This window comes from Dama dama, chromosome 28 (genome assembly GCF_033118175.1).
Source record: "Dama dama isolate Ldn47 chromosome 28, ASM3311817v1, whole genome shotgun sequence".
Classification (NCBI taxonomy): Eukaryota; Metazoa; Chordata; class Mammalia; order Artiodactyla; family Cervidae; genus Dama; species Dama dama.
The window spans coordinates 7,913,125-9,066,557 of record NC_083708.1 but is presented as its reverse complement, the minus strand read 5'-3'; the positions used below and the strand labels follow the sequence as shown (position 1 = coordinate 9,066,557).

Below are 1,153,433 nucleotides of genomic sequence, written 5' to 3'. Positions count from 1 at the left end.
ATTAGAACTATTTATCCATTTATTCGGCACAGTCTCCTGAATATTTTATTTTAACCCATTAGGTAGTATATTTTACTGACCTTTTTCTTTTGGATGATCAAAATGTCCCAGATTCAGCCAGTGTTGCCTTCTTCAGGTTGACTTACTTTCCAGCACATGGTGTTCTTTCCTACTCCACCTCTTATGTCTTGCATAATTAATACTGCAACGAGATCCAACCAGTCCATCCTAAAGGAAATCAGTCCTGAATATTCTTTGGAAGGACTGATGCTGAAGCTGAAACTCTAATACATTGACTACATGATGTGAAGAGCTGACTCATTGGCAAAGACCCTGATGCTGCGAAAGATTGAAAGCGGGAGAAGGGGACGACAGAGGATGAGATGGTTGGATGGCATCACCTACTCAAGGGACATGAATCTGAGTAAACTCCAGGAGTTGACAATAGACAGGGAGGCCTGGCATGCTGGAGTCCATGGGGTCGCAAAGAGTCGGACACGACTAAGTGACTGAACTGACTGATTGACTTCATACCTGGAACAGGCCGTTTCACTAAGGAACCCTTGTTTCTCTGACTGGGGCACAGGGATGGATGTTGCAGCTGAGGTGTCATTTTTCTTTGCCATTTCAGAAGACAGCCAGGGCAAAAAGTTTGAGGGAATGACTTCAGAACAATATTTGAAATTCATGTTTTTGTCTCATCTCCCTTTATTCTAGTTCATTTAAAAATTTTCCTTTTTGATTGCTTTTATTTGCTAGAAAACTAAAATGTGATGTCAAATTCAGCTGAGGTCAAGGAGGTAAAATAAATAGTTGGAGTTTTGAGGAAAAGAAATGTGAAATGTAATCACAGAGTAAACTGATTATAAGAATATCATAGGATTATGAGGTATGCTTGAGGGCCCACTTAAGCTTTGCAGGAATAAAGTGGATCTAATCTCCATATTTCTGTGTGTTTTTTTTTTTTTTTTTGTAGGCCAAGGTCTACAGCTGCAGAACAAGCCAGAACTGAGCTTAATCAAGTTCAGATTTTGCTGACACATATGATGAAGTCAAAGAAGTTGAGAATAAATGCAAGAGAGGGATTAAAATGATCATGGAGTCTAACTAGATAAGCAAGTGAGTGGGGAGATGCACAGTGAAGAAGCTGCAGGGTAAAGGACAGAGCCAGAGGATCAAAGGAAGTTGGCTGGAAAGTTGAATGATGGTGATCAGAGATGCAGATCCTTGCAATGGGCGGCCAAGAAATGCTGCTAATGTCAGCACTGAAGTTTGATTAGGGGTGCATGGTAGACTGGACCATGTGACAAGACACTGAAGGAGAAAATAAAGAAACTGAGAGGCCAGGGTTTGGATGGGGCTCTCCATGTTGATGTTGAAATGAAGAATCACCATAGGAGTAGTGGTAACAGTGAAATGAAGCAGGACCCTAGGCCTTCCCACCCCACATCCTCCACCTGCCTTCTGTCGGTAGAAGAACTTTAGCCACATGATAAGCTTTATCAGAGAAGAGAGAAAATGCAGTAGCAAAAGAAAACAGTCATACAAGACCATATAACACTATGGTCATTAAGCAAAGTCAAGGACCTTTAACTCCTTCTCAAGGGCTACAGGTGATATTTTTAGGCAAATCCTTTGAGCTGTCTTGTAGATACTGAAACCTCTACCAGGTAGAAGAAGTTAACTATGTGATGGCCAGATTGTAGCCGTTGACATAATCTGCCACGATTCTGGGGTCTTGCCTCAAAAAAAAGGGGGGGGGGGAAATCAACCCTGGAACTAAAGTCTGACTGTACTTAAAACAATCAACACTGATCAGACCACTACATGACTGATTTTAAGATGACTGTCACACTGTTCTCCATAGTGGCTGTGCTAGTTTGCATTCCCACCAACAGTGCAAGAGGGCTCCCTTTTCTCCACACCCTCTCCAGCATTTATTGCTTGTAGACTTTTGGATAGCAGCCATCCTGACTGGCGTGTAATGGTACCTCATTGTGGTTTTGATTTGCATTTCTCTGATAATGAGTGATGTTGAGCATCTTTTCATGTGTTTGTTAGCCATCTGTATGTTTTCTTTGGAGAAATGTCTGTTTAGTTCTTTGGCCCATTTTTTGATTGGGTCATTTATTTTTCTGGAATTGAGTTGCAGGAGTCGCTTATATATTTTTGAGATTAACCCTTTGTCTTTTGCTTCGTTTGCTATTATTTTCTCCCATTCTGAAGGCTGTCTTTTCACCTTGCTTATAGTTTCCTTTATGAAGAACAGTGTGGAGATTTCTTAAAAAACTGGAAATAGAACTGCCATATGACCCAGCAATCCCACTTCTGGGCATACACACCTTTGAAACTAGAGCTGAAAGAGACACGTGTACCCCAATGTTCATTACAGCGCTGTTTATAATAGCCAGGACATGGAAGCAACCTAGACGTCTATCAGCAGATGAATGGATAAGAAAGTTGTGGTACATATACACAATGGAATACTACTCAGCCATTACAAAGAATACATTTGAATCAGTTCTAATGAGGTGGATATAACTGGAGCCTATTATACAAAGTGAAGTAAGCCAGAAAGAAAAACACCGATGGAGTATACTAATACATATATAAAGAATTTAGAAAGATGGTAACAATGACCCTATATGTGAGATAGCAAAAGAGACACAGATGTATATAGAAGAGTCTTTTGGACTCTGTGGGAGAGGGCGAGGGTGGGATGATTTGAGAGAATAGCATTGAACCATGTATATTATCATATGTGAGACTAATCGCCAGTCCATGATACACGGTGCTCGGGGCTGGTGCACCGGAACGACCCAGAGGGATGAGATGGGGAGGGAGGTTGGAGGGGGGTTCAGGATGGGGAACACATGTACACCAATGGTGGATTCATGTCAATGTATGGCAAAAACCACTACAATATTGTAAAGTAATTAGCCTCCAATTAAAATAAATAAATTAAAAAAAAAGATGACTCTTAGAGCTGACTGTGTTGTTTCTGCATTTATCTTCCTCCCTCTGTCTATATACCCCTGAAATTCCCCTTTAAAAGCTCTTGCCTACTGATTATCAGGGGAACATTGGCCTTTGGACATGAGTCCACCTTCTCCCTCAATTGCCAGCCTCCAACATAAAACAATTTTCCCTTTCCACTGATCTTGCCTCTGGAGTATTGGCTTTCAAGCAGTGAGCCACCAGATGTGACTTCAGTAAGAACTAAGAAAGTCACAGGCAAGTCTGAATCAGTCTCTTATGGGGTCACTCCTCCTTTCTCCTGGGTCTTGAAGTAATGCTCAAAATTCTCCAAGCCAGGCTTCAACAGTATGTGAACTATGAACTTCTGGATGTTCAAGCTGGATTTAGAAAAGGCAGAGATATCAGAGGTCAAATTGCCAACATGCGTTGGATCATTGAAAAAGCGGAGAGTTCCAGAAAAACATCTACTTTTGCTTTATTGACTTCACCAAAGCCTTTGTGTGGATCACAACAAAATGTGGAAAATTCTTCAAGAGATGGGAATACCAGACCACCTGACCTGTCTCCTGAGAAATCTCTATGCAGGCCAATAAGCAACAGAGCCGGACATAGAACAACAGACTGGTTCCAAATTGGGAAAGGAGTATGTCAAGCCTGTTTATTTTCACCCTCTTATTTAACATATGCAGAGTACATCATGCAAAATGCTGGGCTTGATGAAGCACAAGATGGAATCAGGATTGCCAGGAGAAATATCAATAACCTCAGATATGCAGATGACACCACACTTATGGCAGAAAGCAAAGAAGAACTGAAGAGCCTCTTGATGAAAGTGAAAGAGGAGAGTGAAAACGCTGGCTTAAAGCTCGACATTCAGAAAACTAAGTTCATGGCATCTGGTTCCATCACTTCATGGCAAATAGATGGGGAAACAAAGAAAACAGTGGCTGACTTCATTTTTTTGGACTCCAAAATCACTGAAGATGGTGATTGAAGCCATGAAATTAAACAGCACTTGCTCCTTGGAAGAAAAGTTATGACCAACCTAGACAGCATATTAAAAAGCAGAGACATTACTTTGCCAACAAAGGTCCATCTGGTCAGGGCTATGGTTTTTCCAGTGGTCATGTGTGGATGTGAGAGTTGGATTATAAAGAAAGCTGAGGACTGAAAAATTGATGCTTTTGAACTGTGGCATTAGAGAAGACTCTTGAGAGTCCCTTGGACAGCAAGGAGATCCAACCAGTCCATCCTAAAGGAGATCAGTCCTGAGTGTTCATTGGAAGGACTGATGCTAAAGCTGAAACTCCAATACTTTGGCCACCTGATACAAAGAACTGACTCATTTGGAAAGACCCTGATGCTGGGAGGGATTGGGGGCAGGAGGAGAAGGGGACGACAGAGTATGAGATGGTTGGATGGCATCACTTACTCAATGGACATGAGTTTGAGTAAACTCGGGGAGCTGGTGGTGGACAGGGAGGCCTGGCATGCTGCAGTCCATGGGGTCACAAAGAGTTGGACATGACTGAGTGACTGAACTGAACTGAAGAAAGTCACAAATAAGGTACTAACAAGTTACTAGCAACTGGGGAAAGGTTGACTAGAGGCTCAATGGACAGTTCCCACAGGTGACATGTCCTTCAAAAAAGCTGTGATTTATGAGAAAAGAGGCAGGAAAGTTATCTGAAGGTGTTAGCAAGGAGCAAGAAGGACCCACTCTACCTCCAGACCCTGGAAAATATGCAGCATTGTAGGAAAAAAGGCCTCACTGAAGCAGCTATTGGCATAGTCCTCAGAATGGAATCAGATTTCAGTTCCAGTAGAGAGTAAGGCCAAGGCTCAGTTATGAGTTTGATGGTGAAGGGTATTTTGTTGATAAATAGCCTGCAAGTTGCAGAATTCGCAGCTTAGAAGGTCTCAGAAGGGTTGGAGGTTGGATAGGATTAGGGGTCTTCAGAGCTGTGTATGATGATTCCAGGTTACAAAAGGTAGTTTTTAAGTCTGGAACTGAGGTCAACAAAGATGTAAAGCAGAAAATTAATTCCACTGGTTTTTTTGGGGGGTTGGAGGAACTAAATGAATCTTACCTTTTCTTATGAATATCTGTAAAATTAGAAAAGCATGTGTTTAACTTAATGGTCACAAAGTGAGATAGTGATAAATAAGGTCAAAACCTGAAATTAAAGCTGAATTTTGATAATATGGGATGAATCTTGGCCTCACTTATTTGTGAACAAAAGACATATAAGTATTAGGTCTTAAATACTCTTGAGCACTGAACACTAAGCAGGTATAACAGAAGTAATTTGAAATAATCTTTACAAAGTAGATATTCTCTGGCATTAAATGGAAGTCTTTGTTATGAGCTATTAATTATTATTTGAAAATGCTGCCTGTTGAATTATTTCATTTAAAACAACTTGCTACAGTACAGTAGGAGTACTGATAATTAGTAAAATCAGATTATCAGGACAAAATGAAAGAATAATAGACAAAGCAAAATCAAATCAGGAAACAATAGGTTTGACATTTTATTGATGGATTCGAAGAAGAATCAGAATTAACCTTTAGAAGCAGTGTGCACTTATTCACTTTGCTTTATTTTTCTTTTTTTTCTCCATTAGGAAAACACATTTGTTCTATGTCTCACACTTTCTGATCCCAGAGTCTGGTATTTTTTGTGTTTGGTAACATTCTGCCCCTCTAGCTGCATCATGGATGAGGTTATGTCATTGGGTCCAAGAACAAGTGAGAGGAAGGTGTCATGGCGAAGACGTAGTTTCACCACCCACCAAATATAAGAGCCCAGCCCTTTGCGGATAATCCTTTATGTTATAATTAGGCTTACTCCTGTAAGTCTGATTGTCACCTGTGAATGCCAATCGTGTTTCACATTTTATCTCCAGAGACCGAGCGCCCAGGAAAAACAAAAAAAGGCTTAAAGAATGTGCAAATTCACACCCCTGAATTGCTTAGAAATTCCTTAGCCCTAACTTAGTAGCTGTCAGAGGAGCTATATTTGCTTTCTATGACTGATGTGAAACAGCAGTTCAAGGATCACTTATTTTTCATTCCATTATTACAAATGAAACTAAAAATAGAAAACAAGGGCTTTGCTCCAAAGTTTAATAAAAAAATCACCCTGAGAAACACATGCCACACACCAGCATGACAGCCAGCTTGGAGACATCAGCCAGCCCTTCTTGGACTGCTGAAGGCACCCACCCTTCCTTCTCTGAGCAGGAAGGTCTGTGAGGCCATGTTTTCCTTGAGCAAATAGGACTCAGGGCCAATGTAGGTGTCCTGGAAAATTTCACCAGGACAGGCCACTCTTCTGTATGGTTTTAATGCAGTCACCATCTCCACAATATTTCTCCTGGCATTGACATTTCCTAGGAGTAATTTGAAAAAGTGGAGGCATAAGCAAGGAAATGAAATATTTCCATTTCTCTACTAACTTTAGAGCTGAGGAGGAGATAAATGCCGAGGCTGAAACCGTGAAGGAAGGCTGGCTGTTCCCAGCAGAGGGGTGGTTACCACTTGATGAGAACAAGAGGGAGAGGCTGAGGAAAGTGTTGTCTACCACAGATAGGGCACCAACTTGAGCCTGAGGTTAGCTACATCATGGTTCTCAGCACGCGACATCTACCTTGAGTTCAGATTTGTTTATTGGCATGCAGTGCGGCAAGAGGGCTTCCCTGGTGGCTCAGTGGTAAAGAATCTGCCTGCGATGCAGGAGGTCCAGGTTTGATCCCTGGGTTGGGAAGATCCCCTGGAGAAGGGAATGGCAACCCACTCCCGTGTCCTTGCCTGGAGGATCCCATGGCAGGGGAGCCTGGCGGGCTATACAGTACATGGGGTTGCAAAGAGTCAGACACAACTGAGCGGCCAACACTTCACTTTCACAGTCAGTGTGGGAGAAGTCTATCTAGGATCTAGGTGGATGTGTTTGGAAGAGCTGGACCCTACAAGGCTACTCTTTTTAATTCTCTGACTCTGAGTTTGTTGACAGCTCAGGTCAGACAAGCAGACCTCAGCCTAAGTAACAGTCGGGAAGGAGCTAGTGAAGGGGAGGTGGAAAGGGGTGAGGGGAGCAAGCAATACCTCTGAAATAAATGAGGACTTTTCAGGACAGTTATACTGAATTTGAGCTGCTGCCTTACTCGTACAAATAACACTTAAAACAGCCTTCCCTCTCCATACCTCCGTCTCTTCCCTTTCAGTTCTTCCTTTCTCTCTCTTTCACTCGCCCTTTCCTCCTTCCTACTTTCCTTTCTGGTTTTTTTTTTTTTTTTTCCTTTCTTCTTTTACTTGTCAGACAAGTCGTGATTTGTATTGCGTTAGTGCCATGTGGCGATGTGTGTGGGTTAAGCCTTGGTATAGTATTAAATTGGGATCAGGTAGGTTTCATTTTGCTGATAAAATATGTGAGTGTAAGCCCACTCCCCATTCTTTCTATCCTCTCCTCTTCCAGATGCAGAATGGTCTTTGATTCTCTTTAATTCTCACCTCCCTCAAAAGCTTGTTCGTTTTATTATCTACAATGATGCTGTTGTCTAAATCAATCTCTTTAGAGCAGTGTTTTTCAAACTGACCTATACTGGGTCTTGAAATTAATTTAGTGGGGTGTAACCAGCATTTAAATAAATGAAGAAGAAGGGAATATGTGAAATTAGGATACACATTCCAAAGTACAATACAGAGTCTTGTTTTAATGAAATGGGTTTAATTATCTGGGTATGGCTCTACTGTGGGCTTCCCAGGAGGCTCCATGGCAAAGAATCTGCCTGCCAATGCAGGAGCCACAGGAGACACGGCTTTGGTCCCTGGGTCTGGAAGATCCACTGGAGGAGGGAATGGCAACCCACTCCAGTATTCTTGCCTGGAAAATCCCAAGGACAGAGGAGACTGGCAGGTTACCGTCCATGGAGGCACACAGAGTCAGACATGACCGAGAGACTGAGCATCCAAACACTATGGCTGTACTAGAAAGCCATGCAAAATACACCCCTATATGTGGGACACAGATAAGGAAGACTGAAACTCCCTGCTGAGGGATGGTGAAGATTTAGTGGTGGCGAGGGATGGTGGGGGCCCCAGGAATGTGGCCACAGCAGCCCACAGACATATGGTTTGGTTACTTGAGGTGACATCTTATTCAAATATTGTTTGTCTGTCTTCTGAGCCTCTTGGAGTTGCATTAGTTTCTGTTTTCCAAGGCTTCTCCTTTAGTTGGTTTTGTAAGATCCCACCATCCTTCCGGTACATTATTTTGCAGCCTAAATGAACCAGAGTTGAACCGTAGTAGCTTGGAAGAGTCTCTGAATTATGCCTGCATATAGAAGAGTTAAATGTTAATCCACCTGATACTGATGTTGCAAGAGTTCTCATACAGGCGAGGTCAGGTGTAACTGGTGTCACAAATCCAAAATTAATGTGGCTTTCCCTTTTTTTACACCAGGAAAAGCCAAGCTGAATTCACTAATTAGGGTCAGACAGATCCTCCAGTGAAGCAATATTCTGATTATTGGTGATGTCATTTAAAGTTTTAATGAAGTTTAATATGCCACATCACTCTTAATTAATGTTCCCTGAGAGCCTACTGTTATACTTGGCAGTTAGACTTGGAAAGGATTGTAAAGGCTAAAATCACCAGATGAAATAATTTGAAGTATGAAAATTTGTTTCTGTTCTAACAATTCAAAAATATTAAATAAAGGGTTTAGGATCTAAGCAGAGTCCTGGGCTATAAGTAAAATACATGTTTGTGTGTGTGTGTCTGTGTGTGTATATAGAGAGAGCTTCCTTTGTTCCTAATTGTACAAGATAAGATGTAATCTAAGTATTCATAAATAGGGAATTTTAACAATTAATTGGATATTTATACAATTGACTATAATGCAATGAAAAAAATTAATTGAAAAAAGCAAAGTGTAGAGTGATGCATATAGTAAGCCCCATTTGGTTAAAAAAAATAATATTACATATTTGTTTGGTTAAGCATAGAAATACCTATGGAAGGAGCCATAAGAAACTTATGCCTTTGGCAAAAGAGACTGGAAGACAGGGAAGGCTACTTTCCTATATCTTATGAACATTTTGAATTTTGCATTAAAAAAGCCAGCAAATTTAAAATTCAAAACATTTTTTTAATGTACTAATCTTTGACCCTGGCTGTTTTGGGACTTTTTTAAAGCTTCTTTTTCTCTTTTTACCCTAACCTTGGTGTGATGAAAATTAGACTTTCAGAATTCCCCATTTGGGAGAATGTGGAATTGAGAAGAATTATTAGCCTGGATGAATCCTGAGATACTGGGGACCCTGCAGCCCGTGACCTTCCAGGGTAAAGTTTGGCCCTTGTCCCTTGGACCATGTGTGTTCTGGCATGTTTGTGTGAGTAGCAGCATCTGTTTCATTATTTTGTATAGAGTTTGATCACTTGTACATGTTTCTATAAATGGCAGGTATTTAAACACAACGCCAAATGTGCACAAATAAAAATGCCCCCAGTGATGAGGATTCAGTTGTTATCGTAACTCATCAGTGCTTCTGAAACTGACCATTTTATGACACCCAGGACTATCATTTGCTAAGACAGACACTTGGTACTATCCACTTCTTATCAAGGCATCACTATGAATATACATAATGACCAAAAATGTATTTTATATTTAAAGCAGGTGAGAAAGTCTGATGCAACATGCTGGTATTAAAAAAGGTGCTGAATCCTACAGCATAAAGAACAATACTTAGACTGTAATCTTCTAAAGGATCCAAGAGAAAGGAAAATAATTAGATAATAAGATACTTATTTGTACATTTGTTTAATAATTCAAACACTTATGCTTCCTATAATCTCTATTTTTCCATGTTCTTTGAATTTTTCTAGTACTCAGAATGAAATAAATCTAACATGGCTCTGTATTTTTCCCTTTGAGCCTTCATTTAGATGATATTAGCATATTTGATCAATAAAAAAAATATGCTGTCATATTGATAGCATATTTTAAGAACTTGACCTAAACTTCTTGACACATGTTGGATAAGTGGGTGCATTAAAAATATTCAAAGGTTCTATGAAGTTTTATTAGTAGAGGTATAATTTTAAGACAGAAGTTTAAACTTTCACTGTTTTGCAATATAGGGTTATCGTTACCATCTTTCTAAATTCCACATATATGCGTTAGTATACTGTATTGGTCTTTATCTTTCTGGCTTACTTCACTCTGTATAATGAGACAAGTGCTCGGGCCTGGTGCACTGGGAAGACCCAGAGGAATCTGGTGGAGAGATAGTGATATAGATAGGTGGGAGCGGGGATCGGGATGGGGAATACATGTAAATCCATGGCTGATTCATGTCAATGTATGACAAAAACCACTACAATATTGTAAAGTAATTAGCCTCCAATGAATAAAAATAAATGAAAAAAAAAGTTTAAACTTTCAGGTTCAACTCCATAATGTTTAATTCATTGCATGCATCTTAAAAGGTGTCGTATTTTCCACTGATGCAACTTTCATACCGTCTGTTTGGTGAGGGGATATTTGGAATCATGCCAGCTGGCAGCAGTAGGTATTGTTGAAGCTTCATTTTGGCACTTAATACCCTCCTTTGTACCCCTAACACTTATCCATTCATCCATGAATAAATGTACCTGAGCTAAGCTGACGGATTTAAACAATTCAGCCATCCATCCACGGGGTTTTTCTTTCTCTCAAACACAAAAGGATCATGGTAGAATCTGCAGTAAAGATGATTACCTCTTCCACTGCTGCCTATGAATTTTGGAACAGAGAATGTTTTATCTAATTATTTGCCTATCTATATCACTATCTCTAGGTTTATATCTACACATAGATTAAGGTTTCTCACTATGAAGTGAGTTTCCAGAAGACAGCAATAGAGAGTATAAAGCAGCAGGATCAGGAATAATGAAAATTCTAGGCTGAAGGACACTGATGACTCTGGAGAAGATGAGGAGGAAGGAGAAGAGAGTCCTTTTGCAGTGTAACAGATGTCTTAAAACCAAAAGAGATCTTAGGTTTGGCAAGAATTCATAAAAGCTTCAGAGATAACCTTTGCTACCAAAGTTGACATCATCTTTCTTTATCTAGCAATCGCTTAACTTCAGCAATACTGGCACTTTGGGCCAACAACTTGGCAAGGACACTGTTTCAACTTGAAATAAAGATATTAACTTTTAAACAGAAATGCCCTTATGTTTTATCTGACTATAAAATTATTTTAAGTAATGCAAACAAATGAAAAATTCAACTTAGATACTGAAGATGTTGTTATAATTTCAGTTTTTTCTTGATAATAATACATGACTAGTGGTGCTCTGTCTTTTCATACTGTTGAATTGATGCTTTTGAACTGTGGTATTGGAGAAGACTCTTGAGAGTCCCTTGGACTGCAAGGAGATCCAACCAGTCCATTCTAAAGGCGATCAGTCCTGGTTGTTCATCGGAAGGACTGATGCTGAAACTGAAACTCAGTACTTTGGCCACCTCATGTGAATAACTGGCTCACTGGCAAAGACCCTGATTCTGGGAAAGATTGAGGGCAGGAGAAGGGGACGACAGAGGATGAGATGGTTGGATGGCATCACCGACTTGATGGACGTGAGTTTGAGTAAACTCTGGGAGTTAGTGATGGACAGGGAGGCCTGGCATGCTGCGATTCATGGGGTCACAGAAAGTCGGACATGACTGAGCGACTGAACTGAACTGAATTGAGTAGTGCTTTTGCCACTTGTCCTCTGGCTTCCAGAAAAACTGTGCTACATACAGAGCAATATTCAACCAGAAATGCATTTGTTTATTTAGATAGAGGTATCTGCATTTGTTTTTCCAATTTTGCTTCCAAAACATAAACTCTCAAATGGATTATTCTATTGAACTGTTTCATCAGGAAACACGGCAAGTATACATTCTTGAACTGATTAGGAATACTGACCTTATTTTGAGACTAGACATAGAGAAACACTATCAATTTATCAATCATATACATGAAACAGTGTTTCCAGTTTTGCATTTGGTAGTGGCACACTCTTACAACTGTATTGTGTATCTACATAGAGATATACAGAGAGATCTAGAGAGTGGGGCTTTAGGATTAAAAGCATAAACTTCATTGTAAAATAAGTTTTGAGGTCAGATCTCAGCTCACCAGTTATTGGCTATATGACTTTGGGCAAACTACTTAATCTGAGTGTCAGTTTTCATTTGTAAAATGAGGAAAGTAATTATACCTACATCAGCGATAGAATTAAATGTGTTGTGGGTAATGTGTATTTTTCCTGTCTGGTTGGTTAATTTCCTTTCCTGGTTTTTTTTTTTTTTTTTTTTGTCTGACATCTTAATATTTTACTTGTTGATAATCAAGTTTTGTATTTAATGCCAATAACTTATTTGTTGTAAACAATTTTTCCCAATTCATACATAGCCTTGCATTGTTTTTGATATTTTAAATGTGCAGTTTTAGAATTTTGATATTGGCAAAATTGCTTTGTTCTCTCTAGATTATTTCTTTCATTGTGTTTTATGTTAAGAAAGGCTTTCCTTATCTAGAGATCAGGTCCTCTCAGATACATATACAGTTGACCTTTGAACAATGCCAGGGTAAGAAGCATCAACCTACTTCATATAGTGCAGTACCACAGTACACATTTATCGAGCAAATCTGTGTGTAAGTGGACCTGTGGAGTTCACAACACACACACACACACACTTGTCCCTCAGTATCCACAGGGGATGTCAGGACCTGCCCATGGCTACCAAAATCCATGAATGTTCAAGTCCCAAAGTTACTTTATATATATGCTGATTCTGCATCCACAGACAAGGACTGACTGTATATGTATTTCATGATTTTTATGCTACACTTTATATTTATTTATTCAATTCATTTATTATATATTTAGTGTAGAATGTCAGACGACAACTTAAATGAATGTTCTTCCAAATAATTGGACAATTTACCCAAAGGCAAAAAGCTTCCCACATTTTCAAGTTTTTAAAAAATAATACAGTAAGTTCTGATTTTGCTAGGATTGACTTGAAGCTATTTTTTTCTGTTACATTGGTCTCTGTTCATTCTTCTGTCAGTTCTTCACTGTTTAAAATTTTTTATGTTTATAGCAGGCATTACCGTATGTCAGGGCCAGCCCTCCTTCATTAGACATGATCAGAACATAGAAGTCTTTTTTCCTCCTATTTTTCCAGATGTGCTTTAGACTTTATGTAATGTTTTTATAATTTTAATTTTTATGTTTTTAAAAACAGTAGCTCCACAAGCAATATAGTGCGGAGGAAATATTCCTATTAACTTTGACTCCCAGGTTTTCTTCTCTGAGGCAAATTATTTAGTGTTTATTAACACTGGTTCTGGAGACACACTGGCGACATTCAAATCACCGTGTGTAGTTGCTGCATGTAGGAATTTAGGCAGATTACTAATCTCTGCCTCAGTTTCCTCATCTGGAAAAGGGGATGATAATTATAGCCAGCACATTGAACTTCTTACATGGTTAAATAAGTACATCAATGAGAACAATGTCCAGGCTACTGTAATTGCTCTATAAAACTTGGCTCTTGCTATCAAGTAGCAAATGTTCTTGTAAATCCTTCTAGAGATAGACTCTGCTATGAAACACATATACTTTAATGTTTTATACAAAAAAATGCAAGCGAAATGTACACATTCTTCTGCAGTTCTTTTTAAAAAAATGAAACAGATCATGGAAGTCATTTTCCATAAGTATGTGTGTGGGTGTGTGTATATATATGTGTGTGTGTGTGTGTGTGTGTGTTGTATATAGACATAAATACACATGTATTTTTTAAATTGCTTCATAATAAATTGTTGCATATATTTATTTTAAAAGTCTATTGCTAATGAATATTTAGATGGTTTCCTGCCTTTTGCTACTGTGAACAGTGTGGCAATGGATGGCTTCACCTTTTGCACATTTATATGTGTTGATCAATTCCTATCAGTATGGTTGTGGATCAAAGCATATTTTCATATTAAGTAGTAATAAATCTTTTTAACTTGACCTCCACATATATTATATCAACTTGTTAGAGACATCAGTGATGTTTGATAGGTTCTGTGTCAATACTCTATTACTAATGCAAAAGATTACCAATCTTGGTCTTTGTTAGTCAAAGAGGTAAAAAGTGATGTCTCAGTGTTTTTAATTTGCATTTGTTTAACTATGATTAAGGTTGATTTCCTCTAATGTGCTTACAAAATTGTATTTATTTTTATTTGAATAGCCAATAAATGTCTTTTGTTGATTTTAAAAATTAGAGTTTGGTCTTTTTTTTCATTTATTTTTTAATTGAAGGATAATTGCTTTACAGAATTTTGCTGTTTTCTGTCAAACCTCAACACGAATCAGCCATAGGTATTCATATATCCCCTCCCCTCTGAACCTCCCTCCCATCTACCCCCCCCATCTCACCCCTCTAGGTTCACACAGAGCCCCTGTTTGAGTTTCCTGAGACATACAGCAAATTCGCGTTGGCTCTCTATTTTACATGTGGTAATGTAAGTTTCCATGTTACTCTTCCATACATCTCACCCTCTCCTCCCCTCTCCCCATGTCCATAAGTCTATTCTCTATGTCTGTTTCTCCATCGCTGCCCTGTAAATAAATTCTTCAGGACCATTTTTTTAGATTCCATATATGTGCATTAGAATATGATATTTATCTTTCTCTTTCTGACTCACTTCACTCTGTATAATAGGTTCTAGGTTCATCCTTATATATTGATCTGTAAGAGCTTTGGGATGTTAAGAATATTTGGTCTTTGACATATGTGTGGCAAATACATTTTGTCCACCTCTTAACTTGTCTCCAACAGTCTATGACTTTTTTGAGGTGGAGACATCTAAAGTTGCTCTGTGTGTCAAGTTAATACATCTTCCTGTGACTTCTGGGTTCTGACTTTTCCTTTGAATTGGTTGTAGGTAACATCTGCTGTTCTCTATATCTTCTGGGTGCTATTCAGGAATGAGCTCAAGAGAATTAGGGATTAGGAATGAGATGCCGATGTTCTGATGGTGATTTAGCTCAGTTCAATGGGTCTGAGGGCATGCCATCAGAAGATTAAAGTCATGGAGTCAGAGCAAGGCAATCGCCGTCATGCTCATCTGTCACGAGAATGAGCCTGCTGTCTTCCTCCCAGACAAGGACTCCTTGCTGGTGAACTGCCCACCCAGACCATGAGATATAATATCATTTTCTCCAAATTGGTAACTCCCTTTCTTTGGGCAAGTTACTATAAATGGAATTTTAGACCCCAAAGTAGGGATATTCTTAAGATTTTTGATGCCCATTCATATATTCTCTTCCATAATTTGTGGAAATTTTTGCCAACAGTGGATGATACTTCCCTTTCCTAGAGCCCTTGTTAATTTTTTAAAGTCTCTTCCAATTTTGTAGGCAAAATATGAAATCCCATTAATTGTGTAATTTGTTGGTTTTTTTTTGATTGCTGGTAAGGTTAAAATTATTTTTCTTGCTGTTTTTATGTTTTTTCAAAAAGATTATGTACTTAAGTAATTTCAAAATTTTTTGGTGTTTGACTTTTATTGTTACTTATAAGTCCTCATTATATAATAAAGTTATTAATCCTTTAACTGTCATCCAGTGCACTGATTATTCAACAATCCAAAACTTCTGGTTTTGTTAATATATATGTATATAACATACTTACACTTAATTTTTACATATCATTTTACCATCTCTCTTACATATAAGTGCGTTTATACACATAAACCTTTATATACATATAAATATAAATATAAATTAATGCCCATAAATATGCATTTTATTGGATTTTAGATAACAACATGACTATAAAGGGCATTAATTTACTGCAGCATATTGTTTTGAAATTATTTTAAAAATATTACAATTATAAGCCTCTTTGTTAAAATTTTAGTGTCAGTTTTAGAAGTTCTATCCTTCTTGCATTGAGGGCTAAGGACATTTTGCTCCGCTATGTTGTTTGAGATGCTTTCTTTTACGAAGTAATCACTTCTAGAAGGAGGGACATCAGCATCATGGTGGTGTGAGACACTTATTATCACCTTCAATTTAAAAACAGTAAAGCATTGATAAGTCAACGAAGACTCCTCTATCCAACACACTAGGGCACCAGAGAATTCCACTCATCTGTACTCCTGAAGGTGGGTGAGTTCGAACAGACAGGAGAAGCGAAGCTGCTGGAATAACCCAGGCGGAACCCACAACCCAGGCCATCCTAGACACAGCAGAGGCACCACTGTGCGTGTGCCCCGGATGGCGACAACAGTGACGGCCATGGCCTGGCAACGACAAGGCGCCAGCGACCCTGCAGGCGCGGGGCACCGGTGACGTTTCCGGCAGAGCCAATGGAGGTCCTAAAAAGGGCCGGCTTTCAAATACAGCCAGAGGGTCAGAAAGAGAAGCCGAACTCTGGGGCTGTAGCGCCATCTACTGAAGAAGAAGAGAAGGACCTCTAATGATCAAGTCCTGGAATCGTTCGGGAGCTTCCCTGCTGGCTCAGATGGTAGAGAAAGTGAAAGAAGCGTCCGACTGTTTGCGACCCCATGACTACACAGCCCATGGAATTCTCCAGGCCAGAATACTGGAGTGGGTGGCCTATCCCTTCTCCAGGGGATCTCCCCAACCCAGGTCTTCTGAACCCAGGTCTCCCGCATTGCGGGCAGATTCTTTACCAGCTGAGCTAGCAGGGAAGCCAAAGAATACTGGAGTGGGTAGCCCATCCCGTCTCCGGGGGATTTTCCCGACCCAGGAATGGAACTGGTGTCTCCTGCATTGAAGCGGATTCTTTGAGCCTGGTAAAGAATCTGCCTGCAATGCGGGAAACCTGGGTTCAATACCTGGGTCGGGAAGATTCCCTGGAGAAGGGAATAGCTACCCACTCCAGTATTTTTGCCGGGAGAATTCCATGGATAGAGGAGCCTGGTGAGCTAAAGTCCATGTGGTCTCAAAGAGTCAGACATGACTAAGCAACTATTATCTTAATCAAGTGAAAAAACAAAAACAAATCCCCTCTGCCTGAAGAAGAAAGGTATTTCGTGTTTCAAGTGCACCAAAAGACAACTTGTTAAGCACATGAATAAGCAGAGTATCACAGTATCCTACAAAGAAATTGATAAATTCACAGAATATTGTGATCTGATAGAGAATTCAAAACAGCTGTCATGAAACAACTCTGTGAAGTATTAGAAAATTCATAAAGAAAGTTCAGCGAGCTCAGGAATAAAATTAATGAACAGAAGGAATATTTACCAAAGAAATGGAAACTCTAAAAAGAACCAAGCGAAAATTTTGGAGCTGAGTACCTGAATACATGAGATCAAGAATGCGTTAGAAAGCCCTTGAAACAGAGCAGATTATTAAGAGAGAGAAAATTAGTGAGCTCAGTGATAGAAACGATACAGGTAGAAGAAGAGGGAGAACTAAGATCTTGAAAATTCTACAAGAACTATCAAACTTCATTAGGAAGTACAGCATGAAGATAAGGGGTATCCCAGAGGGAGAAGGGAGTAGGAGTTTGTTAAACAAATCATAGCTGAGAGCACCCCAAATCTGGGAAGGAACAGGGTATGCAAGTACATAAAGCTAAGAGAATACCTAGTTACCTCCATGCACAAAGACTGTTTCTAAGACACATTATATTAAAACGTCAAAAAATCAATGAAAAAGAAAGAATTTCAAAGCAGCCAAGGAACAAAGGATGGCTGTCTCAGCAGAAACTCTCCAGGCTAGGGGAGAGTGGAATGACAAACGCAAAATATTGAAGGCAAAAACTGCCAACCAAGAACACCCTGTCCAGAAAAGTTACCCCTTTAGATACAGAGAAATAAAAGCTTTCCTGGACAAATGAAAGCCGAGGGAGTCCATCACCATTAGATCTGCCTCACAGGATATTTTGAAAGGAGCTAGTCACCCTTAAAAAGGAAAAGAAAGGGCAAAAATGCAGAAAATCTTAAGTAAGGTGATAAATAGACTGAATCAGAAAATCACAACTCTGTATCAGAAGAGGTTGTTAAATGCTTAATTATAGCATAAAGATTAAAAGGAGAAAAAACAGTAAAAATAACAATAGCTATTTCAATTTGGTAACAGACTTGCAATATAAAAAGGGATACGTGAGACATAAAAATATAGGAGAGGAAGAGAAAATGGATGGAATCTGTATAGGCAAATAAAGACAAATTGTTATCAGCAGAGAAATGACTATTTTAACTATGATTTTTTTTTTTTTTTGCATAGAAGGAGTATTTATTTGTATAAAAGGATTATTGTAGAAAACACAAAACATAAATATAGCAGAGACAGGAAACATAAAAAGAGAGGGGAATCTGAAAAAAAAAAAGAAAGAAAGAAAACAGCCAAACTAAAATGGCAGACAGAAACACAGGACGAAGAAACAATGGAGATACAGGACAATCAGAAAACAAAAGATAACGTGGCACGACTAAGTCTTCATCTATCAATAATCATCCATTTCATTCACCAATCAAAAAGAGAGTGGCTGGATGGATTAAACAATAAGATCCAACTATATGCTGACTCTAGGAGAAACACCTCAGCTTTAAAAACAAACATAGGCTCAAAGAGAAGGGATGGAAGGTCATACTCCAAGCAGGTGGCAGGCAAAATAAAGAGGGTGTAGCTATACTTACATCAAAAGAAATAGATTTCATGCCGAGAGAGGTAACAAGACACAAATATAGACATTTTATGATAAAGGGGATAATTTTGAAGAACACAGAATCAGTTCAGCTCAGTTGCTCAGTCCTGTCTGACTCTTTGCGACCCCATGGACTGCAGCATGCCAGGCCTCCCTGTCCATCACCAACTCCCGGAGTTTACTCAAACTCATGTCCACTGAGTCAGGGACACCATCCAACCATCCCCTTCTCCTCCCTCCTTCAATCCCTCCCCACATCAGGGTCTTTTCCAAGGAGTCAGTTCTTCACATCAAGTGGCCCAAGTATTGGAGTTTCAGCTTCAACATCAGTCCTTGCAATGAATATTCAGGACTGATTTCCTTTAGGATTGACTGGTTTTATCTCCTTGCAGTCTAAGGGACTCAAGACTCTTCTCCAACACCACAGATCAAAAGCAGCAATTCTTCAGTGCTCAGCTTTCTTTATAGACCAATTCTCACATCCATACATGACTACTGGAAAAACCATAGCCTTGACTAGACGGACCTTTGTTGGCAAAGTAATGTCTCTGCTTTTTAATATGTTGTCTAGGTTGGTCATAGCTTTTCTTCCAAGGAGCAAGCATCTTTTAATTTTATGGCTGCAGTCACCATCTGCAGTGATTTTGGAGTCCAAGAAAATAAAGTCTATCACTGTTTCCATTGTTTCCCCATCTACTTGCCATGAAGTAATGGGCTTCCCAGGTGGTACTAGTGGTAAAGAACCTGCCTGCCAATCCAGGAGAGAGGTAAGAGACACAGGTTCAATCCTTGGGTCAGGAAGATCCTCTGGAAGCAGGGTGTGGCAATTCACTCCAGTATTCTTGCCTGGAGAATCCCATGGACAGAGGAGCCTGGCATGGGGTTGCAAAGAGTTGGACATGACTGAGTGACTTTCACTTTCATTTTCACTTTCAATGGGACCGGATGCCATGATCTTCATTTTTTGGATGCTGAGTTGTAAGCCAACTTTTTCTCTCTCCTCTCACTTTCATCAAGAGGCTCTTTAGTTCCTCTTCACTTTCTGCTATAAGGGTGGTGTCATCTGCATATCTGAGGTTATTGATATTTCTCCCACAATCATGATTCCAGCTTGTGCTTCATCCAGCCTGGCATTTCACATGACGTGTTCTGCATAGAAGTTAAATAAACAGGGTGACGATATACAGCCTTGACGTACTCCTTTTCCTATTTGGAACCAGTGTGTTGTTCCATGCCCAGTTCTAGCTGTTGCTTTTTGACCTGCATACAGATTTTTCAGGAGTCAGGTAAGGTGGTCTGGTATTCCCATCTCTTGAAGAATTTTCCACAGTTTGTTGCGATCAAAGCTTTTGGCGTAGTAAATAAAGCAAAAGTAGATGTTTTTTTCGGAAACTCCCTTGCTTTTTTCTACGATCCAATGGATGGTGGCAATTGGTTCCTCTGCCTTTTCTAAATCCAGCTAGAACATCTGGAAGTTCTCAGTTCACATACTTTTGAAGCCTTGCTTGGAGAATTTTGAGCATTACTTAGCGGGCACATGAGAATGCAACAAATGCAGTACTGAGAGGGAATTTTGTAGCAATGCAGCAATTCAAAACTCAAGTAAGTAATCTAAACTTACATCTAAAGGAAGTAGGAGAAGAAGAAAAACAGAGCCCAAAGTCAGTATAAGGAAGAAAATAAAGATCATAACAGAAATAAATAAATGGAGACTAAAAAACACACCAAAGATCAATCAAACTAAGAACCGATCCTTTGGAAAGAGAAATAAAGTTGACAAACATTTATCTAGACTCAAGAAAATAAAAAGAGAAAAAGGTCAGATAAATAATGTCAGAAATGAAAGAGAAGAAATTGCAACAGATAAAACAGAAATACAAAGGATTATAAGAGAATATTATGATCAGCTCTCCACCAACAACTTGGTCAACATAGAAGAAATGGATAAATTCTTAGAATCATACAGCCTTTCAAGACTGAATCATAAAGAAACAGAAAATCCAATCAGACTCATCACTAGCGAGGAGATTGAGGCAGTAATTAAAAAAAAAAAAAAAAACTCTCAAAAAACAAAACCCCAGTACCCAATAGCTTCACAGTGAATTATACAAAACATTTTAAGAAGATTTAACCGATCCTTCTCAAGTTCTTACAAAAAATTAATAGGAGGGAATGTTTCCTAAGTCATTTTGCAAAGCTAGCACCATCTTTATACCAATACCAGATAAATACAGCACACGCATACAAAATTACAGGTCAATATCTCTAAGGAACAGAGATGGAAATACCTCAACATAATATTAGCAAACCAAATATGACAATATATTATAGTATCATAGACTGTGATCAAGAGGGATTTAGTCCATAAATGTAGGATGGTTCAAATCTGCAAAGTAACTAGCATGATAATCAGATTAACAACATGAAATATAAAAATCAACTTATCATCTCAAGAGGTACAGAAAAAGCATTTGACAAGATACAATACTCATTCATGATAAAACTGTCAACAAACAGTATATAAGGAGTATATCCCACATACTAAAGCTCATATATGAGAAATCCACAGCTAACTTCATACTCAATGGTGAAAAACTGAAAGCTATCCCTCTAAGATCTAGAGCAAGACAGAGATGCTCACTTTTGCCACTCTTATTCAACATAGTCTTAACCATAGTAATTAGGCAAAGGAAAAGAAAAGCATCCAAACTTGGATGAAGAGGTAAAACTGTCATCATTTGCAGATAACATGAATATATATATATACTCATATTATGTACATATTTTATAATATATATATATAATATATTCATTATATATATATATAGTATATATATAATGGCTTCCCAGGTGTTGCTAGTGGTAAATAACCTGCTTGGAAATGCAGGAGGTATGAGAGATGTGGATTTGATCCTTGGGTTGGGAAGATCCCTTGAAGGATACATGGCAACCCAAACCAGTATTCTTGCCTGAAGACTCCCATGGACAGAGGAGCCTGGCAGGCTACAGTCCATAGGGTCACAAAGAGTTGGATATGAATGAAGTGACTTAGCTTGTACACACACACACACACACACACACACACACACACACACACGTATAACTTTAAAGTCTCCACCAAAAACTGATAGAAATGATAAATGAATACTGTAAAATTTCAGGGTAGAAAGTCAATATAAAAATCTGTCTAATTTCTATACACTAAAAACAAACTAGCAGAATGAAGAAATTAAGAATGCAATCTCTATATCTTCTTTGGAGAGATGTCTATTTTGGTGTTCTGTTCAGTTTTTGAATATTTCTCTTTTTTTTATTGAGCTCTATGAGCTGTTGTATATTTTGGAAATTAAGCACTTGATTGCATTATTTGCAAATGTTTTCTCCCATTCCATACATTGTCTTTTCATTTTCTTTATGGTTTCCTTTCCTGGCAAAAGCTTGTGAGTTTGACTAGGTTCCATTTATTTATTTCTGCTTTTATTTCCTTTGCCTTTAGAGACTGATCTAGGAAAGCATTGATATGATTTATAACACAGAATGTTTTGCCTCTGTTCTTTTCTAGGAATTTTATGTGCTGTGTTATATTTAAGTCTTCAGACCATTTTGAGTTAATTTTTGTATATGGTGTGAGGATGTGTTCTAACTTCATTGATTTACATGAAGCCATTCAGCTTTCCCAACAACACTTGCTGAAAGGACTAGTTTTTCTCATTGTATATTCTTGCCTCTTTTGTTGAAGATTAAATGATCTTAGGTGTGTGGGTTTATTTCTGGGCTCTATTCTGTTCCATTGATGAATATGTCTGCTTTTTTTTGCCAGTACTGTGTTTTGATTAGCGTAGCTTTGTAGTAGTGTCTAAAGTCTGGCAAGGTTATGCCTTCAGCTTGTGTTCTTTTTCCTCAGGATTGCTTTGGCATACAGATGACCAACAGTCACCTGGAAAGATGCTCAACATCACTAATTATTAAAGAAATATAAATCAAAACTGCAATGAGGTATCACCTCACACCAGTCAGAATTGCCATTATCAAAAGGTTTACAAATAATAAATACTCGAGAAGGTGTTCAAACTACCACATAATTTCACACATTTCACATGCTAGCAAAGTAATGCTCAAAATTTTCCAAGCCAGGCTTCAACAGTACATGAACTGAGAAATTCCAGATGGCCTAGCTGGTTTTAGAAAAGGCAGAGGAACCAGAGGTCAAATTGCCAACATCTGTTGAATCATCAAAAATGCAAGAGAGTTCCAGAAAAACATCTACTTCTGCTTTATTGACTACACCAAAGTCTTTGCCTGTGTGGATCACAACAAATTGTGGAAAATTCTTCAAGAGATGGGAGTACCAGAACACCTTACCTGACTCCTGAGACATCTGTATGCAGGTCTAGAAGCAACAGTTAGAACCAGACATGGAGCAATGGACGGGTTCCAAATTGGGGAAGGAGTATGTCAATGCTGTATATTGTCACCCTGTTTATTTAACTTCTATGCAGAGTACATCATGTGAAATGCCAGGCTGGATGAAGCACAAGCTGAAATCATGATTGTCAGGAGAAATATCAATAATCTCAGATATGGAGATGACACCATCCTTATGGCAGAAAGTGAAGAGAAGCTAAAGAGCCTCTTGATGAAAGTGAAAGAGGAGAGTGAAAAAGTTGGCTTAAAAGTCAACATTCAAAAATTGAAGATCATGGCATGCGGTCCCATTACTCCAAGGCAAATAGATGGGGAAACAATGAAAACAGTGACATACTTAATTTTCTTGGGCTCCAAAATCACTGCAGATAGTGACTGCAGCCATGAAATTAAAAGACACTTACTCCTTGGAAGAAAAGTTATGATCAACCTAGACAGAATATTAAAAAGCAGCAACATTACTTTGCTGACAAAGGTCCATCTAGACAAAGCTAAGATTTTTCTGGTAGTCATGTATGGATGTGAGAGTTGGACCATAAAGAAGGTCCAAAAGCCAAAGAATTGCTGCTTTTGAACTGTGGTGTTAGAGAAGACTCTTGAGAGGCCCTTGGACTGAAAGACGATCAAACCAGTCCATCCTGAAGGAAATCAGTCCTGAATATTCATTGGAAGGATGGATGTTGAAGTTGAAGCACCAATGTTCTGGCCACCTGATGCGAAGGACTGACTCCTTGGAAAAGACCCAGATGCTGGCAAAGAATGAAGGCAAGAGGAGAAGGGGAGGACAGAGGACGAGATGGTTGGATGGCATCAATGACTCAATGGACATGAGTTTGCGCAAGCTCCGGGAGATGGTGATGGACAGGGACTGTCCTGGAACTGTGCTGCCGTCCATGGAGTCACAAAGAGTCAGACACCACTGAGTGACTGAACTGAACTGAAGAGAGGGTGTGGAGAAAAGGGAAGTCTCCTATTCTATGGAAAATAGTATGGAGGTTCCTTAAAAACTAAAAATAGAGCTACTGTGTGATCCAGCACTCCCACGTCTGGGCACTCAGACAAACCTATAATTCTAAAATAGACGTGCACCCCAATAATCACAGCAGCACTATTTACAATAGCCAAGACATGGAAACAATCTAAGTGTCCATTAACAGATGCATGGATGAAGAAGATGTGGTCTATATATACAGTGAAATATTACTCAGACAAAAAATTGAAATAATGCCATTTTCAGAAACATGGATGGACCTAGAGATAATCATACTAAGTGAAGTAAGTAAGACAGAGAAAGGCAAATATTATATGTGGAACCTAAAAAATGATACACATGTACTTATTTACAAGATAGAAACAGACTCACAGACATAGAAAACAAATATGTGGTCCCCAAAGGTGAACAGGGTGGGGAGGATAAACTAGGAACTTGGGATTAACAGATACACATGATTAAATATAAAATAGATAAACAATAAGGATCCACTGTATACAACGGGGAACTGGATTCAATATTTCATAATAGTCTATGATGAAAAACCATTCAGGGAAGCGATCTGGTAGCAGTGCCAGGGAAGCAAGGGGATCCCTGATGCTTTCAGATTCTTGCAGCTGAGCAGGGATTTAACTGCCGCCATGTTGAGCAAAAGAGCAAAGACCAAGAAGCACCCCCAGTACACAGCCTCCAATGTGGTGTCCATGTTCATCCAGTCACAGATTCAGGAGTTCAGGGAGGCCTTCAACATGATCATTTAGAACACAAATGGCTTCATCAATAACGAAGACTTGCGTGATATGCTTGCCTCCCTGGGAAAAACTCCAACTGATGAGTATCTGGATGCCACGTTGGATGAGGCTCCAGGTTCCACAAATTTTACCATGTTTCTCACAATGTTTGGTAAAAAATTAAATGGTGCAGATCCAGAAGATGTCATCAGAAACGCTTTTGCTTCTTACTTTGATGAAGAAGCAACTGGCACCATTCAGGAAGACTGCTTGAGAGAGCAACTGGCCACAAGGGGAAACCGGTTTACAGAGGAGGAAGTGCAGGGGTACCTATTGACAAAAAGGGGGTTTCCATTACATCGCTTTCATGCGCATCCGTAAGCATGGAGAAAAAGACCAAGACAACTGAAAAGAATTTCAGATTCTAGTCACATGTTTCTTTTTGCCACTCTGAGTATTTCTGAGACTTTTCCCCAGAGCCTGTTACATGCCCCTAGCTTTACAGCTTCTGCCTTGCTTGTTGCGTTTATTCTCAGCCATTTGGGGAACATTCATCTCTATAATCAGGCTGGATGTGGGACTTTTTGTCTTTTTCAGAGTAGAAAATAGGGTAATTTAACTTACCAGCTGCCCCCTACCCTCCCTGCCCCCAATAACTGCAGTCTACAGAGGCTTCCCTATGGCTCAGTGGTAAAGAATCTGCCTTCAATGTGGGAGACTGAGGTTTGATCCTTGGGTGGGGAAGATCCCCTGGAGGAGGGCATGGCCACCCACTCCAGTGTTCTTGCCTGGAGGATCCCATGCACAGAGGAGCCCGGCGGGCTACAGCCCATGGGGTCACAGAGTCGGACATGATTGAACAACTGACACACACAGTCAATATATTTTTTCAGAGAACATCAGTCACTCAATTTTTTCTGAACCATAATCAGATGTTATGACAAAAAAGCATTTGAAAAAGAATACATGTGTGTACACAAACACACACACACACACATATCTAAACCACTTTGTTGTTTACCTGAAACTAGCACAACACTGTATATCAACTATATTTCAATAAAACAAGAAAAAAATCTCATTTACAATCTCCAAAAATGAAAAAATACCAGGAATAAATTTAAACACTAAAAACAACACCAGAAATGATAAGATATTGTTGAAAAATAAGACACAAAAATGGGAAGGTATTCTGTGCTCATGGATTAGAAGGATTAAACTGTTAAAAATGTCCATTTTTTCCTATAATAGTTTATAGATTCAATGCAATCCTTATTAAAAACCCATTAAAAACCCAATTAAAAACATTTTCCACAGAAATAGAACAGAAAAATTTTAAATTTATTTACAACCATAAAAGACTGCAAATAACCAAAGCAATTCTGAGAAAAAAGAACAAAGCTAGAGGCATCATACACTCTGCTTTTAAATTATAATACAAAGTTGAGTGAGTGCTAAGTCGCTTCAGTCGTGTCTAACTGTCTGCAATCCTATGGACTGTAGCCCACCAGGCTCCTCTGTCCGTGGGATTCTCCAGTCAAGAATACTGGAGGGGGTTGCCATGCCCTACTCCAGGGGATCTTCCCAATCCAAGGATCAAACCTGTGTCTCTTACATCTCCTGCATTGGCAGGCAGGTTCTTTACTGCTAGCGCCACCTGGGAAGCCCACTACAAAGCTATATTTAACCAAAATAGCATGGTTTTGGCAGAAAACGGACACATGGATCAATGGAATAGAATAGAGAGCCCAGAAATAAGTGCATACAGATACTGACAACTAATTTACAACAAAGGAGCAAAGAATATACGATGGAGATAGATAGTCTCTTCGGTAAATGATACTGGGACAATGGGACCGTCACAAACAAAAGAAACTGAAACACTATCCCACGCCATAGACAAAAACTAACTCAAAATGGATTAAAGACTTGAATATAAGACCTGAAACCATAAAACTCTTAGAAGAAACATAAGCAATACATTCTCTGATATTGGTCTTAGCAGTCTTTCTGGATTTGTCTTTTCAGGCAAGGGAGACAAGCAAAAATAAATAAACAGGACTGCAGCAGACTAAAAAGCTTCCACACAGAAAAAGAAAGCATCAACAAGATGAAAAGACAGCCTGCCAAATGAGAGATTACTCAAAAATTATATAACCAATGAAGGATTAATGTCAAAAATACACAAAGAACTCACACAACTCAAGAACATCAGCAATAACAAAACCCAAGCTAGTTAAAAATGGGCAGAGGATCTAAATAAGAATTTTTCCAAGAAGAAAAATGACTCAAAGACCCTTGAAAAGATGCTCAACATCACTAATTATTAGGGAAATGCAAGTCAAAACCACAATGAGATATCACCTCATATCCATAAGAACAGCTGTTATCAAAAATATTAGAAACAGCAAGTGTTGGACAGTATGTGGAGCAAAAGGAACCTTCATAAATTGTTGATGGGAATGTATATTGGTGCAGCCAATGTGGATAACAATATGGAAAGTCCTCAAAATATTAAGATTAGAACTACTGTATGATCTAGCTGTTTCACTTCTGGGTATTTATCTGAAGATATGAAAACCCTAATTCAGAACTATGCATGCACCTCTGTGTTCATTGCAACATTGTTTACAACAGCCAAGATATGGGAACAACCTCACTGTCCATCTATGGATGAACAGATTCCACACTGGAATACTGCTCAGTCATAAAAAGATGAAATCATGCCGGTTGTGACAACATAGATGGGCCTTGAGGGTTTTATACTAATGATATAAGTCAGATGGGGAAAGAAAAATACCATATGACCTCACTTGTACGTGGAATTTAAAAAAAATAAATGAACAAACAAAAGCCAGGGAGCAGAACGGTGGTCACAGAAGTAAAAGGGGAGTGGGAAGGAGGTGTAGTGGGTAAAAGGGATTAACCGTATGGCAATGGATGGACGCCAAACCAGGTGGTGAGCACCCTGCAGTGTAAGGAGAAGTATAGTGTTTTACACATGAAGCACGTACTGTTATAAGCCAGTGTTGTTGTTGTGTGGTCACTAAGTAGCGTCCGACTCTTTGTGAACCCATGGACTACAGCGCAGCAGGCTTCCCAGTCCTTCACTGTCTCCTGGAGTTTGCTCATACTTATGTCCGCCGAGTTGGTGATGCCATCCAACCATCTCATCCTCTGTCATCCCCTTCTCCTCCTGCTCTCAATCTTTCCCAGCATCAGGGTCTTTTCCAATGAGTTAGCTCTTCACATCCGGTGGCCAAAGTATTGGAGCTTCAGCTTCAGCATCAATCTTTTCAATGAATATTCAGGGTTGATTTCCTTTAGGATTGACTGGTTTGATCTACTTGCAGTCCAACGGACTCTCAAGAGTCTTCTCCAGCAGCACAGTTTGAAAGCAACAATTCTTCAGCCCTCAACCTTCTTTTTGGTCCAACTCTCACTTTTGACCATGAACTGTATGAAAAGCTAGTGTTACCTCAATTAAAAAAAAAAAAAAAAAGATTCACTTGAATACTACTGACATATTTTGAAGCACGTTTTTTAGTTACTTTCAAGGTGAATTTTATGCCTCCTTGTGATTAGTTACTTCAATGTGCACAGAATTTTGAAGCTGAAGATGCTTCTAAAGGGCTTTTCATTTTGTTGAGCACATGCAATGCTTTCTTAAAGGAAATCATTAGGTTGGAAGTCTGCATAACTCAATTGTTTCTGTACTTCACAATATACATCTTGCTGATCAGTGTACATTATTTTCCTGTGTCCTTTTCAATGCTCACCTCAAGAATTCCAAGCCTCAGTTTGTCAAATGCAGCAAGCAGCAAGTACTGTTACTACTAATGTTGTTGTTGTTTTAGTTGCTAAGTTGTGTCCTACTCTATGCGACCCTGTGAACTGTACCCTACCAGGCTCCTCTGTCCCTGGGGTTTCCCAGGCAAGATACTGGAGTGGGTTGCCATTTCCTTCTCCTAGGGATCTTCCTGACCCAGGGATCGAACCCATGTCTCCTGTATTGGCAGGTGGATTGTTTACTGCTAAGCCGTCAGGGAAGCCCTAATAAAACATGTTACTACTGATACTAAATATGTGTTACATACACTGTGTTAAGTACTGTTCCAAGTACTTTCAGTATATTGTCAATTAATCTTCAACAAAAGTCTTATAAAATGAGGTATATTGTTCCCGTTTAGTGGATGAGGAATTTCAGACACAGTGAGGATAACTGCACAAATCATTCAGAGAAGTAAGGGCTAGATCTACAGAACTTCAAGTGGATCAGAAAGCTCTAATTTTATGTAAAATCTTCAGGTTTGTTAACGTTGGTAACTAACTCATAAATTTTAAATATTGTGTGAATCAACAAAATCCTGGCAAAAGCCAATGTACCTGCCCACTGAATGCAGTATGCATTCAGTTTTTTGACTTAAGACTTTTAGGATTTCTTGCTCACTTACATCTTCCAAGTATTCCTGTCTTTGCTTATCACTGCTGCCTTTTCTTCATCTTTCTATGAGTCATTTATCATACTTTGGTATCTACATTATTGAATTGAGTTTGTTCATGTTTTTCTTCTTACATTCCTGCAATTTAAAAGAACAATAAATGCAATTGAAGGAGGGGGTACTGTGGGCAATGGAAATACACTTACTTATCCAAAAAAATTTCACATATAAGTAGGCCCATGCACATATTCAAGGGTGAACCGTACACTGAAATAGATTTTTGAAGATGACTTCAGGAAAATGAAAATATTATTCTGAGATGAATCAGGCAATCTTATAAAGAAGCTGTTCCTTGCCTCTTACCCTTTAAAAGGTTTTTTGGGATGAATTATTGCAGTGCTATCTCATTAGTGGGGTACATTGTTTATTCTAGGCTTATGCTATCTCTCATCTTCATCCTGTTGTCTGTAACCTCCTTTTAGAGTTTGAAAACCCCTCATTTGAAGTTCTTTCCCATGCTCTTTCTTGTGTGACATTGGTCACATTTATGCTCTTTTCTTCCTTTCTTTTTTTTTTTTTTTTTGTGTGTGTATATATGTTGCTAGTGGTACTAGCCTTCACAGTTCATCTGCACATTAATTGGCATATTTCATTTGAATCTTTAGGCTTGTCAGTTTTATGCTGTCTTGCTCACAACATCCAGCAGAGAAATCAGTCCCATCAGTTCTTTCCTCTCCGAGTTGACATGGTTGAAGTGCTCTACAGGAAAGGTAGGCTTTTATTCCAGAAATAGAGAGCATATTCATGAACTGAAGGACTGGTGTGTGACCTGCAGAACCAAAAACAGGATTGACTAAACTGGGACATCTCTGCCTCTTCCTGCTGCACTAAAATAGAATCTATCCAGGTGACCCCATTTGTAGTCTGCTGTTTGAGGGCTTTGTGATAAGGGCTAAATCATTTCAGGGAATACAATCTAAATGGTTACAGGATTTAAAAGTATATATATATTTATGGAATTCCTCTAAATATATAACTGATGCTACATTATAATTTTTTAAAAGAGATCATTATTGACTTTTTTTTGTAGTTGAAACATTCCCCCTCAATTTTTGTGAACAATCCATTTTTATTCTTATCCAATAATGTTAGCCAACCAAATATATAGAATAATACATTATATTTTATCTGTATGTTCTCAATATTCTATGTATAGTTGTTTCATATTCAAGGGGGAGAAAAGACTTTTAAGGCCAAAGAAAACTGCTGGAGGCAAAGCAGAAAGGAAGCTCTTGAAGGAGCCTTCCTGCATCAGGATTTTGCAAGCAACTCGATGACAAACTGCCCAGGAGCTAAGAATGATTTTTACATTTTTAGATGGTTGAACAAAATCAAAGGAAGAATAAATTTTGTGACATGTAGGAATTATGTAAAATTCCAATTGCAGTGTCTATCACGTACTGGCTTTGTGTGTAGTTGATGGCTACTTTCATGTTACAGCAACTGAGTTCAGAAATTGCAAAAGTGACTGTGTGGCTCTCAAAGGCTAAAATATTGATCATCTGACCATTTCCAAAAAGCTTGCTGATCCCTAACCCACAGTAACATTTTTTGCTATAATGTTTTATTCTTAATTTGCAAAAAATCAGTGTATTTGATGGATTGCCAACTCATTCTCTTCCAGTCCAGCTACAAGTTTTTGTGCCCCAGATCATTCATTTACATGTAGGTACTCTGCAAAATTATTTTCAGTCTTAAAGAAAACTCTTTATCCCTATTTCTGTCTCTATTTGTGCAGAAAACATCTTGAGGCTGCACCCAGCCTTTGGCAAAATGGAGAGGAAGAGACAGAAATGAGATTGGTCTTGGGGAATACTCCCAGTGTGCCTCAATACTCTCTCTTATTGAACCTCCACAGCCCTTGATGGAAGTCATTTAAACTGCCAGCTTGCTGCCCAGCAATAATAAACAGCACATAAGTTAATATGCAATGCAAATTCCACACTCATTATAGTGGCATACAATGCCTGCTACAACCTACTCTTGTCTTCCATATCCTTCACTTCTGTCACAACAAGCCTCTCATTCCTCCCCGTATGACTTTTGCCTTTCCACTGACTCAGTCGACTCGAGTTTGAGCCAGCTCTGGGAGACGGTGAAGGAGAAGGAAGCCGGCTGTGCTGCAGTCTCTGGGGTCACAAAGAGTCGGGCACGACTCAGCGACTGAACAGCAGCAACTGGACCTCCCTGCTCATTATCATTATCCCTGGTTTTTAATCTACTCAACATTTGAGAGGCCATCACTCTGGTTCAGATCATATACCATCTTGATTCATTTCATTTCAATGGTATGAACATTTCATGTCTTCAAGATCAGAAACTGGTTGAAGAGTTTTCATGTCCACTTAGTTCAGTTCAGTTCAGTTCTGTTCAGTTGCTCAGTCGTGTCTGACTCTTTGCGACCCCACGGAATGCAGCACGCCAGGCTTCCCTGTCCATCACGAGCTCCCAGAGTCCACCCAAACCCATGTCCATTGAGTCGGTGATGCCATCCAGCCATCTCATTCTCTGTCGTCTCCTTCTCCTCCTGCCCTCAATCTTTCCCAGTATCAGGGTCTTTTCCAATGAGTCAACTCTTCTCATCAGGTGGCCAAAGTATTGGAGTTTCAACTTCAACATCAGTCCTTTCAATGGCCACCTAGGACTGATCTCCTTGAGGATGGACTGGTTGGATCTCCTTGCAGCCCAAGGATCTCTCAAGAGTCTTCTCCAACACCACAGTACAAAAGCAGCAATTCTTCAGCACTCAGCTTTCTTCATAGTCCAACTCTCACATCCATACATGACCACTGGAAAAACCATAGCTTTGACTAGACAGACTTTTGTTGGCAAAGTAACATCTCTGCTTTTCAATATGCTGTCTAGATTGGTCATAGTTTTTCTTCCGAGGAGCAAGTTTCTTTTAATTTCATGGCTGCACCACCATCTGCAGTGATTTTGGGGCCCAAGAAAATCCTGTCACTGTTTCCATTGTTTCCCCATCTATATGCCATGAAGTGATGGGACCAGATGCCATGATCTTCGATTTTTGAATGTTGAGTTTTAAGCCAACTTTTTCACTCTGCTCTTTCACTTTCATCAAGAGGCTTTTCAGTTCCTCTTCACTTTCTGCCATTAGGGTGGTGTCATCTGCCTATCTGAGGTTTTTGATATTTCTCCCAGCAATTTTGATTCCAGCTTGTGCTTCATCCATCCTGGCATTTCACATGATGTACTCTGCATATAAGTTAAATAAGCAGGGTGACAATACACAGCCTCGATGTACTCCTTTCCCAGTCTGGAAAAGGAGTCTGTTGTTCCATGTCTGGTTTTAACTGTTTCTTCTTGACCTGCATACAGATTTCTCAGGAGGCAGGTCAGGTGGTCTGGTATTCCCATCTCTTGTCCACTTATTCCTCATTGGATAAATGCCCAAGCTATGACCTTTATATTATTGGTCTTAGGTTTAGAGGTAGAAAACTGAACAATCTTGGGTGCCATTCTGGTTTTGTTTATGTTTGGTTCGTGGAATAAAAAATATATAAAATACAGAGAATTGCAGGCTCCCAACCCTAGCCACTGGAGATGATGTCTATTTTTAGGGGATAAAAGGGCAGAAGCTGTGGTTTCTGATGAGACTTTTCACATCCTCCTTCAGTGTTAATCCCATTAATTCTTATCAGGAGGCAAAGTTTCAAGTGAATCATTAAACTAATAGAAGGGATTAGCCTGGAAAATGGAACTTTAAGAGGGAAATTTGGACTTATTAGCAGTCCTGCATTTTTGTTAGCTTTATTTTAATTTTTTTTTGTTTCCTGATTCATTGATTTCTGCTTTTATCTCAAATTCTGTTGTAGTTTCTCCGTTTTGTTTAAATTTTTATTTATTTTTCATTTTTTGGCCACACTACATGTCACATGGGATCTCAGTTTCATGACCAAGGATCAGACTTGCATGCCCTGCATTGAGAGTCTTAACCACCCCGTTAGCCCCATCTTACAGACAAGAGTGGAAACATCTCCATATTTACTATAAGATCCGGGATATAAAACCTGGGCTTCCATACTCACAATTACTCTTTGCCTGTGACTTTCTGATACATCATTTTAAAGTTATCTGATTTCACAGTGGTTCACAGTATGAGTAAAACCTATAACATATAAGCCTGGCAGGTTACCTCATGAGCCAACCAACTTAATTACCTCAAAATCTGGCACATTTTAAGGCATTGTTAATACCTCCAACTCAATCTCATAGCTATGTTTATGTTACGGAAGAACCTTTTGTATCTTATTATAATCTCCCTTTTTTAGTGAAAACATACAAACATGTCACAGAAAAGAAATGGGTGCAGTGATCTTTGACATGCCCTGTTTCAGAATAATGGCCACATTTTGATTAATACTATTTATTACAATAAGAAAATAGTTACATAGCAGGGTGATAGCAAGTTTTGGGATTTTCTTTAAAATATTTCACAGAAAACTGCAAGTTCTACTTTTAAGTTCAGTTCTTATTATACCTTCTAACTCTGTCAGGCAGAATTAATTACTTATCTTTTCTGCTTCACAATGTTTTTTTTAGTAATAGTAGTTAGTGTATTGTATTGGATCCTAATTTATATTTCTGTCTTCTCAGGACTATGAGCTTCTGGAAAAATATATGGTATATATCTGAGAAGAAAAGGACCTCACTCAAATGTTAGCTTTGGATAGATAGAATATTTGTGATATTTGAAAATAAGTTATTTTTGTTTCTGTTTCTTTAAATGTTTTATTCTTTCTAATCAGTTCAGTTCAGTCACTTAGTCGTGTCCAACTCTTTGTGATCCCATGGACTGCAGATCACATGGACTGCAGAAAGAAACTATTCTTGCTAATACTTTGTCTTTTGTTTTCCCCGGCAAGTATGTATTGGCTTTTTGTCAGTTATTGTTCTAGGCATGGGCTTCCCCAGTGTCTCAACAGTAGAGAATCTGCCTGCAAGTCAAGAGCCCCAGCTGATGCAGGTTCTATCCCTTGGTTTGGAAAATCACCTGAAGGAGGGCATGGCAACCCTCTCCAGTATTTTTACCTCTAGAATCCATGGGCAGAGGAGCCTGGAGGTCTACAGACCATAGAGTCACAGAGTCAGACACAACTGAAGCAACTTAGCATGCATGCACACACATTCTAAGCATCAGGTAATATATTGAGGGGAAAACAGAACAAAATCCCTGTTCTCATGGAGCTTATATTCTCATGGGAGGAATCAGACAAAAAATGTAAAGAAGAAAAAGAGGAAGGAAGAGGAAAAAAGGAGGAGGAAGAGAGAAGATGGAGAAGAAACAAAAATAACAATAGTAATAGAGATCAGTAAAGTTTGTAGATAATTTGGAGGTGAAGCAAGCTAATGAATTATTTCTAATGGGGAAAATCTTGTTAAAGAGGGAAGAATGTAGAGAAGATATAACATATCTGTCTGCTGGGTCAGACTTCTAGCTGTGAAAATTTCATTTCAGAAGAAAAAAAAAAAAAAAAGTACCTGAAACCTCAAATCCAAGATGTGTGAAAGCCTTTCTGCTGTTGTAGGTGGTGAATAGATGGAGCACTAGCCTCTCAGTCTCCCCCTGACAACTCACTGGCTGCCTCTGTCCCTAAAGAAATAGTGATGTAATACACAGCATGGTGACTGTAGTTAATACTATTACACTGTATATTAGAAAGTTGCTAAGAGAGTAAGTCTTGAAAGTTCTCATTGCAGGAAAAGAAATTCTGTAACTATATATGGTGATGAATGTTAACTAAATGGACTGTGGTGTTCATTTTGCAAAATATGCAAATGTCAAATTGTTATGCTTTATACCTGAAACTAATATAATATCATATGTCAATTATATCTCAATAAAAAATCTATTATCTGTAGACTTGCCAGAGAAGGTGGTAGAATGTATTCAAGGTAAATATTTAAACTATGAAAGAGTGGGTAATTCATGGGTCAATTTCTCATCTTTTGGCCAAGTCATGTGACACACAGGATCTTAGTTCCCCAGCCAAGGATTGAACCTGTGCCCCCTGTAGTGGAAGCTTGGAATCTTAACCACTAGACCACCAGGTAACTCCCCATGGGTCAAATTTTTATAGAGACAGGTTAGGATGTTTAGAACACAACTTTGAAGAGGAAACAGAACATAGTTTTTTGGCAGAGAGAAATAAATATGAAAAATAGGGAGTCTGTCGAAATATAAGGATCATGTCGATTGGAGGAGTTTTTGCCCTGTCTCTTACTTCTAGAATTATCACCAAAGCTACAACAAGGCTGATTCATGTTGAGGTTTGACAGAAAATTCTGTAAAGCAATTATCCTTTGATAAAAATACATTAAAAAAAAAAGAATCACCATCATCACCATCATCTTTAAAGTGAAGAATGGCTTTTTCTTAACATTATTTAAAATGTAAATAAGTGATCTTTAGAATAATTTTTGTTCATTGGTGCCAAACAAGATGATATTAAAACCAGTGTACTTGCTCACAAATACAGTATCAAGATTTGGTCCTTTGTCTTCCCCTCCAGGAAGATTGCCACGCTCCAGCTTAGAGGTCAAAGGGAAGGGGAAAGAGAAGTCACATTGGATCATTTCATCCTTCTCAAGAAAAGTAGAAGATTGACTTGGAAAAAGGGAAAAAAAGGTGTCTGGAGAGGCAATGAAAGGTGTCACATAAACAAAATGGATTTTAATAATGTAGCTTACAGACATTCTCAATCCTTACTACTTAAAAAAAAAAGAAAAAATCTTATTTTCTTCCTAAGTAACAGTAACAAATAAGTAATACTCTTGCTACATCTCTGAAAATTTACTCATTTAATCTCAAAATACTTATTTATCTTTGGTCCTAAGTATTGCTATTATTGCTATTATTATTGTTTGTGTTATTTTTATTTGCAAATATGTACTACTAATCCACAACACTAGCAAAAGTGGTTAGTATTGAATGACCTAGATGAATACCAGAATTCTGATGAAATAAAATTTCAAATAAAGAGTAAAGATGATGGGGCCCCTTTAATACACTGGGAAAAAGTCAAAAGTTGAATGTGACAAAAACATCTAATGTTCCAGGAAGGTTGTTGCTCTTAGCATTGATTCTGTACTGGGATCATCATGATGATAATCTATTACCTGTCCATCCAAGGAAGGTAATTGTTATATCTAATGATTGCTTTGGGGAAGAAAAGGGTGACTATTCTTAGGTGAAATTGATGCTTCTACCCTGATGCAGATCGGGGACTAGGAATTTAGTGGATGTGACAGCTCCTTTGCTGGAGAACACTGCTTTTTAGCCCTGGAGTCAGGAAGTAGTCAAAAGGATCAATCAGGTAACACCTGAGTTCCACATCTTTCACTCTGTGAAACAGAGAATTCAATTCCTTCTGTTCGGGAAGACTATGTGATTTAGTCAAATGCAGAATACAGAAATAATGAAACATTCAAGCCTGAAATAAGAGGACATGCGTGCATGCTAAGTAGCTTCAGACATGCTTAGTAGCTTCAGACATGCTTGACTCTTTGCTACCCTACGGACTATAGGACAGCTATAAATAAAAGTAAGATCTTTCTATGTAAAATCCTCCTATATTCAGGGATAGACATCAATCAACCATTTCTACCTCTTGGTTTTCCCTCTTGCTCATTCCTGGGGAGATGCCCTCCTCTGTGGCCTGAGGAGCTGGACGCCTTCATGAGATGTTACCTGCAGACCTGCCTTTCGCAGGCTGCTTCAGACCTTGTCTACTCTCTTTCCTTATCAAGATCTTCAGATTTTCTTCTCTGTCATCACGATGTCGCATTGGGTTTTATGGCCTGAATATCTCCCCCTTACCCTCAATTCACATGTGACCTTGTTTAGAAATAACTTTGCGAAGTGTTTGCAGATAATCAGGGTAAGATAAGATCATTAGGGTGGGCCCTAGTCCAACATGATAGTGGCCTTATAAATTGGGGAAATTTAGACACAGAGGTGAATCACAGAGAGAACACAATGTGAAAATGCAGGAAGAAATTGGATGGTGCCTCTACAAGTCAAAATAACCCAAAGATGGCCAGCAAACCATCAAAAGCTAAGAAAGAGGCATGGAACAAACATCAGACAGTTGAGAAAAGCTTGTAACATGAATATAGAGACCCAAAGGTAAATATCAGGAAAGCAGAAGTTGTGAAATGAACTCCAGAGACAATACAAGAACAGAGAGAAAAATCAACAAATTCTACACTATTCATAGAAGACTCCTAGAAGATGTTGCTTTTGTAATAATGATAATAATAACAATACCCAAGTAGCTATAAAAGCGGGTATATTATTCTGTAAAATGGAAAGAAATATAAAATACAGTAGCAGAAATAGAGCACAACTAATAGACATAAAACATTGAAGACTTTTTTCAGAAAGTAGGAACAAAGGGTAAAATAGGAACAAAAATGATGGAAAATAGGAGACTATATATTTAAAAAGCAGAGGCTCAATCCAGGAGTCCTAACATTTGACAGATCAGAGCTCTGGGCAGTGAAACCAAAGTCAATGGGGCAGAAGAGATCATCTACAGATCTGCCATACAGCCTTCCTGTTGAAGAATCCACCCAATTTCACACTCAAATCACCAGCTAAATGTGAGGACAGAAGAAATACTTTTTACACATGCAGGGTCTCAAAACTTTATCTTTTTTTATATTTTCTAAAGAAATGGATTGAGAAAGTGCTCCACCAAAGCTAGAGAGTAAACAATAAAAGAGAAGATGCAGGGTCAGAGGACAGAGGGTCTTAACAAAGGAAATGGGCGAAGGGAATTCCAAGCCTTCTGGTGGAGGGACGTGCCAGGCCTTCAGCTGGACAACCCTGGGTTAGGGCAGGGCAACTGGAGGCCACCCCTTGGAAGTCTCCCCTGAAGAGCACAATGGACTGGTGAGATATCTGATGTGTTTGTACTGAGATGAATCTGAGAGTTTGGAGATTTTTTTAAATTGTTTATTTTTAATTGAAGGATAATTCCTTTACAATATTGGTTTGATTTATTAGTAATGAATGCACAGAAGACTAAGCAAGCAAACAAAACCAAGTAAACAAATGAGCAACAGTAACAAACAAAAACATCCCAGTCAAATATAAACACTAGGAAAAGTAAATGAAAATTACATATTACAAAGAAAGAAAATATAATTACAAATGTACTATGTGAATGAACTATAACAATGTATATATAATCACAATTTTGTTAAAAATAAATATTGACTTAATAAAAAACTATGATATAACCATATTGTGAGAATGAAGTAAGATGTGCATAAGTTTAAGAGATGTGGTTTAAGAGATTTAAAACACATTTTTAAAGCATGTGGTTTAAGAGATTAAAAAGATGTGCTTCTGTGTAGGATGCCAATGTATATTATCTAAAAAATAAAGGTATGACCTAAATCTAATCCCTTACGACTATATGGTGGAAGTGAGAAACAGATTTAAGGGACTAGATCTGATAGACAGAATGCCTGATGAACTATGGATGGAGATTCATGACATTGTACAGAAGACAGGGATCAAGACCATCCCCATGGAAAAGAAATGCAAAAAGGCAAAATGGCTGTCTGAGGAGGCCTTACAAACAGCTGTGAAAAGAAGAGAAGTGAAAAGCAAAGGAGAAAAGGAAAGATATCCCCATTTGAATGCAGAGCTCCAAAGAAGAGCCAGGAGAGATAAGAAAGCCTTCCTCAGCGATCAGTGCAAAGAAATAGAGGAAAACAACAGAATGGGAAAGACTGGAGATCTCTTCAAGAAAATTAGAGATACCAAGGGAATATTTCATGCAAAGATGGGTGAAGCAGAAGCAGAAGCAGAAGCAGAAGATATTAAGAAGAGGTGGCAAGAATACACAGAAGAACTGTACAAAAAAGATCTTCATGACCCAGATAATCATGATGGTGTGATCACTCACCTAGAGCCAGACATCCTGGAATGTGAAGTCAAATGGGCCTTAGGAAGCATCACTGCAAACAAAGCTAGTGGAGGTGATGGAATTCCAGTTGAGCTATTTCAGATCCTGAAAGATGATGTTGTGAAAGTGCTGCACTCAATTTGTCAGCAAATTTGGGAAACTCAGCAGTGGCCACAGGACTGGAAAAGGTCAGTTTTCATTCCAATCCCAAAGAAAGGCAATCCCAAAGAACGCTCAAACTACCGCACAATTGCACTCATCTCACATGTTAGTAAAGTAATGCTGAAAATTCTCCAAGCCAGGCTTCAGCAATACGTGAACCGTGAACTTCCAGATGTTAAAGCTGGTTTTAGAAAAGGCAGAGGAACCAAAGATCAAACTGCCAACATCCGCTGGATCATTTAAAAAGCAAGAGGGTTCCAGAAAAACATCTATTTCTGCTTTATTGACTATGTCAAAGCCTTTGACTGTGTGGATCACAATAAACTGTGGAAAATTCGGAAGGAGATGGGAATACCAGACCACCTGACCTGCCTCTTGAGAAACCTGTATGCAGGTCAGGAAGCAACAGTTAGAACTGGACATGGAAATACTCCTTTTCCAAATAGGAAAAGGAGTACGTCAAGGCTGTATACTATCACCCTGCATATTTAACTTATATGCAGGGCACATCATGAGAAATGCTGGGCTGGAAGAAGCACAAGCTGGAATCAAGATTGCCGGGAGAAATATCAATAACCTCAGATATGCAGATGTCACCACCCTTATGGCAGAAAGTGAAGAAGAACTAAAAAGCTTCTTAATGAAAGTGAAAGAGGAGAGTGAAAAAGTTGGCTTAATGCTCAACATTCAGAAAACTAAGATCACGGCATCTGGTCCCATCACTTCATGGCAAATAGATGGGGAAACAGTGGCTGACTATTTTTTCTGGGCTCCAAAATCACTGCAGATGGTGACTGCAGCCATGAAATTAAAAGATGCTTACTCCTTGGAAGGAAAGTTATGACCAACCTAGATGGCATATTAAAAAGCAGAGACATTACTTTGTCAACAAAAGTCCGTCTAGTCAAGGCTATGGTTTTTCCAGTGGTCATGTATGGATGTGAGAGTTGGACTGTGAAGAAAGCTGAGTGCAGAAGAATTGCTGCTTTTGAACTGTGGTGTTGGAGAAGACTCTTGAGAGTCCCTTGGACTGCAAGGAGATCCAACCAGTCCATCCTAAAGGAGATCAGTCCTGGGTGTTTGTTGGAAGGACTGATGCTGAAGCTGAAACTCCAATACTTTGGCCACCTCATGCGAAGAGTTGACTCATTGAAAAGACCCTGATGCTGGGAGGGATTGAGGGCAGGAGGAGAAGGGGATGATAGAGGATGAGATGGCTGGATGGCATCACTTACTCAATGGACATGAGTTTGAGTAAACTCCGGGAGTTGGTGATGGACAGGGAGGCCTGGCGTGCTGGGATTCACAGGATCGCAAAAGTCGGACATGACTGAGAGACTGAAGTGACTGAAAAAATAATGATATACTATTTATAAGCCTGCTATTTAGAAATGGGAAGCAAAAAATATTAGGATAAAGAGATGTGTTCAGTCGCTCAGTCATGTCTGACTGTTTGTGACCCTATGGACTGCAGCCCTCCCGGTTCCTCCGTCCATGCGATTCTCCAAGCAAGAATACAGGAGTGGGTTGCCATTTCTTCCTCCAGGGAATCTTCCTGACCCAGGGATCAAATCCATGTCTCCTGTATCTGCTGCATTGGCAGGGAGATTCTTCACAGCTAAGCCACCAGGAAAGCCCAGAATAAAGAGATAATATAGCTTTAAATGATTACCTGTTGGTTGTGGAAATAACTGGTAAGGAAAGGTGAGGCAAGCCACTGATATTTTTGGTTTTAAGCCTTGCAATTGTATTTCACTTCTGAAATGTATGTTCTTGTTTAGTCGCTAAGTTGTGCACCTGTTTGTGACCCCCATGGACTGTAGCCCGTCAGGCTCCTCTGTCCACAGGATTTCCAAGGCAAGAATACTGGAGTGGATTGCTGTTTCTTTCTCCAGGGGATCTTCCTGACCCAGGGATCGAATTCACGTCTCCTGCATTGGCAGGCAGATTCTTTACCATTGAGCCACCTGGGAAGCCCTCTGAAATGTATGAAAGTGAAAGTGTTAGTCGTTCAGTCCTGTCCTACTCTATGCAATCCCATGGACTGTAGCCCTCCAGGCTCCTCTGTCCCTGGTGTTTTCCAGGTAAAAATACTGGAGTGGGTTTCCATTCCCTTCTCCAGGGGGTGTTCCAACCCCAGAGATTGAACCCGGGTCTCCCACATTGGAGGCAGATTCTTTACTGTCTGAGCCACCCGTGTGTTATTTCGAACAAACAAGGAGAGAAGGGAAAAAGGAAGGAAGGAAGGAAGAAGGGAGGGAGGGAGGAAGAGAGGGATGAAACAGGAGGGCAGGAGGAGGTGAGAGAGAGAAAGAGGAAGAAAGAGAGAAGAAAAGAGAGAGAGTGACGGAGGGAATGAAAAGAAGAAAGAAGAGTTCTGAGGGGGCAGACCCTATAAATAAGTAAGAAACATATAAAAGACCTAAAACCCCAACAAAAGAAGATGAGCAAAAGACATGAAAAAAAGATGAGGCAGCGCAATTACAGCATATGATAGAATGATTAAGACCTTCACCCCCGCAGAATACATCAACTACTTGTGTATGTTATGAGGATGCTGGGATAGAGACAAAGGGGTGATATTTTCCTCTTAGGAGCTGAAATCTCCAACTCTTCGTCATTACAGTGAGAATTCAACACCCCGCCTTACTTCCATTGATGCAGGAGCACACCACCCAGGCTGATCAGGGCTACCTCGTGCTTCTGTACGAAGCGATTGGTTCAGGGATGGACACATCATTGATACAGACTGATGCGGTTGCTGGGGGAGGCAGTGTGTCTCTTTTTCCTCCGGTTTCCTTAGTTCTAACCTGGGGTTGCTGGGGATCATCTTTGCTGTCATGTGACTGAATCTTCCCGGAATACAGCAGAGGTAGGGGCAACTGGAGTGTAGATATAGTCTCATATTTGGGATCATATTGTACCTAGATTTTATCATGCTTGAACTTACAGGTCAAGAATCCCTTAGTTACCTCTGCCGATGCATCTCTTTTGTGCCTTGGGTAGTTTGATCCGGCTTCTGCCCTCTGCCCCCAAGCGTTCTCAGCAGCACTGAACCTCAGCCCCCTTCTCCAGCCCCTTCTTCTTTGTGCCTGGCTTGTTCACACCACCAACGTCAGCACCCATAATTCTCTTTCGTGAAAATCCACATTCAAAAAATCTTCAGAAACCTAGTTTTGAAAGCTATTTAGTATATTATCTTATTTGGAGGTATCTTAATGTTGATATGGCATGAAATATAGGTGAATATTATCGTGTTCTTTTTAGTTGTCATTTTTTATGATATTTAATTTACTTATTTATTTCCTGGAGTATAGCTGATTTACAATATTGTATTAGTTTTAGGTGTACAGTGATTCATATATATATATATATATATATATATATATATAAAGATTCATTTCCCTTATAGGTTATTACGAAGCATTCAGTGTAGATCCCTATGCTGTACAGTAGGTCCTTATTGGTTGTCTTATTTTTTTATTTATTTATCTGTGTTTGACGTTTCTGGGTCTTCATTGCTGTGGGGGCTTTTCTCTAGTCATAGAAAGCAGCGGCTACTCTCTAGTTGTGGTCCGTGGGTGTCTCATTGTGGCGGCTTCTCTTGTTTTGGAGCATGGGCTCTAGGGCGTGCAGACTTCAGTAGCTGTGACTCGTGGGCTCAGTAGTTGCAGCTCCTGGGCCCTAGAACTCAGGCTTAGTAGCTGTGACGCTCGGCTCCAAAGTAAGTGGGATCTTCCCAGACCAGGGATCTTCTACATCAGCTGGTGGGTTTTTCACCACTGAGCCACCAGGGAAGCCCTGGTTATCTATTTTATATAGAGTACTGCATAAATATGAATCCCATACTCCTAATTCACCCTTCCCTGCTTTGTTATTCATTTATATTTTCTTTAAAAATTTTTTATATACTTAAGGTGATGATTTGACAGTTTGACGCACATGTACATAATGGAATGATCACCAAGTCAAGTGAATTAGCATATCTCCCCCGTACCATTTGTGTGTGTGCAGTGCAATCACCTACAATCTATCCACTCAGTAAATTTCCACCTTAAATCTGCTCTTACCAACCACAGCTGTCTTGCTGTGCACTGGATCTCTAGACTCTTTGAAACTCTGTGCCCTTTGACCAATCTCTCCCATTTTCCTCAGCCGGCTGGTAATCATTGTTCTACTCTTTCTATGTATCTGACTTTTTCAGATTCCACATATAAGTGGGACCATGCAGTTTTTTTCTTTCTATGCCTGGCTTTTTTCTCTTAGAGTATATCCAAGGATGGAAGGAATGAAATTTGTCCACTGAACTGTGGTATATAATACAATTTCTCCAACCATCCATTGATGAACACGTAGGTTATTTCCATGTCTTGGCTATTACGATTACTGCTGCAAAAAACCTGAGTGCAGATTTTTTTTTCAAGATACTCATTTAATTTTCTTTAACTATAAAGCCAGCATAGGTATTGGTGGATGAAAGTACAGCTCTATTTTTAGCTTTTGAAGAAATCGTATACTGTTCTCCATTGCAGCTGCACCAGTTTGCATCCCCACCAACAGTATACAAGAGTTCCCTTTTCTCCACACCCTCACCAACACTCTCCTTTTTTCTGTCCTTAGGATATTTTAACTGTCTGGCAACCTAGGTGATAATTAGTTAAGCTTCATAAAAGATAAAGAAAGAAGTATGCTTTAATTCTTGCAAACAACATGAAATGTTAGCAAAAGCTGAGGCTACCATTGTCATTGACCTTGTGGTTGAATTAAAGAACTTATTTCAGTCAATTATTTGTATCTTTTTAGAAACAAAACCATATGCTTAAAATGTGTAAATAGTAAAAAAATTGATTTTTTCTTTCCAAAATTCAGACATATGCCACTTATCAGTACTATTTGAAAAGTAACAGTATTTTTCAAATACTTCTCTCCTTGATCATTTTTCCATCCCTCTTTGTTGGTCCTTTAATGGACCGGAACCTGGTGGTCCAGAGAGTAAGAGAGAGAAAGAGGCTGATATCCCTTGGTTTACGCAGGAAGCCAACAGAGACCTGTGCTTAGGGCTCGTGCTGCTGCACGTAGGCACCAGGCGCCCTCTCGAGTGGGTGAAGGCACAGTGCGCCTTCTCGAGAGGGTCTTAAAAGCCCGGGGAAGAAAGTGAGTTCAGCGGGCCTCCGCGCTCCAAGGAATTAGCCAGAAATAGAGAGAGAGAGAGACAGAGAGACAGAGAGACAGAGAAAAGAAAGAAAGAAAGACACAGGGACCAAAGCTCTGATGGAGCAAAGATGTTTTAATCAACATGGCGTGGGCATATATACTGTAGTTATTCTCAGCAAAGATAAAGATTAAAATTCCAGACTTACAAAACATAAGATGATCCCTATCAGAGAGAGAATTGCAAACAATCACCTTTTACCATATGGCTCATAAAAAGGAAAAGGTACTTATCACCGTAATGAGAAATGCCTGGATTCCTCAGCCCCAGGAAAGGCGTGCCTCTCCTCTTAAATCCTGAATATTCAGGAATCAATAAGGGCCAGAGGGTTCCTGACAGATCCAAAACAGCACACAGGAAGCCTCTTGTTAAATGCTTCCTGACACCTCCTATCATCCTATCGTTGCTAGAAATTTTAAGCCAACTGGAGATAATCTTTTTGTTGTTTCACATTTTTTCTCTATCTCCTCTTTCTCCAGGCTGAGGACCTTAACTCTGAGCTGGCCATGGTGACTAGGCATGTGTGAGATGTTTTCTTTGGATTGTTACAATGTTTGTACAGATCACTTTTCTGAATGAACTTTTCTTGCTAAAAAGCAAGCAGAAACTGTAGTTAAAGGAGCATTAATATATAAGGCGTTTTGTGATCTCTGGACTCATCCTGTTAATCAAAAAGAAGTCACTGAATTGAACCTCTTAAAAATTTTTAATTGGAAAGGTCTCAGAAATCAGCTGTAATATAAATTCCCAAATGGAAAAACTGAAGATCAGCAAAACTGAAAATGCACTTAACTAGATAAATGCACTTGTGTTTATTTTGCACACCCTGATTATAATCATAAAATATCTGCCATGAATAGGGTGAAATTTTTGGTAACTTGGCACAATTGTACACATTTACTGCTGATGGAGTCTTTACTTAGATTTTATGAACTCTTTAAATTCTCAGTGACTTAGCCTGAAACGTTTTCTTTGTGAATGAGTAGCTTCCTATTCACCAGTACAGCATTTTTGCAGAGTACTGTTGTCACACAATCTCCTTCCTGTGCCAGATGAAGGTCAAACTCAGGAACTTCCTGTTGTGGTTGCTGATATTACTGTGGAGCCTTCATTACTGGAAAGATAAAGGTCAACCTGGAACTGAGCCAGCACACATGCTATGTGGAAGGAAATGTCAGAACCAGATGGAGGACAGTGGAATTTATATCCATGATGTAGGGGTGACCCCATCACTCTTGAATGGTTCTGCAAATTGGCAATGAGGACATCTCTGTGTGTAATTAATGCCAGTTCTTCAGCATGCAATATTTGTGACAAGTTCAATTATGAAACTTTCCATGTTTAAACTTTTCCAGAGTTTAAATTCAGTGGTAACTGCTCCTAACTCCTCACTCTTAGGGTTCATGCTGCATCAGAATTGACCTTCAAAATTATGAGAGAAAGAAGAAAAGATGTGTTTTCTTACAATTAACCTATAAGCATGGAAAAGTTATCCTCCCCCCTTCTTCACTGCCTCATTTTGACATCTTGCTCGTTCTTTGCATCATAGAGATTTCTAATAATCAGTATTAGTGTTTTAAAATAGTAGCCCATATACTATTGAAATAAAAAATTGTTATTTTTAAGGAAAATATTTCCCAGAGTCATTGAAAGAAGAATCACAGAATACCAATTCTTAAGTGCAAACTGCTAGGATAGTTTTCTCTGATAACAAAGCAATCTGAGATAGATTACCATGCATCCTGCTCCTAGGCTTTCTGAGTATGGAGACTGTACTAATGTCTATTGAAGCCTCTTTCTTTTACTGGAAGATATTTGCTTTACATTGTTGTGTTGATTTCTGCCACACTACAATGTGAATCAGCCATAGGTATTTACATATGCCCCCTCCCTCTTGAGCCGCTCTCCTACCTCCACCTCCCACCCTTCTAGGTCATCACAGAGCACCAGGCTAGGTTTGTGTTACATAGCAGCTTCCCATTATCCATTATATACAAGGTGGTGTTTTTATGTCAATGATACTCTCTCAATTTGTCCCACCCTTTCCTTTCCCTCCTGTGGCCACAAGACCATCCTCTATGTCTGTGTGTCTACTCCTGCTCTGCAAACAGGTTCATCAATACCATTTTTCTATATTCCATACATATGCATTGACATGCAATATTTGTTTTTCTGACTTACTTCACTCTTTATAACAAGTTCTAGATTCATCCACCTCACTTTAACTGACTCTAATTCATTTCTTTTCATGGCTGAACAATATTCCATTGTATACATGTACAACTTCTTTATCCATTCATCTGTTGATGGACATCTAGGTTGCTTCCATGTCCTGGCAAAGAAGACAGGCAGACAGCCAACAAACACATGAAAAGATGCTCAACATCACTCATTATTAGAGAAAGCCAAATCAAAACTATGATGTGGTGTCACCTCAACATTAAAAATGGCCAGTCAGAATGGCCATCATCAAAAAATTACAAGCTGTAAATGCTGGAGAGGATGTGAAGAAAAGGGAACCTTCTTGCACTGTTGGTGGGAATGTAAATTGATACAACCATGATGGAAAACAGTAAGGAGTTTTCTTTAAAAGCTATTAATAAAACTACCATTGTAGTTACTGTTTTTCCGTCACTAATTCGTATCAGACTCTTTGCGATCCCATGGACTGCAGCACTCCAGATTTCTCTGTATTCCACTATCTCCCTGAGTTTGCTCAAACTCATGTCCACTGAGTCGGTGATGCCATCCAACCATTTCATCCTCTGCCACCCCCTTCTTCTCTTGTCCTTAATCTTTCCTAGTCTTATCCAATAAATTGGCCATCAGGTTGCCGAAGTATTGGAGCTTCAGCTTCAGCATCAGTCCTTCTGATGACTATTCAGGGTTGATTTCCTTTAGGATGGACCGGTTTGATCTCCTTGCAGTCCGAGGGACTCTCAAGAGTCTTCTCCAGTACCACAGTTCAAAAGCATCAATTTTTGGTGCGCAGCCTTCTTTATGGTCCAACTCTCACATCCATATGTGACTACTGGGAAAACCATAACTTTGACTATTTGGAACTTCATCTGCAAGGTGATATCTCTGACTTTTAATATGCTGTCTAGTTTTGTGATAGCTTTCCTTCCAAGGAGCAAGCATCTTTTAGTTTTGTAGCTGCAGTCACTGTCCACACTGATTTTGGAGTCCAAGAAAATAAAATCTGTCTCTGTTTCCACTTTTTCCCCATGTACTTGCCATGAAGTAATATGACTCAGCAATCCCACTACTGGGCGTATATCCCGAGAAAACTATAATTTTAAAAGACAATGCATGACATACCCCAATGTTTATTGCAGAAGCCTGTTTTTGAATGTTATCTCTATCAACAAATCGTTCTTATCTCTAAGTCTCTTAATCACAATATAAGTCTACTTCCCACCTTATATAGTTCTCATAGTAGGGGCAAGCTTAGGAAATGCCCTTTATAAAAATCTCCTACTTTTTTAAAGTAGTTGTCATTCCATTACATTCTTTTTTGAAGATTAAATAATCCAAATGTTTCATTATTTCTTGATGAGCTTTATCATCCTACTCATAATTTTTAAATTAATTTTTATTGAAGTATGGTTGCTTTAAAATGTTGTGTTAGTTTCTATTGTACAGCAAAATGAATCAGCCATGCATTTACATATCTCCTCCCCTTTGCACTTCCTTCCCATTTAGGTCACGACTGCATAGCACAGAGAACTCTACCTACCCACAATTTTGATCTTCCTTTTCCAGCCTCTTTTTCAAATTACCCAAACTGCTCTTAAAATATGGAGATCAACATTAAGAGCATAGAAGTATAGGGAAATCAGTGCTTACTCTCATCTGGCTGACTCCTCTAAGTAGGGGTTCTTTAATAACCCATTGCTGACTCACAATGAACTCAAGATCTCTTACCAGTTGCCAGCATTTTTAAACTGTGGTGCTGATGCCTATCTAGTCAGTGATTTACAGAATTACAATAGTGTTTGGTTTGGGACAAAGTGTTGGGAGATACATGGTAAAAGCTTCCTTCATTTCTAGCCTAATATTAATGATGTTTTATACCCTCCTTGTGGAAGTGTCAAATTTCTTTATCCTACATTGGTGAGTATAGCCTCATTAAGAACACAAAATGTTTAAATACTTCAGGAAGAGAAGAGCTATTTATCAGCCAGCTTGACATTGTTGTGTAGAGATACCTCCTCAATCAATAGAAATAGACCAGTGGTTATGTTTAACAAAAACTTCCAATCTGAGATTCTCTTTGAATTTCATATGCATTTACCTGCAATTTGTACTTTATCACATCTATAACACACATGTATGTTTACTGTGTATCTTCAGTGTGCTAGGCAGTATGTAGAAAGGAAGCATAGTTCTAGTCTTTGCAAGATTTTGGGGAAAAAAAAGGCTTTGCAAAATTGTAGCATGTCACAAACATAATATGCATCTGTATAAATATGGTCACATGTGTTTACAATATATAAATGCTACAATTCTACTTTTCTATCTTGGCACTTAAAAAAATTTTTTTTCTCATTAAGTTGTTTTTGTTTAGTTGCTCAGTTGTGTCCAACTCTTTTGCAACCCTGTGGACTGTAGCCTGCCAGTCTCCTCTGTTCATGGGATTTCCCAGGCAAGAATACAGGAGTGGGTTGCCATTTTCTTCTGCAGGGGATCTTCCCAACCCAGGGATTGAACCTGTGTCTCCTGCCTTGGTAGGCAGATTCTTTATCATTGAGCCACCAGGAAAAGCCCACTCTTATTAAGCAGATGCAGGTAGATATAGAGAACAGAATCAGACACATGAATCAAAATTTGAGACTCACTGCTTCCCAGACTCATACTTTTTCTGAAATGAGCTTGAATTTTAAAAAGATTTTTTAATGAAGGAGGAATGATGTTTTAACAGATGGCAGATGGGAACTTGCTCTAGGTTTTTGAAATAGCATAAACTGTCCTATAAAGTATCTATAGAAAGAGAGACAGAAGGGGAAGGGAGTGTTGTTTCTTGACTAGTGCAGTGGAAACAGGTGGGGGAAGCGATCACGGTGATACAGGTAGCTAGCTGGGCTGCGGAGAGTGACGTGGACATCCAGACTGACTGGCAATTCAGGATAGGGCCCCATCGAGAGCTGTAAAGGAGGAAGATCATTCTTTTGCCGAGCAAATGAAGAACTAGCTATTTTCTAAGGGAGAAGAGAGAGAATACAGAAAGTGAAAAGAGGAGACTTAGCATATGGTGAACATTCAACCCCCTAGAAAGCACTGCAGCGACCCCCTCTGACTTCTAATTATCAGCTAAGCATCAGCCTCTGAACTGAGTGCAGTGAGAAGCCAGTTTAACTGAAGAATCTCTACTTTCCATAAACACACACCCATCGGCACCCCCACACAGGCATGCTTCAAGTCCACTGTGCGGTGCTCACCCTGGTGAACAGGAGAGGCTGGCCCCAGTCCTAGGGAACTTGTAGTCTGGGGAGAGACAAGAAAATAAGTAAGTGAGCAAACAAATATCTAATCAGTTACACTATTAATAGATGGTGTGAAGAGGAGATAAAGCGTGCAGTAAGAGACTATTGGGAAAGGTTGTGGGATGATAAAACTGTTTTGGACACCATTGTATTAGTAGAAGGTGCCCTGGGGAGGAGATATTTGAGATTAGTCATGAGATCAGAGAAGTCTGCCATCAGAAGAAAGAGTGTTTCGGGTAGAAGGACCAGCCTTTGTGATGACCTTGAAGGGAAGAGCTCAGTGTGCTTGAGAACCTAAAGCAGGCCAGTGTGGCTGGGGCAGGAACTCAAGAAAAGGAACAGGAGAGGTGAAGCTGGGCCTGATCGCAGTCCTGTAGGCCTTGACAAATTAACTTTATTTTGCTCTACGTGAAGTGGGAATCATTAGAGTGTTTTAACAGGAGTGTGACATGTTCAGACTTACATTTTTAAAAGACTGCTCTGGCTGCTGTAGTGAAAATAGCTGTAGTAAAGTAGGAAAGATTATACATAGACATTATAATAACGTAGGCAAGAGTCATTGACGCAGTGGCAGCCGAGAAGAAGAGGATCAAGATAGTGTTGTTGTTGAGTGGATAGGACTTGAAGATCGATTAGACGTAAGTGCTGAGAAAGGCAGAGGGATCAGAAACAGCCCTGGGCGAATATTGGTGCCACACAGGAAAAATTGTGGAATAGACACAAAAAAACTGGTGACTGATGCCAGTCAGGATGGCTGCTATCCAAAAGTCTACAAGCAATAAATGCTGGAGAGGGTGTGGAGAAAAGGGAACCCTCTTACACTGTTGGTGGGAATGCAAACTAGTACAGCCGCTATGAACAGTATGGAGATTTCTTAAAAAGCTGGAAATAGAACTGCCATATGACCCAGAAATCCCACTTCTGGGCATACACACCAAGGAAACCAGATCTGAAAGAGACATGTGCACCCCAATGTTCATTGCAGCACTGTTTATAATAGCCAGGACATGGAAGCAACCTAGATGCCCATCAGCAGACGAATGGATAAGGAAGCTGTGGTACATATACACCATGGAATATTACTCAGCCATTAAAAAGAATTCATTTGAATCAGTTCTAATGAGCTGGATGAAACTGGAGCCCATTATACAGAGTGAAGTAAGCCAGGAAGATAAAGACCAATACAGTATACTAACGCATATATATGGAATTTAGAAACATGGTAACCATAACCCTATATGCAAAACAGAAAAAGAGACACAGATGTACAGAACAGACTTTTGGACTCTATGGGAGAAGGCGAGGGTGGGATGTTTCGAGAGAACAGCATCAAAACATGTATATTATCTAGAGTGAAACAGATCACCAGCCCAGGTTGGATGCATGAGACAAGTGCTCAGGCCTGGTGCACTGGGAAGACCCAGAGGGATCGGGTAGGTGGGAGGTGGGGATTGGGATGGGGAATACATGTAAATCCATGGCTAATTCATGTCAGTGTATGACAAAAACCACTACAATATTGTAAAGTAATTAGCCTCCAACTAATAAAAATAAATGAAAAAATAAAAACTGATGATTGAGTATTGTAGGCACTATATTTGAGATATATATGAAATTTGAAAGGCTTGTAAGACAGTCAGTTGGAGCTATCAAACAGCTGTCGATATCACAATGAACATGTGAGTCTGGAGCTCAGGGGAGATGTCCGAGTTATGGATACACAGGTGGAAGTTACCAACATGTGTGCGATAGAGGAGACCTTCACAGGGACATACACCTATTCTGTGGATGCGAAACACCCAGGGCAGGTAAATGGGTATATCTTACCATAAAGCTAAATTTGCCATCTTTGCTATCTCAGGTCCCAAAAACTTTGGATTTTACTCTAGAATGGGTTTTAGTGTCTAGCAGAATTTTGTAGAAACCTCAGGATACATTTAAAGATGGAAGGATTACTTTGTTTTGGAGACTATGCTCTGCCAGGCAAAAGGTAAAGAATCCAATTAGTATTGTCTAACACGAAACTCCATCCTTCCTCAGTTCTGTGATTGTTACCTTGCTTCTGCTGTTGGGCCCAAAGGATTTTTTCTTTATCCCTTTCACAGATGGTTGAGGGCATCTGCATTAAGTCAGCAGTTAGAATCACTGCATTATATTATTCTTCTTGCCTTTTAGCTATTATGATAATAATCAAAATTAGCATTTGGAGTGATCTTTTATAGCTTCAAATTGTTTTTAAAAACATGAACTAATTATTCCTCAATACATTCTCGTGTAACAGAGTTTATGGATGTGGAGATGGGAGAGTAGGTAAATCGATACTGTTTTGACAGATGTTTATTCAAACCAGCACTGAAATTGCTGGGTGAAATTTCTTAGCTGATAAGTACAATGCATTTACTTTTAAAAGAGTGACAAAGAATGAATTCATGGCCATAGGAAAGTTATATTCAGTTATTCTGAGAACTAAGACTGAATCCTAAATACATAACTATATGGATAAAATTACATATAACTACATATTTACTTAAACCTTTATAATGTTATTTTTATTATATATAACTGTACCTTTATATGGGTTTCCCAGATGGCACTAGTGGTAAAGAACCTGCCTGACAGTGGCGGAGACATAAGAGATGAGGATTTGATCACTGGGTTGGGAAGGTCCCCTGGGGGAGGATATTGTAGCCCACTGCAGAATTCTTGCCTGAAGAATCCCATGGACTGAGGAGCCTGGTGGGCTGCAGTCCATGGGGTCACAAAGGGTCAGACACAACTAAAGTGACTTAACATGCACATACCTTAATATATGATATATAAAGTATAACTTTATATACAACTATATATATGAAATTAAAAGTTTGCCTCTTTATGAGTCTTGGAATGTCAACCATTTCACATAAAATACCTGGAATAAACCTTTACATCTTATTAATCAGAACAAAATAAACATAATTTAATGTTTTCTAGATGACATGATCATCACTATAAACATTCATTGTTGCACTGCCCTACACTATGAAGCCCATGTCCCAGGAGCTATAGATTTCCTTCTGGTTTCCCCACAAGAAGACAAAGAAGGGGAGGACTCTTGCCTTTATCAACTTTTGGCACTTTGCTCCATGATCCTGCCTATAACTGTTTTCCTAAATTCTCCTTCATTTAGTTATTTCTCATCAGTCTCATGCTCAAGCCAATGCCCAAGGAACTCTATTGGGTAAAAATCAGTAAATTTTTGGAAAATGTAAATTTTTTTATACATTTAAATATTCATTTTTTATTAAGTTCCTTAGCTCTGTTTAGAGAAGTGACCTATAATCTGAATAATGGAAATCTACTGTATTTATATGTATACATGCATGAGGTATGTATGATATATCCACAAAAAAATGATTGGAGATTACTAAATTCAGATGGCCATTTGGATTATCCTCCTGGTACCATAACCCAAGCTAAGATTTTAATATAATAACTGCCTGGAAATAGTGAGCTCCATAGAGCCATGAACATGGTTAATTTAAAAATTTGCCTGCAAACAACATGGGTAGACCTAGAGATCACCATACTGAGTGAAGTAAGTCAGACAGAGGTAGAGAAATATCATATGATATTGCTTATATGCAGAATCTAAAAAAAAAAAAAAAAAAAAAGGATACAAATGAACTTATTTTCAAACCAGAAACAGGCTCACAGACTTAGAGAACAAACTTGTGGTTACCAGTAGGAAATAGTTGGGAGAGATACAGTTAGGGAATTTGGGACTGACATGTTCACACTGCTATATTTAACATGGATAGCCAATAAGTTTCTACTGTTTAGCACAGGGAACTCTGTTCAATGTTATGTAACAACATAAAGAAGAGCAGAATTTGAAAAAGAATAAATATGTGTATAACTGAATTACTTTGCTGTACACTAGAAACTATTACAACATTGTGTACCAACTATACTCCAATCTAAAATAAAAAAATAAAATTTTTGCAATATGGATTTCTTTCAGGAATGTATGATTTAATAACTTTTAAAAACTTGATAAATATTGCAGCACTGTTTACTACAGCTAGGATATGCAAGCAACCTAAATGTCCATCAGCAGACAAATGAATAAGGAAGTTGTGATACATATACTCAATGGAATATCTCTTAGCTATAAAAAAGAACAGATTTGACTCAATTCTAATGAAGCAGATGAAACTGGAGCCTATTATACAGAGTATAAGAAATAAGCCAGAAAGAGAAACATCAATACAGTAGATTAACACATATATATGGAGTTTAGAAAGCTGGTAATTATGACCCTACATGAAAGACAGGAAAAGAGACACAAATGTAAACAGACTTTTGGGCTATGTGGGAGAAGGTGAGGGTAGGAAGATATAAGAGAATGACACTGAAACATGTATATTGCCATATGTAAAATATATGACCAGTGCAAGCTCGATGTATGAAGCAGGGCACTCAAAGCTGGTGCTCTGGGACAACCCAGAGGGATGGGGTGGGGAGGGAGGTGGGAGGGGGGTTCAGGATGGTGGGACACATGTGCACCCGTGGCTGATTCATATCAATGTATGGCTAAACCCACCACAATAAATAAATAAATAATATAAGTAAAATAAAATAATAAATAAAATAAAATAATATAAATAAATGAAATAAATTAAATTTTAAAATATTAATAGATAGAATTTACACCAGACCACCTTACCTGTCTCCTGAGAAACCTGTATGCAAGACAAGAAGCAATAGTTAGAACTGGACGTGAAACAACAGACTGGTTCTAAATTGGGAAAGGAGTACGATCAAGGCTATATATTATCACTCTGCTTATTTAACTTATATACAGAATACATTGTGCAAAATACCGGCCTGGGTGAATCACAAGCTGGAATCAAGATTGTCAAGAGAAATAATAACAACTTCAGATATACAGATGATTCCACTTTAATGGCAGAAAGTGAAAAGGAACTAATGAACTCCTTGATGAGGGTGAAAGAGGAGAGTGAAAAAGCTGGCTGAAAACTCAGCTTTCAAAAAATGAAGAAAATGAAATCCAGTCTCATTACTTCATGGCAAATAGATGGGGAAACAATGGAAAGAGTGACAAACTTTATTTTCTTGGGCTCCAAAATCACTGAGATGGTGAGTGCAGCCATGAAATTAAAAGACACCTGCTCCTTGAAAGGAAAGTTATGACAAACCTAGACAGCATATTAAAAAGCAGAGACATCTCTTTGCTGACAAAGTTCAAATAGTCAAAGCTATGGTTTTTCTAGTAGTCATGTACAAATGTGAGAGTTGGTCCATAAAGAAGACTGAGCGCTGAAGAAGTGATGCTTTCAAATTTTGATGCTGGAGAAGACTCTTAAGAGTCCCTTGGACTGCAAAGACATCAAACCAGTCAATCCTAATGGAAATCAACCTTGACTATTCCTTGGAAGGACTGATGCTAAAACTGAAACTCCAATACTTTGGCTACCTGATGCAAAGAGCCAACTCATTATTAAAGACCCTGATGATGGGGAAGATTGAGGGCAAGAGGAGAAGAGGGTAACAGAAGATGAGATGGTTGGATGGCATCACTGACTCAATGGACATGAGGTTGTGCAAACTCTGGGAGGACAGTGAGCCTGGCACACTGCAGTTCATGGGATTGCAAAGAGTCAGACACAACTTAGTGACTGAACACCAACATCTACATTAATAGATAAGAGGATAAAAATAATTTTATTATCTCAATAGATATCTATAAATATCTGAAAATCAACACATCTAGATAACTAGGAATAAAGGACAAAATCTTACAAAGGTTAGCTATTAAAAACTCTACAGAAAACACACTTAGTAGTGAAATATTGAGGGCTTCCTCCTGAGGTTAGAAATAAGACAAAGATGTCCATTCTCACCACTTAAAAATGAAATAAGTCATTGGGAAGCCTTTTATCTGAAGGTGCATTCCATCAGAGAGGATATAACAGAAAGAAATTACAAGGTATACAACAAAGTCCATTACCAGGAGAGAAAGGATTTATTCCAAGAACAGGAAGCTATACAGCAATATGAAACAAAGGTTAAAATAACTATGTTTAAAATTAAAAGGATAAATCAAGGGTTTTTCATAGAAAATAACAAAGAAATAGAATCCATGAAACAAGACAAAATATTTTATGTATGTATGCTAGTAAGTATGTTGTTTGTATGTATGTATCTATCATCTTTGTCCCTCCATTCTTCAAGGTCTGTTTAAATCTAAAATCCATATCTTACTCCTTTGTTCCAATAAACTGCCTCCATAAATTATTAAAAAATTAGGGAAACTATTTTAATACCCATACTGTTGGTATTGAAGTATTTAAAGTTAGATTTTTGTGAAAGAATTAGTAAATGTAGATTAGAAAGTTGAATATTTGTTGTTAAATCTAAGAAAAGTGAACTTATATTCACTTTTGTATTCAAATTTATCTTCACAATTAGTTATTTTCAAATATTAATGAGACATAATCATGAAATATTTTAAAATTGAAATAATTGAATCTGACTATTATAAAGTTAGGTTTTTTATATTAAACCTAACCTAAAAACCTCATCGTCTTTTGGTGCAGGTTGAAAAGTGCAAGTTGAAAAGTACAGGTTGACTTTTTAATTGTACTTGTTTAAACATAAATATTAATTTTCCCCATGAAAGAAACTAATAATACAATGAACAAATTTTGTAAACATGGCCAGTACAGTATTTTGCATTTTTCTGATACCTGTATCCCAAAATGTTTCATCTACTTTGACATTCTACAAATCTACAAAGAAAGTTTATAGAATTAGCACCTTTCAGTTGTTGCAAAAGAATATAAATAAAAGCTTCACAAGATTCTAAGAGTTTATTGTTTGTATGCTGCTGCTGCTGCTGCTAAGTCACGTCAGTTGTGTCCGACTCTGTGCAATCCCATAGACGACAGCCCACCAGGCTCCGCCGCCCCTGGGATTCTCCAGGCAAGAACACTGGAGTGGGTTGCCATTTCCTTCTCCAATGCATGAAAGTGAAAAGTGAAAGTGAAGACGCTCAGTCGTGTCCGACTCTTGGACACCCCATGGACTGCAGCCCACCAGGCTCCTCCATCCATGGGATTTTCCAGGCAAGAGTACTGGAGTGGGGTGCCATTGCCTTCTCCGATTGTTTGTATACCAGAATGCTAAACTCTGGGTCATAACAATCTAGTAAAGGTAGCTATAAAAATGAGTAAAGATGCAAACACTGCCCTTTTAGCCAGAAAATAAATCACTTGATAGGCTCAGCAGTATAATCAACTTACCATTCAGAAAACTCATCAGGATACATTTTTGTCTTATAATGCAGACAAGCCATAAATTTGGACTATATACTATATTTTACCTTTTGTTTTGTTTTGGAAATTGTTACTGAGGGTAATTTATGGACAATATTTAAGCTAAGTTTTTTACATTAAGTGATGGATTTTTTTTACTTGAAGACACAAGTATAGTTTAGTTGCTTTATTTTGTATCCGGAAGATTTTTCTGTTGAGTAAAGCTGCTCTCAGATCCAGAAGAATAGAGCTAATCCCACGTGAGCTGACATCTATGCTCGTCTATTTCCTCCTTGACACTTGGTTTATGATTAGTGTTAACTCTTCAACCATGCAGAGTTGCTTGAAAAGACAGCCAAGACTCATCCAGGGAGACATGGGGGCCGGAGTTAGCTAGGCTGGGGATATATTCCCAGGTTTGGGAAAATTAGTCCAGTATTAGACTGAAGGAAGCAAAGATCTTGCATTAACAGCTGGTGTTGTAGTATCTGCCTGTATCAGAGTAAAGAAAGATATCTGATTTTAAGTTTTTACCCATTTTGGAGTGGTATTCTGGTTGGATTACTTCTAGATGTCTAGTATCGGCTGGGAAGGAAAGGGCATTTATTTTGGATCTGAGATTTGGGGTGATAACCAATCAGAGAACGCACACCCTTCATATTATTCAATTATCCCAAAGTTCACTGTCCACGTGTGCTAAGTTGTTTTTGTCATGTCTGACTCTTTACTACCCCTTGGTCTATAACCCACCAGGATCCTCTGTCCATGGGATTCTCCAGGCAAGAATACTGGAGCAGGTTGCCATTTCCTCCTCCAGGGGATCTTCTTGACCCAGAGATCAAACCAACATCTCCTGCAGCTCCTTCATTGCAGGCAGATTACTGCTGAGCCACTGAAGAAGCCACCCCACCCCTCACAAAGCTCACTACTTTAATAATAATAATATTAATAGAAGTTATTATTTATTGAGCCTTGACTAGGAAAACTTTGTCTTAACCTAGTTGATTAAATGAAGCTATGTGGACTTATTTCAATTTAAGGTGTTTATGCTTTTATTTGGTTTTTGCATATGGTTATAAAATATATTCATATTTATGTTGCAAATATGTTTAAACATCATATTTTAAAATTAACATACTGTAGTTGTGCTACACTTAGAAAATTTGGCCCTTTATGCTCTATGTGGGTCCAGGCCAGTGTTGTTATTTGAGTTATATTTGAAACTGCTATCACTTAGGATTAGTTTTGTATTACTGGGCCCACCGCCTTATTTAATGAAGATGATAATTGCACCAGCTATGCTGGGTTGCTACGACACATTTAAGACAGTGTGTCACAAGGAGCAATATACACAGGCAGCTGTTAAAATTCTTTTTAACATTTTAACAAGGCCTTGTTTTCACAAGGAAAGTTTCCAGACATCAGGGGTAATATTCTCTTGGTAAAATTCCCAATACTGGAAAACATCCCAGAAGACTTGTGATAAATGCTGTTCAGCTTCTTGATTCTGAACGATCAGGTAAGAAGGATTCAGAATTTAGGAGCTTTCTGGTGCCACAGACAAATGAGTCAGTAGAATGTAATGATAATAAATTGGAAGATTCTCTGGCATAATTTAGTAGCCTTTCAATGATCTGCTAGCTGTTCTTTGAAAATGGTGTTGTCCTGCCTTAACCAAATTTACTACTGACATTAAGTGGGGAAATTAAATTCCTGTGATTATCAACATCCTATTGCTTAGCATCAAAAGGCAGCTCTTTGGTGGGAGTGGGTGTTATCATAGACCTTAGGCCTTAGAGCAGAAAGTACCATCACTTGTAGAGGGGCATCATGGAAATGTTCTATTGATTATGGAAGTGTCAGTAGGTATTTATAGATATTCTTATTCCTGTCTCTTTTGCAAGACAGGCTCTCTGCCAATAGACACACAATCTCACATTTCTCAAATTTTTTTAAAAAGGAGTGAAAACACAGACCACTGGGGTGGCATGGAAGGCAATGTCACTGTCATATACTTAATTTCATCTCGGAAGAGACAGAAGACCTCCACGTTTCAATGCTGAGCGTCTTCTAATGGTTCTCTCCAGAACAAGCATTGTAGTTCCATTTTAGACCCAGCCATCAAATTCTCTTTGGAGTTCTGACCATTCTGTTAACTTAGAAATGCTAATGTTTTCTATTAGCTAATCTACAATTTATGTAGGAATTTTTTTCTTGTGACTTTTTCAGCTATATAACTGATAAACTGGGATGATCCTTTGTGTTTATTTAGTTTTAAGATTTTCTGTTATTCTCTCTGTGCCAACTTTTCTAGTATCATGTGCCTGATATAAAGTTCAACTTTTAACTTCAAAATAAAACCAAAATCCTTTCCTTTGATGATTTCATAATATGTCATTGTGAAAATGGCTCATTATGGCTAGAAAAATTATATATACATGTATCTATAATACATATATCTTTATATGTAATTTTCTATATTTATAGGTAAATAATAGCATTACATATATTTACCTATAAATATAGAAAATTACATATCTATTATTTACACATAAATATAGAAAATTACATATAAAGATATATGTATTATTCATATTTATCAGGGAGAAGGCGATGGCACCCACTCCAGTACTCTTGCCTGGAGAATCCCATGGACGGAGGAGCCTAATAGGCTACAGTCCATGGCGTCGCCAAGAGTCGGACACGACTGAGCGACTTCACTTTCACTTTTCACTTTCATGCATTGGAGAAGAAAATGGCAACTGACTCCAGTGTTTTTGCCTGGAGAATCCCAGGGAGGGAGGAGTCTGGTGGGCTGCCATCTATGGGGTTGCACAGAGTCGGACACAACTGAAGCTATTTAGTAGCAGCATATTTATCAGCAAAATCATATGAAAAGCAAGAAATGTGTTTAATAGCAAACATTGTATAGAAATGGTAACCCCATGGGGTAGGAGACTGATTGCACTGATATTTTTAAGATACAAATTATACATTATAGGAATTCTGGCCTTCTCTATTTTATACAGGGAGAAACAAAGGAACCAGACTCTAATTTTTGTATATGTACTCTCTTCCCAAGATTGATTTCAATTCCTAGGAATCGCGGAAAGAGAGAAGGAAAAGAGAATGACATAGACCTTCAGATTTTTCTCTCCTTTTCAATTCATTTTCCTTTGAATTTATTTTTGGAAAGTGGAAAAGGCAGAGGAATCAGAGATCTAATTGCCAACATCCGCTGGATCATCGTAAAAGCAAGAGAGTTCCAGGAAAACATCTATTTCCGCTTTATTGACTATGCCAAAACCTTTGACTGTGTGGATCACAATAAACTGTGGAAAATTCTGAAGGAGATGGGAATACCAGACGACTTGACCTGCCTCTTGAGAAACCTGTATGCAGGTCAGGAAGCAACAGTTAGAACTGGACATGGAACAACACACTGGTTCCAAATAGGGAAAGGAGTACGTCAAGGCTGTATACTATCACCCTGCATATTTAACTTATATGCAGAGTACATCATGAGAAATGCTGGGCTGGAAGAAGTACAAACTGGAATCAAGATTGCTAGGAGAAATATCAATAACCTCAGATATGCAGATGACACCACCCTTATTGCAGAAAGTGAAGAACTAAAGAGCCTCTTGATGAAAGTGAAAGAGGAGAGTGAAAAAGTTGGCTTAAAACTAAACATTCAGAAAACTAAGATCATGGCATCCGATCCCATCACTTCATGGCAAATAGATGGGGAAACAGTGGAAGCAATGTCAGACTTAATTTTTTGGGGCTCCAAAATCACTGCAGATGGTGATTGCAGCCATGAGATTAAAAGATGCTTACTCCTTGGAAGGAAAGTTTTGACCAACCTAGACAGCATATTAAAAAGCAGAGACATCACTTTGCCAACAAAGGTCCGTCTAGTCAAGGCTATGGTTTTTCCAGTGGTCATGTATGGATGTGAGAGTTGGACTGTGAAGAAAGCTGAGCACCGAAGAATTGATGCTTTTGAACTGTGGTGTTGGAGAAGACTCTTAAGAGTCCCTTGAACTGCAAGGAAATCCAACCAGTCCGTCCTAAAGGAGATCAGTCCTGAATATTCATTGGAAGGACTGATGTTGAAGCTGAAACTCCAATACTTTGGCCATCTCATGTGAAGAGCTGACTCATTTCAAAAGACCTTGATGCTGGGAAAGATTGAGGGCAGGAGGAGAAGGGGACGGCAGAGGATAAGATGGCTGGATGGCATCACTGACTCGATGGACATGAGTTTGGGTAAATTCCGGGAGTTGGTGATGGACAGGGAGGCCTGGCGTGCTGCGATTCATGGGGTCGCACAGAGTTGGACACGACTGAGTGACTGAACTGAACTGAACAGGTATGTTAGAAATTTAGCTTTGCTGATTATTGAATGCGTGGCTGAGTCCTCTCTTTCTCCTCTACAGAGTGTCAAAATAATCTTTCATTTCAGTGATTCTTTAATTTTATCTGCATCTCCTCTTTTCACCTCCATTTTTTTCTCATGTAGATTCTTTTTGTTGTTCTACCATCATCATACTTTACAGAAAAATTTAAAAGGCAGGTTTTTTTTTTTATCAGTGTAGTACAGCCCACTAATTGCCTATGCAAATGCCATTCTTTCCTACTTCCTTAGGAGAAAATCCCGCATTTCCTCCAAGTGGTGATGTGTATCTAGATAAAGGCTCCTGTCACAGCCTGCAGACATGGTGGCCTTGAGTGTTACTGGGCAGGACTCCTAGCAGGCTCCTCACAGGGCTTACCTTGGTATGAGGCAGGCCCTTTGCCCACCCTCTTTCATCCCTGTTCCTGCCAGGAATGCAGATGGAACAGATGATAAGGTGACCTCAAGCAAGGAGCTCATATTCAACTTGCAGAACAAAAAGGTATGAAGAGCCTTGGCCACCAGTAACCTGGAGCTGCCAGACTCCAGACTCCCTACCTTCAGACCTCAGTCAAGTGAGAGAAATAAACTTTTGTCTTGCTTAGGCAATGTATTAGGATTTTTTATGATGAGCTGCCAAATCAAATCCTGTATATGCATAAGTATACATGTATATAGGATTTGATTTGGCTGCATATCAAAGAATATGCAAATATATCTCAAGTTTTTTAAATGTCTATGTTGAATAGAATGTATGTATGTGTGTATGGTGTGTGCATAACATACACCTGCATAATATATATATTCATTGTAGAAATTTGTCAGAAAATGAAAGAGCACAAAAAATTTATGTAGAAACCACTAATAACTCCATCACAGAGAGACCTACATTGTTAAAAATGCTTCCTTCCATTCTTATTTTTTAAGAATTTTTTTTACAAAATTTTATTTACTCTATATCCTTTTATATCCTGTCTTTTTTTCACTTACAGTTATATCATTAAATTTTGTTCCAAAATCTAATTTTAATAATCATACAGTTGTCTATCTTTTAGAGCCACTGCAATTCATTTACCTAATCTTCAACTGTTGAATATAAAATTGTCTCCAACTTTTTACTAGGCTAATTTTAAATCAATCTTTCTGTACATTTATGATTATTCTTTAGAATAAATTTATGAAAATGACATTGTTAATCATAGTTTAAAGAGGCACAAGCATTTCTAAAATCCTTCACAAATTTTGTCAAATGGTCTTCTATAAAGATCATTCTCTTCACTACTACTACAGAGTACAGCCATTTAAAATATCTTGTGTAACTTGACTGATAAAAAGTGACGTCCCTTTTTTAAGTTGTGCTTATGTGATTACTAATGAAGTTAAATCTCATTTCATTCATTTCTAAAAAATCATCACTTTTTGTTATCAGTTTATAAAAGTGCATTGTAGATTAAGAATTTTGACATTTTGGGTTGGATTTACATTGTATTTTCTGACACAATACTGGCACCTGGTAAGTACTAACTTTTCTTTTTTGAAAGAAAACTGTTCTTTGAAATTTTATTCTTACATAACCATAATTACTTATTAATGAATATATAAGACTGTTGGAAACTGCACAACTTCTTCTTTTTTCAGAGTATAGCTACTTTTGCGGTCTTCCCTGGTAGCACTGATGGTGAAGAACCTGCCTGCCAATTCAGGAGACGTAGGAGACGCGGGTTCCATCCCTGGGTCGGGAAGATCCGAGGAGGGCATGGCGACCCTCTCCAGTGTTCTCGCCTGGAGAGTCCCTTGGACGGAGGAGCCTGGTGGGCTATGGTCCACAGGGTCGGGCAGAGGAGGCCATGACTGAAGCGGCCTAGCGCATATTCACTTCACAGCGCTGTGTTACTTTCTGCTGTGCGGCAAAGTGAATCGGCTCTACGTGCACAAATATCGCCCTGCAGCGGGGCACGGCAACCCACTCCGGTATCCTGGCCTGGAGAACCCCATGGACAGAGGAGCCGGGCGGGCTGCAGGTCATGGGGTCGCACAGAGGTGAACGCGTCTGAAGCCACTGAGCGCACACACGTGCATACACATATCCCCTATTTTGCGGGTGGTTCTTTCCCATTTAGGTCACCACAGAGCATTGAGCAGAGTTTCTATTCTATACAATAAGTTCTCATTAATTGTCTATTCTACACATAGGATCAATAGTGTATATGGCCAATCTCAGCCTCCCAACTCATCCCACCCCTCCTTTTCCCTTTGGTATCCATACATTTGTTCTCTCCATCAGTGATTTGGGGCATTCTCTTTTAATAGTTAAAGATAGGAACACAGGAAAGGGGAACACTTTGGTTTGTGGCAGAATATAAAGAAGAGAAATTCTGTTTTGGGTAGACTGTTTAGGGTGGCTATAGGGCATCTAAGTTAGAGTTGTCCACTCGGCAGTCTCCAGGAAGGGGTTGGGCACCACTTATGGTGTGTGGAGAAAATATTGGAATTTCTGATTACATTTATTTTTAATTTTTTATGAAAAGAATTAAAATTTACTAAATGTCATCATGGATGGACACTGGGTTTCCTGGGTTGTCCTTCTGTTTTTGTTTTTGTTTTTTTTTAACTAGGATTCATTATACATAGTAAGTAAGATTCCCTGCATGTAGAATTTAATTTTGCATTGAGACTGGGCTGACAGTGACCCCTCACAAGTTAATCAGGGCCCTGCCACACAGTAACATTATTGGATAAATGGATTTACTGAGCCTATTACTGAGGTTAATAAATATACCTCAGGGAAGAGAAAAGAGGCTTAAAATATTAGTACGGAGATTACAGTTTGAAAAAGATATCTATAACATAAGCACCCAGGCACACAAGAAACTGTCAGAGGAACACTTGTGGCTGGAGCGCTGTGTCAGCTACACTCTAGGGTTAGAAACAGGGACAGTCTCCTCAGATCTAATAGAGTCTACTAAATGCATTCACATTATCCACATTGTTTTTTTTTTTTTTTAATTGGAGTATAATTGTCACACAACGTTGTGATGGCCTCTGCCATCCATTAACATGAACCAGCCACAGGCATACCTGTACCCCCTCTCTCCTGAACTCCCTCCCCCTCCCTCCCCACCCCCACCCCTCCAGGTTGTCACAGAGCCCTGGCTTTGGGTTCCCTGCAGCATACATCAAACCTCCATGGCTATCTATTTCACATATGGTCATGTACATGTTTCAATATTATTCTCTCAAATCACCCCACTCTCCTTCTCCCACTGTGTCCAAAACTCTGCTCTTCATGTTTGTGTTTCCTTTGCTGCACGTAGGATCATTCAGTTCAGTCAGTTCAGACGCTCAGTCGTGTCCGACTCCTTGTGACCCCATGAACCGCAGCTCGCCAGGCCTCCCTGTCCATCACCAACTCCCGGAGTCCACCCAAACCCATGTCCATTGAGTTGGTGATGCATCCAGCCATCTCATCCTCTGTCATCCCCTTCTCCTCCTGCCCTCAATCTTTCCCAGCATCAGAGTCTTTTGAAATGAGTCAGCTCTTCACATGAGGTGGCCAAAGTATTGGAGTTTCAGCTTCAACATCAGTCCTTCCAATGAATATTCAGGACTGATCTCCTTTAGGATAGACTGGTAGGATCTCCTTGGAGTCCACTCTCAAGAGTCTTCTCCAACACCACAGTTCAAAAGCATCAATTCTTCTGCTCTCAGCTTTCTTTATAGTCCAACTCTCACATCCATACATGACCACTGGAAAAACCATAGCCTTGACTAGATGGACCTTTGTCGACAAAGTAATGTCTTTTTTTTCAATATGCTGTCTAGTTGGTCATAACTTTCCTGCCAAGGAGTAAGCACCTTTTAATCTCATGGCTGCAATCACCATCTGCAGTGATTTTGGAGCCTAGAAAAATGGAAGTCTGACACTGTTTCCCCATCTGTTTGCCATGAAGTGATGGGACCAGATGCCATGATCTTAGTTTTCTGAATGTTGAGCTTTAAGCCAACTTTTTCACTCTCCTCTTTCACTTTCATCAAGAGGCTCTTTAGTTCTTCACTTTCTGCAATAAGGGTGGTGTCATCTGCATATCTGAGGTTATTGATATTTCTCCCGGCAATCTTGATTCCAGTTTGTGCTACTTCCAGCCCAACATTTCTCATGATGTACTCTGCATATAAGTTAAATATGCAGGGTGATAGTATACAGCCTTGATGTACTCCTTTCCCTATTTGGAACCAGTCTATTGTTCCATGTCCAGTTCTAACTGTTGCTTCCTGACCTGCATACAGGTTTCTCAAGAGGCAAGTCAAGTCGTCTGGTATTCCCATCTCCTTCAGAATTTTCCACAGTTTATTGTGATCCACACAGTCAAAGGCTTTGGCATAGTCAATAAAGCGGAAATAGATGTTTTCCTGGAACTCTCTTGCTTTTTTGATGATCCAGCAGATGCTGGCAATTAGATCTCTGGTTCCTCTGCCTTTTCTAAAACCAGCTTGAACATCTGGAAGTTCACGGTTCACATATTGCTGAAGCCTGGCTTGGAGAATTTTAAGCATTACTTTACTACTGTGTGAGATGAGTGCAGTTGTGCAGTAGTTTGAGCATTCTTTGGCATTGCCTTTCTTTGGGATCAGAATGAAAACTGACCTTTGCCAGTCACATATTAAGTGCAGCACTTTCACAGCGTCATCTTTCAGTATTTGAAATAGCTCAACTGGAATTCCATCACCTCCACTAGCTTTGTTCATAGTGATGCTTCCTAAGGTCCATTTGACTTCACATTCTTGGATGTCTGGCTCTAGGTGAGTGATCACACCATCATGATTATCTGGGTCATGAAGATCTTTTTTGTACAGTTCTTCTGTGTATTCTTGCCACCTCTTCTTAATATCTTCTGCTTCTGTTCATTAGGATCATTAGTATTGTCTTTCTAGATTCCATATATATACATGAAATTTTGTAATAACATTAAGTGAGAAAATAACTGCCATTTGAACTATAGAGAAAATATAATGAAAGTGAACATCTGATGTCTTTCAATCATTGAGCAACCTGTGCCATTGACATACACATACATAAACACACTTACATACACATATGCACCCCACACACATTTTTTTTCTCCATACACATCTAAGAAACTTGGAAATAGAATATTCCAAATTGTTTAAAAATACTTCATGCTATTTGGTATTTGAAACCACTTGTTAAAAGTATAAACAAGCTACACTGTCTAATGAGTTTCGAACACAGTCAGATGAGATCAAGAAAAAGCATATTTAACAGTTGAGTATTTGCTTTTAATGTTGGCCATGGCCAAATGAAAAATGTCTCATGTAGATATCAAAATACACGGAACTTAGGAACTGACCTGGAATCTAATTAAGCATAACAAAATATTAAGCCAAGATTTTCAAAAATAAGGCAGCATATTTAATCACATTGTACTCAATATATTTGGGCAGTTTTGATAAATAAAACTTAAAAGTATTGAAAAATATTATCTTGAAAATATTTATCTCAATGTAAAATTATTCTATTTTTGGACAAGTGTTGCAATGTATGCAAAAGTTAATATATTAGTATAAAGTGATCAATGTACATGTATTGGTATTGCATTGTCAAAAACTTATGGATATATGGGAACATTAAGCTCAGAGACTGCTGATTCAGGAGACCGCTGGCAATAATATGAGATTGCCCTTTTGAAGATAATGGGGAGATTAAAATCATCAAGGTCAGCATGTCAGATGAGAAAAGGATTAATCAGACAGCTCCTCTGTCTCATGACCATTTAGAATCAGGTTCTAGAGTAGAAACCTAGAGGACACACAGTCAACAGAATTGATATTAGGAACCAGGGTGAAAAGATCCCACATTCAATTTTGCCTCCACCATCTCTCATTGTATAAGTCTGAGCAATGAATTCCTCAGAAATTTAGACTCCGTATTCATAAAATGTAAATGATGTCTAATTCTTGGAATTACTCTGAGCATTTCTGAGATAACCTGTCAGGATACTTAGCCTCTTGCCGGGCACACTGTAGGTGCTCAACCAGCGGCAGTATTTCTCACGGCGTCTTTACAAGTACATTTTCAGTAGCCTGTTTGCTCAATGTGATGTTGTTGTTGAAGTTGGATATCCTACTAATTATCAGAAAAGGCTGAATTTCATTTGAGAATAGGAGTCATTCCCATTTCTTTTGTTTTCATGACTCTAGTGATGTGAATTGGTATTTACTCCAGTTTTGAGGTTTGGGGATGGATATGGTTCTGGCTGGTGGATAAGATTAAAAAAGGCTCATATTACCTATAGTGGGCTTCAGAAAGCATTTATGTTTAATATCATCTCTGATCCCAGTCCATCTTGAATTTAAATCCTTTTATTAGATATCATGTCCCTTTGCTTTTCCCCTATGATGTTTATTAAATCATATTGCTTTCTAAAAGCATCCCTGTGCACTCTTATCTCACTGCTGCGTCTCTCCATCCATCCCACTGTGCTCAAGATCCGACTTCTAGACCATCTGTTTCTGAGACAGAACGCTGTTACTGAACAGTGCTGCTTCCCTACCAGGAACTCTCGAAAACATCTTTTGTAGGCTTCCTAGTCTAAATACAGGGGCTGAGAAATTCATATTATCAACCTCCAAGGGTCCAAATGGTACTCTGAAAATGCAGCCTTCAACCGGTCTTTGTCCTTAATCATTGCTGTGAGTTAACTGTCAGAAGAAACGATGCCTTCACCTTTGGCTTTTCACCATACATCTAAAGATCTGGGGACTTCCCTGGTGGTTCAGGGGTTCCCTAGTGGCCCATGCTTCCACTACAGGGGGTATGGGTTCAATTCCTGGTTGGGGAACTAAGATCCCACATGCTGTACAGTGTGGCCAAAAAATAATAAACACATAAAAAATAAAATTCAAAAAATCTGCACTTGAACAAATAAAATAAAAGTCTGGATGAAGGCAATCAAGAGAATGAGGTTGAGGGTAATGGTAACGGATCTGAGTTTCCACCCATGTCTTCTTCCCTCAAGTCTTTCCCACCTCCTGGAAGCATCCTTTCCTTGTGACTCTTAGAGACCTCTGTGGTTGGTATCTCTGCCTCTGAAGCCCCAGGGCCTTGGCTGACATCCACACCTCAAACCCCATGACATACAGAAGGGAAGCAGAAATCACCTGTGGGAAGAGCTCTCTATTGCTTTTTATTGAAATATAATTGATGTAGAACATCATGTAAGTTTACAGTATACTATGTGTGGAATCAGTACATTTACGTATCATGATGTAGCAACCACTGTAGCATCAGCTAAGACTGCATCATGTCCCATCATTGTCCTTTCTTTTTTGCGTGTGATGAAAACATTTAGGTCTAGTTTTTTAGCAACTTTGAAGTTGTTAGATACAATCCCAGTGTTGTGTACTAGATCTTCAGAACATACTTATCTTCTAAGTGCAAGTTTATCCCCTCTGACCAATATTTCCCCAGTTCCTCCACGCCCAGTCCCTGGTAGCCACCATTCTACCGTGTTTCTGCAAATACACTATGGTATCACTTGTACGTGGAATCTAGAAATGCTCTATCTTCTATGTTAGGAAAAAATATTTTTTAATTCTGTTTTTAAAATGTTAAATGGAATGACCTTTGCTTATTTATCTTTTTAATATGCTACTAGTATTACATATTTTATTTATTTATATCTATTTCTCCAAGATCTTAGGGCAAACTGTAGGATGGACTCAAGGGAAAGATGAGAGAAATGCTCATGTTGTTATACCCCTGAGGCAATTGTTCTTATACCTGGCTGCATATTAATATCATTTGAAAAAGGTTTTCACCTCTTTTACCACTAATTGATTAAGTAATAATTAAATTTTGCTGAAGTGTCATTGATTTATAGTATTAATTTCAGGTATATAATATAATGATTCAATATTTTATTGATTATACTCCATATAAAGTTATTACAAATTAATGGCTATATTTTCCTGTGCTGTACAATATATCTTTGTTACTTATTTTATTCATAGTAGTTAGTATCTCTCAATCTCCTACACCAATCTTGCCCCCCCACCCTCCCACATTACCTCTCCCAACTGGTAATTACTAATTTGTTCTCTATATCTAAGTTCGTTTCTGTTTTGTTATATTCATTCATTTGTTTTATTTCTTAGATTCTACATGTAAGTGATAATATACAGTGGTTTTCTTTTTTCTGGGTCTGACATTTCACTAAGCATAACACCCTCTACATCCATTCATGCTGTTGCAAATGACAAAATTTTATTTCTTTTTATCCTGAGTATTACTACATTATACAAATATATAGTGCACCTATTTTATTCATTCCTCTGTTGATGGACACTTAAGTTGTTTCCATAGCTCAGCTATTGTAAATAATGCTGCTATGAGCACTGGGATTCATGTCAATGTACTAAAGATCCGTTTGTACCACATCCTCATCAATATTTGTTGTTTGTAGACTTTTTGATGATAGCTATTTTAACAGGTTTGAGATCATATCTCACTGTGTATCTCCCTGATGATTATCAATGTTGTGCATTTTTTCATGTGCTTGATGATCACCTATATCGTTTTTTTGGGAAAAAAATATCTTTGAATGGTCTTCTGCCCATTTTAAATCAGTTTTTTAGTATTAAGTGAATTAGGGAGTAAAATATTAGTTCTTCTTAAATATTTGTTCACATTCCCTTGTGAAGCAGTCCAGCCCTGGACTTTTGTTTGCTGGAAGTTTTTTTGGTTACAACTTCAATATCATCACTAGTGATAGATCTGTTCAGACTGTCTATTTCCTTCTTGATGCCATCTTACAAGGTTGTATGTTTCTAGAAATGTGTCCATTTCCTCTGTATTATCTAGTTTGTTGGCATATAACTGTTTATAATATTCTCTTATGGTTTTTGAGACCTCTGTGGTATCAGTTGTTATTTCTCCTCCTTCATTTCTTATTTTGTTTGTTTGGGACATCTCTGTTTTCTTCTTGTGATCCTGGATAAAGGCTTATCAATTTTGTTTATCTTTGCAAAATACTGTTTTTTGGTTTCAATGATCATTTCTATTTTTGTCTCTATTTTATTTGTTTTCTAATTTTTATTAGTCCCTTCCTTCTGCTTACTTTGGACTTTGGTTATTATTCTTTTTTCTAATCCTTTTAAATAGTAGGTTAGGTTGTTTTATGACATTTTTCTTATTTCTTAATGTATTGCTGTAAACTTTTCTCTTAAAAGCTTTTGCTTCCCTTCATAGATTTTGGACAGTGGTGTTTCCATTTTCATTTGTCTCATGGTATTTTTAAACTTTCCTCTCTGACCACTTGGTTTTTTGGTAGAATGTTGTTTAGTCTCCATGTGTCTATGTCTTTCCCTATAATTTTTACTAATTTCTAATTTTGTGCTTCTGTGTTCAGAAAAAATGCTAATATAATTTATATCCTCTTAAATTTGTTGGAACTTGTTTTGTGGCTTAACATGTGATCTATCTCAGAGAACATTCTGAGAAAAAAATGTGTATTCTGCTGTCTTTAAGTGGAATCCTGTAGATATCTAAGCACAACTTGTCTATTGTGTCACTTTAGACCAATATTTCCTTATTGATTTTCTGTCTGGATGATCTGTCATTGATGTCAGCAGTACGTTAAAGTTCCAGAGTATAATTGTTTTATTGTACGTTTCTCCCTTAATGTCTGTTACTGCTTGCTTTATATATTTAGGTGCTCCAGTATTGGTTGCATATATGTTGGTAAGTGTAATAGATTCTTGTTTTGATCTCTTTATCCATATATAATACCCTTCTTGTTACAGGCTTTCTTTTAAAGTCTACTTCGTTGGATATGACTGTAACTATCCATGTTTTATTGTATTTTCCATTTGCATGGAATAACTTTGCTTTCCCTCACTTTCAGTCTCTGTGTGTCTTTAGCTCTACAGTGAGTCTCTGGTAAGCAGCATATAGATTTTTAAATAAATCATCCACCCTATGTCTTTTGTTTGAAGCATTTACTCAATTGACATTTAAAGTGATATTGATAGGCATGTTCAGTTCAGTTCAGTTGCTCAGTCATGTCCGACTCTTTGTGACCACATGGACTGCAACACGCCAGTCCTCCTTGTCCATTGCCAACTCCCAGAGTTTACTCAAACTCATGTCCATTGAGTTGGTGATGCCATCCAATCATCTCATCCTCTGTCATCCCCTTCTCCTCCTGCCTTCAATCTTTCCTAACATCAGGGTCTTTTCAAATGAGTCAGTTATTCGCAGCAGGTGGCCAAAGTATTGGAGTTTCAGCTTCATCATCAGTCCTTCCAATGAATATTCAGGACTGATTTCCTTTAGGATGGACTGGTAGGATCTCCTTGCAGTCCAAGGGACTCTCAAGAGTCTTCTCCAACACCACAGTTCAAAACCATCAGTTCTTTGGTGCTCAGCTTTTTTTTTTTCCCCAGCTTTCTTTATAGTCCAACTCTCACATCCATACATGACTACTGGAAAAACCATAGCTTTGACTAGACGTACCTTTGTGTTTTCTTCACAAGAGGAATATAGATTTCTTACAGTTCCATATCAGTCCCACTGGATTTTAACCAGCTAAGTGGATTCCTCTTCCCTGGGATTCGATCCCAGGACTGGGTTCCCAACACGTGGCTCCAAGCACTCACTCTTCAGGTGGTTCCCAGCTGTGATTACCCTTTCCCTCTGAGCCCCTGCCCATGGTCCCAGAGGCATGGCCATGACCTTGTCACTTCTCCCTTCTTACCTGAGTCTGTTTGAATCTTTCTTACAGCCTTGATTGTACAGGAATCTTTCTGACAGTCTCCAGTTTGCTATCATTGAGCATTGCTCCATCTCTAGATATAGATGTATTTCTGATGTCTTTGTTAGGGGAGGTGAGCTCACCATCCTCCTACACTGCCATATTGATTTCTCCAAGAAATTTTTCTTTAATTGTATGTTTTGAACCCTAAATTTAAGTTCCTAAAACTTACTGAATGCAAATGTCTGTGGTGGGTCCCAAGAGTGCACCTGATACTTCATTCAAGAGTGACAATCAGTGCTTCTGAACTGCATTCAAGAACCATATTTTCCTCCTACCCAAGAGCAAGGTCTATGCTTCTTTACTCCTTGGTATCTCTCTTTGTTGTTGTTGTTGTTTAATTGCTAAGTTGTGTCGGACTCCTTGCAGTCTCATGGACTGTAGCATACAAGTCCTCCACTATCACCCAGAGTTTGCTTAAATTCATGTCCACTGAGTCAGTGATGCTGTCTAATCACCTCATCCTAAATCACTCTCTTTTTTTGCCCTCAGTCTTTCCCAGTGTCAGGATCTTTTCCAATGAGTCAGCTCTTCACATCAGGTGGCCAAACTATTGGAGCTCCAGCTTCAGCATCAGTCCTTCCAATGAATATTTAGGGTCAATTTCTTTTAGAATTGACTGTTTTGATCTCCTCACAGGCCAAGGGGTTCTCAAAAGGCTTCTCCAGCACCACAGTTCAAAAGCATTAATTCTTTAGTGCTCAGCCTTCTTTATGGTCCAACTCTCACATAAGGTCATGACTACTGGAAAAACCATAGCTTTGACTAGATGGACCTTTGTCTGCAAAGTGATGACTCTGCTTCTTGATATGCCATCAGAGTTTGTCACAGCTTTCCTTCTGTGGAGTAAGCATCTTAAAATCTCATGGCAGCAATCATAATCTGCAGTTATTTTGGAGCCCAGTAAATAAAACTTGTCACTGCTTCCACTTTCCCCCTTTCTGTTTGCCATGCTGTGATGGGACTGGATGCCATGATCTTAGTTTTTGTTTTATTATTATTTTTTTTAATGTTGAGTTTCAAACCAGGTTTTTCACTCTTCTCTTCCATCCTCATCAACAGATTCTTTAGTTTCTCTTCATTTTTTACCATCAGAGTGGTATCATCTGCATATCTGAGGTTGTTGATATTTCTCCTTGCAAACTTGATTCCATCTTATGATTCATCCAGCCTGGCATTTCACAGGATGTACTCTGCATAGAAGATAAATAAGCAAGGTGACAATATACAGACTTGTTGTACTCCTTTCCCAATTTTAAACCAGTCCATTTTTCCATGTCTGGTTCTAATTATTTTTTCCTGACCTGCATTCAGGTTTCTCAGGAGACAGGTAAGATGGTCTGCTACTCCCACCTCTAATAATTCTCCACTTTTTCTTGTGATCCACACAGTCAAAGGCTTTAGTGTAGTCAATGAAACAGAAGTAGATGTTTTTCTGGAACTCCCTTGCTTTCTCCATGATCCAACAAATGTGGGCTATTTGATCCCTCGTTCCTCTGCCTTTACTAAATATAGCTTGTACATCCTGTTGTTCTCAGTTCACATACTGTTGCAGACTAGTTTGAAGGATTTTGAGCATAACCTTGCTAGCACGAGAAATGTGTGCAATTGTATGGTAGTTTGAACATTCTTTGGCATTGCCTTTCTTTGAGATTGGAAGGAAAATTGATCTTTTCCAGTCCTGTGGCCACTGTTGAGTTTTCCAAATTTGTTGACATATTGAGTGCAACACTCTAACAGCATCATCTTTTAGGATTTTAAATAGCTCAGCTGGAATTCTATCACCTCCACAAGCTTTGCTCATAGTAATGCTTCCACTTGAATTCACACTCTAGGATGTCTGGCTCTGTGTGAGTGATCACATCATCATGATTATCAGGGTCGTTAAGACCTTTTTTGTATAGTTCTTCTGTGTATTATTGCCATTTATTCTTAATCTCTTCTGCTTCTGTTAGGTGTTTACCATTTTGCCCTTTAGTATGCCCATTCCTGCATGAAATGTTCCCTTGATATCTCCAATTTTCTTGAAGACAGCTTTAGTCTTACCCATTCTATTGTTTTCCTCTATTTTCTTGTGTAGTTAATTGAAGAAGGCCTTTTTATTTCTCCTTTCTTTTCTCTGGAACTCTGCATTCAGTTGTGTATATCTTTCCTTTTCTCCCTCGCCTTTTCCTTCTTCTTTTTTTTTTTTTTTTTTTGCCTTTTGCTTCTTTTCTCTCCTCAGTTATTCATAAGGCCTCCTCAGAAAACCACTTTGCCCTCTTGCATTTCTTTGGGATGCTTTTGGTCACTGACTCCTGTGCAGTGTTATGAACCTCTGCCTATATTTTTTCAGGCACACTGTCTACCAGATCTTATCCCTTAAATCTATTTGTCACCCCCATTGTATAGTCATAAAGGATTGGATTTGACCTGTCCATCTTAGGTGGCTCTGCATGGCATGGCTCATAGCTCCATTGAATTATGCCAGCCTCTTCACCATGACAAGGATGTGATCTATGAAGGGGTTTTCTCTCTACAGTCTCCTTTTTGGAGCTTTTCCATAAGTGGCCTTCATACCTCTGCTCCCTCTCTACCCATGACTGCATTAGTTAGAACAAGGAGATTAATGTTAAGGTATAATTGTCATGACAAATTTAAAATAAGAAGCCCAATTCTCTCTGCAGAAAATAAGGAAAGAGACGTCCCCTCTCTAATTTATTTAAAGCACTTACTTTAGCAAGCCCTTTCTCCATTCTGTAAGATTTTATAAATCCTTTTGAGTGCTAGATGGCTTTTGGTCAGTTTTATGATCCAGGAATGACTTTCTCAAGAACCATCCTTTAAAATGTAAACATCAAAAGTCATACTGCCCAGTCTATCCATCTCTGTGGGAAGGCTGGAGACTAACTATCCAAGCTGCAAAACTGCCTCCTGTCACAAAGAGATGAGGAGATTATTTTTCTCCTGGATAAAGCCAATTAGCTAACACAAATGGTCACCCCAATAACCAGTTCACCCAGGATGAACTCTGTGTAACAAGCGGTGCTGTCAAGTCCTCTTACTTAAGCCCTAGTCATTGTTTGTCTTGCAAACACATGGGGCATGCTGTATCTGCACTGAGGTAAAATGGGTGAGATTGCTCTGTCTTTGCATCTATTTGAGGACTGCCTGTGATGCACATCACACTCTGGTTTGATGCTTATTCCATAAGGAAGTGGTTTCCTTTCTCCTCTTCCTCTGTGGGAAGGTTTTCTGGGTTGGGAAAAGATTTTGTTTTTAATTATATTTTCCTAACATAATCAGTGAAGGGAGGACTCATGAAGTAAGGAAGAATATTTAGAATGAATAAGATAAATTTTACAGCTGGAGAAGTCCCTGACAAAGATGGGGGTGGAAATATGGAGAGTGGTCTGTAATAGGGTATTGAGGAATGGATGGGAGCTGAAGTGTACACGTGACCTAAGACACCTAAGAAGAACTGTTACCTTAAAAATAAAAGGCAGTGTGAACCTTTTGTTCCTGTTCCATTGGTGCTGAGGTCTCAGAATGCTCTGTGGGCTTTTGGCTTTTCTAATTTTCTAAAGTAGGCAGATCTGGGCTGAAGGTGAGATGCCAGATGAAGGAGTATGATTTCTTTCTCAAATCAAAGTTGGGGAAAGAAGTGCAAACAGTCATAACTTTATGGCATAGATTAATGACGTATGTCATTAAGTCATAACTTAATGACATATTGTCTTTAAGAAAAAGAGAACTTCTGTCAAGAACTTCAAGAAAGCAACAACTAATGAAGAAATCAAGACAATTTGAACAAAATGTTCAGTTCAGCTAGGAGAAGAAGGCTTTGGGGGTCTGGACAGGAACACTTTCACTACAATAAACAAAAGACTAGAGAGCTGTTCTGTTCCTGAACCATCTGACAAACTGCTGCTTCTTCCATAATTTCACTCCCTCTACAGATAGGCGACTGTCTGTCTCCCCGGGACGCTGGCCTTTGGGCTACCTTAAATGGTGACTGTGGAGAATTGGGAGCAAGCAGCTTTCATGTACTCAGAAATCAGTGTTCATGTGGTTTTCACTCATTTCTACCTTCAGCAGCTCCTGGCACTTAAATGTAGGTAGGCTTTTGACGGGCACTGAAATCAATTCATTTGTAAGAACGTTCTAAGGGCTCTGCTGTCAATTAATGTGAAGAGACAGACTACACATCACCATTTAAGAACTGCAGGCTGGGTTTGTATAAACGGCCCTATTCCTTGTAGATAAACAAGCTTTAATCGACCTTCTGTAGTTCCACAGGGAGCAAACCACCTGTGTGTTGGCTCAGGAAAGGTTTGAGCTCTGATATTCAAGTCCTTCACAAGTCAGTACTTTCTGTTTTCTTCATGAGCTGGGACAGATATAAACAATGTCTCAGTAGCTTTTTGTTCCAGTATTTAAATATATCTGTTTAATGTGCAATCACCTAGGCAGAAGCTATGGCTGTGTAGCTTCCAGGGCTTCAGAGCATCTCATAAATAAAGGGAAGAACTCGAACATAGAATTGACTTACTCACTTCAGTGAGAACATGACACATCTGGCCAGCTTATTATCCTTCAAGGTGATGCTCATTTTCTCATGATGCTCTTACTAGACAGCACACAACTCTGTCTAAATGTCCATCATATACATTTTCAAAGACTTATCCTGGGACAGATTTTCATTTGGATGGTTTGTACATTATGATTCAGGTGTTGGAAGACATTCAGTGTTTAAAGAATGAGAGCTTGTGAGCTCATGAGTATGTATGACTCACTTTTGCCAATATTTACTCAAACAAATCCATCAAACAATCTGAGGTTATGTATGGGGACCCTGAAAATAGAGATTAAACAACAACAACAAAAATAATCCCAGTCTTTCATAAGTCTACATCCTCATTGAGCACAAAAGATCAAAACACATTACTCAAAGAATGTAATGCAGTGTGTAATCTCAGTTGCCCAAATTCATTGCACTTAACTCTTAAACAGGAAAAGAGAAGAAAAATACTTTAGGACGTGGCTAGAACATCAACTGCTTTGACTAGTTCATACAATGTGGTCAGATGGAGAGGAGCAAAGGACCAGTCCAGCACGAGCAAAAATATGGAGATGTAGGAGTGGGCACGGTTGATTCAGCAAGTTCTAACATCACTGGCTTGTCTGCAAGAGAAATTTCCTATTGCAAAGTGTTTCACTTGGGATTAGTTACAAGTGTGGAGAGATCCTAATTATTAAAGGGTTTTGTTTAAAATAGAATTGCATGTCTCTCTTATGTAAAATCCCAGAGCTATGTGATCTGAGGGTGGTGGAAACACTCTGACACCAAAACCCAGACTCTTTCTATCTTGTGGCTCTGCCATATAGTAACTACACGTCAGAATCATCTGGTTGTGAATGCTGGATTTTCCAGACGTCTTGGCATCATTCTAGCTGGAAGGGAGGAGGCATAGAGACAAAAAAGAAACACTTCTGTTTTTAAAGACACTTTCTTCCTTTGAGGACAATTGCTGGAAATTGCACACAGAAGGCCACTCGACTCTCATGGATTTCACTGGGACGTGAAAGAAACTAAAAAGTGTGGTCTTCATTTCAGGCTGTCATGTGCTTAGCATGACAAGCACATGAAAGAAAAATGGAGATTTTCTTTCTGTTAAAAGTAGAAATAAATATAGGCATCAATAAGAATAAACTAGACATCAGTGCCACAGAGAGTAATGTGGAGTAAAGTGGAGTATTTAGAGTGTAGATCAGGACTCTGCAAATGTTTTCTTTCAAGGACTAGAGAGCAAATATTTCAGGCTTTGTGATTTTCTGATGTAACTTCTCAACTCTGCCACAGAGAGTAATACAAAAGCAGCCATAGACAATAGGTAAGAAAATCACTGTGGCTGAGTTCCAAAAAAGCTTAATTTCCAAAAAACAAGAGGAGAGCAAAACTTGGCCAGTGTACTATATATATATATTTTTATTCCTGGTCTAGATTATAAACTTTTTTGGAAACGCTGTGTACAGGACAATGTGAAGAAAGAACTTGCCATGGTGGAAGGATGTCTGAATTATTATTTGGAGACCTGGGGTCCAGTCCCGGTCTATCACAGGTTACATTTGCAAATTTGAGGAAGTTGTTTTGCCAGTAAGAACCTAATAGAAGAAGAAAATATAAAGAGGTGGCAAAAATACACAGAACTGTACAAAAAATGGTCTTAATGACCCGGATAATCACAATGATGTGATCACTCACATAGAGCCAGACATCCAGGAGTGTAAAAGTCAAGTGGGCCATAGGAAGCAATACTACAAACAAAACTAGTGAAGGTAATGGAATTCCAGGCAAGCTATTTAAAATCTGAAAAGATGATGCTGTTAAAGTGCTGCAATCAATATGTCAGCAAATTTGGAAAACTTAGCAGTGTCCACAGGACAGGAAAATGTCAGTTTTCATTCCAATCCCAGAGAAGGGTAATGCCAAAGAATGCTCAAACTACTGCACAATTGCTCTTATTTCACATGCTAGCAAGGAAGTGCTCAAAATCCTTTATGATAGGCTTCAACAGTACATGAACTGAGAACTTCCAGATGTTCAAGCTGGACTTAGAAAAGGCAGAGGAACCATAGATCAAATTGCCAACATCTGATGGATCATAGAAAAAGCAAGGGAATTCCAGAAAAACATCTACTTCTGCTTCATTGAATATGCTAAAGCCTTTGACTATGTGGGTTACAACAAATCGTGGAAAATTCTCTAAGAGATGGGAATACCAGACCACCTTACCAGTCTCCTGAGAAACCTGTATTCAGCTCAAGAAGCAACAGTTAGAACCAGACATGGATCAGCAAATTGGTTCAAAATTGGTAAAGGAGTACAGCAAGGCTGTATATTGACATTCTGTTTATTTAAATTATATGCAGAGTACATTATGTGAAATGCTGGGCTGAATGAAGCACAAGATGGAATCAAGATTGCTGGGAGAAACATCAATAACCTCAGATATGCAGATGGCACCACCCTAATGGCAGAAAGCAAAGAGGAACTAGAGAGTCTCTTGATGAAAATGAAAGAGGAGCATGAAAAAGCTGATTTGGAACTCAATATTCAAAAAACTAAGATCATGGCATCCAGGCCTATACCTCATGGCAAAAATAGATGGGGGAAAATGGAAACAGTGACAGACTTTATTTTCTTGAGCTCCAAAATCACTGTGGATGGTGACTGCAGCCATGAAACTAAAAGACGTTTACTCCTTGGGAGAAAAGGTTTGACAAACCTAGACAATGTATTAAAAAGCAGAGACAACACTCTGCTGACAAAAGTCCATATAGGCAAAACTATGGTTTTTCCAGTATTCATACACAGATGTGCGAGTTGGACCATAAAGAAGGCTGAGTGCCAAATAATTGATGCTTTTGAACTGTGATGCTGAAGACTCTTGAGAGTCCCTTGGACAACAAGGAGATCAAAATAGTCAACCCTAAAGGAAATCAACCCTGAATAGTCATTGAAACGACTGGTGCTGGAACTGAAGTTCCAATACTTTGGCCTCCTGATGTGAAGAGCCTCAACTTCTTAGAAAAGACCCTGATACTCGGAAAGGTTCAGGGCAGGAGGAGAAGGGGGCCACAGAGGATAAGATGGTTGGGAGGCATCACTGAACTCAGCGGACACGAGTTTGAGCAAACTCTTGGAGATAGTGGACAGGGACGTCTAGCGAGCTACAGTCCATGGGGTTGCAAAGAGCTGGACAAAACTGAGTGGCTGAACAACAAGTTTTGCCTCACAGAGTAACAGTGTCCTCATTTTCCAAATGAAGAGATTGAATAGAAAGTCTCTAAGTGATTTTCAATTCCAAAAGACAAAGGAGATAGGGGAATTAAGATGTCTAATGGGAAAAGTGTTGCCCCTGCAGCAGTTTGTCTAATTGTGAAGATATGAATCTTGCAGGAAAAGTGGAAGAAACGGAAAAAAAAACTGGTGATTAGTTAGACAAGGTGATTAAGGAAAAGCATGAAATGCCTACTGGATTTTCAGCAGTGGGGCTGAGGGTTTGGTCTCACATCAAAGACAGAAACAGAGGGAGAGTCCATCTTCAGTAAAAATGTCAGGAAGAATGATTCTTCCCCACTCAGATTTGTCCCCTCTTTGTCAGGGGTCAGCAAACTTCTTCTGCAAAGAGCCAGAGAGGAAATGTTTTAGGCTTTCTGTGCCGAATAGTCTCTTTCACAGTCAACTCGGTCACTGTGCAGTGACTGGATGTAGACAACATGCAAACAAATGGGGATGGTTGTGTTACAATAAAACTGTATCTATGAACTCTGAAATTTAAGCATCCTGTAGTGTTCAAGGGTCACATAATATTATTCTTTATTTAGTTTCTTTTTATTTTTTTAATTAAGAAAATATGATAACACATTTAGAGGAGATTTGGAAAATATAAAGCTTGACTATATGTTACAATTATTTTTAAGTAGATAATTTAAGATTTTAGTGAAGTTTCAATATCAAATTCTCAAAAATTTATAGAATAAATATACCAAAAAAATTAGAAGGGTAGAGTAGACCTGAAAAGCACTACAAAGCAATTTAACATAATTAAGATTTTATATAATTTCCACTCAACAGCAGGATACAAATTCTATTCAAGTTCCCATAGACTTTAAACCAAAAGACACTGAAACACATCCAGGAACATAAAACAAGGGGAAAAGATGTCATGATCTAAAAGTGTTGAAATCATACAGAATTTGTTCTCTTATCACTGTGGAATTATGTTAGAAATTGATATCAAAAGCTATCTTAGAATAACCCACATATTTTCAAGGGCAATGTGACCTTTTCCAAGAGAGATCTTTAACTTAATCATTGAAAGTCTCAATAAAGTTAAAAGACTGAGAAGACACAGAGGGTGATTGCAGAGAAGAAAGCATTTAAATGAAAAATTAATACCAAAGTGAGAAATTAATATCAAACATACTTTAAAACCCCATATTTTTGGAAATTAAATGTTCACTTCTAAATGATGTGTATTTGTAAGAATCCTTAACAAGGAAAATTAGAAAATATTTGTAACAGAATAAAAATGAAAGGAGAATTTATCAGAATTTATTGCATGCAACTGAAACTGCCGAAAGCAACTAAATACAGTGTGGAATCTTGAATAAGGTATGAAAACTAATAATGGACAGACATAAAGTTTTGTGAAATTTGAACAAAATCTGTACTTTAGTTAATAATACTGCTGCTGCATCACATGTTAATTTTCTGTTTTTTGGTTTTGATTTTTTTTAACAGCAGAATATTTCTTTATATTCTCAGAATTGGGTTAGAAGTTTCAAGTCTCATTCAATGTTTTAAAAAGTCACTAAAATAATAAACTTTCTAAACTTTTAGCAGTAATAGTATTGCCAGAATAAAGGGAACTCTATCAAAGTTTTGCGTGAATATATATTAAAGATACAGCATTCTATTCATACTTAGTCAAACAGTGGAATCAACATATCATAATTCTATAGCTAGGAAAAATTCATACATTTTCTAAAATATATATTATGCACATATATATGTATACACACACACAAAAGCTTTATTACTATGCTTAATAAAGGCTTGAGAAAGAACAACAAAAAAAGAGAGAAAACTGGCAAACATAAACTAAATGAAATGGAACACTGAATATGAAATATAAAAAGTGAGACAAGCTAGACAGAAGTCAAAGATCAACATATAGTTCAGTTGTTATTAAATATGGCTACTCATCAGAATCATATCTGGAGCCTTGCAGGAAAAAACAATATGTGGGCATTTGTGTTTTGCAAAAAATTCCAAGATAATTCTATTGTGCATCTGGATTTTAAAAAGTGATTACAGGTTTTTCTATTAAATGGTAGTTTTAGTGATAAAGAATTCTATTATTTTCTCTTGACCAATCATCGTACAACAATAGTATTAAAAATACAAGTTACATAAAAGCAATAGTAAATAATACTTTATCTGTTTTCACAATCAATATCAGACAAAATATAAAAGATAATTACAGTTGCAAGTCATAATGGAAACTTGATTAACCTAACAGTGTAAAATAACTACATACAATTTGGGTGTAGAGTGATGTGATAAGTAGAAGTGCTTACATGCACATGTTTTCACCCTCACAGCCAATCTATATCTTTCAGTTGGTGCATTTAACCCATTTATATTTAAAGTAATTATGGATATGTATGATCCTATTACCATTTTCTTAATTGTTTGGGTTTATTTTTTGTGAGTCTTTTCCTTCTCTGGTGTTTCCTGCCTAGAGAATTAGCTTTAGCATTTGTCATAAAGCTGGTTTTGTGGTGCTGAGTTATCTAAACTTTCACTTGTCTGTAAAGCTTTTGATTTCTCTGTCAAATCTGAATGAGAGTCTTGCTGGGTATTCTTGGTTGTAGGTCCTTCCCTTTCATCACTTTAAATATTTTGTGCCATTCTCTTCTTGTTTGTAGAGTTTCTGTTGAGAAATCATCTGATAACCTTATGGGAGTTCCCGCGTGTGTTGTCATTTTCCTTTGCTGCTTTTAATATTTTATCTTTGTCTTTAATTTTTGTCCATTTGATTACTATGTGTCTCAGTGTTTTCCTCCTTGGGTTTATCCTGCGTGGGACTCTCTGTGCTTCCTGGACTTGGTCGACTATTTCCTTTTCTATGTTAGGGAAATTTTCAGCTATTATCTCTTCAACTATTTTCTTGGGCCTTTTCTCTCTTTCTTCTCCTTCTGGGCCCCCTATCATGCAAATGTAGGCATGTTTAATGTTGCTCCAGAGGTCTGTTCACTTTTTCATTCTTTTTTCTATATCCTGTCTTGAGGCACTGATTTCTACCTTTCTGTCTTCTAGGTCACTTATCTGTTCTTCGGCCTCCATTATTCTGCTATTGATTCCTTCTAGCATATTGTTCATCTCTGTCCTTTAGTTCTTGTAGGTCTTTGGTAAATATTTCTTGCATCTTCTCCATTCTTTTTCCAAGATCTCAGATGATCTTCAATATCATTATTCTGAATTTTTCTTGAAGGTTGCCTATCTCCATTTCATTTAGTTGTTTTTCTGGAATTTCATCTTGTCCCTTCATCTAGGACATAATCCTCTGCATTTTCATTTTGCTTAACATTTTGTGATGTGGTTTTCTTTCTGGCCACTGCAGGATTGTAGATTTTCTTGCTTCTTCTGTTTGCCCTCTGGTGGAGGAAGCTAGGAGGCTTCTGTAAACTTTCTGATAGGAGGAACTGGTGGTGGGAAAAACTAGGTCTTCCTCTGGTGGGCAAGGCTGAGTTCACTAAAACTTTAATCTGATTGTCTCTTGATGGGTGGCAAGAGACACCTTGTTAGTTGTTTGGCCTGAGGCAACCCAGCCCCGGAATCTGCAGGCTCTTAATGGTGAACACCAAGAGGGCGTAGCTAAAGAGCACCTCCCAGGCCCACTGCTGCCATTGCCCCTACTCCCGCGGTGAGCCCCTGCTAATCCACACCTAGACAGGAGAACCTCCAACACCAGCAGATCGATCTGGTTTAGTCTCCTGTGGGGTCACTGCTCCGTTCCCCTGGGTCCTGAGCTGTGCAAGACTTTGTTTGTGCCCTCCAAGAGTAGAGCCTCTGTTTCCCCTGTGAAAAGTCCTAGGGAAGTCCTGCAACCAAATCTTGCTGGCCTTAAAAGTCAGATTCCTCAAGGATTCCTATTCCCTTTGCCAGATTCCCAGGCAGGGAAATCTGACACAGGGATCAGAACCTTCACAACAATGGGAGAATTTCTTTGGTTTTATTGTTCTCCAGTTTGTGGATTGCCTACCCGGTGGGTATGGGATTTGATCTTATTGTGATTATGCCCCTCCTATCATCTCGGATTGAGGGGAGGAGGAGAAGGGGAGGACAGAGGATGAGATGGCTGGATGGTATCACTGATCCAATGGACATGAGTCTGAGTAAACTCCGGGAGTTGGTGATGGACAGAGAGGCCTGGAGTGCTGTGATTCATGGGGTCGCAGAGTCAGACACGACTGAGTTACTGAACTGAACTGAACTGATGATCTCATTGCAGCTTCTCTCTTGTCTTTGGACATGAGATATCTTTTTTTTTTTTTTTTTTTTTTTGGTGGGTTCCAGCATCCTCCTGTCAATGCTTGTCAACAATTAGTTGCAGTTTCGTTGTGCTTGCAGGAGATGAGTGCATGCCCTTCCACTCTGCCATCATGAACCAACTCCCCCACAAGATACTACTTTCTATTCATTTATTTCAATCATTAAAAAATGGACAAGGTACTATTAGTTTATCAGCTGTAGAAAAACATGTGATGGGGCAAATTTGGCCCATGGATCATAACTGGCTGACTCAGTCTATGTGCAAGTAATTCTCTAGCAAGCAATTATCTCAATCTCTGATCTTTCTCAATAGTCTCGGTTTGGAGCTCTGGAAAGAGAAACTGGGCATGTGTAGCTCTAGCTCTCCTGTTCTCTTTGCTCTTAGAAGCTAGGGGTGTGCTCCAGTTTGCTCCCACCAAATTGGGGGTGTAATACAGCACATAATAAAGCAAACTTCTCTGGTCATGACAACGTGCTTCTATCTATTTCTGAGAAATTCATTTGCCTTCAGATATAAAATGCATCCTGCAACCCAGATTTATCTGAGTGGTTTCTGGCCTGCAACAAATTGATCTTATTGGATCCAGAATTTGAACAGTAAGAGGAGAGCTATTTATCAGGCAACCTCAAAGAATTTGGAAGTTGACACGTGTTCTTAGAGGACAACAAATCATTGCTTCAGAGACTTGGTCATAGTGACTGGACAAGTGCCTAGGACTTAGGAGTTACTGGGTAAATGACTGAATGTGTGAATACAAAAGTGTGGGAAGGTCCACCTTGATACTAGGAATAGGATTCTGAAATGGGGGTAGGAGACAGGGGTAGGTTGACTGTAACCAAAAAGAGAAAAGAAAAAAACTGGAGCTATCCTCTTTCAGCTCCAAAACTTCCCATTAGCTGATGCACAGAATAATCAATGATTTTGAGTCAAGCCATCAGAATCAATAAGGAAGCCTGGGACAATTAAGAACTTAAAGGAAATCATTAGGCTCTTCCTGTTACAGAAACATGGATTTGACTTTAGAGACATGAACATAATCACTATATATTTTTTAAAATTTGGGGAACTATTTGATAAAAATAAATCATTAACTCCCTTTTACTAAAAAGTACACTTTTGTACATTTCAGAGGAGTGGAAATCTTTCAGTCATGTCAAACTCTTTGCAACCCCGTGGACTATACAGTCCATGGAATTCTCCATGCCAGAATATTGGAGTGGATAACATTTCCCTTCTCTAGGAGAGCTTCCCAATGGAGGGATTGAACCTAGGTCTCTTGCATTGCAGGCAGATTCTTTACCAACCGAGCCACAAGGGAAGCCTTCAGAAGGATAGAGGGAGAAAATTCATTAAAAGAGATTTATTTAAATTCTTAAGTAATGTGTATAAATACAACAGGCAAATTGACAGCAATTATTGGAACTTTTATGCACATTTAAAACCAGTGCAAAAGGAGCCTACATTTTAGCTTTGTAAGCAATCTGGTCTCTTGTTTTCATTCACCTTTTCTTCAAGTTTTGCTTCTCTTCTAGAGAAGCCTGTCTAGAAAATACAGGGGCCTGTGTCCCACTCCATGCAACTGTGCATGGAGTTTCCCTTACTTAGTACATACTTCATGTGGCTGGTCCAAACACAGCCCTCTCTTCAACACGAAGTCCAAGCTTCACCTCCTTTAGGATGCATTCCTTGACTACCCAACTGGCATTCATGTCTCTTTTCTCTAAACTCTTACAGCTCAACAAATCTATTCTCTTTGTTCAGCAAGATGGATGTTGTGAACATTCAAGACCTACCCCCATTTGGCAAACATGAATCTTGACAAAACTAGAGGGGTGAGTGACTATAAATGGTGTGCTGTTAACAGTTACTATTTGTGTGATTGTGCCTAATTAAGACAGGTTGTGACTCATGTTCATTCTTCAGGGCTTTGATGTAACTCCATCCCTTTTTCTATTGAAGAAAGCCTAGCTGAATATGAGTGAAGCTTGGTATTATGTGGTATTCCATGTATCTACTACTGAGAAAGAAACCAATCCAATTTTTGTAGCTTCAAACAACAATATTGATTTTGCTCACAAATCTGCAATGTCGGCATAGCTGTTGGGATGTGTCCACTTTGTGTCACTAGGGGTGGCTCAGTGCAGGACTGAGGGTCTGCATTCAAGTTCATGGATGGACGCTGATGGAAAGTTGTTGCTGGCAATTGGTCGGAAGACTAGATCAAGCAAGGAGATGAAAACCTCACTTCCTTCCATGTGGGTCTCTCCATGTGCTGCTTGGGTTTCTCACAGGGGATAACTGATTTCCAAGAGCAAACACCCCAAGAACAGAAGGCGAGGGCACAGGGCACTTTTATGACCTTGTCTCAGAAGTCACATGAAGTCACATGAGGCGTCCCTTCTCTGTTGGTTGACGCAGTCTCAGAAGCCTACTTGGGCCAAAGGGGAGGGAGCATAAATGTGGCCTCTTGATAGGGAGTAGCGAGATTCCAGAAGAAGATGTGGTATAGGAGGTATTGTGACAGTTTTCTTCGGCCTGTATATCCTGTCACAATGCATTTATTGTGAATGAAATTTACAATGGATTGCAACTCGCTGGTATTTTAACCATTTTTGCTGGTTTATAACCCAGTGTTCTACATTTAATTTTATATTGACCTTAAATTATTTTCTTCTGGTCTCAGGTGTATGTGGCTTATCCCCCAAAACCAGTTTAAAGGGCAATGGCAACATCTATAGCTTTTAACAGCTTACAAGGCTTGCTAGGGTGCTGGACACCTAGGCAATTCAAAAGTACTCATTGGATGGTGAGCAGAGTTTTGGGCCGTAAATTTTGTCTAAATAAAGAACTGATGCTTTAAGCAAAACCTGAAGATGTGGTTAAAAAAAAAAAAAGATTCTCCCACAGTGTCTCCCTGACCTCACTCGCATCACACATTTGTCTCTTATACTCAGGACAGGCAATTATAAGCAATAGTGGGGATCTAGCCCAGTGTGACTACACACCCTGAACCATTTGATAAATCCACAAAGTTGGGCAGGGGGAAGCAGTTATGAAAGTCAGATGGCTTCTATCTCTGTCCTAAGCATTAGTTTTAAAATATTTTAAAGAAATGCCATGCATTATTCTGCTCCCATCTTGGAACTCCTATATTCTAAGTCTCTCTGTCATCTGTGTTTATGTTTAATACCTTGGAATGATTGTATACTTTTGAGGAAAATTACTTTTTAAAAATTTATTATTTATTTCATCTGAGCAGGGTCTTTGTTGCAGAGCTCGGGCTCTTTGTTGTGCGGTCTTTGCTAGTTGCAATGGGCTCAGTAGTTGCAGCGTGTGGGCTTAGATGTGGCATGTGGGATCTTAGTTCCCTGACTAAGGAACAGATCTGGGTCCCTTGAATTGGGAACACAGAGTCTTACCCACTGGACCATGAGGGAAGCCCCCAAAATTACTTTTAAAATGAAGATTAAAAATTCATAAGGCCTTGGTTAAAAAAAAAAAGAAAAAGAAAAATATTTGGTTCAAGATGGTCAACTGTAAGGACATGCACTCATTTCTTCCTGTGAGAGCACCAAAATCACAACTAGCTGTTGAACAAACATTGACAGGAGGATTCTGGAACCCATCCAAAAAAAGGCACTCCACATCCAAAGATGAGGGAGAAGCCACAATGAGGTGGCAAGAGGGGACAATCATGGTAAAATCAAATCCCATCCCCACCTGGCAGGTGACCCACAAACTGGAGAACAGTAACACCAAGAAGTTCTCCCACTGTTGTGAAGGTGCTGATCCCCACGTCAGCACCTGACCCCCAGCCTGGGAGCTGGAGAAGGGACTGGGAATCCTCAGGGAATCTGATGCTGAAGGCCAGTGGGCTTTGACTGCAGGACTTCCACAGGACTGGGGGAAACAGAGATGGCACCACTGTGTCATTATTGGTCAATAGAAATAGTAGACTTTTATATAGCTAAAACTATCATTTAACAAAAAAAACAAAAAACAAACCAAAAAAAAAACCCATGTAATCACCCTTTAAAATCTAGATGCACATTAGAATTATCTTGGAGTTGTTTGAAAAATGCAAATGCCCAAGTATTATTTTTTTCTCCAAAGCTTCAGATGTGATTCTAATGAGCCACCATGTTTAAAAACAACTGGACTGGATGATGATCTTTTGCTTCTTTCTAGTTTGTTTCACTATTTCTGTTATATTTAGTTCTCTCATTTCATTTAGCTTACATTTTCCAATTTCTCTGTCTCTTTTTTGTTGTTGTTCTTTCTCAAGTCTTTATCAAATATGGTAAAAACTCTTGTATATAGTATATAGTATATAAAATATATATTTTAGTAAGTTTGAGAATTTTTGCCTAGCTAAAAAATTATAATATTTTTATTCCATATGTTTGACTAAGTATGAATAGAATGCTATATCTCTAATTTATGTTCACTCAAAAATTTGATATATTTCCATTTATTCTAGCATCTATTATTACTGCCAAAATTCTAGAAAGCTTATTACTTTAGTCATTTTTTTTGTAATTGAACATGATTTGAAACTTCTAATCCAATTCTGAGAATATAAAGAACACTCTGCTGTAAAAAAAAAAAAAAAAAAGAAAGAAAGAAAGAAAAAGAAAAGAAAAAAAAACAGGAAATTAACATGTGATATAGTATTATTAACTAAAGTAGAAATTTTTTCAAATATCAAAAAATTTTATACTAGTGCCATTATTTGCTTTCCTACCTTATTTAAGATTCCACATAGTATTTGGTTTTATTGAGCAGCTTCAGGTGCATGCAATAAATTCTGATAAATTCTCTTTTCATTTTTAATCTGTTACAAATATGTTCTAATTTTCCTTGTTAAGGTCTTCGAGACACTTGTCATTTAAAAGTGGACATTTAATTTCCAAATACATGGGGTTTGTTAAGTATCTCTGATATTATTTTCTCACTTTGATATTAATTTCTCATTTAAATGTTTTCTTCTTGGCAATCACGCTCTATATCTTTTCAGCCTTTTAACTTTATTGAGGCTTTCAATGGCTAAGACAAAGATCTCTCTTGGTAAAGGTCACTTGCACTTGAAAATAGGTGGGTTATTCTCCAAAATCTTTTAATACTGATTTCCAACATAATTCCACAGTGATAAGAGAACAGACTCTATGATTTCAATACTTTTTGACCATGACATTTTTGCACTTTGTTTTATGTCCCTGGATGTCCCAGTGTCTTCTGGCTTATAGTCTATGGAAATGAATAGAATTTGTATTCTGCAGTTGTGTAAAAATTGTTTAAGCGTTAGTTATCTTGAGACTTCCCTGGTAGCTCAGTTGGTAAAGAATCTGCCTGCAATGCAGGAGACCAGGGTTCAATCCCTGGGTTGGGAAGATCCCCTGGGGAAGGAAATGGCAACCCACTCTAGTATTCTTGCCTGGGAAATCTCATGGACAGAGGAGCCTGGTGGGCTATAGTCCATGAGATCACAAGAGGCAGACAGGACTTACTGACTAAACCCCCAAAACTCAGCTGGTAAAGAATTCATTTGCAATGCAGAAGACTCTGGTTTGATTCCTGGGTCAGGAAGATCCACTGGAGAAGCAATAGGCTACCCACCCCAGCATTCTTGGGCTTCCCTGGTAGCTCTGCTTGTAAAGAATCCACCCGCAAGGCTAGAGGCCTGAGTTCGATCCCTGGGTTGGGAAGACCCCCTGGAGAAGGGAAAGGCTACACACTGCAGTATTCGGGCCTGGAGAATTCCATGGACCATGGGGTCGCAAAGAGTCAGACACAACTGAGTGACTTGCACTTTCACACTTAATTATTTTGAATTGGTTCTTAGTGTTTTTCAGGTCTACTATATTCTTCCACATTTTTGCCTATTCATTCTATTAATTTTTGAGAGTTTGATGTTAAAACTCCAACTGAAAATCTTAATTTACTTAAAAAATAATTATAATATATAGGTGAAACTATATACAAATTTGTTACATATTTTCCAAATCTCCTGTAAATGTGTTATCATACTTTCACAATTTAAAAAATAAAAAGGAGGAAAAAATAAGTACTTGACTTGTACAAATTATGTACAAATATCTTTGAGTTATTGCAGACTTAGTTTCAGACCACCACAATAAAAAAATATTGCAATAAAATTATTCACACAAATTTTGGAGGGTATATAAAAGTTATGTTTATACTCTACTGTAGTCTATTAAGTTTGTAGCAACTTTATATTTAAAAAACAATGTACATATCTTAATTAAAAATACTTTATTTTGCAAAAACATTAACCATCCTCTAAGATTTTAGCATTATGTCTAAAAAAATAATTTACAAGCCTTAATTAAAAAATATTTTATTGTGAAAGAACAGTAACCATCATCTATGCTTTCAGAGAGTAAGAATCTTTTTTTTGATGGAGGGTCTTGCTTTGATGTTGGTGGTTGCTGATTGATCAGGGTTGTGGTTGCTGAAGTTTAGAATAGCTGCAGCAATTTCTTAAAATAGGACAAAGGTGAGGTTTGTCACATTGGTTGACTCTGTCTTTCATGAGCAATTTCTCTGTAGCATGCAATACTGTTAGATAATATTTTACCTACAGTAGAACTTCTTTCAAAATTGGAGTCAATCCTCTCAAACCCTGCCAGTGTCTTATCAACTAATTTTATATGGTAATATAAATCCTTTGTCATCATTTCAGTAATCTTCGCAGCATCTCCACCAGGAGTAGATTCCCTCTCAAGCAACCACTTTCTTTTCTCATCCATAAGAAGCAACTCTTCATCCATTAAAATTTTATAATGAGATTGCAGCAACTCAGTAGCATCTTCAGACTCCATTTCTAAGTTCTCTTGCTCTTTCCACCACATCTGCAGTTACTTCCTCTACTGAAGTCTTAAACTCCTTCAAAGGTTGGAATCAACTTTTTCAAACTTTTGTTAAAACTGATAGCTTGACCATGAATCATGAATGTTCTTAATGGCATCTAGAATGGTGAATCCTTTCCAGAAGGTTTTAAATTTATTTTTCCCAGAGCCATCAGAGGAATCACTGTATGTGACAGTTATAGCTTCATGAAATGCATTTCTTAAATCATAAGACTTGAAAGTCAAAATGATTCCTTGATCCATGGGCTGCCAAGCAGATGGTGTGATAGATGGCATAAAAACAACATTCTCATTGTCCGTCTCCATCAGAGCTCTTAGGTGAGCAGGTGCATTAACAATGAGCAGGAATATTTTAAAATAACTCTTCTCTTCTGACAAGTAGTAGACTTAAAATATTCAGTAAACCATATTGTAGATGGATGTACCATCATCCGGGCTTTGTTGCTTCATTAATAGAGCACAGGCAGAGTAGGCTTAGCATAATTCTTAAGGTCTGTAGAATTTTCATGTGATAAATGAGTACTGGCTCTGAGTTAAAGTCACCAGTTGCATTAGCACCTAACAGGACAGTCAGCCTGTGCTTTGAAGCTTTACAACCAATCATCAACTCCTCCTTCATAGCTACAAAAGTCCTTGATGACATTTCCTTTTAGAAAGCAGTTTCATCTACATTGAAAATCTTTTATCTTTTTAAATTCCATATATATGCATTAGTTTACTGTATTGGTCTTTATCTTTCTGGCTTACTTCACTCTGTATAATGGATTCCAGTTTCATCCATCTCATTAGAACTGATTCAAATGAATTCTTTTTAATGACTGAGTAATATTCCATAGTGTATATGTACCAGAGCTTAAGACCCAGAGGGATGGGATGGAGAGGGAGGTGGGAGGGAGGATCGGGATGGGGAACACATGTAAATCCATGGCTGATTCATGTCAGTGTATGGCAAAGACCACTACAATATTGTAAAATAATTAGCCTCCAACTAATAAAAATAAATGGAAAAAAAAAGAAAGAAAATCTTTTGTCTGTGTAGTCACCTTTGTTATTTCTCTTAGCTACATCTTCTGGATGACTTGCTGAAGTCTCTACATTGGCACTTGGTAGTTTACCTTGCATTTCCTTTAAACTTCATTAACCAACATCTTTTTGCCTTTTCATACTGTTCATGGGGTTCTTAAGGCAAGAATACTGAAGTTGTTTGTCATTCCCTTCTCTAGTGGACCACGTTTTGTCAGAACTCTCCACCATGACCTGTCCATCTTGGGTGGCCCTACATGGCATGGCTCATCATTTCAGTGAGTTAGACAAGGCTGTGGTCCATGTGGTCCATTTGATTAGTTTTATGTGACTATGGTTTTCATTCTGTCTGACTTCTGACAGAATAAGGATAAGCAGCTTACGGAAGCTACCTGATGGGAGAAACTGTGAGGGAAACTGGGTCTTATTCTGATGGGCAGGGCCATGCTCAGTAAATCTTTAATCCAATTTTCTACCTGAGACCAAACTGTGGTGGAGGTAATGAAGATAGTGGTGATCTCCTTCAAAAGGTCCCTTGAGTGCACTGACGCACTCAGTGCCCCCAACCCTGCAGCAGACAACCTCCAACCCACGCCTCTGCTGGAGACTCCTGGACACTCACAGGCAAGCCTGGCTCAGCCTCTTGTGGGGTCACTGCTCCTTTCTCCTGGGTCCTGGTGTGCACAAGGTTTTGTTTGTGCCCTCCAAGAGTCTGTTTCCCCAGTCCTGTGAAAGTTCTATAATCAAATCCCACTGGCCTCCAAAGTCAAATTCCCTGGGGGCTCTCAGTCCCTTTGTCAGATCCACAGATTGGGAAATCCATTGTGGATCCTAAAAGTTTCTTAAAGTGGGAGAATTTATTTGGTATAATTGTTCTGCAGTTTGTGGGTCTTCTGCTCAGCAACTCTATCATGGGGTTAATGGTGACCTCCTCCAAGAAGGTTTACACCACACTCTGTGTGACCCAGGTCAGCTACACCTAGAGTCTCTAGCCCTGTTGCAGGCCACTGCTGACCTGCACATCTGCAGGAGACACACAAACACTCAAAGGCAGACCTGGCTCAGTTTCTGTAGGGTCTCTGGGTCCTGGTGCACACAGGTTTTGTTGGAGCCCTCTAAATGTCTCTGGCAGGTATGGGATTTGATTCTAAACATGATTTTGCTCCTCCTATTGTCTTTCTGGGGCTTCTCCTTTGCCTTTGGACTTGGGGTATCTTTTTTTGGTGGGATCCAACATTCTTCTGTCAATTGTTGTTCAGCAGTGAGTTGCAATTTTGGAGTTCTCACAGAGAAGATGAGCACATATCCTTCTACTTCACTATCTTGATTCAAAAGAGGAGTCCAAAATGTCACACTGGGGTACAACCTCAAAAATGACAGGATGGCTTCTGTTAATTTTCAAGGCAAACATACAGTACCACAGTAATCCTAGTCTATGCCCCAAACACTAATGATGAAGGAGCTGAAACTGAATGGTTCTATGAAGACCTACAAGGCCTTCTAGAACTAACACCCCCAAAAGATGTCCTTTTCATCATAGGGAATGGGAATGCAAAAGTAGGAAGTCAATAGTTACCTGGTGTAACAGGCAAATTTGGGATTGGAGTACAAAATGAAGCAGGGCAAAGACTAACAGAGTTTTGCCAAGAGAACACACTGGTAATAGCAAGTACCCTCTTCCAACAACACAAGAGAGGACTCTACACATGGACATCACCAGGTGGTCAATACTGAAATCAGATTGATTATGTTCTTGGCAGCCAAAGATGGAGAAGCTCTATAGAGTCAGCTAAAACAAGACTGGGAGCTGACAGTGGCTCAGATCATGAACTCCTTATTGTAAAATTCAGACTTAAATTGAAGAAAGTAGAGAAAACCACTAGACCACTCAGGTATGACCTAAATCAAATCCTTTATGGATAAACAGTGGAAGTGACAAACAGATTCAAAGAATTAGATCTGATAGACAGAGTGTCTGAAGAACTATGGATGGAGGTTCATGACATTGTACAGCAAGCAGTGATCATGGCCATCTCCAAGAAAAAGAAATGCAAAAAGCAAAATGGCTGTCTGAGGAGGCCTTACAAATAACTGAGAAAAGAAGAGAAGCAAAAGGCAAAGGAGAAAAGTAAAGATATACCCATTTGAATACAGAGTTCCAAACAATAACAAGGGGAGATAAGAAAGCCTTCCTCAGTGATCAATGCAAAGAAACAGAGGAAAACAACAGAATGGGAAAGACTATAGATCTCTTCAAGGAAATCAGAGATACAAGGGGAACATTTCATGCAAAGATGGGCTCAATAAAGGACAGAAATGGTATGGACCTAACAGAAGCAGAAGATATTAAGAAGTGGCAAGAATACAAAAAGGAACTATACAAAAAATGTATTCATGACCCAGATAATCACAGTGGTGTGATCACTCACCTAGAGCCACACATTCTCAAATGTGGAATCAAGTGGCCCTTATAAAGCATCACTATGAAGAAAACTAGCGGAGGTGATGGAACTCCAGCTGAGCTATTTCAAATCCTAAGAGATGATGCTATGAAAGTGATGCACTCAGTATGCCAGCAAATTTGGGAAACTCAGCAGGGGCCACAGGACTAGAAAAGGTCAGTTTTCATTCCAATCCCAAATAAGGGCAATGCCAAAGAATGTTCAAACTACCACACAATTGCACTCATCTCACACTTTAGCAAAGTAATGCTCAAAATTCTCCAAGCCAGGCTTCAACAGTAAGTGAACCATGAACTTCCAATTGTTCAAGCTGAATTTAGAAAAGCCAGAGGAACCAGAGACTGTATTGGCAACATCCACTGGATCATTGAAAAAGCAAGAGAGTTTCAGAAGAATATCTACCTCTGCTTTATTGACTATGCCAAAACCTTTGACTGGGTGGATCAGAACAAACTGTGGAAAATTCTTCAAGAGATAGGAATACCAGACCACTTTACCTGCCTACTCAGAAATCTGTATGCAGGTCTAAAAGCAACAGTTAGAACTGGACATGGAACAACAGACTGGTCCCAAATTGGGAAAGGAGTACACATCAAGGCTGTATATTGTCATCCTGCTTATTTAATTTATATGCAGAATACATCACACAAAATGCCAGGCTGGATGAAGCAAAAGCTGGAATCAAGATTGCCAGGAGAAACGGTAATAACCTCAGATACGCAGATGACACCACCCTTATGGCAGAAAGTGAAGAACTAAAGAGCCTCTTGATGAAAGTGATAGAGGAGAATGAAAAAGCTTGCTTAAAACTCAACTTTCAAAAATCGAAGTTCATGGCATCCAGTCCCATCACTTCATGGCAAATAAATGAGGAAACAATTGAAACAGTGATAGACTTTATTTTCTTGGGCTCCAGAACCATTGCAGATGGTGACTGCAATGATGTTTGCTCCTTGGAAGAAAAGCTATGACCAACCTAGACAGCATATTAAAAAGCAGAGACATTACTTTGCTGACAAAGGTCCATCTATTAAAAGCTATGGTTTTTCCAGTAGTAATGTATGGATGTGAGAGTTGGACCATAAAGAAAACTGAGTTCCAAAGAATTGATGCTTTTGAACTGAGGTGTTGGAGAATACTCTTCAGAGTCCCTTGGACTGCAAGGAGATCCAATCAGTCCATCCTAAAGAAAATCAGTCCTGAATATTTACTGGAAAGATTGATGCTGAAGCTGAAACTCCAATCCTTTGGCCACCTGATGCGAACTGAGTCATTGAAAAAAACCCTGATGCTGGGAAAGATTGAAGGCAGGAGGAGAAGGGGAAAACAGAGGATGAGATGGTTGGATGGCTTCACTGACTCGATGGACTAGAGTTTGAGCAAGCTCTAGGAGTTGGTGATGAACAGGGAAGCCTGGCTAGCTGCAGTCCTTGGGGTCACAACAGCTGGACATGACTGAGTGACTGAACTGAACTAAAGGGAACCAACATCTGCTAGCTCCAAAATTTTTTTCCATCATTTCCTCACATTTCTCAGCCTTTAGAGATTTAAAGGGCATTAGGGCCTGGCTGTGGATCAGTCTTTGGCCCATGGGACTATTGTAGCTGTTCTGGTCTTCTATCCAGACACTAAAATTTTTTCTATATCAGCAATATGGCTGTTTCCCTGTCTTATCATCCATGTTTTCATTGGAGTAGCACTTCTATCTTTCTTTCAGAACTTTCCTATGCATTCATTCCTTGGTTGTTTGGCACAAGAGGCCCAGCATTCTGTCTATCTTGACTTTTGACCTGCCTTCTTCATTAAATTAATCATTTCTGGCTTTGATTTAAAGTAAGAGATGTGTGCCTTTTCCTTTCACTTGAACACATGGAGGACAGTATAGGGTTATTAATTGGCCTAATTTCAGTAGTATCTTCTCAATACTGAACAGGGGAACAAGGAGCCCCAAGGAGAAATGAGCTGGGTGGGAGGGCTAACTTGGGAGTAGGGCAGCCAGAACACAGGAAACATTTATTGATTAAATTTGCCATCTCACATGGGCACTGTTCATGGAACTGCAAACAACTGCAGTAGTAACATTAAAGGTCACTGATCACATATCACCATGATAAATATAATAAAAATGAGAAAGTTTGAGATATTACTTAGATTACCAGAAACATAAAGTGAGCAAATGCTGCTGGAAAGATGGTGCCAATAGAATTGCTCCATGAAGATTTGCCGCAAACTTTCAATTTGTGAAAAGCACAGTATCTGTAAAGCACCATTAAGTGAAGTGCAGTAAAATGAGATGTGTCTATAATTGTAGGTGAGGAAAAATTTTCCCTTCTTCCTTTCTAGATTATTTGGTTGGTCTAATGATTAAATTGACATAAAACTCATTGGAAAAGACCCTGGAAAAGATTGAGGGCAGGAGGAGAAGGGGATGACAGAAGATGAGATGGTTGAATGGCATCACCAACTCAATGGATATGAATCTGAGCAAACTCCAGGAGATAGTGGAGGACAGGAAAGCCTTGCATGCTGCGGTTTATGAGGTCACAGAGAGTCAGACATGACTTAGTAATTGAATAAAAGTAACAAGGCACATTAACGGCAGGGGGTGGGGAGGGAAGCAAATTTAATTTTGTAAATGTGGGAACTCGAAAGATAGAGACTCTCAGACAGTTAATTGTGGTTTATATATCATCCTGGGGTTTCCCCAGTGTCTCAGTGGTAATGAATACATATGCCATGCAGGAATTACAGGAGACACAGGTTCAATCCCTGGGTCAGGAAGATCCTCTGGAGGAGGGCATGGCAAACTACTCCAGTATTCTTGCCTGGAAAATCCACGGATGGAGGATCTTGGCTGGCCACAGTCTACAGGGTCGCAAAGACTCAGACACAACTAAAGCAACTTACCATACACACACATATCATCATGAGCTACAGACAAGGGGTAGGGGTCTGGGCATTCAAAAAGAAGGAAGACAATTCACAGGAAGAGGAAGATGAAATGATCACTAAACAGATGTTTCCCATCAGGTGTTGTGGGGAGAGAGAAAATTAGCCAAGATGACTTGGTCAGGCTTTCACGTCTCACGTTTTGTAAATGATGACTATGTAACAGCTGAGATCATTTATAGCACTGCGCATGTGCATCACGAGGTACTCACGTGGACACAGGCTACTTCTGTTTTAGGAGCTCCACCCAAAAAAGTGATGTCATTACTGCTGCCCCACGACTGTGTCCATTGGTCAGCAGGAGAGGAGAGAATATAGCGGGTCTGCCGCTATGACTGCTGCGTAAGCCAAGAGAAAAGACTGTTATGGCCGCTGTGCCAGCCAGGAGAGAGGTTGTGTTGTGTTAGTTTATGCCATGGCTGTTGTCTAGAAAGAATAAACGTGTCTGCAGTTCCTACGGCTCCTCGAGCCTTCTTCCAGCCTCTTAGCTCGCACCTTGCCTACCCTGGGTTCAATGAACAGTGTGAACAGCAAAATAATTGGCATCACAAGCAGGATCAGAAATACAATTGGCATAGTCAGCCGGCTGCCCAGAGGGTAGAGGAGCCTGAGGCTCCACCACCTGGAGGAAGCCGGTGGCCATTGCACAGTATGTGGTACCATGTGGCCGCAATCCTCTTGGCGAGGGCTCTGGTGCAAGACTGGGAGGCAGTTGGACGGTCACCAGATAGCACTGAAAAGGCATTTACAGGTGGTGAGTTCCTGTTTGCCAAACAAGGTGGCACAGACTGCCACTGGCATCGTGGAGTGGATTTTTCTGACTGCCCTGAAGGCGAATATGGATAGTGCCCTATGGGATGCCACTCTGGTGCACAATACGCAGAGACTCTTGGAAGAACTAGAGCAAGATATATTCGCATTAGAGCGAGAACCCTGTGGCCCTGAAGAACCCAGCAACTTTGACGGCAAGACGATAAGTGACGGTGATGATGAAAGTTATGAGACTGCGGGTTCCTGCTTGGCAGTAAGGCCTACTGTGCAGCAGAAGTGAAGCATGATCAGTTTCTGGCCTGGGGGGGGGGGGCATCCTCAAGGGGTCCCCAATGTGACTTAGTTCACGACAGCCACCATATACTCAGGTGGAGTTGGTCAATTTGGGTAAGCAGCTTCGGCAAAGGCAAGGGGGAAAGCTCTGGCAGCTTGGCTTTTGTGCCTCTGGGACACAGGGATGGGCCGGCACCCATGGGGGGGGGGGGGGGTGTTTCGGGTCCTTACTGAGAGGAGGAGAGGGTTGGCACGCAAGACGCCATTTTGACAGTGTGAAGACCCCAAAGGCGATCCCAAACTGGCAGGGGTCACATCCGGGTTATGCGGATGCAGCCGTGGGCTGATTCGTGTGGGGATAAACTGTGCTGTGATGTGCTACCGCCCTCTGACTCTCTTGCAGATTTAGAACAGTGTGAGAGCATTTGGAATCTTGTGGGCGGGATGTGAATGCCACAAAAATCCTCTCTTTGAAAGGGGTGGGTCTGGCGTCCGTGGGGAGTTTTGTGAGTCCTTAGTAAAAATTAAAAAAAAAAAAAAACCTGCAGGAGTGGAATTGCCCCTGTAGACTTGGTCATGGACGATAAAGGCGCTCCGCATATGGTGGGTGGCTCCACTAGCCTCATAGGGGCAAGAACTGCAACATGAGTTCCAGGCGATACCTGGCGTTAGGTTTTGCTATGAATTGGTGGTATAACTGTTTTGTTGTTGTAGCTACTGCTGCAAAAGGTAAATCCAAGAGCCAGTGTTACTCGCCAAGGGAATATTGCTGAAGATGGACTGTGCATAGAATGTGGGGTGAGACACCCCGAAGGGATGCAGTGTGTGGAGTGGGCAAGTTAGCCAAGATGGCCTGGTCAGACCCTCTAACCTGTTATGTAAATAACAACTATGTCACAGCTGAGATCATTTACAGCACTGTGCATGCACATCACAAGGTACTCGCTTGGACATGGTCTACTTTTGTTATACGGTGTTAGTATCTCAGTTGTGTCCAACTCTTTGCAACCCCATGGACTGTAGCCCAGCAGGCTCCTCTGTCTGTGGGATTCTCCAGGCAAGAATACTGGAGTGGGTTACCTGAGCTCCACCCAGAAAAGCAGTGGCATTACTGCTGCGTCACAGCTCCGTCCATTGGGTCAGCTGTGAGAGGAGAGAATATAGCGTGTCTACTGTTATGGCCGCCGTGCCAGCCAGGAGAGAGGTTGCGCTGTGCCGGTTTATGCCATGGCTGTTGTCCAGAGAGAAGAAACGTGTCTGCAGCTCCTACGGCTCCGCGAGTCTTCTTCCAGCCTCTTAGCTCGCGCCTTGCCTACCCTGGGTTCAAGGAACAGTGTGAACAGCGATACAGTTAGCATCATGAGCAGGATCAGCAAGACAGATGTCTTTCTCACACAAAAAGTTATCTCTGGTAATAGCTCTGTTCCTGGTCTAGGCTCCCTGTGTAAACTTTCTTAGGCAGTTAAAGAGGAGTCTAAAAAAACACTTCCTGAGCGGCATATTTTAGGGTCACTTTTTCTGCTCCTGTTTGTAATACTTCTCAATCTGAGCATTTTTTAACTCACAACTTCATGGTGGGCAGATTTCTAAGATAGTGTTCACACCTTTGGTTAATCCCCTCTTTTGAGTATGGACGGAGCCTAGTGACTTGTGCCTAAAAACCAGAATGTATTAAAGTGATAGGATGTCACTTCCATGATTTTGTCACCAAAGACTCTGCTCGACATCGTGGTGAGATGTTATCTCCCGCTAGAAGGTTCTCTCTTGAATTCTTGGATTTCTCACTTTGATGAAACAAGTTACTACATTGAAGAGTTTCGTATACCAAGAAGCCAAATGTGGCCTCTGCCAACAGCCAGGAAGGAAGACTTTCAGTGCAAAACCCAGAAGGAATTAATTCCTTTCGTCAAACTAACAAATGAGCTTGGAAGTGGATTCTTCCCCAGGTGGGCAGCCTGGCCAACACCTTGATTAGAACCTGTGAGAAACCCAAAAGTAGGGAAAGTAGCTAAGTTTCATCTAGTTTCCTGACCTGCAGGAGCAAGAGATAATGAATTTTGTCACTGGAAGTCATTAAATTTTGGAGTAATTAGTTACATAACAATAGCTAAATAAAGATAATGAATACACTGTGATGATTATAGCTAATCTTTTTTTTTTTTTTTTTATAGCTAATCTTAATCCCAACTTCTATAAGAAAATGAAATGCAACTCTCTTTTGGAAACTATCACTATCCAAAATCAAGTTATTGATATGCAGCTATATATTTATTTTCTTTTTCATGACCATTATTCTTTTCTTGAAATGGTTCATCAGTGAAAAGACTGGTATTGGAGTGAAAAGACAAAATATACTAAGTTTAAAAGCACTGGTTGCTAGTGTAAATTATTTCAAATTTTTTCAGGTGCCGAGTTTTGGTAAACATTTTCAGTAGCATTTTCTTTTCACTCTAAATGTAATGATACAAATTTATGTTTGACTTCAATGATAATTCTGTCAGTAAGTCTATATCATAAACAAATGCTGGTTGACTAGAAAGCAATAAATTTAAGAACAAGAGCAGAGGTGGTTTGGGGTTTAGGTCACTCGAGCAAATGAACCATCCTGTGGGCACCAATGCAATGTGTATGATTGTAGAGTCCCCGTAGCAACAAGAATTTATATTCAGCATAAATTTCATTGCAAATCTCTTTGAAAATCCTCCTGCCAATCCCATGTTGGAGGAAAAGCAGTTAAATGAATTCATTTCCTTCATTAGGAAATAACTGTCCAGTAATATTAAAATGATGATTGTATAAAATGCCAATTAGTCATTATTTCTCTCAAAACTTTGGTCTCACAAATCAAATTTGAGTTTGTCAGGCTTACTTTGCTTCCTTTGGTGTGATGAAAGATAGCTTGTGACATGACAAGTTGCTTATGGAGGAGTGGGAAGCCCTGAAAAGGCAGGAATAAGTTACTTTTCCACCAACAGTTGACAGTAGCTTGCAGTGATCTTTGTTGTGTGTATATTTTTAATAAATATGGACCCTTTTATGGATTAGAAACATTCATCCTGTGCTATTTGTACCAGATTCATATTGTTTAACAGTCTTAGTCTATGAACTAGATGTTCCTGGGAGATACCTGTTATGAGTGAGTTATTAAGATAACCCCATGGGAAAAATTAAAAAAGAATGATTGCTTTTCAATGATGACAATTTGTTTAATGGGGCAATATTTTCCTTACAGAACTTATTGCTTTCTGACTAAAGGCAAGGAGTGAACACAGGCCGAGCTGCAGCCTGACTGGTTATTTTCAGGTTGTAAGGGGTGGAAAATTGCCCCCAACATCACCCGTAACTAACAGTGGGAATAAAGCTGCTGCTTTGGAATGGCTTACAACTTTTGGTTTTTGTTTTCACAGAAACAATTTGGACAGAAAAATATAAATCAATACAGAGAGTCTGCGCTAAGTGTCCGGAATTTGGTACAAAAATTTATGTGAAGAGGGATATGCTTTTGCAATACCAAAATAGGCTCTTTTCCTTCAACTCTTACAAGAAACATTAATATTCATCTTTATAGTTATACAATTTATGGGATTTACTAATAACTGCTCATTTCGGGATATTTGGAGAGCACAAAATATGCACAAATATGAAACAAAAATGATGCACACTCCCACTGCTTAGAGAGAAATACATTATTTTCTGGCATAAATGTGTGTGTGTGTGTGTCCAGTTTTGCCTCTTACTGTCTAATTTTAAGTGAATAACCTAATCTCCCTGAGCTTTGGCTTCTCTACCTGTAAAATGATAACAACAGGATGTTCATAAGATTATTGTGAAGTTAAATTTATACACAAATAAAAGCTATTTTCTCATGTACATAGATTTTGATTCAAATTGATATTATGTTCCACACATGATTTTTAAAGCATTAGAAGTATGTTAGAAAAATTACTTCTAGTTCATGAAATAGCCTTTTATGATATGATTTAAAATGGCTAGATAGTATTTTGTCAAAAGAATGGGTCATAATTTATTTAACAAATACCTTCTTGTTAGACATGTCATTCTGTCATTATAAATAACACCCACTCCTCTTTTTACCTCCATATTTACTACAGATCTGACTCTTTAAAATAAAGAGAGGAAATTCTTTCTTAAAATTTATTTTTAATTGAAGGATAACTGCTTTATAGTATTGTGCTGGTTTCTACCAAACATCAACATGAGTCAGCCATAGCAGAGGAGAAATTATTTAATCCAATGGTATTTATTATTTTAAAGCCTCTTTGTAAATATTGTCCAGTTACTCACCAACCTATACTCCCACAGGAAATCTTTGAGACTTCCTTTCCCCCAAACCCAAATGATATTAAAAAAAAAAAAAAAAAAACCCTCTTACTCTTCTAATGCCTTAAAAATCCAACGAACACCAAAACCAAAAACTTGCAACAATTTTAAATGGATAAAAATGATATTTCAATTTCCATTTTTTGTTACTAGGGAAGCTGATTTTTTTCTTTATTGGTTATTTCTATTTATTATTGTTGTTTTGGTCTGAATGGTTACCCTAGAAAGCTTTATTTAGTTGCTTTAGATATTTTAGAGACACTGATAAGGAAACAAAAAGTAATTCTTTTCTATATCTTTGATTTAGGGCACACAGCCAACACCACAGCAACCTGCTACTCTGTTAAAACGTAGGTAAATTAAGTTTAAGTTAATTTCAGCTTAACTGAAAATTTAGCTTAAAATTTAACTTAAAGTTAACTTAAAATTTAACTTAAATTTCAGCTTAACTAACAACTGACAAAGCTTATTAAATCAGCTTATGTTTTTACCGATCTGGTTTAAAAACCAAACTATAAGTGAGATTTACTTGACTTGTGTCCACACGAGGGCTCTCAATGCTGTTAAACATCACTTCTGGAGGAAACTTCTTTTTAGAGAAGATGCTTAATAGTAATCTCATTTGATGATTAAATACCTTGGTCTTTAGGAATGTTCCACTATTCCACATGAAATAAAATGTAAAGAAAAATGTCATAGATGATGTGATTCACTGCCTAGAAAATCCAAGAGAATATACAAACTATTACAGCTGGGAAGTGAGCATGACAAGTTGGCTGAATACAGAAATCACTGCGTGCATTCATGCTAAGTTGCTTCAGTTGTGTCCGACTCTTTGCGACCCCATGGACTGTAGCCCACCAGGCTCCTCTCTCCATGGGATTCTCCAGGCAAGAATACAGGAGTGGGTTGCCATTTACTTCTCCAGGGGATCTTCCCAACCCAGGGACTGAACCAGCATCTCTTACCTCTCCTGCACTGGCAGGCAGCCTCTTTATTACTAGGGACAGACATCACCACAAGAAATCAAATGCATTTCTATATACCATCAAAACCAATTAGAATGTGTAATGTTAGAAGTTATTTTGATATACCAAAAAGCCCTAGGTAGTAACATTAAAATATAAACTGAGGCACATTAAACTTCTCAAGAGTTATTTCAGTATACATCAATTTGAGCTAGGAAGCTTGGCTTTCCCTAGTGGTACAGTTGGTAAAGAATCTATCTGCCAATGCAAGAGACACAGGTTCCAATTCCTGGGTCAGGAATATCCCCTTGAGAAGGAAATGGTTACCCACTTCAGTATTCTTGCCTAGAAAATCCCATGGACAGAGGAGCCTGGTGGGCTATAGTCCATGGAGTCGCAAGAGTCAGACCCGACTTGGTGACTAAACCAGCAACCACCACCAGCACCAAACCAGAAGTGGTTAAGAATGTTCTAACACCAGGAGCTAGGGAAGAGATTTTTACAGAGAAAATTTGGAAGTCAAGCCAGAAAATTGTTTGACTGACTGTAGCTTAAGCAGTTACCTTATTTGGAAAAGTCTAGTTGACTGTGATTGGCTTTTATTGTTTGGTTTTCTCAGACTCCAGTGTGCTGAATCTGAGGTTTTGATTGCTTATGTAGCTACCAAGGTGTTGGGGCTACCTCAGTTTTACAGCCTCCTTCTTTAATTACTTTCACAGTTCAGTTCAGTTCAGTTCAGTCTCTCAGTCGTGTCTGACTCTTCTTGACCCCATGGACACATGCACATCAGGCCTCCCTGTCTATGACCAACTTCCCAGCTTACTCAAACTCATGTCCATTGAGTCAGTGATGCCATCCAACCATCTCATCCTCTGTCATCTCCTTATCCTCCCGCCCCTAATCCCTCGCAGCATCAGGGTCTTTTCAAATGAGTCAGTTCTTTGCATCAGGTGGCCAAAGTATTGGAGTATTTAGGGATAAATGTAACAAATCATTTGGATCTATTGTAGAGAAAATCTTAACCCTTTACTGATGATGGGCCTTAATAAATAGAGAGAAATACCATGCTCTCCCTGATTTCACTCTTTGTTGTTGTTCAGTCACTAAACTATGTCTGACCCTTGCAATCTCATGGACTACAGCACACCAGGCTCCTCTGTCCTCCACTATCTCCAAGAGTTTGCTCAGATTCATGCCCACTGAGTCAGTGATGCTATCTAACTATCTCATCCTATGCCACCCCCTTTTCCTTTTGCTTTCAGTCTTTCCCAACATCAGGGTCTTTTCCAATGAGTTGACCCTTCCTATCAGGTGACCAAACTATTTGAGCTTCAGCTTCAGCATCAGTCCTTCCATTGACATTTAGGGTTGATTTCCTTTAGGATTGACTGGTTTGATCTCCTTGAAGTCCAAGGAACTCTCATGAGTCTTCCCAGCACCACATTTCAAAAGCATTGATTCTTTGGTGCTCAGCCTTCTTTATTGTCCAGCTCTCATATCTGTACATGACTACTGGAAAAACTATAGCTTTGACTAAATGGATCTTTGTTTGCCAAGTGATGTCTCTGCCTTTTTGATACACTATGTATGTTTGTTATATCTTTCTTTCCAAGAAGCAAGCATCTTGTAATTTCATGGCTGCGGTCATTGTCCACAGTGATTTTGGAGCCCAAGAAAATAAAATCTGTCACTGCTTCCACTTTTTCCCTTCTATTTGCCATGAAGTGATGGGACCAGATGCCATGATCTTAGTATTTCAAATGTTGAGTTTCAAGCCAGTTTTTCCACTCTCCTCTTTCACTTTCATCAAGGGGTTCTTTAGTTCCTCTTCACTTTCTGCCATTAGGGTAGTGTCATCTGCATATCTAGGGTTATTGATATCTCTCCCAGCAATCTTGATTCCAGCTTGAGCTTCATTCAACCTGGTATTTTGCATGATGTACTCTGTATATAAGTTAAATAAGCAGGGTGACAATATACAGCCTTGATGTACTCCTTTCCCAATTTTGAACCAGTTCATTGTTCCATGTCTGGCTCTAACTCTTGCTTCTTGACCTGGATACAGGTTTTGCAGGAGGCAGGTAAGGTGGTCTTGTATTCCCAACTCTTTAAGAATTTTACACAGTTTGATGTGACCCACACAATCAAAGGCTTTAGCATAGTCAATAAAGCAGAAATGGATGTTTTTCTGTAATTCTCTTGCTTTTTCTACGATGCAGCAGATGTGGCAATGTGATCTCTGGTTCCTCTGCCTTTTCTAAATCCAGCCTGTACATCTGGAGGCTCTCATTTTGTGAACTGATTAAGCCTAACTTGAAGGATTTTGAACATTACCTTGCTAGCTTGTGCAATGAGTGCAATTGTGCAGTAGTTTGAACATTCTTTGGCATTGCCCTTATTTGGGATTGGAATGAAAATTGACCTTTTCCAGTCCTGTGGCCACTGCTGAGTTTTCCAAATTTGCTGACATATTGAGTACAGCACTTCAACAACATCATCTTTTAGGAGTCCATATCTTTAGCCAAGACAATTTTAAAAGAGAAGAAAGATGAGGATTGTTTATTTCTTTCAGATTAAAGAAAACTTACAGTCATCACAATTAAAACTGTGGATATTGATACTAGATAAATAGGTCAAAATGAATACATTGTTAAAATCTAAGAATAGGCTCATGTTTATAATAATTTGTTAAATGCCAAGTTTTCACTATAAATTAATTGAGACAGTAACTATTTAATATATGGTGCTGGAAAAAAAATCACTATCTATATGAAAAATGATAGGATTCCATTTTCAACTTATATTCTTGTATACCTCGAATTTGGAGGTATAATAAAGAATTAAATATAAAAAATAAATTCTAAAACTTTTATTTGACAATTTTTGAGACATAAAAAAAATGAAAAATTTCTTAAATAAAACGCAATGTGCACAAACCATCAATGAAAATATTGATCAATTTCTCTATGTCAAAAGACATCACTGAATGTGAAAATAAGTTACAGCTTTAGTGAAGATATTTGTAAACTATAGATCTGACAAAAGATTAGTTTCCCAAATATTTAAGGAACATCTACCTTCCCCTAAGAATAGGAGCACATATATCTGTTATCTAGCTAGCTAGCTAGCTACATACCAATGATTCAGAGCAGAATACTGAAAACCCAATAACTGAGGGTTGCAAATAAGTTCAACATCAGTCATTGTCGTCAGGAGACATTATTCACACCAAACATTTGAAGAGGGAGATTAAAAAAAAATTTTAACTCTTAAAAAGTGGTTGGCTGATAATAGAAAGGACTCGAAGGGCACAGAAGTTAGTAATGAAGAAAGCAGCTACCAAATCCTGGCTGAGGGAAAATGAACAAGAAAGGAACTTGGGCTACTCTGCCTCCCTCCTCTCTAAAGTTGCCAGTGGGAAGAAACTTTCTGGAAAATGTGAACTAGAACTGGCCTATTAGAGTGTCCAGCCAGGCGGCTGAGGCACTTGCCTAAGGGCAAGGACAGGCTGGGTCAGGACACACAGGCCACTGAGGTGAGCACACGCCATCAGGACTCTTGCACACCAGTGTGCGGGCTGCCGTGCCAGACAAGAAACACACACTGCATTGAGGGAGGGCACCTTCCTGCTGCTTTACACTCCCTCCAGGGACGTCTGCAGACAGAGCCATAGAAGGATGAAAACATAGAGGGTGCCGCTCAGTACCACAGAGTAGGATAAAAAGGGTGGGCTTGGAGCTGAGAACCAGTAAAACTGGTGCACTGGTCATCAGGAAAATATGCATAAAACACGTGGTTACCACTGACAAAACTTCAAGTGGTTACCACTGACAAAACTTCAAAAGCTGTGGTCATGAGAGCAATCATACATTGCTGATGAGAATGTAATCAATGAAGATTTTTTTTAAGTTAAAAAACTATTTGTTTATTTTTGGCTGGACTGGGTCTTTGTTGCTTTGTGGGCTTTCTCTAGTTGTGGTGAGTGGGTGTGTTCTTTATTGTGTGGGCTTCTCATTGCAGTGGCCTCTCTTGTTGCAGAGCACAGGCTCTAGGCGCATGTTCTTCAGTAGTTGCTGTACACAGCTTCAGTAGTTGTGGCTCACAGGCTTATTAGTTATGGCTGCGTGGACTTCGTTGCTCTGTGGCATATGGAATCTTCCCAGACCAGGGATCAAACTCACGTCCCTCACATTGGCAGGTGAATTCTTATTCACTGTAGCACCAGGGAAATCCAAGATTTTTTAAAAAATATATCTCTTATTGAATGAAAAATTCCTTACATTCTGTAGTGCTTTACAATTTTCAAAAGGTTCACATACATGGTTTCATATAATCCCATGATAATCTTAAAAGAATCTCCTACTGTACATTGCCCCACTCCCCTTCCCTCTCCCCACTGGTAAGCACTAGTTTTCTCTCTATATCTATGGGTCTGTTTCATTTTTGTTTGATTCACTAGTAATGTTGTACTTTCTAGATTCCACATACAATATTTGTCTTTGTCTTCATAATATCCTGCAACTCGATCCATGTGGCTGCAAATAACAAAATGTCATTCTTTTTTATGGCTACATAATATTCCATGATATTCCATATATATATACATACACATACACACACATACAATGGAATGAAGAATATGTATTGTGTATATATCCACATATATATACACACACAATGAAATATTAATACATATAGTGGAATATATGATATTATATTCTATTGTGTGTGTGTGGAAGCAATCTAGGTTGCTTCCACATGTTTACAGTTGTACATATTGCTGCTACAAGCCCTGGGGTACATGTATCTTTTTGAATCAGTGTCCTTGGTTTTCTCAAACACCCAAGAGTGGGATTACTGGGTCACATGGCAGTTCTATGTTTAGTCTTTTTGAGAAGCCTCCACATTGTGTTCCACAGTGGCTGAACCAATTTACATTCCTACCAACAGTATTGGAGGGTTCCTTGTTCTTCACATCCTTGTCAGTATTTATTATTTGTCTTCTTTTTGATGATAGTCATTCTGACAGATGTGAGGTGATATCTCACTGTGGTTTTGATTTTCATTTCTCTGATGATTAGTGATGTTGAGCATCTTTTAATGTGCCTCTTGGCCATCTGCGTATGGATGGAAAAATATCTACTCAGTTTTTCTAACCATTTTCAAATGACCAGGTTTATTTGTTTATTTGCTTGTTGCTGAGTTGTCTGTTTATGTATGTTTGATGTTAACCATTTATCAATCATATTATTTGCAAATATCTTCTCCTATTGATTAGATTGTATTTTCATTTGTCAATGGTTTCCTTTGCTGTGAAAAAGCTTTTATGTTTAATTAGGTCCTATTTGTTTATTTTTGTTTTTGCTTCCTTTGCTTTAGGAGATGGGCCCAAAAAAATATTGCTGCAGTGTCAAAGTGTTCTGCCAATATTTTCCTCTAGGAATTTTATAGCATTCTGGTCTTTAATGCATATTGAGTTTATTTTTATACATGGTGTTAGAGAATATTCTAATTTCATTCTTAACTTATTCTTTAACATGTCTCGTTTTCCCAGCATCACTTATTGGAGATACTGTCTATTCTTTCCCCCTTTGTTTTAGACAGTTGGTCACAGGTGCAGATTTATCTCTGAACTTTCTATCCTGTTCAGCTGATCTATACGTCTGTTTTTGTGCCAGTACCATGTGTTTTGATCACTGTAGCTTTGTAGTATAGACTGAAGTCAGACAGCCTGATTCCTCCAGCTTGATTATTTCTCAAGATTTTTTTGGTGGTTCAGGTTCTTTGGTGTTTCCATAAATATTAAAAAATTTTTTGTTGTAGTTCTGTGAGAAATGCCATTGGTGATTTACATTGAACTTGATTCCTTATACAGTATGGTCATTTTAACAATACTGACTCTTTGAGCCCCAAAACAGTGCATCTTACCATCTGTTTGTGTCATTTTCAATTTTTTTTTTTTTGTCCCACCATGTGTCTGACAGGATCTTAGTTCCCCCAACCAGAGACTGAACCTAGGCCACCGGCAGTGGAATTGTGGAGTCTTAACTGCTGGACTGTCAGGAAATTCTCTTCAATATCTTTCATCAGCACCTCGTAGTTTTCTGACCACAGGTCTTCTACTTCCTTAGGTAGATTTCTGCCTAGGTATTATATTCTTTTTGATGCAATAGTAAATGGGACTGTTCCTTTAAATGAAGTAACTTTGAATAGTAATTGTCAGTGGAGCAAAGCTGAAGATGTGCAGATCTTATCACCTATAATTCCACTTTCAGGAACACACAATGCAGAAGACCTCCCACATATACAAGAAGATGTGTATGATGGTATGCATTTCCAGATATATCTTTGATGATGAAAAATTGGGCAGAAAAAAATGCACACAGGGGCATCACACAATAAATTGTGGCTTTTTCAGTATTTAACTATGCAATAATTTGAAAGTATAAAATATGTCTATGGACATTGATACTGATAACTTTCAAAAGAAATATGAGTTTAAAAATGGAAGTCACAGAAGCCATCTTTAACATGACATCATGTATATATATTTTTTTAAAAATGCAAACTAGTCCTCTATATCAGAGATCGGTAAACTTTTCTGCAAAGGGCCAAAGAGTAAATATTTTAGTGAATATATATAGTCTTTGTTGCATGTAAGCTTATTTTTTTCAACCCTTTAAAAATATAAAAACTATTCTAACCCATGGGCATACGTAACAGGCCATGGCTGGATTTTATACACAGAGTTTATATTTTGTATACCTCTGCTCTGTTTTGTATATGGAAATGCATGTGTGTGTGTGTATTGCTAACCATCCTGTTTGTGACACCAATTGGCCCACAGCTGTTCACACTGCCACACTGTTCGCTGAACCAGGGTAGGCAAGACACGAACTAAGAGGCTAGAAGGAGATTTGAGGAGCCTAGGAACTGTAGGCATGTTTATTCTCTCCTGGCTGGCATGGCAGCCAAAACACAGCTTCTCTCGTGGCTGACGCAGCAGCCATAGCAGAAGCCACAGCATAACCATAAGGTAGCAATAAAATAGCCATGACTTAGCCTCATATAACACAACCATGATACCTTCCAATGTAGCCCTATTGCTGTAGCGGCGAGGGCCCTTCGGTGACGCTCTTACAGGCATACCGCACAAAGCAGCTCGTGACCTAGCGAGCACCTTGTGACCTAGCGAGCACCTCGTGACCGAGAGAGTACCTCCTGACGTGCATGCACAGTGCGATAAGTGATCTCAGCTGTTACATAGTCACTATTTACAACACGGGGGGCGAGAGAGCCTGAACACGCCATTTTGGCTAATTTGCTCTCTCCCCACAATGGAAAACTACATACACAGGTATGTGAGAAGTCTACGTAACAACTTTACCATTGTGGGTACTTCTCAGAAAGGAGCAATAATATTGGATCAGTAGGTTACGGTAGAATGTTAATATTTTCTATTCTGGAGAAGCGAGTGCATGATATTTCTCCCTTATTTTGTACCTTTATTTTCTATATATTTAGTATATATTTCATAATTTAACATAACCCGAAGAAACCATAAAGAAAACCATTCGTGTACTGAACTAACAGATTGGGACTAGTTTATTACAGGTATAATCTAGTTGAAATAGGCAATTGAGAATTATTTTTCTATTAATTTTTTATTATTTATATAACTATTAGAATTAAAACTGAAAGTATGTCTCATTTTTAACATGTTTGTAGTTGTTTTCCATAATATTTAAGAAGTGATAAGGGAAAAACTACTTAAGAAAACAAAATGTGAAGAAGATAAAAGTGAGGTCCAGAGATAAAAGAGAAAATTTTTTGAGACAGATACTGCCCTTGTGATGAAAAAAGATAGAGAAGGCATAATAACAGAGAATCCAACCATTTAAAAGGACAGGTTTAAATTGAGGCATTATCTTCATAAACAATGCCCATATTGGGGGATAAGAAAGTTATTTCTGTTCTTAAATCCTTATGGAGAAGCACTAATACTTGAATTATAGAGTAAGACTCACGGCAGATTTTATTTAACAGTGGTAGCTATTTGCATTTTAAAATATTTTGGAATCCAGTTGTTTGTTATTGGTTTGGTAATGATAAAATTCAGGTCACAGAGAGCCATGCTTTGCAGAAATGCCGACGAGGTAGTCACAGTTCCTTGTCAAATGGTTGACATTCTTAGGTTTCTATTTCATTTTTGCTGAAGGTCACGGCACATCCTTAACTTATGTGCAGTGTAGTGTAGTTTAACATTAAAAATGAGTGTCTTCTTTTAATTGTAACTTACCTAATATCATTGTATTATCTGCCAGGAAAGTAATTTTAAAAGCAATTTAAAAAATATGACCAAGCCAAAAATAGAGATCATTATGCAGAAGCTAGCACAAGTTCAAGGAGGTCAAATGCTATTTAGAAGCATTAATTAAAAGTTGTAGCCCTCTAGAGAAGTAAATAAAAATAATTTTTCCTATAGAGCAGTAATCTTGACAGAGTAGAAGATTGTATTAGTGTGAACCTTAGTTCAAAGTCAAACAGTGAGTCATTACCAGGGATGCATACTCGAGATTCTCCTTCCTCTTCCCTTGAGAAGCTCCTGTACAACTAAGTCTGTAGGTGCTAATAACCAAGGAGACAGACAAACAAATAAAAAGACAATGAAGTCTAGATCTAACTATAGCACTTATGTAATGATACAGGTCCTACTCTGGTTTAATCTGGTCCTATCCCTCCAGGTTTGATTTCCCTGAGTATAGTTTAATGTGGATAGTTACTGCTAAGTACTCACAGGCATTCTCAGTTTATTACATGATACATGAGAAATATCTTTAGCCTTGGGGGAGAAACCTGCTCCAGAAATTTGACATTTGTTTTAGGTGACGAAACAGGCAATTACATCTACCGATGTAAATGAATTGCTCATTAAGAGTACATGTATGGTTATGTTCACAGTAAAGTGAAAATCATTGTGCATGAGGAAGTTTAACAACTTACACAAACACTTGAAAGATAAGGTCTTCTAGATCATTTAAAAATTCATATCATTATATTTCAGGATGAAGGGGTAATTGTTTTCAGGTTCTATGATATATGGACAATAATCCATCAGCAAGATTATTAGCCAGATATGTAATTGTTACATTGCAAAAGTCCGGAATTAGTAATATGAAACAAAGGAAATATTAACGATACATTTTTGGTTGTAAATGGGACACATCTCATTGTCAAGACTGACAAAGTGATCACCTGTTAGTGGTCATGAACAAGATCAATTGTTCATTAGTATATTTATATTAAATCAGTACATTCTGTTTAAAGGCTTCATTCAGGAATTTGTTTTCTTAAAAAGGTATTACCATTGCTCCAACCAATTTAAAAACTAACCATAAAGTCCAATCAGCAAGTATAAGAAAATCATTCACATTGGAGCACAATTTAGCAAATTTCCTCATTTAATTAATTCTGTGGAATATTGCTGGGATGGCGTGTTTCCTTTTCAACTACTACTGGAAATACTGGACAGACAGGGCAGCAACACTTACTGCAGGGTTATAATAATAAGTCAAATTAAGATAAAGAAACATTTAATTAAGATAAAGCAACATTAATTCAATGGTTTAGCTATGAGTTTGGCAGCACCTCTTCCTCCGTGTTGCCAAAGTTGTAATCTCATGAGTGTGTCTGTCAGCTTGTTTACAAGAGCTGAAGGTGGGTAGTATCCTTTCAGGCTTCCTTGAGGATCACGTGCTTTCCTCTTGTTCGGGCCATTTTCATTTTCACTCAACACAATTGTTTCTAAAGCTCTTGGGACCAGTAAAGTCCCATAGTCACTATCCCAACCTCATAACTATGATACTTATCTAAAATCTAGACTCATGTGACAATGAACATTTCATGATTTTGCCACAGGATGAGGAACTTCTCATTCTGGGAAAGATTGAGGGCCAGAAGAGAAGAGGGTGACAGCAGATGAGATGGTTGGATGGCATCACTAACTCAATGGACATGAGTTTGAGGAAACTCCAGGAGATAGTGAAGGACAAGGAAGCCTGGTGTGCTGCAGTCCCTGGGGTTGCAAAGAGTCAGACATGACTTAGCAACTGCACAACAACAGTAGTTGATTTACAATATTGTGTTAGTTTTAGGTGTACAGAATTATAATTCAGTTACATATATTATATAATGAATATATGCATAATTTTTGGATGCTTTTTCATTATAGCTTATCATAAGATATTGAATATAGTTCTCTGTGCTATACAGTAAGTCTTTGTTACTTATCTATTTTATATGTAGTAGTATTGTCACCCTGCTTATTTAACTTATATGCAGAGTACATCATGAGAAACGCTGGCTGGAGGAAGCACAAGCTGGAACCACGATTGCCAGGAGAAATATCAATAACCTCAGATATGCAGATGACACCACTCTTATGGCAGAAAGTGAAGAGGAACTAAAGAGCCCCTTGATGAAAGTGAAAGAGGAGAGTGAAAAAGTTGGCTTAAAAGTCAACATTCAAAAATCGAAGATTATGGCATGAGGTGCCATTACTTCAAGGCAAATAGATGGGGAAACAATGGAAACAGTGACACACTTTATTTTTCTGGGCTCCAAAATCATTGCAGATGGTGATTGCAGCCATGAAATTAAAAGACGCTTACTCCTTGGAAGGAAAGTTATGACCAACCTAGATAGCATATTAAAAAAGCAGAGACATCACTTTGCCAACAAAGATCTGTCTGGCCAAGGCTATGGTTTTTCCAGTGATCATGTATGGATGTGAGATTTGGACTGTGAGGAAAGCTGAGCCCCGAAAATTGACGCTTTTGAACTATGGTGTTGGAGAAGACTCTTAAGAGTCCCTTGGACTACAAGGAGATCCAACCAGTCCATCCTAAAGGAGATCAGTCTTGGCTGTTCACTGGAAGGACTGATGCTGAAGCTGAAGCTAATATTTTGGCCACCTGATGCAAAGAGTTGACTCATTGGAAAAACCCTGATGCTGGAAGGGATTGTGGGCAGGAGGAAAAGGGGACGACAGAGGATGAGATGGCTGGATGGCATCACTGACTGGATGGGCATGAGTTTGAGTAAATTCCGGGAGTTGGTGTTGGACAGGGAGGCCTGGCATGCTGTGATTCAGGGGGCCGCAAATAGTCGGACACGACCGAGTGACTGAACTGAACTGAACTAAGTGCATATCAATCTTCTAACTTATTTCCTGCCCTGCCTTTCTCCCTTGGTAACCATGTTTGTTTTCTATGTCTGTGAGTCTGTTTCTGTTTTGTACATAAGTTAATTTGTATCTTTTTTTTAGATTCCACGTATAAGTGATATCATATGATATCTGTCTTTCTCTGACTTACTTCACTTAGTATGATAATCTCTAAGTCCATCTACATTGCTGCAAGTGGTGTTATTTCCTCATTTTTTATGGCTGAGTAGTATTCCATTGTTTATGTGTATCTTCTTTTAGTGTGTATTTATCTTCTTTGTCCATTAATTTGTTGATGGACACCTAGGTTTCTTTCATGTCTTGGATATTGTAAACAGTGCTGCTATGAAAATTGGGGTACACATATTTTTCTGAATTAGAGTTTTCATATTTTCTGGATATATGCCCAGGAGTGGAATTGCTGGATCATATGGCAGCTCTATTTTTAGTTTTTTAAGGAATCTCCATATTGTTCTCTACAGTAGCTGTATGAATTTACATTCCCACCAACAGTGTAGGTGGAGAAATTCTTATTTTTCACCCGAGGGCTTAGAGGCCTTCAAATATCAGATTTATCACCTGCATATTGGAGCAGGGAGAGAAATAGAAATACCAATCAACTCCAGCATTTTACTAAATTTTACTGATCTGAACATGTTCAACCTGTAGTCTGGGGATGATTAGAATACAGATTTGTAAAGACACTTGGAATTAAGTCCAGACTAACTCTCTTTTCAGGAATGCCCTCTATGAGATCAATCTTGCATTAGTGAATGTTTCTGTAGTGACCAAAACATCCTCTAAGATAGGTGACTGTGACTCTGGTTCATATGTCTTCTCATTGCAGGACCGAGTCTGAGGAAGTACCGAAATTTAGGACACGCTAGCTTTGTGGCCAAGAGGGAAAAGCAAGAGAGCCTGCAGGAGACTCATAATGCCTCTTTAAGCTTAGATGCTGCATAAAACTTTGCTACTCAGAGTTTGGTCTGATGACCTGCAGTTGTGACATCACTTGGGAGTTTGTTAGGAATACAGTATCTCGGGCCCCCTCTAGACCTATGAATATGAACCTTCTTTTTAACAGGATTTTCAATCTACCTGTAAACACATTAAAGTTTCAGAAATACTGAGATACATCACACCCCCTCACAATCATTCACCAAACTCAACATGGATCAGGGAAGCACACACCCACAGGGAGACCCTGCAGGTCACATAGCGGTGGGCAGGGATAAGGAATCTTTCAGGAAGCAAAAACTTGAACAAATAAGACAGTCTACAGTTCTTAAAGCTGCCATGTAAAACCAATGAGACTATTTATTGAGGCAGCTCATTTCAACTGTTGACGTGTCTCCTCATCCGATTTTCATCCGTTGATCTGACGGATGTCTCATTCTGTGATCCGATGGATTCACTCATGTCTGTGGCAGTGAAGAAAGCACCTACTCCCTATTCCATGTAACTTTGATTCAATAAGTTAAATGCAACACATGTGTCCAGCCCACTCTTCTGGGACACCTACTTGGTAGCCAAGCTATTCAGGTTGGGGAAGCTAGAATTGAACCTGGCCCTTTAATATTTTCCCAGCATAGAGAAGAGTGAAGCTATTTAATCCTTCTTTATCAGATATAATACTGCTATAATATGAGTTTGCACTAGGTTTATAGCGATTGTGTTTTTCTTGTGGGCTCTTATTGTGTTTGTTCCACCTTTACATCAGTTTTCATATTGCATTCTTTCAGTTTATCTATGGATTTATTAAACAAGCAAGCATGTGAGGCAGAAGCACATCCAGGTTTGAGAAACCTGAAGCTTAATATTCTGGAGAAGGAAATGGCAACCCACTCTAGTATTCTTGCCTAGAGAATCCCATGGACAGAGGAGCCAGGAGGGCTACTGTCCATGGGGTCACAAAGAGTCGGACATGACTGAGCGACTAAGCACACAGCACACGAGCTTAATATAATTCTAGGAATTCTTTTTAAGGGAAAAGAATGCTATGAAATAATAGTTTCCTGAATGTCACAAAATTGTTGCTAGGGCTCCTCCAAAGGCTTTGAAAGTGACCTATGAGAGTGAGGGCCTCTAGAAGTTAAGAATCATTAGTTTCACGGTGATTCTTCTACTGAACTTGGGATACGATGTATGAAAAATTGAAGAGTCGAAGTGTCACACAGTGTCAATACACTTATTTTAAAAGGTAGCTCTGAAATGGTAATGCAGAAAGAAGAAAGAGAATATGGGTAGAGAGGATTGAAAAACAGTTACCTATAAGCTAAAATCAGGAGCTTGAGTGAAATGAGCAGTTAAAGGTGGATTAATACCAATTTTCCTTCCTTCTATATGTTCTAGATAATGAATAAAAATTATAAACCAGACAGGACCATTAGAAAATTTAATAAAGTGCTAATTAAGAAAACAATAAAAATGTATTTGTGTGAATGTGTGTATATATATTATCTTTTATCTTTCAGCAATTTAATGTTCTCCTATTGAGGCCAATGAGTTCCTGTGGAGCATGTATTACCTGTACTTTATGCAATGCAATCCATTCCTTAAAAAAAAAGTCCATCATTCTAATGTCATAGCTTTTATTAAAGACACACATAGAGTTGGCCCTTGAACAACAGGAATTTGAAGTGTGTAGGGCCACATAATCATGATTTTTTTTCAATAATTATATACTACAGTACTACACAATCTGCAGAAGGTTGAATCCATGGATGCAGAACCACAGATACAGAGTTATATGCAAAGAGTTGGTGCCCCTAATCCCTTTGTTGTGTGAAAGTGAGTGTTGTTCAGTTTTGTCTGACTTTGTGACCCCAAGGACTACACAGTCCATGGAATTCTCTAGGCCAGAATACTGGAGTGGGTAGCCTTTCCCTTCTCCAGAGGATCTTCCCAATCCAAGGATCGAACCCAGGTCTCTCGCATTGCAGGCGGATTCTTTCCCAGCTAGATGATAGCAAAAGAGGTTTTGGGGGTTGGCCAGCAAGGAAAAAGTGACTTTGTCCTCAAGCTAGTAGCAATCAATCCTTCCAGCTCATTTCCACAGATTCCACAAAGGAATATCTAAGGAGTTGGGACCGAAGGCACTGGAGAGCTTTATTTGGTCTGCTAAGGGCTAGCGCCACCAGAGGAAGAAGCCCATTACACTTCGAATCTGACCAGATCCTGCTATTCCCGATCTGTGTACTCAAAAACCTCATGGTCACCAGCAGTGCTTCCATCCATATAGTTTGGAAGAGCAGCTATGACAAGGACTTGCTTTTAGGACTCTGGTTCCATATGGAAGCAGCCGAGAGAGAGATACTACTGGAGGTTGAGTTTCAACTCGTTCCTGAACATGCTCCTAGCAAGTCTGGGTTCCCTGTGCCTACCAAGCTTGGGGTCTAAGTAAAAGTACACAGTAATGGCTTGGATTGCAAGTCCCTTGAAAGTCTATGATCTGCAGATTAGGTTAGTAGTTCTAATTCCCCACCCAATTACGAAATGTTCAAAGAGACCAGGAAAATTTGACCGAGAAAGGAAAGTTCGGTCCACACAGTTTTTAATCATAGGTTTAACCATAGGTTTTTAATCACTCACACACACACAGGCACACTGTAGCGTTAGTAAAGTAGAAAATGTGTTTAATGAGAAAGCAGAGAGACTAGAGCTCTGAGTGTTCTTACCTTGTCCTGAAGATCCTGGATGAGCCCTCTAGATGATAGCTTACGGTGAACGGTGTTGGATTCATAATCTCTGAAGAAGAAGATTTAGCTTTGGGACTAGGGACCAGGCTTGATCATTCAAGAGCTTTGCTGTAGCAAAGTTTTATTAAAGTATAAATAGGGACAGAGAAATCTTCCAGCATACACATCAGAAGGGGGATGAACTGTTTGAGGATCGGATGTATATATTTTTACTTCATTATAATATAATTTGTTTTTTACTGTATTGGGGCTCTCTCCAGAGGAACAGAATAAATAGGATGCATATATATTAATATAAAGAGCTTTTTTTTTTTTTTTTTTTTTTTTTTTTTAAGGGATTGGCTCACAGGAGTAGAAAGCCTGACAAGTCCAAAACATCCAAGGTAGGCTGACAGGTTAAAGATCTAAGAAAGAGTCATTGTTGCAGCTCAAGTCCAAAGGCCATTTGCTTGCAGAATTCTTTGCTCAGGCGAGGTCAGTTTTTGTTGTATTCAGGCCTTAACTGATTGGATAAATTTCACTCACATTATGGAGAGCAATCTGTTTTAGTCAAAATTAATCCACCAATTTAAATGTTAATCTTACCTAAAATACACCCTCACAGAAACATCCAGTATAATGTTTGATCAAATATTTGAACACCATGGTCCAGACAAGCTGACATAAAGTTAACCATCTCATTTACCACCATGACCATCAGCTGGAAGAAGACTTGAAAAACCTTATTTGTCACTCCAATTGCTGTTTGTTACTCAGATCTTTGAAGTTTTAAGAGTTTTGTCTAAGTCCGGGACAGTTTGGTTTCATTCTCCATTCTCATAATAGGGGGAATATGTTTTTGGGAGACTTTTTCCTAGGAGTTTCTCAGTGGTTAAAGAATCTGCCTTCCAAACAGGAGATGCAGGTTCAGCCCATCAGTCAGGAAGATTCCCTGGAAGAGGAAATATTCCACTCCAGTCTGGAAAATCCCATGGACAGAGGAGATGGTGGGCCACAGTCCAGGGTGTCACAAAGAGTCGGACATGACTGAGCGACTAAGCATGCACACGCACAGACCACCCTACATAGAAAACCATGTAAGTGATAGGAGAGACTCTGAGAGCTGGACTATTGTGGTATAACTTACAATCCGTTGTCTATATTATTTTAAGAAGTTGAAACCTTATTGTGTGGAGTCACCCAGATGGGTGGGAAGGCATGTAAGAACAGTCTACAAAAGAACCCTTGCAAAGTCTGAAAGGCATAAGGTTCTTTAGAAACACATGGATTAAGATCAAAAATTTTTTGACTCTACAGTGGGTACGGGGGCTTCCCAGGTGATGCTAGTGGTAAAGAACCCACCTGCCAATGCAGGAGACTAAGAGATACAGGTTCTATCCCTGGGTCAGGAAGATCCCCTGGAGAAGGGCGTGGCAACCTACTCCAGTATTCTTGCCTAGAGATTCCCATGGACAGAGGAGCCTGGCAGGCTACAGTCGGTCCATAGGGTTGGAAAGAGTCAGACATGACTGAAGTGACTTAGCACAAATGCACATGGTGGGTAGGAGGACTTTCCAGCTGGCGCTAGTGGTAAAAAAAAGAACTTGCCTGCCAATGAAGAGATGTAAGACACACAGGTTTGATCCCTGGGTTGGGAAGGAGGGCATGGCAACCCACTCCAGCATTCTTGCCTGGAGAATCCCATGGACAGAGGAGCCTGGTGGGCTATAGTCTATAACATCCTGAAGAGTTGGACACAACTGAAGTAACTTAGCTCACACATAGTGGGTAGAAAGATGTACAAGAGGAAGGTTTTAACTCATGTTTTGTTCTCCACCTCAAATTTTATGGAAACTTCTGACCATTTGATTCTTTAAAAAACCTTTGTGTATCCTCCAATAAATTTTGTATAACAACTGAATACCTTTGTTATAATTTCCACATACCCTTTAAAAAGTAGCCATTATTTTTTAGAATAGTCTTAAATTCGCAGAAAAATTTAGTACACAGTACATTTAACTACTGCCTCCACATGTGCACAGCCTCCCCCATCATCAGTCCCCTGATTTTATATTTTATATATAAATTATATATAATAATAATAAATTATTATATAAAATATATAAAATTATATAAAATAAAACTAATAAATATAAATAATAAATATAATATATATTTATATAAATATAAATTTTATATTTTATATAAAATCATGGCACTTTTCAAGGACAGTAAGACACCCAACCTTGTGGGCAGTGAGGCTTCTCAGGGACAGTCACCAGGTGCCTCCTCACAGCCATCTTCTGCTCTCTGCCAGGTAAGCTTTCCACTGAACTTTGAGTCTGCAATTATCCAGATGAATCTTCCCAATACTGTGAAGGAGACTACCATCTATAAGGGTTGTTGGGCATCAAGGGGATAGTTTAAAACCACTGCACTTAGCTCCTCCTTTCATCAATATTCTCATCCATCACAACCTGGGAGATGTCAAGATATCAGTCCATACACAGCCATTTGAGCTGAACAGGGATCACTTTGCTTCCTCCAAGACAATACTTCAGGAAGATGGCACACTTCACAGTCAGCCCTCAAGAGAGTTTTAACCACCTTGATTTAGCTTTTCTTCCCAGGGGTGGTAATGAGATGCTACAGCTAGTGCCAAGGTGTTTCATTAAATATTGTTTCCTCATAATTTTTCAGAAGGTGCATCCTTACTCTCTGCAGACCAAAACTCACACTTGCTTTTAACTTGAGATTGTTTCTTTTCTTCCGAACCCCATTCTTTTCCTCTCTAACTTCTTTACACCGCCTGTTCTCTTTACACTGGCAGTTCTCTTCCTGCCAAAGAATCATTTTCTTCCTGGTTTCCTTTCCTCAATGGGCAGGACCTCGTGGTTTTGTGGTTGCATATGATAATCAGTGATATAATTAGTAGTATAATTATTGGGCTGGATTATAGTAAGTATATTGGAGAAGGAAATGGCAACCCACTTCAGTCCTCTTGCCTGGAAAATCCCATGGACGGAGGAGCCTGGTAGGCTACAGTCCAAAGGATCACAAAGAGTCGGACACGACTGAGCAACTTCACTTTCACTTTCACAGTAAGTATCCATAGCTGTAAAAACCGTTTACTAGGTGTTCACTCTGTTCCTGGTCCTGTAAAGCACCTGAAAAATGCCATCTCCTTGTGTGTCTCCGTGTGTGTGTGCTCAGTTGTTCAGTTGTGTCTGACTCTTTGTGACCCCATGGACTGTAGCCCACCAGGCTCCTCTGTTCATGGGATTTTTCCAGGCAAGGATACTGGAGTGGGTTGTCATGCCCTCCTCCAGGGATCTTCCAGACCCAGGGATTGAACCCATGTCTCCTGCATTGCAGGTGGATCTTTTCCACTGTGACATCTGGGAAGCCCACTATCTCATTATCTCATTTAAATCGTTACATCAACCCTGAGGAGTAGTTACTGTTATCTCCCTGACAGATGAGGCAACCAAGGCAGAGAAGCTTTTAAAAGTTTAGCTATTTAACAACAAAATAGACACAGCACACAACATAACATGCTGCGTGGATGGTGTCATTTGGTCTCCTCACTTCAGTATCTTTTGACATGACTGCATGGATACATGCTGTGAGAATACCCATGTGCTCTGTTGACAGGTACCTGTTCAAGGCCATCCATACTGCTCCATGAAGGGACGTGTGGTTACTGTTCTAACCTGGATTTCAGACCTCAGCAACAACAGTCTCTGTGCAACAGTGAATTCCATAACAGAGCTCTATTTAACAGCCTCAAATCAATTTCTTTCAATTGCAGGGGAAAGTCTCGATTCAAATAGAAGTTTCAGAGAGTTCACGTTGCTTTAGATAGGTTGAAAAACACAGTTGGGTTTAAATGCTCACATGGTGCCTTTCTCTCTATCACTATGTAGTTTGATCTGTAAACCCACTTACTGGGAGGGATTGGTCTCTGTGGTAGTGGTTGGGTGAGCAGGCTCTTGAGTTAGCCTGGCTCATCCTGTGCCTGCTTCATCACTGTCTGGGAAATGCGTGTGGATTTGTGGAAATGCAGAACCTAAGTTTCAGTGTGTTCCTCTGTGAAGTGGGAAACATGACTGAACCAACATCATAAAATGTAAGGATTAAATAAAATATGTAAAGCATTTAGTGCTGCGCCTGACACATAGGAAGCACTCAAAATATACAAGAATCTATAATCATTAATGGGCTTAACAGGAGGCACTAGAGGTAAAAGACCACTCCTGCCAATGCAGGAGACTTAGACATGTGTTTGATCCCTGGGTTGGAATGATCCCCTGGAGGAGGGCGTGGCAACCTACTCCAGTATTCTTGCCTGGAGAATCCCGTGGACAGAGGAGCCTGGCAGGCTACAGTCCATAGGGTCGCACAGAGTTGGACACAACTGAAGTTACTTAGCATGCATGCATCATCATTAACAATAATCATTATTGTATTAATGAATAACATCATTAACAATAAATACGTCACTTCATTCCTTTATATGCAACAATGTAGTTAAAACTCTGGGCTCCAGAGCTGGGTCCACATTTTCTATGACCTAGGAAAGCTCCTTCACTACCTGATGCTTGGCATCCTCACCTGTATAATGGAGCCAGTAAGAACACAGACTTTATATGGTAGTGAGAAATTGTTTAAATTAGATAATAAACACAAAATATTTGCTTAAAAACTCAGTAATGATTGCTATTATTATTCTTTTTTTTTCATTTACTTTTATTAGTTGGAGGCTAATTACTTTACAATATTGTAGTGGTTTTTATCATACATTGACTTGAATCAGCCATGGAGTTACATGTATTCCCCATCCCGATCCCCCCTCCCACCTCCCTCTCTACCTGATCCCTCTGGGTCTTCCCAGTGCACCAGGCCTGAGCACTTGTCTCATGCATCCAACCTGGGCTGGTGATCTGTTTCACCCTAGATAATATACATGTTTCGATGCTATTCTCTCGAAACATCCCACCCTCACCTTCTCCCACAGAGTCCAGAAGTCTGTTCTGTGCATCTGTGTCTCTTTTTCTGTTTTGCATATAGGGTTATCATTACCATCTTTCTAAATTCCATATATATGTGTTAGTATACTGTAATGGTCTTTATCTTTCTGGCTTACTTCACTCTGTATAATGGGCTCCAGTTTCATCCATCTCATTAGAACTGATTCAAATGAATTCTTTCTAATGGCTGAGTAATATTCCATGGTGTATATGTACCACAGCTTCCTTATCCATTCGTCTGCTGATGGGCATCTAGGTTGCTTCCATGTCCTAGCTATTATAAACAATGCTGCAATGAACATTGGGGTGCACGTGTCTCTTTCAGATCTGGTTTCCTTGGTGTGTATGCCCAGGAGTGGGATTGCTGGGTCATATGGCAGTTCTATTTCCAGCTTTTAAGAAATCTCCACACTGTTCTCCATAGCGGCTGTACTAGTTTGCATTCCCACCAACAGTGTAAGAGGGTTCCCTTTTCTCCACACCCTCTCCAGCATTTATTGCTTGTAGACTTTTGGATAGCAGCCATCCTGACTGGTGTGTAATGGTACCTCATTGTGGTTTTGATTTGCATTTCTCTGATAATGAGTGATGTTGAACATCTTTTCATGTGTTTGTTAGCCATCCGTATGTCTTCTTTGGAGAAATGTCTGTTTAGTTCTTTGGCCCATTTTTTGATTGGGTCTTTTATTTTTCTGGAATTGAGCTGCAGGAGTTGCTTGTATATTTTTGAGATTAATCCTTTGTCTGTTTCTTCATTTGCTATTATTTTCTCCCAATCTGAGGGCTGTCTTTTCACCTTACTTATAGTTTCCTTTGTAGTGCAAAAGCTTTTAAGTTTCATTAGGTTCCATTTGTTTAGTTTTGCTTTTATTTCCAATATTCTGGGAGGTGGGTCATAGAGGATCTTGCTGTGATTTATGTCGGAGAGTGTTTTGCCTATGTTCTCCTCTAGGAGTTTTATAGTTTCTGGTCTTACATTTAGACCTTTAATCCATTTTAAGTTTATTTTTGTGGGTGGTGTTAGAAAGTGTTCTAGTTTCATTCTTTCACAAGTGGTTGACCAGTTTTCCCAGCACCACTTGTTAAAGAGGTTGTCTTTTTTCCATTGTATATCCTTGCCTCCTTTGTCAAAGATAAGGTGTCCATAGGTTCGTGGATTTTTCTCTGGGCTTTCAGTTTTGTTCTATTGATCTATATTTCTGTCTTTGTGCCAGTACCATACTGTCTTGATGACTGTGGCTTTGTAGTAGAGTCTGAAGTCAGGCAGGTTAATTCCTCCAGTTCCATTCTTCTTTCTCAAGATTACTTTGGCTATTCGAGGTTTTTTGTATTTCCATACAAATTGTGAAATTCTTTGTTCTAGTTCTGTGAAAAATACCGTTGGTAGCTTGATAGGGATTGCATTGAATCTATAGATTGCTTTGGGTAGTATAGCCATTTTGACAATATTGATTCTTCCAATCCATGAACACGGTATGTTTCTCCATCTGTTTGTGTCCTCTTTGATTTCTTTCATCAGTGTTTTATAGTTTTCTATGTATAGGTCTTTTGTTTCTTTAGGTAGATGTACTCCTAAGTATTTTATTCTTTTTGTTGCAATGGTGAATGGTATTGTTTCCTTAAATTCTCTTTCTGTTTTCTCATTGTTAGTGTATAGGAATGCAAGGGATTTCTCTGTGTTAATTTTATATCCTGCAACTTTACTATATTCGCTGATTAGCTCTAGTAATTTTCTGGTAGAGTCTTTAGGGTTTTCTACGTAGAGGATCATGTCATCTGCAAACAGCGAGAGTTTTACTTCTTCTTTTCCTATCTGGATTCCTTTTACATCTTTTTCTGCTCTGATTGCTGTGGCCAAAACTTCCAACACTATGTTGAATAGTAGTGGTGAGAGTGGGCACCCTTGTCTTGTTCCTGATTTTAGGGGAAATGCTTTCAATTTTTCACCATTGAGGGTGATGCTTGCTGTGGGTTTGTCATATATAGCTTTTATTATGTTGAGGTATGTTCCTTCTATTCCTGCTTTCTGGAGAGTTTTAATATTAAATGAGTGTTGAATTTTGTCAAAGGCTTTCTCTGCATCCATTGAGATAATCATACGGTTTTTATCTTTCAACTTTTTAATGTGGTGTATTACATTGATTGACTTGCAGATATTAAAGAATCCTTGCATTCCTGTGATAAAGCCCACTTGGCCATGGTGTATGATTTTTTTAATATGTTGTTGGATTCTGTTTGCTAGAATTTTGTTAAGGATTTTTGCATCTATGTTCATCAGTGATATTGGCCTGTAGTTTTCTTTTTTTGTGGCATCTTTGCTATTGTTATTCTTATCATCTTTCTTTCTTGCATCTACCTATCTGTGATGGTTTCCTCCTGTAAAGAAAAAATATACATATATATCATTTATTTCAGCAAATAGCAAATGCGGGGCTTATCCTGTTACAGAAGTGCCCTTTTCCTAACAGGGGTCTAAGTCTCTGCACAGAAGAGTTCATGCTAATGTTGCCATGCACATAGACTGCCCCACATAGAGCTCTATTGAATATTTGTTTGCATCTGATTGACAACAGTGTGCACATCCTGTATGAATGCTCAGGAGATAAGTCATTTTTAGTGACTTGTATATTATTCATTCTTTTAACATATATATTGAAAATTAGCCTATTAGCACAGTCGTAGGTTCTGGGGCCACCACAGTACAGAAAGGGGATCCATTTCAAAGAAGGAAGTTTGGTGTATCATCAGTTCATTTCAGTTCAGTTCAGTTGCTCAGTCATGTCCGGCACTTTGCGACCCCATGGACTGCAGCATGCCAGGCTTCCCTGTCCATCACCAACTCCCAGAGTTTGCTTATGTTCACTGAGCTGGTGATGCTATCCAACCAGCTCATCCTCTGTCATCCACTTCTCCCACCTTCAATCTTTCCCAACATCAGGGTCTTTTCAAATGAGTCAGTCCTTCTGATCATGTGGCCAAACTATTGGAATTTCAGCTTCAGCATCAGCCCTTCCAATGAATATTCTGGACTGATTTCTTTTAGGATAGACTGGTTGGGTCTCCTTGCAGTCCAAGGGACTCTCAAGAGTCTTCCCCAACACAAGAAGCAATCATGAAAAGCATCGATTCTTCGGCTTTCAGCTTTCTTTATAGTTCAGCTCTCACATCCATGCATGACTCCTGGAAAAACCATAGCTATGACTAGATGGTCATTCATTGGCAAAGTAATGTCTGTGCTTTTTAATATGCTGTCTATGTTGGTCAAAACTTTTCTTCCAAGAAGCAAGTGTCTTTTAATTTCTTGATTGCAGTCACCATCTGCAGTGATTTTCAGTTCAGTTCAGTTCAGTCACTCAGGCGTGTCCGACTCTGCAATCCCACGAACTGTGGCACACGAGGCCTCCCTGTCCATCACCGACTCCCAGAGCCTACCTAAACTCATGTCCATTGAGTCGGTGATGCCATCCAACCATCTCATTCTCTGTTGTCCCCTTCTTCTCCCACCCTCAATCTTTCCCAGCATCAGGGTCTTTTCAAATGAGTCAGCTCTTCTCATCAGGTGACCAAAGTATTGGAGTTTCAGCTTCAACATCAGTCCTTCCAATGAACCTCAGGACTGCTTTCCTTTAGGATGGACTGGCTGGATCTCCTTGCAGTCCAAGGGACTCTCAAGAGTCTTCTCCAACACCACAATTCAAAAGCATCAATTCTTCAGCGTTCAGCTTTCTTCACAGTCCAACTCTCACATCCATACATGACCACTGGAAAAACCATAGCCTTGACTAGACGGACCTTTGTTGACAAAGTAATGTCTCTGTTTTTAATATGCTGTCTAGGTTGGTCATTATTATTATTATTATTATTATTTTAAGGAGTAAATAATAATTTAAACTCCTTTCAAGGAGTTTAAATAAATAAAATAAACTCCTTTCAAGGAGTAAGCATCTTTTAATTTCATGGCTGCAATCACCATCTGCAGTGATTTTGGAGCCCCCCCAAATAAAGTCAGCCACTTTTTCCACTGTTTCCCTATCTATTTGCCATGAAGTGAAATGGCTGTCTGAGGATGCCTTACAAATAGCTGTGAAAAGAAGAGAAATGAAAAGCAAAGGAGAAAAGGGAAGACATATCCATTTGAATGCAGAGTTCCAAAGAATAGCAAGGAGAGATAAGAAAGCCTTCCTCAGTGATCAGTGCAAAGAAATAGAGGAAAACAATAGAATGGGAAAGACTAGAGATCTCCTCAAGAAAATTAGAGATACCAAGGGAACATTTTGTACAAACATGGGCTCAACAAAGGACAGAAATGATATGGACCTAACAGAAGCAGAAGATATTAAAAAGAGGTGGCAAGAATACACAGAAGAACTGTACAAAAAAGGTCTTCATAACCCATGACCTAGAGCCAGACAACCTGGAATGGAAGTCAAGTGGTCCTCAGGAAGCATCACTAGAAACAAAGCTAGTGGAGGTGATGGAATTCCAGCAGTGATTTTGGAACCCACCCCCCCCCCCCCCAAAAAAAAAAAAAAAAAAATCTCTCATTTTTCCACTGTTTACCCATCTATTTGCCATGAAGTGATAAAAACAGATGCCATGATCTTCATTTTCTGAATGTGGAGTTTTAAACCAACTTTTTCACTCTCTTCTTCCACTTTCATCAAGAGGCTCTAAACTAAAGTTCTTCTTTGCTTTCTGCCATAAGGGTGGTGTCATCTGCATATCTGAGGTTATTGATATTTCTCCTGTCAATGCTGATTCCAGCTTGTGCTTCATCCAGTTCAGCATTTCTCATGATGTACTCTGCATATAAGTTAAATAAGCAGGATGACATTATACAGCCTTGACATACTCCTTTCCCGATTTGGAAATAGTCTGTCATTCCATGTCCAGTTCTAACTGTTGCTTCTTGACCTGCATACAGATTTCTCAGGAGGCAAGTCAGGCAGTCTGTCATAGAGGTCATAGAGGATCCTACTGTGATTTATGTCAGAGAGTGTTTTGCCTATGTTCTCCTCTAGGAGTTTTATAGTTTCTGGTCTTACACTTAGATCTTTAATCTATTTTGAGTTTTTTTGTGTGTATGGTGTTAGAAAGTGTTCTAGTTTCATTCTTTTACAAGTGGTTGACCAGTTTTCCCAGCACCACTTGTTAAAGAGGTTGTCTTTTCTCCTTGTATTTTTTTTTTTTTTTTTTTTGCCTCCTTTGTCAAAGATAAAGTTTCCATAGGTGCTTGGATTTATCTCTGGACTTTCTATTTTGTTCCATTGATCTATATTTCTATCTTTGTGCCAGTACCATAGTGTCTTGATAACTGTAGCTTTGTAGTATAGTCTGAAGTCAGGCGGGTTGATTCCTCTAGTTCCAATTTTCTTTCTCAAGATTACTTTGGCTATTCAAGGTTTTTTGTGTTGCTATACAAATTGTGAAATTATTTGTTCTAGTTTTGTGAAAAATACCGTTGGTAACTTGATAGAGATTGCATTGAATCTATAGATTGCTTTGGGTAGTATACTCATTTTCACTTTATTGATTCTTCTAATCCAGAGACATGGCATATTTCTCCATCTATTTGTGTCATCTCTGATTTCTTTCATCAGTTTTATAGTTTTCTATATGTAGGTCTTTTGTTTCTTTAGGTAAATTTATTTCTAAGTATTTTATTCTTTTCATTGCAATGGTGAATGAGATTGCTTCCTTAATTTCTTTTCCTGTTTGTTTTTTTTTTTTTTTTTTCACTGCTAGTGTATAGAAATGCAAGGGATTTCTGTGTATTAATTTTATATCCTGCAATTTTACTTTATTTTATCTTTTTAAATAATGTTTTTCTCCAGATATATGCCCTGGAGTGGAATTGCAGGGTCATATGGTAGCTCTATTTTTAGCTCTTTAAGGAAACTACATTCCCATCAACAGTGGAGGAGGGTTCCTTTCTCTCCACACATTCTCCAGCATGTATTTGTGGAATTGTATGTGATAGCCATTCTGACTGGTGTGAGGTGACATGGAAATGCTCTGTTTCACTCACAAGACTTCTGGGTAAACTGGCCTATCTTCTTCCAATCTTATCATATTTACTCTGTCATCCATTAGTGTCTGTTTCTCACTGTTATTTTTCATTCATTTCTTTATATCCTGGGGTATTGGGATATGATGTTCAAAGAGAAGCTTAATACTTGCTGAGAGAGTTAATAGTGCTGAATGGCATCCCTATTGGTCACCTGGATATGTTTAATGGCAAAAACAGTAATGCTGGATTGGTGGGGTCTTTTTTTCTCTCAAGTTTGACCTAGTCAGCCCCTGTATTTCTACCCATCACACAAGGGATAAATCTCTTTTTATCTTTACCCATCTCTACTCCTTCTGAACTGGAATAATATCTTGAAAAGAAAAATTCAGTGCTTTTAACAAATGTGTATTTTTCTTGCCTCATTGCAAGACCTCATAATTGAACATGGTGCATGCATGCATGCTTAGTCCTGTCCAACTCTTTGTGATGCCATGGACTGTAGCCTGCAAGGCTCCCCTCTCCATGTAATTCTCCAGGCAAGAAAACTAGAATGGGCTGATATTTCCTACTCCAGGGTATCTTTGCAACCCAGGGCTTAAACCCACATCAAATGCAATTCCTGCACTGGAGGGCAGATTCTTTACCACCTGGAATATCCAATTGAATATGGTACCATTTCCAAATGTACAATAGGTCTTCATGAAGTTAAGTTGCTTTATCTATAATCTTGAAATCATTCTAGAGAACTCACAGAAATCTCACAGGAAGTAATCAAGCCAAGAAGCTTAATTTAACAACAAAATAAAATAAAAATGAGGTTGAATGATGGTATATTAAATATATATATATTTATGTATATAACACATAAGTATATATGTATTAAATAAATATATGTATATTTATACATATAAACACAACCAAGATTAGCCTGTTGCCAATCATCAGATATTTTCAGCATGGATAAGTCTGCCAACTCATTGAAAGTTTTATTTTAAAAAAGTGAAGTAAACTTAGGGTCTTGGGTTTGGGGTTGGATGGGGTGGATGCAGCCTGGGAAGTACAGGATTCTTCTCTTTTTCTATCATTGATTTTGAGAGGTCAAGACTGGAGATGTTCCATCAGAACTGTAAAAATCCAGTTGGTTCTCAGATTAAGATTTTGAGGGATCAAATTACTCAGTAAAATGATTTATTTGGGGCCTTGGATGAGTGAATTGGCTGGTAAAAATATCTGTCTGGTATGTGATTTTTAAAAACCTTTACTTGTGACTAACATTTGTGTGTTTTTATGTTATTTTTAGGGCAATGATTTAAGTTTTTTTTAACAGTAGAGAGCATAAGTTTCAAAAGCAAACATTTAAATGAAACGTCAAGATATCAGCAAAGCCTGATATTTTGTCTCTACTCCTTTGCCCCACGGATTTGTAGACAACAGCTTGAAAGTCACTGTATTAAGATTTAAATTTCTAACAGGCTACATAGACCAGTGGTCAAGAGGACAGGTCCTGAAGATAAATGAATTGAGGCTCTAATTTTATCTCCTAAGATTTATTAATCTTGTGAACTTGGGGAAGTTATTGAACTTTCCATGCTTCATGTTCCTTGCTTCAGGAATGAAGACGATAATATTATCAATGTCATAAGGTGGTAAGAATTAAATGAGACGTTTTAAGCGTTCCTAACCTTTTTAGGTGCCATGGGACCCTTTGGTGCAATTGAAGATAGGATTTTTCAATTCATAAAATAATATGTATAGAATTAAAAGAAAACAAATCATTTTGAAATAGTTAGCAAATATGAAAGATTGTGTGCCATAGTAATATTCATGGTTCTTTACAAATTAAGTAGAGACCTGATGACAAGTCTAATAACTCACAATTTTAATGTAGTAATGAGCATAAATATTTCAAAGTATCTGTTGTAAGTGTGATTGAAATAATTGCTAAATTTCTGTTGAAATAATTGCTAAATTTCTGTTGAAAGAAATTCCAGGTTTACATTAAAGGCTAGTGAAAATAAAGATGTATTTTTTCCATTCAAATTTATAGATCCCTGAATTATATTGGATTACTACTTAAGAACCCTTGTATTAGAAGGTTTTGGCACAGTATCTTATAGGTTAGTGGCTTAAGATATATCTGTTGTTGTCACAATTATTACCATCATCATTGTCACCATTGTCATCATTTCAGAAGGCAGGAATATATATTTGGAATTATTAATTTAGCTATAATGTTTGAAGGTTCTTAGGAGATACTGAAAATAGTTTAAAAGTTGAATATTCACTAATAATATGGAATAAAAAATGACAGTATCAATTTGGATATTTTCTTAAAGTCAAAACACAAAGGATTTTAGAAATAACAATTACATGACTTGCAATCTCAAAAGCTTTTTTCATTTATATCTTGGGAAAAGTTTTCTTTCTTTTCAATTATAATTCTAGTATTTATTTCCATCTCATTACTTATCTCCACATTTTGTCACTTTAAATAGGTAAATGATTTGACTTTGTAAACAATTGAAAGTTATATAAATCTCTTCAGAAACTTCTGGAATAGGCAGCAGTGGGAGAATTCTATGACCAATATCCAGTAAAACTTCCTAAATTTTTCCTAACCATCTCTTAACCCTTAACCCATTTATGGGTGTTACTCCCACCAGTAGATCCTTTCTCTTGTGATTCACAAGTCATAAACATACAGCTCAATAAGTTCTTAACAAACTGAACTTAGAAGCACCTTCATCAAAAAATAAAACATTACCTGAAGTCTCCTCGTGTTCTTCAGTTCTTCTGGCCACCAAGAAGGTAACAAGACCTGACCTTTAACATCTTAATTTTGTTTGTTATGTTTTTAAAAACACACAGAACTCTTTGAGTCTAGTTTAATTCAGTCAACATCACGTTTCTGAGATTCCCTCAGACTAATTTATGTAAAGTTATTAGTTGCTGAATAGCATTTCATTCTGTCAACATATCATATTTTGTCCATTCTTCTTTATAGGCATTTGGACATTTTATAGGTATTTTGGATTAAGAATAGTGATGCTATGAATGTAAACTCCTGGCCTTAGCTGAATGTCTGAATGATTTCTGTTTGGCATTTACCTGTGAGTGGAATTATTGTGTCTGATTGTATAAGCTAGCACACAGGAAGGAACTATCAGGTGAGAGTCACATAAATGACAGAGATCTTATCCCTAAGCAAACTTTACTAAATAATTTTAATTGGAAGGTGACTGACAATTTCAAAAGGAGCAGAGAGAGGTCAGGGCATCAAGGATTGCTTCTTAGGTCCTGTTTTCCCTTGTCCAACACATCCCACTGGTCCAGTATAATAGATGAGAACACCGTTGCATTTCAGGGTTATCTCAAATGTTGGGAGCATTTAAATTATGAAGCCACAGAGCTATGTTGCTTAGGTGAGATTCTCCAGAAGGCCATTGCTCATGTATCCTGGGTTCTTTTTCAATAGATAATTCTTAACTAGGGTATCCTACCAAGGGCATGTCAAATTTAAGATCTCTTCTCCCAAATATCATTAGCCTATTTATCTGGAGGTCTTACTATAAAGGAGATTAGACTGGATGACCACAAGAACCTTTCTCCCAAGAGTTCTCCTTGGTAACGGCAGTGAATGGATTGAAACCCAGTTGCTTTAACTTCCTTCTCTCAGCATGGGCAGCTGTAATCGAGAAGCCAATGAGATTTAAAAGTGGTTGTAATAATTTACTCCACAACAGTACTGTCTGAACATTCTGATTGCTCTACATTCCCACCAACAGTTACATTGCATTATCCTTTGCTTGTTTATTTTCCTTTACGTCATCGTGGTAAGTGTGGTGAAATCTCCACACACCTGAAGATTTCATTTCTGTGATGACTGATGAAATTGAACATCTTTTCATATATTCACTGGTTTTTGGATATTCACTTTTGTAAAACGTTCAGGAATCTCTGCCCATTTTCTTTTTTTAATAGTTTACTTATTTTAAACTGGAGGATAATTGCTTTCCAATATTGTGTTGGCTTCTGCCATACATCAACATGAATCTGCGATAGGTATATATACATTCCCTCCCTCTTTGACTATGTGGATCACAACAAATTGTGGACATTTCTTAAAGAGATGGAATACCAGACAGTCTTACCTGTCTCCCGAGAAACTTGTGTGCAGGTCAAGATGGAACAGTTAGAACCAGACATGGAGCAACAGAGTGGTTCCAAAATGGGAAAGGAGTACATCAAAGCTGTATATTTTTCACCCTGCTTATTTAACTTATATAATAGTACATCATGCAAAAGGCTGAGCTGGATGAATCACAAGCTGGGAGAAATATCAACAACCTCAGATATACAAATAATACCACTTTAATGGCAGGAAGTGAAGAGGAACTAATGAACCTCTTGATAAGGATGAAAGAGGAGAGTGAAAAAGCTGGCTTAAAACTCAACATTCAAAACCTTAAGATCATGGCATCTGGTCCCATCACTTCATAGCAAAGAGAAGGGTAAAAAGTGGAAACAGTGACAGATTTTATTTTCTTGGGTTCCAAAATCACTGTAGACGGTGACTGTGGTCGTGAAATTAAAAGATACTTGTTCCTTGGAAGAAAATCTATGACAAACCTAGAGAACATATTAAAAAGCAGAGACATCATTTTGTCAACAAAGGTTTATATAGTCAAAGCTATAGTTTTCTCAGTAGTCACGTAAGGATGTGAAAGTTGGGCTATAAAGAAGCCTGAGCACCAAAAGGAAATCAACACTGAATATTCATTGGAAGGACTGATGCTGAAGCCGAAGTTTCAATATTTTGGCCACCTGATGTGATGAGACAACTCATTGGAAAAGACCCTGATGCTAGGGAAGATTAAGGGCAGGAGAATAATCAGGCTACAGAGGATGAGATGGTTGGATATCATCACCGACTCAATGAACATGGGTTTGAGCAAACTCCTGGAGATAGTGAGGGACAGGAAAGCCTGGCATACTGTTGTCCATGGGGTTTCCAAGAGTCAGACAGGACTTAGTGACAGAACATCAACAATAATTCTTGAACCTCCCTCCCATCTCCCACCCAATCCCACCCATCTAGGTTGTCACAGATCACTGGGTTGATCTCCCTATGTCATATAGCAAATTCCCACTGGTTATCTGTTTTACATAATGTAATGTACATTTCCACACTACTCTCTCAGTTCATCACACCCTCTCCTTCCCCAACTGTGTCCACTATTCTATTCTGCAAATAAACCTATTTGCAGTACCATCTTTCTAGATTCCATATATATGTTCATTTTTGACATTTGGTTTCCCCTTTCTGAATTACTTCACTCTGTGTAATAGGCTCTAGGCTAATCCACCTCATTAGGACTGACTCAAATGCCTTCTTTTTTATGGCTGAGTAATATTCCACTGTATATATACCACAGCTTCTTTATTCTTTCAACTGTTCATAGATATCTATGTTGCTTCCATGCCCTAGCTATTACAAATAATGCTGCAATGAACATTGGGGTACATGTGTCTCTTTCAACTATGGTTTTCTCAGGGTATATGCCCAGTAGTTAGATTGTTGGGTCATATGGTAGTTCTATTCCTAGTTTTGTAAGGAATCTCCATACTGTTCTCCACAGTGGCTGTATCAATTTACAGTCCCACCAACAATGCAAGAGAATTCCCTTTTTGTCACACCCTCTTCAGCATTTATTGCTTGCAGATTCTTTAATGATGGCCATTCTGACCAGAGTGAGGTGATACCTCATTGTATTTTTGATTTATATTTCTCTAGTGATGAGCAATGTTGAGCATATTTTCAAGTGTTTATTACCATCTGTATGTCTTCTTCAGAGAAATGTCTATTTAGATCTCCTGCCTATTTTTAGATTTTCTTTTTTTTCTCTCACCAAAGTTCTGCAGCCTTATACAAATATACAAATCTTGCAAGTTTTGTTAGATTTAGTCTTATGTACTTCATTTTTGGGTTATTAATGTAAATGGTAGTATTATTTTAAATTCCAATCTTTCATTTCTGATATACAGAAAAGCAACCAACTTTTGTAGATAAGCCTTGTATCCAAAAACATTTCTATAATTACATATATTAATTACAAGGGTTTTGTTGTCAGTTCTTGGGGATTTTCTACATAGACAATCATGTCATTTAAAAAAAAAAGGCAGTGTTTTTCTCTGTTCCTGGAGAATCCCAGGGATGGGGGAGCCTGATGGATTGCCGTCTATGGGGTCGCACAGAGTCGGACATGACTGACAACTTAGCAGCAGCAGCAGATCAGTGTATATTGTATTTCCTTTTCTTGTCTTATTGCAATGGCTAGGACTTTCAGCACGGTTGGAATAGAAATGATGAGAGACAGCAACCATTCCTTCTCCCCATTAACATCCCCAAAATAGCATCCGATTTCTCACTGTAAGTATGATGTTACCTTTAGGGCTTTTTTTGTGGATGTCTTTAGTTTGGGTTGAAGAAATTCCCCTCTATTCTTAGCTTGCTGAGAGTTTTTATTGTGACCAGGTGTGATATTTTGTCAAATACATTTTTGCATCAGTTGATATTATCTTATGTTTTTTCTACTTTATTCTGGTAATATGTTAAATTATGTTGATTGATGTTTGAATGTTGAAACACTAATGTCTGGCTGGAATAAATCTCACTTGGTCCTTGTTGTATAATTTTTATATACATTGTTGAATGTTATTTGCTACTATTTTGTTGAGAATTTTTGCATATGGTGGCTCAGTGGGTAAAGCATCTGCCTTCCATGTGGGAGACCCAGGTTTGATCCCTGGGTCAGGAAGTTCCCCTGGAGAAGGAAATGGCAAGGCACACCAGTACTCTTGCCTGGAGAATTACATGGACGGAGGAGCCTGGTAAGCTACAGTCCATGGGTTGCAAACAGTCACACACTACTGAGCAACTTCACTTCTTCATACAAGTTATGGGTTTCAGTTTTCTTTTTCTTTCTTTCTTTTTCTTTTTTTGTATTAGAGTAATGCTACTCTTACAGAATAGTTAGGAAGCATTTCTTCTGCTTCTATTTTCTAGAAGAGCCTGAAAGACATTTCTTCCTTAAACATTTATAAAATTTATCAGTCAAACCATCTGGTCCTGGCATTTGATTCAACTTCTTAAATAAATATGAAACTATTGAAGTTTTTCACTTTTTCCTTATGTGTTTTCTGGTAATTTCTATCTTTCAAAGAATTGGTCTATTTAATCTGAGTTATCAAATTCAGGGGCATGATGCTGTTTATAATATTTACTTCCATTTAATGTCCATGGGCTCAGAAGTAATGAACCTTTTATATTTATATTATTAGTAATTTGCATTTTTTTTCTTTTATTTTCTTGGCTAGTCTGGCTAGAGATTTATGAATTTTATTGAGCATTTCAAAGAGTCAGCTTTTGATTTTGTTGATTTTTAAAATGATTTTCAGCTTTCAGTTTTACAAATTTCTCTGCTAATTATTTCTTCTCTTCTGTTTGTTTTTGGTTTAAATTATTCTTCCCTCTCATCCAAGTTTCCTAAGATTATAAATGTTTAGATCATTTTTCTTTTCTAATACTTACATTTAATGCTATACATTTTCTTCTAAGCACTGATTTTCTGTATTTCACAAATTTTAATATTCTATTTTGTCACTTAAGTTCCAAATGTAAAATTTTCTTTTGTGACATTTCTTTGACTTATGTGTTATTTATTAGCATATTATTTAGTTTAGTTTACAAACATTTTTGGATTTTCAAGCTTTATGTTCAGTTTAATTCAGTCGTTCAGTCATGTCCCATTCTTTGCGAGCCAATAGACTGCAGCATACCCAGGCTTCCCTGTCCATCACCAACTCCCAGAGCGTCCTCAAACTCATGTCCATTGAGTTGGTGATGCCAACCAATCACCTCATCCAGTGTCATCCCCTTCTCCTCCTTTTCCCAGGATCAATATTTTTGCCAATGAGTCAGTTCTTCGCAACAGCTGACCAAAGTATTAGAGATTCAGCTTCAGCATCAGTCTTTCCAATGAATATTCAGGACTGATTTCCTTTAGGACTGATTGGTTTGATCTCCTTGCAGTCCAAGGGACTCTCAAGAGTCTTCTCCAACACCACAGTTTTAGAGCATCAATTCTTTGCTGCTCAGCTTTCTTTATAGTCCAACTCTCACATCCATACATGACTATTGGAAAAACCATAGCTTTGACTAGACAGACCTTTGTTGGCAAAGTAATGTCTCTGCTTTTTAATACACTGTCTAGGTTGGTCATAGCTTTTCTTCCAAAGCACAAGCATCTTTTAATTTCAAAGCTGCAGTCACCATTTGCAGTGATTTTGAAGCCCAAGAAAATAAAATCTGTCAGTTTCCATGGTTTCTCTATCTATCAGTCATGGAGTGATGGGACTGAGGCTATGATTGTAGTTTTCTGAATGTTGAGTTTTTAAGCCAGCCTTTTCACTCTCCTCTTTCCCATTCATCAAGATACTCTTTATTTCCTCTTCAATTTCTGCCATACAGGTGGTGTCATCTGCATATCTGAGGTTATTGATATTTCTCCTGGCAATCTTGATTCCAGCCTGTGCTTCTTCCAGCCCAGCGTTTCTCATGATGTACTCTGCATATAAGTTAAATAAGCAGGGTGACAATATACAGCCTTGATATACCCCTTTCCCAATTTGGAACCAGTCTGGTGTTCCATGTCCAGTTCTGATTGTTGCTTTCTGACCTGCATACAGATTTCTCATGAGGCAGGTAAATTGGTCTGGTATTCCCATCTTGAAGAATTTTCCACACAGTAATCCAAGCCTATGCCCCAACCACTAATGCTGAAGAAGCTGAAATTGAATGGTTCTATGAAGACTTACAAGACCTTCTAGAACTAACACCCACAAAATATGTCCTTTTCATTATAGGGGACTGGAATGCAGAAGTAGGAAGTCAAGAGATATTTGGAGTAGCAGGCAAATTTGGCCTTGAAGTACAAAATGAAACAGGGCAAAGGATAACAGAGTTTTGCCAAGAGATCGCTGGCAAGTTTGCACTGGTCATACCATACACCCTCTTTCCAAAAACACAAGAGAAGGCTTTACACATGGACATCGCCAGACGGTCAATACCAAAATCAGATTGATTATATTCTTTGCAGCCAAAGATGGAGAAGCTCTATAGAGTCAGAAAAAACAAGACCAGGAACTGACTGTGGCTCAGATCATGAACTCCTTATTGCCAAATTCAGACTTCAATTGAAGAAAGTAGGGAAAACCACTAGACCATTCAGATATGACCTAAATCAAATCTCTTACAATTAAACAGTGGAAGTGACAAATAAATTCAAGGGATTAGACCTGATAGACAGAGTGCCTGAAGAACTATGGACAGAGGTTCATGACATTGTACAGGAGGCACTGATCAAGACCATCCCCAAGATGCAAAAAGGCAAAATGGTTGTCTGAAGTGACCTTACAGATAGCTGAGAAAAGAAGAGAAGGGAAAGGCAAAGGAGAAGAGGGAAGATATACCCATTTGCATACAGAGTTTCAGAGAATAGCAAGGAGAGATAAGAAAGCCTTCCTCAGTGATCAATGCAAAGAAATAGAGGAAAAGAATAGAATGGGAAAGACTAGACCTCGCTTCAAGAAAATTAGACATGCCAAGGGAACATTTCATGCAAAAATGGGGACAATAAAGAACAGAAATGGCATGAACCTAACAGAAACAGAAGATATAAAGAAGAGGTAGCAAAAATACACAGAGGAACTATACAAAAAATTCTTCATGACCTAGATAACCACAATGGTGTGACCATCACCTAGGGCCAGACATCCTGGAATGTGAAGTCAAGTGAGCCTTAAGAAGCATCACTACAAACAAAGCTAGTGGAGGTGATGGAATTCCAGTTGAGCTATTTCAAATCCTAAAAGATGATGTTGTTAAAGTGCTGCACTCATATGCCAGCAAATCTGGAAAACTCAGCAGTGACCGCAGGACTGAAAAAGGTCAGTTTTCATTCCAATTCCAAAGAAGGGTAATACCAAAGAATGTTCAAACTACCACACAACTGCACTCATATCAAATACTAGCAAAGTAATGCTCAAAATTCTCCAAGCCTGGCTTCAAGAGCACATGAACCATGAAATTCCAGATGTTCAAGCTGGATTTAGAAAAGCCAGAGGAACCAGAGATTAAATTGCCAACATCTGTTGGATCATAGAAAAAGCTTTATGTTATTGATTTCCAATTTAATTGTATTGATGTTCTAGAACATATTTGCATGATTTCTATTCTGTTAAATTTCTTATGATATAGTTATATGGCCCAGAACATTGCCTGTCTTTAGCCATATTTCATATCAGTTTGAGAAGAATGTATATTCTTCTCTTCTTTGATGGAATATTCTATAAATGTCAATTATGAACACATCTAGAGATAGAAAGTGCTATAAAGTTTGACTATATCCTTACTGATTTTTTGCCTGCTGATCTGTTGATTACTGAAAGAAGGGTGTTGAAATCTCCAATTGTGATAGTGGATTTGTCTATTTTTCCTTGAAGTTCTATCAGACATTTCTCATGTGTTTTGGTGTTCTGTTGTTAGGTTTATCTGCATTTAGGACCATTAGGCTTTCTTACAAATTAACCCCCTTATCTTTATGCTAATGTGTCTTTATATCCCTGATTATTGTCTTTGTTCTGAGGTTGGCTTAGTCTGAAATTAATATAGCTACTCAAGCTTTCTTTTGATTAGTGTTAGCATAGTTTTGGAGAAGGAAATGGCAACCCACTCCAGTGTTCTTGCCTGGATAATCCCAGGGATGGCCGAGCCTGTCTATGGGGTCGCATAGAGTTGGACACAACTGAAGCGACTTAGCAGCAGCAGCAGCAGTAGCAGCATAGTTTGTTTTTACTTTCAACATATTGCTTAACATACGTGGGTTTCTTGTAGACAACAGATAGTTGGATCATTTTTTTAAAAGTCTGCCAGTCTCTGTCTTTTAATTGGTGTATTTAGACTACTCACATTTTGTATTTAGGCAGATTACAATTTAATTATGGATATAATGGAATTATTATTTACCACACTTGTAACTGTTTTCTCTTTGTTATACTAGTTTTCTTTTTTTCCTTGTGGTGGTTTAGTCACTAAGTCATGTCTGACTCTTGCAACCCCATGGACTATAGCCTGCCATGCTCCTCTGTCCATAGGATTCTCCGGGCAAGAATACTGGAGTGGATTCCATTTCCTTCTCCTTATTTTCTGCCATATCTAGTTTGGATTGAGTATTTTATATATGAGTTCATTTTTCTCCTCTCTTACCACATCAGTTACATTAAAAAAAAATCAGTGGCTGTCTCACAATTTTCAATATAAGTATACAACTCATCTAAGTCAACTTTCAAATATAGTTCTAACACTTTAGGTTAGCACAAGTAAGTTATAACAGAATATCCCCAACTTCTCCCTCCCATCCCATATTACATTGCTGCCCATTTCACTTATCCATATACTATTATCACCCAATACTATTATTTTGAACAGTTATCGATTAAATGAATTAATAATAATAATAATTAAAAATCTAAAAGATTTTTACCTTCTTTTATGCTCTTCCTTTCTTTAGGTAGATCCATATTTCCTGACCTATATTATTTTCTTCCTTCAGGAAGAACTTCCTTTAACATTTTTCATAGGCAGTTTTTATTTGTTTCAGAAAAGCTTTATTTCTTTCTTTCAACACTGTAGATATTGCATTCTACTCTCCCCTTGATACATTTTTTCTGACAAGAAGTTCAAGATAGTTCATATCATTGCTTCACTATAATTAAGTATTTCTCCCAACATCTTGACTTTTGACTTGTTTTAAGATTTTCTTTTTGGTTTTGGTTTCCTGCAATCTGAATGTGAAAAATCTAGGTTTGTTTATTTTACCTTGCTTCGTGTTCTCCGAGCTTCCTGCATCAGTGATTTGGTATTACTAATGCTGGAAAATTCTCATTGCTCAGACAGTAAAGAATCTGATTGCATGTATCCATGGCTGACTCACGTCAATGTATGGCAAAAACCACTACAATATTGTAAAGTAATTAGCCTCCAAATAATAAAAATAAAAGGAAAATAAATAAATAAATAAAAGTCAGGGGGAAAAAAAGACACAATCTAAAAAAAAAAAAAAAAAGAATCTGATTGCAATGCAGGATACCCAGGTTCAATCCCTGATTGGGAAGGAGTCCCTGGAAAAGGGAATGGCTAGCCACTCCAGTATGCTTGCCTGGAGAATTCCATGGGCAGAGGAGCCTGGTAGCCTAAAGTCCATGGGGTTGCAAAGAATTGGTTACAGCTGAAGTGACAGCACAATTCGTTTCTTTCTTTCTTTTCCTTCTGATATTCTGATATTTCCTTCTGATAATAGTGTATGTTATACTTTTTTAAACTGACCCACAGTTCTTGAATATTCTGTTCTGTTTCTTCATTCTTTTTTATCTTTGCATTTCTGTTTTGGAAGTTTCTATTGACATATTTTTAAGCTCACAGATTCTTTCCCCTGCCATGTTCAATCTACTGATGAGCCCATCAAAAGCATTCTGCATTTTTGTTACAGTGCTTCTGATTTTTGGTGTTTCCTTTTGATAAATTCTTAGAGTTTCAATCTCTCTGCTTACCTTGCCTATGTGTTCTTGCATATTCTCTAGTTTTTTCCTGGTAAGTCCTTAGCAGAGTAATTATCCTGACATTAAATAAGTTATCTGATAATTACAAAATCTGTCATATTTGAGTTTGGTTCTGATCTTTGTCTCTTTATTCTGTTTCTTGTTTTTCAGTATGGCTTATAATTTTTTTGCTGACAGTCAAACATAATGCATCAGGTAACTCAGTATGGTTTTATGTTAAGCGGTTCGGTGCTGGGCTTTGTCTAACTTTTGCTGTAGTTGCAGGCTCCAGAGTCTTTAGTTTCCTCTAATATCTGGTTTTGTCCCCTCCCCTGCCTCTTTTGTCTGTTTCTTTAAGAACTTCTCCTAAATAGAGTCTGTTGCTTGTAGCTCCTTTGCCTGTGGTCCACTATTTATTCGCTGGAACTTTGCTAAGGTGGTAGGTTTGAGGGAGGGAAGAGGGTCTATAATGTTGTGATTAAACTTCGGTCTTTCACTGGGCTTGTGTCCCTGAACTGTGACCTTCACAAGTGTCCCTGACTCTTTTTTTCTCCCCTCAGGTAAGACAAAAAGGGTAGAGGAGACTGGAGTTGGGTCAATGCCCTTCTTCCAAGTAGGATAAGGAGTTCATAAAGTCTTTTTCCTTGAGGAGCAGCCCTTCATTATGGGGAAAAACTCAGAATGTATTTCAGAATGGTTACTTTCCTCCTCCCTTTCTCAGAACGTAAGGGTGTTTTCTTTGAAGAGTCCCTGTGAGAACCTGCTGGGGTTCCTGGAAGTGAAATTTGTGAACTTGTGGCAGATCTTTTTCTCTTCAGGTGAGTCCACTCTCAGCCTCCAGCAACTCGCCAGAATTTCCATCTAACTGCTCTGCTCCAAGTGAATTGGTCTCGTTTGTGATTTTCTATATTCACTTTATTTCTCCAGATCTTGAGGTGGTGGTTTGCCCTGTGACCTCAAACCTGTAATGGGTCCAGGAAAAGTTGCTAATATTCAGGTTCTTTGGCTTTTTTCTTGTTGTAAAAATCAGAGCAACTACTTCCAAGCTCTTCACGTGTCAGAGCTGACACTGGAAGTTTAATATCTTTTTTATAATTAAAAATTATATCAAATTTTGTATCTTTTCAAACTTAGGGCCAAGGGGAATATCTTTTTTATTATTAAAAATATGTAAAACTCTGTTTTTTCAACCTTAGGACCAATATAAAATTTACACTGAGTTGCTTAGTTAAGATGATTTTAAGGTGCATAAAACTGAACATACTTTTCAGTTCAGTTCAGTCCCTCAGTCATGTCCAGCTCTTTGTGACCCCATGGACTGCAGCATGCCAGGCTTCCCTGTCCATCACCAACTCCCAGAGCTTCTTCAAACTTATGTCCATGGAGTCAGTGGTGCTATCCAACTATCTCATCCTCTGCCTTCCCCTGATCTTCCTGCCTTCAACCTTTCCCAGCATCAGGGTCTTTTCCAATGAGTTGGCTCTTTGTATTTGGTGGCCAAAGTATTGGAGCTTTAGCTTCCAGATCAGTCCTTTCAATGACTAGTCAGGACTCATTTTCTTTAGGATTGACTGGTTTGATCTCCTTGCTGTCCAAGGGACTCTCAAGAGTCTTCTCCAACACCCCAGTTCAGAAGCATCAATTCTTCAGCATTCAGCTTTCTTTATAGTCCAACTCTCACATCCATACATGACTACTGGAAAAACCATAGTTTTGACTAGACAGACCTTTGCTGGCAAAGTAATGTCTCTGCTTTTTAATATGCTGTCTAGATTGGTCATAGCTTTTCTTCCAAGGCACAAGCATCTTTTAATTTCACCATCTGCAGAGATTTTGGAGCCCAAGAAAATAGTTTGTCACTGTTTCCATTGTTTCCCCATCTATTTGCCATGAAGCAATGGGATTGGATGCTATGATCTTAGTTTTTTGAATGTTGAGTTTTAAGCCAGCTTTTTCACTCTCCTCTTTCACTTTCATCAAGAGGTTCTTTAATTCCTCTTCACTTTCTGCCATAAGGGTGATGTCATCTGTATATCTGAGTTTATTGATACTTCTCCCAGCAATCAGGATTCTAGCTTGTGCTTCATCCTGCCCGGCATTTCACATGAGGTCTGCATATAAGTTAAATAAGCAGGGTGACAATACACAGCCTTGATATACCCCTTTCCCAATTTTGAACCAGTCCATCATTTCATGTCCAGTTCTAACTGTTGGTTCTTGATCTGCATAGGAGGTCATTATTAGGAGGCAGGTAAGGTGGTGCTATTGCCATCTCTTTAAGAATTTTCCACAGTTTGTTGTGATCCACACAGTCAAAGGCTTTAGCATAGTCAATGAAGCAGAAGTAGATGTTTTTCTGGAATTTTCTTGCTTTTTCTATGATCCAACAGATGTTGGCAATTTGATCTCTGGTTCCTCTGGCTTTTCTAAATCCAGCTTGAACATTTGGAAGTCTTGGTTCAGGTTCTGTTGAAGACTGACTTGGAGATCATAATGTAACCACCAGCAAAATGTTAGGGTTTAGAAGTAATTATACTTATCTTTAAAATAGACCATGCTTTCTACCTTTATGGGCTGTTTTTTAGAGGAGTGAGGTTGGGAGACAGTATATCATTACCAGTTTTTTTTTTTTTTTTCACATTCACCATGTAATTGTAAAATGTACATAGTTTATTAAACCACATACTTTTAAAGTAGTCAAATCTCAGTTATTCAAAGGCTGGTTTTACTTATAGATTGTCAGTAGCTATGCTTTCTCATATTTCACTGGAGTGTCTGATTTGGGTCAGTGTTCTTACTCAAATAAGACTTCCTAAAGTGGTTGGGAGTGGGGAAAAAAAGAGGAAGGGAAAAAAAATCCAAGCCCTTTTTTCTCTGTTAGAAGTATCAGGTAAGAAGTGAGGAAAAAAATAGAAACTAATAAAGTGAAGTGTCGAGATTGTGGAAATGAGTTAGACTCTACCCTAGACTGTTGTTATTGTCCCTAATTGAGTAGGGGATATAGAATTTAAGACTGGAAACAGTTTGGTGAATGTTATTAAGGGAAAGACCTTGCAAAGTATGAGATTCATTCTCTTCACCTTGTGAAAATTTTCACTCCATTCACAATGGCTAGCAGAGTTTTCAAAGCCTTTAAATCATTTTCATCATCAGAAAAGGTTATCCTATTCAAAATTTGACAGTCTTCTAAAAACCTACTTCTGTGACAATATGCCTTCACTAAAGAAGAAGGGTTATACATTAGCATTTTGGGTGTTATCTCTCAGTTCCTATGAGCTATATAATGAGGTCTTAAATTATTTTCCTGCAGATGATCAGGTGAATCTATGGAGCTTTGTTTCTGAAGAGCACAGTACAAGCTAAGTTGGAAGACAAATAAAAATGCTTCCATAAGAATTAACATTTAATTGGCAAAGTATAGCTCTGTGATTTGCACTTACAAGAAAATATCATTTAAAACAGTTCAGATGTTAGTTTATTGTTACTGCTTTCAAAACACCCCAAAGTTTAGTGGCATAAAATGATAGTAATTTTTACTGAGTTCAAACTTGTACTACTCCCCACACAACAGGCCAGTAAAACAGCAGATGAGTTACTGGGTCAAGGAATAGAGACTTCATTCAGAAACTCAGCAGACCAAGAAGATGGTGGACTCACGTCCCAAAGAACCATCTTGCCTGAGTTAGAATGCAGGCTTCTTTTATAATAAAAGGGGAGGGAGTAAAGTCAAACATTTCCTGATTCCAGTCAACCTCTGGAAGGAATGTGTTCATTGCATCCTTCCAGCAGCCATTCACAGGTGGGCCTGGTCAGGGTGTTTCCTGTGAGCTCAAGGTATTCTAGCTCATGCTTATTACTGAGGAGGAAGGGGTCGCAGAGATGGGCCATTTTCAGCTTATAGGCAATCTCCCTTTAGTGATAAACTCATACTAGAACACAAAGCTTCTTCTCTATTACATAATCTTTTGTCTTTCATGGTTTTTGTAGGTCAGGGATTTGAAAAGGGCCAGATAGGGTAAGTTCTTTCTTGAGGATTACAGGAAGTGGCAGTCAGATGCCAGCAGGAGCTGCAGTATTAATTATCAAAGCATGCCTGGGTTGGGCTTCACTCAGCAGGCACTTCAATGCTGGCGCCTTCCATGCAGGCCTCTGCAGCGGGCAGCTTGAGTGTTCTCATGGCGCAGTTACTGGTTTCCCCCCAGAGTAAGCAACCGTCTTAGAACCCAAACACCTAAGGTAGAAGTTGCAGTGCCTGCTATAACCTCACCTTGAATTTTACGGCAACTCCCACTGTGTGCTGTTGGTCACCAGGAGTGTGATTCAGCACAGGAGTGTGCTGAGCAGAGCATAAATTGAAGGAGGCATGGCCCACTGCTGCCTGAATTTCCATTGTTTTTTTTTTTTTTTTTATGAGCATGCAATAATTGAGTTTAAATTTTTTATTTATTTTTGTAATAATTTATTTTTAAATGTGTTATTCAAAATTACTTCTCTCCACAATCATTCCTTAGAGGTAAACCCATCACTCTTCTGCGACTATTTCATTTTTATATAGTTCAGTAGCATAGGAGAAGGCAATGGCACCCCACTCCAGTACTCTTGCCTGGAAAATCCCATGGACCGGAGAAGCCTCGTGGGGTGCAGTCCATGGGGTCGCTAAGAGTCAGAGACGACTGAGTGACTTCACTTTCACTTTTCACTTTCATGCATTGGAGAAGGAAATGGCAACCCACTCCAGTGTTCTTGCCTGGAGAATCCCAGGGACAGCGGAGCCTGGTGGGCTGCCGTCTATGGGGTCACACGGAGTCGGACACGACTGAAGCGACTTAGCAGCAGCAGCAGCAGCAGCAGCATAATGGAGGGGGTTTCCTTAGTAACTTAACTGGTAAAGAATTTGCCTGCAAAGCAGGAGATTCCAGTTAGATTCCTGGATGGGGAAGTTCCCCATAAGAAGTTATAGATTACCCACTCCAGTATTCTTGGGCTTCCCTGATGGCTCAGAAGGTAAAGAATCCGCCTGCAGTGAGGGAGACCTGGTTAGATCCCTGGGTTGGGAAGGCACCCTAGAGGAGGGCATGGCAACCCACTCCAGTACTCTTGCCTGGAGAATCCCATGGACAGAGGAGCCTGGCGGGCTGCAGGCCACGGGGTCGCAGAGAGTCAGACAGACGGAGCCACTGAGCAGAGCACAGCAGCCTAAGGGACTGGATTTTATTCTCATTTTTCTCTCATCAATATTATTCTTAAAAATAGAAGTAGAAAAATGTTTATCATATCAATATGAAAAACTTGTCAGAGTCATTGACTAAAATCCAGTGCTATGTCTATAGGAAAACAGTCCACATCTGTATTTCCTAAGAGGTTATTCTGTGTGCAACGTTTCAAGGTTAGATACAATTGTGATATTCTGGGTCTTGCAAACATAAACAGACTTTGTTTTATTTTTTAGCTGGATTCTCTCACAGCACTAGTCTTTAATATGCTACATTCACTTTAGATTTCTAAGAAGGGAATATAATATGGACCATTTTTCAAAGTTACAGGACCATGGGACAGTTTCCCCTTAGGACATTTTGCATTGGTGTTTTGTGAAATATATTCTACGAAGTGCTTAAATATGTTATTTCACCCATGTGTTCTCTGTCTGTTTAAAGCTTAGTGTTGCCAGAAGTATTTGGGTTTAAATCCTTTTGCATGCCTTCCTGTAATTCATTTCTGCTTGCTGCACCCAGCATATTCTTTTAAAATGCAGCTATCCCCCAACTGAATCCAAAAATTCAAATGAAATTCCAGTTTTGCTTATGGTCAAGTCCAGTCTCCTTCATGAGCACTTGCATGGTCTGGCCCCTCCATGAGACGGTGTGCGCCCGTCTTCTCTGCATCACACTGATCCTCCCTCGGTGTTCACTGCTTCCTATGCCTTTCCCACCTGGGGGTACTTCATTTGGCTCTATCTTCTACCCTTTTAACAGCTCTGTGTATCTGATTCCAGCTAATCCTTCAGATCTACATTCAGGTGTTAATTGAAGTTTGCCTCACTAATCTTACTTGGTTAAATCTCCCAACTATAAGCATGTTCTACACTTTGAAGTACTTATAATATTGACAATTTTGTAATTATTTGTGGTATTATTTGATTACAGTCTGTCTCCCACAGTAAATTATATGCTCTCTTAAGGCAGACAATTTTCCCCACTGTATTAGATGTTCCATCATTATTTGTAACAGACTAAAGGGACTGCTATCAGAAATACCCCTGTTCTTTCTGTCAGCATTCTTGTGCGGGTTCAGACTTTTATCATTTCTCCCTTAAATTGCCGTTGACACTTCCTAGTAAATTTCCTTCATTCCAATTTATCCACTTTCTACTTCTTATTGAACACCACAATCAGACTCCTCTTCTGAAACTACAATAATCCATATGTTACTCTTTTATGAAAATGCTTTAAATGGCTCTTCAGGATTCAGAGAAGGATTTACAAACTCAGAAAACACCAGGTGAGGTCAAGTGGAAAACATCTGCTGCTGTTAAAACCTTCAGACCACCAGTTTATGACCTCGATTTATAAATGTTTAAATATGATGTCTAAATCCCTTAGCTTTATGCTCAGGACTAAGATCAGAATTTAACTTGAATTTCCAGTTCTAATCTGCTAAACTGATACATCAATCACAGTTTCAGTCAAAAATCGCCTCTCTGATGATCACCTCCTGAACAACTTTCACCCTAACTTCCAGACAACTCTCTGGTCACCACATTCCTTGGGCTTAGAATCCTCTTCTTCCAGATATGTGCCTTTCAGAGCCTTCAAAAGCAGGAATGTTTCTTATCTCCTAAATCACTGCCCTCCACCCCCCCAGCATTTATTTCTATCCCTTCATTGCTAATTAGCACTAAGATATTAAGGTGCAACAAAAATATCACTACTATCAGCATTTCCTTGTCCAAAATGTCCTTATTTAGAGAAAGCTTAATAAATGTTTATCAATTATTTTCTTTAACATTCATCAGCAGCTGTAGTTAACAGGCGAAAAGGTAGCAAAAACTCCTGGGAGCATTACTTGTTAAGCTGAGAATTTGTCATTTTTATTTATTTTCTTCAGCGAAGCCACCAAAGCAAGTTTCTTCAATTTCCCTATTATTAACACCAATATGTATTCATTCAACTGTGTTTAAGACACTATAAATATTAGAAAAATAAAATAGCTTTTAGGATGAAAGTATAGCCAAAAGGGCTGCCATCCTATTCCATAGAAAACAATGGAGAAATTTTACTTAAATTATTTCTGCTGGTTCCAGGGAAAAGAATGCATGAAATAAATTTGAGATAGAGCATTGTGAATGATGCTTGTCTGGAATGTATAGAAAATATTGAACAGAGCAGCAAACCAGTTTCCAAGGAAAGTGCCGTGAAAATCCTGGTAATAATCCAGTAGTAAAGCATTTCTGAGCTGGGTTGGCAGTTCCATCAGTGATGGACTGGAATCTGAAAGGACCTGTGTGGTGGTGGGGAAGAAATGCAGCCATAGCAGAAAGTAAGGACTTCAGAGCAGAGTCAGGACTTCGATGTTACTGTTGGATCCTAGAATTATTGACCTATTAAGTTTGCCATGAAGAAAAGGCTAATATATATTGCCCACTTTCATTTAATATACTCTTATTGTGCTTCATTTTGAACAAACACAATCTCTTCATTTAAAGCAGAATCAAGAATAGTCTTATGAATAGAGACACCGAGTTCTTGGAATTTCTTTCTCGCTGGGCACGTAGCATGCAATCAGTCATTAAGAATCTTTTTTTCACACCCAGAAGTAACCACATTAAAAGAACTCACCAGAAGAAGTTCTTAAAATTGTGTGAGATTTTGAAATGTAAATTTTATATTTCACTTCGGTAAATGGTGAGGCAGCATATATATTGTATAAAGGATCTACTACATCCAGTATTCTGTTTGTATGATTCATGTAGGATTTATGTACCATACTATTCAAATTATTATGTGTAATTAATGTTATTGATTTTAATGTAAATATGCTACTTTATTGATTTTTGTGCCCAAAGGCAGCCTCTATATTTTCTTGCATTAATGTAGACTACATTATGACTAATTTCCACATTTTCTCTCCACTAACCTCTGGTCAATTTTCCATTCCTGTGGCATATTAACCAGGTTGGCCCACTGAGCACCATTCCATCCCCTGCTACACTACAGAAACTGGGGGCTTGGATCACACCTGGAGACTCGCTTGAAGCTGGGGTTCTGCATGTTTGTGGGTTCCTCCAAGCAGATAAACCCACAGAAAACTGGAGGCAGAAGTGAGCTATCAGAAGAAAGGGGCACCATAAAGGGAGAGGGTTTCTGCTGGGCAATATGTTTGAGAAAAACTATGCAGTTCATAAGCTGGAGCAGAACAGGTGTCCGGGGTGTCTTAGATGGTAGAATTGGCAATCACATCCTGTAGGCACTTGCAAAAACTTTAAAGCGTTTGGTTTTACATTGAGTGAGACTGGAAACCACAGAAGATTTTGAATAGAGACATCATCTGACTTCATTTTAGAGGAATTGCTTAAGCTGATGTTGAAAACAGATTGTAATGCGGCAGGGTGGTATGACCCGTTTTAAGAGGTCATCACAAAAATCCAAGAGGGAGGTGATGACGGCTCCAGCTGGATGTCAGCAGGGGAATGGGGTGGAGAAGGAAACGGCAACCCACTCCAGTGTTCTTGCCTGGAGAATCCCAGGGACAGGGGAGCCTGGTGGGCTGCCATCTATGGGGTCGCACAGAGTCAGACACGACTGAAGCGACTTAGCAGCAGCAGCAGCAGGAGCAGTGGAATGGGGAGAATAGTCAAAGCCTGGAGGGAGTGGATTGAGAAACTGGCAATGTGGATGTTACAAGTGAGCAAGGTAAGAGTGTTTTGGGCATAAAAGACACATGGGAATATATTGAGAGATAATCAGAGGGCAGTTGTAGGCAGTATAGATAGTGTTTTCAAGGAGTTTTGCTCTAGGAAAGCAAAGCAATATGGTGCTATCTGGCAACAGATTGTCAAAGAAAATCCTTAATTTTTCAGTATGGAAGAAATAACAGTGCATTTTAGTGCTACTAGACAAGCAGAGAAAATGTACTGATGCAGGAGACACCGAAGAGAATTTCTAAAACCATGCCCTCAAGGAGGAGAGAGGAGATGGGGTTCAGGTGGATGTCCTGGCTTTGGGTGGAGGCAGGGATAGCTCGTTCCTAGATGAGAAGGCAGAGCCCATGGGTCCAGATGCAGGAAGGGGCTGGAAGCTCTCTTCTGGTTGCTTCCATTTTGTCAATGAAAGGACTCAAGGGCCTTTTGAGTTTGAGTGAGTCTGAGAGGATTATTGGGTCAATTAGTGAGTAGTTAGACATCAGTGATGTATCACTCTCAGGTTAGTTTAGGCTGAGTCACATCTTTGCCCACTGTCTGGGCATGGATGGATGGAGAGCAGGGAGGGTGAGTAGGAGAATGGAGTCTGAATTTTCCTAGGAGGACATTAGGCAGGAAGTGGGGCAGGGCACAAGGGCCCAATTCAGGAAAACTGGGGCTCAGAAGAGGTGTGGATGGCAGCCATGGGTAGGATCTGGGAAACTATGAAAATCAAAGCAAAACGTGGGGTGGCTTTGGATAAAGAGAAGGGGCTCAGCTTTGTGTGTGTAGGATGCAGAGACCCCATCCCAGGGACAGCTAGATTCCAGCAGAGACCCTCACTCCCATTCCACTTCTGTCTGCTTAGGTGCTAGGGGGGCTAAACTGACACCTGGAAGTCCTTTGTTACCTGGACCTTGAGAATCCCGTTGAAACAAAGAGAAAATTGCAGAATTCAATTTATTTTTGATCTATCCACATAATGGTGGAATCCTATCAATTATTTTAATGTTTTGTCACACAAGCATGTAAATTTAAGCAAATAACTGAACATTGGGCTTATTGAAGTATGGCCTCTGATATCAAAATAATTCAGTAATTTCTAAGTAACACAGATAGTAAAATGCTGTGGTAATACGTTGCCTCTGAACAACTTAAATGTTTGTATACACTATAACATGTTATTCTGGGAGGCATGCAACATGGTAGCTGAGAATGCTGTGTGTTAGAGAGTTTAACATCCAAGATCACAAAGAGATGATTGGCAGATCCAGACCCTGATTCTGATTCAATGAACGTGTACTATGTTGCTATGGGCCAGACACCCTGATGGGTGTCTTCTTTCAGCCTCTTTATCTCCAGCCTGCTGCTCTTTCCAAAAAAGATCATCTCAAGAAAGCTGCATCACCAAAAGGACTATTTTTGTTTTATGCTAAATAATGTGAAACATTGTTCATGCCTTCTATTGACCAATATACTCCCATTGTTTTCACTCTAAGTGAAATAATTAAATCTGCAAATATTTTCACAAAGAGAAGCTATAACTATTTCTTCTTACTGAATTGTAATTGCCTATGTTCCAATTTTTTTTAATATCATCTTCTGAAAAAGTGTTTTATAAAATGGAGACTATTTTTGATTTGTCTGTCAAAGGAGAAAAGTGTTGGTGTTTTTGGTAGTAAGGCAATTAATAGCAGTGAATTCATATCCTGCCATTCCTCCAGTGAATACTCTGTTCTTGACTTCAGACTAACGTGCATGACAGATCAGAGGCAATAAGAGAACTATGCTACTTTTACACCTGCATTCATCTCAAAGGCAGGTGTTTATAGCTACTATATATGGGTGTTCAGATAATATGGTGCATTTTGTCATAACTATGTCAGAGCAAGTAATCAGACTTAAGAAAGAGATCTGTGCTTAAAGAAAACTGTCTAAGTTGACAAAGTTGATCTCTATAAAGAGCTAATGGGTTTGACTCTGTAACTGCATAGGTGGAGAGTGTTATGAAGGCAAAACTTCGAACAATACCAGAGGCAGTGCAGGCTAAAGCTTCAATTATTTACTGTACTAGTGTTTTAAGATCAATATTCCTTTAATTTATACAGTTTGGAGCCAGGATAGGACTTTATGTCTCAGTATTTCACTCTACCATCCATGGAGGTTTTTCTTTAAGAATATATGTGGCTATTTGAAAATTCCATCATGTGTGAGGCTTGGTATGTGTGATAATAAAACATATATATTAAAAGTCTTTCTTTAGGAAACATGGTGCCAGAAATTGGTACACTTGTTATGTTCTAAGTTTATTGATCACGTTTTCTGATTTTCCTCTGCCTAACCATGTTGCTTGCCTGAAACTGGGCTTCTTAATAGAGTAGTGCAAATACCAATGGGCATAATTACTTTAATAAAGAGCTAACACATTAGAAAAATTCCATAGGAATTTTCAGAAACCCATGTTTAAAAATTGGTTTTCCTTTCAAAAATCTAAGCAAACTAGAATTGAGTGATTGAATACCACCTTCCTTTAAATTTTTGTACCATTTTTATTTAGGTTTTGAATGAATAATGCTTTCATATATTTCAAAAATTAAAATAATATAAAAATATATCCATAGAAACACAGGGAATTCTGCTCAATGTTATCTGGCAGCCTGGATGGGAGGGGAGTTTGGGGGAAATGTTTTTCAGTCACTAAGTTGTGTCCTTCTCTTTGAAACTCCATAAACTGCAACACAGCAGCCTTCTCTGTCCTTCACTACCTCCCAGAGTTTGCGCTAACTCATGTCTACTAAGTCAGTGATGCCATCTAACCATCTCATCCTCTGTCATGTCCTTCTCCTCCTGCCCTCAAACTATCCCAGCATCAGGGTCTTTTCCAATAAGTCTGCTCTTTGCATCAGGTGGCCAAAGTATTAGAGCTTCAGCTTCAGCATCAGTCCTTCCAATGAATATTCAGGATTGATTTCCTTTAGGATGGACTGGTTTGATCTCCTTGCTGTCCAAGGGAAGAATCGATACCTGTATATGTATGGCTGAGTCCCTCCACAGTCAACCTGAAACCATCACAACATTGTTAATCAGCTATACTCAAATATAAAATAAAAAGATTTTTAAAAAGATGACCCAGCAATCCCACTTCTGGGCATACACACCAAGGAAACCAGATCTGAAAGAGACACGTGCACCCCAATGTTCATCGCAGCACTGTTTATAATAGCCAGGACATGGAAGCAACATAGATGCCCATCAGCAGACGAATGGATAAGGAAGCTGTGGTACATATACACCATGGAATATTACTCAGCCATTGAAAAGAATTCATTTGAATCAGTTCTAATGAGATGGATGAAACTGGAGCCCATTATACCGAGTGAAGTAAGCCAGAAAGATAAAGACCAATACAGTATACTAATGCATATATATGGAATTTAAAAAATGGTAATGATAACCCTATATGTAAAACAGAAAAAGAGACACAGATGTACTGAACAGACTTATGGACTCTGTGGGAGAAGGCGAGGGTGGGATGTTTCGAGAGAACAGCATCGAAACATGTATATTATCAAGGGTGAAACAGATCACCAGCCCAGGTTGGATGCATGAGACAAGTGCTCCGGGCTGGTGCACTGGGAAGACCCAGAGGGGTGAGGTGGGAAGGGAGGCGGGAGGGGGGATCAGGATGGGAAATACATGTAAATCCATGGCTGATTCATGTCAATGTATAGCAAAAACCACTACATTATTGTAAAGTAATTAGCCTCCAACTAATAAAAATAAATGGCAAAAAAAATAAAAAATAAATTTAAAAAATCTTCATCTCTAAAATGAAAAAAATAAAAAGATATACACAGAGAAGTTTTGCTACTATCTCTGTTTTCCTTGATCTCCAATAAGGAATAGTTGCAAAAAAAGAGAACACATTTATTTATTTCCTTGATACTATTTATTAAGAATCTCTATGCTCTCTGGGAAAGTAGCTATCCTTTTCAAAGGAAGCTCCATTCCAAGTGAAGTCAAGTAGATGTGTTCTTGTTTGCTGTTTCATTGAGTAATTACAACAAATACTGTGCAAACAAAAGCTATAGAAAGCATCTGAGTCTCTTTTTCTCTCTTGGTCTGCACAAACACATAGGCATATCATCTCTAAGAGTGGATGAGTCCATCACTCCATGGATTTCAAGCACAAAAAAAACCACAGTATATACTGGTACATAGGAAAGGATTCAGTTGTTCAAAGGGAGAAATCAAGTCAGACAAAACAGCCCCTGCAGAAGTGACTTCAATAAAAACTACCAAGTTTTAAATACATCTATTGTGTCTCTTCAACAGGACTCAAGGTGGTCTTGCGCTCATATAAACAGAAGAATTAGAAGGTGGGACAGCTGTATTTCAGATGACTTTGATTGTTGAATGTGAAAAAGCAGTCACTGAACAGCAGATTACGTACCACCGAAACCACATCAGTGAGTGGGAAAAGCAGCTCAGGGCACTCTCAGAGAAGATAAAGAAAAATAACTAAGGACTAGGGTTGAAGAATGTGGAGGACAGATACAGAAAATCAAATATAGGCATAATGAAAAATACCAAAACATTTCCCTAGTGTAAATGAGTGTGATGGCCACCTGGACACATTTAAAATGCTGTGTCCTGAGCCCTGTCTTCAGAGAAGCTAGTTGAATATGTGGGGGATTGGACTGAGGTATATCTGTTTTTCAAAATAAGAACATGGAGTCATTTTAATGATATAAAAACTCAGGAAAACACTGCCACAAATTATATATATATATATATATAATTCATATATAGATATAGATATCATTCATATATATAACTATATATGATATTATTTCCAGAGGTTTTAAAAACACGGTCTTCATATTGAAGGGGTCATAAAATACCAAGCAAAATTAATGATGAGACATAGCCTAGTAAATTTAATTTCAAAAATAAAAGGGAAAGTCTTCAAATATCCAGTCAGAAAATCTTATAGAAGGCAAAAAAATCTGTTTTGTCGTATTTCTGTTCTATGACACTAAACACTAGAAGAGGAAGAAGAGTCAGTAATTGTGGCAAAAAAGCGATATTCCCTGAAAAGCCACTCTTCACTGCAGTAGCAAACAATGACTCAAAAAGTGTTTTAACTGCTCACCTCTTCTGAAGTTATTGCACATAGAGGAACATTAATTATAAGTTAGAAATGGAAAAAGTGTAAGCCTAAAATTGCTAACATAGCTTAAAAAGCCAAACATATAATGTATTGAATTAGAATACATGTACTATCCAAAAAGAAAATAATAATGATGATAATCTAGAATTTTTCATTTAGTTTATTTTTGAAAAACATTTTAAATAGTTTCCAACTCTCAGAAGAGTTGCAAGAATAGCATCACGAACTCTGGAAAACCCTTCTCCCAAATTCAAGTTTTGCAACTGTTCTAACAACGTTCTCATAGCAAAAGGTTCCATTCATAACCACAGATTGTATTCAGTTGTGACATCTCTCTAGCTTCCTTCAGTCTAGAAGAATTCCTAGTCTACCTTACTTTCATGACTTTGATATTTTTGAAGGTCAACTATTTTGGAGAAGCTTTCTAAATTTCTGTTTGATATTTCCTCTTGATTATAACCATGTTTTGATTTTATTTGCTTAAGTAATAGAGAAATGATGCTGTATTCTTCTCATTATTGTTTTTTTTTTTTCCTTTAAGGACAGATTATTTCAACAAAATCTTGGAGATATGAAGAAAGGAGGTAAAAATATACTAACCTTTCACTTTACATGTGGTTATCAAGAAACATAATTTACTTTTTAGCTTGATAGACAATACATGTTAAAATGTAATTAAAATTTGAAGGTGATGTGGGTTAGCTGGATGCATAGCACCTGAAATGAAGTTTACATTTTCCATGCTTCTGGGCAAGTAGGTGTAGCCGTGGCAGCAGGAATAAAAGGGAGGAAATCCCAGAAAAGAAAGAGACACAAGGATGAGTCTCCAAATCTGCAGACTAATTTCTCAAATTCTTGCTTAGCTCCAGAACTGCACATGCTCGGAAGATGCCAGTATGCCCCAGGGGAAAAACAGCAGTTGGAAGGCTGGAAAAAAAAAACAAAAACAAGCAGTTCAGAAATTTTAGCAGCTACCCTGATGCTGGAGAGAGAGAGTTTGAAGTTTGATTCCCATCAGTTTAATGGTGTTTGGGAAACACCCCAGGTTTTCCATGGAATCCAGAAAGCAATGTTTAGGAATGAGACCCATGTCTCAGGAGTAAGGGCAGAACTGGAATGGACCTGCTTTATTTAGCAAAGCCTGAAACCATGCCGCCACATGACCAAGGTGATCTGCCACCAATTTAATTGTTTCAGGGAAAAAAAAAAAATCAATACTTTTCAGAGGAAGATAACGGTTTTTTACTAGAAGCCAAGTACACAAATAAATTAGTAGGAGGGAACAGCTCAGAAATAAACCCAAATAAGCATAATGTATTAGGCAGTACTAGGTTTGATTGCATTTAACTGGAGAAAGAAACAAAACAAGATAATTGCTGTTTAAAAGTTCCACAATTTACCTTCTACCAGTCTTTGCTGTTGTTGTTCAGTTGCCCAGTCATGCCCAGCTCTTTGTGACCCCGTGGACTGAAGCATGCCAGGCCTCTCTGTCCCTCACCATCTCAAGTTCACATCCATTGCATAGGTGATGCCATCCAGCCATCTCATCCTCTAACACCTTCATCTCCTTCTGCCCTCAATCTTTCCCAGCATCAGGGACTTTTCCGATGAGTCAGCTGTTCTCATCAGATGAACAAAATATTGAAGTTTCAACTTCAGCATCCGTCCTTCCAATGAGTGCTCAGGGTTGATGTCCCTTAAGATTGAATGATTTGATCTCCTTGCTGTCCAAGGGACTCTTAGAAGTATTCTCCAGCACCATAGTTCCAAGGCATCAATTCTTCAGCGCTCTGCTTTCTTTACGGTCTAGCTCTCACAACTGTACATGACCACTGGGAAGACTGTAGCTTTGACTAGATAGACCTTTGTTGGCGGAGTAATGCCTCTGCTTTTTCAGCACACTGCCTAGGTTTGTCATAGCTTTCCTGCGAAGAAGCAAACATCTTCTGATTTCATACAATAAAAAAATTTCTAGACATATGATAAAACAGAAATTGTAATTCATAGTCAAGAGGAAAATATGGTTAATAGAAACAGAACAACAAATCACCCAGATGATAAAATTAGCATGATTAAAATGTTAGAAAGTCTACATGGAAAATATGGAAGTAATGAGAAGGAATTAAGAAATTTCAGGCAGAAGAACCAAATGGAAATCCTAGAACTAAAAAATTACAATCTCCAAATAAAAATTTAATTGTTTGATATTAATAGATTGTATATGAATCACTGTTTGGCAAAAAAAAAATTAGATTTCTACCTGACACCTTATATCAGGTAAAAACATGTAAAGGAAAAAGTATGTAATTTTTATGTAAAATTATAAAATATTATTGTAAAATATTTAAAGTAAATCATGGAATATTACACAAAATATAGGTAATATTTATATTATCCCAAGATGGGGAATGCTATTCTCAACATGGCACCAAACATACAAGCAAGTTTTTAAAAAGTGAAAGATTTCATGGATAAATATGTTTTTATTATAAAATTAATATCCCCTCAAGTTAAAATATAAAGTATAAAAAAATGAAAAGTATTGGTAGCATATATATGTTACTGGTTTTATTGGACTGGCCAAAAAGTTCATTCAGGTTTTTGGAAAACTTGAACAAGCTTTTTGGCCAACACAATATTATAAAAGTATCAATTAAAAAGTCACGTTTCAAATAGAAAAGGAAGCAAGGACAAGGGAAAAACTTGGTAAATGAAGTATAAATGGAGAAGAAAGTATAAGTGGATTAGAAGCATGTGGAAAATGTCCCATCTCAACAGTAGTGAAAGATGCCACTGAAAACACAGGGCTTGCCATTCCATAGCTGTCAGGTTAGAAAGTTTATAATGTTTACAAGATTGGTTGACAGCAGTGTGGAGACTGGGCAAACACAGTTTGAAACGCAGGCTAGTACAACCTTTCTTCAAGTCATTCGTGAAGCTATGCATGAATATCAGTATAACTACAGCATTCTTAGACTTAACATTTTAATAATTCTAAAAATTTATGCAAAGGAAAGAAGTATATGAAGATAGATATTCAATGATATAAAAATGTGCATATTTATAGTGCAAAAGAAAAACTCTAGTCCATTGACATTTAAAGTGGTTATTGTTAGGTATATACTTGCCACGTTGCTACTTGTTTTTGTAGTTCTTTTCTGTTCTTTTTGTTTCTTTCCTTGTGGTGTGATGATTTTCTCTAGTTGTTTCTCTATCTATTTGTATTTGCAGGTTTTTTTTTTTTTTTTCCTTTTTTTTTTATTATTATTATTATTTTTTTCCAGTGGGTTTTGTCATACATTGATATGAATCAGCCATGGATTTACATGTATTCCCAATCCCGATCTCCCCTCCCACCTCCCTCTCCACCCGATTCCTCTGGGTCTTCCCAGTGCACCAGGCCGGAGCACTTGTCTCGTGCATCCCACCTGGGCTGGTGATCTGTTTCACCATAGATAGTATACATGCTGTTCTTTTGAAATATCCCACCCTCACATTCTCCCACAAAGTTCAAAAGTCTGTTCTGTATTTCTGTGTCTCTTTTTCTGTTCTGCATATAGGGTTATCGTTATCACCTTTCTAAATTCCATATACATGTGTCAGTATGCTGTAATGTTCTTTATCTTTCTGGCTTACTTCACTCTGTATAATGGGCTCCAGCTTCATCCATCTCATTAGGACTGGTTCAAATGAATTCTTTTTAATGGCTGAGTAATATTCCATGGTGTATATGTACCACAGCTTCCTTATCCATTCATCTGCTGATGGGCATCTAGGTTGCTTCCATGTCCTGGCTATTATAAACAGTGCTGCGATGAACATTGGGGTGCACGTGTCTCTTTCAGATCTGGTTTCCTCAGTGTGTATGCCCAGAAGTGGGATTGCTGGGTCATATGGCAGTTCTATTTCCAGTTTTTTAAGGAATCTCCACACTGTTTTCCATAGCGGCTGTACTAGTTTGCATTCCCACCAACAGTGTAAGAGGGTTCCGTTTTCTCCACACCCTCTCCAGCATTTATTGCTTGTAGACTTTTGGATAGCAGCCATCCTGACTGGCGTGTACTGGTACCTCATTGTGGTTTTGATTTGCATTTCTCTAATAATGAGTGATGTTGAGCATCTTTTCATGTGTTTGTTAGCCATCTGTATGTCTTCTTTGGAGAAATGTCTGTTTAGTTCTTTGGCCCATTTTTTGATTGGGTCATTTATTTTTCTGGAATTGAGCTGCAGGAGTTGCTTGTATATTTTTGAGATTAATCCTTTGTCTGTTTCTTCATTTGCTATTATTTGCAGGTTTTTGATTTGTGGTTAGCATGCGCTTCATATGTGTTATCTAACTGTATCTACTCCTTTTAAACTGTCATTTAACTTCAAACATTTTATAAAGATCATTTTTTACTCTCCTTTTGCATATTTTTGTGTCTTAATGTTATATTTTATGTTTCCATGCTAATCCCTTCACTGTATCGTAGTTATACATTTGTAGTTGATTTTACAGTTTTTGCCTTTTAACCTCGTCCTAGCTTATTTAAATGAATGGTCCACGGCTTTTACTATACATTTACCTTTCCTAGTGAATTTTTCCTTTCCTATAACTTCCTCCTTTTTGTAGTGACCTTTTGTTTTCTATCTCAAGAAGACCCTTTAATGTTTCTTTCAGGATAGGTTTAGTATTGAAGAATTCTTTTGGCTTCAGCTTGTCTGAGAATTTCCTTCTCTCTCCTCTTATTTTAAATGATAATTATGCTAGGTAGGGTATCCTAGTTTGTAGGCTTTCTCTTTCGGGAGTGAACATATCTTGCTGCTGCCTTCTGACCTGCAAAATCTCTGCAGAAAAGTCTTAGTATTATGGTCGTGGGTTCCCTTGTAACTGACTTGTTGTTTTTTCTATTTCTGCCTTTAACATTCTGTCTTTATCTTTCAGTTTTGCCACTTTAATTATGAAAAGGCTTGGTGTGTGGATCTGTTTGGAACCCTCTGTGCTTCCTGAACCAGGATATCAGTTTCCTTCTTCAGGTTCAGAGGGTTTCAGCCACAATTTCATCAAATGCTCTTTGGTCCCTTTTATATTCTTTGGGGATCATATAATGCAAATGTTGGTATGACTAATGTTGTCACAGAGGTCCCTGAAACTGCTTTCATTTTTTAAATTTTTCTTTCTTCTGTTCTTATTGGGTGATTTCCATTATTCTGTCTTCCAGGTCATGTATGTGTTCTTCTGTGCTGCCTACGCTACGGTTAATGAGACTGACCCTTGCCAAGTCATGCTTCATTGATGCAATGAGTAAAACCATTAGTAATTATAACGTAGATACACGCTTCTTGCTATGATATCTCTAATATGTTAAGTGAGGAAAATCAGGTTTCAAAGCAAAATGCACAGTATGATCATATTGTGTTAATAATTAACATTACACACATTCATATAGATGAGTACAGAAATAAATCTCAGGTTTGCTAGATATACAGTAAAAAAAATCTCTTGTGATTTGAACACCCACAGATTACCATGCTTAATATTTTGAGCCTTATTATATGACTGAGCGACTTCACTTTCACTTTCACTTTTCAGGTTTGCTAAGCAAAATAAAATTTAAAGATGGTTTCTGTAGACTTTTTAGGCGCTCCTTGTGTTCTGGCTATATGCCTTGTTGTGAGCATATTGAGTAAAATAACCTTTAGAAAAATGAAGGCTACTGCCACATAGCAATTAGCATCACATTTGAGGGGCACTTTGGGTTAAATAGTTTCTGGTGGGTTGGTGTGCTTATTGCGTATAATGCTGTCAGTAGGGGAAAATGTGTCTGGGGTTCCAATAACATTCTCAGGGATAAAAAGTACTGCAGGACAGGAACTTCTCATTCTGTTCTAGTCACTCTGTCCCTTTGGCAACCATTTGCTCTTTGGGCCATTATGAGTCTCTGAATAAACAAGAGACAATCTGTGTTCGTACTTTGAGTGGCAAGTTTAATTCAGACAATCTGAAAATTTGAGAAAAAGATTCCATCCACTCTCTCCGAGCCTTTTTTCTGCTCAAGTCAGCTAAATTCTTCCAACTTTCCACAGCCACAGTGGGGCTCAAACTTGTGCACACGGAGCTCTTTTGGCACGATTCAGTGCCAGCACCCCGTGGAACTCAGTCCTAAGCTGTCAAGAGCTCCTTTTAGAATCACATCTTTGGTTTCCTGGGTGATATAGGCAACTGCACTCATGTGAGAACAATACACAACTTTGTTACCAGGAGTGTGAGCTGCTTGAGTTCTGCACAGGAAGGAAGGAAAGCAGAACCTGCACTGCATTTAGATTAAGCTTTGTGGAAAGAATGTGGGGAATTAAACTTGGAATATGGCATTTGGCACTGAAATATTAAAATAAATGTCCATAGGAACAATATAGTTAAAGCACAATGAGTGAATAAACCTCTTTCTTCTCTCCCCACTTTGGAAAAGTACAGGCCCCTTTTAGCTATTGGTGTTGATTTTTTAAAAATTGTTATTACAAGTCATCCTTACTTTGCACTGCTGTGCAAGCTGACACCATGCATGGAAATCTTAACCACAATTGAGAAAACTTATGATTGCTCTGTGACTATTAGAAATTGTCACTAAAATCTGTTACCTTTGGTCTTAAGTGCAGAGGGAACTGTTTTTAAAGACTAAAACTAATATTTGCTTAATATACTGCTATTTAAAGTGTTAGAAAGTATTTCTTTATTTATTAAAAAACAACTTATCGGGATTGGGAATACATGTAAATCCATGGCTGATTCATATCAATGTATGACAAAACCCACTGGGAAAAAAAAAAAAAATGAAAAATAAATAAATAAATAAAAAATAAATAAAAATAAATAAATAAAAAACAACTTATCAAGGGTAGCTTTAACAATGATGCCCTTACTGTTGCACAACTGCCCTGGCCAATTATCACATTCCTTTTTAGGTCTGGATCAACTTCCCATTTGTAGCCTTTCGATGTTGTGAAATATCTTCAAGAATTCTTTTGGGAAGACATTTTGCCAGCATCACTTCCTCTGAGACATCACCCTTCTTTTCCTCACCACCATTTCCTCCTGTCTATCAACAGCCTCGCCTCCACCAGGCTTTCTGGCTGCAGGTCTGGAGCCTCCTCAGTGGTATCTGTGCCAGCATCCCCATAGTCAGTGAAACTCCATGTGAGTTCCAGTCAAATATCTCTCCCCATGTAATCACTTCTGGTTTCTTTGCTGTTCTTCCATTTGTGTTGATCAGTTCCCTCTTTGATGATCCATTTTAGGAACAAGTCGCATGAAAGGAGCTGGATGTCTTTTGGAATCACCTGGAGACACCACTGCAGGAACAAAAGGGATGGCATGATGTTACTGCAACTACCCTGATGCACGTATGCACGCATGTGTGCTCAGCCATGTCCAACTCTGTATGACGCTATGGTCAGTAGCCCACCACACTACTCTGTCCATGGGATTTCCAAGGCAAGAGTGCTGGAGCAGGTTGCCATTTCCTTCTCCAACCCTGATGCACATATAGCCTGAAATATCATGTCATCTATAGGCTCATTCACCTCATTAACAGCAGTAAAGTCAATAATTTTCATAATTTGAGAACCATTTACATGTAAACTCCTCTACTAATGAGAAGTGCCAGTAGTAGAACCTACTACTAATAACCTAGAATGAGAGACAAGGAGGCAACACAAGCATGTGCTTTCCTACCTGTGAACTGAATGGGCTTCTCAATGACAAGCTTTGAAAGAAGCGACATGACTGGTGATGATCATGATGCACACCTGTGGTCTCTTATTTACTAGGTGATTTATGGATGGCAGCAGGCAGCCAGGTGAGTGCTTCATTCATTTGCTCACAGTGATGACAACAAGGTAACTGAAACTTGAACTGTGTGGTTGGGGTCTGTTGCTTTTAAAACTAAACTGTGGTGACTAGAGTTCTTACAAAGTGAGGATGGCCAGTCCTGGATCAGAATTACATCCTCAAAACTTAGGTGAGAGGAGACACAGCTCTGTGGAAAAACCAGAGCCACTTCTGAATTTCTAGGGGCAGGACTCTTCTGAACTGTCGAATCTGAATTTGTGGATTGAATAACAAATCACTTTGATGTCAGCATAATCCTAAAGACTCAGTTGCATGAACGAGCTGTCACATATGCCAATGAAAGAGACGTAAGAGAAGCAGCTTCGATCCTTGAGTCAGGAAGATTCCCCTGGAGGAGGGCATGGTAATGCACTCTAGGGGAGCCTGGCAGGCTACAGTACATTGGGTCACAGAGTCAGACACAACTGAAGTGGCTTAGTACGTATTGGCAGAATTGTAGAAAGGGAAAAGAGCTGTTCATCTCTGTGTAATCAGAAGGAAATGAGGAAAATTGGAAAAAATGTGGAGTGGTTCTGAACATCATAAGTAAACTGGTTGTTGTTCAGTCACTCAGTTGTGTCCGACTTTTTGCAATCCCATGGACTGCAGCACACCAGGCTTCCCTGTCCTCCACCATCTCCTGGAGCTTGCTCAAACTCATGTGCATTGAGTCAGTGATGCCATTCAACCCCCTCATCCTCTTTTGTCCGCTTCTCCTCCTGCCTTCAATCTTTCCCAGCATCAGGGTCTTTTCCAATGAGTTAGTTGATCGTATCAGGTGGCCAAAGTATTGGAGCTGCAGCTTCAACGTCAGATCTAACAAATATTCAGGACTGATTTCCTTTATGATTGACTGGTTTGATCTCCTTGCAGTCCAATGGACTCTCAGAAGTCTTCATCAACACCACAGTTCAAAAGCATCAATTTGTCTGCACTCAGCCTCCTTTATGGTCCAAATCTCACATCCATAAATGATTACTGGAAAAACCATAGCTTTGACTAGATGGCCCTTCATTGGCAAAGTAATGTCTCTGCTTTTTAATATGCTGTCTAGGTTAGTCATACCTTTTCTTCAAAGGCATGAGTGTCTTTTAATTCCATGGCTGCAGTCACCATCTGCAGTGATTTTGGAGCACAAGAAAATAAAGTCTGTCACTGTTTCCATTGTTTTCCCATCTATTTGCCAGGAAGTGTTAGGACTGGCTGCAATGATCTTCATTTTTTGAATGTTGAGATTAAAGCCAGCTTTTTCATTCTCCTCTTTCACCTTCATCAAGAGGCTCTGTATTTCTTCTTTGCTTTCTGCCATTAGGGTAGTGTCATCTGCATATCTGCGGTCATTGGTATTTCCCCCGGAATCTCGATGACAGCTTCTGCTTCATCCAGCCTGGCATTTTGCATAATGTACTCATCAGTTAAATAAACAGATGACAATATACAACCTTTATGTATGTACTCCTTTCCCAATATGGAACCAGTCCATTGTTCCATGTGTTTTAACTGTATCTTCTTGAAATTCATACAGGTTTCTCAGGAGACAGATAAGGTGGTCTGGTATTCTCATCTCATTAAGAATGTTCCACAGTTTGTTGTGATCCACACAGTCAAAGGTTTTGGGTGTAGTCAATAAAGCAGAAGTAGCTGTTTTTCTAGAATTCTCTTGCTTGTTCTATGATCCAATGGATGTTTGCAATTTGATCTCTGATTCCTTTGCATCTTCTAAATCCAGCTTGAACATCTGGAAGTTCATGGTTTACTGTCGAAACCTGGCTTGGAGAATTTTGAACATTACTTTGCTAGTGTGTGAAATGAGTGGAATTGTGCAGTAGTTTGAACATTCTTTGGTATCGTCCTTCTTTGAAATTGCCACTGCTGAGTTTTCCATATTTGCTGGTATATTGAATACAGTACTTTAACAGCATCAACTTTTAACATTTTAAATAGCTCATCTGGAATTCCATCACCTCCACTAGCTTTGTTCATAGTGATGCTTCCTAAGGCCCACTTGACTTCACATTCCAGGATGCCTGGCTCTAGGTGAGTGATCACACCATCATGATTATCTGGGTCACGAAGATTTTTTTCTACAGTTCTTCTGTGTATTCTTGCCACCTCTTCTTAGTATCTTCTGCTTCTGTTAGGTCCATTCCATCTCTGACCTTTATTGTGCCCACCTTTACTCTTATTTCAACAAGACAAAAGTTTCCCACAGGGCCTCCTGGTATTGAAGGAAGTGGATTACATTAACATTTTCTTCTTGTCTTTTTCTTTGTAGTACAGTGAATGCTTTTTCTGGGGTCTTTATATTACTCCAAAATAGAACATTTAAAAAAAATTAAATGGCTAACATACTATCTGAATAATTAAAGTAAAATTTGAAAGAAGAATAATTTCTAATAAATAGGGTAAACTTTGTGTAGTGAACAAGAAGACTTTTTAAAAATGACTTGTGGTCATTAAATCAATTAGCAAAAACATTTAAAACTTATTTTAGAATAGGAAAGAATTTGTCAAAATAGCTTTCAGGAAAATAATGAGAATACTTAAGAATATTAAACAGTCAAGATACCAGATCCTAATTTTGATGCATTTTGTGAATCAATTTTGGAGGTGGTAAAATGCAGGAATTCCATGAAGCATACAATTATTTGCAGCTTCATGAAAGGCATGCAAAATAAAGGACATAAATGATATGGACAAACAGAAGCAGAAGATATTAAGAAGAGGTGGCAGGAGTACACAGAAGAACTATTCAAAGAAGATCTTAATGACCCAGATAACCGTAACAGTGTGATCACTCACTCACAGCCAGACATCATGGAATGTGAAGTCAAGTGGGCCTTAGGAAGCATCACTATGAACAAAGCTAGTGAAGGTGATGGAGTTCCAGTTGAGCTATTTCAAATCCTGAAAGATGATGCTGTGAAAGTGCTGCACTCAATATGCCAGCAAATGTGAACAACTCAATAGTGGCCACAGGACTGGAAAAGGTCAGTTTTCATTCCAATCCCAAAGAAAGGCAATGCCAAAGAATGCTCAAACTACCACACAATTGCACTCATCTCACACGGCAGCAAAGTAATGCTCAAAATTCTCCAAGCTAGGCTTCAACTGTACATAAACTGAGAATTTCCAGATGTTCAAGCTGGATTTAGAAAAGGCAGAAAAAACTTTATTTTCTTGGGCTTCAAAAATCACTGCAGATGGTGACTGCAGCCATGAAATTAAAGGGCACTTGTGCCTTGGAAGAAAAGCTATGACAAAACTAGACAGCATAATAAAAAGCAGAGACATTACTTTGCCAATGAAGGGCTATCTAGTCAAAGCTGTGGTTTTTCCAGTCGTCATGTATGGATGTGAGAGTTGCACCATAAAGAAAGTTGAGTCCCGAAAAATTGATGCTTCTGTGTTGAAGAAGACTCTTGAGAGTCCCTTGGACAGCAAGGAGACCGAACCAGTCAAACCTAAAGGAAATCAGTCCTAAACATTCATTGGAAGGACTGATGCTGAAGCTGCAGCTCCAATACTTTGGCCACCTGATGTGAAGAACTGACCCTTTAGAAAAGACCCTGATGCTGGGAAAGGTTGAAGGCAGGAGGAGAGGGGATGACAGAGGATGAGATGGTTGGAAGGCATCACTGACTTGATGGACATGAGTCTGAGCAAACTCCTGAAGTTGGTGATGGACAGGGAAGCCTGGCATCCTGCAGTCTGTGGGGTTGCAAAGAGTCAGACATAACTGAGCAACTGCACTGAACTGAAAGAAAGGTAAACACATGAAGTTAATATTAGGTGAGATGATTATAGAAAAAGGGTGCTAGTGGTAAAGAAACTGCCTGCCAATGCATGAGACATAGCAATATGGGTTCGATCCCTGGGTTGGGAAGATCCCCTGGAGGAAGACATGGCAACCCATTCCAGTATTCTTGCCTGGAGGGCTACAGTCCAGAGCATCACAAAGAACCAGACAAGGTTGAGTGACCGAGGAAGCTCAAATTGTACATATAGGAGCAATAAGTAAAATACTGTGAGAACAGGTAAGAATAAATTTGATTTCATCTTCAGCTTTGGTTCTTTCCCAAAGATATTATATTAGAAAATACACAGAATGTGCCTCTGCATCTGAGATTTGCTGGAATAATTGATAGAGTGTCTTGTGAATTGGATTTATTTCCCAAAATGGGTTTAGCGGACTTGGAGAAAGGACAGCTGGGAATACTGCAATCTGGCTGACAAACCAAACCCTTATGATGGATGTGAGTGGGTCCAGCTGGAGGGAGGAAGGAGCTGGTGGAGTGCCTTCCCAGTCACTATTAGATATGATTAGAATTAGCATTTTTATTAGGGAATCTGAATAAGGAGTCAAATTAATGGAAAGGCTGAAAAATGAACTAGGAGCATAGTTTATAGCAGTGGGGAATGTCATAAAATACAGGTAGGGGAAGCTGAAGTATCATGAGAAAAATAAAAGAAAAAAAAAAACAAATAGAAATCTAGTTTTGTAAGATGAATCATTTCCATAGAGAGCTTCATCTGAAGCTTAATTATAAAGTGCTCTGAAAATGCATAATAATAACTAAAGTTACCTGCATAGACAATAAACTTGGGCATACGTTGCGGTCAGGGTTTTGTCATCTGCAGCGAATTAATTATTCTGCCCGCCTACACCCGTATCTCATCTGTACTGAGAAAAGGCCTGGATGAAATGCCTGGATTGGAGCCTCTGTAGCCAGAACTTCATATGTGTTGTCACACACACATCCAAATGGGATTTGACAACAAATCTCATAAATATTCCTATTGATTATGAGCTAACACTGGACTCCTTTTATTAATGTAATCACAGATATAGCAAATAATCATAGTTTCACCCTAAGGCAAATAAAGGGTCTGTCCTGAGCACCTCCCAGGTTGGGCCCCGAAGGAGGGGTCCTTTATAAGAGGAGTGACAGCAGACAAGCTCCTGAGGAATAGCTCCATGCCTTCCTCTTCCATGTACCTCTGACAGTTTTTTTGTTTCCCCCTCATACATCTGGATACCCAAAGAAAACATGATGCTGGCTGTTTTTAATATCCCAACTCCCTTTTGCATTACAGTTTCAATTCTCTGATTAATTGAGAACCTTCAATGGTAAAGGGATTTCAGTGCTATACTTTTTAAAACCATAGATCTTTCTTTCTATAAGAGTGTTTTCTGAAGCTCTTGGTTGTCCAAGCATGAACCAGGTTGTAGTAGCTCTTATTTAATACCAAATACAAATTCCAAACATTTTTCTAACATTTAACATTTATATAGTTGCTCTTGTGTTCATTTTGATAGTGGAATGGGCAGATGTTTTTAATTGAGCAGCAAATCTAATGTAGCCAGTGAAAACCAAATTGGAACTCATAAATTCACTTAAGAAGGCTTCCTAGGTTACAGCCCCCCTAGGAAAAAAAAGAAGCATTATCAGCAAACTGAATTAAGGGTGAATGTTTTTCTGGTCTTTAAGGAAAAAATTTTCTTCAAATTTTATTTCATTTTTTACCCTTCTGCTCTTAAGTCAGTCAAAATCGCAGTTATAAGAACAATTCTGACAACTTTGCCCTAACAGCCAAGGCATTCACATCGACTCAAATCCATTCTGTCCTAGTGTAACACTTGTTCTATTTTTTAACCTCAGACTATGAGTCCACTCAACAGCCTGACAGATTCTTTTGTTGTCTCATTGTTGCCTCTAAACACACCATGCCCTTCCTTCTCTTGAATAAAAGCATTTTGTGAGTGAAAATGGTATGAAAGTGAATGTCTAACTCTCTAAAATCTTTACCTTTACATCTCTACTGGAAATAAAAAACAAAATGAAAGCAACAAAGTAAAACAAAATAAAATCCCAAGGTAACCAATACAAACAACCCATGGCAATAATAGAGAAAACAATAGTAAAATATCAGGAATTTTAAAGTAAAGGTGCATTCAAATCAAGGGGGAAAATTAACACAAACCATAAAACAAAACTAAAATCTTTTATTGCTTATTTATGGATTTTTTTGGTATAATTATGACTAGCAGTTATCCTGCTAGTTAAACCATATAAGTATTATACAAAGAAACAGATTATTTTATCAATCCTTATAACCTCACGAGAGTACAGTATCATTGCTCCTACTTTGCAGACAAGAAAGGAGACAGAGGGAAGTTCAGAACTTGTCCAGAAACAGAGAGCCTGAAAAGAAGGTGTTGAAGAACCCACAATCAACCAGCTGTTCCCACTCAGTGAGCGCCTTTTATTTCCCATTTTCGGTAACTCCATACTTAAGAATTTAAAAAAGAAACCTATCTCACTCATTTTTAAAGTGAGGTTCAGTGATGCAAAAGACTCAATGGCAGTGCAGAGTGGGACTTCTCAGTGCTAGGTGAAGCAAAGTGTTTGTTCTGTTTTCAACTTTCTAGTTCCAATTTAATCTCCTACAGCACCAGATGAGTGTTTATGTTGAGATGTCCAGACTCTGCAGAGCAAGCAAATGATAGGGAACCTTAATGCAGAGATATGAGAAGAGCTGACCCATTGGAAAAGACCCTGATGCTGAGAAAGAAGAAGGGAGGAGGAGAAGGGGATGACAGAGGATGAGATGGTTGGATGGCATCATTGACTCAATGGACATGAGTTTGAGCAAGCTCTGGGAGATGGTGAAGGACAGGGAAGCCTGGTGTGCTACAGTCAATGGGGTTGCAAAGAGTCAGACACAACTGAGTGACAGAACTGGCTGATATGATAAAATATGATTGATGGGAAGATCTCTTGCATTCTTTCTGATGGAGGGAAGATGCAAATTGATTATGGACATTCACGACCTCTGTAAAAATCTCTTTTGCCAAATAAACTAACATAATCATGGGAATGAGATCTTCCACATTAAGTTTCACCCATTCACAAGGGGAGGGGATACACAGAGTGCTTGCACAGGCAAGCAGCGATCTTGGGGGGCCAGCTCAGGATTCTGGTTACCACATAGTAAGAGAAGCTTCTGTGAAGTTTGTTTTGGCTACATACAGTAGAGGGGGGAAAAATCCCACTGATTATTACATTATCTGTTGACAATGCTGAACTTTCCCCAAAAGATCCTGGGAAACAGCTGTGGTCAAGATAGCTTAACCCTCAGCTTTTTGTGTTTGGGAAACTGCTAGTGAAAAGACTCACTCTTCCCTGTATGACTTCAGTACACAGTTCAGGGATACAGCCTTTGTTTACCTGTGATTAGACAGACGAAGACCTTCCAAATTCTCACTCTGCCTCGTAAATGATTGGCTAGCCTGCTTTGTCTCTACTAATCAATTGCAGCAAAATGCCCATGAATCTGATTTGATCAGATTTGGTCAAGTTTCTCTCCTTCCCCCAGGCCCTTGAACTCTGGTCCACCATCAGCTGACAGTGACTGCAGCCATGAAATTAAAAGACCCTTGTTCCTTGGAAGGAAAGCTATGACAAACCTAGACAGCATATTAAAAAGCAGAGACATTACTTTGCCGTCAAAGGTCCGTACAGTCATGGCTATGGTTTTGCCAGTGGTCACGTGTGTGTAAAGAAGGCTGAGCACTGAAGAACTGATGCTTTTGCACTGTGGTGCTGGAGAAGACTCTTGAGCCTCCCTTGGACCTCAAGGAGATCCAATCAGTCAATTCTAAAGGAAATCAACCCTGAATAGTCATTGGAAGGACTGTTGCTGAAGCTGAAGCTCTAATACCTTGGCCACCTGATGCGAAGAGCCAACTTATTAGAAAAGACTCAGATGCTGGGAAAGATTGTGGGCAGGAGGAGAAGGAAGCAATAGAGGATGAGATGATTGGATGGCATCACCAACTCACTGGACATAAGTTTGAGAAAACTCTGGGAGATGGTGAAGGACAAGGAAGCCTGGGATGCTGCAGTGCATGGGGTCGCAAGGAGTCGGATGTGGCTTAGAGACTAAACAGTAACAAGAGCCCGCATCAGGTCCCCTGCAAGAGTAGACCCACCCCCAGTAACACATCCTCTGACCTACTGTCCTCTCGCTGCTGTGTCCAGCCCATCTTGACATCCGTCTACTTTCCTGGAGCAGGCCCCCTCTGGTTAGCAGATCTGACAATGAGGACATCCTCCCTACCACAGTAGCTCCTAGTCTACTCTCTTGCAATAATCCTTCTGAATAAAGTCTCTCCTTAAATGAAGTGCCGGTGTGGGGGGGTTCTTTTATTTTAACATATATCTGTGCCTTTCAAAGGAATATTCTATTCAACGAATGCAATTTTTTAAGCCATTGCTCTGAAAGCAGGACAATTAATCCTCCATCTCAGCTGCTGTGCACTGAGACAATGGTCCAAATGGGTCCCACAGAAATCTCCACGGAGTCATAGTCCCTTTCCTTGAAGCAGTTAATTAAAAATCACCCCTCTCAGACTCCAGTGAATTTAATCTTGCCAGCTAAAATTAACACAACTAAAAGTAAGTAAGAATTTCAAGGAAGAAAACTTCAAGGAAAGGTCACAACAGTTTTAAATGTATGAGATTGCCATAGATGTTGGCAGTGTGGGAAGACTATTTTTACTTAGAGGCTAAGACGGGATAGAAGTTATTCTACCCCTCTTACTCGGTTGCTCCCTGGCATCCATTAAATAACAAGACCTTATAGCCTATCCAGAAACTATTAAAACCAATACACCTTCATTTGGAGCTTTTTAGATTTCTGATGAGGACAATTTCAAGTTATAACTGGTTTTTAATATTTTTCATAAAGCATAGTAGTTAACCATTATTACTTTAATAACCAACTCTACTATGAGACACAAATAAAAGATGTCAGTTACATTTACAAGGACCAACTTATTCTTTGATGTTAGGTAGGTCCAGGTTTTCAAAACTTCGACTAAGAAAGCTCTTTGGATTATTGAGGAAATTTAGACCTTCTTTGTCAAAGTCTAAGTATTCATTTCAAATTTTGAAAGCCCTATTTCTACCCAGGAGAGTTCACTCACCAGATTAAGAGATTTAAAAAGCAAAATAGAACTCAAAGCTTAAAACGTATGGAGACAGGCAAGTTTTAAAATCTCTCTTGGGCTGAATTCTCAGTAATAAACATTAGATTTTTAGACTTGAATAATGTAATTTGCCATTCAACATCTTTCATACAACATAGTTTATACATGGCAAAGAAAGAAAAACAAATCAACTTAATGCATGTGTGATCTAAGACCTGATATATTTCTCTAACCACTAGCAAAACAGAAAATCTGCTTTATTTAACATCTCTTTTTCTTTGTTGACTTCCCTCAGGGCTCAGACTGTAAAGAGTCTGCCTGCAATGCAGACACAGATTTGATCCCTGGGTTGGGAAGGTCCCTTCTTGCCTAGAAAATCCCATGGGTGGAGAAGCCTGGCAGTTTTCAGTCCATGGGTTCAAAAAGAGTTGGACAGGACTGAGCCACTAACACTAACACTTTTGTATCTTAGCATAAGCATAGTGGTAATTTGATAAAGGATATAAAAAGACTGACTTAATGGGGATTAACTGGGCCCATGTCAAGTCCTGTCATCATAATCTCCACGTATTTCTTGTTCACATAGGAAAACTTTCTTATCTCTCCTTGCTATTCTTTATAACACTGCATTCAGATGAGTATATATTTCCTTTTCTCCTTTGCCTTTCTCTTCTCTTCTTTCCTCTGCTATTTGTAAGGCTTCCTCAGACAAGCATTTTGCCTTTTTGTATTTCTTTTTTATTGGGGATAGTTTTGATCACTGCCTCCTGAACAATGTTACATAGTCACTCCATAGTCCATAGTCATTCAATCAATGTCCATATTCATTCAACATGTCATTCAATGTCCATAGTCATTCAGGCACTCTGTCTATCAGACCTAACCCCTTGAATCTATTTGTCACTTCCACTGTACAGTTGTTAAGGGATTTTATTTAGGTCATACCTGCATGGTATGAAGCACAAGCTGGGATCAAGATTGTCAGGAGAAATATCAATAACCTCAGATATGCAGATGACACCACCCTTTTGGCATAAAGCAAAGAGGAACTAAAAAGCCTCTTGATGAAAGTGAAAGAGGAGAGTGAAAAAGCCAGCTTAAAACTCAACATTCAGAAAACTAAGATCATGGTATCTGGTCACATGAATTCATGGCAAATAGATGAGGAAGCAATGGAAACATCGACCGAATTTATTTTTGGTGCTCCAAATCACTGCAGATGGAGACTGCAGCCATGAAATTAAAAGATGCTTGCTCCTTGGAAGAAAAGGTATGAAAAACCTAGGCAACATATTAAAAAGCAGAGACATTACTTTCCCAATAAATATCCATCTAGTCAAAACTATGGTTTTTCCATTAGTCTTGTATGGATGTGAGAGTTGGACTCTAAAGAAAGCTGAGTGCTGAAGAATTGATGCTTTTGATCAATTGATTTTGGTGTTGGAGAAGACTCTTGAGAGTCCCTTGGACTGCAAGGTGATCAAACCAGTTCATCCTAAAGGAAATAAGTTCTGAATATTCATTGGAAGGACTGATGCTAAAGCTGAAGCTCCAATACTTTGGCCACCTGATGCGAGGAACTGACTCATTGGAAAAAACCCTGATGCTGGGGAAGATTGAAGGCAGGAAGAGAAGGGGATGACAGAGGATGTAATGGTTGGATGGCACCATCAACTCAATGAAAATGAGTTGGAGCAAACTCTGGGAGTTGATGATGGACAGCGAGGTCTGGCATGCTGCAGTCCATGGAGTCACAGAGTCACACATGACTGAGCAACTGAACTGAGCTTATACATAAGGGCTTATAGGTTTTCCCTGCTCTCTTCAATTTACATCTGAATTTGGCAATAAGGAGTTCATGATCTGAGCCACAGTCATCTCCCAGTCTTGTTTTTGCTGACTGTATAGAGCTTCTCCATCTTTGACTGCAAAGAATAGAATCAGTCTGATTTCTGTATTGACCATCTGGTGATGTCCATGTGTAGAGTCTTCTCTTGTGTTGCTGGAAGAGGTGTTTGCTATGACCAGTGCATTCTTTTCACCAAACTCTGTTAGCCTTTGCCCTGCTTCATTTTGTACTCCAAGGCTAAATTTGCCTGTTACTCCAGATATCTCTTGACTTCCTATGCTTGCATTCTAGTCCCCTATGATGAAAAGCACATCATTTTTTAGTGTTAGTTCTAGAAGATCTTGTGGGTCTTCATAGAACTGTTCAACTTCTGCTTCTTCAGCATTAGTGGTCGGGGCATAGACTTGGATTACTATGACATTGAATGGTTTGCCTTGGAAAGGAACTGAAATAAAATACTACATTTTGGACTATTTTGTTGACTATGAGGGTTACTGCATTTCTTCTAATTGATTTTTGTCCACAGTAGTAGATATAATGGTCATCTGAATTAAATTCACTCATCCCTGTCCATTTTGGTTCACTGATTCCTAAAATGCTGATGTTCACACCTGCCATCTCCTGTTTGACCACTTCCAATTTACCTTTATTCATGGACCTAACATTGTAGGTTCCTAAGCAATATTGTTCCTTATGTGGAAAAGCAGAGGAGCCATAGATCAAATTGCCAACATCTTTTGGATCATAAAAAAAGCAAGAGAATTTCAGAAAAATGTCTACTTCTGCTACATTGACTATTATAAAGCCTTCAACTGTGTGGATCACAACAAACTGTGAAAAATTCTTAATGAAATGAGAATATCAGATAATCTTTCCTGCTTCCTGAGAAACCTGTATGCAGGTCAAGAAGCAACAGGTAGAACTGGACACAGAACAACAGACTGGTTCCAAATCAGGAAAGGAGCACATCAAGCCTGTATATTGTCACCCTGCTTATTTAACTTATATGCAGAGTACATCATACAAAATGCTGGACTGGATGAATCACAAGATGGAATCACAATTGTTGGGAGAAATATAAATAATCTCAGATATGCAGATGACACCACCCTTATGGCAGAAAGTGAAGAGGAACTACAGAGCATCTCAGTGAAGGTGGAAGAGGAGAGTAAAAAAGCTGGTTTAAAACTCAGTATTCAAGATGACAGAGGACTAGGACAGGGAGACCAGTTTCTCCCCCACAAATTCATCAAAAGATCATTTGAATGCTGACCAACTTTCACAAAACAAATTCTGAACCCTGACCGAGGATACCAGGAGCCCAGAAAGGCAGCCCAATCTCTTCAAAAGGAGGTAGGACAAAATATAAAAGACAAAAACTGTGACAAAAGATTTGGGGATGGAGACTCATACTAGGGAGGGAGTCGTGAAGGAGGAGAAGTTTCCTCACAGTAGGAAACCCTCTCACAGGTTTGTCTGTGGAGAGTTTTGGAGTCCCAGAGGGCAACATAACCAGGAGGGAGAAAAAAGAAAACCCATAGAATGCACACCTGACTGCAAATACAAGGAGAGAAGGAGAAGTGGCCCAGATGCTTGTGTCAAATATCAGTGAGTTGCAGCTGGGCAGGGAGGCACGGGCTTCATCATCAGTCCTTAGGGTAAGGATCTGGCCTGATCGCCCTGAGGACAATCTGAGGGAGCTAATGTGAGATAGCAACCAAAATGGTGAGATTACCAGAGAGACAACAAACAAACAAACAAACAAACCTTTCCTGCAAAAGGCTCCAATGATGCACAGTGACCCCTGGTGCGCTCACAGAACAAAGGATGGAGCAAATACCAAAGGAGAGCAAGCCAGTTGCCATACAGGGCCCTCCCTCCCCATAGGCAGAGACGCAGGCGAGCAACAGCCAAAGCCAGAAGGCAAGGGGCTGCTGCAATCTCAGCCTCAGAGACCTCATCTTCCCCAAACTGTGAGCAGGCTCCCAGTTGCTAATCATGTCTTCCTGGGATCCTGGATGGTTGACACTTGCCAGGAGTGTCACAGGCTGAGATCAGCTCTCCAGAGGAGACACATCTGGGACTGTGCTCTCAGGACACACCCCGGGAATCTGAGCGATCTGGACTGGGAAGGTGATTAAGACACACGGCTCACCTGGGACAGTGCACTCTCCAAGCACCTGGTCCCCTGAGCTGTTCAGACCTGGGACGGGCCTGTGCCCTTGCAGAGCCCCTGAGACCCTGAGCAGCTTGGACCTGGGAAGTGCACGGAATGCAGGGACCACTGGGTACAGAGCCCTTGCAGAGCATCCTGGAGCCTGAGCAGTGTAGACCCGGGAAGCACACAGTGCCTTGGGATGTGGCATGGTCCTTCCACTGCAAGCACTCCCCACACACGCCATCATTATTTGTTTGCTGTGTTCCTCCCTCCCCACAACACAACTGAACAAGTGAGCCTAAATGAGTGTCCACCTTTGCTGCCTGTGCCAGGGCAGAAATTAGACACTGAAGAGACTTGAAAACAGAGGAAGCCAAAATAAACAAAGGGGGAACCGCTCTAGAAGTTACAGGTGCAAAAGATTAAAACCCTGCATTTAATACTGAAGACTGTGTATTTGATGGGCACCTACAGACCTTGAGAACAAGTAAAAGCCAGAACAAGGGACCATCTGACCCCGAACTGACCCCACACTGCCCACAACAGCTCCAGAGAAATCCCTAGATATATTTTTATTATTATCACTTTTTAATTAAAAAAAAAAAATTTAGTTCTTTATAACTCCTTTAACTTTCATTTTTACAGCCTTTCAAAAAAACCTATTTTTTAAAAAAACAAATTCCATATGTATTTTTTTAATTTTTGTGATTATCTTTTATATTTTTCTATTGTATTTTTGAGAGTCTAAACTCTATTCTAGGTTTTTAATCTTTGCTTTTTGATATTTGCTATCAATTTTGTACCTCTAAGAATCTAATCTTCTGTATCCATTTTAACTTAAGGATTTGATTACTGGCTAGATTGCTCTCTCCCCTTTTGACTCTCTTTTCTCCTCCAGACTTCCCTGGTGGCTCAGATGATAACGTGTCTGCCTACAATGTGGGAGACCCAGGTTCAATCCCTGGGTCGGGAAGATCCCCTGGAGAAGGAAATGGCAACCCATTCCAGTATTCTTGTCTGAAAGATCCCACGGATGGAGGAACCTGGTGGGCTACAGTACGTGGGGTCATAAAGAGTCAGACATGACTGAGCGACTTCACTTCACTTCACTTCACTTCACTTTCTCCTCCAGGTCACATCTATCTCCCTCTTCCCTCTTCTCTTCTCTGTGTAACTCTGTCAATCTCTCTGGGTGTTCCTGGCTGTGGAGAATTGTTTCACCAATAACCTAGGGGTTTTATCTACTATGCTGTATGGATGGAGAAGTCTTGAAGCTACTGTAAGAGAAGGACCAAAAGCCAGAGGCAGGAGGGTTAACTACAAAATATCACAGAACTCCTGACTCCAGGGAACATTAATAGACACAAGTTCACCCAAAAGTCTCCACACCTACACTGAAACCAAGCTCCACCTAAGAGCCAACAAGATCCAGTGCAAGACGTACCACACTAATTCTCCAGCAAAACAGGAGCACAACCCCGAACACTAAAAGATGGACTGGCCAAAGCCATACCAAACCCATAGACATGCCCACGTTCACCACTGGGCACTTCTTTGCACTCCAGAGAGAAGAGATCCAGCTCTACCCAACAGAACACAAACTGGGGAACTTTGACAAGCCATTAGTCCAATCCCACCGACAGGGAGCAGACTCCACAATTAAGAAGAGACACAAACTTCCAGCCTGCAGAAAGGACACCCCAAACACAGCAATCTAGACAAAATGAAAAGGCAGAGAAATATTGAGCAGGTAAAGGAACATGATAAAAAAAAAAAAAAAAAAACACCAAACCAAACAAAAGAAGCGATGGAAAATCTACCTGAAAGAGAATTCAGAATAATGATAGCGAAGATAATCCAAAATCTTCAAAACAAAATGGAGTTACTGATAAATAGACTAGAGACAAAGATTGAGAAGATGCACGAAATATTTAACAAGGACCTAGAAGAAATAAAGAAGAGTCAATCAATAATGAATAATTCAACAAATGAGAACAAAAGCACTTTGGAGGGAACCAACAGTAAAATAACTGAGGCAAAGAGAGGATAAGTGGGGTGGAAGAGAGAATGGTGGAAATAAATGAAGCATAGAGGGGAAAAAAGAGAATTTAAATAAATGAGGACAACCTCAGAGACCTCTGGGACAATGTTAAGCACACCAACATTTGAACCATAGGTGTCCCAAAAGAAGAAGACAGAAAGAAAGGGCTTGGGAAAATACTTGAGGAAATAATAGTCACAAACTTCCCTAAAATGGGGAAGGAAATAGTCACCCAAGTCCAAGAAACCCAGAGAGTCCCAAACAGGATAAACCCAAGGCAAACACCCCCAGACACATATTAATCAAACTAACAAAGATCAAACACAAAGAGCAAATATTAAAAGCAGCAAGGGAAAAGCAACAAATAACACACAAGAGGATCCTCATAAAGATAACAGCTGATCTTACAATAGAAACTCTTCAGGCCAGAAGGGAATGGCAGGACATACTTAAAGTGATGAAAGAGAAAAACCTACAACCAAGATTACTCTACCCAGCAAGGATCTCATTCAGATATGAACGAGAAATCAAAAGCTTTACAGACAAGCAAAAGCTGACAGAATTCAGCACCACCTAACCAGCTCTCCAACAAATGTTAAAGGATCTTCTCTAGACAGGAAACAAAGTAAAAGCTTATAAAAATGAACCAAAAACAGCAAAGTAAATGGTAATGGGATCATATTTATCAATAATTACCTTATATGTAAATGGATTTAAATGCTCCAACCAAAAGATAAAGACTGGCCAAATGGATACAAACACAAGACGCCTATATACACTGTCTACAAGAGACCCACCTCAAACCAAGAGACACATGTCGACTGAAAGTGAAGGGCTAGAAAAAGATATTTCATGCAAAGAGGACCAAAAGAAAGCAGGAGTAGCAATACTCATATCAGATAAAATAGACTTTGAAATAAAGAGACAAAGAAAGACGCTTCATAATGATCAAAGGATCAATCCAAGAAGAAGATACAACAATTATAAATATATATGCACCCAACATAGGAGGACTTCAATATGTAAGGCAAATGCTAACAAGTATGAAAGGGGAAATTAATAGTAACACAATAATAGTGAGGGACTTTAATACCCCACTCACACCTGTATATAGATCAACCAAACAGAAAATTAGCAAGGAAACACAAGCTCTAAATGATAGAATGGGCCAGTTGGAACTAATTGATATCTATAGGGCATTTCACCCAAAAACAATGTAATTCACCTTTTTCTCAAGTGCACACAAAACATTATCCAGGATAGATCACATCCTGGGCCATAAATCTAGCCTTGGTAAATTTTAAAATATTGAAATTGTTTCAAGCATCTTTTCTGATCACAATGTGGTAAGATTAGATGTCAACTATAGGGGGGAAAAAACTATTAAAAATACAAACATATGGAGGCTAAACAACATGCTTTTGGATAACCAACAGGTCATGGAAGAAATCAAAAAGGAAATTAATATATGCATAGAAACAGATGAAAATGAAAATGCAACAATCCAAAACCTATGGGATTCAGTAAAACAGCACTAAGAGGGAGGTTCATAGCAATACAACCTTACCTCAAGAAACAAGAAAAACATCAAATAAACAACCTAACCTTACACCTAAAGTAACTAGAAAAAGAAGAAAAGAAGAACCCCAAAGTTAGTAGAGGGAAAGAAATCCTAAAAATCAGAGAAGAAGTAAGCAAAAAAGAAGCAAAGGAGATGAAAGCAAAAATCAACAAAACTAAAAGCTGGTTCTTTGAGAAGTTAAGTAAAATAGACAAACCATTAGCCAGACTCATCAAGAAAAAAAGGGAGAAGAATTAAATCAATAAAATTAGAAATGAAAATGGAGAAATCACAACAGACAACACAAAAATACAAAAGATCATAAGAGACTACTATAAGCAATGATATGTCAATAAAATGGACAACTTGTAAGAAATGCACAAATTCTTGGAAAAGCATAACCTTCCAAAACTGAACCAGGAAGAAACAGAAAATCTTAACAGACCCACCACAAGCACAGAAATTGAAGGTGTAATAAAAAAATCTTCCAACAAACAAAAGCCCAAGACCAGATGGCTTCACAGATAAATTATACCAAAAATTTAGAGAAGACCTAACACCTAGTCTACTCAAATTCTTCCAGAAAATTGCCCAGAGGAAGGTAAACTCCTGAACTCATTCTATGAGTCCACCCACACCATAACACCAAAACCAGACAAAGATGCCACCTGCAGGCCAGTATCACTGATGAACATAGATGCAAAATTCCTCAACAAAATTCTAACAAACAGAATCCAACAACATATTAAAAAGATCATACATCATGACCAAGTGGACTTTATCCCAGGGATGCAAGTGTTCTTCAATATTTGCAAATCAATCAATGTGATACACCACATTAACAAATGAAAAGATAAAAACTATATGATTATCTCAAAAATGCAGAGAAAGGCTTTGACAAAATTCAACACCCATTTATGATAAAACTCTTCAAAAAGCAGGCATAAAATGAACATACCTCAACATAATAAAAACCATATGCAACAAACCCACAGCAAATATTATCCTCTGGCGAAAAATTGAAAGCATTTCCTCTAAAATCAGGAACAAGACAAGTGTGCCCACTCTCCACTACTATTCAACATAGTTTTGGAAGTCATAGTCATAGCAAGCAGAGAAGAAAAATAAATAAAAGCAATTTAGATTAGAAAAGAAGTAAAACATTCACTTTTTGCAGATGACATGATCCTCTACATAGAAAACCCTAAAAACACCACCAGAAAATTACTAGAACTAATCAATGAATATAGTAAAGTTGCAGGATATAAAATTAACACAGAGAAATCCCTTGCATTCCTATACACTAGCAATGAGAAAACAGAGAAATTAAGGGAGCAATACCATTCACCATTGCAATGAAAAGAATAAAATACCTAGGAATATATCTACCTAAAGAAACAAGAGACCTATATATAGAAAACTATAAAACACTGATGAAACAAATCAAAGATGACACATATAGATGGAGACATACACCATATTCATGGATTGGAAGAATCGATATAGTGAAAATGAGTATACTACTCAAAGCAATCTATAGATTTGATGCAATCCCTATCAAGCTACCAACAGTATTTTTCACAGAACTAGAACAAATAATTTCACAATTTGTATGGCAACACAAAAAACCTCATATAGCCAAAGCAATTTTCAGAAAGAAGAATGGAACTGGAGGAATCAACCTGCCTGACTTCAGACTCTACTACAAAGCTACAGTCATCAAGAGAGTATGGTATTGACTCAAAGACAGAAATACTAATCAAGGGAACAAAATAGAAAGCCCAGAGAAAAATCCACACACCTATGGACACCTTGTCTTTGACAAAGGAGGCAAGAATATACAATGGAGAAAAGACAATCTCTTTAACAAATGGTGCTGGAAAACTGGTCAGTCACCATAAAAGAAAGAAACTAGAACAGTTTCTAACACCATACACAAAAATTAACTCAAAATGTATTAAAGATCTAAATGTAAGACTGGAAGTTATAAAACTATTAGAGGAAAACATAGGCAAGACACTCTCTGGCATAAAACACAGCAAGATCCTCTATGACCCGCCTCCCAGAGTAATGGAAATAAAACTGAAAATAAATAAATAGGGTCTAATTAAACTTAAAAGCCTTTGCACAATGTAGGAAATTATAAGCAAGGTGAAAAGGCAGCTTTCAGAATGGGAGAAAATAATAGCAAACAAAACAACTGACAAAGAATTAATTTCCAAAACATACAAACAGCTCATGCAGCTCAATACCAGAAAAATAAATGACCCAATCAAAAAATGGGCCAAAGAACTAAACAGACATTTCTCCAAAGAAGACATACAGATGGCTAACAAACACATGAAAAGATGTTCAACAGCACTCATTATCAGAGATGTGCAAATCAAAACCTCAATGAGGTACCATTACACACCAGTCAGGATGGCTGCTATCCAAAAGTCTACAAGCAATAAATGCTGGAGAGGGTGAGGGGAAAAGGGAACCCTCTTACGCTGTTGGTGGGAATGCAAACTAGTACAGCCACTATGGAGAACAGTGTGGAGATTCCTTAAAAAACTGGAAATAGAACTGCCATATGACCCAGCAATCCCACTGCTGGGCATACACACCAAGGAAACCAGAATTGAAAGAAACACATGTACCCCAATGTCAATTGCAGCACTGTTTATAATAGTTAGGACATGGAAGCAGCCTAGATGTCTATCGACAGATAAATGGATAAAGAAGTTTTGATACATATATACAATGAAATATTACTCAGCTATAAAAAAAAAAAAACCCCATTTGAGTCAGTTCTAATGAGGTGGATGAAACTGGAGCCTATTATACAGAGTGAAGTGTTTCAGAAAGAGCAACACCAGTACAGTATACTAATGCATATATATGGAATTTAGAAAGATGGTAACAATGATCTTATATGCAAGGCAGCAAAAGAGACGCAGATGTAAAGAACAGACTTTTGGAATTTGTGAGAGAAGGTGAGGGTGGGACGATATGAGAGGATAGCATTGAAATATGTATATTACCATATGGAAAATAGATGACCAGAGCAAATTCAATGTGTGAAGCAGGGCAGTCAATGCCGGTGTTCTGGGACAATGAAGAGGGAAGGGTTAGGGAGGGAGGTGGGTGGGGTTTCAGGAGGGGGACACATGTACACTTGTGGCTGATTCCTGTCAATGTATGGCGAAAGCCACCACAATATTGTAAAGTGATTAGCCTCCAATTAAAATAAACAAATAAATTTTGAAAATAAAAAGTAAATTTAAATACAGAAAATTAAAAAAAAAGAAACTCAGCACTCAAGAAACTAAGATCATGGCATCCAGTCCCATCACTTCATGACAAATAAATGGGGAAACAATGGAACAGCGACAGACTTTATTTTCTTGGGTTTCACTGTTGATGGTAACTGCAGCCATGATTTTAAATGACACTTGCTCCTTGGAAGAAAAGCTATGACAAACCTAGACAACATATTAAAAAACAGAGATATTACTTTGTCAGAAAAAGTCTGTATAGTCAAAGCTATGGTTTTTCCAGTATTCATGTATGGATGTGAGAGTTGGTCCATAGAGAAGGCTGAGTGCCAAAGAATGAATGCTTTCACACTGTGGTGTTGGAGAAGATACTTGAGAGCCCCTTGGACTGCAAGGAGATCAAACCAGTCAGTCCTAAAGGAAACCAACCATGAATATTCAATGGAAGTGCTAATGCTGGAGCTGAAGCTCCAATACTTTGGCCACTTAATGGGAAGAGCTAACTCATTGAAAAAGACCCTGATGTTGGGAAAGATTGAAGGCAGGAGGAGAAGGGAACGACAGAGGATGAGGTGGTTGGGAAGCATCACTGACTCAATAGACATGAGTTTCAGCCAACTCTGGGAGATGGTGAAAGACAGGGAAGACTGACGTACTACAGTCCATGGGGTCGCAGAATCAGACACTACTGAGTGACGGAACAACCACCTATTTCTTCTTTCCTAGTCCTTGTTTGAGGACACTGAATAATAACACTTAATTTCAGAAGAAATAATAGGAGGAATCAACTTTGTCAAGATAGTTCAATTATTAGAATATCAATACTATCAGTCTTTAAAAAATTTTTTTTTAAATTGTGGAAAAAGCAAATAATATAGAATGTATAATTTTAACCATATTTAACTGTACAGTTCAGTGACACTAGGTACGTGCACATTGCTGTGCAACTCTCACCACCATCCATATCCCAAATTTTTCACTTTCCTGAACTGAAACTCTGTCCCCATTAAACCCCAGGTCTTCATCTCCATCCCCACACCCCACCTCCCAGTCCCTGGCTTCTACCAATGTACTTTCTGACTCTATGAATTAGACTGTTTTATGTACCTTGTATAAGTGGAATCAAACAGTAGTTGTCTGCAGCTACACTCTATATTGGAATGCATTTTTAAGGTTAACTTAATATATGTCCTACAAACAGATTGCAACTTCTGCCACCCCCACCCTCCCCCCACCCCGTGCTAGCTAAATTATTGTTGCCCAGTGTGGAACCACGATGTTGACGTCATCACCGCTTGGAGTCAAGACACAGCCACTCCCACCACCAAGTCCTATGGCCTGATCTCAGTGGGACCCACACTTGCGCTCAGTAACCCTTTCTTCACCTTTACATGACCGCTGGATGCTTCTCTCATGGTATCCTGAGCATGGTGCTGTGCTGGTCTCCAACTTCAGCTCCACTCTTGCTCTCTCTGCTCTTTGTAGCTGATGGCACATCAAGACTGAGATTCATGACATGATTTATTTACAGATTTTCTTTATCTCAAGCTTTCTGCCTCTGTTCATCATATTCTTCACCTCCACCCCAGAACAAGGGAATTCTTTATTCCATTCCCTCACTCCCTCAGGCACCTTGTACATATTAAATCCTATTTCACTGGCTCCTATCCGTCTGCCTACAGATATTGTCAAGCCACTGTTTTCTTTTCACCTTTTACTTCAAGGTCATTTTTTTCCTTCAAGGCCTTTTTTTCTAAATTTGCATATGTCTGTTTACTCACTAGTTATGCAAAAACTCTGTCCTCTGCAGCTGGCTATTTTCCAACCATCAGTGACTCTCAACATCTCCACTGATATCGAGTTTACAAGTCTTGAGAAACAAAAAAAAAAAGAGTAGCCCCTGAGATCTAAAAACACTCCTCAACAGGGCCTTGCATATAAGCTAGTCTGACTCTCACAGCAAGGCCATGTTGCTCTCTTGTTGGACATAAACCATGTCAGAGAATATCAACATCAGAAAAAGTCACTCTAAGACCATCATAAATGGGATGGAAAAAAAAAAAAAAAAAAAGCATACAAAATACCAAACATCCCTCCTTAACTAATATAAGTGACTACAACTTCTTTACCAACTACATCTTTGTTTATCTATATAAAGTTTTCTATATGGAGAACTACATTCTAGTTTGCCATCCTTATGGATAACATTCATTGAGATACTCAGTGACGGGGTGTGTGTGTGTGTGTGTGTGTGTGTGTGTGTGTGAATTTCCTGGATCAAGTCACTGTAGCCCATTTCCTGACAAAGATGTCACATTTCCTCTCCACATGGAAAAAAAAAAACCCTGATAGTGAGAAAGAAGAATGAAGTCAATAAGCAGAAAACTGGGGTCAGAAATGGAGTGTGTCCTGAGGCCTCCATCGGGATTCCTGGTCCCAAAAGTTCCTTAGGCTTCATTCATCTCTGCCTTTGCAGGAGTTGGTGTGTTCAGCTGTTCCTCAGATTCTGAGGATTCATTTGTTTATCTTATCTCCTAAGCTCCAGCTGGGTTTCTGTCCCATGGAATAGAAATATTCCAGACTGATATAGTTATTCACATTCTTCTGCTGGGCTGCCCCTCAGTCTTTGTGACCAGACCTTTATAAAGAAGATGACCCATGTTTCTGGCTGAGAATTATAGAGGAGGATGTACTTCAGAAACAGACCCCACTGATTTTGACCTTGATGTATAGTTTGGGTGATTATCACTGTCATGCATAGATAAGACCTATACTAGATCTTTATATGATCCACCAGGCATTTTTAATTCTGGAAAGATTTTCTAAATGAAAAATTACTTTTTTTGATATGTACCACACTTAGAAGATTTACATGAGGTGAACATGATGGGAAAGTAAATGGTATATAAACTTCTGAGAAGGAAAACAAGACATCAACATCTAGCTAGATAAATTACATTCTGATTTGAATTTCCACTTTTTTCTAAAGAAACACACTTACATTCAGGTTACAGCACTGCAATTTGCAGAGATAGTAAACTGAAATCTTAGTAAATAAAAGAATGAGATCACTAACAGGTTTCTTCTTTGTTACCAGAGTTCTCCCTCATCATCTGAAAAAAGATCACTGATGCTAGTTCTAACAAGTGACTCAAGTCAGGGAAAGGGACAAGTCTTCATATTTAATTCAAGGCAATCTCTGTTTGTGATGAAAAATGGTGTTGCTGCAATCAATGGTTTCTTTCAAAATCTCATTATTTATAGACAAAGACTTACCAGAAAAAGCGAAAAAGAGGGCTAGAAGAAAAGATACCTGATTTCTTGAACACGGTCGATGTGGCATTTCAATTAAGCAGTAATAATTAGGTGAAAGAAATATGGTTTCTTTGGATAGTATATTCATATGCAACATGGTCCACTAGAGAGTCCTGAAGGGTAGCACTGATTCAGGAATCACTTATTCAGGAAGGTTTTATTGAGCACTTGCCCTATTCCATGGGCTATTCTAGGTATTCACAATATAGTGCCCTGTCCTCAAGGAGATTACATTCTCAGGTGAAAAGCAATCTATTAAGAATCCACAATATGACTGGTCTTCATGTTTCTAGACAGTGCTTGTGAAAATGATCACCATCTTTCTACACACATGAGAAAGTTACACCATCCAGATGGAAGCGCAAAAGCAGGTGTCACTCAGCAAATTTTACAGAGGAAGCAGGACCCTTTGGGTATGCTCTTGCACCTGAATACCTGTTTTGCCAGCATACTGAGGCTTGGTCACATGGGGTGTGGTCAACAGCTTTCTTTCTTCTTTTTATAAGGGAACAGTATAATTCATTTTCCAAACTAGGAAACCTTAGAAAGTAAAAGGAGGCACTGATAATAATTATGTCTTGGCAGCCTTCTGCAGATCCCTTATTCCCATGCACTCCCTCTGCTGGTGAGGTCTGAGACTTTAGGCAACCATCCTGGGACACCTGGCTAGATGCTGGAGCTTCCAAAAAAGCTGGTTGACTGTGGGGATACATATGAGACTCCAATTTTAACTGCCCTGGTTTGTAGAGCTTGACAAACTGTCAGCAAGGAACCCTCGATATTATGACAGCCTTGTCCCCAGTTCTACAATGGGGATGACGTTCTCTCTGAAAAAAGACCAATCTTTCTTGCTTTATCAGCTTCAAAAAAGGCTAAAGTAGAAGTCTGAATTTTGAGTCCCTGGGAGTCTGAAAATGATGAGTGAATTGTATGAGAGTTCCCTACAGCGCCCCTGCTGGGTAATTGAGCACATAAGAAACCTCCCTAGGCTGACACACCAGAGGAGTGAGACAAGATGATATGACTTATAACAGCCATTCAGCTTCTAATATTTATGATATAATATGTAATGCTTCATAAAGGTTACACTTGTACTAGTCCAGGTAATAAAACATGTAATCATTTTGCTTGACACATGTTAGTGCAGGAGATTAACAGCTCTGAATAGATTGTTATTATTTATTATGATTTAACCTTGATTGCATTCCACTAGGGGCTTCCCAAGAAAAAGAAATGAAAAAAGGCTAAATGGTTGTCTGACAAGACCTTACATATAGCTGAGAAAAGAAGAGGCACAAAAGACAAAGGAGAAAAAGAAAGATATTCCCATTTGAATGCAAAGTTTCTCAGAATAGCAAGGAGATATAAGAAAGCTTTCCTCAGTGATCAATGCAAAGAAATAGAGGAAAACAACAGAATGGGAAAGACTAGAGATCTATTCAAGAAAATTAGAGATACCAAGGGAATATTTCATGCAAAGATGGGCTCAATAAAGGACAGAAATGGTATGGACCTAACAGAAGCAGAAGATATTAAGAAGAGGTGACAAGAATACACAGAAGAACTGTACAAAAAAGATCTTCATGACCCAGATAACCACAATGGTGTGATCACTCACCTAGAGCCAGACATCCTGGAACGTGAAGTGTGCCTTAGGAAGCATCACTACAAACAAAGCTAGTGGAGGTATTGGAATTCCACTTGAGCTACTTCAAATCTTAAAAATGATGCTGTTAAAGTGCTTCACTCAATGTACCAGCAAATATGGAAATCTCAGCCATGACCACAGGGCTGGAAAAGGTCCATTTTCATTTCAATCCCAAGGAAAGGCAATGCCAAAGAATGTTCAAACTACCACACAATTGCACTTATCTCACACACTAGCAAAGTAATGCTCAAAATTCTCCAAGCCAGACTTCAACAGTACATGAACTGTGAAATTCCAGATGTTCAAGCTGGATTTAGAAAAGGCAGAGGAACCAGAGATCAAATTGACAACATCCGTTGGATCATCGAAAAAGCAAGACAATTCCAGAAAACATCTACTTTTACTTTTTTGACTATGCCAAAGCCTTTGACTGTGTGGATCACAACAAACTGTGGAAATACCAGATGTGAATACCAGATAAGCCTGCCTCCTGAGACATCTGTATGCAGGTCAAGAAGCAAGAGTTCGAACTGAACATGGAACAACAGACTGGTTCCAAATCAGGAAAGCAGTATGTCTTGACTGTATATTGTCACTCTGCTTATTTAAATTGTATGTAGAGTACATCACGTGAAATGCTGGTGGATGAAACACAAGCTGGAATCAAGATTGCTGACAGAATTATCAACAACCTCAGATACGCAGATGACACATGCTTATGGCAGAAAGCAAAGAACTAAAGAGTTTCTTGATGAAAGTGAAAGAGGAGACTGAAAAAGTTGGCTTAAAGCTCAACATTCAGAAAACTAAGATCATGAGCATCCGGTCCCATCACTTCATGGCAAATAGGTGGGGAAACAACGGAAACAGTGATAGACTTTATTTTTGTGGGCTCCAAAAATCACCGCAGATGGTGATTGCAGCCATGAAATTAAAAGACGCATGCTCCCTGGAATAAAAGCTATGACCAACCTAGACAGCATATTAAAAAGGAGAGACTTTACTTTGCCAACAAAGGTCCATCTAGCCAAAGCTATGATTTTTCCAGTAGTCATGTATGGCTGTGAGAGTTGGACTATAAAGAAAGCTGAGTGCTGAAGAATTGATGTGTTTGATCAATTGCTTTTGGTGTTGGAGAATAATCTTGAGAGTCTTGGACTGCAAGAAAATCCAACCAGTCCATCCTAAATGAATTCAGTCCTGAATACTCATCAGAAAGACTGATGCTGAAGCTGAAACTCCAATACTTTGGCCACCTGATGCATAGAACTGACTCATTGGAAAAGACCCTGATGCTGGGAAAATTGAAGGCAGGAGGAGAAGGGGATGACAGAAGATGAGATGGTTGGATGGCATCACCAACTCGAAGGAGTAAACTCCAGGAGTTGGTGATGGACAGGGAGGCATGGCATGTTGCAGTTCATGGGGTCCCAAAGAGTTGGACACAACTGAGTGACTGAACTGAACTGAGGGACTTCCCAGGTAGTGTTAGTGGCAAAGAAAGAATCTGCCCGGCAATGCAGGAAACATAAGAGACTCAGATTCGATCCCTGGGTCGGGAAGTTCCCCTGAAGGAGGGCATGGAGACCCACTCCAGTATTCTTGCCTGGAGAATCCCATGGACAGAGGAGCCTGGAGGGCTACAGTCCATGAAGTCACAAAGAGACATGACTGAGGTGACTTAGCATGCACACACGTGCTCCATTAGTATTGCTATTCAGTAAAAAATTCTTTGTGCCTTAAGAAAGAAATATTATGTTATTTAAACTTATACACATGTATGTGAAAAATCTCGGGGTGGGGAAAGGGTGGGAGAGATTTAGGGGGAAGCTTGCCTTAAATGGAGGTGGGGGGCTTCCCTGATAGCTCAGAGGATAAAGAATTTCTCTGCAATGTGGGAGACCCACGTTTGATCCCTGGGTGGGGAAGATACCCTGGAGAAGGAAATAGCAATCCACTCCAGTATTCTTGCCTAGAGAATTCCATGGACAGACCATGGGGTTGCAACGAGTTGGACATGACTGAGTGACTAACACTTTCACTTTCACGCTTGCCTTATCTGGGGGGCTGGGTGGGGGTGTGTAACCATTCAGTAATTACCAACAATCAATTGCCTTCCTCAATCAGAAAAGTGTAATGTGTTGAAGAACCTCCTCCAGCCTATGTTGAATGTTCTGCAAAGACAAATTATTTAAAATACATACTGATGAGTTAAGGAAGTTTTAAAATGAAAATGAAATGTTCACCCAACAGGTTATAAAGACCTTGCAAAGCACCAACTTGATGATGGTTTACAAAAAGTTTAGAAAAATGTTGACGACATGGAACAAATGGGTGAGGAGATATACAAAATTAAAATTATGAATCACCCTTTCTATATAAGTCACTTTAGCTAATTAACATTATGTAATCTTGGGCTGGATATACATTGGCTGCAATAACATAAGACTATCTCCACCTAGAGTGTTCCCACCATTGTGATTTAGACATTCTCCTTGAGATCAGCTGGCCTCCATCACACTTCACAAACCCACATGTTCATCTCTCATCCAAATGTAACAGATCCAAAACATGTCGACCAACTAAGACACAGAGAATGTCTACCCTGAGCTCATCCCCTTCTGAGGACAGATTTCTTAGCCCCTCTGAAAAAAAGATAGTTTATATTTGAAAAGATGTGATAGTATTATGGACAGGTCATTTCATAAATCTGATTTCATATCTCTTTATTAACATAAGATGAAGGATAAAGCAACACAGAAAATAATAACGTGAAGTGTAAAATAAAACAGTTGTCTTGCTAAGGATCACCACTTAACGTGAAATCTCAGTATTCTCCTGGCTCTAATATAAAATTTCGAGTTTTTATTTTCTTTTACTTTTGAAATATATGCATGCCTCAATGCCCTTCAATCTGTCTTCTTCTATTTATATTATCATATCATGGAAAGAAAAGATGCCAAAGATATGCAGAGGCCAAGTCCACCCAATTTGATATTCTGAAATCCAGAGGAAAAATAACTCCCAATGATGTGCAGATGAGAGGATTCCTGGTTCTGGGGCAGAAAACAGTCTTCAGCTGCTTCTCTACCACTTATTTCTCTGGGCTTGCTTAAAATATTTAGTAAATACGTATTTTTATAAAGGCACCGCAAAGATTCAGAAATACACGGACAAGCTGAGCTGGAGAGATGTTATGCCTGCCTCTCTTTTTTCTCACATTGTGAGCTCAGGGTTGCATTTATTTATTTAATTTTATCCCCAGCACTTAACAAAATATTTGGCATGTGAAAAGTTGGTGCTAAAAAATGTTTGAATGGGTGAATACAAAATATGTAGAGATGAGAATTAATGAGAAAAATTGAGACAGGCAAAGGGGCCAGTCAGTTCACTATCCTTTGCAGATACATGTTTTTGCTGGAAGTTACCATGAACAGGAAAGTCTGGGTTCCCTCTCTTTCTCCTTCTCCTGTTTATCATCATAGAAAAACAAAGCACATTTGCTATTCACTCTTGTTTTTGCCAACTGTCTGCTGCCTGAAGGTTCTGACTCCTGTTCCAAAAGAAAGTACATTCTCCTGGTTTTGCTTTTTTTGCTAGAAGGACTGTTCTTCCTACTCACGCTCAGTCACTTCAGTCATCTCTGACTCTTTGCAACCTCATGGACTGTAGCCTGCCAAGCTCCTCTGTTCATGCAATTCTCCAGGCAAGAATACTGGAGTGGGGCTCCATGCCCTTCTCCAGGGGATCTTCCCCACCCAGAGATCAAACTCAGGTCTCGTGTATCTTCTGCATCACAGGCAGATTCTTTACGACTGAGCAACCGGGGAATCAGAATTACTTGATCCAGATCTGAATGTGGCAGGTTCTCATGTGGGAGACTCAGGAGAGATCATGAACATATACACATACACCACACACACACACACACACATATTGAATTACTGAATAAATCTAGTTTTGCTCAAGGGTTCTCAGTGATCCATTTCCAGCTAAAATCTTCTTCCTATTTTTTTCCATATACTTGTGTGAACAATGGGTCATGTATCTGGTTTTTCTTCATCACTAGGGAACTTTATTGATGAGAATACCACCTTGAATTCTTCGAGTTAACCATCTTTGCAATTATTTCACTAAGAAAAGCCATGACATTTATTTAACTATATTTTTGTTCATATTTTATGATTTCTTAAAAAAAAAAACTTCACTGTAGGATAACTGGCATATAACAAACTGCACATATACAAGGTGTATAGTTGGTTGAGGTTTGATGTATATATTCACAGGTGAGGCAACCATACTCAAGATAATTAGCATACCTGTCACCCCAAATTGCTGTTTTATCTCCAAGCCCAGTATCTTCAGGGTCTTGGATCATTTTTGAAAGAAGTGAGGTAAAAGACTGGATTCATTTTTTAAAGTTATTCTCTCTGCCCTATTCCATTCCTGGGGGGTATAAGTAAAACTCATGAGAGAAATGTTTTTACATTTTGTTGTTGTTGTTGTCCAGTTACTAAGCAGTATCCAACTCTTTGAGACCCCATGGACTGCCGCACACCAGGCTTCCCTGCCCTTCACCCTCTCCCAAAGTTGGTTCAAACTCATGTCCATTGAGTTGGTGATGCTATTCAACCATCTCATCCTCTGTCGTCCCCTTCTCCTCCCACCTTCACTCTTTCCCAGCATCAGGGTCTTTTCCAATGTGCTGGCTCTTCACATCAAGCAACTGAATTACTGCAAGAGTTGATGTCCTTTAGGACAGACTGGTTTGATTCTTCTTACAGTCCAAGGGATTCTCAAGAGTTTTTTCCAGCACCACAATTCAAAAGCATCAATTCTTCAGCATTCAGCCTCCTTTATGGTCCAATTCTCATATCCATACATGACAACTAGAAAAACCATAGCTTTGACTACATGGATCTTTTAATATGTTTAATAGGATTGAAGGCAGGAGGAGAAGGGGATGACAGAGGATGAGATATTTAGATGGCATCACCGACTCAATGGACATGAGTTTGACAAGCTCTGGGAGTTGTGATGGACAGGGAAGCCTGGCGTTCTGCTATCCATGGGGTGACAAAGAGTCGGACATAACTCAGTGATTGAACTGAAATGAACTAGGTTTGTCATAGCTCTCCTTCCAAGGAGCAAGTGTCTTTTAATTTCATGGCTGCAGTCACCATCAGGAGTGATTTTGGTGCCCAAGAAAATAAAATCTGTTACTGCTTTCAATTTTTCCCCTTCTCTTTGCCATGAAGTGATGGGATCAGATGTCATGATCTTGGTTTAAGACTTTATTACTTCTTTTTTACAGCACTGCTGAGGGTTGCACTTGTTTCTTCATGTGGCAGAGAGAGCTGGTTGTCCCCTAACATCCATGTTTCTGCTTTTCCTTAATAAAAGCTACCTTGCATTGTAGCTGGACAGACACACAGCTTCTCAATTGGCAACCAGGTTTCCCAGTTTTCCTGGCAGTGGGGTGTGACCAGGTTCAGTCCCACAGGGCGTAGACAGAAGGGGTGCCCAAGAGTGCCTTGAGGGAACGCATGTATGGCTCCTTTAGCCTCTCTTCTGGCCAGATGCATTTCTGACCAGGAGACTGAAGTTGGAAGCTGAAGCTGGGAAGACAAACAGCGGAAGACACTATCTCAGCTTGGGACTTCTTTAGCAAATTGTAATGTGGGAGAAAAATAACTTTCTGTCTTCTTTAGGATATTGTTACTTGGGGGTTTCATTGTTGCTCTTGTTACCATATCCAAACATATTCTAATTAGTACTCTTCTATTTTATAAATAAGGAAAACCTGGACACAGACTGGCTAAGTAAACAAAACTGCTTTGAGCTATCTTACTATAATAATTATTTGTTTCCTGTAAAACTCAAGGATAAAGTCTACTATTTGAAATCATTCCAGTGAGGGTCATAGAATCTCAGACATCTATTTAGGAAAATGTTCCAGCAAGATTGGCAACTTGAAATGCTTGCATCGCTGCTTCTTTGCAGGCTTCAATATAAATCCATAAAGTCTGTTCCTAAGAATTGTCCTTTGGACAAATACTTGGCTAGATATACTAGCATCATTTATTATATACAGAACATTAATATTCTTCTTATTTCTCTAGGCCTGTGCTGTTTTGCTTTCATGAGAGTGGCAGTTTGAAACTTTTGTAGATTGAGAACAAGAGTTGATTTGATATCATCAAGGAAATGGCCCCGGAATGATGGTTCCTTAATGCTCTGCCAGGAAAGACTGAGTGTTAAATATGTCATCATTTTATACTTTTTATACCCAGAAAGTCTCATCTGACATTATCTCAGTGCCACAGCAGCACTGATTTTCCTTGCTACCCTAACACCCCTCAGCACTTGGAGCTCCTTTATTAGAACGGTAGATATTATGTAATGAAGGTGGTTCTGAAAGACCGTAACATAACAGACGTTTACTGCTGCTGAATTGAAATATCAGGTTCAGCAGATGAACATGTTGCCTAGCAACGAATACTGCAGGCTCCAGCGACTGCTCATGCCCACTGAGATTGACTAGGGAGTCATCGCAGGCTGCCTGTACCTTCCTATTTAGCAATTCTGAGAGTGAGACCAAAGACCTTTAAGCAAAAGGGAGTGATTAAATATTCACATTTAAAGAAAGACATATATATGTATATATCATGTGTATACAAAACGCACTGTCTGTAATACAGTTAGAAGTTTTTCTTAAGGAAACCCTATATTAATTGAGAGAGAGCAGGAGTGAGAGAGAGAAAGCCTGGAGATGAAGAAGTAGAAGAATTAGGATTTGAAAAAGATCAAGATGGCACAGGGACCTACCACGGCCTTTGGCTGTCCATCTCACACTGAAGTGCAGTTTACCTTGGCTGTGAGCCTTGTCTGACGCATGCATGACTAGGTATGTGCAGGAAAACACATCTTTGACCACAGCAACCCTGAAATGACTTCTGAACATCTGAGCAGGTGGAGCCCCATCTTCTGTGTGCTGCTTTATATGCAGTCATAGCTGTGACGTGTCTGCCCTAATTGTCCAGCAGTATCAGCCATCTGACTCAGCAGTGCATGTTTTCATGCAACGGAAATGAGATTTTATTTCTTCTTATCATCCAAATAATTAACTACTATTGAGGATTTCTTTTCTATACTGTTTCACAAACGGCATTTATTCTCTGAAGTTTGTGAAACATGTAAACATGAAGCACCATTTAACATGTATTTCTTTGAAATAAATATAGGGTATATTGTGCATGACAATTCTTTTGTAAAACGTTCAAGCAGGGAATTAAAACCTCTTTTGTTTTAGGGGAAAAGAAAAATTCACTTTAAGATGCCCCATGTTTGGAGGTAAATCATTGATTATAAATTCTATCATATACCAAATAAAATTAAATTCATGTTTTGCTCTCTTGAAGTTAATATTTTTAACCTCATGGATATAATGCACATAGCCCAACTAGAGTATTTTAAAAGTACATATACCTTCTGGCCTAACTGGAATTTATCTTAGAATGTGTTTCTGATTTTTGAAAACATATAAGTTCAAAGATCCTCAATAAAGTACTGATAATAAGAACAAAAATTTGATAACTTAATTGTCTATTAATAGGGTACTAGTGACATAAAGTATTGTATAACCATAAAATGGAGTACAAAGAATCTATTTTATACATACATATATATGTATAAGTGTATATATGTGTGTATCATATGTATGTATGTGTGTATATGCGTATACATATATGTGTGTATTACATGCATGTCTGTGTACATATGGGCTTCCCTTGTGGCTCTGCTGGTGAAGAATCCACCTGCAATGCAGGAGACCTGGGTTTGATCCCTGGTTGGGAAGATCCCCTGGAGAAGGGAAAGGCTATCCACTCCAGTATTCTGGCCTAGAGAATTCCATGGACTATACAGTCCATGGGTCACAAAAAGTCAGACACGACTGAGCGATTTTCACTATTATTCACTATGTGTGTATATATTAATATACATACACATACCTACAATCTAAAAATATACATTTTTGAAGGAAATATATTCAAAATGCATTGTTAAGACAAAATTTGAAGAAGACAATATAAAGAGAAACAGAATACATAAAATATTTATATGCCTTTACAGCAGTTATTTTTGGAGAAATTTTTAGGGTACACTGAAAGATGAGTAGGGGGCTGTATTTTGCTGTTTACCATAAACATTTATGCCTTTTAAAAAAGAACCACAAGCATGTATTCTTTTTATATAAAAAATGCTAAAACATACATTGCTTAGTACCAATACATTGTTTTATTTCTGCTTTGTGCAGACATATGCAAACTGAAAAAAAAATTTTTCACATCATTTCAGCACAGCATCTTTACAATCATCTTGTCTTCAATAATCCTATTAGGGAAAAGATCGTAGAGAGTGTCTCAAGGTCTTCCTTGGGTCTTACGTGTGTTTCTAGGGTCTTAAGTAAATTAACTCATGAACTTTCTGAATTACAGGCAATTATCTTTTAAAAAGTCTTGAGAAGAGTTAGGGGATTAGGAAGGAACACGTGTAATACTGATCTCTTTCTTTGGAGCACCAAAGCCAGTAATATAATTACCTTCTATTGAGTCTATTTCATTCCCCAGTAAAATAATGCAGCAAGCAGCAATGAAGTGGCCCTGGAGCCTTGATGCTCTCTTGTGCAAAGAGCGATTATTCAGGGATCTGCAGAGCCAACATTCTAATTGGGAGAAAACCCTGTGTCCGCCTTGGATGGTGTCTCCCCACTGATTACTCCTATGGAAACAGAGCTCACACATCTATTAGAGAAAAGCCATGGACGACTTCAGTGCTGGAATTTTGACAGCTTACGAGGATAGTCTGATTTTTCTGGTGTTTTCCTAACCCTGATCTAAAATGAGATGGTTCAAATACCATCAGTTTGGGTTTTTTTTTAATTACAGCCAGAGCATCTAGCTTCTAGTTACCAAAGGTTTTCCAGAAGGAATATTAAAGTGCAGAAGCTCCTAAAGGTATGTGGTAGCCAGTCTGTGGCAGGCTGAAGGAGAAAAACGTGAGCTGTTTAAGAATCTGCACAAACTAACTCCAGTTTCTTTGTAATACCCAGTGGAAAATCAGAGTCACCCAATGTGAAATGAATGAGTGAATAATATAGCTTAAATATCCCATACTATCCTCCAATGGGGATTCCTCCAAAGCAGGTTTTCTTGAATATGGAGAGGTCTGTGTTAAGCCAGACGCCGCAGTGGACTGTCCCCTCCCATACACCATGAGCATTTCCTGACTCCCTGTATTCACAGCATGTCTGCTGTAGTAATTGACTTTTCTTCCCACACAGATCCAGAAATTTTGCTTATAAGCATCAAGTGTTGCTCTGTCCCCGTCATCATTGCTGTGTAACAAACAACTCAAAACGTGGTGGCTCGAATCCATTACCATTGATGGTGGTCAGAGATTCTGTGGGTCAGGAACTTGGAAAGGGCAGAGTGAGGGTGGCTTGTCCCTGCTCCTTGTCTGGGGCCTCAGCCGGGGGGACTCAGGAGTTGGGGGGCACTGGCTTGTCTGGTGGTGCTTTCACTCACATGTCTGTGCTGGGGGTCAAAGACCCACACCAGGCCCAGTGTGCCCACGATGTGGCCCTCCGTGTGGCTTGGTTTCCTCAAAGCATGCGGGCCGCAGGGCAGTCCAGCTCACGCGGGCCCTCGAGATTCTAAACTCAGGCCTCCAAGCACACAGCTGAGGCTCACAGTCCCTTGATGGCCCTGCCCTGAGAGTCACACGGCATCACCCCCGCTGAGCACTGTTGGCCGAGGCGGCCACCAGCCTGCACAGATTTCCGGGCTAGAGATGCAGACTCTGCCTCTGGGTTGGAGGAATAGCGTGGGGTTTTGAGACTGTGTTTTAAATTGCCGCATTCTCATTTATAGAAACATAGCGACATGTTTTGTTGGCCATGGAAAGTTTCTGAACACAAACAAATATCACCTACCACCAGACCTCTGAAGGCATAATTCTGGAGCATCTGCTCTTTGCCAGCCCTATATGAAAAACCTGCTATGTAACACCTCTACTTAACGGTAGCATTTTCAAATTGGACTCTGCAAAACAAACCTTAGAGTGGGTAGACTAGATTGGAATTTAGGGAGCCATTTTGTGTAAGCCTCCATGTAATACAGAAACCCTGTCTGCACTGCCCTCCCCGTCCTCAATTAAATTTCCCTTGAATCTCCCTGCCACAGGGAGCGCACTCATTTACGAGGAGACCTGCTCCACCACTACAAACACTGTGACTGTTGTCGTTATATTGAGATGCATCTTCATTTTAATCTTTGGTCCTGATTTTGCCTATTGTAGCAATACCAATAGATATAGCCCTCTCCTGTGTGATTGGTTCTTCTTAAACAACTGAGAAAACTGATATATTTCCTGTGAGTTTTCTTTTCTCTAAGCTAACTATCTTCAGAGCTTCAAGCTTTCAGTCAGATATCTGACTTTCAGGACATGTATGTTCCAAATCAACTTCCTCTGAGTGCTTTCTGCTTTGTCCATGTTCTTTCTCTAATGCAATTCCAAGACTGAATAGCATCCACATTTGAGTTGATCAGTGAGAAATCAGCTACAGCTGAAAACCTCCTCCTTTGATCTGGACAGTATATTTCTATTAATACAACCCAATATTGCATTTGCTATTTAAATTAGACACATCCTACAACTGGCTTAGCATTACTCATGCCAGACAGCTCTGCCCAGTAATTGCTTGTGCAGCCCCAGAGTCAGAGGCTTGATTTGACGTCTTAGATTCATATTTTTTACCTATATGACGTTAGACTAAACACTCGGCCCCTCAGCCTCCTCATCTGTAAAATTAAGATGGTAATAATATGGCTGTGACGCTGCATATAAAGTATTTAGTGCTGTACTTGAAACAAAACCTAGAGTCTGTAGATATTAGCTATTCAACCAAATCTAATTTACATAAATGGCTATTATGTCACCCCCCAGTCCTCCCAGAACACCTGCCTTGTGCAGGGTTTTGAATATGAAGTGACCAGGTGGATCAGTGGTAAAGACTCTGCCTGCCAATGCAGGAGACACAAGAGGCATGGGTTCAATCCCTGGGTTGAGAAGATCCTCTGGAGTAGGAAATGGCAACTCACTCCAGTATTCTTACCTGGAAAAGTCCATGGACAGAGGAGCCTGACACGGTTAGTCTATGGGGTTGCAAAGAGTCAGACACAACTGAGCATGCACAGGGGCAGCTAAAACATAAATTATCCACTGTGTTAGCTTGGAAATCAAACCAACTGGTGTATATTTTATTCTTGTTCTGTGTTCTGTTGTCTTAGGCATTTCCCCGGTTTTGTATCATCTGCTGACTTCTTTGCCGTGTCTTCTCTGTCAAAGCCACTGATAAAATATTAAATGCGCCGGAACGTTAGGTCAAAGAACCAAGCCACTGCAAACCCTTCTCTCTTTCTCCCTCCCCCTTACCCTCAAAGCCCTCCTCACCCTGTGAGTGACCCTCCTGGAGTGTCCTGTCCAACCACCAATACCGTCACCTAACAACCTCAACTGTATTATTCCTTCCAAGTCTGCATCCCTGAGGCTCTGAACAGCCCTGGGCCATTGCAGGCACTCAGAAAAGAAACAAGCCATGGCTGCAATCAAAGTAGAGTTCCCTACTCTACTCAGTACTCTGCAATGACCTATGTGGGAATAAAATCTAAAAAGGAATGCGTATATGTATAGGTATAATGGATTCACTTTGCTGTATCCCTGAAACTAGCACAATATTATAAATCAACTAGACTCCAATCGAAATTAGATTTTTAAAGTGCTGTGGACACTTGAATGACATCTATGAATATAGCCTTCAGGAGTCAGGGAGGACTTCTTGGTGGCGGTGACATTAGAGCTGGGCCGGGGAATCAGGAGTGTTGTTCCTGATGCTGGTGCTATTTATAGACAAGAGTACAGTAACTCCAAACCCACAGGGACAGTCCTGTGCTGGGTCTCTGAGGGTGAATGCTTGTTACTTACCTTCAGAAAACTTAGCCCTAGGTGATTAGAGTCGATGGAGGGAGTGAGTGTGTGTGTGTGTGTGTGTGTGTGTGTGTGTGTGTGTATCTGTGTGCCTGTGTGTGTGAGAGAGAGAGGAGGGAGTGCATGTGTGTGTCTGTGTGCCTCTGTGTGTGTGTGTGTGTGTGTGAAAGGAGGGAGGGAGAGAAGCAGGGAGGGAAGGAGACGGTAGGAGATGAGGCTGGAAAAGGAAAACTCGAATCTTCAGGTCTTTAGTTCGGTTCAGTTCAGTTCAGTCACTCAGTCCTGTCCGACTCTTTGCGACCCCATGGACCACAGCACTGCAGGCCTCCCTGTCCATCAACAGCTCCCGGAGTTTACCCAAACTCATGTCCATCAAGTCGGTGATGCCATCCAGCCATCTCATCCTCTGTCGTCCCCTCCTCCTCCTGCCTTAGAGCTTTGCTGAAGAGCTGGTCTCCCTCCAGTAGGCAGAGTGGCACCACGGAAGGTTTTCTAAAGCGTGGCTGTGAAATAATCAGGTACTTGGTTTAGAAAGATAACTGCAGACAGGAATGGGTGGAGGACTGAACCCGGGCCGTGGCTACCGGAGAGGAGATAATGGAGCCGACTGAAGCAAGAGGGCCTTGCAGGTGGAGTCCACAGGGCCCGGGGGCCCGCGGAAGAGCGGTGGGGTGTGCAGGCCGAGACTGACGCGAACCCCGCAGGCCTTGGCGAGGGTAAGTGGGACGGGTGAAGGTGAGCGGCCACTGACTAAGGCAGCGGCTGGGGCTGGGAAAGACAGGGACTTCAGTCCTGTTGCCTCGGGAGTTTGCGTCAGCAGAGGCAGACAGACAGCAGTCAGGCGTTCAGAACGGGGAGGAGGTGACTACCCGTGGGCTCAGAGTGCCCGGCGTGGACCCAGGAGCCTAGGGAAGTCTGTGCCTGGACGTCTCCCCGCATTACCTGCCCTGCTTATACAGATGTGAGCACCTATAACATCACTTACAGGGGGTCTTTCTTTAGGATGTTAAGAGGAGACTAGAAGGAGGAGTTGAAAATAGCAGCCCCCACGCTAGGAAAGGAAAACTGAACAGTGAAGTTCAACCCAGTGATGGGAAATCTCTAAATAGAAAAGCTTGGCACTCAGCTACATCCAAGACTAGATGTTTTTTGTTATGAAACTGGTGGAAGTCTTCAGTCAAATGGGGCAAAGGTAATTATTTCTTTTCCTCCGGGTTCTACTGATCCTATTCTATATTGCCTGCTGTTTCTGTCCCACACCAGAAAGTGCTCAATGCCAGCACATTGGTCTGTAATTGCTCAGATTTCAATCAGAACAGAGCCAGGATTGCATTCAGAGGTTCTTTATGTCAAATGGCTTACGCTAGAGACATGCTTTCAGCTGTTACTCACTCCTGGGCTTGCTTTCCCGCATGACTGGTCTCCACTCCTTGCCCCTCTGTCTTGACTACTTCCTCTTTATTTTGCCCTTGGGAGCTTGGTATTCATTCCCTAGGGGAGTAACAAGGAGCTAAGGAATACTGAATAGAGAATAAAGAAAGTATTCCTCCTCCCTTTTCACAGAAACAGATGAATTCCCAATTGTAATCAAATTGTGTTACCCACTGTGGCCAGACATTTGCATGTTATAATGCTCCCTGCATGATTTATTAAAACGCTTTACTCTTTCCTGTACTTGTGGGGTTTCACCACCTTCTTTGCTACCCTTGAGTTATAGATAAAGGCAGAAGTGTGCATGGACATCCTGGTGAGCAGACTGTGGAGGTGTGAGGGGTCCTGGTAAACAACCACACGAACCTAAAGAGGAGCATGCAGCATTCTACTCTGGTTCTTGAGAATCATCAGTTCCACTTCTTTTTCTCTGAAATTATCATAAGCCATTCACTTAATAACCTGTTCCAGAGTTCTGTGGAGACAGATATTAAGCACACTGATGTATGGTTTTTGGAACTCCTGGGACTCTTGCCCATCTTGCCAGGCACATCCCTCAATGAATACACTCAGAAGCACCGAGTTCAGTGTTTCTCTGCACCATCCATCTGTTCCCCGAAGCTTGTGTCCATGCAGAGGGTTAGAGCTCTATCTTGCCTCTCCTGAAAATGAAAAATGAAAGTGAAACTCGCTCGGTCCTCTTTGTGACCCCATGGACTATACAGTTCATGGAATTCTCCAGGCCAGAATACTGGAGTGGGTAGCCTTTCCCTTCTCCAGGGGATCTTTCCAACCCAGGTCTCCCACATTGCAGGTGGATTCTTTACCAGCTGAACCACAAGGGAAGCCCAAGAATATTGGAGTGAATAGCCTATCCCTTCTCCAGCAGATCTTCCTGACTCAGGAACCAAACCAGGATCTCCTGTATTGCAGGCAGATTCTTTACCAACTGAGTTATCAGGGAAGCCCTCTTGCCTCTCTTATGAAATCTAAATCCTGAAACTTCATATTAATCTTAGAAGTTATCTTTTAACTCTATGCTATGAAACAGAAAATGTTGGGGAGAAATGAGATGATCTTAAACTCTATAAAAAACATATAATGCAAAAGTTACATGTAATGGTCCGTATAGTCAAGGTTATGGTCTTCCCAGTGGTCACATGCAGTTGTGAAAGTTGGACCTAAAACAAAGCAGAATGCCAAAGAATTGATGCCTTCAAAATGTGGTGCTGGAAAAGACTCCTGAAAGTCCCTTGGACAGCAGGGAGATCAAACCAGTCAATCTTAAGAGAAATCAACCCTGAATACTTGTTGGAAGGGCTAGTGATGAAGCTCCAGTATTTTGGTCTTCTGATGTGAACAGATGACTCATTGGAAAAGTCCCTGATGCTGGGAAAGACTGAGGGCAGAAGGAGAAGAGGGCATCAGAGGATGAGCTGGCTGGATGGCATCACTGATGCAATGGACGTGAACTTGTACAAACTTCGGGAGGTGGTGAGGGACAGGGAAGCCTGGCGTGCTGCAGTCCATGGGGTCGTAAAGAGTTGGACACGACTGAGCGGCTGAACAACAGCAACAGTGGGAAAGTTATTTGATCTACTTATGTTAAATTTAATACTCTGACATGGTTGAATTTTAGACCATAGAGTCCTTCTCTAAATCTGTTTTACTTAATGTTCTTTTAGAACATTATTCTGTCAAACTGTCAAGTTCCATCACTGCTCCTCACCCTTAAAGTCTCACCTGGATTTTACATCTGCTGTAATTTTTTCTCAGGATTCTTAAGACCATTACTAGCAGGTCAAAATGCATACCCTTAAAGCCCATCAAAACAATGCCTGAACTACCTGGACCTTCCTCTTCCCTACAAGTCAGAGAAGTCCAGTAGCAGCAAGAACTCATGGATGTTCAAGTTGTCAGGGACCCAGGTGCCTCCTCTCTGGCTGCTCCTGTTACTAGTATTTGGTTTCACAGCCCCTGATGCAGCTTCACACTTGTATTACAATCAGCAGGAAGGAGCCAGCATGGGCAACCTGTCCTCTTCATGAGACTTTCTAGGAGCCCCAGGTAATATAGTAACTTCTCCTCACATCACACGGCCACGCAGCTGTGAAGAGGTTTGGGACACATAACCCTTTGACCAGGTAATACAGTAACCAACTAAAAATCTAGATTCTGTTTAAGAAAGAAAAGGAAAGGGAATTCCTGGCAGGCAACCAGCTGTCTTTGCTATATTGCTCTTCCTAAAGTTGCCTTACACTTGTCAAGTGAAGTAAAGTGAAAGTCGCTCAGTTGTGTCCAACTCTTTGAGACCCCATGGACTATACAGTCTGTGGAATTCTCCAGGCCAGAATACTGGAGTGGGTAGCCATTCCCTTCTCCAAAGGATCTTCCCAACCCAGGAATTGTACCCAGGTCTTCTGCATTTGCAGGCGGATTCTTTACTAGCTGAACCATGGAGGAAACCCTAAATAAATACATTTCTGTGATGTGAAAGTCGCTCAGTTGTGTCTGGACCCTTTGGGACCCCATAGACTATAGAGTCCATGGAATTCTCCAGGCCCACATTGCAGGCAGATTCTTTACCATCTGAGCCACCAGGGAAGCCCCTCTTGAGTGTAATTTTTTTTTTTTTATAGTCTTATTCTCCTTTCCATAAGACATGCAGCTTCATGGGTGCATCTTAGCTCATCATTGGATGTGTCATTCTCAAGTCTTCTCACAGCCCCTCACGGGAGTCAGGGATGTTGGGGGTGAGTGAGAGTCCCTTGATCTTTATACTGAGACTCTCATGGTGGACTGTATGTGATGGGTAAGCTCCTGTTTGGATTTGGTAAACACTGGAGAGCAAGTCATTAAGGAAGAGTTCCTGTGTCTCCAGGGAACTCCAGACCTTCCCTGTGTGGAAACACAGAAATGTGAAAACCTATGCTGGCGTTTCTTCCATCACATGAAGCTGCCACGTGGGATGCACAGCCTGCATCTGACTGTTCCCTCCGCCCCCCCGCTTCAGCTGTTCCGTCTCTGACACTCAGGTTTCTCCCTCTCCTTCCTCGTTGTGTTAGAGGGCGCAGTTCCTGAGTTCTCATGTCCCTCAGCTCTGGGGGTGGCATGTAGTCTACAGATTCAGGACCTCCATGGCCGAATGTTCACATAAGTGTCCCTGCAGTGCAAGCCTTTCCTCTGCATTACAGGCTGAGGACCCCTCTTCTGTTGACTGTCCCCAAAGACATCTAAAATCAACTAAGCTGCCAATTAAACTCTCCAGACCCTCACTCTTCACTCTACTTTACAACCTTCTTCAGGCATCATCTATCCAGTGACTGCCACCACCATGCATGTGGCTGCAAAATCTAGACGTAAGGAAGCATCTCTGCACCTTCCCCTTCCTCCCAACCTTAAGTTCTGTTGATCTTACTCCCTTAAATCCAATCACTCTTCTCTGTCTTTTCATTCACCTGACAGTCACCTTTCACTTACTCTGCCACTTCCTAATGTGTTTTTCACGTCTACCCCTACCTAGCTTGTCTCTATGTCATACCCAGAGTAATGTCTTCAAAAGACAAATCAGAAGACAATCACTCTCATGTTTAAAATACTCCAAAGCTTTCCGCATTTTCTCTTGGATTTAAAGACACAGTTCCACAGCATCACTTATCATACTCCATTTAGTGGAGGCTCAAATGCATCCTGAACGCTCACGTATTCTTCAGTACACGTCCTTCTCTGGATATTTCATTCTGGTTTACCCTTGACCACAGAAACTTTGCACACAGTGCTCTCTCTGCCCTCGGCCTCCACCCAAGTCACAGGAACCAGCTCTTCAGCGTCACGTCGCTGCTCCGTCATCACCATGGACATGCTCTTGGAGTCTGCAACAATGTCGAATCCTGCTTTTCTTTGCTCTCAGGGCACTGATACTAGCCTTTCCCTTTTTCATGAAGCTTTTTTTAGGAATTCTCTTTTAACAGCAGTCTCCAACATGAGACTGCAAGCCCCCCAAGGTCTGGGACCGTATTTGTTTTCCCCATTGTGTCATCAGTCCTTAGAACAACTCCCAGCTCATAGGGGACATTCAATACCTGCTTGTTGGATGCATGGACTGCTCTAGTAAATCCCTCATAATGACAAGAACACACTCTGTAAGACCTATGCTCCTTTTGGATGACATGCAGGAGCTTAAGGCAATCTCCAAGCCAGTGGGCAGCATCGGGAGTGGAGGTTTAGATGGGGCTCAGTGTCTACCTGTGGTTCATACATGTCCACAGGAGTCTGATGGTAAACACGGCTAGCTCTAAGCCAAACTGAGATGATTTTGGTCTCCTTCTGTGCCCCCTTTCTGCCTCCCTTTCTGTCCCTTTTGCTTCCTGTTCTCAAATTCCTTGCTTTCTGTTAAAATTGGAATGCACCTGACACTAGACACTTCACTTATCTTCATCATCAGTCTCTGCTTTCTGTGCCATTTTTGCCCATTGATATTGATCCTGTACTTTCTCAATTTCAGGCCCTGTTTTCAGGACCTGTCTTCTATTAAAACAAGTATGGTTCTGAGTGGTCATGTCATCCTTCCTTGCCCTCCCCTCTCCTAGGTTTTGTTCTAGGTGGGAGCCGGGCCCTTCATGGGCCAGAGTTACTGGACACTCATCGCGGGGGCGTGTGAATGATGAGAAGTGAAAGTGACAATTGCTCCGTCGTGTCGGACTCTTTGTGACCCCGTGGACTGTAGCCTACCAGGCTGTTCTCTGTCCATGGAATTCTCCAGGCAAGAATGCTGGGTGGTGAGAAGGATGGGCCCCATATTACAGACTCCCCCAGGACTCTGCCTATCGAAGCAGCTGAGGATGCTTGGTGCAGGATTTTTCCTACAAGAACATTTGGGAGCATGAAATCCAGTGCATGTCCTGTGTGTGGGGGAGCCCTCACCCAGGGAAGAGTGTCTTTTCCTGCTCGATGCAAAATTACTGTGAGAGCCACAGGTCCTGCCGTGGCCTCTGCTCTGATCCCAGGGGGAGCTCCCAGCTGGGCTCCCTCCAGTCGCAACCTCCACGCTGCTCCAGCCCTGCCCTCTTTGCCTTCCTCCACCCTCTGGGTTCCTCCCTTCAGCTCCTGTCCTGTCCTTTCTCATTCTTTCACCTACAACTCCCACATCCATGCTTTATGTTTTTTCCCACTTCTGATGCAATTTTATTCTCTTTTTCTTCCTGTAAATTTGTCTCTTAGTTTTTTATTAAAGTCATATGTACACATTTCTCCAAAGAAGACATGCAGATGGCCAACAGGCACATGAAAAGATGCTTAATATTGCTAATCATCATGTGCTAATCATGTGTGTTAGTTGCTTTGTCGGGTTGGGGTCTTTGCACCCCCATAGACTGCAGCCCACCAGGCCCTGCCATCCATAGGATTCTCCAGGCAAGAACACTTGAATGGGTTGCAATTTCCTTTTCCAAAAGGAACTAAAGAAAGAAAGTGAAGTCCCTCAATCGTGTCTGATTCTTTTCGACCCTATGGACGGTAATCTACCAGGTTCCTCCATCCATGGCATTTCCAAGGCAAGAGCACTGGAGTGGGTTGCCATTTCCTTCTCCATTGCTAATCATTAGAGAAGTGCAAAACAAAACAGCAATGAGATATTATCTCACACTGGTCAGTATGGCCAACATCAAATTAGCTATAAACAATATATTTTGAAAAAGGTGTAGAGAGAAGGAAACCTTCCTACACTGTTGGTGGGGATGTAAATTGGTGTATCCACTATGGAGAACAGCACAGAGATTCCTTGAAAAGCTAAAACAGAACTGCCATATGATTCAGCAATCCCCCTCCTGGACATATGTCCAGAAAAATCTGTAATTCAAAAAAATACGTGCACTCCATGCTCATAGCAGCATTATTTATAGTAGGCAAGACATGGGAACAACCTAAGTGTCCATTGATTGATGGATAAAGAAGATGTGGTATATATATGTATGTGTATATATATGTGGTATATATATGTATGTGTATATATATGTGGTATATATATGTATAGAAGATGTGGTATATATATGTATGTGTATATATATGTGGTATATATATGTATAGAAGATGTGGTATATATATGTATGTGTATATATATGTGGTATATATATGTATGTGTATATATATGTGGTATATATATGTATAGAAGATGTGGTATATATATGTATGTGTATATATATGTGGTATATATATGTATGTATATATGAATGCTGTATACAGTGGAATGCAATGGACTACAAATGAAGCTTAAATTTTATATATTTTAGTGGAATACTATTAAGCCATAAAAAGAATGGAATAATGTCACCTGCAGCAGCATAGATAGACCTAGAGATTATTATACTAAGTGAAGTAAGCCAGACAGAGAAAGACATATATCATATGATAGCACTTATATGTGGAATCTAAAACGTGATCCTTGAATGGATGTAACAGATTCATTGGATGTAACAGATGAGTGGATAAGGAAGATGTGGTGCATACATATAGCTATTCAGCCATAAAAAGGAATGAAATGGGGTCAAATGTAGTAGTGTGGGTGAACCTACAGTCTGTCATACAGAGTGAAGTAAGTCAAAAAGAGAACAACAAATATCATATATTCACATGTATGCACAGAATCTAGAAAACCAGTGCTGTTTGCAGGGCAGGAGTAGAGACACAGGTGTCGGGAATGGACTTGTGGACACAGCGGGGGAAGGAGAGGGGCTGAATTGAGGGAGCAGCCTTGATGCATGCATGCTACTACACGCAAGATAGCTAGCAAGAGGCTGCTATGTGGCTCAGGGAGCCTAGCTCAGTGCTCTGTGGTGACCCAGAGGGAGACACACGGGGGAGGGGACACACGTGTACTTGCAGCTGATTCGCACTGTGGTACAGCGGAAACTAGCACAACATTGTAGAACAATGATTCTGCAATTAAAAAAATTAAAAATGATGCAAACAACTTATTTATAACCAGAAATAGGTTCACAGACATAGAAAACAAACTTATGGTTTGTTTCCAAGAGGAAAGGAAGGAAAGGCTAAATTAGGAGTTTAGGATTAACAGAAACATACTACTGTATATTAGATAAACAGCAAGGACCCACTGTGAAGCATAAACTCAATGCCTTGTAATAATCTATAATGGAAAACAATCTAATATATATATATATATGTATATATGAATCATTTTGATGCATATCTGAAACTAGCACATTAGAAATCAACTATGTTTCAATAAACAGTTTTTGAAAAGTCATACCTACACACACTGAAATGCCAAATGGTTCTATAATCTTGTGAGAAACTGTGGACTCTTCCCTGTATACCTCACTCTTCTGCTCCTCATGCAAGCATAAGTTCAGCACGTATGTGTGAGCACTTTCTGCAAGCCACATAGCACCCTAGGTGCTCTGGATACATCGGTCATAGTGGTCAGTCACTCAGTTGTATCTGACTCTTTGCAACCCATGGGCTGTAGCCCACCAGGCTCCTCTGTCCATTGAATTTTCCAGGCAAGAGTACTAGAGGAGGTTGTCATTTCCTCCTCCAGGGGATCTTCCTGATGCAGGGGTTGAACTTTCTGCAGATACATTAGTATGCAAAAGAGTTGAAACCCTCTGCCAGCATGGGACTTCTATTCTTTCAGATTGGGAAGGCACAGATGAAAAACAATACCAGTGACAAGCAAGTAAATTATATTATATAGTATGTGCAGTGGTGGGCAGAGCTGTGGGGGAGACAACAGATCAAGGGGAGGGGACTCTGAGTGTGGGAGGGAGGTGAGGCTAGAATTCCAAGATGAGCCTCGCTGAGGAAGAGTTGAGGGGGTGAGAGGTTCAGTTCAGTTCAGTCACTCAGTCGTGTCCAACTCTTTGCGACCCCATGGACTGCAGCACACCAGGCCTCCCTGTCCATCACCAACTCCCGGAGTTTACCCAAACTCATGTCCATTGAGTTGGTCATGCCATCCAACCATATCTTCTGTTACTCCCTTCTCCTCCTGCCTTCAATCTTTCCCAGCATCAGAGGCTTTTCCAAAGGAGCTGGTTCTTTGCATGAGAGGTGAGCCTGCAGGTAGATACATGGGTGAAGTGTGGTCCATGCACACCAGACAAGGCAGCAAAACAAATCAGGCAGCATAGCTGGTGCGAACAAGGGAAACTAAGAAGCCAGTGCCCTAGAACCGAATCAGCAGAAGGCAGAGGAAAGGATAGACAGACACACGAGGGAGGTGAAACCTCAGAGAGTAGTACAAATTGCAACAGCAACTTACAACTCTTGGAGCAGTTTCCTTTGTTACTGAGCAGGTACTGAAAAATAATAATCTGGTTTACTTTGATTTTTAGGTTTTAAATGATTATTTCTTTACTTCCCATTTTATTTTTTTATTTAAAATGGTTTTTAGTTTATTATAATAACCAAACCTTCATATTTAAAGCAATTGGATTAACTGCCATTGCAAACAAAGCTGCATTTATATTTTTAAGTTCATTTTTTATAGTATTTACCGTTTGCCCCTCTGCTCATCCACTTGACTCAAATCACAACACAATTCTCATAGGATTTTTAAAATTTCTCTGTTGGAGAGAAGGGTAAGAATCCAACTTGAAAAGACAAATTCTAGAGAAGAAAATTAATGCATATCTTTAGGAGATAAAGATAAACAAAATAAATAATATTTTTAAAAGACCAAAGCTTTTCAAATATCAATCTTCAATTTTTTTGTTTTTAACAGAAATTTTTTGTTACTTTTTTAATCAAAAATTACAGTGAAAACTAAATTTCCACTTTCACATTAAACGACAGTGATGGTAACACTAAAACCGAATCCCATTTTAGATGCCAGAGTTTAACTCTTTCAGGGGTGTCCCTGGTGGCTCAGATGGTAATGAATCTGCCTGCAATGCAGGAAACCTGGGTTCAATCCTTGGATCAGGAAGATCCCCTGGAGAAGGGAATGATATTTTGGGGGGCTCCAAAATCACTGCAGATGGTGACTGCAGCCATGAAATTAAAAGATGCTTACTCCTTGGAAGGAAAGTTATGACCAACCTAGATACCATATTAAAAAGCAGAGACATTACCTTGCCAAAAAAGGTCCGTCTAGTCAAGGCTATGGTTTTCCCAGTGGTCATGTATAGATGTGAGAGTTGGACTGTGAAGAAACCTGAGCACCAAAAAAACTGATACTTTTGAACTGTGGTGTTGGAGAAGACTCTTGAGAGTCCCTTGGACTGCAAGGAGATTCAACCAGTCCATCCTAAAGGAGATCAGTCCTGGGTGTTCATTGGAAGGACTGATGCTGAAGCTGAAACTCCAATATTTTGGCCACCTCATGCACAGAGTTGACTCATTTGAAAAGACCCTGATGCTGGGAGGGATTGGGGGCAGGAGGAGAAGGGGATGACAGAGGATAAGATGGTTGGATGGCATCACCAACTCAATGGGCATGAGTTTGAGTAAACTCTGGGAGTTTGTGATGGACAGGGAGGCCTGGCGTGCTGTGATTCATGGGGTCGCAAAGAGTCAGACATGACTGAGCAACTGAACTGAACTGAACTGAACACACTCCAGTACTCTTGCCTGGAAAATCCCATGGATGGAGGAGCCTGGCAGGCTACAGTCCATGGGGTCACAAAGAGTCAGACAGAACTAATACTTTCACTTCCTTTTTAACTCTTTCACCTACCCATACCTACCACCAACATACATTTCACCCACTTCCCTTTTCCCAATATAGTTATGTTGTAATTTATTTAGATCCATATCAATGATTTCATTATTAAAACCATGTAAATGCTCTTCACAGTTGAGCTGTGTGGTACATTTTATCATTTGACTTCTGTGGTGGATTTGCTACCTAGGTGGTTTCTCACTGCATGGTTCCTGCACCGTGAGCATCCCCAAGATCATTTCAGGATGTCCAAGAGACAAAACTGCTCTCACAAAGCACCAAGACGTTATTTGCCTTTCCCACTGGGTTGATATTTGTATATTAATGCTGTAAATGCAACAGCGATAAAACTTCTAGTGATTTTTAGCTTAATTCTGTTTTTCTTCCATACAAGACATCCTCAATAGAAAAACAAAGCAAAAATGAGTAAAAGCTAAAAGCTCACAAAGCCAGTTTCACATGAGAATGGCATTCATGAATCTGTAAAAATTAATTGTGTTAAATCTTGACCCTGAGCACATGTTCTTTTACTCTTGTGTAGGATAGAATCCCAAAGTACTAACCTGTAACTCACTTGCAACTGAGCTATAAACTGAATGAACTACTTGATTTGGAAAGTAACACAGTTACTTGAAAGAATGAATTACAAATAGCTACCCCCTTGGGCATTTGGGAGACATTTTCTTGAAACTGAACAAAATGAGCCTGCCACTTCAAGGAAAGCGACTGACAGTATCTGTTGCCAATGGTAAAATTTTAGTGTTCAAGTGAAAACTAGAATTTTGAAAAACTCAAGTCTGCCACCACAAACTTTATAGCTTCCCCAAACTTAATGACTGGTGGTGATATGAACAAATGTGACTTTTGATTGTAGATAAATGAAGTGTTTTAACATTAGGAAGAACTTCATAACTTGTCCAATATTTTCTAAATGATCAGAGTCTGATATTACAAAACTGTTCAGTGTGCAAGATACAAAGTGCAAGACAGTCCAATGCATTTAATGTAAGAGAATATGAAAGATTTATAGCTATGATTTCAGATTCCACATTAAACTAAATTTTAAGATACTCTTGCTGCTGAGTTTTGGTATAGTATCAAAGGAGAATATCCAGAATAATCAAAAAAGACTCCTTCCTTTTCCAATCACACACCTTTGTGGCCTTGATGTTCTTCTTCATCTACTTCAACCAAAGCCACGTGTCAGAACACCTTGAATGGGTGTACTAAAGGAATGCAGAACAGATCTGAGAATCCAGCAGTCTTTTCTTCATCCAGGCATTCAAGATAGCTGCAAAATAGCTAAAGTACTGCTATTCTTCTCATTAAATTTTATTCAGCTTTGGAAAATAGATTATTTCTAAAATATGTGACTTATGCTAACAGGTTATGGATTTATTATTATTTTTTTAATTTTACTTTTTGCCACATGATACGAAAAATCTTAATTCCCTGACCAGGGGTCAAACCTGTGCCCCCTACATTAGAAGCACAGAGTTTTAACCATTGGGCCAATAATAAAATATTATTGTTATTTTTAAATAAATAAACACAATTTCAAGTGATCATATTAGATTTCTAATCTGCACAGTTAAGATATTTTAATAAAGGAACTGTTTGGGGGATAGTCAAGACTTTTTAAGAGATCCTGAGAACAAGAAGAATTGGGAAGCCAGTGTGTGTGAAGGATCCAGGACTGGGTGTCCACTCTTCACAGCCCTGCAGCCTTGTCCTAGTACCCCAAGAACTTGACATGGCATGCTAGCTCTCCTCTGATGATGCACAAAGAAATAGGCACTTTGAGATCCTTTAAGCATAAGAGGAATTTTTTTTAACTTTTAAGAAACTTGAAAATGATTTCTGTACGTGGCAGAATCATGACACAAGCCTCTTCACCCTGGCAGCCACAGCTCCAGGGTTTGTATGGTTCCAGGTGGGTCAAACTCCCAGAACACAGGTGAGGGTCAGCTCCACGGCTAAAGCAAAGCAGAGATCTGAACCAATTTGTCAGAACCTTTTTTTAACCTTTAAATTTTCTTGAATATCTCTCCTTCTGTAGTAAGTGATACTTCAGAAACAGTTTGCTGCTCAGTCTGTTTTCCTTCTTATTTTACATTTTGAAATACTTGGGCGATGATCAGGGGGAGAGTGAGTTACCTGCTATGGCAAATTTCTGTTCTACAGTAAGTTGTGCAATCAGTGTTTGGGGATTTTAATGAAAACTTTTTTTTTTTTCTTCTTCTCTTTTGGAGATTGAAGAATTCAATTGGAGTTTATCCTGATCATCAAGTGGTGGTGAAACCATCTCTATGAAAACTCTAACTTCAATCATTTGATTGGAAGCAATTTGCCAGTAGAAAAATCTGTGAAAAGTTTTTTCAAACCTGTTCTAAAAAGTCTTTTAGAAAAATCTGTAGTTAGATAACATTTTTAAAGGGCAGCACTAACTATCATTGTTGGACAGTAAGTGGCTGAAGGGAATTCTCTGCATTCCTTGAGCAAATCAAGGTCCAAGAAGCCTGCCTATGGATGGAATTTCAAATCAATACTAGCAGATTTTTTTTTTTCTTTTTGTACAATGTTCTTTTTCTAAGAAATAAGAAATCCTTGTGTTTGTTTTCAGAAATAATAGATCAAGCTCAGAGGTCAACAAAACATGATTGCTGTGCTATTTGAAAATATTCCATTATGTCCAGAGAGCCTGGAGTCAGTCACTGAGGTGGAGGAGCTTTTCTAGAATGTTCCTGGACATGGTGCGGTAGACAAGGTGAGACAAGGTTTGGGGAGGAGTTGATGATGGTTGCGGTGACCCTTTGAGCCTCAGAGCTTGGCAAGACAGGTTATGCAGGACTCAACTCATCAGGAACAGACTAGGTAGAAAGCAATTACTTAAGTGAAAACCATCACTTTGCATTAGAAGAATTGATTTGAGGAGCCAGATTCAACTTGTAATCAAATGGGGAACAGGCCTTTTAGAGATAAGGCAGAGGAAATAAACGAGCACACCTCCCAGGGTCTGTGCTCCCTGTCACCAAGCAGTATTGGTGAGTCGTGGCATCCTGTCACTTCCAATCCTTCCCAGCCGATGTCCCCAAGCACCCTTTCAGCTTGCTGATCACATCAGGAAATGAGTTGCCTACCTGATAATCTGCTTTTTAATAACTTAGTTCCTAAATGCACTTGTTATCCTTGTCAGAAAAGAAAAAGATTTCTTTATTCTCAGGAACAGGAGTAAATCATTGCTGCTAGTGGGTATTTGCACAGTCTTATCTTGTATTTCAACAGTCTTTTACTCTCTCCGAAGAAACACAACATCTTCACATCACTTCTCTGGTAAGATTATGTAACCAGATTATGTTACCAAAACTGCAATGGACTCAGTGTTGTTTCCTGTAATGTGGTACTGTGTGATGATACTCTTAAAGTGTTTGCAGTCCAGTTTGGGAGCATTCATAGTTTCACTTTCGTTTAAAAACAAAAATTCAGTAAAGGAAAAAAATGTATAAACTTCCAAGGGCCTTATCAAATAGTAAACTGAGGCATGTACTATGAACTTCTGTACCAAGGCAAAAACAAGGGATACTTTTATATTACTTATAAGCCATGGGCTGGTAATGAGATGGCATATTCCATGAAGAAAATTTATATTCCAGAAACTTCTGCAGTGGAATAAAAAATCACATGCATTAATGACATGCATTTCCTCAATATGATCTTTATGCATTTTGATAATATGACTCATCAGAGTGTTTATTTTCTTGGGTTCCAAAACCCCTGTCCCCAGTGCCTGCAGTCATGAAATTAAAAGACACTTGTTCCTTGGAAGAAAAGCTATGACAAATCTAGACAGCATATGAAAAAGCAGAGATATCACTTTGTTCAAAATGATCCATATATGACTAGAATGGGTGAATTTAATTCAGAAGACCATTATATCTACTCCTGTGGGCAAGAATCCCTTAGAAGAAATAGAGTGGCCATCATAGTCAAAAAAAGAGTCTGAAATGCAGTACTTGGGTGCAACCTCAAAAACAACAGAATGATCTCTGTTCATTTCCAAGGCAAACCATTCAGTAATTCAAGTCTATGCCTAATCCAGTAATGCCAAAGAAGCTGAAGTTGAACGGTTTTATGAAGACTTACAAGACCTTTTAGAACTAACACCTAAAAAATATGTCCATTTCATCATAGGGGACTGGAATGCAAAAGTCAGAAGTCAACAGATACCCAGAGTAACAGGCAAATTTAACCTTGGAGTACAGAATGAAGAAGGGCAAAAGCTAATAGAGTTTTGCCAAGAGAACACACTGGTCAAAGCAAACACCATCTTCCAACAATACAAGAGATGACTCTACACATGGACATCACCAGATGGTCAATACTGAAATACTGAAATCAGATTGATTATATTCTTTGCAGGCAAAGATGGAGAAACTCTATACAGTCAACAAAAACAAGACTGGGAGCTGACTGTGGCTCAGATCATGAGCTCCTTATTGCCAAATTCAGACTTAGATTGAAGAAAGTAGAGAAAACCACTAGACTGTTCAGGTATGACCTAAATCAAATTCCTTACAATTAAACAGTGAAAGTGACAAATAGATTCAAGGGATTAGATCTGATTGACAGTGTACCTGAAGAACTATGGACAGAGAGGTTCATGATATTGTATAGGAGGCAATTATCAAGACCATCCCCAAGAAAAAGAAATGTAAAAAGACAAAATGGTTGTCTAAGGAAGTCTTACAAATAGCTGAGAAAAGAAGAGAAGCAAAAGGCAAAGGAGAAAAGGAAAGATACACCCATTTGAATGCAGAGTTCCAAAGAATAGCAAGGAGAGATAAGAAAGCCTTCCTCAGTGATCAGTGCAAAGAAATAGAGGAAAACAATAGAATGGGAATGATTAGAGATCTCTTCAAGAAAATTAGAGAAACCAAGGGAACATTTCATGCAAAGATAAGCACAAAATAAAGGACAGAAATGGTATGGAACTAACAGAAGCAGAAGGTATTAAGAAGATGTGGCAAGAATACAAGAAAAAGTGTAAAAAAGGATCTTCATGTTGCAGATCACCATGATGGTGTGATTACTCACCTAGAGCCAGACATCCTGGAATGCAAAGTCACATGAGCCTTAGGAAGCATCACTATGAACAAAGTTAGTGGAGGTGATGGAATTCCAGTTGAGCTATTTCAAATCCTAAAAGAAGATGCTGTGGAAGTGCTACACTCAGTGGCCACAGGACTAGAAAAGGTAAGTTTTCATTCTAATCCCAGAGAAAAGTAATGCTAAAGAATGCTTAAACTACCACACAATTGCACTCATCTCATACACCAGCAAAGTAATGCTCAAAATTCTCCAAGCTAGTCTTCAACAGTACATGAACTGTGAACTTCCAGCTGTTCAAACTGGATTTAGAAAAGTCAGAGGAAGCAGAGATCAAACTGCCAACATCCACTGGATCACAGAAAAAGCAAGAGAGTTCCAGAAAAATATCTACTTCTGCTTTATTGACTACGCCAAAGCCTTTGACTGTGTGGATCACAACAAACTGTGGAAAATTCTTCAAGAGATGGAAATACCAGACCACCTTACCTGCCTCCTGAGAAATCTGTATGCAGGTCAAGAAGCAAGAGTTAGAACCAGACATGGAACAATAGACTGGTTCCAAATTGGGAAAGGAGTATGACAAGGCTGTATATTGTCATGCTGCTTATTTAACTTATATGCAGAGTACATCATGTGACATACTAGGCTGGATGAAGCACAAGCTGGCATCAAGATTTCCAGGAGAAATATCAATAACCTGAGATATGCAGATGACACCACCCTTATGGCAGAAAGTGAAGAAGAAATGAAGAGTCTCTTGATGAAGCTGAAAGAGGAGAGTGAAAATGATTTAAAACTCAACATTCAGAAAATGAAGATCATGGCATCTGGTCCCATTACTTCATGGCAAATAGATGTTGAAACAATGGAAACAGTGACAGACTATTTTGGGGGCCTCCAAAATCACCACAGATGGTGACTGCAGTCTTGAAATTAAAAGACACTCCTTGGAAGAAAAGCTATGACCAACATAGACAGCATATTAAAAAGCAGAGACATTACTTTGCTGACAAAGGTCTGTCTAGTCAAAGCTATATTTTTTTCCAGTAGTCATGTATGGATGTGAGAGTTGGACCATAAAGAAAGCTGAGTGCCGAAGAACCAATGCTTTGGAACTGTGGTGTTGAGAAGACTCTTGAGAGTCCCTTGGATGGCAAGGTGATCCAACCAGTCAGTCCTCAAGGAAATCATTCCTGAATATTCATTGGAAGGACTGATGCTGAAGCTGAAGCTCCAATACTTTGGCCACCTGATGGGAAGAACTGACCCCTTGGAAAAGACCCTAATTCTGGGAAAGAATGAAGGCAGAAGGAAAAGGGGATGACAGAGGATGAGATGGTTGGATGGCATCACCGACTCGATGGACATGAGTTTGAGCAAGCTCCAGGAGTTGGTGAAGGACAGGGAAGCCTGGTGTGCTGCAGTCCATGGGGTCACAAAGCACTGGACATGCTGAGTGACTGAACCAAACTGATGGCTTTTCCAGTGGTCATGTATGGATGTGAGAGTTGGACCAGAAAGAAGGCTTAGCACTGAAGAATTGATACTTTCAAATTCCAGCACTCTAGAAGACTCTTGAGAGGCCCTTGGACTGTGAAGAGATCAAAGCATCAATCCTAAAGGAAATCAACCCTGAATATTCATTGGAAGGACTGATGCTGAAGCTCTGATGCTTTGGCCACCTGATACAAAGAGTCGACTCAGTGGAAAAGACCCTGATGCTCAGGAAGGTTGAAGGTAGGAGGAGAAGAGGGAGAGAGAGGATGAGATGGCTGGATGGCATCACTGACTCAATGGACATGAGTTTGAGCAAACTCCGGGATACAGTGACGGACGGGGAAGCCTGGTGTGCTGCCGTTCATGGGGTCACAAAGAGTCAGACATAATGACTGAAGAGTAGCAGCAGCCAGCAGTGTTTATAAATTGAATGTGTCAAATCCTTCTTTGGAATTAGAGACACTTCCGGTGCGAACAGATTCTGAAACATCCTCAGATTCAGCACACCCTCCCTTAGGTAGTATAGTTATTATTAGATCTAATTTGCTGTCCCCCTTTCTACATAAATAGAAAGCGATCATGTCCATGTACACGTGGCCCCTCCTGTTTTCCTGTTCCTATTCTTTTTCTCCTCAGCCACATATTTTCCTGTCCGACAGACTCTTTTCACCTCTTACACACAAGAAATCAGAACATTTGTTCCTTTGGGCCACAGGGAATAGGAGTGTTTGCTTTTGTAACCCAGTCAAGAGTTTAGACTGGATGAACTCTTGAAGGTAAGAAATGTTATTCTTAATCTTGATCAGTACTTTGGAAAAATATAAAAAATGGACTTCAAGCAGATGGAAAACATTCAAGCATTGGTTTCTAGATACAATATTTCTGTGGTGCCATAAATATGTTTCCCCAGTGAGTTTATACCATTTACTAAAGAACTAATTTTCTCTAGACACGGAGGTAAAATATCTGTATTGGAAAAGCAATTAAGATGCTTTATTTCTTGTTCACAGCCGCAACTCGCCCACAGCTGGAAGTTCTCTGGACACCGGTCCTCACAAAGGATCTGTCGCTGAATATCCCGTTCAGTGTCTTGCTGTGTCCTCCACGTTCTGTTACCTCCTTGTTTCACTCCTTCCTGCCCTGCCCTTTGCCTTCAGGACACTAGTAGTGCTTCTTGCCTTTCCTTTGGTGCAGCGTTTTCACAAGGACTAAATTCTTTGTGATTCCTGTGAGTCTTCATGCTCTGGGCTAGCAGAGAATCTCATGTTTGTTTGCTCGTCCCAAAATGCTTTCTGCGTTTGCCTCTTCTATTTCCCCCAGCCTTAGCTCTCAGTTCTCATCCTGATTGTCTATCTCTCTCCCTGTTTTCCTACCTCCCCCTGCCTCTTCCATTTCCCTCCTCATCACCCACCAGCCCCTAAAGTTAACAGTCGTGTATTGAATCTATGTGTTGCTGGAAAACACAGGTCACCATGCAAAGTGGCAAAGCAATATTCATTCTTCAATTTACATTTTTGAGGCCTTCTGGAAAAAGTGTTTTATACATTTTTGAATAGCAGGAAAACCTTGATAAACAAAAATTCAAAACATCTAGGCTTATCTAGGGGCTTCCCTGGTGGCTCAGATGGTAAAGAATTTGCTGGCAATACAGGAGAGACCTTGGTTCAATCCCTGGGTCGGGAAGATCCCTTAGAGAAGTGAATCGCAACCGACTCCAATATTCTTGCCTAGAGGATTCTATGCAGAGTAGAGCCTGGTGGGCTGCAGTCTATGGGGTTGCAAAGAGTCAGACACGACTGAGTAATTGATGCTTTCCTCCCCAACCTCCAACAGGCTTCTATAAGTATAACTTAGTAGACTGGCTTGTTTAAGCTCTTTCACCCTGTACATAGGGAGTATTCTGAGGAGGCTCTGGTCTGACTATGCAATTTTGCAAGATTATGATCTGTGACTAGATAGATGCCTGTGAATGCCTACTGGCTTTTCTTGGATGCATAGTTAAAAGAAGCAAGATGATTTCTTTTAATGATGAAGTCACTTTTAGAGATTTTTCTCTTTGAATGTCAAATAATAAATTCAGTTGGGCGGGGGGGTTGAAAAAACCTATCATGCTAGAATTATAACACTGGAAGTTAATTACACTAATTCAGATGGGGTCAGAAAGGTCTTGGCACAGCTGCAGTGAAGTGAAGCATTGGAAATTATGGACAAGGGCTAGCATCTTGCTATATAAACACGTGGTCTTCGTGATGTTGGTGTCAACAGGAAGATGTGCTCTGCCACATCTCAGGAAACATGTCAAGTAAACACTTAGGCAGGGTCTCTGCTTGGGCTCCTGAGAAATCTGGATGCTATGTCCTTACTTAGCATTTCTTGGCTGCTCCAAAAGAGCACTTACACAATTACCTTTAAAAATCAACATACAAAATAATCTCTAGACTATGATGGCCTTTTGATAACATCATAAAAATTATTTTAAAGGCCTACATCCCTCCTTACAATTCAAGTATTAATATTTTAAAGAGTCTAATACAATTTTTTTACTGGGTAAATGGTCTGCTCAGTCCCAGGAACCATGCTGAGGACAAATGCCTGAGGCCTGCTAGGACGCCCCAGGATGGTTTTCTGTGAAGTCATCTCTAATTTGCTATCAGACTTAGCAGGGACAGAGGTGGTCTCTTCCCCGAGGCCTTTCCATGGCAGAGGAGAGAACCTGACCCACTGAGGCTGTTGTTGCCTCACCCAGGCTCAGTCGGACTATGTCACTCAGTTATGGACAGTTTCATAAGCACCTGGCAAGTGGGCTTCCCGGCCACTGAGGACGCAGCTGGGGAAACTGGGGACCATGATTTGGATGGGAGAGCCTCAGTTCAAAGTGTGAAAGGGTGTGCTTTATATTTGCACCAGACCCTGGGAAGAAAAGTGGGTCCAGTTTTCACCTGTCTGATAAATGACCAAGAGTAAAATTGTGCAAAGAAGGGGCTTTATCCAAAATCTCCCATGGGTTAGACCATTTGATATGACTGATCTGTCTGGAGTTTGGGTCTAAGGAACACTGGAAGTGAAGAGGAAAGAGAAAGGTACCCAAAAGGTGGCTGTACTCCAAGATCCAAAACAAAGAGGTAAGAAAAATCATCTTCGTGATGGCCTTGGGGGGCAACCATTTGCTCAGAGCGTTCTGTGGGATCATTTCTTTTTTTTAAGGAAGTCTATCTGCTGAGATGATGAGATGGCTGGACTCAGAGATGAAGAGGCCTTGCCAGGAGTTCGCTTTGTTCTTTCTTGTTTTCCTGAACTTTTATCTTTTGGTCTTGCTGTGCCATCTGTGGGATCTTAGTTTCCCTGACCGGGGATCAACCTGAGCCCGGTACAGAGGCACTGCAGAGTCTTAACACTGGACCACCAGGGAAATCCCTCTCTTTGTTCTTTACTCTGCTTTCCTGATCCTTAGGTCCCTGGGAAGTTTAGGCAGCAAAAGAAGGGCCAGTCAGTCACTTCTGGTGACTGACCCTCCCCAGTGAAGGGGAAAGTCAGCAAGGAATCCGTGGAATCCATGGGCCATTCTCATCCCCCACCTTCTCAGGCTCAGATGTTTGAGAATTCCCGTGCATGTTCTTGTTAGAAGCAATGGATGGTCAGTGCCTCTGTGTATGTTTGTGTGTGTGTGTGTATGAATATATGTTGTTGTTTAGTCACTAAGTCATGTCTGACTCTTTTTGATCCCATGGACTGTAGCCCACCAGGCTCCTCTGTCTATGGAATTCTCCAGGCTAGAATACTGGAGCAGGTTGCCATTTCCTGCTCCAGGGGATCTTCCCAACCCAGGGATCAAACCCATGTCTCTTGTGTCTCCTGCATTGGCAGGCAGGTTATTTACCACTAGTGCCACCTGGGAAGCCCCATGAGTATATATATATATGTCTATATATAGAGATAGATAGATAAATAGATATGATATGCTTTAGTAACTTGATAATACTCTCTAAGCAAAACTTACTTTGATGTAAAACCATGGGGTCTCATTCTCTCACACCTTGTGTAGAACCAGATCCAGTTGCGTGTTCTAGGGAAATTTCTGGCAGTTCTTCCTCAGCATCTTTCTGTGTAGAAAAGGAGAGGTCTTCTGGATGCCCATGTCTCTGCTTGATTCTGCAGGTCTGCCCTACATTCATTCCAAATACTTGCCAGTGAGTTTACCCTTGAACTTCCTACCCCCTGAACATTACTCAGTCTTCAGCAGAATAATTGAGAGTTCAGTCTCTGGGGTCAAACTCTGAGGATGTGTCCCGGCTTTGCCATTTACTACCTTGTGTAGAGGAGTTATGGATCCCAAATGGGAATAATGATAGAACATGCCTCCTAGGCTTATTTTGAGGATTAAATGAATATTTATGCATAAACTATTCACAAGCATTCAGAAAGAGCTTAAGATTATTACCAAAATCTTGGTTTTTGGAAAGTCATCTTCATGGGTGATTTTGGGAAGTAGAATAATGTTCTCCGTCTTTTTTGTTGTTGTTATTTTTTTAATTCAACTAGATAATGGGGAAGCTTTGTACTTGCAGAACAAGGTTCTGACTGTGAAAAACTGGTTTTAGTGATTGTACTTAACTATTTACTTGTATTAGGATTCTCTAAAGGAAAAGAACCAATAGGCTGTGTATATGTGTCTATGGGTATAATTTTTTTTAAAGAGAGATTTGAGAAATTGATTCATGTGATGGAGAGGGCTAGTGAGTCTGAATCTGCAGAGCAGGCAGCAGCTGGAGACCTGTGGAAGAGCTGGTGTTACAGCTCTAGTTCTGAAGCCTTCTAGGGGAAGAATATTCCCTCTGTTGGGGAGCCTCAGTCTTTATCTCTGAAGGCCTCCCCTGATTTCATAAGGCCCACCCACATTATGGAGGGTAATCTGCTTTACTCAAAGTCTTATTGATTGGAATGTTGATCTTTTCCAAAATATACCTTCATCATGATAACTGGACTGGTGTTTGGCCAAATATTGTGGTCTAGTCAAGTTAAGAACAAATTAATCATTACATTATCCTTCAAGAAGAGATATATCAGACACAGGAAGACAAATACTCTATGACAGCGCTTATGTATAGAATCTAAAAAGTACAACAAACTAGTGATATAACGAAAAAGAAGCAGACCCATAGATATAGAGAACAAACAGTGGTTACCAGCGGTGCAAGGGTGGGGGGCCAGCAGTATAGGGGTAGGGGAGTGGGAGGCACAAACTATTGGGGTTAAGACAGGCTCAAGGATGTACTATACAGCAAGGGGAAGATAGCTGATATTTTGTAATAACTGTCAATGGAGTGTAATATTTAAAAATTTTGTAAAAAATAATAAATATTTTCATGATCTCCTATATATATATATATATATTGGGCTTCCCAGGTGGCACAGGGGTAAATAATCTGCCTGCCAAAGCAGGAGACAGAGGAGAAATGGGTTTGATCCTTGGGTGGGGACGATTCCCCTGGAGAAGGAAATGGCAACACATTCTAATATTCTTGCCTGGAGAATCCCATGGACAGGGGGAGCCTGGTAGGCTACAGTTCAGAGTCACAAAGAGTTGGACACAACTGAGCATGCATGCATATACATATACGTACATTTAAAATAAAACAGGGTTTGCATAAAGACAAAAGGTGGGGGGATGTGAGAATTATGTCTATAATGTTCAGGAAATTTATAAGGATGCTATTTATATAGAATTCACCTGCAGCATGAGGGTTCATGAGAAACACCTCTTGGCCTTTTGTGTTTACAGAGGAGATGTTGGCTTTTATCTTAGGGACAATGTGAACTACAGAATGAATTGCAGTTTCTATATTTGCACAGGTTGCTAGGGAGCTCAGATCTGTCACTTGTTTGTAGTCCCAGAGAAGAGTCTAGAACCTTGAGGCATATATTTTAAGTGTTAACATCTGTGTCACCTTGATTGTCTTTCCTCGTGTTTTTTACTTATGTATCCATGTCTTTTCCAAGAGTTTGATACCATAAATCCATTAAATTATTGTAATTCTCTTTCTTGGTCTGTCTGTTCTCAAAGATACTAAGTCCCTGAATATAGGGATAGTGTATTGTTCACTGTTGAATCATCACTTCTTAGATGTTAAGTTAGTATCTAGTCTGCAACAGACTCTAAGTATTTGTTGAATAAATATATTAATGTATATATATTTTATAAAATACCCCAAATTCACTTCAGAATAAAGCACAACACAGTTACTACATAAAATTGCTTCTTAGTCTCTACATAAAATTCTCTATGCATTTTAGGACTGACTGCAATTCTAGATTTGACAGGAGAAAAAGAAAGCTACTGGGTGATGCCAGGCATTCATGTGAAAAGTTGACACAAACTCCGAGGTGGTTAAAGAAAAGAACAGGAATTGAAATACTGACCTTCAATTCTAACCTTTGTGACTCCTTCATGGAAAATTGATTATTAAAAGTTAGCTGACTCCTCTTCCTGGAGTTTAGTGGCTTTGGTGAGGAGGAAGCTCTAAGCAGACTCTCCTCAAGAGGGCTTGAGGACTCTGACATTGGTGATTGACACCAGAAGAGTCATTTTCAAGATGAATTGCTGTCTTGTGGAGGGATGAGAAGAGCTTGATGCTTTGAGGTGATGAACACTAGTGGATTAAGCTTGTGGATGTCTTAATAATTTGGTTGGTTTTCAGGTGTCAGTGGTGAGTTTATCTGTGACCGGGAAGAACTTAACCCTCCCCTCACTTGACCAAACTTCAGACAGGATTCTCCTGGAGTCTAGGACCTTGACCTGCCTTATCTTGGAGCTCTTTTTAGAGAGAACTTGGAATTGTAAATTCTCTGCCTCTGTGAGATGCAGGTATTTTAAAAAGCTTCTTGCAGGTTTTACAGCCCAGGAATATCTTTCTCAAGCACCTGCATCAAGTCTGTGAAAGTGATCTTCCAGTAAGGTGACCCCTCCATCTCCCAGTCTGGAGGGAGGGGGTGCAGGAACCTAGCATCACCAGGAGCCTGTGTCAAGGGAAAAGTTACCTCTCCATACTAAACTGAGCAAGTCTGAATTTCTTTTGGGTAAGGCCAAATAGCAATCTGCACTCATATCCCAGCTCTATTTGAATTACAAACCAAAGTGCCTTTGTTTTGCATTTTAGAAAGTTCAGTATTTCTGAACCAACACCTCAAGACCAGCAAGCTGTGTGGTGGAAAGAACAAGGAGTCAAGACGAAGAGATGATTGATTAGTTTGGAATTAAAGAAGTGTTCTCACCTAGCTTGGGATATTTACCACTTTCACTTTGGAACATTTTTTGTTTAAAGAGCCACAGCTATTGTCAAATGAGAAAAATCCTTTAATTACTGCTGGTTGAACATGGACAAGTCTTGAGCAGTTCTTCTCATTCCAGTGGGCTTACTTTCTTTTGCTGTGACAGCGTTGAACTTCACCTGAACCCTATGCCTTTGGAAAACAGCAGTGGTTAAGAAACTCCCCTGCCGGTCTGTGTTCCGAAAAATGCCCTATTGCCAAGAACCACCCTGCTGGCATCACTTAGATGAGATTCTGAGATGAACCTCTTGTTTACATATGACAAAACTTAGACATAAACCATCCAAATTCCTATGCTTTGTCTCGGAGATTACTAACGGAACTGTCTGTGCCCATGGGTCAAACTGAATAAAATACTTGCTAATTTAACTTGAACAAACTTCAGGTAGATGTCTTGTTTTTCCTGGGCCCCTGAACTTTAGCCCATCCTTGAGTTTAAACAACTATGAGATTAACAGGTGGTGCTAGTGGTAAAGAATCCGCCTGCCAATGCAGGAGATGCAAGAGACGTGGGTTTGATCCCTGGGTTGAAAAGACCCCCTGGAGTAGGAAATGACACTTTACTCCAGTACTCTTGCCTAGAAAATTCCGTGGGCTGAGGAGCCTGGTGGGCTATAGCCCCAGGGGCTGCAAAGAGTCGGACATGACTGACCATGAGCAGGAGCATATGCAGGAGATTAAACGTGGAAGATGGAACAGCCTCCCCTACCTGTCTGTCTGTCCCAGAATTGTCTGGCCACCAAGAAAGACACTCCATGTTCAGTTGCCTGGTCCCTGTATCTGCTCACCCCACTCTCTGACCAAGTTCTTTCTTGTCTTGCTCAATTTCCCCCTGCTGTGTGATGTCTGGGATGTGCTGGATCTCACAGATGGAGTGTTCTCCCTATGTCAGCAGTCCGTCAGTCCTATTGAGGGACTTGTAAATACAGGCTTATTATATATATATACTTTTATATATATATATATATATGTTTATATATATACATATATATATACACACACAGGCTTATAAATACTTACAAATACAGGCTCTCCTTACCTACATCTGGACTTGTTTTAAGACACCGAAACTATGACTGCCATTTTCACCAGTTGCCATTTTCTTCAGCCTCTATGTTCTTCTGGTTCTCTGTTCTTATTAAACCTCTTTTCTGTTGTACTACACCAGTTACAGGTAACTACAGAAGTATCTCAGGAGGGCAAGGCGATTTTTTCATCACTTAAAACTCTGTGTTGACATGCCAGAAACATGTTTGTCCCATGTTCTTCAATGAATTGTTCCAACATGATAGAATTTTATGAATTAATTTTGACACAGCTACCTCTGGAAAATTAAAACTAATAAAGTTTTCCTGAGACTCTGAGCATGATTCAAAATTTACAAGTTGAATTTTCTGAAACAATGGTTTATTGACTACACCTTTTTTAAAAAGGTTCTTGTGATTGTGTATTTTTACCAAGTGTCCAAATCCAGTCTGAAGACTCAGGTAGGATCCTTTCTTCTCACCCCTGTTGCATGTGCGCAGGTAATAACACAATGAGAGGAAAATTAAATACATTTAAAGTGGGTTTGAGAAGCCAAGAAGGTGCAAGTAGAACCACATGATGGATTCTAGATCCAAATCTCTTTAAGATCACCAGTTATTTTGGATCAGCCACGCTTTTCTGCTCCCAGAAGCTCCCAGTCTCAGCATCCCCAGGGCACCTAACGCATGTTTTCAGTTCTCTGCCTCTGTGACTGTCCTGAAAAACATCTCCACTTACCATTATTTGATTTGGGACTTTAGTAATCTAGAAGAAAAAACTGGAAACACCATGGCATCACAGGAGTGGTCCCGGAGCAGATGTCAGAAGACCTGGGCCCTAGTATTGGGTTATATTTATTTATGGTGATCTTAGGTAGGTCAGCTGCTTCTGAGCCACATCTTTTATAATTAATTCTTTTCCATGTGATAATCTGAGGGACAAAAATGATAATATGGGGGTTTTAAGAGCTTCTTAATATTTAAATAATATAAATACTTGTCTCACACACGATCTTATATTTATTTACTTATTTTTGGCTGTACTAGGTCTTCTTTTCTGCCTGTGGGCTTTCTCTAGTTGCAGTGAGCGGGGACGCCTCTTCACTGCGATGGGAGGGCTTCTCATTGCGGTGGCTTCTCTTGTTGCAGAGTGTATGCTCTAGGGTGCAAGAACTTCAGTAGTTGTGGCACATAGGTTCAATAGTTGCAGCTGTAGGCTCTGGAGAGTGGGCTCAGTAGTTAACACGGGCTTAGATGCGCCACAGCATGTGGAATCTTCCTGGGCCAGGGACAGAACCCTAAACAGAGTATAGACTTACAGAAATACACACATAGTAATTGTTCAGGAAACTTTTGGGGACATGTGACTTGACACGTATAGCTGTAAGCAATACTGAAATAAAATCCACAAATAATTCAACACATGTTTATTCTGTGCACAGTATTGTGGTAGATCCCTTATGAGGTACAAAAGTGCATCAGACATGAATCCTGCCCTCCAGGCACTTACAGTCCATCAGAGGATATCAGAAATGTGTATAAGTAACAAGGTAGAAGATCTAGATCTTAGAAGTCCTAGGAGAGGTACAGAAGCAATGCCATAGAGTTCACAGGAGAAATTATTTTCTAGCCTGGTAAATCATGAAAAACTTTGTGAGGATGAAATATGAGGTGTAATTTGAAGTGAAAGTGTTAGTCGCTCAGCTGTGTCCAACTCTTTGTGACCCTATGGACTGTTGCCTGCCAGGCTCTTCTGTCCAGGAATTTTCCAGGCAAGAATGCTGAAGTGGGTAGCCATTTCCTTCTCCAGGGGATCTTCCCCACCCAGGGATCAAACCCTGGTCCCCCACACTGCAGGCAGAATCTTTACCACCTGAGCCACCAGGGAGGCCCCATAAGTCAAATCTGGTCGTGAGGCAGGGACTGTCCGGTCCAAGGGCACCAGGACCCTGGCAGGTGCTGAGTGGGCTTTGAGGGACATGCCCAGATTGTCAGGGAACCGCTGAACTCAGCACTGTGACTGAGTACATCTATGTAAGTACAGTGCACACTCAGAAGGCATGCACTGGGAGAGGGCTGCCTTAAAATTATGACTGCTTGATACTGACTGATTTGCATTTTCTTCTTCTAGATTAGAAAACAAACAAAAGCACCACGATGACTTGGCATCCTTCTTAGAGTAACCAAAATATTTACCCTAACATTTTTAAGTATGCAATTTTTGGTTAGGTTTCATGTATTACTCTAGTATTTAGAGTTACCAGAACTAGAGAAAGATGGTAGAAAAAAGTAAGTTTTTGTTAATGGCCTTGAATATTATGATTTTAGAAGAAATATTAGTCTACTATATTAAATTTATATTTTAAACATATAGAATTTTCAAACCTATACTTGTGGTTTTTTATTTTCCATCAAGATTTTACAGTTTGGAATGGAGAACTGTATATATCAATTTTGTTCCCTTTAGAGGGTACTAAGATGGAGCTGAGTGTTATGGATTTTATATACATATATGCACCTATGTATAGGTGTATATATGTACATGTATATGTATATATGCACATATGCAAATATGTCTGTGTTTATACAGATAATGAGAGAAATTACTAAATATTATTCCTGTCACCAGAAAGTCACCTGATAATAAGCATTAAATATTACGGTTACATTATAATTAGCATCAAGTTTATTTTATTAAAAAACAGTCCTTTGTTATGTTATACGCTTTTTGGCATAATGATGTCAGTTCATTTTTAAAATCTGATTAAAAATCTGCTTCTCACACCTGGAGCACAGGAAGGGTGTCTGACAGGAGTTGGGTTTTAAGGCTCGGCTCAGAGGCGCGCCTGAGACTGAAGCACCTTGGCGTCTGCCTCGTGGCCCGTGGGCCGGGTCCCCTGGTCACTAGTCGTGGGAGCCCACCACAGAAGACCACGCAGGGCAGGCTTAGCCAGCAAGCTAATCTAAATAAACATCCGAGATGTTTTGAAGCCCCCAGTCTCCTCCCCACTGCCTTTATTTTTCCCTCAGACTGTAGAGCACAAGTATCCTCATCCCCTAAAAGGATGAGGAAATTTCCAGAATCCTCCCCACCCCAAGGCTCCCAGGTTCCTCTGGGGCCGCTTTGCAGGGTGGGGGGCATCACTGTGCAGCTCCAGCGCCAGACAGAACACCAGGGAGCCTTCTGCAGTTGGCTCATGTCAGACTCTTCACACCAGATAAATCATCTGCCAAGTACATCCACTCCCCTTTCCCTCTGCTAGAGGATGTACAGACACCAGTTTTTTTAAAATCTCAAGTTCATCTTCCCATATGCTACGAAGAACAGTAGTACAAGTAGTTTCTTTTGTGGAGCATGCAGTGAACTTCATTACTTACAACAAACATTGTCTCTGCATTATTTTTTTGTATGGTAACTTACTGTTTTCAACTAGCAGTTGTCCTTTTTTTTTTTTTTTTTTGCCACGGGATAGAAAAAACATGATATTTATGTAAGAGTATGATGCCAGCAGATTTCTGACAGGCCCCATTTACATGGTACATTGTTCCAAAGGGTGTTTGAGGAGAAAATACAGAAGCACTATACAAACCTACTATTACATTGGAGAAATCATTAGCCTCAAAGGAGTAATAACGGTATGCTATTAAAACCATGAATACATTTTCAGTATCTGTAATGAAAAAAAAAACTTTATAAATATGTAAATTTCTGTTCAACAAATCCAAAATAAAATGCACTAAAAAACTGATATGTAGACAAAAGTTTATTTACACCATACAACATTTTAAATATTTTATACACAGCTGCAGCAGAGAAAGCTACTCAGAGCTTTCTAGAGAAAACTGCAATAATAAAGATGTGAAATATATTATTCATATAAAAGTGAGATTATTACTTTATTGCATTTAAAGCAATGAAGAATGTAGCTCAACAAACATTCATTTAATGACAAAAACTTTGCTTTTATATTATAAAGTAAAAAGTGTAGTAATGGCCAAACAGACTGTTATAAACTTTAAAAACTGCATAAATATATACATTGTGCTTCATGGTGAAGTTTTTTGAAAACTAAACCATATGAAGCGGTTACAACATGAATCGTTGCTTGAGGTTTATCTATAAAGATTACCTTACAAATCCATTCCACGGGTACTTACAACACGGGGCAGTCAGGACTGTACACCTGGGCCTCTCTCCACTCGCCTGACCAGGGGAAGTTACCAAAGCAAACACCACTGACATTTGGCACGTGGAGGTGCTGACACAGGAAAGTCGCATTGTCTGGAGAGAAATGTCAGGCTTCCCAAGTCTTAAGCGTCAGTGCAAATACATTTTGTCTCCACCGCAGTCCATTTTGATTCTGTTAAACTTCTGTTTGAAAGTCCCCCTCCTGCACGTCCAGAGGCAAACTCAGACATTTCTCCCACTCTGCTGGTCTCAGTTCCAAAGCATCTTTTGCCTCTGTGTCTAAGACATTGATTGTGGTGTAATGTTGGTATTCACTGGGGTTTTTGAAAGTGTCCCATGGATTCTTGTTTGGTGCTGGATTTTCCTGTCAGGAAGAGAGGGGAAAGGAATCATTTATTTGATGACTAGGATGGCCGCTTGTTGAAATTTCCAGGAAGAGAGGCTGTTTTAAGCTTAATCCAGTTTATGTGATTCAGAGATGATTGGAAATTATGGGCAGCTGCAGGAAATGGTTTTGATTTCAGTTTTCTTTCATTGAACAAACTGATGAACACCTTCTTTGAGTTACCCTAAAATGTTCCAGCAATCAAAGGAAGTGAATAGTAATATATCAGGCGATGTAGATAATGTTCTGTTTGGGAGCATCTTGTGAAGTGTCAGGATGGCTATAGGTTCAGGTAGAAAGGAGCATTAAGTTACCACTAACATAAAATGTAGAACACTTACATATTTTGGCAGAATCTTTGGTGTGATCAAGAAAAATTGAGGCTATATCATAGGGAATGTTGTGTAATATTAAAAACTAGAACCTAAACTAGCCTTATTTTGTAAAATAAAACTTTAGATCCCTATCTTTGCTTAGTTTTTCATCAAGAAATTACCCTTTTTAGAATATGAAAATGCTATGTGTGATCTATTTTTTTCTGCTGTATATTCTTCACAATTTCCTACAAACTTGTATGACACACCACCAAAAATCCTTTCAAAGAGCACAGCTTTTTGGAAGACATATCCAGCAATATCAGGGTTTAAAAAAAATGTCTACAAGACATTTCTTCTGAAGTTTCATCATCCACACCCTCTAATTACCTAAGATTTAAGATCTGCCTAATTGTAACTCCGCCAAGAACTTCAATCTTGTAGGTGCTTGAGAAATGTATGAACAGACATCATTTGTGGATTTTATATCCTGATATTGGCTAAAAGTTAGCAGTAAAATTGCTTTACTTTAAATAAATGTCATTTAAAGATTTCTATAAAATGAGGGGCTTTGAACAGGATTTACTAAGCTGAGTAACATCAAAGACAAGAGGAGAATCATGACTGATATCTCCTTAGGAAGAAAAAAACAGTTCACAGTTGTTGAATGCATTCTTTACCCCTCCACACACAAATTCTGGCCTTCAAGTAACTACAGTCAATTGCAGGGGGAATAGAAAACATGTACTTGAATAATTTCTTGGATTCCTCTCAGTAAATTAAACAATCATTCTCCAGTATAGTCAAAAGACACAGCTTATAGAAATATTTATAACTAGATATAGTTATTATATATATAGTTATAGTTTTTTCCTTTTTTTTAATTTATTTTTAACTGGAGGATAATTGCTTTACAATATTGTGTTGGGTTCTGCCATACATCAACATGAATCAGCCATAGGTACACATATGTCCCCTCTCCCTTAAACCTCCCTCTTGAACTTCCCACCCCATCCCACCCCTCTAGGTCATCATAGAGCACCGGTTTGAGGTCCTTGCATCATACAGCAAATTCCCACGGCTATCTATTTTATGTATGGTAATGTGTATATTTCCATGGTACTCTCTCAATGCATCTCACCTTCTCCTTCCCCCACTGTGTCCACAAGTCTGCTCTCTATACTTGCCTCTCCACTGCTGCCCAGCCAACAGGTTCATCATTACTGTCTTTCTAGATTCCATATATACGCATATAAGTTAGAAATTACATTATTAAAATTCTCAATATGTTAGCTGTTTTCAAACTTGTTAGCCTTAATCATCAGAACATACAAGAAAAAAATAGCTAATAGTAAAGATTTAATAAAAAGTAAAACTTTAAGGCATGTACAGGGGGTTAATTCTGATTTAGTCTAATACCCTAAAATCTCATGAGTTATAGTCCTAGAACTCTCCCCTTCTCTCTCTCTTTTCTTTCCCTCTCTCTTTGTTTCCTTTCAACCCATGTTTATTTATCAACTGCTCTATGCTGGCATCATATGAGGCGCTTGGGAGAGAAAGGTGATACATCAAATACAGAAAAGCACATGGTCCACGAGGGAACATAGATTTAGAGCTCAGTACACATAGGTACAAATTCCAGTTGCTCTATTCCATATGAATGTGACCTGGAACAACTGACTCCATTTTTCTGAACCTCAATTTTAATATTTGCAAAACAGGTATGCTTTGTCTTTTGGGCTAAAGGACTTGGCAAAAGGTGCAGCTCATCACCTACTTTATGGGTTGCATTAAAAAAAAAAAGTGGAGAATCTGAGCATAATATTTGATTTCAATAAATACTCACTAGATAGTAATTATCCTTGCTAAAAAGGTGTCCATAGTTAAGTGGAGGTATAAAATATATAGATATAAACACACCTACAATCCAGAAAAAGTGCTGTGGGAGCTTGGAGAAGGGCGGAAATACGGCTTCCTTTTGTGGAAAGAACAGAGACCTTTTTGAGGAAAGTGACATTAGGCCTGGCAGAGAAGAATGCGCTTTGTCAGGAAGACATATGAGTGGCTGGAGGTCAGGTGGCTGGCAAAGTATGTGTACTAAGTTCAAATCCAGACAGTGTAGAAATGGGGCCTCTCAGAACACAGACCAATTTATTTTAGTTGGAGTGAAAAAGAATATTAGGGAAAAAAAAAGCAAAGATGACTGAAAGCCAGATCATAAGAGGCTTTGTCTGCCAGGCTACTTCTCAATTTGGAATTTATTTTGTAGGCAATGAGGAATGGTTGGACCTTCAGGGGCATTATAGGGATCAGAACCATCAGTCATCAATGGAAGAGCTCATTGGTAGAAATTCTGCTGAATCAAGCCATAGAGTGGATTTATCCATGGCTGGAGGAGGGCTGTCTCAAGGAGCTTTCAGGGAATCCTGTTTGACAGAAAGCTAATTAGTTCAATCATAAAAGAAGTCAAGATACGTAAAGTGCTAGTTCATTTGCTTTAAAAATGACAAATACTGTATATTAAGGCATACGTGTGGAATCTAGAAAAATGGTATAGATGATCTTATTTGCAAAGCAGAAAAAGAGACACAAATGTAGAGAACAAACATATGGATGCCACAGGGGAAGTTAGGGTGGGAAGAACTGGGAGATTATAAGTGACATGTATGCACTACTGATATTATGTATAAAATAACCAGTGAGAGGTTCCTGTAGAGGACAGGGGATTACTCACTGCTCTGGGGTGAGCTACATAGGAAGGAAATCTAAAAGAGGGGACAGATTGTGTGTGTGTGTGTGTGTGTGTGTGTGTGTGTGTGTGAACAGCTTTTCTGTACAGCAGAAACAAACAACATTGTAAAGCAACTATACTCCAATAAATACAATTAAGTGCTTCATCGTGTTTAGAATAAGTGTGATTTTCCTTTTATATTTTAAAGATCCAGCACTGCAGATACAGGAAATAAAAAGGCTAATTTTCAACTTTGTCAGGATGTCTTGTTTCTAATTTCAGAGTATTATTGCCAGTACATGGCTGATTGAATTTCTGAGTAGGTGATAAATTAATGAATGAGGTTCATCTCCTCCGGCATCCTACAGCACTCCCTGTGGAGCTGTGATTCTCACCATGGCTCCCAAGCGTGTGGACGCCCTTGAGTGGAGAAGGACCACCACTGCCAGCAAGCAGGGCAGGAAGCCGGAAGCGGGGGATAACAGGGCAGGAAGCCGGAAGTGGGGGATAGCAGGGCAGGAAGCCGGAAGCGGGGGACAGCGCCCCTGGCCCACCCATCTTCCTCTGCGGTCAGTGGGTGATGGATTGTCATGGAGAGACTGTGACCTGTTCAGTGGTCCAAGGAACAATCAACCCTGGAACAGCCTATGGGGTCACTGAATTCAACAGGGAGAGCCACCTGGGCCAGGAAAGATTTCAATGGAGGCCTGAATCTTGATACAAAATTCAGAGTTAGAATAAGTTCCTGAATTGATGCAATTGTATTACGTTCATTTGTTTGTTTTTGAGCTCAAATGTAGAATGGAGATGTACTTAAACTGAAGCACGTGTGATAAAGGCCTAATAAATTATAAAATCAATATAAGCCAACATACATGAGCTTCCAAAAGTGCTAATGTGGTCTTAGGTTGTATAAATAGAAAGAGAACATTCACAGAATCTGAGAATTCACAGCCACCCAAAACATGCCGGTTTGTTTCCCCAAATTTCCTCGCCAGGGCAGACAGGTAAGTAGGACAGGTGGTAAGTCCCTCCCGCCTCCATCCTTCCCTCTTTTCCCCCTTCACTGATCTTTTCTTCCCTCCCTCTCTTCTTTCTTTCCTTCTTCCAACCTTTTTGCTAGGGGAAAAGTGAAAGACCCCTAGGCTTATTCTATGTGATGATGGGGCTGTTAACCACACCTATTCCTTGTAGGAGATTCAGGTGCTGTCCTGCCTAGAGGCAGGGAGATAGATTGAGTGGTCTTCCGGTTTCCCTTTTATTCCCCAGATTCTACATAATTACAGTTATTTGCATTGAAAGGCAGGTGTTGTGAGTTAGTAGCCAGAAAAAAAAAAAAAAAAGGAAACAGACTTTATTGAGGTTTCTGTTTTGAAAATCTCTTTCTCCACCCAATTAGGCACTGTTTCATTAGCAACATGCCACTGTGAATTATAGGATAATAAACTCACTCACATGTTCCTTATTAATCAAAATGGAATGAGGATTTTTTTTTTCCCTCTGTTCACATGTATTTAGGACAATAGTGAAGCAGCAATGACAACGATCCTCCCCACTCCTAACCTCCCAAATGATAAATATTTATAAATCTTTTCTAGAAAAGGCAGGCTGCTGCAGAGATGTGCTGTAATTAGGATGCTATTTTGGTTGTCAGGAAACTGAGATACAGATATTTGTGCCATTAATGATTTAATATCCAGACCATACAAGGGGAAATTACAATCATATTATAGCAGTCAGCCAGCTGTATCTGTTGCATAAGTCTTTCAAATTTGTAAGCATAACCTTCTACTTTTAAAAAGAAAACAAGAAGTTTCTTCAATTTATTTCAATGTTAGCTTTCAGGATTTCAAAATGAGTAGCTAATGAGTTTAGGGCTAATCTCAATGGTGCAATTTTCATTTTCCTGCTAACTAAAAATTGACAGTTTAATATTTGGTGTGGGGGGTGGGTAGATGAGAAAGAACCACTCACTACATACAGTGTTTTCTGTATGCTTTGTATTGATGATTCCACATAATGCAAGATTCTTGCTGTATGGAGGAAAATAGATTGATATACACAAACTCTTTAGAGACCAGTGAAGAGTTAAAGTGTATAATATTGCTTACAACCTTCATTTAACAAATGTAGATTAAACTATTTGACATGTAAGAAATCAAGAGTGGCCATTTATTGATAACTTACCATATATGGCCATCATGCTTTTTAGCACTGAGAGGAATACAAGCAAAACACAAAGACACATAAATTCTTCCTCTTGATAAGTGAATGGCATTACTTAGAAAGCCAGGACTAAGACTCATACACATATGAAAGAATTACTAGCATGAGAAGGTGACCAGAAACACCTCAAAGGATGTGTATTTCAGAACACCAGAGGCTGGGAGGAGAAGAGCCAGCCAGGGTCTGCAAACGTGTGAAGCTGAGAAAAAGAGCCACACTTGGAGTGGTCAGAGGGCAGGCCATCCCAGCTCTAATTCTCAGAGCCGAATCAGAGAATTAGCTAGTGGCTGGTAAGGCCCCTCCTGCTTTGGCAAGTGTGAAGATCCAAGGGGCACATTTTCAGACTATTTCCTATGCTCAATTTAGGGGAAAATTGAGCTTCAGAAATTGAGCTGGGTAACTTGCTCAAGCTCAGATAGTTCTTGGCTGAGCTTTCTACTATAGGTCCTTCTCAACTTACCATGGATGTATATCCCATGAATCTCATCACAGTTGAAAATATCATAAGCTCAAAGTGCACTCAGCACACCTAATCTACTGACCACCATAGCTTAGTCAGGCTTTGTTGTTGTTCGGTCACCAAGTCATATCCAACTCTTTGCGAGCCCAGGGACTGCGGCACACTAGGCTTCCCTGTCCTTCACCATCTCATGTAATTTATGGAACACTGCACTGAAAGTGAAAACCAGGCTGGCTGTCTGGGTAGAGAATGGTTGTCCAAGTGTGGTTGTTCATCCTTGTGGTCTCAGGGCTGACTGGGAGCTGTGGGTCTCTGTCCCTGCCCAGCATCATGGAAGAATACTGGACGACACATCACTAGGCAAGGAACACACCAAAATTCAAAATTTAAAGTGTGACTTCTTCTGAATGCACATTGCTTTTGCACTATCATAAAACTGAAATATCTTGTTGAACCATCATACTGATTTCTAGACCCATGATCCAGGGCTCTCACAAATAGTGGCATAGCCTTCTCTGGAGCTCTGACTGTGCCATGCACATAGCAGTGGCCAAATATCATTGTGTTTGATTAAGTCCTATGCTAGGATTATAGTCAGAAGGACTGAATGAAGAGAGTGGTCAAAACCGACAAAGCCCCCAGCGCTGATGTGTACCCTGAAACTCTGGGGGGAGAACTTACCTCTCGAGTTTCAGGTAATAACTCTCTCTCTACAGATAGGTGTGCTTATTATCTATATGTTATATATTTATAATACCTCTTATTTATATTATATAGGTTACATACATTACATGTTATGACCTTAAAATGCCAGGCATTCAAATGAAAAGATTTAATCAACTCTTTGGAAATTTGAATTAACTGGCTTTTAGCTCTGATTATAAAATGGCCAGGTGAATCCAGCACATTTTATATGTATGTATATATATATATATATATATATATATATATAACTCATTCCAATTAGACCTTATACTTGAGAACATTTGAAATATGAACAAAACACTTTAAAATTCTGTTGTTCCTAATTTGCCTCTGAGTACAATTCAAAGCACCATTGGGGGATTTTTTTTTTTTTTTCAATTTTCCATTCTTGTATTCCCAAGACAGCATCAGCACCAATGAAGCAATGTCCACTCACCAGACTGCTTGTATTTGGTATATCCCGAAATCTGTCCAAAGTTTGAAATTTCTGATTGAGTTCCTGAAACAGTTCCATGTGCCTCTTCCTTGTATGCATAACCTTCTGCAAAAGAAAGTAAGATGGCTCACATTTCTAACCTGATTTATGCATTAAAAAAAGAGATTTAATATTTTACTACACTAATAAGGGAAATCAACTTTTGCAGGTACTAGGAGGTCCCAGAAGATCCACACAGGCAAATGAGCTGCACCAGGGCCTTATCTTATAGTCAGCACTTCTAGAACATGAAGAATTGGCTTTTTCTTCCACTTACAAGATTAGCAAAAAATAGTTTTCTCTTGTGGGTGAATAAAAATGTAGCAGTCATTTCTGTGTAAGATTTTCATCATTTAAAGATAAAGCTGTTTTACAAAAATTTCTACAATATAAAGAATGTTTAAAAATTTCAGACTGTAAAGCACCAGAGTCTCTCAGTGTTTGCCATGGGAAATATTACTTTTTATGTTTTATTTCTATGAACACTAAAATCTTGGCTGGCTCTACTAAACAGGGAGCAAAGTCCCAGGCTATGCCAATTAAGGCTAACTCAAAGCAATAAAGTGTCTGAAATATAATGTTAGAACTAAAAATCTTACACTTTCTCTGTGAATAATGACTGAGCTTCACAGAAGGAAAATCTGACCCAGAAGTTTCATATATTTGTTTACAAAATGGTACAGAATCTTAACAATTAGAATTCAGAGCATAAATTGTGTGGTTGATGAGCTTCTAAAACCACAGATACAAATACATTAATATTCTTCATCCCTGATTATAGCCTTTCATCCAACTTCATCACAACTCAACAAATAGAGTCAGAAATAAAATGACCTTGGGGTAAGTATCATGAGCTGAATCTGTTTCTATTACAGAGCATTTAAAAGAGTACTAACAAAGGAGGGTTGGGTAAAAATTCCCCTGTATTTATGTGTTATTTTAAAGGAGAAAATACCTTCCTCAAATGTGATATTTAAAAGTTAAAATATCAAAGTTTTGGTGGTTCTCTAAGATTATGCCTTCATGTTTATGTAAGATTTTATAGTCTTTTTAAGCATGGGCTTCATAACTCACCACTTGCTCTTGCAGATTGCATAGGTATACCATATTCATGTCTGAGCTATGATTTGAACATTTGGTCTATTGTTTTAATTACCAAATATTTTCAGAAGTAAGAATTTGTTTTGAAAAAGAAATGCAACTTTGGGGAAAGATTTATAATGCCCAAGTTTGTTCTCAAAAGACACGTGTGTAGAAAACTTTATCTGCTAAAGAACAAAAAAGGCAAAAGAAAAATGCAAATGGCATCTTCAACATTTTAAAAAGGTTTGTTGTCTCTTAAGCCAACTTTAATTTTCTATATTTAATGAATCTGTGTTTAGGCAGTGCTTTGTTCAGCTAATTCTTCTGTTTTCACTAGCTACTTTAATACGGAGAATTCTGCCGTTTTAAGTGTTGCTCTAGTGGATTATTTTCACGTTGGCTCCTCTGAGCTCTAGAAGTTTGCTGTTGATGAATCAGGTGGGGAGGATGGGAACATGGCATCATCACTCATGAAAGGAGCATAAACACAGCATGAAGCTGTAGGGTGATTAACTTCTCTTCAGTTTTGGGGAGAATACAAGAAACAGATCTGCAGGATTTAGAGAAACACTAGGCATACACCACTTGACTAGTGATGGCTGATGCAGATTGCTGTGAGGCGGGGATTTGCAAAAGCAACGCAATGGAGGGATTTTGAGGACCAAGTGGCTGGCAAACAACGCAGTGCATTCTATCCTGAGGGAGGCAAATATTCCCAGGCAGCATCTGGCCCTAAGACACTGTCTAAAATATGGGTCTGAGTTACAATGAGTGCTTTAAAACAAACAAACAAAACAAACTATAGTCGTCAGTATACTGGCTTCAGCTTGAACTACCATATAGTGTTTTTCATGATAATGAATCTTACCACACAGTTATTTTGTGTCAGGGTGCAGTAGGAGTGATGTCATCATACCGACATTTCTCTAAAGAGATTTCATTCTGTCAGTTAATACATATTCATGACATCACATATTGAGCTAGACACTGGAGTAACAATACTGGCAAAACCTGGTAGAGTCGCTGCCCTTTTATAGCTTGAACTGTAATGGAGGACACACTTCAATCACATAGTTTAATTAGACTATGGTGAGGAAAAACAAGACATACTGTTATCGGAGTAAGTGATTGGGAAGTCTGCTAAAAGAAATCCAAGTGACTCAGATTCCAAAATCTTTACATATTTAAAAAAAATTTTTTTTTTTAATTTGGCCATGCTACATGGCACATGGTATCTTAGGCCTGACCAGGGACTGAAGCCACATCCCCTGCATTGGAAGCATGGAGTCTTAACCACTGGACGACCAGGGAAGTCCTACATATTCATTTTTAGGTTGGAAATTCTCAAATCAGTTATTCCTGCATTTTGTTTGTTTTCTTTCTTCTGTTTTATAAAAGAGAATTCCTACTGCAATTTCTCATCTTACGCCCAAATCCCCTTTCCTCAGGGAGATCATTCCTTTCCGAAGAGGACTCATTCTCTTCTAAGATGGTTGATGTTATTGGTAGCACTTGCCCGCTCTGAGGTGGCCCTGTGCTGAGTTGGTCTGGGCTGTCTCTCTCCACTCATATTTTATCTCATGAGGGGAGTCTGACTTTGCATTGGGAAACTGTCAATCAAGGTCCTGACCATCTCCTGCCAAGAGGTGAATTTTTACATATCCTTCCAACAAAGTTCTCTTTTGTCTGTCAGTCAAAGTCATTCTGTCTCTTGCAACCAGATATCGCTAACAGATAAAGCATGTTTAATAAAGCCAAGCATCGAATATATCTCATGGAAATGAGGATACATTAACTGATTGGAGTTTTTAAATCATGCTTTGATTGAATGAGCAGCACCTTATTCTGAACTGGGTGGATTTTGAGGAGTTGGATTGTTAAGACATTCTTAGATGTGTATATGGTGGGCACCAATCTGATGTAACCAAGGAGTAGTTTATGATGTTCTCCAGAAGTTCATCAAAGCTACTCTGGACAATAAAGCTCAAGGACCCTGAAATGAATGTAAAATCAAATGAAAAATTTAGGTGCTGAAATCTGGGCCCCTTCCTACCTAGAAACATAATTGCAAAAACATCCTCAAGCCAGATCATCAGCCTAGTTTGAAACTGCCACCTTGTCACGGCCTGAAATCACCATAGCAATGATGGCCTGCTGGTTCCAAGAAGAGGACCACATTACAGTTGCCAAGGGACAGCTCATGGATCGGACTCATTCTCAGTGTGACCTTCCAGGCATGATTGTCTTGTTCAAAGACTCAAGTACAATATTGTAGTGGCTTTTGTCATGGTAATTAGCCTCCAACGAATAAAAATAAATGGAAAAAAAAAAAAGACTCAAGCGTTTAGCTTTTTTAGTGGGGAAAGATCCATTGACAGTAAAGCCAGAATCAGTGAATACTGGACAGGGTCTAACCCAGTGATGTTCTGGGATAAAAACTTAAGCTGCAGTTTTAGTTGTCACAAGTGATAAGGGGTTCACCTATTTGCCTAAATATTTAATTATTTGAAGCAATTATACCTTTGATGATTTTAATTACCTAATTAGAAAGTTTTATACCTATAAATCTTACTGATCCACTTTGATGGCTCTTTCTGAATTTTGCTATTTTGCTGTTGTTCTTCTTGGGGTTTTTTGTTTGTTTGTTACTTTCTGGACTTTTACTGACCTGAGGGTTTATCCATTTACCTTCTTCATTCTTTTGTGAACCAAACATCTTGTGTCGCAAAGAAATTGAATTCTGTGACAAAATTGCACCTTAAACAAGTGGATTATTTAAATAGTCAAATACATTCTAATTTGCAACACCACATAAAAATCAGTTCCTTCAGTTATAATGCCTGTCAAATATTACGGGTGTCTTTTGCAATAAAGACAAACACTAGACAAAGCTCACTTTCACTTAGGTTATTATCATTCAGCCTTTTTTCAAAGCTGTGCTGATATCCCATTCTGAAAGGACCACCCACCTAACTGCACAAATGTAGTGTCTCCCAAATAGCTTTTTTAATAGGACTTTTATCCTTCATTTATATCTTTGTAACTCAAGGAAGGCAGTCTTTGTGGCCTTTTAATTGTTGAAATTAGTGGGGAACTGATATGCTGTCAAGCACTTTCATGAAATTTCAGATATTTGAGAAAAATTAGGATGTAAATAAACTTCATGTCTTGAGGTCCTACTATATTCCAGACAATCTCCTTGATTAAATACTTATCAAATCTAGTAGTTTTAGATCTGGACAAGCTTGGATTTGGATCTTAGTTCTATGACTTTCCAGTTGTATGTAAGAGACAAAAAACTCAATCTCCTTTAGCCAGAATTTCAGTTGTCAGAATAACCTTGTAAGATTGAAGATTTAAAAAGGGTTCTAAATCACTTATCACTGGAGTACACAGATAAGAGCCACTTATGAAAAGGTAGCTGTTATTATCTTTCCTAATCCTCAGAATAACCCTGGGAGGTGGTGGTCATTATCTCACTTGACTGATTAGGAGATTTAATTTGAGAGGTCAGTAAAGCTTGCAGCTCACACAGGTGGTAGGAAGCTGAATCCATTCTGAATCCAAGTGAATTCTCTCTGCATGCTGCTGTCTTAGGTGGACCCCATGGACTCAGGAAGCATCCTTTATCAGACAATCCAAGTTTGTGATGATGCCATCTCATTTTTCAGATGAAAAGGAGATTAAAAAATTGAGGGTGGATGAGAGGGCTTCTGTTGAGAGTTCATGAACTCTGTGGATATCAGTCACCCTGCAATGGTCTCATAGCAAGCACTGCAATTTTGGCTTGAAGGCTATTCTCCTCATCTTGTTCTCTGAACATCTTGGGGGCAGTGCCTTTGAATCCCTGACACCCAGCACAGTGCTTGGCATTCAGCTAGTGCTCCACAGACAGGCACAGAATAAATTAAATGAATGAGGTGTCACAGATACATAGGTACACAGACACAGAAGGCCATCACCAATCTTGCCTTCTCTCCTCCTATTTGAAGGTTTTCTCTTTCAAATTCAGAGCCTAGAATTATAGAGTTGCAATCTCTTTAAGTTTGAATTACAGATAAGATAGGTATTACCCTGCATATATTAACTTTTAAGAAATGGAAGGAGATGATTAGAAAAAGTTGGAGAATCTCCTGACTATAAACTTTAGACTATGGGGCTGGGAAATCGTGTGCTGTTAGGAATTAGACACCACTTGGCCTTATAGAGCTTACTGCCACTGTCCATATAACTAGTATAAAACTAGGGTTATCTTTCTTCTTGCAGCTTTGCATGTGAGTCTTTAACTCAGCGTGAGCTGTTGAATGCTAGTCTGCAGTGATGTTAAAACTCATGTGAAGGAAACAAGACACACTACAGGAATTAAACTTGATTCTCAAAGTCATATTGTGGGAAGGGGATGATTTAGGTATCTTTCTTTGGTCAGAGTCCCAGTGTATCCATGACAGACTCTGTTGACCCTTGAAATGCTTGGCATTACCGTGTCAAATATGTTTCTATTTGAATAAATATGTACCCAGGGCTTAAAAGAAACCAGACAAAGGGTCTGAAAAAAATGAATGAGGTGTGTGTATATATATATATATATATATATATATATACATGCATACATATATATATATACACACACATACATACATATATATATGAGTGACAAGTGCTGTCACTCAGAGTATACTTGGCTACAGATAAATAATTTTGCAACAGTAGTTTAAATTTAGTAAGCTAGAAGAGAAGGATATAGCCAAGTTCTCAGTGCGCAAACTTTTCCTCCCAAAATATACTTGATTGCGTAACAGAAGGCACACACAGCTGGGGGTTGGGTCAAAGCATGAAGGGATCTTTTGAGAATAAGACATTTGTAAGAAATTGTATGCTTTCAATTTAGAAGTTAATATAAATATTTTCTTTTATATCACAGCTTAGCTGTGTTCATAAATGACATAAAATTAGTATAAAATAATATTTTACCTTACTTGACTATGTTCCCCCAAATCTTCCAATAACATCAAGTGCCCACAGAGACAGGTCACAATTACCCTGGGTCTGTGCTGTCCTGTGCCCTCTGCCAAGTGGGAGAAGCGTGTGGATTGACTGGGTGTGGGGGCTCACCAGGAACCTCAAAGGAACATTCCACGGTGTGTTTAAGAGGCTGCATGGTTCCCATGGAAGAACGTGACAAGGTTTATCCCCACAGTTTTGCAAGAGAAGATGCAAAAAAGACACCTCTCTCTATATATATTTTTAACATGGAAATGATAAAACTATACATTATGGTTTCAGGAAGGAAGTTTGTAATTGTATTCCTAAGAATTCTTTGAGCTTTGTCCTCAATCCAAGACAGACAGTTTAAATCACCTGCCAAATATTTTTAATTTCACATCATATGAGGCACCTTAATCCCCTAAGTATTAAAATGCAACTCATCCTAGCTAAATGTCTCCTTGGCTTCCCTGGATCTGTTTGTGGTACTAGCAGAAGCTCAGGCTCAGACCTGCAGAGCTGTCTTGCTCTGGCTTCCCTGCCCTGTGACCTTGACTCTTCAGTGTCCTTTTTTTTTTTTAATGCTTTTTCTTACTATTTATTTATTTTAAATGAATGAACAATATCCTACCACCTCTGCTCTCCTGGGCTTCCCTGGTGGCTCAGAGGGTAAAGCGTCTGCCTACAATGTGGGAGACCCGAGTTCGATCCCCGGGTCGGGAAGATCCCCTGGAGAAGGATATGGCAACCCACTCCACTATTCTTGCCTGGAAAATCCCGTGGATGGAGGAACCTGGTGGGTCCATGGAATCACAAAGGGTCGCACACAACCAAGCAGCTTCACTTCTGCTTTCCTACCACCTCTAGGAAGTGGGTGCTCATCTCTTCTTTCGTAGACTAGTCACTCCCTAGTTTATATTTCAACTTCCTTCCTCACCACACTACCGTCTCTCCTTACTATTACTGCCATATTCATCTTTCCATAGCCCAGATCAGAGCTGAAAATTTCCTCAGTAAAAGTAAACAAAACAAAATACAACAGAAAAGACTTAGCGGCTTTTAGTAACAAATTAGGTAAAAATTGTTCCTAAGGTATACAAGCCCTTCACTAGATGGTTTATAAATTGCCTCCTCTGTCCTTGTCTTCCATTTGCTCCAGGTTACAGTGAATTTTGACTTGCTTCTTGCTCACTAAACATGCAAGGGCAACCTCCATGCCTTTTCCCCCTCTGGGGATTTCTATCTGACATTACTAGCTCCTTGAATTATATATGATGTAGACATCTTTGAGGTGTTGCCTCCATTGTGATCCATTTTCTATACTGCTCCAACTCAGATATAGTGTTTGACTATGTTTTCTTAAAGTGGATCAGATTAAAAATTCAAATTTTCATCACTCACTCAACAAACACTTACTGAAGGGTTAGGTATTGTACCACCTCTCTGCTTAGAGTTGGGAATACAAATTCAATAGACAGTTTGGTCACAAAACATAGGGTCAACACTACAGTAATTTCTGTATACTTTCTAGAAAGTAATGATCTATATTCCACAATTTTATGACCAGTTGACTTGCCGTGTTCTCTGCTCAATGCTGTCTTGGAGATCGGTGCTATGAAACGGCTCTTCCCATGTATGACTTACCCACAGGGTTTTTTGGGTATGTGAGTTAAGAGAATGTTGTTATCATGTGTGGATTCTGGGAGTGAGTGAGGCCTTCACCTGAAGGGAAGATGCTTTTAGGCAACCAGGAGGCAAAGTTTGTCTAGCAGTGGTTTAAATGTCTGAGTTGGTGATTGTGTGGTAAAACTAGCAGGCTCAGGTGGGCGTTATCAGAAAGTTTGACATCAACATGTTTAATTTATCCAGCCTGAATTAAAACAGGGAGGAGACAACTTGGTCTCATCCTTAAGGACTATCCATAGAGAACAGATAGATTTTTAAAAATTCATCAGCATTTAAATGCAGCAATAATTTCTCTGAACACAGTCCACGAAACATCTGTTATATAATTGTAGTTGCACATATATTAAGGGGAGTAGTATTAAACCATTCAAATCATACATCAAAGACATTTTCTGGCAAAACTTGACACCAATAGAAGTCATGCAAGAACCAAAGTAATGAAAAGGCACAAGAAAACATTTACAGTTGCAGTGTTGCAACTTTTTGTTGTCTCTTTGTTATCAGCAGGTGTCTTAATAATACCCTGGTTATATGTTGGAATCCAAAGCACAGGAAGAAAGATCAGCTTAAGGAGTCTGTTACCAGTTGCCACAGAAAAAATTTTTAAAAAAGAACAGTTTTTCTAATTTTCCAAAGGACGCAGATTTCTTTTCAGTGCTGACAATTACATAACTTTAGTTGGTTGCACTGAGGCTTAATTTTAGATCTAGATTTTTACTATGTTTTATCAGTGATGCCTAGTGGGTTAATCTCACTTCTTCCCTTCCCTACTAACACAACAACTAACTGCTTTCAGGAATATGTATATACATATACATATGTGTGTATAAATATATACACACACATACATATATCAGGAACATACACATATACAGGATGATCCTCTCTTTTAGCTAGCTGAAGAATTAATAGGAAAAAACCCTAAAATATCTGTTCCTTAAAAGGTACTAAAGAATCTAAAAGTGAAGAGTTTTGCTTATTTTCTCTTTGAATTTATAGTCTTGATACTTTTATCTTAAAAATTTAGGCTCTAATGAAATATCCGTCTGTGCCAGGTTAATATTGATGCAATTGAGCCACATCAATACTAAGATTTGCCATATCATCATTGAGGTCAGATTCATCATCACTATTTTGTATCCTGTACAAATTCTACTAAAATATGTCTTAAAAAAAATCCAATTCTCCTTAGACTCTATTCAAAGTAAACTCTGGGCTTGCTCACCATCATAGTAAACAGAAACTACTGTCTCCCTTTTGATATTTGATTTGCATTGCTGAGTTACAATATTCATCTACACAAATGAAATGATGGAATTATGAATTTCCACATTCTGGGAGGCTTCTAAAATTTTAAGATATCAGCTAAGAGTATTAAGTTCTATGTAGGCATCACAACAGTACAAATATGCTGGAAAAATTGATAATGCTTTATATCCAATTATGTCAGCAGGCTATGAATCATATCCAATTATCAAGATGCATAAGTGCATTTTATGTGATGCTCAAACATCATTAATTTTGTGCTTAGCATAAGCTGCTCAAATGGTATGATTTCAGTAATTTCTAGCATCAGTATTACAGCATCAATATAAATTCAATGCAAATTGGAGAATGAACATCTTCATCTTGTTTATATCTGTGAAAAAGCATTTACCAAACAGAGGAGCACGTTGAAACAACACTTGCTATTGGAAAAACAAGTCTGTAATGTACCACAGGGAGCCTGAATCTGGCAAGTCAGTCCCAAGGAAACCTAGCTACCCAGCCAAACACCCCTCACAGGCGCTCTTCACATCATCACTGAAGTAGAACAAACACGACCATTTTAAATATGAAAAATATTTATAATATCAAGAAACCAAAATTCCTACTTCCCAACAAACTGAGGGATTTAAACAAATTGGCCAGATTCAACTCTCACCATAAATAGCCCACATGTCTTAGCATTATGAAATGGAATCTTTAATTGTATGTAATATCTCAGTCTCAGCACACATTTAAAGCAATCAGAACTTATATTTTTTCTCTAAAACTAGTTATACATTATGGATTTTAATGAAAAACATTTGACTTCTCATTTTAATTAAAAAATGTAGAACTCTTACATAGCTGCACAGAGTAATATGTTTAAGTAATTATACACCAATTTCAAATTCAAGTAATTAAAATTAAAACAAAAATAATTCTTAGACACTTACCTCAAAGTCAAGGTCTGAATATCGTGATTTTCTTCTCTGTTAGATATTTTTTAAAAAGAAGAAAAACCAAAAAAGTTCTATTTAGTATTAAAATAAAAATGATTATTTTCAATAAGATAGTCCTGCTTCTTTGTGATACAAATATTTCCTTCACAAAAGAATTTCAACATTTTTATGATCTGAAACTATGCCACCCACATTATTCCATTTTCACTTTGGATTTCCTTTAAAATCGAAGAATATAAATTTATAATATATTTCTTATCTTGGCCTCAAGTCTAATTTTTTTCAATACAGAGAATTTTTTAAGGGAAAATTCACTTAAAAAGTTCAATCATGAAGTCGACTTTAGGCCTACTACAGCAAAACTACAGACACAAAGAATTCAAGGCTGTGGAGGAAAAGCATCCAGTCATCTTAGCACTTTCCAGCCATCACCCCCCAACCTTCATTTCTACCAAATGCTACCTAACCTTCTGTCTACATGCCAAAATTCTCTATAGGTCTCATCCACACATTTCTCCGTATTTGGTACTCTTCCTTGGGAGCACAATATTTCTCAGGGCTAGGCATGAAAGTATTTGCTCTTATTTTTCTGGCCTGCAGAATCCCGACAGACAGAGGGGCCTGGCAGGATGCAGTCCATGGGGTTGCAAAGAGTCGCACACGACGGAGCGACTGAGCGCAGCACAATGAAACGAGAAACAAATGGCCTACAGCCCGCAGAACACGGACGCAGATGTGAATGCCTCACTACGCCACACGTCCCGGGTCTAGTTACAGAGAGATACGTCTTGATAAAATCAGGAAACATGGTTAAAATGAAATTAATGTGATTATTTAATATTAGTATAGGGCAGGAATTCTTAACATTTTCTCTAAAACATTCACTCAATTCTTAGAATTATTAGCTATAGAAGGAGCTATCTGATAAATATAGAAAGTGTCCACCAAATTACTGGAGCTCAAAAGCTTCCGTGGCCGCCTCCCCGCCGCTGTTATCAGCTGACCCTGATGTATGTGCCAGGGCTCAGCGCCCTGCATCCCGCTTTCCTGTGAGATGTTAGACCAAATGTCAGGGTATCCCTCCTGTTCTGGGGCGCTTTGCCTTCTCGGCACCGTGACTCCCCAGGACACTTTTGTAACTGTACATTAAGCAAATTTCTTTCCTAATACAGAAAAATTCAAGCATGGAAACACTTAGTGTTAAGCAATTACTACAGAACATTAGTCACGCGCTTTGGGTTCCATTTGAAAATTAAATAGTGAGACCTGATGGAAAAGGTTCCATTATCCAGCAAAGAGGCCCATCCACTGCAAGGGCTGAGGGCTTCTCTGTTGCAAAGATGCTAACAACCATATGCTGCCCTCTTGTTTCTGAATGCAAAGCTGTGTTGCCTAAAACCGGAAATGCGGAGGGACAGATATTGCTGTAGGCCCCGGGTTTCAGGCCCAAGAGCAAAAGATGGGAACCCAGAGGAGCAGCAGAGAGGGGTTCTCCCTGCAAGAGCCAAGTGCACCTTATGTGGCTGTGAAAGATGGAAAAGAAAGTAGATGTACGCCATAAATAAGTTTCTGTTTCATTTCATCAAAATCACATTATAATGTGAAGGTATAACACAACTATCAACTTTGAGGGATTAGACTAAGAAAAGAGCATGTGAAGCAGATTTCAATTAAATAAGTCCAAAAGATAGTTGGGGGGAGGGGGGAGGTAGGCTGGAAAATTCAGCAGTTAAGACTTGAAATTAAAGAGTTAAAAAAAAGTGGCAGATTTTTAGAGTCCAAGGGTAATAAAATGTGTGTAATATTGACCAACTGTTTCAACCTTTTATAAAGTGCTTTCACATTTGAACATGCTAGCTGACCTGTGGGTTGGTTGGGAAAGAATTATGCATTTTCTCTGTTTATGAATGAAGAAAACTGAGGACCAGAGGAGTTCAAATAAGTCGCCTGCTTCACCAGGGTAGTAATCGCATGAGCTAGGATTCCCACTCAGGTCTCTGACCGCAAAACCCTGTGTTTTTTCTCCACTGTTGCCCAGTGACTACCCCATGGTACAAGGTTTATAGCCAAGATTCACGTGATAGTTTGCTGACTGTACCTGGAACTCAGCAAGAATAACATTATAGGATGCAGTCAATCCCAGGATGACAGCAGGAGAGCTGAGATGCTTTGCAAGCATGAAGCAGAATCAAGCATATGAACTGTTACATGCCAATTATATTTTAAAAAAGAAAAAAGTCTGATAACTTAAAATGATTCTAGCATGTGATAGTTTATGAGCCAAGATGCAACAACACAGTGGCAGACTTCACTCCACGATGGGTCTCCCATTGCAAAATCAATTTTATCCTAAGGAAGTATTTGCATTGGAAAATCTGTGATGGAATGGAAGGACCAGAATGTTAACTTCAGTTCTTCACTTCCTCATGATAACACTCACCATCTCTCAGTCTGTTTTGCAGTGTGTAGAAGAGTCTTTCAAAGCACTGAAGTCTGTGGAAACTGTGACTGCCTTACATGCTTATTCAAATATACCTCTGAGCTTTCTGAATGTTATTATAAGGTAGGAAAGTGGTTAGAAACAACTGTTACATGTTTAAAAGATGAGAATCAATGAAGAAAAGTGATCAAGTCAAAACAACTTTTCTGATTAGTTGATAATTGAAAAAATGCTACATATAAATTTAAAATAAGTCAGGATGTGGCTGCATGCATACTCAGTCATGTCTGATTCTTTGCAACCCCATGGACTGTAGTCTGCCAAATTCCTCTGTCCATGGGATTTTCCAGGCAAGAATACTGGAGTGGGTTCCTATTTCTTACTCCAGGGAATCTTCCTGACCCAGAGCTTGAAAAGTCAGGATAGTGCCAACATATTTTATGAAGTTAAAAACCCCCCTCTCTCTATAGCCCCAAGTTCCCAAATAACTTGATACAAATTATCCTTTTTGCCATAGTAGACGATGTTTCTTCTATGCTGTTTCCTTAATTTCCCACTTAGAACTCATCCCAACTTGTATTCTGTCCTCAATATTCCATTAAAATTCTTCTTATTGAGGTCTCAGAAGAGATCCATCTGGTCGATTTCCAAGGTTATTTTTCTCTCCTCATCTTACTGGACTCTCAGAAGCTTTTGAGAGTTAATCACTTCCTCATTAAAGCACTCATCTGTCTCAGCTTTTCCATTTATTTTCTTTTCCTCTCTCTTATGTGCTGCAGCTCAGCCAAGTCTCCATTGCTGGCTCTTTCTCATTACCCTGCCTTCTAAATGTTGAGTTGCATAGTTGTCTTTTTTCTCATATTCTCTTTTGGATGAACTCATCCATTCCCATGGTTTTAAATACCATCTCTTAAGTTGCAAACACCTTTTATTCCCATGTCTTCCCATCACAGGAAACGTTGCATATCTATTTTGTCGAGTGAGACTCTTTGGCATCATTCTTCAGCCCTTCTTACTTCTCATCCTGCACATCAAATCCACCAGCAGTGCCATCTGTTCTGTGTTCAAAACACATCTCGATCTGCCCAATCTTCTCCAGCTCTGCTTCTCCTCCTTAGTTAAAGACATCCTTATCTCTCATCTGGATGGCCTTGGTGGTCTCCTAACTGTCCTCCAGTTTTCTGTTCTACACCTTCTCCCAGTACCACTGGATCCTAATCCTCTCTCTTCCACACTATCAAAGTGATGGATGAATGGATGGAGAAATGACCGTGACAAATGCTTATCTGTCTCATTTGCTTCTCTTCTTTTACAAGGCTCTAAAAAGTCTGGTCTCTTCTTCCTACTCCAACTCCATAAGAAGCTTGCCCCTCACTTCACAAGTCTTCTAACCCTATGAGAACATTCCAAGCTCTTTCCTACCTCAGGGCCTCTTCACTTGCAGTTTCTTTTTCTTGAAACATCACCTGATCCCTTAGCACCTCACAAACCATGTTCCTTCTTAACTTCACTTTTCACTCTATGGAGGTTTGGAAGTCTTCTCAGGTCTCCTCATCTAAAGAAGCCTCTCTCTCTCTCACATTCCACGGTTATTCCCTAGCACAGCACATTTTCAGATTATTCATTTGTTAACAGTTCACCTTCTATCGCTTCCATGGGGATTATTCACCAAAGGGGCATGATCCACATCTGTTTTGACCACTCTTATATCCCAAGCACCTTAGCCTAGAGCCTGGCACAGTAGCAGACATTCACAAAGTTATTGATGAAAGACTGAAGGAGCTACACTATGGAAGCCAAACAAATTCAAAAGAATGTGACTTGTTTTTTCGGTTTATCTTTCTCAGGAAGACTCCAGGAGAATTTGTATAAACAGGTGGACTATATACACAAAGAAAACCATTTTGAATAGGTCAACTGGCAGCAAAGTGGATGAAGACCATTAAGAGGAATGCGGGCCTATAACTAACGGAAGGAGGCCTTCTCTAGGATGAATTCTGAGTAAGGAAATGCCCACCAGGATGGGGCTACTCAGGGGAATAGGATGTGCACAGAGATGTCTCTGCATAGCGAAGTCTTGTAGAATGATAAATACTTTCTCAAAGGGAATACTTCATTGTCTGTGTCTTTGCAGATTAAGCTGGACAAGATACTAGAAGATTCACAGTGAGGAATAAATTCCATGGACTAATAAATGCCATTGTGACTGCCATTAAAAGTTTCCATTATGGACTGAGCAATGAATTCACTGAAGTGAGAAAGCTTTGATGGCATATCCATTCAAAATATCTGTGTAAATGAAACTTGAGAATCATTCATTTTGAAAAATGACTTATTAGAGCTAATTTTGCTTGCCTGCATAAAAGACAAAATCCCCTAACCCAGCAGCAAAAACAAAACACTGAAGAAGGAAAAGGCTTTCTTTTACCACAGCTACATGAGGGAAAAAAATTTAAATAAGAAAAAGATGCTTCTGCCCAATGATCAGTTCTATAATTGTTTCTATTAGTGACAGAGTCTCTAGTTCCCAAGCATGGCCATAATATTTTGTCTAATATCTGAATATTGACTTAATTACAGCAATCAAGTTTCTGCAGCAATATTCAAGGTATAATGGTAATCAAATAATAATCACACAACCTTACATCTGAAGTGCTCCTTACAATTTTCAAAGGATTTTTCACATACATTATCCAATTTGATGTTCACCGCAGTCGTAAGGGAGGCACCTGTGATGTGCCATTTTAGCTAAAATGTTTTACCTTTCAAAACCATTACATTGAGATCTCCAGAATTCATGTCCAGAGGAAAACTGGCATATAAAAAGTTAGCACAGAATGCTGTCCCTTTTTATGCACTTATAAACTGAGAGAGATTTGGCTGAGCATGTTTTGAGATACATCGTTAAATTTATACCTGAATATTCAGAAAACCTAGAGCAGCTAAACTTTGTTTAAAACAGCAATTGTGCGATTGACTATCTAATTCTGTTTGGTTATGAGAAAAGCTAAGGCCAGATATGTCAGGAGAATAAGAGAAACCACTTGATGTGCTTACACTGGAGCAAAGTGTTTCACAGGAATTCAAGTGATGGAGGAGTCACAGGGGAACCTAGGGATTCAAAGGAGAAGAAGCGAGTGTGCCCCTCCCACAGGGTCGGACAAGGGAGATGGCCCAGCGACCTGAGCCCGGGGGCTGAGGCATCCAGCCAAGGCTGGAGGCACCACGGACCTGCAGAAAGACACAAGGTGCTGCCCAAAGCAGAGCGAGGAGGAGAAACCCCTTGGCTTCCCCCTTCTAACCAGCCTCCGGTCTCACAGTGTTTCCTCCCGGCCATGCCTCTCACCTAGCCAGAGCTTGCATCAACCCCCAAGAGACCCAGGGGGACGGGGAAAAGATGGACTCTGGAGCCACACCCAAGTTGAGAAGACTTTTGAGTGAGGAAATGTGTCCTATTTAGATATACCAGCTACCAGCCACAGAGTAAAGACCAGTGTGGCCATGAGTCCAAACAAATACTGACCTATCTTCTTACACTGATATATCTATAATTTTTTAAAAAAATAAATGGAAAGCCAAGGTTTAAACTATATCTCACAGTCCTCAGTGGCTTGAGAATACAGATGCCTCCTTTCCCTCGTTTGCTTCACAGCGCCCTGCAGTTGTCTATATACGCACCGTGCACTCCACACATTTTGTTCCTTAACTGAAAGGGAAGGGCTTAAATCCTAATGACAACGTCATCGTTCTTAGCTTTAAGGAAAACAACTAGATGATATCCAGGGCTGAAGGCATCACGAGGAATTCTACCATGGGCATATTGCAATGAATCCATAATTGTGGAAATCTAAACCTTTTCAGAATTGCTTAACAAGTCCGTTCTGGGAATGGATACAGTTTGCAAAATGGCAGCTAACATATTTCGTGAAAGAAAGAAACCAGAGAGTATTAAGAGGGGAGAGAAATTGGGTATGCTTTTACGCCAAAAAACACAACTTGATGCATTTATGAAACTTTCTACACGGAATAATTGGGGGTTAGCGGCACAGGCTCCGCTGGAGGTCGGGGCCTGTTCTGCGGACAGTGCCTCGGGGTCGGGGAGCCGCCCTCTCGCTTTGCTGCCTCCCGCTTACTTGAATGAACACTTCCACCCACTCTCTGGCTTTGTTTTCTCTCGTTTCTTGCTGTTCCTCGCCTCCACTTTTCCTCAGCAACACTGTATTCTGTGCAGCAGTGGCAGCTTTCACCCTCTTCTCTTTCTTGCCCCTACCACTTCCCACCTCGGCGAATTGCGAACACCCACTCCTCTGGAGGCGACTTTCGGAATCGCTGCGAGCCTCTTTTCCCGACACCCTCGCGAAGCTCGGGCGGCATCTGGCTGTCCTCCGCTGCCCCGGCTTCCCAGGCCAGAGGCGCCTGCGCTGGGCCCGCCCTTCTCACTCCGGGAGGCCTCAGCCTGCGCCGCGGCCTCACGTCAGCGGGCGGCCGCTCGCTTCCGTCTTCACGCGCCCTTCCGGGTCCCAGGACGCCGCCGGGCTCCCTGCTGATGCTCTAGGCAGCCTTCTGCTTCTCCTCCAGCGTCGGGGTATCATCTTCCCTGCCGGCTGGCCACAGAGAGTGTGGCAGTGAGCCACTCACTCTGCCCACACAGGACGTCACACCGGCCGGACCTTCATGGCCGCAGTCCTGTTCCCAAGCGTACACATCTACGCCTCATCCATTCCGTGTCATTATTCCATAACACCAAGGGTCTCACCAGGGTTACGTGCACTTTATGAAGTGACTCATGCTAACATTCAGGCACACGACTGTCTCTTTGAGTCAGTGTAAAACTGGTCAGGACAGAAAGATTCAGGTCCTAGATTCTCTCTGCACTTGCACGGTAACCTTGAACGAATGACTTTACTTCAAGGATTAGAACAACTTATCCATTGTACAGAGCTCTTGTGAAGATTAATTAATTCATATTTTAAGGTGATTTGATGATCAGCTAATGAAAGGTGCTATATAAATGCTAATTTTATTATTCATTCCCACATCTATATATTCAGCTGCCTCCTAAAATGGTCACCCTAAGCAATTACTGACTATTAAACTCTTTGAAAGAATGAAAATGAAAAACTGAGTTTTCATTCTGAATCCTGAATTTTCTTCCTTTTCAAGATGTGAGACTTGTGATTCCTAAGCTATTTAAATGCAGATCTTTTGGCTGAATCATACTTATATATGATGCTTATATTTAATACAGAGATTTGGAAAAATTACCATGGAACAAAGCAGCACTTGGAAATCCAGTCTAGTGTTCAAGCACACACAATCTGTACAATATCAAACCCAGAGAGGTGTTTAGGCTTTTAGACTAAAACATTTTTAGAACAAGCAAAATATTATAATGTTTCCATTCTAACCCCTCTAGCACATTTTAGAGAGTCATTCTATATAGAAAAACCTCATATGGTCATTATGATTATTTATGGTGTTATGCTGTTATATTCATAATCACTGAAATTCTTTTAGAAACTTTTGTGACTTTCAATAAATGTTATGTAGTTTGTGTTTATGTGGTCAATATTGTAATAGACCTGCTACTGTCACATATGTGCAAGTTAGACACAGTAGCTATTCTGCTAATTCAGAATGATGGAATGTTTTTGTCTTGAGGGAGCTCTAGCCACTCAGGACTGAACTTGGACTCACTGCCCCTATGCCTTTGGTTCCAAGGAATGATTTTCCTCAGAAACTGTATTTTGTTTAACACTGATTTAGAATTCAGGGATTTATCCTAGATCTCTTCTGCATGCCTATTTTGGTCTTAGAATTTCCTCAACCCAGTTGGGAAGAACCTCAAAATTATACCACACAGCAAGTTTTATAAACTTTCAGGATCTCTCTTCATCTTGACATAGTACAAGGCACAGCTTTGTGGGGAGAAGGGAGGGGTAATTTGCTTTGGGTACTTTTGAACACTAGAACCTAAGATTATCAGCAAACATCTGACAGAAAGAGCAGGCAACCAATTATAGTGTATTGTGAAATAATATGTTATGTTAAGACAATTAGAAATGCATATAAAACAATGCATGTATTGTACTGGATACTGAACATATGCAATATATCAGTAGTGTTGCTATTGTTGTTTAGTTATTAAGTCATAACCAACTTTATTGTGACACTGTGGACTACAGCCCGCTAGGCTCCTCTGTTCGTGGTATTTCCCAGGCAAGAATACTGGAGTGGGTTGCCATCTCCTTCTCCTGGGGATCTTCCTGACCCAGGGATTGAACTCGTGTCTCCTGCATTGCAGGTGTATTCTTTACCACTGAGCCACCAGGAAAGCCCATATCAATAGTGGGTTTATAGAAAAATTTCAAGGTAAAGAATATAAAAGTTACATACAAAACAGTAACAGGGTGTCTATCAAAGACTATTATACATGACTTGTCTTATTTGACTTAGATTTTACTTGATTAATTGTTATAAAATATGAGTGATATTGATACCTGTTGACTACTCTTTGCATCACTTTGTGGCTAAGAAAGAAGCTAAGGGGAGCTTACTTTATTGCAAAAGTCATGTGTTTGGACCTCAGAGTCCTGACTCTTGGCCTGCTCAATTTATATGCCTCCCAAGAGTTCACAATTTAAGACCAAAACATTTAGTGGTCATAATTCTGCAAAAGCTAAAAGCAAAATACTTATTCTGAAAGATATCAATCAATGGTAATCATACGTTTATAATCAGTGTAATGGTAGACCTCATTGAGACATTCCAATTTTGTTATTTCAAAAGCTGCCCTCACACAAAAAGTCCAGACCTTGGCTAAAGTCTGTAATGTCATCCAGAAACTACTTCAACCATCAAAAACCTCTGGTTCCCAAGAAATGTCAGGAGGATCTTCTGTTTGTTCAGGAAAGCTCTTATTGGTTCCCATTATGACAAAATTATTACACATAAGTATCTTTTTAAAATAAAGAAGGTTTCTTTAAAAAAATATGTAGTCTTGAGAAAGGGGATTCTGATGCTCTACTGGAAGAAAACAGAATTTTAATCCCAACATACCAACAAAAAAGCGCAAAAGCTAAAGCTAAGGGCACTGCACTTCTCCCCAATGCAGTGCCCCATGAATCAGTTTATCTATCTATATCTATCTATCTATCACCTATCAATCAGTCTATCTACCAGTCTCTCCATTGATCTATCAATCTATTTATTGATCTGTCTACTTATTTATCTATCAGTCTAGGAATCTATATATCAGTCAGACTGTCTATCAGTCTATCTGTCTTTCAAATATTAAGGGAAGACTTGGTCCATTGCTTACTTCTAAAGAACTCATCGATATCGTTGATCCAGTTTCACTTCTTGATAATCCTGCATTTTCATCCAACTCAGAGGCCATGAAGTTCTTCACAGCTGTGCGAGGCTCAAAGGGCAAATTCTGCATATGTTCCTGGGGTGCGAGATGTTGCTCTAAGTTCATATTGAACTGGTCCATGACAGGAGGATTCATGTTGAATTCAGGATTCACTTTGTAGTGCAGTAGCCTTTCGTGGGGCAGGGTTTCCATGCCGATATTCATTTTGCTTTCTTCTTTCATTGATGGCTGGGTATTTACAGAACTTCTGGGCATCACAATATAGTCACTCTCCATCATTCTCTCTTGAGGATGGACTATGTCCATATCCGCCCCTCTCAAATTATCATCTGTACATAAGTACACAGTTCTCCGCAACTCACTGTTCTCTTTTTTTAAACATTGGTTGCCCAGCTCATTCATACCCATGGGCATGTGTAGACCTGTGGGCTGCTGAATAATGACTTTGGAAATGACGTTTCCAGGCAAGGTTGAATAGCTAAGCGCTTCAGTGTTTGTTCCTTTTTCTTCTTCATCATCATTCAGAGAAATCCTAGAGAGGGTGCCTGTTATTGTTGCTGCTCTGCAGGGACCAATATCCTTATGAAGAACTGTGAATCAGAACATAAAAGCAAAAAAAGAAAGTTAATGCATGCTTATCATTTATTATTATATTCTGTTGTTCCTCATTTTACTAAACATTTTCCTTAATAAAATAAAACTTATCAAAAATTACATTTCTATTTTTTGTACCTGGTCCAGATTACTGAATCTTTCTATATTGATTCTGATATGCTCTGATTCTGATATGATCGATATCAGGTGGCTAAAGCATATCTGAAAACTGATAAAACATATTTTCAAAAATCTCAGTGCCCTACCTTAAGTAGCTCTGCCTTAATTTCACAGGAAAGGAAGGTTCCCTGAGAAATTTTATCCGTCAGTGAACTGCAAAGGGCTTTATAAAATTATGGATATGTTCACAAGAGTTTGACTTTTTCTTAAAGGGTTCCCCTCTAAAGTACTCTACAAGTTCTACTCATTAAAATACTTCTTCAAAGAGGTAATCAGTGAGAATTTCATCTCACTGTGTCAGAAATACCTTCAAACTTTATGCATGTTGAAAACTAAGGAGTATTTATGAAGTCCATATAGTCAAGTAGATACAGGGTTCAAATGTATTTATCATTTTCAGTCCCATGTAGGAAAAGCAAGGCCTTTTCTTTTTACAAGATCAATCCATCCATATGCTCCAATGCCCATGAGGGGGTATTAAAAGTGCCAACTGACTTTAAGCAGAAAAAAACTGTATAAGCCTCTAAAACTTCCATTTTAAGCCTGTGAAATAATGACTTAGAAAAGTTAAAAATGCATGATACCGTGTAGTAAGAAAGAGAACAAAATGAAAACATAAAACCACATCAAAGAAAAAACCATCACCAGAATAGTTCAGAATTATTTATTAAAATATATTTTAGTTGTTTCTCTTTCCTGCCTCCCTATAAAGAAGGAAGCCATATTTTATGTGTAATGGAGGCAGAATGACTTGACGTCTGCTTAGTTGTGAACAGCTGTCAGTTTCAAGGTCTAAGAGAATGAAATTCTGAAGAAATATTCTTGGTGATGGTCGTGTTGAAAACAGACAGACCAGCACTGCGTGCATACTGGTTCAGCATGGGCTCCCAGTGCTGCCTTATCAATAGGCGGAGCCATTTTCACTGACTGTTTCATTAGGCATAGATAACTAAAGTATTTGGTTTATTATCTCCTCCTGAAAAGTCTCAGATATACTCAGGGTTACCCATCATTATCAAATTTTCAAATAGCATCCTAATTATTATGCATTAAAGCAAGGGTTGAAAATAGAAAATTCTGAATGTCTTTCCCTATTACAAAGAAGAGAAGCTTTCAAATTATTTCAAGACAGGTATCATTCATGTAATATCGCTTATCTTAGAGTTATTGTATTTAATTTTGCACTAGGTTTCTCTTTCTTTTTATATATTAAAGATGTTATTCAATTATAGTCCAATAAAAGTTTCTTTAAAAGGGCAGAAAAAAAGCAAAAAACAAAACAAACAAAGATGTTAAATCTACATCACATATCTTTATTATCTACAATTTGGTGTAACTTTTTATATTTATCTATTCTATTTAAGAATAGAATAATTCCATTTAAAAAATTATTTCCAAACGTCTTAATGTAATGTATAGGTCATGAATTGAGATTGTCAGGAGCAATTTACATAAAAATATTCAGAGATAAAGTATGCTAAATTAATGGATTTAGTAATATTCCAAAAAGAAGCCCTTAAAATAATTCCAAATTCTTGCAAGAATATTTAAAATTTTTAGCTGTAATCAAATATTAATCCAAAATTTATAGCAATATAATTTAAAGGCTAGCTATGGGGACCTATTATATTTTATTAAGTACAGATAGATAATTTTTTTACTTTTGTGAGTATACCATAAACTACAAAGTAAATCTTGGTACTGAATACTGATTTCATAATCTGCATTAGGGTCCCTGGTGGTTCAGACAGTAAAGAATCTGCCTGCAGTCAAGGATACCCAGGTTCAATCCCTGGGTCAGGAAGCTCTCCTGGAAAAGGAAACGGCACTCTACTCCAGAAGTCTCACCTAGGAAATCCCAGGGACAGAGGAGCCAGGTGGGCTACCCTCCATGGGGTCACAAAGAGTTTGACACAACTGAGCGACTAACACTTTCAATTTCAATATGGATCTGTATAACATACATTTAGTTTGTATAAATATAGTATAATTTGTAGTTAGAGTAGCATATTTTTATCAGTGATACAGCCATCTTTACTAAAAATTTGTATATCAAATATTTGGGGAAATACAATTCTTCCTATGAAGCAGTGTTGACTCTATATGAGAAATGTAGCTATTTCTTTGACATGCTCAAAATGTAGATATCCAAATTTTGAATACACAACATAAACAAATTGACACCACCTACACATACAGACACGACGTTGAAGTGATGAGACTTTTGAGAGAAATAAATCAAGTATGAAAGGCAAAATGCAAACAAAACCAAAACACAGCAAAAAGCACTTGAATATTTTGCATAATCAGATATATGCACCACTCTTTGGGAAAGCAAATTTCAAAAAAACTTGGAGAACGATTACTCAGAGACCAGAAATTGAGGCTTTGACACTGAATATACAATGTGGAAGGAAATCTTCAGAAAAACACAAGAGCAAGTTCTTGATAAGCTCAGCTAAAAAAGGGCACAGACCGAAAGTGAAAACATTAAAAGATTTCTTTTTCTAATAAAATAATGGTACTGGCCTAATATTAAGAATACTAAATCTCTGGATGCAATGAATCTGGGGAAATGCATGTTTTAACAAAAGAGAACAACATGAGTATCATTCCTTTATTTGTAAAGTTTGGAAGAAGACTTATTTAGATGGCATTCTTATCAAAGTTTCAATGGCCAAACAATTTCAAATGGATAGAATGGTAACTTATAACTAGTAAGATAATAGCAAATAGAGATAAATGCAAAGGCTAGTTTTTCTTTAAGGGAAAAAGAAAAAAAGTAGAAGCCTTACATAATCATAGACTGGGAAGTCCCTGATAGCTACTACAAAAAGTCTTGGGGATTTTAAATGATAAGCAGTTGACATTAGTATTTTACCAGCTGCTATGAAAATCAGATGTGAATGTACACAACATTAGTATAAGGAAAAGAGCCAACTGTAATAAATGCTGGCTAAAATGGGCACCATACTTAAAATTTGGGTACCATAGTTTTAAATGACTGACACCAGGGGGCACTATATCTGCCTGGGAGGATGCTGATAGCAAATATCTGGATAAAGGTTAGGTGGATATTCACTCTTTTTCTCAAAGGTGCCATTAGAACCAATGAATAAAAAATAAAAGAAAGTATATTTTTTCCCAGTATAAAGAAACATTATCATCTGCTTTTGGCTTTTGGTGGTGTCCACAGGCTGTATATTGTCACCCTGCTTATTTAACTTCTATGCAGAGTATATCATGAGAAATGATGGGCTGGATGAAGCACAAGCTGGAATCAAGATTGCTGGGAAAAATATCAATAACCTCAGATATGCAGATGATGCCACCCTTATGGCAGAAAGTAAAGAAGAATTAAAGAGCCTCTTGATGAAAGTAAAAGAGAAGAGTGAAAAAGTTGGCTTAAAGCTCAACATTCAGAAAACTAAGATCATGGCATCTGGTCCCATCACTTCATGGCAGATAGATGGGGAAACAGTGGAAACAGTGGCTGACTTTATTTACTTGGGCTCCAAAATCACTGCAGATGGTGACTGCAGCCATGAAATTAAAAGACACTTGTTCCTTGGAAGGAAAGTTATGACCAACCTAGACAACATGTTAAAAAGCAGAGACATTACTTTGCAAACAAAGGTCTGTCTAATCAGTCAAAGCTACAGTTTTTCCAGTGGTCATGTATGGATGTGCGAGTTGGACTATAAAGAAAGCTGAGTGGCGAAGAATTGATGCTTTTGAACTGTGGTGTTGGCGAAGACTCTTGAGAGTCCCTTGGACAGCAAGGAGATCCAACCAGTCCATCCTAAAGGAAACGAGTCCTGAATGTTCATTGGAAGAACTGATGTTGAAGCTGAAACTCCAATACTTTGGCCACCTGATGCGAAGAACTGACTCACTGGAAAGGACCCTGATGCTGGGAAAGATTGAGGGCAGGAGGAGAAGGGGGCGACAGAAGATGAGATGGTTGGATGGTATCACTGACTCAATGGACATGAGTTTGAGTAAGCTCTGGAGTTGGTGATGGATAGGGAGACCTGGCATGCTGCGGTCCATGGGGTCACAAAGAGTCGGACACGACTGAGCAACTGAACTGAACTGACAGGCTGGAGGGCAGCTACTGGGGACACGGTCACCAGGATCCAGGTCTCGAAGCAGGGCATGTGCATGCTCTTTCGTGGTCCCCTCTGCAAATACAGCAATAAAGCTATAATACACACACACACACACACACACACACACACACACACAATGGTATTTCATCCTTCCAACATGGATGATGAACCTGAGGCATAGAGAGACATCAACCTGACTGGCCTTGCACCCGACAACCAGTGAGAGGTGGATGGAAGGCTTATCTCCAAGTCAGTGCTTCCCTGTGATCTGTGCTCCCGTCAACCATTCTCACCTCCCCCACTCCCCATTCGTATTCTCTCTCTCATTCCCTCCTCCTCTCCCACAGTTGCTGTTACAATGCTTCCGGCTGACTCAATTTGCTCACCTATAGGAATATATGATGTGGAAACTACAGCACTTTCTTTTAAACAAACAAAAGAAAACCAAAAATTTTTCAACATCTAATGATTGCATTTTCAAAATTCAAATATTCTTACCTGATCGACAAGCAATGTCTACATCCTTTTCAAAGTCTGTCTGTAACAAAAAATAATAAGACATAGAATCATCATTTAATGAAGACCTCAAGTTTATACTGACCAGATTATCTGAAGTTAACAAATATCTAACTAGGCAGTACCAGGATATTGTTAATACTTTGTGCAAAGGAAGTTTCTCAAGGAATAATCAAATTGCTTTCAAGAGTAATTTCTAGCAACCATATGTTGGATAAAATCAGTTGGAAATATGTTGTACAGTTTTAATAAGGCAATATTGTACCTATGGTCCTCTAACACCAGATATGAAAGGACAGAATTTTAAGGCAATTCCTTAATTAAATTAATTAAGGAATTTCAATTCCACAATGAAAATACTAGAATGTGAAATATTGTGAAGATACTCGAATAAATGTCCTTGTTATTTACAGTTTGGAAAATTCACTTTGAATATATTGTTAATAATGTAGTATCTTATAATATAGCTTTGTCAAACACTTAACAATCAAACTAGGGTTTTCTGATGATCCCTTTTAATGCAAATCTGACAAAAGACTTAGGGTTTAGGAATTAAAGTTGAAGATTAAACAACACTAATCTGGCCCAGAACCTGCTAGAATTGAGTTCCATCCTCATATTTTCTCCAAACTTTTATTGTAAACAAATAGTTGTTGCTATTCAGTTGCTAAGTTGTGTCCAACTCTTTGCAACCCCATAAATTTCAGCATGCCAGGCTTCCCTGCTTCACTATCTCCCGGAGTTTGCTCAAACTCATGTCCATTGATTCAGTGATGCCACCCAACCATCTCATCCTCTGTCACCCTCTTTTCCTTCTGCCCTTAATCATTCCCAGCATCAGGGTCTTTTCCAATGAGTCAACACTTCACATCAGGTGGCCAAAATATTGGACCTTCATCTTCAGCATTGGTCCTTCCAATGAATAATCAGGGTTGATTTCCTTTAGGATTGACTTGGTTTGATCTCCTTGAAGTCTAAGAGAATCTCAAGAGTCTTCTCCAGCACCACAATTCTAAAGCATCCATTTTTTGGCACTCAGCCTTCTTTGTGGTCCAACTCTCACACCCATACATGACTACTGGAAAAACCATAGATTTGACTAGAAGACCTTTGTCAACAAAGTAATGTCTCTGCTTTTTAATAAACTGTCGAGGTATGTCATAGCTTTTCTTCCAAGGAGCAAGCATCTTTTAATTGCATGGCTGCAGTCATTGTCCACAGTGATTTTGGAGCCCAAGAAAATAAAATCTGTCACTATGATTAATTTATTTTTAATGGTGAAATTATATTAGCCTGTTTTAATCAATATTTAGATTCAAGATATCAGTATTCATCTCTTTATTTTTAAAAAGAAATTAATTACTCTTTCTCCTGTTTTAGTTACTAGTGTATCATTTAGGCTATTTTTGTGTTGCTTAATACAAACACATTGACAATAAATCAGGTATATTATGAAGAAAACTCTATTAAGCCTTGCTGTTAATGACATAGCTTAAAGCTCACTTCATTTCTAAAATATATGGAAGTGGTTATGTGTAAAGTATCCCTTATCTGAATAGCAGTCAGCACTCATGTGCAGTGGTTGGCCACTCTGTTGGGAGCATGTTTGCCCTTCTTGCTTCAGGGCAGTGGTCCTTGTCATGGGTCTCCCCCCAGGCCCGGTCCCACCCCAGGGATCCTGGTTTCCTTGGTCTGGAGTGCAGCTCCTCTGAGGAGTCTGAAGGGCAGGCTAGGTGGGGACCACGGCAGGTCTGGGTTTCAGTCCAGAACTGCAGGTGCAGCATGTTTTGATCTATAAGCAAACATGATCCTACAGATACACTGCTAACCCTAATTCTGTGTGAGGATGAACATACCCCCCTCCCCCCACCCCGTATTGCCCAGAAACCCCACACTCAACACACCAGTCTGCCAGTAACACATCCAGGACTCCCAACCAGTCCGGACGCAACCATCATCTGGTATCAAAGCTCCAAGTCTGTGATTGAACTAGAGTCAAACTCAGAAGAGAACTCTGACACTATTTCACTAGTAAGAATATTTGTTTATTCCCTTGAGAAACCGTGACTGAATGAACGCTCAGGGGAAGCTACAGCTCACCATGATCTGCGCGTGCCCGTTGGGAAACGAACTGGAAGAATCAGCATTGATCGGGTCCTGACAGTTTCTCAGTCGACATCGAAATGCGTCCTGAACCTGTGAAAAAAGGACAGACGTTCATTTTCATCTCTCGGTAATTACCGAATACTGTCTATATTGGCAATTGACTGAGAAAACCGTTATTGCTGTTTTCATGATCTAACACACGTTTTGTTTGCTATGACCAGAGAATTCATCACTTGCCGTCAGCATAGAAGGAGGTGCGTGGGACTCCTGAGCTATGCCTATGGCTGTGTCTGGCTCAATACTAATCATTCTTGCCAGAGGGCAGGCTTATTTCCTTTGCTACAAACAATGTGCCTGTCTTTCAAGGGGGGATTCACTATTTGATATGGCATAATCTTCATAATGGCTTTAAACATTGTGAAAAATGAAATTACTCAATGATTTGTTGACCAAAATTTGATTTGGGATTTTCCTTTTCTTGCCTTACGTTAAGACATACTGGGGAGACCCTTTCTTGTCTCCCTTCAAGTACTATATGCCCTGATGTTCCAAACAAGCAAACGCATAAACAGTGACACAAAAAGATAACAAAAATGACTGTTTCTGGTTGAGCCTCATTAAAAAAGAGAAGAAGAAAAGAAAAGCACTTTAGCAAAGCCCGATTTCTCTAACACCCATTTACTACTGGATTCTGAGCAAAGAGCAAACACGTCGAAAGGAAATGAAGATCGTTTAAGCCATCATTAAACACCATGAGGGTAAACCCGAATAGATGAAAAACAAACACACATCAACCGCCAGCTACTCTGATCCCCTGACGGCCCCTGGCCAGCCAGTCCTCCAGCTCCTGTGACTCACCAGGTCCCTAATGATGGGTGGGTGTGAGCACAGGCTGAGTCAAGGGCAAGGTCATTTTATGAACATCTGGCTTTTCCAACCTCATACCGTTAATATTTCCTCCCGGTTTATTATGATCTGTCTTTCGGGGTTACAAAACAAAGCACAGATGATGTGGCATTCTACTTTCCCAAAGCACATGGTAGAAACCACCCAGGGAAACATAATGATGTCCAGCTGTGAGAAGCACTGGTATAAAATATCCTATCGCAGTTTTGTTTGTGAGATGTGCAGAGCTTATCTATTGGCCATGAAAAACTCCAAGCCTATTAAGTTGTTTTCAGCTTCTCTCATCCGTTTCATAAATTGTTAGCAGCCTCCTTCCCAAAGAGTAAGACTTGGAAAGTGATATGAAGCTTAGTCACCACTCAGCCCTGGCTGAGCTGCATCATGAGACCTCCACCCACATGGATTTCGCCCCTCAGGTTCTGATCCTGGTGATGCAACCACCGTGTGTGTGCGCTCACTCAGTCATGTCCAGTTCTCTGTGATCCCCATGGACTGTGGCCCACTAGGCTCCTCTATCCGTGGAATTCTCCAGGCAAGAATACTGGAGTGGGTTGCCATTTCCTCCTCCAGGGGATCTTCCTGGCCCAGGGATCGAGCCCCTGTCTCTTTGTGTCTCCTGCATCGCCAGGCGGATTGTTTACCACTGCACAACCTGGGAAGATGCGTACTTAATACATTGCTCTGTGTTATTATATTATAAGGTTTCCTTAATAGCTCAGTCAATAAAGAGTCTGCCTGCAATGCAGGAAATCCGGGTTTTATTCCTGGGTCAGGAAGATCTCCTGGAGGAAAGCAAGGCAACCCACTCCAGTATTCTGACTTGGAGAATCCCATCGACAGAGGAGCCTGGCAGTATATAGTCCATAGGGTTGCAAGAGTTGGACACGACTGAGTGATTATATTCTAAGGTGTGTGCCAATCAAATCATTTTGAAAAGTTAATTGAGTCACTGGCAGTACCAGCTATGATTTCATAGGTATGTTTCAAACTTTCATCTCCTGCATTGGCAGGTAGATTCTTTACCACTGCCCTATCTGGGAAGCCAATGCTCTGAATTAAGAAAGGTGGGGATGGGCTCCATATCCTCTGACCTCTCTTCCATTCTCTGATTCTAACTTTTCTTTTTTCAACCATTTCAACCATTTTTAATTGAAGTACAGTTCATTTACAATGCTGAGTTAGTTTCAGCTGTATTTTGGGGTGATTTAGTTATACACACATATGTGTATATGTGTGTTAGTTGCTCAGTTATGTCCGACTGTGTGACCCCATGGATAGTAGACTGCCAGGCTTCTCTACCCAAGGAATTCTTCAGGCAAGAAAACTGGAGTGGGTTGACATTTCCTTCTCCAGGGGATCTTCCCAATCCAGGGATTGAACCTGGGTCTCCTGTATTGCAGGCAGATTCTTTACTGTCTGAACCACCATGGAAGCCCATATTTATATATACTTTTTCAGGTTCTTTTCCATTATAGATTATTACAAGATATTGAGTATGGTTCTCTGTGCTATATGGTAGGTCCTTGTTGTTCATCTATTAGTATTTTATACATAGTGAAAAGTGAAAGTGGAGTCACTCAGTCTTGTCTGACTCTTTGTGACCCCATGGACTGTAGCCTACCAGGCTCCTCTATCCATGGGATTTTCTAGACAAGAGTACTGGAGTGGGTTGCCATTTCCTTCTCCAATGCATGCAGGCATGCTGAGTTGCTTCAGTTGTATCCAACTCTGTGCGACCCCATGGACAGCAGCCCACCAGGCTCCTCTGTCCAAGGGATTCTCTAGGCAAGAATACTGGAGTGGGTTGCCATTGCCTTCTAGTGTGTATATTCTAATAGACTTCCTAGGTGGCGCTAGTCATAAAGAACCGACCTGCCAATGCAGGAGACCTAAGAGACACTGGTTTGATCCCTGTGTTGGGAAGATTCCCTGGAGGAGGGAATGTCAACCTACTCCAATATTCTTGCCTGGAGAATCCTATGGATAGAGGAGCCTGGCGGGCTACAGTCCATAGGGTCGCACAGAGTCAGACACAACTGCAGCGGTTTAGCACGCACATATATTCTAATATTTCTAAATCTGGAATTTTCTGGAAAAAAGAACAAGGAGTTGCCTCACACAACCAGGTGAGGCAATTTCTTAGTTCCTTTTTCAGACACATTAAAAGAAGTTTAGGCTCAGTGAAATTTAGCCTGAAGGTGTTTTCCCCCAAAGAACTGGATAAACGTTGGGAAATAAATCATCCAGCTTCTCCTTTGAAGGAGACATGACGTGGACAAACTAGACTCTTTAGAAGTGAATACTTCTTAGATTAAGAAGTCATAGCTATAGGTCACAAAGAGACACAATTAATAACCAAAAGATCATTACACACTAGGGTAATGAGTCTACTGTTAGATGATCTGTGTTTCTGTTTCACAAAAGTTTGCATTTAGGGGAAAGCACTAAGAAAGTACATATGTTTTTAGAAGAAAAATTCTAAGTACTAATGTCAGAAAAATAGGTACTTGCTAATTTTCTGTTTGTGCCCCAAGGCAACTGTTAAAGAAGAACAATTTATAAAGGAGGATAAACAGTATGTTACAAATGTTGCCTTCCAGGGACTGGTCACACAAATGCTTTTCACGTCTGCTGCTAAACACCAGTATATATAGAATATGAAAGCAGCCCCGAGTAAAACAACGTTACTTTAACTCTTCTTCACCAGCCACTCTCAGGTCTGTGAAGGGCAACTGTCAAGAGATACTTTTGTCTGACAATGAAATATGGAAAAGCAACTCCTCTAAGTTTCTCTTCAAAATCCACTCTCTGATTGCTTGAAGGAAATATAAAAGAAATCTCTTTTTCATAACACACATACAAAAAATCGATACCTTAAACTACCAAACTCTCAAATATGACAATGGATTAAGGGCACATCTATCCTGGAGAATGATGTCAGCTATGTGAGTCAGTCAACGCTAGTCACAAGAAATATAGAACAGAAAAGCATAAAAATTCTGCAGTAAATTCAAGGTCATTTTAATGGTCATATATCAATAAATGCCATGATTTAACTGTTGAATTCTCTGACACTTTTAGTGCCTCTGTTCCTTTTAATTCAGAAAGATCTGTAGCAGAAATTCCTCTGTTTGATTTAAAAAAAAAAAAAATCTTAAGATTGCATTCAGGCAATCTAGATGAGCTAGCCTTAAATATTTATTGAATACTGACAGGGAAGAATAATTAGACTAGATCTCACACCACGTACTTTTATCACAGAAAAGGATGTTTCAAGCAAGATAGTACCTGGAAGATGTATCTGTAGTCATTTGGAAACATTTTGATAATTAAATGAATGTTCTATCAAGTAAGCAAAGAGACTTTTATCTTTGGTGAGTTAATTTAAATTGTATTTGTGAAGAACAACTAAAAGTTTTGAAAAAACAAGTCTCTGAGGACTTTAATTCCAAACAAGGAGAAAGCATAAAAACAAACAAAAGACAGAATTCAGATATGACTGCTGCATGCTGAAATTAATGTTTTGTGTGTCAAAAGTCATATTTACAAGACTGGACAACAATAGCCCTGATGTTTTTCCTGCCTTGTGATTAAGATGGAAGAAAAATAATTGTTAGAAGATTCAGACATTCACTATTTAAGCTGAGTCTTCCCTGGTGGCTCAGATGGTAGAGAATCCGCCTGCCAATGCAGGAGACCCAGGTTCGATCCCTGGATTGGGAAGAAGGGAATGGCAACCCACTCCAGTATTCTGATACAGAGAACCCCATGGACAGAGTGGGCTACAGGCCATGGGGTTGCAGAGTCTGACCCAACTGAGTGACTTTAACTTCACTTCACTCCTTAAGTTGACTGTGAACAAGTCACTTACTTTAGGTACCAATTTAAAGGTTCTTTTTAGATACTAAAATCATCATACCTCTGAGTTCTTCCAATATCAATCAATTTTTAAACTTATGTAGGGCCAGTAAATATAATTCTTAAACAAAACTGTCTAGAATAATTATTGAACACAAATTGTGGCACAGTTAATATCTAGATTTCAAAATGTCCTATTTTTATAATACTCTGCCACAGATCTTTCACCTTAATTGACAGCCAGACAGAGGGTTAAAAAGCATCAGTGTGTAGCAAAGAAGAGATATGTGAATAGCCTTGGAATATTTAGGAGACTTTACGGAAAGCTGGCATCATGTTGTGAACTAAAAAAAGAAGTGTCAAGAAACGTCTTCAAAAATATAGTGAGGGGACCACAGCAAGCCATCAGGTTGTCTTCTGAGAGGATCCCGCCAGGCACAACCAAAGTTACCTTGGCCAGATCTTGCTGGGGGTGGCTCTAAGATCTCCTGAGAAAGCTATCCCCCCTTCTCCTGTAGATGGGTTCCTGGGAAAGAACAGTATTCAGAGGTCTGCAGGGTGTATCTCGCTCCTTCCCCTCCCCTGGGGACAGTGACTCAGTTCATCTCAGCAGCAGCCAGCCAGAGCATCTCTGCTGGTCCTTGCTCTGAAGACAGCGGGCGATGTCACCATGAAAGTCAGTGCCAGATTTAGAGTCTGCTGGGGAAGAACACGGAGCAATGCTTGGTGGAGCTGCGATTTAGAGGGAGCTCCGGGAGAGAGCTGCACTGTTGGAGACTGGCTCTGTATTTAGCTACAGACCCCAAATCTTCCCCTTTTAAGAAGACAGCTTTACCTCCGGGCTGTCTTCCTTACTTTCCAATTTCTGAGGATCGTTTATTGGAGATTGTTAGACTAGGAGAAGAGCTTAAATTCTTTTTTTCTTTCTGAATCTAATATCAACTATTGTTTCTATTGATTCATAGTTGAACAAATGGCTTTTAAATTACATTAAATTTCATATCATTTCACCAGTAAGTGAATGAATGTTGTCAGTTTCATGTGCATTACACGAGTTCACAGAAGCACCATGAATAACTACACATAATTAAAGTATTATTTGACCTCTCTGATAGGAAAGGAAATGAACAAACATGGTTAATCATTTCCTATACGTTGAAGAAAAAATATGGACTCTGGTCCCAAATTTCAGTGCTAATGACTTTCTACTGGAATTCTCTAACACTCAAGGGATTGTCACTTAGTCTCAAAATTGTTGCAGAGTTTTACGTTTCCTTGTATGGGTTTAAGGGTCACAGGAGCTATACTCGACAGTATTTCACATGTGTGACCTGAAAAAGTGTAACAGCATTTCTTCAGCACACGAAGAGAAAAGAAGCAAAGGGGGTCACACACCAGACGCCTCCACCCGCGCCTTCCTGGGAGATACTGTGGGCTTCGTGCTGTTCATGTCAAGGCAGAAAACAAAACCTTGACTCGTGACCTCTTACTTCTTACACTTATTTTAAACCTTTATTCCAGATGTACTCAACTTCTCGTCACCAGTTTAACACTGTCGCAAGCTGGGCCTCTGCGGTCTGAAAGGAGAGAGAAGGGAGCTAGAAAGCCGCGGCTGGATGCCACCTGGCAGACACGCCAGGTCTCTTCCATGACCTCCCTGGGTCTTAACTTGTTCACTGGTGCTCTCCTGTGAGTCAACCTGGTTTCACCCTCTTGTGAAGCTCCCTGTATGGAGTTGGAGAACCACACATGTGGATCAAGATGGACAGAAATATTCATGACAGAACTGAAATTATGCTCCAATCAGAAAAACCCAACTTGGAATGAAAGACAAGACTAACAATCTGCTGACTAAGAAACGGGATGACTCCCGAGTACAGGGGGCTGGTGATATCTGGGAGAAGCATATAGGGCTACACATGGTCCTTGCCTGCTCCTGTCCACATGCCTATTTAAAGGCATCTCTGTGTTTCCTACCCTCTGTTCCAACTAAAATCCAGATTTAGGACTGCCCTCTTTCCACAGGAGACTACGATGTACCTTCTTCTGGGGCACATGGGTCCCACCTAATTTCCCTGCAAATCAATCTGGGAGAATCATGCAACTCTCCATCTGAACTATATTATGTGCAATACACCTCTTTTCAAATTGCCATCAAGTTATTTCACCACTACTGATTTCATTTTTTAAAAAATGATGTATTTGGGAGAGAATATTCATTTTAACTGAGATGGTTAAGGTGGCTTGTCTGCTTCGTATATTCACTGTCATATGCTTATAAATAACTTTGCTCATCTGTATTTTTATGAAAATAATAAGTCAAAAGGGAAGTTGACAGGAAAAAAAGGAGGGGGGACTGGGAGGGAGTGGGAAATACAGAAAGAAAGAAAGCCCTGTTCATGTTTATTTTAAGCACTTGCTACAAAATCGCTGCCCAGGTTTGGATGAAGCTTCTGGGACCTCATCTGGTGCAGCCCAGCCCTCCTGCCAGCAGCAGAGAAAGAAGAGAAACGAGCTTGGCCCTGCGACTGATGCTTCGGAGCGGCCCCAGCGTCCGCACACACTGACAGGACAAAATGATCCATCTAGGCACTCGCCTTTCCCCCTTCCTTTCAGCGAGAGGGTTTTATTGAGGCTTATTTCGTACCACAATCTTGTTATTCTCCCCCTCTGCCATCAAGCTGGACGACTGTCTTAGATCCAGGCACAGCCAGAGACAGCAGCCACGAGAAGAATGCGCAGCACCAGGGAAGCGGTTTCCTAGCAACCAGAACTATTTCAAAGCGCTCGTGGCTCTGGTGTAGTTAGGATTTCCATGGCAATGCAGAGAATAGTAAACAGTGGCTATGTCGTTCTGTGCTTAATGCAAATGAATCCTAATCAAGAACGCACAGGGAACTCTCCCCCGTGTTCTGTGGCAACCCAAACGGGAAGGGAATCCAAAAAAGAGGGGATACGTGTAAACATTCAGCTGATTCACCTTGTACATCAGAAAGGAACACCACATTGTAAGGCAGCTCTACTCCAATAGAAATTAACAGAAAACACTTAAGATGGAACAAAATGATGGGTGAATGAAGGAAACACCTATGTTTTCTATTTTCTATTATATCCTTGTTATTTTCTATTAGATCCTTATCCTTATCTTATGAGGTATGACACATTAGCTTTTAAGATGTAGGTTTGTTTCTGAAAGTCATGTGTTGTGATCAGAGGGTTTAATTTTTTAAAAATTCTCATTCCCTCTTTGCACTTTCTCTTTTGTCAGAGACATCTGCTAAGGCAATTTAAAAGAGAAAGGGGCTTCAGAAGAAGAAACTGTACTTCAAGAATATACATGTTATGAAATTTAAACATTAAGGTCTCAGTCTGGAGTCACAACAAACTACTAGGCAAATAATCAATTTGATTTATTTTTTAGAAAAGTGAAATATAATTAAGTTGAGATTGTACCAGAATGATCCTTTCTCCTTTCTTTCTTGACTTGGAATAGTTTAGAAAAATTTGACCCATTGAAAGCAGCACTGCTTTAAAAATGAATGAAGAGCCCCCCCCCCCTTAACATTTAAAATGCCACTGTTTTACAGTATTTTATTTCTTTTCTCCTTCTTAACCTGCAAAGCTCCCTTCCTCCCCTGTGCACACCCACCTGCTTCAGAGAAGACTGCAGAAATAAACACGGGGAAAGCCTTTTGAATTATATTGGATGAAACATTAAAGACTAAAGACAACCAAATTATGTTAGCATGTACCAAAATACACAGAAACAGAAATATGTTTATTTGTATCCAGCCTCTCTCTAAATTGAAGGAAATATTCCTTAATTTGCTCATATACTTTTTTGTTTGTTTTTTAAAACAGCTTTATTGGGATGGGATTTACATGTTTTAAAGGTCACCCATGTAAGGTGTATAAAGGCTTTTAGTAGCCACCCTAGAATCCAATTTGAGAATCTTTTCATCACCCTCCAAAGAAACCCAATACCCACTGACAGTCACCCCTTATTTTCTACCAACCCCCACCCCAGCTCTAGGAAACTGCTGATGTCTTTCTTACTATACACTTTTAAGAAAGAAGATGTCCAGGGAATTCCCTGGCTGTCCAGTGGTTAGGACTCTGCTTTCACTGCTAAGGGTCCAGGTTTGATGGCTGGTTGGGGAACTAAGACCTTATAAGCCATGTGACACAGTCAAATAAATAAATTAATTTAAAAATAAAAAATAAACATCTAGCATAGGCGCTGGCACATAGCAAGAACACCATAAATTTTAAAGAAATAAAAAAACAGAGTACATACAAGCTATTTTGAATTGTTTGAAGGAAATGTTTTAAAGTGAAAAAAAGCAGTAGATATAAAACTCCTATCAGATTATCAAGTAGACTGACAGATGTGAGTCATTACCCAATTTTTTACAGGTAGCTCTTGAACTTGTTCATTTGCTCTGGTGTGTTTTTATGACATGTTTGTTCACAGGAGACACTAGGACATGGAAAGGTGCCTTGTTCTCCTGGATGGTGGTTAATGCTAGACCTATTGCTAGTGTCTGGCAATACACACTTAGAAGGTAAAAAAAACCAATAACTTCTGTGAATTCAGTGAGATATCCTTATGATGCATTCTTTGGAATTTGCAAAATTTAAGAGGCTCTTTTGGTTTTTCAGTAACAATTTCCACTGAAGAATTCTGAAAGAGACTTGCCTATAACTGAAATCTTCTCTATGTATTTTCGCAATGTTACAGGGTATTTTTCAGGGTCAATGCAAAACTACTGAATATGCAATTTATGATTTCAGTGTTAAAATGAGAGATATGACACTCTGCTATTAATTTATCAACAGTAAAATTATTCAAACTGAACTAATCATTGAAAATGCAACAACAGGGCCAAAAATCCATATTTTGCTTCCTATTAATACAGAAAATATATATATTTACAGATGCATATTTAACAGAAGTACTTCTATATGATTTAATTTAATTACTCTTAAGAGAGTCCCTTGGACAGTAAGGAGATCCAACCAGTCCATCCTAAAGGAAATCAGTCCTGATTATTCATTGGAAGGACTGATGCTGAAGCTGAAACTCCAATACTTTGGCCACCTGATGGGAAGAACTGACTCCTTGGAAAAAGACCCTGATGCTAGGGAAGATTGAAGGTGGGAGGAGAAGGGGACGACAGAGGATGAGATGGTTGGATGGCATCACCGACTCAATAGACATGAGTTTGAGTAAACTCCGGGAGTTGGTGATGGACAGGGAAGTCTGGCGTGCTGCAGTCCATGGGGTTGCAAATTGTCAGACATGACTGAGCGACTAAAACTGAACTGAACTCTTAATTCATGTTTTTGATAATTTTTAATCCAATTAGCAAGTATGGAAAAGTTCTGGTGGAACTGAATTTTTGTGCCAAGTATTTTTCTTCATGTAAGCAGCACAAATCTGATAATCAGCCAACAAAATATCTGTCACTTTAAAACCTGAATATTTTGATCATAGCCTAAGGCTTTTTAGAGAGCTTATTCTTAAAGAAAAATAAAGACTTAATTTAGAGATGGGACATTTTCTCCTCTTTAACACCTAAAGTATTAATATCTTCTGAAAATCTCATGCAGATAAATCATGTATCTTCCTTACAGCCCACATTGTTCATCCTGAATCATCAATCAAAAAAGTATCGTGTCCACACACTTCAAACAATTTTGTTACATAAACATATTAGAGATAATATTAACATGGAAGACTCTCAGGATGGTGAGAGAGTGAATTCCTAGGCAGACTGATAAGAAGTCCAGGGTCCCCAAGGAGGAGAAAGGGGTCTGGGGCTCTCAGAGTGGAGATAGGGGTCTGGAATTCTCAAGGAGGAGAAAAGGATAAACGTTTTTTTCCCTCTATATTCCTTAGTCTTAGTCAATTACACAACTCAGTTTAAACTGTACTAGGGATTATAAAACAACAATGTATCCAGCTGGAGGGCTGGAAGGACAGTTTCTCCTTCATGAAAACCTTCTGACTAATCCTGATATCTTAGAATGTATTATGGGAGTGGGTCTGGTATGATCTTTCTATTGTTAAATTCTAATCTTGTCATCCTAAAATGTAAATTGTGGGAGTGGGTCTGATAAAATTTTCACAAACTTGAGACATTCTTTTGATTCATTGTAATAACTAATTAAAAGTATATAACTCCATGGCTAACACTAGCAAGAGGTACTCTTTCTGCCCCTTCTGATGTCTATGTCAGACGCTTTCTCTGTCTCTTTCATACTTTAATAAAAGTTAATTACACAAAAGCTCTGAGTGATCAAGCCTTGTCTCTGGCCCCGGATTGAATTCTTCTCCTCCATAGGCCAAGAATCCCGGCATCTTTTTGCGGTTCAGCAACAACCTTTCAATAGTTATTGTCGGAGAAGAACATTTTTATGCAACTTTGGTCTATGAAAAATTCAACACTTAAAAGGTTTTTAATGCTGATATTCTAGGTAGTAATTTGTGATGTCCTGGCAATGGTGAGCTATATCAGATTTTTTAAGTGATGAAATTCCCTTTCCCCTTGCAATGTGAAGTCATTCTTCTGTTTTCCTTGTTTTTCATCATACAATGTTCTTGGAATACACTTGTGGGTTTATGGCTGACATCTGTATTATACTAAAGGAGCTCAGAAACGTTTTTCTCCTCATCTGGTAAATGACGTTAAAAACTTTGCTTACCTTCACACATCACTGTAAAAGCTATGGGATGTGTACTCAGATGCACATGTGTCGTTTTGCAATATGCACATCATAATAAAGTTCTCATGCAAATTAGATAATAGAAAATGACAGTGGATACCATCTTCTCAAAATTACTAGCATGGCACTGTGTCACTGTGTGTTTTAGTCACCACCATCCCCAGAGTAAACACTAAAATGACTCAGAAACCTTGTAAACACTGTGTTGGTGCTTGCAAGCATGCAGCATAATTTTTGCACCAGTTGGAAAATAATATTTCATCCCTAAACAATTTAAGTGTGAACTCCATCACTCATCTGGATAGATTTGGTGCAAGTCAGTCTCAGTTCATGAAGGATGACTTCCTTCTCTCAGTGCTACCAGCAAACCTCACCAGAACCTGGAGAAATGCTGTGATTATAGACCTACAGTCCTTGGAGACTGTCTATCATGCTCCACTGTCGCCATTTTTGGGGAGTGTCTGTGTGTTTTCTAAGCATCGCATCCATATCAAAAATCATCCCATTTGAGTAACCTTAATCACACCTTAGTATAGAGACAAAAGAATTGCTCATTCATCTTCAATATTTTCTATCTAAAACAAAATTAGTTAAATTTGAGGAATGGGGTTACGCCGTGTATAGAAGCACAAGTCAGGGAACAGCTTTAAGAAACAGCATCATATTATCTTCTACAGATAGGCTGCCCACCCTCTTATCTATACCTGTGATTGCATCATAGCCTCTCTCGGCACCTTTGCTGGTGTTTCCCCTTGCTTTGTCCCATTTGTTTTAATCTGTCACTTTCAGAGTCCAAGGAGCCCCCTTTGCCTTAACTTTTTCCTTTAGCATTGACTCTCAAACAACTGTCTTTAGAGGAGACCAGCTTTAATCTCAAGACCAGGTTATTAAAAGAAAATATCCTATTTATTAACATGGAAAATACTCTTCTGAGTATCATTCCTCATTCTTGCAAGAATGATCTTTCTCACCTCTCTTCGAAGAATGCAGTGGACCATGACTATCACGAAGCCTTGTAATGAATCAAACACAGCAAAAAGTATTTGAAACAGGATGGAGCGCTTGTCTGTCATGGCCAGAACTGCAGACATCCACGTCAGAGCCAGAAGGGGCAACACCACACAGGAGCTCCAGAGAGACGCCCTGTTGGAAGAGAAGGAGCCGCATTATGTAGCTGCACGTACGCCTCAGGCCATAACCTAATCCCCGTTCAACAAAGCATTCTTGTATGTGGCACCAAGATATTAACTTGGAAGCCACAAAGCAGATAAGATTCTACAGTTTTACTTATTTTTTGATAAGCAATCCCACAATAGTTATAAAAGCAGTTGCAGATTACAAACATTTAAGTATGTTCTTAGTTCTAATATTAGCGAATATGATTTATTTTCCATCATAGCATTTTCTCACATGCACGGTAAAAGATTCGTAACAAGAAGATGTAAATGATTGGGACTAACATGGCGTTACTGGCGGTGGTGGCTGATAAAGCTGTTGTTGAAACTACTCCACACTTGGCACATTTGAGCGTCAAACCGCTATGAGGCTCACTCATCTGACTGCAAACAAACAGAACACCCACAAAAAGAACAAAACATTGAATTGTCACCAAAAAAAAAGTTGCTGCTATAAGTTAGCTTTTAAATATGATTTCATGCAGAAAAGCATATTTATCAAAGAAGAATTCTCTTGGTCATGTTTAAAGATGCATTTACACTACACATTATTTTTGTAGCATTTACCTCTTAATAATATGGGCCTTTGTTACATGCAAAGCATATTTTGATCATTTATACCATAAATGGCCCTTGGATCTACAGGTCAAAGTTGCCCAATACACTGAGTTAAAAATAAGCACGTATTTGTGTGGACATACAGTGAAAACCCTTTATTCAGACCCTTGATAATCAAATAGGTAAGGATTCCTAGTTTCAAAGATTTTCAATGTAATTTACAGGAGGAACATAATATTAATGAAAACATTCTGAAATACACAGAGGTATCTCAGAAGTCCATCATAAAGAGATATATATTATAAGCTTTTAGTCCTATGAGGAAGATGTAGCCTTTAACCCAACATATTTACATTTTGACATTTCATTTAGCATCAATGTATTGCCTATATTTTAGGATGATCTGAATATAGAGGTTGATGAATTTGATGAAGTATTAGTTGATAATAAATAGAGTGGTAGTTTAGCTTTCATAAGACACATTTAATATAGTCACTAAGTTCAAAACATTCTTTCTGAACATTTTGTCACAGACTCAAACCTAATAGTTTTTAAATGGTATATTCAACTCTATAGGATTCTGCAGGTAAGTTCAGATTCAATCTACTATCTCATAGAAGCAAAGTCACATTATGTAGAAAAACTTGACATATTTTTCTCTAGAAAAGAGTATTTTGTAAATGAATGGTTTAACAGAACCTTACCCTCTTAGGAGGAACCAAAAAGAAATTATTTGAATCAAATTTCAAAAACACCTTGAAATAATCTTCTGTGTTCTCTCATTCATTACCATGTGATGTTTTTGTGTAAAATACAGACTTTCCCTGTATTTCGACATTTTAGAAATCAGTGAACTAAAATGTATTGGATTGGGTGAATTTAATTCAGATGACCTTTATATCTGTTACTGTGGGCAAGAATCCCTTAGAAGAAATGGAGTGGCTCTCACAGTCAACAAAAGAGTCCGAAATTCTGTACTTGGGTGCAGTCTCAAAAATGACAGAATGATCTTTGTTCATTTCCAAGGCAAACCATTCAATATCACAGTAATCCAAGTCTATGCCCCGACCAGTAACGCAGAAGCTGAAGTTGAACAGTCCTATGAAGACCTACAAGACCTTCTAGACCTAACAGCAAAAGAAGATGTCCTTTTCATCATAGGGGACTGGAATACAAGAGTAGGAAGTCAAGGGATACCTGGAGTAACAGGCAAAATTCGCCTTGGAGTACAGAATGAAGCAGGGCAAAGGCTAAGAGAGTTTTGCCAAGAGAACACACTGGTCATAGCAAACACCCTCTTCCAACAACACAAGAGAAGACTCTACACATGGACATCACTGGATGGTCAATACTGAAATCAGACTGATTATATTCTCTGCAGCTGAAAATGGAGAAGCTCTATATAGTCAGCAAAAACAAGACTGGGAGCTGACTGTAGCTCAGATCATGAACTCCTTATTGCCCAATTCAGACTTAAATTGAGGAAAGTAGGGAAAACCACTCGGTCATTCAGGTACAGCCTAAATCAAATCCCTTACAGTGGAAGTGACAAATAGAATGAAGGGACCAGATTTGATAGACAGAGTGCCTGAAAAACTATGGACAGAGGTTCATGACATTGTACAGGAGGCAGTGATCTAGACCATCCCCAAGAAAAAGAAATGCAAAAAGGCAAAATGGTTGTCTGAGGAGGCCTTACAAATAGCTGAGAAAAGAAGAGAAGCTAAAGGCAAAGGAGAAAAAGGAAAGATATTCCCATTTGGATGCAGAGTTCCAAAGAACAGCAAGGAGAAATAAGAAAGCCTTTCTAAGCGATCAATGCAAAGAAGTAGAGGAAAACAACAGAATGGGAAAGACTAGAGATTTCTTCAAGAAAATCAGAGATACCAAGGGATCATTTCATGCAAAGATTGGCAGAATAAAGGACAGAAATGGTATGGACCTAACAGAAGCAAAAGATATTACGAAGAGGTGGCAAGAATACACAGAAGATTTTCATGACCCAGATAACCATGATGGTGTGATCACTCACCTAGGGCCAGACATCCTGGAATGTGAAGTCACGTGGGCCTTAGGAAGCATTCACTACGAAAAGATAATGGAAGTGATGGAATTCCAGTTGAGCTATTTCAAATCCTAAATGATAATGTTGTGAAAGTGCTGGATTCAATATGCCAGTAAATTTGGAAAATTCAGCAGTGACCACAGGACTGGAAAAGGTCAGTTTTCATTCCAATCCCAAAGAAAGGCAATGCCAAAGAATGTTCAAACTAAGGCACAATTGTACTCATTTCACACAATAGCAAAGTAATGCTCAAAATTCTCCCAGAGAGGTTTTAATAGTATGTGAACCAAGAACTTACAGATGTTCAAGCTGGATTCAGAAAAGGCAGACGAACCAGAGGTCAAATTGCCAACATCTGTTGTATCATAAAAAAGTGAGAAAGTTCCAGAAGAACATCTACTTCTGCTTTATCGACTATGCCAAAGCCTTTGACTGTGTGGATCACAGCACACTGTGGAAAAGTCTTCAAGAGATGGGAATACCAGACCACCTGACGTGCCTCCTGAGGAATCTGTATGCAGGTCAAGAAGCAACAGTTAGAACTGGACATGGAACTATGGACTGGTTCCAAATTGGGGAAGGGTTATGTCAAGGCTATATATTGTCACCCTGCTTATTTAACTTATATGCAGAGCACATCATGAGAAATGCTGGACTGAATGAAGCACAAGCTGGAATCAAGAGTGCCAGAAGAAATATCAATAACCTCATATATGCAGATGATACTACAGTTATGGCAGAAAGAGAAGAACTAAAGAGCCTCTTGATGAAAGTGAAAGAAGAGAGTGAAAATGTTAGCTTAAAACTCAACATTCAGAAAACTAAGATCATGGCATTCTGGTCCCATCACTTCATGGCAAATAGATGGGGAAACAGTGAGAGACTTTATTTTCTTGGGCTCCAAAATCACCGCAGATGGTGACTGCAGCCATGAAATTAAAAGATGCTTGCTCCTTGGAAGAAAAGTTATGACCAACCTAGACAGCATATTAAAAAGCAAAGACATTACTTTGCCAACAAAGGTGCATCTAGTCAAAGTTTTGGTTTTTCCAGTGGTCATGTATGAATGTGAGGGTTGGACCGTGAAGAAGGCTGAGCGCCGAAGAGTTGATGCTTTTGAACTGTGGTGTTGGAGAAGACTCTTGAGAGTCCCTTGGACTGCAAGGACATCCAACCAGTCCATCCTAAAGGAAATCAGTCCTGGAGATTCATTGGAAGGACTGATGCTGAAGCTGAAACTCCAATACTTTGGCCACCTCTTGCGAAGAACTGACTCATTGGAAAAGACCCCGATGCTGGGAAAGATTGAAGGCAGGAGGAGAAGGGGATGACAGAGAATGAGATGGTTGGATGGCATCACCAACTCAATGAACATGAGTTTGAGAAGTAGGTAAACTCCGGGAGTTGGTGACAGACAGGGAAGCCTGGTGTGCTGCAGTCCGTGGGGTCAGAAAGAGTTGGACACGACTGAGCGACTGGACTGAAGTGAACTGAACTGGACTGGGAAGAGATCAAACCAGTCAATCCTAAAGGAAATCAGTCCTGAATATTCATTGGAAGGACTGATGCTGAAGGTGAAGCTTCAATACTCTGGCCACCTGATGGGAAGAACTGATTCATTGGAAAAGATCCTGATGCTGGGAAAGATTGAAGGCAGGAGAAGAAGGTGATGACAGAGGATGAGATAGTTGGATGGTTGACTTGATGCACATGAGTTTGAGCAAGTTCTGGGAGTTGGTGATGGACAGGGAGGCCTGGTGTGCTGCAGTCCATGAGGTCACAAAGAGTTTGACTGAACTGAACTGATCAGGTTTTCCCAGTACGTGTTTTTAAAAAACTAATACTGTGGTGGACCTGTAGTACCATGTTTAAACTAAAAATGGCAGAACATAGAAAGTGACAAGGGGCTCATAATTCAGAATGTCTGGTTTCTTTTAAAGAGGTGCCCTCATTGGTGAATTGAACTTTGATAAGAAGATAAATCTGAAAGTTATTAAGTAACCAGATTAATCAGTAGACCCCATGAGAAAGATCAAAACTCTCAGAGTTAGATGTGGGGGTGAAGAATATGATTCACTTTACTGATTCAACCTAGGGTAAAGGTACTAGCCACAAGTATTCAGACTTTTCCAAATAATAACAGTCTACCCAGTTTGGTTCATGAATGCTTCACTGGCCAGTGCTCCCAAGAGAATGCCTATACCAAAATTCTTCACATTATACACTTCATAACAGTAGATAGGAAAGTTCCATTGCAGGAAAAAAGGAGAAAATGAAATATCTTATTTGAGATGTTCTAAAAAGACACAGGTCATTTTATCTTATTTTCCCGCTTTTCCAAATATCACTTTATATAAGATATGTTGATATTTGCAACAAATTCCCCCTTGGTAACTAACTATACTTTATGTATTAGAAAAAATTACTCTAGTTTGGGTATTACAAAACTTGTCTAATTATTGTATTATTGTTTTAATATGCATGCACCCATTCTTCTATTAATCTTTACTGAGCATAAACTATATGCTTGGCAGTTTCTAATAATTGATGATGAAAAGAAGAAAGGAAATAAAGAAGTAGGTAAAATGGGAGGAGAAATATGTTGATACAATAGAACATGTTGGTACTATATTTGATTCCAAATTATAATGTCGCAAAAGAAACACTTGGTATGTATATATATATATATATACATATATATATATGTATATATGTACTTATGTGTGTGTGTATATATATATATATATATAAGTATATATATATATATAGTCAAATAACCTGAAATGGTCTATGTTTACAATTAGGGAGTCAATTAAGTTAATCAATTAGCTTCTTGCCTAATGCTTCTTTAGATAATTCTGATTATTTGTTCTTCACTGAAATCTGCATTATTGGCCTCACTGCTTCTCTGGAAACTAGAAATTAGCTGCAAATGTTCAGATCGGAAAAATCCATTCAATCACACATCGGAATAGAAAGCAAATTTCAATCTTTAAGCTAAAATAGAATTTTCTATTGTAAAGAAATTTAAGCCTAGAGTAATTAATTTATTAATAGTCCCTTTCTGCTTTGGACAGTAACCAACATTCTGCTTTTTTAGCTTGTATTAACTTTTTTTCTATTTCTCCAGTAGTGGCCTTTGAACCAGGAAAAAAAAACTGTTTGACTCAGTTTTCCCAGTAAAACAGATGTATCTTCTGTGACATTTTTAGAAATAGGGATTTTAAAATTAATATACAGATTGAAATTAATTTAAAATTAATATGTAAATTGAATATAGAAATTATTCATAATGATATTGTCATTTCTATGTTCATAATGATGTCATTTCTCCTAAACCTACGTACTCTCTTACTAAGAGTTACATGAATCAAACTGTGTATTGCATACAAAACAATCAAATGAGAAAAAAATACTGACTGAATTTAATAAATCCTTAGCATTATGCTTATTCTGATAATCTCATCTCTTTTTCTGGCCTCAGTGTCATGAATGGTGGAATCATGGATGCTTGCCTGATAGAAGTTCAGGGTCCTTTGCAAACAAGCTGTCCAGCTTTGGCTTCTTCAACTTACATAATAAGAGTTGCCAATGCTGAGTGAGTGCTTGCTTGCTATTTGCTAGATACTCTAAATGCTTTATACACATTTTTTTTTTCATATACTCTATCATGAGGCAAAAGTTACTACTCCCATTTTATAGGTAAGAAGACTGAGCTGCAGAAAGATGAAATACCATGCCCAAAGATACACAGAGCTAAGAAAGTGCAGAGCTAAATACTGAGCATGATTTTCTCTTTTACTTCAAAGCTTTATCTTAACCACTAACCCACTCCACCCTCAATTTAAGCAAGTAATTATACAACTTTACACTGCTAGTGGCAGAAATGAGTTTCTATATCCAGTACTCAGTATGAACAATTTATTCTAACATGATTAACCTAGGCAGAAACAACTGAAGTAGCTGTGCTCTAATTTTAACCATACATCAGACTATCGATCAATAGTGTGAAAGTTTCGAGTTTAAATGGCATAGGAAGCTCAGTGTCTGTGAAAGCTCCAGTCTGCCTGTTTAAAGCTGCTTTAGAGACTTATCTGAAATGAAAGAGGCTTCCAGATGGGAAGTGATCCCCCCTCAGAAAGGAGCCACCAATTACGTGTTTATTACATCATTGCAGTTCTAATGTTGGATCTGAATGATATCCAACTTCATACTGAAAGCCATTAAACCTAATCTTTTAATAGGGGGAAAATGCCGAGACCATCTTGTCTCTTAAATTATTACATAGACTATAAACACATGAACAGCTTAAAATTCACACCAGCCAGTGATAAAATACTATGACTATTAAGGATACCATAGATTATTTAAAGAAATGAGAACATCTGGGGTAAGCTTTGAATGGGGGTACAGTTAAACAGAAAGGAGAAAGCTATAAACTTTTTATAAGAAAAGATACAAAGGGAAATTCAAAGACATTACTATTTCATTCAAGGTTTTACAAATTTATGAGTTAATGATATAACTTTAAAAAGCTGCTATCAACCTGCTTATGAAATGCTATTAAGTCATTAGATATGGTGATATTATAATAATAGTAAAATTAAAGGAGATACTTTGCAAAATTTTATAAGTGGTTAAAATGTGCAAGTGAAAATTATGAGTAACTTTCTAGCAAGGCATAGTGAAAATGTCATAAAAATGAATGTATGATAAAACTAGTGTTTCCTGATTATTTCGAGTGAAGAATTTTTCTGATATATACAATGAACAAATAAAATGCAGCATTTTTGCCCTACTAAGGTTTACATGTCCTTATTCTGTCGTGTCCCATACTGAAGTTAGGTTCAATTTATCCTCCTCTCCTTTGTGACCAAAAGTAGGAGGTCTTTGAGACTCTCACCCAAGAACAATTATTTTAAGTCTAGCCTTAATATTTAATCTTCTTATCTTACAAACAGGCAATACACACAAACAAATCCAGATTTTCTTAATGGACTTTTTAATTATTTTCAGACTTTGCTGACACCTCTTAAGAACAGCCCATTGGAAGCTCGAATGGCATAGTCTACCATACACACCGGTTTCTCAAGAACAAAATCCAAGGCCCAGTCAAAGGCAGTCGGTGATCTGGGACTGGTGAGTGGGACGCGCTGTAAAGACCCTTCAAAATCCACCAATTGCAGCTTACCCGGCTCTGTGTTTGAGCTTTTTATCTAGGATCCCATCTCTTGAAACAAGTTTATTAAATACCAAAATGCCAATCACCATGTTGACCTGTCAGACAGAAACAAAGGTTGAAGGGAATCAGGTCCCTGATTTTTCCCAAGAACCCACTTTTATCCATTCACAACCTTGGCAGAATTACGTACTCACAATGGTAGTGACAGGAAGCCCTTCTCAAATATTTCATAAGTGCATACAGGAAAATAGGGCAATTTAACAGCAGTGTTAGAGTCCATCTCTTAAAGGATTCTCGTGAGCTGGCTAGGTGGGTTACTTTAATGTCTTAAAGTACATTCAGCCCATTTAATGTCCATGCTTTGCAGTTAACGCTGAGGAAATTAATATTGAACGGCCTAACTTTTAAATTGCCATATTATGCCAATCTAGTATTCTTCTCTCTGAATCATCCTTGAATAAGACAAATGGACTAATAAGTTTTACACTATGTCACGGTATCAGAAGATCATCTCTTGCAATGTGCAGCCAGGGTGAGTCCAGCCAGGCAAAGGAGCTAAGGTTTGTCACTGCCCAGAACTGGGAGAGCAGAACGCCTCAGTTCTTCGTGATGTGCAACTGTTTTCTCCCAGGAGACTGGGGGCATTTTAATGCACCTTGCTTTTCTAGACAAAGGGTAAAGCCTATTCAATTCACCAGCATCCTTTCAGATGGACACTTACACTAATTTTTATAATGTGCTCTATTGAACCAGTCTCAGCATCTCTAAGACTCTTCTATCCATTTAAAAGGTCTCTTGCATAACACAGCTGAGATGAAATCACACATATTCATCTTCCTCAAGTCAAATTGTAAATAGCTGTAGAGAGAGCTGTGGTCTAGTTGTAGCAGCTTTATTATAAGTGCGCTGGGTTCTCTAACCTGCCGGCACTTCCTGATAAAGGAATCCAGTACAATGCTGAAACCAAGATAATCAAGGAAAAACATTTTCTCCTTTTTGCCTCCCTGCCCCTTACCCTCCAAGGTCGAAAGAATCTTGGTGCGACACCCACTGCAAATAGTGAAGCCTGTACAATGCAACTACTAGCTTGTGAAAAATCTGTTTTAAATGAAGCAGGATACTAGTCGATAAAAAAGAAACTAATACTTCTCCAATATACTTTGAGCAGATGGAATATACAGATAGAATCTGCTTAATTACTGGTGTAAAGAAGATCCAAAGAAACTGTTAGGTAAAGACTTAGAAGGTGTCACTCTTCATAGCTTCCTAACAAGATGCCATTTGATCAAGAGAAAGGCTGACTCATATTCATCTATCTATTATTTGAACTAAAAAAACTGTATTCTGTGGATTCTATTAGTCTACAATTTAAACATGAGAGAATTCATCACCACTCCAAAGAACTTTTGTCTTTCAATTACACACATACTCATTGTTTCTTCACTTTAGGGTTATGTGTATATTAATCTAGAAGCCTAGGGAAATAATTCAGTTGATTAAATAAAAATTCAATGCAGTGGATAGAACTGTGCCTGATAGTTTTAGTTTTCCTGTGCTCTTCTAACACTCATGCCTAGCTTTTCTTGTAAATCACCAACAGTTTCTGCTCCCTTTTATAATTCAGAGGAGGAAGAACAAACTTTAAAGAAAGAAAAACCACAAAGAGCTATTAAAAAAATATCTCCAGCTTCCAACTTATTGAATGATTTGTTCAATAATCGAAAAGGTAGCTTTTCAATTAGAAATCTGATTGTACAGAGAAATGCATCCTTGCATTTAATTCAGATTGTTTCCTTTTTCTCTGACATTTCTCAAAGACTTATTAGATAAGAAAGATTTGTAATCAATAAATTCAGAGACACAGAGGAAAGGCAAGTTAGTGGAAAATTTTCACATTCCTATAAGTAAACATGCAAAGGAATTATTTTGTGATTCAAAAAAGAAAAATTTGTAAAACTTCATGCATAAATATGGTAGGGGTTCTCAACTAGAGGGGGGTGATTTGTACCCTCAGTGAACACTGCAAAATCTCTGGAGACATTTTCTGATTATTACAACTTGAAGGGTATCATTGTTATTTAGTAGGTAGATGCCAGTGGTACTGATAAATACACAGGGCAGCCCCACAACAAAGAAATGTCCAGTTCAAAACATATGCAGCAAAAAATAAATGAAAAAAACAAACAAACATCTGCAGCAGTGAGGAGGAGAAACTTTGACACAGGAACATACACTTTCTTGTTGATATTTGGTGTCAGCCCCAGTTATTATTAAGAGATCTCAATAATTATGTAGATCATATTATGAAAGTATAAAGGTGTAGTAGTGAAATAATAATAAATGAGGAAATTCTATACGCTAACAAGGAAGAATTTACCGAAACTTACTCAAACTTCTTCACAAATGTGAAATTCCTGAAAGAGAAATCCCATACTCCCATGCTTAATATTCTTCAGGCTTCAACATAAGAATATTTTAGCATAATAAAGCACTGGATAGATATCAACATTAAAATTTAAGTAACGATTCATCAAACTTTAAAATTTCCGCACAATCAATACGAAAGTGTCATTCTTTAATGGAAGCAAAGTAGACTTTCTTTGTTAAAGAAAAACAATTAAGCTGATTTTGGTGTTTACCAGGACAACAGCAGCTGCAGGTCCCACAAAGGCGTAGAGCAGACCTCCTTCAAGAGAGAGCCAGCAGCTGGAAAGAACATCAGATAAAAACTAGCACCAATTAGTGACACATATTAGATCACTAACGTGTGACACAAACAGCTTGGACCATGTGATTACTCTTGGAATTCTGGCATATTTCAAAGGTTCATAGTTTTTTTAAAACCACATGGAAGATATGGAAAAAAGCTAAAATTAGCACATTTCATGAGTAACAAATACCATATACATCTCACAGAAAAGAAACTTTGATTATGAGGCCTTGCTGTCAGGCAGTTAAAAAATTTTACACAAGTTACTATTGCAGTGAGATTTTTACAGTGACTTTCAGTACAAAGGTAACCATTAAGTTATGCAAAATGCTGCTTTATATCCATTACGGAATTTTTCAAGTATACTCTGAAGCAGGAACAGTGTATTTTTAGAGTCTTATACGTGCCATTTACCTGTTCTTCCTTGAGGCCATTGAGATAGTGGAAGATACTGGTTTAAAAGCCATCATTGCAGGGAACAGATAATCTACATTTTGCTTGCTTTTTTCTTTCTCCCAATTTTACTTTTTCCCAGACTGCTAAAAAAAAATCACTAAAGATAAGCTTTTGAATAAAAATAAGTGTAGCTGTGTTTGTTTCAATTAGTAGATTCCCCAAGAGCTGCAGGTTTTCACGGACAAAGACAGTAACCATTTAGGTAAAAATGCTCATTCTGTCACAGCAAAGGACTGGCACAGGTCTTCCGGATACAGTCATGTCTACCATTTCATGCACCTCTCCTTGACCTCTTCTCAGTCCCCTGAATCAGCATGCTGCCTCCAAAATGAACAACGATCAACCATTAACAATACCTGGGGCTTCCTTGATGGCTCAGTGGTAGAGAGTCCACCTGCCAATGCAGGAGTCGCAGGTTCGATCCCTGACCCAGGAAGATCCCACATGCCACAGTGCCTAAGCCTGTGTGCCACAGCTATTACGCCTGTCCTCAAGAGCCTGGGAGCTGCAACTATTGACCCCACATGCTGAAACCACTGAAGCCCTCGCTCCCTGGAGGCCAAGTTACGAAACAAGAGAAGCCACCCCAGTGAGAAGCAGCACAGCTCGAGATGAGCCCCTGCTCACCACCACCAGAGAAAGGTCCGTGCAGCAAAGACCCAGCACGGCCGAAATAAATAAATAAACTTATTAAAAAGAACACTTAGCAATACTGTTCTCTCCTCCTCTAAGAACTTTTTTATATTGGTTGTGGTGGTGGATACATAACTCATGCATTGGTTAACTCACAGGATTATATACACTTAATAGTGAACGTTACTATGTAAATCAGTGTGTGTGTGTTTTCAAAGTCTGCATCTAGTTATCGCTCCTTGGTCATAACAGAAAATTGATAAAATTCTACTTTCCCACTTTGAGATCAACAATTTATTATCTATTTTTAAAACAAAATACCTGGAGGAAAAGCCCTTAGGTATGATAGAACACTTCAGTTTGGTGTCTCCAAGACTGCCACTAAACTTCTCCCGAAGTTTTGCGTAAATTCATCTTCAAATTGATACTTTCCTGCTTGTACTGCATTCATGTTCAATCATACACTCCTTGAGAGCTGGAACCGTGCCATCTATAATCCTACTTCTTTCCATATCCCTACCACAGTGGCTTTCAAAAGGAGTCATGCTATTTTGAAAAATAATAGATGAAAGGTAACGGTGCTATAGGAAGACAGCTCTACAGCATACACTATCGGTCCAAGCTGTTGATTGTATGAGAAAAACAAGTGCTCTGATGACATGAGTTCTTGCAATTCTTCGGAAGTTTCCTTTGGATGGCAGGTCCAGTGGTGTCTCTTGGCACACTTTCCACTTAGATGAACCCACCAAGGGCCTAATTAGCCCCAGTTCCTATCTCAAACCTGAGGACAATTAAATAGGACATCTCCTTTTAAGACTTACGCTTCTAACAAGATGCCATCCTCTTCCCCATTTCTCAACTGTCTACTCTACTTTAAAGAGCAGATGAAGTAAAAGATAAGAGTGCACTGCTTTACATTTGAAATATTAAATATAAACTTGACATATTCTCCCACAGAATGTTCTCAGTATTACAGGTCTGATTAGGGTAGGCTGCTACCACATCCCCCTTTACTCCCTTCTAATTTCTTCCGTAGCCCGGGCATTCTATAATGTGGTCTACTGATTCCCTGGCCTTTGAGTTTGAATACATATCTCCCTAATACAGCAACAAAACTTGAAGTATTGTGACAAAACGTGGCTGCTGCCAGTATATATTATCATCTGCGAAATCAGAAGCTCAGATAAGAGTCCTATTTTAAAATGTAAACGTGCCAAGATTTATCCAGGTCTTTAAAAATGCATCTGAGATGGAACATGCAAAGTAAATATAGAAATATTTTACAAATTATGATTCTACTTAATCATTAATACTGGAATGACCTATATGGGAATACAATCTAAAAAAAGAGTGGAAATGTATATATATATATAAAACTGATTCACTTGCGGTACAGCAGAAACTAACATAACATTGTAAATCAACTATATTCCAACAAAAGTTAATTTCAAAGAAAGAAAGAAATTAAGACTCTGGTGTTACAAAGAAATGGGAAATTGAAAGGATTCTAAACAGCCTTGCAGCATTCAATGCTGAACTTTTGTGCATTTAAGGCACTTTACATCATTCCTCATAAAGTGACTTCAACCACTGTTCATGACTCAGTGAGTGAGTACAAGCCATCAGCAGTGCCAGCCAAGACTAACGCAGCATATTTGACAATTTACTTAATTATAAATAAGATTTATCACCGTGGACGGACTTACTAGTGATCAGTGCCATATCCTTTTGTCCTGGTGAAGCCTACGGACGTGGCCACCACTAACGCCGGCAAACCTGCAAGGAAAGCATTGTCACATGTCACATTCGCCACCGCCACCGTGCACCCAGGCTCCAGCAAGCCAGGGCAGACCTGGACACCGAAACTGTTGGGACCTCCTGTGGAGGCGTCCCTTCATAAAGTATTATAAGATTTCTTCCAAGTACAAAGATATGAGCGTGATAGCTGGGTTTTTAAGTCAGTGCATTTCTCTGATGTTGCTAGGTTACCACTGCATTTGACGTGAGTTTAAAAGAAACTCATAACAGAGATTTAGTATATCTTTTTAAGTTATTTTTTCCCTAGGGGTTTACATTCCTATAAAGGAATTTCTAGCTATAAAATCAGAAAGGCAAAAAAATGGATGTTCTGGGGTGATGGAATATCACAGAAGTGGAATGTACAGTTGACCTCATGTTGATCCATATCAAGCATACTTATAATAAGACAGAAAAAATATATCTCATCATTTAACTCTTTATGATTTACTTATACTAACAAGAATGTAGGAACAAGGTTAAGGGCCCTGAGGCACAATCCTGGATGAAGGTCAGAGATTTAGGCCAATTTTTCTTCATGAACCTCTAGGTAGGTAACACTCTGGGCCTTAGTCCCTCTTGGCATTCAAGTGCCAGCATCCCTGCAGCAACTCTGACCTGACATCTTCTCCTTTATGTTTCTATGAATCATGCTTACCTTGCTCAAGTTCAACAGAAACTCCCTGTGTTTGGTGAGTGGGATTCAGTCTGACCTAAGCTGTTTAATTTGTTTTTTTAAGTTCTAGAAGACCCTGCCTTTTTTTCAAGAAGCCCATGCTTGTTTTTTCTGATTGAAAAGTTCATCTTCTGATCATTTACCTGTGTCCCCTCCACTCATCATTTTCCCTCCTATCATTTTTCCTTATCCTGGCTATTTTCTTCTGGAAATTTAAAAATGATACCACACTCCTTCACGAGGTTTAAATGATGGGAACTCCAAGAGACACAACATTTTTTTTAACAAATACTGGTCTGTGTGCGTGTCTGTGTGCATATATATACGTAATATATAAAGTATATGTGTGTATGTATATTTATACATGTGTATATATACACATGTGCATGCACATACACACACACACACACATATATGTTAAATATCTCCTCCTCCCTTTTTCTTTTCTTCCTCCTTGTTCTTCTCCTTTTTCATATAGTTGACTTCTTTGATTGGCTAAACCAAGTTTGTCAGAAAAAAATCCTCTTCTGGGTCCTAAGCTGAAAAGCAAACAGTCTTCATTCCATATAACTTAGATTAATTTTTTTTTCTAAATTATTACATTGCACTTTGCCATCATGAAACTCATATGCCACTATTCTGCCCACTCTCAGACTTCCTCACAGTCTAGAACCATTGGTTTAGCTTTTTCACTACCCAGAATAGTTTAGTATTATCTGTAAACCTGGAGACCCTGTGAAGCTATACACCCTTCTCCTCAAGATCACCTTTGGTAATGATGTTAAATAAGGTAGTTAAGGTTCCTGTAAATTGCTATTCTTTATACTTCAAGGGAAGTCTTCATTTCCCTATATACTGTAGTTCTTGGATCTAGTCAAACCCTGATTCAATACCATTCCAGCTTTAGATGGTCTTTATCATGAAATTCAGACTAAAAGTATTAACAGTATAAGAATATTACATTCTCCAGTCTCTTCTTAATAGTTTTACCACTTGCCTGTGCAGACACAACAACCCCTGGCTGAAATCTGATGGATAACCTTTGTGCTCTTGGTCCTGTGTTTTTCTAGCATGATTATTTTGACATGGTAATAAGTCCACTTATTTGTGATTCTTTAGGTTCCCTCTAGCATTCATTTTTTATATCTTTGGTCCAAATTTCCCCATTTTGTTTTAGTATAAGTCTTTTGAAACTCAAAGGCAAACATGAAAAAATCCTGAGCTTTTTCTAAAACTAGTTTTTTAATTAATTAATTCTAATTAAACTAAATGAATTCATTAATTCCAGTTAAACTTTAGAACTGGCCCTTTGGAATGTATAGGTCCTCCAGATTCCCATTTCATAAGGCAATGTGAGAGGAACTTTTTCTAATGAAAAATTAATTCATCCCCAGCCTATCAGCAGTTTCTCTGTTTCCTTTGAGAACTCCACGGACTAGCCATGTGGTTTCATTCATGGTCTAGATGGCTTTCTCCTGTGTCGTGAATAGCTCTCTTGAAATGAACTCTTCAAAGCTTTCATGTGGGCAGTACATGGTTAGTGTATATGACAACAACATCATGTTTTGAGCACTGAACTTAAGACATTTTGCATTTTCAGAACCTGTAGTAGAGAATACTTTTGATTTCTTGCCTGTAGATACCTTAGGTCTCATTTACTACCACGGGGGCACTATTGATTACCAACTGACCAGCTACATGGCCATCCAGTATTCACTCCTTTTTAAAGTTCCACAGCCTCAAAGAAAGTTCCAAAATGACTAGCATCCTATATTTCCACTTCGACATACCGAATTAGACACAAAGAAAAGTAGCCTGGGGATAATCACAGCTTCCAACTTCATTCATTACAGCAGTGTTCAAAGTCATTTTAACAAGAGCACAAAAGGGAATAGCAATATGCTTACCCCATCCAAGGCACAAAAAGCGTTTCCTTATAAGCCGTGTTCTAATTTTTCCAGTTACAGCCATATATGATTGCCACGCTTCAGTCAAAACCCAACAGAATGAAGCCAGGAAGAAAAAGTGCAAAAATGCTGTGGTGGTTGTACAGATGCTCTGTGGAAACAGAAGAGACTCAGCTCAACATGGGGGCGATCATGTGTCTTTCAGAGGGTTGTTAATCTCCAACTCATTGCTTTTACTTCAAATATCTACTTCTTCTTTGTGACAGAGTAATTGTTTACAGAAACTAGAAACCATGGAGTCTTTAACCTGTACAGTATCTTACAGAATAAAAGTTCTAATTTCATCTGTGTGTTCAATTTTTTACGAGAAGAAGCCTGAATGTAAATTTAAACTCAAGGGAGATTAAAATTATAACTTTCCTTGATTTTTTTTTCTTGAATCATAATTATGGGAATGGTCCTTGCTTTGGTTTAAGTTATAGACATCTTGCATAATTCTTTTGGCTACACTGTTTATCCCTCCTTTTAAACCACTAGTGCTTTGCTGTTTTATCTGCTGACGTTCCGATTATATCGCCACAGTCTTTCAAAAGAAAAAAATTACTTTGCTTTTATACACATGTGATATTCAAAGTATAAGAGCAAAGTGCAAAATGAGGTTTGGCTAATAGCCTAGAACAAAAGTAACATATGTATTTTAAAGTACTTAATACATTCTGCGTGTGTGCACAGTCGCTCAATCATGTCCGACTCTTTGCATCGCCATGGACTGTAGCCCACCAGGCTCCTCTGTCCATGAGATTTTCCAGGGAAGAATACTAGAACGGGTTGCCATTTCCTTCTCTAGGGGATCTTCCCGACCCAGGGATCAAACCTCCGTCTCTTTGCGTCTCCTGCCTTGGCAGGTGGCTTCTACCACTGCTCCAGCTGGGAAGATACTTACTTAACACATTGCTCTGTGTCCTTATATTATAAGCTGTGTCATAATCAAATTGTTTTGAAAAACTAATTGCGTCACAGGCAGTACACAGCCATGATTTCATAGATACGTTTCTTTGTGTAACTTAATCAATTAAATGTGTCACCATTAGTTACTTATGACTCATGTGCAAAGATGAGCAGCTTCACTTTGGTAACGGCTGCTACTTACTTCATCACTGGTATAATTTCTTTGTGTAAATCTTGTTAAAATGCAAGTCTTTGTAAACTTTCCTTGGTCAGTTTCAGTCCTGGTTATTTCAAAAAATTGAGAAAAGGAAAACATAGAGCTACAAAAAAGATCACTAAAAACTCATAACAAAGAAATAAAAGAATTAACACAGCCCCTCCTTTCTCCCTCTACTCTGATCCGCTGCTAAAGTCAAATGTCTTTCATATCTTAGATCAAATTATTCATATTTTTTATTCTTTCAAAATTCACCAGATGTTCAGTCCTTCTTATCCTACAGAAAGACCTTGATCACGTTTATCTCATCAGGTTGTTTTAATGATGAGGGATAATATACAGATGCTGAGTAGGACTATACTCAGCAAGTGCTTAACCGATTATGACCACAGTCATCATCATTTTAAGTAGAACTAAAAAAAGGTGTTGTTACCAGTTTTCAGCATGGGGTTCCTTATCTCACGTGGTACTTAAATATACTTGGTGCTTAAATTTATTCTTAGAAAACAAATAATTTTCAGCCTGAGAAAGTCATGGATTTCCAGCATCCTCTTCCTCATCACTTTATTCCTGTTTCAGCCAGAATGTAGGAGCTTTACCCAACTCTGATTCCTTCTGTACTTGAGACACTGAGGCTTTTTTCCAAGTTGAAGTTTAAACATCTGCAGGCTGATTACTTTGCTCATTCCCAATCTGCAGTCTCTTATAGATTTGAACTTCAAAGATAACTTCTCCATTCAATTCCTGGACTAGTTACACATTCTAATTCACCTGTTGTTTCCTTCCATCCTTTTGTCTCACCTCAGTAACTTGTGTTTATTGATTTATAAACTATCAATACAGGGTTACCTAAAACAATGTAAAATGCTGAATTATTTAAATGCTAAGTGCTAGATGCATGGAAATTTTGTAAGAAATAATAAAATGCTCAAGATCTCAATACAGAGACTTTTAATTTGCTCTCTCTACATTATGTTTGTTACTTTGGGACTTCCTTTAATTCTGATACAAATTGACATATGACTAATAAAAATAATTTGGGGCTATTGACATTCATATTTTAATAATTCATGTCTCTCTGAACAAAGATAGGCCACTACATGTAGGGGGAATAAATAGTAACTAGAGAAGTAAGACCCTGTGGGTGGTTGCATTCTACCATGGTCAGGGGAATATTCGTAAATGACCAGAAAGTGCTCCAAGTATGGAGTTAAGCTGTCTCAACCTAAGGAAAGTGTATATGCGAACTGACAGGTCTAAAGTCAAGGGTGCAGCAAAAACCTATGATGCTGGGAGAGAGAAGGAGATACATTTTGCTTCATTATCATATGAAGGGTCAGTATAAAGTCAGATACTGCACTTCATGAAACACACACTGATCTTTCTACCGATACAGTTGCTAAGCTGTCTTTTAAAATACAACTTTTATAAATAGCAGTCTTCAAGTAAAGTCTGTTATTTGCACATTTGTTACATCAGTTTCCACAAAGTGGCTATTCTAAGTTTGGGGTTCAGGATTTTTTAATTTCTTCTCTCGTAGAACCTAAGTCCCACCTCGGTAACCCACAGAGATCAACCATCCTTTGGATCCTGCGGTACTGGGATTTTGTCAATTATAAAGTCAAACGTTGACGTTCCTTCTCTCTAAGTGTTGATATCTTGCCATCTGCTCACCTCTTCCTACCACCAGACACACGAAGGTGACTCGGCTCCCACACTGCCTTCTTATTCAGCCTGTGTGCCTGCTGCCAGCTCCACCATAGCTGGGAGTGCCCAGCCCCTCGCTCCGAACACAAGACTCACTGGCCCCTCCAGCCCTTCAGGCAATTCTTCGACTCCTCGCCAAACTGCCATGTGGTCCTTCCTGCTCTACAAACGATGAGTGTTGCTGACAAATGCTAGAAGACTTGGAAAGGTACTTAAGTTGGCAAACTGAGGGTGGTTTATACTTATAGAGTTCACCTACACTCTTCATCCCAAATCCATAGGAACAATAGAAAATGTTTCATAAAATAACTGGAAAGAAAAATATGTTAACAGTGGTAGGCTAGCTACCAGAAGGAGTGCCTGAAAAATAGAAAGTCAGTGAAGGTAGGGTGAATACCAGGGTTAAAGCTACCCATTAGGAGCAGAGATTAAGACATGGAAAGCAGGAGATTTAAGATATATGGATGGAAGAGAAGTTCAACATCTGTTTAAAAGTATTTTCAGAGGGGGAAAAAAAATGGAATTTTGGGAAAAGCATTTAAAGAAATCTTATGGGGAAATTTCTCAATAACATTAAAGATTCTTTAGCTGAAAGATAGCTAACACACACACACGTACACACACCCTAAGATATATTGCAATGAAATTTGTGAATATTAAGAATAAAGAGAAAATCTTAAAAGCTGTCAGAATCAAAAGAAAGATCACTTACAAAAGGATAGGAATCAAACTGACATCAGACTCCTTGTGAGCAACCCAGGATACAAGAAGACAATAGAATTCTTTGACATTTTAAGGGAAAATAACTTTGGTGAATTCTACACATAGCAAAACTATTATTCAAGGAGAGGTAGAAATAAAGACATTTTTAGAATGGTAAGGAACTTTGAAGTTTATTACCTTAAGATTCTCTATGAAAGAATTTCTAGACAATATAAACCAATAATAATAAGAAATCAAGAAGTTCAGAATGAGACAAAAGCTAGTCTCATGAATATCAATATTAAAATATATTAAGTTTAAACAAATGCTTATTAAACAATAAAATATATATTGGTAATATAGCCACTTGGATATAAAACTCAGTTTATATCCAAAAATAACTCAGTCTTATTTTATTTGCAGGGATATTTTAGATACTGATTAACTCTAGATTAGAAAAGCACATTTGAACATCTATGTTAATAATGTTAAGGTTACCACAAAAAGCAGAAACAAATAATATATTTGAAAAAGAGTAGAAAAATAGAACTAAGAAAAATTTATCAGTCCAATTAAACGTAAGCAAAAGGACAACTAGAAAATATAATAAACAGAAAAATCAAGTGATGATATACAAATTTCCAATTACAGAAATCATAATAAGTGGGAATGCTTTAAATTCACAGTTAAAAGTTAAGAACTTTTATCCCAGATAAAAAAATCCAGTAATGAATTTATAAGAGACCTCAAATGCAATGACTTAGGAAGACTGAGAATAAAGAGATGAAAGAGCTACATTAAGCAAATGCTAATATGCAAAAATCAGATGTCATGATGTTAATATTGAAAAGAGCTTTAAAAGAGATGAAGGACTTTTCATACTGACAAAAGGAGCAAGCCATAAAGAAGTTTCCAAAGTAACATATTTTTATGAAACTCATAAAAATTTTCCAAAGCATATGAAACAAATATATAAATATACTGAGAAAACCACAAGGATAAATGTCAAACTAAGTCTAAAATGAAAGACAACCTATAGTTCTCAGAAAGTCATGGAAAAGGTGGAGAAAAATAGTAGTATGGAATACTATGACAATCATAAAAGTGATTAATCTTTTTTTAATATTATAGATAAGAAACAGAACATGTGCAATTCTTTAAAATACAAACAGAATATTTATAGAAGTTAACTAGTCCTAGGACAGAAAAGAGAATAAAATAAACTTAAGAAGTTTGATAACATATAGAACATTTTCACAAACTATAGTACAATGAATTTAGAAATCAACATTAAAATTCTGTACATCTTGGGGGGGGACTTTTAATAACTAATGATTTAAAGAGAAATTAGCATCCAAATTATAAACTATTTAGAACTGAAAAACAAAAGAAAAACATTTGCAATTTTGGTATGACAGTACTCAGGGTTGTAAAAGCCTTAGATAGAAAACAATAGAAAATAAAAATAAATAGGCCACTTAAAGAAATCAGAAGGAATTTAACAAAGGCAAAAGCAAAAATTACAAATGAAAAATCTTAAAGATAGTAAAATTGATCCATAAAATCTAAGCTGATTTGAGAAGCTGATAAAGCAGCTAAATCTTTGGCTATCGTGATTTTTTTTTTGAGGGCAGAGGAGAATGAAAAATAAGTAACACTGGGAATATAAAATTTTTTTTAAATTATCATAAAAGAAAAGCAGGACTGTACATATAAAATTGAAAACCTACGTAAGATGGACATTCTTCAAGGAAAACATAAATGATCTAAATTGGACTGAGAGATAAAAAATTAATCTTAGATAAAATGGAAAGTCAATAAAAGGTAATAAAATGATAAAAATTGCAGAAAAATTTACAAGCAAATTCTAACACATGTATACATAAGCCCCATTTTATAAAATATTACCAGGTCAAAAAAATAAGAAAAAAATTAGATGTACCTGACTCATTTGACAAGTCTAGTATAACAATGGCACCAAAATGAACAAGAAAACTATAAGCTTTGATACTTTCACTTTTCTACATAAATGTGAAAGTATTAAATAAAAGATAAAATCTACACATACAGAAAAAAGATAATAATAATAAATCCCTATCAAATATAAGTGTGTCCACTAAAACAGGATGATTTCAATATTAAAAATGACCTCAATATAATTTATTATATTAATAGATTAAAGAAGCCAAGTGATCATATCAATAAATGTGAAAGAATTTGATAAAATTCCAGTTTTCACTTAAAATATCTTCATTACATATTATGAAAAAAGGAGAACATTCGTACTTCACAAATGTTATCTCTCCAAAACTCATGATGAAAATTGTATTTAATAGTGAAATATCAGAAGCATTCCCATCACAAATAAAAGCAGGATGGCCAACATCACCTCAACTATTCTAAGTTGTTATACGAGGTCCTCACCAAAACAATACAAGAGAAATCAATAGGAAAGGAAGAAATCATAGTCATTATTTTATAAATATATTGCCTTACTAGAAAACCCAAGAGGATCAATTTTTTTAAACAATGGAAACAATAAGGAGAATCAAGAAGGTGGCTGGAAATAAGATCAGCATACAAAAATTGTACTGTACAATGAGATCAATACACAAAACTAAATTCCTAATGCACCAACAATGTCCACTGGAAAATGTAATATAAAATTTATAATGAATCATGAAAGATTCACATCTCTTCTCCTTCCCAAGCCATGTTGAAATGACCATGTTTCAAGCCCCAGGAAAAAAGAGAATAGGCTGTAGATAGGAGTGCTGACATTCAGAAGATGCTGAGGGAAGAAGGGGCGACTGATTTAAGAGTGGCAGAGACAGTTACATCCTAAGTGCTTGTAGGGGCTAGACAGTGGGGTGGAAATCACGAATGTAATGATGCCAATTCACTCTGAAGACCTGTTGTGGGTTTAACACTTACACATAACACTTGTACTCCTCCAGAAGCAGAAGGAGGACTTAGTTTTGCATGGGACTGAAAAAGAGCCAGGTTGGCTGAAAAATCTACACACAGAAGAGCTGAAACCATTTCCTTCCAGCTCAGGGCAGCCTAGTATAGTCACAGTGAGGTTTAGTTTCTGGAAAATTCAGTGGCTGGGTTCTGAACTCAGACACCAGTTTCATTAGGGGTACAAGGCAGATACAAATGTATGCATTAAACCATTGGGCCCACCCTCTAATTCTCCTTCATTTCTACTCTCAAACTGCCAGAAGGTCAGAGGCTAAATTTCTCACCCCAAGGGGAAAAGTGTTCATACTCTGGCTCATCCTTGGTTAACATACTACATGACCTTTCAAACAGTCCATCTACCCTAGTAGAGAGCTTCAAGTCACTTTTGAGGACATTGCTCTTATATTTAAATACACAGTCAAGGATAATCAGATAGCTGAGATAATCTTCCAACATGAGAAAAAGAAAAACAAAGCCAAGCAAAGAAAAAAAAAAAAAGTGAGGAGTGAGGAGAGATAATAGGGGCAACCAAAAAATAAACAACTTCTAAAACAGATTAAGTCATTCAGAAGCTGAGAAAAGATACTGCACCAAAAACCAAAATCACTAGGGAAAGATTATCAGATGAAAGAAAAATTCCTTATTCATATTAACAACTATGCTGCTAAGTCACTTAAGCCGTGTCCGACTCTGTGTGACCCTATAGACGGCAGCCCACCAGGTTCCCCCGTCCCTGGGATTCTCCAGGCAAGAGCACTGGAGTGGGTTGCCATTTCCTTCTCCAATGCATGAAAGTGAAAAGTGAAAGTGAAGTCACTCATCGTGTCTGACTCTTCTCGACCCCATGGACTGCAGCCCACCAGGCTCCTCCGTCCATGGGATTTTCCAGGCAAGAGTACTGGAGTGGGGTGCCATTGCCTTCTCCGATTAACAACTATAAAACACCTCAAATACATTTAACAAAATGTATAGGAGGTTTATATAGAAAATCATAACATTTAATTGAAGAACATCAAACAAGACATAAATAGATGGAAAATATGTACATGAATCACGAGCTTCAATGTCATGTAAATGTCAATCTTCTCCCAACTGATAAATATGCTCAGTGCAATTCCCATCAAAATTTTTTAAGTTTGGCAAGTCAATTTTAAGTCATGGAGAAAACCAGATACAGAGAATTGTCTAGAAGTCTAAAACGAAGAATAAAGCAGGATAGACGTTTTCTTAAAGGCAAAAAACAGACTAATATGTAGTCAGATGTGTGTGCCGCCCCCACCAGGCACACAATGCTTTAGAGACACTAAATAACTTGGCCAATGTTTCATGGTTACTAAATGAGGAGGAGGGGTTAACACTGACCCCAGAGCTTGTGAAAATCACTCAGTCGTGTCTGACTCTTTGTGAACCCCTGAGCTGTAGCCTGCCAGGCTCCTTTGTCCATGGAATACTCCAAGCAAGAATACTGGAATGGGTAGCCATTCCCTTCTCCAGGGGATCTTCCTGACCCAGGGATCAAACCCCAGTCTCCTGCATTGCAGGCAGATTCTTTACCATCTGAGCCAGCAGGGAAGCCCCCAGAATTTGTACACTTCCTCAACTACCATCACTACACTGCCTATAGATGATATTTTTTGCTCATTAATAGCCTAACCCCTACACTTTTTTCATTCTTTTCAGGCCTCAATTTCCCTCCTAACTCTTACATCAGATGAGTTTGCCTTCAATATTTCTGATGAGGTACAGACCACCGACAGTGCTGACACTCTTCATATTCCCTGGGGCCCTTAGCTTCCTCTACACGCTCCTTCTTTCCAGAGCTGACGTAATAGAGCTAAGACAAGGTTCACACACTGTTTTGTTTACTGTAAAAATGAGGATACTGACAGCACCTACATTGTAGGATTGTTGCAAAAATTAAATTGACACGATCTATGTGAAGAGCTTGATACATGGTAATTACTCTGGAACTTAGATTTCGTCAACTCTACTCTCTCCCTTTAATTAGCTCCTATAGGCTTATAAACATAATCTCCTAGCCTACAAATCTGTTAAAATATTTATCTTCAACCAACAAACTAATCAATCAACCTTCTTTTTATTGACTTTTTTTGCACTGGTTCTCATTGGGTTGTTTTCTCTCTTTCCAACTGTCAAATTTCTTGAAAGGTTAATCTGTTTATCAATTTCTTTATGACCAGCTCATGCATTTTCTTCCTGTCATCCAGCATCAGCCCTGAATTGCCCTTCCACAAGAATCACTCACAACTTCCTAATTTCCAAAGCTCATGAATGAAATTTCTCTTTAGTTTGCCACAAAAACTTTGGACCTCAACATTCTCACTTATGAATCATGAGATCTTTACTATATGACCCTTAAAGGCTTCCCTAACTCTAAAATTCTACAGAACTATGAATACTCTCTAATGAAAGATTTTATCAGGATACTTCTTCTTGAACTAATTTAGTTCTTAATTAACTTTGGACATTTATGTTTGGGTTTGATCCCTCAGTCAAGAAGTTTCCTTGGAGTAAGAAACATCAATTCACTCCAGTGTTCTCGCCTGTGAAATCCTATGGACAGAGGAGCCTGGTTGGCTTCAGTCCATGGGGTCACTAAAGGGTCAGACACAACTTAGTGACTAAAAACAAATTATCCATTTCATATATATTTTCCAATGTCTTAGTATCTGATTGTATATAATGTTCTCAGAAGTTTTAAGAAATACCATTTATTCATTTCTAAGATTGCATATCTGTTTCTTACTTCTTACTAGGTTTATCAAAGATGTCCGTTTTACTAATTTATTTCAAACCTTAATGATTCTTTAATTCCAACTTGAAAAATATTTTACATTATTACTGTGATGAATTTTTCAAAGTATGAAATATAATTATTTACTCTCTTCATTTGGCAGATCTTCAAAAATTCTAAGAACAAAATACTGTGTTTGCCTTATTTCCAACATTCAAATAAATCAGAGAGAAGGGTGTTAACTCTGAAAAGTAAGCTATCTTAGAAAATTATTTTATAAATGTTTCAACAAGCTAAGGAGAAAATGCTTTTGGTGAGAGATACATGATATAATAAAACATCCATGGAATAGAGAATGCAGATAAACCTGATTTTGTTACAAACATGAAAGACAAAATATTAAGATGAAGCATTCCAGTAAAATACTTATAAACTCTCAAACACTATCAATAACTGTATACTTTAATTGCAGTATTTATGGAAAAATCAAGAATTATTGTTGTTATCACAGCATTTTAGCAATCTTAGACAAAGTGAAATAATCCCTAATATAAACAAATTCTTGTTTGAATTGTTTTAACTTTCCTATATTCACACACTGAATTGTCCATAATAAATTAATTATAAATATGTTTATTTCGCTATTACCATGTAATAAAACATGTACAAGACACATACACAATAATTTTTGGATGCACCTATAACTCTTCCTATATGAATATTGCTATGGGAAGAAACTACAGCTCATCACCACCACGGTGTTCAAAGGTAGTTCTTTAGAGGTTACACTAATAATTTCTTATTTATAGTATTCAGAAAGTGGTAGTTCTTAGACTAAAATGAATTATTGCGAGGGTGAAATAAGATTATGGATAAAAAGGGATTTACAAAAAGGAAATATATAACCACACATACAGTAAGTACACAATAAAATATTAGGTGCCAATAACAAGATCATAATTAAAGCTTAATCAAATACATGAATTGACTTTAATTTGGCAAAACAGAATTATTTAAAGATGTTTTACTACGTTGTAAAAGATGAAGAGAAAACTAACTTGTCAAGAATCTCCTCTGTCTTAAACATCAATTTGACAGCAATGCTACCAGGTCAATATCTATAATGAGTAAATGAAGCCCCAGGATGTCGTGTCTGTAGCTGCACAGGTGAAGAAGCCTGGGGTCTTTTCACACAATACACTGCCTTGTGCTATGAAGGACCTGATTTCACTAATATTTATAAAAATAAATATGGTTTTACCATATCATTTCAAGCCACCAAAAATTGTTTTTTAAATAAGTGTATAGGTTTTTAATAAACAGATGTTACTAGAAACCAACAAGATGATACTATATGACTTGTCCTCACTGTTCAAATCACTACCAACTCAAACAGAAAAATGCACCATTTAAAATTATAACTTTACAGTAACAAACTTTGGTGAGGATGTGGAGAAGAGGGAACCCTGGGACACTGTTGGTGGGAATGTAAATTGGTGCAGTCACTGTGGCAGTTTCTCAAAAACCTAAAAGTAGAGCTGCCCTATGATTCGCCCATTCCACTCCTGGGTATATGTCCAAAGAAAATGAAAACATTAATTCTGGAAGATATATGCACCCCAATATTCACTGCAGCATTATCTACAGTAGCCAAGATATGGAAGCAATCTAAGTGTCCATCAACAGATGAATGGATAAACACTACTCAGCCATAAAGGCAAATGAAACGTTGCCACTTGCTATAACATGAATGGACCTGGGGTATCACGCTTAGTGAAATGTCAGAGAGGTAAAGACAAATAATGCATATTACCACTTATGTGTGGAATCTAAAAAATAAAACTAAAGAATATATAAAACAGAACACAAACAGACTCACATATATAGAGTACAGTCTTGTGATTAAAAGTGGGGATAGTGTTGGGGCGGAAGCAAGATAGAGGCTGGAGATTAAGAGTTAGGCAAGCTACAAACTTAGGTCAACTACAAGGACATATGGTACATAGCCAATATTTTTAAGTGAAGTGTAATCTATAAAAATATTGCATCAGTATATGGTACACCTGAAACTAATAATGTAAACCAACTATATTTTAATAAAAAGGAAAAAAGTGTTGAGAGAGTATATTTCATATTAAGTCCTCGATGAAAGACAACAATAAGGGGACATGGGCACCCGTGGAAAGCACTGGCTGTGTCCACCGCCGTGATGGTGCTGATGGTGTCGGGAGCCTGTGTGCATCTTTAAACTCACCATGTGGTGCACATTAAGTATGTACAGTGCTTTATTTATCAGTTAGATCTCAATAAAGCTGTTTCAAAAAGCATAATTCTTGTTATACAGACTTCATCAACAGATATGCAAATACTGAATGGGATGAATCAATAGAACCAGTAAGCACTGTGGCCTTAAACATCATCATTTCACACAGTTAAATGAAAATTTCATAGTATTAAGGATTCAATCAGGAACTTTCTGTTCATGTCACTTTATTTGACCTCCGTCATTCTATAGTGGCTGTGACATGCTACGTCAATAGTAAAGTCACTTGTAAATAACAGACAAATGCCTCCCATAGACCCAAATACTTAGACTATGCATCGTTCTCCTTGGATGCAATGGAAAAATATCAACAGAAGAGATGTAATGGACTTTAGTTCTCTCTTGAAAACTCTTGGCTCACCATTAAAAGTTGTAATACTTAAAACCAGTGGCACAAAACTATGATGAGGAAACATTATATTATTATCTCTCTGATTCATATTTTCTGATAAAACATTGAAGAACAGAAGACATTGCTAATAGAAGAAATAGCTAAATAGAACATGTATGATATGCAATAGTTAATGAGTGCTGCTGCTGCTGCTAAGTTGCTTCAGTTGTGTCCGACTCTGTGCGACCCCACAGACGGCAGCCCACCAGGCTCCTCCATCCCTGGGATTCTCCAGGCAAGAATACTGGAGTGGGCTGCCATTTCCTTCTCCAGTTAATGAGTAAAGGAACCATATCAACATTTGCTAAACATGAATACCCAAAACAATGGTAACTCTTATTTCCTAGATTTATATAATTTCATATTAAAATAAAGCAGTACTATTAAAAAGAAAATAAATGCTAGATAGATGTCAGAAACAAAAGTCTATTCCACAGATGTCAAAAATATGGATCTTGTAAAAAATATGCTCATAATTTGCAGACCTTGGAAAGTTTGTCATATACAACAGGGAAATCTGGTTCTTTGAAACATGTCCTTTGGGAATCCAAACATTTGTACATCACACACAGCAGATGCTTCATTATATACTGTTATCTCCAGGCTTAGGAAATAAAAATTTTATTCAAAATAAAATTTAATTAGGCCACTTACTAAATAAGGCCAAGAGTTCATCTAAAGCTTTACTAATAACTTGAAATCTTCAAAATGTGCTATAATCTCTAGGATATCTCTTAAAAATAACTCACATTATGCTCTGTATCTGTAGAGGAAATCATTCATCAGTGAGTTTACATCCTCTGGTGTAAGCAAGCACCATATACAGTTGCTCAAAAAGGGGTAATAGTAACTCTAGTGTAAAGTTGTCTTCAATGTATAATAGCAGAGCAAATAAAACCCTATAGCCTTGTTGCTAAGGTTTCTATGTTTTGAAAATGTTTCTTCAATGACTTGGAAGGCAGAGGACAATGACAAGAAGACATTTTTATATCAAGAAGTCATTTATTTATTTACTGCTTATCAAGTTTAATCAACAGTCTATTTTGTGTTATAAGACTATTTCTATGTGGACTGAAAACAATTTTTGATCCAGAGACACCATGGTTTGAAAGGGTCCCAGGTTTTGGAAGCAGGCTAGTATTTATCAACCTTGAGTGGACAGTGTTATCACCTAGGGAGCTCTGAAAAAATATGCTTCTATTAGTGCTATTCCCTAAGACTTTGATGTAATCAGTCTGAGGTGTAACCTCACCATTTTAGAATTGTCCAGGCCTCCCTTATGATTCCAATATGCCTCCAATATAGTCAATGGCTCCAAACATGTGACCTTGCACCAATTACTCAACCTCTCATAGCCTCAATCTTTCATCTGTCAGACAGAAGTGAAATATCCACTACACAGGTTCTTAAAATTACATATAATAGATGCAAAGTGCTTAGCTCTTTGTGAGTTCTAAAAAGGATTAGTGATAATGACCATCCATGAGAATTCTCAACCTATTACAGTAACTTATCTAGTCTTAGTTGGTTCCTAAAATTCTAGAAAGAATAACAAAAAGGGACCCCTCTAATATGCATTCATGTTTTAATTTATAATGCCATTAGAATTGATATACTTCTTTATAGAACCTCTTATGAAAAGAGAATCAAGTACCTAACAATGAACAGTGAGGAAAACAAAAATGAGCCAAACAGATTAATGCTGTCCTTCGTGGTGTTGAGGAGGAAGGCACACTCTGCAAATACCTGAGGGCAAAGGCCTGATGCTGAACAACTCCCACAGATAAGCTGTGCAGTTCACTCAGCCCATTATGGGACTCTGGGAATGACGAGTTACAGAAATCTCAAAGAACCACAGGACCAGTTTCGACCTTGAGACTGGATGGTTCCACTTGTGCTCACCTTTTAGATCTCTATTTCCTTATCTCTGAGCCATCCAGCTCCAGATAGTTCAAGTCCAATACATCTAAAAGCAAACCCTTTAGCAGCAGCAGCAGCAGCAGCAGCTAGTTAGCTTCTCTTTCTGTGTTTGCTATCAGTGAAACAACACCCTCATGCTCAAGTAGAGATCTAGATATCACCCTTATAATACTACCACATCCAAGCAAATACCCATTCCTATACATTCAATTGGGTATATCTTTCCCTTTCTTGCTTGCCTTTCACTTTTTTTTTTTTTTCCTCAGCTATTTTTAAAGTCTCCTCATACAACCACTTTGCCTTCTTACATTTCTTTTTCTTTGGGATGCTTTTGGTCACTGCCTCATGTACAACGTTATGAACCTCCATCCATAGTTTTTCAGGCACTCTGTCTACCAGATCTAATTCCTTGAATCTAGTTGTAACCTCCATAGTATAATCAAAAGGGATTTGATTTAGGAGTTTCAGAGAATAGCAAGGAGAGATAACAAGGCTTTCTTCAAAATACAATGCTAAAAAACAGAGGAAACCGATAGAATGGGAAAGACTAGCGATCTCTTTAAGAAAGATATCAAGGTAGCATTTCATGCAAGGATGGGCACAATAAAGGACAGAAATGGTTTGGACCTAACAGACGCATAAGAGATTAAGAAGAGGTGGCAAGAATACACAGAACTATACAAAAAAGGTCTTAATGACCCAGATATCCATGATGGTGTGGTCACTCACCTAGAGCCAGATATCCTTGAGTGCAAAGTTAAGTGGGCCTTAGGACACATTGCTACAAAAAAAAAAGCTAGTGGGGGTGATGGAATTCTAGCTGAGCTATTTAAATCCTAAAAGATGATGCTGTTCAAGTGTTGCACTCAATATGTCAGCATATTTGGAAAACTCAGCAGAGGCCACAGGACTGGAAAAGGTGTTTTTATTCCAATCTCAAAGAAGGGCAATGCCAAAGAATGTTCAACTACTGTGTAATTGTGCTCATTTCACACATTAGTAAAGTTATACTCAATATTTATCAAACTAGGTTTCCACAGTACATGAACGGAGAACTTCCAGATGTACAAGCTGGGTTTAGAAAAGGCAGAGGAATCAGATATCAAATTGTCACATGTGTTGGATTATAGAACAAGCAAGAGAATTCCAGAAAAACATCTACTTCTGCTTCATCGACTAAGCTAAAGCCTTTAATTGTGTGGATCAAAAGAAACTGGAAAATTCTTAAGGAGATGGCAATACCAGACCATCTGAGAAATGTGTGTGCAGGTCAAAAAGCAATAGTTAGAACAGCCGACTGTTTCACAGTTGGGAAAGGAGTGCAACAAGAATATATATTATCATCCTGCTTACTTAACTTCTGTGCAGAGTATACCATGCAAACTGCCAAGCTGGATGAATCACAAGCTGGAATCAAGATTGCTGGGAGAAATATCAACAACCTCAGATATGCAGATAGTATCACTATGATGGTAGAAATTGAAGAGGAACTAAAGATGCTCTTAATGAGGGTGAAAGAGGAGAGTGAAAAAGTGGGTTTAAAACTCAACATTAAAAAAAAAAAAGACAAAGATCATGTCATCCAGTCCCATCACTTCATGGCAAATAGAAGGGGAGAAAGTGGAAACAGTGACATTTTATTTTCTTGGGCTCCTAAATCACTGTGGATGGTGACTCCAGCCATAAGATTAAAAGACACTTGCTTCTTAGGGAAAAAAAGCTATGACAAAACCAGACAATGTATTAAAAAGCAGAGACATCACTTTGCTAACAAAGGCCCATATAATTAAAGCTATGGTTTTTCCAGAAGTCATGTACCAATGTGAGAGCTGGGCCATAAAGAAGGATGAGTGCAGAAGAATTGATACCTTTGAACTGTGGTGCTAGAGAAGACTCTTGAGAGTCCCTTGGGCAGCAAGGAGATCAAACTAGTCAACCCTAAAGGAAATCAACCCTGAATATTCATTGGAAGGACTGATTCTGAAGCTGGAGCTCCAACACTTTGGTCACCTGATGCAAAGAGCCAACTCATTGGAAAAGACCCTGATGCTGGGAAAGACGGAAGGCAGGAGGAGAAGGGGATGACAGAGGATGAGATGGTGAGATAGCATTGCTGATTCAATGCACACGAATTTGAGTAAACTCCAGAAAACAGTGCGGAACAGAGGAGACTGGTGTGCTACCGTCCATGGGGCCACAGAGAGTCAAACACAAGCTAGCAACCGAACAACTACAAAAATCTGAATATATGAAATAACAACATATTGATTCCACTGACCTCTTTCTCCAACCTTAGCTGGGGCCACTATGCTCTCTCTCCTGAACTCCTAGTGATGGAGTGAGATCTCCCTGGAGAGAGCACCCTTCTGCTGGCTGCACCTCCAGCTCCTTCAGCAGCTCCAGAGTAATGCCAGCAAGACGTCCCTGACCCCTCCCCTCAACAAATTAATCAAGGAAAGGTCTTAGGATATCCCAGATAGGTATGAAGAGGAAAGATGAGGTGTAGTTCTCAGTACTTTCATATTTGTTCAGAGGTGGTATGAAGACAAGAGTTATTTTCACAATGAGAAATACTAAATTATGTTTGAATGCTATGTGAAGAATCTAAAGCACATGAGAAGAACAAACCTTTGAGAAGGTCCTGATTTAAAACAGGGAAGAAGAAAGACTGAGTGAAATGTAGATAAGGTGGCATACTCGTGGTGGGAAGGTAAGATCATTCCTCTCTGTGATGACTGCCAGGTTCTTTCTGGAGGAGGAGTTGAGACAGTTGCTGAAGTTACAGAAGTAGGAAGGAGGTCAGAGGTTTGAGTACATACAAAGAGTCAAATTCTCTCTGTTGAAAACTGGAGAGTCAGATAACATGGGATTGCTAGACAGCTTTGAAGCCTCTATCCAGTTGAATGACCATGCATTTATCCACTCATCACCACCAAAACCCCAAAGACCTAGAGCATAGACCCCTGTCCAACTCTGAAACCAAGAATTCCAGCCCCCTGCAAAGGATTCTTTCTGGGTATTTTATTGGGTTCCATCTCCAGTGGACAATCCAGTACACACAATCTTCCGTTTCTTCCCTCTTGGACTTCTCATTACCCTGCCCTTGCTGCTGTGCCCTCAGAAGACTGAACCCAGCTCCATGGAGACAACTCAACCTACTGTCAGGAGCAAATCGAGATTTCAGTCCATGGGTTGGGGTATTCTGAAATCACACTGTATCAAACTCCCTATTCTGAAGCAGGATGAAGATGTGTGTCAAGCTGCTTCTTATCTTTTAATAAACAATTACTTTTGAAAGTTTGGAACCCTACCAGGCTAGGTTCTCAGCTTCTCAGCATGTGGGACAGACAACTATGGTCAGAGTGCTGTAGTCCAGATTGGACAAAAATAACAGCTAGCAGAACAAACTATTTCCAGTATCATTAATTTTATAAGAAATGACTAGTATTTATGGAACACATTCATATATTGGGAAAGAATAGTTCAGCCCAGACAAAACCAAGGTAATCTTTTCTTTTTCTTTACCATGTCTTAATAGGCTTTGCTGTTGAGGAATTTAGGGTCAAATATTTCTTGAGGATCCAGTGTATGGGACATCTTGTATTAGGCAAGTTACAAGCATTTTATACAAGAACATAAACATATAAATTATTTAAGTAAAAATACACCTGCAAGCAGTTATTACATATGTGTGTATTTAGAAGGATTACTAAAAGCAACAAGATCAAGAGGGTAAGGACACTTCAAATACTGAATTTAAGTTGTTGGGTTTTTTGTGTTTGAATAACACACATTCTTAAAATCACTTAATTTCTTTTGTCAATACAGAATAATAGCTAAATTTTATGAGGACAGTTCACTTTTAAATCTGGAGCTCAAAAGACACTAGCAAAAAGTTGATTGAAAAGAAGGAAGTAAAAACATTATTTTGCTTTATTTTCTGAGCATTAAAAATTAGCAGCATATTACATAATAGCCTCACACTTTGTTTAGAAGTGGTGACAGCTGAATCACAATGTTTCTGGGTTGGCCAAAGTTTTGTTATTAAGCTCCTTTGGTTTCAGTATGACATGTCATACCTATACCATTTGCTTTTATCATATTTAAATTTTTAATGTAAAACCAAAAAAGCAAAAAAAAAAAAAATGTCAACAGGAAAAGAAGTAAAATTCAAAAGGCCATTAAGTCAAAAATAGGTCTCACTAAATATTTTAAGTGTAGTCCTTTATTCTCATATCATGACTTTAAATTATACAGTTTAAAGTAATGTGGATGAGCTGAGAAACTCCATTTTTACTGGCAAGCAAGAGCATGAACGCATGCGATCCGGGCTCAAGGCTGAGGGGGAGAGTGTGAGGAGGGCAGGAGGAGGAGCTGAAATGTGTTCCCAGTCCCCTCTAGAGAGCTATAATTTCATTCCCCTCATTCTGAGAGGGTGAAAAGTGCTCCTCTCACCCCACCTCCAACCTTGCCTCCTTCTATTCTGCTGCATTCATTTTTGCCTTCCGAGGAGAGGCGTGGCAGCAAAGTTAGTATTGGAGGAAGAAAGAGAGAAGAAAGAAAACCCAGTTAAATCCAGCAACCTGTCCTCCTCCTTTGACTACAAGGTCTTAATACCAGGATTCCTCAGGAAGAGAGCTTTGCTGCAGAATCAACTCAACTCCAAGAAACCAAATATTATATAAATAATGGTATCATTTCAAATCCAGCTAATATTACATAAATAATACCTGTCTTTTCTAAGTACCTACTTATTTATCTTATTCAATTCAAAATGAATCACCGAGTGTATGTTTCTGAGAGAAATCAGATTATGATTCACATTCAGTTCTGAATTATAGGCTCTCAGTGCTTGAAATATTCTCTTGTAGTAAATGAAGCATTTTCAGAGGAATACACATTCTTTCAGGTTTCTAGGATCCCATTTAATCCATGACTATAGCAAATAATGATTGTATCTCAGAATAACGTAACACCTATGAATTGAAAATAATTTTCTCTTGTTTATTATTGCATGATCTGCTGGAAACATATTTTTATGTCAATTCTTCATAGATTATAGCTTCTAAAGATCAGGGATTTTTCATTTTTTTTAACATCCAGTGGAATATCTGGCCCATAGATTTTATCCACTAGTTATCTGCAATATTAAAAAGTTAAGAAAATAGCTCTGTTATCAATAATTTCAAAATTATTGGTCTGAATATTTAATCTGTTCATTGGTGGTGATTAAGTGTGAGCAGTTACCTATGATTACTTTGTGGGGATGATAAACTTCCTTTGATACTTGTTCATTCCTTGCTTTCATAACAGAATCTCAAAAACAAAACAAAACAAAACAAAACAACAACAAAACATGTGGGCACATGGGGCTCCAGAATAAAGACTGAATTTTTCAATCCTTTGTTTTAAGGTTATATGATTAATCTTATAATCATAAGGTTATGATTCTTGCCAATGGAAGATACATAAAAGTACTGTGGGAAAATAGTATGGGAAGTGTGTAAAATATCTTTTCTTTCCCCCTCTTCCTTTTTGTTGTAAGATGGAAGGTTTACATCATGGCTAGAGTTGGAGCAGCCAGCTTAGGCACTGGGAGGAAGCTGCAATGACAGAAAATAGTCTGAAGGAATTTGGTCCTTAATGACAAGGAGCTGCCTACAACTATGTTAAATATGAAATAAACTTTTAAATCTTTTAAATCTCTCTTGTTTTGGGTTTTCCCATAACTTAGAGCCAAATTTAAGTCTCAATATTATATACGGTTGTTGCTGTTCAGCTGCTTGGTCATGTCTGACTCTCTGTGACCCCATGGACTACAGCACTCCAGGCTTCCCTGTCCTTCACCAACACCCAAAGCTTGCTCAAACTAATGTCTGTTGACTCGGTGATGCCATCCAACCATCCACCCTCTGTCATCGCCTTCTCCTCCTGCCTTCTATCTTTCCCAGCATCAGGGTCTTTTCCAATGAGTCGGCCCTTTGCATCAGATGGCCAAAGTACTGGAGCTTCAGCTTCAGCATCAGTCCTTCCAAAGAATATTCAGGACTGATTTCCTTTAGGATTGCCTGGTTTGATCTCCTAGATGTCCAAGGGGGTCTCGAGAGTCTTCTCTAACACCACAGTTCAAAAGCATCAATTCTTTGACGCTCAGCTTTCTTTATGGTCTCACATCTACTCATGACTAGTGGAAAAACCACAGCTTTGACTATGCAGACTTTTGTTGGCAAAGTAATGTCTCTGCTTTTTAAAACACTGTCTAGGTTTGTCGTAGCTTTTCTTCCAAGTAGCAAGCATCTTTTAATGATATTTGGTATCAATATGTAAAAGAAAGACATATATTACCATGCTCTTAATTTATAAAATATTACATATTGTGCTTAATGCAATCTGTGAACCAGCTGGAATGAATTTCACAAACTTGCCAAGCACTGAAGTAAATCCAAATATTTGCACCCCATTTAATGTACTCTGAATCATATCATCCTTGACCCCACTAAATCTCCCTTTACTTAGCAATAAATTATATTTGTGAAGTTTGGTAGGCTTTACATAGTACATTAAAACCCAGTATCTATATTCATGTACAGATGTAAGAGTTGGACCATAAGATGGTTGAGCACTGAAGAATTTAATGCTTTTGAATTGTGGTGTTGGAGAAGACTCGTGAAAGTCCCTTGGAGAGCAAGGAAATCAATCCTTGCTAAAGGAAATCCTAAAGGAAATCAACCCTGAATATTCATTGGAAGGACTGATGCTGAAGCTGAAGTTCCAACACTGACCACCTGGTGCAAAGAGCTGACTCACTGGAGAAGACTCTGATGCTGAGATAGATTGAGGGCAGGAGGAGAAGGGAGCAACAGAGGATGAGGTGTTTGGAAAGTATCACCGACTCAATGGACATGAATTTGAGCAAACTCTGGGAGATGGTGAAGGACAGGGAAGCCTGGAGTGCTCTAGTCCATGGGATCGCAAAGAGTCAGACACTACTTAGCAACTGAACAGCAACATCTTCTTTGATTCTTTCACTTCACAGAAAAAGAAGATATAATCACTACAGCTTTTATTTTTTTTTGAAAAATAAAACATGCCCAGTGAAACTGAGTGACTTTCCCAAAGTCACACAGTAGGGGCTAAGCGAGGATCCAAGGCCATGGTTTTTTATTTATTCCAGATCTCATTTGCTTTCCTGGATCTGTTTCAGTTGGAAATGACCAATATCATCTAAAATTTATAGACTGGAGCAGATCCTAGACATCTAAAACTTCTTGCTAAGCAAAATTCTCACCTTGTTACTCCCGGCCTTTATAGCAGATGGAAGTCAAGATTCCTGGGCTTCACATTTTTCCTAGTGTGATACTGCCACCAGAATTTACACATAGTTTCAAATTTAGTTCATAACTTGGGATGCATATTTTACCAACATATTTGAGACTGGGGCCTCTGTGGCAAAGAGAATAACATTTGGGTAGCCACATACCCCAACCATTTCCCCATCAGCAGGACCAGTGACCCAAGTTCTTCTAGTGGGGTGACCAGTTGGGTTGGACTATTGTAATGGATTAGAACAGCTGGGTATATGATATTTCTTACATATCTCCAACCCAGAACTTGGTAGGTTCATAAGGAAAAAAGTTCTTACTTGCTTTAGCATATAAAGGCAGAACTAGGACAAGTAGAGAATTTCCAAAAGGGTCAGGGAAGGGTGAAGAAGAGCCATCCAGAAGGTGCCGTTACAATGCAAGCTCCCTTAAGCTATTAGTTTAAATAGAATACTGCAGGAACTCAAAATGTATCAGTGTTCAGATTATTAAAAAACTAGAGATGATGATACTTGATACTTTTTTAACCCGACTTATTTTTAATGTGGATTACTCAAGCATGAAGACATCTCTTAGCTTTGCTTAAAATGTAGCACTTAGCACAACTGTGACTCTGAAATCCATAAGAAATTTAACTACATTTTTAATCAGTTTCCATGTAATTGGCTCTTTAATATGATAACTTTACAGAAGATAATGGCATTAAGAGATTTCTGGAATCAAATACACATCAGTGAAAAGGAGTAACTGCTGAGAATGCAGTGCGACTGGGCTTAGAACTCCAGTTTGAAACTAGAACATGAGCACAACTAGGAAAGCAAGAAAAGTCGTCAGTGGCATAAAAGAGTTATACTTACAAATACAACCGATACAACACCTTGAGAATAAAGCACAGAATAAGGAGAAGGGGGGGGGGTAGCACTGCCCTAAAACGTGACAGGGCTATCGCAAGAAGCTACAATCTCACGGTGAGTAGGGACGAATGAGATGGGAAACTGGGAGACCTCGCTGGCTCTCCCAAGTCTGCCGCCTGTCTCCCTATGTTCCCAGGCCCCATCCTCCAGGATAAGCACCACTGTGTTATCACAGCTTGTTTAGTTTTCTGTCCACCCTGAGCCACATACACATTAAGACGACAGGACCCAAGAGGGAGCTTCCATTTGCTGTAACTTTATTGCTGTTCATCATGATTAGCCTAGAATCAAGCCTAACCTGTGTTAAGAAATAAAGACCCCCAGTTGCTGAGTGAGGAGTGAGTGAGTGAGTCAATGAATGAATGAGCACTTTCTCTCCTCATGCTGCCCTGTTTCTAGTTGCTAAGGTGCCCGGCTTCTCTCCCTGGATGCAAACCTCCTGAAGCAGCTCCATCTCTAGTTCCCTTCTCTATATGCTCCTGAGTCTAGCATACAGGTTCTCAGTTGATGAGCCCGTGATGAGAAGGTATTCTTAGCTTTCCTGAGAAGAGGCAGTATTTTCTATTCTATGTTTGACAAAGACTGGTGACTTTGGATAAAGGCAAAATGAAAGATAAGTGTTATTGGTCTTGCTTTTACAAAGAAACTATATGCTGAATGACAATACATCAAGACACCACTGAGCTTACGGAGATAATATTATGATGGTGCTGGGTGATTACTGACATACTCCTGACTTCTATGGAATAAAAGAAAATTCATAGTGATTTACCAATCCCCACTCAAACAGCAACAAATATTTAGAATCAATGAAAACAGACTATATGAGGAATTGAAGAGCAGGAAAAAGCCCGATATAGATTACTCTGAGGTCAGGCGGACTATTCACCTGCAACTCCACAAATGTGACCACAGCCCTAGGTCTGGTCCCTGTGGGCTGGCTGACTCTGTTTGACTCTCCCGCCACTTCACACACTCTGATACACTTAAACCTGATGGGCCCAGAGTAACTGTGAAGGGACTTATATTTAGAAAAGGATAAATCTAACCTGAGTTCTAGAAAAAAGATTAAAGTGACCTGGGAGCCTCTCCTTTTCAGCAGAAGGGCTACAAGCGAAGGGAAATAAAAAGATGCCCTGATCATTCAAACAGAAAAGTAACTCATCTTCTATCAGCCAGCCATCTCTAATAGCCAGGAAAAAAGCAGACTGTGGGGCTGTCCCAATTGAACCTTGCAGTTAATAATCAGTTCTGTTCAGTTCAGTCACTCAGTTGTGATGGAATAAATGATGTTATGTGTCTTAGGATCAGATATATTTGGAATAAGTATAATTTAGGAATATTGCATATTCATTAAATGTCTTTGTTTTAGTTTTATTTTATTATTTTGAATGACTGCTCTGGGCTTAGACTTTACAACGGTCCTTCAAGGAAATATTATCACTTGTTATTTTTATTACCATATACAGATGGGGATAGTGAGGACAGACAGGTTAATCAACATGCTCAAAGTCCAGTAAAATGTAATGAGATTCAAATCCAGACTCACAGAACTCCTTAGGCCATGCTCTTATATGACTCTATACTTCCTCTGAAGTATTTGAAAATTATGATTAATGTATGGTACACAATAGGCTTAGACACTAGAACATGCTATTAACTAGAATACTTCATTTGAAAACCATTGTAGAAAATAGACCAGTACATGCCTTCAAAACTGACAATGCTGATAGAAAGAGCTACCCTTACTCTAGAGGCAGATAAACTGAGAAAAACAAAGAAATATCACACCTCCAAATATGCAACAAGTTAAAATAGGGGTATAATTCATTACCAACTTCTGAATAGTCAACTGTAGCATTCAGTATGGCAAAGATGGAATAGTATAAGAAACAACTGTTTTGACATACAAAGACTGACAAAATGTAACTACCAAAGAAGAAAAAAGTTAACTTTCACTTGAGTTTAAAGTAGCTAAGATTTCAAATCAATGGACAGCTGGTTCCAGACTTATGGTTCAATTTACAATTTTTAAACTTTATGATGGCATGAAAGTGATGGTATTCACTTCACTTTGAATCTTACTTCAATGTTTGATTTTGATCTTTTTCTGGGCTAGGGACATGTGGTCCTATACTCTTCTATGATCTTGGGCAGGGGCAGAGATCCACAGCTCCCGGTGAGACCCAAGGTCACGAAGGTGAACAACTGATACACAGACAACTGTTCTGTACCCAGGCAGCCATTCTGCTTTTCATCATCAATACAGTATTCCAGAAATTAAATGAGATACTCAGCACTTTATTATAAAACAGACTTTTCATTACATGGTTTTGCTCAGCTGTTATAAATGTCTGAGTATGTGTAAATTCGGCTGGGCTAAATGATGATGGTCAGTAGTTTAGGTATATTAAGTGCACCTTCAGTTACAATATTTTCAATGTATGATGGGTTTTTCAGGACATAAGCCCATTTTAAGTCAAGGAAGACTTACAATTAAAACAGAAAGAAGACAGTTTCAGCATTTAAGATATCTATTAATAATTTCATTTTAAGCTCCAGGAGTTGTATTTGGACTCCCATGTGAGTAGGAAAAGAGTCTAAGAAACATACTGTCCCAGAGAGGGACATTTGATTAAAAAAAAATTCTTTGAAATCCTAATATCAGAGGATTGAATTTACTTAATATGTTCAAGCCACATGGATGATATATTTTTGTTTTGATTCAAAGTCTGGAGAAAACAAAGGAGGTTTTCTATGAAGATTTAATAATGCACTAAATAAAACTTTGAGGAGAAAACCTACAACATTAATAACCCAAGGATTAAAAGTTTGAGTTGCTTTGCTATTCAGTTACGAAAGTAGTAAAAATGTGGTTAAACTTGGAAATTAGAAGTGCATAAACTCCTTTTCTTTAAACTTATGATTTGTTTAAAGTGTTTTGCTTAGAAGAATATTATTGAAAGAAAAAAAGCAGAAAAGTCAAAATCATATAAAATATAAAAGTCTATAGTGGAGCTATAGCAGCATTTGAGCCTTGAGAACAATTACAGAGTGAGGAAAGTGTGCTGAGGTCAAGGAAAATGTCCTTCAGAGAAGCAGCACAATTCATAGATTATAATTAAGCTAATGATGTGGTTCTAGTTTATGACTAAAGGAAACACCAAAGACTCGAAAAATAAAAGCTGTTATTCCTAGGCCTCCCACAAAACAAAGGTCATCTATAGATAGGTCACTTTTACAGATCATTTTAAAAATAATACCTTTTATTGCGTAGGAGAGAAGACCTAGAATGAAAGTCAACAAAACAAAACAACCAAGAAAAGCTGAAGAAAAAATGGACTCCAAAAGGATCAGGTGATGTGAAAGGAAGTGATTAAAGGCCACAACTTTGTGAAATGGAAAAATGCTGAGTGTAAGGTGCCCAGGATACCCTTGGTGAGAAGGGTCACCAAGGTCTTCCCGCCCCATCCTGGACTAAACGTCAGACGGATTTCCTCTAACTGCAGGGAAGCCCACCTTCCTTTCCTTAGAGCATTCACTTTAAGAACCTTGGAATTGCAACTCTTTCTCTGACCCCTGGAGATGTAAATCTTTTCTGCCACTCAGGAATATCTTTCTCAAGGACCTGGGAGCCACATTAGGAAGGCAGCACTTGCTCCCAATCTCTGTGGGAAGAACCATTAACCTTCCCCACCATCCACCAGGGCTTCTCCAGTCACTAACCCCAGTGTTCAATTGATTCAGCAGAGTTGAGTCAATCTCTTTGTCCCATTGCAAGTGTCTTTTTCCTCGATTTCAATAAAAAGTCTTCCCTGCCATTCTTAATGATTGTCCAGTGCATTTCTTTCTTTTTTTCTTTTCTTATTTTAAATTTATTTATTTCAATTTACAAGAGGAAGAGACTTAGTGCCATGGAGTGCCTAGAGTATGGTTTCATATGACTCACAGTAACTCCTGAGTGGCCTCAACTCACAGAAACTCCCCGAGGCCAAGTAGCAAAACTGAACATACTTAATAAGTGGAGGAACAGGGTTTAAACCGTGAGCTCTCTCTGTGGAAGGCCAAAACTAGTGGCAGGAAGGATACACATTTAAAAAAGTAATTTGACAGAAATTTACTTTGAATGTATCTTTCCTGTTAAAAACAGCATCATAAATAAACAAAACTAATATGCCTATTTCAAGCACAGCTCAGAAAGGACCCCTCCTGTTCATTTGCTTGGCTCCTTCTCCAGCCAAGCAAGGAACACCAGCCGCTGCCCTTCCTTCTGAGTCCATCTGATAGGACACATGAACCATTTTTGCAGACGTGCAGTTCTCCTCTCATTTAAGGCCAAACCCAACATCCATCCTCCCTCTCTCTGTACCAGCTTTAGCCACCTGACTGCTAGGGGTGAGGGGAGATGTCAGAGCTTTTCCTTTCCTTCCTCACACCCTAGTGATAGGAAATGAATGAACTTTAAGTAACTTAACCTTAAAAAGTATCCTCAAATAGAGTTTTTTTGAGGTAGAGGTTTCCATAAACTTTTTCAAGTGATCTATAGTATTTTATTAATAAAAAGCAGGCAGGAATTTACAGAGTCAAATTTCCTTAGTATTTATTGGGCTGGAATATATTGGTTCTGTCAATGTCACATAATGAGAAACGCTGGACTGGATGAAGCACAAGCTGGAGCCAAGATTACTGGGAGAAATATCAATAACCTCAGATATGCAGATGACAGCACCCTTATGGCAGAAAGTGAAGAAGAACTAAAGAGACTCTTGATGAAAGTGAAAGAGGAGATCGAAAAAGCTGGCTTAAAGCTCAACATTCAGAAAACTAAGATCATGGCATCTGGTCCCATCACTTCATGGCAAATAGATGGGGAAACAGTGGAAACAGTGTCAGACTTTATTTTTGGGGGCTCCAAAATCACTGCAGATGGTGATTTCAGCCATGAAATTAAAAGACGCTTACTCCTTGGAAGGAAAGTTATGACCAACCTAGATAGCATATTAAAAGCAGAGATATTATTTTTCCAACAAAGGTCCATCTAGTCAAGGCTATGGTTTTTCCAGGGGTCATGTATGGATGTGAGAGTTGGACTATAAAGAAAGCTGAGTGCTGAAGAATTGATGCTTTGGAACTGTGGTGTTTAGAAGACTCTTGAGAGTCCCTTGGACTGCAAGGAGATCCAACCAGTCCATCCTAAAGGAGCTCAGTCCTGGCTGTTCATTTGAAGGACTGATGTTGAAGCTGAAACTCCAATACTTTGGCCACCTGATGCAAAGAACTGACTCTTTTGAAAAGACCCTGATGTTGGGAAAGATTGAGGGCAGCAGGAGAAGGAGATAACAGAGGATGAGATGGTTGGATGGCGTCACAACTCAATGGACATGAGTTTGGGTAAACTCCGGGAGTTGGTGATGGACAGGGAGGCCTGGCGTGCTGCAGTCCATGGGGTCGCAGAGTTGGACACGACTGAGCAACTGAACTGAACTGAACATACTGACAAATAATCTCCATAATCTCTATTGGGGACAACCACAGTCTCCACTAGCATCACCTCAAAACTCAAAGTACCAAGTGTTGCTGACCAAACTTGTAGTTTCTATGGTTGATTCAGATGTGCATCAATCAGGTTGCATTTATCCCCGAGTAAAGCTCCAAAAAAGATGGGAGTCAGGCCAAATGTTGCTTCAACATGGCAAGACAATAATCTAAGCCTGTGATAACCAGGTTTCCCAGGTGGTGCCAGTGTAAAGAACCTGCCTGCCAATGCAGGAGACATAAGAGACGTGGGTTCAATCCTCTGGTTGGGAAGATCCCCTAGAGGAGGTCATGGCAGTCCACTCCAATAGACTTGCGTAGAGAACCCCATGGACAGAGGTGCCTGGCCAGATATAGTCCACAGGGTGGCAAACAGTCAGATATGACTAAAGTGACTTAGCATGCACGCATGAATGATATAATCAAACTCTGATTTTACTCTGTGGACATGCACTTGATATCCTCAGAACAGCTTTTTAAAAGGCAGCCATGAATTTTCACAATGAAGAATGTATATGAATGGGTCAATTATAATACTAGTACGGGGTCTAATGAGCCATGAGGTCCCATGAAATTGATGACAAGTCACAGGTGGTTTCAGACTTTTCTCTTGAGGGTGCCATCAAGTCTCATATCTTGGTCTCATCTTCCTTATGAAGAAAGAAGGAGGATAGGATAGGCATGAGGAAAACACAATATTTTTTTTTTTTTTTTTAGCTTGGTAAGTAAGGGGAGTTATTTTTATTACTTTGAGAGTGGCCATCTGTTTTTGAGGAATTCAAGTGAGAATATGACCATTCACTTGACATGGAGTAATTTTCAGATAATAAATTTTCATCACCTTCTGTGCTGGAACGTTACTTGAGCTGAAAGATACTCTGTCTCATATTTCTCTGACATGTTGAGGGATCTAATTATTTTTAAGAAAGACATAAATTCCTATTAAAGCTTGAAAAATATTGCCATGTCCCAAAATGTGCATTTGGGAGAAGTGGGGTAAGCAAGAAAAAGTAAAATAAGAAAGAAAATAATGATGAGACTGGAAATAATGCTGAGTCTCTTGTTTGTAACATTATTATAGGAAATAAACATCTATGCTGGTTATTTAACATGATTAATCTTCATGAGTTCATTTAATTTCTTGAAATGTGTAGTGCAATTCTGTCAATTGTACTTATTACAGCTATTAACAATAATAACCCCATATCACTTTGAGAATTCATCAACTTAGTTAACATGGATATTATGACAGAAGGTTCCATGTTTTGTGGGACTCACTGACAAAGCACAATTTATCAGTTGGCTTAAATGCCAACAGAAGTAGTGAGGGTAACAGCAACTCAGACTAGCTGGAAGATATCATTAACACTCTACATATGCAAACATGACGCTACTAGTCCATCCAATAGGAAACACATTCTCTGATCTCCCACCAAGATGTCAACATGACTTCTGGCCAACATTTGGAATAGGACAAACAACTGGAGAAAATAAATATAAGCAAACAACTCTTCATGATTTTGCAGTTGATTATATAGTTTATAAATTACTGATTTTCCTTCTTTGACTTCTTGAAGGATGGTCTAGTACTGTCAACAGTAAAGGTAGAATACTGCACATCTTTAATAGTTCCGGGAGAAGGAAATGGCAACCCATTTCATGGTCCTTGCCTGGGGAATCCCATGGATGGGGGAGCCTGGTGGGCTGCTGTCGATGGGTTCACAAAGAGTCGGGCACGACTGATGGACTAACACACAGTTAATAGTTCAGATACAAGTGTCACGGAGCTCTGCTCCCTGCCCTGGTGTTTGCATGAGGAAGCATCTTCTCCCAGGATGGAAGAGCAACCATGGTGATGACCGCAGTCGCCTCTCCTCTCTCTGCTGAGTGGTTTAAGGAGTTAAACATTGTTCCCATATGGTATGCCATCTCTCAGCCTTGGGGGCAGGCTGCCCACTCTCAGATCTCTCATCCCTCTGGTGAGAAAACTTAGGCCCTCTCTCTGATCTGCCTGTGTGTCCAGGAGAGGAAGTTCAGTTTGGAGACGGTGGGGGAAGCAGGATTACTAGATACCTAAGAATGAAGGCCAAGTTCCTCAGGCCAGTTTTACCTGCCTTGGTCCTGACCTACGGCTTGATCTGTTTCTTAACCACAAGGCTCTGATGACTACTTCAGAAATCCTGACTGAAAAATACAGGAAAAGTCTGTGACTGTTGATCACATGCAGCTCTAGTTGTTTTGTTTCTATTGTTGTTTGTTATTTATATATTAGGTCTTGATTTCAAAGACCTTTTCATCTCCTAACATGGATAATTGAAAATTGGCTGCAGTTTTTAGTATCATCCAGCAGTCAAGTTGATTACTTTCCTTCTACCTCTATTTTCAAGTCTTGGCAGTGTCTGCCGGGTCAGCCAGAGTATGCATGCTGCAGTGAGAAAGGGTTATGAGCAAAAGCACAGAAGAGGAGAAACAGTACATGAAAAACAGATTGTGATTTTCATCAGTAACTGTGCTCCCAATGATGATTTGGATATGGTGACATAGAATACAGAATAGAAATTTTCGCACTCAAATTAGGATTTTTAAAAATATAAAATCTTATTCTTTAGTAAAAAAAAGATCAGAAGTCAGATATATGTCAAATGCTTGTGCCTTCCAGGAAAAAACAAAGAACAACAAATCTAGGAACTGAATCATTATGTAACCCAGGCAGCGTATCTCCTGAAGCGTTATCAAGAGAACAAATGTGAACATTTCCAGGCCCACTGCACAGGTTTTATTTCCATTATATAAGTACCATATGTGTAAGTCTTATTTTAAGAACTAGCAGTGCTCTGCCCCAGTAGAATGACACGTGAAATGGGGCCAATGTGGGAAGTGTCAGAGCGAGTTGCAGAGAACCCAAAGGCTGCAGCTCACCATCAAAGGCTCTATATTAGGTAAGAGGCAGCATTTAGTTGAATCACTATCAGTTTCCCGCCCCTCTGCCTGGCATGCTGAAATATCCCACTCTATTTTTCTCCATCTGTCCTATTTACCTTGTAACTGCACAGCAAATTTAGGTACATCTAAATATATAATGCCTTCTGAAGTATGAATTATGAAATGTGCATGTGTTGGTAAAAGATTTCAACTGTCAGAAAACACTTTATATCTCTGACTCTACCTCTGTCAAGGGGCCTGTTCTCTTTAGTTCAGATACATGCACAGAATGACCAGCTGTGCACAGAAAAGGTCATCGCAATCTACACTTTTTAAAAAGCTTTTCAATGAGCTGCATCAACCACAGCAGCTCACCCGTGTTTGACCAATCCCAGGAGACCAGCAGAGGACAGTGATGAGACCCAGATGTGACACGTGTGGGAAGCTGCCATCATCAGCATCTTCAGGGGACTCCTCAAAAAAGCCTTAGACCTGGGCAAACTGAAAGCTGCTCTGGGCTCTTCACGTTAGAAGGCCCTCTCTGCTCCTCCCCAGTCATATTCCTTCCTGGCTGGAGAGAAATGTCCTTCCTTCCAGAGAGAGAAAAAAAAGACCTCTGAGTCAAGAAGACACATCTTCCCAGAGCTCAAGCTCTGCCCCTTCCTAGACCATGTTCTAGGTAAACAGGTCCTGGCCTTCCCATCTGAATGGACAAAGTTTGCTTCTAGGGCTGAAGGGGTCTTTCGCCTGGGTCTGTTCTCCCTCGGATGGCACAGATCCCTGGAGCCAAGAGCAGGCAGTTATTCTCAAGAGAGGAGTTGCTGGCAGTGTTCGGTTGAGCAACACCCAGTGTTTGGGTGAGCGTGGGGTCTGCAGTATCCATTTAAGTCCACTTGAAGCTCCTCACAGTGTGGACAGGAACCAAGAGAGGCAGGGAAGGGTGTGGGCCGCAAGCCCATGGCCTGGGAGTTCTGAACCTGAACCTGGCCTTCCAGCTCCAGGTTCCTCTGAGGAACATAAAGTGTCAGCGTCAATGCAATTAGTGGACACCTGTGGCCAGATAATTCTTAGACTGGATGGGGTAGAGTAAGGCAAAATCTCCACTCACGGGATTCCCACAGATCCTAGATGTGGAGAAGAGGAAGGACAGATATAAACTGTTGTGTGTGGGAAGTAAATGCCCCACCCTAAGGAGTAAGAAAAAAAGGGTATTTATCCTGTGGATTCCCAAGCAAATGATTTTATCTTTAAATCTGTCATCATACAGGTGTATTTATCAAATAGGAAAGCAGAAAATGCTTTGAGCTTGTATTTGCTTCATATAACTTTTGATTATTTGACATATATGGGGGCATCCTTTTGCAGCCCCACCCTGGGTCCTGAAAATGTTGGGACAGGCTGGCCAAAGCCCAGTGCTGGAGCCTTCCAGTGGGAGCTGAACACATGTGAGGGCTGCTGGGTGGGAAATGGGACAACCCAATGTGAACCAGAATCCCAGAGGCAGCGCAGCCACCATAAGCAGAGAAAGACTGTCTTCTTACCACCTCCTCTCTCTAATCCTCCTCCAGAGTGTCCCACGAGCCAGCCTGCCCAGGAGGCAGGAGGCAGCAGAGTGTGACAAGTACAGTTCCCTGAGATCTGGGGCAGAGAGTGGAACCAGGGGCAAGGAATGGAAGTCAGATCTGACAGACAGAGGATATCCCACAAAACAAACAAATAAACTAAGGCATTCGGTTCAAGACTCCTTGATCTGCTTCAGAAACCTTCTGAGACCAAAATGGATCCTATAAACACATTCTTTTCAAGTCTACCTTGGAGCAGTCTCCAGGAGAGATCACATGCTAGACCACAAAACAAATCTCAACAAATTCGAGAAATTTAATCAAGCATTTTTTTCTGGCTACAATGGTAGGAAACTTGAACTCAATTACAAAAAAAAGAGGAAAAGAGCAAATATCTGCAAACTAAACATGCTACTAAAAAACAATAGGTCAAGGACAAAATCAGAGAAGAAATCACTTATATGTGGTATCTAAAAAATAAAATGTATATATCAAAACAGAAACAGAGTCTTAGAAAAAAACTACTGGTTACTAGCAGTGGAGAGAGTAGGAAGGGGCAAGATAGGAATACAAGATTAAGAGATATAAACTACTGTGTATAAAATAGATAAGCAAGAAGAATATAGTGTATTAATACAACATAGGAAATTATAGCCATAATCTTATAATAATAATTTAATGGAGTATAACTTTGTAAAAATACTGAACTACTATGCTGTGTACCTGAAATTAATGTAATATTATAAATCAACTATGCTTCAATAAACAAAAAGAACTGTACACATATGTATATATACAGATATACACATACTACGTCTTCTATATTTATTGCTTTCTAAACAAGGGAGAGAGTTGGGGTGACCTAGGGAACAATCTGCAACCTCTCATTGTACTTTTTAATAAGAAGTTTTCATTCCACTCCCACTATCTCTAGGAAATGTTTGCCATTAGGTTAGGGATTGCTATAGGCTTATCTCATTGAAGAAACCACAATCTATACAAAATTGGGGAATTTCTGTAAACTGGGCTTCATGATAGAAAAATAAGGAAAATATTGTGAGTCACTCCATTCTCAATATTAAAAAATAAATGCAGTTATTTAATTCTAATGGTACTAAGGAAGCTGCATTCATAATAATAATTAAGGAAATGTAAACTAAGAAGCAGCAGAGTCTTTGGGGGAAAATTATGTATTTCTATGTTTGAATCCTAGTTCTGCTGCTTAACAGTGGGTATTGTATATCTTTCAATGAAATACTAAAGCTCATTTAGCCATTGTTCTCTACTGCTTCAAACAGGGTTAATAACATCCACCTATTTAGTGACAAGTTATAATCCATGCATGTAAGCACACATCTGTTATGTAGCAGACACACTCAAATGATGCTTATTAATATCTATGATGATAAGAATCACATTAATAATAGAGATCATTGATAGAATTCTGAGGTTTATCACAAGGAAGACATGTACCCACAGGCTAAAATAGCCTTCATTTCTATTTTCCAGAAAAACAAACGAAGACATCCTTACAAAAATGTGAGAAACATTAAGAAGAGGATGACTAAGTTTCCTTTAGAAATCCATTTCCAGTGTTCAATATTTCTCGTTGCTAATCTTAATGCTTCAGTCAAACTTTTTCTGTCTATACAATCAGTTTTGACTAAAGTGAAAGCTGAACATAAATGGAATATCTGCTATCATTCCAGTAAAGGTCATAAACTTTGGCTTAGAATTATCCTAGGGGAAGAAATACTAGATGTTTAGAAAATGTATTTCGAGTAAAGGTCAGCCTTTTTAGGAGTTTGCTTTAGATATTTTCATGTTAACGTTAACTTTAACATATCTTTGACAAAATTATATTACTTCCTTAATGAGTGTCACAGGATTTTGCCTGCGGCACTGTTATATATGGTAAACTCATAATGGCTAGAAAATTCCTTAGCTAGGGTTTTAGATTTTGCTATGAAATGTATTTACTTATTTGTTTGAAATAAAGACTCTGTTTTTATTATAACACGAATGCTTGCCAGAGAGTAAAAAGGAGATAGAGCTACATAAGTGTGTTTGAACATCACACATTTTTTTAATTTAAGGAGCTTTAGTTGTATATTGAGGAACAGAATTAAAGACTTACTCAGGTCAGTAAGTAGCTATCCATATCTGCAGGACAAGCAAAACATGAATTGAAGCCACTAGTGACCTATGCTTGGGGTGTCCTACCTGTCTCCCCGGCTTTTTCCTCTGCATCTCCTGCCTTCAAGGGTTAATGTTTTGACAACTCCACCGCCAACCTTGTTACTAAGTATTTTAGAACCACCGCTGCAGCACTTCTGCTGGGTGTGATTGCTGCTTTCCTGTTTCTGTCACTCCCTTCTGTAATTAACCTTGCTATTTTTAGCCACAAAGCACAAATCTCGTGCCAGGCTCCTCCAGGATTCTATTTTCTATTTCAATGGCCTGTTCCTGTCTGATTTTCTCCTGGGAAAGGATCTGTAATCACTCAGTTATATTAATGATCTTGCCCCATCACACCCTTTTCACTCTGATAATCTTCCACACAATTCATCCTTTGAATTTAGCAACGGGAACTGAATCGACTTGCAGTCACAATTTTTTGCCCTAGGTGTGTGAGTATCAGTAACTGGTGACAATTAAAGCACCTACTAAGAAAATTCAGTGTTTCCGTGGGGTTTTAACAGGCTTCTTTCCTGTTAACCAAGAACATAAGGTCATTCTCCAATGGCGGTATCGTGCACAGCCATGCATCACGCAGCTGCTGACCTTCTGCAAATGAGGTGCACAAGACGCAGGGCAATTCGTTACAGACAGAAGCATCCCTGAAGGCCAGACCCTGCTGGGGGCTTGGGCTGCAAAGCCCTCTTTGCAGTGGAGCCCGCAGCGCACAGCCTGGGGGATGGGGGTTATGGGATAGAAAGGCATATCTGCGTTTGTCGCAGATCCTATGCTGAGGCCTGGGGGAGGGGGTGTCAAGACCATGCGCGCCAGGCAGAAACTCTCCTTGGTGCCACGTGCATGTAAGTATCACTAAGTCACAAACAGGCTGTGTCATTGGGGGGGTTGGGAGATACAGCTGCCAAGAAGTCTGAGGCAGAGCTACAAAGCTTGAAACAAATCCATTCTTACTGAATTATGACAGGGAACAGACAGGAAAAAAGACACCCCCCCCCCTTTTCTTTTTCCTTTTGGTCAGAGAAATATAAGAGTGCTAAGATGGAATTTTAGCGGTTTTGACAACTTGGGCCTTGACTGAGGTCCGCCCCTGTCTAAGGAGTGGCAGCTCTGTGCCCTCTGGTGCCTGGAGGTATATTCAGGTGATTTAGGCTGTGATGGGTGTGGCAACTGAGGCTCTAACGCGCTCATCAGGCATCATCTGATTCTCTCCTTCCTCAGTGATTGGTTTGAAGTTCACACAATTCATGTCACACTCTTGGGGAGAAAACTGGGCTCTGTCTCGGGAGGAAAGTCAACGGCGGAGTGTCCTCATCTTATTCGGGGAGCCACAGGACAAACACGGTTCTCTCAAGCTATTTTAGTATTTCATTACTACCTGTTTTTTTCTTTGGTGGTTGTTTGGGGAGGCTGCAAACAGACCACAAAGGGGATGAAGGTATGCTGGAGACGGTCTGCACTGGGAGTAGGGGTGCACATAGAGACGGAAGGTCATGGAGATGAGGAGGAGGTCAAACAGAGTGGGCTGGTTTGCAGGAGAGATGGCTCTGCTTGTACCAACCATGGTGCCTCAACACTGTAAGAAAAGTAACTTGACAGAAGACAAGTTTTTTCTATCATCCCATGTACAGCGGTGCCGTCGTTCTCAACAGAAATTGTGCAGTGGGTCTTTAATTTCAAACAAATAAATGAACAACCACGGTGGGAAAGTGAAAACCACAAACTTGCCCAGAAAGTACACCAGTGTTTAAGCTAATGACTCCCTCGGGGAGACAGATCTGCAAGAATTGTCATTAGACTGTTGAACCTTAAGCCAATCCATCAAGATGTGATAATGGAAGAAGATTGGAGGGAAACTTCATTTCAGTCTGTAGAGAATGGTAACAGTGAACCTGAAGGAAAGAAAATGTTTTCAGTCACAATGTTAAAGGTACTGTCGGAAACGACATTGTATTGCTGCACGCGGAGAATTCAAATATCCACCTTTTTTTTTTTTTCTTTTTTGCTGTTTCTGAAAGTTGCCATGTGTTTTAAAATAACTTACCCTAGACATTAGAAAACAAAATGATTGTACTGAGACTTTTGGAGATATACTTTTGGATCTTGCAATTACAGATTCACACAGAAATTCAAGCAATCATACAATTTACTTTGATCCACAAGACCACAATCTGGTTTATTAGAGGAGAGACTGAGGCAAGTTTATATTCAGAAGGGAGTGTACAGTGGAAGAAAATGTGGGCCTGGGGTCCAGGTGACAGGATTAAGTCTTGACTCTCACAGGTATCCCCTCTGTGACCCTGGCCTTTATGAGCCCGTCTCCTCAAGAGTGAAAAAATGGGGGCAATTACTCTGTCACTGGGTTGTTGTGGAGTTTTAATAAATCAACATTTGTGAAGGTACTTGGCTCGATGCCCACCACATAATCGGCTCATTTTTCTTTCCTACTGCAATAGTTTCTTCCACAAGAAATGGTGGTGAGCACTGACGCAACTTATTTCATTTTTTAAACAGAATCCACATGTTAAAATTTTCCCATTATTGCCTCTGCTCAGAGGAAACTTGAATCCACTTGGAGACTAGAGAGCTTGTGGCCCCTCCTCAACGAGTGTCCTCTCTACTCTGGGGCAAGTGTCCAAGGGCAGACATAGCGTCCTCAGTCAGTGAGGACATGGCACAGCCTTGCCGAAAGAGCCTGCACACATGCACCACACACACCACACACACCACACCCCCACACACACCACACACACACACCACACCCCCCACATGCCTCATACCACATACCACATACAGCACACACCACACACACGTCAAACCACACACACCACAGACACATCACATTCGCCACATTCCCCCACACACCACATCCCCCCACACATGCCTCATACCACTCACCCCCACACACACATGCCTCATACCACACACACCACACACACCACACCCCCACACACACACCACATACCACACACACCACACCCCCCACATGCCTCATACCACATACCACATACAGCACACACCACACACGTCGAACCACACACACCACAGACACACCACACACACACACCACACCCCCCCACACACACCACACACACACACCACACCCCCCCACACACACCACACACACACACCACACCCCCACACACACACCACATACCACACACACCACATACCACACACACCACACCCCCCACATGCCTCATACCACATACCACATACAGCACACACCACACACACGTCAAACCACACACACCACAGACACATCACATACGCCACATTCCCCCACACACCACATCCCCCCACACATGCCTCATACCACTCACCCCCACACACACATGCCTCATACCACACACACCACATACCACACACACCACACACACACACCACATACCACACACACCACACACACGTCAAACCACACATACCACAGATACAACACACAAACCATACCCCCATACACATGCCTCATACCACACACACCACACACACGTCAAACCACACATACCACAGATACAACACACAAACCATACCCCCATACACATGCCTCATACCACACACACCACACACACACCACACACACACACCACACCCCACCACACATGCCTCATACCACACACACCACACACACGTCAAACCACACATACCACAGATACAACACACAAACCATACCCCCATACACATGCCTCATACCACACACACCACACACACACCACACACACACACCACACCCCACCACACATGCCTCATACCACACACACCACACACACGTCAAACCACACATACCACAGATACAACACACAAACCATACCCCCATACACATGCCTCATACCACACACACCACACACACACCACACACACACACCACACCCCACCACACATGCCTCATACCACACACACCACACACACGTCAAACCACACATACCACAGATACAACACACAAACCATACCCCCATACACATGCCTCATACCACACACACCACACACACGTCAAACCACACATACCACAGATACAACACACAAACCATACCCCCATACACATGCCTCATACCACACACACCACACACACACCACACACACACACCACACCCCACCACACATGCCTCATACCACACACACCACACACACGTCAAACCACACATACCACAGATACAACACACAAACCATACCCCCATACACATGCCTCATACCACACACACCACACACACGTCAAACCACACATACCACAGATACAACACACAAACCATACCCCCATACACATGCCTCATACCACACACACCACACACACACCACACACACACCACACACACACACCACACCCCACCACACATGCCTCATACCACACACACCACACACACGTCAAACCACACATACCACAGATACAACACACAAACCATACCCCCATACACATGCCTCATACCACACACACCACACACACACCACACACACACACCACACCCCACCACACATGCCTCATACCACACACACCACACACACGTCAAACCACACATACCACAGATACAACACACAAACCATACCCCCATACACATGCCTCATACCACACACACCACACACACACCACACACACACACCACACCCCACCACACATGCCTCATACCACACACACCACACACACGTCAAACCACACATACCACAGATACAACACACAAACCATACCCCCATACACATGCCTCATACCACACACACCACATACTGCACACACCACACCCCCCACATGCCTCATACCACATACCCCACACATACTACACACACCTCAAACCACACACACCACAGACACACCACACACACATCAAACTATACACACCACAGACACACCACACTCCCCCACACACGCCTCATACCACACACACCACATATCACACACACACCCCCACACACCTCTCCCACACATACCCCTTATACCGCACACCCCACACACATGTCAAACCACACACACCACAGACACACCACACCCCCCCACATGCCTCATGCCACACACACCCCACACACACCCCCCTCCCACACATACCACTCATACCACGCACACCACAAACACAAAGCCTCATACCACACACACTGCAATTCCCCACACACACCTCAAATCACACATACCACACACATCCCCCACACACCACATACCCCAAAACCTCCCCACATACACACCTCATACCACACACACTACACACCACACACACACACCTCACATACCACACAACCCCCACATGCCACACACATCCCACAAACACCACACGCACCTCAAACCACACACACCAACACATACCCTACACACACCTCACAACCCCTCACACCCCGTATCACACACTACATACCACACACACACCATAATCACCTCTCACCAACATATGTACTGTACACACACACACACATACTCAAAGACTATAGCCTTCAAAGCATTTTCATTTTTCTTTGAGAGCACCTAATGTTCATATATTATGAACAAAACATTCCATGACATGAGTATAGGATCTAAAGCTGCAGACTTTGAAATGACTGCTCACATGCAATGGCTGAACAGACTTCACAGAACCTGTGTGTTACATGGGCTTGATAAACAGTAAGTTAAAGAAAAATGAGCAGCATATTAGTCATGCCAACTTTAATCTCATCAGAGAGGTTAACAGAGTTGGTCACTAACACTATGTATGTAATAGAATAGGTATTATATGGTCATTTAATTCCTGAGAAGACTGTGAAGATTTTACAGGGACTTGATTCTACCTTTGTTTTTTGAGTTATATTTCTGATTCCTTTTGCTTATAATAAGTTACTCCCAAACTAACAGTAAAATGGATTCCATGGTGGATTTAAATATTAGGGCTTTGAAAACATAGCATTTATCCACATTTCAGTTTTGAAAAGGCTCCAACACAATTTCTCCTGGTTTAATACTTGTAGGGACAACAGCTGCCTACTCCACTTGGATCCAAGGGTCCTCTCTGGCAGCCCCTTCTCTGGATCTTTCTACCTCACCTGACAGCCCAGTCCCCTGCATTGGGGGTGTCTGGCACACACGGCCGTGGTGACACCAGCTAAAAAGGGACAGGTCAGCAGCATCTCCTTTTCAGCTTGGGGCTCCCACAGTGCCATCAGAAATGAGCCCTTGTGATGAGGAAGGAAGATGCCCAGCATTAACCGTGGAGGAATTAGGACAAACAAGTAGGTGAGGAGGTTATTAAAGCAAAGGATTAAGAGAAAGGAAAAAAAGATGCAAAGTGTATGAGGGACAGTGATCTCAGGCAAATGTTAAAGAGAGAGGGGAAAATATAAGGTTTATAAATGAAGGGCATATTTCTGAAAGGTGTCTAGAACCAGAAGGAAAAAATCATGATTAAGAATGAGGACTGTCAGGAAAAGCTAGCCAATGTCAGCCTTTCCTTGGAAAACCTTTGTTTGTTTGCTTATCTATCCTTTTTTTGTTTTTAGCCACCTGTCTTGTAGAAGAACTGGTGGAACAAGAGTGGGCCAGGGTAATAGGGAGGCCCACGATTCAGAGGCGAGAAACCAAGTTTGGGCAGAAGCTGTATAAGGAAGCAGAAGCATGATTCCTTTGCCTCCTATCATCAGGGAAGAATTTAATCAACGTAAAGCTCTTGATTTGCTTGGGGAGACCAAAGTTGGTGGTAGAACTAAGCTGGTGTCTGCCTCAAGATAACAGGCAAGCACACAGGCCCAAGTCCAGGAGAAGGTTCACGTGAGGAAGAGGTAAGAGGCAAGGTTGGACAGGGGAGGTGTGGACAGGTGATGCAGAATGTCAAAGCACAGAGGGAGGCTGGAAGGAGCTGTCGCCAGTGCTTCTGGGGGACGAGATCATCACATCGAAGTCCCACTTTAATAACACAAGTGCTCGTCGACAGAGGAGTGGATAAAGAAGACGTGGAACATATATACAATCGAACTCAACATAAAAAAGAAGGAAATCTTGGTATCTGTGACAACATGGATGAACCTAGAAATTATCACATTAAGCAAAGTAAGTCGGTCAGAAAAAGACAATATGGTATCACTTGTATGTGGAATCTAAAAAATGATACTTATTTACAAAACAGAAAAGATTCATACATATTAAAAAAAAAACACCTTATGGTTAAAAAGGTAGAAAAATGGGGGAGGGCTAAATTAGGCATTTGGGATTCACATATATACACTACTATGGAGGGATTGGGGGCAGGAGGAGAAGGGGACGACAGGATGAGATGGCTGGATGGCATCACCAACTCGATGGGCATGAGTTTGAGTAAACTCTGGGAGTTGGTGATGGACGGGGGGCCTGGCATGCTGTGATTCATGGGGTTGCAAAGAGTCGGACACGACTGAGTGACTGAACTGAACTGATACATAAAATAGGGAACCAACAAGGACCTGCTGTACAGCACAGGGGACTATACTCAATATTTTTTAATAATCTATAAGAGAAAATAATCTGAAAAATTTATATATTCAGTTCATAATATAAACTGAATCACTTTGCTGAACACTTTACACTAACACAGCATTGTAAATCAACTACGTTTCAATTTTTTAAAAAGACTGGGGAGTGAGCGGGGTGGAGGACTGTTTGGAAGTAGGGACTGTGTTGAGGCTGTTGCAGGAAGACGGGTTTGTGGAGATGCAGGTAAAGGAGCCAGGCCACAAACGAAATTACTAGAGGAGATTCACATTCTCTTCCCTAACCACTCACTCTCTAGAATCAAAGTCATTTCTGTTTCCTTTGGCAGAATTTCTCTTTAGACTTCTTAATATTGGAAAATGGTACCACCATCTCAATCTCCATGGAATATTTTAACATTCATGCCTCTTGAGCAAACAGCCCTAAATGAAGAACCCATAAATTCTAAAACTTTCTGTGAGTATTTTATTACTCCCCAAAGGTGTTAAATTTTTTATTGTCAGCTTTAATCATTTTTTCATTTTCAGTGAGTAACTATATTCTTAATGCTTTCCTTCTCTGCAATTTCTTGCCAATTTCATTTATCAAATCCAACTTTTTATTTCCTTAGTGTTTTTCTTATAATTCTCTGTTCTCTCGATTGGTTTCACACACCTACCACAAAACCTTGATAATAATCATTTTTTTCTTTCCTCCATGTTTTTAATGATTAAGGGTAAACTAAGTCACACTGAAAATTGGTACATACCCATGACTAGACATGTCAAGAAGTCCCTTTAGTCAGGTTAAGTGGCAAAGCTTAAATAAATCTAAATAAACCCAAGTTATTTTTAAAAGTAAGATACACAATGCCAAGAGAAAGTTCCACTTCAATTTGCATTTCTGCTCCTTTAGAAAGATTCAGAGAAAGGGCCAGATGTTGAAAAGCCACAACCAGGACTCTTTACCCAATTTCATATGATGCCGACTCAGTCTTTGCCAGATAAGCTGTCTTCATTCTGACAGTTCGTGGCCCTCTCAAGTTGCCTGTGTGGGAATCATGATGCTGCACTAAACAGATCAAGTCAGCTGATATGATTCTATTCTCTGACCTTTACCAAGAACACAACAAGGATCAATTATTCTCATTGCCCAATAGAGTCCAGAGAAAAGCTGGACTACACACATAGTGGAAAAGTATGATGACTTTGCACAAATTATTTGCCTAAAGGCAGTGGCTAGAGAAAAGAGGTGGAAAGTGGGAGCAGGATGGGGGCCGCCAAGGAAATCTCAGGAGAGGTGGGGTGGACCTTCAGTTCTGCTCTGCTGGACAAGGCTCCAAAGAGAAATCTTAAGAACAAAGGGGATAAGAGTTTCTTCGTCACCTATGGATAATAGAAGCAAAAGTAGTCTGGGTAGAAGAAGCATCATTCCAGAGCCCCTTTTTGTGGAATAAACCAGTAGCCGATGAGTCACTGTTATTTTTCTTTTCAGGGAAGAGATTACAGATTCTAGGAAGGGTATCATGCTCTGGATTTTAGTAGGGGAATATATGTGAAGTTCAGCTGTCACTTGACACCACTCTGCCTGAACATGCTTGCTTGGTCTACTAATGTCACAGTTCAAAATGTGAAGGCCTTACCCACTTGGATTGAGACTTCTTTGGGATATCTGTGAATCTCTTGGAATGTGTATCAAATTCAGGATACACATTGGTTTACTGAAAAGGATATTCATGGACCCAGTGTAAATTTACTGTCTTCAGTTCCTACTTGTAGTCATAGCTGCTAGCTACTGACTTTTTCCATATGCCAACCAATGTGCAAAAGCTTCTGAACAGAAGAACACTGAGGTGTGAAGAGCTCAGTAACCTGCCAAGTTCAAACAGTCATGGTCTGAATATAGGCTCCACCGTAAGAAACCAAAACAAGGTTCAGCTTCTCCGGCAGGTCTTCCCTTGTGGGCTGGAGAAGCCCCGCTTCCTGCTGCACCTTGTCTGTCTGCTCAGACATGGCAATTGTTACACAAGTGGCTGGGTGGCATGATATTCGTACTCTGACTCCTGAAGAGAAGGCTGAAGCATGCATTGTCTAAGCGCCAGGACTTGCCAGCTCTTTGCTGATATCATTGGCAGATCAATCTTGATTTTCATTACAGTCTCATCTCTTGCTCAAAGCATTTTCTAATTGTGTCACTACCCTGTTACCAGACAAAAGCAAAAAGATATATCTTTTAATATGTCTCCCAGTCCCCTTGGCAATCTTCTAGAGAGTAAAGTTCCAATAATTTTCCCAGGTGCATCTCCCTTTGTCCCATTTCTGACACCCTGTGTCTGGAACAGCCACCAGCCTGCTAACCATAGGTCTCTTCTGGCCTTGTTTATCTCCTTTGCACATTTTCCTCATTAGTCTACCTCAATATGTTTATGTTCTGTATACCCTTTCTTTGCTGGCTCACAGAATTTTACCTGAACCGCCCAGCTTCCATCTACCTTAAAATGTTCTGCATTGCAAGATCACTTTGCTTCTGCATTTTAAGCTACTTACGGGCAGAAATTGTGCTGTGTTCATTTTTCTCTCTCTTACATGGTTCTAATCTAGTGGTTGGGAAATATTAACATAATTACTTACTAAAGCTTCCACCCCATAAAGTCAGATTTAGTTTATGCAGCTTATGGTCATCTGATAAATACTGGGCAGTTTAAACCTCAGTAATCCCATTATTAATTCTTTTACATATTTTCCCATCGCTAATCCTTTTACATATTATGTGAGGCTTTATGTAGGCTGGGACTCTTTCATTGCTCTAGAATCTCGTGTCTATTATCCTTCTAGTCTCACAAAGGCCATCTCTTTATTTGGTTCTGGGAATAAGTATCAAGCATCTCACAGCTTCCTAAAACAGTGGGTGCATTTCTATGTTTAAGCCACTTTTTAAGTCAGATACTGACATCCGTCCCCTTTGCCAAGTGATTCTAATCTGGGGCCCTTTTTTTAGGAAAACTGAGGGGAAGTGGAAGCAGGACCCTGTTGGGGGGTTGGGAGAGATGGATGACCTAAGCCTCTGAGTTCCTGGTACTCAGGCAGCGTCTTGGTGGATGCATGCTGTGAACTGCCCTTGACGCCTTGTGAGCCTGCTTGCTGAAGGCAAGCCCCCTCAGTGAGCCCTTACTGACCTTGCTTGTTCCTTTTCCCAAGAACACATCTGGATGAGGACCTGAATAAATTCACAAGGAAGCTAGCTTCTCCTCACCATCAGGGAATTTATGTTTTGTTTCAGGGATATGATCTGCCATGCAGAACACGACACATTTCACCCTTGGTCATAGCTTTCCATCATGTGGCTTTATCTGGCATCCAACACAGGGCAAGGCTTTTCTCATGCCTAAGAGTGGATTCTCCCAAAAGGAACCCTCCCACACTGTGGGTGGGAATGCAAATTGGTGCAGCCACTACGGAGACAGCATGGAGGTTCTTTACAAAACTAAAAATAGAGCTACCACATGATCCGGCAATCACATTCCTGGGCATATATCCAGAGAAAAGCATAATTTGAAAAGATACAGGCACCTCAATTTTTCACAGTAGCACTATTTACAAGAACCAAGTCACGGAAACAACCTAAGTGTTCATCGATAAATGACTGGATAAGGAAGATGTGGTACCTATATACAGTCAACTATTACCCAGCCGTGAAAAGAAGGAAATGATGCCATTTGTAGCAACATGGATGGACCTAGAGATTATTGTAACAAGTGAAGTAAATCAGACAGAGAAAGACAAATACCATATCATCTCTCTTCTATGTGGAATCTGAAAAATGATAAAAATGAAAATAGTTGCAAAACAGAAACTCACAGATTTCAAAAACAAACTTACGGTCACCAAAGGGAATGGTAGGGAAGAGTGGAGATAAATTAGGAGTTTGGGAGTAACAGATAAACACTACTATCTGTAAAAGAGGAAGACAACAGGACCTACTCTATAGCACAGGGACCTATACTCAATATCTTGTAGTAAACTATATGGGAAAGAAACTGAAAAAGAATATATATATACATATATGTATATATATGTGTGTCTCTGTAACTGAACGCTTTGCTGTACACTTTAATAAAAAAGGAGTGGATTCTCCTAAAATGAGCCTTTCTCTGTGGCCCCCTTTATCTGGCCCCCCCTGGACCTGCTCTCTCATCCACAGCAATTCTGGATGGCCACGGGTGGTTCCCGTTTAGCGGCGCTTAGAGCTGGGCAACACAGACACATTGAGAAGGCGCTATAGGGGCTTCTTGTTGCTAAGTCATGTCTGACTTCTTGCGATCCTGTAGACTGTAGCCCACCAGGCTTCTCTGGCTATGGGATTCTCCAGGAAAGAACACTGGAGTGGCTTGCCATTTCCTTCTCCAGGGGATCTTCCTGACCCAGGGATTGAACCTGCGTTTCCTGTGTCTCCTGCATTGGTGGGCTGGCTTTTTTTTTTTTTTTTTTCCTAGATTAATAATCTGTGTTTATTTTTTATTTTATTTTATTTTATTTTTATTAGTTGGAGGCTAATTACTTCACAACATTTCAGTGGGTTTTGTCATACATTGATATGAATCAGCCATAGGCTTTTTAACCACTGAGCCAGCAGGGAAGCCTACAGGGGCTTGGATGCTTCCCAACCTGAGTTGGGCCTCTGGGGTCTGCAGAGGGGGTACCCCTCCATGCTGGCCGCAGCTCTTCTCCGTGAAGTGCCCACAGCCACAACACATTCACTGTGGGTGCCACACTTTCAAAACACTCTCACCAGTTTCCTTCCTCTGTCCCCACATGCTCTATTAACTGTTTCTTGGAAAGTGAGTCAAAGCACGCACGTTCTGAGAATCACTATATGTGTCTGAAAGTGGGTTCACTGTTGCTTAGCTGCTAAGTCATGTCTGACTCTTTGCGACCCTATGGACTAGCCTGACAGGTTCCTCTGTCCATGGGATTTCTCAGGCAAGAATACTGGAGTGGGTTGCCATTTCCTCCTCCAGGGGATCATCCCGTCCCAGGCATCCAACCCGTGTTTCCTGCATTGGCAGGTGGATACTTTACCTCTGAGCCACCAGGGAAGCCCATATCCCCTTGTAAGTAGGTACCAGAGCCTGGTAGTAGATGCTGTTGGGCCGCCGGGTGAGCAGAGGGTGCTAGACAAGCAGAAAAACAGACTGGAGAAGACCTGCCTTGGAGTACATGCTCCAGTGGCCGAGGATGCTCTAAATTACTATCAATGTTCTTCCTTGGTCTGTAGCTTAATTAAGTGCTGCAAGGCTGCCTGAATTGCTTAGTTCTCCAGGTAGTATTGTCCTTTCCACTGAGCTTCATATTAATTAATTGGCCTGCTGCTGTATTTCAGGAGGGGATTCAGAAACGCCGGTTACTAGGACATTTTAGTTTGATAGAAAGGAGATCCTACTGAGATTCTGCTTCTTTTTACAGAGAATTCTTTTTTTTTTCCCCTTTCTTTTTTCCCCCATTTTCTTTCTTATACATTTTGGACTTTTTTTCTTGGTAGTCACAGAAACATGAAATTTTATTTTGCATTAAAGCCTGCTGCGGTGTTTGCTGTTTGGAGTTCGCAGATAGCTTTGTCTTTGAGAACCAAGTCCGATACTCATTGTGTGCCAGTCATCATGCTGGGTTCTTGGGATGAGAGAAATTGATTAAAATCTGATGCTTTCCAAGAAAATAACAGAGACCCTTAGCTGACACTTACTGTGTGCCAGACACTCTTCTAAGTGCTTTTCACATATTAAGTCATTTCATCTTCACAACATTAATATTAGATAGACATTATTACCATTAGACATAGGTAGATGGATAGGTAGATAGGTAAATGGATGGATGGACAGACAGAAAGATGGATGGATAGATAGATAAGGTAACTGGGCCTAGGAAGGTGAAAATACATGCCCAAGGTCACATAGCCAGAGGTGATGGAGCCAGGATCCAGAACCAGGCATTCTGAGGCTAGAGTCCTCAATTTTAACCATAAGACAATACTGCCTCTTAGGAAGACACAGAGAAACGGATATCTGTACAGCACTGACTTTGGTTCCTCAGTGGGGTGGGGCCCCAAACAGGAGCTGAAGGGTCTGTTCTACCTGGCGAGGTCAAGAGAGGTTTTATAAGATTTGTGAGCTATGTAAGTGAAGGATTTTGTGGCTTTGTCCATCAAGATCCGCAGGTGATCTGGCCTCAGCCTCATATTATGAGGAAGACTATTGCTCTGCAGAAGCAGCAGAGAGAGCCAAAGTGAAAACCAGGAAGGTCCACTTTTAAAAGTCCCCCCATATCCTGCTCTCCCCTCCTCTGGCCGTCAGCTGTCCCTGGAGAAAGGCCTCTCTTGCCCACCTCTTGGGAGTCTGGCCAGGAACCAGGGGCACAGACACCCCACAACCACGGGAGGCTGGTGACTCAAGCAGCAAGGGGCTGTTCTCTAATATATTGTTTCCTCCTTGGAGGTTTTGTGGGAGGACAAGATACAAAGAGGGAGTACTGGCTGCCAAGTGGAAGAAGATGAGACACGAAGGTAGGTTCAGTTTAATGCAAGTGAACAGATCCTTCCCAATCTCATATGTTGCCCTCTAATTCTAGACACATGAAAAACTTAGCATCTTTCCTCAAGAGGGCTGCATTCTATAGGCACTGCAATTTTACTATGTGGGCAAAGGGGTTCATATTCTAACTGAATTGGTTATGCTAGCAGGTATTAACCTTGACATTGGTAATGTCAGGATGAAGCCCTTTTATCACAAATTTCAAAATCAGTTGCTCTGGGATGTACAGAAATATATATATATATATAAATACAATTATATATATAAATATATATATAATTTAAATATTATATATAATTAAAATATAAATATAATTATATATAATATATATAGAAATATATATATATATATATATAAAATAACCAAAAGATCAGAATCAGAGTCAAATTTTAAATGTAGGCAAGGGGACATTATTTGAGAAACAGCTAGATAAATTTACACATATATTTAAAATGCCATGTGAGGTATCGAGGAATCAAGGAAGGGAAGTGAGAAGTGAATTCTTGGAATAGAATTCTTGTTATAGGACTGTGAAAATCAGAACACTGAAATAAAATGCTTTCATTTTCTTTCCCAAGAATTCCATGAAGTTCCTTACTTTGGGAGCATATCTAAATGTGCTATTAGTGAGAGTTTAAATACAGTGAGTACTTTTCTCTATGACAGGGACTGCTAAGTATTTTATATATCCCTTTGACTATCTTTAATCCTCAAATAACTCTCTAAGACAGACAGTAGTAGTACTCCCACTTTACAGATGAGGAAATTGAAACCAAATCAGAGTAGGAAAGCAAAGATACAGAAGTGTGAACCTGGAACCCACACTCTTCACCAGAATGCTGAGTTAGCTCTCATAGCTGACTATGAACACGTTTACTAATTTTTGTAAATCTCGTTGTCATAGCTTAAGTCCAAAAGAATTATAGATGCAAGAAGGTTGATACAGGATTTATTAAATTTATGCTTATGATTAGCTGTAAGTACTATTCTGCAAAAAATAGATTGGATGAGGTAAAGAGGAGTGTGTGCGTGCGTGCATGCTGAGTCGCTTCAGTCCTGGCCAGCTCTTTGAGACTATATGGTCTGTAGCCCACTGGGCTCCTCTGTCCTTGGGTTCTCCAGGAAAGAATACTGGAGCGGGTTTACATGCCCTCCTCCAGGGGCTCCTCCTGACCTCAGGACCTAACCCACATCTCCTGAATCTCCTGAATTGCAGGCAGATTCTTTACTGCTGAGCCACCAGGGAAGCCCAAAGAGCATTATAAGGTATCAAACAATGAGGGGAACGTAGTTCATGAGGTAACACAGGAACTGTAACACACCAATTGTGAAAACAAATTAATTCATCACTAATATTCTACTGTTTTGCATCATGAAGAATTTATCAAAGTTCACTAAATTCAAATGTGTGATGATTAACTCTTTTCTAAGACCTTGAAATGAGGAAGAGGTGACAGTGAAGTTATTTGCTTTCTCATAAAAGCAACTGATCATAAGGTATGAATAATTTTAATACATGAATATATAAAACTGCCTTTCCAGAATTCCACAGGGTTGGAAAATGTTAAACATCAGCCATTTTTCCACAGTGTCTGCAAGGTGCATTGACATTGGAATTCTGTGAAAGTGGTTACGAATTTTGTAGTGTAAACATCTTATTTTCCCTGAAAAACAGGTTCATCAAGCATCAATAAGAAAAAAAGACATAGTGTGTACAGAGCAGGATATTAGTAAAATGTAGCATGAATGTCTCCAAGGATAGAACATTATTCATGTTACATGATAAATAGCAGTAACAGTAATTGTTAACATCTGTCAAACTCCTGCCACATTCCAGATATGATTTAAGCACTTTATTGAATTATTTCATTTAGTACTTAACACCACTACAGGTCAGTTCTATGATCACCTTCCTTTTACAGATCCTGAAGCTACAGAAAGGGTGACCAAGTAAGTTGCCCCAGGTCTCCCTGGTGCAGCCAGTGAGCCAGACCACTGGCTTTGTTCTTAGTCATCACTTCTTCTGTTTCCTAATGATAATGATGGGGATGATGTTGGTGGTGATCAGGGGTAAGGGGAGCATTAGCCTTCTAGGAGTCATCATTGTGAAGTGAAGTCGCTCAGTCGTGTTCGACTCTTTGAGACCACATGGACTGTAGCCTACCAGGATCCTCAGTCCATGGAATTTTCCAGGCAAGAGTACTGGAGTGGGTTGCCATTTCCTTCTCCAGGGGATCTTCCCGACCCAGGGATCAAACCCAGGTCTCCCGAATTGTAGGCAGATGCTTTACCATCTGAGCCACAAGGAATGTGCACCACAAGTCTAAAACGTGACTACCATCCTACCCAAAACTCATACTGTGGCAGTTTCTGAGATGACAGCGACAAACCCCTATGAACGCCTTTGGAAAAGCTTACACTCCAAATCCATGGTCCCACCTGAACTGAGCCAGCGCCATTGCAGACCACATGATCTGATGTCCTCTCTCCACCAGCGCATAAAATGTGTTTATGCTGATACCGGGCATGAAGGACAATGATCCACTCAGCTCACGAGAAGAGCAGTGCGACCAGTTAAGAGCAGTGTTCCAAAATCCATTTTGGGTGCCCAGATGGAGCAGGGGTTTAAGACTATAGTAATGATTTTGTGTTCCTAAAGCATCTTATAAATAAGAAGACGCCAGAAGACCAGAAGGTCCTTAGGTGGATAGACGATGAGGGGAAAGCAGTGAGGTGAATTAATTCACATCATCTGCATATCAGCAATGAATTCATCCTCAGAAGAGCCCTATTGATTCCCCACTGGTGGCTGATGAAAAGACCTTGGAAAGTCTTCTATGGACTCCAGAAGAGGAAAGGTTAAATATAATATGTGGTTGCTGTTCAGTCACTAACTCATGTCCTTCACTTTGTGGCCTCATAGACTGCAGCACGCCAGGCTCCTCTGCCCTCCACTATTTCCTGGAGTTTGCTCAAGCTCACGTCCGCTGAGTCAGTGATGCCATCTAACCATTTCATCCTCTGCTGCCTTCTCCTTTGGTTTCATCTTTCCCAGTATCAGGGTTTTTCCAATGAGTCCTCTCTTTGCATCAGGTGGCCAAAGTATTGGAGCTTCAGCTCCAACATCAGTCCTTCCAATGACTATTCAGGGTTGATCTCCTTTAGGATTGACTGGTTGGATCTCCTTGCAGTCCAAAGGACTCTCAAGAGTCTTCTCTAACACCACAATTTGAAACCATCAGTTCTTTGGCGCTCAGCCTTCTTTATGACCCAATTCTCACATTCATACATGATTACTTGAAAAACCATAGCTTTGACTACAGGGACCTTTATCACAAAGTGATGTCTCTGGTTTTTAATGTCTCTTCTTTTTACAACAAATGCTGTCTAGGTATGTCAGAGCTTTCCTTCCAAGGAGCAAGCATCTTTTAATTTCATGGCTGCAGTCACCATCCATAGTGATTTTAGAGACCAAGAAAAGAAAATCTGTCACTGCTCCCACTCTTTCCCCTTCTATTTGTCATGAAGTCATGGGACCAGATGCCATGATCTTAGTTTTCATTTGATGTTAAGTTTCAAGTCAATTTTGTCACTCTCCTCTTTCATCCTCATCAAGAGGCTCTTTAGTTCGTCTTTGCTTTCTGCCATTATGTGATATCATCTACATATCTGAGGTTGTTGATATTTCTCTGGCAATCTTGATTCTGGCTTGTGATTCATCCAGTGCAGCATTTCACACGATGTCCTCTGCATATATACAGCCTTGCTGTACTCCTTTTCCCATTTTGGACCAGTCAGTTCTTCAATGTAAGGCTCTTACTGTTGCTCCTTGACCTGAGTACAGGTTTCTCATGAGACAGGTAAGGTGCTCTGGCACCCCAATTCCCTTAGAATATTCCACAGTTTGTTGTGATCCACACAGTCAAAGGCTTTAGCACAGCCAGTGAAGAAGAAGTAGATATTTTCCTGGATCTCCCTTGCTTTTCCCATGATCGAATGAATGTTGGCCATTTGATCTCTGGTTCCTTTGCCTTTTCTAAACCCAGCTCGTACATCTAAAAGCTCTAGGTTCAGGTACTACTGAAGTCTAGCTTGAAGGATTTTGAGAAAAATCTTGCTAGCATGTAAAGTGAACATAATTGTATGACAATTTGAACAATTTGCTGGAATTGTCCTTCTTAGGGATTGGAATGAAAACGGACCTTTTCCAGTCCTGTGACCACTGCTGAGTTGTCCAAATTTGCTGATATATTGAGTGCAGCACCTGAGCAGCAGCATCTTTTAGGATTTGAAATAGCTCAGGTAGAATTCCATTACCGCCACTAGCTTTGTTTGTAGAGATGCTTCCTAAGGCCCACTTGGTATCATAATCCAGGGTGCCCGGCATTAGTTGAGGGACTACATCACTGTGGTTATCATTAAAACCGTTTTTATATAGTTCTTCTGTTTTCTTGCCACCTCTTCTTAATATCTTCTGCTTCTGTTAGGTCCTTACAGTTTCTGTCCTTTATTGTGCCCATCTTTGCATGAAATGTTCCCTTGATATCTTGAATTTTTCTGAAGAGATCTCTAGTTTTCTCCACTCCACTTTCCCCTCAATTTCTTTTCACTGTTCACTTAAGACTATTATTTTTCCTTGCTATTCTCTGGAACTCTGCATTCAGTTGAGTGTATCTTTCCCTTTCTCCCTTGCCTTTTGCTTCTCTTCTTTTCTAAGCTATTTGTAAAGACTCCTAAACCACTTCAGTGGTATGTGTGTGTCCTCTGTCATATCAAACTCTTTGGGACCCTAAGGACTGTAGCCTGCAAGGCTCCTCTCTCCGTGAGATTCTACAGGCAAGACGACTGCAGTGAGTTGCTATTTCCTCCTCCAGGGGATATTCTCGATCTAGGTATTGAGCCTGTGTCTCCTGTGTCTTCCTCATTGAAAGTTGAATTCTTTACCACTGAGCCACCTGGGAAACCCTGGACAATCGTTCTGCCTTCTTGCATTTCTTTTTATTTGGAATGGTTTTCTGTGGGATGTTTTGCCTCCTGTACAATGTTATGAAGCTCTATACAGTCAGCAAAAGCAAGAATGGGAGCTGACTGTGGCTCAGACTCTGAACTCCTTATTGCCAAATTCAGATTTAAATTGAAGAAAGTAGTGAAAACCACTAGAGCATTCAGGTATGACCTAAATCAAATCCCTTATGATTATACAGTGGAAGTGACAAATAGATTCAAGGGACTAGATCTGATAGACAGAGTGCCTGATGAACTATGGATGGAGGTTCGTGACATTGTACAGGAGGCAGGGATCAAGACCATCCCCAAGCAAACGAAATACAAAAAGGCAAAATGGCTGTCTGAGGAGGCCTGAGAAAAGAAGAGAACAGAAAGGCGAAGGAGAAAAGGAAAGATATTCCCATTTGAATGCAGAGCTCCAAAGAATAGCAAGGAGAGACAAGAAAGCCTTCCTCAGTGATCAATGCAAAGAAATAGAGGAAAACAATAAAATGGGAAAGACTAGAGATCTCATCAAGAAAATTAGAGATACCAAGGAAACATTTCATGCAAAGATGGGCACAATAAAGGAAAGAAATTGTAAGGACCTAAAAGGTCTGTCTGGTCAAGGCTATGGTTTTTCCAGTGGTCATGTATGGATGTGAGAGTTGGACTGGGAAGAAAGCTGAGCGCTGAAAAATTGATGCTTTTGAACTATGGTATTGGAGAAGACTCTTGAGAGTCCCTTGGACTGCAAGGAGATCCAACCTAAAGGAGATCAGTCCTGGGTGTTCATTGGAAGGACTGATGCTGAAGCTGAAACTCCAGTACTTTGGCCACCTGATGCGAAGAGTTGACTCATTGGAAAAGACCCTGATGCTGGGAAAGATTGAGGGCAGGAGGAGAAGGGGACGACAGAGGATTAGATGGTTGGATGGCATCACCGACTCGACGGACATGGGTTTGAGTAAACTCCAGGAGTTGGTGATGGACAGGGAGGCCTGGCGTGCTGTGATTCATGGGGTCGCAAAGAGTAGGCATGACTGAGCAACTGAACTGAACTGAACTGAACATAAGCAGAAGATATTAAGAAGAGGTAGCAAGAAAACACAGAAGAACTATACAAAAAAGTTGTTAATGACCCAGATAACCATGATGGTGTGATCATTCACCTAGAGCCAGACATCCTGGAGTGTGAAGTCAAGTGGGCCTTAGGAAGCATCCCTACAAACAAAGTTAGTGGTGGTGATAGAATTCCAGCTGAGCTATTTTAAATCTTAAAAAAGATGATGCTGTTGAAGCGTTGCACTCAATATGCCAGCAGATTTGGAAACCTCAGCCGTGACCACAGACTGGAAAAGGTCAGATTTCATTCTAATCCCAAAGAAAGGCAACGCCAAAGAATGTTCAAATTACCGCACAATTGCACTCATCTCACATGCTAGTAAAGTAATGCTCAAAATTCTCCAAGCCAGGCTTCAACACTACAGGAACTGAGAACTTCCAGAAGTTCAAGCTGGATTCAGAAAAGGCAGAGTAACAAAAGATCAAATGGCCAACATCCACTGGATCATTGAAAAAGCAAGAGAGTTCCAGAAAAACATCTACTTCTGCTTTATTGACTATGCCAAAGCCTTTGACTGTGTGGATCACAACAAACTGTGGAAAATTCTTAAAGAGATGGGAATACCAGACCACCTGATCTGCCTCCTGAGAAATCTGTATACACATCAAGAAGCAACAGTTAGAACCAGACACGGAACAACAGAATGCTTATTAACTTATATGTAGAGTACATCATGTGAAATGCCAGGCTGGATGAGGCACAAGATGGAATCAAGATTGCCGGGAGAAATATCAATAACCTCAGATATGGAGATGACATCACCCTTAGGGCAGAGAGCGAAGAAGAACTAAAGAGCCTCTTGAGGAAAGTCAAAGAGGAGAGTGAAAAACCTGGCTTAAAATTAATCATTCAAAAAACAAAGATCATGGCATCTAGTCCTATCACTTCATGGCAAATAGATGGGGAAATAATGGAAATAGTGACAGACTTTATTTTATTGGGCTCCAAAATCACTGCAGATGGTGATTGCAGCCATGAAATTAAAAGATGCTTGCTTCTTGGAAGAAAAACTAATGCAAACCTACATAGCATATTAAAAAACAGAGACATTACTTTGCCGACAAAGGTGCGTCCGGTAGTCATATATGGATGTGAAAGTTGAACCATAAAGAAAGCTGAGCACAGAAGAATTGATGCTTTTGAACTGTGGTGTTGGACAAGACTTTTGAAAGTTCCTTGGACTGCAATGAGTTCAAATCAGTCCATCCCAAAGGAAATCAGTCCTGAATATTCATTGAAAGAACTGATGCTGAAGCTGAAACTCCAATACTTTGGCCACCTGATGCAAAGAGCCAACTCTTTGGAAAAGACCCTGATGCTGGGAAAGACTGAAGGCAGGAGAAGGGGACAACAGAAGATGAGATGGTTGGATGGCATCACCAACTCTATGGACATGAGTTTGAGCAAGCTCCAGGAGTTGGTGATGGACAGGGAAGCCTGGCGTGCTGCAGTTCATGGGGTCACAAAGATTCAACATGACTGAGTGACTGAACTGATATTGATACAATGTTATGAACCACCATCCATATTTCCTTCAGTCACTCTGCCTACCAGATCTAATCCCTTGAATCTATTTGTCACCTTCAATGTATAACCATAAGCAATTTATTTTAGGTCATACCTGAACGGTCTAGTAATTTTCCCTATTTCTTCAATTTAAATCTGAATTTTTCAAGAAGGAGCTCATGATGAGCCACAGTGAGTGCCACATCTTGTTTTTGCTGACTATACAGAGTTTCTCCATTTTCATCTGCAAGAATATAACATAATTCGTCTCATTTTGGTCTTCACCATTTGGCAATGTCCATGTGTAAGTTTGTCTCTTGTGTTGTTGTGAATGAGTCTTTCTATGACCAGTGTATTCTCTTTACAAAGCTCTATTCAACTTTGCCCTGCTTCCTTCTGTACCCCAAGGCAAAACTTGACTGTCATTTCAGGTATCTTTTGACTTCTTACTTTTGCATTCCAGTCCCATATAATGAAAAGGACATCTTCTTCTGGTGCTAGTTCTAGAAGGTATTATAGGTCTTCATAGAATCGGTCATATAATATGATGTATGTTAAAAAAACAAAACTTTGGCCAGCATTTAAATGTCTACAAATAACAAATACTAGTGGTTTTGGAGAAAAGGAACTCTTCTATACTGTTTGTGGAAATATAAATTTGTGGAGCCACTATGGAGGTTCCTTAAGACACTAAAAATGAAGTTGCCATATGATCCAGAAACCCCACTTCTGGGCATACATCCAGACAAAGCTATACTCTGAAAAGATACATGCACCCTTATGTTCATAAGCACTGTTCACAATATCAAAGACATGGAAGCAGTCTAAATGTCCACTGACAGATGAATGGATAAAGAAGATGTGATATATATACTACTGAACATATACTATGGAAGATAACTCAGCCATCGAAAAGAATGAAATAATGCCATTTGCAGTAACATAGGTAGACCTAGAGATTATCATACTAAGTGAGGTAAGTCAGAAGGAGAAAGACAAATACCGTATCGTATCACTTATATGTGGATTCTAAAATATAGCAACAATGATCAGTCAACAGAACAGAAATGAACCCACAGACATAGAGAAAAGACTTGTGGTTGTCAAGAGGGAGGAAGGTGAGGGAGGGAGGGACTGGGAGTTGGGGATTAGCAGATGCAGACTACTATATATATAGGATGGATAAATAACAAGGTCCTACTGTATATCATGGAGAACTGCATTCCATATCCTGTGATAAACCATATGGAAAATATGAAAAATAATATTCATATATTGAGTCATATAACTCAGTCACTTTGCTATACAGAAAAATTAATACAACATTGTAAATCAACCCTACTTCAATACTTCAACCCTACTTCAATAAAATTGAAAAAACAAAGCTTTGACAATAATTCAACCATCTTCCTCTTTTACAGATACTCCCTTCCTCTCCACCTGCCTTGGAGTATTTTTAATTTTGGATTAATTCAAATGTGAATTAATATATGCCTGAGGGGTTGTTTACTAGCTTCTTTTTTAAACCTCTTGGAATGCTGCCTGGTCACAGCCCTGATTTCATAAGATAACTTATTTCTTTTCTTCTCCTCCATGTGGTCCTTTGCTAGTTTCTAGTTTCTCATGTCATTTGTGAACGTACTTAAAATGATTCCAGTTTTCCACTTCCTGATGGTGTCCACTCTCTCTCCTAAGTATAAATGAAGACATTTTATGGTGAATACCAGATGCTCTAGAAATCTAGGATAATCCTTTTCCAAATCACCATTATCTTTTTCTATGTTCTGTCTACATCTTTTACCTTATGAGAATGTTCAGTGGCATGCAAAATTTGAATGAAGGGATATTTTATTATTTAATACAATTCAGGGCCATGCAAAGGGCCACAACTAACACTTGATTACCATGGAGATGTTGTCATTCAAGTAAAAAGGAAGAATGGCTAGGACTGACTTACTTGTATTTGGCAAAATGATACTGAAAGAAATCTTATAGCATATGTAATGAATATGTGTATCTCATTTTTTTTTTTGGTATTCTTCTTTCTTCCATAAAGTATTGACCACTGAAGCTTAGGAGAAATTATTCCATTAACCTCAAAACACTCAGAGGTCACTATAAATAAGTATTTTCATATAATCGCATGTGCTGAGAAAATGTCTGCACATCGGCTGAATTTTGTAGAGTTTCACCTAGCCCTGGGCACTATTTGACTTAGAATTATCATTTTTTATCTTAAGGGTCGTCTTTAACCACACTATATCAAAGATAAATGCAGGGATGGATCATTGCGTATATTTTACAGGAAGAGATTTTCTGACTGTATTTCACAATGGTATCCAGATCATACAGACCACAAGCTCAGATCCTTCCCTTTCTTCCCCCAACCCTAAAAAAGTGAAGTTTAAAAAGCATCCTACAGAGAGGCTACTGTTGGGATTTCTAGACCAATGAGGAATTAATAGTAATATGTCTTCTTCCCTCCCCCCTTCTTTCTAGTTATCATGCAAAGTTTAGTCTCCTGAGTATTTTTTCCTAAAGAATTGCAGTTGAAGTTAAGATGGATGAGAAAACTATAAAATAGTGACAACTCAAGATCTGGAGCACTTCTGAGATTTTGAATGAGGAATTTGATCTGTTCCATGTAGTGGTTAGTAGGATTCTGGAGAGAGGCAATATTGGTTAGATCTCAATGTTCTTGGCACGCCAGGCCTAAACTGCAGCACCAGGTTGCCTAGTAGAAGCATAGGATGGTTAGTCTCTAAACCCAGGACAGCCCAAAGTGTTCTTTCTCTGCCAAGAAGAACAACTCTCCTCCAAATCAAAGAGGACCGTGTGAGCTCTACTTAGGGAGTCCACTGAATGCAGAGTCTAAGTGGGGAGGAGTAGCACAGTGATACATTTCTAAGACGTGGTTTCACTCCTCAGTAAAGGGTTCCATCGATGTCCCACTGCGGCTCTTCGCAGACCCTCCTCAGTGAGTGCCACGTGGCTGCAGCCATGTCCGACTCTGTGCAACACTATGGACTGCAGCCTGCCAGTCTACTTTGTCCATGGGATTACCCAGGAAGAATATTGGAATGGGTTGCCATTTCCTTTTCCAGGGGATCTTCCTGACCCAGGGATTGAACCCGGGCCTCTTACATCTACCTGCATTGGCAGGCAGATTCTTTACTACTAGCGCCACCTGGGAACCCTGCTCAGTAAGATGATGCAAAAAGCATTCCCCTTTCTTTTGCCTGAATGACTTCTTTCAGAGCACCATCTCATCTGTCCAGTTGGATTTAACTCCACAGTTCTTTGCTTCTTGGAATGAACATTGCAAGTCAGGTAAAAACATTTAGCTGCGCATGACCTGGGGATGGAAGGGTAAAATCTCACAAGATTGGTTTGGCTTAGAACCCAGAGAGTTTTCCCAGAGGTAAAAGGTTTGTGTTCCAGCATCACAAACATTGATTTTTGCTTCTTTCTTTGAAGACATTTTAAAGTGCAACTTGGAACTGTGAACATTTCAGGGTATGGATAATGTTTTCATCTCCTTGACCTTGTTTTGCTCAAAATGCCCATTTTGGCTGCCTTTAGGTTTAAATAGAAATTTGAGAACCTGGGATGTCTCTATTCACAACTTTACTACAATGTCTAAAGAGACCCACCAGCATCACACCTCCTAGCCAACTCCCATAGATGCAGCTTAGCATCCAGAGCTGTCCTTCCTATTCTAATTCAATGCATCATCATCTGTATCACTGGGTAGCTGGTGAGTGATGTGAATTTACCCCAGGAAGACATGGTTTTCTATAATCACAGTCCATATGGAGATAAAAGTCCATGGACCACGACCCTGTCCTTCACCAGAAACAGAACCGCATCTCATCTGAAGTCTCTGTAAAAACTTTCACAACCACCCGAGGCTGTCTTCTTGACTTTCCTCAGCATTAGTGATTGCATAGAGTCACACAAAAAACCCTTGAAAGTCATTGCATTATTTTTAAGTGTTTAACATGCAACATTTCCAAAATGGGCCACCAAAGAAAAGGAGCAAAACCAAGGGAGGAAATGGCTTCTGATGCTGTTTGCCCCTACACCCACTCACTGCCCAACCGTGTCGTCTACACAGTGACCCCAGCTGCCGGCCTGAGTCTTCAGATTCTTGGGTAACACAAATGGCCCAGACGAAGGATTTCCAGGTGTATAATAAAACCCACATGAAACTAAATTTTCCATTTTTCTAGACTGCAAGCATTTACCCTTCTCATCATGCTGGATGTGGTCAACCAAATTGCAATTCTAAGTGGCCTCCTTTTCCTTTAGAGAGAACAGAATGTGCTAAATGGGATTTATACACATTCTCATAGGTAAACTGAAACTTGAATTAGCAGAATGCTGGTGGCTCAGACGCTAAAGAATCTGCTTGCAATGTAGGAGACCTGGGTTCGATCCCTGGGTGGGGAAGATCCCCTGGAGAAGGGCATGGCAACCCACTCCAGTATTCTTGCCTGGAGAATCCCCATGGGCAGAGGAGCCTGGTGGGCTGCAGTCCATGGGGTTGCAAAGAGTCGGACACGACTGAGCGATTACGCAGTGAGGCACAGAAGTGGGTTTTGACAGAAAAAAAAAATTAAAATGGTAATAAAGCAAATAATTATCAGGAATATAATAGAGGGGAAACCTGACTCATAAAATGACTGAAAATTATTTGCTCTGTGCCCAGATCATACCAGACGCAGGGGAACGGGTGAGAGTCCGGGCTGACAGTGAATCTTTCCGTCCACTCCCCTGCCCCTCAGGCACCCACCCCTCTAGCCGCTTGGCCTGGGGCTCATCTCTCACCTTCCGTGGCACAGGCCACCCTTTTCTTACCCGTTTCTGCTCTCTCTTGACTGAAGCTCCTGCCATACACTGCGGCCAGCTCGGTTTCTCTTGAGTTCACTTCTCCCCTACATCTGTACCACGACACAGGGGTCATCTGAACCTGGCTCCCCTCCTTCCCTCCAACACACGCTCTGGGTCCTGACTGCACTTCAATGCCAGGGAGTGTTTACTGTTTACCCCACTCTGTCTTTCTTTCTTGTCGGGCAAATTGCCATGGATATAAACCGATTGAAAGTGTTAGTCGCTCTGTTGTGTCCGACTCTTTGCCACCCCATCAACTGTAGCCTGCTAGGCTCCTCTGTCTATGAAATTCTCCAGACAAGAATCCTGGAGTGGGTAGCCATTCCTTTCTTCAGGAGATCTTCCTGACCTGGGGATCGAACCCAGGTCTCCTGCATTGCAGGCAAATTCTTTACGGCCTGAACCACCCGGGGAGCCCCTTTGATATGCCAAGTCCTTTGCCAATATCATGTCCTCCGTGGATCGTTCCCTAACATCTATCTCTTCCCCACTCCCACTTGTGCTGTGCAGATTGACTTCCCATCTTCTCCCTTGAGCTAGACAACAGCCACACTGGGTCCTAATCATCTGCTGACCAGCCTGTCTCTTCCAGGGCAGGAAGTAAACCCACTTGTTTCTGCACAGTTAGCACCGGAGAGAAAGGAGAGCTAAAACAAAAAATCTCAGCACATGTTCCAAGTTTAGATGGGAATTTCTACAACTGTTTGGACCAGATTTTCCTGTACTTACCTACTGGCCAGGGTGTGTGTGTGTGTGTGCGCGTGCACATGGGCATGATTGCTTTTGGTTTATATCAATTTTTCTTTACTTCCTTTTATTCTTAATTTGTTCAGAACTATTTTTGTGAGTCACTTTTCACATTTCAGATAAAAAGAGATGTGTGGTATCTGCAACAATAAGAAATGCTGCAATTTTGGTAATAAACAAGGAAAGATTCAGATCTTCTTACTATGCTGTGCTGTCAGGAATGAATTCATATTTAAGAAAGCAAGACCAAATAACAAGGCTGAAACAAAAAGGCTTTCTTATGAATCTGAAACCCTAATTATAATATTTTATCCCAATATTTGAAGGATGTGGGTTTACCTGAGCTTTCAAATAGAACAGAGATATTCAGAAGGGGTGAAGGGTGCGGAAGAGAGAGACACAGGGCGGGGGTGGGGGCGCACAGTGGGGGAGAGAGATTAATTCATTTACATCCTTTCTGATCTGAAATAAGTTAGATAATATATTTTACATGATGCTTTGGCTTTAAATAGAAAACAAAATTTCAGAATAAAATGCCATGAATTGAAGTGGAGTCGCTCAGTAGTGTCCGCCTCTTTGCCACCCCATGGATTATAGCCTACCAGGCTCCTCCCTCCATAGGATTTTCCAGGCAAGAGTACTGGAGTGGGTTGCCATTTCCTTCTCCAGGAGATCTTCTCGACCCAGGGATGGAACCCAGCTCTCCTGCATTGTAGGCAGGCACTTTACCGTCTGGGTCACTAGGGGAGTCTCATAAAATGCCATACTGCTACATAATTATGGGAAAGCTGATGCTACCTTGTTGATTTATATTCTACCCCAAATATTATTTATAAACAGAAAAAGAATCTGGATGAATACATTAAAAAAATTATTTAACTTTTTGGATCTCTTGGCTTAATCTTAATCTGTGGTCTACAAAACAGTCTCATCACTGCATGGTTCTCTCTTTTCATTCATTGACCCATTCATTCATGAATGTATTAGTAATGTAGCATGTACTCATGACCTAGCCGCCCAACACAAAAGATAGAACATTTAAAATACTTTCTATACAGCCATCTGGTCCTCAACCAACGGACCCCTTGACTCTTACCCCATGGTAACCAAATCTAAACACATGTTTACTGTGATCACCCTTTCCTTATTATTCAATTTTATTTTATTTCATATTAATACTTTCTCACATTTAATACCTCTCCTATGGGTAAAGGATGCTCTTTCAGTTTTTACGACAACAATATTGAAAAATTCTTCTATTAATGACACAATTTGTAGCTTTTCTGATTTAAGGCAAATTATACATGCCTTTATGATAACTTAGCATTTGAAGGAGATTGCTGTCAACTGATCTAAAGCCAATAAAGAGACTTCTCTCTGTGTCAGCCTTTCTTCTTGCCGCTGTGGAGCCCACAGAGGGCTCCTTCACCATTAATTCATTTAACTGATGAATGTATTTGACATTATGTACCCGAAACTCTAATCTGAAAAGCCTGGTGATCTAAAACCCACCTTTGACAAGAAGTCACTGCTGGGAGTCTAACATCAAAATGCCAGCCACAGTGGAGGAGCCATGCTCATTAAGAGTAGCAGGCCCATCACAACTCCAGAGACTGCCAGCGTCAAGCATACAGCTCTGATGAAACAGGGGTACAGAAAAGAAGCATTGCATCTTATACCTTTGTATCCTAAAATACTGCCCCTTAATTAACAAAACTGCTCGCAAATCTTTAATTTCACATGCTTCTTCTCGTATTTAGAGAAAGGATTCTATAGGACACTGAAGTGTGATGTAGCTTCTAAAACACATCAGTTCTTTGTAAATTTCAGAAGGAACTTATTATATAGAGACTCCTATTTAATAAACATAAAGTACCAAGGATATGATATAGTAACTAAATGAAACATTTTAGTGATATAAATTTTACTTCTTGGACCATTTCTTAGTCCTTTCCCATAAAAATCATGCAATACTACAAAATGATTATTCCTGTAAGCACAGCAATAATGATAATTCTGGATTTGGTTGGAGATATAAATGATTTAATGCTAGTATTGACTATTTTAGAAATGTCAAAGCTAATGCAAACTAAAGAAATATAAAACCTATTTGATAGCTGTGCATTTATGCAATTCAAATTCTGATAAAGGAGAACCACTTGAAATATAACTAATGTTGAATGAATGATTATAAGTGTAAACTACTTTGTCAAAATGTACATATCAGCTTATTTCAAATTACAGGAACAACTATCACTTTTAAGATGAATTTTTTACATTTAAAGACATTTTTACATGATGGATCTTTTTAATATTTTTTTTCAATCCTCTTCAAATGAAATCTCAAGGAATACCTGCATTCAATGAAGACAATTTTCAATACCACATTTTTCTCTGTATAATCTAACCAGCACCTCGGTGTTCTGCTGTAGCTAGACAACTGTTTAGCTGTTTCTGGAGTTCCACAAACTAAAGTGTAACACTTGGTTTTGTCTGAACAGCTGTATGACCTTGGGAAAGATTGTTAACATTTCTATGTTTCAGCATATTTATTTATAAAAGGGGAGGGGATGAAAGAACCTATCTGAATGGATAGTTGGAGGACAGAATGTGATGATTTATGAAAATGCTTAGAATGGTGTGTCATAGAAAGTAAATGCTGAATACATGTTGGGTGTAATAACAATACTTATGGTGATGATGATTATAAGTAGCAGGAGTAGCAGACCAACTGCACAGTCGAATTATTTGAACCAAAAGAACCTTTTGACCATCTGTTCATCTCCTTTTAGAAATGAAAACATCAAGACCCAGACAGCTTCAGCGACACCCCACCATGTCAGCCCTCATGTGCTCTGCAGAGCACTCTGTTAACTAACCTGCCGACCCTCTGCCAGTCAAGGGTTTCCCTGGTGGCTCAGCTGGTAAAGAATCTGCCTGCAATGCAGGAGACTACCTACAATGCAGGAGACCTGAGTTTGATCCCTGGGTCTGGAAGATCCCCTGGAGGGGAAAATGGCAACCCACTCCAGTATTCTGGCCTAGGAAATCCCATAGACAGAAGAGCCTGGCAGGCTACAGGCTATGGGATCACGAGAGTGGGACATGACTTAGCAACAAAATTGATCACCAATGCAGGGAAATCGGCACTAACGTTAAGATAACGATAGGCTTTACTCTACTGAACAAAGAGAGAGCACGTATGATGGAAGAGCAAAGTTAAATCACTCCATAGATTGCTCAGAAAATCAACTGAAAGTTTCTATCTAAAGAGCTGCTTCAGAGCTGAGAAAAAGAAGTCTCAAAGTCTGAGTAATAAAGGGTACAGCACCCCCAGGACAGGATATGTCAATAGTTGCCATGGACACCCACGATGCCCTGGGTGTCTGAGAGCAAACCAGTCCTCTGACCGCCCTAAAATGCGGGGTCATCTTGTCAAAATGGTGATGGCTTAGAGAGGAGACTAATAGGAACAGCAATAAATTCAACTGGATATAATGTCATAATCATTTAATGTAATACACTGGACCTGACTTGGACTTCCTACTTAACCAAAAGGAAGCAGGCTCTTTGAGAGTATAGCTCTTCTTCAGTTTATGATGGGGTTACCTCCTGAGGAACCCATCAAAAGTTGAAAATATCGTAAGTCAAAATGCATCTAATACACCTCACCTACCAGCCATTATAGCTCAGCCTAGCCTACCTCACACATGCTCAGATACTTACATCAGCCTATAGCTGGGCAAATCATCTAACAAGAAGCCTATTATATAATAAAGTGTGAAATATCTTGTGTAATTTTTGAATACTGTACTGAAAGTGAAAAACAGAACAGCTGTCTGAGTACATAATGGTTGTCAGCGTATCAATTGTTGATCCTCATGACCCTGGGACTGACTTGGAGCTGCCCAGAATCATAAGATGCACAGCACCAGCCCACGAAAAAGACCAAAATGCAAAGTGCAGTTTCTACTGATCACACGTGGCTTTCACATCATCTTAAAGTGGACAAATAGAAACTCAAAACTTTGTAGTTGGGGACTGTCAGTGCTTAGTTCAACGCTCAAGAAACTAAGATACGGTCATTACTTTAGCTTTCAGATAATTCTGTTCAGAACTTGGATTTAAAAATTACAATTGGACATAATGAAAACATAAAAACAGAATCTCACATTTAAAAACATAAAAATTATATAACAAATCTTCAGCTACTTATCCAAATGCTATCACTGGACTATTCAAATTCTTGTCTGATTTTTAAGAAGATTCAAAAAGTTGAAAAAAATAACACAACCACACATAGATCTAAAAACATTCTAAATGCTTTCCAGGGTCAGTTATTTTTTTAAAAAGGGAATCTTGACATCTTCATATTTTACAGATTGAGTGAGTTGATTATGCTTTTTGGTTTGTAAATATATATTCTACATTCCTGGGTATTTTAATACAAATCAGAAATAGACAACAATAGTGAATCAGGATTTATTTACTGATGAATCAGCCATTACACAAAAGTAACATTATTATCCTCAGGCCATAATTTTCAGAGCTACTCTCAAGATTTTACAGTCATCAAAGGGTGATGGAAACACTGCCAACAGATTTACTGCTGTGGCCAGACAGTGAACATCAGATGCTTATTGCAGAATGACCTGAGTTCCAAGCCTAGTTAAAATTGCTTAATCTAAATCTCATTGAATATTAAATGGAACTAAAATCAATTTTTCAATTGTGTTAAATAATATTGACTTTAATGCAATAGTTTTTAAGTCTCCAGTGGCTTCTATATAAAATAAGCATTTTATTTGATATTTCAAGTTATATTATTATATGTAATCTATGCATGTGTACATATATAAATAAAATGTGGTTTTTACAAATAGTTTAATGGGAAAAGATTATTGACTAGCTTACTGTTGAATAAAATGTGACATTGAAACTGGTGAACAAATTAATACCCAGACAAGTACAAATGACTCTTACGTTCTGTCACAATAAATCTTTTGTAGACTGAGATTAGCCTATTGTGCCAAGATTTCTAGAGAAAATAATGTGCATTGGCCCTCAAGGAGGGATGTTCTATCTGTATCTCAGTAATGCTCCCAGAAACTCTGGGCTGCTCCCTCACTGTTGCAAAGTGTACATAGTACTGAAAAACTAAAATAAGTACCCTGTAATTAAAAACAAGCAAACATATTCAGATTCTGCTTTCTTTTTTTTTTTTTTTACCATTACAGTCAACACAAAACAAGGAACACCCTTCACAGCCCTTTGACACACACAAATATCTAATTATATTCTTTATCTATCCAGTAAATATTTCAAGTCAGTCAGTAGCTCTGAACCATATTTTCCTTTTCAATTTCCTCTCTTTTTGAAATTATCAGGCAGAAAAATATACACATAAAACTTACTCACATAAAAGTACTACTCTTTCAAAAAACTGTTTCTGTAAACTCTCTTTTTCTTAATATATTTTTTGAAAAATTCAAGTAACTTGAAGTATTTTTTTATGTATATTTTTTAAAAAATGTAATTTTTTTCAGTTACTAAGCATGTAAATAATAGGCCAGGGGATGAAGCAGGGACTGAGGTAAACAAGCTGAATTTGCCTTGAAGGAGTCATTTGTCTTCTGTAGAAAAGCAGGTTATTTCCAAAAGGGAGGGCAATCCACTTACTTCAGTCCATCATAGATTTGGGTTAAGCTAATTGAAAATGTGCTTCAGGACACATGTGGAGATAGCATTTGCAGAAAACAGAAAGAAAGGAAGTGACCAGGAGCAATTTCTATTTTAAAAATTAACCAATAAGCTCAGGTTTTTGAGATCTTGGACTAGAGAAACCATATTTGGGAGTTTTAAAAACATTTGGTCAAAATTATTTATTTTTGGAACATGTAATTTGGTAATATTCATCTAAATGAGGGTTAAATTTAGAGATGTTTTCATAAGTAGGTTAAATTTTAATCAAATTTACAGATTTTCTTTTAAAGAAATACATCATGTTAGGCAGTTTTCTCCACCTGGAAAATGGGGGTTGTTGGAGGAATTAAACGTGAGAGAACTTTCAGTCAGGCTAGGGAAGATTTTCCTTGTGGAGGCTGGGTAGGTCGTGAAGGATGCTATGTGTGGCTCTCTGCTCTGCAGATAACTGACTATCCCATCCGTGTCGGTCATGCTTGTAACCTTACAGGGTCTGTTAAAAAGCTATGTGCCCCTCTGGCTGCAGAGCAGCAACACTTGTGATGCTTTGTACGGCCCTCATTCCCTGATCTCAGCCCCACAGGCTCTAATTTAGACAATTTCATGGATCAGTCCCAGGACTCCCAGCTTTAGAAAGCTCAGTGAGTTAACTCCAATGAGCAACCAGGGTTGAGCGCCACTGTCGAAGGCAATGTTTTGGTTTATTTGTTCCTGCTGAAAGGCTATTATTTGGACTTGAGCAAGAAATAGAAAGAGGGAGAAAGAGAGAGTAAGAAGGCTAATTATATTTTGGATAGTGATCTTACAAAGAGAGAAACCAAAGGAACCATGTTCGTTGAAAGTCACAATTGACTTTCCAGAAACTGAATGCATCAATAGAACACAAAAAATGAATAAGAAGCTGAGAATGCCTTTGGACCTCTAGTTTACAAACAAATGGATAGTTTTCTGGCAACTAGGAAAGGATGCTTCTTTTTCATGTTGGAAAGAACTCTCATCTCAGTCCATTGTTGTTATTTCATATCCTACAGGATAGCTTGGTGAGTGTATGAGGCGAGCTGTGATGCCTGCTATTAACAGGCACTCTTCAGACCTAGGGAAAGGAGCAAGTAAGAGTTCATGCAGCAACCTGAGATAGAAGATGAAGCACCAAATGGGTTTTGTAGCAAAATGTTCAAGTTATTGTATAAATCCCATAGAAAGGGAGCGGGGAAGACATGCCTGTCTAGGGAGAAAGATGGTCTTAGGACAAAGAAGAATAGAAAATTAAAAAGGTGAAAGATATACTAAGAAGATACAGTAATAAAAACAGAAGTGAGAAAGAGTATATTTTTCAGACTGACAGTTCAAGTTAAGACTGATCACACTGAGAGTTTTTAAGACACGAAAGCAAAGCCCCGCTGGGCTTGAAATAGCCATGGCAGTTTCCAGGTATAAATTTCCTTGTCTACGAATCACAGATGTACTACTTGTATGTAACTTCTGTACTTCGAGTAAAATAAATTTCCCTAGAGAGATTTCCTGCTCACTTTGTAAATTGGTTTTTCCAAGAAATTTTAATTGGATATAGTTTTTGCATAATATCTGTCTTAGATTTGATTTTAAAAATGGGGAGAAGCAGTGAATAACGATAGCAGTGAATAATGATGAGTGCATTTCTGTGTCCAAGGATGTTGTTCCCGAGCCTTCAGTTTTGACTTCAGAGTTAAACTGGCTGCTTTGAAACATAAGGATATTGATGGAGTGGGAGGAATATTTTATTTACACAGGAGATATCTAAGTGAGGTTCACCTGGTCAGCATACAACTGGAGGAAGATGAGTTGTTTTATTTTCTGTTTCTGCTGCTGATTATTGGCTTTGATCAAATATCTACCTCTCTGCTTACTCATTTGTAAAGTGAGGTGGTTTGACCAAAGTTAATCATTAAGACAATACAGTTAACCCTTGACAATGTGGGAGTGAGGGGTACTAACCTTTCTCACTGCCCAAAACCTCCGTACAACTTATACTCAGCCCTCTGAATGCACAGTTCTTCCATATTGGGGATTCTTTATCTGCAGGTTCATCTGACTGTGCATAGAGTAGTACTACAGTATTTATTATTGAAAAACAATTGCTTTATAAGTGGACTCAGGCAGTTCAACCCATGTTGTTCAAGGGACAACTGTATGCAAATTCCTCTGAGACATCACATCTACTTCCTTTACCATTCAATATACCTGGAACCTCACTTTCCCATGAAACTTCAAATTAATTAAAAAGCAAGTGACCTGTCCACATTTTAACATGAACTGGGAACTTTGAGGGCTGCAGTTCTTGAATTTAGCCTTAACTGCTAAACATAAAGGTAACATACACAAGACTGACATATAGGCAACTACAAAGCAAGCATCTCCGCTGGATCGTGTGGGGCCCAGAGCGTTCTGTAGAGAGGACCTGAGGATTCTGCTTAAGAGAAACTGGCTCAACCCAGGACTCATGCGATCACTCTGTGTCCAAATGCGGAAGTCCTTTAGGGGCCACTGTGCAAAAATCTCCCTTCTCATCATCGTGATCTTGGAAAGAAAAACTTGAACATTTTTGGAAACATAATTAAGTATCAATCTTAAGTGTCAGTCAACTCTTTGAGACCCCATGGACTGTAGCTCACCAGGCTCCTCTGTCCATGGAATTCTCCAGGCAAGAATACTGGAGTGGGTTGCCATTCCCTTCTCCAGGGGATCTTCCTGACCCAGGGTTCAAACCTGGGTCTCCCATATTGCAAGCAGATTCTTTACCATCTGGGTCACCAGGGAAGCCCTCATCTATCTTAAATACCTACCTTAAATATCTATCTTAGATATCTTAAATTCTCTGGTGGCTCAGTTGTAAAGAATCTGTCTGCCAATGCAGGAGACACAGGTTTTGATCCCAGGGTTGGGAAAATCCCCTGGAGAAGGAAATAGTAACCCACTCTAGTATTCTTGCCTGGGAAATCACATGGACAGAGGAGCCTGACAGTCTACAGGGGTCCATGTGGTCCCCTAGAGTCAGGCATGACTTAGCAACCAAATAACATCAGTCTTAAATTCAGCAGATGCATGAGAATGAGGATTTGTGTCCCCTACAGGCATCAGGAGTAGCATAAAAAACACTCATTGAATCAGTGACACATTAGTGCGTAAAGACAGAGCCACTTCCTTCCCTTGTCTTACAGTGAACTGAAGAAAGTCCCAGAAAAGTGATGTCCATAGCTTCCCAAGAGCTACTTTCCACTGAAGATAAATAAAACTTGCAATTAACTCTGACTTTAGACTCTACTTTTTAGTAAATAGATTCATTATACTTCCTGAAACCTTTTCAGTCAACCAAATGGCTCCCTTCGGGGGAAATTTGACATCTGTATTTAGAAAATGCTATGTGTAAAGTCTCAGATACACTTAAAACTGCCTCAGATATACTTAAAACAATTGTTGGAATTTTCATGTGAGACTGATGAGAAAAACTGAGGACCTGCCAATAAGCGATATATTTTTTGGAAAGATAGAAACAATTAAAAAGAACATGTCATGAAAACATCCTAATCACCCACAGAGAATATCACTTGTGTAAGGAAAGAACTGGTATTAATAAGAACAAGAATGAAAAAAATATATAAAAGTTCTCCTCCTCAAAATAAAAAACAAAACTCATCTTTCATATGCTTTTAAGTCTGCTTATCATTTCTACTGAAGACTTCTGGTTTCTAAGGTACCAAAACTTTATATATGTCTAGGGAAAAAATGAAATAAAATGAAGATTCAAGAATTAACACAATAATAAAATTATCCATGTTTCTTTAAGGTACTTCTATGACCCACAATGAAATTCTAAAGAAGAGCACTCTATTCTATTCACTAGAATTCACATATCTTGGACCCCATCCAAAGTGTGATGACTTACAGAGCAGAAAGGACTGGTTATGTCTGACCCTCTATGACAAATTATGTTACCTTTCCTCCTACAAAAGTTACCTTTCCCCCTATGTATTCCTAGGAGATATGGAATGCCTTTGAAGACAAGCCATGCTAACATTGACTATACATGTTGATAATCTATTAATATAGACCCTCTAATCTGATCTCAATTGTTTGATAAACATTCAGTGACACTATATTTTTCTAACACTAACAAATAAATGCCAATGTACATAAGGAATTCTCAGTTAATCTTGGGTTCTTTCAATTCTGGTCATGCTTGATGGTATACTATAAAATCTTCCTTTATTCAAAGCCAATGCAATATTATAAAGCGATTCCTCCAGTTTAAATAAATTAAGTTTCAAAATTCTGTGAGAATGCGTTGGCCTTCATTGGTAACTTTCAATATGATTGATTCAAATAAATTCTACATAATCTAAACCTGGGCTTCCCAGCTGGCACTAGTGGTAAAGAACCCACCTGCCAGGCCAGAGATGTAAAAAATGTGGGCTCAATCCCAAAGTCTGGAAGATCTGGAGGAAGGCATGGCAACCCACTCCAGTATTCTTGCCTGGAGAACCCAGGATAGAGGAACTTGGTGGGCTACAGTCCATAGGGTCTCAAAGAGTTGGACAGGACTGAAGAGACTTAGCATGTTAGCATGAAATATAAACCTACCATTAATGACCAATATAAAATGTCATTATATATAACGACTTGGAAAATCATTCCCTCACATGAAACATGGATTCACACATATGCACATGTTTATTCTTTTAGGTCTTTGTCATTTTACATGACACCTGAACAGAAATATAAAAAGGTTCTTGAATAAAACACTTGAATGATTTTACTGAGACTACAATTTTCTAATAGATGAAATAAACATATAGAAATTGGCCTATTTATATAATAATTGGAGTTATCCTGGCAGCTCAGACAATAAATAATCTTCCTGCAATGCAGGAGACCCAGGTTCAATCCCTGGGTCAGGAAGATCCCCTGGAGAAGGGAATGGCAACCCACTCCAGTATTCTTGCTTGGAGAATTCCATGGATGGATTCAGCAGGCACTGAATCTATATTTTGAGGTTAAAGTTATTTTCAGATCCATACAATTGACAGTTCTTCATTCTAGATGAACTTTGATTCCAAAGGAATATCTTAAAGTTTTTTCATTTCTGCTAATATAACCTAAAAAAAGAGTTCGAAATGCAGTTCTTGGATGCAATTTCAAAAACAACAAAATGATCTCTGTTTGTTTCCAAGGAAAACCAAATATTATCACAGTAATCCAAGTCTATGCCCTGACCAGTAATGTTGAAGAAGTTGAAGTTGAACAGTTCTATGAAGACCTATAAGACTTTCTAGAACTAACACCCAAAAAAGATGTCCTTTTCATTATAGGGGACTGGAATGCAAAAGTAGGAAGTCAAGAAATACCTGGAGTAACAGGCAAATTTGGCCTGGGAGTACAGAATGAAGCAGGGCAAAAGCTAATAGAGTTTTGCCAAGAGAACGAATTGGTCATAGCAAACACACTCTTGCAACAACACAAGAGAAGACTCTACACATGGACATCACCAGATGGTCAATACTGAAATCAGATTGATTATATTCTTGCAGCCAAAGATTGAGAAGCTCTAAACAGTCAGCAAAAACAAGACCGGGAACTGATGTGGCTCAGATCATGAACTCCTTATTGCCAAATTCAGACTTAAATTGAAGAAAGTAGAGAAAACCACTAGACCATTCAGGTATGATCTAAATCAAATCCCTTATGATTATACAGTGGAAGTGACAAATAGATTCAAGGGATTAAATCTGATAGACAGAGTGCCTGAAGAATTATGGATGGAGGTTTGTGACATTGTACAGGAGGAAGTGATCAAGACCATCCCCAAGAAAAAGAAATGCAGAAAAGCAAAATGGCTGTCTGAGGAAGCCTACATATGGCTGTGAAAAGAAGAGAAGCGAAAAGCAAAGGAAAAAAGGAAAGATATTCCCATTTGAATGCAGAGTTCCAAATTAGCAAGGAGAGAAAAAGAAAACCTTCCTCAGTGATCAATGCAAAGAAATAGAGGAAAACAATAGAATGGGAAAGACTAGAGATCTCATCAAGAAAATTAGAGATACTAAGGGAACATTTCATGCAAAGATGGGCTCAATAAAGGACAGAAATGGTATGGACCTAATAGAAGCAGAAGATATTAAGAAGAGGTGGCAAGAATACACAGAACTATACAAAAAAGATGTTCATGACTGAGAGAATCACGATGGTGTGATCACTCACCTAGAGCCAGACATCCTGGAATGTGAAGTCACGTGGGTCTTAGGAAGCATCATTATGAACAAACATAGCAGAGGTGATGGAATTCCAATTGAGCTATTTCAAATCATAACGGATGTCCTGCACTCAATATGCCAGCAAATTTGGAAAACTCAGCAGTGACCACAGGACTGGAAAAAGTCAGTTTTCACTCCAATCCCAAAGAAAGGCAATGACAAAGAATGTTCAAACTACTGCAGAATTACACTCATCTCATACACTAGTTAAATAGTGCTCAAAATTCTTCAAGCCAGGCTTCAACAGTACGGGAACTGTGAACTTCCAGATGTTCAGGCTGGTTTTAGAAAAGGCAGAGGAACCAAGATCAAATTGCCAACATCCGTTGGATCATTGAAAAAGCAAGAGAGTTCCAGAAAAACATCTACTTCTGCTTTACTGACTATGCCAAAGCCAATGAATGTGTGAATCACAAGAAACTGTGGAAAATTCTTAAAGAGATGGGAATACCAGACTACCTGATCTGCCTCCTGAGAAATTTGTATGCAGATCGAGAAGCAACAGTTAGAACCCTGGGCATGGGGCATGGGACAACAGACTGGTTCCAAATTGAGAAAGGAGTACATCAAGGCTGTATATTGTCATCCTGCTTATTTAACTTATATGCAGAGTACATCATGAGAAATGTTAGACTGGATGAAGCACAAGCTGGGATCAAGATTGCCGGGAGAAATATCAGTAACCTCAGAAATGCAGATGACACCACAGTTATGGCAGAGAGAGAAAAAGTACTAAAGAGCCTCTTGATGAAAGTGAAAGAGGAAGAGTGAAAAAGCTGGCTTAAAACTCCACATTCAGAAAACTAAGATCATGGCATCTTCATAAGATCACTTCATGTAAATAGATGGGCAAAAAATGGAAACAGTGAGAGACTTTATTTTTGGGGGCTCCAAAATCACTGCAGATGGTGATTACAGCCATGAAATTAAAAGACACTTGCTCCTTAGAAGTAAAGTTATGACCAACCTAGACAGCATATTAAAAAGCAGAGACATTACTGTGCCGACAAATCCGTCTAGTCTAAGCTTTGGTTTTTCCAGTGGTCATGTATGGACATGAGAGTTGGACTATAAAGAAAGCTGAGCACTGAAGAATTGATGCTTTTGAACTGTGGTGTTGGAGAAGACTCTTCAGAGTCCCTTGGACTGCAAGGACATCCAACCAGTCAACCCTAAAGGAAATCAGTCTGAATATTCTTTGGAAGGATTGATGCTGAAGCTGAAACTCCAATACTTTGGCCACTGATGCAAAGAACTGACTCCTTGGAAAAGACCCTGATGCTGGGAAAGATTGAAGGCAGGAGGAGAAGGGGACGACAGAGGATGAGATGGTTGGATGGCATCATTGACTCAATGGACATGAATTTGAGTAAGCTCCGGGATTTCATGATAGACAGAGAAGCCTGGCGTGCTGCAGTCCATGGGGTCCCAAAGAGTCAGGCACGACTGAGTGACTGAACTGAAATGAACTGAATAAAACCCAAAAATCTACTGCAAGCTGAACTTATGGCATTTCTGAAATTCTATCAGTTATAACAGCTTGAGACCTTTGTGCTACAAAAACATGCATTTCCCTGCAGGGTTTTGAAAAGTTTCCCAGCAACACTCATTACGAATGGCCACAGCTATAGATTAGCTTTGCTGCTACTATTCTCCTTTTAAAATAGACAATTTTCTATTCAGTACTGCATCTGCATATTATTATTCAAATACAAAAGTCTGTTGTAGAAGAATGTGAAGATGATGCAAAATCACCAAAATCAAGTGAACTGCTATGACTTCAAGACACAATTTTGTCCTTCACTGTATTTACTGACAAGCACCATTAGGAAAGATTTTTGTTAAGAGACTGATGGCAGATTTGATCCATATGCAGGTAGACAAGTTCCTAAATAAATTTTAGATTCAGGAACTGATTCAGATGTATAAGAAACAAAATAATCTGCATCTCTGGTATGCTGATATATCATTCTAAGTTGTTAGGAAAATACAATAGCAACTGCTAATGTCCACACTTTAATATCAGGACACAGGGAAATTAGAATATATGAATAAAACATGCTAAGATGGAGTTTATAGAAATCACAATAACAATGTTAGACAAAAAATCATTTTTTTCTTCTAGGTAGGAATCCTAGACTCTTAGAGCCATAAGGAAATTAAAGGCACGCACACACGCATGCTAAGTCGCTCAGTCATGTCCGACTCTGTGCGACCCTATGGACAGCAGCCCACCAGGCTCCGCTGTCCACAGGATTCTCTAGGCGAGAATACTGGAATGGGTTGCCAGTTCCTTCCCCATAATGGTATATTAGTAAGTAAAAGTAAAAATTCACTCAGTTGTACCTGACTCTTTGCGACCCCACGGACTGTAGCCTACTAGGCTCCTCAGTCCATGGAATTTTCCCGGCACTGGAATGGGTTGCCATTTCCTTTTCCAAATTAAAGGCAGCTTCCATTTAATCCTTCCAAGCAGAGTCCAAACCCGCCCTTATTTCATCCTGGCCATCCAACCTTCACCAAACATACATACATATTTCCATTTTGCTGTTAGGAAACTTGCTGTTGAGACAAGCCAGACTTGCCTAAGATCATCTCTTGATGAGTGACAAGGTTAAGATTTGGGACTGGGACCCCTTTTTGCCATGTCAAGCTGACTGTGAAACGATGTCTGGAAGGAGGCCTGAAGACTAAGACAAAGCTGAGAGATTTATTTCTGCTCCCAATGAGTCAGGTCACTCCTTGGAGAAAGCCTGGTGAAACACGTGGAAGTAAATGGCCTCACTATATAAAAACATAGACATGACGGCCTATAGCCCACCAGGCTTCTCTGTCCATAGAGCTTTCCAGGCAAGAATACTGGAGCGGGTTGCCATTTACTATTCCAAGGAATCTTCCCGACTCAGGGACCAAACCCGTGTCTCCTGCATGGGCAGGCAGATTCTTCACCAGTGAGTCACCTGGGAAGCCCCTTACACACAAAACAATTCCCCTCAAATCTGCACTTATCCAGTCTGGTCTGCTATGTATTAAAAGAACAAGATACTTTAAAATTTATTTTTAAGTTTAACTTTTCATATGTTCCTCCCTCACATCCTCTCTCCCTCTGTAATATAATTACCAAGGAAAAAACCCAAAAAGCCCCCTATAACTCAGCACAAAGTACAGCACACATACATATATACATTCACGAATATTATTTTATTTAAAAATAGACTTTATACAAGGTATCTCAAGGAAGAGATGGTTTCTGTTCTCAAGAACTTGAGGTTAGAAAGATTAAGTTTTTTAAACTTCTAGTTAACTTTTCTCCAGTTGCCAACTATAATTTTATAGTCACGAAAATATGGATTATCATAACCTAAAAGGGAAAGATTACCCAGCTTAAAAAATTCTAGAACTTATTTTTATTCTCTGATATATTCAATGCCTTCTTATATCTGATTTCAGAAGCATATATAATATTTATATGTGCATATAACATTTACATATTTATAATATTTGGACATTACTAAAAACAGATAAGTAGGGAGAAAAATCAACCAATATATTCTTGTTAAACTTTTCAAGGTGAAACTAAATATATGTCCCTGAACACAGGCACAGGAGAAATATTAATAAATGCAGTCAGAGGGCTGACAAAGTTGGCGGCAACAAGGTTAGTCACTGATGTCTATCTTCTACTTAAAATTATTCTCCATGTAGGCCCAGCTATTGTAGAGTCTCATTTGCTTGGAGCTTAGAACTTGCATTAATTTTCTGTGAAAGTACTGACTCACTTATTAAGCAAATTGGAAATGATATATTTTTGGCTTTGCCGGATTCCTTTGTCTTAATACCTAGCGTTTTCTCCAGGAAGGTCAAAGAGTTAATATTAATCTTCATGACATTGCTGTGACATATTCTTATCCTTATCTGATACACGGTAAAGCTGAGGTCGGTAGAAGATTACACGGAATTGACCAACACTGGAGAAGGACTAACAGCAGAACTTCAGCCTTGCATTTCTTACCCACGTTTCCATTTTCTTGTACAAGCTCTGAGACTACTAACTCTGAGCCAGGATGCTCATCAGAACCACCTGCAGGGTATTTTCAGTCTATTCACACCATTCTTGAAGGCAAAGTTTGGGGAGGATTCAGGGAAAGTGAGAACCCTCCATGTGGCTCTAAGTGCCTGGCTCCTTCCCCCAAGCTGACCATCACTGCTGTCTCCGTAGTTCCCGAATATATGCACTTTGGTTCTTTGGGATTGACATGTACACACTAGTATATTTGATCAACAAAGACCTACTGGATAGCACAGGGAACTGCTCAAAATTCTGTGACAGCCAAAACGGGAAAAGAATTTGAAAAAGTAATAGCTACATGTACATATATATAAAACTGAAATTGTTAAGGGAAGCACACTGACTGAAACCGCCCACCCTGGCCAGACACCATGGCAACTATTTGCATGAGTTGCTTTAGGACAGGAGGTCCTGGTAAGGAACAGGGAACTAATAAGCCTCCACCAACCGCAAGAGTTCGGGAAAGGTCAAAAGGAGATACCACCTGTCGGACCACCTCCCAGAATCCTTCTCGCTGGCATCCATCTTGGCTGAACAGGGTGTGCACCAGCAGGAAGGACTCTGAGTAAAATGATTGGCTAAAGAAAACCTGGAGACTAATCCCATCACCATAAAACCCGAGACTGCAAGCCATGTGACAGAGCTGTTCTCCTGGGTTCCCTTACCCTCCTGCTCTCCACCTGGGCACCCATTCCCAATAAAATCTCTTGCTTTGTCAGCACATGTGTCTCCTTGGGCAATTCATTTCCGAGTGTTAGACAAGAGCCCAATTTGGGGCCCTGGAAGGGGGCCCCCTTCCCTGCAACAAAATCACTTTGCTGCATATCTGAAACTAACATAGCTGTTAATCAACTATACTTCAATATAATAGTTCAAAAAACATATTTCCCTTTATAAATCATCTTTTAAATGTTTATCACATTATGACAATTTAATAATTTCTACATTGGGACCCTGGACTATATACTGTTTAGTCTTTAGAAAAATGGTTGTGAAATCTAATATTTTTGACATGTAAAGGCAATTTATTTCTTTATTGACTTTGTAATATGCACTTTATTGAATGTATAAACTTTATTATTTTCATACTCTGCACAATTCTCAACCTTCTTCATTTCTATATACATGTGGATTCAACATGTAGACATTCCGTATGTTGACAAGTTGTCCCTTTTGTGGTTCAGACTCAGTTGTGTCTGCTTCTCTTCCTGACTCAGTTGTGTCTGATTCTTTTGTTACCCCATGGACTGCAGCCCACCAGCTCCTCTGTCCATGGGATTCTCCCAGCAAAAATACTGGAGTGGATTGCCATTTCCTCCTCCAGGGGATCTTCCGGACCCAGGGATCAAACCCAGGTCTCTTGCTTCTCCTTCTTTAGCAGGTGGATTCTTTTCCACTAATGCCACCTGGGAAGTCTGTCCCTTTTACTAGCATTCTATGAAAAGGACTCCAAAATTATATCTTATTCAAGTTCCCTAAAAGTTCCAAGAATAAGAAATAAGCATGGCTGGGTGGGATTACTTTTTATATTTAAAAATATAAAAAAGCAGCTCTTCTCTATTAACAATATTTTCAACTGTGAAACTTGGCAGTTTTTCTCTAATCCTCAAGAAGTTCCTTACTGATCTCAGAATTCTATCAGCAGAAATAGTTGTCTCTTTTCTCTCCTTCCTTGTGAATACAATTCCATTTCTGAAAATGGAGCCTGGGCATTTTCTTTATGTTGCTAGCTATGGAGATTTCATTCAAATTCTCCCCTTTTCCAGCAAATGGGCTCTGGAGGCTCAACTTGGATGCTCTTCATGGCTGGACTTGAGGCTGGGGAAGAGGCATAAACACACTCCAGCAATCTCCACTGTAGACTAACGATCACATCTCTACAAATAGATAGATTTGCCAACAGGCGTTAAGGATACTGTTTGAGCTGCACTGCGTGAATCCCCAAAGAATCTCATTTCCCCTTGATGTGCATAGCTGAGCTCTGTTATCACCACAAGAAATTACACGTGGGCATCCAGGGGAGAACACATGCTGAAAATGTATTTGGCTCACAAAAATCACACCATCTCCTTTGGAGACACAAACGCAGACCAGTCAACTCAATCTTGAATATAATCAGCAGACAAAAATGAAAATAATTAACTTTTCCCCCATCTTTGGAATGCATTTTTGTCATTTGTTTTCAATCGAGTTATCACTGCTTGCAAGTCGTGAAAATACGTAAACAGTATTTTGTTTACTTCAGATGGCATTTCTTTTTTACTTATAACCAATAGTTAATAAACCCCAAAATGAGAGGACTGCTGGATGCAGGACTGCCAATGATGCAAATGGGTGCAGGATGGAATCTACTCACATTTCAGGAAAAATATACGTCCTTACTGAATAACAAAAAAACATTCAACAAAGAAAATCTGGGAAATAGCTGTAAGATTTTCAGCTGTAGGATTTAATGATCAAAGAAAATGCATCACTTTTTCTTGACCATGCAGAAAGCAAAAGGAAAAATGATAACATAGAAATAGCTATGCTACATATTCCTGTTTCTGTGTGTCTGAAACAGCCTCTCAGGGAAAAACAGAAAAGGCTTTCTCATAGTAAAACACAATTTATACTCCACAAAGTCCTTTCTAGTATTTGGGAAAGAAATAGGCACACTCGTGTTTGCACTTTATTAGGAAAGAAGGAGCAGGCCCCATTAATGATACATGGGTAACTGTCTTATTTTACCTTTTGAATAACAACATTCATTATGTTTGCATTAATAGGCAAAGAGTGGCTATTTTCAAATATGTGGATGCTGAGCAATTTAAAGCAAGTCAGATAGCAGAATATTACCTACACTTCAAATAAAAACCCAGTCAGTGAAATTTAAAACATCAATGGTTTCCAGACAGAATATTCACTTACTGGATTTTTAAGCTTATTCTCATTCATTGGAAATGAAATAAAAAGTGGTGGTCTGCTTGACACAGATTCTGTTTCTTATGCTCTTTTCTTCCCCTCAATCTGAGAACTGCTTTGCTCCCATACAAAACTGTGCCTCTGACTCGCTGGAGGGGAACACAGACGCTCACTCTCTAATTCTCTGCAAAGACTTTTTGTGCCTAGTCATAAAGGACATCAAGAGACAGGCCTGCATGCCTTAAGAGAAAGTGGTCTGTGAACTTTTGATCTTAGACACAATTTTGTCTCAGCTGGTAATTAACAAGCTCAGGAAATTTAAAGATAAATTCAGGCTGTAATTGCATATGTTTTGATGAAAACAGATGCCATCTTGGAAGGAAAATGCTCCACATTTTAAAGAAAACATATGTAGGAAGTAATCAAGCAAAAAGTCCCCAAAGAGTGAAGGATTAAAGAACAAAAGCAACGGGAAAATTGCTTGTAGAAGAATATTTTCCCTAGAGCAGGACACAGATCCCCCGATGGACCTATGATTCCTCTCAAATGTTTCTCCCATTTAAACAGGAACATTACAGCAGAGCCAAAGCAATACTACAGTTTATAACTCTGTTTTCTTTCTCAACATCCTATCCAACTGGTCACAAAATCCCAATGATTCTACCTCAGGAAGCCAATCCATACCCACTGCTACTAATTTAATAACAGTCACCGAAAGCAGATACCAGTTCTTTCCTATATTAACCAGAAGAGTCAGTGCAATGCCAGCGAAATTTCAAGCTTTTTTGTTGTTGAAACTGACATGTTGATTCTAAAATGTATTTGGATACTTAAAGTTTCTGGAATAGGCAAATCTAGGAAAGGATCTAGATTAGACAAACGATCTTGAAAAAGAATAAAATTAGGGAACTCATTGATTTCCAGACTTACTACAATTTTATTTTCTAGAAAGGTACCAAGTAATTCAAAGGGAAAAGAAAAGTCCTTTCAACAGACAGTGCCAGACAACTGGGTGTCCATATGGAATAAAACTGGACTCTAATCCCTACATGTACAAAATAATATAAAAACATTATTTTGTTGTACCAAAGACCTACATAAAAGCTATGACTATAAAGTACACAGAAGATAATTTAGAAGAATATCTTTATGACCTAGAGGAATGAACAAGGATCTTTTACAGAATACTCACAAAATAATAACTATGAAAGAAAAATGTGATAAACTAGACTTTACAACATTAAAAACTACTAAGCAAAAGATGCCATTAATAAAATACAAAGCCAAGCCACAGACTGAGAGAAAATAACATGCATCTATGTATGTCATATATGTGAAAAAATATACCCAGGTCTCCTGCATTGCAGGCAGATGCTTTACTATCTGAACCATCAGGAAAGCACCAAAGTGAAAGTGTCAGTCACTCAGTCGTATCCGACTCTTGGGACCCCATGGACCATAGCCTTCCAAGCTCCTCTGTCCATGGAATTCTCCAGGCAATATACTAAAGTGGCTATCCATTCCCTTCTCCAGGGGATCTTCCCCACCTGGGGATAATACTTTGGTCTTCTGCACTGCAGGCAGATTCTTTACCATCTGAGCCACCAGGGGAGACCATGAGAGAGAGAGAGAGAGAGAGAGAGAGAGAGAGAGAGAGAGAGAGAGAGAGAGAGAGTGTGTGTGTGTGTGTGTGTATACATATATGACTTGTATTTAGAATATTTTAAAAACCTCTTATATAGCAATAATAAAAAGACAATCCAATTTTAAAAAGGGAGGAAATACTTAGAGACTTCACAGAAGTGGCTCTAAAACAGCCTAAAAGCACATGAAAAAGAGTTAACAGCTCTAAATAAGCTACTACTTATTGAGAAGATGTAAATTTAAATGTTCACAAGGGTGAACACGAACTATCTTGACTGCTGGTACAAGTGTGAAACGGTACAACAATTTTTAAAAACTGTTCCACAGTTTTGTTTTGTTAAAAAAAGGAAACTCTAATTTATCAATATTCTGTGGTAAACTATATGAGAAAAATAATCTGAAAAAATAGATAGATATAGGTATAGCTGATTCATTTTGCTGCACACCTGAAATTAACACAGTCTTATAAATAAAATATACTTCAATAAAATTGAAAAAAAAAATACTCTACTTCTTTTTAACCTAGCAATTCTACTCCTAGGTATTTAACCAAGAGAAATGAAAATATTTGTCTGTCCATAAACTTGTATAGGAAATTTAAAGCAACTTTATTAAAAAAAAAAAAAAAAACAAAAAAAACTAAAGCTGGAAATAATCCAAATGTCTATTTGGAGAATGGATTAAAAAACTGTGGTACAGTCACACATGGAATAACACTCAGCAACATAAAAGAACTAACTCCTAATACACACGACATGCAGCTCAGAGACACTAAAATGAGTGGAAAAGGGCTGAATGGAAGGCACTCATTCTTAGATTCTATTTACATGAGCTTTCAAGACAGACAAAACTAAGGTATGATGACAGAAACCAGACCAATGGCGGCTTCCGGGCTGAGGCAGTTGGAGGCGGGAAGAGAGCGTTCCAGGGGGGGGGGGGGGCATGTGTCCGGTCTTGGCTGTGGTGTCGCTTCCTTGATGCGTGCCGGTAATGACACTCACTCCACCATTCACTGAACATGCCCCTGCATGTACACTGCACCTCAAGTAAAAGCCTGCTGTGTTCCAGACACTGTCTCAGCTGCCACTTTATTCACTCCCCATAACGCCCCACCCCCAACTCGAGAACCGAGTGCTCGACCTCCTTCTCACCCATTGAGGAACATTCGAGAGGCGTCTGCTGTTACGTCGCAGGCGCTCTGCGGGCACTGATTACACAGATGTCCCCTCCCTTCTTACGGAAAGATAAGATGACCGGTGGCAGTGATGGTGATGAAGAAAAATCAGGAGCTCCTTCATGAGCATTGAGCAACTGTACTACAGTGAAGGAGAAAAAATAAACGAGCGAGAAGAAAATGTGAGGGTCGAGGAGTGGCATTCTCGGGAAGGTCTCTGGACAGGTTGGATGTGGGCTGCAGCCCTGTGTCCGTTCACTCCGCTGGTCTAGGAGTGAAAGGCCGAGAGAAGGGCAGGGACCCAGCCTCCAGCCCTGAGACGGGAACGGCGCACGGCCAGGCCCCGCAGACAGAGGTGAGCACGTGCGCGCGGCCTGCGGGCCGCTGGGCCAGGACTGGAAGAGAAGCGTCGCTTCTTAACCCAAGGATTTAAAGCAGACAAGTGCCACAGTGTGACCCACAACTTTAAAATATCATGAGGCTGGGGGGTGGAGAACCGTTAAGCAACCGGACAACGGACGCAGAGCCAGGGGGTGACAGAGCTTAAAGACGGTTCACTTGAGGATGAAGGAAGCTTCCACTCCACCTGCAGGGGTGAGCCAACTCACAGCACGTTCTCCAGCCAGGCAGCCTCCAGATGACCGTGGCCCTCACGTCTGACCGCTGCCCCGGGACACAGGCTGAGCAGAGTGGCCCACGGAGTGAAAGTGACAGTCGCTCAGTCATGTCCGACTCTTTGTGACCCCATGGACTAAGAATTCTCCAGGCCAGAATACTGGAGTGGGCAGCCTGTCCCTTCTCCAGAGGATCTTCCTAACCCAGGGATCGAACCCAGGTCTCCCTCATTGCAGGTGGAATCTTTACCAGCCGAGTCACAAGGGAAGCCAAGAATACTGGAGTGGGTAACCTATCCCTTCTCCAGGGGATCTTCCTGACCCAGGAATCGAACTGGGGTCTCCTGCAATGCAGGCGGATTCTTTACCAACTCAGCTACCAGGGAAGCCTGGCCCACTTAGGTCATGCCCAAATTTGTTACTCAGAAACTGGGAGGACAGCAAATAATTCTTTGTTTTTAGGGCCACTAAACTAGAGGGAATTTGTTTCACAACAATTGGTTAACCATTTCATCTGTACAAAAGGTGCTCTTCCTTTGGTATACAGGATTCCTTTTGTAGCTTTCTTTCAGAAATTACAAAAATTCGTAATAGAAGTTTCTAAACAGAGAAACAGATGCTCTTATTTTTAACAAAAAGAAATAAGTATCTATATAAGTTAAAAAACCAGAAAACCAGAACTAATTTAGATTTTTTTAAAGTGATATAGGTCATTCTTTTCTATTAGGAAAAATTATTTTAAAATACAAATAGAATTTAATTAACAATACGAATGTAAAATAGACACCGATAAGATTCATTCAAAATTCTTCATAGTCCTATGTGTCATCTACCACAGACACATCTATAGAGATATGCAGAAACTATGTGTATTGTAGTTTGACATAGAACTTTATATTCAGGTCCTTATCATGAATATCTGTGAATTAAAATTTAATTTCACATATATATTATATGTAATTAAAATGATCATTTTATCATACAGTTCTATTGCTTAAGCTAATGATTTCTTCTTTACATTATAGTTGAAACTTTAATCTTTTAGTTTGCTAGCAGCCTAGATAACTATAAATATTTTAATTTATACGCTTTGAACATCATAAATCTTAAATTTCATAGTTAGGACCTAAATGCAACTCAGTCATATGCCTAATTCATTTTTTTAAGGCTTAAGATTTTAAATGAGCCAACTAGCATCACAAAAGAAGTTTAATCTTCAAACGCGCTCATGTTTTTCTGGTAAGAGGCGTTAGTGTTTGTGCTTTAGTTCTAAGTTTTGCTACAGTAATGCTTATGATCTAATATACATAATAATAACTCAATTTTTAGGCTAGAGTGAGGACCAGAGGCTGGGAGGAGAAAAGACCGTTTGTGGTTGAATTCAGTGGGAATCAGCTGGACCCTGCCACCCTCCTGCCTGGGTCAGTTGTTGCTTCTATGCCCAAGACTGTCAGAGGAGAGACATTCTTTAAAAGGGGCTTTACTGTTTACTGCTGTACTTTAAGAAGCTTTCTTTTACAAAAAGCTAGCTTTGTTGCCTGATGCACTGGGCAATTGTTAGCTGCTTTCAGCTTCTTCAATTCATAAAAGGTCCTGGTTGGTCGAGAGCGATTTGATTAATATTTTATTCTAATTTTGTATATACTGGAAACCAATAGTCACCATATGTGAAGAAACTCTGTGTTTAGTCATTGCTCCAAAGAAGGAATTCAAAGTGCTTTCCCCTCCTTTTTATCTCTGCAGAAGCCTTTTCAAAAACTGTCAAAACTCTCCTGTTCTAGTTCTGTAGGGTAGAGAGACAAAACCTTGGGTGGAGATTCAGAACTGAAGGTCATTTTTACATAAAAGCATCAGCCTAAAAATGGATTGGCCTCAGCTGACATTGTAGTTCTTCCATTTACTTGTACAGTAGATGCTTCTAGAAAACTCAGATTGCCCACAGTTGGCAAACAATCACTTCATGCCAAATCCAACCACATCCATGTCCTAATACACATGTTGATGTAGCTTTTGAGCTACAACAGCTATGCTGACAGTTGTGATGGAGGGTACATGTCCCACAAAGTCCCAAATATTTATCATATGGCCCTTTACCTTCCAGACTTACAAACCTTTGAATTAGATTCTGAATATTTATGAAAGGAGTTCTCTTTGGATGCAAAGTTAGCATAACAGACTATTGAAAAATTTGTTATCATCTTATCTCAAGGGACTTTCACTTTTGTGAGAATGTGATTTAAAACAGTTCATTTTATGGGGTCATTTTTTTTTAGTACTTTAGGATGTATTCAGAATTCACATAAACATTATCAGTCATAATTATACAACACAGTTCCTTTGTTGACTTCAGACAAATTTCTGACCATTTCACGTTGTGTACCAAGAAGAGGGAAAGTGAAAAAATCATACATTGGGATAAACTTGTAATTCATCTGCTGGTTTGATTCTAGGAGATAAAAACAGACAATCTCTAACCTTTTTTCATACTCTTGGAAAATCATTCGACTTCTCAAATTCTTTCTTAGATAACCCAGTATCAAGTTAAAATCTGACTTACGGTGATCATTAGAAAGACCATAAATAACAAATGTTGCCGAGGATGGGAGGAAAGGAATCCTTGTACAAGGTTGGTGGGAATGCAAATTGCTGCAGCCACTATTGCAGAACAGTATGGAGGTCCCTCAGAAAACTAAAAATAGAGTTACCACCATGATCCAGCAATTCCACTCAATGGGCATATCTGGAGAAAAGATACAAGCACCACAATGTTCGAGAGCTTCCCTGGTGGCTGACAGTAAAACGTCTGCCTACAATGCAGAAGACCTGGGTTCAATCCCTGGGTCAGGAAGATCTCCTGGAGAAGGAAATGGCACCCCACTCCAGTATTCTTTCCTGGAAAATCCCATGGACGGAGGAACCTGGTAGGCTACAGTCCATGGGGTCACAAAGAGTCAGACACTACTGAGTGACTTCACTTTCTTTCACTTACCACAATGTTCATAGCAGAGCTATTTCTAATAGCCAAGATACGGAAGCAACCCCAGTGCTCGTCAACAGACAACTAACCTAGGAAGATGCAGTATATATACATACATACACACAATTATAAAAGAATGAAATAATGAAAAAGCCATAAATAGAATGAAATAATACCATTTGCAACAACTTGGATGGACTTAGGAGGATATTATGCTAAGTGAAATGTTATACAGAGAAAGACAAATACTATATGATATCACTTATATGTGGAATCTAAAGAATAAAACAAACCAATGCCTATAACAAAATAGAGGCAGAGTCACAGCTGTAGAAAACAAACTAGAGGCTACTACTGGAGAGGACTGAGGGAGGGGAAGAAAAAGGGTAGAACACTTGCAAGTACAAACTACAATGTATAAATTTAACTACAAGGATACATTATACCATACCAGGAATATAGCCAATATTTTATAATAACTGTAAATGGAATATAATCTTCAAAAATTGTGAATCAGTATGTTGAATGCCTGAAACTTTCCTAATAGTGTCTATCAACCATACTTAAAAAAAATTTCCAAGTAAACACCAAAAAAAAAAAAAAAGATTGACAGCAAACCATAGCACTATAAGCTGCCCCAATATTTTGCAAAATATTGTAGCTCTCTTTGGAGAGAGGACACTGTAGGAATGTGGAACCGAGTATTTCTAAGATTATTTGAGACTTAATCACAATCTCCTTCCTACTGTCTTGCCATGCTCTAAGCACTGGAAAGCATTGCTTATTGTAAATCATATGACCTTTAAACCAAAAAGAGTAGATGAGATTCAGAATGTCAGGGAACCCCCAAATTATTTATTTTCCATGTATGCAAGGCTAGTATATCAAAAGAATATACACCCAGAAACCCAAACTTATCAAAAACAAATTAAAAATTGAACAGAAAGCAGATAAAACCTGGAGTCAGATGCCCTACTGTTGAGCCACAAGGTTATTAAAATATAATTCAACTAATCATCTCTTATCAAAGAAAGGTCTCAGAACAAGCCTTTAGTGTTTTTCTCAACTTCTTTCTCTCATCATAAAACAACAATACCACAGAAATTGATCTAGGCTTAAATTATTCCAAATAAACCCCCTAACGTGCAACTGACTTTACTGCTATTATGTGACCCCTCGTTTCATAGATAGAGCCACAGCTTCATTCATTCAACATTTATTGATTCCATACCATGTTTAAACAAGTACTAATACTAGTGGTTTAAAAACTTAGAAGCAAAAAAAAAAAAAAAACACTCTTGAGAATAACAGTGAGTGGGCAAAGTTCATCAGTAAATGAAAGTTATAGAATAATGTTGTTGGTGCTAAATACAGAGGTATATACCACATGCTAGGGCTTCCCTGCAGGCTCAGAAGGTAAAGAATTTGCCTGCAGTGCAGGAGACCTGGGTTCAATCCCTAGGTCAGGAAGATGCCCTGGAGAAAGGATACCACTCCAGTATTCTTGCCTGAAGAACTCCACGGACAGAGGAGCTGGGCCCAAAGAGATGGACATGACTGAGTGACTAACATGTTCACTTACTTTCTACCACATGCTATGGAGGTGTTGAAGGGCTACACAAGGATGATTTACCAACTTCCAAAAGGTGGTAGGAGTTTATCAGGCAAAGTAAAAAGTAAGCGCAAAGGCAAGGATGGGTCCAGTGCACATGGGCACAGATGCTCCGGGAAGCACAGAAATGGGCCCCCAGAGTGGGCCAGAGAGCAGATTTGGGAGACCAGATGCTCTGCTGGAGGCCACCTCAGCCTGGAGAGACATAAGTGCTTTCATAACTCATCAGCCCAGAACAAGTGCCCCTTTTTATGTCCTACAAATCCAGTTTACATACTAGAAGCAGCTCTGAATGTGGGTGATGTTCAGAACGTGGGGTTAATCTCATGAGTCCTACAGACCCACTGTAGAGTTAGGAGAAAGACTTAATTGGGTGGGTGCTTGCTTTTCTTTACATTTAGGAACTTTTGCATAGTAATAGGCTAATACAAACAAAGGCTAAGTGAGCAGACCAAAGTAGGAAGAATGTTCTGGCATTCTAGAACTAGAAATCATGACAGCCAGATCTAAGGTGGGGTGGCTGGGATAGACACCAGTGATTGGCCAGTTTGAGGAGTTTCTAGGTTATCTGGAAAATATTTCTGCACAACTGCCTAAGGATTAATGGGCAGAAATAGCTGGAGTATGTTTGACACTCTCCAAAGCCCTGCCAGCACACAAGTCTCCCCGATTATTTCTTGGGGAGTTTTGTCCAGCTCTGGAGACTGACCTAAGAACACAAATTGAATGTCCAAACTGGCTTGTTTGTCCTTCAAGGTTATTTGCTTCCTGATACTGCAACCATTTGAGTCACTCCTTATTGTCAAATCATTCCTCTTTCATCTCCTTTGCTTGTTCCAAACCCATTCTTCATATTGATCTTTTGCCACATTTTGAAGTTGACTTCCATAATGTGATCGTAGGCTCATACCACACAAAATTGGAACCATAGTGTCAGAGGACAAGAAGGTTGAAATGATTAGAGAGTCTCTCTAATCCCACTGCCTCCACTCCGTGAGCCCCACGCCAACAGGATACAATCAACCTGACCACCAGGAGCCAGAGGAAATCAGGAAACTAACCTATTCTTCTGTTCCGTGGTCTAATGGTTTCCAGGAGCCCAGGAGAACCCTGGTAGAGTGAGTAAGATATCTCAAAATGGACTCAAGTGAATCACATGTAAGCTTACTACATCCAAATCCTTTTACAAACATCATAGCAAGTCAATAAATGGGATTTAAAAAAATCTAAATAAGAAGCTTTGACTTCAGCAACAGGGATCACAGACACATTTGAGACAAAACAGACTGGCATTTGGGACATTCCTGGCAGGAAGTGACTTCTATGAGTGAAATTATGAAAAAGCACATTTCTTTTGAAGGATGAAAACATTATTTTACATGACTTCTCAAATGAGAATATTCACATTTGTGGGCTTTCAGAGTTTCTTTAACTAAAACCCAGAAACCGGATTGCCTTTAAAGCAAGTCATCAATCACTTAGAGCTTAAATCGGGCCTTAAGAAAATAGTCTTGATCGCCATGTTGGCCTAGATTCTGTCCAGAGTCGGGGAGCCTGATCCTTGTAAAACTAAACACAGCTATTAGCTCCAGAGATACAAGCCTAACTGATGAATTCAAATAGATGCATTTACTCATTCATTCAATAAAGAAGTGGATAGCCTGGTTGGAAACAGGTAATAGAGTACAAGACAGTAGTCTTGCACCAGGAATCACAGAGTCTCAGAGCTGGTGAACCTGAATGTGGAGGACAGTGAAGGACTTCCCGCAGGAGGAAGAGTATCAGAGGATAAGCATGAGCCAGATGAAGATGCTTTGGAAATCAGATGGGGTGCAGGAGAGTAACAGTGCTCCAAGGGGGGGGGGGGGGGGAGCAAGGAATAAGTGACCTCCATGATTCTGATGAACTATAAGCAGATTGGTATTGCTACTGTGATAAAACAAAAGTCAATAAAGTAGAGCAAAAATGGAAAGGTCAGCCCAGGTCATGTTTAACATTTCTCAAATTTGATAAACTGCAGAGCTATTTCTGAATATAATTTATTCCTGAGCTCTAATATATTAATGCAAGAAAAATCAGTGACTAGAAACCTTCATAGATAAATAAAACATGCTCACTTCTTGTATCTGAGCAGAGTTTGAAAATCACTTCTGTAGTAAGTGAGACAATGACAAATGTTTGTCCAAGGGAGTGGAGTGGTCGGATTTCAGTTTTAGCTCCATGAATTGTGTTACCAGGTACAGAGGGGGGTTAACGATGCTGGAAGCAGTAGACTAGTGAAAGGGATTTGTAGCTGATGGAGGCAAAAATCTGGATTTGAGAAATACATGAGGATACACCTGACACAAGGCTGGTTTATTAGATTTACTAAGTGAGGGAGAAGGAGACAACTCTCAAAGGTTCCAACATATGTAGCTGGGTTGCAGAGGATAGGAAACACATACAATTTATATTGCATAAAGCACATACATTTATATATATACAATGTGTTTGAGTGTGGGGTGGAGACAAATGGGAATTTAGTGGTGAACAAAATTTGATGCAAGGATATCTAACGCTCAGATGCATGTCCATGAGTCATCACCATCACCATCACTGTGACCACAGCAACTGTTTAAGGACCCTTACAAAGTGCCTCAAATGTACTGTCGTGTAACCTTGACCGCAACACTATAAGGGAGATACTGAGAAGAAGCTAAGGTGTAGGGAGGCTGAGTATCGAGCCCAAGATCACACAACCAGAAAGCAGGAGAGGTAGGGTGCTTGGGTCCCTCTGCCTTAAAATGCCAGATCTTTACTTTTACCACCAAGAGGTGGATGTCTCCAGGGGAACCTGGAGAGCTCTGACCTTCAAGAGATGGGCAGACTGTTTCAGAGGGTATCAGGAGAGACAGATGGGTGGATGAAAACACATAGTCAATGTTCCTTCCCAGAAGCTGAACACTGATACATTCAGAGGCCAGGCGTGGAAGTAAACGTGTGAAGGACGTGGTTCTCTGGCAAAAGGTGGCCATGGAAGAAATGGTTGAATTAGGGAATGCTTCACCCAATGAAAGTCTTCAAATTCAAGACTTTATTTTAGAAAAACACAATTCTGACAATGCAAAGACATCTTCCATTAGAATAATCACAGCCTTCTAGTTTGGCTCACTCTTACTGATTATCTCTACACAAACCATATAACAAAACATGACAACATTTGATAAAGGTTAAGTAAGCACCAAATGCAGCAAGTAAACTGTGTATGGTTTGTGACTTTTAAAAACTGCTCAAACACAGTTTTTGTATTTTTTGCAAGACTGAATTAAAAGACATGGCCTATTATGTAGTTCAGTGGTCCAAACATTAAGAACTATGAGAGAAATTCCTTCCAAAGAGTGATAAGGATGTGTCTGCATATCTGAAATAATTTTTGAAATTTCCCTTGACCTGTCAATGAGAAGTTTTGCTAGGTCTCCTAGATCTCCTGGGATTAAAGTTAGTATCTATCTTCACCCTCTCACATTTAACTATTATCTTTTAGAATAAGGATGTCTATTCAGGATGTCTGTAATTTATTTTATAACGCTTTGGTGTTCTTGGTATGATACTATATTGGTGCCTGTTGTTTTCATCTTTAATTCTAGGAGCTGTCTAGGAATGCACAGAACAAGGTGTTCAGTTGGCCTTGTATTTGAAAGGGTCATACGCCAGAGTCTTGCAGAGTCAACTGCAAGTCCTTCTGATTTAGGTAGATTTATCCACAGTCAACACTTCTATTATGAACTAAATATAAAAGATTGATCTTTATTGATGAACTAGTGTCTAGGCAATTATTATGGTGGATGTATCAGTGGCTTCCCTTTGATGAACATAAACCTATTCAACATATGCAGATGAGATATTATAGCTAAACACATCTTAGTCTAAATGGACTGCATGGAAGATTCCATTGGTGCCTATATCCTGTACCTCTTAGAGATGAGGCCCATAGTTTTATCCCCAGTTGCACTGAGTCCAGGCACTGGGTTAGGAGGATTCCTGATTGAAAGACGCTGACTAAAGGCACAGATGCCTGTTTCTAGAGCATTGCTCTCTTCACCTCAAGTGAATGTGCGCATAACATGTGGTCAAAGACTAAAACGGCAGAGCCCCACAGTTTCACCGTGTTTATAGAACAGGCTTTGCTCTTGATTTACTAATAAATGTCTATCTAATAAATATCTGACTGTCTGGTTGAAATGAGGCTTGGCTTGCTTCCATTATAACCTGGAAGTGAGGTTGTAGTTGAGGGGAGAGGCTCTCTCTCAGAACCTCCCCAGGTGTTCACTACTATCTAACCAAAAAAACAACAATTTTGCTAATTTTGGCTTCCATCAGTAAAAAGAATGCTATGAAATGGTTAATATGATAAATCATCTCAAAGTGCTTCAGAAAAAGATAGGTATACATTTTTATGGTTAAAAAAACTATTCTCTGAATATATGTTTCCAAAATACTAGGTCCAAAATAATCTACATGGCTCAATAGCAAACATTTGCCTACTTTAAAGTACAAAGGAAATTCTAAAAATAAACAACATTTGAGTGATGAAAGAACATCCTGGTTGAAATTTAAAATGCACAAAGAAATCAAAGGGCAATGACATTTTATGAGATAGCTTGAAATATAACAAAGTCAGTTATAATTACATTTTATCACTGCATTTTAAGAAGAGATATAAGAAATTGCATTTGATTCCTCTCTCTGCTGCCAGCAATTGAATCTATAGTTCAAAGATTTGAATACATCATCTTTTAAACAATGGATCATTTCAGCTTGTTTCTAACCCAACTCAAAAGAAGACAGAGATACTCAGTAGTGAGATAATTGAATCAATTATAATTCAGCAAGCAATTCGGAGAAAAATCACAGTCTGACACTTCAAACTATTCTGGACCTCAGCATCAAATACCAGTTTCTACACAAACTACCCATGACACCTCTCAGAGGCAATACAAAAGAACCTGTTCATCAAGAAGCCCTCTCAGATGTTTCCAAGTATGGAATGGTAAAGCATTAGTCAGAGCTTATCAGGGAAATAAAAGATAGGAATTCGATCAATTACAAAATGCCCAGGGCAGTGATGGGATCCTACACACAACTTAAAAAATGTACTGTACCCACTGACCATATATTACTTTTTAAAAATATTCTTTTGGAGTTCATACAGATCATAAGTTCATATAGATATTTCATTTTGCATGTTTTCTTTTTTTTTAATCATTGATCTCACAACAGTGAAGCAGGTACAGCTTTTCACAAACTGCTATTTCACATAAAAAATAAAGTGAGGTCGATTAAATTGAATTCAGCATGTGTATCATAATCAAATATACAATTAATTCCCCTGGAAACCTGATATTGTTGAGAGTGATTAAGAATAAAATCCTAGTGGGTTACATTTTTCTTTCAAAGTCACTCCATAGTGGATTGTCCTAAGCTAGGAAGATCATTTATTCAGACTTACTAAAGCAAAATCAACATAGCATGAGAAAAAAACCAATAATTTTTCATTTTCTTCATCAGTACTACCACTTACCACCCGCTCCTCCCCACAAGCATAAACAACTGTAGGAGCAGAAATCAGCACAGTCTGTCTGGAACAGAACCACCAGGATCCCAAAACCACATAGAATCTATTCTGCAGAAACAAAACTATGCTGACTTTTTTTTTTTTTTTAAAACCAAGCCCAATGCCAGTCATGCTGCATAATCAGAAATGAAAAGTAAAAATTAGACTTGGCTTATCTTGCCTTTGATGTTATAATAATCACAGATATCCAAGACATTCTAACTAAAAAAACAAACAAAAAAAACAAAAAAACAGGACATTGAGAAACTGGAAAAGCCCAAATGGGCAAGCAGAATGTAATTTCTCAAGACCACTCTAGTTTCTAAGTATTACTATGATTTAGACCTATTCAACATAGCAGTCGCTTGCTACATGTAGCCACTGAGCTCTTGAAATTCACCTGGTTCAAACTGAGATGTACTATAGGTATAAAATACAAACCAGGATCTGAAGACTTTATAAAAAATGTTTTAAAATATTATATTAACATTTGAAAATGTTTCTTATATGTTAACATGGTCATCTTTTGGATATATTGAGTTAAACACATTATTAAAATTGATTTAGCTTACTTATTTTTACTTATTTTAAAGTGGCCAGTATATATCACTATCAGATATGTAGCAGGCACGTGTGGCCAACACTGTATTTGTATTGTATAGCAATGATCCAAAAGAAATAGACAATAACCATTACAACATGTAGAAAACCTCGTGGGAAATTCTACTAGTCAAACCATTTGGCTCAGAACTTGTAAAAACTTTGGCACATAGTATAAAACAGTTTTTACAGCATATTTCCTACGGAAGACCATGATGTTGGGAAATAAGAGTGTTTGGAGGGTAAAACATGACAGAAAGGGAGGCTTTGTTGGAAAAAAAAAAAAAAAAAACCCAAGTTCAACCACCAGCTAAAGCGAACTCTAGCTCAACTTTTTCTGGTGCCCAGATCCAGTAGATGATTTCTGCTTCAGAGGGAAACTCTCCTTTTGCAGGGAGGTTCAAGGATGATGAGTTCAAAGAATTATGACCAGGTGAGAACAAGTGTAGGAGTTCTTCTAAGAGCCTGCTCAGGGAACAGTAAGAACAGGGGTGAGGTGGGTGTTGATTATCTTCTCAATATTCTTGGGCTTTCCTGGTGGCTCAGTTGGTAAAGAATCCGCCTGCAATGTGGGAGACCTGGGTTCGATCCCTGGGTTGGGAAGATCCCCTGGAGGAGGGAAAGGCTGCCCACTTCAGTATTCTGGCCTGGAGAATTCCAGGGACTATACAGAATTCCATGGGTCGCAAAGAGTTGGCCTCGACTGAGGACTTTCACTCCACTTCCCTTCCGGGCCCCTGGGGGTGGGGTGTCTCCCACCCTACACCCTCACCCTTGCCCCTCACTGCCCCTCATTCCTTGCCTTCCCAGCGGGTCTGTGCCCACCCCACCACCCTGTGCCGCCCAGCGTCCCCTTGGCTGGTTGCTTCCCACACTTCTTTCTCCTCCCAGTTCCAACTGCGCCTCCCTCACTCTGGCCTTTCTGCCTTTCCTTTCCTTTCCCAGGCATTTCTTTGCAAACTTAAGTTAAACAGTCAGAAGGGAGACCTGAAATATATTTTAATAGACTTTGCATTTTCTTATCTCATCACAGGAAAGAAATAGGGGGAAAAAAAACCAAACAATCCCCAAGCGCTCAGATACATGAAAGGTGGATGCACCTTTCACTTCTCCAGGGCCCCTTACTGGATGCTTACTGCTGTTCCCTGTTTGGTTTCTGTCTGTCTTGGTCAGTGACCCTTCACTGTCTCCCATCTTCCTGCAGCCCAAACAGAATATGGGTCAAAACAAATTTTCATCAGAATCATCTAAGTAATTTTCCAGCACTCTCAAGACCCGAAATCAGATCCTTTGGGTGGGAATCGGATTCTGAGGAGTGCAAGTTTAGTAAAATAAAAAAAAAAAACTATCCATAATTTTCTGATGGTGATGTCTGTCCTACAAATACCTAATATATTAAAAGAACCAATTGACAAGTACATTAGATGTTCCAAGAATGACAGGGTATAGGGAAAAAAATTCAATTATTGACCTTAGTATTTGAAAAAAATTAAGAACAGGCCCAAATTGACAAATATTATCAAAGCATTTTTCAACAGAATATCTTTGAGATTAGGGTCATTTAATTTACGATTTCTATTATGGGTTTCTTGGAATGTATTTCAAAGTCATTTAGTAAAAAGACTGACAGTCATTCCTCAAAACACATGGTTTATTTATTATGGTTATTATTTAACTCAAGTCATACATTTTTACCTTCTGCTGAAAGTGATTATTCAGTTAAAGAACTACAATACTGTTTAAGTATAAAACTACTTTTTGGTTAAGTTAAATTTTATTGAAGGGCATAACATGTAGAGTCACTCTCACCTAATGCTCTCTTATTATTATTATTGTCTAAAAAAGCTTTTTAGTGGATTTTCAAGAGTTATGTTACACTTGTTAGCAATTTACAGTTGAATTAGGAATCAAAATGTTAATAAATTAGGCCAAAACACAGGAAATCTTATTACAATTAGGATAATGAATTAAAAATTCGAGCTTTTGATGTTTCAAAGTTTTGAACTCATAGAGCTTTGATATAATGTTTAATAAACACATATTTCTACTATTATAAACAGCCTCTCAATCCCCAAGAAATTAAGTCAAAGGCATGTATTTCTGTACTGGAATACATAATACTTTTATTCAGAACAAGATATTTTTACTTTTAAAATAATTTTGTCATAAATTCCCCATGTTATTAAGAAAAAAAAACATTTAGATTATCAATAAGCAACTTTAGGTCACAACATAAACACAGAAAGAGAATGAAAATAATCACCAACCATACCTTATTATGTGTCTGAGTCTGTCCAACCAGTATGAGGATGTTGGATGAGATGATAGACAGGCAGAAGTTAATTAGAATTATGGACCTCTCAGAGCGTATGTACCTAACCAGAGAGAGAAAGAGTGTCCAACTTTAAAGTTCAAAGGAAAGACGAAAAATTCTCTATTATACAAATTGGCAGAACTCATCCAGAAAAAAGATACACTAAGCTGCAGGCTTTACATGAGAAAACATAAAAAACAGTCATTTTTAAGAAAGATTATGGCAAAAACCACCACAATATTGTAAAATGATTAGGCTCCAATTTATATAAATAAATTAATTTAAAAAAAAGAAAGATTATCCTTTGAGACCCAATTCTATAGTGAAATGTGATATCCAAGAGACCTTTAAATTTTATTTTCTTTAGACCTTAGTGTAGACAACATGGTATTTCTGACAGAAGCTAAGCTGTACCTCTGTTATCACCGTACATTTTTTTACTAGAAATAAAAAATTTCTTTAAACTATGAATTAGTACAAGAACCTTTACTATATATGTATATATAATATGCTAATTATCACCAAACTCATCAGTGGGTAAAACTCTAGAACCAAAAAGAAAAAAAATCCACACAAATTGTGAAATATCCCCCCACCTCTGCACTGTTTACTAGAAAGATGCCATTACTTTCATGAAACCACAAACATTTTCATCCACTACGTCATTATCTCAAGTTTTTTTAGGTTGTTACTCTTTACATTTTTCTTTTCCTGAGTAATTGCCCCAGAGAAAAGAAAACGAATCTTTATTGCTAAAAACTAACCCAGTCCACAAATTATTCATCATTAGGCTAGAAAATTACTTGGCGTCTGCCATATTTTACCCTTATGAAGAAGTTTATATACGGTCTGTCACATAATTTTTAAGTGCATCAAGAATGTAATTCATGGAGAAAACTGCTCAGAATCAAATGTTCTACCAGCTGTTTACCCTAACAGGGTAGCAGCTATTTTGCTTTCCTGTACCCAGTGACAAATCACTGAGTGACAGTTAAAAAAAAAAAAAAGAAGAAGAAGATATATTTGTTCTTGCTGTGTATTTGAGACTGTCCGATTTGCATTAGAACATGAAATCACTGTCCACTACAGGTGTGGGCTTCCCTGTCCCGGGTTACACGGGGGTGCAAGAGATCTGGAGACACTTTAGAAAGTAAAATCTGTCAAAGTTCTTTCTCTCTGTTGTGAGGAATATGAAGGCTGAGGCCCTATATTCCACCACATAGTTCAGAAAAGAGTGCAAACCAGAAATGAGTAACAATAAAACATAAAAAGCATTTTTAATGTAAGAGAAACTTCCTTTCTTCACAGAACATAGAAGGAGCCTAAGTTGACTCTCAACTAAAAAAGAAAAATGGGCTCAAGAGTAGCTTAAGCTTGTCCCTGCATCATCAATATCTAAAAATATAATAAACCACACACTGGGATACTGAAAACATTATCAAATGTTATGTTGCTTCTTATTTTGTGGGTGGGATATGTATCACAAAAAGTTTAAGGACTGCACAAAACTGACCCTCTATGTGATATTAAAGGCTTCCATGACACCACAAGTACATAGATATTATTTAAAAGTTTTCATTGATATTATTTACTCAGTAAATAGAAGAATCGTGGTAATAAGGACCTAGACTGACCAACCTGCAGAGTTTTTCCATTTTCATTTCCATTGTAATATTGCCTTAAAATTTTACTAGTTATCTCAACTTTGAAAACTTTCTATAAAAATGTTTTATGTTTTAAACAAAATTTGTGAGTGCATCATTTCAATATATGGGCTGAAAACACATGCTCAGTTGCTCTTTGATGTAACAACATAACTCCACAGAATATATTTGTAGGTGGAGAGAATGTCACAGTGGATTCATTTTTTTGATGAACATTTCTAATAAACTATATGAGACACCAACAAATTTCAAAGTAGTAATTATATATAAAATAATTCTGATGTTCACACATTTTATACATCATTAGAAAAGCAAAAATTATAAATTTCTTAATTAGAAAAAAAGGCAGTAGGATCGTGAGCATTCATGCTACAAGAGCCACTTAATATCAATAGCTTTTGAATCTTGAAACTTCTATCAAATTGTTAATATTATTTCAATTCTTCTACCTATAGACAATGAGTTGATGGCCACTAACTGTTAGGAATTCAAATTTATGTTGTTTCTGGGGAGTGTCTTTTATACTTCTAAGTGTCATGTCAAAACTGGGTAGATACTTTCAGTTGGAGAAAACTCTTATAGTAGGTGATTTTCCTGGATTTTCTGTATTACAGAAAACTTTACTAGGGACTAATTAATCCCATACTTCTTGGATAAACTTTTTATATCATTTATACCAGCAGTGTTTGTGCTAGCATTAGCCATATGTGTTGAAGTGTGAAGAAAAAGGTGGAATTGGTGGCTGAACTCTAAGTAATGAGAAATGGAACTCAGTCCTGAATATCTCAGTGAGTATGAATTATGATGCTATTGATGAACTGTGATACTATTACCTAGTATCCTGGCCTGTAAACACTGCCTCATTTCCTTAGAAGAATCTTTTAGGCAACTGTGGGAGAGAAAGGCTTCTTTCCAGTCTTTGCCTGTCTTGCTCTTGTATTATCAGGACAATGCCTGAACGACTGAGCCCTGAACCCAGGATCCTACTCTCTACTATGCCATGCCTAGACCAAGCATCTCTTTCATTTCATAAGACTGATTATAGATTATTAGATTGTCTTTCTTAACATTTCACTACCCTTCATGGGAAGGCAGAACTTCTGTTACATATCTGCACCAACAGACCAAGAATGTATACATACTTAGTTTTGTATGAAGCATAAAAATTTTAATATCTTTGACAATATAATATCCTGGACAATTAACTTTTGTCTTCAAAAGAGTAAAAAATGTAACAGAGAACATTTTTTTTCCAAAAATAGAGGTCAATCAAATGACCTTTCCTTAATAAATTATAATTAACTTTTGGACAGAATTTTTTTTATATTAAGTAAAAGATAAGTACAATACTAGGGCTGGCAATCTTTGCAATCTTAATATTTCAAATATTCAAATAATAATATGCAATTATCTATTTACTAATATAGCAACTGTTTTTAGAATATTTTTAACTAATAAAAATGGATATAGTAATGTTTAACATTTAAAAATTTATTGGGAAGTTTGGTTACACACTAGCTAACAATATGTGAGTAGACATAATAAACCTTACAAGTCTAATATTCTCATTAATAGAATAAGAACAAATCTTAGGAAAACACAATATTTTCACATAATATCAAGCAGATGCAATTTCAGGTATTATAGAACAGTATTTTTCAATCACTTCTTCTTGTCTATGTATTTTTTCTGGCTTCTTTTAATCAGTTGGTCAAAATCTGACTTATTGGAAACATTCAACCAAGAAACCTTTTCTAAAGCTTTATGGTATCTATTATGTTAATATATTAATATTATAGAAGATCTTACTCATTGTACAGGACACATTGTATGTGTTTAAAACAAGAATTTGTAGACCATATTTCTATAACAGAGAAATTAATTTGACTGTATCAATTAAACTCTCAGACTCAATAGCAGTTGGGGTAAATGGAAACCGCACATAGACTGAATTTGGGGTGTTAAGAATACTTGGGCATGACCAACTTGTTGAAGACTACCATCATCTGAATTGAGTGTGTGTGTGTATGCTTCACTTATTTTCTTATCATAGGAAAATATAGAGAAGAAAATTAAGTAAATACTTAGCACTTTTGAGTTCATCTATTATAGTTCAATCAAAGCAATTATAGCTGTTTTAAAGGTACTTTTTCCAATAAATCAAGAAAACATGAGACATATAATAGCTATCATACTCTCTGATTTAACTCTGTAACAGCATTCCATTTGAAGTGTGTTAACTGATTACATACCTCCATAACGCGGCATAGACCACTGCTAGGGTGACCAACGCCAAGCAGGAAAGGCCACTGCCCACGATTAGGGTAACTGAAGGTGTACTGGAGGATTCCATGATCTGCAAATCAAAAAAAAGAAGCACACAAAATAGAGAGAGAGAAAGAGGATTTTTAAAATAAACGAAAATAACTTCTAAACTCAACCAAACTATCCTAACACTCAAAAATAGCCAATATAGTTGTTATAGTAACCAGATAATTACCAAGTAACCACTCTGTTCACATATTCTCAACCCCTAAAATGACTAATTCTAGCTGCTCCCTCTCTCCCACTGTGAAGTAATGAAGGCCTTAAGAGTTTTCAGTGCTGGATTGTGGCATATACCCATTTATTGCTTTCTAAAATAAATCACTAAAGTTACAACTTGGACAGCATTAACACATTAAATTTTCTCTAGCTGATATTTGAAGCAGTATTCATTTTTCTTCAACTAACTACAGTTCAGTTATTTCACAGTATGCGTTTTTAGCGAAATGTACCTTTATCCTCCTATTTATAAGGCATTATGTTATACAAATCTGGTAACTAGATATTGAAAAATGTTCAAACTTTCTGACTTTTGACAACTTTGCTTTAAGTCAAGTATTCTTTCATTTAATTTCAGTAGCTTGGCCTCCTAGAATACAGAAGAAAATAAAATTTCAGATATAAGACCTAGAATATGTTTTGTGATTCTTTTTTCTGTGAACAAAATATAGAGTTAATTTTCACAGTCAATATCATTCTCTAAATATATGACCTTGAAAAATAAAACCTTATATTTTTAAAAAAATGTATAAAGATCACAAGCAGTCACTGATTTGAGAGATTTCTTTCTTCAGACACTAACATGGTACTAACTAGTAAAATCTACTGTTTTTTCATATAGTATTGGAAGTTTAAAGAAATATACTTTAAGATCAAGTGTGTTCCAAATCTTAGATAGGCACAATGAATTTTATAGATATTTTTGGTTATCAAAATAAGTAATAGTGATGCATATTTAGGCCAGATTTAGAAAGAAAGTCACATTTATCTTAATAATTATTTCTCACCATTTCAATTTCTGAAACAATTTTTCAAAATACCTTTGATGAGGATATTGTTTTTCTTTCAGACAGTTCATTTAGCTGCCTGCTTCAGAAACTAGTTTTGCAAATCTATATACTTCTAAGGAATGATTTTACAGTTTCTGATAGTCCATACTTTCACAAAAACTTCATTTAATGTTTTAAAAATAAATATCCAAGGACATCCCAGAAAATCTGTACTGAAAATATCCAATGCAGATATGCAATGTGTTTGGCTATAGTGTCTGGGGTCTTCATTCTACTACTAACAGTATCCTTACAAATTCCCCAGAACAGATTTCGAGTTCTAAAATAAAGGTTAAGCTGACAATTATTTTTATTTGAAAGTTTGCAGCATATTAGCAATATGATTGGACTACATACTTAAAACTATACTGCAGAAATTTCAAGTTAGAAGACATAAAATTGAGTAGAATTTAGTTATAGCACACCAACTAGAATTCATTTCACCAAGCCACTGTAGCTAAGGAGGAGACGAACCCAATTTTGCCACCCTGCAACATTTCCCATTTCCCCATTTAAAATGCAGTTCCCTGGAGAAACACTCTCCACAACGTCCCTGCCTTTGCATTAAAGCCGTGTTTTCCCTTTGTTACTTACTATTTCTCTAGGTTGCTGAGCCAAAATGGCGAAGGTAGAGAGACGATCACATAAGCATTTCGTATGGGATGCATCGGTAAGCACAGTTTTACATCCCTGGGTGGACCACGTTCCCAAAGAATCGTTCCTGCAAAGTGTGGAGGGAAGATCGGGATAAATACGCCTGACGGTCAATTCCGTAAAGAAGAAAATGCAGTTTAATTGAGAGAATCGTCTACTGTAATTCCCGCACAGGAAAAAGGGAAAAAAAAAAAAAAAAATCTACTTGTTGTTGAATAGGACGTAATTTAGATGCATCTCCAGTAAGGCAAAGCCAGAGTGTTTGGAGGAAGCAGGCGGGCGGCGGTGCAGCGTGCAGAGAGCTGTCCAGCGCCGGAGGTGCTGAAACCGGGGCTGGCTCCGTCCAGCCCTCTGCGAGAACGGCGGCGGCGGCGGCGGCACGAGCAGCCGCCAGAGCGCTGGCAGCCACTTCCTATGCTCATCGGATCGTTTCAGACACTCAGAGTGCAAAGAGGCTTTTCACATTTCATACCAGCTCTGATTCCCGTCCCGTATTTTTGGATCGTGAATGTTGGCTTTTAAAACGAGGATTTCTCTGAAAAGCCTGCCTAAAAGGTTAGATAGCTCGTGTTGGGTGATAGAATCTTCTCCGCTGTTGGTTAGGGATTTTTTTTTTTTTTTTTCCTCCCCTTAGAATTAGCTGCTGTGAAAATTTCACCCTGGAAATGGGAAGCAGCAGCAGCAGCAGCGGCATCAGCTGGTTCCGACTCTCATTGCCCTGGTATCCAGGGGAGGGGTGGGTCTCAGACAGAAGCTTCCCACTCCACACTTCACTCAGCCCAAGCTCCTCTGAAGCCCTTGACATTGCTCCCCCCATCCCCACCCACCTCTCTTCCCGGGGTGGGGCATTAAGTATTAAGCTAACCTGGAGTCTGCTACAACATTTAGAAGAATAACTCCACCTCAAAGTCTGGTAGGAAAGGGGAAAGAGGGCCTGCTTCAATGTTCCCTTTGGTGTAGCCATTCAAAATTCTGAAGCATATGGTTTGTTTCCCACCCCAGCAGAACAATAAAAATGGTATCAACCTACGCCTACTTGAGGGGGGTAAAGAACGGGGAGAATCCTTCCACCCCCGACTGAACTACTCCACAAGAAGAGGAAGAAAAGAAAAAAAAAAAAATAGCTACGGAGTTCAACCAATCAACTTGATTATCATTACACGTGTTATATACTGAATGCACCAATTGTCACCTCCCTTCCCCCAGGCATGGAAACTCTCCAAATAGCAAACCTGTGTGTATGTGTGTGCTTAAATTTCAAACCAAGTTACTATCTATGTTAAAAATGACTCTAAAACTCCAGAAGCAGAACACATGGCTTGATGTTAATTTTGATAAGGTACTTTTTATTTCACCTACTCCATATCTCTGAATGCCTAAAGCTATTGGGCTAAATATGAATGCAGTCTATTTCTGAGGTATTTCAATGACAGAGGTTTCACTGTGATAGTTGGACCTCCAGGTTGAGTTGTAGAATATAATTCACACTATCCCTATTTTTGTATTTAGATGCAATATCTGTTTAACATTTATTAATTTTATTTTAATATTGATTTGATGTCATTAATATTCATGACTCAAAATACTGTTAGTTACAACTTTTTTTAAAGAGAAAGAATAGACTATATTTGGGAAGAGGCACATAAAAATTATGACTAAGTTTACCCAAGTACTTCTAAGTATTAGCCAGCTAATATGAGTCAGTTAAAAATTTGGTAGGTTCTTTTCTTTCTCATGATGTCATAGAACCATGCAATATATATATATAAATATGCTTTTATATATATATATATACTTTTATATATATATACTTATATATATATAATTGATTGTCTGTCTCTTATATCTTATCTTCTTGTGACAAACAGTTAAGGCCAAATAAAAAATGTTTATCTCAGGAGATTAAAGTTTAAAGAAGAATGATACATTTAAGAGAATCTGACAATTTTTAAAGCATAACATTGCATTATTCATCCTGGATAGCAGCTTATTTATCCTGGAAAGAAGTATTTCTGCTCTCAAGATGGAGTCCAATACATACACTTTTCACATTATGTAGCTATGAACAATAAACCAAAACAAAGTCTTAACCAGGAACAAAACTGTACTGCAAATAAGACCTCATATGAGACAAAGTGGCATGTTTATATTTAGGTAGTGAAAGCTTGTTTACTCAAGAAAATGTTAGCTATCACTAACCTTTGACTGTCAGATATAGTCTATGTTCAATATAATGTTGTTATACTCTGAAGATCATGTAAATTTTATATGACATCTTTAGAAAAGTAGGTCAATTTACTTTGCTCTGTACAATGATGTAGTGCTGACCTGATCCAGCCCCAGGCAAACTGGGAAGTAAGTGACACTGGTTTCCATTTTTTAATCTTTCATTCCCCCCAAGCATGAAATGTTTCTAATCTCACTGGACCCCTTTTGATGGGTCCCCTCTTAAGGTTACATAACCTCTGTCCTTAGTTTTCTTTGGGATTATTATCCCTTTGTTGACTTTATCTGATTAAACTAAGATAATAAAAGTGATTGAGTATAGTTTGATGTGTTCTCTTCAGTTTAACACAGTCATAAAACATAAAATAACGCATCTGATGGCAGAACACCAGAATACGATCAGACGGGTAGGAGTGAAAATTTTGATAGGTGACGGGTAACTAGCAACTTCTATACTTAGTCACTTCCAAGAGTTGAGTAATAATAAGTGTGATGCCATCAGATGTTAAATTGTATATTGTTTCATAAAATCTCTTGATATTATAAAATCACTAGCATACATATTACTATTATTACAAAAACTATAATATATGTCACTTGTATTTTCAAATAGTTCATAGCTATTCCAACTGTACAAAATTCTTTGAAAGCATGGCACATGTGTCTGATTGATTTCAGGGAGATCTTGTAAAACAAACTGTTATGGTGGTAGAGATAATGTGAAGCAAAACAGCTTCCTTAGTCTGCACAGAACAAGGTTTTAAAACACGTGAACTATTTCAGCAGTCACATTATTCTTCTAATTTCAGAGATTTGCATGCCATGATTAATGGTATAACTGTGAATTATTCTTAGTTATTAAGTGCACCTTGTCATCAATGGGGCAAGCAAATACAATGAAATATGTATGAACATTAAAGATATAACAAAAAAAGAAAACTACAGGCCAATATCACTGATGAACATAGATGCCAAAATCCTTAACAAAATTCTAGCAAACAGAATCCAACAACATATTAAAAAAATCATACACCATGACCAAGTGGGCTTTATCCCAGGAATGCAAGGATTCTTTAATATCCGCAAATCAATCAATGTAATACACCACATTAACAAATTGAAAGATAAAAACCATATGATTATCTCAATAGATGCAGAGAAAGCCTTTGACAAAATTCAACACTCATTTATGATTAAAACTCTCCAAAAAGCAGGAATAGAAGGAACATACCTCAACATAATAAAAGCTATATATGACAAACCCACAGCAAGCATCACCCTCAATGGTGAAAAATTGAAAGCATTTCCCCTGAAATCAGGAACAAGACAAGGGTGCCCACTCTCACCACTACTATTCAACATAGTGTTGCAAGTTCTGGCCACAGCAATCAGAGCAGAAAAAGAAGTAAAAGGAATCCAGATAGGAAAAGAAGAAGTAAAACTCTCACTGTTTGCAGATGACATGATCCTCTACATAGAAAACCCTAAAGACTCTACCAGAAAATTACTAGAGCTAATCAATGAATATAGTAAAGTTGCAGGATATAAAATTAACACACAGAAATCCCTTGCATTCCTATATACTAACAATGAAAAAACAGACAGAGAAATTAAGGAAACAATACCATTCACCATTGCAACAAAAAGAATAAAATACTTAGGAGTATATCTACCTAAAGAAACAAAGGACCTATACATAGAAAACTATAAAACACTGATGAAAGAAATCAAAGAGAACACAAACAGATGGAAAAACATACCGTGTTCATGGATTGGAAGAATTAATATTGTCAAAATGGCTATTCTACCCAAAGCAGTCTATAGATTCAATGCAATCCCTATCAAGCTACCAACGGTATTTTTCACAGAACTAGACCAAAGAATTTCACAATTTGTATGGAAATACAAAAAACCTCGAATAGCCAAAGTAATCTTGAGAAAGAAGAATGGAGCTGGAGGAATCAACCTGCCTGACTTCAGACTCTACTACAAAGCCACAGTCATCAAGACAGTATGGTACTGGCACAAAGACAGAAATATAGATCAATGGAACAGAATAGAAAGCCCAGAGATAAATCCACGAACCTATGGACACCTTATCTTTGACAAAGGAGGCAAGGATATACAATGGAAAAAAGACAACCTCTTTAACAAGTGGTGCTGGGAAAACTGGTCAACCACTTGTAAAAGAATGAAACTAGAACACTTTCTAACACCATACACAAAAATAAACTCAAAATGGATTAAAGATCTAAATGTAAGACCAGAAACTATAAAACTCCTAGAGGAGAACATAGGCAAAACACTCTCCGACATAAATCAAAGCAAGATCCTCTATGACCCACCTCCCAGAATATTGGAAATAAAAGCAAAACTAAACAAATGGAACCTAATGAAACTTAAAAGCTTTTGCACTACAAAGGAAACTATAAGTAAGGTGAAAAGACAGCCCTCAGATTGGGAGAAAATAATAGCAAATGAAGAAACAGACAAAGGATTAATCTCAAAAATATACAAGCAACTCCTGCAGCTCAATTCCAGAAAAATAAATGACCCAATCAAAAAATGGGCCAAAGAACTAAACAGACATTTCTCCAAAGAAGACATACAGATGGCTAACAAACACATGAAAAGATGCTCAACATCACTCATTATTAGAGAAATGCAAATCAAAACCACAATGAGGTACCATTACACACCAGTCAGGATGGCTGCTATCCAAAAGTCTACAAGCAATAAATGCTGGAGAGGGTGTGGAGAAAAGGGAACCCTCTTACACTGTTGGTGGGAATGCAAACTAGTACAGCCGCTATGGAAAACAGTGTGGAGATTTCTTAAAAAACTGGACATAGAACTGCCATATGACCCAGCAATCCCACTTCTGGGCATACACACTGAGGAAACCAGATCTGAAAGAGACACGTGCACCCCAATGTTCATCGCAGCACTGTTTATAATAGCCAGGACATGGAAGCAACCTAGATGCCCATCAGCAGATGAATGGATAAGGAAGCTGTGGTACATATACACCATGGAATATTACTCAGCCATTAAAAAGAATTCATTTGAACCAGTCCTAATGAGATGGATGAAGCTGGAGCCCCTTATACAGAGTGAAGTAAGCCAGAAAGATAAAGAACATTACAGCATACTGACACATGTATATGGAATTTAGAAAGGTGATAACGATAACCCTATATGCAGAACAGAAAAAGAGACATAGAAATACAGAACAGACTTTTGAACTTTGTGGGAGAATGTGAGGGTGGGATATTTCAAAAGAACAGCATGTATACTATCTATAGTGAAACAGATCACCAGCCCAGGTGGGATGCACGAGACAAGTGCTCCGGCCTGGTGCACTGGGAAGACCCAGAGGAATCGGGTGGAGAGGGAGGTGGGAGGGGGGATCGGGATTGGGAATACATGTAAATCCATGGCTGATTCATATCAATGTATGACAAAACCCACTGGAAAAAAAAAATAATAATAAAAAAAAATAAATAAATAAAGATATAATAAGACTAACAGACTGAGGATGTCAGAAACAAACACAAAATGGCGATACTGAAAAATCACATCTTTTTTTTCATAGTGTCTTTTCTGGATGCTAATTTTTTTTTCAAAAGTTTTCAAAATAACTAGGCCTGCAGAAATTTCATATAACTAGCACATTCTTTGTTGGCTACACCTACATTCACCCATGTTAGCCATTAGCTGTCATCTGTACCTCTTCTCCTTCTTCCTATTACTAGGCTGGCTAAAAGAAGAAAAGAGTCTGCCTGTCCCAAGTACTCAAAAGTACATACTCACAAGCAGAGTTCTGTGAAAATATAGAAGACCCCAAATCTATTACTTCCCAGCTTACTATTTATTTCAGGCCTTTCCCAATTTTCTAAGAGTTTATATGATATTTCTCTGCATCTGAATTCATTGTTGGGTTCTTGATTTCATGGGAGAATTAAATACTATAGCATACAATTATATTCTTTAGCATTTAAGATTAAAGAAAAAGATTATCCATTCACTCCAATGAAAAGTTGTTAGTAAAAAACTTGATAGCAAAAACTTACAGTGACACATTTCAAAACTGTGTCAAGAAAACAAACTTGTATCTTTTGAAATAGCAATACAGCTAAATATTCCTCTCAAATCAGTCTTTTATAAACTGTTTATACTGCTTCACGGTACATCAGTGTGTAAAGTGTTTATCATGAATAAGTGATACACTTTAGGAGATTTATTATAAAATCTCAGGATTTTGACGGTCAATTTATTCAAAATCAAAATAGCTACAATATCACTTCTTAAAACTTTAATACATAACTTCTGAGTACACTGTCCTTAAAACGTATGTGCACTGAAGGAAAGTGTTTCCCAGTCATAGCAGTCATTAATGTCTAAGAACTAGGTGAATCTGTATCACTTTCAATGTATACGCTATCCTCGAATGAATAATTATATATGTCTCTTTGTATAAATTATTCTCATAATACAGAAATTTTGGAGTACAGATAAGGAAATGTTCTCAGTTTTGAGCAGAAACAGTCTTGAGGGTAATCTAGTTTCCAGGACATTGGAAATACTGACAAATTTGTTGTCTCTAGCAACCATTGCTATGTCAGAACGCAGTGATTCATAAAATTAGGAAGTTTTGTGAGAACTAACCTTAGTGATCACCTAGCCCATTGGTTTTCAACACTTATTGTATATTAAAGCCATCTGGAGACCTTTAAAAATTAAAGTCTGAGGTGGGGCCTGGAATTCTTTCTTTTCCCCAGATCATTCTGATATGCAGTCAGGGTTGAGAAGCACTGATCTATCCCAAACACTTACTTTTACAGATGAGGAAAGTGAAGTGCAGTGAACTTAGGAAGCTTGTTGAAGGCACAGAGTGATACAAGGTTGTCTCTCTCATTCCTAGAGTAGAGATTTTTTTAAACACTAAATTTTAGATGTGACCTGTTTTAAACAGAATGTAATAAACAGTCCTATGAAGTATAAGGTCTGCGTGTCATGTTACCTACACTTGAAAATAATACGGCCTTTGTGTAGTGGTTTTTAGAAAGTATGATGTATCAGTGGATGAATTTAGCTAAAGATAGATTATCAAACTGTTGTGTTCATCTTGTTTTATAAGTGAAATATATATATATATATATATATATATATAAATTATCATAATGGCTGCATATAGTATTATATACTAGTATACACATACATATATAAATCATTTTTACCATAAAAAGAATAAAAACAACATAAAGCATTAATATTTCATTCACTGTCATGAAATTTAGGAGTGAGTACTCTGCGACAAGAGGGAACAACACTTATCATCCACTACTGAACCTGAAATCATAAGTGACTCCTCCATACCTTAAATACCAGCAGAATCCCAATTTTTCACCTCAGTTCAGTTCAGTTGCTCAGTCATGTTCAACTCTTTGTGGCCCCATGGACTGCAGCATGCCAGGCTTCCCTGTCCATCACCAACTCCTGAAGTCTACCCAAACTCATGTCCATTGAGTTGGTGATGCCAACCAACTATCTCATCCTCTGTTGTCCCCTTCTCCTCCTGCCTTCAATCTTTCCCAGCATCAGGATCTTTTCTAAGTAGTCAGCTCTTTGCATCAAGTGGCTAAAATATTGGAGTTTCAGCTTCAGCATCAATCCTTCCAATGAATATTCAGGACTGATTTCCTTTAGGGTTGACCGGTTTGATCTCCTTGATGTCCAAGGGACTCTCAAGAGTCTTCTCCAACACCACAGTTCAAAAGCATCAATTCTTTGGCATTCAGCTTTCTTTATAGTCCAACTCTCATATGCATACATGACTACTGGATAAACCATAGCATTGACTAGACAGACCTTTGGTGGCAAAGTAATGTCTCTGCTTTTTAATATGCTGTCTAGGTTGGTCATAGCTTTTCTTCTGAGGAGCGAGCGTCTTTTAATTTCATGGCTGCAGTCACCATCTGCAGTGATTTTGGAGCCCCCCAAAATAAAGTCTCTCACTGTTTCCATTGTTTCCCCATCTATTTGCCATGAAATGATGGGACTGGATGCCATGATCATTGTTTTCTGAATGTTGAGTTTTAAGCCAACTTTTCACTCTCCTCTTTCACTTTCATCAAAAGGCTCTTTAGTTCTTCTTCACTTTCTATCATAAGGGTGGTGTCATCTGCATATCTGAGGTTACTGATATTTCTCCCGGAAATCTTGATTCCAGTTTGTGCTTCCTCCAGACAGCGTTTCTCATGATGTACTCTGCATATAAGTTAAATAAGCAGGGTGACAATATACAGCCTTGATGTACTCCTTTCCTGATTTGGAACCAGTCTGTTGTTCCATGTCCATTTCTAACTGTTGCTTCTTGACCTGCATACAGGTTTCTCAGGAGGCAGGTCAGGTGATCTGGTATTCCCATCTCTTTAAGAATGTTCCACCTAGATATGAGCTAGTTCCAGGAACACCCTACACTTAGATTTTCCCAGCACTTCTCTGTGCCTATTCATGCTTTCTGTCCACCACTGGAACATTAGTTGATAAATTCACCTTTCTTACTTTATTTATAAAATGAACACTCTCCATGCCACAATAAAATGTCAGTGCTTTTGAGAACTGTGTCTTGTATGAATTTGAATCACCGACATACCAGTTTTCACTTAGTAAGGACTTAGTGACAATATTTTGCTCAGTTAATTTAACAATTATTTATATTTCAAGGGATGGATTTTTTTAAATACTTTTGGACCCGGACAGAATGTTTAAGCTCTAAATCATCTGCTGTCCTTCAGCATATCATAGAAATGCAATCTGAAGAGTATCAATGGATCTTAATAGGCTTATCTAATTTGCTTCAGGTCGTTAAACATCATCTGATGATAAATTCTGAAAGATTTGGCATCCTGCAGTGATTATGCTCAATCCAGCAGTAAGGCCTAAGTCTTCACTAACTAGTCAGTAAGTATTTGGTGAGTGTTTTTCAAATACCAAAGTGGAAGACACATAGAAAAAGAAATCTAACATTTTCTTTCCTAGGAAAGTTGACCTTCTGATTGTAAAGACTGTACAACCAAGAATGTTTTCTATCTGATTAGTCTTACAAATTGTTCCAGAAAACGCTTCCAATACTGCCCTTCCATTTTAAGGCACTATCATTTTCTCTCCAGATAAATACCATTATTGGGCTCCCCGTTCCTTCCTTGCTATCTACCCTCAAGTTCAATTTCAACACAGCAACCAGAGATCCTATTGACACATATGTGCACTCATGTCGCTCTGTTCAAAACTCTCTCAATGGTTCTTCTCATCTCACATGGAGAGAAAGACAATGCCCATAAGCTTGTTGTTTCCTCACTGTGGCATTTTTGTGCTGTCAATTCTCAGGGTCCAGAATGCACTCTTCAAAGACAGTCATGTTGCTGATTCTCTCACATCACATAGGTCTCTGCCTTTATGTCATCCTTCCAGAGATGTCACTGACTATCCAACTTAACATAGTAACTCCCCCTCTGTAGTAGGCTAAAGTTAGCTCAGCTCCTATACAGTTCTTCTCATCAAGAGGTGGAGGTTTTCCTTCCTCTTGCTGTGAATCGTGGTAAGCCTGTGACTTGATTTGGTCAGAAAAATGCAGTGAAAGTGATCTGTTTGAGCTGAGGGCTCAGAAGTTCTTACAGTTTCCAGCCTCATCATCCTGAAATTCTGCTTTCATGTGGGGTGGCACAGTCTGGCTTCACGAAGGGTGACCAACCAGCACCAACCACCAGGTATGTGAGTGAGGCCATATTAGGTCATCCATCCCTAAGCAGAGCTGTTAGTTTACTGTAGCCTGGTGAATGACATCAGACAAAACTGCAGAAGAACCAACTAGCTGAACTCAAAGAGCTGAATCACAGAATTATGAACAGCAACATGATTGCTTTCTACGCCACTAAGATTTGAGGTGGTTTGTTACACAGGAAATGACGCGTTACCCATCATTACTTTCCTACATGCCCTGCTCTTGACCTTATTGGTCTACTGCTGCCTGTAGCACTTACTACATCTAACACATTTATGCATGCACTTTTTAATTCACTTTTTTCCTGTCCTTGCTTACTAGAATGCAAACTTCTAGAGAATAGTGATATCTATGCATTCATTTCAGTCTTCTAAGATCCTAAACAGAGCTTGACACGTAGCAAGGTGCTTGATAAATATTTGTTGATTTTGTTGTATTTTTGATTTGTTGATTTTGGTGTAGATTTTGACCTAGAGTGGCTGGACTTTCTGACCTCATTACTTCATTTCTCAACAAATATTATTAATCTTCAAAGACATTCAAACACTGTGCTAGATTATTTTATGGCCATACAGATTTGCACTTTGCCTTTTGGAGCTTGAGAGCTTCAGTGGTAATTATTTTGCAGGTGTAGTGTCATTGTCATTTCGTCACACATTAAATTCAAGAATATGTTGCTCTTGTTGTTGCTCTTGACTGAATATCATTTACAAGAATGATAGCACCAGTTTTATTTCCAGTAGTGGCATTTGTTCATTTACTTACTTATGTTTAAAACTGTGGTAAGAACAGTTAACATGTGAGGCACGGAATACACAGCTGACAATAGCCTGAATGTCGTACACAGATCTCTGGAACTTACTCATCTTGGATAACTGAAACTTTACCCCACAGAACAGAAACTCTCCATTTCTTCCTCTCCCAGCTGCTGGCAACCACGATTTCCAAAGTATAGGCAACAAAAGCAAAAAAATGACAAGTAGATGAAAAAAAAATTCTGCCTAACAAAGGAAGCAAGAGAGTGAATTGGCAGCCAGCAGAATGGGAAAAACTACTTTTGAGCCACGTAAATGATAAGGAGTTAATGTGTCAAATACATAAGGAACTCTTACACACCCAGAAGAAAAAGAAAAACAATTAAAAAGGGGAAAAGTAGTATCTTTTTTTGCCATTTTGTAAACTGGAAGCGCTGAGAGTAGAAAGGAGTATGGGAAGTAAAACCATTAAGGGAATCAATCTACTGGCTTATAAATATGTATAAATATCTTCACCATGATGTATTAATAATTAAAGGTTAAGATATGCAAGGTGCCATCATTAATTAGTCAATAGGCAAATAAAAATAATCATGCTAATGAAAATAACAGCTAACATTTATTGAGTGTCTATCCAACGTTAGGTGCTGTGGTGGATACTTTAAACACGTTTTCAAAGAAATCCTAAAATGAAATATCAAGGTCGCTAGTATTGACAAAGAGACTCAGTGCCTCCATCCAGGATCACGAGGGCCCTGGAGACAGAAAAAAGCCCACAGTTGGGAGGTACCCGATATCTCCATCTGCCTGGGGTCCATGTAACCATGGATGCCTACCTTTGTCCTTATTATATATGTTTAAAATAAATAAATGTCACCAAGAGATGGTGACATTCCTCATGCCATCCCGCTGGTGCAGAGCTACACCAGGAGCTAAGCCTGAGCCGGTATACCTTCAGAGCAGATTCCCATCCCTCAGTTCTCCCAGTGAGGTGGAGGCAGGTGAGTGCACAGCTTGAGCTCAGAACATTCAAGGGAGTACTCAGAAAGGGCACCGTTTTGGGAACTGAAATCTCAGTAATTCACTTGGAGAAAGAGAAATATTGTACGTGGAATGTAAAAAAAATGGTACAAATGAACTTATTTACGAAACAGAAATAGAATCACAGATGTAGAAAACAAGATTATGAAGGGGGAAGGAAGGGAGGATTATACTGGGAAATTCAGATAGACATACACACACTACTGTATATACAATAGATAACCAACAAAGGGAACTCACTCCTTAATACTCTGAAGGGGCCTCTATGAGAAAATAACCTAAAAAAGAATGGATACATGTTTATGTCTAACTCGTTCACTTTGCCATACAGCAGAAATTAATACAACACTGTAAAGCAATGCTGTTGTTCAGTCGCTAAGTTGTGCCAAATTCTTTGTGACCCCATGGACTGCAGCATGCCAGGCTTCCTTGAATTTCACAATCTCCTGCAGTATGCTCAAACTCATGTCCACTGTGTCCGTGATGCCATCCAATCATCTCATCCTCTGTCGCCCCCTTCTCTTCCTGCCTTCAAATTTTCCCAAGCATTAAGGTCTTTCTCAATGAGATGGCTCTTTGCATCAGGTGGCCAAAGTATTGGCGCTTCAGATTCAGCATCAGTCCTTCCAATGAATAGTCAGGACTGATTTCTTTTAGGATTGACCAGTTTGATCTCCTTGCTGACCAAGGGTCTCTTGTGAATCTTCTCCAGCACCACAGTTCAAAAACATGAATTCTTCGGCACCTAGTCTTCTTTAAGGTCCTGTTCTCACATCTTACCATGCCTACTGGAAAAACCATAACTTTGACTAGATGGACGTTTGTCACAAAGTGATGCCTCTGCTTTGTAATATGCTGTCTAGGTTTGTCATAGCTTTTCTTCCAAAGAGCAAATGTCTTTTAATTTCATGGCTGCAGTTATCGTCTGCAGTGATTCTGGAGCCCAAGAAAATAAAATCTCTCACTGTTTCCACTTTTCCTCCATCTATTTGCCATGAAGTGATGGAACCGGATGCCATCATCTTAGTTTTTTCAGTGTTGAGTTTTAGGCCAACACTTTTTCACTCTCCTTTTTCACCCTCATCAAGAGGTTCCTTAGTTCTCTTTCTGCCATTAGAGTGGTATCATCTGTATGTCTAATTAATTTAATTAAATTAATTATTAAAAATCTCACAGAAAATATGTGGGTAGGATTTCATGAAAAAGTGACTGGAAAGGGAAAATAATTAAGAGAATAAAAAGAATTGTGTTGAGAATGGTCACTGTGGGCACAAAGGCTATTAAGAACATTTGAGAGAATGATTTTAGCAGAGGGCTCAGATGGAGACTAGATTTCTGGAAGTTAAAAAAGAAAGCCGGTGATATCAAAGAGTTTAGCAATAGAAGAAAAAAGATTGCATGCGAGTCAATGTATAAACATAAAGTTTTATCAATTATATTTTTAATTTGAGGTAGGAATAAATCTCCTAATGTCTTTCAACACAGACCTTAATGGTTCAGTGAGAGATGATTCTGATAGGATGTAGCAATGGTTAAACAGTGTTAGTCATTCAGTCATGTCCAACTCTTTGAGAACCCATGAACTGTAGCCTGCCAGGTTCCTCTGTTCATGGAATTCTCCAGGCAAGAATACTGCAGCAGGTTGTCATTCTCTTCTCCAGGGGATTTTCCCAACCGGGGAATCGAACCCAGGTCTCCTACATTGCAGGCAAATTCTTTACTATTTGAGCCACCAGGAAGACCCAACAGAGGTTCCACAATTTGTTGAAACAGAGGTTCCATAATTTGATTCAGTGTTGGAATTAGAAAGAAAGAAGGAAGAAAAAAAAAAATCAACTATACCTCCAAGGGGAAAAGTATTATTCCTGTCAATAAAATGAAAGAACATTCAAGAATAAAATCTCATTGATGTCATTTTAAGCCTTTTTTGTCCTCAGAAATTTCCCCAAAGTTTGTTTAGACAAATTTAAAAGGAAAAAAAAAAAGAGACAAGAGCAGATGCAATGGAAAGAAGAAAAAAGAGAGAGTGAGACCGTTTTGGGATATGGAGTTCTAATTTTGAATGGGACTAAAGGGGCCTGCTTTAATATATTTTAGTTTATTGATAAATTATGTATGGTATGTCTACTAAAATAGCAAAAAGACAATTTAGTTCTATCTATAACTAATTTAAGAAAGATTTCCAAAGTCATTCTAGGGTGTGGGTAAGGAAAGCTCTTAGAAATGATTTTTCTCTGCATTTCTTTTTAAAATACTTAAACATTCCTTGAACCACTTAGGGTGAGTTAATCTCAAAATCACAAGACAATTCATTCTATTTGGATATTTTCCTCTCTCAAAAAACAAAACAAAACTGTTTATCTAGGCTAGTAACCAGTTTTTAGTCTGATATAATCTACAACAGCTGAGTGTACAACCCTGAAACAGAAGTATTACTGAAATAAAACAGAGCAGATTTAAACATAAATTCCTTTCCCCACTAGGTCTCAGATAATCTGGACACAAAGCAGTCTGTGTATCCAACTAAATTGCTCCTTTCCTGATTCTAATGGCTTTTGTTTCTTTCTGCAGAGGATTAATCCCAATATGTAAAACACACATATAAAAAAGACTAAATGTATATTTGACAAATTAATTACAGTGCTTGCTTCAGGGTATTGAATTATAAGCATTATTTATTGCTTCGTTATATTTTTTGTACCTTCGTATTTCTCCCATTACTATATTACCTATATAATAAAAAATTCTTCTGTAATTCAAAAAAATTATGTGAAATAAGAGCAAGCTAACATATGATTACCATAAGATTAATTCTTTCATAGTCTTTACTTATAAAAAATGAATATTTCTTTGTAAGTACTTTTATACTTTGAAGTCCCCTTACCAGAAAGCTAAAAGGACAATTTTAAGAAAAATTTATATATATAGCTTTCAATATGTACATGCATTAATGTGTGACTCAGGAATATAAGAGTTTCAATATTAAATGGATTATCCAAGTCTTTTATTCTCAAGTCATTTTGTAGTATATAAATATTTTCTCTTAAACATTATGTAGCATTATGGCACATTGAATTGAATTAATAATGACTGGGCTCATAAACCAATATTTAGTTTTATTACTTTTCACTATCTACCAAGGAGGTGTAATATTAAGTAAACTTTTGCTAAAGTTATGTAAATAATCTACCCAGATTTATAGTGATAAAACAGAGTTTGCAAATTGATATTTAACCACTGACTTACAATGGTCATCTTGAAGCTTTAGCCAGGACATCCAGTTATTACTGTTTTGCAGAACATCCATTAAAAAAGAGACAATTTATAAGAGAGCATGCAGTCCTGTGCTTGCAAGTGAAGGTCTGCTGTTTATCCTGGAAATTTATGCTACATATGTTGGGATAAGATGATAAGTGTTGTGAATTCTTAGAGTTCCTAGCACCTTGAAGTCAAATCACCATGCTGTTAAAAAATTATCAACCAAAATTCATAAAATTATCAACCAAAAAATTATCAACCAAAGTTCATAAAACACTGCGAAAGGTACAATAGTTTTCTATATGTGGAAATCCTGGTTAAAAAAAAAAAATTCAACAGCAGAATCACCAAGTAAGAGTCTAAGGCAGCTATTTGTATTACGTAACTTTTTAAAATCGTATTATATTTGAGATTATAATTACGATATGGTTTGGCTGTAAACTGGTCTAGTCATGCTTTTGGCACTGGGTCACAGGTCAGCTGTTTTCCAAGTTAAAAACTGGAACACATGCCTGCAATGTTAATCCAAATTGGAAGGCCAGTTCTCAAAAATTTACTGTTGAGACATGAAACTGAAGCATCACTTATGAGTGGGAGCTTAATTCACTCAAAATTCTGATGCATTAATTCTGGGACAAAGCTAGAAATCTGTTTTTTAATATCAGAATTATTATTTCCAAGAAACAGAAATTTAATTATTAGGTTAGTCATACATCAAAAATTATGATTCATTATTGATTGCCTACACAAAAAATGAAAAAAAAAACAAAAAAGAGAATTCACTGAAGATATATATATAGTCAAAGTGACTATCTGGGTGGTACAATATTCTCAGAACTCTGAGAAAGGGAGCCCTGCATATTAGGGCTGTTTCTCTGCTCACTTCCCCAGTGTATTATGTGCAATTAGGGAACCTGAATATTAGTAGAGAGGAAATAAAAATTACTGGAGTGGCAGAACAAATTATTAATATGTACAAACATGTGTCCATGAAATTACCTAATCTCGAAAAAAACTGAATTTGATTAAAATGTAAACTAAGAAAATAATCTGTTAGCCTTAACCAAGTGGTTCCTGAAAAGCGAAAGTGAAGTCACTCAGTCGTGTCCGACTCTTTGCCACTCCATGGACTGTAGCCCACCAGGTTTCTCCGTCCATGGGATTTTTCAGGCAAGAGTACTGGAATGGGTTGCCATTGGTTCCTGGTCATACATTTATTCAACCAACACACTAATTTTGCATCAGCCCCCAATTCCACTCATTTGCAACTACTGAATTCTTTACAAACAAATCAATATCTCAGCATTGCAGTGAAAAATCTCACTCAATGAAAACCAAGCTGCAAACATTTTGTGCCTACTTGATGACAGAGATGAGTTCTTGTGCCAAATCAAACTTTGTAATAATGGCTTCAGTAAATATTCTTTTCATCTGTTCTTTTCCCCCTCTAATTAAGATTACACTTAGAATTTACTTGTGACCAGTTTCAAAAGAGCTTGCCAATTTTCCTCCCTTTTATATCATTTATAGACTTAATGGGAAAACCAATGTCTTGGTCCTGCATAGTTGTATTGTTTTTGTTTTTTAAAGTCACAGATGTGGCAACAGGAATCATGGTTTTTTGATTTCAGCACCAACATAGTCTTATTATCTGGAGGAAATTCTTAGCCTAAATTGGGACTCAGTATCCTCACTGATAAAGTTAAACAATTGCATGTTCTATCTATCGTTTGGGGATTGCTGTTGAAAATACAGAAGATAATAGACATCCTTGCCCTCAGTCTCCTCAGTTGTGTCCAGCTCTTTGTGACCCCATGGACCATAGCTTGCCAGGCTCCTCTGTCCTCGGGATTTTCCCAGCAAGAATACCAGAGTGGGATGACATGCCCTCCTCCAGGGGATCTTCGTGACCCAGGGATTGAACCCATGTCTCCTGCATCTCCTATACTGCACGTGGATTCTTTACTCCTGAGCCATTTATTTAGTGGCTATATTGCCCAAGCATTATTAATGGGAACAAAAATACTTTTCTGAAAGTTAAATACTTTATATAAATGTTGTGTATCATCACAATGATGACATGTATAATTTTACCAACAAGAAAACCGTATCAGAGGAATCATGTGACATGAACAAGATTATCCATCAAGGATTATTGCTCTTGTCACGGCGTCATAAAATTTCCAGGCTTCCAGGTTTGGAAGACCCAAAGCTAAAAGAAGTAAAGTAATTAATGTCCTTCGTGAAGAAGAAAAGAGATGATATGAACTGATTTTTTCATGAATTTTTTGATACTGTAAAGACCTTAAGAATTAAAAACAGAACCCTGAATTAGCAAATCTCTTTATGATCACAGAATCACACAGTCAATAGCTAAGTTACATATTATTTTTAAGTCTCGGGTGGCTAATGAAACATCAAGACAAAATATATACATACAACCAGGGAAAGAAGCCATGTCAAATCCTTAAATGAAATGCAAAGGATGTGATCTTTCTATCTCCTAAACACTGCCAAGAAATTATTAATGGAAACCTCCCATTCAAACTAGTCTCTCTGGAAATCATGAATATTTAAAACAAATGCCCTGATAAGTATGGTCAAGAAGAATAATGTGTAAAATTACAAAAATGTAGTAATTTCTATAAAATTCTGGCTTTATGGGAATTTGAAGATAGATCTCTTTTGTGCGAGGCCATAGATTACCCACCCCTCACAAAACAAAATGATGTTAGGATAGAAGACTTCTACTGCTGACCAGAGTTCACAGGGAAAGCGTTGTTCCCAAAACATCCTGAATCACCCACCTGGCCAGGCCTTTGCCAAGCTGACCACTCCTGACTGTGTGTCAACGTGACCGGAGAGAAGAGATGGAAGCCCGTGCTTAATTTCTCGGTCACAGCACAAACAGAAAGGATGGTAAAGAGACAGGAGTGGCTTTGTATGAATCATGTAATGTGGCTTTGTAAAGTTCAGCGCTTAATGATGCTTACTATGTAAGTTGATTTTTAAATTCTGACATAAAATGTGAAAGAATGGTATTTTATGAATTCATGGAGAGGTGAAATTAAGGCTTTTTCAGTGCTGATTTAAACACCATAAAACACTGACTTTTGTAATTTAGAGAATATAAAATTTTTCTTTAACCTCACTCATTTGTAAATTTATATAAAATGTTTTAATGCCTTTTTTGTGCTCTGCACAGTATAGGTTATAGAGATTCAGAGGCTAAAAGGTACACACTGTCTAAAGTGAAGACAAATATGTAGCCCGTCCACTTGCACTCCCAGTTAAGAAAATTTCAAAACTCTGTAACCCAGTTAGAGTCTCTAATGGTGTGGCGAGTGAGCTGGTGATAAAGGGAAAGAAGTGCATGAATTCATTTCTCCAAAGATTGACATTTAAAGAAATATACTTAAATGTATATGTACTTCAATGTACTTAAATGCATATACTTAAATAAGTGTGTACTATCTTTCTCTTATGCTGTGATTCTGCTGGTACTATGGCTTCTTCATACATTAATAGGTTGAGATGTGAAAATTCATGGTTGAAGGACAGCCCTGAACCCTCCATTGCATAATTAACATTTTAATGAGCAGTCAAGACCTTTCGTGTTTTGGATCTCAACCATTTGTCTCCTGAGTGGAACTCAATCTGTTGAGCTCAGAGCATGAAGTGATTCTGTCTTTGTGAGATTTTTAAACAAAAGGAGATCACACAGGCCACTGTTTTAGCTTGACACTGCTCTCTCCTTTGTCAGCAGAGCTCACTTATATTCAAAGGGGCCATGTCAGAATCCAACAACTAGTTTTCAGCTCTGGCTTCTTTTTTAATAGGTACAAAAACTGCATCTACCACACACATTTTGGAAGTGGCTAATTTTCAGTTACTGAACAACTAAATGCAGTTTCCCCTTATTTGCAAAGTGTAGTGGGCAACTGCTATTTGGAAACCCGGCAACTTGAAGAGGAAACATTGGGTGATGCTGGTAATTTAATTATTTGTAAATCAAACTTTGCCTCACACACTAAAGGCACTAAACTTCTTCACTGGAGACAAGTGTGAAGGTCATTAAAAAGCTATTTGGTTTGAGGTTTCAGAATACAAAGTAACTTAAAAATGTTTAAAAAAACCACTTTTACTCCTAGATAAAATCTTTCAAAAACATTAAAAACCAATCTCCTGTTTTCATTACTAGGCAAAAAAAATGTCATGAGGAAAATTCCTATGGGAAAGTTTCAAGCATCTGAAAAATGAAGCCTATAATAGGAAAGCCTTCTCTGTCATAATTAATATAACATCACTAATATAAAACTCGGGTTGCATCTCCTGTCTTCATATCTCATTTCTGACTACTACAGACCCATTACTATAATGCATGTTACACGTATAGCACAGTATTTCTTATATTATTACTCTTATTAGATAAAGGCTGCAGAATCTCAGGGAATTTTAACATTTATTTCTTAGTGACAAGAAAGCATAGCTCTAGTTATCTCTAAAGATGTGAACATTAATAATGCACATAGATATTGAAGTAGTTCAACCACTATTTTAATTTTGCTTACTGACTCAGGCATAAAACCAAGGACACTACTCACAGTTTACCCATGAGTTACATAATCTTTTAGCAAAGTTGCAGACTCCAGGTGTGTTCATTGCATCCTTCAGCTTTCCTTTTTTCCTTTAAACCACAGTCAAGGATATTAAAAATTAAATAAATAAACAAAAACTTAAAGTATAGAGATGTCTGCCATATTTAGTTGACTGATTTTATGAAGAATAGTTGTCATATGGTATCTGCCACTGGAGAAATATCATCTGGAGAAGAAGACTCCAAGTTCTCCAAAGAGAACTTCAACATAATGCTCCACAATACAAACTACCTATTTTTGTAGCCAAGTATCTAGGATACTTAGAAGACTCCAGGAAAGCAGCACTGTTCCTACTGAGGATGCAGCTGGGAAGACTGGCATGAAGACTGCTCATTCTCAGAATGGCACATAAAATTCACTTTGTACAGTTTCCAAGATTGCAATTCTAAAACAAAGAAACAGATTACCTACATTAAAACTTCTCTAACTCAGGCCATTATATGTTATCTTCAATGTTCTAGGGTTTAACTGTGGCCACTCAGAGGGACAGACACAGGTTCAAACACAGCCCTAGAAAGTATAATAAAGACAGTCTGGAGCAGTGCTTTTACATTGGTAAGGTGGTTTCTGGATACCTGAGACAAAAGCTGATAGAAATAGTGTCACTCCCAAGTAAGAGTAATGGTATTCCATGAACCGGTTTGGGAAAATATTTAAGAACCCAGTAAATGTACAGAAAATCTGTTGTGGGTGACCTTGCAAATCCCTGTAGACTCCAACTGTATCTGCTGAGGGCTACCTCCTCCCTTCCTGAGTTGTCTTCACTTAATTAGGCTTCTTTTGCTACCAGTCTTGCCAAACAAAGCCTCCTCTGACAGCAACAGATTCTCTATGGAAAGTCAAGCCCAAAAGAAGAGGAAGGAGAGGGAGAACTTGCTTTTGGAATCCCATGTCTATATCCCAGGAGTTCAGTATGATTTCTTTCAGGTTCTGAGTACAGACATCTTATGGTAACTTATTTATTCAGATCCCTGTGAGTTCACTTTCTTCCATATCTTATAGGAACTGTTCACTGCTACTCAGAGCCAAAATACAGATGAAATAGAGTCTTGTTCATACATCTACACCAGGACACCAGCTACCCAGGGCTGCGGTGTAGACAGAATGCTGACACAAATGGGGCTTTAGAGATGGAAAATTATTACTAATGCATTCTGAGAATGGACTGTTATTTAAAATAAGAGCAACCCCCATTTGTACAAGACTCAGTCTTGATGTTAGTGGGTTCAAACATTCAAGGACAAGTACTTATGGACCATTTTGGACAGAAAAATTCATATTAATTTAACAATGGCTGCTTCTTTTGCAATATAATATTTGAAAGACCTTGATCCTTTTTTTTTTTTTAAGAAGGAGATAAGGTTTTCACACACACACCAAAAGATATTAATGTTAAGTGCAAAAAGAAGTGTCTCAGATCATCTTCTAGGTATCGGAGACCTTGAATCCCTATTTGAAACTAAATACCTATGTATTCCAGGGCTTCCCTGGTGGCCCAGCTGACAAAGAATTTGCCTGCATGCAGGAAATGCAGGTTCGCTCCCTGGGTTGGGAAGATCCCCTGGAGAAGGGAATGGCTACTGACTCCAGTATTCTTGCCTGGAGAATGCCATGGACAGAGGAGCCTAGTGGGCTACAGTCCATGGGGCAACAAAGAGTTGGACACGACTGAGCGACTAACACTAAGTAACTAAGCTAACTAAGTGACTAACTAAGCTAACTAACACTAAGTAACTAAGCTAACTAAGCGACTAACTAAGCTAACTAACACTAAGTAACTATGCAGCTGCAAACCGGCACATGGGGAGAAGGGCTTGGCCTTTGAATTTCTTTAATTAACTACTCTTAATTCTCCCAGATTCAAATCTCACTTTCAGATACTTCTCAGGGAAGACTCAAGGACAGAGACCTCTCTCCCACCCGATGGCCAAGGGAGCTGTGACGAGAAGCAAGTTGGTTTTTGAATCAACCCAGAAGCACAGAGGACACATGCTAACGCCAAATCGTCCATGTCGTCAGGCCTCTTTCAGCCAAATCGAAGGCCCTGGGGGCCGATGCTGAGATCCATTCCTGCAGCTCACGGATGGTGGGTGAACCCTGACTCCTTTGCCTTTCTGCCAGGCCATCGTGAACAAATCACTGCCTTCCTGCTGCATCCCACAGCCTTCCTCACCAGCCATGCTACTGGTTGGAGGTAATCTATGATGGCCACACTCAGGAGTAAGCGACAGGAGAAAAAAAACAGATGCTCAAGGCTGGGTTTCCCCAGTTTTATTCTGTGTGCGCTCTATTGCTTCATAGAAACTTTTCCCCCTAAGTTTTAACTGCAATCACTGAGCAGATGTCTCTGAGACAGTAGGGGTGAGGAGACCAGCCACTGTGGCAGACTGGCCTTGGACACCTTGCTGACAAGCCTTCGCAGGCTGCTTCCAGCACTCATGCAGTCTCAGAGGCTTTCTCTGTGCTGATGAGGACCGAGTCTTTAGAAAGACCCTTCTGGACACGGTATCTACAGCCACTCGGGACCCAGAGAAGCTGAGGGCTGGCTGGACTGGATCCAGAGTGGCTGCGAGGTGTGAAGATTTATGCACCCCTCTTGTTCCAGGAAGCAGGACTGTGCTCCTTGAGTGCCTTGGCCTTTTCAATGAGGCCCTTCCTGGTTCCAGGACAGCACAGACTGTGGCTTCCTTATGAAGCTGGCTGTTCTGTGCTGTCCCAACTCTAAACCTGAGGCCCTGCAGTTCCTCTGTTGACTGACAGCTGATTCCATCATCCCACTGAGGACCACTAAACATCAAAGCCCCTGGGATCCCCTGGCCCCGAAATCCAAACACAGCCACTTTCAGGACTTTCAGGTGGATTCTTCCTAGTTATTCTGTCCACACAGATTCTTTATACCTTGGGACTCCATGGAACCGTTCTAGGGCTTTCTAGGTTATTTTTCTATTGACACAGAACTGGCAACCACAGGGGCTTCCTTTTATATGTGCTTGGAATTCCTTTGCTCAGAGTACTCCATGTCCCAAGGTTTTCCCTGTCCTCTGGTCTTTCACGGCGGACATGCACGCAGCCCTAGGCTCACCAGGCATTGCACACACAGTTGACAGAGCTCACTCACCTCTGTGCCTGCCTGTGTGGACCGCAGCGGCAGGCGTGGAAGATGTAGGGCGGCTGCACCACCATAACCCCAGCAAGCCCTGCTCTTCCCTTAACAAGGTGTTAAAATCCCTTCAAATCACTTAGCCTCTTGATTGGAACCTCAATCTTGAAACAGAGGAAGCAAATTTTCTCACTACTTCTGGGTATTCAAATGCAAATGCCCCAGGCAGTAGACTTTGAGGATGTAAAGTAGTTCTGTTTAGACCCATTAGAGCCTCTCAATCAAGCCAATTCTTTGGCCTAGGGCCTCTCATCCATCCATCCACTTAAATAAAGTGTCTACTATTGTCAGGCATTTACGATACTTTGGGGAAGATGAGAAAGATACCCTGTCACCAAAATCACTATAATACTTAAAGTAAGGTCAATATTTAGCAACAGCTTAAAAATACGAAGGGCAGAATATACATTTATTTCTAATATAATCCCCTTTGCCAGTAGAATATTTTGCATATAATCTTTGTATTCTAGAAAGTCAAGACAGATAAATCAGTTCAGGAGATTTAAATATATTTTAACAATCTAGGTCAACTGTGAAAAAGAATTGATGTGTAGGCAACATTCTGCTTGAGTATTATTGAGACCTAAGAAATTTATTTCAGTGTGTTGTAAAAGACAGCTACCCACACGTCTCCTCTAATAAGAAATGACAAAAATTTTGTTTTAATTGTGGGAGGAGGTCTTTAAATCAGTAATAAAAACCACCACTAATAAATCCTATTATGATTGTTTGCTTTTTTTGTACTTTTTTTCCATAAGTCTTTAAAATGTTTAATGAGAAGATATATTAGGTCTCTTGTAGGTTTTATAATCCTTTGTTCAAGCAAAAAAAGCTTGAGTTTAGTCAGTATTTTCCTGAAAAGAAAATGCCTAACTTTTGAAAGCAATAGACAGCTTATAAGATTAAAAAGTTGAACAAAATGTATACACACACACACACACACACACACATACACGCCATTTCCTCCTCCAGGGAATCGTCCTGATCCAGGGATTGAACCTGTGTCTCCTGCACTGGCAGACAGATTCTTTACCACTAACCACCTGGGAAACCCTTGAAGCCAGGACTAAGAATAAAAAGAAATGGGAAGAATCATAGTTTATTTATTCTCTCCCTGTAGCATTTTATTTTGAAATACTTTTAGACATAAAAAGTTGCAAAACAGTACACAGACTTCTTTTTTTCCCAGAGAATTCCTGTTTATCCTTCACCCAGCTTTGCCTAATACGTTCATCTGACACAACCATGTGAAATTAACCTGAATCATGAAATTAAAATTAGAGCATACTATTTCTATGCTCCGAGAACATACTGGTCTGCAAAGATCATTCAGCACTCAGCACTTGTACCCCTGACGCCCTTCCTGTGATGGGCCATCCCGTCTAGGATTCAGCCCTGCATTTAGTTATCCTGTCTCCATCTGTCAGTTCTCATCCTTTGTCTCTGTGATCCTGGCCACTGTGAAGAGTACTGCCCACTTACTTTTCAGAATGTCCCTCAATTTAGATGTGTGTGCATTTTCTAAAGAGTAGATTGAGGCTGTGCAGTTTTGACAGGAATGTGACAGAAGTGATATTTTGTCTAACTTGGTACACTGCTTCAGAAAAGCACATGATGTATATAGGTCTTATTACTGGTGAAGTTAACTCCAATCACTTGGTTCAGGCTGCATCTACCAGACTTCCCCACTTTTTCCATTTGTAATTAAGAAACACCTTTGAGGCGATATACTTTCTTTTGAGACATGTATGCTTTCTTTTTGAAATTAAAACATGGGTGATTCCAGGGCAACTTTTATAGGGAAAGGAAGCTTATTTCTTTTTTAACATCTAGCATGCCCCCATAGTCATCCTTAGGGCTCACCGGAGAATATTCATCTTAATTTTAAAACCTCAACAGATTTGGGAGTCAAGTCTGTAGAGCTAATGTCACCAGTCTGGTTGTTGTTTCAGTCACTTTTTAGGTTGATCTTTGCCAGAAATTCCTTCCACAAATACCATGGAGCTCTGGAATAGAATCCATGGCTCAACAATATAAAGGTGGTCTCTTTGGCCTAGCATGAAAATAAAATAGATCTGAATCAGGAGGAACTCAGTACCTAGTCAAGCAGTCTGTCGACAGTGTTCAAGGGCTGCTGAGAACCCAGATCAGGTACCAGACATGGTCATTTATTATCAAGTTAACACTCCAACTAGCCCCAGCTGACAACTGGAACAAAAAAGCGAATTGAAGATTTTCAAATCCATTGTGCACATGCATGTCTCTGTGCCTTTGCTAATGCTGTCCTTCCTTCTCCCCTCTGCGTTGGTCAGATGTCATCTCCTCTGTGAAACCTTCCTTCACCTCTAACCTCAAGGATGCTGGGGTTCTCCATGGCTGGAGGGCATTTATAGCAAATCACATGCTGTACAGTGGGTTTACTGAAGCCTGTTTCACCCCCTACTCAGCTTTCAGGTCCTTAGTATCAGAAACTGTATCATTCTAGTATCAGAAACTGTATCATTCTACTTGGAACCACAATAAATAGCTTGGAACATATCAAGTGGTAAATATTGAGAAATTAACTACAAACTTCAAAAACACTCAAACAGCAAATCTTATACTTTTGCTAGGAATGGGGTCTAAATTAAGCCTTACGACAAATATGAAAAAAAAGTAGTTCAAAAAATGCCATGAAACCTAAGGAACCATGCTGTGTAGTTACAAAATGTTCCATTTGATGATGCTATAAAAAATTCACAAACTGAAACCTGACTTAAATAGAGGGGGTAGACCAGAAGAGGAACTCTCACACTTGGTGATGATATCAGAGCTCAACAGGAAAGAGAAAGTCTCTTCTTTCCTGGCAAGGACTCAGCCAACGCAAAGCCATGGACAATTTGTTCACTCCAGCCCTCTGATCTTCCTTTTCCTTCTATAAAAGGGTTTCTTTCTCTTGCCATGAGGGAACTTGCACATGTCTCACCGTGGTGGCAGACCCTAAATTGCAATATGCTGCTGATTCTGAATAAATTCATCTTTGCTGGAGAAATATTTGGCAGCTTATTTATTTTAGGTAAACAATTTCTTTACCCCAAAGTTCATATATGGTAAATGTTAACTTTTAAAAACAAACACAAAAATAACCCTGCATTTGTGCAAAGGTCTTTAGAGATTGCCAGTCAAGGTTTGGTGAAACAGGGCACACATCTGCTTCCCATTCACCATGATGAGTTTGGAACGAGGCTTTCCGGAAACCAGACATAGGAATGTTACCCATAAGGAAATGCAATATGAGAGTTAAAAGCAAAATGTCTCTCTGGTTTGTTGGACTGTTCTAACTCCTAGAATTAGTATACAGGGAAGAAAACTGTATGCAGTTTAGAGCTTTTTAAAGGGAGAATGGGAGACATGAACAAACAGCCTAATTTGTTTACCTATGTTCATTTTAATCTTGTGCTAAATATTCACATTCATCACAATATAAAGTGATTTCTCTGTGAAATGAATGCTTACCTATAACTTGTAGCTACTCAGGTATCTCATTAGATTCCTGGGTTAAAGTGGAACATTATTTCATCACACTAAGGAACATTTTTGTCAAGTTATGTGTCAACTCTGTCACACAAGATAATATAATTTTTTCCTCTCCTTTATAGATTTAAAACTAAAATAATATCTGCTACCTCCTACCACCAATCTATTGCTGCAAAGAGGCATCTCAGGCCCACAGGTCAATGAGACATTTCTAAAACCAGCAAGATGAAACACTGGTTCAGACTTGCAGATAAAAGTTACTTGCAAAGACCCTCAGTCAAACACTGCCCACTCTTCTTTTCCAATCATTAAGTTTTCTTATCAAACTAGTGCTTTCACTGTCTTCAGTGGGATCTGAAATATGGATAACTAGCCAATTAAATATTTGAACTATTCTGCCTACCAAATCAAGGAGAAGCACTGTTAAGGAATGTAATTTTACGAATGTTCATTAGTCTGGAGGAATAAAAGGGCTTATTTCAGTTTCTATTGGGGAGTCTTCCCTTTTCCCCTTCTTCAAATAAAACTTTTATGGAAACAGTTGTAAATTAGCCCTCTCTTGTTAGGTCACTTTTTGAAAAATTCATTGCTCCACATAAAGTGAGAATTCAGAATAGTGTGGTCTGAATTACTCTTAAATACAAAGTCTAGCATTTCTTCCATTTCAGGCTGAGGAATTCATGCATTGACTTTAATTTTTAAATGTAGCTACATGTGATTTATGCTTTCACCTATTCAGCAAAATAACTGGAGGGCAATATTGGAAAAGGCCAGCATCAAGCACATTTCACAGGCAAATAAGCAACAAGTAGGATGAGTTTTAATTTTTCTTTTTAAGATGTTTTATTGTTCTCAGTGTGGTTACTTCGAACTTATTTGATTTTCTGCAAGTTTACTATGTTAATACTGGAAATTAGTTGTTCTCCTACATCAGAATTTATACAAGTCAGAAAACATTAAACTTCTCTTATATCTAAGAATAAAAATAACTCCACTAAACAGAAGAATAAAAGATGGTCTTGGGTTTCTCTCTTCTTCTCTCAATACATCTCTCCAGATTATGTAATTTCTGAACATGTATCCCCAAATCAAAAAATGCTGAGATATGTAACATGTGCAGCCTAGTTGTAATGCACACAGAACTGGTCTCACAAAATCACAAGATAGAAAGTGATATAATTTGGTGGCAAAGTATTTGGCTTTTTAAGTCATGTACTCATATAAGCAACAAATATTGCTCCAGGCTCAGCTGTAGATTCTGAGGATATGGTAATGAACAAAGCAACATTCCTGCACATACATTTGAGTAGGAAGAAGATGATACTATAAACCGATAAATATTTAGTACAATGTAGACCAGAGCAGGGTGTGAAACTAAAAGACGCGTGCTCTTTGAAAAAGCTATGGCAAACCTAGAGAGCATGTTAAAAAGCAGAGTAATCACTTTGCTGACAAAGGTCCATCTAGTCAAAGCAATGGGTTTTTCAGTAGTCATGTACGGATGTGAGAGTTGGACCATAAAGAAGGCTGAGCGCCAAAGAATTGATGCTTTCAAATTGTGGTGTTGGGGAAGACTCTTTGAGAGTGACTTGGACAGCAAGGAGATCAAACCAGTCGATCCTAAAGGAAATCAACCCTCAACATTCATTGGAAGGACTGATGCTGAAGCTGAAGCTCCAATATTTTGGCCACCTGATGGAAAGAGCCAACTCATTGGAAAAGATCCTGATGATGGGAAAGATTGGAGGCAGGAGGAGAAGGGGATGACAGAGGATGAGATGGTTGAATGGCATCACTGACCCTATTGACATGAGTTTGAGCAAGCTCTGGGAGATAGTGAAGGACAGGGAAGCCTGGCATGTTGCAGTCCATGGGGTTGCAAAGCGTTGGACACGAGTGAGTGACTGAACAACAACAAGAGCAGGGTAGGGACCCAGCCACTGACAGAAAGGGTCTGGGCTTCTGCGTGGGTGAGACATTGTTTATGATATGCCTACCTCCCAAGGTTGTTGTAACACATTAAATAACATAATCCAGGAAAATGTTTTGGCAGTACCTGGCACTTAGATGAACTAAAACTGTATACATATATTATAGACTTACAGGATTAGGTTTGACAGAAAACCCCAGATAATATTCCTTTTCATTTACAAACTGATGGAAGGTCACCCAGGGCTATGTCAGGGACCCCAATCCCTTCTTTTTTATTACTTCATCATGTGTGACCTCTGGTTCAGCACAAAGGTGTCTGCTCCAGCTCCAGGAAGACCATCTCTGTTGCAGCCAGCATGAAAAAATAAGTGGAATCAGAATTTTCTCTCTTTCCTAAAGGATATTTCGGCAGAGTCACATACATCACTTTTGCTTATGTCTTGTTGACGAGAATGTGTTCAGATTTAGGTGAAAGTGAGGCTGGGACATGTAGAACTTTTTGTTTTGTTTGTTTTTAAGCCATAATGTTGTGTTCCAGCTCAAAAGGAAATGGGCTATTTATCACAGAAAAAGGGGCGAACAAGGGTAACAGTTAAAATATCAAATATGGGGGGACTGTATTATTGAAAACATTTTACATAAGAACCTAGGCAAGAAGAGCCTCTTCTGGAGCAGCTTAAGAACCTCCTAACATCTTAGAGAGTAGAGAAATGTTGCAACAGTGAGGACCCCAGATGCTGTGAGTTAAATAAAGCTTTCTTGCATGGAGTGGACATTAGCTAACTATTTGATTCAGTGTTTTTATAGTAAGTGCGCTAAGCAATCACCCATTATACAATGATGTTTCATTAAGGCCTATTTCTAGCTGGGTTTGCTGTAAAAATTATACAAATTATTTCTGTTAACTTGAGGGATGTTTTAAATGCAGAAAATATTTGAACATATAATATGAAAACATAAAATAAAATGAATCCAGCTTTATTATACTAGATTTTGCTGAATATTACATTAGGTACATGTTAACAAGCACATCATAATTTTTAGAATTTGAAAATTCTATAAAGTATATGACATTTACTATCTACTCTCAGATGTTCTTAACTTTGTCCATTAGTACCAGAACTATAAAAGAAACTGGTGGTAATTTACAACAATTCCATAATTTTACAGTCTTAGAAACTAGGAATCAGGGAGGGTAAAAGTCTTGCTCAAGGAAGAAACAACTAATGGTGGCAACTGGAGGGTAAGTCTTCTGATTATTAGATTAGTTGCTTTGCAAAAATAATATATATAAACTAGAGAAAAAATAGACCAAGTAGATGAATTTCATGAACCCAGTTCTTATCAGTTTTCTTAGAACAATTAATTCAAGAGCACAGAGCACACGAGACATCCATTTATCATACATATATACATAGACAGGCAGATATGTAGCTCAGTTTCTAATGAATAGGTTGGTCAGATCTTTAAACACTTTGGGCTTCTCATAAGCAAGAATTTAACCATTTTCATTAGTATTATGTTATAGGAAAAAAATATGATTTAACTGCCAACTAAAAAATACAATGTCCAGTGAAAATACTTTTGCCTCATGGGAAAGCAAAAATATTTTGAGGGCTCTGGGCTTTTGTATTGCATCCAGAATATTCAGGCTTGACAGCCAAGATAAGATGCAGAGAGGCTTTGGAAGTTTAAGTTAATGTGTCCAAGATAAAGGACAGGCTTGTTCTTAGTGCACTACTGGTCAGCCAGCCAGTCGGTCAATACCATTTGAGTATGTCTGGGGCACAGCTTTGGAATGTTAAAATATATGAGAGTTCTGTTTCTCCTATCAGAACTGTTAATTACTGTAAAGGTAAATGAGAAAACTCTCAAATGAAAAACCAGAGGCAAAATATATAAAAAATTAGTAGCAATCCTCTTAGCCTCTGTACGTAAGACCAGAGGGATCACTGGAATTTCTCCTTTACAAAATTTTGGCAGTGAACTGAAGACAATTAAACCATGAGATTGAAATAGATACATCTCACCAAAAGAGATTTCCAGGTCTTCAGAATAAGGCATAATGTTCAGTTTACGCGGAGTTGTGTGCAACAATACTGATATGACTGCTAGGTTAGAAGAAAGATGTGTGAGACATGAGGGGGTAGGGGTCTTAGAAAGTGTGGGAAGTAGAAAGAACTGTCCCTGGAGAAGTGATCAGGGGCTAGCAGCTGAAGGAACTTAAGGGCCACATTTCTAAGACTGGCCACCTTTTAGATGACTGGTCAACACTGAGAGGTTTCAAAGGAGAAGGACATGACTTCCACCAACTCCAATAACTCCTATAACTCCCAACATGTGTGGAGTCCTAGTATAATTAATCACGGGTAGAATAAAGTGAAGGATGAAGACAGAGAATTAAAAAAAAGTACAAGCAAAGACAAGAGAAAGGGCTCTGTCATTGTTTTGACCCTAAAGTCAAGGTCTCCATTTGGTCCTAACAATGCCTCCTTTTGCTGATAAATGATGTTGAGCAAAGTATAACTGTTCAAAATCTACTCAAAGATAATAACAGTAAAACCACAGCACTAGACAATGCCTTTGTATTCTCCCAGATTAGAGCATGACTTAAAATGGTTTCTACAATGTCTTTGCATAACGCAGTGCTAGTTTCACAAGACATTTTTGATGAAATACATGTTTTCTTAACTGAGCTCCTCTCAGGCCTCTGCACTCATACCCTTCAGCGCTTGGGATCGGTATGTTACATTACATGATTACTATCTGTCATGGTGGTAGTTTTCACATACTATTTGCTGTTATGATTATTCACTAGCAGCTGGGAAGACTAATTTATTACTTGGCTATTTTCATTGAAGGCCATGTAACTCCAACATTCTGTCAAAGCATTTTATCACATTCTGCAGGCTCTGCCAGAGAAAGGTTTTCTTCTGGAGCACCTCAGGTTTCTGTGGAATTTATCACTTTTTCAACCAACAAAGTTAAACAAGTAGATACTTACTTCTAGTGGCTGTCAATAAAGTATCTGATTTCTCAAAGGCCTCTGCTCTCATATGCAGTTTTTTCTTAATTCAATTAGTTGTAAGAAATGGGGTTTATAAAACTTCAGCTATCTAAGGCCTCAACCTTTACCTATCAGTTGTAGACTACCTTAGTTTTAAATATTATATGAAATCTCGACTAGTAAAATTCACTGTATTATTTCAGTACATAGAATAGTTTCAACTCTGCCTAATAAAAAGTCTATTGATAATGCAAGTGTAAATTTTGGCTTATAGAATTTTGAGACAAGCAGAGAAAGGATTTATCTATCTACCTATGTAAATAAATGGAATGGAAAGTATGGATTGGAATGTTGTAGAATTTAAGATAAGTGAAATAATGCAACGGGCTAAGTGTCCATGTTCTAGATGCAAAAGAAAAAAAAAGTCAGAATCCACTTCAGGATATGAAAAAAGTATGGAAGTTCTTGGGATCTCTCATAGAAACTATAGAAAACTTTGCAATTAGACATTAGTTCAATCTCAGAACTCCTAATATTGAAAAGCAGAAGATGACTCAAAAACATCAATTTCATGACACAGCTTTCCCATAAATATTAGGATATTTATAAATAAAACATGGCCTCACTAGATTAAACATATGTGAGTTAACATAAGCAATATATCCTCAAAACAAGCCCAAGTTTAACTTCTGAATATAGAACCCTCATGGACCTGGCCTCATCCTGGTGAACCAAGCTGGAATGTAGGAGTCATGTCCTGCTGGCATACTTTGAACAGAGTTCAACACACAAAGAATATGTTTATATTCAAAAAAACATACAACATACAAACATATAGTAGAATTCAGCTTTTTACATGAAAAATATATTTGATTAACTGGGTAGTATCATATTTCTGGATACTTTATTTGTATAATTTTAAATCAAAAGCAGACAACAGAAGATATAATGGTCCTGGGCATACCTGGAGATAGCCATAATGTAAAAAAATACATGCACCCCAATGTTCATTGCACTGTTTACAACAGCCAAGACATGGAAGCAACCTAAATGTTCATCAATCAAGTAATGGATAGAGAAGATATAGTACATATATATAATGGAATATAATCAGCCATAAAAAGAACAAAATTATGTCATTTGCAGGAACATGGATGAACCGAGGCTGTCATGAGTAAAGTAAGCCAGACAAAGAAGGATAAATATCACGTGATAGTGCTTATATGTGAAGTCCAAAAAAGAATACAAATGAACTACTTTACAAGACAGAAATAGAGTCATTGGATTTGAGAGTGCTGGGAATATTATGAGGTGGTTGAAATAGTCTGCTTGGGGAAAGAGTAGGCTCCAAGTAGGAGCTCTGGTATACAAGGAATCTCATGGAAAGAGAGATACAGTAGAGGATGGACCTGGTGTTGATTCTATCTGTGTAGCTATAATTCTAGAGTGGACAAGAGTGTGGTACGGCTGACAATGATGAAGTTAAGAACACAGCATTATAAAGAAGGTAAAAGGGTCTACTTCTGATAGTTTAAATCAATAAAGGATAGATGTATAGAAGAGAATGAAGCCAAGAACAGAACTCCAGAAGTCAGACACTTGAAGGGGTCAGAAAACAAAGCAAGACAAAAATTGTAGCAATCAGAGAAAATGAGAAGGAGGAAAGGATCAGAGAGAAAACACTGTGAACCGGGCAAGAGACACACACACAAGGAGGCTGGGAAAAGGCAGGAAAGAATTTCAAGACCCAGGAGTCAGCAGTTCTAACATGCCCCAGAGGAAGGTTCAGAAAGAAACAGCTGAGACAAGGTCCCAGGAGCTGGGACTCTAAGGAGTCAGAGGAGGAAGTGAGACCCAGCCAGGGTGGGGATGGTGTGAAGGCAGCAGTCATAAGACCATCCTGGGAAAACTGCTCAGTAAAGCACTTTCAGAAACGTGTTAGTTCACGAGGAGCCAGGAAAGTGTTTTAAGATAACCGACAAACAATGAAGGTGTTATTTATTGTCCATGTATTTCTTCAGAGGGAAAGAATGTGGAAATGTGTGAAGAAATATAGAGAGAGTGATTTATGGGGCAAAGTCCTGTAAGGAAAGACTCAATGGAAGCAAAGCAGTGATCTCTGTGTCAAAGCTACAAAGAGGCATGCTCCGTGAAGCATTTCTGTCATCTTACATCCGTAAACAAATGTATACATTTCTCATTTCTTCAACAAATCAATAACCATAGGAAAGCATGCTCTCAGTCCTTTGGAAACTACATAGATAATGGGTTCTAGCTTTGGCTTAGCAAGCTTCTCTTCCATTTCTTCATCTCCAACTGCTTTAAAAATTTCACTTTGGGTTATAGGAACTGGCTTCTTCTAGTTTCCCCAAGCCCACCTGCTTGCAGATTTTGGGGATCTCCTAGGAGATGCAGCAAAGCAGTCTTTCAGAGGCTGCCATAGCTCCATCTCCAGCTGATCTTCTTAGATCATAATGGCCACTTGCTTTTCTACAGATGCTTAGATTTCCATTTTGAACAGAAAAATTCTATCCTGAGTCAGAATTTTCAGTTGGATAAAAATTGCATTTAGACAGCATCTTTTTGGGAGCTTAGACTCTGACATAACCTTTTTTTTTTTTTTTTCCAGGTGTCATCAGAGTTTCTGTTCTCATGCCTCTGCTCCTTTCTACTCCACACATGTCTCTCTTTAGTAATTTGATCTGTCAACGTGGGTTTAATTTCATTTGTATACTGATGACAACAGATTGATGTTATAAAATTAGCCTTAATGTTCTCTCTGCCACATCTGTGCTATATGCTTGCCAAACTAATGTCAAGGATAGGGTATCTAGAGATTGTCTTCAACTGATCACTACCAAAATAGTTGTTTTCATGAAATGCAGGCACATTTTTATTCCTTGGTTTCTCCTTCCCAGTTTCTTCAAACTTCATATTGTAAACCAACACTTTGAACGTGAGAATACCAGGCCCAATTGAGTTTTCTCTTTTAATTTTTCTAATTAAAAATTAATTTCTGGTTTAAAAAAGAAAAAAAAAAGCAGTACACATAGAGCAGAAAACTGGTGAAATCAAGTTTTAGCAATTTAAATATAAAAACACTTCATTTCTATTTCAGAAAGCAAACACCAGGGGATGAACCCAAGATGGCAGAGTAGGAAGGCCCTAAGCTCACCTCCTCCCAGAGGCACACCAAAATTACAATTACTTACAGAATAATTCTCTCTGAGAAGGATCTGAAGACTACCAGAAAATATTTTCCATGGCTAAAGACATGAAGGAGGACCAACACAAGATGGGCAGGAGGAACAGAGAGAGGCATGGTGTAGTCAAGACTCATGCTCCTGGCAGAAGGTGACTGGCCAGTGGGAGGGGAATCACAGTGAAGAACCCTGAGGAGTGAGGGGTCAAGGCTTACATTGGGCTCCCCAGCTCAGAGGTCCAGCACCAGGAAGGTGAGCCCCCAGAATGTCAGGCTTTGAAGGCCAGTGGGGCATACATTCAGGAGAGCCAGAAGGTGGTAGGAAACCGTGACTCTACTCCTAAAGGGCGCAAGGAAAATTTCGCATGCTCCAAGTTCCACTGCTTGAAAGAAGCCTGGATCAGACCCATTCCCTGGCATTGGAGAGCCTTCCTGAAAGCCAGGAGGCAACAGAGACTCCTTCTGGAAACAATGATCCTAGTGGCAGTCGTTTCTGGGAGCTTGTTCTGGGAGCATGAGGATACTGATACTGGAAAAGACCATTCTGGAGTCCTCCCATTAGCCTATAGTCCTCCCACCAGCAGGCCAGAACCAGCCCATGCCCCGCTGGCCCTACAGTCAGCTTCCGTGAGACTCAGCCACATTAATCAGTGGGCTGGGAGGTACTGCCCATGATGCTCTGGCGACCAACTGGGCCAGGGGATGGTCCAGGCTACCAGCACACCCACAGTCGTCAGCACCACCAACAGAAGGGCCCCTGCGGCCACCACGAGGGGCATCCCTAGAGCACAGATCTGGTAACCGGGGGGGGGGGGGGGGGGGGGTGCTTCTAGGCCCCACCAGATGTCTCCTACAAAGGGCCACTTCTCCAGATTGAGAAATGTAACCAAGCTACCTCATTCACAGAAATAGACCCAGAAAATCAGGCAAAATGAGGAGAAAGAGGAACACGTTCTAAAGGAAAGAACAAGACAAAACTCCAGAAGAAGACCTAGATGAAGTGGAGATAATGTAAACTGCATGATAAAGAGTTCAAGTAATGATCACAAAGATGCCCAACAAACTCAGAAGAGTGAACGAATACGGTGGGAATTTTTAACAGAGAGTTAGAAAATATAAAGAGGAACCAGAGACTGAAAAATGCAATAACTGAAATAAAAAAATACACTAGAAGGAATCAACAGTTGATTAGATGCTACAGAGGAGTGGAAGAAGTAACTGGAAGACAGAGTAATGGAAATCATCCAAGGTAAACTGAATAAAGAAAAAAGAACGAAAATAGTTTCAGGGGCCACTGGGACCATATCAAGCACACTAACGTCTGCATTATATGGTCCCAGAAGAAGAAGAGAGAAAAGAGAAGGTAATTTATTTAATAGCATAACAGCTGATAAACGTCCTAACATGGACAAAGAAAGATACGGGGCACAGGAAGAACAGAATATCCCAAACAAGACAAACCCAAACAGGTCCACATGGAGAAACAACACAATCAATTATGAATGCTGATTACAATTAATTAACAATGAAAAATAAAGATCAAAGGAGAATATTAAGTGCAGAAAGATAAAAGTAACTAGTTATTAACACATACAAGGCTACTCCCATAATGCTATCAGCTGACTTTTCAGCAGAAACTTTATAGGACAGAAGAGTTCAGTTCAATTCAGTCGCTCAAGTCATGTCTGACTCTTTGCGACCCCATGGACTGCAGCACGCCAGGCCTCCCTGTCCATCATCAACTCTCAGAGTTTGCTCAAACTCATGTCCATCAAGTCAGTGATGCCATCCAACCATTTCATCCTCTGTCATCCCCTTCTCCTCCTGCCTTCAATCTTCCCCAGCATCAGGATCTTTTCAAATGAGTCAGTTTTTTGCATCAAGTGGCCAAAGTATTGGAGCGTCAGCTTCCAGTGAATATTCAAGACTGATTTCCTTTAGGATGGACTGGTTTGATCTCCTAGCAGGCCAAGGGACAGAAGAGAATGGCATGACATACTTAAACTGATGAAAAGGAAATTCAACCATGAATACCCTACCTGGCAAGGCTATCAGTCATATTTGAAGGAAAGATAAACAGAAGCTAGAAGAATTCAGTACGACTAAACCAGCATTACCGAAAAATGATAAAGGGGTTTATCAAAGTAGAAAATAAATAATAACAACTAAAAATATAAAAATTATGAAAGGATTTTTCCAGTTGCTAAAAGCAAATGTACAGTAAAGATAGTAGATCAATCACTTACAAAACTGGTAGGAAAGTTAAAAGACAAAAGTAATAAAATCATCTATACACACAATAAGCAGTAAAGGGATTCACAAAACAAAAAGGATGTAAAACATTAACAACAAAGATAGTAATCAAATCACAAGAGGAAAGAGGAAAAGAAGAAAAAAGAACAAAGAAAACTATAATAACCACCAGAAAAAAGTGAATAAAAAGGCAGTAAGTATGTACCTAGCAATAATTACTTTAAATATAACTGGACTAAATGTTCCAATCAAAATACACAGAATGGCTGTATAAATAAATAAACAAGACTCATATATGCTGTTTACAAGACACTTCAGATCTAAAGATACACATAGACTGAAAGTGGACAAATGGAAAAAGGTATTCTATGTAAATGAAAACAAAGAGAAAAGTAGGGTAGCAATAGTTATATCAGACAAAATAGACTTTAAAACACAGACTGTAACAAGAAACAAACACTGCAACAGAAAACAAAGACCAATGCATAATGTGAAGGGATCAATCCAACAAGAGGGTTTAACAACGGTAAATGTACATGAACCCAACATAGGGACCCCTAAATGCATAAAGCAAATGTTAACAGAGAGAAAGGGAGAAACTGACAGCAATCCAATGATAGTATTGGATTTTAACACCCCACTTACAACAATGGACAGATCATCCAGACAGAAAATAAGAAAACTTTGGCCTTAAAGGACACATCAGCCTCCGTGAACTTAATGGATATACATAAAATATTCTATCCTAAAGCAGGAGAGCCCACATTCTCCTTAAGTGCACCAAGAACATTCTCCAGGATACATCACATGCTAGACCAGAAAAAAAGACCAATATGCTGCTAAATAACCAAGAGGTCACTGAAGAAATCAGAGTAGAAATTAAAGAATACACATGAAAATGAAAACACAACCAAAAAATCTATTGGATGAGGCAAAAGCAATTGTTAAGAAGGAAGCTTACAGTAACTTAAGTTTACCTCAGGGAATGAGAAAAGTCTCAAAAAAAAAAGAATAACCTCACCTTCCACTTAATGGAACCAGAGAAAGAAGAACAAAGTAGAAGGAGACAAATAATAGAGATCAGAGTGAGAATAAATGAAACAGAGACAGGATAACAAAAGAGAAGATCAACAAAACCAAGAGCTGGTTCTTTGAAAAGATAGACAAAAGCATGCCCATCGATAGATGAATAGATAATGAAGATGTGGCAATTTATATGCAATAGAATATTATTGAGCCATAGAAAAGGATGAAATCTTGCCAGTTGTGACATGTTTGGACTTATATTAAGTAGAGTAAGTCAGACAGGGAAAGACAATTACTTCATGAGTTCACTTGAATGTAAAATAAATAAAAAAAATACAAAGAACAAAACCAATGAACAAACAAAACAGAAACAGATTTATAGATACAGAGAACACATAAATAGTTGCCAGAAGGGAACGGAGTGTGGGCTATGAATTAAGAGGCACAAACTTCCAGTCATAAAATAAATAAGTCAAAACACAGAAATATTGTCAGTAATACTGTAGTAACTTTGTGTAATGACAAATGTAGCTAGACTTACTATGATATTCATTTGTAAAGTATGAAAATATTGGATCAACATGTTGGACGCCTGAAACTAGTATACTATTGTAAGTCTATTATACTTCAATAAAAATAGAGAAAGCAAACGCCAGGACTGATTGACTATATACCTTTTCATCTTAAACTGTCTTTTAATCAATATAGAAATGCTCAAGAACATTAATAACAAAATAACTAACCTTTGAATAAGGTTATAAAGACTTCCAAGGACACTGATGAAAATGCTCACTTTGACTTCATATAAAAGTCTTGCAAGAGAGATGTTATTTTTGCCCTCAATTTACAGCCCAAAACATGGAGAATAGAAAGGTCAGATAACCTTCACAAGATCAACAATAAAGCAGGTCATTGATAAGGACCAAGTCCAGGATTTTCAGGTTCCAAGCTCGAGTTGTTTTTATAATTTCACATTCTCTGCAAGCCATCTGTACAGTCTCTGAGAATGTTCATGGCTTCTATCATGGTAATGCTTTGTCTTAAACCACTGAACGTGAGAACAGGAAGGTTCTTCCTCTCCTAGAAAGAGTCGGATCCAAACTTAGCTTTCAGAATATCAGAGGAGTTACCTTGGTAAGGCTGAACGTCAGAAAAATTATCTTTTCCTGGTTTTAATAAGAAAGGTTAATGTTTATAGAACAATAACCTCAGGAACACTATTAAGGGCTTTACATGAATTATTTAATCATCACAATAATATTTTGCTATTATTATCCCCATCTAGTGGTTCAGATGGTAAATTCGTCTGCAATGCAGGTGATTTGAGTTCGATATCTCGCTCGGGAAGATCCCCTGGAGAATAAAATGGCAATTCACTCTATTATTCTTGCCTGGGAAATCTCATGGACAGAGAAGCCTGGCGGGCCACAGTCCATGGCCTCCAAAGAGGTGGAGAAGACTGAGTGAGCAACACTTTCACTTTCACCAATGCAGAAAGTGTGGCACCGACAATTTAACTTGCCCAAGACTGTCCAGCTGACTTAATAAACAGTCTGATTCCAGAGTCTGTGTGGTTAACTTCTGTATATATCCCCTTTCAGCTAAAATACTTGGAATGCAGTTTCTCTACTAAGAAATCTTTTTCTTCAGAATAGTAATGTAGCACCTAAGTAAGCATTGGCAGAGATGGACCAATCAATGGGGGGAAAAAGTGAGAGGACAAAAGTTTTTGGTGCAAGTTTCTCCCCTGCAGACATATTTACTGACATACCCGTTGCTGCTGGGGTATTTCTACTTCACATCCATGGGTGGCCTTAGTACTCTGGCAGAGCCAACACTGGATCTGTCTTTAGTTACATACTCAGTTGCTTGAGGGTTCTCATCATTTGCTCCATTGAGTCCAGATCTTGAGCTAGATTCTTATAAAATGATCAGATTTCTGTTGTTTTTCGATAGAGGGTGTGATTAGCATGCATAAAGTGGTATTCTGCTAACTGCTCTGAAGTAAATGTACTTGGATCATACTGTGTTTAGGCAGTATGGACCTATCTTTTCATTTATTCATTCATTCAGTGGATTCATAGTACTCTCAAAATCTAAACTCCTTCTAGATAACTACGAGGCCTCTGTAATCCTACCCTGTTAATCATTCCAGACTTGTCTCACAACTTTCCATGATGCTCTCTTATTTGAATTTTTTCTTTTAAGCCAAACCTATTCCCATTTCAGAGCCTTTCTAGTTAGTTGCTGCTGCCTTTCTCAGAGCTGAAGTAAACTCCCCAGTCCGTAGGCGCTCACTTCATACAAGAATCTGCTCAAAAGTCACTTCTTTCTAGAGTCCAGAGTTCTACCTCATTGCCTCATCTAAACACCACTCCACCTATCAGTCCTGCCCCATTACAAGCACTTTTCCCGTGTACCTCTAAGTAACAGCAGTGTGTGTGTTCACTCTCATTTTTCTACACTAGAATATAAACTCAGGGGAGTAGGCGCCCCATCAGCTCATTGGTCTCTGTAGTTGCCAGCACCCTAAACAGTAACTGGTTCCGTGAAGGTGCTTGAGAACCAGGTTTTCCAGGCATTTCTCTAGATTCTGGACAAAGCAATGGCAAAGTCCTGTTCTCACAGAGCTTATACTCTGGTGGAGAAGACTGACTAAAAATTAATGATTTATTATGTCAGATAGCAATGAATTAATAAACTGAATATCTGTAGTACCTGCCACTGTTAAGAGGTTCAAAAACATGGAAGCAGAAAATAGCATCCTACCTGACAAATTTACAACTATTCATACAAATATATAAGAATAAAAGACTATGAAAAGACAAAACAGTGATGAGCGGAGAGTAAGAATGTGAGGGAGTAAGAAGAGGAAAGTTTTGAATTAGGCAGCGGAAGATGGGGCGGGTGGATGTGAGCAAGGGGAGGAGAGGCTCTGTGCACAGGGGATTAATTTCTTCCGCAGTACTGAGTGCATCCTTCTTTATTTTGGATTCTCTTATTTCCTCCCAGCCTTTCAACTGCCTAGCCTCTCACCTTTGGTTGGCATTACACCCAAGTCAATAGAACTTGACTTTATAATGTGAAGGTTTAATTTATACTCTTCTCCAAACTTTTTTGGTGCCTCAACTACTGATCCTCAATTAGATGAGAGAAGAGGATCCTATATTTAGAGGAATCCTATATTTAGAGCAGGTGAGTGGAAATGTGAATTTGTAAAAACCAGTGGAGATTTAGAATGAGCATCGAATGTACCACTGTTATTCCTTTTCCATGAAATAGCATGTCCAAGGATACATGTGTTTGTGCACATTTTCTTATCCTAAAGTCTAGAATTCAAGGCTTTCATTTAAGTTTATAAGTAGATAACTGAAAAATCCAGGAGTGTAAAAAAATCCTTAGAATAATCTTATCCTACACACAAGAATAATAAATAAGATGTTGGTAAGAACTTTTGGAGGTGATGGATATTTTTATGGCATGGATTGTGGTGATGGTTTTAAAGGTTTATACTTATCTCCAAAATCATCAAGTTGTCTACATTCAATATGTGCAGTTTTTTGTGTATGTCAATCATACCTCAATAAAGTAGTTTAAAAAAATAAAGCACATTGCTTTTAAAATTTAGACCAAATCTTAAATCTAGTTACTCAATGCAATATGCATATATATGCAACATTATAAGAAATTACCATTTGTAAAATACATGAGTTGGTATGTAACAACCAACACTGGAGTTGGCGATGGACAGGGAAGCCTGGCATGTTGCAGTCCACAAGGTCACAAAGAATCGGACACGACTGAGCGACTGAACTGAAAATATATACATTTAAAAATAAAAATGTTAATATATTTTTTATTTAAAAAAGTAGCAAATAAACTAGTTGAATAATAGCATCATTGAATATGAAAATAGAGAATTAATATTAAGCTGACCAGTAAAAGTTCAATTTACACCAAGACCAACTAGCATAATTGTCATCTTTTATCTTCTGTCTTGCATTCAAAGGACACCAGTGTATATAGCATTAATATTAACAGTATGACAAAAGAGCAGAGGGTAAAGAGCAATTATTTCAAATTCTCATAGAAACCCAGCAGGACAGTAGCAGTCTCTCTGTTGCAGCTGAAATACTGGAGCTCTGAGAGATGAAATATTTGCCTGCATTTAAGTGCAGGTCCATCTGATCTGAGAGTCTGTGCCTCTTTCATCCTCCCTCCCTGCCTTTCATTAGATAAAAAATAACCCTTTGAAAAACCAAGGATTTCTCTATTTTTAAGAGAAAAGGCAGAAGGGATAGCTTGGGTAAAGGCAAATATGTATGAGGAATTTCGCTTGTGGCAAAGCCTTCCCCACGACTAGGGTGCAGACAATGAGAATCTTTCTTATATGCCAAAATAAAATGTTTGGGTTTTATCTCATGTAGAGGGTTGTTACTGACTAGTAGCACCACCTCACATGTGTGTATCAGGGATAGTTCACAGGAGTTAGTGTTTGTGAGGTACTCAGAACAGAACTTGGCACCTAAAGCTGTGTAAGAATTAAACCAATAAACAAATCCTTCATCTTGTGTTTTAACTACTCACTAGAGGAACTCTCTTACATGTTACTTTTTTCCTCTAGGAAACCTATCCAACTAAATATAAAGTAGCATGCCCACGTTCTGTAAATACTTTAATTAGTTTAATCATGTGTTAATTTGTTTTTATTGATGTATCATTGACCTATGACATCATATTTTTTTCAGGAATACAACACAATGAGAATATTTGTATATATTGCAAAATGACCCCCACAGTAAATCTAAAGTATCTTTTTAAACAAAAACAAGGGAACCACAGAAACCTCATTTGCTCTGCTTGTCCATCATGCAAATGTTATGGACTGAATCTTTTATTCTCCAAATTCATATGCTGAAGTCCCAAACCCAAGCGGCTCAGAGTTTTATTTGGAGACTATTAGTCTTTATTAGTCACCTATTTCAATATTGAAATAGTCACCTATTGAAATAGGTGACTAAGTCAGAACAAAGCCCTTATGGGGAGTCCCTAATCCAACAGAAGTAGAGCCCTTATAGGAGGAGCGAAGGACACACAGAAAAGGCCAGAAGAAGAGACAGTGAGAGATGGGACTGTCTACTCAAGGAGGAACCAAATCTGCTTACACCTTGACCTCAGGCTCACGGCACGCAGAACTCTGAGAAAACAAGTGTCTGCATGTTTGAGCCACCCAGCTCGCGTCATTCTGCGATGGCAGCTCTAACAAACACCAGCAACAGGGTTAACCTGGGTGACATTTTATGAGGATCGACATGATGGATCTATTACTACCTGGAATGTGAGTTAGGACTTTAGTTCCCACGACATTAGCAAGGGAGAAGATCTTTGCTATGCGAAAGTTTAGGAGTTTACATGCTGCTGCTTACACGTCCTAAGAAGGGAAACTTCTGTTTAGAAGTGACTTGAGATTCTCTGGGCAGTGTACAACTTTTATCAGAAGAATATTCCTTTCTCCTTTGAAATCAATAGCTGTTTCCTAAACTCCAAATTTCTAAAGATAAATAAGACCCTGGGACATGTTTATACTTTCGTGAAGCATTTAAAAAGGAGTTGGTTTAGACTGGTGTTTAGAAAGATGGTCAAGGCCAGGGAGAGAGACAGAGACTGTGTGTTCAGCCAGCACTGGCACAGTGCAGCCTTGTCTGGCCTTGTGTATGGAAAATCTCTTTGTTTCTCTGGTTTCTCCAAACATAAACCAATCAGTGAGAACCTGACTTCCCTGGATCCAAGAAGCATGAAGAAGGGGTGGGAAGAAGAATGAGAGAAAGATAGCTGAGATCTGGGCTTTCAGCTGCTTCATGCTGTATGAAGACCAGCCAGTCTCTTAAATTTTGAGGAGTAGAGTCTGCCATTTGTACAGTTTTGAAACAATTCCATTAGCAAAACTGAAAACTAAAAAAGTCTGATGTTTCCAAGGATGCAGTGAAAAGCACGTACAAGTGAGGAGGCTTGTCCCTTGATTCCTAGGACATAGGGATGTCTCTCTCTCCACCACCCAAGCAGAGTGGGGCCAAGGTGCCTGCCAGCACTAAGCTCTCCCCATAAACAAGCACCCATCTCTGCAGAGGAATCCAAGCGTTTGTCCACATGATGAATGAGAAACGTTAACAACTAACATTTAATGTCAACAGGCAGTGGTCCCAGCACTTTACATGTAACAGCACGCTAAAGTCTCATAATCTTGTTAGTACATTATTATGATTATTCATTATATGATTGCTATCATGTATTATTATTACAACTCCCCATTCAGAGATGAGAGAAACTAAGTGCCCGAGGTCACACAGACAATAAGCACTGAGTAGGTCCCAGAACCAGGCAGTGTAGCCCCAGAGGCTCTGCTCTTAAATATCAAGCTCTATAGACTCTAAGAGGGGATACCCAGGTGGTACTAGTGGTAACCAACACGCCTGCCAATGTAAAAGATGTAAAGAGATGTGGGTTTGACCCCTGGTCAGGAAGATCCCCTGCAGGAGGAGATGGCAACCCACTCCAGTATTCTTGCCTGGAGAATCCCATGGACAGAGGAGCTTGGTGGGCTACAAAGGAGGTTGGGGTCACAAAGAGTTGGATATGACTGAACTAACTCAACATGCATGCAGACTCTAAGAATAATAAAGTTCTACTTATGAGCATTCAAATCCCTCTAGTATTGTTGAGGGGTTACCCTAACTAGGGATTAAGAGAGCTGATCACCATTACCCAGCTCTGAAAGAGTGGAACCAGATCTAGAAGCTAATACATCTCACACTCACACTCCTTCTCACACAACCAAAAGCTGTTTTGGGCAATAGAGGACGGAACTCAATGCTACTTCACCTCTTTGCCTTAAGCTGCCAAACCGTGCCCTTATCAAGAAGGAACCAGATGGGTATTAAGAAAGCCTGCCTATCTTCATTCTGGAACACCTGGAGCAGATGTAGTGACAGCATCCGGGCCCAGAGAGAAAGACCTCCTCAGCCACGGTCCAACCCAGCCAGCATCCCCATCACCCTGCGGCCCCGTGGGAGACAGACAGAGCACTGCGTCCTGTCACACGCAGCCCCACACACCCGCAGTGCAGGTCTGCATGGAGCCGCTCTTTCCCACCAAACTTGGGTTTGGATGAAGCTTCCTTCCCCTTCTCTTCACCATCAGTCATATGCCTTATATGTCAAAGAATTAAAAGGGAATCCCCATCTCTTCCCTTGTAGACATTTACAGTGAGTCCTCAGGGCTTCCCTGGGGGCTCAGACAGTAAAGCGTCTGTCTGCAAAGCAGGAGACCCGGGTTCGATCGCTGGGTCAGAAAGATCCCCTGGAGGAGGAAATGGCAACCCACTCCAGTACTCTTGCCTGGAAAACCCCATGGATGGAGGAGCCTGGTGGGCTACAGTCCACGGGGTCGCAAAGAGTCGGACACGACTGAGCGACTTCACTCACATAGCAAGTCCTCAGGTAAATGGAGAAGCAAGAAGGAGAGAAATTCTAAAGTGGAATTCGTTGGCTTGAAGATTTACAGAGAGAGTGAGAAGGAAGAGAAAGACAGGGAGAAGTAAACACTCTGAAAATGCAATGAATACAGTGGATGGAGGAGATGGATAGGGATCTACTGGGAGCTGGAAGGACAGTGAACACCGGGGTCAAGAACCAGAACACACTACAGATGTATCTCTTTCACTGGCTTTATTTTTCCCAATCAGACTTCACCCAGGTTTCCCATGGGTCAAGTTCTGAAATAGTGTCATCTTAATTTATTTATTTCATATTTCATATGAAATAATAATATTTCATATTATTATTTATTATTTCATAGTTCACATAGAACTTCTCATTCCTTAATTCACAGAACAAACCTATGACATACTCAAAGTAGATCATTATTTGACTTTCTAGGTAGAAAAGTAAGATCCAAAAGGCCAAGCAGTTTTACAAAGGTCACACAGCTGGTCTGCGGACCCGCCCAGGCATCCCACCACGCGCGGGCTCTCTTTTCCAAAGGATGCTCCCTTGGCGTGGTGCCCTGCTGTGTGGTCTCACAGTGGCAGGAGAGGCAACCAGCATCTCACTGCCCCCAACTGTCTCTGTCTCTCCTGGTGCTGTGTGTGACTGAGTGGAGAAGACAGAACTGAGAGAAAAGTGCATACACCGAGGTCCACTTGCATGTGCCACCGGAGCTCTTCCTTCATAAAGTCCTCCTCTCAGGACAACACAGGTGAAGGGTCAGAAAGGAAGAGAAGACATTGCATTTCAGGTATTTTTTTTCTTGCTGGTAGGTACCTACCATTTTGCCATCAAGCTGCTTCATCACACTACTGGCTACTCTGGGAGAAGAGGGAGCCACAGAAGTGGGGCTGCTGAGTTGGGGGAGCCAGGATGGAGCTGGAGAGTGAACTGGCCTGTTCCAGGAATGTGGAAGGTAGGAGCAGGAAGAATGGGGAAACTACTGGAGATTCTCACAATAACCTTGAAGAGTCAATTCAAGTCTTGACTTAAAAGTTAGAAGAAATCTAGTTTAAGGTAGCTTAACTTCATGGTTTGCTTGGACTCATGATATTGAAACATAACAAAAAGGATGATCATTAGCATCCCATTTAAGTTCCAGGGAAATAATAGCTTAGCCAAGGACGTTTCCTTCCCAAAACAGTGAATTTGCAGCAAAAATCTTGCAGTTAGCAGTGAAAGGTTGTAAGCATCTGTAGATAAAATCTCTCAGTGGGTTGGGAACGTGTCTGCCTTGACCATAGCTGTTTCGGTCCTACCAACATTAGTGCAGAATATAACAAGCTCTTGAAAATCTCTCTTTAATGAATAAAAATGCATAAACAACTATGAAGGAAACAGAAAAAAAAATTCAAAATATAAGCAAGGTCTCATAAGTGAGAAACAGCACCATACACTCAAAGAAATGGATATCCCAGCTTGGTCGTCTTTGAAATAAGAAAAACCAATCATTGAAAGACAAGTTTTAGAATCATTTTACTGTTTCCTACTATAGATGAGAGAGGACCTGCAGGTCAGAATTCCTGAGGCTCAGATGAAAGCTAAGGATTATTAGGTTGCCAGGACCATGCCTGTCAAGTTGCCCTTCCCTTGATCCTCACAACCTAGTTTTAAATTTCCTACTGCAGACTTAGATAAGGAAATATTCACTCACAGTGGTCCCAAAAGTGCATGGAGCTTACTTTCCAGGTAACAAGGTGGGGTGGAAAAAACATTTAACTAGGAGTAGGAAGCCTAGATTCTTGTCTTAGTTTCACTACTACTGACTGTATAAATTCTTAATATTTGGAGGCCAGCAGTATTTCATTTCAAGGGAGTAGCAATATTTGTTGAGAGAATCACATGCAATTAAGTATATGAAAACATTCTGTAAATGCAAAAAGCACCATACAAATATAAAACATTATTATGATTATATTCTGCAAAGGACCTCTCTAACTTAAAATAGGATTAGATGCCATTAGTAAATAAGATTAAATAAGTTGTATGTATCTTACAAAGTAAAGAGACCAGAATTTTATTGATGAGCAGTCTAAGGTCAACTGCTGACTCACTTTAGCAGAAATTGGCCTAAATTATAATAGATGTGTCTATTTATAATTCTGAGAGATTCCCTAGGGAGACTCATATTGAATAAAATGGTGTTTTTACCAGACAGAACTCTTTTCCACAGAAATTAATGTGAATATTAATATGAGCTACTCTGGTTATAGTCATTTTAATAATTCCACAACATTTCTAACAAAGCAATAATAATATATGTTTATGACTTTTCTTGTGCTAAGTCAAGATAAATTCTGAAATCTTTCATTGCTGATGAAAAATCTTTAATATGAAACAACTCCTTTGTGGACAAACAGTAGAAAGAATTCTATACATAAAAATCACTGGTGTAAAGGCAAGCATTAAAACATAGTTGGACCAATAATTTTTAGGTGAATATTTCCCAAAAGGACTGACCCTTTGGTGGTCAATAATGAACCATTCAAGTCTTGTGACTTCGTCACAGAAAAGATTTTCTTGATAAATTTGACAGTTTCTGGCATTCATGTATTATCCCCCATTGTGGAACTGTAGTTATTCTTCTATTTCTATGTGTTTCTAAGTACACACAGGGCAGAAATCAACACAACATTATAAAGCAATTATCCTCCAATTGAAAACAAACAAAAAAAAAATAAAGTACACACAGTTCTCCAGAACAAATTATGTTAACTTCAATGGGCATCATTTCATGAGTTACCATGAAGGAAGAATAGAGACATTATTCCTGTTTCATTAAATTCAACAATTTACCTTTCACCATAAAATACCACAGAACATTTGTGATATTATTTTATCTTACTGTATGTACTTAATTATATTATGTATGAAGAAGCATTTAAAATTAAATTTCACTTATTTGTGAAGTTCAGTAAAGATAAATGGAGGCAAATGTTTTATTCAGAGGTGCACCTTCCAAGTAAATTTTGTTGTACTTTTAAAAAAATTGAAAATGCTTAATCCCAACCACATAGGTAATTTTAAATGAGTTTTACGATTTTTGTTTTTAATATTATGGTTTGGACACACAATGGCACCCCAAAATGTACCTGTTGTGAAACATCATGAATCATAAAAAGGGACTCTGGCATAATGACAATGGCCTTCAAATATTTCATGGATAGTAATCCCCAGAGTAGAAGGCATTTTTTTTTTTTTTTTTGGTCACACCTCACAGTATGCAGAGTCTTAGTTCCCCAGCCAGGGATTGAACTTGTACCCCCTGCAGTGGAAGCACAGAGTCTGAGCCACTGGGCCACCAGGGAAGTCTAGAGTGGAAGGTATTTCATGGAGAATGCTCCTTTTTCTATCAGGGTAGAAAGCAAAAAAACAAGAAAAAAAAAAAAAAAAACCTTATAGTTTTATGAAAATAATAAGTCACTGAATCTGGACCTCGCTCCCTTCTGCAGCCACAGCCAGAACAAGGCAATATTGATCATGTAGCTTCCTGAGAACAGAAGCTGAGAAAGACAGGACTCTTAAGAAAGAAATCACTTCTCAACAGGATTGCTGAAAAGAACAAGTCTGAGTCCCTTTGGTTTACCAGCACTTTGGTCATCACTTGGGCAAGCCATAGAACAATTCATTTCTGAATGACCCCAAACTAAAGGGAGTCCACAGCCTCCAGCCTCCTTGCTTTTTGCTGATGTCAGGACTGTCCTGGCACAAGGAGCTTGGTGAGCGGCCAGGCTGGCTCATTCTGGGTCTCTTGCAGCTTTTCCCTTTCACATCTGCTGTGTTCTCTCAAGAGCCTGCTCTGCAAAGCTGCTCAAGCTTCATAGAGAGGTGGGCTTGTGGGAGTGCCTACATGCAGAACATCTCCCTAGACAATGCTCTTCTTTGATTTGTGTGAAAAGTGATTTTCATCCTGCTTTGAAACTGGCTAAGTTCCAGGAAAGCAAACTCATCAGGTATCAGCTTCAAAGGGGACGTGAAGTTGCAATATGAAAATGTTTCTGATGGCACATGACTGCCTGAATGTCGATACTACATGAGTCATGTAATTTCAGTTGACAATCGTTTCGTTGCTGTTTTATTAGGTAACTCATTTGAAGAATGACTTGAATGCCCAATGCAGCATCACACCTAGCTTCTTTTATCCCTCTGAACAGGCTTTTCCCAACTACCTCTGTACAAGAAATCTCTGACAAGGCTGAATGATTACCTTCTCCCCCTATCAACACACATGCATGCACATTCACACACACAGACAGACTTACTCTGCGTATTTTAAAATCTAGCATTCTGATTTCCCTTCTCTGTTTGATCACTTTGGTCCTTTTGGCCTATTCTGACTTGATGTGTTTGTTACTAATAAAGGGACTTCTTACACAAAGATATTTTTTTTGGAAATATAAATCCAAAATGCATCAGCTGCCAGATTCTTGTATAGGGCTGTCATTTAACATTTGGGAGTTCACAATATGCTAATTGCTTCTCAGATCATACAGAAGTCATCTGTATTCTTTGCATCCTAAGAGTCAATGGTAAGTAGGTTCTGCCTTTGAAAGATAAGGCACAGACACATATTTTATTTCTTTCAGTTACAGGAATAGAGCCCTAAATAGAGCCTCATGAAATAAGATCAACATATGCTTCTTGTAAAAGAAGCGATAAGAACGAGTTAGGAGTTCAGGAAACTCTTCACTATTCAGGGGGCATAGACGGGACAGAGGGAGATAAAACGCAAGGAGAAATTCTCAGAGAGAAGACTCTGGTGCTTGTATCATTATGCCGTGTTTTGTTCTGTGCTGTGCTGAAAATGTTTCTGGATCGGTTTAACCTGATGCCTTAGTTGCATAGCAGTTTTTCTTTCATCAATGACATGGGAGGGTTTACACATTCTCCTACCAGTCCTGTGGCCAAGGAGAGTCCAAACTTTCAGACACTACATCAGTGAATAAAAATCTGTAAATCTCTAAGAAGAGTTGACATGCTTATATTCCTCTCTGTTCTGCATTTTGTCAATACTAGAGTTAGATGAGGCAGGTTGCATGTACAGTAAAATCATAGGTTCTTGAATTTTCATTAAACCCAACTTCCAAAATGGCTATACAATATATTTTGTGCCCTGTTTCCCCATATATGTTATCTTCCTCTAAAGAAGCATTTGGAGGCTAATTCCAATTTAGAAAAAATAAGAGAATTTATGTAACATTAAAAAATAAAACAATGAAGTGAGAATGTGAGTGCTTCAAGTCTATGTGTGTGTAGTGTGTGAATGGTTCCTGTGCTTAATTTGAAAGAATGACTGTCATTCAGAGAACAATCTTTTCTCTACACTGCATATGAAGAAACTAAAACTTAAAACTTTCAAATAATACATTTAAAAATTGAATCTCAAGTATTCCTCAATGGCATCTGTTCCCAATACTTCATGGCAAATAGATGGGGAAACAGTGGAAACAGTGACAGACTTTATTTTCTTGGGCTTCAAAATCACTGCAGATGGTGACTGCAGCCATGAAATTAAAAGATGCTTGCTCCTTGGAAAAAAATCTATGGCCAACCTAGACAGCATATTAAAAAGCAGAGGCATTACTTTACTGACAAAGGTCCGTCCAGTCAAAGCTATGGTTTTTCCAGTAGTCCTGTGTAGATGTGAGAGTTGGACCATAAAGAAAGCTGAGCACTGAAGATGTTGGAGAAGACTCTTGAGAGTCCCTTGGACTGCAAGGAGATCCAATCAGTCCATCCTAAAGGAAATCAGTCCTGATTCATTGGAAGGACTGATGCTGAAGCTGAAACTCCAATACTTTGGCCACCTGGTGTGAAGAGCTGACTCATTGGAAAAGAGCCTGATGCTGGGAAAGATTGAAGGCGGGAGGAGAATGGGATGACAGAGGATGAGATGACTGGATGGCATCACTGACCCGATGGACACGAGTTTGAGTAAACTCCAGGAGTTGGTGATGGACAGGGAGGCCTGACGTGCTGCAGTCCATGGGGTTGCAGAGTTGGACACGACTGAGCAACTGAACTGATTCTTCAAGTGCTCCAAAAAATACATCCCATGTAAATTGTGAATTTAGAATGACAAGGGTATTTTTCAAAACATTTTCATTTACATTGTTTTCTCTTCCATCAGCAGTTGTTCTTCTGGATTCATATGAAAGCATTTTTTATCCTTTCCACAGAGCCATGTATGCATTTTTTAAAAGAAATCAATAAGATAGAAATATATCTTGAAAGGTCAAAGTCTTCCAGTAAGGCAACAATGTCAGGCCAGTTTATAATGTTAAACATAAAAATAATGTTTCTTTGAATTTTATGAATATTTTAGGAATGTAAATTCTATATGTGACAGAAAATCACAAAACTCCATGTGCAACTAAGGTACACTAGATTAATGATGAATTCGGTATAGGTTTTTTTTCTTGTACATTATTTTTAATTTGTTACAATTTTTATTGATGGTAGTGGGAGCTATGATGGCAACAGTCATTTTTATTTGGGATGGAGGAAAGAAAGATTACATTTGCATTTTTCCAAGTCATATGGGAAAAGTCAAACTGCCACATTCATTTTCCTGTTTCTTAGAGCACGTAGGACATATACAAACAAACGATGAACACGACACTGAAAGCTGGCGGATAGGGACCCGTTTTTCTGTAATGGATGGACCTACACAGAGTCACCGGTTTCAATCATGGTTTGTTAAGGTTACTAGGATTCAAGAGTGCTTTGAAACTGCTGCATCCATTTCTTTAGGGACAAACTGTCATGGCCACCAGCCTCAATTGTTATTTGATTTATGAAGAGTAAAATAGTGTTACTCCCTTTTGTCTACACCCCCTAACATTTTCTAGAGTTATTGCACTAGCTTTTATTGAACTTATTTTTATTTCAACTGGAACAAGATGGACATGTTAATTAATTTTCATAATAATTTTATCATAGCAGCATGGAGGGTGACGGGCACAATTTTTCACATTATCTATATTCATAAGGCCCAAGAAATAATATTAGGATGTTTACTTCCATAAAAGGAGTTTATTCAGACCTATGAAGTCTGTTTTAATTCATATCTCTTCAAATCTATAGTATTTCATCCCCCCTCCAGCAAGTGCTCAGCCGTGTTCAATTCTTTGGGACCCCATGGACTATAGCCCGTCAGGCTCCTCTGTCGTTTTCCCAGGCAAGAATGCTGGAGTGTGTTGCCATTTGCTCCTCCAGGGGAACTTCCCAACCCAGGGAACGAACCCACATCTCCTGCATTGGCAGGCAGGTTCTGAGCTACCTGGGAAGCCTGTAGTATTTCAGAAATATAAACCTCTATATCTCAAAGGATCAGAATGTAAGGATGTGAGTTAACATTTAAGATTAAAATTTGGATCTACTTTTATTTTTCACCTATATCATGTAAGTTCTTAATTGCAGATTGAGGAAAAAAAAGAAATTAGTAATCTGACGGTGTCCTCCGAGAAGTAGCTGAAGGATTTTTAATGTATAATACTTCTTTGGTAAGGAGCTCTGTACCAGAATTTTGAGTCTACAGCACTCAGCAATTTAAACTTCCTGGAGCACTTCACAAATTGGAATTTCAATTTGAAAGAATGAAGGTCTCCTAAAAGTCCAAAGCACTCCAATAATTTTAAATTATTTTCTACTTCATAAGTTCAGAGTCCCTACTGCTTATAAAGAGGCACTTATAACGAAAGAAAAGTACCACAATAATTTCAAATCACCATGTACGGTGTAGGACAATTTTAAGACTGAAGTACTTACAGGTTTTCCTGTTTCATTTGAAGACTTTCAATTTGAAAGTAAGTCAAGCAGTTTTTATAATGGAACAATGCAAAATATACTCAGTGATTTCAAACTGAAACAAAATCTATGGCAAAAAAACAGTGCACAAAGTTATGTAAAAATATAAACATACTTGTATCCCCTGAAATACAAAGGAACGTTAAACTGCCTTATAAATTAACTGGTATAAAATAGTGGGAATTTGGGAGGGCAACATTCATCTAATAGTAATGTCATGTTTTAAAGTGATAACCCAGAGGCAGCTACTGAATTTTATAATGAAGGATTAAGAAGAACAAAATCCATATGCCAAGGTTGAACGTTTGATCCAGTGCTGTGCTGGGATCAGTTCCTTCAGGATCATGAGAATTGATCATGCACACCTCTTCCTCATTCTGGACTGTTATGTAATATTATGTTGGTATCTTGAAATAAGTCATGGTAGCAGTATTTATACCATGGAAATTGATAAAGGCTATCAATGAGTTCCTTTTTCTCTGAAGAGTTAGTTGTTGGACATGTTCAACACACCACTGGTGTATTACATCCAATTCATTTCTATGTTAGGCTCTTTCCAGTGACAGGGGCAGGGACCCACGTAGACTGCCTCAGATAATGGAAAGGATAATGGTAATTATGCAAAGAACCAGGGGGAAACGACTCTCAGCCAACTGAAGAGTCCCAGGCCAACTGGGACAAAGTGACCCAAAGAGTGAAGAGTCAAGAACATCACGTGGAGAAGGAAATGGCAACCCACCCCAGTGTTCTTGCCTGGAGAATCCCAGGGATGGAGGAGCCTCCTGGGCTGCCACCTATGGGGTCGCACAGAGTCGGACACGACTGACGCGACTTAGCAGCAGCAGCACTAGGGGGAAAAGTTGAGAGGGTTGACTTTTTAAAAGCCATGATCCCCAAACATAAATGAAACTTCTTTTATTTGAAAAACTAAGCTGCTTCAACCCACAGTTTTTTATTAAAAGTATTTATGAGTACTCTTCCAGTCCTTCACACATAAACCATGCAGCACCCGTACCAGGCCACTGTGCGTTCAAGCTTTGTGACGCGTATGAAGCAAGATTTACCTGCTTTACAACAGTGAAAGAGAAATAAATTGGGTGATTTCATTTAAAAAAAAAAAAAAAAAAAAAGAACATCACGTAAATAAGCGAAAGGTTCACAGCTAAGAGTCCAGGGTAGCCGAGTGCCTCAGCAGGCACGTCTCAGCTTGGTTTTCCTCAGGTAGATTTCTGTTTCTGCATGCAACTCCATGCTCATCTCCCCTCCATACCTGGTTTCTTCAGATGCTAATTTACAATTTTCCTCTATGTCATAATTTATGCTTACTCGTAGTTTTGAATCACTCACATCTCTGTTGTACATGTCTCTTCAAGACCCCTCTTATCTTATGTGTGTGTCCATGTGTGTCTATCTTTTCATTTTATGTCCTTGCTTCCTACCAAACACTTGATTATTTCTATATTTCCATGTCAAAATTACTGAGTTCAGAAACCTGTGAGCCAGTTTCTCCCATGAATATCCTCTTACTGGAGTCATGGAATTTTGTAGAATTGAATTGTTTATTGTATATCTTCTCCAGGTATTATTGGAAACACAATACTAAGTAAGAATATCCCTATAAAAGAGAAATTAATAATATTTTTGACTATAAAAATCTACTTGGCTAAAGAACTATAGTAAAATGTACATGTAATAAAATAGAAGAGATGCAAAGATAGTGCTCTGGACATTCAAAAGAGGTAAAATATATTTCTGACTACATGAAGGCAGTTTTAAGGGAAATAGTTTAAATGATATTTGCAGATGAATAATTTGGAGTAGGAAATGGCAACCCACTCCAGTATTCTTGCCTGGTAAATTCCATGGACAGAGAAGCCTGGTGGGCTACGGTCTCTGCAGTCACAAAGAGTCAGACATGACTGAGCACACAGACAGATGGATAATTATTAATAAAACAATGCTTCAGAAAATGGCATCCTAGGCAGAAGGAGGAATCTGTAAACTTTGGGGGTGAGTGCAATTCTCCATACGTCTGTCACATTTCTGCACATGTTGGGAGTCAATCACTGATGGCAATTTTTTCTGGAATCTGTTCCCAGATAGAGACAGGATCCCACTTTGGAGCAAGGGGTGGGGATTTCCCCTCTTCAGTGTAAACGTTGAAGCTTCCTAAGCTCAGGGTTGGTGTCTCTCCTGTAACACAATCCATCTTTACTGTCCCACTCTCTGTGCTGACCTATATGAAGTGGGGCTTGAGGAGTGAGCCCCCAAAATGCTGATACTCCGCAACTTTTCTGCACTGAAAAATCAGGTTTCCTTTGTTTCTCTTCCATAGTCTCATGGAGTCCACCAGCACTTAAGTTATAGTAGGCCACCTTAATTGGCTGAAACTGGGAGGGAATCTTGGCTTCATTACAGTTCTTGACAGAAGTGTGATGTATAGGTCATGTTCCGCATAGAGACTGGAACCTGCCTGTGTATACAGGAGACCTGTAAAGAAACACTGGAAAATCCACCAGGAGCCCCTCTGCCTTTGACTGTCAGGATGAGGTGTTTGCATTCAGTCAAGTAGTTGGTGCTGAGCCACTGAGAGGTTTTTGAGAGATAAGTGGTCTCAGAGACATATCTGAGAAAGGTTAGTCTGAGATCAGTGTACATACAGGACTGATTTGAGTGAGACGAGGAAGAATTAGGGAGTAGAGAGAGGAGACAGCTAAAGAATGATGACACCCTTGTCTTTCAGGTCTCTACTGGACCTGTGGCAAGGTAAATATAAAGATGGCTTGACTCAGGGCAGAAGTGGGTTTACAAGAATTCATTCTGTATTGGCCAAACTTAAACAGGAAGGAAGAACACAGTCAATCCCAGAAGAGGCTTAAGAGAGCCGACATGTTTGTAGTGATTCTTTTGCAAATCAAGCCTAAGGAAATAATCTTGAAGACAGAGGTTTATACAGAAAGATAGTACCCCAATATTATTTATTACAGTGAAAGATTGAAAATAATTTAAATATTCAGGTTTTATACAGAAAGATAGTACCTCAATATTATTTATTACAGTGAAAGATTGAAAATAATTTAAGTTTTAGGAAGTGATAAGAGAATTATGCCATAATCATGCAACTAAAATATTTACTAAGTCAAAATAAAATATTTGGTGAAGTACATTTCCTTAAAAATACCTTTATGAAACATTTTAAAAGCATATTTACATGTAAACTATTTAAATATTAAAAGCATATTTATTTGATAATATACAGAAATAAAGGAAAATGGTATGATCCTGTATGTGCTGTGCTGTGTCTAGTCGCTCAGTCATGTCTGACTCTGTGTGACCCCATCGACTGCAGCCCGCCAGGCTCCTCTGTCCACGGGGCTTCTCCAGGCAAGAACGCTGGAGTGGGTTGCCATGACCTCCTCCAGGGGATCTTCCCAACCCAGGGATCGAACCCAGGTCTCCCGCATTGCAGGTGGATTCTTTACCATCTGAGCCTCCAGGGAAAACCAAGAATACTGGAGTGGGTAGCCTATTCCTTCCCCAGGGAATCTTCCCCACCTGGGAATTGAACCAGGGTCTCCTGCATTACAGGCAGGCTCTTCACCAGCTGAGCTACCAGGGAAGCCCATATAGACAAATAACTGTATATAAAATGATAACCAACAAGGACCTACTGTATAGCACAGGGAACTGTACCTGTAGTAACCTGTAGTTTATAAGGGAACTACAATATCTTGAACTATAACTCAATATCTTCTAATAACCTATAAGGGAAAAAATCTAAAAAGAATAGTTATATATGCATAATTGGATCACTCTCCTTTTTATCTGAAACTAACACAATATTGTAAATTGACTATATTTCAATAAAAAAATAAAAGAAAAATATATAAAAATAAGTAAATAGGGTTTTCCTTGGTAACCCAATGGCTAAGACTCCACACTCCCAAATCAGAGGGCCCCGGTACAATCCTTGGTTAGGGTACTAGATCCCACAGGCAGCCACTATGAGTTCACATGCTGCAACTGAGGATCCCTGTGATATAACTAAGATCAAAGATCCCGTTTGCCTCAGTTAAGACCTGGCACAGCCAAACAGATAAATAAACATTAAAAGCAATTAAGTAAGACTCAAAGAAGATATATGTGTCCAACTTCATCTCTGCCTCTTCCATCTTAGTCCAAGATGTAGCTATTCTTCACTTTCTCCTACACATAGTTTTCTTACTCCTGTCTTATCCACGAAGTGATCCATCAAAGTATAAGTTACAAGTAAATAAAAATTTATTAAAAAACTAGGCCATTTATTCTCCTGTTTAAAAAATTACTTACTGGCTTCCCAGTTTCCTTAGGAAAGAATCTGAAAAGCTTTCCTGAACTGGAGGGCCAGGTTTGGTCTGGCCCTGCCTGGGAACTCCTGCATGCATTCCAGGCCCACTGCTGTCCTTTCTGTTTCCATCATGGGCCTCTTGCGCTGTCTTCTCTCTCATTGTCCTGCAAACCACTGCTCCCCAAGGAGACCTCCCTGACTGTACAGAGCAGCCTTTCTCTGCTGTTAAGTCCCTCTCGAGCCTGTTTACTTATCTTTCTTCCCCCCAGAGTGGATCACGTTTGTTAGGCCACCACTGCCTGCCAGAGGAAGGGCATGGCTACACAGAGGTGGAGCTGTTCTATAGTGGAAAAGACTCAAAATATCAGTGGTTAAAGGAAAATAGACATGTACCCCCTCTACTGTAAAAGGAATGTGGTTAAAAGTGATACGGAGGCTTAGGTGGTTAAGGTGGTTAAGAGTGATACGGAGGTCCCATGATCTCATCAGGACCCCAAGCTACACGATTTCTGCTCTGCTATCCTCAGCACACAGCCTCCAACCTCAAGGGCACATCACAGTCCAAAAGGCGGCTATACCTCAAGCCATGTAGTATGAGACCTCCAAGAAGGCATAGGGGACACTTCTTGCATCTCACCGGCCAAATTGAGTCACATGGTCACATCTCTCTTCAAAGAGGGCCCGGAAATGTAGTGTTAATTCTGTGTGGCCATGTGCCAGAATCAAACTTCAACTTGTCCTTTGTGACCTTGCCAAAAGCCCCCTGATCATCACGAACAACTTTCCTGACTCCCAAATAAGTAAAGATGCCCACTCCAGTAAATATCCTATAGTGTCCCAACCAGTCACTTAACACCAAACTTCTAGCAGGAATTTTCTTTGCCTTGACACTATAAAAATTGGCTATTGACCCATGAAAATGCTCAGCTTTCCCTGCTCTTTCAGGAGGTTGGCCCACTGCGCTTGCAGGGCCCATTTTATCTCTGCACTTTGTTCTTAATAAACTCACTCCCTTCTGAAAAAGAAAAAAAAAAAAAAGAAAAACCCAAAAAACTTGTCCATAACTAACAAAAAGAAGAAAACGGATCCAGGGTTGCAATCTCTCCCGTGGGATACAGAGTTAGACCAGGCTTATTGATGCAAGCAAGGCTTCTCTCTACTTTTTATCCAGGCTTGCTCCCTGAATTGTTACAAGATAGCTGCTTAAAATGCCTTTGTTCACACTGAGAGAGAAACGGAGTTGGGGGAGAGAGCTAGGCATACACCTCGGGCTGCTTTCTTAATAGACACAGGAAGCACCCTTCCTCTCCAGCCCAGGAAATACCTCCTCCAGCCTCAGCAGTCACAACTCAACAACTATATCCAGGGGAAGCAACTGAATGCATCAGCGTGGGACTTAGTCTTCTGCACCTTTGTACAGAAGCAGATGTTGAATTACCAAGGCTCTAAGTGTCAGGAATCCTCTGGCCCTTATTAATTCCTGAATACTCAGGAATTAAGAGGAGAGGCACGCCTTTCCTGGGGCTCAGGAATCCAGGCATTTCCTTTGTTAGTTTCTCATTATGGTGATAGGTACCCTCTTCTCTCATTAATAGGGATCGCCTTGTGTTTTGTAAGCCTGGAATTTTAATCTTTATCTTTGCTGAGAATAACTACCTTGTAAGACAGTATATATGCCCATGCCATGTTGATTAAAACACCTTTGCTCCATCAGAGCTTTGGTCCCCGTGTCTTTCTTTCTTTCTTTCTATCTCTATCTCTCTATTTCTGGCTGATTCCCTGGAGTGTGAAAGCCGGCTGCATAACCCAGGGAATATTAGCCTGTTTCCTTCTTTCACTCACTCATCATCGACTCCGGACCACCAGATTCCGGTCCATTAAAGGACCAACAAGTGGCGCCCAGAAACAGAGACTCTGGTACCCGTGGCAAGATTCGGATGGAGTGACCCCACAGGGCCTATTGAGGCCAGTAAGTACTAAGACATGGGTCAAGTGGCTGGAAAGCCCCCTCACTTTTCTACTTTACTTTATCACTTATTTAAAGTTCAGGGATTTTCAGTTTCAAGCCAGCTTGCCTTCAGGCACTGGTTGAATGTAACCCTTGGTTCCTTGAAGAAGGTAGTCTTGACTTAGAAATTTGGCATCAGGTCAAAGAGAATGTTGAACGAGCCGGCAGACAGGGAAAAAATATTCTGATAGATTTCTGGCCCCTATGGGCTCTCATTGAAGCTGTGATTCTGCGATTCCAAGGTAATTCTAGCCCTCCTGATATTCGGCAACAGGCAGAACACTTATTACATGAATATGAATTAGACGATAAAGCCTTACAAAACGCCCAATTAGAAAAACATAAGATATTTCAGAATTTTCCTACTAACCCTACCTCGATTGCTCCAAGCGCTCCTCCCCTACCGGAGGCCACATATCCCAAAGTCTCTCCCTGGAGAGAAGCTAATGATTCTGACAACGACTCCCTTAAGACACCTTTTAACATTAAAACCAACAACACCTTTCTGAATAACAATAATCTACCCACTTTGCCACAGTGGCTCTCTGAATTGCTGGCTTTGCAATTGCAAGTCTCTGAAGCTGAAGGTTTCTCTGCCTTCCCAGTTTGAAGAAATGTTGATGCTCAAGGGCAAATAACACCTCAATATGAAGGTATTAACCTTTTTCACAAGCAACAAGTGAAAAAGGCCATAACTTTGTATGGCCCACATTCGCCTTTTACTAGAGAGATTCTAAATGCTATGGCATCTTCTATTGGAACCTTTATTCCCTATGATTGGTGAATTTTAATAAATGCTCTCCTTGAACCAGGAGAGAACCTTCAATGGACAATGTGGTTTCAAGATATAGACAGAGATCATGCTAACAAAAATGCTCAAGCTGGCGCTCCCCAAAACCAAATTACTTTTGAAATGTTAACTGGCACTGGACAATTTGACACCATAGAAGCTCAAATAGGATGCCCTCCTTTGTTGCATGATCAATTAAAAACAGTGGCCCTTGAAGCTTGGGATCGAATTACTCCTCAAGGGGAGCCTACAGGTAGCCATATTAAAATATTGCAGGGACCTAATGAAACATACCCCACCTCCAAGGAGCGGCTGCTGCAGGGCGCAGGAGGGCCGAGAGGAGCTACTCCACGTTCAAGGTCAGGAGGGGCGGCCGTGAGAAGATACCCCTCATCCAAGGTAAGGAGCAGAGGCTGTGCTTTGCTGGAGCAGCCGTGAAGAGATACCCCACGTCTGAGGTAAGAGAAACCCAAGTAAGACGGTAGGTGTTGCGAGAGGGCATCAGAGGGCAGACACATTAAAACCATAATCACAGAAAACTAGTCAGCTTGATCACAGGACAACAGTCTTGTCTAACTCAATGAAACTAAGCCATGCCTTGTGGGGCCACCCAAGATGGTTGGGTCATGGTAGAGAGGTCTGACAGAATGTGGTCCATTGAAGAAGGGAATGGCAAACCACTTCAGTGTTCTTGCCTTGAGAACCCCATGAACAGTATGAGAAGGCAAAATGATAGGATACTGAAAGAGGAACTCCCCAGGTTGGTAGGTGCCCAAATGCTACTGGAGATCAGTGGAGAAATAACTCCAAAAAGAATGAAGGGATGGAACCAAAGCAAAAACAATACCCAGTTGTGGATGGGACTGGTGATAGATGCAAGGTCTGATGCTGTAAAGAGCAATATTGCATAGGAACCTGGAATGTTAGGTCCATGAATCAAGGCAAATTGGAAGTGGTCACACAGGAGATGGTAAGAGTGAATGTCGACATTCAAGGAATCATCGAACTAAAATGGACTGGAATGGGCGAATTTAACTCAGATGACCATTATATCTACTACTGTGGGCAGGAATCCCTTAGAAGAAATGGAGTAGCCATCATAGTCAACAAAAGAGTCCAAAATGCAGTACTTGGATGCAATCTCAAAAACGACAGAATGATCTCTGTTCATTTCGAAGGCAAACCATTCAATATCACTGTAATCTAAGCCTATGGCCCAACCAGTAATGCTGAAGAAGCTGAAGTTGAATGGTTCTATGAAGACCTACAAGACCTTTTAGAACTAACACCCCAAAAAGATGTCCTTTTCATTATAGGGGAATGGAATACAAAAGTAGGAAGTCAAGAAACACCTGGAGTAACAGGCAAATTTGGCCTTGGAGTACGGAATGAAGCAAGGCAAAGGCGAATTGAGTTTTGCCAAGAGAACGCACTGGTCATAGCAAACACCCTCTTCAAACAATATAACAGAAGACTCTACACATGGACATCACCAGATGGTCAACACCGAAATCAGACTGATTATATTCTTTGCAGCCAATGATGGAGAAGCCCTATACAGTCAGCAAAAACAAGACCGGGAGCTGACTGTGGCTCAGATCATGAACTCCTTATTGCCAAATTCAGACTTAAACTGAAGAGAGTAAGGATAACCACTAGACCATTCAGGTATGACCTAAATCAAATCCCTTATGACTATATAGTGGAAATGAGAAATAGATTTAAGGGACTAGATCTGATAGACAGAGGGCCTGATGAACTATGGACAGAGGTTCATGACATCGTACAAGAGACAGGGGTCAAGACCATCCTCATGGAAAAGAAATGCAAAAAGGCAAAATGGTTTTCTGAGGAGGCCTTACAAATAGCTGTGAAACGAAGAGAAGCAAAAAGCAAAGGAGAAAAGGAAAGATATTCCCATTTGAATGCAGAGTTCCAAAGAATAGCCAGGAGAGAAAAGAAAGCCTTCCTCAGCAATCAATGCAAAGAAATAGAGGAAAACAACAGAATGGGAAAGACTAGAGATCTCTTCAAGAAAATTAAAGATACCAAGGGAATATTTCATGCAAGGATGGGCTCAATAAAGGACAGAAATGGTATGGACCTAACAGAAGCAGAAGATATTAAGAAGAGGTGGCAAGAAGACACAGAAGAACTATACAAAAAAGATCTTCACGACCCAGATAATCACAGTGGTATGATCACTCACCTAGAGCCAGATATCCTGGAATGTGAAGTCAAGTGGGCCTTAGAAAGCATCACTACATACAAAGCTAGTGGAGGTGATGGAATTCCAGTTGAGCTGTTTCAGATCCTGAAAGATGATGCTGTGAAAGTGCTGTACTCAATATGCCAGCAAATTTGGAAAACTCAGCAGTGGCCACAGGACTGGAAAAGGTCAGTTTTCATTCCAATCCCAAAGAAAGACAATCCCATAGAATGCTCAAACTATTGCACAATTGCACTCATCTCACACGCTAGTAAAGTAATGCTCAAAATTCTCCAACCCAGGCTTCAGCAATATGTGAACCATGAACTTCCAGATGTTCAAGCTGGATTTAGAAAGGGCAGAGGAACCAGAGATCAAATTGCCAATATCCACTGGATCATTGAAAAAGCAAGAGAGTTCCAGAAAAACATCTATTTCTGCTTTATTGACTACGCCAAAGCCTTCGACTGTGTGGATCACGATAAACTGTGGAAAATTCTGAAAGAGATGGGAATACCAGACCACCTGACCCGCCTCTTGAGAAACCTGTATGCAGGTCAGGAAGCAAAAGTTAGAACTGGACATGGAACAACAGACTGGTTCCAAATAGGGAAAGGAGTATGTCACCCTGCTTATTTAACTTATATGCAGAGTACATCATGAGAAACGCTGGCTGGAGGAAGCACAAGCTGGAATCAAGATTGCTGGGAGAAATATCAATAACCTCAGATATGCAGATGACACCACCCTTATGGCATAAAGTGAAGAGGAACTAAAAAGTCTCTTGATGAAAGTGAAAGAGGAGAGTGAAAAAGTTGGCTTAAAGCTTAACATTCAGAAAACTAAAATCATGGCATCTGGTCCCATCACCTCATGGGGAATAGATGGGGAGAAAGTGGAAACAGTGTCAGACTGTATTTTTTTGAGCTCCAAAATCACTGCAGCCATGAAATTAAAAGACATTTACTCCTTGGAAGGAAAGTTATGACCAACCTAGATAGTATATTAAAAAGCAGAGACATTACTGTGCCAACAAAGGTCGATCTGGTCAAGGCTATGGTTTTTACAGTGGTCATGTATGGATGTGAGAGTTGGACTGTGAAGAAACCTGAGCGCCGAAAAATTGATGCTTTTGAAGAGAAGACTCTTGAGAGTCCCTTGGACTGCAAGGAGATCCAACCAGTCCATCCTAAAGGAGATCAGTCCTGGGTGTTCATTGGAAGGACTGATGTTGAAGCTGAAACTCCAGTCTTTGGCCTCCTCATATAAAGAGTTGACTCGTTGGAAAAGACCCTGATGCTGGGAGGGATTGGGAGCAGGAGGAGAAGGGGACGACAGAGGATGAGATGGCTGGATGGCATCACCGACTCGATGGGCATGAGTTTGACCAAACTCCAGGAGTTTGTGATGGACAGGGAGGCCTGGCGTGCTGCGATTCATGGGGTCGCAAAGAGTTGGACACGGACATGACTGAGTGACTGAACTGAACTGAATGAAACATATTCTGATTTCCTAGGTAGATTAGAAACTGCTATTTCCCGTACAGTAATTGGAGAAGAAGGTAAAGGCAACTAGAAAAACTACTTGCTCATGAAAATGCAAATCAAGTCTGTCAAAAGGCTATAGCCCCAATTCGTGATACAGGGACTATTTTTGATTATTTGAAGGCTTGTCGCAATCTAGGATCAGAAACTCAAAAAATGCAAATGCTAGTTGAGACAATGGCTGCTTGCTTTAAAAAGGGAAATGAAGGATGCTTTATATGTGGAGATAAGAAACATTTAAAAAGGGACTACCCTAAGAAAGTTAACAAAACACCTCCAAAAGTCTGCCCCCGCAGCCATAGAGGAATACATTGGGCCAAAGAGTGTAAATCTAAATTTGATATTGAAGGGAAACCTGTTCCAGGAAACTCCAAGCAGGAGACCCCCCAATCCCCTTCAACAAAAACCAGGGGCAAATTCCATCTTTTCCTTCAAACCCTCAATATCTGGCAGTGCTGCCGTCGATATTCCAGCCCTAAATGACTTTCTCCTTTACCATCAAGCAGTCCCCTCTAGAACACCTACTGGACTTTGTGGGCCCCTGCCCCCACAAACCTCCAGTCTTTTACTTCACCAGTCTAGTTTGACGTAACAGGCAGGAAGGCCAGGGGTCTCCAAATGGAGAAAACAGGCTGCAAGTGTCAGATATTTTTATCTTTCTTAAGCAGCAGGAGGAAACAAACTAGTGATATTTCTTTCTTTTTTTTCCCTTCTGTATACAAATTTAAAAAGAGGTTTCTCTTAAAATTCTGTGTTGCCATAACGACACCTGGTTCCACCTGAACTTAACTTTTCTCAAACCTTGAGCTAACCCATGCATTTTTCTTCTGGAAATGTTTGTCTTAGAGTAAATTAATAAACTATTTATTTACCCTAGACTCTTTTTTTAAGTCAGTTCTGCCTAAGACTCAGAAGCAACTTGACAAATCGGTTTGTTTTACTCATGCAAATGTTCTCTTAAGCTATGTTAACGAAAACTGTATTTGCTTGGAAACCTGCCTTTCTTCAAGATTCATGTCAATCATTTTGTGGCCTGAGACAACTCACCTGGTGCCAAGGTTATCTCAGAATGCATGTTGTGGGTGAGGGGCCTGGTGCTATTGTCTTCAGTGTTGAGACATTTCCTTTGTCTAATTAGCAGACTGCTAGTAGTTATCTGAAAGTGAACGTGAAAGTGAAGTCGCTCAGTCGTGTCCAACTCTCTGACCCCATGGACTGTAGCCTACCAGGCTTCTCAGTCCATGGGATTTTCCAGGCAAGAATACTGGAGTGGATTCTCATTTCCCTCTCCAAGTAGTAGTTATATGACATCTGGCTAAAGACTAGCAGGGAGCCACTCTTTTTGCCCTCTTCTGATGCCTATGTCAGAAGCTTTCTCTATTTCCTTTATACTTTAATATAACTTTATTCAATTTGAGAACACATTACAAACTTCTACCAATTTCCAATTAGCTTTTCTAAAATATTTTAGAGAAATTCCATTATCCTTCTGGTAAGCTGTGGAATTTCTTCAAAAACACTGAATTTATTATTTCTTGCATTTCTTTTATATAGCTGGGACTAAAAACACCAAAGCTTCATTCTGGTCTCTTAAAAAATACAAAGTCTTTTACACTAAATTCCATTCTGCTCAACAACATGAATTATATGCTCTTATTCAAGTTATTTGCCAACAACCTTACCCCATTAATATAATCTCTGACTCTATATAATTCAGTTTTTCTATTAAAAAAATACAAAAACCTACACCATAAACTCCTAGTTCTATTAAAACAGACAATGGTCCTGCCTATATTTCTAGGTACTTTAAACAATTTTTACAATCTGTTTCTATTAAACATATTATAGGTATTCCTTATAATCCACAGACACAAGACATAGTCTAACAAACACATCACACACTAAAGTTACAAATGAAAATAAATTAAGAAGGGGGAATACACAGGTACAACTACTGTCTTCCTTATTTAAAGCAGACTTTACTAGATTCCAACATAAGATATTTTCTAAACATACAACTATTGTTAATACAGTTTTATTTGTTTTAAATTTTTTAAACTTGCCACAAGGAGATATCTTGACAAGAGCAGAAAGACATTTCGAGGAATTAAAGGACACTTCTCTTCCTCTGCCCATTTGGTATCAAGACGGGTTCAATAAACAATGGAAATCTGGGAAACTAATCTTTCAGGGAAAGGGATATGCTTGTATTTCCCCAGATGTATCCAATAAACTTTTTCCTTGGAAAATTCGACCCAAGGGGGGCCCCCGACATTCAAAATGGAGACGAAACAACAAGAACCCCGGGAGGAAGAAATTTCAATACAGGCCATCATGGCTCTAAAGATCTCCAGAAAGCACCGCCCTCGGCGGCATCAACCCTATGACCTTGCCTCTTGGAGACAGATTAAAAACCCTCACTAACAAAGTTAAAAATCTGACTTCTCAACAGGAAATGCCTCAGAGTCCTGAAAACCTTCCTACTGCTATGCTGACCTGTGCGACCCCTGCTTGAGCCAGATTAACAAATTAGACTTAACTGGGTTTACTTACCCAACCCCCCTTTATTACAGGTCATAAAATAGATGGAGAAAAGACAGATCGTATCAACCAATGACTCCACCCATATGCCCCCTCCCTGGAAGCCTGGAAGAGGGAAAACTAATGAACATGTCTTTAGGCTATGAAGTCCTTCCATTGCCTGGGCCCAGGAAAATTATGCATAAACGTCGCTGACAAACTTGGGCTTTCCTCCTGCCTCCAAAAGAAGACTTTTGGACATTGCTACTCTTTTTCTGTCTGTGAACCATGTTTACTACTGAAACTTTAGGGAAAGAGTTAGAGAAAGAACAAAAAACATTATGTAAAATGTTACTAACACTACTTTGACACATTACCATGACAAAGGACTTCTTGGCTGGCTTAATGGTGGAATGGCATCCCCTCCTCCTCCTCCAATCGTCCTGGATAAACAAATTGGGCCTAAATAATGGGACATCGGGAAACTTGCTGCCAGCACCAAAGAACTTGGGACTTAGACCAGACATTTCACAGGGACCAGTTGTGGTCATAGTAACTCCTTCTTTCGCTATAATCCATCATATTTTATACAGGCCTGTGTCCCACTTCCTTTTGTTATAGCTATAAGAAATTTACAATTTAATAAGACTTTACATTCTATAACTTGTATTAATTGCCAATTTTGTGTTACTTCTGTTCATTTCAATCATAGTACCTACAACTGGGAACAAATCAAATTTTATTTACATGATAATACCTCTCTGAATGTACAATTACTGCAAAAGAAAATCTTTAAATTTTTTTCTAAACCTCTACCCTCTTCCACTAATTTGGAAATTTTAGCTGAACAAATTATCCGGGCTAGACCCGCGAGGACGGTTTCAAAGTATTACCCACAGCATGAGGTCTGGAACTGTAACTTTGGTGATTGTCTTGATAATTGTATTTGTTGTTTATTGTCGCCTTTCTATAAGGTTGGTTCATAATAACCAAACTCATTTGGTCAGGACCTTTTTTACAAATATAATAAAATAGGGGGAATTTCCAGGAATCCTCTGGCCCTTATTAATTTCTGAATATTCAGGAATTAAGAGGAGAGGCACACCTTTCCCGGGCTGAGGAATCCAGGCATTTCCTTTGTTAGTTTCTCATTATGGTGATAAGTACCCTCTTCTCTCGTTAATAGGGATCGCCTTGTGTTTTGTAAGTCTGGAATTTTAATCTTTATCTTTGCTGAGAATAACTACCTTGTAAGACAGTATATATGCCCATGCCATGTTGATTAAAACACCTTTGTTCCATCAGAGCTTTGGTCCCCATGTCTTTCTTTCTGTCTGTCTTTCTCTCTCTCTCTCTCTCTATTTCTGGCTGATTTCCTGGAGCGCAAAAGCCGGCTGCGTAACCCAGGGAATATTAGCCTCTTTCCTTCTTTCACTCTGTCATCGTCGACTCCCGACCACCAGGTTCCGGTCCATTAAAGGACCAACATCTAAGCAAATGGACTGTGGCTGGCAGCTGAACAATGAGAACAGTTATCCAGAGCAGGAGAAGACGGTGAGCAGGTCATTTTGGGAGCTGCATATATTTCTCAACATATCATACAACATATACATGATGAGCAAAAGTTTGTGTTATCTCCCATTTTCATTCAATTCATTTATTTCTTGTCCTCATCAATTAAAATACTCTCAAGAACTACGTTGTTTAATATGAGAGCCACTAGCCACATGTGATTGCAAGAATTGATAGGGTTTTTGAGTGTAAGCTACACATTGGCTTTCAAAGACTTAGGATGAAAAAAACAATGTAACTAAGTATCTCCTCAATAAATTTTACATTGATTGTGTGCTAATTGTTACAATTTTAGATCTACTGGGTTAAATGAAAGTTATAATTAAAATTAATTTTACTTTTGAATGTTGTTACTAGAAAATGATAAGTTACATAGGGGGCTCATGTTGTTCAACTGCTCAGTTGTGTCAGACGCTTTGCAACCCCATGGACTGCAGGGCACCAGGCTTCCCTCTCCTTCACTATTTCCCAGAGTTTGCTCAGATTCAGGTCCACTGAGTGGGTGATGGTGGCTCATATTATATTTCAATTAGCATTCATCAAAAAGGTTTTCAATTGTCTTCTAAGACTCTGCCTTACTAGAGCTTTCCACCTGGACTTCTTCTACCGTCAAGCAAACCTGAACCACTTGCAGCTGGCAGGCTCTAATTCCATACCTAAAACCCACTCCCTACTCACTTCTCAAGCTCTTTATGCCAAGGCCATGTCTTCCAGAAAGTGGTACCGTGATACCTTTCCAACTTTCTTCCCTTTCTCTGACTACCGTCCAGTCTACCTGTGCAGGTTTATGGCAGGGAACACCATTTGCTATCTATTGCAGTGGATTGTTTACATGGGTCAGCACCTTTATAGACTTCATGCTTTCTTTTCTGAGCAAAAGTTTGGCTTCTAAACCTTTGTATCACCCCTTTAATCCCTTCGCTGCTGTAAGACTTAAAATATCCATGGATGAGAAAGTAAGTAAATGCTTCAGTGGGGAGTGGGAAGGGACTGGTGGGCTGAGTTTTTCTTTCTTCCTGGCTGTGCTGGGTCTTCACTGCTGAATGCGGGCCTCCTCCAGTTGCAGGGAGTGGGGTCACTTTGTAGTTGCGGTGTGTGGCCTTCCCCTTGTGGAGGCTTCTCTCGGTGCAGAGCACAGGCTCTAGGCTCACAGGCTTCAACAGTTGCGGCTCGGGAACTTCGAAGGTTGGGCTCAGAAGTTGTGGCTCATGGCTTATCTGCCCTGCAGCGCGTGGAGCCTTCCTGCACGGGGATCGAACCTAGGTACCCTGCATTGGCAAGTGGATTCTTAACCACTGAATCACCAGGGAAGGTACTGAGAGTCCTACTCTTGAAGAAAAGCAGTGAACGTGTTGGTCGCTCAGTCATGCCTGACTTGGTGACCCCGTGGACTGTAGCCCACCAGGCTCCTCTGTCCATGGGATTCTCCAGGTAAGAATACTGGAGTGGGTTGCCACTTCCTTCTCCAGGGGATCTCCCTGATCCAGGGATCAAACCTGGGTCTCTTGCACTACAGGAGGATTCTTTACCGTCTGAGCCAGGAGGGAAGCTCGCTCTTGAAGAAAGGCTGAGAAATTTGAGAGTGATGCTAACGAAAAGCAAGGCCCTCGAGGGATTTTGAAAGTGGTAAAATACCAGTTACGTGGCTTAAAGAAAAAGCACTTCCTATGAAAGCTAAAAGTATGCAGTTAAGAATCCACATTATATGGAGCATACAGATCAAGATTTTCAGCCAAATGCCCTATTTTTCACATACACTTGGCCTGAAAATGGTTCAAGGGAAAGAAATCATATACTTGGCCTTGTTATAAAAATTTGGAAAATTACTTTTGAGTGTCTCAAAGCAATTCAGTCTAAAATACTAGTAAAAATGTTCTGGGCCCCTTAAGAGCAAGGTAAAGAAAATCCATCCAAAGCTTCTCCTTTGGGTCAATTTTTGCTCATCAATGGTACTTAGAAATTGCCGTGTTCCCTGAAGTCTGAATGGTCTTCTTGAGCTGACTTTCTGGTAGAATTAGCAGGTTTCAGAAGTGCACCAGAGAGCCTTCTAACCAATTCTAAATTTTTCTGCAGTCAGTCAGGAACCCCAAAGCTGCTAAGACAGAATAGAAGCCATGAGAATAATATAGCCCAAGGTCAGGCTGTAAACTGTCATCTAACCAGGCCATAACTGCCAGGAAAAAGTTCATGAGCCACACTGCATTAGACAAGGTTGAATCTCCCAGAGCTTTAAATTGGAAACCAATAGTTCTAAAATATTATCCTTCATTGTATTTTCCCCAAATCTTTATATTTAAGTTCAAAACTATCATCTGTAGCAGACACAACTGGTAAGGTCCTTAATACCTATTGTATTTGATTTTTTTTTTTTAATTTATAGCACATATGTTTTGAGATAGCTTACAGCATTGTACAACATAAATTTAAAGTAAATAAGAGAAACAGGCAAAGAAAATAAGGGTAGGTAAACTATAGTAGACATCACATTGAGCACATTGTACATGCCAAGGAACCTGAAAGAGAAAGTCACTCAGTCCAGTCTGACTCTTTGTGATTCCATAGCCTATGCAGTCCATGGAATTCTTCAGGCCAGAATACTGGAGTGGGTAGCCTTTCTCTTCTCCACGGGATCTTCCCAGCCCAGGGATCAAACCCAGGTCTCCTGCATTGCAGGTGGATTCCTTACCATCTGAGCCACAAGGGGAGCCCAAGAATACTGGAGTGGGTAGCCTATCCCTTCTCCAGGGGATCTTCCCAACCCAGGAATTGAACTGGCGTCTTCCGCATTGCAGGCAGATTCTTTACCAGCTGAGTTACCAGGGAAGCCCCTAAGAAACCTAGATAGTTGCTAAATGTGGGTGACATCTCAAAAAGAGTCTGCATTTCTAGGAGTCAGTTGTAAAATTGTATAATGAGGGTTTATGGTAAGTGAACAGTTTTTGCCAGTCCATCCAGCTGATCTTGTTTCTCCCACAGTAGTATTTCCTTTCTTTTAAGGTATATTTATACCCTGGACAGAATGTCTACAAAGGAACTATCTTTTTTCCTGTATAAACTTAGATGGAAGTTTATTCACTACAGCAGGTATACATTACAATATTAGAAAAAGCCACTGAAACTGAATTCCTTTGAAACATATCAAATTTTCATGCTAAATATCACAAAATAAAAACATCAAGTTGAGATGTTATCTTATAGTAAAATAATTAATGACATGCTTTTTTAATAAATTTAATTTATAATTCAACTATGTATCAGTTCTTATAACCACTGTAGATTGAATTAGATATTGATTTTTCTAATAGAAAATTAAGATAGAGCAAAAGACATTCTGTCAATAATTCTGGTATGATATGAGCAATTCTGCAACTGTACTCACAAAAACGTCATGAAATCAGATCTTGCAAAATTTGAAATTTCAGTTTGCAAGTGATTTGCATCAAAATTAAATTTTAAGTTAGATATTTAATATGTCATAACCAATGAGAGACTGACTTATTAAAAGGATCTGACTGTACTGGTGCAGATAAATGCTATTGTGAAGTGGGCAGGTTGTTTCAATGTGGACCAGTTTTATAGAACATGACTTTATTGAGGAATATTTTCCTTTAAGCAACCCATGGTTCTCCATTATCATCATCATAACTCAGATGGTGAAAATTTGGGTAATTAGTATGCCCCAACGTTAAATAGTTATTTAACTTCATTTGTCGCATCTCCATAGATTTTGTTCACCCATGCTAGAATTCTGCTTTTACTTCCACATTTAATTACTCTCATAACTACAGTCGTCTTAGTCTGAGACTGCATTTTAACGTGTGAAACTGAACTTGGCTGTTGCCCTGTTCTCTCCTAGCTGGTGGCATGCTATAACATTCCACTGATTAAACACCTTTCCTTGATGGTCACTCGATTGTAGTCTATTGGATTCTAAAGTGTGCAGCAAGTCAGAGTTTCAGCCCACATAGTGAGGTACAGACAGTGTCAAGCTTCCTGAATTTTCTAAGAATTGACTTGTAACATGAGCCTTGATTCTGTATCCCTGCTCCAGGGATGAAAGTAATCTTTAATGTGAGCGGATCATGCATCGTCCCGCACTCTGGACTGCAAGGTGACTCCAATCCAACACCCTACCAGTTATTTCTCTGACCCTTCTTGGGCACAGAGCAAAAACTCTGCAGCTGTGAGGACCTCACTGAGGTTGGCTTCAAACTTGAACCTGTCAGCACTAGGCACTCCAACCCCTTCACTGGCACCCAAGAACTCGGGAGACCGCCTTGGACAATCTGCCCGCTCCTGTCCAGGCTGTGCAGAATTTCCACGGCTCAGCTTTTGGATCTGCCGGGGGCAGAAGAACCCTGGGCTCTGGTTACTGCATTGGACTTTCTTCAGGAATATGGCCCGTGTCCCTTCTGTTCACAAACCTATCTGAGGAGATGTATTCTCCTGCTAGTCCGGAAGACCTTATTTAAAATCAGAGGAAACCAGAAAAGCCCAAATTACTAAATCTAGATGTTTGGCAAGGAAATCCAGGAAAAAACAGTCAACAATCCTAAACAAACTGGGATTGAGTTTTACAGATTGGAAGGACGGAGGCATGAAACAGAAATGAGGATTAGCTTTAGAAAAAGAAAATTTATGTCTTGTACATCTGAATTTTTGTCCTGAAATTTGTACCTTCTAAAAATTCATATCTCATTATGTCACTTGCTTTCTAAAACCAGCAATGACTTTCTACCAAATACAGACTGAAGTTCCTACTCATACTGGTCCTCAGGATCCTCCTGACTTGGCCCAAAGCTACATTTTCAATCCATTCTCTCTGATTATAAGCTAGAAACACAATTATCTATTTGCCAACTTGCAAACATGTACAGAGCACAGTTCTGCTTGAGCTGCTCTGTAGGCGATGCTTAGCCCCAGCAACAAAGTATGAAAAACTTGTAAAGAAAGAAGTAAGGTTTCTGGTTCTCTGAGAGTTAAACTCTAAATAAATATGCAACAGAACAGAGAAGGTATGCCCAAAAAAAGAAAGAAAAGAGAATGTCATCAGATCAAGACTTGAGTATAAACTAATTGTTAGAATAAGCATCCCTCAAGAAAGAATTTCTTTTTTTAGTATAAATATTTTATTGAAGTGCCGCTATACAATATGTACAAAATGTATAATACTATACAATTTACAGGTATTCAGTTCAGTTCAGTTACTCAGTTGTGTCCGACTCTTTGCATGAAACACAGCACTTTGCTGCCCCATGAAACGCAGCACTCCAGGCCTCCCTGACCATCACCAACTCCCGGAGTTTGCTCAAACTCATGCCCATCGAGTCAGTGATGCCACACAACCATCCCATCCTCTGTCGTCCCCTTCTCCTGCCTTCAATCTTTCCCAGCATCAAGGTCTTTTCTGAGTCAACACTTTGCATGAGGTGGCCAAAGGATTGGAATTTCAGCCTCAGCATCAGTCCTTCCAACGAACACCCAGGACTGATCTCCTTTAGGATGGACTGGCTGGATCTCCTTGCAGTCCAAGGGACTCTCAAGAGTCTTCTCCAAAACCATAGTTCAAAAGCATCAATTTGTCAGTGCTCTTACAGGTATGCAATGGAGTTATTCACAATTTTTAAAGGTTTTACTCATTTATAGTAATAACTATAAAATATCAGTGTATTCCCCATGTTGTGCCCTATAATATCCTTGTAGCTTATTTCATACATAATACTTTTTATCTCTTAATTCCCTTCTCCTCTTCTGCTCTCCCCACTTCCTTCTCCCCACTGGTAACTACTCGTTTGTTTTATACATTTGTAAGTTTGCTACTTTTTTTGTATTTTATTTACTAGTTTGTTGTATTTTTTAGATTCCACATGTAAGAGATAGCATGCATTATTTGTCTTTCTCTAACTGATTTCACTTAGCAAAATAGCCTCCAAGTCTATCCACGTCGTTGCAAATGGCAAAATTTTATTCTTTGTGTGGCTGGGTAATATTCCATTGTAGGTGTTCTGCATACCACTTCTGCATCCATTCATCTCTTGATGGATACCTTGTTTGCTTCATATCTTGGCTACAATAAATAATGCTACATTGGGGGTACACAAATCTTTCTGAATTACTGTGTTTGTTTTTGGGTTTTTTTGGGGGGGATATATTCCCTAGAGTAGAAGTGCTGGGTTGTGTGGCAGTTCTATTTTTAGTTTTTTGAGAAATGTCCAGAGTGTTTTCCACAGTGTCTGCATCAATTTACATTCCCACCAATAGTGTACTAGGATTCCCCTTTTCCACATCTGTGTCAACATTTGTTATTTGTGTTCTTTTCAAAATTTATTTTTAATTGGAGGATAATTGGTTTCCAATGTTGTGTTGGTTTCTGTCATACGACAACATGAGTCAGCCGTAAGTATGCACATATCTCCTCCCTCTTGAACCTTGCTCCCGCCCCCTCATCCCCCCCTAGGGGTCACAGAGCACTGGATTGAGCTTGCTTTGTCATGCAGCAACTTGTAATGTCTCACTGTGGTTTTGATCTGCATTTCCCTGATGGTTAGCAATGTTGAGCATCCTTTCATATGCCTATTGGCTGTCTGCATTTCCTCTTTGGATAAATGTCTATTCAGCCCTTCTGCCATTTTCTAATTAGGTTGTTTTTTGATATTGAGATGTATGTAGGTGAAGTGAAAGTCAGTCACTCAGTCATGTCTGCCTCTTTGTGATCCCATGGACTATAGCCCACCAGGTCCCTCTGTCCGTGGAATCCTCCAGGCAAGAATACTGGAGTGGGTTGCCATTCTGTTCTCCAGGGGATCTTCCTGACCCAGGGATCAAATCTGGGTCTCCAGCACTACAGGCGGATTCTTTAATGTCTGAGCCACTTTAGATATTAATCCTTTATTGGTCAAACTGTTTGAAAATATTTTCTCCCTGAGTGTAGATTATCTTATCATTTTGCAGATTGTTTCCTTTGCTGTGCAAAAGCTTTTGCATTTAATTAGGTCCCATTTGTTTACTCTTGCTTTTATCTTTGCTTTAGGAGGCTGATCAAAAAAAAAAATACTGCTTCAATTTATGTCAAAGAGTGTATTGCCTACGTTTTCCTCTAGGAGGTTTAAAATTTCCAGTCTTACTTTTAGGTCTTTAATCCATTTTATTTTTGTGTATGGTGTTAGAGAATGCTATAATCTCTTTCTTTTACATGCAGCTGTCCAGTTTTCCCAGCACCACTTACTGAAAAGACTGTCTCCTTTCCATTGTATATTCTTGCCTCCTTTGTCATAGGTAAACTGACAAGAAAGAACTTCTTAAATCTCAAGTGAATCTGTGATCAGTGATAGAGCTGTAATCAAGCAGGCAGTCAGGAGCAAACAGTCACCGAGAGCTGACAGTACTGCTCACAAGACGGTTCCCTGTCATCGCTACCAGCACGAGACGGGGCTGTCCCTACAATGCGGACGAAGAAGAGGCATACAGGACGTAGTGATGCAGCCCCAGGGTTTAACATCTGCGAGTGTAGATCTTGGCCTCTTTTGATCACTGTTGCATTCCCTAGTCAGTGAGTGGCACACCGAGGGACTCTGCGTTTGTCGGGAAATTATGTGCTCCTGGTAATCTTTTAGTTATGATGTAACTCCTCATGAATGTATACATCAGTGAATAGATGATGAATTAATCAAGCATTATTTCAATTTCTATATTAATATATTGGTTTGTGATGAGTTTTAAGTTGAACAAATCTTCTGAAAACTGATGACCCCTAGAAGTATTAATATTCAAGTTTGTAAACCTATAGAGCTCAGAGTAAGACCATGTGCCCACACTGAGGTCCTCCTTACTATGGGAATCTTAGAGCTCAATTGATCTTCCCTATTCAACATCCCTTCTCCAAGCTGCCAGGTGGCAAGAGTTGCTAAAGAACCCCCTGCCTATGCAGGAAAACTAAGAGGTGCGGGTTCCATCCCTGGGTCGGGAAGATCCCCTGGAGGAGGGCATGGCAACCCACTCCAGTGTTCTTGCCTGGAGAATCCCATAGAGAGAGGAGCCTGGCGGGCTACAGTCCATAGGGCCACATAAAGTCCAGTATGACTGAGGCTACCTAGCAGAGCAGATAAAAAAGGAAATGGATGAATAATTCCATTAAATATTTAATAATAAGTACACAAACACACAGGGGCTTCCCAGGTGACTCAGTGGTAAAGAACCTGCCTGCTAATGCAGGAGACATGGGTTTGATCCTGGGTCTGGAAAGATCCCCTGGAGGAGGGCATGGCAACCCACTCCAGTGTTCTTGCCTGGAGAATCCCATGGACAGAGGAGCCTGGCGGGCTGCAGTCCATGGGGTCGCAAAGAGTAGGACATGACAGAAGCCACTTAGCATGGTGCAGAGCTCCAAGCTACAGAACCTTCCATTTTCATCATTTTTCACCCACAGACCAGGCTCTTAGTCTTCCCAAGGTTCAGGTCTTCCATCTTCAGATCGCATAGGAAACACTCTGTCAAAGAGTTAACAGAGGGTGTTCTCCCCACACTGTTACAGGTGGAAACTCAAATGTGCCTTGCTGAAAGATGATTAATATTACTGATGACAAAAGGTAAACTTCCAAGTACAGTGAAAGTATTTGGTACTCAGCAAATGGCAGCTATTATAAGTATTATTTCAGCAATTTGCTGATATCGCTAATACTGCCTTTTAATTCAGTTCATTTTAATAAGCTTTTCAGATAAACTTCCTGGCTGAAGGAATTAAAATTTAACTTCTCTGTGCCTGTTTTTTTTTTTTAACTATAAAATATACATACAAATAATACCTACCTCATAGATTTTTGTGAGGTTTAAATTGTTACATGTATGTATGCATATATTTATTTATATATAGGGCTTCCCTGTTGGCTCAAATAGTAAAGAATCTGTTAGAACAGGGCCTTATGCAATTACAAGCCTGGAATAAACATTAGCCATTATTATCAGTACTATTAACAATACTTCTAAAGTTTAGAGAAGTGGCATGTGAGTAAAGATAATTATGAATAAGACAATTATAATAGTAAGACAAGGAACTGCAGAGCTATGTGAAAGCACCAGAGGTAACTCAAAGGAATAAGGGATGACTTTTATTAGGGCCCATTGAAGGAGACTTCCTGGAAGAGGTGAAATGCGAGCTTGTTTTTGAAGGGTGATTAAAGTTCGCCTAGCAGGTAAGTGAAGGGGTTACAAGAGGACAACACCAATCCAAGGAAGACACGTGGAGTCTAGGAGTACATGATAAGGCTGTGTGTGAGGTGAGCTTGGGGGTATGACTGCTGGGGCAGAGGGTCATGCCTGATGCCACAGAAGTGACATCTAAACAGCTTGTGTCCTACTAAACAGTTTGCATTCTATCTTGGAATTTTTAAGGTAAAGTTCCTAGACGTAGGAGATGGGTTTCAGGAAGATCACAGCCACCTAGAAATTAGATACAAAGACTTGTGTTGTAGATGCATTTTAAGCAGGAAAATGATACTTGGCTTTCATCAGCATTCAAAGGATTTGCATGACCAAAGTGAAGGACCACTGTTACCTGCTGGAGATAAAATTAAGGATTTTAAGCAGGATCACGCATGGTTTTAGATAGGTCCCTCTAGTGGCAGTGAGGAAGGCTGCTGATGCAGGAGACAGGGGGTGGATCCCTGGTGAGAAATCTGAGCGATGAGGGGGAGCCTCTCAAGGGTCCAGGCAGAGATGAGGGCCTGCGGCAGAAGGATGGCGGGCATGGACTGGAGAAGATGACCATGTCCACTGGTTTAGAAGGACTCATCCATTCTGCAAGAACCTGTGGATGCCTTAGATGTGCCAGTCGCTGTGATAGCTGTCACAATAGAAGATCCTAGTCCTCACAGAGCTTTGAAACAAAAAGAAGAAACAGACAACGGAAAATCACCTAAGCATTACTGTGATCGGTGCTATGCCTAACCCTTAGATAGATATTTCCAGAGTTCAGGAACTATGTCTTAATCCTCTGCTTTCTAACAATGACTTGTCCACAGAAAATGCTTGATGAATGCCTGTTTCATGGAATAAATATCTCAATTTATCCCTGTGTGGTGAGCTGTTCTTAGGGTCATCTTTCCCAACAATAAACACATCCCCCCTTCATGGATTATAGCCTTATCGTGGTGATGGGCCTTGAATAACTCAATGAAGCTATGGCCCATAGAAGGGGAAAAAGTGGAAACAGTCACAGGTTTTCTTTTCTTGGGCTCCAAAGTCACTGCAAACTGTGGCTTCAGCCATGAAATTAAAAGACACTTGTTCCTTGGAAGGAAAGCTATGGCAAACCTAAAAAGCATGTTAAAAAGTAGAGACATTACTTTGCTGATGAAGATTTGTATAGTCAAAGCTATAGTTGTTCCAGTAGCCATGTACAGATGTGAAGGTTGGACCATAAAGAAGACTGAGCACTGAAGAACTGATGCTTTCAAACTGTGGTGCTGCAGAAGACTCTTGAGAGTCCCTTGGACAGCATGGAGATCCACAGTCCATCCTAAAGGAAATCAGTCCTGAATATTTATTGGAAGGACTGTCGCTGAATCTGAAGCTCCAATATTTTAGCTACCTGATGCAAAGAGCTGACTAATTGGAAAAGACCTTGATGCTGGGAAAGATAGAAGGCAACAGAAGAAGGGGATGGCAGGGGATGAGATGGTTAAATACCATCACTGACTCAACGGACATGATTCTGAGCAAACTCCAGGAGTTGGGGAAGGACAGGGGAGATTGGTGTGCTGAAATCCAGGTGACAGAGTCAGACACTTAGGGACTGAACAACGACAACAACACAAGCTTTCTAGCTGGTGCCCATACTTGCCTTCCTATCCTTTCGGGGCAATGTTTTGCTTTGAGAAAAAAAATCTTTTGCTAACCTAAAGTTTGCAAGTTATAAAATAATGAATTCATTTCTTCAGGTACATCATGAAATCATTTCAAAGCCTGGCTATGTCATTACATCTGCATGCCTCCTTTCTACTTTGGGGAAAAAAATATAAGAGATCTAGAACTGAATTAGACATAACTTCTACCTTCAAAGATCTCACAACCATGTGTGGATGATTCTGCCTTTAAGTGAGACAGGTAATACGGAAGAAGGAACACGTTCATACCTGTCAGTTGTCTCATTAGGCACTTAGAAATACCGGTCTAGACTTTAGGAAACATTAGAAGTAAGAGGTGAAACTAGAAATGGCTCAAATAATGCAATACTTGCTCTTAAGCTTACTTACTGAAATAATGGAATACTCCCTCACTCTTATTGAAAGGGTTATGCAATATTTACAATTCAACCAGTCCCTTAATCTACCCTCAGGGGATACAAGTGATGGGAATCTATTTACCTGGGCTTACGGTTGCTTCAAAGCAGTGGTTCTACTATTTCCTAAGTGAGTTGATTAGCATCTATAAGGCCAAACTAAAATGCATCTTGTCTCTGTCTCTTTTAATTTTTTTCATACGGTTTGCATGGTTTCACTTGGTGATTTTCTGAATAATACTTGACCTTTTCAAATTTATGTGCATTTGTACTTTACTGAGCATTAATTACCCATCTCATGGCAACATGGGGCGCACCTGGTTGCAGGGGAGGTAGGAGATGTCGCTTGGTTAAAATAAAGAATCGGGTCTTTGAAACACTTTCTGACAAGAACTAACTCTCCTATTATTTTTGCTATGTCTGAAGTAATGCTAAAGAAAATGCTTCCCTACACTCGGGCTGCTGTCTGCAGAAAAGATTACCTGAACCTTTCTTGTGCTGACATGATGGGTAATGGTTAGGGCGTCTCTGCTCCTATCTTTCTTTTGGAGATGGTTAAAAAAAAAAAAAAAGATAACACGGTGAACTAAATGTCAGCCAAAATCAATGACTAGGAGGTGAGACCAGACTGAAGCAAATAAGCAAGCCAAAGAAGCTGAAACCTCAGCCAGAGGGGCTCACCTGCCCCCTGCTGCCACAAAACTACTGTTGAGACCGGATGTCCCTGACTCCTGGAGTCTAGGTGGGCATTACTGATGGGGTGAGGCAGGCTGCCCACCTCAGCTTATAGGATAGTTTCTCGGTGCAGAGTCTCATCAAAATGCCGAGCTTTCAAAAAAAAAAAAAAAAAAAAAATCAGAACATCATGTATTCCCATGCAAAAATAATGTTATTAAAATAACATTCAAGCCTACTTATGAATTTGCCACATTTTGAAAGCCACTTATTTCTACTTGTAAATTAAAATCATTTTCCCTTTATTTTATGAAATGATGCTCCATTTTTTTTTATGTCCATTTTCTTAGGAACTTTAACAGTCATTGTGTCCTTGAACATATTCCTAATTCACACCCTACTCTAAGCTTTCAGAGAGACAGAGAAGTGTTGAATGTCTGTACTTATGTATTTAAAACCATCAATTGCCTTTATCTTGGAATGCTGTTGGTGGTCAAACTTAAAGTACCTTTTCTGATAGTCTAGGTTGAAGCCTCTCTTGATTTAAATACATGCTTAATGGTAAATAAGGGGATAAAAGCGTACTGAAACCCTTAATGGAATCTAACTCCACACAAATCTTTTTATATAACCTTGAACGTTATTTTCAAATATCGCGTTTGTAGAGGAAGTTTATAACAAAGCTTGGAGGCATAATTGTTAAACATGTTGATTAAAAAGAGCTAATTTTCAAAACACAAAAGAATGTTAATTATACAAAAATAAAAGTCATCATGTAAATTATTGAAATAGCTCTCAGAAGTCTCACCACTTCTTTCACCTCTTCTTCACGCGGCATGCTTCCCTGTCACTCACTAGCTTAAAATTACTTATAGCAGTGGTTCTCAGACTATCACCTCTAGATCAGTACAACCATAATCACCTTGGGCACCAAAGACTCCCACCTCCTGGTGTTCACAGCCTTCCACTGAGTATGGCTGGATTGAGTGACTTATTTCTACCAAACAGAATATGGCAGATACAATGGAACGCCACTTCCAAGATTAGGTTAGAAAAACACAGTGGCTTTTATCTTGGGGCTGCTCTCCTGTTTGCCTGCTCTGAGGAAAGCCAGTTGCCATACTGTGCGGTGTTCTGTGGAGAGTCTAGATGATAAAGAATGAAAGGAAGTCTTAATAACAAACAATGCAATCAAACAATTGGCCTAAGACTCCAGAACAGATATTTTTCCAAAGAAGACATACAGATGGCCAACATTGCTAATTATTAGAGAAATGCAAATGAAAATAACAATAAGATATCATCTCACACCTGTCAGAATGGGTATCATCAAAAAGTCTACAAATAACAAATGTTGGAGAAGATACGGAGACAAGGAAATCCCTGTATACTCTTGGTGAGAATGGAAATTGGTGCATCTGTTATGGAAAACAATATAAAGGTTCCTCAAAACAAAAACAAAAACAAAAACAGAACTACCACGTGATTCAGCAATTCAACTGAGTATATATCCAAAAATATTAAAGCATTAATTTGAAAAGACACATGCACTCCAATGTTCATAGCAGCATTATTTATAGCAGTCAAGACATGGAAGCTACCAAATTGCCCATTAGCAGACGAAAGGGTTAAGAAGTGAACAGTGGAATAGTATGTGACCATGAAAAGAATGAAATTCTGCTATTTGCACCAATGTAGATGGACCTATAATGTATTATGCTAACTGAAATAAGTCAGACAAATGCTGTATATCACTTATATGTGGGTGATATAAATAATACAGAATATATAAGCAAAACAAACAGATTCACAGAAAGAGAAAACAAACTTCCTGCTACAAAAGGCAGCATGAAGGAAATAGGGACAAATTAGGGGTACAGGGTAAACAGATACAAACTCAATTGAGTTCAGTTCAGTCGCTGAGTCATGTCCAACTCTTTGCGACCCCGTGGACTGCAGCACGCCAGGCCTCCCTGTCCATCACCAACTCCCGGAGTTTATTCAAATTCATGTCCATACAGTTGGTGATGCCATACAACCATCTCATCTTCTGTTGTCCCCTTCTCCTGCCTTCAATCTTTCCCAGCATCATGGTCTTTTCAAATGAGTCAGCTCTTCAGATCAGGTGGCCAAAGTGTTGGAGTTTCAGCTTCAGCATCAATCCTTCCAATGAATATTCAGGACTGATTTCCTTTAGGACGGACTGGTTGGATCTTCTTGCAGTCCAAGGGACTCTCAAGAGTCTTCTCCAACACCACAGTTCAAAAGCATCAATTCTTCGGTGCTCAGCTTTCTTTATGATCCAACACTCATATCTATACATGACTACTGGAAAAGCCATAGCTTTGACTAGATGGACCTTTGTTGGCAAAGTAATGTCTCTGCTTTTTAATATCCTGGCTAGGTTGGTCATAACTTTTAATTTCATGGCTGCAGTCACCATCTGCAGTGATTTTGGAGTCCCAAAATATAAAGTCACTGTTTCCACTGTTTCCCCATCTATTTGCCATGAAATGATGGGACTGGATGCCATGATCCTAGTTTTCTGAATGCTGAGTTTTAAGCCAACTTTTTCACTCTCCTCTTTCACTTTCATCAAGAGGCTCTTTAGTTCTTCTTTGCTTTCTGCAATAAGGGTGGTGTCATCTGCATATCTGAGGTTATTGATATTTCTCCCAGCAGTCTTGATTCTAGCTTGTGCTTCATCCAGCCCAGCATTTCTCATGATGTACTCTGCATACAAGGTAAATAAGCAGGGTGACAATATACAGCCTTGACGTACTCCTTGCCTGATTTGGAACCAGTCTGTTGTTCCATATCCAGTTCTCACTGTTGCTTCTTGACCTGCATACAGATTTCTTAGGAGGCAGGTCAGGTGGTCTGGTATTACCATCTCTTTCAGAATTTTCCACAGTTTGTTGTGATCCACAGTTAAAGGCTTCAGCATAGTCAATAAGAAAGGAGATGTTTTCCTGGAACTCTCCAAAATCACTTCAGATGGTGACTGCAGCCATGAAATCAAAAGACGCTTACTCCTTGGAAGGAAAGTTATGACTAACCTAGACAGCATATTAAAAGCAGAGACATTACTTTGTCAACAAAGGTCCATCTAGTGAAGGCTATGTTTTTTCCAACAGTCATGTATGGATTTGAGAGATGGACTTAAAGAAAGCTGAGCACCAAAGAATTGATGCTTTTGAACTGTGGTGTTGGAGAAGACTCTTGAGAGTCCCTTGGACTGCAAGGAGATCCAACCAGTCCATCCTAAAGGAGATCAGTCCTGGGTGTTCATTGGAAGGACTGACGCTGCAGCTGAAACTCCAACACTTTGGCCACCTGATGCGAAGAACTGACTCATTTGAAAAGACTGTGATGCTGGGAAAGATTGAGGGCAGGAGGAGAAGGGGATGACAGAAGATGAGATGGTTGGATGGCATCACCAACTCAATGGACATGAGTTTGGGTAAACTCCGGGAGTTGGTGATGGACAGGGAAGCCTGCCGTGCTGCAGTTCATTGGGTTGCAACAAGTCAGACACGACTGAGCGACTGAACTGAACTTGCTTTTTCGATGATCCAGTGGATGTTGGCAATTTGATCTCTGGTTCCTCTGCCTTTTTTAAATCCAACTTGAACATCTGGAAGTTCATGGTTCATATACTGTTGAAGCCTGGCTTGGAGAATTTTGAGCATTACTTTGCTAGCATGTGAGATGAGTACAATTGTGTGGTAGTTTGAACATTCTTTGGCATTGTCTTTCTTTGGGATTGGAATAAAAACTGACCTGTTCCAGTCCTGTGGCCACTGCTGAATTTTCCAAATTTGCTGGCATATTGAGCACAGCATTTTCACAGCATCATCTTTTAGGATTTGAAATAGCTCAACTGGAATTCCATCACCTCCACTAGCTTTGTTCGTAGTGATGCTTCCTAAGGCCCACTTGACTTCTCATTCCAGGATGTCTGACTCTAGGTGAGTGATCACACCATCATGATTATCCAGGCCGTGAAGATCTCTTTTGTACAGATCGTCTTTGTATTCTTGCCACCTCTTCTTAATATCTTCTGCTTCTGTTAGGTCCATACCATTTCTGTCCTTATTGTGGCCATCTTTGCATGAACTGTTCCCTTGGTATCTCTAATTTTCTTGAAGAGATCTGGAGTCTTTCCCATTCTATTGTTTTCCTCTATTTCTTTGCATTGGTTACTGCAGAAGGCTTTCTTATCTCTCCCTGCTCTTCTTTGGAACTCTTCATTGAAATGGGAATATCTTTCCTTTTTCTCTTTGCCTTTCATTTCTCTTCTTTTCATAGCTTTTTAAAGGCCTCCTCAGACAACCATTTTGCCTTTTTGCATCTTTTTCTTTGGGATGGACTTGATCACTGCCTCCTGTATGATGTCATGAACCTCCGTCCACAGTTCTTCAGGCACTCTGTCTATCAGATCTAATCCCTTGAATCTATTTTTCACCTCCAAACATACAAACTACTATGTATAAGATAGGTAAGCAACAAGGATACCCAGTGCAGCACAGGGAACTGTACATGTTATCTTGTAATAACTTATGTGTGTGTGCCAAGTTGGAATCTAGTCCTGTCTGACTTTCTGCGACCCTATGTACCATAGCCTGCCAGGCTTCTCTGTCCATCGGATTCTCCTGGCAAGCATACTGGAGTGGTTTGCTATGCCTTCCTCCAGGAGATCTTCCCGACCCAGGGATCGAACCTGTGTTTCTCAAGTCTCCTGCATTGGCAGGCAGGCTCTTTACCACTAGTACTACCTGGGAAGCCTGTGATAACCTATAATAATCTGCAAAACTGCTGCATCACTACATTGTACACCTGAAGCTAATATAACATTGTAAAGTAACTTTACTCTAACTGAAAAAAAAAAAAAAAAGAGAAGGAAGTCTTGAAAGAAAAGAAGCAAGTCCTCCAGTCAAGCTTTCCTTTTCAATAAGACCACAGCACTAGCTGACAGTTGACTGCAAAACTCACTGAATTCTTCAACCACAAATCTGAGATGATAAATGTTTGTTGTTCTCAGCCAGTCAGTTTGGAGATGGTTTGTGATGCAGCCATAGTTAAGGGATATACCCTGAAACTTGTTCAATATGCAAATTCAAGGATCTACTCCAGACCTACTGAGCCAAAAGTTATGGGGGTAGAGCTCAGCAATTAATGTTTTAACAAGTCCTCCAAGTGATTATAATGTGTTTTCAATTTGGAACCACTGCTTTACAGGAGAAAGCCTAAAATCCTTAGTGAAGCCCACAAGACCCTTTCTATGGGTTTTTTTTTTTTTTTTTTTTTAATACTTTGTACCCTTATTATGTGTCATTCATCTCAAGAATTTTCCTCCCCAGTGAATTTCAGCAGCAACAACTGCAACTTTTTAAACAAGAAGTTTAAAAAGCCACTGACAGGCTTATTAGCTGATGAAAACTGTGATAAGTAAATTGTATATATTATTCCATTAATTAGCAATTATTAGAGCCATGATAGATACTACCTGAATGCATATTAAATGTTTGGCCAATCTCTATGCTATATTGAATCAGAATTTCCTAACCAAACCCTAAGAAACTTATAGGGTTATTATCCCTGTTTCATTAATTTTTAAAATTTAATTAATTGATTTGGCTGATCTGGGTCTTGCAGTGTGAGGGCTTTCTCTAGTTGGGGCAGGAGGGGCCTACTCTGTGCTGTGGGGCACCGGCTTCTCGTTGCGCTGGCCTCTCTTGCCGTGGAGCGCGGGCTCTAGAACATGCAGGCTGCAGTCATCGTGGTGCCAGGACTCACTGTCTGTGGCCCACAGGCTCAGCTGCGGCGCAGAATCTGGGATCTTCCCAGCCCAGGGATCAAACCTGTGTCCTCTGCACTGACAGGCAGGTCCTTAACCACTGGCCAACCAGGGAAGCCCTTCCCCTGTTTTAAATCTGAGCAAAATACATTTCACAGAGAAAAGTAACGTGCCTAAGGTCATGAGGATAACTTAGAGTGATGATTCGGCAAGAATCTGACTGTAGCCTTCGCACGTGGAGCCAACGGTCAGACCGCCTCCCACAACATGCATGGCAGTTCCTTGAGCTGCCTGTATTCTCTCAAGTCGTGAGGCCCCTTCCCTCTTGATGGCAAAGATATGTACTAATTCATTTATGTTTATTGAAAGCTTATTATATGCCTGGAGATATTCCAGACATTATAAATTTAGCACTGGGAGAAAAGTACACAAACCAACAAACAAAAATCATTCCTTTAAAGCTTACATTTTAGTTGGGTATTGGGGGAAACAGCCTGAAAAGAAATATGTGAAAAACAAATAGTTATTCTAGATGATTATTTTAAAAATAGCATACAATAAATCAGCGAAAGCGTATAAAGGATCTGGTGGTGGTCATGGTAGAGAGAGGGTGTTCTAATATTAAGAATAATAACTATTAAGGTTGACACCAAAATATAACATTGGAGCAGATTCCTGATGTAGGCAAGGGAGGCAGTTTCTGGCTTGGGTAGAGAAAGGATTTCTATGGTTAGAAATAAGCAAGTCATGTGCAAAGGTCCTGAGGTAGAGATGTCTGCCATGCTGGGAAAACACCAAGGAGACCTGAGCAACGAGACTTAAGGAACAGATAGCAGGAGGGGAGGACAGAGAGAGAAAGACAGGTGCCAAGGAGGGCCACATAACATATTGTAAGGAATTCTGGGTTTTCTCTGCTTGGGATGGGAGGCCGTGGAAGGGTGTTTGGCAGAGCAGATGGCTCAGTTTAAGGTATAGTTTAGTTGAGAAGAGACTAAATGGGAAAGGCAAAAGCAAGAAGCACATATCAGAGTAGGCAGAAACCTATTTCAGTAATCTGGATCAAGGAAGCTTGGGTCCTTCAAGGATCATGGAAGCTTGGGTCATGATGACAGCAGTGGGATTCATAAGAAGTGATCCAATTCTGGATACATTTGAAAGACAGCTGATAGTAATTACTAAACAATCTGATATGGAGTGGGAAAGAAAAAGGGTCAGCTTTTCTGGTTTGAGCAACTTGAACAATAGAATTGGCTTTTACTGACATGGGGAGAATGTGTAAATTGTAGGTTTGAGGGAAAAGTTCAGAATTATCGGTTTGTAAGCTAAATTTGTGAAGCACAGTAGCTATCAAAGAGATGTCCAAGTGCAAATCAGATATACAGAGACATTCAGAGGAACAGTTGATGATGCAGAGATAAATCCGGTAGTCACCTGTTATTAAACAATCTACAATATTTAAAACCACAAGAGTGGCTGACGTTATTAAGAGAATGAATACAGATGATATCCTTGGGACTCTGAAAACAAACATGTCTACTCAAACATAGCCCTTTCTCCCTGCCTCCTGTCCTTCCTAAACATCTACGTAGCAAACATCTACTATCTGCTTGGCAACCAGCTGGACCAGGTTGGTCCTGCTTGTTCATTTCTCTCCCCAACTATAGCAAGAGCCCATTGAGCCGGAGCTCATTTATATCCACCATTCCATTCCAGGTACCTGGTATATAATAAGCCTTTATTTCATGTTTTTTTTGAACACGTTGTTAATTATAACCAACTCTACTAAGACTTAAGGTAAGAAAATAAAACACCAAAACTTTAAAAAAATCAGTTATAGTCTGTACATAATATTATGACCATGATTAAAATGCTGATAGCATGTAAAAGAAGGCCATTCATTTTTACTTTAGAACCTCTCTAAGTTCTACTAAATGAGGGAAGGCTTTTATTAGGACATGAAACAAAAGTGCTCAAAAAGTTATGGAAAGAATTTCAGGAACAGTGAAAGAGATACATTGGAGGGAGTTGATGTATAGCTACTTATGGGCACCTACATTTCAGATTCTCTGTTTAAGACTAAAGGATATTTTGGAACTCCAGACTTTAGACTAAAGCCATACTTCCTCAGTTTCCTTCACTTGCAAACAGGGAATAATTTCACAAGATGAGAAGATGAGTGGACTTGGAGCATGAGAGAAATAAGAGGAGATGAATAATGTTGCAAGAAAACTGGAATTAGGAGTTTGGTTCTGACTTATTCAGATCTTCGAAAAGACTGAAAAATTGTGATAATCAAATGATATTATGGTCTGTATTACTGTATTCTTTACTTTGGTGTTGGCAGAAAACTAGCTCACTCTGGAAAGTGCCCTTATGTTCACTTTGAAGTAGATGAGAAAAACCTGAGTGGAAGCAAATGAAAAAGATGATGTCTTCAAGCAGTTTTCAGAGAAAGCTGTCCTGACAGTTTAGTAATGTTGAAAAACCTATAGATAGGAATATTTCTTTCCCCATAAGATCCTCCAATGAGTTGTATCAATAAGAAAAGCTTATTAGTAAGGTAAACTCAAAATAAATTTTCTTTTTATTTCCCTATTTTTATCAAGCTTTATTTACAAGTGAAGCATAATTCTTAGCTGGAATGTCTTTCAATTAAAACAATACTCATTTATTTATACTCTTCCTGAAATTGCTCAAGCCTTGTTTATATTGCTTTCTTTGACTGAACTTTAGCTGAGGGTGAGAAAATTAATACTTAATGTAATGTGTGTTTTTCAATCTAGGTTTAATCATCTTAAGATATATGGAATTAGAGCTATAAGATATGGGAGAAGGAAGATTCAATTATCCAAAGCTATTCAAACCATTCAATAAACATTAATCAATTTAACTTGGTACCCAAGGAATTTTATTAGGTGTATATGGAGGGGTAAGCGGAGGAAGAAATGAAGAAAACAACCCCTGTCTTCAAATTATTTATAATATAGTACAGAGGAATCATAGACTTAAATAGTGAATAAGAAAAGCATCATAAATGCTATTAGTTTTCATACCTATTTTACTCGTATGATGAGATTAAGTATAAGATGGCATTAAAGAGTTTCAATTACTATTTGCTGAAAAAAAAAATGAATGATTTTGGAGAGTATTTAGACAGGATGACTCTACTCCAAGTTAAAAATAAAAAAAGAAAACACTAGTCAAAAGAGGCCCAGAGAAGAGAAATTTGTTAATAAATTGCACTTAGAAATAATTTCAGATATAGGTAGCTCTCTGATTGAAGAATTCAGCAGCTCAGTGATTGTAGGACTTCAGTTATTCTTTTATATACCTGGGCTTTCCTCATGGTCACATGGTGGCTGCTACCACTCCAACCATTGAGCCCTCATTCAGAAACATTCAAAACCATGCATGGATGGGAAAAGAGAATCTTATCAGGAGGATTTATCTTTCTCTCTCTCTTTTTTTTTTTATCAGACAGAAAATTTGTTAACAGAAGCTTGAGCCTTCTCCTCCTCAGCTACAAATACGTGCATGCACACACACACACTCTTGCCTGCAATCCCTTGCCAGAATCAGATGGCCAAACCCAGAAATCAAATCTGAGAAACAGTATGTATGGCATTTGAGCTTTTGTTGTGAGACATGAGCTCCACCAAAAAAAAAAAAAAAAAGAAAGGAAAGTAAAGGAAAGGAAATTGCTGCTGGGTAGGAAGCCAATAGGGGGTTCTCTCAGAAATGGCATCACAAAGTACAGTTGTTGCTTTGAGCAATGTACAATACCCCTTCCTCCCCTTACTGCCCACCCACTCCCCAACGCCCTCAGGGAGTATACAAGCTCCCACACATCCATGCACCCCAGGAACTTGGTGCCTGGTGCTTGTAATATTTCACACCTCTGTACTTCTGTGGCCTACCTTTTTATATTTTTTTGTGACCGTTTTACAGTGTTTATGAAGTACTGTTCTTAGCATTTTACAAATTTCAACTCATGCAATTCTCATACCAACTCTATTAGGTAGAGTTTTGCTACTATCTTCTCTGCTTATAGACAAGGAAACAGAGGCCTAGTAAAGTTAAGTAACTTTCCCCCTCTTACACAGCTAGTAAAAGTGCAGGGCAGGATGTGAAGAACAGAGTGGACCCAGAGTGGGCAATTTGACCACTTCGTTGGGCTACTTCCTCAGTGGCTTGAGGAGACCCAGTATATGCTCTGACCTGAAGCTGAGGCCTCTTGGAAGACAGGCTGGTTATCTAGTGATAACTGACAGACACAACGATGACACAGCTTGATCAGCAAGTAAGTTGTGCTGCCTAACATCCCTGGGCTTTATTTATTCATTTGTAAAATGAGGAAAAAAATGTGACCTCTAAGATCGCTTTCTTATTAAATATTCAACAATAGAATTGACAATTACTAACAGGAATAAGTTCGACAAAAGTTGAAAATCAGCCTTTATTTTCTTAGCAACACTGATCTTTCTAATATTTCCACTTTTGTCTCTCCATTGTCCACACAGCAACCTAAGGGATCTTTTAAAATTAAACCTATCATGTTGCATGTTGAGGTAAGAGCTCCTGTTGCTGATGATGTGGAGAACAGGAAACCCTCCTACACTGTTGGTGGGAACATAAATTGGTGCAGCCACTACAGAGAAGAGTGGTTTCAGAAAACTAAAACCAGAACCACCACGTGATCCAGCAGTCCCACTCCAGGGCATGTATTCAAACAGAATTACAATTCGAAAAGATGCATGCACCCCTTTGTTCATAGCAGCACTATTCGCAATAGTCAAAATACCAAAGCAATCTAAGTGTCTATCAACAGATGAACGGATAAAGACGATGTGCTAATGTAGCATTACTCAACTATAAAAAAGTATGCAATTTTGCCATTTGCACAACATGGATAGACTTGGAAAGCATTTTTCTAAGTGAAACAAGTCAGACAGAGAAAGACAAATACTGTATGATATCACATATATAGAACCTAGGAAAACAAACTCATGAATGTAACAAAGAAATAGACTCATAGAGAACAAACTGGTGGTTAGCAGTGTAGGGAAGGATGGGGGAGGGGCAATAAAGAGGTGGGGAATGAAGAGGTACAAACTACTGTGTATAAAATGAATAAGAAACAGGAACATATTGTACAACACAGAGGAATATTGCCAATATTTTATGGTAACTATAAATGGAGTACAACCTTTAAAAATTGTGAACCTACCTCTCTGTTGTCCACCTGAAACATGTAAGTCAACATACTTAAATAATAATAAAAAAGAATGCACACGTGCACATACGTACACACACACACACACCCACCCACAAGTATCTTCAAGAAAAAAAACAAAACAAAACTGATCACGTTGTTCCTTTAGCTAAAGGGTCCATATGTCTTCTCATTGCTTTTAGAAAATATCCAGACCCCTTGCAATGTCCTAAAGACTGCATGATCTGATGCCAGAGAAAACCATTCTCTCACCTAATGTGTCACTCCCCACAGTGGCTTGTCCTGACCTGCTGTCTCAGCCCTGCCCTCTCCCCTAGCCTCTCTGCTAACCCAGCCATTCTTCATCATGCTATCCTGCTTTTTCCTTCATAGCAGCTTTCCAAAATCATCTTGTTCATTAACTTGAGGGCACAGACAATGTCCATTTTTAAGCCAACACCTTGAATAATAATACCTTCTTGAAAAGGAGCTTCTCATTTCTGTGAAAGATAATTACAATATTTGGAGACTTAATTGAGAATAAGTTCTCAATTACACATTTTTAAATTAAATCAATTAACATACATAAAAATATGAATCTCTCCCAATTATATTTATATTTTTGACTTTCGTTAAATATACATAAAAAACGTAAGGACATAGTGTCATATTGCCAAATGAGTGAAAAGGACTAATTTGCCTTGAGGTTTTGGTCACATTTCAGTATTCAAATAATTACTATCATGCAATTTCTGTCATTCGCAGCTTCTGAATGAAGAAACAAACTATTCTCCATCTTAATTACGTCTTTCTCTTCTCAGAAGCAGTTTAAAGTTTTGCAGTTTTTAGACATAGATTGGTCTATGAAAAATTTTTAACTCACAGTGATTATTTGTACTTAGCTACCATGGCTCAGATGCTGGTAAAGAATCTGCCTGAAATATAGGAGACCAGGGTTTGATCCCTGGATCAGGAAGATCCCCTGGAGAAGGGAATGGCTACCCACTCCAGTATTCTTGCCTGGAGAATCCCATGGACAGAGGAGCCTGGCGGGCTACAGTCCATGGGATTGTAAAGAGTCGGACCCGACTCAGCGACTAACACTTTCACTTTTCTTTGTGCTTCAGAAACAGCTCCCTTATGAAATGACAGCATTACACTGACTGGAACCGGCGGCTGCCTCTCAACCCCCTGCTAGTGATGACTCAATTTACTCCTGCACCGAACAGTCCCTTAATGATACTAGTGGCTTCAATTTTATAACAATATGGAATTTATAATGTACCTTGATACAGGGCAAAAAGTATGTACACTGAGATATTAACACATGATGGCATAATGTCAAATTTTATATTTTGTTGGAATTTGATTTCTTGAACTCAAAACATAGTGAACTGTTATTTTTATTTTCTCAGCTAGAAAGAGCCCATACCACCTATCTGGTGGCCAGCACCAAAATGTAGAGATTTCTCTTGTCTTAAAGTTAATGGAGGCAGGATTAGGGGGAATGTGCCTGCAAGGGCAACACTGCCAAGGAGTGAGGTATTCAATTTCTTGCTTTCTTCCTTCTTTCTTCTTAGCTATACTGGACACATCCTTCCACAGGAGACAGTTTGTCACATTAGGTTATTAGCTACATGAGAATTAGCTCTCAAGTCCAACTTAATAAATGAGCTCTTAGATTTCAGAACACTTGTAAAGACTATTAAGAGTTTCAGGACTACTTAAATAACCAGATGCCAGTGAAATGCATTTTCAATGTTCTCTGTTCTCTTTATCACTTTGAAACTGTCAAAGCTACTGCAATTTTAAAACCTTTACACTAGGCGTTCTTTACTTATAAGAATATGCCATCTCAGCAAGGAGCAAGGGCCTTGATAAATGCAATGAAATTCAATACCTGTTGTCGGAATGAGTGGATAAATGGATGGATGGATGGAGACTGTTGGCCAGCTCACATACACCATTCACTCCAGCTCAGCAGACAGTGAGCATCTAAGGTGAGTCCTCAGGAAATTGAGCTGAAGGGTCTTCTGACTTTTAGACCTGCCCTCTAGGGCGGAGACTGCTGATAACACAGAAGCTCCTTACCACTTGCTGTGAGCTAAATTAGTGGTAGGTATAAGCTCTGGAGCCTTCCCAGGTGGTTCAGTGGTAAAGAATCCACTTGCCAAACAGGTGATGTGGGTTCGGTACCTGGGTCACAAAGATCCCCTGGAGAAGGGCATGACAACCCACCCCAGTATCCTTGCCTGGGAAATCCCATGGACAGAGGAGCCCATGGGGTCACAAAAGAGTCAGACATGACTTAGCGACTAAACAACAACAAAAACAATGTAAGTTGCTCTGAGCAAGCAGAGGGAGAGACTGAAGTTGTGACCTGAATTTGCCAGGTGTAGACAAAGTATATGGAGAGAGCCACTGACGGCAGATGGACCAGCAGGGAGAAAAGTGTGAGTCAGCATGACTGTTGTGCAAATAACAGCTAGTTGGCTGCTGGGATGCTGAGGCAGGTGCAGCAGGAAGAGAGAGCAGGATGGAGACGAGGCTGGACCACAAAGGCCTCCTCAACCACACTGGGGAGCCTGTTCATCATTTAAGGAGCAAGAGGGGAACCAGAGAGAGAGAAAACAGTATGGTGGAAAAATGGAAGACAGATTCAAAATCCAAAGGCCCGGGGTCAAATCACGTGTCTTACTGCACCTATGGATTATAAATGCAGGTCTCCCACCATCACAGAAAGAGTAGGAACTGTCCTTAAACCCCAACATTGATCTATTAGGCAGACAATAGATAAACAAAGAATCATGTGTAAATGAAGCATGCGTATAAAAGGTGACTATAAACTCACCAGAGACCAGTTTTGATGTGTGCATGCAGTAGTCAGGGTCATCAGTAGGTCATTACAGCTCAATCTGTTTTATTAACATTTTGCGAGGCCTACTTTCACTATGTCTCTAATGCAGCTTTTTTTTTTTTTAACTGGAGCATAGTTGCTTTACAATGCTGTGTCAGTCCCGGTTGTACAACAGAGTGAATCAGCTCTGTGTACACATATAACCCTTACCCCTTGAGCCTCCCTCCCATGCAGCCCCCCATCCCACCCATCTCGGTCATCACAGAGCACTGAGCTGAGCTTCCTGTGCTTTACACCAGGTTCCCACCATCTATCTATTTCGCACATGGTACTGGACATATGTCAATGTTGCTCTCTCAATTCATCCCATTCTCTCCTTCCCCTGCTGTGTCTACATGCCTATTCTCATGTCTGCATCTCTATTACTACCCTGTAAAAAGGTTCATTTATATCATTTTTGTAGATTTCACATATACATGTTATTACACGATACCTGTTTTTCTCTTTCTGACTTATTTCACTCTATATGACCATCTCTAGGTCTATCCACGTCTCTACAAATGACCCGGTTGCATTCCTTTTTGTGCCTGAGTAACATTCCATTGTGTACATGTACCACATCTTTGTCCATTCCTCTGTTGATGGGCATTTAGGGTGTTTCCATGTCTTGGCTGTTGTGAGAAGTGTTGCAATGAACATAGGGATCCATGTGTCTTCTTACCAAACTCCAATGTTGGACTTTTCTTGGGGTGGGGGTCTGAGATAAGTCAAATGACATTTGTCTGTTAGAGTCTGTTTGAAATTGAAATTTCCCTATTTTCATAGAGCCATGACTTGACTAATCCTTGAGGACAAAGATACTCTGTTCTACATCACTGAAAAGAGCTTTCCATTTCTGTGAAAGACAATCACAACATTTGGATGCAAAGTGCCACCTCCTCTCTCCTTGACTGTTCCCTCCATTTACCTTTCAGCCTGCTTTTCTATATTCCTTCTCAGGCTTTAAAAAAATTCCCCAACCTCCCTTTCCCATATTATTCCATCTGTTATTAACCTTGACAAAATACCCCATATGATTTCCTGAACCACAATGCTATGTGTATAGAAGCAGCAGGAAGGTAGAGTCTTAAAGGACAACTGTCTCCCACCACAGGTAGATCTCTGTCTCTATGCTACCCTTTCTGGCTTTTGTAAACTTTTCACCTTTTCATAGAGCTTCTAGTTGAAGATCCAATTCTCTGCTGGGTTTCTTGGTTTCTTGCCTCTTAGAGAGAGTTCTTTCAGTATCTAGGAGGACACTGCATGCAGATTTCACATCCAGGGCTACATATTGTTGAGTATGACTCTAAACTCAGCACCTGAATTTGTTTTATTGTCTTTTCCTCAAAACTACAGCTAAAATATATATTAGAAAATACGTGTGATCATAAATTGTCTCAGTGCAGCTCCAGGACCCTCAGTTCAGCCAGATATACATAAATGATCCCCTTTAAAATTTACTTAGACTTTACATATGTTACTGCAGTATAGTATTAAACACATAAACTCAATTTCTCTACTTGCTCACAACCTGTCTAGATATTAAAGCGGATACTATTGTAGACTACTGTATAAAATCAATGTAAATGTGTCACTGAAAATATCTTAACTGTGTCTCAGTTGTGAAGGGTCAACTTTGATATCTATAAAACAAAACACATACTGAGTTCTGCTTCTGAATTCAGGCAGTTAACACTTGTAGCTTGAAAAACCGTGTGGCCAATACAACTTCCTCTCTGAGTGACTTGGGACATAAAGAATTAGCTATTTGTTTTTGTGATCAGGGGCAGTCACTAACTGCACCTGTAATTAACCACCTGTTCACCTAATTACAGAATCACAGATCAGGTATTCTGGAAAGCAATTCACTTTCTACATTTCAGATTAAAGATATAGATTTACATAATAGGAGAACATTTATCCCACTAATGGTTTCTAATAAATTCACACTCCATTTGCATTCAGGAGAGTCACATTTGGGACAAGAATTTAAACTCTATGTTTCCAAGATTTCTCTCAGGTGGTAGCTGTGGAAGCTACAAAAAGTAATGGCTCCACCAGATACATCCATTTTGAAGAATTAAGAGTGGAATAATGCCTGTATTTTTGACACATAAAAATAAGATTTAGAGCTTGAAAAGAAGTACAATTATTCTTTCTTCACCCTAAAAGGCCAGCTTTAAAAAAGAAAAAGAAAATTTGCTCACTTTGGTTGGGCCCTTCCAAATACATACTGTAAACAACTAGCCAAACTGTTCACAGTATCAGAAATATATGAACAAGGGCCTCTAGACAGAGATTAGCTGCATTCATTCAGTCAGCAAACACTTAATGAGTACCTGCTCCATGCCAGGCACCGGATTAAATGTAGCTATAAATATTAATAAGACAGACACAAATTCCTCCCCTAATAGAGCTTGCATGAGGGCAGGAACGAGTAATAAACAAAATAATTAAGGAAAATAATCCAGTATTTGGACAGTAAATGTTAAGAAGAATAGAGAAAGTGAAAGAAGCCGGTGTTGGGGCAGGGATTCACATTTCCCAAGGGTGGCAGAGAACCCCTCCCTGAGAAGGTGATGTGGGAGAAACCGCTAGCGGTAACGAGAGAGCAAATCCTACAGCATCCAGAGGGAAAACCGTCCAGTCAGTGCAAAGGTTGCTCTGGAGGGTTCTGGTATGCAGGGCAGAAGCAAGGAGGCCAGAGAGACGTGGAGAACAAGGGAGAGAGAAGTAGAAAGCCAGGAAGAAGAGGAGACAAGGGAGGGGGTTCGTGGACAGCCCTGAGGGTCACAGCACAGACTAGACTTAATATTTCTGTGAATAGTCTGTGAGATGCTTTGTCAACTTATAGCAGGCCAAAGGAAACTGTAGCTGTAAAGCTTCAGAAATTGAGAAATTGGGGTATCTGAGCTATGAGAAAACCTGAGTCCTTTGTTTTAAGACGATGAAATAAAAACTCAGAGCAGGTGGGATTTACCCACATGCAATCAGTCAAAGGCTAAATTCTAATTAAATCACATATGCTGTCGGAGCGTCTGAGAGACAGGTTCAGGAAGCTGTGTGTCTTAGCTTCAAGGAGGCTCAAGATTTGAAGGTCAGTATCGATGAGTTTAGAATCAGCAACCTACACTGAACAATCAAGGTAACAAAGTATTGAGGGGGGAAGGAATTCTCTAACATTATGCTTTGATCTTGCTTTTGGCAAGTACTTCCTAACTTATTGAAAGTTTTTAATCAGATCATGTTCCACGAGGAAATTTCAAATAGTTAGATTGATCTAAGTTAGATTGATCTATCCCTACATTTTCTCTCCTGGAGTTAACTCAGAGTGGTCTCAAAAACTGTTTACAGGACAAATGACAGAGGTTTGTATGTTCAGAGTGCATCTGTCTTGTCTACAGTTAAGTATGAGTGACATGCGTAGATGTGCAGAGCTTTCTGGGGAGGGCTCTGTGGCCATTTGGCTTAGTTTGTGAGGCTTAAAGCTAATTAAGTTGAGAGCGTGAGTTCCATCCCAGGTGGGGATGTACCTTGGCCCTGTCACAGCTGTAGAATGCATCCCAGACCCTGGCCAGCTGTCTTGAAAATGCATGCCCTTGATCAGAAGGACAGAGTCACACAAGTCAATCACTGCAGATGAAAAAAAGATTGCTCGGAGCACATGCCATGCTGATAGGGGCAAGCAGCATCCTCGTAAAGCTCATGGTGATCAATCTTGAGTTGGAGGAAGCTGGAGACTTTGCTAGCTCATGACAACAAAGGCAGGCGAGCAGCGTGCTGTTTCTTGGTGTGAATGCATTCCCTCCCGTGTGGGGGCCTCTGCTGAGAGTGTCTTTCTCAGTGGGTCTCTCTCTGTGGGGGTAGGTACATGCTCTAATCTGGGATGCGGTCAAGTAAGATTGCATATTTGTTTGTTTTCCTCGATGCTCTCCTTAAAAGTCTGAGTCCAGTTACTATTTTCATGAATTATTCTATTTAATCTTATTTATGAGGCTCTTGAATTCAGAGTATAAAATTAATGATATACTATTACCCATTATATGTTGCTATGAAGCTTAAGAGTATTTCCACTAAGAATCTGAAAGGACAAGGTTTGAAAGAGACCAGATTCTAAAATGGCACATTTAGTGAGTCATCTAGGCTATCGTATAGGAGATGACATGTCATAGAGGCAAGAATATTCATTCTAGTTCTCCTCTGTGCTGTGTGGCTGACTAACTTATGGTAAAAGGGAGGCATTTCATTTCTGTGGGTCTCAGTTAAAAAAAAATTGCTTTAGATGAAGTGATCTTTGTTTCCTTCAAAATGTAAAATATTTTTAGTTTGCTCACTTCATATTGAGAGTAAAGTGAAAATATGTAATTGAAGTCAAGGTATACTAGTTGTTATTAACACAATGGTCATTGGCCCTAGACAATCCTGTGGTCTAGGCTTGTCTCTTAGTTACTAGTTAACTGGGTGAGCTTGTGCAACTTACACAACTTTGAAAACTTGTCTTATCATCTGTAAAACAAGTATACAAACATAAAAATGCAGAAACCATTTTTGGGAGGATTAACTTAGATAACATACTTCAATAATTGAATGGAACATGAAAGTAAACAATGGGAGCTATAATGATCTTTGCTGACATATTTCTACATACAGTTTATGAATATAAATCATTTCATCATTAAGTAAGCTACAAATCAAAACAGTTCTTCACGTAAAGACGACCGTATCAAATAGATGGGTCACAGTTAGTTGAGTTACAGGGAAGAAACACCCACAATAAAATGCCTGGCTGAAAGCAGAATGCCTGAAATTCCCATGTCAGCAGGTACCCGCCACACAGTACAGAAGAACGGGGCAGAGAAGAGCCAGACCTAATATCAGGGGTTGGCCCTGCCATTCTGGGCATTTGACCTGCTGCAGAAACAAGTCTTCGTGGCATGGCTACCGGGCAGAGGGGCAGTGGCCGAGGGGGCGGGCGGCATGGGTGAGTGGAGGAAGCTGGCAGGACACTACTTGGGGAAGCCTGGCTGCCCGTGAAACCAAGCATCTGCTGTGGGGAGAGGCTGAGGTGAAAGAGGCACAGAAAAGGGGTTGAACAGTTCCAACATCATGACGGTCATGCTACTCTGAGCGGCTGAACCTGGTAAGGTACCTGCTTTCATAACCACACAAGACCTGAGGGCACTTGTCTCATGATGAGTCATCTTTCTCAGCACTGCTCAGGTTTCAAATAGAAATTCCTGGACTTGTAAACTCACAAATCAAGATCTGCTTGTTCTGCACAGCGCCATGCACTGGTTAATTTTAAATTAAAGTAATATTTTCCTCTAGAGTCTTCTGATGGGCGTAAGGCAATTTTTCTCTGTGAACATTTTTCCTCTTATAACCTTTGCTTTCCTTAGTCACTTGAATTACAATGCAGACTTCATCACAGAGCTCTCTCTTTCAGTCTTAGTGGCAGCTTTACAAAGGAATATTCTTATTCCTCATTATAATTCATTAACTTAGCATTTTATAAACTTAATGTTAATAAATCTCATTAATTTGTAATTCAAGGAGAAAAAAAATAGCAACCCTCAGTAAAAAAGAATTCATAGTATACTGTAATTCACTTTAACCACCAGAGAGCCAGCCTCTTTTCTCCAAGAAAAGGACTTATGAAACAATCAAGCTGTAGATGAGTGTGTGGAAGTCGGGGGTCATTAAGGCAAACTTTAAATCTCACTCTCACTTGGGCACATTTATGTATGAACACGTGAACACTGGCTGCCACGGAGTAAGTTTTTCAGTAAGCCATGATGATGCCGTGATGGTACCAGGTAAGGACAATTACAGAGCTACACCTGAGCCCCAAACAGCTCAGGAAGTTGGCAGCTGAATACACGCAGACACATGGAGACACATAGAAATCCCTAAAGGAGTTATACACAAAGTGCCCACAGCTAAGGTCTTCCAACTACACCTTTCCTGATGCTGAGACAATGTCGCTGAACAAAGCAGATGTGACAGAGACTGAGAGCTAGCTTCCACAAAGCTGTTGTTTCTTTCTTTCTTTCACCTTCTTGGGGATGTAACCAATTAGGACCCTACTGGGACTTTCAGGACAGACCCCCTTTCCCACCCCCATGTCCTCTGCCAGTCTTCTGTCTGTAGAAAAGCTTTAGTCAAAGAACAAATTGAATCAGAGAAGTGAGACATGCAGAAAGGAGAACAGTCAGATTAAGACAGAATAATAATAGCTTTAGCCATTGAACAAAGTTAAGGACCTTTAGTTTCTCCTCAAGGGCTACAGATATTCTGAGCCATGTCCTTGAGTTGTTTTGCAGATTGTGAAACCCCCAGCAGGTGGGAGAAGTTAACTGAATACTGCCCCCAGACTGTCCAGAAATAGAAGGTTGATGACGTTGACTCCCGATTACCTCACCACCAACCAATCAGAAGAACGTCCAAAAGCTGACCACATGTCTCGCAACCCTTTCCCTCACCTTGTCTTTAAAAACCTTTCCTTGAAAGACTTTGGGGAGTCTGGGCCTTTTAAGCATTAGCTACCTGCACTCCTTGCCTGGTGCCCATAGAAAATGCTGCACTTTCCTTCACCAAGGCCTGGTGTCACTAGACTGGCTTCACTGAGCATGTTGGCAAATGGATCCAACCTTGGTTTGGTAAAAAGAACACAGTACACCATAAATTTCTAGCTTCTTCCTTGTAGCTGGTTATGGTCGTTATTTTGTCATTATCTCTCATACATCATGCTATGATGTTACTTTATATTTATCATTGTTTTCGTTTGTGTACTTTATTTAGGTATGATACAGTTATCACCAATAAAATGTACCTAGAAGTGGTGGGCAGAGAAGGCAATGGCACCCCACTCCAGTACTCTTGCCTGGAAAATCCCATGGACAGAGGAGCCTGGTAGGCTGCAGTCCATGGGATCGCAAAGAGTCGGACACGACTGAGCGACTTCACTTTCACTTTTCACTTTGATGCATTGGATAAGGAAATGGCAACCCACTCCAGTGTTCTTGACTGGAGAATCCCAGGGACGGGGGAGCCTGGTGGGCTGCCATCTCTGGGGTCGCACAGAGTCGGACACGACTGATGTGACTTAGCAGCAGCAGCAGCAGTGGTGGGTACCACTTTCAGGCCTGGGTCATTAAAACCTCCCATGCTTGTTCTTCCTGTTATTCTCTACTGTCTGTTGCATCGAGTGGACCTGATTCCAAAGCAGCTTCTGCAGATATGTTGCTGATGGAAACACATCCTCCCCTGCATTGCTGCATCACTGGCTGGAGGAGGGTCATCCCGCTAGCCTCTTCATCTGTCATCAACACACGAACTTTCAACAGAAGAGGGAAAGGATCGATTGTGTCTGAGCCATGGTAAATCAAGGGATTCTTTCCTATAGCAACTAGCATCCTGAACCTAATATGGAAAATATTAGTATTTGAGAAGCTGTTGTTTTAAGTCTCTGATATTTATTTGTGTGCTTGTTTTAACTTACCATAGCATAAACTGATTCATATAAACTAGACAACTAACCAGAGGAAATATATGTTCATTGATTCACTTTAGCATTTTATGAATTGATGATGTCTTAGCAAAGGATAAAACTACTGCATAGAACTTACTGGGCACAGAATAACATAGTTGAGAGAAAAACAAGTCTGCACAGAGACAAAAGGAAAAGAATTCACACATCTGTGAACGTTGACATGAGTCCACACATGACACACAGAATACAAGAATTATGAGGGATCATGGTGCTCAGTAGCTCAGTTTTGTCTGGTGCTTTGCTACCCTGTAGACTGACTATAACCCACCAGGCTCCTCTGTGCAGGGGATTTTACAAGCGAGAATATTGGAGTCAGCTGCCATTTCCTGCTCCTAGGGATCCTCCTGACCCAGGGAACGAACCCAGGTCTCTTGTGTCTCCTACATTGGCAGGCAGATTCTTTACCACTGGTCCACTGGGAAGCCCATAAGGGATTATATGGGTAATCAATTTTAATTTCACATTGGAGATGCAAAAAGACCTTACAAAAAAGAAATGTTACTGCATATATGGTGTAGAGAGAGAAAAAATATCTTTTACTGGAAAATATATTCTTTTAATTTATTATTTTGTGGAAGGGTAATCACAATGGTGTGATCACTCATCTAGAGCCAGACATCCTAGAATGCAAAGTCAAGTGGGCCTTAGGAATCATCACTACGAACAAAGTTAATGGAGATGATGGAGTTCCAGTTGAGCTATTTCAAATCCTAAAAGATGATGCTGTGAAAGTGCTGCACTCAATATGCCAGGAAATTTAGAAAACTCAGCAGTGGCCACAGGACTGGAAAAGGTCAGTTTTCATTCCAATCCCAAAGAAAGGCAATGCCAAAGAATGCTCAAACTACTGCACAATTGCACTCATCTCATGTGCTAGTAAAGTAATGCACAAAATTCTCCAAGACAGACTTTCAGCAATACTGTGAATTTCCAGATGTTCAAGCTGATTTTAGAAAAGGCAGAGGAACCAGAGATCAAATTGCCAGCATATGCTGGATCATCAAAAAAGCAAGAGATTTCCAGAAAAACATCTATTTCTGCTTTATTGACTATGCCAAAGCCTTTACTGTGTGGATCACAATAAACTGTGGAAAATTCATCAAGATATGGGAATACCAGACCACCTGACCTGCCTCTTGAGAAACCTGTACGCAGGTCAGGAAGCAACAGTTAGAACTGGACATGGAACAACAGACTGGTTCCAAATAGGGAAAGGAGTATGTCAAGGCTGTAGACTGTCACCCTGCTTATTTAACTTATATGCAGAGTACATCATGAGAAATGCTGGGCTGGATGAAGCACAAACTGGAATCAAGATTGCCCAGAGAAATATCAATAACCTCAGATATGCAGATGACACCACCCTTATTGCAGAAAGTGAAGAACTAAAGAGCCTCTTGATGAAAGTGAAAGAGGAGAGTGAAAAAGTTGGCTTAAAGCTCAACATTCAGAAAACTAAGATCATGACATCCAGTCCCATCACTTCGTGGCAAATAGATGAGGAAACAGTGGAAACAGTGGCTGACTATTTTTTTTTTTTTTGGCTCCAAAATCACTGCAGATGGCGATTGCAGCCATGAAATTAAAAGATGCTTACTCCTTGGAAGGAAAGTTATGACCAACCTAGATAGCATATTAAGAAAGCAGAGACATCACTTTGCCAACAAAGGTCTGTCTGGCCAAGACTATGGTTTTTCCAGTGATCATGTATGGATGTGAGAGTTGGACTGTGAAGAAAGCTGAGCGCCTAAGAATTGATGCTTTTGAACTGTGGTATTGGAGAAGACTCTTGAGAGTCCCTTGAACTGCAAGGAGATCCAACCAGTCCATCCTAAAGGAAATCAGTCCTGGGTGTTCATTGGAAGGACTGATGTTGAAGCTGAAACTCCAATACTTTGGCCACCTGATATGAAGAGCTGACTCATTTGAAAAGACCCTGATGCTGGGAAGGATTGGGGGCAGGAGGAGAAGGGGACGACAAAGGATGAGATGGTCGGATGGCATCACCGACTCAATGGACATGGGTTTGGGTGGACTCTGGGAGTTGGTGATGGACGGGGAGGCCTGTCGTGCTGAGTTGGACACACAAAGAGTCAGGCATGACTGAATGACTGAACTGAATTGAATTACTTTACAGAATTTTGTTTTTTTTGTCAAACCTCAACACGAATCAGCCATAGGTATACATATATCCCTCCCTTTTGAACCTCCCTCCCACCTCCCTCCCACCCCACCCGTCTAGGTTGATACAGAGCCCCTGTTTGAGTTTCCTGAGCCAAACAGCAAATTCCTGTTGGCCATCTATTTTACATAAGGTAATGAAAATTTCCATGTTACTCTTTCTCACCCTCTCCTCCCCTCTCCTTATGTTCATATGTCTATTCTCTATGTCTGTTTCTCCATTGCTGCCCTGTAAATAAATTCTTCAGTGCCACTTTTCTAGATTCCATATATATGTGTAGAATATATTTTTTTTAAAATAGAAGAAAACTAACAGTGAGGAATTGAAATCTGTTCTGTGAGGAACTGGAATCACTGGCCCTATAGAAGATATTATCTATTCATATTAGATAGTATGTTTATTATACAACCATAAAACACCACAAACAGTTGGGTATTATTCAAAGTAGAAAGATAAATAATTTCCTCTAGGTTTACATAAAAACAAAATAGGCTGTTACTTGAAGTTCTAAATGTAGTTCTAAATCTAAAGGTTCTAAATGTAGTCTGGGTATTAAAATAAATAAAGGCAATTCAAAGAGGAACCAAAATAATCAAACAAAAAAGTTAAAGACTGAAGAATTCTTCATTATGAAGACAGAAAAGGATAGTAGGTAGGGTATAACTGAAAGGAATACAATTATGAAGGGAATTTTTAAAAGAAAATAGATGTGCTTATGGAATTCCAAATTTATTTACCTACAGAAGTCTACAGAAAGTTTAATATTAAATATTAAATAAAAGAAGGCGATTACTTTCAAAAGAGTAGGATGCATATCCTGTAGTGAAAAGCATTGTAAGTATTTCCTGTGGACAGGCCACTACATAAAAAAGGACTTATTTGCAATTGTAAGTGATACATTCATAGAGAACACTAGATGTTAGATACATATTCCCAATTTGGGGGGAACTATAGATATATAATCCAGTCCATGGGGTCACAAAGAGTCAGACACGACTTAGCAACTGAACAACAACTGTGGCTTATAACTCTTTCCCCCCCAAAATTATTTTATGATGACTGTTACTTGTAGAATATGGGAATGGGGGAAAATACTATTCTTTATTCATGATGATGTTTCTCATGTTCTGCAGTAAGTCTCCCTCATACGAACCTTCAATTGTGAACTTCCAAAAACGTGCACATCCGCTTGTAAGTCAGCTTTGTCCTGTACTGCTGTACTTAGGTTTAGTTGCTAAGTCATGTCCCACTCTTGCGACCCCATGGACCGAGGTAGCCCACCAAGCTCTTCTGTCCATGGGATTTTTCAGGCAAGAATGCTCGACTGGATTGCTGCTTCCTTTCTCCAGGGGATATTCCCATCCTGCAGTGCAGGCAAATTCTTTACCAACAGAGCTATAGATGTGCTGAACTGTAAGTTTAAAATGTTTCTTTGTTTTCTGTGTTTGTTTTTTAATATATTATTTGTGTGAAAAGTATCATAAATCTATTATAACATGGTACTATATAGCTGATTGTTTTAGTTGGGTACCTAGGCTAACTTTGTTGGACTTATGAACAAATTGGTTACAAATGAACTTGTTCATACATAGGGCGCTTACTGTCATTTTTTTATAGCGACAGTAGTTTACCTCATGTTTACAATAATGCAGATATACTTCTATACTCATTTATACACTTGTATACAGACGCACATGCACACACATGGATACAACACACAAACATTTAAATAGATATAATGCTTGTGTGTGCTCGGTTATGTCTGATTCTTTGCAACCCCTCCAGGCTCCTCTGTCCATGGGAGTCCCCGGGCAAGAATACTGCAGTGGGTTGCCATTTCCTTCCCCAGGGATCTTCCCAACTCAGGGATCAAACCTGTGTCTCTGGCTTGGCAGGGGGATTCTTCACCACAGAGCCACCAGGGAAGCGTCTATATGTGCATACATACACATATACATATACTGTGCTAACTAAGGGCATGTTTCTGAGATTGTTTCTTTTCATTAGAGAATATGCTAGGAAAGGCATATCACACTTATTATTCAATCTTGCTCCCTGTGATTTTCTCCCCTTTTCAGTGAAGACTCAGTCAAAGTCATGTCTTGGTATATTCCCTTGTATTTCATTCCAATCACACAGGGAATTTCTTGTAGAGGGAACATGTTGTGTTTTACACTTGGTTTATTGCTGCAGACTAACCTGTTATGACGTTACCAAATTCAACAATTGGCATTTTTCCTTCTCTTAATTGTCCCTATCCCTTCTGTTCCTGGTTATTACGGACCTTTTTATCCTGAGGCAGATTTTGATAATCATAAGTCAAAAACTATAAGTTGCTGAATTTTCCAAGTCAGACTTGAAATTGGTCCTTTGGTATCATTTAGACACAAGATATTGCAAATTCCTAGTAATTAAGATGCTTTAACTTGCTAGACTTTTCTGTGCAAGGACACAATTTTTTAATGACATAAAAACATAAATACCATGTAATCTGTACTTACAAAATTTATATGTAGAAATTAATGCTTTCTCCTTGCTTAATATGACAGAACATTTATTTGGTTGAATTAAGAGGATTTTTGGAAAAATAACTACACTTTTGTTGGCATTAAATTAGCCAATAGAGGACATTTTTATGGACCTGATTGAAATCAATGCCAGTAGGTAAAAATCTGAATATGCTTCTTTTAAAAAGGCCTGATATAATGTATCAAATCCTTTCCACATAAAATGTAGCTGTTATTTTTGCTTCTAGTACTTACATATGTTAGGCTATGTCTGGAAGAAACCAGAAGATAAGCCCATAATGGACAAAAAAAAAAAAAAAAAAATCTCTAATTTAGCATAACCAGTTCTGTTACTTATTTGGAATTTACAAAGCTCCTTCCTATTTTGACATCTGTTGATGACCCTTCATTTTGTTAAGAAGTACTTCAAGCCTCCTCTTAAATAAAGTTCTCAATGTGTTGAAATCTGTACCCCTCAGAATACACTGTAAAAAAAAACATGATCTTTCGAGAAAACCAAAAACAACATTGTCAACAGGATTGTTTGTATGCCAAAGGTGCAGTTTACATTTACAAACATACACACTAAAATATATGTAATCCACCTTCTGTAATCCACAGAAGGTAATAAGTCACCTTCTGTGACTAAATGTATTCTATGGAAATGCTACTCTTAAAATTCTTTTGATAACTAGCTTGTATTTCCTTATTGTCCATCTGCTCATGTATGCTCTTAAAATTAATTATTCTCCCATTATATTAGTTACGTATGTAGAGATGCCCCCTCAATAAGAGAACCCACTTTACTATGTTCATTAGGGCAGAAAATGTCCTTTTTCTCAACTTGCATCCTCCTGTCCGCTCTTTTCAAAGTTGTTAATGTTTACTACTCTACTTTAAAAAATGCCATAAGAATCATATGTGGGGCATGACACTGGAAGAGCCATGATAGTTAAAGAGAAGCAAAACAGTCTTGAATTTCAATTGTGTTCTCACAATTCAGCTGGCAAATAAGACTCACAAAGCTATCCGTCAACAATGTAGTGTCTGGTGACCAGAATAAACCACAAGTGCTCTAAAAGATACAGAATTTTATGGTGATGAGGAAAAGTTTTCAAGAGCAAATGGGACTAAGCCTGACCCCTCAATGGAAAGTAGGAGTTGAGTATACAGGGAAGAGTAGAGAACATAAATAGTGACAGTAATATGTGAAGGGAGTAGATGGTCTGTAGGGAGAATGTTTATTTGAAGGATATGCATGAGTTGGAGAGAAGGTGGTGGAGTAGAAGGACTGAGCTCACCTCCTCTCAAGAAACAGGAGCCTGGTGGGCTGCAGTCCATGAAGTAGCAAAGACTTGGACATGACAGAGCAACCAACTTTTTCTTTCCTCTCATGAAAACACCAAAATCACAACTAACTCCTGAAGAACCCTTGACAAAAAAAGACTGGGACCAAAAAAAAAGATATTCTACCAAAAAAGATATTCTACATCGAAAGACAAGGAAGAAGCCACAACAAGACAGTAGAAGAAGCAAATGAAATATAACCAAACTGCACATCCCCTTGGTTGTGCAACCCAGAAGCTGGAAAATAATGACATTACAGAGGTTCCCCCAAAGGAGTTAGAGATCTGTGCTCCAGGTCAGGCTCCCCCAGCTGGGGCTCTGGCGTTGGGAAGAGGAGCCCCTCAGAGTACGTGGCATGGAAGGCCAGTAGGGTTTGATCACAGGACTCCACAGCACTGGAGGAAACAAAAACTCCATCCTTAGAGGACACCCACAAGGTCTTGTGCACATTAAGATCCAGGAAAAAAAAGGCAGTGATTTTATAGAAGCCTGGGCTAGACCTACCTGGTGGTCTTGAAGGGCCTCCTGAGGAGGTGGAGGAGGGGCAGGCAACTGTGGCTCACTGGTGGGGACAAGGACACTAGCGGTGAGGTACTGGGGAGTACTCTTTAGTTTGAGCCCTCCTGGAACCACCTGAGCCACCACCTTGACAACAAGATCTGGCCCAACCCAACAGCCTGAAGGCTCCAAGGCTGTGATGCCTCAGACCAAATAACTAACGGGGAGGAGCCCAGCCCAACCCATCAACAACTCAGGGCTGCGTAAAGTGCTCCTGAGCCCACAGCTACCTCCAAACATACCCCTTTACATAGCCCTGCCCAACTGAGGGACAAGACCCAGTTCTATCCACCAGTGGGAAGGCACCAGTCCCTCCACCAGGAACACTGCACAAGCCTCTAGCCCAGGCTCACTCACTTGAGGGCAGACAGCATAAGCAAGAAGAACCACAGTCCTACAGCCTGCAGAACACAGCTTGCAAACACAGAAGGTTAGACAAAATGAGACGGCAGAGAAATATGTTTCCAAAAAAGGAACAAGATAAAACTCAAGAAGAATAAACCAAGTGAAGTGGAGATAGGCAATCTTCCTGAAAAAATAATTCAAAGTAGTAGTACTGAAGATGATCCAAGATCGCAGAAGAAGATTGGAGGCACAGACTGAGAAGATACAAGAAATATTTGACAAAGAGAAGATTTAAAGAACAAACAAAACTGAATAATACAGTAACTGAAATGAAAAATACACTAGAAGGACTAGCAGAATAAATAAGGTTGAAGAATGAATAAGTGAGCTGGAAGACATAAGGGAAGAAACCATTGCTGCAGAACAGAAAAAGAAAAAAGAATGAAAAGAAATGAGGAGAGTATAAGAGACCTCTGGGACAAGATTAAAGGCACCAACATTCACATTTTAAAGGCCTCTTATAAGGAGACGAGAGAAAGGACTTGAGAAAATATTTGAAGAGGTAATAGCTGGAAACTTCCCTAGCATGGGAAATGAAACAGCCACCTAAACCCAGGAAGTGCAGAAAGTCCCATTAAGACTCACAAGGTCCCCAACTTTTTTGGCACTAGTTTTATGGAAAATAATTTTTCCACACATGGGGAGGGGGGATGGTTCAGGTAGAAAGGCATAGACCAGTAACAGTCCATGACCTGAGGGTTGAAGACTCCTGCCAAACAGGATAAACACAATGAGGCATACACTGAGACCTAAGGAAAATAAATTGACAAAAGTTAAAGACAAACAAGAGATATTAAAAATAAAAAGGGGAAAAACACAAATAACACAAAGGGAATCCACATAACATTATTAACTGATTTTTCAGCAGAAACTACAGGCCAGAAGGGAGTGGCAAAGTATATTTAAAGTGATGACAGGCAAAAACCTATAATCAAGAATTCTCTACTCAGCAAAGCTCTCATTCAGATTCAATGGAGAAATCAGAAGCTTTATAGACAAGCATAAGCTAAGAGAATTCAGCACCACCAAGCTACAAATGCTAAATGAATGTCTCTAGGTAGGAAAGAAAAGGTTGTGATTAGAAACTATAAGATTACAAATGGGAAATTTGTAATCTTAAAAGTAGTCAAAATATACAGCAAAGGTATGAAATCATCCACACAGAAATATGATATCAAAACTGGCAATCATGAGAAGAGGAAAGCATAAATGCAGGATATTAAAAATACATCCAAAATTAAGAGACCAGCAAGTTAAAGCAATCTTGTGTGTATCTGTGTATATATATACAGTATAGTTACTATATAGAGAAAGACCAGCAATTTAAAACAATCTTGTGTGTATGTGTATATGTATATATATAGTTAATATATCAAAACTTCATCATAACTGGAAACCAAAAATCTATAAAAGATATATACAAAAAAAGAAACAGGATTACAAACTCAACATTAAAGATAACCATCCAATCACAGGAGAAAAGAATAAAAAAATAAAGGAAGGGAAGAAAAAAGACCTTCAAAAACAAACTCAAAAAATGAATAAAATGGCAATAGGAACATACACATCAATATTTTCCTTAAATGTAAATGGCTTAAATGCTCCACCCAAAAGATATAGACTTGTTGGATGGATACAAAAGCAAACCCATACATGTGCTGTCTACAAGAGACCCACTTCAGACCTAGAAACACATACAGACTGGAAGTGAGGGGATGGAGAAAGATATTCCATGGAAAGAGAAATCAAAAGAAAGCTGAAGCAGTAATACTCCTATCAGACAAAACAGACTTTAAAGTAAAGACTTTTATGAAACAAAGGACAGTATATAATGATCAAAGGATCAATCCAAAAAGGACATATAACAATTACATATGCACCCAATATATAATCACCTTAATAGTTAAGGAAAATGCTAACAACCATAAAAGGGAAAAAAAATCAGTGACACAATAATATTGAGGGACTCTCATCAATGGACAGATCATTCAGACAGAAAATCAGTAAGGGAACACAGACATTAAATGACACACTACAGCAGATGGACTTAATTGGTATCTATAGAGCATTCCACCCAAAAGCAATAAAATACACATACTTCTCAAGTGCACATGGAACATTCTCCAGGATTCACCATTTTCTGGGCCACAAAGCAAGGCTTGGTAAATTTTAAAAAACCGATATCATATCAATCATCTGTTTTTGAACACAGATGTATGAGATTAGAAATCAACTACAAGGAAAAAAAACTGTAAAAAAACACAAACGTGGAGGTTAAACAATATGCTACTAAACAACTGATCGGGTCACAAAACATAAAAGAAGAAATTAAAAAAGTATCTAGAGACAAATGAAAATGAAAGCATGACAATCTAAAACCTATAGGATATAGCAAAAGCAGTTCTAAGAGGGAAATTTTTAGCAATACAGTCTTACCTCAAGAAATAAGAAAAATCACAAATAAACAACCTAAATTTACACTTAAAGCAAGGAGAGAAGGAACTAGCAAACCCAAAGTTAGTAGAAGGAGAGAAATAATAAATATCAGAGCAGAAACAAATTAAATAGAGGTAAAGAAAACAATAGAAAAGATCAAGGAAACTAAAAGCTGATTCTTTGAAAAGAAATAAAATTGATGGAACTTTAGTGAAATTCACCAAGACAAAAAGTGAGAGGACTCAAATCAATAAAATCAGATATGAAAAAGGAGAAGTTACAGCTGACACCACAGAAATACAATGGATCATAACAGATACTAAAAGCAACTATATGCCAACAAAATGGACAAACTAGAAGAAACACACAAATTTTTGAAGGTACAATCTCCCAAGACTGAATCAGAAAGAAATAGAAAATATGAACAGACCAAATACAAGCACTGAAATTGAATCTGTGATTTTATTTTTTTATTAATTAATTTTTAATTAATTTATTTAATTGGAGGGTAGTTACTTTACAATACTGTAGTGGTTTTGCCCTACACTGACATGAATCAGCCACGGGTGCACATGCATTCCCCATCCTGAACCCCGTCCCGCCTCCCTCCCCATCCCATCCCTCTGGGTTGTCCCCGTGCACCAGCCCTGAGCTCTTGTCTCATGCATCAAACCTGGACTGGTGATCTGTTTCACAACTGATAATGTACATGTTTCAGTGCTCTTCTATCAGATCATCCCACCCTCGCCTTCTCCCACAGAGTCTAACAGTCTGTTCTTTACATCTGTGTCTCTTTTGCTGTCTCACATATAGGGTCATCGTTACCATCTTTCTAAATTCCATATATATGCATTAATATACTGTATTGGTGTTTTTCTTTCTGACTTACTTCACTCCGTATAATCGGCTCCAGTTTCATCCACCTCATTAGAACTGATTCAAATGCGTTGTTTTAATAGCTGAGTAATGTTCCATTGCGTATATGTACCACAGCTTTCTTATCCATTAGTCTGCTGATGGACATCTAGGTTGCTTCCATGTCCTGGCTACTGTAAACAGTGCTGTGATGAACATTGGGGTACACATGTCTCTTTCAATTCTGGTTTCCTTGGTGTGTATGCCCAGCAGTGGGATTGCAGGATCATATGGCAGTTCCATTTCCAGTTTTTTAATGAATCTCCACACTGTTCTCCCTAATGGCTGTACTAGTTTGCATTCCCACTAACAGCATAAGAGGGTTCCCTTTTCTCTGGAATCTATGATTTTAAAACTCCCAACAAACAAAAGTTCAGGGCCAGATGGCTTCACTGTTGAATTCTATCAAATATTTAGAGAAGAGTTAACACCTATCCTTCTGTTCCAAAACACCTATTCTCAATTTCAAAAAATTCCAAAAAACTGCAGTTGAAGAAACACTCTCAAACTAAATCCATGAGATGACCATCACCCTGATACCAAAACCAGACAATATCACCACACACACACACACACACGAACAAAATTACAGGCCAATATCACTGATGAACATAGACACAAAAGTTCTCAACATAAAACTAGCAAACCTAATCTAACAATACATTACAAGGATCATACAGTGCACCAGCCCTGAGCACTTGTCTTATGCATCCAACCTGGGCTGGTGATCTGTTTCACCCTTGATAGTATACTTGTTTCAATGCTATTCTCTCAGAACATCCCACCCTCACCTTCTCCCACAGAGTCCCAAAGTCTGTTCTGAACATCTGTGTCTCTTTTTCTGTTTTGCATATAGGGTTATTGTTACCATCTTTTAAATTCCATATATCAATGTATGGCAAAAACCACTACAATATTGTAAAGTAATTAGCCTCCAACTAATAAAAATAAATGAAAAAAAAAAAAAAAAAAGGATCATATACCCTGATCAAGTGGGATTTATTCCAAGGATACAAAGAGTCTTCAATGTATGCAAATCAATCAATGTGAGAACACCACACTAACAAACTGAAGAATAAATATCATATGATTATCTTTGTAGATGCAGAAAAGCCTTTGACAAAATTCCACACCCATTTATGAAGAAAACTCTCCAGAAAGTGGGTATAGGGGGAGCGAACCTCAACATAATAAAGGCCTTATACGACAAACCCATAGCTAACATCATACTCAAAGGTGAAATGCTGAAAGCATTTCCTCTAAGATCACTAGAAAGACAAAGGCGTGCATCCTCACCACTTTTATTCAAGATAGTTTTGAAAGTCCTAGCCACAACAATCAGAGAAGAAAAAGAAATACATGGAATCCAATTGGAAAAAAAAAAAAAAAAACTGTTACTATTTTCAGATGACATGATATTATAGATAAAAATTCTAAAGATGCTACCAGAAACCTACTAGAGCTCATCAATGAATCTGGGAAAGTTGTAAGATACAAAATTAATAGATACAAATCCGTTGCATTTCTGTACACTAACAATGAAAGATCAGAAAGAGAAATCAGGAAACAATCCCATTTATCATCACATCAAAAGTAACTAAATGCTTAGGAATAAACCTACCTAAAAGGAGGCAAAAGATCTGTACTTCACAAACTATAAGATTCTGATGAAAGAAATCAAAGGTGACACAAACAGATGGGATGATACACTATGTTTTTGGATTGGAAGAATTAATATTGTGAAAATGACTATAGGCAATCTATTGATTCAGTGCAATCCCTATCAGGTGATCAATGCCATTTTTTTGCAGATTTAGAAAAAAATATTAAAATTTGTATGGAAATACAAAAGACACCAAACACCCAAAGCAATTTTGAGCCAGCAAAATGGAGCTGGAGGAATCAAACTCCTTGACTTTAAACTACCCTATAAAGCTACAATAATCAAAAAAGTGTGATACTGGCACAAAGACAGACTTACTGATCAAAGGAATAGGATATAATGCCTAGAAATAAGGCCATGCAATTATGGTCAATTAATCTATGACAAAGGAGGCAAAAACATACATTGGAAAAAAGACAGTCTCTTCGATAAATGATGCTAGGAAAATGCACAGCTACACGTAAAAAATGACATTAGAACATTCTCAAACTCTATACACAGGACTAAACTCAAAATGTATTAAAGATCTAATCATAATGCTGGATGCTATAAAACTCTTAGAGGAAAATACAGGCAGAACACTGTTTGACATAAATCACAACAAAATCTTTTTTGATCCCCTTTCTAGAGTAATGAAAATAAGAAAAAAAAAATAAACAAAGGGGACCTAATTAAACTCAAAAGCTTTTGCACAGCAACTGAGCTATCAGGGAAGTCTTTTCACAGCAAAGAAAACCATAAACAAAACAAAAAGGCAACTTACAGAATGGGAGAAAATATTTGCAAATAATGGGACTGACAAGGAATTAACCTCCAAAATATAAAAAGAAGTCCATACAGCTCAATATTGAAAAAACAAACAACCCAATCAAAAATGGGCAGAAGATTATAAATAGATATTTCTACAAGGAAGACATATGGATGGCCAAAAAGCACATAAAAAGATGCTTACATTGCTAATTACTACAGAAATCAAAGTCAATATACAATGAGGTCTCACCTCCTACTGGTCAGAATGACCATAATCAAGAAGTCTACAAACAAAAAACACTGAAGAGGGTGTGGAGGAAAGAGAACCATCTTATACTGCTAGTGGAACTATAAACTTGTCCAACCCCTATGGACAACAGTATGGAGCTTCCTTTAAAAACTAAAAGTAGACCTGCCACATGATCCAGCAATCACACTCCTGGGCATATATCCAGACAAAGGTGGAATATAACTAAAAGATACATACACCCTGATGATCATTGCAGCACCATTAACAACAGCCAAGACATGGAAACAACATAACCGTCCATTGAAAAATGAATGGATAAGGAAGGTGTGGTACGTATATATGGTGGAATATTACTCAGCCACAAAAAGAACAAAACAGTGTCATCTGTAGCAACACGGGTAGACCTCCAGCTTATCATAATTTATGAAGTCAAACAGAGAAAGGTAAATATCCTATGATATCACCTGTATGCAGGATCTTTAAAAACATAAAATGAACTTATATACAAAACAGAAATGACTCACTGACATAGAAAACAAATTTGCTTTCTATGGTTACCAAAAGGGAAAGGTGCTGGGCAGGGGGTTAAACTAGGAGTTTGGCATCAACATATATATGCTACTATTTATACAACAGATAAACAACAAGGGCCTACTGCATAGCACAGGGAATTCTACTCAACATTCTGTAATAACCTATATGGGAAAAGACTATGAAAAAGAATAGATACATGTATATGTGTAACTGAATCACTTTGATGTACACCTGAAACTAACGTAACATTGCAAATCAACTACTCAAAGATAAAACAAAAAATAAAGCATATGTGTGAATGACTTCAAATAGTACCATTTAAAATTTTTGTGCTTCAACTGCGAAGACCCACATGGCACTATACTTATTGCTATTACATACACTATGGACTTGCATTCAAATTTAAAGCTACTTTTTTCAATACCATTTGGTGCCAGACATAATGAGATTATTCAGTGTCATCTCTCTACTCTATTTTAAATATAATTTCCAATATTAACTTTCAGTACTCTACTGTTTGACCTCCATGATAATGCCATGATTTTTAATTAAATGTCTTATGCTGAAAGGCTATTGAGTTAAACACTCTTCTTTTTTTCTGATTTTGAGCTAATTTACATTAGGTTTTAACTTTGAAATAATTAATGGCTATCTTCCAACACTTGAAATGTATGGCTTCTTTTCAGAACATCTTCTGTTTTAATGATTCTTAATTCTCATCTGGAGATTTTTCATAAAAATGTAATTATAAATTGAGGGAAAATTAGCAAAAAACTATATCTTATATCGTTTGCTATTGAACAAAGAATAAAAACATGTTCCAGAAATGGACTGAGAGAGGTCTCTCAGTCTGCTTGGTGGAATAACTAGTGAAGAAAGAAAAACAGAAGAAAATGATACAGAAGGAGCAAATATAGAAGGAAATAATGAGTAAAGAACTTGTTAATCAGATGTAAGTAATTTCACTATGCGTGACTTTTAAAAGAAAAATAACAATGGCTAAATTTGGAATGTATAAACATAAGGTAGATATAAAAGTCTAGAAAAAAATAATGAGTAAGTCAGGATGGTGTGGCAGGAGTTAACATTACAACTCTTTGTAATGTTCTGGAAAAGGGCTGAGATACTGATCACAAGAGATTCTATTAAATCAAGTTTATAATTTACAAATAATGGGCAACCATTAAATGAAAAGAACATATAATTACTAAAATCAGAGGTGGGGCAAAAAGGGATTACAAAGCTTCAAATTATCTAAAAGAAAGAAGAAGAAGGAGAAAAAGAAGTCAAGGGCATAGGACACTTCTAAATCTACTTCATCCATTCAGGAAGCACCCTCCGCTTCCTTGGCAGGGTGTTGGGGTCAGTGGGTGATGTGAGTCTGTCAGAGGGCAAATGAGCGTTGAATGAATCTGAGTTGTGAACCCCGCGGGCCCAGGTAGTCAAGACGACACACAGCAAGGATGAAAACCAGGAATTCCTCATCATCTTTCAGGCCAGCTGATCTCTACAAAAACTGCTTACATAATTAGAGTGGATTATTTACTGGGAAGGGAAACCTGTATTTAGACAGAGCCTGGAAAGCATATTCAAGTTGAGGATAGACTGTATTTCTGCACTGAAAAGGATCCTCAGCGAACATTTCTTTTTATGATTTTATAGAATATAAAGACTCAGTGAATAGTAAAAGGCCATTGTTCAGTGAGACAATTCTCCTAGCATCTCACATGAACTGGTTTCTGATATTGACTGATATGGGACCAAGATTGGGAATCTGAGCTATTATGGTGGGTGTAACTCAGGTAGCAATAATGTAACAAGTGTGTAGCTCTTTAAGAATAAATTTATTTTATATTTTCAAATTGTGCTATGTTCCCATCCCACCGACACTGTTTTCTCAGACTTTTTCTGTTTAGTATTTTCGTCTTTCAATATTCCTTTCCCCTGTCCCCCAATACTCCTTATTCTTTTTCCAGTGCTACCCTCCAACTTCCATACATTACCTTTTTGTCTTTCACTTTTGTTTTCAGCTCGTCTGTGTTATCTGCAACCCACTGGCTCAGTTGGTAAAGAATCTGCCTGCAATGCAGGAGACCTGGGTTTGATCCCCGTGTCAGGAAGATCCTCTGGAGAAGAGAATGGCAACCCACTCCAGTACTCTTGCCTGGATATTCCATGGACAGATGAACTGGGCAGGCTACAGTCCATGGGATCACAAAGAGTCAGACATGACTGTGCGACTTTCACTAAAAGATCTATTAGCTTCCAGAGGAGTTGATTTAATTCCACACACGTGCTCTGAATTCCTACTTCCGCTAGTTGACAATATAAAGTAGAACTCCAGAGTTGCCTAGTTTCCAATGTCTGTTACCTTACATACCAGATGTGTGGGTTTGGCCAAATCACCTTGTGTATTTCAGATTAGGCCTTTCCTAGTGGTTCAGCGGTAAAGAATCTGTCTGCCAACGCAGGAGATGCAGGTTCGATCCCTGGGTCGGGAAGATCCCCTAGGGAAGGAAATGGCAACCCGCTCCAGTATGCTTGTCTGGGAAATTCCATGGATGGAGGAGCCTGGTGGGCTACAGACCATGGGGTCGCAAAGAGTTAGACTCAACTTAGCGACTAAACAACATTTCAGATTAACTTCAGGTTAACTCAACTGTAATGATAATAATAATAATACCTATTTCATTAAGTTGTGAAGATTAAGTAAATTAGTGCATGTGAAGAGTGTGGAACAGTCCCTGACATACAGTCAGCATATACATGTTATCTTTCCTCACATACTCTATGTACTGTTTTAGTCTTTTGGCACACACAGGATTCAAGTGTAGTTCCATGTTCATAGGGAATTTATAATCTACTGGTGTTCCAGGAAGCTAAATTATCTAGCCTAGGAGCAGGCTGGCTGAAACAAGCACTACATGGAGAAAAGAACTGGTCTTCCAAGTTCATTGCATCATTATTCACAATAGTCGAGAGGGAAGCAACTTAAGTGTCCATCAACAGGAGAATGGATAAAGATGATATAAAGTATTATTCAGTCATGAGAAATAACAAAATCCTGTCACTTGTGACAACATGGATGGCCCTTGAGTGCATAATGTTAAGTGAAATAAATCAGAGAAAGACAAATACTATATGAGATCACTTACATTTGGTATCTAAGAGAGATGAGCTCATACAAACGGAGAGTAGATTGGTGGTTACCATGGTGGGAGGTAAGAGAAATGGGGTGATGCTAGTCAAATAGTACAAATTTCTGATTAGAAGATTAATTTGTTCTGGGGATCTACGCACAGCATTATGATTAAAGATAATACTGTACTATATACTGGAAAGTCACTGAGAGATTAGATATAAAATGTTCTTATAACAATAAAAAGGTAATTATACAATGTGATGGAGGTGTTAGCTAACGCTACAGTGGTAATTACATTGCAGTATATCTGTATCAAATCAACACTCTGTATATCTTCAAATTACATGACCTTACGTATCAGGTATACTTCAATATACTGGGGTGGGGGGAGACTTAGATGTGACCCAATTGACAGCAGGCCAGAGTAGGAAGATACCTCAAGTTTATCTTTAGATTTTATGAATGTCAAGTTGTGCTGTTGTTCAGTTGCTAAGTAGCGTCTGACTCTGTGACCGCATGAACTGCAGTATGCCTGGCTTCCCTGTCCGTCATCGTCGCCTGGAATTTGCTCAAATTATGTCCACTGAGTCAGTGATGCTATCTAACCACCTCATCCTCTGCTGCCCCTTTCTCCTTTTGATGAAAGTCAAGTATTGTAAAGCAGTAAGAATTGTGGAATTATGATTAATGCCAAACTGGGGCAGTAAGGCCCCCAAACTGGAGTAACTAAGTTCTTTGAAGATAGTCTGAAAATAAACAATTTGAACCACATCAAACTTGTATACTGAAAAAAGGTGAGAGAAGCAAGTAGCCCCATTCCATTTACATTTTTATTGTGTGGCTATTGAGAAAGCACTAAAAATAGATTGCTTGGCTTCAAGCCTGGATCAATGATTCTTGGAGCTTTTTTTTTCCCTTTGGGGAAGAGGTAGGTTTATATCTGCTATGTAGTTTGCCAAAAAACAGAAAAAGACTTTAGAAGAAATTCTATGATTATAGTTACTATCTATTAAAGGCAAAGAGGGAACATTTTAAATTATCAGTATTATCCCTGCAGAATAAATAATTGTCTTCAAATCATGGACTACAGGATCCCCTAACAGCTTTCTTCATTTAAATGGAGGGTTTAAATTTTAATAAATGACTCTAAGCTGTGGATTTTGTCATTTTGGCTTTGGGGAATTAGGTCTTTTAAGTAAAATTGATGTAGCAAAGATACAGAAATACATTTGACTTTCAAATAAAGGGTAGTCCTCAGATACTTTTTCTTAGAGCAGACAGGTGACAGTGAGGATAAGCAGGTGTGTCTTAAATACTGATGATAAGACACAAAGCGCTCACAGGCAGCTTGTGATTTTCGCAGATTGGGTGCAGCCTCGCTACAATGTCTCGCTGGAAACAGTAACTGGATTTTCTGCTAATGGAGAATTTGTCCATATGTGAACACATTATGCTGATGCTTAGCATTTTATTTCTTTTCTCTATAAGGAGACTGCTCTATATCTCTTTAGGGGGTGAGTATGAAGGGACATTGAAAGGCACCTGTGTTGAAAAACCATACCAGAAGAAACACTGTTACCCTGGCTGTAATCTTGCCCTTGCCTCACACAAATGCCCAGGCACTGGAACACATCTGGAGCAAAATTTTAACATTTTTCTGTTGGTAGAAGCTGATACCAAGGTGTTCACAGTATCAAGAAATTTTGGAATAAGAAATCACACCTAAATATGAGGTTAATATATTCTGGAATAAAATATGTTCTGCAGTGCAAACAAATAAAGGAAAACAGGTTGCTTTTTAAATATAAATACACATTAATTGGTTGATATTATACCCTCAATTTTATAACAGAGGGAACATAGACACAGAAGGCTAAGTGATATGTCACAAATCACGCAGTGATTAAGTAGAAACCGGATTAGAAGCTTCATTTGTAGTTTCAAACCTAGAAATAACCAGACTGTCACAATAGCCATCACAATAAAAAAGGATCACAATAACTGACTTTATGTATTTGAAGATACCTGGGAAAATGTCTAAGACTCAGTTTACTCATGTTCAAGAATGAGAAACCAGGAAACCACACATAAGTGACATAAATATAAAACAGCATAACTTTTTCTTTTAGGATAGAGAAGAAAACAAAAATTATAGAAGTTTCCATTTAGGTGTAAATATCAGTAGTTAGACTGAAAGTGGGAGGAGAAGAGGACGACAGAGGATGAGATGGTTGGATGGCATCATCGACTCGATGGACATGAGTTTGAGTAGGTTCCGGGAGTTGGTGATGGACAGGGAAGCCTGATGTGCTGTGGTCCATGGGGTCGCAAAGAGTCAGACACGACTGAGTGACTGAACTGAACCGATCAGTAGTTAATTTCCAAAAGAAATACACTATGTGATTTATAAAGCACATTTTCGCTCAGCATTTTCAAAGCAACACCGTCTATCAAGACTTGAATATGATGATGAAGGTGGATGTAATTACTGCGGGACAGAGAGCACAAAGCAAATTTAATGGCAGATTGAGGCATTATCTGGTATTAAGGCTTCAGACTTCAAAACAATTTTATGTAGTGTATGGGTCAGACTGACTTGTACAGGATCAATTTTAGCAGGAGTCAGAGATCAGAAATAGACTTATGAAGAGATAGAACACAGCTTAGGAACTGTCATGATAGAAACACGTAATTTTTGAATCAGAGATTTGCAGACTGCTATGCACTTTTCATACAACAGATGGCAAAGAATCCAGTTTGAAGATTGCAATTTAGGAAAACCATCTTCAATGATAAATAACTCAATTCAAAGGCAAGAGATGTAAAATTTGCTTTGTTTCAAATTCATGTCAGCCAATACATGGATTAATCACTAATATGAGGATGTCAGGCAGGAAATGATGCCAGAAGTTCCATGTTATCACTCTCCCTCTAGTACTGAGTCAGTTCATATATACTGATTTGCCTAAAATATGTTAAGGCAGAATCTGACTCAAAGCCTAAATAGAAATAATAATAAACAAAATGTGTCTTAGTGAGTTTGAAGCAAATGTTTTAACACTACTTCTAACCTTTGGAATTTAGGATTGAAAATGGGAAGAAAATCTAACCTACTCTTCAGTTTGTAAAGGTCTGAGGTAGAGGACTTTGGGCATCCTGTGAGTGACTTTTGATGAGTCTGTGTGATAACCACATTTGGGCCTCAGAGATTTCTGGGACATTAAATGAACTGCCATGATGGTACCTAAACCCAGTCTCAGAGGGAGACACGTGGAATATATTACCTCTTAGCACTGAAGCACAATTACTGTTTAATTAGTGATAAATTAGGTATCTTATCAGACAATGTCTGTAAAGCACCCTACAGTAATGCACATTACTAGGTATGAAGTGCTCAAAACTTACATAGTCAACATTAAGCTATGGGTAAAGACGAAACTCCTTTATGTGTTTATGTTAGAATTGTTCTTGGTTTTCTTTAACGTGGGCCCCGTCTTTTCTCCAGCCCTACAGTTTTCTCAATCACTTCCAGATTAAAATAGTGTCCTTTGGGTGAATATAGTCATATTCAAACATTTCTAGGATCTCTTTCCCGTTCAAATCTCTCCCCAAATTCCCTTTCCTCCTACTCAAGCTTGATGTAAACATGTATCATAAGTCCAAGGAAGATTTTCCAAAAGGAGCCTGTAAACAAATTGGCAAAGGCTGTGAGTCTGCTTTGGGCCACTCCTCATCTCGTTTGTCCTGTGAGCGCACCCAGCTTCTGATCCAGGCCGGCTCATCCGAAGGCTGTGGGGCCCCCAGCCACGTGACCGTCTACAGTCTCCTGACCTCATGTGTCTCCCATCTGTCTACAGCCTGCTGGTGGTGTGAGGAGAGTGGATTCAGAGGAGAGGTCCATTCTAGCCAGGCGGCTAAGCTTGCTTCCTTGTGAGTTGAAATCCTGAAGTCCAGGTAGGAATTCTAATACCACAGATGCAGACGGGTTGAGACTGGAAGGGGAACCAGCAGAGCCAGCTGCCATCAAGGTGAGAGGTGAGCCTTGTTATTTTCAGAGATGCTCTGGGGAGACTCTCAGAGTCACAGGAGAAATTAAATCAAGAGGGGCTGCTCAGGTCCCCTCTTCCTATTTAGATACACATGGAATAATCGAGTCACACTCTGAGAAGTCCCCAAAGAAAGTGACTGATCTGCCTGGGGAGGGCTCCAAGACAGGATTTGAGAGCTGGAGCGAGAACAGAGAGGCAGCAAAGGGGAATCTGGGTTCCTGCAAGTGATGCGGATGTCGGGCCCAGACAGGGACAGGGAGCCCCTCCAAGAGGGACGTCCTAGAGGACAGCTGCTAGGCCTGCCGGCTTGTCCTCCCCCGGCCCTCGGAGGAAGCCTGCCTTCCTGCCTACACCTCCGCTGGAAATGCAGACCCTGCAGGAGTCTTCCCAGCCAAGGGGAGGCTACCCAGAGGATTCCCTCGGTCAGATATCTATAGACAAGATAAACCTTCGTCTCTCTCCATTAATATGGACTGACAACTGAGCATGTGATGAAAACTCATGGCACAATGAAAAAAAAAAATACTAAGGAACACACATAGATTGGCAGACTCTTGAGGAAATAGAAACAATCTGGGGAAGAAAATAACTTCCCATTTTTCTAATTGTTTTCCCCTGGGGGACCTGATAGCATATTGTATACAGAGAAAAAGGATAGGCTTCTATGTAGAAAGAATGAGTCAAAAAGTGAGAAAATATCCTTGCAAATTGAAATTATAATTGCTTAAATTTTTCAAAAAAAAATAAAAGGAACTTCTCAATGATAGAGTGAAGATACTGAACATAGATAAAGAGCGAACGTTAATTTATCATTTCCTCTGAATTCATTCACCCAAACAACATTCCTACAAGGCAAGCATCATGGTTATTATCCTCATGTTATAGATGGAGAGTCACAGACAACGTGGAGATTAAATAACTAGCCCAAGGTCACAGAGCAAGGAAGTGACAAAGACAGAAATTCTAACTCTGGCAGTCTGCAGTGTAGAAAAAGACAAATATGTGGACATTATAGCAAAGAAAAGTTAGCAGACATGGGAAAAGCTAGAAAATCCGTCATCCTTCTTTTAGGAATGTTACAAAGGATGAGATGATGAAGAGGAAATAATCAAAGAAATTTTCATAGAATTGAAAGATCAGAATCTTTAGCTACATGAGAACAATTTTTGGAGGCCAAAAAAGAAAAAAAGAACTAAAACCCCTACCTGGGCACAAACTCTATGTAAAATATAAAATATAAAGACACTGAGAAATGCTAAACATGATGGGAAGAGGAAAGTCTCATCCACTAACGAAAACAAATCGGAGGGCTCCCACGTGATAACACATGGTTTGGGGCGACCGTGGCTTCAGAGTTTATAGGGAGAATGACTTAACCCCAGAAGGCCATTTCTAGGCAGGTTCTTGGTCCAATGAAAATACAAAAGAAAGAGATCCTTGCATGGAAGCCAGATCATGTAAGCCCTCTGCCAAAACTCTTGAGTTCCTATTTCACACCAGGTATTGCAGTCCTGACAAAGGCCCCCAGGGCTCTCTGTATTGCATCTTGTTGTCCCCATCTCTGAAATCTCCATCACCCTCTCTGATCAAACTGGCCGCCTTGCTGCTCCGAGATGTGCTCTGATTCCAGGACTTTACAGTCCCTCCTCTGAGAAGTCCCTTCTCCAAATGTGTACCGGGCTCACTCCTTCAGACCCGTGAAGTCTAGACTCAAATGTCACCTTCTCAGAGATTCTTTCCCCAGGTTCTGTATGTAGAATTACCTTTGCCTTACCTCTCCGTTATTAATATTCTTCTCCTTGTTTAATCTCCCTTCATAGCATTTATTACATAGCACGTGTAACCTATTATAAAACCTACTGATCTTGTTTATTGTCTGCCTGTGTACACTGGAATATAACTTCCAGACGTCTGTCTATTCAGTTCCCAGTTTAGTTCATTGCTGGTATCCCAGGTATCCAGAGCAGTAACAGATATATATGAGATGTTCAACATTCTTTTTCTGAATGAATGTTGAACACACTGCAAGAATATTATTAGAGAATTCCAGAAGCAGGAAATAAAGTTTCCAAACCAGGCAGTTAAGTACTGACTTAAATTATACTTGTGTAAAACAGAACTTTTTAACACTATTATCCTATTTCTATTAACTTCACTCTCTGCTGAATATATAAAAATAAAAAATGGTAGTTAATTCTTCCCAGACTAGTGATGTTAGTCTATGCTCTGAAAACTTATTCATTTCTATGCAGACCATAACAGCTCATCAATCAAAAACCTAGATTAAAAAAAAACAACAAACCTAGATTAATTAAGATTAGCATAACCAACGATGAGGTGACACTTTTTTCAGGTAAGCAGTCTGGTCGGCTGCCATGGCAAGAATGTGTTAGTGACTTCAAATATAAAAACTCATGCCATGTGACAAGTCTTTTAAACTTTAAAACATTGCACTGCCACCACGGAGACTTTGTTTTAGCAGATAACTTGAGTATCTTATAACAAAATGAAATAATGAGTTTCCCTGGAAAAAGTGGTTTCAAGACTACATCTCTCTTTATTTTTTTTTTCATAGTTGCTTCAGATTTTTTTTTAAATTTTTAAAAATTTTTTCATTTATTTTTATTAGTTGTAGGCTAATTACTTTACAATATTGTAGTGGTTTTTGCTATACATTGATATATGGAATTTTAAAAGATGGTAACGATAACCCTATATGCAAAACAGAAAAAGAGACACAGATGCACAGAACAGACTTCTGGACTCTGTGGGAGAAGGCGAGGGTGGGATGTTCTGAGAGAATAGCATTGAAACAAGTATACTATCAAGGGTGAAACAGATCACCAGCCCAGGTTGGATGCATGAGACAAGTGCTCAGGGCTGGTGCACTGGGAAGACCCAGAGGGATGGGATGGGGAGGGAGGCGGGAGGGGGGATCGGGATGTGGAACACATGTAAATCCATGCTGATTCATGTCAATGTATGGCAAAAACTACATCTCTCTTTATTTTTAAGTTATACGCAGACTTCTGTAAAATTCACAGACGTCGTACCCAGTGTTTTTCTAGAACAGTAGAAAAATAAACCTAAAGTTTGCAAACCAAATTTAAACAGATGCTAAAAGATAACCACATACACTTAGAGAAGCAACTTCATATTGAAATAGGTGTTTCCATTTTGTAGTAAAAATACAGACTTTTATTTTCTTCCCATATTAATTCAAACAATTCTTCTTTCCAGTGAGTCACACAAGTAGCTTCGTCAATCTGAGATTTGTTAAGCAATCATTTTTACCTGCACGTTAAAATCTAGCAAAGTTTCAAGAAAAACTCTGATCTTCCATGTAATCATTATTATTTCTTCTTGAAAGCAAGAGGATAATAGTGAAAAGTACGGTACCTCCCTATTCCCAGCCTCCTGTCTCCCTTTCCTAATTCCTTGAAGGTGCATGGGGTTGTTAGCCTACCTTGTTTTATCAGGTTTCTGATAGCAATCCAGGGGCACAGATATCAGTGTCTACCCTTTAATGATAGAGAAGTTAGGACTCAGGTGGAGAGACCATCCTGCCCAAGGCAGGCGGGATTTTAACCCAGGTCTTCACCTTCAGAACCCGTGGTGTTCCCATTCTGTGACAGCGGCGCAGGGTCCTTGTCAACAACAGAGTTTTTCTCGAACTTGAGAAAGCATCAGAATCTCCTGGAGGGCTGGCTACCGCACAGACCACTGAGCTCCACGGCTCGAGTCTCCTATTGAGAAGGTTTAAGCTGGAGTTCAAGAGGATGAGTCTCTAACAGGTTCCCAGGTGACACGTCTTCTGCCAGTCCAGTGACCACACTTTGAGAAGCACTGCAGCAGACAAAACATAACCTCCCACCTTCTGGATTCAGAGCTCCTGTTCCCATCCCACAAACCCAGTCCATGCGTCACTTTCTCCATCCTGTTTATTGGCAACGCCATTCATTTGTAGTTCTGACCACAGTCTCTGAGGTCATTCTGGAATCCCCTTCAGCCCACATACTGTGAATCCAGTCTTTCAAACATCCTATGGTCTCTGTTGCTGCTGTCCCGATAGGGACACCCAGGTCACTGGGATGGCCTCGCATTTGACCTCTCTGCTTATACCACCCACAGCCTGTTGTGAACGCAGTAGCTCCAGCGAGATACATTTAACATGAAAGTCTGTATCACTCTTGTGCTCCAAGCCCTGGCACTTTCCCAGAGTCAAGCCCCAAGCCCCTGTGATGGTCTGGGGGGCCCTGCATGACGCGGCCTTCAGAGACTCTGAAGCTCGCCTCCCATCCGTCTCCCCGGTGCACTCCTGCCGCCCGGGGCTCCTTGCTCTGCCCGGGCAAGCCTGCTGCTCTCTACCTAGTGCCTCTTACCCCGGAGCCCCCTGGCTGAAACGCTCTGCTCCAGATGACCACAGGAATACATTTCCTCGCTGCCTTTGGTCTGCCCCACTCGGCCGTGTCCATGCGGGCTCTGCTGGCCACACCGCCCCGCGGTCCCCACGCACACTCCACTGCGCCTTTGCTCCCCACCCTTTCAGCTTTTCCACATCATGTGCTACCTTCTATAACACAACTTGCTCATGTCTGAGGTTTCTTACTGCCTCCCTACCCGTGTTAGGCTAGGTGCTCTGGGAGGACTGAAATCTTTGTCTATCTCGCGCACTGCTATGTTCCAAATCCCGACTAGGGTCTCACACGAATCAGGCATAAATGAACACTGTTTAATGAAATGAATGAATTTCAGTGCGAATTCCTGTGTGTATTCATTTCTATACACACTAGGAAGGAATTCCTATTCACCTAACATGTCATCAGATTGATAAATTCCACGCCAACAATCTGCTGTAGAATCAGCCCTCATCAATATTCTCCCTGAAATAAGTTTTTAGCTCAGCTAGACACAGAAAATAAAATTATCAATAATATGTGACTTCTATGTAAATCAGAGGTTTTCTGTGACAGTGATTAACTGGCAAAAAGGCACCTGTATAGGGGCATGTGGACTCAACCTACTATCAATAACAAATGCCACTTTTGAGAAGTCTGTAATCTAAAGCATCAGAATATGTCCATTACAGCAGCAGCTCTAATTCTTTTGGAGTAGAATAAAATGTGAGCAAATTAAAGCTCAACTCATATTACTTTAGGACATATTTATCATATACTCTTCATTTCAAGGCATAAACAACATTAAAATATTGTCACAAAAAACAAGTTTTATTATAGACAGACCAAATATAAACTTGATTATTAAATAATCACTTTGAAAACTTTGTATGGTAATATATTCTCATTTATAATAAGTCTATGCACATATTCAGGCATATTTTTTGATAAAACAAGTGGTCTATGGTTTTCTGTTACCAGTCAGTATTGAGAACATCTGGGACTGTAGCCTGACTTCCTAAACAACTAATCCATCCTTCAGTGTGGGGTGATGCCTTCTCCTGCAGCGGCTGGAAAGCTGAAATGAAACATGCTGTGGAGGCTTGTAGGCAGAGCTGAGACTCACTTAGGTTTCATCGATCGCTCGCCCTCACATGAGGGCTGAATGCAGAAGTGAGGTGAACAAGATGAGCGCCAGGTGCCAGCCATGCAGTCTGTGGTGCAGACTGGGGTCTGACTTTCCTGCAGGCAGCTTCTCGATCACATTAGCAGCAGCACTTACCCAGGTGGCTGCCTAAGTTCTGTGCTGAGTCCTTGAGGATCTCTTCTAGAAACTCAGCCAGTGGGTTCAGTAAGCCATTTAATACCACATGCTAACCTTGGGAACGTGAACAGTTTCCTGGTAGTTTGGCTCTGACCAGAAAAGAATCCCAGGTCTGGTATCTGGTCACCAGTGCTTGAGTTAGAAGAAGCTCTGGCCTCCAAAAGGGTGAGCCATACTAGAATTACACACTACCTGGAAGGTTCTCAGTGTGCGTTTAGTTCAACTGTTTCATTTTACACATAATGGAAGTGGGAGCCAACTGCTTTCTCAATGTGATTGATGACCAAGCCACAGCTAGATGTCAGGTGCCCCTGACTACCTGTTCAAAGCAATTCTTGCTATAATCACATAGACTTGGGCCCAAATTATTCATTATACTGCTACTCTGTGACTTTGAAAATGCATTTATTGGTAGAAGAGTCAGAAAAACAGGAAAGGAAAATCTGGATGTTGCAATCAGACAATGCTGTTATTTCCACATGTCAAGAGAGTTATTCTAAAAATGAATGATTCAGCTTTGCACAGAAGGCATCAGTAATTCCTAAAATAGGAGATAGTGAAGGGGCATGCATGAAGGGACGGTGCACTCTTTCATGACCACTACATCATAAGTTCCTGAACTTAATTTTAATCTAATTCAATGAAACACATCATACTCAGACACAAGAAGACAACTGTTAGAGGGTATTGAAAACCTGTCTTGCGTTTGAAGCTTGCTGCCGTAAAGCTCAAGATAAAAAAAAAAAAAAAAAAAAAAACCTGAAAAGCAAGTTGTTCTTGATTTATCACTCTTATTTCTGAACTGGTTGAGATAATTAAATTTTAAACTAATGTTTATTCCTGAAGTATTACCATTTGCCAATGAGAGTTTGGCTTAATGTAATATGGCTGTGATATTATTTATTAGAGATGATGATTTAGATGACAGAGGTGTATCTTTTCTCTTCCGGCTTTCTAAAGACAGAAACAGAAATTAATCTATGCCTGATGGTCTGGGAATCAGAAAAACATCAGGAATGTATGCTCTGGAGGAATAACATATCTATACTTTATCAAGGGATTATACACTTCAACAGTACTGGAGAAGATAAGTATAATGGAATTCTACACACCCCTACCAACAGTTGTAGAAATATATCTATTGACATGGAACTATATTAATGGTACAAATAATTGAGAAAGCAGGGCATAAAACTGTATATAAAGCACGAATCCACTTTTGTAACTATATTCTCTGTGTATCTGTTGCCAGGTCTATATTAACATCCTGGCTAAATTTAGAAGTTTTGAGACTGTGCATCAGCATAGGTGATGGGACTACAGGTAATTTTTTGTCTAGATTTTTTCCAGTTTTTTTCAGACCATATATATTGCTTTTGGAATAAAAAAAATAATAGTTGGAGGTGAGGAAGGAGATTTAGAAAAGGCAGAGGAATCAGAGATCAAAATGCCAATCTGTTAGGTCACAGAAAAGGCAAGAGAATTTAAAAAAAAAAAAAAAATCTACTTTTTCACTGACTACACTAAAGACTTTCACTATGTGGATCACAACAAACTGTGGAAAATTCTTCAAGACATGGCAATGTCAGACCACCTTACCTGCCTCCTGAGAAACCTGTATGCAGGACAAGAAACAACAGTCAGAACCGGACATGGGACAATGGACTGGTTCAAAAATGGGAAGAGTATGTCAAGGCTGTATACTGTCACCCTGCTTACTTAACTTACACGCAGAGTACCTCATGCTAAACGCCGGGTGGGATGAAGCACAAGCTGGAATCAAGATTGCTAGGAAAAATACCAACAACCTCAGATATGCAGATGATACCACTTTAATGGTAGAAAGCAAGGAGGAATTAAAGAGCCTCTTGAAGAGGGTGAAAGAGGAGAGTGAAAAAGCTGGCTTAAAACTCAACATTCAAAAACCTAAGATCATGGCATCTGGACCCATCACTTCATGGCAAATAGATGGGGAAAAAGTGGAAACTGACAGATTTTATTCTCTTGGACTCCAAAGTCACTGTGGATGGTGACTGCAGCCATGAAATGAAGATGTTTGCTCTTTGGAAGAAAAGCTGTGACCAACCTAGACAGTGCCTTAAAAAGCAGAGATATCACTTTGCCAACAGAGGTCCATATATTCAAAGCTATGGCTTTTCCAGGAGTCGTGTATGGATGTGAGAGTTGAATCATAAAGAAGGGTGAGTGCCAAAGAACTGATCAGCTTTGAACTGTGGTGCTGGAGAAGACTCTCAAGAATCCCTTGGACAGCAAGGAGATCAAAGAAATCAATACTAAAGGAAATCACTCTGATATCATTAGAAGCATTGATGCTGAAACTAAAGCTCCAATACTTTGGCCACCTGATGCAAAGAGGTGACTCATTGGAAAAGACCCTGATGCTGGGAAAGATGGAGGGCAGGAGGAGAAGGGGACGACAGAGGATGAGATGGTTGGATGGCATCACCGACTGAATGGACATGAGTTTGAGTAAATGGGAGTTGGTGAAGAACAGGGAAGCCTGTGTGCTGCAGTCCATGGGGTTGCAAACAGTGGGACATGACTTAGTGACTGAACAACAACAGCCACAATAGTTGGAGGTAGAGCAGGTACACCCAGGGCTTTGACTTATGAGGTCAGCACAGCCCAGCTGGAGTGAAGGGCCAGCTGGCCAGGAGTGCATCAGTCGTGGTCCAGGCCTTCAGTGCCCCTTGAGGCAGTGATGCAGCCCACAGTCAGGCACGTTAGAACAACTGGCCTGCCTGCTGCTGTAACGTGCCCGAGGAGTTCTGCCGCCTGCCCAACAACCGTCTGTCCGTTAATGAAAGCTGTCTTCTGAAAACCATACTTCCTTGTTTGTTTATTTGCCCTGGCAACCAAGTTCGTTTCGTTAATTGTCCATTTATTTTTAAATCAATTTTGTCGGAGTATAGTGGATTTATAATGTTGTGTTAGCCTCAGGTGTACAACAGAGTGAATCAGTCATACCTATACCCCCTCTTTTTTTACATTCTTTTCTCATATAGGTCATTACAGAGTATTAAGCAGAGGTCCATATTTTTAGATTCCACATATCATATGATGGAATCTAGGTGGAAAGCAATATCATACAATATTTCGCTATCTGAGCTACTTCACTCATTATGACAGTCCCTAGGTTCATCCATGTCACTGCAAATGGTGTTATACCTTTATCTCACTCTAGAGATGTTAACCCAGAGGAATACTATAGCTCTCAGAAACCCCGCCTTCCTTGTACTACCTGGGACAAAAAACTGTCTTTAGCTTTTACTGCCATCAGTGAAACCATGATTCACAGTCCCTGTTTTCTCCTCTTCCCTCCCACAGCTTGTCTGGCCTCATCATAGAGCAACCAGCCGCACCCACTGGGGCCTCCACCGCCCCTCTACAGGACCTGTGGTTTCCCCTGCCTGGCACACCTGAAGTCTCTCTCTCTGCTCCAGTGTATCTGTCAACACCCTATCGGTTCTGTTCTTCTGGAGAACCCTGACTGACACATCCACACCCACCTTGACTTAGATGTAGCATGAGCTGGGTAATATTCAAGGATTTTGGAGCCAGAGAAAGGAGGGTAAAATCTTGGTCTTGTACAAGCTCATCACTTTTCCAAGCCTCAGGGTCTCTACCTGTGAAATAATGCTAACAGTCCTCACCTAAGGGTTGTTGATCCTGGAGAAGGAAATGGCAACCCTCTCCAGTATTCTTGCCTGGAGAATTCCATGGACAGAGGAGCCTTGAAGGCTACAGTCTATGGGGTTGCAAAGCGTCAGACATGACTAGGCACGCAGAGGCTGTCGTAAGGATTAAAGCGAAGTACTTAGGACAATGCCTGGAATAGGAGGCAGTCCCTTGAACCCAGAGAGTGGTGGCTTAAAAAGGAAAAAAGAAAGCCATGTTGAGCTGCTATTGGGATGCTCTATTTTTCCTTCCAAAATGTCACTGTTTGGGTCCTTTACTCTCCTAGGCACCAGAAAGCCACAGGCTTTATATGCTAGTGCTACGCTGGGGGCATAAGAGACCAAGTAATGCAAACGTCTGTTTCAAGATGCACTTGGAAGAGCTTCCTTGCTCCATAAATTCCAATACCCAGGCTGACTCAGGTGACATGATTAATGACTATAAGTCAGATCTAAAGTAACAGTCATTGAATTATTTGAGACTGCAAAACAATATTAGGAAAAGCTGTACAGATAAAAACTAAGCTCACTGTAGCTCAGGAAAAGGCTTTGAATACATCACTTAGCAGAACAAAATAATGGACTAATGGCCTTAATTATGTAAGCTTACCCTCTCATTTTCATGCCAGGAAGTGTTGCAACAGTTAATATAAATTTCAGAACTAGGTAATATGTAAACATATTTAGTCATTTTGTATAAATGTTTACAATCTATTGAAGTGAAAATTTGCTTTCTCATTTAATTTACTCAGAATTATAAAGAAACTGGAGTTATACATTCTACTGCGGTTATTAATTATAACTTTCTCTTATCTTAGCTTTTTTAGAACTTGAATTTTTGTTAGTTTGTAAAATCACTTAAGTATTAGAAAAATATTTCTCTGGGAAGTCACTGGAAGGGTGCATATAGGTATGTGAATGCTATGTGCATGATACATGTAATATACACATAGATATGGGTATACAGATATGTACATGAATAAGATGAATATTTTATGGTATTAATGTTACCGAAACATGGAAAAATATGAAGGCGCTCCATACTTAAATTGTTCCCAGTGCTCTCATTTTTCTAGTATTAGCGTCCTAGAAGGTTTTAGCCAGAGACTACACTTCTCAGCCTTATTGCTATCTGGTGGGACACACAGTTCTGAGTAAGTTTTGGCCAGTGGGATGCAGTGGTCAGAGAGGAAGCAATGTGACCAACAGCTCCATCACATTCCGTAAAGGAAAGTGTTTACCACCTGTCTCTTTTCTTTCCCTTTCTGCTATTCTGCTGGGTTCAATGGAATGTCTGATCCAGAGACGGAAGGTGAGCCAAGGATGACAAAGTGGTACCCCCAGTCTGGGGGCGGTCCTCAGGTGGACTCCTGGACCGAGGCAGCTACTTGCTCTGGCCTGCCTGCCCATTCATGGACTCCTAGGAACAGACAAGGTAACTTCTTCCTTGAACCCCTGCATTTTTGTTCTGTTTGTTCTGGTAACTTACTCTATTTCCTAAACATCACAGAGCCCATCTGTAATCAGGAGATCCCCAAGCCAAACGATGAGATCACTGCTGACTCTGAGAGGGTCCCACACCCCTGGGATCTAGAACTGGTTACTCCGTGGCCACTGCAAGGGACTCCCTCCCCAGCACACACCAAGAGGTCACTCAGGTAGAAGATGATTCTTTCATCAAAGCTGTCACAGACAGGTCTTTGAAACTGATGCTTCTTATGTGCTCAGTGGTGCTGTTTCTTCTGCTGTTCACGCGTCGGAAGTGAAATGACATTTTCATTACAAACACTTCATTGCGTCAGCTGCATAATTGGTTTCATGTCACAGAAAACTCAACCCAAACTGAGTAAACAAAGGGTCAAACATGTGGAGCTATTCAGCTGAAGAATCCACTGTTAACAGAAAGTGCAGGGGTGGCTCGAGGCAGACACTCACGATGTTACCAAGGATGTCCTCACATTCTTCCCTTTTCTCCATACAGTGTCCTACATGGCAGTTTTATCCCAATGCTGGCTCCCCGAGGTCAGAGGATGATTGCAGGCAGCAACCAGGGCTCCATTCCATCTTATTCAGGTCGCAGAAAAGGGAGACACGTTGTTGCAGAAAAAGCCGTGAGGTGCAGTTTTACAAACAATGCCAGGTCCGGTACCCACACCACGTCAATCAGTTAGCTTTGATTTAGGCTACTCAGCATATACCATTGCCTTGGTCAGGAATAAGGTCAGACTTACACAAACCCGTGGCTTTATCTGGAGGAATGAGTGGTTTTCCTAAGGACAATGCAATATCCGTCCCGGAAGGAGTGAGAACACACGCTGGGTGCTGAAGCAGCGCTTAATATATTATTTCAGCCCCAGTATGTGCATCTGGAAGGTCCTTAAGTGACTGTAATGTGCCTAAGTGAGATATGATTCCAACAATGCTACTGTGTGGAGAACATCCTATTTGTTGATAAAAAAGAGTCTCTTTATACTACAATATTATTTCCTAAAAATAATATTATTTCATAAAGATATTAAATCATGAAAAAGAAACCAAACCCATTTGATACTCTGAATAATGATAAAAAACATAATGTATTTTCAAGAAAATTTTGCTAAATATATTCAATTTTTGTGAGGTTGAATGTCCCACAAATGGAAAGTTTAATGACGCATATTCCACAGAGACGCTGAAGAGCAAGATTTCAAAATGTTCATCGTATGCACAGTGAAGATAACCAGTATCAACATTAGGAAGGCTGTTAATTTTTCTGCTTTCTTGGTACACCCCTGGTACTATCAACAGCCTGAAAACCGGGTACTAAATGCTTACAGTTTACCACTTTTGATGGCTTTTGTATTATTATACAAAACAAATGGGGTTTCAAAATTACTGTAACTTTAAAAACAACTTATCTTCTACCACTTTAATAAGAAAAAGGGAAATGGTAAGGATGAAAGAGTTGTTTAAAGAAAAGTGTTAGTGACATGATTACATACTCGGTGTCAAAATAAATTCTATGATAATAAGATTTCATCAACACAAGGTATTTTTTAAACTTCTTTATTGTAAGTTCTATAGCAATTTCCTATGTAAATTATGGTGACTTAACAAAGTCACAGCCCAGGGTACTATATTTAATATTCTGTGACAAACCATTATGAAAAAGAATATAAAAATAATGTGTGTATATATATATATGACTGAGTCACTTTGCTATAAATAAGACATTGTAAATCAGCTATGTTGTTATTTAGTTGCTAAGTCGTGTCCAACTTTTTGCGACCCAGTGGACTGTAGCCCACCAGGCTGCTCTGTCCAAGGGATTCCCCAGGCAAGAATACTGGAGTGGGTTGCCATTTCCTTCCCCAGGGTATCTTCTTGACCCAGGGATTGAACCTGTGTCTCCAGTATTGGCAGAGAGATTCTTTACTACTGAGCCACCTGAAAAGCCAGTAAAATTTTTAAAAATTATAATGACTTTTTTTCCATTTTCAGCACAGAGTGACTTGGCTTCATAAATCATTCACTGCTACTAGGGATATGTAGCCAAAATACAGGCAGATTCCATCTTCAACTTAATACATGGAATGTTTTAATCTCATTATTTAGCATGGGATCTATCCCAGAGTTCATACCATAGACTAAAATAAGTAGCAACAGTTCATATGATTTTTTCAAAAAGAAGGCAATCATAGTATCACTGTGCCGTTTCCATTTTTAAAGTATCATGGCGATTATAAACAACAATGACAATAACCCCTTAAGACAGCAAACTTGCACACAGAATTGGCCTTAGAAACTAGACTAGGTATACTAAGCCTAGCAAACCCTAGTTAATCTTATCACCTTCTCGCCCCTACTAGGTCACCGGAACAAAGCTCTGAAAGTCACCCACCAGCCACCCCCAATTCAGGGAGCTGGAGCAGGGAATTTGCCACCAGACAATCTGGAATGAAGCTCAACTCTCCCCTTGCTGGTTGGCAAGTCACCTAATCCCGAGGAAGCTCCACTTTCTCTTCTGTTAAATAAGGCTGATAATACCTACCCCACAATTCAAGAATTAGACAATGAATATGACACCCAATAGTACCCATTTTGGTAATCAACATTGGCTATTACTACCTTATTATTCACTTTATTGAGTTATCTCACGTCTAGCACAGCCACATACTGAAGTACAAAGGAAAGTGAGCATCTGGGGTGGGTAGGGCTGGAGACAATATTGATTCTCACTGGCCTTCGGCCACCGATTTGGGAAGCATACCCAAATAGTCGTCAGCAGAAAAGGACTTCTCCACCCCTCTTTAAAACACAAAAGACACTTCTCCTTCCTCCCCACTTGTTTCATTAATGAAATGTAACAGAAGAAATCCAGCCCTGGCTAAATCATCTCACTGGCTCTTTGTTGGTGCAAAGAGAAATAAAATCCCAGAATCTTTACACAGGACTCTAGGGTGGGTCATTTTATTAAAGCACAGATCCAGTAATGTCACCCTCTAATTGAATGCCCTCCAGTGCCCTTCCATCGCCCTTGAACATGGCCAACCAGGAGGCACTGTGTAGCCTGTGTTCCCAAGACGTTCCCTGTGGCTTCATAATGACCCACAGCACCCCTCCCGCAACATTTACTCTTCACTGAGTTTCCCAGCTCAGAACATACATTACGCAATCCAAATGAGGCCCAATTTCCTCCCCACCCCACCACACTGCATCCCACCACACACACAGCCAGCATCTCAGATCACTGAGGGCACCAAACCCTTTCCTGCCTGAAGGCCTACCTGCATTCCACCAAATCCCTCCCAGGATAACTCTTATCTATCATCAGACCTCAGTGTGACTTTATGTCCTCAAAAAGACCCTTGGATTTCCCCAAACTGAATTGTGACCTCCACTGCATTCTCCTCTCCCCTCTCATCTTGTCTTTACTGTCCCTGCCCTTAGCACAATCTCCCACCTCGGTTTGTCTGTCATCTGTTTGTCTGTCTTTCTCTCTCTCACACACACACACATCAGGTGTTGAGGGCATGTCTTTCTCATTTCTATGCTGTATAACTCCAAAGTTTAGTTGTTTTGCATATGCTATTTGATTTCCATCTCCTCAAATCCACTGCAGAGACCTTCATATCCTCATTTCAAAGACGAGACTCAAGAAAAACGAGTTCACCAGCTATAGATGGAGCTGACATTAGAACTCAAGTTCATTGACTTAATGTCCCCACCACACACGCTAACATGTTGATCTGATCCTCTAGGTACACGCTCAGTTTTCCTACAATCACTGTACCCAACCTCTGGTGTGTAAGCATGCAAGGTCAGGGAATCTCTTGGCCAGGTTTGGCATTTACAATCCTTCCTAAAAGAAGGAGATATAACAGCCTCTGTGATCTGCAGCTAAGATTCCTAATCTTTTCCACTGATTTACTCCTTCAGTTCAGTTCAGTTGCTCAGTCGTGTCTGACTCTTTGCAACCCCATGGACTGCAGCACACCAGGCCTCCCTGACCATCACCAACTCCCAGAGTTTACTCAAACTCACGCCCATTGAGTTGGTGATGCCATCCAACCATTTCATCCTCTGTTGTCCCCTTCTCCTCCTGCCTTCGATCTTTCCCAGCATCATGATCTTTTCAGATGAGTCAGCTCTTTGCATCAGGTGGCCAAAGTATTAGAGTTTCAGCTTCAGCATTAGTCCTTCTAATGAATATTCAGGAATGAATTCCTGAATTTGGATTTCCCCAAACTAAATTGTGACCTAAATTCATCCTAAATTCATTAGGATGAACAGGTTGGATATCTTTGCAGTCCAAGGGACTCTCAAGAGTCTTCTCCAACACCACAGTTCAAAAGCATCAGTTCTTCGGTGCTCAGCTTTCTTTGTAGTCCAACTCTCACATCCATACATGACTACTGAAAAAACCATAGCTTTGACTAGACGGACCTCTGTTGGCAAAGTAATGTCTCTCCTTTTCAATACACTGTCTAGGTTGGTCATATCTTTTCTTACAAGGAGTAAGTGTCTTTTAATTTCATGGCTTCAGTCACCATCTGCAGTGATTCTGGAGCCCCCCAAAATAAAGCCTGTCATTGTTTCCACTGTTTCCCCATCTATTTGCCATGAAGTGATGGGACCAGATGCCATGATCTTAGTTTTCTGAATGTTGTGCTTTAAGTCAACTTTTTAATCCTTGGACTACACAATCAAGCCAGTGCCTTCTTCCTTGGTTAATGCTTTTTAGCTCTATGATATTAAAAAAAAAAAAGTATATATTTTGTAACTGCTAGTAACCCACACACTCTCGGTTCACGTCTCATAATGACAAAGCTAATATAATTTAAGAAGGACGTAAGTAAGAAAGAAAACTCTTTTATTCCTAGAACCCTGCATAATGCTTTGCACACATTAGATACAATGAATATTGGTTGAGTGACTAATTTTCAAGGATTCTAATATATATTTAATGTGATTAAAATAATGTAGGTTTGAATGTGATCTTTTTATATACATTGAGTGTACTTTAAAAAGAAACATCAATTTTAAGAAAGCTGGATTTTAGAAACTCTTGCTTTTTAAAAAACGCATACCTAAGCAGAAATATATTTAAGGTTTTTGCTATTTAAAAGAGCCTAGTTAATAAGAGAAAAACACTTAAATACACCATGTAATTTTCCTGTAGAAGGTTAACAAAGATTAGTCATATTCTATTATTTTGCTACTTATGAAGAGCACCAAAGATTTATTTAGACACTCTTTGAGGAAGATAATTATTGAACAGATTCATGAATAATAGTAGCGTGAAGATCCCCGAGGAAGGGATACAAGTTTTGAGAGACTGGAGAATCGGCCAGATGTATGTTCACATGAGTTCACATGGTTGTGTCTAAACTGCTTCCATTTTGTTTCTTTTGATAGGAAGTTTTTATCCTGGCCACACGCAGAGGCTACAGATACGGGTAAGGATCCTTCGTAGGGCACTCTAAGCACATTGAAATCCTGACGTGACCTCCCTCCGCTCTGCAGAACACTCAGTTACTCTTTTCCACGGCCGTTGGCGTGCCAGTCATTTTTATACCGCTGCACATGGCAGTGTGAACAGATAATTCATGATGAATGTTTTCCAGCCGCACTGGTGTGCACTCAGTTGGGTCTGACTCTTTGCAACCCCATGGACTGTAGCTCACAAGACTCCTCTGTCATGGAATTTTCTGGGTAAGATATAGTGGAGTGGATTACCCTTTCCTGCTCCAGAGGATCTTTCTGACCCAGGGACCACACCCACGTCTCACATCTCCTGCATGGGCGGGCAGGCAGCTTCTTTACCACTAGCGCCACCTGGGAAGCTTGCAACACAGTCCCTGGAGGAAAGTGCCTTTTCTGGCTTTCCAACATAGAATACTACTAAAGGCTCTGGGAAACAGCTGAATCCATTGAGTTCTCCTGGGGAACAAATAGATCTGACCAGCGACGATAACTGAAACAAGCTGACTGAGGAACAAAAGCTTTCACTGACTTAGATACTCTCCAAGCAGTGACTGACTTCCTCTTGGGAGGGAGGGGGGATACAAACGCATTTTCTCACATTTTTGATGCTGCTGGGACAGGAAAAGTAAGGCCCAATAAAAGGAACAGGTGGCAGAACTATGACTCTACCTCAGCCGGTCGGGCTCTGCGTACCACCATCCAGTTAAACGTAATTTATATCTCTTTACAACCGTATGACTGAAACTACACAGTTAGATGGGCACACCTCAGCCAGGTGATGCGGACAACGGCAAAATGACGGGAAAATGCCAAAATGTGAAGTGTAAACGACGTCAACACATGCAAAAAAAATAACAAAATTATTATCAGATTTGATAATATTGTTATAAAACAAGGTACTTCAGGTTATTGCTATTTTTGACACAAAACTTAACTTTTACAGGTGTGTTTGGTCCTCATAGCCTGGGCAAGAAAAAAACCTTCCTGCAATCACAGTTACCTGCGTTTTACTTGAACAGGACTATTTCCATGTTCTCTAGTGAAGTTTGCTTCATTCTGTATTTATTGATTTCATAGTATTTTTAGCAACTGGGAAAAAAATTTAGTCAAGAAAAAATATATATTAAAAGTGTATGATTTTCTGCAAACTAATCTGCCATGTGGGAAGGAAAACCAATCATGGCAAGAGGCTGACAGATGGTAAAATCAACCTTAGATTATTTTAGCTCCTGTGCTGAGGCACATACATGGAGATGTGAGCTTTAGATGAGACATTTCTTGCCATCCAGAGTGTAGAAATTATACCAACTATAAAGCCATTTCATTTACCCCTGCTATTAGTATCAACTAGCTTCCTACTTCACTTATTTAAGGGTTGGTTCTTAACTCATTTGCTATAAGCCACAGCATTAAAGCAAATTCACCTTCCAAATGTTATCAGAACCATAGAAAACTCATCTGTTGTGATAATCAGCTTCTCCCAATAAGAAGGTACTTTATTTTCATTTTTAAAAATTAATTGTATTGGAGTACAGTTGCTTTACAAGGCTGTGTTAGTGCCCACTCTACAGAAACGTGAGCCAGTCACACACGTACAGATTCCTCCTTTTGGGGATTTCTTTCCCACTCGGGCCACCACAGAGCATTAAATAGCATTCCCTGTGTGCTACAGTATATTCTCATTAGTCATCCACTTTATACACAGTATCAATCGTGTATACATGTCAGTCCCACATTGTATATGAGTGCATACATGTGGAAGCTAAATGGTATAGATGATCCCATTTGCAAAGCAGAAATAGAGACACAGATGTAGAGGACAAATTATGGATACCAAGGGGGATGGGGAAGGGTGGGAGGAATCAGGAGATTGTGAAGAAGGTGTTTTAAAAGAAAAATATCTTTTAGATAAAAATGGATGGATAATGAAACAGAATACACATATTTGCATAAAATTCTTTGAGCAGGCAATAAATAACTTGTTTAAATATGAATTTTTGTAGAAATATCCAGGAAAGCAAATTACCAGAAAATGGGTAGATAAAAATAAAATATTGAATTATTGAGTTACTAGGGAAGTTGTACTGAAATAAATATTATGTTTTCAGTGTTATCTTTTAGTTCCTTATCACAAATGTGTTTGGTTAGAAGTTGCCATGTGTTTTCTTTATTATATTATAGAAAAGGGAAGAATATTCTTCACACAATAATTTTATTATGTTTATAGATTTTTATATCAAAGGCTTTAAGAAATCTAATAAAAACAAACAAAAAAATCTCAAACTAAAATTTAACAACAAGCAAAATTTATGTTCTGTCTTAGACCTTCAACAGATTAAAATATGAAGTTTCAGACAATATCAGATACAAATAAAAATTTAAATTTCATAACATTATTATCTAGTGCCTGAATTTTCATGTGTAATTTAAATATTAATGACAGGACCCAGGAACACCTTGAGAGATAGGTCCTCATTGTTAATTAGTTTGCCCGCAAGTTCTCCCACTGTGACCACTTGACTGTTAAACACAAATGCTTCTGCCTTAATATACACTGCTTTATAATTATGAATACATTTTGTAAAAGTTCACTTGGAAATATGGATGACAAAGAGCTTTTCTGAGTGCAAATGTAAGAAGATCCATGCAATTTTCTTCTTCATTATTTTCACAGTTCATTATAGGATGGAACTAAGGATGGCAGCTATAGGAAAGACTTTAAAATCTTTAATCCATTTTAGGAGTTCAGAAAAGACTTTTAAAAGTTGGAGAAATGCCATAGATTTGTCATAATTAATAAATATCCAAAGGTTCGTTGCTAAATGAGATTTTTTTTTTTCTTAACCATGTATTAAGAAAATGTGATTATGGAGACAGAAGGTAAGGGCTTTTTACTTGATTGACAAGGGGCACACTCTAGTTATGTTGTGTATAGTTAAATCTATAAAAATAACCTGTTTAATGTAGTCATCTAAGCAGAGCTATATAAAAGTTTTTTTGACACCTACTCTGTTTAGCAAAAATTAGCTTCTCTTGATATCCTCTGTGTGTGTGTATATTCAGCCTCTCGGTTGCATCTGACTCTTTGTGACCCTATGGACCATAGCCCACCAGGCTCCTGTGTCCATGGACTTTCCCTGCAAGAATACTAGAGTGGGTTGCCATTTCTTCCTCCAGGGGATCTTCCTGACCCAGGGATCAGACCCATGTCTCCTGCATTGCATTTGGATTCTTTACTGCTTAGCCACTGGGGAAGCTCCCTTGACATACTGGCATGATCTAAATTCCATTTCAGTAAATAATGTAGCACTTCCATAGTTATGATGTATTCATTTCAACTGAATGAAATATAATTTTAGTATACCAGAAATATTTGGACTCTTCTAAAGATCAGTTTATCTGAATTTCATATTTTATGCTCAAACATAAATCGTGCCATTTTCCTTACAGAGGTCAGCAGCTTTTTTATTTGTTAGTTGTTTTGAAAACAATATCTGAGCACTTTGTAATTTTCATTTTGAGAATACCATGGAAATCAATTCAGCCTGAGCATATTTTCCCTGTTGGAATTTTTGTCATGAGAACAAATATACAATATAACATAATGCTTCTTTTTTAAAATAAAAAATACAAGAGGGAAAGAACAATAGAAGAATGAGATGAATTACACTTTGGGTTCTATGGGTTGTCTATTCTTATGGAGAAATCTGAATACATTTAAACATAAGAATAAGCTTCAGTATAAAATGAGAAACTGCATAGTGATAATTTATTCATGAACCGACATGAAGTATATCAAAAAAGGTTACAAGTTTCTTTGAAAGAGGTCAGCTATATCTGGACTCTCATTACAAGTCCAATCTGTTCCGTAAATCAGATGTGGCACCAGGTAGCGTCTTTTCTACCAAGTAATCAGTGCAAAATTACAGAAGCTCTCTTTTCCCTTCGGGCTCCACGAGGCTACCTTATTCATCCCACTGCTCACTGATCCATAACTCAATACCACCTTATACTTAGGTGAGCCCCTCCACTCCTGTTAGCCCAGGGAACTCGGCCTCAATCACAGAGCCAGAGACCTCTGATCCTTAACACCATATATTTAGATGGCTGTTTCTTAAAACCTAAAACACATCATAGACACAAGTTTGGAGTTCTTGCAAGGAAGCTCAGATGTACATGAAAAACATGAAACATATACAAAAACACACATTATTTGTAATATCTTTGGAGGTTTATTCTAAGATGCTCACCATACTGACTTATTTAACCTTATTTGTACAAATTCCAGGACAGGTGCATCTCTTATATTTGGGATCACTTTATATAGTTCACTCCAGCAAATTAAATGATTCTAATGTGAAGGCTTCAAGCTGACTGACTGGGAAAATTCTGTACTTAAATGCTTTCAAGATGGAGAGTCTTAATATGTTATATCAGGAGAAAATATAATATTCACGCTGGAGTAGGTTGTCTGGGTTCAAATCCCATTCTACCCTCACTAGCTTAGTGATACTGTAAAAGCTTTTTCATTCTCTTTGCTTCATTTTCTATTGTATAAAAGGGAGATGGTACTAACTTATCAGGTTTTTATGAGATTAAACATATTTATATACAAGAAACATTTAGAAAGGTATCCTGCACCTAGGAAGTACCATATCAATGTTTCTTGGAAGTATGGTAAGTAGACATTTGAGTCTATTCTTTCATAGTCTTTTAAAAGAATACTATAAACAGCATGAAGACCCAAAACTCAGTGTCAATTCATGTCCAACTCCTGTGTTTTCCTCTCTAGCCCATTTTTCTGTAGCATACCTTTGTGATACTGATGGTAGTGAACATTTGCACTTCAAAACAAGCGGATAAAATTGTTTTAAGAAAATAATACACAAAAATTAATTTTGCTGTAAAGAGCTATAATCCATATGGTTATATGTATAACCCCCAGTGAAGCAAATTATTCATTTAAGTAATTTTTCACCCTGTAAGCATTTAAGAGTTCTTGAGGGGAGTTGTTAAAATTTATCATATCCAAGCTGTCCTTAATCTACCCAAACATGGTAGGAAATGAAATCTCATTTTGAAATTTAGAAACTGCTCTATCTTCTGCGCCAACTTTAAGAGCATATCGGTGGTTTCTCCACGTCTGGGGGTGTTGTCCAGCCTGCAGCTGGGACTTCACAAGCCTCCTTCTCTCTCTCTCCCTCCCTCCTTCCTTCTCTCTTTTTTTTTTTTCTTTCATTAAATATACACTTATTCTAAGAAGGAAATTGATCTTAAAGTCTTCTGAAATTTAACATTATTTATCTCTGAAATTATGATACCAATTTTTAAGATATCTTTTGAAAAAGTTCAAGGAATTGGAATAGTATCAAGGCCTTATGTTACTTGAAATTAGAAACCAGTATAATCGAGGAGACATCTGTTTATGTTCCACTGGCCCATACACCACAAAGCATTTATTTTAGGAGAAAGGCAACTGTTTCACTTGGGTAAAAGCTCCCCAGTTATTTAAAAATTTGATAATTTAGCTTTAGCCTTTCTTTCTTCTTCCTTCCTTCCTTAAAATGAAAGCAACTTTTCTTAGGATTCTAAGTCACACACACAAAATATTAGTTTAGAGAAGCAGGCATTTTTCTTCTTTCAGGCTAGATGCTGAAATTCATAGCTGTGAATATCATTGTTTCTCTGGTTATCACTCCACAAAGAACATGATATACACTGCAGTAAATTGGATATATCTCTTAACTGTACAACAGAATAAGCAGAAACATAAAACACACAGTTATTTGTTGGAGGTTATCCGTGCCTCAGTATACAAATAACTTTTTGAGATTCATTCTGAAGACATTATTTTCTCAGTGAACACTTTATGTACTGAAACAAATTTTTTGTTTGTTTTTATTGCCTAGGTATTCTACACCCAGTTACAGCCCTTCAGGTCAATAATGAATATGCATTTTTCACAGAATATAACGGATAAAAGCAATCAACCCAAAAAGTAAGGAAGATTGAAGGAAAACGTTAACATATGAGATACATATAAGTATTATAGATGTAAAAAGAATGATTGACAGGAAATTCTGCATCACAGTGGAGGGAAACTCATCCAAACATATTCTTCTGCAAATGGGTGTTTTTAATAAAAGTTAAAATGATATCTAGAGGGAGATCAGCAGTTGTTTATTTTTTAATAGGAGATACTCTTTCTTAATTTATTCAGGTATAAATGACTCATGTGTCTAAATCTAATAGCAAAGTTTATAAAATTGACTTTAAAAGAATTATCTTCATTTGGAATGACTCCACCTTTTCCCTCCTTGTTCTTTATGGATATTAATGCAAGAGCCACAGATATTCACACAAAGAAACAAAGGACCAATATATTCCATATTCCATGTGTAGGTCTCTGTGGTTGATGATTTACTTAGTTCAGCTTACACGATACTGGGCGAGGAAGAGTTTAAGCAGACCAGCCATTGGATGGTCTCACTCAGAGTATGGCCTTGCATCTAATGGTGATGAAGACCACATTTCTGCCTTGGAGGAATGAAGGAAATATATTTTCATCTCAAATCCCCATTGGTAAACACACATGTGTTCAGAATGTGTATATTTTGGGGAGGACTAATGAATGAGCACCAAGTAGTGGTAGAAAGTATAGCAAAATGAAAAATGAAGAAGGTTACCCTTTTGGGGAACATGTTGGAAAGGAGCAGGGCCTCCCTTGGAAACTAAGGATGAAAGTTTTACTGACACTTTGCACTAATGCAGAAGCAAAAAGAGACTTTCTGCTAAGGGTCCATACTTGCCGTATACTGATATAAGGAAATCAGAACTAGATGTAGGTTTTAGTAGAATCTGAAAGCAAAGAAATTTAGGTTCAGCCAGAATAGAAGCTGTCACTCTCTTTGGCAGTTTGACTGTATGGTGTCACCAGTACCTTGAGTTAAACTGTAACAAGGACTCAGAATCCTGTCACTATTGCATTTTAGAGTAGGTAATCCTTCCACATCGGGGAGGCTCTTGTGCACTGCAGGGCATTCAGCAGCACCTCTGTCCTCTACCCACTAGATGCCAGAGCACCCTACTCCTGTGTGACATCGTCAGACGTCCACTGGGTGGACCTTCACACCCTCAGCTGGGAACCTGCGGAACTGACACTGGTGTCAAAACTGCACACAGTGTGTTTATAGATATAGGAATTTAAAATTAAGTTAATCACAGATCGCCCAAAACTGGTTCTTAGAGAGGGCACTGGTTAAGTGCCCTAATGAAGTTTTCACTGAAATGAGATTAAATGAGAAAAACATAAGACAGCATGGTGACTTTCTGTCCTAGGTAAACATACTTCACTTTTTTCATTAACACTTTAAAGTTATCACTTTATATGAAAATTGTCCTTTCCTTTATGTTCTTATCATAATAATGTACAATTTTATTTGGATTTTATTCTAGTAAAATAAGAAATTAATAGTTATTTGTTGGGAGCCAGTAATATCCCAAGCTAATACCTACTAAGTATGATTATGTATCTCATGATGGGAAGGTATCTCATGATGTGCTTCACTCATTCTCAAAAAAAATTCTTGGGCTGTTTTCCTAGAGTCCCAAGTGAATAACATTTGAACTTGGTGGTTCATTTTAGTCATGATTCTGGTACTTAAAGTAGTAAAACTCAGGTAAGCTGTATTCCTAATTTAATTAAAGTTTTACTTGTGGGTTCATGTGTGTGAACAACACAGAATAAAATAAAAGGCTGGGGGAAAATAACTGAGAAAGCAGAAGTAGTTTATTCAAGTCAGAAATCATTCATTTGGCAGTTCAAGAAAATAACCTGTTTTACCTAAATGATCCAACTGTGTAAATGAGGCCACACAATATCTGTTTCATTGCTAACATAATTATGCTTTTTATTTTATATGGATTATTATAACTACTTCATTCAAAATAACTCATAAATGTTTAAATCTTTCTAGGTTCTTTGGAGGGAAGACTATAATTTTTAGCTACCGTGAATATAATTGTGTATTAAAATAATTCTGGGAAACCATTTCAAAATACTTGGTAGTATATGTAGCAGCCTATGAGATACATACTTATATCTCAGGGACAAACTGTTTCAAGCACATACACAGGATGGGTTAGGTATATTACATTGATTTCCATAGGAAATGCTCATTGAACAATTCTAGGGATCACAAAAAAAATGCAACATGTTTTCAGCAAAAGATTAGTTATTTCATTCATGATCTAGCAGTTATTTTTTTAAATGCATTCTTTAAGTAAAATCATTTGACCTAAAGCTGTTCATTGAGAAATATTGTCATTCACTTGAAATGTTTAAATCCATAGAATCATTTACATTATTCTTATTAATTTGACCATTCTATAGAGCTTAACCTGAATCATAGATATTCTAATCTCATGATGTGCTGATACCCACATGACCTATCTTTAAAAATTATTCAACATTCTCAAAGATAAAAGGAAACAGAATGTAATATTTACCTCCTGTTACTCGTTAAAGCTTTTAAAGTGAAATTGCTTTCTTAGTGTCCCCTTTTAATTTAATACTAGAGGACATCAGTATTTATATACTGCAAAATTTCAAACGGCTAACTCAGAGAGAGAGCTTGTGAGTTTCTTTGACTCAATGCAAATTCCATTTGGATTCCTGAGAGATCTTGCATTTCATTAAACATGTCACTTGAAATGCAGTGTGTGGTGTGGTTAAAACACAGAACAGAACCTCTGGGTCTCTGAATGGTTCCCTAAGATGAAATAAAAACTGGAAATAGAACTGCCATATGACCCAGCAATCCCACTCTTGGGTATACACACTGAGGAAACCAGATCTGAAAGAGACACGTGTACCCCAGTGTTCATCGCAGCACTGTTTATAACAGCCAGGACATGGAAGCAACCTAGATGCCCATCAACAGACGAAAGGATAAGGAAGCTATGGTACATATGCACAATGGAATATTACTCGGCCATTAAAAAGAATACATTTTGAATCAGTTCTAATGAGATGGATAAAACTGGAGCCCATTATACAGAGTGAAGTAAGCCAGAAAGATAAACACCAATACAGTATACTAACGCATATATATGGAATTTAGAAAGATGGTAACGATAACCCTATAGGCAAAACAGAAAAAGAGACACAGATGTACAGAACAGACTTTTGGACTCTGTGGGAGAAGGCGAGGGTGGGATGATAAGAGAGAACAGCATCGGAACATGTATATTATCAAGTGTGAAACAGCTCACCAGTCCAGGTTGGATGCATGAGATAAGTGCTCGGGCCTGGTGCACTGGGAAGACCCAGAGGGATGGGGTGGGGAGGGAGGTGGGAGGGGGGATCGGGATGGGGAACACATGTAAATCCATGGCTGATTCATGTCAATGTATGGCAAAAACCACTACAATATTGTAAAGTAATTAGCCTCCAACTAATAAAAATAAATGGAGAAAAAAAAAAAAAGATGAAATGAGACTCTTACAGAGATCAGAAAGGTATTACCCTCTTCTGTGGCAAAGATGAGATTTAATATGTTTGAACAGAGTGTACCAGTGATTTTCAAAACTGGGTAGCAGCTATGACAACAAAGTCATATGAGTAGAAATGACCAGAGCGAGATTTTTACAAAGGAGAAAGTTAAGCACAAACGATAAGCAAAGTTATATGGCTTGAGCTTAGGAAAGTATCAGATTTTAGGTCAAAAAGCTGAGAGTTTAAGTACTTAAGGCAGTGGGAAAGCTAATATTTAGAGTTTTAATAAATTATAAACATTTTAGTGGCATCAAATAGTTAACATAATAGCTAATGCTCCTCTTATTCTAGGTGAAACCTCTGTGTGTGTATAGATGCATAGAATAGATGATGATGACCAACGAATAGAAGTTCTCTTTTCTGAGCAGAAGACCATCTTCAGAAATTAAACCAAGCTCACAGAACTCCAGGATTTGTTTTGGTTTTACGCCCTGATGTGAGGCATCATCACATTAAAAAAAAAAACAAAAAACAAATTTTAAACGTCTGACGATAGCAGTTTGCAGTGAAAAGTTAGGAAGCCTAAAATATTAATTTATGGCCTAAAGAGACTTTCTCGACTTTGTCACACTAGAAATATTTCAAATGAGGTCTTTAAAAAGTTCCAGAGACAATGAAGATGTGGTACATGTATACAATGAAATATTATACAGCCATTAAAAAGAAGGAAGTAATGTCACTCAAAGCAACATGGATAGACCTAGAGATTATCATACAAAGTGAAGTAAGTCATCCAAAGGAAGACAAATATCATATAATATTGCTTATATGTGGAATCTAGAAAAAGGGTACAAATGAACTTATTTATAAAACAGAAATAGAGTCACAGATGCAGAAAATAAACTTACAGTTACCAAGGTGGGGAAGGGGTTTGGAATGGATTGAGACATTGGGATTCACATATATACACTATTGATACTATGTTTAAAATAGATAACTAATAGACACCAACTGTGTATAGCACAGGGAACTCTATTCAATGCTTTATGGTGACCTAAATGGACTGCAAGGAGATCCAACCAGTCCATTCCTAAAGGAGATCAGTCCTGGGTGTTCATTGGAAGGACTGACGCTGAAGCTGAGCTCCAATGCTTTGGCTACCTCATGCGAAGAACTGACTCATTTGAAAAGACCCTGATGCTGGCAAAGATTGAGGGCAGGAAAAGAAGGGGCCGACAGAGGATGAGATGGCTGGATGGCATCACTGACTCGATGGATATGGGTTTGGGTGGACTCTGGGAGTTGGTGATGGACAGGGAGGCCTGGCATGCTGCGATTCATGGGGTCGCAAAGAGTCGGACACGACTGAGAGACTGAACTGACTAAACTGAAATGGGAAGGAAATCTAAAAAAAAGAGTTAATTCTCCTTGCTGTACAACAGAAACCAACCATTGTAAATCATCTATACTCCAATAAAAAGTAATTTTAAAAAATGAATAAAAAGGAAAATTTCCAGAAAGAAATGGAAAATTCCACTAAAAAGTGCAGTCAGTCACAGAAAATTCAGACAAAACAATGAATACAAATGTTGACTTTTAATTATCTTTAGAAGTGTTGTAGGTGTCCTGATCTTTATTTTATATTTTTGTTCTTTATTTATAACTGTTCTATGTCTACACAATATTAAAAAATAAATTGTCTGAACTAGTGTCATACGGGACATATAGCAAAGGAAAAAAAAAATCTCAATATAACAGTACAAACAAGTGTAAGTTTTTGGGGGGATGGGGGAGTGGAGGGTGTACCAGCCCAGGTTATTGAAATACTGAAGTGATAAATTGCAATGGGCATCTGTTTGCCAGGTTTGGGGAACCATTTTGTCTTTCGTGTGCCCAGAATTCATTAAATAAAAAGTGAAAACAATACTAAAGCCTGACACTTTTTTCCAGACAGTCAAAGCTATTAAAACATTTTGGTAAACTAAAAATCTTACTGCTAAAACCTATTTTGTTAGCCTGGACTTTAAATTTACTCATTAACCAGTCTTCTCTGACTGATCATATTAACTATCATCATTTCACTGGCTAAATATGTTGATTGTGACTGAGCAAATTTACTGACTGCACCCCCCCCAACCCCTTCACATATAAGCTATCGTCAACCATGCCTCCCAAGGACCTCTGCCCTGTTCCTCTGCAGGGAAACACTCAAATTTCATAAAATTTAATTCAGAACTCTGCTGAAAGCCTTCCATGACCAAACTTTGCACTCTTACTGCCTTTGTTTTAAATTAGAAATTGCAAAACCAATTCATTAAATCTACTGTTCTTCTGCTTATTCTTGGCATTTAATCCAGATTTTCTTGATTGTTAGAACAGAGTGAGTGCCAGATGTTAAAAGGAGCTTGCAGAAAACCACAGGTCATTAAAACACAGAATTTATTAATTCTGACTTGGATAATTAGAACAAAGGCATACACACTAAAGAGGGAGTGAGTAATGAAGCATCCCTGTGCTGAACAAAAGCCTGAAGTGTAAGGCTGGACTGGTGCCTTCTGAGACACCTGCAGCTTTGGTTTGCTTCATGTAACTCACTCACGTCAGAGGCAGCTTGGGATCTGCATCATTGTAAGCCCTCCTAAAAGTGTTGACACCTGCATCTTGGAATTCTCTAAATTAGTTTTCTACCTCACACAGGAGTGATCAAGGCTTTGGTGATTTCTCTGCAAGTGGGCAGGTATCCAAATAGAGCCCTTAAACCACATTATCTGACTAGAAATTTAGATTTTTCAATGTACATAAGACATTTACTTAAAAAAGAATCTATGATCTTATGTTCTATATAGTCAACCATGAATATCTGATTGATAGATCGGAAAGAAAGTGTATTTGAAGGAACAGTGAAAGCCAACAGCTGATAACCATATTACAAACACAGAATGGTACATTGCTTTTAGTATCTGCTGAATATTTCAATCTTTCCTCTTCTGGGTATCAACTTAACTTGGATGTATGCATCCAAATGCTCAACATTAGCATCTGTGGGTTAGTCTACTAACTAATTTGGGATTTATGCTCAATCCGAACATAGTCTAGACTAATAAACACCAGTACTAGCACCTTTGTTAGCAAACACAGTAGCAACTAATAAAAAGAAAAGTTTTGAAAAGAAAAATCTTCATCTTTAATCATTTCAATAATTATTAGGTCAGAGCATGAGAGAAGCATCAATTTGGATGTCAGAGTAAAACATCAATTACATGTCCCTCCACGAGAGACTAAGGGTCCTCAGAGAGAAGGTGAGGCATAGACCTTCTGCTGTGGAGCTTAGAAGTACCCTCCACTGTTCTCCGTCCCTCTGCCCTGTACCCAGGTGGTCACCAGGTTCTGTTGGTTTTCGGTCACGGACACTCCTCCTACCTGTCCGTACCTCCTCATCCCCTTAAGCTGTCCAAACTCCTTCCGGTCTCACCTGGATTTCTATGGGGCTCTGAAAAAGCTTCCTGCCTGCTATCCTGGTCGCTCTGGTTCAGTTTCCTTCTCCATCACTATCTAACTTGAAAAAAAAAAAGGGTTTCCTTGTATATTTCTCTGGTTTAAACATTTTATTTGTGGTTTTCTGTACCTTTGAAGAAAAAGTCCTAACTCTGTCCCAAGGCAAACACAGCTCTCCCCTCTTTTTCTGACCACCCTTAATTCTTGGGGCTGCTCATCTCCTGTCCTCAAGGCTCCAAGCATCCCTGAGAGGCTGGATGCTCCAACACCACCATCCACATCCTTACACCTGTTGTTGACTCTGTGCTATAAACTTCCTTCCTCTGCTCCCCTCAACACTTCCCTAATTAATAGGCTAACACCTTCAGGAAACAATTCAGGCATCACCCCCTCTGAGAGATCATCTCTGGATCTCTGAATCCTACAGGTTCTGTACGCACAATTTTGCTTAAAAATTGTATCCATGTGTTCACTTTTCTGTTTTTATCGCTAATGATAACTTCTTGAAGGAAGGGTACATGATTCAGTAGATATTAGTTGGGGCAAAATCTGTGTCTTTAACAAAAGTTCTCCAATATCAATGGTTCTCAACCAGAAATGATTCTGCACCTCACCATCCTTGGGAGCATTTGGCAACATGTGAAGTCAAGTGGGCCTTAGGAAGCATCCCTACAAACAAAGTTAGTGGAGGTGATGGGATTCTAGTTGAGCTATTTCAAATCCTAAAAGATGATGCTCTGAAAGTGCTGCACTCAATATGTCAGGAAATTTAGAAAACTCAGCAGTGGCCACAGGACTGGAAAACTTCTGTTTTCATTTCAATCCCAAAGAATGGCAATGCCAAAGTACTCAAACTACTGCACAATTGCACTCATCTCACACGCTAGAAAAGTAATGCTCAAAATTCTCCAAGCCAGGCATAAACAGTATGTGAACTGTGAACTTCCAGATGTTCAAGCTGGATTTAGAAAAAGGCAGAGGAACCAGAGATCAAATTGCCAGCATCCACTGAATCATTGAAAAAGCAAGAGAGTTCCAGAAAAACATCTACTTCTGCTTCATTGACTACACCAAAGCCTTTGACTGTGTGGATCACAACAAACTGTGGAAAATTCTTAAAGACATGGGAATACCAGACCACCTGACTTGCCTCCTGAGAAATCTGTATGCAGGTCAAGAAGCAAGAATTAGAACTCGACATGGCACAACAGACTGGTTCCAATCGGGAAAGGAGTACGTTAAGGCTTTATATTGTCACCCTGCTTATTTAACTTAATATGCAGAGTACATCATGAGAAATGCTGGCCTGGATGAAACAAAAGCTGGAATCAAGATTGCTGGGAGAAATATCAATAACCTCAGATATGCAGATGACACCACCCTTATGGCAGAAAACAGAGAGGAATTAAAAGAACCTCTGGCTGAAGGCGAAAGAGGACAGTGAAAAAGCTGGCTTAAAACTCCACATTCAGAAAACTAAGATCATGGTATCTGGTCCTATCACTTCATGGCAAATAGGTGGGGAAACAATGGAAACAGTGAGAGACTTTATTTTGGGGGGCTCCAAAATCACTGCAGATGGTGGCTGCAGCCATGAATTTAAAAGACACTTGCTCCTAGGGAAAAAAGCTATGGCCAACCTAGACAACATATTTAAAAGCAAGACATTGCTTTGCCAACAAATGTCTGTCTAATCAAAGCTATGGTTTTTCCAGTAGTCATGTATGGATGTGAGAGTTGGACTATAAAGAAAGCTGAGTGCCGAAGAATTGATGCTTTTGAACTGTGGTGTTAGAGAAGACTCTTGAGAGTCCCCCGGACTTCAAGGAGACCCAATCAGGCCATCCTAAAGGAAATCAGTCCTGAATATTCATTGGAAGGACTGATGCTGATGCTGAAACTCTACTACTTTGGCTATTGATGCAAAGAACTGACTCATTTGAAAAGACCCTGATACTGGAAAAGATTGAAGGCAGGAGGAGAAGGGGACGACAGAGAATGATATGTTTGGATGGCATCACCAAATATATGGAAATAAGTTTGAGTAAGCTCTTGGAGTTGGTGATGGACAGGGAAGCCTGGCGTGCTTCAGTCCACGGGGTCGCAAAGAGTCGGACACGACTGAGCAACTGAACTGAACTGGAGATATTTTTGTTTGTCACAATTAATGAGGAGTGGAGGGCTCCCAGTGTCTCGTGGGTAGAGTCCGAGACACCACTAAACATCCCTTAGCCCAGGTGGAGAGAAGCTGCTTGTTGAGAGAGAGAGTGCTCTAGGGGTGCAGCGCTATCATAGCCTGGATCACATCCCTGAGCAGATAGGAGGAGGTGCGGTGCATTCTAGAAAGATGTAGCTTAAATGAACACAACTGCAAAATCCCTCTTCAGTTAACCATAAATCTTTAACCAGGAGCACTATTTCTTCAATAGTGCTGGATAAATGAGGTGTCAGTAAATCATTAATGTGCTTAATGCTCACAAAAGAGGCTCAGAAAAGTTCCCAATATTCTCACTGCAAGGGAGATACTAGTTCAGGCAAAAATGATCTAACTGTTCATTCATTGATTCTTTCAACAAAAATTCCTTTTGATGTACATTTATTGAGTACCTAATTGACATATATCAGAAAAAACTGTAATAGTCCACTTTCTTTATAAAGTTAATGATTGTGCTTAAGTTCAGGGTACATCTCCATAAATATCCTGTGTTAATAATTTTTGACACGTTTAATGATAATTTTAACTGATTTCTGTCCTGTTGGCATCTTATAGTACTATTTATTTTTTTTTTTAAATCCCTTACTTTCAATAGAAAGCAAGAAATTTCAGATAGAAATCTGCAGATGACTTAACTGAGCATCGTAAACTTCAGAGAGCAATTCAATGCTTGATATTTAGGACGTGAGAGAGTTTCCAGTGATTAACCCTTTCTCTCCATAAAGTGAATATATCACTCCCTGACATTTCAAGACAACTGTAAGCCTCCTTGTCTAAACCTGTAATATCAAAACATAAGGATCATTTCTTCCACCAACTGTGGTTGATTTACCACTTAGCAGAACAAATTAAGAACTTATCAGTAATTATGAAAATAACTTCCTTCTTTTATTGAAATGCTTTGCAGCCACAGCAGCTTAGCACATTATTATTCTGGGCGGCGTAGGTGTTGTTGAAAGGCAGTGTGAAAATAAGAGTCTGAATTATGAATTCTTCCCATGAACTCTGAATACAAAGTGGTGTATTTTCTATGGCAAAAAAGAATGCATTTCTCTCTTGAAGGTAAAAAAGAACAAGAACACTTTAACTTTTAGAAATAGATAAGATTGCTATATTGAGCTAGATGGTCTATCAACACTGAAATAATATTTTATTCTTTATATGTCATAAAACTTATACACTTGTTTAACATATCTATTTAGACAAAGGGATAACCTGCACAAATTTACTATAAAATAAATCCATGGCTGATTCATATCAATGTATGACAAAACCCACTGGAAAAAAAAAATGAAAAATAAAATTGAACACTTCAGTTTCAACTTGGTATTTATTAAATGCCTTATCTGCCTAGGAACTGTTCTAGGTGCTGAAAAAGCAGAAATGGCATGATATAGGAATGGGATTCTCAGAAACCAGGGATGAGGAGAAGTCTCTTAGGAAAGTGCTTGAAACTGTAGAAAATGTACTTTCTTGTCATTAGTTTTTGAAAGGTATCTTACACTTCAGGAACTTGTCATCTGTACACAGAGCAGGTTGAAACGATCTGTCAGGATCAGACCTACGTTTAGCCGAGGCATAAAGGCCTTTTAATTACAGTGATTACACAAAGGAGAGCTTCTCAGCTGTGACCTACACTCACGCATGGTCTGAGGTCACTTCAGAGGTGTTATATTTCTTTAGCTGCAACATAGCTAATTGTCCATAAGTTGCTTTCCAACTCTGTCTATACTGTTTACATAGTTTCTTTTATTTTCCCAGCATCAGTTCAGTATGTAACAGCTGTTTAGAAACCAGATATTCTATTTTCCACATGTTTCTATCATGAGATGGTGCATGGTAATGGATTTAGAACAGTGATGTTAAACTCTACCTTGTAAGTCTCAGCTGTCTTGTCCTGAGACTTTAAGTTGACAAAGATTAAAGAACCTAAATTGGATTCCCTCTGGAGGCAGCAGATATGTAGGAAGACTAGGCCTATTCTCTGACTTCAGTTTTAGGCTAGGCTCAAGTTTTAAAGGGCCCATATATGTGTTATGATTCCCCAAAAGGAGATTACTGGTTGTAGACTTTGATAAGTATTATTTTATTGAGACTACAAGTTACATTACAATTATGTCTCTAGTAAAATAACTCAGTAGTGTGCAAAATTTTCCTTGCTACTAGAACACTTGTGTGTGTGTGGGGGGGTGCCCTGCTGAATTAATAAAACTTTAAAATTTGCTTAGTTGAATGCATGTTTCAAACACACGCATTGTGTTTGGAATGGAAACCACACATAGTGATTGTCTAAGTGACAGCCACTATGACCCTGGGAATAGTTTAAAATATGCTCTATTGGAAGACTTCCTTCAGTGCTACTGTTATTCCCCTCTTCCTACTCTCCATTATGCCCCAGAAAAGCCCAGCATCGGGTTTCAAAACCTAACTATATTCTCAAATATGGTTTCATAAAACCTAGTAAACTAAGCCACACTTTTAAAGACTACAACCACTCCGACTAGTCAGACGGAACAATACCACCCACTTTGAGTTAGCCTTCTGAGTAAGCTGCCTTAGAAGAGTGCTTTTATGACACTGGTAAAAATTCAGGGCAGTGAAACTTGCCTAGTTCTTGCCAAAGCCCAGTAGTATAAATAGCGTTAAAAAGTGATCACATGACAGCAAGACATACAAAAATAGCTGCTTTGTAGAAAGCACAGAGTGGCCATAAAATCATCTGTGTATTTTATATTGATAACACAGTATTTTAATCTTATATTGAAGATATTAACCTTGTTCATTATCGATTTCCAAATTGCTTTCCTTTCTGTAGGCCACATTTACACATATTTTTAAGTAAGTTCTCTTGTTTTCTGTCTTTTCAAGGTAAGGCAACTTCAATAAAAACTCAATTTGACTCCAAATAAAAATTTTAAACTATTGTGGTTATAGTTGTTACTTGATTTATACCTCTTATATGTACTTACATCCACTATATCAAACAAATAAAAATGATTAGAGTAGGTTTAACTTTTTAATGAAAATCGCAACTACTACACATATTCTTATCCTGTTTTTCTCCTCAGTGTCCCCCACAGTTCAATCAATAACTGTGAATTTATTATCAAATCTGAAAAGTATTTTCCATACCTTGATCTCACATTCCCTAAAGTTCTCTCACACCTACATTTCAGATAATTTGTAAGAGAATACTATTGTAAAATTTTAAAGATATTAACAAATATATACTGAGTGTCTTGGTTAGTGGGGTCTAAGGAGAGATGACATTACCTGTCTTTAATTACTGAGTGTCTTTAACACAGAAGTTGGCAAACAATTACTAAGTATGGTACAACTGAACAGTTCTGAGATTTAAACTTTTTAAATTAAATAGCAAATTAAGAAATGTCCAGCCTGCTGTTTACAGGATATATAAGCAGGGGAAAATTTTGCTTAAGTCATGCAAACAGCTGGGAAAAAAGTGAAGTTCTAAAATTATCTAGTACAGATAACTGACAATTTAAATGGGGACCTTTTCAGAACAGAAGAGAGGTTCAGGAGTGGCCTGTCCTTACCAGCCAGCTCCCTGTTAATTCCAGGAATATTTTAACCTAATTTAAAACTAATATTTAAGCTTAATTTTTAAAATCCTGTCAAAAGTAGTTCCTGGAATCATCCCAGGGCCCCTAATAGCAGTATAAATTAGAGAGAAATGTTGGATGAATTCCCAATTTTGCTATTATTGATTTTTAAAACATTTAGTTTAAGTAAATACTTTGAAAACTGACTTCAGTGACTGTGAGGATGGCTGGGAGAAGAAGGAGCTATGGGCAAGGGGCAGAGCACGTGCAAACACCCACGAGAGTTCCCATAGTGCAGACAAGTCTCTGGGCAGCATCACTTGGCTTTACTTCATCCATATTATTCTTTTTTCCCTTTCCATCTTGCAATCCTACCCAAGGTATCCTGACATCTTAAAAGACTGTTTTTCCAGATATATGAGGCCCATTGTTGAGACATGGGAGTACGCATGGTTATCCTTCCCTGCCAGAATATCCCACTAACTAACTAGTAGACCAAACAGCCCACCCACCCCTCCACAAAACTTTACTGAGCTTCCACCATGTTTAAATCACTGAACCAAGCATGTTAGAGCAGTTTTTCTGTTGATTCTCATGACCATCTTAAGCAATAATCAATATTATGCTCATTTTAACTTTTTAATCATTTGGGTTTTAGACAGATTTATTTTTATTATATTTTTCTAAATTATTGATTAAAAAGTTGAAGTTAATTTTGTTTCATATCCTCACATAGGTAGATAGCTTTGCCGACAAATTGAGAGCCCCTGGTGGCTATAATACTTTCAACGAACTTTAAAGAGGAATATTGTCCAATATTTGGAATAGGCAATGGCAACCCACTCCAGTATTCTTGCCTGGAAAATTCCTTGGACAGAGGAACCTGGAGGGCTACAGTTCATGGGGTTGCGGAGTCAGACACAACTGAGCACACACGCATTGTGCAACATTTTTCCTTCAAAAATTGCAGTCTTTCGACTGGGTCTGAAAAAAGTATATGAGGCCTTGAAAAGACTAGCAAGGGGGGCACTCTCTGCCCCCTTCTGATGTCTGTGTCAGAAGCTCTCTGTGTCCCTTTTTGTACGGTGATAAAACTCTGCTGCATGCACACACACACACACACACACACACACACACACACACAATTGCAGTCTTTTGAGATCATTATTCATATTATAAATAATTGTAGAAAACTGTAAATCTAGAAATCATGTGCAATATTTTGGATCCAGAAGACATGTGGATAAGGTCAAGGAGTTTTTCATTTCTAAATTTTAGTGGCAAGTAGAAAATGAATTGATTCTGCCCGTTTAGTAATTTAAAAATTTTTTCAATTGTTTCAATTTCAGAAAATATTTAAATTTAATAGCTTACGTCTACTGCTTCTAAGGCGTTACACAATTTAAATTTATAGTTGGGATAATGACTGTGGTGGGGCCAGAGGGACAGACATTCAGACCAAAGACAGAGTATAGATGAAGAACGGACATTCATCATCAATGTCACAGCTAGTCAGGTAACCTAGAAAAGCATCTGGTCAAACCTGAAGACCCAGGGATAGATGCTGAAGTGCTCCCTTGGAAACTTGTTAAATAAATATTGTATAACAAATGGTGGCATCTTGGAATAAGTCAAAGGAATAGAGACAAATCAACTGAATTAAATGACACTCTCTATTCTCTTATCTTGATAAAATCCACCATGACATTTTTATCTTTTAACACACTATATAATTTATTTATATATTATGTTCTTATCACCCCTACTTCACCCATCCTCTCATTTAAGTTCCATGACTCAGGTATTTTTGTCTGTTCACTAATACATGTAATCAGGCACCTTGAGCATCAGAACAAATAATAGGGTCTCAAGAAATATTTGTCATATAATTTAATGAATTTACTCAGCTCTATTTGTAAATATTTTTGCTATGCATAAAATCTAAAAAGGTGAATAAGACACACTTCCAGTCCTCTAGATACTCAGCTCTAAGGAAATATAAAATTGTTATAATGAGGCAGAAAATATAGAGCTATCAAGAGCAGACAGAAAATACTTTAAGCAATGCTTCCCAACAAACATGCAAGGGGATAAGGTGAGCTGTTCAGGGATTAGAGGTGTGATAAGACATTGATTTAGAGTTCCAATTTCCAGCAATAAGTTCTTTTTCAGATCAGTCCTTCCACGTGAATACTGATAGAAATGCTGGGATACATGAGGAAAAAAAATGTAACAATGATCCAGCCCTCATGTAGAATTGCAGCTTGTGTGGACACTACCTGGATAAACCAGGTAACTTTGAGATTGAATTGAAATCCTGAGTAGTAATATCACCAAGTGCTCAGAAGAGGCAAAAACAAATCATCCTTGGAAGATGATACCTCAATAATAGGCATCAATCCTAACAAATAATGTTTTAAGAAAAGATAGCATAATATAACCTAGCACATTTAGAAATAAGGTCTTATGAGTAAAAATTAAGAGAAAAAAAAAGACAGCAGAATAGCCCCACAAAAATTCAAATATAGAAATCACTAATTACCAATTATGAAACTGTACTCACTAAATTAAAATAAATAAAGGTAAGTTTAAAAATACCCACATAAGCTAGAAAAGTCTAAAAAGTAATCTAAAAGATAAAAATGGATATTCTAAAAATGAAAAATGGCAATAACTTAAAATCAAAACTCTGTGGATAAATAAATAACAAACTGACAGAAGTGAAGACAGAGATAGTAAACTAAATTGTTAAGGTAATTTCTTCCCAAAATATATTACTGAGAGAAAAAAGAAACCAGAGCAGAATATCAGGAAGAGAGTTTATGATACAAGGAAAACAGGAAACAACACTACTAAAAGCTCTAGACACAATGAAACATTACAGGTGAATATGCATTTGAAGTAAACAATGATGGAGAATTCTCCAGAACTAGAAGAGTAATGGTCCCCTCACCCTTGGGCACCTTAACCTGACTCAGCTTGCAAACATTTCATTTGTTTGTCCCAATGTGTTGAGTAATTATTTTTTTATGTGTGCCAAGACATGACAAATGCTGGAGAACATTTTTGGGGGCAGGAGTTGGCAAATTTTTTTTTTAAAGGATCAGAAAGTAAATATTTTAGGGTTTGTGGGCCACATGATTTCCACTGCAATGACTCAAGGCAACAGATGCAGCAGAAAAGCAGCCATAAACAATATGCAAACAGACAGATGTGGCTGCATTCCAGTAAAACTACTGAAGTGGCTCTCAGCCTGGATGGATCCCACACGCTGCAGGCTACATTTTCTTGAACCTGTCCTGTGCGTGCTCAGCTGTGTCCAGCTCTTCATGACCAAATGGACTGAAGCCTGCCTGGCTCCTCTGTCCATGGGATTTTCCAGGCAGGAATATTGGAGAAGGATGCCATTTCCTATTGGAGAGGATCTTCCTAACTCAGGGATCCAGCCCATGTCTGTTACATCTCCTGCATTGGCAAATGGATTCTTTACCACCAGCACCACCTGGGAAGCCCAGCGTATACTTTGCCAACCCACATTTTAGAGGATCAAGTATTGCAATGAAGAATATGTGGTGTGATTTCACCCCCAATATCAGTCCTGATAGACAGAATGCCTGAAGAACTGTGGACGGAGGAGGTAGTGATGAAAGGCATCCCTAAGAAAAAGAAACGTGAAAAGACATAGTGGTTGTCTGAAGAGGCCTTACAAATACCTAAGTAAAGAAGGGCAAAAGGCAAAGGAGAAAAGGAAAGACGTACTCATCTGAATGCAGAGTTACAAAGCATACCAAGGAGAGATAAGAAAGACTTCCTATGTCATCAATGCAAAGAAATAGAGTGCGCTTGCAAAAGCACCTGGTCACCTAAGCTGCTCGGACCTGGGAAGGGCACAAAATGCACACCTAACCGAGTCTGTTCCCTTGCAGAGTACCTGAGAATCTGAACCTGAGCAGTTTAGACCTGGGAAGCTCACGAAACACAGGGCCTGCTTTGGAGACTGCCCTGCAGAGCACCCTGGAGCCTGAGCAGTGTAGACCAGGAAAGCACACGCGCTGTGAGCTGGGGCAAATCCAGTGTGTTCCATACACTGCGAGCACTCCCCACACACGTCAGCAATATTTGTTTGTAGTGTCCTCTCTCCCCACAGCACAGCTGAACAGTGAGCCTAAGTGAGTGACCACTTTTGCTGCCTTGTGTCGGGGCAGAAATTAGACACCTAAGAGACTTGCAAACAGAGGAAGCCAAAATAAACAAAGAGGGAAACACTCTGCAAGTGACAGGTGCAACAGATTAAAATCCTGTAGTTAACACTGATTAACACCTCCTAGTGGAGGTGATGGAATTCCACTTGAGTTACTTCAAATCCTAAAAGACGATGCTGTGAAAGTGCTGCACTCAATATGCCAGCAAATTTGGAAAACTCAGCAGTGGCCACAGGACTGGAAAAGGTCAGTTTCCTTCCAATCCCAAAGAAAGGCAATGTCAAAGAATGCTCAAACTACCACACAATTGAACTGATCTCACACGCTAGTAAAGTAATGCTCAGAATTCTCCAAGCCAGGCTTTAGCAATACGTAAACCGTGAACTTCCAGATGTTCAAGCAGGTTTTAGAAAAGGCAGAGGAACCAGAGATCAAATTGCCAACATCCGCTGGATCATCAAAAAGGCAAGAGAATTTCAGAAAAATATCTATTTCTGCTTTATTGACTATGCCAAAGCCTTTGACTGTGTGGATCACAATAAACTGTGGAAAATTCTGAAGGAGATGGGAATACCAGACCACCTGAACTGTCTCTTGAGAAACCTGTATGCAGGTCAGGAAGCAACAATTAGAACTGGACATGGAATAACAGACTGGTTCCAAATAGGAAAAGGAGTATGTCAAGGCTGTATATTGTCACCCTGCTTATTTAACTTATATGCAGAGTACATCATGAGAAATGCTGGGCTGAATGAAGCACAAGCTGGAATCAAGATTGCCGGGAGAAATATCAATAACCTCAGATATGCAGATGACACCACCCTTATGGCAGAAAGCAAAGAGGAACTAAAAAGCCTCTTGATGAAAGTGAAAGAGGACAGTGAAAAAGTTGGCTTAAAACTCAACATTCAGAAAACCAAGATCATGGCATCTGGTCCCATCACTTCATGGGAAATAGATGGGGAAACAGTGGAAACAGTATCAGACTTTATTTTTTTGGACTCCAAAATCACTGCAGATGGTGACTGCAGTCATGAAATTAAGAGATGCTTACTCCTTGGAAGGAAAGTTATGACCAACCTAGATAGCATATTAAAAAGCAGAAACATTACTTTGCCAACAAAGGTCCGTTTAGTCAAGGCTATGGTTTTTACAGTGGTCAGGTATGGATGTGAGATTTGGACTGTGAAGAAAGCTGAGCGCCAAAAAATTGATGGTTTTGAACTGTGGTGTTGGAGAAGACTCTTGAGAGTCCCTTGGACTGCAAAGAGATCCAACCAGTCCATCCTAAAGGACATCAGTCCTGGGTGTTCATTGGAAGGATTGATGCCAAAGCAGAAACTCCAATACTTTGGCCATCTCATGCCAAGAGTTGACTCATTGGAAAAGACCCTGATGCTGGGGGCGATTGGGAACAGGAGGAGAAGGGGACGACAGAGGATGAGATGGCTGGATGGCATCACTGACTCGATGGACATGAGTTTGAGTAAACTCCGGGAGTTGGTGATCAACAGGGAGGCCTGGCATTCTGTGATTCATGGGATCGCAAAGAGTCAGACACGACTGAGCGACTGAAGTAACTGAAGCACTGGAAGGGGCCTATAGACCTTGAATATCCCCTGGAGAAGGGAACGGCTACCCACTCCAGTATTCTGACCTGGAGAATTCCATGGACTGTATAGTCCATGGGGTCACAAAGAGTCAGAAATGACTGAGCGACTTTCACTACAGACCTTGAGAACAAGTACAAGCTAGAACAAGGAACTATCTGAAACTGAACTGACCCCACACTTCCCACAACAGCTTCAGAGAAATTCCTAGATATATTTTTACTATTATCAAACTTTTCAATGTTTTTTAAGTTCTTTATTACTGCTTTAATTTTCATTTTTTATAACCTACTATTACCTTGCAAAAAAACCCCCGATTTTTAAGGAAAATTTCCTATATATGTATTTTATAATTTTGTGATTGATTTTGTTTCATATTTTTAATACTGTTTTTGTTTTTTGAGAGTCTAACCTCTACTATAGATTTTTTATTTTTTCTTTTTGGTATTTGTTATCAATTTTGTACATTTAAGACTCTAATCTTCAATATCCATTTTCACTTAGGGGTGTGATTACTAGCTTGATTGCTCTCTCCCCTTTTGACTCCCCCTCTTCTCCTCCTGGTCACCTCTATCTCCCTCCTCCCTCTTCTCTTCTTCATGTAACTCTGTGAACCTCCCTGGGTGTCCCTGGCTGTGCAGAATTGTTTCACCATTAACCTAGATGTTTTAACATCTGTGCTGTATGGATGGAGAAGTCTTGAGGCTACTGTAAGAATAAGACTGAAAGCCAGATGCAGGAGGCTTAACTCCAGAACTTCGGAACATCAGAGAACTCCTGATTCCAGGGAACATTAATAGACAAGAGCTCGCCCAAAAAACTCCAAACCTACACTGAAACCAAGCTCCACCCAAGAGCCAACAAGTTCCAGAGCAAGACACACCAAATAAATTCTTCACCACAGTAGGAACACAGACCTGAGCATTAAAAGACAAGCTGACCAAAGCCATGAAAAACCCATAGACACCCCAAAACGCACTACTGGACACTTCACTGCACTTCAGAGGAAGAGATCCAGCTCCACCCACCAGAACATAGATGCAAGCCCCCTAACCAGGAAACCTTGACAAGCCACTCATCCAACACCACTCACAGGGAGCAGGCTCCACAATAAAGAGGAACCATGAACTTCCAGCCTGCAGAAAGTGCACCCCAAACACAGCAATCTAAACAAAATGAAAAGGCAGAGAAATATTCATAAGGTAAAGGAACACGATAAATGCCCATCAAACCATACAAAAGAGGAGGAGATAGGGAGTCTACCTGATAAAGAATTCAGAATAATGATAGTACAGATGATCCAAAATCCTGAAAACAAAATGGAGTTAGAGATAAATAGACTAGAAACAAGGATTGAGAAGATGCAAGAAATATTTAACAAGGACCTAGAAGAAATAAAGAAGAGTCAATAAATAATGAATAATGCAATAAATGACAACAAAAGCACTCTGGAGGGAACCAACAGAAGAATAACTGAGGCAGAAGATAGGATAAATGAGGTGGAAGATGAAATGCTGGAAATAAATGAAGCAGAGAGGAAAAAAGAAAAAAGAATTAAAACAAATGAGGACAACCTCAGACACCTCTGGGACAATGTTAAAAATACTTAAACATTTGAATCATAGGAGTCCCAGAAGAAAAATACAAAAGAAAGGCATGAGAAAATACTTTAGGAGATAATAGTTGAAAACGTCCCTAAAAACTCGGAGTTTTTAGTGCAAAAAACTCAGAGAGTCCAAAACAGGATAAATCCAAGGTGAAACACACTAGTACACAAATTAATCAAACTAACAAAGATCAAACACAAAGAGAAAATATTAAAAGCAGCAAGGGAAAAGCAACAAATAACACACAAGGGGATCTCCTTTCAATAAAAACTCTTCAACCAGAAGGGAACAGCAGGACACACTTAAGTGATGAAAGAGAAAAACCAGATTACTATACCAAGCAAGGATCTCATTCAGATATAAAGGAGAAATCAAAAGCTTTACAGACAATCAAAAGCTGAGAGAATTCAGCACCATCAAATTAGCTTTTCAACAAATGCTAAAGGATCTTCTCTAGATAGGAAACACAGAAAAGATTTATAAACTCGAACCCAAAACAACAAAGTAAATGGCAACGGGATCATACTTATCAATAATTACCTTAAATGTAAATGGGTTGAATGGCTCAACCAAAAGACAAAGACTGAGTGAAGGATACAAAAACAAGACCCCTATATATGCTGTCTACAAGAGACCCACCTCAAACCAAGGGACACATACAGACTGAAAGTGAAGGACTGGAAAAAGATATTTCATGCAAATGGAGACCCAAAGAAACCAGGAGTAACAATACTCATATCAGATAAAGTAGACTTTGAAATAAAGGCTGCAAAAAGAGACAAAGAAGGGCACCACATAACGATCAAAGGATAAATCCAAGAAGATATAACAATTATAAATATATATGTACCCAACATAGGAGCACCTCAGAACGTAAGGCAAATGCTAACAAGTATGAAAGGGGAAATTAACAATAACACAATAATAGTGGGAGACTTTAATAACCCACTCACACCTATGGATAGATCAACCAAATAGGAAATTAGCAAGGAAACACAAACTTTAAAAGATACAATGGACCAGTTAGACCTAATTGATATCTATAGGACATTTCACCCCAAAACAATCAACTTCACCTTTTTCTCAAGTGCACACAAAACATTCTGCTGGATAGATCACATCTTGGGCTATAAATCTAGACTTGGTAAATTCAAAAAACTAAAATCATTTCAAGTATCTTTGCTGATCACAATGCAGTAAGATTAGATGTCAACTACAGGAAAAAAAAATATTAAAAATAAAAACATATGGAGGCTAAACAACACACTTCTGAATAACCAACAAATCTTGGAAGAAATAAAAAAGTAAATAAAAATATGCATAGAAACAAATGAAAATGAAAACACGACAACCCAAAACCTTTGGGATTCAGTAAAAGCAGTGCTAAGGAGGAGGTTCATAGCAATACAAGCTTACCTCAAGAAACAAGAGAAAAATCAAATAAATAATCTAACTTTACACCTAAAGCAACTAAAAAAAGAAGAAATTAAGAACCCCAGGGTTAGTAGAAGGAAAAAAATCATAAAAATTAGAGCAGGAATAAATGAAAAAAGAAAGGAGACTATAGCAAAAATCAACAAAACTAAAAGCTGGTTCTTTGAGAAGATAAACAAAATAGACAAACCATTAGCCAGACTCATCAAGAAAAAAAGGGAGAAGAATCAAATGAACAAAATTAGAAATGAAAATGGAAAAATCACAACAGACAATACAGAAATGCAAAGGATCATAAGAGACTACTATCAGCAAGTATATGCCAATAAAATGGACAACTTGGAAGAAATGAATGAATCCTTAGGAAAGTATAACCTTCCCAAATAGAACCAGGAAGAAACAGAAAATCTTAACAGACTTGTCACAAGCATAGAAATTGAAGCTGTAATAAAAAATCTTCCAACAAACAAAAGCCCAGGAACAGATGGCTTCACAAATGAATTCTACCAAAAATTCAGAGAAGAGCTAACACGTATCCTACTCAAACTCTTCTGGAAAACTGCAGAGGAAGGTAAACTCCCAAACTCATTCTATGGGGCCACCATCACCCTAATACCAAAACCAGACAAAGATGCCCCCAAAAAAGAAAACTACAGGCTGATATCACTGATGAATATAGATGCAAAACTCCTCAACAAAATTCTAGCAAACAGAATCCAGTAACATATTAAAAAGATCATATATCATGACGAAGTGGGCTTTATCCCAGGGATGCAATGATTCTTCAATATTGGCAAGTCAATCAATGTGATACAGCACATTAACAAATTGAAAGATAAAATCATACAATCATCTCAATAGATGCAGAGGAAGCCTTTGACAAAATTCAAAATCCCATTTATGATAAAAACTCACCAGAAAGCAGGCACAGAAAGAACATACCTCAACATAACAAAAGCCATATATGATAAACCCATAGCAAAGATTATCCTCAATGGTGAAAAATTGAAAGCACTTCCCCTAAAGTCAGGAACAAGACAAGGGTGCCCACTCTTACCACTACTATTCAACATAGTTTTGGGAGTTTTAGCCACAGCAGTCAGAGAAGAAAAAGAAATAAAAGGAATCCATATTGGAAAGAAGAAGTTAAGCTCTCACTGTTTGTAGATGACATGATTCTCTACATAGAAAACCCTAAAGATTCCACCAGAAAATTGCTACAGCTAATCAATGAATATAGTAGAGTTGCAGGATATAAAATTAACACACAGAAATCCCTTGCATTCCTATACACTAACAATGAGAAAACAGACAGAGAAATTAAGGAAACAATACCATTCACCATTGCAACAAAAAGAATAAAATACTTAGGAGTATATCTACCTAAAGAAACAAAAGACCTATACATAGAAAACTATAAAACACTGATGAAAGAAATCAAAGAGGACACAAACAGATGGAGAAATATACCGTGTTCATGGATTGGAAGAATCAATATTGTCAAAATGGCTATACTACCCAAAGCAATCTATAGATTCAATGCAATTCTTATCAAGCTACCAAGGGCATTTTTCACAGAACTAGAACATATAATTTCACAATTAGTATGGAAATACAAAAAAACTTCAAATAGCCAAAGTAATCTTGAGAAAGAAGAATGGAACGAGAGGAATCAACCTGCCTGACTTCAGACTCTACTACAAAGCCACAGTCATCAAGACAGTATGGTACTGGCACAAAGATAGAAATACAGATCAATGGAACAGAATAGAAAGCCCAGAGATAAATCCACGAACCTATGGACACCTTATCTTCGACAAAGGAGGCAAGGATATACAATGGAAAAAAGACAACCTCTTTAACAAGTGGTGCTGGGAAAACTGGTCAACCACTTGTAAAACAATGAAACTAGAACACTTTCTAACACCATACACAAAAATAAACTCAAAATGGATTAAATATCTAAATGTAAGACCAGAAACTATAAAACTCCTAGAGGAGAACATAAGCAAAACACTCTCCGACATGAATCACAGCAGGATCCTCTATGACCACCTCCCAGAATATTGGAAATAAAAGCAAAAATAAACAAATGGGACCTAATGAAACTTAAAAGCTTTTGCACAACAAAGGAAACTATAAGCAAGGTGAAAAGACAGCTCTCAGATTGGGAGAAAATAATAGCAAATGAAGCAACACACAAAGGATTAATCTCAAAAATATACAAGCAACTCCTGAAGCTCAATTCCAGAAAAATAAATGACCCAATCAAAAAATTGGCCAAAGAACTAAACAGACATTTCTCCAAAGAAGACATACATATGGCTAACAAACACATGAAAAGATGCTCAACAGCACTCATTATCAGAGAAATGCAAATCAAAACCACAATGAGGTACCATTACACGCCAGTCAGGATGGCTGCTATCCAAAAGTCTACAAGCAATAAATGCTGGAGAGGGTGTGGAGAAAAGGGAACCCTCTTACACTGTTGGTGGGAATGCAAACTAGTACAGCCACTATGGAAAACAGTGTGGAGATTTCTTAAAAACCTGGAAATAGAACTCCTATATGACCCAGCAATACCACTTCTGGGCATACACGCTGACGAAACCAGATCTGAAAGAGACACGTGCACCCCAATGTTCATCACAGCACTGTTTATAGTAGCCAGGACATGGAAGCAACCTAGATGCCCATCAGCAGACGAATGGATAAGGAAGCTGTGGTACATATACACCATGGAATATTACTCAGCCGTTAAAAAGAATTCATTTGAATCAGTTCTAATGAGATGGATGAAACTGGAGCCCATTATACAGGGTGAAGTAAGCCAGAAAGATAAAGAACATTACAGCATACTAACACATATATATGGAATTTAGAAAGATGGTAATGATAACCCTATATGCAAAACAGAAAAAGAGACACAGATGTACAGAACAGACTTCTGGACTCTGTGGGAGAAGGTGAGGGTGGGATGTTTCGAGAGAACAGCATGAACATTATCTATAGTGAAACAGATCACCAGCCCAGGTGGGATGCATGAGACAAGTGCTCGGGCCTGGTGCACTGGGAAGACCCAGGAATCGGGTGAGAGGGAGGTGTGAGGGGGGATCGGGATGGGGAATACATGTAACTCCATGGCTGATTCATGTCAATGTATGACAAAACCCACTCCAATGTTGTGAAGTGGTTGGCCTCCAACTAATAAAAATAAATGAAAAAAAAAAAAAAAAAAAGAAGCAACAGCTAGAACCGTACCTGGAAAAACTGACTGGTTCAGAACCGAGAAAAAAGTATGACAAGGCTGTTTATGGTCACCCAGCATATTTAACTTGTACACAGGATACATCCTGTGAAATGCTGGCCTGGATGAGTTACAAGCTGGAATCAAGATTGCAGGGAGAAATATCAACAACCTCAGATATGTGAATGATACCATTCTAATGGCAGAAAGTGAAGAGGAACTAAAGAGTCTCTTGATGAGAGTGAAGGAGGAGAGTGAAAAAACCGACTTAATACTCATTATTTAAAAAGCTAAGATCATGGCATCCTGTCCCATCACTTCTTGGCAAATAGAAAGCGAAAAGGTGGAAGTAGTGACAGATTTCCCCTTCTTGGGCTCTAAAATCACTGCAGATGGTTACTGCAGCCATGAAATTAGAAGACAATTACTTCTTGGCAGAGAAGCTATGACAAACATAGACAATGTGCTAAAAAGCAAAGACGTCACTTTGCTTACAAAGGTCTGTGCAATCAAGGCTATGGCGTTTCCAGTAGTGATGTACAGATGTGAAAGTTGGACAATAAAGAAGGTAGAACACTGAAGAATCGATGCTTTCAATTTGTGGGGTTGGAGAAGACTCTTGAGCATCCCTTGGAAACAAAGAGATCAAACCAGTCAATTTTAAAGGAATCAACCCCGAATACACTTTGGAAGGACTGATGCTGAAGCTGAAGCTCCAATACTTTGGCTACCTGATGTGAATCGTTGACTCAATGGAAAAGACTCTGATGCTGAGAAGGCAGAGGAAGAGGGTGATAGGGGATGTGATGGTTGGATGGTATCACCAACTGGATGGACATGAACTTGGGCAAACTCTGGGAGATGATGTGGGACACAGAAGCCTGGCATGCTGCAGTCCATTGGGTCATGGAGTTGGTCATGACTTGGAGACTGAACAACAATAACAAAGGTTGGTAATCCAACAGTAGCAATATTTTGTATAATTGCTTTGTATTTCTAAGAGCTAGCATATCTTTCTTAAAGTGTATTTCCTAACAGTATATGTTTCCCTAACAACACAGGTATGTCTGTCACCTGAAGATCAAGAACAGTGATAACAAACTCCCTGGAATGATGGGATTTGGCTAAAGTGTTAGTTTTATATTTTCTAGGAATCATACTGTGAGATCAATGAAATGATGGCTTACAATATGAATAAGAGAGAAAGATTTCATGGGTATTAAGAAATAAGGATAGCAAAAGCCAAAAGAGAAGAACACTTCAATTACACGCTGCTGCTGCTGCTAAGTCAGTTCAGTCGTGTCCAACTCCGTGCAACCCCATAGACGACTCTGAGATAAAACAAGCCAGTATCAGTCTCAGTCAAGATGTGACTATTGCTACTTGCAACTCCAATAAATCAATTTGAAATGTAGAGAAGTAGTCTAGTCTGCAAAAGCTTTTGGCTTCAACTATAAGGTAAGACAATAAGTTATAAATGGATTTATGAATTTGTTTATCAATTGTTAATAAGTTACAATGAAAATTCATGCAATTAAAACTCTGGAGAGGGAGATCAAGATTGCCGACTAGGAAAGTGTGGAACTCACCTCCTTCCAGGAACACACCAAAAGACATCTACATGTGGAGCAATTCTCATTGAAACTAGAAGAAAGGCTCCTGCACAACCAAGGCTGTAAGAAAGATTCCCACATAATCAGGTAGGATGGTGAGGGAAGAGAGTGGGTGGGGACCTGGGCCCCTCCAAGGGGACTCAGAGGAAAGGGAGACTACACAGATGGAGATTCTCCCTCGGGAGTGAGCAATGTGAACCATGTGTCGGGCACCCCCACCATGGGGTTGAACAGTAGGAAGACTGGTTGGAGCGCCAGTGGGAATAACGGGAAAACTGTGGGAAGCCTGGATTCTGCTTGTAAGAAGTGTGCACGTGCTTGCCTACTCCCAAAAAAGAGCAGAGAGTAAGGACTGAAACTCTGGATGTGCTGGTGAGCTTCCCACGACCACCCTGACGTGTGCCCTGGCCTGAGCTGAGCGACCACTCTGGATCCTCTTGCCTCCTGATGCAGGTGAGCCTCCATTTCTGTGGAGAGGACTGCTGTGGCCAAACAGAGAACTTGGCAATAAGGCACCAAGGCAGCTGAGACCTGAAGAAGCATCTGAGCAGGCGGAGGCAGCGGTTCTGACACTCACAGCAGGCAGTGCGGCAGGAGCAGCCTGGGGCACTGCTAGTGGCCAGGCCCCCACGCCCATTCTAGATCCAAGTCGGGCACCCACAGCAGTGGCTTTTGTTTGAGCACCTCTGGGGTGACAGTACCAGGGCTGGGGCTGGGGAGAGTACACACGCAGAGGAAACAAAGCCAGCTTGGACTTGACCATCGGGCTTTTCCTCCAGTAACCTGGGACTTGCCCCTGTCCCCGACAGGGTGGTGGTGGCCACTGAGCCCCGAAGAAGCCCCGCCTCACACCTTGCTCTGGCCCTAGGCCCTCCATCTCCAGCCCCATCTCCTACCAAGGGAAACCCCGAGGGAAAATATGACGTTTATTCACATCAAATTCAGCCCTTCCACCAAGGCCACTGGGCACATGCAGACTATACAGGGAAGCTCCCACATAAGGACACTCCTTCATCACTGTAATACGTAAAGATTTCACCTACATAGGGACAGAGAAAGTTAAGCAAAATGAAAAGGCGGAGGAACTACTTTCAGAAGAAAGTAGTAAGAAAAGGAGAAAAACCCCTAGAAGAGAAAAAACAGAAGTTAAAAATTTATCACATGAGTTTAAAACATTAGGAATGCTAACTGAATTAGGGAAAATAATAGATTAACATAGTGAAATTATAGCAAGGAACTAGAAAATATGAACAAGAACTAATCAGAACTGAAGAATATGATAACTAAAATGAAAAGCACATTAGACAGTATTAGCAGACTAAGAGACATAGAAACACACTTACATGAACTGGAAGACAGAACAATGGGAATCACCAAATAAGAATGGCATAAAGAGAAAAGATAGCTGACAACAGGTTAAGGGACCTCTGAGACAACAGGGAGCATGCCAGTGTTTGTATTACAGGGGCCCCAGAAGGAGAGGAGAGACCGGGGGTGTGTGTGTGTGTGTGTCAAAAATGCATTCCATGAAATTATGGGTGAAAATTTCCCACAGCTGAGGAATCAAACAGATACCCAGGCACAGGAATCACAGAGGGTCTCAAAGAGCATAAAACCCTCCAGGCCCAGATCAACATCTCATAATCAAAGTGGCAAAAGTCAAAGAGAATTCTAGAGACAGGAAGAGTAAAACAAAGAGCCGTACACAAGGTAACCCCCATAAGGCCACAAGCTGCTCTTTCCCCAAAAGTGTTGCAAGCCAAAAAGGGGTGCTTAAAGGGAAACACTTGTAACCTAGGATAATTTACTCAGCAAGATTATAATCTAGAATTGAAGGAGTGATTATAAAAAAAACCTTTCATTCAAGCACAACTTAAAAGTTGTTATCAATACTAAACCTATCTAAAAGAAATGTTAAAGGGTCTTTTATAAGTGGTAAAGAAAAGGTTATAGCACAAAGTAAATATATATATATATAAGAAAGGAAAAACCCTACTGTAAAAGTAAGTATATGGTAAAGGCTGAGGTTCATCCACTTAAATAAGCTAGTACAAAGGTGAAAAGAAATAAAAAATAAAAGCAACTATAACAATAATAATCAGTATAGGGATAAACATGAAGAAGTAAAACATGTAAACAAAATGTGAGGGAAGAGAGTTAAAAATGTAGATCTTTTAGAATGTGTTTGAACTTGAAGGACAGGTAAGGACTACCTGTTTAAAACAAGTAGATACAGGACAACATATATGAACTTCATGGTATCCGCAAATCAGAAAAATGTACAATAGATATACAAGAACTGTAGGAGAAAAAAAAAGTATACCACAAAAGAAAATCTTTAATCCAGAAAGGAAGAAACTAAAATGAATAAAAGAACAGAGAAAAAAGAAAAACAATCATAAACAAGTAATACATGGCAATAAGTAAATAGTTACCAATAATTATATAAATTTCAATAGACACTGCTCTAATCAAAATACATAAGGTGGTTGATTGGGTTATAAAGACAAGATCCATCTATATGCTGCTTACAAGAGACTCACATAAAGTCTGAAGAAATACACAGAATGTAAGTGAGAGAATGGAAAAATGTATTTCATGCAAATGGAAATGATTAAAATAAGGATAGCTGTACTCATATCTTATAAAGACAAAATACTTTATAAGAAACTCAAAACAAAGAAGAGCATTATATAAGAATAAAGTGATCAATAAAAGAAGAGAAGGTAATATTCATTATGCACACAATACAGGCACACCTAAATGTAAAAAGCAAATATTAATAGACTTAAAAAGAGAAATTTACAATAGTACAATAAAAATAGGGGACTTTAGCACCCCTGTGACATCAGTGGACAGACAGGTCATCCAGGTAGAAAATCAATAAGGTAACAACGGTTTTAAATGACACAATAGACCAACTGAACTTAATAGATATGTCCAGGACTTTACAACCAAAACCAGCAGCATACATGTTCTTCTCAAGTCCACATGGAATATTCTCCAAAACAGAACTATTTGACCAGAAAACAAGTCTCAAAAAATTATAGCATGAAGTGAGTCAGAAAGAGAAAGATAAATACTGTATTCTAACACACATGTACAGAATCTAGAAAAGTGGTAGTGAAGAATTTATTTACAGGGCAGCAGTGGAGAAATAGACACAGAGAATAGACTTATGGACATGGGGAGATGGGAGGAGAGGGTGAGATGTATGGAGAAAGTAACATGGAAACTTACATGACCATATGTAAAATAGATAGCCAACCTGAATTTGCTGTATGTCTCAGGAAACTCAAACAGGGGCCCTGTATCAACGTAAAGGAGTGGGATGGGACAGGAGATGGGAGGGAGTTTCAAAAGGGAGGGGGTATATGTATACCTATGGCTGATTCATGTTGAGGTTTGACAGAAAACAAGAAAATTCTGTAAAGCAATTATCCATCAATAAAAAATAAATTAATTATACACAAAATCAGAGTGTATAGAAATTATACTGTGTCTTTCCCCCAAAGAAAATAATACAAAACTAGAATTTGACTACATTAGGAAAAGTAGGAAAGAATGCAAATATGGAGATTAAACAACAAGCTACTAAAAAAGCAGTGGTTCAATGAAGAAATCAAAGGTGAAATCAGAAAATATGCAAAGACAAATGAAAATGGAAACACTGCTTCCCAACACTATGCAATGCATAAAAACGATTCTAAGAGGGAACTTCATAGTTGGCCTTTCTCAGGGGCTTGTTTGGTGGCTCAGCACTAAAGAATCTGCCTGCCAATGCAGAAGGAAATGGTAATCCACGCTAGTGCTCTTGTCTGGAAAATCCCATGGACAGAGAAGCCTGGCAGGCTACAGTTCAGAGGGCCACAAAAGAGTCAGATACATTCTTAGCTACTAAACAACAAAAACACCTACCTCAAGAAACAAACAAAAATCCCTCAAGTAAATAATCTAGCCTAACACTTAAAACAAGTAGAAAAATAAGAACAAACAAAGCCCAAAGTCAGCAGAAAAAAAAAAAGGATCAGAGAGGAATTTTAAAAAATAGAGACAAAAAAGAAGAAATAAAAATCAATGAATCCAAGAGTTGTTTTTTTTTAAAAGGATTTAAAAAATGAGAAAATTTTAGGTATCTCACCAAGAAGAAATGAGAAAGGAATCAAATAAACAAAGTAAGATATGAAAGAGGAAGAGTAACCAATACTACAAAAATATAAGAAATCATGAGAACATATGCCAACAAATTGGACAACATAGAAAGAGTGAACAAATTTTCAGAGACAAACACTTACCAAGAATGAAACAAGAAGAAACAGACAATTTGCACAGACCAATCACCAATAGTGAAATTAAATTTGCAGTTAAAAAAAAAACACTCCCAGCAAACAAAAAATCTAGATCTGGATATCTTCACAGGTGAACTCTACCACACATATAAAGAAGAACTAATACTCATCCTTCTCAAAGTATTACAGAAAAACTGAAGAACACAGAACACACCCCAATTCATTCTATGAGGCTACTTCATATCAAAACCAGGCAAAGATACTACAAAAATAGAAACTTAAAGACTAACACCTTAAGTGAATATAGATGTAAAAATCATGAGCAAAATATTAGTAAGCCAAATTCAACAATATATAAAAAGTATGATACACCATGATCAATTTTGTATTTACTCCAGGATCATAGGACGGTTCAATATTCACAAGTCAACCAACGTGATAGACAACATCAACAAAAGGAAGGGTAAAAATTACATGATTATTTCAACAGACACAGAAAAATCATTTGACAAACTTCAGAATCCATTCATGATAAAAACTCAGAGTGGATATAGGGGGAACATACCTCAACATAATAAGGGCAAGTTACGGTAAACCCACAGGTAACATCATACTCAGTGGTGAAAAGCCTTCCCACTAAAATTAGGAATAAGAGAAGTATGCCTACTCTTACAATATCTATTTAATACAGTACTGGAAATCCTAATTACTGCATGAGACAAGAGAAGGAAATAAGAGACATGCAAATTGGAAGAAAAGAAGTAAAAGTGTCAACTATTTGCTGATGTTATGATGGTATACATAGAAAACCCTAATGTTTCCACCAAAAAATCTATAAGAATTAATAAACAAATTCAGTAAAGTTGCAGGATAGAAGGCTATAGTGAACTACTTAAAAGAGGAAGCAATAAAACAATTCTATTTAAATTACCCTCAAAAAGAAATAAACTTAGCACTGAGACTCTGAAAACTGCAATATATTGATTAAAGAAAATAAAGATTATACAAAGAAATGGAAGTATACTTCATGTTCTTGGATTGGAGGTATTGTTAAAATTGCCACAGTAGCCAATGAAATCTACAGATTAAATGCCATACCTATCAAAATCAAATTTTTCACAGAACTAGAACAAATAATCCTAAAATGCACATGGAACAACAAAAAAAATCCTGAATTGCCAAAGGAATCTTGAGAAAAAACAACAAAGCTGGAGTTATCATGGTCCCTGAATTCAGACAACAATACAAACCTACAGTAGTCAAAACAGCATGATGCTGACTCAACAACACACACACAAATTAATGGAACAGAAGAGAGCCAAGAAACAAACCCAGGAAGCTGCGGTCAATTAACACACAACAGGGGAATAAAAATACACAATGGAGAAGAGACAGCTGCTTCAACAACGGCTGCTTTCAAAACCTGACAGCTAAGTGTAAAAATATGAAGCTAGAACATTTTATCATACCATGTACAAAAATAAACTCACAATGCAATTCAGACCCAACTGTAAGGCCTGAAGCCATAAAACGCCTAGAGAAGAACACAGGTGTAAATACCCTGACATAAATTACAGCAATATTTTTTATCTGTCTACTGAGGAAAAAGAAACAAAAAGGAAAACAAATAACTGTGATCTATTAATAATTAAGCTTAAATATGTTTGCACAGTAAAGGAAACCACTGGCCAAACAAAATGACAACCTATGGAATGGGAGAAAATATTTGCAAATGATGTGACCGATAAGGTGTCCATTTCTAAAATATATAAATAACTCGTACAACCCTATTTTTAAAAGTTAACAGTTTAAAAATGAGTAGAAGACCTGGATAGACATTTTTCTAAAAAAAAATAGACGGCCAATAGGCACATAACTGCTGTTTATTAGAAAAATGAAAATCAAAACTTCAATATGGTATCACCTCACACCTCTCAAAATGGTTATCAAAAAGTCTACAAACAACAAATACTGGTAAGGATGTAGAGAAAAGGGAATCCTAATACACTGTTGTCAAAATGTAGGGTGGTACAGAAACTATGGAAAACAGTATGGAAGTTCTTCCAAAATCTAAAAATAAGACTACCACATGATCCCACAATTCCACTCCTAGGTACGTATCAAAAAAAAAAAAAAAAAAAAAGCCCAAAATACTAATTTGAAGATACATGCAGCACAAATGTTCATAGCAACAATATAAATAATAGCCAAGACACAGAAGCAACCTACATACACATCAAGGGCCTCACTGATGGTTCAGTGGTAAAGAGTCTGCCTGCCAATGTAGGAGACACAGGTTTGATCCCTGGGATGGGAAGATCCCCTGGAGAAGAAAATGGAAACCCACTCCAGTATTCTTGTCTGAGAAGTCGCATGGACAGAGGAGCCTGGTGGGATATGGTCCACTGGGTTGCAAAGAGCTGGACATGACTTAGCAACTAAACAAGAGCAACAAGTTCATTGACAGATGAATGGATAAAGAAGATGTGAAGAATGAAATACTGAAATATTACTCAGCCATGAAAAAGAACAAAAATTGCCATTTGCAACAATGTGAGTGGACCTAGAAGGCATTATGCTTAGTGAAATTAGTCAGACAAAGAACTCTGTTTTCACTTATATATGAAATATAAAAAATAAATCCAATTATATGCATATAACAGAGACTCACAGATACAGAGAACTAGTGGTTACCAGTGAGAAGAGGGATGAGAGGACCACAAAATTGGGGTACAAGATTAAGAGATACAAACTATTGTGTACAAAATAATAAGTAATGAGGACAGTTTGTACAGTACAGGGAAATATTGCCATTATTTTATAATAAATTTTAATGGAGTACAGTCTATCAAAATGTTGTATCATTGTGCTGTACTACTGAAACTAATATAATACTATAAATCAACTTAAATAAAATAAAGAAAAAATGAATCTCTAAAACATTTTCTGAGAACAAACATAATATTTCACAGACCTGTTAGCAACAAATGGTGTTGCTGAGAACAGGATAAATATTATAGCTTCAGATTAAAGGAAGTCTTACAGATTTTCTAGGGAATGTCATCAACACAAGATTCAACACCCAAAAATCCAAATTTGGAGTAGCCCCCAAAATGTGCAAATTACCAATCACACAAGTGTAAAAAGAAACATTTTTGTAACTAAGCCTTTTTCTGATGTGAACAAAATATTTTCAAGTTATTCCTTGGGTCAGACACAAAGAAGCAAGTGTCTTTTAATTTCATGGCTGTAGTCATCATCTTCAGTGATTTTGGAGCCCAGAAAAATAAAGTCTGTCACTGTTTCCATTGTTTCCCCATCTATTTCCCATGAAGTGATGGGACCAGATGCCATGATCTTAGTTTTCTGAATGTTGAGTTTTAAGCCAACTTTTTCACTCTCCTCTTTCACTTTCATCAAGAGGCTCTTTAGTTCTTCTTCACTTTCTGCCATAAGGGTAGTGTCATCTGTGTACCTGAGGTTATTGATATTTCTCCCAGCAATCTTGATTCCAGCTTGTGCTTCATTCACCCCGGCATTTCTCATGATGTACTCTGCATATAAGTTAGATAAGCAGAGTGACAATATACAGCATTGACGTATTCCTTTTCCTATTTGGAACCAGTCTATTGTTTCACGTCCAGTTCTAACTGTTGCATCTTGACCTGCAAACAGAGTTCTTAGGAGGTAGGTAAGGTGGACTGGTATTCCCATCTTTTAAAGAATTTTCTACAGTTTGTTGTGAACCACAGAGTCAAAGGCATTGGCATAGCCAATAAGGCAAAAGTAGATGCTTTTCTGGAACTCTCTTGCTTTTTCAATGATTCAGCAGATGTTGGCAATTTGATCTCTGGTTCCTCTGCCTTTTCTAAATCCAGCTTGAACGTGTGGAAGTTCACGGTTCATGTACTATGAAGACTGGCTTGGAGAATTTTGAGCATTACTTTGCTAGTGTGTGAGATGAGTGCAATTGAGTGGTATTTTCAACATTCTTTGGCATTGCCTTTCTTAGGGATTCGGATGAAAACTGACCTTTCCAGTCCTGTGGCCACTGCTGAGTTTTCCAGATTTGTTGGCATATTGAGTGCAGCACTTTCAGCGCATCATCTTTTAGGATTCAAAATAGCTCAACTGGAATTCCATCCTCTCCACTAGCTTTGTTCATAGTGATGCTTCCTGAGGCCCACTTGACTTCACATTCTAGGATGTCTGGCTCTAGGTGAGTGATCACACCATCGTGGTTATCTGGGTCGTGAGTATCTTTTATGTATAGTTCTTCTGTGCAGTCTTGTCACCTCTTTAATATCTTCTGCTTCTGTTAGGTCCACACCATTTCTGTCCTTTATTGTGCTCATCTTTGTATGAAATGTTCCCTTGGTATCTCTAATTTTCTTGAAGAGATCTCTAGTCTTTCCTATTCTATTGTTTTCCTCTATTTCTTCGCATTGATCGCAGAGGAAGGCTTTCTTATCTCTCCTTGCTATTCCTTGGAACTCTGCATTCAAATGGGTATATCTTTCCTTTTCTCCTTTGCCTTTAGCTTCTCTTCTTTTCTCAGCTATTTGTAAGGCCTCCTCAGACAACCATTTTGCCTTTTTGCATTTCTTTTTCCTGGGGATGGTCTTGATCTCTGTCTCCTGTACAATGTCACAAACCTCCATCCATAGTTCTTCAGGCACTCTATCAGATCTAATCCCTTGAATCTATTTCTCACTTCCACTGTATAATCATAAGGAATTTGATTTAGGTCATACCTGAGTGGTCTAGTGGTTTTCCCTATCTTCTTCATCCCACTTTCTCATCATAAGAAAAAGAAGTTTGTAACTACATAATGGTGACAGATGGTTTCTCAGATGGCTTGGAGGTAAAGAACATACTTCTAAGCAGGAGACATGGGTTCGATTCCTGGGTATGGAAGATCCCCTGGAGAAGGAAATTGCAACCCACTCCAGTATTCTTGCTTGGGAAATTCCAAGGACAGAAGAGCCTGGTGGGCTACCTTCTATGGGACCACAAAAGAGTCACACATTACTTAGCGACAAAAACAAAACAACATTGGTGACAGATAGTGACTAGACTTATGATGGTGGTTATGTAGCTGTGTAAGCAAATATGGAATCATTATGTTTCATACCTGAAACTAACATAATGTTGCATGTGAAATACATCTTAATAAAAATTTAAGGTAATTTGATTACTTACACCAAAATTTAAAAAAAAATGACTTCTAATTTCAACTGTGCTACTGCAATCTTGAAAACATCATTTAGATCAATCCTTTTCTGATAAAAAAATCAAGAGCCATATCTCTTTATTATTAACTATGCTTAGTGTCTTATGATCAAAGTTAACATCACTGCATTGATAAAACTATTGGGTATGTGAACATGATCAAAATAGAAGAACAGATGTGAAGAAACAAAAAAAAATTGTCTTAACTGTCATTGTTTCAAACTCACCCAGAAAAACTATTTAATGATGAAGCAGTCTGTTAAAAAGTGTGACAGGATGGAATTTCTGTCACAGAGGAAAGATTTTTGATCACTCTTCAGATACACCAAGGAAACATGAACTGCACTGATCTCTGGAGATAAGATGATTTGAAAGGCAGCTAAACACACCTCCTCTCACTGAATAGTTTTCTTCAAGGACAACTACAAAGTTGAAGTTTGTAAAACCAAGACATGTTCTTTGTGATGGATAAGAGTCAGCAGATGTTAGAGAAATCAGAATGTGATTGATTTGTAAAGTCAATGCTGACCTCAAGCACCAATAGTTCCATAAATTAAACTTAACACCTTAGAAAAACTGAGAATGCAAACCAAGAGAAACATAAAATAAGGGAATGCCACTTTTTCTATAATATTCCTGTAAGTCCCAAAGGTCTTTTGGAATAACCAGTGCATTCTCCTACTTGGATCAATATAGAAACACATTCTACTCACTAAAAAGATAATGAAGCTAAACAAAAGTTGGTTATTATTCAGGGAGAAATGCAAATGCCTGTAATCATGTGTGTAAGATGGCATGCTTTTCTTGGGTAGAAAACAATTAGTTTATATTTTTTTTTGTAGACTTTTATATTTCCCTTGGCTATACAACATGCTAAACAGTGACTTAGAATATACTATGAACATCTTCTCTGGCTATTGGTAAAGAGGAAATATTGTAAAAATTTTACTACAATGGATTTCTTTATGTGGTTTTAAAAAGAAAAAAAAATCACATCAATGAGAGCTTCTAACTCATGTTATTACCAGGGCAAGTTGAGACTCTCTTTATGCATTAAGGTTTCTAGGAAAAGAGGATCCTAGAATATCTGAATCTAAAGGAAAAAAAAAAAAAAGAAAACACCATGATTCATACCATTGGTTTTTCACCCACACAAATACTATTTTAACTTACATCAGTATCCTAAGAAATAACACATTTCCAACAGGTTTGTTTTTTACCTAGAAATCTAAGAACGTCCCTCTTCTAAACTCTCCAATAACTACAAATAGGAGACAAGTAACATCATAAAAACTTGAATACACAGCCAATTAAGGGGGAAGAACACTGGGAAAATTCTTAGAATACATAGAATGTGGTGTGTTTACTGATCGCATACACACGGTGGTACGACTTTTTGAGACGGACATTTATCTCCCACCCATGCAAAACAAAGAAAAAGAAGATTGTGTAATCTGGCTACTACACTGAAAGAAACTCACACAAGTACTTAAAGTATGGGAGTCTAATTAAGCCTTAATCATGGATTTTTCTGCTCTTTGAGACCTTAAAATCTCATAGCATTACCAATGATAATAAGATGATTTTGACCAGATATATTGCAATTACTTGTATAAACAAAGCAATACATGGAAGAATGATTCATCCTTATTTATTGAAATTATTTTCTTTTGTCTTCATGAATTCATAAAATATAGAAAAAGAAAATTAAATGTCACTCAACATTCTCATAATAAAACAATTTGAAGGGCCATATAAATATTGCATTACTCTGATAATAGATTCAAGGTCATGCAAGTAATGTATTGGCTAAATGACCATAGAGATTGCTATTTTATTCTGCTATGCTAAGCGGAATCACTAGGGCAAAATGTTGAAATAGCATTTGAGCTACTATAATTTTAAAACAGTAAAGCTTTTTTAAAAACCTCACAGAATTCACATCACAATGGGCCTTACACATTAGGTAATGCAGTCCTATCTTGGAATATAACCTGATGGCATCATCACACACACAAACACATTCATCATGCTATCTTGCAGCTTCAGAAAGGAGACTCTTCTCAATGAGTGTAACTCTATCCCACTAACCTATCATGTTCCTGTGGACTAGAAGGCAGCTGAAATAACTTAACGTGCTTTGAATATTTAGCCCAAAGTAATGGAAGAACACATCTGTCACTTACGTTTTTGAGTCATCCCATAACACACAATACGGATTCAAAGTGCCCTAAAAGTAAAAAGAGAAAGAATAAATGTACCATGAGCACATACATTAAAAAACTGAAGCATTCTGTGAAATGCAAACAGAATGGCACATTTCTTATCTTGCAGTAAGATATTTTAAAGATCCCACCTCTGTTTTGCATAAAAATTTGCATGTTCTTCCTCACAGGTTTAATGGCTCATTTTATGAAATTCTACTCAAGAAAACTTAACGTCTATTCCAAATATCATAACCCATATTTCATTTTTTAAAATTATAAGTGAAGCTTTCATATACAACATGGTTTATACTTTTATGACTTCCATTTGATTTTATTTTCTCTAAAACACTAACTGCTGGATTATTTCCTTTAAGAAATACTTAGAGTAGTTAAGTCACAGTGAAATATTCTGTATTAGGCACCCCCCCGCCTCCATGTCCTATTCTGGTTCTGGGGGTGTAGCTTCTAAAAGGCAAGACCATTTCCAGAGGTTGTGGACTTGCAATATTTTCTTAACCAACAGGGCACAACCAACAGAATCACATCTAATAAAGCTATGGGGGAAACACACTACATTTTTAGTTTAATAATTATGTATTGAGTAGCCATGATGACCTTCAGGATGACACAATGAGTTTTCCACGTTGGATAATCTACCAGGCACACAGTTTTGAAGAGCTCCGATTGTTGGAATGTTTTACTTTTTGTTTTTCTGTCACATTCATTGGGCCTTATTGTTCCCTTTGAAACTAACCCAGTAATTATTCTTCTCTGTGATATCTCAAGCTATCCACAGATCCTCTTGTCTTTTTTAATAAGCATACTCTGCTGCTTTCAAGCTTGCTCACTCTCCACGACACTCATCTTCTGGAGTGGATACTTCACAGTATGCCCAGGAAAACACACACCGGTGCTACACACACAGGACCAAGAGGAACTTTGCCTCTCCAGTACAGGTGCCATATGCCTAACAACCCACGCCAACAATGTATGGGACATTTTGGTAGCTTTCTCCCGAGCTTGACACATTGAAGCCCCTCAGGAAAGATTTCTGAATCCTGATCTTGACCTCCCACACACTCACGATTGCTTCTAAACTTTGAGTCACTGCAGGATGAAGACACATCATATCTATGGGCTCATCCAACAAGTCACTGATATCAAAATGATGAGTAAGCCAAGACAGGTGAAAGTTCCAGTTCTGAAACAGACCACAGGCACCTTCCTGCAGGTGGACATGCTCCCTCGGTGACTGCCAGCTATGAGCTTGACCTCAGTCTTGTTTCCAAATAGATAATTACTGGGGTAGATCTGACAAAGCAATATCTTCAAAATCTAGGCAAGTTCTTTGGGAAACAGTGCCTCTCTAAGTACTGTTCACTATGTCCATTCTAGAATTCTATTAGAAAAAGAAAAAAAAAAAAACACAACTTTGGCTCATTATTCTAAAATTGGTGAAATGTATCCCTTGAACTGCAAGGAATCCAACCAGTCCATCCTAAAGGAAATCAGTCCTGAATATTCCTTGGAAGGACTGATGCTGAACCTGAAACTCCAATACTTTGGCCACCTGATGAGAAGAACTGACTCAAAGGAAAAGACCCTGATGCTGGAAAAGACTGAAGGCAGGAGGAGAAGGGGACGACAGAGGATGAGATGGCTGGATGGCATCACCGACTTAATGGACATGAGCTTGAGTAAACGCGAGGAGTTGGAGATGGACAGAGAGGCCTGGCATACTGCAGTCCATGGGGTCACAAAGAGTCAGACATGACTGAGTAATTGAATTGAACAGATCCCAATTTTATTAACATTTTAATTGGGACATTTGACTAACTCCCATATTTCAGCACTGTTACCATTCTTCAGAATCCCTCATAGACCAGATCTCTAAGGTATCTTACTTCTTATCAGACGCTCATACCTATAAACCATGCTTTCAGAGCATAAAAAACATTCCCTTCCTTGAAATGGGTTATAGTCTTATAGAGATTGATGAGGAATATGTGTAATGTTCATATAACAACAGAGACATGCTCAAAAGAAATATCTCTAGTCATAATTTATTTTTTAGGGGACAAATGATGGACAGAGCTTCATGGCCTGTATTACAGCAAGTTCCATGGAAAAAGTGGCTTCTTATCTGGCCATTACATAAGACAGAGATATGTAGATGTTCACGAGATGAAGAGGCAATGGCATTTCAAATTTGTTTCTTTCTCTGTCCTATGAGACCCTTTCTAGTTCTACCTGAAATTCTCATACAGCCTCTGACTTCCTAACAAGTCCTCAGCAGAAACACAATATTGTATCATAAAGTTATTTTATATATATCTAGAGTTCTGTTCAAAAGAACTCAGGGCAATTTATAGAAAATAAATTACCCTTGGACTATTACAGTGAAGGGCATGGGAGTGTGTACATTGGGTATAGACAGTAAACATAAAACCCTGAAACTACAAGTCCTCTATGTTGAGCTCACGTCTTTAGGAATGGACAAGTGAGATTAAGGTCAATCTCTATATAAAGCAGCACAGGATACTGATGATAAGATTAATATTTCATAATTAGAATTCATAACAGGTTACAATAAAGTTAGAAAAGATACAGAATAGAGGCTTAATTGTTTAGATATTGCCTTCTGTTTTACCCCTCTAAAAAAACTTCCATTCACTTTGGGACGGAAGTATAAAGGTGAGAAATGCCTTTTCTATTCTTACCCATACCTTAGTCAAACCTTAATTTCACCCCCTGCCTTCCTCACTCTCACCCCTTAGAGCTCATACCTTTCTCTCTCTCTGTCCTTGTGAAAATTTAGAAGCAATCCACATGAGAATTATTATAGGTTCTGATATGCACTGCTCCATCTTGCTTTTTACTCTACATTCTGGGACCTACACAAAGGACAGATATGTCTCTGTGAACGTTCATTCCAGAACAGTCACCCTGTGGGGCTGTGGGCTGAGGTCAGGGACATAAACATCTGAAGTTTATAAAAATATGCAGAACAAGATTAGAGGAATCTTAGCACCTCGACAGACCAGTCATTTAAGGAATAAGAATGTGAGATGGTAAACAAAGCAAAACCCAATGATGAATGAATTCTAAACACGGGAAAAATAATGGCTGAAAGAAACCACTTGTAAAATATTTGTTATAATTTTAAGATACTTTTCTCAAAGGCACTCTGCTGTAAGATCTGTTATGAGGAATTTATGGAAAATCAATAACAGGAAATGGTAAGTGTGACAGAGTGGAGGAACAAAATATAACGGCTGAAGCAAGGGGAAAATAGTCAGGCTGTGAACTAACTCACAGAAGTGGATTTAAGAAATGCTTGAACTTCCACATGTTCAAGCTGGTTTTAGAAAAGGCAGAGGAACCAGAGATCAAATTGGCAACATCCGCTGGATCATCGAAAAAGCAAGCGGATTCCAGAAAAACATCTATTTCTGCTTTATTGACTATATCAAAGCCTTTGACTGTGGATCACAATAAACTGTGGACAATTCTGAAAGAGATGGGCATACCAGACCACCTGAACTGTCTCTTGAGAAACCTGTATGCAGGTCAGGAAGCAACAGTTAGAACTGGACATGGAATAACAGACTGGTTCCAAATAGGCAAAGGAGTATGTCAAGGCTGTATATTGTCACCCTGCTTATTTAACTTATATGCAGAGTACATCATGAGAAATGCTGGGCTGGAGGAAGCACAAGCTGGAATCAAGATTGCTGGGAGAAATATCAATAACCTCAGATGTGCAGATGACACCACCCTTATGGCAGAAAGTGAAGAGGAACTAAAGAGCCTCTTGATGAAAGTGAAAGAGGACAGTGAAAAAGTTGGCTTAAAACTCAACATTCAGAAAACCAAGATCATGGCATCTGGTCCCATCACTTCATGGGAAATAGATGGGGAAACCATGGAAACAGTGGCTGACTTTATTTTTCTGGGCTCCAAAATCACTGCAGATGGTGATTGCAGCCATGAAACTAAGAGATGCTTACTCCTTGGAAGGAAAGTTATGATCAACCTAGACAGAATATTAAAAAGCAGAGACATTACTTTGCCAACAATGGTCCATTTAGTCAAGGCTTTAGTTTTTCCAGTGGTCATGTATGGATGTGAGAGTTGGACTGTGAAGAAAGCTGAGTGCTGAAAAATTGATGCTTTTGAACTGTGGTGTTGGAGAAGACTCTTAAGAGCCCCTTGGACTGCAAGGAGATCCAATCAGTCCATCCTAAAGGAGATCAGTCCTGGGTGTTCATTGGAAGGACTGATGCTGAAGCTGAAACTCCAGTACTCTGGCCACCTGATGCAAACAGCTGACTCATTTGAAAAGACTGTGATGCTGGGAAAGATTGAGGGCAGGAGGAGAAGGGTACGACAGAGGATGAGATGGTTGGATGGCATCACTGACTCAATGGACATGAGTTTGAGTAAACTCCAGGAGTTGGTGATGGACAGGGAGGCCTGGTGTGCTGGGGTTCATGGGGTCACAAAGAGTCGTACACGACTGAACGACTGAACTGAACTGAACTGAAGAAAACAAAGATTGTCTGGTAAATGAGCCAAATGGACTATAAATTAATCTATAGAGCTGTCAATATAAATATAACTGACAAAATATTAAAACTGAATATATTTGAAAACTTTTGCAAAGAATATGTTCTTTAAAAACAAATTTCTGGCCAAAAAAGTGTCTCCTGACTCCATGCAAAACTGTAAAGTTGAACAGTACAGTTGAGTTAAACATTACCACTCACTCAATTTCAAGCATTTGAAAAGTGTACCAAGATTCACATTTTCTAATTACCATAGATGTTCTAAACACATCACTTGTACTATCTTTAATAGTCTTCGATATTTTCTTTTACTTCTTTCCTCTGTCTCAACATCAAGCATATCAGCACAGAGCATCCTTGTCTGATGATGAGGGGCTTACATTCTGATAAACCCATTGCAAGCTGAAAATACTGTAAAGTGACAACGTATTCATACACCTAACCTATCGAACATCATTGCTTAACCTAGTCTACCTTAAATGTGCTCACAACACATTAGCCAAAATTTGGGCAAAATCATCTCACGCAAAGCCTCCTATATTGTAAGTAAAAGCAAGATGGCTTTATGGGTACAGATGGCTGTGTCTGCCGTTCACCCTCACGATTGTGTGGCTGGTTGGGAGCTGTGGACCACCACCCAGCATCACAAGAGAGTAACTGCGTTATCTCTAGCCTAGGAAAGACTGAAATTCAAAATCCTAAGTGTGGTTCCTACTGAATGCATATCATGTTCCCACCATCAAAAGGTGAAAAATCATGAATGAGGGGCTCTCTGTATATCTACTTAACAGTATAATACATCACTGGCTTTGTCTATGTGTTTCTATACATGGTCCTCTTTTCCATTGGTCTTATATAACTTCCCTATTTTCCTGTTTGTAAAATGGGGAATTTAGGCATCTTTTCTAGTCCTACCTTATAGAATTATCCAAGAATGACATTTATAAATGACTTCCTTTTCTTTTTGAAAACTCTCATCTAAGTCTTTTTTTTTCCCACCTATGTAATATTTTCAGTACATCTCACAATGGTAAATCACTCTCACAAAGAGAAGTCAGGAGAGAGCCAAGATGATGAACAAATTCATCGACTCATGCAAAAACCGCTTAGCAAATATCTGTTACATTCAGGATAACTTGGAGGCATTGGGGACACAGCATTGAACAAAACAAAGCCTTTGCCTCACAGACTTACCTATAATGAAGGGGGCAGGGAGAGAGACAAAGAACCCAAGGAAATACATAATATGCTAGGTGGCAATATGTACTGTATTGAAAAGTAGATCACACTGAGTGGGAAAGACTGGGAAGTGAATGGATTGCAATTTTGTATATTGAGAAGGCTTAACCAATAACGCTTGCCAATAAAGGTCCATCTAGTCAAGGCTATGATTTTTCCAGTAGTCATGTATGGATGTGAGAGTTGGACTGTAAAGAAAGCCGAGCACCGAAGAATTGATGCTTTTGAACTGTGGTGTTGGAGAAGACTCTTGAGAGTCCCTTGGACTGCAAGGAGACCCAACCAGTCCATCTTAAAGGAAATTAGTCCTGAATGTTCATTGGAAGAACTGATGTTGAAGCTGAAACTCTAATACTTTGGACACCTCATGCGAAGAGTTGACTTATTTGAAAAGACCCTGATGCTGGGAAAGATTGAAGGCAGGAGGAGAAGGGGACAACAGAGGATGAGATGGTTGGATGGCATCACCAACTCCATGGACATGAGTTTGAGTAAGTTCTAAGAGTCGGTGATGGACAGGGAGGCCTGGCGTGCTGCAGTCCATGGGGTTCCAAAGAGTTGGACAAGACTGAGTGACTGAACTGAACAAAACTGAACCAACAAGATGATATTTAAACAAATACCTGAAGGAGCTTGTTTACATAAAAGATGATAGTCATAATAAACATGAATTTTGACCAAGTTACTTCAAGTTTTCCTTGGAGTTTTTAAGTTCTGAAAAAATTCAATTCACATGAAATCTTAATTATGCTCTTGTTATCTTAATGTTTTCAAGGTGTTTTCTCTGGACTTACTCTAGAATCACCTAGGATGTTAATTAAAAAGGTAGGTTCCTTGGCTTTAGGAACTTTGAGATTGGGGCTTAAACTAGGAGCAGACATTCTAACAACTACTCCCTCCAATCCTCATAATTTTTAATCCACATTACATTTGTAGAATCATGGACACAAAACTGGGGCTTCCCAGCTGGCTCAGGTGGTAAAGAATCTGCCTGCCAATGCAGGAGCCACAGGAGACACAGTTTCAGTTTGATTCCTGGGTCAGGAAGAGCCCCTGGAAAAGGAAAAAGCATCCCACTCCAGTATCCTTCCTGGGATAATCCCATGGACAGAGGAGCCTGATGGGCTACAGTTCTTCGGGGCTGCAGAAAAGCTGGACATGACTGAAGTGATGACTGAGCATGCACGCACACACAGACATACACCAGAAATAACATGGCTACTTCACTTTGCTTTTCTTTGAAGTGTTCAAATGTTTAGACCTCATGTTTCACAGTAAATTCCTAATCTGGAAGCCTCTTAACTTTCCTGTACCTTTCATAGCCCTCTTGAAACAAAAATGTCCTCTTGTCTGTAGAGGAAAAGCAAGCTTGTAGACAAAACTTCAAAGGACGCGGAGAAGGGCAGTGACCTTCTTGTCACTGTTTCAACATTTCCAGAGCTCTGGGTCATAAGTTCCAGGGCAAGTCCTTCTGTCGCATCCTCCAGTGATTGAGCGCCTTGAGTTCTTGCACATGGAGAGGAGAGAGACTGCTCAACTGACATTACAAAGCCTCTATTTCTGAAATTTTATATGTAAAGGCATTACATTAAAAAGACCTGGATTTTGCTAAGCTTATCCTCCACTTCTATCCCACTTTTAATTGTAATGGTTAAATAACTGCACAAACAGATTTTGGGAATTCCTAAGAACATTCCCAAAACACCTGATGTGACCCACAAAAGACTAATTTATATCTTGCCTATAATTCAAGCACTGCTTGAGAAGAGCCACATCTTATAAAGCTCAGGAATGCATTCTAAGGGAAGTAGGATTCTGGTAGAGGTAAATCTTTCCACACTCATATCTCTGACAGGTCACTAAAACAGAATAGTGAGCAGGAGCCCTTTCTGTATATCTTTTAACAAATAAACATCTTTATAATCCCTGAAAGTATACTACACCACCTAAGGGGATGATGTCATTGAAAATAATATGCAGCTCAGTAACAGGAATCATTTGCTGCATGTTCTCCACACTTCTTAAGGTTTTCAAGAATATTTTAGTATTTTTAAATGATACTTAAAAACAGCTATGACAGCTATGCCTGGGTCTAACTCTCATTTTTTTTGATAGGGTAGCTGAGATACACCTGGAGTCCAAAGAACCTCACTGAGAATGCAACACTGTGTTATTGCTTAAAAGGACATGGAGACATAGAATTTTTCCATTTATTTGCATGAGTTTTATGGAAAGCAAAGCACTGAGAATGAGTGAAATCAAGAAGATGGAAAAGAAAGAGCTGTCTTTAGGTAAAGCAGAATGGTATATAGGGCAGTGAAGTGAGAAATTCAGAATATGGTTCTGTCAGGACAAGTCACGTCCTCCAGGAGCTGGGAGCTATTCAGTTAGCACACAGGGAGGGTATGCATCTGATTCAGCTTCTGCTATCTGGATACTCAGGAATCCACATTAACCAGAGGACACTGGTTTTGTGGATGTGGCAACTGCTTGCTTCTCTGATTCCTTAGCTATATCACCAATCACAGAATGTACATTACTTCCTGACACATATTTTTCTATTGAAATAGAGGAAGTAGTATAAGTAGAACCACTATCAGAAATTATTTACATGTATATCCTTCAAAGAAAATCATTGTCTCCACGTATATGTCTTAGTCTTCCTCATGTCTGATTGCTAACTAGATTCGGTATAGATATAGCATACAGCTTTGGCTTCTTCTTTTAAATCCAAAAGGATGTAACAACGTGTCCCAGTAGTATTTTCATGGGGTCCTGGCAAAGACAAGAGCTGGCTGGACTGTTTTGGACAGTTTCAATGTATCAGCTGCCAGCAGAGAAGTTTCTCCAGCTTCTTTAAGAGCACAACACATCTACAAATGTCAGAGTTGCTCCTGTATCCTCCAATTTTCCCTAACATCCCATTACCAGCTTACAGTGGCCATCTCATTGTCTGGTGATTCATTGTTGGCATGATAATCAGCAGGCCACCATGTAATCTGTAGTTGCTGACTGACTTTCACTGAGAAGTATATGATTATTATTGTAGTTTATCTGTTAAGGTACACATATATATTTTTTTCATAATAAAAACTTGATTTTGCAATGTTCTAATGCAAATACAGGTTATTAGTTTTCTATTGCTGCTACTATGAATTAACACACTCTTAGCAGCATAGAACAACACAAATTTATTATCTCACAGTTTCTCTGTGTCAGGAGTCTTTGTGAACTTAGCTGGATTTCTGCTCAAGAGATTCACAAGGCTGGAATGCTAACAGGATTGTAGTCCTTTCTGGATTTGGGGATGGATCCGCATCTAGGTTCATTCAGGTCTCAGCAGAATTGAGCTTCTGCAGTTGTAGGAGTGAGGTCCATGCTTTCTTCTTTGTTGACAACCAGGGCTTGTTTTCAGCTTTTAGAGTCTGTCCGTATTCTTTGGTTTTCGGTCATATTCCTTCATCTTCAAAGTCAGCGATTGCAGGTTGAGTCCTTACTACCTTGCATCTCTCTGACCATAGCTGAGAAAGGCTTTCCAGTTTTAAAGGTTCATGTGAATTGGACCAACTCACATAATTTAGGATATCTGCCCCATCTCAGCATTCTTACCCTTCATCACATCTGCAAATTCCCTTCTGACCTATAATATACTCACAAGTTATGGGGGTTAAGACATGGGCATCCTGGTGGGGTTACATTCTCTTTACCATACAGGGGGTGATAATATATGCATTCCAGGGACTGAATCTGGCTTGCTACCTACTTTGGTAAATCATATTTTGTTGTAACAGAACCACACCCATTTTTACATACTGTCTATGGTTGCTGTCACACTACAATAGCATAACTGAGTAGATGTGACAAGGACCATTTTAACTCATATGCCCAAAATGCCTGACTCAACCGAAAATGTTTGCTCCAACAATAGCATAATTAGTCTAAAACCTTTTTGAAGAATAACAATGCTGTATTATGAATAAAAATAAACTGAATTTGAAATGTAAGTGGGAAGAATGCTTACTCAAGTTTAGGAATTTAGGATATAACCAAAAAAACTGTAGCTAGAGAATAATTTCTATCTCAATTTTAGCTGTGGGCAGAACCATCAATCTGCTTGTCTAGTTAGCATTTCAAGACTCTCCCATTAAAACTACCAAGAGTTTTGGGCGGGCAAAACATCAGAAATCTCTTCCAACTGGACACAAGCTAGGGTAGAAAAGTAACTTAAAAAGTAAAGGGATACAAATCTCTCTCTGTGGAAATTACAAACGCATAGACTGAAAGCATTCTTAAGCTTTGCCAAGTGATTTTCAATTCCTTGGATTGTTATTGGCCTGTGCTGTTCATGAAAATACCCACTAATGAATGTGGGGATTTCTCTTCATTGTTTCTCATGCTCCCTAATGGTAAAAAGCATATTCATCACAGTTTTCCATGATGATTTACAAAGGCCATGGCTCATGACTAATTTTAGTTTATAAACATAAAACAAACTCCTTAATTTGTTAGGTAGATCCTATTAGTATACAAGCAAATGTGGCAAAGAAAATAAAACCTACAAGCCCGCTTCCCATGAGATCATTTGTAAACATGACCAATTTGAGAACCATAAATAAACCCAGTAGATTTTTCTTAATACTGAAAGATAGCAGGTTCACCGTACCTGGACCATGAAAGCTATTACTCAGGGAAAGAAAGAAAAGTAAAGACAAAAATTGACTGCAGAGACTGCAGGCTAGTGTGGGTCAAGCTATCCCTCTACCAGAAATGGAACTCTATGGAAAAAGGGGACTGCAGGCTTGCAAAGCTGATAGAGCACAGGAAAACTAAAATTCTTTTAACTCATCTTTAAAGATAAGGATGTTATATATCTTGGAAATTCAGCAGACCCAGATCTGTCAGGGCCTGCTGACACCCACCAAGGCATCCTACTGGTGGGTGTATGTGTGTGTATGTGTGTTTCCTTATGTGTATACTTACAGACCCACTCGACTCCCCTTATTTAGGTCCCAATAATTACTTTCAATAAATGTATTAACTTTCCTTGCACATTACGGAGTCTAACAATACTTAAGTAATATAATAGGGAAAACAAAATTACTTTTCTGCGAAAAGCAAATTTGGTATTTCTAATAATCAAGCAATTGCTGTGTTCAAGTGCTAAAGACCACAAAAGTGGACTCTGCAAATTATAATAATAAAGGCATGAGCCTAGAAAACTGAACTAAAAATAGTATCTTACTCTTTAATGACTTATGAGCTGGTTAAAACTGCAAATGGCTTTGCTGAATACAATATGGAATTTCAAGATTCCATGTTCTGTTACCTAGTCCTACCAGTTCCCAAGGGTCTCATTATACATAACACACTTTAAATGCTATTTGTTAAAAAGCCTGTTTTTTTTTTTTTTTTTAAAAGAACACTTTTTTAAAAAAAACAAACACTAACAGGCTTTCCCCTAGACTCATTAGAACTATTAATTTTCATTCTTCCTTTTCCTGCACATGGTATATGCAACAGATAAAGTTTGTAAGTCATTGTTCTCTGCTGAGCTTAGTAAAGTGCAGCAGATACATTTGGTATAAGAAAACAGGTGAAAGTAGACAGTTATGATATTAGCAAGATGTCATATTTGAAACAGGTCAACTTTGAAGGCAATACCAGTGATAATATATCTGTGCCAATATAGTTATAATCAAACTTGTGTTTGTTGTAATCCACTTTAATTTTCATGTTTGAGATACATCTTTTCTCCACATTTTAGTGAAGAATATTTTATGCCAGCTTAGGCTCTTTTGACTATCTCATCAATGAAAATAAAGAATATACTTTATAAGACATTCAATAAACCAGACATATATTCCTTCCCTCAGTGACCAATAAAGTCTTTAATATAATCTAATCTGCATGGTGAGTATAAACACAACAAGCACAGAAACTTCAAGCAGTAGAGCATGAAGAAGTATGTGTGGGAGGGATTTATAAAGTGGAGGAAAGATGAGCAATGAAGCAGCAAGAGCATCTCCGCCACGGGGCCTGGAGTCAGGCGTCTCTGAGGACACGCACAGGTGGGTGCTGCTCTGACCCAGGACCCACAAGCGTGGGAACGCCTCGGGGCATTTCTTCTCCAGAGTAAACGTCTCTTCTTCTCCCTCAGCCCCTCTGTGTAACAGATTTGTCTATATTCTCTCTGATCCAGGCCTTTGGCGGTGGGATAGTATTGTTTTGGAAATCTGGTCAACTCACTTACTCAAAATACTGAAAGAACCAATTCTCAGTGACTTGTGGTAATCAGCTCATCACGCTTATACGCTGACTCACTGCCACTCCAGAATCTAGCTGGGGCTTCATAAAATGTATTGACCATATACTCTAGTTTCCATATGTCCATATGTAGAAAATAACTTTTTAGATGCACTGTATCTCTTTGAAATTGAATTGACAAAATATGCTGCCAGAAAAGTGTGACTCAAAGCTCAAATATGTTCATTTCAAATAGTTCTATTCAATTGAAATAATGAGACTGTTTTATCAACACTATTTTAAAGTTAATCTGTCTTCAATTTATGAGAAAAATGCCATTTAATTAACATGTTCTTTGAGTTCTCAATAGTGATTTAATCTGTATTTAGGAAAGTTTTGTGAATGCTCAATTATAGAAGTTTTTCTCCCTAAGAAACAAGGAGCAATGCAGTCAATTAATATGTCTTAATATTCTTCACCAATGCTTATAACTCAATAGACATTATCATGATAAAAATATATAGACAAATATGTAAATAAATATTTTATAATACATGTTGAACAAGCAAAGAAGCAATTTCCTTATTCAAAAATAACATTGAAAGTATCTCTTAGTTTTCAATTCAGTAGTGATATTAGAGCCATTATAAGTTATGAAGAAGTACATATAATAGAAATAAAACACACTGTCAAAAGTTAGACAGAACCAGTATGGACACATTTTGGCAAAAGTGAGAAAAGACCTGATAGTTAAAATATTAATCATAATGTTTAAAAATCAGTGCTGAGAGATGTGAGGTTTTCATTAAACAATCTAAGAAGCCAGAACAGCTTTTTAAAAACTGGTTTATAGGAAAGATGATTGTCATTTTTTAATAAAATGAATCTGAATTCTTTAACATCAGAAATTATAAAATACTGGGAAAAGTACAGGTATTATAACTAAAGGATGTGGGAATAAATTCCATTATGTCATTCACTTTGGGAAAATGACAATCACTTTGTGCTTCCATTAATTGTCTGTAAAAGCCAAGTACATAGAAAATTTGCGAGGAATAATAAAAAAAGAACTATGTATGTACAACATAGGAGATGGTCTTACTTGAATGCAGGCATTGTAAAAGCACAATTAAGACAGCCTTAATAGGAATTACCTTCTTTGCCCCTGAAATCAATGAGTTAGGTTATCTGAGGTGAATGTATAAAGGATAAGTATATGTTTTAAATTTCTGTATATGGCCTAAACAAGGTCTGAAGAATTTCATTTGCAGTTGGATGAATTCTTGTCATTCTAGATGGAAGATTTGGCTTTTGATCACTGCAACACCCAGGCAGTTACAAGTAGCCTCCTCTGATCCTGAGTGTAGAACTTTATAAAGCCACTCCCCCCACTCTCCAACCCTGGGGTACCCTGCAGGACAGCACTCCCCTTGGCGTTACGTCTGGAGCTTCTGTTGCTGCATGCATCTTATATCATAGCCTTCCTCACTAGGTAGCGAGATTGGTTCCCATCTTGACATCCCCCATTGCCTAGCTTAGAGCCCAATAAAGATGTAGGCACTGACAAACTATTAAGTATTATATTGGAGAAACTGAGAGTTTTATTAGGAACAAAAACATAGGATAATATGTCATCTTGTTTTTATATAACACATATCTTCATAACAGATAAATTCATTTGCAACTCAAGAGTTTAGAAAATGTGTTCTGGTCTTATTAGTCAACAGAATGACTATTAACCTCTTTAAAAGGTCAATTCTATAAGAAACTCAAAGCTAAATGAATGATACTTACATTAGCCAAATGAGCTAGCTCTATCTCCAGGAATGAATCAGTTGTTTTGGGTTCAGGCCTTATGGTGACCACGATGATTTTGGAATTGACGACAGTATAATTTCTGAAACAGAATAATTATGATTAAAAGGAGAAAGGATTGAAAAGAAATATTAATTCCTATGTGCAGTACATGTTGTGATGACATTTTTAATAAATGTATCTAGGCAAAGACATAGAAACTGCACAAACAGATTTAAAACATGATCCTGAAGTAGTATTCATGGAAAGATATAGTTGATTTCTTGTTATAAATATACCCTACCTGGAACTAGAAAACTTTAGAGGGAAAAAGCTATTGCTGACTGTTACTATTTTAAATGCAGGAAAGATAGAAAAGCAATAGCGTTGACAAGCTTTCGATTACTTACATCTGATTCACCTGTGAGATAGATGTATTGTGAATTCAAACCTTCAGGCAATCTTTAAAGGAATAGAATCCATTTATCTCAAGGTGGACTTAACATTTTTGGTATCTAAGAGACCAGATACTTTTCTTGCAAAGTGCTGTCTTGGCATTTTTTTTAACTTTTTCAAAATTCATTAGGATGAATGACTGGTAAGTAGTGTAGAATGAAAACAAGTAGAATTTAAATATCAATAAATGTTGCTAATTACTGACCACCATTCATTTCAACAAAAGAGATTTTCAGGCCACTTCTTTATCTCAATATGCTAGATATAAGGAACACATTTGCATTTTGAAACATCTCACCAATATAGTTCACTCACAAAGAAGTTTACAAAATAATTATATTTATAAGCTACAAAAAATACCTATAAGTATAAACCTATAAAACTGAACCAGATGTTTCTTGCACATGTTTTTATCCAACAGGTATAAAGTGTTTTACACCTTCTATTATAAAGAAATTTAAAGATTTTATTGTATTTGAGCTGTTTGAAGATGTATACATTCCTTCCTTCTTGATAGGAAATAAAGCACCTGCTCTTCCACAAATCATTTACTATTCCGGGGAACGCATAACAGGTATCAAGACAAACTCACTTAATTTTTCCATATTTTTTGTTGCTTAAGGCAATATTTATAGTTAATAAAATTCATCACTTTTAAGTCAGTAGTCGAAAGCTTTCGGTAACTGTACCACCAAACTCAGATAACCCTCCAGTTTCCTGAAGACTCTTTATACTTGATCCTTTCCCATCTCCAGGGTTCCAGGAAACCACAGACAGGTTGTCACTGTAACTATGCCTTTTAAGAATTTCATTTAAATTAAATCACACAGTACATACACATTTGTATTTAATTCATACACCATAATGCTTTTGAGATGCATCCATCCTGTTTGTCTTTATAGCTAAGTAGAATTTCATGATATGCAATTTCTGATCTACTCACCATTTCAATGAGCAATATTTAGGATGCTTCTGATTTTTAGCTTTTATGATTTTGAGTAGCTATTCCATATTTGCCTATTATGAATAACTGGTATGCATACATTCTGGATGACACATATTTTCACATGTCTCGAGTATGGGTAGAATTGCTTGCTCATGTGGTAAAAGCATGTTTAATTTTTTTAAGTTACTGCCATATGGTTTTCTAAAATGTCTATATCATCAAAGTTATATAATTCCAATATTGTAGAATCTTGTCAAACCTCACATTCTTTGTGAAAATGCTTTCTCTAATGAGATAATATTTGCCACAAGATTTCACCAGGAAAAAAAAAATACCAAGTGTACCACACTTGCAAGAATATTTACTAGCAGAGAGACTATAAACATATTCTGAGTGGGATAACATTTTAACCCATCTCTCTTGTATTTAGCAATGTCAAATAACAAAATTCTTTACTCATGAAGTTTCATGGTATCCAGTCTAACATCAAATAGTAAAAAAAAAAAAAAAAAAACCAACAAAGTAATTTGTTTTTAATATTCTTTATAGGAGTGTGTTTGCAAACAACGAAGGGCTGGTTCACTGTTCTTTATTTCATTTAATATTAATGAGTCAGCTGAAGATAAGATATATTGAGAAGGATATAGAAGTAAGCTCTAAATGCCAAGCTTTCTTTTCAAACTGACTTTTTCCTGTTTTTCCATGAGCAGAAGTGATCAGGGGACCAAAGGAGAGTAGATGGGATTAACTGTAAATTGATGCTAGGGACTAATTATATTAGCAGATCTGACAGGATTCTCAGAAACACTATATACATACATATATATATCTTGTCATACATATGTGTGTGTGTGTGTGTGTGTGTGTATGTATAAAACACTGGAGTTGGGGAAAATGCTCGTGTGTCGCCACCAAAAAGAAAAAAAAAATAAAATAAAATATTGAGATTTCTCCCACAGGACAGTCCTAGGACATAGATACAAGTTTCCTTCTCAGGAATGAATATATTTGAGTTCAGGGAGTTTACCTGAAACAAAAATATTTACACATTGCCCAAATTCAGTCTACTCCTTTATTCTGGTCTTGTTTATAATCCTGTTATCCTGCTATAAATAAAACCAAAAGATTATAAAATGCTAATTTTAACAACTGTTAGTTAAATTGATATTATACAGAAACTGTATTATAATTTTAGAAGATGTATAAGTGAATAATTTATTGGGATATACAGATGTGAGGATTCCAAATAGGAATTTATACTTTGTTAAGATATTTATGAAGTTCTTTTTGTGTTCAGGCTTGTGGAGATTTTAGCCTCAGGAAACTGGGCTGTGGAGAACCAAGTGGCTTAGATAAATTACTTTCTGTAGCGTATTTAGTCTGTTACTCAATCAGCCTGGTGGAGAAGGTTCCTAGAAGATGAATTCCACCTTATGGCTTTTGGTAAGTATGTGTGTATGTGTTAGGGTTAACTTATATGCAGAGTACATCATGAGAAATGCTGGGCTGGATGAAGCACAAGCTGGAATCAAGATTGCTGGGAGAAATATCAATAACCTCAGATATGCAGATGACACCACCCTTATGGCAGAAAGTGAAGAGGAACTAAAAAGCCTCTTGATGAAAGTGAAAGAGGAGAGTGAAAAAGTTGGATTAAAGCTCAACATTCAGAAAACTAAGATCATGGCATCTGGCCCCATCACTTCATAGCAAACAGATGGGGAAACAGTGTCAGACTTTACTTTCTTGGGCTTCAAAATCACTGCAGATGGTGACTGCAGCCATGAAATTAAAAGACGCTTGCTCCTTGGAAGGAAAGTTATGACCAACCTAGACAGCATATTAAAAAGCAAAGACATTACTTTGCCAACAAAGGTCCGTCAAGGCTATGGTTTTTCCAGTGGTCATGTATGGATGTGAGAGTTGGAGTATAAAGAATTCTAAGCGCTGAAGAATTGATGCTTTTGAACTGTGGTGTTGGAGAAGACTCTTGAGAGTCCCTTGGACTGCAAGGAGATCCAACCAGTCCATCCTAAAGGAGATCAGTCCTGGGTGTGCATTGGAAGGACTGATGCTGAAGCTGAAATTCCAATACTTTGGACACCTCATGCGAAGAACTGACTCATTTGAAAAGACCCTGATGCTGGGAAAGATTGAGGGCAGGAGGAGAAGGGGACAACAGAGGATGAGATGGTTGGATGGCATCACCGACTCAATGGACATGAGTTTAGGTGGACTCTGGGAGTTGGTGATGGACAGGGAGGGAGGCCTGGCATGCTGTAGTCCATGGGGTCTCAAAGAGTCAGACACAATTGAGCAACTGAACTGGACTATGTATATGTAGCAGGGAGAGCAACTGTGTGTTCATATGTGTAATATCTTTATTTAGAATACATTTGGGAAGGGATATGCATTAATGTATTTATGGAGATGGATATTCTCATCACATTTATGTGAGTACCCCTTTCACTTTGTGTTACTAATATATACTAGCTCTGTCACAGCACCCATTAATACTATGTATGTCTCTCCTTCCATAAGATTTTAGTTCAAGGAGGACAATATTAGTATCCAGCATTTATGTATCCTGAGTACATTATGTTTGGCACATTTTAGTGATAACACATATTAGAATGACACTGACAATATACCAAAAAAATATTATACTTTTGACCAAGTTTTAAAATATAATGTCAGTATCACAGTATCCAAATATTTAGTGAAGGAAAAGCAAGCAAATACACATTATGCAGTAGTTCCTTCTAAAAAATATGCAGTGTACAAAATTACTTTAATTTATTCCATCAACTTGTTCTAATTTGCATAAGTGAGTAGCTGGCCCCGTGTGTGTCATGTCAGACTTTGTGATCTGCTAATGCTTCCTGGCTGGGTTCACATTTGTATTCGCTGCTAGAAAAGCAGATCTCACAGCTAAATGGATTTCATGACTAAAGTAATAAAGTTCTTTCTTGTCCTTGAGATTTGTGCTAGTCAGAACCTAAAACATTTTAAAATGTGTGGAGTTCTTTATTCAAAGAAGGCTCAAGTTATTCTTCACATTTTTAAAAAGGCTTAAAGTAGCATAGGGTACATGACCCATTTCTTAAAGAGAGTAAAAAAGTGATGACAACATGCAATGCATCTCTTTACAAGAGACTCACTTTAGGTATAAGGTCAGGGACAGGTTGAAAGTGAAAGATGTAAAATGATACTCCTTAGAGATGGTAACCCACAGAGAGCAGGAATGGATCTATTTCTATCGACAAAACAGACTTTAAGCAAAAACTATAATAAGGGACAAAGAAGAATATTAGTTAATGATAAAAGGGTCAATTCACCAGGAGGATATATAACAATTATAATATATGTACCTAAAAAGAAGTTTTCACACTGTTCTAAAAGTTCTAGGGCCCACAACAGATTTCCCAGCCTGGGGATCAGCAAAGCGACTGAGAACCCCCAGGGAATTTGACTTTGGAGGCCAGTGGGATTTGATTACAGAACTAACTTACACAGGACTGGGGAAACAGACTCTTGGAGGGCACAAACAAAACCTGTGCACACCAGGACCCAGGAGAAAGGAGCAGTGACCCCAAAAAAGACTGAGCCAGACTTGCCTGTGAGCATCCAGGAGTCTCCGGTGGAGGCGTGGGCCGACAGTGGCCTGCCACAGGGTCAGGGACACTGAATACAACATTCTTGGGAGTTGTGGGGAGTGCTGGCATAAATCCTTTTGAAGGAGGTCACCTATCATTGTTTGGTCTCAGGTCTAACAACTGGGAGGGAACACAGCCCTGCCCATCAACAGAAAATTGGACTAAAGATTTACTGAGCATGCCCTCCCCCCACAATCAGAGCAAGATCCAGATTACCCCATAGCCAGTCCCTCCCATCAGGAAGTTTCCACAAGCTTCTTATCCTTACACTTCAGAGGTCAGACAGAATGAAAACCACAATCACAGAAAACTAACCAAACTGATCACACTGATCACAGCATGTCTAACTCAAAGAAACTATAAGCCAAGCTGTGTATGGCCACCCAAGACAGATGGGTCATGGTGGAGAGTTCTGACAAAACATGGTCCACTGGAGAAGGGAATAGCAAACCACTTCAGTGTTCTTCCCTTGAGAACCCCGTGAACAGTATCGGTAGGTAGTTAAAATAGGAAAGAGGAGTCCAAAACAGCAGTGGCTAAAAGACACAGGGGAAAGCATGTGAAAATGGAACAAAAGAAAATCCATGGATGGAATGAGAAACTCAGGTGAAACAAACACATCCCCTTCCTGGTGAGTCCTAATTTGCACAGAGCAAGTGAGGGGGAAGGAAAAAACTTATAAAAGAGGGAATCAAATAAGGCTGAGGCCTCTCCTTGGGGGTGACCTGCCCTCACGCCTTGAGGGCATACGATCCTTTGTTTGCCAAATAAAGCTCTGAGCCGTAAACAAGCTGTAACACTGGTCCATCATTTCAAATCTTTGTTGCGGTGCAACAGAACCAAGGAAATTAAATCACTCTCCCGACAACATGAAAAGGCAAAAGGATATGACACTGAAAGATGAACTCCCCAGGTCGGTAGGTGCCCAGTATGCTACTGCAGAAGAGCGGAGAAATAACGCCAGCGAGAATGAAGAAATAGAGTCAAAGCGAAAAAACACCCAGTTGTGGATGTGACATGATGGAAGCAAGGTCCAAAGCTGTAAATAGCAATACTGCATAGGAACCTGGAAAGTTAGATCCATGGATCAGAGTAAATTGGAAGTGGTCAAACAGGAGATGGCAAGAGTGAACGTTGACATTTTAGGAATCAGTGAACTAAAATGGACCAAACCCATTAAATGCGTGAATTTAACTCATATGACAATACATCTACTACTGTGGGCAAGAATCCCTTAGAAGAGATGGAGTAGCCCTCATAGTCAACAAGAGAGTCTGAAATGCAGTACTTGGGTACAATCTCAAAAATGACAGAATGATCTCTGATTGTTTCCAAGGCAAACCATTCAGTATCACAGTAACATAAGGCTATGCCCAAACCACTGAAGTCAAAGAAGATGAAGTTCAATGGTTCTACAAAGACCTACAAGACCTTCTACAACTAACACCAAAACAAGATGTCCTCTTCATCATAGGGGACTGGAATGCAAAAGTAGGAAGTCAAGAGATACCTGGAGTAACAGGCAAGTTTGGTGTCGGAGTATGAAATGAAGCAGGGCAAAGGCTAACAGAGCTCTGCCAAGAGAACGCACTGGTCAGAGCAAACACCCTCTTCCAACAACGCAAGAGAAGACCCTACACATGGGCATCACCAGATGGTCAACACCAAAATCTGATCGATTATATTCTTTGCAGCCAATGATGGGGAAGCTCTACACAGTCAGCAAAAACAAGACTAGGAGCTAACTGTGGCTCAGATCATGAACTCCTTATTGCCAAACTCAGATTTAAATTAAGAAAGTAGGGAAAACCACTACACCATTCAGGTAAGACCTAAATCAAATCCCTTATGATTATACAGTGGAAGTGACAAATAGATTCCAGGGATTAGATCTGATACACAGAGTGCCTGAAGAACTTTGGAAAGAGGTTCATAATATTGTATAGAAGGCTGTGATTAAAACCATTCCCAAGAAAAAGAAGTGAAAAAAGGCAAAATGGTTGGCTGAGGAGGCCTTACAAACAGCTGAGTAAAGAAGAGAGCAAAAGCAAAGGAGAAAAGGAAAGATATATCCGTTTGAATGCACAGTTTCAAAGAACAGCAGGAGAGATAAGAAAGCCTTCCTCAGTCATCAATGCAAAGAAACAGAGAAAAAGAATAGAATGGGAAAGACTAGAGATCCATTCAAAGAAATTAGAGATACCAAGGGAACAATTAATGCAAAGATGGACACAATAAAGCACAGAAATGTTTTCGACCTAACAGAAGCAGAAGATATTAAGAAGTAGTAGCAAGAATACACAGAAGAACTATACAAAAAAGATCTTCATGACCCAGATATCCACAATGATGTGATCACTCACCTAGAGCTAGACATCCTGGAATGTGAAGTCAAGTCGGCCTGATAAAGCATCACTACGAATAGACTAGTGGAGGTGATGGAATTCCAGTTGATCTATTTCAAAACCTAAAAGATGATGCTGTGAAAGTGCTGCACTCAATATGACAGCAAATTTGGAAAACTCAGCAGGGGCCACAGAACTGGAAATAGGCAGTTTTCATTCCAATCCCAAAGAAAGGCAATGCCAATCAATCTTCAAACTGCGGCACAACTGTGCTCATCTCACATGCTAGCAAAGTATTGCTCAAAATTCTCGAAGCCAGGCTTCAACAGCATGTGAACAAAGAACTTCCAGATGTTAAAGCTACACTTAGAAAAGCCAGAGGAAACAGAGATCAAATTGACAACATCCTTTGGGTCAAAGGAAAAAACAAGAATATTCCAGAAAAGTATCAACTTCTGCTTCACTGACTATGCCAAAGCCTTTGACTGTGTGGATTACAACAAACTGTAGAAAATTCTTAAACAGGTGGGAATACCAGACTACCTGCCTCCTGAGAAATATTTATGCAGGTCAAGAAGGAACAGTTAGAACCAGATATGGAATAATGGACTGGTTCAAAATTGGGAAAGGAGTATGTCAAGGCTATACATTCAGTTCAGTTCAGCTCAGTCACTCAGTCGTGTCTGACTCTTTGTGACCCCATGAATCGCAGCACACCAGGCCTCCCTGTCCATCACCAACTCCCGGAGTTCGCTGAAACTCATGCCCATCGAGTCGGTGATGCCATCCAACCATCTCATCCTCTGTCATCCCCTTCTCCTCCTGCCCCCAATCCCTGCCAGCATCAGGGTCTTTTCCAATGAGTCAACTCTTCGCATGAGGTGGCCAAAGTACTGGAGTTTCAGCTTCAGCATCAGTCCTTCCAGTGAACACCCAGGACTGATCTCCTTTAGGATGGACTGGTTGGATCTCCTTGCAGTCCAAGGGACTCTCAAGAGTCTTCTCCAACACCATAGTTCAAAAATATCAATTCTTCACTGCTCAGCTTGCTTCACAGTCCAACTCTCACATCCATACATGACCACTGGAAAAACCATAGCCTTGACTAGACGGACCTTTGTTGGCAAAGTAATGTCTCTGCTTTTTAATATGCTATCTAGGTTGCTCATAACTTTCCTTCCAAGGAATACGCATCTTTTAATGTCATGGCTGCAACCACCATCTGCAGTGATTTTGGAGCCCCCAAAAATAAAGTCTGACACTGTTTCCACTGTCTCCCCATCTATTTCTCATGAGGTGATGGGACCAGATTCCATGATCTCAGTTTTCTGAATGTTAAGCTTTAAGCCAACTTTTTCACTCTCCTCTTTCACTTTCATCAAGAGAGTTTTTAGTTCCTCTTCACTCTCTGCCATAAGGGTGGTGTCATCTGCATATCTGAGGTTATTGATATTTCTCCCAGCAATCTTGATTCCAGCTTGTGCTTCTTCCAGCCCAGCGTTTCTCATGATGTACTCTGCATATAAGTTAAATAAGCAGGGTGACAATATACAGCCTTGATGTACTCCTTTTCCTATTTGGAACCAGTCTGTTGTTCCATGTCCAGTTCTAACTGTTGCTTCCTGACCTGCTTATAGGTTTCTCAAGAGGCAGGTCAGGTGGTCTGGTATTCCCATCTCCTTCAGAATTTTCCACAGTCTATTGTGGTCCACATAGTTGAAGGTTTTGGTGTAGTCAGTAAAGCAAATAGATGTTTTTTCTGGAACCCTCTTGCTTTTTTGATGATCCAGCAGATATTGGCAATTTGATCTCTGGGTCCTCTGCCTTTTCTAAAACCAGCTTGAACATTTGGAAGTTCACGGTTCATGTATTGCTGAAGCCTTGCTTGGAGAATTTTGCGTATTACTTTATTAGAGTGTGAGATGAGTACAATTGTGTGGTAGTTTGAGCATTCTTTGGGATTGCCTTTCTTAGGGATTGGAATGAAAACTGACCTTTTCCAGTCCTGTGGCCACTGCTGAGTTTTCCAAATTTGCTGGCATATTGAGTACAGCACTTTCACAGCATCATCTTTCAGCATTTGAAATAGCTCAACTGGAATTCCATCCTCTCCACTAAATTTGTTCATAGTGATGCTTTCTAAGGCCCACTTGACTTCACATTCCAGGATGTCTGGATCTAGGTTAGTGATCACACCACTATGATTATCTGGGTCATGAAGATTTTTTTGTACAGTTCTTCTGTGTATTCTTGCCACCTCTTCTTAATCTCTTCTGCTTCTGTTAGGTCCATGCCATTTCTGTCCTTTATAGAACCCATCTTTGCGTGAAATGTTCCCTTGGTATCTTTAATTTTCTTGAAGAGATCTCTAGTCTTGCCCATTCTATTGTCTTCCTCTATTTCTTTGCATTGATCACTGAAGAAGGCTTTCTCTTCTCTCCTGGCTATTCTTTGGAACTCTGCATTCAAATGGGAATATCTTTCTTTTTCTCCTTTGCTTTTCGCTTCTCTTCTTTTCACAGCTATTTGTAAGGTCTTCTCAGACAACCATTTTGCCTTTTTGCATTTCTTCTCCATGGGGATGGTCTTGATCCCTGTCTCCTGTACAATGTCACGAACCTCTGTCCATAGTTCATCAGACCCTCTATCAGATCTAGTCCCTTAAATCTATTTCTCACTTCCACTGTATAGTCATAAGGGATTTGATTTAGGTCATACCTGAATGGTCTAGTGGTTTTCCCTACTTTCTTCAGTTTAAGTCTGAATTTGGCAATAAGGAGTTCATGATCTGAGCCACAGTCAGCTCCTGGTCTTGTTTTGGCTGACTGTATAGAGCTTCTCCATCTTTGGCTGCAAAGAATATAATCAATCTGATTTCGATGTTGACCATCTGGTGATGTCCATGTGTAGAATCTTCTCTTGTGTTGTTGGAAGAGGGTGTTCCCCTCTTCCAACCAGTGGAAGAACCAGTGCGTTCTCTTGGCAAAACTCTGTTAGCCTTTGCCCTGCTTCATTCCGTACTCCAAGGCCAAATTTGCCTGTTACTCCAGGTGTTTCTTGACTTCCCACTTTTGCATTCCAGTCCCCTATAATGAAAAGGACATCTTTTTTGGGTGTTAGTTCTAAAAGGTCTTGTAGGTCTTCATAGAACCATCAACTTCAGCTTCTTCAGCATTACTGGTTAGGGCATAGGCTTGGATTACTGTGATACTGAATGGTTTGCCTTGGAAACAAACAGAGTTCATTCTGTCATTTTTGAGATTGCATCCAAGGACTGCATTTCGGACTCTTTTGTCGACCATGATGGCTACTCCATTTCTTCTAAGGGATTCCTGCCCACAGTAGTAGATATAATGGTCATCTGAGTGAAATTCACCCATTCCAGTCCATTTTAGTTCACTGATTCCTAGAATGTCGACATTCACTCTTGCCATCTTCTGTTTGACCACTTCCAATTTGCCTTGATTCATCGACCTAACACTCCAGGTTCCTATGCAATATATATATTACCCTGTTTATTTAACATATATGCAGGGTACATCATGTGAAATGTCATGCTGGATGAATCACAAGCTAGAATCAAGATTGCTCAGAGAAATATCATAACCTCAGATATGTAGATGAACCACCCTTATGGCAGAAAGTGAAGAGGAATTAAAGAGCCTCTTGATGAAAGTGAGAGGAGAGTGGAAAAAGCTGGCTTAAAACACAACATTCAGAAAACTAAGATCATGGCATCCGGTCCCATCACTTTAGGGCAAATAGATGCGGAAACAATGGAAACAGTGATATACTTTATTTTTTTGGGGGGGCTCCAAAATCAGTGTGGATGGTGACTGCAGTTGTGAAATTAAAAGAGGCTTGCTCCTTGGAAGAAAAGTTATGACAAACCTAGACAGTGTATTAAAATGCAGAGACATTATTTTGCCCACAAAAGTCCATATAGTCAAAGCTATGATTTTCCAGTAGTCAGGTATGGATGTGAGAGATTGACAATAAAAAAGGTTGAGCAGTGAAGAACTGATGCCTTCCAGCTGTGGTGCTGGAGAAGAGTCTTGAGGAGTCCCTTGGACAGCAAGGAGATCAAACCAGTCAATCCTAAAGGAAATTGGTACTAAGTATTCATCGGAAGGACTGATGCTGAAACTGAAGCTACAATACTTTGGCCACCTGATGCAAAAAGCTGACTGATGCTAGGAAAGACTGAAGGCAGGAGAAGAAGTTGATGACAGAGGAAGAGCTGGTTCCATGGTATCACCGACTCAGTGGACATGAGTTTAAGCAAGCTCCGAGATGGTGAAGGACAAGGAAGCCTGGTGTGCTACCATCCATGGGATTGCAGAGCAGAACACGACTGAGTGATGTGTAACAACAATCATTGAAAAGAACAAAAACTACACAATCATCTCAACTGATGCAGAAAATTCAGTTGAAAATTTCAATACTGTATAATGATAAAATCTTTCAACCAATTAGGTTTAGAAGGAATGTACCTCAACATAATAAAGCCATCCTGAAAAACCCTCAGCTAACATCATTCCCAATGCTGAAAAACCAAAATTGTTCACTGTAAGTTGATGAACAAAGGAAGTATGCAATATATTGTCACTTCTATTCAAACTAGACCTAGAATTGTTAACAAGTAGGGCTTTTGTAATAGCCTAACAATCTGGAAAGTGAAAGAAACAAAAAGCAACCAAATTGGAAAGGAAGAAACAAATTTATCTCACTTTCATGTGAAATGACCTTAAAATGTAGAAAACCCTAAAGACTCCACCAAAACCCTCTTAGAACTAATAAACACATGAATAAGTTATAAGACCCAAGATTAACACACAAAAATCATTTGCATTTATGTACACTAACAATGGGGGTTCCCTGGTGTCTTAGTGGTTAAAAATCCACCTGCCAGTTCAGGATCCCTGGGCTGGGAAGATCCCCTGGAGAAGGAAATTGTAACCCACTCCAGTAATTTTCCCTGGGAAATCCCATGGACAGAAGAGCCTGGCGGGCTACAGTTCATGGGGTGACAAAAGAGTTGGACATGAATTAGTGAACTAAACAAGAACACAAGCAATGAATAATCCTAAAAGGAAATTAGAAAAGCAATCACATTTGCAACAGCATCAAAGAGAATAAAATACTTAGGAGTAAACTTAACCAAGGAAGTGAAGAATTGTATACTGAAAACCAAAAAACATTGTTGAAAGAAATTAAAGACAATACAAGCAAATGGAAAGACAACCTGTGTTCATGAACAGAAAGACCTAATACAGTTAAAATTTCCATAATACCCAAAGCAATCTACAGATCAATGCAACCCATATCAAAATTCTAATGACCTTTTTGCAGAAATAGAAAAAAATTCTAAAATTCATATGGAATCTGAAAAGATTCTGAATAGTCAAAACAATCTTTAGAAAGAATATGAAAGCTGGAGGTACCATACCTCTTGATTTCAAAACATGTTACAAGGTGATAGTAAGTGAAAACAGTATGGCACTGGCATAAAGACAGATGATAGAACATATAAACATCAATTGAATAGAATAGAGAGCCTAGAAATAAACCCTCACATACATGGTCTAACTATTCTTGACAAGGTTGACCATAAAATTTGAAACAATAAAACTCTTAGATTAAAACATAGAAGAGCTTTATGACTTTGAATTTAGCAATGATTTCTTTGATATGACACCAAAAGTACAGGCAATAAAAGTTAAAATAGACATGTGGTACTACATATGTATGTCATATGTCTTTAAAAATAGTATAGTAAAGAAAACAACTGTCAGAGTAAAAATTCTAGTATGTAATAAGACAGAATATGTATAAGCTATATATATGATAAAGGATTATTATTGAGAATATATAAATAAATTCTAAAATGAAAACAATAAGACTGAGAAAAGGACAAGAGACTTAGATATCTCTATGAAGGTTATATGTGAAAGGTCAATAAGTATATGCAAAGATACTCAAACATCACTAATTATCATGGAAAGGCAAATCAAAATCACAAGGAAATATCACTTCACATCCATTAGGATGGCCACTGTCAACAAAACAGAAAATCACAAGCAGTGAGTAGGTCGTGGGGAAATTGGAAGCCTTCTGCACTGTTGGTGAGAATGTGAAATGGTGTACCTGCTATGGAAAACAGTACACAGATTCTTCAAAACTCAAAAGTTTAAATACCATATGATCTACAAATCCCACTCCTAGTTATATATCCTAAAAAATTGAAAACAGGATCCCGAATAGATATTGATACACTCATGTTCACTGCAGTAGCCAAGAGGTGGAGGCAACCTAAATGTCTATTGACAGATGAATGGATAAAGAAAGTAAATTAATACAGATGATGGAATATTATCCAGCCTTAAAAAAGAAGGAAATTCTGTGTTATGTTACAACACGGATAAATTTTGAGGACATCATGCCAAGTGAAATAAGCCAGTAATAAAAAGACAAATACTGTATGATTTCATTTATACAAGGTTACCTAAAATAGTCAAATTTTCAGAAGCAGAAAGTAGAATGGTGGTTTTGGGGGCTAGGAGGAGGAGGTAAAAGGGGAGTTGTTGTTTAAGAAATATGCAAAGTGAAAAAATTCTAGAAATCTGTTGCACAATAGATATCATAGAGTCAACACTACTATTCTGTACACTTTACAGTGGTTAAGATGGTAAATGTTAGGTGTTTTTTACTGCATTTTGGGCTTCCCAGGTGACACTAGTGGTAAAGAACTCGCCTGCCAATGCAGGAGACATGAGAGATGCGGATTCAGTTCTGGGTCCGGAAGATCCCCTGGAGGAGGGAATGGCAAGCCACTCCAGGATTCTCACCTGGAGAATCCTATGGACAGAGGAACCTAGTGGGCTACAGCCTATGGGGTCACAAAGAGTCAGACATGACTGAAGTGACTTAGCACTAAAAAAATGTAACGCAGTGTTAAAAAACAAATATCAGTAGAAGGGATTGTGGAACTAATCGTGCAAATAAAATGTAGCCAGATAAGGTACAGTAAAAAGGAGTTAATGATTTAATAAAAATATTAAAATTACTGTGGCCTCTTTCTATTTTTAAAAGTATAGTTCATGCAGCTTCTAACCTGAAAGTTTTCATAATTGTTTTAAATGAGCTTTTCAATTAAAATAAAACCAAAATAAAATAGGTGATTTCATATATTCCAGGAAACGGAGACTTCATCGAAATCATTAAGCTAAATACATTTACTTTAAAAAAAAAATTTAGTTTTATATTGAAGTATAGCTGATTTACAATGTCATCTTAGATCAGGTATACTGCACAGTGATTCAGTTATACATATAAATACACCAATTATTTTTCAGATTCTTTTCCCATATAGATTAGTACAGAGTACATTGCATACCTTCCTGGGTTATATAGTAGGTCCTTGCTAATTATTTACTTTATACAATGTAGTGTGTATATCTTAATCCCAAACTCCTAATTTATTTCTGTTCCCCTTTCCTCTTTGGTTACTATAAATTTGTTTTCTATGTCTGTAAGTCTGTTTCTATTTTCTAAATAAGTTCATCCCTATCACTTTTTTACATTCCCAATATAAGTGATATCATATGATATTTGTCTTTGACTTATTTCACTTAGTGTGACAGTCTCACTTATGTTTAATACTAAAATCAGCTGATAACTGCTAAAAGTAGTTGGGCTAATTTAGAACTTCGAAAACAAATGACAATTTCAAGTTAGGTAACACCTAGACCCACAGTGAAGCTAAGTCATCAGGGGTTTAAATTCACTGTAAAACAGTATGGCCAAATTAAACTCATTTTAAAAAAATAATATACTGACTTTTTAATATTATAATATTTTATGGTGTTAGTCATAAAAATTTGTTACCCCATGGACAAAGTTAATTTTTAATGTCCTCACCATAGGACATTATAAAAAGACACAGACTACTAAAAAACTACAGTATTTCACTGCAAACTCAGAAAGTTCAAAATCTGGTCCTCAAACTGAAGAAAACATATCTTTGGTGCAACTCAGTATTTCAGATAGATTACTTTCACGATGTATTGGTATAAAAGTGATTATGTTTTTGTTTCTCTAATATTTACAACATTTTCTGGTTCATTGCTATTCCTGTTTGCTTTTAATTCCTATAATATTAGGAACTCAAATGGGCTCTATTTCCCAAATATGAAAAAAATTAGCATCATTTATCTTTTATTAGGTTGGTTCACTTGACAGCATATTTATGTGATTTTGCATTATTGATTTTTTTTCCTTTTTGAAAAAATAGTTTTCATGTTACTGGCTAATGAAAATGTTAAATTTTTTGTTGTTGTTGTTTATCCATATTTTTCCTAGCACATTAATACTATAGTGTAATTTGCATATAATTTTAATTAGTTCCTTTATAATGAATGTTAATCGCTTCATTTATGCACATTTTTTCTTTTTTTTAAAGCAGGACTACATCTTCCATCTGGAGGAGGACATGGCAAGCCACTCCAGTATTCTGGCCTGGAGAATCCCACGGACAGAGGAGCCTGGTGGGCTACAGTCCATGGGGTCGCAAAGAGTCAGACATGACTGAGCGACTAACCACAGCATAGCACATCTACACATCCTACAAGGAAAAGTACACATTACTCCCATACTCAAAAGTAGAGTAATTTTCCTATACAGCTGGAACTTGGCTTTATTAGATGAATTAGACAATGGGTTGATTACAACTGTTTCTTGAACTCTTTGGCTTGAATGCATGTTTGGATATATTTTTCTTCCTTAGAGATAATTTCTATCAGTTAATCATGCATTTTTACAGGCTCCTGGAATTACCAAACTGTCCTACTAAAATGTACTGCAATTAAACCTTCAACAGGGTAAGAACTCACCAGGCGGTGGGTGGTGGTTAGTTCACTAATGTGCACAGGGACTCTGTGAATGCCCTCAGCACCCCCAAAGGACCCCTGACCTTTGCTGGTCAGCTTTCAGTGATCAGTCTCAAAAGCGGTCACGCAGGGTGGGAAGGGCCCAGCCCTTGGTGTCGGTAGCCTTGACTGGGGCCACCAAATTGACCCCAAGCACTTTGAGGTACCCATGCATGGCTACCTCCCCTTGGGCCTTTCAAGTTTTTCTGCAGAAGATATACATGTATCCAAGGGAATGTAGAAATCTGTACTACTCGAAGAAATAGATATGTGAGCATCCAGAGGCAGCAAGACAGTGAAAGATAACGGTTTTGGAAAACCAAAGACTTGAGGTGGATTAGAACCCACCCACCTTTGGGACATAGCATCTTGGGCTCAGTTCTCTTGGTGGCAGAATCAGAGTCTGGACAGAACTAACCTCTAAAGGCCCTCTGGCATTGGCTCTATGCTTTTTACTGTGAGACATTATTCTGAAGAATACAACTGGGAGGCTGAGAATAGCCCTTAGTTAGTTTGGACTTGAGTAGAGCACATTTCTTTCAGATGGAGTCACAATCTGAACCCACTTAACTGTAAAAGGAAAAACAATCCAACAGTAAAATTGAGGTTGCAGTTTGAAGAAGAGTTAAAGGTATATTAGGGCAAGGGAAGAAAAACAACTATCTAAATGAAAGAGTCAATATGCAAAGTTATTGCTGCCTTTATATTAAGGGAAAATTCTAAATGATATCTATTCGAAACATTATCAACTTCTTGGTCTGCACCAGGGCAATTATGCAAAGTATTGTTTTAAAAATATTGTATCAAAATATAAAATTCCTGGAGATTTAACAGCAAGCCTGACATTATCCTATATGGGAAACTTGGCTCCAAAATATTCAACAGATAATTATTAGCAAAATGATCACAGAATAAAATGTGTCACGAATATCTGACAAATTACAACTAAACATATAGAGTAAATTTGTATATTTTTTTCGTGTTGAATAAGAAGAGGGTCTTTTTTCTATTGGATTCAGTTAGCACAGTCAAATTTTACAGTGAAGCAACAAAATGTATTTTATTCCTTTGTTCCTAAAATATTTTAATAGTATAAAAAGAAGGCAGAAAGCCAAAGAATTGATGCCTACGGACTGTGGTGTGGGAGAAGACTCCTGAAAGTCCCTTCAACTTCAAAGAGATCAAACCAGTCAATCTTAAGGGAGATCAACCCCGAGTACTCTTTGGAAGGACTCATGCTGAAACTGAAGCTCCAATATTTTGGTCATCTGATTCAAACAGCCAACTCACTGGAAAAGACCCTGCTGTTGGAAAAGGTTGAGGGTAGAAGGAGAAGCGGGCATCATAAGGTTGAGATGGCTGGATGGCATTACTGATGCAATGGACATGAACTTGGGCAAACTTCGGGAGATGGTGAGGGACAGGGAGGTCTGGCGTGCTGCAGTCCATGGGGTTGCAAAGAGTTGGACACGACTGGGCGACTGAACAGCAACATAAACACTAAACTTCTATGTACCTCGATTTTTAAAAAACTGGCTTTTTAGATAGAATATTTTATCGTATAGAGACAATTATTCCAGTAAACACTTCTTGTGCATTTATTATTTATTAAGCACTGTTCTGGGACTTCTGAGAATAGAAGACATTTAAAAGCATTAAGACAGTTGGGTGAGGACGGATGTTGCATAGTGAATATTTGTTGAGTGACTATATAACAAAGACATCACTCTTGTCTTCTGAAAGGCTTCTTCTACCCACTAGACTTTCTGGAACAATTTTTTGGAAAGGAAAAAAAAAAAAAACTGAGATTGTTTAGTGGTGTACATCACTGTACAGTGAGAAATGAAAGAAAATGAGGAGGAAGTGCCAATATCTTACCTTTAAAAGAGTGCTTAAACAAACTTTTCATCCTAAGCATTCTATGGTCATTATTTCTAATGAATCTAAAGGTGAATGTTGTCTTCCTATAGTCGTTTACCTGATTACTTCATCCTTAGAAAGTGTAAGTGGGTGTACATAGTCATAATTCTTATATAAAGATTATTAAGAACTTCAAATAAATGTGTCAGAACGCTAAGATTCTACAGTTTTACTGAAATAAAGACAAGGAATTTTTGAAGTTAAAAAGAACCTTTGAGTTCAACTCCACAATTTACACATAAACAGTCAGTGGCTTGCCCAGAGGTTAATCTGAATCTCTGTCACAGGTAGTGCCAGTGAAGACAGTTCTGGACTTTTTCAGTTTATGCATTAAACTGCCCACAATGTTGCCATTAGTCCTCCCATAAGTGACCACTGCTTCTGCCATGATGCAAAAAATGTTGAAAGTTTTTTTTTTTTTACAAAGAGGCCAATATCCCTAGATACATTTCCAATTCCCTTCACTCTATGAATTTATAAAACTTAAAATAATCTGACTTTGTGTAGGTGAGCAAGTTCTATGGTGTTATTCAAAACAAGATCAATCATAATGCAACTCTGTTTAACATGTAGCAGTGAAACTAATTCACAGTCTAAAGCATTATACACTGAGTATTTCATTTGCATTCACTATGTCCCTCTGCAGCAAACAGAATGAATGTCGCACATAAAGGTGCTTCTATTTTAAAGTTGAACTGAAGCAGATGATGACTGAGTGACTGAAAAGCTTATAAATTTCTTGTTATGTTCAATTGAAATTAAAATCCAAATCATCTGATTTTGAGTTAGTGCCTAATCTAGAATTCTTGCAAGATTAGCTTTACACAAACAGCCAATGGAAATAAGGGGCTAACTTTGAGTATCTTTTAACTTTCTCCTCAAATAAATATCATACACAGAGATAGAGGCAGTGTAACTACAAATCAGTTTTAGCTGCGAGTAACTGCATAGACCAATGTGTTTTAATAAAACCCGTGGAAAAACTGCATGTGAAAGAATTAGCTTTGAAAAGGTATTAGTAGAACCAAAGGAACCACAAATCTATTAAAATTCAGGAAGCCCAATTTCCATCCAGAGAAGAACAGAGTTAAAGAAAGCTAGATTTCTGAGTTGTCTCTGTGGTTGAAACCTCGCCCTGGATGACACACCAACTCTATCAATTTGCTCCACATAGGTTTTCTCTAAATAATCTTGAATAGTCACTGCAACTGTTGTTTCTTTCTTGGGAGGTCTTTTCCTACTGGACTGAACTCTAATTGTTTTTATTTATTAGCCCATTTGTTATGCCCCTGGTATAATGTACACATCAATTTTCAGTCTCTCCTCTCGAAAAACTTAGCGCTTTACTCATGAGGGAGTGAGGAAGTGCTCACAGCCCCGGGGCTGTATTTAACTAAAACAGAGTTTTGTCTCAGTTCTCCACAGTGAGCCCTGGTGGAGGAAACAGGTCATCAAGAGTGAGGACAGCATCATCCAGAGAGAGGGCCACCTTGCTTTCTGTGTGCATGAGTCCTCAGTCATTCAGTCCTGTCTGACTCTTTGCAACCCCATGGACTGTAGCCCACCAGGTTCCTCTGTCCGTGGGGAATCTCCAGGTAAGATACTGGAGTGGGTTGCCATGCCCTCCTCCAGGGGATCTTCCTGACCCAGGGACTGAGCCTGGTCTCTTGCATCTCCTACACAGCAGGCAAATTCTTTACCACTGTACCACCTGGGGAGCCTGTGTTTTTGTTTCTGGTTTTTTTTTCTGTGAAAGTGAAGTGAAAGTTGCTCAGTCATGTCCAACTCTTTGCGACCCCATGGAATTCTCCAGGCCAGCATACTGGAGTGGGTAGCCTTTCCCTTCTCCAGGGGATTGTCCCAACCCAGGGATCGAACCCAGGTCTCCCACATTGCAGGCAGATTCTTTTACCAGCTGGGCCACAAGGGAAGCCCAAGAATACTGGAGTGGGTAGCCTATCCCTTCGCCAGTGGATCTTCCAGACCCAGGAATCAAACTGGCGTCTCCTGCATTGCAGGCAGATTCTTTACCGATCTGGTAAACCAGTTAAGACAGCAGAGCAAATAAATTAATGTTGGAAGAATTACTATTTGTAATTGTTTCTTTTTAATGTCTGGGAGGAAAGGAATCAATGGATTTCTTCCAAAATTACTCCTCTAATTGAACAACAGCATTTTTTCTTAATGTAACTGTAATTGGATATTTATTTAGAAGCAAATTGAGATCTTGAGCCGATGAACAAAATGTGTGTTCTCAGCCATCATGACACTGCTTTAGTTTCATGTCATGCTGGTGAACAGTAACATTAAGTACAAATAAAGCAAGAAGACAGATTAATTTTAAAATGATCCATTCTATTATAGAGCCTTGAGGTTTTCTTTCTCTTACTTTTTGTTTCCTCAATCTAGGCAAGTCAGAATTACAGGGCTATAATCAGGAACCAAAATTGTCTTTCCTACTTGTTTTGCAATGCCATGGTATGCTAATAAGCTGTTCATTAAATTGGTATTTTCTATTTCATTTAAGAAAAGCCCTTTGTATTACCAAAGCTTGTTTGACTATTTTCATAGAATGAGCTATAATCACATTTTTGGAATAATTTACAGAGATTATAACAGCTTATTACTTCGTAGCTTACCTCAGAGTGGGCAAAATTAGATCTAAGTTTTTGTACAGGACTGCTCCAAGAACAAAGACCGATGATTCATCTAATTCTAGAAAGAATAAAATTTAAACATATTAGCAAAACAGCAAGAAAAATACTATGTCCTATAAAACTTTTAATCTCCTAATTATGACGGGATTCCAGTATTTACCGATGCAAAGCCAGGAATAAGATATGCCTTCTTAACCATGCCGGGCAACTGAGCCCACACACTGTATATGTTAATCATGGCCCCAGAAGATATATTTTCAGTGGGTTTTGTGTCATGAAGCAACCTTGCTTCAAGCTGAGACAAGAAGTGGCTGTGGTTACAGCAAAAGAGCTTAAATTCCCAGTGATGTGGGGAGACAGCCAACGCTCTTCGGAGCTCTCAGTTAAAATGTCAGATCTCCAAGGTAAGAATTAAGATCACAATGTCACTACTGAAAAGGGTCATTCAATTTAAGGGGCTACCTAAGACGTTCTTAAAACTCAATTCTTTTCTTAGATTTGTCTTTATATATCAATTTTTTAAGTGAGGCAGAAATAATTTATTTTGCATGGAATAGAAAACACAGCCTATTTCAATACCTAAACTTAAAACACCGTGCCACATGCTTTACACTGGGGTGAGACTGTCAACACTGAAAATTTGACCATGTCAACAGCAGATCTATAATTTGCACTTGTATTATTTTTTTACATTTTAATCATCTTCTATTCAAGTAAATTAAGATTTAGGCAACTCCAAATTGAGTTTTCTATAATTACAAAATGACTTTAAGGTCATGATTACAGACTAAATTGTTAGTGTAGTATTAAATTGAACTCATATATTTTTTTCTCAAGGCCTAAATTGCTTCACATATTTACCTTTTGATGACACAGGAGTGAAGATGCTTTTTGGAATGACCACCCTGTCTTCTGAGTTTCTTGCCCAGTCAACCATTCCCTTCCGTCCTTTCATTGGGAAGTTGATGTCTGTCAGAACAGAGGCCGCAGGAAGCTTCTGAATGCTAGCCACTATTAAAAAAGAAGCAATGATGTCAACTAAAATCTTTCAGTGTTATCAAAACTGACCAAATTAAACCTTTCAGTATAGTCAAAAGAAAATTTCTAGTCCAAATTACATTTATCAGAGCTATAAAACATACTTATTCTTTCATACTAGACGATGCTGATTAAGGCTGCTGACTGTTTTTCTTATTAATTTGGTTTCTGTTGCTCTCAGCAGGGATCATACAATGATGGTCAGTGGTGGACAGTCAGAGCACAAAACGTGCAGACAGACTAGTTGTTTATGATGGGTCTCCATTCTAATGGTTAGAAGCCCATGCTGTATTTTTTGTTAAATATTTTGGTTAACACACTTGACTCACAGACTGACATTTTCATTTAAATCTGTACTTTGTCTTCAGACCAAGTTTTCTATGCTCACCTCTGAACATTGCCATTGGAACAATTATTTCACGGATTGGATGGGGTACCATGAACATGAAAAACAAGCATATTGCTCTGGAAGACAGAACTGTCAGAATTCAAATAACCAAGTACCAACAATGCCATAACCACAGAGACAAAATAATATGCAGAATTATTTAACAGGTAGAACAGCAATAACAAACAGTTCTTAAAATGTACACCCATAATTGAAGGTAATAAATGTAATAAATATGTGAAAAGAGAATTCTGTGTTTACTCAATGAATAATATGTTTGGTAATGCCTTAATATATTTTTATTATGTATATACATCAATATATAACTATATGTAACAAAACTATGATAGTAAATACTCAAGCACTTATTGATTATATACATTTTCAATGATTAGTTAATTTGTAACTTTTACTTAGGTCCATACTTGTCTCACATTAAAGTTTCAGATATCCTATGTATAATTTAAATGGAAGATAGTGGAGAAACTCTAAAAGCTGTCACAACAGAAAAGCTGTAGTAAGAAACCATTAGGCTCCTCATAAATGTATTTCATTCAAAGGAAACATGTAATTTCAACAAGAGAGGATGAAAATTATGAATCTGACAATATTAGTTGTATAAATATATTATTTCACTGGCTTAGTTGCAAATTAAATTGGTTATGTATTACTATACTTTGTGAAAGCTCTTTCAGACTATTATACACATCCATTATCAGCAGAGAATAGAATTTCATTTGGCCTGTAATTTGACGTAATAACATTAAAAAAGGATTTTGTAACTAAATGTTGAAGGGAAAGGGTGCTGGGTAATATAAATTGTTATCGATGTGAAATGCTGTTTTGGGATAGCATCTCTAATTATTTTAGTCTCTTTAATAATTCAATCAACATAGTCTTTATGGTCCAGAAGTCAACCTAGTTTATCTGTCCTAAAGGGTCCAAAGACTCCAGTGCATGTAGATGCACAGATCAGAACATTGGCAGCATGCTCTTTCTTAAGGGTCCTCCAAGCTTCATTCAATATGCAAAGCTAAGTGCATCTACTTCCAAATCCCTTGATTCTAACTTTGGTTGTCTTGGTGTTGAGAGGAAATTTATTTCACTTTGCTGCTCTAAAAACTGATGAGAAGTAATAAAGCTTTTTCTGATTTCTGGTTTCTATTATAAAGGAAAACAAGAGATAAACTGTTGGACTGTGAGGTCTAATAGTTCCTATGGCTTTTATATACATTGAAAAGAAAACAAAATAGAAAAAATAAACAATCAAAAAGAAATAGATGTCATATGGAAGAAGCTTATTCTGTGCCAACTGTATATCACTTTATACTGAACAAATGCAGGTTCAATACATTACTCTTAAATATATAAAAATGAGATAATTATACATGTATGCATCTTACTTTATGAAATGCATTCATTCTTCAGTTGGAAGTACATTGGGTGTTAAATGACAACCATATAGATTTGACTGACTTCTGATTCTAGACTAAAGGAATACAAAAATCACTTAGAATCACTTATCTAACTTCTGTAAGAAGTCCTTTAAATTGCACAGTATTGAGCATAGGAAGTGTATAAAAACAAACATGTATTCATTAATTTTATAGAAATGTAGTTCATAAAGTAAGAAAGAAAGAAAGTGAAGTCGCTCGGTCATGTCCAACTCTTTGCGACCCCATGGACTATAGCCTACCAGGTTCCCCCATCTATGGGATTTTCCAGGCAAGAGTTCTGGAGTGGGTTGCCATTTCCTTCTCCAGCAGATCTTCCCGACCCAAGGATTGAACCTGGGTCTCCCACACTGCAGGCAGATGCTTTACCATTGAGCCACCAGGGAAGTCCAGTTCATAATGTAAGATGGCATTTTAATAAATACATTATAAAAAGAGATATGACTTCATAGACTGACAAGATTCAAATATAGCCTTCAATTACCAGTATACAAGTTCTTTAAAATATGCAGTATTTAAATGTGCAAATTTTTATCTTAAACCTACATAGGAAGATGCTTAAGGTGACACTGTCATTCTTTATGACAGTGCCGTCATAAAGTGCCGTGATTAATTGACAAGAAAACCAATTTCCATACAACAGAAATGATTTAAAGATGACTTCTTTTTTTTCCTTCTTTTGGTCCCTGTAATAGACACTTGGGCCAACCCAGTCCTCAATTCCTTCCCTTTTTCACTCAATTTCTCTAAAACCGTCAGGTAAAATTTAAACGCAGTTAGTCTCTAGGGAACTAGGGAGCTCAAAAGAGGTAAGATTAAAAACAAATGCCTTACATATATGCAGAGAAAACCATAATTTGAAAAGATACATGCACCCCAATGTTCATAGCAGCACTATTCACAATAGTCAAGACATGGAAGCATCTTATAGGCCCATCAACAGATCAATGGATAAAGAAAGGGTGGTACATTTGTACAATACAATATTACTCAGCTATAAGAAAGAATAAAAAAATGCCATTGCAGCAACATGGATGGGCCTAAAGATTATCATACTGAGTCAGACAAAGATAAATCCTGTATGACATCACTTAAATGTGCAATCTAAAAAATAATACAAATTAACTTATTTTTACAAAGCAGAAATAGATTCACAGACATAGAAAACAAACTGACAGTTATCAAAGGGGAGGGGGTGGGAAGAATAAACTAGGAAATTGGGATTAACAGGCATAAAATACTAACAGATAGTCAACAGAGACCTACTGTATTGCACAGGGAGATATATTCAATACTTTGTAATAACTGATAAGGAAAAGAATCTGAAAAAGATTGTATATACATACATATATATATATATATAAATATGTATTTGACTCACAGTGTTGTATACCTGAAACTAACATGACATGGTAAATCAGCTATAGTCAATGATATCCTAAGACATGTCTAGAGTACATACATGTCTAGTGCTGCCAAAGAGCATCTGTGCACAGCATGAGGGAATAACCCTCAGGCTTTGCTTCCATAAGTTGCTGCATAAAATCCAGTTGTGTGAGGATTCAAATAACATCGTGTCTTTTCTCAAAAACTGAGAAAATGTCTTTCTTACAGAAGATTAAAGTGGTTAGAAAAAAATCTCAAAGGACACAATGTCCCTGAACACATAGGCAAGTCTTGAATGCTCCAAGAATTACCCTAAATTCACTGTATCATGTCTTCATTACAACACTAGACCTTATTACTTATGCAATAAAAATAGGTGACTCATCATGGATAAACCTTGGAGCAAACCCAGCTGACTTTCAGTCTGCATTTTTAATGCTTTCATTTTGCATTTGGATAGACAGCATAAAATCCTCTGAGAGCACCATGTCTGTTATTGGCCAAGCTCTCAAAGGATTCGGGTTTGCTATAGATTTTTGCCCATCAGGAAGCATAATGGAATTTTCTACAAATGGTCTAAAAGCACATGAGTCATTATTTTGTTCTGGTTTTCTGTAACCACTGAGCTCTCCTTTGGTTCATCAAAGCAGATAGGGTGCTTCTAACTTGTTCTTGAAAAAAATCATGAGGTTTTAGCCCTTTGTCCTTATTGACTGAGGTCCTGGACAATGGGGATTCTGTCTGATTCATCCTTGTAAAGTTGAATCAGTTGCATCATGAACAAGAAAAACATAAGGAATAAATTAGGAGCTTGGGATTAACATATGCAGCTACTACATATAAAACAGGGGTCTTCCTAGGTGGCTCAGTGGTAAAGAATCTGCCTGCTAATACAGAAGACAGAGGAGATATGAGTTTGATCCCTGGGTGGGGAGGATCCCTTGGAGGAGGAAATGGCAACCCACTCCAGTATTCTTGCCAGGAAAATACCATGGTCGGAGGAGTCTGGTGGGCAACAGTACATGGGATCACAAATAGATATATATAAACTAGATAAACAGCAAAGACCTATAAGGGGAAAGAATCTGAAAAATTTATATGTATATATACACACACACACATATGAATTACATGGTTGTATACCTGAAACTAACACAGCATTGTAAATCAACTATACTTCAACTGAAAAAAAATACACAATGAGAAAAAATAAGGCATCTGGAAAGAAAATGCTAGGGACTGGAAGTGTATGGATAAATGCTGCAGGAATGAACAGAATGGGCAAATGAGAGCCAGCAGAGGAAAGGGGCAGCTTACCAGAGTCAGAGCAGTGCAGACTCTGGATCTGGGCCATGGATTCAAATTCTGGATATTTTAGGCTAACTATGATGTCCTGGACTTTCAGGGCCAGTCCCGGTTCATTTCTGTTATTTTGTACGATTATGATTACCACCACCTATCACTCTCAAAAGTCTCATTTTAGAAGATAAATTGCAAGTTCATTTTACATGCTGTGTGACCCAGGGCAAATTGTCTAACCTCTCTGTGCCTCCACTTCCTCTTCTGTACCACAGGAATAATAATATTATCTATCTCACTGGAATGTTGGAGGATGAAATAAATAACTATATGTCAAGCAGTGAGAGCTGGATGCCAAATCAGTACCTTAAGCATGAGTGGTCCTATGGAATTGTCTTTTCTAGTAGGTTTCCTCAAATTACTTCCAAGGGAACTAGGAAACTACCTCATCCTACATCCATAGTATGATAAAGTATTTGAAGTCTGCATTGAACATTCCTTTTTGGTTGTCTTTCAGTGACCTCAGGCCCGAAATTACATAGTCAAAACTCAATGTTGAATATATTCAGACCAAAGGCAGGAATTGAACTTAAAATAAATACAGGTCATTCTTCAGTACTTTAATGCATCAACTTTAATGTGCCACCTCGGGAATGGCTAACAGTGCCCTTTAAATTCACACTTTTCTTTCCCTCCCTCTTCCATTCATCCCTTTCTTTCCCCCTTCCTTCATTCGTTCATTCTAGTAGCTTCTGACAGAGGCAAGGCACTGCTTTCTCTGGTTATTTGGTTACACAAGGTCAATCACATTAAAAATCTATCTCCTCCATTGAGAAGGGAAACGATTATGCTGTGGATGACAAATTCAATATTTCTGTTGCAGTCATGGCCACTGCCCGCACAAAGAACTTCAAAAGCACTACTTCTAGGCAGTGACCTAAGTGCCAAATGCAATGACTCACGCCAGTAGGGGAAACTCCTGAGGGAAGGCACGTCATAATCATAAACAGAAGTGGAGGAGCATCAGAAGTTCTTTATGGGATGCCCTAAAAGCTGGCTTTCTCACTGCTGCCTACTAGCGATGCTTCCAAAACATTTAAAATTTGCACTATATTTCATGTTGATTCAGAGGGAACAACTTAGAAACTTGATCCTGACTCAGTATTAGAAAATTGGCCAGTTATCCAAATGGAAGTGCTTGCGGAAAACATCACTCACTATTACTGGCTAGTCACCTGCACAGTTTCAAAATCCCGTACATAACACTTGGGAGGGAGGGAATGGTGCATTGCCTAAGTGTGTTAGAAAGCAACTCAACCATAATGGAACAAATATGAGAAGAAAATGTGTATATATATATATATATATATGTATATCTCTCTCTCTATATATATGTATATATGTATGTATATCTGGATCACTTTTTATATGGCAGAAGTGAACACAAGACTGAAAATCAACTATACTTCAATAAAATTAATTAAGAAAAAAGAAAGTGACTCAGTTTTGTTCATGAGCCCATAGCAAGCACATGGGAGCTGAGCAGAGCGTTATGTATATGCGGTGTGACCTCTGTGGCACTTAGCAGCTTAAGAAGCCATTGCTTTTATATTTCTATGGCAATGCTGAGTGGCTTGTAAAATACTGAGGGTATCTGGGAGGGAAGGGAAGGACAGCTGACTTTTACTGCACACTTGCCATGGCCTTGGCACTTGTCACTGTTCCTTAACTGATTCAGCACATATTAATATTTATTATGTAGTTCCTCTGTGTTAGGCCCTGTTCCTAGTACAGCACTTGGCTCAGATACCTTAAACATGGTACACTAATATTTAAAACAACCCTAAGAGGTACTGGTGTTATCAGTATCCTTATTGGTATTATCTGTGCTTTCAGTTTAAATGAGGAAGAGGGCTCTAAGTGATTCAAATCTCGGTTTGCCTACTCAGAAGCATAGGATTTTGCACTGTGTGGTGCAGTTTGTACCTAATGCGTAACAGCAGATTTACTTTGCCTTACTGTAATATTTTTGTGCTAAATACAAAAGACAGACATAATGATTCAATTAGAGGAAATAAAACTATCTTATTTGCCCAACAGAAGATCAAAACTAGATGTCACTGAAGAACCGTGGTTAGCAGAAGGGGTTGCAGATATTATACATACACATAATTTAATTCATCCATCATGATCTTCATGTTCTAATATCCTTATGAACAATCACATTTCAGGTTTCTGCAACAGTGTTTATAGGAAACAGACATTCAAACGGACAGATTTCTTAGTTGCCCTTATCCCCATCCAACTTCCCTCATTTATGCTGTCTCCTTCCCAAAGGCTGGGACTGGAGTTTTTAAGGGTCTTGGGGAAAGAACAGGCAACCCGAGAGCAGACTGCAGCCTCCGTTTCCTGGGAAACAGAGCTGGTGGGCGGGGCGTCTGCAAGGACAGGGTGCTGAGCGCTGAGAGCATCAATCAGTTCAGCCTCCACCATCCCTGCTACAGGGAGTAACTACCCCACATCCCTGAGCAGCACACAGAGATTTTTAGGTGAGAAACCTCCTTCCTATTAGGGAGTTCACCGATTTGTTTGAAGAGAGAATGCAGGGCCCCCTGATATTTAGAAATAGACAAACTCAACAGGCAGCTGAGAAAGTGACAAGTCAAAGATCGTATGCAACCTGCTACTTTCTAATGACCTGCTGTATATATAGTGAAACTTAAACTGTTTTGTATATTCCTTTCTGGCATTAAAATCGAAAACCTTGTAAATTAATTGTGGATTATCAACTTCAGATTCTATTTTTTTATCCATTAGCCATTTCAAAGCCCGGGAGTCTCTGCACTGCAGGGCACTTTTCTGATGTCTGCTCTTGAACTTCTGGCCGAACAGCAGTGATCTCTGCAGAAGCTCCCCTCAGCTTCCTCCAAGATACTACTCCCTGGCATGTATTCCTACTGATAAACATGGTGCACCTCCAGCCAGACCAACATATCACCTTGTTCAAGCTGAACACTCTTAACCAGGGGCTGGCAGACTACAGCCCAAGGCTGGATCTGACCTAGCGGCTATTTGTGTATGATTTGTGAGCTAAAAATGGTTTTTACATATTTTAGTAGTTGAAAAAATAAAAAGAAGAATCGTTATTTCTTGGCACAAGAAAATGAAATAAAATTCAAATCTCAATGTCCACAAATTAAGCTTTATTGAGATACAGCCACACCATTCATCCATGTGAAGCCTATGGCTGCTCTCAGGCCACAGTAATAGAGTTGGACAGTTACAGCACAGACTGTACTGTCTACAAAACCTGAAATATTTAGTGCCTGGCCCTTTACAGAAAAGGTTTGCCTACCCCTGTTGCAGACAAATGTTGGAGAAGCTATTATCAAATATTATAACCTTTCTTTAAAGAGAAATATATTGTAAAAGCATCTTAATTTCTGTACTTTTTCTGTTAACTACTGCATGTTCTTTCTGACTGCCATTTTCTTTTTATGTTATGCAAAATTTAATGAGGGAAATTTTAAGCTGATTATACCAGTTTTATTTCAGTTTTTAAAAAGGGTATGTTTTGTGTACTTTTATAAAAAGGCACTTATAAATGGTGATCTTCTCTAGAGAAGTAGTTCATGATTTCATTCCTAACATAAATAGAAAATAAAATATGATATGCTGAGCATTTTTGCATGTATACCTGAATTTTAAAGCCAAATCGATAAAGAAAATGCTGTAGGAAATAAATTTTCCCTCTTCTCCGAACCTGTGAAATGAAGAGCAGTATTCTTGCAGAGGAAGGACCTTTAGATGATAATAAACCAAGAGAAGAGAAATAGGCATGCTTGTGTATGCATCATTGTGTGTGTAAGTGTGTGTGTGTGATGTACTGTTTTGAGGATCATGGGTATTTAAACCTTACTAGAGGAGTAAGAATCAGGCACCCATACAGGCAGGAAACAGCAACTGAAATCCAGAATCCCAGGGCTTCCCAAGATAGTGAATCATCCATCCCCAGAACAGTAACAGCATTGCCAAATGCCAAGACTTGACAAATAAATGATCATTGTGGACTGGGGTTCTCTTTGGAAATTCATTCCTCTAGCAAACTTCTGTTGAGCCCTGAGAGTATTCCAGGAACTGTCCCACCACTGAGGAACTAGCAACTGAGCAAGCCATGCCCAGTCTTTGCCTTTAACAAGCTTGCAGTCTAGTGGGAAACACACATTTGGTAAGTGAAGAAACAATTTGGATGATTTGAGGTGTGACAGGTGGTATGAAAGAAAGAACTGATGAGGTGGCATGTGGTTAGTTTGCCAAAGATGGCCTCTTTGAAGAGGTAGAACATGAGCTGAGATTTGATGGATGAGCATAAGTCAGAGGAAGAAGAAAGGGCCAGTGCAGACTTAAAGCCTGGAAAAGAGCCATGATGTCCAGGAGCATCAGAACAACAGTGTCTGGGTATCAGGTGAGGAAACCACAATGCCCTGGAAAAAGAGTAACATTTTTAATAGAGCATAAGGGTTTAAGTAGAGAAGTAATCAAAGGAAAGGCTGAAAATGAAATTTTGGACTAAGTGACCTGAGATTTACAGGATGATCAAATTTAGAACTTGGAGATATGAACTGGATGTCTTCGAGTAAGAAGTAATAGTTGATAATGCAAACATGAATAAGTTCCCCCAAAGAGAGAATACAGTGGACAGATTTGTTCATTCAACAGAGGTTAACTGAATATTTATTATATGCGAAGCATAGTTCTGGGCACTGGAAATACACCAGTGAACAAAACAATCCAAGTCCCTGCCCTCATGGGACCAGCATGGTATCGGAGGAGAGAGAGAGACAGGGAACAGACAAGCAAAACCAGACCAAATGTCAGTAACAGTAAGTGATCTCCAGGAGAATAGTGAGTAGGTAGGGACCTTTCCTAAACAGAGAAAGCTTCGGTGGTCAGCTGGCTTCTAGGAGATGGCAGAAAAGAGGCTGTGATGTGTAATTTAGGAAAGCTCCACTCTTAGAGGGTAAAGAGAAGCAAACAGGGAAAGACACCAAAAATAAATGGAGAGCAAAAAAATAAACCACAATAGTAAAGTAGCTGTGAAACAGAAGGATGCATTTTAATAATGACGTGTGATAAGTCTCTTCAGTCTTGTTTGACTCTGTGCAACCCCGTGGACTGTAGCCTGCCAGGTTCCTCTGTTCATGGAATTCTCCAGGCAAGAATACTGGAGTGGGATACCATGCCTTCCTCTAGGGGATCTTCCCAACCTAGGGATCGAACCTGCATCTCTTCGTTTTCCTGCATTGGCAGGCAGGATCTTTAGAACCAGTGCTACCTGAGAAGCCCTTAACAATGACAGACTTGCTTTATAAGGAGACAAAGGCTTTCTAAAGATTATTGAAAAGGGCCACTGGTTTAGACAAACAACAACTATACTCTAAAATTAGGTTCCAGCCATGCTCTACTGCTGAGCTGATCAGTTTTTTAGAAAGGGCAAATCAAGTAAATATTTTCAGCTGTGGGGGCCAGCAGACTGACGTTGCAACTACCCAACTCTTCCAGTAAGATGTAGAAGGTGCCACAAACAATTCATAAATGAATGGTCATGCAAGAAAACACTGTATTTAACCACAGAAGAAAAAATATCTGATGTGACCAACAGAGTGACTCTCTCCTTCAGTAAGCGGTATTTGTGTCGAAACTCTTGATTTTCTGCCACCAAGCACTTCCCCATCTCCACAGAAGGTGCCACCAGGTACTCAAATATTCAAATAAAAAACCTAAGTGTTGTTCCAGTTTTCCTTCACTTCCTAAAACCATCTATCAACACCTCCTCTCAATGTTATCTCTAGCAAGTGTCTTAAGTCACCTCTCTTCCCTCTGTCTCCATTCCAGATCCCTCTGGAAGCCTCCAGAATCTCACCTGGGCTAATTCAAGGGTCATCTGACTGACCTCCCTTCAGTCCACTCTTGTTCTCTGAAATCCTTCTCTTAGGAACCAGAATTCACTGTTAAAAATGTAAAATATAACACCCATTTATGATAAAAACTCTCCAGAAAGCAGGCACAGAAGGAACATACCTCAACATAATATAAGCCATATATGATAAACCCACAGCAAACATTATCCTCAATGGTGAAAAATTCAAAGCATTTCCCCTAAAGTCAAGAAAAGATAAGGGTGTCCACTCTCACCACTACTATTCAACATAGTTTTGGAAGTTTTAGCCACAGCAATCAGAGAAGAAAAAGCAATAAAAGGAATCTGGATTGGAAAAGAAGAAGTAAAACTATCAGTTTGCAGATGACATGATCTCTACATAGAAAAGCCTAAAGACTCCATCAGAAAATTACTAGAGCTAATCAATGAATAAAGTAAAGTTGCAGGATATAAAATTAATACACAGAAATCCCTTGCATTCCTATACACTAATAATGATAAAACACAAAAGAGAAATTAAGGAAACAATCCCATTCACCATTGCGATGAAAAGAATAAAATACGTAGGAATAAATCTACCTAAAGAACCAAAAGACCTATATGTAGAAAACTATAAAACACTGATGAAAGAAATCAAAGATGACATAAATAGATGGAGAAACATACTGTGTTCATGGATTGGAAGAATCAATATAGTGAAAATGAGTATACTAACCAAAGCATCCATAGATTCAGTGCAATCCCTATCAAGCTACCAATGGTAATTTTTCACAGAACTGGAACAAATAATTTCACAATTTGTATGGAAATACATAAAACCTCGACTAGCCAAAGCAATCATGAGAAAGAAGAACGGAACTGGAGGAATCAACCTGCCTGACTTCAGACTATACTCCATAGCCACAGTCATCAAGACAGTACGGTACTGGCACAAAGACAGAAATATAGATCAATGGAACAAAATAGAAAGCCCAGAGATAAATCCACACACCTATGGATACCTTATCTTTGACAAAGGAGGCAAGACTATACAATGGAGAAAAGACAATCTCTTTAACAAGTGATGCTGGGAAAACTGGTCAACAATCTGTAAAAGAATGAATTTAGAACACTTCCTAACACCACACACAAAAATAAACTCAAAATGGATTAAAGATCTAAATGTAAGACAAGACATTATAAAACTCCTAGAGGAAAACATAGGCAAAACACTCTCTGTCATAAATCACAGCAGGATCCTCTATGACCCACCTCTCCAAGTAATGGAAATAAAAGCAAAAATAAACAAATGGGACCCAATTAAACTTAAAAGGTTTTGCACAAGGAAGGAAACTATAAGCAAGATGAAAAGACAGCCTTCAGAATGGGAGAAAATAATAGCAAATGAAGCAACTTACAAATAATTAATCTCAAAAAGGTACAAGCAGCTCAAGTAGCTCAATACCAGAAAAATAAATGATCCAATTAAAAATTGGGCCAAAGAACTAAACAGACATCTCTCCAAAGAAGACAGATGGCTAACAAACACATGAAAAGATGCTCAACAGCACTCATTATCAGAGAAATGCAAATCAAAACCACAATGAGGTACCATCTCACGCCAGTCAGAATGGCTGCTATCGCAAAGTTTACAAACAATAAATGCTGGAGAGGGTGTGGAGAAAAGGGAACCCTCTTACACTGTTGGGGAATGCAAACTAGTACAACCACTATGGAGAACAGTGTGGAGATTCCTTAAAAAACTGGAACTAGAACTGCCATATGACCCAGCAATCCCACTCCTGGGCATACACACCGAGGAAACCAGAATTGGGAGAGACACGTGTACCCCGATGTTCATCTCAGCACTGTTTGCAATAGCCAGGACATGGAAGCAACCTAGATATCCATCATCAGATGAATCGATAAGAAAGTTGTGGTACGGATACACAGTGATATATTACTTAGCTATTAAAAAGAACACATTTGAATCAGTGCTAATGAGGTGGATGAACCTGAAGCCTATTATACAGAGTGAAGTAAGTCAGAAAAACACCAATACAGTATATTAACACATATGTATGAAATTTAGAAAGATGGTAACAATGATCCTATATGCAAGACAACAAAAGAGACACAGATATGAAAAACAGACTTTTGGACTCTGTGGGAGAAGGCAAGGGTGGGATGATTTGAGAGAATAGCATTGAAACATGTACATTACCACCTGTGAAATAGATCACCAGTCCAAGTTTGATGTGTGAAACAAGGCACCCAAAGCCAGTGCACTGGGACAACCCAAAGGGATGGGATGGGAAAGGAGGTGGGAGGGGCATTCGGGATGGGGGACACATGTTCACCCGTGACTGATTCTTGTCAATGTATGGCAAAAACCACTACAATACTGTAAAGTAACTAGCCTCCAATTAAAATAAATAAGTTAATTTAAAATAATTGTAAATCAGACCATGTTGTCCTCTTACTGGGAGTAATTCAGTGGCTCACCAGTGCTTTTAGAGTAAACCCACACCTACCTGATGGTCTCCAGGCTTATGTAGCTGGTGCCTGCAGGTCTGTGAGTCATGCCTAAAGCACCATGCACTCCTCCCCCCAGCTGGCTGCACACCGTTTTTCCTCTCCACCATAGGGCTCTTCCTCTCCACCTAGAAGATTCTTTCTATTCTTATCCTTGAATCTCTGCTAAATTGTGCTTTCCTTAGCTTAGTATACCAGAACCACTCCATCTAAAGAAGTTCAACTCCCCCAATTCCTCTCTATCATATAACCTGTTTACATTTTATGGCTCTAGTAATAGGTAAATATTATCCAGTTTTACACTGATTCATTTATTATCTGCCCCCACAGTAGACTATAACCTCCAAAAGTAAAGGAAGCTTCCAATTTACTGCTGTGTACCAGGATCCTAACATCTAGTAGTTTTGACACAACTTCCCATGTTTTTAATGAATGAGGTATTCCAAAGGCTCACTAGCATGCACTGGGGTTTAATGTGATATCTTTGGGCCCTGAAGACAAATATACTTGGTTTTCCAATTATTTTGTGATCTTTGGTAAGTCATTTAACTGCTCTTGCTTTTGACCATCTGTAAAAAATCAATAGCCTTTCATGAGGACTAAGCCAAAGAGAGTTATTGCTTCGCAACCTTTTGGCTAAGATCAAGTGAAGCCAAAGACAGCTCATTTTTTATACACATAGGACATGACATATGCCAATTTCCTTCTATCCTTTATCTCAACCATGCTCTACCTTATGTGAAATACTGTGGGAGAGCCAAAATTTTAAGAGAAAATAACTCTTACAGAGAAAGAAACTACAATAAATGCTGGAGAGGCTGTGGAGAAAAGGGAGCCCTCCTACACTGTTGATGGGAATATATATATTTACAATGTGTGCATATATATATATATAAACATATGTATGTTTAACATACATATATATAACTGAATCACTTTGATGTACATTTGAAACTAAAACAACATTGTAAACCAACTATACTCTGTTATTTTTTTTTTAATGAATACATAAATTCTATATATGTGAACATCATTTCTTTCTCTTCAGGCTCCAAAAAAAGTTTTGGTCTTTGGATTGTGAAATCAAAAACCCAAAAATAATCCCTAAACAACAATGTACTTTTATCCTCCACTTGTATGCATGCACAAACACATAAAATGTACACTCTGAGACTGTGCACTCTATTTCACTACAATAATTTATATGTCATTAAAAATAGCATACAAACCAATTACAGTTTTCCTTCTCCTATGCAGTCTAAATTATACTGCTCAACAATATATTTACTTCACAATTAATAGATATTTTATAAGTAAATATTATATAATCTCAATATACTATAATATTTTTGAAATATTAAGGAGTCTTGGAATAAGTTTTAAAGATGATTATCCTCTTTAATAAACACTGTTATATTTTAGGGAATGTAAAAGAAAAAAATGAAGGAGTTAGGGAAGGTTAAAAGAGAATCAGGCAATGAGTCTGGGGAAAGCAAACGGAGATTGTCTAGAAAAAAAAGGAGGTAGAGATTAATGTTTTCAAATCATGAAGACCAGGTTCTTCAAAAAGAGGAAGGTTCATAATTCTAAAAATAATAAAGCAGCTCAAATGGATATCAAAGTAGATCATTAAAATGTTTTGTAGGGGCAAAGAAAATGTTTACTATATCTCCTTTTTAATAATTTCTATGTATCAATCTTTATTTCATTTCAGAACATACATTTGTATATATAAGCTATTGTCTAATATAAATCATTCCTTTATGAATTGTTAAGTCCCTATTATAACATCCTACTTTGTGGTTATCAGCTACAATTTGAACAAAATACTGTTCAGCATAGAAACTTATGTGGTTTTCAAAGCCTGTTACTATTGGGTTTTCAATTCAGTGTAACTTTTCTTTAAAAGCATCTTTAGTCTTTGATGTAACTTTAAAGGAATAAAACACTAACTTTCCCCTAAGCCCAGAATATATTAGAACATATACACATAAGCACATTCCTTCACATCTGCTCTCTCATATTCATAAGCGACAGACAAAAACAGAAGATAAAATTAAAGGGAACACATTAAGCTAGCCACATAAGTCATTACTTACATTTCTAAAGTTAAAGTTCTTCACATGAAAAATTTAAGTGAATAACTAATGCAAAAAAGTAGTTCTTGACTATTCAAAGATATCATTTAAGGATAAATGAGAACTAATTCACTTATGAAGGCAGGAGGACTTAATACTACAGAATTATTTAATGCATCTACAGAGATGGTTTATACAATTTTGCAGACAACAGGTGATGGAATACATGTTAAGGGACAGAAATTATAAAATTAAAGCTGAAGAGATTCACCTCTGTAAATCATTTAGAAGAGCTAGGATTTGACTAATGAGAAATAAATACATGGACAAGAGGAGCTTCTTAAGATAGCGAAGTGCAAGTACCACTGATGTTTGTGGGCCATTAACATCATCCCACTACAGAAGACAGCCCTGGAACAGACACACTTCCAAACAGACAGACACGACACCAGTGATTTTCCAGATTTAGTTACTGCATACACCTGTAAATCTAAGATCTGGTTGCCTGGTGAAGTAAACAGTACGTGTACTCTTGAGATTAAAAACAACTACAGCCATTCATCTGTCAGTGGACAGGCTGTTTTCACGTCCTGGCTATTGTAAGTAGTATGCAGTGAACATCGGGGTACACGTGTGCTTACGTACTGTGGTTTTCTGAGGGTGTATGTGGCATTGCTGGGTCATATGGTAGTTCTATCTTTAGTTTTTAAAGGAACTAATGCAACACTGTAAAGCAATTATATTCCAAAAAGTGTTCAATAAAACAAACAAAATAACAACTAAAAACTTAGAGTCCTAAAGAGTAGGTAGGTTGTAGAGCAATGAGCCTTCAATTAAAAAAAAAAAAAAAGAGTAGGTAGGAACTTCAGAAACTCCCTAGCAGAGCAGACTGTGCCTATGGGAATGGAGTGACCTAACCAAAGTCACACATTCCATCAGTATCAGAGCCCACACCCTTCCCTATTTTGTCGACTCCCACTTACTAAGTGTCTAAGGGTCTATTACATGCCAGAAGACGTGTGTATATGTGTGTGTACACATATATATGTGTATATATAGATGTGTGTGTATCTGTATCTACATCTATATCTCTATATATCTTTAATCTTTATAGTAACTCTTCAGGAAAGAGACCATTACTTCTACCTTTGAAAGGAGCACCCTGAGATATTTGGAAATGAAACGACACAGTGAAGTTCAGCTAATTGTGACAGAGCCAAGATTTGCAGCCAATCAGGCTCCGAAGCCAGCAAGTCTTTCTAGCTACAAAACGGCATCCCAGCACTCACTGAAATAAAGAGCATTGGTCTTTAATTTGGGTCAGAGTTTCCTATCAGACTCAGATGACAACCTTTTTATTTTTGGAATTCAGTGAAGGAAACAATGGAGATGAGGGACAATTTAGTACATAGTTCTTGGTCTGATTAAGTAAAATAAGATATTTGGAAAAGTGAAACCATAAAAAGAAAAAAAAAACGATAAAGGAAATTAGCACTTCTTTTCACTGGTTATTGTTGTAGAGGCAAACCAGTATTGCCATAGAGATAAGCATTATTGCCATAGAGACAGTTAAAATAGGACTGTTTTTCATATTCACACAAACACATAGTAACATCCTTCTAATTCCGTTGAACGGCAAAATCAGAAAGATGGCCTGTGTGTGACAATTTTAGGGATTCCAAATCCTTATTGCATAAACCGATAGCGAGCAGGCATACACAAATGTTGCTTTTAGTTAGCTTTAGGTTTCCTATTTCTATTCCAGCTTAAAAATGAGCCTATCAGACTCTAACATTCCTGTTTCAAACGGAAGCATGAAGTCAGACTGAGAAGACCTATCGTTTCAGCATCCTATATATATATGTATATATAAAATGTACACATACATACATATATATTCTTTTTCAAGGTCTTTCCCGTTTAGTTATTGCAGAATATTGAGCAGAGTTCCCTGGGCTCTACAGCAGGTCCTTGTTGGTTACCTATTTTAAACATAGCAGTGTGCACATGTCTGTCCTTCAGAGGCAATGTCTCAGGGCACTAGGAAGCCATTCAGTCTCCAGCATGGCCCTGTGCTAATCTGAAAGCCTTTCCCTGACTGAATTCTTCCCCCTGATCTCCCGCTGATGGACTGAAGCAAAGCACTGATCCCTTCGGGCAAAGCTCTTCACAGCTTCCACAGGGCACAAAAGGGACAGCAACTTCTTTGCTAAAACCCGCATTCTTTACAGACAACAGTTAAAATTCAAATCCACAGTGTTTGTGGTTAGGTCTAGGTGCCAACACGAGTGAAACACAAGAAATTTCAGTCCCGTTCTCACCAGAGATCTTAATTTCTGAAACTGTGGCTTTCTCTCTCCGCTTTTACCATCCATGTCTAACACACAAAGATGTGCCCCAGGACACACTTCATCATCCCTGTAACATGCCTTTCACACCTTCAACTTTTTTAAACAATATCTATTGAAGCGTAGTTGATTTACAATGCTGTATTAATTTCTTCTGTACAAAAAAGTGACTCAGTTCCACGTACATATGTATGCTTATGTATATGTATATAGATAACTATACACTTATATATTCACATTTTCCATTAGAGATGATCACACTAAGCGAAGTAAGTCAGACAAAGACAAATATCACGTGATGTCACTTATATATGGAATCTAATATACAACACAAACCATCCTTTAAGCTTTAAACTCTTCTTTCACAGACACGCACACTGATGCTAGAAGCCAGCATGTCCTCTGCTTTTCCTGTTCCTGCTTCTACACTGCTGAGCATCCTGTGATCCTATATGTTGTACATTTCCAACTGAGCACTGTGTGATCTCAATAGATTTTTTCAGACAATGAGCATTTTCCCAGTAAATACAAAAATCCAAAATATATTACAGGACTAGGCCAAAGATTTGGTCTTTATCTGGGTATTCTCTCCTGGACAGTTACTGAAGGGATGGAGAATGAATGAATGACAAATATGCTTGCAAAATTTTCACCAGCCAAGATATGATATAAAAGATTCAGGAAAAAAAAGCATTATTCAAGCATCCTTTAAAATGTGTAATTAGTCAGAAAAACAATTTTGAATTTTCTAATAAAATAGAAATATATGGAAAATGGTACAAAAAAAGAATACAAAGGTTAGGACTCATTTTACTTTGATGAGTAATAGAGACTTTATGAGTAAGATTCCCCTAGAGTCATATTAAAGGCTACAGTGAAGTTCTTTGTATAAGAGAAGTAGGTTAGAATGTGGTTGGCTGAGCAAGATAATGCAACCAATTCTTAACTTTCAATTACTAAGATGCCAAAGGATAAAAATGCATCCACTCTGAATGGGAAGCACTGATGAGATCGCATTGCGTGGGTGCCCGTAACGCTCTGGCAGCAAGGTTACATCGGGAGCATTTGAAAAGAGTTAATTTGGGAAACACTCTAATACTAGGGATGCTTCACCAAAACATTTCCTGGAAAGCCTGAGGAATAAAAGTAGAAACAAACAAGCAAAACCACTTTCCTGTGCATTGTACTCAAACGGCACCACTTAAAGGAGCTCCTTAGGATAACAGTCATTTTCTGGCTAGGGAATTTCATTAAAATGTGTAGTCAGATAATGTATATACAAGGTACAATAAGAAAGGAGACATGTCAAAGTAGCAACATGCTGACTTTCTATTCTTTCTTTTTGAATATATACATTCTTGTTCATAGTCTTTTGGAGTAGGGAAGGGATGGTTTAGGAGTTTGGGATTAGCAGATACAAACTATCATATATAGAATGGATAAACAACAAGGTCCTACTATATATCACAAGTAACTATATTCAATATCATGCAATAAACCATAATAGAAAAGATTCTATTCTTTCTTAATGTAAATTAAACCAGGATAAAGAATAGGTATGACAAATTGAGACAGTGTATTAAAAAGCAGAGACATCGCTTTGACGACAAAGGTCCACATAATCAAATCTATGGTTTTTCCAGTAGTCATGTATGCATGTGAGAGCTGGACTATAAAGAAAGCTGAGCACTGAAGAATTGACACTTTTGAACTGTGGTATTGGAGAAGACTCTTGAGAGTCCCTTGGACAACAAAGAGATCAAAGAGTCAATCTGAAAGGAAAGGAGTCAGTCTTAAAGGAAATCAACCTTGAATATTCATTGGAAGGACTGATGCTGAAGCTGAAGCTCCAATACTTTGGCCACCTGATGCGAAGAACTGACCCACTGGAAAAGACTCTAATGCTGAGAAAGATTGAAGGCAGGAGGAGAAGGGGTGACAGAGGATGAGATGGTTGGATGGCATCAGTGAGTCAAGGGACATGAGTTTGAGCAAGCTCTGGGAGAGAGTGAAGGACAGAGAAGCCTTCGTGCTGCAGTCCATGATGTCGCAAAGAGTTGCACACAACTTAGCCACTGAACAACAACAAAAGTAACAAAAGCTATTAAGATCAGCAGACCACATGAGAGATTTATAGACTAAACAACCTCTATTATATATCTGAAATCTGCTGAGAGAGTGAATCTTAAAAGTTCTCATCACACACACACACAAATTGTAACTGTGGTCATGAATGTTAACTGAAATGATTATCTTAATCATTTCATAATAAATACATATATCAAATCATTATGTTGTATACCTAAAACTGATACAATGTTATATGTAAACTATATCTCAAAAAAAAATTTATGAAAAAATAAACCAAACAACTTCCTTTGGATCCTAAACTGTAGAGGCATTTACATGGTCATTGAAATAAGTTTTAGACATTTGTTTACAGTATATAGGTTTGGAAATCAACTTGTCTTATTTTTGTTGTTGGGTTCTTGGAGACATAATGGAAACATTTCCTTGACTCTTTCACACTCTATTTCTAACCATCAGGACACTTGGGCAGATCAACCATTGAAATACCTCCAGCATCTGACTTCTTCCATTATTTCCACTGGCATCTGGTCCAAACCACAGAGCTCTCTTGTCTGGCCTATTACAATAATTACCCTCCTATCCCCCCATGTCCAGTCATCACCTTGACTGTCTCCATAGTCAGAAAAGTCCTTTCAGGACAGGCATCAGATCTGGTCTGGTTTTCCTGCTCAGATTCTTGAGTGGTTCTGCACCTAGTTCAGACTTACGGTCAAAAGCCCTCCACAGTCTGGTCCTCAGCCCCTTTCTGACTCCAGCTCCCCCACGGCCCCCTCTGTCAGCCTCCCCACCATCACTGGCCTCCTCCAGGCCTCTAAGATGTCAAGCACAAGGACACATCACAGCATCTGTACTTATTCCTTCTGCTGGAAATGTTCTGTTGCCACAGGTCACCATGCCTCACGTACTCAAGGCACCCACATCTCTATTCAACCAGCACCTCACCATCCATGCCCTCCTGCCTCCCCTTTCTCACCCCTCCTGACGGACTCCTTTACTTGTCTTCATACCACTTAGTAACACTGGGCATTTTAGACCTCTGTCTCTGCTATAAAACACAGGTTCCACAGAACAACAGCTTCATCTGGTCTGCTAAGAAATCCCCAGAACTTAGAAAAGAACCTGACTCTCTCTTAAAGCCAATTAAACCCACGAGTTATTACCAGCCTAATATACTAACACTAGGGAGCACCTGAAGGGGCTTCGGTTGGGTTGAAAGGAGAGCATGACCTCCCCATAACTAGGTCTTTCCTGCCACCAGAAGGATCAGGTGTGACCTTTTCTCAGCAGCCTCCCCAGACACTCACCCCCAACCATTTGGAATAATTGGATCATAGAAAATGCAATAAGGTAATTCCTATTAAATGAGAAATTATTCAAAGAACTCAAGGCTGCATATCATTCCAAACCATAGTTTTAAAACAATGTTTGAACTATTTATTTTCTCAAGGAAACTGGTGTGTTAGTATCATTTAAAAAAAACAAAAAACACAAGTATTTTTAGTTTGTTCTTTCTGACCTAAAGAAACACCTACCACATGCTTCACATGTCTAGCAAGAAAAAGTGTAGTGAGCCAGGCAGATGAGGTAGAATCTGACGCTTTCAGACTCAAGTCTAGCTGACTTAACCAACATCAGGTGCTACAGATAAACAACCAAAAAGATGTTAAATTATGTATTTTTCAGGCCTGGTGTCAACTGATTACAGGCATCTGTTTTGTCAAAGAAAGGAAGTTAAACAAGTGATGGAGATGTACAAACCACAAAAGGAAGCAGTGACAGGAAAATAAACCTAGAAAGAGAAGCCACTTTATTTTTATAATTGCATCAACAGATTGAAGGTGGGTGTCTCAATGGAAGAACAAGATATTCTAATACAGAAATGATTAAACTTACCTGTGAGTGTAAGAAGCAACATAGATGTGATGTTGATGAGACAGCATTGTGGAGAGAAAGGAGATGCTGAAATTGTATTATGTCATTCTTGAGACTGAATTGTATTCGATTACAGAAAATATCAAGTGTGAATGTTCATTCTGAAAGGCCCAGTCAGTGTTTCATATTTCTAAACCAAGAATAGACAGCGATACCTAGCTTGGCAAAGAAAAGTGTATGTTTTTAAGGCATTGGTCTTATTGGATTAACAGGGGAAAACTGAAACTATACTTTCCAGAATATTCTATCTCTCAGGATGTATATAGGAGTGACTTCTGAAATTCCTTAATAAAGCTAATAATTGTAACATATATTTTGAGACTTTTTTTTAGCCTAACAATATCCCTTTTTTATTTGATATTGTCAACTTTGAATAGTTTTGAAGGAACAGCTGTGAGACCATGGTAAGCAACATTGATCTGTGCAAAGTAAATCCTTAGAGATAACTGTATCAGAATGTTAAGGGTGAATCCATTTCCAAGCTAAAGAGCTTGAAAATTTAGATCTTGTTCATTGGGTATGCACTTTTCCTGTAGAACTTTTATGTTACACCATCAGCTATCATGCAAGATGTTTCTTAACTCTACTGTTCTGAACTTGATTAGCAATTCATATTATCTACAGTATTCATTCTGAGACGTTCTCTCTCTCTTATTAATTACATGACACTGATTTTCTACTGTCTTATTCTGGAACATTTTATAGTGACTATCTCTGACTATTCTTATTCTGACACCAGCAACCATTCTTTGTTTATTTTCCCTGTCAACATTGATTTCTATTCAATAACTTACATGATTCCCTTCCAGTATAATGTGTAAGTCTTATCTGAACATAAAGTATATTTCTTAACCTGGTTTATTAATACACATACTTTTCCAGGTGACAATATATTCTAGAGATCTCTCCATAGTCATACATAGAGATTTTATTTGGACATAATTGAAATATAACATTTGTTTCAAGTGCAAAACATAATGATTCAATATTTTTATATTTAGTGAAATGATGACTACAATAAGTACAGTTAACATCCATCACCACACATAGTTAGTAGGACCCTTTTTCTGGAGAATCCCATGGACCAAGGAGCCTGGAGGGCTACTCTCCATAGGGTTGCAAAGAGTCGGACATGACTGAAGCAACTCAGCACACACACGCACACACAGGCATCATCTTCCTTCTTAACCTTCTTCTTCCTGTTCTGAGAACTGAAAAAGCTTCTTTGGCCTTGACGATCACTTCTCTGTAGTTGACTACCAAGCCTATATTATAATTGTTACTTCTCTACCAAAGCATAAGACTGTTAAGTAGAAAGTTAGGCATCAACAAGGAGGGGCAGCCTCGCAGATTCAAGCTGATCTTTAAACCCCATCTCAGACAGCTTCCAATGCAGCCCAGCGGAGCTCACAGACATGCTACAAAATAACCACAGGGACTTTTCCAACTCAGGCACAGGTGCCCTAGGCACACAATGTATACAATCTAACCACAGGGGCTTCGCCAACTCCTGGACACGTGCCTTTGATCACCGCTGTGTTCTCCAGTGACCTTAGACAGCCAGAAGCCCATTAAGTATTCATAAATATTCTATATATACGTATATCTGATATAACAGACTGAATTATGGGAAAAGCATGCACAATAGAGCCTGTTGTTATATAGCTTGCAACTGTCAATCCAGTCAGTCAGTCCCCACCTGCCTAGATGAATGTGTAAAAGCCCTCTCTTGAAAACCCCCATACCTCATCCTTCTGAAGCCAGTGCCTCTCTTGGCTTGGCCCACCTCTCCCTTGAGGTATTATTTCTCGTCTTTCCTTAATAAACTTGTTTTTGCCACATGTAAGGCCTCAGATTCTTCATGTCCTTACTAAGAGCCAAGATCCACAAAGAAGGATCCTCTTTGGCCCTCCCAAGACTGGTAACAAGACCACATTTTATTTTTTACTTGAGCGGTACATTTGCATTTAAACATTAACATGTGAAAGACACTCTCAAATATTTGTTGAACAAATATGATCCCAGTTCCTTTTTTCTTTATGACACCTCATTCAGTTATGGAATGCCATCGTTTCTGCCTTCAGAGTCTCAAAGTGATGACCACGTTTTGGTTTCTATTCTTGCTATCACCAACTCTTCAATATCTCCTGCATGGAGATATTATAAAAGTATTATAAAAAAGATATTATAAAGAAACTTCTAGTCTCCAAGTCGTTCTCAATTGAAACAAGTTCCGTTTCTGCTGTAACTGGTGTCTCTCCGGGACAGCTCTCGCACATGGCCGAGCCTCAGGAGCTCCCCCCGCTCTTCAGAACCAGAAACTGTCTTACACCAGGTCTCAGCAGCCTCCCCAACTTAGTCTCATGTCCTTTACTTCCGTACCTGGGCGTCTTTATCAAAATAGACCGCTCAGCCTCTAAACACTGTCTCAACTTTGAGAACTCGATTCTGTTTTTGCTAGAACCTTCTGGAATGTCACCATCTCCTTGCCGCTTACTGTCCTTCAGATTGCTGCCCTGTCAACAATCCAGCCATCCCTCACAGTATACTCTAAATGATCCTTTCTTTAAGAAAGGTTTCCTGTTCTTTGCATGGAACAGCATCTCCAGGAATGAATCTCTGTAACGTTTGGTTACATGACACCACATACCAATGTATGCTTGGTATTTTATTCATCTATGAAATCCTTCTAGATGCACAACTAAACTGCAATCTCCTTGTAGACTAGAAGACAATTCATACATTTTAATGATGTGGGTCACTGAGGAGAGGCTTTGCTTAACAGATAAATTCTTTTCGTTTTAATTGAACACAGTCATGTGCAACATGCTGCACATCGCTGATCACTGAATTCAATTTGGGGAACACAATTTGGGTTTTAAGTCCAAAATTAAAACAAGTAATTTCTAAAGAATGGGGTATTCTTACCAACAAATAAGGCAAACACAAGTTGCTCCTTGAAGTGATTATGGACATGACTAAAAACATAACAGAAAGCCATAAACAGGCTGCAGTGACTTCGGGCAAATGCGGAGCAGCTGGAGCCCAAGGCCTTGCCGTCTCACTCTCCTCAGGGGAGGCTACACAAGTCCTGTTCCGCCTGGGGCTGCAGACAACATGCTCATCTCCTGCTCAGGACCGGCTTTGTGCTACTGACTCCAAAAACTCTAAATACTTCTGAGTCATGGCTTTGACTTTCATCCCCAAATTCTATTTTGTACTATAATAAATATGCAAATGCTAAAAGAATGGACTGTGTCAAGAGAGAGTGGCTAACAAGGCACAAGGGACCTGAGGCTGAAGTATGAGAGGAGGTTTGATTTGACAATAGGGAGAGTGCAGAAGGCATTTCAGGAAAGTGATGAAACATGGGGCTGAAAGGAACAGAGGAGAAAATGTTTGAAGAGAAAGGGTAAGAAGTCAGTAACTCTTCAAGGCACATTTTTCCTGAACAAAAATAATTTTAATGCAAATAATAGTAAGATATAGCCACACTGAGGTAATTGACAATAATAATAGTTTAAAAATATATTTAAAATTCAGATTTTTACTAAAAAATACATCAATCACTTACCTATTCAGTATATTTAGAACATATATAGTATATTTAGAATACAAAAGTTTGATAAACTGAGGAAGACTGACATTTAAGTCTCTCTGTAGACATCAATGTTTCATATTCATTCATTTAGGGTAATTATATAAGCTATTTAATAGTGTTTACTAAGTGCTCACTACATTTTATTTGTTATAACTTATCATTTGTCTATTTGAATATCATACACGTGACATACAAAAAATATTCAATTACCTTATAAATTCTTTGGCTTGTTTAACATCTCTCTTCATAGAATATTTTCCCCAAGTCTTGTGTTAATAAACTTCTTGCGGTCACAAGTCTTTTGAGAAATGGATCAGGGCAATGGACCTCTTCCCTCCCACAATGAACATGCTACTTTTATACCGAAAAGTTCATAGATTTTTAGCATGTAAGAGCATTTCAGTTATCAAAAATTGTTACAGGTAGGGACACTTATCAGATAAAAGGAGCTTCAAAAGTTTTCATTTGAATTATTTCAGAAGAAAATCTAAATCTTCCTAAGCCACGTCAGTCATTTTCCTGTCATCTTAATCGATTACAGGAACTTCTATCCTGATAAACCGTGCTGCTCCCATAGCCAGTATCAGCTCCACCGTGCTAGCTTCTTTCAGATTTTCTTTTTCATCACCTCAGCTATTCTATTTGCTATGTATGTGATCCTAACAGCACCATCTCTGCTCCTAAACCCTTCTACCTACACCAGGAACCAGGAAAAACAGAAATACTGAACCTATATTTAAAGTTGAAATAAACTAAGCTATCAGCAAGATTCTGAGACTCTTAATCATATGGTCTTTTTTTTTTATATGTGGTGATCAACTTTTTTTTTTTTTCCCTCAAGAGCTTATCTTTATTCCCAGAAAAGTGAGGCGGCTGTGCATACAGGCTTTATAAAAAATATATATATATAATCTCCGAAAATATGATGATCTTTTAAAGTTCTTTGTGGAGTCTTACTCTAACATACTAAACAAAAATAGCCAGAAGGAATAAGCAAACTTTATTAGTTACTACTTTATTTTTCACTTACATGCTGTGTGTGTGTGTGTGTTTGGGGGCCTGCAGGCATGTGTGTGTAAAGTTCCATGTTGAATAATTAATATTTGGATTTGGGATATAAAATGAATGCTAACTCACACATTTCACAATTTGTCACTGCAAAATATTCTCTCTGGGTGTCCTTGTCCTAAAACATTGAACATCCCTGACAAGACAGTATAGTCATGTTTTATACATACTAGTATCAAACATGATAACATGACAAATTTGAATAGTAAGTAATTATTATTGGCATCACCCAACTTGATATAATCAGGTTGTGATGGCTAATTTTATGTGTCAATGCCCAGATGGCTGGTCAAACAACATTTCTGGGTGTGTCTGTGAGTGTATTTCTGACAGAGACTAGGATTTGAATCAGCGGACTAAGTACAGATCTCCCTTACCAATGCAGGTGGGCATCATACCATCCACTGTGGGCCTGAATGGAACAAAAAGGCAGAGGAAGGGAGAATGTGTTTTCTGTTTAAGCAGGGACATTCATCATCTCTTACCCTTAGACTCCAGCACTCCTGATTCCCAGGTCTCTAAATTCAAACTGGGACTTACACCATCGGCCTTCTTAGTCCTCAAGCCTTCAGGTTTGGACTAGAACAACACCGCCATCTTTCCTGGCCTCCAGCTTGCATAGGAAGATCTCAAAACTTCTCAGCCTCTGAAACTGCATGAACCAGTCTCCCAAAATAAATCAATTTCCATGTATCTACATATATCCTACTGATTCTGTTTATCTGGAGTATTATGACTAATATATGGATATTCTTTGGAAAAATCTTAAATATTATTGAGGATAACCTTCTTCTGGTCATCAAACAACAGTTAAGTCAGTTCCTGTGCTAGTATTTGGAAAAATAACAATGAATAAAATCTCTTCTGGTAGTGTAACAAGTGGGGGATATTTATGCACAGGACAGAAGGCCAGACAACCACACTGTCCTTACACAAGGCTGAAGGCAATATAGGATGATACTGCTTTTATTTGCAACATTAAACTGTTTTGAGTTACCAGGCTTAATATACTTCTTTAATAATGATAAAGGAAGTAGGCGAATCTAGGTAAAGCTTAATTTTAATACAAAAAATATACAAATTTTTCAAAAAATCAATTTGGTAAGTCAAAAGAAAGGTAAAGGGGAATAAATATCTGCAATTGATGGCTATTTTTGGAATTTTTGTTGTAAATAATACAAGTAATACAGGGAATTTGACATGCTGCTATTCAAACAGCCTAATTACTAGACTCCGAGACTGGCTCTGTTTTTTAAAGTTTTCTTCCAAACACATTCTGAATCAGTGCCATGTTTTGATCTGATAATACTTTTAGTCAGTAATGCATTTTAGAATTAGATGTTAACATTTACAAAAATCAAGAAAACAATAGCTCTTTGCCTTTACCCTTTAGTTGCAAATTGTCCAATTTTGCATAGCAGACTTCCTGGTTCCTTCTTCCCCTCAAAAGTCACAGTCCCTTAGATGAGTGGTTCCATCTTGAGTGATCGGCAACCCCAAAATCTCTCTAGGGTTTTCCTTTCGTGTGCCCCAAATTCACAGCCCAACATGGCACCCCTTTCCCCCAGAGACATTAACTTTCCTCTCTTTGCCCAGGTACTTTTGAATGTATATTTAATTTGAATTTTCTCTGATTTCTGAATTTATCCTACTGAAAGATACTATTTCCAGTCATTTTTTTTTTCTCATTGCCCATAGCAAAGACTGCGTCCTTCACCCCTGAAGCAGTACAAGGTGCTAGACACGAACTCTGGGGAGAAGTCTGGGGTCTCCACCACCTCTGCAAACTGGACTAAGACATAAGTCTAACTCATAAGACATAAGTCTAAGCCCAGGTTCAATTACAGGGTCGGGAAGATCCCCTGGAGAAGGAAATGGCAACCCACTCCAGTATTCTTGCCTGGAAAATCCTATGGACAGAGGAGCCTCGTGGGCTACAGTCCAAGGTATCTTGAAGAGTCGGACGTGACTGTGCAACTAACACTTTCAATTTCTTTCTAACCCATAAGACCTCAAGCTGCATAAAGATGGCCTGAGGGCAGGAAACCCTCTCCAGACCTTTGAGTATTCCACTACACAGGTTCTTCTCAACTGCAGAATATTCCCGGTAGTCAGCTATTACTTGTTACAAGTTGAGGCTACCCTGCTGGAAGATATCTCAGAGTCAAATGAGTCCCTGTAGTTCTAAACGACCTTCAAGAATAGAATGAACCACCACGCCATAATCATAAGGAAGTTATTTTCTGTATCAGTTGAACTCCCCTAGTTAATGCCTCTACCAAGTTAGGTGTCTTTCTGATCTGCAAACTAAAACTTACATACCCTGTGAATATGAATATGAGGTAAGATATCTGCATTTAAGCACATCATCACCTACAGTCAGGGGTCTTTATGTGAAGACTGCAAAAACATGACAAATGAAAGAAAATGGGAGTCCCAGTCACATCATGAGAGGAAACCTGAAAGAAACAGAACTGTAAGAAGTGCTGCAGTGAAACTGGGGGACATGTGTCTCTCTCAGTTCTGGTTCCTCAGTGTGTGTGCCCAGCAGTGGGATTGCTGGGTTGTACGGCAGTTCTATTTCCAGGTTTTTAAGGAATCTTTACAATAGCCAGGACATGGAAGCAACCTAGATGTCCATCGGCAGACAAATGGATAAGAAAGCCGTGGTACATATACACAATGGAATATTGCTCAGCCATTAAAAAGAATGCATTTGAATCAGTTCTAATGAGGTGGATGAAACTGGAGCCCATTATACAGAGTGAAGTAAGTCAGAAAGAAAAAACACCAATACAGTATATTAATGCATATATATGGAATTTAGAAAGATGGTAACAATGACCCTATATGCAAGACAGCAAAAGAGACACAGATGTAAAGAACAGACTGTTAGACTCTGTGGGAGAAGGCGAGGGTAGGATGATCTGAGAGAATAGCACTGAAACATGTACATTATCATATGCGAAACAGATCGCCAGTCCAGGTTTGATGCATGAGACAGGGTGCTCAGGGCTGGTGCACTGGGACGACCCTGAGGGATGGGATGGGGAGGGAGATGGGAGGGGGATTCAGGATGGGGAACACATGAACACCCATGGCTGATTCATGTCAATGTATGGCAAAAACCACCACAATATTGTAAAGTAATCAGTCTCCAATTAAAAAAAAAAGAAAACTGTAAACCTGTATTCACTCAATGCATATACTATTTAGGAAGAATATTTCTTTGCTTTTGCAGTTTTTCTTTTAACCACAAAGAGAAATGTGCCATTCAGTTAACGTAACTGCCAGAGGCAACAGCAGCAAACGGACCTGTGGTTTTGCTTCTCTGTGTAACGTCTCCTTATGAGAGACAGTGTCATAGGCGGCGAAAGGAGGAAAGATGCTTCCATTCTACCTCTGCTAATATTACAGATCTACTACAGAGGGATCCGAGAGACGCACGGTGTCCTATGACTCACTCAAGAAAACTTCAGTGGCAGCAGCACCGTGACGACGACCCTAAAGGTCTCTGAACTGGCGTCCCACCCCCATGGAGACTGAGCACTCCCTTGGGACAGCCAGCAAGAAAGTGGCTCCGCATCTTCCAGAACAGTGTTCAGAAGCCCGCGAAGGTTTATTCTTTATATAATCACATAGCATATACTATACGCTATATATTTTCAACATGAGATTGGACAGTAATAAACGCTTGGCATATTTCTGTGCAGATAAATACAAGCAGGCCTTTGTAAATGTATACATGCACACATATGCGTGCAAGTGTGCATGTGTATGTGTGTGTAACACATATGCTGTTTGGCCCATCAAAAAATCAGACATGAGGTATCCATAATACATTATCCACATTACTCAAAGATATGAACAATGGGTATCACACTTAGAAATATATGGCTCAGATACCTGCAATGTTTTTTTAAAATTTCAGTAAGATTTTGGAAAAACATCCTATTTCTTACCTACATTTCCAGTCATTAAGTATGAATTCTGAAAGTCCATCATCCCCATTCCAACAATGTGTATAAAATCTTCAATCACCTGCATTAACTCTATCGACCCTGGATAAATCTACAAAAGTAAGCAAAGGTTAGATGGAACAAAAAGAAATCTATATAACAGAAAACATAATGAATTAAAAAATGACACAATGAAACCATAAATGTTAGCAAAGCTGTAATTTTTTTTACTTCTTATGTTTATTAATTTTATTTATTAATTTATTTTTTAAACCATCTAATAGTTGTATTTCTTGAACTAGTAGTTGAAAATGACACCAAACATCACACAGCAAGAACTCTGGAGATGATATGATGCCATGATTAACACTTCATAAATCTAAGAAACTCACGATATCTAACATATTGTACATTTAGAAGTAGTATGTCTTCACTTTTGATGGCCTCCTTTCCTCACTTAATTAAAACATAGAACAACCACTGAAATTTGAGGGTTTTTAACTTTTTTTTTTTTTAACTTGGGATCTATATGATGAACCCTGAGAGGGAAAAAAAACAATTATCAATACCATCATAAATATTTACATACTGTGAAGTTCAGTGCAAAATAACTATCTTGGGAGAGACACTTATTTCTAATAATTATGATAGCTACTGTATGAATAATAATGCTGGAAACACTTGCAAGATCATAACGGCTCCAGTGTCTGTACATGCACAAGGTACCCAACACCAGACGCCTCCCCACACTGGAAACATGTGCATGCTTGCTAACAGATGACCTGATTCAGGCAACAGCTCATAACGAGTGGAGTGTCAGGTCCATTTGAAGACATGTGAATTTTAGTGTGTGTAACCCATCATGCTGAAGAATTCAGCCTGCATTATATAGTCATATTAAAGCAGAAGGTCTTTTGAAGTTAGGTTCATTTCTTTTAGTCATTCAGCTTCACTGCAGCTTCTAGCCATAAAAAAGTTAAGTGGATTAGAGAGTCTTAGTGGCTTCCTATTCACAAAGGCTTGAGCAGAAGAGGAGGACACACTCTGATTAGCAGAAAGACAGGTCGAGCAGGGTGGCCAGTAGAACGGTATGTATGTTTCACAGGAACTGTGGCTCACCAATCCAAAAATCAGACACTTCAAATGCATCATAGACTTACACATAGCTGAGGACATGAACAATGCCTGTTAGTTCAAAATGTACAGCACAGATAGCTGTAATTTTTTTAATTATGGGAAGATTTGGGGATAAATGCTATTTCATTCCTATAGTTACAGTCATAAACTATGAATTCTGACAGTTCATCACCCCATTCCAAAAATGTACAGGACATTTCCATCAGCTCCAAACTTCCTCCTGCTACTGTATTTTTTCTTCTGTTTTTGTGTAGGTGTATGTGTCTATGAGTATGTGTAGTATGTGTAAATACACATTAAATAGAAGAGGCTTAATTCTCCCTGTTGAAAATAGAGAAGAGACTCCCTGTCTAACTAACCCCTTGTTCCCCTCCCTTTTCTTAGGAGCATTTACTTTAGAAAATGTTGTTGTTCAGTTGCTAAGTTGTGTCTGACACTTTGCAACCCCATGGACTGCAGCACACCAGGCTTCCCTGTCCTTCACTATTTCCTGGGGCTTGATGAAATTCATGTCCATTGAACCGGTGATGCTATCTTAACCATCTCATCCTCTGTGCCCTCTTCTTTTGCCTTCAGTCTTTCCCAGCATCAGGATCTTTTCTAGTGAGTCAGCTCTTGGCCTCAGGTGGCCAAAAGCATTGGAGTATTAGAAAATGAGTAATTGTTAAATCCTTTCTATGTCTTCTCTGAAATGTATGTAAACATTTTTGAAAGCTAAATAGCTTCTTCCCAACTTAAAGAACCAGGGATGTCTCTCAGTGGAAAGTGGTCATCAAGGAAGGCCTATCTTGCACTGCTGTCGGGGGTGGGGAGGATCTTAATTCAGAGTTGCAAAACTGTCTGCAGGCATTAAGATACAAGAGCTTATTTTTCCTTTAGATAAAGTCAATTAAATAACAAGATGGTCACCCGAATTATCAAGTGAATTTAGGATGAACTGCCTGTGACAAATGGTGTCATCAAGTCCTCTTAAGCAAGAACTAGTTACTGTTTATCTTGAGGACAGAGTGTAATGACTTGCATCTGGCTTGGCTGTTTGAAAGGGTGAAGTTACTCTGTATCTTTTAGTGGACTGTCTGTGATGGGCACCACATTCTGGCTTAATGCTTGTTCAATAATAAAACTGCTTTCTTTCTCATCTACCTTTGGGGAGAGGTTTTCTAGGGTGGCAGGAGATTTTGTTTGTAGCAGATTTTGTTTTGTTTATATTTTTCAAGGAGATTTCAAATATCATAGAACAAGGGCTGTTTTTGTTTTTGGTTTTTTTTTCTGTAAAGGGTCAGAGAACAGCTCTGTGGGTCATGGGGTGTCTGTTGTTCCAATACCCAGCTGTGTCCTTGCTGTACCAGATCAGCCACAGATCCAGTGACTATGCTCCCAAACTATTTACAAAATAGGTGTCAGGCTGGATTTGCACCAATGGTCACAGTTTGCACACTCCTGTAGAGACACACGAGCTTTCAGTATAACAAAGAAATGCCAATCGTAATATCATGATTGAAAATGACCTGTCCATTCCAACTACTATATTGGTCTATAAAACAGTGCTGTGTAAAATGCAGCCTTTTTTTCCTCTACTTCAGTATCCTGAGGTTTTGGGCTTCCCTGGTGGCTCAGATAGTAAAGAATCCACCTGTATGAAGATGTAGGTTCGATCCCTGGCTTGTGACGATCCCCTGGAGAAGGGAATGGCAAGCCACTCCAATATTCTTGTCTGGAGAATTCCAGAGACAGAGGAGCCTTGCAGGTTGCAGCGCAAAGAGTTGGGCATGACTGAATGACAAATATATATACTGTGGTTGTATAGGATGCTGTAGTTAAACATAATTTGGTCCTTCATAACTGGGGCTGATGTGCCATAAACAAATTCTGAAATGACACTGTTTATTGTCCAAACGTGTGAATTCTTGATGGCAAAACCCTTCTGGCTTCAATATTCACCATTTTATGCAGCTAGTTTTCCCAGTGCACCCAGAGCTATGTTTTATTGAGCTATTCCTTTAAAATGGATAAATGATTCTCTTTGTAGATTTTAAACAGCTCTTATTTTCAAAGAGTTCACTCTTTAGTGTCAAAAACCTGTAGATTTTTTTATTATGTGGGTGCATTTATGACAACACTGCTACAAAATAGTTGATTTATTTCAACTAGTTGTTTCAAAGAAGCATTAAAGATAATCACTACTGAAAATATATTTAAAAGATAAGAATATAGCTAACTCAAAATCACAAGTAAATAGGGAGATTATGAATTCAGGATTTTCCATTGACAAAAGGTTCTGCCACTGTTCATTAATTGTTCAAGTTGGGATCTCATAGTAAATAATCCATCTGATGAATTGCAGTCTTGTTTTAAATAGGGTAGTATACATTTGATCTAAATATATCCATAGTGAATAGTCACCAGCCTTCTACAAAGATGCACTCCGCCTTTGCAGTGTATTCTACAGAGAGACATCATTTTCTCACAGTGAGTGAAGGAGGTCCTCCTCTAGAAGGAAGCCAAGGGCAAACATATAATTCAAAGTAGTAGGAAAAGATAGATTCAGGATCTTAGATTAAGGAGTGACTTTATTTTTTTTTTCTTGCCACGGCCAGAAGCACAGCACGTGTACCTGATAATGAGGTGGACACATGCTGGACTATTTTTAGAGTTCCTTTGATAACAGAAATAGTGAGCTTTACCGCTGAAGGCCTAGAGCATGATTACAAAAGGAAAAGCAGAGAGAAGAGCCCCCCTTAACCTCAGTAAATACTCTCATTCTCAATACTGCATTGCTGTCTTGGATTTTTTAACAAGGGTCAAGTATCAACAGAAAACTTAAAGATGCTTAAATTTCAGTTAAGCTAAACTTCCACAGGGTTTTTAAAAATATGCCTATTTTCCTTTTGTTAACTTCTAACCCATTTTTTCTGTGTTTGAGAAAAAATATTATTAACCGCGTGTTAGTAAGTATGGCACAAACAGCATTTTTAAATAATAACTAAACCAGTAAGGCTATTTGCTACAGTTATAATGCTTAGGAGAAAGAGAAAAAAGCAGAATACATTTTTTTTTAATGAGAATTCATTTTTACAACTCTTGGCTTTGAATCAACACACACATCTGTACACATAATTCCGATCACACATAAGATGGCAGTGAATAGAAATGATTTAACTCGTTACTACCCCACAGTTTACTTTGCAATATCTCCTTTTAGATTTGTGGTTTTCCCTGTAGTCTGTAGACAGGAAAGAAAATGATGGCTGAGCTGCACAGTCATTATCTGTTAGTATTTTAAAGTTAGATATTAAACCTACACCATTTTTTCACATTTTAAATATCATTCATTGCATAGATTGTTATGATAAAGGAGGTTACTTGTTTTCTCTAAAATTAGTATGAATAATCTAGAATGACTTAAATTTTTCATTGTACGCTCTTGGAATAGCAAGCCATTCCTTTTTTCATGGATTAAGAAGCTTGATTTAGGCACTTTCACTTTAAGTTCTGAAATAACCCGATCTTACCTGCTGTGCATCTTCCCATTTTTCCTTGTTGTCTTCATCAAGAAGGTTGCTAACTATTTGAAAGAAGTTCTGTAAATTAAATTAGATAAAAGATTTAATGTTACATGAGGGAGTATACTTGCTGACAACATCTATTTGGACTAATCATGCGCTGAAGGTCCAAACACTTTGCAATATTGCTCGATGACCCCAACATACTATCCTGGAAGATCTCTGAGGATTCCTCATGATCCTGGGATTTCTAGTGACCTTCATACATGCACCCACCTCAGAAGACATCAGAATAGATACAACACTTCTTTTCTCTCACGATTATTTGTCCCTGATTCTGCTGTCTCATGCCACCATGTGATTATTCCTTACAAAGAAGCCCTCTTTGCAAACACCTATAAGACAGTCCTATGTCTGTCTTATTCAAGTGGCCCACTTCCCAGGGGCCCACATTCACCTCTCACACAGCTGTGTCGAAGGGCATGACAGTGAATGCACAGCTGAGGACTGGAGCCTTCCTCAGTGGGCCCTGGCTCTGCCCTCTGTCCTAGCTATATTATTTTAACGGTCACAACTACATATCATAAAGATGGCATGCAATTCTTTAAGTAGCTGGTATGGAAAGTACTCAGTAAATCATAGCTGTTTTCAAATCCTTGCTTTTGATTCCCTTGTCCCTTGCAGCAAGTCAGAACCAAGCCATGAAGGGTCACGTGGTCCTGGGGATGTTCCACATCCTTGCCCTCCCCATGTCCCTGATGACCCGCTGGAAACCCGGTGATGGCATCGTGTCCTGGGAGTGCCCCCCACGAGTCTCAGGTCCCCTTTCCAGGCAGGCAGGCACCTTGCAGGGTTCACGTTCTGTGTCACACGCCCACAGGGGCTGCATTAGTGCCTGGTGCCTACACGAGGGATGGTTACCAAGGGTGGACCGCCCCGTCCTTTCATCTTCTCTCTGTCCTGAAGACACAGGGGCCAGGAGAGGAAAACCAGGGTGCCGGTGACGGGGTCATGGGAGGCCCGGGAAGTGCACAGTGAACCTGTGACATCTGCGTAAACTCCATGGATGGTGGTCCCTGCTGCTGCCCTCGGGGCCCACCTCTTCCAACTAGTCTGTCTGGAACTAGCAGGAACACTGCCTCACTGATCCACTCAATACATTCCCTTAGGAGAGGTCTCCCTTTGCCGGGTGGGGGTGAGAGCCAGAAGATTTTTTTACCTCCTTAGCCCTCCCCTCTCTCCAGCTAGCTTTTCAAAACAGGCTTTTATTCGAATTCTAAATAAATTCACCTGGGTGTTTTTAGAAGGAAAACAAAGCTGCTCCATCTCCTCCCGTGCTCTGAATCTGTTAGTCTATATTTAATTGCCCTATTTGTGCTATTTATTTGACTAGTTCCTGGCAATCACATGGTTGAAACATGTTTCCAGTCACAGCCTCAATAAAAGTTACAGAATATTTTATGCAACTCTTGGGGAAAAAAAAAAAAAAAAAAAGCAAGTCTGTGTCTAATTCATTTAACCTTTTTGTACTATCAGCCATTTTTTCCACTTAAAATGTCCTGGTTGGAGTGATAACATTTTAAGAGCTTTGTCCATTGAGCTGTAACTCTACATAGGAGCAGAAAGAATTAACCTTCAGAGTCCTCAGATTGCCTGTGGCCAGTGAACTCAGCAGGGGACGAGATGCTAATGAGACAAAAGTTGCAGATTGTATCCCTGTTCACACCAGAGAGTGGAGCTGAGGTCCCTGACCATGGCTGAGTCCCAGCCCCTGCCAGCTCTCACACAAAATTCATGCCGCTCCTAACGAGGGTGCCACGTGAATGGGAAGCAATTTTTGCAAATGCATCTCCATTTCTGGGAAAGCATTTCACAGAACGTGTTTTACTAACAGGGGGTCAGCGGCTCTGTGCTGTACGCCAAGGCCCGCACAAGCACACATGATTCCTTGATCAAAATGATAAATTCAGAGTTAGGTTTTTCAAAATCACCAGAGAGCATAACGTAAAAAACACAAATTTTTTAATTATACATTTAAGCAAGCAGAGGGTCTAGGAAAGGCTGTTGGACCACTCTCCAAGGCCAGTAAATCGTGCTCGCCTCCATCAGCGAGGGGAAATAGCACAGAATAAAGCTCTCCTTCCATCTTCCCGTGGCTTCGATTTGGAAACGGCCAGTTGTGGGGCCATGCTGGTCACAGGGGCTAAGTCAGAACATCCCGGGGGGCGCGGTGGGGGGGGGTGGGTTAGCATTTATGGGAATACTGAACTTCTCCTGTTTCTTAGTGTATCCTCCTCACATGCAATGCTTTTTTCACAGCAGGTGGTTAATAAAGACTAACTTAAAGGAAATCACGAAGTTACAAAGTCAGTATACCACTGCTTCTCCAAGACTCAAGCATCATTCCTTTGGCTTGACCCTGCTCTAATCTGTCTCAGACACTGGGGAAGATGTATGGAATCTGGAAAACGGGGGAGACAGACACAGAGAATGGATACGTGAGTGCAGGAAGGGAAAGGGGAATGAGTTGAGAGAGTGGCGTTGACATATATGCCCTACCAGGTGTGAAATATAAAACAGCAAGTGGGAACTTGCCGTCTAAGACAGGGATCAGTGGATCAACTGTGTGCTCTGTGATGACCTAGATGTGGGGGGGAAGGGGAATGAAGGGAGCTCCTTCAGGGAGGGGATATATGTATACATACGGCGGATTCTTGTGGCTCAGTTGGTAAAGAATCTGCCTGCATGGATGCCTGAGACAAGTGCCTGGAGCTGGTGCACTGGGAAGACCCAGAGGAATCGGGTGGAGAGGGAGATGGGAGGGGTGATCGGGATGGGGAATACATGTAAATCCATGGCTGATTCATGTCAATGTATGACAAAAACCACTACAATATTGTAAAGTAATTGGCCTCCAACTAGTAAAAATAAATGAAAAAAAAAAGCAAAAAAAAAAAAAAGAATCTGCCTGCAGTGCAGGAGACCCAGGTTCGATCCCTGGGTTAGGAAGATCTCCTGGAGAAGGAAATGGCAACCCACTCCAGTATCCTTGCCGGGAAAATCTCATGGACAGAGGAGCCTGGTGGGCTGCAGTCCATGGGGTCGCAAAGAGTCGGGCACGACTGAGTGACTAACACTTACTTACTTTCGGCTGATTCACGGTGTTGTATGGCAGAAACCAACACATTGTAAATCAAGTATACCCCAATTTAAAAAATACATAAAGGAAAAATGTATTTCAATATTATCAATTCACCTTGACTTCTGCTCAAAGACCAGTCTGAGAGAACAAGGCAAAACCAAACAGAACAGAATTCTGAAGAGGGAACTCATAACATTTAGGTCGCTGGGTTGAATTTCTGAGAAAAGCATAAAGAAACTTCCACAGCAGCAGATGCGCTCCTTGTAGAGTTTTTTTAAGAGCGCTGCTAACTGTGGTCAGATCGCTCTTTTGATGAATTATGGATCAAGTCCCTTAGCCCCGGAACTTCGTCTGACAGGGTTTCTGGTTTGTTTTGATCAAGCTCTGATCTCTATGACTTAGACCAATTTGAAAATTGAGAGTCCTTGGCAGAGTCTGAGTTTGGAGCTTGAGCTAGCTGACCTAGTTTAGCATTCCCCCGTTACTTATTTCTTGTGTGGTTCCCGGCTAACGGGGCCCACCACCGCTTGCCTTCTCTGTAAGGAAGGGATGCCAACAGCTGCCAGGCAGAGCACTCGAGAAGCTCAGAGCTAATTCTCCACGCAGTTATCGGACACAAGCTAAGTACTCGATATACGGAAGCTTTATGATTTTATTCCCCTGGTGCTATCTTTTTTATGACTGGCTGCATGATTTGTATTTACAGCCACCTTATGCCCCGTGATTCGTTCAGCAGAACACGCTCCTTCCTGGCCTCCCCTGGGAGGGGTTTCAGAGTTGTGATGGTGAGATAGCCATCATGTGGGAGGCCCTGTGCCAAACAGCATGGGCACCGACTTCAGGAGGCAGGACTCTGCTTGTCTCAGGCAGGAAGTATTCTGAAAATCAGCACAAGGAACGCACGCCACAAAGAAGTGCGATGTCTCTGCCACACTCAAAGTGCAAGCCCTAGATTTAGCCACAGTAGACTAAAAGGACACTCACGTTTATGGAAAGCTGTAACTAACTAATTCTTTGCTATGTGCCTGTCTGGCTTCCACTTGACAAATTTCTTAGGGACTATCTATGGTTTTCTATAAATATACTGAAGCACATCTCAGCACATAGCTTTAGCTGAATTCCTTAGCAAAAGAGAGCTGTAGCTGAGGCTCATGATCTGAGATATCCAAACCACAGGAAGCATGTTCTCCTCCCCTCAACCCAGCAGCAAGTTCCTGGGCACCAAAGTGCAGAGACTAGCCCCAAGGAGTAGGAGCTACTTAGCAGAATGGAAAGCTTTCACGGATTGCGGTGATCCCAACTAGAAATATAAGGGGATTGTAAGAAAAGCTTCAAAGACAAGCAGGGACACTTCACTAGGACTGAGATAAACACCCCAGGACAGTCATCTAGCCCCAGTAGAGAGCAGCTGCAGGTCAAGTGCGATCCAGCCCCTTCCTGCCTCTTCACCCCCTCTTGAGCTATCCTGCCCCCAACTCTCTCTACCCCAGGTTCAGCAGACTTCTCAGTGCATCACAAACATGATTCTATCCAGCTTCTGGACCCCTACAATGTGGCTCCCTTTCTTCAACCATTTTGCTGTCTGTCTGTTTACTCAAAGAGCTGTTTATTTGTTTTTGCTTTTTTTCCCCCTTGCCCTCCACACATAGATTTACATCCCATGTCCTCAAAAAAGCTTTCAGATCACCACCACCCCCTAAAGCACATGAGGTCTGCATAGGCTCTTTATTTATTTATTTTTATTCTGATTAGTGAGCATTTTTATCTTTCATTTACCAGTACAGTCATCCTTCATGACTGGCAAAAAATTCATGGAAGAAGGAAACAGCCAGTCCATGGAAGTAATCACCTACAGGAATGTGATGTGAAGAAAGAGGTCCTATCTACCAGAAGGGCCCCTTGCTCTCTGTTCTGGGAGCTGGTGTTCCCCAAAACCTGGAGAATCAATATGACTGTCTCTGACTCTCTCTGCACCCAGGCACGAGCACCCCAGTAAAACTACCAGGAGCTCACCCAGCAACAGGTAAGTGCCCCTTCACCCTAATGTCAGGCAGGCGGCAGGCAGCCGTAAGCAGCGCATACAGGGCAGCAGACACGATGAGCTGCAACTGTACTGTGTAGGTTTTTTGTGCGATATATCACAATTCTCAATTGTGATGCATTTGTGCGATGAACGGTGTAGGTCTTTTTCTCAACCAGCCTATCATTTAGTTGAGATTATTTCTATTTTGCTCACTCTCATGCCCCCAGCATATAGCACAAGGCATAGGAAAATGCAAATACTCAAATATTTCAAATTGACTGGCTTCATTCCTACTGTGCAGAAGACCCTGGGATGAGCACTGGGAGAATAAAGATAATGGATAAACGGTCCCCTCCCCAATGTGCTGCCTGCTTTTCAGCTCAACACCGTCCTCTGCTCTATGGCCAGGGCTCTTGTATGTCCAGGGAAGGAGATAAGAATGCTTAGTTTTACAAGTAAGGAAGCTGGTTTTCCTGATTAAATATGGGATCAAACTAGTCCTATTTCAATGGCATTTTAAAATTAATTTTTCCTGGAATATAGTTGCTTTAACATGTTGTATTAGTTTCTGCTGTATAATAGAGGGAATCACCCACACGTATACATATTTACCCGCTTCCTTGTATTTCCTTCCAATTAAAGTTACAACAGAGCGTTGACTAGAGCTCCCTGTGCTATACTGTCTGTCCTCATTAGTTATCTGTTTTATCCATAATATCAACACTACATATACGTCAATCCCAGTATCCCAGTTCTTCCCACCTCCCACTGGTGTCCATGAGTTTGTTGTCTATAGCTATGTCTCTATTTCTGCTTAGCAAATGAGATCATCTACGCCATTTTTCTAGATTCTGCACATATGCATTAATTAAAATAAAACAACATTTACACACTACTGTTCATAAGCTGGGCTTCTCCTGTGGCTCAGATGGTAAAGAATCTGCCTGCGATGCAGGAGACCCAGGTTTGATCCCTGGATAACCAACAAGGACCTACTGTATAGCAGAGGGAACTCTAGTCAATATCCTATAATAACCTACAAGGGAAACGAATCTGAAAAAAAATGAGTAAGTATCTACATATAACTGAATCACTTTGCTGTAACCTGAAACTAACACAACATTGTCAATCAACCATACAACTTTGAAAATGTCATGTTAAGTCTCAAGGCCATCATGAGCACAGACACCCACTTTTGAGCTCCAAAATCACTGCAGATGGTGATTGCAGCCATGAAATTAAAAGACACTTGCTCCTTGGAAGGAAAGTTATGACCAACCTAGATAGCATATTGAAAAGCAGAGACATTACTTTGCCAACAAAGGTCCATCTAGTCAAGGCTATGGTTTTTCCAGTGGTCATGTATGGATGTGAGAGTTGGACTGTGAAGAAAGCTGAGCATTGAAGAATTGATGCTTTTGAACTGTGGTGTTGGAGGAGACTCTTGAGAGTCCCTTGCACTGTAAGGAGATCCAACCAATCTACCCTAAAGGTGATCAGTCCTGGGTGTTCATTGGAAGGACTGATGTTGAAACTGAAACTCCAACACTTTGGCCACCTGATGTGAAGAGCTGACTCATTTGAAAAGACCCTGATGCCTTAAAATATTGAGGGCAGGAGGAGAAGGGGACGACAGAGGATGAGATGGTTGGATGGCATTACCAAGTCAATGGACACGGACTTGGGTGAACTCTGGGAGTTGGTGATGGACAGGGAGGCCCGGCGTGCTGCAGTCCATGGGGTCACAAAGAGGTGGACATGACTGAGTGACTGAACTGAATTGAACTGAGGGCCTCAGACGTGGAGAATGCAGAAGAGGATGTGTGGCCTTGATTCTTTCCCGAGAAGGAGCCACCTCTCTGACACACAGCTTGGTCTTCGTCCAACACTGTAGGCCTCCCCCAACACTACTTCATTGCCCATCCCTGGTGGAGTGAGGGCTGCCTTGTTTAGCAGCAGAAGGGCATCAGGAGAGAGAGAAAAATCCACTGCAGGGAGCAAAGCCAGGGGCCTTGGGAAAGAAGATGGCTGGAGAGAGGAAGGTCTCTGGAAGAGTTTACAACCCAAGGGAGAGGCTGTGAGGGTGGAAGGGGACAGTAGATGTGGGACGGGCATGCAGAAAGATGCAGGGGACACCTGTGAAGCAGAAACGCATGCACCCTTTCCAGAATACTTCCTGCATACCTGCTAAGTACTTGTCCCAGTTCCGAGTGCTGGGAAAACAACAGTGAGCAAGACACTCACAGGTCCCTGCCCTCACGGACCTTACACGGCGCTGAGTAAGGAAAGTAAACTTAACAGCAAGTAATCATCTAAAACATGACTTAAAGTGATGATAGAAAAATAAAGTAGTGTATGGGGCCAGGGAGTCACTGGGCAGTGAGGGGTATGTGTGTGCACACTTATGTACATGTGTGTGTGGGGGGGTGGTGCGGGCGTGTGCTAAGGCACGTCACTCGTGTCTGACTCTTTCGTGACCCCATGGACTGTAGCCCGTCAGACTCCTGTGGCCCTGGGAGTCTCCAGGCAAGAATGCTGGAGTGGGCTGCCATTTCCTCCTGCAGGGGGTCTTCGTGACTCAGGGACTGAACCTGTGTCTCTTACGTCTCCCGCATGGGCAGCTGGGTTCTTTACCTCTAGCACCACCTGGTGTGTATGTGTGGGTGTTTGTGCATATGTGTGTATACATGTGTCTGTGTGTGAGAATGAGTGTGTGTACGAGTGTATGTGTGGGTGTTTGTGTATATGTGTGTCTGTGTGTGTGTATGTGTGGATGTTTGTATGTGTGTCTGTGTACACATGTGTAGATGTGTGTGTACAGTGTCTGTATGTGTGTGCGTGTGAAAGGCTCCATTAGGTTGAACAGCCAGCAGGAAAGACCTTTCTGAAGAGATGACGTGTGAGCTGAAAACAGGGTGACGAAGGGGTCATTAGCCAGGGGCAGGCTGAGGAGGCCAGTCCCAGGAAAACGACAGGCAGGGGGGCACCTGAGGCGTTTAAGAGACAGAGAAGAAGCAGATGCAGCCGGCGTCACCTTCAGTAGGAGCTGAGGGGTGGAGGAGGAAGACTACTAACACAGGATGAGAGGGGCCCAGATCCCACCGGAGTCTTGTTACACAAGTTTCAGAAAAACACAAAATCTAACAGTGGCTGCTGACGGGACAGGAGAGTGGGAAGGAAAACAAGGGGACCAGGAAGGAGCCTGTGTCGACCGCAGAGGCCGGGGGCGGTGGCTCAATGAGGGGGACGAGGCGATGTGGCAATGCCCCCTTAATCAGTGGACAAGCCGATGTGGCAATGCTGGTGATGTCCCCTTAATCAGGGGACAAGCCGATGTGGCAATGCTGGTGATGCCCCCTTAATCAAGGGATGAGGCAATGTGGCGATGCCCCCTTAATCAAGGGATGAGGCAATGTGGCGATGCTGGTGATGCCCCTTAATCAGGGGATGAGGCAATGTGGCGATGCCCCCTTAATCAGGGGATGAGGCAATGTGGCGATGCCCCCTTAATCAGGGGACAAGCCGATGTGGTGATGCTGGTGATGCCCCCTTAATCAGGGGACTGGTGCCCAAGAGGCAGATGGCAGCAACGCCGAGCCCAGGCTTGGGCCCCTCGAGGACCGGCAGGCCCACGTGCCCACACCAGACCCCACGGGGCATGCCCGGGCCAGTGGGCAGCTCCATGTGGCGGTGCATGAGGCTCTGGGGTGGAGCTGAGAGCACGTGTCCAGTTTCCGCCGCCCCACAGGCCTGAAGCTCAGAAGCTGTGCGTCCTAAGCCCTAGTGGAAATCTGGAGCCTTTCGCAGAAAAATAAAGTAAAATTACCAGGAATAGAGCCAACTGGGATAAAATCAGGGTTGGAAGAGGACAAGGTGAGAAAGATGAGGGATGAGGCGGGGGAAGGAGAGAAGACTCTCCGCTGGGGAGACTAATCCAAATGAGACAGGCCAAGCCTGCAGCAAGCTAAGCATCCAGAGAAACTTCAGGCTGCAGAGTCTTGTCACCTGGGAAGCTAAATGGCATCACCTCTCTTGGCTAAAGGGGGACTCTCCCAGTCCTGCAAGATTGCCTGTGGTGGGCTCAAACCAGTCTGCCTCCTGATCCTTAGGTTCAAGCTTTCAACACTCCAAACGTCGGAAGGCAACTGTACTTGAAGGCAGGGCCTTTGAACAGGTAATTGAGTTAAAATAAGGCTGGGTCCCAACCCAGTCTGACAGGTGTGCTTGTGAGAAGAGGCGTTGAGGACACACAGAAACATCAGGGGTGACGCACGCAGAGAAGAGAGTCTTGTGAGGCCACAGGGAAAAGGCAGCCAGCTGTAGGCTGAGGACAGAGGCCTCAGGGGAAAGCACAGCTGCCCACACCCTGATCTTGGCCTTCCAGCCTGCAGAACTGCGAGGCAACACACTCCTGTTGCTCAAACTACCCAGTTCATGGTATTTATTACGGCAGCCCCACGACGTGACACATTCCCCGATAATTTCTTAAGAGAAAAATTTGATAATAAATGAAGTCACAAGAAAAGACTATCTGTACATTGTGCTTCTGCAAATGCCAATGTTTTCCTGAGTCTGAAGGAAATAACAAGGGATTCCAAAAGGGCAAGACTGCTTATCAGAGGCCTCATCATTTTTTCTTAAGCTTCACCAAAGCCGTTCACGTACATCACAGGACAGGTACCAGTTGATAAGAGGCACTCCACAAACACCCAACTTTCCTGAGTTCCCCTCAGCTTGCAGCCATCTTCCGAATTCTGTGCACAGTAGGATTTACTCGTGTTGATGGGTGAAGCAAGACACATTCCTTATATCTCCCCCATTTAAGGCAGATGTTCGGCACTGAATTTCTTCTTTCCTTCTTTATAATAGGGGAACACCTTCAACACTGTCTAGAGAGAGCTCTGAGTTACATAACTCCTCTCTACCCCAGAGAAAGAATAGGGAACCATCTCAGGCTTCAAGCATTGAAAGCAGCATCTGTTGTGACTCAGACTGATTGTTAGCTGGACTCAAACTGGGTCCCACAGGGCCAGGAATCCTGGCTACTGATTCAAGCCATCCTCTCATCCACTTGCTGGTTAACTATAAAACGGTCTTGTGGTGTCAGCCTTTCAGACTAATTCTTCTTTTCTGACTCTCATGCTTATTGACACATTCCCTGTCCTTCTCCAAGAGTAGGGAAAGAAAAGAAAAAAGACGCAGCAATCCATTCTTGCTTAGGTAGTGCTGTGAGGAACACTTGACCTTCCTTTGTTCCCAGGAGAGAGAGCAAAATATACATCTGCAGCAGCAGCAGATGCGTGTGGTCCAGAGATGCTTCAGGTGTTCGCTCAGTCAGAATCTCACCTTCCCCAATCATAAGGGTTGGCAGGTCTCTTAACCTTTTACTGTGTGTCATGTGTGAAATTAAAAGTTGCTTACTCTTTGGGAGAAAAGTTATGACCAAGCTAGACAGTGGCACGCACGTGTAGCCAGCGGCTGCCTTACTGGATGGCTCAGCTAGAGAATCATCATGATACAGTGTATAGATGGCACCACAATAGACCATGAGATTAAAAGATGCTTACTCCTTGGAAGGAAAGTTATGACCAACCTAGACAGCATACTAAAAAGTAAAGATATTACTTTGCCCACAAAGGTCTGTCTAGTCAAAGCTATGGTTTTTCCAGTGGTCATGTATGGATGTGAGAGTTGGACTATAAAGAAAGCTGAGCGCTGAAGAATTGATGCTTTTGAACTGTGGTGTTGGAGAAGACTCTTGAGAGTCCCTTGGACTGCAAGGAGATCCAACCAGTCCATCCTAAAGGAAATCAGCCCTGAATATTCATTCGAAGGACAGATGTTGAAGCTTGAAACTCCAATACTTTGGCCACCTGATGTGAAGAACTGACTCACTGACAAAGAAACTGACTCATTTCCCTGATGCTGGGAAAGATTGAAGGCATGAGAAGAAGGGGACAACAGAGGATGAGATGGTTGGATGCCATCACCGACTCGATGGACATGAGTTTGAGTAAACTCCGGGAGTTGGTGATGGACAGGGAGGGCTGGCGTGCTGCAGTCCATGGGGTCACAAAGAGTTGAACATGACTGAGCGACTGAACTGAACTTATGTGCTATATAACTTTTAGACAGTGATTTAACCCTCATATCAGCACTATGCATGGGTACCAACATTCCATATGATGGAAGAGAATATGGTGACACTTAGAGATCCAGTCACCTGTCCAGCATCAGACAGGAGACAAGTGGCAGAACCATGACCAGAAGCTCAGGACTCTGCCCACAGAGCAAGCACTCTGCATCACCATCCTCTACTACCTTCCCTACATCCCCAGGAAATTATTAATTTACACTAATTATTATTTATTATTAATTATAGGAAATATTGTAGTTATTAATTAATTATAGGAAAGTATTAATCTTCCTGGTTGCACAATGTTCCTTCAGCAGAGGACCTCAAGGCATCAGGTGAGGTCTTGGATGTTAGCATTATAGTACCATCCCAAACCTAAAGAGTCCTTACTAGATCCTATTTGGTCAAGAAAATTAGGCTAATCATTACATGAGGGCCTTGGATTATCACAGTCACAGATGCATCCCCACCTGTCAATCCACTCTTTTGTACACAGAAAACAAAAGGGTCTCACACTGAAAGCAGCAGAGAAATGATACTTAAGGATCCTCACCTAATTCTTGACGGGTAACTTGAGAAAGATCCAACATACCTGCCTTCTTATCAAGTGTTTTAGGAGAGAAGATGCTTAACTTACCGAAAATCATCAAGTCTATTGAGAATTTAATTATTTCTGTTTTGGCTGGGCTGGGTCTTCCTTGCCGCACTGGGGCTTTCTCTAGGTGCAGTGAGTAGGGGCTACTTCTGACTGTGGTGTGTGGGCTCAGCGTTCCATTGCGGTGGCTCCCCTGCTGCCGCGCACAGAGCTTCACACTCTTCTTCTCTGGTGCTTGGGCTTAGCAGCTGCCGCTCTCAGGCTCTAGAGCATGGCTTAGTCGCTCCGGGGTATGTGCTGTCTTCTGGACCAGGGATAGAGCCCGTGTCCCCTGCACTGGCAGGTGGCGTCCTTACCACTGAGTCACCAGGGAAGCCCTCGATTTGATTTCTTGATCTCCTAATTCTGATAATTTTACTAAGAATACAGTTCGCATTTAAGAAACAAATTGGAAGTGGAAGTTTGTGGCCTCCTATTTAATCTAACTTATTGGAAAAATGAATTTTCAAGCCTCAGGAATATGTCAGGCAAACAAATGATTTTCAAACATTGATTGGGGAACCTGTTTGAGGGTCCTGATCAACTTTTCATAACACAACAGAAAAGAATAGAAAACGCAAGAGTGCATTACCTACAGAGTAGGTAAATATTTTACAAAAGTCTATTTTTCACAGTTATATGTTATATGTAAGACTGTGTGTCTTACAGTGGGTCACAGTCAAAAACATTTGGAAAATGCTGAGTTGGGCCAGTAGAAGTTTCATCAGGGAACAAAAAAGATGCTTCAAAAGAGACAAGTCCTCATATTCGTCAAGTGTGAGGGCCATTGCACATGAGTCTCTGTGGATACTCCATGTGTGTATTCTTCCAATTTTTCTTTCTTTACTCCCAGTGATAAGCCGTCTCAGGGGCCTGCCTTTCATTCCATTAAGTGGATCTTGCCTCCTTTGCTGATCCACTATTGCTGAAATATGCTTGCTTTCTTTTCTCTGAACCTCTAGATCAGTGACGTGGCCAAGTCTTCCTTGACTCATGAATCCCCCTTCTCCACCTCAGCCAGACCATCTTTCAGAAACAGCACTCAGGTTTAGTAACTTTGTTTATAGAGAATCATATCCAAACTCTTCTCTAGCCTTGGTTCTCCTGCCTTCACGATTGACATTTTCCAACGTGAATCTCATTTTTTACAAAACTTGGTCTTTTGAATGTGCCACATGCATACCATTATTATGTCTTTCCCTTTTTCTTTCTTTCTTTCTTTTTTTTTTTTAAACTTTTTGGCCACACACTGTGGCAAGTGGGTTCTCACACCCCCTGCATCCAAAGCATTGAGTTTTCATCACCGGGCGCCAGGGAAGTCCCAATTACTACACCTTTGATTGGAGTTTGAGGATTGTTTCTGCCCTAGCTTTCTTCTCCAAATTCTATCTTAAGGCCTAAGGTTCTTTTTTGATTGCTGCAGTTCAGACTCTATGTTTTGAGAGTTCCTGGAAGGGAGACACTGTACTCCTATCTCTCTTCCTTGTTACTGGCCTAGCCTCATTCCTAAATTATCTTTTCCTTCAATAACATTGTAAGCAGCTTGAGAGCAAGGCCTTTCTTTTACCTTAAGAGTTACAAAACCAGCGAAAGTGAAAGTGAAGTCGTGTTCGACCGACTCTGCAATCTCATGGACTGTAGCCCACCAGACTCCTCCATCCACGGAATTTTCTAGGCAAGAGTACTGGAGTGGGTTGCCATTTCCTTCTCCAGGGGATCTTCCCAACCCAGGGATTGAACCCGGGTCTCCCGCATTGCAGACAAATACTTTACAACACCAGTACTAATGGCATTACAGAGTACCTGCTGTCTGCCACGTGATTCACAAGTGGGTTGTTACATATATAATCTGCATTTTTTTCTAAGCCTCTCAACAACCCTGAAAAACAGATATCATTGGGCTTCATTATTCATGGATTTCGTATTTGCAAGTTCAACTACTCACTAAAATTAATTTCTAACTCACAAGTCAAAGTTCATAGCTTCAAGAACACGCACAGCGTGGTGACTTTGAGCCACCCCAAGCACACAAACCCAGCTCAGGCCACAGGACCACGCTCTGAGTTTTGGTCTCAGCCCACACACTGTAAACAAGTGTGTGCTTCATGGTCAATTTATGCCCAGGTTTTTCCCCATATATTTTGTGCTTTTTGATGGTAATTTCACTGTTGAAAATGGCTCTCAGCATAGTGTTGGAGGATTATCTAGCATTCCTAAATTCAAGAACGCTCTGGTATGCCTTAGAGAGAAAATATGTGTATTAGATAAGCTTTGTTCAGGCATGATATGTAACAATAATGATGTTTTATATAAACAAATATATAATAATGAATATATGATAATAACATACATATTGTTATATATACATAACAATAAGTACAACAAGGTCATGTATTAATTAGTTGATGAAATTATACTACCAGATTCTTGTAGGAATCCATCTTATATTTTCCCTACTAGTAAATAATTCAGTATTCTTTCACTTATAGAATATAACTGCCATGACTAATGGGAATAGACCCTACTACTATTTATTCTTTATATATGAAGAAATAAGGTACATAAAGACTAAGCAATGTGTCTGAAAACATCAACATAGCTATTGGACAAATTTCAATTTTCATGTCTGATTCAACTTTGTAAGTCCCATAGTTCCAGGTGTGGGTGGTGTAGCTCAACTTCCACTGATAGAATGCGACTCGGTATGAATTTTTCCCAGGGTAAAAAAACAAGTAAATGGATAAATCCTCTCTTTTTTCTTTCTTTCTCTTAATTGGAAGCTTAGGGTACTGTTCTTTTTTGTAAAGCAAATTCCTCAAATATTACTATATTATTCATGTTCACTAATTACTTGAACAAATATTTGCATCTCCACTATGCTCCAAGTGCCAGCTTAAGCCCCAGGGACCTAATTGTCTCTCAACAAGTTTAAAATTTACTGCTGAAAAGAGGCCTGGAAACAAATAATCTCACCATTATGTGAAACACCTGCTCTAATAGGAATATTTTTGTTGTTTTTTAGTCACTAAGTTGAGTCTTAGCACCAACAAAAAGACTCTTTGTGACCCAGTGGACTGTAGCTTGCCAGGATTCTCTGTCCATTGGGTATTTACAAGGTTTCAAAAGGCAAGACAATTAGGAAAACACTGAATTCTGCCTGAGATCTGAAGAGTTTTGGACTAGAAATGTTTTTTGATCTACATCTTGAAGGAATCTGCATCAGATTAGAAACAGGAAGACCAAACTACAGCAGAGAACCAATAGAGCGGAAATATGGACATAAGGCCAAACCCCAGGGTGTGGAAAGAATATGCCTGAAGCGAAAAGGCTTTTGGAATAATTTTATACTAACCAGTTTCCCAAAATAAAACTATCACTATGCTCTATCCTTCCAAGGTATAAAGGCACACCATATTTTCCCCCTAATTTCAACAGATTGTGGCTACTCTATCTCACTTTCATCAATGTATCAATGGAGATACAAGATTGATCCAATGTATTAATCTTTTACTGAATCTAGCATTACTAGGCATTTTACATAAAAAGCCTTGCACAGAACTACACTTAAAAGAATGTATTCTCTCTAAAGAGTTTTACTTAACATCTCTTTGGTCTTTGCTCTTTCCCCAGTTTAAAAAAAAAAAAAAAAAAGGATAAAAACTCAGTGGTGTCTATATAATTATTAATTTTGCTGTTAATTCAACAAACATTTGTTAAACACCTTGTATAGTCAAGAATCTGCTAAATACCATTTGGCTGAGGGAGACTTGGAGCTAGGCTAGGATCCAAAGATTGATCAGGACTATTTCTTCTTTTGCAAAGATTCACACATGACTGCTAATAACTCAAGATGTAAAGAGATGCAGGAGGAAATGTGCTTCTGGAACGCAGAGGCCCAGGGTACCGAGAGATTAATTTAGAAGATGGAGACAGACAAAGCCAGACTGAAAGCACAGAGGAAGCTAAGGCCTGGAGCCAAGAAACACAGCACATGTAGGAGGCAGGAAGTGGGTTGATTTAGCTCTAGGTCTGTGAAGGGGGGCAGTGGTCCATGCTCACGACTGGAGAGACAGGTGATCCAGGTACTGTGGATACACCAGAAGGCAAGGCACAGGCTTTGGGTTGTCCTTCAGGCAGCCGTGAAGCCCAGGTGAAGGGTTCTGACTTAATCATGATGTAATCATGGCCATCCTAGGACAGCCAATGGGGCTTCCCTGGTGACTCAGCAGTAAAAGAATCCACCTGCCAATGCAGGAGATTCAGGTTCAATCTGTGGGTTGAGAAGATCCCTGGAGAAGGAAATGGCAACCCACTCCATTCCACCCGCCCACTCCAGGTAAGTATTCTTGCCTGGGAAATCCCGTGTAAAGAGGAGCCTGGTGGGCTACAGTTCACGAAGTCCCAAAAGAGTCAGACCTGACTTAGCAACTAAGCAACAAGGACAGACAATAGGGTCACGGTGTACATGATGAGTAGGGATGTGGGGAAAGATCTGAGGGAGGAAGGAAGGAAAGAGGCCATGGAAATAGTGCGGGCTGGGATCCCTGAAAAAAGGCACAGTTAGGGTAACAGCAGTGGGGAGAGAGAAGAAAGACGGAAGAGGCAGAGTATTGACTGACCCATCAGGAAAGGAAGAGAAGGGAAAAGTCCAGATGATATTACAGGAGCAGCCTAAGGACCAGTAATTCTACCAAGGTGAAAAGGCAAGAGAACATGGCGCTTATGATGAATTTAGTTTTTGTCATATGAAGTCTGATGAGACAAGTTAATCACAAGTGCCCAGAGCCCCAGGGAGTAAAGACATAGGTGGTGCTGGGTAAGGCAAGACAAGCAAAGACAACAAGGACATCCAAAAAGATTTGTGTAAAATGGTCTGTGGAGGGTCGAATAAGAGGTACAAAGTGCCCTGGGATTTTAGAGTTGAGAAAGGTCATTTTCAGAGGAAGTCTGGGGCTTGTAGGACTGGCCTTCAGAAAGACTTGCAGCAACTGTGCCTGGAGTGTGACAGGCAGAGATGAAGAAGGACTTCCAGAAGAAGAAGGCATCCAGGTGCCTGGAAAGACATCAGCCAAGACAGCAGAGTAGAAAAACGCAGCTCCTTTATGTAAGAAATGACCAGGACAGCAGCCTGCTGAGATTTTGTGTGCATGCCGAGGACTACCTACCGAGCAGGACAGAAACTCAGGAAGGTGTTTCTGACCATGATCAAACAACAACACAATCACATCGCTCTATTTAAGTCAAACCAGCTGATGTCCACGATAAAGCCTCTGGTTACACTAATTGTTCACGGAGTCCATGCCCTCCAATGAGAAGTTCATTCACAACATGACCCCAACACAACCTAGGAATTGTAATTTAAGTATGATTAAAACATTAAAGCCCTACATTCTCAATGGTGCAGAGAGGCGCAAGAGCTCATTGAGTGCAGCTTTCTGCCTGATGTTTCCATTGTGAACACAATAATCTGACGTTGTTCAAAATTACAACTTGTACTTTATGTCAAGGAGTTCACATGTAATTTTTGCAATGTAAATGATAATGGATAGAAGTATTTCAGAACTAAGAAGAAAAGTTGTACTTGACTTACTTTATTACATTTTTAAAACTGGAAAACTGTTTCATTCTTTGTAAAGCAGCCAAGTGTTAGTCGATTAGTCCTGTCTGACTCTATGCAGCCCCATGAACTGCAGCCCACTAGGATCCTTTGTCCATGGAATTCTCCAGGCAACAATAGTAGAATGGGTAGACATTCCTTTCTCCAGGAGATCTTCCCAACCCAGGGATCGAACCCCATCTCGTTGGAAAAGACCCTGATGCTGGGAAAGATTGAGGGCAGCAGGAGAAGGGGGCGACAGAGGTTGAGATGTTTGGATAGCATCACCGACTCAGTGGACATGAATTTGAGCAAACTGGGAGCCAGTTAAGGACAGGGAGGCCTGGTGTGCTCCAGTCCATGACTTAGCCACTGAGTAACAACAACAAGGTAGCAAAGGTGCTGGGAGCTCCCTGCTGGCCCAGTGTGTTAGGAAGGAGTACTTTCACTGCAGGGGCCTGGGTTTAACCTTTCCTGCAAGCACTGCAGTGCAGCCTAAAAAAGCATCGCAGTGCTCAAAGCACAGCATCTCCTCCTCCTCCCTGCAGTGTGTTTTTAGTTAGAAATGTATTCCTGGACACAGGTGATATAATATTATATGTACCATAGCCCCGTTAATTCTTACTGCAGCTACTTTGAGCAGGATATTTATATAATATAAGTACTATATGAATCTCCATACAAATTAGGGCATAGGTATTATTTATGAATAATTCCATGATGCCAAAAAGCATTCTATTCCTCTTTCCCTTCAATCTCTGGTCAAAACAAAGCAAAACAAAACAAACAAACGAACAAAAACATTCAAAAAGCCCACCCTCTGCATTCTCTAAGCAAAATGCAAATAAAACTCCCAAAAGAAGAGTGGGCTGAAAGAAAATTACCTGATGTGGGAGTTTTGCCAAACTTTTATGATAATGAACTTCATGCAGAGACACAGAAGAACATTATGCTGGAAACAGAGAAACTAACTCAAAAACCAGCTCAGTATTCTTGGCAGGAGTACATCTTAGCCTACAGCACAAGAAGACTTAAGCCGAAATCCAAACTAGTGTTGCATCAAATATGCTATGCTTGCCATTCAACAAGCTTGGTCTTAATAGCAAAGACAATTCTAAAATTGGATGAGTACTTAAACTGTGCTATGGAAATAAATGATGCCATTCTAGAAGTTTTCCATAACAAGACAAACAAGCTGTTGAGGAGTTACTGAACTTATTTTCCTATCCAGGGCAATTCTCTACTTGCCCGGCATTTTCAGGCAATAATTCCACAAAATTAAGTATGGCCTTCCCCCTCCTAACAGCAAAAGTCCAAACAAAACTTAAACTGTGTCTTCTTTGCATGCTATAGTCAATGCGCTTTCATTATGCCTAATGTACTTTTAATAGTCTCCTATGGCAAGATGGTGTTATTAAGTCTGGGAATAAAAGATCCATGCTACAACCTTGAATTTGCTATAGTGTCTTTTAGCTAACGGCTCAAATCACTTCACACACATTCTTACTCACTCTCTCCTTGAGGTGCATTATGTGTGTTGAGGACACTGAACGGTAGAATGACTAAGGAATTGGGGTCACTTCCAGAGCTCACACTGCACACAGCTTGGATTCTTCCCCAACAGGAGGGAGCATGCCCTGCTCCAAACCAGGAATCCTCCAAGGTGGCTATACTGGCTTCTCAGGCCCATAAGTGATCCCAAGCTCACTTGGTATTCCTTCATGGAGTTGCCTCCCTTACCTGGACGCCATCAGAGGCAGGGATGTAACTTGCCCTTTTAAAGGTGTCTGTCACATTCCTGAGGATTTCCACTGACATCAGAAGATCGCCCGCATAGAAGTTTTTCCTCTGCGTTAAATCCAGCAGCGTCTTGGTGACCTGGGACATCCCATCACCTGCCAGCATTCTCTGACCCTTTGCAAGATGTTCTTTGATCTGTGATGGTCAACAGAACAGAATAAACATCAGAATCTTCATTACTGTTTCTCCACATAGCTTCATCAGACCAATGTGTTTAAAACTGCAGAGCTGACTTTCCAATAGCACTGCAAAACTTGGGAAGGTTTCAAAACTAAGTTGCATGTTTCCCACCCTCGCAAGGAGAAACTGCCAGAATCTGTGTCCACATTTTGGCAGGCTTGATGGACTTGCCTTTTCTAGTTTTCAGAAAACATAATTTAGTGTTTTGCAGGAAGCATGTATTAATTTAGGGTTTGAACTGAAATAAAAATAAAAAGTAGTTTTGCACATGGTAAACAGGGGAGGTTGTTCAGTGAGGTGTGAGCAGAGATGGGAGAAAAGAAACGTCAAAATATCCTTCTGTATTTAAGAAGCTGAGTTTAACGATTTTTCCCTTCTTAAAGTAAACCCATCTTTATGAAGCAGCAAGAAAAAAGTTTTCACAATGACATTTAGCTTAAGACAGACATTTAGTTAAACTTTAGAGGTCTACTATGATGAACATGACTGAAAGCTAGATTAAGTTAGCTTTATTTTAAAAAGGAATAAACAACAACAAAATAAAAATCTCTCAGCTAGGTTTTTAGCAACAGAATGAATCATTGAGATGCAAGACTTAAATTAGTTTGATGACCAGAGAAATACACTGTCAGTTTTCATATTTGCTTATTGCCCAGTCCAAGGCATCTTATCCCATGGAAGAATGTTACAGTAAAAGAAGGTAAACTGATAGCAAGGATACATTATATGTTTACTTATTTAACAGAACATTAGTCTTTATTATCCCATTGCTAAATTTGTGATAACGTTAACTTATCATAAGATCATGAAATACTTAGGAGATAACACACCAGAGAAAGACTGGCCTAGAAAGGTTCAAGTGTAATACCATAACCATCAATTTCCCATTGAGAAAAGTGTTAACAAATTCTTTGAGGTACGGCAATCAATCTGAATTAATCTCAGAGTTAGGAATTTTCTTTAAAATGTATTTTTAAAAGCGCTTCCTTGACACTTCAGACATTTAAATTTTCCTTAGTCTCTAAAACTCTAAATATATTTTGGGAAAATAAAAATCTTCAGAAATATGCTCTGTTATTTGTGTTACATTAAAAACATAACATGTTAACGGAGTTTATTTCTTCCCATTTGCTTATTCTTCTCCTGGTCTCCCCTCAGTGCCAGCCATCAACACCTGACTAAAGCCCAGAGAATGGATGGGTGAGGTATCAATGATCCAGCAGTTGCTCATCTCTGAGGTCTCAATGCTCGTCGCTATGGAGTGATACTTAATCTAAGATGCAGACACTGTGTTGGCCAATCAGAAAGAACGCTGACCACCCAGTAGAAGCCAGCTGGGGTACATGATAATGTGTGCTACCAGGCTGAACTCCAGACCTGCCTCTAAACTAGTGATAACTCAGAAATTTTCTATTCAGGTTACGTGTGCCATAATGTCATATTGTTTGCACTGGATACGCCACCATTCTCTCTCTGTCTCTCTCTCTTTTTTTTTTTTTTTTCCACTCAGGTAGTCCTGGTTCTTCTAAATTTCTAAACTGAGTTAATCAACTCCTTCTGTGTGCTCTTAACTCAAACATCCATCAGCTACTCTATCACAGTGAATTAAATATAATCATTTGCTTATGTCTTCTGTCCCAGTCCCAGTCTTCTGTCCCAGTCTTTCTGAACTTTAAGGGTAGGTTTTCTGCCTTGTTCATAGTCTTAGAAATAAGTATGCTAGAGTGAACTCAGCTATGATATTCCAGCTATATCTTTATGATGGAATATGATGGAATGGGCTTTGAAGCCAGGGTTGCCTAAGTTTTTATTTAAACATTTCAACTTACTATTTATATAACTGAAGTCATCGGAGACTCAGTTTGTCATGTCTCTTCTCAGCCTTGAAAAATATGCCTATACGGTTTCAATTTTTAAAAATATATATATTTTTAATTAAAATAAACCCACACAAGCCTATATAGTCAGCACAGCTCTAGCATACAGAAAAGCTCCCGGTTCATCGTGATCTGTGTGCCCTACGTGATCTAGTTCCTGGAGACTCTAACACTTTTCCTCTGATGCGCTGTGTTCTGGTCACTCTGGTCCTTTTTCATCTTCCTCAATTTTAAGTACATGCTTGTCTCAGGGTCTTTGCCCTGCTTTTCCTTTTGTCTGGAATAGTCTTCCCACAGAGATCCACATGTGTTCTTGTCATTTCCTCAGAGAAGTTTTACCTGACTTCCTATCTAAAGGGCATCCTTGTCGTTCTCAATTATCTTACCCTTTTATTTATTTAAGTATTAATTTAGCTTTTCAAAAACTATCTTACCTTCTTTGTGCTTAACCTTACCTACCATTGTGCGTCTATCTTTTGTCTCATTTATTTTTCTGCTTCCCACATTAGAACAGAAGCCATGTGAAAGAAGAGATTTTTGTGTATTATGTTTGCAGTTATAATCCCAGTACCTAGTGGATTTAATATGCTGGACAAATTAGTAAATGAATTATTGAATGATTTCTTCTAAGCTCATTAAGTTCTTGGAATTAAGTTGTTGTTGTTTAATCGCTAAGTCGTGTCTGACTCTTTGTGACCCCATGGACTGTAGCATGCCAGGCTTCTCTGTCTTCCACTATCTCCCAAAGTTTCCTCAAATTCATGCCCATTGAGTCCAGGGTGCTATCTAACCATCTCATCCTCTGTTGCCCCATTCTCCTTTTGCCTACAATTTTTCCCAGCATCTGTTTTTTTTTTTTTTTTCCCCCAATGAGTTGGCTCTTCACATCAGGTGGCAAAAGTACTGGAGCTTCAGCTTTAGCATCGGTCCTTTCAATGAATATTCAGGGTTGTTTTCCTTTATGATTGACTAGTTAGATCTCCTTACAGTTCCAGGAACTCTCAAGAGTCTCTCCAGCATCACAATTCAAAAGCATCAATTCTTTGGTACTTAGCCTTCTTCATGGTCTAATTCTCACATCTGTACATGACTACTAGAAAAACCATAGCTTTGACTATATGGACCTTCTTTGGCAAAGGGATATCTCTGTTTTTTAATATGCTGTCTAGTTTTGTGCAACAAATGTCTTTTAATTCCTGTGGGATTAAGTTAGGCACCCTTGGAAAGTTGTCCTGAGCTGTTTAACAGCAGAGTCCATAGAAAACACTGGTATCAGATAGCATAAGATAAATAAACTCCCTGACCTGCAGAGACAGTGCAGCTCCTGGACTCAAAAGTATCTGCTTCAGTAGGTGGAGTGTGAAATGGTGAAGAAAAATGAAGTTAATAAAGTCTACCCTAAACAATGTTGCAGACCTCAGTTCTCAGTTTGCTGCTAGCAGTACAAATCACAGCTGAGATGCTCAAAGCCAAGGAACAGTTAGACAGTTCTCCACTAGGAACGTGGTGTAGCAATGGCTGCCAAGATAAACACATGACTATTCAACTCAGCTGCCCATCTATTATTTTGGGAATCCTCTCCTATGCCCTGGAGGAGGAAATGGCAACCCACCGCAGTATCCTTGCCTGGAAAACTACATTCATGGAGGAGCCTGGTGGACTGTGGTCCATGGAGTCACAAAGAGTCGGACACGGCTGAGCGACTGAGCGTGAGCACCTGTACCAGTGAGAGTCTGATTCATATAGACATAATGCATCCTTCCCCTCAGACAAAAGCATCACAACACTGACTTGAATCCTGAGGAATGCACCATTCAGACATGTTTTCTGTTTGCAATAAAAATAATACAGAGGGCTTTGGATGTCTCAAGTAATCAGAGCTAGGAAAGGCAGACTTTCATGTCTGGGTCAGCACCAAATTTGGCCCAGTCAGTAGAAATTAGTCATTGCCAGCTGACAGCTGCTTAGCAAGCTTATGTAGAATGAGCTGTTCTCAGTCTTGATCTTTGAGACAGATGACCAGACCACAAACCAGCTCTCACAACTGGTACTAATTAGCATCCTTCCTGGCATTGTCTATGTATGGACGGTGCCCAGAACAAATACCTAGTAATATCTGTACACAGTACCATAGGCTACTGGTAGTCTTTATAAAGGGTATAAAGGGTATTTGGGTAAGACACATTCAGAATGTATTTAGGTGAAAAACAATGACAGTTTCTTGACCTTCCTTCCATAACGCAAGAGTTCCTACCTTGGGTCTACCCTTTCACCGCTTTTTTTACAGAATGATGAATCCATGTTTATCTCCGGGGCTGTTTTTCTCTTTTCTGGATCATGAAGAAATAGAGTTCAGAGTGGGTTTGCTCACCTGATCTTTCTCTGTTTCATACTGTTCCTCACTTGCATCTTCTGTTCTCAACTCCATGATGTAAGCCTTTGGGTTAAACCTCAACGATTTTGAATCCCACCCATTCTTCAGTCTTCAATCTTTTTCAGTCTTTCCTTCCCTCAAAATACAGCATGACAATGGTACCTTATTTATATACCAATACCTTATCTTGTTTGGAGAAAGGCATGGCAACCTACCCCAGTTTTCTTGCCTGGAGAATCCCATGGACAGAGGAATTTGGTGGGCTACAGTCCATGAGGTCGCAAGAGTCAGACACAACTGAGCAACACACACATACACACACACACCCCTCATCTTGCTGTTTCCTTTCAACTCATCTTCTTTGTTTTCAAAACCAAAATCAGAGGTATGCAATCTGACTTGAATCCCACAGCTCTTGAAGCTGCAAATTAAACTCAACAGTTATCTAGTAAGCATTCACTCTGGAAGTCTTACAAGCATACTATGTTTAAAGAACAGTTGGAATCGTCAAACCTGGATTTAAATATGGTCCAAGGGCTTCCCTGGTGGCTCAGTGGTAAAGAATCTGCCTGCCAATGGGGGAGACACGGGTCGGGTCCCTGATCCGGGAAGATCCCACATGATTCACAGCAACCAAGTCTGTGCTCTAGAGCCCAGGAGCCACAACTACTGACCCACCTGCTCCAACTACTGAAGCCCACGTGCCCTGGAATCCCGGCTCCACAGCAAAGAAAAGCCGCCACGATGAGAGGCTCTCGGACCATGACTAGAGATCAGCCTCCACTCGCCTTAACTAGAGATAAAGGCCCGCACAGCAAGAAAGAGCCAGTACAGCCAAAACAAACAAGTAAATTAACGTTTTTAAACATTGTGGCTCTACTATTTACTTCTTAGAACCACTGGACAGACCTCTCCTAGAATCACTTGATTTGTCTGTTAAAATAACCAAATATCATTAGTTGCTATGGTGGGCTAAGAAAAAGAGATTAAAAATGGGCACAGCAACTGTTTTCCCTTATTTTCAATTTCTAATTTCTCTACATACTAGCTTTGGTATGTTTCTTATATCCATCCTTTTTACCTGTGGGCAAGATGGAATCTGGTACAGGCTTCAAGACCTATCATCACACTCTTAACAATACTCTCCTAACTGGTTTAACTGAGTGAGTCTTTCTCCAAGCTAATTATCATACCTTTCACACCCCTGAACAAGTGGCTTCTCTTCTGGGAAAAAAAATAAGTCCATCAAATAATCCATCCATTTTCATATTAAATCAAATATGCCCTTTATTACTTAACTTACAAGGCCAAACAAACAGAATCCTAACCGACAATTCCAATCCTTTATCTATCTCATTTTATTCATCCAACCCTATTCTCCTATTATTTCTATCCAGTGAGTTATCATTTCAGTCTTTACATCTTTATTGCTTGTTAATAATTCAATCCACTTTAATTTTGAACGCTTCATATTAGTCTTTACTTTTATTATTGTTGATTTTTAAAGCCAGCAATACATTTAATCTAAACTATTTATTCACTGACTTTATTTTTCTGGGCTGACTTTATAAAGTGGTTGACTTTATTTTTCTGGGCTGCAGATGGTGATTGCAGCCATGAAATTAAAAGACGCTTACTCCTTGGAAGCAAAGTTATGACCAATCTAGATAGCATATTAAAAAGCAGAGACATTACTTTGCCAAAAAAGGTCCATCTAGTCAAGGCTATGGTTTTTCCATTGGTCTTGTATGGATGTGAGAGTTGGACTGTGAAGAAAGCTGAGTGCCAAAAAATTGATGCTTTTGAACTGTGGTGTTAGAGAAGACTCTTGAGAGTCCCTTGGACTGCAAGGAGATCCAACCAGTCCATTCTAAAGGAGATCAGTCCTGAGTGTTCATTGGAAGGACTGATGCTGAAGCTGAAACTCCAGTACTTTGGCCATCTCATGTGAAGAATTAACTCATTTGAAAAGATCCTGATGGTGGGAGGGATTGTGGGCAGGAGCAGAAGGGGATGACAGAGGATGAGATGGCTGGATGGCATCACTGACTCGATGGACATGAGTTTGGGTGGACTTCGGGAGTTGGTGATGGACAGGGAGGCCTGGCGTGCTGTGGTTCATGGGGTCGCAGAGTCGGACACGACTGAGCAACTGAACTGAACTCATTTATTCACTACTGCTTCTCAACCATTGATTCTTAAAGTCTCTTCTTTCAGAGCATAGTTTCCTCTTTGCTAATCTTTTAGTAAGGTTCTATGATTGGTAACTCGTTCAATCTCTGATGTACTTTATATAAAAATTATAGTCATTTTTAATTGATCTTTATGTGTGAATGTTTTATTTCCCTTTTAGCATTTTTATAATGTGATGCTGTGTCTCTCTTGTTGCAAGTTACACAGTTGATCTTTTGTAGATTACCAGTCTTTTCTCAGTGGTAGTTTTTAGTACAATGCAGATTAAATTTCTATGGACTTGCATATATTTGTTCACAATTCTTTTAAATCTGAATATATTATCTGTATTCCACATTGGAAAATTCTTAAGTACTCATTCATTGTGCAATATCTATGTACTCTTTTGGACTACATCCCCATTATATTATATACATTTCTGTTAAGTGTACACTAAACTGTCTCGTTTTACTCTTATTTTTCTAAGTTCTCTATTACAATTTTCATTTCTGTATCTATTCTGGCTTCTGAGTGATCTTTTTCCAAACTAACTTCTGATCACTAATTCTTTCTTCAACTATATCTAACTGGTTCTTTATTCTGCTCATTAGTTTCAGTGACATTATTTTCCACTTTCAGAAGTTCTGGGTCATTTTCTCAGTGTTGCATTTAACTGTGCCTTCTGCTCTTTTATTGCTCAAATTATTTCAAACAAGTACATTATCATTTCTTTCATATTTTCTAACATTTATACTTGCATCAGTGATTCCCTTGATCCTTGGGTTTGCTAACTCTCCCTCATGATATCTGAAATTATTGTCAACTCATATTCATCGAGGTGTGTTTATCCTTTGAGACCCTCATGCTGTTGTTTTGTGAGCTGTTAGAGACCAGTTTTGAGCTGTTTCTCTGAGGGTGAGGGCCTCAGGCAATTCAATGATACTGTATCACTTTAGGTTAATTTCCATGTTAATTCCTTCTATTTACAGTCCAGCTTCTTTCAGTTTCTGAAAGGTAATTTCTTCCCTCTTCTTCCTAAGACCTTGTATAAACCTAATTTTTTTAGACACAACCTAGATCTATAGAGTTTGTTTCACCCATGAAGCCAGAGCAGTCAAGATAGTGCCAGCTTGTTGCAGGGAGCTTGGTTCAGCTTATTCCACGACTTGGCCTTGTGCAGGCCAGCTTGTTCCATGACTCATGTGGAAGGTGCTCTTGTCACCAGACCTAGCAAAGCTTTAGAAACTCAACCTCCGGTACCCAGGACTCATGTATAATCAGAAACCCTCCCAGGCTGCTGTAGTATCAACTTCCCCCTATGACTCTCGCATTCATTTCTTTTTTTCTCTAACTCCTGATATCTAAATATTTTTGTCTTTTGAGCTCAGCTATCAGGCACCTTTTAAAAATAGTCTTGAGGTAGTTTATGAGAACCTCAGCATGGTCTGTGAATCATCACGTTGGTCCACCCCACTGTTCCTCTGCTAGCGCAGGTCCCTAATGCCAAACAGCATGGACTACTCACCATTCCCAAAGAAAGCCCAGGGACCCTGCCTTACTCCCCGAACTATGCACTGCTATGACTTTAAATGTCTTCCCCAAATCCTTTTGTTAAATTGTTATCTTTTCTCCTTCCTGAATTCTTCTCAGATAACTGCAATCATGATATGATCTGTACTTCCAAACCTCACAGAAGTAATCTTGCTCTATCTTACAATATTATAGTGTTTGTGTTCTTATCTTATCCATTCTATTAGACCCTAAACTCCAGAGGGCGTGTAGTTTCCTTTTCAATTTGTTTACCCTGTAATTTCCAGCACATTGTCTGAGGCACAAAGGTATCTTCTCAAAGTGCTTGTTAAAGGAAACCAAAACCATAGAAGAATTTTCTTTTTTCCTTCTGTAACTGTGATCTTCAAAAGTTGACAGGGTAAAAACATAGCTGTCCATGATTATTCAAAACAAAGAAGTATGTGATAATTAGGGAACATTTACATTTCCTGACAGAACTGCCTTTTAAGAGCTATCCAATTAATATAAATAGGCAAATTTTAAATTTCTACAGTTGTTAAATTTCTACAGTTGGAAACCTTTTGAAAAATAATAGCAACAATTATGACAAAATATAACAGCATTTATTAAGTGCCTATTTTATGGCAAACATGGGACTAAGCGTTTTACCTGAATTATCTCATTTGAGTTTTAAAACAACAATTGGAGGTGCTGTAATTACCCACATGTAACAGATGAAGGCACAGAGGCATGCTGTAGTGAGATGCCTTCCTCTGGATTGCACGGCTCCTAAACTGTCCCAAGATTTAAGCTCAGGCAGTTGGATTACAGAGTCCATACACTTAACCATCACATACTTAACTCAGGTTTTATACAACACTTTTGTTAGAAACTGTCAAAATGCTTTAAAAGTTGGAAGTCATCCTCAAACATGCTTGTTTTGACACTAAATCTTTTTCATATGAAAAAAAGAATATAAAAATAAAGAGGCTTGGCAAGCAACTTTCCAGGCTGCTGAGATGCTGTCAATTATTAAGTAGTGGTGGTTAATTTGAAATGCAGTATGGAGGTGTTCCTAAAGTCATTTACCAATATCTATAAAAGATTTTATAGATAGTAGAGTGGCAGCTCTGTGGCACTGGAGTGACTATGAGGAGATATCTCACATCCAAGGGCAAAGGAAAGCCCCAGCAAGATGGTAGGAGGGGCGAAATCATGTTTAGAATCAAACCCCATACCTGTCAGAGATGCTCAGAGGGCTCAAACATAGCTTGTGCACACCAGGACCAGAGATCCCACAGAGGCTGAGCCAGAACTGTGTCTGAGTGTCTCCTGAGGAGGTACGGGTCAGCAGTGGCCTGCCGCAGGGGCAGGGGCTCTGGGTGCAGCAGACCTGGGTATGGGATAAGCCCTCTTGGAGGAGGTCACCATTAACCCCACCACAGAGGCACCAGAACTTACACAGGACTGGGGAAACAGACTCTTGGAGGGCACAGACAGAACCTTGTGGGCACCAGGGCCCAGGAGAAAGGAGCAGTGACCTAACAAGAGACTGACCCAGTCTTGCCCGTGAGTGTCCAGGAGTCTCCAGTGGAGGTGTGGGTCAGTGGTGGCCTGCTGCAGGGTTGGGGGCACTGATTTGGACCTTTTGAAGGAGGTCACCATTTTCCTCATTACCTACACCATAGTTTGGCCTCAGGCCAAATAGCAGGGAGGGAACACAGCCCCACCCTTCAACAGAAAATTGGATTAAAGATTTACTAAGCATGGCCCCACCCATTAGAACAAGACCCAATTTCCCCCTCAATAAGTCACTCCCATCAGGAAGCTTCCATAAGCCTCTTACCTTCTCCATCAGAGGGCAGACAGAATGAAAATCACAATCACAGAAAACTAACCAATCTGACCACATGGACCACAGACTTGTCTAACTCAATGAACCTATGGGCCATAGCATGTAGGGTCACCCAAGACTGAGGGTCATGGTGGAGAGTTCTGATAAAACATGGTCCACTGGAGAAGGGAATGGCAAACCACTTCAGTACTCTTGCCTTGAGAATCCCATGAACAGTATGAAAAGGCAAAAAGATAGGACACTGAAAGATGAACTCCCCAGGTTGGTAGGTGCCCGATATGCTACTGGAGATCAGTGGAGAACTAACTCCAGAAAAAATGAAGAGCTGGAGCCAAAGCAAAAACAACAGCCAGTTGTGGATGAGACTGATGATAGAAGTAAGGTCCATGCTGTAAAGAGCAATATTGCATAGGAACCTGGAATGTTAGGTCCATGAATCAAGGCAAACTGGAAGTGGTCAAACAGGAGCTGGCTAGAGTGAACATCAGCATTTTAGGAATCAGTTAACTAAAATGGACTGCAACGGGCGAATTTAAATTAGATGACCATCATATCTACTACTGTGGGCAAGAATCCCTTAGAAGAAATGGAGTAGCCATCATAGTCAAGAAAAGAGTCTGAAATGCAGTACTTGGATGCAATCTCAAAAAAGACAAAATGGCCTCTGTTCATTTCCAAGGCAAACCATTTAATATCAAAGTAATCCAAGTCTATGCCTCAACAAGTAATGCTGAAGAAGCTGAATTTGAAAAGTCCTATGAAGACCTACAAGCCCTTCTAGACTAACACCCAAAAAAGATGTCCTTTTCATTACAGGGGACTGGAATGCAAAAGTAGGAAGTCAAGAAATACCTAGAGTAACAGGCAAATTTGGCCTTGGAGTACAGAATAAAGCAGGGCAAAGGTTAATAGAGTTCTGCCAAGAGAATACACTGGTCATAGCAAACACCCTTTTCCAACAACACAAGAGAAGACTCTACACATGGACATCACCAGATGGTCAATACTGAAATCAGACTGATTAAATTCTTTGCAGGCAAAGACGGAGAAGTTCTATATAGTCAGAAGAAACAAGATCAGGAGCTGACTGTGGCTCAGATCATGAACTCCTTATTGCCCAATTCAGACTTAAATTGAAGAAAGTAGGAAAAATCACTATACCATTCAGGTATGACCTAAATCAAATCCCTTATGATTATACAGGGGAAGTGGCAAATAGATTCAAGGGATTAGATCTGATAAACAGAGTGCATGAAGAACTGTGGACAGAGGTTCAAGACATTGTACAGGAGGCAGTGATCAAGACCATCCCCAAGAAAAAGAAATGCAAAAAGGCAAAATGGCTGCCTAAGAAGGCCTTACAAACAGCTGAGAAAAGAGGAGGCGGGAAAGGCAAAGGAGAAAAGGAAAGATACACCCATTTAAATGCAGAGTTCCAAAGAACAGCAAGGGGAGATAAAGCCGTCCTCAGTGATCAATGCAAAGAAATAAAGGAAAACAATAGAATGGGAAAGACTAGAGATCTCTTCACGAAAATTAGAGATACCAAAGGAACATTTCATGCAAAGATGGGCACAATAAAGGAGAGAAATGGTATGGGCCTAACAGAAGCAGAAGATATTAAGAAGAGGTGGCAAGAATACACAGAAGAACTACACAAAAAAGAACTTAATGACCCAGATAACCATGATGTTGTGATCACTCACCTAGAGCCAGACATCCTGGAATGCGAAGTCAAGTGGGCCTTAGGAAGCATCACTATGATAAAAGCTAGTGGAGGTGATGGAATTCCAGTTGACCTATTTCAAATCATAAAAGATGATGCTGTGAAAGTGCTGCACTCAATATGCCAGCAAATTTGGAAAACTCAGCAGTGGCCTTAGGACTGGAAAAGGTGAGTTTTCATTCCAATCCCAAAGAAAGGCAATGCCAAAGAATGGTCAAATTACCACTCAGTTGTACTCATCTCAAGCTAGTGAGGTAATCCTCAAAATTCTCCAAGCCAGGCTTCAACAGCACATGAACTTGAACTTCCAGATGTTCACAGTTTCTAAAGCTGGATTTAGAAAAGGCAGAGGAAACAGAGCAAATTGCCAACATCTGCTGGATCACCAAAAAAGCAAGAGAATTACAGAAAAACATCTATTTCTGCTTTATTGACTATGCCAAAGCCTTTGACTGTGTGCACCACAGAAACTCTAGAAAATTCTTCAAGAGATGGGAATACCAGACCACCTGACTTGCCTCCTGAGAAACCTGTATGCAAGTTAAGAAGCAACAGTTAGAAGTGAACATGGAACAACAGACTGGTTCCAAATTAGGAAAGGAGTTTGTCAAGGCTGTATATTGTCACCCTGCTTATTTAACTTATATGCAGAATACATCATGAGAAACGCTGGGCTAGAGGAAGCACAAGCTGGAATCAAGATTGCTGGGAGAAATATCAATAACCTCAGATATGCAGATGACACCACCCTTATGGCAGAAAGTAAAGAACTAAAGAGCCTCTTGATGAAAGTGAAAGAGGAGAGTGAAAAATTTGACTTAAAACTCAACATTCAGAAAACTAAAATCATGGCGTCTGGTCCCATCACTTAATGGCAAATAGATGGGGAAACAATGGAAACAGTGACAGACTTTATTTTTTTTGGCCTCCAAAATCACTGCAGATGGTGATTGTAGCCATGAAATTAAAAGATGCTTGCTCCTTGGAAGAAAAGTTATGACAGCATAATAAAAAGTAGAGATATTACTTTGACAACAAAGGTCTGTCTAGTCAAGGCTATAGTTTTTCCAATAGTCATGTATGGATGTGAGAGTTGGACTGTAAAGAAAGCTGAGCACTGAAGAATTGATGCTCTTCAACTGTGGAGTTGGAGAAGACTCTTGAGAGTCCCTTGCACTGCCAGGAGATCCAACCAGCCTATGCTAAAGGACATCAGTCTTGAATATTCATTGAAAAGACTGATGCTGAAGCTGAAACTCCAATACACTGGCCACCTGATGTGAAGAACTGACTCATTGGAAAAGACCCTGATGCTGGGAAAGATGAAGGTAGTAGGAGAAGGGGGTGACAGAGGATGAGATAACTGGATGGCATCACTGACTCAATGGACATGAGTTTGGGTAAACTCCGGGAGTTGGTGATGGACAGGGATGCCTGGCGTGCTGCAGTCCATGGGGTCGCAAAGAGTCAGACCTGATTGAGTGACCAAACTCAACTCAACTCATAAAAGATGTTGTCTGTAGTTTTATTCAAGTGGAGAGAAAAAGCCCCCATGGGTACATGAAGGCTTCTATTTCCCTTGGGCTGTATTTTTTAATTCTCTTCATTGAGTCACAGTAGTTTAGAAATAGTTATAATTTTAACATTTCTTGTAAATTTATAATTATCAGTGATTATATCTGCACACATTGCAGCACTCTGTGTTTATTTTTGCTCCAAAGGACAAGCCTTAAAACTTTCTGTGTCATTCACATTTAATAGTGTTGACAAGAGCAGCAGTGAAGGGAAAACATACAAACAAAAAACCTGAAGTCTAAAGATAGTAGCTTTTTATCATTCTGGATGAAGCCTCCTTGCTACTTATGTAGAGAGATGTGGTGAGGGTCCTGGTTTACGGAGTAGGTGTGTTCCCGAAATAACCTTTTCTTTTCACTTTTTGCCTCCTACTGCCAGTCACAGCTGCTTCTACTGTGTGAATCCTAAAAAAGGGGCTTATCGTAGTCACTCTGTGCAAGCGACACACTTTAAAGTCACATATTTATATATTACTTTCAGCATCAACTCCTACAGTCCATCTGTAAGGTATATTAAAGGTTCTCACAGCTCTGAGTGGCTTCAATTAAAAGATAATTATACAAGAATCTTCTCTTCCTAAAGCAATGGTCTAAATATGTATCTTTTGCCTCAGTTCCTAACTGCCCACTTTTAAGACAGAAATCACTCCCTAGATGATGGTCTTAAATTGTTTACAGATCTAAAAAAAAAATTAAAAAAAAAAATTGTTTACAGATCTATCTGATGTCTCCAGGAAAGACAGAGATCATCCTGTGTAAAAAAGAGGGCATCTCTTTTCTTTTAGTTACATGGATACTTAAGTTGCTCTATATTTGATATAAAAACATATTCATCTTAGGGTTAGGAGTTCAAATTTGAAGAGACAAATGTCTAGTGACAACATGATGAGGAGATTTAGCTAAATATTCCCCTGCATAAATTAAAAATGTACTGCCCAGAGCCCAGGATGGACAGCATTTGACCATAGTGCATCAAGTACCCGAATTTCTTGCCCCAGAAGTGAGAGAGAAGATGCCATGAATTTGAAGATTGCAAGGTACTAGTATGAGAACAAATTGAATCTTGAAAATGGAGCTAGGTATATATCCACTGCCTATTACTCTGTAAAACCTGGACATCTACAAAGTAAGAATAAGAGTACAATAAACTTACCTCCTTGTAAAAAAAAAAAAAAAAAGAAATAGTCTTAATTTCTCATCAAAACGAAGTACCATTCCTGGGCAAAGGCCATTGGTAGGTGGAATTTCTTAACACCAAACAAATCTAGAATGATTATTATATTCTGAGCCAGCACTGGGCCCTGTGCATGAGCTCAAAGCACTGCAGGGGTCACAGGCAGGGACCCGGGCTTTCAGAGACCTGCCCAGTGGGATGCAGGGCAGTAACTGATCTTCCTTCCTGGAGGACTTTTTCAATTCTGTTTCTGTCACTGGAGGTTCCTAGTTCTAGAGACACTGCACCAGTCAGAATGGGACAGGTTATGCTGTGATAACAACTCCAAAATCTCACTGCCTAAAAGCAAAGCAATCTATTTCTCACTCACACTACAGACTCAACTCAGATCATCAGGGAGGCTCTGTTTATCCTGTCACTCCAGGGCTTGGCATGAGAGTGGGTGAAGGAGTTTGCACTGGCAAGGGCATTCTCAGGCCTGGAACAACAAAGGTCACCTCCACATACAAGCAGTTGGCTGGAACCAGTCACATGTGTATGCCTAACTTCAAGGGAGTGAAGAGGCACGATCCTTCCACGTGCCCAGCAGAGGAGACCTAGGGATCACTTCACATAGCATGTCTTGAGATGGTACAGAGCCAGCCAGCACTCACTTAACATCTCTGCATTCAGCCACCAAAACTGCAACCCTAGGCAAAACCTACGGCACTACATCTTAAATTTTAATGTGTGTGTGAATCACAAAGGCAAATTTTCAAAATGCAGGTCTGGGACGAGGTCTAAGACTCTGTATTTCTAACAAGCTCCAAGGTGCTGCTTCTACTTACAGTTTGGGGAAAACATTTTAGCTCTAAAACATGCATTCACTGCGCTCGCATCCAAGAAACTCAAACTTTACTGGAGAAAAGCCATGTCTATTCTGGCCAGCTGTGCCCTGGCAACCTCTGTACCCTCTGGCCTGTACCCTCTGGCAGCCTCTAAGCCTACCTGCCTCAAGCTATTCATGATGTTTATCATCCTCCTTCTCATTTCAGAAAAGGACATAACATCAGTCACATGTGCTCACTCAACCTTCATAAAGGGTACTGTCCTCTCTCTTCTGGATTTTGCAGTGAGCTCCACAGCCTGCGGTCCTGCCCCTTCATTCTATCCTCAAGAGCCCTATGACCCTCTTTCATTATTGAATCACATCCCTCCTTACTGTCAATGGCTTCTCACTGCCCTTAGAATAAAATCCACACTCTCAGCAAAGGTCTTGAAGGCATAGAAAAAAAATAATTTTTTCCCCCACCAGTTCTCCAACTTCATCTCATGGCACTCTCTTCTTGCTCACTGCCTCTGGGTACTGGATCAAGTTTCACTTCCTTAAAGACCTCAAGGTTTTCCCACATGCTATTCTCAGCAGAGGGCTGCCCAGGTGGTACATTGGTAAAGAATCCACCTAACAATTCAGGAGAGGTAAGAGGTGCAGGTTCGATCCCTGGGTTGGGAAGATGCCCTGGAATAGGAGACAGGAACTGCAGTATTATCTAGAAAATTCCATGGACACTCTCCCCAGTAGAAGTGCACTCGTGCCCTGAAAAACTCATTCTCTCCACTCTTAGTATGTCTGATGTCTTAATCTATCTCATTTTTCAAGTCACAGTTGTAGTGCCATTTTCTCAAAGATACGTCACGCCTTTCTCATCTAAATCAGTCCCCAAGCTGTATTCCCTGTGTTGGCACTTTGTTAAGCTCCTCTGGCACAGTCACAGTTTGGAATGATCTCTCTTTTCTGGTCTACTCTGTTCTGTATTTGTTGTGTGGGTCACATTCATGTTTCATCCTTACACTTGCTGCATCTCGATACAGTTCAGTGTGTATGTGTAGAATAACTCAATGGGTAGTTGAATGGATGGATAAACAGTTAAATAATAGAGTATGCTTTCCTTTACAATATTTTCCTTTGGCATCAGCCTAAACAGGCTGCCCTGTACAAGTTTATTCTACTAAGTCATCCCATGGATAAATTTCAAGTCATAGATATCAATGCCTAAAGACTATCTCTAACATTTCTTCATCAAGCCACTAACTTCATAACTGGGGAGAAGCTTCAAATTCTCCTGGAATTTATGGATATGATCAGTAATATGTTGCAAGTTTTTAGAAAAGAGGAAATAAAGTATAATTTTAGAAGTATTTAATTATACATCTATTTAATTCCCTAGGAAACACTATCATATGTGCCTAAAATAGTTTTATATTTTATTAACATAATACAGTGACTAGTTATTATTTTAGTAGAGTATAGAATATATACAAAGTGTATATTCCTGTAAGGCCAATGTATTTGCCACTATAACTAGAAAAAAATTAATAAATTATAAAAATCATTTTCTTTAGAGCTTCATAAACCCATGGAAGAGACAAGTTACATTTCCAGAAAGAAGAGATCCTTTTTGAGATAGGAAAACCATTTCAGCCAGTTTTCTCCCCTCTTTGGAACGTCTGCTAAGTTTTGGCAAGAAATGAGGGGCAGGTGCGGCCCAGGCAGAGGCTCTCTAGGGTAGAAACTAATGGTTTTTGATTTGTCAGGGCTGGAGAACTATAATGGGAATTGAAGGGTCCCTAAAAAGTCTAACTGGGATTTTTCCCAATGAAACATTTGTTGGATTTTTGGAAAGTGTAGGAAGCTGAGGAGTAAGGATAAACACTTTTAAAAGGTGGGGTGCAATTTTCTCCATCCTTGTAAGTATGCCTTTTTTTCCTAAATCTGAAGAAGTCCAGCTTTAAGCACCCAGTTGTCTCCCTCTTACAACATCTGATGCATTTGAAATTGCCTGGATAGAAAGCTTGGACCCTCTGAAGGGCAGAGCTGAATCTTCTACAGTTTCTCAGGGCTGACAGGATGGCCACACATAAGCTCTCTGTCTAAAGTGTATAACACACACAGCGGGGAAAGGAGACTAAGGGGATATAGTCTTAAGAAAACTGCGAAACTTCTTTACCCAGATCAAGCCTCGGCTGCATTAAAATTTCAGTTCCTCATTATATTTGAATAACCAAGGAAAACAGGAATGCTTTTTGGTTGACTTCAATATCATTCCCAAATCCTACATTTATTTTATACAATGCCTGAGATTTAATAAAAAATGACTAGGTATGACAGATTATATGACTGATGAAATAAAACAAGTCCTTCACAGATTATCCAAATAATAGATTTCGCTGATAAGAACTGTAAAATGATTGGTTAAAATTTTTAAAAATAGAGAAGAAAAGAAGAACAAAATAAAATCTGTCCATCTTTTGATGGAGAATTCTCATAGAGTTGAAATGTTACAAAAGAAAAGTAAAAAACTTAAAATGTATACTATAGACCAGGAGTTAGTGAACTACACACAGCCTGTGGGCCAAAGCCAGCACATTGCCTGTTTTTGTAAGAGTTTTACTGGCACTCAGCCACGTTCACTAATTGTCTATGGTTGTTCTTATGCTACAAAACCAGAGTTGAGTATTTAGAACAGAGACCATATGGAATACAAAGCCTAAAATATTCTCTATCTTGTCCTTGAAATACATTGTAAACTTTGACATATGAATTGCTTAAAATAACAAGATTTAATTAACATCTTCCTTCTAATTTTTTTTTTTTCCCAGTCAGCTCCCTCAGGGCAGATAGCATTCAATAAATGTTAGCTATTATCATTTGATGAACACTCAGGAAACTCATCATTTTATTCAAGACATCATGTTAGAAATTTTGGGATTGTGAAGTTGAACTCAGATAACAAAACCTTAACATGTGGCCTTGAATAAAATTAAGAGCCTTCTGTCCATTTTAAAGGTAGTAATGTTTTTCAACTTTTCCTTGGCATTGTTGGATTATGCAATAATTATCTGAGCTCTGGAAGTGAGGATTCCGACAAACTTGGCAGAAACTTGAAACTTCTTGAAACTTGGCATCAAAAATAGAACGGCAGTCACATGCTATGTCTTGATTACTTAAAAGGATTTGAGAAAGAATGTGAACATCCATTTTTTATACATGTAAATAGAAATACATGTACATGAATGCCAAATTAATGTAATTAGTAATAATAATAACATACAGTTACTAAGTGTATTCTGTACACTGGTAATAATTCCATGTTATTGGCATTGAGTGAAATTCCCATTGGTATTTTTAAGAACTCCCACATGATTGCAGTGTTCAGCCAGGATTAAAAAACTATTGATCTAACTTCTCCCAGAATTACCCCCATTGCTTGCTGTGTTCCAGCCACATAATACTGCAAAAAAAGAAAACCCCAAAACACTGGTAGAACAAATTCTTGTTCTCTCAGGCTCACTCACCTTTATTTAATTAGTGAAGTGAAGTGAAGTCACTTAGTTGTGTCCAACTCGTTGAGATCCCATGGACTGTAGCCTACCAGGTGCCTCTGTTCATGGGATTTCTCAGACAAGAGTGCTGGAGTGGGTTGCCATTTCCTTCTCCAGGAGATCTTCTCAACCCAGGGATCAAACCCAGGTCTCCCATGTTGTAGGCAGAAGCTTTACTGTCTGAGCCGCCAGAGAAGTCCCTTCATTAGTGAATATTCAAAAATTAAAATCAGGCTAGTTTCCCTGGTTCGCTGGACCATAGCATGAGGTTATTTGTTCCAAAATTACTCACTCAAAAAAACAATAAGACTTGTCTACATTTTTTGGCTCAAAAAATGTAAACAAAACTATGGCACCTATTGCTTTCTTCTTGTACTGTAAATAAACTGTAGTCATCAAATGTATTATTCTTTTTTAGGCAATGTGGTGGACATTTGTGCAGTGAGGTGGTAGCCAGCAAAGTGTGATATGTAAGAAGTTTTCTTTCAGTGGAGCAACATTCACCTTCAAGGCAGGGAAGATAGATTAATATAAAGCAAATGTTATAATGTGATTTCTTTTGTATTAGGACTCCTACTCAGCTTCTATGAAACGGAAGGATTCAAGCTAACTTAAGACATGATGAGAAGCTCAGAATGAATCATAGTGGCCAGTGTGAACGTCCATGCTAGTAGTTCTGAAACATCCTCTACAGGACTGTGATTGTCTTGGAGTGATAAAGACTCTTACTTTAGATCAGAAGGTTAATGGGTGATGTACTTCACTGGAACAGAGGAAGCAAGTGATGAAGTTCAAGACCCCTCCTCCTGGAGTAACCGTTACTCCTTAAAAAGAGACCACCAAAAACAAATATAATATATTAACACATATATACGGAATTTAGAAAAATGGTATTGGTGAACCTATTTGCAGGGAAGGAATGGAGATACGGGTGCAGAGAACAGACTTTTGAACACAGTGCGGCAGGAAAGAGCAGGACAAATGGAAAGAGTAGCAGCAACTATCAGGCTGATGCACTATCACGCAACTATCAATAGCAGGCACCATCAGGTTTAAGAGACACGGCTGGTGAGAAGCCGCTGAGCAGCGCAGGGAGCCCAGACTGGTGCTCTGTGATGAGCTGAAGGGATGGAAGAAGGGGAGGGGAGGGGAGGGCGGCTCTGGAGGCAGGGGACGGATGCATAGTTATGGCTGTTCTGAGTTGTATGGCAGAAACCAACACAACATGGTAAAAATTAAAATAAAAAAAAGAAGTCCACTAAGCTGAGCGATATGAATGAACACTCTTCCCTTGAGGACCTGAGAGATGTTTGCACTGGGCAGATGGCAACTTCCCATTCACAGTGACTCCCAGTTCACAAAGTCCAAGACCCTTGCCAGATCAGAGACCACTGCCTTTTTTGTGGACTTTCCCAGGAGAGATTTGTTACCCCTTTCTATTTCTACATTTGAGGAATCAGTGGACTAAAATGGACCAGAATGGGCACATTTAATTCAGATAACCATTACATCTACTACTGTGGGGAAGAATCTCTTAGAAGAAATTGAGTAGCCCTCATAATCAACAAAAGAGCTGAAAATGCAGCACTTGGGTGCAATCTCAGAAATGACAGAATGACCTCTGTTTTCAAGGCAAACCATTCAGTATCACAGTAATCCAAGTCTATGCCCCAAGCACTAATGCTGAAGAAGCTGAATGATTCTAAGAAGACCTAAAAGACCTTTTAGAACTAACATCAAAAATGGATGTCCTTTTCATCATAGTGGACTGGATGAGAAAGTAGGAACTCAAGAGATTCCTGGACTATCATGCAAGTTTGGCCTTGGAATACAAAATGAAGCAGGGCAAAGACTAACAGAGTTTTGCCAAGAGAATGCACTGGTCATAGCAAACACCCTCTTCCAACAACACAAGACTCTAAAAATGAACATCACCAGATGGTAAAAACTGAAATCAGACTGATTATATTCTTTGCAGCTGAAGATGAAGAAGCTCTAAAAAGTGAGCAAAAACAAGACTAACTAACTGTGGCTCAGACAATGAACTCCTTATTGCCAAATTCAGACTTAAATTGAAGGAGGTAGTGTAAACCAGGAGACCATTCAGGTATGACCTAAACCAAATCCCTTACGATTATACAGTGGATGTGACAAATAGATTCAAGAGATTAGATCTGATAAAGTTCCTGAATAACTATATGCACGGAAGTTTGTAACACCATACAGGAGGCAGTGATCAAACCATACCCAAAAGGAGAAATGCTGAAAGGAAAAGTGGTTGTCTGGGGAGGCCTTACAAATAGATGAGAAGAGAAGAGACGCTAAAGGCAAAGGAGAAAAGGGAAGATATATCCATCTGAATGCAGAGTTCCAAAGAGTAGCAAGGAGAAATAAGAAAGCCTTCCTCAGTGGTCAATACAAAGAAATAGAGGAAAACAACAGAATGGGAAAGACTAGAGACCACTTCAAGAAAATTAGAGATACCAAGGGAACATTTCATGCAAAGATGGGCTCAATAAAGGACAGAAATGGTATGGACCTAACAGAAGCATAAGAGATTAAGAAGAGGTGGCAAGAATACACAGAAGAACTATACAAAAAAATCTTAATGGCCCAGATAACCACGATGGTGTGATTACTCACCTACAGCCAGACATCCCGGAGTGTGAAGTCAAGTGGGCCTTAGGAAGTATCACTACGAACAAAGCTAGTGGAAGTGATGGAACTCCAGTTGAGCTATTTCAAATCCTAAAAGATGATGGTGCTGCACTCTAATATGCCAGCAAATTTGGAAAACTCAGCAGTGACCTTAGGACTGGAAAAGGTCAATTTTCATCCCAATTCTAAAGAAAGGCAATGCCAAAGAATGTTCCAACTCCTGCACAATTGCACGCATCTCACACTAGCAAACTAATGCTCAAAATTCTCCAAGCCAGGTTTCAACAGTATGTGAACTGAGAAATTCCAGATGTTCAAACTAGATTTGGAAAAGGCAGAGGAACCAGAGATCAAATTGCCAACATCCACTGGATCAACGAAAAAGCAAGAGAATTCCAGGAAAACATCTACTTCTGCTTCATTGACTACGCTAAAGCCGTTGACTGTGTGGATCACAACTAACTGTGGAAATTCTTCAAGAGATGGTAATACCATACCACCATACCTCCATCCTGAGAAATATGTATACAGGTCTAGAAGCGACAGTTAAAACCTGACATGGAATAACAGACTGGTTCCAAATTGGGAAAGGAGTATGTAAGGTTGTATACTATCACTCTGCTTATTTAACTTCTATGCAGAGCACATCATGCGAAATGCCAGGCTAGATGAAGCACAAGCTGGAATCTAGATTGCCGGGAGAAATACCAATAGCTTCAGATATGCAGATGACACTATCCTTATGGCAGAAAGTGAGGAGGAACTAAAGAGCCTATTGATGAAAGTGAAAGAGGAGAGTGAAAAAGCTGACTTAAAACTCAACATTCAGAAAACTAAGATCATGGCATGTGGTCCCATCACTTCATAGCAAATAGATGGAGAAACAATGGAAGTAGTGACAGACTTTATTTTCCTGGGCTCCAAAATTCACTGCAGATGGTGATTGCAGCCATGAATTTAAAAGACACTTGCCTTTTGGAAGAAAAGCTATGACCAACCTAGACAAGCATATTAAAAAGTAGAGATATTACTTTGCAAACAAAGGTCTGTTTAGTCAAAGCTATGGTTTTTCCAGTAGTCATGTACAGATGTGAGATTTGGACTATAAAGAAAGCTGAGTGCTGAAGAATTGAAGCTTTTGAACTGTGGTGTTGGAGAAGACTCTTGAGAGTCCCTTGGACTGCAAGGAGATCCACAGTCCATCCTAAAGGAGATCAGTCCTGAATATTCATTGGAAGGACTGATGCTGAAGCTCAAACTCCAGTACTTTGGCCACTTGATGCGAAAAATGGACTCATTGGAAAAGACCCTGATGCTAGGAAAGATTGAAGGCAGGAGAAGAAAGGGACGGCAGAGGATGAGATGATTGGATGGCATCACCGACTCAATGCACATGAGTTTGAGCAAGTTCCAGGAGTTGGTGATGGACAGGAAAGCCTGGCGTGCTGCAGTCCATGGTTCACAAAGATTTGGACACAGCTGAGTGACTGAACTGAACTTCTGTTTTCACAGCTCTGTGTTGTGTGCTTATCATGTGTAATAAACTGAGGGACTAGTGAACAGAGTGTCAGCACTGTTGGGTGAATCTCCCACCTTCCTTCCCCTGGACCCTGCAAGATCCAGCAAGCCCATTCTCCCCCTCCCCCAGCCTCTCTGTCATGCTCCATCTCCCCTGACTTCCCACTCCATCCATCTCTACTATTCTCTCCTAATAAACAGTCACAAATGTAGAGCAAAACAGAAGAAACAAAGTCCTTAAACCACAAATCAAGCTTTTTGACATCCTTTCCCGCAAAGTCAACCTCTTCTGTGACTAGACATATTATTGCTCTAGTTTCTGTATTTATTCACTGTTAAATGACAGTTTGAAAAATAGAAAACAGAGGTTATAAGGCAGAATGACTTTAAAGGAAACCTTTATACCAATTCTTTCTATTTCTGTGAATATAGAGGAATATTTGTGAGCTTTTTCAGTCCCCCATCACACACTCCTCTCCATGGAAGGAGTGACTTTTCTGCCTGATGAATTTATGAGACAGCATTGGCATGTCTGACTCAACTCCTTTTGTTCTAGAACTGCTATTTCTATGTCATCTGTCATTTCAGGTGTGTATATGTGTAAGTATGAACTTGAATGTGAATAAAACAGAGTGAGAGGAAGAGAATGACAGAGAGAATTAGAGAGGAAGGGGGAGAAAGAGTTATCTTGATTGTTCGGGTATAAGAAAGACTAAATGTTCTATTTAATTTGGGGGTGGGGAACTGGCCCACTTGGCCTGCAATATCACCCATTTTCCCCAAATAATTTAATAAGTTTTTAAAAAAAAAAAAAAAGTATTCTTAATGTTCCTGGTCCCTGTGCCTAGTTCTCAATTGGTTCTGAAATTTTTTCTTTCTTGCTGGGTATAAAATTCAAAAAGTATCTCAGAGTATGAAATTAAATATTAGCATATGGAAAAAAAACCTGAATTCTCCAAAAATCCCACTACATTAAACACTTTATTCCTTTATTCTCACTTTTTAAAATATGTGTTCATTTGTCACTTTTTTAATAAGCAGTAGTTGGATCACAGAGTTCAATTTTGTATCTTACAAAGTTTCCAAAAAGACTTCACGAAGTTCAGCTTATTGAAATTCTTCTTGAATGGCCAAATTATTTCATAAAGTAAACTTGTAAATCACTCCACATTTCCAGATGGTTTTGGACTAGGAAAATTGCAGGTGAGGGATAGTACTATTAATTTCACGTGGTTAAAATTCACAAACATGAAATCTTGTGTATCACCTTCTCAGAACCCTCCAGCTGGCACATCCCCTTTCTGATAAGAAAAGGTGCAGTCATTTATGGAATGCTAGAACACATTTAGCACTGTGTTGGACATTAGAGAAATAAAGCTTAATAGAAATGATTTCTGTCCTCAAAGAATTCAATGAATGTTCAATATGACAGATGAGTAAGTTCATATATTAAATTAATTAATGATTCCTTTCTACCTCAACTGGTATATAAGAGGTCATGAATGCACTCAACTAATGTTTGTTGGCAATATGTCATTTCAAACTTAGTCTTCATATAATTTTATAAAATGCATATATAAAATATTGTAATCTATGTGTGTGTGCACATACATTGTGATCTATATGTGAAAAGCTGGAAAATACAGATCTATTTATTTTAAATAAGTCTCTGCAGTGGGTGACAATTAACATTTAATGAGTTTCACAAATGTAGAGCAGCAAGAAATTAAATACCCCAAGAGAAATAGGACATTAAATTGTGAAACAACAAACTCTACTAGAAGAGAAGATGCAGAATCATCAAAAGCAATTTCAGAAGTTTGGGGAATCAGAACTATTCTACATTAAAGTACTACCTAGCTTTGTTACTCAGACAAAGTATGTGAAGCCATAAGCATACAAGCATACAAAGAAAAAGTTTAATTCCCATCTCCAACTGACCTTTCAGAGTACATATGATGAGCTCCATGTATTAGGTAAACACTCTTTAAGGCATCCTTTGGTGCTATACTTCCCTGAATTTGTAAAGGAGAAGACCATGGTCCCCAGGAAAGTACTAGATGAGTGTTTGTATGCATGTATAACTGTGTGTATGTTTCTGTATGTGCATATAAACCGAATTCACGTGCAAAAATACATATGACATCAATCCTATCCATCCATCTATCCATTCAATTACCCACCTGCCTGCCTTTCTATCTATTCATTCATCCGTATTTGTCTGTAATTTTTTCACATGTACATTTCAAGTTAACTTAAATTCTAAAATTTTACTCTTAATTTTTTAACTAAACCCATTTTCTGTACCTGTAGATATTAATACCTCATAGTTCCAAAGCACGTTGCAAACATCTCACATACAGTATCTCATCTACTCTTACTCAAAACCTCCAGAGATGCTAAGATGATGCTATCAATTCCATCTTGCAAATAGCAAACCAAGACTTGAGTGAGATCACATGACTTTTCCAAAGGACATACAATCAGCAAATGGTGCCTATAGCACTAGGGCAGAGGATTTAAAATCAAAGACTCAGAAGGGAGCATGACTTCCAGAAAGAAGGTTAAGCTTTCGAACAATTGCACCTGGGATGCAGCTTTCACTCTTGCCTGACTTAACTGGACTGCTCCCAGGATCTTCAATTTCTTTCCATGGGACTGAGGCAGGGATGCCCATATTGCAGGTGGTGGTGGGGACTGGAATTAATCTGTGAAAGTGCCCAGTCGAGTTTGCTTGGTCATATGTGGGAGCTGAATGCCCTGAGGCTGTTTCTTATTCTACAAAACCGTGCACTTGATTTCTGCCTGCAAGTGAGGAGGGGCACAGACACATGGGCTGTCCAATCAGTGACTGAATGATTTCTACGTGACTCACAACATGAGACCATCTCTCCTATTTCACAGTGGGTTTCTATTTCTCTCCATTAGCAGATGACCTGTACTCACAGAAGGCAAGTACATTTAAGTATTACTGTACAAAATGATGAATTTAAAAAGCAAACATTTTACACCAAATGATATTATTAATTCTTAACAAATTTGTAAGACTTGACCTATGGTTTACTTAATTGATACAATTATTCTCATTACCATAAATAAATAAGAAGTAAATATGAATATTAAGATGAAGTAAACAAAGTGTCATGTCTAAAATTAGGCAAAAATAAAATTCATTTAAAATTAAATTCATAAGAAAGTCTGGTTATACTTAATTCTGAAATATTTTAATTTTGACACAAGTAAAGCTCAGTGAGGTCGAATATCACCAAATACTTATATGCACATAAGTATATTATTAAATATATGTATTTGTGTATAATTGTATTAATGTGTATATATATAATAGCATGTATGTATATACACATATGTGTGTTGTGCTTAGTCGCTCAGTCATGTCTGACTCTTTGCGACCCGGTGTCCTATAGCCTGCCAGGCTCCTCTACCCGTGGGGATTCTCCAGGCAAGAATACAGGATGGGTTGCTATGCCCTCCTCCAGGGGATCTTCTCAAGCCAGGGACTGAACCCAGGTTCCCCACACTGCAGGCAGATTCTTTACCATCCGAGCCAACAGGGAAGCCCTTGTACACATATATGTGTATACATAAATGTATATATACACAGCAACAGATATAAGGCTCTATGTAGCCAAATAAATCATCAGTTTGATTATTGATTTGGAAAGTAAACATACTAGACAGCATTTGGTTTTCAGATATTTTTAAAATGTGCTTCTTTGGTTTTCTGATAATGAGTCAAATATATTCACTTCATTAATAAGCATTCTTATTGCACAAGCTACTTCTTCATCCATGAGCAAGAAAGTTCTTTAGGTTTTTTTTTTTTTTTTAATTATGCTTATTTGTGAGCAGCACTAAGAAAATGAAGGAAAATATAAGCACAACAAAACTTCAGGGCTCTTAACTGCACAGCATCCCTCCAATGTTGGGTTCTCCAAGGCTCCGCCTTGTATTTTGTTCTGAGCCCCGTAATGTTTGTTCACACAGGAAGCTTTCTCGACTGTCAGGATGAATGACAACAGTCTCCAAAAATGACAATGACTTGCACTGGTAAAAAACCTAGCAATATTTGACTGTGCTCAAAATAACCATATAGCATATTCTGAATAATTCAATGATGTGTGGGAGAAGAGCGGCTATTTCTGGAAATTTCTCCCATGTCATCTTTTGTGAGTAACTGATTTTCTCTGATAAAATAACACTGTCTTTTTTTTTTTTTTTTTTTGGTGTCTTAATGTCAAAATACAGTGAAATTTTTGATACCTATATGACACAGCTTTATTATTTCCTGAGTACTAAAATATTAAAGAATTTAATTTAAAAATGTATGGTATTTTGAAATAAGTCTTATGCACTAGGTAACTGATTTGTGCCAGTCATGATATATATAGTTTAACTCATATAGATAAACCCGAGTAACAGATTTTATTCAGGACTTTCCCCCAATAGACAAGGAATCCATTCATTTAAATAGCAGGATCCAAGCAGGATCCATAAAATCCCAAACCCTCAGAATAAAACAGTTTAGCACTGATTTATAAAAGTTAGCTTTCTAGCACAGGCTTTTTGACTTCAGGCGTTATTTTCAGAGATTTTACCGATTTGGATATATAGGAGCAGACTAAACTCTCACACAGAGATCATTAACAGGAATTAAACAGAGCAAGTACTAAAGCTGGCTTTGCACCTACTGAATGCTGCAAGTGTCTGTACTCATTTGATATGCATCTTGCAAAGCTCGGCTGTTCCCAGAAGGCCACTCCGTGAAGACTGAGCGAGCAGCGTCTGCTAGCGGTGCCTGCGAGTCACAAAAACAGAGAGCTTTACGACAGGGAGGCTTAGAGGCAGGCTGAAAACCTGGGTTTGTACATTTTCACACTCTAAACATGCATGTAAATTGTTCCTTTGATTATTTTCACAATGCATATTACTCACACTGAGAAACCATTGAATCAGCAAGATTTTCCAGATCTCTTCATAGGCACCACTTACGAAGCCCTTTACTAAAATTGCTTTATTAACTGCTTATTAGACAGACTTATTTTTAGATATAGGACAAAACAGGACAGAAGAACACAGCAGGCTGCTGGTGGTGGGTGGTCATCGTCTGGGTTTGAGGGTCATCCTACATTACCTGTGGCATTCATCGGGCACTGATTGAAGGCCAAGTCGCCTGCTGGAGTCCTCTTCCACACCATCGACATCAGATAATCCTCTGGGCATATTTCATAGGGTGCTGCAATTTAAAACAAAGGGCCTTGAGCACCCGTGGTGTTTATTTTTTAAATGCTGGCAATAAACAATCCTGAAACGCAGCTCTCTGACTGAAGAGAGCTGTCTTTTTTTTTTTTTAAGTGTGGTGTTTATTGAAATGTTAGAGATGTCTTCAGAAAGAAAACGCTACTAGCTTTCATTTCATTCTCTACAAAATCCTCACAGAAAATAAGCACTTTCCAAAGAAAGCTTAGGATTTAAAAAAAAAAAAAAAGTCATTTGAACATGCCTACTGTGGGGAAGAGAGCAAACTAACCAAGATGGCTGGTCAGGCTCTCTCACGCCACGTTTTGTAAATAATGACTATGTAACAGTTGAGATCATTTATAGCACCGCCCATGCGCATCACGAGTTACCCGCCCAGTCACAGGCTACTTTGTGTTCGCCTGTATATGCTTCACCTGGAAAAGCCCAGAAGTGTTGTGTGCGGTTATGCTGTGTTATGCTATGTCCGCTGCTGTGGCTGTCGTGTCAGTCAGAAGGGAATAAACGTGCCTGCAGTTCCTATGGATCCTCGCATTTTCTTCCAGCCTCTTAGCTCACACCTTGCCTACCATGGGTTCAGTGAACGGTGTAAACAGTGAGACAGTTGGTGTCATGAACAGGATCAGCAATACAATTGGTGTAGTGAACAGGATACCCAGCTGGTAGAGGAGTCTGAGGCTCCACAGAAGAGGTGGCAGGATACCCAGCAGGTAGAGGAGCCGGAGACTCCACTGGATGGAGGAAGCCAGCGGCCACCACATAGCATGTGGTACCATGTGGCCATGATCCTCTCGGATGGGTTCCAGTGGAAGACTGGGAGGCGGTGGACGGTTCACTGGATGGCACTGAAAAGGCGTTACAGGCAATGAGCTCCCATTTGCCCAACAAGGCAGCAAGGACTGCTGCTGGCAACGTGGGGCAGATTTTCTTGACTACGCTGCAGGTGAATATGGATAGTGCTGCATTGGTGTGCAATGTGCAGTCACTTGGTAGAACTAGAGCAACATATATTGGCATTAGAGCAAGAAGCCGGTGGCCCTGAAGAAGTCAGCATCTCGGACAGCAAGGTGGTAAGTGATGGTGATACGAATGCTATGAGACCGCAGGTCCCCGCTTGGCAGGGAGGCCTTTTGTGCAGCAGAAGGTGAAGCATGAGCAGCCTGTGGTCCGGGGTGTGCGTCCTCAAGGGGCCCCTGATGTGACTGAGTTCACAACATACCGACCATCTACTCAGGCGGAGTTGATCGGCTTGGGTACGCCATTTCGGCAAAGGCAAGGGGAACCCTTGGCAGCATGGCTTTTGTGACTTTGGGACACAGGTGGACAGTATCCTGTGTTTGGGGGATGGAACAGAATGGTGATAGCCATTCAGCCCTCGTCGAGACAAACGAGGCAGAATGCTAGGCGGCTCACGCAGGGGGCGCCTAAGCCAACGGACCCCCTCATGGAATGGATTGACACTGCCATCTGCACCCTGTGGGTGAACGTGGGAGAGCCCCAGGATGCCGGGAGTAAACGGTGCAACTGCCGCGTTGACCCAAGTGGCGAGAGAACTGGGCATGAGGCAGTCGCTATGTAACCCAAATGCCTGAGGCCCAGATGATAAGCGATTCACTGGCGGCACTTCAGACGCCATTTTGAACAGTGCCCTTTGACCTCTTCTGGATCCCTGACTGCTATTCTCCCACCCTGGGTGGGACGCCCCATCTAGGTGGTGACCTCCATGGTGGCTAGCTTGGGAGAAGTAGAGGGATGGTGTGCCAGACGCCATTTTGGACAGTGCCCTTTGACCTCTTCTGGAACCCTGACTGCAATTCCCGCACCCTGGGTGGGGTGCCCCATCGTAGTGGTGACCTCCATGGTGGCTAGCTTGGGAGCGGTAAAGAGATGGCATGCTAGACATCATTTTGAAAGTGTGAAGATCCTGAAGGGGCCCTGAGCTAGCAGGGCTTCCACCAGATATGCAGATGCCAATGTGGGTTCATTTGTGCTGAGGCATATCGTAAGGGCTGTGTCCTATGGTGTATAATGTAAATTTACGCTGTGTCTCATGCTGTAGATTCAGTAGAACAACTGTATTGCTAATCCTGTTGGGGATGCCAGTTGTCTCTCTGTTCACACTGCTGAAGGCAAGGAGTGAGCTAAGAGGCTGGAAAGTCTCTCCCCACAACAATGTATAAAGGCTGTGTCCCATGATGTGTTACTAATCTTTGACTCTCTTGCAGATTTGGAACACTGTGAAAGCATTTGGAATCTTGTGGGTGAGCTATGAATGCCCTCCTTGAAGGGGTGGGCCTGATGCCTGTGGGGTTTTCTGGGTCCTTCAGAAAAAACACCCATAGGGGTAGTGTTGCCCCTGTGGAGGGTTTCCTGCAATTTCACAAGGACAGATGGTAGACTGGACTTGGCCATGCAAGATAAAGGCACTCCACATATGGTGGGTGGTTCTAGCCCCATGAGGGCAAGGGCTGTAACATGAGTTCCAGGCGATACCTGGCATTGGGTTTTGCTATGTATTGGGGATGTAACTGTTTGCTGTTGTAGCTAATGCTATTGCAAGATGTAAGTCCAAGGGTCAGTGTTACTCACCAAAGGCATATCACAGAAGATGGACTCCGTATAGAATGTGAAGTGAGAGACCCTGAAGGGGTGGACTGCGGGGAGAGGGCAAATTAGCTGAGATAGTGTGGTCAGGCTCTCTTGCACCACGTTTTATAAATAATGAGATCCATTTGTAACCACTGAGCTCCTTTATAGCACTGTGTATTTGCATCAGGAGGTTTGGGCTACAGCTGAGCTCACTTAAAGCACTGCGCATGCACATCACGAGTTATCCGCTCAGTCATGGGCTACTTCGTGTTCGCCTGTATATGCTTCACCTGGAAAAGCCCAGAAGGGTTCTGTGTAGTTATGTTGTGTTATGTTATGTCTGCTGCTAGGGCTGCTGTTCCACCCAGGAGAGAATAAATGTGTCTGCAGTTCCTACAGTTCCTCACATTTTCTTCCAGCCTCTTAGCTCGCGCCTTGCCTACCATGACTTCAGTGAACAGTGTGAACAGCGAGCCAATTGGTGTCATGAACAGTATCTGCAATACACCTAAAAACTGAACATTATATCATATTCAAACATATAAATAGTCTTTCCAATACTCATCATTATTCATAAAATCCTGGGATGTTACACAATAAAATGATTTCTAATAAAATGAAAGTCATATCAGAATTATTAACTGTAGGTGTTAACAGTAAATAAACATAAAGGACAAAGCATATAACTTTGTTTTTCTTCATATAAGAGCAATAAAGGCAATCACACTACATCATATAAAAATAAATGAATTATTTTCTTTTCCTTCAAAAGCTCAATTTGATTACTGAGCCAAGAAAGATAAAGGGAATTTCAAGAATAACAGATGCATACTAGAAATACTAAACAATTTGTGAAAGAAAAAAGCATATGTTGTACTAAACTTGACACCTTACTCCTAGAAAGAACACTTGTGACTTTTCCAGACACACCTGCTGTTCTGCTCCCACACAGCATTGACATTTATATATTTGTCCTCACAACTTGTCTGGGATGTTAAGCCCTTTCTATCTTACACATAAAGGTGTGTTTGGCACAGAGATGTCATCCAATGTTGAATGAATACATGAATACCTATATATGAGTGTGATACCGGTGAGATATTTCTTGTTCTGGGGACAATATACTATTTAAGTCATGCTAATCTAGATACTAATTCTACTTCAGAGTTTAGGACATTGTTAGGACCCATTAGAGTTGTTCGTAGATGAATAATGCACTTTGAGACATTGCCATCTTGAAACAATACTTTGTTGAAATAATAATTCACTGAGATGAGTGGTTTAAATATGGGCATTTAGAACTGAGAGTGATATTGAAGAGCACCTGATCAATCTCCTTGTTCTTTATGGTTGGGGCACCGAGGTCCCCAAAGAAGAGGTTTGTCTAGGTGATGGGACTGGTAGAGGTATCAGCAGGACTGATTCTAGAACACTGACTCCTGCACACCCTCTTTGCTACCTTGATAATCTCCCTCATATTGAGTTTTTATGTGTGTGTATAACATATACATAATCTAGATTCTCATTAAAACACACAGCCACCTGTCTCCAAGTCATGGAATCTTTGTTTGGCGGGTGGTTTAGCTGTTGATCCAACCTGCACCAGCCCCACATTCATAAATGCCCTGTCCTCACCCACCAGTGATCTCCTAACAGCCAAACCCAACACACTCACCTTGGTCATCATTCACAGAACCTTACCCATGGCACTTGTTCCTTTGACATCTCCCTCCTACCTGGAAACACTTTCTTTAAGGTCTTAGAAGGCTCTTTTCTCTCAAGCACTTGTATCATTCTTTCTCCCTGTTGCATTCACTGCATTTTTGCAGAATCATCCACCCCTTACATTTTCCTCATGTTAAAAGCTTTCCTTAGACAATTTCAAACTTAAAAACAGTAATATTATTGAGCCCTTACTAACCGTCTTACATGAATGGACTCATTTAATTTCCCCAACAACTTTATAGGATAGAGACTATTAGCTGCATTGATCAAATGGGAAAACAAGCTCAGAGAGGTGAATTGATTTTTTATTCCAAATATAGATATATTTATTACATGTAAGATGCAGGATGTAAAGTGCTTCTATTCTTCAGCATCTTTCCTCTTCAATGCAATTTTTTTCCTTTTTTTAAAAATTCATGTTAATTGGAGGCTAATTACTTTACAATATTGTAGTGGTTTTTGCCATACATTGACATGAATGTTCAATGCAATTTTTATACCACATCAATACAGTAATCTCTAAAATGAAGAGTAATCCCATAATGTGCTGCATAAAATTTTCCATGGTTTTCCAGTCATCTGACAGGATAAAGATAACTGTTCTGGCTGTGATAGAAAAGGCCCTTCCAGCAAGCCCTAGCCTTGCTCTCCAATTACAATTCATATTTATTCTCCCATGAACCAGCCAGCCACATAGAATCATAATCCTCCAGATACTCCATACAAATTCATACTTCCTTGACTTTGCAGAAGCTATATCCTCTACTTAAAATATTCACGTCCCTCCTTGTTTTTTGTTAACATTCCTGTTTATCTTTAAAACACATCTTAAATTGTGGATCCTCTGGGAAGTCTTCTCAGTACCTCAGTCACTGGATATGCAAGTATTATAGCTCTTCTCACAGTGGATGGAAAGCATCCGGTTACAGGTGTAATCCTTCTCAACTCCTAAATTTTGCCCTTTAGGAGACTAATTATGTTTTATTTATTTATCTTTCACCTGCTGTAATGAACTGTTATGATGTCTAGCATGTAGTAAAGATTCAAAACATGTTTGTTGAGTAAATCAGCTTTACTGAGGAAACAATGTAAGACTAGTGCCATCCAGTAGAACTTTCCATGATGATAGAATTTCACTGTCCAATATGGTGGCCTCTAGTCAGTGTGGCCATTGAGCACTTGGAGTGTGGCAAGGAAGACTGAGAACTGAGTTTTAAATATATCTAATTTTTATTAACGCAAGTTAAAATTTTAATATCTACCATCCTGGACAACACTGTAACAGATCATAATTGTGCTTCTGTAAATGTCAACCCAAACTACTATAGAACATGAAAAGGAAAATTATGTGTTAAAATGCACAGAATGCATCATGTACAGTTTATTCCATAGTTGAATTCTATATAAAGCTAGTTTATTTTAAGAAAGCTTAGCAGTGATCAATCTAACATTACCATGACATTTGACTATTCTTTTTGCTATATACCCAGCTTCTGCTCAACATCACTTAATTAACTCTTTGTAATTTTTCACTTCACTTGTACCTTTTTACTATTTTCAAACCCAAATTTTCATCAGTTCCATTGATGAAATTTGAAATACACTTCATGAAACCTGTTGCTATAGCTTTCAGTTTTCTTTCCTGATTCAGTCTTGACATAAGTCAATGACAGAGTCATCTGCACCCTGATTTCTTCATTTCCAGGTAAGGTTTCCGAAAACTTCTCACATCCATTGTTATTCCCAAGAGTGCCCTGCCCCAGTCCACCTTGGGAGTAAGAAAGTCTGGTAATTACAAGTACTCACTGATAGCTCAGCTGGTAAAGAATCTGCCTGAAATGTGGGAGACCTGGGTTTGATCCCTGGGTTGGGAAGATCCCCTGGAGAAGGGAAAGGCTACCCATGCCAGTATTCTGGCTTGAAGACTTTCATTTTCCCCACTAGATGGCAAGAGTGGGCCAACAGGGTGAAACAGTTACCCAGCTCACACCTGGAACTGATGAAGTTCAAAATCAAGGCAGGCTAGGATCAGTGCTCAATTTTTTAAAAAGGTGCATTACTTGGGGGGAAGTTCTCTCCATAGAAGCGCGATGCTGAGCTACTTAAGGAGCAGCAGTCACAAGACCCTACAGCCTTGCTCCTTCGTCAGCTCCTCCGCTTCCGCTCCTACTGCCCCCTGGAGGCGTCTTCAGCTTCGCGAGGACCCCACGCTAGAGCCCCGGGCACCGCTTCTTTCTGCCCAGGACACCGCCCCGCTTCCTTCCCTAAAACTCCTCCTGGCTCCTCCCCACTGCCTTCAAGCTCTGCTGCAACCCGCCTTCTCAGAGACAGCCTGCCTGCCTACCCTATGCCTCCAGTCCTTCCTCTGCCCTTGTGTTCCCCAAGACACTCCTAACCATATACGTCTGCACGATTTTCTGCTTTATATATTATTTTTTGCCTCCTCCTGCTAGAGTGTGAGCACCATGAAGAAAAGGATTTTAGTTTCATCCTCAGGACACATAGCACTTACAGGTCTGCTAAAAGATAGTGGGCACTTCCCTGGTAGCCCAGTTGGTAAAGAATCCACCTGCAACGCAGGAGACCCCAGTTTGATTCCTGGGTGGGGAAGATCCGCTGGAGAAGGGATAGGCTACCCACTCCAGTATTCTTGGGCTTCTTTTGTGGCTCAGCTGGTAAAGAATCTGCCTGCAAAGCAGGAGACCTGGGTTCAATCCCTGGGTTGGGACAATCCCCTGGAGAAGGGTAAGATTACCCACTCCAGTATTCTGGCCTGGAGAATTCCATGGACTGCATAGTCCATGGGTTCACAAAGAGTTGGAAACTACTGAGTGACTTTCACAACTATACACACATGTATTTTTAACCCAAAGCTACCAAATATGCTCAAAAGGCCTAATTTTCCCATTATTCCAGTGCCTAAGATGACAGAGAATGAAGATGATTTTGCAAAGTACTAAGGACTCTGTGTGTGTGTGTGTGTGTGTGTGTGTGTGTGTGTGTGTGTGAGAGAGAGAGAGAGAGAGAGAGACAGGTCAGTAGTAAATAATAAATTTCATTTAGAAGCAATAAGAGTGAGCAGTTAGCTACTACACTTTTCCTAAAAATTAGCCAAAATGGGTTTCCATGGTACTGGTTAATTACAAAAATTGATCATGTATGGCTGTGCCTGACTTGGTAAGTGTCCCAGGGACCCTATTCAAAATCCTTTGATATGATCTGCATATAGCCTAACTGGTGAAAGAAAAAGCTGATTAAAAAGCTATTTTTCCAACCACACCACTCAAGTACATACTAATTCCCATTTGCCTGGTGACAATCACAAGGGGGTACTTCAGCCAGTTCAAAAACAAAAACAAAAAATCACAGTAATTTTTTAAACCCAGAGAAGTCAACAAACTTTGTTCTCTGCCCTGCAAATTCATGAAGCTTAGGATTCATCATGCTTTTTGTACTGAGTTTCTACTCAGTACACAAATGATAAGAAAGGAAGATGCCAGGGGAATCAGAGATTCAAAGTTGCAAATTGGCCCAGGATTCTCAGCTTTTTAGAAGGCATGTCGAATCCCTCAGCTGTTTTAAATATTTCATCAAAAGTTATTTGGCATCTTTGAAGATTAAATCTTTAAAAAAAATTAGTTCAGAAAATAGCTCTATTGCGGCTCATACCTAAAACAGAACAATGTAGATAGTAAAATGACATTTTATTTTCTTCCATCTTAGGTTTATGAAGTTCCCAAGAGTGAGACTCTTTCTGGGGTCGCCTCAGTGGCAGGAAGGGAACTCATTCATTCTACAAATATTTGAGCCCCTATCGTGTCCCAGCCTCCTTGAAAGATAGTGCACACACACACAAATAGACATGAACAGTCAGGGCCTCTCAACTCCATGATAGTGAAGGACACATAAGTAGAGAAATTGCAATGCAGCTGGGCGCACACTATGATTTGGGGAGTCCTGGCTGCTCTAGGGGTATATCAGGGGAGGACTCCCCAAAGGATGATGGAGTGGATGTGTGAAGGGCAAGGAAGTGTCAGCCAGTGAGGATGGGAAGTGTGCCTTGGGAACTCTGTGCAGCAGGATCAGCGGGGAAGGAAGAGCCTGGTCCATCCAAATCTTGGGGAACCTTTCAGGATGGCAAGGAGAAATGGGGATGGCCAGAGGGGGGTTATTGTAGGAGGGGGGGTGGGGTGAAGTAAGAGCTAAAATAGGGCTTTGGACTTAAGGGGAGGGACACATATTGTCATGTTTTGAAAACCATTCAGGCAGTTTGCAGAGTGGGTCAAGGGAGAGCGAAACTGAAGTCAGGCAGGCCTGTGACAATCGAAATGGTGTAATCAGGGTTGTAGGCTGGAGGATCACAGGAAGTGGCCAGGGAAATGGGTGGATTCCAACCCACTTAGGAGGATGGCCGGCTCTGCTCCACGGCTCGCGTAGGAGGAGAGGAGGAGAGAGAGAGCAAAGATGGAACTCGGGTTTCCAGGAAGAAAGTCTGGTGTGCTCTGCCCTGAGTTACAGAACACAGGGAGGATACGGCTTAGGAGAGAGGCTGAAAATAGTTTTGATGTGGAGTTATCTGGCATTGAAAAGCTGGCCGGTGTATGAAACTAAAGTGCAGGAGAGAAAGAAAAGCTGGAAATAGAGATGTGTGTTATTTTTTTTTTCTGCTTAATTCTACCTGTGTGCATTTTGTAAATTATGCAATATATAATTAGCTCAGGCCACGGTTCTGTGCTCAAAATAAAAAACATATTATTGTGTAGCAATGTGAACCACTTGCTTTTTTATGCCTCACCAAAATGGAACCACGACTGTTTTATCAGCTGAAAAATTCCACTGTTTACTGTCACTAGTGTAAAGATATAAAAACCCACCTGTAAGATACAACTGTACTTGAAGGCACACGCACACAGTGAGCATGCTCCCTTAAAACAAGGTAGCAATTACCTAGTGATTAGCTGTTAATCTGTCTATTCAAACTGATTTTCTGTCTCTTAAAAATAGCAAAAATTATACAGGACTTAAATCAATTTGATGTGGAAAATTAGTTTTCCCCATTTATGCTGGAATTTCAGCATTAAAGAGAAATTGATTCTACACTGTAGCACTGCATGCGGAAAACAGAAGAAAAATATGCATGATGCGTGACCCCACATCTCAAATCTGACTTGCTGGCAATTCTTTAATTCTAATGTTTCAGGATCCCCTTATGCTGGGGGTGCAGAGGTAAATGAGATCGATTCCGCCTCTGGGCTCACACTGCTCTAATTCAGCAGTGGAACCAACACACGTGAAGACTTCATGGTGCTGCTAAGGTCTGAGGGAACAAGAGGGGTATTTATCAAATGTGTTTCTTAAGAGCCTTCCTTATATGGAGAATGACTATTATCAGTCTCAAGCTGACACACCGTTACAACAGCAATATTTACACATCCCTATGAATCAGGCAGTCTTCCAAGCGCATTAAATATTTTTAATTCAAATAATTGTCATAACAACCCTCAGAGTGGCTGCAGTTATTTTCGTCTCTGAGATCATGGGGAAAACAAGGCAGAGAGAAATCGCTCTGTGAGGACGTAGTAGACCTCAGTCCATCAAACAACTCTTTCAGCCTACACGACTTAGAAGTCTGACTTTTTAACTTGTTAAACTTGTCTCTAACAAAGACAGAATATTTGTATTGAAAGTGATTAATTAATTCCCCAGTCCTCCCCCTGGGAATGGAGGAGAATGTAAGTCGATATGAGCACAGACTCCATCCTCCTTCCTGACACCTCCCTGCTCCAGATATTACACAGCTAGCTCTGTGTGTGTGCAGAGTAGCTCAGAGCATGGGGACAGGCAGTGAAAAAGCAGCTCTGCTACAGAAGATATTGTCCTTGAGACGCACAACTTCACCTCAAACGGATTCCAGTGACACCCCAGTTCTTCTTGCACCAGGACTGTACAACTAAAAGCCCTGCCGAAACCATTCCTTGTCCGCAACAGCTGGCTAATTGCCCTATGTTTCTATTTTATTGTGGTTGAAACAAGAGTTGGGTAGGGGAATGTGAAATGCATTACCTATAATTTTGTTATGAGCAGATTTAAGAAACAACCCCTCCTTATTTATGGAGTGTGAATACGATAAAATCCTGCAGTCTTATGAAGGTGATATTGCAACTTGCAACAGTGTGGCTGAGGGTGAGAACCATTTTCCATTCTTTGCTAGTTTTGTCACTTACATTTACTTACTTGTACTCAAGGCCAGTGCAACCTATTTGGTCATCTGCAGCATTACCGCCAACACCTGGGAGCTTGTTAGAAATGCAGGTCCCTAGGCCTGGACTAGACCTACTGAATCAGAACCTTGAGACAGAGGACTCTGGCCCATAAATCTCTGTCTTAACAAGCTCTCTGGGTGATTATTCTGTCCACTAAAGTTTGAGGTGCATGTAGAGTTTTGAATTATAGCTTTGTTTGGACATATGCACAGGAGTGGGATTGCTGGATTGTGTGGTAGCTCTATTTTTGTTTGTTTTGAGGAACCTCTATACTGTTTTCCACAGTGGGTGCACCAATTTACATTCCCACCATGAATGTGGAAGGGTTCTCTCTTCTTCACACCCTCTCCACCATTTGTTATTTGTAGTAATAGATTTTTTAACTATGGCTATTTTGACTGGTATAAGGTGGCATCTCAGTGTAGTTTTGATTTACATTTCTCTAATAATGAGAGTTGGACTGTGAAGAAAGCTGAGTGCCAAAAAATTGATGCTTTTGAACTGTGATATTGGAGAAGACTCTTGAAGAGTCCCTTGGACTGTGGGGAGATCCAACCAGTCCATCCTAAAGGAGATCAGTCCTGGGTGTTCATTGGAAGGACTGATGCTGAAGCTGAAACTCCAGTACTTTGGCCACTTGATGTGAAGAGGTGACTCATTGGAAAAGACCCTGATGCTGGGAGGGATTGTGGGCAGGAGGAGAAGGGGATGACAGAGGATGAGATGGCTGGATGGCATTACCGACTCGATGAACATGGATTTGGGTAAACTCCAGGAGTTGGTGATGGACAGGGAGGCCTGGCGTGCTGCAATTCATGGGGTCGCAAAGAGTCAGACACAACTGAGCAACTGAACTGAACTGAACTGAATAATTAGTGATGTTGAGCATCTTGTCATATGCCTGTTGGCCATCTGTAAGTCTTCTTTGGAGAAATGTCTATTTAAGTCTTCTGCTCATTTTTTGATTGGGTTGTATTTTTTTGTTACTGAGTTGTATGAGCTGTTTGAACATTTTTGAAATTAAGTCCTTGCCTCCTTTGTTGAATACTAACAGTCCATAGGTGTACGGGTTTATTTCCAGGCTCTCTATTCTGTTCCATTGATCCATATGTCTGTTTTTGTGTATATAGCATGTTGTTTTGATTACTGTGTACTTGTAGTATTATCTGAATTCTGGGAGGGTTATGCCTCCTGTTTTAAAATTTTTCCTCAGGATTGCTTTGGCAATTCTGGGTCTTTTAAAGTCCCATATACACTTTAGGATTATTTGTTCTAGTTCCGTGAAAAAAATGCCATGGTAATTTGATAGGAATGCATTAAATCTATAGATTGCTTTGGGTAGTATAGTCATTTTAACAATATTAATTCTTCCAGTCTAAGAGCATGGGATATCTTTCCATTTCTTTAAATCATCTTCAATTTCCCTTATTAATATTTTATAGTTCTTAGCATATTGTTCACCTCCTTAGCATATTTTTCATAAACCTAGGTCAGGTTTATTCCTAAGTGTTTTTTGATGCAATTTTAAAAGGGATTTGTCAAGTAAAGTTTGAGGAGCACAGCTCTGGACAATTCAGAGAGGCACTCAGGGAAAATAAAAGCTCAAAGAAAGCAAGCATGGTGATGTTTTCTTCCTGCTAAAAGAAAGTTACCCAGAAACCAGATGATCTAGAGTTCAGAATCACAATAACTGCTCCATCTCTGGAGCAGTTTAAGTTTAAGCAGTTTAAGTTGCTGTTACGAAGTTTTTCTCAGCACATTCCACCTGCAGGGTTTGCTCATCATTTGTAGACAAAGCAATGGTGACTCCAAGAAGAACATTTTATATATAAATTAAGTGTAACATCTGCCTGTGAACGGCAGGTTCCAATTTAGCAACTAAGGACTAAAGATTCATGGATCGTAGAACTGGGCTCTGGGAAAAGCAAGCCCTTCCCTGGCACAGAGCAGAGAGGCCTTGGGAAGCCTAGGCTAACATAGGTGAATCAGCAGTAACTTTGCTTTCTGAATGATATTAACCAGGGGAAAACTGGGGGAGAAAAAACCAACCAAACAAAAGACTAAAAATAGTATGTTTTCACATTGTCGCAATATAACAAAATTATTCCACTAGTTTAAGCCAAAAAGCTTGAGTATATAACAAGACTGAGATCAATAAAATCATTATTTGGTGAGTTTGATCAATTTAAAATTTGGGCAACCTAATTATCTCCCCTGCAGCTCCTATATTTCTTAACTAGCACTAGTTTTTAAAATAACAATATAATATTTTTCTCGTTCTCTTTCTTATGAAGACAGGGACATTGATGATGCTCTTTTTAATACTTTTATTTGATCTATTTACCAGGAAAGAAATATCCTATTCTTGTTAGGAAAATGTTTTATATTTTCCATTTTTAATAGATGTCATAAGAGCTTTTGATTAAATCCAGATAATTAATCATTATTTTCATTAATTACCCAAAGATGTGCATATATTATACTTTTCTTTCTTGACAACAGAGGGTTTCGTTGGCAAACTTGATTAGTTTTGTATCCAAATTAAGTTAAGCATAAAAATAAATACTAATTTATTTGTTTCCAGCAAGATGAATAAAATTAAGAATGAACAATACTATAAATAGCACTAGAAAAAGCATATTATTTTAAGAGAAAACTTCAGCTTTGACAAAACAAGAAAAAATGACTTAGCAACTGTTAAGATAATTTGAAAGTTTTCTCAAATTATATTGCCAGTGTGCAAATTAGGAGCAATCTAGTGGAAGAAATTAGAAAACCTATGCTCCTAATTATAAAAGGAATATATACTGACCATAAAGAAACAACTGCTCTGAGTTGAAAAGCCAGTATAGTGTATAAATCAAGTCGACTGTGGAAAACTAAGTTATTTATTATCCCTGCCTTCTTGAAAAAAAATGATGATTTTTTTTTCCAAAAAAAATCTGGAGATGACATTGATGTGCATGGAAAAGTTAAAGGATAAATATTAAAAGAAACTCACTTTTATTTTGATAAAATTTCTATACAGAGGCAGAAGTATTGTTGAAATTAATAGTCACATGTTAATGGACAGTGTGATTTGTATGAAGGTGAACGATCAGGATATATTTTCAAAAACTTGGTAAATATGATTATCTTTTTACCCCCATACAAGCATTAATTTGTGAATTGTTTAGCTAACTCAATAATTAATTTTAATTAAAAAATGTTATTTACATACTTGGAGATGAGTTAAATCATAGTTTTGAATAGAGAAAAATGAAAGTATCAAGGTTAATGTCAAAATATATATTTATACAATCTAAAAAGTGTTTACAGTTTTATATAATTTTTTAATCTCCCTGAAATCATGAAAGCCGGCAAATAAACCTAGCAAACAAGGTATAGTATCTTTTTTTGTAAACAGATATGTAAAATGTTTTCCAGACAGCAGGTGGCAATCTTTATAAATCTGGTTGCAAGCAGCACCATCTTATATCTGTATTTGCAGATGAAAGTCAGTGTTACAGGACCGGTTAAGAACCTTGGCATGCTCAGACGAGTTTAGATAACTTCAAATATTAAAAAGGCTCTTATTTAATTATGCTTGCTGTTCCAGTGAAATTTCTCCCTGGGCAAAATAAATGCCTTTGTTTAATGCTTCCTAATTTTTATGAAGCAGAGGAGAAATTTCACAGTGCTAATTGGTGTAGGTATCTTTCTCAACAGAACCCTCCATGCTGGTTACTTCTTATCATTCAGGATTCATATGGCTTTAAGAATGAACAAAACTAATTTTAGATTTTTTAAAGCCCTAAAAAGAACACAACTGACTTATTGTTGCCCTCAGAGTCTAGTTTCTGTTGCTATTATCACTGAACCATGAAATGTCTTTAGAATTCTAAATATGGAGAAATACAAAGTTTTGATCCCAGATAACTCTTAGAATTCATTGAGTTTTTTCTAAATTGAAGTAGTCATGTCAGATAAGAGACAGAAATCCATAGTTGTCTGAAATGAGAAGGAATCTCAAACAGGTGCAGTCATCACACCCAGCAGGACCAGACAGCCAGAGTTGGCAAGCTTGCCCACAAGCGTTAACAGTGGCAACATCAATTCTAATTGGGTCTTTGAATCTCTTAAGTTCAGAGTTTTATACACAGCAATGAAATTTTAAAACTCCATGCTATTAGCTTTTCTAGCACGTCTACAAAATTTTGCCAATGATATCATTCTAAAATCCTAATTTTCACTTATTTATTGAGTCTTGAGTGTTAACAGCATTTTATGAAATGTACACACTCTTAGGAAGGAGTCTTTGTTCTACATGAACTTTCAGATATATGTGATTTATAATATGGTCAATTTCTGATCTTTCCTATATGCTGTGCTTCTGTGTAAAATCCTTTAATGTAGCAATACTTCTAGACTTTCTCTATGAATTAAGACCTGATGCTGTCATTTTAAAGTGAGTTCCTCATAGGGGTTCCCTTTTGCAGTGGGAATAGGACAGGTAAACTGAGGTGTCTGAGGTCACACATCAGCATGGATAAACAGTGGAATTTACAAGTTTCTGAGTTTCAGCCTTATATTTGTGTTTTCTCGTGCATCTATATTCTACTAAAATAATCTAAGGCAACTTGTTCTCTCAGTAAACAAATATTTCATAAAGATAGTTAAAAAAATGATACCCCAAACTATTAGTCTAAACTTCAAACATGTCTACCCATGTTATTGTTGAATATGCCTACTCATTTTGCAGCGAACAATTAAGTAACATAAAGAAAACGGTCTATGACAGAGAAACAGAGGAAACCTCATACATTAGGGAAAGAAGTGAATTGCCACTTACCAACAGCAATACTTTAACTGAAGAAACATTATCGTCAACCAACGGCAATGTTTTTCACCTTTTTTTTTGAGGGACCAGAGCATCTCCCGGGGACACTCTGGGTGCACTCACCGGGACAGCGCTGCTCACTGCACCTCCGCACCTCCTCGCCCGTCCCTTCGCAGGGCTGCCCGGTCACGGCCGCGCCCTGGCAGGTCCGCATCCTCCGCTCCCAGCCTCCGTCACAGGACCGGGAGCAGCCGCTCCAATGACCCCATGGATTCCACTGCCCATTGGCTGAAAGAAACACGCCACCATGGTCAACGCGGGTAGTGCAGGACTCACCGCTTTAGGTATTCCGAAATGTGAGGACCACGACTGTTCAGTTTTTATTAATCTACCACCACAAACATAGTATACACAAATATTTGACTTTCTGACCAGATTTAGAGCGCTGTGACGAACAGAAACTTCTATAGGCTTGTCAGGATCTACAAATGGACACAATTGAAAAAGTACAAGTTCAGCTCTAGACTTCATCGATTTAATCAATATTTAATATAAGATAATTAATTTGCTCTAATTTAAGAAGCTGCTGAATTTTGTTGCCTTCTTAATGCAACATACAGTAGAATGAGCCTTGGTAGAATTGGTTTCATTTATAAAAATGTGTAACGATCGGTTTATCCCATGACTGTCATGCATGGCTCTGTCATAGAGCCTAGTGGCAGGCATCCTGTAAATGCAATCCCCAGGCCTCACCTGTGCACTCGGGGTTGTAACACTCTCTGCTCTCCGCCCAGGGCCCCCTGCACTCCGAGCCCCCGTGCGCGGCGGCGGTACACAGTCGGCTCCTCTGCTGGGTCCCATTCGAGCAGGTCACGGAGCACTGGCTCCAGGAACTCCACTCCTGCCACTGTCCGTCGACTGCAAGGCAGAAGCAGAGAGGGGATGAGGAGGTTTCCAGGAGAGGAGGCTGTATACAACGTAGACGCAGGTCTTTACTGAACTCTACGGAGACTGCGCTTGTGACACATTACAGTGCTTTAGCGACCTTGCAAGTCTATCAGTGCTATTTTTCCAACAACATTTGCTTCCTGTGTCACATGTTAGTAACTCTGACAATAATTCAGACATTTTATGATTATTATATTTGTCATGGTGGTCTATGATCAGTGATCTTTGATGTGAATGTTGTCATTGCCTTGGGGCACCAGGCACATACCAGACAGGGAACTCAATAGATAAGTGTTTTGTGTGTGTTCTGAATGCTCCACCCTGCAGCTGATCCCTTTCTTTGGGCCTCCTTATTCCCTGAGACCCAACAATAATGAAATCAGGTCAACTTGTAACCCTACAAAGGCCTCTAAGCATTCAAGTGAAAGGAAGAGTCACACATTTCGCACTTGAAATCAAAACCCAGGAATTAATAAGCTTAGTGAGGAAGGCGTGTTGAAACATGAGACAGGCTAAAAGTCAGACCTCGTGACAGTCAGCCAAGTTGTGGATCTAAAGGAAACTCTTGAAGGAAGTTGAATATGCTACTCTTGTGAACACTGGAATGAGCAAAGCCTTCCTGCTCATACAGAGAAAGTTTGACCGGTCTGGAGAGAAGATCCAACCAACCACACCATTCCCACAAGCAGAAGTCTCATCCAGACATAACAGGGCCCTGAAGTGAAGTTGCCCAGTCGTGTCTGACTCTTTGTGATCCCATGGACTGTGGCCTACCAGGCTCCTCCATCCATGGAATTTTCCAGGCGAGAGTACTGGAGTGGGTTACCATTTCCTTCTCCAGGGGATCTTCCCGACATGGGGATTAAACCCAGGTCTCCCACATTGTAGGCAGACGCTTTACCCTCTGAGCCACCAGGGAAGCCCAAACTATCTTCCATTCTATGAGGGCTGAGAGAGGTGAGGAAGCTGCAGATGACAAGTCTGAAGCTGGCAGAGACGGGTTCATGAAGCTGAAAAGAAGCTGTCTCCATAACAACAAAGTGCAAGGTGAAGCAACATGTGTTGATGCAGAAGCTGAAGCAATTTATCCAGAAGCTGTGGCCAAGATAACTCATGAGGGTGGCTACCCTAAACAACAGATTTTCACTGTATATAAGCAGCCTTCGACTGGAAGAAGATGCCATCTAAGACTTTCATATTTGGAGAGGAGAAGTAAATGCCTGGATTCGATACATCAAACGACAGGCTGACACTCTTGTTAGCGGCTAATGTAGCTTTTAACTTGAAGCCAATCCTCATTCACCATTCTGAAAATCCTAGGGCCCTTAAAGTATGCTAAATCTCCTCTATCTCTTCTATTAATGGAACAACAAAGCCTGCATGACAGGACATCTGTTTACAGCATGGTTTACTGAATATTTTAAGCCCACTGTTGACCTACTGCTCAGAAAAAAAGATTTTTTTTTTTTTTCAAAACGTTAATGCTTATTGACAATGCACTTGGTCACCCAAGAACTCTGATGTGCACAATGAGACTAATGTTGCTTTTTCATGCCTGCTAACATAATGTCCATTCTTATGGATGGAGATCAAAGAGATATTTTGACCTTTAAGTCCTATTATTTAAGAAACATATTTTATAAGCCTGTAGGCACCCGATATAGTGATTCCTCTGATGGATCTGGGCACTGAAGAGGAAACCTTCTGGAAAGGATTCACCATCCTAGATGCCATTAAGACCATTCATGATTCATGGGAAGTGCTCCAAATAACAACAGTAACAGAAGCTTGGAGGAAAATGATTGCAACCTTCATTGACTTGAAGGGGTTCAAGACTTAAGTGGAGGAAGTAACTGCAGATGTGGAAACAGCAAGAGAATTAGAATTATATGGGGAGTGTTAAGATGTGACTGAATTACTGCAATTTGATGATAAAACTTGAAGGGTTGAGGAATTGCTTGTTATAGATAAGTAGATAAAGTTTCCTGAAGTAGAATCTGCTCCTGGTGAAGATACTGTGAAGATTGTTGAATGACAACAAAGGATTTAAAATATGACATAAACGTAGCTGATAGAGTAGAACGGAAGTCTGAGAGGACTGACGTCAATCTTGAAAGTAGTTCTATTACAGGCAAAATGCTATCAAACAGGATTACATGCTACAGAAAAATATTTCATGAAATGAAGAATCAGGCAATGTGGGGAACTTTTCTGTCTCATTTTAAGAAATCGCCACTTCCATCTGAACCCTCAGCAACAACAACCTTGACCAGTCAGTAGCCACCAACATGTGGGCAAGAACCTCTACCAGCAAAAAGATTACAATTTCCTGAAGGCTCAGATGATGGTTAGCATTTTTTAGCAATAAAGTATTTTAAAATTAAGGCACTTACATTGTTTTTAAGACATACTGTTATTATTGCACAGTTAAGAGACTACAGTATAATGTAAACATAATTTTTATGTTTACCAAAAAAATTGGTATGACTTACTTTATTGTGATATTCCCTTTATTGAGGTGATCTGGAACTGAACCTGTGATATTTCTGAGGTGTGCCTGTACAAGGTGAAGCCAACCTTGAAGATGAATGCCAACCAAGAGACTCTAAATGAATGCAATTAGATGTTATTACCCTCCAAACAACTACTACCTCATTCTTCATTTCTATTTACTTTTATGTGTCTATTATTTCTTTTTATTGATTTATTTCTTCAAATATATTTATTGACCACTTAATAAGACAAGACCTTGATTTTGGAGATGGGTACAGGTAGCAATGAATATGATAAATAATGATAATTGCAGAACTCATATTTTAGAAAAGGACTCCCTAGAACAAGTTACAAATTTAGTTACATGCCAAATAAATTAATCCTATAGCATTGCTGCAAAGGATGATTTCAAGACAGAGTAAGACAAGAGTTTGCAGGGCCTGGGGAGTCTTCCATGACAAAGCAAGTTTTCAAGGACACTTGAAGGATAATAGGAAGTCCCCAGGAAAGCGCTTGTTCCATGAAGATACACAGAGGTGCTGGGCAGGACCGAATGGGGGGCATTGTGAGCATCACCCAGACAGCCAGGTGAATAACTCCCAGGGAGGTCAGGGAAGAGACAGGGGCCAGATTTCAAATTTTTTGTCAGCTGTGTTACAGATTTTATCTCTTTGCTCCGATCATTGAGCAGCCATTGGAGGATTTCAATGGGACTCTGATCGTATCTGGTGCAAGGCAGGGGAAGAGCGGCAGGAGAGGCCCAGGAGGTTCTGAACTGGAGGCGGGAAGGTGCCCGGGTGGCATCCTGGGGAGATCTGGGACGCGAGGGAAGGGCCCCGAGTGGAGAGAGGACCAAGGGGACCCCCAGGTGTCCAGGCTGGAATGGAATGCAGATGGTTGAGCCTTTCTTTGGAAGTTCAAATTGAGATGCATTTATTTATTCGCTAATTCTAATGACTATTGAGAATCTTTCAGTCATCAGACACTGTGATAAGTGTTACAAGAAATACAAGAATTTGAATTCCAACCTCAAAAATCTTTTATAACTCATCAAAAGAATTACTGTATGCACACAAATAAGTAAATACAAAATGAAAGGCAATACCAATTTAACACGGCAATAAAAACTTTCAGAAAACTCACTAGTATGGGAAGATTTGGATAGATTAGACAAAGGAGAAGCATTCATGAAGGTATAATCCCATAGGCCACAAACGACAAGTGAGCAAAGGGATCAGGCAAAATATTTACCCGAAGTCATTAACTAGCATATAAGTGTTAAAAATGCAGGATATTATTGTCCACTTTTTTCCAACGTCATTCCATTGCTTTTCGTCTATTTTATAAATCCAAAGTTATAAACTGATGCTTCTGTGAAGACCCACCCTGGCAGAATAGGATTGAGTACTTTGAACCTAATTTCAGATCGTGCAGGGAGCTATTAAAAAGAAAGTTATTTAATATGTATCTAGTGGTACTGTGTGATGAAAAAAATCATAAAAGGCCAATTTAATCATACCATTCATGTCACTTAGCATCTCACTTTTTAGCACCTGACAGTCTTATTGACTATATAATCCATTTGCCAGACAAAAAAGAAAAGTCTAGCGAATCCATTTCCTCTAGATGTTGGCTTTGAAGATGAGTGTGTTTTCCATTTCAGAATTTTGCTTTTCTAACATAACACTTATTAAGTTTGCATTCAAAGGAGAAAGGTTTAAAAAAAAAATAAGATTCGTACCTGCACTGTATGTACCATCTGTTTGGCAAAAAAATGTACAGGAATTCAAGCTACTGAGAACATTCAGAAAGCAACAGAGAAACAAAGATGAATTAAGTGATACCAGTCAGTTCAGTGCTAAGTGACTAGGATAAAGGAATAGAATATCTGATATCCTTAAGAATTCTGCTTTAAAGTAAAAAATTTAGTAGTTTTTAGGAATGTAACAGTTGTACACTCACTACAAAGAAGAGAGGGTGAGTGTCTACAGCTAGGAAGATGTACCTTTAGGAATGAGTGAGATAGAGAAGGGCTCAGAGTAGATAATTCAGCAGGAGGCTATAGTATGGGTGAGGAGAGATTTAAAATATCTTGCTGAAGACATATTAGACATATTAGAAAAACAGATTATTTGTGAAGTGTTTTGCTCAGTAGAATTTTTTTTGCAAGAAGACTTTGCATAATCATTGTTAACATTTTTTTAAACATTTTCAATCTATACTTTTGTAATATTAGTTCAGTCTTTCTGTCAAAGTAAACATTTTATGTTGTGGCTGAAGTTCAAGAACGAGTTAAATTAGACATTTGAGGGAATTTTGAACTTTGACACCACTATAAACACCAGCAAAGCATACAATTTATATAGGAAGTTTTGTTTATAAATCAGTTACAGAAAATAAATAATAATGAAAATGTATCAAGTGTAAGTTTTTGATGTGTTATTTTACACTGGGAACTAGAAGTCTCTTTTTGTGAATATACCCTGCCCATTATCAAAGAATGGCTGTGACAAAGTAACTGATTATATACTTTCTGAAAGAGAAGAAAAGACCAGTATTCCCTTAGTGTGTTATACAGTGTGATAAGTCAAATTTCTATTTCCAGTGGGAAAATGGAAAACTGAGAAATTAGAAAGAGAGGGGTATGTGAATTTAGTTTAAAGGATTAGATAATTGACCAATATATATACGAAATAATTTCTTTTAATGTCAAATGGGGAACATTTATTTTGTCATCTTGGAATTGAAACAAATCATTGATTACGTTCTAAGGTGGTGGAAAAGGTCAGTTTTCATTCCAATTCCAAAGAAAGGCAATGCCAAAGAATGTTCAAACTACTGCACAATTGCACCCATTTCACTGGCAGGAAGGTAATGCTCAAAATCCTTCAAGTTAGGCTTAAACAGTGTGTGAACTGAGAACTTCTAGATGTACAAGCTGGATTTAGAAAAGGCAGAGAAACCAGAGATCAAATTGCAAACATCTATTGGATCACCGAAAAAGCTAGAGAATTAAAAAAAAAAAATTTGCTTCATTTACAATGCTAAAGTCTTTGACTGTGTAGATCACAACAAACTGTGGAAAATTCTTAAAGAGATAGGAATACTAGACCACTTACTTGTCTCCTGTGAAACCTGTGTGCAGGTCAAGAAGCAGCAGTTACAACTGTACATGGAACAATGGACTGGTTCAAAATTGGGAAAGAAATATGTCAAGGCTTATATTGTCATCCTGCTTATTTAACTTATATGCAGAGTCAGTCAGTTCAGTCGCTCAGTCATGTCCGACTCTTTGTGACCCCATGAAACACAGCTTGCCAGGCCTCCCTGTCCATCACGAACTCCTGGATTTTACTCAAACTCATGCCCATCGAGTCAGTGATGCCATCCAGCCATCTCATCTTCTGTCGTACCCTTCTCCTCCTGCCCCCAATCCCTCCTAGCATCAGGGTCTTTTCCAATGAGTCAGTTCTTCACATCAGGTTGCCAAAGTATTGTAGTTTCAGCTTCAGCATCAGTCCTTCCAATAAACACCCAGGACTGATCTCCTTTAGGATGGACTGGTTGGATCTCCTTGCAGTCCAAGGGACTCTCGGAAAAGTACATCATGCAAAATGCCAGGATGGATGAAGCACAAGTTGGAATCAAGATTGGCAGGAGAAATATCAGCAACCTCACATATGCAGATGACACCACCCTTATGGCAGAAAGTGAAGAGGAACTAAAGAACCCCTTGATGAAGGTAAAAGAAGAGAGTGAAAAAGCTAGCTTAAAACTCAGCATTCAAAAAATGAAGATCATTGAATATGGAATTCGGTCCCATCACTTCATGGCAAATAGATGCGGAAACAATGGAAACAATGACAGACTTTATTTATTTCCTTGGCTCCAAAATCACTGCAGATGGTGACTGCAGCCATTAAAGACATGAACTTCTTGGAAGAAAAGCAATGACAAACCTAGTCAGTGTGTTAAAAAGCAGAGACATGACTTTGCCGACAAAGGTCCATATAGTCAAAGCTATGGTTTTCCAGTAGTCATGTATGGATGTGAGAACTAGACTATAAAGAAAGCTGAGCGCCGAAGAATTGATGCTTTTGAACTGTGGTGTTGGAGAAGACTCTTGAGAGTCCCTTGGACTGGGCGTGAGTTTGAGTAAAACTCCAGGAGTTGGTGATGGACAGGGAGGCCTGGCGTGCTGCGATTCATGGGGTCGCAAAGAGTCGGACACGACTGAGCGACAGAACAACAAGGGTGGGGGGATAAATTAGGAGTTTGGGATTAAGATATACACACTGTTATATATAAGACAGATAAGCAAGAAGGACCTACTGTATAGCAAAGGGAACTATACTTCCCTGGTGGCGCAGAGGTATAGAATCTGTCTGCCAATACAGGAGACACAAGACACAATGTGGGTTAGTTCTCTGGCTCAGGAAGATGCCCTGGAGTAGGAAATGGCAACCTGCTTCAATATTCTTGCCTGGGAAATCCCATGGACAGAGAAGCCTGGCAGGCTACAGTTCACAGGGTCACTAAAGAGTTGGGCATGACTTAGTGACTAAACAACAACAACTGTAATAACCAACAAGAGGGAAGAATCTGAAAAAATATTGGTATGTACGTACATATAACTGAATCACTTGCAGTACACCTAAATAAACTAAATCAGCTATATGCCAACAAAACTTTTTTTAAGGAAAGAGTATCACAATATCATGAAAATATCTGAACCAAGAAGAAAAGAAGAAATGTCTTTCAGAAATGGTAGTGTTATTTCACTAAATTAAAAAAAAAAAAGTTGAGGTTTTTGAGAGGTGGAAATTAAGAGCTCTGTTTTGGACATTTAAGCATTTCCCAATCTGACATGTACATTATACTTCAGGGATAAATGCTGAGATACTTAAAATGAAAACCAATTATCATATGATACACCTTAGGTTTCTGTTTCATAACCACAAGCCATGAAGAGACTTTTTTCTTCTTATCCGATGCTTGCTGGAGAATCCAATGCAGTGCTGAAGCTGCCTCTCCCAGCTGCATTTAGGTTTGCTCTCCACCTGGGTGAGCTCAGACCAAAGAGACTATCAAAGCACTCCCCACCCCATCTTCACTTACTCAGATAGGACTGTCTTAACACACTTACAGGGAGAACCCCAGACTCTGCACACCCACAAGTGTGAAAAAACCTCAAAGCTTTCTTTCTAGAAATCTGTGCCTGCTGCTGCTGCTGCTAAGTCACTTCAGTTGTGTCCGACCCTGTGTGACCCCATGGACAGCAGACCACTAGGCTCCCCTGTCCACAGGATTCTCCAGGCACGAATACTGGAGTGGGTTGCCATTTCTCCGAAATCTGTGCCTATTGCAAGCTAATTAGCATCTTGTCGTTCTGTTAGAAAAGTCTTCCTGATGATTTGGGGAAATGTAAACAATCCAAAACGGGCTTCCCAGGTGGTGCTTGTGGTCCAAAATCCGCCTGCCAGTGCAGGAGACATAGAGGCCTGGGTTCAATCCCTGGATGGGGAAGACCCCCTGGAGAAGGAAACAGGAACCTATTCCAGTATTCTTGCCTGCAGAATCCCATGGACAGAGGAGCCTGGTAGGCTACAGTCCATGGGGTCGCATAGAGTCGGACACAACTGAAGCGACTTAGCACGCACACGAGCATGCAAACATTCCAAAACTGGTCTTGCAGGATCTAGATGCCCTCCTGATGCAGAGAACCCACAGTGTGACTGGCCTGGTTCTCCTAGACTCATGGACAACTGTGCTGATGAAGACCCACCAATCTCTGCTCTCCTGGGACCCACAGTCTGAGGGGCTGTGGTGCAGACAGATGATGGTAAACAAGGAAACAGAGGAGAAACAAGAGTCTCAGTGGGAAGAGGTCTGAAGGCAGAATGACCTCAGGAGAGCTGAGTTCCAGTCGCGAGGAGGAGCCAGAGACTTGAGCTCTGCAGAAGGCTCCACCCAAGGGCAGGCTTGAGGGCAGGAAGGCTTTGTGCATTTCAGGCAAGAGATATGTCTGGGGCTCATGAAGGGGGGACACAGCAGAAGGTGGGTCCTGAGGGCAACAGAAGCCAGTTCCTGGGGGGTCCAGCGGGTATAGGACCAAAAGCTGAGAGGCCACGAGAGGATGTTATAGTTGCGAGCAGATGTGGCGTCATTCACATCTGAGCCCTTCTATTTCGTGGCTCTGTGCAGGCTGGGCTGCACAGGGGCAGGATCGGATGTGGCAGATGTCAGCGGACTAGACTGCAGCCCACACAGGGGTAAACAGTAGGACCTGTTACTGAACTGGGCTAGAGGGGGCTTCAACAGGTCAGCAGCATATAGCCCTGAAATAAAAATGTCTATCTGGAACATGTTGAATCTGTAGTGCCATTATAGACATAACCCAGGGAATCCTGCATTGAGTAGACGTTGTTTAAAGTTGTCTCTCCCAAATTTCCCCCCTCCCTCTTTTCTTCATATTTTTTTCTTCCATGGAACACCATTTGACATCACATTACAAGGCATAATTTCTTCTGTGAAGAATCACCATTTTCTTGGGCTTTTCACTTTCTCTTCATTTCTGTCATCAGCATTTGCAGTTGGACTTTTCCAGTGACATTTTTCAATTTAAAAATTTCAAATGCCTATTACTTATGAACCATTGCACAAAGGTGTCTAAGAATAGAGAATGGGAGGCCATATTTTAAAGCTGGAAAGATGCTAAGATCAGCCAGTCCTACCTTCACATAAGTACTTCCTTATAAAACAGCTCCATTCTGCAGACACAAAGTTTTTTTCAGGAATGTGACACATGATGACATTTTCTGGATGCAGAAAAATTAAAATTATCATGTCTAAATGGTTAGATTCCTGGCTTTTACTTTGTTATATAAGCTTCTTTCTGCAGTTGTGTTCACTTGGAAGAAAAATCTGTCTCTCATATGCAGGCGACAAGTTAGTTCCTATGATATATTTTATTTTACTTTATAACTTTAAAATTTTTATTGAAGCATAATTGATTTAAATGTTGTGTTAATTTCTTCTTATAGCAAAGTGATTCAGTTATACACAGATAAACATCCTTTATTATATTCTTTTCCATTATTATTTATTCAAGGATATTGATTATAGTTCCTGGTGACTATGATACATTTTATGAAAATACTATGCTTCAATCTATTTTCTCATCTTGAGAATAACTAGTGACACTCTAGAATTGGCTGGATAACAATAAATACAAGTTAAAGTCATGAGTATTTTGAACACTAAAACCATCATTTCAACAACTGTTCTGGGTTGATTATTGCCGGCTGATTAAGTTACCGAAAGGGAAGAGTTGGGGGAGAAAAACTGGCTTTTAGGCTATCTTACTTAGGAATGGCAAAGTTGGAGAGCCTTGGTTTTTATTGAGTTGAGAGTTACCCAGGAAATGGGAAAGACTCCTTTGGAATACAAGACCAAAATATGGAAAAAGCATATGCTGAAGAGCCTAAACTTACGTTTCCTATCTGCCATTATTATATAAATGACAAGAGAGGAGACATCAAAATGAAATACCCTTTTAAAAAATTAGAATTAAGGATAGAAGCAAGTTATCACGGTAAGACTACAGACTAAAAAAAAGTAAGTTAAGATGAAGTTTAAATGAGAAAAATATTAAATAGTAAAAGAAAGCAATCCAGAATTAAGACAGACACAATTATTTTTTAAAAAAATTTCATATGCTAAGCACCAAAAGATCACCAGAATAGTGCTTAAAATCTGAAATGACACAAAATGAATACAATCACCACATAATAGACCAGAAGGTTAAGATTATAAAATAAAAATTAATTAAAGACTGGGTTAATGAGGTATCATTTGTGTTGTAAATTATAACATCCTCATGCTGAGAGATCGGGGACCTCTGAGTCAGGTAGGGCAAAGTCTCAGCATCTTTCCACTCACTGTCTCCCCAGAAGCTCCCTGCAGAGGGACTGTGGGAGGTCACTCTCTCACAGATGCTGAAGAATCAAAATACTAGCACCACAGGAGACTGAAGCCTCGTGCTCACGGTAACAGACATTTGGGTCCAGCTCTATTCCTCAGGACCTACCATCGGGTGGGTCTTTCCTTCTTCTTGGAGTTTATAAGAGTTTGCAAATGTGTCTGAAAAGTACAACCAAATCAGATCTCTCTAGAAAGGTTCTGGATCCTAAGGAATGGATTTCTCAAATGCAGGACTGCTCAGTCCCATAGACTGACACGTACGCACCTACTTCTCCTTAGAAAAATCCTGCCCAAAGAATCTCTTTTGAGTATCTGGTTAAGCCTGTCCATAAGAAGCAAAGCTCAAAAACTATCATAATATCCTGAGTTTATTTCACCAAATCCCTTGCTTTTTAAGTAACATTCTTATCTTAATCATGATAAATATCCTCACCTTTATGTTATTTTATACTTTTTGAGATTCTTTAACCTAACTTTAATCATAGAACATTCCTAAGATATGAAGGGTAATGAATACTGGCTCTATTTTACAAATGAGAGTGGGGATTAGAAAAGAGGAAGAAGTTGCCTAAGTAAATATTTACAATTAAGGATTGGGGTGAAACCTTCATCCATGTCTTGCGAATTCCAGACCACTGAACCATATAATCACATTCATTCATTCATAGTTCTTACATATAAATGAAAACTTGTAAATAATTCCTTATTTCAGTCTCCCATCTGTCACTCACATATTATCTATCCCTGCCTATCTCTGATATTATTTGTCCTCTACTTCATAAATATATATCAGAAAGAGAATTGTCAAAACTGAAACAAGTAGGGCCAAACTTGAATCACTTGTTCCTCCAGTCTTCAACTTTGGACAAAGGGAAATAATTATTATCATTAATATAAATCCAAAAACTATGAAGGAAATTATGATGAAACTTGGGACTTTGAAGTAAACACTGAAACATTTATTTTCCCCAAATAATTTAATTTTGGAAAAGATAAGGTAGATTTTATTTTGCAGATACACATCTATATAATGTTAAGGGAGGGCCTACCTAGGAAATGCAAACATTTCATAATGTCTGTCAATCTTCTCCAGCTGAATATTAATCAAAGTCACTAAAAACAGAAACATCTAAAGTGATCAAGTCACCATGGAGGAAGGGTCATCATCTAGGGGACACCCAGGCAGGGGCCTGACAAACATAGCCAAACTTCAGTGCTATTGGCAGCCTCCTTGATGTCATGGTGAGGCTGTATTATCTCTTGTTGGACTTAAAACCATCACAGAGCACATGAACACCAGACAAGATCACTTTGAGACCGTGATCAAAACGAGGTAAATCAAAGCCACTTCATGGACAAAGACAGGTCCTAGTGGAACACACAATGTTGCATTCTCCTCTCTCAGCTAAGAGGAGTAACACACCAACAGCCCGTCTTCACTTGTCCTAGATATTTACTAAGATACTAAATCCTAGAGTTGCCCACCTCACCCTGACACCATCAAATGTGAAGCAAAGTCCTACTTTAATAAACTTTCTGTGAAATCACCCAGCACAAGCCCAAATCATTGAAAAGTCTTTCCTAATACCCTGGTTCCAAATAGGAAAAGGAGTACGTCAAGGCTGTATATCGTCACCCTGCTTATTTAACTTATATGCAGAGTACATCATGAGAAATGCTGGGCTGGAAGAAGCACAAGCTGGAATCAAGATTGCCGGGAGAAATATCAATAACCTCAGATATGCAGATGACACCACCCTTACGGCAGAAAGTGAAGAGGAACTAAAGAGCCTCTTGGTGAAAGTGAAAGAGGAGAGTGAAAAAGTTGGCTTAAAGCTCAACATTCAGAAAACTAAGATCATGGCATCTGGTCCCATCACTTCATGGGTAATAGATGGGGAAACAGTGGAAACAGTGTCAGACTTTATTTTGGGGGGCTCCAAAATCACTGCAGATGGTGACTGCAGCCATAAAATTAAAAGACGTTTACTCCTTGGAAGGAAGCAGGGTGACAACATACAGCCTTGACGTACTCCTCCTATTTCGAACCAGGGTATTAGGAAAGACTTATCAATGGTTTGGGCTTGTGCTGGGTGATTTCACAAACTAGATAGCATATTAAAAAGCAGAGACATTACTTTGCCAACAAAGGTCCGTCTAGTCAAGGCTATGGTTTTTCCAGTGGTCATGTATGGATGTGAGTCGGACTGTGAAGAAAGCTAAGTGCCAAAAAATTGATGCTTTTGAATTATGATGTTGGAGAACACTCTTGAGAGTCCCTTGGACTGCAAGGAGATCCAACCAGTCCATCCTAAAGGAGATCAGTCCTGGGTGTTCATTGGAAGGACTGATGCTGAAGCTGAAACTCCAATCCTTTGGCCACCTCATGTGAAGAGTTGACTCATTGGAAAAGACCCTGATTCTGGGAGGGATTGGGGGCAGGAGAAGGGGATGACAGAGGATGAGATGGCTAGATGGCATCACCGACTCGATGGGCATGAGTTCGAGTAAACTCCGGGAGTTGGTGATGGACAGGGAGGCCTGGAGTGCTGCGATTCATGGGGTTGCAAAGAGTCAGACACGACTGAGCGACTGAACTGAGCTGAACACCCTCTTGGGCTTTCCTGGTAGCTCAGTAGTAAAGAATCTCTCTGACAATGCAGGAGACTTGGGTTTGATCCCTGGGTCAGGAAGATCCCTTGGAGAATGAAATGGTAACCCACTCCAGTACTCTTGCCTGGGAAATCCCATGGACAGAGGAGCCTGGTGGTCTACAGTCTATGGGATCACAAAAGAGTTGGACATGACTTAGTGACTAAACAACAACACCACCCTTTTACTAAGATGCCTTGCAGTTCCGTATGTTAATTTCCCCTCACTATGGAGAGTGACAAACCCAACTTGTTCAACCACAAGTGTCATCCTGATGGACTCTCACTGGAGCGCACTGATGTGGTAATAATACTAATATTTATTAATAGCACTTGCTAGCTGGCTAACTACCAAGTTCTCTCCCTTAGAGCGTCTCATATGGCCTTCTCATGAAGATGGTGTTACTATTCTGTCCTCAATGTGCTGCTGAAGAAACTAATACCAGAGGAGCAACACAGATGTGAAAATGTGGTATCTAAATTCAAATATGTTTTCGTTTGCAAAAGCCAAAGATCTTTCCACTACAACACATTAATGTATTATTAAATAAGAACAGAAATGTCCTACAAAACATCTGGATGAGCATTAGAAATTTAGATATGTATAGGTGGAAAGAATCCATTTAATAGTCATTCATTGGATACCACCAGATACAAAGTTAAAGTGGAAATACAAGAGCATGTCTTCGTTGTCAAATATATCAATTAATATCATTAGGAACTTGATGCTCAATTAGTGACTGCAATGAAAATTCAGAGAAAACAGAAAACACAGGTTTTTTTCTGGGTATGGTGAGGTAAGAGAAACAGATCACAAAGACCACTGAACACACAAATACATACATACATCCTTCCACGGTATCACACTTGATTGGAACTAAAGATGAGAAAAGAGGCTCCCCAGTCTATGGGGATTATCCAGGCAATAATACTGGAGTGGGTTGCCATGCCCTCATCCAGGAGATCTTCCTATCCCTGGGATCGAACCTATGTTTCTTACCTCTCCTGCATTGGCAGGTGGGTTCTTTACCACTAGCACCACCTGGGAAGCCCCTAAGAAACACATGTCAGTTGTGTCTGACTCTGCAACTCTATGGACTGTAGCCCACCAGGTTCCTCTATCCATCTTCTTCAGGCAAGAATACTGGAGTGGGTTACTGTGTCCTCCACCAGGAAGAAACACATATCATCCCCATAATGAAGTGGATGTTATGTAGGAAAGATGAGTGTTGTTCACACTAAATAATGAAATGTGTTTTAATATGCAAATTCTGATCAACTCAGTTCAGTCGCTCAGTTGTGTCTGACTCTTTGTGACCCCATGGACTGCAGTACGCCAGGCTTCCTTCTCCATCACCAACTCCCGGAGCTTACTCAAACTCATGTCCCTAGGGTCGGTGATGCCATCCAACCACATCATCCTCTGTCGTCCCCTTCTCCTTCGACTTTCAATCTTTCCCAGCATCAGGGTCTTTTCCAATGAGTCACTTCTTCACATCAGGTGGCCAAAGTATAGGAGTTTCAGCTTCAGCATCAGTCCTTCCAATGAATATCCAAGACTTATTTCCTTTAGGATGGTCTGGTTGAATCTCCTTGTAGTCCAATGGATTCTGAAGAGTCTTCTCCAACACCACAGTTCAAAAGCATCAATTCTTCAGCGCTCAGCTTTCTTTATACTTCACCTCTCACATCCATACATGACTACTGGAAAAACCATAGCTTTGACTAGATGGACATTTGTTGGCAAAGTAATGTCTCTGCTTTTTAATATGCTGTCTAGGTTGGTCATAGCTTTTCTTCCAAGGATCAAGCATCTTTTAATTTCATGGCTGCAGTCACCATCTACAGTGATTTTGGAGCACAAAAAATAAAGTCAGCCACTGTTTCCACTGTTTCCCCATCTATTTGCCATGAAGTGATGGGACCAGATGCCATGATCTTAGTTTTCTGAATGTTGAGCTTTAAGCCAACTTTTTCACTCTCGCTTTCACTTTCATCAAGAGGCTCGTTAGTTCTTCTCTTTCTGTCATAAGAGTGGTGTCATCTGCATATCTGAGGTTATTGATATTTCTCTCAGCAATCTTGATTCCCTACTGATAATACATGACATCCTATTCTTATCTGATACTTTGCTTAGTCAATGTCCTACTTTCTCCCATTCCTTTTGAGCAAAGGTAAATCACTTACATCCTTGCCATACAAGGAGAGAAGGAAGGAAGGAAAAGTTAGGTCTGGTATTTCCTAGTTTGAGCCATTGGTCACTGATTTGTGTACTAAGTCTGAACAGTGACTGGTGTTGGTTGGGGGCGGTGGGCCAGAAATATACAGAGCAATATGTGCTTCTTAAAAGCTGGGAGGCTGTTCTCGTATGACCCTACACTAAAACATCACTGCCCATGATCAGAACTTGCATGATCAAATCTTGTAGAAGTGGTGAGCAGAGACCCAATTTTTTGTTTTGAATGTTTCCCCTGCTTTCTTCTGCCCCACAGTCCATGTCAGCCTAACCAAGGAGAACCAAATGAGGTTTGGTTCATTTTCTTCATCACTGACACATTTCCTTTCATAGTTTTTTTCTTTAAGAGGATATGTTAGGAATCTAAAATAGGATGGCTATAAAAATTGTAGGTTGAAATCACTTAATATTCAAATTACTACCTTTTATTGAGACTAGAGCATTTATTTGTGTTTTTCAGAATTGCATTCTATTTTTCAGATGCATAGGCTTTCCCTGTGGCTCAGCTGGCAAAGAATCCGCCTGTAATGCAGGAGACCTCGGTTCAATCCCTGGGTTGGGAAGATCCCCTGGAGAAGGGAAAGGCTACCACTCCAGTATTCTGGCCTGGAGAATCCCATGGACTGTATAGTCCATGGGGTGGCAAAGAGTGAGATATGACTGAGCGACTTTCAGTTTCATTTTTCACATGCATGTTTCTAAATCCTCAGAAGACATTGCAAATTTCTAGAGATCAGGGATTCTATATTACTCTCAGTAGTGTCTTACATCTAACTAATAGTTAATAATGCTTTATATTCAGTAAAGCTCCCTGAAATTAGCCTTAAGATAATTAGTTCTAATTCTTCTTATATCTAAGATATCCAACTAATGGTGTTAGAGTGATTTCAGTGATAGTATAATACAGGTAAAACACTACTAGCTTGAAAACACACATGGTTACTACGTGAGTGATATTTAGTGTATGTGCTTGCGGAGGAGCCAGTGGGGCAAAACTACCATCTGTGGAATTATGACTGAACACTTCTAAGTCATAACTGTATCAGCTTAGAAAAATGAATTTTCTTATCTGAATTCTAACAACTTAGCATCTCTATGTACTCATATCTAAGCTTTTTATGTCTAGATGAATTTATGGAAAATGGACTGTGAAAAACCTGGCTGACAACATTTTATTGATCAGTGCCATTTTATCTTTGTACTTATGGGGATCAACTGAGGTAAAGAATTAATTAAAAACCAATATATCAAAAGAGATTCCATAGTTAGCTATTATTCTTTATTTCCCAGTGTTGTCTATTTTTTCACATTCCACAGAAAAATGAGTGAACTCTGACTACCTATAAATATTACAGCTCAGTTGTTAAAAAATTATTCTAAAATTTGCATAAATTAAATCTTTGAGAAAAAGGCAGAGCGTAAATATACATGCATATGTCTGGTGTGCTTATCTGTATGTTTACATAGAGATAGAAATAATAACTTAATAGATTTTCTGGGAATGCTTTGAAAATAAGGAATCATGATTTTTGACACCTTAGTATTCATAATACCTGAACACTGAATTGTATAGTTATATTCACAATTCATAGAATTCATAAAATTCTAAAAGTAAAAACGTATATTACTCAATATAACTGCTACATATTTACATGTATACTCCCAAGTGTAGGAGCCTTAATCTTTGTCTGAATTAAAAGGGAACAATTAAGCTTGTTAGATGACTGTTTCTTCTCTGCATTTTGAGTGTTTTTCATAGTCTTCAGATGTTTTAGATTCTTAAAATTTCCAGAAGAACTTTAAAACATTGAATTATAAGATAAGATATTAACTTGGGGAATTTAGAGGGCAAATGGGACTCAATGGGAGTTAAGTAGTAGGTTTGAAGTTCACTGCTGGGATCCCAGCTGTTGATTGCATGGAGAATATGTGACTGCATGGGCCAGTGAGACACTCTCCCAAATAGAAGATGCTGCTTACTAATGCTGGTCTGCGCATTTTTGTTAGACTTTGCCATTTGCCATGCATATCTGTCTCTTCCTCTAAGAAGTGTCTTTGCTTTCCTGGGAGATTCTATCATTGTTTGTGTTCATTTTCTGCCATAAATTGCAAACCCCTTCAAGCTAGAGATCAGTCTTTTTCATTTTGTAGGTAATCTGTTTTATGTGTGAATGTTTCAGCATCCTAAATAACAGCATTAGAAAGACTTTCCTCTGGAGCAATGGGGGAAATTATCAAAAGGTAAAACAGAATTGAAACATTTTAAAGGAAGGAAAAAAAATTAAATACACTTGAAGAACAGATTTTATAGTCCTCATAATCACATCAAGATTATACATCACTTATGATCTAACCATTTTGCATATCTAGCAGTGAATGCAGAAAGTCTGATTTTCTAGCAAATGTCTATCATCCTCATATGGAAGGACCATCTCTATACCAGACTCTCTAGTTACAGTATGGAAGTAATAGTCCATTCAAGTCTTTGGGATGTCTTACAATTTTTCCAGGAGAGAAATCCATGTATAGGGTAAAAGTCTTAGTGGGAATCATTAGTACACACATTTATAGAAATCCAATAAAGGTGAGTATCCCCCGGTACACAGTATTAATACTTCATAGTTAATGAGATATTAATATACACAACTGCATACAATAGACTCAAGGAAGGTAGCTGATTTTATTGAAGCAAGAATCAATAAGGAAAAGGCTCATTTTCCAATGTGGCTAAATGAAGGTTGTACTCTTAAAGACCTCTTAGGTATACTGGGGACCATCGATGAAGATCCGAAACACAAAGTCCACCAAACGCAGGACAGGCTCACCTGGGCAGAGGGCGATGTTGCAAGGCTTGTGGTGCGTCTCCGGCCCTTCGCACGGCCTCCCCCCGTACTGCGGCGGGCTGCAGGAGCGCGTCCTGGTTCTCTGGCCTCGACCGCAAGTGAATGAGCACAGACTCCACGGAGACCACTCCTCCCAGACTCCATGAACTGCAATAAAGCAAAGGAGCTTCAACAACAGGGACCGAGACGCGGAGTCAAAGGTTACTTTTTTTATACATAATTAAGAAGAAGAAAAAAAAACCTCATCAAATAGACAAGTATGAAGGTATTTTAAAAACTCAACTGAATTACTCTTATTTGCCACGAAATGTAAGTTAACTCAAAAGTCATTAAAATAGTATAAACTTGCATGTACCTTTGTATTTGAACAATTACTTATGCCATAAAGTTTATTTCTTTATTTTTTTAAATGGAAATGTACCCCTCTCCCTCATGGTAAATCAGTCATGAGTTACTTCACATCTATGTAAAACTAACTAAATCGCTTAGAGTAACCTTTTGGAGTTAAAGCTGAATTTAAATAGAGAGGGTGAGCTTAATTTTTTCAACATTTAGAAAGTTTCAGGATTAATAACTTTGATTAATAAAGTTTATGGTGTCAGATAATTGAAGGTACATATTTTAAACAGATTTTTAACCTCACATTTTAGAAAATGTATTTTTGCCATTTAAAATCTGTGGGTGTTTAAAGTCACTGTTTTTTGAATAAGAGGTAAATTTCAAAAAGTCTATTTGCCTAAGAGTCCCCTCTTTCCCTAGGTTTAAAATGAGGGGCAAATATGAAGAGCTATTTCTAATAGCCAGGAAACCAGAAGATACCTTTCCTCCTCCAATAACTAAATGACACTGGTAATTATCATACTAAGTAAAACTTCTTGAAAAAACAAATGATTTAATTAAGATATGCTTCATATAACTATCAATACATCAGTACTTCAAATATGCCATTATGATGAATTCAAACTTGATTGGAAATACTAACATAATTTGTGTTCCTCCATAATAACCTCTTCACATATATATTGATATCTTTTGCCAAAAGTCCATTAGGGTTCAAAGTGTAGGTCCCTTCCTTGAACTGTCAAATCACCAATTCCATCCGAGTTTTAAACATTTGGGGCAGTACACAGTAGCACTCCATGGGTAATACATGTATTATATCCACTCCATGGATAACACAAATCAAAACAAACCAGGCAAAATGTGTGCTTCAGGTCAAAAGTTCATGTCTTGATGTTGAAACTCTATTTTACTCTTGAAAGTCCATGAGCAGATGCGTGATATAACACCTACAGACATGAGTGGGGGTGGGGGGGGTAGAAATTTATAATTAAATATGACAAAAAAAAAAAAAAAAGATGCTCATTTTCTCCTCAACAGTGGTCAGGGCAAGTAGAAGTGACAGAAGAGTTAAAGTAAATATAGTACGTCTAGAATCTTCTGCATGTATATGCTGACCAAGTTGTTATTCTAAAAACACAGATACAATACCCTTAATTATGAGGCAGTCTGTTCTATTTATACTATTTATTTGCCCCAACTTGTGAAAATGTGTTCAAATATTGGAAAAAATAGCCAAATTTAGGTAATATTCAATGAAATATTCTTTAAGATACTGTGAAACAAGCTGGCAAATATATTTCAAAAGTACTGTATAGAAAAAGAAAGAGTCAGAGAAATTAAGATGCTTTCATTTTTCCCATGTAAGTTGAGGAACACGAAAAATAATTTGTATCCATTGGTATAAGAATAAATAGTAAGTCTATATTTAAAGTTTAAGGGAAAAATATATAAATACCTATATTTACATATAGGAATATATGATTATAGAAAAATATTTTAAAGTAACATATACAAACATTTTGTTATGTAAAATGTATACCTTATGCAATTTTTGTATTTATGTTTAGTTACCAAGCATCTCCATTTAAAAAACAGCATTTCTCCCTTATTTTCTGTGTAAGATGTTAACAGGCTATATAGTATTTTTATTTTTGGTTCTGTTCATTTTCCCTTCTATCAAATCACATTGTTCCAAAAGCAGTGAACAATTTCAGAAGGAAAAGGTGCTAAACTGGCAGGTTTTTCTCTAAAATCTTACAGAAATGTTAATTAATCTTGATGACTTAGTTAAATTATGAAGCTAGAATCCTCTGAAAAGTAATTGTACTTCCTACTTTTTAAGTCTTTATTGTTTCATGGTAAAATTTTATGACTCCTCCACATCATTTTTAAAAAGCAAAAATACTTGTTTTTTACTTGAAAAGAACATAAAATTATCAATAATTTTTATTTATGATACTAATGAGTTAGTAGGAAATTAGGGCACAATTTTTTTGTAAATTTTATAAATCCTCTTCATAATATTTAGGATAAAGGTTAAATATTTTCATTTTAATGGGAATTCATTATATAAACTTTTATTTTCAGTAAAGTATGAAAAGTGATGTAGTTCATTTGAAAACGATCTAGTTCATTTGAAAAATACACCTATATACAAATCAAATTAATCTGTTTTTATAGTTTCTTCTTTAGACACCAGCTGTAATATTTCTATTTCATCTCTATTCTATCTAGAGATGAAATGAAGACTATACTATATAGAAATTATATTACTATCAGATTTTGAAATAAGTATACAAATTATGTTGTAATTTAGATTGGGATGTATAGGATAATTCTGCTAAGTGAAAGTTTTTTTTTTCTTAAGAAAATAAATGGATATGAAAACTATGACTTAAAAAAATAATTCAGAACCATTCCTTAGTCTAAATAAACATTTATTCTAAAATACTGGAGTACATATAGAGTAGATTAGTAGTTCTCAAGCAGGGGCAACATTGCCTCCCCAGGGAACATCTGGGAACATCAGAGACATATCTGGCTGTCACAGCCTGGGGGAAGAAGGAAGTCTCCTGGCGTCTGAAGGATAGAGGTCAGGGATGCTGACAGACATCCCCACACCTTCAGGCCAGCTCCCCACAATAAAGATTTATCCACATCAAAATGTTGATAGTACCAAGGTTTCAGAAACCCTGGAAGAGATAATAAAACTGTAAGTCAGAAAAAAGAAAAAAGGAAAGAAAGTTGGTCGGTCATGTTTGACTCTTTGCTACCTCATGGACTATAGCCTATCAGGCTCCTCCATCCATGGGATTTTCCAGGCAAGAAACTGAAGTGGGTTGCCAAAACCAGGTCGGTAAATACACAATCTCATGTAGCTCTCTACTTTTCTCAATTTACTTTCTGTTTATCTCTAGCATTTTCTTCTCTGAGCAATAAAAGTTTCTAAGAAACTATGATGTCAAGGCAAAAATTTTGTAAAAGGCTGGATATTTTAGGATTCATGTTAGAAATAACACATTATTATGCCATTTAATTTAAAAAAAACTCTTTAAATGTGAATAATATGGGTGAATGGTAACTAACGTATAACACTATTGATTAACCTTTAATAGCACAAATAAATATAAGCTCTAGTTCTATCATTGCATACATTTTGTGAAAAATGACATTTAACATTCAATTTTTCCTTGTGTCATTTTCATTAACTAAATGGCAAATACACTTCTTTATACACAGTGTGACAAGTAGGTTATTTATTTCTGAGATAACTTTCTTCTTGGGAATAAGCTATTATTTCAGTAAAATATTTATACCTTTCAAAGTACTATCTTAGATTTTAAATTCATCTTTTTTTTTTTTTTTTTTACTGTTTTCATTGTATGCTGTATAAAAACATACATATTTACCAGCATGGCAAATAAGTGAACAAAATGTTGAACACAAAATATTTCATAACAAGCACAATCACCTTCTGAAATGTATCACAATTCTTGTAGTGGGATAACTATTCCATATTTAAAAAATAATAAAGCTGCTAAATTATTCTTCATGTTTGGAAAATTAAAAAGAAATCAACAAAACTCTTCTCAAGATCTTTGATTCAGTATCAGAACTATAACAGTGGTTAGATGATTAAAAGATACAGATTTCTTATCATCCTTACTCTTTAGAAAGACAAACCTCTATATATGTGGAGGTGAAGAGGAACCAATAATTAGTATGTACTTCCTCAGTAGGCATCACGGTAGGAGGTTTAAGAAAATGAGGAAAAACTTGACCATCATAGAATATTATTGCTTTCTGGACTCGAGACGCAGAGTGAAAGGGAGGGCATGCTGGTCCCACGACAGATGGTCTCCGTGCCCAGGGAGGGGTGAGTCAGCATCTTCTGGCAGGAAGATGGAGGTTTTCATTTGCCAACAAGCTGAGTGTTTGCAGCTAGCGTCTGGAAAGTAAGCTCTGGACGGAGAACTACGGGGAACTCCTTAGCGCCACTCACACTTGCATTTAGGGATCTGTTTGCCATTAGATTTTATTCCTGTGCATTGAAAGGATCTTGACTTTTCAAAAGGATGCTGACAAGGTAAGTGTATATGTCAAGTACAACCTAATTCTCTGTTGACAGTTCTCTCCTTGTCCAGTACAGACCTCCTGCTCAGAGGCCCTTAACGTAAGCACTGCTAAGTAGGGGCCAGATTTAAGTACTAGTCCAGACAGTGCACTGTGCACTTAACCCACACTCAACAGAAAATCCCCTAGCATTTCCTCATGAGGTCCTTTTACCTACAAAATTTATAAATGTTATAATTCCTAAAATGCCCATCTCCTTACTATTTGCTTTCCTGCTCTTTTCTAATGTGTTAGAGTCCACTTTGCTCTGTGACCCCGGTTTTTGTCTTTTTTTTTTGTCTTTCCCATCCACAACTTCCTTAAGCATTTTTTCCTTTCTTTTTATTTTTCATTTGATGTTCCTTCTCATCTAGTCTGATTCTCTCTGACGCTCATTGACTTTTCTTGTTTTTAGTGGAATTATTGCTCTTTTCCTGCTAATTCTACCTTCCATTCCTCATAGATTTCTGCTTTGTTTATTATTTTTTTTAATTGAAGTAGAGTCGATTTACAGTGTTTTAGGTGGGCAGCAAAGTGATTCAAATATGTGTGTGTATGTATATATCTATTCCTTGTCCTGTTATTCTGCTCGTTTATTTATTTTTTACTTTTTGTTTTTGGCTGCATCATGGGGCATGTGGGATTTTAGTTCAGTGACCAGGGATCAAATCCACTGCCCCCTACAGTGGAAGTACCGAGTCTTAACCACTGGATCGCCAGGGAAGTTCCACTGTTTACCTTTTAATTCTACTGCTATATGACTCCCAAGCCCCTGACAAAGGGATCTCCCAGCTCACTGAAGCCTTCCTTCTCCAGGACTGATCACCACTTTCTTCCCTTTTTATTTTTACCAGTGTGTCTTTCCTTTTATTGTGATAAAATTATACCAAATGGAAAATTTATCTTCAGATCCTCTCTAAGTATACAATTCAGCAGTATTAAGTATATTCATATTGTTGGGAAACAAGTTTCCAGAAAATTTTCATTCTGCAAATCAAAACTCTGTCCCCATTAAATAACTCCTCCTCCAATTTGTTTTTGAATGGGTTGCCCTTGCCCCTTCTGGGAAATCGGGACTATCCCTGCCCCAGGCCGTCCACTCTGTACTTTTGCTTTTAGCAACTGCAGAATCAGGCTTCTCTGGAAGTGGAACTCGCCAGAAGGCTTAAGCACACTTCACTAGATGAAAGGCGGCACAGTGCCAGGCCCTTTCCTTGAGCCTGTCTCACTCCAGAGGGTCTAGAAGGGCTGTGAATGCAAGTCCATCGTCAACTGCAGGGGACAATGAGTTTGCACCACCCAACCGTCAGATGGCTGAGCATAAATATAAACCTGGAGATTCACAGGATTATGTGCTTTGGACTTCTTCAGAGAATCTTGCTGGTACTCATTTTACATGAAAGTCAGAGGTCTGAGAAAAAGAAATGCTTATAATATGCATATATGCACTGCCTGACAAAAAATGAAGCAACATGGAAAAATCAGATCCTAAGTGGCTAAGTTATTATGCTATGCTCTATTTAACAAAGAAGACCATTTTTTCCATTAGTGACTTTAAGTTTACAAAGCAGAGGATAGCTTTCATGAGGGCAGTCACTTAAATGAAATAAACTGAGAGAAAGTCCTTTGGTCAGGGGCACCTTTTTTCCTGATGGGGTTAAATAAGTGGTAGGAAAACAGCTGACTGCCTTAAAGGTTGTATCAACCACTGCCTAAACAGTGACTATTGATCACATTCCAGGATGCTGGCAAATTTCACTGTTTATCCAACATTCATTTGGACTTTTTCACCTTTTTAAAATAAGACTTTGAACCTTAAATACCATGAGAAACAGAAATATCAAGCTTATAGTTTCAAGTGGGTAGGTAGTCACTTATGTAATTGCTTGACTGCTCTGAAAGCAGAAAGAAGCACATACATAATAAAATTTCACAGCTGAAAACAAATTACACTTATTCACTCTTATTAAAATGTCTATACCCAGTTCATATGAAAATAACACATTGTTCCAAATGCGTAGCATGACACAATTCAATAACATCCACAGTTGTAGTTGCTGCTAACACTACCTGGACAGAGGGCAGTGTTATTGCAAACCCTTGATTCTCTTAATGGGCCGCTGCAGTGTGTCCCGTAAGGTGATACACAAGTTCTGGTTCGCACCTGCGACCCCTGACCACAAGTAACTGAGCATGTGCTCCACTGGGACCACTCTTCCACGCCAGATTCACCTGTGAGCAAGACAACAGATAAACATGAAATACTGCCTTGAATATTCATCTAGTAAGCATCATACCAAAGTGACATTATGACATGCAAGAATAATTTCAATGTAAAAACATGAGAGTACATCAAAGCCATACAAAAACATTTCAGAGAAAAAGAAATGTAAATAGAGATACTATTACACTGATGCAAGGTTCACGTTAGCTATAACCTTGTTAGCAAAGCTCTGCTTCACAAACCCACTGGGCCATGGATGCTATGAATGGATCAGTCAGTGTTTTTCAACAAGGAAGGAATGATTGTTGGAGTGATTCTTTTCAAACTAGTCTAAGGCTCTGCATTTGCTTGGAAGAGAAAGCAAAATGCATGGCTAAACTTACTCTGGCTTTGGTGAGCAGGAATATATTGATGCATCCTTCCCCAATTCTTTGTTGCATAATCTCCTTTCTAATGTTGAATTAGGTAGAGCCCTGGGAGTTTGGGCATATCTAGTTTTTATTGTGTTGAACACTGACATTTATAATTTATTCCTATTTCAATTCCTAGTTTTTCATCCTATAACAGCTATTCATTTGTGATTATTTGTTTTAAAACATTCTGCTCACAATTTTCCTCATAATGATCTATAGTAGAAAAATGAATTTTAATTGAAATAAAGGAAAATTCCTCTATGATTTCTATTAATTTAACCTGGAACTAATTTTTACTAAAACCTAGGGTTTTAAAAAGTCATTGAATGTCTGAATTCATTAATTTCCTTGGAGTAGGCATCACTCTGAAACTATGTCTCCCTTCTATTGTTATCCAAAGTCACATCCCAAGGAGACATAAAATCAAGAATATCTAAGACAATCTCAATGAGTTCCTATTGATAATTATCTTCTGGTCATGGTGTTCAGGATAGATTTTTGAAAACTGATTGGAAAAGCTGTAGTTGCTATTCTCCAAACACAAAGTCAGGCCTACCTACTGGAAGATAGTAGTTAAATTTAGACTTTGTTGAAAAGTACTCTTCCATCATTTGGCAAAGTGTTTCTGAAAGCTTTGTATCACTGATTATATAAACCAAGGAGCAATTTATATTTTATAGGTTTTGTTTAGAATTTGCCTTGGGAATAGAATTCAAAGGATAGAATATGATAATCCATTTGTCCACCTTCTGTGGAAAGGTTAGTAAATGACTTAGAAATGACTTGCAGAGTGACTCAAGGCAGCTGATTCACAGGCTGGGACTCTAGGACAGAAGGAGATTGGATCAGAATGTAACTCAATGTTCCGATTTCTTCACTGAGAAGTTATCTTTTCCAAGAAAAAGAGAATCAGCTGAAATAAAACACGCGTTTGATAAAGTAGTTCAAGTTACATTCTGTTGTAAGCTTCTTATCTCAAGGCCCAGGACAATTAGGTCACAGACAAGCAGGGGTCTACCAAACACACTTTGAGAAGAACTGTTCAGAAACATTTGCTCTTATATTGGTCTGTGTTATGCGCCCAGAGATATAAATAATAGAATGGGTTTATAGATAGATTATATCATAAGGGTACAGTGGTAATTGGGATGACATTTTATGTTAAGTAGGACATCTTTTCAGTGTTGTGATCAATGTTTGTCTTGGTCATACTCTAATCATCACCCTTGATTATTCCAGTATTTTTTGCCTCTACCAATTTATATAATACAGTCCATAAAATGTTATTGAATGACATTTGAATATTTCAAGCTATGACTAATAGTTTATGCATTTACATTAAAGAATACTCTATCAAGGTTGAAAATCATTATTTTAGAAACCAAATAATATAACAATGGTTAAAAATATCTACACATGTTTATATACATGCATATATATGTATTCAGTAATGAAAATTTAAACTTAAATTTGGGGAAAATATAATGCAATTTTTTTCTTGTGATAGTTGAACCTGTGTTTATGATAAGACTAAGTGAAGCAGAAATATCACGGTTGAATATTATTAACTAAAAGCCAGAAAACTTTGAACATTGTGAATTCTATAAGTCAGTGATAAAGGTTATGAATACAATTAGTTCTATTTTTTCCACAAAAGCATCACATTGTTATGATGGCAGGGAAAAAGTTTTAATTAAACTGTGCAATGAATCAGGATCACAAACTATTTTTAAGTGCATTTTTGTACAAATATTTTAAAATCCAGGTTGCTTCTGTATGTATGAAGCTTCTGTATGTATGAAGCTACCATGTTGCTGAGCAGGCTAGACAGTGGGGCCTGGGTGGAGGGACTGAGAATTACTCTTCAGAATTGGCTAATTCACTCTCTCTCCAACTGACGGTTCCTTTGTTGAATCAAAACCAAAATAAATACATGAATAACATATATATGGGCTTTCAAATTACTAATCAAACTTTTCCATTAAAATGTTGGTTAACCTATGAAAATGACCTTGTTATATCTCCATCTATAATTTCAAGTGATACTTCCATGCAGTAGCTGTATTTTCCATTCTGCCATGGCCTCATCCCAGAAAGGCATGAAGGCTGTTGCAGTCTTTGCGACTACAACTTTGGGGCTTTGGGAGAAATACTTTCCAGCAAAATTATTTTGTGAAACGTTCACTGATATTAAAATAGTAAAGTGTAACACAATGTATACTCTTTTTAATATATGTGTCTTTGGAGACAGCACAAACTACTATAATTTGGCTCCTTAACTTGTAACTGACGGCATATTACACATCACGTAGAAGGCTTCAGTATCTATGGAACTTTTAAGGCTCTTTATTCTGATGCAAAGCATGAGAGAAAACTAGAAAAGCACTGCAATTAGAGTCAGAAGACCTGTGCTTGATGGAAATCTAATGCATATTAGTGCTGAGACCTTGAGAAAGTTACTTTATTTCTCTGAATCTCTCAGTCAGATGAGTAACACATCTACCTCAAAACCTATTAGTGAGAATTAAATGAGATAGTGTATGAGAGTGCATTTTAAGCTATAAAGAAAATATTAATATAAAATGTTGCTAGTATGTAAAAATCGTGAAATCAGAAATATATTTACAATTTTATTTTTCTGTTTTATTTATTTATTTTATTATTTATTTATTTATTTTTGTTTTATTTATTTTTCTGTTTTATTTATTTATTATTTATTTATTTTTCTGTTTTAGATAACATGCTACATATTAGCGTATTCTATTTTCTCCATAAAATAAAAGACTAATTTTCTAAAAATTTTTATAAGATCATTTTGTAACTATGATGTTAAAAAAGCATCAGTGACTATAATTCAAATGGCTTAAGCCATTTTGTTTACATTTAATTTAGATATCTATATATCTTACCACAGCATTTCATTTCATTCGAACATTGTACATGTATGCCCAAATTAACCTATCTCAATTCCCCAATTGACTAAAATGATCAAGTTATTTTGATGAAGTAATGCAACCTTACTAAATATTACTCTTCTAAAAAATTTGCCACTTAACATTATTTCATAGCAAGGGCTGACTGATCATACTGGTTGAAGAGGCCAGGTTACTCATTTTGAAAGGAATTCTTAAATTTTAAGGTCTGATAGCTGCTGCTTTGTTTTCCCTCAGGACTAATATAAAATATATTGTATTTGATTATTCAGTTTTACATCTATTTTATTATTCTTTGTTTTTAAATTAATGTTAGCAAATGCTTATCATTGTTTATAGGTAACACTCATTTATTGTGTTTTATAAATAGAAAATTTTATATGGTAAAATAGATGTTTTATAAATAAAAGTTAACTTTCATAAAATTTTATTGTGTGATACTCAGCTGTATTTATTCCAACTACCTAAACATCTAGAGAAAGTATAATTCAAAAAATATTTAAGGGGAAAAAAACCCTCTACTTTTAGCTTTACAACTGTGAGTGTCAAATTATGCAATTTTAAAAACTAATAATGCAGTTTTCTAGTCTTTTATCAGTATTATAGTAATTTAAATTTAAAATAAGTCTTATACCTGTATTTATAATTGCCTATCCTATCTTTGGATTAAAATGAAATAAGAAATATATACTATTTATCAATTCAAGGTTTCCATCAATATTTTCAGAAGTGTAATTCTGAAGTTCATAGACATTTCCAACTTATTGTTCACAGCATGGAGAAACAGTTTTAAAGCTCTTCATGGATCTATTTAATAAGCATTTCATCTATTTTACCAAACCATGTGTTACTACATATTAGATACAAAACAATGCCTGGAAAATAATGAGTAAATTAAAACAGAAAATAGCAATAAATCACTAAGAAAATATAATGTTCCTTGTGATTTGACTTTGCAGAAAGGTTTTTGGCTGAAAACTCTGAATTTTCTTGGTATGTGTCAGGCAAATCCAAAAATTGAGTTTATATAAAATCTCCTATTACATTCTCAGAAAATTAAAACTATGGTTCATCATTTTATTAATAAGTGACCCTAGTTTTAGGAATTTTAGTAAGCCAGTGTCTGCCACTTCTTTTGCAAAAAGTCAAGACACCTCTAATCCTAGGAGGCTGAGTAGTCAGCCCATGCTGTGTGGCTTTATTTAGTCAAACACTCCCTAATCTCTGATCAGTAGCTGAATTTTTGATCCCTGTAAGGGAGAAAAATATATTTAGAAATTTGAAAATCTGCCCAAACCTGGTCATGCACTTTTGCTTTTGCACAATCAAACAGTAAAAATATAAAAAACTTTTTCTTAAACAAGAAGCTGCACAAAAAGCATTCCAGATAAGCAAGCTTTCTTCATTTCTGGATTTGGCTGTAACATGTAGTTTTAAAAAGCTAAAAATATGTCCTTAATTGTAGAATTTATTCTAAATGTTCTTCCTGTTCTGAGAATTCATTGACAGATTTGCCACTAATATATTCAAGTCTACGACTACTAACCCATTACCAAGAGCACAATTCATTAAGAATATTTGCATTTTTAAGTTGTAGATAAAAATCTAGTTTTCTGAATAAATATTATGTGAAGAATATATGAAATAAAGGAAATACTCATTTTTCAAGAGAATTTCATCAAAATTTGTCTGAATGTCATGTCAAAAGTTGATCATGTACTTGAAACTTCTGTAATACTGGTAAAACACATCATCTAGATTGGGACATATAAGACTTTGTGAAGACATAGATAAAACTGTTAGTTTGCAATTTCCTGAAATAAAAGTGATGGCTGAAAATGGTCACAATACAGTTTAATCATATTTTCATCTAAGAACATTCTACATGCAGTGCAAAGAGGTGGAACTATAGGCCACTTATTATGATGAGTCAAAAGAGGAATGTATCTACACTGGGGGGTGATGTATTTAAGAATACTCTAATTTATTTAAAATTAAAATGTTACAAACCAAAAAAGTTATTTTTATTGATATTAAATTATTTTGAGTGTTTTACAGCTATGAATAAAGACTGTCAACTTTTTATTATTTAGATCATATAAGAAAACTCTTCAAGTTAAAAATATTAAATTCTAAAAAAATTTCTAATTGCTATACATTTTAACAATCAATTAATATTTAGATGATGCAAGACATTTGAAAAAATATTAAACATACTAAACATTAAATTTCATCATCTAAAATCTATCGAATTTTGATTTCTGAAAAGTCAAAATAATCAATTGTTGATGAAATAACTTTGTTGACTTTCTGTAAAAGTTTACTAACACATTTAAATTAGTTAATTAACATAAGTAATAATATGTAAATCCTAAATGTCTCACACTGAAAGCAAAATAAACCTTACACATTTTTGTGCACTTTCAATTCACAGCTACTTCATTTATGGACTTTAACTGGTGACAAAAAAAAAAAATGGCTCAAAAAAAATATCAGCTCCAAAAACTGACAGATGTGTAGCAAAAGATTATGAAAACATGCAGTGGTTTCATTAAATTAACAACAATAAATAGAAAAATGTAACTAACGTATTACCAGTTTGTGCCATAAATTTAGCAGCATCAGCTTGTTCCTGAGGGACCCTTTTTTCATGAACAGATCGAGGTCGCTGACTTTTAATTGTATGATCTCCCATCATTCCAAATTCTAAAGACAGAATAAAGGTATATGAAAGCTCGTGTGTAGACATTTCTCACAAATCACATCACTGTCTCATGCAATATGTTCCTACACAGATCTAGAAGTTACTGATTCATCCCATGATTCTAAATTTTCTAGGCTCATCTGCTTGTAATATTTCTAAACTCCAGTAAAAAGAAAAAATCTATAAACAAGAACAAGATTTCAAGAGACAATAATAACAGTCAGTGAAATGAAACATCGGGTTTTAAGTCAGCTTAATTAACAGAAGCAGTGTATTCTTGTCTGATCATGTTTTGGAAGCAATGCATCAGAAAAAATACAACCACAGTGCTAACTTGTTCTTCAGAGAGAGAATCCTGACTGCAAAGCAGTTGCTGCTTTGCTGAAGAGTGATCACCCCCACAGGTTTTTTTCAGCACTTTCTTGTGGAGTGAGTAATCCTGTAGCCTAGCTCACCTAAGGCAAACATTCACTTGATGAACTATTTTCCCAAAGATGAAGTTGACCTTGGTGTCCTCCAAAGTTTATAGAAAATGGTAGCTTAAATAATTCTCATCCTCTCCTGCCTTGTCCCCACATAATTCTTCATCTCTTTTTCTAAGCACTTTTAAAAGTTATGTTTAAGAAAGAGAATGACTCCAGGTTTTTTCATTTAATCCTTTCAATGTATACCTCCTAAGAAAGGAAGAAAAATCTGGGCATAACTCAGAGACAGATGGGGGAGAGAAAAAATAAGCTGAACAAAAGAAAAGATTCCACATAATATATATTTTTAATCTATACGCTTAGAACTCTGTAAGAGTTCCATACTTTTCACTGCTACTGTAAAATAAATTTTGCAGCCTTCCAGGCTCCTCTGTCCATGGGATATTCCAAGGCAAGAACACTGGAGTGGGTTGCTATCTGCCCCCGCCTCTGTGGGATCTTCCTGACCCAGGGATTGAACTGGCGTCTCCTGCATTGGCAGGCAGATTCTTCACTGCTGAGCCACTAAAAATAATTTTAATAAACACAAAGCCTCATGAATGGCGTGTTTTGCTCTGGCTCACTGGAGTGCAGGTGTTGGGAGGGCATTGCTGAGGGCCAGGGGTCAGTGGTGCTCAGTGTTACAAGAAAATTGCTGCGCCTTTAAGACCAGGTCATTTATACATGACACAGATGATTGGGTAAAATATGCTCTAATGATAGTGCAGCTATATTGCTAGAACTAATAATGTCAGCATTTAGGAATGGGTAATTTCACCAGCTTACTGTTTTGGCTTTTCCCATCCATCTTTAAATAATCTGATAAAATATTACAGTGTACTTTGTGCAATTAAGCAGTGCATTTTTGTATGCACAGCCCTGAACTTTTGTGTAAGGAGAAAACATTAGCACGTGTTTTGTCCAGCCTGGCAGCTTTCCTCATAAATATTAAAAGCATGGCACCTGACAGATTGATTTATTAGAAATCCTTGCCAGACACTCTACACGAGAGAACATCCCATGAGAAATTTGAGAAATTTAAATGTGTGTTTTTGTCAGTTTAGATAGAATCCAAGGCAGGAAATTGAAATTTTCATAAAATGTCAGTTGGTTTAATCTTGTAAAATCCATCACTGTTTTCCATTGCTGCCAACAACCTTTCAGTCCACTTGTTTATGTGCACTGTATGTTCTGCCTAAATCATGCATCATTCTTCTAATAAGAAGCATCTACTCACGTATCATTTAATGATTCTGGAAAGTGACTACTTTGAAAATTTATATCTAGATTCATGCACTACCCAATATTTTAAAATATTATATATAACTGAAATTTCTCTGGATCTGAAAGACCAAAGGAAATTTAGTAGTAACTTTTATTAACGGTGTGCTTTGCCTTCTGTCCCCTTGAATTTGTCATTTAAATTGTGTATGTGTATGTCTATCACTTAGGGCATCTGAATCAGAGTGCAGGTTCATAGAAATAATCTGGAGGCTCTGACACCTACACTAAGGCAGTTTGGGCACCCAGAGGGTGAAGGACAGCAAAAGAAATTATCCCATGCCTACAACATCCTAACTACTAGGTAACTTTATTATCTGCTCTAGAGAAGGCAATTCTTCAACTCAGTGGCAGTATGAAAATAGCCTGCAATTTGCTTTCTAAGGAAAAACAGTTTACTGTACAGGGACAATGATCCTGAAATTTAGGAGTCTGAGGATATAGGCTGACACTGCTGAGATCATTTTAAAAGTGTCATATTCAATTTTTAATAATTCGAAGTTTAAAAATGAGTTTACTTATTTTTTTAAAATAGGCATTAGTTATTTCAGTGAATATGTCATATTATTATCTGGAATGTGATTGAAGTCTCCCAAATATATTTATGTTACAAATTAGATTTCTATATTCTTCAATCTAGTCACTTCTGCTTATTAATCACCAATCTTATAAAATATTAGGGCTGATGCCTTTTAATAGGTCACAGTATTTAAGAAATTCTTCCATCATATATGGACTTTATTACATAATTTTTATACAACCAAAAGTTTAAATGAAATTTTTATTATTGCCATCAACTTATCTAAAATTACTTTAAAAATTAAAACTATTAGAGGTCTTGATGTAACCAAATTCCTCATAAGACAGATGACATGTTAGCAATTTATTTCTTTTTCTCAGATGGAAAAGCAACACTATGGTGGTATTTTTTTTAATGTTCTAGACTGACTGTTTCAGACCTAAAATAATCCCAATTTGTAAGTGACATATGTAAACTCTTATCTAATTAAATGACTTTTTCTTGCCAATGTTTATGTGCCAAGTGTTTGGAAATAAATAAACATCTTTGTTTAAGTGTTATTAACAATGGTGGGGTTTAACAACAAACGTTATGGCTCCATCCATATCTCACAATGGGATATTTTCAAAATATTGTTCTCTTTCAAGATGATATTATCTTTTTGACTTCTTATGAAAATACAGGCCAATTAAATCATCTAAACTTTAAAAATAACAAGCTATTATTTTGCTATAATTATCTTACTTGGTGAATGTGAGTTAAGGTAAACCTTTAGTGTGTTATACTTTCTGAATAAAGTTCTTCGTGATTGTTGACTTATATTCAAATGATTCAAAGGTCATATACTACATTAGTTACATGAGAAAATAGCATAGCCAAATAAAAAGATGATCTGCTTTGGTGAAAGCAATGAAAAGCAAGTTATGGAATCAGATGAAATCATGTATAGCATAATATTGTGTATATACATATGGTATATGGCTTATGAAAATACAGGGTTATTTCCTATATCTTTATGTTGATGCTATCAATGAAGTGGTCGATAAACAACTGTGTTCATGTATAAAACTCATATGACTTCCATGTTTAGGCACATTTTCTCATACAAACTCACTGCACTTTGAAAAAAAGCGGTAGCCTCTGGAAGTTAGATACAAAGTCATGTGAAAGAAGGATTTTGAAAATTTGTTGCTTTACATATAGTTTTATGTCTTTTATTCCTCCACCCAGGACCTATAAGTAGATGACTAACAAACAAATACACTCTAAAACTGACTCTTGGTAGTCAATTTTCAGTTATGAATTTTTTTCTGGAAATCAAGGGTTATAAAAAAGTGAAGTCACCAATAAGTCAAAACACACACATAATTCATTATTTTACCGTGTGTTTATTCTTCAATGTATGGACAAGTAGAACATCAGATTAGTTGATAACAATTGTTACTACCATTTAGCTTGCAATATAAATATTAACTTCACATTATCAGATAGCTTTCCCTCACCTCTGCACAGAAACTATTCTAGCTCACTATTGCTTCTCAAGAAACTCTCAAAGTTATGCCCTACTTTTATGCTACAACCCAATTGCACGACTTTTGGTCATGGAAATGGTCAAGCCAATACACCCTTTCTCTTAATTTTCTCCCCCTGAAACACCTGTTTCTCCAGGCATGCTGCAATAAAGCCTCCCCGAGTCCCACCTCCAATGGTACCACCACCGTGAACTAACCAACCAATCAGCCTCAGCTTCTGTCTGCCTTAACTTCTGTTCTGTTCTATATCAATAATGGATTTTTAATTATTAGACTAGGTGTCTTATTCCCCCAACTAGATTATAAACTTCTATGAGAAGTATGCCTTATGAGATTTAAAATCACCTCCAGCTTTGCATAGCTAGGGTTCAATATTTATTCTATAAATAAATTTTATTTGATGAATTGCTTCTCCAAAATGCAAATTTTTAGATGCTGAGAATTATTTCTTTAATGTTCTTTGGTGAACAGTTCAATGGGTAAAAAATAAAATTCTTAGTGAAGTACTTAAAAGTTAGTTATGTATGATTATGACAGTCAACACTTCTTTTGTCAACAGCATTTACTATATATTTTAATATATAAATATATTCAAGTTATGAAAATAATTGAAATATTACTTTATTTAGGATTGAAATCTCACTGTCATAAAACAAAGCTTAACGTTTTAAAATACCACTTAATTTTTGTCAATTATTTACTATGTTAAGTATTAAAATTACAAAGATAAGTAAGAAATAGTCTCTGATACTTTCACACCCAAGAAAAGCCACTAAACATGGCCTGAGCCTTTCAAGTACATAAAATTATTTATTAATTGAAGTAATTAGCTGCACTTACATGTTATTAAATTTGTTTATTTTTACACTTATTGGAAATAGAGTTGGCACAGTTATTTTTCATGCAAATTCTTTTGTGTGCATAAGATTGCTTGGAGCTCTCTAGGTAGTGACAAGGAGCTAGATTATCAGTCATTATAATAACCTTTTGTTTTCTGTGATTTAAAAAAAAATAATGTGATTAGATTTAAAAATTGCATTCTTTCCCCCAGCAAGTATTTGCTGAGTGCTTGTATAAGCAGGTGCTTTATGAAAACAAATAGATGACTGAGGAAAAGACTACTACCTTTTGTAGTCTGTATTATCAAAGACATTTCTAGAACTTACATGAACCATTGGAAACAAGGAATTTTAAGATTAGGAATCAATAGTTGAAATTCTAAAGGGCACTGGTTAAGAAAAACCTTTTACTGTTAATTATAAATGTTGTTGTTTGGTCACTCAGTTGAGTCCTATCGTGTGTGACCCTTTGGACTAGCGCTCCAGGGTCCTCTGACCATAGGATTTTTCAGGTAATAATACTCCCGTGGGTTGCTACTTCCTCCTCCAGGGGATCTTTTTGACCCAGGGATTGAATCCATGTCCCCTGCCTCTCCTACACTGCAGGAGATTCCTCACCATTGAGTCACCAGGGAAGCCCCAATTTTAAATGTACTAATACTTTAATTTCCCCAAAGAACCAAACAGGAATAGAATAAGTGAAAAAATGACAATTTCCAAAGAATTAATTCAAGAATGACCATTATATAATAAATATCAGGAAATATTTAAATAAAACATACTTTTAGAGGATCACAAAATTAATGCTAATATTTAAAATAAATTAATTTCTGTTAAGAAATACTAGAAATCTGAGCAATCCATTATTAAAAACTAAAAGATTACTTGATATCCTTTCCTTCAAATTACTTCTTGGTTTCGTTGTCATAATCAAATACTTGGTTATAGGAACCAAGATGCTATTTATTATAACAATAAAATAGAATCTTGCTTTTGAAAATAATCCCACAGAAATGATATTTTAGAATTGGCCATGACTCTGTTAAGTAAATGGGTGATTTTATGGCACTTCTAAATTGGACAAAAGATATTATAATCAAAGGGTATACTGTTAGTATGTTCATAGAAAAATTAAAAATGATCAGATGTTTTAAGTTGTTAAATTACAAAACCCAAACTGTTTTATAGAAACAATTGTCAAATATATTTAGTATCTATACTCTGAGACAACAATGGTATATTCTAATTTACTGCATTTCCAAATACAAGCTTTGAAATAATTACATATAATAACAGATTTTTTCATCTCTTCTCAAACATGTATTCAAAAATTACATTATAAAGTATCTTATCTAGAATGATTCCAGGACATTTGGGTAAACCTTTACATCATTATTTTTATACTAACTCTGACTTACTTCTGGGAAATGTTAGTAAATTGGGTGTACCATTCCATGTAAGAAATCATCAATGTGTGGAATCATGTCGGAATTATTTGTTAATATTTAGTATATATTATCCAATTGCATTTTATGATCTCATCTCTTTCTGAGATAACTTGAATTTTTATAAACTATCAGTAATGATTTGCTTGAAAAATACTTTATTTGTTGGAGATGAGTAAAATAAATATAGTTTGTGTGTTAGTCACTCAGTCATGTTTGATTCTTTGTGACTCCATTGACTGTAGCCTGCCAGGCTCCTCCATCCACGGGGTTTTTCAGGCAAGAATCCTGGAGTGGACTGCCATTTCCTTCTCCAGGGTATCTCCCGACCCAGGGATGGAACCAGGGTCTCCCACATTGCAGGCAGACTCTTTACCATCTGAGCCATAGGAAGGCTTAAAATAAATATAGAAACACATAAGTAATAAAAGCAATTCTACTTCCAATAGTAAACTAGTAGCATTCATCTCTTCTTGTTGACCTGCATCAGAATTTAACATTTTAGCACATCAGTGGCAAAATAAGATACTATGCTGTGAGGTCCAGCACCTTTGTAGGGAACTAAAACCCTCACACCGTAAGATTAATTTTACTGCTAATGTGGCCCAATAAGATCTTAGAGAATCTGAATTAAAAGAAAGTGAACTGGACTGTCCCTGGATGAACCATTTCTGTATTTTCTTAACAATAATGGGGCTGGCTTGCTTTCTACCAACCTCTCTGACATGAGAGGGAATCAGGCCCATAGAAAGCCTTTTTCGGCTTTCTGAAGAACGCTGGAAAGTATCACTATCTAATAAAGTGAGAAACTCTTGTAGGATTTTAGAGGCAATGAGTGAGAAATCATGGTTTGATTTGCATTTAGGCAGATTAGGAGAGCAGACTGTAGGGAAACAGAATTAGAGGCAGCATAAACTAGGAAGAGTGGCTGCAATTGTTCACATACAACGATCTGTGAGTGGGCAGAGGGTCAGGTTCGATGGACAGGTTTCTGGCAGCTCCTAAGGGTAGAGGAGCAGATAGATGGGGTACCCCCATTAGATAAGAACTAGAAGGACACACAATGTTGGCCAGCCCCAGCTTACTTCAGGCTGAGTACATCTTTGGGGTCCAAACCATCGGCAATTAGAGCACATTTCAATGCCCCGAAAGTTTACAGGAAAAGTGTTTTATAGGAAAGTTTATGTTTACAAAAGTCACACATTTTAGTATAATATCTTTGATAGATGCTACCTTTGTGTACATACATATATATCATACATATTATATAATGTATATATTATATAATGTATATATTATGTATTTGTTTAAAATGTTTAAGAAAAATAATTCCTTTATGATTTTTTAATTAAAGCCCATATCCATTTGGGACTTTTCAACTTGCTAAAGTTCAGTCTCATTGACTGTAACAGTATACGTGCCTGTGTGATCAGTCGCTTCAGCCGTGTCCAACTCTTTGCCACCCTATGGACTAGCCCGCCAGGCTTGTCTGTCCACAGGACTCTCCAGGGAAAAATACTAGAGTGGGTTGTCATTCCGTCCCCCAGGGGATCTTCCCAACTCGGGCATCCAACCCAAGTCTCCTGCGTCTCCTGCATTGTGGGAGGGTTCTTTACAGCTGAGCTACCAAGGAAGTCCACTATAACAGTATAGCACAGAATAATTTAACTGAAAGAAATTTCACCCTATGCATATTTACTGAAAGATATAATTTGATAACATACTCCATGAAAAGAATTGGTGCCTTCAACATTCCAACTGAAAGTTAAAAGATTAGGTAAGTTGTTGCTTGACCAAAACAGTTCAACATAGTGGGTATTCCATGAAATGACTGTTTTTTTCATAATCACTGGTATCTTGATAATTCTGAAACATTTTTATTGTGCTTAAATCACATTCACGTGATTCACATGATCTCAAGGTTGTACCTAGAGGTAAGAAAAGAGAATTTCCTCTGACATTTATGCTTTTTGTCCTATCTATTTTGTTCCTACATAATTTATTTTTTAGAGAATCTATAAATATTCAAGTAAATAGCTCTATTCATGTTTTACCATTTATCTACTGCTATATTTCTACATTTTATTACATAATATTTTAGCTTAAAGCATTATTGTGTACATAGTTACTGAAAGAAATAACAAAACTGACTAATTTAATGAAAATGATTCACTAAGACATACATAGAGTGCTTATAATTATTTCTAAAAATAACTATAATACTATCTTTACTAATCCCTTAACACAGTAGCTTATTTTTAAGGGATATGTCAACACACGTGAACAATATTTTCAGAATTTTTCTAGGATAAAAACTATCCTTACAATCAATTAACATATATTCAAACTTCTTTCCACAGGTTGTCCTAATTAGTATTGAAGCCCAAGACGCATTCAACAAAAAGAACTAAAAATGATTCGCAGTATCAGAGAAGTGCTTCATATACCTACAGGCAAGGAAGACCACTGAAACTCAGGTGTAAGCTACAACTGAATGTCGCAGTGGACAAGTGAATGGGCAACCAGCAGAAGCAGCTTCTGTTTGAGCATTGCACCTGAGCGTCTCTTAACCTGCTTCCTCCTCTTGCAAAAGGGGATTCTAGGAACAGCTTTCTGAGGTCTTCTGAAGCTCTAAAATGGCATCATTTTCTCAGGTCAGAAGTTGGCAAATGGACCTGTGAGCCATCTCTCAGCAGACCCCGAGGCCTATAGGCTGCGACCAGCTTGCCTGGGGTGCCCAGAACAACTAGGCACCAGAGTCTAAGGAAAACATGGGGCTGTAGATGCTTCTATACCTGTCATTAAGTCACTCAGTATGGAACAGAGACAGGCTTGGGACCTGGAATCCTTTGCTGCAATGCTTACACCTGGATGCGCCTCTCTTGGATAACAAAACCCAAAGCAACTGTATGGGACTAAAGTCACCATGTGCATGCACATTTAAGGCGAACTCTGGACTCAAAGATACAAAGAGATGGAAAAACCCAACTGCCACTTTTGCAGAGCATGGAGCAAAAACCAGGTATCAGAAGCAACAGCAGGGTACCACGCATGCCCCTGCATGCAACACCACCTAAGGGGTGTGCAAAGCACCTAAGCCCTTTCCTGGGGGGACTCCTGGGCACACCCCTTCCCTCACCCCATATAATGAACAAGCTGACTCCCCCACCCGCCATCTGAGCAAGCGAGGAAACTGTTGCTTGTTCTCCCTCCCCTCTGCCTCAGCAGGGGCCCCTATAAAGTTTGCCTGAATTTCTTGTCTGGCCTCTAACAAATTCCTTTAAGGAAGCCAAAAGTCCTGGACAGTAACAGAACAGGTCCCTGGATGAATGAGTTCAGTGGCTCAGTCTTATCTGACTATTTGCAACCCGATGGACTGCAGCACATCAGGCTTCCCTGTCCTTCACCATCTCCCAGAGTTTGCTGAAACTCACGTAAATTGAGTCGGTGATGCCATTCAACCATCTCATCCTCTATTGTCCCCTTCTTCTCAGGAATTCAATCTTTCCCAACATCAGGGACTTTTCTAATGAGTCAGTCCTTTGCATAACGTGGCCAAAGTATTGAAGCTTCAGCTTCAGCATGAGTTCTTCCAATTCAAGAATGATTTTTTTTTTAGGATTGACTGGTTTGATCTCCTTGCAGTCCAAGGGACTCTCAAGAGTCTTCTCCAACACCACAGTTCAAAAGCATCAATTCTTTGGCACTCAGCTTTCTTTATGGTCCAACTCTCACATCTGTACATGACCATTGGAAAAACCACAGCCTTGACTAGACAGACCTTTGTTGGCAAAGTAATATCTCTGCTTTTAAATATGCTATCTAGGTTGGTCATAGATTTTCTGCCAAGAAGCAAGCATCTTTTAATTTTGTGGCTGCAGTCACCATCTGCAGTGAATTTTGGAGCCCAAGAAAATAAAGTCTGTCACTGTTTCCATTACTTCCCATTTATTTGCCATGAGGTGATGGGACTGGATGCCATGATCATAGTTTTCTGAATGTTGAGTTTTAAGCCAACTTTTTCACTTACCTTTCACTTTCATCAAGAGGCTCTTTAGTTCTTCTTGACTTTCTGACCTAAGAGTGGTGTCGTCTGTAGATCTGAGGTTATTGATATTTCTCCTGGCAATCTAGATTCCAGCTTGTGCTTCTTCCAGCCCAGCATTTCTCATGATGTACACTGCATATAAGTTAAATAAGCAGGGTGACAATGTAGAGCCTTGCCGTACTCCTTTCCCCATTTGGAACCAGTCTGTTGTTCCATGTCCAGTTCTAACTGCTTCTTCTTGATCTGCATACAGATTTCTCAAGAGGCAGGTCAGGTGGTCTGGTATTCCCATCACTTTGAGAATTTTCCACAGTTTGTTGTGATCCACACAGTTGAAGGCTTTGGCATAGTCAACAAAGCAGAAGGAGATGTTTCTCTGGAACCATCTCACTTTTCAATGATCCAACAAATCATCGATGTTGGCAATGTTGGCAACCTGATCTCTGGTTCCTCTGCCTTTTCTAAATCCAGCTTGAACATCTGGAAGTTCATGGTTCATGTTGTTGAAGCCTGGCTTGGAGAATTTTGAGCATTACTTTGCAACCCTGTGAGATGAGTGCAACTGTGCAGTAGTTTGAGCATTTTTTGGCATTTCCTTTCTTTGTGATTGGAATGAAAACTGACCTTTTCCAGTCCGGTGGCCACTGCTGAGTTTTCCAAGTTTGCTGGCATATTAGAGTGCAGCACTTTCACACCATCATCTTTTAGGATTTGAAATAGCTCAACTGGAATTCCATCATCTCCACTAGCTTTGTTCGTAGTGATGCTTCCTAAGGCCCACTTGACTTTGCAAAGATGTCTGGCTCTAGGTGAGTGATCATACCATCATGATTATCTGGGTCGTGAAGATCTTTTTTCTATAGTTCTTCTGTGTATTAGCATCTCGTCTTAATATCTTCTGCTTCTGTTAGGTCCATACCATTTCTGTCCTTTATTGTGCTAATCTTTGCATGAAATGTTCCCTTGGTATCTCTGATTTTCTTGAAGAGATCTCTGGTCTTTCCCATTCTATTGTTTTCCTCTATTTCTTTACATTGATCACTGAGGGAGGCTTTCTTATCTCTCCTGGCTATTCTTTGGAACTCTGCATTCAAATGGGTGTATCTTTGCTTTTCCCCTTTGCCTTTCACTTCTCTTCTTTTCACAGCTATTTGTAAGGCCTCCTCAGAAAACCATTTTGCCTTTCATTTTCTTATGGATGATCTTGATCACTGCCTCCTGTACAATGCCACAAACCTCTGTCCATAGTCCTTCAGGCACTCTGTCTTTCAGATCTAATCCCTTAAATCTATTTCTCATTTCCACTGTATAATCATTAAGGGATTTGGTTTAGGTCATACCTGAATTGGCCCAGTGGTTTTCCCTAATTTCTTCATTTAAGTCTGAATTTTGCAATAAGGAGTTCATGATCTGAGCCAAATCAGCTTCCAGTCTTGTTTTTCTGACTGCATACAGCTTCTCCATCTTTGGCTGCAAAGAATATAATCAACCTGATTTTGGTATTGACCATCTGGTGATGTCTATGTGTAGAGTCGTCTCTTGTGTTGTTGGAAAAGAGTGTTTGCTATGACCAGTGTATTCTCTTGGCAAAACTCTGTTAGCCTTTGTCCTGCTTCATTTTGTACTGCAAGGCCAAACCTGCTTGTTACTCCAGGTATCTCTTGACTTCCTACTTTTGCACTCCAGTCCCCTAGGATGAATAGGGCATCTTTTTTTGTTGTTAGTTCTAGAAGTTCTTCTAGTTTTTCATAGAACCTTTCAACTTCAGCTTCTTCAGCATTAGTAGTTGGGGCATATACTTGGATTATTGTGGTACTGAATGGTTTGCCTTGGAATCAAACAGAGATCATTCTGTAGTTTTGGAGATTGCACCCAGGTACTGCATTTCAGACTCTTTTGTTGACCATGAGGGCTACTCCATTTCTTCTAAGGGCTTCTTGCCCACAGTAGTAGATATAATGGTCATCTTAATTAAATTCACCCATTTCACTCCATTTTAGTTCACTGATGCTTAAAATGTCGGTGTTCACTCTTGCCATTTCCTGTTTGACCATCTCCAACTTACCTTGATTCATGGACCTGATATTTCAGGTTCCTATGCAATGTTATTCTTTACAGCATCAGACTTTATTTCCATCTTCATTCACATCCAAAACTCAGCTCTGCTCTTGCTTTGGCTCAGCCTCTTCCTTGTTTCTGGAGCTATTTCTCCACTCTTCTCCAGTAGTGTATTGGGCACCTACTGTCCTGGGGAGTTCATCTTTCTATTTGATAACATTTTGCCTTTTCATACTGTCCACGGTGTTCTCAAAGCAAGAATACTTAAATGGTTTGCCATTCCCTTCTCCAGTGGACCACATTTTGTCAGAACTCTCCACCATGACCCATTCATCTTGGGTGGCCTTACACAGCAAGGCTCATAGTTTCACTGAGTTAGACAAGGCTGTGATCCAAGTGACCAGTTTGGTTAGTTTTCTGTAACTGTGACCTGCCCTTTGATGGATAAGTGTAAGAGGCATGTGGAAGGTTCCTGATGGGAGAGACTGGCTGTGGGGGAATCTGGGTCTTGCACTGATGTGCAGGGCCATGCTCAGTAAATCTTTAATCCCATTTTCTGTTGATGGGTGGGGCTGTGTCCCCTCCCTGTAGTTTGGCCTCAGGCCAAACTATGGTAGGGGTAATGGTGGTAATGGCAGCTCCTTCAAAAGGACTTATGCCAGGACTGTTGTATTAAGTGGCCCTGGCTCCACAGCAGGCCACTGTTGACCCACACCTCCGCCGCAGACTCCTGGATGCTCACAGGCAAGCCTGGCTCAGTCTCTTGTCAGGTCACTGCTCCTTTCTCCTGGGTCCTGGTGCACACAAGGTTTTGTTTGTGCCCTCCAAGAGTCTGTTTCCTCAGTCCTGCAGGAGTTCTGTAATCAAATCCCACTGGACTTCAAAGTCAAATTCCCTGGGGGTTCTCAGTCCCTTTGCCGGATCCCCAGGTTGGGAAATCTGTTGTGGGCCCTAGAACTTTCACAACAGTGTGAGAACTCCTTTGGTATAACTGTTCTCTAGTTTGTGGGGTCGTCTGCTTGGTCATTCTAAAGTGGGGCTAATGGCAACCTTATCCAAGAGGACTTGTGCCACACGCCACACCTCCCAGGTCTGCTGCAGCCAGAGCCCCTGTCCCCACGGCAGGCCACTGCTGACCTGTGCCTCCACAGGAGACACTCAGGCACTCAAAGGCAGGCCTGGCTCAGTCTCTTGTGGGGTCCCTGGGTCCTGTTGCAAACAAGGTTTTCTTGAGCCCTCCAAGTGTCTCTGGTGGGTATGGGGTTTGACTGGAAACATGATTTCACCCCTCCCACAGTCTTGTTGGGGCTTCTCCTTTCCCCCTGCATGCATGTCTGAGCACTAAGGCAAGGTTTACTTTGCATGTGAGGCTTCAGATTATGCAGTTTGGAAAGCTGTAACCAGCATCCACGTTGGAGAGGGATTTTTTTTTTTTTTTTTTAGAAGACAATATGCTTTCAAAGGCTTCTGAGCATTAATACATTCCATTCATTTAATAAACATTAAATTGGCACTTATTATATTCCAGTCCGGACTCTAGGCACTGGTGATACAGCCATGAACTGAACAGACAAGAATTTGTTTTTGTGAGAGAAAATTTTATAGTTATTCCTAGTCTGCTATATAAGGCTTATAAATCTTACATAAATATTAAATTTATTAGCCAGTCCTTGGACAGCTTCATTATAAGTGGTCAAAAATACATTAGTCAGATTAATAAGTTTTAATATCATTCTTTCATTCATAAACTGCTTCAGATGAAGGGAATTTAAGTAATATCTCATCTGTATCATTTGATGGAAGCTGATTAAGAGATTACTGAGATGAAAACTTGATACAAAAGCCAGGTTATTATGTCTAAAATCCTGCTGCGGTCTCATTGGCTTCTCTTCTACTATCTTAGAGTTTTCTTTCCTTTCTATTTTAATTGATTTTGTTATATACTGATCTAGTCTCTATGTGCACTATGAGAAAATGCTTGTTTCCTCATTCCATTCACTACTGTCATATTATACCTCTTAAATGCTTTTATTTTTGCAAACTACCCAAGAAGACATAAATATACTTTCATTATAGCATGCCTCTCTATTTTCACGTGGTCATACGTTTACATTTATGCAGCCGTCAAAGTTTGCTATGAGAGGAAGGATCCAGAGACACAGTTTTGATGTGTGCTAATGTCATCTCCTCTCCTGAATATGCTTCACAGCTAATAGTGCAGGGAGGGAAAATGTTGGATTTTTTTTTTGGTCTACTATCTTTCAACATACATCTCTCTCCAATCTGAGTAGTGCTTTTCCTTGTCCAATTTTGCTTGATATTAATAGTGTTATTGCTGCTTTTTAACACCTTTGTCTGCTACATTTTTTTTCCCATATGTTTTCTACTCTTCAGTATCATTTTGCTTTAAGCATATAGCTTACATAAAACATGTATAATTGTATTTTAAAAATCACATTGATCCTCTTCCTTTTAGTAGGAAACAAAGTCACCTTAATTTATCATATTTATCATAATACTGGACTTATTTCTTCTGTCTTAAGATTTTTCTTTAGCATATTTCCTTGTTTCTTCATTTTTCCCCTATTTAATTTTTTTTTGGATTGATAGAAATTTTCGCTGTAATACTTTTATTTAGATATCCTTAAATTATTGGTGTTCACCAATTTTATCACATGTACTTAAATAAAGCTTTAAATCTATCAATATCTATAGTTAATCAGTGTTTGTACTCTTTCCCAAACCAAGACAAGAATTCTAATGTGTCATCTGTGCTCCTCTCATGATACTCATATATCATTATTTTCCATATTCATTTCCAAATTATTGTACATCATTCTTCAATAGTTAGACTTGACTATTTGTCTCAACTTAATCTAACTCTCAGTATCAGTTTCTTTGTTGATCTCCTTTCTTAGATTTGCTTAATTCTGTTCAAGTACATCCTTTAACATTGGTCTAACATTGACCCAGCTGGCTGTCACATTTGAATGCTGGTTTTACTAGACCTAGGAACTTAAGGTCAAGGATTTTTATCTTAGATCCTAAGGCAGGGCTTGAACCCAGACCCTGGCAGTGAAAGCGCCGAGTCCTGACCACTGGAGCACCAGGGAATTCCGAGGTTGAGAATGTCTTTTCCTCGGTGAACACTGAGGATAACTTGTACACAGAATGGCGGTGTCCACTGCTGCCTGTGAGATGTCTACTGGTAAAATGGCAACCCACTCCAGTATTCTTGCCTGGAGAATTCCGTGGACAGAGCAGCCTGGTGGGCTACAGTGTGTGGGGTCGCAAAGAGTCAGACACGACTGAGAGAATAACACATACAAGAGAATCTGCTTTTCTTTCTGGAAGTTTCGTTGGGGATTTTCCCTTTTATCATTGGAGTTCTGAAATTTTACCAATGTATGTCTAGATATGGGTCTTTCTCATTCAGCTTACTTGGAACTCTGCTCTGTTTCCATACAAGGACCAGCCCTTTACCTCAGCACACTTCTCTCTCAAGCTAACTTCCCCTTTTCTTGGTTTCTGTCCATATCTGGTGTGGAGGTTTGAAGGGGCTGCAAGCTGCCCTCTGCTTGCATCCCAGCCTCTCTATACCCCTTAAGAGCATCCTCTGAGAAAACTGAACCTTGATTAAAGGTAAGTGCAAACCATATTACTTTCCATGTCATTCTCTGAAGAATTCTCTCTCCTACTTACATAAACCTTTCAAAAGAGCGTCCTCTGATTCCCCACTCTCCCCTCGTCCAATAATGTCAGGCAATCTGACTTCAAGCCTCCTTCCCTGAATGAAGCCACTTTCTGGGAAAGTCAGTTGCCGCAGAAACTGTCACATTCATCTTGATTCCTCCAGTATTTGACACCCTCCCACCCTGCCCCATCCCACAACTTTTCCTAAAATGTTCATCCCCTTTGGTTTTCAAAGCTGACAATTTGGTTCTCTTCCTCCTCCTGACTGCTTTCTGTTTCCTTCACTGCCTCAGTGAATCTTCATCCTCTAAAGCTAAGTCTTCCCCTCAACATTCTCTCCTTGAGAAATTCCACCTATTCCTACAGACTCAGGTATCACTTTTGGAAAAAACAACCATCAGTCTCCCACTCCTGTAGGCTGATCTACATCTTGAGGCCACCCACACCACAGTGCCTCCTAGTTACAGTGATGTAAAGTTAGGATATATGAAAACAAGCTTATTACCACCTTGGTGAGAGCTGGTCCTAGACGTGCATTCCAAATTTATTTTTAAATAAATGTACGGTTCTCAGGATAAAACATTCATGAATAAATAAAGAGCAAAATAAAAATAAAAGTTGACTAGAAATAATGCAGAAAATTTTCTTAGATTTATTAAAAATTTCTTGAAGAACAGGTTTGATTATGTAAAGATAAGCCCTAAGGAGAAATCTGGAAAACTGATGGTGATAAAAGAGAGAGATTAGCTTGCATATTAACAAGTAATAATTTGAACTTTACTGAGGCTCCCAGGGAGACAAGGTGAGGCTTACTGGGTAAAACAGAGGAAGGAAGTGAGGTTAAAAAGAAAGGATTAAGGAGTAAGGGGAGAACCATCCAGAAAATGCTTGAAAATTGAGACTGCAGGAGGAAACTGTGAGACTTGACATGGAAATAATATCAGAAGCAATTTTAATAACAGTGATATTTAAGTATAAATGTGTATACTGTGAAATAAAATCCTTCTACACTTCAATTAACTTTTATTAAAAGCCAATATCTTATATTAGTAATATTTAAAAAGAGGTGATTAAAGAAATTAAAGAGTGATTTCACACTGAGGTTGGCAAGGGGCAGAACAAAGAATAGCCCACCTACAAAATACAGAGCAATGGTCAATGATATAGCTAAAATACATGTAAGATTGAACAGGCAGGAACACACATAATCCCTTCCTCAAAACATCCTTAAGAATATTGAGAGCATAATGAATTTATAGTTGCAAATTATGCAGACGATCAAGCCAAGTGGTTGCTTAAAAATTACACTAAAGTAAAGATAGTGTTTGAAAGGCTGGAGAATTTGGAAACATATTTATGATCACTTTAGGATTACAACCTGATATTCTTATATTGGGCTCTGGGTGGCTCACGCTATAATATCCATTATGTATAGTCTCTCAGCTGATTTTGTACTTTCTGTACCAAATGCAAACACCACCCTTATCTAGAAGGGAGTCTAAAGCTGTTTACTAGTCATCACCAGGTTCCAGTGAACTGATGGCTAAGTGGCCAATTGGCCAAGGATTGGCAGAGAGGATTAAGGATGGCATTGCTTATGTGCTAAATCCTTCCTGATTTTGGTTTTGGGCTTTTTCTTCTTCCCTTACCCCAACCTTCAGCTTTTTCTTCTTCCCTTACCCTAGACTTCACAGGGCACAATAGTTCTGATTAGCTAGTTAATGTGAACTGTTCCACCAAGACTTAAGTGGCAGATGTAATTAAAATTTTGCTTCTCAGAAGGAAAAACAATGTCATCTTTGTACTGTAGCTTTAAGTTTTTAAATGTTTTCCAATTAATTATAATATCTCTTCAAATCTATGTATTATATATGTCATTATTCCTTTGCCAGAAGTCTATATCAGGATATGTCTTCTAGGCTGGCATACACCTGGTGTAACAAGTTATTTTAAAGTGAATATACTGGGTATTTTGATGACTAACATCTGATGAGTCAACATTGTAAAACAGCTGGTAAAATTGTACCAAATCTCAATTTAAACTTTTGTTGCATTTTTTAAAGTACAGAATTCATAACTTTTGGTCCACTTTATATTCAGATGTGGCCATTAATGTTTTTAAGGGAAATACTGATAAAGTATAACACATGGAAAGAATAGGGCTCAGAATGGAAAAAAACTGTGAGAATTGCCTCAAAAATTATATTCTCATTTTGGAAATAAATTTTTAGTGCCTAATGGGTAAGGTGCTTTAGAGAAGAGAAACAGTCTAACTTCACTACAGAACTATAAGGGCTATAAATGTCATAAAAATAGATTCTTATAAGAATAATAATAAAAAAAAAACTATGTATACTTAACTTGGGGAAAAATTCAGGAAGAAACAGTGCTTTTCTTTGAATATTTGGAAACTCATGTACAGAAGGATTAAAAATAAATGGACAATTAAGAAAGAATACAGGGGAAAGGTCAAATCCATAGGAAGAATTTTCTGACAACTGGGAATCCGTAAAAAGGAGTGAGTGTTCACATGAAGTACCAAACTGCTGACTAGTGGAGGTGCTTAACTAGGGGTATGACTAGTCAGTATTCCACAGGGATGTATCTCTGATTCCTAGAACCTATGATTCTCCCCATTCTGCAACACTGTATTCGATCAATTTTCAACTGTCCTGTATCCATCCAAACCATGTTCCAAACTTGTCAAGCTCTCTTGAGCTCCACCATCACCACACAGGTCCACATCTGACCAGCTTCTCGAATTGGGACCATTGCAATGACTGTCTAACTGCCTCTTCTGTACTGCCACTTCTGCTCACCATGCAATCTCCTCATGGCAGAAAGGCAGACCTTTCAAAAGGTAAAACAGATAATGTGAACCTCCTCTTTAAATTCGTTTCATATCTTTCCAACTCTTAGAATAAAATCTAAACTCCTTACTCTGGGTCTTATTAAGAGCCCTGTGTAATCTGCCCAGCCTACATCTCAAAAACCATTTCACATTCTTCTCCCTATGATTAACCATGTTCCAGTCATACTGACCTTCTTTTATTGCCTAAAACATACACTGATTTCTTTAATTGGGAAACTCTTCTGATCTTTGCATGGTTGTTTCATTCTTGTCATTCTTCAGTTCAGTTCAGTCGCTCAGTTGTGTCCAACTCTTTGCAAACCCATGGACTGCAGCACGCCAGGCTTCTCTGTCCATCACGAACTCCGAGAGCTTGTTCAAAGTCATGTCCAAGGAGTCGGTGATGCCATCCAACCATCTCATCCTCTGTAGCCCCGTTCTCCTCCTGCCTTCAATCTTTCCCAGCATCAGGGTCTTTTACAATAAGTCAGTTCTTCACATCAGGTGGCCAAAGTATTGGAGTTTTAGCTTCATCATCAGTCCTTAAAATGAATAGTCAGGACTGATTTCATTTAGAATTGACTGGTTTGATCTCCTTGCAGTCCAAGGGACTCTCAGAGTCTTTTTCAACACCACAGTTCAAAAGCATCATTTTTTCTGCACTTGCTCTTCTTTATAGTCCAACTCTCAAATCCATCCATGACTAATGGAAAAAAACATAGCTTTGACTAGATAGACCTTTGTCAGCAAAGTAATGTCTCTGCTTTTTAATATGCTGTCTAGGTTAGTCATAGCTTTTCTTCCAAGGAGCAAGCATCTTTTAATTTCATGGCTGCAGTCACCATCTGCAGTGATTTTGGAGACCAAGAAAACAAAGTCTGTCACTGTTTCCATAGTTTCCCCATCTATTTGCCAAGAAGTGATGGGACCGGATGCCAAGATCTTCATTTTTTGAATGTTGAGTTTTAAGCCAGCTTTTTCACTCTCCTCCTTCACTTTCATCAAGAGGCTCTTTCGTTCTTCTTTGCTTTCTGCCATAAGAGTGGTGTCATCTGCATATCTGAGGTTATTGATATTTCTCCCGGCAATCTTGATTCCAGCTTGTGCTTCATCCAGCCCAGCATTTCATATGATGTACTCTGCATATAAGTTAAATAAGCAGGGTGACAATATACAGCCTTGACATACTCCTTTCCCAATTTGGAACGAGTCTGTTTTTCCATGTCCAGTTCTAACTTCTTTTTCTAACCTCCAGTTCTAACTGTTCCTTTCTTGACCTGCATACAGATTTCTCAGGAGGCAGGTAAGGTGGTCTGATATTCCAATCTCTCGAAGAATTTTCCACAGTATGTTGTGATCCATACAATCAAAGGCTTTGTCGTAGTCAATAAATCAGTAGTAGATGTTTTTCTGGAACTCTCTCGCTTTTTGGATGATTGAACGGATGTTGGCGATCTGATCTCTGGTTCCTCTGCCTTTTCCAAATCCAGCTTGAACATCTGGAAGTTCATGGTTCACATATTGTTGAAGCCTGGCTTGGAGAACTTTGAGCATCACTTTGCTAGTGCGTAAGATGAATACAATTGTGTGGTTTTTTTAAACATTCTTTGGCACTGCCTTTCTTTGTGATTGGAATGAAAACTGACCTTTTCCAGTTTGTCATTCTTAGCTAAAATCTCATCATTTTCCAAGAGGCTCTCCTTGATCACCAAATACAAATACAGTCATTCTCTAAGACCTGGTTTTAATTCTTCACTGAACTTATTATCTGTGTTGTGTTTGTTTCTGTTTTGTTTAATAACTGTATCCAACAATCCACTAAAATGTGAGCTTCATAAGACTGGGAGTCTTATCTGTTTTGTCCATCACTGTATCATGTGCCTTGTAAGTGACTACAAAGTGTGTTGGAATGGTGAGAGAGAGGAAAAACAGAGAAAGGAGAGAAAGCTATTACTATTGAATATCATGATCTTAATCTTACTGCACTCTGGGTGACATCCTCCAAATCTATTTTCTGTTATGTTGCTCTGTATTTCTTCTTTATTATTTCTATTCTTTTAGAAAAATCACTTTAAACATATCTGTTTTGTGGCATATTTAAGGATTTTGCTTTTGTGTTTTTTCATTCAGAATGTGCTCCTTGCTTTATATCTGTTGATTCTCCTGCATGGTTTTTGCTTTCTTCTGTATTTTATTTTGTATGATTCTGTGTTATTTCTACTGAGGGTTCATCTTGTGCAGCACTTTCCCTGCCATGAAACTCATATAATCCTCACTGTAAAAATATCCTTCACAGCCATAAATTTCTTGGCTCTAGGTTGCTATATTACAAAACCATAAACGTGCATCATATACTTGCATGGCTTGTGCTAGGGTTTGTTTCTTTTGTTGGGGTGGGGGTACCTTTCTTCTTCCCACCAAGGCTCTTGAGGAAGGCAAGCTTCTTTCACTCTTTCCTGCGGCCACTGAATAAAATTTCTCTAAACTCCGTTTGATAGAAAAGGGAATTGGGTGAGGCCTCCAGCTTTACACAGCTGTTTTTGTTCCCCGAGCCTATGCAGGCTGAGCATACTCTCCTCTCCATGCGGCAACACTGAAGTCATAAATTCTTAACCATCCAGAGCTTATAATGGCCCCAAACCCTCAAGAGCCCCAACTGACCCTAATACCTTGCTTTTGTCTTTTTATTATTGCTGCTGTATTTTATGGATACCTATATTTTTAATTTTCAGGATGGCTCATGTTTATTATCCTAACATTTTATTCAGAATTTCTATGAGTTTTCATCAGGGCTGAGGTCCATCCACATCAGATCATTCTGCCATATTGTTCGAATTCTTTCCAACAAGTTAGGTACTATATTTAAGTGCTATCATGAGTTACATTCTATTATTATTGTCCTTTTAGATATTGAAATGATGAAGTTTCAAGAGGTTACTTGACTTGTCCATCATTATACAGTTGAAGGTGTTTTGGGTCTGGGATTTAAAAACTCACATATAATTGATGACCACAGCAGGCTCTCAAGTATAAGGCCATATAGTTAATATAAACCCTTTCAACCTTAAAATTAATTTGATATCCTTGCACTTTGAATGGCTTATTTTTCTAAATTGGAATATGTGGTTTCATAGTGTTAATCATGGTGGAATACATAATTAGGCTAATGTTTGCTCAGAGCTTTTATAATCTCAGCTGCAGATCCCTTCCAAATGCTTTGTGGATATTCCATGATACACCATGGGAAGGAAAATATGTCAAATTAACAGTTTCACAATGTGAATTAATATTACGATGCCTCCCCAAAAGTGTAATCTTATAGTGTCATTAACATGAGTTTGGATATAATGGAAATATTTTAATGGTAAGTAACATATCATACTGCTCCTTTCCTAAAATTTTCACCCTTCACAATATTAGTCTTTTTAACTTGTGTCTAACAAAATTTTCTTTTTTGAGCATGAATAAAGAGATGCATTTATATTTTCAATGACGAATTTAGAAGTGTGAGTACTAGGCCACATTAGCTTCACTCTGGAAGAGGCACATAAAAAAATCAGAGGAATTTATATATTCAATCTTTGTTACTGAGAGTGGAAAGGCATTAGTTTTGGTTCCTCTACAGACTGTAAAGGTTTTCTGACTCCAATTTTAATACGAGAATAAAATTCTCACAACAGTACTCGATTCTTCTTAGTAAATGGCTGAGAAAGAACTGAACTCTTTTACCAGACAAGCAATCTGCTAATCACTTGTAAAGGTCAGGACTGAGCCACACAAGAACTTGATTTTTCACTTGTGACAATGCTCTATGTTCTTTTCATACCCTATAGTTTCAGAGAACCAGAATTTCCCACTACCTCAAAACACTAGATTAACCTCAAAAACAAATCTGGAAAAAAAAATATTCTTTCAGACATTAAAAAACATGAAACATGAACAACTACCAAATGATGTTTGACATTTAAGAATGACCTTTGAGTAGCAAATAAAGCCATTTTCCAAAAAGCCAGTGTTCAAACATTCCCAGAAACACATTTGCAAATGAAAAGACATCACCAGCTAAAAAAGTAATTACTAGCCACAAACCCTTTTTTTTTTTTTTTGCAAACACCACTGAAATTAGTGAAGTTAAATGCTCAGATTAAGTAGAAATTCTCCATCAATTCTCATGCCACTTCTGTAACACTGCTGAATCAGATTTGGCAACTTCACTGAATGAACATTTTCCTTTTACTAAACTACCTTCTCTTGCAGCCTCCTCTGAAGATGGAGAGCATGTTTTGCTGGTATCCAGAGAGTCTCAGTGAATTTACTGACTTACAGATTTAAAGTAACTTCATGGTTGACTGTCTTGACCTCAGGTTTTGAGGTCACAATCTCACACTGCTTCTATAAAAGGCAATCTCCAGGCTTTCTAGAGCAGATTGTCTGGAAAAGTGTAGATAGAAGCATTTTGGTCCTACCCTAAGACCAGCCAGTGAATGATATCAATAAATACATTAACACAGTTACCATCAAATGATAACATTAAATTAATTTCAGAGTCCACATACATGTGACAATATTTTCTTTCTTCGGTGCTTAAATGAGGATACCAACATTTCTTTGGCATTTACTATGTCACTACCCTTTAGTGGAGGGATGGAATTTGTTACCTCTTTTATATTTAAGAACTATGACCCCCTCACCCATATAGAGATGAGAAATCAAATGATAATGTAATAGCATCACTTGCACTATAAAGAGTGGACATTCAAAATCAGGAGTAACTATGTTCAAAACCTGTGTTCTTTTCTCTAAAGTATTAAACTAAAACACAGTGCACAGTACCCATCCCCTGAGTAAAAGCAATTCAAGTTCATTATGATAAATAAAGACGTCAGAAAAAATTATTATGTTTATCCCTATTCCACCACCAAAAAATTCTTACTACCATTATTCCCAAGTTTTAAATGTTCTTTTGGGTATAGGGTTATCGTTACCATCTTTCTAAATTCCATATATACGCATTAGTATACTGTATTGGCCTTTATCTTTCTGGCTTACTTCACTCTGTATAATGACTTTTGGACTCTGTGGGAGAAGGCGAGGGTGGGATGTTTTGAGAGAAGAGCATCAAAACATGTATATTATCAAGGGTGAAAGAGATCACCAGTCCAGGTTGGATGCATGAGACAAGTGCTCGGGGCTGGTGCACTGGGAAGACCCAGAGGGATGAGGTGGGGAGGGAGGCAGTATCTGGATGGGAAATACATGTATATCCATGGCTGATTCATGTCAATGTATGGCAAAAACCACTACAATATTGTAAAGTAATTAGCCTCCAACTAATAAAAATAAATGGGAAAAAAAAAAATGTTCTTTTGGGGAGAGGCATGTGTAATAAGATGTTATGAGGTTTTCCCAAGAACTTGTACCAGGGGCGAATTAACAGTGCAAAGATTTCGCTGTTGAGAATACACTCACTGAATTAAAATCTCCACTATCTCCCACAGACACAAGAACAGATTTACCATTGAAAGTCATCCCAAGGTAAGAGTATTGACAATTTTTTTTTTTTCCCAAAAGGAGAAAAAGAGGCCTCTGGAGAGTCACTAATAAATTTAGGGGTGACTGAAACCTTTCCTAATTGGACATTCACTTAAATCATCAGGCTCTCTTATCAGCTGGGTGCTCTCAGATAAAGAGGTGGAAGCACCAGTGGAAGAAGCTTCCATGAGACCACATCAACCACAAACGCAGAGTGATGAGATTTTGCAGCTGAGGGAGGGGAATGAGGATCTAGATAACCTCAGGGTTTAAGGATAAGATTTAGAAGGAATGGAAATGGTACACTCAGCAATCAGGAAGTCACAACACAGAAGTACTTTTGAGAATTTTATGACTTTCCTTTGAGCTTAAGGTGAGAGTGAAACTTCTTAGTGGAAATGCTAGCAGATGAACTAAGGAAGTCAATATGAGGATATAGGTTTATTGACTTTTTGCTATGATGAAGGTTGTGTGAGGCAGTAGCTCAGACGGTAAAGCGTCTGCCTGCAATGAGGGGGACCGGGGTTCGACCCCCGGGTCGGGAAGATCCCCTGATGAAGGAAATGGCAAGCCACTCCAGTACACTTGCCTGGAAAATTTCATGTATTGAGGAACCTGGTTAAGGTACAGTCCATGGGGTCACAAAGAGTCGGACACAACTAAGCAACTTCACTGAGGTCTACAAAGCAAAGAAGGACCAGGAGCTGCTTTTGGAGAGAGCCCACATTGGGGTTTGGAAGAGGAAAGTGGAACATTGAAATAAGATTATGAGAAACAGCAAAAGGAGACAGAAAAACTTAAGAGTGTTTCATCCAGGGAAGCCTAGCCTTCAATTAATAAAAGGGAGTTGAGAAGGTTAGTGGATTTGAATATTAGATAATCACTGGTGAGCTTCAAGAATCAAATAATTTCCAAAAAAGGTAAAAGAAAAATAACTTGATTAGAAACAGAAATATTAGAATTGAATACTGATCAATAATAGAATCTCAGTCTCTTTTTTAGATTCTAACGAATGCAGTGAATAAATAAAATATGCATAAAAATTAAAAGGGGAAGAGATAACTAACTTATTGATTTTAATATTAAGGAGAATATTATATTTGTAAATATTAATACTACAATTTAATTGAAATTAATAATTTTCAGAAAAATTGAGTAATGTTAATTTAAGAAGCAGGAAAAATTTAATTGTCCAATAAACAAAGAGGACAGAAAATGTTGTTAAAGGACTATATGCAAATAAGGACCAGTTTCATATACCTATACACTGGGGAGAGGCCGACTTTTAAACTTTGATAACAAAGTTATTTCTTAATATAGACAAAATGTTAAAGAACTTGCATAAGATTTAAAACTACCTAATTTGTTTTATAAAATTAGGGTAACAAAGGTAGCAACTTATAACAAATATGGTTAAAAATAAAAAGCATGAAGCAAAATAATTTATGTGAAAATCCTAAATAAAACACTAGGGTGAAATTAATGGTACATGAGTGGAAAAATCTCTCACAACTGGGTAGGGTCCGTTTGAAGAATTAATTATGTATCAATATTGGAAAACTTTTGAGAAAAAGTAAACTGAAACAGATCTAGAAAAGCCTAAAATTCATCAACTTCTTGTAATTAAAATTCTTTTAAAACGAGTATAAAACAAAGACTGCTGCCCACCCTCCAGTTCTCCAATGATCAAGTCATTAGCCAAGGCAGTCACTGACACAGTGCACGTGGAAAGGAATCCAGGATGAAAAACAGGATAAGGCTCTCTGACTTTGAAAAACAGGCCCCTTAGATAGTTAGGATGTATTTCTCAGGAAAAAAAATAGAGTGAGCCTAGGCTTGCATCCTCCGATATCTAGAAGAGCACTGAAACTATTCACTGAAATGTCTGTCCCTCACGGCCAGCAGGAATCTTTCTCCAGGATGTATGCTTGGCTTCATGCGCCCTCTTCTCCAGGATCATACAGACACTGGTCTCTCCCTTGAACTCTGGAGGAACAGCTCCTCTAAGTTACTGACCAGCTGTCTCCCAGGCTATAGTCCTCAGAAAGGCCCCTGAATAGAACTAAAGCTCATAGCTCTCACATCGTGTGATTTTGTTTTGTTGTGCTATTTCAGTCAACACTGAGAATCATCAATCAGATAAGGAAAAATAACTACAAAAATATCAAGTCAATCATTCCATCATACTTAGAAATGAGACTCTAGAGACACCCTAATTAGCAAAAAGCACAAAACAAGGATGCTCATAACAACAATGACTATTTTGCATTGGTTTGGAAGTATTAATAGAATCAACACAACCAGACTCAAAACATTTATACACCACACAATAATGGAAAAAGAAACCAACTGTCTTTATTTGCAGACAAAATTCTTTACCTAGAAAGACTAATTTTAAAACTAGTAGAATTAATAAGATCTCACTAGGTCTGCATATGTGATATAAATATCCAAAATAATAGCCTACTACAATCAAAAATAATAAAGTATAAATATTTTTAAAATATACTAAAAATAAATTATAACACAAGTAATTAATTTAACAATAAATATGCAGAGACTATCTGAAGCAAAACTACACACGTCAATCAGAATTATCGAGTGTGCCAGACATAGTGCTTCATAATGTGATGATATGACATATTTATTCCTTACAATTACCCTTTGTATATTATTCCTTTGAGGCTTATAAAGATGAATCGACAGGCCTAATACCTCAGAGTTAAGAGATATTGGCACTAAAATTGGATATTGAAAGGATGAAGAGAATGGTGGTAAGAAAAAGGAAGGAAAAAGATGAGCAAGTGGAGATTACCAAGGCAAATATACATGGACATAATAGATTTTGTTGTGACAGACTTTCTGAACACAGTATTTTGTTTATCATAAACATAATATAATTTAAGGTTTAACAACAAACTAGTGAACATATTTGTGATGCTATTACATGAACACACAATTAACAGACAAAAAATGATAATAACAAATATACATGCTGACTCTATTAGTAACCTAGATACAATAAACTGCAAGAACAAAAAGTTATTTTAATGTATTAGATTAGCAAAAATTAAATGTTAGACAATCCTTTTAAGAGCTCATTTCACAAAATGGAATTTTGTGAATATTGGAATCCAAATTATATCCACCTTTGTCTTTAGCAATGTAATGGCAATTTTTACCAGGAACATTAATACTGTCAATATTGTGTATTGACAGGGCAATTCCATTTTTCTGAATATACCTGATTAAAAATATTGGAGACATTGTCAAACATTGTGATCAAATTTTTGTTAATTTCTAATAGCAAGCAATTAGAAACTAAGGAATTAGCAATTAATGAAATTAATGTAGCAAGTAAAAACTATTTCCAAGAAATTTTAGTGCCAAAGGAAAATGATCTTGCTGTATTTATAAGCACAGTACAAAAACAAACAAACAAAAACTTAAAAAACCCAAGGACAAAAATAGGCCTGTATCTATCTCTGTGACATTATAAACAATTTTTGTGTATCTTTATAATTGACTGTCTTTTCCAAGTGATCCACAATGATTATATGTTATTTCTAAAAGTCAGGAAGGGAGCATTTCAAAAAATTTTCTTTCAGCACAATTTCTCTAGAATATACAGAGGGAAACTAAATTCATGTATTTAAGAAGGGTAGGTGGGGAGAAAATGGAGACTGTGGTCAAGTTTGTGCCTTCTATAACTGTGAAAAGAAAGGAGGAAACTGGGACAACAGCCAGAGGAAAGAATAGAGTCTGAATATTTGGGAAACTTTTTAACCTAATTTATAAAACTCATTTCCAGATTGAAGACAATCAAAGAACTGCTGTGAAGCCAGGAGCCATGGGGAGGCTCTCCACCCCTCTTTGAGCTGAGCAGTGATGGGGTGGAGGATGGGGGTCACGGACCAGCCTGCAGCAGGTGTCTCTGAAGTGGGACACCTGTAATTATTTGCTTGACCAGCCAAGCAGAACAAGAAGCCTGCTGGAGGCCTCATTGCTTAGTGATTAAAAGAGATCATAGCATATTTTGCTACAAACCTATCCATTCTCAAGTAGCCTTCCAGCTTAAGTCCATAATAAAGGAAGTGTTTTTGCTCAATCCTTATGGACAGTAAATTATGAGATCTCATGGAGTAAGAAACAGGATGAACTTATTATTCATTATTCTTAATGTCAGAGTCTTGGGAAGAGGCTTTGTGGAGTTCAGGCCAGCCGTCAGAAAGGGTAAGAGTAGCATTAATAACACAAAAGCCTAAGGACTAACAAGGGTTTCCCTGGCGGTTCAGCAGCAAAGAATCTGCCCGCAGTGCAGGAGACGAAGGAGACACAGGTTCGATCCCTGGTTCAGAAAGATCCCCTGGAGGAGGGCAAGGCAACCCACTTCAGTATTCTTGCCAGGAAAATCTCACAGAGGAGCCTTGCAGGCTAGAGTCCATGGGGTCACAGAGTCGGACACGACTTAGCGACTGAGCACACAGGACTAGTAAGAGGGACCCTTACTAGTCCCCTAAATCATGTGCTGTTCACTTTTAGGAATGGAGCTCTAAAAACAACATGGCATTGGACCAGTTATTTGGGACTATTACTAAAGATGTAATTATAAAGTATAATGACGCAGTACACTGGCCAGATATGAATAACTAAGACACAGGAGCAGCCACGACCACCTAAGCACACATTTTTCTTACAATGTCATCCAGAATGAGCTAAAGTTGGCAGCTACACACAGTGGTCATGTCCATCTTCACAAGTGGAGCAAAATTCAATTCTCATATAACACCAACAATTTTATAAACATGCCTTTAAACTAGAAGAAAAGAAATATCTACGTTCTTAAGTGTCCTAACATCACTGAAGCGATGGAAATCACAACAGCATCTCTTCAGGTTGTATGCTTGAGGAAGAGATGACTCTGAGGATTACTTTCAGCATTTGAAAGAGGATCATGAGAGAAGTGGGCAAAACAGAAAATAACAACAGAGGGTTTTTGGACACCCATGGTTGGAAGTATGTCCATGGAAACATCCTAAATGTCTATCAAAAAGCAAGGATCAAGTTAGGATTCAGCCAAAATACAGACTATGCTGCAAGCAATGAACGATGAAGTAGATGCACGTGTATGGACTTGGAAAGACCTCCAAAGTACACTTTGAAGTGAATACGGCGTCAGATAATTTGCACCTGATTCCATTTATTCAAATCTTCACTAAAACCTGAGTGCACTCGTGTATGTGCTTGTGAGCATGTATAAATGTCTCTAAAGAATCAAACCAACTGTTAACATTGGTGACTTCTTTGTTTTGAGATCAGATGGGGAAATATCAAGGTATGTGGTCAATATGCTCTTGTACTGTTGGGGTTTTTACAATAAATGTTACAATACAAATTTTACAATAAATACTAACATTCAAGGATTCACTAAGATAGTAGCATTCAAAAACTGTCACTGAACAGCTTTTGAAAAAAGTCCATGGATTACATAAAAAAAGGTCAAGTACAGGAAAACTCAGAAGGGTTCTAATCTTTGTAAATCTACATAAAAGTATAGGACATTGAGAACATCACAGGCATTTAATTGTAAGCTGGAGGTGGCTCTGGACTGCAGGTACATACAGGAAACATCTAAAAGCTGAGCTTTAGGGAACTTAACTGCAGAGAGAGGTTCTCACATTAGGAGGCCACAGTGCAGATTCACTCTTCATTTCTACAATACTCCTCTCATTTGGGCAATGATGTGGGTATTTCTTTTAAATGAGACCAACTCATTTCTCCGTTGAAAGTACAAAGAATTCTGGTCCCACTGAGCCCTGTGTCACTTCCGCAGACATGGTCATTTGCGTTATTTTGTTTCTAGCATAGGTGTACTTATATGGACATTCTTACACAGGTCTTTGCAAAATATGATTCTCACAGTGAATTATTTTCATGCCTATTTTGGCACTTTTTAAACATTTTTATTGGAGTACAGTTGATTACAATGTTGTGATAACTTCAGGTGTACGGCAAATTGAATCAAACATATACATATATCCACTATTTTTTAGATTCTTTTACAAAATATTGAGTAGAGTTCCCTGTAGTACTTCTCTTAATGTTAATGACTACACCAGGCTGATATGTGCTTTATCAGAGATCATGTGATGCTGAAATCACTAAACCAGAAATGTGAGGTCACATAGAAGAATGTGACACTCCCAATCATATTTGTCTAAAAGGTCCCGCTACTTAAATTTTGCTCTATCTCCTTTCATTTTCAAACTTTTAGAAGAAATAAACTTATATCATCTTTATAAAAGTTTACATTGCCTAGGGTAATATCTGTTATAGTTTTTTAAATGCCTTTCATTGCCTAAATCAGATATATTGAATTTATGTTGGGGAGCCCCAGGAACAAGGATTTGTAACAAGTACCTGGTGATTCTGTAACCCACTTATACTTCCAAAGAATCACCGGCTCCTGAAAATCATTTATCAGTACCACACACTGTTTACAAAATGATTTTGTTTGGTTTAAAATATGCCTTAACAATTTCACATGAAATCTGTATTTCTGACCTCTACCTATATGTCTGATATCTGGCAATTAAACCTTCTACTTAAATGTCTGATATCTGGCAATTAAACCTTCTTCCATGAAAAAAGAAAATCTTTAGACTAAATAAACGCTTTTCCAGTCCCCAGTATCTCTACCAGTTCCTAAATGCCTTTCTTCTTTCTTACTAGTTTCACTAATTAATATTACCTGTTAGAACTTGTGATTGTCAAGGGGAAGGGGGTGGGGGAGGGATGGATTGGGAGTTTGGGATTAGCAGATGCAGAGTAGTATACAGAATGGAAACATCAAGGTCTTACTACATAGGAAACTATTATCAATACCCGGTTATAAGCCACAATGAAAAATAATACATATATGTGTGTGTATATGTATATACACACATATATTATATATATTAAATTACCACACAATTGCACTTATTTCACATGCTAGCAAGATAATACACTAAATCCTTCAAGCTAGGCTTCAATAATACTTGAACCAAGAACTTCAAAATGTACAAGCTAGATTAAGAAAAGGCAGAGGAACCAGAGATCAAATTGTCAACAAACACTGGATCACAGAAAAAGCAAAGGAATTTCAAATACTAATCTACTTCTGTTTCATTGACCATGCTAAAGCCTTTGACTGTGTGGATCACAGCAAACTCTGTGGAAAATTCTTAATGAGATGGGAATATCGGACCACATTACCCGCCTCCTGAGAAACCTATATGCAGGACAACAGTTAGAACCTTACATGGAACAATGGACTGGTTCAAAATTGGGAAAGGAGTATGTCAAGGCTGTATATTGTCACTCTGCTTATTTAACTTATATGCAGAATATATTGTGCAAAATGCCAGGCTAGATAAATCACAAGCTGGGATGGATTGCCAGGAAAAACATCAACAACCTCTAATTTGCAGATGACACAGCTTTAATGGCAGAAAGTGAAGAGGAACTTGATGAAGATGAAGGAGGAGAGTGAAAAAGTTGGATTAAAACTCAACATTCAAGAAACAAAGATCATGGCATCCAGTTCAATCACTTCATGGCAAATAGATGGGGAAAAAGTGGAAACAGTGTCAGATTTCATTTATGTGTCCCTCAAAATCAATGAGGACAGTGACTGCAGCCAAAAAATTAAAAGACACTTGCTCCTTGGAAGAATACCTACAGCAAACCTAGACAGTGTATTAAAAAGCAGAGACATCACTTTGGTCACAAAGGTCCATCCAGTCAAAGCTATGATTTTCCAGTAGTCATGTATGGATCTGAGAGTTGGACCACAGAGAAGACTGCACGCCAAGGAATTGATGCGAGAGTCCCTTGGACTGCAAGGAGATCCAACCAGTCAATTCTAAAGGAAATCAACCCTGAATATTCATTGGAAGGACTGATGCTGAAGCTCTAATACTTTGGCTAACTCATGCAAAGAGCTGACTCATTGGAAAAGACCCTGATGCTGGAAAATACTGAGGGCAAGAGGAGAAGGGGGTGACATGAGATGGTTGGATGGCATCACTGACTCAATGGATACGAGTTTGAGCAAGCTCTGGGAGATAGCAAAGGACAGGCAGGCCTGGCATACTGCAGTTCATGGGGTCACAGATCCAGACAGGACTTAGTGACTGAACAACCACTACAATTATATATATATATCCCATGTGGTGCTAGTGGTAAAGAAACCCCCTGCCAATGCAGCAGGAGACATAAGATACACGGGTTCGACCCCCGGGTTGGGAAGATCCCCTGGAGGAGGGCAGGGAAACCCACTCCAGTATTCTAGACTGGAGGACTACAGTTCATAGAGTCACACAGAGTCGGACATGGCTGTAGCTACTAAGCACACGTGCTTAGTCGTCTGGCCATGTCAGTAATTCAGGTGTATATTCATATATACCTGAATTACTTTGCTATACATAGAAATTAACACAACATTTTAAAACCTGTATACATGATAAAATTACTATTTTTTCTACATGTTAGCATCCGGACTTGAAATTTCTCACACCTACATATGATCTGGCTATTCCATCCCATAACTCAAACCTAATGCCTGCCTTTCAGACTGAATTTGGTAAAGGACCCCTTATATACACCACTATGTGCTAAACGCTGTAACTAAATTATTTGGTTTGAGTCATCAAAAGGACCTTGGGAGATTACCAGAATTTTTTTCAGATTGAATAAGTGAGTGAGATTTAGTTATTGCTCCTAGGGTGTTATAATTACTGCAATTGTTATCAGCATTACAGGCAATATTATCATTTTATCAAGTTTCAGATAGCAGCACTACACTTGCAGGTATCTTAATTAAGTAGGACTTTCTATTAAAAAATACTAGTGGTCTCTTGGGTGGTTAGCTCTTTTATGATGACTAAGTCTGATCTTTAGAATAATAAATACATAATGAAGCAAATAAGTATGTGTTGGATAGCCTATAATGTTTTAAAAATATCATCATCAAATCTGTACTCTTGTTCCACTTGTTCTACAAAGAAAACATACAGATGACCAACAAAATTATGAAAAAAATATTCATCACTCATTATTAGAGAAATGCAAATCAAAACTACAGAGAGGTATCACTTCACATAGTTCACAATGGCCATCATCAAAAAATCTACAAAAAATAAATGCTGGTGAGGATGTGGAGAAAAGGGAACCCTCTTGCACTGTTGGTGGGAATGTAAATTGACACAGCCACTATGAAGAAAAGAATGGAGAGCCCTTAGAAAACCAGGAATAAAACTACTTTATGAGCCAGCAATCCCCCTACTCGGCATACACCCTGAGAAAGCAGTAATTCAGAAACGCACATGTACCCCAATGTTCATTGCAGCACTATTTACTAAGGCATGGAAGCCACCTAGATGCCCATCAACAGATAAATGGGTAAAGAAGGTCTGATATACATATGTATACAATAGAATATTACTCAGCAATAAAAAGGAATGAATTTGAGTCAGTTGAACTGAGGTGGATTAACTGAGAGCCTGTCATGCAGAGTGAAGTAAGTCAGATAGAGAAAAACACATATTGTATGTTAATGCATATATATGAGATCTAGAAAAAATGGTACTGATGTACCTTTTTGCAGGGCAGGAATGGAGATGGCAGACATAGAGAATGGATTTGCAGACACAGCAGGGGACGGAGAGGATGGAACGAATTGAGAGAGTAGCACTGAAATATATATATTACCATGTATAAAACAGATGGCTAGCAGGAAGCTGCTGTCTAAAACGGAGCTCAGCCTGGTGCACTGTGATGACCTAGAGGGGTGGGATGGGGTGGGGTGGAAGGGACGCTCAGGAGGGAGGGGATATAAGTATACTCATGGACGATTCCCACTGTTGTATGGCAGAAACCAACAAAATATTACAAAGCCAACAAATATTATAAAGTATTGAAACCAACAATATAAAAATATTATAAACCAAAAATATTATAAATTTATAATAAAATTATCCTCCAATTAAAAATTAATAAAAAGACATATGTGCTCAGTACTTTTTTGATAGCTATTCATTACAATATAGATTATTTTGACTATTTCTCAATTTTAAATGCATTCTCATTATTATAACCTTAAAGCTGTTTAACTTCAGAATATTAGATCTATTATGTACCATCATCTTTTGCCACTGACTGTTACTTCAAAAGTTGTTCTCTCCCCAGACAATTCATCTCTTTTCCACAAAAGACCATTTTTTAATGTTGGATCACTGGGCCTATTGATAGTAAGCATGTCAGAATTGGAAATCATGGGCTAATTAGTTTTTTTAATCTTTGTCCCAGATTAAGTTATATGCCCACGATTTTTAGAGGAGTCCAAATTTAAAAAGTCTATAATCATAAATACATTCATACGTATCAGAACATCTAGATTGATGTGTTGTGCTAAAGTTCCTCCTGTCGTGTTCAACTCTTTGAGACCCTAAGGACTGTAACCTGCCAGACTCCTCTGTCCATGGGACTCTCCAGGCAAAAATACTGGAGTGGGTTGCCATGCCCTCCTCCAGGGGATCTTGCTGACCCAGAGACCAAATCCATGTCTCTTACATCTCCTGCATTGGCAGGTGGATTCTTTACCACTAACGCCACCTGGGAAGCCCCATATGAATTGATGTTTGTTTCTGCATTCCATGTTCAGAGAGGCTTCATAAGCAGCAGAGATCTTGCAAAGGGGTACTCCCTGATGTTAAACAACTTAAAAAGTACATCAAAAGCATACTACATGAGGCCAGATGTTCTTGCCGTTGTTTAGTCACTAAGTCATGTCTGACTCTTTGTGACCCCATGGACCGCAGGATGCCAGGCTTCCCTGTCCTTCACTATCTCCCAGAGTTTGCTCAAACTCGTCCATTAAGTCAGTGATGCTATTTAACCGTCTCATGCTTTTTCACCCTATTCTTCTCCTGCCCTCAGTCTTTCTAAGCATCAGGGCCTTTTCAAATGAGTCAGTTCTTCACATCAGGTGGCCAAAGTATTGGAATTTCAGCTTCTGCATCAGTCCTTCCAATGAATATTCAGGACTGATTTCTTTTAGCATGGGCTGGTCGAATTTCCTTGCAATGCAAGGGACTCTCAAGTCTTCTCCAACACCACAATTCAAAAACATCATTTATTTGGCGCTCAGTCTTCTTTATGGTCCAACTCTCACATCCATGCATGACTACTGGAAAAACCATAGCTTTGACTAGATTGACCTTTGTTGGCAAAGTGATGGCTCTGCTTTTTAATTCATTGCCTAGGTTTGTCATAGTTTTTCTTCCAAAGAGTATGTGTCTTTTAATTTCATGGTGGCAGTCACTGTCTGCAGTGATTTTGTTGCCCAAGGAAATAAAATAATACAGTCAGAGAGACTGAAATGTTGTCTAAGTCCTTCATTCCACTCAGTCACACAGAGGTTAAGTTGAGAGTTCTAGTGCCAAGATCACTAGGTAGAACATTTCCTCAGTTCATCAGCCAAATGGAAAAAGGAGCATATAATTATATTTGGAATTTTTTCACATTTATAGCAAATAATATAGTTAGTCCCTCTGATGCCTTATCTAAACAAGATTCTAGGCTTTTTCAATTTTCTTTCAATATTATCATACAACCAAGTATATTAATCACAATTTGGTGCTGAAACTCAATGAACAGTATCTTATCTGCAAACTTTTTCTTTAGATTATTTTATTCTACATGTAAGTTTAGGGACATTTCTGAATTTTTTTCTGGTGTAGTATGGAGAAGAACAGTGGGCAAAATTATTTGACTTTTTCACAGTGAATAAAGCAAACAACCTCCAAGCTACTTAAGAGATGGCATGCTACTTATTTCTTGCTTAACAAAAGATAAATTAAAATAATTTGACACTGCCATATGTTGACAATCATATTCTAGACAGAAAAATAATTACTACAGATGGTTTGATTTAGTGTCCTACAGAGGTTGAGGGAATAAACTCTCTGTTGTTAGTACAGTTTTGGGTGTAATAATAGACACACTATTCAGCGAATAAAATATCCAAAGTATGTATGACTCTTCCTGTCATTTTGAATCAGAGGTGGCAAAATGAATAATGCCTAATTCCTTGGAGACTGGCTTCAGAATATAGATAGAAAACATGTGGTACAAAATGTGGATTCTATATACACCAGGAAAATGTTACTAAAAACCTGATGCCATGAGAGACAAAAGGTGTGTTGAGAATCATCTTTACTCTTTGTCATGTCCACTTTATGACAGTTCCTATGCAGAACTCATGCATTAAGAATAACATGCTTCTTACTGTTAGGACATATAAAGGAAAGTGAAGTTGCTCAGTCGCGTCTGACTCTTTGCAATCCCATGAACTGTAGCCTACCAGGCTCCTCCGTCCATGGTCCATGGGATTTTCCAGGCAAGAGTACAGGAGTGGGCTACCATTTACTTCAAGTAAATATTAAACATTATCAATATAGTGGGCTTCCCAGGTGGTGGCAAGTGGTAAAGAACCCACTTGCTAATGCAGGAGGCAAAGAGACACAGGTTCAATCCCTGGGTCAGGAAGATCCCCTGAAGGGAAGCATGGCAACTCACTCCAGTATTCTTGCCTGGAGAACCCCATGGACAGAGGAGCCTGGAGAGCTACAGTCCATAAGGTCTCAAAGGGTCAGACAAGACTTAAATGACTTAGCATGCATGCATTATCAATATGGTACCACTTCTCTCATTTTATAAAATATTTAAAATATTTTTAAAATGTTAAATATTTTTGAAGAAAAAAAAAAAAAAAACTTAACCATAATACTGTCATTCTAATTCAACACATTGTTTTGCCTTTTGTGACTTGCCTTCCAAACTTTGTCCTTTGGAATGTCATAGGAGTGGAAGGTGGTTTAGTTGCTAAGTGGTGTCTGACTCTTGCCATATCATGGACTGTAGCCCACCAGACTCCTCTGTCCATGGGATTTTCCAGTCTAGTATACTGCCATTTCCTTCTCCATGTAACAGCGGATAAGACCTTCTATAAATCCACAGATGACAGAGTTGGCAGGAGCACTGTGGGCAGGGAAGAGTATGTGTCTGTTCTGGTAAGAAGTTCTGCCTCTTCCATGATGGAAGTGTTTCCACTGGTAATCCTCCTGAGGAATCCTGACACATCGTAGCCTCAGCGTTGGTCTCCACTGCTGGCAGCCACGTGCACACACGTTAGTGTGTGGAGGCCCGTGTTGCTGAGCCCACCACAACCTCCGTCCTTGTCACCGTGGCCACTTCAGTCATGAGCCACTTTGGCAGTGAAAGGAATGGATGGGGATGGAGATTGACTGAAGTTCACAGAATGAGCCACTCTACCACTCGTTTGTTAAAATCCGTCTCCTCTGGGCTCACCCTCTGTGAGCCTTCCAGTGAGAAACACATGTCTTCAGACTCGTTGTCTATCTTGAGAGGTCTCTCCATGTACCTCTTCCCCAGACTTCCTTGTGACTAATTATTCAGGCACATCCCTGCCAAGTCCCTGATAACCTAGCCAAGAATTTAGCCATGATCTGTGGATCTCTGTAGACCTGTACCTCTGGTTATATAGCAGTAAGTATCAAATACACTAAAGAACATCCTCAGAAATGGGATTACAGGGCTGAAGGTAATAGTAACTTTGAGTTATTTTCAAACTACCATCAAGTTTTTTCACTGCCACCAAACAATATGTGAGTATATTCATTTGACTGCCATCTTATTGTTAATTATTATATATTTTTTAAATTGACCAAACCATTGTATGCCAGGCACTGTGTTCAATGTTTCACCTTTTAAATTTCCTTTATTACTTCCAAGACAAAATATCAAGTTTTATTTTTTGCTGTTTACCCTCGGCATGGTGTTCATGTCTTCTCAGTCATTTGTTGAACTCTTGATTTAAAATTATTAAGTCACTGGAGTCTTTAAAAACTGTATTTTACATTGATATGAATCAGCCATAGAGTTACACGTATTCCCCATCCCGATCCCCCCTCCCCCCTCCCTCTCCACCCGATTCCTTAATAAAAAAATAAAACACATAGTCCAAAAAAAAAAAAGAAGAAAAAAAAAACAAAAAAAACTGTATTTTAAATAGTGTTACAAATGTTTCACACTGTTTAGTCAAAAGTTTAAAAATGTAATTTTTCATAAAAATTAAATTACAAAATATACAAATTATACTTATAACTATATAAAATATAAATATACAATTTATTTAAAAGGGAATCATTTATAACTTCTCCTTTCTAAGATATTGTGTTGCCCTGTGCTTAGCTGCTCAGTCATGTCCAATCTTTGCAATCCCTTGGACTATAGCCTACCAGGCTCCTCTGGTCTTGGAGATTCTCCAGGCAAGAATACTGGAGTGGGTAGCTATGGCCTTCTCGAAGGGATATTCCCAACCAAGGAATCGAACCCAGGGCTCCTGCATTCCAGGTGGGTTCTTTACCCACTGAGCCACCAGAGAATCCCTTGTAACAGATTAAAACTTAGGAAAATATTTTTCTGAGACATATTTGATCTTATTATTTTTATATTTAATTTTTATTTACATTTAATATTTCAATACATTTGGCCTACAGTTTGCTTCCTAATTTTATAAGAATGGCAGAACCACTTATCTAAGGAATTTTTACTGCACACAAATTTTTTTCCAAAAGGCTTTTAATATTAAGCTGTACGTAAGTGTCAACTAATTTCATAAATAAACGTTTTTAGAGTAGTCTTATTTTTACAGAAAAGTTGGGACGACAGAACACAGACCCAGTTTGCTCTGTCATTAAACTCTTTCATTACTATGGTACATCTGTGACCACTAATGAACCAGTGTTGTTGTTAATACATTATCAATAACATTATTAATAAGTCCATGTTTCTCAGATCACCTTAGATTTTAATGTCTTTTTTTCTGTTCCAAGATCCTAACCAGGACAGCACCTTTGTTTTACATGTCAAGTCTCCTAAGGGTCCTGTTGTTATGATAGTTTCACAGACTTTCCTTGTTTTTGATGACATTAACAGCTCTGAAGAGTTCTTGTCAGGTATTTTATAGAATGCTTCTCAATTAGCATTTGCCTGATATTTTTCTTACGATTAGACTGGAGTTACAGAACTTGGGGAGGAAGGTCAGAGGTGAAACACCATTCTCAAAACATCATACCAAGGGTCGAGGCCATGAAAGTGCCTGGTGACTGCTGGAACTGACCTTGGCCACCCATCTGGGGCAGTGCTGACCGGTTCCTCATCTCCGTTGTGAAGTTATTCCCCTCTCCTTTCATACTATGTTCTGGAAGAAAATCGCTATGTGCCGTCCACACCGAAGGAGCAGGGCGCATGCTCCAGCTCTACTCTTTTTAAAATAAGTGCCCAAAGTAGCTTTTCTCTCAAAACACACACTCTGGGGCTTTGCTATAATGTGTTTCTCCACATTTCTTGCAGTAGATATATTAAATTTCAAGTGCCGATGTTCCCCAATGAAATTATCTTCACTCCTTTTCCTTCCGCAGTCCTTTCTTTTCAGTGCCTAACCATGCTTTCACCAGCAACACATACAGTTTAGATCACTTGATGGGCTTTTTGCTAAATGTGTCCTAATCTGGGAAAAGCAGAGCTGAGATTAAAATCTAAAACATCAATTAAGCCAGGAAAAAATTTAAGTCAAAGGTTGATCTGGTAATCCAGGTGAGGTACCTGGAGCAGCAGCTGGGTGAGGCCAGGGGACCAGGAGATTTATTGACTTTCAGATAAATTAGTGTTTTTGCCTTGTTCATTTTTTTATTTAAAGCTATTGACTCTGATTCCACAAATCATGTGTTAGAAACCATTTTCCTTATTGTTGAGGGCAGCAACAAAACCAAGGTGCCTAGCCTAGCAGACAGGCATTTTTATCTCTGATGATCAGATGGGATCAGGTGACAATTTAGAACATCACTTTTCTTTAAAATTCTTAATAAAACATCAGATATTCAATCCCCATATACGTTCTCATTCCCTTTACTGATTATCTTCTTTCCCCATATATTTTATGCTTTCCAAGCAAGAAATAGGTTTGTGTCTGCAAAACTTCACACCTACAAGATTTTACCTTTGCAAGTAGGATTAATTAAGGCAGGGTGACAGTTGGGAGAAGTTATAGTCAATTAAAAAGAGAAGAATTGGTTCTTGACTAAAGGGAAATTCATCTCACAATTTTCTGCTTACTCCATAACTTTAGAATTGCAACATTTTAAAAAAGCAGTTTCTCTATTTCTTTCTCTCTCTGATCTATAAGGACAATCTTTTTCTTTAAAGGCCAACGAATTATCTGAATTTATTTTATTAATGCCACTGGCTTACTGTTATATATTATATTATTTTGCATATTTTGTCCATTAAAATATAAAATATATAAATATTTTATAGATACACATAAAGAATTTTTGAAAAGAGAATTTTCTACGTCATTTTATGGTAATCTCTGACCATGGTCCCAGGGTAATGTGGATTTTTCATCTGGTCTTCCTTCTATAAAGTGTGTTTCAAGATATAAGTACTTTTTTTTTTCCATTTATTTTTATTAGTTACTTTACTAATTGCTTTACAATATTGTAGTGGTTTTTGCCATACATTGACATGAATCAGCCATGGATTTACATGTATTCCCCATCCCAATCCCCCCTCCCACCTCCCTCTCCACCCGATCCCTCTGGGTCTTCCCAGTGCACCAGCCCCGAGCACTTGTCTCATGCATCCAACCTGGGCTGGTGATCTGTTTCACCCTTGATAATAAAAAACTATTTTAAATTCTCCAGTTCTTTCATATATTTTTCAAAACTCTTTGTGATTATTAGCTGCCAGGTCAACCATTTGTAAGGGAATTATAGCTTTCAAGGTTACTTGTACCTGAATCCCTATCTTTTTCTTTCTCTAACCCATCATTAAGAGTTTATGTTCCCCTTAAAAGAAGCTTCCAGTTCCATTAATCTTTTCAATCCCGAGAAAGGCTGTCCTAACCTTATTTCTGACTTGCGTCTTTATACCAGAAGTTTAAGTTCCCCACGAAACTGCTGCCCAAACATTTACCGCTGTTTTCATTTTGCTTAATTCCCTTTAATAACAGATGACATATTTTGTTTTTAAAAGGTATTACCTTGATTCTTTAAACAGCTTTTTTTTTGGCCTGCTAGTGTAGTACAGTTTTATTATAAGCTGTTTCTTCAAGAATATATACACTAATGACCACTCAGCAAAGAAATGGGATCACAATATTCCTGGCTTATCACTCCACCCCCAATGTGTTCAGATGTCATTTACCTGCTGTGGGTCTTGAATATATTGTGTTTGTAACAAGTTTCTTGGTTACTTTACTCACCAGGAGATACTGGGAAACACTAATCTGAATACTTGGCATACTGTGTAATACATTCATTCTCTACCAATATCTTATTTTAAGACTTAATTAATGTTTAGAGAAATGGAATATTTTCTTTATGAGAAATTCATTTTAATCCTCTTAAATGATCTAGTACAACAAACACTCCTCCCCTCCTATAGAACACATGTCAGATCTCTGGGGTAGACCACAGACAGATTTGTTCAATTTCATCCTTCTGGTACATTCTAGAACCCCAGACTAATAAATATGCCTTCTTAAGCATCACAACAATTTGCAAAATACTGGACACTAAATACACATGCCATAAAACTTGCAAAAATAAAACAAAAGTTCAAATGCAAAAGACGTTATATTTCAAATCAGTGTGACTCATTACAAATATTTAAACAGGAAGTGTAGTCTGCACATACTGAACTTAGAAAAATCAGTCTCAGCAGAATCAGCTTGTGAAGTCAATGAAATGTTTTCTGAATTAAGAAAACGGGGATGTAAGTACAGCTACATCTGGGAAAGGACTATTATGCTAATAATTATTATATGTTGCAGAAGGGAATATCTTCTAGAGTTTTTGTTTCCTGAGTTTAAAAAATATGTTTACTGTCACTTCAGCTATTTTTTCCACTAACTCCCTTTACCTATGAGATCCAGGTTTTCACAACAGTGTTGTTGTTTATTTCCAAAAATGATCCTTTTTGATAACCTAAAGATGAAGTCCATTAGGATTCACCAAATGATGATGGACTTCTGTCTAATTATTTACACAATAAAACATTGAAATAAAAAAGCATGTTAATTCACATAGCAGTTGAATTAATTGCTATTTCAAGTAACAAATTAAGCTTCTATCTTAACTCATGATTTGAAGTGAAATGTTTATGCCAAAATGACTGGGGTACACCACATGTTCCTCAGACTTATTTAAATTTTTGAGATCAGAATGAGTTAGTGTTTTGATGGAGTGATCTAAATAATTACCTCATCTGCATTTCACAAGCCATTAATGCAATTTTTTTCATACTAACCAATCCATCTGTGTATACAACATGAGTTCACAAGGTAATTATCTACTTTCTGACATGTCCCTTTGGGGAGGGAGGAAGATAAAGGAAACACAAGAGTCTTTTGAGGGCCCATGTTGTAATTCTCACCACTGGGAAGTCATCTGCCTTTTATTTACTCAAATTCTCTACCTAAGGAGGCACAATCTAGCAAGAAGTTGATGATACAAAATTTGTAACTCATGCAGCACAGAGAATCCTTCCCCAGAAGAGACATTCTAGAAGCTAACTGTTACATCAGAAAAATATTACAAAGCTCATAAAACATGTCCCATTTTTATGTCCCAAGTTATCATTCAGAATTCTAAAACAGAGACCCATATTGCTTTCATTCTTTAATGTAGGGCATTAACAAGATGTACTGTATTCCTATGGGGGGAAGTTTCATGATTATCTAATTTCATAGGCACTACCTGCTAGGTAATGGGTCATGGAGTAACTATGTTTAATCCACGGGGAAAATGAAGGAGCTAGAAAAAGATTTCAAAAGAGAGGCTATTTTACAGTATTATTCATAAGAACGTCTTCAATTTGGGGACAACTTTATCAGAATATGTTTTATACTTAGGCTTAATTTTATATTACTAAAATATGTCATTTAAAAGTTACATATTTTATTTATACTTAAAGACAGTTGCTCCTTAGAAGAAAACATATGACCAATCTATACAGCATATTAAAAAGCAGAGACATTACTTTGCCAACAAAGGTCCATCTAGTCAAGGCTATGGTTTTTCCAATGGTCATGTATGGATGTGAGAGTTGGACTATAAAGAAAGCTGAGCACTGAAGAATTGATGCTTTTGAACTGTGGTGTTGGAGAAGACTCTTGAGCGTCCCTTGGACTGCAAGGAGGTCCAACCAGTCCATCCTAGAGGAGATCAGTCCTGGGTGTTCATTGGAAGGACTGATGCTGAACCTGAAACTCCAGTACTTTGGTGTTTTGCATCGCAATACCTGATGTGAAGAGCTGATTCATTTGAAAAGACTCTGATGCTGGGAGGGATTGGGGGCAGGAGGAGAAGGGGACAACAGAGGATGAGATGGCTGGATGGCATCACTGACACGAAGGGCATAAGTTTGAGTAAACTCTGGGAGTTGGTGATGGATAGGGAGGCCTGGCGTGCTGCAGTCCATGGGGTCGCAAAGAGTCGGACAGACTGAACTGAACTGATATTATCTATACCCATCTAAGGAATTTTATGCTTTTCAAACAAGATTGTGTGCTTTTCAAACTTCTAGAGTCGCCTATTTGGGTGTGGGTCTAAGTTTCAGATGAAGGAACATATTTAAGTTTTTGATTAGAGTTCTGGTGGCTCAGTGGGTAAGGAATCCACCTACAATGCAGGACACACAGGAGACGCAGGTTCGGTTCCCGGGTTGGGAAAACCCCGTGGAGAAGGCAATGGCAATCCATTCCAGTGTTATTGCCTGAAAAATCCCATGGACACAGACTGGCAGGTCACAGTTCAAAGGGCTGCAAAGAGGTGGACACAACTGAGCACCTAAGCATGCGTGCACGCAAAGTTAGAATTAGAAGGTGTGTTTTAAATCCAACTTTATTTCCAGGAAACTTAGTATTTATAAAAGCTACACATCCGCATAAAAGTTAAATACACAGGATTTAACTTTTAACTTAGATTTGGAAATAAAATTAGAATCCAGAAAACACATACTTTTGAGATAAAACATGCTCACTTCATACTAGCATACTCAGTTAAACTTTACTTTTGTTTTCTCCTTTATTTCCTTCTTTCACTGTCCTTTTCCTTTCGTATTTTTAGAACATTCATAGCAATGAAACAGGAAGCATAACAGGTGAGGGGTAGGGAAAGCTGCTTGTGGAGAAGGGACATTTCTTCTTCTTCTTTTAAATCAGTAGATATGAACCATCATTTTAAATACTAAGGAAAAATACTAGCTTTCATATACATAATTTCTTGATATTTAACTTAGACAAAGATCTTTAAAAACTGAAAGAATGCACCATCAATTCCATTCCTAGTGAAATAAAATTTTATTAACAGTATCATTCTCTGGTAGAAGCAGTTCAACAGGGCAGCTGCTTTATTTCACTCATACAATGAAGGTAAACAACTCTTTTTCTAAGTGATAAATTGTTCCTTATTTCTCATCCATTTTCAAGCCAAAACAGATCTTTCTCTAACCAACTGCCAATCTGAGACCCAAAGGTTTTATTTCATTTTGTTTTCTAATTGGTAATAACAGCAATGTCTACCTTCCATTATTATTCACAATTTCAAAAAATACCCTGAGCAAAATGTAGAAGTGCTTTCAAGGATTGTAGACGTCTAAAGAATAGATCAGAAAGAAGCATTGGAGGGGTAGCTAAGAAAATTTTCCTCTGGGGTAGGAAGAAACTTAGAGACCGGGAATTCTAGACTTGAGGCTTTTACGGATATACCATCTTATTCCACATGAAGTACTACTCAAATTTTGTCATTCAACACATTATTATCTTAGTTTCTTCTTTTTAACGGACTTTTCAGGTATACAATTTACCAAACTGTCTGTGTAAGTTGCTCTGAGCATTTGTTTGCTGAGATGGGTTCATTTCACAGCAACAAGAAGTTATTGATGGAAACTTGCTTGCAGTTGCATAGACCTTGTCAGGCAAGCCTTGTCAGTACTTGATCAACATTTGCCCAATATTTGTTGCACACACACTATGTGCCAGGTGTTCTGAGAGGTTTGAGAAACAGCACACACATGATCCCTGCCCTCAGCGTTGACAGTCCAGTGAGCGAGGGGGTGGGAAATATACAGATTACTGAATACCAATTTTGACCAGTTGAGTTGGAGAATACAAGGACCTGTCTGGCTAGTTCAGATAAGAGCTCGGGGAGACCCCTCTTAGGAAGAACACCGACATAGAGACCAGAAATACCCAGAAGTGACACCAGAAAGGACAGGAGGAAGTGGAGAATGAGGAGGGGGTAGGCACTTGGCCTGGAAATTTCAGTCTGCACCGGGAGCTAGTGGGGTTGGGTCTTTGGCGAGGAAGGTGAGATTGTAGATTTCTTCTTGCCGCCATGATGCAGTAGCTTGGACTCATTCCCGACACTGAAGAGCCTTTGGGGAACTTTCAACAGGGAAATCACACACTACACTTTATATCTCTGCAGGATCACCTGGCGGCTGAGTGGAAACGTGACTGCAGAGAGCAACATTGTGGGAGAAGCCTCAGAAATGCACTTATCCATGCAGCAACCATCAACCGCATGTGGCTGCTACACATAAGTTTAAACTAACTGAAACTAAATCCGTTGGATCATCGAAAAAGCAAGAGAGTGCCAGAAAAACAGCTACTTCTGCTTTATTGACTATGTCAAAGGCTTTGACTGTGTGGATCACAACAAACTGTGGAAAATTTTGAAAGAGATGGGAATACTAGACCACCTGACCTGCCTCCTGAGAAATCTGTATGCAGGTCAGGAAGCAACAGTTAGAACCGGACATGGAACAACAGACTGGTTCCCAACAGGAAAAGGAGTACATCGAGGCTGTATGTTGTCACACTGCTTTTCTAACTTATATGCAGGGTACATCATGAGAAATGCCAGACTGGATAAAGCACAAGCTGAAACCAAGATTTCCAGGAGAAATATCAACCTCAGATATGCAGATGACACCACCCTTATGGCAGAAAGCGAAGAACTAAAGAGCCTCTTGATGAAAGTAAAAGAGGAGAGTGAAAAAGTTAGATTAAAACTCAACATTCAGATAATCAAGGTCATGGCATCTGGTCTCATCACTTCATGGCAAATAGATGGGGAAACAATGGAAACAGTGAGAGACTTTATTTTTGGGGGCTCCAAAATCACTACAGATGGTGACTGTAGCCATGAAATTAAAAGATGCTTGCTCCTTGTAAGAAAAGTTATGACCAACCTAGACAATTTATTAAAAAGCAGAGACTACTTTGCCAACAAAGGTCCATTTAGCCAAAGCTATGGTTTATCCAGTAGTCATGTATGGGTGTCAGAGTTGGGTTATAAAGAAAGCTGAGCACCGAAGGATTGGTGTTTTTGAACTGTGGTGTTGGAGAAGACTCTTGAGAGTCCCTTGGACTGCAACGAGATCCAACCAGTCCATCCTAAAGGAAATCAGTCCTGGTGTTCATTGGAAGGACTGATGCTGAAGTTGAAATTCCAATACTTTGACCACCTCCTGCGAAGAGTTGACTCATCGGAAAAGACACTGATGCTGGGAAAGATTGAAGGCAGGAGGAGAAGGTGAGGACAGAGGAGGAGATGGTTGGATGGCATCACCGACTCAATGTACATGTGTTTGAGTAAGCTCCTTGGAGTTAGTGATGGACAGGGAGGCTTGGTGTACTGCAGTTCATGAGGTCGCAGAATTGGACACGACTGAGTGACTGAACTGAACTGAACTAAGATTTAAAGCTCGGGTCCTCATTTGTCACATGTGGGCCATCAACCTGGATAGCACAGGTGGAGAACACTCCCATCAGTGCAGAACCTTCTCCGGGCAGTGAATTCAGGGACCGCATCTAGGTCTTCCCAGGCTCCATCCTCAGCTTTCCACCTTCCATGGAACCTGCCAGTGGTTAAGATCCCTCTGGGCATCCCCACCCTCACTCCCTACTTCCCCACTCTGCTATATCCATGCCCCCTCCTATGCCTCCTGCCTCATCAGCTCTTTCCCCTTTTCTTCTCTCTTCCAGACACAGCTTTCCAACAGCCTATTGTAAGCTTCCTAGAGCTGCTATGATGTCAGTGTAATTTCAAGATGCTCATTTGTTGTTGATGTTTAGTCACTAAGTCATGTCCAATTCTTTGGCACCCCATGGAGCCCCTGGCAGGCTCCTCTGTCCATGGGATTTTCCAGGCAAGAATATTGGGGTGGGTTGCCATTTCCTTCTCCAGGATATCTTCCTGACCCAGGGATTGAACCTGAACCTGGGTCTCCTGTATTGGCAGGTAGATTCTTTACCACGGAGCCACTCGGAAAGATGTCCATAATCATATTTTTCTCCATGACCATTAACTCCTCCTGATCTATTTTATTAATGGCACTACCAATTTCCTAGTCACCAGATGAAAGTGCTCTGCATTCCTTTCTCAGGAAGCCATTCAATCACACATAATCTACTTTCATGATTTCTCTTTCATACTTCTCATTTCCAATATTGCCTAATTAATTCTTGCCTGGGCTAATTTAAAATTTCCCTAATAAAATACATTACAAATCAGCATTGGAAGATTAATCTTCTTGAATTAAAGTCTCAAAGAACTCTTGCTCAAAGATATATACTCTTCTTCCAGTACAGCTTTGAAAATAACATTAGACTTCCAATTTTACCATTTTGAGCTCTTTTCAACAGCTTCTTTCCTGTTACAGGAATTTGCCCCATGCCTTCCACCCTCAGACTCCATTCACTCAATCCCCTTCCATCCACTAAACATCTCCCCTCCACTTATGACTATCCAAACTCACCTTTAAGATCCATAGTATAACAAATGCTACTTGCTCTCTGAATTTATTCTTTAGATTAAAAACCTGATATTTACTCTGTGTAACCTTCAGTAAAATTTTAATGTCTTTTTCTTGAATTTAAAAATTTTCACCCACCATTACAGAGTTTATTAATATACTATGTTTGATAATTTCTAAGTTCAAGAATAGTGTAGACATATCTGAGGCAACATCTAGCACACTCATTTCACTGAATTAAGTAGAATATACACACACCTCCACATTCATTATAGATTTCACTGTGGCTCTCAAGCAGTACCCTGCCTTGATTTATCCAGGTATCAAAAAAGTCTAACATCCTTGTAAAAACTGCTTAAGTATAGTGTTGATGAGTGGCACATACAGTGAAGCACAGATATGCCAACATCCTGATGAACTAAGCGCCTTATTGTTTCCTTAGGACTTATTGAGAGAAAGGATTTAAAGAAAAAGTACTGTCATCATTTGCATCATAACACACACAGAAAATATCATTGAGCTTTTATTATTTGCATATTCTTTCAAATAAATCACTTGGACAATTCTGAAATTCATAATTAGCTGATGGTCATGTGTAAATGAGCTTCCCAGGTGGTGCTAGTGGTAAAGAATTCACCTACCAATGCAGGAGATGCAGGTTCAATCCCTGGGTCAGGAAGATCCCCTTGGTAGGAAATGGCAACCTGCTCCAGTATTCTTCCCTGGAAAATTCCATAGACAAGGAGCCTGGAGGGCTACAGTCCATGGAGTGGCAAAGAGTCCAACATAACCGAGCATACATGCACACACATATAGACAGATGGATAGATTGACAGATAGATACAAAAGAAGATGGTAAGTTTGCTCCATGATGTTGTGTTAATCTTGCAAATAGTATTAATGCCATTAACACTGCTCATTTAGATGTCAGGGATACTTATTTGCTGTCAGCTGGAGCACCAAACAATATAGCCTCAAAGGTAGATATCATATACCTGGTTCTGTTAGGTATTGCTGGATAAACTCATAGACTCAGGTTAATTAACTGTCAATCAAAATCCAGGAATCAAATGTGGATACAAATTTATAAGACTTATTGTTCCAACATGCTACTTTTTGTTGTTGCTATTATAATTTAAATTAGCCATGGAAATCAAAATACTGAGTTGAAATAAAGTCTCAATTTCAATATTTGAATAAGCAGAATAATGTTGATTTATTTAGTCACTACAGGTCATTAGTCACATTACCAAAGCATTTTTGTTAAAATTTATACACTGTCAAATCCTACTTTTGTCCCACTATTTTACTTACCCTATTTGAGCTTATCTTCCCCTGATATCTACCTTACCAGTCTTGCCTTTAGTCATTTCTAACATTAAAAAAAGTATACCTAAAAGAAAATACATTAATGAATATAATATTTATGTTTAATACTTCCTATTCATTTGGGCCCATTAATGGATTTCAAGTTAAATGTGAAACATTAATTTGATAAGAAATTAAGGGGATAATAAAAAGTTTCCAAATGATCTCGGAACATGCACACTCCTGTTTTGACACCTTCCCATATGCTATTCACTCAGACTTAGATGCTCTTCAATCCAGAGATCTGGGAGTCCTCCCAGGAGGTGCTCCACTGCTAATTTCTCCAAGTGACAATCACTGACCATTCACACAATACTAAGAACCTCAGTTTCTCTATAACTCCTTACTGGGTTTATTTTTCTTCACAGTTCTTATCATCAACCTTCATTATCTTTTATAACAATTTATCAGTTTGCTTGTTATTAACTTTCCACTTAGAATGTAGGTAGAGGTCAGAAGCTTTATTCTTTATCATGTATCTGACACTCAAAATGTGTGTTTGATACCTGACAAATAAACATAAACTGAATAAATAAGGAGAACAACATGATTTAATCTTTGGACAATGCAAATCTACATGATACCTACCTGTTCTACAATCAGAAATTTTATGTTCTGGAATGGATTGAACTGTTAATTATGGAGTGGATGATTTTATACTATTACCATATCTCTTACTAACACATGGAAGCAATTATTAAACTTCATTAATAAGTCAAGGCTGTATATTGTCACTGTGCTTATTTAACTTATATTCAGAGTACATCCCTGATATCTCAGTTGGTAAAGAATCCACCTGCAATGCAGGAGACCTGGGTTCAATCCTTGGGTTGTGAAGATCCCCTGGAGAAGGAAAAGGCTACGCACTCTAGTATTCTGGCCTGGAGAATTCCCTGGACTGTATAGTCTATGGGGTCGCAAAAAGTCGGACATGACTGAGCAACTTTCACTTCACTTCACTTCACTTCAGAGTACATCACTTCACTTCAGAGTACATCATATGAAATGCCAGGCTGGATAAAACACAAGCTGAATTCAGGAGTGCTAGGAGAAATATCAATAACCTCAGATATGCAGATGACAAATACCCTAGTGACAGAAAGTGAAGAGGAACTAAAGAGCTTCTTGATGAAGGTGAAAGAGGAGAGTGAAAAAGCTAGCTTAAAATTCAACAGTCAAAAAGCTAAGATCATGGCATCTGGTCCCTTCACTTCATGGCAAATTGATGTGGAAAAAATGGAAACAGTGACAGACTTTATTTTCTTAGACTCCAAAATCACTGTGGACAGTGACTGTAGCCATGAAATTAAAAGAACTGGGAGAAAAGCTATGAAAAACTTAACATATTAAAAAGAAGAAACATCACTTTGCCGACAAAAGTCTGTAGACCAAAGCTGTGGTTTTACCAGTACTCATGTACAGATGTGAGAACTGGACCATAAATAAGGCTGAGCACCGAAGAATTGATGTTTTCAAACTGTGCTGTTGGAGAAGACTCTTGAGAGTCCCTCAGACTGCAAGAAGATCAAACCAGTCAATCCCAAAGGAAATCAAACCTGGATATTCATTAGAAGGACTGATGCTGAAGCTGTAATATTTTATCCACCTGATGCAAAGGGCCAACTCATTGGTAAAGACTCTGATGCTTAGTGAGATTGAGAGAAGGAGAAGAAGAGGGCAACAGAGGACGAGATGGTTGAATGATATCATCAACTCAATGGATGTGAGTTTGAGCAAACTCAGGGAGATGGTGAAGGACAGGGAAGCCTGGCGTGCTGCAGTCCATGGTGTTGCAAAGAGTCAGACACAACTGAGAGACTGAACAACAAGCATACTTTTGTCACGGATCTCCTGTACATACTTGAGAAGTGTGGTTGTGCATGCTTTGCAAGAGTACTTTCTTCCTACCCCTTATGCTGTCTCTTTGCGCACCTCACTGGTTCCTGAGCACCATCAAATTCTGATCTCCCGCTGTCAATCTCGCATTGTTCCTCTACCCCCAAAGCTCCACCTACATCTTCAGCTTTAACCAGGATACACTTTCTTGAAGTGACTACAGTTCTGTGTGAGACAGGAAGGCACTGGTTTGTTATGCAGGAAGCAGGGCTCTTGGACAGGGGGCCAGAGAGAAAAGGGAAGACTCAGGTCTTGTCACCCACCAGGTGGGGGAGCAGAGACTTCAGTTTCTATGATTACTCATGCTAACCAACTTTGAAGTTTTCCACATTATGCTGTCTATTCAAATACTGGTGAACATATTTTCACCTTCAGGGGCAGGGCAGGGCCACCACTTAAATTTTGGCTTTTACATAAAAATCTCTGTTGATATATTTGAGGTGTTTTGGTGAAGACAATCCCCATAAGAGAATGGTGGATACATTACATAAGATAATGTTAGAAATATCACATTTTTCATTTTAATTAAAATAGACATTGAATAAAGAGATTAGGAAAATGAGAGCTACTGATTTTAAACAATACCAGGTGCTTAATACCTGGATTTTTGCCAGGGCACGAAATCATTGTTTTGCAATAAAAGAATAGACATAAAGAATCTAATTATTTAAGTAATCTTTTAAAGCTAGTTGTGTTGGCTGATGCTCATAAAAACATTTAAGAAATTGGTCTGAACTCTTGTGTAAAATGGGCAAAGAATAAGAACAGGCAGTTCATAAAGGAAAAATACTAATGACCAATGAATAGAAGAATATAATGCTCACCTACAAATAACTTACAAATGCAAATTAAAACCCTGAGATATATTTATTCAGCCAGTAGACTCCTTATGGTTTTTTGCTGAAAGAGTGAGGAAATTAGTATTTATATATTCTACCCAGGGGGTTATGATGTCTGTAAGACAGTTTGAAAATATGTATGATAAGACTTAAAATTATACAGTTTTGAATTAACATAGTCTTTAGAAATTTACTCCAAAGAAATAATCTGACATGTGTGTGAATACATGCACAATGTGTATATATATATATATACATCTATATATGTGCTTTTCTCTATGTGTATGCAAACATTTTATGATAATATTTACAGTAGAATACATTAAGTACCATCTAAAACATACTAGAAATGTACTGAAATAAAATTTAACACAGGTTATAGGGATGATGCTGCTTACAATTATTCACTGAAAAGACATTCAACAGCTAATTTTGATTTGAGAGAAACAGGTCACAGAACAGTAGATACAGATACTACATTTTCAATACAAAAATATGATCACATTTCTGTAATAAAAGATATTTTATGTGCATTCAGAAGATATAAGCTAACACAATTCAGTGGTTATGTCCGGATGGTATGATGATGGCTGATTTCAATTCTATTTCTGTTTCCTGTTTCAGTTTGCTTAATTTGGCTGAGTTTTTTAAAAATAAATTTAAAGGCACTTTGAAAAACTGCCTAAAAAGTAAACAAGATATTTTGGTTGGAGACAGTATGTTAAACAATGAACTATGACTCACTGTTTGGAAAGGAACTGTGGATAGGTCCAACTATGATTTTGGAAAGCTATCACTGAAGGAGAAAAAGACAGTGTGTATGTGACACAGTCCGTATTTCTGACCAGTGGTCCACTTTATTTTCCAGGAAGAGAAAGGTTATAACACTTAAGGGTTATCATTGCCCAAGCCACGTCTGATGGAAGAAAGCCACATGGAGGACAAAGTACAGCCATTAAGCAATGAGCACAGTCCTTCTGGTTTATGAAAAATATTAGTTAATCAGAGAGACTGTAAGGGAGTAATACCAAATAGGTACACTCCAGCCCACTAATACTGGCAAGGCTGAACACCAGGATTTTACAGCAGCAGCAATACAGGCGCTCTTATCTGCCATCCTCGCCATCAGGTGACCGTGTAGACTAGGGCTGGACCACGTTTCTGGGTGATGTGTAAGCTCTATATCTTATTGGACAGCACTGCTCTGCTTAACGTACTGAATTAGAATGTGTCCAACACTCCCGTTGGTTAAACAGTGACAGAACTGTTCCCCAAATTTACGAGGTGCAGATTTTTACTTTCTTGGACTCCTCACTTTCCCGAGTTCTGTATCGAAACAATTATCCAGTTCTGTCTCATATTGTGTTGTTACTTTCATTTGATCTCTCAAAAATTCTCCTTACTTTCCATTTTCATATTTATCACTTCAAGCTTTATTGACAGAGGCCAGGATTCTGACTTCAGGCTTCTAAATGTGATGACAATTTCTTCTTTCCAATCTGTTTGTTAAGTGTTTCACTGAATCCTTTTGACCTATATGCTTTCAGCATCTCCTGCTCCAGAGTCTACAAGGGGCCCTGTGAACTGTGTCATGAAGCACACATTCTGAAGGCTGGCATTTGATATGATTTGCAGTCAAACTGCCTGACTCCTGATTATTTCATCAAATTGCAGTGATCTCAAAACATCTTTTGATTCCCCCTTCTATAATCTCCAGTACTATTAGCTCTGAGATGTCATAAATCCTCCACTCACATCATTCAAACTCTGGTTTTCAAGATCCCAAAAGAAATGCCTAACCACTGCAGGCCTCTGAGGCATCATTATCGGCTCAACTGACTAAGTCATTGCACATGGCTTGCATATTATAGTTCCTCTATGACTGTCCTGAATTGTGCTTTAAATTTGTTATGATTAATTACCATTTCTTAAGTTCCAGTCTTTTCTATTCAATGAGATTGCAAACCTTCTGAGATCAGGCACAGTGGTCTTCACATAGGGTATGACAACTCCCAGGTGGGAAAGGAAGCCTTTGAAAAAACATCTTCAGATGATTAAATTCCCCACATCCAAAAGGATGTCCTTGAGAACCCCGCCTTTTCAAAAAGGCGTGTCTTCACAAACCAAATCACCAGCGTCTCTGTTCCTCTTGGGCTGCCCCTGTATTGAATGAGAGCCCTAAGCTGGCCTTAGCCATCCATGACATACTTTCTCTGCTCTCTCCACAGCCTCGTCTTCTTAGACACAGACTAGGTCCCGGATCTCCAGGTGATTTCACCACTCTGCCTGGAGGCTGGTTCTGCTTCCCTCCACGCCCTGCGATGTCTCACCGCTCAGATTTCTATGCTGTCAGAGAAAGGCCCAACTCTCATTCAAGTTCGGGTCCCCAACTATCATCTTAGGACATCCCTGTGGCACTGGCCGCGATGTCCACGCAGCGGCTCCTTTTTGTGATGCTGTGTGGGGTGTCTCTTCAGGATCTGTGCCCCACAGCACAGAAACTCCGTCTGTCCTGTCCACTGCTTCATCCCTGCGCCCAGCAAGGTGCCTGCCATGAAGGAAGTACTCAGAGTACATCAAAGGCTGGTGGGATTCCTAAAATTACATCTACCTTGGATTTAGGTGAACTGTGCAGATCATGAAGACCGCACCGAGTAAGAGACACAAATGTAGCACTTGAGTTCCAGTCAAATCCTCTTTGAATTCTGCCACTCTTACTCACAATGCCTCACTGAACAAATATCCATTGACAGAACACCAATTGAAGCAGGATGCTCAACTTCTTGTTTGAATATAAGCCTCATTAATTCCAATTGTAATTAAATAAGTGCAATGTCTATGCTATTGAAATTTATACATTACCACAGGTAAAATTAGATAGCCAGTGAAAATTTACTGAATGACACAGGGAACTCAAATCCAGCGCTCTATGATAAGCTAGAGGGGTGGGACAGGCTGGGACAGGTGGGTGGTGGGAGGGAGATTCAAGGGATATACGTATATCAATGGCTGGGTCATGGTGATATATGTCAGAAACCAACACAATACTGTAAAATTATCCTCCAATTAAAAACAAAATTTTTTTTAAATGAAATGTCGACATTTTTAAAGGTATCTTGCCTCAGTATTTCCATCTGTATACTATGGTGATTCTTCTAAAAAGCAGTGTAGGGGGAGCTTATCAGAAGTACAGGTTATAAAATATATAATTTCTTTATCCCTTTATTACTTTGAGAAGAAGGGTTTTGATCTTTATTTTAATCATTTGCCTTTAAGAAAGATAAACATTATGACATGGTCAACTAAGAATTGAGGATAATGACCCCTCACATATGCCATTTATATGAACAGTTTCAGAGCATCTCAGACGGGCATATTTACCATCCTGAACATTTTCTTGTTCTGAAGGCTGTTTCTTCACACCTAACTCACAAAACCAGTAGTAGAAGCAACAGTTAATGGGACTATATTCTTTCTTACCAAATTAATTTTCCAGGGAAATAAACTTTAGGGGCCTCTTTGGCATTCCATTATTTCAAAAAATCTTTTTTAGGTGTTGTTTAAACATGTTTACAGTAAAAGCAATGAAGAGGAGGAAATTTATATTGCCACAGAAAACACCTGATGTAATTTGTACAAACTAGCATAGTGCATGAGGTCCACGGGATCGCAAAGAGTCAGACACAACTCTGTGACTGAATAACACAACAAAAAGCATAGTTGAGGTTCCTTATGTCACAGGATAAGGGAGAAGCCTACAGATCATTGAAAAGAGAAGGGTGAGCCCATCTATAGAGAAAATTCAATTCAGAGAGAGAACATAAAGGATACTATCACAGAATAGAATAAGGTGATGCAATGTGAAAGAAGGGTAACATTCTTTTAAGACTGGAAGTAATCTATTCTTTAAAAATCACAACACAGCATTAGCATTCTACTGCACATTTTATACAATAAAATGGAAACCTACAGCTGTTCAGATGGAAGAACAGTACCACATTTACATGGAAAACTCCCAACAGGAAATGAGACTTCAGTATCCTGTGGCTTAAATGTTACACATGAAAGAATAATAACTATTATTTGCATGCAAACTACATGCATTACCTATATTGAATCACCACTTCAAAAGGTTTTTCTGAAACACCTCAGGACTCTACAATCTAAATATATTTTTCCCTTGTAGTAATGGAGCAATTACTGATAATATCCATAATTTTCTGGGAAATAAGATCCATATTATGTCCCAGGTTTAGAAACAACATTAGAGGAATATTTATGAAATTAATGGGAATGTAACGTTTCTAAGTCAAAGTCAAATAACCTGTAAGAGAACATTAAAGACTGTTAATGGATCCAGTTTATCAACACTTAAGAGGATACAATAGTGTATGAAAAAGGATTCATAGATTTCACACAAGCAATTATGAATGGATTATCATAATCACAGACCTGCATACATAAAATCAGGATGTAACTTGTCTAGCGAAATAAAAACCATAATTATAGTAATACTTAAATATACATCAAATACTTTGTTTATTCCAGGATGGAGCAGATGAAGATGATAATCATTTTTACCATTTTAAACTGAAACACAAAGATAAAGGAAGCGAATCCTAGTTTTTTTTTTTTTTTTAAATCCTTGTTTTATTCATTTATCAAAATTGTTAATTAAAAACTGTCTATCAAAACAGAGAGCTACTTTCCAAAACACAAATCAGAATGTTACACAATGAACTCTAATCTCCAAGAGATTCCATGACCTCTGACCTCTGAGACCAAAATCTTCTAGCCCTTTGTTCAGACTGCAGTGTTGCCTTTTAATAAGATTTGTGTCATGACTTATCCCCAAACACTTAGGCACACCAACTGGAAAACTGCATGAAGAAATGTGTCATAGAATAGAGCCTTGTGAACCCAAGCTCACTCAGGAAGTATTTCCTGAAGGAAACATCATTCACCATTTAATATATACTAGCCAAACACTTACTTGGTGCCCAAATGTGCAAATCACTGAACAAAACAAACATTGTCCTTGCCTTCAAGGAGCTGTTATCAGTTCAGTTCAGTTGCTCAGTCGTGTCCGACTCTCTGCAACCCCATGAATCGCAGCACGCCAGGCCTCCCTGTCCATCACCAGTGTCGTCCCCTTCTCCTCCTGCCCCCATATCCTCCCAGCACCAGGGTCTTTTCAAATGAGTCAACTCTTCGCATCAGGTGGCCAAAGTACTGGAGTTTCAGCTTCAGCATCAGTCCTTCCAATGAACACCCAGGACTGATCTCTTTCAGGATGGACTGGTTGGATCTCCTTGCAGTCCAAGGAACTCTCAAGAGTTTTCTCCTACACCACAGTTCAAAAGCATCAATTTTTCGGCACTCAGCTTTCTTCACAGTCCAACTCTCACATCCATACATGACCACTGGAAAAACCATCGCCTTGACCAGACAGACCTTTGTTGGCAAAGTAATGTCTCTTCTTTTTAATATGCTATCTAGGTTGGTCATAAATTTCCTTCCAAGGAGTAAGTGTCTTTTAATTTCATGGCTGCAATCACCATCTGCAGTGATTTTAGAGCCCCCCAAAATAAAGTCTGACACTGTTTCCACTGTCTCCCCATCTATTTCCCATGAGGTGATGGGACCAGATGCCATGATCTTAGTTTTCTGAATGTTGAGTTTTAAGCCAACTTTTTCACTCTCCTCTTTCACTTTCATCAAGAGGCTTTTTAGTTTCTCTTCACTCTCTGGCATAAGGGTGGTGTCATCTGCATATCTGAGGTTATTGATATTTCTCCCAGCAATCTTGATTCCAGCTTGTGCTTCTTCCAGCCCAGCGTTTCTCATGATGTGCTCTGCATATAAGTTAAATAGGGAAGAACAAATCTGACTCCATATTTGATCTGTTCCGTTTACTCTAACCCTTGTACTCTGTTGCCTGACCGCTACACCTTTTGTAAAAGAATGCTGCCTATAGCCTGAAGTATACAGGATAGTCCATTCTCAAGGCTCTGACCTTTGAAGGTATAACACTTTTCCTTTCATATAAAGATAAAATGTTTCAGAAGAGAGAATAACATTTGTCTTGGAGGTTTGTTTGCAGGAACACCGTGGCCTGACCTACATGGACAGCCGCAAGAACAAAGGATTCCTACACCAAGAAGTCTGCGATGACCAGCCACTGCCTACCCACTCCCCAGCCCCTTTTAGTATAAAAGAAGCCTGAATTTACCTGGGTAATTTGGTTCTCTGGGACACTAGTCCACCATCTTCTCAGTCTTCTGGCTACTCCTTGCCCCTACAACCCATCTCCTGATTTTTTGGCCTGCTGTGTAGCAAACAGAACGGTTTTGGACTTGGTAACTGCTACTGCTAAATGGTGCCAGTAAGGAACAGAGCAATTGGATAATATGTGTTAGGTGCTCTGATACATGAACTGTGGGATTCAGGGATACCTTTCTGAAGGCAGGCATTATGGCAAATTGAACCCTGGTGAATGTGAAAGACCTCGGGGTGCTTAGTGAGAGTGGTATGATCTGTATTAGTGGAACTAACAGAATGCAAAGGAACAAGATTTGAGTGGAGAGATGAGATCTCAGCTGAGGCTGCAAGGATCGGCCTTGCAGTACACACTGTAGCACACACTTGTTCTACAAACGAGGAGACGATATTAAAAGCCAAATATATGTATCTTCTTATGCATCTTCATAAAAATACAAATCATGAATATTGGGTAGTATCATTGAAATAAAGGCATCTTCACAAATATCTAATATAGGTAATTCTTTCCTAAAAAATTGTATTTACCAGAAGGTAAGTCTAATAATTTTAATAATGATAACCAGGTCAGCTTTTGAGAGAAATTACCCTGTAATGTAAAGAAAAGAGAGCAAGGAGGCAGAGTTTGTATTTTTCAGTCATAAAACTGGATTTGACAATGAATATGTAAAAATATGCAGTGCATACTTTTCAGTACTCCTTTTAAAGAACTTTTAAAAGCTGAGGCTACAGTTGTGCTGGGCAACTTTCCCCCAGCCCAGTCCCCAGGCAGTAGGGTGCCCTTCCTGATGAAAATGGCAAGTCAGATTCTCCTCATATTTTCTAACCAATAAAAGTTAGAAAATAAACCACAAACATGTCTTTTTTCATTATTTTTTAAAGATAATTATTTTCATTTTTAGTGACATTTATTTTTCTCTAATTTTACATGGAATTTTAAAACATCCTATGTTTATTGCAGACAACTGGAAGAACACAAAAGCATAAAGTAACAAAATATCAATTGCTTCTCATCATCAACCCCTCAGAGATAACCACCACTAGTATTTTGATACATCTTCTTGTTAATGTCTCACAAACTTGACAAAGATAGTATTGAACTATTGATTAGCTTTATATTCCTTGGTCTTTTTACCTTTTAAGGTAAGATCTAAATTTTTATGATTAAAAATAAAAAGATCAACAATAATGCCTAGAATATTACAGGAAGCCAATATTTATTGAATAAATAAATTCATGAACTATATTAACTTTTTCCAGGGGATGATAACTCTTTTGATGTTCATTTTCCTGTAAATATGCTGTGAAAAATGTCCCACTTTCTATTTGAATTGCAAAGTCTCCTCCGGTGTCTTCTTTAAATGTCTTCTTTATACAGTACACACTCTTCAAAAAGCATTGATTTGGTAGCTACTTATTCTCTAGTATGAATTAGCAGAGTTTTGTGGTTCCCTCATGATAGAGTATCTATCTATCTAGCAAGCCTGAAATGAGAGTGTTGTTAGATGGCATGGGAAGAGTGGCTTTGGAGGATGGGGTAGCAAAAAAGATAATTTAATGCAATGGAAGCTTTGACTGTACCAACTTTTTAAGAAATTTAAGGAAAGAAAGTTGCCTTTCAATGTCCTCTTTTAAAGTGACAATATTATATAATAGTACAGGAAACAAGAAGGGATGATGCAGGCCATCTTTAACACTACAACTTATGGCCAAGACTCGATTTAGTTGCAGGAGTTGTTATCAGTGGGGGTGGCCCATCCTTCTGAGTCAATATCACAGCTAGAACCCAGTCATATCCCCCTCTGAACCCCAGGGAGCGGCTGTGTTAATCTGGAGGTCAAAAGTCAGGACCTCTGGGATACTAAACCTCTTGGTTATATAACAATATCCCATGACTTAGAAATCTCTCCTCTTTATACAGTTTGAAGCAGTCTGATCATAGCTAACTACTATTATAAAGGTGCAACAAGTGCACGGGCCGTTTTACAGGAACTAGTTTGCATCTCACGATCTGTGATGCTGTCACGTAGACATGCTTTGACTACAACTGGCCTGGGTCAGCGTGCCAGTGGGAAGGGTGAAAAGCCTCAGTATCTGCTTTGGCTCAACTGGCCTAAATTTTATTGAACATAAGAATTAACTAGTATCCCAAGATGACTTGGATGGTGCATGAACTATAATTTTTCAAGGCCTGATCATAGTTTGAATTCAGAAAAGATGCACATTGAAAGACCGACCCTCTGATTTATTCTTCTAATAATTCTGTTTTATATATACTATAATTTTATTTCATCCACACAAATTTAGCAGGTAGGAAATTTAAATGAAACAGTAAGGTAGAAATAGTAATGAACCAAAAACTCTAAAAAACGAAGTATACCTAAGCATGAGAATTCAACATTCATTAGGGTTTCATTGTCAGTTTTTTTTTTTTCCATTTTATTTTTTAATTTTTTTAAAAAAACTTTTAATTTTATATTGGAGTATAGCCAGTTAACAATATTGTGATAGTTTCAGGTGCAGAGCATTGATAGACACTTGATTCTTGCAAATTTTCAGACAAACTTTTGAGATCATGATGACTAGTCTGAAGAGATTTCAGAACTAGCACTAAGATTTGCACATTCAGTTGCTTTGCAATTGACTTGTTATCCATTTACATAGTGTATAGTATAAATTTTTACCAGTCAGATCAGTTTTTAAGGAGAGAAGGATCTTCCTGCTAATATTTCTTAGCATATAAATTTCTAAAGTACCTCAGAAAACCGAAGGCTATTGACACAAGGCTCTTTTATCATTTGGAAACAGCAGATTCATAGAGACAGAATATAATGACAGGAAGCAAGTAACTGAATGCACAGGTCCGGGTGAATAAGAAGCTCACCCATCAGTACTGTCCCTATGTGAGTTCTCTCCTTCCCCCTCTCTCCACCACTCTGCCTGTTGCTCTTCTTTCTTTTTCTTTTTTTTTTTTTAATTAATTAATTTTTTTATGAAGGACAAATGCTTTACAGAATTCTGCTGTTTTCTGTCAAACCTCAACATGAATCAGCCATAGGTGCACATATATCCCCTCCCCTCTGAACCTCCCCCCATCTCCCTCCCCATCCCACCCCACTAGGTTGATACAGAACCCCTGTTTGAGTTTCCTGAGGCGTACAGCAAATTCACATTGACTATCTATTTGCCTGCTGCTTTCTAATCTTGACTTCAAACAAGTCAGCTACAAAAAAGAAACTGTTTAATTTAATGAGTCCAAAAAGTTTCTTCTAGGTTTACATTTCAAGAATATACTGGATCTTAATTTTACTGTTATTAAGTATTAATGTTACTGGCCTTTATTTTATACCTGGATAATTAATATAGATGTATATTAATTGTAGAGCTTCCCAGGTGGCATTACTTATAAATAAACCACCTGCCAATGCAGGAGACATAAGAGACACAGGTTTGATCCCAGGGAAGATTCCCTAGAGGAGGGAATGGCAATCCACCCCAGTATTCTTGCCTGGAGAATCCTATAGACAGAGGAGCCTGGTAGGCTGCAATCCATTAGGGTCACAGAGTCAGACACGACTGAAGTGACTTAGCACATACACACATTAATTTTATATATATATATATATATATATATATACACACACACATATATATGTGTGTGTATATATATATATAAAATTTTGTTTTTTAAACTGATTTAAACTCTAAAAGGTGAGTCTGATAATTTTCATACTCTTTATCACAAAACTGTTAACTCTGTCACAACCATTAAGGAAAATGCTCTCTGTGTAAGTTTTTGTGAACTCATATCTTATTTAATCCATATCGGTGTATTCTTGCATTATTATATCACATCTTGCTGAATAGGAAACTGAGTTTTAACCTAAACAGTGTATGTAGCTCTATAGCAATTACAGTTACAGTAGATGAAAGTGAATTTGAATACTGTACTATAAACCTCACCAATTTAGAGGATATTTTCTTCTGCCATCATGTCCCTTTTACAATAATTATATTAATACTTGCATGGGATTCTCACAGGATACATCTTTTAAAATAAATTCTGAACCATAACTTTTAGCATGCCAATAGATATAGTTAAAATTGCTACAAATTGCTAATTGTAAGATTAATATAAGTATAGTAGAACTTTATTAAGATTTGTGCATTTTAGTAATACAGCATGATATATACAAATAAGCATTGTATCTAATTATGCTTGACTTCAGTTAACTGGTTTGCTTTTGCAGCTGGCTTTAGTCGTCAGTATTTGATTTTTGTACTGGCTATGTGATCATAATGAGGGCCCTCTCTCATCTCTGTCTCTGTCTCTCTGATGGTATAAGAGTCTGTAATTTTATTTTATAGGTGCCATGGTAGACACCTGTATTTTTAGTTCTCTGCTATATACAATATATACTCCTGTATACCCATTCTCCAGGTGAAAATTCTATTTCCTCTGGGGAACAACATTTACTCCTGCTTTAGTCCATGTCGTCTGGGTAACACTGATGCTAACTGTCCTTTTCGGGGTTGTGGAGAGGATGGAGGCCTGGGATCCTGGCCCACCCATCAGACTCCTTGCTGGTGATGATAAGCTCAGGGATGGAGATGAATCTCAGGCTGAGACAATGAAACCCTCCCTGGACTTTCACTGAGGTCACTGGGAAGATGCATGCTTAGGTGTTTTCTGCCAGGGATGCCAGCCAGAGTGGTGGAAACCTGCTTTGCCACCAATTGGAAGAGATTCACTAAGAATGAAGCCAATCAAATGGAAATCAGAGGAGAGAGACAGAGAGTCAGATTTCTGAGCACTGGGCCCAGTCAGTAAATAAACAAGTCCTCTCTCTTGTTGAAGCCATTTTAAGTAACTCATGCAAATGAAAGAATCCTGACTAAAACTGAAGTGGTCACAGAGTACATATATTTATACACCTTTGTACTCTGGATTTATCAAGATTACAAATATCTCATAAAAGTGATTAAAGGATTATCCATTATCCTACATTTGCTTCTTTAGGTATCTTCCAAACTTTAATATAAACCGCACAGAAAAAATATCTAAAACATGAAGGACTTCCTATAGTTTGTCTTATGTCTATAAATTTTTATATAATTACTAGGTAACAATATTTTTTTGCAATTTTTTCAACAATCCATCAAAATCATTGCAAACACTACACCCTCAGCAAAATTATTTGATTTTTTTAGACAGACAAAATAAACAGATACACATTATTTAATCTTCTGTACCAGGTAGCTATATATAAACACTGTTTTAATTAAGTTCCTTGAAATTTTATATCTCTCTTATCATAATAGAATAGGCACTTAAAATCCTCTGAATGTAAATCAGGATAAAAATATTGAGACATTTTCAAATAAGCACAAGGATCAAAGAATATAAAACTATTGTTTAAAAAGTTACTCTACAGAGGAATGGATAAAGAGTATATGGTAGATTTATACAGTGAAATACTACTCAGGCATTAAAATGAAGGAAATAATGCCATCTGCAGTATCATGGATTGGACCTAGAGAGTGTCATACTGAGTGAAGTAAGTCAGGCAGAGACAGAGAAATATATGACATGCTTTATGGGTGGAATCTGAAAATAAAGGATACAAATGAACTTACTTACAATCCAGAAAAAGACTCACAGACTTACAAAAAGAATTTATGGTTGCTGGGGGCAAAGGATAGTTAGGGATTTGGGGTAAGTCATGTCGACATTGCTATATTTAAAATGGATAACCAACAAAGATATACTGTATAGTACATGGAACTCTGTTCAATGTAAAGTGCCAGCCTTGGATGGGAAGGGAATTTAGAGGAGAATGGATACATGTGTATGTATGGTTGAGTTCCTCCTCTGTTTGCCTGAAACTACCACAACATTGTTAATTAGCTATACCCCAATATAAGATGTTTTTGGTGTTAAAAAAAAAAAAAAAGTTACTCTAAAAATTCTCTTGAATAAATTAAAATCTAAAAGGAGTAAAATGAAAGAAATTTTGAGTTTTAATATAATGAGAAGTTATAGCAACGAGAATTATAGCTATCGTGGAACAGTTGACATGATCTTATGTGAAATTAGACACTGAAATTCCACTAAATATCATAGCTATTTCTTCATTTCCTAATGATGCTAGCCATACATGGCCTGATCTTGATTAGGTACTTGAATAGTGAAATAAAATTACTTGACCCCGATTTTTAAAAAACGAAGGAAGTTTAGAGTGATAGATCAGATTAACTGAGTTATCAATTTTGCAAAAAAATTTACCTTTGTGATGATAATTCTAGTTAACAACTAAGATGGTCTACAATCAGAACTGATCAGTTACTTGTAAACTGTATTTTCCCCTTTCTTCTCTTACTATACATCAATGTAAAATGCTTGTCAACCAATGAATTGCAAGGAAGGAAATATCATTTTATCTTCAATTCTTCAGAAGGAAAATTCAGATACATCTAATGAGGTAAAACTCATTAAAACTGGGGCTATGCTGAGAACAAAGGCCACTTAGGAATCTCCATTTGGAAACACCCTCCCCCTCCGCTGCCTTTGATGAAATCATGATCAGTGAAGAAATATTAGTTAAAAAAAAAAGATGAAAGGCTTTTTATGGGGATAAAATAGTCTTATGTGGATAGGAAATAATTTTTATCTTCAAATTATGAGATTATGTTATGGCTTGTTTAGGGATTTTCTTGAATCTAAATAAATAATAAATTTTAAATAATAATAAAATTTAAATAATAAATAATAAGTCCCTAATCCTTTCTTTTGAATTTATGTATTATGCTTTGACATATTTTTCTCAATGGTGGCAACTTTCTACGTGGACATATAACTGTTCTCAAATGCTGCCACCTAAAGGTTAGAGTTGGGCACAGCCTAATAATGTCTAGAAACCAGAAAAGTATCTTTCTTTACCTGAAGATACACAGAAATTCAATCACTTCATTATATCCAAGTACTAACTTACACATACATTTATCTATATGAATGCTTCTGAAGAGAAATACAGAAGTAAAATATTAAATAATTAATGAGTATTTTATCAACGGGCTTACCAAAAAAGGAAAAAAAAAATTTAAGAATGACTTAAATATGTACGAAAATAGTATTACTGCTACTACTACTAAAAACTAATGTTTTTTAAATCACTTTACAAACAAAAAAGTTTGAAGTATTTTTTTCTGATTAAACATATAAGGTTACATTATAAATAGATGAGACCCATTTTTGGTGCTGGTTGCAAATTCATATTTCAAACTTTTAGAAAAGGCCGGAAAAATCCATTTATGCAAACTAGTTAAACCACCAATAAACAGCAACCTTGGCCACATGCAAAAATTTTGAACACACTCTGAAAGTATTTTGCAGAAGACAAATGGCCAGGTCAAACCCAGCTGACATCCAGAGAAAGACAATACTGAAATTTAACTGTTAACCTACGTAATGATTTTATAATGGTGCTTTTGGTATCCCGCAAGAATAATAATACAACACAGTATTCTTACACAATGGTATATGTCAATTATATCTCAATAAAATCTGGAAAAATAAATTATGTAAACTTACAATTAAACTATATCAAACACAAAATAAACAAACAAACAAAACCAACATTTTGCAGTATTTATTCATGATTTCTCAAAAGGACTAACATTATCTGGAAAATTTTGGCTAGCAAAAATGTATTCTAGCAATAGATTGGTGATATTAATAATTCCTTGGGAGAAAAATAAATTATACACCTGTTGACACCATCAAAAACCATTTGGTGTGATTATTTACTAAAATATTCTCCAATAATTTCAAGTCCCAGGCACTTCCTATGAAGTGACCTAGAGTCACCTTTAGATATCAATAAAATATTGCTTTGGCTTTTATATCTGCCTTATGAGTTTAGTTAAGACAAGTCTGTTTATCAAGGATTGATCATCTCCTGGTAGAATAATCTGCTCAGCTTCAGAACTCATAAAGAAGGCTCTGCAGACTCCACCAAGGGAATACGACACCAAAGAGCAGGTCACGCTTCGGTCGGATGTCTTTTTAGCTGTGAGTCAGTGTGTGTATGTGACAGCCATCGTGAGACACGAAGCTCCTTGAAGGCAGAGATTGTCCACTTGGTTCATTCAGCCTCTAAGCTCTGGTACACTCCATACACATGTATTGACTGATTGACTACATAAATAAATATACTGTTTATATTTAATAATTAAGTTTTTAACTATATCATATATGGATGGAAATAATTTTCAAATATAAAATTTGATCCAAAATAACTTTTACCAAGCTTCAGTAGAGCTTATGCTTTAGCACTGAATATTAATAGAAAACACTGATAAATTACTTTCAGCATACAGCATATGGACAATAACAGTGCTTGCAATTTTCTTGGGCAAACATGATATACATTATTAGAAAACTTTCTTCTTCCCCCCTTCCTATTTTTATTCTTTTAAAAATTAAACCTGCTTGCCTAATAAAATAGTCTCAGAAAAATTTTCACTTATTGACGTCAGAATAATTTACTTGAAATAAGGTAACTTTTCTTAAATGTGATTAAAATAGCATCAACAGACTTAATACTTAAAATACTTTAACCCTTTGAGACCCAGAAGGCATAGACTCAAATCCTCTTTTTCTGTTATCTCAACAAAATATGCAATTTCCTTAATTCTTAAAACAGTAATAATAATACCATAACCCAGAGGAAGGTCATGTCAGTACAATGACTGAAACAAAATAAAATCTGAATAAATAGCAGGCATGCGTCGGGAAGAAGAAGAATGTCTGGTAACTGACTCGGGCTCTTTCTCAAAGTTCTAAGTGGACGCGTGCCCTCGTTGCTAGATGTGGTCCTAAGACCATGTCATCAGCTGAGGGAGACCACTTGTTCCACGTGCAGTGGCTCATTTTCAAGCTTCCCATTTAATTCTAACAAATGTGTCACCTGGTTTAGGCAAGTATTGATAAGAAAGAGAGCTAAGACCCAGTTTTTTTGAACAGTTTTGCTTTGGAGAAAGAAGGAAAGAAAACATTTGTACCCACATTGCTACTTGTCATCAAGGCACTGCTCTGCGTCAGGACCAGTCACCCCAACCACCAGGCTCTTACTGACAACAAGAAGCATCATGGGACCAAGGCTGTTCTCAGCGAACACCTTGACTCCACTTAGTACAATGTTCGGTCATCAACATACTTTACTCATGACTCTTTAATTCACATTTCTGAAGAGCACAAGTACTACGTAAACCATGATTACCAAGCCATGACACATTTGCATGGATGGACGGATTAACTGAACAATTTAATTAAAAATTCCATGAAAGTCTCTAAAAGTTATTTAATACACAGTCATCAATGTTATGTTAATAACATAACATAGTCATCATGTTAATAATTAATGGCTGTGACTTCATTTGAATCTCATGTATGGAATTCTGCTAGCATCTGGCTGTATACATATATGTCACTAAAATATTAATACTGGCCTTCTCAGTCTTCCTAAAATCATGTTGTTTTTGTTTTAGGTACATAAAGAGCATTTGCAAGTTTGCCTAAATATGAAGCTTAACATACCAATGCATAGAAAGCTAATTCAGGGCACACACAAATTTTTATTTATTATTAACTTTCTAAGAGGCTGGGTGTAATCTGGACTAAATGCTCCATGAGGTAGGAATTTTAAAAAGCATATTTAAGAGTCTACATTTAAATAATCCATAATCCATAACTCATAGTTTTGAAAAATTTATAGTCATGAGTCAAGCTTAGAAACTTGAGTGGTACCTGAAAGAGCAATAATATGTCATGAGGTTGTAACATGTTATTTCCCAGAAGGTTATGTTTTAAGAAAACAGTTACAGTAGTAATGTTTATGTGAATTCATACATTTTCATACTTGTCAAAAGTACCTATATAAAACAGAAACACTTATTATAGGGAATCTTATCCCATCCTATTAGAAAACCCTGACATTAACAACAATGTTACCTGACATAAAACATATGCACAGGCAGCATTTCTGAAAGTGAAATCTCAGAGTTGGTACCTACTGTGATGCGTGGTATGTTAGCACCCAGAGATCTTCAGTCTGGAATCATTATATTTATACTGCTGAATAACCAATATAATTTTAAGCTTTCATTTAATATCTAGGATATTCTGAGTTATGTTAATGAGCTTGGAATGAAGAAAAAGTACATGCTAAATTTTTATAAAATAAAATTATCTTCAGAGAAGTGTAAGACAGCATTTTGAATATTTAATAAATTTCCTAGTATCATGAAGTTATGATTCTTTCACACTCTCCTCCCTAAGAGTGAATATTTTATTAATGTTGCTTCTTTGCTGAAAAAACTTAGATCTTGTAAGATCTTACACTTTTCACTGCAGGGATTTAGAGTTAAAAATTTAAGGTCAAATCTTACATATTATTACTTCAATGTTATTGAAAATAACAACTGAAGGCATTGGGTTATCACGACATTGCCCTCAGGGCAAACAGAACCCGCCTGCCCCCATTTCTCAGCTTCACTTATTTAATCCTTCCCGCTGATGCACAGACTCTTGTCTTATCACTGGCACTTACAGCACCCACATCTGTTATCCTAAATGTTGCCCCAGTTATTTCTTCTCCAGGGATTAATGGCATTACATCCAGAGGATTTTCATTAGCTTTCTGGGAGAAAAATACATGAAATACAGCTGTAATCCAAACTACAATCTTACAGAGAATAGCCAAACCTAAACCAGACTGTGTTCACCTGCTGTTCAGATATTATTTGCATCCATTTTCTTTGCTGAGACTGGTTCAGAATTAAACAAAGCTAAGGCATTTATCGTACTACATATTAATACTATATATTTTAAGACATCTTGAAGGATTTGTCACAATTTTAGTCATTGCAAACTCTTCATTTGTAAAGGGCTAACTCAGTTCTTTTGATTTCCAGCAATGCCGTTTTCCAAAAGCTTGCATGTCTTCCAGGAGCTAAGGACACAAAGTAACACGTGGTTGTGGGTTTGTTGAAACTAGTGAAGGATCAGTCTGTGGCCATTAGGTAAGTGCATTTATGAGTCCAAACACCCAAATATTCAATACATTTCTCTCCTAATTCCCTTTCTCTAGGAATATATGCATGTATCAATATAATTAATATTAATTTATAACATATATATATATAGTGCTTGTGTTTGTGTGTGTTGTGAATTGACTCTAGAATATTTGAGCTTCCTCAATCAAGAATCAAATACATTAAAATTCTCACTGTGGTCCTAGAACTTGGCAAAATGTCTCCAAATGGGTCACCAATTCAGAACAAATGTGTCTTTCCTGTTCAGAGCAGCTGAGCACCACAAAATCCATTTGAAGTCATATTTTGGGTCACACTTAAGAGCAAATATAGGCTCATAAACCACAGCTTGACTACAGTTATTTTATTTTCCAATTTCAAGAAGTATATCCTTAACTCAATGACAAGGTAAAATAAACCACCAAATTAATAAAGAACTCATCCTCGATGTGACCAAAACTTCTGATATATACAAAACAGTAAACCCTGACAAAGCCTAATCTGGACACTTGCAAAACGCTATATGTAGGTGCATAAAAAAAAAATGAAGCTTAAAAAAATATGACAGACTTTTTTTTTTTTTCATTTTTTTTTTTTTTTTTATAATTTATTTTTTTTTTTTTTATTATTATTTTTTTTTTCCAGTGGGTTTTGTCATACATTGCTATGAATCAGCCATGGATTTACATGTATTCCCAATCCCGATCCCCCCTCCCACCTCCCTCTCCACCCGATTCCTCTGGGTCTTCCCAGTGCACCAGGCCGGAGCACTTGTCTCGTGCATCCCACCTGGGCTGGTGATCTGTTTCACCATAGTTAGTATACATGCTGTTCTTTTGAAATATCCCACCCTCACATTCTCCCAGAGTAAAAAACTGGACATAGAACTGCCATATGACCCAGCAATCCCACTTCTGGGCATACACACTGAGGAAACCAGATCTGAAAGAGACACGTGCACCCCAATGTTCATCGCAGCACTGTTTATAATAGCCAGGACATGGAAGCAACCTAGATGCCCATCAGCAGATGAATGGATAAGGAAGCTGTGGTACATATACACCATGGAATATTACTCAGCCGTTAAAAAGAATTCATTTGAACCAGTCCTAATGAGATGGATGAAGCTGGAGCCCATTATACAGAGTGAAGTAAGCCAGAAAGATAAAGAACATTATAGCATACTGACACATGTATATGGAATTTAGAAAGGTGATAACGATAACCCTATATGCAGAACAGAAAAAGAGACACAGAAATACAGAACAGACTTATGACAGACTTTTGATGCAAAGAATTGATTGCTCTTCTATTTCTTGCTCTTCTCATATATTTATTTTTTAAAAATCCCTTTTCTAGTTGTTTCTTCTGTTCAAACCGTACCTTTCTGACAACTGTTTTTACCGTCCCCATAATTTTTCGTTTCTCCTGTCAGTAATTCAAGTTAGCTATTGCATTATTTAAAGTATGTAGCAGGTGGCTAAGTTAGCTCACAGTATTTCCACAGGCAACAAATGCCACCTAAGCCTGGCATGCACTTAGCTTCAAAGAGGTTCTCATTTCCGGCAACGTGACAGGAGACACTGACCGCTACAAATACAGTAAGTATTGCCTTATCTGGATTACAGTAAGCTTTCCAACCACTATCCAGTGTCAGAGCATCATACATAAGGATATTTACAGCTTTTTTAAACCATTTTTTGAAGTATAGTTGAATATATATATATATATATATATAAAAATTCCTTTTCAGATCCTTTTTCGTTATACGTTTTAGTAGACCAAATACAGTTCCCTGTGCTACACAGTTAGTGAAGTCGCTCAGTCATGTCCGACTCTTTGCGACCCCATGGACTGTAGCCTACCAGGCTCTTCCGTCCATGGGATTCTCCAGGCAAGAATACTGGAGTGGGTTGCCATTTCCTTCTCTAGGGGATCTTCCCGACCCAGGGATCGAACCCCGGTCTCCCGCATTTCAGGCAGACACTTTAACCTCTGAGCCACCAGGGAAGCCCTGTGCTACACAGTAGGTCATTCTTAATCTGTTTTACAAATAGTCGTGTATATATGTTAATCCCAAATTCCTAATTTATCTCTTTGGTTTACACAGGTTTTATTTATATGGGAAGTACAGGAAGAGAAAATGAATTTATCAAATGTAGTTAAAATTTTACAAATTACTTATAATCACTGAAAATAATTTAATTTGTTATATAAAACCTTAGCACAAATTTAAGCATCAGAGATGATTTTAGGAAGACACATGCTTAGTCACTCAGTCGTGTCTGACTCTTTGTGACCCCATGGGCTTGTAGCCCACTAGGCTCCTCTGTCCAAAGAATTCTCCAGGCAAGAATACTGGAGTAGGTTGCCATTTCCTTCTCCACAGGAAGACACAGACCTTGTCAAAAGAAGAAACAGATGAACTCAAATGAAGTACTATTTACTCCACAAAATGTTCTGTCTTGCTTCCAGGTAGATGTCGGGGTGATAAAAGCTAATCTGACAAGAGGGTAATGTGGAGCCCCACTGGACACATGTCCAATATGACATATGACATATGTCCAATACGGTTGCAGATGTACCCAATATTGGAATTTACTGTTTGCAAGGTTAAGGGGATAACAGGGGCCGTGCAAACCTGATCGGGAACACTCCCCTCACAGATCTCAGCTGTGGACTCAGCTTCACCTGATGGCTACACAAGCCCACTGTATTTGCATGCTGGTTTTGATTTTTCAAAACAAGCTGAGAATCAAGATTTCTGTGTGAAATTTCCAAATATTTAGAAGATTTTTAAATTTATTTTTAATTGGAGGATAATTGCTTTACAGTGTTGTGTTGGTTTCCGCCATACAACAACGTGACTCAGCCATAGGTATACATGTACCCCCTCCCTCAAGCACAGCTATTGTTGAAAGCTGCCTATGAGTCACCAGCTGGTTTTTTAACAGAGTCAATGCCCTAAACCTCCTCTACGATACCCATTTGGTGGTATATTTAATGGTTATTTCTCATGGGAAACTCAAGGCAATGATACCACTGGTTTCAGATACAGGATATACAGTCAAAGTCCTGTGGGTACTTACATCAAGGAAGATGGGTTTGCCTTACAAGGCACAAAAATATTGTTTTTTTCAAAGCTCTGTGTATGTATGTGTCTCTTACATAAAGTTAGATTTTAAAATAGATCTTTATGATTTTCCATATGCAAGAGTGATTTCAGAACTCTAATTGAAAACATAGGCGTTTTTTTCTATTTTCTGTATATTAGAAATGTTACTTTTGCTTTTATATTGTATCCATAAATTGAATGATCTAGCTGACTTGACTATACAAACACTGTTTACTAGGTTTTACTGTCAGCTTTTACTCTGTGCATCATAAATGCTCAATTTGATCTTTGATTTTCCTGCATGATTTCTCTCCTTGTTTCCAGTCTAGAAAATTTAAGCTTCTATAGATATAATTATCACTCTAAATCTGAAGTATGCATATGGCATACCCAAAAGCAACCAAGGGTACTCCTTAAAATTTCTATTGCAGAATGTCTCTCTGAATAATTTTAACTGTAGTTTTAATCATAGTTAAAATGATAAATATATAAGGAACTCTATATGTCAACTATAGGCTATTCACATTTCTGAAATGACTATGAATGTGAGCGTGTTTTTCCTACTCCTATATTTAGCAAGGAAATGATAGATGGAATTAGTAATTGCAATGATAAATGCAGAATAATTGAAATGCAAGCATCTTGTGATCAGCTTCTCTCTGATGCACTTTAGCTTCCAGTTGACTGCTGAGAAGGATAAAATCTTTGAGGTTAAACTCATTACATTGGAATCTTCTGGAAATGATTCATTTTGCTTTGAGAGTCATCAGGAAAGCCAAAACATAGAGTTTTACAGCTGGAGTGGATGCTGAGATGAAGTTAAAATGTGTGCATGTGCACGTGTGTGCATGTGTGCACACACAGGCACACACACACACACACACACACACACACACACACAATCTGCCAGTCTTGTCTCCAGAGTTAAATTCAGGATGTAAAACACTTCGTGGTTACTGCCCTTCCAGGAGTTTGTATTTTTGGATTGCAAAGCTGCATGTCATCTCACATCTGGCATATGCTGACACAGAAATATTGCACAAATGTGTATCATAATATTTATTCAAAACATCTCAGAGAATGATAATAGTAGTTATCAAGGTTATGACAATTCCTTAACTAGATTTTCCAAAATAAACCTAAACATAGCAGCACTTTATGCTCCCTTCAAAGCAGGCATTTGGGGAGCAAGGGAAAATAAACATGTATTTTAAATGTGTGTTGTGAAACTACTGAATAACTGCTGAAGCAAATTCTGTGGTTTTGGCTTACAAATTGTATTCTGCATAAAATGATATGTGGTCCCCACATAGCAGCCTCGCCCTGGAAGCAACAGCATGGGAAGAGGGACCAGTGCTGAACCAGGAGGGAACTCGTCCGTCTGAAGAGAGGGCCCTGGAGCGGGGGCCGGATCTCTTCCCCATGCAGGAGATGACTGGACCCCGCCCTGTCCCCATTCAGGAAACAGAGGGGAAGAGAGAGGCGGAGCGCCTGCAGGGAGGTCCTGTGGAAAGCTGATGCTGTTGCTAAGAGGTGGAAAGGAGGTGGCTGTTGTCTGACCAGTAAATCTGGCCAGATTTACTCGTCTGACTCAGACCCTTTGGACAAGAGAAAGCCAGAGGGAGACCGCAGGTAGGGTGAGTGGAGGGGGCAGGACGGCCAGGACTGTCACACTTAGCATCTGGCCATGGGAGATGCCCACGGACCATGCGGACACCAAGAAGACCGAGGGCCGGGGTCCCTGGCTGGCAGCCTGCTCGGGACGAGCCTTCGTCCCCGGGATGCAGGCGCCTCTGCGGCTGGAGGGCGACAGTGCCCACGATGGGTACAGGGTCACGTTCCAGAAGGCTCTCCCACGGCCTCCCCAGGGAACTGAGCCGCAGGAAGGCCCTGCAGGACCTTCCCGCAGACACCAGCACTGCTTCTTCCCATCCAGGAGCAGGCGAACTCTCGGAGGAGATGGACTAAGAAAAGGCAGACCCGTCCCTTCCACACCACCCCAGGCTCCTCAGCCGGGCCCAAGTTTATGCTTCGGAAAGAAGAGAAAATGAAACCGAGTTTGAGAACTGAACCGTGCTTTTAATTACCAGATTCACAGGAAAAGCTAGCAACATCTCCAAAACGTTGTTAGGGGCCAGGAGATGGTCTGAGGGCAATTAAAAAGATTAAAGAGCATAAAACCACCTGTTTTATTTTGAATTTCCTGCTGGGTTAAATGTCTGTAGAAACTGGGATTTCAGCAAGACTCAGCTTACTTTTTGTCTCTCTTCTATTCTATTCCATTCTATTTTACTCTATTCTGTTCTGTTCTAGTCTTTTAATCAACATTTGAAGAGGCAGCTGAAACCAGAGGTACAGGTAACTTTGCAGACCAAGGTTTATGGGAGGCAGGCAAGTCTGTCAGTCCTTTGAACCATTCAATAGGCCAAATATTAAAAAGAACTTCGGGTATATTGTTTACTTTTTCAACTGGAGTCAGAGCCTAAGAAGACTAAGAAAAATAGTCTTGCTCTAAACAACACCTCATTCAGGTGGTACCTGCTTTATTTATCATCTAGCAAATTAATAACCTAACGACAACCAACTATCTTCAGAAAACTAATGTTTCAAACCTCAGGGCCTGAGCAGATGAGACTGAAATAAAATCTACTGCATTTTCACTCAGAACAGATGAACCAGCCAGTAGCTTGAGCAGAGAAGCAGCCATCTTTACACAGTTAACTCTTCAGTTGCACTAATTAGTATTAATGAACAGAAGCACAAAAAGACTCCAACTAATAGTGGCTTAAAGAAAAAAGAAGATGTTTACTTTGCCCTTAGTTTGGGGTCTGTCAGCTTTCTGCTCCACCACCTTTAGGGATGGTGTGACTCTTATACTCTCCTCGTCCATTGGGGAGTTGTGAGTTCCAAGCAGCTGGGCAGACAGAGGCCAAAAAGCACACAGCTTCTTTTAAGGCTGAAAACGGTACCCTCTCCCCCCATGTCTTTGCCCAGGACTAAGTCACTGGTGGCCAGGGCTCAGTTGAAGGTTCTACTACGGTAGAAGGAGACAGCATCTAGGGGCCAAGTAGCAACCAGTTGTTGCTAACACACATACACCACTTTTACAACAAACTTAACTAGACACAGATAAAGTGATATTTAGGGATTAAGTAACCACAAATTCTGGACAGTCCAAATAAGTATTACAAGCCCTGGTACTAAGCTTTTATTCTTATTAGAGCCCTTATATCCATACTATTGGCTTTTAATCTGACCAAGTAATTTTGATTACATGGAATAAAGCCCACAATTCAAGAGAAGCAACCAACTGTGAGAAAGAACAGGAGATGAAAAAGGAAGAATTACCAAATTATAATGAGCATTGGTAGCCTGAAAGCAAATGTAATTAAGAAAAAGAGACAATGAAGTTCATTACGAACTTTCAAAAAAGGCTGGGCTATTTTATAGAAGGCAGGGTTGAATGTGCTACAGTTTTGGAGTGGCTCAGTTAAGCTAATTACTGTGCTTACAGACAACAATAACCAGGCACACCAAAAATTCAGCTATTCAGAAAAATCCATTCTCCAGTATAAGCCAGATATCTGAGCATTTCACCTTAATGTGTTCCTGTGTGCATTCTTAAGAGTGTTCATCACTAAACAGCTTTTATGTTTTTGGACATATAGATTTTTTAAATGTCTGAGATTTTAAATTAATTGCATTACCCTTAAGGAAGATTAAAAATTATATTGAATGTCAGTAACTAGGATTCATGAGTTTGAGTAATCTCCGGGAGTTGGTGATGGTCAGGGAGGCCTGGTGTGCTGCAGTCCATGGGGTTGCAAAGAGTCAGACACGACTGAGCAACTGAACTGAACTGAACTGAATTAGGATTCATAATCATTAAAATAGAAATATTCATTTTACCCCAAAATGACATTATAACTTACCCTAATTGCTAATATACCTTAAACTTGTCAATGTGCAATGAGAAACACTACAGACCACTCTTATTTTATAAATATAAGGTAGTTTTAACAGCAAACATCTTTTAACATTAACTTAAAAGAGGAATCTATTAATGTATTTCATTTCAGTGAATATATGTGATCATTTCTTCTCATCCATACTGATAAAACTGGATTTATGAATATGTAAAATATCTCTGAAAATCCAAATAGGTGGCAAATATGTTGTGTCAATTAATGAAAAGGAAACGACTCCTTTATTTGCAAGTCCCTTATAGAATGTCTTGTGGGAAAATGTAGACAACTGGGAGACATTTGGAGATTAAAATGGTGGAAAATATGCACCAAACTTAAAATTTGAAAACTGCAATAAAAATGAAAAATATCCATGGCTGATTCATATCAATGTATGACAAAACCCACTGAAATGTTGTGAAGTAATTAGCCTCCAACTAATAAAAAAAATAAAAAAAGATTAAAAAAATTAAAAAAATGAAAAATATATAATTATTAACTTCATGGAAGACAAAAAGGGAATAGAAGGAAAAGTAATCAAGCTGTAAATAGCATCTACATAGTCATAATAATGTATACCTCTGACACTAACCTACAGCAGATTATGACCCATCCTATAAAGAATCTTGGGATGGTGCACATTTGTGACCGAGCAGGAAAAGGGGTACCTACCCTAATCTTCTGCTGAAAAGTTAAGAAATCATTTCTAAACTTGCAAATCAAGAGGAAGCAATGCAAATAGGCCCTACAAAGACTTGACGGTGAACACTGAGTGGATCGTCCAAGAAGTGGTGGCCTTCATGGTCAGGGGAGGGGGAAGGATTCTTACTGTCTGAACAAGCTTTTAGACATGTTTGACTTTTAAACTAAAAGCAAAAACTTAAGGAAGGAAGCGGCTGTTGTTCAGTCACTCAATCGTGTCTGACTCTTCGTGACCCCATGGACTGTAGTACTCCAGGCTTCCCTGTCCTTCACTATTCCTAGGAGTTTACTCAAACTCATGTGCACTGAGTCAGTGATGCCATCCAACCATCTCATCCTCTGTCATCCCCTTCTCCTCTTGCCATCAATCTTTCCCAGCATCAGAGTCTTTTCCAATGAGTCATCTCTTCGGCTCAAGTGGCCAAAGTATTGGAGCTTCAGCTTCAGCATCAGTCCTTCCAATGAATATTTACAGTTGATTTCCTTTAAGATTGACTGGTTGGATCTCCCTGTAGTCCAAGGGACTCTCAAGAGTCTTCTCCAACACCAAGTTCAAAAGCGTCAATTCTTTGACACTCAGCCTTCTAATGGTCCAACTCTCACATCCATACATGACTACTGGAAAAACCATAGCTTTGACTATATGCACCTATGTCAGCGAAGTAATGCCTCTGCTTTTTCATATGCTGTCTAGATTTGCATAGCTTTTTTTTCCAAGGAGCAAGGGTCTTTTAATTTCATGGCTACAGTCACTGTCCACAGTGATTTTGGAGCCCAAGAAAATGAAGTCTGTCACTGCTTCTACTTTTTCCCCATCTATTTGCCATGAAGTGATGGGACGGGATGCCATGAACTTAATTTTTTGCATGTTGAGTTCTAAACCAGCTTTTTCACTCTCCTCTTTCACCTTCATCAAAAGCCTCTTGATGAGATGAAATATGGGGAGGGAAATTTAACTCATAGAAGCCAGGTGAGCTTGGCTAAGGTAGCTAAGGCAGACATGGGCACCTGTTGATGCCTTCCATGATGTGCAGCAACTTACTCAATCTCTCTAAGCATTGGTGTCCTACCTGCCCCGCCCCCCCACCCCCGCTGTAAATTGTAATAATACTGTCTTCATGGAATCATGCTAAAAATGAAAGGAGGCTATGTTGCTAAAGAGTTAGCACTGCTTGCTGACCAGTAAATACACAGGGTCTTGCTTAGTTTTATCTGCTTTCTCCTGAGTTGTTATTATTGGTAGAGGATAATACACAATATTATTAAATACCAGGATGAAACACTGACTTCCCATTTCCATTCATGGTGTCTACAGGCTAAAAACATGTGTGCATATCAAGTGGCTTCAGTTATGTCTGACTCCTTGTGACCCTCTGGACTTCAGTCTGCCAGGCTCCTCTGTCCATGGGATTCTCCAGGCAAGAATACTGGAGTGAGTTGCCATGCCTCCTACAGGGAATCTTCCTGATCCAGGGATGGAACTCGCATCTCTTATGTCTCCTGCATTGGCAGGCAGGTTCTTTACCACTAGTGCCAACTGGGCAATTATGTAGAGTCATTTCTGCTTTTTTAATTGGTCACACAAATCAGTCCTGCTTCATTGCAGAGGGGGCCACACAGGGAGTGACTAGCAGGAAGCTGGTTACTATGGCTTTCTAGGGAAAAATTCAACCCCAATAGGGATTTATACTTCCCTGGTGTCTCAGATGGTAAAGCGTCTGCCTACAATGTGGAAGACCCGGGTTCAATCCCTGGGTCAGGAAGGCCTCCTGGAAAAGGAAATGATAACCCACTCCAGTATCCTTGCCTGAAAATCCCATGGATGGAGGTGCCTGGTAGGCTACCATCCATGGGGTCGCAAAAAGTCGGACATGACTGAGAAACTTCACTTCTTCACTTCATAGGGATTTATGGGAGAATGCATAGATCAATAGCTTCAAACTATGTTGGGAAGCATCCATTGACTGGACAAGGAGAAACATTTAAAATGTCTTTTTTATTTTGTAATTTCCCATTAGGCTCGTTTGTCTAACTTTTTTGTCAAACATTCTAAAACTTGTAGAAAACCTTTACCCTGATATCAAGGTGGAAATTCCTTACAAACATGTAAATCAAGTCATATTTGAGCATTAACAGAGAGTTTTGCTTTTGATATGGAACAGTAAGTTTTCAGTTCAGTTCAGTCGCTCAGTCATGTCCGACTCTTTGCGACCCCATGAACTGCAGCACGCCAGGCCTCCCTGTCCATCACCAACTCCCGAAGTTTACTCAAACTCATGTCCATTGAGTCGGTGATGCCATCCAACCATCTCATTATCTGTTGTCCCCTTCTCCTCCTGTCCTCAATCTTTCCCAGCATCAGGGTTTTTCCAATGAGTCAGCTCTTTGCATCAGGTAGCCAAAGTATTATTAGAGTCTCAGCTTCAACATCAGTCTTTCTAATGAACAGCCAGGACTGATCTCCTTTAAGTGACTGGTTTTCTTCTAAACCCGAAAATCCACAACTTCTCAGCGATGTAAATCAGAACCTTAATCCCCAGAGTCAGGCCAGGCTGCAGGGTGGGTATGGTTCCCTGCCCATGCTTTCTGATCCAGCGTAACACTACACAGTGGAGCATTTTGTTGTGCTCTGGGCAGAGGGTGTCCATTGACCGGATTGATTCAGGGCTCTGTTTCCTGAATTTCCCATACAGGTTTTACCACCCTGGTGGACAGAGCTCTCCAAAACAAACAGGCCTCCCGCCTCCCAGCTTTTAGCTCTGTGTTGAACCCTGGAAACAGAGATGGACCATGGACTTATCATCAATGGACGCAAATATCAGTGCTCCTTAGAAGTTTTACATTTGCTAAGTCCTTGCTACCAGAGGTCAAGTTCCCACTACAGAAATCAGGTGAAACCCCCAAATCTAAGGAGGCGGCATTGAAAGAAACCAGGGAAAAGGAGATAGTAGCAACTGACATGCTGACCTCTATTTCTCAGCCATGGACATACCCTGGAACCCCGCTCTTATCTTATAGTAAGAAGTCTTTTTAGCCATTCAAAAGATGAAATAGAATTACAGTGCTATGGCATGTTCAAAAATAACAGTGTTCTGCATAGGGAACTCTGCTCAATGTTATGTGGCAGTATGGATGGGAAGGGAGGTTGGGGGAGAATAGATGCACATATAGGTAAGGCTGAGTCCCTTTGCAGTCCATCTGAAATAATTACAACATTGTCAATCAACAATGATACTCCATATTGGAGAAACATTGTGTAATTGTTACTAATCCAGTACATTTTTAATATTTAGTAAAACAATGAAGCCTATAATGTTATCATTTTTCCATTGCTCTTTGCAGAATAGTTTGTCATCATCTAACACCCTGCTATGAAATTATTTTGTTTAATAATGGTGCATATTGGAGAAGTAAAATGTCTGATCATCTCATATAGAAAGGCAATACACTTTTAGCATAGTACATTTATTTTAAGAAATCATTAATAATATAAAGGCTTTAAACTAGAAATTATAAATGCTTTTAGTTGTCAGGATTTTTTTTATTTTTTGGTTTTCTTTTTAATTTAAGTATTAAAATTTTAATTTTATGGTCACACATCCTATGTTCTGGTAGACTCTCACTGAGATAGTAGACACGAAACTATTTAAAGACACAAGAAACTATTTGAAGACACATCAAGCTGTATCTGCTCTTTGGCAGGGCTGGCTTAGTCTCTGAGTCATGTCCAACTCTTGCAACCCATGGACTGTAGCCCACCAGGCTCCTCTGTCCATGGGATTTCCCAGGTAAGAATACTGGAGTGGATTGCCATTTTCTCCTCCAGAAGACCTTCCGACCCAGGGATCAAACCCATGTCTTCTGCATAGAAGGCAGATTCTTTACCACTGAGTGACTTAAGAGATCCTATATCTGCTATTTATAAGTATTTAAAATTAGAGTTCTTATTGTCTTTAAACAGAATAGTCCATAATCACCTTGGTTATAGATATTTAAAGACATTCAGAGTTTGTATCTACTAAAAGGCAGGGGTCAAAGAGTTAAACAGAAGACCTAAACTTACTTAAAGGAAACAATTAATAATGGAACACAAAGCAAAAGACATGGGACTCAAGGGAAGTTTTTATGTCAAAATAAGTTTGGAAGCAGGTTCCTTCTGTACCCAAGCTGTTCTGCTTGGGTCTAGCTCCTCAGGCAGAGACAGGAGCAGTGAGAAGCTACATGCAGGTGGAGGGTAACTTCCCGGGGCAAGTTCACCAAAAGCCAGGATGCCCTCCTCGGATACCCTGCCCCAAAGGAGAAATGAAGCCTGCTGGGGAGAGTCCGAGTCTGCATCTGTGGGGACAGGATGGTGGAAGGCAGAAACTGGGTCAAGTTCAGACCAGAAAGGCAAAGCAACAACAGAGAGAGAAATGCATCCCAGTTTCAAAGCTGGAGAGAAAGAAGCTGAATATACAGTGGATAAGAGGTAGCAGGTGAGACTCTAAATCTGCAAAACCCTGGCACAGATAGTACGTTACTTTTCTGCATAGCCAAACCCTTTGCCAGGATGAAAACAATTACTGATGGGCGAGTCCTCCCTCTGCACCACCCAGCCCAGCTCTAAAAACTGAGTTTTTGAACTTGCAAAAATGAAAACTAAATAGAGAAAAAACTATTTCCAGAAAACTAGCAGCCATGGGCAGAGGTCTGCAGAGATCGCTCAAGAGAAGGAAACAATAAGTGCTCTAGAGGGACTGTTGACTGAGTGTGTGTCCACAGACTCTTTCATCATACCAAGACAGAAAACCTTTAGAATGAGTCTTGATAGGAAGAAGTAGCTGTCCTTATATAGATCACTACAAAACAAACACAGCAAGAAATGAGCAGATGGTGCAGAATTAAGAATCAGGATGATTAATAAAAGGTCTGTGAAGGACGAGGTTCAAGAAAATTCCCTCTGCACACACGTGGTTAAGGATTTCAGCACTGGCCTGGTTCTGCAAGACTGAAAGTAAACATCGCAGCTTTACTATCTGTAATCTATGGTATTTTTATTCATGCTTCAGTGAACTCTCTAATAAACTGTACACATTATGTTCCATGTGATTTCAGTCATTCTCACATCATTTACTGTGTATTTTGCAAATCCAAATTAGAATTTGGTTAGTGTTAAATAAAGACATAAAACAGATTCCAGGTTCACAAATACTGAGAACATTCCCAAACATAGCATATAGCAGTGCTGTACTCCTCACAGAGCTATTAATTACATTTCTTTACTTAAAATATTAACAGAAATATTTCAGATTTTAGTTATTGTACCCATTGCCCACATGTTTCTCTGTGTAATAACATCTTTGATCCAGCTTGTATTTTTACTTACAAAGATAAAAATCACTACAGAATGAAAAACGTTGTAGGGTGTTTTGCCAACAATTGAATGAAACCTCTAATTTATTTCAAATTTATGGTTATTAAATATTGGTATTCAAAGTCTTGGTATTCAAAATATTGGTATTCAAAACCTGAAAACAATACAGGTTATGAAATCTCTACTCAATTATAACAGAAGTTAATTGCATTTTTCCCAAATGCATTTTTCTTTTTATTTACTCTGGGTGATTCTGTCAGAAATTATTGTACAAAGATATATCATAATTTGTTCTGCTTTGGCTTGTCATGATTGCAGCAAAGATTAAAAGTTTACCCATGGGTAAAGATAAATTATATACAGTAATGAATTAGAGTTTCAGGAGAAAAAAATACCTGGGCTCTAGAAGGTTCAGAAAGCAAAGGATACATGATTTCAGGGATGAATGTAAATTCTGATCCTGGTCAAATTGATCCCATCTGCACTGAGGACATTTTTGTTGCTGAGTGATTACTCACAGTTCATCATTTAACATTCTAGTCACAAAGGTAACATGGTTTCCATTCCTGGCATTTCACTCAATTCAGCCTAAGAAGTAACTCATTATTTCATACTCAGAGCCAACATTTTCTACTTGAGACAATTTTAACAAAATTAACGGGAGAGGAGGATGGTATTAATTCATTTCCAGCTAAATTAGTTCTCCCATCTCTGACAGCCTGCGTTGTCACCATGTGCATCAGTGAAAGCTACAGGGTTGTAGTTAAAGAAAAAATTAGGTTAAAAGACACTTAAAAAGACACCGAAAAGACACGAGATCGTGCTTAGGTAGCACTTTTTGCAGAGGGATACCAATAAAAAGGTGCCACTAATGATGTTGACATAAATCCTAAAAGGTGGATCTTTTCTTAGATGAACATGTCTAATCAAGCCAAAATGCATTTATTTACCCCTGAAAGAAAACAATTTCAGATGACCTTAATGAGTTTTTTGTCAACAACTCAAATGTTTGTCAACAATGCAAATGTTTATCAACAACTCATTTTCAACAACTCTCTAAAGACACACAAGTTATTGGGTATATACTGACACAGTTTTCTGCCAATTATATAAAATAATTTGAGCATTTTAATCAGAGATCCATTACCATAATTCTTCTGTTTTTCTATACATTAGGCTAACTTAATGTATTTGACACATACTAATTGAACTACTTAAAAGACCCCTAAATCCCTGTACAAAGTACTTTTATCTGTGGAGACCTTACTAATTAAATATAAAACACACGAAGTACAAATATGATTTTTCAAATATAGAGTTTAAGGCTGTAACAAAATAGCTGCTAAATCTAGACACTCGTGATTAGAACTTTTTTGTGAGTCCCTGGTCTTTGAATATGATTTTTAATTTCATTTTTTTAAAAAACAAGAAATAAAAACCATCAGTTTATTTAAAAAGTGGAATAGTAACCACTGACTTAATGCTAAAGGACTTAAAAATCTACTGTAATAGATTATAATAATCAATGTTAAAATGAATAATAAATAGAGATTTTATATACATGCTCTGCCTCACTCAGGTAAGAAAAGAAAACTTGCTCATTGTACAATGCAAATAAATAGCTTATGTTTTCATGAATCAGTCAACAATACTAAGAAGAGGCTAAACTGTCTCCATGAAAGTCATGTTTAGTACAACTTGTATGTGCTGTGCTGAAACTTTCCAAAGTCATTTTACCTAACGATCAGAGGGAAAAAATTCAAAGATATATTTGAGGATCACCCACATACGCTATGATAAACCTTCTGTCATTAATGAAGGACTATATTTTTTTAAAATGGAGGGTGTTTTACTTATTGTTTAAAATTATCTATTAGTTTAGTTTTGGCTGTGCTGGTCTTTGTAGCTGCCTGTGGGCTTCTCACTAGTGGCAGTGAGCAGGGGCTACTCTTCATGTGGTGTGCGGGCTTCTCTGGCTTCTGCGGTTGTGACATGTGGCTCCTTGGGTGTAGACCACAGGATCAGTAGTTGGGACGTACAGGCTTAGTTGCTCCATGGTATGTGGGGTCTTCCCACATCTTCCCAGGGATCAAACCCATGTCTCCTGCATTGGCAGGTGGATTATTCACCACTGAGATGCCAGGGAAGCTGGCAGATATTTTAAAATGCCACAGTCCGTGTAGCATAATAGTCTCAGAAATATAATGACCATTAGAAATTATATGTGGTGTTGGGAGAATCATCTGACGATGTATTGCAGAACTTTAAATACTAAATAGGGACCTTGAGGTTAAGAGTACTAAAATAACTTCAGAGTTTTAGAATTTTCTTCACCAAAACCAAATATTGAACAACAAAGGGTCATACAAAGAAAAAACTAACCAACATACCCAGACAAGAATCTAGGCCAACATAATACAATAATCTTCAAAAATTAGCAAGCAAAACAGGGAGCGAGAGAACACTTAGGCAAAGAAAAAGAGGAAGGGGTGAAGAAGGCAGCAGGGGGAGAGAGACAGAGACAGAGAGAGCGTAAGACAAGGCCTGCAAAAGCCCCCTGGAGTGGGGTTCTGATATCAGCGCTGGTGCCTTCCTCCGCCTCTGAGTCACACACACCCTTGATCTAAAGGTGCTTAATCTGCAGGGAAGCAAACTTGAACTGCCATCCCTTCAGGACTTCCCTGTAGCTCAAAAGGTAAAGAATCTGCCTGCCATGTAGGAGACCTGGGTTCTATCCCTGGGTCGGGAAGAAGGTTCTATCCCTGGAGAAGGGCATGGCAACCCACTCCAGTACTCTTGTCTGGAGAATCCCATGGACTGAGGAGCCTGGCGGGCTGCAGTCTGTGGGGTCGCAGAGTCGGACACGACTGAGCAACTAACACTCAGGAAAGTGGAGTAGAAGTGAAGATTCTGGAAGGTATGAAATAACTGGAGGGATGATTGTCGTCCAAGGATTAACCTTCTGAAAATCATATATGCCCTCACCCATAGCCAGATACAGTGAATCCATACTGAATAACTGACAAAAATCTCAGATGGAGAGAAAACCTAACAAAGACTGTGGGTCATCTCAGCTCACCCTCCCACTTCGACTCACTCTGCCATTACCTCAGGTTTAGAAATTAGCCTATTTTTCAATAGATTAAAGGAGGCAAGAATACACATGAAGAAAAGACAGTCTCTTCAGTGAGTGGTACTGAAAAAGCTGGAGAGTTACATGTAAAAGTGAAATTAGAACACTCTCTAACACCATATACAACAATAAACTCAAAAGGAATTAAAGGTCTAAATGTGAGACTATAAAACTCCTAGAGAAAAACAGGAAGAATACCCTTTGCAATAAATAGCAGCAATATTTTTTGGATCCATCTCCTAAAGTAAACCCAGGGGGACAGGGTGAGGAGGGAAGCGGGAGTGGGGTTCAGGATGGGCGGGACACATGTATACCTGTGGCTGATTCATGTTGATGAGCGGCAAAAATCATCATAATAATGTAAAGTAATTATCCTGCAATTAAAATAAATTGGTTAATGAAGAAATAAAAATAAAGTTATTCTTTTCATTCAAAAAAAAAAAGAAAAGAACAGCAGGAATAAAAAGTGGGACCTGATTAAACTTGAAAGCTTTTGTACACAAAAGGAAAGCACTGACACAATGGAAAGAACCTACTGAATGGGAGAAAATATCTGCAAATGATATGACTGATAATGGGTTGATATCTAAAATGTATCAACAGCTCATATAACTCAGCATCCAAAAAAAACCACACAATCCAATAACAATGGGCTGAAGAACTGAACAGACATTTTTCCAAAGAGGAAGTGCAGATGGCCAACAGGCATATGAAAAGATACCCAACACTGCTAATCATCAGGGAGAGGCAAATCAAAACCACAAGGAAATATTACCTCACACCTGTCAGAAGGGTTGCCATCAAACAAACAAACAAAAAAACACAAAAATAAAAAATGTCAGCAAGGATGTGGAGAAAAGGGAATTTCCTACATGACTGGTAGGAATGTAAATTGGCACAGCCATTGTGAAAAACAGTATGTAGGTTTCTCAAAACACTAAAAATAAACTGCCATATGACTCAGCAATTTCACTTCTGAGTATGTATTCTTAAAAAAAAAAAAAATCAAAACATTAATTAGAAAAAAAAAAAGCAAAACAAAAAACACGCACCCCTGTGTTCAAAGCAACATTATGTAAAACTGTGAAGGTTTGGAAACAACCTGAGTACCCATCAACAGACGAAAATAAGGAAGAAGTTGTGTATTTATACAATGGAATAATACTGTAACCTAGTGAATAAAACAACAACAAAAGAGGACAGACTCACAGATACAGAGAACAAAACAATGCTTATCAGTGAATTACCAGTGGTTACCACAATATAGAAGTGGGGGAGTGTGAGTCACAAGCTATTTTGTGTAAGATGAGCTTAAGGATACATTATACAGCATGGGGAATATAGCTAATATTTGGTTGTAACTGCAAATGAGAAGCATTTTTAAAATTGAATACATTTTTTTAAAAATTTAAAGTACATATAACTAAAATAAGGGGATAAGAAAACCAAAGGCATAGCCCTTGATCTGCAGCTCTGAAAGAAAACTTAACTGAAGTCAGATATAGGAGGAAGAGTGTAAACATGTCCTCTCTATTTTATCAGAGCAGAGAACATCTCTGTAAAATTCCCAAAATGGCAGATAAAGACAGAAGGACCAAGTTTCTAACAACAAAGAAAGATAACTCATGGAACAAAATGGAACTCCTCATAATTATCTCATGATATAAAATAACACTGAGGAATGAGAATTCTGCAAAAATAAGCTCAAAGATGAGATGAATAGACTACATAAGATTAAAATGTCTATAAAAAACTTGATCACACAAATCAAGAATCACAATTTCACCACTACATAACAATAACACAATTTAGAAACAGTAGAAAGAAAACTGATTAAAGATCAAATAATCGATATTTAGGAAACAATGAGGTTTATATGGCAAATCCTCACTTTTTAATGCAAGGAATTAAAATGATTAAAGTAAAACAAATATGGAAGCAAGACTATACTCCCAAGGGAATTTTACATAAAGATCAATAATGTTTGTGCAGTAGTGAAAAGTGAAGGTGTTAGTGGCTCAGTGGTGTCCAACTCTTTGCAACCTCATGGACTGTAGCCCACCATGCTCCATGTCTATGGGATTTTCCAGGCAAGAATACTGGAGTGGGTTGTTATTCCCTTCTCAGGGGATCTTCCCAACCCAGGGATAGAGCCCAGGTCTCCTGTACTGCAAACAGATTATTTATCATTTGAGCCACCAGGGAAGCCTGGATACCCACAATGCAAGAGAAGATGCATTTTAGCAAATTTGCAATATAAAATAGTCCCCTTAATGAAGAAGTGACTCTATACATTAAAGAATACACTCTGTTTCAAACAAATTTAATACAGAATAAGTTCAGTTCAGTTCAGTTGCTCAGTTGTGACCGACTCTTTGTGACCCCATGCATCACAACACGCCAGGCCTCCCTGTCCATCACCAACACCTGGAGTTTACTCAAACTCATGTCCATCAAGTCAGTGATGCCATCCAGCCATCTCATCCTCTGTCATCCCCTTCTACTCCTGCCCCCAACACCTCCCTGCATCAGGGTCTTTTCCAAGGAGTCAAATCTTTGCATCAGTTGGCCAAAGTATTGCAGTTTCAGCTTCAGCATCAGTTCTCCAATGAACACCCAGGACTGATCTCCTTTAGGATGGACTGGTTGGATCTCCTTGCAGTCCAAGGGACTCTCAAGAGTCTTCTCCAACACCACAGTTCAAAAGCATCAATTCTTTGGTGCTCAATTTTCTTCAGAGTCCAACTCTCACATCCATACATGACCACAGGAAAAACCATAGCCTTGACTAGATGGACCTTTGTTGGCAAAGTAATGTCTCTGCTTTTTAATATGCTATCTAGGTTGGTCATAACTTTCCTTTCAAAGAGTAAGCATCTTTTAATTTCACGGCTGCGATCACCATCTGCAGTGATTTTGGAGCCCCAAAAAATAGTTTGACATTGTTTCCCCATCTATTTCCCATGAAGTGATGGGACCAGACGCCATGATCTTAGTTTTCTGAATGTTGAGCTTTAAGCCAACTTTTCCACTCTCCTCTTTCACTTTCATCAAGATGCTTTTTAGTTCCTCTTCATTTTCTGCCATAAGGGTGGTATCATCTGCATATCTGAGGTTATTTATATTTCTCCTGGCAATCTTGGTTCCAGCTTGTGCTTCCTCCAGCCAGCGTTTCTCATGATGTACTCTGCATATAAGTTAAATAAGCAGGGTGACAATATACAGCCTTGATGTACTCCTTTTCCTATTTGGAACTACTCTGTTTGTCCATGTCCAGTTCTAACTGTTGCTTCCTGACCCGCATACAGGTTTCTCAAGGGGCAGGTCAGGCGGTCTGGTATTCCCATCTCCTTCAGAATTTTCCACAGTTTATTGTGATCCACACAGTCAAAGGCTTTGGTGTAGTCAATAAAGCAGAAATAGATGTTTTTCTAGAACTCTCTTGCTTTTTCGATGATCCAGCGGATGTTGGCAATTTGATCTCTGGTTCCTCTGACTTTCCTAAAACCAGCTTGAAATCTGGAAGTTCACGGTTCACGTATTGCTGAAGCCTGGCTTGAAGGATTTTGAGCATTACTTTACTTACATGTGTGATGAGTGCAATTGTGCAGTAGTTTGAGCATTCTTTGGCATTGCCTTTTTTTGGGATTGGAAGGAAAACTGACCTTTTCCAGTCCTGTGGACACTGCTGAGTTTTCGAAATTTGCTGACACATTGCGTGCAGCACTTTCACAGCATCATCTTTCAGGATCTGAAATAGCTCAAATGGAATTCCATCACCTCCACTAGCTTTGTTCGCATTGATGTTTTCTTTTTTTTTTTTCCATTTATTTTTATTAGTTGGAGGCTAGTTACTTCACAACATTGCAGTGGGTTTTGTCATACATTGACATGAATCAGCCATGGAGTTACATGTATTCCCCATCCCGATCCCCCCTCACACCTCCCTCTCCACCAGATTCCTCTGGGTCTTCCCAGTGCACAAGGTCTGAGCACTTGTCTCATGCATCCCACCTGGGATGGTGATCTGTTTCACTATAGATAATATACCTGCTGTTCTCTCGAAACATCCCACCCTCACCTTCTCCAACAGAGTTCAAAAGTCTGTTCTGTATTTCTGTGCCTCTTTTTCTGTTTTGCATATAGGGTTATCATTACCATCTTTCTAAATCCCATATATATGTGTTAGTATGTTATAATGTTCTTTATCTTTCTGGCTTACTTCACTCTGTATAATGGGCTCCAGTTTCATCCATCTCATTAGGACTGGTTCAAATGAATTCTTTTTAATGGCTGAGTAATATTCCATGGTGTATATGTACCACAGCTTCCTTATACATTTGTCTGCTGATGGGCATCTAGGTTGCTTCCATGTCCTGGCTATTATAAACAGTGCTGCGATGAACACTGAGGTACATGTATCTCTTTCAGATCTGGTTTCCTCAGTGTGTATGCCCAGAAGTGGTATTGCTGGGTCATATGACAGTTCTATATCCAGTTTTTTAAGAAATCTCCACACTGTTCTCCATAGTAGCTGTACTAGTTTGCATTCCCACCAACAGTGTAAGAGGGTTCCCTTTTCTCCACATCCTCTCCAGCATTTGTTGCTTGTAGACTTTTGGATAGCAGCCATCCTGACTGGCGTGTAATGGTACCTCATTGTGCTTTTGATTTGCATTTCTCTGATAATGAGTGATGTTGAGCATCTTTTCATGTGTTTGTTAGCCATCTGTATGTCTTCTGTGGAGAAATGTCTGCTTAGTTATTTGGTCCATTTTTTTATTGGGTCATTTATTTTTCTGGAATTGAGCTGCAGGAGTTGCTTGTATATTTTTGAGATTAATCCTTTGTCTGTTGCTTCATTTGCTATTATTTTCTCCCAATCTGATGGCTGTCTTTTCACCTTACTTATAGTTTCCTTTGTTGTGCAAAAGCTTTTAAGTTTCATTAGGTCCCATTTGTTTATTTTTACTTTTATTTCCAATATTCTGGGAGGTGGGTCATAGAGGATCCTGCTGTGATTCATGTCGGAGAGTGTTTTGCCTATGTTCTCCTCTAGGAGTTTTATAGTTTCTGGTCTTACATTTAGACCTTTAATCCATTTTGAGTTTATTTTTGTGTATGGTGTTGGAAAGTGTTCTAGTTTCCTTCTTTTACAAGTGGTTGACCAGTTTTCCCAGCACCACTTGTTAAAGAGGTTGTCTTTTTTCCATTGTATATCCTTGCCTCCTTTGTCAAAGATAAGGTGTCCATAGGTTTGTGGATTTATCTCTGGGCTTTCTATTGTGTTCCATTGATCTATATTTCTGTCTTTGTGCCAGTACCATACTGTCTTGATGACTGTGGCTTTGTAGTAGAGTCTGAAGTCAGGCAGTTTGATTCCTCCAGTTCCATTCTTCTTTCTCAAGATTACTTTGGCTATTCAAGGTTTTTTGTATTTCCATACAAATTGTGAAGTTATTTGTTCTAGTTCTGTGAAAAACACCGTTGGTAGTTTAATAAGGATTGCACTGAATCTATAGATTGCTTTGGGTAGAATAGCCATTTTGACAATATTGATTCTTCCAATCCATGAACACGGTATACTTCTCCATCTGTTTGTGTCCTCTTTGATTTCTTTCATCAGTTTTATAGTTTTCCATGTATAGGTCTTTTGTTTCTTTAGGTAGATATACTCCTAAGTATTTTATTCTTTTTGTTGCAATGGTGAATGGTATTGTTTCCTTAATTTCTCTTTCTGTTTTCTCCTTGTTAGTGTATAGGAATGCAAGGGATTTCTGTGTGTTAATTTTATGTCCTGCAACTTTACCATATTCGTTGATTAGCTCTAGTAATTTTCTGGAAGAGTCTTTAGGGTTTTCTATGTAGAGGAGCATGTCATCTGCAAACAGCAAGAGTTTCACTTCTTCTTTTCCTATCTGGATTCCTTTTACTTCTTTTTCTGCTCTGATTGCTATGGCCAAAACTTCCAACACTATGTTGAATAGTAGCGGTGAGAGTGGGCACCCTTGTCTTGTTCCTGATTTCAGGGGAAATGCCTTCAATTTTTCACCATTGAGGGTGATGCTTGCTGTGGGTTTGTCATATATAGCTTTTATTATGTTGAGGTATGTTCCTTCTGTTCCTGCTTTCTGGAGAGCTTTAATCATAAATGGGTGTTGAATTTTGTCAAAGGCTTTCTCTGCATCTATTGAGATAATCATATGCTTTTTATCTTTCAATTGTTAATGTGGTGTATTACATTGATTGATTTGCAGATATTAAAGAATCCTTGCATTCCTGGGATAAAGCCCACTTGGTCATGGTGTATGATTTTTTTAATATGTTGTTGGATTCTGTTTCCTAGAATTTTGTTAAGGATTTTTGCATCTATGTTCATCAGTGATATTGGCCTGTAGTTTTCTTTTTTTGTGGCATCTTTGTCTGGTTTTGGAATTATGGTGATGGTGGCCTCATAGAATGAGTTTGGAAGTTTACCTTCTTCTGCAATTTTCTAGAAGGGTTTGAGTAAGATAGGTGTTAGCTCTTCTCTAAATTTTTGGTAGAATTCAGCTGTGAAGCCATCTGGTCCTGGACTTTTGTTTGCTGGAAGATTTCTGATTACAGTTTCGATGCAGTGATGTTTTCTAAGGCCCACTTGACTTCACATTCCAGGATGTCTGGCTCTAGGTGAGTGATCACACCATCGTGATTATCTGGGTCATGAAGATCTTTTTTGTACAATTTTTTTGTGTATTCTTGCCACCTCTTCTTAATATCTTCTGCTTCTGTTAGGTCCATGCCATTTCTGTCCTTTATCGAACCCATCTTTGAATGAAATGTTCCCTTGGTATCTCTAATTTTCTTGAAGAGATCTCTAGTCTTTCCAGTTCTGTTGTTTTCCTCTATTTCTTTGCATTGATCACTGAGGAAGGCTTTCTTATCTGTCCTTGCCAATCTTTGGAACTCTGCATTCAAATGGGTATATCTTTCCCTTTCTCCTTTGCTTTTTGCTTCTCTTCTTTTCACAGCTATTTGTAAGGCCTCCTCAGACAACCATTTTGCCTTTTTGCATTTCTTTTCCATGGGGATGGTCTTGATCCCTGTCTCCTGTACGTGTCATGAACCTCTGTCCATAGTTCATCAGGCACTCTGTCTATCAGATCTAGTCCCTTAAATCTATTTCTCACTTCCACTGTATAGTCATAAGGGATTTGATTTATGTCATACCTGAATGGTTTAGTTTTTTCCCCTACTTTCTTCAATTTAAGTCTGAATTTGGCAATAAGGAGTTCATGATCTGAGCCACAGTCAGCTCCCGGTCTTGGTTTTGCTGACTGTATAGAGCTTCTCCATCTTTGGCTGCAAAGAATATAATCAATCTGATTTCAGTGTTGACCATCTGGTGATGTCCATGTGTATAATCTTCTTTTGTGTTGTTGGAAGAGGGTGTTTGTTATGACCAGTGTGTTCTCTTGGCGGAACTCTATTAGCCTTTGCCCTACTTCATTCTGTACTCCAAGGCCAAATTTGCCTGTTACTCCAGGTGTTTCTTGACTTTCTACTTTTGCATTCCAGTCCCCTATAATGAAAAGGACTTCTTTTTTGTGTGTTAGTTCTAAAAGGTCTTGTAGATCTTCATAGAATCATTCAACTTAGCTTCTTCAGCATTACTGGTTGGGGCATAGGCTTGGATTACCATGATATTGAATGGTTTGCCTTGGAAATGAACAGAGATCATTCTGTCATTTTTGAGATTGCATCCAAGTACTGCGCTTTGGACTCTTTTGTTGACCATGATGGCTACTCCATTTCTTCTAAAGGATTCCTGCCCACAGTAGTAGATATAATGGTCATTTGACCATATAGTCAAGGCCAAAGCATGGTCCAGTCAATCAACTGACTCTACAGTCCTGTATTCATCCTTAAATAATTTCTTACTAAACCTCATGCTGGCAGCAAATATTCCCAACATTCAATGCAAGAGGTAGTAAAGCAATGTCTACAATGTTCCAGGGTAACAAAAGTGAAACCTGAGAATTCTATAACCAGTAACAATATTATTCATGTAAAAAGGCAGTAGGCAGACACTATTCTTAAACAGGAAAACATTGAGATAATGCAATGCTCAGAAGCCCTTGTTGAGAAAGCAAAAAAGAAACAGGCAAATAAAGGTAGACCATTAATGCATACAATTAGCAGATAAATGAAAATTAACACCAAAGAACTGAAAACCTATGGGAAAAGTACTGGTGAGGCAAACGGATCCAGTTTCATACAGATCAATCCATGGATCTGAGGTTATGGAACGAAAGATGAGAAAGGTAAAAACCAGCTGTTATATGCTTGTTAACATGTGTGTGTATATATATATACACACACACATATGCATATATATGTTAATATGCCTTGTTAAAACAAGTGGGAATAGATTCATCTTTTAATAGAGCATTGAGAGAGTTAAAATTGAAGTAGATATTGGATTGGCCAAAAAGTTCGTTCAGGTTTTCCCGTAACAGCTCATGCAAAATCCCAAACACACTTTTTGACCAACCCAACAATTTGGAAAAAACGACTCTACCTTAAAAAATGTACATTTCCTTTTGCCTCCTCTCCTGTTTTCTCCTTTGCCTTATCCTCCTCCCTGACTTCCTCTCCACCACCTCTGCCCTCTCTCTTTAATCTTACAGGCATATTTTAACTGGTGTGTAGAATTGTTAAGGGAAGCACCCTGGCCAGGCACCATAGTCGCTATTTGCATGAGTTGCTTTACGACGGGAAGTCCTGGTAAGGAACAGGGAACTAATAACCTCCTCCAACCTGAAGGGCTCAGGAAAGGTCAAAAGGAGACACCACATGTCCAACCACCACCCAGAATCCTTCTCTCTGGCGTCCATCTTGGCTGAACAAGGCGTGTACCACCAGGAAGGACTCTGAGTAGAATGATTGGCTAAAGAAAACCCAGAAACTAATCCCATCACCATAAAACCTGAGATTGCGAGCCATGTGACAGAGCTGTTCTCCTGGGTTCTCTTCCCTCCTGCTCTCCACCCGGGCGCCCTGTCCCAATAAAATCTCTTGCTTTGTCAGCACATGTGTCTCTTTGGACAATTCATTTCCAAGTGTTAGACAAGAGCCCTGTTTCAGGCCCTGGAAGGGGTCCCCCTTCCTACAGCAGAATCATTTATGTGACACTAAAATTTTTCTTCAATTTCTTATCAGTGTATTTTTCTTCTATGAAATTCAAATGAAACTAAAGTTGAGTTTTTAACTTAAAAAACTATCTATACTAGGCTTCCCATATTATAAAAATATTTCCATGTTTTCATCCATCTATCCATCCACCCATGCACCCAGATGTTTGGCTGTATTTCTGGCACAGAGAGGAAACTGGTGAATTAAAATATGGGCTGATGGTCAGTTCATGTTAAAAATAATTATTTTAGAATGGTAGAATTTAATTTTTCATCTTTGATTTTCAGTATTGCTTGTATTCTTTAAGCATGTGTAATTATGGCCAAAAACAAAATATTTTTTCTTTAAAAACTAGAAGCAAATGTGTCAGCTAATTTTCAGTAGCTGACTCCTAATGGAAGATCAGTGACAGGTTTGACTTGGATAATATGGGTGCTTAATCGCTACGTGTTTACAGCTTAGCTACTCATCCTTTGATATTTCCTCTTCTAAGGAAGAGACTATTTTAAATTTTATCAAACCATTGTAAAAATTGTAAGTATGAATTTAACTGTGCAATTTAGATGCCAGTGCCTGCAATTTGGTCATTCCTTAGACTCTACTGCAAAATCCCCAGACACAGATTCTAAAATGACATTAATAAGAATATGTCATAAAGTACCTCCACTGGGAAAGATTTAATTTAAGGACATTGATGCTTTCCAAAAGCTCTTTTTCATGATTCAAGAACCGTTTTTCACCTATAAAACATCAAAGCAAATATCATCCCTTTTCAAAAACTTCCTGATAAAAACTCAAACATTTCATTCACCACAACAAGCCTGACAGCGCATTAAGATTTTAAGAAATTAATCAACCTTAGAGAACAATCTTCTGTTTTACATCTGAAAAGATTAAGTCAGGTTATGGCCTTTTTATTTACCAGGAAAATACATCAAAAATTGGGTTAGCCTTTGAACAGTCAATGTTCAAAATCAACAGACAATTCACAGGATGCTAATGTCACCTCAGAAAAAGTTTTTTAATGTTATTATATGTGTAATAATTGTTATATATTTTATTAAATTTTGGTAGCATTGATCATGGAAAGAATAATAACTATTAGGGTGAAATAAATTTCAGCAAAACAAATGGAAGCATTTTAACATTATTTTGTTCCTCAGAATTTTCCTTTTCCCCGTTGCTTTCAAAACTGTGAGTCTATAAACCACAAAAATAAGCATATTTTAGTAGAATTATGTAAAACATTGTAGAAAAAATGTTTTGAGTCAGAAAGAAAAGACCCATTAAAAATAAAAATGGCATATTTGGCAGCTAGTTTCTTGGATTAATGCAAAATAGTAGCCATATGGTGTTTCTATGACTTTTTACTCTTAAAGAGTTAAACTTGAATTTCTACCTGTCTTCCTAGTTAGTAATTCTTAAGAGTAAATACTAGCATTTTCCATCCTTTTTTTTTTTAGATGAAAAGTATTTATTATAATAAACTGTCCTTTGTTTTAGATGAAAAGTATTTATTATAATAACGTGTCCTTTGTTTATATAGTATTTACTAAAGTGCAAGATAAAATCAAGAGACCCTGCGGAGTGAATACTCAGACTGGAATATTTATGCTTTTCCTTTTACCTATCTTTACTGTTTTTTAAAAATGTTGTTTTTTTAATAGCTATCACTGTGTTGTTTTATGTTTTAATTGACCGAGTCCTTTTTAATGTATAAACTTTTTTCGATTCTATTCAAAACCATTTAATTTTACAATACAGTTAATAAATTTTAGCTCTTTCATTTTTAAAAGGTATTTTGAGATATTTTTTGGACTTAATTTCTCAGTAATATGATTTAAGTTCTTAAATTTTTACTTTGTTAATACCTCTTTTCTTTTCTCCTTTCTTCTTCTCTTTTGCAAATGTCATCTACTGGTTCGTGTTGAACTTGTCTTTTACACTTCAGTTATGCCTCTTGATTTCATATGCTTTAAAAGTGGCCAATTTGGAACAGGACTGCAAGCCTACAAGTAGACAAAGTCTACACCACCAACAGGAAATTCGAACTTTCTTCTAGGATTCGAACTTTCTTTTAGAAGCATCTGTCTAAGATTAGCTCATCAAAAAGTAATATTCCTGGGTTCTGGGAAGAATGATAGAGCAAACATCCCCAGGACAATACCTGCTCTTCATATATAAATGGTAAACTTGACCTTTTAGATGGCGCTGCCTCTGACATTCTACATAATCAAGTCGCCATATAAGAAGCTGTACACTCTGAAGTTCATGGTTTCAGATAAAGGTGGAATAAATGTGCTACAACACTAAAGTAGAATGATGACAGATTAATATATACAACTGCATCCGACCTTCCTGAGAAGCAGGGTGATGATTCATTCCTGTGAGAAAACGACACAAGAGGCTCTTGTATTTCTATCACAGGATGGACATATAGATCATACTTCTAATTTACACCACTCTGTTCACAACTAGTCACAGCAAGGGAGAGACTCTCAGATCATGTGTCCATTTAGCCTTTTCTTTTCTGTTGACTTCTCAGAACTGACAGCGAGTCTAGACCTACTTTTAGGCTAGTCTTTGCCTTACTTTTGTTCTGTAGGCATGGCTCAGACGGTAAAGAGTCTGCCTGTAATACTAGAGAACCAGGTTCGATCCCTGGGTCGAGAAGATCCACTGGAGAAGGAAGTGACCATCCACTCCAGTATTCTTGTCTGGAGAATTCCATGGACAGAGGCACCTGGCAGACTACAATCCACGTGGTCACAAAGAGTCGGACACAACTGAGCGACTAACACTTTTGTTCCAATTATCTGTTCAAATTCTACACATCTCTCTAAGTTGTTTCAAACAGATTTTGGAATATAGTATGGTTAAAAAAGCAAGCTCACACAGACGCATGAAATCATCACCAAATAGCCCTTTAAATTGGTTGAAGCATCTTTTCCACTTCGCTTATCAAGATAACAGATGTAGAGAGGTGAAACCACTTACATAAAAGTCAGCATTTAAGTAACAGATCTAGGACGCTAAAATTAGAACCCTGATTCCTATATAATGAATGAGCTCTTCCAGTAGCTCATTTGGCTATGCTACAATTTTAATTTTCTTAACGAAACAGTTGACCAAATCAAAGAAATATATTGTTGTTTGCTGTTACAACCAATCTGAATAGGTAGTATTTGCCAAAGCAGGTAATGGTGGAAGGAGAAAAGGGGACAATGAAGTACATCCAGCTGAGTTCAGGAATTAAGGTTGTTATTGTTTGTTTCCTTCAATACTTTATTAAGAGCAAACAAAGAAAGTGAGGCAAATTGCTGCATGTGTTACGTGTTGTGTTAGTCACTCAGTCGTGTCTGACTCTTTACAACCCCATGTACTATAGCCCACCAGGATCCTCTGTCCGAGGAATTTTCTAGGCAAGGATACTGGAGTGGGTTGCCATTTCCTCCTCCAATTGCTGCACATGCCCCCCAGAACTACATTTCTGCATCTGGTGTGGTAAACAGATGAGCTACAAGGAGAGAGGGGACCAGGGATGGAGCGGGCTGCTTGTTCCATCAAGCTGATGTCACTTTCTCTCTTTTGAGGGGATTTGGGGAAATGAGCCTGATAACACATGAAGGTTCTGAAAAACATGTTTACGGCAGCATATATGGATTGACAGACTGACGGACTGACTGACATCCTGGTAGCAGTCTGCAGAGACGCTGGCATCCCTTTACCTATCATAGTTCAGGTTGGCATTTCTCTGTATATATGCGTTTTTTTCTGACTACTGCTTTTTCCCTCTGATTATTATTTTTTTTCACATTAAAGTGAAAATGTATGTTTTGAACATTCAAAATCCAGAATGAAAGCAATGGCAGTCAGAACGGCCTTGGAGGTTAACACAGATGGGAGATCCTACAGGTCAGCTGGAGATACTGTTTGGTAGTTGCTACTACAAATAGCTATTAAACCTGGTTAAATCCTCAGATAGCAGCGTCCTCCTCAAAGAGCATGAGTGGGAGTCCTAGTGCGAGAGTGGCTCTAAATGAAAAATCCACTCAGACGAAGCTGGGCCTTCAGAAGCCACAGACTCCAGGTCACTGAAGCAATTTTTCGAATGAGAAAGACTATAATCCCACTGTAGAAGGCTATCTTTAAGCTCATATTCATTTCCTGGGCTAGGACCGAATGATATGACTCAGTTTTTAGCCTATTTCAAGTCTTCACAAAGAGCAAATGAAACCTTTTATTGTTACCCTTCTTTCTTTAAAGGACATGCACTTCAAAGAAATTCTGGCACTTACCTACCTTACATTGTACAAATTACAGATTAATTTTACCATACTATTTCTTAAAATGATCAAATAGTTGCACAAATAGCATACACATGCTATATATAAAGTGACTATATTATATAAAAGTTAATTTAAGGCAAAAATATATCAACTATTACTGAGTTTTACTACCTTTGGTGCTTAAATTATAGTTTGAATTATTAGCATCTTTATTCATTCTTATACTCTCACACATCTTATGGTGCATCACATAACACAAGGACTGGTCCTAAGAATCAAGATTGTTAATTCCCACAACCCAGGAAAGCTTCATAACCAGCAAGTTAGTTACAGAAGAAAGCTCTTATTGTTTTTCATCTTGTTCCTGTTTTCTGGTGTGTATGATTCCAGGAAGTCATGCATTTCCTTCCTGTCCAAGGGTCTGAGTAGCAAAGAGCTGGTGAGGTAGCAGGGTCAGTGGTTGGACTGATGAGCGCAGAGTTGCAGAGGGGAAAGCTAAACAGTTTTTCAATTTCTCTAAATGAGTGTCCTCACAAAGAAGCTTCCTTTTTCTGAGACACATGGACTTTGAACACCCCGAGTTCACAATCAAATGAAAACAAATGTTGAAGTTATGCACACCCAATCTGTGCGTTCACTCTCACTCCACACATCCTCTTTCACAGACATTTTACTCTTGAAATAAGGTCTATGGAGATGAGGAAAGAGATTATGCATTGTTAATTGTTATTCTTAAAGCAGACTGAGAAAAAAATAATTCTTCCCCAGGAGGCTCAACAGCTATCAGCCCTACAGCAAGTAACTCCTAAGAATTGCCAAGGACCCGATGTGCGAATGTAACCTGGAATGTCCAGTTAAAGATGCAGAAGTAAGGCTCTGCTTTCTGAAACTAATCAACAAGAGCACAAATACAGGGAAGAAAAACGTGTCTTGGTGAAGCTAGAAAATGGCCACAGTCCTGAAGCACAATCTAGGAAGATGAGAGAAGTAAAAACTGGTCCAGGTCCAAGGAAGGAGTAGAGTGAGTCCCTGGCCCAGCAGCTCTCAGGCAGCACAGAGCTCGCAGGCCAGCCCCGCATCCCTCATCTGGAGAGGAGACAGGGTGTGTGGGTACACTGGAAGGAAACCCCTGAGCCCTCATCACAGGGCAGAAGGCGGGGTGAAGCCAGATGGGAAGACACTCATCTGTGGCAACTCCAACACAAGGCAGGCCTTCAGCTGGTCATGTGGAGGAGAAAAGTCACCTCTGCACCCGCGTTTCAGTGCTCTAGAGAAAAGCCAGGTGAGATGCCCAGGACAGGTGATTTTAGGGAATCACTGGGAGCCTGCCCGCAGCGCTATTAGCCAAGAGCAAGGGGGGTCTCCCTGCAGGGTTGGGGCTGGAGAGGTGCAGCCCCGGCAGGAAGGAGCTAATAATATCCCACCAGCCCACCTCCCCCACCCCAATAACTACAAATTTGCTGGGCAGAAGAAAAGAAACAACCTCCACCAAATGATGAGAAATATTTGGGAAGAAAATTGATCTCAACCAAAATCAAGTTTTAAAAATGCCAGGAGAAAAACAGAGAAAAGGACATGAAAAACTAAAGACAGATGAAGAAGCTAAGGCAGGAAACTTATGCTGTAAAATAGACAAAAAAACTATAAAAGACTCCTTGAAATCCAAGAAATTGCAGACGTTTATGACCTCTCTAATACATGGGGGAGAAAAGAAAAAAAGAACAGGAGACAAAATTTGAGCTGGAAGAGCCAGAGTGAAAAGAAAAAAATGGTAATAGGATTATACCTCATGCTACATGGGGTGTGATTTGGTTTCTTAATAGCTCATTTAGACAATTTTCATTTACATTTAGGATAGTTATTTTTTTCCTATGATAATTGAAAAAGAAACATAACACACATTTCTTTCTTATGAAAAGAAGAGAACAAGGAAGCACTGCACATCATTTGCATACATTTTATCTAAAAATAAGCTCCATGGGAAGATCAATCACTTCAAATCACCAAGCAACATCCTAAGCTGATTCCAGTGATATCAATTCAAGATGAATCAGAAAATTAGTGTCAGACAGTGATAGTAAGTCAGTGTTTCTGCCTGCTTTCTGTAGCCTGGCAAGACCCAGCCCTGTCCCCAGAAAGCAGCAGGTGGGTACATGGAAAACATCTCATACATCACCTTACTTTAGGAGACCCAACAGCAAGCATCTTATCTTGAAGTCCCTTGGTATACGGTCATACTATTTTATGTATATCTAAGTATAAAATTTACTTTTAAAAATAAAAAATATAAAAAGTTCAAGTTAGTCTGATGATGTCATTCTGTAACTAGTGTTGACAAAAATTTTTGAAGTTTCTTTTAAAATTCTCCGCTACTAGATGTGTTGAATATTCTGAGGGTTGAAATTATATAAATAAATATATTTAAAAAAATTTAAATGGCCTAGATGTTGTTTTTTTTCAACTGAAATATTTTAAATCTAACCATATAGTAATGCTTAGTTTGAGGAAAAAAATTAACATTTATGCCCGATTTCTCCAAATCTTAAAGGCTTGAGCTCTGACCCAGATCTTCAAAACAGAATCTTGAACTTCATTTTATAAACAGTATTTCACAAGCCCTTCTGATTCCGGACATGATCTTAGTACTTTCTTGTTTAGTGATTCATCAGATTGAAGTGAGAGGCCACCCATAAATATATCCTTCTACGGTCCCTCCACACTGAACAGATGGAGTATCCATGAATAAATTCAGCAAACTTAACTCAGAAAATAAAAGACTGCAGAAACATTGGCTGAAGTATTTTCCTGAAGGAGTTCAGCTTGGCTATAATCTTCTAGATTTCTGGTCCTCCATACAGGTGGCTATTTTTTAACTTGTTGTGTTTTATAACTTTTGAAATCAGATACACTAGTTACAGAATGGAACCATCAGACTACTCTAAAACCTTTGTATTATTGATTTTTAAAAGTAAATTTCATGTATAGATAAACATAAAATCTTAAGAATAGTGCCATTTATTTGCCCCAAATCCAGACTTTGAAGTTCAAGTAATTATTCACACAGGGTTGGTTATTTTTGTTGATCTGCACCTTGCCTTGGTTGAAATTTGACCCCTGTACATTATGAATGAAAGGGAGCAGAACCCGGGGACATCAGAGCCTGCTCTGAGAGCCTGTGACTGGGTATGCTACAGAAGGGAGCTAGATAGAACTGTACAGAATGAGGTCAAAGAATTTATTAGTCTCTGTTTACACATTACTTTTCTTTGTATGGTACAATTATATTGATTTATAAAAAGGAGATAGTTCGCAGATTGTCAGAGTCATTTTTATTTATTGGTTCTTACTAAATGCTTGTATATAAACACTTTTCTTGGTGATGAGGGTATTGCAGAGATCAAAAATGATAAAACTCCTATCCACATGAAGCTTACACTCTGGTGCAAAAGAAAAGGTCTTCCTCTTGACTGGTTATAATACCAAATAAATTAACATTTTTTCTCATTTTTTAAAATAATTTGTAATTCCAGAAAAAAATTTGCTTTAATTTTTTGATGTGAGAACTACACATTTTCTTCCAACTATACCAAAATTAAATCATGTGTAAGTTATGAGTCTTTTTCAGAGTAACTGTCAAAAAGCTAGTTATTTTTTCACTTTTTAATAAATTTTGCAATAATATTAATAAACTACTGTTTTAGTGAGTTAAATAATATTTACATAGTGATAAACTGATTTCAGGAAAGTAGAAAGATGATAAAAATTCTGAGTTGAAATACATTTTTGTGTAAAAATGCTTAACTAGCTAAAATAATAATGAATATTTTTCTTTTAACTACTTGAAAATATAAGTATAATAATACTTTAGTCCAATGCTTAGATTTCAACTTTTGGACTTGATCAAAACCACAATGTGAATGACTTGATATATTGTGCTCCTTTGGCAGTAAAAGGCCTTCAAAGTACCAATAACATAAGTTTAATAACTGTATTTTCAAGTTGTATTCCCATACTCATTAAATTTTTTAGTGTATGTACACTTCCTTAACATTATTTTTAATAAAAAGTTGTGCATTCTATCAACTTGTTTCATTTATAAAATAATGAAATTTTTCTTAAACTAACTCATCATGAAATGTTACCTAGAACTGAATCAAGAAATATTAAAGTATCTTAGATTTTTATATTGCCTACATATACCCTTTCCTGTACAAAATGGAGATGGCTATTTTGGTTTAAAATTAAAAGCCCTTGAAATAAACATGTCTTTTTTAAAAGTCACATTTTAAAACTTACATTTTTATAAATTTTAAGGACTATAAGGAGATATCTTTATATTCCTTAAGTGTGGGCTGAATGAATTTCTGAGCACTCTGCTGGCAACAGTACCCAGGAAGGTACATGGGAAGCAGATGCTAGCAGGTCAATATTGGAGGATCATCAATATAGGAAATCCAGATATCAGGCAGGACAAAGATAAGGTGCTGCTCCTCAGAACAAATATGCTACTGACCAAAAACATATGTTCTTTGAATTAATTTTCCATATATATAAATGGATTTGTAAATAGTCTGTCCACTTCTATCCACCCAGTGCCCCTTTATTTTTAATCAATAATGCAAATATGACCATGGCTTAATTTGTGTCTCTGAGCAAAGAGTTAAAGTTTCACACAGAACCCAAACCTTAGGTTGATCGCATTAGTACCATTTTAACCAATCGAATCACTAGTCAAAGTTGTGACAAGAAAAATAAAGAAGCTAATTTTTAAAACTGTAAACACTCAGTGTGCTTTGTTTTCATTTCATTTGCTGTTTCAGGAGCAAAACTTAATCTTATTAAGCTAGGTAGCTAATGTGTACTGATATTTTGTTGATATGATACATTGAGAAATATTTTACTGTATCTCTAATTTTGGACTTTGGGTATGGAGGCAAAGCAATGTGGGAAACTCAGAGATGAGTCAGAAGACTCCTCTCACCATGGAAATTAAAGATTGGTTGAAGAAGTAAAATACCTAAGTGATTACAAAACAAAGTATAAATATTATGCATATTTATTAAAAACTATAATGATATTGAGTTAAATAAATGGTAACTTAATAAGCTTTCAATTTTATTGATGTTTTTATACTTTATTCATAGAAGCATAAATAGTTATTTTAATAATTGAGTTGGATTTAGATGTAACATCATTATTTTAAAATACTTTCTGGGGACTTCCCTGGTGGTCTACGACTCTGCACCACTAATGTAGGGGCCTGGACTCTATCCCTGGTCAGGGAATTAGATGCCACATGCCACAACTAAGACCTGGCAGAGCCAAACAAATAAATATTAAAAAATAAAAAACTTTCTGAATGTCCTCAGTCTCTCTCTCTCTCTCTTTTTTTTTTTTTTACAAATACTGTTATGTTGAATAACTTGAAGAGTTCTAATGTTAATTCTATTCAGTCCTATTGGTTCTGTTGTTGTTCAGTCATGTCTGACTCCTTGTGACCCCATGGACTGCAGCACACCAGGCTTCCCTCTCCTTCACCATCTCCCGGAATTTGCTGAAACTCATGTCCATTGAGTCAGTGATGCCATCCAACCATCTCATCCTCTGTCGTCCCCTTCTCCTCCTGGCTTCTATCTTTCCATCATCAGGGTCTTTTCCAATGAGTTGACTCTTCACATCAGGTGGCCAAAGTATTGGAGTTTCAGCTTCAGCATCAGTCCTCCCAATGAATATTCATGGTTGATTTTATTTAGGATTGACAGGTTGATCTCCTGGTTGTCCAAGGGACTCTCAAGAGTCTTCTCCAACACCACAGTTCAAAAGCATCAATCCTTTGGCAATCTGCCTTCTGTTTCCTGGCAGGCTACAGTCCATATCCAGTTCCCACCAGATAGAATGTAACCTGCCAGGCTCCTCTCTCCATGGGATTCTCCAGGCAGCAATACTGGAGTGGGTTGCCACGACCTCTTCTAGAGGATCTTCCCAACTCAGGGATTGAACCCAGGTCTCTTATGTCTCCTGTACTGGCAGGAAGGTTCTTTACCACTAGCACCACCTGGGAAGCATTCAGAGTTACTTTCCTTTAGGATTGACCGGTTTGATATCCTTGCAGTCCAAGGGACTCTCAAAAGTATTCTCCAGAATCACAGTTCAAGAGCATCAATTCTTCAGTGCTCAGCCTTCATCATGGTCCCGCTCTCACATTCATATATGACTACTGGAAAAACCAAAGCTTTGACTATACAGAACTTTGTTGGCAAAGTGATATCTCTGCTTTTTAATATGCTGCCTAGGTTTGTTATAGCTTTTCTTCCAAGGAGCATGTGTTGGATACTAAGTGCAATTTAGACCATATGCTTTAAAGTATGCACAGGTAATTAAAAAGAAAAGCTCTGATTTAAACTCCTTAATATTAGGCCACCAACAAGAAAAAAGTAGCCACCAAGTTCATATTCAGTCACTGCCCATGATCTTGTTAGCAATGTCATCACTGACTCCCCAGTCCATCTGGGCTTAGATCACAGTAGAAATAGTCAAGAGTGATCTGTAAGAGGCCTTGGCATTCTAATGAAGGATGGTTGGAAATATTCCTTCCAGGCAGGGGACATAATTTACAACATAATTAGCTTAATTATAGATTATTTTCCCTAATTTTTGAACTACAACTTCTCATTTCATTTGACTTTCTGCAGAATCTGATCCTTTTGACTTTTTCCCTCTTCTGAACACCATCCCCCCTTGACTTCCCAAACTTCCTCTCTCCTGGTCCTCTTCCCACCATTTGGATGACTTTTTCAACCAAAGGCTTTCCCAGGGATCCACACTGGAACATCCTCTCCCCAGAGCCTCATAGGCCATCTCCAGGAGATATCACTCACCACCCCATTTAATGACTCTGAAACCTTAACAAGACAGACTGCTGTGTCCCATAGACAGAAAGTCACAGTTTTGAGTAATCTGATGAATACAATCCAGTCTTGTCTCTTGGGTTCTACCCTCATTTTCTCAATTGCTGAATGACCTTTTACCTAAATAGTCCACAAAAATTTGCAATGCTTTGAAGTCAACATGTCTAAAATCACTGAAACAAGGCTTTCCTTCTGTCTTGTCCACTGTAACATTCATTATTCACCTCAATGAGAAAGCAGCCTTGGGGTCACTGTGCCATTTTTGCTCTCTATGCTCACAGCTGGTTCATCACTGTGGTTCTTATTGTGTCTCTACAACTTTTCCAAGAGTGTCCTTTTTCTATACTCCTTTTTGGTTGGGCAGGCCATTACTGACATTTTCAGGTGTATGGTATTTTCAAGTATATAATTTCTGGCCATGAAGGCACAAAAATTGTCAATGAAATTACAGAAAACTCAAGAGTGGAATTCACTTTGCTTTTCTAAATTTTTTTACACCAGAGGCTTTAATGTAAACTAAAAGTCATCACTGTTGTCTCTAGAACAGTGAGGAGATTCCTTAAAAAACTGGAAACAGAACTTCCATATGACCCAGCAATCCCACTCCTGGGCATACACACCGAGGAAACCAGATCTGAAAGAGATACGTGTACCTCAATGTTCATCGCAGCACTGTTTATAATAGCCAGGACATGGAAGCAACCTAGATGCCCATCAGCAGACGAACGGATAAGGAAGTTGTGGTACATATACACTATAGAATATTACTCAGCTATTAAAAAGAATTCATTTGAATCAGTTCTAATAAGATGGATGAAACTGGAGCCCATTATACAGAGTGAAGTAAGCCAGAAAGATAAAGAACATTACAGCATACTAACACATATATATGGAATTTAGAAAGATGGTAATGATAACCCTATATGCAAAACAGAAAAAGAGACACAGATGTACAGAACAGACTTTGGGACTCTGTGGGAGAAGGTGATGGTGGGATGTTCAGAGAGAACAGCATTGAAACAAGTATACTATCAAGGGTGAAACAGATCACCAGCCCAGGTTGGATGCATGAGACAAGTGCTCAGGGCTGGTGCACTGGGAAGACCCAGAGGGATGGGATGGAGAGGGAGGTGGGAGGGGGGATCGGGATGGGGAACACATGTAAATCCATGGCTGATTCATGTCTATGTATGGCAAAAACCACTACAATATTGTAAAGCAATTAGCCTCCAACTAATAAAAATAAATGGAAAAAATAAATAAATAAAATTCACTAGAAAAAAAAAAAACACATCACTGTTGTCTCTAAAAGCAAGCAACATGTAGATGTGAGAGCTGAACAGGAAGTCCAAGTTCTATTAATATAGATTGCTTTTAGACATTGCCTCTGTGGATAGAATTAAAAGATCTAGGTTACCGAAAAAATTGGCTGACATAAATTCCAAATCTGAATATGAACCTTTTCTTACTTTGAGTATTTCTCCTTTCCCCCCCTTTATCTAGCATTTTATTGTTCATTGGACAGTAAAAGGCAAGGTATTTCCAGGTCTGATACCATCATAGATCTTAAAACATCAAAAGTAATACTTATTAATGGAGACTGTTAACTGGCTCTGGTTATTAAATAATTATGATTCACAAGAAATCAAATCTTTACTTCAAACTAGTCTCATATGTCACTAGTCTGTTCAAAGGTGAAAGTTCAGACAGCTCAGACTATATCTGCTGTGATAGTAAGATCTTAGTAGTTAACTGCTCTTCTTAATCAAGATATATAGGGATAACTTTGTAAACTCAGTATGTCTAAATGAGATTATTTCATCTTCTAATAATAGCAAATTCCATTTAGAACATGCTCTATTTTAATCAATGTGCAAAATAATACTTCTGTTTTGTGATAGTCATTTAGATATGAATGTGGTAAAATTTATAACAATTAACCTGAAAAATCTGACTTTGAAGTGAGCTCTTTTGATTATACTTCAATTCAAAAGCAGATCCCAAGAAATAAGTGCCTATGTTACTAAGTGTATTTATTTGTTAATAAAAAATGCTTTCTCTATTATATTCATCAAAATCAGGACATGCTAAGTCGATTCAGTCGAGTCCAACTCTTTGCGACACTATGGACTGTAGCCTGCCAGGTTCTTCTGCCCATGGGATGCTCCAGGCAAGAATACTGGAGTGGGTTGCCATTTCCCCCTCAAGAGGATCTTCCCAGGGATTGAACCCACGTCTCTTATGTCTCCTGCATGGCAGGTAGGTTATTTACGACTAGTGTCATCTGGGAAGTGCAAAAACAGGACACTAGATATTAATACAGTTCTGGAAATGCATGTTGAATAATTAATATTTTCTCTTCCTCACAACTTATTAACTTCTAACAAGAAGGCACTGCTAAGCATGATGATTTTGGTATGTAGATATTCTTCACTTTGAAACAACACAGGTCAAAGAATGTAACCGGCACATGACACACCAAAACACTCAAATGAACAAAATTGATACATTTTTGAAAGTAGACATGACTTTTTAATGTGCTTTCTAAAAAATTCAATTAGTTATAAATTAAGAATACTAGTCCCATTACTTCATGGAAAATAGATGGAGAAACAGTGGAAACATGAGAGACTTTATTTTTGGGGGTTCCAAAATCACTGTAGATGATGACTGTAACCATGAAATGAGAAGACGCTTGCTCCTTGGAAGAAAAATTATGACCAATTTAGACAGCTTATTAAAAAGCAGAGACATTACTTTGCCAACAAAGTCCATCTAGTCAAAGCTATGGTTTTTCCAGCAGTTATGTATGGATGTGAGAGCTGGACTATAAAGAAAGCTGAGTGCCAAAGAATTGATGCTTTTGAACTGTGGTGTTGGAGAAGACTCTTGAGAGTCCCTTGGAGTGCAAGGAGACCAAACCAGTCAATCCTAAAGGAAATCAGTCCTGAATATTCATTGGAAGGACTGATGCTGAAGCTGAAACTTCAATACTTTGGCCACCTGATGAGAAGAGCTGACTCATTTGAAAACACCCTGATGCTGGGAAAGACTGAAGGCGGGAGAAAAAGGGGATGACAGATGGTTGGATGGCGTCACTGACTCAATGGACATGAGTTCGAGTAAACTCTGGAGTTGGTGATGGACAGGGAAACCTGGCATGCAGTAGTCCAGGAGGTCTCACAGAGTCAGACATGACTGAGTGACTGAACTGAACTGAACTGAAGGAGAATACCAAGTTTTCATCCCCTCCCTCTATTAATGCTAAAATAATATAGAGTATTGTATTAAAGATCCAAGTACTTTTATACAACACCTCCCCCTATCTCAAGTTCTTCATTCTCTTGACTGTGTGTTGTACATTTCTCTACTCATTTTATATGCCAGAAACTGACGGGACTGAATTTTGCTTGGGTACCACAGCAATAGCACTACAGCAGTTATCTAAAAGGGACATGGATTAAGCCTTCTCTGTTCTACCTGAGATACAGGCTACATGAGGCATCCGTGAAAGGGATAGCATGGACCTTGGGGCTGCGCATTTAGGGATGGAACGTTTTTTAACTGAATGAAAGTCTTTAAATTCTGTAGTGCTTTGCTTCCCTGGTAACTCAGCTGGTAAAGAACCTGCCTGCAATGCAGGAGACCCCGGTTCAATTCCTGGGCTGCAAAGATCTTCTAGAGAAGGGATTGGCTACCCACTCCAGCATTCATGGGCTTCTCTGGTGACTCAAGATGGTAAAGAGTCCACCTGCAATGTGGGAGCCCTGGGTTCCATCCTTGGGTTGGGAAGATTCCCTGGAGGAGAGCATGGCAACCCACTCCAGTATTCTGGGCTGGACAGTTCCATGGTCTGTATAGTCCATGGAGTCTCAAAGATTTGGACATGACCGAGTGACTTTCACCTTCACTGTATAATTTTCAAAAGCTTCACACACATGGTTTCATATGTTCCATTATAACCCTTTTCTTTTTTTATCCCTACTTCTCTATTGTCTCTCTCCTCTCCCGTCTCCCCACTGGTAAACACTCATTTGTTCTCTATATCTGTGAGTCTGCTACTTTTTTTTTATTCACTAGTTTGTCCTGTTTTTTTTTTTTTTTTTTTTTTTTTTAGACTCTACACATATATGGCATCGTACAGCATTTGCCTTTTTCTGTTTGACTTATTGATATTCTAATAGGCATAATGCCCTCCAAGTTCATCCATGTTGCTTCATTCTCTTTCATGGCTGAGTATTCTACTGTATGTATATACCACATCTTCTTTATCCACTCACCTGTTAATGGAAATTAGGTTGTTTTTATATCTTGACAGTTGTTCATAGTTCTACCATGAACACTGGGGTGCATATATCTTTGCAAGTTAGTGTATTTGTTTTATTCAGATATATACTCAGGAGTGGGATTGATAAATCACATGGTAATTCTATTTTACATTTTTTGAGAAACCTCCATACTGTTTTCCATAGCAGATGCACCAATACCACCAACAGTGTATAGGAGTTCCATTTTCTCCACATCCACATGGCCCACACGTGTGGGGTTTTTTGATAACAGCCATGTTGACAGATGTGAGGTGATACCTCACTGTGGTTTTCATTTGCATTTCTCTGATGATTAGCGATGTTCAGAATCTTTTGTCTGTTGACCATCTGCATTCCTCCTTGGAAAAGGATCTATTCAGTTCTTCTGCCCATTTTTAAATAAACTGTGAGTTTCTTTTCTTATGTTGAGTTGTATGAGCTGTCTATATATGTTGGATATTAATCCCTTATCAGTAATGCCATTTACAAAGAGCTTCTCCCATTCAGTAGGAGGTCCTTTCATTTTGTTGATGGTGTCCTTCATTTTAAAAAAGTTACACAGCTAAGTGAGTAGGCAATCTCTTTCTGTGGAACTCAATACTTTTAATTTCCCTTTCTATCTTGTAAACTCAAACTCCAGTCACACAGTGAGCTCACGGAGAAGACCAGTGGAGCCCCTACTTCAGTGCAGAACTAGGTCTGACTGTCTAGCCGTCCATTGATAACCACACAAGGAGCAAGCCTCAGAACCAAGCACTATTATTTGATTTCTGCTAGGTTTTAGTGACTGTTGAAATTCTCCTGATTTTGCGGGTATCAGTACAATATTTTAGCCACACAAGTTTTATTCCTCAAAAAAAAAAAAAACAAAAAAGTTTTATTCCTCATTTTGTTGTTTGTGTATCATTTGAATCAATGTGAAGCCACTGATTTAATTTTTGTTTAACTATAAACACATTTTCAACCACTTGCTCCCACAGGCCAGCACACACTTTAGGCTCAAAATCAACATGCTCCACTAAATGTGTGCTTTTACAGGCCAGTGAATGCTTTATTTCAGTTGGAAAATATTCTACATATTGGAGGCAGGGCTATCTCTAAATTGCAGGAGCACAATTAAAAGTTCTTAAATTGAAGCTTACTTTTGGATGTCTAAATAACATTTGCTATGTGCATGCTTTTCTTTCTTCTTTGAACAAAGTGGTGGAACATCTTCTTCCAGTGTAAAACAACTTGCTGGCTTATTAAGACTGCATTTTACTCATTAAAATATGTTATCCAGGATGCTCAGAACTAAGTACAATTACGAATATAATGAGCTTAATCTGTATACTACCTAGGCAGCCAAACTGAATAGCAGGAAGCCCCTGCCTCGTGTACTTTGTGTAAGTTAAAAAACAGACTAAATTAAGGACAGTTTTTTAAAACAAAAATGTACTTTATTCATACTATACTTGCTAATAAATAAATAATGAATGTCATTGTTTGCTTGTTAATATACTCTATGCCTTTTATACATTTTAAGAGATGTGGTCCAGCCTCACGGGATTAAAGCTTCATGGTAAAAGCTGTCGCTAATCAATGAGCCCCTGATTGCATAGAAGGTTACATCTGCGAAAGTGCTCCGAAGATCTGAATGAAGCCTTGGAGTGGGTACCCTTGCAGGCAGATGCAATGGACATGCAAAGGTCCCATGGCAGTAGGAGGCTCTCGGGGACTGAAAGGTCACTGTGGCTGGACCACAGAGGAGGCTGGAGTACAGAGTGCTTCATGCTGCACTACCGAAGAGGACACATTACATTTGTGAAAATATATGTCCATTTCTGACAATATTGTAGATTACATGAGCAAAATATCCATCCATGAAACGCCTGGGAACAAACATCCTTGTAAACCCTGGGTCCTGAGCATAGGCTCCTCCACTCAGGCTGCGCTGCATCCGCGCCTTCCTGCCTACTCCTGATCCGAGTCCTGGAAGTCTCGCCTCTCTCCTGCATCACTGATTTTTCTCTCTCTCCACTTTTCTCCATCTAGAAACATGCCACTTGAATTTTCACTGCCTGAATAATAACCTCTTTCACCCCCACTTCCCTCTCCAGCTAATGGTCCCATGTTTTGCTCTGTTAAAAGAATCTTTCTTTTCCTCTCCTGGACTCACACAATCAGCCTTCAACACCCCTCAGGCTTGAACACTAAGGTCAGGTCACACCCTCCGCTCCAGGCTCTCAGCGGCTGGTTCTCTTGTCAATGCACCCCCGCCCTCGCTCCAGGACACCTCTCCCCTGGACTTCCTTCTCACACAGGGCCTGCTCAGCTTCAATCCTGCACCCCGTGCCTCAAAAACACTCCAGCAGCTGACCCCCCTCTCCACCTCCACTGCTCACTCCAGTAAAGCCACCACTGTCTGCCATCTGGGCCCTATGAGGGCCCCCCCAGCAGATCTCACTGTGTCTTTGCTAGATCCCAGCGGATCTCGACACAGCAAGCAGGTAAATTCCTTTAAAACAGACCAGATGACACCATTTCTGTTTTCAAAACCTGTCCAAAGCTCCCCGTCCCCCTAGGAGATGATGCCCACCACCTTCCAGTGTCTCCGCAGCCTGGCCCTGTCCTGGCTCTGAGCTCACCTTCTCCTGAAGCTCACTCCGCTCCAGCCAGGCTCTCTGGTCCTAAAGCACGTTGGGGCTGTTGCTCTAATGTTCCCTCTGCCTCGGGTGTCCTCCCACATAACTTCCCTACTCCGTCCCTCACACTCTTCAAGTCTCTCTTCTCAGAGAGGCCCTCCCTCTCTCGGGATAATGTCCAAAGCATAATTCCTGTTGTGGCTAACACTCTCTCCACTCTGCTCCTATTTTTTCCTCTGTAACATCTGTCCCATTGGACAAGGTCTGTGTGTTACCTACTCCCTCTAAGTACAGCCCTGACCCTACTAGAATGCCAACTCTCTAAGGACAGAGGATTTTGTCTGTTTTGCTCATTTCTGAGCTTGCGGCACATAGGATCATATTTGGAACACAGTGGGCATTTAGTAACTATCTGCTGAACATGTAAATGGATGAAAGATTTCCTTATGAGAGAAGATCTGCTGGCACAAACACAGGGAGGAAACAGCACCAGTGTGAACTGTGAGTCCTGAAAAGTTGCTCTAAGTGGTGCTCAGACAAAGTTCTGCTTCTTAACCCATGGAGAGTGAAAAATGTACCAATTTTCATTATTCCATTTTATTTACATATAATATATATTACATATGTATGTATTCCCTTATATATATGAAAATCCTACATTGTATAGATATGTGAAGTATTACACAATGTGAACCCTAAAGTGGACTTGGATACCTGTGGAGCGCCTAGGAAAACAAAAAACAAATGCAAACTGTCCCTCAAAGACCAATTCCACAGCAAATGTCAGGCAACTGACAGGAGAAAATGTGCAAAATTATGTGTTCACAGTGCACATTTACAAAATACACAAGCAGTAAAGCCACTATGAGCATAATTCATCAAAAACAAACAAATGAAAATCCGACCATAATTAGGCCACAAGAGGTTCAGACTATAGAACCAACTGGATAGCCATCACAAAACAAACGCATTTAAAAGCAAAACACACAAAACAATGAAGGAAAATATGTGATGGTAATAAGATGCCATCAGAAAAATGTTAGAAAAAAACACAAAAATAAGCAATGAAAATGATTTCCATTATATTTATATACATACAATTGTATACTTGAAATCTGTAAAGTTTATTTGATGTAAATTATACCTCAGTAAAGGTGACTTTAAAGAAACTTATAGAAAGGAAAAATTGCCATTGAAATAAAGATGCAGAGAACGGTGTAAACAGTAGGTTAATCATGATATGAAAAGCAGTGAATTCAAAATGAAGTTAAAGATGTGACTCAGAATTCTTCAAAGAAACCAAAAGAAATGAAAATATAAAGAAAGGTTAGGAGACATGGAGAATGGGTACGTCCTGCCCAGCTCTAATATGACTTTCACAGAGGTTGGTACAATGAAAGATGGGACATATTCAAAGTGAAAATGGAAAAAGTAGTCTCATAAACAATGAAAGACATGAAACCTCAAATGTAGGAAGAATCAGGTCCACAGCAAGTCAGACAATTATAAAGAATTCCACATCTAGGCACACAATGCTAAAACTTTGGCACAATAGGACAAAGAGAAAAAACTGTCAAAGAAAAAAAATCCTATGAAAGAATAACTAGTAGAAAAGAAAGAAACAACAGAAATCTGAAGATAGTGGAGTAAAATCTTTTTTTCAGAGAAAATAACAAAATCAAATACCACACTAAATTGTCATATAAGAATGAGGGAATCATTATGAGCTTTTTTAAAATATAAAACCCAAGAAAGTTTACCAGTAACAGAAACACATTTGGAACTTCTAATGATAGAAAGAAGCAATGATTACTTAGTTTAAGAATTTCAATTCTTATTTTATGACATGACCCCTTATTCAAAACATCTTTTCAAATTTTTCCTCACATCATCAAACAGAGCACATCAAGCATGAATGGTTTCACATGAAGATTGCTAGTCACTGACATGGTTATTAACCAAAATATGACTAGTTCTTAGAAAAATCATCCCATAAACAACTGGAAATAATATCCATGAGAGGAAAAAACTGTCCATCATTATTTATAATGAAGGCCTTTAAAAAAATACAGAACAAGAACATAGAAAGGTAAACATGTTTTCTTCCACATTACCTCGGTATCTCACTGCTCAAGTAAATCATGGACTAAAGAGTCAGGAGAATTGCTATAATATTTTTGAGGTAAATTCTTCTTCCATCTTCTTTTCCAGCATAAAAGCAATACTTCAAAGTGTGAAAACATGTGAAAAGTATCCAGACTTCTTGACTTGTTCCATTTTTCTCTATGCCCAATTTTTCAGAATCATGATATTGAATTCTGTGCTCTAAACCATTCAATGAACATTAAGAGTGCTTTTTAGTGGCTCCATGATATTCCACCGAGCAGACGAATGAAACCTGCCTGCCTCTGCCCCTCAGAGAACCTCTTTAGTTGCCGTGAATTATCTAAGAGTAGCAATCATTTTGGTGTCTAAAACATTTTGTGCTTAATGTTTATTTCTTCCAGTCAGATTCCTAGAAGTGGAATGACTTATTCTTTAGCTCGGAATCCAATACAGCTTTCCTGTCCAATGTAAAAGGAAATGATGCTTCCAAAGACTCTTCACTTAGTGGAAACATAGCCTCTTTGAATTATTACTAACTCCAGTGAGCAGAAGGTCATTTAATTCAGGGTCTAAAATGAAATGCCTCATAAAATGCTTGGATGACAATTTATATTTCTCAGTATCACTTATAGAGCTTCTTATGGTGCAGTCCAAGGCTCTAAAACTGAAACTTTACACAGAACCTTTTAAAATTGTGTTTATCTATGACGAGCTAGTCCTTGGCACATCCTTGGGGATCTGGTTCAAATAGAGATCAAATGGACCTTCATGGCAGCTTTTTAATTTTAACAAGAAAAAACTGTTAAACAATAGGAATATTGCTTTTCAGAGGACACAATAACTCTATTTGAAGACAGCTCTTCAACTATTCTTATTTGACAACACACCTCAAATATATCAAACAGTAGGTGTTTCAAATGGAACAAGATGTCAGAAAAGAAGGAAGTACTCAGAAAGAAGCCAGATGCTCTAATATGAGAAAGATCTCACCAGGCTGCTGATGACCACTGTGTCCTGACGAATTCTAGAACTGTATACATCAAATTATAAATAATTATTTCTTTTACCCCTAACTTCTCTTTTTATCCTTCTCTTTTATTATTCATTGTTTGGGGATGATGAAATTAGTTACATAAAAAGCTGTCTGTTAAATTGTACCTAATATAATAGGAAGACAGTTGAGTTCAGTCTTTCATCTCTTCATTTCCTTAGCGGTGCTTTTCCTCATCTCACAGACACATACATCCCTAGGCAGAGCCAGGAGAGCAACTTCCTAATGGCACAGAATCTGAAGTTACACTTGGCAGATTCCCGAGTTCTCTAAAGTTGAACAATTAACATGAACTCCTGGTACTTCATGGACTCCATCTGTAAATATGAGTAATAATAGTGCTGAGCATCTAGGATTGTGGTAAAATATTAGGTGGGTTAATATTTGTCTTAAGAGTATAAGACACATATACAAAGTACAGTCTTCATTTTAACTAGAATACCAATATCTTTCCAATTATCCAATTGCATTATGGAACTAAATTATTTTGCTTCTTAATAAGATACATGTCACAAATTTATAAATAATTTCACTAATGCAACAAAAGTTTAAATAAAACACTGCAGCTTTGCTATCGATTGAGTTCACTAAAATTATCAATCTTAGCCTAAGATTTCTCAAGTTATACAACACAATAGTGGATTTTGTCAAGATTTTAAAAATAAGAAGCAGATTATATATATATGTATTTGTATATAGATATATAGTTCATATCACCTACACAATGGCTTCCAAGAACTTCCAGATGTACAAGCTGAGTTTAGAAAAGGCAAAGGAACCAGAGATCAAATGGACAACATTCACTGGATCACAGAGAAAGCAAGAAAATTCCAGGAAAAACATCTACTTCCGCTTCATTGACTATGCCAAAGCCTTTGACTGTGTGGATCACAACAAACTGTGGAAAATTCTTAAATAGATGGGAATACCAGAACACCTTACCTGTCTCCTGAGAAACCTGTATGCAGGTCAGGAAGCAACAGTTAGAACCGACACAGAACAACAGACTGGTTCAAGGAGTATGACAAGTATGGAGTACTTGTCAAGACAAGAAAGAAGTATGACAAGGCTGTATATTGTCACCCTGCGTATTTAACTTATATGCAGAGTACATCAGTGGAATGCTGGGCTGGATGAAGCACAAGCTGGAATCAAGATTGCCGGGAGAAATATCAATAACCTCAGATATGCAGATGACACCACCCTTATGGCAGCAAGTCAAGAGGAACTAAAGAGCCTGTTGATGAAGGTGATAGAACAGAGGAAAAAGTTGGCTTAAAGCTCAACATTCCAAAAGCTAAGATCATGGCATCTGGTCCCAACACATGGCAAAAAAGGGGGAAAAAGTGGAGACAGTGGCAAACTTCTTGGGCTCCAAAATCACTGTGGATGGTGACTGCAGCTATGAAATTAAAAGATGCTTGCTCCTTGGAAGAAAAGCTATGACAAACTTAGCATATTAAAGCAGAGGCATCACTTGCCAACAAAGGTCCATAGAGGCAAAGCTAGTGTTTTTCCCGTAGTCATGTATGGATGTGAGAGCTGGACCATGAAGAAGTCTGAGCACTGAAGAATTGATGCCTTTGAACTGTGGTGTTAGAGAAGACTGTTGAGAGTCCCTTGGACTGCAAGGAGCTCAGACCAGTCCATCTTAAAGGAAATCACCCCTGAATATTCTTTGGATAGGCTGATACTGAAGCTCTAATATTTTCTTCACCTGATACAAAGAACTGACTCACTGGGAAAGACCCTGACGCTGGGAAAGATTGAGTGCAGGAGGAGAAGGGGATGACATAGGATGAGATGATTGGATGGCATCACCGACTCAATGGACATTAATCTGAGCAAACTCCAGGAAATAGAGAAGGAAAGGGGAGGCTGGCATGCTGCAGGCCATGGAGTCTCAAAGAGAGACTGAATAACAACAATCACAAAAAATTTTTATAGAGACAAATAGTAAACAGATGAGGTCATTAACTCACGCCATTGAAAATGTATATCAAGCACCAGAATGAGGCCACATCCAATATAGGACAACAGTATTGACTAATATTTGTATCTAAGTAATAATATTTTATCTATTATTCTAAGCACTATTCTAAGTTTTGCATGAATATTGCTTAGTCAATTTAATAAATATTTCAGAGTTTATACTGGGCTAACCATTACATATACTGGGCTTCCCTGGTGGCTCAGAGATTAAAGCATCTGCCTGCAATGTGGGAGACCAGGGTTCGATCCCTGGGTCAGGAAGATCCCCTGGAGAAGGAAATGGCAGCCCACTCCAGTATTCTTGCCTGGAAAATCTCATGGAGGGAGGAGCCTGGTAGGCTACAGTCCACGGGGTCGCAAAGAGTCGGACACGACTAAGCTACTTCACTTTCTTTTCTTTCTTTAACCATTGCAAGGTTAGAAAAATAACCAAAAGTCTCTGACTTTTTGGTGCTTACTTACTGAAGGGGAGATGAAATAAATATACAAATAAACACAGCATAAAGCACTATAACATAGATGCCATAAGACAGGGTAAAAAAATAACTAGAAGATTCAATTATTTATTTGTTCAATTAATATTTATAGAGCATTCACTATAACCTCTTAAGGTATATGAAGTTTTATAAGAGAGAAAAATGATACAAGTTGAGATATATATATATATATATATATATATATATATACACACACATATATAGCTACAATAAAAGTAACTGGGTTAAATTTAAGTCAGCATGAAGGCAAGCAATGGGTACAAGGTAGATCAGCTTTTCTGTGTAGGGCCTTGAATGTCAGTCAAAGCAGAAGGTCATGGAAGCTACTCTGAAGGAAAATTATACAATCAATCTGAATCTTTAATAAGTCTAGCCTAGCAGAGATGCAGAATGGATCAGGATAGGAAAAAGAAATGTTGCGGAACCAATTATAACAGCATTTATTACAACAGCTCAGGCTAAACGTAATAAAAGATGGAAGGTGATAGCAGGGGGAATAAACAAGTGATGACTCTGAAAACCAGTCAAGGAGGAAAATTCCATAGGACAAAGCAAACAAGAAGCAAAAGGGAATGAGAAAGTGAAGGTTTGCTGTGTAACTTCAAAGCTGATATCTATCGCCAGGGTAATCAATTTCTATGGGGAAATAGAGTTTTGTGCTGGAACTTTGGGCTTTGAGGTGTCCAGGGGTACCTCCTGGCAGAGATACCCAGAAGCAGCTATATAGACACGGGAGATGTCAGTACTGCATGTATATATTCAGAAGACATTGCCCTAGAGGGACTGGCTAAACTCAGTTTATGGGCGAGAGTGAATATACCAAGAAGGAAGGCAGACAGCAGTCATCTGAGGATGCAATCTGCCTGCAAGAAAGAGAAAGGCAGGTTAACAGAGGAGACGAGGAGTGGAGGGGAAGCGCACAGTGGTGCAGAGGAGAAAGTCTGCGTGTGCAGAGTAGTAGGAGGCCAGGCAGTGCAAACACGGAGGAGAAGAGACAGAAGCATTCAGGTAGCTAGAGGGCTGTGGCAGTGGGAATGATCACTTTTAATGGAGTGAAGCTGGCGAAAGCCAGATTTAAAGGGGTGGGCGAGTGCCATGGACATGAGCATGTAATTGACAATAAGCAGCAAGCTACACATGAAGCAAGGTATGTCCCATTGCTTTCAGATATCAAGGTGAGAGAAATGAAAGAAGTCTTTATACTCTGAAGGCTGGATAATTTCTTTAGTGGAATAAACAATACTCTACTCATTCAACCATCATTGCTGTAACAGATGACAGCTGTGAAATTTCAGGATAAAGAAGCATCTGCCACGTGCTTTGTCCCTTTTGTCAAATGTTTTATATACTGAAACATGTACTTATCAATCTTTTATAGCAACACTGTTGATTTATTTGAAATACATCTTTCCTCAGAGAGCTGGCTTTCTTTAAGAATCTGAAAGAGAGAAAGTCTGGAAGATTAAATAAAGAATGGAGAGACCTTCTCATCCTCGAATTTTCCATCTTTCAAATTTTTGTATTGGCAAAATATCATAACATTTCTTTGGGTCTATCAGTTGGGGATACGATGACTGGCTTGTTTATTCTGGGACGGTAGATGGAACGGCAGGTAAATAAGTAAACCAACATTTTATGGGAAGAAAATGAGGTCCAAAAAATCTGAGGGTCCAAGGTCACAGAGCTAGTGGGAGAAAGCCAGGACTTGAACTTGTTTTCTTCTCCCAAGAAAGGTTTCATGCTAGTTACACAAACTCTAAATTCTCCTCCTTAGTCTTCCCCGCCAAAGCAAGCTGTTTCATTTCTCCAGTAGTGTATTCTTAGACCACTGCAGCTTGGGCAGAGGGTCAGGGAGAGGAGAGAGGAGGGAGAAACACTGGAGCACCCGCCCTCTGCCACGCTGGATGCTGGGTGCGTATGTCTTGGTGCTTATGTGTCCCCCGCTCCCTCACCTCTCACTCGGGGAGGTGGGCACCAGCTTCCGATTTTACATAAAACAGTGGTGACATTAAAGGTGTGAATCAGTAAGCAGTTTGTGCGGAATTCCACTCACACTGCAGCAAGGATGTGCAGATGGAGAGGCTGAGGGCCCAGGAAACCAGACCTGGGATTTGCATTCTTCTGCCTCTAAAGTCTTTGTTCTGTTCTGTGCCCTTGCCTCCTAATTTAGCAAAGGAGGAGGAATGGGCCCCAGCTGCTAGAAGAAGAGCTCCTCTATTCCTCAAAAAAAAAAAAAAAAAAAAATAGTAACTTAGTTACTCACTCTTTTCTGCCTCCTTTCACCTCCAGCCAAAGATACAAATCATGATACTAAACATTAAATGACAAGCACCACAGTCATTTTGCAGTAATAAGCAGGTTGTCGTTGTTGTTGAGTCGCTTAGTTGTGTCCAACTCTTTTGCAACCCCATGGACTGTAGCCCACCAGGGTCCTTCATCCATGGGGATTCTCCAGGTAAGGTCACTGGAGTGGGTTGCCATTTCCTTCTCCAAATAAGCAGGTAGAAGGCAACAAAAATGGTGAAACTGGATTACTCTTTTTTTTTTTTTTTCTTTTTCCAAAGTTCTATCATAAGGTCTTTTTAATTGACTCTCTGCTACTCAGAAATGCATTTGGCTTGAAATACAATCATAGCTACAATATTATTTTTTAAAGTTTTTATTTGAGTATAATTTTCTTCACAATATTATGCTAGTTTCTGTTGTATAGCAACATGAATCAACTATATGTATGCATATAACCCCTCTTTTATTACGCAGCTATAAAAAGGAATCAAATTGTGTTGCATGTGCAGAGAAATGGATGGGCCTAGTGATTGTTAAACAGAGTGATGTGAGTCAAAAAGGGAAAAACAACTATCACATATTAACTCATATATGTGGAATCTAGAAAAATGGTACAGATGAACCTATTTTCAAAGTAGAAATAGAGACAGAGATGTAGAGAACAAACGTGTGGATACCAAGGTGGGCTGGGAAGGCATTCAGGATGAACTGGGAGATTGGAATTGACATATACCAACTACGATGTATAAAATGGGGCTTCCCAGGTGGCACAGTAGGTAAAGAATCCACCAAGGCAGGAGACGCAAGAGACGCAGGTTCGATCCCTGAGTCGGGAGGATGTCCTGGAGTAGGAAAGAGCAAACCACTCCAGTACTCTTGCCTGGAAAATCCCATGAACAGAGGAGCCTGGCAGGCTTCAGTCCACAGGGTCGCAAAGACTCGGGGATGACTGAGCATGCACGCACATGTATAAAAGAGATAACTAAGGAGAACCTATTATATGATACATAGCTACAATTTACTGAAAGCTTACCACAAATGCTAGACACCATCCCAGAAACTTTGCAAAAATATTTTAACTGAAACTTATAACCATCTTAAGGCTCATTAGAAGACCCATTTTGCAGAGGTATTTTGGGTGCAGCTTGGTGTTTTGCTAGATATTTTCTACACACAAGACTTGTACACTTTAACTCAACAGCCTTCATTTCATATTCCAGCAGCAGCCTACATCCAACACTCTTTTTATACTATACAGTGGTATCAGCTGGAGACAAGTAGTCAGAAAAAACTAGCTAGAAGAATAAAAGTAATGCCTTAAAGGAACAAAGGTGAAATACAGCATCGCAGATCTTACATATACAAGGAAAAGTAGAAAAAATAAATACCTTTTCACCATTTGTTATCTCATGATTGATTAAATAAACCCTTGATCCTTGCCGTTTATATGAAGATAGTCACTGAATCTTTTCTTCCATTCATTTATTCAACAAATACATATAAAATGTCCACAATGGCCAAGAACCTGAGACTCCTGTGGGGTTAGCCTCTGAGGAACACAGAGGTGAGGAAAACAGGTTTTTGCTGTTCAGAAATTTTTAGTCTAGCAGGGAGAAATGTCTGGAAGACAAGGATATTTTATAAAAGATAGAAAAAGTATGTTGTGACGATTACAGGAGTTATCGTAACGAGTCTCTTCGGGTTAGGAAATCATCTGTGTGTATTTCTCGAATAATATTTGACAGAATAGCACTTGGTGAACTCACAGTGGAGGAATGAGCTGCCAACAAGAAATCTAGAGGGACCTGGAAGGATGGTATCCAACAGAGCTTTGAGTTTAGATGGGGCCATGGGCGTCATGAGAAGCCTGCAGGCCTGGCTGAGGGGTGCGGGCTGGGTGCCCTTGTAGGGAGCTGGAGCTGATGTGCAAGCCCCTGATGGCGGCCTACATGAAGGCATGGGCCACAGGACTAAAGGGCTTGTAGCGCTATCTACAAGCAACTTACAAATGTTTCTTGGTTTAGGTTTGGGTCTGTTTTCGTTTTCTCCTTCGCTGTAGCCTTTATGCAATTCATGAATAACTTCAAGGTCCAGAAGGGAGAAACAACTGACACTTTCTTGCAATAGAAAAGGTAGCTTGGAATCCATAAACGTTTAGAGGAAAATAAATGATGTATTTGTGTCATCAATAAGAATTTGCAAACCAAACTAATTAGGAGAAAAAAGAGCTTTCCTCTTTAATCTGGTTGTCATTAATACTACAGGAATTACTTTTGCACTCCTGTAGAGCTAATTGCAAATCAATTTTATATAATCAGATATTAATACTGTTATGTTTTCTAATAACTCCCCATTTAACAGTGTCAAAACTCAGTACAGATTCGTAATCATTTTCACAATAATAAATAATTGTAACTTTTATTCCAGTAAGTGTTGGATACTTATTTTAAACTAAATATTTCTATGTTTATTTCAGATTTAAATATATCTCACTATATTCAAGAGTTCTTAAATTATTCAAAGTCAATTTAACTTTGTTTGCTAATTTAAAATCAATTAAATAGAATTTATTTTCCTATATCAACTAATTTTTATATTTTCATGGAGAGGCTGTGTGCAGTGCATTTAATATTACTTGATCTTTGTCTCAATCCTGTCCTTCTTCCAGGGATGGATCCTTGTTCTTCAGGAACTTTTAAAGCTAAAATCAGAAGAAAAGATGTTGGAAGACACCTCCCCCCCTGTCTGCCTACAGTGTTGAGGGTTTCCTTTCAAGACACACAGTTTTATCACAACTAGTTTAAAACCAAAAGCACATATGCTCCAAAAAATAGGAAAGGAAGCTGAAATACCATGAATAGATCCTATTTTAAAGGCTTCTTAACTTTTTAAAATTGTAATGTCAAAAGGCAATTGTCTCTTATTACCATATTCTTTTTAAAAATATTTTGTTCCAAAGTACTTTTATAGTTTAAAATTATGACATATTGGGCCATTACTATTTCCGAGAAACTGCAAAAGGTTTTAGAAGTTCTTTATTCTGAGGAGAATAATTTGCAGCTGAAAGCTTAACACTGCACTAAAAGAAATGATATAAAATGATTCCGAGTCTGGTAAATAAATCTATCAATGTGAGTGTGATAAATGTGTAATATTACGACATTTTTAAAAAGAATCAGATATAACATATATCAACCAAATTCTTACAATTTTTTGGAAATATGGAGAGCAATATTAAAGTTTAGTGGAAGATAATTTTGGCTGTATATCTTTAACATACGTCTATTTTGTGCAATTATATATGCAAAAAAGTTTGAGGGCAGTGATTATTTTCTTTGGCTGAGTTTCATAATTCAAGAAGAGTTTTCAGGGAACCATTATCTTAGGCATGGATGACACGTACATATATTCTCATATAAGTCACATGTGGATATCATGAAAGTTGAAAGTGGAAAGCACTAACATTTTTTGTGGATTAACAAAAAGTACACTAAGAAAATAACTATTTCTTTTGGGGAGTTGATAAGAAGCGTCTCCTAACTCAATTAAATTATACAGAATGCTCTTGTTTTACTTTTTCATAAAAATTAGACTATTTCAGTTGACTGACAAAGTTAGTCAGTTGGCTAATAATGCCAATGCTATAATTAGCTTATATAAAGCTTCAAACTATATAAGGTCCATCTTTTGAGATTCAGTATTTAGTTTGTGAAGAATAATAAATAAATAGATGAGAATAAATAAATAAATAATAATAAATAGAGAGAGAAAGTAAGAACCAAAATTTAAGTCCTGACTTAAATTCTGTATTGAACACTTAAAGCATCTGAGTAACACACTGAAGGATTGCCTAAAGGGTATAAAACAAAGCATCCCTGGTTTTTCCAGTGGTCATGTATGGATGTGAGAGTTGGACCATAAAGGAAGCTGAGCGCCGAAGAACTGATGCTTTTGAACTGTGGTGTTGGAGAAGACTCTTGAGAGTCCCTTGGACTGCAAGGAGATCCAACCAGTCCATCCTAAAGGAGATCAGTCCTGGGTGTTCATTGGAAGGACTGATGCTGAAGCTGAAACTCCAATCCTTTGGCCACCTGATGCAAAGAGCTGACTCATTTGAAAAGACCCTGATGCTGGGAAAGATTGAGGGCAGGAGGAAAAGGGGATGACAGAGGATGAGATGGTTGGATGGCATCACCCACTCAATGTACATGGGTTTGGGTGGACTCCAGGAGTTGGTGATGGAGAGGGAAGCCTGGCGTGCTGCGGTCCATGGAGTTGCAGAGTCGGACACGACTGAGCGACTAAACTGAACTGAACTAAATTCATGGCAAGTCAAATTTTTTTTTTTTCATTTATTTTTATTAGTTGGAGGCTAATTACTTTACAATATTGTAGTGGTTTTGCATCCCGATCCCCCCTCCCAGAAAGTCAAATTCTTTCCATCATCTGGTTCCTTCATGTGCTAGGTAAATGTGAGCCTATGTACCTGCTACAAGGTGATATTAGGTCCACTCTCTGGTATTTTTGGAAGCCTAATTATAACTGTGACTAACATATTTAGTTGACATACATATTTAGTTTAACACAATTTAGCCCAGTGGGGACAAAAGTTGTGTGCTGTATTCAGGACGCTAAGAACCTTTAGATTCCGTGGACTCAATTCTTAATGAACACTAAGTAGCAATCGTTGTATGTGGCCTGGTGTGAGCAAGGTTCACAGTTAAGCACCCAACAAATGAGTCTTTGTGATGTGAATAAGCCTTAATGTGCTACACAGGGCACTGACTTGGATAGACATTCAGAAATAAGAATTCAGGCAGACTAATCTACCCTCATCATATTTAATAATATAAATATTTCTATTATCTGTAAGGCTTTCTTCTGCCCCCAGGATACATTTCAAGTCTACTAGGCCGGCATTTAAGGCTTTTTATACCTGGGTCCCAGACATATATACCATCCCTCATTTGAGGTCACCGCAATAGCCAGGTTCACCTGCTAATCTCCTCCATGTCTCCCAAACAACTTTGTTGTTGAGTTGTTAAGTTGTGTTCAACTCTTTGCGACCATATGAACTGCAGCACGCCATGTCTCCCTGTTCTCCACTCTCTCCCAAACTCATGTCCATTGAGTCAGCGATGCCATCCAACCATCTCATCTTCTGTCATCCATTTCCCCTCTTGCCCTCCAACCCCTTTACACACTGCACGCTCCTACTTTTATTCATGTCTTTCCCTTTGCAGCTCTTGGCACCTGTTCAAACCCCAGGTTTGACAGGCCAAATAATTCTAATTTTGCCATTAAATAGTTTACTTACTACAACTGAAAATGATTTCATCTTCACTAAATTCTTAGAATATTTATTGACTCAATCACTCAAAAATATGTATATGTTTAATAATAGATCAATTTTGTGTATGGGCTTCCCTTGTGGCTCAGCTGGTAAAGAATCCGCCTGCAATGCGGGAGACCTGGGCTCAATCCCTAGGTTGGGAAGATCCCCCTGGAGAGGGAATGTCTACCCACTCCAGGATACTGGCCTGGAGAATTCCATGGACTGTATAGTCCCTGGGGTCACAAAGAGTCTGACACGACTGAGTGACTTTCCCTTTCTTTTCACTTCGTGTATGTGTGATTCTGTCTATCATCATCTATTTCTGTATCTGTAGAGTATCACACTTCTCCCACAACATCTTGAAAAGTACCTGGTCCATTCTGATGATCCATAAGTAACTGCTAAAAAAAAAAATAATTGATTTGGCATGATGGAGAGATATGAGGGTAAAAACGTATAATTTTTATAATCAGAAAAACATGAAATGCAAACCTTAGTCGGATCCACATGATTTATGCCATACATAAGCTTAGTACTTTGGTTTGTTTACACACAGGTATAGAAAACTCAAAAGGTTTCCAACATACAGGAAATGCAAGTGCCTAGGAATTAAAATTTTCTTATCATTATTATTTTACAGATGAGTATAGTTCAGAAGAATGGAAGTAGAATTAGATGTTAAGTTGTATTAAGATTGGACATAGCAGTATATTCTGACATCAAAAAAATTATTGACCATGTGAGGTTAAGTGGAGTTCTTAATCGATTTTGGAATATTTTTTTAATATTTAAAATAACTTCCATAAAAAAGAAAGGGTGAGAAAATACAAAATGAATCCACATTGCTATTTTTATTAAATAACTTTAAAAAACAGTTAAAATTCCTAAAGCATATGTGTTGAAAAGCACACTTTAAAATATCATTCCATTAGTCTTCTATCTACTTGCATACAAGCTTGGAGAAACACATTGCTTTTCTTTTTTCTTAACGTGATCCCTCTAGCAAACACTGTCTATCATTTTATACTTTTAAAGACACTCTGGTAATCCATTTTCCTATTGTTCTCTCTCTTATCTCTTTCCTTTCTACCCCAACATGTTTCATATTTAGATTTTCATAACATGTTTCTATTTTTTCTTAATTATTATTCACATTTAACCTCATTATGTTCTAATCACTGCTTATCTTACCACCACATACTTTGCACTTTTCTTATTAACTCAGGTTTATTGTGCAACCAGAGAAAATTCTCAACATTGTCTACCTGAAACCACTTTCCCTAAAAGGAGGAAACGGAGGCCTGGCAAGATCCGTCCCCTTTCTCAGAATCAAAACGTTTGTGAGAGTGTGACCCAGAAATGAGTCTCCCCACCACTCACAGCCCCACTTGCCCCAGAAGCAGAACCCAGGCATCTGGGGATGAGCACCTGTTTGGTTTGGGCGGGGCCTACAGTAAGTAATGAAAGGTCTTGTCATTGCTGGTGGTGCTCAGGGCAGTGGTTCTAAACAGGCTGGTGTTTGTGACAGTGTGATAGTTTTCAGAAGCATTTATGGGACAAGCTGAGTTACAGACAACGTTAGTCCATCCGACCCTAAGGGCCTGACATGCCTCACTCCACCCAGGAAGCACAGTCTACTTTAGGAAGCACAGTCTACTTTACTGGCCAGGAGTTAGGTGCATGTCAACCACTGATCCTTTGAATAATTTTCCATTTATGCTCCAACATGAGGTAATAATAACAATAACAACAGAATGAAAACGACCATGTACAATTCCAGGAAAAAAAAAAGTCAGATGTTAACATCTTTAGACATCCATGAGGAAATAAACACTCCTAAATCATGTGGTAAAACCAGGAACCCACAAAATTCTCTTACTCCAAAGCTTAGAGCACTTTTGCATAAAAAATAAAAATGAACTTTTCACTAAATTATGTATGCTAAAATATGTATTTTTTGACATTAAATTTTCAGAGCTGTGAAAAGAATTGTCTTGATTTGCATAATATCCTTGTGTTGTGATTCAGCTTCAAACATTGGAGGGAAAAGAAGCAGAGATTAATATGTTTTTAACAGAGATTAAAATGTACAAGTCAAAAAGAGCACCATAGGAAATGTATTTTACACTAATCATCAATAGTTTTGACACTGATATTGGGAATATTTGTCTTAAAATGAAGGAAACTGAAAATTAGCATTTGACCTTTGGGGCTGAGAATTCATTTCTTGTTTTTTTTATGCTATTTTTTTCTTAGATGAGAAAAAAAATTTTAAGTGTATAAAGAATCTAATGCTGTCAGAAGTTATAATTAAAATATGCCCTCAAATATATTTTAATTTAAACATCCATATTAGCAATGATCAATCAGTACTATCTGTTATTTAGATTGTATTTATAATATTTGCCTGGGCAAATTATGTTTCACCATCAATAGATTTATAGTAAATATGTGGGCATGCAAACAGCATTTGGTATTCAAATTCTTCAAATAATCTGGATGCTTTAGCAATTCAGAGAGAGGCTATACCTACACAGCTTAATTATCGTGTTACTTAAACATTAATTATACTTATCATTTAGGTTCACTTGAGAGAAAAACACTCTGTAGGTAAATAGTCATTCTATCCTAATATGCTCCTGCTTGCATTTCAAGGATTAGCCTTCCAACAGGAGTGAACAATATAGGGTGAATAAGTCCTCATCGGTTTCTGCTTTCCAGCGCACTTCTCATGGAACATTTATTTTCTTAGCAGGTCCTGTGCATTTGCATTATTCTTAATGCTTGAGAACAAGTCATAATATATGACTAGGTTTTCTAAGCCAATACCATCTTTCTAAATCAGGTTATGGGTCAGAATTTTCAATTAACTTTATTTACACTTTATTTCAACAGATTTCAAACTTTAGTGGGCACAAGATCATCTTTGGTGCTCCTAAAAAATACAGGTCCTTGAGTCCCATCCCAAGGGGAGCTGACTTAGCAGACACGGGATTCCAGCATTCAGAAAGCTCTGCTTCTAACAAGCCCAGTTGCAGGTGGTCCTCCAACCACACTTGGGGGAAAAAAAAAAAAAAAAAACTGCTGTAGCTGATTCTATACTGAGAGCTGCTATGCAAGAGCCTTCTTTTATTCATGAGGCATTCTTTCTATCCCTCTCTCCCTTTTCTTTTCTCTTTCCTTTTTGCCCTTTCCTGTGTCCTCTTCCTTCCAGCTGATATCCACACTGAATGGATACAATGAGTTACCTAGTATAGTATCTAATGGATGGTGAGGCATTCTGAGGGATATTATGAAATACACAAATATTGAACCTGAAGTCTAACTTGATATATCCCATTTTATCCATGCCTAGTATACAGTATTTTGGGGCAACCATTCAGAGAAAGAGAAAAAGAAATACCATCTGCATAGTATTGAAAATGGACTAGATTTAAAAAAAAAACAATCTTAAGTGTAGCCAACGTACAGTTAGGGATAGCAAACAAAAAGTTTTAAGAAGTAAGGTAGTTTTCTCTTGCCAGACGTATATAGATAGCAGTACTGTGAGACTGAGACCAGTTTCGGAGGTGTTGTCTGAAATAGAAGCCCAATCTCGACTTTGTGTCCAGCTGACAAGGGGACAGATGTCATCACCCAAACCAGGACTGCTCCCTTTGATTGATCTGGTTGGACTCTTGACACTGCTAAATGCCAGGTCAGAAACTGCCATACTGGAATCCCTGGAAGCCTGATTTAATTTTATTAAATTAAAAAAAATTGTAATGGCTTCATTCTTTTCAGAGATAAAAAGAGAATCAGATTCAACTGAAATTGAAATATTCTTACTGAAATAATTTCACAAATATTTTAGAGCTTTCTTAAGGCACAACAAAGTTATCATGATGACTAGGTGTTAAAGGAAATGCAAATTGAAATTTACATACTTATATTTTTTTTCACTCTCAATCCTGGAAATTCTTTCAACTATTAATTAATGATACATTTAACTCACTGAGCTGTGTAAGTGGTTCCACTTATAACGCGGCAGAGTGTCCTAGACAGAAAGCTCTAGTTGCTTTTTTTAAACATTTCACTATTTCTGAGTCCTTACTTAAGTGAAATGCAGGTAAAAAGTTTAAAAATTAATTTGGAAGAACTCTGTCTATAGCCTAGGGATAACTGAGATGCTACTGCCAGGGCATTATTACCATACTGTCTTTATTTTTATTGTGGAATTTATAGTCAAATGGTAAACAGAGACTACATCACTAATCACTGTTGTGTTAAGAGAAATTAATATTTATTTCAATGTGATAAGAAAAAGTCCGATGTAACCATTATCTAACCTTATCTACAACTAAAATTGGGTTTATTTGAGATATTTTGTAACATGTTTAAGCAAATTCAGCAATTCATGCTAAAGAGTTATATAAAAAAAATAAAAATAAAAATAAAATAAAGAGTTCTTTTAAAATGTTCAAAAAGGCTAAGTTGTGTTACATCTTTGTTGTTAGAAATATAACTTTACATAACCTTTTCTTGATGCTTTTTCGTGCACAGATAGTAAGCCTTAAAATATGCATACCTTTAACTATATTAGAATTTATTTTAAATAACTAATAAGACAACTGCATAATGATATAGATACTTAACCACTGCATTGCAACAAAGTATATTCTAAATGTGCAATAACATATTCCATACAGGAAGTACTATGCAGATAACTCTGATTTATGAGCGCAAAATTGGTCATAATATACTATCAATAAGATTTCTGATTATAATTTGTATATTCTTATTATATATTATATGGTCACATTTAAAAAAATACATACATTATATATTTATGTGCTTGTCTGTATGAATATTTAAGAAACTAACTAGATATATATAATATTCAAAATATATTCTAATATATTAATTGTGACTGTCTGCGGGAAGTGAAATTCTAAGCACTTTTTCTTCTTAATTCAAGTTGCTTGCTGATTTATAATTCTACAATAAACCTGAATATTTTGTAAGTAAACAGTAATGAGAATATTATGTAAATTTCAGAATATCAGATCTCTAGACTACTATGTAACTATTAGAATAATAATATAAAAGATTTTAACAATGCAGAAAATTCTGTTTGGCAATATATTAATTCACAGAACACTAATCTGTATATATGATAAGATTCCAACTTAGTGTTATAAACTTATCTGAAATGGAACACAGAAATGTAATACCAATGATTTATAGGTTCTGAAATTGTACAGGCTTTTTCTTAATATTTTAAATGATCCTAGTGTAATAGTTTTTTAAAAAATCTGAACTCAGATGCATAAATCCAGACATAATCTATAATATGAAACGCCTATCCTTAAGTTCAGACATTGAGAACCTAGTTATTCTGAATTTCTGATAAACAGGTAAGGTTCTTACTGACTAAAAAGAAGAATGTGGGCTGCGATTATGTAAGTCCAAGTGTTCAGACTGAAAGTTAACAACTGTAATCATGAGGACATTTTATTCATATTATGCTTACAGGAAATGCCACAAGGTCTGTATTTTTTGTTTAAAGTCAAAAGCAAATCCCCAGGAGTTAAAAAATAATCCATCTTAACTTTAATACTTTAATTTCAGCAAATCATGAACACTGATTTTGCAAACACTCTTATAATACTAAAACTACACAGGAAATATAATGTAATGAATGTAAGTGTGTAAAGTAATTACCATGGTCATCGTTCTTTCATTCACATCTATAATCACAGCCCCTCTGCTGGGCTCTGGCATGTATCTGCCTTATGCAGTCACGTAAGACTTGGTTTCTGCAGTTGAGATGTGACCTGGTTGGTGAAGGTAAGCTCCAAACACCTCCTCAATGGCTATAGATAATCTGAACTTTTATCTCTGGTCTCTAGGATGCAGTAGGTGAGAATTTCAGAATGTGGGAGTTTCCCTTTCATGGGTTAAGGTAAAGTAAGATGGAACTTGCCCCATATTAGGCTTTCTTACCATTCAATCACATCATTACAAGGCAGAGTTTAATTCAGGAAATCCAATAAAATTAGACTGAGAAAGGAAAAAGCTATCTATCAGGTGAATGATCAACATTTGGGAGAGATTAAGAGTTTCTAAAATGTTCACATTCTGTTCTGTAGAGTATACAGTCAGTATAAATTCATTTTAAGCTGGCATTTTTCAGAACTTTGGTCTACACATTTTAACAGAACATGAGAAACCAGAGAATAGTCAGAGATAAATCATTAAAGATGAAAAAAAAAAACAAAAACAAGAGCTACAGTTAGTATTAACTGAATTTGAACGATTGGACTGTAAATTAAAATTTTAGAAATTATACTTTAAAATACTAATTTAAAACATTTAATTCTGTTGTCATTACAACAAACACTTTGTCTCTAATTACTTCAAATTCACCACTTAAATTGTAGAAAAACCATCTTTTATTCAATCTCTTTCATCAATTTATTTTATAGAGACATGTAATTGGAGGAATATGGCAAAATTGTCCTCACCAAAGAGCTCTGATTGAAGACAAACTATTATTAAATAAATCAATATTTAGTGACCACTTACACTGTGCTAAGCATTGTGAATGTAAGATGAATACAGACCCTAACCTGAGGAAATAGCGTGATAGGAAAGAGAAAGTTTTAAAAATACTTTCAATATGAGACATGTACTATTACTAAAATTTTGTAATGCACATTAAAAAACGTAAAAGCAACACAGAGGCAGTTACTAATTCTCCACGTAATAATTAGAGAAAGCAGGTGGTACAGTGGGAGTGACATTTGGGAGATAATTTGCAAGATAAGCATGACTTTCTCAAGTTTAAAAGTGTGAAACAGCACTCTAGACAGAGAGCAACAGCATTATCCAAGGCCGGAAGGTATGAGTGTGTGTGATATTTTGGGAGCCTTTTGGTGTGGTTCTAAAAGGTTGTGCAAAAGTTAGATTGTATTAAATTAAGAAAGTCCAGGACGTTTATTATGTAGGCAATTGGGACCCACTGATGATAGTTCAGGAACGGTGTGTCCAACTACATTTTCAGCTCCTAACAAACAGGAAAAATAAAAATCAGAAAAGTAGGAAAGGATAGTGGATAATCCATATTCTTCAAACCGGAAGAGGGTAGTATTTCATGAAAGAATGTTGGCAGAAAGTGCAAAGAATGAGAACAAAGTCAGAAAGGCCATGGATTTGGACTTCAGAAGCATGGCAGTTGTACAGGGTGACTGATGCCTGAGTGCGTGGACCGGAGGAAAACAGATGTGGTGGCATAGATGCCCACTCCAGGATTCTTGGGCTTCTCTTGTGGCTCAGCTGGTAAAGAATCTGCCTGCAATGCAAGAGACCCTGGTTCGATCCCTGGGTTGGGAAGATCCCCTGGAGAAGGGATAGGCTATCCATTCCAGGATTCTTGGGTTTCCCTTGTGGCTCAGCTGGTAGAGAATCCACCTGCAATGTGGGAGACCTGGGTTCGATCCCTGGGTTCGGAAGATTCCCTGGAGAAGGGAAAGGCTACCCACTCCAGTATCCTGGCCTGGAGAATTCCATGGACTATATATAGTCCATGGGGTTGCAAACAGTCGGACACAACTGAGCGACTTTCACTTTCACAGATACCCACTAATATTTCCACACATTTTTAGCCAAATAAAAAGCAAAGCACTAAGCAACACAGCAGTTGTTTGATAAAGAAGCTGAAATACAGGAAAACACTATTGTTTAAAATGAACTAAAATAAAAACCAGGATAGTGCAGGTTGACAGGAAGAAGACAGAAGTGGTAAAGAAGGTACAAAGGTATGGGAGAGTAAGGGCAATGTCCCAGACAAGAGAAGGGATGCGGGGGAGCCAGGCCGCTGATCTGCACGGGGACACCGCTAAGGGCGGGAGGAGCCGGAGCGAAGGCGGGCATGCACCTGCTGGGCGTGGGGTACAGGCCGGTGGGGCTCGCGTCTCACTGCGGGTTTCTCAGTGGGTCCGCTGAACGAGCCGTCAGGGCGGTAGGGATGAAAAGGGGGTACCTGTGAAATGGCCACTTTGGAGAATGAAACTAGAATGCAGCGTTGGACAGGGCAAGGGAGAGCTGAATAACCTGCAAGTCCTGTGAGTAGGAGCTGACGAATGATACCGGAGGCCAGGAGTCACTGGAGTCTCAGCTAAGTTGGCATCTGATAGAAGTCTCTGACGTCAGAGGCTTTCCGCAGGTCAAGAAGTATTAGAAGCGCATTCCAATAGGAGAGAGAAACAGAAAGAGAGGTGGAAGGCAAGCGCGGTGTACACACGCGAAATAACTTGGAGGCAGCTATTAACAGGCACACCTGTGAATAAAAGGCATGTAGTAGAATAACAGAAAGAAAGAAAAAACGGATTTGGCTAGAAAAAAACCTGAGGAACAGGGGCCAGTGACACCATTAGAAGGGTAAGTCCAGTTAGACGGAGAGGACCGTGACTTCTTTAATGCCATATAAAGAAGTTTGACATTTTCTGCAGCAAACAGAGACAAAGATTTTACGTAAAGGGACTGAGTTAAACAAAGGATTTTTTTTTTTTTAAACAAAGGATTTTCAAAAGGTAACTCTAGTAGGAATGCGGAACCCAGATAGGATTGGTGGAGATCAAGTTTATAATCACCTAGCAGCAAAATCTAGTCCCCAGCTATTTACACAAATAAATTTGAAAATCTCTAACATTATCTGCACAAAGTTGACTCCTTAACCAAATGATTAGTTCAATTAGATTTCTCTTTCCCCTAACCAGTTTTTTCTGTAAATACACATTACTATGATTATTGTTATGCTCTGCTACCCTACACAAGATTCATGAACTTCAGAAATTCAATATTAAGATTTTATACTCCTTTTCAATATTTATTAAGTTTCCCATCCTCTAAGCAAATCTATTCAAAACTATTGCTTCTCCATTACAAGTTGATACAATTTGAAGCTTGAAACATAAAGAGAAATTAGCCAAGCATTATTGTCCTTCTCTTTCTGCGTCTGCAGTATGAAACATCCAATTATCACCATGTTTGTCTCCCAAATAGTTCTCTTGTTTCCGAGATTACAGTAAAATTAATTGACCAACTCAATGGAAACAGACCGTATTCAAAATTCAGTTACTGTGGTATTTCTGTGTGTATTTGTGTGTTTTTACTTTATTGGAAAAGGAAATAGTCCAAGGTTTGGAAACTTGGATACATGTCTGAGTTCTACAAAATTCAGCTTTGTGTCTTTAGATGCATCAGTTAAATTTATTGGATTTCAATTCCTTCAAGTGAAAGATAAAGAAGTTGGATTATTTCTTTTTCTCACCTAAGAACAGAAGATACTATTTGTTTTTTCTATCTGCTTCATTTTCTATGTGCTGTAGTTCAGACATGTCTGGACACATTTGTCAGGCGAGAGAGACAGGCTGGAGAACAGTGGATTTATCCATTCCACATGCACCTGTTTCTTTGGCTTAACAAGGAAGGCGCAAGTATTGTGCTCTTGACTGAGAGGCATTGGGGAGATCAAACATGAGGAGGGCAGGACAGAGACACTCTGTTGAATCTGAAGTCTGTTTGAAGTCCTAAACTGAAGAATAGTGATGCTAACACAGCCTCCAGGGATAAAGCATGACTCTGAGCAGGGGAGAGAAACATTTCTGTAAAGAAGAGAGTATCTGATGAACTCATGTTCTCCGAATTCCCAGAAATAACAGAGGACAAAGGTGAGTGAGATTTCCCATCGTGCACATGGGCAACAGCAAGTAAAATATGGACCGCAGCCCGCCAGGCCCCTCTGTGCATGGGATTCTCCAGGCAAGAACACTGGAGTGGGTTGCCATGCTGTCCTTCAGGGGATCTTCACAACCCAGGGATGGAAATGACATCATTTATGTCTCCTGCATTTGGCCAGCGGGTTCTTTACCACTAGGGCCACCTGGGAAGCCCAACTTAGCACATACGGGAGCTGGAGGAAAGCAAAAGGAAGTCTGGCTATTACTCAGTAGCAGCACAGAGTCCTTCTGCCTCAGAATCAAGTGTTTGCAGGAGGCAGCTGGTGAAGTGGAGGCCGGTCTCCGTGGTCCCAGGAGCCCTGGGCCCTGAGGTCGGCTGCTTGCTCTTTCTCACCCACCAGCTGCCTGTCAGACACATTTCCCTCTTCACTGTGCTCCGAGCCCAGTGGTTTGTACACATCTGGAGCAATGATACTCTCCTTTCTGTACAATAATTTTACGTGCACTGGTCTTAAGTAGTTTTTGTTTGTTTTTCATTTTTAACATCTTCTGTGATAATTTTTTATAAGAGAACTTCTAAACTTAAAAATGAAAACCAAATACGAAATAGCTACGGTAAGCACATAGGAAAGCAAGGGAATTCTCTCCCAAATATTCTTGGGTAAGAGCCAAATGACTTCTTATTTTATTATTAAGTCATCAAGTATAGTTAATTTATAATGTTATATTAGTTTCAAGTGTATAGCAGGCTCAGAATATATATATATATATATATATATATATATATATACACACACACACACACACACATACACATATATATGTTTATACACACATATATTCTTTTTCAGATTATTTTCTATTATAGGTTACTACAAGACATTGACTATAGTTCCCTGTCTTGATATATACCCATTTTATATACAGTAGTGCATATATGCTATCATAATTACTAATTTTTAAACTAGTTCAAAAGCAGAATCCAGCTAATTTTTAAAATTCTACAGAAACTCAAGATTTAATTACCTGACCTGTCAATAGCAATTGATAAAATTGACCCATACCCTCCTTCTAGTGATATTCTCATCACTGAAATTCTTCAGTAAGATGCCTCAAATGTCTGTGTTTCTCCCCACCCCCCATTGCTAACACCTTCTCTGACTTCTGTGTGTGTTCAGGCTCACTCCCCTCTGCCCTCTTCCACCCTCTGTCCTCAGGTCCAGAAGATTCCATTCACATCCAGGCTAATGATTCGCAAGTTCATACATACAGTTGGAACTCGCTCAACACTCCTGGAATTGTGTTCCAACCACGGACCCAACATCTCTCCATGAATGTCCAAAGGCACGCCAGGTTTTACAGGTCCCAAAATAAACTGTTCATTTCTCTCTTCCATATTCCACCAAAACTCTACCCACACCTTAACTGCTGAGTTCAACTATCAAGCATTCCTCCTCGAGTGGTCCTTTTCCTCACATTGGAATTTATCTATCCATCCATACTGCCATGCGCTGAAACACACACGGAACCTGAAGACTCCTCAACTCCTCACCATGGCCCTAGTCCAAGACATCATGGTATCCTCCTGAGCTGCTGAAACCACTTCCTAGCTTGTCTCTCTGTGTCTACGTTACCTTCCGACAATCTGTTCTCTGTGCTCAACAGCTTGATATTTTAGACATGAATCAGACCTTGTCACTCTGATGGCCAAACTCTTCAGGGTTGCATTTCAAATGACATAAAATCCCAACTGCTCTCTACAGCAAGGCCACTTCCTGTCTAAAACCCGCTCACCCGTTCCCCACACTGGCTGTCTCCACTGTCTGATGAAATCAGTCCTACCCCCAGGGTGTGGAGTCACTGTGCTCTCTTCCAGAACTATATATTGTTTTCTGCTTTCTATATTTCTCCAATTAAATATCACCACCATGGAGAGAAGGTATTTAGTGATTTTCTAACCATCTTGCACATAGACTGTTGTAACAGCCTTCCCAGCCTACAGCTTCTATTGGCTCACCTGCTTCAGTTTTTTCTATGGCACTAACCACCACCTGGAATTACATTATACACTCTTTTTGCACATTACCTGTTTTGTCTACAGATTGTAAACTAAGAATAGGAGATTTGCCTTTTTCTTTTTTTTTATATGAACAGCACATTGAGCAATGCTGGCATTAGTAAACACTTGATGGTATTTGTTATGTTCATGGATAATTTTTCCCTCTACAACCTCTTCACTCCCCACCCCTGTCTTGGTAAGTGGTACCACTTCCTAGTCTTCCTCCAGGACCAGAAACCTGAAAGTAATCTTGGGCTCTGTCTTTCTCACTATTCAAATCCAAGGAGCCACTAGTTTCTGGAGACTTTTCTTCCTAAATACTTTTCTTCTTCCTTCTCCACAGCACTGCTTTAGTGGCATGGTGTGAGTTTACGTGTATTTGAGTTTTATATTTTATTATCTGCTTTGGGATTTTGTAACCATTTCCTAACTCCGCGGTCCCCAACCATTTTGGCAGCAGGGATTGGTTTTGTGGAAGACAGTCTTTCCAAGGATGGGCTTGGGGTGATGGTTCAGACAGTAATGCCAGTAATGGGAGCAGCATATGAAGCATCTCTTGCTAGCCCAGCACTCATCTCTTGCTGTGTGGCCCGGTCTCCAACAGACCAAGGACTGCTACTGGTCCACAACCCAGGGTCGAGGACCCCCGTCCCAACTAGTCTCCCTGATGTAAAACGGCGCACCTTCCCCTCCATTTGTGCTATACTCAGTTGCTCAGTCATGTCCGACTCTTTGAGACCTCACGGACCGTAGCCTGCCAGGACCCTCTGTCCATGGCATTTTCCAGGCAAGAACGCTGGTATGGGTTGCCATTTCCTACTCCAGGGGATCTTCCTGACCCAGGGATCGAACCTGCATCTCTTGCATCTCCTGCATTGGCAGGAGGATTCTTTACCATTGTGCCACCTGAGAAGCCCCTATTACATAAGTTTGTCCAATTCCCTTTCTTGCCTTAAACCCTCTTGTCTTCCCACAGCCCAGAGGGTTAAGTCAAAGCAGTCAGGTGGGTATATAAGACGTTCACTCAGCCTTGTCAGGAGCCTACCTCTGACTGTTGTCCTTCCACAGTTGAAGTTTAAGGCCAATGCACTTAACCATTCCTGACCAATTTATGGCATTTCACCCATCAATGTAATTTTTTTATTGAAGTTACAATGAAGTTTAATGTAAAGTTTTAATGTAATGTAAAGTTTAATGAAGTTACAATGATTTACAATGCATTGTTAGTTTCAGGCATACAGCAAAGTGATTGTTTATATATGCATTGTATATGCATTGTGTGTGTGTGTATATACACAACTGTGTGTATACACACAACTGAGCAACTTTCACATGTGTGTATACACACACACATGTGAAAGTTGCTCAGTTGCGTCCGACTCTTTGTGACCCCATGGACAGTAGCCCACCAGGCTCCAATGTCCATGGACTTCTCCAGGCCAGAATGCTGGGTAGGTGACCATTCCCTTCTCCGGGGGATCTTCCCAACCCATGGATCAAACCAGGTTTCCTGCATTGTAGGAAGATTCTTTACCATCCGAGTCACTAAGGAAGCCCAAGAATACTGGAGTGGGTAGTCTATCCCTTCTCCAGCTGAACTTCCCGACCCAGGAATTGAACCGGGGTCTCCCGCGTTGCAGGCGGATTCTTTACCAGTTGAGCTACCAGAGAAGCTACCAGAAGAAGTTCCAGAAGGAACATACACACAAATGAAATTTCAGATTATTTTCCTTTATAGGTTATTACAAGATTGGATATTATTTCCTGTGTCACACAGTAAATTCTTTTACTTGTTTACTTATCGTAGTTTGTATCTGTTCATCCCATTTCCTGCTAGGACATCCTAATTTATCCTTTCTCTCATCCCTTTTCCCTTTAGTAACTGTAGGTTTGCTTTCTGTGTCTGTGAGTCTATCTCTGTTTTGTACATAGATCCATTTGTTTTATTTCTAGATTTTACGTATAAGTGATATCATTCAGTGCTCATCCTCTCTGACTTATTATGGTGTTTTCTGTGTCCGTCCATGGTGATAACTGCTTAATTAGTCCTATTATATTTATCACCTTTAAAAAAGCTTACATTATGTATCAGATCAAGACCTAATAATATGGTCTATAAAATTTAAATATCCAATATACATTTCATTAAGTTTTGACAGGTCCACATCTAAGCATCTACATATAAGTGATATCATATGGTATTTGTCTTTCTCTGTCTGGCTTATTTCACTTAGTAAGATAATCTCTAGGTTCATCCATGTTTCTGCAAGTGGCAAATTTTCACTTTTTACGACTAATATCCCATTGTGTATCGGTACCACATCTTCTTCATCCATTCACGTGTCATCACTCATCAACATCTTTACAAACACATTCTACTGGGAAGATCCTGTTCAGAATAATTTGCTCCTCCTAAAAAACTCCTTTGCTCAAAGTTTTGAAAGCATAATTTTGAGTTTCTCTCCCCAGGAAGCTTCTCCTTCCTCTCCGGGCTGAGTCACTTTCTCATCAGCATCCTCTCTGTATTTTGAATGTGTTCCCACTGCTGCACTCGTATTCAGGGTTCCAATTCACTAGCTTAAATATTTGGTTTCCCTACCCATCTCAGAATCCTTCGAGGGTGGGGACAATGTTTTATTCATCTTTTAATCCTCTACATGAAGACAGGGAATGGACTCAAAGCATAGAAAGCTTGTGAATACATGCATATTTGCCAAATGTAATGAAAATACACTTCCGTAAAATTTATATCATGTATAGGTTCACTGTTTTTCAATAAACCATCCATTTTAATGAGTTTATTTTAAATTATATATAAAACGTTCAGCCTTGACTTGAAAAGCAAGTCTGTCGCTGAGGAAGGGGCAGCAGGAAAGATGTTCTTTAATCTTAAAAGTGCATCTTGTAGAGAACTGCTTCCAACTAGAAAGGGAACAATGGTAATGTCACACTGAGAAAGGACAAGTAGGTGGAAGGGAGCCTGATGGGGGTAGAAAAGCACAGAGGTACATCCACTGGTGACAGGTTAGAGCCCATCAAACCGAAATGCTTTTTAAGTGGCTCACTGATAAATCAAATGCTATTACATGGTTTCAGCTCTCAGCTTAAGGCCTACGGTCCAACGGAGATGAAAGGAACAAGACTGAAGAGAAATACACATGTGAGGTGCATCCTCAGCCAAAGGAAGGCTGCTTGTCCCTAGAAGCCACAGTGGTGGGAGCACCCAGTGAGATGATCACATCACGAGTGCTGGACCTGGAAGCCCTGAGCGCAGGGTCAGCGACTTGACAAACAGCAGTCAAGCCCTCCACCACTCAGGACCTCTACCCCCGCTTCTGTTGAAAGGAAACATGACTCCTAGGGGTTTTGCAGCCGGACCCGGTGCCCTCCCGCCAGTGGATGGATGGCTTCCAGGTTTCAGGGGCAGCAGGAAGCCCTTCTGTGCTTCTGCTGAAAATGGTATTCTGACACCATTCTCCACCTTCTGAGACACAAATGGAGAACAGCCCCAGAAAGCGCCCCCATGCAGATCTAGGAAGGATGGAATGCTTCCATACGTGCTTTATTTTCCACAATGTGCTTGTTTATACATCTGTCTCCTCCTCCCCATAACCAGAAGTGTCTATCTCAGCATTTGAAGATGCTAGACACCCAAGCCACATGTGTGGGGTGAACAGAATCAGGAATGATGGATATAAGCGGCCATCATCAGGGCTCATTCACTTCTGAGAATGTCTCATTTCAGCTGCCAGACGGACCTTCAGATGAGGACAGGTGGACATTCTCCATATAGAGTATATGCCCTAAAAACCCTTGAAAATTAGGAAAACAAATACTTTTCGTGTCTCTGAAAATATTTTTAAATAGCTCTTATCACCTGTGAGATTCCTTTCTCTTATTTTACAAAGGAGAATGTACACCCCAGACACAAGCATACATAAAATGTGTATGTTTTATTCTCCTATAATAATTTTCTCCACAGACGCTACCTGTTTATAAGCACCTAAGAAATTGCACCCTGTGGTCTGGCAAACTCATTCTACTTTATTTTATTTCCAAAAAGAATTATGCCTAAGTTGTTATAAATGGGCAAAGGTATTGCCTGGACTGATTATATCAGAAGATATAGAAGCAAACATTTCATTTCACGGTTCTCTGAATCTGGGCCATAATAGTAGGACTGTCACCAAGAGAGCAGAGACGGATGGAGTGAACCTCCAAGACGGGCCAAGCATATTCCCAGAAGATCCACGTTCAGAAAGTGCTTAAGCTAGGCTTTTGGAGAAAACAGGACATTCCCAGAAATCACTTGGGAAGACTGGTGGCAAAATGACTAAAGACACTGGACAAATCTAGACACCTAGAAAGAAGAGCAAAGAAAATGGGAACACTTGAACCCCAGAATAGTAGGAAAGAATGGAGGAGCTGTCAGGCAGAAGAGGGTTTAGACTTGCAATCTAAGAATGCAGTGCTTCAACAACAACACTGGAGGCAAATGATGTTTCTGCAGACTCCAGTCAGTAGAGTATAAAAAAAGAATATTCTGATAAATAGTAAAACACAGAATGGAATATGGAATATCTTGGATTGAAATGAAGTTCTGTCTGGATGCCAAATGGCATCATATATATGTGTGTGTGTGTGTGTGCATGTACATATATATGTATGTATATATACTCCAATGCAATGGACATGAACTTGGGCAAACTCCGGGAGATGGTGAGGGACAGGGAAGCTTGACGTGCTGCAGTCCATGGGGTCATGAAGAGTCAGACACAATTTGGTGACTGAACAAATATATGTGTTTGTGTGTGTGTGTGAGTGCTCAGTTGTGTCTGACTTTTTGCAAGCCCCTGGACTGCAGCCTGTTAGGCTCCTCTGTCCATGGAATTTCCCAGGCAAGAATACTGGAGTGGGTTACCATTTCCTACTCCAGAGGATCTTCTCCTTCCAAGGATCGAACCTGTGTCTCTTGCATCTCCTGCACTGGCAGATGGATTCTTTACCACTGTGCCACCTGGGAATACACACACACACACACACACACACACACACACACACACACACACGCATATATACATATATATATATATATACACACACACATATAATCTATGTTATATTTGTTATTGTTCAGTCACTAAGTTTTGTCCAACTCTTTGCAACCCCACGGGCTGTATGGAGCACATCAAGTTCCTTGGTCCTCCACTGTCTCCCAAAACTCATGTCCACTGAGTCAGTGATACCATCCAACCATCTCATCCTCTGTCGTCCCCTTCACCTCTTGCTCTCAATCTTTTCCAGCATCAGGGTCTTTGCAATGAGTCAGCTTTCCACATCAGGTGGCCAAAGTATTGGAGCTTCAGTTTCAGCAACATTCCTTTCAGTGAATATTCAGGGTTGATTTCCTTTAGGATTGACTGGTTTGATCTCCTTGCAATCCAATCTCAAGAGTCTTCTCCAGCACCACAATTTGAAAGTATCAATTCTTTGGTGCTCAGCCTAATTTGTGGTCCAACTCTTACATCCCTACATGACTACTGGAAAAATCATAGCTTTGACTAGACAGACCTTTATCAGTGAAGTGATGGTCTCTGGTTTTTATTATGCTACATAATCATCATTATTACAAATAAGGAATGATGAGATTCAAAAACTTATGAAATCTAACCAAGTAGCAGGGGGAAGTTCTGAACACAAATCTACCTGGCTCAAAAGCTTCTTTTTTCTCCTTTCACAAGCATGATTCTTAAGCATAGGATTATTTTCACTTGGCAACAAAAGCAGAAGTGATTCACGAAAATGGAACCTGAAATTCTAGGAGCCCATGATTACAACTTTATATAAAATCATCAACACACATTGAGTATGAAGACTTCAAGTCAGTCTAGTTCACAGCCAGGTAAAAAGGGAAAAAAAATACTGTTCTTAAGCAATAATTATTAAGAGTTTTTGGACTCTATTTGAAATCTAAAGAAAGAGACAGACTTTCTTTTCAGACACTTTGCATTTTAATTCAAGGTGTTCTTGGACACCTTCAAGCTCACTCACAAGCGTTTTCTGTTTACTTATTCCTTAGCTTAACCTTTTTCCAAGGACTTACAACAATTTCAGCTTTTAGATTCCCCATAAATATTCAACCTTTAAAATTATAATTGACTGAGGAAAAATTCTGATGTTTTGATTTGAAGAAAAACATTGATTTAACCTCTAGCTAGCTAAACGCACCTTAAGATTTGCATTTCTATCACTGTATACTTGCATCTGATTATTTTAAGAAATATATAACTGCTCCTATGTCTCAGAGCATCCTCTAGCTTCTTGAATGTCTTATCGATCTGTATTTTAAAAGAATCTATCTCATTTATCTTAGCATTCTGTGCCTTTCTATACTACATACTGTGTTTTATTTCAAGATACATATATTTTTTTCCTTCAGGACTATTTCATTTGCCTTTAGTTTATAAAAGAAGATTTTAACTTCCTATTTTTTTTTTAACTTCCTATTTTTATCTCTCTCTTTTCAAAATGCCATGGACCAGTTACAAGTCTTAAGATGCTGTAAGTCTTACCACACCAGTTATAAGTCTTATGATTGTTGGAGTGATGAGTCCCCAGTGCATGTGCATGAAAGCCCAGGTAACAGCGAACATCCCTGAGCTCACCTGAGGGTTTAGGGACCGAGGTTCTCAATGCTGCACACATTTCACTTTCACGTTCATGGAAATGTTACTGAAAGGCCTGGCCACTTGGCTTCACCTTGGTACTTTTGGCTTTAGTCAATATTTCACATAATTACAAAGTTGACAAAAACAATGATGGTCAAGAGTAATAAAGTTTATGATATTTTTCATAAACTTTATGAAAAGTTTATAACCATCCCCAGGAAATCAATTGAGAATGTTCTTGTTGATATATGGAAATTGAAGGAAGATATATAATACTCTGCCATTTAAGGACTCCAACAGTGCCTGGTATTAAACATTTAAATTATCTGAGCAGAGTTAACATTCAAATACAGGACTCACTCAAGCTGGATTTAAGCGATGGGTCTCCAACACCCCTGCGATCCTTTCTGCACACAGACCTCTTGGGGAGGACCATCTATCGGACAAGGTTTCCAATCCCTGATTCAGGGTCTTCCTGAAATGTGTTCCTAACAGGCGTATAGTTCTTCACTGTAACTCCCACTGCCTTCAAAACTACAAAGGAAATAAAGCCACTAAAATAGACAACCGGATGGTAGATGTGCTAACTGCCATATCTTGGGTGAACTACTTAATTTCTTTAGGGCTCACCTCATATGTAAAGTGGGAATAACAACAGTACTCAGTTTATAGGGTTGTTGTGAATATTAAATAGATGAGCATATAAACTGTGGTCTGAGCTCAATATGCTGGAGCTATTACCATGGCATCAATTTCTTTCCCAGGTAGCATCTTATTCTGCAGAAAAGTAAAACATAAATGCTTGCATTTCAAAATGACTCTACAGCTTTCATAATTCTTATTTTTCATTGATCTATGTTTATATGTTACTATAAATACACACATAGTATCAAAACATGAGTTAATGTCACACAGCTCTCCCTTAAGGGATTATACTTTGACTTACCTATTCGCTCTGGCTAGAGCTTTGAATCATTTCCAAATTTAAATGATACATAAAATCTGCTAATATACATAAGCAATTTTTACCATGGAGGACCTCCAATGTTGGATTGGTTATATTGTGTAAAGTAAAAAACAGGATATTTGAGCTGAAATACTGCTTCTCACATACAATTCCCATACTGCACAAGTGATTTTTAACAGAGTCCTAATGACACAGGTTTACATGCATCTTGAGAAAGCAGCAGTGGAAAAATTCACTCTGCCCTGGATGCAAAGATAGTAAATAACACACTGAATTCAAACAGTTTCCAGATTTAAAATATGAAAGATTGTTTTCAATGATGAATGAGATTGTAACTAATACAAACTGGTTGGTAAAAGGGTGATATTTGTAGCCAATTAAATTTTAAAGGACAGAGTATAACCTTGAAGAAAATTATGACTGTCCTAAGAATAAACTCATGCATAGAGCTAAGAAAGCAATTCATACTGGACTGTGGAGATAAAGGAACAACCTATGGTTGTAAATACAGTTGACCCTTGAACAACACGGGAGTTAGTGATGCTCATCTTTCATGCAGCCAAAAATCTGAGTATAAATATAGTCAGCCCTCCATATACGTGGTTCCTCCGTATCCACGGTTACACATCCCAGCACTCAATCAACCCTGTGTAGCACTGCTGTTTTGCTATTAAAAAAAATCCACTTATAAGTGGACCCATGTAGTCCAAACCCATGATGTTCAGGGGTCAATTGTAGTACATAAAAATAGACACACACACAGAGAATATAAAAGATACAGATGAATTTTACTTGGCAAAACACTGAATGTATTGCTAGAATTATAATAACAGGTAGCAAATTTTAAAGATCAAAACCCTAACCTCCTATAGGGCTGGGATGCCAGCAGGGGCAGTAAGAGCTTGGAAGACCCACTAGGCAGGCTCCTACCGTCTCCCTCTGTCCTATCACAGCTGTGTGCCCATAAGATCTTCTTTTAGGTTTATCAAGGATCCCAAACTGAATTGAATCACAAAGCCAATTTTTTTCTATGGAAAAATTTACCAGAAATAATTTCAAATGCTTGATCATGAAAAATGAGGTGGAAAAATAAAGTAAAAAAAGCAGTGACTATCTAAAATGACCAGGAATAAATACATTCCCTGGAGGTAAATAACTACATTGGCCGAGGGTTTCTTTCCTGGGTCTCCTCAGCCTGTGGGTAGTGATCTTGTCAGGAAGCGAGGAGCCCAGGCCTCTGCTCAGCTCTCTGAATGTGAGCACTCTGTCCGGGTGATAAGTATTCTTCTTAATAAGGCAGGGAAAAGTGTACCTGGAGCAGGACTGCAGCCATCAGCCAGGGTAAGAGCCAACGGGGCCCCATCACGGATTGCATGATGGCATTGCTTCCTTCTGCTTCCCTCATCCCGGTCTTGCAGCTTCACGTGGCCCACTTAGCTCCTAAATAACAAGGAGGCATACAGCTGAACAGGGAGCAGAGATGCTTCACTTGGGATACATCTCAGCTATCGCAAGGGGGAAGGGTGGGGGCACAGGTAAGAGATGTTTATTGTTGATAGAATACGTGTCATCAGAATGTAAGTGTCACTGTTTCTGCTCAACGTGAGACACATTTACAGTAAACTGCTTCTGCTGAGGGGGTTTAAACAGTGACAGGAAACGTTGATTGTGCAGAACAAACGAAGCCACCAGGACATCACACATACAGACATGGGAGAATTCAGATGGGAGGGTGGAAAGCGCCCGCCCTGGGTATCACAACTATGGACAGCGTCACTGTGTAGCTCACAGAGAAAGAAAACCAAGGGTTACTCAGGTTCCAATACCACTAAAGAGAGACCAGGCATTTACTGTAACTTAGCAACGAGGGCCCTGCAGCAAGCCCGGGCATCCTAGCTCCCAGGACAGGGACAACACTGGCCACTGTAAGGACCATGAAGGAAGCCAAAGTCCACTTCCTTCTCTCGGGAAGAGAGGAGGAGAAGGGGACAGACAGATTCACAGCCAATTAGCACATTTCTCCAAAGAGGACACACAGATGGCTAACAAGCACATGAAAAGATGCTCAACATCACTCATGATCAGAGAAATGCAAATCAAAACCACAATGAGGCACCATCCCACACTGGTCAGAATGGCTGCTGTCAGAAAGTCTACAAGCAATAAATGCTGCAGAGGGTGCAGAGAAAAGAGAACCCTCTTACACTGTTGGTGGGAATGCAAACTGGTTAAGCCACTATGGAGAACAGTGTGGAGATTCCTTAAAAAACTGGAAATAGAACTGCCACATGAGCCAGCAATCCCACGGCTGGGCATACACACGGAGGAAACCAGAATTGAAAGAGACACGTGCACCCCAATGTTCATCGCAGCACTGTTTATAATAGCCAGGACATGGAAGCAACCTAGATGTCCATTGGCAGATGGATGGATAAGAAAGTTGTGGTACATATACATAATGGAATATTACTCAGTCATTAAAAAGAATACATTTGAGTCAGTTCTAATGAGGTGGATGAAACTGGAGCCGATTATACAGAGTGAAGTAAGTCAGAAAGAAAAACACCAATATAGTATATAAACACACATATATGGAATTTAGAAAGATGGTAACAATGACCCTACATGCGAGACAGCAAAAGAGACACAGATGTATAGAACAGCCTTTTGGACTCTGTGGGAGAGGGTGAGGGTGGGATGATTTGAGGGAGTAGCATTGAAACATGTAAATTATCATATGTGAAACAGATTGCTAGTCCAGGTTCGATGCATGAGACAGGGCACTCGGGGCTGGTGCACTGGGATGACCCAGAGGGATGGGATGGGGAGGGAGGTGGGAGGGAGATTCAGGATGGGGGACACATGTACACCCATGGCGGATTCATGTCAATGTATGGCAAAAACCACCACAATACTGTAAAGTAATTAGCCTCCAATTAAAATAAATTAGTTAATTAAAAAAAAACAACAACAATTGCCAAGGTATTATTATAGAATTTGGAACAAAGTCACTGGTTCTCACAAATATGCCGACCTTAAAAGTTTTTTTAGTAAACTAATGTTTACTCAAACTCCAGAATACTACATATAACACTTCTCAAGACTCTAGAGTCTAGAGGTAGTAAAGTAGGAAACCAATGTTCATCTTTCTACCAAATTCCCTCTTCTCTTAAAATTGGAGTGCAGTTGCTTGACTGTCTGAGCCAAGGCTGTGCTAGCTTCTACTGTACAGTAAAGTGAATCATTTATACGTGTACATATATGCCTTCTTTTTTCAGATTTTCTCCCCATCTAAGTCACCAGAGAGCATTGAATGCTTCCCGCGCACTCTACAGCAGGTCCTTAGCAGTTTTCTATTTTATATTGAGCAGTGTACACGTGTCAGCCCCACCCCCCCAGCTTATGCCACCCCCTTCCCTCTTTGGTGTCCGTATGCATGGTCTCTATTTCTGCTTTGTGAATGGGGTCACCTATGCCATTTTTCTAGATTTCACATATACACGTTAATACACGACATTTGCTTTTCTCTTTCTGGTTTCCTTCACTCTGTAGGACAGTATTTGCAGGGACCTGATGGATCTAGAGACCAAATTCTTTCATAACACAGGTTCTATCTCTGGCCAAGCTAGAGGTTATACTGGCCCTGCTCCAGTGGACCACTTTTCCAGTCCTTTTTCGTTGACTTTTCAGACTTTGGACTCTGATTTCATTCCTAGAAGTTGTCTTTCTGGCTTTCCAAACCATAACTTGGATTTGCTGACAAACATTATTATAATACCCTTGGCTTATATTGTCACATTTAAGTAACTTCTAATTGACCTGGTTTAAACCCAAGAAAAAGAAATTCAAAAAAGCAAAATGGCTGTCTGAGGAGGCGTTATAAATATCTGTGAAAAGAAGAGGAGCAAAAAGCAAAGGAGAAAAAGAAAGATATACCCATTTGAATGCAGAGTTCCAAAGAATAGCAAGAATTAAGAAAGCCTTCCTCAGTGATCAGTGCAAAGAAATAGAGGAAAACAATGGAATGGGAAAGACATCTCTTCAAGAAAATTAGATATCAAGGAAACATTTCATGCAAAGATGGGCACAATATAGGACAAAAATGGTATGGACCTAACAGAAGATGAAGATAGTAAAAAAGGTGGCAAGAAAACACAGAAGAACTATACAAAAAAGATATTCACGACCCAGATAATCACGACGGAGTGATCACTCACCTAGAGCCAGACATCCTGGAATGTGAAGTCAAGCGGGCCTTAGGAAGCATCACTATGAACAAAGCTAGTGGAGGTGATGGAATTCCAGTTGAGCTATTTCAAATCCTAAAAAATGATGCTGTGAAAGTGCTGCACTCAATATGCCAGCAAATTTGGAGAACTCAGCAGTGGCCACAGGACTGGAAAAGGTCAGTTTTCATACCAATCCCAAAGAAAGGCAATGCCAAAGAATGTTCAAACTACCACACAATTGCATTCATCTCACATGCTAGTAAAGTAATGCTCAAAATTCTCCAAGCCAGTCTCCAACAATACGTGAACTGTGAACTTCCAGATGTTCAAGCTGGTTTTAGAAAAGGCAGAGGAACCAGATGTCAAATTCCAACATTTGTTGGATCATCGAAAAAGCAAGAGAGTTCCAGAAAAACATCTATTTCTGCTTCATTGACTGTACCAAAGCCTTTGACTGTGTGGATCACAATAAATTGTGGAAAATTCTTCAAGAGATGGGAATACCAGACCACCTGACCTGCCTCTTTAGAAACCTGTATGCAGGTCAGGAAGCAATGGTTAGAACTGGACATGGAGCAACGGACAGATTCCAAATAGGAAAAGGAGTACGTCAAGGCTGTATATTGTAAAAGAACATTCACTCAGCATCCGTGAACTAAGAGAAAGCAATGTGCTGTTCCAGCCGCACCACACCGGTCACCTCTCTAAATGCAGAGCAATGGTAAGATGATCTCCAACAGGAGCAATTAGCTTTTCAGCGCCTAATAAGGAAGTCGTACAAAAATGTTTGCTGAATGAAGTCCCCTGTGTAAAAGCAATGAGTCAAGGATATGAAGCTGGGCGTCTCTGCCTCCAAGAAAGACCCATCTCCCCACGAGGCCCCCACCCCACACCCGTCCTCAGGGCTCACAGCATGTCGGCTCCAGCACTAGGCCTACGTCTCATCTCCACTTCTCTGAACTCAGGTTTTTCTTATTAGCAACTAACAAGTTGGTGAAATTTGGTAAGTACTTTTCTAGTTATAATAAAATGAGACCCAAAGAATAACGTTACATTATAGTTTCAAAATGGTGTGAATAAATTTCACTCCTTTTCTAAAGATGTTTTATAATTTTATGAAGACAGGATTATTTGTAATTCAAAATAATTTTAATGAAATACTCATATTATATTCATATATATCATATATTCACCAACCAGAAAATGAATTAATAGCTGCTCCCTTTGAGGGCCTTTTTTTTAAAAAGCCGCTTGGCATTCTATGTGACTAGATTCTTAGAATTCAGCCTATCAACTTCATTGCCTCACTTACTCTAGTGGTAAAATTAATACTTTCATATTATACATATTTCTTTCAACATCTTCAACCCTAATTTCTAAACTATTTGAATTATAATCTACACAAGGTTATTATGGTGTTTTGCAAACTTGAATTTATTTTTTTATTTTATAGAGGAGAAATTTCTTTGCATATTTTTAAAAATTCTGAGCTATTTACATAAATTTGATGTGTTCAATGTCATAGAAATAAACCAATGTCTTCTGAATTTTCATTATACTAGTCTTCAAATACACGCTCACTAATTCTGAGAAACTAAGGTGAATAATGAACAAAACAAAATTCTTTTTGAAAAACAAGGAGGGCAAGTCTGAGTAACAGGAAGAGCAAAACATGAGTCTTCCCTGTTGTTTACAAACAGCCCATCTGAGTAACAGGTTCTCTTAGAGAGAAAAAAAATTACTTATTCCATCTAGATTGCTGGTGGCTGTGGCATTAGCAATTTTGAATCAAGCAAAATATATACATATAAAGTTTTCAACTGTTCTATCAACATTTTAGTTCCTCTTTTTGTTTTCCTGGCACACATTCTAGATTGCAGATGCTAATGAGAGGCAAAAAGGCAAATAGATCGGGAAACAGTGGAAGCAGTGGCTGACTTTATTTTTTTGGGCTCCAAAATCACTACAGATGGTGATTGCAGCTGTGAAATTAAAAGACATTTACACCTTGGGAGAAAAGTTATGACCAACCTAGACAGCATATTAAAAAGCAGAGACATTACATTGCCAATAAAGGTCCACCTAGTCAAGGCTATGGTTTTTCCAGTAGTCATGTATGGATGTGAGACTTGGACTATAAAGAAAGCTGAGCCCCAAAGAATTGATGCTTTTGAAGTGTGGTGTTGGAGAAGACTCTTGAGAGTCCCTTGGACAGCAAGGAGATCCAACTAGTCAATCCTAAAGGAAATCAGTCCTGAATATTCACTGGAAGGACTGATGATGAAGCTGAAACTCCAATCCTTTGGCCACCTGATGCGAAGAGCTGACTCATTTGAAAAGACCCTGATGCTGGGAAAGATTGAAGGCAGGAGGAGAAGGGGACGACAGAGGATGAGACGGTTGGATGGCGTCACCGACTCAATGGACATAAGTTTGAGTAAGCTCCGGGAGTTGGTGATGGACAGGGAGGCCTGGCGTGCTGCAGTCCATGGGGTCACAAAGAGTCGGACACGACTGAGTGATTAAAGTGAACGGAACTGAAACTATTAAAAAAAAAAAATCCAAAATGTAGTTTGAATACTTTGTTCATCGAAGTCTCACATTTTTTAAATATATAAAAAATGTATTTACCTTCAAAATAATACATTTTAGGTGATAAATGTGATCACAGTCTTGCTTATGTGGAAAACGAGGCACAGTTTCCTCATTTAAAGTCAGCAAGCTCTTCTTCAAACTCAGATTATTTGTCTATACTACATGGCATTCAGTCTTCCCAGTAGAAAATTAAATTCTCTGAAATAGTCAATTTCCATAGAAACAACAGCAAACAATGGAATAAAAAGCATCAACTAGCTTTCTTTGTAGTTTATATTGTACATATTCATCATACTCATATTGCATATATTTATAATTTGTACACACAGATTTTTTACTTTTTAAATCAACACTTTCTAATTGTCACCTGCACAGCCATGAATCACTCCATGAATATATATGCATATGAATACAGTGTGGAAAAGACAGAAATGAAAGTTCATTTTAGAATCATGATACTGACAATTTTAACCCTTTCCTTGCAGTAAAGCCTATTGAACATTAGATGAAGCTATTACCAAGAAAACTTACATAGCAGAGATCAAGTTGTCCTTTAAGGGTCCATGTTTTTTTCCTTTCATCAGGCATGAAAAGGGAAAGAGTTAGCTGCTCAGACATGTCCCACTCTTTGCAACTCCATGGACTGTAGGCTCCTCTGTCCATGGAATTCTCCAGGCATGAAGACTGGTTGGGTAGCCATTCCCTTCTCTAGGGGATCTTCCTGAACAAGGAATCGAAACCAGGTTCCTGGCATTGCAGGCAGATTCTTTAATGTCTGAGCCAAGTCAATTCCAATATAAGCTCATTAATACTGAACTATTTCACTAAATAAATAGTCCTGAGGAAGGTATAAGAGAATCAGAATGTCTTGCATCCCTCCCAACTGTGGTTATTGACCATAATTAAATCCAGCCACTTCCCTTCTCTACTTACCCAAAAACCTCAATCACAGTATGTGGCAGCTATTAATATCTAGAGAACTTTGACATTCAAATAAATAAAATGGACACAATTAAACTCTGTGAAGAAAAAAAAAAAAACAAGAAAAGGACATTCACTATTTCAATACAAAGAATTCTCTCTGCTTTGCTGATATGAAGCTGCCTACATTATAACACAGATAATGTATAACTCAAATGAGTGCCTACAAGGACGTAAATCAAAGAAGCTAGGAAAACCATTTTTCTCATGTGGTAGTGAGTAGGCCAAAAATGCATTTCTACCTCTAAAGCACCTTGCAACATAATGGAAACCAGGTGAAGCTAAGTTTAAAGCTCATATAAAAGTATTCAATAGCTTTCTATTTGCTGAAGAAATTGATATCCTTGACAAGTGACATTTCTGAGATGTAGACGATTGCCAAAGGAAAAAAAAATTAAATCCATCACAAAGTCCATTACTGAGAAGTAATAAATGTGTATGTGGATATAAAAGGAAATCAATACCCAGAAAAATTGGAGGAATTATATGGAAATCTAATTTCTTTAAATAAATACATGGCATAATTATAACAGAATAATGAGGGATAATTCAATTTTGAACAAAGTTAATAAAGAGCCCAACAAAGCACTTAGCAGAAGCCTATTTAAATATCACCAAGATCTTATCAAGAACATCTATTTCCAATGATTGAGAGGAAAGATCAGTCAGTGGCCAGATGAAGCTGGTGGCATTTCTACTTGACTAGAGTAACACTTAGGCTCAAGTCTGTCTTTCCAGGATTTCCTCCGACATTCACCCAGGGCCAGAACACTGACTAAGTATTACATGAACATGTCATCACAGCCGCCTAACCGCAGGCAGGGGAGATCTGAAGCAAAGTGGGCCAGGGGCTGACATCCCTCCCTGCCTCTGACTGCCCCTGACTCTTGGTACCCCTGGAGAAACCCTCCAAGTTCAACTTGAGTTCACTGCCTCCTCTGAAGTCTCCCCTGCCCCCTGGGACAAACTGGTCACTTATTCTTTGGCACCTACCCTATACCTTGAACATAGACAAAATCCTAGAAATTGACTTTATCACACTTAAGGAGGCGATGCAGCGTATGGCAAGGAGCATGGATTTTAGGTTCAGAAGGTCTGGGTCAGAATCTCAGCTATGCAGCGTTGCGACCCTCAGTAATGCATCTGACCTCTGAAAGCCTCAGTCTCGTCATTGGTAAAATGGGAACAACTCAAAGGGTTAAACGAGGAACTGCATTTCAGCAGTTTATGATCATTCCTGGCACGTAAGTGCTGCTCAGTGGATTTAACTGGGTAGTAAATATGAGTGGGCAGCAGGAATAAGGATGGTCACTGTTTGTACGATGCCCCCTCCCTTACAAAACGGAACCATTTCTTCCCTGCAGACAGAACGTGCGCTTCACTGCTGACCTTCACGCTGAGCAACATGCCAACACGTGGCATTTCTGTTTACAGATGAGTACACCTGCCCAACACTATTTGGCCCATATGCTCTGAGATCAGCTCCCTACACTTCCTTTCTTCCGCTTAGAACCTCTGTGGGTGTGAAACTCCATTTCCCTTCCTCACCTGCCTTTAGGCTTTGACTAAGCTTGAGCTTCCTGGGTGGTGCAGTGGGAAAGAATCCACCTGCTAGTGGAGGGAGATCTGGGTTCCATCCTTCGGTCGGGAAGATTCCCTGGGGTAGGAGATGGCAATCTACTCCAGCATTCTTGCCTGAAAAATCCCATGAACAGAGGAGCCTAGCGGGCTACAGTCCATGGGATCCACAAAGATTCGGACACAATGGAACGACTGAGCGCAGCAGCAATCCTGGCTGGCGGGAGGCACCAGTTCAACAAAGTGCCTCTGGTTCCTGGGACCAGTCCTCCCATCTCGGCTTTTTACCCCTGCAGGGAAGGCAGACAGTGTCTGGTGCTTGCCAACCTGTTTGCTTCACTTTCCCCTCCTTGTTCTTGTTGCTCTTCCATCTAATTTTAGCCATCCTATTTTAAATGCTCCATATTAAATTTCCTCTATTGATTTATCTGGCGCAAATATTTCTTCCTGGCTGGACCCAGTTTTTTTTTTTTTTTTTTTTTTTCCCCTGAATGGATCTGATATTTAGTCTCAGGGGCCCACAAAGCTTAAGTGGAAATAATAAAACATTTACTCAGCCTATTTCACAAGGTCCTTGTGTGGGATCCAGGAAAATGCTGCCCATGACAGTATTTTGAAACTATCAATTGTTGCACAAATGTAACATTTTGCTCTTAATATTTTCAGTTGCAAAGGACAAGCTTAGCTTCACTGATCTACAGCGGCAATGTTCCAAATGATACTGATGGCTTCCAATGACATCATGCTTGTAATTTGCACAGTTGAATAAAGGGGAGGACGAAGTCCAAGAGATAACTGCATTTGGCATAGCAGGACTCCTATGAGCTCATAAGTCAGAAGACACTGATAGAAACAGTGACAATCATGGTTTTGCGGAAGACAAGGAATTATTTGGAAGACCGCCACCTTAGAGATTTGCTCCAAGTCTTAATTTTGCAGATGAGCAATCTCATTAAACTCCACAAGAATTCAGGCAATGTCAGATTACAGTATCTGCTTATTTGAGAACAACACAAAAACAAAGGCAAAACATAAATGCAGATAGGAAAGATTTGCTTAGGAAGTCCAGTTTTCAAGCAAAGTTTTGAGTTCTGAACTAAGGTGTATTAGTTTAAGCAGCTATCTGAAACACAATAAAATAATTTACAAAACAATCATTAAGACATGCTAAATAACGTTTTTTAAACTGCATACTTATGAAATTTAAATGAAGTCTGTAGTTAATGGTAGTGTACTAATGTCACTGTCCTTGTTTTGGTAATATATTCTGATTCTATAAGATGTCATCACTAAAGGAGCTTGGAACTCTGTACTGTTTTTAAAGCTTCTTGCAAAACTAAAACTATTTAATTCAAAATAATTTTTTTTAAGGTTCTTCATATGCCAATGGGAATGTATCACACAAGAAAAAAATCCATTAAAATTTGCAGCCTTAAAGGGATTCTGGATGAAATTAGAAATACAGTTCTTACTCTGCTACACAACAGAGGTACTTATGCGTTTTTTGAATCACTCCACAAACACATACCATCAAGTCATTAAGCATGGTACTTTGTCACATTTTCCTTCTTAGGTCTTTTATCATTCGGGAGACGTCCTACCTTCTTTAATGAACCATCCTTCAGTTGGTCATGGGGTTCAAATAATTTAAACTCCTGTGTTTGAAGTTTACTCACTTCCCCCAGGAACAACCAAGGACAACTAGTTGCCATATACCCTAACTCACTTCTCAAAATGTCAGACAGACCACGAACCTGTCAGTCAAATGTGAGGTTCTGACCATTTCCCAGTGATATTTACCTCTTGGTTCATAGGGAAGGTTTGTTTGAGGACTAGGAAAAGAAAACATCTGGACAAATAGCATCACTCCATTCTCAACCATGAGGATGTTTGGGGACAGGCTCTTAGGGAGGGTCCACCCTGGGTCCAGAGATGCCCACAGTCTCTCGGAAGGATGCTTACAGCCCGGCTCTGATGGGGAACACGGTTATGTGATTTCTTACAACCATCCTGACTTTCCTCCAGATGAAAAACCTACAGCATCCTTTTCTTTGTACAATGAAACCCTTCAACCTCAGAGACATTACTTTCAAAGAAACAAACATACTCGTCTGGAAAACTGCTCTACAGGATATGAAAGTGTCTGTCCTGGGGCTTTATCTCCTTCCAAATTGTTACTTTCCCACACAGCACAGCTTGGGCAAGAAGCAGGGAGAGTGAGAAGCCAGCAGTTTCCCTCTCATCCCCTTCCTCAGATGCAGAGCTGCAGAGGGTTCACCACATCCAGCTTCGTTGCTGCCGTCTGGCTGGGAACTTTCTTACCTCAAGTACTCTATGTTTAACATAGTGATTAGCTCAGATGTATTTGGTACAGTGGCTGGCACGCTAGATGCCTTTTGCTTCCTGAAAACTAGGCAGTCAGAGGTAGACCGGTTATTCAGAAGTGCCGGGGCCCTGCCTCCGCTTTCTCCCCTCTGATGAGCGATCCTGATTTTAGTGTGAGATCAGGTGTGCCACGTGCTGGCAAGGACTCCCTGCCCCGGCCCTCCACCGGGTGCCAGTCAATTCTTGTGCAATGTCGGCATTATCCCTGAGAGTCAACGGGATGCACATCAAGAAGGGAACTGGCCATGGCTTCAGAGACCCCCTACTGCTCAGGCAGCATCACATGGCCAGCGTGGGGATTCCAGGGAGTGGGCCTTGCGGGAGGGGGGGTGCATGTTTGTGGGAAGGGAAAGGTGGGAGGTAACTTTGCCCTGTCTAGCTTTAAACGCACTTTGTTTCCACTGGGATTGCCTTTGCCTTGTCCAACACACAAACACAGATGTAATGTGTATACACATGCACTGTGTGTGGATCAATATAGAAACAAAGTTAAAAGTCTTGACAGTAAAATGGAGCATGTGATCTCTTCTCACCTGTCCCCACCTCGCCACCCTAACCACTGAAGCCCTCAGAGGTAGTTTCAGCTGCTCTCATCTGTACTACTGTCTCCTTGCTTCACTGCAGGCTCATCTACATTGGAAGCCTCCCATTTTTTATGCCAGTCCCTAGGACTTTCCTGGTGGTTCAGACGGTAAAGCGTCTGTCTACAATGCGGGAGACCACGGTTCAATCCCTGGGTCGGGAAGATCCCCTGGAGAAGGAAATGGCAACCCACTCCAGCGTTCTTGCCTGGAAAATCCCATGGGCGGAGGAGCCTGGTGGGCTACAGTCCATGGGGTCACAAAGACTGAGCGACTTCTCCTTTCTTTGGAAACCTGAGAAATCATGGTCACACAGTTTTGACGAAGTCCAAACCAGAAGTGCCTTCTGTGTTCCACCAGATGGCAGTCCCGCATCAGGGAAAAGGGGTGGGGGGGTGATCGTATTTTGGATACAGAAGTACGCAATTCTGGTATTTTCTGTGATGGGAAATACCAACAAGTATACACGTTGGTTCAGTACAAAACAAAGTGTAGGTGTTTTGTACAAACTCATCACAATTGTTCGGTAAAAATACAAAAGCAAACCATGCGAATTCCCCAAATTAAAAATATTTTGATGACTAACCTAAACTTTTGGTACGTGACACAGGGTTGAAAACAAAACCCACAAAACATAGACTATGTTCAAGTATGCGGTTACAGTCACTATCTGGATTTGGTTAGTATCCTAAATATACCTCTGCTTCATAGCTACAAACTGCTTCAACTTTTTCATTTGGAAAGTGTTATGACGACATATTGCACAGTGCTATGTTAGAACGCCGGCACACATATGAGCAAGCAGCAAGGAATTGTCTTTCTGTGGTGATAAAGGGATTCTTTAAAAATCTAGTTTTACCCAGCCACACGGGTGTATGAAACCTTTCCATCTGTCTCTCACAGCAACCTTTACCAAGGACCAGACAAGACAGTTCTCATCCATTCCTGGGAAATCCAGTCCAGAATCTAACGCATCTCTTGTGCCAGTAGCCTGGCTCTGCTCCAAGACCGTGTCACTCTCTGGCAGCAAGTGATGCTAATGAAATAGCATCTACTTCAGAATGCCTGATGTGATGTCCATGACGGGCTAAAGGGCCAGCTCCGCAGATAAGAATGGGCAGGCTCACGCTTGTAGCCTTTTACCTGCAGAAACTGAATGTGGCACTGGACCCAACAGGCTCTCTGGGTGCACTGCTTTCACGACGTGCTAAGCTGACTGGATCCGGGTGGTCTGGCATTACCCTGTTTATCAAGATAGCATTCTTCAAGACGCTGTGGATACCAGCTAAATTAATGTTTAGCCTCAGCTTCCAATTGGGTATTTTTGAAGCAAACTATTATCCATTTCTGTGCATGAGTCTTCTGGATCTTCATCTACTCTTAGCTTGAAGTCAGCTGTAAACCCCTGTGACAGATGGTTCAAAATCTTTTCTGTGGATCGATGTTAACATATTATGCTTATCTTTAGTCATTTTCTTACTTCCTGAAGAGATTATTTAATTGTTCCCTATTTCTTTTGGTCCCACCAGCAGCTTTCCAGTATGAAAGAAGCTTGTGTTTCTTTTTTGTAGCCATTTGCCACCATTTTTCACATGTCCAGAGACACTTTTCCCTTGATCTTATGCCTCTTATCATGGATTACTTATTTATTCTGTTTATCAGTGGTAGGTAGTATGAGTTTGTACTTTCATTTCCTAATATATATTTATCTTGTAGGATCCAAGTGTAGACATATTTAGAGAAGGAAAATTGTTTGGAAAAAGAAGTATTTTTATATTTTTCCCAGAACTTTGAGTCAGGCATATTTCTCTGGTCAGGCATATTTCTCTTTGGTTATTAACAACCAAAATGTTAATTTCTACAGATACTTGTTATTTGCATCATTGCACAAGTGAATTAAAGCTAATTAATTTAACACAAAGTCTATGAGCAATGGGAAAAGTACTCTACCAGTATGTTTTTGAGGACAACACACACTTTTGTGCACCATTACAGCGCATGGTTCAAGTTGCCCTGCACATACAGAAAGGCATAAAAATGGAGCTTATCAAAGCCTACATTTACGACAATTGAATTACATCATATCACAAAAGCAAATTTCACGTACTAAAGATTCAATCTTAACAAAAGAAAATGTAGGTCTGCTAGGCTATTTTGAAAGATTATCTATAATCAAGTAGCTAAATGGGTCACAATGTAACATTTTATATATTTTTCCTAACCCAAAGGCCCTGTAGAAAACTGACCTAATTAAGGCTCTGTAGAGAGCTTTTAATTTTTCCACTACTGTGAGTTTTACTTAGTCATGAAATGAAGCTTAATGATTTCTTTTTGATTATTTCCTATAAAAATCTTCAATAAAACCAAAGTAGATGAATAGCTTTAGAAACAAAGGCGATACCCAACAGACTCCAGCCTTTCATTGTGAGGCGCCATTATAATCGGCAATATCATTTTCCTTAGATTTGTTTACTTTCCATTACTCATAACTGCTTATTTTAATTGCACCAAGCTAGCTTCCTTTAGACTCCCCTCCAGAGTGATGTTGGCAGAAATGATTGGCAGTTCCTTCTCCCACACGGTGCCATCCTGAAATTGCAAATGTCAGTTAACAGGCTTCTTTCTCTCTCCAATGTTTAAGAGTGGGAGTCTGCATTTAGCAGAAAGTAGTCTGGGTGCACATATTTCTGAATAAATGCATGTGAATCTATGCATTCAAATTCTGGAATCAAGGGTTTAAACGAAGCCAGAAAGGTCAACCACTCCAACCATGCCCTGCGTTCCCATCTGTCATCTATTTGTCAGCCACTCCAGGCAGGTGAAACTATAGCCTACTTTCAAAAATCATTACATGTGACCCCTTCTCAGTTATTTGTAGTAGCAGGTTAAGAAGAGCAGCAGTGACTTAATTTTGCAAAGCATTTTTTGTTTGTACCAAGACTTTTTGCACTAAGGTTCTTATTAGATTTTATGGCCAGGAATAAAGTGGCAATTCTTAGTCCCTCACCTCCTTATTTTTTGTATCCAATTAAAATTGAGGGACTATTAGCAGTGAAATGGCCAATAAGTGGGGGGAATGTGATAAGCAGAAGCTATCAAGGTAACAGAGAGTCTGTGTTTGGCACAACATCTGGATCCTAACTGAACCTGTGTTCGCCATGTACTAAATAAGCATGTAAGGGACTCGGCCATGCTGGAGAGACACAGCAAAAGCCCACCCTGATTCCCAAATTCTTATCTATCACACCGCTAAAAAAAAAAAAAAAAAAAAAAAAAAGCTAGACTAAATCTATTATTAAATAAATGCTATATGAATAAAATGTTTTTATAATAAATCAGCTAGATGTTCCTTTTAAGGAAAAGAAAGAAAAAAAGAAAAAAATTTATTTTGGCAGCCAGGGTGCCTCAGTTCAAAACGAACTGAGGTTAACAGAAGAGGAAGCTTCCCAAGTTTAGGTCATAATTAGCGGTGTCTCAAGGAGAGACATCTGTGACCAGGGTGGATCAAAAGCAAGGAGACGCGCAGAAAGGAGCCTTGCTATCTTTGCCGTCATGTATGACATCAGGGAGAAGCCTTGATCAGTGACTGTTATTTTATTTGAAACGGTTCCCACTTCATGGCAGCAACTGATCTGAGTGCTTTATACACATTAAGTTTAATCTCAGCCCGAGGATGAGGATGAGGTTTAGGGGCTTCCTGCCGCCGTCCGGAGGACACGTGCGCAGAGGACCGCGGGCGCGGCCTTACCCTCTCCGCTGCCTCCTGAAAGCAGGCACGGTCGGCCCGCACACCCGTGGCCGTCTCCAGGGGCCTGCGGCGGCCGGGCCCGAAACGGCCTGTGAGGTGCAGGGTCGGCCTCACGGTGCCCCTGCAGCGGGGCAGCGTCCCCTCAGGTCACACACATGCAGAGAGGCATGAACGCCCCGCCCGGTCCTCACTCTTCTCTGCTCCTATTGCTCTTCCTTCACTCCCCTCCCCATCCCATGTCAGGAGCCACTAGAAAATGCAGTCTGGAGCTTAAATGGATGAAGGCAGGCAAAAAAAAAAAACAACCACAAAGCATTTTTTCTTCCCCCCGAGCAATTAGCTTGTGAGAGGCATGGATAAGGGTTTGTGGGATTTATCTCATTCAATCCTCATAAGAAAGGTTCTTATTCCCGCTTTACAGGCAAGGCCGTGTTAGTCATGAGCCTTTCTTTCCCATCCCCTAGACCTCCCTGTCTCCTGCCCAATTACTCTTAAAAAACTGAAATGTCTCTTGCCTACAAAAAAAAAAAAAAAAAAAAGTGATCCTTTCCAGAACTCCTCTTCCCAAAACCTTACAAGATGAGGGTATATTTATAGAGCAGGGTTTTGCTTAGGGGCTGGAATATATTTGTTGAATCCTGAACAGGTTTCGGCTAGAAATGTGTTTACTGCTATGATAAATACACTTGTTGATAAAATGTTGCTGTCGTAACTTTCACTTGGGTGAAAAATGTTTCAAAACAACATATTTGGGGAGCCAATTGGGATACATTCCCAGGATGCCTATTGTATTTCACATCTTCAGAAACATTTCTGAGAAACAAATGTGTCCTAGAAGCGTGACCTTTTTCTGAACAGAATAATCATTGGAAAAGAAAATAGCAATAAACATAAAAAGGCCACATTCCACTGCATGTCCTGTCTCCATAATCCTTTTCCTGCAATTAAAAGCATCCGAAAACCTGCTACAAAATAACCACAAAATTGGGGGAAATTAATTCCATCTGAGGTTGTTACAGCTAAATTCACCTATTGCAGGAAGGGATCCTGAGAATACTGACACAAAGGAAGTTCAATCAAAACTTCAGTGATTTTACAGCACCGCCCCCCCTCCCCCCACAAGAAAAGCAGAAGATTCAACATTGGTCTGCCTAAAAAAGGCATTAAAATACACAGAGACAGATTATTAGAATTCTGAATCCAATCTCATCCTGTTCCCCACCCTTCTTCTGTTCCTCTTTTACGACCTATGACTCAGCAGATGATAATACAAGGTGTCACAGGGACACCTCACGTATTCAGGAATACCTTATTTCATACAAGGTCATTTTCCAGAAAAGTTAAAATTTAAAAATAGGCTTCACAGACTTAAACAAAAACCTGAAATGTATTAGACATCACTCAGTTCTCTTTAGAGAGAATCCATCACATACAGTTTTACAAACTTACCTGTTGTTTAGGTGTCAAGGCGCCACTTTGTCTTCCCTTCATATCTCTTTGAGTTCACATGTGGACAGCTCACCATCCAACCCTTTAGGCTCCTAAGCCCTCTTAGGCTTCCCATCTTTATGCCTTGCTGTTTCTTTAATAAACCAAACTCTCACATCACACTTCTGGTCTTAGCTGTCCAAGACACTGGTTAGATACTGTCTAACCCAGCAGGACCCCACAGAGCCTTCCCAGGACAGACTCCTCTCCCATAACTCCTGCTTTAGCTTCTCTATCAAGTAAACAGATAAAGTGTCTGGTGCACACTTCTGAGTAGTTTTACAAATGTGAAGACCCCCACCAAACAGAAGAACTTAATTTCTTGACCATGAGCATGTAGCCCCCATACCTGTTAGAGCCTGAGGACTGATGATGTTAACCCCTGTGACCCCACTCTGTTACCTCACCATCAACCAACCATCAACTGGGCATGAGCGGATCATATATATCCTGTGACCCCTTCCCTCACCTGGCCTTTAAAACGCTTCCTGGAAGCCCAGCTGGGAATCCAGGTGTTTGGAGCACTAGCTGTCTGTTCTCCTTGCTGGGTGCCTGCAATAAATGCCATGCTTTCTTCACTACAGCCCAGTGTCAGTAGACTGGCTTTATTGTGCATGGGAGAGTGGACCCAAGTTTGGCTCTGTAACAACATTGCCTTCCATGAGAAATCTTCCCTGACCCTCTGAATCTGGGCTCCAGGTTATTCATGAGTTCTCACAAGCACCATGGACTTTCCAGAAAACAACTGACCACACAGTCCTTATAACTGCCTGTTTACTCCTCTGAACATCTCACTGAACACCAAGCAGACCAGGAAAGGATTAATTTCTATCTTACATGCTTTCAAAACTCCAGAGTTAGTACACTGCCCAATGCATGGATATTCAACATATGTTGTTGAACGAATGAACACACCAGTGAAAGAAGCTACCTCACTATGCACTAATACTGGCTTCTATCAAGGTTTGTGAACTGGACAGGTCAGTATTGGTTTAGCTGATATGTCCTAATTCAGGAAGTTGGGAGTGTTTAGGATGACATCAACTGTGTGAGCACAAGTCTGCCACATACGAACTGGGAAACTTTGGGAAAATTGGTCCATTTCTTCAAACCTCAATTTCCTTCTCTGTTAAATGAGAAGTCATACTGAACCCACAACTTGCTACTGTGGAAAGAATGAGACAATTTATGCAAATTTTAATAAGCTACGAATAGCTACTTATGTCTTGCCTGTAATTACAATTAATAACTAATATAGGGTTATCTTTGCCTACATTATCCTGAGCTGCCTTAGTTTTATTCTAATATTTTAAATGTCTTGACTTTTCCCATTAGAGTAACTGACAGAATAACTTCTCTCAGAATTGATTACTTGTATGGTAATTCATTACTGGTGCTTTTGTTCTTTTTTTTTCAATCACATGTCCCAGCTATTTCTTTTTATGCTGAGCATCTTCAATTCCAAATTTGCATCCTGAATTCCACACTTTCTTAAAAAATAAGAAATTGCATAATTGCCCATAATTGCATGAGATTCCTGCGTACCTCAAATTAAGAGCCTTATCATTACCTGGAGTCTGCATTGAAAATGATCAGCCATGTTTCCAAAAACCTGCTCCGGTGTCCACTTCCCAAAAGTCCCTTGATAGCTTCACAAGCCCTTCCTGTGTTCAGGTTCAAAACCTCAGAAGCACTTCCGGTGCCCCCGTGGACACATCCAGCTGCCAGACTTTCAGTTTCAGCCCTCTCCGTGACGGCCTTACTACTAAACTGCCCGGGGAGTCACTACACCCTCCTAACTGACCCACCTCAGTGGGCTTTCACAACTCTAATTTCTCCCACAAAGCGAAGTGGAACACTTTCCATTTCTTGGTACAACTCTCCTCACAGGAACCCTCTGCTTATAAACAGAAGTGAGCCCAAGCAGAGCTGTTAGAGACTTTCCAGGCCCTCGGAAGGCCACACTCCACTCACAAGCACTCAGGATCCCATGCAGTCTGACCCACGGTGCCTGTGAAACAACCTCTTCTCTTTCAAGTTCCATTTATTTTTTTCTGTGCTTCAACCTTCCCCTCGCCTTCCAGTCAGATGCTGAGGGGGTTGGGGATCCCTCCCCTACATATGTTATCTAGCGAAGCACACCAAGAGCACACCATCTCCATCTCCTTTTGCTGTTAAATTCCTCTTCATGGCACTGGAAACCACATGATACGAATCATCTGTTTCCTTGCTCCTTATCTGTCTCTCCTTGTTAGAGTGTAAGTTCCCTGAGCACAGGGACTGTGTTTCATTCATTGTTGTATTCCCAGAACTCGGACTCAGTGTAGGTACTCAACACTTTCTGGATGAATGGATGCACATGGCTATTATCACATGAGGCATTAAAATACAATAGCTGCTGTATTTAAATCCCTTTAAATATATGACCAATCTCTTTATTTTTTGAGTTGTTGTTCAGTCGCTCAGTTGTGTCCCACTCTTTGCAACCTCATGGGCTGCAGCACGCCAGACTTCCCTGTCCTTCACCATCTCCCAGAGCTTGCTAAAACTCATGTCCGTTGAATCAGTGATGCCAACCAACCATCTCATTCTCTGTCATCCCTTTCTCCTCCTGCCTTCTATCTTCCCCAGCATCAGGATCTTTTCCAGTGAGTCGGCTCTTTGCATTAGGTGGCCAAAGTACTGGAGGTTCATCTTCAGCATCAGTCCTTCCAAGGCATATTCAGGGTTGATTTCCTTTAGGATGGACTGGTTGGATCTCCTTGCAGTCCAAGGGACTCTCAAGAGTCTTCTGCAACGCCACAGTTCAAAACTATTGATTCTTCAATACTCAGCCTTCTTTACATCTATACATGACCACTGGAAGAACCATAGCTTTGATTACATGGACCTTTATACAGACCATTTTTGAATTAAATCTTTTTAAATGAATCATTTATTTAAATCTTTAATTCCAATGATTTAAATAAATGTTTAGAATGTAATCTACATTTGAGCATAGGCACATGTCTTATTTATATCCTTCAATACTCAGCATGGTCTTAGCACATTATAGATGTTCAATAAATGGTGAATTCAATCAAATCATACACAGACTTTGGTTATTTGATTTTTATGACTGCTCACTTTACAATCCCTTAAGGAAAAATATTTTCCATGCTCCACTAATTCTGTTTTTGAAGTCACCAAAATCTGACATGTGGAAACTGAAACAGTTCACTAATTAAAGTAAAAGTTTACATAGCAAAAGTATAAGTTAAATGCTTAAGATAATTCATTACAATCTACTCATGGCCGTGCTCTTCACTTGCTTAATGTAAAAGAACATTCACTCAGCATCCGTGGACTAAGAGAAAGCAATGTGCTGTTCCAGCCGCACCACACCGGTCACCTCTCTAAATGCAGAGCAATGGTAAGATGATCTCCAACAGGAGCAATTAGCTTTTCAGTGCCTAATAAGGAAGTCGTACAAAAATGTTTGCTGAATGAAGTCCCCTGTGTAAAAGCAATGAGTCAAGGATATGAAGCTGGGCGTCTCTGCCTCCAGGAAAGACCCATCTCCCCACGAGGCCCCCACCCCACACCCGTCCTCAGGGCTCACAGCATGTCGGCTCCAGCACTAGGCCTACGTCTCATCTCCACTTCTCTGAACTCAGGTTTTTCTTATTAGCAACTAACAAGTTGGTGAAATTTGGTAAGTACTTTTCTAGTTATAATAAAATGAGACCCAAAGAATAATGTTACATTATAGTTTCAAAATGGTGTGAATAAATTTCACTCCTTTTCTAAAGATGTTTTATAATTTTATGAAGACGGGATTATTTGTAATTCAAAATAATTTTAATGAAATACTCATATTATATTTACATATATCATATATTTACCAACCAGAAAATGAATTAATAGCTGCTCCCTTTGAGGGCCTTTTTTTTAAAAAGCCGCTTGGCATTCTATGTGACTAGATTCTTAGAATTCAGCCTATCAACTTCATTGCCTCACTTACTCTAATGGTAAAATTAATACTTTCATATTATACATATTTCTTTCAACATCTTCAACCCTAATTTAAACTATTTGAATTATAATCTGCACAAGGTTATTATGGCATTTTGCAAACTTGAATTTTTTTTTTATTTTATAGAGGAGAAATTTCTTTGCATATTTTTAAAAATTCTGAGCTATTTACATAAATTTGATGTGTTCAATGTCATAGAAATAAACCAATGTCTTCTGAATTTTCATTATAATAGTCTTCAAATACATGCTCACTAATTCTGAGAAACTAAGGTGAATAATGACCAAAACAAAATTCTTTTTGAAAAACAAGGAGGGCAAGTCTGAGTAACAGGAAGAGCAAAACATGAGTCTTCCCTGTCGTTTACAAACAGCCCATCTGAGTAACAGGTTCTCTTAGAGAGAAAAAAATTACTTATTCCATCTAGATTGCTGGTGGCTGTGACGTTAGCAATTTTGAATCAAGCAAAATATATACATACAAAGTTTCCAATTGTTCTATCAACATTTTAGTTCCTCTTTTTGTTTTCCTGGCACACATTCTAGATTGCAGATGCTAATGAGAGGCAAAAAGGCAAGAGATAATGCATAGAGTGATTAGAAGAGGGTCTACATGCTCCCAACCTTAGAACTGAGACAGAGACATGTATCACCAAAGTTACAATATCAGTGATTCTGGCAACCACTTATCAGACAGTGAGTGCTGCTGTTCCCTTAATGTATTCCTTCCAGAGTGCCTGTCTTACTGGCCAAAGAATCAATAAGAGCCCTGGGATAAAAATGAGAATGAAGTCTCAGAATCCAATTACTGAGGTTTGTGTATAAAACAGCAGAAAACAAAATATGCAGATTTCTTTTTCTCATTCTATTAGGATGATAAAGACAGTAGTTGTCTGTTCACAATGAAGACAGCCAGAGTAATTCAAACTGCTGAATGCACAAAGAAATGCCATGCCATATTTTTAATGAATGAGCTTCAGTTAATTTCAATAGGAAGTCATTAAAAATTTAAGGCATTTTCTCAAGGGTGAATTCTCAGCTTCCCCCAACCAGACTGAGAATGCATACAGTTTAGAAATTACTTCTTACCTGATGGATAGCTATATTTCTAAATTTCTTTAATAAAATCTATTTCAAATATTGTTATCAGAACCTCATTTCCTAAACACGGTAAGAAAAAAACACTGTTATATGATATTTGTTTTCATAAAATTTAGAACTTAATTTTGAATATTTAATACTTTCAAAAACAATAAACTGAGATTATACCAGATCAAAATTCACATCAATATATTTCAAATGTATTATGAACCTCTATGTTAGAGTACTTAATGTAGATTGAAATGTCTTTTATAAGTTTAATCATGCCATATATCAAGTGAATTTGTTTTACAAACAAAGGCTTGCAATCAGAATGGGAACAAAAAATTGACATTTGTGCTTTGTAGATGTTTTATTTGAATAAATGCTTTTTAAGTTTTGACAGTGAATACAGATCTTTCTTCTTCTGCTTCTCTAAGATAAAGGAGATTTACACACAATAACTAAGAAATAAACTGAAATAAAGGCATACATTAGAGATTCAGTGCAGGCTCAGTTCTTGACCACCACAATAAAGCAAATATCACAATAAAGAAAGCCTTTTTGGAATGTCTGTCTTTTCTTGTCTATTTGATAAATTTTTACTCATTCTTCTATACAGGCACACCTTAGATATATCAGTTCAGTTCAGTGCAGTCGCTCAGTCGTGTCCGACTCTTTCTGACCCCATGAATGGGGTGGCCCTGGACAGCATGCCCTGGACAGCATGCCAGGCCTCCCTGTCCATCACCAGCTCCTGGAGTCTACTCAAACTCATGTCCATCAAGTTGGTGATGCCATCCAGCCATCTCATCTTCTGTCATCCCCTTCTCCTCCTGCCCCCAATCCCTCCCAGAATCAGGGTCTTTTCCAATGAGTCAACTCTTTGCATGAGGTGGCAAAGTATTGGAGTTTCTGCTTTAACATCAGTCCTTCAAATGAGCACCCAGGACTAATCTCCTTTAGGATGGCCTGGCTGATTCTCCTTGCAGTCCAAGGGACTCTCAAGAGTCTTCTACAACACCACAGTTCAAAAGCATCAATTCTTCAGCGCTCAGCTTTCTTTATAGTCCAACTCTCACATCCATACATGACCACTGGAAAAACCATAGCCTTGACTAGACGGACCTTTGTTGGCAAAGTAATGTCTCTGCTTTTTAATATGCTGTCTAGGTTGGTCATAACTTTCCTTCAAAGGAGTAAGCATCTTTTAATTTTATGGCTGCAATCACCATCTGCAGTGATTTTGGAGCCCAAAAAAATAAAGTCTGACACTGCTTCCACAGTTTCCTTATCTATTTCCCAAGAAGTGATGGGACCAGATGCCATGATCTTAGTTTTCTGAACGTTAAGCTTTAAGTCAACTTTTTCACTCTCCTCTTTCACTTTCATCAAGAGGCTCTTTTGTTCCTCTTCACTTTCTGCCCTAAGGGTGGTGTCATCTGCATATCTGAGGTTATTGATATTTCTCCCTGCAATCTTGATTCCAGCTTGTGCTTCTTCCAGCCAGCGTTTCTCACGATGTACTCTGCATATAAGTTAAATAAGCAGGGTGACAATATACAGCCTTGACATACCCCTTTTCCTATTTGGAACCAGTCTGTTGGTCCACGTCCAGTTCTAACTGTTGCTTCCTGACCTGCATACAGGTTTCTTAAGAGGCAGGTCAGGTGGTCTGGTATTCCCATCTCTTTCAGAATTTTCCAGTTTATTGTGATCTACACAGTCGAAGGCTTTGGCATAGTCAGTAAAGCAGAAATAGATGTTTTTCTGGAACTCTCTTGCTTTTTCGATGATCCAGTGGATGTTGGCAATTTGATTTCTGGTTCTTCTGCCTTTTCTAAAACCAGCTTGAACATCTGGAAGTTCACGGTTCACATATTGCTGAAGCCTGGCTTGCAGAATTTTGAGCATTACTTCACTAGCGTGTGAGATGAGTGCAATTGTGCAGTAGTTTGAGCATTCTTTGGGATTACCTTTCTTTGGGATTGGAATGAAAACTGACCTTTTCCAGTCCTGTGGCCACTGCTGAGTTTTCCAAATTTGCTGGCATATTGAGTGCAGCACTTTCACAGCATCATCTTTCAGGATTTGAAATAGCTCAACTGGAATTCCATCACTTCCACTAGCTTTGTTCATAGTGATGCTTTCTAAAGCCCACTTGACTTCACATTCCAGGATGTCTGGCTCTAAGTGAGTGATCACACCATCTGGGTGATTATCTGGGTCGTGAAGATCTTTTTTGTACAGTTCTTCTGTGTGTTCTTGCTCCCTCTTCTTAATATCTTCATCTTCGGTCCATACCATTTCTGTTCTTTATCGAACCCATCTTTGCATAAAATATTCCCTTGGTATCTCTAATTTCCTTGAGGAGATCTCTAGTCTTTCCCATTCTATTGTTTTCCTCTATTTCTTTGCATTGATCGCTGAGGAAGGCTTTCTCATCTCTCCTTGCTATTCTTATATATATATATATATATATTTTTTTTTTTTTTTTGGACAGGAAATAGAATTTATTGGTGAGCATGTTGAAGGAGGGGACAGCGCTGATGCTCTCATGAGTGCAGGGCCCACCATTTGTCCAGAAGACCACGATTAGGGATATATTAGATCCCACAGCCAACCGGAATGAGCAGCTTTTCTGCCACTATGTTTTCAAATTCCTCGGCATTAAACTGAGTAAACCCCCAGAAGACGTGGATCTCCTTGTGACCCGGGAACGTGAACTCGGCCTGACGGAGGGCTTCGGTCACATGCCCTTTGTCCTGCAGCTTGGTGCAGACGGGCATTGTCACTTGGCCAGTGTGGACCCTGGCCGCTGTGCCCTGGGGCTTTCCAAAGACACTGCGCATATTTGTCTGGAGTCTATGAGCTCAGCACAAGACAACATCCTGCGGATGCGGGTAACGTGGAAGGGGTGGAGCCACACCCGGATGAAACCAACCACACTCGGATGTGAAAACCATCTTTGCCACCGCTTTTTGCCATGTACTTGTTGGCACAGATAGGGGCAGCCTCCAGGGCTTCAGAGGAGAGCTTCTCATGCTCATCTGACACCGTGGACCACAGAGTGGGAACTCATCCACTTCGGCCTTCTTATGCCCCAAGTCGAAGATGTGGATTTCAGCAACAGGGACACCTCGGCAGAAGCAGGACTTTGGGTACAACTTGTTCTTATAATACCGGTAACATCGGGCGGGGCGGCGGCCCATGGCGACACCCGGATCTCCAGCGACATGCCGAAGGGAAAGAGCACACCTTAGCAATACTTTGGGCTTCGTTCCTCACTGCTGCAATAAGTGAATATTGCAATAATGTGAATCACAGTGAATTTCTGGTTTCCCAGTGCATATAAAACTTAGGCTTACACTATGCTGTAGTCTATTAAGTGTGCATTATGTCTGAAAGACAATGTGCAAACCCAAATGTTAAAGTATTTTATTGCTAAAACATGCTAACCATCATCTGAGCCTTCATCAAGTTGCAATCTTGTTGCTGGTGCAGGGTCTTGCCCTGAGGTTGATGACTGCTGACCAATCAGGGTGGTTGGCTGCTGAAGGGTGGGGCGACTGCAACAATTCCTTAAATGGAGACAGTGATGAAGTTTGTGGCATCTTTTCCTTTCAGGAATGATTTCTCTGTAGCAAGCAGTGCTATTTGATAGCATTTTACATACAGGAGAAGTTCCTTGAAGTCAATCCTCTCAAACCCTGGTGATGCTTTATCAACTAAATTGATGCAATATTCTAAATTCTTTGCTGTCATTTCAGCAATCTTTACAGCATTTTCACCAGCAATCATTTTCTGTGCTCATCCATAAGAAGCAACTCCTCAAATGTTAAAATTTTACCATGAAATTGCAGCAATTCAGTCAAAACCTCAGACTCCACTTCTAACTCTAGATTTTTCTGTCATTTCCATGACACCTGCAGCAACTTTCTCCATGAAGCTTTGGACCTTTCAGTCATCCATGAGGATTGAAATCAATTTTACATCCCTGTTGATATTTGGACCTCTTCCTATGAGTCACAAATGTTTTTTAATGGCATCTAGAATGGTGAATCCTTTCCAGAATGTTTTCAAGTGATTTTACCCAAATATATTAGAGGAATCACTGTCTAAGGTAGCCATAGCCTTAAACATGCATTATTTAATAAAATCTGAAAGTCAAAATGACTCCTTGATCCATGGGCTATAGAATAGATGTTGTGTTTCCAAGCATGAAAACATTCCTCTCATCCATCTCCCTTGGAGCTCTTTGGGGACCAGGTACATTGTCAATGAGCAGCAACATTTTGAAAGGGATCTTTTTCCTGGGCAGTAGGTCTCAGCAGTGGCCTTAAAATATTCAGTAAACCACATTGTAAACAGATATGTTGTCATGAAGACTTGTTACATTAACAGAGTTCAGGCAGAGTAGACTCAGCATAGTTCTCAAGGGCCCCAGATTTCTCAGAATTGGTGAGTGAATGCTGGCTTCAACTTAAATACCAGCTGCATTAGCCCCTAACAAGAGAGTCAGCCTGTTCTTTGAAGCTTTGAAGCTAGGCAGTGTCTTATCTTTTCCCTCCATGAAAGTCCTGGATGGCATCTTCTTCCAGTATAAGACTGTTTCATCTAAACTGAAAATCTGTTGTTTAGGGTCGCTAAATGGAGGCATTTATGATCTTAGCTAGATCTCCTAGGTGACTTGCTATTTCACCTTACACTTGTGTGTTATGGAGATGGCTTCCTTCCTTCAGCTTGGGAAACCGACCTCTGCTAGCTTCAGACTTTTCTTTCGTAGCTTCCTCAGCTCTCTTAGACTTCATAGAATTAAAAAGAGTTTGCTCTGGATTAGGCTTAAGGGAATGTTGTAGCTGATTTGATCTTCTGTCCAGACCACTAAACCTTTCTCCATATTGGCAGTTAGGTAGTTTGCTTTCTTATCCTTTGTGTGTTCACCAGGGTTGCACTTTTAATTTCCTTTAAGACTTTTCCTTTACGTTCAAAACTTGGCTAACTGTTTGGCCCAAGAGGCCTCGCTCTTGGCCAGTCTTGGCTTATGACACGTCTTCCTCACGAAGCTGAATCATTTCTAGCTTTTGATTTAAAGTGAGAGACATGTGCTTCTTGCTTTCAACTGAACACTTGTAGGGTGATTAATTGTCCTAATTCAATATTGTTGTATCCCAAGGACAGGGAGCGAGGCAGGAAAGAGCAGAGCAGTCAGAACACACACGTTTATCATTTAAATTCACCATCTTACATGGGCACAGTTCGTTATGTCCCCAATTACCATGGTAATAACAAGAATCACTGGTCACAGATCACCATAACCAATAATAAAAATGTTGGAAATATGAGAATTACCAATATGAAACAAAGATGCAAAGTGAGACGATGCTATTGGAAAACCGGTGCTGACAGACTTGCTAAATGTGGGGTTGTGAAGGTTTCTTCAACATGTAAAAAACACATTATTTAAAAAGTGCAATAAAACAGGCTTTGTCTGTATTGTAGAATAAACTCAGCTTTATCTCTAGAAAAAGCAGTTTTAGTTTGAGGCAGAGATTCTGAAATACACCAAGCATGATATTTTAATACAGACTGTCTTGTCCAAGGTTACATGTGCTGCAGCTCAGGACAGGCTGCCCCCAAATATACCAAAGTGGCATATTGATTATTTTGAAGTAAGATTACTGGAGATCCAGCTGGAACAAAAAGAACACTCTGGCCCTCCTTTGTCTCCATGAGAGCAGGAAACAAAGCTCCCATGGGAAGGTGCCCTAGCTTTGGCAGTGGACGGAGGGCATCCTTATTGACAGAGAGAGGGGAGTCAAGGTCCAGAAAGCTGTCTAAACAAACTGTTACCTCTTCATTAATCTGCTATCCCAAGCAAAACCTCTAAGTTTCATCAAATATTCACAAATACTTGATTCTTAGTCTAAAGGGTATATCAACAACCTGATGCAATCAATTCTTAGCTCCCTTACCTATAGGGCCTCGACATTTATACAAATTAAATTTGGTTTTCTCCCGTTAATCCATCTATGTCAATCTGATTATTAGATTAGCCAAAAGACCTCAGAAGGGTAGAGGAACACCCCTCTCTCAAAACATATACAAGCTTCACAGTAGAACGGCTGTATCTACTAATACTTTACAATTTCATTTCCTTTTCTTTATTGTCAAAACCTAGAAAATAACCTTTAATGTATAAAATGTAACAGCCATGATTTTTATCATACATGTGCACAGTACACATTTTTAAGTTTAATTTTTTTTAATTTAAAGAATCACAGAATTTTTTCAACAAAAAATTTTATTACATTATTATTTTCAAGGGAAAGATTATGCATAACTTTGCCCCTGGAATCTTTTAAATTGCAACTTCCCAAAGTGTAGCTAAATCAGTATTGTAATGTTCTTTATTCTAATTCATAAAACTTAAAAGATGGGCCAACATATTGATTATTTCTACATCAGAGATATGAAGATACTAAAACAAGTAATTTATGCTTCTGGAAACATACAATTGAGGAGCTAAAAATAAATAACCTTTAAAAAAGCACTTTTATTTTAAAGAAAGCCTAGAGTTTCAGAGAACATAGACTATTAGAGAGAATGTAATTCATGCAGCATTGGGAAATATGACCATGTGTAGTCAGAATGTCCCTGAGAAACCTAGAGAGGAGTGGGCTGATGCAATTTATGTTGGGAACCATGGATTATAAACCAGTGCCTTAAGAGTGAATTACTGTTCCTTCATCAGATTTCATCAAGCTGATCTCTCCATCAGTGGTTGATTTATGTATTTATGACTCACAGTACCGTATATTTGCATCATGAATAAGCTATAACTTTTTTTCTATAGAGAATTTTCTACTGATATATCTCTTTTGGAGATCGTTCAAGTAGGAGTAGTGGTTGTAGCTAGTATAGCATAGTTGTAGCTAGCGAAGTATCTAAAGAGAAATTGGACAAGAAATAATAAAAAATATTTTTAAAATGACTACTGATTGGGATCCTTTCATGGACTTGTTAACAATAGTCTGTAAGGGGAGTGGTTCATTAAAACAATCAAGAAAACATAAGTCAACTAAGTATATAATTATGTTCAAAATAGCTTCTTCTAAGAAGTCTTAGAAATTGCATTAAAGTGAAATAATGTTATTTTTGTTCATTAGGTGATAAATTGTCTATACAATCTATAATTCCAGATCTAGAAATAATGCAGTGCCAAAAATCCATGCATTTCTGTATGTAGAGTTATTGCGTGTATGAACTGGTATAGACTCTGTAAAACAGTGCTCAATATGTGTATACTCCTGTGAAAGGTTCACACTACATAGGAAGCAGCTAGTACAGTAATCCCAGGAAAAGGTTTAGCCAAAAACTCTTTTAATAGAAAACATAAAAAACTGAAAATAAATAATCTGAGCATTCAGTAGAATAAGCTCAAAAAAAAAGAAAGAATACAAGAAATGTAAGGAGTAGAAATAACTGAGGGAAAAAGGAATTAAATGAACTGGAACCTGAGAATGAAAACACAACTGATATGGTCGATAAAAGTAATTCCCTGTATTTTGAAGTAGAGCCCAAAATATGTCTGACAAAATTAAACAAAAACAACATAATAGCTCATACAATATAAAGATGTAAAACACATATGTCTCTATATAAACTTCTTATTTTTAAATGTATATTATCACTAAAATATTCACTATATTTGAAAACATAAGTGAAACAATTTGTTTCTAGAAATTTCTTAATATTTAGGAATACACAAGTTACCAAAATTGACCAAAGAATAAAAATAGGTGTCTCATCCAGAAGCATTTTGCAAAGATTATTTTTCTAAAATTTCATCTAATAGGTAACTATTATAGGTACCTATAATAGGTAACAATTATACACATTGTCCATAATATAGAAAAAAATCCAAAATTATCCAGTTTTATGAAACTACTATAACTTGATCTTAGGATGATATAAGGTATCTCATGTGAAGAAAATTATAAGCTTGTCAAACTTATAAATAAAGATGAATTAAAAAGGAAAAGAACCTTGCAGGGATTGATAATGATAACACAGTGTGATCTGTGCAGCATAATTAACCCAACATTCTGCTGCAGCCATATATTTAAAATATTTATATATCATAGACAAGAAAGTTGTTTTCAATAATGCTCCAAATTTAGAAAAATCTACCAGTGTTATTTCATCACATAAATGATATGATCAAAGTTAACAGATGAAGAAAATATATTTGATAAACCTTAATGCCTATTCGTGAATGAAAGCACCATAAAAAAACTAGAGAGTAGAAAGTTACTTCCTTAGTCTATGAAAGATAGTTCTCCCTCTTCCTCAAGAAGACAAATCTAAAGTAAGGATCATCTCTGACTGGTGTAACTTTACTAGCATTCAGTAAGAATCAACACATGAGTGTTTGGCATCCTACAATGTTACAGCTCAGTTATCGTATTTTTTATCTCTTTTTTTCTAACTGAATCTTGATTTTCTCTAAAATGCTGACCTGTTTTAACTTTTTGCTCTAGAACTTTATTCAGTAAAAGTGAAAGGTATTTTGCAGGCAAGCCTTTGCAAGAACATTAAACAATGATTATAAGAATTGTATGAGAGAACAGTTGTACACATAAATTTTATAAAGCTCAATTTCTGCTCATATCTAAAAATATTATTTTAAAAAAGGAATAGAGACAACTAAGGAAAAAGAACATTTTCCCCAAAATAAGCAAATGACATTAAATAATCCTTAGTAATCAATCCTCAGATGCATTTCTATTAAAACCAGAAATAAGATATGCATACTTGCTATCACTTCTAATAATATCTCATTAACATTTAAAATGTACATCCCCAACATCCAGTAATTCTTGCAGCAGAAAGAAATCCTTTAATAGGTGGGTACACGAAAATGTTTCTTTGTAATAGGGAACATAAAATAGCAATATAAAAGTCCACCAATATGACACAAAAGAATAAAATAAGTAGTCCATTTTTTTGAATCATTAAAACACAACAGTTAAAAGCAGATTTCTCTCTTAAACGTGTGTGTGTATCCAAAAGTTCATCTGAGTGTCATAATATTAATGAAGTAAGACAACCTAAATAATTACATACAGGAGTGTTTTATAGAAACATAAAAAGTTAGGCTCAAGTTTAAATTATGACAGAATTTAGTGAGTTACCTGAAATCTGAGGTCTGTGTCCCTCTCCTGGAAATCACAGAGACTGTCAAGCGAGATTCCCAGAGGATTAAATGTGATATTACAAGTAAGCCACTTATCGGAGTTTTTGACACTCTGATAAGATTTCAGAAAAGGACAGGTGCTATCATTATTGTTACTATAATTCCTATTTTATTATTTATATCTGTAGTCAAATTATTTAATAATTTTATTTGGATTTACATTATCAGTGATCATATAGTAATATCATTTAGCTTTATAATATTGCATTTAAATATATGCAAATATATTTATAATTTATTCATTGCTTTCTTGTTTAGGTGAAAGGTTAGAATGCATTTGTATCTTTTTTACTTCTGTTTACTTTTCAAATAGTTATTTATCAGTCCTACTTATTAAACAACACATTGATTCATCAATTTTGGGGTCACATCTATTACTTGTTATATGTTTACTCATACTTGGGTTTATGATGTGGTGGATTTATTTTGGCTGAAGCTTAGGCTTCATCTGTATAATACCAATTTAATTATTGTGCCATAGTAGGTTTTAGCACTGAGATTAAGTTGCTTATTATTACTCTTTTTTTTTTTTTTAAACAAAACACAGATGTATTTCTCACTTGTTTGCTTTTCCATATAAACTCCAGGATTACTTTTACAAGCTCTTAAAAAATGAATCCAAAAAAAAAAAAACAGAGGAAAGGAAGGATGACAAAAAAGTAGAGAGAAGGTTAAAGAGAAAAAGGAGGGGAAAATGGGAAAGAGGGCAAAGATAAAAATGCTGCACCAATATGTAGGGTTCAGCTTCCCAGGAGGTGCAGTGGTAAAGAATACATCTGCCAATGCAGGAGACTCGGGACACATAGACTTGATCCCTGGGTCAGGAAGATCCCCTGGAGAAGGAAATGGCAACCCACTCCAGAATTCTTGCCTGGAGAAGTCTTTGGATAGAGAGTCCTGGTTGGGACTGTAGCCTATGGGGTCGCGAAGAGTCAGACACAACTGAGCGACTAAGCACACACAAAAACATAGGGTAGTTTGGAGAACAGTGATAGTCGTCAAATACTCAGTTTAACCAGCAAGGGACATGGTACATCTCTCTATGATATTTAAATATATTTGCATATTTTAGCTTAAAGTAGATTTAAATATGATGCTATGGTTTAAATCATTGGATGAATGGTGAGAGTAAAAATCTGTCATTCTTTAAATATCACTTGATATATTGCACATCACTCATATGTGGAATCTAAAATATGACACAAATGAACTTATCTTTGCAACAGAAACAGACTCACAGGCACAGAAAACACAGTTGTCGTTGCCAGTGGGGAGAGGAGTGGATGAGAGCTGGATTGGGAGTCTGGGATTAGTGGATGCAAACTAGTAAATATAGAATGGAGAGACAACAAGGCCTTACTCTATAGCACAGGGAACCATCTTCAACATCCTGTGAAAAACCATAATGAAAAGGGACATGAAAAAGAGTATATATGTATGTATAATTGAATCAAATACTCTGCTGCATAGTAGAAATTATACAATACTGCAAATCACCTATACTTCAGAAAAACAAATTTAAAAAATAAATATGTCATTTTTATATAAAAGCATTAGGCAATAAAATGTTCATATACAATACTTCTCAGGTAACCGCAAACTTGACTTACATATTATCTAGTCGGTCTCATGAAAACATTTCCCATCTTTCCATTACTATTTTGGAAGATAGGCAAGTATGATGATATGGAGAAAAATCTGACAGTAAAATAGACTAGCAGTTTCATATTTAAAAAACTTAAGACTTAATATGAGGAAAAACAAGTTGGATCACCCACCACAAAACAGAACCTAAAAGAAGAGTAAGGAGAAAATGAACAGGCTACTTAACACCAACTGCAGTCTATACAATAAAGCAGAGCATACATTGACATGAATCAGCCACAGGTGTACATGTGTCCCCCCCAATCCTGAAACCCCCCACCTCCCGCCCCATCCCATCCCTCAGGGGTGTCCCAGTGCACCAGCTGTGAGTGCCCTGTATGGCAAAAACCACTATAATATTGTGAAGCAATTAGCCTTCAATTAAAATTAACTAACATAAAAAAATAAAACAGAAAATGTATGGCTGAACCATACAGAATGTGACCATAGAAGCAGAGTAACATTGTGGACTCCTTGAAGAAAACCTACTCAATATTCTCTAATAGTCTAGATGGGAAAAGAATCTGAAAAAGAATCTATATGTGTAACTGAATCACTTCGCTGTATCCTGAAGCTAACGCAACACTGTAAATCCATTCGCTATTGTTGTTGTTGTGCTTCCCTGGTAGCTCAGCTGGTAAAGAAGCCGCCTGCAATGCAGGAGACCCCAGTTCGATTCCTGGGTCCAGAAGATCCACTGGAGAAGGGATAGGCTACCCACTCCAGTATTCTTGGGCTTCCCCGATGGCTCAGCTGGTCAAGAAACCACCGACAGTGTGGGAGACCTGGGTTCAATCCTGGGTTGGGAAGATCCCCTGGAGAAGAGAACTGCTACCCACTCCAGTATTCTGGCCTGGAGAATTCCATGGACAGAGGAGCCTGGCGGGCTACAGTCCATGGGGGTCATTAAGAGTCAGACATAACTGAGTGACTTCAAATTCACAGTTGTTAGTCGCTAAGTTGTGTCCAACTCTTTGGCGACCCCCTGAACTCTAGCCTACCAGGTGCTCTTCTGTCCATACTTCAATATAAAATAAAAATTAAAAGAAAAGAAAAAGAAAAGAAAACCAAGCAACGCCCCTGCAGGTACTCAGAGGCGCTGCCAGGGATATGAAGGACTGGCCAGACCCCACTTGATGTGAAGATACATCAGTGGATGCAGAGTCCAATTCAGGCCCAAGGGAGCCAGCACCAGAGACTGTGGGCAGACACAGCCTGCCCCCAGGAGGCGCCAACTAAATCCTGGCTGAGTCAAAAGATGGAACCGAATAGGGAAGTTGAGGGTGTCTGTGTAAAGTCACAGATCCGACTGGGAGAAGGGGAGCCCTGCCCTGTAGGGGATGGAGCTGAGCTGGTTGCAGGAACCGCCCCAGAACTTGCTGCTCTGAGCAGCGACCTCAGGACCACCCAGCAGGCGCCAGAACTCGGGGAGGTTGCCAGAAAGGAAACCTGGTGAACTGACTTCTTTTTTCCCAACACGCAAATAGCCCAAGCTATTTAGCTAGAACGCAAGGTGAAAAAAAAAATGCTGATATATTTTAAAAATTATATGTTTGGCAAAAAGAAAAATGAGAGCATTTGAATAGTTTCCCTTGCTTCCCCTCTCTATCATACATCTAACTGCAGCTGGCAAATGTATTCAGGGGACCGAATATGCTGCTCTTATAGCGTCAGCGCATGGGCTCCAATCAGATGCCGAATCCTGTTAGATTTCATACCCAGTTAGGTCTTACTGAGGGGAACATCATGGCAAATGGCACAGTCTTCTCTGGCTGGAATGCAATCAATAAAAGAGAAAGCCCACCTGCATTGCAGCTGCTACTTCACAGACTCTTTGCCAGAAGCCACTGTTTAATAGAGCTGTGGGTATGTTATGTTTGTGGTTTTCCTTCTGACAAAAAGATGAGTTGGACTGAAGGTTTGCCTTGACTTGCTTTTATAGTTTCTATTTTTTTTTTTTTTTTAAGGAAACAATACTTGGTAGTGTCATTTTATTTAGTTCTCTTTGAGGCAATCCTTTGATATTTTATGAATTACTTATCTCATTCTAATAAGGCTGAACATGGAAAATTAACCTCCTATACATTCCTAATTAGTTTTTAATGAATTTTAGCTTCTCTGTTAGGAAAAGATCTATCCAACTAACTACTAGGAATTTAATCTCCATTACTGAAGCATATGACAGCCATCCCAAGGGGAAAAATGTCCTTGAGGTGTGTGTGTGTGTGTGTGTGTGTGTGTGTGTGTGTGTGAGAGAGAGAGAGAGAGAGAGAGTAAGTGAGAGAGAGAGTGAGACAGGGAGTCATTCTCAGAAATAACTAAAATACCTAATTGTTTCCCTTCAACTTTGATTGCATATGGAGCCAGGATCATTTACAATTAATGAATGACTTCATTATGAAACACTGAGAAAAACAAAAATTATGATATTCAGATATACTGAATTGCTTGCTTCTGCTTATACCCTATGCTTTTAATCAAGATTTAATAAAAAAAATGGAACTAACTAGCTAATTACATAATTAAATTGAATTTTCCAACTTAAAAACACATTGACTAGAAGGAAACCAATGGCATATATAGTATAGTAAAAGGAATAATTTCAAAAAAATTAAGACATTACTTTAGTTAATGAACTAGCATTCATGGATTTTCCTATGCTAAATTTTATAATATATGGTAATTTAACAGAATAACTTGTGCTATTAACATTCATTTTCTTCAACTATAACCCTTGTTTTTCCCCTCTCAATTGACCTAGTTTCTTTGACTTTTCTGGAAAGAAAAGCTTTTACATATAGAGAAAATTTTCATTAACACAAGAAATAATCTATGTTTGAACTGTATCCAAAGAAGACATACAGATGGCTAACAAACACATGAAAAGATGCTCAACATCACTCATTATTAGAGAAATGCAAATCAAAACCACAATGAGGTACCATTACACGCCAGTCAGGATGGCTGCTATCCAAAAGTCTACAAGCAATAAATGCTGGAGAGGGTGTGGAGAAAAGGGAACCCTCTTACACTGTTGGTGGGAATGCAAACTAGTACAGCCACGATGGAAAACAGTGTGGAGATTCCTTAAAAAATTGGAAATAGAACTGCCATATGACCCAGCAATCCCACTTCTGGGCATACACACTGAGGAAACCAGATCTGAAAGAGACACGTGCACCCCAATGTTCATCGCAGCACTGTTTATAATAGCCAGGACATGGAAGCAACCTAGATGCCCATCAGCAGATGGATAAGGAAGCTGTGGTACATATACACCATGGAATATTACTCAGCCATTAAAAAGAATTCATTTGAATCAGTCCTAATGAGATGGATGAAATTGGAGCCCATTATACAGAGTGAAGTAAGCCAGAAAGATAAAGAACATTACAGCATACTAACACATATATATGGAATTTAGAAAGATGGTAACGATAACCCTATATGCAAAACAGAAAAAGAGACACAGAAATATAGAACAGACTTTTGAACTCTGTGGGAGAAGGTGAGGGTGGGATGCTTCAAAAGAACAGCATGTATACTATCTATGGTGAAACAGATCGCCAGCCCAGGTGGGATGCATGAGACAAGTGCTCGGGCCTGGTGCACTGGGAAGACCCAGAGGAATCGGGTGGAGAGGGAGGTGGGAGGGGGGATCGGGATGGGGAATACGTGTAAATCTATGGCTGATTCATATTAATGTATGACAAAACCCACTGCAATGTTGTGAAGTAACTAGCCTCCAACTAATAAAAAAATTAAAAAAAAAAAAAAAGAAATACTGGATATGCACTTTGGAAATATCTTGTCCACAAAGGAATCAATTTGATTTAAAGACTTCATGAGGACTATTTACGTAAAATTAGGCCATGTCAAAAGTGAAATGTAAAAGTAGTCTGGAATAAGGAAAGCAGTGGCCAAATATTTCACACACTATACTAAAAATAAAAAGAGGCCAGACTGCAATTAATGCAGACAATGGAGAAAAAGGATTTGTAAAGAATGTTAGTTAATGAGAGGCACACTTTTTTAGGCAAAGATAGGTGAATTATCTTTTAAGAACTGAATAGAATACCTAAAAAAAAGTTCAGAGTAATATATAAATCTTGTCTACTCATAAATAAATAGAAAATTAATAGAAAATTAAATATTTTGGAATATATTGATTGCATTTTCATTTTGTCTCAAATATATGGAAAATAAATGCTTTTATTGAATAGATATGTACTCTATATAACTATAAGTAGTAATAGGTCACAAGCCATCAAAAAACCACATATTTAAATTACCTAGACTGTGTGTAATTTAGTGTCTGTTACTTTCTCAGCTGGTAAGGAAAACATCAAGTTTGGTTGACACTTTATCATGAGGAGCCTCTCTCAATTGAATGATCTTTCTGGCTTTTTAAGCCATAAGAGTTCATGGTCTAGAATTTCATATTCTGGGTACCTACTATGTTTAAATAACTTTGAAATTATGCGTGTTTGCAGGCATGTATATGCAAAACTGTCTCTGAAATCATTCATTTGAGGTAAAAAAACTGCTTGAAATTCAAAATGAATGAATCAATGTAGTTACCCTAAGCAGCTTTTAGGATTAGGCGGTCAAACAGACAAATACGTGACTCATTATCCTACAAGCAAAATAACATATATGTCATAAAGCTCGAAACAGTTCTGAATACACACAATGGAAGGAATACTTATTCATTCAGCATGAGGAAATGAGTTACAACTGGAAGCTTTTTAACAATAAAAGTGACACAATGAAATTCATTCTCAATACTGATTTTGTTACAGTTTTGTTCCTGTAAGTGCAGGCCTATCAGGAAACAAGGGTGCTGAAAATGCCAGTGGTGATGACAATGGTTTGACAGGGATGCTGGGAGGATGCTGCTGCTGGTGACGGCTGGACTGCCCACTTACTGAGTGCTTCACGTGCATCAAGAACTTGCTAAGAGTTAATATCCATTACCTCTAATCTTGATAGCAATTTTGTAAGGACAATTTTTCTCCTCTACATGAACGAATGAGCCTTAGAATAATTAAATAGCTCTCCTTGGGTCACATTCATGTATAATCAGAGGCCAGAATGGAAAGGTGGGTCTGCAAAGCTCCACAGCCCACATATGTAATCTTTCACCAGGATACTTTCTGTTAGTTCTAGGAGAGGGACACATATTCTAAAAACCAAGAAGACATAATAAGGGGTGTCTCATCAAAGCTGCAAGTGACATCAAGCAGCAAGTAGCATAAATATTGTAAACAAATAACAAAATCAGTAACTTTAGAGGTCAGTGGTAATGCTAGAGAACATATCCATGAGTAGTAACCATGGCAACCAGACTGTACGTGACTAAAATGGTGGTAAGATTCCAAGTAGTTTCCAGAGAGATAAGGAGACATGGTATTATTTTGAGGGAGGAAAGCAAGCCTAAAAGAAAGTTATTTCTTTTTTTTTGGTTTTGCTTATTATAATAGGGAATTCTCAAGCATCTTTAGAGTTTGCAGAGAAAGAGCTGTAAAAAGAGAGGAAGAGACTTCAGGAGCACATAGGGAAATGAAGGGGCACAGAACTAGAGAAATGAAACTGCATGTGAATAAAAGCACAGCTAGATGAGCGGGCGAAACCCAAGGACTTAGAAACTCTAGGTATTTTATTTTCAAATCAGTGGTCAGGTAGATAAAGAATCTCAGATTAGTGAGACCAATAGATGGAGATCAGTAAAGTGCCAAGATTCAGACACTAACTTCAGAGGTTCCACTTAGCAAACAGAGAGGGCCCAAGAATGAATTTTTTTTTTCAAAGTACAGACAAATGGAGAGTCCATACAAAGCTGAAGGGGGTGAACAAAACACAGTGATGGGGAATCAGGCGATGCTCACACATCTGGGCAGGTCAGGGTCCTGGTTAAGAGAGATTCTGCTTTGGAAGGGTTGTGCTCCTGATAAAGACCAGAAAGGCAGGGAAGGATGACTACACACAGATCTATGACCAAACTGGAGGGAAGCTGATGGCATTCTCAACACTTTGTTCCTTCTAACTGTGCAGGGTAGCAGGGATCCGGGAGTGTGCAGAAGGCATGAAGACGCAAGAAGAGCCAGGAGGTGTGTACCAGCCGTCCTGCGGACAGAATGAGAGCCCCAGACGTGAGAAATGGAGCTCAAAGCGGAAAGCACATGTTCTGTGATTAAATGTCCATTATCGCGCTGTGAGGAACACCGTACCCAAACAGTCATAATCACTCCTGAAAGCAAAAGTGGCCTCCACGCAGAAGCAGTGTGTGTGCAACTATCAGAAGATTGGGGCTTTGGGAATAAACAGTCAGTGTTCCTTGCGGCAACTTCTTCCAACATTAGATACAAACGTTTGAGAAACAAGACTGCCCCAAGCTCCCATCTGGTTCCCGTGTAGCCTGTGCAGACCTGGAGAAATTTGTCTGGTATTGAACACAGCCTGCAGGAAAGCAAACACCTGCATGACATCCTAACAAACAGATTTCCTTTTTTTTAAGACTTTAAATTATTTTTAATTGAAATATAGTTGATTCACAATCTTGTGTTAGTTTTAGATGTATAGCAAAATAAATTTCAGTTTATGTATTATATATATATGTATATATATATATATGTATATATATGTATATATATATATATATATATATATATATATATATAGGCTCCTCTTGTGGCTCAGCTGGTAATGAATCTGCCTGCAATGCAGGAGACCTGGGTTTGATCCCTGGGTTGGGGAGATCCCCTGGAGAAGGGAAAGGCTACCCACTCCAGTATTCTGGCCTGGAGAATTCCACAAACTGTACAGTCCATGGGGTGGCAAAGAGTCGGACACGACTGAGCAACTTTCACTTCACTTTATATGTGTGTGTGTGTGTGTGTTAGTCTCTCAGTTGTGTCCAACTCTTTGCAACCTCAAAGACTGTAGCCCACAAGGTTCCTCTGTCCATATTTTCTCCAGGCAAGAATACTGGAGTGGGTTGCCATTTCCTTCTCCAAGGGATCTTCCCAACCCAAGTATCAAATTTGGGTCTCCTGCACTGCAGGCAGATTTTTTACCATCTGAGCCAAATTTCATACATATATATATATATATATATGTGTGTGTGTGTGTGTGTGTGTATAAAATAATGAATCTATAGGCTGAACTATATATATACACAATATTTTATAGATTCTTTTCTGTGATAGGTTATTACAAGATATTGAGTGGCAATCCCGTGCTATATAGCAGATCCTTGTTGATTATCTATTTTATATATACTAGTGTGTATATTTTTATCCCAAACCCCTAATTTATCCCTCCCACCTTTTCCTTTTAGGAACCATAAGTTTGCTTTCCATGTCTCTGAGTCTATTTCTGTTCTGTAAATATGCAACCCTCCATCACTCCAGCAAACAGATTTCCTAAGCAACGAGCCCGAGCACAGAGTTCCCGCTCTGAGTGTACCTGGGCCTTCGCCGGCCGCCACAAGCCCAGCTTTTGGTGCTGCCTCTGTGCGCACTGTTCCCCCTGGGCTGCAAGTGCTCTGTATGCCCTTGAAATATTATCCTATTAAATTGTTTTAGTTCTTAACCCTCATACCCATGGGGTAGATAGGAAGGAAGCAGCGTTATTTAATTATAAAGTAACTCTCCCCTTAACCAAATGCTTTAAATTATACCAGGGCAATTTTTTCATTGGTGGCATTTAAATGAAAGTTATATACAGCTGTCTCCTCAGCAGGAGTACTCTGTCCCCTACCCTTAATTTGACCTGAAGAGATTTTCCAGAGCTGAGTTAGCCAGCATGCCCATCAACCAGAACTCTAGACGTGGAAGACACATCTATCAGTGTTTTCTAAAAGCTCTTTCTAAAAGGGCCTGGGAAAATGCAGAGGGGTTTTTACCCTACCTGAGAATTACCTTCCTTGAATGTGCTCATATATGAAAAGCATTTAATTTTAGTGGAAATTTAAACAAAGGGACCATGTCTACAGAAGAAGGTTGACACAAACAGGAAAACACCATTTATCAGAAAATAGTACGTCTTAAGAGGCAATGTTCCAAAGCAAATGCCCTCAGTTAATTCTTCAGAAAAAACATTTCCCCGGTGGCTGCAACCTTCCCACTACCAGACAAGCAGAGCGCTCAGCCCCTGCTCTCCTCTCTTCTATCATTAAGATTCTGAATCTCCCCTTGCTCTTGTGGTTTTGCCTCCATCCTTCAAATCCCGAGTGCTCAGGTGTCTCTGGGCCGCTCTCTGTTCCCTTCAAACGCCAACCGCCTTTTTTCATCTTTGGATGACCACCTCCCACAGGGCTCCCTGCTGTTGTTTCCTTCTTCTCTCAGGTCTGGGCAGCCTGGGCATTCTGGGCAGGCGACCTCACCATCTAATTCTCCAAGAGAGACCGAGACGGACCATCGCATCTATCATGAGCTCATTCCTAGAATCCCCCCACTTCAATCACTGACCCTGCTATTTCTTGTCCTTCTCTCCAAGGTCAAAAAATACAGACACCCTTCTTGTTTGCTGGGGCCCAAGTTGCCCACACACTGCCCACACCCCCTCCCCAGGGTGCATTTCAGGGAAACTCATCAAAGGCAGCACATTTGCTGTCTTATTTGTCTTGCTCCTTCCTTTGCAGGTTTTGTTTTGCTTTGTTTTTTCATAATGTGCATCTATTTATTATTTATAAATTTTATTTCATTGAAGTATAGTTGATTTACAATGCCTTGCTAGCTTCAGCTGCAGCAAACTGATTCAGTTACATGCATGCCTGCTCAGTTTCTCTTTGCAACCCTATTGACTGTAGCCCGGCCAGCTCCTCTGCACATGGGATTCTCCAGGCAAGAACACTGGAGTGAGTTGCCATTTCCTCCTCCAGGGGATCTTCCAGGCCCAGGGGATTCAGTTATACATATCTATATATCTATTCTTTTTCAGGCTCTTTTCCATTATAGGTTATTGCAAGATATTGAATATAGTTCCCTGTTCTACACAGTAGGACCTTATTATTTATCTGTTTTATATATGAGTGTGTATATGTTAATCCCAAATTCCTAACTTGCCCCTCGCTTCCCCTTTGTAGCCGTAAGTGTGTTTGTACATCTTTATACATAATCATATCAGCAAACAACCCAAGGAAATCTCACCCTCCATCCTCACGATGCGCTTGAACCTGTTGTCCACTCGCTCGTCCACTTAAGGACCCTCAATGCTCAGATCCATTCTCGCTGGTGTCCACAAGCCAGGTCTGCACCGACTCCCTTGTACCAGATGCAAAGGAGCTTATAGGTCCCTTCCAAAGCATGTGCAGTCACACAGCACACGTAACTCCTGAGCACACACACATCCTATGCTTTGGGGACTGCGCCTTTGATGCTGTCACACCAACTTGTCCCCTGTCCTGTGACCCCTTCAAGGCCTCATCTGTGAGGCTGGAGGTTCTCATTAGTGACGTCAGCCTGTGAGGCCAGCCCTCGCTTCTCACCCAGGCTCCTAGCCCTTCCATCAGGAAAACAGATCAGCGCTCTACACCCACAGGGAACACCCACGCGTGTCACATGTCTACAGTCATGAAACTTCCCAAGTGCTGGTTTGTCAAACTGCCCTCCTTCTATTCCCACACATAACATTCCACATGGAAGCTCCCTCCTAAATGAGGGTCTCCTCTAGATTTCCTTATGAGCTATTGGAGCTCAGGACCCATATTTTCTATTTCATATACTTCTTACTCCTCAGGTCCCCTTTGCAGACCACATAATAAGAAAAAATCTGACTCCATGTTCAGTCTATTTCTTTTATTTTAACCTTTGTGTTCTGTTGTTTTCACTAAAGTTAATCACTAAAGGCAGGTTGTCTATAGCTTAAAGCATACATAATAGGCTACCTCCAGGAACCCCACCTCCCATGCAGTGAGCATTAACCTAAATATCTTTGTTTAGCTCACAGGAAACATTCTGACCAGGCCCACCTGTGAGTGGGGGCAGAAAAGAAGAAATTAACACTTCCCCTCTGGAGTCAGCAGGAACCAGGAAACATTTGCAACTGCTTACACCTTGTTTTTGCTTTGCCTCCTCACCTCCCACCTCTTTGTTCTATTAAAAACAAAACAAAACAAAAGCAACAGCTAGCATCCACAGCCAGGGAAGATAGTTCCTTAGGCCATTAGTCCACTGTCTCCTCAGTCTGCTGACTTTCTGAATAAAGTCACTATTTCTTGTCCCAATAGCTCCTCTCTTGATTTATTGGCCTGTTGTGTGGCAAGCAATAGGAACTTGGACTTGGTAAAAATAGTGCATATTCATAAAAAATTTGTAAACCACCTGAATAGTACTATGTTAAGTGCCAAGAAGAGAAGACAAAACAGGGAGCCCGGTTGGTGAATCCCCCGCACGGATGCAGCACTGGGGATGGTGCAGACCTGCGCAGAGCCTGCTGTGAGAGGGAGCAGGAGGGAAGCCCTTTCTCCTGCCTTCTCAGTTCTGAGCGGGTCTCCGTCATCACCTTTAATTTAGATTCCCTGCCCCCTGACCCCCGACTTCTTGGTCCTTAAGATTATTTTCCGCTATCCAGAGGGCTGGCAGCAAAGATGAAAAACATCTGCATTTCCTAATCCAACACGGGGATAACAGTGTTTGTTCTGCCTTAGTCATGATTAACATGAAGATCAAATATGAATTGTACTTGAAAGCAATTTGTAATGTTTTATCCTTGGTTTTAATCTCTGACTTTCAGAGAAAAGTAAAGCTTGCTTCCTAAGTCACTGACCCAAACCACAATGTGACACTAAGCTTTCCCCCCAGGGACTTGCTCTTTTATAGAATTCACATCTTCTCTGGATTTATATTCACTTCATATTTTCATCTGTTACCTCAAATAATATACCTTCTCTGGATACCAAAGTCCTTCTATTTAAAGTGATTTAATTTCTAAATCTCATTTTAAAATGACCTTGTGCTTTTAAAACTTGCCTCTCTGACAGTCTAACCAAAATTTCCAACTTGGTACTCTTCTAAGAAAGAAAGTGAAGTCACTCAGTCGTGTCTGACTCTTTGCGACCCTGTGGACTGTAGCCTACCAGGCTCCTCCGTCCATGGGATTTTCCGGGCAAGAGCACTGGACTGGGCTGCCATTTCCTTCTCCAGGAGATCTTCCCAACCCAGGGATTGAACCCGGGTCTCCGGCATTGTAGGCAGATGCCTTACTGTCTGAGCCACCAGGGACATCTCCAACCATACTGGATATGCTGCCTTACAGATATGCCAGCCCCTCCAATCAGCACCAGGAAGCTTTACTTTTTTCCGTGACATACTACCTTGAAAACGCATCAAGTTAGGAAAAAACAACTTTATATTCACTCTCCTAATCTCAGTTGGTTACTGAGATTATTTTTTAGAATGCTTCTTTTTTTTTCTTTATTTATATTTTAAATATATATATATATATATCCTTACTTAATCTTCTTTATTACTTGACCTACTGTTAAGACAATCGATAACAAAAAGAAGAGAGTGTATTAGCAGGCACAGTGTAATCAGATGAGTAGCCAGGAAACAATACAAAAATGGTCCTTTGTCCACTATAATTTCTAGAGAAGTAGATCTCATAAACTCACTTACCCAGTCCAGAAATAATGACTTCTAAAGCCTTAAATACCCAATGAGACAAATGATGCCAATCATAATTTCTCATATATACCCAAACTGCACAAAGATAAAGCTTTAAATGTGATCATTTTAAATTCAGATTTAAATTTTCTTGGATTAAAAACTACAAGGGAGTAAACAGCAAAGCCAAGTGACTTAAGAGCAAAGCTCATTCAGACAGCACTGTATGTATCCAAGTGTCATGAACATGATCACGTAAGACGTCAAACTCTGGACATTTGTGGCATTCTAAACAATTTAGTTAAGTACACTTTTGGCATATAAACAAAGATCCAATCAAACTTTAAGTTAATAAGAATATAATGTTTATTTTTAATCTTTTAAATATAAAAAGCAATGAAAATAAAATACAGATCACAAAATCCTCATTTGGTAGATTATTTTGAAAAGTAAAAAAGTTGTAATAAGGTAGCTTTCTATCCCACACCAAAAGGTAAACAAAATATTTTCCCTAGATTTATACTCCAAACTTGGGCTTCCTAGGTGGCACTAGTGGTAAACAATTTGCGGCCAATACAAGAGACTAAGAAATGTGGATTCAGTCCCTGGGAAATGGCAACCCACTCCAGTGTTCTTGCCTGAGAAATCCCATGGACAGAGGAAGCTGGTGGGCTATAGTCCACGGGGTTGCAAAGAGTTGGACATGACTGGGTGTATGAGCAAAAAACTCCAAACTTAGTACAATCTAAAAACTGTTCAAATCTATGAAAAAACAACAACAAAAAAATGACCAATTTAAATTACCTGGGAAAGGGTAAGGAAAGGAGATTAATAATCAGGGTCAGTTGCATACAGATGGAAAAAACCACTTGCAGTCACTCCCAAATATAACCCTACATATTATACAGAAGTATTAGTGTCAGTCGCTCAATCATGTCCAACTCTTTGAGACCCCATGGACTGTATCCTCTGTCCATGGAATTTTCCAGGCAAGAATACTGGAGTGGGTTGCCATTCCCTTCTCCAAGGGATCTTCCCAACCCAGGAATCAAACTCCAGTCTCTGGCATTGCAGACAGATTCTTTACAGTCTGAGTGACCAGGGAAGCCCCATTATGTAAATCACAATGCAAATAAAAGTGCCTATATTATGGAACTGTGACATTTTGCTTAAAAATAACATTAACAAAAATAAACAGCTGGATATCATTGGTGCACAAAGACTAATGTAATGTTGATAAAGCTGGGAAATACTGAAATACAGTTAAGACTCAAAACACAAGTTTACCCAAAAAAAGTTTTCCAGAGAAATAAAATGGTAGATAAGAAAGCAGAACTTTTCCACAGGATGGCCTTTTAGACCAACTTGAAACATATTCTGAAAGTGAAAGTGAAAAGTCGGTCAGTCATGTCCGACTCTTTGCGACCCCATGGACAATACAGTCCATGGAATTCTCTAGGCCAGAACACTGGAGTGGGTTGCCTTGCCCTTCTCCAGGGGATCTTCCAACCCAGGGACTGAACCCAGGTCTCCTGCACTGCAGGCAGATTCTTTACCAGCTGAGCTCCCCAACCCACCATAAATCCTAGTTGATGTAAAAAGACAGAGGGAGGTTAAAGCAAAGTAAAAACTTCTTCCCGAGTCTCCTGCCCCAGTGAATTTAGGGGACAAAGTCACCAACACTGAACTCTGTCCACCTGTCATATTTCCCTTTAGCAATCCCATCTCCCTTTCTCTGTTATCACATTTTGTTTGTCTCTCCCCAGCAAATCCTGGCTCCTGGAATCAGAGCTTAAAGAGCGTAAGAGGTTATTATCCCAGAGTCAACTGAAGTCTGTACATTAACCAAAAGCTCTAAGTTAACTACCAAGAGTGCAAACCTCAAATTCTTATTCTGAGTCCAGTATCTGATGATCAATATTTGGCACTAACTAGATATATAAGGTATAATCAGAATTTATGAGCTGAGTCAGATGTAGTTAAATCAGAACCCAATATTTGCAGCTTACGATTTGGTGTGAAACGCAAAAGACAGCAATAGACAGTCACACCTCAAATGCTATTAGAATTGGAAACATTAAGAATAAGATAAAAACAAAACAAGGCAAATTAGTTTGATAAATAAAAATTCTTGTTAAAAAAAGGCGAACATATCATATCCATCCGATAATTAGCAAAACTGAACATTTTTCTGCCCTTAAATTAGTTTAAACACACAAGCAGATGTCTTTCTACTATACTAAAATTTTTCTACATGTGTTTTTCCTAATTGTCACAGTTTAATGAGACATCATTTATTCTATAAAGAAATACAAATATGGCCATATATATGCCACAGTCTAAAATATGCTTATGACAACACAAAACTTCGGTCACTTAAAAAGATCCTGCACTGTTACATCTTTGGACTATGGTAACCCACGTGGGGCAGGGTCTGATCTCACCAGAAAGCATGGCCTGCAAGGCCCAGGGTGAATACTAACACTGCTCACAGAGATGGAGGAACAGCAGAGACTTTATACAACCCTTCCTATTTGTTTTACTTTGCAGGCACACTCCGTTAATGCTCCCAAATAAAAACAGTGCTGTAAACGCAACTTTAACGAAACTAACCAGAAGCCGCGATGCCAGCGGCCACCTCTCCCTGCAAAGAGGGACAGAGCCCATCTTCGTGGGAGAATCTGAATGGGGAGAGGCAGGCGGGGAGGCATAGGAGGCAGGCTTCAGACAGATAGGGACACAAAACTGCTGTGCTGCTGGAGGGTTCATTTGAGGATGTCCGAGCTCAGGCTGAGAACACAATACAACCTCCGCGAGTCCAGCCTCACATGCTTCAACAGGCCACACGCAACCAGGGTGGCAGCAGGTGAACAATTCATCAACAGGACAATTTCACCAAAACAATCTTCCCACTTCAACAAATTCTCCATCTTCTGACCGATGCCTCACCATCGCAGCTGAACCCTCTAAAACAAGGAAGAACTCTTTCTCTGGTTCTCCCCGCACCAGTTTTCTGCCTGTCTTCAGACTGGACCAGTTCCATGGCATCAGCTACCTTGAGATGTTCCCACTTGTCCAGAGATGCTAAAATAGATCCTTTGCTAAAAGACTCCTCACACATCTTCAGCTTTCTCGGCACGCTGCCCGGGAGGATCCTTCTAGAGTTGTCTTGGGGCGATGCCCCACAACTTCACATCTGTCTTGGCCTTGAAAGTGGCTGCTCCAGGTGCTCCATGATCGAAGCAATTTCCCAATGCTCCTTGCTTCCCGACACTGGTTGCCCAATCACTGTTGACACAGACGTCCATTTGTCCTTGATCAATCACAAAGAAGTTATTCTCTTCATCACCTTGCTGAATAAGTCTCTCCAGCAATAAAGCAAACTGGAAAAACGGCATCAAAATGGTCACTTCTCTCACTATCATCAAGATGTGAAAACAGCACATTCTTTTCAACAGCTTTAGCTAAAGCAGCCATTTGTCTTGTAAGCTTCTGGTCCAACCTTCCTAACCTAGGAAGCATCTTGCTTAGTGTAGACCTCAGCGTGGATGGTACCTTGTCGCCTCCAGCCCTTCACCGCTGGGTTGGTTGGAGGGAGAGAGACTTCATCCTTCCCTGAGTCTGCACAAGAGCTTGCTTTCTGCAGATTCTGATCCGTTTTGCCTTCTTCTTCTCCATCCTCTCAAAGGATTCCCTGAGGAATGCTGTGGCCTCTCGGGCCGCGCGGTGCACAGGTGCATGATGGAGTCTTTGAACAGGACCTGGATGTGTGCTTCTGGTCACAGAGCTCACGTTCCCAGCGGCCGCACTGCCCCTCAGCAGAGGTATCACCAGGAGCCAGGGCTCTCTTCTGTCCCGGCAGTGGCCAACGGAGCGCCCCCTCGCTGAGCATCACTGATATTTGTGTGTATGGATTCTGTTCTCCCCATAAATCATGGATCGTGCATGAATACTGGATATTAATTTGCTTCTTGTTTTGCCCATCACTAAAAAGTTTTGCAGGTATGTATCAGATTTACTCATTGCACTACAATTTAATCAACCAAAACCAGTAAATCACCCATGTATAGCATATGCTTGACTCTTGGGGCAAAAACATCAGAGGTGCATCTTGAACTTGACCTGCAAAGCTCAAGAGCGCCAGACAGCTGTATCTATCTTCACATTTCACATATTTCTCTTTATTTAGACTGTATATTCTGAGACTCCTTCATGTATACCTTCATATATCAGGAATATTTTACTATAAGTGAAAAGCCTTTTTTGGGCTAAGTCAATTCTTAAAATTCCTAAAAACCTTTTTAGCCAAAAAACCTTTTTTGGGCTAAGTGAATTCTTAAAATTCCTTATTAAGCTAATTCCCTATGCCAGTTTTAATTTCTTATAATACTTATAATGCATAGCTTGTGATTTATTTATATATTACCTACAGATCACCTCCGTTTTTCATGTACACATTTTTATCCAATTACATAGGTTCCTGAAAGCTAGCACTTTTGTTATAAATGTATGAATTTTCCATGCTATCTGGTATAGGCTGATGTGAGATGAATAGTCAGAATTAACACAGAATTATAGGAAATACATAATTAGTACCCAGTTATTCATGTCACTGCATCACCTCCTTAGGGCCTTTATGTTACACACACAGAGGATTTACAGTGGTGTCACACACAAAGTTTGTACACAATAAATATACACTTAATACATACCTATATACTTATTAGCAATACTTAATAATAGAATATATATTACTTAGAAAGGTAATTGGAATATGTCTTCTCCCTTAAATTCTCTCTCCACTTGAAACAGACTTTTCTAGCAGTGAATGGACTCCAATTTTGACAATGGCTACAAACAGATGTGGTAAAGAACCCTCCTGCCAATGCAGGAGACATAAGAGAGGTGGGTTCGATCCCTGGGTCAGGAAGATCTGCAGCAGAAGGAAATGGCAACCCACTCCAGTACTCTTGCCTGGAGAATCCCATGGACAGAGGAGCCTGGCAGGCTACAGTCTGTGCGACCCCATGGACGGCAGCCCACCAGGCTCCCCCGTCCCTGGGATTCTCCAGGCAAGAACACTGGAGTGGGTTGCCATTTCCTTCTCCAGTGCATGAAAGTGAAAAGTGAAAGTGAAGTCGCTCAGTCGTGTCCGACTCTTAGTGACCCCATGGACTGCCGCCTACCAGGCTCCTCTGTCCATAGGATTTTCCAGGCAGGAATATTGGAGTGGGGTGCCATTGCCTTTTCCAACTGTAATAGTGTGCTCTAATTCTTGAATAATTGGTAACCCGCATAAAATATCTCTGTGGTAGCTAGAATATTTGATTGAGTTTCCATTTTATGCCATGCTACTCACTGAAAAAAAATTACATTAAAATTTCAACATATGTAATGTGAAACTGGCTTTACTGAAATTCAGCAATTAACATTGCCGCCATAAACATCACTATCCACATGTTTTATGTTAAGGATAAAAACTATTGCTCTAAAAGGAAGTAGGGAGTTTCAGAATATTTTATATTGAAATTCATATTAAATCAAGGGTCTTTCATTAAACACCAGTCTTGTGATTACTGAATTGCTATAAAAGGTTTTATATGTTTTTGAACTATACAATATTTAGTACACAGTTTCAGCCTATGTGACTGAAGATCAGAGGAATTTGTGAAAGAAGGTCAATCAAAATAGGGCATATGTGTTATTTATTGCCACAAGAAGAATGCCTTTGCTTTTCCAACGTTTGCTGCTGTTGTTGTTTAGCCGCTAACTTGTGTCCCTTTCTTTTGTAACCTGCCAGGTCTTTTTGTCCATGGGATTTCTCAGGTGAGAATACTGGAGTGGGTTGCCATTTCCTTCTCCAGGGGATCTTTCCAGCCTAGGGATCAAACCTGAGTCTCCTGCATTGGCAGGCAGTTTGTTTACCACCGAGTCACCAGGAAAGACCCATTCCCATTGTTTACAGCCTATAAATAAATGAATGCATAGTTTACATTAACCTTTATTTGTCTGTGTTGTCAGATATAGTTCTTCTGTGTATTTTCACTGCAGCAAATATATATGAACAGATACCTTGTCAATTTTTAATTGTATCTCTGCATAAAACTTTGACCATAGCATTTTTTTTTTCCTCTCTGGCATTTAACAATTTTCTTTGTCCTGGGAGTCTTCCATTTACCTCTGCCTTTCTTTTTATAACCTGTTTTGTTAGTTTGGACCCATTATTAAAGAGCCCTTGGAGTGTGATTGCCTTGAAATATTTATAGTGGGTAATATAGGGATCTTGCAATCAGAGCGCTGTGTGGTATCTGTAACTAAATCATGAGGATGATTCATTCAGGCTTTCTGTCAAAGTATTTTCTTAGCCACCATTGACAAAGGGAGAGACTCGGGGTGCAGGAGCTGGCTAAAGAGATGTATGGGTTGGTGGATGATGTATATAATATGGGCCACAAAAATGTACAGTTTCGAAGCATGTAACTGAAGTTGCAGCCTTCAGCCTTTAATGCCCAAACAGCCACTGTCTAAATTGCAGCAGGCCTGGCTGCAGGAAGTGTGGCCTTAACCAGGCTCCATATCCCATGTATTTCTGGGAATCAGAGTTCTACCCTATCCCACCCATCTGCGCTGGGTTACTGAGGGCTGACCCTTTCTTCTGGAAGCTTCTCTTGCCCCTCATGTGAAGCCTCTGTCTCCTGGGGTGGCTGTTTCTCTCCTGTTCAGCTGTCTTATCAAGCCCGTGACGCAGAGCATAGCTGGACCCAAGCTCTGCTGTCTCACACGACTTCCGGAAAGCGCCACGTGGGCAAGAGTGACTCGAACTCCAGGCTGCAAGTCGCTGCTCTCAGGCTGCATAGGACAAGACTTGTCCCTGGCTGGGCACTCCTTGCTTAGTCTTCTGTATTTCAGAGGCCAGTTCATCCTCTGTCGGTAAGACTGTCCTTACCCAGTCTGTGCACACACCCCGAGCCCATGCCCACCCGCTGCTGCACTGACCTTAATCTGCCAAGGCTAAGCAGAGGAAAATAAGTCCCCATCTCACTTCCCTTTTGCCCAGTCACAGCTCAGCCTCCAAGTTAAATAAAATAAAATGATAGAACGGTAGACATGTAAATTCATGGAGAAAGGAAGAAACCTATTTAAAACATATTATTATGCAAAATGCTTGTCTCCTAGGTATTATAACACATTTACATAACCAAAAGGCTTATTAAAATTTCCCCCATTTTAAGGAAGCATTTTGTACTGAAATCATTTAAAGTACAACCTGTAGAGAACTACGAAAAACTGATAGCTCAGTGGACACGACTGAAGCGACTTAGCAGCAGCAGCATTAGTCAATTCTTCAATTTTGATAAACAGTCTCATTGTTTATGAAAATGATTATGCTTCAGGAGCTTATATTACTATATTGTTATATATGTCTATCAATATCCTTACAGATGTTTAGAAATACTATACACCAGGTATTAAAGGCTTTACCCTAAGTTGACTATTCTGACTTATTTTTCAGTAGTCACAAAATTTGACTTAGAATGCTTTATACCCTGCAACTGTTAGCAATACTTTCTTCCTGACAGCCAGTGTTACTGGACAGATTCACACAGACATAAAACTTAATCATGGTATAAGTATTTGCAACCACTTTTATTCAGCGTTACAATACTAGACTAATTTGCATACAGTATTGCCAAAGAAATGCTAATACTGCTAACGACAATTTTTACCAAATGATAATGTGAATACTGTGGGCATTTTGTTGCCAAGAAAATGCTCAGCCAGATAATTTTATTTCTAGGTTTCACAACCTCCCATGAACTATTCACAGGTTCTTCCATTTCACACATTTTTTTAAAAAAATTAACATTCTTACCAACTCTGACTACTGCCAAATGTGCAAATGCCATTGGCTAAAATGGTTCCATTTATAGTACTTAGATGAATTACGCTAAAGTATATGGAAATGGTGTATCAGTTTCTGAGTCGATTCTAGGAAAGTCCTTCTGTCACTTGAAAATGCATAGGTTCAAATGAATGAAAAGAATAATTGATTAAAAAGCATGTCATCAGACAGCAACACATTCCTAATGAATTGCACCATTACCACAAACTCTGCCTTGAATACGAAGGTTATATAAATGCTTGCTTTGAGTGACTTCACTACTGCTGCTGCCCACTGCACATGTATGGATGCTTACTACCCTGAGAAGCAAAGGAGAGACTCACATTCTCATAAGACTATTTTTCCGTCCACATGGCCGGAGTCTTCATTTGGATAGGCTGTTTTACACCACAAGCATTTTTTCATGTATAAAATATAGATTAGGGACTTCCCTGGTGGTCTAGTGGCTAAGACTCTGTGCTCCCAGATTAATATATAAATTCATGCATCACATGTGATTGGACAATTTAATTCACAGAAGTAATTTAATGTCATGTTTCCATGGGCCTCCCTGCCTCCTGGCCTGCCCAGCTGAGCCCTGTGGAAGCCACCCTCGTACACGCTGCCTTAACAAGACAGTGACTGATGGCAGCTGTGAGACGACTCGGAGCCTGCTGCTTTCACGATCCATATATTCTGTCCAATAGACACAACAACCCAGTGAGAAAGCAAGCTCAGTAATCCACGGGGGAAAATAACTGGACCACTGGACTAACAGCATGGAGTGGAATATTAGAGGTGGAATATTAGAAAGTCAAATTATCTTCAAAGAGTATTAAATAAAATTAAAATGTGTTTAAGACAATTAGAGAAATTCAAAAAATGTTACTAAAGAAATCAAATGGAAGTTTTTGGAGAGTCTGGGAAAACTTAAAGGTGAAAAAAAAAAATAAATAAAAGAAGCCCAGAGATAAATAATAAAATACTCTACTAGAAACAGAGAGTGAAAAAGGAGAACATTTTCACACCAAAGAAAGACAAGGCTGAAGGGCCACTGAGACAATATCCATGTCCCAAGACCTGTAGGGCAAGCTGCATTAAGAGTCCCTTGGACTGCAAGGAGATCAAACCAGCCAACCCTAAAGGAAATCAGCCCTGAATATTCATTGGAAGGACTGATGCTGAAGCTGAAACTCCAATACTTTGGCCACCTGATGCGAACAACCGAGTCCTTGGAAAAGATCCTGATGCTGGGAAAGATTGAAGGTGGGAGGAGAAGGGGACAACAGAGGATGAGATGGTTGGATGGCATCACCGACTCAATGGACATGAATTTGAGTAAACTCCGGGAGTTGGTGCTGGACAGGGAGGCCTGGCGTGCTGCAGTCCATGGGGTGACAAAGAGCCGGACAAGACTGAGTGACTGAACTGAACAGAACAATCATAATAAAAAGGCATAAGTTGGAAATGAACAAGAGGTATCCAGAAAATACACAAATCATATGGTACATTAAAAATTACATTAGGAAACATTTACATTACGTCTCATTAAACTATTTATTGATATTATGCAATACTGACAAGGCTATACCAGATATTCTCAGGTTTTACAGAGGTTAATTTTTAGTACTAATTTTAAAAAAAGAAAAAAAATTATAAATATACATATCTGTGATTGAAAATCACCTTACTGGAATGCATCAGTAAGAAAACTTGTACTGAGTTGTTGACTACAATTAGACTTTACAATAATATGCCCATCAATAGAGGAACAACTGACAAACGCTATGCTGTCAGTAACTGTGACATCACTATCATCAATATTTTTCTTACAAACTGTAATAAACAGACATAGAAGGAGAGCTGTATTATATTGCCAAGTCCAAAAGGCCAGCTGCAACACAAAAGAAATAATAAACTCTCACGGGGAAGGAAAGACTAAGTAGATAAATGCATGTGTATATGTATATATTTGTATATACACATATTCATATGTGTATATATTTACATAATGTGTAGGGATTTTCTAAACTCATTTCTAAACATACAGAGATATAAGTATATGATGTACGATATATAGGTGTATATATACATATATGTCTGTGTGTATATATAAATGTATATGTATTTATACATGTATATAAAAATGACTTATATATGTATATGATTTACAAAAATCCTGTAGGATAGAAATACATACTGATTTTTAAAGTTTATTTTTTTTCAACTTCACAAAAATATTTTATCTATTTTTTGATGTTTATAACAGCTTTATTCATAATCACCAAAACTTGGATGCAACCAAGATGTCTTTTTAAAATTTATATTGGCGTATATTCACAATGTTGTGTCAGTATCAGGTATACAAGAAAGTGATTCAGTTATACATATATATGCATCTATTCTTTTTCAAATTATTTTCCCATGTAAGTTATAACAGTGTATTGAGTACAATTTTTTATGTAGTTAAGAAACACATAACACAGAATGGACCATCTTAACTTCTATTAAGTATGCAGTTCAGCAGTGTTAAGTATATCCACATGGTTGTGAAATAGCTCTAGAACTTTCTCATCTTGCAAATCTGAAATTCTATGCTTAATGTTAATTCTACAGTAAACAATAATCCCCCTCTTCCTATCCTCTTTCAATTATACCAACTTAATTTTCAAACAAGAAACCTTATTTCTGAGAATGAAGTGTACAGATAGTGTTTTTATTTTTCTCTTCTCCCTCTGTCAAGAGTCAGGTCCCAGAGGAGGCAGGAAAACCATCAGATTCATTGTTATATATACATCACCTATGAATGGAAGGGCCTGAATCTTCATTTGGACACTTAGGTTGAGATTCACTATATGAACACTGTACTCAATCATCACTGAAGAGTCCACAATATACACTGAACCGGAAGCTCTTTTACATCATGAAGAAGCTACTCATTAGCAATGATTTGTGTTAAGACTGGGAAAAAACACCCAAGTAATTCATTTCTAGGATTTCTCCAAAAGCTTGTTGCAAGGCAATAGCAGGGAAAGAAATCACTGCCTTGTAACTCTCATTTCGGAGAAAGTGTTGCTGTATTATTTTCTTCACATGTTAGGTGAAATTCTTCATACAAGATACATGCACATTCAGCCCTTTCACTAAACTTTCAACAAAGGAATCTGTTTAAAATCTTTATGAGCTTTTTCATGTTGCCCTGCTTACCAAAGCAGTATCACCTACGAATGATGATGAGAGAGTTTACACATTTAGGTAAAATACCATAAGGAAAAGAATGCAGAGAAGATGGGAAATATTTTTAAAGAGCATTTCATCAGAAGCAAATATATTTAGGCTCTGAGGAATTAGCAACATGAATTCAGGATGCTCCCTCAAGAAGCCAGTTTGCTGTGGTAACCCTTCTCAGCTAGGATCAAAAAAGGGACATGCCATGATGTGTAGGAAGGCCAGGCTATTGTGTTCAAATCCCAACACCACTGCATGCTAGCTGTGTGACCTGTGTGACCTTGGAAAGCTTCCTTTATCTCCAATGCCTCAATTTCATAATCTGTATCATGAAGATAAAAATAGTATTTCTCAGAAAACCAAAATAGTTCATTTTTGCTGACAATTCACTTCAGCTCTCCAATTCCCTCAGCTAAGCTTCAGATCATTGCTGCATGATGGAATGGGAAGACCAGGGCTGGGACATATAAAGGACAACAACCAGCATACTCTCCAACTATGCTTCAGGTTCTACAAACTCACTCTTCGTTAAGAGTGTCAGAGAAATGGAAGACAAGGTTGTGCTCCAAATTAAATTTTATTAAAAAAAAAAGTTACTTCTGTCCTTCCACAAATACACTGAAGCTAGTTTTCCAAAACACATGACACAATTAACTACTACATTTTAATAACATATGATCTTGTAAAAGGATAATGTTGCAATTATTGCATACATGCTTTTAAAACAAAAACTCATGTAAAAATGGACACCAACATTGGGGTCCATACAAGACCATGGTTCCCTGAGGTTAATGGTAAAAGTTGACTTTTTATAGATTTTATTATTTTATTTTAGGTCATCTTTAGTTTATCTTCATCATCTTTCTTCAAAAGATATTGTATCTCTTTTTTTCTGTTTGTTTTTGTTTGTTTTTATTGAGGTATATTTGATTTATAATGTGTTAGTCGTTCAGTCGTGTCTGACTCTTTGCAACCCTAGACTGTAGCCTGCCACGCTCCTCTGTCCATGGGATTTCCCAGGCAAGAATACTGGAGTGGGTAGTCATTCACTTCTCCAGGGAATCTTCCCAACCCAGAGATCAAACCCAGGTCTCCTTCACTGCAGACAGATTCTTTACCATCTCGGTGTACAGCAGAGTGATTCAGTTATACATATATAGAGAGAATTTTTTTCAGATTCTTTTCCATTATAGGTTATTATGAAATATTGAGTAGATTTCTCTATGCTATACCTTAAGTCCTTGTTGGTTACCTGCTTTATTTACGGTAGTGTGTATATATTAGGAGTTTGGATTTAACATATACAAGTTGATTTTTAAGGTGTCTTTATTACCTAGCTATTATAAGAATGCTTTTGTTTCTTGTTGCTATTTGTTTTGTCTTTATCACTTCATGGATTTGTATACCCAGAGCCCTTTAAAAAGCTTGCCCAAACATATAACACTGTATATAACTATAACCCTGAATACTCATTGGAATGACTGATGCTGAAGCTCCAATACTTTGGCCACCTGATGCGAACAGCCAACTCATTGGAAAAGACCGTGACGCTAGGGAAGATTGAAGGCAAAAGGAGAAGATGGCAACAGAGGATAAAGATGGTTGGATGGCATCACCACTGCAATGGACACGAACTTGGGAAAACTCCAGGAGGTGAAAAGGAAGCCTGGTGTGCTAGAGTTCGTGGGGTTGCAAACAGTCGGGCACAACTTGGGGACTGAACAACATGATTAAAAGTAGTACAGACTCCCACTCACTAAAATATACCCTGAGATCTATTTTGAAAAGAATTTTGTATTGATCAACGGAAAGCAGTAGAAACAGAAACCATTATATGTGCCCCATCAAGTGTACAACATCTGATAAACCGGAGATGTTAGCAAGCTGCGTGAGGATCTCCTACTCCTGAATATTGGAATTCGTCTCCTATGGTTGTACTTACATTGATGAATATCGTTGTTCACTTGAAAATGTTAAACCAGCATCTACCTTAATAAGCTACAAACTTTGGCTACCAGTAGTCCAAAAAGTTGAATAAAAGCAAAGAAAATGACAGTAAGTCCTCTACATACAAAAGTGTTTTGTTCCGACAGCACATTTCTAGACCCAATTTGTTCCCATGTCCAACATAGACTAGGTATCCAATGAGCACAATCAGCTGAACAGTACTGTACTGTACTGTACTAGGTTTGTAACACTTTTCACACAAATAATACATTAAAAAAAAAACACAAAAAATAAAGAAAACATTTTTAATCTTACAGTGCGTACCTTGAAAATTACGAGTAGTACAGTACAACGGCTGGCATACAGGGGCTGGTACCGAGTGAACAGGCAAGAGATACGGATTGAAGAAGGGAGAGGAAGTGGGAGATGGTAGAGCTGAAGGATTGTCAGCTACAATTGCAAGCTGCAATTCAATTCATGCCTGATACTGATAGCACAAGTTCTCATTCCTTGCTGGATTCAAGTCTATCTAACCTTTGGCAAAAATGATCCAATGATACCTGGATAGCAGCTCTTTCTGTCCTGGTCATAGATGACATGGTAGCCCTGGTTTGCAGTCTGAACGGCTGTTGCAACCTTCGTGTACTCTTTGGTGTTCAAGTCCAGTGCCTCAAAAACTAACAGCGCCTCCTCAAGTAAAGAAAACCCCCTGCCACTTCCTGCACCCTGAATCTCTTTAGTTCTTCAGTCACCTCTTCTTCCACCTGTCTCTCTTCACCCCTTCTCCGGACCTCCAATTCCATGGGGTCTTCATCAGTAAGCTCCTGGTGTGCACAGCAAGGAGTTCAGGGAAGTCTTCCTCTCGCAGTTCTAGCTCCAGCTTCTCGCTGAGGCTCCGTGAGTTGCTCAAGACCTCTTTGGCCTCCTCACTCACCTCCTCAAATCCACAAAAATCGTGCACAAACTGTGAACAAAGATTCTCCCAAACCCCATTCATGGTGATGGCCGTAACCTCACACCAAGCAAAGTCAATGTTTTTATCACCTTGTAGATGTTATAGTCCTTCCAAGTGAAAGTGAAAGTCGCTTAGTCATGTCGGACTCTTTGTGACTCCATGGACTGTAACCCATCAGGCTCCTCTGACCACGGGATTTTCCAGACAAGAATACTGGAATGGGTTGCCATTTCCTTCTCCACGGTAATCATCCCAAACCAGGGATTGAACCCAGGTCCCCTGCATTGCAGGCAGACGCTTGACCGTCTGAGCCACCAGGGAAGCCCGTGGTCCTTCCAAAGTTGTTGGAAAGTTGCTCTTGACTCATCACTCACCTTTAATGCCTGAATAAAAGTGTGACATGAATCATATACCTTCAAAGTGTCTGTGACTCCCTGCCCACATGTTGGATAGGCTATATAGTATTCTGTGGCAGACGCACCACTGTGACGTTTGGATGAGTCACCCATGAATGGGGGACAGCCCGGAGCACTGTTGAGCAGCAAAGCAGTGTTGAACAGGGTGTCCTTAAAGATAAAATGGTGGAAAAACAAATCCTGGAAAATGGCTCATGTTACCCCAGCTTTGGGGTGACTCTTCCATACAACTGGAAAAGAGCCCTTGGCTATGTTTTCAGGGCTCCTAGATTCCCTGAATGATAAACTAAAAGAGGCTCTGGATTCACATTGTGGAAGCCTTGTCACTAAATTATAGAGTTAGCATACCCTTTGCTGTTTTCAGCCTGGCATCAGCTTTTCCTCCTCACTGATGTAAGCAGTCTGGCATCTTCTTTCAGTACAGTCATGTCTCAACCAGATTAGAAACCTGCTCAGGTAAATATGTGCATTCATCAGTAATTTCTCAAAGTGTTTCAGGATGCTCTCTGGCAGCTACCAAATCTGCACTCACTGCCTTGCCATTTACCTTTACATTGTGAAGGTTGGCTCTAGCCTTGAACTGATGAAACCAGCCATGGCTGGCATTAAAAGATGCTCTGATACTTCACTGTGTTTCTTCATCAAGTCTTCATGAAGGCTTTTAGCTTTCTCTTGAATCAGAATTAAGCTGAGTAGGACTGGAGACTGATGCTGACCCTGCATCTAAGCACTGAAAAGTTTCTCCATCTCCTCCGTCACTTCTCCAAGCTTCTTTTATATTATTGTCAACATCATTGGCACAGCAGACTTCACATGTTCCATGATCGTGTGCTTGTTCTTTAGAATCTTGCCAGTTGCTGAATGATTCATGTTATAAGAACAAGCAACAACTACCATCTTTTTGTCTCACTCTACCCTCTCAATCATTTTCACTTTTGTTTCCAAGCGCTTCTTAGCAGTACCAGCTCCATCACCAGTGCTTTTACACTTGCTTCCATTCATCCTGGGCTTGAAATAAAGATACTGTACTACTATACTCTATACAGTAATACGCAGTAAAGTACACAAAAGCCCAGCTACTTATGGAGAATGCACACGCGTGCCAATGCAGGCCAGGGAATTGAACTAATTTACATGATCAGACATGCAAATGCATGTCCTCATCTCTGAAAGTTTGCAACTTGAAGGTTCGTATGTAGGACAATTACTGTATTTAAAACCAAGCAGGGGATATAACAAAACAAAATGACCACTGATATTTAAAAATCTCCAACAAATAACAAGGTATGGCATGAGATCTATTAATAATTAAATTACAATTTGAATATGTAAACATACGTTATGTATTTTAGTCCTATGATTTTTGAAAAATAAGTCAGAGTTAAGGACAATTCACATTCCCGGACAACTAACCATTCCATATGTATTTTTTTCCTAGAACTTCAACATCACCCTGGCTCACTTGCAGCTGAGTATATAATCACAAATTATAAATAAGCAGAAAAGAGTTTCCAAGGGCTCTTATCTGTGTATCTACCATCCACGTGCACACATACCTACAGACTCGGGTTCTTTCATCTCCTGCAAGCTCGAAACTGAAGAAGGGTTCCCCAGCTGCACACCAGGATCCATTCTCTTCTCATCTATTTAAAAATAAGCTTTTATCCTCTTGACTCATTATGTCATCAAACTGTTCTTCTTTACAGGAAAATTCTCATCAGCATACTAAAGCATGCTAAACTTTCCCCTGCCTTAAAAACAAATCACAACAAAACTCCTGCAAGGCTGTACATATTTTGCCAATATCTAGCTCAGTGTCCCTTCCCAACAAAAAGCCCAGAAGGAACTGGTTCTTCCAATCACTCTCTTCCTATTCATTATTCAAGCTAATCCACTCAGGTAGTGCAGATTTCCGTCCTCCTATGATTCATCTCATTCAAGATATATACATCAAAGAAGGAAAAAGGGACATTTTCACGGGTGTCACCCCAGACATCGTAAAGGTGCTTCCTGTCACATATACTGGCTATGTGACTTTTGAAAAAGTGAAATGATATTTGGGATTCACTTACAAGTGGAATAATTTTTGTTTTCATTACTATAATCACCTATACTATAAGCACTCTTATGGCAGAAAGGGAAGAAGAACTAGAGAGTCTCTTGATAAAAGTGAAAGAGGAGAGTGAAAAAGTTGGCTTAAAGCTCAACATTCAGAAAACTAAGATCATGGCATCTGGTTCCATCACTTCATGGGAAATAGATGGGGAAACAGTGGAAACAGTGTCAGATTTTATTTTTGGGGGCTCCATAATCACTGCAAATGGTGACTGCAGCCATGAATTAAAAGACACTAACTTATTTAAAGATTTATTTAAAGACACTAATTTAATTAAAATTAAAAGACACTAACTCCTTGGAAGGAAAGTTATGACCAACCTAGACAGCATATTAAAAAGCAGAGATGTTACTTTGCCGACAAAGGTCTGTCTAGTCAAGGCTATGGTTTTTCCAGTAGTCATGTATGGATGTGAGAGTTGGACTATAAAGAAAGCTGAACGCCGAAGAATTGATGCTTTTGAACTGTGGTGTTGAAGACTCTTGAGAGTCCCTAGGACTGCAAGGAGATCCAACCAGTCCATCCTAAAAGAGATCAGTCCGGAATATTCATTGGAAGGACTGATGCTGAGGCTGAAACTCCAATACTTCGGCCACCTGATGCAAAGAACTGACTCATTTGAAAAGACCCTGATGCTGGGAAAGAGTGAAGGCAGGAGGAGAAGGGGATGGCAGGGGATGAGATGGTTGGGTGGCATCCCTGATTCGATGGACATGAGTTTGGGTAGACTCCAGGAATTGGTGATGGACAGGAGGCCTGGCATGCTGTGGTCCATGCAGTCACAGAGTCAGCCACGACTGAGCGACTGAACTGAACTGATAATCACCTAATTGTAAGGTTAATACTTGGGTTGTAAAGAGAAATTTCATTTTTTCCTGAAAGGATAGAAGTATCAAATAATTGTTAAAACATTTCCTTTTTATTTTATCTATTACAAAATCTACATACTAAATAATCACTTTGGTTAAAAAAAAAAAATTGCACAGAAGAGAACACTTAGTGAGGTCATCACTGACCACCATAATGCTAGGTCATTGGTCAGGGATTTGTCCTCATTTTACTGACCAACAGCAGAATGTGAAATGTTACTTCATATCCATTCCCTGTTCTCTTTCTTTTCCCCGTGGAGGCACACAGCCTGTTTACTGCCAACAAATTATGTCTTGTTCATCACCATTTTCTCGGAACCTAAAGCACCCATGAATAGTTTCATTCTGCTCAAGTAATATTTTTAGTAATTTTTCTTTGGGTTTTACTGAGATATAGTTGACATATATAACACTGTGTAAAGGTGTATTGCATAATGATTTGACTTAAATAGATCATGAAATGATTATCCCAATAAGTTTAGTGACCATCCATCATCTCATAAAGATATGAAATTAAACAAAATTATATTTTCCTTGTCATTTGGTCTCTTAGGATTTACTCTATTAAAAACTTTCACATACAACATACAAGAGTGTCAATGATATTAATCACGGTGTACATTGCATTCCTTTCCCTTTCTGGATTTAGTACAGCACAGTACACACTTAGTTTTCTATCTTAGGAAGAGTTCCTTTCTGTCTCCTTGGCGGTATCCTCTCAATATCTCCAAATGTTAACGTTGGACAGACCCAGCTCATAGTTCTCACAGCTCTTCTCTATTTAGAGTCATTTTCTTCTTAACACCACATAATTACATTTTAAATTTTAATCTTAACTATGCGCTGACAATGGCAATAGCATTGCCATGGCAATGTCAAAGAATGTTCAAACTCCTGCAAAATTGCACTCGTCTTACACGCTAGCAAAGTAATGTTCAAAATTCTCCAAGCCAGGTGAACAGTATGTGAACTGAGAACTTCCAGATAGTCAAGCTGGATTTAGAAAATGCAGAAAAACCAGAGATCAAATTGCCAACATCTCTTGAATCACAGTAAAAGCAAGAGAATTCCAGAAAAAATATCTATTTCTACTTCATTGACTATGCTAAAGTCTTTGACTATGTGGATTACAACAAATTGTGGAAAATTCTTAAAGAAATGGGGAGGAATATCAGACTACCTTACCAGTCTGCTGAGAAACCTGTATGCAGGTCAAGAAGTAACCATTAGAACAGGACATGGAACAATGGACTGGTTCAAAATTGGAAAAAGAGTACGTCAAGGCTGTGTACTGTCACCCTACTTATTTAACTTATATGCAGAGTACATCATGCAAAATGCCGGGCTGGATGAAGCAAAAGCTGGAATCAAGATTGCCAGGAGAAATATCAATAACCTCAGATATGCAGATGACACCATCCTTATGGCAGAAAGTGAAGAGGAACTAAAGAGCCTCTTGATGAAAGTGAAAGAGGAGAGTGAAAAAGTTGGCTTAAAGCTCAACATTCAGGAAACTAAGATCATGGCATCTGGTCCCATCACTTCATGGTAAATAGAAGGGGAAACAGGGGAAACAGTGAGAGACTTTATTTTCTTTGGCTCCAAAATCACTGCAGGTGGTGACTGCAGTCATGAAATTAAAAGATGCTCGCTCCTTGGAAGAAAAGCTATGACCAACCTAGACAGCATATTAAAAAGCAGAGGCATAACTTTGCCAACAAAGGTCCATCTAGTCAAAGCTATGGTTTTTCCAGTAGTCATTGAGAATTGGACTATAAAGAAAGCTGAGCACTGAAGAATTGATGCTTTTGGACTGTGGTGTTGGAGAAGACTCTTGAGAGTACCTTGGACTGCAAGGACATCCAACCAGTCCATCCTAAAGGAAATTAGTCCGGAATCTTCATTGGAAGGACTGATTCTAAAGCTGAAACGCCAATACTTTGGCCAACTGATGCAAAGAACTGACTCATTTGAAAAGACCCTGATGCTGGAAAAGACTGAAGGCAGGAGGAGAAGGGGACAACAGAGGATGAGATGGTTGGATGGCAACCCTGACTTTGATGGACATAAGTCTGAGTAAACCCGGGGAATTGGTGATGGACAGGGAAGCCTGGCGTGCTGCAGTCCATGGGGTCACAAAGAGTTGGACACGACTGAGCAACTGAACTTATTCACTGACAACTTCCACATTTTCATCTCTACTTGGACCTTTGTGAAACACCAGCCTAGTGTACACAGGGAACTCTGTTATACATAAGCAATGTGAAATATGTTTCCCAGATTTATTATGACCCAAACCAAACATAAACTTCTTGCAAAGATCGGGCTTCCTTATCTCATTAAGGTCAGCTTCATTCTTACAGCTGCTCATCCCAAAGTTCTCAGGCCCTTCCCCATTGGTGGCTCTTTCCTCTATATTCCATATTGACCATTCAGGAAATGGCAGGCTCTTGCTTCTAAGTATAGTCCATCTCTAGTGAGTCCCACTGTCTCCACCACTTCTTATCACCACAGTTACTGCTCTCATTCATTCCGTCACCATGTTCTGTCCTGGGTTATGGGAATTGTCTCCCAGCTGGTCTCTTGGCTTCCGCTGTGGTCCCTCAACTGTTCTCAGCTCAGGGGCCAATGCAACACATTTAAAATGTTTGTCAGATTACACCACTTCTCTGCACAAAATACACTGAGAATTCCCATTCTACTGGTCCATTACGGGGACCTGCAAGATGATACCAGTCCTGGACTCGACTCATTTCTCAGACTCCTCCTGTGACAACTCCCTCCCCTACTTGGGTCATACACGCCATCCAGACTCCCCTTCAAATCACCAGCAATGCTCTTATTTTATGTCTTTACACTTGTCATTTCATAACCATCTACCCCCAAAATCTATTTGTCACTTCTACTGTATAATCCTAAGGGATATGATTTAGGTCATACCTGAAAGGTCTAGTGGTTTTCCCTATTTTCTTCAATTTAAGTCTGAATTTGGCAATAAGGATTTCATGATCTAAGCCACAGTCAGTTCCTGGTCTTGTTTTTGCTGACTGTATAGAGCTTCCCTACCTTTGGCTGCAAAGAATATAATCAATCTGATTTTGGTATTGACCATCTGGTGATGCCCATGTGTAGAGTCTTCTCTTGTGTTGTTGAAAGAGGGTGTTTGTTATGACCAATGTGTTCTCTTGGTAAAACTCTGTTAGCCTTTGCCCTGCTTCGTTTGTATGTCAAGGCCAAATTTCCCTGTTATTCCAGGGATCTCTTGACTTCCTACTTTTGCATTCCAGTCTCCTATAATGAAAAGGACACCTTTTTTGGGTGTTAGTTCTAGAAGGTCTTGTAGGTTTTCATAGAACCATTCAACTTCAGCTTCTTCAGCTTTACTGGTCAGGGCATAGACTTGGATTACTGTGACACTGAATGGTTTGCCTTGGAAAGGAACAGAGATCCTTCGGTCACTGTTGAGATTGCATCCAAGTACTGCATATCAGACTTTTGTTGACTATGATGGCTATTCCATTTCTTCTATGGGATTCTTGCCTACGGTAGTAGAAGTAATGGTCATCTGAGTTAAATTCACCCATTCCAGTCCATTTTAGTTCACTGATTCCTAAAATGTTGACCTTCACTCTTGCCATCTCCTGTTTGACCACTTCCAATTTGCCTACTCATGGACCTAACATTCCAGGTTCCTATGCAATATTGCTCTTTATAGCATTGGACTTTACTTCTATCACCAGTCACATCCACAACTGGCTGTTGTTTTTGCTTTGGCTCCATCTCTTCCTTCTTTCTGGAGTTAGTTCTCCACTGATCTCCAGTAGCATATTGGGCACCTACCGACCTGGGAGGTTAATCTTTCACTGTTATATATTTTTGCCTTTTCATACTGTTCATGGGGTTCTCTAGGCAAGAATACTGAAGTGGTTTGCCATTCCCTTCTCCAGTGGACCACATTTTTTCAGAATTCTCCACCATGACCTGTCTGTCTTGGGTGGCCCTACAGGGCATGACTCACAGCTTCACTGAGTTAGACAAGGCTATGGTCCTTGTGATCAGATAGGTTAGTTTTCTGTGATTGCAGTTTTCATTCTGTCTGGCCTCTAATGGATAAGGATAAGAGGCTTATGGAAGCTTCCTAATGGGAAAGACTGAGGGGGAATCTGGGTCTTAATCCAATTTTCTGTTGATGGGTGGGCCTGTGTTCCCTCCCTGTTGTTTGACCTAAGGCCAAACTATGATGGAGGTAAGGAAGACAATGGTAGGTAGTGAAGGTAATGGTAATGAAGATCACCTCCTTGAAAAGGTCCCATGCATGCACTGGGGCACTCAATGCCCCCGACCCTGCAGCAGGCCACCACTGACCCAGGCCTCTGCGAGAGACTTCTGGACACTCACAGGCAAGTCTGGGTCAGTCTCTTGTTGGGTCACTGTTCCTTTCTCCTGGGTCCTGGTGCACACAAGGTTTTGTTTGTGCCCTCCAAGAGTCTGTTTCCCCAGGCCTGTGTAAGTTCTGGCAGCTCTATGGTGGGGTTAATGGTGACCTCCTCCAAGAGGGCTTAGGCCATACCCAGGTCTACTGCACCCAGAGCCCCTGCCCCTGCAGCAGGCCACTGCTGACCCGTACCTCCTCAGGAGACACTCAGACGCAGTTCTGGCTCAGTCTCTGTGGGATCTCTGTGTCCTTGTGCACACAAGGTTTGTTTGAGCCTTCTGAGCGTCTGTGGAGGTAAAGGGTTTGAATCTAAATGTGATGTTGCCCCTCCCACAATCTTCTGGGGCTTCTCCTTTGCCCGTGGATGTGGGGTATCTCTTTTCAGTGGGATCCAACATTCTCCACTGACAGTTGTTCAGCAGCGAGCTGTGGTTTTGGAGTTCTCACAGGCGAAGATGAGCACACGTCCTTCTGCTCTGCCATCTTACACCAGATTAGCTCTGACAGACAGAGTGCCTGAGAACTATGGATGGGAGTTTGTGACGCTGTACCAGCTGCAGTGATCAAGACCATCCCCAAGAAGAAAAAGGCAGAATGGCTGTCTGAGGAGGCCTTACACATAGCTGAGAAAAGAAGAGAAATTAAAAACAAAGGAGAAACGGAAAGATGTACCTATTTGAATACAGAGATCCAAAGAATAGCAAGGAGAGATAAGAAAGCCTTCCTCAGTGATCAGTGCAAAGAAATAGAGGAAAACAAGAGAATGGGAAAGACTAGAGATCTCTTCAAGAAAATTAGAGATACCAAGGGAACATTTCATACAAAGATGGGCTCAATAAAGGACAGAAATGGTATGGGCCTAACAAAAGCAGAAGATATTAAGAAGAGGTGGCAAGAATACACAGAAGAACTGTGCAAAAAAGATCTTCATGACCCAGATAATCACGATGCTGTGATCACTCACCTAGAGCCAAACATCCTAGAGTGTGAAGTTAAGTGGGCTTTAGGAAGCCTCACTACAAACAAAGCTAGTGGACGTGATGGAATCCCACCTGAGCTATTTCAAATCCTAAAAGATGATGCTGTGAAAGTGCTGTGCAGAATATGCCAGCAAATTTGGAAAACTCAGTAGTGGCCATAGGACTGGAAAAAGTGAGTTTTCATTCCAATCCCAAAGAAAGGCAATGCTGAAGAATGCTCAAACTACCGCACAGTTGCACTTGTCTCATACAGTAGCAAAGTAATGCTTAAAATTCTCTAAGCCAGGCTTCAACAGTACTTGAACTGTGAACTTCCAGATGTTCAAGCTGGATTTAGATAAGGCAGAGGAACCAGAGATCAAATTGCCCAACAATCGTTGGATCATCGAAAAAACAAGAGAGTTCCAGAAAAACATCTATTTCTGCTTTACTGACTACACCAAAGCCTTTGACTGTGTGGATCACAATAACTAGTGGAAAATTCTGAAAGAGATGGGAATACCACACCACCTGACCTGCCTCCTGAGAAACCTGTATGCAGGTCAGGAAGCAACAGTTAGAACTGGACAGGGAACAACAGACTGACTCCAAATAGGGAAAGGAGTATGTCAAGGCTGTATATTGTCACCCTGCTTATTTAACTTATATGCAGAGTACATCATGAGAAACGCCAGGCTGGATGAAGCACAAGCTGGAGTCCTCAGTTAAGTTTACTCTTAGGTACTTTTTATTTTGTTGGATACAAATTTAAACAAGATTATTATTATTATTTTTTTTTTACTTTCTCTTCCTGGTGAAAAAGTATACAACTGACTTTTAAACATGGGGAAAACCTGCAACATCACTAGTAATGAAATAGATAAAAATAGCACTGATAGTATGTTTCTACTAAAAAACAAGTTACAAAATACTCAGTGCTATGAAGGATGGGCGGAGCTGTTCCTATTTGAAACAACTCTTCTACTTTATTCATAACTCCTAATACAGTAATTCCAGTTATGAACAATGATAACCTGAGACTTACATAAAGATTTAAGCATAAAAATAGTCATTGTTACATTATAAAGAAACATTGGAAAACATCAGTATATTTTTTTTAAGTTAAACAAATTATGATGTATTCACAGGCTAGAGTATATCATAATCATGTGTAGTATTTCCTATTACATAGAGGAAAGCTCATTATGTCCTATTGAGGGAAACATTCTTATTGAAATATATGAGACATTAAAATGCTATACATGACTAACTCAAGTATGCTTTTTAAAAAGATAGACTGACAGAAAATACAACGACTATTAGCAGCAAGTGATTTTGGGTGTTGGGACTACTTTTCAAACGAGCATAGTTTAATATATTTTTATTTTCATGGAGATATTCAAAGTGATCTATATTAAAATTTTTTTATGAATTATTTTTCAACTTCCTGTTACTGATAATAAGGACAATAATCACTCTTGCAATCATTATTATCATGATATCAAATATAATGTTTCATTTTGTTATAAAACATTGATAAGCTATTTAAAGTCATCATTCTCCATCCATAATAAAAATTTCAAAGCCAATAATTGTAGTAAAATATTTTTAGAGGAAAAGGAGAATTCAGTAGCTGTTGTATTATAAAAATTTTTAAATCTTTTCACTTAAATGCTTTCATCAAAACTGAAGCATTCATCTATTTCAAGACAGAAGGGCAAAAAACAGGTTTCCACAGTTTGCCCCTCATATGGGATTATGGAATATCTAGTTCTTTTTCTCCATAAATTAAATCCAGTTTAATGCCTTAAGCCTCCATTGAATAGCTGTTTCAAGCAAGGCATGGTGATAGGATAACCCTTAGTATCCAGGCTAGAAACCTTCCCAGAGAATAAATTTGAAGGTGGAATTTTTCCCTCCTAACTTTGTTACATAATTTCAAAGCTTAGCATGCTAAGAAAAAACTCCATATAATCAATTTGATTAAGCTGAAATTTAGTTTCCAATGTATTTTATTTTTTCCAATATATTTTAACATAGGCACAATCACACTGTTCAACCATCATAACCTTCTCAGTACTTTCCACATTAATAGATGTATTTCCATTTTTAGTCTGTAAACTTATGTTTACCTGGTTCCTTCTCTATCATATGCATTTGTTGTTGTTCAGTCACCAAATCATGTCCAACTTTTTGCTACCCCATGGACTGCAGCTTTCCAGGCTTCCCTGTCCTTTATACACCCTATAACTGTAAGGCAATTTAATCAATTTCTCAGATGCTAACAAGTCATCATTGTGCCCTCCGTCATAGAAAAGTAAACCTGTGTTAGATACTCTCAGCAGGCTTTTAGAAACTGGGGTGAGTCTATTTTGTTCATGTCAGATGTGCCTTAGATTTAACGATATATATTTTGTAGTTTAAGTAATAACCTCAGTTCTAGAACTTGATTATTCATTCTTTCAAATAACTTTGTATCACAAGCTATGTGTGTACTAAACATGACATGCAGAGCAGTAAATTAGATAGAAGAGATTATTTCCTCAAAGTATCAGGCTAGAAGGGGAAAAAAAAAAAAAACAGAGCAAATATTCCCAGGTATGCTGAGTGTTATAGAGATGGTTATGGAGCTCATAACCAGTGACCCTAGGTAGATATATCAGTCTCAGGCAAGAGGTGAAGTTGACAGTATCCAAAGCAAAGAGAACAGTAAAGACCATGAGGCAGAAAAAATCACCATGAATTTTTAGTACCTGAAATGAGTCCCGGATGGTTTAAGCATATTATTGTGAATGAGGTGAGGAGTCAACAAGATTGAGGATGCAGATATATAGATTTTTTTTTTTTTTTTTTTACCTGCAATGGGAAACTAAGAACAGTAAATAGGAGTACCATGGGCAGTGAGATAATCATCACAGTTTTGAGGTTTTTCTTGAGCTTTAGCATTAGCATTAGCCACTTTCATAGTAGTACTGACTTTGTGTGACTTCTGTATTTTATCACTTAACTTCACTCAGTCAAGTACCAGATGTCCCAGAAGAAGCCCAGATTAAACTCCATCAATAGGGTAAGAAGTAGGAGGCCTCTCATGTGGCCTGATCAACTAATCTGAACGAAAACCTGGACTCTCCTTCCCAAATCATTCCTATAAACACTTCCAAGCTGAAGAGCTGGCTGTTCTCCCAAATGTTTTGTTGAAAGGGTACCCCGCGTCCTCCTCAGTCTCCCTGGTTGTCTTTCAGTGATAAGCATGCCTCTGGCTAGACTGCTGAGGAGCCTCCTCTCCACGGAATGTCCTTGTCATCTGTACACCTCCACCTGTTCCCATTTTTAATTACCATCCTCCAGTATCTGGGACACTCCTCAGTGTTCTTACAGAATGTTCTTACAGAACTCACATTTTTCTTCTACATTACCATCACCCTGATAGGCATTTAAATATCCATATGGCTCTTTCAAAATTTCATGTCAAATTCAGTGTCTTCTTGTATCTACTCCTTTTGCACACCCCTAAGGCTGAAACCACATCTTTAGGATAACAGGCAGAACCTCCAGGACTCAACGCATTTTGATCTTTTGCCCTCTGAATTTTCAAAAACCTCAGAGCTCCATTACCATTAACTTCTTGGGTATTCTTGATAAGTTATAGCATTGCTAAGTATTACTTTTTCCAGAGGTATCCCCAGCATGGGTAAACTCCAGTCAGGATAAAGGGGAAAGACACTAAATTTCAATGTGAATGCCTAGCTATGAATAGGTAGTAAGAACTTGACAGAAGATAATCTGTAGGTTTGCAGAGCTCAAAAAGCAAAAATGGAAAAGAAATGTTCAAAAATGAAATGCTCTGAAGCACCCTGGGAGAAGAGTGGAGGATGTATTTAGTCCTCTCCATCTGTATTCTACATTCCTCTGATACAAGCTGTCGTTAACAGTCCTTTCTTTCTCAAGCCTTGTGAGAAACTTCTGCCCACTCCACAATTTATTTAACTAGTTTTCTGGTACTAAATATGTCTATGAACCTCGTTTTATTTTCAAGTTCATTTTTATATATCTATTTGTGATCTCACCTTCTTCCATGAAAATCCCATGGGCAGAAGAGCCTGGAAGACTTCAGTCCATGGGGGTCCCAAAGAGTCGGACATGACTTAGCAGCTGAGCATGCACGTACATACACTTCTTCCATGAAGAATTTGAGAAAGTTCTCTCTCTCTGTTTACTGATTAGCACTCTCGCATCTTCAAACCAAAATTCTCGTAAAGATGGTGAGCAGTGGCTCTCAGAGTATGGACCGAGACCAACAGCAAGACACGTATTTCTGAGATGATATCAGAAACATACATTTGGTCCAGCCCCCGTTCAAATCAGAAACACTGGGGTGGGGTCCTGTAACTTGTATTCCAGGTGATTTTGATGCTCTCCAAAGTTTGAAAACTATCAATACTTTTCCTTAACCCTGATGACACATTAAAAACATCTGGGCTATTTATTTATTTATTCTTGGTTTCACTGGGTCTTTGTCCCGACTCACAGGCTTTCTCTAGACATGGTGGGCAGAGGCTACTCTTCCTGGCGGTGCCTGAGCTTCTCACCGTGGCGGCTTTTGTCGTGGAGCAGAGGCTCCAGGGCAGGTGGGCCTCGTTAGTTGTGGCACACAGGCTTAGTAGTTGTAACACGAGGGCTTTTAGGTGCTCTGCATGTGGAATTTTCCTGGACCAGGGACTGAACCCACATCCGCTGCGTTGGCAGGCAGAGTTCCATCCACTGTACCGCCAAGGAAGTCTCCTGGGCTCTTTCAAATAAGACCTTTGCCTGGGACTCAACACAGACCATGCGACGCCCAACATAGCGGCACCCCAGGTTTCCCCAGGATTCTGATACACAGCGAGGGTAGAGTCTCGCATCTGCTTCCACTCTGTCCCCCGCAGAGCTCCTGAACTCCAGCCTGAATCCTGTCCGCCTCAGAGACACACTCTGCAAATCCCCCTGGACCCCCTGACCCGCAGTCCTGCAGACCTCTTCTCCATCTACCTGTCACACACTGTCTCTCCAGACCCACACATTCCCAGCAATGGTCCTGTGATAGGACGGTATTTATTCATCTCTGAATTTCAAATTGTTATAGCTTTTATAACTCGAAACAATTTCCTTTAAAAAACAGTTCAATGCTTAAATACTTTTTAAAACAATTAAACAAAATTTTAAAACTAGTAAATTATGTTTTTAAATTACCAATTATGTAATAAGGAATTATTTCACTATTGTAAGGCATAATATTGATTTACAAAATACATCTATAAGAAGATAAGCTAAATATATCCATGAAGTTAGCACTGTGTGGTTTTTTACACTATTAAAAAATAAAGTCTTAGAAAACAACTTGAAAGTACAGAATAGATATGAGTATATATGCACATACGGCAAGGTATATTGATATGCATTTAAGTTGTCGATGAATACTATTTAATTTATTCAAGCCTATTACTTTTATAAACAGTGATCAATATCTGCATATAGTGATAATGTGATCCACACGTCTGTAAGTTGGTAATATCCAAATATATCTCATTTCATTTTCATTCTTGGAACTAAATCTAATTTTACATTGTGAAAGTGACTAAAATTATATTATTCACTGTTTCACTATAAATGAAAATAATTTGATTTAGGCATATGTCAGTGCATGCTATAAACTATGCTTCTGTTTAAAACATGAGTAAGCCAAAAAGTGCATAAAAATCATGAGTTTGATCATTAGTCTTACTTCATATTATTAGAAAGTGCATTTACTTGAAGAATACCATTTTTTGAAACATTTATGTTCTGATCTTGAAGCTTCTTAATAAAAGAATGGGTTACTGTAGATAATATTGTAATGTCATAGTTTGAAATTTTAGGCTTTTGTTTTCTTCAGAAGTTCTTTTTGTGTGACTGGACTGGTCTGTACTCATCTTGACATCTTGAAATGCAACTTAAGTTATGCATTAAAGTATAAGTATATTATAGCTTATGCTATTGCCTTGAAGCATAATGCATAATCCTTATAGAAGACTCAAACAGAAATAAAGTAAACCCTAGTGAAACCATGTGATTTTTTTCATTAAATATTGACCAATAATTAATCAGTACCATGAGAATTAAGATATCTATGGGAAAACACTCTTTTGAGAAAAAAGAAAGATTAGTTACGAGATTACTGATCATATATTCACTTATTCATTTATATGCCTGTCTTATCATCACTATTATTCTCAAGTCTCTCTCATCTTCAGCAGACTTGGAAGAAAGGACTTCTGTATCATTTGTATTTCTTTCCGATACTTTCTTAAACTTGCTCAAAGCACACATCTGACTTACTTTTTACTTGGCTGTAATCCAGACAAACCATTAATTCCTTCTTGTTTTCTTCCTAGAGATTTTTTTTCCCCTGCTTATGTGACTAATTAAGATTTTTCTTCTTCCTTTCCGAACATTACCCTGCAGGTCTGTGACTGACATCAAAGCAGTATGCTATCTCAATCTGTGGATTAACATCTAGGGAAAAGGCTAACTCGGCCTCATGACTAATGAAAACAAGGGCTCTCATACATCAAGGAAAGCCACATATAATTAAAAAGCCCCATTTAATCCATGAGTTTTAGCATCTTCCACTACTACTTCGCCTTGCAACTGCGCTGTTGAAGATTAGGGAATCTACCCTTGAGTATCACCTCCTTCTTTCCAGCTCTCCTCCTAGAAAGGTGGGAGCCCAACAAGGAGCAGAGAAGGGAGAAAATGGGAGAAAGAGAGAGGACTGTAGCTCAGCCCTTCATCAGCCAAGAGGCAACAGCGCGTAGCTTTCCTCTAGGTGGCGGGGAGCATTTCAACCCTGACGTGCCCATGTTTCAGTCTTCCTTTCGGCTCCACAGTGCCTCTGTACTGGATGTTTGCTAGATGTGAGTCATAACACCAACATCTTAAAATGCAAATTTCTAAAGGAAAGAGACATTACAGTGTTTAAATTCTATACAGCAGTACAGACATATATACAGAAACAAAACGCTACTCCTCTTGTGGGATTAATTTCATTCTCTTTCCTCATGTGTCATCAACCTCTTATCATGGATCATTCCAGAAGTTTAGGGAATGGGAATGACTTGTACAAGATCAAGATTCATTGTTTATGGTTTAAAAGCTACTAAAATTTTAAGTATAACATTACTGTACATTTAATTGAATGTAAGAATTTAGATATGTACCTGATTCAGCCTTGAAAAGATTTTAAGTGCCAGGCATTTATAAAGATAAATGAGACACTGGCCCTGCTTCCCCAAGCTTCACTGTTTAATCATAGAAGGAGGCAAGTAAACAAACAGAATAGGATACAGTCTTATTTCCAAATACCAAATGCCTTATTCTTCAAGCGTCCTTCTGCTACTAGACTATAAACTTCTCTCAGGCAAAGGCGATTTCTTATTCATCTCTGTATTCCCAGAGCCAAGGAGATGGCTTTCACTAGTTCATAACTTGGCATAATAGATTTTTGGCTTCTATAAGTGGGATCCATACTATAAGAATAAAGAGGAAAAAAATGTGTATTTGTAAATGGAGAATCAATAAAGCAAGGAGAAAAGCCATTATCTGACTATGCTTCCCTCAGCATGGCACTGATGTTAACTGCTCTGAAAAGTGCTGCCATATCAGCAACAGTAATTGCAAGAACTACAATTGAACAATAATGGAAACTTTGGCCCTGGTTCTGTAAATAGTGTGGGAAATAGATTCTCAGGAATTCTTATACCTGCATAAGCTAGCTCAGGGCCCTTCACTGCCTGCCCCAGAGCACAGAAGCCCCGTAAAAATTCAGGCTCTGGATCTCCAGAAGCCAGAGACATCCCTCCAGGCTCGGTTTCATGACGGTCCTCAAATCCACCCCCTGCAAGCAGCTTTCATCTGCAGCGTCCACCCCAATCTCTAGCAATGCATAGGGCACTCTGCATCGGAGGTTACTTGGTTGAGAAATCCGATGGTGTATGTTTCCTTAAGATAACCAAGGTTCCTAAGAGAAACAGAGTCCTAACAATAAATAACAGAAGTTCATCGATTCATTGATACCTCAATACTGATTCCTAGGGTGAACTGAGCATTTAGAAAGGATTTTAAGTTCAAGATGACACTTTCCAAAGGGACACTGTATTTTCCTGATGACTTTTCCAAGAGGTTCCAGGGACTGACCTCTAGACTGAGCATCAGCAACACCAACACTTCTAACAAGGGGAGCTTCCAGGACAGCTCTGCCATCCAAGGGTGTGGCCAGGGCAGGGCAACCAGGTAGATGGACAAGAATTCCTGTGGGAAGACTAACGCCCCCATTAATGCTTAAAAAAAAAAAAAAACTTGATTACAATGCAAAAATGTTCTCAATTTACTTCTAGTTTAATGTTTGAATTATTCTATCTTTATGTCTTCTTGGCCTACATCAGAGTGGCTTAGCTTAGTATATTTCTCCCTAGTGGAAAGGAGAAAGGTTCATCAGTGTCTCTTCACAGGGAAAAAAAGATAGTACACTGCAGAATTCTGGTTTCAGTAAAAACTTCCAATAGTTCTTGGTCTCGCTGGGAGCTACACAGTATTTCGCTCATTGAAGTTAGATCTGCACAGCACTGTTCAGTGGTCAGGTTCAGGGGCCCTTGGTCAACTTATCCTGCTGACTCCTGCTCTGTCTCCTGCTGACCGTGCCAACTTCAGCTTCAGTTTCCTCACCCGAGCAATGGGGCAACAACAGTCCCTATATCCTAGGGATGCTGTTGAAGACATATGACATGAATTACATACATAATTTAGAAGAATGTCTGGCACACAGTGCTATGGAAGTGCTTCTATTTATGCATTTGTGTGTTTTTGCAAAGCAAAATATTTTGAAAAGCAAAGTAGACTCTGTATTGTCTGGAAAGTCAGTGGCTGCAGAAAAGATGCCTTCTTGGTTTCAGAAAGTTGTTTTTTTTTTTTTCCAGTCCCATATTGCTAGACTGGGAGAGGAGGGTTTTGTGGTATTCATAGACCGCCAGGCACTCAATTTGCATACAGAAATCTAGATACAGAAAGATGTACTACAATATTGTTCAATATCATCTGGACACAGAGTGGACAGTACAGCTCTGAGAGCTACCAAAGAGCAACAAATATGTTATCAAGCTGCAAAGGAAATCAAAATGTACTTTAAAATGTCCCTATGGTGTACTCTGTCAATATTTTATTTTTCAAAGAACACAACCTATCTTCTAGAAATATCATTAATGTGTTAAACCATCAAAATGTCAATTTGAGTGAAACTTACAAGCAAAAAGCCATTCTCACAGAAGAGTTGGAAAAATCAAATCAAGTAAAATTCAATAAAAATGCCCAGATAAAATCAAAAGAAAGAAATTTATATTAAGCTTCTGACAAATACATGCCTGATTATTTCATTCTCAGAAACTATTAAAAGTTCAACAGTCCTCTTGGCAAAGGAGCTCAGCTTCACTTGGAGAATTGTTTTTTGTCATTTGATTGAAATGACAACCATTTTATCACCAAGAAAAATGTGGTGTCAACTAGCTGGATGCAGTACACTTAAGGGAATTCACAGAAACCATTCCTAGCATCAATTCCTAGATTTTTATTTCCAAGGAACAAGTCTGGAGAACTAAAAGCCTCAATGTTCCTTGTAAAACAAATCTTATGACCCTTCAAAAGTAAACTGAGAAAGTCCCAGTGAAAGAAAATACAGAATTGTAGTAATTCCTTATAATGAGAAACCATACCTTAGTCTAAAAAGTGATTTTGGGAAAAGGGGGTTAAATCACAATGTACCACCACAGATTTCTGTCTGTACTTCTTTTTTGTTTGTTTTCTCAAATGTTATGGAACAGTATTGAAAATAATTTGGAAAGTCTGTTTAAAAACAATCCAACCAGGAAAGAGCATCCTGCTGATTACATCATGTTACAATTTTTTAATAACCTTTAATGTTCTTTTTTTTTTTTTTTAAATCAGGTATCTATCTATCTCTGGCTGCGCGGGGTCTTCACTGCTGTGAGTGGATTTTCTCTAGCTGTGGTGAGCGGGGACCACTCCGCAGCGGCAGAACATGTGTTTCTCGTTCTGGTGGCTTCCCCTTGCTGTGGAGTAGGGCATCCAGGGTGCTTGTCTTCAGCAGTGGTGGAGTGTGGGCTTAGATGCCCAGCACCAGTATGTGGAATCTTCCCAGAGGAGGGCACGAATCTGTGAGCCTTGAATTGGCAAGCCAATTCTTAACCACTGAACCACCAGGGAAGTCCAAATTTAACATTCTGATGACCTTTGATAATTATACTAAACGATATATGCTTCTTTAACCTAAAGGATTTTTTAAAATTTTTATTTTATCAGAGTATAGTTGACTTACAATGTTGTGTTAATTTCAGGTGTGCTGAAACATGATTCAGTCACCCAAATACATACATCTGCTCTTTGTTTAGGGGCTTCCCCAGCAGCTCAGTGGTAAAGAATCCACCTGCAATGTAGGAGACCCAGGTTCGATCCCTGGGTCGGGAAGATCCCCTGGAGAAGGAAATGGCAACCCACTCCAGTATTCTTGCCTGGAGAATCCCATGGACAGAAGAATCTGGAGGGCTACAGTCCAAGGGGTCCCAAAGAGTCGGACACGACTGAAGTGACTGAGTATGCACACACGCAAATATTCTTTATCAAGATTTTTCATTTCTAGTCTTAAATCGGTTTTCTAGGAGTTTGCAACTCTGTCATTACGGACATTTTGGGCAACAAATAACAAGCCTGGACAACAGTTTCAGGACTCTAAATGCTGTAATGAAGAATCATGGAATATCCAAGCTGAAAGGGGGCTGGACATCGGGGTTTACAAGCTCAAGCCCTACAGAGGCCGTTACTTGGATATGTGACAACAGGACTTAAGGTAAACTATGGGGAGCATTTCTGGTTACAGAAATGGTTTCAGGTTACAGTTGAAGATATTACAACTCCAACAGGTATGTGGGCTTTACCAAACACGTCTTCAAGGGACTTCAAAAGATCTCAGTTTCACATGCTGACCTAGTCCAGTAAGAAAACTAAGGCCCACAGAGTGTGCAGGGCCCGCGGGCACAAAGTACCACACCTGGGGTCAGCATCCAGCTTCCCTGAATCCCACCCCCATGCTCTGTCTGCTTTACCCTTTTCTTCTGCTAAAAGCAATGCATTCTGCTCCACTTTTAACACTTACAAAGCACAGCAGGGCTAATGAGAAGACACAGCGGTCCAGAATCAGATACAACAGGAAGTCAAAGGCAGTCCTCACAAATCCCACAGCTCTAGGAATCTTCTCATAAATATTTTATATCTTCCATATTTCATATCTTGAAATAGCCAAACCCCCCAAGTACAAGTTTCCTTGCCCTGTTCGCGTGGCCCATCTAAATGCAGCCCAGCAGCCTCAATTCCTAGGAGTTCAGCCTGAGCTTCAAAACAGATGGCTGGAAACCATGCAGAACATTTCTGCATTGACACAGCTCATTTGTTTTTCTCTGCATAGAAATGACCTCTATCTTTCTGTTCACGGAGTAATGGATAATATACCAGACCAGGAATCAAGAGGATGATTGCAGAATTGGTTTTACAACTGACTGTGTGCACATTCTGGGCAAGACTCTTAACCTTTTTGATTCTAATTTCCTTCTAAGTTGAATAGGTAGATAAGGTAATCTATAAAGTCTTTTTCTGTATCCCTCTTTTGTTTTTATGAGGGTGTACATACCTTTGGGTGAAAAATATTCACTCAGATGACAACTAAGAAAATAACTTTCTAGCAAATAATCCTCACTGCTGTTGCTGCTAACATGTCCAACTCTGTGCGACCCCATGGAACGGCAGCCCACCAGGCTCCTCTGTCCCTGGGTTTTTCCAAGCAAGAACACTGGAGTGGGTTGCCATTTCCTTCTCCAATGCATGCATGCATGCTAAGTCACTTCAGGCGAGTCCGACTCTGTGTGACCCCATGGACAGCAGCCCACCAGGCTCCTCCATCCACAGGATTCTCCAGGCAAGAACACTGGCATGGGTTGCCATTTCCCTCTCCAATAATCCTCACTAGAACTAATTTAATCTAGACAGCATCCCTCCAACACTTACCCTAACTCAACAATCTGCCTTTAGCCCACAGATGTTATGGAAATATTTATAGTCAATAACATGAATAGCTTCCTAGTTGCCAAAACCATAGGCCTCTGTCATAGTCTTGATCTTTCTTAGACTTCTGCAAAATTTGACACGCTTATTCATCCTCCAGTTTTCCATTATTTCCATCTTGATGACTGTGACAACACTCCCGGAATCTATTTCCTTAATTAATTCACTTTCAGACTGTCAGGTCCTTTCTGTCAGCCCTCCCCTTAAACGTCTGTCAAAGCTTCCCCTTCTCACTCTGTGCTGGCAACAGACTCATCCCTCCTCAACATCAGCAGTGCCTTCTGGAGTTACTGAGTCTCAGATCTGAACCCCTCACTCTTTCCTCTCTCCTGAGAGATCTTCCCAACTGCCCCCTAAATGCCGCACATTTCAGTTCAGTTCAGCCGCTCAGTCGTGTCCGACTCCTTGTGACCCCATGAACCACAGCACGCCAGGCCTCCCTGTCCATCACTAACTCCCGGAGTCTTACCCAAACCCATGTCCATCGAGTCGGTGATGCCATCTAACCATCTCATCCTCTGCCGTCCCCTTCTCCTCTTGCCTTCAATCCTTCCCAGCATCAGGGTCTTTTCAAATGAGTCAGTTCTTCGCATCAGGTGGCCAAAGGACTGGAGTTTCAGCTTCAACATCAGTCCCTCCAATGAACACCCAGGACTGATCTCCTTTAGGATGCTGTGCAGCCAATTGAAAACCTGCCGTCTTGAAAACAGGTCTTTGGTCTGCATCATGCGCATCACCCACGCTAAAACTATGGCATCATTCTCAAGTTGTTTTGTTCTTACTTCTGACTTCTAATTGGTCACCAGTTCCTTTCAATTTGTCACAAAAATGTTGAGAAACACCCCTTTTGGGCACTGTCTCCTGACTTTGTTCTTACTGTCAGCAATGTGGATAGCTACAATAAGCTCCTAAATAATTTCTATCATTCTAGTTTTCCTCCTGTCTAACCCATCAACTGAACTTCTGAATTATCTTTCTAACCAAAAATCTGATCATGCCATTCCCACTGCCTTAAAAATTTAGGAATCTAAATGCCATTAAATAAATCCTAAAATTCTCAATGCATCGTATGTGTGTGAGCAAGTCGCTCAGCTGTGTCTGGTTCTTTGCGGCCCCATGGACTGTAGTCTGCCAGGCTCCTCTGTCCATGGAATTTTCCAGGCAAGAAAACTGGAGGGGGTTGTCATTTCCTACTCCAGAGCATCTTCTGGACCCAGGAATTGAACCTCTCTCTCTCTGCATTTCTTGCGTTGCCAGGCAGATTCATCACTACTGTGCCACCTGGGAAGATAATGAATCCTATATCATCCTTCAGATTCTAGACTAAGCCCCTGTTTTGCTTCCTCCTGCTTCTCCAGTGGGTAGAGGGGCACAACTTTTACTCCTTTTGAAATCTGTGATGCATAATTCTATTACACTCTTCTAGTACTCTGCTTAGAATACTCCAACCCCTTCCTAATCTATGAAACGTTCTTAAGCTCCCCAAAGCAACTGATGGCACGATTCTCTGACTCTGGCAGCAAAAACAGGAGATCTGACAAATATAAATATATTCATGGAAACTAAAGGTTGAGGGCAGGAGGAGAAGGGGGCGACAGAGAATGAGAAGGTTGGATGGCATCAGCGACTCAACGGACATGAGTTTGAGCAAACATCGGGAGAGAGTGAAGGACAGAGAAGCCTGACATGCTGCAGTCCGTGGGTTTGCAAAGAATTGGATGCAGCTCAGAGACTGAACAATAGGTCAGATTACAACACATTAAGGTGGCGTCATCAGTGCTGGGGTGTATGGTGGCTGCACACGGCTGTGTGGCGGCACTTGTAATGACTGTATTTCTGTCGAACGTACAGGCCATGTCTCGCCGTGGTGTGTGTTCCCGCAACTAACCAAGTGCCTATGCACCTTCTCCATGAGCTAAAGAAAACGGTTCTTGGATAATTTCTTCCCAATGACCAAAGTTAAAAAATAGAGATAAATGGGAAAGACTCTTCCTAAGAACACATAAAGAACTGTGAGTTTTTAAAACTGCGAGTTAAAAAAAAAAAAAAAATTCACCTTTTAAATAAAATCTGTGCATCTTTGTTATATGCTCTAGCCTGAATCTGCCATGATCATCAATCTAAAAAACAAAAGGACACACAAAGTCAGTAATCAGTTCTCTTCTCTTGACATGTAAGAGTTCAAATCAAAATTTTATAGTTATTTATGTATCTATTTTTTTTTACTCCTAATACATGCAATTTTGTGCGTGTGTATGTGTTTAAAGATGTGTTGGTATCCAGGAAGTAGAAAAGCTTGTTTTCACCATGAGCAAGAATTATTAAATTAGACACTTTTTTCCCAGGACAATGAACTATTGAGATTTAGAGAACTGACCGAGAGTTGACCGATACTTTGGCCATTCCTAAAAGTCAATAAAAGTCCATTGAAACTCTAATTTAATTTCATATTCCTCATTTTGCAGTTAAAATCTGTTTCTAGTCAGGAATTTAGAACCCATGCTGACTAAAAAGAATCAGTGTATGAAATCTGAACTTCTTAATGTGATTCCAGAACATCTGTACAGTTCTTGAAAGTATTTTTCAAGACTACAGTGTTTACTGCACCAGAACATAATAAGCAAAATATAAAATAATCAACCTGATAAAAGCAACCTTTCCACTTACACTATTTCCTGAATACTTCACACGCAGAAACTTATCTACGTTTTAACATTCAGGTCAAGGCTTCTCAACCTTGGCACTACTGGGCTGGATATCTTTTTGATGTAGAGGGCTATTCTGTGCATTGTACAATGGTTAGCACATCCCTAAGTGGCACTAGATGACATTAAATGTCAGTACCTCCCCCAGGTGTGACACTCAAAGCTCTCCCAAAACATTCCCAAATGTTTCCTAGGAGGCAAACTGCTCTCCAGTTGAGAATCATTGCTTCAGATAGTGAGCAAATTGGCTTCTTTTGGTATTCACCATATAGCACATAATAGGTATTCAATAAATAGTTCCTGGAATAAATTGGTAAGTGTGAATTACACTTAAGACTCTATGTTATACTCTATCAGAGCAATCCTATTATTATATATGTCTTAGCCCCAATGATTACCCAATGGCCTCAGTAGTGGCTCAGAGGGTAAAAAAAATTGCCTGCAATACAGGAGATCCAGGTTCAATCTCTGGGTCAGAAAGAGTCCCTGGAGAAGGGAATGGCAACCCACTCCAGTATTCTAGACTGGAAAATTCCATGGGCAGAAGAGCCTGGTGGGCTACAGTCCACGGGGTCATAAAGAGTCAGACATGACTGAGTGACTCACACTTTCACTTCACTTTAGCCCCAAGGAATATCCAGTCCAAACGTATGGATGAAAAATTAGTGACTCCCCCACCAACTCCTGGGAACAGTTAAAAAACCAACAACAATTTGATTTCCTTGTGTGTAAGTATGCTGTGTAATTTTTTATCTGAGCGAGAACACCATTGACCGTCATTCCTCTTCGGAGACTACAGAGTCCTAGTGCAACTGGGAAATAATACTGCCTTCTGAGAGTTAGACTGTCAAACCATCACTGAGACAATACGACAGAAGTCATAGAAAGTCATCTTAAAGGGGTCAGGTGTCTCCAAGATGGGCAGACCTTGGCTGTAGCTTCACTGAATGTATTAACATTGATGGAAGATGCCAGGGAAGAGAGAGCTGCTAAAGCTGGGGAAACATCTTGAAGGTAACCATGGGGTTGGAACAATCCTGAGACCAACTACATGTAAGTCTATCTCTCTGCAAGTCACATCTTCATATTATGTTTTTACAAGTAAACTACATGGGGAGGCAAATTATCAGAAGTTTGCTTGTTGAGCATAGAATTTGAACAAAAGTTCCATATATATGCGTTAGTGTACTGTATTGGTCTTTATCTTTCTGGCTTACTTCACTCTGTATATTATCTAGGGTGAAACAGATCACCAGCCCAGGCTGGATGCATGAGACAAGTGCTCGCCTGGTGCACTGGGAAGACCCAGAGGAATCGGGTGGAGAGGGAGGTAGGAGGGGGGATCGGGATGGGGAATACATGTAACTCCATGGCTGATTCATGTCAATGTATGACAAAAACCACTACAATATTGTAAAGTAATTAGCCTCCAACTAATAAAAATAAATGAAAAAAATTGAACAAAAGTTGTTTATACAACAGAAAAGCTTAATATCTGCAAACACGCTTATTTGAGTATAGCTTGGCCACAGGCAAAAATTCACTAGATGAATGCCACCATAGAGAGCCCTCGAAAGACCACAGGTTGCCCCCCAAAAGCACGGTGCCCTCCAGGCCTTTTGTGCAAGTAATTTCTTTCTTGGGACTTCTAAGATATTTTTCCTTGCTTTTTAAAAATGTTTGCTTGTTTTCTTGGCTCATTTCTAAATGAACATTATCATACGCAAAAATTAAATACAGACAAGGTGGGGTCACTCCTTATATTATCTTTTAGGAAAGAAAGAATTGATTCATATTTGAGACTTCACACATTATCTCATATTATGAGGCAATTTCTAATCACCATTTTTCAAAATAAAGTGCTGTTTGGGAACACATGCCAGCCTGAAATGACTTCAAGCAATGAGGCTTTGTGACACAGAAAGAACCTGATAGAAGCAAATAAAACAAGAGGGAAAAAATTTTAACGCAAGTCATTATTCAAGGCAGTATAACCTCATCTTTGAATAGTAATAACATTCTGGGCACCTATGAACATATATCTCAGGATCAATTTTTTAAATCCCCACACTATGTAAATTGATATCTGTGGTTTGCACTAAAATTATACATAGATTCAAAGAGTGCTGTATTTCAAATAATTTGGTAGGAAGCAATCATATTGTCAATCTACATTATATAACTCAAAAAATAACCCTGGTGATGATAATGAACACACAGCTCTGCACAAGATGCATATAAAAATTGCTATTGCATAAAATATGAGTGGAGAAATTATAATATTTTACTGCATAGCTACATTAATAAATACAATCAGCTAAAGAGATGCTTAATGTATATTTCTAAAAGTTTATTCAAGTTGTACTTCTCTTTCCCATTTAAAGAGTTTCACAGTGGAAAGGAAGAATTTACCTAATATTAGGTGTTGGCACCTCTTTGAGCTCATGGATCAATTTTATGTATGGCCTTCCCCTCTGCTTTGCTTGGATGACTTAGAGGAGACCAGAGCACTTTATTTTACAAACATACATTTTAAATATACATATTAAATGATAAGAGATGCATGCATGGTAAGTTGCTTTAGTTGTGTCTGACTCTCTGCGAGCCTATGAACTGTAGCCTGCCGGGCTCCTCTGTTAATGGTATTACCCAGGCAAGAATACTGGAGTGGGTTGCCATGCATTCTTCAGGGAATCTTCCCAACCCAGGGGTTGAACCCATGTCTCTTATGTCTCCTGCATTGGTAGGTGTGTTCTTTACCACTAGCATCACCTGGGAAACCCCAGTGATAGAGATACCTATCAGCTCAGTTCAGTCGCTCAGTTGTGTCTGACTCTTTGCAACCCCATGGACTGCAGCACACCAGGCCTCTCTGTCCATCACCAGCTCCCAGAGTCCACCCAAACTCGTGTCCATTGAGTCAGTGGTGCCATCCAACCATTTCATCCTCTGTTGTCCCCTTCTCCTGCCTTTGATTTTTCCCAGCATCAGGATCTTTTGCAATGAGTCAGTTCTTTGCATCAGATGGCCGAAGTATTGGAGTTTCAGCTTCAACATCAGTCCTTCCAATGAACCCTCAGGACTGATCTCCTTTAGGACAAACTGGTAGGGTCTCCTTGCAGTCCAAGGGACTCTCAAGAGTCTTCTCCAACACCACAGTTCAAAAGCATCAATTCTTCAGCACTCAGCTTCCTTATAGTCCAAATCTCACATCCATACATGACTACTGGAAAAACCATAGCCTTGACTAGATGGACCTTTGTTGGGAAAGTAATGTCTCTGCTTTTTAATACGCTATCTAGTTTGGTCATAGCTTTTCTTCTAAGAAGCAAGAGTCTTTTAATTTCATGGCTGCAGTCATCATCTGCAGTGATTTTGGAGCCCCCAGAAATAAAGTCTGCCACTGTTTCCCCATCTATTTGCCATGAAGTGATGGGACCGGATGCCATGATCTTAGCTATAGATAAATACAAATGGGTTCAAAAAACAATTCAGACAATGACTGCAGCCATGAAATTAAAAGACCCTTGCTCCTTGGAAGAAAAGCTATGATGAATCTAGACAGCATATTAAAAAGCAGAGGCATTAATTTGCCTACAAAAGTTTGTACAGTCAAAGCTATGGTTTTTCCAGTAGTCATGTGTAGATGTGAGAAGAAGGCTGAGCACTTAAGAACTTATACTTTCAAACTGTGGTGCTAGAGGAGACTGTTCAGAGTCCCTTGGACAGCAAGGAGATCAAACCAGTCAATCCTAAAGGAAATCAACCCTGAACATTTATTGGAAGGACTGATGCTGAAGCTGAAGCTCCAACACTTTAGCTACGTGATGTGAAGAGCTGACTCATCGGAAAAGATCCTGATGCTGGGAAAGCTTAAGGGCAGTAGGAGACAGGGGAAGCAGAGGATGAGGTGGTTGGATGGCATCATCAACTGAACGAATACGAGTCTGAGCAAACTCTGGGAGACACTGAAGGACAGAGAAGCCTGGTGTGCTGCAGTCCATGACATTGCAAACAGTCAGACACGACCGAGGGACTGAACAGCAATACGTAAAAGATCTATATATAGGTATATCTACATCTGTAGATCTACATCTGTAGATTGAGGTGGTAATTCAGGTAGAAGCCTCACCTAATTTGAAGACAAGAAAACTTTCAGAAAGCTTGAACACCATATTATAATGACCAAGACATGAAAATGACTGCTACAAAGGAAAACATCATTCTCATTTTTCCAATCTGAGTTTTGTCTACACTGGTTGACATGACAATTCTAAGAAGCCCATGAAACACAATATTCAGTGGATGTTTGACTGCCCTGCTTACCCTGCAAAGTGACACCAGGAACAGCATCCCTTCTGCCCTTCTCCTCTTCATGTGCTGGACAGGGCTCTAAAACAGGTGCATATGCTTCCACAATCAATCCTTTAGTTTGTACTTTTCCACACCTACACAGTTCTCATTAAATATGTTCATGGCACAGGGAAGTTTGATTAAAGCTCAGTGAACACAAGTGCAGAGCTGATAACTACCCATGTGAGAGCCCCCTTTCCTTCAGGCAGGGACAGCGCACACAAGTCTGGGCCGCCTCTCCACCTTCTTCTCACTTCGCCTCATGCTTACTCTGCGCCCAAGCCTAGCACATGCACACAAACTCACACATATAATTTATGTGTGAATCTTTAGGTGTCTCTAATGTCCTTCTTTCATGTTTATCTTGGCACATTTCATTTTTGAAAGATACCAATTCATCAGGGTAAATGCTGAAGAACCCTAGAAGAAAAAAATGCTAACTTAAAGACTTTATATCTGTAAGAGTTGTGGTCTAACTTCTGAAATCAGTTTCTTTTTTTAATAACCAAATCATAGAATTCATAGCCAAATTACATCTAGGGATCATAACAGAGGCATAAGAGCTATTTTGTTGATTTTATTCAGTTAATTCTTCTCTCCCTCTCTGTCTCACTGCAGGCAGTTTGTCCTTGGGTAGAACTATTTATAAACCTGTATGTTTTCCCTCTACCTACATGGTCCTATATGCCTCAACTAGTTATCATATATTAGCTTTGTATTAATTTAACTTAAATTAAAATTCAGCTATTAGGTTACACTAATCACATGGCAGGTGGGCCTGCCACGTGGGCCTGTGAATTTGAAGCACATATAAAGAATACTGTCCAACATCACAGACAGACCGAAGCATGGAATGACACCAAGGACAGGGACTCAGAAACAAACTAAGGCAGGAATGGGGAAGACCTTAAGTCTGCATTTCCTTTGTTGCCATGATAAATTTATTTCCCAACCATTTCTTCATTCTTTTCACCAATTATTTTATACAGACTGTGTCCCTGTTCAGGGGCTCAGTCGTATCTGACTCTTTGAGTCCCCATGGACTGTAGCCCACCAGGCTCCTCTGCCCATGGATTATCCCGGTAAGAATACTGGAGTGGGTTGCCATTTCTTCCTCCAGGGGATCTTCCCAACCCAGGGATTGAACTCACGTCTCCTGTGGCTCCTGCACTGGCAGGCAAAACTCTTTACCACTGAGTCACCTGGGAAACCCTTTATATAACTCACAGGATAGCAAATTTCTACAAAAATTTTTTCTACAAAAAAAATTTCTCTTAAACACTAATACATAATTAGTATTCTGTCTTATATACAAATACAGCACATATTCTTGTTCTGGTTTTGCCAAACTCTAAGGAACCATGTGGGAACTACTTGACTTTGAGGACCATTGGTCCCTGTTGACATTACTCAATGCTATCATCTTAAATGATGTGCCATCAAATGGGCATGGCTATGTTCTCATAATATATAATTTATAAAACAGGGATGGCATAGATTGCCCACAGACCACATTTTGCCAACTCTGGCTCTAGTTGATAGATAAGCACTTATATGATAGGTAAACAATTCTATATAGATGCAAGATACACTGTGCTAAATGCCATTGCATGTTCAGTATCTTTAGGAAACAGAGTTGAGAGACAAATTTTGATTGAATGAACTGGAGATTTCCCAGGGGAGGGGAGATACAAAATGGGTCTTGAAAGATGAACATGAGCCTGGTGAGTAAATATGAAGAGAAGGGGATTTCAGCAGGAGGAAACAACTTGCAGAAAGGCTTAACAGAACAGGACTTGCTGAATGAGTTGGCGGCAGATCACTGTAACTGGAGCTGACAGAGGCACAGGGACAGATACTAGTAGGAGGCCATCAGGCTGTCTAAGACTATTCCAGGGTGTTCTTTCTTAGCATCAACAGGAAGCAGGATTTCTCTAAGTGGTCTATGGCTCAGCTGCATCATCTCTGTTGTTTATTAAAGTTTATAGTCATGGGCCCCAAGCCCCCAAAATGTCAATTTAGTGGATTTGTAGTGCCACTTAGAAAGTTCTATTCTGAGCAAGCACTGCTGTGATTCCGAGACACATTTTTAACATGTGAGAACCACTAACATGCATGGTTAGATAAAATATCTTTAAATGCAATTCCTAAATCATTTAACACAGGCTGAACAATTTTAACATTTAAAATGGGCTGAACATTGAATACAAGCTGAAGAGTCTTAGAATTATTATTGAGCTTGTTTTCAGCCTTCATCCTCCCATCAAGTGAAAGTTAGTTTACTCTTCACTGTTTAAAGGAGTTTCAAGAAGTTTGTCCTCAAGCTAACTCATTTCAATTCACTGCATGAGCCTGTGTTCACTATATCACTCCACTCCACAGATGAATTTTTATACTTTAGCTATTCCCTTTTCCAGGTCTCAGTTTTCTGAACTGAAATAACTCCTTAAAATGACTCTCACTCACATCCCTTACTCACATTTTCTTGATCAACTGATTTGTCCAATGGAGTCTTTCCATAAAACACTCTAGAGACATATTACTGGAGTTTATGTAATGCAGCAGAAATACACTATGCTTTTTATTAATTCACAAAATCATAAGAAAAATACAGGCAAATTCCATAGCTTCATTAAAGACAGCTAGTGATGTGAAGACCTCTCTAATCAATAAAAATCCATCAATCCTTTAAAAAAAGAACAGCTTCTTCCAGCCTTCTCTTGGTACCAGAGTTCTCTTGGACCCAGGTATCTTCCAAGTAGAATCACTTTTCCCTAAAAGCATCACCTTGCTTATCTACATTAAAACTCGTTTTATCTTACCCACTCAGGAAAACTTTCTATAAAATAAATTTCATTTGAATAATTTTGAACATTTAAGACATTTATAGACCAGAATTTGTTATGATGGTGTAGCATTCTAAAATCTATCATTTTTAATGAAAAGGCTTTCATTTGAGTTGGAGAAACTAACATCTGCAACTGGGGCTCTAAATTTGGAATTATTATAAAATACAGTGAATTATGTATAAATCTATTGCTATAAGGACCTTCTTAGGAGCTATGCATACTTAACATTTAAAACTGTTGATACAGCAAAATTAAGAACTTTCCTTAAAGATGGTCCTTTATTGAAAGGCTGTTCAGGCAAATTGAAGCATTTATAAATATGGTCTAAAACATAGTGGCACTTTTTTAAAAAGAAGGTCCTTTCAAACAAAACATTCATGGTTAGAACTTGAAAACTGCTGAATATGCCACATAGAGAGATAAGCACCTAAGTGAGAAATGAATAAGGCCTATCACCAGGTCTCTTCATGGAAATAAACAACATGAGAAAATTAATCCTATAATAAAGAAAAACATTTGAATCTTAAGTTTACAGGCTCAGAGAAAGTAAATCACTTCCAAAAGTCAGAGCTTATCTCTAGGAAACAGGAGGGTAAATTATTTTGCTTAGATGCAGAGTCTTCACAAACATCCCAAATAGTTTAGCAGCCTTCCCAGCAAGAGTTAAAAGTGGGGATGAGCTTGAAAAGGTTTAACAACTGGTTCTCCTGGGAAGTGAGGAAGTAGGAAGCTCGGATTTGCAGTGTCTACCAATTTCTGTGGTATAAATATTCCCAGCGGGTGATTTCAGGCCACCAGTATGAGGTCACTGAATGTGGAATCAGGAAGAAATGCCAGCTCTGTGAGCTGGAATAGGATGGCTCCACTACACCTCTAGAAAAGAAACCAAGATGAAGCTGTGATACCAATTTTACCAAGTCCAAATGAATATAGAAAATGCAGTCTGTATTATAAGACCAGTAAAACATGGGTACACAACTATAGAGGATTTTTAATATCTCCAGGATTCTTTCATGAGCATGGACATACTAAGTCGCTCAAGTAGTTGATCAAATAGGATAATAATATTTCAAATGTACTAAATTAGATTGTACTTACACATACAGTACTTTTGAATATATATATATATATATATATATATGTATACATACACACATATGTGTGTGTGAAAGTGAAAGTCGTTCAGTTGTGTCCAACTCTTCATGACCCCATGGACTATACAGTCCATGGAATTCTACAGGCCAGGATACTGGAGTGGGTTATCTTTCCCTTCTCCAGGGGAATCTTCCCAACCCAAGGATCAAACCCAGGTCTCGCACATTGCAGGCAGATTCTTTACCAGCTGAGCCACAAGGGAAGCCCAAGAATACTGGAATGGGTAGCCTATCCCTTCTCCAGCAGATCTTCCTGACCTAGGAATCAAACCGGGGTCTCCTGCATTGCAGGTGGATTCTTTACCAACTGAGCTATCAGGGAAGCCCTATGTGTATATATACATGTATGAACTGTTGTTTTTTGTTTTTTTTTTTTTTAGTTGCTAAGCCATATCCAACTTTTTGTGACCCCATGGACTGTAGCCCATCAGGGTCCTCTGTCCATGGGATTTTCAGGGCAAGAATTCTGGAGTGGGTTACCATTTCCTTCTCCATGTATATTAATATATATTATATATTCAAACAAAATAAGCACTGAAAATTTACCCTACAGCTTAATGGAAGCAGATGATTAGATTAACTCCAGGTGTTCCCAAGGTATTTTTATAGAAGAATGGTCACCAGAAAAAGCACAGATTTTAAATTCAGAAAGATGAATTGGAATGCCCTAATTATCAATCATGATTTGTGTAACCCTGAACTCATTTGACCTAGTTGTACCTATGAGTTCCTGTATTTAATCTAGATAATGCCAATTCTGATGGGATTATGTAGTAAAATGCTTGGCACTAAGAGCTCATAAAGGTTTAATGCCTAAACTGTCAACAAGCCCCAACAAATACACACATCAACACACACATTCCAGGAAGGAGTACTTAATCTCCACGTTGCCTACCATTAGTCATTTCTGCTTTTACTTTTGGACGTCTTGTTACGTCAAATACCTTCCTTTTTTATTACACCATTTGAGTTCATTTATTTTCTGTCAGATGTAGCCAATAGTGTCCTAATAGAGACCAATAGGAATAAAGTGGCTGATTTATAGGATCCTGGTGAGATTTATCACCATACACGTAAAGCACTGAGTGAAATGCCTAAAATACATTATACTCAGTGCCCACACATTTACCAAAAACTTCCGCCCTTCCTTAATACATTTGGAAGGACTAGTGGCAGAAAGACTACGCAATGAGAAAAGGCAGGGCCCTAGCACAGGTACACCATATATTATTCCCATGACCTTCTCCACCCCCTCAGTTGTTAAATTATTTACAGAATCCAGTATTATCGACTGCAAAATATGATTGTGAGAAATAAGCAAGAGAAAGCAAGTGAAAAGGTCTTCCAGATTGTTGGTGCTTGATAAACATCAGTAAACGTACTTCTTCAAGGCCACCCCTACATAGATGGGCACAGAAGCAGGAGAAAAATACGACAGGCTCAAGGATGTACTGTACAACACTGGGAATATAACCAGTATTGTGTAATAACTGCAAATGGAAAACAACCATTAAAGATAGCATAAAGATTAAAAAAATTTTTTTAAAGAAGAATCAATACAAGTGCATATATATATATATAAAACATTAAACATACACAGAAATGAAAAAAATAAAAAGCAAATGTGGGATAAAAATTCTGCAGAGCTACCAGCTACAGGCTTATACAGATGATTACAATTCTTGGTAATTCATTCAAGTCTCTGATGCATTTCTATGCAGAGCACATAAGGTTTATTAATATTAAAGCACGTTCAATTATTTTATCAGTTTACAGCTTTGCCCTCCTACCTGCTCTCTGCCATGAAAGAAACAGCCTCAAGGTCTTGCATTTTTTTCATAAATAAAAATCATTTATTTAATGCAAAACTTTAATGACAATAAAAATTTTGTGCACTTTGCTAATACACTTTGTATGCTTTAACTCATTTGATTCCTTACAATTTCAATTGTGACATGGGTCATATTAAGCTTATTAATATAACCAGATAATATTTTACATATTAACCTTATTTTACAATTCCTGAGAACTTGTGTTTCAAGGATCACATAGCTGGAAGTATCAAAGAAACAGAAAGGAATTCAGATCTAACTCCAAAGTCTATATATTTTCAAACATTGATTACAGTATAATAGAAGGCATTTTAAAATTCAAAAAACCAATGTTTTTATAGTTCCCCATCTCTTAGAAATAACTCATTGTTATTCCTAAGACATGCCATACATCAAACTATAAAATATATCTCCCACAAGCCTGCCATTTTACAAACTTTTCTGCATTTTCCCCTTTATCCTGATTGCATGTACATTTTAAATTGAAACACCCTCCACACAATTTTTCAATATGCCAACTGTATTGTGGTACACTGAACACTCCATCAAGCTGAGTTTTCCTACCTGATCATTATTTTTCATTGCTATTTTCCAGAATGTGTACTAGGGAAAATAAACAAATGAACCTAAGTGTGGTTAGTGCACACCTGTGCATCACATCCCACCACCACCAACTGGTGATAAAACTTTTGTGGAAACACTGACAATACTACCACATGACTTGAACAGAATAAAAAATACCATGTTTAATAAGATTTAGACAAAAAGGTCTTTCCATAATTGAAATTCTACTTATTGTTTTGGATATAGACTCTCTTCTATTTTCTTGTCTTTTGGAATTAAAGAAAAAAGTTGCCTAGACTGCACTGAGGAATGCTCAAGTTTTTTTGAAAATACTATACCATAAATAATATTTTTTTTCAAATTCAAAGGACTGTATCAGAAATTAGAGCCTTAAGTACAAATTAAAACCACACAGGCACTCAAGTATTTTGCAGATGATCCCAAGCAACTTTTTACAGTATATAGATAAGAACAAAAGTACAAATTGTTTAGACTGCATGTAACCAAAGAATACTTTTAAACATCACTTAGCAAGTAGTTACTGCCCTTCTAATGAACAGAAATCATTCCATAATGCTCCTTCCACTGAAAACATATTATTTCTATTTTAAATGTATAATATATACTATATATGTCTTCAAATAATAATATAAGTGTTTTAAAGCATTAAATTTTCTTGGGATAAGAGACATGAGTTTCAACTTTCTAGATGTAAAAACACAATTTTAACCTGGATTTAAGTTAGATATGTGAATACCTAGGTGGAAAGCAGTCGCCTTTGTTAGCCGTGGACGGTTCCACCTGAAGACACCTGGTGGTAGCTTGTAACACAGGGGCCGAAAGCAGGCAATCTCTTAACAACAAGGGGGGCAATGAAAGGAGAAGTCAAGTTGGCAGAGCAAATGCTAGAGTAGAGATGAGGAGTCTCTATTTGCTTCAGAAAGCAACAGACACAGAGACAGAGGCACATACACGGTGCAGAGACAGAGACAGGAAGGCAGGGACAGAGCAATGGCTCTGGGCAGCGCCTTCAGGAGTCCATCTGGGAAGGGTTCCGTTATCATACAAAGCATACCTAGTAATTAAAAAGCATGAACTCCCAGGGTACCAGCAGGAAGGGAACTGGAATCTCCCAAGTTTGTGGACACAGAGTTTCAGCGGGAGCAGGTAGAACAGTATCTGGCTTTATGACCCAGAACAACATTCTCTGAATGATTTGTTCACAGAAATTGAAAACTGTGGAGAGCTGCCTAATCCATTTACCTCTGAGTCTTTTCGTTTCCATCAAAATGTTGTTTTGTTATTGTTGTTCACACCATGTTATCTGTAATTAGACAGTAAACCTGAATTTGATTTGAAAGAAAAGGCTGAGAAGTACAAAGTATCTGCTGATTCAAAATATAACCTTCAGCTATTTTTGGTACAAGGTAGCCTTAATAATCCAAAAACAAGAACAATTTGAAAAAAAATTATGCCAGTGTTTGAAAGTCAAAGGTATTTAAGCTCATACAATAAACTAACCAAAATCTATAAAGTTCCAAAACTAATTCATAAAAAAAATTTCTCATTCTTCAGCAAAACCCATCAGTATTCAATAACATTTAATTTAAGAGCATAAAAATTTTAAACTCTGAAAGTTAAAGCTGGCAAACCACTTCCAAAGAAGAAAGTTGTTTTTTGAACTGTTATTAAGTGATTATTCCAAATAAGTGATTAAAGTGGAGAATTGTTATTGTCCAAGTAAAGCAGAAAAAGCAAAATCCATTCAACTAGTCTAAACATCCAAAGTCACAATTTACTGAGCTTCCGTGTTTCTCTCCGTTTCTTCTTGCCCCTCTAGTTCTCCTTTTCCCCTAGTCCTTCCTCCTATATTTCTACCTCTTTGTCTCTGTCCATCCTCATTTTCACAACACTCCATTTCATGTCCTCTCATTTTTATCTCTATATTCCTTCTCCTCCTGAAATTCTGAGTCATGCAGGGTACTATTGTTAAGAATAAAGATTCCTAGTGATTTTGAACAGGTAAAATAGAATATGCCCCAGGCAAAAATTCACATTTGCATTCTAGCGTTAGAAGTAGAGCTATTAAAATGCAAAAAAAAAAAAAAAAAATATATATATATATATGAGTTAAACAATGAATTTTAAATAGTAACTACTGAAATGCCTGTGGTAAAGATCAAGACCAAAATTGCTAATATAGCTGTGCCCTTGAAACCGAGCAGGACCCTAAGAGGCCTTGCTGGTGACAAATGTTTGAGTCCCTTTGCAGAAACCAAGACCCTAGTCCAGGTGGAGGTTGCTGATTACATGTTAACCACAAGCAGATAGACTCCAGACTGGTTGAAACCAGAAACATCATCCTGTTACCTCATCCCCAACTGACAAATTTATGATTACCAAAGAGTATAGCAGTGGGGGGAGGGGTAAATTAGGAGTTTGGGATTAACAGGTACACATTTTTACACATAAAATAGGTAAACAACAAGGACCTACTATATAGCACGGGAAACTATATTCAGTATCTTATAATAACCTATAATGGGAAAGAATCTGGAAAAGATTTGATATATATACATGTATACATGTATGTATCATATGTATACATATCATATATATGTATGTATAACTGAATCATTTTGCTCTACACCTGAAATGAACACACTGTAAATTAACCATAGTTCAATTTTAAAAATTATAACTTTGTAGAAAGAAGGTCTAGGACCTGCAACCCTTGTCCCAAATCTTGCCATTAAAAACCCTTCCCTGAAACCCGCGGGGGAGTTCAGGTCTTCCGAGCAGTGTCTGTCCTTCCCCTGGCTTGGTGCCCTTCAATAAACGCTGTGCTTTCCTTCCCCACAACTCCCTATCATGTTCTGCCACATAGCCGATAAACAGACCCAAGTTCAATCAGTAACACCCTTAGCCTTCTGGGTCTCAGTCACCAGAAATGACTGCCTTTTTAAAACCCTTAAAAAACGTGTTTTTGTTTGTTTGTTTTTTACTTCTGCTGAACTCAGACAAGTTGCAAAATGATGATACTCCACATATAAATTAGGCCTCTGACTTCTATTTCATCAAAAATCTTGTGCACTTAGAAAGTCAATGAATGTATTAAAGATATTTTGACCTCAATTAAGTCTAATTCATACTTTTAAAGGACATTTACCCCGGAGTTATTTTTTGTTTCCATAGCATAATACTTATGCCAAGGACAGACAAACTCTTTAAGATATAGTCACATTAAAGCTATTGCTAAATTGGAAGATGGGATAGACACATACACACTACTGTGTATAAAATAAGTAACTAACAAGAAGCCCCTGTATAGCACAGGGAACTCTGTGCAATACTCCGTCATGGCCTACAGGGGAAAAGAACGTAAAGAAGAGTGGACATAGGTGTATGTGTAACCGATTCCCTTTGCTATACAGCAGAAACTAATTACAACATTGCAAACAATTATATTTCAGTTATAAAAACCACATCTTTCCAAACTCATGTAAGTCAACTACACTTACATAAGAAAAATAAAAATTAACAAAACAAGCAAACAAAAAATATGCCTTCTCAATAAATCACATTTCCCTTAAAAGCCACTCCTTCCAACTCCATCTCATTAAGTAAGGCATTTCCCCAGCATTTAGTTCACCACGAAAAAAGAACGTTCGTGCTAATAAGGGACAAGAAGCATGTTTCTTGGGGTGATGTGATGAGTCACTGTGCGGATGTAAGCTGGGTATGAATGAGGCCATGGTTGTGAACTAAATCAGAATGGCTACAGAGAAAAAAAGCAGCAGTGGGCCACAGGCACTCTGGACAGGAAGGGTTAATGGCTGACCCACCAGCCAGCTCAGCCTCATTCTGCTGGAGCCAAGATCTCACTGGCTTTGCCAGGCTGGCTCAGCCCCAGATAAAAACCAGCGGCTGGCAGAGGCACCAGTGCAGGAAGTCAGTTGTGGGGAATAGTAGAAAGCGTACTTAGCTCTTATTTCAATTTGAATTACGCCTTCAGAGGGTTTGCATCTCTATGATAGTCATTATTTGCTAATTTTATAAATTCTGTTTGCTTTCCTATTAACTAACCATAAAAACTCACGTAAAATAGAAATCATCTTGTGTTGTTTATAAAAAAAAAAAAAACCTGCCCTGTGAAAGAGGGATTTGAAATTATAAACAGTTTACCAGTCTTCTGGAGGGGAAAGGAGTCCAAGACAAAGAAAACGCTTGAATAGGTATAAAAGGAGAGAGAAATGCAAGCAGTTCACAGCCTTGGCGGAAGGAAGGAAACAGGGCCCCGAGTTGTGGATCTGGGATCTGGAAAGAAAATGATCATATCAACTGCCTGAAGAGACCTGGCCTGGGGGAGAAACAAGAATGTACAGCTATAGATGGAGATTCCCGGGGTTAATTCACAGCAGGTCGAGGGTCAGAATAGAGAGCGGGAAACACAACAGTGAACTTTCTCACTAAAGTCTTTCATTTATTTCAAGAAATGGAAGGGAAGTAGGAAAGACAAGGGGGTCCCAGGAAGCAAACTACTGCAGGGGGGTGGGGTGATGCCCCAGGAAGATTTAAAAGGATCAGTGTACACGTCTGGTCTGGGAGTTCAACTTCCATGAAGCCCAGTCAGCTGAACCTAAGGTATGGGAGGGATGGGAAGCCTGCAGGCAGAGCCATCCCCTAATCTAAGGCTCTGAAAGGAGGGTGGAAGCCAGGGATGCTCTCTGATCATTAGCAGTTCCTATTAAACAATGGCCTACAAGCGGAGTCCCCAGCCAACTGGGGCCTGTCAGGAATTGGGCCACAGCGGAGGTGTGAGGGTGAGAAACTTCACCTGCGTATATGGCTGCTCACCATCACTTGCATTACCGCCTGTGGTCCGCCTTCTGTCAGATCAACAGAGGCATTAGATTCTCCTAGTAACGTGAACCCCTAACGTGAACCACACATGCACGCGATGGGTCTAGGTGGCTCACTGCTTATGAGACTCTAATGCCTGATGATCTGAGGGGGTGATGCTAGTGCTAGGCAATGGCTGCAAATACAGATCGTTAGCACATGATCTGTATGTGCTTGGATCATCCCCAAAACATCCCACATCCCCAGTCCTTGGAAAAGCTGTCTTCCAGGAAACCAGTGCCTGGTGCCAAAAAGGGTGGGGACCGCTGGCCTACGGGAAGATCCGGACAGATGCACCTTCGGGGGTAGGGTGGAACACCAGCCCTCTTCCCAGGCCAGCCCTTCAGAGTCCTTGTGGCAGCTAGAAAGAAGATTCTGCCTTGAACTAGAAACATCGTAACACTGGTGTAGGTGTGGGAAACAAAAGCTGGTTCTTCTTTAAACAAAAACAAAAGCACATCCACCGCCAGGAGAAGAGCCAGATAAACCCAAGTAACAGATGGCGCTAATCCCTAGAATGCTACACTCAGTACAAACCGGGGTAACAAGAGCAGAGACTCCTAACCACTCAGGATAAAAGGTGCTACAGACAGAACAGGTTGGACACGGTGAGCCAGGGGGCAAAAAAAATGGGAACCACAAAGAGAATCAGGGAGGAAAGGGGCTTGCAGGGGATGAGGGTTCTCTGATTCTTCTGGTAAGAGTGTAGGTTAAAGGTTATATTTCAAACACTTTTGAAAAAACACAGCCTACATCTTTGATTCTGCCCTCTCAGCATCCACCTGCCCCTGTCAGCTCAGGATGATGGCAAAGTCGACAGCTTGAGTCCTGGAGCCAGACAAGCTCTGTGCACATTTGCTGCAGGACTTCAGGTAAGTAAGTGACTCCACCACCAGTGGTCCTGGGTTCTTTGCTTAGAAAATATAGATAATAAGAATATCCCTTTTATATGTTTTTTTTGTGAGGATTGGAGCAGCAGTCTTCCAAAGCATTAAGCACAGAGTCCATCACTCAGGAAGGATTCAGTAAGTGTTAATATGTGTCAGTTATTTTTTACTATGGTTTTTATTGTTATTAAGGTAAGATTTGAGATAATGGCATAAACAAGCATTAAAATAAGGGGCAGGAAGAACTTAGTGGTTTTTAGCTTCTTAGGAAACAAAGAGCATGATAATCTTCACTGAAAGGAAAACCCATTCACCAGAAGTATTAATAGTTAAGAAAAATCGTAGGTCACTTAAGTTAGGTCACTTCTATAAACAGAAACTTCCGTTTGCCTATGTAGTCTGACATAAACAATATATCCCAGTTTAGTTAACATATCCTATTTAATATAGGAGCTGTGTCCCTGATGAAAATGATATACCCCCTCCAAAATATCACACTATTTTGAGAAAATAGATGCTTTCTCCTCTTGGCACAGCCAACCAAGTCCATAGGCTCTGTACTCTCAGTTGAAATGCTGAGGCCCATTTTAAACACTGAGTTTCTGAAGCTTGAGAAAGCTAATAAAAAGCCTCCTGATTCTACCAACAAATTCATTAGTGAGAAAGCATGCACTTAGTATTCAAGTAACCTGATTGTTATGTAAAATTATTTTCTTAAATCTGATGCATATTTGCATGGGATGAAAGCAACATGTCATATAATTATTATAATTTTTGCAAAGTTAGATTAATTTAAAACAGTGTGATAGGGCTTCACACACATTTTACCTCTTATAAAAGGCATTAGAATACAATTAGTATGCAGTACTTCCACCTCAACTGGAAAAGAAAGGAATCAGTGTGACCAATGGGAATGCAAGTCCCTATTAACAGGCAGACACAGCAGAGGGGCTAATGTGTTGGCATCTCATTTTGGGTTTAATTATTGAAATAACATCTCATTTGCTTCAAGGTATTACAATTATCTCCTATTTTAAATTGAAAAGTATATCAGAATGAATGCGATTAATGAAGCAAAGGGTTCAAAATGTTCAGAGCAGTGAGCTTTAAAGCAGAACCACCTACATTTTAAACAAATCCCCACTCAAGGAGTGCCTGAGAAATGCATTTCCTTTCATTCCAGGCCCAGTGAATGTGCCCCTGAGTGAGGCAGAGCAATTTTTTTCTTATTTCAGTGCTATTAAGTAAAAAAATTAGGTACAGATTGATAATAGGCACTGATATGAGCCAAGATCTTTAAAAAAAAAAAAAAAGCTCACTTTCAGAAGTTAACACACCAGTTATGAAACATTTGCTTAATTTTTTGTGAGATAAAACTATTTTTAAAATGAGAACAAGTGAAGCTTCAAATCTGACATATATCAAGAGTCAGCCATTATCTTTTTCTTAGTTACTCTTGAAATAATTCAAAATATTTTTTCAAATATTCAGCACAGGTGTCAGTGGTTAAGATCTTTTAAAAGGCAGAACTCTTTCATCAGAAGTATCTTTAGTTTTTGTATTTTAAAAACTTACTGGGAGATGTCCCAAACTTCTGCTAATTTTATGGACTGTATGTGTCCATGAACTGAGCCCTTTAGAAATGTTGGTGGAGAATGTCTTTCTTTTGCACTCCTGTTTGGTGTGCAAACAGGCCAGTGTTCTTGAGGCAGGCTGGGCTGGGGACTGGGGATACTTTGCTACAGTGCTTGTTCCTGGACAAATGTCTCCTCAGTCAACAGAATACAAAGAAACTAAAAGGGACTAAAAATAACTGTGCACTTGTGCAGTGGGGAAAAATTATGGGCAACAAGATACAAAATAGTCCCAAAAAAAAAAAAAATCCAACTGTCACTTCTGAAAAGCGGGGACAGAATCAGGGTATTGGGAGCAAAAGCAAGGTACTATGCATTTGGCCCTGCACTCAACACCACGGACCCCTGGAAACACTCCCACCCTCACCCCTATAAGGAACCCACTCATCTCACCCTGGGGGGACTGCAAGGGAACCTGCTACTCATTTTTACTGCCTCTCCTGGGTGGCTCAGATGGTAAAGAATCTGCCTGCAATGCGGGAGGCCTGGGTCTGATCCCTCGGTTGGGAGGATCCCCTGGAAGAGGGAAAGGCTACCCACTCCAGTATTCTTGCCTGGAGAATTCCATGGACCGAGGAGCCTGGTGGGCTACAGTCCATGGGATAGCAAAGAGTCAGACATGACTGAGTGACTTTCACTCACTGCTGCAGCAGGGGTCCCAATAAAAGCTGGCCTCAATTTCTTGTCTGGCCTCTTAGCAACTTCTACTGACTGAGGAAAACCAAGAATCCGGGTGTTATCACTCTGATCAGGGTGCAAGTGGGGGTTGGGGGTGGGGGTCAGAATAATTTCTTACAGATCGTAACATTGCTAGAATCCTCCTAAAAATAACTCACCCAACTTTATTCTCCATTAGTTAATACAATTATAATGACTTGATAAATTTATTTTGAATAACAACAAAAGTTATTTCTTAATAATTTATAATTACTTCATCTCATACTTACATGAAATTATATCCTAATCTTTAGCCTATTTTATTGGATTATATTAATTGAACATGTAAGCTAGAAACAACTGATACAAGGGTAAAAATAAACTCATTTTCAGAGTATAGTTTTTTATAATAATAAATTATATATACCTGAAAATCATCTCTTCTAAACATACACACACATATACATGCATCCACATATAAGCATGCATACATACACAAATGATTTTACATCACATTAACAGAAAAACATTTAACCAAAGGAGTTTCTTAAGGCATTTGGATATACAATACAGATGCAATGCTAGGAAGGAAAATATCTACAGAGCACAATTAATCTAAAAAGATGTAATTTAAACTCTATTTCAGCTTTGTTTCAAGGTTAATATCAATATAATCCATCAGATGATCAGTTCAAATAGGCTATACAGAAATAAAGAGAGACCTGTTTGTCACTGGTATAGTCATTATCAGCAAACTCCTTTATTCAAAACAAGCTTAATTATAACTGAATTACTTATAGCTGGATATATAACAACATGTATGCATTAAAATTATTACATATCCATGGAATAATAATAATATCAAATAAATCTTTATTACATCCCAGGACTCGTTCTCAGAACTTGTATATCTCATCTTATTCCATGACAAACGATATTACCTGTATTTACAGATGTGGAAATGAACACACAGAGATGTTAAGTAACTTGCTGAGGATCACAGAGGTAGTCAGTGGCAGATCCAGGATGTGAACACCCCCAGCCTGGCTCAGAGCTATCCAGTAACGCCAGCCACACAAACACACAGAGGACAGCCGTTCTGTGCACACACAGCCCCTGCCTTGTTCACAATCAGCTTCTCTTTCTCATGGGCTAGGTAAAGCAAAAGTTTAAATTCACCAAATTGTTTTTCTGCATTAATCACACTGCCGTATCTTTCACTTCAGCCCATTCTTTATATTTTTGAAGTATGTAGTAACTCTCAAATCAGAGGAAAGTTCAAAGTATAGAAACTCATAGATTCAAATTATGCCTATGCTCAGAACACCAAGAGCAAGGAAATTATAGGGACTTATGCTAAGTGACAGTTGGACTATAAAGAAGGCTGAGTGCAGAAAGAAGAATTGATGCTTCTGAACTGTGGTGTTGGAGAAGACTCTTGAGAGTCCCTTGGACTGCAAGGAGATCCAACCAGTCCATCCTAAAGGAGATCAGTCCTGAGTGTTCATTGGAAGGACTGATGTTGAAGCTGAAACTCCAATACTTTGGCCACCTGACGTGAAGAGCTGACTCATTGGAAAAGACACTGATGTTGGGAAAGATTGAAGGTGGGAGGAGAAGGGGACGACAGAGGATGAGATGGTTGGATGGCATCACCAACTCAATGTACCTGAGTTTGGGTAAACTCCTGGAGCTGGTGATGGACACGGAGGCCTGGTGTGCTGCAGTCCACGGGGTCACAAAGAGTTGGACATGACTGAGCAACTGAACTGAACTGATGCTAAGTGTCATATATTTTCTTTCAACCTTGCAATTATAAATTAGGTTTTACTGTTGACATTTTGGACTTCCATGTCCATCTCTGTGTTGTCCATTGTAGCAAAAATTCTGCAAAGTCACTATACGGAGAATTTCCCATCCTCAGTATCTGATCACCTTGATATCTGACCAAGTTCCTCATCCCTAGATCCCCCAGGTGATACCTGATCACTCCAGCCCACCTTCAGCAAAAATCTTGTTGGGTCAGTTGAGCCAAACATTCCCCTTCCTCCACTTAGTAATTTTCCATGGACTGACTCCACCCTGGGCAATAAATCCCTACTGTCCATGCTGTATTCAGAGTTAAATCCAGCTTTGTTTTGAGGACCCTCTTTCCTCTATTTCAACAGTTCCTGAATAAAACCTGGTTTTGCTGCCATGACTACTGTCCAGTTTTTTCTCTTTAACATTAGTCCCTCAGTGAGCGCTTCCTATCTGAGGTTGGTCAACTCAACCCTTTCCACCTCTAAATGATCCCTTTGTTAAACTTCCTTCAGTGAAAACTTCACATATGCATCTGCTTCCTGAAAGACTCCTAGAATCATATACCTAGACAGACTCCACCATGGTTCTTCAAATAAACACACATATTATGGAAAAAGAAAGGGGAGGACCCTGATATTAGTTTTCTCTCTTTCCAGACCACTGAAATGCTGCTTGACATTGAAATGACCCTGGAGAAGAGGGAGGCTTCAGAGGGTAAGTCAACCCTCTGGAATACCAGAGGGTATTCCAGTTCACTGAGCACTTATTGTGTTCAGAGGGCTATAAACAGTACCCAATGAGCCATGCATAAAACAATACCTGCCCAAATCGGGCTTAGATTCTAGTGCAGAAAATACAGGAGTCAATATGGTAGTAAGCACTACAGGGTGCTATACTTGGGAGAAAAAAATAATAGATGAGCCATGGTTTCCTTCAGGGACAAGGAGACAGACCAAGAAAAAGGGACTCTAAGCTGGTACCACAGAACAAAGCAAGCACATTCCAAATAAAGGGAACCATGATCTGTTCCAGCCACAACATTTCAAAAATGTAGTCCAGTAACTATTTTTAAATGTGTTTGTGATCTCAAAAATAATTTCCAGTATTTCTCTAAAGAAATCTATACTAGTATAATATACTGATAAATACACTTAAAAGATACTGTGTGTGATATAACTAATTTACTAAGATGTTACAGCTTTCAGTGACTGGTTTTTATTTTTTCATTTAAATTCAAGACACAAGTATACTTGTTATGGGATTTTGTTTTTAATGGAATTTAAAACTTTCACTTTTAAAAGGAGCCCTTTGCCACAAAGTGATGCTTCCACACAGCAAAATATTTTTACCGAATCAAAGCATAAATATATACAGTTGAGGACTCTCAATTAACTGAACATTCTGAGACTTTGGTTGTTTGCTTCTTTGTTATTTAAAGCAAACCTGTATACTCTGCTTCTCTACTTGGAATGCCCTTGAAGTGAAAGAATTTGGTTCTCATGACTTTAGTCAAGATGCAAAAATGTCAGATCATTGTGAGATGGGTCTATAAACTGCAACCTCCATAGACTTATATAATCTAAAAATTATTGATGGAAATATTTTCTAAAAAGAGTGAAAAGCTTTAAAGTAGGTGAATTCAAATTTGGTTCTGTTAAAAATAGCTGCTTCCTAGAGCATGCTGTTCTCATCTTAACTTTTAATGAACTCTTGAAAGCTCACTTGAGAATGATAATCAGGTTAGCATTATTCTCTAAATGCCCCAAATTTAAAAACAGAGCAAAATTTTTACAACAACAAAGATATATGATACATGAGGTTAATAAGCCTTGATACTTGATATCATACTTACTTCAGTATTCCGAGGGTATCTTTCTTATATTTTATTTAAAAAAAAAAAATTGGGGACTACCTGTAAATTAAATGCAGACAAATGGAGAACCGCATGGCGAGTCCTCAAATAGTTAAACAGAACTACAGTCTTCCCTCTAATTTTTAAACTCTCTGAAGTGTGTGCTCATCACCTTCATTTTTATATCTTAATTTTTTCTGATTATAAAACGAACACATTGTAAAATGTACCACATGCATATTCTAAAATATTTCAATAATTCAATCAACTATCAAACATTTCATTTAGAAAACTGAGGACCAATATTTTAAAACTTAAAAAAAAAATAAAACTACCTTACGATCCAGCAATACCATTTCTAGGTATATAATCAAATGGGATGAAAACAGGTCACTGAAAAGATATTTGTACTTCCATGTTCACTGCAGCATCATTCACAACAGTCAAACATGGAGACAACCCAAGTGTCCACCAACAGATGAATGGATGAAAAGGTCCTCAGTTACAGCCATGATCGCTCTGAGAAATTACGTGAAATGAATGATAATGTTAACTTCTTACATTCCAATTATGAATCTGGCCTTTATGAATATATGATGATGCTCCCAAAATTTCAAAGTTACAGTTATTTGAAGTCCTACAAAATAGTGGTAGTATATAAAAAAGACTGTTAAATTGTATTTAAGCATGCTTTTCTTATTAACTTTTAGCTAAGTAGGGGCGTCCCTGGTGGCTCAGACAGTACAGAATTCGCCTGCAATGCAGGAGACCTGGGTTCAGTCCCTGGGTCAGGAAGACTCCCTGGAGAAGGGAATGGCTACCCACTCCAGTATTCTTGCCTGGAGAGTCCCATGGACAGAGGAGCCTGGTGGGCTACAGTCCATGGGGTTGCAAATAATTGGACATGACTAAGTGACTAACACTTTCACTTTTCTTCCAGGAGAACAAAATACTGATTATGAACCATAAATCATTGATTCTGAGTGTCAAAATTGAACTTGTTTTGGAATCTACAAAATTTGACATTTTTCCAGAATTTTATCATGAACTTTTCAAACACACAGCAAATTTGAAAGATTTTTCCACTAAACAGCTGCAACAGATCCTTAACTCTACCATTACTATACTTGTTTTATTAATATCAAGCCTTATCAATCTTTCCCAACAACTATCAAACCATATCATTTTTATGCCTTTTAAAATAAACTGAAAATATCAAATTATAAATATCATGGTTTATTGTATGTGTGTATGTATGCTCAGTTGTGTCTGACTCTTTGTGATCCTGTGAACTAGCCCATCAGACTCCTCTGTCCATGGGATTTTCTAGGCAAGAATACTGGAGTAGGTTGCCATTTCCTTCTCCAAGGGATCTTCCCTACCCAGGGATTATAGCTGCATCTCCTGCATTGGCAGGTGGGTTCTTTACCACTAAAACACCTAGGAATCCCCAATAATGATTTTTTACATTTATTCAATTCTTTGAATTATTTTTAAAATCTTTGTGTTATTAGAAGGCACTTTCAATAATTTTGCTACAAGTTCAACTTTTACATATTTTAAAAAAAATCACTCATCTATTGTAAGTACTCTGTGAAATAATGGTCAAAAGGACACAAATGGTATGCCAGTTCTAACTACACATAAATGTATCCAGAATTCTTACATATTTTATATTTCGGCCAAGTGCATCAGACAATTTCCAAAACAGAAACACTGTTAGGAAAATAGAAACCACTCTGAGTGGTTCCAAAAGACGAAAATATTAACATGAGAAATTTATGATATTAATACTTCTACCTTGGCTGATTAGCTAGAGTCTCTCAGCTTCGTACACATTAATGGGTCGGAAATATTAAGAGACTCTTAACACTGAACTCGAAAGAAGCTCCTCAGTGTTCCCTTTTGGCCCTCAGATCTCTCCCTAGCCCATCCTGTGCTACGCTGGGCTGCAGGGGGTGGTGGGCAGAAGGATTGAGTATCCCCACAATAGGCTGCCTCTCAACAAGCAAGTCCTTAAGGAGTTTAAAAATAACTGGATGAATTGAGTAAATGTACTCAAAGACTTATATATAAAGTACACTGTGCAGATGAAAGATAACTTGCAGCTGCTTACAAACCAGAATCAATCATCCCCAGCCTCTTTTGTTTCTCCCAGTTTGAAACAAAATTAACGCAGACTAAAAACCTCAGGTGTGTAGAAACACCACCACTATCTTTAAAGAGTGACTAGGACATGGGATGAACGTGGAACAGGTGGATTTCCCTGGTGTCACGTGTCTCTGGCATTTGAATGGGAAACTTATGATTTCCTTTCCTTTTTTTTTTTTTTTTTTGAGGCAGAACAATACTGAACAGCCAATTTAAGTGGCTTTTACAGCAGAGGAAAAAAATGAGTTGTCAATCAAGAACTCTGAACCAACACGTGGTTAAAAGAGAGAGAAAAGTGAAAGTTGCTCAGTCATGTCAGACACTTTGCAACACCATGGACTGTACTGGAATTCCAGTCCATGGAATTCTCCAGGCCAGAATGCTGGAGTGGGCAGCCTTTCCCTTCTCCAGAGGATCTTCCCAACTCAGGGATCGAACCCAGGGCTGTCACGTTACAGGCGGATTCTTTACCAGCAGAGCCACAAAGGAAGCCCCTCCAAAGCCATAATTTACACAAATAGATACATCAGTCTGAAATTAGCCTAAAGTGTCTGCAAATTGTACAGCATTAATTCAAAGAATAAGTTTCCCCAGCTGTATTAAATAGGGAAGCGCTCGAGTCCATTCATATTATGGAACTCGATTCTTCAGTATTTGTGGTCCAAAATACATAGTGTGTAAGGAAATGATTTCATTATATGTAAATCTTTTCTTTTAAAACAATATTGTTAATGTTCATTTGTTTTTCTGGAGGAAAAAAAACTACAGAATGTTAGAGACTTCTATGTTGAACTGCACTAGACAAGCATAAAAGTCACCTGGGAAGCTTAGCACAAACTACATATGTGCGTGGATCTACTCCTACGCCTGTGTCCGTCTTACCACTTTGTTTTACCTGAGTCACAAAGGCTGATCACATAACCGTATCCTCCATGGACCTTCCCCTAATCCACAGATTGGAATAAACACCAATGCTCTCTCTCCAGTATACTTTTATGCCATTTTTAATAACCACATTCTCTCTGTATTACCAGTTTAATGCCCCTGTGCCCATCACTAACTCAGAAAGGTACAGTGTTGTTTTATGTTTATCACGTGGTATGATGTTCAATGATATCATTGAAATAAACAAGAAGATTGAAAAAATAAATAACAAATGATCTAAGATGATTAAACAAAACAGAATGATTAATAAGACAATCTTATCTATGAATCAGAGTTTCTATTTCTTGTGAAGAATTCAATTCACCATGGTATAAATTAACTTTTTTACAATCTGGTCTTTACTCATTAATAGCGATTCTTTGTATTATAATCTACCACATTCTTAAAGGATTAATGTCCCATTTCAACTTTGTATATGACTTGCTTTTTCTGGAATACCTTTCCAGTATTTCTCACATCCAATCACATAAAAGCTTTCAGTTCAAAACTGTTCTAAATTGGAAGGCAATTCAGTAAAATTAAAATATAATTAGTATTGCATTGGTTAGTTATAAACACAACACAATTATAATTATGTCTTCATCATAATATACTATAATTTAACTGTAATAGCTATAACAACTTGCACTTAGTAATCCATATATATGTATATGTGTGTGTGTGTGAATCTACATACCCATTTGACCTTTACAATAACCTTAAACAGCAGGTATTATCCCAATTTTACAGATGAAGAAACTCAAGTGTATTTTACAAACAACATGCACAATATTATCTGAATATTAATTGGTGAAGCCACAATTCAACCTCACATTCCTCTGATTACAAATTACATGAACTTGAAAATATTCAACAGCAAAGAAGAATAACATGTCTGGGAATCAGGGCAACACGGAAAATGCTGAAAGTGTCTGTTAAACAAATAGCTAGGTCATTCCACTAGGATGATTGGAATTATTAATAAAATAACCAGTATCATTTATTAGAATGGCCAAAATGCAGAACAGTGACATCACCAAATGATAGTGAGGAATGGAGCAACAGGAACTCTCCTTCATTACTGGTGGGAGTGCCAATGGCGTCACCACAGTGAAGAACACTCTGGCAGCTTCTTAACAAACTAAATATAGTCCTACCACACTATCCAACAATTCTACTCCTTGGTATTTACCCAAAGGAGCTGAAATTTTATGCCAACCCAAAATCCTGCACACAGGTATTTATAGCAGATTCACTCTTAATTGCCAGAGCTTGGAAGCATCCAAGATGTCCTCCGGTAGATAAATAGATGAACAAAGTGTGGTCCATCCAGACACTGGGATATTATTCAGTGCTAAAAAGCAATGAGGGCTGCACTGGTGGCTCAGCGGTAAAGAATCTGCCTGCAGTGCAGGAGACATGGGTTCAATCCCTGGGTCGGGAAGACCCCCTGAGAAGAAACTGGCACCCCACTCCAGTATTCCTGCATGGGAAATCCAACAGAAAGAGGCTCCTGGCAGGCTATAGTCAATGGGATCGCAAAAGAGTTGGGCATGACTTAGCAACTAAACAATAACAGTGACAAAAAGAAATGAGACATAAAACAAACTTAAATGCATACTAAAGAGAAGGAAGCTAATCAGAAAAGGCTACATGATGTAAAATCCCAATTATAAAAAAAATCTTAGAATGGGAAAAACTGTGAAGACAGTAAAAAAAAAAACAACAACAAAATCAACAATTTCCAGGGCTGGTCGGGGCAGACTTGAATAGGCAAAGCACAGAGGATAATTAGGGCAGTAAAAATAATCACTATGATACAGTAATAATGGATAATTATCATCACACATTTGTCTAACCAAAAAATGTATGACACCATGAATGAAGTGTAATCTAAACTATGGACTTTGGGTGAATATGATGCGTCAAAGAAGGTTCACCAATCGTAACAAACATGCTCCTCCAGTGCAGGATACTCATAAAGGGGGTTATGCCTCGGAGGGCAGTAGAAATGAAGGAAATTTCCATGTCTCTCTCTCAGTTCTGTTGTAAACCTAAAACTGCTCTAAAAATAAAAGTCTTAAGAAATAATAATAATTAAAAAAAAAACCCACAGATGGGTCAACAAGAAAGAATGTTATTATGAAGGACTTAGCCTCATATGCAGATGACACCACCCTTATGGCAGAAAGTGAAGAAGAACTAAAGAGCCTCTTGATGAAAGTGAAAGAGGAGAGTGGAAAAGCTGGCTTAAAGCTCAATATTCAGAAAACTAAGATCATGGCATCTGGTCCCATCACTTCAAGACAAATAGATGGGAAAACAGTGCAAACAGTGGCTGACTTTATTTTTCTGGGCTCCAAAATCACTGCAGGTAGTGATTGCAGCCATGAAATTAAAAGATGCTTACTCCTTGGAAGGAAAGTTATGACCGACCTAGACAGCATATTGAAAAGCAGAGACATTACTTTGTCAACAAAGGTCCATCTAGTCAAGGCTGTGGTTTTTCCAGTGGTCATGTGTGAATGTGAGAGTTGAACTGTGAAGGAAGCTGAGTGTCGAAGAATTGATGCTTTTGAACTGTGGTGTTGGAGAAGACGCTTGAGAGTCCCTTGGACTGCAAGGAGATCCAACCAGTCCATCCTAAAGGAGATCAGTCCTGGGTGTTCATTGGAAGGACTGATGTTGGAGCTGAAACTCCAATACTTTGGCCACCTGATGCAAAGAGCTGACTCATTTGAAAAAAGACCCTGATGCTGGGAAAGATTGAGGACAGGAGGAGAAGGGGACAACAGAGGATGAGATGGCTGGATGGCATCACCGACTCAATGGACATGGGTTTGGGTAAGACTCCGGGAGTTAGTGATGGACAGGGAGGCCTGGCGTGCTGCAGTCCATGGGGTCACAAAGAGTCAGACACGACTGAGTGACTGAACTGAACTGAGCTAGCCTCCTAAAATTAAGGTAAATGAGAGAAAAAAAGCAAACCAGCACAGAAAGTTATTTCATGTGTTTTTAAGAGAGCAAATAATGTAACTAAACTTCATTCTGCATGCTCAAAGAAAGTCAGTCATTTAACACTAATATAAGTAAGAATATCAAAGCAGATGACAAAAAGCAGATTGTATGTAAAAATTTTTAATTTTAAAAATAACAGAGTCCTTACTTTCAGAGGTCCATTCTGAAATGAACCATGAAACAACTGGTTAATTAAAATGAAACGGCAATTTTATGACATTTATCTGTGTTAACATAAATGTAAAAATGTAAAAAAAAAAAAAAAAGCTTTCAGATCATGAAAGCTTACTATAAACCAGTGACAACAGAATTTCTGAGAAGTTCTACCCAGCTAGGAAGACAGAGAGAAAGCCTCCAGAGGAGAAGAGGAGATTCAGTTAAACAGACCCCATCAATTGACTAACACTTTGACCTCAGCCAGATATCTCAGGGGCTGAGAGAAGCCACAACAGGAATCCCAGAGGTGTAGACGCCAACAACACCCGAGCAAGCATCTCCTTCTCCCACCATGTCTAATGTGGTACAGGCTGCTATTTTGCTTCTATAGAATCCAAAACGCTGGGAAATGACGCAGAGACTATTTGGACTCGCAGAGATCTTCATCAGTGCTGACCGAGACAGCAGCAGTCTGATCCCCTCAGACTAGGAGAGGTGACCAACAGTGAGAGCCATCAAGAACAGACTGGGAGTCCCAGCCGCTGTAGACTTTGGCAGCGGGGGGTAAGCCATGCCCGGACACCAGACCTCTCCAGTCCCAGGGTCTAGGAGGCCAAGAGACACAGAGATTGCACACAATCCAGGGGACCCATCCCCTACACCTATCTGTAGGCTTTCTCTCACATCCTGATACCTTCCTGGAAAATAAAGGAAAGGTGTCTCATGAAAGATGGGGAATTTAGTCAGAAGAGATCTTTCACTGAAAGTTTAGGTTGGTTCCCATCTGCTCTCCCTCCCAGCCGCCTGCACCCATCAGTGAGAGAGGAGCACAAGGAGAATCTATTGAGAAAGAGGGACAAGTTTTTCTGCAAGCAGTCACAGCCGCAATGAGTCAAATTCATATCTAACATGCCATATAGCACTTCTCAGACACAGTTTTAGGACTGCAAGATATTTAGCAATATAGTCATTTCTTTAAAAGCTTTGTCATTTCTCACATTCAAGCAGTTACCTGTGCTAGACACTAGCCACATGTGGCAATTTACATGTAAATTAAAACCAAGCAGAATTAAACTTCAGTTTCTGAGTCACACTGGGCACACTTCAAGATACCAACAGGCACACAAGATCGAGAATCATCACAGCATACCAAATGGGCAGCATCACGGCAGACCATGAAACTAAGAGACGCTCACTCCTTGGAAGGAAAGTTATGACCAACCTAGACAGCATGCTAAAAAGCAGAGACGTTACTTTGCCAACAAAGGCCCATCTAGTCAAAGCTATGGTTTTTCCATTAGTCTATGTATGGATGTGAGAGTTGGACTGTGAAGAAAGCTGAGCACCGAAGAATTGATGCTTTCGAACTGTGGTGTTGGAGAAGATTCTTGAGAGTCCCTTGGACTGCAAGGAGATCCAACCAGTCCATCCTAAAGGAGATCAGTCCTGGGTGTTCATTGGAAGGACTGATGTTGAAGCTGAAACTCCAATACTTTGGCCACCTGATGTGAACAACTAACTCTTTGGAAAAAGACCCTGATGCTGGGAGGGATTGAGGGCAGGAGGAGAAGGGGATGACAGAGGATGAGATGGCTGGATGGCACCACCGAATCAATGGACATGACTTTGGGTGGACTCCGGGAGTTGCTGTTGGACGGGGAGGTCTGGCGTGCTGTGGTCCACGGGGTCGCAAAGAGTCAGACACGACTGAGCGACTGAACTGAACAACAGACTACACTATGCCTGCTGCCTGATAACAGGAGATGGAAAACAACCCAACATAGAAAAGAAGTATTCCTGATTTTAATTTTTGAAAGTTTAAACACATGGGCACATAGAAGTCCCAGATGTACCCACAACACTGAGGAGAAGAGGACCTAAGGAGACTGATGGGTTCTCTTAAAGACAGAAACCATGGTCTGGGGAGGAAGAAGATTCCAATTCAGGGATCTGCAGATGCAGCGGAAGTAGGCAATTGCTGGTATTTTGAAAAGCACAAAGGATGTACTTCCTTTCCCTGATGTAGCTTGGGAACAGTCAAATGGCTGCCAACTATGAAAATGGAGAGGGCTCCAGACCTGAAGAGGCTGATCTGATACAAACACAGCATGTCCCTGAGGTCATCTATGGGAAACATAGTCTAGGGCCATATGGCATGACGGCCATCTCAGCAGACCTCTGTGTCCACAGGCAGAGGACTGAAAACAAGACAGATGAGCCTCCACACACATCTTCCCTCCACCCCACTTCCATAGCCATATCCTAGCGCCAGTTACCTCAAAGTTGGATAAATCTCAGGGAGCTGAGAGGCAAGGGCTGGATCAGAAAGTCACTGAAGTTGGGTTTCTGCCATGCTAATTGATGGTGATTCCAAATGGTTCTATATGTCTTACCACCCAAGCTGAGAAATGATACTCATACCCTTCATACTTCCTTACAAATAGGGTTTAATATGTCAATTCACCAGGCCCCTGGCATTATGCCTTGTGCAAAAAAAAAAAAAAAAAGGCCATTTTGTCAACAGTGCCAAATTCACAAATGAAACTTTTGAATGCTTTCCAAATTTGGGGGTAGGTGCCATGTGTTCCTGGTGATTAATGTGCATCTAATTTGTCGATTAGTATAGAACATCCAGTCCTGCTGATATCACAAGTTCAGGATGAAAAAAAATTATTTTAGCAGTTCACAGGCACAAGTATACATGAAAATCAAAAACCAATGTACATAATTGGAAAAACCACTAAAGAATAGAGGGTATCATGCATTACTTAATTTTAATCAAATCCAAAACTGTTCCTAAGGAATCAGGAGTGATGGGCTATGTTCTAGTTAACTGATCAATATTATAAAATATAGAAGACTCTAGCACTATCTTCTCAATAATTTCTTAAATGTTGAAGACTATCTGTAAAATATTCCAATTTTCTTCTCATAAGACTCATGACATACAGGGTATGTTTCAATAGATGGCCAAACCCCAAGCCTGGTAATTCATTTCATTTACTCTCTCTGTTGCACAATTCATTTTCATAAGCCAAAGCCCTAGAGTTGGAATTATAGGGACATATGAGGAAAAATGTGGTCAATGAACTATATCACCCATTAAACTCACAACAGAGTGGAGATTTTATTAAGAAAAATCTGATCTCCAGCAATTTCCCACTATTATTTCCTTCCTTAAACTCAGTTACCTTTAAAATTGAACATGCTGTCTGTTTGCAGCTTCTAAATTTCCTTGAATTGATTCCATGAAACTGAGCAGTCACAGAAGAACCAACCAACAACTTTTTTTTTCCTGTATGTGGTTTTAGATATGTCATCTCAAGAGCCCGTTTGAAAACATTATTTCACTGTTGACATTTTTAAGGAGGCAATGCTCTCTGCACCAGTAGCCTCCACTTTCATTTCGCTTTACAGCCCCCTCTGCAGCAGGAAAAATCATTTTCCAACATCTCAAAGGAGTGAGAGTGAAAAGGCAAACTTTTTAAAACAATGATATTGAGTTTCAAAATTCTATCAATTTCAAATTCTAGTAACACATACAGCAATGAAATGTCTGATAAATTTCAACAGACAATATTGGTCTCAACAACCACCACAGAATATCCCTAAGGTTTCCCTTTGATTTCAACATTAGTTAAGGATCATTGCTGATGAATGTTTCATGGGCTTTTGGGTAGCTACAGCACAAGTTTAAATAACCTCTGGCATACTTCAGGTATTTTCTAACGAGAAATGGTATAACATCTGGAACATTTCAATGTAGTGCCTAACTTCTTTAAAAAAAAAAAAAAAAAGCACTTGAAGTTTAGTAGCGTAAACAGCATTTAAGAAGCATGGATCACATTTTTTCAATATCCAAGCTTACAGCAGTATTATTCTTTGCCTTTTTTTTTCCCTCTGCAATTTTAAATGTGGAAGAAAGCAGATTTCATTACTCTAAACACCAAATTAACATCCTAGGGAATAATCAAAGTAGTTATTCTATATGTAAACAGCATTTTAAATGACATCAAAGTTAATGGACTCTAAAAAAACTGATTTCAAGAGATTTTGCATAGTTACTTGAAACATTAGGAAATGTTTACCCTATTTTAAGTTTCCTAGGGAATATATTTGAAATTATTCTAGGAATAAATATTAAAATCCTCTTTCTTTCATAATTATCAGTTCAGTTCAGTTCAGTTACTCAGTCGTGTCCAACTTTTTGCGACCTCATGAATTGCAGCACACCAGGCCTCCCTGTCCATCACCAACTCCCAGAGTTTACTCAAACTCATGTCCATCGAGTCGCTGATGCCATCCAACCATCTCATCCTCTGTCGTCCCCTTCTCCTCCTGCTCCCAATCCCTCCCAGAATCAGGGTCTTTTCCAATGAGTCAACTCTTCATGTGAGGTGGCCAAAGTACTGGAGTTTCAGCTTCAGCATCAGTCCTTCCAATGAACACCCAGGACTGATCTCCTTTAGGATGGACTGGTTAGATCTTGCAGTCCAAGTGACTCTCAAGAGTCTTCTCCAACATCACAGTTCAAAAGCACCATTTCTTTGGCACTCAGCTTTCTTCACAATCTAACTCTCACATCCCTACATGACCACTGGATAAATTTATTGATGATATAAAATATGAATTTAAGAAAATTATATTAATATCTTTCCAGTGACGTCATACCTATGACTGCTGGATAGGAAAGTCACAATTAAAGAATCAATGCTTTTCAAATCTGTTACACTTGGGTGGGTGCATATTTAATACATTAAATTTAAATACATGGTCTTCATTCTGGGAAGTCCACCAACAGAGATAACTAACACTAACAGAGAGGTAACGAAATTTCCACCAGTGTATATAAGCTTCTGATTGTCACAGACATATAAATTTTAAAATTTCCCCTAGAGGAATAAAACTCAGACACTGAATATTCATCTATCAATTGACCAAATGCAAGTTCCTTGCTCCGAGGCTCTGGAAGGTTCCTGCAGCTGTGCCTTAGGCACTTGCAAAGTCAGCAGCTATTTTCAGAGAGAAGAGAGCAAACATGATGAGAACCCACCACAATGCCCAGCACAATTCAGGCAGTATTTAAGAAAAATAGTCACGTCCTCTATACAACACGTTCCATTTCAAGATCCAGTCTAGTATTTAACAGACACACCTACAACTAAAATGGGCTCATGATTACTTCTAAACCTATGAGTATTTTAATCTACTTTATCCTAAAGTCTATAGCAATAATAAATGAATGAAAATCAGTGAAAAGAATTTTTGGCAAATATTTATCAAGACCTTAAAAGATGTAAAATAATTGTGGCATTTTTAAAGCACCTACTTGTCTAGAAAAAAATATTTTCTTCATTTCATAAAATGATTTTTGCTACTTTTTTTTAATTCTTTGAATAATTTATTCCTTTCCTTAAGAAAAGTATAACCCAGGGGTGGAGATCAAGATGGTGGAACAGAAGGACATGGAGCTTATCTCCTCCCAAAAATACTCAAAAATACATCTACATGTGGAACAACTCTCACAGAACACCCACTGAGTGCTGGCAGATCTCATACAATCAATGCTGCAAGAAAGATCACCACGTAGCCCAGTAGGATGAAAGAGAAAAATAAAATAAAGCATAACCCAGAGTGGCTTCTTTATGGAATGAATAGAAAAACAGACATAAAATAGTCAAACATGGTGAAAATGTGAAAGAAGGGAACTGTCACATTTGAGGTGCCCATTATATGCTACATACCAAACAGAATTTAATAGTTTAATTTGTGTAAATGTATTTCGTTCCTACACAAGGGAGTTCCTATCCAAGTGCATATTATTAAAGACAGGCTTGGGGGTCAAGCCCAATCTCAGAAAACCAGTCAAGTGAATCAAATTGAAACTTTTCTAAGTCAAACATCTACATTCATCCATAATCCCAAGGGAACTGATGACTTAACATTATTCAGGGGTTAGAAATGCAAACTTTTCTTCTAAGTTTTTCTATATATTTAAAACATAAAGGAATTTGATTTTGTTTATGGAAAGCATACCAGTGGGCAGAACCATTTATTCTGATGGCAGCAAACCTATTATTATGTCCCCCAAAAAGGAGTCCTTTCAAGATTTAACTTTTTAGAGGAGGAAACTTGTAGCCCCTAAATATATGTTAAGCTATGTTTCCATGCTTCAAAAACACACAAACTAACAAAGGGGCATTATAATATCTCCAAACCTTTCGGGGACAAACCTCCCACACACACACCAGAATTGCAGTTAGCCCCACACATTGCTCCCAGCAGCTCAGTAGCACATAAAGGCTAAGATTTGCACCCACACTAATTATTCACTTCTTCTCAGATTGCACTATCCAGGAACTCAGGGAGGAAGGGCAAGGCTGCCTCTCCCTGGCTGAGAAAGGCGTTTCTGTCACACCCACAAAAGCCTATCCTCATCAACACACTGGACAAGGACTCAGGAGTGATCTCTAGGAAGTCGATGGTGCAGGTGTGTGTGTGACCAGACCCTCAGTCGTGTCCAACCATCTGCAACCCCATGGACTGTAGCCCACCGGGTTCCTCTGTCCATGCAATTTTCCAGGCAAGAATACTGGAGTGGATTGCCATTGCCTCCTCCAGCGATCTTCCTCATCCAGAGATCAAACACACATCTCTAGCATCTCCTGCATTGGCAAAAGGATTCTTTACCACTGCGCCACCTGGAAAGCTGATGGTGCAGGAGCTGTAGGTATAAGGACCAGGAATGTCAAAGGACATGAGAAGAGGCCATCAAAATGCTGTCCGTAGGCTGGCCAGGATGTCAGGGGTCTGTGTTTGCAGGAGGATTCATTGTGTGCTTAAAATATAATTCACTGCCCTTTGATAAACATGCATTCTTCACAAACATGTTTAGTAATAAATCCCTCAATATTGCATGATCGTATGACTTCACATTATAACCGATCAGGACCCTATGGCCCTTCCCAAGACAGACCTTTCCCCACATGTCCTCTGCCTACGGAAGAGCTGAAGTCTCCCGGGCCCCACCTGAGTCACAAAGTCTTGCCTCCATACTTAATGACTGCAAGGATGTGAACAGGTAGTGACAAGAGCAGCAGTCAGATCAGGAGAACAGATAACAATGCAAACAGGACATCAGCCAAATGCAGTCACAGAACCTTTGGTTCCTCCATGAAGTAGGCAGATAACAGTACGTGATGCACGTTTCCTTGGTTGTTTTATAGATGCTAAAACCTCACCCAGTGGAAGAAGTTAATGACTTGACCATGAGCACGTAGCCCCCAGACTTACCGGAGACTGATGTTAACCCCTGTGACGTCACCGTTACTTCACCATCAACCAGTCAGAGAATTGTGCATAGATGATCACATACCCTGCAACCACCCTCCTTCAGCTGGCCTGTAAACGTGCTTTGGTGAAACCCCATCAGAGAGTTTGGCTTTTTTGAGCAACAGGTACCCCAAGCTCCTTTTCTGGTGCCCTGTGATAAACACTGCACTTTCCTTCACCACAAGCCCATGTCAGTAGACTGGCTTTACAGGGCACTCTGGCAAGTGGACCCAATTTGGTTGGGTAACAATACTACTTATGAACTTCTTTTTGTATCCATTTCTTTTAGCCCCCATCATAAAAAAAAAAAAGAGAATAGGCAACAAAATAAACCAAATAAAAACTATAACAGCGTTGCTTTCTTTTTCATGGGGTTTCAGTTAGTGGTGAGCATGCGTGTGTGCTCAACTGCGTCAGACTCTCTGCCACCCTACGGCTCCTCTGTCCATGGAATTTTCCAGGCAAGAAAACGGGATTAGGTTGCTATTTCCTACACTAGGGGATCTTCCCAAATCAGGGATGGGACCGATTCTCTGTGTCTTCTGCACTCACACAGGCTGATTCTTTACCACTGGGCCACCTGGGAAGCCCCTCGATTATGGTAAAGAGAGTTTAGTTAATGGTAATGTTAAAAATTCACATAGACATGTACCCAGGTAATCAAATAGTAATATGCATTTTTCAAGATTTTATTGTAGGGTATTTGGTGCCTATGCTGGTTAATTCTGGTTTGCCCACCCCCCCACCATTTCATTGCCTGCCCTTCTCTGCTCTGCTCTATACTCAATGAACAGCAGAATACAGGGTCCCCGAGCCTCCAGCGGACCACTGCAGCAGTCAGGAGGCAGCAACAGGAGACTAAAAGTCCAGGTCCAATTCTAGGTGAGTCCACCTTTGCCCTCTTTGGGGCCTCAGTGCCCCCAGGCTCTGGAGCTAGGACTTCCGTCACTGACCCCACCAGACCTGGGGTGGTTGTTGACAACTTCCCACTGAGCTAGACTCTGGGCACTTTACTTGACCCCTGATCACACCTCCCCTCCTTAAACCGTATCAGGAAAAAAACTGAGGATGTCTTTTGTGTCTGCACGCAAAGTGACAGGAGAAAATACGCAACAATTAAGACAATGGGAAATCATCAATAAGAGGATTACATAATCACAAAGAAAAGCTTGTGTTTCTAGGTTAGTTGCTAAGTCATGGCTGACTCTTTGTGACCCCATGGACTCTAGCCCGCCAGGCTCCTCTGTTCATGGAATTTTCCAGGCAAGAATACTGCAGTGGGTAATCATTCCTTTCTCCAGGGGATCTTCCCAACCCAGGGATCACACCCAATTCCCCCACACTGCAGGCATATTCTTTATCATCTGAGCCACCAGGGAAACTGGAAAAAAGCTTAGACTTCAGTAGTAAACTCCAATCAAGTTCTAGAGTCCATTTATAAAGGTAGGTGGAGAATCTGATTTCAAACTTTTAGAGGCCAGAGGAAGCTTCAGCTTTAGGGTCCCTTGCTTGCAGGATCGTCTGTCTTTTTTTCTTTTTCATTATCTTTAAATTGAAGTTTAGTTAATTTACAGTATTGTGTTAGCTTCAAGTGTACAGCAGTGATTAGTTATGCACGTATATGTTCTTTTTCAAATTCTTTTCCATTATAGGTTATTATTAACATAAGACATTGAGTATAGTTCCTGATACTATACAGCAGTTCTCCATTGTAAATTAGGATTTTGAGACTAACATATATTCATTACTGCCTATCTCTAGAGTAGGCAAAGGCAACCTACTCCAATATTCTCGTCTGGGAAATTTCATGAACAGAGGAACGGGGAGGGCTACAGTCCATGGGGTCTCAATGGGTCAAATGTGCATAAATAAGATACTTCAGTTGCAATCAGTTAAGACCACTGAATCTTTCTAAGACAGTCTTGCCTCTATCACACTGGCTGACAGTATAATGACCACAGGCAATCTGAGATTCAGCTATGATGAAGGTAATTAAAGGACTCATTTAGTTTCGGTCTTCTGGGATCTATGCACGTAGTCAGAATAATCAATATATTATCATTTCCTTCCTCAGGTAGAATGGATTCCTGGAATCCTCCTACTGGTTACTTTCCAGGCACTGTGACACAAAGGTTTTATCACAATAAAAGCATCTCCTACCGTGCCTAGCAATGGAAGGATGTGGGTAGTGGAGGAGAAAAAAGATTTGGAATTATACAGAGCATGATGTGACTTCGGTGGAAAATTATTCCAATCATCAGGCCTATAAAACTCTAAGTGGAGAATTTGGTTCTCATCAATGCCTAGTCAAAACAGAAGTTCTCTGCTATCAGCAATAAACTTGATAAACAACCATACTTCCTCTCTTATGGATGGGAATTGTATGAAATAGAATTTATCATAACCCCAGGGTTTTCAGAGCACAAACCTGAAGCAGTACTACAAACAGCACGTCAGCCATTGTGCAAAGTTGCATGTTTTATTCATCTCAGCTATCAATAATAAAATACATGCTAGAGGGAAGATTGAATTAAGTTTCTATTTTTCTCAGGGGGATAAATATAAAATCAACGTCTTATGAAGAGGAGATTAAAAAGCATGCAGTCAAAAATTTAGGAAAAAATATTTTAAAAATCTATCTCAGTCATTTAACTTCTGAAATTATTAAAGTATTGTTCTGAATTTCATGACATTTTTGGCATTTACCAGTTTTTTAAATTTGCATTTTCTTATGAATTTGTTTCCTTGTCTCAAATATTCACATTCATATCTACAGTTTTTTAGTCTTTCTTTTAAAGAGACTTCAAAATTAATTAAGGATGCAGATGTCACAAAACCCATTTTGCTCTGCTTCTTATTTCTCCCTGCCATGGTAAAGTTAAGACCACCAATTACATTAAATTATCCCTAATATTAAAAATTATGTGTATTTTTGTTAAGAGGAAATATATATTTCCTTGCATTAGTGTCTAATCTACAATGGTACATTAATAAAGGAATACAGAATTTAGATCAGTAATAATGATTATATTTAAAAAAGTTTTTAAGAATAAATATATAATATCCAGGAGAGAAAAATTAAGTTTAAAAATTCCATGAAATTAAACATGGAATGTTTATATTTGGGACACCCCTCTATTCAACACCCACCACATAGTTTACGTGTTTGTTGGGAGTTACTAGGGACATAAATTCAGGACAGGCCCTCAAAGAAAACCAAGACAGAAACACAAGATGCGTCTCTGCAATCTTACAGTGAAGCCTATGATTGAACAAAAATCAGTGCAAAGGACAAGATAAGCTGTGAACCTAAGTGAATATGAAATAGCCTGGGATTTGGGGAAGAACAAACTGGAGTGGGTCAGGTGGGTGCCCTCCTTCTAACAGAAATTCCAGCAGGAGTAGAAAGATAAACATCATGACTCAAAGTAGGTATCTTAGGCACTGTACCTCCACTGAGTCTTTCAGGCTAAGGTGACTACCAAAAATTACACCCAATAGATGGATGAAGAGAAAATTATTCTCTCTTACAGAATGGAATACTTAAAGTAAAATCTTCAAAAGTTAGATAAAATCTACAATTAATCTTATGGATCGTGGCATAAGGTCACAGAAGAGAACAGAAATCTTAAGATCAAGTCACCTTCATACCTATTCAGCTCCTGCACTTTTCTGATAGCGGGCAAGTTCCCTGATGTAAATGTTATCATCTGCAAAATAATGGGGCTACAGTTGAATTTCTTAGTTTCTTTCTCTATCTAAAAGCCAAGCCTGACAACAAGGTCCTGTGACTGGTGCCTGGATCTCAAGAGCCACAGCTTTCCTGACCTAATTGTCTTTGACAAGTTACTCAATCTCCCCTTGACTCAACTTCCTCAAGGGCCAAAGAGAGATAACAATATCTTTTTCTCTTTCTAATGTATTTGACAGGAATGGTGAAATATTACACTGTTCTTAAACTAAAAGAACATACTAAACATAGCGTGCCACAGTGAATACTGAACTTCAGAAGGTCACTTGACAAATGCTAGTTTTTAGGGGAAAAATACGCTTGGGGACTTTAGGTATTTTACATGTGAAATCGAAGTATATTAAAGCACATTTGTATTCTCACACTCTCTCACAGAACTTACCAAATTGCTTGTTATATAATATACATTTAAGTTATTAATATGTATTCAGCATCTTCTCCTCTGAAAGGTAAGATACACAGTCAGCTGTTCCTTGGTGTTCTTCAGTCACTCAGTCGTGTCCTACTCTTCGCAAGCCCATGGACTGCAGCACGCCAGGCCTCCCTGTCCTTCACCATCTCCTGGAGCTTGCTCAAACTCATGTCCACTGAGATGGTGATGCCATTCAACCATCCCACCCTCTGCCGTCCCCTTCTCCTCCCGCCTTCAATCTTTCCCAGCATCAGGGTCTTTTCCAATGAGTCGGCTCTTCACATCAGATGACCAAAGTGGCATGTAATAAATACCTAATGTGTTCTTACAAACATACATGGTTGAAGACATATGTTACATTTGAAGACCTTCAGAAAGAGAAATAGAACAATCTTCCACAATAATCCATTTCATCAAAAAAATTTTTTAATCTTTTATCTCTGCAAATTGCTGCACAGAAATGCTAGATTTCCACCTTGTACACAGGATTCTCAACTATTTGAATATAAGCTTTATGCTTGTGTGTATGTGTGGGTGCCCAGTCGTGTCCGACTTGATGCAGCTCCATGGACTGTAGCCCTCCAGGCTCCTCTGTTCATGGAATTTTCCAGGCAAGAATACTGGAGCGGGTTGCCATTTCCTACTCCAAGGGATCTTCCTGACCCTGGGATTAAACCCACATTCTTATATCTTCTGCATTGGCAGGCAGATTCTTTACCACTGTGCCACCAAGGAAGACCATCATCTATCCTAATAATATCTGTAATTACATCTGAATTCTACAAAAGTCCCTTCATCTCTCCCCGAATTTCCAATTTTATGGATCCCACATCTTTCTTTCTCTTGGTTTACATATCTTTTCACTGTATACCACTTAGAAACTTCCTGAGAAGGAATACTGGGGGACAAATTTTTTCAAACACTTAGCCTTAGGGTGTCTTTAGGCAAACATTATGCGGGATTGACCACTCAGTCGACTACAGAGTTCTCAGTGGAAAATCATTACACTTGACAAATTTGAAGGAATTTATCTTGCACACAGTTTAGAATGTCTCCCTGAAATGACATTCTTCTTTTATTCACTTGATAACAGAGAATTCTTTCTCTCTTTATTTCTTAAATCTTTTTAAAAATTTATTTTTATTGAAGTACAGTTGATTTACAATGTTGTGTTAGTTTAGGGTGTACCGAAAAGTGATTAAGTTATACATACATATATTTTTTTCAAATTATTTTCCCTTATACAAAATATTAAGTAGAGTTACCTGTGCTAACAGTGGATCTTTATTGGTTATCTATTAGTACATAGTAGGTGTGTCTGTTAATCCAAAATTCCTAATTTATCTCAAACACACACACCCATTCCCTTTGATAACCATAAGTTAGTTTTCTGTCTCTGGATTTGTTTCTGCTCAATTCATTTGCATTTTTAAGATTCCACATATAAGCACTATCATGTGATATTTATCTTTCTCTGTCTGACTTATTTTGTTGTTGTTATTCAGTCACTCAGTCGTATCCGACTCTTTGAGACTCCATAGACTGTAGCACACCAGGTTTCCCTGTTCTTCACCATCTCCTAGAGTTTGCTTAAACTCATGTCCGTTGAGTCAGTAATGTCATCCATCCATCTTGTCCTCTGTCTACCCCTTCTCCTCCTGCCCTCAATTTTTCCCAGCATCAGGGTCTTTTTCAATGAGTCAGTTCTTCACATCAGGTGGCCGAAATATTGGAGTTTCAGCTTCAGCATCAGTACTTCCAATGAGTATTCTGGGTTGACTTCCTTTAGGATTGACTGGTTGGATCTCCTTGCTGTCCAAGGGACTCTCAACAGTCTTCTCCAGCACTACAGTTCAAAAGCATCAAATCTTCGGTGCTCAGCCTTCTTTAGGGTCCAACTCTCACATCTATAAATGACTACTGGAACAACCATAGATTTGACTATAGGCACCTTTGTCAGCAAAGTGATGACTAAGCTTGTCATAGATTTTCTTCCAAGGAGCAAGCAAATCTTTTAATTTCATGACTGCAGTCACTGTCGGCAGTGATTTTGGAGCCCAATAGTCTTATTTCCATTTTTCCCCATTTATTTGCCATGAAGTGATGAGATCAGATGCCACGATCCTAGTCTTTTGAATGTTGAGTTTTAAGTCAGCTTTATCCACTCTCCTCTTTCACCTTATTTTGCTTAGTATGATAATATCTTGGTCCACCCATGTTGTTGCACATGGTATTACTTCATTCTTTTTTTATGTCTGAGTAACATTCTACTGTATTTAAATACCACATCATCTTTATCCATTCATCTGTCAGTGAACATCTAGGTTGCTCCCATCTATTGGCTACTGTAAATAGTGTTGCTATAAACACTGGGGTGCAAGTATCTTTTTGAATTATAGATTTCTCCAGATATATGCCAGAGGAGTGGGATTGTGGGTCAGAGTTTACTAACTAAAAATGAAATAACATTTGAATTTTCTATTGTCTCTACTGTTTATATGCCAGTTGTTTCTCTGTTATGCTTTTTATTTTTTCCTGGAAATTTTTAAAATCTTGCCTTTATTCCCAATGTTCAGAAATTAATAATGATGCACATATCACCCACATTCTTCAAATCACTGTCCTGGGAAATTGGACCTAAATCTGGATAGCATGTCCTGTACTCTTTATTTCTGAAAAACCTCATAATCAATTACATACTTATCTATTTATGTTTTTTTCGCCCATGATATTTTTCTATTTTGGGAATTCCCATCAGTCATTGTTTCTTATAGACTGACCCCATACCTTTTTAATTCTTTCAGTTCTCACCATCCATCTTTGTACTTTTCCTACTTTTCAGTATCTTTAATTTTTATACTACCTTATATTTTGAACTTCTATTTTGCTTCTCATATCTTTAATTTCTGAGAGACTTTCAGATTTGTCGATTTTTTTATTATTATTTTAGAGAAACAATATATTCTTCCATTCTCTCAGGATAATAATTTATAGCTTTTCTGAAGCTTTCTTTTGCTCTCTGAGAGTCTTCATTTTCTGTGTTCCCTTCCTTTTTATTTGGATTTGTAACATTAGAGGTCTTCCTTAACTCACTGAGGAGTAAAGCACTGAATAAGTGGTCTGTCACTGCAGCCTGTGTCCAATCAATGGGGTTCACAAGATGCACATCGAGCTTTTCCACCAGAGTTGAAGATCCATGTTCAAGTGTATGAAGGTCTTTTGTCTGAGCTGGTTCAGTTCCTGCTCAGTTTCCCTGGAGAATCTGGGGTCTTGTGGAGACTGAAGCACCATCTCTTTCTTGACAAATTTCATTCTCTGTTTTGCCAAGCACATCACCCCCCCATCACACCCCATAAGTGTGAGACCAAATCCAAATACTCCCTGGTTCCATATTTGTGTATTTTTAAAATACACAAAAGTATAGGCTCCCATTTTAAAAGAAAGATTATTTTCAAAAAGGACACTTTATGATTATTTTAATGACAAGAATTAACATAAAATTAAATTATATGATATACAGCATCAGTTCTACTCCAAAAGAAAATCTATTTACATGTGATTGTCTACTATTTTAAACATGTCCTCAAAATCTTTCTGAAAAATTACCCTTTTATTCATATTACAATCTTTCATAATTGCAATTTATACCATATTGCTCTCATTTTCCTCCCAAAGGAATCAAGTCCCTCTTAATAAAGGCTATATTAAAAGAGTAAGCCCTCATTAAAAGTAGGCCAGACATCTCAATTCAGATTTCAATGACCCCATTATACAATGCAGAATTAAATCTTAAGAAAGGACCATATTCTGCATTTCTTAAGTGTTGGGAGGTCTAAAAAATACATCTTTTGTCCCTTTTTTGTCCCTGAGCTAAAAGGTTATTATTAAAAAATCAGATTGAGTTTTTCTTTTTTTTCCTAACTGACTTCGAATGAACTGAAATAAACAATGAAGTGTAATTAAAACTAAGATTTGCAAAGCAAAAAGTCACTGCAGAGGCTCAAGAACAAACCAGATTAATAACTAAGACAGACTGGTAGACAAACCAAGTACATTAAATCCAGAGTGACAGAGAAAACCGGAGGGCAGACGCGAGAGCTATCAGGGAACTACTGGAAGAATGCAAATTATTGTAAGACACTAGGAAAAAGAACAAGACAAAGCCTGCATGTGAACATTCCAGAGCTAGACTTCTCCCACATCTGTGTAGCCACATACTGCAAAATTTTACAGTCACAGAAAAATCTAGGTTTTTCAGCTCTTCTTGATAGTATGAGATCAGTCAACACTCACCCCATTTCCAACCAGGGATCAAACCTGCATCCCCTGTATTGACAGGTGGATTTTTAACCACTGGACCACCAGAGCAGTCCCATCATATTTACCCAATACAAAGAAATGCATACTCACTGCAGAAATCATTAAAAATATAGAATGTGTAAAGGAAAAATACACATAATTTCACAATCTAAAATAATTACTATGCTGTTTGCTTTTAATACACATTTTTGTTAACTTGCTTGCTAAAATTTAATAGCAATTATACAAACAGAATTTACCATGTCATTAAAAACTTTCGAAATAATTTTTTTCTATGACTGTATCATATTACCTCATATTGTGTGATAATTTATTGCCCAAGGTTTGGGGACTGTGTTTCTAATACAGCATATTATAAATATTGCCATCATAAAAAATATTTACTAGCATCTCAGGTTATTTTTGTAGACAGATAATGGGAGGAAGAATTACAAACCAACTTGTTTGAAACTATACAGGTAAACAAACTTACATGATTTTAGCCGTGTATATCTTAAGTCATAATGTAACCAGCGTTGGTTAGTTTCATTTTAAAATATTTAATTATTTGGCTTTTGGAAATCACTGAATCAGCTGCTCATGTGTCATCTGTTATTCATTTTACTTATGGTATTTAGTATATACCAAAATATTTTGATCTTGAAGAGTCAAATATACTTTATTTTGTTAAAGGTTTCTTCTGTTGCTTTCTATGGTAAAATGTCCCAATGCCACTAAAACCAAGTCAATAAATTTGTTGAAGAATTATAACTATTTGTTCTTTTTGAAAAAATGTATTAATACTTCTGAAACTTTATTTGGTATATGATGGAGAGCTTTTATATTACCTTTTTGTTTGTAGCCACTTAAATTTAGAGTATATGGCACAACTGAAAGTTAACAATATAAATAAAATATTAAACTAATTTATTATTCTGAATTTATTTTCTTAGGTTTAATTTCTATCATCAGGCTACCCTCATTGTTATCTTCATTTATGTAATAGGTTTTGTCTTTAAGGATATTCCCAATTTGGCGTAAAACAAAAATAAGATTATGTTGAGTATAACAGGCTGCATTAACTGAACACTTGAAGTATTCTTTGATCATCCAAGTATCTGAAATATCACTGTTACGAGATTCTTGTGAAAGATGGTCAAAAGCCAGTAAAGTATATATACCACATCTGGGTTCAGGAAAGAGAACTTTACCTGTCAAGCACTGAGTGGAAAGACACCCATCCACACCTGGTTTCCCAAGCACAGTGCCCAGCAGTTTCACCCCTGGATCCTTGGTTTCACAGTAAGCCTTGACAGAGGAACTGTCCTTGCTGGGCTGGCAAAATCTCCCAGGCATCTGCTTGTATTTGATCTGCCTGCCTCCAAAAGCCCTTCTTTACTATTCTGCCTCTTTTCTCCTTACCTGGAACCCACCACTTCAATACCGTGTCACACTAGGGCAAACATCTGACAATATCTAACTCTGAAATGGATAGCTATAGAATCTCTCCTGTATTAAATGGAAAAAAGTTCTAAAGTGCACTAACCTAGTATCTAGTCCAACCACAGTCTGATTGCTATGGTTGTTGTTATAATTATTATTACTTATCTAGACAGCATATTAAAAAGCAGAGACATTACTTGGCCAACAAAGGTCCGTCTAGTCCAGGCTATGGTTTTTCCAGTGGTCATGTATGGATGTGAGAGTTGGACTGTGAAGAAAGCTGAGCACAGAAGAACTGATGCTTTTTTGAACTGTGGTGTGTTGGATAAGACTCTTGAGAGTCCCTTGGACTGCAAGGAGATCCAACCAGTCCATCCTAAAGGAGATCAGTCCTGGGTGTTCATTGGAAGGACTGATGTTGAAGCTGAAACTCCAATACTTTGGCCACCTGATGCGAAGAGCTGACCCATTTGAAAAGACCCTGATGCTAGGAGGGATTGGGGGCAGGAGGATAAGGGGATGGCAGAGGATGAGATGGCTGGATGGCATCACTGGCTTGATGGACAAGGGTTTGGGTAAACTCCGGGAGCTGGTGATGGACAGGAAGGCCTGGAGTGCTGTGATTCATGTGGTTGCAAAGAGTCGGACACGACTGAGCAACTGAACTGAACTGAACCTGCCAATATGCTACTGGGGAAGAATGGAGAAATAGCTCCAGAAAGAATGAAGAGGCGGGGCCAAAGCAGAAATGACACTCAGTTGTGTATGTGCCTGGTGGTGAAAGCAAGACTGGTACTGTAAAGAATAGCACTGCATAGGAACCTGGACTGTTAGAGTCTATGAATCAAGGTAAATTGGACATGGTCAAGCAGGAGATGGCAGGAGTGAAAATTGACATTTTAGGTATAAATGAACTAAGATGGATGGAAATGGGTAAATTTGATTCAGATGATTATTCTATTCACTTGTGTGGGCAAGAATCCCTTAGAAGAAATGGATAGTCATAGCCCTCATATTCAACGAAAGAGTTTGAAACGCAGTACTTTGATGGAATCTCAAATACAACAGAATGATCTCAATTTGTTTCCAAAGCAAACCATTCAACATCACAGTAATCCAAGTCTATGCCCAACCACTAAAAAAGAAGTTGCAGTTAAATGGCTCTATGAAGACCTACAAGACCTTCTAGAATTAACACCAAAAAAAAAAAAAAAAAAAGATGTCCTTTTCATCATGGGGAAATGGAGTGAAAAAGTAGGAAGTCAAGAGATACCTGGAGTAACAGGCACATTTGGCCTTGGGAGTACAAAATGAAGCAGGGCAAAGGCTAACAGAGTTTTGCCAAGAGAACACAGTGGTCATAGCAAGCACAATCTTCCAACACCGCAAGAGACGACTCTACACAGGTACATCACCAAATGGTCAATATCACTACCAGACTGATTATATTCTTTGCAGCTGATGATGGAGAAGCTCTACAAACGCAGCAAAAATAAGACCTGGAGCTGACTGTGACTCAGATCATGAGATACTTCTTGCAAAATTCAGGCTTAAATTGAAGTAAGTACAGCAAATCACTAGGTCTGTCATGTACGACCTAAATCAAATCCCTTATGATTATATAGTAAGGATGACAAATAGATTCAGGGATTAGATCCAGTAGACACAATGCATAAAGAACTATCGAAGGGAAGGAGGTTTGTAACACTATACATAAGGCAATGACCAAAACTGTCCCCAAGAAAAAGAAATGCAAGAAGGCAAAGTGGTTTTCTGAGGAAGCCTTACAAATAGCTGAGAAAAGAAGTAAAACGCAAGGGAGAGAGGGAAAGATATACCCAACTGAATGTCGAGTTCCAAAGAATAGCAAGGAGAGATAAGAAAGCCTTCTTAAGTGAACAATGCAAAGAAATAGAGGAAAACAATAGAATGGAGAAGACTAGAGATCTCTTTAAGAAAACTGGAGATACCAAGGGAATATTTCATGCAAGGATGTGCACAATAAAGATAAAAAAGAGCAAGGACCTAACAGAAGCAGAAGAGATTAAGCAAAGGTGGGAAGAATACACAGAAGAACTGTACAAAAAAGGTGTTAATGACCTGGATAACCACAATGGTGTGGTCACTAACCAATATTCAGACATCCTGGAGAGTGAAGTCACGTGGGCCTTAGCAATCATTACTACAAATAAAGTTAGTGGAAGCAATGGAATTCCAGCTGAGTTATTTAAAATCATAAAAGATGATGCTGTTAAAGTGCTGCACTCAATATGCCATCAAATTTGGAAAACTCAGCAAGGGCCACAGGACTGGAAAGGTCAGTTTTCATTCCAATCACAAAACAGGTAATGCTAAAGAATGCTCAAACTACTGTACAATTGCACTCATTTCACAAGCTAGCAAGGTAATGCTGCAAATCCTTCAAGCTAGGCTTCAACAGTACATGAACCGAGAACTTCAGATGTTCAAGCTGGATTTTAAAAAGGCAGAGGAATCAGAGACCAAATTGCCAATATCCATTGAACCACTGAAAAATGCAAGGGAGTCCAAAAGTCTGTTCTATACATCTATGTCTCTTTTTCTGTCTTGCATATAGGGTTATCGTTACCATCTTTCTAAATTCCATATATATGCGTTCAAAAACCACTACAATATTGTAAAGTAATTAGCCTCCAACTAATAAAAATAATTGGGAAAAAATAAATAAAATATTTTTGTATGAAAAATGCAAGGGAATCCCAGCAAAATGTCTACTTCTGCTTCATTCACTATGCTAAAATGTTTGACTCTGTGGATCACAACAAACTGTGGAAAATTCTTAAAGAGATGGGAATACTAGACAACCTCGCCCACCTCTTGAGAGGATCTGTATGCAGGTCAAGAAGCAACAGTTAGAACCAGACATGGAACAATGAACTGGTTCCGAATAGGGAAAGGAGTACATCAAGACTATATATTGTCACCCTACTTACTTAACTTATATGCAGAGTACATCATGGGAAATGCCAGGCTGGATGAATCTCAAGCTGGAGTCAAGATTGCTGGGGGAAATATCAATAACCTCAGATATGCAAATGACACCAACCTAATGGCAGAAAGCAAAGAGGAACTAAAGAGCCTCTTGATGCAAGTGAAAGAGGAGGGTGAAAAAGTTGGCTTAAAGCTCAACATTCAAAAAACCAAAATCATGGCATCTGGTCCCATCATTTCACTGCAAATAGAAGGGGAAAAAATGGAAACAGAGACAGACTTTATTTTCTTGGGCTCCAAAATCACTGTGGACAGTGACTGCAATCATGGAATCATTGAGTCTGCATCACAGACTCAAAAGACATGAGTTTGAGCAAACTCTGGGAGATAATGTAAATGTGTAAGCCTGGCGTGCTGCAGGCCATGGGGGTCGCAAAGAGTTGGACACAGCTTAGTTACTGAGCAACAGCAGCCTGCCTAGAGGCCAGCCTGAGTTTTGTCTAGCTCTGTAATGAACACTCTGATACCACACTTAAAAAGCAAAAAGGAGAAGGGAGAAACAATACATTTCGAGAAAGTCATTTCTAATTGACAGTAGTGATGAACAGTAACCATCTATACTCTGAAAACTAGTTACGTATATTTATGCGTTGAGTGTTTAATACTGTTCTATAATTAGATTAACAATGACTCAAAAGTCAGCACTGATGCAGTTTCCTGCAAGTTTCTGATGGTTGCTTTTAAGTGTCACCTGGACTAGACCACAGGGTGACCAAATGTTTGAATAACCTTTGTTCTGGGTGTGTCCTTGAGGGTGTAGCTGGGTGACAGTAACATTTGAATACACAGATCCAGTGAAAGGTCATGGTCCTCCTCATTGTTGGGCTGCACCCAATCCGCTGAAAGCCTGAATAGAAAGGAAAGGCAGAGTAAATGTCACTCTGCCTATCTCTAAACTGAAATAGTCTTCTGCCCTAGGACTCAGATTGATACTGAAACTTAGACCATCTGCTCTCCTGCTGGTAGACCATGCATCCTGGGACTTATCCTCCTAACCATATGAGCCAATTCCTTATACATATGCGCGCACACACACGAAAATATATAATAGAACAAATCTCTCTATGTATACATGTCTATATATAATAGACTGAGCAAACAAACACTAATGGTTCTGTTGCTCTGAAGAACCCACACTAAAGCAGAGTGAATAATAACAACATGAACGTTTTCTTTAAATACTTAGATAAAATGTGTAATTACTTTTTTTGCATGCTCAGCTGCCCAGTTGGGTCCAATTCTTGCAGCCCTAAGGACTGTAGCCCACCAGGCTCCTCTGGCCATGGGATTATCCTAGCAAGAATATTAGAGTGGGTTGCCATTTCTTCCTCCAGGGGATCATCCCAATCCAGGGATCTAACCCAGATCTCCTGTGGCTCTGGCATAGGCAGATGGATTCTTCACCATGAGAGAATTCTTGAGTGCGCTTATACATGTAGTAGTCATGAAATGTGCTTTTTTTAAATCAATATAAATGTCCCAATTGGAATTTTCTCATTTAAGTGCCAACAGATTGCATTTAACTTAAAATATTTTCTACAAAAAGTCCTTTGGAAATGCATTTCTTCATTTTTAAAACTATTTTTACCAAGTATACCATAGATATTTCTTACTTCATGTCAGCATTTTGCCCATGTACTAATGAACTGTATTGTAACGTGAGCATTGTTCTCAGACTAGGGAACAGACTGGTGTCATTGGAAGAGTTTATCAGACAGACAATCCTTGGTTGTAAAGTCCAGATCCACCTTTTGGGATTTAGGAAGCCACTTACTTCTGGAATGGCTCATTTTCCCTTCAGAATTATGGAAACAGCATTAGCCCTAAACTGTAGAGTGACTAGAAAATTTCAGATACTATACAGACAATATGTGCCACATTACACGGCATTATTAGCATCACAGTTTTCTATTACCTCCAATCTGAAAAATCATATGACTAATACTATTAGAAATTTTAGAAATTAAGTTAATCAATCAGTCAATCATCAAAACAGCTTTAAAAGATCCTCTGATAAATTAAAGAATCTTTAGTAGCAACTATTATGATGATCATTTCATCCTGATTAGAAACTTTTTTCCCTTCATGCAAATATCCAGGTATCTTTTAAAAGGGCTGAATAGCTATAAATTCAACTTTATTAAAAGATCCTAACTTTATTAACTAATTTTACTTTAACTAATGTATTAACGGTATTAACTTATTACATCTCAAAAGATTTTGGAAAAGTTTTATGTTTTAGAATAGTGACACAATTCATAGAATTTGTTTTAAAGGGAAAAAAATAAAGAAGTATAGTTTTAAAAATGTCCTAATAAGTTTCCAACTTTATCACCCAGACAACTTATATTTAATTTCTGTTAAAATAATGTCACAGAATTTGAATAGAATTTACCTTTATTTAGATAACAGATTAAGAAAACAGTGAAGATTGAAATAGCATTACTTCATGAAATAGTTTAGAGATTTCAAAGGCAGCTATGTAACTCATTTAACTATCACGTGTAGGCAAGAAAAGTTGCAAAGGTAATAAATAAGAAAACAGGAGCATTATTCCGTAACTAGAATCTCTTTCCTTTTTGGGTGATTTAAAAGCATCATACTGAAATCACTCTTTGTCTGTGTGCTATGTCCATACATTACTGAAAAACTGATCTCTTACATTCTATCTAAATTATGGATGAAAGCTATGAGTTCTCGGATGGTAATCCTACAATTTTGAAATACAAAATAAATTTAGCAATATCTAGCTTAATTGCCAAGTTTTATTTATTTATATATATTTTTATAAATATGAATTCTACAAATCCACATAAGATATATACAAGTTATATGTATATAAAATATTCACATTGTGTTGATGTTATTCACTTGTATTCACCTGTTAGTAGGTATCTGAATGTATGCTTCAAGCGAAGGGTAAACTATGAGACCAGTTTCAAATGATTTCATTCAGTCCTCCTGGCTCCCCAGGCTTAGAAATTAATTTCTACCCTGTTGGGTTGGCTCTGTGATTCCATTCAGAGTGGCCTAACGGCTTCAGGATGAAGGGAGATGAGGCACTCGGCCGCGTTTCAGACACAGAATCTCCACAGTCCAGGATGGGCCAGAGCCAGCTCCCGCCGTACACAGCAGAGCCTGCGCCCAGGCCCTCGCTTCAGAACTTCCCTTCCTGTTCCCTGTCCACTGTCCGCCTCTCATTCCCCTCCTGCTTGCTTTGTGTAGGTCTATTTTTACTGCCTCTATCCTTCCTTCTTTGTTCTTTTTTTCCCCCGTTTCCCAGTTTATTGTTTTTCCACCTTTATTGTGGTATAATTGATAAAATTAAAAGTGTATATATTTAAGGCATAGAATGGGCTTCCCATAGAATGGGCTCAGCTGATAAAGAGCCCACCTCCAATACAGGAGACTCGGGTTCGATCCCTGGGCCAGAAAGATCCCCTGGAGGAGGGCATGGCAACCCACTCCAGTGTTCTTGCCTGGAGAATCCCATGGACAGAGAAGCCTGGTGGGACACAGTCCATGGGGTTGCAGAGAGTCAGACACGACTGAGCAACTAACACGCAGGCTCACAAGGCATAGAATATCCTTTTTCATAGGTGTGTGTGTGTCCTCAGTCATGTCTGGCTGTTTGCAATCCCCACACACTGCAACCCACAGGCTCCTCTGTCCATGGGTTTTCCTAGCAAGAATACTGGAATGAGTTGCCATTTCTTCCTCCAGGCAACCTTCCAGGTATCGAACCCACGTCTCCTGTCTCTCCTACATTGTAGGCGGGATCTTTACCACTAAGGCACTTGGGAGTCACTGTTTCACATATGTATACCTTGTGATATGATGGCCACATCAAGATAGTTAACATAGCCTTCACCTCACACAGTGACAAATTCTTTGTGTGCGATGAGAACACACAGGATCAAGCCTTTTAGAAAATTTCAAATCACAGAAAATATATAAAAAAACATAAAACCATGTTAATAACTGCAGTTACTATGCTGTACAGTAGATCTTTAGAACTTACTCATATTACATAACTGAAGCATAGTACCCTGGGACCAAAATCTCCCCACTTCCACCTCCTAGAACCTGGCAACCAGCATTCTTCTCTCTGCTTTTAGATGCTCCATTTTTTTTTTTTTTTTTTGGATTTCATATGTGAGATCTTACATATTTGTCTCTATCTAGTCTATCTCATTTAGCAAAATGCCTTCCAAGTTCATCCATGTTGTTGCAGATTTACTTCTTTTTAAGGCTGAATATATACATATATGCAGGCTTCCCCAGTGGATCAGAAGTAAAGAACTCATCTGTAATGCAGGAGGCACAGGAAAGGCAGGTTTGGTCCTTGGGTCAGGGGGTCAGGAAAATCCCCTAGAGAAAGAAATGGCAACCCACTTCAATATTCTTGCCTGAATCTCATGGACAGAGGAGCTTGGCAGGCTACAGTCCACTGGGTCACAAAGAATCAGACACGGCTGAAGCGACTGAGTATACACACACACACATATATACATACATACATACATATATATATATATCTATCTCACATTTTCTTATACATTCATCAACAAACATTTAGGCTATTTCCATATCCTGGATACTTTAAATATTGCTACAGTTAACATGATGCAGGTATCTTTTCAAGATACTAATTTCATTTATTTTAGATAGATATCCAGAATTGTGAATGCTGGATTATATGACAGTTCAATCTTTAATTTTTTGACGAACTGCCATACTGTTTTCCATAATAGCTATACTAATGCACGTTCCTACTAACAGTGCAAAAAGGTTCCCTTTTCTCTACATCCTTGCCAACAAACTATCTAAAGGAGAAATTAAAAAAGAGTCCAATTCACAGCAGTGAACAATAAGCATAAAGTATTTAGGAATAAACTTAACCAAAGAGTTGAAGGAATTAAAAAACAAAGAAACGAATGTCTTTACATTTATCTCTGTCTTCTTTAACTCCTTCATTAGTATTTTATACTTTTCAGTGTACTAATCTTTCAATTCTTTGAACATTTCATGGATTACAAAATTAGTATTGTTAAAATGTCCATACTACACATAGTGGTCTACATGTTCAATGCAATCCTTATCAAAATCTAAATGGCAGTCTTTACAGAAACAGAAAAAAACAATCTTCAATGTCATGTGGACCCACAAAAGACCCAGAATAGCCAGAGCAATCTTGAGCAACAACAGAGCTGGAGGTATGATACAAAATACATTACATAGCTATAGTAATCAAATCAATATGGTACTGGCATAAAGACAGAGACCAATGGAACAGGATACAGAGCCCAGAACTAACAACACACATCTAGAGTCAACTGTTCCTAGACAAGGCTCCAAGAACGAAAAATAGGGAAAGAACAGTCTCCTCAATAACCACTGTTGAGAAAACTGCACAGCCACCCGTCGAAAAATGAAATTTCATTCTTATCTCCCACTACACAGAAAAACCAACTCACAAATGGTCTTAAATATAAGACCTGAAACCATAACACAGGAAAAAAATATAAGGAAAAGGTTTCTTGACATTTGCCTGGGCAGTTATTTATTTATTTATTTATTTATTTTAGCTATGACACTAAAAACACAGGTAGAGAAAGCAAAAACAGGCAACTGGGATTGCATCAGGCTAAAAATCTTCTGCACAGCAAAGCAAACAAGTGACAGAATGAAAAGGCAACCTACAGAATGGGAGAAAATATTTGCAAACTGTCTGATAAGGAGTCAATAAGCAAAATATATAAGGAACTCAAATAACTCAATAGCAAAAATAAATAACCCAATTTAAAAACATGGGTTTTGGACATGAATAGACTTTTCTAAAAAGAAAATCAACAGGGATTTCCCTGGCAGACTAGTAGTTAACATTTCACCATCCAATGCAGGGGGTGCAGGTTCGATCCCTGGTCAGGGAGCTAGCACCCCACCTGCCTCGCAGCCAAAAAATAAAAAAGCAGAAACAATACTGTAACAAGTTCAATAAAGATTTTAAAAGAAAGATAGACAAATGACTATCAGTATATGTAAAGATTTTTCCTTTAGTTGCATTATATTTTCCTCCTAAATTTATCTACCAACAAAACACCTATGAAAACTAAATGTTAACATTCACCATTCTCAATATTTTCTCTTATAGGACAAATAACTGAATTCAGTGGTTTTTTTTGTTGTTGTTGTTGTTTTGTTTTTCTTTTCAGTATGTCCTGAAGTTGCCTTCTGTTTACTTGTTTCTCCTCAATAATGTTGACCTCTTTGCTTATCAGAGCCACTGTGATCAGTATAGAATGAGATTTCAAACAGAAGGTTACAGTAACAGTGAAAGGTAGAAGTAACTATTTTTGCCAATAAAAATGTAAGCAGAACTGATCCTAGTCCATAACAAACTTACAAACTTTCCCTTTCCTCTGCTTGGGTACAAGAATCTCCATGTCCCTATGGGGTATGGAGCCACAATAAAGGAATCTGAATCTTAATATCACCTCCTAAAGGAAAGCCACCCACAAACTAGGAATACCTTTACTGAACTGTTCTGTGAGCAAGAAATACATTTTTATTGTGTTCAGCTACTAAAACTTTGGAGTTTGTTACAACAGTAAACATTATCCAACTAACATACTACCAGTCTCTTTTTTGGTCTAGACTTGAATATATTCATAGTAATCTAACAAATATTTAATTTTATGCAAGTGCCTTCTATACAATCTGAATGTTGAAATCCCAGCATAAATATTCACAAGATGATTCACAGAAAAGGTGAAAATCTAAACAATAAATAAACTGGAATAAAATTTAAAAGAAAAGGAGGTTAGAAAAGTCATTCACTTGTATTTATGTGCATAATACTAAAACACCTGTCAGGTAAGTCACTGGAGACTTTAACATCCTTTTGAAATTTTTTATTATAATTATTACATTCATTTTATTTGTTATTAGCATTATTGTTTTAATTTACATATTCTGATTTTCTGAATCCTGGAATTAATGGAGTGCTAAGATTGTTAGACTACTGACAACCCTGCATATTAAAAAATCATACTCAAGTTCAGGAGTATGAGAAATTCTAACAAAGGTAGATGAGAAAGTGGCTATTAGACTCAATAGGGAGGAACCCTGAAAATAAAGATCCGAACCTGGATGTACTCCCCAATGTCATACATTTCACTCCACCTAATTTTCTTCTGATCACATCCACATTCCAAATTGCAAATGAATGCAATTGTTTTTCTAAGCACCATTTTTCATTCTATATGCCTGTCATTAACCTGTTCTACAGCAGGGATCACAGATCCAAATGCTTACACTGCGTAGGGCCTCCTCGCCCAGGACTTCAGGTTATACTTCTGGGACAGCAGTGAGTCTGTGACGAAATGGGGAAGCCTGCACTCTTTCTACAAGGAGCAGATACCAGGCTCCAAGCAATGCTTGGTGGAAATGCCAGTCTAGCGACTCTGAATCTTGGGATTTTTTTTCCAGAAAAATTAACAATTCAGAGCTACACATGAAATTAACTTTTGAGACACTGCAAAGCAACCAAAATACATGGTGAGCACAGCCCTGACCTGTGTGCTAAAGATTCTAACTGCCTGTGAATGAATGAGGGTGTATTTTTAATTGCTGAAAAAAAAGCAAAGCAATGCTTTTGCTCCTCATTCAGGGGCAAAGATACTTTGGTCTCTCTTTTGATTCAACATGACCTACAGAGACAAGATGGCATTTTCTATGATGATTTTATTAATGAAAGAACATCCACCAACAGGGGAGCCTAGTGGTCCATGGGGCCACAAAGAGTCAGACACGACTGAGCTACTGAGCACACATCCATCAGTACTGTTAACTTTTTCAGTGCTATATACCTGATGGCATCACATTTTTTTTTTCACATAACTGAATAAAAAATTTGAATGCATCTTTTTGTGTAGTCCCCTCTATTACAACTTGAAATTACATTTTAAATTCCTATGATTCCATGTATATCAATAAATTCTGAATGTTCCACTGAAACATTCAGGTGGGGAAAAAAAACACAAAAGGGAAAAGTAGTGACATCCCATAAAAAATTCTGAGCTAGTGTCTGCAGTGACAAGAAGAAAATAACTTTAGAAAGCAATTCTTCAGAAAACTGAGAGTTATCAAAGATTTGTATTGAACCAAAAGCCAGTAGAAATGCACTGAAGACAGCAAATGTTTCACCAGTTAAGAAAAGAAATCTATGTGCAGTAACAGACTTTCAGTTTCACATACAGTTTTTGATCTGTCGTGAACCTCTTAAGAAATGCAAATGTCTGAATAAAAGAAAAGACAGAATCTTGCCATATAAAGAAAACATTCTTGCCAAAAATTAATGTATGGTGTACGTCCTGTTTATGTATGCTTTTTGCCAAAAAAGAAATGATGAGCACTAAATAGGATTTATTTAATATTTCCGGAGTCAAACAGCAAAATTCACTTAGAACAAACAATATTCTGAAATGGCTGGGTCCTGAGTAACTGCATCATTTTTTCTGCAAATTGAATTAGGGACTCTCGGAATTTTTTTAAAAGTATCCTTTTAAGGAAGCTATTTGTATTTAAATGCAGAATTACTAGACTGGAAATCCTTGGTTGCCAGACTCCTTATATGCACAGAAGAAATGTATAATTAATTCAACAAATATACATTAAAAAAGCACATTGTATGCATCACTATACCAAGAGCTATGGAGAACATAAAAGCAGTAAGATACTGTACTTGTCCTGGGGGATTTTACAGTCTGTTCTGTGGGAACAGAATACTACAGAAATATTAGAAAACAAAACAAGTGCATAACCATGTAGCTTGAAAGAGATTCACAACATAGGTAGATGCTTAAACCACAGTTCTTTGGCTGTGAGTTAGCTTTATTGCAGTTTCATTATTGCATTAGCATTTCAGAAAGACAATACCATCCATAAAAATGGCATACTTTCCTTTAGGAAAGAAACAGACAACAAAATGTTGGAAGATAATTTTAAAGGAAAGTACTCTGTAGGTCAAAACATTCTGAATAAACAAATACAAGTTTTTGTTGTTGTTGTTGTTTTTATACAAATGATAAAACAGGACAAAGAAAGTAAAGCATTTTGGGGGATGAATGGAAAACAAAATGATGAGTTGGATGAGAGAATGGACCTTTATATAATTCTATACACGTGTTAAATGATGATAAATCTAACCAGAAAAAAAAAAAAAAACTAAAGAAAATCATCAAACAGCAGAAGTGACATTCATAAACAGTTTGTCAATTACTACTTATCTGGGGATTGGGTGATTAGAAAGGGTCCAAATAACAAAGAGAGGACTCTTCCTAAGCTCTCCTCAGGGAGAGCAGGGACCCCTCCCCCGGTAAGGGGCTCCATCACCCAGAGCTTCTACTCAGCATCTTATAGGCAGGTTTTAGCCTCTTACTTCACTTTGGTTTCATTTTTTCTTTGAATTATCGCATTTATTTCACTCAACGTTATTTCTCAGCTCTAAATACTATTTTTAAACCCAGCTGCGGTTTTTGTTTTTTTTTTCCCTCCTTGCTTTTGATCCTTTAGATAGCCTACCTTAAATATTCGGTGTACCTGTTTCTTTCACTACATTTTATTCTGGTTACTGGCTTTAAGCCTGAATTTAAATTTCATAGCAATAGTTTATTATTTACCTCCTTTGCTTTCTCAACTTCTTTGAATTGACTATCAGTGAAACATAAGCTTAGAAGAAGGAATGCTAACATATCAGACGAAGGAGAAAGGAGCTTATCTTACTCCCTACTACCCTGTGCTTTACAATCATGGCTTCAGAAGAAAATGTTAAATTTTCCCTGACAATACCAATTGTTTGTGGCTGCCAACTGAAAACTGTTGCTCCCCATCTGGTTCTCGAAGAAGGAAGTCACTGGCCACTGCAGTCACAGACCTTCAAAACCACCTGAAAGGACTTCAGAGAGGAGATTAGGAGTAAGGCACTCTGGGCTCTGGGAAAAACTGGCAGAACAGGTCTTCAGACAGTTAGATATTTTCACAATATTTTATGAGCCCAATTTCTTGCATCTTCTCATATCTAGAAAAGCACTAAAATCATTAATGATGGCATTGGCTCTTTGCGACAAGCAGCAAGCCTCTGTCAAAATGTGTGGTTGACTGCAGGCACTCTATTCACCAAAATCACATGTAACACTGATTTCCACCCCTTCCCACTCCACCCGAACTCCGCCCCCTCCGTGGAGCAATTCCTCAGAGCTACCTGAGAAGTTCTCTCCTGGGCTATAGTCCTCAGTTCAGTTCAGTTTAGTCCAGTCACTCAGTCATGTCCGACTCTTTGCAACCCCATAGATGGCAGCACGCCAGGCCTCCCTGTTCATCACCAACTTCTGGAGTTTGCTCAAACCCATGTCCATTGAGTCGGTGATGCCATCCAACTGTCTCATCCTCTGTCATCCCCTTCTCCTCCTGCCTCCAATCCCTACCAGCATCAGGGTCTTTTCCAATGAGTCAGCTCTTCGCATCAGGTGGCCAAAGTATTCCAGTTTCAGCTTCAGCATCAGTCCTTTCAACGAATATTCAGGACTGATTTCCTTCACAACTGACTCCTTTGATCTTTTTGCTATCCAAGGGGTTCTCTCTCAAGAGGCTTCAGATTTCTGATTAACTAATCTCTTGCCTTCAGGGATTGATTCATTTCCCCTGCTGGAGTTTGGGGGAAGGGCTGGTGTTGGCTACAGAAACTTCTCACCTTGAAATGACACTTTCTCAAGGCAACCATCCCCCCAGGTTACCTAAGAGTCACCTAATTAACATAACAAAACACCTTCTCAGGCTCTAATCACAGAACTTGTAAGGGTTTTAGGCGCTCCAACAACAGAGAAGACTCCACACAGGGACATCACCAGATGGTCTGCACCAAAATCAGACTGATTATATTCTTTGCAGCCAATGATGGAGAAGCTCTATACAGTCAGCAAAAACAAGACCAGGGGCAGACTGTGGCTCAGATCATGAATCCTTATTGCCAAATTCAGACTTAAATTGAAGAAAGTAGGGAAAACCACTAGACCATTCAGGTATGACCTAAATAAAATCCCTTATGATTATACAGTGAAAGAGACAAATAGATTCAAGGGACTAGATCTGATAGAACGCCTGATGAACTATGGACAGAGGTTTCTGACACTGTACAGAAGGCAGGGATCAAGACCATCCCTGTTAGGGAGTTATAATATGAAAAAGGAGTCCAGAATGGCAGTGGCTAAAGAACAAAGAAGGGAAATACCCGCGAAAATAGAACAAAGGAAGGTCCCAGGAGGAGAGTGAGGACCTCAGGTAGAAAACCATCACTCTGGGCTAGCCCAATTTACATAGGCAGGCCCAGAGGAAGGAAAAAAACATATAAAAAGAGGAGCCAAAGGGCCGGGGGATCTCTCTCCCAAGAGTGCTCGCTCGCTCTCTCTTCTCTTTGCGTCTTTTGGGTTGGCATGCCCTCACGCCTCGAGGATATATTTTCTTATATTTTCTAAATAAAACTGATCTGTCCGAGAGCTATGACGCGTGGAGGGCTTTAACATCCGTCATTTCAAATTTTTGTTGTGATGAGACAGAACCAAGGAGATTACACACCCCTGACAATTCCCAAGTAAAAGAAATGCAAAGAGGAAAAATGGTTATCAGACAAAGCCTTACAAAAAGCTGAGAAAAGAATAGAAGCTAAAGGCAAAGGAGAAAAGGAAAAAAGATACCCATTTGAATGCAGAGTTCCAAAGAATAGCAAGAAGAGATAAGAAAGCCTTCCTCAGTGATCAGTGCAAAGAAATAGAGGAAAACAATAGAATGGGAAAGGCTAGAGATGTCTTCAAGAAAATCAGAGATACCAAGGGAACATTTCATGCAAAGATGGGCACAATAAAGACAGAAATGGTATGGACCTAACAGAAGCAGAAGATATTAAGAAGAGGTGACAAGGATACACAGAAGAACTATAGAAAAAACATCTTCATGACCCAGATAACCACAACGGTGTGATCACTCAACTAGAGCCAGAAATCCTGGAATGCAAAGTCACGTGGGCCTTAGGAAGCATCACTATGAACAAAGCTAGTGGAGGTGATGGAATTTCACTTGAGCTATTTCAAATCCTAAAAGATGATGCTGTCAAAGTTTTGCACTCAACATGCCAGCAATTTCAGAAAACTCAGCAGTGGCCACAGGACTGAAAAAAGGTCAGTTTTCATTCCACTCCCAAAGAAAGGCAATGCCAAAGAATGTTTAAACTAATGCATAATTGCAATAATCTCACACGCTACGAAAGTAATGCTCAAAATTCTCCAAGCCAGGTTTCAACAGTACATGAACCGTGACCTTCCAGATGTTCAAGGTGGATTTAGAAAAGGCAGAGGAACCAGAAATCAAATTGCCAACATCTGTTGGATCACTGCAAAACCAAGAGAGTTCGCGAAGAACACCTACTTCTGCTTTATCAACTACACAAAAGCCACTGATTCTTTGGATCACAAAAACCTGTGGAAAATTCTGAAAGAAATGGGAATACCACACCACCTGACCTACCTCCTGAGAAATCTGTATGCAAGTCAAGAAGCAACAGTTAGAACTAGACATGGAACAAAAGACTCATTCCAAATAGGGAAATGAGTACATCAAAGATGTATATTGTCACCCTGCTTATTTAATTTATATGCAGAGTACATCATGTGAAATGCCAGGCTGGATGAAGCACAAGCTGGAATCAAGATTGCCAGGAGAAATATCAATAACCTCAGATATGCAGATGCCACCACCCTTATGGCAGAAAGCGAAGAAGTAACTAAAGAGCCTCTTGATAAAAGTGAAAGAGGAGAGTGAAAAAGTTGGCTTAAAACTCAATAGTCAGAAAACTAAGATCATGGCATCCAATTCCATCATTTCATGGCAAATAAGATGGGGAAACAATGGAAATGGTGACAGACTTTATTTTGGGGGCTCCCAAATCACTGCAGATGGTGACTGCAGCCATGAAATTAAAAGACACTTGCTCCTTGGAAGAAAAGCTATGACCAACCTAGACAGCCATTAAAAAGCAGAGACATTGCCAACAAAAGTCCATCTTGTCAAAGCTATGGATTTGCCAGTAGTCATGTATGCATGTGAGAGTTGAAATATAAAGAAAGCTGAACATAGAAGAATTGATGCTTTTGAACCGTGGTGTTGGAGAAGACTCTTGAGAGTCCCTTTTACTGCAAGGAGATCCAACCAGTCCATCCTAAAGGAGATCAGTCCTGAATATTCACTGAAAGCACTGAGGCTGAAGGTGAAACTCCAATACTTAGGCCATCTGATGTGAAGAACTGACTCACTGGAAAAGACCCTGAAGATGGGAAAGATTGAAGGTGGGAGGAGAAGGGAACAACAGAGGATGACATGATTGGATGGCATCACCGAGTTGATGGACATGAATCTGAGTAAGCTCTGGGAGCTGGTGATGGACAGAGAAGCTTGGCGTGCTGCAGTCCACGGGGTCGCAAAGAGTTGGACATGACTGATGGACTGAACTGAACTAGGAGCTCTGTGTCAGGAACTGGGTCTAAGAAAAAATAAACATTTCTTATTATAAAGTATAATACCACACCTTCCTAATATGAGTTCCTGTGCTATGATTCTGGAGTACTAAAATCTACACTTCTCAGCCTTTTCTGTTTGTAGGGTTTTTGGTATAATTTAGTTTCACAGTATGAGATAGCTGTATACAGTATTTGAAAGACAGGTGCTCTCTGCCATAAGAATGCCCATGAGAGCATCTGCCTTCAGGGCGTGGTCCCTCGATGACGGTTGCTGAGAGACAGCACCAAGCTTCGATTATGGCTTTAGCAATCGCTGCACAGTTTTGAGCCAATATCTGATCTAGTAAATTCCTATTCTCTTACTCATACCAAAGGGGATTATCTTGAGTTAGCTTATGCTCTACAGTATTTATCAGCTTAAAAACACAAACATTTATAATTTCTCAAGATTATTTGGATCATCTGTGTGGTTCTTCTGAGCCTCAGGCAGTTCCAGCTTCAGCTGGATGGTCACACACCTGAGCCCGTGGTGGGGATGGTGGGGAAGGCTCGGTACCCGAGGGACACCCAGTGTGGCTGGATCCTCCCTTCTGGTCTTGAGCTTTCCAGGAGGCTAGCTCTAATTACAAGCATTTGCAATGCCCCACTGGCCAAAGCAAATCACAGAGCACGGGTGATGACAGCACTGCACAGCATCTCCCAGCTTCTCCCATCTCGCATCTAGTTCCCTAACGCATGGATCTGGGCTGCCCACAATGAGATGCTTACTTTGACAAATAAAATATGGCAGAAAAAACATGCTGCTTAGAATCCTAGGCATAAACATGCCATGGGCACACAAGCCTTCCTGTGTTCCCCATTTCTTGATTACAAGCAATATGCTTCATTCAGCCTTATTGACCTTCCCCTGAGTTCCGAGAGGCAGTCTCAGACACTTACTGATCAGAGAATGGAGGGGATGCCAAACAAGAGGAGGAACAGTAAGGAAACAATAGTGCAGCCTTGGATGCAGCCTCAAAAAAGACAGAATGATCTCTGTTCATTTCCAAGGCAAACCATTCAATATCACAGTAATCCAAGTCTATGCCACGACCAGTAATGCTGAAGAAACTGAAGTTGAACAGTACTATGAAAACCTACAAGACTTTCTAGGACTAACACCCAAAACAGATGTCCTTTTCATTATAGGAGACTGGAGTACAAAAGTAGGAGGTCAAGAGATCCTTGGAGTAACAGGGATATTTGGCCTTGGAGTACAGAATAAAGCAGGGCACAGGCTAATAGAGTTTTGCCAAGAGAACGCACTGGTCATAGCAAACACCCTCTTCCAACAACACAAGAGAAGACCCTACACATGGACATCACCAGATGGTCAATACCAAAATCAGACTGATTATATTCTTTGCATCCAAAGATGGAAAAGCTCTATACAGTCAGCAAAAAAATGTCTGGGAGCCGACTGTGGCTCAGATCTTGAACTCCTTATTGCCAAATTCAGACTGAAACTGAAGAAAGTAGGGAAAACTACTAGACCATTCAGATATGACTGAAATCAAATCCCTTATGATTATATGGTGGAACTGACAAATAGATTCAAGAGAATAGATCAGATAGACAAACTGCCTGAAGAATTATGGACAGAGGTTTGTAACATTGTACAGGAGGCAGTGATCAAGACAATCCCTAAGAAAAAGAAATGCAAAAAAGCAAAATAGTTTTCTAAGGAGGCCTTAAAAATAGTTGAGAAAAGAAGAGAAGCAAAAGGCAAAGGAGAAAAGGAAAGATATTCCCATTTGAATGCAGAGTTCCAAAGGATAGCAAGGAGAGATAAGAAAGCCTTCCTCAGTGAGCAATGGAAAGAAATAGAGGAAAACAATAGAATGGGAAAAACTAAAGATCTCTTCAAGAAAATTAGAGATACCAAGGGAATATTTCATGCAAAGATGGGCTCAATAAACGACAAAAATGGTAGAGGCCTAACAGAATCAGAAGATATTAAGAAGAGGTGGCAAGAATACTCTGAAGAACTATAGAAAAAAGATCTTCACGACCCAGATAATCACAATGGTGTGATCACTCACCTAGAGCCAGACATCCTGGAATGTGAAGTCAAGTGGGCCTTAGAAAGCATCACAATGAACAAAGCTAGTAGAGGTGATGGAATTCCAGTTTAGCTATTTCAAAAAGATGATGCTGTGAAAGTGCCAGCAATATGCCAGCAAATTTGGAAAACTCAGCACTGACCACAGGACTGGAAAAGGTCAGTTTTCATTCCAATCCCAAAGAAAGGCAATGCCAAAGGATGTTCAAACTGTCGCACAATTACACTCATCTCACATGCTAGCAAAGTAATGCTCAAAATTCTCCAAGCCAGGCTTCAGCAATATGTGAACCGTGAAATTCCCGATGTTCAAGCTGGTTTTAGAAAAGGCAGAGGAACCAGAGATCAAATTGCCAACAGCCACTGGATCATCTAAAAAGCAAGAGAATACCAGAAAAGTATCTAGTTCTGCTTTATTGACTATGCCAAAGCCTTTGAGTGTGGATAACAACAAACAAATTCTTAAAGAGATGGGAATACCAGACCACCTGACCTACCTCCTGAGAAATCTCTATACAGGTCAAGAAGCAACAGATAGGACTGGACATGGAACAACAGACTGGTTCCAAATTGGGAACGGAGTATGTAAGGCTGTATATTGTCACCCTGCTTATTTAACTTATATGCAGAGTACATCATGCAAATGCTGGGCTGGATGAAGCACAAGCAGGAATCAAGATTGCCGAGAGAAATACCAATAACCTCAAATATGCAGATGGCACCACCCTTATGGCAGAAAGTGAAGAGAAACTAAAGAGCCTTTTGATGAAAATGAAAGAGGAGAGTGAAAAAGTTGGCTTAAAACTCAACATTCAGAAAACAAAGATCATGGTATCTGGTCCCATGACGTCATGGCAAATAGATGGGGAAACAGTAGAAACAGTGACAGACTTGATTTTTATGGGCTGCAAAGTCACTGCAGATGGTGACTGTAGCCATGAATTTAAAAGAAGCTTGCTCCTTGGAAGAAAAGCTATGACCAACCTAGACAGCATATTTAAAAGCAGAGACATTACTTTGCCAGCAAAGGTCCGTCTAGTCAAAGCTTTGGTTTTTCCAGTAGTCATGTATGGATGTGAGAGTTGGACTATAAAGAAAGTTGAGCACCTAAGTATTTACGCTTTTGAACTGTGATGTTGGAGAAGACTCTTGAGAGTCCCTTGGACTGCAAGGAGATCCAACCAGTCCATCCTAAAGGAGATCAGTCCTGGGTGTGCATTGGAAGGACTGATGCTGAAGCTGAAACTCCAATACTTAGGCCACCTGTCAAAGACCTGATGCATTTGAAAAGACCCTGATGCTGGGAAAGAATGAAGGCAGGAGGAGAAGGGGACGACAGAGGATGAGAGAGTTGGATGGCGTCACCGACTCAATGGACATGAGTTTGAGTAAACTCCGGCAGTTGGTGATGGAGAGGGAGGCCTGGTGTGCTGCAGTCCATGGGGTCAAAAACAGTCAGACATGACTGAGCAACTGAACTGAACTAGGGCAGGGTGCTGCTCCCCCCTCCAGGGATACATGTAACGATGTCTTTGAGCTATCTCACTGATACTATAGCCCCCACCAGGTGGGAGAACCTCACTGTATGCTCCCCATAAGCATGCAGACACCGAGCAGTTGGAATCAGAAGGTTGAGGATGAGGACTCCAACTTACCTCACCGCTAATCAATCAGAAGAATGTCCATAAGCTGATCATTCCCTCCTCTTTGGACCATTGCTATAAAACGCCTCCCTACCCTCTCCAGAATGGGACACACAGTTTTTAGGGCATTAGTCCACATGGCCCGCTTTGTCTGGCAGAGCAATAAAGCTACTCTTTTCTACTTCATCACCCAAAACTGAGTCCTGGAGATTTAATGTGGAGTCAGGGTACAGAGGCCGCACGTGGCTTCAGCTTCCCCCACTGCTCTTTTGGGGGCCTTAGAATCATGCTGTGATGAAATGCGATCCAGTCTAGGAGAGACTGAGGGCACGTGGGGGAGAGTCAATGTGTGGCCAACCAGCTGATGTGGGAAAGCCGCCTTAGCTCCTCCAACTCCGTCGGGACGTCTGAAGAGAGCTGCTCTGCCCTTAGGTTAGCTGTGTGACCATCGAACCTTCTCAAGCCAGCTATGCTTAAGTTGCTGGTTATTTAACTGAACTTATTGCAACTTTTATCATAATATATATGTATTTCAGCAACAAAGTCTATCTTCTGGGATTGGAAAGTTTAACATTACTACACAGTACTTTCTTCTATCCTCTTTATACTCATGGGAAAACAAATAAAAATAGAAACACGTGGAAGCAAATGAAACCGATCCATAATCCTAGAAGTAAGACAATAACATTTATGTGTGTTTCTATATAGTCTATACATGTAGCCGTAATTTAAAACCAACCTCTGGCATCAGAGTTATAATTTTCTATCTTTTTTCACTTAACATTATATCATGGGTCATTTTTCCATTATTACATTTTCAAAACCATGAATTTGAATATCCATATTCATACAAAATATAACTAAATTAATCATCTATTTATTATTGGGCATATCAATTTTTCCAGGTACTGACAAGTATAAAAAATACAGAAGACGATTACATAAAGGGTTCTGTGAAAATTCAGCTATATTCCTAGAATGACAAATTATTGGTTTAAATCTATTGGTACATACTGCCAAAATCCCTTTTATATATTTTTTACTAATAGTAGTCTAAGAAAAGGCACCTATGACTTCACTGTTATTATCAGTATTATCTTCTTTAACATTTTTTTATTTGACAGATTAAAAAACTGGTATGCTAAATGGTATCCTAATTACTATATCAGTCATATTTCATTACTAGTGATGTTCTGTATTCATATATATTTACTGCTCACTAGGATTTAGTTTTTTATTTTCTATTCATATCTTTTATTCTGTCATTACAGTATTTTTTGTCTATACTAATTTAAAATAATGCTATCCAAGCAGAGTGGAAAGCAAAAATTTGATTTAAAAGAGAGCTATTTATGCAGTAAGGACATTAATCTATATATTTAAAATATCTTTCCCATTTGGAAATTTGGCTTTTAAGTTTGATTATAACATATTCTGATATGTATGAGTTTTCTTTTCCTTTTCTTTCACTTTTTGGTGGCCAATTTTATTAAAATTTTCTTTGCATTTTCTTCTATTTTTTCTAATATTAAATATCCTGAGGTTAAATATAAATATTTTCTTTCAAAGTTTGAAGTTATTTTTTTACATTTAACACAGTGACCTATTTACTCCATCTATATTTTTTTTCCATTAGCATAAGATTTGAGGGGAGATTTTAAATTTGTAGTTTTCCAAATAGCCTAGACCTCCAACACTATAGGTTGAATCCTTGGTTGAATGTGTATTTGTTGGCAGTGCTTCTCTTACTGAATATTAAATTTCCATGTACATTAGGGTTTTAGACCTTTATATTAAATATCACTGATAAATGTTAATTGTTGGGTAAATACTGACACTTTTTACTTATAACTTTACAATTACATGAAAATTAAATTCTCTTCAGAGCTTTTTCAATAAGAAGAATGGTATTAGAGTAACATTTGCAAAGTTTCCATTTTAAAATCCACCAGATTAGCAATTTGACTTTGGAAAAATTAACATTTTCATAATTCTTAGTTATATCACCTAAGAAAACAGCATAGTTTTACATTTAAAATATTGTATTTTCTCCAAAGTGGTATACTTTTTCTTCAAATTTTCCTAATAAACTTTTATTAAGGTTGTCTGTAGTTACGTTATGAAATTTTGCTATTGTTGCTATTGTGAACTGACTCTTTATCAAGTTGATTTCTTTTAAATTTGATTTGGAAGACATATTAATTCTAAGAATTGTTTGATTCTCTAAGGTTGTATGGGCTTCCCTCATAGCTCAGGTGGTAAATGCAAAATTCACATTGTCAAGAGTTTCTAAAGTTTGCTTTATGAGTTTGTTGCCTTGAGTTAAACAGAGGAGGTACCACTCCTGACTTTGAGCAGATAAGGATCTAGGAGTTAGTATTTTCAATTTAAATTCAATTTCAGTAGAAGTGTGAAATCTCCAAGCAGTTTGACATGTTCTGCTTAAATGTGTACTATGAAATGTTTGTTTTCATCATATGATGAGCAAATAATCACTATAAAACTTAGCAAATTCCCCATTTAAGTAATTTTTAAGCCATTCTAGAATTATAAATCAAACTATAACTTGATCACAGCTAACAAAACCAAGTTTGATATTCCTGTTTTGGTTACATTACCTTTCCCTCAAAGTAAAAAAAAAAGAAATCAGCTCTATATGGAACACTGTAATTTGTTACAAGGTAGTTTGACTCTAAAATAACCCACCAGAACCAGGTAAACACTCAATTCTACAGGTACTACTCCTGACAGCAGTGGGTCAGCTTCACATTTATAGAATACTAAAAATAATCTGTCATCAATCTGCACGTGACAACTTTTTTTCCAAAGAGTATAAACCACACTTCCTTTTTTTTTTTTTTTAAGGCTTAACCATACTTTATTTTTTTATTTATTTATTTATTTATTTTTTTTATTAGTTGGAGGCTAATTACTTCACAACATTTCAGTGGGTTTTGTCATACATTTTACTCGTTATTTTGACCTTTAGCCTAACAAAATCCCATGACATTTATATCAAGATATTTTACCATTATTTTTAGGGTAATTATACTTATGGACTTCAAAAAAAACAGTTTTGACATACATCAGTCTTCAAAATTTAAAAGAAAAATGAAAATAGCTAATGACAAAATTAATAATGTTAAGATAAAATCTACAGTTGTTACTTTTTTATAACAAATTAATAACACATTCTTTTCCTTGAAATACCTTTATAGCCTGAAAAATAATAAGCACTTAAAAAAATCACAATATGTTACTTTCTGGGGCCTCTGTCCAAAAGAGAAACAGCTATTCTTCCCAAGAGGACTGTGACAGGCACAGGTATCCACCAAAAATTTGTAACAAATAAAGACCTATTTGGTCACTTCTCTACCACAGAGGAACAGTCATAAATACACAGAATCTTTAAAGTAGGAAGTGACCTCCAAAATACAGGTCTAAGAGTCAAAACCTCTATTTTGGCAGTGGTCACACACCTAACATAAATGTATAAAGCAGCTGTAGGTAAGCTGTTGAGTCTGAAAAGAACTGTGACTCCATGCCCTGATGAAAGCATTTAAATTAAAAAATGCTTTAAACACTGCTAAAACATCAAAACCTTTCTCCAGGCAGATTCAGGTCTGCTAGTCTACGACTCTAGAACTCATCTATGAGACATGTCAATAATGAAGATCATGAGACTCACAGAAGTGTCTCATTTAAGGTGAGAATAAATAAAGCCTATAAATATATTCTAACTGGGATACATATATCAATAAAGATAATTACCAATATTAAACCTTAGAATACATCTATTCATCTGTTGATGTTAGATAAACTTTCAAGAGATATTGAACCATTAAACTTGGGAATACAGAAATTAGACACTAATATATTGATGCTTCTGTGATATAAATTTACATCAGTATGGCTGCAGCTTATAATAATATGAAATTTCACTTTATGTAATACACTTCATGTATCCATTGACATTAACTGCCACTCCAAAGATTAAAGATGAACTACTGGAATTATTTTATCAAGTATTACATTAAAAATATTTACAGTTACTTATTCGAATCGATTCAGAATTTAAAGTGAATTCAAACAAAACAGACGTATGATATTAGCCCCCAAAAGTTCCAACCATCATCATAATGATGGTGATGATGGTGACAGCTAAACATTATTGTGCAATTATTAGAGTACGTGTGTGCTTGGTCACATCTGACTCTTTGTGACCCTGTGGACTACAGCCCAACAGGCTTCTCTGTCCATGGGATTCTCTAGGCAAGAATACTGGAGTCTGTAGCCATTCCCTCTCCAGGGGATCTTCCAGACCCAGGGATCAAACCTACGTCTCCTGCATTAGCAGGTAGATTCTTTACCACTGAGCCACCTGGGAAACCCATTATAGCATATGGTTATTGGCTAAGCCTCAAGGCAGTTTTGGGTTACAGCTACTGTTATTTCCCCTCCCCTCCCCCAGAGGTATACAAGTTGTACTAACATATTATAATTTTAATTTGGGGAAAATTGTTCTGAGAAAAATATTTTGGACTACAGTTAAAGGCTGCAAGAGAGCTGCATTTTTCCAAACCTTTCCTCAATCCTTGAAACCCAATGAGCACAATGAAACATATATACAGGGCAAGACTGACTCCATTTTCATCAAAGAAAAGAAATCACCATAACCCCCAAACACCAGCCACAGAGAACCTACAAATAACATGAAGTGGGGAGTGTAGATACAGAGTGACACTTCACTCCTCACCTTCCAGCAGGTCACAGAGTTCCCTAGAGGGTCCTGGCTGAGACAGAGGGCTGAGCTGATGCCTGGTGAAAGTGAAAGAGGTGAGATCCTATGATTTAAATGATCTAATCTGATCCACACACTAGGCATCTGAACACAAAAAAAATGAGAGACAGACTCTCAACCAACCACTGAAAAGGAATTAAATAAAATTACTAAAAATGTGTAAGACTGAATTCTGATGCTGCTCCAATAACTCACTTGCAACCACACTCTCTCCACCCCCAAAACTCAATCACTAGTCCCCCTCCCATGAAACTTTTCAGCAAGTATCTGGGGGCAGTGAAGTGTGGAGCGGTGAAGATGGACTGCCCTGGTGCAGACCAGCATTCTGCCTGATGAGTCCTACATTAATTATCACACACAACCACCGGTCCTCAACTTTCTCATCTGGGTCAGAGCAGCATGAAGACACTAGGAGGACAAGATATATTATTCTAAACACCAAACACATCTTGAATATTTTCATACTGCTCAAAAAAATACAGTTTTGAGAATGATGGTCCATCAGCTTTATGAACTGATGATATTGTAAAATATAAAAAATGTAATTAAGATTATTCTATTTTTCAAATGTAGAACACACTAGGGGAATTAAAGTAAATTAGGGCAAATGAGAACACTGATCATTAACAAAATGACAAATATCACTCAGCATATTTTGCTCCATTTACAAATAATCCTTTTATCCCATGAATGGAACTGCTATGTTCAAATTCTGCTGACAGGGTGATTTTCCTATTGACTCTCATGCTTTTAGTGAAAATTAAATTCCACAGAAACTGCCACAGTGCAGATGTTTTAGTTGGGTTACTTGTAATTTATAGATAATGTAACTCTAAAGATCACAATCTGTGGTATGCTAAAATGCAATACTTGAATTATTTGGCTTTCACTTAATACTGAAGTTTCTAAATGAAGAAGGCACAGCAGAAGGCCAAGGACTCAGTTCAGCTCTTTGTATTTAATTCTGGTTGAAATCAAGGCAATGCGCTCATTGATAGCTGGAAATTTCTATTTTAAAATTATTTCTATTCAAAAGCCTTTAACAACTTCCAAAGAAAGAAGGAAAACATTTCAAGCAGGCAACACTGAATCCTATCTTCTTTAAAGGCAAAATGTGTCTTCCAAAATAACTCTCAGTTCTTATAAAGCACTATAGGCAGAACACATACAGATATTAATGACAGATTTTAGCAAATGTAGGCAATTTAATGAACACAAGAGTAGCTGCATAGGTTTGGCTGGATAATTTAATTCTATCAACCTCAAATTGAAAACTCCGAAAATATACAGATTTCTTCAAATATGAAAGTGTGATATATGTTTATGATATACGTTTGTAATTTACTGTGCAAATTTTTGGTAAATCAAACTTTTAATTTCTAAAAAGAAAAAAAATGTGACTCCAAAATCAAGAACTACTTTCAACAGCTTTTCAAAATACAATTGATGGGGAAATGGTAGAGTTCTATGTATAAATTATGTAATGAACACAAACTATATTGTATAAAAAACACCATTAAAATTATTTCTTAGAATCTAAATAGTATACTTCATATTTATGAAGCTCCAAAAACTTGGAATAACAGAGGTAATTTAAAAGAGATATAAATTGTTTAAATTTTTTCTTATCTATTTTAGTTTTTATTATTTTGAATAAATTATTGAAAACTGATAAAATGAGAATAAAAATTTCTTGTTTATTTGATAAACAGGATTTTATCACATGTGGAAAGAAACTTATAACATCTTCTTTCATGACATAAATAACATCAGTTCTTAGAATCTCAGGTATTAACTTTTATCTCTTTACATTTTTCCCCTTAAAGTGACTAGTAGATCTAAAATAGTGATTTTTTTACTTTATGAAATAGTGCTAATAAAGAAGGGCAACAAGAACTATTTTCATGATTCCCCTGTAATAAAATTAATGTATATGCATAAGATACTTTTAACAAAACTAAAAATTACATTTTTATATATGATACATTATAGTATAAACTTTCTTATACAAAGTTGGATTTTATATACTAACATTATTTGAACAGTACTTTTGCAATTTCTATATAGAGTCACAAGAATAAAACCTTTAACTTAATTCAATGACCCTTAAACAGGTGCTCAGGGCTGGTGCACTGGGAAGACCCAGATGGATGGGATGGGGAGGGAGGCGGGAGGGGGAATTGGGATGGGGAACACATGTAAATCCATGGCTGATTCATGTCAATGTATGGCAAAAACCACTACAATATTGTAAAGTAATTAGCCTCCAACTAATAAAAAAAAATGAAAAAAAATGAAGATAATGTTGTAAATCAACTATACTTTAATAAAAAAATCAATTAAAAAAAAAGAAATACTGAAGTTTTGATTTGCATTTCTCTAATAATTAGTGATGTTGAGCATCTTTTCATGTGCTTATTGGCCATGTGAATATTTTTCTTTGGAGAATTGTCTGTTAAGGTCTTCTGCCCAGTTGTATGGCAGAAACCCATGCAACATTTTAAAGCAATTTTCCACCAATTAAAAAATAAATTTAAAGAAAAGAAATAATGACAGAAGAAATATATTTTGACTATTCTCAGCTCTTTTTGCCTTGCATAGCACCATTTTGATTTTAAACATTAGATTTTTAAATGCTTTGGGAAAAAACAGAATTTCTGAAATGAATGTCCTATGATAACAACTTCAAAATCCTCACCAAAAATTCTTTTTACCTATGCCTTAGCAACATGTTTTTACCTCTCACCACTTGGCTACTCTTGAAGACTTCCACTGATCTTGCCCTAGACTCTAGACTTGACCTTGGTTCTCTAAGTTATTGCCAATTTTGATAAGATGAAATAAATTATTCTTCTGAAAATTAACTTAGAGTACTTTCTCCAATTATTTACTGTTTTCACCAAAATTATTAAGCACAAATTACATGCAAAGAACCATTCTAAGCTTCTGAGATTAACTGATTAATTGATTTATGTGGTAAATCCCATAGCTATTAAGTGACTGAACTATAATATGCAAGTCTATTTGCTTTTTCACAGAACAAGGCCAATTTAATTTTCTGCCAAAACCACAGACTCATCATTTTTGAACCATACTGTGACTGAACTTGAACCAGCTCCCCTTTGCAAATTACGAACCTGTCCCAGTGCCACAACCATCAAAACTCAAGCCTTTTCTTTCCCTCTGGTACTTTACTGGAAAGATGTACCAACGCATGCCATTTTAAATCTCTCCAACTGATCACACAGTCTTCACCATTTTTTTGTTTTTTGGTTCTGATTCATCTTTGCCTTGGGTCTTCCCTGGAGGCTCAGACAGTAAAGACTCTGCCTGTAATGCAGGAGACCCAGGTTCGATCCCTGGGGTCAGGAAGATCCCCTGGAGAAGGAAATGGCAACCCACTCCACTCCAGGCATGCAGGACCCAAGCTTCCCAACCAGGGACTGAACCTGTGGAAGCACAATCTTAACCACTGGACCTCCAGGAAAATCCCCAAAGGCCATATTGATCTTTTCTTTCTGACTTCCTACTGTGTTTGCTTCTTCACAATAGTGGCAAAAATCTTAAGTACTGTTCTCATCTGTGATTATTAAGTGTAGTCCTTACTTCTATTGCATGGCTCTGATTTCAAGGCCAAGAACATGATATATGCTATAAATACCTGTTTACTCTTATCAATACATTTGAGACCTTACCTAGAGACACTTCTTAGAAAGTTTCAAAACAGATACTTTGTGCAGAAGAAAATTCAACTCAGCAGACCACCTTGAGATATTATGTATATGCCAATAATTACAAACTTGTGAACTATGATATACAAACCACATATAATCTTATTTTTTAAAAATTGTCTTAGGGAAGGAAAACTCTGAGGATCTTTTCCCTTTTTTAAGCAAATCCCTATGGCAAAAGGAAGCAAGAATTAATAGTAGTTAATCCTTCCTAGTGTTTGTGAGTGCACGGGAGATCAGTGTAAAAGACAGTCACTGCTGCGTTAACTCTCATTACTCCAGCTGTTAAGCAGATGCTCAAAACAAGCAAATTGCCCTGAAATGTTTTTCTAAATTCTTTTTCTTAATCTACTAAATTATGCAAATGCTAGAATATTTTTAATTATGCACCTAAAGTCCTGACACAAAATTTGCATGATATAAGAATTCAGAAGTAATTTAAATATATTTTTAAAATAATGAAGTATAAAAATAATTAGTATTGGAGCTGACAGGATATAAGATATATTAATGTTGTAATAAGACTGTAATATTATAAAACTCAGTAAGAAACACAGAATAAAGAGTTATGGGGAAATGTGTTTTCCTAGCACATACAAATGTGGAAGAAACTCAAGGAAATAGAAATGGTAAAAGATAAATGAAGAGAAAATGGAAATCAACCTTAAATCTTCTGATGTGTCTGAACTTTTCAGAGAATTGTTTTTCAGTTATCTTTTCCTTTTTGTTTCATGACTGACATGTATCTACATAAACTCTGTGAATTCCTCTTTTTAGAATAAATGGAATAGCTGTTCTTTTTAAGAAGAAAAATAATTTTATTTTGATTACTTCCTCTCAAGAAACTCTTACATCCCCAAGACGTTGAATCACTACCATTCAGAAGGAAAAGTTAGCATCAGCTTGATTTTCAGTATTTGAATATTATCACAGCTAAGAAAATTCCACAAAGAATGATTTTAGTCAGACTGGATCAGGGTTTATTCTTTTTCCTAGTAGGATAGTATTCATTTTCAATGCCCAAGCATATAAAAATCAAGAATTTCAAAAGAACATATCAAAATTAATTTAAAAACAAAGATTAAATATTCTCTGAGCAAGGAATTGAACTTTTTACCTTTGTTTCTTTTTATAAATATTCTGTATTTTCTAGTATTAGAGACATTTAATCTAACTATAACCTATTTTTGTCTAATACAAATGACATCTTCCCAACTTAAAATCATTAACTATACAAGAAAAGATAATTGTCATTCTAATTTTATTTTGATCTTCTACGATCATAATTACAGAAAAGATTAAGCACCCCATTGTGTTAATACGGTACTAAGTAAAGTTCAAGGTAATTAAGCTGTAGTTTTTACCAACCATACACTTAAAACCTAAGAAATTCATATTTTATAGAAAACTATTAAAACAGACTATACTTAAATCTAAATGAACATTTTTTATTGTTGTTCAGTCCCTCATTGTGTCTGACTCTTTGCGACCCCATGGACTGCAGCCCACCAGGTTTCCCTATGGGGAAGCCTTTACTATTCCTGAGTTTGCTCAACCTCATGTTCACTGAGTCGATGATTGCAAATATAAACATTCAAAGTTGTATACTCATGAGTAGAAAGGATTTCATAAGCATTGGATGTCTCAGAGCAAGTCAAAATCAATACTCCTATTTTCATCACTTGAGGTTTCCTGAGAGTTGAAATTGAAGGGTTCTGTGAATAATGGACTTGGCTGGAGAAGAAAACTCCTTTAGCAGGGAGTCTGACACAGGCGATAGCTTGGGAAAGACTGAGGGCTAGCAGCATTAGCAGATCAGAGGCTACCCAAACAGAAGGAAATGCGCTTTGGAGGAATTAAAATAAAATGTTATACTCTTTAAAAGCATCCTGTAATTCAAGGATTGTAAGAGTTAAGCACCTTTGCAATTATTCAAAATGTTAGATTTTATTCATCTGCACAGAGTGAAGGTGTATTGTCAGGATTAAAAGAGGGATTATTTCAGCTCTTCCCCTTCTCAGTGTGATCCTGGCAGGTCACTCAGTCAGCCCTGCTATGTCCCAGACAGACACCTCATCTGGAAACTGGAGGCAGAAATAACAACACACATCTCACAGGAGTCTTAGAACCTTGAAAGAGCTGAGATCCAAAATTATACTGGACACACAGTTAAGTATTCATTAATACTATAATTAGCAAACAAACAAATAGATTAAAAAAATTTACAAAAAAAACAAATTTAAAAAATTATATAAGCTTGGTGGACTGTTTTGTTACATTTGGATTCTCTACAAAATATCCATTATGCATGGTACCTTTCTATTAATGGATTTCTAAAGTATACACCCCCTACTGAAGTCAGGCTAACTGAAAAATTTACAACATTTAGCAGTTAGGTTGCACAATGCCAGGTGTAGGAAGCTGTAAATCAAAATAAATACTTAAGGTTAAACCTGTATTAAGGTTCATTTAAAAAATCTGAATATAGTTTTACTGATTCAGTTTGCTATACTTGTTCAAAAGACCAAAACTGAATGTTTTTAAAAACTGTTTACCAAGTATTAGGTCTGCCCAAACTCTTTACAAGTTGATAAATTATTTTAAGTCAGCATTTTACCTAGTAAATTTGATGCGTAATCCCATCAGAACAACTGCATGTCTGGCTACCAGATCACATTTGACCTTGGAAATATTCCCAGCTGTGACCTAGAGAAAACAGATTCCAATCTGTTGTCTTTTCAGGATGGATATAAAAATACTTCATGAAATTATGAAGCTCTCTCCGCATGTTTCTTTCCATATTTCACTGTTTCAAAATCCACCTTGATGCAAAATTTACCTAATTTGTATTCCTCAAAGATTAATACATTTAATTTTAACTACTTGATATGGCATAGAAATCTTTGCTTATTTACATGTAGCCTTTGTCTCCTTGAGAAAATAAGTATTCTGTAAAATAACAATTTCTCCCACAGTATTTCTGGCACTGGGGATAAGGTTTTGGGCAAGCATTCATCTACTCATTCTCCTCCAATGCTAACTTGACTTTTCCAAGACACAAAAGGGAAGAAAGGATGTGTTTATTTTCAGACTGTTTCTTTGACCAACATGGAGTGGAAAGCTTATTATGAAGTGATTCACTGTACTTCTGATTTTCATCTACAGAAGAGGAAAGCTAGACCTGAACACAATTGAAGTCATACTTTAACTTACAATGGGCAGATGAAAACTTAAAGCTTGCCATTACTTAAAAACCAGCATTAAGAGAAATGACCACTTCTGCATTTTTCATACATTTATCCTAACAGTGTTTTTTTTTTCTCTGTACAGAATACATTTTTTAAAAAAGAAATGGCACAGAGATGGTCTCTCTTTCACAGACACAGAAAATGTGATTTACAAATATGAAGCAAATTGCCAAAGGTCACCAAGCTGGCGGAAGGCAGGGCTGGGAATCAAACTAAAAGGTTTGAATGTGCAGCTCAAATTGTCACTGCTTCCACTGACATTGGAAAGAAAAAGAAGATCCAAGGGAACAGTGTTTTCCCAAGGACAAATCAGTCTTGTCTGCAAATAAGTCCAACAATCCATCCAACCATCTATGATATTTATTATTGCAGGACAGGACCGTTATTTCACATGCACATATGCCAATGAACTAATGAATTTAATCAAATTTACAAGTTAAAACCATAAATAACAATAACATTTTTGGATGCCACTGTTCATTTTCTTAATGGCTTTCATAGATGGTACAGTTTTACTTGCCACAGAATCCTATGAGTTTCAGTCGTCTAATTTTATTTTTTGTAACTGAGTAAACTGGAGCTCAGACTGACTTGCCTCAAGTTATGGCAAGTCTCATCCAGAAGGCAGTTATTCAGTCTTCTAAGTGCTCTTCTAAATACAAAGGATTCTAGAGAGTTAAAAATATTAGTATCTAATGCCACATTGCTAATTCTCTTGTTTATAAAGGCAAAAGTAAAAGTTTCAGAAAACCGAAAGTATGATCTTCTGAAAAATACAGTATGGATTTGTATTTTATCGATACTTTCTTACAGTAAGCCTTAGAATAAATGTTAAGAAGCAGGCAGCAAGCAAGATATTTTTCTAGGAGATCTGACTCTGCTCAGAAGAAAAAAGGGATTCATTGCAGGTCAGGAGGTAATTACAGTTTGCTTCATTTTTAACACGCATGCCAATCGTGGGAAAGAAATTAGAATATAGATTCTAACTTGACCTAACCAATAAAATGGGAATTCATTTAAACCATAATGTTATGAGGAAAGGACTCACCCAAGATACAAAAATATTTTCGGGAAAATACCCAGAAGATGAAGCTGCTTAGGCAGACAAAATACAGTCCACAATGCTTTTTGATTCTGATTTAGAGTGGACACGGGTCTTTGAGAGAAAATCATCTGGAGGCAATCACCATTTGTCAAACAATCTGTGAATATCACTGGCTAGTCTGTTTTAAGAAGAAAATGATGATGTGGGGAACAGAGTGATTCACTTCTGAAATGAGGAAGAAAGGAGAAGAGATATGGCAGCTTAACTCAGACTGCTTTTCTCAGGAACCTGAAGATTCAGAGGGAAGAAAGGATTAAAGATACAGTAAGTTTTTCCAGACTGAATGACCCAGAAGGCAGTTTAGTTTCTTGGAGGTCAATTAAATAAATTACTTTTTATTACAAATCAAAGTTTTATTTGTTGCACTAAAGAAAAAGCTTATGCATATTTTCTAAAGGGTTCCAAAACCATCCAATCAATGAAAGTTCATATTTTTGAGCCTCTATTAAACAGTCCAGGAATCATGTTAATTTTTTATGTTAATTATCTCAATCTCTCAGTAATCTCATATTGACAAAGAAACTGAAGTTTAGAGAAATATGTAATATTCTCCATTAGAAGTTGAGAAAATGAGATTTGAATCCAGGAAGTCTGACTCCTAAATCACTATGAAATGTTGACTTGAAGCAATTTTCGTGTGGGATCTAATATGGAACAAGTTCCAAAGGAAGAAAATAATCAATGATTAAACAGAATTTGAAAGTGTTAATTTGTTATGACATGATACATGTGAATTTCCCAGAAATGGAAAACTGTACACTTTTATGAATTGACATTTGTTTTCAACTTTTAGAATGATTGGCAAATGATTTTTACTCTTAAATCCTAAGTAAAAAAAAAAAAATTAATTTCTGATAATTACGAAGATCCACAGAATACTGATCTGAATGTATTTACTTGGCAAATGATTTTTACTCTTAAATCCTAAGTAAAACAAAAAAAATTAATTTCTGATAATTACGAAGATCCACAGAATACTGATCTGAATGTATTTATTAAAAAGGCTCCAAGTGAATTTTCAAAATATCAACTTAAATGTTAAAGCTTACCTTGCAAAAGGAATCTTTATTCTTTGCCATTCCTGTGATCTTCTCAATAGTGACACTAGTTAGATTTATATCTAGTAAATATTTAGTTAGTAAACGCAGTTTAGCAGGGAATATATCCTCAAGCTATTGTAAAAATGTTCATCTTTTAAAATCACATTGCATATAATACCTGTGGGTGTTAAATGCCACAGATTCATGCATAAGTGACTGTGTATATGCGTGTGTCCCACAGATCAGATATAAAACACACGGGAAGGGAAAAAATTGATAATTCACTGCATACTTAAATTTTCTTCAGAACACAAAATAAAACTGAAAAAAAAAAAAAAGAATATGTTTGTGTTCTTTTTTTTTTTTAATTTCTCAGCTGCTAAGTGTTCTGTATACCCCCATCAGAGTCCTGGAATGTGTCTCTTATAAGTAACAAGCATATTATAATGAGAACTTGAGGACAGGAGACTCAGGGAAATAATGCAAGGCTCAGGCCAGTATAGTAAGATTTTCCAGAGTACCCCCCGTATTCCCTCCTGGGAAGTAGCATTCAGAGGCATGTTTAAAGCTCAGAGCAGCCCACTGCTCCCTCCCACCTCTCCTGTAAGGGAAGAACGCCTCTCAATGTGGCAAAAGCCCACCTACTCACAGGGGAGGTTAATTACTGCTACATAATTAACCTCACCAGAAAACTGTTAAGATTAATGAGGCAGTGCTTACTAAGTGTTTATAAGCTCCCCTTGAACGACCATAGAAATATTTGTTTACCACAAACACCTACATGTATACTGATAACAGATTCTGTGCAAATTGTTGCAATACAGAATCTGGGTGAACACATATACATCATGGCCTATGTAAGTGGAGGGAAAAGAAGTACCCAAGCAGAAAGAGAGGAAGGGGGAAAGAGGGGAAAGGAGGGAAGGAAGAATGAAGATAAAGAAGGGAGGGTGAAGGGCCAGTAATGGGCCAGGTTTTCACCTGTCAGTATGAACCACCAGACCACAAGGAATGTTTCGTCCTGTTCTTTGACAATCATGACTCAGCAAAAGACCACAAACGCTCTCTAGTCTGGGTGAGTTTGAAAATATATAAAAATCCAATAGCTTTTAAGTGTATGTCAAAAGAACGGTCTCTTGTTATCTAAACATACAATAGTGAGTGAAGTCGCTCAGTCGTGTCCGACTCTTTGTGACCCCATGGACTGTAGCCTACCAGGCTCCTCCGTCCATGGGATTTTCCAGGCAAGAGTACTGGAGTGGGTTGCCATTTCCTTCTCCAGGGGATCTTCCTGACCCAGGGATTGAACCCGGGTCTCCCGCATTGTATGCAGACACTTTACCATCTGAGCCACCAGGGAAGTCCAAACATGTGATGACTGTAGTTAATTTACTATTAATTTTAATTAGGCTAGAACAATTAAATATTGATAACTAATATCTAAAATGAGGTCCAGAGTGTTGTTAACAATAAACTGAAATTCAGCTATCCCAGAATACACTGTAGAATATTCCGGTAGACGAGATCCTCCCCACAAAATGTCATAGACCTCTCTGGCCACCACATCTTCACAGCTGAATTACACAACAGGTCACCAGAGGGCCTTGTCACCTCTTAAAACTATCAGTTAATGCCCCTGTGCCCCAACCCTCCCCAACTGGACATCTGTTATCAGCTAGAATATGCTAGGTTAGGCTGCAGTAACAAAGACAAATCCAAAGACAAAGTGTCTCGAAACAGAAAAAGAACTTCCTGGCTCAGCTTCAGGACCATCACAGATCAGCAGGCCACGGCAAGGGGCTCCTCTCAGCCTACACATTTAAGTACACAGGCTGCCAGGGGAGGCCCTTCTCTCTGGCACAGGTCCCCCCGCCAGAGGCAAAGAGACCACTCTGGTGATCTGACTCCAGCAATGAAATGACCCAACTCAGAAGGAAGGAGTAACACTTCTGCTCACCACTCATTGGCCAGAGCTGGTCACATGACCCCACAGGCACAGCTGGTCCAAAAAACAATCCCCACCCATGCCCACAGAGGGGGTAGGCTGACACTGCTGCTGCTGCTGCTAAGTCGCGTCAGTCGTGTCCGACTCTCTGTGACTCCACAGACGGTAGCCCACCAGGCTCCTTCGTCCCTGGGATTCTCCAGGCAAGAATACTGGAGTGGTTTGCCATTTCCTTCTCCAGTGCACGAAAGTGAAAAGTGAAAGTGAAGTCGCTCAGTTGTGTCCGACTCTTTGCGACTCATGGACTGCAGCCTACCAGGTTCCTCCATCCATGGGATTTCCCAGATGAGAGTACTGGAGTGGGTTTCCATTGCCTTCTCCAGCTGACACTACTGGAAGAGCATAATAACACCCCAGTGTCCACTCATGTCTATGGAACAGATGCTAACATGGTTTTGGTGGTTGTTTTAATAACCTGCTTCTGTTGCAGATATCCATTATATGTGAACAAAGGAGCTCAAAAAAATTTTATGCCCTAATAACTTTAGTTTATTCCAAGAAGTTTGATAGTCTGCAGCTGAATGGTTTGGGGAGTAACTAAACAATCAGGAAGAGAATCAGAATGGGTAACACCCCAAAACAGTACATTTATAAAGATTTAACATTAGGGCTTCTAATTATTCATCAATTAAAGATCCAAATGGATTCCAATACAATATTCATATTTATCTGGGTAAACTTTAGTCTATGAGCAAGAGGTATGATAGCAATAAGTGAATTTGCATGTTTGGAAACCTCAGGTGGAAGAGGCTCGCAATCCAGATAATGAGACAGAAAGATGGAGAATTCAGGTACTGGTCCCAAAACGCAACATGCAGCCCCAGGACAAACTGACCAGAGAGATCCCAAGGAAAGTGTTCACAGGACAGGCAGTAGGCATGGGTCATGAGAGATCTCTTACTCCACAAGTGGGACAAAAAGCAGAATGGGGGTGTCTCACCTCTGGAGGTGCATTAGGCAAGCCCTGGGCTTCCTGCTCACTTCACCAAAGAAATTCTATTTTTAATAAACTTTTTTATATATTGACTTTTTATTTAGAAAAAAAATTTCCATTGCTAAGGGGAAAGAAAGCTGTATTAATTCATATCCTATACATACTTACTTCTTTTGCATTAATCAGTTCTTGCTACTTAATGGATTAACTTCTAGTCAGCCATATTGCTGTGGTTTCTCTCCCCCTCAGGATGCAGAGACCAGTGGCAAGTACATGTAATATTTATTACTGCCTAGAATTCACTTATGCCCTTTATCACCAACTGGACACCAAAATATGGTCATAAGAAAATTCCAGGAAAACCACTAGACAGAAGAAAACCATACATTTTTAAGAGAACAGACTGTTAATATATTACAAGCTAAGGAAGGCAATTAAAATGCTCTCAGTGGTACAAATGGAACCAACAACCGTGCTTCATGGCCATTTACTTCATTGTAGTTGGAAGTAAAGCCGATTGAAAAGGCTGCATTTGGTTAATATCTCAGGCACCACTTAAAAATATACATAGTTTGCCCTCTAAGTTACAAAAACCAAGGCCAGCCAAAGAGAGCCGACCACAGGATGACATTTCTGTAGAGGAAGATGACCTCTCTGGGAAGCCAAAGTAAACTGAAATTTCTCAGCCCACAATGCAGAAGCAGGTCATTGAAAATTCGCCAGATTTATGTGGAAAGATTATATAAAGTAAACAGATTTCTATCTTCTCAAGGTGCCCTCTTTTCCACATTACAATTAGTATGAGGAGCCAGCATTAGAAAAATATTTCCAAAGGCATTCACTGTATAATAAATATTTGTTATGTATCACCTATTCAGAAAAATCATAAAGCTGTATATCAACAGAAGGTCAGAAAAAAAATAAAGGTTAGCCCATTTGTTTCTTTGGAAGTTATTTTCCTTTCTCCTTTTCAGGACTATTCTGTGATGTGAAAGGCAACCTAAACACAGAAAAAGAGTTAAAAACTGCAATTTTCTTAATAAAATTATAAGGATAAACTTAGCTGCCTTGGTTTCTTTTTGCAATGAAATGAAAGAAAAAAATAAAGCTCTGTGTTAGCCTTGTTTTGTTTTTTTTTGGTCTTTACTTGGAGTAGGAAATGGCAACCCACTCCAGTATTCCTGCCTGGAAAATTCCATGGACAGAGGAGCCTGGCGGGCTACAGTCCATGGAATCGCCAAGAGTTGGACACAACTGAGCACACACACTTGAGATGTATAATGAAATCAACAGGCAAAAGGATACTTACATTAGCAACTGAGATTCTGTTTTCATTTTATATTTCCACTGTTATAATGATGTAGTAAAATGAAAACTAAATATTAACCTGCCAGCATTTTTTACATTTTATATGTGAGCCTTGAAATTACCAACTCACAAAACTTTCCTTGAATATCCAGGCCAGTTCAAATGTTTTGTGGTCACATCATCACTGAAAAATTGTATACAAATGTACACATTATGTGACTTGAAAACAAGCTAAGTAGTCAACAAGTCAGCGTGTACGTATAGAAAGACTATTGGAGGAGTTTCTAAACTCAATGGAGTTAGGAACATATACTGATCCTGAGTTAAGATCAAGTGTAAAATAAACCATGTCAACTGAGCTTCTTAAAAAATGGCCAATTGGTTTTCACTTAAGTTGCTCAGTCATGTTCGACTCTTTGCGGTCCCATGGATTGTAGCCCTTCAGGCTCCTCTGTCCATGGACTTCTCCAGGCAAGAATACTGGAGGGGGTTGCCATTCCCCTCTCCAGGGGATCCTCTCGAATCAGGGACAAACCTGGGTCTCCTGCATTGCAGGTGGATTCTTTCCTATCTGAGCCACCAGGGAAGCCTAGCTCAATCCTTTCAATTAGTAGGGTTAGCCAACCTGCAACTCTGCAAATGGCTAATTATTACATAAGACTGTTAGTACATTAAAAGGAACAATTTCAGACCAATCTCAACGTAATTAGTTAACAAAATCACATACTCCTGTACCAGTAAATGTCCCAGTAGGAAACAGACGATGTCTTCGAGTAAAGTAATTTGAGAAGAGAGTAAGGCATGGATAAAGCTTGGAGAAACCAGGGAGACAGGGTACAGTCCTAGGGTGACCATCAGGGCATGGGCCTCAGGAGTGAGAGAACAGAGGGGTTTCCAGAGAATCCAGGGAAGCCTGTCCACAGGAGCTGTGACCTTCAAAACAGGAGTGGGTTCTGATCTGTTTCCCACCTGTAATAGCATTTCTCAATGTGCAACGGGATAACTAAAAAATAGAACATGCTATTTCTTTAAAACACAGATTGCCCTAGAGAATGATAATAAAACGAAAATCCAAGACAGACCTTGATAAATCATCTTTCTAAATCTAGACAGGCTCTGCACTTGAAACACACTGCTCTTTAAACTTAATGTGCTTAGACTGAAAATCAATAGTTTTTTTTTTTTTTTTTGAAACTTACATTTGTTTAAATAATATATACCAAATAGGACAAGAAAAAAAAACTAATGAATGAAAGTTCTGATTTGTAAAGACCAGTCTATATTCATTAGTAGAGCAATATACTTTGATTATTGTTCTGGCTGGACACCAGGTAATTTTTTTTTTTTTTTAATGATTAGATCTATCCAACCATCCTAAATGACTGTGTCTCTTTTACATTATAGAAATGGAATTAAATATAAACTCCAATAACACTTATGTTCAGTTGAAATAATGTTCCCATGATACATCTGCAGATTGGAATTCCTTCAGTCAGGTAAGATTTGGACGAGATGATGCCGAGAGGCCCTTATGAATCTGAGAATTTGTGATTTAGATTCAGGTGTTCCAGAAACAGAGAGAAACGCATAGCTCTAAAATTCTGTAGTTTTTCATTTGGACCAGTCTGTAGTAAAATGATGAGAAAGGAAAGCCATGGTCTTTAAGGTATAATCAGCCCATGCCGATGGAGCGAATAATAGGTGCCTCACACAGTTACTGCTTCAGGAGAACAATTTGTGCCACAGACCTCTGTGAACTGGAAAGCACTTTCTCAATGTCAGGTTTCCTTACATTCTTTTAATTTATAAGATGTTTAACAAAACACTCCATATCTTTATTTTCTTAAAAGTGATACGTAGATGAAGTTTTCTCTTTAAAAACAGTTATTAGAGAACAAATTATCTTTATTTATATATGCACAGTAGATATTAATTTTTAATAAATTTTAATCAAAACTTTAAAAATTATTTTTAAATGGAAGAACACCAGTAGAAATGTCATGAAAGAGATACTCTATACCACTGACCCAGGAAAGCAAATATTTCTGTGTGCCATTTATATTATTTTAACATATTCATTGCTAAAAAAGTAATTTACCAAGGTAGACTCTGGTTGAGTCCACAATTGTTTTAATGCTTTTGATTATATCTACGTGCATGTAAACTGCATCCTCAATACCATAATCTGGTTCCATCAGTGTTCCAATGTCTTTTCCATGCACATATTTGCCCTGTTTTCCCAAACAACTCTCAGTCTTTAAAGAATCTTGTTATCTAGCAGTAATTTGAGAATATAATATCCAAGATTAGGTTAGAGGATAAATTATTTCACTCAATATGGTAGAAACTCAACAGTAACCATTTTGCCTTCATATTTTATAACACGCTCTAAGCATATGGGATGTGTCATAAGCAGAAAATGCATATCAGCAAACATGTCCAATTTCAGAAAAGATTCCTATTCAGGGAATTATTTTTGAGAGGAAATAGCTCCACACTAATGTATTTACTATGTATTTGTTACTTATGGCACTTTCTTGCAAACTAGAAACATATTACTTTATTAAGAATATCTTATTAATAATAAGAAGAAATATATTCACCTTTAATAGATAAGTATTAGCTAGGTCATTCTCTGCATGTGAGCAAAATTCCTGAATGACAGCTAAAAGATAACTGAAAATAGAGCATTTAGCATTTAACAGAACACAGAACACTTGGCATTTTATGCAGTCTTATAGATGGCATTCTGTAATTCTACTTTAAGAAAACATCAGAATCCTCAAATGAGTTCTAACAAATTTTTAAATGTGTTTTCAATAACTGAATATGTAAGCCTTTGGAGGACTCTGAGGGCTCATTAGTCTATAACAACTAAACACAATTCAGTGAAAAAAATTCCAAAAATGTTCTACTTCTTTCCAAATGATTTAATATAGGTTTAATTGTTTCAGGATTAATTCCTTTTCAAAACAGAACTCAAAACATGAATTTAACTTTGCATAATGCAGCAAAGAGTAAAACATTTGGAAACCCCTTAATTTACATTTAGATTTTACAGACTTTAAAAAGGATCAGCAATGATATCCAGAGGACAGCTTCCCAGCCCTGGGATGACTCACATTCATTGGCTTGATCTATTTGATGTATTAGTCATGCCTCCATCAACACAAAGGTATCCAGATGTGACCTTTTCCTTATATAATACAAAATAGACACACAGTCAAGATGCTTACTAACGACCCTTTGTTAAATGTCCCAAATTCCTAAACAAGTTCAAATAATTACATGGCAATCTACTTCACTAGTTATTATCAATCTTCTATCATTTATAGCCAAAAGATAAGAATAAAAAAGAGGTTTCATAAACTGAACTGAGGGCCTAAGGAAACTTGAGGATTAGACCAAGTGTCTTCCATATGCAATCTCATCTAACTCAGCACTTTGCCACAGTACCGTCAGGCTCAGGGAAGGACTGTCCCTTGTCAAGGATGCTACGAGGTGGCTGAATCACTCTCAGGACCCAAGTGCGTCTCATACTAAAATACACCTTTCATTTCAGTGAAGTGACATACTTAGAAAAATTGAATACCTCTCTGATCTGTATTAGTTAATTGAATTGGTAAGAAATTTCCACAGGGCTGACAGGAACTAAAGTATTCCAAGCCATTAATTTCATTAGTTTTGGGGGATAATTTTTCTAACTACATAATGTCATATCCTGTTCCTTGTACCCTGAGGAATAAGCATTTCTAACAACCCAAGAAGGGAAGCGGAGACACAGAACAGGCTTCTCAGGTGAAGGTGTGGATTCAAACCCAGCTCATGGTACTTCAAAAAAGTAAGAAATGTAGATTTTTTAAGAAACTATGATTTCAGATCCAGGGGCCAGATGACTTGATCTCTAACTGTAGGTAATACAGATCAAACTGACTCTAAGGAACCCTGTATTCATTAAAGTACTTAGTTTAACAATAAAATCACTTCTATTAGGAAATGAAGAATAGGAATACATGAAGTTGGAATCTAAGTAAATGAAATTCCCATCTCAGTTTTGAAGAAAACTGATGTGTAGCACATTTATCTGCAACTAACACTAAAATCTGCATGACATACATGTGTACACAAACATTTTTCTGTTAATATTTTAATTTACAGCCTCCCCAAAAAGTTGCCACATAATGGAGTTTTCATTAATACTATATATCTGAGCCACTCCCTAAATTGCTTGACAAAATTCTAAAATGGCAAAAGTAAAAATTAGGGCCCGTTACTTGGCCAGGCCTAAAATTTTAGTAGTATTCTACTATTACTATATGTATAGGTCATAATCAGGAATAAGTAACAGAAGCTCTAAATGACATGCAAATATTCTTCCTCTTTCTTGGAAAGACTTTGCATATGTTTCTTTTCAAAGTGTGGAAAAAAGATTTGGAAAATGTCATTTCTGGAGAAGAACTGCTAGAGCCAGAAGAAAAAAACATAGATAGAAATGAAGAAAATTAAAAAACGGGTAAAAATTGGCAAATTTTCTTACTACTGTTTTTGTAGACAGCTGTATATAGAAAGCTATATTTATCACTAATCTATTGTAATAAATGCACATGGAACTAACACTGCTTCTCAATGATTCCATTCTTCTTGAGCTTTTAAAAATGTTATTAAACAATACTTTGAGACAAGGAGCTGGCTAAATAACACCTCAATGGTACTGGAACTGTTATAAATTGTATTAACCTTAATCTATTGGTATATTCCTTATTTAAATTTTTTATTATGTTTCGCTCATTTAACATTCATGTCAATCAATCTTTATTGAAGCTCTGTTTAGACTGTGCTAGACAACTGGAAGACCAAGTCTGTACACTTGAAGAACTCGCAAGACTAGCAGAGGAAGACAGAAAAATAAATGGAAATTTCAATGCCATATGATAGATGCTAGAAGAGAAGTACAGTGTGTGCAAAGGGCTATGGGTCCAGCCAAGGGGAAGGGCAAACTGACAAGATACCACTGACTCAGATCTTTGTACATTCTGATACAGAGTGGGATCACAGCATTCACAAAGGAAGTAAGAGCCAGGAGGCTAAAGAAGCAAGGGAAAGGTGACTAAAAGAGGGATGAGGGCAAAAAGACCAAAAGTAGAAAGAAATGAAAACACTTGAAAATGAAGAGACACACAGATTGCTCTGGATCTGTGCCTACAAGTTCTCTCTCTCACACACACACAGGCTAGACTTCATACAGGCACATGGTGAGACTTCCTTTGGGTGGTTGATTATCAAGGACTAGCAGGGGCAGAATGAAAAGACAAGGAAGTGTGTGTGTTCAGATTTCCTGGAATCTATACAGGGATCCCAACCTCCCTGCACATAAGTAGCGCCATTGATGTTAAGTGGGAAACAAAGCTTCCATTAAGGCTTATTTTGTGATTTAGACACCCTGGTATGCAATTTCTCTCTCTTAACTGTTTTAATTATTTAAGTGAAGTAGTAAGAAATAAGATCATATATCATCTTTTATACTTTAGCTACATAGTCCAGGATCATCTGTGGTAAAAAGAAAGCTATAAAACATATTAAAGACCTCATGAATAAATACCAATCTCGTCCCATACTCACATTTGAAAACCAGGTAAACAATGTTAATTTTCTTTTAAAAATAGGTATATATACTGTACATAAACAGTTCTTTAATAACTGCCTGAAATAAGACACCATTATTTTCAAGACAGTCCATTTTGCTGATTAACTAGACTTTCAAAATTTAACATAAAAATTAGGAAATGACAACTAAGTTTCTATAATCACATGGCACCCTCAAATATGTGAAATATGATCTTAAATAAGAAAATATTTAAATATACTAAAATTTCACATTTTAATGAAGCATCATTTAACAATTTACTTTTATAATATATTCAAGATAACACCTGTAATTGTCAGTGTTGTCATTTCAAACAGTAATAGTCTTCTTATTGTTTTCTGGCTATGAAATTTTTAAGTACATGAATGTTTGTTAACAAACATCTTAGTAGAAGTCCTATCTCAAAACTGATATTCCATTGCTGGGAGCCCATAGTTTTCTCAAATACTAACTAAATATGATAACTCCAATGGACAGATACAAAATATTCAGTATTCAGCATACCTTTTACCGTCACTATCAGCATTACATAAAAAATTCTGAAACTGTATCCACTGAGCATAAAGACCATCCTGTCAAATTTGTGCCACCTCTGTGATGTAATATACTGGAAAATACTTCTACTCAAGGCTTCTGAGTCAGTACTGATAATAGCAAATACAATGGGAGGCAAAAACTATAGAGGATGAACTTGTAAATATTCCCCTGGTGATTTACAGGGTAGTTTACTTTTCACAGAAAATAGAAATCATAAAGTAATATACAAGTGGGACTTCTAAAATCCCATTTTAGAAGTTGAGATTACATGTTACCAAATAAAATGACATTTTGGAATTAAATTAGATATGAGTACCACCACTGTATGTAATTATTACATATAGCCCTCAAGCCCTGTGAATATCAATATGTGGTAGTTTATTTGAAATAGTATTAAATAATTCTTTCATAAGATTTTACATATCATTTGTATTGACTAAGATTTAATGTACTTTGCATAATTTGACTAAATTAAGCATCTGCAGATTTTCACATTCCTTTCCTACAATGTAACATGGCCTGAAAGGCCTTCTTTGAATGAAGTAAGGAGTACTATATACATATTTTATAAGAATTACTTACAAAGGCATCAGCCACAATTATGTCATCAGGAATAACTTATCCTTACCTTTCTGACTCAGAACACCTAAGCAATTCAAGAGCACAAATTTAGAAGACAGAGGATATAGGCTGTGCAATTTTACTGATACAGCACATACTCTTCCCCTATTATATAAACTTTTCCTCTTCAGCTCTATTAACATGTTAACAATTTTAAAACAATCCCTGATTTGTCTATGGAGGTATTTCTTTCTCATTTCACCAGCTAATTAGCCAAAAGAAGCATACAGTCTCCCCCAGGATTCAAACATCTAATGTCTAAAATCACTCTTAGTCATTTACCGAAACGAATGGTCATCTAGTCCAACTTCTATAAATCTCGGCCCTTTCCTGACCCACACTGCATGATCATGACTAGCAAAATCTCTAAAAATCATACTCAGTGAACACACAACTTTGTTTTTGTCACTTGCTACCATTCACAAAAAATGGATTGTATATATACCAAGATTCTTTTTCCACTGTCATCAGCAGTCAATTTGATGATAAAATTTTAACCACTGAAGATACAAATTTTCTCCATTTTATCAGAACAGCAATAAAACAGACAAGCAAAACCTAGACTCTGGTGTTAATTGTCTTATTAGCCAGCTTATAACATCACACTTTCCTCATGTACTATAGCTTCTTATTCTAAGGGACACTAATCGGTTTTAAATGGTGTTAAATACCATCCCTGCAGTTGCAAGTGCTTCTCTGGGATTTTTACTAGAGAAAAGAACTCCTGTAATTTAAAACCACTTTGCTTTCTTCTTTCACAGCTGTTAGGGAAACACTGACCTGAAGAAATCTTAAAGGTTTTTCACCCCTCTCCCAGCGCCATTAGTCTGAATTTATTTTCTGAGGTTTCTTTGCCCCGAGTGCCATGGTTCTTCCATAATTCCCATCCCCCAAAAGGCTTTCAGCAGAAAAATCAAGGCTTTTTGCTGGTTAACCCGTTTTCTCTCTCTCCCCACCGCCCCCCACCCCCTTACAAAACCTTGGCTACTCTTAAAATTCTCCAACAACGTGTCAATTTTATGTTGGCCACAAAGACAACTTCTGTTGGGGGAGGAGAGCAAGGAGGGACTGGAGCTTGGCTGCCCCTTTCCACAGACAGGGATCTTTGTGGCAATCAGAAAACATTTCCTGCATAAAAATTCAACATGCACTCTGGGTGCAGGGTTGGGGAGCAAGAGAGGCTAGATATCAGCCGTGGCCTCAAATGAACAGAATGCATCCCCTAACCTTCCAAAGGGGAAGGCCGTTTTATCAAAATGTGCCAGCTTTCCAGCCTTATTAAACATAATCCACAGTCTCGGATCCCGGGGAAGCTTCCCCACTAGTCTGGGTGAAGCTATAAATCACTCCTGTACTTTCCCCTTTTCTTCTGCATTTCCGCTGCACAGCTTTCCATCTAGCTCGGCTCTGACAAGCTCAAGAGGGGACCAAGAAGACAGAACCCAAAGTCATGCTAACAGGGTACCAGGTCTTGCAGGACCTGCCTGTGTTCATTTGTAACCTCACAGTCCGCACCTCCAGCGGGCTTCCGTTGACCACAGAGCCTGCATGGGACTCCTCGTGCAAAGCATCTCTGACACAATGATGGGTCTCTGGGGGAGGGGCACCCTTGCCATCCCACGTGGGGAAGCAATTTGGTCCCCACAGACATGCCATTGAATCTCTGTCACCTTTCAGCAGCTACGCCCCAAGTTCCAACCCGGAAAGAGGTCACAGATGAGCCAGTGGGCTGAAGCCGCAGGGAGAAGTCTACAGATCCACTCCCAGGTCTGTGTGTGTGTGTCTCCCATTCCCCCAGGGGCTGAAGCCTAAAAAAGCAATAAAGCATCACCTCCCCACCTGCCTCCCTCTCAAACCCACTCCACATTTTTGCACCTATTTTCCCCTGAACATCCCACTGGCATCGAAGGGCAGGTCGCTGAGCACCACCCCACCCTGCCACCTGTCTAAAACCCTGGAACGTAAAAGGAGCTTGAGAGACGAGTGAGGACCACAAATCAATCCACAGGTGACCCAGGGACGTGGCGAGGGTCCGGCCGGCGTGGGGCACAGCGCGTTGCGGCCCCGTCGCCCCCCGCCCCCGCCCCGGCACCCCGTCTCGGCTGACCTTACCTTCTTTCGGCGGTCGCTTGGCCTCCCTGGTAAGATTGCACACCTGGGTGGTTTGCAGCTCTTGGGTCAGGCAGCCCTCGGTCTGCTCATTCAGGGGTAACACCACGTTATTTAACAAAACCAGTGACTGATCGTCGAGCCCCCACTCTCCCAAGTGCTGAGGGCAGGTGCACTTCGTATACATGATCCCGCAAGACTCCGTTCTCCCATTTTCTGACTTTAAGCAGCTCTCCAACCAAGTGCATAATACATGGCAACCAAACTGGCTCGGGCTCACCTTGTTCAACACCAAAAACTCAAAGAAAGATTTCTGATCTTCTTCTCCTTTTTTCTGTAATCCTGGGAAATCGGTTGGAAAGACCCGACGTATTTGAATAAAATTTTTGTCATACTGTAGAAAAACGAAAGCATTCTTGGATTCGCAGAGTTGCATTATAGAATGATTCTTTCTTAAAAGATCCTTGATTTTTTCATGGGAAAAATGATCAAACTGATAAGCCAGGAGGGAAAAGTTAGAGCAGCTAAGGTCCTTTTTGGAAAATTTCAGGTAAATGCTATATTTGGTTGGATCTGGATTTTCCAGCGTCCAAGTGCAGTTTGTAAAGTTTTTGGGAAACATTTCACTTACAGAATACGATCCATAAATGACTCCCTTCACCAAAGTTGAACACCAGAAGTCTTGGGCAGCATTAAATCCAAACATAACCAGGAGATAGGTGGAAAATATATAAATCAGCAGGTTACGAACAGCCTTCATCCTATGTCATTTGGCCTGTAAAAATGGCAATGAAAGTAAAATGCAAGCAGGAGTCTACACACATTGATAAAAAGAAACTCCTTCCAATATTACAGCCAGCTGTTCTCAAGATTTCAGTAAAAAAAGCCTTTTTTAAAAAGGGCAGGTAATTTTTTTTATAATGCCAGAAAACTATCTGTTGCTGTGTGAACAGCGCCCTCACGTGGCCCTTCGCAATGGCCAAATTCTCTACATTCAATTTAAAAATAATATTCAATAGATTACTAACAGGAATGCTCTTATCTACCAAGAGTTCCTTCAAGTGCATTATGATTCTATTGAAAGAAGAGGAAAATTCTGCTTTTTAAATATTACAACCTAAATTTTAATTTCTGAGATATGTTTAAGCAACCTAGACAAATCTTTTCTCCCCCTCAGCTCTCTGCCTGCAGTAAACAACATCACACAAAATCTAATCTGATAATCTGGGAACAGCTGCTGTCATATTATTTGTTTTCTTTTAAATGTGAAAAGCACGTATGACAAATGATAGCCTCAATTTTAAAAACACAAATGGTAATTTGCTGCAGCTGAAACACCATCACCCAAATGCTCCTACTAGTCTTTGCAGGGGCCACTATGTGAACTGAAGGGAAATTCCTATGCAAAAATACAGGCATTCATGTAGATTAATAGAATCTGTAAACTATCACCCAAGAAAGGGCAGATACAGAAGGAAGACTTGCTTTTGGATATCATCATTGAGAACCACAATTTAAGGCAGTCATTTCAATGTGACATGTCTCCTGGGATACATAAAGTAGACCATTGTATTAGTATCTGTATCCAAAGGCAATACTAGTGAATAATCCCAGAACCATAGTAACTGAACTGGTTTCAGTCTTTTTTTTTTTTTTTTTTTTAAATTAGGGCTATTTTACCTAGAGTTATCTACTATAATTTAAAATTTACACATGGTAGATACAAGAATTAGCATTGTCTCTTCCAGCAGATTTCAATTACTGAATTGTTGCTACCTCTCCAATAACAGCTCCAAAGCTCTTTGCTTTTCCCCCTCTATTTTTTTAACCTGGCCTTGCATAATACAGTAATTCTTGGTTATATTTACCTCTGTAAGTTGTTATCCAAAAGTAACTTGAATATTTTTCAGCTTTAACCTTTAAGAAGTTATTTCTTAGAATAAATGACACTGCTTTTTTGCTTAGCCTTTGAGCTGAGAAAAGTGATGCCAAGTTAATTTTAAAAGTCTTTAGGCTGCAGTCTCTTCCACTGTTCTGTAAACAGAGACAGACATACAGACATATAGATAGTTAAGAGTTTTCATGTCTTTCCCTGGGTCCTCTCTGAACCAAAGGATAAAACCCTCTTCCTCCCCATTGCATAACACACACCAATGCATGCACACAAAATCCAGTGATGAAGTCCCTGAAGACAGATCTGCAATCCCCAGATCATGATTCAAATTCTATGTCTTCATATAAGCAAAAACAACTCCAACTCTAAATCTCCATATAGCAGCAGTTTAAAATAACACCAGAATTGCTGGGACTATCAAAACAGTGTTCTCTGATTCAAACATACAGCTCAATGAATAATGCATTTTCTTCTTGAGAAAATAAAGCCAATGAGGCTGTAAAGGTTAAAAAACAGGGAAAGTTATAGGAAATTCTAGAAATAATTCCCCCCTTTTCCCCCTGCTGTAGCACTTTGCAGGCAATGCAGGTCTGCGCAGTGTTCTTCAGGATAGAGTGTAGGCGTTGAGAGCCAATGTGACAGTGAGTGTCTAAATTAGGAATTCCATCCATGAAAGGGGGCTTCATTTTATAATCACTAACTCAAAAAGAGGTCGTATTTCTTTTCCTAATGAAACCCGGTACTTTTACTTCCGTCTATTTGACAGTGCATGTCTGCATTGCTGTGCTCATCAAGGATGAGAAACAGTGGATAAACGGCTCTGATTTCACTCTTCGAGCCTGCTCAAGAAAGCCCCCTCAATATAACGCTCTTTATTTCGATCTCTGGTATACTCCTTCGTGTACGGAGTCTTCTTTTATTCTACATAATCACAAATGGATCCCCGAACTCCGTCAACCCCACCACCGCCCCCATCCCCCGCCAGTCCCCGACTGCAGGGCCACTTCCAACAATTATATCTTTCTCTTTAAGAAAGAAAGAACCGGGTTGCGGGTGTGTAAGGGGCCCGGCCACAGAGGATTCAAGGATGTGCCATTTATTTATTTATTTGTCTCCTACTGAGAGGCAAACTGGCGTTTAGTTTAGCTCCCCTCAAAACTGATTTTCTGGGTGACACTTTAGTCGAACATAGACGGCGCCATCACTCCACTGATTTTTTTTTTTTCTTTCTCCCCCAATAGAAGACCCACGGCCTCCCCTTATCTTAACTTCCTTTTAACCTAACATTTCCCCCCACAAGATGACCCCGATCACACGCAACCGCCAGATGTTCCAGGTCTCTCAGCCTATCCCTCCTGACCGAGCACATCTCTGGAAAACGAGACTTGCCTAACTTTTCAACTGCGGCGTTTAAGTCAATGAAGACCGTCAGGTCTGCTCGCAGCCCCTCCATCCGCCAGCAACAGCCTTGCCTTTCCCGATCCTTCCTCCGCAACCCCCCCCCCCCCCCACCACCAACCGGGGAAAGCTGGCGGCTGGCGACCCTGGCTGAGGGAAGGTGACCCCCAGACCCCCGTCCTTACCTTCCTCTCGGAACGCTCGGGGCGCCTAAGGCAGCAGCGCAGGCACGCGTCCCAGCAACAGCGACGGAGAGACGCCCCTTCGGTCCCGAGCCCCGGAGCCCATCTTTCCCCGGCTGAGCTTAGAAAATCAGGATGGATTTTTTTTTTTTTAACGCGCACATAAGAGAAGCAAAGAACGCGGGGATCGGGGGTGGGGGGAGAGAGAATCAAAGAGGGGAGGACTCGGGGAATAAAAGCCCCCCAGGAACCCCGAGCCTACGCCGTAGCCAAGTGAATCCAACCTCCCACCGAGGCGCTGGCGGGAGCGGGGAGAACCCCCCGAAGATAGACGCTAAGGAATTTAAAAAAAAAAAAAAAAAAGGAAGTGGCTTCACAGCCACTGGAGCTGTTTTTCCAGACCTGCCCCCCCAGCACAGCGATCGGCCAGGAAGCCAAGGAAGCGCGCCGAGCAGAGGCGGCGGCGTTGCCGATGCGCCGGGGCGGCGGGTTCACTCCGCGGGCGCCCGCGGCCGCCTCGGGAGGCTGGGGCTCCTGCCTTCCCCTCTCCCCGCTCTTCTCCCGCCCCTCCTACTCCTCCCGCCCCCCAGCCCGCAGGTACAGAGGAGAGGAGGGGGGAAGAAGAAGAGAAAAAAAAAAAGCAGCCTTGGCTGGGGCTGCTGGTGATGTCGGAGAGCCGTGTGAATGCCCGGCGAGGAGGGAGGCAAGAGGGGAGCCAGATAGTAAAGCTCTGTGTCGGGCGTGCGCGCGCGGCGCTTGCTCTCCCGGGCGCGCGGCGGCCGGAGCGCGCGGCCCCCCAGGCGCGCGCTGGGCCCCCGCGTGTGCTCGGCGGCGACGGAGAGAGCGCGCGGCCCCCGCCGGGCGCGCGCCGGGCCCCCGCGTGTGCTCGGCGGCGCGCGCGTGCAGCGCGGTGCGCCCGGAGGCGGCCCGGGGCCCGCGAGGAGCTCGGCCTGGCGGGGCGCGGGAGGCGGGAGGCGGGAGGGGCGCGCGCGGGAGGCCGGCGGGCGGCGCGCCAACCCCCGGGCCGCGGTGCCCCTCACGTCACCGCTGCTTCCAGCCCGCACATCCCGGGAGCGCGGCTGTCTGCGCCTGGGAGGTCTGTGCACCTGCAGTTCCCAGCGCCGCTGCGGGCGGGGACTGACCGCCTCAGGGAGGCCAGGCCCGGGCTGCGGAGCGCGGGAAGCCGACCCCCGGGGCTGGGGGCGAAACTGCCGCACTAGGTCTCCTTTCTCTCTTTGTTTTTTTTTCAGCGCCGACCTGTCGCAGCTTTTCCTTTCCGCACCTGGACTCGGAGGGATGGATCTCCCACCGCGGAGGGGGCAGATCTCGCCCCCCGCAAATGGCGAGCGTACCCGGGAGGAACAATACTAGTTTTTGTTTGTTTGTTTGTTTGTTTGTTTTCTTTCTTTTTTTTTTTTTCTCTGCGAGGCTGCAATTAACATCTTACTTGTTCTGGCTGATACGGCGACCGAGGTTGGGCGTCTGCGTTGCTTTCTGCATGGCGATGGGATCGTGCCTATGGGGTCGAAACTTTTGTTTTCTTAATGCATCCAGTTCTTTTTCGAGTTTCCCTAGTAACAGTTTGGGGACGGGGGTGGGAAGGACTGGAGGAGGAGAAGCTACCAGATTCTCGATTTAGCAGGGAAAGAGGGGTAAATGTCTACCACTCCCCACCTTGATGTTCTTGCCTCCTGGACAGTTGGCTGACAAGTATTTGATTAACTAGCTTCCAGTACGTGCAGCAAAAGGTTATTTGCCTACCGGGTATGCCTCTACTTGTAAACGCAGTTGGTGCTTTGCAAAACAGGTGATAAAATAGTGCGTTGATGTAAGGGGAAGAGACCACGTTGGGTTAATTCATACAACGTGTGGAGTCTTCCTCTGGGTGAGTTGCTTGAGCGGCAGATGAAGTTGAATAAAGCACATTTCCATCATTTTCTCCCCTTCTTCTGCCTTTTTTGTTTCTTCCTCATGTTGTTCCTCACCCCTGCGTCGATTGGATAGTCGGGAACATCATTTTAAAAGAGGATTGCAGTGAAAACAGGAAGGTGTCCATGATCTGTTCACAGGAGTTGTCTGAAATGTTAGAACTGGTCGTTTACTGCTTAATACATATTAATAGGGTGACCCTCTTTAAGGCTTTTTCTTTTGGGACAAGTGTTCAGAATAACACTCTGTTAGGGAAACAGTTAATCATTCCCCATCCATCCGACTTTAACCGTGTTCCAGGAAAATTCACTGCTGAGAGCTGCCTGGGTGGCGTTTTGGTTTTGTGTCGTTTTGGGTTCGTTTCAATATTTTTTATTCATTTAAGAGAATGTGAAAGGAAAATAAGCTTTATGTCCGGGGCATAATCCAAAACATTGTGTCTTCAGCAAACACATTTTCTAAAGAAAAAACAAAAAACAATATTTAACAATACAAAGAAGCAGCACACATTTCATTTATTTCAGCTTCCACAGAGATTGTGATTATGATACTTGCAAGACATTTTGGTTAATTCTGTTATTTTGCCAGAAGCGAAAAATAAAGAGACTAATGGCACGCAAAATAAATGGAGAAAAGGAGAATGTTGCGTATGATTTGTGCATAAAAAAGAACCAATGTGAGGTTTAAACATACTTTGCAACTAGAGGTTTCTCACATTATCTTGAATAGTGATTTAGTCGTTTCTTTCAAAATCTTGTGGGTCTCACAACAGTGACATAAGAATAACAGCCCAAAGGAACAATTTAAAAAGCCTTAATCCTGAAGGGAAAGGAGCACTCACTCCCAGGGTCATTTATATTCCAGAGCAATGCGGGTCTGGGTTAGGGAGAAAGCCACCCTTAATAAAGCACTTCACCCTTCACACCGTTTCCCATAACCTTCATAAATTGCAGGCTACAGAGCCGGCCTGATGATCATCCTGCTGAGGTATATTTATAGCAGATGATTTGTGGATGATAAATATGCCAAGCAAGTGGCGGGCTCCAGTAACCCTAGGCTGGTCTGATTTGCTCAGGGAGTCAGAATCAAGAATCACAAAAAGAACGGTACGTGGAGAAATCTGGTTTCTAGCCCTTGACAACAGCACAGTCCCGAGAGTCACGGAGGGAGAACCACCCTGCTCCCATCTGCAGAGTTCCACCAGGTGACGCACTGCTGATACACAGACTCCAGCCCCCACCCCAAAAAAGGAGCGCAACAGTTGAGACACTGTGTCCTGTCTCCCTCTTGAGATTGGACTATTTCGTACTTTAATGCAATTTAAATTCACCATTTCAAAGAATAATTATCAGCCTTCCCGTGGCCTTTCACAAGTCTGTGTATGTATGTAAACACATACACGCATGTTATATATACACACATGATATATACACATGTGCATATATGCACATAATGTTTGTACGTGTACATATGCACATACATAAATATGTAATGCATACATATGTATTTCAGATGTTACACGTATATTTGTTTGGGAGGATGGTTTCACTACATTACAGTATATTTCTCTTTGGTAAAGTACTCTAGCTTCCCAGGTGGCTCAGTGGTAAAGAATCTGCCTGCTGATGCAGGAGACATAAGAGACACAGTTTCAGTCCCTGGGTCAGGAAGATCCCCTGGAGGAGGAAATGGCAACCCACTCCAGTAGTCTTGCCTGTAAAATTCCATGGACAGAGGAGCCTAGTGGGCTACAGTCCATGGGGTGGCAAAGAGTCAGACATGACTGAGCAAACACTCAAGGTACTCTTACCTCCAAACTGCTGGATTAATGTATAATTTTCATTTAAGTAACCCAGATAACCACAATGGTGTGGCCATTCACTTGTACCTGGACAGTCTAGAGTGTGAAGTCAAGTGGGCTTAGGAAGAATTACTATGAACACAGGATTGTGTGTATCTAAAGCCTAGCTTGAAGGATTTTGAGCATTATCTTGCTAGCATGTGAAATGACCGTGATTGTACAGTAGTATGAACATTCTTAGACATTGCTGTTGTTTGGGATTGGAATGAAAACTGACCTTTTCCCGTCCTTGGCCACTGCTGAGTTCTTCAAATTTGCTGACATGTTGAATACAGCACATTAACAGCATCATATTTAGGATTTGAAATAGCTCAGCTGGAATTCCATCACCTCCACTAGCTTTGGTCATAGCAATGCTTTCTAAACCCACTTGACTTCACTCCAGGATGTCCAGCTCTAGGTGAATGACCACACCATCATGGTTATTTGGATCATAAGACCTTTTTTGTACAGTTCTTCAGTGTATTCTTGCCATCTCTTCTTAATCTCTTCCACTTCTGTTAGGATCTTACCATTTCTGTCCTTTATTGTACCCAACCTTGCATGAAATTCTCCCTTAGTATTGTTAATTTTCTTGAAAAGAGCTCTAGTCTTTTCCATTCTATGGTTTTCCTCTATTTTTTTGCATTTTTCATTTAAGAAAGCCTTTTTAAAAATTATTTATTTATTTTCATTGAAGGCTAATTACTTTACAGTATTGTGGTGGTTTTTGCCATACATCACCATGAATCAGCACATGTGTCCCCCATCCTGAATGCCGTCCCTCCTCCTCCCCACCCCTTCCCTCTGGGTCATCCCAGAACACCAGCTTTGGGTGCCCTGCTTCATGCTTTGAATTTGAACTGATAATCTATTTTACATATAGTAATATACATGTTTCAATGTTATTCTCTCATATCATCCCACCCTCACCTTCTCCCACCGAGTCCAAAAGTCTGTTCTTTACATCTGTGTTTCTTTTGCTCGTCAATGCCATCTTTCTAAATTCCACATATATGCATTAATATACTCTATTGGTGTTTCTCTTTCTGGCTTACTTCACTCTGTATAATAGGTGCCAGTTTCATCTGCCTCATTAAAACAGACTCAAATGAGTTCTTTTTTATAGCTGAATAACATTCCACTGTGTATATGTACCACAGCTTCCTTATCCTTTCATCTGCCGATGGACATCTAGGTTTCTTCCATGTCCTGGCTATTGTAAACAGTGCTGTGATGAACATTGGGGTACACGTGTCTTTTTCAATTCTGGTTTCCTCGGTGTGTATGCCCAGCAGTGGGATTCCTGGGTCATATGGCAGTTCTATTTCCAGTTTTTTAAGGAATCTCCACATTGTTCTCCACAGTGGCTGTACTAGTTTGCATTCCCACCAACAGTGTAAGAACGTTCCCTTTTTTCCACACCCTGTCCAGCATTTATTGTTTGTAGATTTTTGATAGCAACCATTCTGACCAGTGTGAGATGGTATCTCATTGTGGTTTTGATTTGCTTTTCTCTGATAATGAGTGATGTTGAGCATCTTTTCATGTGTTTGTTAGCCATCTGGATGTCTTCTTTGGAGAAATGTCTGTTCAGTTCTTTGGCCCATTTTTTGATTGGGTCATTTATTTTTCTGGAATTGAGCTGCATGAGTTGCTTGTATATTTTTGAGATTTATTTTTTGTCAGTTGCTTCATTTGCTATTATTTTCTCCCATTCTGGAGCCTTCCTTTTCACCTTATAGTTTCCTTCGTTGTGCAAAAGCTTTTAAGTTTAATTAAGTCCCATTTGTTTATTTCTGCTTTTATTTCCATTAGTCTGGGTGGATCATAGAGGATCTTGCTGTGATTTATGTCAGAACATGTTCTGCCTATGTTTTCCTCTAGGAGTTTTATAGTTTCTGGTCTTACATTTACATCTTTAATCCATCTTGAGTTTACTTTTCTGTATGGTGTTAGGAAGTGTTCTAAATTCATTCTTTTACAAGTGGTTGACCAGTTTTCCCAGCACCAATTTTTAAAGAGATTGTCTTTTCTCCATTGTATATTCTTGCCTCCTTTGTCAAAGATAAGGTGTCCATTGATGCGTGGGTTTATCTCTGGGCTTTCTATTTTGTTCCATTGGTCTATTTTTCTGTCTTTGTGCCAGTACCATACTGTCTTGATGACTGTGGCTTTGTAGTAGAGCCTGAAGTCAAGCAGGTTGATCCTTCCATTTCCATTCTTCTTTCTCAAGATTGCTTTGGCTATTTGAGGTTTTTTTGCATTACCATACAAATTGTAAAATTATTTGTTCTAGTTCTGTGAAAAATACCATTGGTAGCTGGTAGGGATTGGTTTGAATCTATAGATTGCTTTGGGTAGTATACTCATTTTCACTACATTGATTCTTCCAATCCAAGAACATGGTATATTTCTCCATCTATCTGTGTCCTCTTTGATTTCTTTCATCAGTGTTTTATAGTTTTCTATACATAGGCCTTTTGTTTCTTTAGGTAAGTTTATTCCTAAGTATTTTATTCTTTTCATTGCAATGGTGAATGGGGTTGTTTTCTTAATTTCTCTGTTTTCTCACTTTTAGTGTAGAGGAACGCAAGGGATTTCTGCATATTAATTTTATACCCTGCAATTTTACTATATTCATTGATTAGCTCTAGTAATTTTCTGGTGGTATCCTTAGGGCTTTCTATGTAGAGGATCATGCCATCTGCAAACAGTGAGAGTTTCACTTCTTCTTTTCTAATCTGGATTCTTTTATTTCTTTTTCTTTTCTGATTTGTTATGGCTAGGGCTTCCAAAATTATGTTGGATAGTAGTGGTAAGAGTGGGCACCCTTGTCTTGTTCCTAATTTTAGAGGAAATGCTTTCAGCTTTTTGCCATTGAGGATAGTGTTTGCTGTGGGTTTGTTGTATGTGGCTTTTATTATGTTGAGGTATGTTCCTTCTATGTCTGTTTTCTGGAGAGATTTTATCATAAGTGCATGTTGGTTTTTCTTAAGGTTTTCTCTGCATCTATTGAGATAATCATATGGTTTTTATCTTTCAATTTGTTAATATGGTGTATCACATTATGTCACCCTTCTGTTCTCTGGAACTCCTCATTCAGTCCATATATCTTTCTCTTTCTTCTTTGCCTGTTGCTTCTCTTCTTTCCTCACCTAATTATAAAGCCTCCTCAGACAACCACTTTGCCTTCTTGCATTTCTTTTTTCTTGAGGATGGTTTTGGTCACTGCCTCCTTTACAGTCCTGCAAACCTTCATCCATAGTTGACACACTCTGTCTATTAGATCTAATCCCATTAATCTATTTGTCACCTCCACTGTATAATCATAAAGGGTTTGATTTAGATCCTACCTGAAAGGCCTAGTGGTTTTCACCACTTTCTTCAATTTAAGTCTGAATTGTGCAATAAGGAGTTCATGATCTGAGCCACAGTCAGCTCCAGGTCTTATTTTTACTGACTGTATAGAGCTTCTCCATCTTTGCTAATTAGTCATCTGCTAATGTAAGAGCAGCCCTTTATCTTCTTATTGTTCTTTCACTGTGATCATTTCTTTTCGAGGTTGAGTTCACACATTACCAAGAATGAGGACAAGAACTGATGCTGTGAGGACCAGCATGTCTGTTGACCTTCATCAGCACCAGAGGTTGAGGTATATTAATCACTTATTTCTGAAGTCTTGTACCTTTCTGGCCCTGTTCCGTATGAATACTGACACACTCCTCTCTACTATTCCTCTTTCTGCTGGATTCTCCCACTTCACCTTGCTTATCTACTCACTGTTTTCTACCACACCTTTTGCAGTGCTATTCTCTCTGTACCCTCTGTTGCCTGAAATCAGCTCTTTTGTGGCACAGAGTCTCCTACAACCATGTCAAGTGGAAGCCACTTACATGCATGTTTCTTCCACTCTGATTTACTACGGTCTGTTGGGAGATGGGATCAGTGTCCTTGCTGTCCATTGCTGGTTTCAAATGTTAACTCCTCATTTCCCTTTTTCACCCTTTCACCTTTGCTAGCTTCACCTCTTCATTCTTACTATCATCATCTGCTGCTGCAGCTAAGTTGCTTCAGTCATGTCCAGCTATTTGTGACCCCATGGACTGTAGCCCACCTGGCCTTTCTGTCCATGGGATTCTTCAGGCAAGAATACTGGAGTGGGTTCCATGCCCTCCTCCAGGGGATCCTCCTGACCCAGGGTTTGAACCTGCATCTCTTACCATCTCCTGCATTGGCAGGTGGGTTCTTTACCACTAGTGCCACCTGGAAAGCCCTACTATCATCTACTGACTTTCAAAGTTCTATTTTTCCTTTCATGCAATACTTTAGATGCTTGCTCACAGATTCCCTCTTCAGCCAAGTTCTAGTCTTCTTTCTCATGCCTCCAACATCCATGTAGATGGCTTTTATGGCAAAACAATTCCTTTGTTCCATTTCTGTATTTTCCTTTGTACCCACTCAACAGCATGTTCCTCTTGACGTCAACTAAAGAGGCTGTAACCAATGACTGCACCACTGCCAATATTTAAAAGTTAATGTGTCAGTCTCTAATTACAACCTTGAATATTCATCAAGTCTTCCATAAAAATTTGATTTTAATCCCATTTCTTCTCTTGTCCTCTCTTCCCTCGTTATACCCTATGGTAGGCAGCCCCTAAGCCACCCCCACCCTCAGCAGTGACCCCCTACTTCCCATCACTCCTGCTCTTCTGTAATCACCTCCCCTTCAGTGTGGGCTAGATTTGGAAACTTGCTTCTAATAAATAGACTGTGGCGGTAGTAATAGGAGGTCACCTTCAAGGTTAGGGTATGAAATGGCTTCAACTTCCATCTTAGGAGTACTTTCGCTCTCCCTTACATCACTGGCTCTGAGGTCAGGCAGTTGCCACGTGGGGAGATAGCCCTGTGAGGAGGCTTTGTGTGAGTGTGACTAGGATCAGATCTTCTGAGACCTGTCAACAAGCCATATGAGTGAGCTTAGAAGGGAAAGTTTTCCCAGTCAAATCTTGAGATTTGTCTTGCCAACATCTTAGTGGTAGCCTTGTGAGACACCCTGAATCAGAACTACTCAGCTACACTGTTTCCAGTTTCCTGACCTGCAGAAAGTACAAGATAACAAGTATTTTTCTGATAATGAGTGATGTTGAGCATCTTTTCATGTGTTTGTTAGCCATCTGGATGTCTTCTTTGGAGAAATGTCTGTTCAGTTCTTTGGCCCATTTTTTGATTGGGTCATCTATTTTTCTGGAATTGAGCTGCAGGAGCTACTTGTATATTTTTTAGGTTAATTCTTTGTCAGTTGCTTCATTTGCTATTACTTTCTCCCATTCTGAAGGCTGTCTTTTCACCTTGCTTATAGTTTCCTTCATTGCACAAAAGCTTTTAAGTTTAATTAGGTCCCATTTGTTTATTTTTGCTTTTATTTCCATTACTCTGGGAGGTGGGTCATAGAGGATCCTGCTGTGATTTATGTCATAGAGTGTTGTTTTGCCTATGTTTTCCTCTAGGAGTTTTATAGTTTCTGGTCTTACATTTACATTAATTCATTTTGAGTTTATTTTTGTGTATGGTGTTAGAAAGTGTTCTAGTTTCATTCTTTTACAAGTGGTTGACCAATTTTCCAAGCACCACTTTTTAAAGAGATTGTCTTTTCTCCGTTGTATATTCTTGCCTCCTTTGTCAAAGATAAGGTGTCCATTGGTGCATGGATTATCTCTGGGCTTTCTATTTTGTTCCATTGATCTGTTTTTCTGTCAGTACCATACTGTCTTGATGACTATAGCTTTGTAGTATAGCCTGAAGTCAGGCAGGTTGATTCCTCCAGTTCCGTTCTTCTTTCTCAAGATTGCTGTGGCTATTTGAGTTTTTTTGTATTTCCATACAAATTGTGAAATTATTTGTTCTAGTTCTCTGAAAAATACTGTTGGTAGCTTGATAGGGATTACATTGAATCTATAGATTGCTTTGAGTAGTATACTAATTTTCACTATATTTATTCTTTGGATCTATGAACATGGTATATTTCTCCATCTATTTGTGTCCTCTTTGATTTCTTTCATCAGTGTTTTATAGTTTTCTATTTGTACCACAGCTTTCTTATCCATTTGTCTGCTGATGGGCAGACATGGATAAGACATTGCTTCCATGTCCTGGCTGTTATAAACTGCTATTATAAACATTGGGGTACATGTGTCTCTTTCAATTCTGGTTTCCTTGGTGTGTATGCCCACTAGTGGGATTGCTGGGTTATATGGCAGTTCTATTTCCAGTTTTTTAAGGAATCTCCACTCTGTTCTCCATAGTGGCTGTACTAGTTTGTATTCCCACTAACAGTGTAAGAGGGTTACTTTTTCTCCACACCCTCTCCAGCATTTATTGTTTGTAGACTTTTTGATAGCAGCCATTCTGTCTGTCATGAGATGGTACTTCATAGTACCCCAATGTTCATTGCAGCACTGTGTACAATAGCCAGGATATGGAAGCAACCTAGTTGCCCATTGGCAGATGAATAGATAAGAAAGCTTTGGTAGATATACACAATGGAATATTACTCAGCTATTAAAAAGAATGCATTTGAATCAGTTCTAATGAGGTGGATGAAACTAGAGCCTATTATACAGAATGAAATAAGCCAGAAAGAAAAACACCAATACAGTATACTAACACATATATATGGAATTTAGAAAGATGATAATAATGACCCTATATGTGAGACAGCAAAAGAGACACAGATGTAAAGAACAGTCTTTTGAACTCTGTGGGAGAAGGTGAGGGTGGGATGATTTGAGAGGGTAGCGTTGAAACGTGTATATTATCATATGTGAAGTGGATTGCCAGTCCAGGTTCAATGCATGAGACAGGGTGCTCAGGGCTGGTACACTGGGATGACCCTGAGGGATAGGATGGGGAGGGATGTGGGAGGGGAGTTCTGGATGCGGACCACACGTGCTTCCGTGGCTAATTCATGTCAATGTATGGCAAAAACCACTACAATATTGTAAAGTAATTAGCCTCCAACTAAAATATATAAATTAATTTATAAAAAAAAAAAAGATACCAAATATTTGCTGTTTCCATTTGCAAAGTTTGGGGATAGCTTGTTATGTAACAATAGATAACTGATGCATAACCCTATAGATTCCATATCCATTACTATAGTAATTTATTTAAAACCTTCAGCTCCTGCTTATATTTTTTCTGGCTGAATGTACTGTAAAACTGCCCTCCTGAGCCAGGATCTATGAAGCAGAACATTGGTGAAGAAATCCACACCCTTGGGCACCCTAATGACCCTGTATATTCACTGGGTTCACATGGCCTCACCCCATGGGCTGTTACTCTATCATAACTTAAGACTTGTAAGCTGACTTGCCCACTACACCCCCATATGAATATTTTGCTTTGTCAACAAAGGCCCATCTAGTCAAGGCTATGATTTTTCCAGTGGTCATGTATGGATGTGAGAGTTGGACTATAAAGAAAGCTGAGCACCGAAGAATTGATGCTTTTGAACTGTGGTGTTGAAGGAGACTCTTGAGAGTCCCTTGGACTGCAAGGAGATCCAACCAGTCCATGCTAAAGGAGGTTAGTCCTGGGTGTTCATTGGAAGGACTGATGCTGAAGCTGAAACTCCAATACTTTGGCCACCTCATGTGAAGTGTTGACTCATTGGAAAAGACCCTGGTGCTGGGAGGGATTGGGGGCAGGAGGAGAAGGGGAAAACAGAGGATGAGATGACTGCATGGCATCACCAACTCGAGGGACATGGGTTTGGGTAGACTCCAGCAGTTGGTGATGGACAGGGAGGCCTGGCGTGCTGTGGTTCATGGGGTCACAAAGAGTCGGACATGACTGAGTGACTGAACTGAACTGAACTGATGAATATTTTGTAATTTTTACTTGATCGTTAAAGCCTAAAACTTCACTTCAATACATCAACTCTGATTACTCTCTGCATTCTTCATTGATAAAGAAATGTGGCTGGATGGGAGCTCCCTCATCTTTCAGCACATATGAATTTTGAGGGGAAATTATGTAACCCATGCATGTGTGCATGCTCAGTCACTCAGTTTTGTCTGACTCTGTGTAACCCCATGGACAGAGGAGCCTGACAGGCTACAGTCCATGGAATTTTCCAGGCAAGAATACTGGAGTGGATTGCCATTCCACTCCAGGGAATTTTCCCAATACAGGATTGACCTGTGTCTCCTCCATTGGCAGGCAGACTTTTTACCTTGTGTCATCTGGGAAGCCTATATTCAACCCATAAAACATTTCAAAGGCATATATCACAAATCTAACTAATTTTGCTTTCACTTACATTTTTATTTTCCAAAGCATGCCATTTTCACTCAGTTGACTGTAGTAAGTTTCTAGCTGGTATCAAATATTCTTCATTATTCCACTTTCAATCAATTATGCTCAAGGAAAAAAATGTGTTCTTTTAAAATATAATTTAAAATAGTCTTTTTTTTTAAACCCTAGTTGCTTCCCATGGTACATTTAATAAATAAGTCCATACCCTCAATCACAGCCAGCAGGCCTCACATTATGTGACTCCTATTTCCCTTTCATCCTGCTTACTTCTGTTGCCCACACTATTTAATCTTTTGGTGTCTCAAAGACATCAAGCTTTTCCATTCCTTATAGCCTTCCCACATAAGGAATAGACTTCCCATCCCTTGATGTGTGGCAAAATTTTATTGGCCTGTCCTATTCTCATCCTTCAGGTTTCATCTTGAAAATTGTCTCTTTAGAGAAGCTTTTTTAAAAAAAAAAAAATCACCCAATCTATGGTTTCTTTCTTTATATTCTTTCCAAGATACTTATTTGTCTGTTTCTTAGTATTTGCTAACTTAGGCAGAATGCCAAAGAATTGATGCCTTCAAACTGTGGTGCTGGAGAAGACTCCCGAAAGTCCTTTGGACATCAAGGAGATCAAACCAGTCAATCTTAAGGGAGATCAACCCTGAATATTCACTGGAAGGACTGATGTTGAAGCTGAAGCTTCAGTATTTTTGTCATTTGATGCAAACAGATGACTCATTGGAAAAGTTCCTGATGCTGGGAAAGACTGAGGGGAAGGGGAAGAGGGTGTCAGAAGATGAGATGGCTGGATGGTATCACCAATGCAATGAACATGAACTCGGGCAAACTCTGGGAGATGGTGAGGGACAGGGAGGCCTGGCATGCTGCAGTCCATGTGGTCACAAAGAGTGAGACACCAGTGGGTGACCGAATAACAACAATAATTTTTAATTATTTAATTGTTCTTTGATTTTTTATTAGCCTACAAGCTCCGTGATTGTATACTCTTCCCTAAAACAGCACAAGGCACACAGTAAGTGATTGCTAGATACAGTGAATTCCCTACATATGATCCTTAGAACTTTCAAAGTTGAGAGCATGCTTTTTCAAGTCAGATCACATAAGTGAATCCACATGGCTGTTGTATATTGTCGTGTGTGCACATCCTCTACAAGTGATTGTGCTTTAGTATATTTTACTGTGTGGTACAACATAAAGTATAGAAGTACAGCATCTTTATTCCATGCCCAGGATGTCTGGAAGCAGGCATAAAAGCAGTGGTGATGTGCTTGGTACTGCTAAGAAGTGCCAAGTGGTAACAATGGAAACAAAACTGAAAATAATTGAGAGAGTGGCGTGAGGCAAAAAGATGGTAGATGTCACGCCTCCTTATAACATGAATTGTTCAGTGATTCTCAAAAACAAGGACAAGATTATGGAACATATGAAGCTTGTTGTGCTAATGATGTCAGCAATAATATTGAAGAAGTGTGGAAAAGTGGTGGAGGCGATGGAGAAGCCTCTCAGTGTGTGGGTGCAGGATCAGCATCAGCACTGAGTCTCACTCAGCTGAATGCTGATTCAAGAGAAAGCTGAAAGACTACAAAGACGCGAAGAAGAAACACAACAAAGAATCAGAGGGCTCATCTTTTAATGCCAGCTGTGGCTGGTTTCATTTGTTGAAGCCTAGAGCCAACCTTCACAATGTAAAAGTCAGTGATGAGGAATCGAGTGCAGATTTGGCAGCTGCCTGAGAACTTCCTGAACTGCTTCAAGAAATTATTGATGAAGGTGGATATTTACCTGAGCAGATTTTTAATATAGTTCAGATAGGACCAAATGGGAAGACGAGTGAAGGTTGATGTCAGGCTATAAAGCAGCAAAGAGTAGGCTAAATCTGTTGTTTGGTGGTGATGCTTCCAGTGATATGAAGCTGAAATCTCACTTAGTTTAATGAGTGGCAAGGCAGTGAATGCAGATTCGGGAGCTGCAGAGGAATTTCCTGAAATGCTTCTAGAAATTATTAATGAAGGCACATATTTACATGAGCAAGCTTTTAATATGGATGAGACAGGACTGTACTGGAAGAGACTGCCAGACCAAAGTTATGTCAAGAAGGAAGAAAAAAAGAAAGAAAGAAAGAAAGAAAAGTTGATGCCAGGCTGGAAGCAGCAAAAGATAAGCTAACTCTGTCGCTTGGTGGCAATGTTTCTGTGATATGAAGCTGAAGCCTCTCTTAGTTTATCATTCAGAGAACCCAAGAGCCCTTAAAACATAGCCAAGGGCTCTCTTCCCGTTGTGTGTAAGAGTAACCCCAAAGTCAGGTTTACACAGGCCATTTTCCAGGACTTGTTTTTCCAACAATTTATCCTGGAGATAGAGAAGTAGTTCTTGAAGAAAGACATCCCATTCAACATTCTTTTGCTGCAGGCCATCCTCCATTCATGGACAATTTTTATCCCAGTATCAAAGTAGTGTATCTGCCACCGAATAGTATGTTGCTCATCCAACCTATGGACCAGGGAGTTACAGAGACTCTCAAGAACTGCTATTCACATCACACTTTTTGTCAGGCAGTAAAGGTGAGTGACAAATCGGGAACCACATTGTGATAATTTTGGAAAAACTATAAAGGTCATAAAAAAATTGCTTGGTGCCCTCACCAAGTGAGGTGATATGGTGGTAATATGGCCATCACCATTAATGGTGGTTTGGAGGAAACTTTGCCCACAGGTTATTCATGATTTTCATGGATTTGAGAAAGTGGGTGAGGAATCCAAAGACATCTTCAGCAACTTAGTGAGCTTCAGCGAGAAGCTGGAGTCGGAGCTGCATTTATGTGTTATTTGTGGGAAAAGTATATAAACCTGTTACAGTATGGTGCTATATAGCCAATTGTGTTAGTTGGGCACTTAGGCTAACTTTGTTGGACTTACAAATAGGTTTGACTTACCAAACATGCTCTCAGAATGAAAACTGTTCATTTGTAGGAGGCTTACTTAATTAAGTGAATGAGTTGGTTGGAATTTGCAACATGATAAATCCCATAGGTTGATGTTGGTTGTGCCCACTGGAGTACGTTCTGTTTTAATAGCTGTGTAACATATATATGTGTCACAGCTTAGCTAGAGTCCTCTCTTCCCTGGACTTTATTTCTTGCAGTCACTTTTGATGTGCCTTGTCTCCAGACTCCCCATATATATGGCTGCTTCCAGTTGACTTTATTTCAGTTTGCCACATTTCTTGGATGCCCTGATTTTTAAAATTGCTCTAAATAAATAAATAAATAAATAAAATTGCTCCATACTTTAACTTTCCCATATATCATAAGGATGTTTATTCAGTTTAAATGAATAAATTGAGCATCTACTTAACCAACTTCTGTAGTTGTAGGATGAATAATATCTCATGTTCTACCATTTGCAGGGGAGAAGGCTATAAAGATCCTGAAAAAAATCCATCATTGATGTATTTAACACATAATCACTAAGCAGGTACTCCCCTTAAGGCATGTTGTGACATGTTTGGGAGTCGGAGGTGGTAAGAGTCCCGCCGTTGCAATGATTGTCTCTGTTGGTAGAGATAACCAGTGAATAACTAGCCACACTTGATTATATGTTGAAAATGTATCAAATGTCTCAGAGGACAAAGAAAGCACCTTCTGAAAGGTGAGAAGCACATGTGGTGGGGGGGGGGGGGGCGGGGGTGGTTTGACCAGGTGTGGGCAGGCAGAGAACAGTTTTCTGAGGAAGTGGCATTTAATCAGAGATCTGAAGGACGGTGAGAGTTCATCTTCCTCATCTTCGTCAAGGGGAACAGAGGGTGCAAATACATTGAGGTGGGTGGGAGCAGAACAAGTTCAGCAAAGGAAGATAAAAGTGTGGAGAGTGAAAACCAAACAACAAACAAAGAAAGGGGTCATGGCGGTTGATGTTGTTGATAAAGATGAGGGTAAAAATCAGTAGGTGTTTATCCAATAGCAATATTGATTTAAGAATTGTAAACAGAAGTAACTCATTCATATTTACGTTTTTAATAGCTCATTCTCACGTCAACTTGAGCAGTTTGAGGAGGGTAAGAATGGACATGAGGAAACAACTTGGGGGGCTACTTCGTGACAATGGTGGCTTGTGTGAAGATGGCGAGGAGACTTATCCAAGAGACATTTGGAGGTAAAATCAGTAAAATTTGTCAATGATTATATGCAGCAAGAATGACGATTTAGATAAGGGCAAATTTGCATACCGCTGGTTCATATTCAGTGACAGTTTGTTCAATGTATTTGCATTTGCTTTTTGTTTATTTATACAATTGAGTATTTTATCCTATGTGTGCGTCTGTGCGTCTCTATGAGAGAGAGGGCCACATGTTGTTTAATAACAGTCACTTCTTTTTCTCATAAAGACAGTCTGAGGAGGGCTCGGCTGGTGGGAAGTCTTTTCTCTGGGCCCTGCAGTGCCCACTGGGATGGACTGTTGGCCGGTATCGAGAGACGCTGCTTCCAGGATGGCGCACTCGGTAACTGGTGTTCGGTGTCGGCTGGTGTTCAGGGCTCAGGAGGCGCCCTTAGCAGAAGGTGTCAGTGCCTCTTCGCATTGGCCCCCTCAAGGCTGCTCGGTCTTCCAGGCAGTATTGCAGCTGTCTTCCCTGAGACAGGAAAAGAAAACTGCCGGGATCTCAAGGCCTATATCTGAAAACATCACATCTAACGTTATTCTACTAGTCAAAGCAGTCACTAAGCCTGCCAGGTTCAAGGTGCATGTGGATAGAGGGGGATAGATAGTAGGAATGTCTTGGCTCAATCACCTCTCAGTGGAAGGAGTGTTAAAGAATATGTGATACGCGGTGCCCACTCTGTTTATTGACATCTTGTTGGTGGATAATATCATTCAACATGTTCTGTACTCAATGACGTCTGTACATCTGATGTGCTTATCAAGTCAGTGCACTACGTTAATCAAGTTGATCAAGTTCAAATAGAGTGTCCAATAAGATACCACTAGAAGTTCTCCCCTTTAGAATGTAAATTTCTGGAAAGTAGGGCTATTGTCTTACGTTTTGATGAGTATCACCTGATGAGTGTTTGTTGGCTAGCCCACTAACAACAGCTTCCCTGGTGACTCAGTGGTAAGGAATCCACCTGCCTAGGAAACCAAGGTTTGATCCCTGGGTCAGGAATATCCCCTGGAGAAGGAAATGGCAACCCACTCCAGAAAACTTGCCTGGGAAGTTCCATGGACAGAGGAGACTAGTGGACTAGAGCCCATGGGATTGTAAAAGAGTCAGATACAGCTTAGCGACCAAACAACACCACCACCCAACTAACTGACATTCTTTTAGTTGTTATAGAATGCTTTTTAACCAAACGACCCATGCTTATCTTTCCTTTCTCCAGGAATATGCCAGATTATGCCAAAAATCTTGTAACCACAAGCATAGGCATTATTCTAATGACATTCTTCTGTAACATCCCAAGAAGTAACCATTAGATTAATAATATTGTTTCTTAGTCTATCCAGGTTGGTTCCTATTTGTCACCATTTTATTTTCTATACAAACCACCTATTCAATAATTTATTCTGTAATTTTTTCAGGGATCAATATTGAATTTGTTAAACTATGATTTCTAGGAATTAGTTATTTTTCCCTTTTAAAAATAGAGTCAATATGTATCATTTAAAGATGTATTCTTCCTGTGCCTACTTTTACTTTCCTGTTCAATACAGTTCAGTCTCTCAGTCGTGTCCAACTCTTTGCGACTCCATGGACTGCAGCACACCAGGCTTCCCTGTCCATCACCAACTCCTGTAGCTTGTTCAGACTCATGTCTATCGAGTTGATGATGCCATCCAACCATCTCATCCTCTGTCATCCCCTTCTCTTCCTGCCTTCAATCTTTCCCAGCATCAGGATCTTTTCCAATGAGTCCCTTCTTCACATCAGGTGGCCAAAGTATTGGAGCTTCAGCTTCAGCATCAGTCCTTCCAATGAACATTTAGGACTGATTTCCTTTAGGATGGACTGGTTGGATCTCCTCGCAGTCCAAGGAACTCTCAAGAGTCTTCTCCAACACCACAGTTCAAAAGCATCAATTCTTTGGTGCTCAGCTTTCTTTATAGTCCAACTCTCTTATCCATACATGACTACTGGGAAAACCAAAGCTTTGACTAGATGGACCTTTGTGGGCAAAGTAATGTCTCTGCTTTTTAATAGGCTGTCTAAGTTGGTAATAGCTTTTCTTCAAAGAAGCAAGTGCCTTTTAATTTCACCGCTGTGGTCACCATCTGCAGTGATTTTGGAGTTCAAGAAAATAGTCTCTCACTGTTTCCATTGTTTCCCCATCTATTTGCCATTAAGATCTTTTTTGTATAGTTCTTCTGTGTATTCTTGCCACCTCTTCTTAATATCTTCTGCTTCTGTTAGGTCCATACCATTTCTGTCCTTTATTGTGTCCATCTTTGCATGAAATATTCCCTTGGTATCTCTAATTTTCTTGAAGAGATCTCTAGTCTTTCCCATTCTATAATTTTCCTCTACTTCTTTGCATTGGTCACTGAGGAATACTTTCCAGGATTCTTCAAAAATAATTGAAAATGCTTTCATATGAACACTTATTCTTTCTTTATATTGTGATGCAATTTTTCTAGACTAGGACATTTGAATCAATATAAAGATTTAAGGGTCCTTTGAATATTTTCTTGATTTCTTGAGTATCATTTCACTCAAATATTGTCATACCATACTTCCAGGGTGAAAAATCATTTTCTTTTTGGTGGGATATAAAAATCAAGGAAGAGATTTAATAATGCTGCTTTTCCTCTATCTCTATTACCATTAAACATTCTGGGCTGTGAAGGCCGTATCTTCTTCAGACTTTTTATTATTATTATTACACATTGAACATTTTGTTTATCTTTCTTTAGGTAGTCATCTTTTTCTCATCCTTACAAAATTTTGTTTTAAGTTATTTTGTCCTAGTGATGCCACTATCTCATTTAATTTTGGCCTTACAGAACTGGAGTTACATAGATTACCCATTGGGGCAAATTTATTTTCTTAATACATTTTTCCTTTTATCTTAAAGTATTGTCGATTTACAATATTGTGTTAGTTTCAGGTATACAGAGTAATGATTCATTTGTGCATATACATATATGTGGGATATCTAGATACTCCTTTTTAGATTCTTTTCCCTTATAGGTTATAACAAAATATTAAGTATAGTTTCCTGTGCTGTATGCTAAGTCCTTTTTGGAATTTTATTAATACTTTAAAAACATTTTTTTTCCTTTAAGATAAAATGATATATTAAAAATTTCAGTGTCTTTTGTAGGGAGATTTGTCTACTGAAACCTCTTGTGCATTACCTGGATTTTAATACTGTATAGAATTTGACAGTTCCAACTTACAGAGATGGAATTTCCTCACCTAGGTTGTTCTTTGATTTTGCTTTTGGAATTTAAGTCTCAGGCAAATCTGCCATTTCCATATCAACACTGTCTCTCTATGATCATAGTTGCTCTACTAAGGTAAAAATTGGTAAACAACTCCTTCCAAAATTCTCTTTTCAAATCCTACATAACCTTCTTAATTGATGTTTTCAGTGTCAACATCTGGAAGAATTTCTTTACATCCCAGAGTCTGCTCAGCAGTTTGTTTTCCAGATTGCAGGCAGGGCACCCAGGTGACATGTTAATCCTTAGAATACTAACTATAAAAGAAATATTCAGCAACTTAAAAAGACAAAATACAAATATGATATCAGTTATCTAAATGCATCTTCATATTTTCTTTTTAGGAAAGGGAATAAAATGCACTATGGATCTTGTCAGTCTTTTTTCTTTGTGCCTCTCTTGAATTACACTGAATTAGAACTAGTGAAACTCAACTTAATCTTCCAAAAGGATATAAAAATGCAGATTCCTACAACTATATTAAGTTTTCTAACAGGCTAAAAATGAAGTATCCTCACTTAGTATATTACCCTCTGAATTATAGAACATGTCAAACATAGGAAGAATTTGATGCTTCACACATTCAACTCCATTTTATTTTACTCAAAATTTCATGCTGTCCATATGTCAGAAACTCTAGTAACAACAGAGTATATACTGAGTCTCAATTTTGTTTTCTTCAAGAAATTAACTTATAAACTAGAAAGAAAATCTAGAGTAAGCACAAGTATTAGCAATGATAAATCATTCAGTTTATCCACTCTCCATTTTTCTATAGAAAACTCTACAGAATTATAAGATAGATTATGGATTTTCATAAGTACAAGCATCACCAGAAACAATTTACTCCTCTATTTCCGAAACTTGCCCCATTATCAGTGTCAATGAGGGTTTTTATTAAAATGTACACGCCCAAGACCCTTCCTCAAGGATTCTGATTCTCTAGATTCAGTTCAGTTCAGCTTAGACCCTCAGTTGTGTCCAAATCTTTGCGACCCCATGAATCGCAGCACGCCAGGCCTCCCTGTCCGTCACAAACTCCCAGAGTTTACTCAAACTCATGCCCATCGAGTCGGTGATGCCATCCAGCCATCTCATCCTCTGTCGTCTCCTTCTCCTCCTGCCCCCAATCCTCCCAGCATCAGGATCTTTTCCAATAAGTCAACTCTTCGCATGAGGTGGCCAAAGTATTGGAGTTTCAGCTTCAGCATCAGTCCTTCCAATGAACACCCAGGACTGATCTCCTTTAGGATGGACTGGTTGGATCTCCTTGCAGTCCAAGGGACTCTCAAGAGTCTTCTCCAACACCATAGTTCAAAAGCATCAATTTTTCGGCGCTCAGCTTTCTTCACAGTCCAACTCTCACATCCATACATGACCATTGGAAAAACCATAGCCTTGACCAGACGGACCTTTGTTGGGAAAGTAATGTCTCTGCTTTTTAATATGCTATCTAGGTTGGTCATAAGTTTCCTTCCAAGGAATAAGTGTGTTTTAATTTCATGGCTGCAGTCACCATCCGCAGTGATTTTGGAGCCCCCCAAAAATAAAATCTGACACTGTTTCCACTGTCTCCCCATCTATTTCCCATGAGGTGATGGGACCAGATGTCATGATCTTAGTTTTCTGAATGTTAAGCTTTAAGCCAACTTTTTCACTCTCCTCTTTCACGTTCATCAAGAGGCTTTTTAGTTCCTCTTCACTTTCTGCCATAAGGGTGGTGTCATTTGCATATCTGAGGTTATTGATATTTCTCCTGGAAATCTTGATTCCAGCTTGTAGATTATCCAGAATTAAATTTTTGACATCAAACTCAAGTGGTTCTTATGATCAGACAGTTCAGTTCAGTTCAGTCACTCAGTCATATTCTACTTTCTGTGACCCCACAGAATGCAGCACGCCAGGCCTCCCTGTCCATCACCAACTCCCAGAGTTTGCTCAAACTCATGTCCATTGAGTCAGTAATGCCATCCAACCATCTCATCCTCTGTCATCCCCCTTTCCTCCTGTCTTCAACCATTCCCACCAACAGGATCTTTTGCAGTGAGTCAGTTCTTCGCATCAGGTGGCCAATGTAATGGAGCTTCAGATTCAGCATCAGTCTTTCCAATGAATATTCAGGACTGATTTTCTTTAGGATGGACTGGTTGGACCTCCTTGCAGTCCAAGGAACTCTCAAGAGTCTTCTCTAACACCACAGTTCAAAAGCATCAATTCTTTGGTGCTCAGCTTTCTTTATAGTCCAACTCTCACATCCATACATGACTACTGGAAAAAGCATAGCTTTGACTAGATAGACTTTTGTCAGCAAAGTAATGGCTCTGCTTTTTAATATGTTGTCTAGGTTGGTCATAGCTTTTCTTCCAAGGAGCAAATGTCTTTTAATTTCATGGCTGCAGTCACCATCCACAGTGATTTCAGAGTCCAAGAAAATGAAGTCTGTTACTATTCCCATTGTTTCACCATCTATTTGCCATGAAGCAATGGGACCAGATGCCATGATCTTTTTTTTTTTTTAATGTTGAGTTTTAAGCCCACCTTTTCACTCTCCTCTTTCACTTTCATCAAGAAGCTCTTTAGTTCCTCTTCACTTTCTGCCATAAGGGTGGTTTTATCTGCATATCTGAGGTTATTGATATTTCTCCCGGCAATCTTGATTCAAGCTTGAGCTTCATCCAACCCAGCATTTCTCATGATGTACTCTGCATATAAGTTAAATAAGCAGGGTGACAATATACAGCCTTGACGTACTCCTTTCCCAATTTGGAACTAGCCCATTGTTCCACGTCTGGTTCTAACTGTTGCTTATTGACCTGCATCCAGATTTCTCAGGAGGCAGGTAAGGTGGTCTGGTATTCCCATCTCTTTAGGAATTTTCCACAGTTTGTTGTGATCCACACAGTCAAAGTCTTTGGCATAGTCAATAAAGCAGAAGTAGATGTTTTTCTGGAATTCTCTTGCTTTTTCAATGATCCAGTGGATGTTGGCAATTTGATCTCTGGTTCCTCCACCTTTTCTGAATCCAGCTTGAACATCTGGAAGTTCTTAAATCACATACTATTGAAGCCTAGCTTAGAATTTTAAGCATTACTTTGCTAGCGAGTGTGATGAGTGTAGTTGTGCGGTGGTTTTAACTTTCCTTGGCATTGCCTTTCTTTGGGATTGGAATGCAAGTTGACCTTTTCAGTCCTGTGGCCACTGCTGAGTTGATCAAACAATTTGGGAAATAACAGTATAGCTCAAGGTCCTCACTTTACAGATGAGAAAACAGGCACAGGTTTGAACAGTCAACTGCCCAGTGTTACCCAGCTGGGCAATAACTGAGCTGAGATGGAAAGATGGTTATTCATGGCCTCTTACTCTTTCTCATTTCCAAAATCATTTCTGTTTTGACATTTTTATCTCAATTCCTGAAACATGATTATTCAACCAGTTCTCCTAAGTAAATTTTTTGGTTATCATTATATAAGATTATTTGAACAAAAAATATAACATATTATTTTCTCTTAGTTGATGCTAGGATATAGGCACTGCTTTTCTTGTTGCACTGGGACCTCCATTATAGCTGCTGAGAGTGGACAACCTTCACATGGCAGGAAGTCATCTGGTGACCCCTTTTAACTGAGCCTGGACAGAGAGTTGCTTAAGTATCTTGTAACCATTGAGAGCTGTGATGGTGCACTTTGAAATTAATTAAAACTGTTGATGGAATTCATGGAAGTAGAAGCAGGCTATTCTTAAAACTAATGAATTTTTTAATGCTTCCATTTAAGAAGAATATTTATTATGTCTTTGTTCCTGAAATATACTTGCTGTATTTGAAATTATCAAAAAGATCATCATAACCTACAGTAAGGCAAAGATAACCAAATACATTAGTGCTATAGTATGGGTTTTGAGACAGACCAATGTTTGAATTCTGACTTGGCTTCCTAGTGACTGTTAAGGCACAGGCAAGTCACTGCACATCTGAGTCTTAGTATTTTCAAAAATCATTTATTAAAACTATACCACTTATTTCACATCACTGTCTTGTAGATTAGTGATGACATGGGAAGTGCTAAATATGGTGGAGGAAAGGAGAAGGGCTTCATTTATAAGAATACATAATTATTATAATTTTGGCTTATATATTGTAATAAATGACTAGTATAATAAATTGGAGAAGGAAATGGCAACCCACTCCATTATCCTTGCCTGGAAAATTCCATGGACTGAGGAGCCAGGCCTGCTACAGTCCATGGGATTGTAGAGTCTGACACGACTGAACACCTTAACTTAACTTAACTTATTGTAATAATGGTAATGATTAGCACTATTTACAAGCATATTGTATAACTCTGAGTCATCTATACTGATGCATTCATGCTGAGTCAAGCAGTGGTGATATAAGTCTCAGAACAAGAGTTTCATGTTCTCGGAGCCAAGGAGAGGTTAGACTCAGAACATCAGAGGTGGAACCACGTAGGCAGGAAGAGGGGCCCACATGGACTATTGTATGGGTCCCCAGTTACATTTTATTTAGATAATAGGCTGGACTCGTTGTATCAAATATTCCAAGCCCTTGATAGAGGAAAATTAAATTGAGCTAACATCACACCCATTTTGTGTTATGTTTAACTGTTAAAATGTAATTATTTAAGATTATTTGGCTATATGTATTTTTTCCTTGGAAAACAAAATAAAATCCATATATGAAAAAATATTTGAATTATTTTTCTAGAAATGGTAACATTCACGTAATAAACTTTGCCATCTGAATTATCAATAAATTCTAAACATATTTAAATTCTTTTCAAAAATATTACTTTATGATAGGATATGAATTATGTTTTCATAGTTCTAAATATCTAAACATAAATCTGTCTTCATACATGGATATAGTATTCAGTTATTGTGGGCTTGCTCAGTTGCTCAGTCATGTCTGACTCTTTGTGACCCAATAAACTGTAACCTGCCAGGCTCCTCTGTCCATGAAATTCTCCAGGCAGAAATACTGGAATGGGTTGCCATTTCCACCTCAGGGAATCTTCCCAACCCAGAGATCAAACCTGCATCTCTTGCATCTTATGAATTGGCAGGTGGATTCTTTACCACTGAGTCATCAATGAGGTCTAACAGACCTCATTTTTTATTAAATTCCTAAAACATATGCTTGCTATTTTCAGGATTTTAATTTATGCTTTCTTTTTAACACAGATATTTTATTTTCACTTTTTCTCAGCTTGTTTAGCTATAACTTTATCTAAAAGCTATATTATTGGATAAAAGAGCATTTGAAACCTATGTATGAGAAGGAAATATTTGAATAAATCCCGTAGAAATGAGAAAGAGCCAGTTGGCTTAAGTAATCTTGTAAATAAGTTAGCTGGAGCTTTGTTACCATAGCTTCTGCTATAACGATGGCTAGAGAAATTGATAGGTGAGAGATAGGTGACAGACAGTTACATGAGAGATAGAAGACAGGTAGAGAGATAGACACATACATACATATATGTAGACAGATAGATGATAAGTAGATGATAGGCATAGATAGATAGCTAGATCAGATGTCATTAGGAGTCTTCTATGGGTCCTGATATCTTAAAAGAATACTTCAAAAACTCAATTTCACATCTGTGAAGTGATTATATATCACAAACCACCCAACAAACAATTTGACATTACACATTCATGAGGAGGGCATGGCAACCCACTCCAGTATCTTGCCTGGAGAATCCCCATGGACAGCGGAGCCTGGTGGGCTACATACAGTCCATGGGTTCACAAAGAGTTGGACATGGCTGAGCAACTAAGCACAGCACATTATACATTCATACTCCTAAAATTTATTTTAATTATACAGCTATCTTTCTCTCCTCATCTTCTATCCTTTCTTTCCTCCTCTCCAGAAACAATGACCAAAAAAAAAAAATATTTTCAATTATGCCTCTGTATCCCTGTTTTCAAGTTTTACCTCTAAACAGCTCACCAAAGTATTTTTCCAAATATTAATAAAAATATTTCCTCCCTTAGCAATGCTGTGGTATCAGCTATAAAGACAATTTCAGTCTCATATAGTTAATTCAATATGAACATTAGAATTGGTATTGCTGATTATATTTTGCATATTGTATTGGCTAAGAGTGTGAATTCTAAAGAAAAGGATACTGGGTCTAATTTGTAGTTCTAACTCTTATTTGAGTTTCTTGACATCTCCTGAATCCCAGTTTCTTCATCAATACAATGAGGAGAGTAATGTTTATCTTAATACAGTTGTTGTGGAATTAATGGTAAAGAGTATTAAGTACCGATTACTATCCTCAGTGTATCAAAGGTACTCAGTTGCCTCAAGTAAAGAACAGAGATAATAATAGTATCTACTTCAGAAACTTCTTGTGAGGAAAGAGTGAAAAAATTGCAACTAAAGCACTCAGGACAGTAAGTATTAATAGCACAAGGCATGGTAGTGAGCAATATATTTTATTGCTATTGCTATTAGGGATAACTCAATATCATTTCTATACATACTATAAATTTAATATGTACAGCAATTAATTGAAACAATAATTGTTCATGATTTATATTATTTAAATAGTACTTTCATACATAATATTTAATCAGTTTATTATTGTCCAACCTATAAATAAGTCATTCTACTGGGTGCAAAATTTCAAACTCATACATTAGCATATATTTAATAGACAATATGACATAATTATGATAGATCACTTGATAAAGAATTCTCCTGTGATGCAGGAGACCCCAGTTTGATTCCTGGGTCAGGAAGATCCACTGGAGAAGGGATAGGCTACCCACTCCAGTATTCTCAGGCTTCCCATGTGGCTCAGCTGGTAAAGAATCTACCTGCAGTGTGGGAGACCTGGGTTTGATCCCTGAGTCAGGAAGATCCCCTGGAGAAGGGAAAGGGTACCCACTCCAGTATTCTGGCCTGGAGAAGTCCATGGACTAAGTCCACGGGGTCACAAAGAGTCAGACACGACTGAGCAACTTTCACTCACTAACTCACTCACAGACTCTCCATTTCACAGTTCTTAATGTCCAAACCATTATTTAGTAGTAAGTTTCATGTTAAGAAAAAAAGATAATCTGTGATTCTTATTATCTACTCAAATATTTATAATAGAATGATAATATTCTTGGTATAGTCTTCACAAATGTTTCTCATGTATACATATGTGTGTGTTTATCAAGGCTAATACAGGGAGCAATAAAATAAAAAATATATCAATCATGATAATAAATTATATCAAAATGGTTAACTTAAGAAAGTATAGGTAGTTTTAAAGGTATCATGGAGGAAATTCAGGCAAGTCTAGCATCTGCCAAATAGTCATCAGAAAGGAAAATAACTTTAGTGATATAAAAGAGATTTCTAACCAAATCCTTTCGCTAGGTTTATACTCAGTTGCTTAGTTTAGCTTTTGAAGTAGTAACCTGGAAATAATTTGTAAAGGTCTTTGCTTATTAAAAAGATTTGCTATTATAGCAGCAACACAATCTCATTCTAAATAACATCCACCTGAATAAGCGCCATGCACTCCCTGTTGCCTCCTAGCCTTGGATTAAAAAAAAAAAATTTTTAACGCATATCTTTATTCTCTTAGCTAAGTTCATATCTGCCTGGTTTCAAGCCAATTTTTAATTGAATTCAGTTAGTTTAACTGCTCCTCAGAGAAGTCCATAAAATGTGCTTTCCCAGATTTCCTAGCAGAAGCCCCATTATCTCTGTTCAGCATTCCAAAGCAGACAGCAAAATTGCCATCAAGCTTTATCTTGCTCAACAACGATTCTTTAATGTGGTCACCTCATGGGCTTTATGTTTCAATTATAATTTAGAATGAATTAAAATTCATTTAAATTGATAGCATCCTCTCTTACTACCCCAATGGAAATCCATTTCAGAATGTTCTATCTCTTTAAGGTAGCTCAGGCTAAAGTAGGTTATATTATATATCCTTAATTTTATGCCATCAATCTTATTCTCCTTTGTAACTTAATCCTCCATTTTCATTCATCAACTGAATAAAGTACAGTCAAAGGTTTAAGACATACTCTGCATAGATAAAACATCAAAAATTTACATTTAAGATAATATTTAAAAATATAGGATTTTTATTTCAATATTGGAGTATGTCAAGGCTGTATATTGTTACCTTGCTTATTTAACTTATATGCAGACTACATCATCAGAAATCCTGGACTGGATGAAGCACAAGCTGGAATCAAGATTGCCTGAAGAAATATTAATAACCTCAGATATGCAGATGATGCCACCCTTATGGCAGAAAGTGAAGAAGAACTAAAGAGCCTCTTGATGAAACTGAAAGAAGAGAGTGAAAAGTTGACTTAAAACTCAACATTCAGAAAACTAAGATCATGGCATCTGGTCTCATCACTTCATGGCAAATAGATGGGGAAATAATGGAAACAGTGATAGATTTTATTTTGGGGGGGCTCCAAAATCACAGTAGATGTTGACTGCAGCCATGAAATTAAAAGACACTTGCTCCTTCAAAGAAAAGTTATGACAAACCTAGACAACATATTTAAAAGTAGAGACATTACTTTGCCAACAAAGTTCTGTCTAGTCAAAGCTATGGTTTTTCCCGTAGTCATGTATGGATGTGAGAGTTGGACTATAAAGAAAGCTGAGCACCAAAGAAATTGATGCTTTTGAACTGTGGTGTTGGAGAAGACTCTTGAGAGCCCCTTGGACAGCAAGGAGATCCAACCAGTCCATCCTAAAGGAAATCAGTCCTGAATATTCATTGGAAGGACTGATGCTGAAGCTGAAACACCAATTCTTTGACCACCTGATGTGAAGAATTGACTCATTTGAAAAGACCCTGATCCTGGGAAGATTGAAGGCAGGAGGAGAAGGGGACAACAGAGGATGAGATGGTTGGATGGCATCATCGACTCAATGGGCATGAATTTGAGTAAACTCTGGGAGCTGGTGATGGACAGGGAGGCCTGGCATGCTGCAGCCCATGGGCTTGCAGAGTTGGATACGATGAGTGACTGAACTGACTGACTGTGGCACAGGTTTTAGCATCAAGTTGTTCATGGACGTGAGTAAAATTATTTTCTACAGATTGAAAGGGCTTCCCTGGTGGCTCAGAAGGTAAAGAATCTGTCTGTACTGCGGAAGATCTGGGTTTGATCCCTGGGTTACGAAGGTCCCCTGGAGAAGGATCTTCATGGTTACCCACTCCGGTATTCTTGTCTGGAGAATCCCCATGGACAGAGGATTCCTAGGAGTCATATTATGGTGTTTCAGCATATTATAAAAGTATCTCATAGAATGAATTCTAAGGTTGTAAAATCATTAATAGTAACATCATGCAAAGGTATAGAGATTTACATTTTATGTTAGAGTACATTCCCATGTATTAAATCATTTATATCAACCCTGCGAAAGACTGGTATTTTTATTCTCATTTCATATGTCACTGAGGGCTGTGGGCTAAATCTGACCAGCCACTTGTTTGTGTAAATAAAATTTAATTGGATCACAGCCATGTCCAATCATTTACATATTTTAATGGCTGCTTTGGAGCTACAAAGACTGAGTTAAATAGTCATGACAGAGAAGTATAGCCCACAAAACCTAAAATATTTACTCTCTGATCCTTTACAGAAAAAATTTGTCCAACCTGTTATAAATGCTTAAACTGAAATGCAAAGTTTGACTAATGTTACAAATTTATATATCTAACTGAATACAAATGTGCAACCACTCAAATGCAAATCCAACTCTTTGAATCCAAGTCCTGGTTTATTTTCTCCTTAACATCATGTGACTATTAGTCTAAAACACCTTTCTCAACAAAGAAAAGCCTTAAGTTACATTTTTATTTGGTATGATGGCATAGATGCTATTTCAGTGTATAACTACTTAAATATCTGAACTCTACAAGGAGAAGAAATGAGGTGAGGGGGAAAACCGAGACAACAGGAATTACATTTCATAACCCATGTATTGGTGCCCAGGAGCTGGCAGTACGAGGTTATACAATGTTTGCCTTAGGGAATGCAACTTTTCAGAAGCCCAAACTTAGGAACGAGGTACTCAGACAGAAGGCTATTGATAGAAGATGGAGTCAGAGGGAACTCTGAAGACTAGCACTGAAGTTCCAAACAAACAAACAGAAATATTCTGGATTCCAAGGCACTGCTGTGCCATCTGGTCGAACAGCTGCTTTTTAAACTCTTTGAATACTTGGAGGCTCTCCTCTGGTTATTGTGATAGATTTTACTGTGCTAATAATAGCTATCTGAGTTTTTGTCATAGAACTCACTTCATCATTTCAGCAATTACTATGATAATTAAATACATTTACTTTCTTCTTCTAATCTCTGTGCATGGCTTGACAGTTTTAAAAAATTTTACTGCCTTATTTATAAAGTTCAGGTTTTTTTAATGTCATTTTTCTTAAATATAAGCCACATTATGTGTTAGCCCATGGCTTTCTTTTGCTTATTCAAATATTTTCTTTCTCTTTATAAGTCTTTATTTCTCTACTGGACTAATATGCTCTATTATTGTTTTTTTTTTTTCTTTTGCTCCAAGTTCACTTGATTTAATATACATCAATACAGATCTCATATATGTTTAAATCACTTAAATTAAGTCCTTTGCAAAAACTAAAAGTTCTGGACCCCACTCCCACTTGCATAATACTAACAGACAAATAAGTCCCTTAATTTGTATGTTCATGCTATGGCTATGATATACAAATAATATATGTCATTTAATAAGAAACATATGTTTGTTAAGACTGTGATCAGCTTGAAGAAGACAATATTGAGAACTAAATATGGTAAAATTTGTATTTATAATTATTCACATTGTTGCCTCTGCATAAGTACGTTTAAGTACATTTGCACAATTGTATCATCCTGTGTATAATATTTTATATTTTTAATTAAAAATATTTTGAATACATTAATAAATTGAGTGATGTAAAGAGATATACTTTTTGAATTTCAAAGCAATAAAGGGGAGAAACTAGCACTACATTATAAAACAACTTGTGTAAAATTTCAAAATCATATAACATATGGCAAAGAATAATAAGGGTAGAGGGTAAACAGCACACTCAGAAAACAAAGAGCAATTTCCAGGGAAGGGTTAACTCTGGATAAGAGGAAAAGAGAAAAGGATAGTGGCAAGAGGGATTTAAAACTGTATCTAGGTTTTATTTCTTTGTAAGATAACCTGTGGGATGTATTGAAAAAATTTGACACGTTAAATCTGAGTATAGTTGGCCTTCAAACAAAGATTTGAACTGCGCAAATTCATTTATATGTGGGTTTTATTCCAATAGTAAATTCTTTAGTACTACACAATCCATTGTGGATACAGAGGAACTGGTATTTGGGAGCCAACTACAAATTATGTTTTGATTCTCAGTTGCATGAAGAGAAAAAAATCCCTAGTCACAGCATTGTCCAGGGTTAACTGTGTTTTTGTTAGCCTATTTTTATGCCAGTGCCACACAGTGTTGATTACTACAGATTTGTAATAAAGTTTGAAATCAGAAAGTGTGATGTCTCCATTTTTGTCTTTCTTTCTCAAAATCATTTTGGGTTTTTAGAGTCTCTATTGATTCCATATGAATTTTCAGTTCAGTTCAGTTCAGTTCAGTCGTTCAGTCGTGTCCGACTCTTTGCAACCCCATGAATCACAGCACGCCAGGCCTCCCTGTCCATCACCAACTCCCGGAGTTTACTCAAACTCATGTCCATCGAGTCGGTGATGCCATCCAGCCTTCTCATCCTCTGTCGTCCCCTTCTCCTCCTGCCTCCAATCCCTCCCAGCATCAGGGTCTTTTCCAATGAGTCAACTCTTCACATGAGGGTTAGGGTTTTTTTGTGTGTGTGTGTTTCTGTGAAAAATGTCTTTGGGATTTTGATAAGGAATATGTTGAATCTGCAGATTTTTGGGGGTAGTATAAACTTAACAAGATTAATTCTTCCATGAATATGATATATTTTTCAATATATTGAGGTCTTCAGTTTCTTTCATCATCTTATAATCTTCAATGTACAGATCTTTCACCTTCCTGGTTATATTTATTCCTCAGTATTTATTCCTTTTAATGCTATTAAAAATTGGATTATTTTAAAATCTCTGCTGCACCATTGTTGTGCATTAAAATACAATAGAGTTTTGTACATTGATTTTGTATTCTTCAAATTACTGTATTTATTTATTTGTTCTAACTCATTTGTTGGATTTTTAAGATTTTCTGTATATAAGATCATATCTACAAAGCAGTAATTTTACTTCTTCCTTTCTAATTTAGATATCTTTATTTACTTTTATTGCCTGATTACTCTGACTAGGAATTTGAGTACTATGTTCAGTAGAATTGGCAAGAATGAGCATCTTTGCCTTGCTGCTAATATAGAGGAAAAGTTTTTAGCATTTTACAGTTGAGCATTATGTTATCTGTTACTTGTCATATGTCTTTTATTATGTTGAGTTAGCACTGTTTCTGAATCAACTTATTGAGAGGTTTTATCACTCAAAAATGATGGATATTGTGAAATAATTTTATTATTTGAGATGATCATATGATTTCTATTCTTTTTTCTGTTAACTTGGTGGATCACATTGTTTGGTTTGCATTATATTGATTCATCCTTGTGTCCAGGGATAATAACACTTGATCATGATGTATGATCTGTTGAATTCAGTTTGATTCAGTATGATTCTGTTGAATTCAGTTGCTTAGTGTTTAATTGATAATTTTTGCATCTATATAAAACAGGGATACTAATAATGTTATTTTCTTTAGTGTTTTAGGGTTACTTTGATATCAGTGTAATGCTTGCCTTAAGAAATGGGTATGAAAGTGTTTCCTCACTTTAAATTTTTTGGAAGAGTTTGAAAAGAATTGATATTACTTCCTACTTAAATATTTTGTAGACCTCACCAGTGAAGCCACCTAGCCCTAGGCTTTTCTGTTTTCCTTTGTTAGGAGACCTCAGATTACAAATTCAATTTCCATACTCCCTATTGGAGTGTTCAGATTCTCAATTTTTTCTTGATTCAATCTTTGTGGTTGTATGTTCTTAAGAACTTACCTATTTTTCTCCAGGTTATACAATTTGTGTCATATAATTTTTCATAGTAGTCTCTTATAATCTTTGGAATTTCTACATTGTCAGTTATAGTATCTCCTGCTTCATTTTTTATTTTGATTCTTCTCTCTTTCCCCCCTTAATTAGTTTGGCTAAAGTTTTGCCCAAGAAGTAGTGCTGAAGAAGCTGAAGTTCAATGAGTCTATGAAGACCTACAAGACCTTCTAGAACAAACACCCCAAAAAAGATGTCCTTTTCATCATAGGGGACTGGAATGAAAAGTAGGAAGTCAAGAGATACCTGGAGTAACAGGAAAATTTGGCCTTGGAGTACAAAATGAAGCAGGGCAAAGGCTAACAGAGTTTTGCCAAGAAAACACACTGGTTATAGCAAACACCCTTTTGCAACAACACAAGACAAGACTCTACACATGGACATCACCAGATGGTCAATACCAAAATCAGATTGATTATACTCTTTGCAGCCAAAGAATGAGAAGCTCTATACTGTCAGCAAAAACGAGACCTGGAGCTGATTGTGGCTCAGATTGTGAACTTGTTATTGCAAAATTCAGACTGAAATTGAAAAAAGTAGGGAAAACCATTAGACCATTCAGGTATGACCTAAATTAAATCCCTTACGATTATACACTGGAAGTGACAAATAGATTGAAGGGATTAGATCTGATAGACAGAGTACCTGAAAAACTTTGGATGGAGGTTCGTGATATTGTACAGGAGGCAGGGATCTAGACCATCCCCAAGGAAAACAAATGCAAAAAGGCAAAATGATTGTCTGAGGAGGCCTTACAAATAGCTGAGTAAAGAAGAGAAGCTAAAGGAAAAGGAGAAAAGGAAGGATATACCCATTTGAATGCAGAGTTCTAAAGAATAGCAAGGAGAGATAAGAAAGCCTTCCTCAGTGATCAGTGCAAAGAAATAGACAAAAACAGTAGGATGGGAAACACTAGAGATCTCTTCAAGAAAATTAGAGACAAGGGAACATTTCATGCAAAGATGGGCTCAATAAAGTACAGAAATGGTGTGTACCTAACAGAAGCAGAAGATATCAAGAAGAGGTGGCAAGAATACACAGAAGAACTATACAAAAAAAGTCTTCATTACCCAAATAACCATGATGGTGTGATCATTCACCTAGAGCCATACATCCTGAAATGCAAAGTCAAATGGGCCTTAGGAAGCATCACTATGAACAAAGCTAGTGGAGGTGATGGAATACCAGTTGAGCTATTTCAAATCCTAAAAGATGATGCTGTGAAAGCACTGCACTCAATATGCCAGCAAATTTGGAAAACTCAGCAGTGGCCACAGGACTGGAAAAGGTCAGTTTCCCTTCCAATCCCAAAGAAAGGCAATGCCAAAGAATGTTGAAACTACTGCACAATTGCACTCATCACACATGTTAGTAAAGTAATGCTCAAAATTCTCCAAGCCACGTTGCAGCAGTCCGTGAACCATGAATTTTCAAATGTTCAAGCTGGATTTAGAAAAGGCAGAGGAACCAGAGATCAAATTACCAACATTTGTTGAATCATAAAAAAAGCAAGGGGTTTCCAGAAGAACATCTACATCTGATTTATTTACTCCACTAAAGCCTCTGACTGTGTGGATCACAGCAAACTGTGGAAAATTCTTAAAGAGACGAGAATATCAAACCACCTTCCCTGCCTCCTGAGAAGTCTGTATGTAGGTCAGGAAGCAACACTTAGAACTCGACATGTAACAACAGACTGGTTCCACGTCAAGTCTCTATATTGTCATCCTGCTTATTTAACTTATATGCAGAGTACATCGTGCAAAATGCCAGGCTGGATGAAGCACAAGCTGGAATCAAGATTGCCAGGAGAAATATCAATAACCTCGATATGCAGATGACATCACCCTTATGGCAGAAAGTGAAGAAGAGTTAAAAAGCCTATTGATGAAAGTGAAAGAGGAGAGTGAAAATACTGGCTTAAAACTCAACATTCAAAAAAACAAAGATCATGGCATTTGGTCCCATCAGTTCATGACAAATAGATGCGTAACTATGGAAACAGTGACAGACTTTATTTTCTTGGGCTCCAAAATCACTGCGGATGGTGACTGCAGCCTTGAAATTAAAAAAAACGCTTGCTCCTTGGAAGAGAAGCTATGACCATCCTAGAAAGCATATTAAAAAGCAGAGACTTTACTTTGCCAACAAAGGTCCATCTAGTCAATGCTATAATTTTTCCAGTAGTCATGTATGGATATGAGAGTTGGACTATAAAGAAAGCTGAGCACCGAAGAATTGTTGCTTTTGAACTGTGGTGTTGGAGAAGACTCATGAGAGTCCGTTGAACTGCAAGGAGATCCAACCAGTCCATCCTAAAGGAAATCAGTCCTGAATATTCATTGGAAGGACTGAGGCTGAAGCTGACACTCCATTACCTTGGCCACCTGATGTGAAGAACTGACTCATTTGCAAAGACCCTGATGCTGGGAAAGATTGAAGTCAGGAGCAGAAGGGGACAACAGGGGATGAGCTAGTTGGATAGCATCACAGGCTGGATGGACATGAGTTTGAGCAAGCTCGGGGAGTTGGTGATGGACAGGGAGGCCTGGCGTGCTGCAGTCCATGGGGTCACAAAGAGCTGGACATGATTGAGTTACTGAACTGAACTGAAAGTTTTGCCAATTTTGTTTATATCTTCAAAAAACCAATTCTTAATATATTAATAATTTCCATTAATTTTAAGCCTCTCTTTCATTTTTTTTTCTGCTCTGATACTTGTTGTCTCCTTTTTGCTAAGTATGGGATTAGTATGTTCTTTTCATAGGTCCTTTAGGTGTAAAGCTGCTGCTGCTGCTAAGTCTCTTCAGTCGTGTCTGACTCTGTGCGACCCCATAGACGGCAGCCCACCAGGCTGCCCCGTCCCTGGAATTCTCCAGGCAAGAACACTAGAGTGGGTTGACATTTCCTTCTCCAATGCATGAAAGTGAAAAGGGAAAGTGAAGTCGCTCAGTTGCGTCCGACTCTCAGCGACCCTATGGACTGCAGCCTACCAGGCTCCTCCACCCATGGGATTTTCCAGGCAAGAGTACTGGAGTGGGTTGCCAGTGCCTTATCCGTTAGGTGTAGAGATAGATTGTTTATTTGGAATTGTTTTTGGTGTTATTAATGTAGATATTTGTTACTGTTATCTTCTCTCTTAGGATACTTTTTAATGTATACCTTAACTTTTGGTATATTGTGTTTCCATTTTGTTTATGTTTTTTTTTCCATTTTGGTTGTTTCTAGGTAGTTTTAAAATTTCCTTTGACTTTATCTTTGATCCATAGTCTTTTGAGGATTGTGTTGTTTAATGTCTACATACTTGTGAATTTTCTAATTCTCCTTTTACTATTTATTTCTAGTGTCATACCAATGTTTTTGCGAAAGATACATGATATTAATTCAATCTTCTTCAATTTCTTAAGATTTGTTTGTGACCTAACATATGATCTATCATGGAGAAAGTTCCATGTAAAGTTGAGACAAATTTATATATTACTGCTTTTGGATGCAATATTCTGTACATGTAGGTTAGATCCATTTGGTCTAAAGTTTAAAGTCCAGTGTTTCCTAATTGATTTTCTGTCTGGAATATCCATCCATTGTTAAATATGGGTTATTGAAATCCCCTACTTTTAGTACATTTATGTTTACATCTCCCTTCAGAAATGTTAATGTTTCTTCAGACAGTCTCTTCAATAAGTGGTGCTGGGAAAACTGGACAACTACATATAAAAGAATGAAATTAGAACACTTCCCAACATACACAACAGTAAACTCAAAATGGATTAAAGACTTAAATTTAAGGCTGGACACTATAAAAGTCTTAGCAAAAAAACATAGGCAGAACAGTCTTTGACATAAATCACAGCAAGATATTTTCTGATCCACCTCCTAAGTAATAAAAGTAAACAAATGTGACCTAATGAATATTAAAAGCTTTTGTACAGCAAAGGAAACCCTAAACAAGATGAAAAGACAACCCTCAGAAAGGGAGAAAATATTTGCAAATGAAAAAACTGACAAGGGTTTAACCTCTGAAATACACAAACAGCCCATGGAACTGAATATCAAAAAATAAACAAACAAAAAATGGGTAGAAAAGCTATATAGACATTTCTCCAAAGAAGACTTACAAATGGTCAAGAGGTACATGAGAAATGCTCAACATCCCTAATTATTAGAGAAATGAAAATCAGATATCACCTCACACATATCATAATGGCCATCATCAAAAAATCTGCAAGCAATAAATGCTGGAAGGGTGTGGAGAAAGGGAACCCTCTTACAGGGGGTAGAAATATTGATTGGTGCTGCCACTATAAAGAACAGTTCCTTAAAAAACTAAAAACATAACTCCCATATGATGCAGCAATCCCACTCTTGGGCATATACCCAGAGAAAACCATAATTCCAAAAGATACATATATCCCAATATTTATTTCAACACTATTTACAATCACCAGGACAAGCAAGCAAACTAAATGTTCATTGACAGAAGAATGAATATAGAAGATGTGGCACATATATATGCATATACATATATATATACATATATATGTACAGTAGAATATTACTCAGTGATATAAAGGAACAAAATTGGGTCATTTGTAGGGACATGGATGGACCTATAGACTGTCACACAGACTGAAGTAAGTCAGAAATAGTAAAAACAAACATCATATTTTAATGAATATATGTCGAATCTAGAAAAATGGCACAGATGAACTTATTTGCAAAGCAGAAATAGAGACATAGATGTAGAGAACAAACATATGGACACCAGGGAGGAAGGGATGGATTGGGAAATTGGAATTGACATATACACATTTAGTGTGCTCAGTCACTCAGTTGTGTCCAACTCTGTGACTGCGTGAGCTGTATGTAGCCTGCTAGGCTCCTCTGTCTATGGAATCTTCCAGTCAAAGAACACTGCAGTGGGTTTCCAGTTCCTCTCCCTGGGATCTTCCCAACCCAGGGATCAAACTGACATCGCTTGCATCTCCTGCACTGGCAGGTGGATTCTTTACCACTGTGCCACCTGGGAAGCCCTGTATAGATACACTATATACACTATTGTGTAGCCTAACGAGAACCTAGTGTGTAGCACAGGAAACTCTCCTCATGTCTGTGGTGACCTAAACGAGAAGGAAATTAAGAAAGGAGGGACTGTGTGTATACTTGTGAGGGGTTCACTTTGCCTTTCAGCACCAGCACAACATGGTAAACAACACTGTATAATGCAGTAAAACTTTTAAAAAGAAATGTTATTGTTTCTTTAATACATTTAGATAGCACAGTGTTGGATGCATATATATTTATAACTTTTATATTCTCTTGGTGAATTGGCTGCTTTATCATTCTATAATGATCTCTGTCTCTTGTTATAATGCTTAAAGTCTATTTTGCCTGATATAAACAGATCAGGCAATAGATTATGCCTGTTTTCTTTTGGATTTCATTTGTATGAAATATCTTTTTCCATCCCTACATTTTAAGACTATGTGTGTCCTTAAAACTAAAATGAGTAGGCAGCATAATGTTGAATCTTTTAAAAAGAACTTTGTTCATCCATGTCATTTGATTGGGGAATTTAATGCATTTATATTTAAAGCTTTTATTATTTATTATTTACCAACAGATAATTACTTGTTATTACTATCTTGTTAATTATTTTATTTCTGTTCTATAGTTACTTTCTTTTTCTATGCTATCATTATGGTTTGATGATTTTCCATAGTGGTTCGCTTTGACTCTTTTATCTTTATCTTGTGTATATCTAGTGTTGGCTTTTGCTTTGTGGTTGCCATGAAGCCTACATAAAACATTGTATTGTTACACTAGTCTATTTTAACCTGATCACAACTTAACTTTAACTGCATACAAAATCTCTACCCTTTTGCTTTCACTATTCCATTTTACATTTTGATATTGCATTTGCATCATTTTATATTGTGTATCATTAACTAACTATTGTACCTATTGTTATTTTCAATACTTTTATATTTAACCTCTTACAAGAGTTAAGTAATTGCATACTACAGTCATGTTGTTAACTTGAATTTGACCATTTACTTTTATTAGTGTATATTATATTTTCATGGAGAAGGAAATGGCAACCCACTCCAGTGTTCTTGCCTGGAGAATCCCAGGGACAGAGGAGCCTGGTGGGCTGCCATCTATGGGCCTGCACAGATTTGGACACGACTGAAGTGACTTAGCAGCAGCAGCAGCATTATACTTTCAAATGTTCATGTGTTATGATTTAATACCCTTTTATTTTGCCTTGAAGAACTCGTTTTAGCATTTCTTGTAAGATGGCTATAGTGTTGATGAACTCCCACAGTTTTTGTTTGTCTAGGGAAAATTTTATCTTGGATTTATTTTTGAAAGTCAGCTTTGCCAGATAAAATATGTTTGGTTGGCAGCTTTTTCTTTCAGTTTTTTAAATCTGTTAGCCCTCTCTCACCTTGCCTGCAAGGTTTCTGCAGAGAAACTCATCAGTTCCCTTGTACATGTTGTTTCTTTTTCCTTGCTGCTTTCAAAATTCTCTATTTTTCTGATTTTTGGTAGTTTTATTATAAATGTATCTCTGTGAAGTCTTCCTTAGATTGAGTCTGCTTTGGACCTAGGAGCTTCATTCACCTGGACAGCCATATCTCTCTCCAGATTTGGGAAGTTTCCCATCATCATTTCTTTATGTAATCTTTCTGTTCATTTCTCTCTCCTCTTAGTCTTTTTTTTTTTTTTTTCTTTTTGAGGCTTCTATGAAATATATATATATATATATATATATGTATATATAAAAAATATATATCTCAACTTGGATATACATATGCTGCTACTGCTGCTAAGTCGCTTCAGTCGTGTCCAACTCTGTGTGATCCCATAGACGGCAGCCCACCAGGCTCCCCCATCCCTGGGATTCTCCAGGCAAGAATACTGGAGTGGGTTGCCATTTTCTTCTCCAATGCAGGAAAGTGAAAAGTGAAAGTGAAGTTGCTCAGTCATGTCCGACTCTTCGCAACCTCATGGACTGTAGCCCACCAGTCTCCTCCATCCATGGGATTTTCCAGGCAAGAGTACTGGAGCGGGGTGCCATTGCCTTCTCTGGGATATACATATACATATACATATACATATACATATACATATACATATACATATACATATATCCGAGTTCAGTCCCTGGGTTGGGAAGATCCCCTGGAGAAGGGAATGGCTACCCATTCCAGTATTCTTGCCTGGAGAATTTCAGGGACAGAGGAGACTGACGGGCTACAGTCCATGGGGTCACAAAGAGTTGGACACAATTGAGCAACTAACACTAAAAGTCTTCTGTGATGGTCTATTTTATTTTTCATTGCTTACAGTGTATTCTTCAGCTTCAGAATTTCTTTCTGGTTATTTTTTAAGATTTATGTCCCTTTGTTCAACCTCTCATCTTGTTCGTGTATTGTTTTCCTGATTTTACTGAGTCATCTGTGTTATCTTATAGCTCACATATCTTCCTTAAAGCAATCAACTGAAATTTTCCTCAGGCAGTTAGTAGATCTCTATTTCTTTGAGGTCAGTTATTGGGAAGCTGTTTTGTTGCTTTGGTGATGTCATGTTTCTTTGACTCTTTTCATGTTCATTGGAGTCTTGTGTTGTTGTTTTTGTGATTAAAAAAACAGTCATGTCCTCCAGTCTTTACTGACTGGCTTTAGAAGAGAAATACTTTCAACAGACAGTTAACCTACTGATTCTGAGCCTTTATTTGGCCTTATCAGTGGACATGTCTGCTCCACACTTCTTGTTCTCTCTTGGGCCTTCCCTTGATCCTGCAAAGTGAGAGGATTTTAGAACTTCCAGTTTGTTTTCCCTTGGGTAGTGCCCAAAAATGTTCAAGTTTGTGAATCTTATTCCAATTCCAGAGTTAGGAGGCTTTCTGTGTGTGTTAACCAGCTGCCTGGAAAAGCTTATACTCGCTGTCCTCAGGAGTGTGTGCTGGGACCTGACCACAGCACAAGAGAGGGTTTTTTCGAGGTGTGCAGAGCACTGAAGCATTGTGGATGCATGTATGCCAGTTGGAGGGGTTTGTAGTTAAGATGTCCCCAGGAGTTTGTGGCCTAGCCCTCGGAAGCAATCCATGAGGAGATGATGGAATGAACTGGGAATTGGTGAGGAGCATCTCTTTAATTAACCCCGAACTCTGGTTGCTCTGCTCTAACTTCTCCTGATCACTTAACTTCACAGATCACCTCAGTATTCTGAGTAGGGCAAGAGAGAAGGGAGTCTTTGTGCAGCATGCTACAACAGGCACTCACTCAAATATTCTCATTTTTCCCTATGGGAGAAATCATGGGCAGAGGGCTTCTCTTTTGGCACTGACCTATGATACTTGGAGAAAGGACTCATGTGGGTAAAGTGAAATTATTTTCTTACCATTCTCAACGCATTTGTCTCAGACTTTTTGCTCCAGTGATACATTGGAACTTCTCCACCAGACTCTTGAACTCCCACAAAGATGTTCTCATCTGTGGATGATTGTCAAAACTGATGCTCTGCTGAGGGATGGGGAAGTGATGGTAGAAAACTGTTTTGTCATCTTGCTAGTATCCCATTCTTAATCCTTGTTATGATATTTGAAACTTTTGTCTAACAACTTTTTTAAAAAGTGTTTGGCTGTTTTTAGAAAGCATTATCTTTATGAATACAGTTAATGACAATGTAATATTACATTATATGAGTGCTCCATAATCCATTTGAACTTTCTCTTATTGTTGATAATTTTGGAAGTTTCCAGTATTTTGATACTGTAAACCATACTGCCATGATCAAACTTTTTGCACATTTCTAGCAACATTTTAAAATAAATCCCTTCTAAGTGAAACAGATGAAAATTTGTAAGGATTTCTGTACATATTGCCAAATTATCAAATGTCATAAATGAATTTGTTTACTTTGTATACCAAATAACAATTGGTAAAAGTGAACAATTCAATAAGCCATCTCCCACTCAGTATTTGTTTCTAAAAACATTTTTCTATTGATAAACAAGTAAGATGTATTATTGTTTCTTTAAGAAATTTTACTTTTGGTCTTTAGTAAGAATTATTTTCAATATGTATTGACTATATATCTTCAGTGTAGTAGAATGGTTAAGGATACAGCCTGCCTCAAAGAGAGAGATGAGTTTGAGACCAAGATCTGATATCATTGGTTATATTTCCTTTGATATGTTATTAACCTAAGTCAATATTTTATTTTATGTATTACTTTGCTGAAAGTAAAAATGTTAGTCACTCTGTGGTGTCTGACTCTTTGCAACCCCATGGACTGTAGCCTGCCAGGCTCCTCTGTTGATGGAATTCTCTAGGCAAGAATTAGTTTGTTCAGGCTGCTATAACAAATTGGATTGCCTATAAACAGAACGTTATCTTTTCACAATTCTGAAAGTTAGAGACTTGAAATCAAAATGTCAGCAGTATTGATTCCTTTTGAGGGTTGTGAGGGAGATTCATTTGAGGTGTCTCTTCTGGATTATATATGGCTGTCTTCTCAATGTCTCTTCACATATTTTTCTTCTATGTATATCTACACCCATACCAAGCTTTTCCATTTTGTAATGCCACTGGACATATCAGATTAGGGCCCACATTAATGACTTCATTTTAACCTGGTTACCTCTCTAAAGACCCTAACTCCAGATAAGCTTACATCCCAAAGTACTGGGGTCAGGACTCCAGCATCTTTTTGGAGGGGATGCAAGCAACTCATAACAGGAGTAATATTATCTTATCATAAGCTCATTGTGAAGATTAATTGGTGGCATGTACTTAGGACAGAATGTGGCTGAGTAAAATCAATATCAATATCAGCTAGTGTTATGAGTTAAGGTTCTTGCTCATAAAGTCATTCCATTTTTCCACTAAGGCTATTTTTTTAAATTAATTTGTAAGAGATGCTTCCATATGAACAATTTAAATTATTAATGTAAACATATTTTCCTCAGTTTTCAAGTTTTTCTAGTCTCAATTTACATAATTCAAATGTATTTTATAAACAAATCTATTGTCTTCTTTTTTTTGCCTGTGATTTCTCTCTCTGTCTCTTTTTTCCTTTTTTTTTTTTTACATTCAGGGAATGTTTCCCCTATAGTAGGATGAATTTTAAATGTGCCTCTTTATTTTGATCTAATTATTTAATTATTCAATTTTCTCCTCCCAGGCACATCTCCTCCACGTACCTGTAAGAGAATCCAAATCTTTGATTGTGGGTGATACCTGTGGTTATGATAAGAAAGTACTCCAGTGATTAGATTAGGTAATGAGGCAAGATGAAAGTATTAATATCTTGAAGATGAAATTAGGATTTCTAATCAACTAGGTTAATAAGAAGATATTCAGAAGAGGTGGCAAGAATACACAGAAGAACTGTACAAAAAAGATCTTCACCAGCCAGATAATCACAATGGTGTGATCACTCACATAGAGCCAGACATCCTGGAATGTGAAGTCAAGTGAGCCTTAGAAAGCATCACTACGAACAAAGCTAGTGGATGTGATGGAATTCCAGTTGAGCTATTTCAAATCCTGAAAGATGATGCTGTGAAAGTGCTTCACTCAATATGCCGACAAATTTGGAAAACTTAGCAGTGGCCACAGGACTGGAAAAGGTCAGTTTTCATTCCAATCCCTAAGAAAGGCAATCCCAAAGAATGCTCAAACTACCACACAATTGCACTCATCTCACACGCTAGTAAAGTAATGCTCAAAATTCTCCAAGCCAGGCTTCAGCAATACGTGAACCAAGAACTTCCAGATGTTCAAGCTGGTTTTAGAAAAACTCAGAGGAACCAGAGATCAAATTGTCAATATCCGCTGGATCATTGAAAAAGCAAGAGAGTTCCAGATAAACATCTATTTCTGCTTTATTGACTATGCCAAAGCCTTCGACTGTGTGGATCACAATAAACTGGAAAATTCTGAAAGAGATGGGAATACCAGGCCACCTGACCTGCCTCTTGAGAAACCTGTATGCAGGTCAGGAAGCAACAGTTAGAACTGGACATGGAACAACAGACTGGTTCCAAATAGGAAAAGGAGTACGTCAAGACTGTATGTTGTCACCCTGCTTATTTAACTTCTATGCAAAGTACATCATGAGAAACACTGGGCTGGAAGAAGCAAAAGCTGGAATCAAGATTGCCAGGAGAAATATCAATAACCTCAGATATACAGATGACACCACCCTTATGGCAGAAAGTGAAGAGGAACTGAAAAGCTTCTTGATGAAAGTGAAAGAGGAGAGTGAAAGAGTTAGCTTAAAGCTTAACATTCAGAAAACTAAGATCAAGGCATCTGGTCCCATCACCTCATGGGAAATAGATGGGGAGACAGTGGAAACAGTGTCAGACTTTATTTTTTTGGGCTCCAAAATCACTGAGGATGGTGACTGCAGCCATGAAGTTAAAAGACACTTACTCTTTGGAAGGAAAGTTATGACCAACCTAGATAGCATATTAAAAAGCAGAGACATTACTTTGCCAACAAAGGTCCATCCGGTCAAGGCTATGGTTTTTCCAGTGGTCATGTATGGATGTGAGAGTTGGACTGTGAAGAAAGCTGAGTCCTGAAAAATTGATGCTTTTGAACTATGGTGTTGGAGAAGACTGTTGTGAGTCCCTTGGACTGCAAGGAGATCCAACCAGTCCATCCTAAAGGAGGTAAGTCCTGGGTATTCATTGGAAGGACTGATGCTGAAGCTGAAACTCCAGTACTTTGGCCACCTCATGCGAAGAGTTGACTCACTGGAAAAGACCATGATGCTGGCAGGGGTTGGGAGCAGGAGGAGAAGGGGACGACGGAGGAAGAGATGGCTGTATGGCATCACCGACTCGATGGGCATGAGTTTGAGTAAACTCCAGGAGTTTGTGACGGACAGGGAGGCCTGGTGTGCTGCAGTTCATGGGGTTGCAAAGAGTTGGACACAACTGAACTGGACTGAGGTTAATCAGAAGGGAGATTATCCTGGATAAGTTGGACACAAATGAGCCCTTTGAAAGACAGTGTAGAGGCCAGAGATGGAAGAAGTAAGAGGGATTCAAGCAGGAGAGACATTCTGTTGTCCTTGAGTGAACAGTCTGGCATCTTATGGAGAAGGTCATGTACCAGGAACCACAGTGACATCAAAGAGTGTGGATTTTAATCCTGCAGCCGCAAGGCATTGAATTCTGTAACAGCCAGTTAGCTTGGACAAGCACCATGAACATTAGATAAGGTAGCGGCCTGGGTTACAGTTACCGTACAGCTTCCTGAGATCCTGAACAGAGTAACCAATGTATATACAGTCTTCACATCCAAAGAAACTGAGTTTATACATTTGTGTTTTGTAAAGCCACCAACCCTGTGGTAATTTGTTACACCATAATAGATAATTAATACTCCTTATCATATACTTTCAGCACTATTCATGGATTCCTGATAAATAACCAAAATGCCACATTTTCAGTTTCTGAATATTTATATATCCTTGAGTCTCTTGGAAGAATCAATGTGTTTAAACTGCTTGAACTTACAATTATGATTTTATACATATATAAATCATATGATTTAATCTGGTGATTCAAATTACACTTTGGATCTCTTTTCTAAAATGTCTAGGCAATTTTCAACAGTTTATTAGGTATACATGAAAGAGTGGATAAATTATTCTTAACAATTAATACAATAGCAGTAAGAAAATGAAAATGAAAGCCGTGAGCAGAGAGAAATTATTCACAATATACATGGGAATAGTATTTACTAGCAGAAGTAAGTATAACAAACAGAGACTTTTCGATGTTTGTACTAACAACCTTCCCCGGTGGCTCAGTGGTAAAATCTGCCTACAATGCAGGCTACACAGGAAATGCTGGCTCAGTCCCTGGGTCAGGAAGATCCCCTGGAAAAGGAAATGGCAACCAACTCTAGTATTCTTGCCTGAAGAATCCCACGGACAGTGAGCCTGGCGGGGTACAATCTATAGGGTTGCAAAGAGTTGGAGGCAACTGAAGCAACTTAGCATGCACTAACAAGCTAGCATCAATAATCGCCTAGCTAATTGAACTTTGGAGCTTCCCTGGTGGCTTAGATGGTAAAGAATCTGCCTGCAGTGCAGGAGACCCAGGTTTGATCCTTGGAACTTTTTCAATGATTTAAGAAAGAACCTGATTAAAATAATTAGCATAGTGCCTTATCTTTGATATCAAGTTCCTCTGAAAGCAACTTTTAGAACTTTTGTAAAAAGTTGAGGAAAAATGAGGTGTGACTATGAAAACTTTGACTTGAGTGAAGGAAGAGATGAGCAGGGCCTCACCTTTCCCAGGGACCTGGTGTTGCTAACATAACTCAGTCTCACAACCTCTGACCAAACAGACTAAACAGACACTGGCAAAGGAACTGCTTGAAGCCAGGAGAAGACTGATAAATCAGGAGAGATGGTTTTCTGGATTATGCAATAGCTTCCAGTAGGCCTCCACTGTACTCTCCTCCAATCAAGATCTCTTGTTGGTAAACTGCTGTCAAGAATTATATTTAGAATGTTATTTCCCGATTTAGAGAAGTTTAACTACATCAAATGTATAACAGAAAACCACAAAATTCTGTAAAGCAAATATTCTTCAATTAAGAAATAGTGACCAAAAAAAGGAAAAAAACCAATGTGCACTTTTCTGCTACTTCTTTAAGATGTTCAGAATCTTTCTTCACCCTATCTTCCCAGGCACAGTTATGTTTCTCTTGAGTCAGACTATTCATTTTACAGCCCATAACTGCATTATGATAATTTCTCTCTCCAGTTCTTTTTTTCTGGCTATTTCTTAGCCATAAATTAAATTGAGTGTAATAAATATATTCACTGAGCTCCTCCTCTGTAGAGGAAACTGTGAGAGAAGCTAAAATGAATTCAAATACTGTCTTCATTGCTGCAGAGTCTTTTATATGCTGGCTACTGAGAAGATGTACAAGATAAAGAATGAATAAATGAATAATGCTAATATAAATATCTTTCTACCTTTCCATCTGCTCCTTCACTTTGAAAAAGTTATCAAGATTCATTTCCTCTCCAAAACCTTTTTTGGTTACTCTAATTCTCTTCTGAAAAAAAGAAAAGAAAAATAAATTTTAGTCCTAAATACTGTCATTGAGCTCAAATAATTTATACAACTACAAACATTAAAATATTACCCATGGATGTAATTCAAGCAAGTGTAGGAGATGCTGCTGTTTGTTTAAAAGTTCTTACCTTTTAACAAATGTGGACTATGAGTAATGAAAGTCAAATTGCTTTGCGTTTTTCAAATAGTTTTACTGTATTTGCAAAGAGTTTTAAAGAAATTGAATTAATCTGTTAGCTTTAATTATAATTTGTTTTCAAGAGACCCAATGATAGTTACTCTAATTCCTAAAGATTTGTTTCTTCTATAACTTACATCCTATACCCACTACTTAAATTGTGATCCAAGGGCCAGAACTAATTAGAAATCAAGACTATTAGACCCTACAGGTCTATGCAATCCGAGTGTGCCTTTTTAGGAGACCCTTGGTAATTAATAGGTATGTAAAACATTTAAGAAGCACTGGTCTACACCCTGAAATTTGATGTTTTGGGAGTTATATCATCTATGTATGATTGTTTATTGTTTCCTACCTAGATAACCTCTTAGCTGTCAGTCACAGAGATTGTCACAATGCCTATGTGGCAATTGTTGACTCGGTACATAATAGGCTCTGAATAATTATTTGTTTACTGATCATATTCAGACATTGCCAAGACGTTTATAATTCATAAAACTTGTCTTACTTGATATACAATACTTGGCAACAATGAGAATTGTAGTTATGAAACTCTATCACAATAACCAAAAGAAATATTTGACAATGACACACTCATTTAACATACAATTCATTTTGAAATTTTTTCATTTTTCTATCAGTATTCTTTTAGCTTCAAAAATATCCAGAATTCAATTAAATTGAAAACACTGCCTTTAGCTGTAAAGTCTCTTTTTATTTAGAAGAGCTATCATCCCCCTTTTTAATGCCTTTCATGATTGTTGGCATTATATTTACATGGCAAACAAAAACATTTCAGGCCAGTTGTTTTATAGAATGACCCTCAATTTGAATTTGTCTGATTAGTACCTTATTAGGATATTTGAATTAAGTATTGGTTTGAAAATAATGTTAAATATGCAGTGTCTGTCTCAGTGTATCACAGCAAGAGGCACACAATATTTGTGTTCTTTCTGTATTGAAAATCTTTAACTTTGAAGGCTTGATTGATATGTTTTTCCATTACAAAGGTGTCCTTTTCTCTTTTTAATTAACAAGTAATATATAAATATAAAAACTTTCAGACCTATGTGAAAATCTCATTCCCAATACTCATTCACTTAATGGTTTTAGTATCAACTAATGAATCCTGTGTACATCATTTATTATTTTTGTGGTTTCTAAAGGTAATTTTTGCATGCTAGCAAGGTAATGCTCAAAATCCTTCAAGTTAGTCTTCAGCAATATATGAACTGAGAACTTCCAGATGTATAAGCAGGGTTTAGAAAAGGCAAAGGAACCAGAGATCAAATTGCCACATCTGTTGGATCATAGAAAAAGCAAGGGAATTCCAGAAAAACATCTACCACTGTTTTGTTGGCTATACTAAAGCCTTTAACTGTGTGGATCACAACAAACTGCGGAAAATTCTTGAAGAGTTGGGGATACCAGACCACCTTACATGTCTCCTAAGAAACCTGTGTGCAGGTCAAGAAACAACAGTCAGAAGCATACATGGAACAATGGACTGGTTTAAAACTGGGAAAGGAGTATATCAAGTCTGTGTATTGTTACCCTGTTTCTTTAACTTCTATGTAGAGTACATCATGCAGAATACCTGGCTGGATGAAGCACAAGCTAGAATCAAGATTGTCAAAAGAAATATCAGCAACCTCACATAGGCAGATGACATCACCCTAATGGCAGAAAGCTAAAAGAACCTCTTGATGACAGTGAAAGAGGAGAATGAAAAAGCTGGCTTGAAACTCAGCATTCAAAAAATGATCATGGCATCAGTCTCATCACTTCATGGCAAACAGAAGGGGGAAAAAGTGGAAAGGGTGATAGACTTTATTTTTATGGGCTCCAAAATCACTCTGGATGGTGACTGCAGTCATGAAATTAAATGATGCTTGCTCCTTGGAAGAAAAGCTACTACAAAACTAGACAGTGCATTAAAAAACAGAGACATCATTTTGCCAACAAAGGTTCATATAGTTAAAGCTATGGTTTTACCAGTAGTCACGTACAGATGTGAGAATTGGTCCATAAGAAGACTGAGTGCTGAAGAATTGATGCTTTTGAACTGTGGTACTGGAGAAGACTCTTAAGAGTTCCTTGGACAACAAGGAATCAAATTAGTCAATCTTAAAGGAAATCAACCCTGAATGCATTTTGGAAGGACTGATGCTGAAGCCAAAGCTCTAATACTTTGGCCACCTGATACAAAGAACCTACTCATTGGAAAAGACCCTGATGCTGGGAAAGATTGAGGGCAGGAGGAGAAGGGGACAGATAATCAGATAGTTGAATGACATTATCGACTCAATGGACATGAGTCTGAGCAAATTCTGGGAGATAGTGAAGGACAGGGAAGCCTGGCACGCTGCAGTCCATGGGGTTGCAAAGAGTCAGACAAGACTGAACAACTGACCAATAACAAAATGTAATTTTTAATCTATCTTCCTTCTACAATTGTGATTCATCATTCTTCTAATAGAAATGCTTCTCTTACCCCTTCCATTGTATTTTTGACTATCACTAATGACTCAGTTAACACATGCACACATTCAATGTATGATGCTTCATTACTGTCAATATTATTTGTGATGTTCAAAGTGTTTTGGATAGAAACTTCTTCAGGCTGGCTTCTGTCTCATGACATATCTTCTTACTCTCAGCGTAGCAGCATGATATTCTGGGCCTATCTTACTTTGCACCATTCACAGTTCAGTCCTGGAATCTGCCTTTTCTCCAGCAATCCTTCCCCACTCCTTTTTTCTGATGAAAGGCATATATTAAGCAAACATGGGCCCTGGATATGTGCACTGCAATTGTGAAATGACTGCTTGACGCCCTTCCAGTGATCAGAGCAGGGGGAGTCATGTTCATGTTTATATTTCCAAGTCCAATGCCAAAGTGATGGTATTTGGGAGGTAATTAGGTTTAGATGAGGTGATGATCTTCAGTCCTCATAATGGGATTAATGTCCTTTAAAGAAGAGAAAGAGAGGAGAGTTTGATTCACCTCTTTCATGTGAGGACACAGAATGAGCGGTCATCCCCAAGTCAGGGTGAGGCCTCTCAGCAGGACTCAACAATGCTGGGTTATTATCTCAGACTTCCAGCCTCGATAACTGTGAGAAAATGAGTTTCTGTTGTTTAAGTCACCCCGTTTATGGTATTTTGTCATGGTAGCCCGAGCAGTTTGAAACAAGAACTTTCTACATAATTACCATGCTCCTTATCTTATGTTAAAGAACCATGTTGCATGCTATAAATTACCAGTAATAAATATGTGTTTTCTTTTCCCACTGCTTAACCATGCAAGAATATAAGAATAAAATCTCCAAGTACCTTTTTAAAAAAAATCTATAATAGTTAATAAATAAATAAACTATGCGGACATATTGTACAATGCATAGAATATAACCAGTATTTTGTTGTAACTGTAAATGGAATACAAACTTTAAAAATCATGATTAACTATGTTGTACCTGTAACCCATGTAGTGGTGGTTGTGGTTTAGTTGTGAACTGAGCCACTAGGAAAGCCCCAATTGATGTAGTATTGTATATAAATTATACTCTAATGAAATATATATATAATCAGTTCAGTTCAGTTGCTCAGTCATGTCTGAATCTTTGTGACCCCATGGATTGCAGCACGCCAGGCTTCCCTGTCCATCACCAACTCCCAGAGTTTACTCACACTCATGCCCATTGAGTTGGTGATGCCATCCAACTATCTCATCCTCTGTCCTCACATTCTCCTCCTGCCTTCAACCTTTTCCAGCATCAGGGTCTTTCCCAATGAGTCAACTCTTCGCATCAGGTGCCAAAGTATTGGAGCTTCAGTTTCAGCATCAGTCCTTCCAATGAACACCCAGGACTGATCTCCTTTAGGATGGACTGGTTGGATCTCCTTGCAGTCCAAGGGACTCAAGAGTCTTCTCCAATGCCACAGTTCAAAAGCATCAATTCTTCAGCGCTCAGTCTTCTTTATGGTCCAACTCTCACATCCATACATGACCACTGGAAAAACCATAGCTTTGGCTAGATGGACCTTTGTCGGCAAAGTAATGTCTCTGCTTTCTAATAGGCTGTCTAGGTTTGTCATAGCTTTTCTTCCAAGGAGCTGGCATCTTTTAATTTCATGGCTGCAGTCACCATCTGCAGTGATTTTGGAGCCCCCAAAAATAAAGTCTGTCATGGTTGGGGACATCTATTTCCCATGAAGTGACAGGACCAGATGCCATGATCTTAGTTTTCTGAATGTTGAGTTTTAAGCCATCCTTTTCACTCTCCTGTTTCATTTTCATTAAGAGGCTCTTCAGTTCCTCATTACTTTCTGGTATAAGGGTGGTGCCATCTGCATATCTGAGGTTATTGATATTTCTCCTGGCAATCTTGATTCCAGCTTGTGCTTCATCCATCCCAGCATTTCTCCTGAAGTACTCTGCATATAAGTTAAATAAGCAGGGTGACAGTATAAAGCCTTGGCATACTCTCCCAATTTGGAACCAGTCCATTATTCCGTGTCCAATTCTAGTTGCTGCTTCTTGACCTGCATACAGATTTCTCAGGAGGCTGGTCAGGTGGTCTGGTATTCCCATCTCTTTAAGAATTTTTATAATAGTTTGGATTATTCAGAAGATATTGATTCTCTTCTGTTTCCCCTTTGGGTAGAATGTACTTCCTGTCTCAGTATGTACTGGACTTGGCCACGTGTTTTTTCTTGGCCTCATGGTAGGCCGAATGTGACCTTGACTCTAGGTTTGGCCATCTGTCTTGCTGTAACCATTGGATTGGAGTAGTCATGATGCAAGCAAAATTTAGATTGTGTTCTCACAGCAGGGCTTGCTTTTCCACCACTGCCCTTCACCCCAGGCCTCTGGATGAAAACATAAGTGGAGGAGACAGCAACAAGCCGTAAGGAGACCCCCATCTGGAATCAGTTTAACTTAGGTCCTTGGAGCAACCAGAGATTATTATACCAGATGCAGTCAGTCAGAGAGACAAATATAAGATGATACCACTTACATGTGGAATCTAAAATTTGCACAAATGAACTTATCCACAAAAAAGAAACAGACTCGCAGACATAGAGAACAGACGTGTGGTTGCCAGTGATGCCAAGCAAGGCCCTGGGGAGCTCTTGGGCACAAAGCCCTTCTATGTCCCCCTTTCCTTTGATTATAGAAAAAAGGCTTTACTCAGCCTCCATGACCTTGCCTAAGTTCCAACATTCAGGCAGTTGTTAATTGGTGAAGGATGGGGATAGGAGATGGGGGAGGAACAGTCAGGAAACAATAGCGCAGCCTTGGGGCAGGGTCCTGAATATACACAACAATATCTTTGAGCTTATTTGCAGATGTTGAAACCTCCTCCAGGTAGGAGAAGTTAGCGATTAATGATAAAATGCTGCCACAGTCATTCAGAACCCAGATCAGTTGGAACCTGAATGCTGATGATGCTGACTCCTATTTACCTCACCATCAACCCGTCAGAACATCTATGAACTGATCGTGCCTTAGTCGAACCATCACTTCTCACTCTCCTCTCCAACGGAGGACTTTTTTTTTGTTTTTTGTTTTCTTTCTGAAGCAGGAGCTTGCTGTGTCCCCTTTTGCCTGGCCAAAAAAAAAAAAAAAAAAGAAAGTATCCTTTTCGACTTCACCTAAAACTCTGCCGCTGATATTTGATTTGACACCAGTGCACAGAAAAGCTGAGCTTTCTGCTTCGTCAACGGGGAGGTGGGGAGGAAGAGGGATGGACTGGGAATTTGGTAGATGCAAACTGTTAATTTAGAATGGATAGGGAACAGGATCCTAAAGGACAACACAGGCGAATATATTCAATATCCCGTGATAAGCAATATGGAAAGAGTATTTAAAAAGAATAGGTATGCATATATAACTGAATCACTTTGCTGTACAACAGAGATTGGCACAACATTGAGAATCAACCACACTTCATGAAAAACTTAAAAAAGGAACTGGACAGAAATTGAGCAGATTAATAAATAGGTCTTCAAATGTATGAGAAATAAATGCTTGCTTTTTATGCCATCAGGAGTTTGTGATTGTATATATAGCATTAGCTCATTTTATCCTGAGGCAATTTAAATCGTTTTTAGGTATCAATGTTGAAAGCTCAATATGATGAGATATATAATCTGTTACCTTTCGAGATAAACTGATAGCCATCCATTATTCCAAGCTTCAAATAATAAAACTAATACACATAAACCTAAATTAGAGTTGGGAGACCAGCAGGGGGAGCTCTCACACCCTGTGATGATAGCTAAACCCAACAGGAAGGAGAAAGGCTCCTCTTCTTTCCTGGCAAGGGCTCAGCCAATGAAAAACCATGGACCTTTGTTTACTCCATCCTCCCAGCTTCTTTTCCCATCTATAAAGGTATTCTCTGTTTTTGCTGGGGACTTGCTTGTGACTCTCCATGTTTGCAAATTAGGAGCTTCCGTGGTGGCTCAGTGGGTAAAGAATCCGCCTGCAATGTGGGAGACCTGGGTTCGATCCTTGGGTTGGGAAGATCCCCTGGAGAAGGATCCACCTACCCACCCCAGTATTCTGGCCTGGAGAATCCCACTGACTGTATAGTCCCTGGGGTCACAGAGTCAGATACAACTAAGTGACCTTCACTTTCACTCCATGTTTGCAGACTCTGAAGTGCAATTCTCTGCTGATCTTGAATTAATAAACGCATCCCTAGTGGAAAAATATATGGTAGTCTATTGGTTTCAGGGCAACATATTAACAATTTTTTAAAATCTATTTTCGGTCAGTGTTAGGAGAAAGGCTTGAAAAGCAAATTGCCATAGGGGAATACACACACACACACACACACACACACATATAGTGTTATTAATTTCTTTTATACTAAGTGTACATGTCAGTTAAAAGCTGTGAGATAGAAAAGCCCAGTGGAAGGGGAAGCATAGAGTTTGAGTTCCTTACTAGTACCAAGAAATACACATGTAACTGTAATGAACAGCAGGCTTTCTGTGGAATATAGCCACATGATACTGGTTAAAATCTGTTTGAATTCATAAATAGTTATTTGCAAAGTGTCTTTATCCTTATTTTTGTTTTAGAATGCATCTGCAAAAATCTGAAAATAAACTTTCTTTAGAAGGTGAATTTGGTAAAAATTATTCTCTCACCAACTTGTTTTTCCCATGAGTATATTTTCTTGTCAATCACTTTCTTAATGTTGCATTCCCATTTTTTACCTGTCCACTGTTTTGAGAAAATTGTATACACTGTATGTTATAGGAAAAATTATTCATAGAAAGACTCTGGATAGTTTAAAGATCTATATGTGCAATATTTGTGGTCAATGTATGGGGAAATATTAAACAATCTTCAGAAGCATACATTATGAAGAAACACTTAAGACCATTGGAATTATGTAAAAATTGAGAATTTTTGTGATGTAAAAGAACTCACACAGATCATAGAATGGAAGAAGACATTGTCATGATAAAACATAACATTATTTTTATATACAACATAACATTATATTGTATATCTCAAATATACAATCGATTCTTATATTAAAATGAAGAAAGCATGCAAAACAGAAAATGAGCAAATGATTATGAAAAAGTAATTACCGGAAAAGTAAACCCCAAACTTCACTTGTCTATGAAGAGATGTTAAAGTTATTGTAATCATATAAATCCAAGTTAAAACAACCTTGTAATTTCATTACAACTCTCTCAGCCTAACCCAAAATGAAAACCTTTGGTGTCTGTGTGCTCTGGTGGAGTTGTCAGTTTAGTTCAGCCGCTCAGTCGTGTCCGACTCTTTGCGACCTCATGAATCACAGCACGCTAGGCCTCCCTGTCCATCACCAACTCCCCGAGTCTACCCAAACCCATGTCCATCGAGTCGGTGGAGTTGTAGTTTGGTGCAATTGTTTTTGAGGAAGGTGTGCTACTGCTTAGTCATCGTTTACCTTTCTGAACGTAAGATCCAAAGTAATTTTTATACAGTTCCATAGCTGCTTATGTATGTGTACCAAGTTAACTGTGGAAGTGAACAGTTGGAAGCATCTTGTATCTCCATTTTAATGGAATGAATAAGATGAACTTGACGCATAGTTAGACACAACTGATCTGAAGTCCCCATGACGATAAGGGTGATGCTAAATGATAGCGCTTCATGAAAAAGCTGAGAAAGATTTAGTTATACAACACACAAGCAAGTCTCTTATGAAAGTTAAAAATAGCAGCACATAGAATGACAATATACATTTTGAAAAACCATAGTCAGATAGAAGATTAAAGGATTGCCTTGGCAGAGAGACTGAGGAAGAGTAAGGGATAGAAGGGAATCAGTAAGGCATAAAAAGATGGTAAAATTAATTACAATTACAAGCCCTGCTCCCACATACCAACTGTGTGATTTACATTGAACCTTAATAATTGATGCGAAACCACCAAATAAGAGAAAGCTCTTCTGTTGTTACAGTAACAGAATGTGGCGTGAACACAATCTTTACATTAAATGGCTGCGACTAGATGATTGTCTGATAGCTTTTATAAAGCAGAATGGATCCTTAAATATAAAGACTTTTAAAAATATGAATTATTCTGCTTGGAAGAATTGTTAAACAAGCCGCAATCTTTCAAAAACATTTACATGCAATCTAGGCTTTTGTGCTCTAAAATCACTAAAGGCTCATATATGGAACATCAATTTCTGAAATTTATATGCTGGGGAATGTACGGCACAAAGGCAATTGAGATACCATTATTGAGCACAGGTTTTGAATTGGTCTCCAATAGGAAGTTAAAGAAGGCATTTGTGATTAATATTAAATTATATTTCCCCCAAAGAAGTATGAAACAAAGTGGGTTGTTACTTCTATGCTGAGAATTCTGTACATAAATTATTTAAAATTTTTGTGTCCCAGTTGAAAGAATGATAATATTATTACTTAAGTAAAGGGGGAATTTCCTCCATGGATAGGAAATATCCATTAATAGATAAGAGCATTTGCCTTTCTTCAGTGATGAACACTGTTTAAAGGAGAATTTGATGGATGAATGTTATTAGTAATTTCTTGGCCACAGGAAAAATCCTCAAGCTTTCGTCATAGAGTACCAAGCAGCTTGTATCTTCTTGTCCAGGTACTCTACTTTGGATGTTGTTAGACTCAATTTAGAAGAATTAATGCTTTCCTCATTTTATCCAGGCAACTGAAGGAATTAATAGTTGTTTCCTCATTTGAAATGATTTTTCCCATTGATTTATGGAAATTATCAAAATATATAATGATATTTACTTCAGAACTGCAAAGCAATTAGCAACATTCATCAGATTTTTTCACAGGATAAAATGTGTTTTGGTGATGGAGACAATTACATCATTAAATAGTGGTTCCAGTATGCTGTCCTTATTAAGAGTCGATTTGGTCTTTAGCAAGGCCAAAATACACTCAATAGTTTGACCATAGAATGTCAGAAAAACAAAAAGAGTAATTACCCAAGTCCATGACCATAGGTAGGTAAGATCCTGTGCTGAAACTAATTGGATAGAGATGAATATTCTGTTTGACCTAATGTACTATTTTTTCTGTCTCATAGTTAGATATAATACTTTAAAAAATACTACTACACCAGTATAAGCCCAATTTCATACAGGATTCCTGTTGTTTTCTGCTTGCTGATTTCAAACTAAACCAAAGGAATGGGTCTAGGCTAATGTGCAGTGCTATTCTCCCCTCGAACTAGGATGAGCATGGGGGTCTGGAAAGCTAGTAGCAGAAAAAAAGATTTTAATGTCACCAGAATATTTTTATGCTGTTCTTAGACTGTAACAAACGAATGTAACTGCACTCTTAAATCCTCCCTCTCAAGTATGGATGAGGAGATCAGAAAAAGGATAAATTCTGAGAATTAATAAAAAAAAAATTGCTTCCCATCACAGATATGTGACTTTGCTTATTTTGAAGAAATGCTTGATTTAGAAGAACCGTTTCTTTGGAATGTAGCATAAGCTTCTAAATATTTTAAGATCGTTGTAGAACAATTATCTTTCACAGAATTAGTCCCTTTGTTGCAATAGTTGGCATTACTCCAATGGGAATTCAACCAACTAAAATGTTGTGACAAAATGATTATTTAATCTCACTGAAAGCTTCTCTTTCTTTTTTTCATTCTTTTTTCCTTTCTTTCATTAAAGCTATGTGTTGCACTGCAATTTGACTCATATCCATAAAATTTAAGATGGCAGGCACTTAGGATATCTGTAGCCATTTGCATTATCACATGGCTGACCACTGCTTGGTCCAGTTCAGAAAAATAGGAAAACAATAGGGAAACTGCATATTCTTCAAGTGCCAATTGCAATGTGCGTGTGGGAAAAATATTTTCTTCTACTACCAGCTATATTATATTCAGATATTTGGTTACTACTTTTGTTAATTTTTTAAGCCAAAACATATATTTTACTTTGATAAAATAATTAAGATATGGTTGCTTTAGATTACTTTTTAATAGAATATTACATTTAAATTAAAATGTCTTGTGAATGTGACAATTTGAACATTGTGGGGAATATAGTCAATAATCGTTTAGTATCTTTCTATGGTGACATATTAACTAGACTTATTGTGGTGGTCATTTTGTAATATATAAAAATATAGAATCATTATGTTCTAACACAATGTTATAGATCAATTATACTATAAGAAACAAACTCTTAGAAAATGAGATCAAATTTGTGGTTCCTAGAGGTCCAGGTCAGTGGGTGGGAGATTGAGTTTAGATAGTCAAAATGTACAAGCATTCAGTTATAACTAGAATTTAATCCTCTGCTTGAGAAAGTAAGCAGGCACTATTGCACTATGTAATTTAGTTTTTGAAATCTATAATTCAATGTCATCAGGGAATTTATACTAGGCATGCATTGTAAAGATGCTAGTTTTATTCATTCTAAAGTCTCAGAATATATTCTTTAACCTTTGAAGAAAAACTTTTATTGGTATCCATATTTTATGGCCAAAAACTGTGAATATGAATTCCATTTACAATTTTAATTGAGGTCACAGGAAATTGAAACAGTAGAATGTGAAGATTTTCTTCAGGAAAATAAAGTTAAATGGCACCATCAAACTATGCTACTTAGGCAGGAAATGATGCACTTACCTCAAAAAGAGAGAGGGAAAGTGATTAAGAAAGTTCAGCACAAGCTTTGGGCCTCCGTGGGTAACTGACATTAAAGTGGCATTAAACCCCAGGAGATAAAGGAAGAACAGAGTTTTGCTGTCATTAGCTTGGACAAGATATTGGCTGATATAGACCTCGGTCTGGAGTCATATTATTTTGTAATTTTAAAACCTGAGGGATAGTAAGCTGTAAGGGCTTTTTGCAATGGTCACCTGGAAATAACTGTCCCTGACAAGAGATTATCTGGTCTTTTCCGTATGATGTTGATGATAATAATAACACCTTATAGTATTTTGCAACATTCAAATACTGTATCTCTTGCAGACAGAACCCAACCAACCTTAGGGCAAAGGTACTATTTCTACCTTTAATTTTTCAGTGGAAGAGACTAAAGTTTCAGCATGAATTGTCTCTGATCATATAGATAATAAGTGACAAAAAAATACAGATCATGAGTCTTGTTCCTTTGATTCTAGGTGCTTTGCCTCTTTATTTCCCTAGAGTTATTGCAAAGTGTTTTCTGAAAGGATGAATTTTGACATGTTTAGACAACAGAACATATTTTTTCAATAGCATGGTTAGGGAAGTTGAAACATGCTTTTAAAAAATTTTATTGTATTTTAATTGGAATAAAATTGCTTTAAAATGTGTTAGTTTCTGCTGTAGAAGAATTTGATTCAGCTTTATGTATGCACATAGCCCTTCCTTCTTGAGCCTCCCTCCCCTCACCATCCCACCCCTTTAAGACATCACAGACAGCAGGCCGAGTTCCCTGTGTCACATGCAGCTTTCCACTAGCTATCGGTTTTACTCTTGGTAGTGTATATACATCAAAGCTACTCTCTCAATTCAGTCCACACTCTCCTCCCCTGCTGTGTCCACAAGTCCATTCTTTGCATTTGCATCTCTATTCCTGCCCCACAAATAAGTTCATCAGTAGCTGAAACTTGCTTTGAAATGGAAGTTGTGGCCATGTGAGGTCAGGTTTTGAAAGCAGCACTTAAGAGTTGAGTGAACAGCATTTGTCAATGTCTTTTTTAAATCTTGGTTTGCCTCTTTATGAAAAAATAATGAATACTAGCTCCACTTGTTTCTCAGGATCATTAGGAAGTTCAAGAATAATATCTGTTTTATTAAGAGATGTAATATCTGTACCCACATGCAGATATATGCTGAAAACTACTCCATGAAGATAGGTCTGCAGACTTCACCCTTTGTAAATAGCATTGTTGTATTGTTGAGGAATCAGGGTTAAAATCTGTAAAAATGCCTTCAGGGATACAGAAGAGATGCTGCTTCTCCCTCATTCATGCTCTCCCTCACTTCCAAGTCTCTCAAAACTTATATCACTTTAATTTTTTAGAGATTTATATAAGAATCCCTTTTCATAATTTTTTAGATGATTTTGATAATGGGTCTTGGTGACATTATTGGTGTCTCACCCAGGATTCTTGAGGATCGCTCTTAACTGCAGCTGCAGGGGCTGCTAAGGGCTCTACTTTCTGCAACCTCACTTACTAGGAGCTTCCTCACTTACTAGGGGGAGGATCCCCTGGAGAAGGGCTCAACACCCCACTCCAGTATTCTTGCCGGGAGAATCCCATGATCAGAGGAGCCTGGTGGGCTATGGTCCAGAGGGTCGCAAAGAGTCGGACATGACTGAAACGACTTAGCTCGCACACCGGCACTTATTAGACCAGAAGTTTTCTGACTGTGCTGGGCTGCAAAGGCCTTTGCTTTAGGGAGAGAGACTCTGTAGTGAAATGTGTGGGATCGGCCTCCCCTGAAATCACACCCTCAACTTCTCTTCTTCCCTTTCCTAATGCAGCTGCATTCACACTCTTCTCCTGAGAACAGGCCCCTGATACATCCATCTTTGGCATGGCAATCTCAGTCTTGGGCTCTTCTTCTAGAAACTTGAAGTAAAGCAGACTCTGAGCCCCGCTCCTTAACTCCAAGCTGCTTAAGGAGTGACTTTTATGTGGTTTTCAGCAACATTTATTTATCACAAGGCCAAACTTTGGTAGGAAGTAAAAAGAAGAACTGATTTACTCAGATGCAGGTTAAGAATGAAAACTTGAGAAGAGCGTCTCTTTGCTTCACAATTCTGCATAGGCTAAAGCAAAATGTAGAGTTTCTAGGTTGTGTTGCTGAGATAAAAATGAATCTTTATTTAAACATTATAGATAGAATGGGCCACTCAGTCTTAACAAATAATCGCTGTAGTTTTAAAGCAGAATTTCTAAGTTTTGACTTTCCTTTCCTCCTTTAAAGTTGTCATTTAAAATGCATTCTCCTGTATGCATTTTTCATTTCTGCCTTTTCTTGTCTTTTTTATGCTCTAGTGTCTGGTAACTATAGATATGCATGACCTTGTTTTTAGTGTATAAATAGTTCATTCATGCACATATTTTGGCTTTTGGCCTGGGAGAAATGGGGTGTTTGTCCATCCCAAGAAACAATATCCGTCTTTGGAGGAAGTAGTGGTATGTGTAATTCTATAATTGCAGTGTTGCTGCATATTATAACAATAACAATAAAACACTCATTCCTGACTTTGTTTCCAAGACCCCAGACTACTTGTGGCCATCCTTCCTGTTCTGCCTTTACTCCTAACCCTCAACTTGTCTCCGAGTCGTCCACTCAGCAGTATCTCAAACCTCCTGCTTGACATCACTGTCTGCACTGCACCTGGTCACCTGCTTGTACTGTCCTCACATATTACAGCAAATCATGTTAGGAGATCTCCCTTGATTCCTGATAGTTACAAATGACTCAAGTGTATCAGATAGATTTACTCTAATACTTCTCACTTCTTCTATTTATTTATTCTGTGCAGATGAGTGGATACTGGCTAAAGTCCTATGACAGGACAGAGTGAATCAGAGTTGATGTCTTATCATAGGGGATGTAAACACAGGAAAAAAAATCTTCAGCAAAGGATGGATTGGTTGTCTCATGGGTAGCAAGATGGTGAGGGACCCTAGCTTTGCTTCATTGTTCTGTTGTACTATAATTTCCTTGGCATTTTCTATTTAATCATTCAATCTGCAACATCATTCTGGAGGCAAATATTATCATATCCATTTTAAGATAAGAAAATTGGTTTCAGAAGGCTTAAATAATTTATGAGATAGTGTTGTCAACATTTCAAACCAAGATTTGTCTCACTCAAAAAAACATGGTTATAGTTATTATGTAACTGACTTTGCAAATGTTTCTGATCTAGACATTTGAGTTGCTTATTCTCTCAACATAGCAAGAATTAGTAGCTGAAAAATATAGGCTTCATACAAAGGCTCCTTAGTCACCCCAACAACCTCTCATGCCTTTTTTCTTTTTTTCTACACTTTTTTTGAATCTTAATGTAGGGTTAAGGAAGTAGTATGAATGTTCTGCTAATAATTTATTCACTTTCCAGATTATCTTTTCTTCTCTCACCCATTCTTCTATAGACTTACTCCCTCCCACTCCAGTTTTAATTAATTTTTTCTTCTTTCTTTTTCTCTAAGTGACAGTACAAGAATTGTTTCAGTAAAGGACTTTGGTTTTTGAACTAGTCATCTTTTTTGTCATTTGTTTCAAGCATTTTCAGTGCCTTTATATTTTTAACTCTGCAAAGACTAATGTTAGTCTTTGAGTGATTAGTTCAGTCGCTCAGTCACGTCCAACTCTTTGCGACCCCATGGACTGTAGCACGCCAGGCTACCCTGTCCATCACCAACTCCCAGAGCTTGCTCAAATTCACGTCCATCAAGTTGGTGATGCCATCCAACCACCCCATCCTCTGTCATCCGCTTCTCCTCCTGGCTTCAATCTTTCCCAGCATCAGGGTTTTCTCAATGAGTCAGTTCTTCGAATCAGGTGGCCAAAGTATTGGAGCTTCAGCTTCAGCATCAGTCCTTCCAATGAATATTCAGGGCTGACTCTTCAAAAACAGAGATGTACTGTAAAATCCCTGCTTGCTTGGAATGTTGTGGCTCATAAAGAAATGCTGTATGTTGTGTTCTTCTAGTCTGCAATTTTTTGATATATGCAATATGCTCCTGCAATCCACCTCATGGGAGAGTGAAAGAGTTTGATCATAGACATTGTAAATACCAGGATAGCTCTTAGAAACTAAATAATTAAAAGCAAAATGTGACTGTTTGAAAACAAGAAGAAATATTGCAGTTATTGGATACAGTAATTTGAAAATAAAGCACTGAATTACAATTGCTAGTGGGAAAAAGAAATCAAAATTTCCCTGGATATGCAGAAAATATCCACTGTGGAGTTTGTCGTGTAAGTGTTTTCAGCTAAAGTCTCATAAAAGACAGTTGATTCAATACTCATGAGTCAAAATATTTTGTAATTTTAAAAGGTGGAAATTTATTGTTGTATAAGAAATAAGTCCATGCTAATGATCAGACTTGTTTCAAGTACAATAAAGTTACAATGAAGGAACAAAAAAGTGATATAAAGACATTATACAATTCAAAATAAGATTTCATCAGAAGGAATTTTTTGACTCAATCTGGAGCTATACACTTAAACATCTTAATGTTATAGATTATCTAAAATAGAGATACTATAGAGAGTCTAACCTTGCTGGCTTGTTTGGGGGGATAGGGATTGAAATATATATAAAACATATTGCATAGTGCTAATGAGACTTTTTAAGTGTTAAACTAGTGCTATTATGGTCATCATCTGAAAATTTTAGATTGCAATAAACACTGATTTGTTTATTATCACCCAATGTTTAGATTTGAATAGTTTTGCATACAAAGTATTACACTGAAAAGGTTTTTTGTTAATATAAAATTTCAAAATTCTTAGTTTCCTTTGAGTGAAAATTAAGGAGTATTCATTGAGAGAGAGAGAGTTTTACCTTCTAATAGAAAAAGTATATCATTTGTGAGCATCAAGAGAAACGGGTTGATGTGGGATCTCTATTTTTCTAGCCCCTTGGAGCAGTTTCACACCATTACCTTCAAGGGTTATGAGTCTATCACATGGTCGTTTGTGCCCTTACCAAAGACAAAACAAGAAATTATTTCCACAGTTTATTCAGTGAATGATGAAAACTCACAGGAATTTCCAGGTGGAATATCAAGACTCTGCTGGGGAAAGGAAAGTTGTTATTTGGGGCATTTAGAAAACCTTAAGGAGGGGGAAAAAAAAAGAGAGAAACTCATGATCTGGATAGGGTCCCTAGTTCTAGAAAATATGAATAAACTAGATGAGTTATGGTCTGTCAAGATGGAGATGTTACTAAAACTTTTTTATTTACATTTTTTTAAAATTTAAATTTATTTATTTATTTGATTTTTTATACTTAATTTTTTTATTTTTTTCCATTTATTTTTATTAGTTGGAGGCTAATTACTTTACAATATTGTAGTAGTTTTTGCCATACATTGACATGAATCAGCCATGGATTTACATGTATTCCCCATCCCAATCCCCCCTCCCACCTCCCTCTCCACCCAATCCCTCTAGGTCTTCCCAGTGCACCAGCCCTGAGCACTTGTCTCATGCATCCAACCTGGGCTGGTGATCTGTTTCACCCTTGATAATATACATGTTTCGATGTTGTTCTCTCTAAACATCCCACCCTTGCCTTCTCCCACAGAGTCCAAAGGTCTGTTCAGTACATCTGTGTCTCTTTTTCTGTTTTGCATATAGGGTTATCGTTACCATCTTTCTAAATTCCATATATATGTGTTAGTATACTGTATTGGTCTTTATCTTTCTGGCTTACTTCACTCTGTATAATGGGCTCCAGTTTCATCCATCACATTAGAACTGATTCAAATGCATTCTTTTTAATGTCTGAGTAATATTCCATTGTGTATATGTACCACAGCTTCCTTATCCATTTGTCTGCTGATGGACATCTAGGTTACTTCCATGTCCTGGCTATTAATTGCTTTACAGAAGTTCATTGTTTTCTGTCAAACCTCAACATGAAGCTTTTAAGAAACTTACACACTTGAAGATCTGTTACAATTCTTAATTTATATTGTAATATTATTTTTTTGGCCTGTATTGTTGTTATAGATCTATAAAACCAAATTTCCAATTTGAAGTGATAGATGTCTACAAACATAAATCAAGAAAGTAAATAACTGTTCATGAAGCACAGATACATAGCTGACCTATCAAAATACATGGTCTTTAGACAGGTAAATTCTATAACTGAATCCAACTATTTCTTTTTGACCAAATTCAAATAACACTTCAAATTCAAAAAACACTTTTTTGAAAGAGTTCCCTGTGCTATACAGTAGGTTCTCATTGTTATCTATTTTGTACATAGTAGTATATACATGTCAATCCCAATGTCCCAACTTCCTTAGTATCCATACATCTGTTCTGTAGTCTGTGTCTCTATTTCTACTTGTAAATAAGATAATATATACCATTTTTTTCAGATTCTGCATATATGCAACAACATACACATTAATTAGTATGCATATTATTTGTATTTGCCTTTCTCTTTCTGACACTGTCTCTAGGTCCAGCCACATCTCCACAAATGACCCAATTTTATTCCTTTTTATGGTTGAGTAATAGTCCATGGTATATATGTTATCACATCTTCTTTTGTTTCCATTCCTCTGTTGATTGCATATACTTTCAACACACCTCAAATGGCGATTGTCCATTTAGTTAATCACTCCTTTTATGTATAAGCATGTAATATCAATGTGTGTCCCTGATGGCTCTGTGGTTAAAAGTCCACCTGCAGTGCAGGATAGATGGATTTGATTCCTGGTCAAGATCTCCTGGAGAAGGAAATGGCAACCCACTCTGTCTTTCTTGCCTGGTAAATTCCAAGGGCAGAGGAGACTGGGAAGCTACAGTCCACGGGGTCACAAAAGAGTCAAACATGACTTATCCAATAAACAATAGCAAAGATGTGACATGTATATCCTGTCTAGTTTTTGTTGTTGTCGTTGTTGTCATTGTTTAGTTAGCAGTGACCATAGGGTCTCATATTTTCATAATTTTTCAGTACATTTTCTGCTTGTGTATTTGTGTATGCTTTCCTGTTGCAATATATGCACTCTGTTACTACCTAGAAAGTACTCTATTGTGCAATATTGTAACAGGCTGGAATGTCCACAGGAATGGTTCTGATCCAGGAGACAGGCTCTCAGAAGCACAAAGTTTCCGAGAGGTCTCAGCTCATGGGAGTTTTGTCACTGCGAGATTTCACTGATTTTATGAACAGTATTTTGTGGACTTCCTGATCCTACCCTCTGAGAAAGTCATCTGAAGGCTAGAATGACCATGGTCAGGATCAGAACGTAACACTGGGCAAGGCATTGTCCCATCAATAGGTCTTGCTCCTAGAGAGACAGGAGATGCAGGACTGAACCCCTGAGTGTTGGTCAAGTTTGTGTGGGCACCTCAATCAAAGCACAGTGAAGGGTCAGGGTAAAAGTGGAAATCAGCCTTATCTGTGGATCCTTCCTCTAACAAATGTTGGTGGAGAGCAATGACTAGAAATGAAACAATTAAGTTAAAACGACACATAAAAGAATGAAACTAGAACTCTTCTAGCATCATACACAAAAATAAACTCAAAATAGATTAAAGGTCTAACTGTAAGACCAAAAATAATAAAACACTTAGAGGAAAACATAGGCAGAACACTCTTTTACATAAATCACAGGAAGATCCTCTATGACCTACATTGTAGAGTAATGGAAATAAAATAAAAATAAACAAATGGGACCTAATTAAACTTAAAAGCTTCTGCACAATGAAGGAAACTATAAACAAGGTGAAAGACAACCCTCAGAATGGGAGAAAATAATAGCAAATGAAACAACTGACAAAGGGTTAATCTCCAAAATATTCAAGCAGCTCATGCAGCTCAATACAAGAAAAACAAACAACTCAATCAAAAAGTAGGCAGAAGAACTAGATAGACATTTCTCCACGAAGATATACAGATGGCTAACACATGAAAAGATGCTCAACATTATTCATTATTAAAGAAATGGAAATCAAAACTACAGTAAGGTATCACCTTACATGGGTCAGAATGGCCATCATCAAAAAATCTACAAACAATAAATGCTGGAGATGTTGTGGAGAAAAGTGAACCCTCTTGCACTGTTGGTGGGAATATAAATTGTTACAGTCACCTTGGAGAACAGCATGGAGATGTCTTAAAAGACTGGGAATAAAACTACCATATGACCACCCAACAATACCATTACTTGGCATACACCTCGAGAAAACCAGAATTGAAAAGACACATACCCCAGGGTTCATCTTGGCACTATTTACAATAGCTAGGACATGGAAGCAACCTATATGTCTATCAATGGATAAGTGGATAAAGAAGTTGTGGTACAAATATACAATGGAATGTTACTCAGCCATTAAAAATAACACATTTGAGTCAGTTTTAATAAGGTGCATGAAACTAGAGCCTATTATACAGGGTGAAGTAAGTAAAAAAGTGAATAATAAACATTGTATACTAACACATATATATGGCATCTTGAAACATGGTATTGATGAACCTCTCTGCAGGGTAGCAATGGAGACATTGACATAGAGAACAGACTTGTGGACACGACAGGGGGAAGGAGAGGGTGGGAGTAGCATTGAAACATACATTACCATATGTAAAATTAGACAGCCAAATGGGAATTTGTTGTGTGATGCAGGAGCTCAGATCCAGTGCTCTGTGACAACCTAGAGGGGTAGAATTGGGTGGGAGGTGGGGAGGAGGTTCAAGAGGGAGGGGACATATGTATACCTATGACTGATTCATGTTGGTGTGTGTCAGGAGCCAGTACGATATTGTGGAGCGATTATCCTCCAATTAAAGATAAATAAATTTTAAAATGACAATCAAGTGAGAAAGAGAGCAATTTTCCTTTTTTTTTTATGGCGTACTTTTGTAGGTGAAAATTAGCTTTCTCTCCTTTATTTTTTCAGCTTTTGTTTTCTCTTCTCTAAGAATTCCAACTGTTAAACATCTACATTACCTGTGCAGACTATTGTACCATTTCCTTTTCCACTTTCTGAATAAAATACCCATTTTCTTATCCCTAGAACGGTTACATTCTCAGCAGAGCTCTAAAATCTTATAATTGGGATTATGTTTTTAGAAAGTAAATGCATGTTTGCAAGTCTCATCACACTGTTGCCTTGTAGAGATTACTTGTGGTGACAGATTGTCAGCATCTAATGGGCTTAGAGTTACTTTAAGGTTTACATTTTGAACAGTTGTTAGCATAATGCCTTGTGTTCAGTGTATCAACGGGCGGGTGATATGTAACTGCATGCATTAATTGATACTTTTCTTTTTTCAAGAATTAAGTAAATATCACCCAGAAAATAAAACTTTGTGGCTAATATGAATATCTTCATTCTTACAACTTTTTTAAAAAATTAAAAATGTTAACTTATAAAAGGCAAAGATCAAAGTATTTTCATATGTATTAAAGGTATGAAATAGAAACAACTCTTTATGGTTAGAAAGACACACCTTTTAAAGATTTGTGTTAGAGCTGAGTTAACTAGACATTTTGCTTTACAATTTTTAAAATAATTTCAATGTGAAAAGAATATAATAATTAAATTATAAAGACAAAAACTTGTTTTATGATTACTCTGAAATACAGTGCTTTCTTTTCTTATAATAAATGCCTGCAAGCATGTAAGATGTTCCTTAGTACAAAGTGCTGGTATCTGTTTATTATGCAATGGCAGGAAGGGCCAAGAAAACACAAATTAACAGTGTTTTCCATAACTGAACAAAGGATTATACCTCCACTGACTCATCGGAGGTGAACAAAATATGCATTAAAAAGGTGCCCCTTCCTTTCAGGCCAAGACAGCCCCATGCCTTCAAGAGCTGAGTGAGGGTGGACTTCAGCCCACAGTCACCCCCTCAGACTAGTGTCTGTGCAGGCTATAGTGCTTATCAGTTAAAGGCATCCCTGATTACCTCTGTGGGTCACGCTGCACGTCTTAGGAGTTACAGAACATCAGAAGTATTCCCCCCTCTACCTGCAATTTCCAGCTTTATATTCATGTTCAGATTTTCTAGGCAAAATGTGGAATGGTATTGACTGTAATCATTTCTTCTTACATAGCCTAACACTATCCTCACAAGCCTGAGAATTCAACCTGTTGGTATTTTTCTAAATTGGTGTCTTTTGTGGGCTGGTAGCTGTAATATTAGCAAACAAATTTATTATTTTTCCTTAATGAATTGTGACACACTTTAGTTCTTCAAAATTTAACTTCTCTTGGAGATTTGGGAGAAAGACTTTAAGAGACTCTCAGAACAAGAACTAAAAATTAGGAATCAGCTCTTTAGAAAGTAGTACTTATTGCTAAAACCTATTGACATTGGTTTTACTCCTCTCTTGCATCCTAGTCTCCAGGTCTGACTTTATTTATTTATTTTTTTTAATTAGTTGGAGGCTAATTACTTCACAACATTTCAGTGGGTTTTGTCATACATTGATATGAATCAGCCATAGATTTACACGTATTCCCCATCCCGATCCCCCCTCCCACCTCCCTCTCCACCCGATTCCTCTGGGTCTTCCCAGTGCACCAGGCCCGAGCACTTGTCTCATGCATCCCACCTGGGCTGGTGATCTGTTTCACCATAGATAGTATACATGCTGTTCTTTTGAAATATCCCACCCTCACATTCTCCCACAGAGTTCAAAAGTCTGTTTTGTATTGTTGCATACTAAACTCTCTCAGTTTCTTAGTTTGGTATTTGCTGCCACTTGTCTCATGATTGCACAGAATAACTGTGCTACTCTGCCATTTACAAAGCTCAAATTAAACAACTGATTCTAGTGAAATACTTTTCTGTCCTTCTTGGGCTAATGTGTTAGTATTTATTCTTGAGACTATCCCATTTCTGAAGTCAGAGCAAACTGTTTCAGGTAACCAGATTTCCCATTTTTTTGCTAGTGTTAGTGACCAGACAGAATCAACATATGACATTTTTTGATTCTCCTGGGTTAGGAAGCCTGTCATTCCCTCATAAGATGGAATTTGATCAATTTGAAAAATATTATTATGAAGAAATTCTATTTTGCTTCTCTTGCTATTACAAAATACTACAAACTGATTTTACTTGACATGTTCTTGTCTAGTATTTTCAACCACAAATTGTAACAGATGGGTAGGTATCTTTCATGTTGTTAAAGGAGCAAAGCTCAGGTTAAGAACTGTGTCACGTATTCATCATTGCAAAGTTCAAGTTATAGAGTGAGCATCTAACAAGTTTCTGTGGAATTGAATTTCTCTTCCATGTTCTAGATTATAGTTTTATGTACAGATATGGTGTACACTGAGGGATGTAAAATAGGAATCCTGCCTTAAAATACCTAGACATTCCCCCAGAAAACTCTTAGGCCTTGAATTCTGAATAGGTTATACTGTGACATTCAGGCAAGGATAATCTGCCCAAACTCAAAAAGTCATGTGTGAATGTATGTGTACCTGTGGGGGTGTATAGTATTTTGAGATTATATACCATATTCTTTTGATATGTGATTAGGAAATATATCAAAGAAACAGAAATTATTTTCATGCTGGCATGTACAAACTGTGTAATAATGATGAAAATATTCCTACTCAGTCTTCAAGAGTATGGGACAGCCTTGTGTATTTATTTGTTCTTAGGTGTGATCTTTGTTCACTGATCAGGATTGAACTTGTGTCCCCTGCAGTGAAAATGGGGGACCTTAATCACCCAATGGCCGTGGAAGTCGCAAGCCTTATTTGGATAGACAACTTAGAACTTAATTAGGAAATAGTGACGGATCTGCAGGACTGGGTCTAGGAATGTTTTGTATTGCCTTGTTACCAGAGAGAACGAGAGGAAGAGTGATTTGGATGGCGACTTGGAAGGGATCGGGTGAACAGGAATGGGCAGCAGTGCGGTACATTTAATGGTGTACATTTACTTTGGGATGCAGCCTACTGACTAATTAGTTCAGGGAGGAAAATCTTAATGCCATGTTATTTTTTTTTTTTCCTTGAAAACCATAGAAACAAAAACATTTGCCTTAATTTTAAAGATCAGTTTAATTTTAGCTTTTGCTTGTTTTAGATGTTCATTTTCTCTGAATTCATTTTACTGACATTTTGCTTCATTGCCTCATAGAGTTTAGGAGAAGATTTGAAGACACTAAATCAGCTATCAACAGCCATTCAGGGCTTTGGAATGCAACAGGAAGCAAAGAAACACTCAGCAAGTTGTATTTAAGCTTGAGTGAAGTCTATAGTATGGGCCACTCTTTAAGGGGCAGCTAAATTTTTACATGAAATAGGATGGCGTGACTATTCTGTAAACCAGAACTATAATATTTAATATTGTTATCACAACAAGGAATAAACAATTGCTTAAGGAAATGGGTGATCCTGGTTCTCTGAGCTACAGTGCTGACTCAGTCATGCAGAACTAATTTCCTGGTGGTCTCTGAATGCACATAAAGCTGCTCTGTAGCTGCCGCTGACAATGAACTAGTGACTGGAAAAAGGAATCTTAAACACAGTCACATCTCCTCACTGTTAAATCCTGTTCACAAGGCGGCCTGATCTAATATGCTGCACGACAGGAATAGCATTTTTTAAAAATGGCTAAACAGTATACAAAATTTCTCATCTTCCTTTTTGGGGAGTGTTGCTAGGCAACTATATCATTTATATATATATATATTCCTCAGAGCACCAAGAGTCTGTTCTGGCTATTTTTTTTCCAATGAATACTTAAATGTTGAAAATTTTGTTGGATACATGATTTTATAGTAAATATTTGCCATGACATCTTAGATGAGACAATTGTTTAAATTTAGAATGACTTTTTTTTAAAGTCCTAAAACAATTTAAGTAGATAATTTTATAGGAAGAGTGTTAATATCTGATATGTAAAAGGAATACATCACTTTAACCAACTTGTAACCTAATTACAAAGGTTGACTTGCTAATTAGTGTTTATTGATTGAGATGCATCACATGACTGAGTTTGTTTAAAGTGCAAATATTAGACCCACACTGATTTCTCAGACTTCACTACTTGGCAGAAAACAAAGCTGGAAGTTGCATCATACAGTCACCCCATGTGGGTTTTGCAAGGGACTGATTGTGCTGGCAATCCTGGGCATATACAAGACTTTACTGCCCTCTAGTAGTTACAGGATTTGCCGAGTTCATTTGACAAATGGATTGCATTTAGGAATTTAGAGATATCTGAGAGAAACATAGCTTCAGTATCTAAGAGGAAAGATTAAATGTGTTAGATGTGAAGATAAAACTAGAGAATTTTTTTTTTATCTTTCTCATCTGAGTTAAGCATTAATGTAAAATTCAATTAAGATATAGTCATATTGGCTACATCTTTCTTATTTTATTTGATTTATCTTTTCATCATGAGTGATAACTTCTAGTCAGCATCAATTTTTGAAACAAGTTTAATATGAGGAAATAGGTTACTTTATGTATTAGAAAATATGGTGTAGAATAAAACAAGTTGGGGTTATAAAATACACAATTAAGTTGATTACAACAGATTTATTAGATCCAAAATATGTGTTTAACATCTTTATTGAATTGGTTATTAATTTTAAACATGAATAAAATATATTTTCACTTAATTTTAAAATACTAGGGCTTATTAACTTAATAATATACACATCAGAGTATTTTTCAACTCATCAAGCCATGGAAATTTGGAGTTAAAAGAAATCTCCTTATTTAGTCCTATAATTCAGGAGAATTTTAAAGTTTTCAAGTGGTTGAATTTTTAACCTGAAAATATTTGCTATTAACGTCTAATTTTAAAAAATATAGTTTAAGTTTTGGAAATTTGAGCTGTTTTTATTTGTATTTCTGTTTATAACCAATTTCCAATAACATTTTGTGGAAAAATTAAAGACATATTTTCTATTTGGGAAGATCAAAATATATATATATATCGACATTTTCCCTTATTTGTTATGTTGTACAGGGCTACAGTCTATGGCGTCACAAAGAGTCACACATGACTGAATGGCTTTCTCTTCACTTATAGTCCTATTTTTCTTCATATTTCTCCTAGATGTCTCATAGAATGATTACTGGAGTTTTAGTTTTTATACACTAAGGACATTCCTCTCAAATTTAGTGTCTTTTCTAACAGTTTTCTATCTATGTTTTATTGCTATGTGGTTCAATGAGTAGAGGCCTATCTATTTTATGTTTTCATTATGCATTTAGCTTTCATTAATATGTTTGTTACATTTCTGCTTTTTGTGAAAATTCTTTTCTTGATGTAATATTCCAAAGTTTGTTTTCTTTGTAAACTTTGCACTTCTGTTTTGTTTAAACATTTTAATATCATGGTCCTTTTGTGACTGGTAGTAGTGGACTCTGTTATTGTTTTGTTTTTTTTTAATTAATTAACTAATGTACTTTTTATTTCTTGGCTATGCTGCCAGCATATGGGATCTTAGTTCCCCGAACAGGTATCAAACTCACAACCCTGCAGTGAAAGCTCAGTCTTAACCACTGGTCCAACAGGGAAGTCCCAGCTCCGTTACTCTTCATCTCTCTTTTTCCTAAAGTCTTCCTCTCCTGCCGGTGGAGCTATGATGAACTCAACCTTTGCTTTGTGAATCCCACATACACAGCTACAGTGTTTGGTTCAAAAAAGGATTTGTAGCCATGGTTGGGTTGATCAGAGATCTGCTGTTGCTAATGATTTATTCATGTGAAAATAGGAGCAGTACAGTTCGGTCACTCAGTCCTGTCCAACTCTTTGTCACCCCATGGACTGCAGCATGCCAGACCTCCTTGTCCATCATCAACTCCTGGAGTTTACTCAAAATCATGTCCACTGAGTTGGTGAAGCCATCCAACCATCTCATCCTCTGTCGTCCCCTTCTCCTCCCTCCTTCAGTCTTTCCCAGTATCAGGGTCTTTTCCAGTGAGTTAGTTCTTCCCATCAGGTGGCCAAAGTATTGGAGTTTCAGCTTCAGATTCAGTACTTTCAATGAATACCTAGGACTGATTTCTTTTAGGATGGACTGGTTGGATCTCCTTGTTGTCCAGGGGACTCTCAAGAGTCTTCTCCAACACCACAGTTAAAAAGCATCAATTATTCAACTCTCAGCTTTCTTTATGGTCCAACTCTCACATCCATACTTGACTGCTGGAAAAACCATAGCAATGACTAGGCGGATCTTTGTTGGCAAAGTAATGTCTCTGCTTTTTAATATGCTGTCTAGGTTGGTCATAACTTTTCTTTGAAGAAGCAAGTGTCTTTTGATTTCATAGCTACAGTCACCATCTGCAGTGATTTTGGAGCCTCCCCGCGCCCCCCCCCCCCCCCCCCCACTAAAAAAGTCTCTCACTGTTTCCATTGTTTCCCCATCTATTTGCCATGAAGTGATGGGACCAGATGCCATGATCTTAGTTTTCTGACTGTTGAGTTTTAAGCCAACATTTTCACTCTCCTCATTCACTTTCATTAAGAGGCTTTTCAGTTCTTCTTCTCTTTCTGCCATAAGTGTGCTGTCATCTGCATATCTGAGGTTATTGGTATTTCTCCAGGCAATCTTGATTCCAGCTTCATCCAGTCTAGCATTTCTTATGATGTACTCTGTATATAAGTTGAAAAAGCAGGGTAATGATATATAGCCTTGAGGTACTCCTTTCCTGATTTGGAACCAGTCTGTTGTTCCCTGTCCAGTTTTAACTGTTGCTTCTTGACCTGCATACAGATTACCCAGGAGGCAGGTCAGGTGGTTTGGTATTCCCATCTGTTTAAGAATTTTCCACAGTTTGTTGTGATCCACACAGTCAAAGACTTTGGCATAGTCAATAAAGAAGAAATAGATGTTTTTCTGGAACTCTCTTGCTTGTTTGCTAATCTAATGGATGTTGGCAATTTGATCTCTGGTTCCTCTTCCTTTTCAAAATGCAACTTGAACATCTGGAAGTTCACAGTTCACGTACTGTTGATGCCTGGCTTGGAGAATTCTGAACATTACTTTGCTAGCGTGTGAGATGAGTGCAATTATGTGGTAGTTTGAGCATTCCTTGGCATTGCCTTTCTTTGGGATTGGAATGAAAACTGATCTTTCCCAGTACTATGGCCATTGCTGAACTTTCCAAATTTGCTGACATATTTAGTGCTACACTTTTATAGCATCATCTTTTAGGTTTTGAAATAGCTCAACTGGGATTCCATCACCTCCACTAGCTTTGTTCATAGTGATGCTTCCTAAAGCCCACTTCACTTCCTATTTCTGGATGTCTGGCTCTAGGTGAGTGATCACACCATCATCATCAGGGTCATGAAGATCTTTTTTGTAAAGTTCTTCTGTGTATTCTTGCCACCTCTTAATATCTTCTGCTTCTGTTAAGTCCATACCATTTCTGTCTTTATTGAGCCCATCTTTGCATGAAATGTTCCCTTGGTATCTCTAATTTTCTTGAAGAGATCTCTAGTTTTTCCCATTCTGTTGTTTCCTCTATTTCTTTGCATTGATCACTGATGAAGGCTTTCTTATTTCTCCTTGCTATTCTTTGGAACTCTGCATTCAAATGGATATATCTTTTCTTTTCTCCTTTGCCTTTAGCTTCTCTTCTTTTCTCAGCTATTTGTAAGGCCTCCTCTGACAACCATTTTGCCTTTTTGCATTTCTTTTTCTTGGGGATGGTCTTGATCACTGCCTCCTGTACAATGTCATGAACCTTTGTCCATAGTTCTTCAGGCACTCTGTCTATCAGATCTAATCCCTTGAGTCTATTTGTCACTTCCATTGTATAATCGTAAGGGATTTGATCTAGGTCATACCTGAATGGTCTAGTGATTTTCCTTAGTTTCTTCCATTTAAGTCTGACTTTGGTAATAAGGAATTCACAATCTGAGCCACAGTCAGCTCCCAGACTTGTTTTTGCTGACTCTATTGATCTTCTCCATCTTCGCCTGCAAAGAATTTAATCAGTCTGATTTCAGTATTGACCACCTGGTGATGTCCATGTGTAGAGTCTTTTCTTGTATTGTTGGAAGAGGGTGTTTGATATGACCATTGCATTTTCTTGGCAAAACTCTATTAGCTTTTGCCCTGCTTCATTTTGTACTCCAAGGCCAGATTTTCCTGTTACTCCAGGTATCTCTTGACTTCTTACTTTTGCATTCCAGTCCCTTATAATGAAAAGGACATCTTTTTTGGGTGTTAGTTCTAGAAGGTCTTGTAGGTCTTCATAGAACCATTCAACTTCAGCTTCTTCAGCATTACTGGTCAGGGCATAGAGTTGGATTACTGTGATATTGAATGGTTTCCCTAGTAAACGAATAGAGATCATTCCATTGTTTTTGAGAGTACATCCAACTGCTGAATTTCAGACTCTTTTGTTGACCCTGATGGCTACTCCATTTCTTCTAAAGGATTCTTGCCCACAGTAATAGGTATAATGGTCATCTGAGTTAAATCCACCCATTCCAGTCCATCTTCGTTCACTGATTTTTAAAAGGTCGATGTTCACTCTTGCCATCTCCTCTTTGACCACCTCCAATTTGCTTTCATTCATGTACCTAACATTCCAGGCTCCTATGCAATATTGCTCTTTACTCCATTGGACTTTACTTCTGTCACCAGTCACATCCACAACTGAGTGTTGCTTTTGATTTGGCTCTGTCTTTTCACTCTTTGTGGAGTTATTTCTCCAGCGATCTCCAGTAGCATATTGGGCACCTACTGACCTGGGGAGTTCATCTTTCAGTGTCCTATCTTTTTGCTTTTACATACTGTTCATGGGGTTCTCAAGGCAAGAATACTGAAGTGGGTTGCCATTCCCTTCTCCAGTGGACCACGTTTTTTCCGAAGTCTCCACCATGACCCGTCCATCTTGGGTGGCCCTACATGGCATGGCTCATAGTTTCACTGAGTTAGACAAGGTTTTGGTCCATGTGATCGGATTGGTTCATTTTCTGTGATTGTGGTTTTCAGTCTGTCTGCCCTTTGATGGAGACAGATAAGAAGCTCCCCAATTGGAGAGACTTACTGAGGGGGAAACTGAGTCTAGTTCTGATGGGGAGGGCATGCTCAGTAAATCTTTAATCCAATTTTCTGTTGAAGAGTGGGGCTGTGTTCCCTCCTTGTTATTTGATCTAGGGCAAAACTATGGTGGAGGTAATGAGGATAATGGTGACCTCCTTCAAAAGATCCCATGCACGCACTTCTGCACTCAGTGCCCCCAACCCTGCAGCAGGCCACCACTGACCCACACTTCCACCAGAGACTCCTGGACACACATGGGAAAGTCTGAGTCAGCCTCTTCTGGGGTCACTGCTCCTTTCTCCCGGGTCCTGGTGCACACTATTCTTTTTTTGCCCTCCAAGAGTCTGGTTCCCCAGTCCTGTGTATGTTCTGGCGGCTCTATAGTGGGGTTAATGGCGACCTCCTCCAAGAGAGTTTATCCCATACCCAGGTCTGCTGCACCCAGAGCCCCTGCCTCTGCAGCAGTCCACTGCTGACACATACCTCCTCAGTTCAGTTCAGTCGCTCAGTCGTGTCCAACTCTGCAACCCTATGGTCTGCAGCATGCCAGGCCTCCCTGTCCATTACCAACTCCAGGAGTTTACAGAAACTCATGCCCTTTGAGTTGGTGATGCCATCCAACCATCTCATCCTCTGTCGTCCCCTTCTCCTCCTGCCTTTAACATTTCCCATCATCAGGGTTTGTTCAAATGAGTCAATTCTTCGTATCAGGTGCCAACGTATTGGAGTTTCAGCTTCAGCATCAGTCTTTCCAATGAACACCCAGGACTGATCTCCTTTAGGATGGACTGGTTGGATCTCGCAGTCCAAGGGACTGTCAAGAATCTTCTCCAACACCACAGTTCAAAGGTATCAAGTCTTTGGTGCTCAGCTTTCTTTATGGTCAAACTCTCACACCCATATATGACCACTGGAAAAACATAGCCTTGACTAGATGAACCTTTGTTGACAAAGTAATGTCTCTGCTTTTTAATATGCTGTCTAGGTTGGTCACTACTTTCCTTTCAAGGAGCAAGCATCTTTTAATTTCATGGCTGCAGTCACCATCTACAGTGATTTTGAAGCCCAGAAAAGTAAATTCAGCCACTGTTTCCCCATTATTTGCCCTGAACCTCCTTGCTGCTGCTGCTGCTAAGTCGCTTCAGTCGTGTCCAGCTCTGCGCGACCCCATAGATGGCAGCCCACCAGGCTCCGCTGTCCCTGGGATTGTCCAGGCAAGAATACTGGAGTGGGTTGCCATTTCCTTCTCCAATGCAGGAAAGTGAAAAGTGAAAGTGAAGTCGCTCAGTCGTGTCCGACTCTTCGCGACCCCATGGACTGCAGCCTACCAGGCTCCTCTGCCCATGGGATTTTCCAGGCTAGAGTACTGGAGTGGGGTGCCATTGCCTTCTCCCTGAACCTCCTTAGGAGACACTAAAACACAGTTCTGTCTCAGTCTCTTTGGGGTCTCTGTGTCCTGGTGTGCACAAGTATGTTTGAGTCCTTTGAGCACCTCTGGTAGGTATTCGGTTTGATTCCAAATGTGAGTTTGCCCCTCCTATCATCTTTCTGGGGCTCCTCCTTTTCCCTTTGATGTGGGGTATCTCCTCAAAGTTGCTCCAGTCCTATGCAGCCACCACCCCAGTGCCGGGAAGCTGCTGCTCCAGTGGATAGGATAGTCCTGTGTAAATTTTACCAACAGATAAGATGTGAATTCCTTTGCATGCACATTAGTGTTCTCTGAGCATGAGCAGAGTCCTACTTCTTGGCTTCAAAGTGTATAGTCTAGATGTGTGCACACCCCCAACTATTCCCTATGACCTTGAAGATTTGCCTGAAAGGGCTTTAATGTCTGATCGTGTACTAGTTATCTCTGTGGAGAAGAATGTATTCCTGTATAATAAAGATCAATTTGGAGTTGATACATATAGACTGTAGATACTACATGCAAAACAGGTAACTGATAAGAACATACTATACAGTGCAGGGAAATCTCCTTAATGCACTATGGTAACCTGAATGAGGAGGAAGTCCAAAAAGGAGGGGGTATGTGTGTATGTATGGCTGTTCATTTTTACTTACAGTAGAAACTAAAACATTGAAAGCAACTATCACCCAATAAAAATTACTTTAAAAAAAGTAATTTATACCTTTTGCCCTAAAGTAAAGTGTAAAAACACAATTAAAGTAAACCGTACCCAGGACACCATCAAGGCTTCACTTCTGATACCCCCTTTTATTTCTGAGAAGCAGAAGAAAAAACACCTCTCTGGTCTCCTAGGTATAGTTGATGATTTAGTACAATGTTGGGCTCTAAATGGATAAACGGAGGAAGGTATCTATGATGACTGGTTGGTTGTGAGAAGTGGCAGAATCAGTGTAGGATGAGGGGATAGCAGAGTAGACTGCTCTGAGATAGATTCTCCCCAGAATAAGGCATGAATATTAAGTTTCTGAATTGATAAACTTTGAGACTCTGTAGTAGTGAATCTTAAGAGATGGGTTCAATCTAACAGGTTTTGTGTTCAACCTTAATTGAGCTCAGTGAATGCATCCACTGATCATTGATAATTTCTCAACAGAATTTCTCTTTGAAACTTCAGTTTTATACTGTCATATTTCAGAGACTTTTTGGAGTTTTCATGATTATTCATATTAATTGCTACTTTATTCTGAAAGTAATAGTATACATAAACATTTTTAAAGACTTCTAGTTCTAGCAATATATCATACAAATTTATCTAGAAAAGCTGCTTAATATAACATGGATAAATTCTGGATAAAGTTTATCAAATATATTTTTAAATGACTACTTGAACCGTCAAGAAAAGAAGGAAAAACCTAAGATATCTAAAATAAAGGTAAAATCAAAATCCAGGTGGTTGATTGCCTGCACTCATTCAAAGGTGATCCTGAAGGGCTTCCAGTTTGACAACTAAGGGACTTGGTGGTTAACAACTCCCTAGGGAGATAGGAAAGGACCTTGCTTGGATGTACAAAGGGTAATGGGATGGAACCACGCCCCTGAAACACTAGGAATCAATCCACCACTGCCAAAGAGCAAGACTTCTCTATATCTCTACTTGGACTCCAGGTCAGAAAAAATACCTTAACTGTGAATTTGTAGCTAAAGGCCTAAACCTAAAAAAATATGTTTGTATTTCAGGCAGAAAGTTGAGAAGTTAAGATGAAAACATATCTCAAGCCAAGAAACATTTGATAAAAGGAAATGTGAAGCTGCTTTAAAGGAAAGCGGGGTCAACTCAGTTCTTGGCGCATCTCCGCAGAGGAATTTTTATTTAATATTTGCTCAGAGATTTCTGCCTCAAGTATTAATGAGTTGTGCCAACCATATTAATCCTCTGTCTCAGCACAAATGGAAAAGTGGATAGACCTAGTCTAAGATGGAAATTGCCATAGACAAATCTGCACGAAGACACCAAGAGTTTGAAGAAAGACTCGAGCAAGATTTGGGAGATGCCAGAGCTCCAAGGACAAGAGCTAAGCATTTGGATCTGCTTTTACTCTGGAGACGTTGGTCTATCTTGAAAGGGGAGGATTATCCAAAAAGTTGGGGAGCAGTTTTGACAATCCCATAGGCTAGGGGTCAAATGTGACATCAAGACCTTGCCTAGTGCTGTATTCTAATGGCCATTCTTCCTGTGAATTGAGATAGAGTGGCTGCACTCTAGGAAAAGGATTAGCCAGGAGTACAAATAATCTAACAGAGACTTTAGTTCAGCTTCAGATGACCTCAGTTCTTGAACTGGATTATAGTTCTCTCAAAATGATTTTTCCTGGCAAGTGAAAAGCAAATTCTCTGTGGGGGAAAATAATATTATTCTGGGCCTGAAATTATTTCTACAATTTTTATATACATTATCCACCACTCAATCAAAACTAATCAGACACATCAAGAGATAAAACAAGCAATGGAGAAACAGACATAGAAGAAAACAGACTTATGGACATGGGGAGAGGAGAGGAGAGGGTGAGATGTATGGAAAGAGTAACATGGAAACTTACATTATCATATGTAAAATAGAGAGCAAATGGGAATTTGCTGAATGGCTCAGGAAACTCAAACAGGGGCTCTGTATCAACCTAGAGGGGTGGGGTGGGGAGGGAGATGGGAGCGAGGTTCAAAAGGGAGGGGATATCTCCCTTTTGTGGCTGATTCATGTTGAGGTTTGACAGAAAACAGCAAAATTCTGTAAAGCAATTATTCAATAAAAAAATGAATTATTTAAAAGAGAGAAATAAAACAGTGTGATTCTAAATTATGACAAAAAATAGGGAGCTGAAACAGAACCCCAGGGGATCCCGATAATGGGGTTGTCAGAAAAAGATATTAAAATAATCATGCTTAATAAAATAGGCATAATAAAATACAAGCAACATTGAGATTTTCAGCAGATAATTAAGTATAATAAAAAAGAGAAATTCCATAACTGAGATATATAATAACAAAATTTAAGAGAAAACATGGTATCTTTAAAGTGAATCCTTGATCTTTTCTCCAACACATGACTTTTTGGATTGTAAAATATCTGGGGTTATGGTAAATTCTGTCATCATTGTCATGCACATAATGTTTTGTGACTTGATCACAAGTACTTTATTATTGTTATTTTTAAAATTACGTGTCAAAATATACCATTAAATTATATTATATTGGATTTTCCTGGTGGTTCAGCTCGTAAAGAATCCACCTGCCGTGCATGAGACCTGGGTTGAGAAGATCTCCTGGAAAAAGGAACAGCTACTAACTCCAGTATTCTGGCCTGGAAAAATGCATAGACTGTATAGTGCATGTCATCACAGAGTCAGATACAACTGAGAGACTTGCACTTTCACTCTATGTTATATATAAACTGATTGACTTTATTACACATGTGTATGTATGTATTATCATCTATCTTTCCATACCTTATATATATATGTCCTGGTTTTTCTCATCTTTTCATTGTGCTAGTTGGTATCTAAACAAGTTTTAAATTAGACTTGCATTATGAATAGATCCTCCATGAGTATTTTAAGGAAAGGTTTGAAGTAAAAGTAGTCTCTGATTGAATATCATAAATTTGAAAGACACCACTTGAGATATTATTTGATGACTCATCCTATCATCTAATTT

The 1,153,433-nt window shown here is 38.9% G+C and overlaps 1 protein-coding gene and 2 pseudogenes across 1 annotated transcript; 1 reads left to right on the top strand and 2 right to left on the bottom strand.

Moving 5' to 3' along the window:
* Nucleotides 1–24,761: 24,761 nt before the first annotated feature.
* On the top strand, nt 24,762–25,260 carry LOC133048142 (myosin regulatory light polypeptide 9-like; annotated as a pseudogene).
* Nucleotides 25,261–231,865: 206,605 nt separating this feature from the next.
* ADGRB3 (adhesion G protein-coupled receptor B3) lies at nt 231,866–1,072,256 on the bottom strand. The gene is made up of 32 exons (XM_061131956.1): nt 1,072,127–1,072,256; nt 1,070,518–1,070,683; nt 1,068,653–1,069,424; nt 746,298–746,408; nt 740,203–740,364; nt 733,660–733,824; nt 715,277–715,441; nt 714,647–714,811; nt 699,003–699,104; nt 698,560–698,666; nt 670,809–671,003; nt 651,547–651,615; nt 646,901–647,009; nt 616,662–616,811; nt 615,783–615,858; nt 594,894–594,996; nt 581,029–581,072; nt 398,104–398,230; nt 396,388–396,491; nt 392,430–392,532; nt 295,384–295,534; nt 292,710–292,779; nt 289,844–289,910; nt 287,214–287,299; nt 279,685–279,783; nt 279,196–279,367; nt 266,726–266,821; nt 264,608–264,647; nt 259,170–259,813; nt 249,403–249,438; nt 239,411–239,515; nt 231,866–232,517 (listed from the first exon to the last, which is right to left on the bottom strand). Exons 3-32 carry the CDS (start codon nt 1,069,407–1,069,409, stop codon nt 232,329–232,331), a joined length of 4,569 nt encoding a protein of 1,522 aa, XP_060987939.1. The 5' UTR covers nt 1,069,410–1,069,424; nt 1,070,518–1,070,683; nt 1,072,127–1,072,256; the 3' UTR covers nt 231,866–232,328.
* LOC133048275 (large ribosomal subunit protein uL16-like) lies at nt 917,585–918,241 on the bottom strand (annotated as a pseudogene).
* Nucleotides 1,072,257–1,153,433: the final 81,177 nt, after the last annotated feature.

What these genes read in the sequence shown, in the direction of transcription:
- ADGRB3 (XM_061131956.1), bottom strand. Translation starts at nt 1,069,409, where the DNA reads ATGAAGGCTGTTCGTAACCTGCTGATTTATATATTTTCCACCTATCTC. An exon ending in CAAGCGACCGCCGAAAGAAG is followed by an intron (nt 746,409 to 1,068,652) that starts GTAAGGTCAGCC and finishes TTCTGTCTTTAG; the next exon opens with AATTTGGAATGATGGGAGAT. An exon ending in ACCACCGCCAGTAACGCCAT is followed by an intron (nt 279,368 to 279,684) that starts GTTAGTCCCAAT and finishes CTCTTCCAACAG; the next exon opens with GGCGTCTCTCTGGAGCTCCT.